We start from the raw sequence: 1,112,500 nt of genomic DNA, 5'->3' as shown, positions 1-1,112,500 counted from the left end.
CGTCACATTGTACATTAATGTTTATTTAAGCAGTCCTCCAGAAGTCCCTATGGGTGATTGTATCTGATGTATCAAATTTAGACTTTAAAGTATTCACTGTTATAGGTGGCAAATTTATCAAGACTGTCCACTGGTCTTTCATGAAAACTCAAATTGAAAAGACTGCAAAGTATGTGGGGAGCATTTCATCTTAAATAGCATACAGGGATTTGTGGGGGAGTTTTGTTTCTTTTCAGATTCCACCTGGCAGCCATTCACATTTCAACAAAGATCATCAAATATACAGTACAATACACAGTGGAGTTGTCTCTTAAAAAAAAGATGATAGGTTGTTTTGTTCTCTGTCGACCATTATTAATATATTGTTAGATATAATTTGCAAAACAATCTGATTTGACTGTAGGTAAAGTTTGGATTCATTCTCCCTGTCTACAGCAACCTGATTGATATACTTTTCTCTTCAGGGCTTTTCTGTCTGTTTAATGAGGAGAAAGGGCAGCCTCTCTCTAAGCAGATATCTTTCCACTTGGAAAATGAATTTCAACAATGTCTACCAGTTGATCTGGATGGATGGCTGTAAATACAGAAAATACTATAAATAAAGTTATATCTTCCCTTTAATTCTGATAAATATTAAGAGATAGAAATAACTGTACAGGTGTAGATGCTCTCTGGATAGAAAATTAATCAGGTTCCTGCTTTTTAAGTCCACATTCCCTTGGTCTTCCAAAGAAACTGGAATAGAATAGAATAGAATAGAATAGAATAGAATAGAATAGAATAGAATAGAATAGAATAGAATAGAATAGAATAGAATAGAATAGAATAGAATAGAATAGAATAGAATAGGAATTCTTTATTGGCCAAGTGTGATTGGACACACAAGGAATTTGTCTTGGTGCATATGCTCTCAGTGTACATAAAAGAAAAGATACGTTCATCAAGAATCATAAGGTACAACACTTAATGATAGTCATAGGGAACAAATAAGCAATCAAATCATATTAGGAAACAGTCAGTATAAATTGTAAGGATGCCAGCAACAAGGTTACAATCATACAGTAATAAGTGGGAGGAGATGGGTGATAGGAATTGCCTCACATAAGAATAAACCCTTCTTGAGAACCAGACAGAAATGGAGTCTGACTGTACAACATCAACCCTTAAAAACAAACATATATATATATATATATAAAGCCACAGTTGAGAAGACAGCAACAAATAACAAATGTCAGTGTTGGTGTTCTTCTGATATAAGGGCTGCTGACCACACAAAGCCCTTATAAGCAGAAGAACATCAACGTTGACATTCCCTAAATTCTGCTGAAAATGTCACCTAGCCTGATAACGAAATGTTCGGAAACCAAACCACAAACATTGGAATATCTTCAAGAAATACCATTTATTTGCAATCAAGATCTAATGTGGCCACAAAATAGATAAAGTAATAGAAAAATGAAGAAGTTAAAGTGCTCTTGGATTTTAGAATTCAGACAGATGTGCACCTGCCACATAACATCCCAGACGGTTGACAAATGGGATACTGGAAAGAAAGATATTTTATTAAACTTATTTCTTGCTGTTAAGATCTATGTGGAAGACAATGGAACAGACTCAAATATACATTTTTGTAATTAAAAAAAAGAAAATATAATAATACAAATGTGTTTCCGGGGGATTGGTATAAAAGTATAGGAAGTGGCAAACTGGTAGCAGAAGATAAAAAAGAAAGCTTTCTTAAAGGTCTTCTATCATCTATAGAATATATTGAAAAGGGAGAGGGGATGAGTCTGGACCACCATATAATGAAATAGTTTCAAAATAAAATAGCTATAATCCTGCAAGCTCTAGGAGACATTTTTATGGTTTTTTGTTAGAACAATTTGCTATAATCAGCCTTTGTACTGTAGGTTTTGAGAAACCTCCTCTCATTTCCATCATAACAAACCTCCTTAGTCTTTCAGATACAAAGGCCATGTTCCTTTGGAATATGAAGCAACTCTTTCTAGGGAAAGCAGTTTCTCCTCACTGTCCGTCCCACCCCACCCCACCCCCGGATTACAGGAATCTAATGGCATGACAGCTGTATGCTAGGACAGGCATCTCTTTCCTGTCGAGGAAAATAAAGCTAGGTAGACACATGAATGATAAATAGTTGGACTTGAGAAACTGCAGTTATAGTACTACCAACAAAGGCAGCAAACCCTCAAGCAAATATTGATTAGATTTCACTTACTAAAACACACAGGGATTCACAAATAAAAAGAATGATGTATTTGTATGGGAAGCAAAAGAAGATTCTCCCCCCCCCCCCAAAAAAAGTACTTGACTGTTAGATAGATTAGCCCATTAGGTGGGAAACCATCCTTGACTGGATTAGCAGATGACTAGGAGTATTGATAACAATGATCTGATAAAGATAATTGGCCAAATGTCTCTTGGACAGCAATGTCTCATCACAGCAAAGTGTTCAGCAATAATAGGCTCCATTAAGGTTAACATTCCTTTCCTTAATTCTCAGAATATGTTATTTGGTTAGAATAAGATTCATAGAATAACTTTTTTTAAACAATGCATATCTTTTAATGCCTATAATTTAGAGTTCAACATTTAACTAGCTGTTTCTAGAATTAGAATGAGAAATAGAAAGGTATTCCTTTTAGAAATCTAAGCCTTAAAATTCAATCAGTTATTGTTACTGTTCTTGTTATTAATTTCAAAGAAATAATAAAGCAAAACAAATTGAAAGCAGACACATTAATGAAATAGTATACCACGCCAAGATAATTTAAAAGATTTACAATACCACCATATGCTGACTCTAAACCACTTAGAGAGTGCTGAAAAAGCACTATGAAGCGGTATATAACTCTTAAGTGCTATTGCTATTACTATATCCTGTGCAAGGGTCACAACTAACTCTGGCCCTGGGCCTGCTGGAAAACATGTATATAGTATAACTTTAGAAAAGGGGTTAATCTGCAATAGTTAAGGCAAGTTACAAACACAATTTATTTTATTTATTTATTTTGTCGAGCATGTATTAGATAACAGATATAAGTATAAACATTATTATGAATACATGAAATGGATACGTATAAAAGGGGACATTAGGACAGGGATGGTAGGCATGTTGGTGCGCTTATGCACGCCCCTTACAGACCTCTTAGGAATGGGGTGAGGTCAACAAGTCTAAGGTTAAAATTTTGGAGGTTTGGGGAAGAAACCACAGAGTCAGGTAGTGCAGTCCAGGCATTGACCACTCTGTTGCTGAAGTCGTATTTTCTGCAATCGAGTTTGGAGCGGTTTACCTTTAGTTTGTATATATTGAATATTGGGTCTGTACAGTGTTTCATTAAGTGCATCACTCAGCCTTTTTCTCAGTCACGGAGGAAACGCCGGTCACTAAAGGGTTACAACCAAGCCAGTAGCTCTAGGACCGAGTCCACCAACAAAAGAAGCCCCGCCTCTTCCTGTATCCAGTTTTTAGACTCGGTCCGGTAGAGGACAGTCGTGTCTGTTAGTTCTCTCTCTCATTAACTCTTTGTGGGGGAGTTATTTGCCATTGCTGGCTTATTTCTACTTAGTTTGCTCCTTTCTGCTCAAATTGCTGGAGTTTTCTTCAAAAGTGGCTAAACTTTATTGGAATCAGCTGGGGAGTGCTAGAAACGCTCCAGTGGCCCTGAGCAGCCCTGCAGCAACGCCCACGTGCGTTTTGCATCGCCCTATCTTTTGCAGCACTTTCAAAGGATTTTGGAGGCTTCTGGAGAGGTTTCCCTGCCTCCTGCTGCTGTTTAGAGAATTGTGGCTGCAGATTTCTGGCGCGAAGGCTTTTCCACGCCCAATTTTGCCACGCTGTTAAGCCCTTTGGCTAGTGGCTATTTCCTGCCTCCTGAGTAATCTTCCTGGCTCCTGGATTCTACTCTGCTTCTCTCCTGGCGCAGTGAGTTACCTGAACCTCCAATTATTCCCTGTGGGTGCATTTAAGGGTGATTTCTATCCTTTGCATTTATTCTGAGCTGCAAAAGTAAATTTCTGCTTTATCATGGCTGATGCTAGGAGCAATAAATTCCAAAGCAAAGGAAAAAGGGGCCATTCTTCTGATCCTAAAGAAAGTTCCTCAGGGGATTCTGTTCCTCCCAAGGCAGCCAGAGTTTCTACTAGATCCACTCACTCCAAGAGTGCTAATATTGCTGCATCATCAAGAGAAGAGACCAGGAGGCATAAGGCCATGGAAAAGGCCTTTCAAAAAGCTGCTTCAGAGGCCTCTAGAGTTTCATCTCCTTCTATGGGGCCTTCTAAATCTCCTGCCCTCCCCACTTCCAATGTGGCTGTTCCTTCTTCCCAAATTCAAATTGAACATGATTTTTCTCCTGATCAGTCTACTCTGGGTGAGAATGTAGCTGCTGATGCTTCTTCAGTTTTTCCTGCTGCTAGGCCTCTATCTCCAATTGTTTCTATTCAGGCCCCCCCAAGGCAAGAATTTCCTGAGGCTCAAGCCCAAACCTGCATTCAGGGGTCTGAGGCTCCTGTAAATTTAACTCCTGCCCTAGCTGAACTTGTTTCTGTTTCAATTAGGCAGGGTATTGCTGAAGGCCTTCAGCAAAGGGCCTCTTCTGAGGCCTCCAGTTATGTGAGTCAGCAGAGTCGTTCTGTGAGGGCCCAGATGGTTGCTGATCCTGTGCAATGTGAAGAAAGGGCGGATTCCCCGGAAAATGCAAGTCAAGGTTCCCTGTCTGAGGGGGAAATTGCCCCTGATCAAGATCTCTCGGAGGATGAAGGCCTTGAACCAGACCAGCCTTCCTTCATTGGTCTCTTCAAGCCTCAATTATTCAGATCCCTTCTATTTAAAGCTCAAAATGTTACTGGCCTGGGAATTTCTTCTACTCCTTCCTCTCAAGGGGCTTCTACACCATCTTCTCAGCATCCCTCTTCATCATTATTATTTCAGGAACCTTCCATTCGTGCAGAGGTCGTTCCAGCTCCCAAGCTGTTTTCTGATGTCGTTCAAAGACAGTGGTCTTCTCCTAGTTCTGGCCCGGTTCCCAATGGTCTAGATAAAAGATTTTATAATATGGCATCTGATTTTGCTAATATTCTTCAAGTTCCTTCTGTAGATGCTCCCGTCGTCGCCCTCTCTTCTGCATCTCCTCTTACTGGTCCGTCAGAGGAATTCCTGCGCCCTGAAGATAAGAAGTTGGAACGCTCCTTGGTCAAGGACCACCAGGCCTCTGCTTGGTCCATTCAGGCCTCCTCGGCAGCTTCCTTTTTTAACAGGGCCTCCATCCTTTGGCTTCGCCAATTACAGGAAAGGCTGCCTCCTTCTGATATGCGATCTCACCAGGACATCAACAAGATCCTAGCTGCTGTTGAGTTCTCTGCTGATGCTACTCTGAATGCGGCAAGATTTTCAGCTAAGGCTATCGGGGCTTCAGTCACTTCTCGTAGGCTCCTGTGGCTTCGTCAGTGGCAGGCAGATGTTCGGAACAAGTGGAGACTGGCTTCAGCTCCTTTCTCGGGGAACTATCTCTTCGGCCCAGCCTTGGACCCACTCCTCATCGAGACGAAGGATCATCGCAAGATTCTGTCTGCCTTATCGAGAAGATCTGATCCTCGTCAGCAGGGTTCCTTTCGAGGCCATTCCTTTCGCTCCGACTTCTCTTCCTTCCAGTCCAGGCCTCAGCGGTACCCTCAGCCCAGGGGCGGACAACAGCAGGATTTCCAGGTCAGGCAGGGGTCCCGTTTCCCTCCCCGCAGACCCTTCAGGGGGGGTAGGGGGCGTCCCTTTCGCAGGTCCCGTTAGTTCTCCTTTTCCTATCTCTGACTCCTTAATTGGAGGTAGGTTAGCATTTTTTGCTGACCAATGGGATTGTTCAGTTTCAGACCCCTGGATTAGACGTACTATTAGGTTTGGGTTGACCCTTGAGTTCTCTTCTGTTCCCCCTGACTTGTTTGTCAGGTGCCCTGTCTCTCATGTCAGGTCCAAGAGGGTTCTGCTAGATGAGGCTATTCAACACCTTTTGGAGATTAGGGCTGTTCAATGTGTTCCCCTAGGGGAAGTTGGCCAGGGATTCTATTCCCATTTGTTTCTAGTTCCCAAGGCTTCAGGAGGCTGGAGGGCCATATTGGATCTTAAATCCTTGAACCGATATATAGTCTATCGTCGGTTCAAGATGGAATCCCTCCAGACCATTCTCCTTTCGATCCGTCCAGGTGATTTTTTGTCTTCCATCGATTTGACGGAGGCTTATCTCCATGTGCCCATTTTTCCGGACCATCGGAAATACCTCCATTTTTGTTATCGGGGTAGGCATTATCAGTATAGAGCCCTTCCCTTTGGCCTTTCCTCAGCTCCTAGGGTCTTTACAAAGATCATGGCTGCCTTATCGGGCCATATGAGATCTTTTCCTGTTAGAGTTTTGTTTTATCTAGATGATTTTCTTATTTTGTCTAGTTCTGAGGTTAGGGGTAATGAGGATATTCAGGTCACCCTTCAGACCCTGCATTCCCATGGTTTTTTGGTTAATCGTTCTAAAAGCAATCTAGTTCCCTCCACGTGCATTCAGCATTTAGGGGCTGTTATTGATTCTGTCAGGTTGCAGGTTTCCCTTTCTCAGGATCGTCAGGACAGCATTGTTGAGCTGGTAGGTCAGGTTAAGGCCTCTCGCTCTTTTTCCCTCCTGGGGCTTTCCCGCTTGCTAGGGAAATGGTTTCTGCCTTTGGGATCACTCCCTGGTCTCGGTTTCATAGCCGGGAACTTCAATGGTTTTTACTTCCATTTCAACGGTCTCGCAGGAGCACGTCAGAGGCCAGAGTCCCCTTGACTCCTCAAGTTCTCCGGTCCTTGGCATGGTGGACCTCTCCGGCTCTTGCTCAGGGATGCCTGTTCAGAGTGCCTCAACGCGTGAGCATCACCACGGACGCGAGCCTCTTCGGATGGGGGGCTCACCTGGGGTCTCAGCTGGCCCAAGGGCAGTGGTCGGTCCAGGAGAGGGGACTTCACATCAACATCTTGGAGCTCAGAGCCATCTTCCGAGCTCTTCGCAAGTTCGCTCCTCTCCTTCGAGGTCTGGATGTCTTGATCAGAACAGACAACGTAGCTGCCAAGGCCCACATCAACCGGCAAGGAGGGACCCTCTCCAAGGCTCTCATGAGGGAGGCATCTCGTCTCTTCAGGTGGGCGGAGAGTCACTTGGCATCCATCCACGCCTCTCACATCTCAGGGTCAGCAAATGTTCAGGCGGACGCTCTCAGTCGATCGGTGGTGGACCAGACGGAGTGGAGCCTCGATCCATTTCTGTTCCAGGACATCGTGCATCGCTTCGGCCTTCCAGCAGTGGACCTCTTCGCGTCCGAATCCAACCACCAGCTTCCGAGGTTTTACACGAGATTCCTGTCCCGGGAGCCGAAGCTGTGGACGCCTTGATCAGCCCGTGGCCTTGTGGTCTTCTTCTCTATGCTTTCCCACCTCTTCCCCTCATCTCCAGGGTCATCAGGAAGCTGTTGCAGGAACAAGCCGAGCTCATCCTTCTGGCTCCCTTCTGGCCCAGACAACCGTGGTTTGCGGATCTGATGGCTCTCTCTGTTGCTCCCCATTGGCAGATCCCGGCCGACAAAATATCTCTGTGGCAGGGCCGTCTAGCTCATCCAGACCCTCAGTGGTTCCGGCTGACCGTCTGGAGGTTGAGCGGTTCCTCCTGCCCTCAGCCAGGGTGCCTTCGGAAATAATTTCTATGATCCAGGCCTCCCGTCGAGGATCAACGAACCGTATTTACAATGCCACTTGGATGGCCTTCTCTGCCTGGTGTCGCCGTAAGAAGGTCCTTCCTACTGCTGCTTCCATTCTTGACATCCTGGGCTTCCTTCACGATGGATTCATTTCGGGGCTTTCTCCCAATACCCTCCGGAGGCAAATCTCTGCCATCTCATCTATCCTCACCTGCGGCACCGCTGAGTCGGTGTCCACTCATCCTCTCATCCGTTCATTCCTCAGAGGCGCAACCAATCTACGTCCTCCGGCTGTTCATCGGTTTCCCACCTGGGACCTGAATAAGGTTCTGTTAGCTCTTACTGGTCCTCCTTTTGAACCTCTCTGGGAAGTCTTGCTGAAGTTCTTGTCTTTTAAGGCAGCCTTTCTAGTGGCTATCACCTCGGCTAGAAGGATCTCGGAGTTGGCTGCCCTCTCAGTTCGCCAGGATCTCTGTATTATTCATCCTGATCGAGTAATTTTGAGATTGGATCCAGCTTTTATTCCAAAGATCAATTCAACTTTTCATCATTCTCAAGAGATCATTCTTCCCAACTTCTGTCCTTTCCCCCGTCATCGCTTGGAGACTGTGTGGCACAAGCTTGATGTTCATCGGGCTCTCAAGATTTATATCTCCAGGACTTCTTCCTTTCGTCGCTCCGAGGCTCTCTTTGTGTCTTTCCAACCCCAGTCCATGGGGTCAAAGGTTTCTTCTACTACCTTGGGTCGATGGCTCAGGGCTTCCATTTCTTTAGCTTATGAAGCTCAATCGTTGCCAGTGCCTCGTGGTGTTACAGCCCACTCTACCAGGAGCGCGGCTACTTCGGCTGCCTGGTCTACCCAAGCTTCACTCGAGGAGGTCTGCCGAGCCGCTACTTGGACGTCTCCATCTCCATTTATCCGGCATTACCGGTTGGATGTTTATGCATAGGTGACCCCCAGAGCTGTGTTCTCTCTCCATTGTTCTTCTCTCTCTACACCAATGACTGCATCTTTAAGGATCCCTCTGTTAAAATACTGAAGTTTGCAGATGATACAATAGTCATTGGTCTATTTTCAGACTGTGATGAGTCTGCATATACTGTAAATGGGAAGATGAACAACTGGCCCTTTGGTGCAGTCAGAACAATCTGCCTGTCCCAAGTCCTTGGGAAGGACTTGATAGGTGGGTAAAAATGCCAAATTCAATGTAAACATCTGGTTGACTGTACAATGAATCATAATAATAACAATAATTACATATTTATTCTTCCACATGAATGCACTGTGAAAATGTGTGTTCTGAACATTAAAGGAATACTTCTTCATTCTTTTTTAAATAATGACTTAACCTTGAGAAGCCTAAATTTGCTTAAAAGCTATGAATGTCCTGATAATAGATTTTACAATAGAAGTTGTTTCTTTTTCCATAGTAGCCTTGAAAAGAAAAAAGGAATCACAACAATCAATGCCATCTGTTTTGTGGAATAGTTAAAAGCAAAGGTTCCTATTGTTTCTCCTTCTTCTCCATTGTGGGTGAAGACAGCAGCCAGGCATGGGTTGTACTTGTCTGTTCAGATTGATGGACTGAGTCTGTCAACGTTGTTAAGTCCCGCCCTTGTTGCTAGGGGCTTCCAGCTTTTGACTCAGTCCGTCAGACTGGACAGTCGTGTGGGACTGTGTCTCTGGCCACTTTTCTTTTCAAATGGAAAATATTCATCTTCATCTATTTGGTTTTGATCTCTGGACTTCCTTTGACTATTATTCTGTGAATTTGGACGGATTGGTTTTTCTATTTACCTCAGCAGCTGGCTTGTCTGGCTGGCTGTGTGGATTTCAACTCCTCGCTGCTTGGAATACGTCTACCCTTGGACTGGTCAGTAAGAAGGGGTTTTTGGTGGAATCTTGCGCTCCTGGGTGGGGGCAGGAGCTGACCTGGCCGACGGAGTTTCACGCTCCTAATTTTGGCCAACTTGCTGTGGAGCTTCGTGTTCCCGTCAGGATTGTCCAGCGGCCATTTTAATTTCTCCCGACAGTTCAAGTTGCCGTTTGGTGGAGTTTCATGCTCCCTATTGATAGTGCTCAATCGATTTTGACAGTGGAGCGTGCAGATCGCTCTCAATCCGATTTTGAGGCTTGACGGCTCAGCGCTCAAGCCTCCAACTCGAAGGGCGGCTTGAAGACATTTGAAGAGCTTTCGCACTCCCTGCCTGACAGCAAGCTCATGCCTGCCATTTTGTGTGCCGCATGATTGATCTTGAGGTGTGAGCGCTTTATTTGGGCCTCCAGGAAGCAGCCTGTGCCTTGGAGGTGTTTGCCTCTTACTTGATCGGCCGAAGTCAGCAGCTCAGGCAATTAGGACCATTTCAAGCCTTGCCTTACTGAAGGTCCTTTAGCGGCACTTGATAAACAGTAGAGGCTTGTCTTTGACAGCCCAGATTCCTAGCAGCTGACTGGCTCGTCATACCCCTCGGAACTTTGATCATTGTTATAGTCTCTGCAACCTTGTTGTCGATGGCCATTTTGTGCTCCTTTAGAGCCTACCCTACCTTTTGGCCATTTTGTCTTTTGGCCTAATACTGAGAGACTGTATCAGAGAAGCACCCTAAGGCCCATTATGCCTAAAGCATTGGCCAAGACCAAACATGGCCGGAAGGCCATGGTCCAGGAACCATCCTCCTCCATGCAGGGAGAGTCTGGTTCAAAAGATGTTCAGGGTGCAATCCCTTAGGGCAAGGTCTCGGGCACCATGGACTCCCACTTGCATCACAAGGGTGCCAAACATTCCTCCGCCTCCTCTCGAGTGGAGAAACGCCGGGACAAAGTTCTAAAGAAGCTGTGTGATAAGGCCAGCAGCCATCGTAGTTTGCCGCCTGTCGGTGGTACCAGTGCTATTCCTTCTGATGTCATGGACCAGGGTCCGGCAGTAACACCGGATCAGATGTCCCTTCATAGCCTGAATAGTCAGGCTTCTGACTTGTGGGGGTCTGCCCCTCTCCCTTCTTCAGGGGCTTCCACAGAGGGGACAGCGCCCGCTACATCTTCTGCTCCGGTCCGAGCTTCTGCGGAAGCCGGCCCAGCTCCAGTCCACGCTCAGTGTTGTTTGCAGCCTGAGGACATCCAACACATGATCGCTGCAGCGGTACAACAATCTTTGTCAGCCCGTTTCCTTTTGCAAGGCAGGCCTACTTCAGTGCAATCGGCCCACTCTGGGTCCCCTGACCGGGACTACAGCATGGACTCTTTATTGGTTGCCGGATCTAATTCTCCAGCCCACTCCTCTGTCAGCCATGTTTCAGCTCCCGGAGAGGTTGATCAGCAAGAGCCGGACTTGTCGGAAGATGAGGGACTTCCTCCGGAATAACCGGCCTTCACGGGTTTCCTTAAGCCATTTTTAAATCTCTCTTGTTTAAAGTAATAAATGCGGCCCAGCTCGGGTCCAGCCCTCCAGTACCTACCCCTTCTGCGGCCCCTGGATTGCTAAATCCCTTGTTTGCTGAGCCGGATAAACCAGTGACTGCTATTCCCACTCCACCTCTCTTCCTTAACGTAATCAAAAAGCAGTGGGCTTCACCTGGGGGAGCTCCTGTCCCTATGGCTACAGATCAAAGGAACTTTAATGTGGCACCGGACTTGGCTTCTCTCCTGCAGGTGCCTAGAATCAATCCTCCTATTGTCGCTCTATTACCTAATGCATCTGTCCCTGGGGAGCCGGAAGAAGGTCTCCATCCTGAGGAATGCCGGGTGGATCAGGTGCTTCAGCGGGCACATCTGGCAGCATCTTGTTCCATCAGATTGGCCACCACCGCTTCATTCTTCAATCGATCCACTTTGCTATGGTTAAGGCAGCTTCTGGACAAGCTCTCCCCTGAGGACACGCAGTTGAAGCAAGACCTGAATAAAATCATCACTGCGGTGCAATTCTCGGCAGATGCTACCCTAAACGCTGCTCATTTCACCTCTAAATCGCTGGCCTCCTCTATTGCTGCCCGTCGCCTAGTTTGGCTCCGCCATTGGCAAGCAGACGCTAGACACAAATGGTGTCTGGCATCTGTTCCCTTTATGGGAGACAAAATGTTTGGGGACCCATTAGAACCTTTCCTTGTGGAAACCAAGGACAGATGGAAGGTTTTACCTACGGTCTTCCGTAGGGGAGAGTCCCATTTTTCACTGTACATTCCTTGGCCCCAGTTTCAGCCATTGGACGGGGGGTCCAGTTCATCTCGTAATACGGGTAATTTTGTCACCAGACAGAGGGGGTTTCAGGATAGGTCAGCAAGGGGCAGACCATTAATGAATAGGCGGCCCTTTTGAGGGGGGGGAGGTTGTTCCATCCAATGCCATCTCTAGTAGTACTTCAGAGCCTCCCATTGGTGGTAGATTGACCCTCTTCGCCAATGTTTGGGAGTGTACTACTTCGGACTGTTGGGTCCAGGCCACCATAAAATCAGGATTGGCTATAGAATTTCTTTCCACTCCCCTGATGTTCTTTGTGTGCTGTCCTCTTTCTCATAATTCTGAACGTTGAACCCTTATGGATTCGACTATCAGGCACCTTCTTGCCATTAGGGCTATCCAACAGGTGCCTGAAGATCAAGCAGGACAGGAGTTCTATTCGTTTGTATTTCTGGTTCCTAAGTCATCGGGCGGATGGAGACCTATTCTGGACCTTAAACATTTGAACCGCTATGTGGTGTACCACAGGTTCAAGATGCAATCCTTGCATTCTATATTAGATGGCGTCAGGAGGGGTGATCTCTTCTGTTCTATTGATCTCACTGAAGCTTATCTTCATGTGCCTATTCTTCCCTCTCATAGGAAGTTTCTCAGGTTTTGTTATGCAGGAGCTCATTATCAATACAGTGCGTTGCCCTTTGGGCTTTCCTCTGCTCCCCGTTGTTTTACCAAAGTTTTAGCGGCCTTGGCCACTTCCCTCAGGGTTAGTTCTGTTCATCTCCAGTGTTATCTGGACGACATTTTAATTTTGTCTACTTCCCCTCAGCAGGCCCGTTCGAACCTCCAGTTAACGGTTCAGGCCCTCGCCTCCCATGGCTTCTCCATTAATATGGAGAAAAGCCATCTAACCTCCTCAATGCGTATACTCCACTTGGGAGCAATTATTGACACGGTTGAGGATAGGGTCTATTTATCCCGGGAATGCCAAGATAAGTTAAAAGCCCTTGTGGCTTGGGTGGAAAAGGACAGGAAGACATCTCCCTTGCTTCTATCTCAACTATTGGGCAAAATGGTTTCGGCCATTTCTATTGTTCCCTGGGCCGTTTACACTTGAAAGACCTCCAATGGTTTCTTTTGCCATTTCAGAGGTCGGGCAGGGGCACGTCGTCTGCCAAGGTTCCCGTTCCCAGGGAGATAATCACATCCCTCAGATGGTGGCAGTCTCCAGCCATTTCCAGGGGCTGTCTTTTCTTCGAACCCCAGTGGCTGGTGGTGACTAGTGATGCCAGCATGTTCGGCCGGGGAACCCATTGTCGGTTTCAGGTGGCGCAGGGCAAGTGATCAGCCAGCGAAGCATCTCGAAGCATCAACTGGCTGGAATTACAAGCGATATTTCTAGCCTTTCGGGCATTTCAACATCTTGTGTCCGGTTCCCACGTCCTGGTGCTCATGGACAATGTGGCAGCCAAGGCACACGAGGTCCAAGTCTCTGATGTTGGAGGCCAAGAGAATGGGACTCTGGGCGGAATGTCACCTTGCCTCATTGAAGGCGGAGCACATATCAGGAGTGTCAAATGTGTGCGCAGATTGGCTGAGTCGACAACTGATCGACCACTCAGAGTGGCATCTACACCCTCGGATATTCAAAGACCTGGCGGCCCGATTTGGCACACCGGTGGTTGACTTGTTTGCAACCTCGAAGAACACTCAACTTCCACGGTTTTTCTCGTGGTTTCCAATGCAACAAGCGGAAGCAGGGGATGTTCTGTGCTCCCAATGGCCTCCAGGCCTGCTTTACGCGTTTCCACCGATTCCCCTCATCCCAAGTGTCCTTCGGAAACTCTTACAGGAACAGGCGGAGATCATCTATCTGGCACCTCATTGGCCGAGGAGGTCATGGTTCGCAGATCTTGTGAGTTTGTCAGTGTCTCCTCCCTAGAGGATCCCGTGCAGTAAGGATTGTCTCAGCCAAGGGGCAGTGTTACACCCGGAGCCCCAGTGGCTCCAACTGACCACCTGGCGGTTGAGTGGAACGCTCTGCAGCACGTCAGTATCCCCGCCACTGTGATTAGGACAATACAGGCTTCTCGACGGTCTTCCACTGACTGCATTTATTCAGCCACTTGGCGGCCTTTCTGTACTTGGTGTGATCTCAAGGGATTCCCTACGCTTCAGGCTTCTGTAGTGCAGGTTCTGATGTTCTTACAGGATGGTCTGGACAGAGGGCTCTCGCCCAATACTCTTCAGAGGCAAGTGGCGGCTATTTCAATGGTCCTGACTTATGGATCTCTCCCTTCCTTATCACAACACCCTTTGATACGTAGGTTCCTCCGGGGAGCCACTAACTTATGCCCTCCGGTGTTGCATAGGCATCCCACTTGGGACCTTTCTCTAGTTCTGAACTCCCTAACGGGAGCCCCGTATGAACCTCTGAGATCTGCCAGCCTACAGCTACTATCATGTAAAGTTGCCTTCCTAGTGGCTATAACTTCCGCAAGAAGAATTTCAGAAATTGCTGCACTGTTGATGAGAAGCGACTTATGTGTGTTCCATATGGATCGCGTGGTCCTTAGAATGGATCCTACTTTTGTATCTAAAATTAACACTCAGTTTCACCATTTGCAGGAAATTATTCTCCTGGATTTCTGTCCTTGCTCTTCTCATCCGCGGGAACAGCAATGGCACAAGTTAGATGTCCAGAGGGCTCTCCAGATATATCTCCAGAGAACAGCAGATTTTCGGCGGTCGGAGTCTTTGTTTGTCTCCTTTCTTCCTATCTCCTTAGGTGGCAAGGTGACTCCTTCGACCATCGGTCGTTGGCTACGACAGATGATCTCCACAGCTTACGAACTTCGCTCCTTGCCTAGACCGGCTAACTTGATTGCACATTCTACATGCAGCGCGGCGATATCGGCGGCTTGGGCCATGCAGGCTTCATTGCTGGAAATCTGCAGGGCGGCTACCTGGATTTCTCCTTCTCCATTTATTCATCATTATAAATTGGATAAGTTTGCCTCAGCAGAAGCTGCATTTGGGCGTAGAGTGTTACAAAAGGTTCATGTAGAGGGGGAGTTCTCTGATAAGACTGGGCCCGCCCGTACTGAGGGACAGTGAACTTTGGTATGTCCCATGCCTGGCTGCTGTCTCCACCCACAATGGAGAAGAGGCGTTGGTTCTACCTGAGATGAACCTTCTCATTGGGTGGAGACAGCAGCCAGCCCCACCCTTCATCAGTCTGGTCTATGATACTAACTTTCTTTTTCTCCCACACGCCGAGTCTGTTTTACGTCTTCACCAAAAGCTGGAAGCCCCTAGCAACAAGGGCGGGACTTAACAACTTTGACAGACTCAGTCCATCAATCTGAACAGACGAGTACAACCCATGCCTGGCTGCTGTCTCCACCCAGTGAGAAGGTGCGTCTCAGGTAGGACCAACGCCCCTTTTCCTTCTATTTCAACTACTATATATAAGTAACTTGATAAAAAAGTTACCATTTTATATACTAGCAAGAAACAAAAGAAATGACAGGTAATTAAAAACGTATACCTGACGTGCAAAATAAAAAGTAAGCTTTGGGCCCTTCTTTCAGGTTTTCTGATATCAGAGAATATATTTAAAATGTCTTATTAATTTTATGTATCATAACAGTTATGGCTTTTGAGAAATATTTTTTCACTAATTAGCATAGGTTACTTAAAAAATACATTTGTATTTCGGGGCAGACAGTAAATTAATTTGCGGTTCTTTAGTTTTACATAGTTTGTCTCTATTTGGGAATTAGTTTTTGTACTAAATTAAAGATAATCCTCGATTTACAGCATTTCATTTAATGACCATTCAAAGTTAAATATCACTGAATAACTTATGACTGTTTTTCACACTTACCATTACAGCATCAACATGGTCACATGATCAAAATTTAGATGCTTGGCCCAGGATCATGAGATCCCCTTTTATGACTTTCTGACAAGCAACATCAGTGGGAATCCACATTCACTTAATGAAAATGTTACTAATTTAATAAATGCAGTGATTCACTTAACAACTGTGGCAAAAAAGGTTGTAAAATGGGGCAAAACTCACTTAATAAATGTTTCACCAAGCAACAGATTATGGTCATAAATCGAGGGCTACCTGTATATGGTGGTATTTTAAAATGTCCCTTGACATTTGTACTGCCCAGATGCAGTCACTGCATAGGATTTCTTGGAGCTTCAATTCAAGAAGGGAGTCAGAGGTTGTGAGAGGAGTGTTTAGAGATGTTTCTGGAAACTTCCACATAAAATTTGCAAAATTATTGTATTTGTTGAAAGGTCAATAAACTGATTGATGCGGCTATGGAAATTGCTGAAGTATGATAACTAGCTGAACACCTTGCCAGAAATTGTTCATAAGTACAGTTGGTAAAGCCTCTGGAATTCTTCAGATGTGTTATAATGTACAGCTTTTTTAAAAAAAAATCATGGTATGTATAAAATAGTAACTGTGTGGGTATATGTATTTTACTATTTACTATGAAATCAGTGCCAGAAACTACTTTTGATATGCATATAAAAGAGCTACTAATATATAAAGAACATAATGTTGCTATATATCCCAAACCTGTACATGCGTTGGCAGGGATTTAATAGAATCTTTCTGAATAAAACATCCATAGAATCACATTTCAAAAAGCTGAAGTGTATGAAATGACTAATAAATTAAAGATGATCAACATAATTTTAACTCTGTCAAGGTACTGTGCTAGGTGGTTCTTACACTTAAGAGTGAGTGTTCAACTTATTAAGAAAGATTTTAAATTCCATTTAATGAGCAGAGCCCAGAGTTTAGTAGTTTTCCTTAATCCATCTCAATAACATGAACACCTTTTATCAAATTAAGATGACTTGCCAGGGACGGGTATTCCTATTATGGAAATAAGTCTCCATACGTTCTTTTGAAAAGAATGATTGTTATCAAGAAACGCCTTTCTAACACTTTAAATAATTTTGAAATGTTCCATCACTCTTTGTGCCTAAATTTATATGCTCATATAGTATAACTAAGAATATGGGCTTATAAAAATCAGCTGATTTTCAAAATCAAACAAAATACTAATTATATAGTTCAAGTTATTCTTTTTTCCACATAAATCATTCTGCTTGTAGTCTGAGAAATCGCTACGAGGGATAGAAAACAGCAGTATTTTATGGAAAGAAAGAAAAATGCACAAAATGTTTTTGATAATAGGGAGTAGCATTTTCACTGGATTTAAATACAGGTTTTCTCTTTTGAATAATAAATCTTAAATGATTGCTTTACTGTCAATACCAGAATTAAAATAAAGTTTCTGATACTTTCTACTACTGCTGGATTTTCTTCAACAGAAAATTAATATATCTAAGAGGATGCAAGTCACTATGCAAGGAAAATAAGTAAATACAAATAAAATAAAGCAGTTCTAAGAGGGATGATTCTTCTTGCTCCTCCATTAGTGTTTGTGCCACAGGAAAGTAGTAATTTATTGATGTAGATGGCTATGTAAAGTGCTTGCAATTTGTGAGGGGGCTTGACCCTTGACTGATGGGCCATATGTTGCAAAATCCCAGAGGCATAATTTGACTGAATTCTCTTCCTCTCCCTGTCCATATACCTATGGTCCTTGTTCTGTCACCAGATATTGAACTAAAGACTTTCTAACTCCTCCAATAAATCTCTGAGTAATGGCTCATAAGGCCATGAATTTAACTGTTTCTTTACAGAACATAGTTGTTTTTCTCATCTACTAAAATAGATGATCAATATTATTTATACCTGTTATGATTTTATTAGTGTAAAACTAGTCTGTTATATTTATGAATATGTTCTCTAGCAAAATATAATGCAAACAAACCTATGGTTTATAAAATTCAAATTGTCACTGTAGGACAAAATAAGCTTCTGTTTAATGATATCCTGTATAATTAATCAGTATGAAAACATTAAAGAAACGTTAAGTTTTCCCCTTTACTTAACTTTTCTTTAATGTTTTCATTAAAAAAATCTGAAACACAGACAATGAAGAAAAAAAAAGATAAAGAAGCAATTTTTGATCTTCACTGCAGGAGTTATAAACAACTTATTATCCCTTCTCCCACTGCCCTCTATCTCATATCTAATCTCTTAATCTACAAATCCAAAAGTTCCTAGCTCACTTTTTCCATTTTTAGCAAAAAAATTAAAATATTTTTAGTTTTAGTTGTGTTCTTGGTCAAATGGATCAATTCTGCCATCTTCAAAGTTCATTCCCCTGTTAGCAAAGACAGTGCTTGTAGCACTCAACATTATAGTCTCTTTGTCACTATCTTGTATTTGTTGTCCTGATACTTCCTTTTGGTCCACTTGCATCTCCTCTACTTCCAATATTTGGATAAGAATTTCTTTGAGTAAAATTACTTCTGATTCTTTATCATTAATTCAATACATTGTTGTAGACTCTAGTCTTTTGTCTTCTTTCTGACAAAAATACACAAGTATATCCCTTGGTGCATTTCTTACTTTTCTGTATATCATATTAATTCTGTATATTTTGTCCACTTTGACATCTATATCTTCATCCCATTCCAAAGATTTTAGTAAAGTTTCACAACTCACTCTCTCTCCCTCTCCCTCTCACTCTCACTCTCCCTCTCCATCTCCCTCTCTCTCTCTCTCTCTCTCTCTGATTCCCCCCTCCCAAAAAAAATCCCCTTTCAAATATTAAAAAATATTTAAAATACTTAAAAGTTGGCAATCCCATTGATAGAATGCTCTGTTTTCTCCTCTGTATTGGGCCAAGATGGTAACCTAATCTTTTCTGCTATAAACATGATTGCTTGCTTTGCTTGGTCCTTTCTAAGGGTATGATTGTAGTTGTTATATTGGTTTTATATATATTTCACCTCTGGTGAAAATTTGGGAGACACTAGACCAGATAGAAAAACTTTGAACCAAGAACCTAGTTTTCTCTAAAGAACAGATTGCCAAGTTTAGCAAGAATTAGATTTGTACACATATGTGAGTAGAACTTCATGGTTGCTTCAATGAAGGATGATAATGAAAGAATGAATCTGAGTTGAATCTGTGCAACATTCTGAATGAATGTGCCCTGGAGGGAAGGAAATTATTCTGTCCATTGATATGAATAGATATTAGTTCTTTATATTTCCTTAATATTTTAGTTCATGTTGCAGATCTCCATAGGGATTAAAAATGGATATAAATTATTTAAAAAAAAAATTAAAAAGGAGGAAATCTGTAGTAATATATTTTTTAACCTTCTCTCTGAGGTGAATGTAACTGTCCCAAAGTAGTTTGAAGAACTCTGGCAGTCCAGCAAAGAATATTGCTCTTTTTCAATGACTTTCTGTGTAGAAAGCAGTATAGTATCTTTAGTTTAGTATGAAACAGAATATTGTATAACAACATTCCTTATTATGCAACAGGACTTTAATAAAATATCTTGCATCTCGGTATGTTTCCAAAAATTAGATACTAGAAGTAGTTCAATTTGTATAAAATATTAGAACAGGTTTGACATGTGGTTGATTGGGAGACTTATAGCAATATAGCAAGTTACTTATAGCAATATAGTTCACCTCAAATTATTTATTGCAGTCATACAGAAGTATAGAAACATGAGAAAAAAGTGTATAAAGCAGTACAAAATAAATTTGATTGGCAGTATCTCTCCAGAGGATCAGTTGCCAGGTGAAGACTCTTGGTGCCTGACGAGTATTCTGCACCAGTGCACTTTGGTCCTTCTCAATTATGACTAAGGGTTAGAACCAGATTTATGATGGCTATTAAATATAACTGCTGATTAGAATATCTATTATACACTATTTACAAATCAAAAGTGGTGAAACTAGTGATGTGCACTTAAGATTTTGGAAGGGGATATCAAAGGTTTTTGAAGTTATTTTAAAAAACAAACATTAATATGATTACTGTAGGGCTTAAACTGCCACTTATTAAAGTTCTGAAAATAGCAACAAAACAACACTGATATTTGGCAATTGTCAGAGCAAAACAACCCTGAAATTTGGCAATCGTTATCAGAGTGGGATTGAAAGTTACAAAAAGAGGTTTAGAGCCTACTTAGGTGCTGGAGTCCCAAGTTGCCAGCATCTGATCTAAATTACCTATTTATAATTCATGAACGTCTTGGAGTGGGGGAAAGTAGCAGGGTCATTTGTAGTTTTCTTGTAGCCATATAGCCATTATTTTCAATACACACAAGAAAAAAAAATAGCAACCAGTGACTTAGATAAAGACCAGTCAGATATGTCTCTTGGGGACAAGCAAACCATGTGAAGTGAGAACTATTGCAGTAAGAGATTGCTACTCCAGAAATGGTTACCACATACATTATAGATTTTACAGAGCTGCCAGCTCAGTCAACTTACAAATGTCAAACATGATTTAAAAGGTTATTACACTATCAAGATGAAGGAAGAGGATGAATTTCATCACCTAAATATTTCTTTCATCTTTTAATATATTATTCATTTGCTGAGTTCAATATAGTCCATAGCCTCCTTTTATTTTTCTCATATTGGAAGAATCAATTGTGTTAGACAATTTGATCATCTCTGCTCAGTGTGATAAATATAACAACTTAATATATGAAGTCCAATAGTGAAGTTGTTTGCTTCTGTAGAATTAATGTGTACTTATAGAAATGTAAGTTTGTATGTATGTGTGAGATTGTATGTGTTTACACGCACATCATCATCATCATTATAATAGCACTATGCACTCTGTAAGAGAGCAGGCATCTTCCTCATGAAGTTTATGATTCTGGAACAGAACAATTAAAAAGGAACAGTAAAAAAAGAGAGAATGGAAATTACATATATTAACATTTGATAAAACGGTTGATAGAAAGGGTTATAAGAAATCTTGGGGTGAATCCCAGTTTATGGTCATGGAACAGTATGGAAAATAATGTTTTGATTAGCTGGACAACTACCAGAATTTAATGACATGATTTATGATAATGAAGTAATTAAAACTGTTTTCATTTAAATGTTAAATGCTGGCTTTCTTGACATAAATATAAAAAATCCTTAAAATTGTTGGTGGATAAAGATTGCATGGCTAGATTTAGTTTCTCGTTGACTCTCATATACTATAATAATGTATTACAATGGCTTCAATGCCAATGAATCTGAACACAATAAATTTAGATTCCAAAATTCCTGTGAATTGACAATGGCTTTTACGTAGGATATAAAGGTTAAAAATATTTCATCTCTGCTACAAATGGTACCTTTTATCCTTTTTTTCTTCATCACTTTACCTTGAAATATGAAATTCATTAATAAACTATGATGTTTGAGGCAAAAACATTCTGCAGTAACACTGAATTATTCCAGATTCGGTCTCTTTGTAATGTTTTGCACCCCACTGATAAAATTTCTTTATAAACAGGAATGTATTTATCGTGCAAACCAAAATTAAAGAAATCAACAAGTATGCAATAAAAAATATATAACACATCAGATATGACTATTAATATATTAATATATTTATTGTAATTAAATTCTTCAAGGATTTCAAAAGGAAATAAATTCAGGCAAACAACTACTTATTACTTTATTAATTTATATGCTGCTTATCTTGCTATTCATTTTATGCTAATCATGGACTAGATGCATCCCTGTTTCACTCTAGTAATAATATAATGCTCTGTTGCTTATTAAGGTAATTAAAGATTTGTGATAAATTCTATACAATCAGGTTTTTTTTAGAACTAAGCATATAAAAATTATGCCACACAATAACATGCTTTTTTTGTTTTGTACAATAATGTTGGATGAAAAAGTACTGCAACTGGAGAACAGTTATATCAAGAGTAAAATGAGTATGCTAAAGAATGCTAATATATAAACAAACATGGTAGGATTACATATCTGTAAAGTAAATATTTAAATATTTTAAAATCCAAGATAATGTATTCCCTTCTTACATGAACATCTAGTACAAAACATGAAATTAGATCAACACTCCAATCTCTACCAAGTTATAAGGCTAGAGGAATTGATATAATCTCTATGAACATATGGCAAGCAACAGGAGAATTATAAAAGTTCTAACTGAATTATCCCAGTATCTGGAGAAAACAGTGGACACAAATTGGAACAGTTCAGTCTATATGTATGCACAGGTTTTTTTAATTGTAGAAAGTCTTTATGAAAATGGAAATTACAAAATATTTCATTTTCCTCATGAATGGAAAACTTTGTAGACAGGACAAGCAGATTATTGAGGGAGACTCGATTGGAAGAATATGAAGTAGTGTCTGATGGCACTACTCGGATAGCTAAAATTGCAAATAATATTTAAATTGTAGTAAAGTAGTAATGAAAGGCAATAAAAACCTAGAGAATAAAGAATTATAAAGAAATCAAAATGGCAAGAGATACTGCATGCATTCTTTGAATTGACAATTGATGTTCAGCTTGTTAATTCTTTTTATGATCAGCTATGAATAAAAATCTACAGACTAGCACTTGGTAAGGTGGCAGTCAAAGCCTTTGAAAACATATTCAAAGGGCATGTCACAGCTACAAAGATCAAGAATGTGCAGATGATGCTTTTTTGTATGACAATGATTAGAAATTGGACTTTGAAAATACTGGATAGAAAGCATATTGATATATCTTTGTTGTTGGAGAAGACTCCTGAGAATAGTGAGGAAAATAAACAAATAGATTATGAAGAAAAATCAATCCATAATTCTTATTCAATGACAAATGACCAGTCCTAAATTACATGCTAGACAATGAGTCAGTAACACTATAGCAAGTAGCAATTATGTAACATTTTGTGTGTATGTGTGTGTGTGTGTGTGTGTGTGTTCCTCAATCTTGCATCCTGTTGCAGAGACCTAGGGGTTCTGCACAGGATCTTTCTTACCTGTTCCTACCATTGCACTCTTCTGGAAAGAGAGCTCTAAAGTTGTTCTAGAGCAGTGATGTCAAACTCATTTCATTAAGGGCCGCATCAGGGTTGTGTTGACTTCCGGGGCTGGGGTGGGCATGGCCAGGATGGGCGTGGCCGGCTCAACATCACTCGTGTCGGGGGCTCTGCCAGTGAAAATGGGCTCCCAATCTCCGCTTTCGTCTGGGACTGCCTCCTGCAGCACTGCCACTGAAAACGGAGCTCAGGAGGGCCCCCCTCCGCCCTCCCGAGGTCCATTTTCACTGGCAAAAGCACTTTAGGCCGGTCCCTCACTGTTTCCAGGACGATCCCACTGGCCAGATCTAAGTATCCAGCCCCCGGGCCTTGAGTTTGACATCCCTGTTCTAGAGGTTTTCTGGACCCATTCTCTCAGTTTAGAGGAGTTACAGCACCAAGTGCTCTTACTACCACTGCAACCACTTTGACCTTTACATTACATATCCTGTCCAGTTCCTCTTTCAGGACCTGGTACTTCTCCAATTTCTCATAGTCCTGCCTTATGTTGCTATTACTTGGCACTGCCATATCTATCACTACTGCTGTCTTCTGGTCCTTGTCTACTACCAGAATGTATGGTTCAATTATACATTATATCCTATATTCCAGAATTCCCCAACCTTTCCTGATTTGCAGACCAGTGATGGGGAGAAAAAGGGATGGTTCTGTGTGAGTGGTGGGCAACTGCACATGCACATTCACACTTGTGCTAGCAGTGGGCAAGCACATTTTGCACACATTCCATTTGCACAAGCAGGGAGTAGTCACTTGGCACATGCTCTATTTGCACAAGCGGCAGGCACATATGCCTGTTGCCCGTGCAAATGGAGCTGCGTGCGCACTTGCCCACCACTTACGCAGAACCAGCCCCTCTTCCCCACCCCACCCGCCAGTCTGCAAAGCCGGAAAGGTTAGGCAATTCTGGAGTATAGGACATGATGTGCAGTTGCTCTATCTCAAGTTGCGATATCAGTTTCCCCTTCAATATGTAGAAGCATTGGATAAACTGCTTGCTTCTCAATTAGTGTTGATGTAGGTCTTCTGTCCATCCATAGTTTCCTCATATGTTTCATAAACCCCCTCTCATTAGGCTTGCTGTTGTAGCAGCATTCCATCTGTTCAAGGTTCTCTTGTCAAGTCTATGTATTGTTTGTTCCAAAGTATGTACCATTTATTATGTGTGTGTGTATATGTGTGTCTATATATATATATATATATATATATATATATATATATATATATATATATATATATATATATATATATATATATATATATATATATATATATATATATAGAGAGAGAGAGAGAGAGAGAGAGAGAGAGAGAGAGAGAGAGAGAGAGAGAGAGAGAGAGAGAGAGAGAGAGAGAGAGAGAGAGAGAGAGAGAGAGAGAGACACAAGCTGATGAAGGGAGGAGAACTTGTGGCTCAGAGGTTAATACAACTGCCTAACATGCAGGTAGCCCAAGTTCGAATCCAAGTAAGGATATAGCTAGCTGATGAGAGCTAAATAGCTTGAAATAGATCTATACTAGTCTCCCTTTATTTCTTTATCAGTGAAATATAAATTCGTATATATATACAAATTATATACAAATTACATGTATATATACCAAATATATATACACACACACACACATACACATACATACATACTGTGTTTCCCCGAAAATAAGACCCAGTGTTATATTTTTTTGAACCCAGAAATAAATGCTTGGCCTTATTGCCATGCACTCAAAAGCCCAATTGGGCTTATTATTAGGCGAAGTCTTATTTTGGGGGAAACAGGGTATGTGTGTATCTATGTATGTGTATACATAAACACACAGACACATAGAGGCATGCCCACAGAGATACATACATACAGACATAGGACTGCTGAAATACATTTGCATTTTAAATTTAAAATATTGAGGATAATTAGTAATTAAAAAACTAATTATATTCAGTAGCAGATTTGACTACTGAATTTCTTACATAAAGTTGAATGTTTTCGGGACAAAAGCTATGAAATACAAATATTTTATCTAGCCAGAAAATCTTAATACAATAGCAATAATAATTGATGAACCTCCAATAGAAAGTATAGCAAATTTAATTCTAGACATGACAAGACTTCTATGTAAGATGAATATCTTTAGGGTTTCATGTTCGCTCCAGGAGGATACCAGAGGGACTAGCAGTCTTGGACCTTGGTCCCACTGTAGTCAAAGGCTTGTTAAAAGCTTTGGCTCTTGGATTTTTATAGATATTTTGCTTTGAGATTTCACTTTTTTCAGTGCTCATTAGTTCTGGTGGCCTTTCTAAACTTGCCCTTTGGGGAAGAAAGTGACTGTGACAGATGGTGAAAGAATAGAATTGCATTGGAATACTGTCTCTCTTCTTGTTTGTTCTCTCTATTTTCCTGCCTAAATTCTGATATCAGACATACATCTTTTATAAGCAAGTTTATTTGCTAATATATTTTTACTTTTTAAATCTTAAAACACCTGTTTCTAAAAAGTACTATATCAAACTGCTTTTTCATGTAATATATTATTTCATAATATAATATAATTTTGCTTGGAAATATATCTCAATTTCTGATTGTTTATTTACAATAGACTTAAAAATGGCATACAGGCCCTATTATGTGCAGTTTGCAAATCAGTCAAGTAATAACATAACATGAAGGTCTTTTTATTAAGATTAGAAATTGAAGATTATTTTCTATTCTTTGTTTGTTAAAATTATTTCCTTTAAAAATAATTATTAATTATATAAAGACCAGAGAATTAGCCATAATTCCACCTTTTAATAAGAGGAGAAGACATACATAAAAGGAAAATATCACATTGAATTCTTCTGTTTATATGTCTACTTCTAAGGGAAAGTTTAATATTAGAAAAATTGTCTCCTCTGCTGAAGAAAACCAAACTTCACTTATTTTCTGTCCTTCCAAAAGGAATAATTTTATTTTATTTATTTTATTTTATTTATTAGATTTCTATACCGCCCTACTCCCGAAGGACTCAGGGCGGTGCACAGCCAAACAATAAAAACACATACAATACAAAATTTAAAAAATAGAATAAAATCAAATTAAATAATTTTGGCCCCGACAAATTTAAAACCCCACACTTTTAAAACCAATTTAAAATTGAATATATAAATACTAAAAGATATTTAAAATTTTAAAAATCTTTTATAAAAGAGGGGGAAAATTAGGCCAGGCCGGCCTGGTGAAATAGTAAGGTCTTTAAGGCGCGGCGGAAGGTGCGCAGATCCGGGATCCTCCGTATCTCTGGGGGGAGCTCGTTCCAGATAGTAGGTGCCCCCACAGAGAAGGCGGCATTGTTTGGCTGACGGCACCCGGAGGAGCCCCTCTCTATGGGAGCGTACCGGCCGGTGGGAGGCTATTGGTGGTAGTAGGTGGTCCCGCAAGTACCCGGGTCCTAAGCCATGGAGCGCTTTAAAGGTGGTAACCAAAACCTTGAAGCGCACCCGGAAGACCACTGGGAGCCAGTGCAGCTCGCGCAGGAGAGGTGTTACATGGGAACGCCATGTCGCTCCCATTACCACCCGCGCGGCCGCACTTTGCGCCAGTTGGAGCCTCCGGGTGCTCCTCAAGGGGAGCCCCATGTAGAAAGCGTTGCAATAGTCCAGGCGGGAGGTGACAAGGGCATGAGTGACTGTGCGTAAAGAGTCCCGATCCAGAAAGGGACGCAACTGGCGAATCAGGTGAACCTGATGAAAAATCCTCCCGGTCATGGCCGTTTAAACCAATCATAGACTCTCTCTGAAAAGTTACATGGGGGAAACACAATAGCTGATAGGGAAATGTTTTATTTTCAACAATGTGCTTAGAGCTATAGTAAAAAAAAGAAAGAAAGAAAGAAAGAAAGAAAGAAAGGATGCAAGAAAGAGTGTGGAATTATTCTTAGAGAGTTCGAATGCAGCCCTGAAAGGGCAGAAGGTTTTGCACCAGAGAGGAGTAGAAAAAAATGGTTTGAAGTAGCAATATACTGGTCTAGGCTGAGCAACAATCAAGCAAGATTCAAGCTAGCTAGAACTGATCAACTATCAATTAGGCAGAGAAAAAATTGCACAGAAAAACACATTCTTGTCTACATATTTTAGTATGGGCTTAAATATAATCATGAAGAGAACAGGTCTATTACAGTCTGATACTCTAGAATTAAGATGGTCAGGATCAGTCCAGAAATTGGAAGCCACAAACCTATTTGCTGGATAAGGAGGCAAGTCATGGCAGGAATAAGAGGTCAGTAGCAGATAGTTCTGAGAACAGAGAATTATTTCCAGCAAGAGGAGAAATCTAGAACCTAATATTACATAGTGAAAGTTCTGTGATATAAATAAATATTATTTATTTGCTTAATTAAGGATCTTAACACTTATGAAGAACTGCACTTATTTCTCTTATTTGATCCTCTTTAAGTGGAAGCATGAATTAAGGCTTGACACTCTCCAGGGTCAGATTCTGACTCATTGCTATCTGAATCATCAACCCACTGATGAAGTGACTCACCTTTCAGGTGACTGGTAGCATGCTGCCTCCTAAACTGCAAGACTGGCGCCTCAGAAGCAAAGGGGGAAAAATAGCCACAGAGGATGTTTGAGATTGAAAGCTAGTAAAAACAAAGATTCTACAATGCAAAGATAGTCATCAGTTAAGTGGACAGCTGAGCAGCTTCTCTGTTCTTCCCTCAGAAAAAGAGGAAGAAAAGATTGTAAAAATACTAGATTTATGGATCTTTGGCTGGTTTTGGTTTTCCCTCTTGTTAAGGGAAGTCCTGCTTGATTTGCTCCTATAACACCGAAAGTAATAATTTTCAGAGATTACTGGAGTTAAGCATTTTTAGAAAGCAGTTAAGTAAAATTTAGTAGAGTATAACACACTCTCATTTCTCTGTCATGGGTTTTAAGGAAGGAGAAGAATTTACCATACCCTTTCCTTTTCTTCCTTTTTCTGAAATGAATTTTCATCCATCCTTAGTATAGCTGGAAACTTGAACCAGACTGGAATGGAATCTGAGGGGGAGTTTAAGAAAAAAATGGGTGCTAAAAGGTTTCTTTTTAGGTTGCTAGAAATTCATATTACTATTAATCTCCATTTTTAATGTTTATAAAAATATTATATTAATTTAATTAGCTTGCCTATATTATTTTCCGAACCTGTATTTGACTTCTATTTTACTTTATGAATAATGAATTTGCAAGATACAATTATATTTTTTTAAATAAAAATGTTGTATGACAGGTTATAAAGAACAGAAATATGTTTGTTGTTATTTATACTTTGGAATATAGTAATACTGGAAACCAATATTTAGTAAAATGCTGAATTTCCTAACAGACTGAAGTAGGCAAGCAGGGTGTAATTCATGAATGCATACCTTTTCCTTCTATTAAGACCGATATGTGGACTGTCCCTATTATCTTTTTTATGTGTAGACGCCACCCTGATAAACAAGGAGAATATACAGAGGAATGGAAGACACTTTATCTACTTTTAGGGTACTGTTTATTGGTTGTCAGTCAGCCAGCATTAACGAGTAATATATTCTGATTCTAATAATATTAATCAATTTAAATTAATGGTAATCTGAAATTTCATTTGCATTTTTTTTTTTTTTGCTTCCCTTCTTCAATCTAATTGAAAGTAAAATTACTCATCTTTTACAAAGGAGATTAATTTTTTAATGATTTTCTCTTGGGTAAAATACAATAGTTTTGCATGTAGCTGAGTAATGAGGTAACTAAAAGAGGTGTGTAACTGCCCAAATTTTTCATTATTATAATCACCTATATGATTTTCAAGGTCTCTGTGGTACATTTAAATTATAAGAAAAAAGCATAATGGGACTGTTGCAATCCTATTTTCAAATTAGGTATGACATGAGATATTAGATTAGTTTTTTATTTCTGTATCAAAAAAACTAAATTGGTGCACTTTAGAAACCTTCATACATTAATCTTTGTGAACATTCTGTAGCTTTCTAGTCAGCAGTGAATGATTTGTATAACACTTTCCATGGTGTTTTAAACAGGTGAAAGGCTACTAAATAGTTCTATAAAAACCAAAGAAGCCTAATTCTCAGGCAACAATATGATACATTTTTCCGAATTCTGTCATTTTGTATACTACTTATTAGGGAAGAGAAAGGTAGGAAGTTGACAGCCTCCTGCATACATTGATTGGATTGACATTTGCTTAGTTGTAACAAGCTGCCATATTTTTGGTACCATGGGATCTTTGGACTTGATTTAAGAGCACTGACACTAACTGCCTATTATTTCATGTTTTCAAACTGTCAGATCTGCAAGGGATGTCAGTAGAAAATTACTGGATTGCTTTATATTCAGGGGAAAATGACCTTATTGACAAGAATAAACTAATATTCAAATTTAAGCCTTTATACAGTATTTATATAGATGAGGGACCAACTTGTCAATGTTGAAAATTGATCTGATTGCTTTATCAGAGAAGTAACAATATAAAAATTCTGTTTAATTAACAAACTATGTGTACATTTTAATGTAGATTTGTAACAAGTTTTCAAATAATACTTGTCTATTTTAACATTATATTTGTGTTTAAAGCAGGCTGTGTATGATATGCATTAATTTAAGGGATGAGTGGATAAAAATAAAGTAATAAATAAAAATAGCAATTCTGAAGGCCTTATATTTAAAACAAACAGTTTATGAATGTAATATTCAACTTGTCAAGCCTATGGATCCTTAAAGTAGCATTTATTTAGTCAAATATTATTCAGAATTGGTAGTCTTCAAATTAGAAACCATTCTGTCATGCTTAGATTTTGTCTGAGTATTGTCCCACATTCTGGTCTTGATAGTCTCTAGGTACCAGATCAGCAGTTCTCCCATATCTTCAGTTTAACCTAGAGTGGAGATACCTCAGCCTTATTAACATATTGATGATATTTTATCCTGAACTGTCTAGTTATCTTCCCCAGAGATACTGGGGGAGATACGGTAGATCTTTATTAGGATGGAAGAGAAAACTAAGCCTATAATATTCTACACTGGAATAACTGAGGGTTGACCCTCCTTTCCACAATCAGAAAACAGAATTGCCCATTTAAATTAGAGCACAACCACTAAAATACATTGGCTCCCATTCCTAATTTTTGCTAGAGATCCAGAATGATACTATCAACTCTCCAGAGTAGATCGAAACCAAATATGCATATGCTAATACTATTTTTATTGTAAGATTATAATAACAGAATCTCAGTATCAATGTGCTTTCTCCAGCCCTCCCTTGATATTCGTGAGAACTAGCAAGGGTCACGCCTGAGATGTTTTCTCAAATTACATTTTTTCCCAGACTCAGATTTTATTTTCTGACTGTCATCTTGGTTGTGGTTCTTCCTCCTGTTTTCAAGGTTATTCCTTCTTCCATTACCTATAGCCTGGCAAACAATATTAAAGGCTTCTGAGAAATCTAGAAGAGCAATAATAATCGAATTCTTCCATTTAAGTCCTACCACAGGTCATCCACAAAAGCAATGAATAAAGCTTGATCTTCATAAGTCTAGTTGCTTCTGCTTCTTTTGAAGTGCTGAACTAATACTTGCTTTTACAGCCTCAAAACATACTTATTAGGAGGCATTTATTGAAAGATGGTAGATAGTAGATGAAAGATAGATTCTTGAGGAAGGGGACAACCAAACCTTTTTTTTGAAGCTTCTTGCACTTTTTTTGTCCCATAATCAGGTGTTCATTATAGCCAATATCCAGTTTCTGAATACTGAAAGTTTGGTGGCATACAGGTTAATAAATTATCATCATCATCATCATCTGCCTCATTCTTCCCTAGGACTCTGAAAGTAGTGCTGACTGACACTCTGTGGTACAGTAATGGGGGCCAAGTAGTTCCACTTTAAATTTTCAAACTTGGGTTGATGTTTATGTTTGATTATACTTATTGCTCATATATGTTTTGTTATGCTTATTCTCCATGATAATAAGAACATTATTCCTTATTCTGCAAGCATCATTTTAGGCATCTTTACTTGCTTCATCTTCTTGAGCTATTCAGAATGCTAAGCTTCCCCAAGATTGCCAAAGGCTGCTTGTTAGCACTCGTATCTAGTGCACATTGTCTTTACATTCTAGAGATGAACTATGCATCTGAGAAAACTAGCTTCCAGATCAGTTGGAAATTCTCCAAGTGCTATCTGAAATCTGTCAAACCCATCAGACATCTGGGTGTAAAATAGCTTTATCCCTTCATCTCTTTCCCTCTCTCCCTTCCACTCTCTCTTTCCCCCTCTCCCTCCCACTCTCTCCCCCCTCTCTCTCCCTCCCTCCCTCTCCCCTCTCCCCCTCCCTCTCTCTCTTCCTCCCTCCCTCTCCCCCCTCCCCCCTCTCTCTCAGAGGGAGAGAGACTGATATTACAGGTTACCAACTTAGAATATCTTAATATTCAGCCTTCTTCTGTGGACAGGATAACTCTGACTTAACTCCAGGATCCCATGACCTTCATTTCCTTTCACAGCACACTCATATGTAACCATGAACTAATAACACCAATAATAGTTTGCACTTTTCCACTGAACATTAAAATTGGAGGATCATTTTGCACACTTAATGACACAAACACTAAACATTAGTATAAGGAAATGTGGCCAATGGTCAATATACCTAAGACATTTTCCTTTGTTTTTGCATGTGAAAAAAAGAAGCCAAAAAAGAAAATGGTAATGTTACAAATATAGGATCCATTAAAATATCATGTGGGGGTATGAAACTCTCTATAGATAAAAATAAACAATAGCAAACAAACCTTATACATTTAGGGGATGAATGATCAAAATTATACATTGTCTTTCATATAAAGCAAAGGTAGTAGCTCCCACCAATATGTTAGTGGGTAGCATCATAAATATACCTATATTCACATTGTGATATACATTTATATTAACAGCTAGGAAGAGAAAACCTGAGTATTTTTTCAGATGCCTTTTATAATATTGAACAAATTACCGGTATATAAACAGTTCTGTTTATATAATTATACTATTCTACATTTAAAAGTTTTGCTTTATCAGTTTCAAGAATGCAAACAATTCCTTGCCGTGCAGGGATATTTGGTATAGCAATTATTGTACCTACAATATTTGTTTGGTAACTGCATAATATCTTAACGTTCTTCTTCAGCTTTCCCAGTGGACCTATATAATAGATATTGCCTTGTGACCTCTCTAATTCTATGATGTGTGGGATTATTACGGTTTGTTTCTCTTTCTTCCTTCAAGCCCATCAATATAGGTTGTCGGGGTTCTGATTTCTCTAATTCTGTCTCAGTATATACCAGTTGAAAGCATTTAGCTGAGATTAAAGCAGATTCAATGAAATAATCCCTTTGAGTGAACAGCTTCAAAACAGCTCAGACACAGCTCTTTGGGGGATGAACCAACTCAACACAAGCTAATTCCCCCTTCATGTCCCTTGTGGTACATTAGGCACACTATTCATGTGCTATTTTTTTTTTCATGTGCTATTTTTGTTGGGTGTTTTGTTTTGTTTTGTATTCCATTATGACTCTGTTTATAAAGTGACAAAAGGTAATGTCTTCCATAGGAATCTAGAATGCTTCTTTTCTAACATATTAAATGTTAATCTATTTTAATATGTGCATTAAAACAACATTATTAAAACAATACAAAATATAAAGCACTATAAATGAGTTTTGAAGTTACAGATATTGGTGACCTTGAGGAAAAGGGGGAAAGTTACTAAAAAGGAAAAACTAGTAATTTCACTTACAGTAAAATAATATAAAATATATTTTGAGAGTTACTGATAAATTACTAGATATATTGCTCCAAAAGTAAGAACTGACTATAGAAAGAAAAGTACAGATGATTCAAATGTGAATGCATGCTCTGGTCTTTTGAAATTTGTTTGTTTCAGCATGTAAAAAATGGATATGACATTATATGAACATATAACCTAAAGTTTAGATTGTATATTAATTATAACTTTGTTTAATTGAAAATAGGCAGATTTAAACATAATTTGTTCTGGGTGTCAATCAAGTGTATATTTTGCATTGCTGCATTGTTTCAGTAAATCATAAGATATCTGTGAGGAAGTTCTTTTAAATTAATTTTAACTTATTCCTATTATGGTCCCCATCCCCATATATACTTTTTTTTCTTTTCTTTGAGCAGTTTTCCCCCCATAATGATGAACCATGTCTATAGTATTTAAGAGGCATTTTATCATTAGAATGAGAGAGCGAGATAGAGAGAGAATCTTTCATGAATAGATAGATCCTTTTAAACGTCTCACCATAGTAGCCAGGGAATATGCCATGGTCACTTTAAAAACTAATATTCATAGTATTAGTAGGAAGGCAATCTCTCTAATGTATGGAGTTGTATCTATGTTGAGTGTCTTAAGCATTTTTTCCAAAAGATTTATAGAAAAATGAACTTTATCTAGTTTCATTTCTAACATAGATGGTCCTATATAGTTTGAAAAGGAAGCTTACAGAAGGAATATTAACTGTCAAGATTTTAGTGAGAAAATAAAAATGCTATTTTCTGAAAATGCAATATAAAATTTAGAAAGCATAGTTTTCTGTAATTCCAGCTGACAAAATCTTGCTTCTCTCCATTTCATACAAGATTTAGTTGCTCTTGCATAGCTGTCAAATTCACACAAAGACATAACCTGATGTAGCATTTGTTGTTTGCACAGGGGTTATAGCAATCTTATTTTTGACTTACTATTGTACACTTGGGTTACAAACAATACTGTAGATTCTGTATGGATCCAATAACAGCTGTTTGTAGAGTATCCAGCAAAAGCCTAGTGAACTTATGTGTGTCTGGTTCTGCTAGTGTGTCTGGCTTGTGGCCTGACTGGACATTATTGCAATATAATTAGCCTTCCACAGGCCTCCTCAGTTTTTTTCTAAACCCCCTGGGCCTTTTCTTCATGGTAGAAATACCAAAGGTAGAAGAAAACTAATCTTCATTTTTTTCTCCCTTTCCTCCTTTTTCTGACTTGCTCTATTATCTAGAAACACGGGCTAATGAGCTTTCTGATGCAATGTAACCTCAGGGAATTTCCTTCACTCAGACTTCCCAAGCATTGCTTGCCTGAACCACTTCTTCTTCTCCAGGCTTGGGCTGGGATATACCACTTTCAAGTCACCCCAGAATTATTTCCCAAGCAGCTTTCTGTTCTTCCCTCTACTGCTACTGAGGAGCTCTTTGAATGTCCTATAGGGATAAATGCTCACATGTACTTACATATACTGCCCTCTACAGTTCTTTCTCCTCTGATAGTTTCTTTTTTCCTCATCCATTTTAACTTTTCTTCTGACAATCTGAAAGCATTAAATCAGCACTATCTGTGTCTCCAACTAGTAAGTCTCTTGGTGAGATAGCTGCCCCTTTTTTGTCTTCTTTTCCTTAGTGGGACTCTTTTTCAGCTATCATGGAAAAGAATTGAAAGAATGCATGTATTTTTGCCTTCATAACCATCCTTTCACACTTTCCAAATTTGTGTTGAATCTAGAAACATGTTTGACTATTACTGCTTATATGTACTACCATATTTCTGGTGATTCTGGTATACATTTATATTGCTACCTTATATGCATGTTAAAATAAAGCCTTTTTTAAAATTCAGCAATAAACGATAACCGAGTAATCAATTGTAATTGTTTTCAATTTGGGGAGGAAGGATAATATTGGTGGTCCACTCAATTCTCTACCACTGCTAAAAATAAAATGTTTCTTCCATTTTTTTCCTTAAAATATTTACATATTATTTCTTCATTTATGTCTTTTACTGTGCTTATTTATATACCAAATGAATGTGATCAGTACTGCTTATTACTTATGCTTATTACTGTAAAAAAGGTTATGGACAATGGAGGTTTTTTTTCCATTAAGTAATTATTTCAGGAGAGCCTGTTAAGATAACTTATGAAAGGCACTTATTAAAGGACCATTCTTTGTTATTTTAGTTGACCATGTTTGATCATATACATGCTTCGTTTGCAAGAAAGTGCTTGCTTCAGAATCTATTAATAACTGGATATCATACAGCTATCTCCTCAATATATGAATTTTCATGATCCTCCTGTTTTGTATATTACATAGTTGCTGCATAATAGTAAGAAAATATTCACCCTACTGATTGGGTCTTATAGCTATCACCCATTCTTTAAAAGAATTTCACAGTTGGAATTCATGCATCATCTTTATGTATTCTGAATTCTGTATAATTTGAATGAAAATTCAGAGCAGTTTATAGTACTTCTGTTCAACAAGGATATTTCAAGATATTGTAATAAGTCTAAGTAATCATCTAGTAATGGCTATGTGGTAAAGAATCAGTCATAACTGTGTGAAAGAATTAAACAAAAGTTATTTTTAGTGCTTACACTCTTATTAGTAATTCATAAAAATATTTTAATAGCTATATAGCTTGCAGATGCTTTGGATAATGTTAATTTTCATATCATAAGCTAAACAAGAAATAGCTTTGATGTTGAGTTTGATACAGATGTACTATATCAGGAAGAAAAAGACAGTTTACATATTTAATGTTTAATATTCTGTCCATAATGGATTTATTTTTCTTTTGAAAGTACATTTGCCTAGCATCTTCCTACCACTTGAGCCATTCTTTTTAATATTGAAAAGCTTGGATTTCCTATCATATTGCATGACACTGCAACTAAGACTGTAATCTTTCAATTAAATAGCTTAATATGTAATGATATTGAAACTCTGTGAAGATCATTTTACCAAATATTAAGTTTATTAAACAATATATTACTGTTATGCACACTACAAGGAGCTACTGCTAAAGGACATTTGAAAGCTTCAGCTGGTGCCAAATGTGCAGTGTGGGCAGTTATGTGCATACCTATGTCAAGAGCACATTACACTTCTGCTCAATGAACTACATCGGTTACCAGTTTATTTCTGGGTTCCATTGAAGATTCTAAGAATAACCTGTAATGTCCTACATGGCATGGGGCAGGGTTACTTGGGTGATTGCTTCTCTATAATTACATTTATCCATCTCATCAGGTCCAGTAGGAAGGACATATTTTATGTCTTGTCTACAAAGCAATGTCTGATGGAACCCATAAGGAGAGGCTTTGCTATTACGGCACCCATCCTTAGGAACATCATTCCCTCTTAGGTCAGATTGACTCAACCTTATTGGCTTTCTGGAAGGGCTGAAGACCTTGCCATCTGACCTGGGAATCATGTAATATGGGTATGGAGCCTGCAAAGTGGATGCATTGCTAGAGAAATTGAATGTATTGTTTTTCTTTCTTTTTAAATGTTTTTAGTGTTTTTAATGTTTTAATAATTTTTGTTATTAGGTTTTTAGTCATTATACTGTATATTTTTTAACTTTATATGCTTCCCAGAGTCACATTTATGAGATGGGCAACTATATAAAATACCAAATAAATAAGTACAATTATTTAGTAAAATGGGCTTTGCAGACTTACAGACTTGAGTTATAATAAAAGGAATAGTGATAACCTTTGCTTAACTTGGTTCTTTAGGTCTTGCAACAGTATATCCTTTGACACTGTAACTGAATGCATCCATTTTCCATATCCATCCTCTTCTCTTCCCTTCTATTTCTTCCAACATCAGAGCCTTCTCCACAGATACAACTTTTCACATAGTGCACACGTATCAAACTCGCCGTGTCACATAGCTGTCATATGACATATTGCGATGTTTTTCCTTCACAGAGTTGAGGTGGGCATGACCTGCACATGACACATCTGGCCTTTGGGCCACCAGTTCGACACCCCTCACATAATGTGTTTTAAGTAACCTGATTGCATGTTCCTCAAGTTAAAACTCTGGATTGATTTCTTTTATGATCCATTTGTTTCTTTTTTTGGCTATTTGTTGTATTCTCAGGAGTAATCTCTTCCCCAACATGAAATTAATAAATGTCTATCTGGCTTTTTCAAACTCTTATCATAAAGTGGCAGAGAATACCATTGCCTGCGCTAATCTTGGTGATTATAGAAACATGACAACATCTAAATATCTTTTCCAAGCCTTCATGGCTACTTTGACATGTTCTAGTCTGTGTTGTATTTCTAAACTCCTTTTTCCTTTACTGTTCATGGTTGATTCTAAAAGGCAGGAGCTGGCTCTTCCACCTATTGTCATTAGTTTTTTTCTTATTTACATTTAATTACAGACCCATGTATTTTTCATTATGTTCCTTTCCTTTCATTATGTTCCTTTTTCATTATGTACCTTTGTCAGAGCTTGCAGATCTTCTGCATTTTCAGCTATAAGTCATCAACCTAGTGTAGGTTATTGATGTTTGTTTCTCCAGTTTTAAAATCATGCTGATTTTTTAAAAATCAAGTTTTACTTATTAAATATTCAGCATAAAGTTTTAACAAATAAAGGAAGAGTATATAGTCTTGTCTCACTCCTTTGCCAATTTGGAACCAATCTGTTTCACTATGTTCTGTCCATGCTGTTGTTTCCTGACTTGTTTATAAGTTTCTCATTGGGACAATAAAATTTGGTGGGATCCCCGTTTTTCTAAATATATTGCACAGTGTAACATAATCAACACAATCATTCTATAGGTATAGCTTAGGCTCTTACTCTTGGACAATTCTTTAAAACCCACTGAAAATTATCAAATAAGTAAAATGTATGTTTTTCACCCTGGTCTTTCCTGTTAAACTTCAAATTTGCATTTATATTTTATTCAAATCTAAAATTAATCTCATCAGAAATTGGGCATGTGCACACCCTCAGAGAGAGTATTTTTATCTGTTGCAATGTTTTTATAGAATTTAAAGGCTGCTCATAAAGTATCTAGGGTGCCAAGATACTAGTGAAAATAAGAAGTGGTTGAATAAATCCTGCAACTTTTGTTTTCTGAAAGTGAAATTTGCAATGCAAGTAACAACAAAACTATGCTGCAGAACTGAGGGAGAACAACTTTAAATGTAAAGACAATTTAATTTAATTTAAATACAATTTAAATTTCAGAGACTGATATTAAAAAGTCTTACAAATTACACTGGACCAAACTTTTACCTTGTGTTGTTGACTCTATTTTTCAATTAATATTTTCCCTAAACCTTCATTTACTATATGATAAAAAGATATATGGAGATAGAAATGACTAACGGTCTTAAATGTATGAATAACATTCAAGTTAGAGGGCAATTTCAGTTTTTAGAATGTTGCCTTCAGGAGACACTTTAATGAGTTGATGTGAAGCTTTTATACTTTATTACTGATGACAGTTTGAGGACACTTGTAGCTGAGAGATGAAAGAATACTATAACTACAGTATTCTCCTTCATGGTTATTATTTTTCCAAAATTGTTTATGCATCTGCTGGCATTTCCATATGAATATAATTAAAAACAACTCTATTTCATCAACAGTGGGTACAATGGAACCCTTTGGGGGTAAGGCAGTATGCATAGTTATATTTAACAGTAAGTGAAGATATTCAGTTTGTAAGATTTCCAAAAACACATCTGAAATATTCAGTATTCTTATAATTGCTTAACTTCTTTGTTAATCTACCAATATCAGTGTCTACAGTAGAGTCAAGGAGGGATCAACTAAAGTCACATACATGACAGTCAACATGCAAAAGTGTGAATTACTTTTGACACAGAAGTTCATAATAATACATGCTATTTTTTTCTCATTTGTGATTTACAGCAAATTCCTTTGCCATTAAAATAAAAAATAAATTTATTTGATTTTCAAAGTTATGTTCACAAATAAATTTGTATTAAAGTACACAATTTTATTAGAGGTTTATATGTAAATGTGTATATTCAGTATTTTTATTTTTTGTAATAATCTACACTAATACTGGATGGAAAGGAAAACAAAACTGTGATGTAGACATTTTTTAAAAATGTGAACTTTATATTCATAACTAATGTACAATTTAGACAATTACATGAATTTTTATGTTGGGAATGAAATTATGACATTAATATTTCCTGTTTACCTTTCTTTCCCTATGTCTTCCATGGATTCTCAATATGAATTTGTTGGAATAACATTTATGACCAATATCATCTTTTTATATATGAAATAGGTAAGTAACTATTTGATTATCAAGGTTTTATGGTAGACCACCCACTTAATTAGAAATTTCTAACAAATTGTCCTGCTTAAAGGTAGTTATAAATACAATAATTTTCCAGATAACTTTTTCCTCCCTCTTAACCATAAGGGGCTCGGAAAATTTTGCTTCTATTTTACTACTACTACTACTACTACTACTACAGTTTGTTTTGAAATTTAAACAAATAAATTACATATACTTATTAGTATAATTATTTCAAATGAGCCAATCTTAGGTTTTAAAGCTGTTGTTTTTTAGGAACACATAATTAAATATTTTAATAAATATAAACTAAAATAGGACTTTCTGATCTTCTGATGGTTGGCAGAACATAGTTTGAAAGCATGAATTATAATGAAAACTTTACTGGTCTTAACAAGATAATATTTCTTACTTTTATTGCTGATTCACAAAGAAATATAAGTGGCTGTGTTAATAATAACAGAGTAATAATACTGCTGTTGATGTTACATAAAGCTGAACTACACATTTTAGTCAGAAATGTAAGTAGAATGTTCGATCTTGAAGAATATGTATATGTTTTTATACATACATAAACATACATACATATATTTAACTATTCAAATATTAAATTACCAATTATTTTCTGTATCAAAAGGCTTAAATCACAAATCAGAAGACCCTATGGCAAATGTTTTTCAGTCCAATGAATTTCATTTCCAAGCTATTTTTTATTATTAATAATAATATTAAAAACATATTGTTGCCTTACTAAATCAAAGTATTTTTTAACTTGAGCTAGATAAAAGCATTTCTAGTTTTAATGATCTGGGGCCTCTTCTGGGAGTTTTCAATCTCTTTCTCATTTTATTTCTTATTAATTTAGCCTTCTATCCTTTCTTTCTATACTTCCTTTTTTGAAAGACTGAGTAATTAATGTATTATTAGATCATTTCCATTTTTTCTTGTGTATACTTTGAATTAAAACCAGTACAAATTTTAATGAAATTTATAGCATTACATTATGGAGTAAGACTGCAAGATGTATAAAGGGTTAAACACAGTAGAAGAAATCCTTTAACGTGACTGTGAAACTGGTCTCATTTATTTGTTTGATATGAGTCTGAGCCTTTCCTGAAAGTAACGTGACAAACCTGACCTCAGTCTCAGGGGAGATGAACCTTAGTTTTCTGCTCTGATGGCTGTTCAGTTGCACTGATTCAGTCTTCAGGGTTAAATTGAGCAGCTCTGTAATGAAGAAAGCTTTTTATCATTCAAGAATGACATTTGTGCAATGGATTTAGAGGAAAAAAGAAAGCAGGACAGCTTTAACATTTAATTAATAAAACTGTGATGTATCTAGTGCATTCAGGAGTTTTGTCACATCTCTAGTCATTTTTTGATTACATTCTTTATTTTAAAGTTGGTTTAAGTGTATTATAAATTCATAAAAGGAATATATTGGTAGTAATCAGCTCATAATAGGTAATAGGAAAATACATGTAATACAGAAAGGCTTGTGACTGCTTTTTAATCTTGTTGCATTGCTTGTAATATGGTATCTAATAAAATAAATAGAAATCCTGAAAAGGTAAAATATGGATAAACACTGCCTCTGCATTGAAATTCTTTCTTTTTATATTTATAATGTAATGTTTTATTGACTTTCTTTTCTAATTTTATTTTTTATATTCAGTAGAAGTATTAAGCTCGAATGCTTGTCATTTAAATAGAGCTCAGAATGCCACAAAGAAATTAATGTATACATTTTTCAGTTGTTGTTTTTTAAAGAAGCCATCCCATGCCCTGCAGAGTCATGCTTTCATCGCTTAGTTATGAAATGAACTTTGTTAAATAATTTGCCTTTTTTAAAAAATCTTTTAATTTTATGAGCCCTATTTATAATCAGTTACTTTCTTCTTTGAGCACGCACTACGGTCAACTGCTCATAAGTGACAGTAACCCTGTGTCTTTAAAAGCCATGGCCTATCTTTGATAAAGAGCATGGGAATGAAGAAATGCCCTTTGCTTAATTTCCCTGAGGTACCAGTAAGAATGGGAACTAAAATGCCTTGGTGTGAACACTGTCATTTGAATGTTTATTTATCCAGCTTTCTTCCATTCTTCTCCCATTTTTCTAAACTCAGGGATTTTTTTTTCTGTTCATAGAAGTTTGGTGTGCCAAGCATCTGATAAGATGTGGATGTGTTTCTATCACTTCCAGGTAATGGCACATTGAACACTCTTCCATAGATACTGGCTCTAATTTTTTTGCAGCTTTCTTTTAAATTTTGCAGTACTTAACACTAAGAGTAATTCAACAGTGGTATTGATTATGTAAAGATTTAGTTTAGTGCTCTTCTACATTCTGTGTGCTCAAACAGACTTTAAATATCCACTCTGTCCATAGTTTTTTTTTTCCCCCCAAGAATGCAGCTTTTGGCTTGCCTGTTAGTTCTGTTTTGACTTGGCATTTTCTTAACTGATGCCTGGCAGACATATGGGAGTACAGTTCCTATCATCCCTTACCATAACAATCAATTGTTCTTCTAAAGTTAGAATTGCGGGGAAAAAAGTCATGTGTGTTTAATATATAGATGGAGACAGTGTGAGAAATAGAAAAATACTCAGATACTCTATTTTATGCTATACATAAGGGAACTATATTTTTCATTTGTTGGTACATAAACGAAATTGAAAGCTTTGGGCATCATTAAAGTCTTGAAAGTATAGAATCCATTATTTCTTTCCATCAGCTCAGGACTGTAAAATCACTGTGAGGTGAGAGAAACAAAAACGTGCTGCTGTGTTAATACACATTAAATTGTTAGCAGCTTCCTGTTTATGAGATCCTCAAAAATATTATCACCAAGGTTATTCCTCTTTTAGAAACTGGCTAAGAATACACATCTAAATGTCTGATTTTACTCCATTTCATTTGCTGCATAACATTTTTATAGAATAAATGTTGTGTAATATTATTTTGATGCCTTTACCAAAAGAACAATGTACAGGTTATTTTTACTTTCCTCATTTTTGAAAGGTGATAGAACTCAGACTGACATATAATTCTACTCATGCCGTGTAGTAGCTGTGACAAATACACTGCAATGACAAGTCATCGAGATTGATTTAGGTTCACTTTGATATGAAAGATTCAGAAAAGCTGCCTTATTTTTGGTTTGCCATCTTTTTCACCAGGAATAGAATGCTTGGTGGGGATAGAAGGAATCAGCATTTACAAAATGTTTTCACTACATAGCAAAGAAGCAGTAAATGTGAAATATATCCAGAATTCATATTCTGTCTCTCTCTTTGTCTCTCTCTCCCTCCCTCTCCCTCTCCCCCTCTCTCTCTCCCCCTCTCCCTCTCTCCCTCCTTCTCCCTCTCTCTCTCTCCCTCCCTCACTCCGTCTCTCTCTCTCAGATGTACTGCTCAATTGTGTAGCAGATGTTTAAGGAATTATATCCCATTCTCAAAACCCATAGATATACATATATAGAGAGAAGCTGGATTGGTTAGAGCACCACATTTACATTAAGGTTCAAATACTGACTGATAACCTATCTTAGCAGTAGGAATCCTTGAGCAAAGACCTTCTAACGCTTGTTAGTTTCTAGTTGTTGTTTCTTGTGGTTCTGCTTTTGGGATTTGCAGAAGCAAGTCTCCCTGTGCCTAGAAACTGTGTCTGATTTCTGAAGGGTTTCTGGAAATATGCAGGACATGAAAGCATGGATGAGACAAAAGACCCTGGAATTGATGTAATGCTATACAACATTACACCTAATGAGGGGGAATATATTGTATGAAATGTATGAGGGAACTATGGATTGGAAGAAGACCTGCATCCATTCTAACTGAGAAACAGTTATTACCCAACTAATAACCCAATTTCAACATAATGAAAAGAATGTTCTTCTCATAGCTTGAATTAGTCTAACATTATATCCTGGACTTCAGAAGACCCGGAAAAAACAATTGGTTGTGCAGCCTGTACCTGAAACTGAAATGTCATTGCTACCATTCCTCCCCAACCACCAGTTACAGAGCATAGCAGCTGATATGGGAGATAGTATAAACAATTGTAATATAAACTAGCTACAGTCAATTCTTTAGATTGGTTAGAAGTGGAGAAATATCATCAGAAACTCTACAAGATGCCAATAGAACCCTTCTCTTGTGTCTGCTGCTGCTCAGGCATTTTCTCAGCAATTCATCTTGGGTGCCATTTTATTGATGAATTTATGGATGCTTTGGATTTCAAACCATCAACTGATACCTAAGGTAGCAGACATTGGGAAATCCTACCACTGGCTGCAAAAAGCGGGACTAAAAGACCATAATAAAGGATTTCACATAGCAGCACAAGACTAGGTGCTAAGCACTAGTTCCATAGAAACAAAAATCTAGATAGGAAACCTTAGCACACTGCTAAGTTGTAAGTGTGGATGCACTGATAAGTGTTCAAATTTGATCACATGAACATGGAGGCACAGCAATAGTCATAATTGCAAGCATGAGTCATAAATACTTCATTTAGCAACATTGTAATTTCCGAGCTATAGTGGCTCAGTGGCGTAAAGACTCTGAAAAAGGTCTATGCTCAGGTAGAATAGAATACAATAACAGAGTTGGAAGGGGCCTTCTAGTCTTCTAGTCCAAACCCCTGCCTAGGCAGGAAACCCTATACCACTTCAGACAGATGGTTATCCAACATCTTCTTAAAAACTTCCAGCGTTGGAGCATTCACAACTTCTGGAGGCAAATTGTTCCACTGATTAATTGTTCTAACTGTCAGGAAATTTCTCCTTAGTTTTAAGTTGCTTCTCTCCTTGATTAGTTTCCACCCATTGCTTCTTGTCCTACCCTCAGGTGCTTTGGAGAATAGCTTCGCTCCCTCTTGTTTGTGGCAATCCCTGAGATATTGGAACACTGCTATCATGTCTCCCCTAGTCCTTCTTTTCATTAAACTAAACATACCCAATTCCTGCAATTGTTCTTCATATGTTTTAGCCTCCAGTCCCCTAATCATCTTTGTTGCTCTTCCCTGCACTCTTTCCAGCATCAACATCTTTTTTACATCATGGCGACCAAAACTGAATACCAAGGCGTTGGCCTTACCAAGGCATTATAAAGTGGTATTAATACTTCATGTGATCTTGATTCTATCCCTCTGCATAGAGGGATCTGCATAGAATCTGCATGTGTTGGCTTTTTTTGGCAGCTGCTGCACACTGCTGGCACATATTTATTCATATTCATATTGTCCACTAGGACTCCAAGATCCTTCTCACAGTTACTACTGCAAGGTACCACATATACTGTACCTGTGCATTTTGTTTTTCTTGTCTAAATGTAGAACCTTACTTTTTTGCTCCATTGAATTTCATTTTGTTAGATAGCTCCCAATGTTCAAGTCTGTCAAGATCCTTCTATATCTAAGCCTATCTTTTGGAGTGTTGGCTATTCCTGCCAGCTTGGTGTGGTCTGTAAATTTGATGAATTCCCCATCTATCTCCTTGTCCAAGTCATTGATGAAGATGTTGAAGAGCACTGGGCCTAAAACAGAGCCTTGGGGTACTCCACTGCATACTTCCCTCCATGTAGATGCAGTTCCATTGAGGACTACACCTTGAGTGCAGTTGTTCAGCCAGTTACGAATCCATCTGATGGTGATGCTGTCTAACCCACATTTTTCTACTTTATCTAGTAGTAGATTATGGTCTACTGCAGTGGTCCCCAACCTTTTTATCGCCGCGGCCCGCTGAGCGCGCGCAGGGGTGGGGGCACGGCCCAGGAGCTTTTGCGCACGGCCCATTGCGCACGGCCCAGGAGCCTTTGCGCTGCAGCGTTCATGTCCCCCGGCCGCTGCGCGGCCCGGTGCCAGGTACTCCATGGCCCGGCACCGGTCCGCGGACCGGGGGTTGGGGACCACTGGTCTACTGAATCAAATACCTTACTGAAGTCCAAGTAAATTATATCGACAGTATTCCTCTGATCCACTAATTTTGTCACTTTGTCAAAGAATGCAATAAAATTAGTCTGGCATGATCTGTTTCTGACAAACCCATGTTGGCTTTTGGTTATTACTTGGTTTGCTTCTAGGTGTTCGGTGATTCATTGTTTGATTATCTTTTCCAGAATCTTCCCTGGTATTGAGGTCAGGCTGATAGGTCTGTAGTTTCCTGGATCTATTTTTTTTCCCCTTATTTGAAGATGGGAACTACATCAGCTTTTTTCCAGTCCTCTGGCAGTTCCCCGGTGCTCTAGGATCTTTGAAAGATATAGTTCAGTGGTTCTGAGATCTCGTCTGCCAATTCCTTCAGAACCTTGGAGTGTAATCCATCCAGTCCTGGTGATTTGAACTCGTCTAGGGTAGACAGGTGTTCACATACCATTTTCTTCCTTATTTTAACTTGTGTTCCTAATCTATTTTTTGTGGTGCTGTTTTTGATAGGTTGGACTGTTTTTTCCCTTTGTGTAAAGACAGATGCAAAAAATGAGTTAAATAGTTCTGCTTTCTCCCTGTTACTTGTCACCTTCTTGCCACTTTCTCCCAGCAATGGACCAATTGTTTCCTTGACTTTTTTCTTGTTTTTAACATGTTGGAAGAAGCTTTTTTTGTTATTTTTTACTTTTGTTGCAAGCATTTGTTCATTGTGAGCCTTAGCTTTCCTTATTTCATCTTTACAGGCTCGGGCTATTCGCTGATATTCTGCCTTAGTTATTTGCCACTCTTTCCACTTTTTATACTTGTCCTTTTTGTCTTTCAATTTGTCAGAGAGTTCTTTATGCAGCCATGCTGATTTCTTTTGAGAGCTATTATTATTATTATTCATTGGTATTGTGCTAGACTGGGCTTTTATAATCTCACTTTTCAAAATTTCCCAAGCTTCTTGAGTTGTTTTCCCCTTGAGGATTCTCATCCATGGAATCCTTCCCAAGCTCTAAGTTTATTGAAATTAGCTCTCTTAAAGTCCAAGACTCTAGTTTGACTTTGTTCTACTACTTGTGTTTGCATAATGTTGAATTCCAATATTGCATGATCACTTGCCCCCAAGGTTCCTGTAGCTTCAACACCTTCTATCATTTCATCTCTGTTAGTGAGAATTAAGTCCAATATAGCTGATCCCCTTGTCCCCTTCTCTACTTTTTGGGAAACAAAGTTGTCTGCTAGGTTTGTTAAGAACCTGTTGGATCTTCCACTTGGTGCAGAGTTTGTCTCCCAGTTGATGTCAGGGTAGTTAAAATCCCCCATTACTATTGTGATGTGCTTCCTACATACCTTAGCTGACTAGCAAAAAGTTCATCTACTTCCTGTTTGGTTGGGTGGCCTACAGATCTATAGATCTATGGCAATATCATTCTGCCCCCCTTTAAAATTGACCCAAATGCATTCAAGATAATTTTCATCATTGTTGTGCTCTATTTCTGTAGAGTTATAGTTATTTCTTATATATAGTGCAACTCCACTGCTTCTTTTATTTGGCCTATTTCTTTTAAATAATTTGAATCCCTCTAGCTGTATGTTCCATTTGTGGGTTTCATCCCACCAAGTTCCCGTAATGGCAACAATATCATATCTGCCCTCATTTACTTGAATTTCTAATTCACCCTGTTTATTCCTCATACTCTGTGCATTGGTGCATAGACATTTGAGTCCATTTTGATTGACCCTGTGTTTACTGTCTATATAACCTGAGTTGTGCCTGACTGCCCCTACTTTCTTGCCACCTGTTTGATTAGTGCACATGGTATGGCACTCACTATTAAATGCTTTATTTTGCTTGACAACAGGGCTGATAATCTTATTTGCACAAACATCTATGTTACATGCATTGATAACCCTATTAATTTTAGGTAGTTCAAGTCCTAGCACCCCATGATAGGGTGAGGTCCTGTCATTTGCTTTGGCTTCTTCCATCCTAGCAGTTCAAAAGCATGCTACATGCAAGTAAATAGATACAACTTCAGTGAAAAAAATAATAGTGCTTCATGAGAAGTACGAACCCAACTGGTGCTGGACCTGCCAAAATATGATGCCTGGAGACATTGGTGGAAGGAAAATGCCCCAAATGACACTGCAGAACACTATTATCCACTCTGAGTTCAAAACTTCATCACCTATAGTGCATTTTGGATAGCATGCAAGCATAAAGCAAGTGGACTAGCAGTCTTATGCAACCAAACAACTACTTTGTATTAACACTGTAGGCTTCTGGTTAATGTACCATCGCCATAAGCTAAATAATAATAATTGCAATTTCTAAGTTGCTGAACAAATCATTGTAAGTCAAGATCTATACACAAAGTCACACACATACACACATAAACGCACAATAAACTATTTGTGCCCCACTGGATCATTTTTCTTTCTGAATATATAGGCTTATGCCATTTCCTCCTACCCTGATGACTGTGGAAAAGCCTTCATGAAGACTCTTCCTGCTCCTCCCCGTCCTCTTCACTTGACCTGTGGAACTGCCTGCCACTTTGCTTGGGAGAGGGGGAGCCAAGTGATCCATGGACTGTGAGGAAATGTGCATCCCTCCAGTCCTACTACTCCAGTAGGCATCCCAGTCATTCATTCATCTTTTGGTCACCTGACTGTTGCTGTTACTTCAGATTTTTGCCTCACTTCCAAAGCACCCAGTGCCCACTCACCCATCAGGTCTTGTTGCCAGCTGGTTAGGCATAGGAACTTGCTTCTTCCATTGTGCCAAAAGCCTAGGAAGTGTAGTCAAAAGGCATGGTGAAAATCCCAGACAACTGCTAATTGATTATCAGGATTTAGAACTGTCTACTACCTATTTGCTACAGTGATGTATTGCCTCATTTCATGTATCTGCCTCATTTTAGTGAAACTTGCTAGTTGTTTGTCTTGCCCTTTTCATTTAAAAAAAAAAATCAACATACAATTCTGTCATACAAAAAAAAAATCACAGACATTGTGTTGTGACCTAGGCTTACTGAGTCACTACAATACACAATTAGTCCCCAAAAAACCTATTTTATTGTAACAGCTCAGAATTACATTCATTCCCAGCTGAGTCCCAATTAGTTGCGAAAAAGTCCTTCGGAAGAAGTCCTTCAGGGTAATCACCAACCTTTATCTTCTTTGACCACCGTGTCAAAGACCTTACTTGGCAAAGCCCCACGGAGTTCAAAAACAAACAAGAGATGCCGACTGGAAACAGAGTTAGCAACGTTGCTTTCCTGCAAAATGCTCAAGTCCTTTGTTTCTCTTTTAAGCCTTATGGGAGGGGCCGATCATCTCCTGGCCTTATGCCTGAGTCGTCCCTTTTGCTTTAGCTGTTCTTGCCTTCTGGCAACTCTGTGCATGCGTGCACTAGGAACAGTCTCCTCCTGTTCCTCTGCCTCTCTGCTGTCCGACTCTGGGAGCTCCGGAGTCTGCGCATCACTCTCAGATGGCACTGGCCCCATCTCTGCCTCCGACACAGAGCCCTCGTGCGGGCCTTCCCTAGACTCCAGGACTGGCCCATGTTCCTTCCCAGCCTCCTCACTGTCCAACTCCGCTGCCAGCTTCACAGGCTGCTGGCGGACCACAGCACATTATTTCTTAAATATAGAAGAAGGTTTCCTTGGCTTTAGCTTCCTTGTACTGAGGAAGAATCTATGAAAAGATAAAAAAAAAAAGAATATTGATTATTTGCAAACTGCAAAGTGTAGAAAATATCCTCGGATCATTTTTGCAAAAGTACTAGTATAAATGAACAATAAGAAATGCAGTTTCAAGTTTTAGAACTTTTTAATAGTGATGATACAGTTGTGCATGCCATAAATGAAAAAGAGCCTTGGTGGCACAGCAGATTAAAGTACTGTTAACTAACACCAGCTGCCTGCAATTACTGCAAGTTCAAATCTCACCAAGCTTAAGGTTGACTCAGCCTTCCATCCTTTCGAGGTAGCTAAAATGAGGACCCGGTTTGTGGGGGCAATAAGCTGACTTTGTATAAAAAAAGAACACCGCTTGGGGGGGCCAAAAGCCGTACTAAGCAGGTATATACAAAAGTATGAAGGCTATTGCTTAACGCATTGTAAGCTGCCCTGAGTCTCCGGAGAAGGGCGGCATATAAATTGAACCAAGAAATAAAATAAATAAATAAATAAATGCTTTTAAGGATAAATTACTGGATCTTTATATCATTTCAGAGTAAAGTAGATCATCTTGAGTATGTGTATTTTAAAATTTAACTGCATAGGAAACAAATTATAGAATTATAAATTAAGAGTTGGAAGTAATCAGAGACTGTGGGTTGAAGTTGCTGTTTAGTCTTGTATTACTATCTATAGCATCCATAATAGATGGCCATCTAGCCTCTCTTTAAACACTTACGTGAAGGACAGTCAATCAGCTTTCAAGGAAGTCTATCCTGTTAGGATGTTTTCCCTGATGTACAGCTAAAATTAGTTTGCTTGTAATTTATTTATTTTTTCTATTATCTTTTAAATAATTTTGAACAGTTTTGCCCAGTGTCTAAAGAATAACCTTTGGACACACTTGAGTTTGTCAGCTATTCCTAAAATGTGTCCTGAACTCAGTGAAATAGTCTAAACCTCTTCTGACCAGTAAGAATAGTAAAGGTGGATAATAATCTTTATTATAACATGTGACTTCTGTTGACGAAGCTTAAAATTGTATGCTTTTTAAATAGCTGCATCACACTCTTTGCTCTCATTCTCATTTCATTTTCATTTTCATTTTATTTAATTTGTATACCGCCCTACTCCCGAAGGACTCAGGGCGGTGAACAGGCACAGGATAAAACACATAGAATACAAAAATTTAAGAGCAGAAGTAAAATCGAATTAAATCAATTTAGCCCAAGACAAATTTAAAACCCCAGGTTGAGAACAAATTAAAATTTACATTAAAAAGAGAATAGGAAAGGTTAGGCCAGACCAGCCTGGTGAAATAAAAAGGTCTTGAGAGCGCAGCGGAAGGTGTGTAGATCCGGGATCCTCCATATCTCCGGGGGGAGCTCATTCCAGATAGTAGGTGCCTCCACAGAGAAGGCTCTCCCCCTGGGGGCCGCCAGCTGACATTGTTTGGTCGATGGCACCCAGAGGAGTCCCTCTCTGTGAGAGCATACCGGCCGGTGGGAGGCCGTTTGTGGCAGCAGGCGGTCCTGTAAATAACCAGGCCCTAAGCCATGGAGCGCTCTAAAGGTGGTAACCAAAACCTTGAAGCGCACCCAGAAGACCACCAGGAGCCAGTGCAGCTCACGCAGGAAAGGTGTTACATGGGAGCACCACGTCGCTCCCATAACCACCCGCGCGGCTGCACTCTGTGCCAGTTGGAGCCTCCGGGTGTTCCTCAAGGGGAGCCCCATGTAGAGAGCGTTACAGTAGTTGTCTAATTGTGACAACCAGTAACAAAGGTTGTTTTAGAATTTAATACTTCCCAAATTGTTTTTCACCGCCTTACATGTACATCTTTGATTTTTCTACAATAATGTAGGTCTTCCCAAAGGTGCTTTTTTTTTTTTTTAAAGCATCTTTGGGGCAACCATGACGTGGATGACTGAGAATCTCCCTAGACATAATGTAGGTCTTCGTATTTGTCTTGAAATTCCTGTTATTAGTTTTTGTTCATGCTGTAGAAAATTATTCCTGTTGAGAAGTTAGTTTGAACAGAAGGTCAGGCACATACTTATATTGAAGCATAAATTGATTTATTGACAATTATGACAATTATCCGGAGGCAAGAAAGAATAATCTAAAAAGAGGTGAGGTTACAGACCCTCTTTATAGAAATGTGCAAATGAAACATTTCATATGTACAGTACAATACAGCAATTTTCATATTGTACATACAGCAAAATTGTATTGGTCAGTTCCCTCTAGCAGTGTGCATATTGTAATTACAGATTGGATTGTGTAAGTGACCTATGAATACGGATTAAATGAAGACAATTCATAAAACAGTGGGGTTTTGCATCAAAGGTGCCTTCTAACAGAAACTGGAACCTCCACTATATCTAATATAAGCATACCTAGGATTACCAGATATCTGACAGGCAAAAGAGGACACAAGCAATTAAAAAGGAGCCATTTTGGGGGGGGAGTGGGAGAAGGAAAGTTTTAACTTTCTTAGCATATATGATAAAAATTACAGTGAAAAACTGCAAAACAAAAGTGAAATACTCACATGTATAGGAAATTACTTTTTCTAGTATCAGAGTTTTTCAATTGTGGGAATTTGAGAGCGCTGGTTGGGAGACAAAAGCTTTTGGTGTATAACTGATTAAGGTCTTGTCAGATTTAGCCGCAGTACCTGCTTGAGAGTATGGATCTACTAATTAAGATCACAGATCTGAGCTTGTTAACTTGCAGTTAGCACTTATTACAGAAGCTGTGCAATATGGGGAAAAACTACTCAGGAAGAGATACTAAAAATATTTGACTTTTAAACTTATGCCTTAAATATTTAATTATACAACATTTGATTTTAAGGCAATGCCTCCCAGACCAAGGTCATTAGAAGACAAAGGAGGACATGTCCTTCCTGTTGCTGGATATCTTTTAAACCTAAGCATACTACTTGTGCTGATACTCATTGGCCCAAGGGCCATAAATATTCCACATTATCCTATCTGGCATTGATTCTTCCCCTTCAGTTTTAGACACCTGATATCTCTTTTCAGCATGTCAAGATTATCTATTTTTGTATCAATACATGTTTGATAATCTCGTTTCTAATGCCTTATCCAAGTATTTACAGATATGTAAATATCCCAAAATCTAAAAGAAAGGTTTGCAGCAGCATTCCATTCAATCCTTCTTTTCAATCTGTAATGAATAAACAGAATGTCTCTTGACATGTTACATTAATTTATATTGCAAATCTCACTCACTAGCATAACAAAAAAAATTACAGCAAAATGTATGTTATAAGTGCTTATTTTATATCATATTTCCAATAAAAGCAAGGTTTCCCAAATCTCAGGCTTTAATTTAAGTATCCTAACTGAAATCACTGTGAGATGAAATTATATATAAATGTATCCCTTTTTGGTTCTACTAAATTATAGAACAGGTATATTGGTGGTTTCAAGAAAAAAGAGTTGTAAAGTTCAACATACTGTCTGCCAGCAAATTTGTCCTTAATGTATTTCTTTCAGTACTGTGAAATCAGTTGGAATTGATCACAGAATTTTGAAGAATTTATTTTTCTAGAAAAAAATAGTAGATAAACTTCACAAAATCACAAACACTGGTAAGAACAATCAAACCTGTAGAAAATGAGAGAATTGTCGAATATGGTTTTTGTTTTTTTTATTTAATTCTTTCAGGCAAATAAAATCAATTACATTCAAGCAGAGAAAAATATTCTAAAAATTTAAATTCACATCTGTTCATTGGACTCTTTAAAATTTAATTAAAGATGCTAAATGAATATTCAACTACAGAAAAAATACATTTAATTCATTTTCAGAGACGTCTATAGAATATTATCTTTCATTTCTTGGCATCTTTATTTCCTAACCTCCTTGAATATCTGTTTTGTTCTCTATTCTTTCTAAATCATCACTGATTTCTATTTTTGACTCTTTTCATGTTTCTATTCGTAGTTTTAGTTTTCCTTTTTTATCATTCTGTTGCTGGGTATTTCTTTCCCACCCTATCTCATACACACAAGTAGATATAATTATCCTTTTTTTCACTAAATTCATGACAAGCAGTATGAAATTCTGAAGAATTCAAATACTGAAGAAAGCTATGATGAAGACTGTGTAGAATATCTGCCAATGATTATATATCATTTTCAATGGTACAAAACAAAGGCAAGAAAACAAAATCTAATAAATATTTATTTCTTCTATTTATATGGCTATACATCTTACAAAGCAGCTCTGGGGTGCATAGAACATTTCAATATACAGTATTTTTCGGAGTATAAAACACACCGGAGTATAAGACACACCTACCTTTTTGGTGAGGAGAAGAAGAAAAAGAAATCTGCCTCTGAGCAATTTTGCCTCATTGCAGCAAACAGCAAACAGCCTGCTTTACTTTCATTTTTGTTTTCAGCATAGCTTGATTAGCACAAGGGGAAAAAAATCTGCTCCAGCGATTTACCTCTTTGCAGCAAGCAGCAGAGTCCTGCGCAAAACAGCTGAGAGCAAATCAGCTGAGAGTTGGGAGGCCGATCCAATCAACTTGTGCTAATAGGCTGTGCTGAAACTGAAAGTAGCTGTTTTTTCTTTCTGTTTGCTTGCGAGGAGGTAACTGCTGTGAGGCAGAGGCCAAAGGGTGGTGGCCAGTGGGTGGGCGGGGCTACATTTAGTGTATAAGATGCACCTAAATTTTCACCTCCTTTTAGAGGGGAAAAAGGTGCATCTTATACTCCGAAAAATACGGTATGTAGTAGCTGAGGAGTTCTCAAAGACCTTTTGTGATAGACTTGCAAGTGTTTTAACAGTAAGATTGTTTCTATCCAGGCCAAATACAAACACTATTTTATATTGTTTATACCAAGGGATATTCTTTGTTCTCATTATATGAGATCAGTTTCAGTTTCTGAGGTCTGAAGATTTGCTTTAGTTGTACAACCTATAACATTTTCTCTAGATCTGTACTTATCTTGCCTTATTCAGTTCATCTGATATGGACCCAGAGAGTGTTAAACATATCTTTGCAAGATAAAGTGATGTTAACTTTATCCTTAAAGGAAGCATTAGTTCACCCATTGCTCAAGAAAGGAACCAGAAGAATCTCCTGTGCACTGCTTGGAGAGTCCAAGCGTGGGTTTATTTCAGTCTTCTCTGACATCACTGAGTTGGAATTTCTTTGGCCACGCCTTCCTCCTTCCGGCTGAGCCTCAGTTTTTCCAACTCAGTCTGACAGGAAAGACTTATTTGAGTTGGCTCTTCAATTTAATTGAATTAAATTAGAAAACATTTGGCTTTTTCACTAAAATTTTAAAAAAAAGAGCGAGAGAGAGCCTCTTTAAAATCGGCTTGGGTGGCTTGCAGACAGAGCGCAGAGAGCGAGTCAGCGCTGGGCACCCCGTGAGGCAGCATTTCAATCGCTGCAGCGGCGGCCATTACCACGAGGATCAGAGGGTTACTCCAACTGTTGGGAAAGTCACTGGAGGCCTTCAGGAGGTCCAAGGCTTCAGATTCCTCCTCCTTTTGTTGTCGGAGACCCGCGGATCGCAGGGAGAAGGAGCGCTGACTGCGTGGCCGATAGCCGCCATTTTGTTGGTGGCAGCCATTTTATGGGGCTATACAACACAGCAAAAGACATCACTTGAGTGCAGCTGGGCGAAGATTGGGCCTGATCCACTATTTGGAAGTCGGAGCAGTTACTTACCATGCAAGTAAACCACAGTGCTGGTCTTTTTACTGTGTTTGGTGGCCTTAAAATCCTTGGTGCAAGCCTTGCAGCCCTTTGATTCCTGGGGTGCCCTGATTATAGCTGCTGCTGCATATTATACTCACAAATAAACAGTGTTGTTGGTTTAGAGCAGTGGTCCCCAACCTTTTTATCGCCGCGGACCAATCAGCCTTTGATAATTTTACCGTGGCCCGCTGAGCGCGCGCAGGGGTGGGGGCTTTGGGCCACACGTGCGTACCTGCGCAGGGCTCTCTTCCCTGGAGCCTTTGCGCACGGCCCAGGAGCTTTTGCGCACGGCCCAGGAGCTTTTGCGCACGGCCCAGGAGCCTTTGCGCTGCAGCGTTCATGTCCCCCGGCCGCTGCGCGGCCCGGTGCCAGGTACTCCACGGCCCGGCACCAGTCCGCAGACCGGGGGTTGGGGACCACTGGTTTAGAGTAAATTGAGCCCTGAACTGCGCAGTGAGTAAACTCTATTTTATTGTCTTATTTTTCTTGGTTTAAAAACCTCAAATTGTGTCTATTATGGCCAATAGCAGTGATTCTGAGGGGTCTTCACCATTTCAACCTCAGCCAGAATGCTCTAGCATTAACAAACCAAGATTGAGATCCAGTAAGCCTTCTGTTAGTACCCAAGCTTAACAGTCTAAATCTTCCTCTGTAGCAGCTGAAAAGGATGCCCTGAGAAGTAAGTTGATTAGCAGCAACGGAATACATGGCAGATGCATCAATTACTGCTGCAAAATTCGCCTCTAGGGCTCTAGGGTCTAATGTAGCCTCCAGACACTTGTTATGGCTGCGCCAATGGCAGGCAGATGCCAGGTCCAAAGGACGTCTGGCTGCTGCACCCTTCAAGGGACAGCAGTTGTTTGGAGATGTGTTAGATCCCATCCTGGTGGAAGGGAAAGATAAGAGGAAGGTGCTATCTCAATTGAATAGGAGATATGACTGGTTGAGCTGGACAACAATAGACCAGTCTGAATGGTGCCTTCTCCTGGACTTGTTTCACCTCATCACAGTTCATTTCGGGGCCCTGACTCTGGACTTGTTCGCTACCCCGAAGAATACTCAACTGCCTCGGTTTTTCACCAGATTTTGGACTCCAGCGGCCGAAGGGGTCAACGCCCTTTGTTGCCGGTGGCCGACCGACTTGCTGTATGCTTTCCCTCCGATCCCCTTACTCCAGAGGGTGATCAGGAAGATCCTGGAGGAGCAGGCAGAGGTGTTACTAGTGGCACCATATTGGCCGAGATGTCCATGATTCACAGACCTCATGTCGCTGTCCACACAGCGCCCCTGGATATTACCACTGCACCGGGTCTCCCTCAGTCAGGGCGCCCTTCGGCATCCAGATCCTCAGTGGCTCAAGTTAGCCACCTGGCAATTGAGCGGGAAGCTCTCCGGAAGGAACACTATCCCTCTGAGGTAATTTCCACCATTCTGGCTTCTAGGAAACAGTCAACAGTTTTCATTTATCAAGCCACCTGGGCAGCGTTTTATTGATGGTGAGCTAGAGGAAAATTGGTACCAACATCTGCGACGGTCCCACAAGTCCTAGCCTTTTTGCAGCAAGGTCTGAAAAAGAAACTGTCCACTAATACGCTGCATCGACAGGTTGCAGCTTTGGCGAGTGTTTTGCCAGGTGAGGGACCTATTCCACTTTCGCACCATCCTAAGGTCCGCAGCTTTTTGAAAGGAGCTGCCAATTTGTTACCACCTGTTGTTCATTGCTACCCGACTTGGGATCTATCACTGGTCTTGCAGGCGCTCACCTTGCCTCCTTTTGAGACTTGCGGACTACCACACTCAGACTTCACCTTTAAAGTTGCATTTTTAGTGGCTATCACATCTGCACATAGAATTTCTGAACTGGCGGCACTTTTGGTGCACCAGGATTTATGCATCTTTCACCCGGACCGTGTCATTCTTTGCTTGGACCCGACCTTTGTGTCAAAAGTCAATTCCTGGTTCCGCAGGGCGCAGGAACTTATTCTACCGGATTTTTGCCCTAATCCCAGAAATCCAACGGAGAAGCGCTGGCATACATTGGATGTTCGCCAGGCTTTGAAACGATATGTCAAGCGGATGGCATCCTTTTGACGGACGGAAGCCTTGTTTGTGTCGTTCCAGCCTACGTCGATGGGAAAAAAGGTATCACCATCTACCATTGGACGTTGGCTCAAGGCATGTATTGCCTTAGCTCAGTGTTTCCCAAACTTGACCCTTTGAAGATGTATGGACTTCAACTCCCAGAATTCCTCAACCAGGCATACTGGTTGGGGAATTCTGGGAATTGAAGTCCATGCATCTTAAAATAGCCAAGTTTGGGAAACACTGCCTTAGCTTATGAACAGCAGGCTCGTCCAGTGCCACGTCGCATGATGGCACACTCTACTCGTAGTGCTGCCACTCGGCTGCCTGGGCTACGCAAGCATCCATCTTGGACATCTACAGAGCCGTGACCTGGACTTCTCCTTCACCGTTCATGAGGCACTACAAGCTGGACCAGTTCGCATCAGATGAGGTGGCGTTTGGGAGGCGTGTCTTGCAAAGAGTCCTACCGGCTCTCCCACCCTACATCAACTTAGCTTGGGTATGTCCCACGCTTGGACTCTCCAAGCAGTACACAGGAGATTGAACGTTGGGCTTACCTTGAACGTTCCATTTATGTGCACTGCTAGAGAGTCCAAATCCCACCCTGGCTTGTGCTGGTCCGGGGTCCAGGAGTGGTCGGTTCTTCCAACTGATGGCGTCTTCCCTGATTCCAGTTTCGTTGAAAAAACTGAGGCTCGGCCGGAAGGAGGAAGGCGTGGTCAAAGAAATTCCAACTCAGTGATGTCAGAGCAGACTGAAATAAACCCAAGCTTGGACTCTCTAGCAGTGCACATAGATGGAACGTTCAAGGTAAGCCCAGCGTTCATTTTGCCAGTTACCTTCCTTTCACAAATATTCTAAAATGTTCCTTTTTGGAATATTTGCTTTAGAACAAGATGCTTAAAAGAATTATATTTCTTTTAGAACCCACCAGTTATCTTGGCCATTTTTATTTGGATTCAGAATTAGCTACAATTATTCTGATGAACAGAATCATCCAAGGTATAGAAGAATTTGTTAGAAATAAAAATATGGCATACAAGTCTATTGCTCCCATTTAACTTCTTACAAGTTTTCCCTGTTGTTGACTGAAGTGTTTTCATGAACTGTCTCTGTGTGTTGGGGACTGGACTAAAAGTAACATATTATAATGATTATACTACTAATTGTGCTGCCTTTTTTCCTGCCTTTTCTAAATTCTGCCTATTTATTTGGCTTTTGTTCCCCTCAAATGGTAGTATTAATCATCACACTGACAAAAAAGGATATCAATAACTAACTTTCTGTAACAAATCAAACTAGTACAGGTTCAGATATAAAAGTCTATTTGTATAATTCTATTAACCTACATAGTATGCAAATTCCTTTCTATATAATACTTGTAGGTTTGGAGAAATCTCTGAGAGTTTCGAAAATTGCTACCAATGTAGAGAACTAGTGTGCATCTTTATTAAGGGGCTGAGAGCTGCACTTGGCCTGTTGAGTAATAGTCTGGGTTATGAACTGCAAAATATAGTGATAATTAAATTTTAATATAGTAATTCTCTATGTATTATTTCATAATCTTACATTGTAAATTACAATGTAGCAACAGGTTTTGGAGATCTCGAGAGATCTCACCAAAGCCTTTTAAAGCATATTTTGAACTTCAGCCTAAGTACCTTTTAGGTAGTTAGTGATAATTTACTTAGAGGAGTAATGTGATGCAATAGAAAGTAGTTGCATATGTGAAATCTCCTAAGATTTAAGACAGAAATAAGCAATGGTAAATTAATGAATCCAAGCTGCACTGCAGCTAATTTTACTTGCTATTTTTTTCTGACTTTCACTAATAATTTTTAACCTCAGTAATCAGCTTGATGAATCATTATTCAGTAAACATTAATTTGAACAACATCTTACAAAAATAGAAGTGATTCAAATATTAGTATTTTACTATATTATTGGTTACAGCTAGTTTACTAGATTACTAATTATTATAGTAGCTAGTTAAAAGATTTCTAAATTATATGGATTATTTTATTAATAGAAATTCTGTATATATGATGCATTAGGGATTGAGTCTAAAATTTATTTGGAACTTTGAAAATTATATATGTGTATATGTATAATATACATGTATGTGTGTGTATGTATATATGTGCATATGTTTGTATGTGTGTTACATTATATCTCTGATTTCTACACATATACAATGTAAACTTTTACTGTAAGTATACCTAATCTTTATGTGAAAAAGCTGTTTATTTTAACTTTCAATTTTATATCAGTTTAATGTGTTTCTAACTCCATTTGTTTAATATTATAATCTTATTTATTCTATATAAGCAACATGAATTTTAAAAAGTGGCATCTGTCTTCAGTATAACAATAACAGTACTTGACTTGAAACAGTTTTCTCTTTTTGTCTTCATTTATTCACGCACGGGGTCTTTGTAATAGCAGTAAAGTAGCTTCCCAGTTAAAGGCCACCTATATGTAATTTTGATTCAAGTATTGTTTTGTTATTAACACAAAAACAATTATTTTTTTGTGATTTAAAGTTCACTAAAATATTCACAATTCACAAAACTAGAATTAAAACTAAGTTGAAGAAACAACTGAGGTTGAGAGAGCTTCCATGGATATTTCTGGGTCAAAGCGGGATGTTTCAACACCTTTCTTGAATAGAAGAAGTCCTTATTTTTTCCTTTCTGAAGAAGAATGGTGTTTTTCTTGCTGCCACTAAAGGGAGACCTCCTTTGGGACCTTGTTAGATGCTTTCATGTGAAGACCATTTGACCCAGCTCTGATTAGAGAGCAAGTGTGGAAGGCTAGAGTGGTTGGGGGATGCCTTTGGCTAGTGTTCTCCCCCTTCTTCAGCAGGATAAAACTCTCAGTGGAATATATTAGGGATAATAACAGGGTAAAAAATGTCAGTTGAAAGAAATGGGATAAATAGTGCTTCTTGGACACAGATATGCATACTGGTTAATCTTCTGTTCTTTATACAAAGAAAGCTACATTACATATTTCATTGTATAATAATCATTTGGTGAAGTACAGCTATCATTAAAATAAGTATGACACAAAATATTAGTAAATTTCAAACATTTGGATAGTAAACAATTGGATTTCTTAAAATAATTAATACACTAGTGTTTTACTTTGACAGACTGAAAGGATATTTTAATTATTGTTAAAGAAAAAGAAGGAATAGAAGGTCTGCTTGACATTAAATTATGGAGGGGGGAGAAGTGGGATTAGCACATATCTGTCTTCCCACATTATACTGTATTTTGAAAGAGTTCTTATGTTTATGGAGACATGTTAATTAAAATCTGAATGTGGAGATTTTTATTCTCAACAGAACTGCATTCCCAAGTAGGACATATTTAGCTATGCATTAATCAGCCGGTTCAATAGATGTTCTGGAAAGCCAGTAGATAGATGTTCTGGAAAGCCAGTAGATTTATTTATCTGTGTTCCTAAACCTTAATAACTAAATGGCAAGAAATTGGGGCAGGTGGGAGGGGCATCCAATAAAATCTTATATACAGAAAAAGGCAATATTTTGTGGCAAATATTTTTAAATCACTACTTTAAATGAAGGGGAAAGGGTAGCCATTTTTTTAATGTTATCTCACATATTTCATTTTGTCATCTCAAAAAAAATTCATTGTACTAATATCCTGCTATGCTTGAAAATATGCAGAAACCATTTATCTTGTAGAAGCAGCAGCCTTAACAAACAGACATGAAATAAAACTGGATAGACTGATATGCTTCACTTCATACCGCCTTCCCTTATTTTGAAACCTACAGTGCTTAAAAGTTTGTAAACCTTTTGAGTTTTCTGTATTTGTTCAGAAATAGGAGCTGAAATTATGATCTGTTCTCCATAGATGTCCTAAAACTACATAAAGAGAACCTAATTAACCAAATGAGTTAAAAACTTTATATTTGTTTCTTTATCTACCTTAATTACCTTAAAATCCTGAACATATTGTTGCATATTAACAGATGAAGCACAAGAAATTAAAATACATAATATATAATAAATACTACAAAGTGGTATCCATTTGGTAGTTTATCAAACAGAAAATTAATTCTTACCCTTATTTATTTTCATTTTGCAATGATTCATGTTGCATAGCTTCTGCTTTCTTGATATTATTGAATAATTACCTTGGCTACAATGTCCTGATTTTTACCATCAGAGGGCATTTACACAAAATAATTACATACAAAATACAACATATCTTAACTGAATTTGTTTCATTCATTCAACATTTTGAAAACTTATTTACTTTATACAATTTCAGAGACATCCATAATTTTATATAATAGTATTTCTATCCTTTCTGGATTACCTCAGGCTTCTATTGTGTTGTGTTCATATGTATTTAGGATAGTTATTTCAGGTTTTCCATATTTAATTTGTTAATTAAAAACAATGTTTTAATGACAATTATCTAAAATGTAATTTTAATAAGAAATATTATACATTTTAAAGTATTATAAAGCTATAAACATATAAACACACACACTCACACACACAAAAACCACCATTACAGTCCTTTGTTTTCTCTATGTGTTTTAAGATTAATGCAGAGCATTTGAAGTTTACAATTTATACTACAGGGTATTCAATATTTTCATAAATATTTAAGCACATTTTGATAGTATTATGTCAATATATCTGGGTGCATCCTCTCTATATCCTCAGGCCAAACAGATTCTAGCATCTATGTTGTCTAGGATAATCTATTAAATCTGAGACACAGCAGGGTTCATTGATAGCTCATTGCCATGTTGTGCCGCAGATCACTAGACTTTTCTAAATTGCATTTCAAATAGAATTCTATTTCTGAATAATTCAAAATGAGGCTACAGAAATCAGATCTCTGAATTATAGAAACTGATACGCATCCACAAAAAGAAAAGAAATATCTATGCTCTATAATTAGAATAGAACAGAACAGAACAGAATGGAAACTTTATTGGTCAAATGTGTTTGGAATTTGTCTTTGGTGCATATGCTCTCAGTGTACAAAAAGAAAAATAAAATACATTCATCAAGAATCATAAGATACAACACTTAGTGATAGTTATAGATTACTAATAAGCAATCAAATCATACTAGGAAACAAAACAATATAAGTTGTAAAGATACAAGCAACATGGTTATAGTCATAAATGGGAAGAGATAGGTAATAGGAAGGATGAGAAGAATAATAGTAATAGTGTCTTATTAAATAATTTGACAGTGTTGTGGGAATTAGTTGTTTAGCAGAGTGATGGCATTCGGGAGAAAACTGTCCTTGTGTCTAGTTGTTCTGGTATGCAGTGCCCTATAGCTTCATTTTGAGGATAGAAGTTGAAACAATTTATGTCCAGGATGTGAGGGGTTTGTAGATATTTTCACAGCCCTCTTTTTGACTCATGCAATATACAGGTCCTCAATGGAAGGCAAGTTGGTAGCAATTGTTTTTTCTGCAGTTCTAATTATCCATTGAAGTCTGTGTCTGTCTTGTTTGGTTGCAGAGCCAACCCAGACAGTTATAGGGGTGCAGATGACAGACTCAATAATTCCTCTGTAAAACTGAATCAGCAGCTAAATCACTAATTAGTGATTTAGAATTGGATATTTTAAATAATTTAACTTTTTTCTCCTGGTGCACTTTTCCATTTAAAGGTGCCTTTTGACACTGTTTTATGTCCCTAAAGGTATTGTTTGCTATTTCAAAGGCTAACAGGAGAGACTAATTTTTGTCAGAACAGTGAATGTAGAGAAAGGTTACATCATATTAATCCAAAAAGAAGAGCTGGAATTTAATTTTCTTCCAACACAAAAACAACAGACAGAAAATATATAATTTGCAATACACAATTTCCCTTATTTGTCAAGCTATGGTTTGGCAACTGTAGCTGAAACTATTCATGAATATTCCTTCAGTGTTTTGCTATAATTGTGTTCTGCTGACACTCTGTCTGTCTGTCTATCTATCATCTATCTGATTGTACCTACTTACCAAAAAAGGACATGCAGAAATAGGATCCTAAAATTACATGTAAACTAAGGCACTTCCTTTACACAATTTATCAGCTCCATGTACTGTATATCAACTAACCTTTTTCACCTGCATCAAAACCAGTGGGTCAACCAAACAGTCTACTTTCCTCCAGATGATGATGCAAAAATGAAAATAGGCTAAAGATGGAGAATTAACCACCCTTGGGATGGTAAGTGAAAAGAAAAAAGGGAATAAAGCTGGATAAAATGAAATAACTAGACAAAACAAAAGAGAGTGAAGTCTTGTAAATTATTATAAAAAGAGTCTACAACATTTCCCCAAATATCAACTAATCTCCATACTAATTTTCAAGGGCATATGTAATTGGTAATATGGATGTTTGCCATTCTCTGTACACTCAGAAAAATGACTTCTGCTGCTGCTTGTCAATAGTAATTATTTGCAAAAAAAATTCTTCAAATTCTTCAAATTATGTTTACAGGCTAAAAATCATGCAGAAGTGAATTATTTTCTTTGTTGTATTATTGAGATTGAATTAAAATAATGGAATAAGATAACTTGAAAAATAATGATTGATTTGAATAAATGTGGCATATTATGTTCAGCTTCCAGTAAGTGCATATACAAGGGTTTTCCATTAAAACTTTCTGCAGCAACATCTTGTAGTTCTTCCAAGGACAGTCTTATAATTTCTCTGTTCCTATCATTTTATCTATTGTCTTTCTCTTGTACTTCTCTCAACTTTGCCAAGCATAGGGATTTTTCCCCTGCAGATCCATCATCTTTTCTACATGCCCAGAATATATAAATTCTGCTTCCTGATCATTGCCTCAAGGGACAAATTACTCTATTTCATCCAGAATAATGAACTCGTTCTTAGGCCTATGTGTAATTAAATCACTATTAAAATAAGATTCTTAATATTCATGTTAGCTTGGAAGAACAAATGATCAGTAGACCAATACCTTTAATTTTTAGTATGATAAGGCTAAGCATGTGTGGCTTGCTAAATCCCTGAGGAAGAACAACTTTTATACCCTTGTGGTTAAAAGCAAGAGAAAAGCTTGCTGGAGGATTTTGTTCTTTTGAATTTTCCTTGGGAGATGACAAAGGAAAAAAAGGAATCTGAATCTTTTCTCCTCTTCTCCCCACAAAGAAAACCCAAGGCATGAAAGTTTCCAGAATATAGGGAAGAATCTAATCCATCTGGAGTTCTAGGTACAGTGAGTTTAATTTACTTTTATATGTGATCAAATTAAATGTAACCAAGTTTTTCTCAAGTTAGAGTGGGCTTTTGACTATTCTTTTGCACACTTGTTTTTTGAAGCTTCATTTATTTAAAATTTATTCATGTTTTCATTTCTGATGGCATGTTCATAGTAAATTCACAATCTGGCAGTTTATTGGATGCAAACTGCTCAGAATTACAACCAAATATTTGTTTGGTCCTATAAAAGAAAGAAAGTGATGCCAACAATTTGAAGTTGAAGTTGAAGGCAAACATTGCTACATTATACTGGACTAACCTAGTTGAGTGGATAACACGCTACAGTAAAAAAGACTTTAATATACTTTGTAATCATCTCCAAACCCATAATTTAAAGCAGGGGTGTCAAACTCATGTCATCACGGCAGCGTCACATGACATATCAGGACTTTTTCCCCCTTCACTAAACCAGGTGTGAATTACACAATACAAAGAACAAGTAGACTAAAAGTACTTGCTGATCCTTGGGGGCGGGGGGGGGGGCATGAGACAGATTAAAAAGACCAGTTTGTTCTCTCTTCATTTTAAGAAGGGAATCAATATAGGGGCAAAATAAATAGTTTACATTTTTCCTAGCATTGTGTTCTTGAAAATGTCCTAAGATTTAAAAAAAAGAAAATTTATTAAGTAGAAATTAAATAACTTGATCAGAAAATTACTTTTGAAATTGATGTCTTCTAACAAATTTTTAACTGTAGGACCAACTGTAAGAGGATCTTAATCACCACCCAAAAAGTTATGCTAGACAGCACTGTTCACCTCACCTTCAATAGTGAATATTCAACAAGATTCAATAAGAAAAGAGCTAATTTGGAATGACTGAATTCAAGACTTATCAATGGGCAGTTGTAGATTGGCTAAGAAATTATTTAAAGTGGACTGGATTAATAACTATCAATATCAGTTCAAGAGTAAACAGTAGTAAATTTAAATAAATTTAGTGGAGTTATAAATGTGACAAGCAATAGCAAGATAGTGCTGGATGCTCACAGCAGACATTTTATTCTGGAAAAAATATTCCCTTAAGGTCCAAAATAGTCATTAAAACCAGTGTACCTCTTCTTTGACATCTGTTAGAACAGAATGAGACCATTTAAAATCCCCAAAACATAATTGCATAGTGAAAAGCTGTAGTAAATGAAGCAAAATTGTTTGGGGATTGTGTAAACAACCAATCAGATACCATTATTTTCCCGTTCTGTTATAATATTTTCCAGGAAAGGTTAAAAAAAAAACACTTTGTTTGAATGTACTTCTGTTTTTCAAATATTTCTAATAATCTCTAGAACTGATTATAAAATATAAACATATTTTTAAAAATTGCAGAACTTTAAGTTTCAAAGGTTTGCTTTGGGTTAATTTAGTAACATGTTAGTATTAACACTTCTAAAGTTTCAAAACTTTGTGACACATGAATGCACAAAGGACTAATTATTTTGATATTACATTGATATACATATAATGGGATTAAAATATGCATTCTGTAACATATTAAACTTGAATCCCAATATTTTAGAGTTGATGTGCTTATTTGGGCTTTTGAGAATGTATAGTAAATGCTTTCAAAAAATTTATCACTGGAGAAATTCCCTATTCACAAAAAGTGCTTTATCCAAAATCAAATTGATAACTATGCTTTCTTTCACTTAAAATGACGGTAGCTAATATTTTGCATTGCAGTATGTTGTCTTTCCAGTTGTTTCATTTATTTTCATTGAAATTATCTAATTAAAAAAACGTCAGACATGGTCAGAAAGTAACATGTTTTGGACTGTTGTGATCTGGAAAAAATATAAAGAAATGTGGGATTGGAATGGGATTTATGTTGCAGTTTAATTTATTCAAGTCAGGCAGTTGCCAAATAAATTTACTTCTCATAATGCTTTGTTGATGATCTGTAGGGAACTGAAAAAGAAAGAACTGTATATCTGAGTACAAACTATAACTGCTACAGCTCCTGTTATATCACAAGACACAAATCCTACTACTACTTGCAGCATGTAGATTCTGAGTATTTTATACTTTGCTGGATGAGAGAGTTAACATGAGTTCTCTACAGCAAATACAGAAAAATGAAAAAAAAGGAATTTTATGAATGAATATGCACATTCATTTTTCTTCTCTCCATTTGTACTATTTTTGTATTTGCCCAATTATTATTGCCAGAACTATGAGATGTGTAATAACTAGAGGCTACCACCAAAACAGATTTGGCTCTTGCCAATAAAAATACAGAAATGGCCATTTGGAGTTAGGATAATTCTGTTTAGCTGCTGATTCCTTCCTTCCCTCCCTCCCTCCCCTCCCTTCTTCCCTCTCTTCCTTCCTTCCTTCCTTCCGTCCATCCGTAATCATTAGCAAGTAACATTTCTCTGTTTCAGGTCACTTCATCTTTCCACAACTACTATTTGTAAAAATAATTTGATATTTGTTGTTTATCCTTACTACAAAAATAATTTGAGATAAATAGGTGATCAGGTGTGCAGTAATTTATTTTAGGTACTTGCAAAATGGCATAATTGGATAAATTGAACAGAGAAATGATAAGTCCAGTGAATCTCCTTTCTCAATGTTTTGCTGTAATTTGTTCATATATTCTGGAAAAATACCAATTATGTACCAAAATACAACCTCAGCAGTTGTTTTATGTTTTTATTCATACAAAATGGAGACAACAATAAAACTATTCCTTTCTACTTGAAGTCACATAACATAGTAAATTGGGAGCTAGGAACAGTGATGAGTGAATAATATACTAGGTTCCCCCCCCTTTTCTCATGAATTAGAATTCTAACTCTTACAATTCTTCCTATAAATACAAGTTTCTATTTCTACCAACATATGGACTAATTAGATATATGATAAAAATGCTATGACCTGGTCCCCAGATTAAGATTGCATTTTATTTCTTAGTTTGAGATTTCAGAATTATAAAAATTAAAAAATAATTTAAAAAATAATATTTTAGGAAACATTCAATCCTAAATAGTGGCAGATATCTCTCTCCTAGGACTCAAAGAAAAAATGCTGCGAACGCCTCATGGTCTCAGGAAGGGCAACCGGCCAGTAAATGCTCAGCTCCATCCAGTTGCCCCACTCTATCCCAAATTAAGGGATTACAGGATCATAAAAAGGGAGTATATGTATGAATAAGTAAATAACAATCAGGTATCAGTAAGGTGCATGGTTCATATTACGCAGGAAGGGAATACATTCTTTGTATTTTGTTTGCTTGTTTGTTCAGCAAGGAGGCAGGTACTCAGGGTTGGCAGACTGCAGTGCTGCCAGTATGAATAACAGTGCAAGAATGTTAGCGAGGACTGAGATGGAGTTCCTGATGGCAGTCAATTATGCTGTACCTCCCAGTTACCTAGTTTATTATCTTGGCTAATTATTCCATCTATATCCTGATTTTGCAACAAAGCACTGTGATTTTCATAGAACTTTCAGTAGTCAGAAGTCATTGTGTAATCCTTGATTCCTTATTGATTGCTCTCATCCTGTAGTGATGGAAATAATGAGAATGGGCAGTCAAGTTGCCATGCACCTGACCTGAGTCAACAGTAAATCATGCTTCATAGCTTAGCTCAATATATGCTTCATAGCTTAACTCAATTCTACTCCTTGGTTTGACTTGGCAAAAATCACAGCTTACTTGATTAAAATCATTATAGCAAGCAAAAATGAAGTTATATATAATAGTTGATGACCCATGGCAAGTGTCAGGGACAGGAAAGGCTTACAATCTCACAAGGCTAAAACTTCACGGTTCAGATATTTTAGATTTACATAACTGCCATCTCTGACCTGGGAATCATTGATTTCTGGCTTTGCCTATCTTAACCTTAACCTTTAGTGTGTATTAAATAGTCGTTGACCCTACCCTGATTTGGAAATATATGTCAGACTAAGGGATTCCAGAATAACTCTCTCTCCACTCTTCTTCCATGTAAAGAAATGTGTTGAGATTTAGAGATTCTTCTCTGTGAACCAGCTGAAGCAGTTTGCCATTAATGCATTATAGAGCAATGCAAAAGTACATAATATTTGCACTTCTAGTGATTTACTTTGAAAGTTATTGCACAGTCTGAATAGAATATAAAGAAATCTTGCTTAGTGGAAAAAATTCTAATTGTTTTGAGATTATTTTAAACCTAAAGAAAGGATTTATTGTTTTTATTTATATTGCTTGATTCCACGTGGTTCAAATAAAAAGACAATTAGCTTAAATTGAGACATAATTACTGAAGTAATTCACTATTCTTGCTGCTGACCTAGACTTACCATGGGAAGAGAAAGCAACTAGGAACAGATGGCAGTGTATATATTTTCTTCATTACTGTAATAGTTATGCAGGTCAGAAATCCATTGAAGAAGAACCATAGAAAAATGTATAATCTCAAGCAACATTAAGGAGAACAAAACTGTCATAGGCTTTTCTATTAAAATATCTGTTTGCTAAATACCAGTCATTTCTATAAAGTATCATTTGGACTTGTTTCCTGGGAGCTATTTCATTTAAGCAGATTTCCCAAGGAACTAATGGATGCAGCTTTTCTGTTTATTAGTTGATGAAATCAGAAGCATATGCTCATTGTTCACAAGGAAAAGCTTTGCTGTTTTAAAAGAATTGTAATAAAAACAGTTTTATGTACTGTTAGGAAAAAGAGGAATATCTGTGCACACACAAGTGGATTTTTTCACTAACACACCAATTTAACCACATTCCATGCCTGAGCCTAGATGAATAGAGTTTTCAAAATCTATTCTGGTTTCATGACATTCAATCCCATTACTCAGGGAACAATATTGAATTATGAACTCGAGACTGACAACATCATTTTAAAAATTAGGAGAATGTAGAAACATTATTAGATCTCTTAGTCTCTCTTCTAAGAAAGATTATTTTATATACTTGATTTTCTAGTCATTTGGTCAGTCTTGATATCCAGTGTCCAAAACAATTGTTCCTTTAGAATCTTTTTGAGTATATAACTTAATGAAAGATTGCCCATTACCAATCACTTATTTTTTTATTTGTAATTTTATTTTTAGAGAAAAGTTTATGAGGAATCCTAAATAAAATATTTCATTTATTTTTCTCTAGTCCATTACCCTGTCAACTGAGTTATTCCTGGGAATCCAGTCTATCCTATGAGTGCTGATCATGAACATTTAATTTATTCTCTTGTCTTTCCTTCCCTTTCCTTCTCTTCTCCTCTCTGTGCCTATAATCTTAAAGCTTCTGTGCATTTCCGTGAGAGCTTTAAGGGTCATTCCATGTCAAGTGGTCTGATTTCAGAAAAGTGCCCCACTAGACCATCACGGATTTTGATGAAATTTTGTGTGAACATGCACACATGTCCCCAATGAACATTGGTAAAGTGTTACATGTGCCGATGCAATACTTGCGGAGATATAGGCATTTGTGTGACTTCATACTGCAGCCTTCTACAGTATGACTCTGAGGTTCCAGCAACTTTGAAACATAATATCTCTGGCAATATCTCCGGCAGTATTTTGTTGAGAGAAACAAAACCTTCTTGTACAACTTTTTATGCTCTATTAAACAAAATAATAAAAACATTCCCATGAGCAATCTCCATCTAGATAATTTGGAGCAAAGTTGGCCGAAAATAGTGCGGCTCAAAAAAAGGTTAAATATATTTTTTAAAGTCACAGGAATAAATAACTATGTGTTAAAGTAAATCATAGGTATAGAATAAGAGATACCTGGCTCAACAGTAGTAACTGTGAGAGGGATCTAGGTGACCTTGTGGATCACTGCTTAAATGCCATGGAGGCCTAGGAATCTGGGTGCGATGACAACTGGAGCCAGCTCCTGAGAGGTCCCTGGAGGCAAACAGTCAGCATTGGGGGCACCAGAAAGAACAGCCTACTGAACAGGCAGAGTAAGTGAAGCCAACTAGAAGGCAGAGGGAATGTATGTATGTATGTATGTATGTATGTATGTATGTATGTATTTATTTATTTATTTATTTATTTATTTATTTATTTATTTAATCATATTTATATGCCGCCCTTCTCCCGAAGGACTCGGGGCAGCTCACAAGATAAAAACCACAGAACAATAAATTAATAAGTTAATTTAAGTTAATTAAAATAATCCAATTAAAACCCTTAGAAAACTAAAAACTCCCAGCAGATCAGACGATTTGTTGGAAGAGCCATGTCTTCAGGTCCCTGCGGAAGGAGCGGAGGTCAGGGGCCGTCCGGAGCCCAGTGGGTAACCCATTCCAGAGGGTCAGTCACAGAGAACGCCCTCATCCTGGGCGCCATCAGCCGACATTGCCTGGCCGATGGCACCCGGAGGAGGGCAGCCCTATGCGAGCACACTGGACGGTGGGAGGCTGGCAGAAGGTGCTCCTGCAAGTACCCCGGGCCCATGCCATGAAGGGCTTCATAGGTAAGTACCAGCACTTTGAAGCGGATCCGGGGGACCACTGGTAACCAGTGCAGCTCGCGCAGGAGAGGTGTAACACGGGAGTAACGGGAAGCTCCCATAACAACCCACGTGGCCACATTCTGGACCAGTTGGAGCCTCCAGGTGCACCCCAAGGGCAGCCCCATGTAGAGGCAGAGATAACGAGAGCATGGATGACTGTATGGAGGGCATCCCTGTCTAGGAAAGGGCGCAACTGGCACACCAGGCGAACCTGTGCAAAAGCCCCCCTTGTCACGGCCGTCAGGTGGTCCATCAAGGACAGCCGTGAGTCCAGGAGGACGCCAAGATTGCGAGCCCTTTCAGAAGGAGTTAACCACTCCCCCACATTTGAAGTGATGGGGGTACTAGGCCATGAGATGCCGGCATCCACAGCCACTCCATCTTGGAGGGGTTGAGTTTGAGCCTGTTCCCACCCATCCAGACCTGCACCGCTTCCAGGCACTTCGACATCACAGAAAGGGCATCCCTGGGGTAGTCGGGTGGAGATGTAGAGCTGGGTATCATCAGCATACTGATGATACCTCACCCCAAAACTGTGAATAATCTCACCCAGCGGCTTCATATAGATGTTAAAGAGCAAGGGGGAGAGAACCGACCCCTAAGGCACCCCACAAGTGAGGTCCCCCCGCTCAACAAACTGCGTGTGGCAAAAGAGGTAGGAGGAGAACCACCGTAAAACAGTGCCCCCACCCTAACCCCTGAGTCGTCGCAGTAGGATACCATGGTCGATGGTATCAAAAGCCGCTGAGAGGTCAAGTAGAACCAGGATGGAGGAATAACCCCCATCCCGGGCTCACCAGAGATCATTCACCAGGGTGACCAATGCCATTTCCGCGCCTGAAACCTGATTGGTACGGGTCTAGATAATCCGTTTCCTCCAGGAATTGTGGAAGTTAGTATGCCACCACAGACTCAACAACCTTCTGTCAACTTGCAAAGCTTTCAAGTTGTCATGAGCAAGAGGGAGGGAGAACTGATAGAGCTGATTGATTTCCCTAACTGAAGTATATTCCATACATTCTTCCTGACCGCAATCAGAAGGAGGGTGTTGGATTTCACAGCCAGCCAAAGTGGTTAATTGGAGAATGTGATTTATGACATGGCCAGAGAGGAAGGGAGAGACAGGGTCATAGGGGAACGTAAATCTATGTGGGATTAGTTCTAACTGCATCCGAATATTGCCAAAATGGTGCTCCTAATAAATGACTGTATTTCTTTTGACGTTCGGCTCATGACTCATGAATTAATTAGGGCATCTTTCGGAAACTTCACACTTTCGCTATAAAGCGAAGGTTGGAGATGGGACGAAAGTTGTTCAAAATGGCCGGATCCATGGCAGGCTTCTTGAGAAGGGGTCGAACCATCGCCTCCTTAAGGATGGCAGGGAAGAATTGTTATGCCATTGTTATGCAATGAAGAAGATGAACTTCTATTGCCATTATGCAATGAGAAAAACAGGCTGCCACCTGATGCAAGGGCACATAGAGCAGAGGTTGGTGAGGTTACTCATAAGAAAGCAGCTTCGCCTTGCTAAATGAGACACACTATGGTGTTCTCACTTAAGGGGAGCTTTGAGTTAGAACTGTTGTTGGAAACTGTCCTTTACTGCAACTTTGTGCTTTGCCTCGCCTCACCTCACTCCTTTGCATTGTGATTTTGAAACTGACCGGTGGACAACCCTGTGCATTAAACTCCGGAACTATTTGACCAGTCTTGTACCTGACTCCCTGGACTTGGAACTCCTTATTTATGCAGGTTACTAAACTGATGGAAACTGATTGCTTTGTGTGCACATGACATTTGTTGCTTGTGTACTGTAAATGAAAGTTTGCAACTGTGTGTTTGTGTGTGTGTCCGAGGTGGGTTCTACTTACTTTTACTACCGGTTCGCAATGGGGCCGCACGCTCACTTCGCTCGCATCAGAAGGGTTTTCATGATGTCAGGGTCAGTGGACAGAGCCTCCTGCCGGTTTTACTACCGGTTCTATAGAACCGGTGCGAACTGGGGACAACCAACTACTGGTGTGTGTGTGCGCGCGCTTGTATGCTTGCACTGAGACAGGACATTAAGTATGAGTCAGCAGTGTCCTGCAGCTGCCAAAAAAGCAAACATAGAGGGATAGCATCAACACATGGAAAGTAATAGTACTGCCTTATAGTGCACTGAGATCACATTTGGAATAGTGCATCCAGTTTTGGTCACCACAATTCAGAAATGAAGCTGAGACCTAGAGAGACTGCAGAGAAGAGCAACAAAGATGATAAAGAGTCTCAAGGCTAAAGCATATGATGAATGGCTAAAGGAGTTAGGTATGTTTAGCCTAATGAAGAGAAGACTCAGGGGAGACATGATAGCAGCCTTCTAATACTTGAATGGCTATCACAGGGAAGAGGACATTGATTTATTCTCCATAGCACCTGAGTGCAGGACAAGAGGCAATGGGTAGAAGCTTGTCAGAGGGAGATTCAACTCAACCTGGAAATAAGGAAGAATTTCCTGACAGTAAGCACAAGTAAGTCTCCCAGAATTATGAGTGTTCCATCGTTGGAGATTTTCAAAAAAAGATTGAACAGCCATTTGTCCTGGATGATATAAGGACTCCTGCCTTGGGCAGGAGGTTGGATTAGAAAAATCTCCAAGGTCCCTTCCAGCCTATGATTCAATTTTCCTATGAATCTATTATAAACTTTTGTCTAATGCATCTGATATCTACTAAAACAACTCCCTTTGGTTCAATGGATATCATACTGTATTAACTAATGTCACCAGATAGCAAAATAGATTTTCTTTGTACAGAATGTTTCTGACACATCTATTACTTGGCAAAAATTTCAATATATATTTTAGAAAATTATATTTGGACGTATACATATTTCTTAATTCTCAGATAAGATACTAAAGAATACATTAGAATAATTTTGTTTGTATCATCACAACTAGCATTTTGTTCAGTAGATTTCAGGTTGTTTAAATTGCATAAGTTTGCTGAAACAATCCCTTAAGATTTCCCTCTTGTTAGGAGCTAACTTAAGAGAATGAAGATACTGAAGTAATAGATAGTTTCTGCCTTTTAGGATCAACGATGGACAGTAAAGGAACAAGTAGTCCATAATATACCATAGACTGTTAGCCATTAGTAGAACAGCCATGAAGGCCATGGAAAATTTATCCAGATGCCATAATGTGTCCAAATCTACTGTACAAAGTTTAATGACCATCCCTACCCTATTGGCCATCCCCACTCTATTGGCCTTCCGAAAAGCAGTGAAGACCTGGCTTTTCCGGCAGGCCTGGGGCCGTTGATCTCGCTCTTGTGATCTGGCGAGATCCGGCCATGAATGGCGTGAATGAATTTTTAATGTTTTTAATGTTTAAATGTTTTTTTATAATGATTTTTTAAAATGTATTGTGAGCCGCCCTGAGTCTTCGGAGAGGGGCGGCATATAAATTGAATTAATTAAATTAAATTAAATTAAATGCAAGATTGCAAGCAATGGCACTTACCTGTGTCACTCTATGGAAATAAAAATTGGTTTTTGAAGAAGTAGGGTATGAAGAATATTGTTTCTGAAACTCCTGAGAATATCCTGGATAGCCCAGAAAACAAAGATATAATTGAACAAATCAAACTAAAGTATTCTCAAGACACAAATTACCAGGCTCAAATATCCTACTTTAGACACATTATTTGAAAACATAACTCTGGAAAAGGTTTTGATGCTGGGGAAGATGAAAGAAAAGAAAAGAAAAGAAGAGAAGAGAAGAAAAGAGAAGAAAAGAAGAAGAAAAAAGAAAAGAAAAAGGACAGCAGCACCTGTCCCACCATTGGGACTAGAAGTTCCGTTGCTAAGCATGAAGGTTCTTAAGTGAGCTGTGCCCACTTTTATAACCTTTTTTTTTTTTGCCACAATTGTTAAGTGAATCACTGCAGCTATTAAATGAAACTTACAATCATTAAGCGAATCCAGCTTCCCCCATTAACTTTGCTTGTCAGAAGCTGCTTGGGAAGGTCACAAATGGAATCACATGATACTGAATCTTTGCAAACGTTATAAATATTATGCTGGTAGCCAAGCACCTGAATTTTGATCGTGTGATCTTGGGAATGCTGCAGTGGTTATAAGTGCAAGGATCAGTCATAAGTCACTTTTTTTCAGTGGTGGTGTAACTTTGAACGGTCACGAGACAAATAGCTATAAGTCAAAGACTACCCGTGTGCACATGCTGAAAATGAATGGGATTTATTATGCAGTAGTAGAGTCTAGGGCTTATCACATCTTTCTGTTCTTGCCTGAAAGGAATCTAGGATATATTTGCAATGAGAGCAACATCATAGCACTTTTTAAGGAAAAATATAAGGATATGTCCTCACTCCAACTCATAAGATGATCTGATTGATGAAACTAAGGATTTATTACAATAAGAGCTTATATAAACTTTTTATAAAGAAGAGAATCAAACAATGGAACAAGCCCAGTGAATATTATGAAGCAGTACCCAAACAGTTTATATTGGACTGCTTTAATTTATATTCCTGTATAAAATTTGTGCATAAATGTTCACAGAATGAATACAGTGTGAAACTATTATGGCTAAGTAGCAGAATCTAAAGCATTGTTGGGTATATTATAGTAACTTTGCATTGAAGAGAGTAAAAAATAATTCCAGTGCTATAAGAGATAGTCCTCAACACAACCATTCACTTAGTGACTATTTGGAGTTAGAACAGCACTGAAAAAAAAGGACTTTTAACTGTTTTTCACATTTACAACCATTGCAGCATCCCCATGATCACATGATCAAAATTCAGATGCTTGGCAATTGGCACGTATTTATGATGGTTGCAGTGTTTTGAGGTCAGGTGATCACCTTTTGCGACCTTCTGACAAGTAAATTCAATGAGGAAGCCAAATAAACTTAACAATTGTATTACTCACTTAACAACTGCAGTGATTTGCTTAACAACTGTGGCAAGAAAGGTGGTAAAACGGGGCAAAATTCACTTAACAACTCTCTTACGAAGTAATAGAAATTGTGGGATGTAAGTGGTGGCTGTAAATCGAGGAAGACTATTCGTGTCAAGCATGAATTTATGATCAGTAACCAAAATAATGAAGATATAAATTGTATCAACTTCTTTATAATTAAAAAAATAGCATATATGATAAATGTGGCAGTTTGTTAAATGTTTCAGTTGACATGTTTTGTACGCACACATTCCCACAGAAACATATACACAGTGATATACCCTCATTTGACTGTTCTGTTTACTTAATTTTTTATAATACTGGATTATCTTCATTCCCATGAGTTAATATTTATTAAGAAGTGAACTGATATTTACCAGTATTGCATTATCTGAAATAAATGTGCTATTTTCTCATGTGACTTTATCCTGTAAAATTTTCTGATCCTCTTTATCATTCAGAATTATAAATAGGCCTCGATTATTCCTCACTTTTCCCCTCTCTTGTCTGATTTCCTCATTGAAACTATTATTGTTAAGTATATTGAACACTTATGCTATTCCCTGGAGTGCTTTACTCAACTAGTTTCCACTCTAAAGCAGTCATTAATTACAACGCTTTGTAATATCACTTACCTAATTTTTAATCCACAACAGGATTTTAGTTCTCTACCCTGTGGTTATTTTCCATAACAGTCTCATCAAAGTTTTGCACCATTTAAATAAATTACTTTAAAGGATCTACTTTTATTTTCTCCTTAACTTTCTATATCCAACAAATATGTGTTAAACAAACTGGATTTTTAGAAAGATTTTACAAATCTATACTTGGGCAAGCAACATATTATTCTGACCTGAAATATGTTTTGATACAACTATGCCATCAATTTTTAATTTCAGTGTTCAGAGCAATATTGCCACTTACAATAAAGTTTAGGAAAAAATTAGCCTATACAGGTAGTCCTTGACTAACAACCACAATTGGGCCAAAATTTCTGTCACTAAGTGAGACATTTGTTAAGCCTTGGTAGTACAGGGGTTTAAGGCACCCTGTTATTAAGCTTATTAAGACCAGCTGCCTGCAATTACTGCAGGGTTCAAATCTCGCCAAGGCTCAAGGTTGACTCAGCCTTCCATCCTTTCTAAGGTAGGTGAAATGAGGACCCAGTTTGTGGGGGCAATAAGCTGACTTTGTATAAATATACAAAAGGATGAAGGCTATTGCTGAGCACATTGTAAGCCGCCCTGAGTCTTCGGAGAAGGGCGGCATATAAATCAAATTAAAAAAAAAAAAGTGAGTTTTGCCCCATTTTACGACCTTTTTTGCCACAGTTATTAAGTGAATCACCACAATTGTTAAAATAGTAACATGGTTAAGTGAATTTGCTCCCCCATTGACTTTGCTTGTCAGCAGGTTGCAAAAGATGATCACCTTACCCTGGAGCACTGGCAACTGTCAGAAATATGAGTCAGTTGCAAGTGTCTGGATTTTGATCATGTGACCATAGGGATGGTGCAGCAGTCATGTGAAAAATGGTCATAAGTCATCACTTTTTTTCAGTGTCATTGTAACTTCAAATGGTCACTAAACAAACTGTTGTAAATCAAGGACTATCTGTATTGCCATTTAAGGTCTATTAAAATTCTTCAGGACTTATGATGTACTTGAAATTCCCAGCATCCTAGTCTTTACTTTTGATTTGCTCTTATGCTATGGAATGCATGTATCATACTGTATTAAAGAACTACGTGTTCTTTTTCATAAAGATCAATGCAAATAACAGTTCTTTCCCAAAAGTGTATTAATCCTCTTTAATAGCACTGTTCATCTTTTATTGGCCTAGAAAATTTTACTTACATTAAAACCTCTCAATTCTTTGTATTTCCTACTGGTTATACCAACACCTTGTAAAGTTAGTAACTTCTTTGTAAAAAGAAAAGCCTTGGAAAGAAAAATAGAAATCAACAAACCAGATATATGTTGAGTAATATATAAGCTTTAAACATATTGAATATAAATATTAGTGCTGTATGTTTATGTTTCAGAATTCTGTATTGGATGCTGTATAGAAACTTATTAAGAGCGTCAGAGTTCATATCATGATTAGATAATTTAGCAGTGGGTCTGCCTAGCCATTAGTTTTTCTACAATCAGAAATCTGTAAATGATCAGAGAGATTTACTTTTTTCCCAAGAGTCTATTACAGGGGAGAGAAAGGGGCAATTATTAATCAAAAGAAAAACGCAGAAAAATAAGTATGGAGCAAAAGTGATGAAGTGAGAAGATGACAGGAAAGGCTCTGCCCTTTAAATTGTGGCTAATTCTTTCCTTGCTTCCTCTTAGCTAGAACCAACATTCAGGTCCCAACAAATTATTCCTGAAAGAATGAAGCTTTCAAATAGTTTTTTTAAAAAAATCATAGAAAACTTAGTTTTGATAATGTTTTTATTTTTAATCATTATTTCATATTTATGTGAACAAAAATGAATTTATAGTCATACAAATCCTGTTTAGAAGAAATGCTAACTATTAAAACTTTATTATCCCAAGAACCTTCAAATTAATACTAATTGCTATAAAAATACTAAGGAAAAAGTCATAGAATTTAGATATAGATATATGTTGCATATGTGTGTGTTTGTGCACGCGCTTGAAATATAATATCTATGGCGACAATAGTAGTGATTAGAATTAAATGTTTAAAGCTATTTAAACTAATATGACATTGTATTTTCCCTCTGTGTGCTTCACTCAACTGACACATCCAAATAAATTTAGCTTGTGTGGGGATTGACCTTTTTTGTTTATATGAGCTTGATAACTATATTTTCACATAATAACTGACCATGAAATAAATTAAAGTTATCAGAAAGCAGGCCAGAGACTTCATACTTTTACTAACAGGCTTTAAAGGGTAAAAGAAAAAAATTGAGAACAGATCAAGTAAGCAAATGGTTTTTTGGCTATTTCTGTCATATCTGTATAGTTTTTTTATCCTGATAATTATTTATTTGCTACATTAATCATAGCTACCAGAGCCAAAAGCAAAAGCCAAAAAGAGGTGATTATTGGAGACAGCTTGTTCACTATCTCCTGAATGGTACCCAAAAAACCTTCTTCTTCCAATAAAGCAAAAGTGTTGGCAGCTGCTAAGAAAAAAAATGACTATTAACTTTTAGGAAACAGAAGACACCATTATTAATCTGAATTTAATCTGAATGCTGTTAAGAACAGAATATCCCTATGGCAATTGTGTGAACTAAGTAACCACATCTGAATTAGCACTATTTTTGTTAGGCATAAGAAATCTGGAGCCAGGATAGAGTTCAAAATTATTACGAGTTTATTCCATCCTACCTATACACAAGAATTGGTGCTAGATAAAACTAAACAGAATATAAGGGGGACTGGACTAAGGTCCCCTTTGGGAGCATAGTGACTCAAAACTGATGATGCATTTGACTCCACCCTTGGGCTCAGCCTGAAGTTTCCATCCTATGTCCCAGCCTGAATTCTGACTAGAAGAGATCTCAATAACATGCTTCATCAGTGTAACTCAGGGGTGTCAAACTCAAGGCCAGTGAGCCGAATCCAGCCCACGGGGGTGCTTAAATCTGGCCTGCGGGGCCTGCCTGGAAATAGCAAAGGACTCGCCCGCAGTGCCATTGGCAGTCAAAACGGGGTGGGAGTACGCATGCACACTCTGTGCCCCATTTTCAGCCTGGGTGGCCTCCTGCAGCACTCTGCCAGCCAAAATGGGGCATGGGAGGCCTTGTGCAGCCCTCATGCCATTTTGGGGTCTGGATGGCTTCCTGCAGCATTCTGCTGGCCAAAGGGAACATAGGACCATGCAAGGCCCCAGTGCCCCATTTTGGCCAGAAAAGTACTGCAGGAGACAGGCTATCCCATCTCCACTTCCCACCCCCCACCCCCCTGGCTAGCTCATGGAGGAGAACTACAATGTTGATCCGGCCCTTGAAGAAATCCAGTTTGACACTCCTGGTGTAAGTGATTCCTTACTGCCATTCTCTAACAATTTCTCCGAAATGAAAAATTCAGATATGGGATGGAAATTGTCCTGGATGTTTTTATCAAAGAGAAGGTGTATGAATGCACCTTATCTGAGGTAAATAGCATGATGATTTTCTACAAATATATGTATCACCTGTCATATATAATAATTCACACAAAACTGCCTGCCTGAGAGAGACAGGAATCATGGGCCTCACCTGCAGCTACATAGTTCTATTACCTATTTTCTTGGTCTCCACAAAATCAAACAAATCCCAGAAAATATATTTATCATTTTTATTTATAATTAGTAAAAATAAATTGCATGTAAATGTTAAATAAGTATGCATTCAGATTTACAAAAAAAAGTATTTACCTTGGGATTCATTGAAACATAAATTTGAACAGAATTGCATAAAATGTTACATGCAACCATAAGTGATGGTTCATATTAACCATAAGTGATTTATTTCAAATTCTAAAGAATTTGAAATAAATTTGTTTAATTCTGAATACTATAATTATTGGGAGATAATAGTTATCTCCAGATAATCTCTCCTGCATCCCAAATTAAAACTGAAACATTTTAAATGTTAAATGCCATTATTATAGCCAGGTTTAGCCAACATAATAATTTATTAAGTTTTAGAGAAATGCGTTGCCTTGGGGAATGCTACCTCTAAATTGGGGAAATATGTATGATATATAACCTCATCATTTGGATTCCTTTGTGCAGTTGAATTAAACAACAAGAGTTCCTTCAAATATGTGGCTAGTTGGCATCAAATACTGCTGATTTGTCATCCACATTAAGTAATACTAGACTATTGTGACAACATATATTCACACCTCAAGTATACCTTTCTGGCAAAAATAATTCAGTTTTAGGAAATAATCTTAGTGAAAAACAAAAAAAGTCTCGTCCTTCTTCAGAATGTCCATACTCTATTAACAGAGCCAGTAAGAACATGGAATAACAACCACCAAAATTAATTTCCTGCATCCAGGAATATTGTCTGGGCAAAGTTGAATCACTTTTAAGTAATTCTATTGGACATATACTGTAGCTGTTAATCAGCATATTTTTTAATGCCTCTAATCTATGGCAGATTTTGTACTACTACATTTATAAACATTTAAATAAAAGTAGCAAGCTATTCTTCTAATAGTACTACTATTCTCTTGTCCTTTCTGGCCTGTATTTGTCTAATAAACAATGTCTGCCATCCTTTAACCTGGAAAAATCTCGAATGGCGTTTTATCTCTGAATACATACTTGAGTTAGAATTACTATTTCTTCCACAGTCTTGCCATTAGACTGTAAATCACTTTCTACAATTTCATAAAATATGAATACATTCATTCTGGAAAACTCAAAAAGGGTGATTTTAAAACTCATCAAAAACTTTTTCATCATAATAGCTATCTATGACAGAGTACTTAAAAGTTAATACATTATCCTGTAACCAATATAGCTAGGTATCTGAGCAATTTCTCTCAAATTGCTGACATGGATTTCACATTGCAAAAGTTGGCAAAGAATGAATCATTGCTTACACATTAGGCCATTTGTCTTTGTTTTATTTGAATTAATTTGTAACATACTATTTAAGTACAGAGCACAGTTTGAGATACTAGCTTTGAAGAGGGAGGAGATTGAAGAAAGAGCTTTTCCTCATATCCTTTTCCTTTCACAAATTCATTCAATACAAACTTTCCCTGTTTACTCTGTATCTTATCATTCTGATCTTTCTTTAATTCCATTTCTGCCATCCCTTGTAATTGCATTATTGACTTCTCAGTAAAGGTATCAGTTTCAAGTAATATTAGTCTTTGATTATAACTTGATATTACTGTTGAACTATAAATCAAAATCTATCACCTTTTCCATGGGCATTTATTTGATAAAACTCCTCTAATGTCTGACAAGCGTTTTCCTATATCCAATTTTTTTCTTCTATCCTTGTTTTCCAAAAACTTCTCAGTAAAATACCACATCTTTATTAGTTATTACCTCTTTCAGCTTTAATAGATAATCTATTTCAAATTGTTGATAGCATTTGGATGTTATAGGTATTGTATTCTAACATTCTTTAATCTTTTCCTTTTTGCTATTAATAGCTTGAATTTTCCATCTTCATTTTAAGAAACCAGTTCCTTCTCATCCATTTTGTACAGCAATACAAATAGAAATAATAAGCACACTATTTTCTTGCTAATTTAAGAAGAGATGAGATATAACAAAAAGCAATAATCTATTTGTGATCTGCAGTGACTAATCAAAAAAACAGATATGGAAATGGTTCAAAAAACAGTTGCCCTACCACCAGCAATCTTCCTGTTAAATACACTTGCTTCCTCATATTGGAAGAATTTATCATATGATCCAGAATTTCTTTGAATATTTTGTGTAAGATCACTATTAACAATAACAACAACAACAACAATAATGTATGTCCAAGTACATTGGAGAATCTTAAAAATACTTTATAATTTGTACATTATGGAGTTGAAGGCTCATATTTGAAAGAAAATGATAGAGGAAAAAAAGACACACAGAGAAAAAGGGTACATTTCCAGGCCTTGCTCTGAAGTTTTCAAACACCAACTCAAACCAATAAGGCACTCTGGAGGATCCAAAACATCAATTATTAATATTAGTGAAGATTAAAAACCTTTTGATCTTGAAGTAAATAGTAAACTCCCTTGAGTGCAGCGAACTAATACACAACCTAATATAGAGACTTTTGTAGTACTGCTCTGTCAGGATATATCTACTGACAGTATCTAAGATACAGAAAGTCAATTAGAATTCTCCAAAGCCTATCCCACAAATTTAACCAATGCAGCTATGGGATTTTTAATAGATTTAGAACTACCTCAATCTCTACAACAAACTATAAAGTATAAAAAAAGAACAGAAACATGCTTTGTTATGAGACTGATGCTTAATTGAAGCAAAGTAAGCAGCACAATGGAACTAGATGTTAAATCCTATGCCTCAAAATTGTCTGGAGAGATATGCAAGTCAGTAGGATAGATAATTTGAGCTATAATACCTCAGTTCCTTACTGGAATAAAATATTTAATTCATATTGGGTGTATACACACACACACATACACACGTCATTCCAATGACTGTAAATATATGTGTATTCATCCAATGAATATGACAGAAGACTGCTTTTTTTGATTTACACTTTCATGATACTGCTATATAAATTATTTTTCAATAACATTAAAATTTGGTGTATTGTATTTCAGGTTTCTATTGCTCTGCATTTTGAAATCTCACAAGTTATTTTCTGATGCATGAACACAGTAGTTTTAACAGTAATTTTTTTACAAAAATGCAGCATGTTCAATTTGGGCAATTTTGCTACTGCAACATATAAGGTGTCCTAGTGTTTTATCTTTGATGTAATATAGTTGGCATTTACTATCATTTGAAATATGGTGTACTTGTGCTTCGACTATGTTTGTTTGCATAGCTGAGGAAGATGTTGGTCTGAAAACCAGATGGTGAAATCTGTTTCTGCTTTAGGCATAGAAGCCAGCTGGGTGATTTTGGCCAAGTCACTCTCAACCTAATCCACCTTAAGGGGTTGCTGTTGTTGGGAAAATAGGTGGAGGAAGGAGTATTATGTATGTTAGGTGCTTTGAATTACTTATAAAGTAACAAAGGCTGGATAAAAATCTAATAAATCAATAAAAAATTCACTGCCATGATTGTTTCTTCAGTAAAGATTCTAGTTTTTAGTCACTGCATGGTAAACTTTTGATTTGATTTTCTCTTAATATTGAATTGTGAAGAAATTTATATCTCTATATATTAATTCAGCTTCCTATTACTAATCTTCCTTTGATTTTGTAGACTTTTTCTTTATGAATTTCTACCACTAGTGGTTCTTATGGTGCCTGATATAATCATTCAAAGCTATTTCTCTTGTATTTTTTTTGTATAAGTGTAGTACTTTCCTTCTATCTTTCCTTCTGGCAAACTAGAGCCCATTGATATCAATTACTCACTAGAAAGTATGATTCATGGCATTAATTTTCTTGTTTTCCTATCAAGTATGTCTAGTTCAGCTCATTTCAGCCAATTATGCCCAAGTGTTTATGGCTTTAATTATACTCCCTGCATTTTATATTGGTTTCTTTTTCCTAGATTCATGTTATATAATTATAGTTTGTACTCTTTTTAACTTCTTCATGCAATCAGTTGGAAGGTTTCATTAGTCCTAATTATTTGTGTATTCCAGTGCCAACCCTTTTAGGGCATATTTATAAATCAACTGTAATCCATCTTTTCAACAATTTTTCCTTCTTTAAATGCCAAAGTGTTAGTCCAAACAAATTATGCATTTGTGTAGACTGAATTGCATTCATAATCCTCAGTGAAGATAATGGACAGTGTTCAGTAGAGATTCATGTTCTGCTTTTGATTTTGTATTTATTTTTACTTTGCTTTGTGAATTAATAGCCACATTTGCTTTTATTTTAATTATTTTTAAATGTAGAGTATCATTCCTAAAACAAAAAGTAATTCCTAAAACAAAAAGTAATAAGTTCTCCTGGAATGTTCGCCTTATGATTTTGACTTTGCCAATTGAGTCTTAGATGTTTTTCACATATTCACTGATACTTTCAAGTATCTTTCAAAAATTGTAGGCATTGCTGAAGTGAATCAAATGATATTTTATAATATATCTGAGCTTTAAAAATGACTTTTTCCTTCTTGAATTTGTAAGGGTAACTTGTCAGTTAGTAACCCATGTTTTTTGCCTAGTATATTCACTAATTATTTTATCAATTTTAATGATTTTTTTAAAAAAAGATTAACTCCTTTAGCTTCAACATTGGCATGGCTATTTTTGAGTAATTATATGATATATGATATATTATTTATATTATTTAAAAAACTTTGTGTATTATCTTGAAAAAAGAGAGTCTGATGAGTGGAAAGAGGCAAAATATTCTAATATTTAAAAAGAAAGTTAAGAATTGGAAAATTTGATCATTATAGCTTACGACAATGTCTTTTCATTATAACTTTTGATATCTTGGAAGGTTCTAATGGAGATCACAAAGTATCTGAATGTAAGAAGAGTAAAAAGAATGTGCTACTTACTGATCATCTAATCTCTAAGGGGTTTGTCAATAAGTCTACCTTTAAGCAACCTTCTTTGTAGATTTAAAAAATGTCACAGCATTACTATATTTTGATTTCAGTAAAGCATTTTACAAAGTCCTTGTGACATTTTGATCAGCAGGCTTGTATAGATTGACAGGGGGATAAATAGCTGCCTCAATTTCAGAATGGCCAACAACAAATCTTCCTCAAAACAGACTGAGGAATTCTGAAATCTCGCTTCAATCTTTCTATATTTCTATCAATTATTCTTCAGTGTTTTAGCAGGATTTCTATTAATAGAAGAAATCTTTATCAAATTTGGAAATTATACAAAATTGGATTGGTTAGCGAATACCTTAGAAAATAGAAATTAGATTTAAACAGTATAAATAGATTTGTGAATGGTCTAAAATAATGGAATTAAAGTTACTATAGATAAATAATTGCTATGTCACTAAAGCACTAGGAAGCAAATCAAGTAGGTAATCATGTAAGTATAGAAGGAGGATATTGGAAATAGTGAATAGTAAAAAAAAAAAGAATTCAATAGAAATTGAAACTTAATATGAATTAAGGATGTGACTCTACTGTGAAAAAGTCAAATGCTATTTTATTAACAACAGGAAGGTATTATAATTGTTTCCTGATTAACAAACATATGAATTATATGCTGTAAATTTCTGTACATAATCTAAGATTAAAATATCAAAAACAGTAATTATAATAAGATAAACATAACATTAAAATTTTTCTATTATATAAGATGCAGTACCTTAGAGAGTATATCAGGTTTAATTAATGTACATAAACAAGATAATCGGAAAATGTGGAAAAAAATTTCTCCAGTTCTGTCTCTTCTTTTCTTCTGTCTCCTGATTCTGCAAGAACCAGAGTTTTTGCCTTTCTCATCAACATTTGTTAAATTTAGGGTATTACCTGGCAGGTGCTTGTCTGTTTGAATTCTAAAGTTCCAGAGCACTTTAGCTTGTTTGTTTTCTTTTACTTTCTCTATTTTGTGGCCCCACCAGTTATTCCTTGCAGAAAAATGGTTATTTCTTGCATATAATCCAATGCTTCATTTTTGCGATAAATTCATGCAATCTGTGCATTCATTTTGAAGCCGCTAAGTGGTCCACTGTTAGCTTCTTTGCAGAGTTGGCATTTGCTGTCTGTTACTTCCCTCTCAATTCTGACTTTGTATGCATTTGTTCTTAAGGCTTGGTCTTGTGCAGTCAGTTATTAGTCCTCCTATCTCTTTCTTCAACTTTCCAGCTCTTTTGATATTTATGACAGGTAATCAGCTTTACTTCCAGTAGTCCTGCAGCTGCTGACCTGGTTGCTCACCCAGCAGCCCTGAATCCTATAGCCAATTTTACAATAGATGTCCAGGGACTTCTAGCATAGTCCTGGATGATGATTGATCTGGTATGGGATCTTGTTGACCTGGGCAATGACTGATCCAGTATTACATCTGACCATATTGTTTATGCAAGTGGCAGACTTCTTCAGGCTTTTCTGATAAGATCTATATAGTATGGTTGAACTTCTGGCATAGCTCTCATCCTGCTCAGAGCATGAAAGGCCCATAGCCTTACCTGACTCCCAGCAACACTGGGAGATTATTAAATTTATACACCACGTAACTTCCAGTGATTTTCAGGCTGGTTTACAAATTGTTTTTTTTTTAAAAAAAAAAAACATTTTAAAGGGACCATGCAACAGCAACACCAAACAAAATAACAGAGAAAACAAACATGGATAGGAGCAAAGAAAAGGGGAAAAAAATGAGAAGACTTCAAACTTCTACCGTGATAGTGCAGGAGCCGTGGTGGTGCAGTGGTTAGAATGCAGTACTGCAGGCTACTTCTGCTGACTGCTGGATGACTGAAATTTGGCAGTTCAAATCTTACCAGGCTCAGCCTTCCATCCTTCCAAGGTCGATAAAATGACAACCCAGATTGTTGTTGGGGGCAATATGCTGACTCTGTAAACAGCTGAGAGAGAGCTATAAAGAACTGTGAAGTGATATATAAATCTAAATGATATTGCTATTGCTACTCCAAAATCATAGGCAGCGCTTTTAGGGCCCTTTGAAATACTAGGGAGGTAGGAACTGTTCAAATCTTGGAGAAGCCTCACTCTAGATTTTATTTATTTAGCATATGGTTGGTCACACACAGTATTAAAACACTTCATTTTTACAGGTTAAAAACAATTAAAACAATAAAAAAACAGTAAGAAAAACTAAAAGGAAAACAGAAATAACATTTCAAAGTTTAATGTTGAGTTTGGAGATCCAGTCAGTAGCTGCCGTTGTTATGCAGAGGAAGTCCCTAGAATCTCCTGGATACCTTCTGTTAGGGCATTCCCTCACTATATGCTGGATAGTCTGTCGAGGGGCCCCGCAATCACATTGTGCTGAAGGTGTCTTTCCCCATTTATACAGGGAGTCACTCTAGATAATCTGCTATGAAGAAAGCACACCATTAGACAGTATTTTTAATTAGTAGAAACTATCAGAGAGAGGTAGTTCTTCAAGTAATGAATTCCTTGTGATGTAAAGGAAAGAAATCTCTCTTTATGAGTTGAATTTATAATAAAACAGATTTTTAGAGAAAATAAGAGCCAGTTGATTTAATTTTCTGAATTATGTACATAAAGACATATAATACACAACTATTTTTTATAATGTATTATGTAGAACACTTTATAGAGAATACAAAGCAAGCCAGCCCCAGCAAGCCAGGCTGGCTTAATGCATTTTTAAATGTTTTTAATAGGTTTTGTTATTGTTTTTTTTAACAATGGGGCCAAACGCATATATATCTTTTTAACTGTATTTTAATGTTTGTATTTATGTTTTTACTTTGGCTGTGCATTGCCCTGCATCCTTTGGGAGAAGGGCGGTATATAAATCTGATAATAAATAAATAAATAAATAAATAAATAAATAAATAAATAAATAAATAAATAAATAAATAAATGTTAATGAGCAAAGCAATTGTAATTTACTTGCAGTAATTCTTTATTAGGTCCTCTAATACAGGGGTCCCCAACTTTTCGGACCTCAGGGACCACTAAATTCATAATTTTAAATCCCATGGACCACTAATATGATCTGCCTAATGAACGGCTGGGTTGGCATGGCTAGGTGGTTATATGACTGAGTTGGCATGGCCAACTCGTGTCACTCACATCGAGGGGCACCTCGCCAGCCTCTACTCACTCCTCCCCTGCCAGCCACTCATCTCCTCCCCGCCCAGGCTTCTTAAGGCCCCAACAGGAAGCAGTTATTGAAGCTAAGCAGCCATCATGAGAAAGAGTTGGCAAAACAGCTGGCTCAGATCAAATTGGATTTGACCGAAAAGGAGGCTCAGCAGAAGCATCTCACTGAGGACTATGAGCATAGGCTTTCCAAGCAGAGGGAAGACCTGCGGGAATGCAAGGCCAGGTACTGGTGCCTGGAGGCTCAGAGGGCTGAGATGGTCAGCTAGTTCCAGGCCATGATGCAGTCCCACTGGAACAAGGCCCTTTGGCTCTTTGCCACCAGCAGCGCTTCCCTCCAGCCTTCACCCAAAGCCCTACACCAGGAGGCTGAAGCAGACCCCAAGTTGGAATTTCTGCCACCCTCTGACCCACACAAGAAGACCCCAAAGGGGGAGACTCTCTGCAGCAATACAAACGTTCATTGCCCGTATCCGGCCCAGGGGCCGTAGTTTGAGGATCCCTGATTTTAGTGCAATATAAAAAAATGCAAATAATTTTTCTGCAGACCACCAAAATTTTCTCGCAGACCACCTGTGGTCCATGGACCACCAGTTGGTGACCGCTGCTCTAATATACAGTATATGCAAAATTACAAAACATAGAATATAATGTATCTGTATTGCTGGCACATAGTAGCATAACTCATAATTGTTTGAATCTTCTAATTTACAACTAATAAAAGAACGACTGGCAATGTTATTTTTATGAAAGTACTGTTTTCCATCAGAACATAGCCATGATTAGGAATAAAAAAAATTAATCTTAGCTTGTGATCTGCCTGTTCCATCTGTCCTATCCAAATTCATGTATTGGATTGATATGGCTACATTTCTTAATTGGAAAAATAACCAGGAATAAACAATATCATTATTTTTATAAATGCATTTTTAATTACAGATCTGCTTAATTATTGAGTACTATCTAAACTATTCTATGAACCTTCTCACTATGCAAATTTATTTAGTTTTGGAAACACTTAAATGATAATAAAGCATTCTTTTTTTTTCATTCTACAATATATTATCATAATGAAGCTGTTACCTCTCAGTATGCATTATACCGAGTTTTAAGTAACATTTTAATGAGCTCAACATTACCATAAACCCATGGATTAAACTAAATTGAATTTACTGGAAATGGAAAAGGTTCATTAAGAGTTAATTACATTGTTTAAGAAAGAATATTATTCATTTTATGAAGTCAGCTTGGCTAAGAGCCCACCAACATATCCATGGTTTCTACAAAGAAAAATAATATTCTATTATATTATATAATGTTAATATATAAAAGGGATTTTTTCATATCTTTTTACATGTATGAGATAATACATCTATGTTAATTGTGTGTGTACTATGTTTCCCCAAAACCATTTGCAGGAATCGAAATTGTTTGTCCACTTAGTTTTTCAATTAATTATGTTGAAAAAAACACAGTTATGTATTTAGACATGAATTGTTGTTTTAAGTAGTTGGTTAATTTTCTATCTGTCTTAAATAAATGGGTTTTTTTTTAAAAAAGAAAATGCATCATTTGGTGTCTTTTTATTTTTGCTTGATATTGCATAATGTAGCATATTTATTTATTTACGTTTTATTAGTGCATTGCTAACTTTGATGGCCTCTTGATATTTTATAAACACTTAAAACCAAAGTATATTTTACAAATAAAAATATTTGTTTTAGTTGAACAATAACCAATATTGATAAAATAATAATCATAATACTGAACCATGCACACTTTCATATAATATAATTTAGGAAGACAGAGAAGATGTATATCAGTAAATACCTGTCCTAAATAGAATATTTCCTGCAGTAGCAATCTCTTTTATTACCTTTGGACAGTATTTATTTATTTGTTTTTTATTTACTTAATAAAATGAATGGCCTGTTTGTAATCCAAGTTTATCCCAAGTATGCTCACACAGTTTTTAGTATACCTCTAATTAGTAAGCACAGTAGATTTGATATAGTTTTTCCAAAATAACATAATAGAACCTCAATTAAAAGCAAGCTGCAAAAATAATGACCCACTAATGTGATGCACACTTGGGAAGCCTGTATCTGAGGACATACATCACCAGGCCATAAAAGACTGTGGTCCTCTGGATTTAATTGTATAATCATTGAAAATATAAAGTTATGTAAATAATCCTGGAAAAAGTTTTTGTACAACCGGGACTGGATTGTCTTTAATAGTTAAATATTAGTTTTTCTATGAGATTACTTTGGAAGAAAGATCAGTCTCACTGATTGCCTTTCAGAGAATTCTTTAACACTTAAATTAGTTAATAAAGAAATCCTTATTATATTGAGCTAGAACTAATTTTCTTAATCTGGTTGATATATATTTCTATTTCTATATATTTATCTGGTTGAACATTAATTGTTTATATGGTGGCTTTAAATGTTTTTTTTGTATTTGTATATTGCTGTGTTTACTTATTACTATTAGTTTAATTTTATTCCTTATCCGTCAAATAATCAAACATTTCTGGGAGAATTACCCTTCCTTCCTTCCTCCCTTCCTCCCTCATTGCAAAAATGTATTAGTTATATGGAAGATTAAATTCCAGGAACAAAATTTCAAAAATATGTGCATTATTTCAGAAATAATGTTGCTTATTTTATATTACAGAATAATATATGTGCATTGGACACTTGAAAAGCTGTAATGAGATAGAAAAAATGTATATTTTTCTCATGTAAATAGTGATACAATAAATACTGGTGATATCCAACTTGGAGAATAGATTGCCTTCCCCTTTTATAAAATGAAATGCAAAAAGAAAAAAAAAACTATAGGTGCTAAACGTGCAATTTTGAGACATATCTGGTACTCATATTAAGAATCTTAAATATTTCAAAATATTTCTGCTTATATTCCTAAGTTTCATAATCATACAGCTACCGAAAAATGGCACAACTAAATTCAGATTAGACAGCAAGGATATTTTTCTCCTGTTTTGCTATTATGTTTGCTTGTATCCTTTGAACTTCTTTATCTTGGCTTTTAATTATACATTTTCTTATTATGACTTTATCAAAGATTATGTATTTCAGGCTTTATTTTTAAAATATATTTTTTTTCATCTTTCTCTTCATACTTCCATTTCTTTCGCTTTTTCTTTCTTTTTTCCTCCCCTTTGGCTATAAATTGGCCTCGTTTAAGATAAATCCATTTTAATAGGCCAATCAATAGAACTTTTCACTTTTCCTATCTGATAGGGTCATATAATATTAATGATAACAACTGTCTGACTAATGTATTAAACTTTATTGTAGAAATTATCTTCAGAATGTTGAATATCTTCAATTGACATATTGGGGTGATTTGTTTGTTTTTGTTCATTATTTCTGTAAAACTGCTAAGACTCTTGTAGGATTCCATTGATGTATAATTTTTTATTACTTTCTTTTTTGTGGAGAGCACTTGATAATAAAATTTCACAAACTATGAATAACCATAATTTTTTTTCAATTATTTGGGATTTTTTAACAATGTATAACAATAACAATGTATTTTAACTAGTTTACTATTTATTATAATTATAGAAACATGTATTTTTTAAAAAAAATATATATTAGTAATCATATATAAAATATTATTAATTTATAAAAAATTATAAAAATACAATCTATTCATATACTTTCTAGTCAAATAAGATAAATATATCCAAGTGTTCAGGACTGTGTTCGATGTTCAAATCTTAATTTCCACTTTCTGTAATTAATGTACAGTATGATGTCAGTGAAAATGTGCCCTTTTGAAAATGTGAACTACATCTAAACTCAAAAACTGCATACAAAATATAAAGGCTACAGCAACTGCATGCAAAAATGTAACTATTTGAAAATATAATTTTCATTCAGTTGTTAAAGAAATACAGATTGATGTAACCTAGTTTGTTGACAAATTAGATGTATAATTCTATAGTTGTAAAACTGCCATAAACCAAAAATCAAGTTTTTAAAATATAGCCTTTAATCAGTGGTGGGTTTCAAAAATTTTTACTACTGGTTCTGTGGTGTGGCTTATTTGGTGGACGTGGGTTGGTGGTCATGTGACTGGGTGGGAGCGGCTTGGTGGTCATGTGACTGGGTGGGAGTGGCTTGGTGGTCATGTGACTGGGTGGGAGTGGCTAGGTGGTCACAATCCTAGTTCTCCCTACGAGGATTCTCCCATCCGGACCTTTTGCAATCCCCCAAAGGGTCAAAGGAAACCAGATTCCATACAGCTCTGAACCTTTAAGGCAGACCAAATATAAGTGGTCCTTGCTTAATGGCTGGTTTCTTAGCAAGTGTTTTAATTTACAACTGACCTCCCCAGAGCTACTTGATCTGTTTTTGGAGTTTTGACAGCCATGCACACACACACAGACACACACACGACCAGTTACAACATCCCACACAGTCATGTGACTGGGGTTTTTTCTATGTTTTTTGCCAGTTTCCAACAATTCCTTCTGGTTTCTGGTTAAAAATGCCCATTGGGGAAAATGGACTTGTTTAACAACCACAGTGTTCACTTAATAACCACAAGGTTCACTTAACGACCTGGTGTTTGCCTAACCCAGGGGTCTGCAACTTAAACACTCAAAGAGCCATTTTTCTATTTTCTTTTAAACAGGTATATCTCTCTCTGTCTCTCTTTTCTTCCTCTCTCCCTCATCTCTTTCTCTTTTTCTCCCTCTCTCTGTTTCTCATCTCTCCCTCTCTCTCCTTCTTTCTCATCTCTCTCTCAACTCTCTCTGTGTGTCTCTTGTCTCTTTTTCCCTCCCCCCTCTCTCTGTCTCTTGTCTCTCTCTTTCCCCCACTCTCTCTGTGTGTCTCTTGTCTCTCTCTCTTTTTCTCCCTCCCTCTCTCTCTCTCTTTGTCTGCAGGGGGGGAGGAACCTCTGAACTGGTGTTGGGTGGTGGGAATCTGACGTCCGGAGGCCGATGAGCCACATACTGAAGACCAGATGGGAACAATCCCACAAAAATAACACATCTCTTGTCGCTTGTGAGCGCTTCTGGTTAGGAGGAAGAGAATCATGGTGGGAGGAGGCTTAGCAGGTGTCAGAGGGGCGGCAAGGGCTTTGCAGCTCCTAAGGGGGGGTTGAGCCTCCCCGCTCACATCTTCACTTGAGGGCATCGCTGGCAGCCGCTTCCTGCATTTCAGATGGTCAGTGCTCTTCCTCCTGGTGCTTGGCCTCCTTGATGCACAGAGGCAGGAGGCGGCAGTAACGACACGGGTTTCATTTGCTGCCTGCAAGCTCCGGGTGGCAAGCAGCTGAGCGAGAAAGCCAGCGATCTGCCGGCTGCCTGTAATCTGCAGTTTACTCGTGAGCACCATTGGCCTTTCTCCCTGCCACTCTAAGCCAATGGTGCTCACGAGTAAACTGCAGCTAGGAATCTCAATATGGCCAGGAATGAACATTTGTGTGGTAGCTGCTGGCTGGAGTTACTAAACAGGTGGCCAAACTAAGTGCCTGTAGGACCCCATCCTGTCACTGGGAGTCCAGGCGACTTGGCGATTGGTGAGCAGTTGGGCTCATTGAGAGACAGAGTTCACAGAGGGCTGATCTACCGCTGGCTACAACACAATGTTCATTCTCATCCATATTTGATATTCCTAGCTAGGGTTGACTTCGACAGCTTCTCTCCGCCAGAGTACTTCCTGAGCCCAAAGCAGCAGGAGACATGGACTGCCTTGGCACCTCAAGCTTTGGGCTCTTAGCAGTCCGTAGAGGATGTGCTCAAATTGGCATCAAGACCAGGGTCCCAGGAGGGTGCGGCCGAAGACTTTTATGGCTTTCTTTCTGCCTTGCAGAAGCAGAGATGGGTGGGAGACCTGAGAGCACACAGATCCCAGCGCAGCACTCTCCAGAGAGCAAACACCCCCCCCCCGTATGTATGCACCTCACTAGTCCAACCGGTGATCTACCGCATGCTTCCCTTGCAGGCAGGCCGGCTTTGGTAAACACATGGGAAGGGCTCCAGTGCTGTGATCTCCCGTGCGCTTCCCTTGCAGGAAGGACAGCTTTGTTAAACATACAGGAAGGGCTCCGGTGCTACGATCTCCCACGTGCTTCCCTCACAGGCCAGGCCGGCTTCAGGAAACACACAGGAAGGACTCCAGCTGACTTGGGATGGAAATATGAAGAAACACCTGCTGAAGCAACTGCCTTTTCTCTCCAACTTCTGTTCACAGAGAGAAGGAAGAGGCAGAGGCAGCAGCAGCAGTAGCAGCGGAAGGGGGTGACCGCTTCGCAGCTGGCATGGTTCGTGCAAACCAGTGCAAACCGGTAGCAACTCACCACTGCCTTTAATCCAATGATATGTGAAAATATATTTCATTTTTTTAAGTAATGTATGTATAAAATAAGTATGTCATGTCAAACACCAGGAAACTGTTTGTAAATGAAAATATAAAGCATATTATTTCAAATTTTCCAATAAACATGTATTTTTCCATTTCAGTCTAGGTGTTTAGTCTGTAGTTTAGTGGGTTCATGGGATATCTATCATATTAAAACATAGATGAATTATTATTTGCAATCGTATAAATAGAAATTCAATTTTGTAAAGAAGTGAGAGTTTCTATAATAACAAAAATATGAGAAGAATTAAGCCATGGAGATATGGAACTTATTAATCTGTTTATTTAATAAAAGAATATTTAAATCAAGGTACAATCAAAATAATATAACAGTGAAAATGATACAGCAGAATTACTCTGATCATATTATTTGATTACTTCTCTCTCATTCACATACTGTTTATTATGCCTTGCATATCAATGATCTACAAACAACAAATTGGGAACTATTGTTCCTCATTATTACTTTTACACAGAGCTACTGAAATTTCAACCATTTTTCTATTATTTGAATCAAAATAATTTTACACACATATACATATATACACATATAGTTGTTAGGTGATGCTAATTTAACAAGATATGAGAATCATTGCAAGCTGAGTGATATACAAGTTTAATAAATTAGTATTATGGTTGTTTTCACAATCAGTCAGATGTTTAGACTGGATGTGGCATGTTTGTCCATCTATCAAGTCCTTCTCAAGGATAGGCAGTTGTTTGATAATGTTAAAGGTGTTGTCGCATGATGTAAGCTGTTCCAAGTACAGCTAGCTGCCTTTTTCAATTGAGTGGTGGTGATTTTGTAAAAGGTAGATTTACTTAGAACAGTTTACTTGCTGTGAAGAATTGTTCTTGTAGGAAACTTACTTCTCACAAATGTTTTGTTTTCATTTTATGCATCTAGACATAGAGTGTAAAGGAAGTGTTCATATTAGAAACTAAATTAAGCTTTAATTTCTTTCTCACACATACATGCACATACTCATGTTTTGCCTCTCTTTTAGGATTTACTTGCATGTTCTGAAAATGTTAAAATGATAAGCCACATCCTGTACCTTTATCTGAGAGCCAAATGCAGGCTCAACTCAATCTGTTTAATACATAATTCACGTTCGTATACATTTTATCTTTGCATATGCTGCAAGGAAACAGGAAATGTGCAGTTCAAAATGTTAAAGCAGAATACATTTTATTAAGAGCTAAAGCAATAAATTAAATCCACTTATGAACTGAGGATCCCCCCCCCCGAATTGTTCCAGACTGTTTATTTAGTAAAATGAAGGGCTTTATTGGTTTCTCAGAGGATTGTTATTAATAAAAGTGAATTTTAATGAAATGGTAACATTTCCACATAGCTAATCTATAAAAGAGGAAATGCCCCATTTTTATAAGTTTATATTAAAGTCATTTTATATTCTGCTTTATCAGAAGAAAATTAACTTGGAGACTGTGCGTGAAAGGACGGTCCTGACAAGGTTGTTGTTTTCTTCCTGTGATTAAAGCCTGCATCCACTTCTAGCGTCATAAATTTATAGAGCAGATTCTGTATGTGGCACTGAATAAAATTTGGAACAGCTTTTAATAAGCTACCTGTACTTTGTTCTTTCTTTTCACAGAATCTTAATCTTAAAAAGGCTATTTATATTATTATGCTCTGTATAATGCAGCACTCCAATTCAAGTATCCATTACAAATTACTGTCTAGTATCCACTTAAACATAACACTGTGAAGGAAATCCAACATCTGTTTGGGCAGCTTCTTTCTTTTCTCAACTATTCTTATTTTGGGGGGAATTTTTGTTTATTTATTAAAAAATAAATCTATTATTCGCTATGTTGACACTCTTTATTTGTATGTTTTTGGACTCAGCCCACTCTAGAGCTACGTATTCTCAGGCCCATGTTTCTCTTCATGGGATTTTATTTGTAGTACTCTGCTTTTATTGTTGACTTATTATTTTTCTGAATAATAGTAACACTATAGCTTTTATTTGTTCTTCTATGAGCTTTCACCCATATGCATCCAATAACAAAGTACATTTATTCTTTTAGATTTCTAATCAGATCCCTTCCCTTTTTTCCTATTTTTGCTGTTCTTTGTGAATAAACTATCTTCTATCTTCCTTTGGAATTTGTCTCAATTTTGCCTATTATATAAAAGATATCTTCTTGTACTAACTCTTATTCTAGAATTTTAAATTCCACCTTGTTTATTTTTCATAGCATTAAAGTCTAGAGAACAAAGAACTTTATGAACTAAGTATCTAGTGGTCATCCATGGCACTGGCTCAAGAAAAGCACATGGTGAATATGCTGCTGCCTCTGGCCAAAGATCAGTGAATGCTATTCTCAAATTTTTCAGCACAAAGGAGGGATACTATGTTCCTGTTGCAATTAAGCTCTTTCTGGCCAAGTCGCCAGCACAGCTTCTTTACGGGACCTTGCTCAATACAAATTTATTAGAGCAATTCTCCAGATCCCATGTTGTGTCTCAAATGCACTTCTGCACCTGGAGACAGAATTGATAAAAGTTGAAGCAAGAATCTGTATAGCTTATTCAAATCTTTGGCTAAAGCTTAATTTGATTTTTAATTGAATGTTTTTTATTCTAGGCTGTGCACCGCCCTGAGTCCAGCAGGAGAAGGGCGGTATAAAAATTGAAATAAATATATATATATATATATATATATATATATATATCTTTCCGCAAGGCCTTGCTCCATTAATCCTCTAAGAGAAATTCTCTTCATGGATCAAGGCTGTTGAGTTCAATCTTGCCAAACTAGGCTTCTCTGCAGCCTCAATACTTAAGTTGGAGGATGACCAAGCAAAACAAACATTGTGACAAAGGGTTGAGGACATCAAGAGGCAAGCAGACTTAGGGAAAGCTCCATTGTTTAAGCTCCAGACTGTATTAGATACGGTGTTACTCCTGCCAGTTATCTTAGTCAGTTGAAGATGACAAACTACCAGAAAGCATTTCACTTGCACTGTACCATATACTTCCATCAGCCATCCTGCAGGCAAGTATAAAAAGGTATCATTGAAGTGAAAGCTTCTGCTCCTTGGCTCAGAAGAGGTGGAGACCATTGGACACAAACTCCTTCGATGCTCTTTCTATAGAGATATTAAAAAAAAACATATTCTCCCAATAATTGATAGGTATCCTGGTTGTTCTGTCACTGCTTATCTCTAGTGGCTGCTTAAGGACAGACAGACTGTGATTACAATGCAGGTAGCTAGATTCTGCACTGCAGCACTGTGGTTTCGTCAGAAACATGTGATTAATCCACCATAGCTATTTTACACAGCCAATGTAGCAAACCCTTTTGCGTTACTACTCTTTTGCATTTTAGTATTTAATGACTACAGGCCTCACAGTTTAAGGACTGATATTATAGTGTAGATAGACCATGTATAACTGACAGATTGGATGCCAAATTGTGGTTTTAATATAGATATTATCTGTTATTTATTATTTTATTCTAGAATTTTTAACTGGATATTTCTTGAGTGTTTTTATTTGTTCTGGTCTCTGGTCTTTGACTGTAATGAACTTGGTTTGATTTGATTTGATTTATGAACTAATCATAGCAATGATTGTATAGTGAATTGTTCAGTAGGCCAATTTCAGCTCCATCTAACAATACGTTTATTTTATTTATTACATTTATTTGCTACCCATCTTGTTTAGAAGCAACTCTGGGTAGCATACAGCTTTAAAATAATAAAAGATAAAACAGTTTAAAAATGATAAAAAATGGAAATTACAAAGAAAAATAAAATTATAGTTAAAAGATGTGGAGCGGGAAGCAGGATGGAGGGAAAAACTGGGATTACCTCTTAATTAATTCAACCTTCTCCAGTGTGATTCTCTCTCATTGGTACCCTAAGCAATCTGGTAGAGCTCAGTCTTCAGGCTCTTACAGAAAGTCCCGAAGGATGGGAGCCAATGTTACCTCAGGGGGTAAGATGTTCCAAAGGGCAGCTGCCATAGCAGAGAAGGCCCTTCTCCTATATCCCACCAGCCAGAATTCTTTGACTGACAGGACCCACAGTTCATCTGAGGTCCATACTTTAGATTCTTAACAAATTTCCAACTATTTTTCTTCCTTTTCTGTTCTCTTTTATAAACTGAAGTGAAGGATGGGAACCACCAATAAAAACCTAGAGTTTACTTACCTTCTTCATAGAGATATGTTTTAGTTAGTCTTTGCAGTTTTCCCACAGGAATTAAAAGACAGGCATTTTTGTCAGTAGATTTTATAAGTCTTAAATGATTGTCCCAATCTCTTCTTAAAAACATCCAGCATTGGAGCGCTCATAACTTCTAGAGGCAAGTCGTTCTACTGATAAAAGACATTTCTCCTTAGTTCTAGGTTGGTTATCTCCTTGATTTGTTTTCACTCATTGCTTCTTGTCTTGTCTTCAGGTGCTTTGGAGAATAGGTTGACTCCCTCTTCTTTGTGGCAGGCCCTTAGATATTGAAACATTGCATCGCACCTAATGCTTATTTTATTAAACTAAGTATACCTTTTCCTTCAACCATCCAGCCTCCAGTCCCTAATCAACTTTGTTGATATTATATTTTGTGTGTGTGTGTGTGTATGCATGTGTTTGTATATACATACATACATATTTCTTCCCTGACTTTTTCTTCATCTGAACTCATCAGCAAATTTATGTTTGTTTCATAATGATTTTAAAATGTTAGAATAAAAACTATTAAGGTTTGTCATCTCCCAAAGTTGCATTAGAGGTATGGTTACGGATCGAAAACTCAGACATGTGTATATTGGGTATATTTAGTTATGTGTTTCTATGAAAAATTAAATTTATAGGTTATATTCATAAGAAAGGATATTTGTGAAGTTGTAGTAGCTGATTATGGATGGTTTCAAATCATGCTTTTTAAAGGACCATCAACTTTTGGTGAAGTAATATCTGTGTTCATTTGTAGGATGTTATGTGTAATAAATCTGGATTTTCCCTCTTTCTGTATTTTTTTTTTTTTGTATCAGTATTACGGGATGATTTCCGCCAAAATCCTACAGATGTTGTTGTGGCAGCAGGCGAACCAGCTATCTTAGAGTGCCAACCTCCTCGAGGACATCCTGAACCCACTATCTACTGGAAAAAAGACAAAATCCGAATAGATGATAGAGAAGAGAGAATAAGTGTAAGTAGATCATACAACACTAAATCTCTGTGAATTACTAAAGAACAAATCCCACTACGGATTTTCAAGACAATTGTTAAAATACATGGCTTTTCATGCAATATACAAATGTATTATACAGCAACTAGAAGTTCTAAAATTTGCTTCATAAAATAAAAATAGCAAAGAATATGTATGCAAATTTACAGAAATAATTACTGTAGTTACCACTATATAAACAGAATAGTAGGCTCAGTGAAACAATATACTTCATTCAGTAAGTTATTTGGCTGATAGAAGTGATGTGTTTCCCTTCATTGAAATGAACAGACCCTTGATGGAACAAAGTACTGCATGAGAAAACTTGCTTTTAGCCTTCTCCCCAAGTTCATCCCAAATGTTTCTACATTAGACAATTTTGGGTTCCTATAGCATGCACCAAGGTAGCTCCAGGCTGGATAAGTGCAGCAGATAGTGCAGGATTGCACACAGTATATGTTGGAACTGGTCATCTTGGAAAACCATCCATATATGCCAAAGTCTCCAATAAGTTGGCTTTAGGCATAGTGCAGGATTCCTCTGCATCACTGATCAACTGGTAGTGCTATTAACACACATCTTACCTCTTCAGTGGTTGATAGAACATTCAGAGATTGGAAGGAAATGACAGGTATAAAACATGGAGAAAACTCCAGGTTGTATGGCTGAAATTTGGATGTTGCCCATTCTCTGCTGTTATCTATAAAAATTGTGAAGACAGTTGTGAAGGACTGTTAACCCAGTCCTTTGATAAAGGAAAAACTCATTGCTTCATTCTGCTTGCCATTTTTTATTTTATTATTTTAATAGGGAGGGGGTGTTTGATTGTTATGAGCCACCCAGAGTGGTTGAGATTCAATAAGCATATACTGTAAATTTAAGAAATTATTGATATTTTGGTTGATTGCGTTGCCAGCCTGATGCTTAGACTGAAATTGGCATTTTTAACTACCTATCAAGTCCTCCCCAAGGACCTGGGATAAGCAGGTGTTGATGTTTTATGGTGTTAGAGGTATCATCACAGGTTGCTATTATTATTTTCATTATTATCTGTTTACAACTCTGCAATGTCAAAGCTGCCAGTTCTTTAGCTGGTCTAGGCCTTCATATTCATTGAGTTCTACCAAATAACCTAGGGTGATATAATGTATCAGCATAGCAAATGTGAAGATTCAAGCAGTGTGATCTTTTGTGAAAATTAAGTCAATGTAAAGATTTTCTAAGTGCTAAAAGTTTTTGATATGGCACCAAGTATGCCCATAATCACTGGGACCACCAAAATCAGTTTACACCATAAATTTTCAGTTTCACTTTTCACATCTTGATGTTTTGTGATCTTTATTTCTTTGTCTTTTATTCTGTCATTCCCCTGATAATGCCACATCAATTACCCATATATTTTTTTTCTTTTCAACAACAGTTATATCTGGCTTCAATGTTATTTGGAAGTCCCACAATGTTTTAACCTGATAATTTTCAACTAAATTACAACCATATGTTTCCATCAATTGTTGCTGTTTTTGTTGTTGTTGTTATTATTATTATTATGATTCATCACACAGTCAGCCAGATTTCAGACTGGATTTGACGTTTTGGTTCTCCTATAAAGTTCTTTCCAAGAACCTAGGATACACATATATTGTGTTATAGATATTGTTGCAGGATATTTCTTCACAGTCTATAGAATAAACCAGGGCCATCAACTGTATGTATGTATGTATGTATGTATGTATGTATGTATGTATGTATGTATATATGTATGTATGTATGTATGTGAATGGACAGATGGACAGATAAATAAATGACAGTTTAGTTTAATGGTTAAGGCTTGATTTCTAGGAGAATGTGGGTTCTAGTCCCATTAAAGCTGGCTGGCTTTGGTTTGGTCACTGTCAGCCCACATTGGGTTCAGGCAACAAGCCATTCCTATCGCAATCAATGGATCAACACTTGATCAGATGTTCAGACTGGATTTGACGTTTTTGTTCACCTATTGAGTCTTTCCCAAGAACCTGGGATAGGCAGATATGGATGTTTGATATAAATTATTCCAAGTAAAGCTGCCTTTTGCAAATGACTGATGGTGAATTTGAATGATGTTCAAGTGGTGCTCCAGTTGTTTTGGGATTGCACCTAAGGCATATATTACTATTGGTACTACTAACTTTGCTTTCTGTTGCCACAGTCGTTCTATTTCTAATTATAGATCTTTGTAGTTTTGTCATTTTCTTCAGTTCTTTATCTTCTTTTCTGCTGTCTCCAAGTACTGCCATGTCCACTATCCAGACTTCTTTGTCTTTCTTATCGGTGATTTTTAAGCCTGGCTAATTATGCAGCAGATCTTGACTGTTTGAATTCTAAAGTCCCAGAGCACTTTTTATTATGTGTTCATCGTACAGTCAGCGAGATATTTAGACTGAATGTGGTATTTTTATCCACTTGGCATGGTTATTGTTCCTTCAAATGCACAGTCCTCTATATTTAAATGAAATTAAAATTAAGCACTATTACTATTCATTTCTAGGTATCTCAGGGAAAATTTCATAGTGCATAACAAGTTATCTTTCTTAATTTTTTAATAATAGATACGAAGTGGAAAGCTCATGATTTCAAATACAAGAAAAAGTGATGCTGGAATGTATACTTGCGTCGGCACAAATATGGTGGGAGAACGGGATAGTGATCCTGCAGAACTTACTGTTTTTGGTAAAGGAATTCTAAAATACATTAATGTTTCTGTCAACTGACCCAGTCAATGTTATTTGGAAGTTTTGTTAAATAACAAGTGTCCTGAAACTCTTTTTTAATAGCTTTGTGCCTTTGCCCTGACAGCTAGAGTTATAGATCTATAGCTAGTTTTATTAATATAAATATGCCATAATTAAACTTATATATTTTTCTCTTATATTTTTCTCTTGTACTTAGGTAGTTCAACATGCTACATTGGTGTTGAAACATAATAAAGATATTATTATTACTTCAGTTACTTTGTGCAAACTATTTCCCACAATGTCTAATGATAAAAGTCTAGGAATTAATTTTTAAAATATAAAAACACAGAAATTAAACCAAAAATGATATTTTCAATTGACTGCTTATATTGGTTCCTGTTAGAAAATTATCAAATATATTTGATAAAATATTATCCCAGCTGATAGAAATTTCAAATTCTATTGTTTATTAATATTAATTCTACTGTACTGTACTGTACTCAGTTCTGTTCCACTCCACTCCACTCCACTCCACTCCATTCCATTCCATTCTATTCTTTCCATTACTGATAGAAAAAAAAAATATTTATAACACTACAGGAAACTGAATCAGGTAGATTATACTAAGTCTGTCTATACTACTGTAGGTCTGAAAAATGTCTGTCTCAAATAACTAAGTGGTATGATCATTTTATTTTAGGCATTTTATATTGCTTTCAATTCCTTGTTTTAGAAAACTATTCCTATAAATAATGACCATGTTCTAAAAATAAAATTGAAAAAGAAATTAAGGTTATCTGGATATAGAACAGATGCAGAACAAAGTTATTCAATAAAATTTACTGGAAATGCATAGAAAATGCTAATGAATTAGAAGAAAGTGAAGCTGCTGAATATTAAATGTATAAGTTGTTTTCTTACATACTGGCTTTTAGACATTTGCAGGATGTATTCCTTTATTTTGGTTTTAAAATGTTTTCTACCAGTATCTAAAATTAATTCTAGCATATCACTTGGAACTGGTATCTAGGTCACCATACAAGGAATTTAGCTTGAGGCATAGCCTCTGGTAAAAATGGGTAACAGAAAATAAAACATTATCAGGAGTTCAGTGAATATACTGTATGCAGGAAGACCAAAATTACAATCACATTTGAAGAAGTTTTCATAAATAAGTTTGGCATACTGATATCATAAATAGGTATATAACTAGGTAAATTAAAAGATATTGTTTTCAACCACACAGACATTAGGAAGGCAACTGGCCAGTAAAAGCTCAGCTCCATCCAGTTGCCCCGACTCTACCCAAAATTAAGAGATTACAGGGTCATAAAAAGAGTTACTGATATAATCATTGCAAGTTAATATTGAAAGGAAATTGCATGCGTTTTCCTGTGTGTTAACAAGAAGCATTTCCATTCTCAGTTCTTCTGACATAATTATTACTGTAGTTGGTGTTTAGATTTAATCAGCATAAACTCATTAAAATCAATGTTGTTGAGCAATTTTATTGCTCAAAGGATGGCTAAATCTAGACTCCAAACATGTTGTGTTGATATTCATAATATTTTGTAGTGTTTGCTTTAAAGATAAAAAGTTTTGAATTTTTCAGATTTTTATACCTTAAAGAAAATATGTGCATTTAACTACATATGTTGGTTTTGATTCAAAACATATAATTTATATCATGTTTGCTTTTATTCACAAATAATATTATATTAAACTCTTTAAACTTCAATTCTTAAGCTTGCCATATTTGAAAAGAAATGATTGAGTGCATGAAACATCTTCTGCCATATTTATCTCTTCAGCATGCAGGATATTGCCATAGTTTACTTGAGTGTATGCAATTAGATTCTGATCTGTGGTTTTGTACTATGTATATTTCTGCTTCTATATTTCTGCTTCTATATGACAACATTCACCCACAGCATCCACACATTCACCCAAAAGATTATGTCAGTTTTCAGAAGCAACTTTTTCATGACCATGGGAGTTTGGTGTAGGGAAGGCCTGGTTAGATTTAGAGGAGAAACTGACAAATAATAGATATCCCACCTATCAGAATGAAATTGTATAATTATATATCATTCTGCATACTGGAACAAAATAAAGTATAAATAATAGATTACTTTAAGCTTCATTTGATCTGAGATAAAGATCCACAGTCATTTGCTTAGATCCTGTTCATTAAACATTGGCAGTTCAGTTTATTTGTAATTTGACTCTTTCCTTTTACTTAAGTTACATGGGAAAGTATTAATTAGTAATTAGGAAAGTATTAATTAATTAATTAATTAATTTGAAAGTATATTCAAATTAATGAGAAAGAATTAAATAATTAAATAAACAAAATAAATAATGATTCTTCATCTTCCAAAGTGAAAGAAATATTATTGGATTAGCAATTTTTGACAAATGTTGTATGTTTTATTCAATGTTGTACATGTATTCTCTTGTGAATGCCATTAATACCCTAAACTTTGGTATACAAGTACTCCTCAACTTATAACCAGTTGCTTAGTGACTGTATGAAGTTGCGGTAGATAGCCCCAAAGCTGTTTATGACTCAGTCCCGAAGTTATGATCATTGCAGTTGCTTGCCCTTATGACCAACTGCTGGGATGTTGCAGTGCCCCCACACATTTATCAGCCATATTGGGGAGAGAAGAGACAAGGCTCTCATAAGACAAGTGATTATATGGGCATTTCACTTAATGGCTATCATGACTTCCAATCCTAATGGGCAGGCCCCATTACAGTTGTAGTCAATGATTGTCTATATATGTTAATCAAGTATCTGAGAAAAATTGCTAAGCTATGAAGCTTATTTATAACAAGCCAGAGTTCATATGACTGACAAAATTATCTCTTCTGATTTCTTTTATATGCATTTCTTCTCTAAGGCCTGTATTATTTAACATAGAAACATTTTGGGAGATAAGAAAGATATATTTATTCAACTGTTATCTAAAAAAATGCTTTATTTAATATAGAATATATGTCTTCATTTTAATTTAAAATTATTAATGTAATGATGCCACTCAAATTTATGGATACATTATTTATTTATTCATTCATTCATTCATTTATAGAAAAAACTTTTCACCTTTTTTGAAATTAGCATTGCTGCACTATGAAAAAAAAATATTGGATATACCAGAGAATTGCCTCCTTTTATCCAATGAGCGACTAACATTGTAAAAATGTTGTGCATCTGATTTAAATCCAGTTGATATTGTTGTCTATGCATGTACAATATGTGCTTTTGAATATTCAACAAGTCCCTTCAGTTTTCTTGGCAAGATTTTCAGAAATGGTTTATCCTTGCCTTCTTCTGAGAATGAGTGGTCAAAGTCATTCAGGTGGGTTCTTATCTAGGGCAGGACTAGCACTCACAGTTTTTAGCCCAGTACCTTTAACCACTACAGCAAACTAGCTATTAATATTATATAAAGAATGTTAATTGAATAACATTATTCTAAACATTTTTTTCATAAATTGAATAATGGAACAATCATGTTGTATGACTAATATATAAGCACAAAAGAATCAATAATTTACATATTCTTGCCTAATAATAGACAAAATGTAGAAATGATGTACACACACAATAATGAGTATTTTTGTGAAATATAAAGTCATTTATATATGTATGTATGTATTTATTTATTTTGTACCTTGCCACAATCTTTTGATTCTCAGTGGCTTACATGGTATGAAAACCAAAAAAAGGAAGGCATTCATGAAACAATATAAAATACTCACTTATTTGTATATAAAACACAAATCTGAGAAACACTAAAAATAACAACTCATTAAAATTAAATAAAATCTTGGCCCAAGCAGGTTAAAGATTAGACTTCATGACTGTTAATGAGAATAGGGAAATGTTTTAATAAATCACTAGGCAATGCATTTATTCTGGGCTGGACTGTTTTCAGTATTTGAAATGAAACATAGCCATCTTATTTAATGTGGAACTCTTGTTTTCAAGAACGACCCACATTTCTCAGAAGACCAATCAACCAAGTGGTTTTGGAAGAAGATGTTGTTGAGTTTAGATGCCAGGTACAAGGCGATCCTCAGCCATCAGTTCGCTGGAAGAAAGATGACATTGATTTGCCAAGAGGAAGGTAAGAAAAATGCTAATTAATTCATAGGGCTTTTAGGATTGCCACACTTATTCATATGAAATATTATTAATCAGGAAAAAGCATATTGGTTAAAAGGATTCTATTATTTATTTACCTCTATTAATAAGAACACATGTTCTTAAGGAAATACAGTTTTGTAATTAGGGATACTTACCCCTTAAGCAGTAATTCTTCAGATCTCATTGCAGGCCCCAGAACACCCAGAAATTTCATCAATAAAATGTGATGGTAAAAATGATTGATTGTAGGGTTAATGCAATGTTCACTTATGTTTATGAGTTTAGGAGTTTAGGAGTGTAAATGAAAGCACAAGAGCCAGTTTGGTGTAATGCTTAAGACACCAAAGAGTGGGAGTTCTGGTTCTACCTTAGGCACAAAGCCAGTTGAGTGACCAGTCACTCTCTCTCAGCCTAGGATGTTAATGTCAAACCATTTCCAAATAGCCAAGAAAACTACAAGGGTTTGTCCAGGCAGTCTCCAGGAGTCAAAATTGATTCAAAGGCAAATACACACAATGAAAACATTTCTAATCCCAATCTGAGAAATCTGAATGAAAAGTCATATGTCACTGGAAGTTTTACAATCTAACAGCAAATCAGTAGTATGAACTGAAGCAGAAAATGTTGCTTAACCATACAATAAAGGAATAGGATCTCTCTGCTCCTTTATGTCACTCTTGCACAATATTCTTTTTATTTTAGATTTACTAAATAATTTCACTAAAATTTAATAACTTGATTAAAAAAATGATTGGATCAGATATGATGTTAGCTTGACCGCACTAAGTAAAGCAATACTAATAATGCATAATCCAGAGAATCTTTATTGTTATGTCACTTGAAAGAGTAACACTTAAATAAATTAAACATTGTAAATAAATTAAATATTCAAACTACCTAATCCTACATAACTAATTTTCCTGAGCATTCTATACAAGTATGGAAAATACTTTAGGAAAATGCAGTATTAATAAAAGTATAGTGTAAAAGGATATAATATTTATAATGGAACATGCTCTTACTACTTTCTGGAAATATAACTATTTCTTTTTATAACCTCTGCTTCAAAATTTTCATACCTGGATATTTGTTTCCAAACCTTATAAACCTAATTTTAAAAATCAGTGGTTTTAAATTTCTGTTTGATTGGGGTTTTAAAGTTATTTTTTTAATTTGGATATGGCTGCATTACTTCCCTCCTTCCTGCCAGAAGTGCAATGCTATGAAATTCCAGTTTTCTATGAAGTTTCTGCAACTTCAGGGTCTGCTGTTTTAGGTCAACCAAGTGTTGATCCAATGATTGCAATAGGAATGGCTTGTTGCCTGTACCTAATGTCATGGGCTGTCAATGACTCAACCAAGGCTAGCCAGCTTTAATGGAACTAGAACTCAGTCTCCTGGAAATAAAACCTTAACCACTAGACTAAACCATCATTTATTTATCTGTCTGTCCATCCTTATACATACATACATACATACATACATACATACATACATACATACATACATACATACATACAAACAATTGATGGCCCTGGTTTATCCTAGAGACTGTGAAGAGACAATAATGTCTCCCAAGTATCTGAGGGCAGGCAAAAGAACAAGTGAGTTAAAATATAAGAAAGCAAATTTTGATTGAACCTCAGGAAAGTTTTCATAATAATAATTACTCTTCAACAATGGAACTGACAGTGTCATTATTTAATGCTTTTCTCTAGTTCCTTTACTAGTTCAACTACTTAAAAAGATACTGCATGGCTCTCTACTAAGCAAGGATCCATAGTAGATTCCTGCATTGGGAAGAGTTCCAACCATTGCATTATGAAATGAAATGCCATTCTAAAAGCATTTTGAAAATGTAAAGTGAACAATATGAATATTGATGAGTTTTCAGTGATTTATTATTATGACTAGTTTTCTTCTTTAATGTGTGTTTGACACATTTATACTGAGGGGCAATGAATTCTATAAATGATGGAAAGTATTGGTAATTACTTCCAGTTAAATTCAACCTGACTTATGTGTTGAGTGTGCCACTTTATTTAAGCTTAGATACGAAACCAATATTACAGACTGAAATATTTGGTGTGGAAATGGCATTTCCTTGGCTTAACATTTAATAACATTTGATTACAGTTTGTGCTGCACTTCATGTTTTCTAATTTCTAGCAAAGCCTAAGAGACCAGCTGCATAACTGTAATTATGTAGCAAGTAATATAGGGGTTTTCCCCTTAGAAATAAAATACTTTTAGTTACAGATTGGAATGTATGAAATTTGTTAATAACAATTTACATAGAACATGATAGCAAGGCTAGTTTTGTGAGACTGAACTAATGTACAGACAGAATGAATGTGTCAGTTTCCTTAATATATATCCTTAAAGTATCTATTTTATGGGGGGTGGGATATTCCTGCTCTGAGCAGCTGGCTCAGTAAATACCTTTTTAATGAAATTACAATTGGTATTTGTATGTTGGATGTGTAGATATTTCATGTTAACTGACAAGAGAACTGAAGGTAGCAACAGCTATAAACTACTAACAGGAAAAAGCCATTTCTTTAAATTTATTCTCTGTAGTGCAATAAATAGAACAATGCAAGAAAACATGGTAAACTAAAAATAATATGCAATTTGCCCTGCTTCTACAATGAAATGTTACGTTGCTATGCATTATTACATAAAAGAATTCTTTTGGCAACCTAAGAACCAGTTCTGTTTTAATGGAAAATTAAGAAAAGATCTCTGGTTTCATTTTGCTTTGGTATCTAGCAAATATATTCTTTCTGAAAATGGAAAAAGATAAAAGTTAAATGGAATATTATCGCTGGTTAACTTGATAAATAAATAAAGTTCCTATCATTAATGCCATAAGACATTCTGCATTACCCATCCAAACTATTTCCATTTCCTTTTGCTTTTCACCAGGCAATGTACCAAAAGTAGCATATTGTTATTATTTCGATCTCCTCCTCTACAAGTGAAACAAAATAAATAAAATAAACAGTGCTATAAAGATTCTTTTGCAGTGTCTGAAGGTGGTGGGAAGAGCAGGCTCAGGTTGGGCTCAACCTTGGCAAGATGGAGTAGCTATGAATTTTGTAGTCCTCCCTCCCCTCAGGGGCCAGGGCTTACTATATTTCGCTATGAATGGAGTAGCATTCTCCTACTAATTTACAAATAAATTGGAAAAAATGTTTTCTATATGATATAAAGGAATTAATGTTGGTCATATGAGCAGATTTTCTGTTTTATTTAATAATAATGAGCAATATTAAATGAAAGTTGGAGAAAAAAAATATTTTTCTGCTATTAAACATAGCTCTTTAAATATTTTGTCTTTATAAACCTATACTGTTTTCAGATTTTCAGCAGTATACATCAAGGAGATTTATTTCTTTTATGAAATGAATAGAGTAGGTCAGAGAATGCTGTTAAAACCTTGACAATAGAAGGGACAAAGCTAATATATTATTTGTGTTTGTGTGAGATGGAATGTCAGAAAATATATATTATCAGATATAGTTTATAATGAATTAACCTGACAGCTTCTGAGCTCTGTAGTGGCTAAGGAAGGATCTTCAATTTGATATAGTTATACTATCTTTGGTTAACAGAAAATTAATAGTAGAAGGCATGTTAATTTTATTTGGAAATGGTTATTAAAAAGAAATGCTGATGTTGAAAATTTTATCATTTCTTGCCTAATTTAACCATTAATCATTGCTCATTAAAAGAAAAACAAGTGGAGTCTCTTATTTTCTTCAAAGAAAATTCACTACTGTGTGTTATAAACTGAGATCCTGGAAGGTTTGAAATTCCAGTGCTTAAGGGCTGAATTACAATATCAAAAAAGTAATACAGGCTTTCAGAAGAATGTGCTTCTAAGAGGATTGAAAAAATAGTTATGCTTTCACTGGAATTTGGAATTTGGTAGGTGTTATTTGCAATGAAGACAACAGACAAACAAATTATTTTACAAAAACATTCTTTGGTATTGTTTCTAAAGCTCTGCTAATAAGCATATTATTGATGAAAGCATGATTATAATGCTATAAGTATATAAATATAATAGTACCGTAATACATGGATGTGAGCTTTCTATTGCTTCGTTGTCCATTTGTAATAATATTAACAAATATTATCTTTAATATTTTATGCTTTTTAATGATTTTCTTCCCTTGCTCACAATACATGTTGTTTGCTAAAACAGTTATATGAAAATATTAATTGCATTTATATATTAAAATGCATACAGTGTGCAATTTTCAAAATTGGATTGTTAATATTCTTCCCAAATCATGGCCCTAATGGGATTTTGGACCTATAAACCATTGCTTTTTATTTTAATACTTTCCAGTCATTTTTTAAAGAAGCATAGCTTGACAATATTTGGCCTACTCCTTTAGACTTAAATTACCCTTAAATGGTTCCCTACATAGGAAAAAAAATCTTATAATGTTTTAAAATCAAGTAACTGAGGCATGTTGGCTATTACAAATACTTTATATTATCTGATACTACTGTATATATTAATTCAAATAAATTTATTGTACAACTATGTACAAGTAAGTTTCCTTGAAATTAATACTTCTTTTGTTGGCAATTTTTATGTAATTGTAATATTTTTTTTCAAAACAATGGTTTTGACTACAAATTCCATGGTTCATGATGTTGGAAGAAAATAAGTCAGACAAATGGCTTTTTAAAAACAACAACATAATTTCCTGGAATCTATTCAATTACACCTAGTTGCCACCCAAATAAATAAAAATTGGTTATCTTTGCTCTCGTAACAATGACTATCTCATGCATACCCATACAGAGACACAGAAAATCAAGAATATATGATTAGGAAGAATAGAGCTGTGCTAGGAAAACAGTTCAGTGGTATAGTTCAGAGTATAATAGTCATTCAATTCTGCCTGTCAATCCTCCAAAGACCAGCGAAGCTTACCAAAGTTACATATGCTATTACTTAGTGGTGGGATTTTACTGGTTTGCACCGGTTTGGTAGAACCGGTTGTTAAGTTGTTAAGCGATTCACAGAACCGGTTGTTAGAAGAAATCTCCTTTTGTTTTTTTCCACTTTACAGGGTTAATCCTGTAAAGAATTGTTGTTTCCTAGCCTAGTCTTTACTGTCCTGCTTACAGAAACTGCCTCTCCTTTAACCCTTATTACATTCTTGGCAGTACGCCTAGACTTACTGTCGGTTCTGGAGCTTCTTAGAGGGTTTTTTTTGTTGTTGTTGTTGTTTTTGTTTGGCTTTCTTAAAGGGGAAGGGTTGTTTTAAGCTTTTTACACCGCTGTTGGGAGGAAATACTCCCCTGTTGGAGTTCTTCCAGCCAGGGTGCAATGATCAGCACTGTGAAGAAATAATTGAATAATGAAGCAGAAGCTTTTAATGACAAGGAACCAAGATGAGTGATATTCAGCAAGACTTATTGGCTAGCTAGAAAGATTGGCATTCAAACGTGAGTTTACATACCCTTTCTGACTTTTGGTCTAAAATTGGTTTTTGGTGAAGTTTAATTCTGTGGTTGGTGATGTTTAATCCTGTGTTTAGTGATGAGATAATTTCCCCTATTCAGCTTTGTTTGGAAAGGAAAATGTTAATCTCTGTTCCTGAAAAGAAGCAGCTTCAGAAATCTGACTAGTTCCTATGTCTATTTGTTCTGGTAATTGCTTTAACAAGTAACAGATACTCTGTTTGCTCCTTTGATTCATTCTGGAGAGCTTAAATGACCCCTCTGCTAAAGGGTTTCACTTTATGAGCAAGAGTTGGCTGCTGATAGTTATCATTGCATTTTAACTATTTTAATTCCTCAAGGTGCTCTGCCATCCTGCCTGATTTGTAACTCCAGTTTGCAGGTATTTCTAATCTAATGATTGGTATTTAGGGCAGCTTTTTGCAAGCAAAGAAGCTTTTTGTATTTTTGTACAGGTAATCCTTGATTTACAACAGTTACAATGGCACTGAAAAAAGTGATTTCTGACCGTTTTTCACACTTACGACCATTGCAGCAAATTGTCATTAGGGCAAAGAAGCAATGCCACATGACCACCTGGCCACGTCCACCCGGTCACATGAAGCACTGCAGTTGTGAAATGAGTGACACTTTTGTTAAGAATGCTGCAACGGGCATAAATGAGGAGTGGTCATAAATGCAAAGACCGGTCAAAAATGTGAGGACCTATCAGAAATCACTTTTTTCAGCCCTCTGAGTAGTCTCTATGTGCATATGGACTACTCAGAGGGTTGAAAAAGTTATTTTTGACCAGTCCTCACATTTATGACTGTCCTCACATTTTACGTTTTGCGCCCTATCTTGTCACTGTGGTGAAGAGAAGCAGTTGTGAAATGAGTGACACAGTTGTTAAGAATGCTGCAATGGGATAAATGTGAGGATGGTCATAAGTGTGAGGACCAGTCAAAAGTGCGAGGACCAGTCAGAAATGACTTTTTTCAGCTGTCTGAGTAGTCCCTATGCACAGAGCCACGCCCATCCGGTCACATGACCAGCTAGCCACACCCACCCAGTCACATGACCACCAAGTCACGCCCACCTGGTCACATGACCATTAAGCCACACACCCCAAATAAGCCATGCCCATAGAACCAGTTGTTAAAAAATGAATCCCACCACTGCTATTACTATATTTTATAGGGTTGCAATTCTGAATTTTCTATTCCCCCCTATTTTCTTCCATCTTGTGAGAACTAGAGATAGTCTTGCCTAAAATGCTTATTCCAGTTACAGATTTGCCTGGGACTCAGATTTCTTTTCTTCCTGACCAAAAATTTATAATAACGTATATCTTTACATATTATTTTTTAAAGTTTCTAATTACAAAGACATTTAGTAAGACTTTCCTTAAATTCATATTTTAATTCAAGCCTTTTTATATTCATGTTTTTCAATATACAGTTTCTTGCAGGCCTTTATAAATTTAAAAACTAAGAAAAAATTCAGAAGAAAAATGTGAAAGATAAACTTATTTTGGTCGTGTGTATGGTTGTGTACATATGGCCAAGGCCACTGCTGGTTTTGGAAAGCTTTTTCTGCATTGTCTATTATTGTTATCTCAATTTACAATTGCTTATTTTATATTAAATATAATTGTCTCATTTCTTCTTAAAATAATGTAAAGGAAAATGTAAAGACTTTTTCTGCTGCTTCTTTATTTGAGCACTTGCCGCTGCACATTATCACTCCATGATTGTAAAGTTAGTAATATTTTACCATTTTAGATGTTATATTTTTTCTTTATTCACAAGGTACAACATTAATTATCATAAATAATAGAATACAAACCACCATTCTGTAAAGGAGCTATACAGATGACCAACCTTGTTCTAAGCTGCTGAACTATAATTGAAAACTGTAAAACAAATATGTGTTCTAAAAAAAGACTATCTAACATGCTTAATAATTTCATAAGACTTAATTAGTCCATTCAGCCATGAATAACTGAATTTGATGTAATGTCTAAATTCATAAAATGTATAAAATGAAATCGGTTCCTTGATTTCCTGACAAATTAAGCTGTATTATTCCTTTTAACAGTTAGTACTGTATTCTGTGAAACAGGTTTCCCCCCCCACACTATAAATAATCTATCTTGCTTTATGATAATGCAAATTCAAATTTGTGAATAATAAGTATAATTACCCAAAACTGGTAAATATTTCCACATTTAATGTTGAGATAAATCTACACAACATGAGACAGTCTAAAAAGTCATTTTGTGATTGATATAATAATTTCTAATTCTGAAATATCTTGCATTATCTTGTAAAATTAAATTAAAACTAAATATTACAACTAATGTAAGGAAAATAAATAACTCCATAATATGCTGCTTCTAATTTCTAAGTACCTTTATGAATGTGTGCCACATTTTTGCCACAACCTATTTCATAGTAGAAGAGAATCACTTCTCTATACATCAGTATACTATTTTTTTAAAACAGGGAACAATGTATAAACTTAGATTATGAGCTCCTTACATCACTCATAGTTTAGTGTTCTTTTTCAAGTATATTATGTAAGGTTTTGTCAAATTTTGTGGCTATAGCTATTCTTCCCCCAATTGCTTAGAATTAGAACTAACATTTTCAACTTATTACGATGAACCTGAGCCATAAATATGTTACAATCATATAAATAACAGAAATAACAGAGCAAAATATCATCTGGGAGTAATTTACTTCTGAATTAATAACATACATGAAAAAATTGTAAGCATGGATATACATATTCCATATTTATTATTTTAAATATTAACCTCATAGAATTACAATTACTGTATTTTCGGAGTATAAGACTCACTTTTTCCCCCCTCCTAAAAGAGGCTGAAAATTTGGGTGCATCTTACACTCCAAATGTAGCTTTTTCGAAGCTTTTTTTCAGCCCTAACGAGGCGCTTGTGAGTGAAACGATCTATCTCCGACTCTCAGCTGTGCTTTAGAAGCTTTTTTTCAGTGAAGCAATCTTCCGTGCTTTGCCTGCTCCCTTCGACTCTCAGCTGTGAAGCTTTCTTTCAGCCCTAACAAGGCGCTAGTAAGTGAAGCAATCTCCATGGTTTGCCTGTTTTTCTTATGGCTTCTCTCTCCAAAGATCAGTTGTGCTTTAGAAGCTGTTTTTTTATCCCGAAGCAGGGGATAAAAACCAGCAAACTAATGTGCTGAAGCTGACCAGACTAAGGACCCTAGCCAGATGAATACCTGGTAGGCAGATTTTTTTTTCCTATTTTCCTTCCCAAAAACTAAATTGTGTTTTATATTCCGGTGCATCTTATACTCCAAAAAATATGGTAGTCTGTACCACAATATGTGAAACATAATGAATGAAACTACTAAACTTCCAATTTCTACATGTGTTTGTGTTTGTAAGTCTTATACAACATCTCCACTTGTTATGGCAATCTTGTCTATTTTTGCCTGTGTCTGATAAGCCTATTCCTGTTTAATTTTTAATGAGAATTTGTCATGTTATTGTTCAAATTTTTTCACCTGATAATACTGTCCTATTGGCATTCCATGGAATCATTTCCCTAACTTTATCAATATCCTTCAGTCATACTTTCCAACCCGTATCTCATTTGTTGATTCATTCTGACTCCTGTTATTCACTATGGTTTGGTTTCTATTAATTTAAAGCCTTACTTTATTCTCTTTAAAAGTTGCTATTCTTTTCCGTAACATACTAGAATGTCTGCATATGAACCAATCACTTTTACTCTAACTAAAGCAAGAACAGATTATAATGTACTTCTAATACCATGTCCAAAATTGAAAATATTTGGTGAATATGTGGTGATTATGAATATAACATCATCTATAGTTAATCATTAAGTTTCACATGCTGTTATATACCGGTAGTTTGTAAGTGTGGGAGAATAAAATTTTTCTGCTCAACCCTTTATAATGATAGATTTTAATGCTAGTAATAGGTAGTGCACTATTTCAATTGTGCCAGATATATATTTTAATAAAAATGTGATGTGTTTTTTTAAAAAAGAATGTGCACATTAAAATAATCTGATGCCTTGGGAAAATAATAATAAGATTTCTTTGCAGGAAAATCCATAATTCCCATTGACCTTAAACCAAAGAATTTGAGGAAAATAGAATACAAATTTTAGAAACTTTAGATTATTCCTATTAGTGTAAAAAAATTGTTGATAATAAAAATAACTTTGTATTCCTTGAATTATAGTAGATTATAGTATAAATTGGCCCAATCTGGTCTCATTTTCAGTATGTCAAATAAGAAATTATGTGAAATTGTATATATACATATAAAGCTAGATGAATAGTACGTATACCTATTTTTAAAATTAATTAATACACCATTTAAATAATTGTTTATAATGAAGCAATCTTGTTTATAAAACATTTTTTCAAATCATTTTCCCTTAAGATATTTGCTATAGTATATTTTGTTGAGAACATTTAGCATGCACAGAAATCTTACAGATCTTTTACTTCGCTTGTACAAAGTCTAAAATTTCCCTGAATGTAACTTTGTTAAGTTATTACAGAGCTGAAATGTTTTGATAGGTATATTTCATATTGTTAGATCAGAATAAAATTTAGGATATTATATACTGATAATAATGCTATATGATTGTAGTGGTTTAGAACAAGGACAGTATAAGTGATATTCCTAATATAACTTTAATGTGACATGAACATAGCCATACTAATTTTATGGCTGTAAAGCTTTAAGTAATACATGGTTCAATAAAAGTGTCATGAAGATTAATTTTTAGTGGAATTATGTCATTTCATATAATGAATTACCTTGTAGAGATGTTTCCGTGTTAGAATAATGATGACAGGATTCCAGATGAAAAATTAAACTTGGTATAATTTTCTTTTCTATTCTAAAAGCAGATATGATATCAAAGATGATTACACCTTGCGTATTAAAAAGGCTGTGAGCTTAGATGAAGGAACATACACATGCATAGCTGAAAACAGAGTTGGAAAAGTTGAGACATCTGCAACTCTTACAGTTCGAGGTGAGTTCTGAACTATTTAAAACATAACGACATATAATATATTCGGACATATCATTTGGTGACTGAAGATTGGATTCTAAGATTCTCTTTTAGAATACAGGATACAGTTGTATTTAAATAACCAACTCTGCTTGTAGCTTGCTTCGATCACTGATAGTAGCTGTCAAGAATATCATGCAGAAAAGTTTTTTGACATGATTAAATGATTAAAAAGAGATTCTGATGTCATTACATTTATTATAGCAAGAGAAAGTTCTTAAAACTCAGGAAAACTCTTGTTACTGTAATTCCAAGAGACAATAAAAAGGGCTTTATATTTTTATAAGCATTGCATAATTAAGTGCCTATACATTTTGTTCTTATAATCTTATAAAAAAGGAAATTGAAGAAAAAGTTCACAATTTCACATTTAAATGAAAAATAGCAGCTGAAATCATATATCTCCTTATCCAGCACTGTCGTGAAAAAATTAAGGATAGATACATGAAAAATATAGTTTTCTTCATTACAGCTGACCATGCAGCAACAGGTGACTATAAAGCCAGTCATCAAGAAATATATGAGTTTTATTTTTTCACAGCAAATTTAATATATCAAACCAGTACAATACCCTGTTTCCCCCAAAATAAGACATCCCATGATAATAAGCCCAATCGACACATGGCAATAAGGCCAAGCGCTTATTTCAGGGTTCAAAAAAAATATAAGACAGGGTCTTATTTTCAGGGAAACACTGTATATAAAGAATCAAGGAAGAATTAGATGAATGTATGAGGAAGGAGGAAAAATGTGGTGATTGCTATACTATACATATATATCAACACAGATTAGATATGGGAATGTAGATCTTTTTTGATGTAGAAAAAGAAGTAGAAAATATCAAGGTATGCAAAAGGGAGGGGCAATAGACAGTATGTTATATAAATTACAATAAATTATTGAATTGTATGCCATTTGTCTTCCAAACACTTTTATTTTTTATGATGTGTGACTTTTGAAAATTCATACCTACAGTAATTTTTTTCTGGAAAAAAAATTAACAAAATACAGTATCTATTGTGATTGGCCTATGGATCCTGATTTTTGGTCTGCCATATATATAAACCAAGATGGATTCAAAACGTGTGTGTGAGAGAGACAGAGAAAGTTTATTCTATAAAGGATACTGAGGAACAAAATATTTGTAGATTTCATGAAATATTTTCACTAGATATCTTTGCTGAAATTCTATCCATTCTCCTTTTGGTGTGTATTTTTCCCATTGCCAGCTGTGAACTTCATTGGTAATGAATGCAGCTGGAGGTCATTTTATAAATGGGTATACACACACAAACATAAAAATAGAAGTATAAAAAATAATGGGTATCACACAGACAGGTTCACATTGTAGCAGCATGTGCTAAAGATTTCACTAGAATTGCAAAAATTGGTTCATAAGTGTTTTTTCTCGTTCATTCCCATTATATCATATAAGTTTATATGGTCTGCTTTATTAGAATATGGGTCAACTGATCTGAGGTGCCAGCTTTTATAATATGGTTTAGTTAATTGATGAATTTGGATGGGAAAAGAAAGAAAGCAACTAAAATAAGTTGCTTGCCAAAAAATCCAAATTGGAATCCCTCTTCTTTCTTAAAGTTCACCAGATTCTGTTAGTAAAAGTAATTTGGAAAATTTGTTCCTTGTTCCAAATGGAATTTATCTTAAAAATCAAAACTTAAAAAATTTCCAGTGTTGAATTGCTGTTTTAAAATCCTTCTTTATGGCACCTTCCTTAATAACAATTACAGAGCTTTTATTGTTTTTGAATTATATTAATATTAAATCATGTCTTATAACATTGAAACTGCCAAATTATGAATTTTTCTTTTGAACTTAGTCTAATTTACTCCATAAAACTTGATTGGAAATGTAATAATTTTATGAATTTAACTGATTAACTTTCTTCTCTGAAATATTTGGGTATCTTTGACTGTGTCTTGTTCCATGAACTATTTGAATCATACAAGGTTAAAGTTCTCCTAACATGAAACCTCTTTCATACATTCCTGGACTCTGAGTTACTTCAAATAAAACCATGACAGGCATAAACACTTTTGCCAGACATGCTGTTATGAAAAATAGTGACTGTAACAACTCTAGTGTTATTAGATGTACACAAATTCAGTTCTGCTTGGCAACAGTATGTATTTTCTTCAAACTCTTAAGTCATTTGTTATAGAAAGATATTAGATAAGATTATTCTTTTAGAAATATATACATAAAATAATAGTAAAGTTAACTAATTTTAAATGTTGGTTTGACAATGTCCTAATTTAATTATAATTTTAATTTTAATTTAATTATAAATGTGTTTTAACATCGCTTTTGAAAGTGGAAAGTCAGTCAATAAATATTCACATTGGGAGTTTTAAAGTAATTGTGGTTATATCACTATCAATCACATCAAAACATATTAAATTCCATTTCTTGTGTTTGCAGCCTACAAAATTATAACTGAAAGTATTTTATTGTGCAAATCATAAAGAAAAAAATAAAATAATTAAAATGAGTGATCTAGAATTTGTATAAAAGCTAAAAGCTAAATATCTCAAAGAAAATTATAAATTTATTTTGTGAAGTTTGACAGATGCAGCTGAATAATTAATGTAATAATTAAGTACTTAACAATATTATGTGATTAATTCTTTAACTGCTTTGTTTCTTATACAAACGCTCCATGCAGACCTAAGCTTGTCCTTCAATCAAAGAGCTGATACATAAGCCAAACACTGTTAATATAACAATCTAAAGCCATGATAGACAACTGCTAAATTGAAGACACTCAAAGTTAACATACATTTGAAGGAAAAATATCCCATTAATCAGTTCCATTTTTTTTAAAAAAAGTAAGAGTTACCCAACAACATTTTCTGAAATTCTGTTAAAATCCCTCTGATCATTCAAAATTATTTGTTTTAATTTTATCATCTGAATCAGTGAATGAGGAAAAATACATTTTTATGTGTTACTAAAATATTATACCTGAACACAGATATCACCAGATACTTTTAGCTTTTCTCCAAACTTACCAAAATCCTGGCTAGATATGATTAAACGCCATTGGTCTTTAAGTCAAATACTGATATTTCTTCTTTTAATTGGATTAATATTTTCCAATGTGTAAGTTTGGATTAAATTAAAAAAAATCTAGGGATTTAGCTGCTTTTCTTTAAATATTTGAAATGACATTTGATAGTGTCATATGGACCTAGCAACAGAAGTAATCAGATCAATAATTCTATATAATCAAATTCTACGTATGTATTTCTCAATGAAGTTTTAAAATCATAAATAGTAGAAAGAAATTATTAATTATGGTTGCTATATATGTATAATGTTCAGGTAATTATCCACATATAGCATAGCATTACACATCATGCATTCTGACAAATTCTTTTTTTTTTCTTTAATTTTGTTACGTTCTCACCACACCATTGTAATATCTCCAGCTCGTCCTGTTGGTAAGTAGCCATCCTTCTATCCATTTTAGCATAATTTCATATAATTCTCCATCTTTCATTTATTATCATACATATGTGTTTTAAAATAATTATTAATTACTAAATATCCGATAGAGAATGAAAGAATTATTATTTACCTGTTTTCAAAGTTATTATACAGTAGAAAAATTAGAACAATGCAAGGACCTTAATAATTTGGTGTCATTTCTGAATCTGAAAGGTTGCATAATAGAAATAATGAATATATTTGATTAAAAACCTGCAATCTAATTTGTACCCTCACTGAAATAAATGAAATTATACTCTTTGACGGTATCTGTAGTAATGTACTGAAAAAAAATTAAAACAGCAGTGATTGGTATAAGTAGGCTTATATTTTTGGTGCTGAATTTTTTGAAAAGCTATAAAAGTTATGCTTTACCTGAAATGAATTTTGTTTCCAGTATTACATAAATATTTATACAGAACTTATTTAAGAACTGTTATCCATGTCATTTTTATTTGCAGTAGAAATGCCAGTTGTGTTTTGTGTTCAGTATGCTCAATGCAATATACAACAGAATACTGGTGCAATGTTCTGTGAAATGACATTTCTAGAGATTGTTTTTTCAGTGACATTGTTAAATAACAATACTAATACTGAGAGGTTATAAAAATTTTGATATCATTACCATTATTTTATAGGGTTTCAACTGAAATAAAAGAAGCTTTTTACTAATGTGTCAAATATGTAAGTGTCCTTTGGTTGTATGTGATATGAAATACAGGGTAGATATAGTTTTAAAAGTTTTTATTCTGTCTGAGAGGAAAAGAAAAGATCTGAAATTAATCATTGCTTGTTGCATTATGTTCATTTTCCAAAGCCAAACATGAAAAATCAATTTGAACTCATTAAATTATTGGTATGAATTATTAAATTATCCCTTAAATTGTTAAATTATATGCATTTGGATTATCTTCTATAGGAGTTTACATTAGATAAATTCTGGAAATAGAGCATTAATTTCTTTCCCTCCATTGCTGTCTATTATTGTTCTGATCAGATTTTCAGATAGACAAATCAGTATCTTTGTACACAGAAATACTATTGCACTGTTTCTACCTGGTTTGTTTGTCCAAAATACAGTTGCAGTTATTGTCCTGCTCCGGGTTTCAATTATACATTCACACACATTTGCCATCAAAATTAACAGTTTACTCAAGTTCGAGGAGATATCAGCAGGCAATGAATGCAAATCAAAACAGAGCCTCTTAAAGAGTTTTCCAGGGTAGTTTTGGAAACAGGAACATGCAGAATAATACTTAAAATCAAGTCCAGATCAGAGTGGTCAACCAGTCCAGAGGTCAAAATTTCACAAACAGAATCCAAATGAACATCATGTAAACAACCAGCGATCAAACAATTTCAGTAAAGGATGATGGCTCAGGGCTGCCTCTTAAATGAGGTTGCAGCAATCTGTATTTAAATAAGGGATTTTTTTATACATATTTAGACTGAGCACATGAGTTCTGAGCTGTGACAGTCTCCCCCCCTCCACAATCTCCTCCAACCTCACTTGAGGGTTCAGGATTTTGAGGGCATCAGCAATGGAACTGAAATACCAAGTATGGTGCATCCTCCCAGGAACATTCCTCTCCGCCATTTCCCTTTTAGACTATCAAGTACTGTAATCAGTGTTCATACCAATAGGAATCCAAAATATGTATCACATAATACTTAGGTTCACCATCTACCATGACAGATGATGGAAGCTGAACATCTGGACGATGAGTATTTGCTGCAGCATTGGGAACCATTACAATATATGGAAGATTGAGTGCATTTTGATAATTGCAGGTGATAAGCCTCTGCTTCAATGGAAAAAAGAACTGGGAACTGGTCATCTAGGTTTTTTGGATCTGCATTAAGTAACAAATGTCAGGTGGAAATTCACACACAGTCTGCAAAAGACAAGGTGACTCTAGTCTAGGTTGACGATGTTGAAGTTTTTTGCTTCCTGTACCTGGTCTTGGAGGACTTGATGGGTTGCCGTCAGTTCCTATGAAAAGTGATCTTTGACTAGAATGGATGAATTAGAGGAATTCAAAAGAAAGAAATAAGGGTGGAAACAATAATTATCTTGGAACAGAGATATCTTTATGGAGATGTATTATACATTGTTGTAGGCTAACTCCACTGCAGCCAGAAGCTCAATCCAATTGTCTTCTTGATAATTGACATAATCACTTATTTTTATATAAAAGCAGCTAAATTTAAAAGTTCCTAAACTTTAAATGGCTAGGTCTAAAAAAAGAACAACTAAAAAAAACCCCAATTAATTATTTTTTTTAAAGCTCCCAAAGGGGGAAAAAACTTACCCAATTGAACAGGGGTCTCCAACCTTGGCAACTTTAAGACTTGTAGACTTCAACTCCCTGCCTGCTTGATTGCAGGCAGGGAGATTCAGTTGCTTGCTGATGCAATCGATTGCAGGGATTACAGCAAGGCGTTGCGACTAGCAGCTAAGGTAAGCAAGTGAGGGGAGGATGGGGAGGGATTTTTGCTACTGATTAGCAGGCAGAGCCATTTAAAAGGAAAAAAGTTTTTTTTCTTTTACATGGCTCTGGCGATCCAAGCTGAGTTGCCTGATTAGTAGGCAACTCAGCTGGGATCGTCAGAGCTTGGCTGGTCAGAGCCATTTAAAAGAAAAAAAAGGCTCTTATGATCGCGCAGCTCAGCTGGGCATGGGGGGCGGGGGCAGGAATTTTTGCTACTGGTTCTCCGAACTGCCCGCCGCCATCGCTACCTACTCACCCGAGCCGGTCCGAACCAGGCGCATTTCACCCCTGATACAGAGGGACATGGCTTGTCAGGATCTTTCCAATGTTCACACTAATAGAAGTTCCCCAGGTAGCTTTCCTGGAATATCCTTGACTCAGCAGCAATCAGGACAGGAAGTGATATACTGTTCCACCTCCATTTAGAGATGGAGCCAGCAGAAATTTTGAATAAAATACAGAATCTTAAATTGTCCAAAGTGCCTTGCCTGTGGACTTTTGTGGCTCAGTCTCAGGACCATGCTCCATAAGGGCTCAGTGGAAACTTAAATTGCAAGAATTTCCCCTGCAATTTCCCCCGAACATGTCTGTGCATAACTATCTAGATGTTACGGTTCCTTTAGTTCCTATAGTAGAGTTAATGGAACGACAGTGTTTTCTGAAGATTTGACAGAGTAGATTAGGAGTCAGTGTCAGAGTGTTCATAGAGGGCATCAGCACATTTATTATGGCTGCAAGGGATGCAATTCTGAAATTAAACTGAACAAAGAAAAATGTTGAGTGGATTAGTGTTTGATTTAGTTTCTTGGTAGTTTGAAGATGTTCATGATTCTGGTGATCAGTACAGACTTCCACTGGGTACCTGGTGCCTTCTAGCAGATGTCACAAGATTTCAAAAGTGGCTTTAATTGCTGGCAGTTCCTTATCCCAGTGATATTGTTTTTCTCAGCCATCTTTCAGTTTCTGACAGTAATAGCCACAGGAGAATATACTGGAGGAGCATCAAGTCTGCCTGGAGTAGTACACTGCCTCAAAGGCGTCAGTCTCTATAACAAAAGGACTTGTTGGATCTGGGTGACAAAGATTGAGCTGAAAGGCAAATGCAGACTTTAAAGCTTCAAAAGCATTTTGAGCCTTCTCACCTTATTGAAAAGTGACCTTCTGGAAGAGGTTGGTCAATGGTGTTGTGACTTCAGCAAATCAAATAATAAAAAAAACTGATCATAATTTGCAAGCCCAGGAGGCATTGTATAGCCTTGTGTGAGGACTACCAAGACAAGATAGCATCCAGTTTATCATGGCACTAATTACTCAGAAATTCTATTGTGGTACTCTCAAATTCATATTACGTGAGTTTTTTAAATAGATTATTTTTCTGCAGTCTCTGTAAATTGGTTTGACATGTTATTCATGCTCTGCAATAGAAGTCAAGAAAATCAGGATATCATCAATATAAATAATGATATAATGATCCAGAACATCTCAGAATACATGACTCATAAAATGCTAGAAGATTACAGAAGGATTCATCAATCCAAGTCACATGACCATATACATTCAGTATGCCCATAGTGTGTTCAAAACACTGTTCCATTCATTTCTTTCTTTTGCACATTAAATTGTATAACCTCTAATATCTAACTTGATAAACATTTAGCATTGTAGAGGCATTCATAAATGAATAACAAAGGGTAATGATTATAAACAATAATCTGATACAGTTGCCAGTAATCGTTGCAGACACGAGGTTCTCCCAATTTCTTTCTAAAGAACAGTATAGGAGCCACGGCAGGAAAGGCTAAGGGTCAAAATAAAGCCTCTTTTCACATTTTTATCAATGGATCCCTTCAAGACTATCAACTTAGGTTGTGATAGAGTAGAGACATCCAACAGGGATTTTAGCCCCTGGTACCAGATCAATAGGGTAGTCATGCAATTGGTGCATTAGTAACTGCTATGCTTTCCTTTGACTGATTACAACTGTGAAGTCTTAGTATCTAATAAGAAATGTCGTTCAGCAGCTAAAATTGCAGGAATCATATATATTCATAATATATTATTAAATACCTAATCTATCACCAATTTTTGTTTTTAAGATGGGACTACACATTGGTGTGTGTCATGCTAGATTCAGATTGACATATAAGTGCCTGTAGGATTTCCCTCTAAAATTGCAATCTGATTTAGGGCTATGTGACAATTCAGACTTTGCCCTGTACGCCCCCCCCCAAAAAAAGGCTCAGTAGGGAACTGATTCCATATACCTGTTTTCTTTCCCCTAGCCTCTAAGGCCAATTTTAACTGACATCACAAACCTTAAACTGATGAACCCAAAAACAGATGTGGCAGAAGACAATGCAAAACAAAAACATACTAGATGCAATCGAGGGGTGGGTTCTACTTACCTTTACTACCGGTTCACAACAGGGCCGCGCATTTGCTTTGCTCATGTGTTGGCTCTTCTGTGCAAGCGCAGAAGCTTATGCGCATGCACAGAAGCATTTTGATGATGTTGGGGTCGGTGGGCGGAGCCTCCTGCCAATTTTAGTACCGGTTCTATAGAACTGGTGTGAACCAGGGGCAACCCACCACTGATGCAATCCAAAGAATCTGAACTGTTCAAACGATGTCAAATGACAGACATATAAGATATATCTGAATACACCCAATATGCATTCTGAATAAATTCTCATTTTTGGTCATAGAACTAAAACTTAAATATCATCTGAACAATATAAGAAACAGAAAAATATAAATATATATAAATCCAATTTTTATATATATAAAAACATAAAATATAAATCCAAAATTTGTTGCCCCAATAAAACTTACCTCCATCAATCAGTGGATCTTTAAGTCATGAGCATTTCTGAACTGTTCTATGCCTGTACAATTATTAGAGGAGCCACAAGTTCAGGAAAGAGCAGTCTACAATCAAGTTAATAAGGCTGTACATCAGCTACTTTCAGTTCAGAAAAAAGCTTACTTATGAATTTAGTTATGAATCTCAAATTCAGTCACAAGCAGTGGTGGGTTTCAAAATTTTTTACTACTGGTTCTGTGGGTGTGGCTTGGTAGGTGTGGCATGGCTTGGTGGGCATGGCAGGGGAAGGATACTGTAAAATTGCCATTCCCTCACCAATCCAGGGCAAGGTTACTACAAAATCCCCATTTCCTCCTGATCAGCTGGGACTTGGGAAGCAGAGAATAGATGGGGGCATGGCCAGTCAGAATTTTTACTACCGGTTCTCCGAACTACTCAAAATTTCTGCTACCGATTCTCCAGAATTGGTCAGAGCCTGCTGAAACCCATCTGTGGTCACAAGGTTTACACAATTAATTAGAAAATAATTTGAATGCAAATGAAAGGACATTCAGAACATATTTGTTCTAGATCTTTCAATATGAATTAAATGTATTTTGGGTTCTCATCATTTCCTATGATTGTGTTAATAAATCATGCAAGTTTCATATGAGCTACTGTTGAAGTATAAGCTTTTCAAGCAACTTTAAATACATCTTATTAACATTTTTAAGATTTAAATAATATTGTTTATTTTGCCTTTTTGTGCTTTTATTGTTGCATTCTAAATATAAAATGCTATATATTTAGAAGACCCTGTTGTTCCGCCAGGCCGGGCTATCAACTTAATAATTTTAAATTGGGGTATTTTAAATTTTTGGGGTTTTAAATCGGCCAAATCTATTTAATTATTTTAATTTTTAATTATTGTTGTGTCTTTTAAATTGGCTGTACACCGCCCTGAGTCCTTCGGGAGAAGGGCGGTATAGAAATAAAATTATTATTATTATTATTATTATTATTATTATTATTATTATTATTATTATTATTATTATTATTATTATTATTATTATTATTAATTTCTTTCCAATTGGTATTAATTCCTTTTGATACAGCTGGTCAAATATTATTTCAACCAAGTTCATCTTTTTAATGAAACTACGTCTTTGATGAATTTCTATGTAATTAACTGATTACTACAATATTCTAAAGTGTTTAATGAAAATTACCAATATTTATTACCGTTCTTATTTCACTTCTTATCAATTAATGGGATAATTACTGTGCCTCATGTAGCTATGCTGATTTGTACCCTTTTCACATCTCTCATCAAGCACCCAATTTGTAGGTCCCCATGTCCTTAAAAGTATGACAACAATGTTTGGCAGGAAAATTACCAATATTTATGGTATGATTCTGCTTCTTGTTTTAGCTTTCAGGTTGATTTTTGACTCCCAAAGGTTTTCCACTCCAATTCTCATAATTTTAAGTCCCTCAAGGAAAGACAGCCCTTTTCCAAATCACTAAATTAAATGGAGAGTCTCTGGAAAATCCACAATCCGAGCTGTGCCACTAATTATTGAGAGTTTGTCCACCTTTGATATAACTTGCTGTAGTTTGTCACATAGTGCTTCACACCATATAATAAAGATGTGCATATGTAACCTGTGAAAACAGATGAGATGAAACCTACATCTTTTACATGTTTAATTCTGAATAAACTGGAAATAATAAATGTTAAACTGTTACCTTTCAGAAAATATATAATCCCAAATTCCAAATCTTTGGGATTTTTGATGAAAAAAAGCCATGGATGTCTTCATTTAAAATGTATGGATGCTATGGTATTAATAACAGTATCATCTTTGCATAAGTCACAGACCAGCGTAATAAAAAATAACAAACATCAAACAAGAGTAACAATACATTCTTTCCATTTATTAGAATATTCTAATGTGCTATTATTAGTACTTAAAAAGAGCTAAAGCCTGAAATACAAGTAACCTAGAAACAAGCAATAAAGTCATATTCTTGTTCAATGCTAAGATAATATCCCTAACTAAAGTTAAATGGCAAGAATTAATGAAAAGCATCAGTAAAATTCTAAATTTAAAACAATTAGATATGGTTAAGCAGGCAATCATAGGGTTTTTTGTATGCCATCACTGGATGTCTCTACTTCTATCAACCAATGAAAACAGGAATCTCAAGTTCTCTACCAGAGATCTGGCAGTTTGAGGATTCTCCACAGTATCTTAGCTGTCCCTACTCTTTTGAACATAGAGCTCTGACATTCATAGGATCTATTGGAATCACTCTCCCAGCTTAGAAGTCACAGCCCTGAGTGCTCTTACCATCACTTGGATTATTTTGGCCTTTAATTTCCACGTCGTCTCTTGTTCTCCTCCATCAGACCTTTGTCATACTCCTTCTACCCAATGTTGTTGTCACTTCGCACTGCTGCAGCTTATTTAGCAGATATCTCCTTCATCTGCCCTAAAATTATTGTTAGTGTCAAAGTTGACAATGTTAGTTTTTACCAATAAGTTTAAAAAATAGCTAAATCTTAGTTTTGAAATAGTCTCACAATGGAGGGCTATGTTTGAGGCACACTATAGAATTTGTAAGATATTTCTTAGAAATTTATATTGCACAGTTTCCATTAGTCGTCCTATGGTCCTAAAGTGTACTGTACAAGACCAAGGACCACACGTTGACAGAATAAAACTTCAAGGTATGCTGTATATATATTTCTTTTAAAAAATTGTACTCCTTGTTCTTTAATTTAGCATTTGCTAACTTATAATTTTTACTTCTTTTGAGTCAAAGTTGATTTCTGAAATTGAAAATATTGTGACCTTTAACTTATTGTTATAGTTGTTAAAACCTTTCACTTCTTAATGTCTTATTTTGACTTCTCACCTCATAGCACCTCCACAGTTTGTGGTAAGGCCACGTGATCAGATTGTTGCCCAGGGAAGAACAGTAACATTCCCATGTGAAACTAAAGGAAATCCTCAGCCAGCAGTATTTTGGCAAAAGGAAGGCAGCCAGGTAAGTTCTTTAAATGAGAATTAATTCTTTAATTACTGGAGGTATACAAATCTTTGGAACCAATGTGTCAGAAAGGGTATCTGCATGACAGAAGTTTTCCTCAAAGCAAAAACCCCTATTACTTGAAAGGTTTATGCAGATCATGTTCCAATTTGCAGGCACTTCCAGCAAAGAGGCACAATTCCCTTATTTATATCAGTATTGTGAATGGCAATAATAATAATAATAATAATAATAATAATAATAATAATAATAATAATAATACCTAGGATGCTGGCAGCAACCCGAATCAACCATTAGCACCAGTCAATTGTATTTGTGATGCATTTTTGAATGTTCAGTTGACTGAGTTTCATGTTTCATGAATAAATAAATAAATAATAATAATAATATAAGTTTGTTATTAGGCATTAGTTTGTAATGCTTGTTCTTGAGCAGCGACTATTAAACCTTCCATTTCTTTTAAGATGGGAACCATCAAGAAAGAAACGGAAGGTTTAATACTCGCTGCTCAAGAACAAGCACTACAAACTAATGCCATGAAAGCAAAGATACAAAAATCCACCGACAATCCAAACTGCCAACTTTGCAACAACAAAGTCGAAACTGTTTCACATTTAATATGTGAATGCAGCAAAATCACACAAACTGATTACAAAGCTAGACAAGACCGAGTTGCTAAATTAATCCATTGGTCAATATGTAAAAAATACAATTTACCTGTATCCAAAAAATCATGGGAACATAAAGTGGAAAAGGTTATAGAAAATGAGAAGGTGAAAATCTTGTGGGACTTTCGAATATAGACAGATCGTCACTTGGAACACAACATGCCAGATATCACAGTTATCGAAAATCGAAACATACAATTTATTGACATTGCAGTACCAGGAGATGCCAGAGCCGAAGAAAAAGAACTGGAAAAAATCATGAAATATCGCAACCTGGCCATCGAAATTACACAGCTATGGATGAAACATGTAACAGTGATACCCATTGTCATTGGGACACTTGGTACAATGTCCAAGAATTTTATAACATACATCAACAAATTGCAGCTTCCTGCAATAACACCAGCGGAACTGCAAAAAACTGCACTACTTGGAACATCGTGTATCTTAAGAAGGTACTTGGTTGATACCTAGGACGCTGGCAGCAGCCCGTATCAACCATTAGCACCAGTCAGTGGTATTTGTGATGCATTTTTGATTGTTCAGTTGACTTGAGTTTCAGGTTTAATGAATAAAGTAAATAATAATAATAATTTTAACTTATTTTCAAGATTTTGAAACATATTGAATTGATCCTATCGGATCATTGTATCAATGATTAATTTACTTTGTTATCCAGTAAGTTTTTTGGAATATAAATATATTATGCTACCCCTTTGTCTCACTAAATTTAGCCTTGTTCTTCACATTCTAAACCACAACAGCCATTTTCAGTGGAATAGGAAATTATTTCTGTCTTTTTGAGGATAGCTAGCCTATATGAAAATCTGCATCCATATAGTTGTGCCACTGAAATATTATCTCAGTTATATATCAGTTAAACTACAAAATATATAAGTTGACACTCTTTATGAATTGAATAAATAATTCATCTGTCATTTTTCAGTGTAACCATTGTACATTAGAAAATCACAGAGATGAGAATGCAACATTTTCTCCTACAAATGGTTGTATTTTTCTTTGTTTCAAAGCTTGACAGGTTTTTCTGGTTGTTTACTTCAATGTGCAGTGTGAGCATTGTTTGAAGGACTTGAATAATACAATTTAAAAGTTGATTTCATTATGAAGAAAATTATTTTTGGCTTGCTATTGAGAAAATTGCTTGGAAGAGAAAATGTATGCCATTTTTAAAATTAAAACAATAATTGTTAACGAACATTTTAAATATGTTATTTAAAATCTTAATAACATGGTAATGTTTATGTAAAGTGGGCTTATAGTGTCACACTTGAATCTAATAAAGTGGACATCCATCATGATGTAATAAAGAGAAGAGCTTCTAATTAAAGTAGGATATCATTTGCAGGATTACAGTCATTTAGTGTAATTGAAAAGTGTTAATACCCTATTTTATCCACTTTCATTGGTATTACTTCAAGGGTAAAACATTTTAAGGTGAAAATGTATCTTGCTTCTTTAATTGAATGCTGTTACCTACTGATTGTAACATGTTGAAGCTGTTTAATTACAAACCTGTAGAATTAATTACAATATTGAGACCAAGTTCCCAGAGGGCTTAAATGTTCTCTTTTTGGCAAATAAATGTAACATAAAAATTGATACCTCAGTTGTTTATAATCAAACCTTGAAACATAGTTCAATGTGATTCATTATTCCCACGTGTTGTTTTCTTAATTGAGCTTCAGTAAAGCAACAGAGGTTAACCAGGTTAATGTTTCCACTCTAATGTAAAAATGTCTGGTCTTTGTAGGGAGACATCAACCTTTTAAACATTTAAAAGTCCTGTCGTTGCATTTTATCATGAATAGCAAAGGCATGTTACTTCTGCTTTGCCTAAATTGAATATACAAATTATAATATTTTTTGATTCTGGGTACCCCGTTGTCATTTAATTTTACATTTCCTATTCAAAAAGAAAGAAAGGAAAAGAAAACTCATCTTCAATAATCATGATCATAGCCTTATGATCATATGGCTTTCCGCTATTTATATTACCCTAATAACGTAAATTTTAAGGCAGGGGTTCCTAACTCCCGGTCCATGGCACTGGGCCATGGCATGCCAGAAACCAGGCCACACAAACAAGTGAAGCCCCATCTGTAGGATGCAGGCAGCACACAAAACCATGCCTGCTCTCCATAGAAAAACCTCTCTCCACAGAAGCAGTCCCTAGTGCCTAAAAGGTTGGTGGCTCCTGTTTTAAGGCATTCTTCTATTGGACTGGTTCTTTTTACCCTTTTACTAAGTGTTGTCAACTGGATAGGACATGTAATAACTGTCCCTGGATTTTTCATGATGGCAGTTTGCATAACTCTTCGTATTTAGTAGCTATTTCATTTTTAATCATATTTCATATAAAATGCAGCAACTTTATACTAAAGAATACGTATACTTTATTCTCTGTTGGATTGCAGCAGTATATTTCCAATACTCTTGAATAAGTGAACCATGTTCTTTTTTTGCAGTATTGTATTTGGATAATTCTGTTGTTAACTACTGGATTCCCACATTCACTAAATCATACCATAGATTTGAGGGGGGGGGGATATTGGAACATGCTGTTATGATTTGTTCATTGGCATCCTTCAGTCTCAAGAGACTATGGTATCGTGCTCTGGAAAGTTTTGATTTGTTATTAGAAAAATATTCATTATTTATGAAGTCCATGTGAAAACACAGTCAACATTTACAAATGTAGCTCTTACATTCAGCATCACAATTTAATAGCATTTAAAATTTACTATAGGGCAGTCTCCTGAAAAATCATAACATTAACATCAGATTATTTAAATACACATGGGAAAATAATATAATTTTCTTTTTAGAAATGTAATATCTACTGACAAAACTACTTATGTAATTACTTGTTTTTCTAAAACTTATTATTAAAATGGTTTCTAAAATTATGCTGTGTTTGGGAACTTTAAGGAAACCATCTTAAATGTCCCCCCCAAAAAACAATAGCCTAAATTATACTATCCAAATTATAATATCTAGCTCAATATTTCATTAGTAAGGAAATATAAATAAAACTGTGCACTTACCATATTAAAAACTATATAGAGATGCTCCAATTAAAAATTGCACCAGCTTATCTCAGAGGAAGTACATAACAATGTGCCCATTGTGAAGAATGCTGCTGTTACTTAGAAAATCATTAGTGTTTCAGCTTTTGAACTAAATGATCTGCATTACCTCTACAGAATCTTCTATTTCCGAATCAGCCACTCCAGCCTAATGCCAGGTATTCTGTGTCACCAACTGGAGATCTTACTATCACAAATATTCAGCGGGCTGATGCAGGATATTACATCTGTCAAGCACTCACAGTTGCTGGAAGTATCTTAGCAAAAGCTCAGTTGGAAGTTACAGATGGTAAGAAATAATCTTCATGATATATTGTTATTGTTGTTATACATTGCTTTATATATGTTTATGATCCCAAGTCATGCATTGTTTGTAGATCTATTCTTAACCAATTATTTGGATTGACCAAAAGGCAGTTAGGTGGTTTAAATAAGAAGTTACCAAGTCAAGGATAATTGAAACCAAATACCCTGTTCACTCATTCACCTACTCTGACAAATTTTAAGATAAGTGAAGATTCTTTAGGACTTCTCATATGCAGATAATTAATTATTTCCTATTGGTATTTATTTTTAATAGCTACTTAAAGTATTTAATTACTGGAAGAACTAAACTGGAAGAAGTAATCCCCATATTATATAATTGTAAATCTGCATGTAGCTTTAGTCCAAAGTAAAATCCTACATGCAATCAATTGTTACAGGAAATATACATATACGTACAGATATACATGTCCTATGACAAAGGGGTAGAAATTATTTTGAACACAATGAATTATACCAAATGAATTGATTCTTAGTCCAGACGGTACTTTTCAGAAAGAGCATAAAATCTCTTTCAGAACAATGACTGTCAGATAAGAGGCAGAATTATTTATATAATGCAATGAGTTTAATAATATATAAGTTGTTGTTGCTTAGCATCTGCCTCATTTAGTGACCAAAGTTACGACCATGCTAAAAAAAAACACCCAGTTTAACAGCTATGCCCCGCAGTTATGTCCTTTCCAGCATCTCTCTCCTCTTGCTTATTTATACCATACCAAAATGTTTTTAAAGAGAAAGAGAAGCAAACCTAGTTCTGCTAAAGGAAGTAGCAAAAAACAAAGGAAAACTGGAGTAAAATCATAAGTTGTGGTCATGTAATTTTCACTTTTGCTTAACATCCAAGTGTCCAGTACCAATAACAGTCACTGAATGAGAACTACCTGTATATAAAATAATACACTATATTATAATAATTAATATCTAAATTGTCTGAATATACCCCTTATGTTCTATATCTTGGCTAATTAAACTTTCACTATTCATATGACATTCATAAAGTTCATAATAATAATCCCACACATTTATGCTAAGAAATATAAAAAGGTAAATTGGAACCTCCACATATGCCTTGAGTATTTTTATATCTGTATTATGGACTTTGAATAAGCCAAAATTTAAAAATTTGTATCTAAATGTGATAATAAGGAAACCCAAGTTTTTATGGCACTGTTGATGCTATAGGAAATCCAACAGCCCACTATATGTTATATGTAAGGTGATACATGACCTCCTTTTGGTTTTATTCTGAAAGCTATAACTTACAAGCAGAAAAATGAAGTTAACTTCCTGCACTCTCCTACAGGCTGACAGGCATGAGTTGCAAGTTATTCAGGCCTAGATATTAAGGTAATATCTTAATTTTAAGATATTAAAATTAAGATAAAATCAGATTTTTCCTATTAAAGTTAATAGGGATACATCCATTTTAGCAGCTGAATTTCTGGTCCTTTACTTAAAATAGAAATATGGATAGTTAACACACTTTCTTTTTATAGAACTTTGCATTACAATATTTGCTGTTGTTAAATATTAAATATTATAATTTCTGCTGAGAGATTTTTAAAAATATAATTTCAATATTTTTGGTGAGGAATGTAACATGGTTTGAAGTAGTGGTTAATTCTTGAAATCAAAACTTTAGTGAAAGAAGATTGAGGCATTTAAGGAAGGCAGTTTAAAAAGTAGTTTAATTATAAATCACTCTCTTCATGAGATTTGATTATCTGCAGTTCAAGTGTAAAATAAAAGTCATTGAGCTGCATATGGCATAGTTGTCAAACATTTTGATATTTTATCTTTATAGTGTATCGTATAATATTTTATTTTATATAATGTTTATAGTTTTTTGGAAGAGCATTCTTTATTTGAATTTTTCTCCCAAAAGTTTTTTGTTTTGTCATTAATATTAAAATAATGCAATGCAAAATTGATTAGTATTTCAAGGAATTCTGAGCCATCTGTTTGCAATCTTATTAAATACCTTTTTGGCAGACTGCAGAATTTTTACCATTAAAAATGTTAAGTTAAAGATTTTATCTCATAAATTCTGTAGATACTCAGATGTTTCATTAAAAAATAGCAAGGCTAATTTCAAATCATCTGGCTTTTCACAGCAGATATGTTTTGTTTTGTGTATTTATTTGATTTCTATAGCCACCTAAAGTCACTTTTTAAAGATGGATTTAGTTTAAAATGCTATATAAAGAATTTCATATAATAAGGATTACATTTCATTTAGCTCTTCTATCTTCTATGGAACTACTAGAAAAAATGTAAAATAAAATAATTTTGTAGACAAATTTTGTTAATTTGTGAAAACAAATCAACAGTTAAAGTAACAGCAATCTGTACTAATGTCTGAGCACAGTTTACAAAACTTTAAATACTTTTGAAATTGTATAAAAATGTCTACGAAGTATGTTTTCTTTTCTTGCTTCATTAGTGAAGCATAAAAAACCCTAAAATACATGTATTTTCCCTTGTTTGCTTTTGTATAAATATATACAATACATGAACTGCCATATTAAGTGCTTGAACTCATTTTGAAAGTAATTGCTTATATAAGATAAACCAAGGGACTTGTAGCTTTGTCTTAAAGAGTAGCAGATACATTAACTTAAAGAGTAGGTAATACATTGACAAGTCATGGTGATATGATTATCACATTCCACAAATGTATTAATATTCAATTTTATTTATACAACTATAATAAATTTAGGGTTCTTACATTTCAATAAGACTCTGGAAAGGGCTTATATGTATATTTTGTTGTTTTAATCAATAAAAACAATGATATATTTAATCATTACTAAATAAATCAATTAAAATAATACCATTTTCTGTATGTTTTTGAACAGTGACTGTTGATCTTCTTCTACAATACTTAGTTTTATTTCTTCCTTTTTTCTGAGTAACATTTACAATAATAATAAATTACAATACAATTATATTAAAAACAATGAACAATCTTGCAATATTTATTTTATGAAAATACCGTGCAAGATATATGAAATAGCTCAGTTGCAAAATGAATTATATAAGTAGTCTTACATGTCTAAATCACAAGATTTTTTTAATACTGTAATTTAAGGATATAAATATATTTTACATCCTTGTTCAAAGACATTTTCTGAAAACCATACCCTTAATGATGGCTTACATACATTGTAATAAATAGCTTATTAGTTTCTCAATGTATCCATTAATCCAGAAGGCTATGGATATGAAAAACATTCTTGTCATTCCCAAGAAATGTACAGAGTGGATATATAGTTTTATATATATAATAGAATGTATTGTGTTCTTAACTTTGTAATGCATCTTGTACATTCAGAAAATATTCTGGAAGTAATTTCATGGAAAATATTCCTCATGTATGTATAGGTCACTTTGGAGCTAACCATATTTTTACAAAGTTACAAAATATGTATTCATTTGTATTAATATTTTTCCTTGATTTACTGCAAAAAGATTTTTAATATCAAAAAAAGGTATGTTGCAAAATTCTAATTGTAGAACTACTAATGGAATTTGGATTGCTTTTTTTCAATTTGCTTTCATTATTTTTATGCCACTAGTATTTTGTTACAAATTCTATAAACAGGATTTGTAACTCTAATTTAAACTGTATTCTTTTTTTATCTTTTATTCCTTCATTTTATATTACACAAGATATGAAACTGTACAACTTAACAGACAGTTGTTGAAAGGGATTATTTAATAATGTAATAAACAACACAACCATAAACAACATAAATAAATATCTTTTTTAGAAATTTTTTTTTCTTTTTTTGTGCCTTTGAATCATTGTTGACTAGTTCCTGCAACTTTCTTGGCAAGATTTCGGAAATGGTTTTCCATTGTCTTCTTCCTGAGGCTGAGTGGGTGTGACTAGCCCAAGGTCGCTCAACTAACTTTGTGGCTAAGGTGGTATTAGAGTGCATGATCTTCAAGTCCACTGCCTTAACTACTAAAACAAACTCACTCTTAGCAACCACTAATATGATTTTCTAGAAAATGTTTTTCAAAATAGTGGCATCTGAGTCTGAATATTACAGGATATCTACTAATATATGCACATATATATATTTAAATTCAGTTTTAACAGATAGGCCTCCACCCATCATTCTCCAGGGACCTGTAAACCAGACATTGGCTGTAGATGGAACAGCTTTACTGAAGTGCAAAGCTACTGGTGACCCAATGCCTGTTATCAGCTGGCTAAAAGAAGGATTTACTTTTCTTGGCAGAGATCCAAGGACATTTATACAAGATCAAGGAACTTTGCAAATTAAACCTTTACGGGTGAGTGTATGTTATAACAATATATTTACCTTTCTGAAATCAAGAGAGTAATAGTTAAATGAGAGCTGCTTAATTATTTATTGATTGTACATCACATGTAGAAGTTTAGGCACTCTGGGTTAATAAATCCCTTAATGAACAGAAGCTGACACAATTTCTGAAATATTTATTCCAATTTAAATGCATAGTTACTGTGTCTGTGTAGTTGTTTACATGCTCCAAGTAAGAAAAATTGTGCATATGGCTAGTGCAGAGTTTTGAACTATCTTCCTATTAAATCAGTGCTCCTCCTCTTCCTCCTCCTCTCTTATGCCTTCCTTTCTTGTTCTTTCTGTAAGTGAAGTTCTTAGTAAGGTTTTACAAAACTGAATTTCTAGGGCTATTGTGCAATTATCCAGGTTAAAAAAAATTCTATAGGGAACAAATACTCTGTCTCACAAACTTTCAGGTCATGATTTTGTTATATTTACTTTCAACAGCCATGGCATCCTCTAAGCCAGTGGTTCTCAACCTGTGGGTTGCGACCCCTTTGGGGGTCGAATAACCCTTTCACAGGGGTTGCCTAAGACCATCAGAAAACACATATTTTCAATGGTTTTAGGAATAATTTTATGGTTGGGGTTCACCACAACGTGAGGAACTGTATTAAAGGGTCGTGGCATTAGGAAGGTTGAGAACCACTGCTCTAAGCTAAAATATAGCTTACACTGGAATAGTTATCGACAAATCCAGTGTAACCAAAATAAGTGTTGACTATACAACAATGATCTGCAAAGAAGAATTGACAACATAAAATCCATTGTCCAACTTTATCTGATTTTCTAAACTATCCAAAAGAAAATCTTAAATCTTAAATATGGTGGAGCAAAATTTGGACAATGTGAAACAAAAACTGAACTCTTTCGGCACATCTTTTTTAAAAAAGGGAAAAAAACATTTTGAGATAAAATGGACGTTGACTTACCTCTGAACGTCCCTTTTCAGTACGCTGCGACTCCAATCCATTGATTGGGGAAGCTCTCATCACGTTGCTGGGGAACTGAGTGCAGAATTCTCCTTGGCTGACCACGCCCCCTCTGTGTCACTCCCGTCAGTCTTTCCTCACGAAGCTACAGGAGGTCCAATTGCAACCAGAATGTCAATGAAACAAAACAGAAACACGGAAGGTAACTCTGGAACACGAAGCCCAAACAATGGGTGGGTATGGATTGGAGTCACAGCGTACTGAAAAGGGACGTTCAGAGGTAAGTCAACGTCCATTTTCCAGCACACTGCTCCTCCAATCCATTGATTGGGATATACCCAAGTTACAGATCCTGGGTGGGAGGCTGAGTGCTCCCTGAGTCTCGGGACTCGGCCACTCTTTGTAAAACTCTGCGGCCAAAGGAGGCCTCCGCCGCAGCAAATGAGTCAATCTTGTAGTGTCTAATAAATGTCGAAACTGACGTCCAGGATGCAGCACGACAAATATCTAGAACTGATGCCTGAGTTGCCCAGGCTGCTGATGCCGCCGCACTGCGGGTGGAATGGGCACAAATACCCTTCGGAACGGTCCTGCCCTTGCTACAATATGCCGTCGAGATGCAGGCTTTGATCCAACGACCTACAGAAGTTGGCATCACCTTCTTCCCCATAGAGGAAGGGTGGAATGAAACGAGCAAGGCTTCAGTACGACGAAACGAAGCCGTTCTCCTGACGTATCTGCGGAGAGCCCGTCGCACGTCTAGAGTATGCCAGTTTTTCTCCCTCGGGTTCCGAGGATCCGGGCAAAAGTTCGGCAGAATGAGCTCCTGGGCCCGGTGGAACCAGGTGTTTACCTTTGGTGAGAAAGAAGGGTCCAACCTCAACACTACTCTATCCGGATAAAACTGGCAAAGATCACTGCGAACCGACAAGGCGGTCAGTTCAGAAATCCGTCTCGCCGATGTTATTGCTATTAGAAATGTAATTTTGAAGGTTAAGAACTTCAGTGGAACAGACGCCAGCGGCTCAAAGGGAGGCGAGGTAAGCGCTTGGAGTACTAGAGTTAAGTCCCAAGTAGGGAAACGGTGGACTACCGGCGGAGACATATTAGAAGCACCGTGTAAAAAGCTCCGGATGCGCGGGTTCTGCGTCAATGAACGATGAGGTTCACACACAAGGACCATTGCAAGTGCCGCCACTTGGCGTCTTAAAGTGGCAGGCTTCAGGCCTTTAGCCAAACCACTCACAAGGAAGTCCAACACATCTGGGATGTCGGCCGAAGTTGGATCTACATGGTTTCTCGAACACCAAATTGAGAAAGCATTCCAAGAAGCTTGGTATATACGATTCGTCGAAGGACGTCTGGCTGATTGGATAACCGCAATGGCCAAGTCTGAAAGTCGGTCCTTCTTCAGCAGCTGCCTCTCAAGTGCCAGACGGTCAATCGGAGCCACTGGGGCTCTGGATGGACGATGACCCCCTGGCGGAGAGAGACGACATGCTGAGGTATTGTCCATGGAGGGGAAATGGAAAGGCTCAGTAGGTCCGCGTACCACGGTCTGCGCGGCCAACAAGGAGCCACCAATAAGATTTCTGCCTGTTCTAGTAACAATTTCCAGATTACTTGAGATATCAAAGGAAGCGGAGGAAATGCGTACAGAAGGCCGTCCGGCCACTGGCATCTCAGGGCGTTGCAACCCTCCGCCCCTTGGCACTGATAGCGGGTGAAATATCTTGGTAGTTGTGCGTTGCTGGGAGTGGCGAATAAGTCTACGAGCAGCTTTCCAAAACGCCGAACTATGTCTTGGAAGATGTCCGGATGGAGTTGCCACTCGGCCGGGTCGATGCGTTCCCGGCTGAGCCAGTCCGCCTGCACGTTGGAAATACCGGAAATATGATCTGCTCTTAGAGACGCTGTGTGGCGTTCTGCCCACGTCAGCAGCAATTCCGACTCGATCATGAGGCTCCGGGACCGAGTGCCCCCCTCTCGATTCACGTGAGCCTTGGTTGTCATGTTGTCAGTCCGGATCAACACGTGACGGCCCTCCAAGATTGGACGGAAATGCCGGAGAGCAAGGCGAACAGCTCTCAACTCCAGCCAATTGATGCTGTTCGCCTTCTCCGCCAGAGACCAACGCCCTTGGACTACGTGATCCAGAAGATGAGCCCCCCAGCCCACCAGACTGGCATCCGATGTTAAAATCAGTCGGTCGACTTCGAGGAAGACACAGCCCCAGAGAAGTGCGGGGGACGTCCACCACAGCAGTGACGACCGAAGTTGAGGTGGAAGGCGAACTAACGACGGAGAATTGCTGCGATTCGCTTTCTGAAATGGGAGCAGAAACCATTGTAATGGTCTCGTATGTCTGCGTGCCCAGGGAACGATATTGATGCAGGACACCATTTTCCCTAAGACTTGAGACAGGCGCCGAATTGGGACAGTCCGGTTGGTCGAAATTTGAGCGATTGTTGACTTGATGTCTTTGACTCGATCCGGCGACAGGAAGACCTGGCCTTTGGTAGTATCTATCACCGCCCCCAGATGAAGAATCCTTGTCGTCGGAACCAGATGACTTTTCTTGTGATTTATTGTGAATCCATGACTCTGAAAGACTCTTAGCACTGTCTCTATGTCGCTCGACGCTTGATGCGGAGACGATGATAGGACAAGGATGTCGTCTAGGTAACACAGAAGACGAATTGGTAGAGCCCTCAGAGATGCGGCTACCACGGAGACAAGTTTCGTAAAGGTTCTGGGGGCGGAGGAGAGACCAAAGGGCATCGCACAGTATTGATAATGGAGAGAGTTGTATTCGAATCGGAGGTACTTGCGATGCGCCAGGTGGATCAGAACGTGTAAATAGGCCTCCCTCAAATCCACCGACTGCAGAAGATAGTTTGGCCGGATGCATGCCAGAATCGACGAGAGGGACTGCATCTTGAACCTGCGATCTAGGATGTACTTGTTCAAGTGCTTCAGGTTCAAAACACTTCTGTGCCCTCCTGAAGATTTGGGGACCAGGAATAAGATGGAATAGAACCCCTTCGTCCTTTGGGCCTCGGGCACTGGTTCTATGGCTTTGATGTTTAAGAGATGAGTAATCTCCGCCTCCATTAGTTCTCTTTGGTGTAAGATTGGAGATACTGGGCAGCGACGAAACCGGCTGGGAGGGACCCCGACGAATTCGAGACAAAGGCCATAACGAATGGTGTGACGGATCCACTCTTCGGTCGTTGAAATTTGCCATTGGTGATGAAACAGTTGGAGACAACCACCAATGGCATCTGGATGTTGTGAGTCATTTGCCACGTTTGTTGGGACGGGCTCCACCTCCTCTGAAAGGATGCTTGGAAGAAGGTTGCGAGCGTTGTCGGCCCCGAAAGGACTGCCGATCCTGGAAACGGTCACCTCCGTGACCAAATGGTCATTGGGTATAGGATCCACTGGAAGCCGAATAGGTCCGAAATGTTTGTCGATTACTGTACGGTGTATACCTGCGTTCTGGTCTGCGAAAGGAAGAAGGAAGAACTTTACGTTTTTCTTTATCTTCCACCAAGAGAGGGTCCAATGCAGCACCAAACAAGGCCGGAGCTTTAAAAGTTGATGAAGCTAGCTTCCACTTTGACTTCGAATCGGCTTTCCAATTTCGGAGCCAAAACAGACGTCTGTTCGTAACCGTAGAAGCCATAGCGCGGGCTGCGAATTTTGCGGCATTTAGAGACGCATCCGCCGAATATTCCATAGCGGCCACTATCTTGTTAATATCCTGATGTACGCGTTTGTCGGCGGTGGGGAGATGCTCTTGTAACTGCTTGAGCCAAATCAACGTTGCTCTATTGAAAAAAGATGTCGCTGTTGCAGCTTTTATTGCCCAAGTAGCCGCCTGATGGGCCTTACGAAATCCCATTTCCGTCTTTCTTTCATCGGTTTTCAAACCGTCCATAGCATCAGCTGATACTATTGAGGATGAAGAAAGGTTGGCCACTGGTGCATCTACCGTTGGTAAGGCCAGGATATCGTCCAACTCCGTCGCCGCGCAGTAAAGCCGTTTGTCTAGGTTACTAGGAGCTGTTAAGGAACCTGGCTGGCCGAAGGCGCTCTGGATAACATCCGCAAAAAGTGGTGGACAAGGAATAGCGTCCTTCTCCTGCTTAGCCACCTGAAACAAGGCATCATGCGTGGACAAGGATTGAACAGCTGTGCCAGATGGAGGGGCTGTCAATAGTCCAAATTGAGTGGTCACCTTGGCTTTGTGTAAAAGCGATTTAAAAACTGAAGGACGAAACAGTCCTGTAAATGATGGCTTCTCTGGCGGTAGCCCTTCGTCCTCGGAGAATTCTGAGTCCTCCGGACAATTTTCCTCCTGGTCAGACGCCTCCGAGGAAGCATATTCAACCTGAGAAGAGTCCTTTGCTTTATGTTGAGGAGGAATTTGAGTTAGAGGCTTAGACGAGTTGGGAGCAGTTTGAAGAGCGCCCATGCCTTGTTGTAACCCGGCCGCCAAGATCTTGGCCAATGCGTCGGACAACATCGACTGCAAATCTATTTGGCCAGTGTGTTCCTCTGGTCTCAGTCCCGCAGCTGTCGGGGTGAAGGTGGCCGACGGACCTGGTGTGGAACGCTCCGGTTGAGCCGCTTGATGAACCAAGGATACGTTAGGTAAAGACATAGATACCCCACGCACCGTTTCTAAATTGGAAGAAGTAGATGGGCGATGGTCAGTAGCCTTAAAGGTCTCCGAGCAAACCGAAGAAGCACTGGAATGGACCTGGTCAACATCAGTCCCTGCAGAGGTCATGGGACAGGTGTTCTGGTCCCTTGCCTTTTTTGCTCTAGCGAATTGTTCTTCAAGCGCCTTGTGACGCTGTAACTCGGATCTATGTCGACTCCCAAGTTGTGCTGCATGAGATGATTTGGAGGAAGTAACATGCTTGGTTTTGGGGCGTTTCTTCCCCCCTTTGCGCTAGTTTGCCTCAGTAGGCGGAGCAGCATCCTGATCCATGTCGGATGACAGCTCCAAATCCGCCATTATGCTACTATGTGCAGGAGAGCTGCCAAGTAGCAATAGCCAAATCAGCCAGCAATAAGCAGTCTAGAAGGGACACAGTGGCCAGTAATCAGAAAATCCCCTTCGGTGGGGAAAGGTCTTCAAGCCCTGCGTGTAGCTAAATTCCAGGTCTTTATAGTCTGGACTTAGATCAGCGCCAGACAGTCTATCCCCAATGCACCGTTAGTGACTCACAGACAAAATGGCGGCCGCGAAAAACTCCATCCTCCAAAATGGCGACCGCAGCGGAGGCAACCCTTTCACAGGCTCCCTTGTCGCTGACGAGTTGGCTGTCGATTGATAAAGGCTGCCGTGGGCCTCGGCTCCACGGAATTGCTTCTAAGGGCGCCAAAGTCCACTCGAAGAAAGCGGCGGCAAAACGCCCGGCACAAAGGATGGCGCCGATCCAAAATGGCGGCCGGCCACTCCGATCGCTGACAGGATGTAACGGCTTGGGGGTGCCTGGACCTCAGAGCCTGTCGGAAGCCTGGACAGATGCTCCGGAGCCGCCCAAAAACCTTTGGAGCTGAGGCGCTCATGGAAATCCCAGCTCACCAGGAACCCAACGACGCGCCGGCGGCTAACGGTGATCACGGATCCGCCCAGCCGGGTCGGAATCCGGATAGCTGCTTGCTAGTAAGTTGAAAGGAAGGAGCGAAATGGCCTGGAGCCCCAGGCGCGTTATCGCTCCCCCAGCAGCCTCACCAATCCTACGATGCAGCTCCAAGCGCACAGAAAGGGGTGAGAAAATAACAAACTAAAATAAAACCTAATTAAGGAAGCAGCCAAGGAGTTGAAATAATTTTGAAAGATCTATGTAAAACACGAGTTCCCTCAGTCACTGAGTGAGAAAGACTGACGGGAGTGACACAGAGGGGGCGTGGTCAGCCAAGGAGAATTCTGCACTCAGTTCCCCAGCAACGTGATGAGAGCTTCCCCAATCAATGGATTGGAGGAGCAGCGTGCTGGAAAAAGAGCAAAGCATTTGCTGAAAAGAACATATTGTCAACCATTAAATACACTGATGTCTCTGGTATGTGTTAATAAACTGTAATAGCCAGTGGTATAGGAAGTATTGCATGGGTAGAAGGAAAATGCATTCAACTAAAAGCTCAAATATATTTTGTCCCATAGCCACTTTTTCATCAAGATAGCAATCTGCAATATTTCTCTCTCCCAATCAGCTATAAAGTACTTAGAACAAAGAAAGATGAATATTTTTGAGAGACTTTCAAAGCAGTGGTGAAATGTAAAATTTGTTACCACCGGTTCTGTGGGCGTGGCTTGGTGGAGGGAATAATGAGACTGGGTGGGCATGGCCAACTTTTTTTTTTTACTTTTAAAAGCATTTTTTTCTACAACCTCTTCAGCTGAAGAGATTGTAGAAAAAATGCTTTTAAAAGGCTATGACAATCCCAGCTGAGCCGTGCGATCATCAGAGGCTTTTTTTTTTAACTTTTAAAAGCGTTTTTTCAGCCAAATAAAAAATGCTTTTAAAAGTAAACAAAAAAACTCTGATGATTATGTGGCTCAGCTGGTCATGGTGGGGGGGGCAGGGATTTTTGCTACCAGTTCTCTGAACCACCTGCCGTCATCGCTATCGGATCAGGTGATCCGGTTCGAACCGGGAGCATTTCACCCCTGTTTCAAAGCCTCCGAGTTGAATATACCTAAAAATCAAAGAGCAGAGTTAAAGACTCAATAAATGAATTAATCAATAGCAATTATAGAAATATTATTAGTTGGCCACAGGAATTTTTTGATGCTGGTGTTTTTCCCTGTTGGAAGCTGTCATTTGTCAAAGGAGACATTACAAAGTTCACCAACGGTGTTCCATCTTTTTACCTGCCATAGTGTGTCCTCGTTTTATCTCTATAAACAATTGTATATACTGTAAATAGTAGCCATGCATTTAAAGTGTTAGAAATTTGGGGTGGTGTACTATGTAAAGGTTTTCAACTCCTGTTCATTTAGGAAACTGGAATCAAAATAATTTTATTAGGATATGCAAAATTGCCATTCAAGTAAATACATTTGAGGTGTTTTGGCTATGAAACACCTATGATCATGCAACATAAATTTGTATCACAACTATGGAAGGAAAATTGCACTCTTTCTTTAATTCAGGCTGCATATAACTATTTCTAAACAGCAATAGCATTATATACCGCTTCACTGTGCTTTACAGCCATCTCTAAGAGGTTTACAGAGTCAGCATATTGCCCCCAACAATCTGAGTCTCCATTTTACCGACCTCAGAAGGATAAAGGCTGAGTCAACCTTGAGCCTGGTCTGATTCGAATTGCCAAATTACAGGCAGCCGGCAGGCAGCAGAGGTAGCCTGCAGTACTGCATTCTAGCCACTGCACCACTGCGGCTCTTTATATTGCTTAACTTTGTTCTGAATAAAATAATATTATCCTTACCTTGAGGTAAAATGGGCAGCCTATAAATTTTATGAATGAATGAATGATTTTTTTTTAAAGTGACATTTTAAAAAAAATTAATTAATTATAAAAACTCAGGAGCAGGCATTGATTAAAGTGTTACAAACAATATTTTATTTAATAAAGAGAAAAAAGTTTGTGAACATTAACATATAAATATAAATTAAGTATTAGGTATGGAACATGTGAGAAAATTGAAAGGAGACAAGTTTACTGATAGGCAAGAATAAATAGTAAAACATATCAATAATTACCTCAACATATGATAAATCTCACTTGTAGGTTGGGAAGAAAGAATACTGTTGCTTAGCTACAAAGTAGTTATTCTTGTATTTATTTTCTTATCTTCAGTTGCTGCATGTGATAACATTTTAACTCATCCATCACTAATACATGAATGATATATATTTCCTTCCCAAAATACATGAGATAGTAAATTGATTCAAGGAACTTTATTATGTTTTCCCAACCCTTAATTTCCAAATCTTTAATATTTTCATTAAATTCTATTTATTCAAAACATGTTACCAAATTACCCGCACAAACTAGAATAAGCATCCCAAAGATTTGTATATAAATACTAGTTTCATTTCAAGCAGTAAGCATGAGCTTAAATTGACTCCAGAGGATGGTAGAGGAGAGGAAGGCCTGGAGGAACGTTGTCCATGGGGTTGCGATGGGTCAGACACAGCTTCACAACTAACAACAACAACTAGTTTCATTTATTATTATTTTGTGTTATTTGTCTTGAGTCCTTGCAAGACTGAAAAGGCACTGTATGTCTCAAATAAATAAATAATTTTGCAAAAATGCTCCTTCAAGGGTTTTAGTTCTGAAGTGTTTAAAAAATGCATTCATATTTATATCTGTTTTCTATAAATCCATGTTTACTTAGGCACCCATATGGACATATAAAGTAGATACGTATAGAATAAGCCAAATTTTAGATTTGATTTAAAAGATTTTTCAGAATGTGTATGAGTATAAATGCCTATTTGTAAATCATTAAAAGCGGAACAATTGTTCGCAGAACATAATGTCATCTGTATTATATTTTTCTTTAAATATTCACACATATTTCTCCATTAAGTTAAAGAAAAGTGTGTTTCCATATCTGCTTATGGTACATGGATTTTATTTCTTCTCCTGCTGCTGCCGATTTGCAGTTTTTTTGGCTTCCCTATCCAATTTCTCTCAAGTTCAGTAACTTTACTATTAATGATTTTATGAGAAAATGCACAGGAGGTTTATTTCTTCTTTTCTTAATCTAACTGAGTGCTTAAGTTGAATGCCTTTTTATCACATGACTCTGTATTCCATGTATCTTTTATCTTTGTGATGTTTCTTCTGTTTGTTGAGCAACTTCCATCATTATAGATTTCAGTTAAATTTTCAGAATCCTTCAAAATCAAATTTTAATCTGTATTTTAATCAATATGTTGTAGTCCTTTCTTTCTTTGCTTACTATAATCAACTAGTATTCTTCCATAGTTGTATTGTCTAGTATGGCACACTTTATTCAGTTCTTTGACTATACCTGTGTACTTTGCATCCTAATACATTGCTATATATTTTTAAATTATTTTTATTAAAAACTAAAGCTCATATGTAATTTTGTTTAAAAAAATATCAGATTAGTATATCTGTTATGCAACATTATTGCAATATTTTTATGATTGACCTGAAGCAATCAACATCATTTCTTTTAAGGATGTTTTTTTCTTTATGCTACATTTTAATATGCTGTGCTGCTTTTTTTCCTGAAGCTATGTTCCATGTATTTTTTTTCAAATATTGAAGTTCTTCCTCTAAATTTCCTATGATTACCCTATATTATAATTGACAGTTTGCACCAATTACAATTATTTGTCAAACTATACCTTTCTCAAATGCCTCATATTTCATGACTTCAAAATAATCCATTAAATGTTTGAAGAAAAGTAAAGGAAAATGGCTGTGCAGTCATATACATGACAAGACAATTTGGAACAGTTTCCAAAGCAGCTAATAAGAAACAGACAGTTTATATAAAAGAAAGTTCTGTGTATGTTGTTTCATGTATTTCAAAGCCCAGTTTTTGAATATGCACAGCTCTGTTTCAGAATATTTTTATTAATTGTTGCTTTTATAATTCTAAAATGCTTTTGGAATATTGATATTCTGACTTCCTGTTGAGGTGAGGGTCGAGGCGGCATGGAGAAGGAGCGCTCCGTATTCCGTGCCGATTTTTCGGCGTTTCGGAGCCCGTTGTAGGAGAGATTGGCCCTGGGGTGGACTGATAGAAAGAGGGATACTTCGGAGGAGGTGGTGTGGAGAGGTGTGGTCTCCCGCCGTGCCGAGAAGAGCCCTTATTCCGGACGCGGGAAGAAGACGGCCGAGTTGGCCAGACCAGAGACTCAACGCTTCAAGTCTTAAAAGCAGGAAGCGAAAGAGTGAGCACGGGGTGAAAATCGATGTGAGCAGGAGAATAAAAAGTTAAAATAATTTTATTGAAGATTGCTGCGAGAAGGAGATCAAGTCTAGAGTCCGGAGGAGTAGCGGAAAAGCAGAAAGACTCAGAAAGGTGCTGGCGGCAAACAACGAGGGGAGCGAAGTGACTCAGCGAAACCTGCCACGTTAGTTCTACTTACTAAAAAGACATTTGAAAGAGAGAACATTTCGGAGGAAGGAACAATAGGAAGCAGGATGCTGATTTTTCTTTTCTGAGCTAAGCTACACAGACGGAGAAGAACAATATAGACAACAACTAAATTGGGACATTAAGAATCTGGAAAATAACGATCGCCATTTTGGACAGTAAGAGTGAAAAACTGGAAATTTCCTTTTTGCTTTCTAACTTCTAACTTTCTAACTTCAAGAAGAGTGGACTAATATTGGTGGATTTTGGAGAACTGCAAAAACATGATCCGTGCAAAGAACAGTAAATTTTATGTAATTAATCTATAAAAGCAAAATCTATATATATTGATATTTATATTATATACTTAGATACTATATATATTTTAAAAATATCCTAAATATAACAATTATCAATTTTCTTACTGTGTAATTATAACTATACTAATTTATTTATTTGTAATTATTTCTTAATTAACTTATTCTTAATTACCTTAATTATTTATTAGAAAATCAATTTAACTCAAATAGTATTAATTAATAGATATATATGTTAACTTAGTATTGCTTAAATATTGTAATATTGTAATAATTTGTCTTTTATGTTTTGATTGAACGTCTATTAGAAAATCAATTAATTTCATAAGCGGTAGAATATTATACAATATATTTTTATAGGATATATAGTATTTATAGTTGTGTATAGTATAACTAACTGAATTGAAAATTAATTAGAATATATCTACCATAAGAATAATAGAAATAGAAATTATTTAACTTTATTTAAAATCTTAATATCAAATAGTACAAAAAAATTGATTGATTGAGAAGCGGATGCTGATTTGGGAAACAGTTGATAGAATTTTAGAAAAACAATATAAAATTTTGAAAGAAATGACATCTACTACAGTACCCACAGTAAAAACAGGGAAGAAGATTACTCCAACACCAACCGTATTAATGGCATCTCTAGTGACACAAAAAACTATAGAAGGAATTTTCCCAACTGAAAAACAAACCCCGACCATGAGCATGCAGACGGTACAGACCACGTTAATATCAATACAAGAGACTATGCAAAAAATGCAAGAGTGTATGTTTAAAAATCATTGACGACAAGACAAATTAAAAATAATTTAAGAATGGTGATCAACATAATAGAATACTATGAGGTGCATCCAGAGAAGCAAGCAGCGCTTGTTTTTCTGGATGCACAAAAAGCATTCGATCGGGTCAATTGGAAATTCATGACACAACAAATAAAAAATATGAATTTCGGAGAGAAATTTGAAAAGATAATATCTACAATATACACAAGTCAGAAGGCAAGACTATTAGTTAATGGGGAATTAACAGATTTCTTTGAAATAAGTAGAGGAGTAAGACAAGGGTGCCCACTCTCACCCCTACTTTTTATTTTAACCCTGGAGAATTTGCTTAGGAAAATTAGACTAAATAAAAATATAAAAGGACTTAAAGTAAAAGGAGAAGAATACAAGGTCCAAGCCTTTGCTGATGACCTTGTATTCTTCACAGAAGACCCATTAGAAACACAATTAAAATTGATGGAGGAAATAGAGAAATTCGGCAGGGTGGCAGGGTTAAAAATTAATAAAAACAAGACTAAAATACTAACCAAAAATCTAACAATAAAACAAATAGAAGAACTGGAACAACAATCGGGATTGCAAGTAGTTAAAAAGATAAAATATTTAGGTATAAATTTGACAACTAGAAATATAGCAATTAAGGATAATAATTATGGAGAACTAATACAACAAATTAAAAAAGACCTAGAGAGATGGGGGAAACTTAAACTATCGCTGCTAGGAAGAATCGCGGCGATAAAGATGAATATACTTCCAAGGCTCCTCTACTTGTTTCAAACTATTCCTGTTAAATTAGAAAAAATTTTTTTTACAAATTTGAATAAATTAATTGCAAAATTTATATGGGAGGGGAAAAAATCGAGGATAAATTTAAAAATATTACAAGACGATAAAACCAAAGGAGGCTTTGGCCTACCAGCCTGGGAAAAATATTATAGAGCGGCAAGTCTAATATGGATTAAGGATTGGATTAATTTGGACAACCAAAGTTCATCCAGATAAAGTTTTTACCATCAGTACTGTGGGTGGGAGGGGTAGATATGGCGGGAGCAGGGGGCCATATCGTGTTAGGGGAGCGCCCGCCCGCTGTCTTCGAGCGGTGGCGTGCTCTGGCCCCCAAAGCTCTACTCGTTCTCCAGGTGGCGCAGATCCTTAGGGCCCTGGCCTCCGTCTGATGTTATGCAATGCCAGGTCTGTAGTAAATAAAGCCCCCCTCATTTGTGATCTTGTTCAGGAGGGGGGAGCGGACCTGGCAGGTATTACGGAAACCTGGTTGGGCCAAGAGGGGGAGGTCCCTCTCGTTGAAATGTGCCCACCAGGTTTCCGCACATTCCATCAGCCGAGGTTGCAGGGTAGGGGCGGGGGGGTAGCGGTTATTATTAACCAAGGTCTGAGACCAAGGGAGGCCACTGTTCCTCAGACGGCCGGCTGTGAATCCCTCCTTGTGAAATGGGGTCACGGGGTTCAGATGGGTTTGCTGATCACGTACCTGGCTCCCTGCCATGTGGCAGCAGCCCTGCCCGAGCTACTCGGTGTCATCGCCGCGGTGGCAGTTGAGACCCCTAGGCTTATGGTCATGGGGGATTTCAACTTGCAGTCCGTCGGTGAGGCATCTGAGGTGGCTCGGGAATTCATGGCTTCCATGACAGCCATGGACCTGACCCAGTTAATTCATGGCCCTACCCACATGGGGGGAAACACGCTGGATCTGGTTTTTATCTCTGGACAGTGGTTGAGTGATCTCGAGATAGGGAATATAGTCACCGAGCCCTTGTCATGGTCTGATCACTCTCTCCTTCATCTCGACCTTTGAACCGCTACACCCCGCTGCCGGGAGGCGGAGCCGGTAAGATGGTTCCGCCCCAGGCGCCTGATGGAACCTGACAGGTTCCAGATGGAGCTTGGGCCATTCCCTGAGGCTCTGGCACACGCCTCGACTGGAGACCTAGTGGCCGCCTGGGATAGGGCGGCCGCTGGAGGTCTGGACCAGGTCGTGCCTTTGCGGCCTCTGACCCGGCGCCGATCTCATTTAGCTCCTTGGTTCACTGAGGAGCTGAGGGAGTTGAAGCGCCGGAAAAGACGCCTAGAGAGTAGTTGGAGGGCCAGTCTTTCTGAATCTGACCGGACACTGGTAAGATCTCATATTAGGAATTACCTAGTGGCGATAAAAGCAGCGAAATGTAGCAATTTTGCTGCTCTTATTGCGTCATCAGATAATTGCCCGGCCGCCTTGTTTAGGGTGACCCGCTCCCTGCTCCACCAGGAAGCGCGGGAGGACCCCTTGGAGGGTAGAGCCGAGGATTTTGTCCAATATCTGTATGACAAAATCACTCAGATTCGGGAAGATCTGGACTCCGACTGGGTAGTCTCAGGAGGAGGGACTGGGGCTGGTCTTGAGAATGTTATCTGGGATGAGTTTGATCCTGTGACCCCTGAGGACGTGGACAGGATTCTGGGTAGACTGAACGCGACCACTTGTTTATTGGACCCGTGTCCCTCCTGGTTAGTGCTGGCTTCTCGGGAGGTGACACGAGGCTGGTTCCAGGGGATTATAAATGCTTCGTTGGGTGAGGGTATCTTTCCTGCCGCCTTGAAAGAGGCGGTGGTGAGGCCTCTCCTCAAGAAGCCTTCCCTGGACCCGGCAATGTTGGTAAATTATCGTCCGGTCTCCAACCTTCGTTTTGTGGCGAAGGTTGTTGAGAGTGTATCTGGATCCGTTCCAGTCGGGCTTCAGGCCCGGGTACAGCACGGAAACGGCATTGATCGCATTGGTTGATGATCTCTGGAGGGCTCGGGACAGGGGGTGCTCCTCTGTCCTGGTCCTGTTAGATCTCTCAGCGGCTTTTGATACCATCAACCATGGTATCATGCTGCACCGGTTGGAAGAGTTAGGGATGGGAGGCACTGTGTTGCAGTGGTTCTCCTCCTTTCTCTCTGACCGGTCGCAGTCTGTGTTGACGGGGACAGAGGTCGACCCCGAGGCCCCTCATCTGTGGGGTGCCGCAAGGGTCGGTCCTCTCGCCTCTCCTGTTCAACATTTATGTGAAGCCGCTGGGCGAGATCATCTGTGGTTTCGGGGTGGAGTACCATCAGTACGCTGACGACACCCAGCTGTACATCTCCACCCCGGATCACCCCAACGATGCCCTTGAAGTGATGTCCCGGTGCCTGGAGGCCATACGGATCTGGATGGGGAGGAACAGGCTCAGGCTCAACCCATCCAAGACCGAGTGGCTGTGGTTTCTGACGTCCCAATATAGTCAGTTGACGCCATCACTGACTATTGGAGGCAAATCATTGGCCCCCACGGAGAAGGTTCGCAACTTGGGCGTCCTCCTGGATTCACGGCTGTCTTTAGAAGAGCACTTGATGGCCGTGACCGGGAGGATTTTTCACTTTGCCTGATTCGCCAGTTGTGTCCCTTTCTGGATCGGGACTCATTACGCATGGTCACTCATGCCCTCGTCACCTCCCGCCTGGACTATTGCAATGCTCTCTACATGGGGCTCCCCTTGAGGAGCACCCGGAGGCTCCAACTGGCGCAGAGTGCGGCCGCGCGGGTGGTAATGGGAGCGACATGGCGCTCCCATGTAACACCTCTCCTGCGCGAGCTGCACTGGCTCCCGGTGGTCTTCCGGGTGTGCTTCAAGGTTTTGGTTACCACCTTTAAAGCGCTCCATGGCTTAGGACCTGGTTATCTACGGGACCGCCTACTACCACCAATAGCCTCCCACCGGCCAGTACGCTCTCATAGAGAGGGACTCCTCCGGGTGCCGTCAGCCAAACAGTGTCGACTGGCGGCCCCTAGGGAGAGAGCCTTCTCTGTGGGGGCACCTACCATCTGGAATGAGCTCCCCCCGGAGATACGGAGGATCCCGGATCTGCGCACCTTCCGCCGCGCTGTGAAGACCTTTTTATTCCATCAGGCAGGCTTGGCCTAATCTCTTCCCTTTTTTAAATATGTAAATTTTAATCTGTTTTTAAATTATTGGGGTGTTTTAATCTGTCTGGGCCAAAATGATTTAATTTGATTTTGTCTGGTTTTTAAATTTTTTGTATCTATGTATTTTATTGTTGGCTGTTCACGACCCTGAGTCCTTCGGGAGTAGGGCGGTATACAAATAAAATAAAATAAAAATAAATAAATAAAAATACATTACATGTAATTACGGCGGCTAGATTAACCCTAGCCCAATCCTGGAAATTAGAACAGTTGCCAACAGAACAACAAATAATCCAAAAAATATTCATATGTGCAGAAATGGATAGATTAACTTTAAAATTAAACAAGGAAGACTCACAGTATTACAAAATATGGGACAGATGGTATGAATGGATCAATCGATGGGAAAAAAAACTAAAGTCAAATACAGTAAGAAATTAAGGGTAACAAATTTACACTGTCATTAAGAAATCAAGGTTAATGTATATATGTATTTACATATTCAAATATAGATAGATAATCCTGTTTGTTAGTTTGAGTATATATGTAATTTAGAATTGTACTTTTTTTATAGAGTTAAGAACGTTTTGTATAATCTTTTATCTTTTTAAATTGAATAAAGTTTTTTAAAATTAAAAAAAAGGAATATTGGTGTTCTAAATGTGATGCCAAATTTGAATGCATTTTCTTTTATTATATGCATTTAGCACTCCTATTTAATTTTATAGGTCCCAGCAACAAATTTTGATACAGACATTTGCTGCATAGATGGATGGATGGATGGATGGATAGATAGATAGATAGATAGATAGATAGATAGATAGATAGATAGATAGATAGATAGATGGAATTGTACTATCTTACTCTGTTAACCAGCTCAATGACAAAAGATATCTGTTCTGACCCAGCTCTCAAAAATGACAAACGCTCTGTAGTTAAACAAATGTTCCTTTTATTAGGAGCGCCAGCAGCCCCAGCAAAAAGTCTCTCTCTCTCACACAGCAGGCTAACAAGTCTGTCCAACAGGGAGATGAATAGTTGTCTACCACATCTATTCATCTCTGCCCCCTGCCTTTTTATCTCCAGAGCTAGGGTGGGGCTTCACTAGCAGTGGTGGCTTTTCCGTCCCAAGAATTGGCCCATAGATTTCCACTACTCTCCTTTCCTCTCCTCTGTCTTCTGTGCATCCACGCGTCAGGCACTGGCCCCAGCTGTTCCTCCTCTTCTTGTTCAGCTACTCCAGGCCTGGGGCTATTGACTTTCCATCTGAGGGCTGATGGACGGCCCAGGCTCCACCTCTCTCTCTATCTCTGACAGCTCCATTCCCACTTGGAGCTCTCAGGTTGCCTTGATGCTGGCCCTGACTCCCACGCCGCCTCTTCATCTGATTCGGTTGTTAGAGGGGCCAGCGGCCGCCAGGCCACAGCAATATCTTTTTAAATTTAGAACAATATATGTTGATAATCTCCATTTCACTTTCTGAATTTTATCAAAATATCCTATTCTTTCTGCCCTTCGGAAGGATAAATTGCACATTTGTCATGTAGTATCACTTATTTAAAGAATATGCCTGACAAGCCTTTCAGTAGCATTTGGTAATCTTAAAAATTGCATTAAATCATTTTATTTTTGCTCACTGGTGTTAGCCTTTATCTTATCACATTGTAGATTTCTTCTGAATTTCTTTCCTTTCCATATGGAAGATGTGTTTTTGTGCCTATTTAAAGTTATTTCTAATTCTAATTTCTAGTTTCTTTTCTATATATTCTGGTATTTGTTAGAATTTGGCAAAGCAGTGCCACTTTGCAGAGCTGCATTGTCTCTGACAAATCTAAGGCAGCAACTTGTCATAGAAAAGTGAAATTGCCTCGACACCACAAATAAAAACTGGAAAGTAAAAAAAAAGGCGGGCTTCCTTGCTTTGCCTTACTGGAAATGGCCAGTAAAACATCTTGATGCAGTATGAAGCGCATGAAGAAATATCAAGGAAGTTTTTCAGAGAATCCTCAGTTGAAGTCTCATCCAGGTCTAGTATTTCTAGACTTTAATATTGTCTCTTCATCCTGATCATTATTTTCCCCATGCTTACTTTCTGCATTGAAACTTATCTACAAGCGTTTCTTTAAAAAATTCTAATGTTAATTCTGCCTCAACCCTTATTTCTAAGCTTTTTTAAGTGGACTATGTGATTCAGGTAGGCTACATAAAATAAAGCTGCCACATATTTATCCTTTCTCCATAATTCCGCGCAATTGTCCAAGATAGCATTTATACAGTCTTGAATATCTTTACCTTTTCCAAGTTTCATGTGATGTAGTTTCCTTTGAAATAACAGCTTATTAGACAATCTTGTTCTTTATAAATTCCAGGATACCCCCCCCCTTTTCATTTGTTATGTGTACCTACCGTGTTTCCTCAAAAATAAGACCTCCCCTGAAAATAAGCCCTCCGAAAATAAACCTTCCCCTGAAAATATTTAAATGCATGTGCAGCCAGTCCCCGTCATTTCCTCTGGTTAGGGTTAGGGAGACAGCTGGAAATCAGATAAGATGGTAAGGGGAGCCCCGTCCTGCTCTACGTGCTCCAAAATAATAAGACCTCCCCAAAAATAAGGCCAAACACTTATTTCAGGGTTCAAAAAAATATAAGACAGGGTCTTATTTTTGGGAAAACATGGTATTTTACCCTGTTATTAAGAGACCTATAGTATATAATGCTTGCTGGTTTTGTTTATTCCAATCTTTAGGATGGCATAGTAGTCTGTGGTAATAGCCTCCTTTAAATCAGTTTTTTATGCTTTGTACTTCTACAGTTGACAATTTGAATTATTCAGTTTCATTTTTGAAACTATGGGGTTATCATTTTTATATACTTGCTTAAAAAATAAAATTAATTCATAACTATCGGAGATAGGTTTGTTAAATGTACCTAGAAAGGTGTTCAACAGAATTTTAACTCGACATATATGCAACTTGACAATCAGCAAAATTTGGTAGTGCCATTTATGCTGTCCTCACAGAGAGAAAAAATGTGACAAGGTAAAAACATTTGAATCATGAAATTGTTGCATGTATGTGGAATTAAAGTTGATTGCTAAATAAGGTAGGAATTTTGTAATATGGAAGCATATATGCATGAAAATAAAGAGAATGCTTACCAAATAATTCATCATTGAGCCAAGAGTAATCCGGGAATATGTGATGATTCCTTTGTTTTTTTAATACATTAAAATAAAAATATGTTAGACAGTTTCTGGTGATGCTAAAGGCATGAGAATTAGATGGTATTTTGTGTTGTTTATAGAGAACTTACTCCTACCAAATATTAAATTAATGATATGATTTAATGGATCATATAAATCTGAAAAATAATTAATCAAGACCAAAATATTTGTGACTGACAGGGGAAATGGTGTGAACAATTACTACATACTCATAAATTAGGAAATATTAAAGCAAGTAGACTAATTTGTGTACTTTAAAATAGTTATTAAGTAATTAAATGGGGGAATTAAAATGTGAACTGCTGATAAATGTGTGAAACTGAACTTTGTCTGCTGTAGAGATTGAATATCAAAATAAATAAAAATGGCTGTTTATTAGTTTGAGTCTGTCTACTTAGTTACTACAAAAATGAGTATTGCAGAAGAAATATAGGGTAAATAAGAAGAGGGAATTTAAGTGTGCATAATAAAGCAAGTAGAGATGGGATCAATAATGGGTGGATGATGAATAAAAGTGGACTGAATAGAAAAAAGAGCAACAATATGGGAAAAGGAACTTAAATTTATAGCTCAGAAAGACAAAGATCTGAATCATAAGATAAATATTTGAAAGAAGAGAGGCATGAAGAACCAAATGCAGTAAATATGAATCAATATATGAACACAGTAGGAGCAATGATAAAGAACTATGAAATTGTATGTAGAGAACTATGAAATGGTATAAATTAACTTGAGTTATATTTCTTGCCTTTATGTTTCTACCTACACTATTTTATTTAGCATTACTATTTCTTTTATATTTTGTAAATCAAGACTTACCTTAAATGTAGTAAGTTGATGAAAATACAGATTTTTACATTATATTTTTCCATAATGAAGATAGCACAAATATTGAAATATGAACTTTAAGTAAAAGATTTTTAATATTTCAATATAATATTTCAATAAAACATTTCCTTGAACTCCTTAGTAATATAGGATTAGGTGATAAAAAGTGAATCAAGCAACTGAGAAGCAACAACTAAACAACAAATCAATAACAGCACATGTGACACAAACATAAAGGCAGCATTATGTCATCTCTTCTTCTACATATACATATGGCAAGTTTTGCAGTATTAGCTCCACATTACTATAGAACTGAAAAGCCTTCAGAGAGAAGCCAAATAGTTTCCTTGCTAGAATAATGCTGTTACTTACCACTTTTGATTTTGAAGGAATAAGTATAAAATGTTAGATTAAACAAATCTTGTATAGAGATAATACGATTAAATTCAATCTTTTAGGGAAGATAATTTTACCAAATTTATATTATTGCAGTGGAAGATTGTCTGTCTGTCCATCTGTCCATCCATCCATCCAGTTTAGGACACATATACATACATATTCTGTTTAATTGGTTTATAATTTATATCGAATGCATACACTGAGGAATATGCTATATACAGTACCGTAAGCCCCCAGTTGCAACTTCAGCTGAGGTGGCCTATAGATTTGATTAAATAATCATGTACAAAAGCAATTATATAATTCAGAAATACAATTATTTGAATGAACAATTTGCTCTCACAGAGTTAAAGGAAATGAATGTGTTTGTTATATGGACTTAGATTAACAATGTACTTGAATAGTTATGGTTTCCCACCAATTAGAAAGCAGATGTCTACACTTTTACTGCTCTCTTTCTTAATTATATTTTATTTCAAAAAAAGTATTATATTATTTCCCCTTTAAATTTGTAACTTTAAGCTAGTGATAGTAGTTATGTGGAACATAACTTGGGATAGAAATATGAAAATATGTCAAAATTAAGGAACTATTTCAATTTACTAAATGAAATGCATAATTCTTTTTTGTGAAATATTGTATTCCACTTTATAACAATTCTGAATCATACTTCCATCTTAGTTCACAACAAAAATATTTAAAAAATTAAATGAATATTTTAAGTAAAGGATTGGTATTTCTTATTTCCATGTCTTTAGATATCTGACATGGGCACATACACTTGTGTTGCCACAAGTTCAAGTGGGGAAACATCTTGGAGTGCTGTGCTGGATGTTTCAGGTAAGTTGTACCTATATAATACAGAAAACCAAAACGAAAATGTACTACAACCGAAATCAGGACATTCAATACATTATCACTGATTCTTATTAAAGATTTTTGTTAAGTGCAAAATTTAATATTGCGCAAGCCTTCTACACATATAATGAAACTTTCCCATTTTCTACTCCCCCTCTAGCTTTCTAGCTTCAAGACCCAGTGGTAGAAGCCATTGTATTGGCAAAAGTTAATTCAGAACTCCATAGACAGGTCAGCAAGCTAAAAGCACTGTCTATAATAGCCATTGTGGCCCTTCAGTATATTGAGAAACTTCATATTTGTCCCTCCTAAAAACTGTATGCACGGAAGGAAATATTAAGTCCAGAGACAATGGTGTCCATAACAGACCAAAGTGACATCAACATAGCAATATATGTGGGATTATGTCATCACTCCCAAAGATGCAGTTTTATACTAATATCACAATATCTAATGCAAATGCGTAAGTCACTGAATTTATTTCACATCATCACACACATGTAAAATCATTTTGCAGTATAAGCTGGTGCATCCATATTTTTTCATTTTGGGGAAGTTTGAAGGGAGATGGTTTAAGGGCAAAATGCTTCATGTTCAGTAAAACATATAAAGTCTATCCTCTAATCAGTTCCATTTTCCTATTATGAATAGTTGATGCTTTCCCCTTTAAGATCTACCCAAAGAACAGGAAAATGATGGATCAAGAAAGTTAGTCCCATCCATCTAAGAGCTGTTTTAATCCTGATATCCCCAGACAAGCGTAGAAGGATAAAATATTGTTTTAAACATGTTTTTTACCCCTAATTTAGCTGAATCTCTCATTATAGGAGAAAAATGTTACTATAAACAGAAGTAATTGGAATATCTTTTTCTTTCTCTCTTGCTTCACTTGTTACTATATTGAATGATAATGAAATGAAATGATAAATTACGTTATACCTCAAAAGTACTTATTTTTAATATGTTGTGCATCTGTTTAAAGCATTTATATAACTACAGATTTATTTAAAATAGATATTTAAATCATTCTTTAGTAAACAACTATAAACATGTAAAATATAACCAATTTGCATTCTATAGAATTTGGGGGAGCAGCAGTTAGCAAAAATTATGATTTAAATGATCTTCCTGGACCACCATCCAAGCCTCAGGTCACTGATGTCACTAAGAACAGTGTCACCTTGTCGTGGCAGCCAGGCACACCTGGGAATTTACCAACAAGTGCATATATCATTGAGGCTTTTAGGTAGGTTAAAACGTATTACTGTCATGATCCTTTGCATTTTTGAACAAAATTCATTCCAAAATTTTAGCTAATTAAATTATATTTTGTTTTACATAGTTTTAAAATGTTTCAAACACTTGATTTAAACTTTCCATATGAGTTTATAAGAATAAAACTTATAAAAATATTTAAAATGTATTTTACCAACATGTTGATAATGGATGAAGAATAAATAGGGGGCTTGCTATAAACATTTTTCAGTATTCTTTGCCAGTATCAATCAAATCTAGTGTTGGAGCTAAATATGGGACTGATACCTCAATAATCACTTATCTTTTTTTAATTCTTTTAAATTTATTTATTGATGATGTGGACTAAATATAGAAAGAGCTATCTCCTGTTTACCTAATCTTCTTGTGTTACCTGATAAGATCTACCAAGATGGACTTTTCTATGATTGAAGGACCAGATTAGGGAGAGGTCATCATGAAGCAATCAGTCTATATGATCACTAAGAGTTAACAACAATGTGATGCTACATAATCAATCATATGTTAGGAGTTTTGTGCTTTTAATTGATTTAGAATCTATCATAGTTTCTGTTGGTCTTGATAGCACATTTTATGATGTCTTTATTTGTCTTTAACAGCAGATAGAAACATATCCTTGACCATTTTTAAGGTATGTGATTTTAGCTATAGTATTCCAATTCATTTTCATTTCAGCCAGTTGGTGAGCAATAGCTGGCAAACAGTGGCTAATCATGTTAGAACAATTCCTTACACTGTGAGAGGACTCCGTCCAAATACCATCTACCTGTTTATGGTGAGAGCTATCAATTCACAAGGGTTGAGTGATCCCAGCATCATGTCAGATCCCGTCCGAACCCAAGGTAACTTGAATTTATTTCTCAGGCAGCCTATTTTAAGTTAATTATAATATGCATATGCAAATGCAGAAATATTATATGTGAATGTATACCCCTGGACTGTATACAGTATATAATAGGTGTACACAGTAGTGTATACAGATACAGACTAACAGAGTTGGAAGGGACCTTGTAGGTCATCTAGTCCAACCCCTTGTCCAAGCAGACCCTACACCATTTTTGACAGATGGCAGTCCAGTCTCTTCTTGAAAGTTTCCAGTGATGAAGCTCCCACAACTTCTGAAGGCAAGCTGTTCCACTGGTTAATTGTTCACACTGTCAGAAAATTTCTCCTTATTTCCAGGTTGAATCTCTCCTTATTAAGGCTTTATAGAGTGGTATTAGTACCTCACTTGATCTTGACTGTATCCCTCTGTTAATGCAATTTAGGAGTGCATTGGCTTTTTTGGCTGTCGCTGTACACTGTTGGCTCATATTTAATTGGTTGTCCACTAAGACTCCCAAGATCCCTCTCACAGTTACTGCTATTAAGCCTGGTTTCTCCCAGTCTATATGTGTACTTTTGATTTTTCTTGCCTAAGTATAAGATTTTTCTCTACATTGAATTTCATTTTGTTAGATAGGACCCATATACATTTAAGATCACCGAATGACCAAAAAATAAAACTTGAAAAAAGGAATATTTCTAAATATTCTAAAGCAGCTTTAAAGCATTGCTTTGCTCAAATCATTGTCAGTGTGATGCAGCCCTTTGAAACTAATCTAATAAATACATTATTTTTAAAGAAGTGAAATATAAGCTAACACACAGTTGACTGTGGCTCCATATGTTGACCCATATGATTTGGTAACACAAGTAACCTAAGCACAATATCATATGGAAAAACATTTATACTGATAGATAACACTTTTATCAATATCCTACTGAAAGGAATATTCCTTATTTGCAATTCTTAGAAATTTAAATCTGCCTGACCAGTTCAAAAATTTCTATTAATTTTTAAATATTTTCATATATATATATATATATATATATATATATATATATATATATATATATATATATATATATATATATATATATATATATATATATATATATATATACATACATACATATACATACACATACACATACACACACACACACACACACACATACGAACATATACATACATACATGTGTGTGAGTGTGTGTATGTATGTATTCATATCAGTCTATCTAAGCTGAAATATATTTTATTGTAACTTCTGAAACCGTATAGCTACTATCTGGATAGCACTACTACCAATAATCATTCGGTAAAATATTTATGCTATGTTTGTGCAGAGTATTGTTACAGGAACACAAGAACATTGTACAATGGTTGTATCACATGTGTATTCGAGTTAGTTGCCATAACTGAAGAGTAACTAATCAATTATAGAAGTTAACAAACACCTGGAGACCCACATTTGCATATAATTATTTGAGATCCTTATGTTGTTATACAGTTATATCTTGGTACTCAACTGCTTTAAACTCATCAAATTTGATACTCAATGCATTTTGATGTGAAAATTTTGTCCCAATACTCATAGTTTGTTAGATATTCATGCACAAGCTAGAACTTGTCAATGCCGGCGGTCCTGTGACTCACTACCATATTTCTAATGGGAAAAAATTGTTTGGTACTCATCGTTTTTGGTACTCATTGCGCCTCCCGGAACCAATTAACAATGAATACCAAGGTACCACTGTATTTAGAGGTTAGAAATGTCTCACAACATCTTAGAAAAAGCTGGATATCTGGACACTGTTCAGTAAGGATTCAGGTCTTGGTATGGGACTGAGATTACATTGATCGCACTTTAGGATTTCTTGTTTTAAAATTTAAGTTGAACTGGTGTACATCTCATGACACTTATAGGCCTCTTGGGGCTTTCAAACTGTTCGCAATAGTATCTGGCTGACTGACTGCAGGGAGTAGGGAATGGAGGCTTTCTTTTATAATGATGCTGCTGTTTCCTCAGTGGACATTTCAATACTATTTGAAAAATATATATGTTTATTAAAATAAATTTATATCTTATAAGAATACTGCTATTATATAAATCATAAGTGTTCTATCCGGACCAGAATCCAATCCGACTGCTACATTGTTTGACAATAAACTAATTTCAGTAAAATCATTTAAGTGAAGGTTATTATGCTTTCAGTCATCATAATAAATTGATTTAATTGACTCTCCTTAGTAAGATAATAACTTATTGATGCACACCGATATGTTTGACCTGGCAGATATCAGTCCACCAGCACAAGGAGTGGATCACAGACAAGTCCAAAAAGAGCTTGGTGATGTAATTGTACGACTACATAATCCTGTTGTGCTTACCCCTACCACAATTCAAGTGACCTGGACGGTAAGACATTTGAAAAAAATATAGTAAAATGTCTGATTGTTCTTAATTTTTTCCTTATTCTAATCAGTAATTGGAATGTTACTGTGATATTTTATTATTTACTGTATATTTATTTACAAATAAACTCTATGGGTTTTCTCTTGACTAGAAGTCTGTTTTAGGATCTTGAATGGCATTCTCTGAGAATTCATTTTATTTTTAGAAAGTTGGTTTGGCAGATGGCAGAAAATACTTTTGGCATTCTGACTGCTGACAAACAAATACTTACCACTCCTACTTTCTATTCTCTTTTACTTTATGTCCTTGGAAATCATCTGAAAATATATATATTGTTTTGCTGCATATTTCCTATTCATTGGTTTAGGGGAAAAAAGAATAGTATTTTATTATAAAAAAGTAGATAGTTTAATTTACAGCCCATGAGCTGAATTTCTTAATAATTGTGCATTATTTGATACATGCTAACAATTATATGTGACCTTTCATTGTTTGCAATTCTGTTTTATTAGAAATTAAAAAGTAGATTACATGTTGGGAATAATTTTTCTGATAAGGACTTTATTTCTTTATGAATAATTTATGGTAACATGGTAACTTTTGATTCGTGTATATGCTTCTTTTCATGTAAAATTTAGATGTGCTGTCTTTCTCTATAAATGGTGCATACTTATAATGTTTGCCTGCATGGTAATGGTCTCATTTCTACTGAGATGCATTTTCTTCTTTTGGTATTTATTATGTCAACAGTAAGTTAAGTTGCAATCCATATTGACAAACAACTGCGTGAAGCATAGTAAAAGTAGATGATTATAGTAAAAATGATGATTAGCTAGAGCAGTAAAAGAAGAGCTTTTGCTTAGAAGAGCATTTGATGGGAAATCTTGATTATGAGAAAAGGTGTGTGTATATATATATCCCTTTTAGGGATATATCCACAATTACACGGGAAGAAACCCGAAATATTAACTATACACACATACATACCCATGAAAACTTACATAAACATATATATATATATATATATATATATATATATATATATATATATATATATATATATATATATATATATATATATATATATATATATATATATATATATATATATATATATATATATAGTATTTTGAATAACCCATTCAGTAATTTTTTTCTTCAAATTAGAGTAGCTCAATATTTTTCAAGCATTTCAAAATTATAGGATAAATACTGAATCTGATCACCATGTTCCAGTTCCTTCTTTTCATGCATTTGATAAGACCTTATTAGTAACAGTGCATTAAGAAAGTATTTACAGACATTTCTAAAAATCTGTTTCCACTTTGTCATTATGGGGTACTAAGGGTAGATTAATAAGAAAATGAATTTCTTATTAATTTCAACAAATGAACATTTGTTCATTTGAACAAATGTTCAAATGAATTTCAACAACTGTAGAATTGGGCTGCAGCATAACAAAATTGACAAAAGTGAAAGATGTCTGAAAACTTTCTGTTTCTCACTGTACTGAAGCTATTCAGATTTGTGTGAGAAATAAAAAACTAATTACGACCAATATTATATATATAACGGCATAGAGAGATAAAATGTCTCATGTTATATTTTTTCTAGTTTTACTAAGGAGAATCCCCTAAAATGAAAAATATTTAATAATGTTAAAAACATTATTCAAGAGAAGAAGCATTAGTACATCAGATTTCAGCCATCTTTTTTGATACCCAGGAATCATTTCATACTTGTGGAAAACCAAAAAAAAAAAAAAATCTTTATTTAATCCTATTAAAAGATTTTTTTTCTTCTTACATAGAAGTTTTGCTATTTTATTCATTCATATTCAGTCTTTAGATCTTAGTTATACAGAGTTTGTTTTTTATATGATTTTGATACAGGAAACAAAAAATTAGGGTTTTTTCCCCCTCCTCCTTCTCCTGGACCTCTTATAAATTGGATCATCTGAACTCCTTCTAATTGTTGTGATCCACCAGCTGCCAGCAGAACTGGCGGTAGACTCGGATGATGAGGAAGTTGGGGAAGAACTCAGGCCAGTTCTGGAGTCTGAGGAAGGCTCTGATGGATGCTCTGCATCAGAAGCAGAGATAGAGCCAGGACTGTCCAACATTTCCCAGCCACCGGAGAGACAGCTGCCTTCAGAAGCTGAGATAGGTGGGGAGGAAGAACAGCTGGGGCCTGTTTCAGATTTGCATATGCGCTGTTGTTGTGTAAGAGCTGTTATTGTGTAAGCCTCAGTAAGCCTAGGTCACAACAGCTGTTAGGAGAGGAGAACAACTGAGAACAAGGAGTCAACTCGGGAAGCAAGGCACACATGGACACTGAATGGCCCCTCCCAGTTGGGGATTAAATAGAAGGAAATGGGAGTGGTGGTTGTAGGAGACAACTGTTCGGAAGGAAAATTTGGCTCATCGTGTTTCATGCCTCAGATACTGCTTGCCAAAACTTAATTTACAGTTTTGCGGCAGGCCTGGCAATTATCTCAAAGAACTGATAAAGTCTGTTACTGCAGTTAACTCTTTGAAGGCTTATTGCCTGGACTTTTCAGTGTGTGAATGCCATTAATTCACAGGAGATAATAAATATGGGTTTTTCGGGACAAGGAGTCTGCTTCTTGTTTCTGCTAAAGCTGGGTCAGAACACTAATTAGGTTTGAGGCTAAGATACATATTTAAAGTAGATTTGGTTCTACTTGTAGGTAACCTATGGTGGATCTTGATACTGTATCATTGACTTGTTGACAGCATTCAATTCTATCAATATGATACCTTTCTGGACCTTACTACAGGCTTCGCAATTGAGAGCCCTGTTCCTTCAGGGCATTTCCAGTCAATGTTGGTGGAGGAGAGCAGTCTAATCTTTGACTCCTATTTTTCAAATGGTCTGTCTCCTCTTTTCTTTAATATATACATGAAGCCACAAGGAAAGGTCATTTGTTGACATGAGGTTGTACATATCTGATTTTGAATGCACAAGTGAAGTTCTGTTTCAATGTTTGGAGGCAGTGTTAGTCTGAATGGGAAATAATAGGGTTTGGCTCAATCCTACCAAAATCAAGTAATTGTGGGTTTTGCATTCCACTGGAGAGATGTCATCCTTTAGTCTGAATGAGGTTGTATTACATTTGGATTCAGTATACAATACAAGAGGAGCATGATGGCTCAGTGGTTAAAGACAACTGGAAAGGAGCATCTCTGCCCTAGGATATCTGCCTATCTCATGTGCTTTAACAGGGATATTCAAGACCCAAACTGTCTTCCAAAACTGACACCAAGCTCATATTCAAGACCCAAGCGCCATACGAAGGGCTGAGCTCTCATTATTTGCCCCAGCTCCTGCCCACTTAGCGGTGTATTGGCTCATGACTATGTAAGTATCTTTGGACAATGCTGACTCCCTCAGCTAAGAAACTGAGATGAACAGTGCCCCTACAGTTGGACACAACTGGATAGGGGAATCCTTTACATTTATTCTTATATAATTTAGGCACATATAACTCCTTCTGAGACAGCAGGTGGCAGCCATTGCAGGGTGTGTTTGCACAATTTCATTTTGCAACTTGATTGAACCCATTCATGGGACTCAGCTTGCAATTTTTCATACCTTAATCATCTCTGAATTAGATTATTGTATGGAGTTTTGTATGGAGGAAAAACTTCAGTTAGTGTATTTTCTAAAGGTAATTGGACTTTTTTTCCCTTGAAGACATTTTGCTTCTCATCCAAGAAGCTTCTTCAGTTCTGACTGAATGGTGAAGGATGGAAGGATTTATATTCCTTGCAGTCATCTGGTCGTTATAACTAATAAAGCCCTGTGTGTCAGGAGTATCTGCGCCCTAGGATATCTGCCCATCTCATGTGCTTTAACAGGAAGGACACATTCCAGATCTGGATTTAAAAGACATCAGAGATGTTCATACCAGACACTACCTTTTGCCCCAATCGTTTGACCCTAACCTTGAAGGCCTTCAGAGAGCAGTCAAGATCTGGCTATTTCTTCAGATTTTTACATCAGGATGTATAGAGTCCCAATTGGGTGAATTACAGTATATTTTAATGCTGGGCATCATTTTATTGTTTTCTGTAGCTGGATTTAATGCTGTGGTTTTCTTTGGTGTTTTGAACTTCTCTTTTTTTAATGTAATATAAATGGATATTGCATAGATCCTTTTTTCATTGTTCACTGTTTTATAATTGTAACATAATTTATACAATCATCCAGAATATGTTTTTTCTCAGACATTGCCTGGATTTTGGTTTTCTTTTTCTATTATGGTGTCTCTCTTATGTTACAACTTTCCAGCCAAGATTCTAATGGCAATTGAATGGTCTTGACCCTGCTGGCCTTTCCCCAGGGATTCAGGCCAGGGTGTTAGTTAAACCTAAGCATGACATCTTTTTTTATGTTGTTAGACAGATTAATGAGGGGTCTAGCATAGTTTTTTTAATGGGTTCCATTTGTTTATTGTGATTTTGTATTTATATCATTTTGTTCACCCAGAATTTGTACCCAAATTTAGATGGGTGATCATCGAAATTTGCAAAATTAATTAATTATGATGACACCTATAAGACAATTGGTAAACTGCTTTCTAGGGTTCTTACTGTAGCACATTTTATTATTTGCTGCAAGTGTTAGTTTCAGTAAACTGGTAAGCAGATTGTTTTTAGATATATTTCAAGTATACTATATTTAACTGAAAGAAATACAATACTTGGGTTGCAAGCTATAATTTATGTTTTCTTTATAACTTCATCCATTGATAGAGTAACAAACACTTGGAAAAGCATTTATAACTTTGAGATCAATTTTCCACTACAACCTCTATCCAATAAAATATAATGATAGTTATATTTTCATGCTGGGCATAGTTAGTGATGCTTTTTGGCTGTCCTGTGTCCTTCATCCTGTATTCAGTTTGCCAGAAACAATATGTGAAATAAAAAAATACATGTTTTATATGTGTCTGACTGGCATATATTGGACAGTCTATACTGCTACAACAATTTGTTTTACAAAATAAATTTAATAGAATAATTAATTCATTGAGGACAGAAATGGGTAGCCATAATTATAAAATTTGCAAGCTGGCTTAAGAATAACATTCTGAGAAAATTGCTTTATGGAACTCAGTTATGTATTATAAGAAGATTCAATCTTTCATTACATACAGTCAAAATTTCTAAAGAAAGAACACTATGTATCCCTCACTCAGCCTTCAATGTTTAATGTGATTAGTTTCGGGATGCATCTCTTTACATGATATACCTGAATCCACTCTGAGAGGTCAATAACAGATTAACAGAGTTGGAAGGGACCCTGCAGGTCATCAAGTCCAACCCCATCAAGTCCAATATATTTATTTTATTTTTTATTTATTTTATTGCAATTTATATGCCGCCCTTCTCCCGAAAGATTCAGGACAGCTTACAAGATAAAAATTCAACAATATGAATTAAATATAAAATGAAATCCAATTAAAATTAATTAAAATTATTACAATGTAAACCGCCCCCCCTCAACGGGTCAGTCCATTTGATGAAAAAGCCACGTCTTCAGTTTGCGGCAGAAGGAGAGGAGGTCGGGGGCTGTCCTAAGCCCTGTGGGCAAACCGTTCCAGAGGGTCGGCATTCCCACAGAGAACGCTTTCCCCCTGGGGGCCGCCAGCCGACATTGTCTGGCTGACGGCACCCTGAGGAGGCCCGCTCTGTGAGAGTGCACAGGACGATGGGAGGATGGCAGAAGATGGTCCTGCAAGTACCCCAGGCCTAAGCCATGTGGTGGTCCATCAATATCAGCTTCAATAAAAACTTAGCAGAATTGAATTATAGTAGAATCATCCCCTCATCCTGGATTCTCCCAACTTCTTTTTGTTTTTTCTTTAAGAGCATGCATGTTCCATATAGGAGGCTTTTTTCCCTCTGGCTTAAATCAATGTGTTACCCATCAGGGCAACAACTTCTATATCTCTCATATAGAAATTGCATATGTTAAAACGAAGAGGTTGAACCTCATGCAAACTTTCCACTTCCAGATTACTAGTAGAAAAAAAATGCTTAAAAAGTAAAAAAAAATTTAAAAAAAGTTCCCATGATCGCGTGTCGCTCAGCTGATCGTCGGAGATATTTTTTTTTTACATTTTTTACTACCGGTTCGGTGAACCAGTAGCCTTTTTTGCTACTGATTTGGCCGAACCGGACTGAACCGGGAGCATTTCACCCCTGGCATAATGTGGTCTCCCCTGAGGGACAGGATGGGTCCCAATATGCCTGATCTCTGATAACTGAAGGAAGGACTCATCTACTCTCAGTGTCACAGCAGCAAGCAGTTGGGGGGAAAAAGGTTATTGTTAAGAAATATAGGAGGATGGAACACTATGAATGTGCCTTGAGTTCCAGAACAAAGATAGGATATAGAAGGATGTGTATGTTTGCATCCAGGTCATAGTTATCCCAAAGATGCTTTTTTCAAGAGGCAACTGGACTTTCTTGTTTTTTCTTTGAAGACGTTTCACTTCTCATCCATTGTCTTATAGATCTTTGCAAAAAGTTTCCAAAGAGAGCTAATCTGAAATTCCACTTTTCTTCCAAAATATAAGATTATGGGCATTTGCCATAAAGGTCAGTATTGGAGGAGGTCAAATAATGAAACGTGTCAGTTTGTCACGTTGCAAACCTCTGACTTATATCATTTCTGGTAAAATGGGCAGCTATTTAAATTTGATTAATAATAAATAAATTAAAATACTTGCCTATAACAAGATACCAGTATAAAAGGGCATTAAGGGAAATAGTATTTTATTATTTTATTAAATTTATATCTCATGTAAATCCCATCTCACATACATGTATGCATTGGAATAGCTAAATCAGGATATCCTAAAATCTGGATGCCCAGCAATAGTTTATAAAGAACAATATAAAATATTGCTGGCTAAATTGTTGTGCTAACTTTATGGAGAATGTCAAAAAGGAATTTGTTACTTTTTTTTCCTCTTTGGCACTACAGTTATATCATTCCAAACTCACTTTTTGAAACTTCTTTTCATTCCCTTTAAATTCCTCAGTCTGTGTTGTCACAAAAGTGTGCAGTACCTGGGAGTACTAGTACTAATGGGGGGGGTGTTTCTATCTTGTTTGTTTTATCCCTTGAGTGTCAAACCAGACAATAAATATTTGTGACAAATATGGCAAGGAGAAATGAGAAAACTGGAGAGGATATGTTTTGGAAATTAGATTGTTTCTCATAATCTTTTTTATTTCTGGTCCTGAAAATAGATTCTTGGACTACAATGTGACTTGAAGAGGAAAATGCAAGCAGAGTTTAATTACAAGACTCAGGCTTTGGCGGAACAACGACATGTATACAATTAGCTCCTTCTATTGTGGTGGAACACTGTGATGCACGTAGTAAGGGGTTGTTTTACTACATTTTTACTGTCTAGAGAGCAGTAAAGTAGAAAAGACTGAAAATCAGGGAACAAATCAGGATATAATGAATTAATTATAAATTAGTTTCCATACTGCCTTTGTGATTCTAGATATTTCACAATAGAATAAAGACTTATGTCAATAAATATTTAAATTATAATTTAAAAAAAAAAATCACTTGTCTTCTGAATAAGATCAACTTCCTGAATCAATTGCTTCTGATTAATGTGTACCTTCCACTATGAACCCTATGGGCAAAAGTTCAGAATTATTATCTAAAAAGAGAGGGAGGGAGTCACCTTGCTCAAATAGAAAGTGGCATTGAGAAGGTGAAACAGTGCCTTCCCCTCTAAACTCTTCAGTTCTTCCTGAAGGATATCAGAATTTGTGATATTGAATGCAACCAAGATCAAACTAAGTAAGGATTGGTGAATGAAAGCCTTTTAAATTTTGTCACATATTATCTATAAAACCAATACTATAACAGGCATGACTGTAGATTGGAAGGGTTACTAATGATCCATTTTATCCAGATTCTTTTTAACTGGAGCCCTACTAATTTCTCATCAACCATCCTAAGCTTGAAGATTGAGTGATCGTTCTACAAAATTTTTATTTATTTATTTGTCTATCTATCTTGCTTCTTAATAACCCATGTCCCTCAGAGATGATTAAACTGAGGGTTAGTCTCTTAAGGAAGAGGAACATCTTATATGTTCTCCAAGGTCATCAATATGTTCTCCATTTTGTAGAAGATTGAACCAAAATAATGGTGAAGTCATTTTACTTTTATTTTTGTTGTCATGTTGCTGTCCTAATGGAGAAGCCAATATACAAATTCTATTTTACTATATTTTACTATATTTTAGCATATTTTGCAAAATTCAGTCAATCTGAACTTTAGCTCTTCTGATATTATGTACTTTTCCTTGGTGTCCTTTTCCTTTTTCCTACTTCTAAATGTGTTGCTCTTCATCAACCTTTATTATGGCCTTATTGCCATCTTCTGCTATCATTTTTCCCTCATTGTAATTGTTCACTATTATACTTTTAGTGTCTCATTTTTAGGAGCTTTCACATATTTGCAGTTCTTTTTCTCATCATTAGCACAGCATTTTACTTAGAAATCTATTGCTCTGAGTTTATTAGGTTTTTAAAATAAATGTTTGACTAGGCTCAGCTTTATTTTTGCTTCATGAGCCAAAGTTCTTTCTGATTTTTCATTGAGTGATTTAATGAGCCTAGTAATACAATGTTTCCATATTTCACTCCTTTAAACAGCACATAATTATTTAACTAGCCATTAAATTTTTGGTTTCCAATCTCCACAAAATTCATTTTAAAGCTCTAAAATATTTTTACCATTTCTTCTGAGGTCTATTCTTCTCATGCCAGCACTCTAGGTAGTTCAAACTGTGATCTCAAAAACAATTTTATTCTGCTGACACTATTTGCACAACCATTTGTAATTCGCTTGAAATATTCTTGTTTCGCTTTTATGGTACTCTTACTAGACAAGAAGGATTACTTGAACTATCCCAGTCTTACATCTTTCTTTGTAAATACTCAAGATTCATGATAATACAGTTGTAGATGTTGTTCACAGTAATTCTTGTCTCTCTATATATAAATGGGAAGGAATATCAATAGATGTGATGCATTTTGAAGGTTGTTCTGTGGCCAGGATCCTGGCAACTCGAAAAGAGTGTGGTTTATGAGCAGATGGTCCTGTCATCATACATTTATTTTGCTTTCCCACAATAGTAATCACATTCTTCTTTATATTTTGCAGGACATACTTACAAACCACTCTGCGCTTTAGTGGGTCTACCATTCTGTTAACCAGTTTTGCAATGTTACTACATCTCCTGAAGCCTTAAAGCCTATTTCTTCTATAAGGGCTTGTTTGTTTGTTTGTTTGTTTGTTTGTTTGTTTGTTTGTTTGTTTGTTTGCTTCCAGGGGCAGAATTTATTGCTTCTATTTGTTTTTCTCCTCCATTGCTTTGGTGTTTTGTTTGTTTTCTTTTTGGAAGTTTGTACAGTCAGTTCTATTTGTAATGGCTCTTTTTTTAAAATCAGATTAACTGCTGTCTTGTTTCATCAGCCAAACTGTGACCACTTGCTGCTCCAATTCTTTGAGTTTTGATGCAAATACATGTCTAATTATTCTTTGGTTGGTACAGAAAACTGCAGGTCATCATGGCAGGTTACTTTCAATTAAACTTCACTTTTATTTCTTTATATACCACTGGTAGAAAAGCTTATATTTATCTTGTTTCTTTCTCAGATTCTCAAATTACTTGAGAATAATATATAAAATTAGATTATGTGGTAGGGTTTTTTACATTTCTGTGGCAAATTATATTGGCAAACACATCTTTAGTTAGTAGAATAACTATAATTACTCATTGTAATTTATACAGTTTCAAAAATGTTTGACTCTATATATGAAGACTGTTGTATCATTTCATGTACAAAAGGTTACTCAAATGCTGATCATTGTTTCCCGAAATTTAGCTATTTAAGAAGCAAGCCAGATATACTTTTAATCATACTACTGTATTTCCCAGCTTTAAATTTGTACCTCTCTTTATGCACAAATAAAATACAGTAGGCATAAATACCCTGAAGGTAATAATTTACATTGCTCTATTATATCACAGGAATGTTTCATAATTCCAAACTTTCATTGATTACCTAAATACTATGTGGGTAAAAGGTAACTCTTATTATTGTGTCATTGATGTTAACACCTCTATTGCAATATAATGTGAAGAGGAATTGTACATTATAATAACTGCCAGGTTCATAGATTCTTATGTCCATAAAACATTTAATTAATGAAACTCAAATGTGTATAAAAACAATTTGTCCTGATTTACAGACTCTTTCATTTGAAAGCAGCTGCTTAATGTTCTTCTGAAAAACACAGCTTGATTCTTTTAGTATTAACAAGCTATTATTGTGAATTATGTCCTTCTTTCAAGGCATAAATTCGCTTAAAGTGTATCTAGAGAAGTTTATAAAATGCAAACTTAATATTGTAACATATGCTGTAAGGTTTTTAACAAAGGCAGTTTTGTTTAAATGCATTTATGCCTAGATCTCATAAATCTGGTTTTAGTTTCTTGTTAGTATGTGTTTTTCCTGTTGTAAGAACTTGATTCTTCACTGAAAAAGTTAATGAACAGTATAAAGAGATTTTAATAGAGGTAACTGACATTGGAAAGATGATTTAGCTCTAACCCTGGGCTTATTCTTGATATTGCCCAAAACAATATAACAGTAAATAAATAAGTAAATAAAAGCTTTAATAAACTCAGCAAGCTGTGAAGAATGAAAGACATGAACACAGGAAATGAGAATGAATAAATGGGGACAGTAGGACAGGGATGGTAGTCATGCTGGTGCACTTATGCACGCCCCCTACAGACCACTTAGGAATGGGGTGAGAACCACGATAGATAGTTTAAGGCTAAAGTTTTGAGGGTTTGAGGTTGTAACAACAGTCAGGTAGTGCATTCCAGGCATTGACCATTCTGTTGCTGAAGTCGTATTTTCTGCAATCAAGTTTAGAGCAGTTTACCTTGAGTTTGTATCTATTGTTTGCCCGTGTATTATTGCGGTTGAAACTGAAGTAGTCATTGACAGGTAGGACATTGTAACAGACAATTTTGTGTACTACGCTTAGATCAGACCGTAGGCAGTGTAGTTCTAGGTTGTCCAAGCCAACATTTCAAGCCTGGTGGCATAAGGTATTCTATTGTGAGCAAAGGAGTTCTGTCTACTGTTTCTTATCCAACCAATTTTCTCCCTCACCATTTCTTAATTAGCTACAGATTATGGCTGTATATGGTGTTAAATATTAATAGTATTAGTATAGCATTAGTATACTTTTGTAATCTTTTATCAAAACTGAACTTTCAAACCTGTTAGCCCTGTCTAATCCTCTAACTGCAGGTCACTCTCTTGACTCTTTATAGTAGATGGGGGGGGGGAGCAATAGTTATACCTGGAATCATTTATCTTAACCACCTTCTCTACAGATTTTGAACAGTATAAGTTTATGATTTTTGTCTACGCACACAGAATTTACAGGTAATTAGTAATTCATCCCAACAAGTACACTAATATAGTTCATCTTGAGAATGACTTACTTCTACAGGATATTCGTTCTTCTGGAAAGATAAGAGAGACGTCTTAATGGCCAACACCATGCTCACTGCTCTCAATCCTGGTCACCATTATTTAGCAGTCTTGACATCCACTTTATCCTCTCATTCAAATTTTAAATGTTATTTTCATTGGTAAACTTTATATTGGTCTTCCAGTTTCACAGGCAAAAATGCATGGCTATATTCTTTCTTCAAGATGCCAAAATATGGATCTTTTCATTTTTAATTTTGTCACTCAGCTAGATTTTCATTCCTATAAAAAACTTCTAATTCCATTGATTGATTATTTTGTCACTTTTTATTCCTAGATGCCATAAATATTATATTTACTATATAAATATATTATTCCATTACACAAGATTAGTATAGCTCTTAAAAGATTTACCATATTAGTTTTGAAAAGCATAATTATAAATTTTAACGATCTTATCAAATATTTGTCTTTTACGAATATTTTATTACTTCTGCTCTTATTATTCCCGTTACGGCAATGATTGTTCACACTTTCTTGTCACACTTTCTTCCCTCTAACAAAATTAAATGTAAATGTACACACACACACACACACACACACACACACACACAAGTTCTGACAGAATTATAGCTTTTTCCTTGGATATATTGGATTTCATAGACATATCACGATATATTTGGGGCCTTTTGAAAGACCTGTAAAACACTGTCAAGGAACTGTCAAGGAACTGTACTTTAACATGGGAGGGTCTGTTGCATTTAGAAAAAAAGATAATTTGACTCATCCCAGAAATGAATGCAAGTTATGATCAACATCAATACAGCATCAGCCATATTCACCTTTGTACTGACCACAATTTTTTCTTTCTTTGTGATCAGAGAAGTTATCTTAACCTTTTTGTATGATCAGTTTCCTTTCAAAATTTTTATTCTATTTCCAGATTTCACTCTAGCAAAAAATAACAGACACTCATAAATGTCAGTATTGATTCTAATGACTTATTGACTGCACCTCATTTGAATGTGATCTGAAATATAATTTTGCAGTATGTGCCATTATTACCCATCATACATTTGGAGTATGCTCATGAGTTTAAGTAGTGTTTTTGACATTTTTTTCTTTTCTAATTTTCTAGCTTTCCTCATTGAGATGGGTTTTATGTTCTAAAACTATGGTATTAAAATGTATTTCTTTGTCTCAATACTTCCTGATTTCTTTACTCATTATTTCATGGTTCCCAAAGTCCCATTATAGATATAAGTTTATAAGTAATTGTATTACCTAAACATAAGGTGGTACTGTATGTCTTTTGGAAGAGAAGTTTTCCCAATTGAAAGATAAGCTTTTTATTATATGTATGAAAAAGAAAATGGATTGCTTGCCTGGAATTCTGGGGCTTCATGACCCCATTGGTGATTTGTGAATTCAGTGACTCACCTTTTCAATGACTCACTGTCTTTTCTGATAATGTACTTATTCTGGTAGGTACAGTTTCAGACTGTTGCATTGAGGGTAGTGAAATGAGAGTGCAGGAAAATGAGCAGTAGAGGCACATTACACACACACACACACACACACACACACACACACACACACACACACACGTGTCCTCAGTTATAAAACATTCCTAGTTGCATTTTTCCTGTTGATCATGCACAAGAAAGTTGACCGTATTTATGATCATTTGGAGAACCACAGTTATGAGAAAGCAACCATTTTTCTTAATAAGGAACCTGAAAGAAGTACAATATATAGTTTAAAACACGGTATGAATGACAGCTCAGAGGAGCTGAGTTAAATTTATTCCTTCCACTTATGGTAGGACCATTTCTGTTAATTTTATTTCAGGTTGATCGCCAGTCACAGTTCATTCAGGGTTATAGAGTTACGTATCGACAGACATCAGGACTGACTTCCCCTTCTACATGGCAGACTGTGGAAGTCAATGTCCCCACAGAACGGAGTACTATCCTTATCAATTTGAAAAAGGGGGTCACATATGATATCAAAGTTCGTCCATATTTCAATGAATTTCAAGGAATGGACAGTGAATCAAAATCTGCACGTACCACTGAGGAAGGTAAGAAAATTACGAAAAGAATAATTATATGTTTGCAATTATTGAGTGTTATATGCTATTGCAAATATCATAAAGTTTTGCACAAGCAAAAACAATATTTTCTTCACAGTGTGTATCTATAATAGACAAAGCAGGCACTGATAACTTTGTGAGTATATTAAAAGAGAGCTGTATTTGGTTTTACACTTCAGCAACCTCTCAGTACCTATTTACCGGTCCTTTATTTTTTTATTATAGCCTAGGAGGCTTGAGTTGAGAGAACACATATTTTTTTGAGTGTCATGTCTGCCATTTGATCCCAGGAAAATAAAATAAAACAAGCAAACAGCTTAACTAGAACAGTCAAAGGGGTAGACTGACCCAGATTGGATCTTGCAACATTATCCTGGGACACGTATAATTGCCTTCATTCAGGGTAGATAAAATTCTTTATGAAGAAAAGCTTCAATTATTTGTATTAAAAATGGTTAACATACATGATTAAACAATCATTATGAAAAGTGTGGATAAATATTAAAATATTTTGTTCCTTTCACACAATAGTACCATAAGAATTGCAATAAAATTAATTAATAGAATCAAGATTGATATTAGAGTATTTCTTAGATATTTGTATTATCTTACCAGTTTCAGTGGTACAAATATGATAATGACCACTATAATGCTTAAGATTGTTTTAAAATGAAGTATAAATAAGTGTATCTGGGCAGAAGTTTATTCCTAGTTAATTTTGGACAGTGATAAATATTTTTTAATTCTTGCAGACAATACCTCAAAATGATAAACATAGAAATACTATAAAAAGGTTTGGGCATATATGGTTATTTTTACCTTCCTCATCTGTTCTTTGACAATCTAACACTGGGTAAGGGTTAAGGGGATATTCTGTGTTTAATTTACTGAAAAGATACTTTTTTAAAAAAAACTAATGATATTGTGCGAAGAAATAGCAGAGGGTAGAATAAGTACTGCTCCATGGTTATTTACAGAATTGTTTAGTTTGTCACAAAAATTATCAGTGTCTTTCTTTTCTTTTGTTTTATAAATATTGGTTGTCTGCTTTTAGTTTTTTCTTGCTTTTCTGCTTTGTACAACTGTCAACTGCCTCTTTTTATTTTTTTTCTAAGTTGTTCTATCTTAGCTGCCTTTTTTATAAGAAAGTGATCACTTAACTCTTTGCTTACATCTTAAAAGAACAACAGATTTCTTTATCATCACAAAATCTGTAACTACTGTATCAGCTGTAATATCTGGATAAAGTAGTTTGAATGCCAATTCTTAAAAGAAAAGTCTCTTTGTAATCCTGATGATATCTGTATGTCAGAGTACAAATAAATCCTAATCTGGATGTCTTCCAGATTAGGATCTATTTGTACACATACACTCTCTGTGTGTGTTCTAGCATACCTAATCCTACACAAGAAGCAGAGAAAAATATAACTTAATAATGATCAAACAAATTGAAGACTATGTTTTAAATGTGTATTTATTTTCTTCTATTTGCTGTATGAGCTCTTACATTTTTTAAAAAAAATTGTTATTCTAAAACTGTATGTTATTTGAAGAGTTGCTCCATTTTTATTGTAACTGCTATTTTACAGATGAGTAAAGCAGGTAGTCTCGTATCATCGTAGAGCAAAGATTTTTAGGAATCTCTATGTATAGATATGTTACACTCGCAGTCTGTAGCTGTTGTGATATTAATGTAACCTTCAGCCACTCTGCTTCTGGGTGTCTCCTTCATTACCACAAAAGACTATAACAAATTGTACTGTCAACAGTTAAATGTCAGGTGTTGTTTTTTTAAAAACAAAAGCTTGCAGTATATCTATATCATAGTACCCTATTTATAGACTTACATGTTTTTCAAAAAGGAACAACCTTGGTTAAATTTAAAAAAAAATCTTTCATTATCTTCGTAATTATCTTCAATTTATATTTTTTCAGGCAAAACTCCAAGATTTTTATGGCTTATTTTTCAGAAAAAAAGAGCAGTCTTTTTATAAACAGCCCATTTTATACTATGACCCATGTGTTTTTTGGAAGTACTTTTAATATAAAACTTTGAATAACAATTTTGAAGATATTTTACGAAATTCTTACTATTTTAGTACTAGAATGTACATTTCTGTCAGGAAAACAGATACCTCAAAATGCTCTGCCAGTTCCAAGTAAATCAAATTTTAAAATAAATGCTTCCTCTGAAGCCTATCCTGCCTAAAGATTTTAAAACAATTGGCCTCTGGCTCTGTGAAAATAACAAATGGAATTCTGTTTTGTTCCATCTGAAAAAGATGAGTAGTGATTTGGCCGTTTTCATATCTGGGGAAAGGAGCTGAGCAATGGAATAATTGACCTGTCAAGAAGTAGGCATGGTAATACCTACAAACCAGTAGCAAGGGAAATGAGAAAAAAGTTTTCAAATGACTGAAGTCCATTTAATAACAGCAACACCTGCCAAGGAAGTATTTTAATTTATACTGAGATAACTTATTATACTACTATAATGGTACAGATCAAGGTTGAACTGTTAGATGTTACTTATTGGTGAATACAAACAAGGATGCAAATCACATTAATTAATATGATTTGTATTCCTGTGTCTGCATCTTAATTAACTACTTTGTTTGGATAGCAGGTAGGTTAATCTTTTGTCCCAAAGTTATTCAGTATTCCTTGATTGTAAGGCATGCAATCTGGGGTTCTTTTATTTTATTTCACTATTAGAGTTTTATCTAAACATCTATTTTGTACTTCTGCAAATCTTGACATTCTACCAAACCTATGCAGCTGGTTTCCTTTCAGGTACATAGAGAGCCATACGTCATTCTGAACTTGGAATAACAAGTCTTTTAATAGTTCCCTGCAAGTCCATAGCTTTAAGTTCGTTATTTTAACACCAATTGTGTACATTTCACCATGTCCCTTTTTTTCTATTTGTTCCATTTTTATAGCCCCTAGTGCCCCTCCACAATCTGTTACAGTTTTGACTGTTGGAAACCACAATAGTACCAGTATCAGTATTTCCTGGGATCCACCTCCTCCAGATCACCAAAATGGAATCATTCAAGAATATAAGGTGAGACTAAAATGCAGGATAAAAAGAACACCTAATGTTCTCCATTATTTCTTCAAATAGTAATAAAATGTGTGTTCCAATACCAGTAATACTAATATTCCTGTATTTCAGATATGCTTTTCTAGGCAATATTCCCTCTCTTCCTTCCTCTTCCTCTTTCTCCTTCTCTTCCTCCTCATCTTCTTCTCCTTCTTCTTCCTTTTTTGCACCAAAGCAAAAAAACATTTCTTCTTGCTTCTTAGTACTGGAAATTTTATCTACACGGTTAAATAAGAAATGAAGGCTATAAATAGAAAAACAACATCTTTTGAATAATCTCTTATTTTATGGTATCCTATTGTACAACTATGCTATTTATAGTATAGGTTGAGAAATAAAATATAAAGTTCCAGTGACCATGATGAGTTCTAAAATATCTGGTCAGCCTTATTAACAAAAGAAAGCAATAATCCTTCGGTTAAACCAGAGATTTTATACCTTTTGATAAATTTAGAGAACCTGAGGGTGTCTTTTGCTATTTATCCCTCAACGTACTTTCTGCCTATGTGTCAGCTTCAGTCCACTTACTGTTTCCTGCCATACCCAATAGTACATGTTCAAATATATTAAAACCATTTAGTGGCAGCAAAGTTAGCTTTATTGAATAAAGGATAATAATCCCCCCTCATCTCCTCCCTCCCTCCCTCCCTCCCTCCCTCCCTCTCTCTCTCTCTCTCTCTCTCTCTCTCTCTCTCTCTCTCTCTCTCTCTCTCTCTCTCTCTCTCTCTCTCTGTGTGTGTGTGTGTGTGTGTTGGGTGGGGGTGCCTTTGAGTCAGTGTTGACTCCTGGCAACTGCAGGTTTTTTGGGAAGGTTTTTTGGAAATGGTTTGCCTTTGCATCCTTTCTAGGGCTGAGAGAGAAAGTGACTGTTACTGTATGTATGCATGTATTAATGGTATTCTGTATTTTAAAATGTTTTGACTTGGACTTAGACCATAAATACATAGGTGTACAAGGTAAAATATAACAATAATAATCTAATCTACTAATGTAAGAAAAATGTATATAATTTTAATGAAACTAAAATATATATTGATCACTCGTGATTCAACATAAGAAAGCAACTGTTATTTCATACTGAGATCTAAATTTCCATGTGGTTTTTCAGCAGCCTTTTTTTACTGTGAAACTATTCTTCATCTGTACAGATGCTTAAACAAACACATTTTTATTTCCTCTGAGAAAAGAATATAGACTGCTACAATATTATATTTGTCTATTATATTTGACAATATCACAGATCTGTTAGAGCTCAGGAAGTTCCTAATGCTGCTTTATGAACATGATTCTTTTCCAGTTACCAACTTCAGTATAACTTAGCAAAAAAAAAAAAATTTTTTTTTCTTTAGAATCCTATGTCTTGGAAATCAATCTGATGGTGACTAGTTCACTGAAAAATCAAACAGAAATTAGATATTCCCCTTTAATTACCTGAATACATATAAGGTGTGCGATCAAAATTGTTCAGTTTCAGTTCAAGACATTGTTTGTTAATTATGAACAACATTGATAGACTATGAGTCTCCTTTGTTCAGAGTATACAGATTGAAGACTAGAAATCTCAGGCAACAAAATTACCATATTTTTCGGAGTATAAGATGCACATTTTTCCCCCCTAAAAGGGAGTGAAAATTTAGGTGCGTCTTATACACCAAATGTAGTAGCCCTGCCCTCCCACTGGCCCCCACCCTTTGGCTCTCAGCAGTTACCTCCTTGCAAGCAAACAGCGCAAGAAAAAAACTCCTTTCAGCTTCAGCACAACCTAATTAGCACAAGTTGATTGGATCGGCCTCCCGACTCTCAGCTGATTTGCTTTCAGCTGTTTTGCTCAGGGCTCTGCTGCTTGCTGCAAAGAGGTAAATTGCTGGAGCAGATTTTTTTTTCCTTGTGCTAATCAAGTTATGCTGAAAATGAAAGTAAACCAAGCTGTTTGCTGTTTGCTGCAACGAGGCAAAATTAGGCAGAGGCAGAGGCAGAGGCAGAGGGAGATTTCTTTTTCTTCTTTTCTTCACCAAAAAAGGTATGTGCGTCTTATACTCCAAAAAATACAGTAATTTTAAGGTACAAGGACTTTAAGGGTCTTGGGCTAAATATCATATGCAGATATAGCATTAGGAACTTCCTAAGCTCTAACAAATCTGTGATATTGTCAAATATGACCTCATCATGCAGCCACAAAACGAGGTGCCTTCATATCCAAACCAGAATTTGAATGACTTCCTTACAGTACTGTTGTTGTGGTTGTTACTATTAGTCGAAATCTTAGATTTGAGTAGTAAATCTGAATTCTTCTCTGGTAGATTATCTCTAATAGTTACTGTTTCATAATTTAAAATAACTGAAGGTGGGTTATTTTTCATTTTTAATGCAATGCAGTGGTTAAATTGGTTTTTAAAATCACTTTATATCTATAGGACAGAGACACACAGACAAATATATACTAAAAAGGAAAAAAAAGTAACGCCTTTTAAACTAATAATCTATGTATTATAGATTAAGGGTTAAAAACCTTAGTAATAAAATGTAAGAGTCCACCTCATGTAACATTTCACCAACTACACTCAATGTGTAGTCCTCAATGGAACTGCATCTACATGGAGGGAAGTATGCAGTGGGGTACCCCAAAGCTCTGTTTTTAAGACCAGTTCTCTTCAACATATTCATCAATGATTTGGATGAGGGGATAGATGGGGAACTCATCAAATTTGCAGACAACACCAAGCTAGCAGGAATAGCCAACACTCCAGATGACAGGCTTAAGATACAGAAGGATTTTGACAGACTTGAACACTGGGCGCTATCTAACAAAATGAAATTCAATGGAGAAAAAGTAAGGTTCTACATTTAGGCAAGAAAAACAAAATGCACAGGTACAGCATGTGTGGTACCTTGCTCAATAGTAGTAACTGTGAGATGGATCTTGGAGTCCTAGTGGACAATCACTTAAATATGAGCCAGCAGTGTGTTGCAGCAGCCAAAAAAGCCAACACAGTTCTAGGCTGCATAAACAGTGGGATAGAATGAAGATCACATGAAGTGTTAATACCACTTTATAATGCCTTTTTAAGGCCACACTTGGAATACTACATCCAGTTTTGGTCGCCATGATGTAAAAGAGATTTTGAGACTTTAGAAAGAGTGCATAGAAAAGCAACAAAGATGATTAGGGGATTGAAGGCTAAAACATCTAAAGAACGGTTGCTGGAACTGGGTATGTCTAGTCTGATGAAAAGAAGGACTCGGGTGACATGATAGCAGTGTTGCAATATCACAGGGGCTGCCACAAAGAAAAGGAAGTCAAGCTATTCTCCAAAGCACCTGAGGGCAGAACAAGAAGCAATTGGTGGAAACTAATCAAGGGGAGAAGCAACGTAGAACTAAGGAGAAATTTCCTGACGGTTAGAAAAATTAATCAGGGGAACAACTTGCCTCCAGAAGGTGTAAATGCTCCAACACTGGAAGTTTTTTAAAAGAGATTGAATAACCATTTGTCTGAAGTGGTGTAGGGTATCCTGCCTAAGCAGGGGGTTGGACTAGAAGACCTCCAAGGTCCCTTCCAACTTTGTTATTCTAGTCTATCCTATAAGTATTATTTTAGAATACATTAGGTGAAGATAATGTATCCTTTTAAAAAGCTAATTATTACTGTAAAGATATAGCTTATAGGTACAGTATGTGTTTTATTTTGTTCTGTTTTGATATCAAATCGTCTCTTCAATAAATTTCCAAAATAAATTATTCCATTTTGCAATACACATTATGCTTAAATGGAAGAGAAAACAGGCTAGATCTAGATAGAAATTATTCTCGTTTTCTCAGGCAGAAGTTAAATGTTATTTTGTCATATTTTGTCAAATACTTCTGTATTCCAGATATGGTGCTTGGGTAATGAAACAAAATTTCATATCAACAAGACTGTTGATGCAGCTATCCGGTCTGTAATTATTGGAGGCCTATATCCAGGGATTCAGTACAGAGTGGAAGTTGCAGCAAGTACTAGTGCTGGCACTGGAGTTAAAAGTGAACCACAACCTATAATAATCGGTAAGTAATACCTTTGTCCTGCCACTCTGTTTTAAGTAATTACATTTTGCTATGCCTTCCGTGAATCCTGACTGAAAATATAAGGTACAGCTATGGTTGAATATTTTCTATTTATAATTTTTTCTAAAACTAAAACAGAGAAGTGCCTGTATTACTAAAATAAATTACAAACATCAATTATTGTGTGAAAATAACATTGCATTATGAATTTTTCACTTCACCAGTTTGATAGATTTATAGAATAGCTAACAAAAGCTATCTCTTCTGACTGTTTTGATTACTACATTATTTTCTTATTTATGCTACTGGTGCCCAAGGCCATGTTTAAAGTATGTTATCTGAGCATTTGAGGTTTACTGTTTATCAATTATTCTGAGCAGATGGTCTCTTCTGTTTTCTGCCAAAATACAAGGAGGTTTGAATCCAGATAAAGGAAAAACTGGTAAATACCATGTCTCTCTTTTAAAGTTTTTGCTAATCATACTGAATTAATTTCATGACCTGAGGCAAGCCTAAAAGCTTGCCTTAGAAACTTTTCATTGATATACAATAGTGTTTAAAAGTTTGCGAGCCTATTTTAATTTCCAGTATTTCTACATAAATATGACCCAAAATGTGATTGTTATCTACACATATCCTAAAAGTAGATTAAAAAAACCCAGTTAAACATATGAGTAAAAAACTTTACACCTGTTTCTTTTTAATTGAGAAGAATGATAGAAAGCAACTTCTTTTTGTGTGGCAAAAGTATGTGAACCTTTGTTTCAGTAACTGGTCTGCACCCTCCCATCAACTTAGGCAGCAATATGTTCAAGTAATATTTTGATATTGTTGATCAATCCTGCACATCAGGTTGGAGGCATTTTAAGAAGAGCTTCAACTCAGGGGTACTTATGGGCTTCCTTGCATGAACTATCCACTTCAGTACTTCCATAGCATTTCTTTAAGGTCATAGCACTTTGATGTGACCATTCCAAAATATTAGTTTCTTATGCTTTAACCATTCTTTGTTAGTATGATTTGGATGGTTGGGGTGCTTAGTGAACCGGTTGTTAAACCAGTAGGATCCCACCCCTGGTTCCATCTATGATGGTAAGCCAAAGGCCAAAAAGCATAGGCTGAAACCATGATGCTGTCACTGCCATGTTTCAAAGATTGGATTTGCTTCTTGTACTGGAATGCAGTGTTTACTGTTTTAATTCAAGTAACAAAGTTCTTTTTTGGTCTCATTCTCCTACAGAACATTCTTCCAATAGTTTTCTGGTTTATCCACCAGTCTTTTGCAAATTGGATTGGCAACAACATTCTTTTTTGGGGGGAGTAGTGGCTTTCTCTTGGAGCCCTGCCATATCCACCATCGTTATCCAGTATTCTTCTGGTAATAAACTCACTAAATTCTAACATTATTAATGCAAAAGAGGCCAGTTGTTTCTTAGATGTTACCCTGGGAATTTTTTGAAACAATTTGGCTGGTGGACCATACTTGAGGAAAGGAAAAATGTTGTTGAATTCTCTCCCATTTGTACAATTTGCCTGACAGTGAGTTACTGGAGTTCAAACACTTTGGAAATGGTTTTTTAACCCTTTCCAACTTGATAAGCATCAATAATTGTTTTTTGTAGGTCCTCAGAAATCTTTGTTCAAGCATGACATATTTTCACATACTGGGTTGTGTAGATCAGATTTTAATAGAAATACTCAGAATTCTGTTCTTTAAATAAGGTAGTTGATTATCATCCCATTGATTGAAACACTTTAATTTTCTCTTCAATTGAACTGATAATCCTAGAGGTTTGGTCACATATTTTTGGCACATAGAAATATGCAGCTTTATATAATTTTCCTCAATAAATAAAATAACAAATATAATGTTTTGTTCATTTGTTTAATTGGATTCTCTTTATCCAGATTTAGGATTTGTGTGAAGAACAAATCACATTTCAGGTCAATATTTATGCATAATATTGAAAATTCAAAAGAGTTCCCAAACTTTTAGGCACCACTGTATCAAAAAATGAAACAAAATAAAAAGCTTAAGAGAAAATACACAAAGTAATTTCAGATGCATAGTAGGTTATGTGAACCACAATCCACATGACTTGTATAAGAGCCAGTGTGAATATTAATATGAGTAGGGATGCTGAGTGCTTGGACAGAAGCAACCTGAAGAACCAGTTACCAAGCTGGTGAGATGTTTGTGGTATTGGGGTAATAGTTGGTGTTGTTGCCTTGGAAGAAGGACAGTGAATAGAAGCCTACTACATCTGAGGAGATAGGGGCCAAAAGGGAGTAGGCCCCTCTTAGAGAAGACCGTTTTAGTGTGTTATATGAGTTCTATGTTCTAGTCCCTGTGCTTGACCCCAATGACTTATAATTCGGTTATGAGTGATCTTGGATTTTGGCTATTATTGGATGCCAAATTAGTCTATTTTAAAGCATTCCTCAATTGTGATCCAATATTGAATGAGAAGGTTAACCTGACATGAATTTCTAATATCTGGCTGGACATGTGACACAATTCACAATCCCAAGGCAAAATGGTGGAGTTGCTATAATCATAAAAAAGGTCTATTGGCTTTCAGAGGTGCTGCTCCACTAATAACTGATTATAGGAATCTTCTGGAGAGCATAAGCTCTAGGGATCCTAAATCTCCCTATATTCAATTATACTGGACTATTTTAATTGGATCTCCAATTTTCCGTTTTTGGTGGAAAGTTGTAGAGACTATGGCCAATTGCAGATCCAGGGAGTACTGGACAAATCAGATTATCTGTGTACTCTTTTCAGGACTCAGACCATAATATAGTACTGAAGAAAGCACCAATTGCATTTCTTGATGGCCTGTGGAGAGACTGCAAGGGTGAGGATTCTTCAATCCTGGCCTTCCTTCATCTCTAGTAGTCTTTGATATCATCCAATACAATATCCTTCTGGACTGGCTTCATGGGCTAGAGGTGGGAAACACAGTGTTGTAGTAGTTCTCTCCTTTAGACTGGTTAGTTTATTTTTATTGAAAATAGTTCTAGCTCTGGATCTGTAGTATCTCTGGACCTATTTAACATCCACCTGAAGCCACTTGGTGAAGTCATCTATCAGCATGGGTTCCAGTATCTGTAGTATGCTAATAAAACTTATTTATACATCTCACTAGGCTTTCCATGTAACACCCAAGGTATTGCATTGCAGGTATTCAGTTGCCCATCTCACCTCATGCCTCTGAGGAGTGTAGGTAAATAGTCAGAACTACAACCTTTCCACAGAGTGACTCCACGTTTGGTGATGCAACCATGCGTTTAAAGGTTTACAGAAGGCTAGAAAATTCAACCTGATCTTAAATCTGGAGGGAAAAGGTTCCAAAGAAGTGTAGACACTATGACAGAAAAGGCTACCTTCCTGGGTCCTGCCTAGTGATATTCCCTATTAGATGAGATCCAAAGCATGTCTCTCCTTCTGATGGGATATTTAGATGCAATAGGAGAGAAGTGATCCTTTCAATACTGACTGTACATTGTGGTACTGGGTTGTAGGTTAGCAAGCCCGCATTCGAGACCCAAATGTTGGTATGTGGTAGGGTGAGCTCCCATCATTTGCTCTAGCTCCTTGATGGGGACATGAAAGGAGCCCTCACAGGTATGGCCCAGGCAACAGTGATGTCACCAGTTAATCCTTTCAACCTGGAAGCGCCTTGAACAGTGCTTCTGATATGAACGGGACAGGACGGAGATAAGCCTGGCTGCCTTATTCTGTAGCAGTTTTGTGGCTTCTGAGACAACTGCTTACATAATGTGTTACAGTAATCCAACTGCAAGGTGATAAAGGCATGAGTTACTGTTGCAAGAGCTATCTAGGCCAGGTATAGCCATAAAGTACAGAGTGGGACAAAAGCCTCTAACAACAAATTCTACCTGCTATTTATCTAGTAGGATCTTCAGATAACATGAATTATTTTGGGGAGAGCAGAATCCCATTAAGAACAATAATCTCAAGATAGAGATCTTTCTCTATCTTATTATTAAACAACTATTTCTTCTTGGTAGGATTCAATCTAAATTTAGTTGTTTCCATCCAGTTCCTTATTACCTTCAGACATCATTCAAAATTTCAGCATGTAAAGCTCAGCCTGAACTCATGATATATGGTATTGTTCTGCTGAATATGAAAAAAAAAGAAAGCTACACAAAAGTACATTTTAAAAATGAATACATCAAAGAGAAACAGAAAAGTCATATACATTCTGATTCTTCCATATTTCTTTGAATCCTCGCCATATGACTGGTGAATGTGAATGAAAAGGAATGAAAGTTTGGCAATTATGGCAAATATTTTAGCATTTCTCACTGAAAGTACTGGCTATGGCAGGGGAATTTACAAACTATTTTAGATGCTTTCAACCCAGAATTTACATGGCTTAGGAAACAGAAAGGCTGGTAAATGTGAAAATCTTTTTTTCTAGAAGAAATGTGACAGGAAATATGGGTGAGTTACAAATAGATAGCAATTGAATTCCATGAATAAAATAACAACAGAAGGACCTTAATCTGGAAGCATTTAGAAGCATTAGACTACTAAAGTAGATGTCAAATATAACAAACAGTAAAATTTATTCTTAATAGGACAAAATAGACCCATTCAAAGTAGCAATCAAGGTGGAAAAAAGTGAGAATACATTTTCTTTAAATGCAATGAGAATACTGTCTGTGGCTTCCTTATAAGGGTTTTCTCCCCATAACAGTTGTGCAGATTCCTACTGTTGGTATAATAATTTGAGAAACAGCTGTAAATTTTCACAATTATAAGTACAATAAAACTTGATGTGTCTAATTAATTTTTGGGCCAGCAAATTAGTTTTATTCTTCATTACTGTCCAATGGGAGGAAAACATATTTCATTATATTTTAGTCTGCAGAAACAATGAAGCATTACAGGTCAGATACATCCCTCATCTGTATTCTAATTAGCTAACCTGACAGTACTGATTCAAAAACACCTGGAGTATATGAAGTAATTTAGTGATACAGGATTTCACTTTTTTTCTTTTTTTCATGCACATGGATCTGTATTTTATGTTTATGATTAAATCTAACAAAAACTAATTCTAAATTAATGTGTTTCCCCCCAAAACCAAACACATTAATATTGTTGACCTTAATTGGAAATATGCATCCATGTTCACTTATTTTCACCCTCTAAAATCACAAAGCAATGTTATTCTGTCGTTTAAATGAATAACTACTTTTGTGCATGTACCGGTAACTGCAAGACCCCAAAAGATAGAACAGTCTTACAGACTTATAAATTAAAAGTACATTGATATAATTGGGAATCTATCCTTCCTAAGGATATGTCATAAACTTTAGAGCTTTCTGAAAATTGCCTTGAGAATTTTCTACCCATTCAGCCCATTAAAAAGCAGAGGATTCTGAATTTGCAGATGATGGAGTTTATAAAGTGACTTGCATAAATGGAATAGCATAACTTTCTGTCTCAAATCCAGTGTAGATATAGACCTTTAAAAAAAAAAAGTAACTAAAAATAAAATTAATATTATTTTAAAACATAATATTGGTCCACAGGCTAACAGAAGAATATATCCTGGAATATGAATAGTTATGAATTGTTTCACACTTCTGCCCTTCTGCCATCTCTTTGAGTTCAAGAATGTCCTTTTCTCTTATATAGTATAGATATCTAGTGTTAGTTGTATCACTAAAAGGTTTGGGAACAGTTCAACAGTTCAATAGCTTTACATAGTGGTGAATTACTATTCGAAAGCCTAAGGCATCCAAGTGGTGTTAAAGCCATTTAAATTGAGATACATTGTTTATTTAGATTTCAACTTGGAAATCACCAAGTTGCCTTTTAGCATTGTGAAGCAACAAAAAAACTCATATGGTTCCATGTCTATAAAATCTACTGAAGGGAAGGGCATAAGAACAACACAGCCCCCTGCTACTGAAACATAATCTATAAATTACTTAAAATATATGCTTTAGATTCATATCTAAGGTGAAGATTTTTCATTTAAAAGGTTATTTTTACATCTTACTTGTAGGATTTAGCCATAGGGTCCTCAATTAAAATGCTTACCATAATATGTTTGTTTTTTAAGTATGAGCTAGAAAGTAGAAAGCTACCCTATTTTTCATTAGCCTGAATAATCTAATAATTAATAATTCTAATAATTAGAAAAAAATATTTAAAGAATATATTTCATATTTATCTACTTATCCCAATGATCAAAAACTTTTAAAACATTGTCATTAAAACAGAATGTTTCTTTATTTTAATTTACCAGGAACTGGGTACATTTTATATAGTCTATTGGTCTAATACATTTTTTAAAAACATATTCAATTTAAAGCAGTTATAATTATTGTATTTTGCTGGTTTATGCTACACATTACTAAATGTAGAAAATTCAGAAAAGCACTTCAAAAAATACTTATAAAAGGAGAGAGAAAAACAATACTGTTATTGCAGAATAATGTCCCTATTTTTCTACACCCTTCCTTGTAAAGAACTTTGGCCTGCATTGTAATATACAATGGGATGGGATGGGATGGTAAAATAATGTCAAAATTGGAATTACTTTATAGCAGGGAAAGTTTCTTCTTGAATTAGGCAGCTATAATTTTTAAAATGTGCTTTAAAAATGTGGACATAAAGATGCAGATTTTCCTGAAATAAAATTAATGCTACTATAGCTACTCATTTGCAGAAAGCAGTTTTGTTTCTCTTCTCCAGCACTGAAAGAATAGAATTTGGAAATATCTAACCTTTAGTTATATGCATTCAGTTTAACAAATAAACTTATTTTTATTTACTTAAGATTAGAACCAATATGCTGACATGGTATGGCTTTAATAGAAATAAACTTCAAATTTTAATAAATTTGAAAATGGCATGATTTTCAAAGCAAGGCAAACCAAAAGGGTACTTGAATTGTTTGAAATTTGATCATGGCTTTCACATATATTCTATTGCTTAACTTTTGAGAAAAGAGATTTTATTAAGAAAAATTTTTTTTAAGAAAAAGCAATAAAGTAAATTATTTAATGAACTTAAGAATTCGGATAGCTTGAATACATATATATTTTAATAAATTATGATTTATATTCATTTCATCATCAAGGAGGTAAATTCCATACCTTTAAAATGATACATTTACACCTTTTTTCAAAATACAGAATTTACAGGAAATGGGGATTATTTGGGGATTAGACTACTTAATGATTACAAAATTGACCATATTCAGTGGCAGACTGGAAAGGAGCCTAATTCTGCTGAGCCATTCAAACAGCAAATTAATCCTATTAACCAAAATGGAGCCTATATACTTTGTAATTTACTCGCTAATGACTTTTAGACTGGGTGTTCATTATATGAACATTTTTTCCAGTAAATGGGAAGAAATGAGTCATCTCTAGAGATTTTGTGATTTCCAAAACAAGATAAATAAAACTGTGCTTTGTAATAGATACTATTTGTGTTATTCATTATAAAAACAGTTATATAAGATTACTAAATAATATAGATGGATAAATTACTTTTAAATTTTAAATGTATGCAATAACGATCATGTAAAAGCTTTATATATTCTGTTTTTATTTATGATTTCATCATTATTTCATTAAAAAAACCCTAATGAATCAAAATGTGGATAAATGTTGCTATCCCATCTATGCATATATATCACCCCAGCAATAGATATGAGGGTTTATATTAAATAGTAGATGTCAATAATCAACAAAATTATTGTTTAGTGGATTGCCATACAATTTCTACAACATACAGAGTTTCAGAGACTGTGAAGCAGTACTGTATCAATTTATATAATTGCCTATCTCACACATGAATGAAATATAATACATAAAATACAAAAAAATAAAACCACATCACCAAGTATTATAAAACTGCCATCCACTTATCTAGTCAATGGTTTGTATTGTATACACTTGAGCCCCAGGCTCAGCCCCAATATCAAGTTTTCAGGGCCAAAAGGCCAACAGGATCCTGGCTAGACTAATGTGGAGGGAATGATTTTCCTTATCAGCCAACATTCCTTGACTGATGGTTAAGCAAATGCCTCCTGCTGGATCAAGTAAAACAAGTAAAAACAACTAAGGAGAAACAATTCCATAAATAATGCGGTCCAAAGCCACAGAAGGTTTTAGAAGTGAATACCACACCTTGAATTGAACCTGGAAGCCTATTTGAAGCCAATACAACTCACAGAATAGTAGTTTCTCATATACTGAATAAAAACACTATTAACTGTCTGTGCTGCTACATTCTGCACCAGAGGAAGTTTCCAAATGGCCTTAAAGAGCTGTCCCTATGGAGTGTATTATGGTAATCCAATCTCAAAACAGAGAGAGGGGTACCATAAGAAACAACAGTGGATGACGGATGAAATTTTTCATCTCATGGATGAAAGAAGCTCTTATAAAAATCAAAACAAAGAAAAATACAATGAATTGCAGAAAAAAATTAGAAGAAAAATTCGACTGGCAAAAGAAAAGTGGTTTGCTTGAGCGGGGGTTTCGACTAGATGACCTATAAGGTCCCTTCCAACTCTGTTAATCTGTTAAATCTGTTCAATATTTCTGAGAATAATTCACACAAGAATATACAACAAAATTGAGGAGTGTCTAAGTAACACACAATTTGGTTTCAGAAACAACTTTGGTATCCGAGATGCCCTATTTAGCATTCAAGTTCTTGTACAGCATTGTAGAGATGTCAATCACAGTGTTTACATGTGCTTCATTGATTTTGAAAAAGCATTTGATAAAATAAGACACAACTATTACAAGTCCTGAAACAAGTGGTACTAGATGACAAAGACATTTGAATCATAAAGAATCTATATTGGCATCAGGTAGCAAATGTGAGATTAGACCAAAAATACTCAGATGATGCAGAAGTATGAAGAGGGGTCAGACGGCTGTATTCTGCCTCTGCTGTTGTTTAACATCTACTCTGAGTCAATTTTCAACGAAGCACTGGAAAACATTGATACTGGCCTCAAAGTAAACAGTATTCGGATCAACAATTTAAGATATACTGATGATACAATTCTGCTCATCAGTAAGCATGAAGACCTTTAGCTCCTCATCAACAGAGTTACAGAAATATCTGAAAAATATAGCTTGAAACTTAACACTTCGAAAACCAAGATCATGGTTGTCAGCAAACAGCCCGTTGATTTACCACTGATAAATTTGGAAGGAATACCACTAGAAAAAGTTGAAAGATTCATGTACCTCGGTTCTAATTTACATGAAAGCTGGGACATGACCACTGAAGTAAAGACGATAAAGAAATCTCGAACAGCATTCTTCAAAATGAAAAAGGTCTTCTACAGTCACGACATAAACCTAAGACTGAAAATGAGGCTTGTCAGACATTACATCTTCTCTATCCTGCTCTATGGGGTAGAGTGTTGGTCTCTAACAGAAAGCCACTTGAAGAGACTAGAAGCATTTGAAATGTGGATTTACAGACAGCTATTACGTATAAGCTGGGTTGACAAAATCAGAAATGAGGTGATAAGCCGCCTGGGAAAGGAAAGGGAAATCATCAAAACCATTGAAAAGTGAAAGAATATTTTGGACATGTGATGCGACACCTGGAAAAATATGCCATACTTCACTTAATCCTCCAGGGAAAGATTGATAGCAAAAGAGGTCCAGGCAGAAGAAGAACATCATGGCTTCAAAATCTAAGCGACTGGTTTGGACAAAACTCAGCAGCACTTTTTTGTGCAGCTGTTGATAAAAATAGGATCACCAACATGATCGCTAATGTCCAATGATGGATATGGCACAAGAAGAAGAATCTACAGTAGAGGTTATGAGCACAGTGACTGTGAGCAGGGACCCTAGTTCAGAACATTCCATAAGCATGACCTCTATTTTGCTCATGATAGATAAACTAGATACAAAACGCATTTACATCACTATAAGGTTTTTTTTTTTTAAATATCTTAAATACTTTATTTCAGCATTATTCAGTTGAATGGTTTGGGTCCAATTACTCTCTCAGCGCAGTCCACCTCACAAGGTTGCTCTTGTGGGGAAAACAGGAGGAGGAAGGAATATTATGCATGTTTGCCATTTTGAGTTACTTAGAAGTAATAAAGTAAATAAAAATCTAATAAATAAACACATAAAAGTGCTTCTTCACAGTAGCCAGGTTGCAAAATAAAATTAGTGGTTATTTTAGTAAGAATTTCACTGTTATGCAATTTATATGAATGAATACCTTTAAATATCTCCAGAAGGAAAACATAGTTAAATTGTTTTCTATCTTTGTTTTTAGGTAATTTGGGAGCAATTTTGTAGGGGTTTTTTTCCTAATAATGCATCTGTTTTAAAATTTGTCTTAGTGAGAATTCTATAGAAACTTCTTATATTTTGGACAATATTTATGTCCCATCCCAATTTTAGCAGATACGTATGTCAAAAAAAAAGCTCCAACAGGGAAATTTAGAATAAGAGAGTATAAAACAGCCATGAATCAAAATATCAATGAAGGACTGCAATTGGAATTTGAATTCCAACTGACTTATAATATTGAGTATGTCTTTACATTGCATATTGCCCTTGCTCGGAACAAAGGAAAATTATTATAATATTAATTAAATTTATATCCTGCCTTTTCCCTAGGAATTCAAGATTGTGTATGTAACATTCTTCCCTCCAATTTTTACCCACAATAGCTGTCACCTGGAACTAAAAAGTAGCAGCTGAAATGGAACCAGAACCACGGCTTTCTACTCTTAGATCAACTCATTAATTCCCATTGTGTCAATTTTCTAACTTGATTTGGATCTTTCAGTCATACAAGTTTTCTCTTCAGTCATACAACCCTCTGTTACCACCTTGAAGGAAAGTTATTTCTTTCCCTATGAGAATCAAAGTGGAAGCATAAATTTGAAGGGTTACTTCTTTATGTTGGTTGATTAACATTGGTCATGAATATTGATTCTAAAAATTCACATATAAACTAATGAGAATTAAATTAACAATGTCTCATGAGAAAAGTGACTATTGAAATTTTTAGTTTGGAATCAAGGAAGAGACATAAAGGGCTATGAAATAATGGATAGCATAGATAGTGTGAAGAACAGTATGTTTGACTTTATCTTTCATTATGTTAGAGCTTAAAATCTACTGGAATTAAATGCCAGAAGATTACATATCAACAGAAGGAAATTCTTTTTCACACAACACGTAGCTAAATTATTGCAGATGCTTTGGATTATTTTTAAAGGAATTGATAAGTTAATGGAGGATCAGTTTATCAATAGCTATTAATGTTAAAGACTATTGATTGCATCAAGGCATTCTGCCTTTAATATTTGTTGCTGCAAAACACTGCAGGTTGCACTGACTTGTAACCTTCTGAAATGTTCCCAGTTATCTATTGTGTGAGACAGAATGTAAAAGGAGTTGAACAGATTGAATTCCATGGGCCTAGAGCTGTTTTAGTAGGTCTGTTTTAAGATTTTTGATACCTTCCAAGAACCGATTAAAGTTGCTTTTTTAAGAATTGTTGTTGATTATTCTGTTATAAAACATTTTTAGATTTTATTTATCTTGCCATACCTGTTATGTCATAAATAGCCAGCTATTATGTATTATTATTATTTTATTTATTTATTTAGCCCAATTATTTATGTTATCCAGGAGGGCGTAATGAAGTCATCATCACTGAAAACAACAATAGCATAACAGAACAAATTACGGATGTTGTCAAGCAACCTGCCTTTATTGCTGGAATTGGTGGTGCTTGCTGGGTTATACTCATGGGTTTCAGTATCTGGCTCTATTGGCGCAGAAAGAAGAGAAAGGGCCTTAGCAATTATGCAGGTAAGAACAAGAATTTAGTTTATAATAAATATTCAGCAAGAACATATCTGATTCTCAGAATAAGGAGTTGAGCAGATTGAATGTTGTTTATTATGCTGTGAAAGAACAAGAATATGAAAAGCTTTAAGTGCAATGCTCTGTATCACATTTCATCATTGCTACCAGAAAGCTGTCTAATATTCATACAATAAGTACATCTGATATAAGAAGCCCAAGAATTTTAGATACAACTTTTCCCTAAGTGAAAGACAAATTCAGCAGGCTTATTTATTTGCAAAATTAAAGAAGGAAGTATATAAATAAAGCGGAATTGATAAGCTCAGGTTACTAAACATCAACTTGTTATATCATCATTATTTTCAATCATATAATCATAACCAAATTAACTGAGATGGAGACCAATATGTCTTCATTATGTGATTTCACTTTCCACCTTAAAAAGAGAATCAGTCCATTCAAATCCTGTCCTAATTTGTGCTCATTAAGTAATTAAATGATAGTTGAGTTAAAGACTATCTAACTTTGTTTGATAATACTGGATACATTGTAAACAAACATTCTACTTATTTTTGATAAAACAGAATAAAACACCGGGGGCATTCAAATGAATGCATGACACATTTTTCTATTTATGAAAGAAATAGAAACACATAAGGATAAATTTTGGAATCTCATGTGTTTTTCTATTATTTTGGATCACATAAGGTTTTGTTTCCATGGTCTGAAAGCAATGTAAAAATATCCAAAATGTGCACCTAAAAAGTTGATTTACATTAAAACACTTTTTTTATAAGGGCCCTGTGGTTAACAACTTAATCAACTTAATTCACTTAGTTATACTGAACTGAAATCAGTATAAAGCAAAAGACGTTTAATATCCTTCATGCTGCCTTCTATATTAAGACTAGTGTGAAGCAAGAATATTATTATTGCATATTCCATTTCAGCTAAATAAGGCTGTGAATTTCTCTACAATTTTGATGCATTATTTTTGAAGAAAAGTATTATTCATGTTCTATTTGAATTCAGTGAAACTCTGGCTGTGTGCTATTCAGATCAGATTTCAGACTCTTTCTTTTTTTTTCTTAATGATTACATACATTGAACATTTATGATTATAATTTTAAAAACAATGTTTGGTTTGCAGATTTTTATTTTTTCCTTTTCCTTATAATAAATATAGCATTTTCAACTTTCTCTGTTTTTAAGGAGGTAGATAAATTTTGTTCAAAAATCATATCATTAAGCTCAATTGCACAACAGGTAGCTTTGTTTTATTATCTAGAATGATTAAATAGTCATTTTTTCATATTTAAGGGAGGGGTAATAGATTTGCTGCTTTATTTAGACATTCAGAAACATCAGATGTGCTAAATACATACGTCTTCAACTCTCATTTAATTGCTTGACATCTCTGTTATGTATAACAGCATGTTTCTATAAATAGTTTTGTAACATCTAACAATTTGTAGGTTTACCATATATGCAAGATACATATACGCAGAATAAATATATTTTAAAGCATGCAAAAAATTTGGTTCCTTGCTGGCAACCATATACTTTTAGTCAGCATAAAACCATTATCAAAAACATAACATCTATATAATTTTTCTTCCAATATTTATGTATATGGTATTAACTCCTGTAACACTTTAAAGTGTGTCATATTATGCACACTTGTATATTTATTGTTAAATGTTGCATTTGCCTGATAGTGAAACTTCATAATCAATTACATTTGAAAGCAAAACATAGCATCTATATGCTGCCAGCTTGCATGTCCATGTAACTCCTTCATATAAATATAAAAAACCCATGCATTTATGTTCAATCCTTTATTATGGGCTGCTGCTAATGCTTAAATGTGAATTGCTATAATTTGAGCCTGATTTTAAAACATGTAAAACTTATTTTTGAAAGACAGCCATGCCCTGTAATTGGCATTGCTTAAGAGTTTTATAACTCACAATGTATTTACTTTTCTTGTTTTGCAGTCCAGTCCTTCACCTTCACCCCTGCAGGTATTGTCCATTAGTTCTCTTTCCCCCAGCACCAAACAAATGAATCCATTATAATTATTCAATTTATAAAAGAACTAAAAACTTGTGTGCAAGAATCAGCATTCTCTTTATAAGTCATACTAATGTGGTATTGTACCAGTGATTCTAAAAGAATGCTATATTATAATATTAATATATTTGTCCTTAAAAAACCATGCTCACACTTTAAGCTTTGTTAATTTTTTATTCTTAATTATTCATTTAAAAATAATTTAATAAGCATTGTTTGAAGTGAAAGCAGAAGATAGAGTACAAACGTACAAATTTGCAAAAATTTGAGGTAATTTATATTATAGTTTAATATAGATGTAATCTATATTATATTTTCCTGCTTTTGTAGATTTTTTTTTTAGTTTAATTTTATGGCAGATATTACCAAAAGTTAACACCCTTAAATCCACATGGCAGGCAGTAACTTATTCACACACAACCCATTCCAATTGAAAATATTTATAAAATTATAAATATTTTTATAGATTTATGAAATCTATGTCATACAAATAAAAAATATTTATAAAACCGGATTCAAAATTTACTTCCTTAGAATTCCTTTATCAAAACTAACATAATTGAGTGCAATAAATTTATATGGGGCAAAAATAATAGTACATAAAGAACTCTCCCATGGTACATACTGTATGCTCATGGAAAGCAATAGGCATTGTTACATCAATAATTATGTTTTAATAAATGTTTGTCTATGTCTATTTCAAATAAATTCAGAGTATTTGAAGTGAGTATTCCTAAATGCACAAATGAATAGATACATTTTAAAAGGTTTATATTTTGTTTTTATTTGTTTTAAAGAATCATGATGAGTTTAAAACATTTGAAACTTACAATTTGATATAAACAGCCAAAGAGACAGAATCACCCATTACAATATATCACAGATGATAAGTGCAAGCCAACATGGTGTTCAACAACTGACTCAAGTGGAACTTTCTGCCAAACAAATAGGCTTCTAAAATCTTTGGGCTAGAGAACCTCATATTTATATGACTTTAGGATCTAAAGCTTCACTTAAACATCACCTTTTCAATTTATACCCAATAAAGTTGCTGTTGAATTAAAGTAACATGAATTAATGAGCATGTGCTCATCAGGCCCTGTAGCTACATTTTGAACTTATTAAAAGTTCTGGAAATTCTTCCCGATTTGTTGAATATGGTCTAATGACTGACTTCACTAGCTAATTCTGTGTAATAATATAGAATGTTATTTATAGTACATAGAAGTGAATAACATATCTGTGGTTATTTCACTTGTTTTGGATGCATTTTAATAAGATAATAACATAAATAGTTATTGAGTTACTTTTCATTTAACTTTATAAAAAACTAATTTTAATTTGCTTATGTCCTTAACTTTTACCTTTTAGACAGCTTTTTCCATTTCTTCATTCTAAATTTAGCTATTGAGTTGTTTCTGATGTCTCTGAGAGCACCATCTCTCTCTCTTTCTCTTTCAGCTTTGATAACTCACTTATATCTTGTTTTACTTGTGTTTCTTGCAAACCTCAGCAGGAGATCACAAGTGCTTACTGATAGCGCCCAAAACCTCACAGCATGAGGAGATGTCCAGTGTAAAGATGTTAACCATATGACTCCCTTTAATAATCTACAATAAACCATGAAAACATTTGACTGTCTGTGCTAAGGTTTTCTGACTGCTTGTATAGAGAAAGAGAAATATAGTTTAGAAACATACCTACCAGGAAAAATAGTATTACCTGTCATTGCAGCACTATTTATCAGAAAACCATATGATTTCACAATGGAAAACAGACTTCTTCAAGATGGATAAATGTCAACTGTTTAAGAAATAATATTGATCAAAACGACAGGTTTATTTCATTGGGACAGTTTCAAAATCGAGACTTAGTTCTCTAATTTTAGACATATTCTGTATCGAAATAAAAGTCCACCCTCAAAGTTGAATACAAATACATTTTCAACATGGGAATAATCCCAGTAGGAAAACTGGATACGTGATACTATCATGAACATTCTAGCCCATAAAACTGAACAGTAGAAAGACCATCAAAGTCATCAATACGTGGACCATATCTGTGATACGATATATTACTGGAATTATTAACTGCACACAAGCTGAACTAGACAGTTTGCACTGAAAAACAAGAAATTTGATGACTATTCAGTATGCATTATATCTCCATAGTGATGTTTATGGGTTGTATCTTTACTGCAGAAGTGGAGGCAATGGTTTATTTCATGTCAAACACATTTTTGGAGATGCATGCACTGGCTTAGTATATAAAAGAAGGAGAGGAAACTAGATAAAGATAATACCTGGAAATGGGTCACATCTGAAGCATTAAAAAAAAACTGTATACTTACTTTTGCCTGTTAAGACCAAACTGTTCAAACTAATGCAGTCAAGGCCAGAATTCAAAAATCATCAGTAGTAGTTCATATACTTAGCTCATGCATGAAGATCACACAAATTGATTATAAACAACAAAATAACACAGTCAACAAAATGATTCATTGGAACATCTGTAAAAATTATCATCTGCCAGTAATGAAAAGTTGGTAGAAACTTACAGTTTAAAAAGTACAAGTACTAGTCAGAGACAACAGAATAGAAAAGAAAGAACTGGAGAAGGTAACAAAATACAAAGAACTGCAAATAGAAGTAGAATATCTCTGGCAAAATGTAATCCCAACACATCTGGATTACCAGTTGAAAACCATTGGCATTGATAAATCATCAATTGCAAAAGACAGCTTTACTTGGATCAGTTTACATCCTGTGACAATGCTCTTAATACTGTCAAACAAGTTATGTCTATCCCAGGTCCTTGATAAGGACTCCATAAGTAGATAAAAATGCCAAATCCAGTTTAAACATCTGATAATTGTGCAATTAATAATAATAAACACCTTGTGGTTGTGCAGACCATAATAATAAACAGTTTACATCCTGTATGATACCTTTGATATTATTAAACAACAACATCTGCCTATCTAGTGTCCTTGGGAAAGTCTCAATAGAGGTACAAAAATGCCACATCCACACTAAACTCAGGGGCTGACTATGCAACCAACCATAATAATAATATAGTTTTCTTCATTCATACATCCACTGTGGTGCTAATCTACTGTTTATCAAAATAGTAGTTTATTTTGTATTATGTATGATCAAGATGTTCTGCATGAGGAGCCTGACATTTAGTGGTTCAATTCATAAAATTTTTCTTTCTCTTACTTAACAAAAAAGCCAGGCGAACAAAATAATAGCAGAGAAACAAGGATCATACATAATCGGGTATTCATCAAAAAGTTCTTATCTACAGTGGAGGCTCTGTCTTATGGAAATGAAGTTTAATGTCTGCTCACATCCAGATTTATGATGTTATATTATATTGGTTGATGTAGATATCTAGTATACATTTAAGTTTTAAAAATTGATTATCTATCTTTTCAATTTTAGAATACAAAAGGTGTTTTACACTACAAAAACTATAACACAATATACTGTATAATGAACATTATAGCAAAATTTGAGCCTACAAAGTTCTACTATACTGCTATACCACAGGCATATGTCCAGTTAGCCAAAATCCTTATGTGTGGCACTCAATATCTTTGCAGATCTTGAAGAAATTAAGTAGGAACAAACCTGGATTATACTTGAATGGGAGTACATTGGGAAATCACTGTAGATTAAGTTGGGAATGCAGAACAATATCTAATCCACTTGCAAATTATTAGCCTCTTCTCATCCCAGTGTGTCCATAGAGTTATTAATGGTTGAGTTAAAATCATCTCATAGCCAAGATGAAATTATCTTTACTTAAATAAAATTATTGTTCAAAGCCAGTTGGACTGAGAAAGAATATGGTATTTCATTTTTCTGGCTGTTTTATAACTGTAACATGGAAAACAGAATATAAGGAGTATGTATTTATCTTTTTATATATGCAATAGATATCTACTGAAAGATGAGAATTAATTCCTACATGTTTTGAATTTATTAATACATCCATTTTCAAGAAATCTGAAAGTGTGTTATGACTATGTCAATCTGAATTAAAATTATATCTTTGTTTACAAACAATAGGTATGCACACTCCTGGAAATTAAAGATTCTGATGCAAGTAATAAATTAATTTAAATTTAAATTCAAAATAAAAAGTAATAGCTAAATATTTACTAACAGCGTAGATTAATATAATTTGTTTAACAGAATCATTCCCACAAGCAGAAGTTTTGGAAAAATTTCCAACACTGATTATCTTTTCTGAGGTAATACTTATTAAAAGAGGATTAGTCTATATTCACATTTGAGGAAAAGCTTATCAGGAAAGGAATGAGACTTGGCTGGCAGCATTGAAGTTTTTATTTGTAGTTGGAAAATGTGGCCTACTAGAGATAGCCTTTCGCAGAGCTCTTTTGCCTTGAAATGTCAGCTCAGAGTGTTTATTTTTTTTTCCTACCGTAGCCAGTATTAATGTTAGGTTAAACTTTGCCAGATGATATTGTAAATATTTCATCCATGTATGACTTTATTTTCTGCTTTCTCCATTTTAACTGTGAAAGATTTAATTATGTGGGGCATTTGGAGGTGCCATCCTCAAATCACAGGTTAATAATGATTGCTTAACCATCTTACTTGTTGAATAAGCTCCTAATAACATAATGTTTCAAAAAATCTTCCAGTAATTTCCCTATTCCTGTTTTAAAATTTCTATATTCATTTTTTACAAAGTCTAGTTCTATGTTAAAAATGATAATCGCTCTTCAGCATTTTAAAATCTATGTAAGGCAATTAAAAAGTGAGCATTTTTTGTGCAAATACTGTAGGTAAAACAGAAGTAGAATAATCTTAAGGAAATATACTCTATCTCCTTTTTTATTTCCATGATATTTTCTACTTCTGTTAAATTTAATTGAATTTAGATTAATAAAATCTGCTTGCATGGTTATAATTTTTATGCATAATAAAGACATATTCTACAGTATTTAGTAGTTTACCCTTAATCTATAATGCTAGAAATCACAGAAAATGACAGAAACATCTAACATGGTGCTTAATTCATCACCCCAGCACACTTTCTTTGTCATTTTCTTAGCTTGCTTAAAATTATTTTTTAGGACGTATGTCCAATAATTTTTATAGGTGGGTTCCAGAAGTATTCAGATGATCATTTAATACAATGGTATTTTTTTAACTGCCATTCTTACTATACATGTAAAGGTCAGTTAATTCTTTTAAAGGTACATAGAAAGTTATGAAAAACTATCAATGAACTAGACCAGATCTGTGTTATTTTTTTATCCAAAAATGCTGTCTTGAAATCAGTCTATTAAATTCCAATCATAAGTAGTGTAAATCAAATGTCATAATAAAAACTTGCAGATTATGTTTATAAATTTAGCTAAAGTAGGTTAGATGTTATTTTGACTTCTATAATATTTTGTAAACAAGAACTAGATGAAAAAGAAGAAAGCAAAATGGAATGAGTGAGGATCTAACACTGTTATAGTCACATAGTTTTGGAATTAAAAAAATATAACCTCATAAATATTTTTCTTGCATATTGTAAAGCATCCATTCAATCTAATGTATCTAATGATTATGTCTGACAATATAATAAGAAGCAATACTTAAGCTAAATATGTATTAATTTCCTGATAGGTACAGCATATCATTTAACATGAAATATATCTATATTGATGCTTAAGCATCAATTATTGTTTACTCAGTGGTGATAGGCAATTAATCAACAATTCTTAAATTTATTCTGTGAGGTATCTTAAAGGGACTTCTTTTGTTCTTACTGGTATTAAATGAATATCATGAAGCCACTTGTGGAATTGATAACATGAATAGTATTTTCTCAGAAGGTGTCGATATTTTTTTATATTCTAATACCTACATTGATAATATTTCAGTCTTGAATCATAATTGTTTGACTAAGATTCAAACAATTTATTATGCATAAAACATGAGTGGTATTGCAGGAAAACAAGAAAAGAAAAAGAATAGCTTATGTTAAATTTTATTATTTATCAATGTTTCTGAGCAATATTTATATATTAATGGGAACGTATATGGTAAAAAATCATACACAGAGAGTTCAACATATATCTGTGAATTCCATCTTCTGCAAGGTAGCCACTTACTATATCTGAATGTAAATTGTGCTGCACTAATATGAAATATTTAATAGATATTGAATTTGAATCAACCTAACCTATTAGTAACAGCGTACTATTACAACCTAACATAATACTGTAGTAAATGGATACAACAGAAATAGCAATAGCAATAGCAATAGCAGTTAGACTTATATACCGCTTCACAGTGATTTATAGCCCTCTCTAAGCAGTTAAAGAGTCAGCATTTTGCCCCCAATGATCTAGGTCTTCATTTTACCAACCTCGGAAGGCTGGAAGGCTGAGTCAACCTGAGTCAATCCATTTTGCCTCTTTTCAGCTGCTGTTCTTGCTATTGGCTTCAAAGTGTCTGAAGTCACATTTACTCTTTAGCAACTGACACAGAAATTTTGGGTGTCTTCTCCCAGACATGTGATTTCCAGAGCTAAACACAAAGTTTCCTGGATTGTCATTTGAGGAAAATGAATTTCCTAAATACTGGATTTTAATAGCTAACAACTACTTTGCTGAGAACATTGTGATTGGACTATTGTGACTATTTACTGAGCTGATTTAAAATGGGTTTATGATGTAGTCTTAATAATTATATTATCAATTTACACAATTATGTAATAAAGACAATACACCATGAAGAGTTTGCTGTGAAACACTACAATTTTTTTCTGTTTTCAGTTTTAACATGTTTTTCACTTCTAACTTTTTTGTAATGACATGATTATAACCATAACATCATTATTGTTTCATTAAGCACTAGCATGTTCGAATGTGCAGTTTCATTTTAATTTAGCTAGAGAAATAAAGGAATAAAAGAAATAAAGCTTTTAACATACCTGCACAATTTCAATGGCTTTGGGCTCAGTGTGTTATAAGTCAAAAGTCAATTGATTTTAGAAAATTGCTATAAACTTCATAATGACAAGAAATCAGAAATAAATTATCCTGTGAGCATGTCACTGAAAAAGACTAACTTAAATTAACATTATGCTGAGAAAACAGGAATTACCTCAGCTTTCACTATCCTTATACTTAGTTATCTCACTTAAAATACAATCCTCAGGTAGGTGGAGCATAGGCCTTTTGACTTTATGAATTATCTACATATTATAATTTCACTCAGTATAAAATACTAATGCACTTTTCCCCTTTTTTTTCTATTTGAAACACAAACCAGTCACTTTTCAAAGAGGAGATGGAGGACTTATGAGCAATGGAAGGTATACTTATAATTTACAGATTGTACCTCTTTTTGAATTTCTCATATGTTTAGCTTGTTTAATTTTTTTAGGAGCTAGAGACACAGAGAGATGATCAGATGTAAAAGTAGCAATTCTAGGAGGAATTAAAAGGATTAAACTGGCTTTTAATGATCTGTTGTACACTTAAGGAAATCAAGCCCAGATGTTTGATAACTCCCAGATGCCCAAGAAGAAATTAGTAGAAAATATCAGAAGGAATGTATTCATTTGTTTTCAGGATAGTTGTTGCATTAATTAGGCATTAGTAAATGAAGTTGCTGTTGTTTAAGAGACCTTATTGGCTTCCATTAAATTGCAGTGAATGAACAATTACACACAATCGTTCACAAAATAAATGATTCACAGAAGATGAATAAGTTGTAAATTGATAAGACTAGATTCTACAACTTTGGCCACTCAATTGAAATTGATAAAAGTTGATAACAGACCTATATATCCTCATATATTTTCTCAGTGCCAATATGGAGACTGTAATTAGGATCTGGTAATAACTTCCCATCTCCCATTCAATCAATATTTTAGCAAAAAAGGGATTAAGTCTAATGAGAGTACATAAATGAAAAGCAAGCTGTGTGATCGTCTTATTGCCGTTTCTATAGAAACCCATACTTCACTCTGAAATTATACAGAAGGGATTATTGGGAGTGCAAAAAAAAAAATACTGTCATAAATATAATGTACAAACATCTGATGAAAGACCTAATACTAAATTCTGATTCCCATTGTTACTTTTTGCTTTTAAAAATGTTAATACTCTCAATTTATTTGCTTCGTATTTTCTCTCCATCTTTATTTATCTTACCAAATTTTAGGAACAAGATTAAACCTAGTGTATATCTTGGATTTTAGATTAAACCTAATGTAGATCTCATCCATTTGTTTCAGTCAGTACATATTCTGTCTTCAGTAGTTTACAAAAACTGAAAACAAACACATGAAAATCTGCTGTCATAGGTAGAACTGCTACTTTGAATTTTCCATTAATCCAATTCAAACTTGCTTGCTTTTAAATTCATGCAAGAGCACTCAGAGGAAAATCTAGCAACTTCTAGATAGCAGACATACATTTGGTATGCAGGAAGTGAAAAAATAGTCACCAGAGGACTGGAAATGCTTGATATAGAACAGTCACTTTGAATGATTATTCCCTTGAGGTAGCAATTTATCATTTCTTCCTGGCTTAGGATCTTTCAGTGGTACAGCCTATTCCTTCTTTTCAGCCCAGACAATAGAATTCATTTGGATTACGGCAAACTGTTGCATGGGTATACCACCAGTTTCTACAGGCAGTGTGTCAGGTTTATACAGAATCAAAATTTACTCTGAAGATTTTTAAGTGCACAGATTTCACCATTTTAATATAAAATTACTTTACAAATTTCATAGAATTGTTACAACTGTTTGTGGAGCAAATTGAATGTATTTATTACAGTTGCATAGATTTCTCACATTAATACTTTATTATTGGATTTCTTTAGTCGGCCAGGCTTGTTAAATGCAAGTGATCCAAGTTATCCTTGGCTTGCGGATTCTTGGCCTGCTACCAGCCTTCCTGTTAACAACAGTACCAATGGACCAAGTGATCTTGGGAATTTTGGTCGTGGAGGTACATTTTCCAATTTCTTAACATGTAGGATGTATATGGCAGGATACATTGTTTCTTTATCCAACAGATTTGTTAGAAAAAATGTCGATGGAAATATAAACAATGAAAATAAGAAGTACCAGTAATGATATATTGTTACACTATATATTTATACGAAAGCTTTCTATATCATCAAGAGGTTTACAAAATAAAATATTTATTATATTTAGTCAATTTTATAATTGTTCTCCTGACATAAACTCACAATGTCATACAATTAAAACAGCATAATATTGTAAAAATAAAGTATAATAAAACCGTTACAAAATTCATCAATTAAAAGCATACTATCTGGATGTATTTGAAAAACACAAAAAGCTTCTGATGTGTGGATGTGGGGGAAGGGGAGAAATAAAATGGCTCATCAAGGCTTTACAGAAGGCAGACCTTTCAGATCACTGGGGGATGGTTATGATAGAGAAGGTAGGTCTCCTGTGTCCCACAAATGATATTGCTGAAATGACAGAATCTGGAAAATACCTACCCTGTCAGATCTTATTAGATTGTCAAAGATAATCAGAAACAAGTGATTCCCCTGTGCCATGAAGAGCTTTAAAAGTGATAGCCAGCCTCTCTTGAATTCCGTCTAGAAACCCACTGCTACCCAGGGCAGCTTGCAAAGTAATGAATTGTCATTAAGGACAGTCCTGTTTAAAGCACATTGCAGTAATCTCAGCCACAGGGAATCACATGGTATACACATTTTAAAAATAAATAAACTAGAGGTGACCATGAGTAAGGTGGTCCAAGCCGTGGCTCTTTAGGCAGGAGGTATGAATCCATTATAACCCCAAAATCACACAACAGCTCTGTTTGAAGTGGTAGTCCCATTCAGAACCAAACATAGAACATCTGACATCCAAAATTCCTGAAAATCCACAGCCACTCAGTATAGCCATCTAACATCTGTAGTTCTAACCATATAAATCAAAACTCTTTCAATAATCCCATTGATTGACTAAATATATAGCATCAGATACAAGATATCCTGGTTCCAAGCCCATCGGTTCCAGTTAGATTATGACCTTACATATCATAAACAAAAGCATAAACAGAAATCATTAGTTAATTTGAAAGTCAGTGCAATCACTTTCAATGGGTATAAAACTAACAATGATCAGGAGTATCCCAATCAGCAACCTGGCCTTAGCATTCTACTCTAAGCAATTCACTGCAAGAATCTGAATTAAAACAGAGTATAAGTCATTGACTCCACTATTAAAATACTCCTATTTTTAAATTTTTCTTTCTAACATTTCTGCCTTTTTAAAACTAAATCAATTAAGTCCCTGCAGTCTGGAACAAGTGTGAGTAGCTCTTCATATTCTTCTGGGTAACATCTGTTCTGGTCCTTGCAAAGTGCAAACATATTCTTCCTCATTCTTCTCAGGGTTAAACATTCCCAGTTCATTCAGTCACTCTTTATAGTCCCCTGATCATTCTTTTCTTTGAGCCTATACAATTCATCTATTTGTCTGTGAGTGGTTCTCAGAAGTGGAAGGTGTGCTCAAGGTGGGCAGAATAAAGAATTCGCTTTTAAACTGCATTGAGTCTGCAAAGTCTATAATATAAAAATGCTATAAATGAATATTATTTTAATTTGGACACTTGATTTCTGATTCATTATTTCTATATTTGTCTTTTGGCTGCCCTATGAAAATAATAATTCATATTTAATTTGACTATTCAGATTAATAATTAATGGTTGTCCTTCTATTATACTATTTTTCACAAATGCTGTTGTCAAACTACACACAGATCATAGTATATCAGGGTATTTCATTTCTTTTCCTAAGCATATAATTTTCACAAATTGGTCTTAACCTCACTATTAACTTTTTCCATGTGAGAATTTGTTTATTCCATTTATTGAAATAAAATGAGAAATAAAAAGACTTTGTACTGCATTAGGGTAGATATTAATATTGTGATAATTATTCTGGATAAATAATATTTGCCCACTTAATTTTATAGTAATGAAGGTCATTCCCTTGTATTTCACCTAGTGGTTTAAAATAATTTTGATGAATAATCAAATAATTTCATCTTCTAATATTAAATTTAAAGTAATTCTATGTTTAGCATATTTCAAGTTTCAATTCGGTGAAGTTCTTCAAAATGAAAAAGGAAGACATTCCAAAATAATTTATTCTTTTTATTTTGTCTTCTTAAAATTATCCAGATGATTTTAAAAGTAAATACATTAAAATAGTATTGACTAAGACTCTTTCAAAAGAATAACTGAAGATATCTGTGTTCATTCAGTAGTTTGTTCAGTGCTCGCAAGATGGAATGGGGGAGCGGGTTACAAGGAGATTGTTTCTTCTGTGATTTTTATCATATCCCTTGAGCACGACAGTGTCATTGGCACTGACATAAAATGAACAATTGGAAATAAGTGTTCAGGACAGAAATATTCCAAGCTTCATTTTCACAGCTGAAGATATGGAGGAAATATGGCTTTTAAGCAGTGAGATGTGAAGGACAAGTGCAAAGTTTGTCAAAGATGCTGATAGAAAGGCATAGGCTGTACATCATTTTCCCTTCACTGGCTCATGGAAACTGTCTCAGCTGAAAAGCAAATGTGCAGCATGATATATTTATTTTTCATATTAAAACCTTGATAGCTTAGTATTTTTTTCTTTATAATACTATTTTTTTTCCTTCCATTTCTCTGTTTGCATCACAGATGTGCTACCTCCAATGCCAGGGGATAAAACCGCCACAATGCTTTCTGATGGAGCCATTTATAGCAGCATTGACTTCAGTACCAAAACTAGTTACAATAGTTCCAGCCAAATAACACAAGCTACTCCATATGCCACAACACAAATATTGCATTCCAACAGCATCCATGAATTGGCAGTTGATTTACCAGATCCTCAGTGGAAAAGTTCAATTCAGCAGAAAAGTGACTTAATGGGATTTGGTTACTCTCTTCCAGATCAGGGCAAAAGCAACAATGGTGATTCTTGTTCTTAATTTTCTTTTATGAATATGTTCTCTGCATGGGAAGAAAATTATGGTTTGCCCTCTTCTGTTCCCACTTCCTTTAATGTATCTTGCATGTATTCTAAAACTTTACAAATACAACTAATTGGATTATGCTATTTCAGTTTCTTTCATCTTTTGCCAGTTTCGTATATCTGCACTGCATCCTGCTACCCATATGATACACTAGGTTAAATATTTAATACATCTTACTTATAAACTGATGAAGAGCTAACTGCATGTTGTGCATGTGCTATAAACTAATCACAAGAAGGTACTATGACCTTTGCCCTTCAACCCTTAGCTTTGCTTTACATCCCTGACTACCGATTGGCTGAGGGATTGTCTAATAGAATGCCACACAACCAGTCACAAGATTTCAGCACCACCAGCTCTCACAACAGTTCAGAAAGGAGTGACAGCCTCTCAGGTTGGTTTTAATACAATTTACATAAGAAGGAAGTTTTTATTTTTAATTCAATTTTATAAACCTAAAAGACTCAAGATATATGATCAATTACTGGGTATAGCCCTTGTGTAAACATACCTGAACGAGTCATACATAATCATATATAAATTGTTATTTTGCTTTTTTGAAAAATATACTTTATTTGTTTAATTTAAGAAGCTAATTTAGAGAACATAAATTATGTATAAATTTACTTCCTATATATCTGAGCATTAATGGAAATTTTATTTCATAAAATTCTCAACTTTCTGGAGCAGTACTTCCTTTCTATAAATTAATCACTTTACAGCTTTGATTTTCTCTAAGGATATTTATGAGGGGTTTTTTTTTATTGCACAAACTATTATTGGTCACATATTCTCATACAGCATCACAATATCTCTGAGGTCCAGTATATCAATAAATTCAGTAATAGAAATATATTGGAATTGAAAGATAAATATTTAAAATATTTAGAGCTATATCCAAACATAAAGCAAAGGTTGTATGCTGGATATTGTAGTGTAATTATTGTATATGCCATCAAGATGGGTCACAGTACATAAACCACAATATAAAATCCCACTGCAATATAACAAATTATATTATGCATGCCATATTTTTTAAAAAATCAAAATTTAAAAATGTGTGAAGTTATTTTTAGTATTTCTATTGTTTTGTCAGTTTCTATTTTTATTATTGTTTACTTATTTTTCAATATGTATATTTTCTGTAAGCCCTATATTACCTTTACCCATTCATAATTCTTCTGTGTAATTGCCTAATTCTGTTTAATGTTTCATTCTTCTTTGGCATATAGCACATTATGACCAAATATAGTAGGATCATTAGCTATTACTAAATTTGAATTTCCATAAAATGCGATGTAGTCTCATCATGTATATGTGTATTCATTCTCATCTATTTTTTTCCATTCCTTATTGTTCATTTCTCCATGTATAATCTTTTTTTTTCATAATTGGGAGGGAGGCTATGGAAGTGAATAGATTCAAAGTATTACACTTATACATTATTTTTGCATTTTTAGCTGAATGCTGCAAACCTAGTCCAGCAATAAACTGCTTACAGAGTTTTTTTAGACTTTAACACCCACACTTGGCTTTGTGTCTGGAAATAAGCCAAATGAATCATATTTGGGGTTGTGTTCTTAATAACTGAGAAGTCAGCCTGAGAAACAGTATTATAAATACTCTGTGTTTTGAAGCACTTTGTTCTGGTGTTTTATTTTTCCTAACACATATTGCATGAAAATTTAAAACAGACAAAATAAATCTATAAATACAGTTTTGACACAAGAACATTTTAACTTTTATTCAACTTATGATTCATTGTGATTAAGTTATATAGAGTTTGTTAAATGAAAAGAATTAATGCTTAACAATTATACAGGCTCCTTTCACACCACACCACTCTACTATTATTTCTAACTTATGTCAGCTATAACATCTTGCTGTTGATATTAGTAAAATAAAAATAGAGAAAAGTTCTTTTCATGCTTTCACTCTTTTTTTACATGTGCCATCTGGAATCAAAACTCTTTCTGGAAATAGTAATATGTAAATAATTAACTTAGCTTCTTCATATTTTTGTAATGCTTCTTGATTTCAGGTGGGAAAGGAGGAAAGAAAAAGAAAAACAAAAATACTCCCAAGACTCAGAAAAATAATGGGTCTACTTGGGCCAGTGTTCCTCTCCCACCTCCTCCAATACATCCACTTCCAGGAACAGAGTTAGAACACTATGGGGTGGATCCACAAGAACAAGGGTAATGTATTTTCCTTTGAACAATTTTGAATCCAGTATCTGACAGCTACAGCTAAATATTGTCAGGTGGGACAGCCATTTATTGTGAAGTTTGAAGAGAGATTGTAAGCGTAAGACTATACATTTATTACAATAGTGTTTTAATCCATCTGACTCAGTAACCCTTGCTCCATACACTTCCATTACAAATGCACATTTTCATCTCTCTACTGAAAGTTTAAGAGAAGATTCAATTTCAAATGATCTTCCATAGATAAGGATGTTTCTTATAAAACCTTAATTGCTACTGGTAATGTCATGTCATGTTCAGTATGGTTTCTTTATTCTCCAGACTGTATTTCTCAAAGAAATATAGTGCTTAATAATTCACATCAATAGCATGGACCTCACAGATCTAAGAGTGTATCTAAGAGATCTAGTTGAGATCTCCAGGTAATCATATTTAATTTCTAAATCATAGGGTTCCCATACTTTATAATACTTTGTAGAATTATTATTCAACTCTAAGCCCTTTATATATTATAGCTTAGAGATGGAAATTCCAATCACAATGTTTCTTGTATTAATAATAAATGTGGACTAGTGGTTGAGGGGCTGTCCCAGAAACCAGGAAACTGAATTGTAGCCCTGCCTTAAGCATGATAGCTGATTGGGTGACTGGGCTCTCTGTCTCTGCCCATCTCACCTCACAAGGTTCTTTGGGGGCGGGGAAGGAAGAGGAAGGAGTGTTATGTATGTTTGCTGCCTTGAATTACTTATAAAAAGTAATAAAGTCAGAATAAAAAAACTAATAAATTAATTTTAAAAATGACCACCCAATAGAATCTATGCATATGTTCATAATATTAAAAAAAAGCAGTATCACCCATTACCATTTAATTGATGGACTTCTTTTCACTGGCTGTGTTTAAGTGAAAGCTAGACTGTGTCTGTTGCAGATACTTAATTCCTAAACTGAACCAGGGTTAAATTCAAAGGTCTAAATCAGGTATCAAACTCATGTCGTCATGGTGGTGTCACGTGACATATTGGGACTTTTTTTCACCTTCGCTAAACTCGCCGTGGGCATGACCAGCACGTGACACATCTGGCCCACGGGCCGGGAGTTTGAAGCCCTGATCTAAATAGACTCTTTCAAATGTATGAAATGTATGACTCTGAGTTCATTGTGATATTTATTGGAATGATTTAATATGTCCTAGTATACAGTAGACATTCTTTCATTTAATTCTTCAGCACACATTTTCTTTATGAAATGTTTTATGAAACTTAAAACACATGGTTAATAATGGAACCAAGGTCTGGTACAATAAAAAACTAGGAGAAAAAGAACTGGAATTTCCCCAAAATGTTTCCCTTAATTCATTCAGGGACCATTCAAAGCTGAATAAATAATAGTTATGACCAGTCCTCAGCATTTTGTCTGTGCCAGCAACTTGCAATCAAATGATTACAATGTGGGCAGTTGCAACAGATTATACCTGATCAATTGCACTGCCTTAAAGTCATGTGATTGCCATTTGCTATCTTCCCTGCCAGCTTTCCCAGAAAATCAATAAAGCTAGCAGGCAAAGTTACAAGCCACTAGGGTAAGTTTCCCCCATCTATGCACCCTTCCCCAGTCCATCTGCATTTAAACAATGCCAAAGCCTTGAGCCACCACACACATCTTCCTCAAGCCTCAACACATCTCCCTTGTACTATCACATATCCTCCATGAGCTTTGCTGCACTTCCCTCATATCCCCATGTATGCTCATGCACCTTCACACACTCTCCTAGGCCTTGCCACATTTCCCTCACACTCTTGTGCACCTCCATTCATCTTTGTGAATGGATCCTTCCTGAACCTTCCTCAATTCCTGTACATCATCATGCACCCTCTCCAGTTGTCATGCAACCCTGCAACCCTCACCACACCATCTTGGCACCTTGCCCACACTCACACACCCTCCATGAGCCTTGTTGCACCTCTCTTGCAGTTTTGTGGATCTCCTTGCACCCTCTACTGCCTGGCAGCAGTTACATATCTGTCTGCCGCCAAGCTTACAGGCAGCATAAAATTGCAACTTCCTTCCAGCTTCCTCACTGACTTGGTTGTGGGAAGCTAGCAGCAACTTTGCTCACCTATCAACGTGGAATTCAGTTAACAATGGCAACTGTAGGGATTGCTGTCGCTAAGTGATGCAATTGCAGTTTATGATCACATCACTTAGCTACAGAAATTGCAATCTCAATTGCCATTGTAAATCAAGGACTAAATATTTAACATTAATTATCTGTCCAGTTATAAATAATACTAGCAAAACATACATCTGCATTTGTTCCATAGTTTGCACAATGATTTGTTTGCTTGACATTGCTGGTCATGTCAGCCAAAGGAAGGATATTTTAAAGACACTAGCAAGAGCTTTTTATTGTTGATTAGAACACTGTCAGAAATATCAAGTCAGAATAATATTTTTGAAAAGGGAGGAAAGATAAAATCTTAGCTTTACTGAAATAAACAAGTGACATGTTTATTCTACAACCGTATGCTAATACTTCGCTTAGTAAATACCCTTTAGCTTATTTATTTTATGAGGTTTATATTTTACCTTTTTCCTGCAGGAATTCAATGCAGTATACATTTATTGCCCCTGTGTGACACTTCCAGGCTCATAAGAGACTGGTGTTGTAGTCTGAACATTTAGAAAGTCACCCTGTGAATTTCATGGTTGAGCAGAGTTTTAAATCAGAGTGCCCTTAACAACAATGATGGATATCTGCCATGTTTATTACATAATTGTTAAAACTTTTAAGACTCAAATGTGAACCAAAATAATTTATTTTATAGGTACAACAGTGATGATTGGTGCCCACCTTTACCAGTCCAAACATATTTGCATCAGGGAATGGAGGATGAACTTGAAGAAGATGACAGAGTTCCTACACCTCCTGTCCGAGGAGTGGCTTCTTCCCCTGCAATCTCTTTTGGACAACAGTCCACTGCAACATTAACTCCCTCTCCCAGAGAAGAAATGCAACCTATGCTTCAGGCCCATCTTGATGAGCTGACCAGGGCATATCAGTTTGATGTAGCAAAGCAAGCATGGTAAATGTGACCATCATCAAAATTCACGCATATGGTTAAAAAACGGATAGATCAGCAGATAGACATAACTGTATAATAAATAATGAATTTGTTAGATTAATTATCAAATGGATATATGCAGATTACTTCCTCTTGACAGAATCATGACATAAATGGCTTTATCACTCAAACTATCAACTAATGAATATAAATGTCTTGAATTATATGACCATTTGTTTCTTTTTTTAAAAAAATAAGATTATTTGTTTTATTTAAGGTGATTCATAAAATGGATCCCATTGCCTCCTCAATTTCAAAAGCCCATAAAATAGATATATAAAATATATTTCTTATATAAGGACTAGTGAGTTGTGGAAAAAGGGTTACAGATAAGTAAGTAGTAATCAACGATTTAATTTTGCTTTTATGCTTGAGTTGCTAGTTCATATATTCCATTTCGAAGCTACATTATATCAGGTACAAACTATAACTGTACTGTAGGAATGATTAAGGAAAATTTGTGGACCTCTTGAAAATCTGTATGGGTAAATATTATCCTAGATTGAAAGTTTTAAAATACATGCATCCGGGGTATTTTTTTCAGTTAATTGTAGAAAGTGTTGCTGGTTACATCCAGTTCAAAGTTGACCTGAACAATCATGACAAGCTGAGTGTATATAAAACTATAATAGGATACAAGACTGAGAAAAAAGTATTTATAGTATAAGTGGCCTGAATTACAAGATATACCATACAGTTGTCCCAAGTTTTAAAACATTCTATAATGTCAGACTGAAGTTTTTCTAGGATTTTACATTTCAGTTTATAGGTAGTAGTAACTATATTTGAAAGAGTACTAACACATATGCAATTTGTGTTATTAGCTTCAGCCAACAAACTGATCATGAATGCTTGGGTTTCCAAAGTACAAAATAAAGGAATTTGAACATGATTTATTACAAAGAAGTTGTGACCCTACGCATCCTTTCACAAATAGTTTTCTCAACTAGTGATTATGATTTTCAAGTGAATAAAACTTAAATCCTTTCATCTAGTCATTCTGGAACTGTAAATTAGGTAAAAAAAAACAATTGCCATACAGATACTTTTATTTAAATGCTTAATTACAACCTACAGTTTTATCAATTCCTAAATAAAATATACATCATTATATTAATTAGTACAATAATAATTATTTTTATATTAACATAAATGATCATTTTACCTTTTCTGGCGATTCTCCTTTTCTATTTTCTGATTCTCCTTTTCAAGTTTTACTCACTGGTTTTATCTATACAAGACTTCCACAGAAAATTGCTGGAAGGGCATAGTACCCTGCTGAAATGAAACCCAGTGATGGGACATTCTCTCATGCAGTATTCATAAAGAAAATGCTATGTCCAAGATAGAATGGATGAGTGGATTAGAATGGGAGAGAAAATATAATGGAATTGCCTTTCAATTAATATTTTCAGAGAATTGTCTCTATCCTTTGGAAAAAAAAAACTGACTTCTCTTAAAGTACAAGGCTTTTTCATGGAAAAATAATATGGGTCTTTGCACTTTTTGTGTAGCCACTCTGAATCAGTGAGAATGGAGACTATAGAAGGAAATGTTTTTAAAATACATTGCATTTTTTACTTCAAATATAGGGGGTATCATTACTATATGGAGCTTTATACTGTTTCATTTGCTACCAATTTGCCTTTTTCTATGTTCTCCTTATATTAGAAGCACCAAATGCAATCACTTAGGTTTTTTTAAAAATAACCCAGTTCATATGTTCAGAGACCATAGTTCTATGAAGGCTAGAAGTATTTTTAAATGCTTTAAAAAAAAAACAACGGTGAATTTATAGCTTATCCTGCAGGAACAAGCTGACTCCCTTGTTCCTTATCATCTGAAAGCCTATGGAATTTGGAAGAATTGGTGCACCCATAGAGACTATATGAAAAGCAAGGGTTAAGGGGTCAATCAATTAGTTTCTATACTGCTTCTGTGACCTCAGAGAAGCAGTGATAAATGCTAAAATCCTTTCATTTCTTGGCAGACATTTTCTTAAAATAGAAATTCTCTGGGTCTCATGTAATTATGGTCCTGGAAAAAGGAAAGTCAGGAAAACAAGCTTGGACAATTGCAGTGATTCTTTCTTTCCCTCCCTTCCCTTAATTAAATGTGTTCGTGTTTCAGTGTTTCACATAAAGTTGATGGAGAGATACTTAGTAGCAATTTAAGAATCAGTTTAAGCTTAGGAATTACCAGCTTTTAAAAAACCTTGCTTAAATACAAACAAATAATAAACATGAGAGTGGTCACTGAAATTAAAGATACATAGAGCTCACTGTAATGGGTTGAGAACTTTCTAGCATTCCCTAAGAATTTTTTTTAATGGAATACTGTTATCCAGTCTTCCTGTAGAGTTTTAAAAGCTGAAATACCGTACCTTTTCCTGTAGTATCAAATTGACATGTTATGGAATTAAAATAAAATGTTCCAAGGTGCACTGGTATGTTTTATCACAGTACAGTAACCTTTGCAACTGTTTGAAATCTTACATTGTGTGCTGGCAAGTTGCCTCCAAACGCAGCTGCCCTGCTGTCTACCCATCATTTGTCTCAAGCACTAATCTTACAGTATATATACAGATTTTTCTCACATGCTTTAAAATGGAGGGAGTAATTAAACCTCATTATCCATCTGCAATTAATTCCCTGAAATTGATTCTTCAAGTAGTTATCTTAAATTCATGTAATCCATTCTCATTCCTTCTCAGAAGAATTTCCTGTTATTTCCCAAGTGAACAGAAATAGAAATATCTCCATAGGTGTACATGGTGAGGAGGTGAAGAAGGATTGAAGATGGAGGAGCGAGACTTCTGATATTTATTATGAGATGAGATGAGATATTGTTGTTATGTTATGTTGTTATGTTACTTTACATTATGTTATGTTACATTGGGGCTGGATAGTGTAGTTAAGAGCTGAGGTGGCGCAGAGTTAGAGTGCAGTACTGCAGGCTACTTCAGCTGACTGCTAGCTGCAGTTCGGCAGTTCAGATCTCACCAGCTCAAGGCTGACTCAGTCTTCCATCCTTCCGAGGTGGGTAAAATGAGATTGTTGGGGCAATATGCTGACTCTGTAAACTGCTTAGAGAGGGCTGTAAAAGCTCTATGAAGCAGTATATAAGTTTAAGTGCTATTGCTATTGTTAGAGTGTCACTTTTGACAGGGAGACCAAGGTTCAAATCCTGGCTGGTACCTATCTTACCAGTAGAGTCCTTGAGCAACAACATGCTAATGTTTCATCTGCCTATCTCAAATATGAGAGTGACACAAACAAGGAGTATTGTGACAGCTCATACATTGCCCCAATTAACAAGGTTTGCATAAGATTTTGGGGTACCACAGCATTGATGATAAGTGCACTACTGGAACAACCCATGCATAGACAAGACAAAATAATCTGGAATTGCTACAATAGATTTAATGAGAGGGGATATATGAAATGTGTGAGTGAATTATGGATGGACAGAAGACCTGCATTCCCATTAACTGAGAAACAATGCTTCAGAACAATGAAGAAAAAGCTGGTGCCACAATTAGAGATAGATCAACTACACATTATTCTGAACTCAACAATACCTGAAAGAAAACTGGGGTGCAGCCAACAACTGAAAATAGAATGTTACTGCAACCTGCTCCTTTACAGAGCATAGCAGCTGGCATGAGGCAAAAGATCATGCATAAAGTAGTTACAGTGAACCTTCAAAAACCTGTTTATCAATGGTCAATTGGGAAGTACCATCAGATAGTATGATAGAAGATGTTAATAAAACCTGTAGGAGATGACCAGGCTGAGCCCAAGGGAGAGGTCAAGCACTTCATCAGTCTTGAGATCCTTTGCACCCACAAGAGATCTAAGTGCAGTCCATCTTGAATTGATTTTTCGCTACATTCAATTTGCTATGACTGTTACTAGTTCAGATTATTGTAGAGAGCATGCAATAAACTTGTATTTATTTGAACTGCCTTACTTCATGATTACTTACACTTAACAAAGCCCGCATGAAAATCTCTACAACCACCATACCTCAAACAAATGTACTGGTATATGCTACAGTTGCTGTAATTCTAGGCTACACAGTCAAGAAGACTAGCAGTACATACTCTCTCTGGAAAATGAGGTTAGAAACTAAGATTAAGGTGAAGAATAAAGGAGAATATTTGTAACTCAGGGTTGAAATGAGGGGTCCTTGGTGGTCTCTTAACTTGGTTGTTTTCTGCAACCAGCTTTTCTTGCAGATGTTTCAATACTCAAAGTAGGCAACATCATCAGTGTGAGTAAGGAGTGGAGTTTGCTCTCAGTTTATATTCTAGTGGCTTACCCTGTCAGTGTTGGTGGGGGTGGTCTTAAAAAGTTCTTTGGTTGAGTTGTTTACTACTAGCTTGTTTGGCAGCTCCTTGATTGGGTATTGTTTACTTCTTGATTGTTGTCTGTTATTAATCTTGGAGTTAATCTATGCTCATAAGGGTGTTGATTGCTGGTAGAAAGGTATTTTGGGTTTTTTTGTTCCCTTTTTGGCTTGTAGATGGTCTCTTTTGTATGTAGATATTGTTTATATCTATGTGCCTATTGAGAACCAATTTGTCAGAGTACCAAGTCTCCAGAAATTCCCTAGTGCTTTTGGACTTGGCTTGGTCTAGGATGGTCATAGTTTCCTAGTTGAACCTGTGGTTAAATCTATCCATATGTTGTGAAATTAAAGGGTTTTCATCATGTTTTCTGACTGCTACATGGTGTTCATGGATGTCTTCTGACAATCTTCTTGCCTTAGCTATCTTTTGAGCTCTAATAGTAATGAGGAAAATCCTTATATATGTATCTTGACTTTTATACCCCCACAAGTGCATCAAACATATATTCAAGAGATTTACTATTTACTTTCTTTAACAATGATTTATCCAGAGCATTGAATAAAACCTCAAATTAGGATACATTGTATTACAATGATGATAATTGGCTGTAAAATTAGGAAATAGAAATGAAAAAAAAAGTTTTAGAGCGCCTACAAATCCTTCAAAAGTGTCATTTTTCTCCTTAAATATGCTCATTCTGCATTACCATTAAAACATATTTCCAACTGATTGCAGTCAGCATTAAGAAAGATGCATAAATTACACAAATGGCCATAAACGACAATTTAAAGGATTTAAGTTTGGCTAGATAATGGTCTCAGCTTTTTAAATAAATTGGTAAGTACAGTGCTTAATATATGTATTTTCCTTTTTGTTCTAGGCACAATCAAATCAATATTCAGCCACCCCAGACCCCAGCTCCCCCATTAGGATATGTCTCTGGAACATTAATATCAGATTTTGAAGCAGACATTCCAGAGGATGAAGATGAGGATGATATTGAAGAAGAGGCTGTAGAAATCACAAGGCCATTACGAGACCTAGAGCATACTTCAGGCTGCAGCATGGACAATCTTGACAGTTCTATGACAGGTAGGAAAAGAACACTGATAAACCCTATTTGTGAATGCAGAAAAAATGTTATAAATAACAAACCGTGAGTTACAAAATCAAAAACAAAAATAATCCAAGGTAACTCAATCTGAATTGATAATAAAATTACTATGGTAGAAATGGGCAACATTTTTTTGCCTTTGGAAGCCCAAGCATGCATAGTCCTTTGGAAGCCCAAGCATGTGATTAAAGTTATTTTGATGTATTTAGTTATTTAATGTTTGCAACCACACTGCTTTCCAAACTATTTAAGTACGAAGATTTCAAAACTAAATGCACTTTAAATCCAATCCAACGCCTTTATTTGAAAGTGTGATTTCTTAGTGTACCTGTATGCTAAGTGCTTTGCCTCAATTTTCTTAGAATTTCTGACATAATTTTTAAACAAAAATTCTCCATATTTCTCCATATACCTCAAGTTAGCAATAGACCATATACCAAAACATCAGGTTTTTTTAATGACTGCTTTTAATTCTATCACCATCTTGTGTGTGTACAGTAATTGATCTTCATATTTATAATGTTGTTAAGTTTTAGATTTTAGTACAAAGAACATTAATATATGCTAACCCTAATCCTAAATCGTAGGGCAACAATATTGTTGGTGCCTACTTAGCCCAACATGTTGAACAACATTTTTAAATTAAAATATCCATATGAGTGGTAAATGCATATTAAGGTACTTCTTTCCAGAACTCTTTTATGAAACCAAGGGAATCAAATATCTGTGGGTCTGTCAGTTATTATAGATGAAAACATCATGAACTTCATAAACATGAGATTTTTCATTTGTAAAGAAAAATAAATTGAAACCATTTAACCTAATCTTTTTGGAATTTCAGTCTTCTCCATCTGTATCACCTTTTATTTTTTCTTATTGCTGAAAGTCACAAAAAGTTCTCAGATTTATTCAAGCTGTTCTCATGCACTTAGAACATTAAGTAGTTGTTCAAATGTTGCAGAGCAGTAAAATAATAAGATAAAATGGCATTTTCCTGTGCCTCCATTACAGTTTTAAGCACTAAAATTAATTTATGATCAGTCATCAATTCATTTACTTGCTATTTAATGCTAAATCCACCCTTGGAGATGAATCTGTATTCCTACATCCATTAGACTTGAATATAATTCAGTTTTATAATATGATCTGTTAATTACTGCTTCATTTTTTTTAATGAGATAAAAAAATTATCATTTAGGTTCCTTGTTTTGGAGCACACTTATGAGCAACGAGCATCTTATTTCTACCAATTACATAGAACTTTATAGAAAACAAATGTACAAAAATAAGAATTAAAATATGTATTATTTATCTAATCATTTCCATATTATGATTCTAATAATTTAATGGAAGTAATTATGATATCACAGTTACTTAGCAGGGATACAAAAACAATGGAGCTATCACTAACACAAATATTGCATTACTGAGTTCACTGGATAATTTTTTTATTTATCTAAGTGATTTATATGGCCACCAGTGGTGGGTTCCTCCCGGTTCGTCCCGGTTCCACTGAGCCGGTAGCGGTGACAATATGACATCACCGAACCGGTTCTGCTCACCCCCCGCTCCCCCCATCCACCCCCGCATTATTCTTACCTTTTATTTGGCCCCACCCCCAATCTATTGCTGCCTCCTGAGTCCCAGCTGATGGCTAGAGGGAAAAAAACTCTTTAAACTCTTGCCGCAGGGCTTCAAAGGGTCGCCCTACAGCTGATCAATGTTAAAAGAAAACAAATGAGTAGACCGGTGCCTGCAAAAATACATGAGTAGATCAGTGCCTGCAAAAATCCATGGGTAGACCAGTGTCTGCAAAAATACATGAGTAGATCAATGCCTGCAAAAATACATGGGTTAAAGCAGTTAAAAGCCAGGTAGACCAGTACCTCTGCTAAATCCTAAATAATTGTCACATGACCATCAATCCACACCCACAAAATAAGCCTCACCCACAGAACCGGTAGTAAAAAAATTTAGAACCCACCCTTGATGGCCACCCAACCTGCAAATGACAACTTTGGATGGCTAACCTAGGATTAAAAACACAGAACAAAAGAGCCAACAAAGAGAAAAACAGGAAAGTACCACGTAGCCCAGGTCAAGTCATGATGGCCATAAAACAAACAAACAGGTTTTCAAAGCCTTATAAAAAGTGAAGCAAGATCACAGTCATCCATACCTTGGAATGTAAGCTATTCTAAATGATAGTATACAGAACTGGGAAGATGATTTTGACACAAATATTCAGAAAACATTACCTAGGCAAAAGAGGATGAAAGTATTTTTAAGTCCATAACAACAAAATAACATTCAGAAGTGGCTCAGGAAGATGCAGTGAATTATAAGGAGGAGGGAGGTACAGCACAAGCAATGAACATAAAAAAGCAAAAAAAACCCCACACATTAAAAAAGGATATAAAATATCAACCAAACTTAAAATTGAAAGAACCAAAAGGGGATCCCACTCAATTGGACTTGTATGGAGAACTGGGGAGGAATGGAAGCGATCTTAAGAGTTTTTGTAAACAAAGTTGGTCTCTATCATATATCAGGAAAGAATATTTCAGACCACAGGGATAGGCACTAAATATATACGATTCTGAAGTCCCATGAGATTGCAAAATTTAAAAGGGGGAACCTGGACTGTATTTAATATAGCAAGTTCTCATTTACTGACTTACTGTTCAGCAATCATTTGAAGTTATGAGGGTGCTAAAAAAAAAATCATTGAAATCATTTACTGATCACCATTACAGTCATCATGCTTTGTCCTGTGCATGACCTGTTGTTTTGCCCCAGAGCCTTGCAGTGCAGAATGATTGGAGAGGAAGGGATTACAAAGCACACAATGAGGAATACACCAGGCTATTTGCATAGCATGGTCATGGCTGCTGGCAAAACACATTGCTTTCAGTGTTTATTCCCCATTGTGTGCCTGCCTATAATCTATCAATATTGCTACAGAGATATAGTGCATAATGAATAATAATCAGTTTTCCTGCTTTGGGGTCCAAACTGTCCAGATCAGCTTATGTTCAGTTAATAATTCCAGCAATATATCATATTATGGGTATGATCCAGCTATTGATGGTTTTGATGGTGTTTCAATCATTCATTTTTGTCTTTAGCAGTTTTCTGACATCTTGGATGTATTCTGTACTAATCACATTTTTAACTTGTCCGTGCTTTGATGTTACACAACTGTAAAATGACTAGAAGCTTGTAGACTTCGTCTGATGGCTCCCTTATGGTTGGACAATTCAGCATTTCAATTCCATTACTGTTCTTGATTTAATTCCAATTAATTGCTACTATAGCATATTTTTCTATTTTCCATTGCTATATCTGTGCTAAAAATTCTTATGGTATTTGTCAATGACTGGATTTCAATTTCTGATTTTCTATAAAGCTTCAGATCATCCATATAAAGGAAATGTGAAATTTTATTAGCATTTTTCTTTGATAACCAAGATTTTTTTCTTCAAAATCATTGAAAATGGGATCATTGCAATGATAAATAAGAAATGATAATGAGTCACCCTGAAAAAGGCCTATTATTTCTATTTCTATTTCTATTTCTATTTCTATTATTTCCTTTCTGTTCTACTGGAATGATGTTGTTTTCTTCCAAATAAGCTTGCTTGTTCTCTTCTATTATACCTTTGAATAATTTGAGCATTGTAGGTAAGCATGCTTATTGGCATTACTAATACTTATGGTTCATCATCCAGTTAGCCAGATGCAGCGCAAAAGTTTGAAAGTTTCTCAGAAAATAAAATGCTGCCCTTATTACCTTTCTGGTAATTCCTCCTATAAAACAACATCTTAAATGAAAATATTTTAAGAATGTTTTTATTTTTTATTTTAGGCAAACCACATTCCGCTTCTCAGAAACTTCGCCCAACCAGCCCATTTTCTACTGACAGCAATACTAGCATAATCCAGAATCAGAGTCAAAGGCCTAGGCCTAACCCTACCAAAAAACAGCCATCCTTGCCTCATCGTAGAGAAGGCATGGCAGATGGTAAGTTCCCTGGTTTCACATGGCATGTGAAAAATAAATCCATTGTTTTTGTTATAAATGTTTATTAAAATACAATTAGTCATCTAATTGTATGTTTGCATCTTTGTTAAATATCAGAAAGTAACGTTATGACTGGGCTTGGTATGTAAAAATTGTTCTACTGCAAACTTCAGAACAATATTCAGGCTTTAGGTAGAACTGTTATTTTATTCATATATATTGTGCATTTAAAACTTAAGGACATTGCAAAGCTAAGTTTTAAGTCAACTGTTTCTTTTATATTGTGTTCTTTCTGTCACACAAATACAGTAAGTATGTTCTCTGTGTTTCAGATCTGCCCATATAAAGCTTACTTGGTCATGAAAGCTCAATATCCTCTTTAATTCTATACATTTAGAGATTATATCATGTTCTCAGGTTTTTGCAAGGCACTTGCTTTTTTAAAACCATATACTATAATTATGTATGTATATGAAAGAGACTTTGGCCACTTATCATATGGTATTTTACATTATGGCTTGCATGTATTTTTCAAAAATCTAAGAGGTATTTGATGCATAATTACCAGCAATGTAGACTTATAAACCTTGGGTGCAGCTATAACTTGCAGAGCCTCACATACACAGACACACTTCTCTGCATCTCAACAAATTAGCCTAATCCTTTAAATATTAAATTATGGCTAAACTTAATATGATTGCTTTTATATCCATTTTTCATTATCCTATCATTCGTATCTGTAGGGAAAAAAAGTTTCAATAGTTTTTATTTGTCTTGACCCATGTAATGGTAGAGGATATATCTTTGAGCAAATAAGTATAATTCTGGCTTTGTCCAACATTACATCAGAAAATAACTGGTTGCTGAAAGTCGAGTTTCTTTATAGACTAACCAGCATTTCTAACACATGCTCATTGTCATTTTTGTCATTATATATGTTAATTACCTTGCATAATATCACTTAAGATGTTTTAACAGATTGTGTGTGATTAGTGCATACTTTTCTTAATAATACTGTAAACTATTTTTAGCAGACAGGATATGTAGTGGAAATATTCTTCATGAGAAAAGGGCTGTTTCAAGGGCTAAAAGCCATGGTGGTGCAGTGGTTAGAATGCAGTACTGCAGGCTACTTCTGCTGACTGACTGCTGCCAATTGTTGGGCAGTTCAATTCAGGGTTGACTCAGCCTTCCATCTTTCCGAGGTCAGTAAAATGAGGACCCAGATTGTTGTTGGGGGCAATATGCTGACTCTGTATACTGCTTAGAGAGGGCTGTAAAGCACTGTGAAACGGTATATAAATCTAATCCTATTGCTATAGCTAAAGGCTGAAATCTAAATTTAAAAGAACATTAACTTAAAGAAGTTCATGAAGTGAGAATTCTAACTGTCCCACTTTCCTCCCACAGCTTCTTTTATTGCTTGGTTGATGTGTTGAATAGAATAAAGAGAGACAGAAGGGAGGCAGAAAAGGAAGAATTATTTTTTCAATGAATGTCCAGATAGTTACGCTGACCACAGAGATTGCCTTAACATTACTAGAAAAGTTCCATCTTACAGGTTTATTTGTTTTTGTTTTTTTAAAAAAGGCTCCCTTGGGATATTGGGTCTTTCTGAGTGTGTAGATAGCTTGGCAACAATTACAGAGATGGTCCTCCATCTGTAATCTCCAAGAACCTAGTTTCTTCTGGGTTTTTTTTTTTTCTTTTTGCGGGAGAGGGATTGTCCTTCTAGCCTGTAGTCCTGAGATTTCTTGGAGGTCAGAAGCAAACATCCAAATATGAGTCTGCTTTAGTTTTATGAAAATCAGCTAACACTAATTAGGTGCTTTTATAGGTTTTGCAAATGTGTAATAAGAAATATAGATTAACTCGGCCAACTAAAATTGTTTTTCAGATAAAATATATCACCTGACTAAAAGCAGTAAAATATACAAAGCTTAATAATTTTAATAGACAATATTAATAAAGCCCTTCATTTTTTTTGTTATATAGCTTAAAATGTTTCAGTGAATTTTATAAAACTATTGACATTTTTTAGATCTTCCACCACCACCAGACCCACCTCCTGGTCAGGGAATAAGGCAACAGATAGGTACTGGCCAACGTGGGGGTTCAACAGAAAGAAAAGGAAGCTCTTTAGAGCGACAGCACACAACCAACATAGATGAAACAAAGAGTTCTTTGGATCGTCAAGCTAGAACATCACTAGAGTGGCAACGGCAAACCCAGGATTGGATAACCTCCACAGAACTTCAAGGCCAGCAAAAGCAAGCCTTTGGATCAGGTGTGTAATTGTACATCTCAGAGCAGCTTAGGCGATTCCCTAAACCTGTTATAATGTACTATTAATTTGCTTACAAATGGTGAAGGTCAAGGCTTACATAGCAACAAAGGATATCAATTAGCATTTGACATCCATTGTTATTTGTTCTTGCAATGGTGAAGTTTGAATGCACCTAACTGCAAACACTCTGATCGCATGCTTTCTTTTAGGAATTAATAATGCTTCTTATTCTATACACCTGAAGCATTTATTTATTATTTGAACAATTATCTTTAAAGCATATATTCGTTGTGTTTTTTAAGACACAGATCTATAATTTTTGCATCCTTGGTGCACTAAAAATCCTTATGTTCATTAACAAACATGATTCATATATAATTCATATAATTCAGAACATATTTCAATTATGAACTATGAACTAAATATTTAAATATTGCTTTACCACCATTTTGTTTGTTTTATACTGGAATCAATAGAATTTACATGTATTAATCTTGGTGGAATTTTACTTCTAGGTAATATATTTTTCCCAATAATTTTATTAAGGATTATATTAAATCTATAAATCTAATATAAGAACCTAACATAAAAATGTATTACAAAAGAAACAGAAATATTTAAGTTTAGAAAAAGAATCAACTGCCAAGAAAGAAGTAGTAAGAAAAATAAATTTCCACCTTCATCCCTAGCAAATATATTCATCATTAACAATGATGAATATACATTATCGTTGTTTCTTAAAATACAACCAAATGCATCTTCATCCCACAACTCATCCTATTTTCTATAAATTCATCTCTAAATCGTCAACATTCCTTATTAATCAGCAAGGGTCCAATAAAAAATTGAAAGAAAACCTAAGAACATAATTATATAGTACTCCTTTCCATTTAATCAAAATACCCTTTATCTTCCCCTTAGTAATCAAACTGTAATCCAAATTAACAAACATTACAAAAATTAAGAAATGTATCAAAAATGCATAACAGTCGCTCAAGATAACCATTAAGCATCACCAGAGGTTTCCTTGTTCCAGCCATGCTCAAGTCCTGGAGAAGTTCTAACGCCCATTTTTTCTGCTATTTTTATTTCTCACAAATGAAGGCAAATATGCATGTCCTAGGATAATGTTGCCAGGATCCAATCTGGGTTGGTCACCAAGACCAGAGATTTTGTCTTCTGAGCTTTTGGACTAGTGCTGGAGCCCATCCCCAAGGAACCTCTTTCTAGCAGTTTTTATTTTTATTTCTTGACTTGGAAATTTTGTCATCTTTATCCAAGTCCATCTAACTTCCATGTAATAATTCCAATACATCTCTTATATTCCAATTTTAAAAGATAATCCACATGCTATAGAATGGAATGAAATGGAGGTGGAAGGGACCTTGGAGGTCTTCTAGTCCAGTCCCCTGCTCAAGCAGGAGAACCTATATTATTTCAGATAAGTGACTGTCTAGTCTCTTCTTAAAAACCTTCAGTGATGGTTTTTCAGCCAACGATTTCAGAAGGCAAGCTGTTCTTCTAGTTAAATGTCCTCACTGTTAGGAAGTTTCTCCTTAATTCCAGGTTGCTTCTCTCTTTTGTTAGTTTCCAACTATTGTTTCTTGCCCTCTGGCGTTTTGTAGTCTAATTTGAACCCCCTTTTTTTTGATACATTATTTGTATGTCCTTAATTTTTAAATGATCATTCTGTTCCATTGGTAAATCCAGTATATCCATCTATTTCTTACTATTTTTAACTACACCTTAAATTCCATTTTGGTTATCTTTAGGGGTTTCTCTTTAATATCTGCTTTTTATTCCAGTGTAGAATCAAAAGGTCATGCATTTCTTGAACCCAAGAATCAAATATTTATTTTAAACTCTATAACACCTCCCCCCCCCAAACACACACATACAAAATAAATATCTTACAAAGCTGAAAACACATGATTTTCCTTCTTTTTAAACAGATTAAAGAGAGATTCACAAAGTGACTGGTAAATTTGCTGTTCCAAAGATTTTTAAATCTTAAAAGAACAATAAAATAATATAAAAGTCTAAAGTGATTAAAAATATGGCATTGGTCAAACCTTAAGTCCAGGAAAGACTGCATTTATGGCTCAGAGCACAATGGAATCCATGAGTCCCAGCTGATTGCAATCGGCTGCAAAAACATCAGTTCCTGACATTTGCTCATAAAAACAGGTCTCCAAAGTACGAATGGTTAATCAAACATGTTCCAAAGAGAATTTCAGCTTTTCCAGAAGCTTTTTAGGTTGTAATGTTTCCTGCACTCTGCAAAGGAGAGAAAAATGTTGGGCATTGGTTCACTGTTCGTCACCAGAAGCCTGGAATTTTATTCTTAAATTGTAACGGATTCTGTAGACCTATGCTAAGAAACATTGAATGTGATCTTGTAACCGAGCTCAATATTAAAGCATAAGAAATGTTTATTGATAACATTTTAATTTTTGTATATAAGTCAATCAAATAATTTCCCAAGTACTAAATTTCTTTGGAAACAATACCAAGTAAGTAATTAAATATGCTGATTGTACAGTTCTTTATCTTCATTGAAAATTTATCATAATTCTAGTGGTGAAGAAAAGCATTTTTGTACACTGAGCAACAATAGTTACTCAGTAATCAATTATTATCTGGGTCTGCAAATTGTGTATTTTTTTCTATTTATTTAAGGCACCATGTTTTGTTTTCATTATGAGCAGTTTAATTTTAGAATGAATATATGTGCTCCTTTGAGCAAAATGTAACTCCTAATTGTTGCCTGAACTAATCCTTGAAATCTCCTTGCAAGATTTGTTTCAAAAAAGGGTTGCAATCTTCTGGAGGGCAAATAGTCCAAGGTCACCCAGCTGGCTTTGAACCTAAACAAGTCTAGAACTCATGGTCCCCATATTTCTAGGCTGGTGCCTAACTAATACACTAAACAAAGGGATGTTTGAGCAAAAGGGATGCATATATTTCTCTTTCCACAGGTTTAGTTATTTTAAAGTATCAGGTAAGTCTATTAAAGTCATCTGTACATTTAGCTATTTTGAGTGAAATATATATACATTTCTTTTTTTTCTTTTTTTTTAGTTTTAAAAAACAAACTTTATTAGATTTAAAAAGATAAAATTATATAAAACATTCACAACCTTAAAATACAATCAACGATACTAATCACAACAAACAAACAAGTATATGTGGTATATAAAGTACAAATGTACACAATGACTTATTTCCTTTTTTATCTTGATGACGGTGTATAATTATTACTTTTAATTTCTTACTAAATTTTAACTTTACCTTCTTTTCCATTGGTTTATCCACTCATACCAACTATCCCATACCTTAAAATACTGTGAGTCTTCCTTATCTTTCAATTTCAACGTTAGTCTATCCATTTCTGCACATGTATAAATTTTTTGAATTATTTGATGCCCCATTGGCAATTGATCTGTTTTCCAGACTTGTGCTAGGGCTAACCTAGCCGCCGTAATTATATGTAATATTAGGTACTTTTTTTCTTTTCTAATGTTTTGTTTAAGCATTCCTAACAAAAAGATTTCTGGTTCTAGCTCAATATCCTCCGCAATTATTTCTGATATCCAAATTTTTATTTTTATTCAATATTTCTTAATTTTTGGGCAAAGCCACCAGACATGAAAGAAGGTTCCCTGTGCTTGCTTACATTTCCAACATGTTGGATTAAGATTTGCATACATCCTCGTCAATCTCGCAGAGGCTAGATACCCTCTGTACCACATCTTGTAGTGGTTCTCCTTATATGCTACCAATTTTGTTATTCTATAGTTGGTTTCCCATACCCTTTCCCATTCTTCCAATTGTATGTTTTTACCAATATTCCTTGCCCAGGCTATCATTTGTCCTTTGACTAGATTTTCTGCTAGGTCGAATTCTAATAAGTATTTGTAAATCTTTGAAATCAAGTTTCCATCTTTAGCTCCTAATAATTTGTCTAGCCGGTTGGGATTTGTTTCGATTCCTCCTTCCTCACTATCTTTATTGTATCTAGTTTGTATTTGTAGGTAGAGCCACCAATCTATTTCTATACCTTGTTCCCTAAGTTCCTGCCGTGTTTTTAATCTTCCTTGGGGATCCAGTAATTCTTTATATTTTATTAATTTATGGGGGTCTAGTGTATTGGGGTGCATTGCCACCGCCAATGCGGATATCCAGCCGGGAACCTTCATATAATGTTTGTTTTTAATTTTGAGCCAAGTGCCAATTAGTGAATTTCTTATTATATGATTTTTGAAGTGTTTATATGTTTTGTTCCCAGCTTTCCCCAAGAAGGCATGCCACCCCTTTAATAAATCGTAGCCTTCCAATTTTAATGGTCTATAATTGTCCAAATTGACCCAATCCTTAATCCATGTTAAACTCGCTGCCTTATAGTATTTTTCCCATGCTGGTAGGCCAAAACCCCCTCTAGTTCTATCATCCTGTAATATGTTTAAATTTATTCTTGGTTTTTTCCCCTCCCATACAAATTTTGATGTTATTTTATTCAGATTTGTAAAAAAGTTTTTCTTTAATTTAACCGGAATAGTTTGAAATAAGAGAAGTCTCGGGAGTATATTCATCTTTATTGTCCCAATTCTTCCTAGCAATGATAGCTTTAGTTTCCCCCATCTTTCTAAGTCTTTTTTAATTTGTTGTACTAACGCTCCGTAATTATTATCTTTTATGGCGACATTCCTAGTTGTCAAATTAATACCTAAATATTTTATCTTCTTAACTGCTTATAATCCTGATCGTTTTTCTAACTCTTCTATTTGTTTTGTTGTTAAGTTTTTAGTTAATATCTTGGTCTTATCTTTGTTGACTTTTAAACCTGCCACTTTACCAAATTTCTCTATTTCTTCTTTTAACTTTAATTCTGTTTCTAGTGGATCCTCTATGAAGAATACAAGGTCGTCAGTGAACGCTTGGACCTTGTATTCTTCTCCTTTTACCTTGAGTCCTTTTATATTTTTGTTAAATCTAATTCTTCTAAGTAAATTTTCTAAAGTTAGAATAAAAAGTTGCAGTGAAAGTGGGCACCCTTGTCGTACTCCTCTACTTATTTCAAAAAAAACTGTTAGTTCCCCATTGACTAGTATCCTTGCTCTCTGTTTTGTGTATATTGAAACTATCATCTTTTTGAATTTCTCCCCGAATTTCATATTCTTTATTTGTTGTGTCATAAATCTCCAGTTGACCTGATCAAATGCTTTTTGTGCATCCAGAAAGCTCAGGGCTACCTGTTTCTCTGGATGCACCTCATAGTATTCTATTACATTAATCACAGTCCTTATGTTGTTTTTAATTTGTCTTGCCGGCAGGAATCCATTCTGATCTGAATGTATTCTATGATTTAATGTTACCTTTAATCTGTTTGCCATCAGGTTCATAAAAATCTTATAATCGGAATTTAGTAAAGAAATCGGCCTATAATTTTTATCTGTGTTGTATCTGTCCCCTCCTTCGGGATTAGCGAGATATATGCCTCCCTCCAAGATTCTGGCAGCTTTGCCTCTTTCAGTGCCTCATTGTAGACCTCTAATAATATCCAATTTAATGATTCCCCTAATCCTTTGTATAATTCTATTGGTAACCCATCTGTTCCCGGAGTTTTATTGTTTTTTTTTTTGTTTCCTAATTGTTGTCTGTAGTTCCTCTATAGTAATCTCTCTATTCAGTATCACTTCCTCTTCTTCAGTTTATTTATTTATTTATTTATTTATTTATTTGTTTAAATTTCTATACCGCCCTTCTCCAAATAGGACTCAGGGCGGTGCACAGCCTAAGTAAAAACAAAGCATACAAAATTTAAAAAACAGTATTAAAATAATTAGATATTCTGGCCGTAAATTAAAACAACCCAATTTAAAACCAATTTAAAATTTAGCTCAAGCCAGCCCAGCTAGTTGAAATAAATAAGTTTTCAGGGCCCAACGAAAAATCCGGAGGTCTGTTATTATACGTAACTCCGGGGGAAGGTTATTCCAGAGGGTGGGCGCCGTCACAGAGAAGGCTCTCCCCCTGGGGGTCGCCAGCCGACATTGTCTGGCGGACGGCACCGTGAGGAGGCCCACTCTGTGCGAGCGTACTGGCCGGTGGGAGGCTATTGGTGGCAGTAGGCGGTCTCGTAAGTACCCTGGCCCTAAGCCATGGAGCGCTTTAAAGGTGGTCACCAACACCTTGAAGCGCACCCGGAAGACTACCGGGAGCCAGTGCAGCTCGCGCAGGAGAGGTGTCACATGGGAGCGCCTCGTCGCCCCCATAATCCCCCGCGCGGCCGCATTCTGGACCAGCTGGAGCCTCCGGGTGCACCCCAGGGGGAGCCCCATGTAGAGAGCGTTGCAGTAGTCCAGGCGGGAAGTGACTAGTGCCTGAGTGACTGTGCGTAGAGAGTCCCGATCTAGAAAGGGGCGCAACTGGCGTATCAGGCGAACCTGATAAAAAGCCCCCCTGGCCACGGCCGTCAAATGGTCTTCTAAAGACAGCCATGCGTCCAGGAGGACGCCCAAGTTGCGAGCCCTCTCCGTGGGGGCGAGTGATTCGCCCCCAATAGCCAGCGATGGCGTCAGCTGGCTATATCGGGACGCTGGAAGCCACAGCCACTCGGTCTTGGAGGGGTTGCGTCGGAGCCTGTTTCTCCCCATCCAGGCCCGCACGGCCTCCAGGCACTGGGACATCACTTCAAGGGCATCGTTGGGGTGGCCTGGGGTGGAGATGTACAGCTGGGTGTCATCAGCGTACTGATGGAACTCCACCCCGAAGCCACGGATGATCTCACCCAGTGGCTTTACATAAATGTTGAACAGAAGGGGCGAGAGGACCGACCCTTGTGGCACCCCACAAGCAAGGTGCCTCGGGGTCGACCGCTGCCCCCCCGTCAACACAGATTGCGACCGGTCAGAGAGGTAGGAGGAGAACCACCGCAGAACGGTGCCCCCCACCCCCAACCCCGCCAACCGGTGCAACATGATACCATGGTCGATGGTATCAAAAGCCGCTGAGAGGTCTAACAGGACCAGGATAGAGGAGCAACCCCTATCCCGAGCCCTCCAGAGATCATCCACCAACGCGACCAATGCCGTTTCCGTGCTGTGCCCAGGTCGGAAGCCGGACTGGAGCGGGTCTAGATAGACAGTTTCATCCAGGTACCGGGGAAGCTGTTGTGCTACCACACTCTCAACAACCTTCGCAACAAAGCGAAGGTTGGAGACTGGACGATAGTTAGCCAAAACAGCCGGATCCAGAGAGGGCTTCTTGAGGAGGGGCCTCACAACCGCTTCTTTCAAAGCGGCCGGCAGGACCCCCTCACTCAAAGAAGCGTTAACAATCTTCTGGAGCCAGCCTCGTGTCACCTCCCGGGAAGCCAGTACCAACCAGGAGGGACACGGGTCCAATAAACATGTGGTCGCATTCAGCCGTCCCAGGACCCTGTCCATGTCCTCGGGAGCCACAGGATCGAACTCCCCCCAGATAACACTCTCAAGACCTGCCTCAGTCATCCCATCCGGACATACCCAGTCAGAGGCCAGCCCTTCCCGAATCTGAGCGATTTTGTCATACAGATACTGCACAAAGTCCTCAGCTCGGCCCTGCAAGGGGTCATCCCACGCTTCCAGATGGAGGAGGGAGCGGGTCACCCTAAACAGGGCGGCCGGGCGATTATCTGATGACGCGATAAGAGCGGCAAAATAGCTAGATTTTGCCGCTTTTATTGCCACTAGGTAGGTCTTAATATGAGACCTCACCAGTGTTCGGTCGGATTCGGAGCGGCTGGTCCTCCAACTACTCTCCAGGCGTCTTTTCCAGCGCTTCATCTCCCTAAGCTCCTCGGAGAACCAAGGAGCTAGGTGAGTTCGGTGCCGGGTCAGAGGCCGCAAAGGCACGACACGGTCCAAGGCCCCGGCAGCCGCACTATCCCAGGCGGCCACCAGGTCCTCAGCCGAGTCGTGAGTCAGAGTCTCAGGAAATGGCCCAAGCTCCATCTGGAACCTATCAGGGTCCATCAGGCGCCTGGGGCGGAACCACCTGGTCGGTCCCGCCTCCCTGCGGCGGGGTGCAGCGGTTAGAAAGTCCAGTCGAAGGAGCGAGTGGTCAGACCATGACAAGGGTTCAATGACTATATCCCCTGTATCAAGGCCACTCGACCACTGACCAGAGACAAAAACTAAGCCCAGAGTGTGTCCACCCATGTGAGTGGGGTCATGAATTAACTGAGTAAGGTCCATGGCCGTCATGGAAGCCATGAACTCCCGAGCCACCTCAGACGTTTCGCCGACAGATGGCAGGTTGAAATCCCCCATGACTGGAAGTCTGGGGGTACCAACCGCCACCTCAGCTATGACGTTGAGCAGCTCAAGCAGGGCCGTTGCCACGCGGCAGGGAGCCAGGTACGTGATCAACAAGCCCATCTGTACTCCACGACCCCATCTCACAAAAAGGGACTCACATCCGGCTATCTGTGGAACAGTGGTCTCCCTCGGATCAAGACTTTCCTTTATAATAACCGCCACCCCCCCACCCCTGCCCTGAGCTCTCGGCTGATGGAATGCTCGGAAACCTGGTGGGCACATATCCACGAGGGGAAACCCCCCTCATGGCCCAACCAAGTCTCCGTGATACCTGCCAGGTCCGCTCCCCCCTCCTGAATAAGATCGCAAATGAGGGGGGCTTTATTTACCACGGACCTGGCATTGCACGACAGCAGCCGAAGGCTCGGGCCCTGAGAGTCTGAACAGCCTGGGATACGAGAAGGGCTATGGGGACCGGGGCGCGCCACCGCTCGAAGATAGCGAGTGTGCGCCCCCACCACATGATGCGGCCCCCTGCTCCCGCCGTATCTGCCCCTCCCACTCAACACATTGATAGAAAAGCCCTCGACAGAATGGACTCTAATGTCCCCCTTACCCCCGGAATCTGCACCCTCCGTGGCCCCACTAATAGCTGGGCCGGACCCCTCCCCCCGTGGGTTAACCCCCAAACCCACACAACCCTCCCACCCCTTAAAATCCCTTAAAAATCTATCAAAAAGTTTCCCTAAAAAACCCCTCAATCCCCTTTTTGCAGCATGCCACCTCTCGGGGTGCCAAAGCCCGTCATAAAGGTAGGCCCTTGATAAAGTAGAGGGCCACACCTGCGAGAGGGGGGAGTCTCGCAGAATAAGAAGTTCTGTTGGTGAATACATCTAATCAATCAGTTAATTAATTAAGCTGGGGGAAGTCCACGGCCTGGGGGTAATCCAGATAGTCCAAGGTCTGGGGAGGGACATTCAGTCAATTCCAAGTCAATAAAGTCAATAAATCCAATAAATCCCACTGCTCTCTCACAGCAGTGGATGGAGTCTTAAGCCACTTTGAGGCCAGATGTTAACACCAGCTGCCCTCTCACGAAAGCTGGGAAGGGCCAAAAACCGCAGTCATCGTCCGGCTCCATACAAGGCTTGAAATCTGAGATATCTCACTCACGAATCAGGAGGCAAATCAGGGGGCTGTTGATGTCCATGGGAGGCAAATATCATCCTATTGTTCAGAGGAACCTCCAGATAATAAGTGGCCTCACAGAGGCTAACAAACCACGTGGGGCATAAGAGCTTGGCCTCAGGTCTTTTCCAACCGTCAGAACCAGCAATGTTTTTAGCTCGCCCCCATCCACATAAGGGAGGGGGGGAAACCTCTGGGAGAGCCAGGAAGAGGCCCCCTCCAAGTAAGCCTCCCATCTAAGTTGTAATAGCAGTTCCAAAGAAACTGACATTACTAGTATATTGTGGTCAGAGGCTCCTCGCGCTCCCGAGCAAGTTCCTCCTCCTTTTCGCCCCCTCTGGTGCCATCCCTCACAGCCGCTCGTCCCAGTATTGTAGCAAGTGCCAGCCCGACGATCCCAGCTCTCGAAAAAATCTCCATCCATCGCTGGGAAGCCCCTGCCGTCCCCTCGGAGCTCCGGGGAGAAACTGCATCGCCGACGCCGCCACCGCCCACTCCACCGGTCCGGCAGCTGCGGGGAGACGCCGAAGCCGCTCTCCCTGCTCGTAAAACTGCAGCGCAGCCGCCTCCGTCTCCTCCCGACCATCGCGTTCTGGAAAGCTGCCAGCTCTCAAAAAGACAGCATCCGATTGGTGGGAAGCTCCCCTCGCCAGACATGGGGCAAAATTAGCTGGTCCGGCCCCCCGAAAACCCTCAAAAGCCGGGGAATCTCCCCCAGGTATCACCGCCGCTCAGCAGGGAGCGGCCATCTTGGACATGCGCAGGAGGATTATTAGTTACTACTGGCGTTCCCTCCTCTTTTAAATATTGGTCTATTTCCTCTGTTGGCACTTTGTCCTGTGTGTATAACTCTTGAAAAAATTGGATTGCTATCTCTTTCTTCTTTTCTGGGTTCTAACATAACTTACCATTCTTATCCTGCAGTTGATGAATTGTTCGTTTCTCTCTTTCTTTTCTTAATTTAAAAGCCATCCACCTCCCTGGTTTGTTTGTCTGTTCAAATTGATTTTGTTTTACAAATTTCATGTATTGACATATTTTTCATGTTCAAATAGGTTCAATTTATATTTAGCTGCCATCCAGTTAGTTCTTATTTGTTCATCCTCTGGCCTCTCCTGTAATTTCCCTTCCCAATTTTTAATCTCTTCTCGGATTTTATTATATTCTTTTTCCTTCTCCTTTTTCTGTTTGCTATTATAGGCTATTGTTAAACCTCTAATGTAGGCTTTTGTTGTGTCCCACAGGTTTTGGAGGGATGTCTGATATTTGTTGTTATCTTTGAAAAACCCCTTCAATTCTTTTTTCTATCTTTTCAGTATACTCCTTTTCTTTCATTATCTGAACATTCATCATCCATCTGCTCCTTTTCTTTCTTTGCCCTCTCCATTCTATTATTATTGGGTTATGATCAGCCCAATCGTTCGTCACGATCTCTACTGATTCCATCTCCTGTATTAAGATCTTTGTAGCCCATACCATGTCTATTCTCGACCAGGATTTGTGGGGGTTGGAGTAATATGTGTACCTTTCCTCTTTTGGGTTATATAGTCTCCATATATCCACTAAATTTAATTCTTCTGTTAAATTAAAGTATGTTTTTGGCAGCAAATTTTTCTTTTTATTATTGTTCTGATCACTCTTATAATCCTTTTTTGGGTCCACAATTGCGTTAACATCCCCCAGCAAACATACATTTTCTATATTTTGTTCTGTTATCTTTTCATGCAGTTTTCGGTAAAATTCTTTTTGTTCACTATTTGGCGCATATACGACCACTAACAACACACTATTACCTTTAACATTTACTTCAATCATCAAAATTCTTCCTATCTTGTCTACATTTTTTTTTAATTTGATTTATATGCCGCCCTTCTCCGGAGACTCAGGGTGGCTTACAATGCATTAAGCAATAGCCTTCATACTTTTGTATATTTATACAAAGTCAGCTTATTGCCCCCACAAACTGGGTCCTCAATTTACCTACCTTAGAAAGGATGGAAGGCTGAGTCAACCTTGAGCCTGGTGAGTTTCGAACTTACAGTAATTGCAGACAGCTGGTGTTAATCACAATGCTATCAGTCTGCTGAGCCACCAGAAAGTATTTTAAATTACTTTCTATCTCTTCCTTAACAAAAACTGCTATTCCTCTTTTCTTTTCGTCTGCTAACGATACAAATAGTTTCCCTAATTTTTTACATTGTAATTTTTTTTTATTGAAAAGTTTTACAAAAAAAAATTTTTTCCCCAGTATTCCCCCCACCTTTCTTCCCTCTCCCCCACCACTCCCCCACCCCTTCCCCCGTCCCCCCCTCCCCCCCCAGACTTCCCAGAACAAAATACAGGGTATTTCAATTAACAATCATAAGCTAAATTAACCTAACTATCCTTGAACTACCAAATCCCCCCCTGAAACCTTAACTCCACTATAGATAACATAGTACTTCTAAAATTTAACATTCATTCATAAGCTATTTGATATTTTCTTGTCTGATATTTATTTTGAATATAGTCAATCCATCTTCTCCATTCCGATATATATCTTTCTTGTGTATAGTCCTTCAAATATGCTGAAATTTTCGCCATTTCCGCTAGATTCGCTACTTTCAATGTCCACTCTTCAATAGTAGGCAAAAAGTCCTTCTTCCAGTATTGCGCTACCAACAGCCTAGCTGCTGATATTAAATTTAAAATCAATTTAGTCTCTAATGCTGTACAATCCGTAGTTATACCCAATAAAAACAATTGCAGAGTAAATTTCAACCTTTTTTTCAGGATGTTCTGCATCACCCACCAAATTTTTATCCAAAATGCCTTGATTTTCTTGCAGGTCCACCATATATGATAATAAGTTGCATCATCACAGTCACATCTCCAACATTTAGCTTGCAAATTTGGGTACATACACGATAATTTTTTAGGATCGAAATGCCATCTATAAAACATTTTATAAAAATTTTCTCTTAGGTTTTGTGCTTGCATAAATTTAACATTTCTAACCCAAATCTTTTCCCATGTTTCTATCATCACTGGTTCCTGAAAATTTTGTGCCCATTTTATCATACAATCCTTAACAAATTCCGTTTCTGAATCTATTTCCAATAATGCATTATACAACCTTTTAATATGCATTTGACTTTGATCTCTAATCTGTTTTACCAAGTTTTCCTCATTTTGCATAACACCAATTTTTTGATCTTCCCTCCATCTAGCTTGAAGCTGACCATACTGAAACCAAGTGTATATTATCCCTTCTTCTTTCAATACATTTAAAGGTTTCAATTGCAATTTACCCCTTTCCATAAAAAGAAGCTCTTTATAAGTAATCACCTCCTGTTTTTGTTCTATACTTATATTTTCTATTGCATGTCTGGGATTTGCCCATATAGGTATCTTGTAGTTTAGCTTATATTGATACTTTTTCCAAACCCTCAACAAAGCATTTCTAAGTATGTGACCTTTAAACACCTTATCCACTTTTTTTTCCATATAACAAGTAAGCATGCCATCCATATAACAGATCATAACCTTCTATATTTAACATTCTCTCTTCAGTTAAATTAAACCAGTCACTAATTTGTGATAAAACCGCTGCTTCATAGTACAATCTTAAATTAGCCATTTTAAGACCTCCTCTCTCATGTACATCCTGTATAATTTTCAATTTTACTCTTGGTTTTTTCCCACCCCAAATAAAAGTATTAACCCCTTTCTACCACTCCCTCAAATTTCCATCTTTCTTAAGCACTGATATCACTTGAAACAAAAATAGAAACCTAGTAATACATTCATTTTTATTACTGCTATCCTTCCCAGTAGTTGTAACTTTTTCCAATTTTCCATTTCTTTCTGCACTTTTTGCCAAAGAACTTCATAATTGTTTTTAAATAATTTCGTATTTGAGGCTGCAATATATACTCCTAGATATTTAACCTTTTTAACTATTTCAAACCCCGTTATTCTTCCTAAGTCTTCTCTTTGAGATATAACATATTTTTAGTTATCATCTTTGTCTTATGTTGATTTACTTTAAATCCAGATACCTTACCATATTGACCTATTATGTCCAACATATGTGGAGCCGATTCTATAGGTTGAGATAAAGTAACAACCAAGTCATCTGCAAACGCTCTTAATCTGTAATCTTGCTGTCTAATTACAATTCCCTTTATTTTATCAGAGTCACGTATCTTATTCAACAAAACTTCTAAAGTTAAAATAAACAACAATGGAGACAAAGGGCAACCCTACCTTGTTCCTTTCTCAATTTTAAAAACATCTGTTAAACCTCCATTAACTATTATTTGTGCTGTTTGTTCCTGATATATTGCTCTAATTGATTGTATAAAATACTCTCCAAAATGCATTTTTTCTATTATCTTAAACAGAAATTGCCAATTCAATCGATCAAATGCCTTCTCTGCATCCAAAAATATGAACGCTGCAGAGACTTGGTTGTTTTTTTCCAAATATTCCAATAAATTTACAATTTGTCTAACATTGTATTTCATTTGCCTCCCTTTTATAAACCCTGATTGGTCATTATGAACTGTTTGTTGCATAACTGGCATTAATCTATTTGCTAATATCTTAGCAAAAACTTTATAATCAGTGTTCAAAACATTGTAAAAAATTTTCATATTGTTTTCTTATATGAGTTTCTTGAAGGCATACAATGTCTATTTTTTGTTTGATTAATTTCCTAAATATTTGATGTCTTTTGGCTGGCGAATTAAGTCCATTTATGTTTAGTGATATAATTTTAAGGTTCCGGTCCATTCTTTAAAATTGGTCTTTTTCTTTTTTATTCCTTTACTTCCTGTCCTTTTTCTTAGCTTGGTTTTTTGCTCTTGTCGTTACTCTTCTTCTTCTCGAATTTCCCCCTCTTCTTCTTTTTCTTTTTCCTTAATTCTCTCCTCACACGGGGTTTCTTGATCTTCTCGTCTTTGTTTTGGTTTAACTCTCTTTTCCAATTCTTCTCTTCTGCCATTTGTTCTGTCTAATTCTATCACCTGGTCGTGTATGGTTTGTGCCTTCTCTAAGGAGTCGACTTTTATCTTTTCCCCCTGCCACGTGACCAACACTCCCTCCAGTATTATCCATCAAAATAATATTTGTTTTCTATTTAGTAATGCTGTGAGGAATCCATAATCCTTTCTCCATTCTCTAATTCTTTTTGGTATTTGTTTTAATGTTATGATTTCTTTCTGTTTGTAGTACATTGGTTCTTCTTTTGTTATTTTGAAGACGATGTCTCTGACTTTCCTCCACATGAATCGTACATGGACCTCTCTTGGCAGTTTGTGTTGTCTCGCGTAGTTCATATGTACTCTAAATACCACATCCAGTTCGTTAATAATCTCATCCTTATCTCGCTGTAGAGCTTCTGCAATCAATTCGGCCATTACTATAGTTAGGTCCTCATCTCTTTCTTCTCTCACATTTTGGAACCTTAGATAAAATGCTGCTCTCTCCATCTCTAACTGTGCCACCGTGTTCTCAAGGTCTTTATTGACGCCTGTCATTTTCTCATCTAATAATTCTAGCTTCTCTTCTGCTTGCTCTGTTTTTTTTTTTTTTCTATGGCCATGATCCTTTGGTCATTTTTTTGTATTATCTCTTGAAAAGAGTCCATTTTTTCATCTAATTTTTGTATATTCTCTTTGACCGATTTTTTGACTTCGTCCAAATCTCTCCTGGCTTCCTCATGATTTCTAGACAAGCACTCTTGCATTTTTAACATAGTCTCCTGTATTGTCGCTAATGTAGTCTGGACAGTCTGCATACTCATGGTGGAGGTTTGCTTTTCAGTCGAAAACATCCCTTCTAAGGTCTTTTGTGTTGCCGGAGAAACTGTTAATCCAATTGGTGTTGAAGTGACCTTCTTTCCTGATTTTACTGTAGTTACTGTGGTGGATGTCATTTCCTTCAAAATTTTATGTTGTTTTTCTAGAATTCTGTTTATTCTTTCCCAAATCAGCATCCGTTTCTAGCTCAGTTTTGTAAACTACTAATTCCTAATGTTCTTAAATAAGTCTAAATATATTCTATTCCTATTTTATTTGAATATAAAATCTCAATCTATAAATTATATTTTATATTTTAACTAATTTATTATATATCACTCTAATGATTCTCAGACGTACTGTATCTTAATCTTAATCTTAATGAGAATCCTTCTCCTGTTCAATAGGCTATAAATACTATAAAGTGATATAAGTGCTATAAATACTTTAGACTTGTATTAACTTATTCTACCTGGCTTGATATTAATAAAAATCTTAATCAAAACACATATAAGAAAGCAACAGACAAAATATTATAGCATATAAACAGTACTAAAAAATTATATATATAAATTGATTAAAGTTTAAGTTGATTGTCTAATAACTAATTAATAGTAATTTATAATTATTAAATAGTAGTTATTAAATAGTAATGACTAATAAATAAGTAAATATATAAATATGTAAATAGTTATTATATATAAGATATATATAGGAATTTTCTTTCCAAGGCTTAATCAGTGCAAAATTCCACTATAATTGACACCAGTCCCATTCTGGCAACTCTCCAACACCAACAATTATAAATCCAAATGGACTAGAATCTTCTTTGTAAGATCAGGAAAAAAAACAACGTTCAAAGTCTTTCATTCTCACCGTCCAAAATGGCGATCTCAGCCCTGCAGTTTTCCCTTTTGTCCTTCTTTATTATTGCCTATATTGTCCTTCTCCATCAGGGCAGCTTTATTAAATGGAAAACCAACGTCCCTGTTCCAGATCGCTTCTCTTCTCCCAGATTCAGAACGCTCGCTCTTTCAAACATCCCTTTTCTATTCCTCCGTATATATCCAATGGGAGAGGTTTTGCTGTGTCACTTCGCTCCCCTTGCTGTTTGCCGTCTGCACCTTTCTGAGTCTCCCTTTCCTTCAGCTGCTCCTCTGGACTCTAGGATTTGTCATCTCCTCTCAGTTATCTTCAATATTACCGTTTTTAGCATTTTAACCTCCTGCTCGCACTGCCAATCTTCACCCCATACTCACTCTTTCGCTTCCCAATTTTGCACTTGGGGCGTTAGATCTCTGGGTTGGCCTGTCGGCCGTCTTCTTCCGTGTTTGAAATGAGGGTTCTTCTTGGCGCGGCGGGAGACTGCACCTCTCCACACCAGCTCCGCCGAAGTCACCCTCTCTTTACCGGTCCATCCAAGACCGATTTTTCCCGAAACAGGCACCATAACACTGGAAATTCGACACGGGATACGGAGCTCTCCTTCCTCGTGTCGCCTTGGCCCACGCCTCAACCAGAAATCATATATACATTTCCAATTCCCAAAACTTTTAAATTTTTTTAAAATTTTCATTTTAATTTTTTTAAACTGAATGTAAGATTTCATATACATAGGTGAGTCTATTAATTCCTAATGCACAAGCCAATTTCAAAATTTGTATGTGTGAATCACACTATATCCAAATTTTTCTCATTATGTTTTCAGAAGAGACATTGGTGCCATATAGCAAGCCTAGCTTCCCATCACCAGGTGGTCACAGCTCTTCAGGTACAGCATCTTCTAAAGGATCAACTGGACCCAAAAAAGTAGATGTCATGAAAGGAGGTCATCAGCGCAACATGAGCGATCTCATTGATGTAGGATATATTGGATTAAACAGTCAAGGACAGTTTTCTGATGAATTATGTAAGATTATTTTGCAATCAAGCAAACAAAAATGTTTAAAATTGGAAAAGAAGGAAAATTTCTGTGTTAGTGGATAGTCATGGGAAAACTATCATTAACAACATATCAATCTATAATATACTGTAACATGTTTTACATGTTTAATAATGTAATCACAATATTATGAATTTAAACAGTATATGCATTATTTTCTATCTGAACGTTAGTATAAATAGTAATGTGCCATATTTATCAATCAGTGAATGTTCTTGTTTAGTTTTCTTGGGTTTGTAGGACAGAAAGACAATGTTTCATAAAACTATATTATAGCCTTGTTGTTAAATAAGCAAGAAACAAACCAGTATGTAGGAAAAAGGAAAAACTAAAAATACAAGCAGACAATATAAGTTAACTTTCCATAAATTTATAACAGATAAGCAAGGACAATAACAGCTGCCATTAATGTTGTGACTTTTAGTACAGGAAGCTCCCTCTCTATAACATAATTGCTTAGATTCTTAGATTCAATCTTATAGACCTTTTTTCATTAGTAAAAATTATTGAAAAGAAAATAAAACACAGAAATTCTACTGATAGCTTAATTGATACACTTACTTTCTTGCTTCTGGATCTCTTTTTATTCCATATAGTTTTGCTATGTTTAATATAAATTATCATTTTGTCTAAGTATTTAACATTTCTGAACAGTAAACTTTTGTCTACAGTAGAGAACTACTGCTTATAGCATATAATTTATATTCCATGGTAAAAGGTTACACACACACACACACACACACACACAATCTAAAGTTATGGGAGGAATTTGCTCCCTGTATTTGTTCTCTCCCTTATTTTTATAAAAATAGACTATTTATATGGGCTGTATAAATGAATAAACCTAAAAGCTGTGGGCATATACCAAAATGTGAACTTTTGATAATATTACAATATACTTAGTAACAATGAAGAAAAAGCTTTAAATATGCAAATGGGAAATGCACTTATAGCTCTGTGCAATAGAGAACAGTCTAGACATAATTGCATTTTCCTAATTTATGTGTAGAGAAAATGTATACAGCCTGAAAGAAAAACACAAAATGCCGATAATAATGAGTACTCCTGTATTTTGTCCATAAATGATTCAACTGAATGAACATGACCCTTTTTAAAAATTATGAGTGACAATGTAAAAAATGTCTATTTCAGCCCTACATATAAGAACCTAAATATTTTGGGAATGAGATCACAGTTGCTCTCTTATAGGATATTTTCTGTCACTTTATAAAACCTTGAACTGTATAAAATAAGACTTGAAATGTGAAGTAATATAGCTCGGATACATATTACATATAATTTTCAGTTACAATTGGGTCATAATTATTCAGTTATAGAACAAATTAGGTCAATTTATTTTCCTCAGTTAAAATTGTATTTTAATAATAGTTTTGCTCTATATCCCTCTTTTTTCCAGAAATTTGAAATATTAAGAAATATGCAGATGTGTTAGACTGTCCAAAGTTTTTACTCCCATTAAATTACAGTTAGTGCTCCCAATATTAATTTCAAGTATCAAAATATTGTAATATTTTTAATTCACATGCACTAATTTAAAAATGTTATTTTAACCTATATTTTTGATTAATATATGCTTAAATCATAAAACAAATGCATAAATCTTTAAAGTGTCTGAAAACATTATCTTGTTCTTGTTTTTTTGTTTAACAGAGTAGTTGAAAAGAAACTTCTCCAGCTGCTTTCAAGGCCATCAAGTCTCAACTCATGGAAGTGATGACACTAAACAGTGCAATGAACATTTTCTTTATTTATGTACTTATTATTAAAGGAACTGTAAATGCAATGTAAAGAAACACAGAAACACATATCCCGCAGATATTCTACCCATGTTCTTCTTTTACACCTTTCACTTTAAATTCTTTCTTATTAAGCATATATACCAGGAAAAAAATCACCCTGCAGGATGAAATAAATTTCCCTTGTACATAATTTCTTTTTCTTGCATTGCTATGCAAACTCACCTTCATTTAGCTATGTTCATATTATTGTCTGTCCTTCTTGGTCTGTTGTACTATATGTGAATTAATAGGCTGTGGTGCCATATAATAACTTTTAATTGTGTAACATTTTATGTTTGAAGTTTGCACTGCAATTTTTTGTTGGTGATAAGCACAAAACTTTTATGCCTCGTGTCATGAAGAAGAAGAAGATTGAATGTGAAAGGAGTCTATGTACTGTAAGCTATGTTGGATAATGCTGGATGTAATGAATTATGTTAGGTGGTTTTCCATTTGGGTGTAGAATTAGGAAGATGACTGGCAAAACTGATGTTAGCAAGAGTTGATTGGGACATCAGGAATGGAATACCATCTGAAATAGCAAGCAATGTTGCTTTTATCGTTTAAAGAAAAAGGTCAAATGATGGAAGTATCGTTTCAAGATCAGATTAGAACATGAAAGCCTCCTATCTTCTTAGTATCAGTTTTTCATTTATTCAGTACAGTTGCACTCACTACAAAGGAAGGAAGTTAAGATGTTTCACTAAAGCTGTTTTTATAGTACTTTTTTATTTTAGAAAAGAGTATTATAGTTGATTTGCTCTTCCATCTGAAGGTAGAGATCCAGTATGAACCATATGAAGGTAGAAAAATACTTAGCAAGACTTAAAGATGCAATTATCATTGAGATATCCAAGCTGCTTCCAAAAATCTACAGTATTCATCTTTTCAATACGTGCAGTAAAGATGAAAATGTAGAGCTACGTCACTTGAAATCCATGATCTAATTTTTCTTATGCAACTAACACATAGTTTTGCTGTATTATTATCTGAAGCTGTAAGACATTGAAACCCAATTCATTTGTATTTAAATCTTGGGTTACAGTAATTGAAAAGAAAGATGGCATATTCATGCTCAGTTTTAAATCAAGGTGTTTCTTTTTACTAATTCACTACATTACAGGAAACTGGTTTCAACAAGGAAAAGAAGACATCTTTGACCTATTTTTGATGACTAAATTTCAAGCCTCTTCTTACAAAAACAATGCATGTTTATACACTTTTTAAATAAACCAAACTTGCTGTAAGTGGACATTAACAAAAGCATCCTGTCTCATCATTAATTTTCATGACTTTCTCCAGCTACTTGCCAGTTTTTCACATCTTTGTTAGAAATATTATACATGTATTCCAATGCATTAAATATTTTATTTGAAGTTTACATCAAAAAGCTTACCTTATTCATTCATATCATTATTACAAACATTCATATACACAGTTCCTATTGTTTATACTTTGCCTTGATGATCATATTACTGCTAAACAAAACACTTCTTGATCAAGCAAAGAAATATGCATTCTTTTTCATTACATTGAGAATGTGATAAACTAAAATATTTTTAGTATAAATGGTATCAATAGTGCAATTATTTCTTTTTATTTTAATTTAGTTCAGAGTATTGGCAAACCAGAAACAACGAAAGATGCATTGATTCAGAATGCATGGAAGTTATGTAAAATGCTCAGTAATTGAAATGTTGGCCAGACATAGAACATTCATAAATGTAAAAAAAAATTCTATCCTGAATTCTATATATTAAAAATGAATATATATATATGCTAGTATAAGTAGAATGGATACAAAAAAATCTTCATATAGTTTCATATAATAATGATACAAAAACTGCTTTAAAGGAGAAAACTCATTCTACTCACAGCCTACCAAAAATCGTGATACAACTATGTTTGGTTTGGAACAATTTTTATGTACCTGTAGCCAGGGACTTTTCAATTAAATATTTCACAGCACCAATCAGTTAAAAGTGACACAGGATATTGAATTTGTATCATATATCACCTTAATTCTTACTTATATCACCTTAATTCCTTTCTTACTGTGAAATACTGGAATTGTGATGTACTGATGTACTAATAGCTAGGATATGGGACACAAGTCCATTGCACAAAAACATGTAGCTACCAACAGTCTTGCAAGATTTGACATAACCCATGTATTCAAATGTCAAGCAGTCTTTGCCAATATTATCTGTGAACCCCTATGTGTTAGTACTTAGGCACCAAATCTCATGAGTTTTCTTGTGAGAAAGTCACATTGCCAACAAGGTCTTTTCCCCTTAACCTCAACTTGAGAGATTTCTATGATTTAAACAGGCTTCAAGTTACAATCAGAATATATTTGCCTTGATTCTTGTTGCAACATGCAGTTTTATAACTGAAAACTTGTGTAACTTTTTTTAATCCACAGAGTAACTGCAACTAACATCTAGGAAAAAGTAGGTATGTATTGAAATTACAGTAAATTCTGATTTGTAGAAATTCAGGATGCATAACTCTTTATAAGACAAGTGTGTATTTTGGACAGATCTGGCACTACACATTTGAAATCCTATTCCAAAAGAAAATATAAATCGGGATTTAAATAAACGTCCAACATTCACACATTAAATTATCATGGATTGGATTTAAATTTCATTTACATATTACAGAAGAGTTGTAGCCATTTCGATACTTAGATCCATGGTATTAACACTAGTATTTATCCTTTCTGTCCTGTTTGAAGTTAATAATTCCATGGCTATTATCATGCACTTTCATGCCAATCTTATTAGGTAGCATGCTAACAGTACTGAATATGCTGAAATATATTCCTCTTGCTAAATTGAGTGAGCTACGAAAGCTATGGCTTCAACCATGCATTTCCAAGTACTGTAAAAATCAGACTTAATGGCTTATCCTAAGTGCAATATGTAAATGATAGAGTCTTCAGAAATCTATTCAAGATAATGTGATATATCACAAGTTTTCAAGATGCAACATAAATTTAAAGGAATATAACAATATTTGATATTGTTATATTTGATAACTCACTGTTTATGCCTTGAGTTTTATATAGTATGATCTTCCTGAGTATTTTAATTGGTTTTAGAAATATGTGTTGAGCTTTGGTGGAACACCTTATTGGCCAATTTTTCTTCACTATACAATGTGAACAAAAGTAGCCATCCCACATTCTTTTAATTAAATGTCTTGATTTTTTTAGTTCCTATTTTGTATCAGTAAAAAACAATCAGTTAAAAATATGTAGTGCTATAATATCAATCTATTATTCACTACTATAGAATTATCTTTACATTATTCTTAGGATGCTTTTAAAAAGATTTAATGTTTAACAGATGCTATTATTTTACCTCTTCTTTCTCTCCCTATTTCTCATTATGTAGTGTACTTCAAATAATCACAGAACCTATTTTTTAAAATGTGCAATTTGCCTTTTTTCTTTTTTTATAATTGAAGGAAACTTTTTTATAATTGAAAATATTTCTTATTCATAATGTGTCTAAAGAAAAGGAATGTGGTGGCAGCTCTTAAAACTGTTTTCTAATTTTTTTATATAAAATGATTCAGTTACAACAGTTTTTTCAGTCACATACACACAAAGAAGATGACCTCTTAATGTGTTTCATGTGTTAGCGAAGCAAAGTTTAATAGGCATAAAGTTGGTTAATCGTAATGTTTAAGTGTGTATTGTATATCTACTGGGGAAAATAAACTTCCACATTTCAAAAAAAATTAAAGAAATTTTATTTAACACTCTCAATATTTGATTGCATGAACATAACTTTGCAATTTTATTCCTAAGATGTACTGTTATATTTTTCTGTACCCCTAAAGTATCATTTCATAGCTATACCACTGAAATCAAGACTGAAAATGGCACCCTATTAAAAGTCTTCCTAGCAAACACTATAAATATATCAGAAAAGCTGTTGTATCATCCTTCTCTGCCCCTGCTACCAAGGTACCTGATCAATTCTAGAGAGTGAAAACCAGGTCCCTTAATTTAGTTATGTGACTTAGAACTGAAAAGGTTTGAGGCTTTTGAATGTCAATGTATACCAGTCATGCATCATCAGAAGAAATTACTTGTGCCTAACTTTGCCACCAAACTCATTCCTTTATACATGCATTGGGCTTTTACCATTAAAAAAAACATTTACAGAAATTCCCTCTCCCCCTCCTTCTCTTTCTCTCCTCCCCTTCCTTACCTCCCTCTCCCTCACACACGTTTATTTTATATTCTTAACTGATTGGAAGGAAGGAAGGAAAAAATCTGAGGAAAAAAATGTAAAAAGGCAGTGTGAACAAGCTGGAAACCTTGAATGAATTCTTATTCATATGAGATGCATGCACTCTTCTGTTTTAGTATATTAGTTATTCACTTATACCCTTTATTGTGCACTAATTAGAATTGCACACTGTGAAAGCACCAATACCACAGAATGGGAAAGGGGTGACAAAATAAGATAATGTGAAGGACTCAAATTCTCCCTTTTATCTCTTCTGTAACTCTCATTTACCCAAGGCATTTTAAGGGAATGTATATTCTATCTAGTTGGCTTAATTAACTTTCAGAAGTTCCTATAAATTGCTGGTGACATTTGTGCTAAGTAGGTACAGAGCAGGGAAAATTGGCTTTTTGTACTGATTCTGTCTATCCATGGTTGCAGTTTTGTGGGAGTATGTACACAATATTCTCAATATTACAAATAAATTTTACCAGCACATTTGAGAACAATTGGTCTGGGAGCAGGAGGAAAGGAATAATGCTATTCTTTAACATATATTAAGTATATCCATCAAAAATAACAGGTTCTAATCATATAGTAACTGCAGTTGTTTCTGGAAAAATTGGTAAGTGACATGGTTACTAAGTGGACATGTGATGGTGACAGACAGACAGACTATGAAGACTGCCATGAAACTTGACTACGGATCCCATCAGTTAATGAATTTGGCTGTCAGGGTCCAGGAAGAGAGCTTTCTCTGCCACCGTGCCTGTCCTGTGGAATATCCTTCTTCCAGATGTGAGGCAGGACCCCTCTCTCCTGGCCTTTTGAAAGACTTTGAAGACCTGTCTCCCAATTCTCATGGGTATTACAGAGTAGCATCCAACCCTTGTGATGATTAGTGCTTTGAAGCCCCTTCCGTTCCCTTTAACTTACTCTTGTTTTTACCTTTCTCTTTTTATCAATGTATTGTATTTTTATATGGGTTTTATGCTTTTAGAATAAAGAGTCATTTTGAAAGTGAGATGGGCTGTATTTAAATTTGATAAATAAATCTATTAAATAAATAAAAACTCCATCTGTATAACGTGGCTCTAGCAGCCTTGCCTGGTGAAAACATTCCTAGAGTTCATGTGCAAATTCTTACAGGAAGTAATATATAAAAACAGGTTTTTTTTAAAAAAGTGATGTAATACTGCTATCAGTAAATCCAGTAAAAAAAACTGTAATTAGTGATGAGCTAGCAACCCATAATTGGTCAGCTTGACTAATTTATCCACTTTAAGTTGAACTTCTGTGAAGCGCAGGATTAGCACACTTTTGAAACGGGGCTAATCATATCTTTATGAGAAGCTCTCAGAAGATTTGACAAGAACATCAATAATGACTGATTAGTCATTACACAGAACAGAATAACAGAATTGGAAGGGACCTTGGAGGTTTTCTAGTCCAACCCTCTGCTCAAGCAGGAAATCCTATATCATTTCAGACAAATGGTTGTCCAATCTCTTTTTAAAAACTTCCACAATTTCTGGAGGCAAGTCATTCCACTGGTTAATTTATTTAGTTATTATTTATAAGTCCAATTTATATGCCACCCTTCTCTGTAGACTCAGGGCGGCTTACAATGCATTATAGCAATAGTCTGCATACTTTTTATGTATATACCTGCTTATTAGGGCTTTCGGGGCCCCCTAAGCGGTGTTGTTCTAACAAAGCTGGCTTATTGCCCCCACAATCAATTTACCTACCTCAAAAGGATGGAAGGCTGAGTCAACCTTGAGTCTGATGAGATTTGAACTCGCACTAATTGCAGGCAGCTAGCAGTTAAGTGCTAGCACTTAACAGCACATAGTCCGCTGCACCACCGAGGCTCTAATTGTCCTAACTGTCAGGAAATTTCTCCTTAGTTGTAGATTGCTTCTCGCCTTGATTAGTGTCCATCCATTGCTTCTTGTCCTGTCTTCAGGTACTTTGGAAAATAGATTGACCCTGCCTTTTTTTTGGAAGCCCCTTAGATATTGGAGTACTACTATCCAGTGGTGGGTTCCTCCCAGTTCGGTCCGGTTTGGCCAAGCCGGTAGCGGTGACGATATGATGTCACCGAACCGGGTCTCCCCCCGCCCTCCCACCCCCCCACATTATTCTTACCTTTTATTTGGTCCCACCCCCAATCTATTGCTGCCTCCTGAGTCCCAGCTGATGACTAGAGGGAAAAAAACTGTTTAAACTTTGAAGCGGGGCTTCAAAGGGCCGTCCTACAGCTGATCAGTGTTAAAAGCAAACAAATGAGTTGGGTTGTAAGTGCGAGGACTGGTCATAAGTGCGAGGACCTTCCAGAAATGACTCTGGCCAGCTAGCCACGCCCACCTAGTCACATGACCTCCAAGCCACACCCACAAAATAAGCCACGCCCACAGAACCGGTAGTAAAAAAATGTAGAACCCACCCCAGCTACTCTCATATCACCCTTTAGTTCTTTTTATTAAACTAGACATACCCAATTTCTGCAACCATTCTTTGTATGTTTTATACTCCAGTCACCTAATAACCTTTGTTGCTCTTCTCTGCATTCTTCCTACAGTCTCAACATCTTTTTTATATCTTGGCAACCAAAACTGAATGCAATATTCCAAGTGTGGTCTTACCAAAGCGTTATAAAGTGGTACTAACACTTCATGTGATCTTGATTCTATTCCTCCGTTAATGCAGCCTAGGACTGTGTTGGCTTTTTTGGCAGCTGCAGCACATTATTGGCTTATATTTAAGTGATTGTCCACTAGAACTCCAAGATCTCTCTCTCAGTTACAACTATACAGAGTGATGCATTTGCAAAAGTCAAGTGGCCTTTCCTGCAGCCTAAAGTAAAATGGCTAAGGAAGTGGTACCCAGCAAATGGAGATATTTAAGTGGCTCTCCAGCAGCCTCTGGTGCCCAGTAGGAACTGGGATGCTACCATTCCTGGCTAAATCAGCAGCCAAGTGGTCAATGAAACACAGTAAATTGCATAATTGGCAAAAAAAAAGTGTCAGAAGAAAGAAATACGTCTTTAAAACTGGCCCAGAGAAGGGAAACTTTAAGCCATCTCAGGTATGAGAGGAAGTCAATGTCATGAACTGATGCTAGAGGATATAAGAAGAACTCTATTTGAATGATTAATGCTATGGAATCCTAAGCCAATTCCCCCAAAGTAGGCTGAAATCAGCTCTCTTATTTCACTCTCTAGGTTTGGAGGAGATTATTACTGGATTCATACATGATTCTAGGATATGTTTTATCTAATAATTGTCTACTGAATAAAACAACTGTGAAATAATGTTTTACTTAGCTAGTGGAGTCAACTATAGCATGCAAGCCAAAATTAGTCTCAAGAAACCATCAGTGCTGTTTTTTCCCATTTCATTTAAAGATAAGGATGAGTAAAATATTTATATGATCTGAAAAGAGAGCAGAGTATGACGACTTGTATTACACAGTAGAAAATAAAGCCTCATTCCTTTGGGGGTACATCCTATGACCATTAGATTGTTTTTTTTAAAAATGCAACCTTTAGGTGAAAAAGACATATGCCTGAGTACTAAGCCAGAAACCCTGGTTCACCAATTCCAAAGTATAAGTTCATACATGACCCTGAGGTTTTTGGTAAAAACAAAACCACTGCATGAGAAAACTCCCCTCCCCCATTCTCTGCAAGGAAACAGATCTGGAAGAAACAGTCAAGGGAGCTTCAATATCTCATATAAACAGATACCAATAACACAAATTACATGTTTTATACTACTGCAAAACTGAGCCTTATACTAACTGCACTTTTCCTCCAAAATAAGGAATTATTACTTAGGTCCAAATATGCTCCTAACGAGTTAGTCACATGATTATATGGATTCCAAGTAAATTTGAGGGACTATCTCTCTAAAATCATGTCTCCCCATCACATCAAGTTATGCCTTCCCAGCCCTAAGAATCATTAGGGAACATCATCTGGCATGGCTCACAGAGAGATTTTTCTGTCATGGTGCCTGCCTTTAGAACATCATCCTCTCCCACCCTCCACCTCCCCAAGAGATTGCATTAGGCCCAAATGTGCTGGCTTTTTGTAAGGCTTTAAACATATGGTTTTGTTACTGCCTTGAGGATGCAGATGGGTGGCCAAGTGCAGGCAGTGTTAATCTGATGGTGTTTGGGTTTTTTTTAACCTTGTCTGTTGATTGTATTAATGTAGGTTTTTATATTGTTCTGTATTTTTATATAGTTTTCAATTGTTGTTAACCATCCAGAGCCATGAATTTGAGATGGCAGCCATATAAACTGAAATCATAAGGAAAAAAAAATGCCTATGGTTAAATATGAACTGTCTTAGAACCAGTTGATTTTAATATATGGATATTTAGAGTTCTAATCAATAAATAAAGATTGATTGATATTTAGAGTGCATATCTAGTCAGATAATTGTATCAAATTAAATAACAACTTACTTTTATTTTGAATGGAAAAATATTTTTTCACCATAATCTTGTTATTTACCCCATGCCTACGAAGAGAAATTTTTAAAACTCTAAACAAAGGGCAATTGGGAAAATTTCTTTAAATATTTGTTACATTTTTGTTTTCTTAAACATCAAAGGAATAGCCAAGGGTGTTCTTATCTGGTTTCTGTCACAGCTCCATTCAGTTTCCAAAGCTTTTCATTATCTACACAAAACCACTGAGAAATATACTGTAATCAGGAAATTTGGAGGTGGGTGTTGCCAAGATGCTGACAGTGCCCAAGTCTATCTCACTGTAAAATTTCCATGTACACTGGCAACCTTGAATGCCTATTTGAAATTATTAATGAGATGAATAAGGGATACATTGAAATGATTACACAGGAATATAAAGTTCTACATACCATGTGCTGGAAGGTAAAATGTACACATAACTATCTAATTCTTTTCAACAATCTTCTGGTAAAATCACCAGCACTTCAATGTTTTTACAATCCGGAAATTGTTTTAGTCCTAATCTTTTCCTCAAAGTGCCTGACAGTTATGAATTGTCCTATAAACATAGTTTATTCCAGAGTAGCAGATTCCCCCCCCCCACACACACACAAATTCCTGTTCCCAAGATATTAACCCTCCAAAATGTAGAATTCTTAACATTTTCCTTACTGAAAATTGGGAAGTAAGTCCACATTTTATAGAATATAGGTATATAGATGTGGTGATAAAATTTGATGTCAAAAATACAGCTGAGCAAATACAAACATACTTTTCAAATAGACAGCTATTTAAAGTTACAACTGCTAAAACATCTTACGTGAGTGAGATTCGAACAGCTCGACACAATGGTCAGATAAGGGAGATTCCATTCTATACCCTACAATGAACGTCTCTGCATTTGTGGAGCGGCAGAGGTAGAAGTCCTGGATCACATCCTATTTGACTATTGCCTGTATAAGAGGGTGAGAGAGAGGTACCTTGGTCTAGATACCAAATGAATGACCCATTGGGATCCCCATAAGAAAACAACTTACCTTATGTGCAGCCAGAATCTGAAAATAACATTTAATACAGCACGGTACTTAAACAAAATGGTTTGGTTGAGATCTGCATATGTGGAACTGATTGGGGTAGATTGCAGGAGTGACACCAAAATATAATTTTGTCATATTTTATCTATATCTCAAATTATTGTATTTTATTCCAATTTTATTTTAGATTGTATTTTATCCAATTCCATTTTAAATTGCTTTTATCAAATTTTAGTAATAATTTGTTTCTGAAACTCTGCACTTTGATATGGCCCAAGGGCTAATCAATAAAGAAAAGAAAAGAAAAGAAAAGAAAAGAAGGATATCAAAAAGTACACAATGGTATTATGTCACATTTTCATACTTGTATCCTGACATATATGTAGATCCTTGAGTTTGTCTTGTGGCATCATAAGACACTTCATTGTTTTCCCTCCTTTTTCTTCTATGAAGTCTATGCTGGAGAACCGTGAAGTTTCAAGAGAAAAAAAGATGTTTTTCCCTAACAGAAATGTGTAGTATTTTTTAATGCATCAAAGCTTACTGAACATTTTTGGAAAATACTCTCATTATGAATTTTATTGTCCTACAAATAATTATATTTGGTTGATTGGTGCAAGTAAGGTAGCGTGACTAATGTATATTTTCCCAAGAGTATGTTAATTTTTTCATCTGATAAACTGGGTAAGAAAACATTAGGACTTTATAAATAGTCCTCTACAACTATATAGGAATTGCACAATGCTTACAATTCAACACTTATAGAAAGTATGATTGAGCAGCATTAGTATGTAAAGATACATTTTTATTTATTGTAACAAAAGTCTGTAATTTTTAAAAAGTTGATTATTGCATCTACACCTTTGAGTAATGTCCTAGGGACCACATTCTAGAACTTTTAGAGCATGCCCTTTTGTTTATTTTCATTTTTATCATTAATTTTATTTCATTAATAACAACTAATTCCTCCCAATGGGTAATAACTGCCTGGAAGAGACAAAATGTCTGAGTGATAAGATGGCTAATGTTAACCCAAATAGTTTGGAAAAGGATACAGTAGACTAAGACAAAGAGCAAAGTAAGAATAAAAATAAATCCAGAAAACTTCAAGGAAAAAGTTCTGAGTTATAGAAGGACCTTAAAGATCCCAAACAATACCCATCACAATGATTAAGAGAGTTGTACATTTATACTAGATATCATTTCTGGATTATAGTTTATAAAGTCCCTATAAAGCCCATCTCCTAGCTGTGTTCATGTGACACATTCTACTAAAACAGCAGTAAAAAGATGCTAATGTAGAATCCAAGCTCTGCAACAAACTCAGAGGTCTACTTTGCCCCCACAGCTATACAAATAATATTATTACAGGGGCCAACAACTAATCATACCAGACTAAGGACACGTTCACATGCTTTTCCTCTAATGTGATTCATTGCATTAAGTGCCAATGCAAACTTTAGAAAAGAATTAAAAGATACAAGTTTAAAATCAAGGCTCAAAACAAGGACAAGTCATATGAGAAATTTCAGGCTCAGAGACATTCTACTGAAGGTGTCAGAAGAACCATTTTGGAAAAATAAGACTTCAACAATACCACTGAACTCACATGCATCAAAAAGTTTTATAGTATCTCAAAGGATCTCAGCAAATGGTATCACAAAATCTGGAGATTTGTTGAACATCTAAAATAGGATGGGCAAGTAATACTACCTCTTATCCAATTTGCAGTTAATGGAACTTATTTAAATACCCACAATTCAAAACAACAGCAATACATTAATGAAAAATTTCAGATCTAGTTATTATAGCGATATCATGACACTGCCATTCATTGCCCGTCGCATACCAGGTTTATATACAAAATAAAAAAGGCTAATATTGTATTTCTACTAATTGATAAGGATCAATCTCCATACCTAGGATGTATTTGTATTTATTTTATCATAAGTCTATTTCTATGTTTATTTACAATGATTATGCTACAGTTAAGTAATTCTCATGAATTTTATGATGAGCATGAGACATTAATCTTGCCACAAAAGACATTAAGCTTTCTCAATTAAGAAACAAAAATCTTTTGCACATTGGTGCACCTCTATGCACTCATTTAATTCCTCTACTCCAAAAACTACACTAGTAGCCTGTTATTTTTTTAGATGTTATTTAAGCTGCTGGTTGTCACTTTTAAAGCCTTCATAATTCAGAGCCTGGTTATTTACTGGGTTGATTTATTTTTATTTAGTATTGTTTATTAGATTTCTCGTAGTAACATTTGCCCACCTTGGTAGAATAGGCTCTTTATATTGCCCTTGATCAGACAGTGCCATCTTCAGGTACATTGGACATTTAGCTTCAAAGTTCCTCCCCCCTTCTGCCCCCTTGGAATAATATCTGCTCTGACACTTGAAAACCCTCCCCCTTTGCCTTCAGGAAATTAGTGAATACCTAGCTTTTATATAAAACCATTGGGGCTGATTTGCTACAACTATTCCATCTGGGAAGTGATTGGTTTTAATCTTCTAAATAACCGTACCAATCTTATGTTAGTATGCACAAATGTGTTTTAAAATCTGATAAATATTGTTTTAATGCCAATTAAGTATTAGGGAGTTGTACACCACTAGAATAAGCTAATTGAAGTGGCTTATATATCCTGAGATTGATAGATAGATGACAGGTGATAAATAATAGATGATAGATAGAAGATAGTAGATAGCTAGAGAGAGGGAGCTAGCTAGCTAGACAGACAGATGATAGAGGGAGAGAGGGAGAGATGTATGTATGGGAGAAAGAATGATTCAATAAATGTCATTATGCTATGTTTTTCTACAAACTCTTCAATTTTATATGCCATATATGAAAACCAATTTACACAACCTTCCTTTAAATATATGAATTGCAAACTCTAACTTGTTAATTATTTCTGAATGTTGTATATTATTATAGAATCTATTATATATAATTTATTTCATTAATCTAACATTAGGAAATTCTTATTATAGTCGACATATCTTCATATCTACGGTCTTTAAATGTAACATATTATATGCTTGTTTTCAGTTTGGCAAGTTGGTGAATCTCAGTTATTGGTTGTAGAACTATTTAGTTTTTCATTACTGTGAGAACTGAAGTCAAATTACAAACCACTAATTTAAAGGATCTTGCATCAGATAAAAATCTATTTTAGTCAAATTGTGAGAACATAATTCATATTTTGATATTGATGGTTATCCATATTTAGTTTCAGTCTCAAGACAGAATTTTTAAAATATTTTCACAATCTCATTCATTTTTCCCCCTAATGATCTCTATGTCATCATTTCAGTCAAAATAATAAGATGCAGAGCAAGGTATCAACTAATAAATCACTATGTAGCTTGGCACTGATTAATTGGTTCTGGATTGCCCTAAACATCTAGGAAGCTTGTGAAGCACCTGGCTAAAGAATTGTTATAGTTGCAGGCTCTCAGACAGGCATTCTGAGATTGCTGGAGAAATGAGTGTTTAAGCAATTTCTTGATGAAAAATTTTCATTCTTGCGTTTCACAAATATCTTAGCAAAGCTATAATTGGAATTTTCCTCTTCTGCAAATGCAGAAAGAAATACAAAGAAAATTTCATAGTTTATTAATATGTGTTTTGAAACTGTTACTGATCCTTGAGAGACAGTTAATTTATGATATATATATATATATATATATATATATATATATATATATATATATATATATATATATATATATATATATATATATATATATATATATATATATATATATATATATATAAAAACAAAAGCATATACCATATATATATTATATTCATTCATAAACTTCTATGTCTAACAAATACATTGATAAAAAGATGGGACTGGAAATTTACTTAGCGTGGTAGAAAAATGTTTTAAGCATAAGGGTCAAAAAAAGCAGATGGGAACAGGTGAGCATAACCCTCCAGTGGGTGGAAGGCAATTCTGTTACAACTCATCAACCACATAAAGCTATTAATCTAGGCAGAAAGTTACAAAATGCTTTGGTTTCACATTTGAAAAATAGATAGGTAGATAGATAGATGATAGATAGATAGATGATAGATAGATAAATAGATAGATATGTACTTTATAGTATGTGTGCATGTGGTATGTATATTGTATGTATCTGTGTGTGTGTATATATGCATGTATGTATGCATGCATGCGTATGTATGTATGTGTACGTCTTTGTATATCTCCTGATGAAATTATTCCTGTCTATTCATGTATGTGACTCTGTTTATGTCTGGCTTTAATTCAAAGAAACAGGAAATCTAATGAAATCCATATTAAAATTGTAATGAAAAAACATCTGCAGCTGCCCTCACTAGTTCTCAAGTAGAACATTAAAGACAATGGCATCATTCCAAAATAATCAGCTTATGGACAACTGCCAAAATAGTTGATGTTCTCCTTTAATGCACATAAAATATTTTAATAGAGGTCCATTCAATGATTTATTTCTTGATTTTATTATTTGCTGCACCTCTTATCTAAAAATTTTTTTTATATATTGGATAACATCAGCTCAATTATTTCATACATTCTCATATTGTGCATTGGTCTAAAATATCATTTTCCTGTATATATTGTTAAAGTTTGTATTCTCTCACTTTGTTTCCAAAAAAGTATAATATAATTAATCTAATATAATCTAGATTAGATATACACAGACTAGCCCACTGTCTCTTCAGTTTATCTAACAATGGATAGGATCATAACCATACCATCTGTAGTTAAAAAAGAGCCGCAGTGGCACAGTGGTAATTTAAGTCTTTTCCTTGAAAAACTTCAATTGCTCACTCTTTTTAAAAGGCAGAAAACATAACAAAAAAGGCAAAAAACACAAGTCTTTTTTTTTCTGACCAACTGGATTTTTAAAATCTTAATATATTGAATGTGTATCTCTCCCCCTACTCCATAGACTTCACCTCTTGATAACCCATCTATTTTATTTTATTACATTCTTTCAAAAAACTAAGTTGCTTCAGCTATTCAGTTGGGAAAAGTAACAAAACTGTTTCCAGGATTTATTGCCTCTACTTTTAAAATAAGCATATTTTCATCAATTAAATCTGTACTTAATGATGATTGTGGTTAGTGCATAGAATTTAGGAGATTTTGCAAAAGATAGGAAATAAGTTTAGCTCAGTTACAATGCACTTTAGTCAATGACCAAAATAAAGGTCTCTGTCCTTTGACTATTTACAATGTATATATATTTTCTCCTACACTTGTGGAATTTTCTCCTATATAGGGGAGCATAATTCATTTTTCTTTTTATTTCATTTTTAAAGAATGCTGTAAAAATATTTGGGGGAAACCCTTTTGAAGAAATATGAGTAGTTGTATTTAAGTAATATATTGATAGCTCTAATTTGCCAACAGAGAAATCTCTGTCTGTCTGTCTGTCTGTCTGTCTGTCTGTCTGTCTGTCTGTCTGTCTGTCTATCTATCTATCTATCTATCTATCTATCTATCTATCTATCTATCTATCTATCTATCTATCTATCTATCTATCATCTATCTATCTATCATCTTCTCTCTTGCTCTCTCATCCATCTATATCTGAAGTGATATAGGATTTCCTGCCTTAGCAAGGATTCGGCTAGAAGACCTCCAAGTCTGTTATTCTGTTCTGTTATCTATCTATATCTGTCTGTCTGTCTGTCTGTCTGCCTGCCTGCCTGCCTCTGCCTCTGCCTCTGCCTCTATCTCTATCGTCTGTCTGTCTGTCTGTCTGTCTGCCTGCCTGCCTGCCTGCCTGCCTGCCTATCTATCTATCTATCTATCTATCTATCTATCTATCTATCTATCTATCTATCTATCTATCAATCTATCTCTAGCTTGCTAGCTAGATAGCTATCATCTATCATCTGTCTATCATCTTATAATTAAAATATAAATAGTGTCATTAAGTCATCTGCCAACTTCTCATGAGTTGTATTTATTACAATTTTTCCATCATACATGTTCCATTGACATCTTCAAGCAGGTGAGTGATTTTAAATTGCAGTTTGATCACAGAAAGGTAGACACTAAGCAAGCTTCATTAGAAAAGCTGGTATTGAACAGCCATAATATCCCATATAAATTACATAGCTTAATGATTAAGCATAAATAATACTTAAAGTCTGTATATCAAATCATATTGAACACAATCTATTTTATCCTAGCAGCTATTATTAACACAAAAACTAATCATCAGTGACCCTAAGATAGTTGGCATCAACATAGGTAATTATTCCATTAGCTAAGGTGAAGCAGAGTGTTAGGTTTGCCACTACATGGCCAATGACCAATGCATTACCTAGACATGTGAGCTGACCAAAAACACGACACTGCAACAATCACTGAACTACTACTGCCAGTACACTGTTACTACAAATATGAATGTATTGCGCACATAAACTGAAGTATTGATCAGGACAAATTTTATTTACAGTTTAGTGGGGTGTGAAATCACCCCAGTTTCCTCTGCAAGTGTTTTTCTTTCGTGGATGTTTGCATTTTGTTCTTTGGAATCTGAATTGCAAAGCACAACAGCAGAAGGAGAAGTTAAAAATTGTGGCTTGCCTGGGAAATGTATAAGGCTTTCCTATGCTTTGAAGTAAATAATCTGTTTAATAAACAAGACACTTTTTCCTTAATAATAAGAAAATGCCTGTTATGGCTTTCAATGCTAGTAAGAGATTTGAATAGTAAAAAAGACAGAATGGTCAGACCCACCCAAAGAGACAAGATTTCTGAGCCCTCCTGAATCTGAACTAAAAGGGGAAATGCTATGTCACAGTTGGTATTAAGCAGTGGTGAAATCCAATTTTTTTTACTACCGGTTCTGTGGGCATGGTTTGGCATGGCTTGGTGGGTGTGGTGTGGCTTGGGGAGCATGGCAGGGGAAGGATACTGCAAAATCTCCAAACCCACCCCACTCTGGGGTGATATTTGCTGGTTCTCCGAACTGCTCAAAATTTCTGCTATCGGTTCTCCAGAACCTGTCAGAACCTGCTGGATTTCACCCCTGGTATTAAGACTGCAAAGCCAAACATTGTTCTGACACAGTTCACAGAATTATTGACTTAACATTCACTATCTCATCTTTTCCAGAGTTCATTTTTGGAACTGCTTTTATGAAATTTATTTTTAAAAGATCGTGCTTTTATGACTAGTTTCTCTAACTTGGATATAATAGTCAGATATGGTAGCGTATTGTCATGAAACACATGGAAGGGATGGTACCAGCATTTCGTAATATTTAATACTGATTTAATTATTTATTTGTATTCAAAAGAAATGCTCAGTTTAAAACTGCAAATTTAAACATTCATTGTTATTTCAGGGCCATAACAAAGGTGTATCAGTAGCCATCTTTTGTAAAACTCTTAAGTGTGGCAATTTAAGTATGGTAGCTACAAAATACCTGTGAGATTGACTTTTAAGAATTAAATAGTAAAACCTATTTTATTTAATACCACAGCATGAATCTAAACTGATGTCATTATCTTTTTCCACTACAGATTTTCCCAGTCTTTCAAGTAGTTCAATAAAACAGTGAGAGTTATTTAGTAAAACAATTTTCTTTCAAACCTGTAACACATATGAATATTAAATGAGTCTATACTCGGCATGTGACAAAGATTCACATTCAGGAGGATTAAAGATAGTAATAAAGCTGGCTAGTCACTCAATTGCTACATTATAAAGATAGTAACTAATGAAACCACATTGGAAAAAACTCTCCAAAGGTGATTTAGATTTATATTTTTCAGTAGACAGCTCATAATGCCAGGCTTCATGAAGCAATAAAGTCAAGCTGGAATATTTGAAATTCAGAATTAATAAATGACAAAGTATTTATGACATTCTGTTTTTGGTATTATTGTCTGCTTAATTTGTTAAGCGGACTAAAGGGATTAAATGGTCCTATTTAGTTGAGGATTAGTAAATAAGACAAAGCTTTTGTATATGCCAAAGGGAACAATGGAACTTCATGAAACACAGGCAAACTGTCTGACTGCTTTGGGAAAGACTAAGAAGCATAGCATCTTTTCCAAGGAACCAGGACAGAGAGCTTGATTATGAATGTGCATAGCAATAAATATAGGTGATGGAATACCAGTGATTTATTGTTAAAACTTAGAGGGGAAAAGAGACTGGGAGATCATATGGAAGCCTCTTCCCAATACATTAGGGAGGTATATATTTATAGTATGTATCAAACGGTCACATACTATAAAGCAGTTAAACAAGTGATGCTGTAAATGAGGTGGTGATAGTGGTTGCTATATTCCATTTTGCAACAGAATCACAGTTTTGAAATATAGCCTTTGAAATGTATCTCTTTTTATTACCCAAATTTTAACAGAATAAATGACAGGCATTCCTTCGGCTATAGTTCCTACTGTGCATGATCATATCAAGATGCTTTATTGACTTTGGTATGATTATTCCTTTCCTTATAATCTTGTGTAAGTGGGAGTTTAGGTGAGATGATATTGTAGCCACAACTGAATGAGTGGTGAGAAGACTGGTCCCATGGAACCTCTTCAGATGAGGAGAGAAAAGACAACCGCTCCTCACTTACTTCAGAAAAATGCTCCTCATGAGGACACCACAAGATAATGATTTTCCATGGGTTTAAGTACTGGGACACAGAAAAGTCAGAAAGAAAAGCCATCATACTCTCAGCCCTGGTAAAGCATTTTGAAGGAAACTGGCTAATCTTACTTTATAATCACTTCTGGAAATTACCTATTGAGCTGTTTTAAAATCAATAGATATCTTCAAAACAAGTTTACAAAGCCTCCTGGTGAGTTTATCTTCTTTCCAGATTAAAAGTAAAAATAACTAAACTGAATAATTTAAAGAATATAAGGCAAATGGCAAAAAGCTAAACAAGACTTTAATCCAAGAAAGTTATAAATTAATTAAGGACCCAGACAAATTTGAAATTTAGATTTTTTGCTATGAGGATTTTGAAGATAATTATATAAATAAACAACACCTTCATGGGAAACAAGTTATTTAGTTAACCTTAATTATATTAATAATTGGGTACTAAACTGAAAATTCAAGACATTTAAGTTAGAAGATGTATAAGCAATTTTGTCTGCAAAATGTCTTGCAAGCCCATTTCCCATCTATGAAGCAGGAAAAGAAACTTCTTGATACTTGCCTTATCTTTGCTGCCCAATTTCAGGCAGCAAAGTCAAAGAAGGTAAAAAAATAAAATGAATTTCATACCCTCTCTATATAATTTAATTTGATTTCTGACTTGTCCTCAGTCATACTTTTTTCTAAAATCAGAATAACCATTTTCCTTGCCTTTTTGATGTTTGTTCCTGGGACTACCAATATAGTATGAATAAATATGCAGATGTACAAAAACAAGCACATAAATCGCCCAGGCTAGTTTTCTATTTCAAAAGTCAAGCAGGACTTCAAAACAATTGTCTTCATCACCTCCCCAAAGGAAAAAATAAATCTTATTTTTAAGTTGTTGCTTTTCTTTCAAAATAGTTTATTTAAATTATGGTATATTAATTTCTGGCAGATTATGTACACATTCATTTCTAAACTGTGGATGACTCCAAAGAATTATGTCCTAAGTATTTTTGAAAATATCAATGCATTTTTTAAATGAAATTGACAATACATATTAATGCATCTAAATAACAAGTATTGCTTTTGTTCTGTAAGTGGGCAAAAAGTTATTAAATAAATTCACCCTTTACAATTCAGTAAAACAGAATAGCGTCAAGGGAAATATGCCAACTGTTTAATATGTACACTGTCGCTGCAAAATAACAGTTTCATATTTGTATACCTTCATCTAAAATATGACTATTTTACATAATTATTTTGTAGCCAAAATACACCAGCAGTTAATCTAAAATTATTCAGCTTTCTGTTCACTTTTACTTCTGAATATCATACATTTGGCTTTCATAGAATTGAAGACCAACTTCATTTTCAGAAACATCTAAATATTGATCCACAAGCACATAATGACCTATTTATTATAACAACAGAGTCCAGAAAAAGGATATTGTATAAAAGTAAAAAAGCTGCTTCCAGCAAAGGATTAATCATTAAGCAAAATAAACATGATTTTAGGTCACCTAATGACCATGAGGGCACTGCATCTCTTGGAACTTTGAAACAGGGTCGTATGTAATTTTGGAATGTCGGTCAAAACTTTGAATGCTCATTAAGTGGCCATTCAAGCAGCTGGGCTGTTGTTTCTTGAGGACAATATTAAAGCAATATTGAAAATCAAAGAAGAAAATGAGCATCTTAAAATGAAAAAGTAGATGAAAAAAGACAATTACTTTTACTAAGATTTGGAGATCCCCTACAGCAGGGGTGTCAAACTCAAGGCCTGAGGGCCAGATTTGGCCCATGGGTGCTTAGATACGGCCCATGGGCCTACCTGGAAACAGCAAAGGACCAGCCCACAGTGCCTCTGCCAGCAAAAACGGAGCTTGGGAGGGCCATGACTGGCCCTCCTGAACTTCATTTTCATTGGCAGAGGGTTGCAGGAGGCCATCGCAGCTGAAAACGGAGCTCAGGAGCCTGCTTTCACTGACAGAGCACTTGAGCCACCATAGGTGCCCCTGACATGAGTGATGTCAAGCTAGCCATGCCCACCCTGGCCACACTCACCCCAGTCCACTGAGGTCAAACACAACGCTGATGTGGCCCTCAATAAAATCAAGTTTGACACCCCTGCCCTAGAGAATTTGGACAAATACTGTGTGTGTGTGTATGTGTGTAAAATCTCTAAATGGTATCAAATGTTTTTTTCCTCATTAGGTGTTAGAGTTGTAGCTATGGTTTTGGTTTGTTTGCTAGTGCGGTTTTGTTCAAATCAGTGAAATTTTCTACCATCAGTATATGATCTTTGTTTAGCTTTGGAAAAAACCTCTTGATAATTCATCATGACCACTGAAGAAATCATTTGTTAAAGTCTATTAGCTAAAGCAACAATTACAACTTAAAATTACATTAATCAGTGAAATAGGATGATTGTGACCTTTACCAGGCTTCAGTATAACTAATATATGTTTTATAAGGTGAGGGACATAAAATGCCGTGTGTGTGTGTGTGTGTGTGTGTGTGTGTGTTTCTGTGTGTGTAATATTATTTTGCAGGAAATCATCCAGTTCTAGTACTTTAAAATTTCTCATATACAAAATCATTTTTAAAAAATCTCTTCTACTGTATAATGAAACGAGCAACTTGTAATTGTTAAAAGAATCTAATTGCAAAGGTCAATTTTAGGTAACTTCAATCCTTGGTATCTTTACCTTAGTTCAGATAAATTTTCACATTTACTACTTAAGAAAGTTAAATCTTAAAAACTGAAAATCTCTATCTTCAGGAGAACTATATATCTTATCATTCCTATCTTTATGTTTTTGGTAAAGCAAATTAATATGCAAATTTTAAAGAATGAATAGAATAAGGAAATGGAGATCTCCATTTTGTTTAAACAATGGGAAACTATTTAATATCAATATCAAAAATTTCTCTAGATCTCAGAGTATAGTTATTTTACAAAAATATTTTACATTTTTTGCACACCATTGCATTTATATAGAAAGTTTGGATTGGTAGATAGAAATATAAATTTTTGTAAACTCTCCTAAAGTTACTGTGTTCGGGAAAGAAGGAATTATATATATTATTTTAACTCTGAGACAATATTTAAAATTTTCGGATGACTGTATTCTATGCTTGAAATATTGTGCCAATATTGCTGGATAAATTATGGAAAGAATTCTTCATGTCATTTCTACTACTAAGAGGCTAGTTCTTCAATATTGGATTGATTGATTATGTTCCTCTAAATCATTTTGGGCTTCTAATGGCCACATAGATCTTCTCCATGACAATCTATCTCTTTCAAGTTTCCCATAGGTACACCTTCTTCTTCTCTTTCCTTCTACTTTTCCCACTATTAGAGTCTCTTCCAGAGTTGGGTCTTTGCATAATATGTCCACAATAGGATAATTTGAGTCTGCTCATTTGTGTCTTGAATGAGAACTGTGGATTAATTTGTTCAATGATCCATTAGTTTGTTTTCTTAGTTGTCTATAGTATTGTCAGAAATCTGAGATTTCAAATATGTCAATACTCTTCTTATCCTGCTTCTTTAAAGCCCAACTTTTGCTTCCATAGAGTATTACAGGGAATGCTATGCTTTGCATAATTCTGATCTTTGTAGATGTAAATACATGACAACATTTGAAGATCTTTTCCAAGGCATTCATGGCTGCTATACTGAATGCTAGTTTGTGTATTTCTTGACTGTTTATTCCTTTACAATTGATGCGGTGGCTCAGTAGCTAAGACGCTGAGATTGTCGATCAAAAGGTCAGCAGTTCAGAGGTTCAAATCCCTAGTGCTGCATAATGGGGTGAGCTCCCGTTAATTGTCCCAGCTTCTGCCAACCTAGCAGTTCGAAAGCATGTAAAAAATGCAAGTAGAAAAATAGGGACCACCTTTGGTGGGAAGGTAACAGTGTTCTGTGCGCCTTTGGCATTTAGTCATGCCGATCACATGACCATGGAGACATCTTCGGACAGCGCTGGCTCTTCAGCTTTGAAACGGACATGAGTCGGAAACGACTAGCACATATGTGCGAGGGGAACCTTTACCTTTACCTTTAGGGATTAACATGATGATGTAAAGGTGTGGATCAAAGTACTCAGTGGATTGAATGCTTGAAATTACCTGTTATTTCTGAATCAGTTGTATACAGATATAGTTAATGTCTAAAATCTTTGTATTAATACTTAACACACACACAGACACATTTTACTATCTTTTTTTACTCGAAGCCATCCCTGGAGTAGCCTAAGCAATAGACCTGTAGTTCTTTAGAACTATAAAAGTAAAGTTTACACAAAAAAGTTTACATGAAAATAAAGGGACAGTGATCTCCTATCTCTTTATCTTCAAAAGATAAAAGTCACATCAATAACATGCTGCCTGTTTCAACAGTTTACATTTCCATTTCTGTAAAAGAAAAGACAAAGAACAGCTGGAATCTCTGGCCTGAATAGCTGCATTAATTAAAAGATTTTCTTCCAAAACCCTTTCAAAGTATATAGCAAATAAAATAGGAAGGGGAAAAAAAACTCCTTCCAAGTGTGAATCAGATAACAATGCTGTCCAATTCCTGCTTGGAAGGCAGAGATCACTTTGGTTTATTTTATTTCTAGCATTTACAGGGCTATTTAAGGAAAAATTGATGAAAATTATAAAGTTTAAGTTATATTTCAAACTTCAATTCATTTTAAAACGATCTGTATTTTCTCATTAATAGTTGGAATTCGAAAACTTACTCCTACCTACTCCCTCTCCTACCTACTCAAAATCAAAGAACTTACAGAAAACTATAAGCTATAAACTGTAACTATAATGTAGAAAGAGCAAGTAAAACACAGGAAAAAAGTATAGATGGCTCCATTAAAGAAAATGAATACTTTATTAAGATTTACTAAAGGCCTTGCACCTTATGCTTGCACCTTATCACAATACATATGTCCTACCAAGCATTATTGTTTTTCAGAAAAGTCCCTTATGTTGAAAATACATTGTGGAGAAAGAAAGAAAGAAAGAGAGGGAGGGAGGGAGGGAGGGAGAAGCTGTTTTTTATCCCCTGCTTGGGGATAAAAAACAGCTTCTAAAGCACAACTGATCTTTGGAGAGAGAAGCAATGAGAAAAGCAGGCAAACCACAGAGATCGCTTCACACGTTAGCGCCTCTTTAAGGTTGAAAAAAAGCTTCACAGTTGAGAGTCGGAGGGAGCAGCCAAAGGGCTTCACTGCTAATGCCTCATTAGGGCTGGAAAAAAGCTTCAAAAAAAGTTACATTCGGAGTATAAGACGCACCCAAATTTTCAGCTTCTTTTAGGAGGGAAAAAAGTGTGTCTTATACTCTGAAAAATACGGTAGATGTCTAACTAGTAAAGTAGCATTTTCCCCATAAGCAATAGTAAGACAGCAGTTTTAGTCTGGATGTTTTCAAATGTTCAGTTTAATTTCAATCTAGCTGAATATTATACTGCTGGTACTGTTCAATAGATTCAGCTCACCATTTGCTGATGTACCTCCTCACTTTTGGCACTGTTCTTCAAAGCCATTCTCCTTTGGGCAGTGGGAGAACTGAAGTCTTTGCATCAACCCAGCAGCTGCCAGCAATAGTGTAGCGGATTCTGTGGTGAAGCTTTCCCTCTACCATTTCATAGTATGATTCACCCAGCCCTACAGCATCTGTCAGTCATTGGATCAGGCTGCTCTTGAACATGGGCTTAGGTGCTCTGAGCATTAAAGTAGAGTTTAAAAACAGCCATACTAACTTACAGAATGGAGAAGGGCACTATGTATTGAAGCAGAAAAGAGACTTCTAAAAGAGCCATCCTTTGTACTTATCAGCTATTTCATATGCTTCAGTTGAAAACAGTGTATCACTTTACTGGAAGAATAATAAACACATATTCAACATCATCTTAAATAATAGCTGACATATAGAGATTTTGTCATGAATTGGAAAAGAGGGCAAGAGATAGTTTGTACAATATCACCTGTTTTTGGATTGCCAAATGTTCATACTGACCCAGGTCTCTGAGTAATGCATCCATGGAGAGAATTGATAGATAAAAAGCTTTGTCTGTTCCTTGCCTGCCAACTTTTCCAATATAGGAATCTGATTCTAAGGCTGAGAGAAATGGCAGATGAAGGGAAGGGGATAAGTTCTGCAGTAATTGACAGGTTTTTTGCCTGTCAGTTGGTGATGTTACTGTAGGAAGTTAGCACCCACCCCTTTCCTAGAAGAATGAAATATTTTAGGAAATATTAAAAAGGCAGAATATTATGTTTCCCTGGATGAGAAATGGAGAAGCATGTTTTAAAAGACAAAGCAGCTCCCACCTTCTTGCCCCCCCACCCTTTGTCAATGGGCCAGAGGCAGAAACTCAATCTTTGTCAATGGACCATCATCTGCAACACAATATGACCCATCTAGCAACAGAAACTAACACAATAGGACCCATCTAGCAACAGAAACTCACTACATGGCACCTGGGAAGATTACATCAGCCAGAAAGGCTAGCTAAGACCCCCACCCCCTGAGAGTCTGACAACCAATCAGGATACTCTTCCTGCGCTCCAGGAAGTTCAAAGCACAGAGAATGCATAAAACCCAGGGACTCGCAGCATCTCATCCCTTTTCTGATCAGGAACTCAAGCCATGTGATCCTGTCCACCATTAAACCATCTTTCCAAGCAGTCTCCATGTTTCCAGTGTCTTTCTTCCCACTTGGAGCTGAACCCAGAGGATATTTCTTCTAACATTACAAGGATAGTTGGAGAACAGCTTTCTACTATTTTCATGTAAAATGAGGACATTATCACACCATCCTCCTGTTCCAAGTCAAAACACAATTAATAGGTACTAGCAGCGAAATCTATTGTAGTTTAATTTTCTGTTGGCTCACTTTAAATGAGCTGAGGGAAAATTGCGGAATATAATGCCCTAATATGTGGCCGTGTAAATTCATTTAGGTTCAAACTTAAGTATGTTTTTTAAGTATTTAAATAAAATTTCATACTTTCAGTTGTTTCATTTTATATCTCCAATGAGGCGGACAATAGGCATTTAGCTGCAGTATACAACTAAAACCCTGGACTGCTGAATAAAAAGAGTTGCTAAATGCCATTTCAAATGATGTCTGCACTGTGCTGATCTACAGTTATCAACCTGAAGCAGGTTCCATGTAGTGGAGAGGGGGGAAATGTAAATGGCTACAACAGATATGTGAAAATTCAGGTTAAACTCTTGAGAAGATAATCCACAAATAAATATGGTGTGTTTTTATGTTTAGTATGAAATGTTCTTTATGTTACCTGATTTAAATATTGCTCATAGTTTGGGAGGAAAGGGGTATTATTATATATTTTACACCTATATGTGCATGATATTATATATTATGTACATTATTTGCATGGATCAAATTATCATTTACAAGCAATTGATTGTAGATGTTTGTAGAATGATACTATTTACTCAAGTCAAGAATTATACGGCCAGTTATTATTCCTTTAATAGGATATACACATGTTATTTCTTCATAATGGCAATCGTTTTTCAAGAATGTATTAGTTTATGCAAAACCTGACACGATTTAAACTCTCCTTTCAATATTGTTTCTATTAAAATTTGAGTGAACTTGCCATGTTTTTCATTTTTCCATTTCCATTTTTTTTAATGTTAAGCCAAGGTAATTATATTTTTGCTTCATTTGATTAACAAAGACATGGGTTCAGCACAATGTCTTTGTACAATTATAGTCCTGCAGCAAAAACTTGTGTGGTGTCCATCATTCTTGCCAGTAGTTACATTCCCTGCATGGACACAGTAACTGTGACTTTATAAATATTATTTTACACTGCATTCTTAAGATTTACTAAGTATACATAAATCTTCATTATAGCTCCCTTTTCTCTTTCCTCACTTTTATGTAGCGTGATGTCAGTTTTGCCTAACCTCATTATTTATGTGAATAGCTGTTTCTTTCATGGAACAAGATATGTCATTAAAAATTACTTAAGGTTTTTCCCCCCTCTGGGGAGGTGCCAAAATCCAAAGTTGGTGCAGAAAGCAAATATACTTCATTTTCAATAATCACATGATTGCCATATCTATGTAGAAATAATTTTATGTTACATGAGTTAACCATAGTATAAAAGTCTTTAAAATGAGTACTTAATCATAATTAAAATTAGTTAAGCAAAATTTGAGAGAGAGTTGTGCCTGCTTAATTCTATTTAAATATCTTTGTTCACAAAAAAGTACATGCACTTTTGTTCACTGCTCTTTTTAAAGCAGACCTGAAATTTTATGTCATTCTGTTAGTTAACATGTAACCAAAGCTTATTGATGCACTTTTTACTAAATAAATCCTAACTCCAAAAAAATTAGTTAATCTCAGATGAAAATATAAAAAAATATGAAAATTACCTTGACTCAAAGGTGAACCAGCAAAATTGAACCATATACTTAGGTAAGCTTAAAGTGTGTTTGTGTGTGTGGTATGTGTACTGTAAAAATTTGTTAAAAACAAATCCTAAAATGAACAACACAGTAACAAACTTCACAACTATAATGCACAGCAATCCATCTTAGGCACAGCACAGTTCTGTCTTAGGCACAAAATCAACTGAGTGACCCTCGACCAATCACTTTCTGTCAGACCTACAAAGAAGGCACTTACAAAAATCTCTTTCCTCCTATTTTTTCTCACAAGAAACCTGCGAGGTGGTTTGGGCTGAGAGAGAGAGTGACTGGCCAAGGTCCCCCAGCCGGCTTTCTTGCCTAAGGCTGGACTAGAACTCACTTCCTGGTTTCTAGGCCACAACCTTAACCGCTATATCAAACTGGTTCTTTAACTCACTCTTTTTATATAAACAATAGAAATAAGCAAAATAGCAGATTTATTTTCCAAAGTTATTAATTAATAAGAAACTTGTGAATATACAGTAGATTCTTTATCTATATTTCATATTTTATTTGTAAAATCTGTACAGATTATATATGGTTTCCTAAAAAATCATTTTTTAAGATCACGTACTTAAGCTTTCCTAAATCTTGGAAAATACCAGAAGAAATCACCATGCCCTGGGAGCATACACCCAAGAGTTATTAAGGGCCTTAAAACTGAGATTGTGAGTCTTCTAACTATAATATACAACCTGCCTCCAAACTCAGCATTTGTAGTTGAGGACTGAAAGATGGCCAATGTAACCACATTTCTAAGAAAGGCTTATTAAAGATCTGTCAGTTTAACATATGTTATGGGAAGATAGTAGAAACTGCTATTAAATATAAAATTATCAAACATTTGGAGACATAGACATATTCAAGATGGCTTCACTAAGGGAAAGTACTCTATAATTTACTTGAATGTTTTGAAGTTGTTAATAAACATGTGGATAAGGACAAGACAGTAGACATTGGCTACTTTCAAAAGGCCTTTGATAAAGTCCCCCATCAAAGAGTATCAGTAAGCTTAACAGCTATGGAATAATGATACAGGTCATCTTGTGGATAAACATTGGATAAAATATAGAAAACAAAGAGCAGCCGTAAAGTGACATTTCTTAGAAGAGTGTGTAACTAAGTGGATCTCCAAGATTTTCTCCAAGGGCTGGTGTTTTTTAAAACATTTTTATAAGTTACCATTTATAAATTAGAATTGGGTGTAGTTAATTGAATGGCCAAGTTTGCTGTTGACATGAAATTATTCAAAATGGTAAATATAATAAGGGTCTGTGAATAACTCCAAAGGAATAACTCCAAAGGAATTTCTGCATATTAAGGGACTAAGCTTCAAAACATCAGATTTCATTCAACATGAGCGAGAGATTTATACATATGTATATTTAGATTATCTATCAGCATGGCCATCATCACATTCCTTCAAGCTTGCTGCCAGCTGCCATAAAAACGGAGGGAAGGAGCAATGGTATTTGGGAGGGGAAGCGTGCAAGTGGTGTGAGACTGGAATTGCTGAGAACCGATGGGGAAGCTTGGACTCAGAGATCAGCTTGGGTTGTTTAACATCTTCAAGGCCACTTGTCCTGAGAATGGCATGCACGAAGGCAGCACAGAGGACTGGACCAGAGAAGTTACCAAAACATCTTCCTGGCTGATGATTTGATTCTAGTTGCCTGACTATGGGGGATGGGTTCTGGGCTTATTTTCAATGAAATATTGAATGAAGTGCAATGAAAGCACTTCATTTCTCATATGTGAGAAACGGCTAGAAAAGAAAGTTGCTTGTTAAAGAAAATGTCTTGTTTGTTTGTTTGAACAATTTACTGTACATGGTTGCATGTCTCATTGGTCTGACTCTGGGTGACAAACAAGAAATTAAATTTAAAAGAAAAAACAATGTTAAATGTTTTATATGTTTTAATTGCTTTAAAATGTTTTTAAAATTTTAAATTGCAATATATAATTCTGAATTGTGAGCATCCCAGAGTTGGTTGTTGAGCTGGGTGGCTATAGAAATCAAATAAATAAACTAACTAACTAACAAATAAATAAATAAATAAATAAATGGCCTTTGGATGCTGTTGTGCAATGCCAGGTCCGTGGTAAATAAAGCCCCCCTCATTTGTGATCTTATTCAAGAGGGGGGAGCGGACCTGGCAGGTATTACGGAGACCTGGTTGGGCCAGGAGGGGGAAGTCCCCCTCATAGATATGTGCCCATCAGGCCTCCATGCATTCCATCAGCCGAGAGCCCAGGGCAGGGGCAGGGGCGTGGCGGTTATTATAAAGGAAGGTCTTGATCCGAGGGAGACCACTGTTCCACAGATAACCGGATGTGAGTCCCTTTTTGTGAAGTGGGGCCGTGGAATACAGATGGGCTTGTTGATCACGTACCTGGCTCCCTGCCATGTGGCAACGGCCCTGCCCGAGCTGCTCAACATCATAGCCGAGGTGGCGGTTGGTACCCCCAGACTTTTAGTCATGGGGGATTTCAACCTGCCATCAATCGGTGAAATGTCTGAGGTGGCTTGAGAGTTCATGGCTTCCATGATGGCCATGGACCTTACTCAGTTAATTCATGACCCTACTCAGATAGGTGGACACACTCTGGACTTGATTTTTGTCTCTGGTCAGTGGTCGAGTGGCCTCGATACAGGGGATATAGTCATCGAACCCTTGTCATGGTCTGACCACTCGCTCCTTCGACTGGACTTCTAACCGCTGCACCTCGCTGCAGGGAGGCAGGACCGACCAGGTGGTTCTGCCCCAGGCGCCTGATGGATCCTGATAGGTTCCAGATGGAGCTTGGGCCATTTCCTGAGACTCTGGCTCATGACTCGGCTGAAGACCTAGTGGCCGCCTGGGATAGTGCGGCCGCCAGGGCTTTGGACCATATCGTGTCTTTGCGGCCTCTGACCCGGCACCGAACTCACCTAGCTCCTTGGTTCTTCGAGGAGCTGAGGGAGATGAAGCGCTGGAAAAGACACCTGGAGAGTAGTTGGAGGACCAGCCACTCCGAATCTGACCGAACACTGGTGAGGTCTCATATTAAGACCTACCTAGTGGCGATAAAAGCGGCGAAATCTAGCTATTTTGCTGCTCTTATCGCATCATCAGATAATTGCCAGCCACCCTGTTTAGGGTGACCGGCTCCCTCCTCCATCTGGAAGCGCGGGATGATCCCTTGCAGGGTCGAGCTGAGGACTTTGTGCAGTATCTGTATGACAAGATCGCTCAGATTCGGGAAGGCCTGGCCTCTGACTGGGTAAGTCCAGACGGGATGACTGAGGCAGGTCTTGAGAGTGTTATCTGGGAGGAGTTTGATCCTGTTGCTCCCAAGGACATGGACAGGATCCTGGGACGGCTGAATGCGACCACATGTTTATTGGACCCGTGCCCCTCCTGGTTGGTACTGGCTTCCCGGGAGGTTACACGAGGCTGGCTCCAGGGATTGTTAACGCTTCTCTGAGTGAGGGGGTCCTGCCGGCCACTTTGAAAGAAGCGGTGGTGAGGCCCCTCCTCAAGAAGCCCTCCCTGGATCTGGCTATTTTGGCTAACTATCGTCCAGTCTCCTACCTTTGCTTCGTTGCGAAGGTTGTTGAGAGTGTGGTGGCACGGCAGCTTCCCCAGTACCTGGATGAAGCTGTCTATCTAGACCTGCTCCAGTCCGGATTCCAGCCTGGGCACAGCACGGAAATGGCATTGGTCGCATTGGTGGATGATCTCTGGAGGGCTCAGGATAGGGGTTGTTCCTCTATCCTGGTCCTGTTAGATCTCTCAGCGGCTTTTGATACCATCGACCATGATATCATGTTGCACCGGTTGAAGGGGCTGGGGTGGGGGGCACCGTTCTGCGGTGGTTCTCCTCCTACTTCTCTGACCGGTCGCAATCCGTGTTGACAGGGGGGCAGCGGTCGACCCCGAGGTGCCTTGTTTGTGGGGTGCCACAAGGGTCGGTCCTCTTGCCCCTTCTGTTCAACATTTATGTAAAGCCGCTGGGTAAGATCATCCGTGGCTTTGGGGTGGAGTTCCATCAGTACGCTGACAACACTCAGCTGTACATCTCCACCCCAGGCCACCCCAACGATGCCCTTGAAGTGATATCCCAGTGCCTGGAGGCCGTGCGGGCCTGGATGGGGAGAAACAGGCTCCGACTCAACCCTTCCAAGACCGAGTGGCTGTGGCTTCCGGCGTCCCGATATAGCCAGCTGGTGCCATCGCTGGTTATTGGGGGTGAATCACTGGCCCCCATGGAGAGGGCTCGCAACTTAGGCGTCCTCCTGGATGCACGGCTGTCTTTAGAAGAGCATATGACGGCCGTGGCCAGGGGGGCTTTTTATCAGGTTTGCCTGATATGCCAGTTGCATCCCTTTCTGGATCGGGATTCCCTACACACGGTCACTCAAGCACTCGTCACTTCTCGCCTGGACTACTGCAATGCTCTCTACATGGGGCTCCCCTTGGGGTGCACCCGGAGGCTGCACTTGGTTCAGAATGTGGCTGCATGGGGGATTATGGGAGCGACGGGGCGCTCACATATAACACCTCTCCTGTGCGAGCTACACTGGCTTCCTGTGGTCTTCCGGGTGCGCTTCAAGGTGTTGGTGACCACCTTTAAAGCGCTCCATGGCTTAGGGCCAGGGTATTTGCGAGACCGCCTTCTGCCGCCAATAGCCTCCCACCGACCGGTTCGCTTGCACAGAGAGGGCCTCCTCAGGGTGCCGTCGGCTAGACAGTGCCGGCTGGCAACCCCCAGGGGAAGAGCCTTCTCTGTGGCAGCACCTGCCCTCTGGAATGACCCACCCCCTGAGATACGCACAATATCAGACCTCCGGACTTTTAGTCGGGCTCTGAAGATACATTTGTCCCATCTAGCTGGGCTGGCTTGATCCTATCCTCTCAGTTTTTTAATCGAATTCGGTTTTAATTGAATTGTTTTAAATTCGGGCCAAAATTATTTAATTGTTTTTTTAAATGTTTTTAAATTTTATATGCTATGTTTTATCCTGGCTGTACACCGCCCTGAGTCCCTCAGGAGAAGGGCGGTATAGAAATAAAATAAAATAAAATAAAATAAAATAAAATAAAATAAAATAAAATAAAATAAAATAAAATAAAATAAAATAAAATAAAATAAAATAAAATAAAATAAAATAAAATAAAATAAAATAAAATAAAATAAAATAAAATAAAATAAAATAAAATAAAATAAAATAAAATAAAATAAATAACTTAATTCATTAAAACAAATTTTCAGACATGATCAATCAATATGTGCAGATGTCCAAAAAAGTCATTCCATCTTTTAATCAGTAATAAAATCTGTAAGTAAAGCCCAAAACATAATAGCCTAGTCAAATGTCTGAGGGAACAATCAAGTCTTCACAACCTTATGACAGGGCAACAGCATCGGAAATATCCATATTGCCAGGTAGATGCTGTTCCACAGGGCAAGTGCCACAACATCGATGGGATGAATTTTGGGCTATAAAGAAGGGGATTGCTTAACAGAAGGAATCAACACATATTTATCCTGTCAGTTCTGATGAATAGAAACAATTGCAGTCAGATGGTTCCACAAATACTCTGGCAGGTGAGATATGCAGGTGAGATCCAACATCTTGAATTATACCCAGATGCCAATGCATCTCAGGGAACAGTAGTGTTACATGATCAACTGTATTATGGAACATCCAAAACTGCCTGCATTGACACATTGTGGATCAGTGGAGTTTCCAAGTTTTCTTAAAGGAGCTATCCTTATCCTACTATAAAATCATATAATGTATCATTGCACTTTAATGTTGGCACATCTCAGCCTATATAGGCCTTCATTACACTTTTCCAAGAGAAAGGAGCAAAAATAAATCACTTAAATCAAAGAATATTTTCAGTATCCAAAGAAAAATAAATGCAGATATGTTTTACCTACAGGCTTATTATAAAATCCTGACTATGCAATTAAGATGCAGCTGCTTGCAATTCATCACCTAACTTCCCAGAATTCCTATTGGTGGATTATTTTAGTGCTTAGAATTATGCTAGCAGATGCAAGCTGTGCTTATGTGCCAGGGTTATACTAATTAACAGCTGAAACCATGCAGTTTCATTTTCTTATTTTCTTGCCTGTATTTTCTTTTATCTTTTAAACTATATCACAAGAAGAGTTCTTTTCTTTCCAACTGTAATATTGCTGATGGAAAATGCTGCCGAAAATATATCTTTGCTCAAAAGGATGCCCACGCATAGCAAAACTTTGGGATGAACTGACATAGTATGAATAAAAATGTTTAAATTGGAAAAAGTGGTAATGATAGACAATCACGTCTGTAAGTTTGCAAATTTAGAACTTTGCCAAGCAAAAACTAAAGTAGTTGGTCTTTCTCCCTCAAGGCAGATCTGAGTTCAGGAAATTATTACTCACTATATTTGTTCACTATTCTTTCAGTCTGATCCATACAAATCTCATACTAATCTTTCATGTTCCGATGAACAAACCTCCCCTTCTTATTTCACAAAAATGAAACAGCTAGTTTCTCTTCCCTCGATTCTATTTGTGATGATGATGATGATGTAAGAGGCAGTTTAAGAAGAAAAAACCAGATTCTTGTATAAGTGGTCAGGTAATGCTGGGCAAATATAGGCAGATTTTGGTGTGGAAGTGTTACCAATTGCTCAATAGAGGTTTCTGATCTAGCAGCTTTGACAAAAGACATGTGGGTTGAAGCAAAAACCATCAAAGCCACAAACACAGAGGAGAGGTTGGGAGGAACATTATAAGCACTGTCAAAGAAAAAGAAAGGGAAAAAAAATAGTGTTGTCATAAAAAGCATTGAACATACATAATGTATTCTTGATTGAATCAGCAGCACCCAATTGGCAAAACCCAGTTTACTTTTACAATTTAAAACAACTTTCAGTGTAGCTCAAAACTAGAATCCTCATTAAAGATTAATGCTCTTCTGATGCTCAAATTCTGCCAAGAAGCTTGATTATGATAGAGCGGTATTCCTAGGATATATAAACCAAGAATGCCAAGATAGTACACCAAAAGCATGTACACCCAGAAGACTTAGCCAAATGATGAAGGTCACTCTAGCTGCCCAGCTAAAGCAAGCTGGTACCTTTATCACACAGTAATGATACAGAAAGATGGTAGAGCAGGATGATAATTTAATGGCAATGCCAAAGACATTTTTTAATTCAGTGCAAAAAAAGAAAATAGTAAACTACCCCTGTATATTGTCAAGAAAACCATATACATGAGACAATATGTATATTGTATATATTGAGCCTGGATAGCTCTGCAGACAAGGCACTGTAATTTAACACCAGCTGTCTGCAATTAAAGTAAGTTTGAATCTCGCCAGGCTCAAGGTTGACTCAGCCTTCCATCCTTTCTAAGGTAGGTAAATTGAGGACCCAGTTTGTGGGGGCAATAAGCTGACTTTGTATAAAATATACAAAAGTATGAAAGCTATTGCTTAATGCACTGTAAGCCACCCTGAGTCTCCGGAGAAGGGCAGCATATAAATCAAATTTAAAAAAAAAATGAAGAGATTTATAACAGTGTCAGATAATGGGCTCCACAAGTTGGACAACACTCAATATGTTGCATGGTGGCACAGAGCGGAGCCGTGATGGCATAGTGCATAGAATGCAGCATTGCAGGCTAACTCTGCCCATAGCCAGGAGTTCAATCCTCACCAAGGTTGACTCCAGCTTTTCCTTCTTCTGAGGTCAGTAAAACAAGGACCCAGATTGTTGGGGGCAATATGCTGACTCTGTAAACAGCCTAGAGAATGATGTAAAGCACTATAAAGTGGTACTGTTTATGTCTAAGTGCTATTGGTATTGCTAATATACTATTGAGGAAGAACTAAAAATCACCTTTAGGACAACCATGACTTGGATAACTGAAAATCTCCATAGCATTTCAGAGTACTAATAGTGTTCATGATAAGCCTTTGTGATGCCTAGCTGCTGATATACAAGAAGAAAAAGAAAATCTGAAGCTATACAGCATGAATACAGATGAAAGTTCAACAGATGATTTCCCAATAGGGTTTCCTGCCTAAGCAGGGAGTTGGACTAGAAGACCTCCAAGGTCCAACTCTGTTATTCTATTCTAAATAAACCAACTATACATTGACATTTTAGATGAAAGCAAATTGAAATGGCTTGGAATTGAACAGGTTCAGGAAAACCATAGAGTTTACTCTAAGGACACAAACATTGGAATGAGGTTGCTTTCCTAGTCAGGAAGGATATAGCAAAGACATGGCACAGTGCAGTCAATGACTAAATAGTAATTAGACTTTCCAGACAACTTTTCAATATGAGATAAAAATTACTACAAATCCCACTCTTCCATGAGGTTCAGGGAGTTCAAGCAAGAAGACATTGCATCTCTGTATTAGCACCACTCAGTATCACTGAGTACTCTCTTTCTTGAGATCAGACTGCCCCCCCCCTATTCATGTTTAAAATAACTCTTGAAAACTCAGGTGCTTCAGAGAGTCTTCCACTGATTTGATGTTATAATCTATATTTGGTGTTCAGATTGGAGGAGATACTTGAGAATAAGAGGGGTAGCCAATAAAACAAACAAATGGATTATAAAACAAATCAATTCAGAGTTTGTCTCTTGAGACACAAATGATCAGACTTAAATTATCATATTTTGAATATATTGTGCAAACACCTAGCCATCTTGAGGGTTTTATAATGCCGGTATTTATAATGTCAAATGTTGAAAGAAAGAGTAGAACCGGAAGACCAGCAGCAATGTAGATCAACTCAACTACCACAATCAAGGCTCCACCAAAAGAACTGAAATACCACATTGAGGACACATCTTCTTAAGGAAGGTCTATTTATATGGTCACTAGAAGTCAACATTTAATTTTAAAAATTACTAAACATGTGTTTAAAGGCCCATGTAAGATTTGATACCCACTGCTGCCTGGGACTCAGAGTGGTAAATGACGTCTGATCTGGAGAGCAGCTGGATTTTGCTCTCTAATCCAGATGCCAGATCGGCCCCCTGCAAGCTCTCGTCTCTCGAGGAGCGCTCTCTGAAGCGGGGCTGGAAACTTTGGTTGGGCTCCTTGAGAGAGGAGAGCTTTCAGGGGGGCGATCTGGTGTCTGCAATGGAGAGCAAAATCCGGCTTCTTCTCTCCGCTATAAGAGCGGCATCAGGATTCCGCCTTGGTATATTTGCGGCACAAGGCAGCCCTCATCTCCTGGTGCTTGGGACTTGGAGCGGTAAATGGTGACTGGTCCGGGGAGCAGTCGGATTTTGCTCTCCATTGTGGATGCCAGATCGGCCCCCTGCAAGCTCTTGTCTCTCGAGGAGCCCGACCAAAGTTTCCAGTGCCACTTCATGGAGCGCTCCTCGAAAGATGAGATCTTGCAGGGGGCTGATCTGGCGTCCGCAATGGAGAGCAAAATCCAGCTGCTCCCCGGACCAGTCACCATTTACCACTCTGAGTCCCAAGCAGCAGGAAACGAAGGCTGCTTTGCGACGCAAATATACCAAGGCAGAATCCTGATGCTGCACTTTCAGCAGAGAGATGAAGGCTGCCTTGGCATCGGCTGGCGCAAATATACCAAGGCGAATGCTCATGCTGCACAAGTTCAAGTAGTGCTTCACTCCCACACTTCTTCCGGCCCTCAGTCTCTCAGGGAGATGCTTGACTTCCTCTCAGCCCCAAGACACTGGCTGGCCCATGAGATGAGAGAGAGAGAGAGAAGGAGAGAGAATCAAAATGAGACAGAGAGAGAAAGAGACAAAGAATGAAAGAGAGAATGAGAGAGAGAGAATCAGAATGAGACAGAGAGAGAAAGAGACAAAGAATGAGAGAGAAAGACAGAATGAAAGAGAATGAGAGAAAGAGACAGAGAGAATCAGAGAGAGAGAGTGTGTGTGTGTGAGAGAGAGAGAGACAGAGAGGATGGAGAGTGCCTGAAGGACCCCATCCCGTACTGGGAGTCCAGGTGTTTCAGCAAGCGGTGCACTGGATTCATATTAGTGGTCCGCGAAATTTAAAATTATGAAGTTGGTGGTCCCTGAGGTCCAAAAGGTTGGGGACCCTGGCCTAAGACCATCGGAAAACACATATTTTTGATGGTTTTAGGAATAACTTTATCGTTGGGGATCACCACAACATGAGGAACTGTATTAAAGGGTCGCGGCATTAGGAAGGTTGAGAACCACTGCCTTAGCTGCTTGCCTTGCTTCGCTTGCCTGAATCCATTCCATCAGCAAGCAACTCCCTGCCTGCAATCAAGCAGGCAGGGAGTTGTGGACTTCAACTCCCAGAATTCCTCAGCCAGCAAAACAAATCTGGCTGAGGAATTCTGGGCGTTGAAGTCTACAAGTCTTAAAGTTGCCAAGGTTGGAGACCCCTGTTCTATTGGGTAAGTTTTTTTCCCCTTTGGGATCTTTAAAAAAAATAGTTAATTGGGGTTTTTTTTAGTTGTTCTTTTTTAGACCTAGCCATTTAAAGTTTAGAAAGTTTTAAATTTAGCTTTCATATAAAAATAAAAATAAAATAAAATAAAATAATATTTGTGCAGCTTTCTGAGATTTAGTGTGTTTCTGTAGTGTTTCACTCTAACTACATAAACACACAAAATCTCACAAAGCTGTATGTGGAATTTTGTGTGTGTAAAGTGTGAAAGTTGGTTTTTTGGACTTTTTGTGGCTGTGTGAGGTTCCTGCTTGTTTCAGGGGCCATTTTGGGTCTAGCACAGCTGCTTTTACATTGTGGGTGAGCCAGTTGATGTTTTTTTAATTTTTATTTGGTGTGCGTTGGAAGAGGGGTAGTCTTATACGGCGAGTATAGTCCAAACCCTATATTTTAACAGGAAAATTCGGGGGTCGTCTTATACGCCCAGTCGTCTTATACACCGGAAAATACGGTATATACAAAAGTATGAAGGCTATTGCTTAACGCATTGTAAGCCGCCCTGAGTCTCCGGAAAAGGACGGCATATAAATCGAACCAATAAATAGCCAATAAATAAATAAATATTCTGTCACCAATTGCCACGTGTGAAAACCTCTAAATTTTAAAATCTCCTAAACTTCAAGATTATTTAGCTTGTATAAATTTCAGTCTTCAGTAAAAAATAATGTTGCATTATTTTTTCTAATTGTTTATTTTGATTGTTGCCATGTTTTATCTGTGTGCATATGTATGTGTTTGTGCCTTTTGAGACAATGGTAATCCTTGGCAAGTACCTGGACTAGTCAGTTTTCTTGGCAGGATTTCCGAAGTGGCTCGCCATTGCCTCCTTCCTATGATTGAAAAAGTGACTGACCCAAGGTCACTCAGTTGGCTTTGGGCATAAAGCAGGACTAGAAGTCACAATCTACTGGTTTCTAGCCTGATATCTTAACACTGAATGAAACTGATTCCTATTTTAGCTATAGGGATAATATAATATAAATATAGACCCACATTTATTTGAAAATCCACCCAAGTTCTTACGTTCTTATGTTTTATTTAACTATTTTGTTTGAATTTTTAGGCCATTTGCATTAAAAATGTTTCAAAATAATGCTTTCTTTATCCTTTTTGCTTCTCTATTACAAATTACTTGAAAGTAATTTGGAAAAATTTCATTCTCAGGACTGCATCTGTGACAACAGAGGCAGCTTTTGTAAACAATGGGCAGTTTTCACATTTGATATAATTATGGGGCAATGAATTGCTCATGGATGCTAAACTTGGACTCATTTTTGTTCAGAGTAATAAGTTCAGCTTCTGTTTGTAGATCCTGCTAATTTAGGACACCACATGGCAAAGATGAAATGTGCCTGCAAATTTAATAGGAAATGCAATTACATGGATAAGCTTCGTTTCCCCCCACCTCCCTCTTGCAAACTCAGAATTCAGAAAGCCTCTTTGCTTAAGCTAGTCATTTGGTGATGGAGCAGGATAATATGTTTTATTGTTTGTGATCATTCGGTTCTTCATCTCATCTCAGAAAAAGAAATAGAATATTAATTGTCTTTGAATGAAGCATTTTTGTAAGATATTCAGTTTTCTCTACTCCTACAGACTTAATTTCAGTGCCTGATGTTTGGACTTCTACTGTGTTTATTTGATAATTTGATAATTTTTGAAAATCACATCATCAAGGGGATAGTGCACTGATGGTTCTTAGTGGGCCACATGTGGGTGAAGAAAGAAAAAAAATACCTGTTATTATCAATAGCACCGCAGAGATGCTTCACCATTATTGACCAGTCTTAATATATTCCTGTTTGTTGTGTAAGCATGTCAGAAGATTAATTTAAAAAATGATAAAAGAAGTAACAGAGTGTCTATGTTTTTTCTCATGTTGCTGAAATTGTGAGTTATTTATGCATACCTTATAATAATACACTGATGATTAAGCATATAAAGATATAATAAATGCACATGATGTCTTTAGCAATTTAAAAAATAATTTTTTTTAATTGTGATCTATTATATTAATTCAGTTACCAAATTTAACAGTCTAAGAATGTATAAACTGTAACCTGAGCACTTGTTCACACACACACACACACACACACACACCAGCCCATTAGATTTACATGATCACAAAATCTATGTAAATTGTGCTTTCATGGTTATGCATGTTTAAATACTCTAAAAAATGTAAATAAATGTATATATTGCCACTCAGGGTCACTTAGCTAAATCGGGCAGCTATAGAAATGAATGAATGAATGAATGAATGAATGAATGAATGAATGAATGAATGAATGAAGGTTATCCTAAAATAACATAAGAACCTAATCCTAAAATCTGTATATGGATATTAGAATATTTCTAGTAATGCAAATTTTTATTAGATGACATAACCATTTCCCACCTTTAATGCTTTCAGAATAGTATACATGACAGTCCAATAGAAACTTTCTCTGCTTTTCTGAAAGGAAACAGCAGATACAACATAAAATTTGGATAGTAGAATACATAATATCACTTATGTTTATGGTTTATAATTTTACTGGAATTCATACTTCTACTATAAAACTATAATTATAATCACATACTGTCAGTGGTGGGTTGCTACTGGTTTGCACTGGGTCAGGTGATCCGGTAGCGGCAGTGGCGTGTGAGTGCGTGCACATGAGCAAACCGGTAGCGACGGGATTTGGAACCCGCCCCTGCATACTGTCAAAATCAATATAAACATATTTTATTATGAGTATATCATTATCTTAAACAAAACACCTTTTATTAGTCTTAACGCTTTGAAGAGTTACTAAATATCAGGAAAATAATTGTCCTGCAGTTAGCCAACAGATAATCAAAACACTGTAGAATGTTTTGCTCTTCATTTTTAAATATCATATACAAGTTCCTTGAAATATAAACTTTGGATTAGTAGGAATTTAATCAAAACAGAGATTTGTTTTCCTATTTTTTATATAATCCCATAAAATATTTTTGCCTTAATATAGGTTTGCAGAAAAATATTTGCAGAGAAAGAAAAATGATGTTCATGTTCTCTGTTATCTGAAAACTCGTGGGATCTTGGATGCATTTAGATGCAAAGATGAAAGGTTATGCGACCAACAATTCTTCAGAAGTTCAGTAGTTTATTAAATTTGTAGCAATGTCTCATGCATGGCATAGTTCCCTAGACTCTTGTTTTCCATATTTTCTATCTGAACCATCAGAAGAAAAGCAATCAAAACAATTCCTATGGTTTGATCAGTTTTAAGTAGAGGTAAGATTTCCTTGACTTCCTTGATAATTCTATGGACACTCCTGAGCAACAGTATATAGGCGGTTTGGCAGTGTGGGTGTTCTCTCAAGTCTTAACCAGGCTGTACTCAGATTCTGACCCAGACAAAATGAAAAAATGCAGCTACCTAGGCCATATAAATTTTAAGCTACACTTTGTTAGACATAAATAAACCTCTTAGAGATGAGGTTTACTTCTTAATACCCATACATTTGAACTTATTATTAAGATGTTGGATCATAGTTTCATTTTCATTTTTATGATTACAGTGTAATGAAGCATATAATATGGTAATGTTCAATGCAGATGGAGTAATCATTTTAGAGCTGCTATAATATTATAATTGCACAGTGTGTTTCTTCTGCGAAAACCAAAATTGGACAATCACAATGTGAAAAGTGATTTATTAGATTTCGTCTGCACATACAATCTGTTAAAATGTTTTCACTGAAGAGAATTACAAAAAGAGAATAGAATCATGAAGAATATGTTTGGAGCTATGGCTGAAGGGAAAATGGTATAAATAAAGGAAGTGTGGATAACCAAACACAGTAAATATTTTCACGTTTACATATCTTCTTTATGGTTAAGTAATCTTTTACTTACTTACTTATTACTGATCTTTTACTAGTGAAACCTTAAGGTCTACTAGAGAAATGGAAATGTTCCATATATACTCATGGATAAACGAAGAATTTTAGGTGGCAAAATATACTGACTGTGTGGTGACTGGACTTATCTTTGAGTATATATAAAAAACAATACTTTTTAAAAAGTACCCATATCTATGTATTTCTAAAACACTAGTGTTTGTTTGATCATTTGTAAACTTCAGTTAGGTGAACTTCTACATCAAAGGGCAAAAACTTTATCAATAAAGGTACCTCAAGTAGGGCAAAACTTTGTCAACAAAGGTACCTCCCAGAAATCAAGGGGGAATCCGGAAGGATGCAATTGCCAAAGCTCCTACGTTCCTTGCCACCTTCCTACTAGCAAAGTCTTTGGTTTGGGAAGCTTACAGGGAGAAAGTTAAAAAAATATCTAGTTCCTCTGTGTTTGCACTGTGATAGCCACCCACACATTCCATTGCTGGCAGCAGCTATTTACCTTCCTCCTGGGAAGAGGAAGAGAAAGGAGAAAGGGGAAAGGAATAGAATAAACTAGATTGGATGATTGTGAACAAGAGGTTTTGCAGACTATATCCTGACATGTAAAACTTAATTATGATGTTCAGCTGAACAGAAAAAAAGTGAAAAATAGGGCACCGTCAAACCAAATATTAAGTTTTCTATTTACTTTTTCAAAAAAGTCTGCACTACATAGATGACGTTAAGAAAATGTAGTATTATGTCAAGGATTCTATGTCTCTGCTTTGCTCTTTCAAGGTCTCTTACCTCCCTCAGTGTTTGCTCTTTTAGTGAATTTCATGCCAGCACTGCATACTGATCCATGAATCATCACTTAATATTGCAGAAATATCTTACACTGATCTTCTGATTGTTGCCATAATAATTTTGAACTTCAGGGTGACCCTTTTAAATGTCTTTCCACATTAATATTGGTTTGGACAGTGGCCTGAACCAGCAGATCAAATATGCTTATGGATGCTTCAGATGTAAACGATATTAAACTATTCTTTACTGGCTGACAGATACCCAGGGAGAAAAAATTTAAAATTGGCAATCATTAGCACTGATGATTGTGGGACAGCGTCTTTGTTGTTCATGAAAGATGTACTGTTTTGTTTTGTTTTTTAATTTCATTGTGATCAAATATATTTTTGTATCCTTGTAGCTGTTCTTCAGGACAAATCTATCTATCTATCATCTATCTATCATCTATCTATCATCTATCTATCTATCTATCTATCTATCTATCTATCTATCTATCTATCTATCTATCTATCTATATCGGCTTCGTGCTTCTAGGAGCACGAAGCCAAAAACACAAGCTTGAAGATGACGAATGAGACTTCATCAAAACGTCACCAAGACACTTCCAATTTTACGCGGGAGAAAACCCGAATAACCAAAGACCTACACACAAACACCCGCGAAAACCTCAGAAATATAGATAGATAGATAGATAGATAGATAGATAGATAGATAGATAGATAGATAGATAGAATTGTCCTGAAGATGCGAGTTCCAGGTATAGTTATAGAAGAAGCGATAGACATCACGATCTCCGGAACATTTAAAAGTTTAAAATTTTTATTTTAAAACTTGTGCTAAGCTTTCGTCGGCCCCTACCGACTTCGTCAGAGTATAAAATCACCATTGAAGAGCTGCTTGCTTTTATGCAATGCTGATCAATTTGGTCATTGCGCGTATAACAGGCCCACACCCTTGCCTTCCCCCTGTAATTATCTTATTTTCTGCCTTAGTCATGCTGACAGATGACGATGCACTTTCCCCTGCCTCCTGCCCCATTGTGTGTTGCCTCTTTCTCTCCCTGGGGGGTAACACAGGGTTATGTTGAAGGTATTACTCCCGGCTCCCTCTCCCTCATTGTTATGCCTTTCCCTTTTAGGCGCACACGTTGCCTCCTCTAAACCCATTTGTTTTACCCATGATCTTGTGATGGGTCTGCATTGTTCTTCCTTACCCCCCCATCTCCCTCATTCTGCTGTTTCCCTAACCTACTCTCTTGCCCTCTGCCAGGGTTTGTCATACCTCCGGAGATCGTGATGTCTATTGATATATATATATGCTTATTGATGATTAGAAAACCCTTTTGGACTTTTTGTGTGAAACAGAAAAAAATGAACATATGTAACATGGTTTTGATGATTAAAAAAGAGTAGATTGTAGAAAAAAAGAAAGTTATGCTGTAACCATAGAATAAGAAGTAAATTTATATTATAACTGCTGTAAAAATTGGAAACTTTTTTTCCTGCACGTCTGGCTTTGTCTTTTCCTTCCTTCCTTCCTTCCTTCCTTCCTTCCTTCCTTCCTTCCTTCCTTCCTTCCTTTCTTATTTCCTTCCTTCCTTCCTTCCTTCCTTCCTTCCTTCCTTCCTTCCTTCCTTTTTCTGTTAATTCTTATATTCCTTTATTAAAATCTTAACAAATACTTACTGTATAAATGACACTGTGGTAAACTTGAATATTTTCCAGAATTCTATTTATTTACTATGCTTTTAAAACTTGTATATTTCTTCTCATTTACATAAATTGTGAAATATTACCATAATGTAAAAATGTGCTTTAACACACACACACACACACACACACACACACAAACTCATTTTGCACTCTTCAGCATGATCCAGTTTATAGGAACTTTTAGCTTGAGAATTGATAGATATTTAATATTAAACTACAGTGAAGATATTTTGAAGGACGCTATAGGAAAGACAGAGTGAAAAACTGCATTGCTCAGAGTGAATTCAGACATTGGCAGCACCCTCTTCAACAGATGGCATCCTTTTGTAGATGAGATAGAGTCTCCTTGGGATCCATTAGATTATGAACAAGCCAATTCCTATAAATTCCTATATCCTTTCTAATCTTCTTATTCAGCAGCCTTTGGGGTGCTGCCAATGCTGGAATATTTAATTCCACTTAGGGGTCAAATGTTTTATGCATTCTGATTCAGTATGGCATCACATTTTATTCACTTCATTCCTTTCTCTTTTTTAAAATAATGTCAGCCATGTTTTGATTTTGGAAAATTAAATTGATTTTCAAAAAGTACAGAGGGATAGAGCTGGCTTCTAGTTCTTAAATCCTAGGCCCAGAAACACAGCCACAATCAATCATATCCATGTAGACCAATTGAATCCATAAAAATTAATAAAGATAGTAGGAGTAAATTTTAAGTTTACAGTATTCATATGTGAGTCCGTGTTTCTTTACAAGCCAAACTAGATACAATCCATCTTCCTTTTTCTTTTTCTTCAACAAAAGATAATTTATAGGTGAAACAAATTGGATAAATAGTTGAGTCTTAAGATTTGAATCATACTGATCCAAAGTATGCTGATTGCAGAGACAGCAGACAAGTTTCTAACAGATACTTTATATTTTGCCCATAAATGGTCTGAAAATGCAGTTTGCATTCATTGTTGTTAGAGTATGATGTAAGGTGGACATTTGAGTACAACATTTGCATATAATCTTCATGAATTCACAGTGTATTAAAATCTATAGCCACCCGCCTTTTTAAAATGTCCTGACAGTTTCACTAGGTAACTATCCTACACCAAAAATTTATAAATTTCTATTTAAAGGTAATGGTAGCTAAAACAAACAACTCTGAATTTAAAATTCTTCTGAATTTCTGTTGTATATTGGAGGACAGACCTCATTTTGGCCTTGTATTTAGCTTTTGAAACAAGTCACTTGTTCTAGCCTTTAGGAAAATTGATATTTATTAATTTTTCAAAAGTATATTCCTTCTATTTTTCTAACATCAATATAATTTTGAAGGTGAAGCATTTCAACTTCATAATTGCTAAGTGAAAAGAGCTCAAGAGCATTTTTGAGATTCTTATATAATAACAAGCCCTGTTTCTACCAGCCGCTTAAATATAGTTCTGAATTTCCATTTACATAAACCTAACATTTGCATCAACAGATCAACTGAGACAAGAATCAAGTTATCCAACTTCAACAGCATTAAGTAGGACTTAGCACTTTACAAAATGCTCTAATATTTGGATAGGTGGAAGTAAAGAGAAGAAAAGGTAAATTGGCTTAGACTGAAGGAATAGAATAGGGACAGATTGTCATGGAGAAAGTCTACCTATTTGGTCACTAAGAGTCAACACTAATTTTATAGCGTAATCATCAATCAATTAACATTTACATAATTACATGTTTATTGTTAAAAGACATAAAGTTAGAAGTTTCTAAATACAAAATTGGCAATATTACTGAAGTACACTCCCAGCTGTTCTAATTCTTCTAAATAAAAACTCTCTATCAGCATAACCCTAGAGAGTAAATTTTACTGTGTTCAGTGATACTTTTTTACAAATATAAACAAAATCCAACACATGAAAAATGTTGGTTATTGTAATCATCATTATCACCAGTTTTATTTATTGTACATATTATAAACATAAAAGTGATAAAGATATTGAGTCCAATAGATGGTTTGTTGATGTTCATATTGTTGCTAACTATTCATAGCAAGAGTCTTGAAAATATAAAGAAGCTTCATATACCTGTGTTTCGCAGAAAATAAAACCCTGCTTATATTTTTTAGAACCCTGAAATAAGTGCTTGGCCTTATTGCCATGCACTCAAAAGCCTGATTGGGCTTATTATCAGGGGATGTCTTATTTTGGGGAAAACAAGTTATTGTTCATATAATGATTTCATATATTTATATAGTTTCCCTTTCCTATATACTTAAAAGCAGTACATTTCTAGGGAAAATATAATGGTATTAATAACTTAATATATAGGTCTGCTTGCAGAACATGTAACATTGATCATAATTGTAATCTTGTAATATAGATATTAATTTTAAGTCCATAGTTCAGGAAATTATGCATTTCTTCACCTTACTGTAACACATTTCATATTTTTTAATTAGCCTTCTGGTTCCTTTTTCACCTTTTCACAATGTAAATACCTCATTTACTATAGCTGGAAATATTCCATATTGGATTTTAAGTTGTCAGGTTTACATCTTACAATAAACTGACTGAGTTATAAAGGTTATTTCACAGCCTTCAGTATGTCTCAGAGACTTTGGGATATCAGGTTAAAAAAACTTTAAAATTTTCTTTTCCTTTTTCTCTCCACACTAAAATTGAGAATATGTGCAACATTCTATTTTTTAATTCTAAAAAAAAATCTGCTTTTTATACAGGTATATAGCTTGCTACATTTATTGTTGTCGTTTTTAATTGATTTTTATGTTCTAGTAACTTTTTTTTCTCATTTGAAAAATATTAACTGCATAATTCTAATGTTGTTTATATGATGGTCTACCATGATAGATCAGAGGGGAATCTGTTCAATGTCCTACAGGGAAAATTGAGACATCTGTGTGTAGCTTTATGGTTGGATGAATTCCACCTAATCCTTAATAGTTGTTTGTTTGTTGCCTACTAAATACAATTTTGTGTTTACCATGGAATTTGCACTAGAGACTCTGACAACATTTGGCACATTCCTTTAGGTCAGTTTAGCCAGCATAATTTACAGCTTCTTCTTCATAGCTAGATTTCGCTAGTTATAAATACCGGTTCCACACAGACATTCATGGGAGATCACAGAGGTTGATTTAGGATTTGTGTGCACTATAGCTCTAATTGTACAGGGGACAATTACCTCCTGTCCTACAAATAACATATTAGAAAGTAGATATTATATTCCCCTTTTCACAGTCAATCTGTTTAGCTGAATGTTCAAAGATGGTTTGAAAGAATAGCCAACAGCAAATAATTATAGTGGAATATAAACTGCATTTCAAATCCTTCCCCCCCCCCAAAAAATAATTACTTTCGAAATTTCTTTTAAAACAAAAATATTTGTATTGGGATTCTATCTTTACAGAACATCAAACAGCATAAGAATGTGAAAAACAAGTTTCCTTGAAGCATAGATAAGGATAGACCAACATTTTAATACACTCAGACTTTTACCTGTGTGATAGTTTTTAGATTGCTGGACTTAGCTTGGGAGACAAATAGTAGAAGTTACTATTTGACCATCTATGTTACTGAGTGAATATTTTGTGAGAGGAGACAGAGGAAGTAAAATTAGTTAGACCTGTACATATGGACAGTCAATTACTGGCCATTTTGGAGACAGAAAGTGCTGCCATCTGCCAGCTCTAGACTTGTAAAATAACAACTTGCACATGATTATGAATGTTGGCCTAGATCAGGGGTCCCCAAACTTGGCAGCTTTAAGACTTGTGGACTTCAACTTCCAGAATTCTTCAGCCAGCTATGTTTCTGGAAGTTGAAGTCCACAAGTCTTAAAGCTGCCAAGTTTGAAGACCTCTGGCCTAGATCTTTCCCTCAAGGCAGATTTTTTTAACCATATTATATTATATATTTATTTATAAAGATGGTCCCAGAATGAAAACAGCTGGAGATTTTTACTATTTATATACTTATTTTATCCAGTTTATGCATTACATTCAATTGGCATTTTTGCAGAAGGGATAAAAGACTTTTCAAGTTACTAAACACAGTGTAAAAAATCTGCACATGTATTGTATCTTCACTTTCAGAAGCAGTTAATTGGATGATACTCAGTGAATTCTTGAAATGTTACATGCAACCTTGTCTAACAACTTAGTGCTACAGGATGAAAAAAATGACCTTGCAGAGTATAAAATGGATGAATAATGTGTGTTTCCATAGAACCTGTTGCTGTGATCTGTAATTAGTAGAAAACCTTGAGCACAGTGTTTGATTTACTGAGCTGAAATGCTTTGCAGCTCACGACTGTTTATGACAGAGTTCAGCCCAAGAAGTTTTGGTGCTAAATCTAATTTTTGTCAATGAAATCCCTTTAGGAAGAGAGATTTATGTTAAGCTGCTTTCAGCTTCATTCCCACAGGAAACCATAACCAGATTTCTTTCTTCACCTACTTCACACACTGAGTACTGTTGATATCCTCAGTCCCCCACCTTTTCCCTTTTGCTTGTCTTTTGTCTGTTTCCACAGTCCTCTTGCTTTATAATCACTCACACTCATTTATCACTGGCTTGCTGGCTCTTCGTGCACTATCTTCAATTTTTGTCATGGTGCAATGGTACATTACAAATACAATTAAACCTTTTATGATACTGCAGCTTTCGACTATTGCATCCCAGCTTCAAGGTTGAAAGATTTCTGATATTACCGCTGATACCAGTTCTTTCCCATTTATCGGCAGTGTCCGGACTAATGCAGAAATGTTGCATTAATTAAAGGAAGCATCAAGTAATACTGCTGTTTTTGCCAGTCTGACACTGAATTGAAGCCTGATGCCTGCTCATGTTTTAAGAGCCATTCATCACACATGTCATCCCAAAGCAGCCAGCTGTCTGAGCAAAGCCTCATTTACATTTCATCAGCCACAGTCTCCTTCTTCTTTCTCAGCTATCCTTTGTATAGAGAGCTTTGGTTTTTTAAAAGGAGCCCAGTCTTCAAAAAACAGCTTAGCAAAAATTAGTATTCCATTTAGAAAGATGATTTTACTTTAGTTCAAAGGTCTCTGTATTGAACAAGGGAATATGTGTTGCAAAAATCTTATCTGGACACAATCTGTCTGTATACAAAATAAACTCTGTTTTGTGGAACGAGGCACCAATTTGCCTAATGCTGAATATCTGAAATAATAAAATGTTTTGTTTTTGAATGATTCTAAATAGATTTGCAATTCTAAAAACACTTTTGTAAGGAACTTTGTATTCAAACTTGGATTTATTCCATTTCTGACTGTCCAAACTGTTGAACATTATAATTCATGTTTCAGAAATTAAAACTTTTAAGTACTCTTTGACTCATTTTTAATGGAGAAAACTACTGCAACTTGATATTACCTCTTAGACTGAATACCTCTATGTTGTTCCTCTATTTTAGAAGGAGGCAGACTGACTATCACCCAGTCAATTTATTGACTGTTAATAGTAACTTGTATGCTAAATATTTATTTTGGGAATTAGTGATATGGAAAAAAACAGGAAAATATACTGCTGAAGCTCAAACTTATTTAGTATATGGAAACAACCATGGATCAGTGCTTGGTTTTAGAATATGTTATTTCTCTAATATCTCTAATTTCTAGTATCAGAGATCCAGATTGATCTAGAAAACTAGTTTGATCTAGTGGTTAAGGCACCAGGCTAGAAACTGGTAGTTCTAGTCCCGCTTTCCATATGAAAGCTGGGTGGGGGATTTGGGTCACTCACGCTCTCATAGCCCATCTCTGCTCACAAGGCTATTGTTGGGAGGAAATTAGGAGGAAGGAATATTAGATATGTACCCGCCTTGAATTAAAGATAAAATTTTAAAAATCTGAATTAATAAATGAATATTTATACAAATACTTATCACTCTACAGAATAACTCTTAGGGCATTCAAAACAGATTTTGGCCCTGTTTCTAGAAAATTATTGTGGAACAAATTGGCGCTTTCATCCATTGGTAGAAACCTTCTGGCATAATTAAAAAGTTGCCATGTAATATCTATATCCAGATAAGGCTCATGATGAAGGTCAACTTTCTACTATGGTTTCTACTTTCAAGGGTGTTAAACCAAGTACATTTTAACCATTTTCAGTTTTATGTCAATGATATTGTGAGGAAAACCCCCTCACAAAATCAGAATCTCACCTGCCAGGTCTAGCTAGGAGATCTATTGCTTTGCTTTATAGCAAATGATGTAGTCATTATTTCAACTTCACATATTGGAGTGAGAAAACCATTAAGATCATTAAGACCTATTGGATTAATAATGACTGATTATTAACTAATTAAACATTGTATTTTCAATTAGACTCCCTAGAAATAAATGGCAGATTAATGGGAAGGTTAATCAACAGATTCCAATTTTTAAATATCTCTATTTTTTTTCCACCATTTTATAGGCACCTGAATAGCCCAAATTCAAGATTTTATTTATTTATTTTTTTATTAACATGAACAGACGTAAAACACAAATACATACGAACATATATACATTAACACAGTACTAAAACAAAAAACAAAACAAAACAAGAAGTCTATCGACTAGCTCTTAAGAAACTCTCGCATCAGTGGTTAATTTCTATTTCCCTTATTTTTCCTTTATTTTACAGTTTTCAGATTAGTTTGCTTTCACTTTGATATACTTTATACATTTTGAGCTGTATCTTTCTACAGTCATGTTAACCATTTGTTTATACCATCATACAACTCTTCTCATGTGACTAGTTCTATGTTTCTTAATTTGAGTTCTCCTGATATCCTATGTTGTTGGCCCTATCCTTCCCTCTAGCCATAGGTACCATCTTTGCCAAACTAAATAATAATCGATATCCAAGATTTTAAAGGGGAAAGTAAAAAGAAGTTGACATCTTGAGGGTTTCTCTGTAAAAGGTGGTACATTAAAAGTATCTGAGCCCAAAATATGCTTTCAAAGGACCCAGGAATGCTAGAAGTTGTACATTGTACCAGAGATAATAATCTCCAATATGATTTCATCCAGGTTCCACCATACTTTATCTCAGTGAGACCAGAGAAAAACATTCTACCTGCCCATTATTTATTTAATATTGCAGCACTAGTTTGTTCGTTCATTCATTCATTCATTCATTCATTCATTCATTCATTCATTCAATCATTAAATTTATTTTCTACCCATCTCATATTGAAAAAACTCTGGATGATTTACAGTATTAAAACTCTAAAATTCTATTTTGAAATAAATATTTCTAAAACAATAAAAATGGAGATCACATTATAGTTAAAAGATGGGAAGGAAGGGAAAAGATGGCAGAGAGAGGTGGGATTGCCTCCTAACTGATCAACAACTTCCAGTGTGATGCCCTGAAGAGCCAGGTCTTCAGAGTTTTGTGGAAGGTCAGAACAGGGGTGGGTTCTAAATTTTTTTACTATCGATTCTGTGGGCGTGGCTTATTTTGTGGGTGAGGATTGGAAGTCATGTGATTAGGTGGGCGTGGCTAGCTGGTCAGAGTCATTTCTGGAAGGTCCTCGCACTTACGACCAGTCCTCGCACTTACGACCCAACTAATTTGTTTGCTTTTAACACTGATCAGCTGTAGGACGGCCCTTTGAAGCCCTGTGGCAAGAGTTTAAACAGTTTTTTTCCCTCTAGTCATCAGCTGGGACTCAGGAGGCAGCAATAGATTGGGGGTGGGACCAAATAAAAGGTAAGGATAATGTGGGTGGGGGGTGGGAGGGCGGGGGGGGAGAACCGGTTCGGTGATGTCATATCGTCACCGCTACCGGCTCTGCCGAACCGGACTGAACTGGGAGGAACCCACCACTGGGTCAGAAGGATGGGAGTCAATCTCACTTTGGAGGTAAGATGTTCCAAAGAGGGTTAGCAGGAGCCACTCCTTGTCCTGGACACCACCAGCTGGAATTCTTGACTGACAGCATGCTTCTTCTGTCAGTGTGGGTGGGGTGGGCTAGACCCAGTGGGGTGAAATGTAACCTGGACCCAAGCCATAAAAGGCTTTAAAGGTAATAACTAACACCTTGAATTGCACTGGGAAGAAGTCTGGCAGCCAGTGCAGCTTGCAGAGCAGTGGTATAACATGGGTCACCCTAAGAGTCCCAAAAGCTGCCCAGGCACCAGATTCTGCCCCAGTTGAAGCTTTCAAATGCTGGTCAAGGGTTTCCCCATGTAGAGCACATTACAGTAGTCATGAGATAACAAGGGCTTGAATGAATTAGTACAGGGAATCCTGATCCAGGAAAGGCCACAACTGGTGCATCACCTGAAGTTAGGGTTATGGTTAGGGTTAGGGTAAGGCTCTCCTACCTGCAACTGCCACCTGCTCTTTGAGAAGGAGTCACGAGTCTAGGAGAACCGCCAAGTTGTGCACTGGATCTATCTGAGGTAGTGCAACCTGACCCAGAACTAAGTTGGTTAAAGTTCCAGGTCTTGAAACTTCATGCAACTAAAGCCATTTGGTCTTGCTGAGGTTCAGCCAAAGCCTGTTGTCCCTAATCCAGGCCCTCACAGCCTTCAGGCACCATGAGAAACTAGCAACAGCATCACTTAGATCACCAGGAATGGAGATATAAAGCATACTGATTATACTTCAACCCCTAGTGGTGAATGGTCTCATCCAGCAGCTTCATATAGATGTTAAAAAGGAATGGAGAGAGTACCGAACCCTTCAGCATATCACAAAGGAGTAGCCCTCACTCTCACTCCCTATCAATACCAATTGGGACAGACCTTGGAGAAAGGAGCCAAACCCAATGGACAATTGAGCTTCCCAACCCCAAATCCTGCATCAGGTCTCAAAGGATACCAGGGTTAATGGTATTGAAAGTTCCCAAGAGATCAAGAGCAAGGATGATTGCAATTCCCAATCCCACTTTCACCAGGGATCATCAGCAAGTGCAACCAATGTAGTTTACATTCCATAACTGGGCCTGAATTGTGACTGGAAGTGTCCAGAAAATCAATTTCATCTAGGACCTACTGAAGCTACTAAGCAATATCTTTTCTATCACTTCCCCTAAAAATGGAAGATGGGTAACTGGCCAAATATTGTCCAAACAGGTGGAATGAAGTGTTGTTTTTTTAAGGAGGGAGTGAACCAGGGCATGATCTGACCATGATGGAGGGAGGGGGGGATAATATTAGATCTCCTACCAGATCACATTGCCATTGCTCCAAAAAGAAAATCATACCTGGTATGTGACCATTGTCCTGAGTTGGGCATGAGATGATCTGGGATAGGCCATTATTGTGCCCATGAATTTCTGGGAAACTCCTGAAGCCACACTGAGGAATGACAGGCTGAAGTCCTCCAAAATCATAAGTCTCGGGAACTCTACCAGTCCTGAGATGGCATTTAGCAGTTCAGGTAGAAAGCTTGCTACACAGCAGAGAGGCTGGTACAGTAGCAGCATTCCCAATTGATGCCGTGATCCCAGCTTCAGAAATAGGGTCACACAGCCAGAAATCAAGGGTGTAAGAACCCTGAGTGCCAAAAGAGATTCTTGGATGACCACTGCCATCCCACCTCTCCTACAATGGGGTCTCAGCTGATGCCAACCCTAAACACGGCTGGGGATATCTCTAAGAGGGTAACCTTCCTCTTCCAGAATCAGCATTCATGCCAGGTCAGCTTGCTCCTTCTCAATAAGTTCTTGAGTAAGGGGAGCCTTATTATTGATCAACCTGGCATTCACCAGCAACAACCAAACCTCAGGGCCTCTGAGGATATGCAGTTCAGGAATTGGGAATGAGCTCAGGAGGCTGAAACATGCCACTGATACTACACATTGAGGGTGTCTTCCCCTGTAATGGCCTGCCCTCTGGTTCCCATAGCACCCAATACCGATCACCATTCTAATGTATTGTCCTGTCCCATGTCCCTCAAGATGATGATTCCCATTCCCCAATCTCTCTCTTGCTATCACTTTTTAATTGGACTTTTGTAATGTCCAATTGTTTTCTAATTATGACTTTAGGAGGTGCTTTTGATGTGTGGGTCTATAAAAACATAAATAATCTCATTATAAAGGAAAGCAGAACTGGACAGAACTTGTATTTCTAACCCGAGGCCATTTTTAAACCTGCATATATAGTATGATAACTCTTTCCTTCAGGGTTTTGAAGTTTCTGATTATTTTCACCTATATTAAGAAAATAAAATTTAGGTACATATTCAGAAGATAGTCCCATTGTGTTCAACAGGATCATTCCCAAGTAAATGGATTTGATTACAACCTTAATCTGGTTTCTGGTAAACGTCTTACTAACTCCTGAACCGCTCACATGGAACTAATGACCATGAAGTAAGTATAGGAATTGTTTGAATATTAGAACAAAAAAAAAAAAATGTTGGTGGCATTGTTTCTGACTTCCAAGGATATTTTTGTCTCAGAATATAATAGAGTCATGATAAATATATTAAAGCAATAGTTTTGTACAATAGCTCGTAAGAAAACAAAGCTATTGCCAAAAAGGATCAATAACTGCATACAATTGCAGTTATCAAACCATTTTAGTAATTTGTTTGATTTCTTGGTGCAAATGCTGGACAAAACTATTGTTTCTACACTTTTATTACTTGCAAATTATACCACTGATTTAATGGAAATTGAAAATCAAACTGAACCTTTATTCAAATATGCAAACACACAAATAAAGTATAATTAACAAAATATTTAAACAAATGATTTAGTCAATATTTAGTTAATAATTATGGATGCTAAAAACCATAAATACAAAGTTTTTCTCATGCTATTATATTGTATTATATTGCCTACTGTATGTTAGGCAAAATAAATCAGAAGCTGGTAGCACCATTTCTGATTAATAATGTAGGATTTAAAAGAAATCAAGAATCAGTTTGACTTTGTGCATCTGAAGAAGTGATCTGCAAACTCGTGAAAACTTATGATTTTAAATGTTATGCCCAAAAACGGTGCTTCCAAAGGTTTTCCAATTTCAATATTTATTCTAATATAACTTTCCAAAGTTATGATCGTATCAGTATAAAATTACATGGAAAAATGTATGTACCCCATCCTCCATTAAATCCATAAGTTCATAGAGCTCTTTATTTATAATCTAGATGTACAATAAACAAAAATTATGCATTTCAATTCATTAAATGTCATGACTATTTAAAATTATCAATTAAATCAGAGATGCTGAATCTGTCAAGTACCCAATTCTCTCCTCTATTATTTGTTCTCTTGTTTCTCTGTCTTTTTTAAAAAAAATGTGTGTGTGTGGGTAAGTATCACTGTTCTAAATTTATGTCATTAGTTTGCTTTCCAGGGAGTGAACCAATTTGCCTTTCATAGATTAGTCTGTGCTTCATTAGGTACTGGTTTAATCTTTTATTGAAAGGCCAGAAAAAAATAAAGAGTGGGGGAAGGAAATGTACTCTTAATAAATATATTTATTGTCATTGTCCCACTGAAGGATATTTCATTCCCAGTTAGTCCACTGGATTTTTTCTGATAAATGTTTCACTTTTTAAAAAAGTGTAGGATAATCTCTAGTTTTCAGAACATTAAACAGGTCTGCAATTCACTGTCCTTTATGATTTTGATACATTACAGAATAATATGTCATAATAGGTGCTTGCAATGTTTCACATATTTATTATCATGAAGTAACTATTTCATTAAAAATTACTGTAATCAAAATTCAGTCACTATATAGTTAATTGTATAGGCTTGTTTCTGTCATGGAATGGAATGGAATAGCATAGCATAGCATAGCATAGCATAGAACTGTAAGAGACCTTGGAGGTCTTCTAGTCCAGCCCCCTGCTCAAGTAGGAGAACCTATACCATTTCAGATAAGTGACTGTGTAGTCTTTTTTTTTAAGTATCTAGTGATGGGGTAACCACAATTTCTGAAGGCAAGCTGTTTCACTGGTTAATTGTCCTTACTGTTAGGAAGTTTATATATATATATATATATATATAACTCTGTGTTGCTCTCTGGGAGACTCAGATAGCTATTTCTGCCTTTTAAGGCGTCGTCAGTGAGCCACACCCACTTCTCAGATATCCCTCCTGTAAAGGTACAGTGTATTTTTTTTCTTTTTCGTAGGCTTTTATGTGCATATTCTTTCTAGCCAGGTTTTACCTACGTAAACTTAGTTGTTCTACAGACCTAGGTTCTGTGAAATCTCATTCACCAGTTTCTGGGCCTTTTTTCTGCTGACAAACTGCAACTCTGTGTTGCTCTCTGGGAGACTCAGATAGCTATTTGTCAGCAGTTTGTCAGCAGAAAAAAGGCCCAGAAACTGGTGAATGAGATTTCACAGAACCTAGGTCTGTAGAACAACTAAGTTTACGTAGGTAAAACCTGGCTAGAAAGAATATGCACATAAAAGCCTACGAAAAAGATATATATATATATATATATATATATATATATATATATATATATATATATATATATATATATATATATATATATATATATGTGTGTGTGTGTGTGTGTGTGTGTGTGTGTGTGTGTGTGTGTGTGTGTGTGTGTGTGTAAGTTTTCACGGGTATATATGTGTGTATAGTTAATATTTCAGGTTTCTTCCCGTGTAATTGTGTATATATCCCTAAAAGGGTAGAAGCGACATTTCAACAGAATCTCATCTGCCATCATCAGGCTTATGTATATCGTCCATTCTGAGAAACCCTAAGGACAAAATAGAATTAGAAAACCAAGGCATATACGAAATCCCATGTGCTTCCTGCCCATCAACATACATTGGACAGACCAAAAGAAGAATGAGTGTGCGCATCGAGGAACACAAAAACTCAATACAAAAGCAAGAACACACATCATCATTAGTTCAACACATAAATACAACAGGACACAATATTAATTTTAATAATGCAAAAACAGTTGCAAAAATAGAACATCTCAATGGCAGAATAATCAGAGAGGCAATTGAAATAGAGAAAAGACCATATTGCATGAATAAACGGGATGACACTTCACGTCTGCCTAGTATTTGGAAATCTGCTCTCATAGATAGAGGAAGCTTAACACCAAATATAAAACATAGATCAAGCATTAATCAAAAAACATGTACAAATCCCAACCAAATTATATTCAAACCAGCCACAAAGATGAAGCCCTGCCACCTAGTGGAAAAAAACTGACCTTACACCCAAAGCCAAGCCAATAAACACATACTGGGACTCCCAACCAATCAGAATGAAAAGGTGGAGCCATCCCAGACTACCAGCACCAGATTTGAAATAGTAATGGCAGTTACTGCAAAAGACTCCTCACATAAGCCTGATGATGGCAGATGAGATTCTGTCGAAACATCGCTTCTACCCTTTTAGGGATATATCCACAATTACACGGGAAGAAACCCGAAATATTAACTGTACACACATATATACCCGTGAAAACTTACATACATATATACATATACATATATACATATACATACATATATATATATATATATATATATATATAATGGATTTAATATATTCAGCATATATAATATGTTGCTTGATGTAATACTGTAATCAGATCAACCATAGTTGTCCAGCATCTTAAAATCTAAATTGATTTTAGAGATCAATAATTCAGAAATATTACTGCATAAACACAATTCAATATTATACATTTAGACATATTATTTATCATTATTTGCTAAATTGCCAACTGTGCAAGTACTTATGATTCAACTTTATTACTTTTAATGTTGTTAGTGGTAAATTTTTCATGTGATTGTAGAGAATGAAGGCAGAGGACATTTGAATCTGAGCAATTTCCATACAACTGTTAAGTGAAAATTTAAAAGCACTTGAAGGTGGACTAATGCTAACTTGCCATCCCTTTTCTCAGCTGAACAAATAAGAGGAGCTACTAAACTGGTAAGACAAATTAATAGCAATAAGTACATTCATAAAAGGACTTTCAATTTTAGTACTAAAAGTACCCTATTATGTGTGGCATAATGTAAGTTAAAAATTGCACTGATAAGTGGCAGTGTTGAAATTCATTTCTGTAACCTATTATGTTCTTAGCCATCCAGACCAGCACTCACTCTGGCTTTTCACTAACCTTTAGCTCACCACCATGACAATCAAATACTAACACCTTTCTGTTCCCAGGGGTTCCTTAATTAGCATCACCTGTAGTAGGCTATTCTTGAAGCTGCATCATCAGCAAAACACACCTGCTTTAGCACCTGCAGGTAGACTAGGGTTTAATGTTTTAGGGCTCCTGGGCATCTCATCTGTCTGCTCTAATGCAATTAGAGACAAGAACTGTGCCTGAATACATCTCATCTTCAAAGAGCCACTAATCCTGATAATTATGGCCTGGGTAGAGTAAAATGATAAATGACATTGTAAACCTGATTCATACTTCAGAGAAAATATTTCCTTGCTCTGTGTCTGAAAAAAATATTTGGTGCAAGATAGAACTTAACTATTAGGCTATTCATTGTCTAACATTTGGAATTATTAATAACTTCTTAATTTACTCTTTTGCATTGGAATTACTTTTATAATTAAAATTGAGGTCGTTTGATTTGTGGAATATATATTACCTCTGCAATAGATTATTGCATAAAGATTTGGCCTGCTTATTAATAGTTCAAATATGGAAATTAGATAATGGGAAATTTATCACAGTACTATACACTTAACTTTTGCAAACAATTGATGGGTTTGGTGGGGATATATGTTAAGTTAATATCATTTATTGAATATCATTCCCATTTTCTACTGATATTTTTAAAACACCAATGGATGAGAGGAAGCCTTCTTAGTCTCAGATTGTATTTTACCTAATCTATTATACTGATCTTGCATGACATACAAATGATGCCTGTGATTTTGAACATAAAGAAACACAAGTTTAAGTTCATGGATGTTTTTGTAGTCTTTCTGCACAGAAAACATGTTCAATTCATTTTTTAAAAAGTTCATGGCTAAAGAACAGTAGGGTAAAAAGAGTATGTAAGACAACAGAAAACACTGTACAGTGACTAATATAATATAATCACCAGTGGTGGTTTGCTACCGGTTCGCACTGGATCGGGCAAACCGGTAGCAGCAGGAGGCTCAGCCCACCCACCTGGACATTTCTGCACTGAAGCATTGCGTGTGCACGCACCCACGAGCGAACCGGTAGCGACAGGTGTTGAAACCCATCCCTGATAATCACTAAACAATATAATAAATGTATTATTTCTTCAAGAGATCTTCAAAAAGTGAATTATATTTATTACAGGGCAATTAGGTGATTTCTTGGTCAATATTTTCAGTTCCAGGGAAAACTTTAACTTTCAACATATAGGAGTGAATTATGGCACTATGAATATTGACTAGTTATAGGCTACAGGTCATTATAATCCAAAACCTGGACTGGTATCTAATATGAAGAGCCTTATAATTGTTCATAGATAGATAGAGAGAGGGGGGGGGCAGACAGACAGACAGACAGACAGACAGACAGACAGACAGACAGACAGACAGATTGAAGGTTATATACCATGTTTTCCCAATTTTTTCCCAACATTCTCTACTAATAAATCACCAATAAATCATTTAGTTGATGCTATCCACCTATGTGAATTTAGCCTTCAATTACAAGTTCCATTTTAATATTAAAAAATAGAATCATTTCAAAATGATTTTAAAAAATTCAATAATAATTTTACACTTTTATAAGAGCATAATCTTTCAGTTTAATTACAAAATTCCATATCCCTCATTCTGGGATTTCAGTTATTTGAAAAGTGCTTACTTGACTTTTTCCAAGCAAACACAGCTTTCTCGTCACCATAACTGCTCAGTTGCCAGTATTATGATCTTTCCCATTGTCCTTCTTTTACAATTAGTATAATTTTTTTCTGAATATTTCATAAATTTTGGTTCCAAAATTTGACAGAAAATTTGAAAAATCTGGTCAGTATAGAATATACTGGAACTATCAGTTCTTATTCTTTATTTCTGTTATTATATTATACCCACAATATTCCCACAATCATCAGAGAAATTACTTAAAACAATAGAAATAAAATTAGTTGTATTATATTGGATCAGTTGGATTAATACAATTAGTTTAGAATAGGATGGATTTGAAGATACTGATATTTAAAATATTTATACTCTTTCAATTAGCTGATATTCTTCAAACTTTTTGCAATTATAATGAATGAAGCTTTAGTCAAAACACCAGTAACAGGGTTTTTTTCCTTCAGTTTCTATCAAATTCAAACTATAAAGCTTCTCCTTCAATTTGCTTTCAAATCTCCACTGATTGTTGCTATCAAACTTCTGAAAGCTTATTTAGTAGGTCCTGGGAAATGGCTGCCTTTTATTCTTTCCACAATCTCTGTAGCAATCTCTGCTTCGGTGACAGGAAGCAATCATTCCATTACTCACAATGGAAAATCAGCATTTGTCAGGATACAGTTCTTGCAATCAGCAACTATTCTGGAAATGGTCTTTTCAACCCAGACGGCTGAAAACACAGCCACTTAGAACACCCATGTTTTTTTTTTCATTGTCTCTTTCTTACTTGCCTCTTGCTCTGTTGAATTGTACTGCCCAACTTTTCCTTAGTCTCTTGTTATCCCATTCAGTGAGTTGGTTAGGTCCTCTTTCATATATACATGAACTAAAATGAATCACATGCTACAATTTCAGAATAAAGAGTGTACAAAATGTAAAGTACAGATGATATATGGAACAATTCCACTTCAGTTTCCCTGTTCCTAAAATGACAAAGCTACTAATAAAAGTGTATCATTTTTTAGCAGCTCTGGAAATAATGAAATTTACAAGTATGGATAATGTTTCATATGCTTGCATGATCTCAATATTCATCATATATATCAAATAATATTGATTGAAAACTTTATAATATGTAAGATTAAATGGAATTAAACATGCTATTAGCAAAACCTGCCTTTACAGATATCTGTGGAAAAGTAGGGTCCAAGCTATTTGTGGACTTGTGTTTCAATTAGTATGAAAGAAAAATCACACTTTCAAAAATCATGGTATTTGTTTTTAATTCATTTATTCAATATAAGCAATATTGATTTCACCTTGAATTCAATTATGATAGAAGGATATATTTACTAGCATTCTGGATGGAAATAAAGGAATAGAGAGGATATGATTTGAGAACACAAATAGTTTATGGATAGAGAGGTAATTAAAGTTATACGGTTAAAGCACTTTCCTGGTTTTTTTAAATTAAAGAAAACACATTTTGAAATAACAATCTTGGATGTCATAGCACCACCACCACAAAATGTGGGTAATATCACCATAGTTCTTTGAATGATATAGTCCTAACAAGGAAATCTCACTTTACCAATTGAGATTTTGAGGTATTGTATTTTAAATTTATCCGCCTTTTTCCCCCATCCTTACTAGAAATGGCCCATAAGTCATGATTAAAACAAATCTTAGCTCAGTGCAATATATGAACAAATTTGTTAAAATTCTGGAGGCCAAACAAAAAGCACTCTCAAAAACTGAAGATTATTATTTCTCTAACAAATCTATGATTCAAAGAATTAGAAATAAAATCAGTGGTGGGTTGCTCCCGATTCGCCCTGGTTCGGGCAAACCAGTAGCAGTAGCGGGAGGCTCCGCCCACCCACCCAGATGTCATCAAAATGCTTTGCGCATGCACAGAAGTGCCGCACGCACTACCGATAGCGAACTGGTAGTGCTGGGATTTGAAACCCACTACCGAATAAAACCATTGGTTTAAATTTCTTATTATTTGGTTGATAGCATTCAATGGTTTCAAAGAACTCTCAGTGTTAATATTTACTTGATTAAACTGTCTTTATTTACAATATGTGTTTAATGTTAGATCACAAAACCTACTCTTCTGAGTTTAATTTCTCTTCATCAGCAATATAATGCAGTTGAACAGGAAAATGCTGTACTAATGTCAGTGATTTCTCAGGGACATACATGCATACTTAAAGCTTTTATTAAGTAAGCCTGTTGAAAGATTTAATGGAATATTATTTTACTGTACTTTAGATTTCTAATCTTATAAAGTGTCATAAAAATGGCTATAATAAGAGAAATAGCTACATATTCTCTTTCCTATAACTCCGTGATACAACTGTTTCATTTTCTAATGAAGTGAATTCCCTTGATCTTCTGCCTGCTGTGCTGTCCCTCTGGTTTTCTTGTTCTATTGTTTTTCCAACAGAGTGATACATTGCTGTATTTTTTTTTGCTGCAGTTGAAGTAGAACCATCCATCATCCCAATCATTGCAGCAAAGGACCTTATGGACTGGGAGTAAATTATGAAGCTATGGGGAAAGAAAGGGAGATATTACTTTTTTTTCTTATTATTATTATTCTTTTTTTTCCAGAAATAGCTATTTTCTTCTAGCACTTTTCTCCAGATATTATTCCTGTTTTGTTGAAACTGTGATAAGCCAATGCAGCAAAACAGTATAATTGTTTTTCAGAAATGAGATTCATTTTATCAATCCAAATACACTTTATATATTCAAGGCCAGTTAGTGTTTTGCTTGCATTTGACTTTGTGTTCAGTTGTGGATTTCTTGTTGGTACAATCAAATACTAAAAAAAGAACGCCCTGTCAAAATTCATACTGAAATATAATTGACATGAAACTTCACTGTATATTTATTTTTTTTACTGATGACTAATGCACTTTGAAATATTAATGGCACCAAGATATATGAAAAACCCTAACTCTTTGTTGTAACTTTGTTGTTGATAGATCAGTCTTCCTGTCAACCAATAATTTCAAGGGGAAAGAGAGAGAAAAACAAGAGAGGCTGTTGGTTGAAAAAAAACCCACCTCACATTACATGGAATAAACAGATTGTGAGGTAGAACGTGAATTTTATCCCAAGGAAACCACCATACTTGACCATTAAAATGTGGTTCATTAAAGCTGTATGGACAGCAGTGCAAAATGAAGCTATTATGTATGAATGTGGATCAAGTCTGATAAATAACTTTAATAACTTAAGTTTGATGTACCATGTGCAGTGCATACCCTTTCTAAAAAAGATTCCCCCCCCAATTATTCCAAATTAACAGAAGAAAAGAAATACAACAGTTTAAACTGGTTCCATTGTGGATATATTAAATTAAAGCACATCCCTAGCAAAATGACAACATTTTGAAATCATATGCATTATTTATTCAGAAGTAAATCTTCTGTAATCAACAGAACTCATTTCAAGAAAGTGTATGTAAAAATTGCAACATAAAGTATATATTAGGTGTGTATGTGTGTATTTGTAACATTAAAGTCTGACTGATATTAATGGACAGCAAACCAGACTGGAAGTAACAAGCCCAATCTTCTATTCAATAGAGTGAAACATTTACCAATGTATGACTTTTATGGAATCATGAAAGGGCTTCCTTCTTTCCTTCTTTCCTTCTTTAATTCCTTCCTTCCTATTTAGAAAAGCTCTATTACTGAATAGTAGCTTTGAGAAAACAAATTATGGATGGGACTCTATGTATAATGTTGTTTGTGAAGAACTCATATTGATTAGCTATTGAAAATGAGATAGTCTGTTGTATGATCATCCAGTTATATTCACCAGCATCTTTCTTATGCTCAAGTCTAATAACCTGGATTTAGAAGAAAATAATTTAGTCTTCAAACTTCCAGTCTTTTGATATTAAATAGATTCTTTGAATCCCACTAAATGTTTGAATACACAACCTATAACTGATAACAGATTTTGTTTGATATTTGAGAATTTGTCTTAACAATAGTTAATGGTTGTCATGAACATTTGATAATATCCAAGCAGGTACATTAGAGTTCTTTTCAGAAAATATTCATAAATATACTAACCTGAAAATAACTATGACATCCTTGGGCTAATAGCTGATACTAGTATAGCTGATACTATACTATAGTGTTTTTGTTGCTGCTTGGTTTGTTCTAATTTATGTAATCACAAATATTCTTTTAGCATTATTATCATAATATCTACATTGATTGAACACAGCAAATTTAAGCATTTTAGAGCATGAATGGACAATGTGGGAAAATTTATCACAAGGGAAAATTGTGAATATGAGGTCATAAATTACAGATAAAGGAGAAATGTGGTCATCTGGAAAATTAGAAATCAGGACTGATAGGAAAAGTCCTGTCTGCCAAGAACAAGATAACAGAATACTGAAGTCAATAAGAGAAAGGCCTGTTGTCTTTAAGCTAGAGAATTTGCTAAAAGTTAGAAGGCTTTTGCTCAGAAGAAACTTAAGCTGCTAACCAATGCCATGGAAGACATTGAGGCCACAAATGCATAAGTAAATCTCAGATTTCTGATGAAATCTACAATACCTAGAATGATAAGGTTTCTGTGCCATATGAGTAAATGTGTGTGGATACAAATAGGGACTATCATTACTGTAAATATAATAAAATTGAATTGTAGTAAATGTAGGTATTTTCATCTCACAATTAAATTGTTCAGGATTCCTCTCCAAAAAACTGCAGTGCTGGACTGACCACTGTCAAACAGATTTGTGCCTTATTTATTTATTTATTTATTTATTTATTTATTTATTTATTTATTTATTTATTTATTTATTTATTTATTTATTTATTTATTTATTTATTTATTTATTGGTTCAATTTATATGCCGCCCTTCTCCGGAGACTCAGGGCGGCTTACAATGTGTTAAGCAATAGCCTTCATACTTTTGTATATACCTGCTTAGTAGGGCTTTCAGCCCCCCCCCCAAAGCGGTATTCTTTTTTATACAAAGTCAGTTTATTGCCCCCACAAACCAGGTCCTCATTTTACCTACCTCGAAAGGATGGAAGGCTGAGTCAACCTTGAGCCTGGTGACATTTGAACTTGGAGTAATTGCAGGCAGCTGGTATTACTTAACAGCACTTTAGTCTGCTGAGCCACCAAGGCTCTTATGTATCTTCCAATATATCTTCATGTATTATATCTAGATAGCAATACTTAATGCTTAAGTATTAGGAAATATCACTTTCCTGTTTGACTACATATTAGTGATTCAGAACAACTATCCTGTCAGTTTTAACATAAATGCTGTTATTAATCAGGTTAATGTAAGTCATTCTGTAAAGGATCCATATAAACAATTCACATTAAAAGTTCAAATTAGTTGACAAATAAAATTTGTTTAAAAACTATATGATTGTATTTTCTTTAACTATTGCAATCTGAAGACAAAACAAAGCTCCCCAGAAACCTCTTGGAAAACAGGCAGCTCATCAAAATATACAACACTGAAAAGGTCAGCTGGAAATGGCATAGGACTATATTTCATAAATTATAGGTATTACATTTCAGAAACCTTATTTGTGTGACAAAATTGTGACAAGAACACAGGTTGGCACAAAATCAATATACTCAGTCAAGGCCTGTAATAAATAATAGAAATGAAGAACAGCATAAATATAGCTAGCTTTTATTGCAACCTAAAGTCAGTCTAATTTCCTGGGTGAGTACTAGAAACTGCATAATTTCTAGAGAAATACCAGAAACAGAATGTTTCTTATTTTTTCCTGAATGGTAATAATACAAACTTCAAAAAATGTTACTGCTTTCATATACACCAGGGATTAACCATGTCTAGAAGAGAGATGTGAAAAAATCATTAAGTGAGGTAAAATAAAGTCAAACCACAAAATACAATCAGGTACATGAAATGATATAAAGACACATCTATTGAAAAGCAATGTGCTTTTTCTGTAAAAATGCTAGCATTTTATTTTATAAGAAAAAATGAGAAATACAGAAACACTACAAATAAGGAAAGCAGAAAAAAAATACAAAAACAGACAAATTCTGAAAAAAAAGAGAAACTTTTTCGTTGTTTCCTTTTCAATAATGCAACAATATTGAGATTTAGGATTTTTTTCCCCCAGTTAAATTTCAGCTAGATTCACTTAGGTATGAATTTATGTATGTATGTGTGGGGGAAGGAATAGGTGTGTGTGTGTGTGTGTGTATGAGAGAGAGAGAGACAGACAGAGAGAGAGAGAGAGACAGAGAGAGACAGAGACAGAGACAGAGAGGGAGGGAGGGAGGGAGGGAGAGAGAGAGAGAGAGATTGTTACTTGTCAATCTGCCAAAGGCTTTTGTATGATGAAATACTTTCAATGCATTCAGTTGAATCTGCCTTGTGCTTGATTCATAAGCTGTATTTCAACAACATGGCAGCCAGTTGAATGGAGCAATTGGTTTTGTAGTAATTGTACTTTGCTGAAGCATACGGACCAGCTGGCAATTAGCTAAGAACTTGGTATAAAGACCTAAACCATTTGAAACTAGAATACCTGGCAAATTATCTTCTTGGTTAGCTACTGATTGAATCACAGAGTTTATATGTGGATTGTACTATGTACTCAGTAGAATGTTTCTAGTTAAATTGGGCAAAAAGCTCTTAGACATGATTGCCAATATTATTAAAAGTATTTATGCATACAAGAATAAAGCATCAAACATAACATTTGATTTACCACTGCGGTGCCAAGTTGCTGTATTTAATACTTTATTTAAAATTTTATTCCTGCTTTTTTCAATTAATGGATGATTGGTATGCTGCAAGAAATATTGACATAATTGTCTGTTGGCTTCTGTCTATGAGTTTGAGCTCTTATATCCAGAACAGTATATCAATAACCAAAGACTATGCTCTTATCGTTACTCATGGACTAGTTTTCTCAATGATAAGATCTTCATTCTGGGATGTGCACCATCCACATATTCCTAGAATGTTTACAATTACATTTTTTTTCAGTACTGTCCATCCAGGTCTTCCCTCTATGTCCACTTTATATATAGGTTTTTGTTCTTATCATTCCTATAATTTTTAAATTCAAATTATTTTATATTATTTTTATATTATACTGTTTATATTATTATTAACTACTTTGAGAATTAGAACAAGTGGAAAAAATATATTCATAAACCATTCATACAATATAAGTCTCTGTAAGCTTATGTTCCACTTAGTCTTCTCTGTAATTACTGTTATGACTGCATCAAACCAAAGTATTCTCTTCATTTGGGGTTTTTCAATACAATAGCAGTGCAATAGTTGGAGGCACTTCTTGAATATGTATAGAGAATTTTTCATACATATTACAAAATACTTATATTTTCTTCCACTTAGTGTATGTATGTATATATATATATATATATATATATATATATATATATATATATATATATATATATTCAGAAAGGATGAAGAATAGCAGTTATTTTTTGTAACAATATGCAGTGCTCCAGGCAAAATATGTAGATAAAATGTATTTATTTTTATTTCTTTATGTAAAAATGTATGGCCACCCATCTCAGAGCACAAGGATGGTTCACAACAGCAATAAAACTACAAAACCTAATATCATAAAAGCAAAAATTTAAAAAATTGGTGCCTCACTGGATTTCAGTTTATGCTAAATTACAAAATTCACTACAATAAGAAGCTGTGACAGCTACTATCTAAAGCAGACTGAAAAGGTGATTCTAGTTACATCTTTCAGCATGATAGCTAATAGAAGATAGAATGCTGTATTAGAAAAACTATTAGCCTGGTTTTATGTTATTAGCTGAGATAAATAGCATTTAATTATCACTACCAAAGCTATTCTTGTTTTTTATTTCCTTATTGTATCTGCTGGGTAATTATCAAAAATCATTCATGCATCAGTCATTTTCATTTTTTTCATTTCCATTTCATTTCATTTTATTGGAAGAATGTATTATACAACCTGTTCATTTTATTACTATCTGAAAAAATGACACCCAAGAAGAGAGTGTTCACTTTCTCGTATCAATCATGGGTAAAATTGCAACAAAACAGTTGATATTTAGAACTGAATAATGGCAGATATAACATCTTTCTAAGTAAATTAATATATGCAAGAGGTAGAGGCATTAAAATGAATGCTATGGAGATTAAGAGACATAAATATTTCTTTTTAATTATATAATCTTGAATTTTTACTAATAGGAAAGGTTGGGCAAAGTATTACCCTTCTGCTCCCCCTGCTGGATTATTTTAATAGGGTTCACATAATTAATATTTTAGTGTACAAATTATATATTTAATGACACTGTGTGCGCATGTGTGTCATTTTATTTTAGTGAACACCAAAGCTTAAGTTGAGAAATCCACTCTCACAAATTATGATGATGATTTCTAGATGGCTGTAGAAAAGTGAACTAGTTAAAAGTCATCTTAGATGATGCAGCCTCTAGTTTTAAAGGTAATAGCTCATGAATCACAGTTTATGGGAACAACAACAGAAGGGGGTTATTGACTGTGTTTAGTTGTAGTTCTGCAACAGTGCAAGATATATCTGTCACTGAACCAACTGAAAACAGCTTACATTAATGTTACATGGAAAATTGTCAAGCAAGTTAATTGCAATAGAGTCACATCTGACTTCTGAGTTGATCCTTATATTAAAAAAACCTAGGAACATATAAAAAAAGTAATATCAAATTCACTCCGAATGCTTGGAAGGTATTCAGAACTAGAAAACTGTGCTGATAGCTGCTTGTTATGACATCCTGGAGGCTTCTTGGAGTTCAGAAGTTTTAGTCTGATTCAAGATTAAAATAACTGGCATGAATTTAAATAGGGCATTTTAAGCTGGAAACATGTTAAATTCAAAACATTTTCAAAATGGCTGATATAGAAATTCAATTAAAATGCACACCTTAAGTTATAAAAGACACACAGTGTTAAATATCACCAATCTCTCTAATAAGCAGTCAAGAAAGTTGTTCGAAGAAAGTAAGCTGCTTTCCAAAGTTTATCCTATGGAGGAAAATAAATTAGATAAATCATTGTATTTGAACTGACATTTTAAAGAAGTGAGTCAAAGATATTGAAGAAAATAGAAGAGATAGGAATGATGTTCTAGTATCATTCTGGTCAACATTGAAAATCAGCATTCTGCTGTCTGTTTGAAAGTTCCAAAATGCAATATATTTCTAAGTTCATGTCTCTATACCAGTGCATTGAAAAGTGATAATTTAATCAAATGATTCACTAAATTATATGACATTTCTGGGCAAATTAATGGTGAATATTAGTAGAGATAAATTTATCAATCACCTAAAGTGAGACTTGCCTAAATTAAGACTTGCTGAAGAAGAAACAGATGCAAACATATGACATACTTCAAATATTTTTTTAGAGCTGGAATATTCCTGGAAAATATTGCAAAATCTTCATCAAAGGTTTCTGAACAAATTTAGTAATGATGGATAACAAGTAATTAAAGAGAATGAAAAAAAGACAATAAATAAATAAATAACTGGAACCACCAATCATTTTGGTTTATCAATTATAGCTTTTCCTCTACAAAGTCAATAAGACTTATTACATTAAAACACCCTAATGGTCTTTAATTCTTTTTCCTTGGAGTACTTGATTTATATCATATTGGATGCTAATCCTAGGATTTGGGGTTGGGCCTCCTAAATACAATAATTGTTTTAGCTGCTGGAACCTGGTCTACTCCATATAGGAAGATGGCCAGTAATATAGACAGAGAATAAGAAATAGATGGAGCTTAGAAAGAAGCATAATCTTCCTCCTGAGGCATCTATATACCACTAAAACTTTCATTCACATAACCTTTAACTATGTGAATCGTAGGGCAACCATTTTTGAACCAAGGTAGCTAAAATATGTTAACTTACAAAATGCATCCAAAACCTGGGCTCCATTACTCATGAGAGAATTAAAATGGGGAAAGTTGTGGCTGTTTCAATGCTACTGGTCTGCTGCTGCTTCAGCTCTATCAGGCTGCTGCTGTAGTCTCATGATGCTCATTTTGAATGTTCTGGAGATGTTCAGTGAATTGGGCAGCATATAAATTTAATAACTGCTATATCTAATAACAATATATTGATGTATATTTAATTAATTTAGTTTTTCTTTCCTTTTAGCTTATGTATTTAATTGATTTTGCTTACTACATATTACAATTTACTGGAATAAATTGCACAATCTTTGTAATATTGTTTCTAAAAATATAGTGTGAAGGATACATACTGTAATCAGAGATTGCCACTTTGCCTAGCATTTGGAATTTTTCTCTTTTCCTCTCTGTCTGTTTTTGTCTGTCTCTCTCTGTCTCAGGCCTTTTTATTTTGTGGTTTGGTGAAAGTATTAGGGACATGCTCAAGCCTTCAGAAAACCTGTGTTGTACAGCAGGGGTAGGTTCTACTTACCTTTACTACCGGTTCGCAATGGGATCACATGCGTCCGCTTGCTTCGCTCCTGCACAGATCGCCAATGATGACATCTGTGGTGGTGGGTGGGGCCTCCCGCCGGTTTTACAGGCAGGATCCAGCCTGCAGGGTGTTTAAATCTGGCCTGAGAGGCTGGCCTTGAAATAGCAAAGGACCAGCCCATGGTGCCTCTGGCAGCCAAAACATGCCTTGAAAATAGTGATTGGAAAAAAATTGAAACAATTGATTAAATATGAAATAAGTGTCTGAACTGGCTAATTTTAAAAAAGGCAAATCCAGTTTTACTTTGCAACAGCAAAAGTTTTACTTCCATTTGATTCAATTTTGACCTAAGGTACTATGTTCACCTGGAATACAAGATCTACTGTAATGTACCAGAATTTAAGAAACATTCAGGAAAAAAAAATGAAACACAATCAGCAAGAATAATCAAGAGAATAGAAAGTTCTGTGAAGAGAGATAGCTTTGAAAAAAATAGTGAGGGATTATCTGACTGAATTCTTTGATCCCTTAAAACCACACAGGAGAAAAATACTACTTTCTTCTTCAGTAACCTTTAATTGTATTACCGGTATATAGTCAAGTATTACTATTATATATACACACATACATATAATGTTAATTTATTATATCTGACTCATTATATACTTTGCCTTTTCATCCCACAGTCAACCATGAATCAAAGCAGAGACACTAATGGTTATCGGTTTCCTGAAAGGAAGAAAGCTCCCTGTCCACATTTTGACCTAGAACATTTACTAGAGGAATCAGTATTTATTCACTACTTGACTTGTGTCTAGATAATCTGTTTCCTATAAACCCTCTGCAGCTGAAGCTGCACTATTTTCTCCTCAAGTTTCTCTAAAAAAGATTGGAAACAGAACAATAGGTAGTTAAAAGAGCTGACTTCTCAAAGAAGCCTTCAGTAGGCAAGACACCAGCTTTTTCTTAATTGCATCTAGTGCTTCTTCAAAGAAGCACTAACTACTTTCCAGACCTTAATACTCAACCAAAAGCAGTCACTAGATGGGTCTAAATCATAGGCAGCAGAGCAATGCATGCATGATTTGTTTTTAATGCATTGTATTAACTTTGTAAATTCTTCAATATATTCATTTATTATTTCTGTAATAATAACTCACATTATCTTGATTTGATTTGAGTTCCTAAGGATATTTTAAATAGGTTTAATACAGTGCTTTACAAAACATATTGGCTTTGTAGTCAATGAATATTCTATGGCAAAGCACAATCCTTATTTTTGCAATGTGTATAAAACCAGTAAACCTAGATTTTTTTTTTAAAAAATGATTTATTTGCAGTTTCAGGTACTGCAGAAGAAGTGCAACAGAGACCTGGTTCAGCATAATCCCACTGGGAGATATTTCCAAGTATCTATTTCAAGAATTTGTTTTTTAAAAGGAAGCAGATGTTTTCTATCAAAATAGTACCAGTGAAGAACTACTATTACTCCTTTCCTGAGATCATATTCCAATCATGCACTCCCTTCTTTAATTGATGCAGCAGAATGTAATAATTCATATTCTGGCTTGTTGACACAGCTTGCTTCAGCTGTTCACAGAATAAGTTGTTTGTTCACAGAATCTATGAACACGTCAGCATTCTGTAGACAAACAAAGAAGAGCTGTTGGTTTTGACAGTCACTGCAACTGTCTACTGGCCTCCAAGGGACTTTGAAAATGTATGGTAAGTCTAGAGAATCACATGCAGTAAATTTTTACTGCTGCTAACTTTGACACACTTATTTCCATTAGGAGAAATAACAGACTCCCTAGAATTTCCTTTGTGCAGGCAAAGTAAAATAAGGGCACAATAAATCAAATTCTGAATTGAAATTTATACACAAAGTATGACTCTGGGGATTTTATTGCTGGAAGTGATGCTTCTCAAATAATTGTGCTATTTTTAGATATGACTTAGGAAAATGCAGCCAAAAGATAATTTTCGGGATAAATCACCATCTCTGCTTCACAGCTATTGTCAAAGTTTAGTAAGTGCTCCTTCTATGAAATGTTGCCATTTCTGTGGGATTCTCATGAGAGAATTGTACTGTACATTACATAAAATGGATGTGTGTATACCATATGTAGAATTTACATATAGTTTTGATCTCAGGGAATTAGTTGTCAGTTGAATATCCATACTAAAACAGTAAGCTGTTTTAATAAAGTAGTTCACAATCATTGTTTTGATCTCTGGTATGTTTTATTTTTTGCTACATTTCCAGCTGCAGATCAAAATCAGTATTTGGTTCATAGCTCAAAGAAAGTATTTTCCTTCATATTTTGGAACATTTTCTTTGATTCTGGTATTTGGTACATGTGTTTGGTATGGGAATCTGACAGACTGATTATTTTACTGCATTTTATTTTGATTCTGGTAAGTTTATTTTTTTTTTAAGAAATGAAAAATATTCACTATCTGTATGCATGAAGAATATATGTACACCTAACCATACCTAAGCAAAGCTTTAGTGCTATATAGTGTCTGCATTACTGAAAAAAAAAATACAGCAGTTTTGTTACAATACATGTCATTTTATAACAACAGGAACTCAGCATACTTTATATTTTAACAGCTGGATTGCATTTGGCTAGCCATTATCCCATATTACATAAGGACATACAGTTTCAGTAGCAACTAATTAATGTACTTGATGTGGGAGTTCAGAAATTACTTATGTTCCACTCATTCCTAGATAAGGATACTATGGCGATTACCAGCTTGAAATGGTTCATATTGGATGAACATTTCCAACATACAGTAATTGCTACTGATTAGTTTTATGTTGTAATGAAGCAATAATGACCAAAACACATGACATTTCTATGGGATTCATGAATGGCTGGTTTTGCTTCAGACCATTAACTTCACTCATTAATACCTTTAGAAGTGCACTGTGCAAGGGTTGTTATTGTTAATAACAAAACCAGGATAAAAAACTTGGTTAACGTTAAAATTAATTTGCAATTTTAGAATCTGAGTTCTAAGAATTTCCCACTATCAAGCTTTTAATAGTTTACATTCTAAATGCACACACACACACAAATCTCAAACACATGATGTTTATGTTAGAACCTGTAAACAATTTGACACAACTATCACTCCCCAGTGGTTGAAAGAGGCAAGCTGTTCATTTTCCCCCCAGAAACTAGAAAAAACAATAGTGCAAACTATTTCAAACCGTCTATCCCCCCTTCCCCAGATATATTTTGTATTAGTGCTTCAGATGTGATCACACAAAGTGTTGCCTTTGCAGCTGCTTAACTGGCTTAAGAGTTGCAGGCAGTTATGTTCATACAGTACATATGTTCATAAATTCCTGAAGAACCTTTAGCAACTTACCATATTTTTCGTTTCATAAGACGCACATTTTTTCCTCCCAAAAGTAGGTGGAAATGTCTGTGCATCTTATGGAGTGAATATGGGTGACAGGCAGCAGCAGTGAATGGCAGCAGTGATCCCCGCCGCCTGGAACAGCTGAATGGCGGTATTCCGGGAGGCCGATCCAACCGCCAGGCAGCTGCTTGGAAGCAAAGGCTCCAGCATTCCCCAGCGGAGGCAGCAGACACAGAGGAGGCAGGCTGCTTGCTTTTTGCTACAAGGATGCTAGTCAGATGAATACCAGATTGATGCTGGGAGGCAGAGGCAGATTTTTTTTTCTTGTTTTCCTCCTCTAAACCTAGGTGCATCTTATAGTCAGGAGCGTTTTATGGAGCGAAAAATACAATAATCCAAAGCATTTCACAGCCACTTGTATTTCTATGGGAAGACAGAAGTAAAAATTAGAAAGACATTCTCATGTTTTACTTCCATATAAAACAAAGTTATAATACTTATATTTCAAAAATATTTAGGCAGAAAAGGTTGTATTTAACGGCATATTATTGATATGTTATACCTCTTTATGATAATAAAAAAGAGTTACAGTTTTGTGAATTATTTTTCAGAAATAAAGGAATCATTAACTCTATTTCATCTAAATTTTATATTAAAGATAAATACCATTATTTTTTAAAATCAGAAATTGTCAAAGGGTGAGAAAAAATAGTAATAGATTTAAAGAACTCAGGATGATATTCTACCAATTAAAGTAAATTTATTGTTCCAGAAATATTAACACATTGAATAATTTGTGCAGCAAGTGTTCAATTCCAGTGTCCTTAACATAACCTATGTGCGTGTATGTGCAATTTATTAATTTTAGGCTTAACGTAACAATATATATATTGTTAGAGTTTGCAGCAATCCAACTAGCACACAAGTAAATAATTCAACAGGATTCATGTATAAAAGAAACTTCTTTATATACAGTAATATAAAGCATGATGCATATATACAACACCCATGCAGCAGACGCCAGAACCAGAACTCAGAAGCCAGAAGCAATATAATCACAGAAGCAATAATGCAAGGACAAACCAACTCTTTTATACAGAACAGTCAAGCTAAACCACGCCCAGGCTCCAAACTGTCTGAGTCACCAAACAGTCCGAGTCACCAAACAATCCCCATTGGCTGACCTGTTGCCATGTCTATTCCAATTCATGAATTCTTATGCACTGACATATCTTAAATTTAGTTATAAAGTTTCCTTGAAGTTCTTTAAATGTTTGAATGCCTTTTGTTTTCTTATCTACGCAATTATGCAATTATATTAAATCCTTCTTCAGACACTTTAGCTTTACTTTTGCTATCCTACTATCTTGATGTCTTAGCTTTTAAAAAGATAAAAGGAAAGGAAATGTAGAGAAGGGGTGGTTCTTGAGGCATTTGGTACCTGTATCACTTCTCTATTCTATTATGGCTCCAGGCCATCTTTCTAATGTGGCCTGTTTCTCAGAATTGCTGAATTCCTTCACCCAGTGATTTGCTGAAAGATCCTTCTTTCCAGATTCTGATGCTATTATTCAGTTCTTCATCACATTTCCTTCCTTTACTGAGCCAGAATGGTGCAGTGGTTAGAATGCAATATTGCAGACATAGTTCGATCTTGACTGGCTCAAGGTTGACTCAGCTTTCTATCGTTCCGAGTCTGGAAAATGACGATCCAGATTATCAGGGGCAATATGCTGACATTTGTAAACTGCTCAGAGTACTGTAAAGTGCTATGGAGTGGTATATTAATCTAAGTGCTATTGCTACTGTCATTGGTCATTTTTTTAAACATGTCCCTTCTTTTCATCAATGTCTTCATTTTCCTTGCTTCCATTCAAAACCCAAAGCTAAGCTCCTTTTTTTTTTGCCAACCATACGCTTAAAAGTCTTAAAGTAGAAGGTAGATATGGCATTAAACCTCCACCTCTGTTGGTACTTCCTCTTTACAGACTTCCACCTAATTTCTAAGGGGTTGTGGTCTGCCCAATTATTCAGGTTAATTTCAGCCGTTCCGATTTCTAATCCCAGTTTCCTGCTAACCCATGCCATGTCTATTCTAGACCACGACTTTTGTGCATTTGAAAAAAAAAGTGTATTGCCTATTGTTTGGGTGCAGGGTACACCAAATATCAATTAGGTCCAATTCATCGACTAGATCAAAAAAAGCTCTCGGTAGATTTGTCCTTTTTTTTTTTTTGCTTTATTACTTTTGTAATCCTTCTCCAAATCCACAATGCCATTAAAATCCCCTATTATACAAATTTCATTATATTCCATTTTTACTAATTGTTCATGAAGTTTCTTAAAAAATTCTCCCTGTTTTTTATTTGGAACATATATACCCACTAATAATACTTTGGAGTTCCCTCTCTTAATTTCAATCATAAGAATTCTGCCCTTTGTATCTTTAAACTTTTGCTCTGCTTCAATTCCTTTCTTTACATAGATTGCCACCCCCCTCTTCTTTTTCTCTGCCAATGAAACGAATGTTTGACCAAATTTTTTATATTCTAGATATTTACCCTCTTCTTTTTTTATGTGCACCTCTTGTAGACACATTATATCAACATTTTGTTTACCTAGTTTTGTTAATATTCGTTTTCTCTTTTTGTAGTCGTTTAAGCCATTGACATTTACAGATATTAATTTCAAATCATTCATCCCTATTTCCTTGTCTGGTTATTAGTTTTTGTTTGTTCGTACGGCTCTTACTGGTCTTGCTTTTTTCCCTTTGGCTTCTTCTTCTGTCCTCTTCTCCTCCGCAGTTGCTTCCTTCGTGTTCTGTTGGTGTAAGGCCTCCTCCTCCACTGCTGCTGTCTCTAGTTCTTCTTTGCTACCCTGCTCTTCCTCCACACCTCTCAACTGGTCAAGGAAATCTTGTGCTGTACTCAGGCTTTCTATTTTTATTTTTCTCCCTTGCCAAGTAATTAACATCCCTTCTGGTAAGAGCCACCTGAATAATATATTTCTTTTATTCAACTGTACGGCTAAAAATCTATACTCCTTTCTCATCTCCCGTACTCTTCTTGGTATCGGTTTTAGGATTATTACTTCTTTTCCTCTATATGTTATCTGTTCCTCTCTTGTCATGTTGTATAGAATGTCTTTTACTTTTTTCCTTGCAAAACGGACATGCACTTCCCTGGGGAGCTTGTTCCTTCTTGCATAATTTGTCTGGACCCTGTATATGTCGTCCAACTCTCTAATTATCTCTTGTTTATCTTGTTGGAGTACGTCTGCTATCAGCTCCGCCATCTTCTCACCCAGGTCTTCCTCTTTATCCTCAACAATATTTTGGAAACGCAAGTAGAAGGATGCCCGGTCCATCTCTAATTGGATTATCGAATCCTCTAACTCTCTATTTTGACTTGTCAATGCTTGGTCCACAGTGTCTAATTTCTTTTCGGTTTGGTCGATTCTTATTTCGGCTTTTTGGATTCGTTGTTCATTATTGAATATTGAGGTTTGGATTTCATTCATTTTCTGGTCCAATGTATATCTGATTTTAATTCGACATGGTTATTGGACATTTTTTCCTGCATTGCCATCATGGTTTCTTGAATCAAGGTTAATGATGCTTGCAGAGTTTGCATTGTCGATGTGGCTGTAGATTTTTCCGTTTTTGCCAGACCTTCTGTTGATTTCTGTGTAGCCGGAGAGGTCATTGTTATAGTGCGGTTAGAGGGAGTCTTTTTTCCGGTTTTCACCACTGTTGATGACATGCTTGTCATTTCTTTCAAAATTGTTTTTTGCTCTCTAATTATTCTTTCAATATTTCTCCAAATTCTCATTCGCCAGCTGGCGCCTCTGTTTTCTTTCCTTAATTTTTTTTAATTCTCTATGCCTAATTTTTTCTTCTAGATCTTTAAGTGAAAACAGATTCTAATTGACGATCAATATCAATATCAATTTAGAGATCTAAACCTCTTCCCAACAATACCTTATACTCAATATATAATTAATATGTATTTGATTGGCTTAACAATTATTAGTTAGATAATTAATAACTTAGTTTATAAAATATCTAAAATATCTAGTTCAATTCTTAACAATCAATATATCAATTAATTTAACTAAATACTATAAATACTTTTAAATACTATAAATACTATAGATACTATAGATACTGTAAATAGGAATTCATACAATTATAAATATTTGACTATAAATACAATTATAGACAGTTGAATGAATCTAAAAAATTTAAAATGCTATAGTTTAAGAATATATACTATATATATCTAATCCAGAAAAATTAATTTATAGGGAGATTAACAATTCTTACTGATAATTATATTTAGACAATCAGGATATTGAGGAAAGAATTATCTGGAAGTTCCAACGTTGTTGTTATTATTATTATTATTATTATTTTTCCCTCCTTTTTGGGATATAAACTGTTCTTTATTGCTCAGCCTCTTTTCTTCTACGAGTTTAAGTCCATTCATCAAGGTTCAGCACTCTATCGTATTTCTTGCTGCTAGACTGTCCACAAGGCTGACATTCCAGCTATTCAGTTTATTTCTCAGAAAGTCACTCTAATGGCTGAACTTCCTGTTCCTTGAAATAGTCAAGCTCGATCCACCCAGTTTCAGCCTCCGATGAATCTACTTTTATAAACAGCAAAAAGGAAAGGAATACTTTCACTGTTCTTATATCTTCTCACCAATCCTCTCTTTGCACGCTCGCTTTCGACACAGATCTTTTCTTTTTTCGATGCCGGCTTGTCGGGCTCTCTCTCTGTCAAACTGCTCACAAACTTTCAGTCGCCACTTTTTCCCTCCGTGAGACTTTTCCGCCCGACTTCACCGACCCCTCTTTCTGATGTCCACTTTCACCTAGCAGGAAGGGTGTGTATCTGTCAGCACTGCAGCATCTGATCTCCCTTGCTTCCAATCTGGTTGCTGGTTACCGCAGCTTCGCGTCGGCCATTAATTTGGCTGACTCACGCGTGCTGGGTTGACAGAGCCGCCAGGTCTTGTGATCAGCGTTTTGCGCTCCGCTTTCACGCTCACCCGGCTCGCTCTCTCGTCCGTGGGGCTCTCCAGGCTCTGCGCCCCCGAGGGGATCCCCAAAACACGGTGACTGATGGTATCGAGGAGCAGCAGTCACTCACTCAACACCATGTCGCCGCGGGTCACCAACTGAATTACTGGGTGACAGAGAATGCATACAAAAACTTAAAGAAGAAGTAAACTTCTTTTTCAAGGAAAACGAAAACCATGGAACGCCCCGTGCAATAGTATGGGACACAATGAAGGCCTACTTGAGAGGAGTTGTGATCTCATACAGCGTGCATAAAAATAAGGAAAAAAGGAAGACCCTGGAAGACTATCTAAATCATTTAGGAGAATCAGAAAGAAAACTTCAAGACAATCTGGAAGATGAAACAGCCAAAGAAAGTTGGATGATGTGGAGGCACAAATTGAATATCATTGAGCAAGAGGAGCTAGTGCAAAAAATGAAAAGAACGAAACAATACCTCTTTGAGAATACCAACAAATTGGGCAGGTGGTTGGCCTATAAATTAAAAAGGGAAATGAAAAGAGGACAATTCATATATTAGAAGACTCTAAGGGTAAGCTATTGATCAAAGAAGAAGAAAAATTGGAAAGAGCTAGGGAATATTATGAAACTCTATATAAAGAAGAGGAGGTACCAGAAGGCAAAATAGAGCAATATTTGACAAATGCAGAGCTCCCACAAATAACAGAAGAAGAGAGAGAAATGCTTAATAGAAAGATTGCAATTGAAGAACTAAAAACAGCCCTCTCCAAATTGAAAAACAATAAAGCGCCAGGTCCCGATGGATTCCCAGGGGAAATATATAAAAAATTAGAAGAAATATTGCAACCAAAATTAGTAGAAATTTTTAATGATGCATTGATAGGCTACAAAATCCCAGAGTCGTGGAAGGAAGCGTATGTTACACTTGTGCCGAAAGAAGGTGCCGACCTAAAACAAATTCAGAATTATAGACCAATTTCTCTCCTAAACACTGATTATAAGCTATTCATGGGCATAATGGCAGAAAGAATGAAAAAGATACTAAATAATTGGATATGTAAGGATCAAAACGGATTCCGGGAGGCAAATTAGAGACAATCTGAGAATTGTGCTGGACACCCTAGAGTACTATGAAGAACACCCTGAAAAACAGATGGCCTTAATCTCTGTTGACGCCCAAAAGGCATTTGACAATTTAAATTGGAAATTTATAACCAAACAAATTGAGATAATGAAATTCGGAACAAATTTTGAAATGATTATCAAATCTATCTATCAAAAGGCGAGTATCCTGGTGAATGGAGATAGGACCAAAACATTCCAGATTAGTAAGGGGGTAAGGCAAGGCTGCCCCCTATCACCACTATTGTTTATTTTGGCCCTAGAAGTTCTCTTACAGAAAATTAGAATCAACGAGGAGATAAAAGGTCTGAAGATTAGGAAGGAGATCTACAAGACGCAAGCATTTGCAGACGATGTAGCCTTAATTCTTGAGGACCCCATAGAATCGGGACCAAAAGTGCTAGAGGAATTGGGTAAATATGGAGAGGTGGCAGGCTTTAAATTGAATAAAACTAAAACTAAAGTACTGACCAAGAATGCAACCGAGAGTCAGAAAAATGAGATAGAAGAAGTATTAGGACTACAGGTTGCCAAAAAAATTAAATACCTAGGAATTTGGATTACATCAAGATGTTCGACCTTAAAAGAGGACAACTATACCCCCTTAATTAGAAAAATGAAACAAGACCTCGATAGATGGAAGAAAATAAGATTGTCACTTTTGGGCAAGATAGCTGCAATCAAGATGAATATTCTCCCCAAAATATTATTCCTATTTCAAAATATACCGGTGAATTTAGATAAAAAGTTTTTTTCAGAATTAGATAAAATCATCAGAGAATTTATATGGGAGGGGAAGAAACCGAGGTTTTCCATTAAAATTTTAAGGGGCAAAAGAGATATAGGTGGATTTGGGCTCCCCGATTGGGAAACATATTACAGGGCAGCTAAGCTAGTCTGGATAAGAGATTGGACCACCCTGGAAAATGAGAGGATTTTAACCCTAGAAGGCCACGATTTACAAAAAGGGTGGCATGCCCACATTTGGGACGTAGAGAAGAAAAGGAAAACATATTTTCATAGACACAAAATTAGAGACTCATTGATATAAACATGGATCCTGATTAGGCAAAGATACTACAAAAAAGTCCCAAGTTGGCTCTCTACGATGGAGGCCCTGATCTACCCCAATAGATGGGGAATGGAGAAAATGGACAGGTACAAAGATATTTTAGATGAAGGAAGGAATCTCAAATCAAATGATACTTTGAGAGAGCAAGGAATAATTTTAGATTGGTGGACCTATTTACAAATAAAATCTAGATACCAGAAAGACAAAGAACAATATGGCTTAGAATTTGGACCTAATAGGTTGGATAAAGTCCTGATGGGAACAGGCAAAAAGATCTTGGCTAAACTATATAATTATTTATTAGATGATGATAAGTCCGAGGATATAACAAAGAATCAAATAAATGCATGGGAGAAAAATATTGGATGAGATATAAATTTTAGTGAATGGGAGGAGGCATGGAATAGGAACCTTAAATTGACCAGAGCGGTGACATACAAGGAAAACCATTACAAGATGCTCCATAGATGGTATTTAGCCCCGACCAGGCTATCAAAGATATATCCTAATATACACCCTAATTGTTGGAAATGTGGCCATGGTCAAGGCACCTTCTTTCACATGTGGTGGACATGCCCGGAAGCGAAAGGATATTGGAGTAAGATCAGGAGATGGTTATATGAAATAATTGGGGAAGATATTGAATTAACACCAGTAATATTTCTCCTGGAATAGTAAAGAAGCCATACGGAAAGGAAAAGATCCACATAATGATTCATATAATTACAGCCTCCAGACTGGCATATGCACAGTATTGGAAAGAGAAAACCCAACCACCAGAAGAGCTTATAATTAGGAAAATACTGGAGTGCGCAGAGATGACTAAATTAACCCATGAATTAAACGATGATGAGAAGTCAGATTATTATATTGAGTGGGAAAGGTGGTATAAATGGATGCATGATAAAATGAAAGAAAGACCAAAAGGTGTGTTAAATAATGGTAAAAAGTAATTTGAAATATCACCAGAAATATTTTTTTGTATATATTTAAAACACTGCACATCTGATGTTAATTGAAAATGTCAATATATTTATGCTTTTTTAAAATTCAATAAAGTTTTTTTCAAAAAAAAAAAAAAAAGAAGGTAGATATGGTTGCCGGATGTTCCAGGAAATTAAGAACTCTCCAATTGTGAAGTTCTCCTCTATTGGTACCTTCCCAATTGTTTACATGATTCACTTGCATCATATAGCAGACATACAAAAATCTAAACCTGAATCCTCAAAAAATAAAAGGCAACACTCTCTCAACTGTCACATAAAATGTCTAACCTATATATGTCCCCACTGCTCCATGGTCCATCAAGAGTTAACACTACTACACAACCCATAACTCCCACAATCCCACCTTACCTTAACTCCTCCCCCTGGGTACAAAAGGTCCATCCACATGGGCAACAGCCAGTTCCAGATGTATACCTGAGAAGAAAGGACATAGGTCAATTACTATTGCATACTTGAGCCTGTGATATATTTTAAACTGCAAATAAATAAATTGCAACTATTACTTCTTTGCATCGAGAGTTATTGGGCTAGATCCTCCCTTTTTAACATCAACTATGATAGTTCATTCTACCACAAAATATTAAAACAAGTCTCTGTGTTGTTGTTGTTTTTTATAGTACATAAAGGACTGTTTTAAGTAAGAACAAAGTAACTTAAGAGCCTTTCATCTGTCCCTTTCTTAGAACTCTTCTGTTGAAAATTCAGTTCAATGACATACAGTCTTTTATATGCTAGAGGGAAGAAAAGAAGGAAGCCTCAGTTTGTTAGGACAATAGTGTAAAGAACAATGTTAGTAAGTAGTAAATAGTACAATTACTATTACATTTAAACAAAGGTCATAACATATAATGTACCATAAAATACAATGAAATAACAGTAAAAGAGTAAATTTTATAGAATAAAGTAATAAAAATAATATTAGATATAAAGGTTAAAGCAAGGTAAAGTCAAAGCTACTGTACATCTAAGAACTTAAATATTTCTACATTAAAATGATAGTAGAGCAAAAGTACCAGCTTGGTTATTGACAACTGGGAATATGTCTGCAAGAAGATAATTCAGTTTTTTGAGGCCTGAGCCCTTGAATTCACCTATCATCAATGAACATTGAAAATATATGTACGTCTTATTTTTATTCTCAAATTCAATTTCCCAAAGTTCATGCAAGAGACTGAGAAAAAAACAGTAATTTGTTATAGTTGTATATTGAACTAAATGTATTTGTTATTACTTGGAAGCACCCATACATAATAAATGTTTTCAAAAACTTATTGTTTTATATTTGAAAAAACTCTCCTTGTCTTTAATATATATGTTCTGATGTCTAGAATCAGTTGTCAGGATTATGTTCTAGATAAGCTACATCCATAGAGTTGGTGACAGTGAAGTGAGAAAAATGACAGAGGCAACATTACATTGTCACAAATAAAACTTTTATGCATGCATTTAATGTAGCATGCTTATAGAACATTGCTTTCATTAATTTGATACAAGCTTCAGATCCTGTGCAAAACATCTGTCTTAGATTTATAAGATTTAACATGTTTCATTTAATAATCCTATGGATAAACACTGTTTAGAATACACTAAACTAGATATTCAAGAGTATAGAAGGTCCTGGAAAAAGCAATTTGAATATTTATTGTGTTTTCCCCAAAATAAGACCCTGTCTTATATTTTTTGAACCCCGAAATAAGCGCTTGGCCTTATTTTTGGGGTGCATGGAGCAAGATGGGGATCCTCTTGCCATCTTACCTGATTTCCAGCTCTGTCTCCCTAACCCTAACAAGAGGAAATAGCGGGGTACTGGCTGCACATGCGTTTAAATATTTTCAGGGGATGGCTTATTTTGGGGATAGGTCTTATTTTTGGGGAAACATGGTAGTTCATAATCATTGTTGAAGAATGCTTTGGTTTCTATATCTCACATTTCTGTAGATTTAATGTTATGATGAATAAAAGAATTCATATCTGTTAAAATCTTTGGGGGGTTTTGTAAACAAGAAATTGTGTGCAGTTAATTATCTGAGATGTGGTGCTCAATATGCAACACTGGTTCACATAATGTGCTCATATAAAATAGTGGTTCCCTTTTGGATAGACATTATATCATATATTAATTTTGTTCTGGAAGTCTTATTGTTTTCTATAGATGCTTTTTCTTTTTGATTTATATATCAATGATTTTAAAACTACTGTAAGAGAATGATAGTTTAAACAAATACTGTCTATCCTTCTAGGACTTAAAAAAATGATATTACAAGGTTTGAAGGACATACATTTTTCCTTAATTTATGGAAATGTTCTGAAGAATTTACCTGTATTTTTTTAAAAAAAACATTTTACTACTAGAATTCTAGTTTGCATTGTTGTGAAGAATAAAGTGCTGTTTAGAAAGTATTTTTCAAAGACAAATTGTTTTGCCTACATGTGATTTATTCCTTATCTGGGGAATAAACCAGGATATGTACAGTAAAATAATATATTTTGCATCAGCTTTTACGCATATATATTTATTCAAATATTTTTGAACTACAGAGAAGAAACACATAATAACCAATTGTGTTTTTTTACTAAATAAACTCCCAGATGCATTTTGATACAATTATGTATTCAGTTGTAAAATACAGCATAAAAAATAGCACTGAAATGTTATGCATATATTAACACCATTAGCTACTCATTTTCAGCTTTTCACTTTGTGTTTAAAAAATAGAGCACAGGCCAAAAATACTTTACTTCCAAGTCTAAATTAAATTACTGCAGAATATCATAGTTTAAAACAAAACAAAACCTAACAATAATTCAATAGCATGTTAGCAAAAAAGAAAAAAATATATTTTCCCTCTGTTATATTGGATCCATTTACAAACCCTGATTATACAATACTTAAGCATGAATATTTATATGGAATATTACCAGCACTACATTTGACAATTTGTTTTTTTAATTCATGTATTTTTCCTTTGTAGTACATAATTGAATTTATCTAACATAGATTTTTGGATATATACTAAAATATTTAGTGATGCCTTTTTTGGATTCCTTTAAAAGCAACAGAAAGATGGTATTTTTATATTTTTATCATACCTATTTAATTTTCTGCATTAAAATATCCTAATTTAAAGGGAAAAAATTGTGGTTTTAAATGACAAGCTACCACCTTCAATTTTCTGGAAATTTTATAGAAAACAATAAATTGTAAATTACTTCTTATAAAAATATAGAAGAAAAATGTTTTTATATGTTAGCCTAAGCTATATGAAAATAGAATTTAAGCTGTGACTTATATTTTAGATTAAATTGTATTAGTGGCCATTTCTGCTACATATTACTCCATAAAAAGTGTTCAATAAAAGTCTGCTATTGGTTTGTTAATTAATTTTCTGTGATAAAACTTACAAATGGTGGTATTTTTCCATGGCATGTTGAACCTACATAATAGGCCATTATTCTGGCAAGATTGTGCAACTATTAACAACAAGGTTTGCTATGGTCACTGGGTTTTTGCTATTAAGAGTTTTAATTTAATCATAAATAATATTGACAACATATATTGAGGATAATCATATTAAAATTCTACCCCAAAATAATAACCTTGGACTGATTAAGAAATAGCATCCAGTTCAATCATTAAACAGGAATTGAATTTCAGAGGCTATGGCTTTGTGATTACGAATACCTGAAATAGTTGTAATTGCTTGCTAAAGATTGTGAGACTCTCTTCCATCATAATAAGTAAAAATGAAAAGATGGTTGGAATTCTCTATGTTCTGAATCACAAACCTTTACTTTAGTCCATACAATCTTGAATTTTCTTACTAGTATTTTTGAAAGAATATAGTTTGTAAGTTAAATTGTACAGGTTTTCTGGCCTCCTGGTTATTTGTATTCATTCAGGAACATTTAGCTGCATAATTGCTGTTGTGTCAATGAAAAATGGTGGTGGTGGTTTGTAATTGGTACATGAAATCTGCAATGCAAGCCAATGACTTCTTGTTATCTGATAGTACCCAAAGAATACCTAGTTAATGCGTCCTGATTGCATGCATTACGTAACCCCTTTGCCTTTTGAAAACATGTCCTAGTACAGAAGTGTAAAAATTGAGGGCTACAAACAACCCCATAGGACTAGATGGCAACTCTCACATCCCTTTGAAAAACTGCCTCTTAAATATATTTTTTAATGAGACAGTAGAGTGAAATCATTAAATATCAAGATGAATCATATTAATTACATGCATTCAATTGAAAATACATTTTTAGGTGATGAAATCAAATTATTTTGGGTCTGTTTGTTTCTTTGCTTTCTGGACTTCATTCAGTTTTGTTGCAATATTTTCAGGATCAGACTCAATAATAATAATAAGAGTTAGAGGTTTAAATATATTTCTCTTTAATTATAATAGGCGTTCTATATTCACTGAATATTCACAGATAGAAGCAAAGAAAATGGTGAAGGTGGCTCCTTATATATACAAAGGGTGGAGCTAAGAGTGGGAGTGGTGAATTATGAATACATTAAGAGTCAAAGAATAAGTTAACCCCTGATATCCCATATATACATTATTTACACATTAGGGAATAAGGCATTTACATCTGACAAATCCCCCTCTAAATGCCGGTTCGCTATACAACACCAATTACATTCAGATTCAGGACAATATAAGACATACAATTTGGAAGTTAAGTATTTGTGCTGTTTAGAAGGTAAAGGCTTCGTCAATATGTCTGCTAATTGTTCAGAGGTATCACAATGCACTGCTTTGATAAATCCATCTTGAGACAATTGTCTCACATGCTTAAATTTTATATCTATATGCCTGGATCTTTGTCCAATGGCATCGGATCTAGATATTTCAATGGCTGCTTTATTGTCTTCATGCATAACAAAAGGCAAAGCAGGTTTTTTCCAAACATCTGAAATTAAATCATTAAACCATACAAGGTTATTTGCAGCTTTGGATAAACAAACATATTCCGCTTCTGTGGTTGAAGTGGCTACCAGTTCTTGTTTACCAGTGTACCAGTAAACTGGACAGTCATTTAATAGAAAAATATAACCAGAAGTACTTTTTCTGCATGATATATCTCCAGCCCAATCCGCATCTGCGTAACATGTAAGTTTTGGTTCTTTATTATCACTAGGTTCTAATACTAGGCAAAAGTCTAATGTACTTTTCAGGTATCTTAAAATTCTTTTGACAGCTTCCCAGTGATACATTGTTGGTTTGCTAACGTGCCTTGATAATAAATTGAGTGGTAATGCAATATCTGGCCTAGTCCAATTAGATATATAAAGAAGTGAACCTATGACTGATCTATAAAATGTATTATCCTTGAATTCAGGGGAAGATTCATCAGTATTTCTAAGGAAATCAGTTTGCATAGGAGTGTCACAGGGTTTGGCATTGTTTAAATTGCATTTGTTTAGAAGTTCAATAATCTTATCTTTCTGAGTAAGTTTGAATCCCCTTCTAGTTTTGTTAATTTGTACACCAAGGTATTTGTTTACTTTACCTAGAGATTTCAACGAGAAATGTTCATTTAGCTTGTTTACAAAGATTTCTCTTCTCTCTTTGTGTTTTCCTATATATAAAATATCATCTACATAAATCAATACAAATTCAATGTAATCATCACTCTTTTTGACAAAGAAACAGTTATCAGCAGTGGTAGCGTTGAAATCCATGGTCTTAAGTACTTTTACCAAGCAATCGTACCATCTTTTGCCAGATTGCTTTAATCCGTATAAACTCTTGTTCAATAGCCAAATTTCATTTTTATTAGTGTATTGACTGTGAGGTGCTCTTACATATATTTCCTTATCTAGTTTTGCGTGTAGATACGCAGTCTGTATGTCATATTGAAATACATCAAGATTGAGTGCGGATGCTACTACTAGAGCTGTTTTAACACTCTCTGTTCTTACTGTGGGAGAGTACGTGTCAGTATAGTCCTCCGGATATTTTTGTGCATAACCTTGTGCAACCAATCTAGCTTTGTATAGGGTATTGCCTCCTTCTAGGTTTTTAATTTTATAAATCCACCTGGTACCAATAATTGTTTTATCTTTAGGTGCAATCGCAGGTTTGAATACATTTAATCCTTGCAAACTTTCCATCTCTTTTTTCATAGCTAGTTCCCATTTTTCTTTTTCTTCACGAGGGAGTTTTAATACTTCCTCATATGTATTAGGTGTTATTTGTTCACCATCCATATGCATTATGTAATCTCTGTATTTATTTGGTATTTGATTCCTGTTGTTCCTAATAGCTCTTTCAGGTTTGCTATGGTAGTCATGCAAATATCTTGCTTCCTTTTTTTGTTAATGTGTCTGTCTTTATTTTGTGTTGACTATTTGTCCATGTTTTGGTTTTGTTTTTATTTTTGTTGATATTTTGATTTTCTATTGTCCCTTCCTCACGAGATTTTGTATCCTTGCATTTATTTGGAAATATTTCATTAAGATGTAATTTAGACCAGTTGGCCTGTTCATGGAACACAGCTGTTCTGGAAACTATAAATTTGTTATTATTATCAATGAATCTGTACCCTTTGGTGCCAGTTTCATATCCCATAAATCTTAGTCTTCTGGATACGTTTTCTCCCTTTCTTCTCAACTGTTTAGGTATGTGTACGTCTGCAGTGACCCCAAATATGTGCATGTGTGCTAATTTTGGTTTCCTATTATACATCACCTCATATGGTGTCTTATTCACAATACTGGACCAGGTTCTATTTTGAGTGTAATTTGAATAATGTAAGGCTTCTGACCAAAATTGTTTGCTTAAACCAGCATCCTCTAATGTGCACCTAATCATGGTTTGTAATGTGGAATTCTTTCTCTCTGCAATCCCGTTCTGGAACGCAGAAAATGGACTAGACGTGTAATGTAGCATTCCTCTATCCTTTAACCATTGGGAGAATTCTTTAGACATGAATTCACATCCCCTATCTGTCATAATTTGTTTTATTCTGATATTATGTTGTGTTTCTATGCGTTTGTAAAATTCCTTAAATTTTTGAAAGGTTTCATCCTTGTGTTTTAATGTGTAAACAAAACCATAGCGACTGTAATCGTCTACTATTGTTAGGAAGTAACGTTTTCTATAAGTGATTGATGGAGTTAATGGGCCAACTAAGTCCATGTGTACTAAGTCAAAAATTTTGTTAGTTGATCTGGTGGATTTTTTTGGCCTGGGACTAGTTTTTAGTTTAGTAGATTTACATACTGAGCATTCCAAATAATTTTCACAATTTTTTATTTTGACACCTTCTGCGTGTTCAGTCATTTTTTGTACTACAGGAAAACTTGCATGTCCTAACTTCCTATGTAAGATGTGAGCACACTCGTCATGAATTGGTTTACCTATTTTTGGTTTTTTCTCATTGTGTGTATCTGTGTGATCATGAGATATTTTACATTCATCATTGTCACTGTTACTAATATTTTCATCATCTGCCTCAATACAATCTTCCATATTTGAATCAATGTTATGTAACCATCTTTCTTTTGTTATCAGATAGGGTAGGCCTCCTTTAATCATCACAGTGCCTACATTTGTTTTATTCTTCTCTAAAGTTGCTTTTCCCTTTGAGAAAACTATATTGATGTCAGAATCTCTGCTTAGTTTTATGGCACTTAGTATGTTATGAGGTATTTCTGGTATTAACAATACCCCTTCTATTTTTCCTAGACCAGGCAAGGTCACATTCCCTCTGCCTAATACTTGAACTTTTTCTTGATTAGCTACCTTTATTACAAACTTATCTTCTGTAAATGAAGACAATATATTTTTGTTATTAGTGGTGTGATTAGTTGCCCCAGAATCAATAAGCCAATTATTGTTCTCATTTTGTTGCGTTTTAGTGCTGTCTTGTTTATTTAGTCCATTCAGTGAACCAGATTTTCTCTCTTTTGAATTTTCTCTGCCCCCTCTACTTTCTCTGTAATTTGGTGGGCTTCTATATTTATGTCTATCTGTGGAAGACTGTCTATAATTGTATTTATTCCTATATTCTGACCTATGTCTTTCCTTTGAAATTTTGGGACAATCTCTTCTATTGTGTTCCCTGGACCCACAATTGTGGCATTTAAAAGTTTCATTATATTTTTCTTGGAAAGCTACCTTCCTAAAAGATTTGTGTTCTGTGTGATTGCTATAACGATTTTTTCTTGAATTGTCTTCTGCTATCAATTTGTTAGACAGACTTTCTATTGATAAATATCCTAAATTGATGGTGTCTAAGTGTGACATAAAACTATCCCATGATGAATCAAGTGAATTGATAATAACACTTTTCATTGTTTGATCTGAAATCACTTCCCCCCTCAAATGCAGCTCAGCTCTTATTTTGTTTAAAGATATTAAATGCTCACTTATGGAAACCCCTGGTTTTACTCTGGAAGAAAAGAAGTCCTTAGACATCCTTGTGGTGGTAGCTACACTATCGCTGTGAAACAAATTAAACATGCATTGAATTATTTCTGAAACAGTTAGATTTGGTTTGATGCTATGATACATTGCAGGAGACACGCTAGATATTATTAAGAAAAATGCCTTATGGTGTAAACAATCTATTTTTAAAGTCCAAGGTCTTCTTGGGGGACTAGTGATAAAAAATAGTAAATTTTCTTTCATAAAGACAACCTGGAGCTGTTGATACCATTCTTGCAAATTAATGCCATCAACCCTAAGTTTTGGGAAGTCACTGGGTAAGTTTCCCACATTATTTTGTCCATTACTTACAACCTGAGGTAGTCCGTGGTCTCGCAAGTGTAGGAAATTGCAAAACGGCATGGGGATGCTCGCAACGAGTCTGCGCGGTTCTCTGGCCAGTTCAAGTCTTTCCGGACCGTCTACGTAGTTTCGCACATGCGCGTTGTTCATTTCTTCTTTGGCGTCGTCGTGGAAGGTTCTCTCCATTGTAGCTCGCTCGCTCCGCTCCTCTTCAGACGAGTCGGTCTCTGGCTCGGTCTTAGGAGTTCTGATGGCGGCGACTGTTCTTCTCTTTCTTTTGGGTGCGTTGGCACTTGTTTCGGTCTGCGGTGTAGGGCGGAATCGACATGGCTCTCTGGGCTCGGGCGTCGTCGCTCTCGAAGTCAGGATGGGAGCGTGCAGGCCTTGAAGTATCGGTTTGTTCGCTTGCTTCTTCGTTGGCGCTTTGGAAATTTTTAATTTTGGCCCAAATGCAGCAAAAAGCGTCTTCATTGCTGACTTTACTTGGGATTTCATTAAGTCGTCTTCACTTTCTGATTCTGGCTCTTCCGAAGAGTTTGAATCCTCCTTTTCACTTTCGTTGTCTGATAACGTTTTTCGCGCCAGAAATTTTGAACTGAGCATTTTGATTGGCTCTGCTTTGCTCACTTTGGAGGCTTGTTGAAACCAAGATGGCTGCCATTCAAAATTTCGCGCGGGATCACATTTTTTCTTTTTCATAACGACTTTCTCTGTAGTCATATTACTCACAGTTTTTTGGTCTTTGGGTTTCTCTTTAGCGATGTTTTTCTCTCTCGCTGCTCCGCTGTTCTTCAGCATTTCTTGGAGGTTCGCGATGAGGCTTTCATCATTCTTCTGGCTTTTTAATAATTTCAATATCTCTGACCTGAGTTCGTTATTTTCTATTTCGATTTCCTCCTGGCCATCATTTTCATTTATTAATTCTTCTTCTTCAGTGGTGTATTCTTCGGATTCTCTCGAAATCGCGTTTGTGGATTCGTTGATTATTTCTTGTTCAGTTTCTATTTCTTTGCTGTAGGCCCTGGTGTTGGGCCTATCTTTCTTAGACATTTTTAGGTATTTATTGAGTCAATTAACCATCCTCTGCTACCAGCTTGTTGCAATATTTTCAGGATCAGACTCAATAATAATAATAAGAGTTAGAGGTTTAAATATATTTCTCTTTAATTATAATAGGCGTTCTATATTCACTGAATATTCACAGATAGAAGCAAAGAAAATGGTGAAGGTGGCTCCTTATATATACAAAGGGTGGAGCTAAGAGTGGGAGTGGTGAATTATGAATACATTAAGAGTCAAAGAATAAGTTAACCCCTGATATCCCATATATACATTATTTACACATTAGGGAATAAGGCATTTACATCTGACAAGTTTTATTTTTTTATCTGTGGCCATTGACATGCCACTCAAAGGACAAATGTGGCCTCATCTTAAACAAAGGACCATCTAAGACATGGTGGTTTAAGTGCCAGGAAATATACTATAGATATAGACAAGAATTGGAGATAATTTAATGCTGGGTAGAATATTCTATGTAGAACCATGACTACCAAAAAAAAATAAAAAATCCAGATTATTCTAGCAGACATTTAATCAATATAGATTGGATTCATCAAGTGATATAATTGAAAATTTCCAGCAAGTATCATTATTATGCATCAACAAAACAATAAAACATTAGCACTGTAGTAGAAACACTGCAATTGTACTAAAATATATTCTAAATTATTTTTTTCAAACATTTAAACAAATGAACATTTTCCAAGCATTAATCTCATCTGCTTTTGTGAACTAGATTTAAGGAAAAGTTTCCCCATCTAGCCATATACAACCACTGCACTTCAAAATAGCAAAATGTATCATCTGTTAATGAATCAAAACAACATGGTTACATAGAGTTCTTTTGAGATAAAGGTTATAGATAGATATACTGGAAAACGTTAAGGCAGCCATCTCTGCTATGTTAATTAATTAAGAAGCTAAGCATGAGCTATGAGCTATCTTAAGCATAAGCTAATTAGTGATCCTTAGGTCAATTTCATGTTGAAAAATTAAGGTTTTGAGTTCTTTAGAAATTCAATTAAAGTATGGTTCATGGTTTAAAGTCTTACAATTAACTAATACTGTATGTGACCGTAATGTTTTAAATGGAACAGTGTTTGCTTTTGGGGGAGTCAATGGGGGACAAAAAAATCTTGTTGGTTGCAACATGTAACCATGCACTTCCTACACAAAAAACAAAGGCAGCAGAGCTTTATTTATTTATTTTATTTATTTTTTAAATTTTTATACCGCCCCCTCTCCCGAAGGACTCGGGGCGGTGAACAGCCAAAATTAAAAACACACAATACAAATATTAAAATACATTAAAACAAAATTAAATTTATCTTCGGCTTCCCCAATTTAAAACCCCTTACCCATAAAATTCCCCAATTAAAAGATTTTTAACCCAGCCCAGCTTGCTGAAATAAAAAAGGCTTCAGGGCCCGGCGGAAGGTCTGGAGGTCTGGGATCAGTCATATCCCTGGGGTAGCTCATTCCAAAGGGCAGGTGCACCCACAGAGAAGGCTCTTCCCCGGGGGGTCACCAGCCAACATTGCCTGACAGCTGGCACCCTGAGGAGGCCCTCTCTGTGGGAGCATGTTGGCCGGTGGGAGGTTATCAGAGGCAGAAGGTGGTCTCGTAAATAACCGGGCCCTAAGCCATGGAGCGCTTTGAAGATGAGAACCAATACCTTGAAGCGCACCCGGAAGACCACTGGAAGCCAATGCAGCTCACGCAGGAGAGGTGTCACATGGGAGCGCCGTGTCGCCCCCATAAGTACCCACGTGGCCGCATTCTGCACCAGTTGGAGCCTCCGGGTGCTCCTCAAGGGGAGCCCCATGTAGAGAGTGTTGCAGTAGTCCAGGTGGGAAGTAACGAGGGCATGAGTGACCGTGCATAAGGAGTCCTGATCCAGAAAGGGGCGCAACTGGCGTATCAGGCGAACCTGATAGAAAGCCCCCCTGGCCACGGCCATCATATGCTCTTCTAAAGACAGCTGTGCGTCCGGGAGGACACCCAAGTTACACGCCCTCTCCGTGGGGGCCAATGTCTCGCCCCCAATAGTCAGTGATGGCACCAGCTGACTATATCGGGACGCCGGCAGCCACAGCCACTCAGTCTTGGAGGGGTTGAGTCGGAGCCTGTTCCTCCCCATCCAGACCCGCACGGCCTCCAGGCACCAGGACATCACTTCAAGGGCATCGTTGGGGTGGTCTGGGGTGGAGATGTACAGCTGGGTGTCATCAGCGTACAGATGGCACTGCACCCCAAAACCACAGATGATCTCGCCCAGCGGCTTCACATAAATGTTGAACAGGAGAGGCGAGAGGACTGACCCTTGTGGCACCCCACAAACCAAGTGCCTTGAGGTCGACCTCTGCCCTCCAGCCAACACAGACTGCGACCGGTCAGAGCAATAGGAGGAGAACCACCGTAAGACAGTGCCTCCCACTCCCAGCCTTTCCAACCAGCGCAGCATGATACCATGGTCGATGGTATCAAAAGCTGCTGAGAGGTCTAATAGGATCAGAACAGAGGAGCAACCTCTGTCCCAAGCCCTCCAGAGATCATCTACCAATGCGACCAATGCCGTTTCCGTGCTGTATCCGGGCCTGAAGCCGGACTGGAACGGATCTAGATAGACGGTTTCATCCAGGTACTGCGGGAGCTGTCGCGCAACCACACTCTCAACAACCTTCACCAAGAAGCGAAGGTTGGAAACTGGACGATAGTTTGCCAAAACAGCTGGGTCCAGAGAAAGCTTCTTGAGGAGAGGCCTCACCACTGCCTCTTTCAAGGTGGGAGGCAAGAAACCCTCACTCAAGGAAGCGTTTATAATCCTCTGGAGCCAGCCTCGTGTAACCTCCCGGGTAGCCAGCACCAACCAGGAGGGACACGGGTCCAATAAACATGTGGTTGTGTTCAACCTCCCCAGAATCCTGTCCACGTCCTCGGGGGTCACAGGGTCAAACTCATCCCAGGTAACAGTCTCAAGACACACCTCGGACAACCCACCTGTACCCACCCAGTCAGAATCCAAGCCTTCCTGAATTTGAGCGACTTTATCGTGCAGATAATGTGCAAAATCCTCAGCACGTCCTTGCAAGGGGTCTTCCTGTGCTCCCAGATGGAGAAGGGAGGGGGTCACCCTAAACAAGGCAGCTGGGCGATTATCTGCCGATGTGATAAGAGAGGAAAAGTAATTACACTTCGCCGCCTTTATTGCCACTAAGTAGGTCTTGATGTAAGACCTCACTAGTGTACAGTCAGATTCGGAGCGACTGGCCCTCCAACTACTCTCTATGCGTCTTTTCTGGTGCTTCATCCCCCTCAGCTCCTCGGAGAACCAAGGAACTGGGCAAATTCGGCGCCGGGTCAGAGGCCGCAAAGGCACGACCCGATCTAAAGCACCAGCGGCCGCCCTATCCCAGGCGGCCACCAGGTCTTCCATCGAGTTGCGAGCCAGAGTCTCAGGAAATGGCCCAAGCTCCATTTGGAACCTATCAGGATCCATCAGGCGGTGGGGTTTAGCGGTTAGAAAGTCAAGTCTAAGGAGGGAATGGTCTGACCATGACAAGAGTTCAATGACTATATCCCCTGTATCTAGGCCATTCAACCACTGACCAGAGACAAAAACCAAGTCCAGCGTCTTTCCTCCTATGTGAGTGGGGCCCTGAATTAACTGGGTCAGGTCCATGGCTGTCATGGAAGCCATGAACTCCCGAGCCACCTCAGACGCTTCACCGATGGATGGCAGGTTGAAATCCCCCATGACTAAAAGCCTGGGGGTATCAACCGCCACCCTGGCTATAACATTGAGGAGCTCAGGCAGGGCTGCTGCCATGCAACAAGGAGCCAGGTACGCAACCAGCAGGCCCATCTGCTTCGCATGGCCCCACTTCACAAGGAGAGAGTCACAGCCAGCTATCTGAGGTACAGTGGCCTCCCTAGGATCAAGACCTTCTTTTACAATAACCACCCCCCCCACCCCTACCCTGGGCCCTCGGCTGATGAAATGCATGGAAACCCGGTGGGCACATTTCTATGAGGGGGACCCCCCCCTCCTTGCCCAACCAGGTCTCTGTAATACCCACCAGGACCGCTCCCCCCTCCTGAATCAGCTCATAAATGAGGGGGGCTTTATTAACCACGGACCTGGCATTGCACAACATCAGCCTAAGACCCAGGCTCTGAGGCTCTGGACAACCCAGGGAACGAGAAGAGCATTGGGAGCCAGAGCACGTTACCGCTTGGAGACAGCGGGTACGTGCCCCCACAACATGATATGGCCCCCTGCTCCCACCATACCTGCCCCTCCCACCCACAGTATTGATGACATCGCCCTCTTCCCTCGCAACACCCACCCCCTCAGATCCCTGCTCCGCACCTCCCCTAATGCGACCCTGTGCTGGGCCTGGCATCCCCCAACAAATCACCCCCCATCCTTTGCCAAACAACCCTCCCCCCTCCCAAAACCCCTTAAAAAATTGGCAAATGACAATTTTAAAAAACTCCTCAACCCCCTCTTCGCCGCATGCCACCTCTCTTTGACATCATATCTTTTTTAACCACTTGTCTGCCCAGGTAACCCTGATTTACTTTAAGGAAATAATAAAAACTGATATAATTATTTTAATGGTAATATTCCTGATACTATACACTATTCAGTTTTAATGGCAGCATCTAACTAATGATGGTTAACTTTAAGTTAGGTTGTTCTAGATTATTTCTTGGATGGGAACCACTTGAAAATTCCAAGACTATTGGTTAGACTGAGAAGTTGAAAGTCCATTCCACAAGAAGGAAATGGCAAGCCATCTCTCTTTCTAGAAGTTTCTGGAAAATGCACGAATATACATAACAGTTATTGAGCTCAACTCAAAATACTGTTATCTTTAATACTTTTCTTAATATTCAGTTATTTGGGAATTTAAAAGATACTATTCCATTATTCTTATGAGCTATTCTGCAGAGACAATAAGAATTAAACTGCACTTCCTGGAAATGGGGTTGTACCTTTAATCTGGATAAATACTTTTCATCATTAATAAAGCCTATGCATTTGATTGAACACAAATAGATTTACAAAGTCCATCAAGCCTATATATTTATGACTATACAACTGTGTGTGTTCTGAATTATTGCATTTGTCACTGTTTTACAACAAATGTACTTGAACCAATCAGAACATATGAATAATCATGAAAAAGTAGATTTACACTAGAATGCTATGGTTCAAGTAATATATCTAAAATAAAGTCTAATTTATATTAATTTGTCATCTAGTCAGTGGTATGCTAGAATAAAAATCTCAGTATTTGATTCCCCTGAAAAGAATAGGGTCAAAACAGACGAGGATTGTAATGTTCATTTATATTTTAATTTGTATTTGCAGACTAAATACCAGTGTTTTGTTTGCTATATCTTGATTTCCTTCAAATATCAATTTTATATTGAATATGTAACATTAATTTATGATACATTCATGCCCGGTTGGTTTTAAACAATTCTCAGAAACAAAGGCTCCTGGAATCAATGTACAAAGTGATTGAGTATACTATTCCTTCTCTAGAGGAATCATTAATTTTAAAAGGTTCTATAGCTTTTAGTTCATTTTTGGCCCTTTGCCAAGTAGATTAGTTTCCCACCAAATTTGCAATTTATCATAAAGAAATCTGATATATTTTACCTGTTTTGTTCTAGAATTTTTTTTTATTAATCCAGTGTCATTAACTTTAAAGAATATCCATATTTGGAATACTTATAAATGTAACTTATAATTTGTCATAGCCTATAATGGATAATAGTTCATAAAAGGTCAGTTATAGAATTGAATCTTTATACTAAGTTGCACAATATTTTTTTTCTTCAATGAAAAACTGTTTAGGAACTAAACTTGTGAAAGCTGAGTACTATATTTTCTAAAGATTTTTTTTTTTAAAGAAAGTGTGGCTGGATCAGAAATCACAGCATTCAATGTAAACTTTCCAGAGCTTTGTAATGTATATTAGGAAATAAGAACTGCTCTAAAGTCTGAAACAATTTTTTTGTGATTTCCTTTTTAAATTATAGTCATATTAATTTTAGAGATGGCTCAGGGGAAAAATAGCATTCTTATTGGCTATAATAGATTGAAAATATACTACTTTTTAATGTTAGGCAATTATACTGATTTTAAGCAACGCATTTTCAAAACAAATTCTTCTTTCCTTAGTTATAACAAAAAGAACTACTTTTATTATTGAATAGATTTAATGAAGAAATGCAGGAAGCCAATTCATTTCATTTATGTAAAATCATTTTTTAAAAGTTTAAATATCTAGAAATCCATTTTTATATCATTTTCCATTGAAATGTTCTTTTTTAAATAACTCAACGCTTCTTTTGAGTGTTATTAAACCATCTATTTTCATTTAAATTAAATTTTATTTAAGAATTTCATTTAAAATGTTCAGACCTATTTCTGAGGTAATTTTACTAAATTAGTAATATACAGAGATATCTGTATATTAAGGAGAAAATATGTTAATGGGAAATGAAGTAAAACCAAGTTAAGAAACTGTCCTGACATTCCTTTATTAAGGTTAGAGTAGCAGCATCTTCCAAGATCACAAAGGTATTTCCTAGTTGTGTCACCTGAATTAAAAAGGTTAAGATATATAGCCCAATAACAGCCCAGAAAATTCTTTATTTCTCCTCTTCCTTCATGACATTGCTTTCATCTCCAACTCTTCCTTAGCTGTTCCTGTGTTATAATAATGGTTTTCTGTATGACTGTAATCTGAGATGCATCATTGAACATTTGATTTGTTTCACAATCAGGTGACTTTCAGGTAATGGAATCAGCCTAGCACCTATTGGTCACTTTAAGCAGATGGCATACCCTGTTCTTTTGGTTCAGACCTTGAATACTTCCATTCCCAAGAGCCTTTTTACCTTGGGCAACATAATACTACAGTAATTTCAAGCTAGGGTATGCCCATGTATCTTACAGGTTGGAGCATGATATCAGCTGACTAGCAGGACTGGTATAGGAGGGTGAATGCAAGTTAAACTGTAGAGAGTAAGCAATTCTTGCTGCAAATATGGACATTATAACTGCTCCTGCATCAGATAGATGTTCTTCAGGTTGTATCTGAACATCTGTTTAGTTATCTCTGAAATAGAATTACCCCATTTTCAAAATGGTCCTCTAATATCATGTTAGAGTCAGTATCCTTTGAATTACCCTGTTCAAAGTATTTGCACAAAACCAGAGTAGATTTTGGCATATTGCCAAACCCATCAATTTAGCTGCCAGTCAAAACTCATCAATAGGGAACACCAATGGAGCAACAAATGTTATACCGGTAAGGATTTTCTGGCAATTCAAAAATTATTAGATATCATTTTTACTTGGCCTTCATAAATAGAAATTGTGATTTGTATATATGAAGCATATTTCAGGCATCCAGAGCTGGTTGATTGCAAAGTTTGCCAAAGGAAGGATTGTTACTTCAGTCATAACTTGGAAGTAATCTCTCTCTCTTTTGCCAGTAGGATTTCCTTGCAGTGATATATGTTATCTGGAAGATTATCTCTGTAATCTTTGGAGATATCTATTATTATAGCTTCTTGATGAACAGTATTGCATATTAATTTTTATTCTGCACTTTTATTTATTGGCAATTTTTATATATTTTTGTTATCTGTTTTATTTGTTTATATTTAGTAATTTTCAGGGATTTATTTTATTTTGTGTATATATATATCTTTTTCGTAGGCTTTTATGTGCATATTCTTTCTAGCCAGGTTTTACCTACGTAAACTAAGTTGTTCTACAGCCCTGGTTCTGTGAAATCTCATTCACAAGTTTCTGGGCCTTTTTTCTGCTGACAAACTGCAACTCTGTGTTGCTCTCTGGGAGACTCAGATAGCTATTTCTGCCTTTTAAGGTGTCATCGGTGAGCCACACCCACTTCTCAGATATCCTCCCTGTAAAGGGAGAGCAACACAGAGTTGCATAAAACTTACATATATATATATATATATATATATATATATATATATATATATATATATATATATATATATATATATATATATATATATATTCAGTTGTTTTTTGAATCTGTAGGAAGGAACTACTCTGAGATCATATTATCTTAAGAACCTCTATTGGGACAAAGTTACCATTAAAAGCTGACAAACAAACTTTGCATTACAATTTTATCTAACTGTAACTCTTCACCAAATGGTCTACAAACCTAAACATATTGTTTGAGGTTTGACTCAATGATCTGAATCCAATTGTATTAAATTTATGTTTCCATAAATATATTTTACTGGGAATATAGAATGTAAATGTCCTCAAAATGTCTCAATACAAATTGTCTTAATACTGAAAATGTGAAATAATCTTCATGTCCTTCTTCTTTAGCAGCACATAGTTTACAGTAAGAAGGGAAATAATGTCTCTCTGATATTTTACTTCCATTATTTGTATCACTATCTTTGCATTAAAATCACTTTTCATGATTTGGTTTATTTGTAATGTGGAACCTTGTTTTCTGCTGCATTCATATTTCCAAAAGATAAAAGAAATATGAGAAGAAGCAGGACAATCTAAATAGTTTATGAATCATTGCCAACCAGAGATTGTATTCTTACTTCTGGTTAGAAATAGTTTTTTAAACATTAGTAATTGGAAACCCCTATTAGCATGAGCTACTGCAGCTGTGAATCACTGCCAGACTCTAGCAATACAATTATGGATGGATAAACACTGCCATGAAATAAACCAGTGCCTTCTCTTTAAACTATCACTTACAAAGGTATTTTTTAATGCAAGGTTCATATGTCAAGTCTGGAAAAACTCTAGCTGCCCTGTCCTGTTAAAATAAACATAGCAGAGAGATTAATTACATTCTCTTATCCTTTAAAAATAATTCCTTTACATAAAAAAAAAAACTTAAAAGTGATTTCAAGATTCAAATAGATTGCAAAAAAGGCAATGTCCTTATAATCAAATATTATGATTATGCCACCAAACTTTTTTCTTCTAGATTATTTTCACTTTTGTAATCTACCATACTCAACTGCCATCACCTCCATTCTAGACAATAATTGTTTCACTCAGTACAGCCCTAATTTTTAAAAACTTATATTATATATTTAAATTATATACTATAGGCCACAAGAAATGGAAGGAAAGTATATAAACTACTGAAACACAGGTACAGAGGGCTTAAATAAAATATATTGTAGGCCCAAATGTGTAAGAATAGAAGAATTTTCTTAATGGTAATCTTGACCAAAATTTCTGAGATGTTACAAATTATTACAAATTTTAAAACTTATTTATGACATACAGTAAATACTATGCTTAACAAAACCCTGGCAAATTAATGCAGGTAAGTAGTCATGGTATATTTTATAGTCTCGTTTTAATTTTCAGCCATACTTTATTATAAAGCCCAAGAAATGATTTTATTCATTATCTTAATTTTACACTATCATGTTTCATCTATAGAATTGTTAAGTCTATTATGGAGTAGAATATTTCACTTATAACAAAGTTAAGATATATAAGATAAGACTGTCATTATACTTTCAAAATGATTTGCTACATATTTCTTTAGTCTATTGCTACATAGCTATTCTGCCTTTTTCTTACAGTGAGTTAATGTTTCACAAAAGCAATGAGCCAGTCATGCTATAGCAATATTTCTAAATATTTGACCGGTGGATAAATATGAATTTTGGTTTAATTTATGATTATAAAGGCAAGTGCAGGTCCTTGATTGAAATGATACATGAATAACCAAGGTCAGATACTATAATATACTTTTCTGGGTACAGCTTAAAATAATAACTCATAATCAGCATGGTTAGAGGTCAGAATAAAGGTTAATGCTGGTAAGAGGAAATAAACAATAGATTTAAATGTTAATACAAATGCCAAAATAAAGAATAATGTACCAATAAAGGAGAATATTTGTAGTTCAGGGTTGAAATGAGGGGTCCTTGATGCTCTGTGAGCTTCGCTCTTTTCTTGCAGAAATTTCATTATCCAATCTAGGTAACTCTATCAGTGCTAATAATAGAAAATAGAAAGGAGCACACCTATGCTTTTAAAATGCCAGAATTTCGCTTCATATTTTTCACAGAAAATTTGTGCATTGACTAAACTGTAAAATATAAATGAAGGCTAATCACAAATTTTAACTATCCTAATATTTTACAAGTGTAAAAATAGGCTTTAGAGCCTATTATTTCTTACACAATGTGAAAGGTCAGCTTTACCTATTCAAATAGATATTATGCTGCAGTACTACTAAATACTTATCTAGAGGAAGAGATAGGTAGGTGTGTTTGAGACAAGGCACTGGGACTTCTGTGGGCACTTATGAGCTCTACTTCAGGAGTCCAAGTTAGACTTTGTTCTGCAAGTTGTATTGTGTTTATGGGTGCAATATAAAGTGCTGATGAAGAATTTTAAAAGTTTTAAAGGCTTGGGACTAGGACTATTTAAGAGACTGCCTCAAACTATGTCTCCCAGTTATGTCTACCTATCCCTTTAGTTCTGGCAGAAGAGGCTTGCTTCCATTCCTGTCTGACAGGGAATGTCATCTGGTAGAGACCAGGAAGCCTTTTCTGTCATAGTGACCACCCTGTGGAATGTTGACTTCTTAGAGATTAGATTGGCCCAGTCTACTTTTTCTAAAAGGCCTTAAACACATAGCTTGCCACCAGGCTTGAAGTTCTAGATATGTAGTAAGTAAAACCAATCTACTTATCGGTTCAGAAGTGCATGCGCAGAAGGTTAAAAAACACATTACTTCCTGGTTAAAACCAGGAAGTAATGACACCTGGGCGGGTGGGTAGAGCTTTGCTCCGCCATCGCTACTGGATCACCGAACCAACCACGACGATCGCTACCGGATCGCCTAATCCGGTCCAAACCGGTCTCATGTGGCAACTACACATTAGGCTGAATATATAATTAAGCAAAGTAGTATTTTTACTATGTTTTAAGAAATATGTTACGTTTGTCCTTCATAGAACTTTTATGAGAAGTATAATACTCAAATACTGTGTAGTAGAAATGTCAACATACCAAAGCATTAGAAGATATTCCATTTTTATGAGAATCTCTAGTACTAGAAAATGGGATTAGATCGCATTCCTGTCATTACCCAGACTGAAAGCTAAAGTAACTGGAAAAAATATTGTGAGGAATGCTCTTCTTAAGGGACTTGTCAAGGATGAACCTTTGCCCACTACATGCCTCTTTGTTTCAACTTGCCTTTAGAATAAAAGGGGGAGGTGTTGCTTTTGAATGGGTTAGATGGAGAAACGAAACTTCTATGAAACTTCTGGAGACTGTGAGAGCCTGGAACTTTTTCAAGGACATCATAACAGGTATGGAGTAGAAGCAGACAGTTTCCACAACAAAGAGAACTTGTTTACATGGATTAAGTGAGAGACTGTGGGTTTGGCTAGGAAAATTATTGTTTAATTCTATGAACTGGTGTTTGGGAACCTCAGAGTTAGTTTTGCGTTGACATTACCATGCAGTGTATTCAATAAACAGTAAGATTTTCAGAAATGGAATGATCCTGGAGTTTTATTTGGATTCTTGAGCTGGATGTTGTCAGGGCCATTCTTGGACCCAACAGCATGGACAACTTTTCCTCAGGGATCAACCTTTCATTTTTGGGGAAAATTATTGAGAAGGGAATTGGTGTTCAGCTACACAGGTCATGGGTAATCTGCATTCCGTTCATTCTTGGATCAGGCCATAATATAGAAATAGCAGTGGTCACATTTGCAGATGATCTCTGGAAAGCTCACAAAGGAAGTGATGCTACTGTTTTGACCTTCTGAATTGTTCTATAACATTGGCCACAGTATCTTTGTAGACTGGCTCTGCGGTTTGGGACTGGGAAGCACTGTTTTGTGCTGTTTCTCCTTCTTTCTCCATGGCCAATTCCAGTGGGGGGGGAGGTTTAGTCTTAGACCTCTACAGTATGGGATGCCTTAGGGCTGTGGTCTCTCACCATTCATCTCACCATTGACATTTACATGCAATTGATTGTATTTTCACATAGAAATCCTGTTAATTTTCCAGAACATTATAGAGTAGGAGAAAGATGGTTCAGATTAATAAAATAACTGTTCTTTAAAATTGGTTTGAGACTCCACTAAACAACATTTCAGCACAGATAGGAAATGGAAGTTACTGTATAACCTGTTGGATATTACATCCCCATGTAACCAACTGTTTTCTTCACAGTGCATAGAGGAGTAATCCTCAGGTATTCTACTTTCTCTTCTATTATGGGATTGTTTTGTACAAAAAAGGGCTAAACCTGGAATAATCAAAGGCTATCTTCTTTGCTAATTACCCACAGAATTCTCCATGTTAATTACTCACAGTATTATTTCCAGGGTCTCTAGAAACTTCTGTGCCTTTTTGTTGAGTTAATTGAGTTATAAATATGGATCATTTGACTGTTTTTAAATCTTCTGTCCTTTCCTCATCTTCTTCCATATATGACTCTTCTTCTACCTTGTTTTGCTTGCATTTTGCTAAGTTTTGTCACATAGGTGAATTTCTTTTTGATTTTTTTTCTATATGCTGAGATGTAATAAATAAAAATAAATTTATATTTTCTTTTAGTTTAACTGAGTGATATATGTGCTTGTTCTGATCTCAATACAGGGGCTGACTGAGAGTCATTTGGGTGAACATTATTTATTTATTGGTTTGATTTATATGCCGCCCTTCTCCGGAGACTCAGGGCGGCTTACAATGCGTTAAGCAATAGCCTTCATACTTTTGTATATACCTGCTTAGTAGGGCTTTCGGCCTCCCCTAAGCAGTGTTCTTTTTATACAAAGTCAGCTTATTGCCCCCACAATCCGGGTCCTCATTTTACCTACCTTGAAAGGATGGAAGGCTGAGTCAATCTTGAGCCTGGTGAGATTTGAACTTGCAATAATTGCAGGCAGCTGGCAGCTAAGTGCTACTTAACAGCACTTTAGTCCACTGCGCCACCAAGGCTCCTTGGAATTAAACTAGGAATTTCCCACAGTTCCAACATAAGCAACTTAAAATAATAATTTATTTTTAAAAAAAAAACCTTTCTGAGTCTTGATGGTTTCAAGCAATTCTTGAAACAATTCTTGTAATTTAGTTATATGCATAACTTCGGCCATTAATAATTTTGAGATAAAAAATGAAACAAAAAATGTATTTATTTGATAAAATGAAAATGTCTTTGTTTTGTATTAGATGTGTATCTGCCCTTTCTTCCAGGAGTCTGATGCATCAAACTTGCCATTCACTAGTATCTTAATTACAACTCAGAGTCCTTACTCCTTCCCTACCCTGAAGAAAACCTTGGTGCCAGTTTGCTGTTTGGAATCCAGTTGAGACATGATGTTGTGTTACCATCATTACTGTAGATCCTTATATCAGCAATAATGGCAAAAAGCGTTGGGAGAAAATAATATATTTTCAACCAAGATGGCAGAGAAAGCAGAAGCCATAGACAGATCATCCTGTTCTTAGTTTTGTATGTGTGAAATGTGAGGAAGAATGTTTGATTTGGGACCTACCTTGATTGTGCTATTAGAGGACAAGCTGCTGTGGAACATGTTTGTTAGATGCATTTAAGGCTGCTCTGTTGAGGGAGTGGTGGTTTGTGCTCTTCCCACAGTAAGTCTTCTCTACAAGGATTTTAGTGAAGGCTCATCATATGTTTGTGAAGAAAATTGGTGAAACTTTGTTGAATGATGGCAGTGGGTAGCTGAATGCTTTACCCAGCACCACCACTTTGAGTGGCACAGCCAATCACATTTGTGATGCTGGTGTTGCTGGAACGTTTGACTGCAGTGTGATATGTGACCCTGTCAATTGATACTGGGAACTCCACTTCCTATGGCTTTTTGGTGGGGGTCTATAAAGACATTGGGGATTCTTGTCAATGGCTATGCAGAGGGGGTCATGGTGGCAGAATGACAGATTACTGTTGACATCCCATAGAGGACTCCTCTCCTCCTCCTCCTCCTCCTCCTCCTCCTCCTCCTCCTCCTCCTTCTCCTCCCCCCCTTTCTTCTTCTTTCTTTTTCTTTTGTCAGCACCAAGGAGGACATCACACTAACCACAAAACCATAGCAGTTACTTGCTGTGCAGGACTTTTTTCCAGACAGGTGCACATAAGACTGGATGGTTTGAATCCCAATGGAAATTTTCCCAGAGAGGCAATGATTTCTGATTCCTTTCCCTTGGTAAGAGCTGGGAAAGAAGACTGGGTGGACATTGAGAAGGAACCCTACCAGATGGTGTTGAAAGCTAGGGTTGAAGTATCTCAAAGGATTCAGCTGTCTGGAGGTTTTGGGGCCTTCTTTTTCTCAGACTATAGCTTGTTTGGTACTGAATGGGGTTGCACTGACCCAGATAGGCTCAGTGTACAACTTGAGAGTTCTCCTCTCCTCTTGACAGCTTCTTGAACAGGTTTCACAATTTTGAGTTGTGTATCAATTGCACCCATTTCTGGATTAGGAGGCTTTGTTCACAGTCACTCATACTCTGGTCACCTCCCAGGAGGATTATTGTAATGCATTCTACATGGCTGCCCTTGAAAAGTATCTGGAAGCTTTAGCAGAGGCAAAATGAAGCAGCATGGGTAGATATGTGTGCCCTTTTCTGCCCTAGCACCCACCCTTGATGTCCCTCTGGAAGTCCCTTATAATATGGGTATGTCAGTAGGTTTGGAGATTTCATGAAAATGGAAATTTAATGAGGTGGCTTCATTATGTTTAATATCTATGCTCTCCCTGTCCTGTTCAACTTTTTAAAAAATAATAATAACATTTAAGTTTTAATTTTAGAGTATTTTTATGATTATTGTTTTTTTATAACTTTATTGTGTGCTGCCCAATGTTATATTTCTATAAGATGGGGGAATATAAATGTGATACATAAATAAATTTATAGTAATATAGATTTAATTTATTGGAAAAGCAGTGATACACTTCATTGCTCATGATGAGATCTGAAACATGCATAATACAATAAATATTTAAAAGCCATACCAAAGGAACAGTGTGTTGCAACATAGTCCTGGAAAATGTACACTGAATATCTATTTTATAACTGTGTAATAAGAAAATTAACACTGTTATTTTTTTTAATATCTAAAAATATTTAAAAATTAATGATGTTAACTTTCTTGTCTATGGAGATTCTCAGTCATCCAGGTCATGGTTGTCCCAAAAAAAGGTGAAAAAACACCTTTGGGTTAACTTTCTTGAGACATCAAAGTGAGTGTCACAATGGGATTCATGAATTTTATATATATGACCATCTTTCTCTATTTATGAAAGCATTTCTAACATGCAAGCAGAGGTCAAAATTAAATTTTCATATACAAGTATGGTGTCCCATATGATACCGTAGTAAATTGACCTAATGTGATAATAAAATGCTAAAAGTGCTCTTATGCATATTTAGATGCTCCAATTAATTTCAGGCTGCAATGGACACTCTTTGTATATCCGTTTCTTTAATTATTTCTTTCTATGATATAATAAATGCCACACAATAACCCTGGAGCACCTAGCCAGCAGTATAAATCATGATATCTTTGTAAAAGATAGGTATAATTATAGCAAAATAACAGTTCAAAACTGCTTACAATTTACTTCTTGCCTTTGACAAATAGTAGAAAAAATAATTGCCTAAAGACAATGAATAACACTGATTTAGGTGACATACTGTACGTGCTAGGAAAACACTATTCTTTTCAAAACAATGTCTCTACAGTGGTGGCACATTAATTTTCTCAGGTTCATAAGATTGCACATTTATAATTTTCAACTTTTTTCTTCAGAATCCTTTTAAGCTTTATTATTTTTCATCATACATGTGTGATTTATATTTTTATCTTAAGCTGTAATTCAATTTGTATACTTTGAGAAAGATATAACTAAAGGAAGAATCTTAATGTTTATTAACTACTACTACTTTTTCAAATAAAGATGAATATTTCAATAATTCTAAGAATTTAAAGTTTACTGTATGTCTTATATTTGCCAGTTAGCAAATGAATAAAATGTAATCAAATTAAAATCAAATTAAAATGCACAGAAATTAATATCAACTGTCAAATGCTTTCTTTACTCCCTCATATCAGGGTATGAATTTTCCAATATCTTTTCAAGGAAACCTGTGTCTATTCCAGATTGCTAGTTATTTCTCTAGGATTGATATATTTTATTTATTTTATTTTATTTGTGAAACAAAAATTACAAATTCAAACAAAGAAAATGAAAAAATAAAAATGTGACATTTGTGGTACAAATGTGACAAAAATGTGGACTTATGCACACCCTCTTATGGACCTATTAAATATGGAGTGAGGTCCACAGAAATTAAGTTAGATATATTGCCATCTTCACTCTGGGATTCTGTTGTTAGGCCTATATGAACTTTCCCAGCAAATATTGAGGTGATCTATCCATTTAAGAATTCAGAGAGGCTGCTTCAAAACATTTTGTTTGAACACATGCATGAGCTTTGTTTTAGAAATGACCTGGTCTTCTGTGTATGCTGACAATGTCGTGAGATTTAAAAATGGACTTTTGATAGGATGTGGTACTACCAGACATCAAGCAAGAAAACTGGAGAGGCACTTGGTTACTTTATGAAGCCTCCCTTCCACTGTGTATATCTCATTGTTTTTGTTATCCAAGATTGGTGAAGCTAATGTAGAATAATGTTTGTGAACACTACATCAGTGCCTGATAATAATGCCATGACTGTTCCCTTATACAAAGGGAATAATAACATGAGTAAATGCAAAGCTACATCAAATTAGTTTAAATGTACCTGCAAAAAATGTTTGGCAGAAATCTAATTGGAAAGATGTAAGAAATGACAAAGAGCAAAATCTGGGAAATGAAATGTGACTTAATGCTGAATTTGAGTGTCCAGACTAAATGTTTGCACTTTAGCAGGTTATGATAAATGCATGATCTGTGAGAAAGATTGTTGTATGCTTATTAATTAATAAAACAATGGGATAAATAAACAAATGAATAAATGGAATAGATTTGAACTGCAGAATGTTTTGTATGAATTTCAGTCTGCACCCCGGTTGTTCTATAACCCTGGTGGCGAACATGGCAGAGCCCTTTCTGTAGGCATGTGTGCCGTTGCCCCAGCACAGACGAAATGCTGCTGGACACACACCAAAACAAGCGATGGGCAGAACAGGGCTCTGATTGGTGGATGCAATTTCATTTCACGCCTCTGGTTTAAGTTGATAGATAGCCAGGGGCCTGTTTGCAAATGGTCCCCACTCCTTTCCTTCTGTTTTGAAAAATCCTCCCTGACCTTTCGCTTTTTCCACCCCCGAATCCTTCCTGTAGTTGTCATTTGCTTGCTGTCAAGCAAAGATACACAGATACACAAGCAAATAACCTGTGTGTTGATGAAACCTAATTGCAAAGAATGGGGGGGGGGGTTAAGAGTAGACTAGAGGGATCTTGCACACCACTCTCTATGTCTATAGCAATAATGGATTCCCTTGCTGCCCACCTCCTCACCTCATGCTTGGTCCCCTTGGTATGTTCTTTTCCTGTGTCAGGATTGTCTTGGATCATGTGCAGAGTGCCTTCACCGGTCAATGCCCCCACCCCACCAAGGTCCAGACTAGGATTAGGCCTTTCAAATCAACCCCTGCAAATTTTCAGGCCTCAGCAGACCAATAGAAAGGAGAGAAGGCAAGGAGGACTCTTTAGCTTTGCCCTTCTTCGGTCCGGCTCCCTCACACCCTCCTATGCCATGGTGACCCTTCACATTCTCCACACTTCCCTGCCACATTCCCATGAGGACCACTCCCCCATCTCCTTTTGGGAGCCTGCCTGATCTCCCTTCTAAGGCTAGCCGTGCTTTGCTGCCTCCTCTTACCCTCCCCACACCAGCGGCAGCAGCAGGTAAAGGGAGGTCAGCTGCCCTGAAACTTTGGCAGGGTGCCCAGAAAAGGTCTGGCCTGGGGAGAGGGTGGCGGTGGGAACCCCGCAGATGCTGAGACCTTCCCTTGTCAGAAGGGCTTGGCTGACCTGGTGCAAGGACAAGGATGGTGGAGGCGTTGCGGGGATGGTGTGTGCATGTGTGTGTGTGTGAGAGAGAGAGAGAGGGAGGGAGGAAAGAGAGGAAGTGAGAGGGGGAAAGAGAGAGGGAGAGAGAGACAGAAAGAAAGAGAGAGGGAGGGAAAGAAAGAGAAGAATGGAAAGAGAGACAGAAAGAGAGAAGGGGGAAAGAGAGAGAGAGAGGGAGGGAAAGAGAGAAATGATATTACAAAAGTGTTTCTTTTTTATTGTTGCTAAACATATATTTCAAAAGCAGAAAAAAATGAAAGGGCATAAACGTGCATTTATCACGTTTTTCTTAGAACAATTAGCTGAACTCTGCCTTGTTTATCATTATTTTAGGTAGTAAAATGTCAATATTCAGGTTAAATTGCCGTGTTGGCACTTTGCGATAAATAAATGGGTTTTGGGTTGCAGTTTGGGCACTCGATCTCTAAAAGGTTCACCATCACTTTTCTATAACTACTAATGTTATTAGTAGTATATAATAGAAGTAAAGCATAGTATAAATGATATTTTTAGAAAAGGAATGGCGTTGCTTGGTTGTTTAATGTATTTCTAGATAAATCTTTAAGGTGACCTTATTTTTTTTTTTTTTAAATATTTATTTTAGAAATTTATAAGATTACACAACTCTATAGAGATTGTTTTTGTCAGATTCTTCCAAAACAATTGTTTTTCCATAATGTTAAGCTATGGGAACTTACATTAGTTTTAGAGATGCTAAGGCAAAACTTAGATTCAAAGTTTTACATCTATCTATATAAAAAAGGCTGTATGTATGTATGTTCCAGCATAACTCTGGAACGCCTCGAGCTATTTCAACCAAACTTGGTACACAGATGACTTACTATCTGGAAACTAATACTGTGGGGGTAAAACACCCCTGGTGTGTGTGATCTAGCATAACTGTGGAATGCCTGGGCTGTTAAGGAGAGCAAGTGTGGTGTACTAGAGCGGCAATTGTTTGTGATGTCATGGGAGGGGGAAGGGAGAGCCTGGGCCGTTAAGGAGCATGAGTGCGGCATCCTAGAGTGGCAATTGTTTGTAATGTCAGCTCCTTTGCATCTTCCTCTGGAAAGGCATCCGTAATGTTCTCTCTCCAGTGGAGCAATGGGGAAGCGCCTGATGGATTTGGGGCAAAGTGCCAAGATAGTAGACAGGGCAGGAAAGAAGAGTGCATGGCAGGGGGAAGGGATAGGCCAGGGATGATGGGTATGGGAGTAGGGGGAAGAAAGGCCCCTCTCAATGGCTCCCTATCAGACAAAGGCTTTGATGTCTATAACACCGGGTTACCAGCTACTATCTATTAAAGCTGGCACAGGAAAGCAAATTTTCTAAAATGACAGCAATAGCAATAGCACTTAGACTTATATACCGCTTTACAGTGCTTTATAGCCCTCTCTAAGTGGTTTACAGAGTCAGCATATTGCTCCCAACAATTTGGGCCCTCATTTTACCCACCTCGGAAGGATGGAAGCCTGAGTCAACATTGAACCAGGTGAGATTTGAACTGCCAGATTGCAGGCAGCTGGCAATCAGCAGAAGCAGCCTGCAGTACTGCACTCTAACCACTGTGCCACCACAGCTCATAATGTGTCAATCTTGATCGCAAAAGTTCATTTTAACCATTCTGTGAACTATATAGGCTGAGGATAAAATATGGACCATTTGCTGACCAGATATTTTCTATGAGTCACCAGACATTAATTGCAATAAAATCAAAATTGGTTTCTAGACACCTTCATATATAAAAACTTCACTAATTATATTCAGTGACAATATCTCTGACAATACTTTGCCATTCATGAAGTAATATTTGATGCCTTTAAATGGATTTTTTCCATCCACAGATGCATTGGCACAAGAATATATTGAAATTACACATAACTGCAAGCCTCCCACACATGACAGCATGTTAAGTTCATCTGTTAGGTTAGATAAAAGAGCAAGTTTGGCTCTCTATTCCTGGAGGAAATCTCAGATGCCTGTTTGAGTTGTCTCACTGATAGTGTGATTTGCCTTCTAAGGCCTCACATATATCCAAAAGTCCTGAAAGAGATGCAGAATAATTTGATGTGCTTAGAAGAGAATGTTGGAAGAAACTCCAAAAATAACAAACCAGCATTGGTTGACTCTTTAGAAAGAATGATCCAGGTTGCTGCTTTGAAAGTGTGAATAGCTCTTATGCGTAGGATTTTTTTTCTGATATACAACCAAAATATCCCACCAATGTAAATATGAACCATTGCAAGATTATAAATCTATTTTATTAAATATTTTATTAAATTACCCTGACATCAACTGGGAGACAAACTCTGCACCAAGTGGAAGATCCAACAGGTTCCTAGCAGACAACTTTGTTTCCCAAAAAGTAGAGAAGGGAACAAGGGGATCAGCCATATTGGACTTAATTATCACTAACAGAGATGAAATGATAGAAGGTGTTGAAGCTACAGGAACCTTGGGGGCAAGTGATCATGCAATATTGGAATTCAACATTATGCAAGCACAAGCAATAGAACAAAGTCAAACTAGAATCTTGGACCTTAAGAGAGCTAATTTCAATAAACTTAGAGAAAGCTTGAGAATCCTCAAGGGCAGGGGTGGGCAAATGTGGCCCTTTTACAACCTGTGAACTTCAACTCCCAGAATTCCTAAGACATCAAGTTGTCTCAGGAATTCTGGGAGTTGAAGTCCACAGGTTGTAAAATGGCCACATTTGCCCACCCCTGCTCAAGGGGAAAACAATTCAAGAAGCTTGGGAAATTTTGAAAAGTGAAATTATAAAAGCCCAGTCTAGCACAATACCAATGAAGAAAAAAAATAACAGCTCTCAAAAGAAACCAGGATGGCTGCATAAGAACACTTTGTCAAATTGAAAGACAAAAAGGACAAGTATAAAAAGTGGAAAGAGAGGTACATAACTAAGGCAGAATATCAGTAAATAGCCCGAGCCTGCAAAGATGAAGTGAGGAAAGCTAAGGCTCACAATGAAGTAATTACTTTGACTTTAGTAAGGCATTTGATAAAGAAGACCATAACGTACTACTTGATAAAATAATGGGTTAGACAGCATCATCACCAGATGGATTCGTAACTGGCTGACCAGCCACATTCAACATGTAGTGCTCAATGGAATTGCATCTACTTGGAGGGAAGTATGCAGTGTGGTACTCCAAGGCTCTGTTTTAGGCCCAGTATTCTTCAACATCTTCATCAATGATTTGGATCAAGGGATAGATGGGGAATTCATCAAATTTGCAGATGACACCAAGGTAGCAGGAATAGCCAACATCCAGAAGATACAGAAGGATCTTCACAGACTTGAACATTGGGCACTATCTAACAAAATGAAATTCAATGGTAAAAAAAGTAAGGTTCTACATTTAGGCAAGAAAAACAAAATGCACAGGTACACAGTGGTGGGTTGCTCCCGGTTCTGTCCACATCATCATGGGTGATCTGTGCATGCACAAAAGCATGCACACTCCCCCTGTGAACCTATAGTAAAGGTAAGTAGAACCCACCCCTGCAGGTACAATATATATGGTACCTTGCTCAATAGTAGTAACTGTGAGAGGGATCTTGGAATCCTAGTGGACAATCATTTAAATATGAGCCAGCAGTGTGCTGCAGCTGCCAAAAAAGCCAACACAGTTCTAGGTCGCATAAACAGAGGGATAGGACCAAGATCACATGAAGTGTTACTAACACTATAATGCCTTGGTAAGGCCACACTTGGAATACTGCATCCAGTTTTAGTCGCCACGATGTAAAAAAGTTGTGGAGAGTGAAGAGAAGAGCAACAAAGATGATTAAGAGACTGTAGGCTAAAACATATAAAGAACAGTTGGTGGAACTAGGTATGTCTAGTTTGATGAAAAGAAAGACTAGGGTTGACATAATAGCAATGTTCCAATATCTCAGGGGCTGCCACAAAGAAGAGGGAGTCAAGCTATTCTCCAAAGCACCTGAGGATAGGACAATAATCAATGGATGGAAACTAATCAAAGAGAAAAGCAACCTAGAACTAAGGAGAAATTTTCTGACAGAACAATTAATCAGTGAAACAACTTTCTTCCAGTTGTGAATGCTCCAACACTGGAAGTTTTTAAGAAGAGATTGGATAACCATTTGTCTGAAGTGGTATAGGGTTTCCTGCCTAAGCAAGGGGTTGTTCTAGAAGATCTCCAAGGTCCCTTCCAATTCTGTTATTATATTCTAAATACCACTAATAATAATGCCTGCCAAACTAAAACATTTTGAATGACACTTAGAAAATCTGAACCTTGACAAAATTTTCATCTGTCAATTATAAAAGACCACACTGCTTGGATCTGTACATATGCCTTGCTGATACATTATGACATCCTTGAGAAGAATTTGATGTGTAAGGCCAACAGCAGCTAAAGAATTGGTAACTATGATTTCACATGTGTATCTTCTCGCCCTATCTTCTGGATAATTTTAAATAATCCTGCCATGATTTCTACTTGACATATGTTTGAATATTTCAAGACAGCTTTAGGATGATAAAAAAAAATTGCCATCAATTGCACCAACAATTGCAAATAATTTAACTAGCAACAGCTGATATCTTGCGACAATACTTTTAATATTATTACACATCTGCCAAATCCAGTCTAAACATCTGCCTGACTGTGCAATCAACCATAATAGATTTCTTCTCCTATTTTCTAGAATAATTATACTTGACAGCCCTTTGGGAGCATCAGAGAGCTTTAGGATGGCATTTGTTGTTTTTGCAACTATATTACACAGTTGACTCCTGTTTGTCTTAAAATCTACTATGTCATTCAGATCCCTTTCTCATGTAGTGTTGCTGAGTATGGTTTCTCCATTTTATTCTCATGATTTTGTTTTGCTTTACACAATATAGGATTTTGCATTTGTCCTTACTGAAAGTCATATTCTTTCTGCCCTCTGTTCTACCTTGTCAAGATTCTTTGGAATCATGATAGTATCTTCCAAAGCAGGGCCCTTCAATTCCCTGGCCATGGCCCATTATTGGGCCTTGGCCTATTTGGAATTGGGTCATGGGAATGGCTGGCCAGAACCAGCACTCATGCAGCTCAACTTGGTCAAGCATTAGGCCAGTGGGCACTCGCGCATGTGCGTGCTGACCCACTACTTACACAAGTTGAACTGCTTGCCTGCACACTGGTCTGCCATGTGCACAAGAGCTGCAGGAGTGCACACATGCATGTGGCCCAGTTCCCCCCTCTTTCTCCAGCCAGGCTACCAAGCTGCAAAGGTTAGGGACTGCTGTTCTGTTTCATTATCTTCATATCTTTCTGGTGTCTGAAAATGTGAAAATAATCTCTGACCCTGTATTTAGAGATGGCAGATTCAAATCCCCCAATACCATAAATCCAAGAAACCTCATTGTTAGCCCAGCCACAGAATCAATGAGCTCAGGCAGGGAAGTAGCCACATAGCAGGGATACTGGTGCAATAGTAGCAGTCCTACCTGATGTCTCCTGGTGCCCAGTTTAAGAAACAGCATCTCACACCTAGCAACATGTGGGGCAAAGCTTTCAGATGCCTTCCAAGTATTTTGGACAACACTGCAGCCCCACTTCCTTGCCCTGGGGTTTCAGCTTGTGCCAAACCAACTGGAAAGATCTCAGTGAGCCCTGTTGTCACAGCCAGGTCTCAATAATGCATGTGAGTCATCAGTGGCAGCCTTATGATGGCAAAGTTACATCAGGTAAGGGTCATTGGGAGGTGAACTGCTGGTGGGGGAGAGGTCTTGCCTGAGTTGGTTGAGAGTTGGTGCTGTCTCTGATTGGCTGTGCAGCTGATTTGGATTCTGAGAGGTTCGTAGGCTGGTTGTAGATCAATGTGTCTGTTGATGTAGTTGTGGAGCACCAGGCTTTGATGAACTCACGAGCATGGTGGATGGTAGAGTGGCAGATGATTTTTGTGTTTCTCCAATCAAAATTGTACTGTTTGGTGTCAGTATGGGTAGAGATTAGAGATTTGGGAACATGGCATTTGACTGCCAGCCATTGTTTGTGGATCCTGGTTTTTAATTCACATGATGTTTGTCCCACATAGAATTGGTTGCAATGGTTACAGTTAATTTTGTAAATTACATTGTTTCTTTCATCCTTCTGTATCTTGTCTTTGGTTCTGGATAATTCATGAAAGAGTGTGGCTATTCTTGATTCCCACTATGACTCCCACCTGACCCATCACAAGACCCATTAAAACACTGTCACTTGACACACCCACACCTGACTTATCAGAAGACTTACTGACCATATGAAGCCCTTATAAACAGAAGAATACTGACATTGACATCCCCTAAAACCGTGATGGTGAACCTATGGCACGCGTGCCACAGGTGGCACGTGTAGCCATATTAGTGGGCATGCCAGTTTAGCTCTGCTCAGAAGGCCTTCTGAGCATACCAGAAGTAGGGAAACAGGTGTTTCCTGCCTCTGGAGGGCCTGGGGGGTGGGGAAGGTCTGTTTTTCTTTCTCACCTGGCTCCAGATTCTCTCTATGTGTCTGGGGAGGGTGAAAACAGCCTTTCCCACCCCCTCAGAGGCCCTCCGGAGGCCCGAAATGGCCTGTTTCCCAACTTCCAGTTGAACAGGAAGTGACATTTTTTGCTTTCCCCAGCCTCCAGAGACTCCTAGAGAGGATCTGGAGCCAAATGAAAAAGAAAAATGGGCCTACCGGGCCAGGAGCAGAGGGGAGGGGGGTCGTGTGCACATGCGCAGGGTGGGGTGCATAGAATTATGGGTGTGGGTACGCACATGCACGAACCTTCCCTGCCCCCCCTCCTGGCATGCGATGGCAAAAAGATTAGCCATCACTGCCCTAAAATCTGCTGAAGATTTTATGTAGCCTGGTAATGAAACGTTCGGAAACCAGCCCACAAGTTCAGAGATTGAAACTTCACCCTCATCCTACACTCGAGCTACAGATAGTCAGCCCCCCATTGCAAATCTCACCACATTTTCCTCTATCCACTGCTATTAGAATCCTATAGCCTCCCCCTATTCCTGTTCATAGCAATACATATTCCAACCTGTGGTTTTCACTATGTATATGCAATTCCTGAGCGGGTTTTGCTATCTAAAGTACTTCTGTCTTACACCCAATGCTTATGGGCAATTAGAAAACTTCCTCAATCTTCCAATTATAATCCAACAGCCGTCAGTCAGTCAATCTTCTGTCAATGGACTGCTAAGCACCTAACTACACCTCCCTTCAATGCTATCACCCAATAAGGTGAGCTGCTTCAATCACCAAACCATCCAACTAATATCAATCCCTCAACTTTCTTGCAGAGTCCATTTGTTTTCTTGACCAGTTTATAATCATTACAGATATTCTTCATTTTTTCTATTGACAAGGAAAAGGATTTTGTCCTTTTGAATTTTAACCTTGATAATTTTCATTCTGCATATATATTAACTGCTTACTGGTATATCTCCTTGGTGACTGCCCTATTTTTCAAGTTTCATGCATATTCCTTTAAACCCTATTAGCTTTCAATGCATTCACAACACTTTCCTAAGATGTTCCTCATTTTTTTCCTGTTGAATAATGTGCAATTAAATTTCCAATATTTTGAAAGGTTTCTTTCCCCTTAAATCTATGACCTTAAGATTTCTGTCAATGGGATTCTGCCTAGTACTTCTCTAAGCTTTCTGAAATTGGTTCTCATGAAAGATAATATGCATGTACAACTATGCTAACTTTATCTTCAGATAAATTTAAACCTCAGGATAACATAGTTATTCCGATTTTCCACTGCTTTTACATTTGTAACCAGTTCTTCCATTGTGTCCAAATCAAAAATAGGAGAGTTTGTTTCTTTTTAATTTTCTAGAAATGTATCTTTGTTACTTGATGTATAATGTTATTATATTAAATTCTGTAATTTGGTTCAAGTTAGATCTAGAATACATCTACACTTTCTGCTTGTACATGAGTGGTAATCCTCCATTTCTTGTTAACTTCCTTTCATAGATCAGATCAGGAAATCAGTTCTATAGGAAAGCTAAAATTACTTTTATTGCAAGAATTTTGCAAGACTCATTGTGATCTATCTCCTCTTACTTAAACTCAAGTAAATTAGGGAGGCATCTGTCAGCAATAGCAATAGCACTTAGTTATATATACTGCTTCACAGTGCTTCACAGCCTCCTCTAAGTGATTTATAGAGTCAGCATATTGCCCTCAACAATCTGAGTCCTCATTTTACCAACCTTGGAAGGATGGAAGGCTTAATCAACCTTGAACCAATGAGACTTGAACTGTCAAACTGCTAGCAGACAGCAGACAGCAGAATTAGCCTGCAATACTGCATTCTAACCACTGCGCCACCACGACTTTTCTGAGTGTGCCAGTTCTGAGTGTTATTTCATTGTTTTAGACTTTGAAAATGATTCAGCACTTTAGCCTAGGTAACAGTTCTTGTAAATTCCAGGATAATCTTCCTTACCGTCTATATTTCTTGAGTGCTGAAATGGACAGTGTTGTCTTCCACCCCCTTCCAAACCCTGACAAAGGAGTCACCTACCAAGTTCTTCATCCTCAGCAATCAGAGTTGATAGTCTATAGTGCTTTCCTTCACTCAATTTACAGACCTTGCTTTGATTGATTATAGCATCTGGCACTTGTATCCTTCCAACTGCTGGTTGATGCCCTGTGAATCTATTTCTGGGCTTTTGTTTTCTGCCTGTCTCCTCCTCCTCCTCCTCCTCCTCCTGCTCCTCCTCCATTGATCCAACAATAATTCATTATGTTATGAATTTTAATGCTAAAATCATTTACATCAGACAAAATTTTTAAATGTTCTATCTAATATTCAAAGCAGCTAGTTCTAAGTGCTACAACACTTGAAAAGTATTAACCAAATATTTCATTGCAGTAAAGAATCAATGTAGTCTGTGAGTACTTTAAGCTATCAAGAGTTATGATCCTTTTTTTTTCAACATTACAATATAGCAAAAGATCAATAAATCAATTAATACAAAAGGAGGGGAAAAAGGTAAATACCCAAAACCCCCTATATCAATATACTAAAGAAAACAAAGAAAATGTTTGTAACGTACCATGTTTCTCCAAAAATAAGCCCTACCCCGAAAATAAGACCTAGCCCGATTTTTAAGCATGCTCCTAATATAAGCCCTACCCCAAAAATAAACCCTCATTAAGGTGGTCATCAGCCGGCAGGCATGGTCAGCACCAGAGGCAATGAGGGCGTGGGGCCAATCATGTCCTGCAGCAGCTGCAGCCTTCAGCAGTGCAGGTGAATTCATTACCTGTCCAAGCAGCAAACGGAGGCAGAAGCAGGTTGGGGAGGCATGCAATCTGGATGAATCGTGCAGACTGTGGGAAAGCCAAGAGTCAGTGGGCCAGAGCAGGTGGGCGGCTGCAGGAGGCTCTCCTTCACACAGCAACACTGGCAGCAGACAGAGGCAGAGGCACGGGGAGGGGAAACTGGACGCGCTGTGTGGACCACAGGCAAACTGATAGATGTGAAGATGAGCCTCCCATGCCCTCCGGCCCACTCTGTCCCAATGTCTCTTGGCTTGCCTGCAGCCCATGCAGTGTGTTGGGATCGCCTGCCTTACCCCTGGGCCTCTGCTTCCATCAGCTCCTGGTGCTGCCGCGTGAAGATGAGCTTCCCATGACCGACCACTCTGGCCCACTGACTATTGGATTTCCGATGGCCTGTGCATCACATCTGGATAGCGTGGCTCTCCACCACACCTCTGCTGCCGTCTGCTGTTTGGATAGGTAATCAACTCACCTGCGCTGCACAGGCTGCACAGCCCCAGAGTGCGCTGACCAAGGGGCCAGTGAGCTGCACCTGCTGCCAGATGTCAGCCTCTGCACACTCGCCACCTTTTGTGTGCACAGTGGGGGGAGGCACCCAGCTGGACTAATCACCCTGATATCATGTTTCCCGAAAAATAAGCCTTAATGCTTATTTTGGAGCCCCAGAAAATATAAGACCGGGTCTTATTTTCGGCAAAACATGGTACCTAATTCCCACAGTACTGTCTTGTTTAAGTATATTTAACAATGTTGTATGACTGTAGTGTTATTTTCCCTACTACCACCTCTTATTTGCATTATTATTATTACGGTTATTATTACTCTATTGTTTTGGATATACATGGAAAGCTTCTCCAATGAGACAAATTCCTTATGTGTCTAATCATACTTGATCAACAAAGTATTGTATTGTATTGTATTGTATTGTATTGTATTGTATTGTATTGTATTGTATTGTATTGTATTCTGTTCTGTTCTGTTCTGTTCTGTTCTATTCTATTCTATTCTATTCTATTCTATTCTATTCTATTCACTATAGGATTCTATGCATATTGTGATGATTGGTATCCCTACATAACTGAGATAAGAAGTGTAGGAGCCAAGATACAGTGTTTTTTGGTGATCCCAGCTAATGAAAAAATCTCCACTCAAGGGTCCAGTTGATACCAAAACTGGTATTATACCATAAGGATACCAAATTGGAACTTTTCCATTTGGCCTTTAAAGTTTAATGTTCCGTTTAGACAATTCCTTTGGCCCATATGACTATTTTAAATGAATTTTAATGTTTTACCTTTGTATGATGGCTGGATTCAACCATATGTTTTGTTTTACAGTTGAGTATATTGAAAACTGCCATGAGTCACTAGATTTGGCAAAGTACAAGTTTAGCAAGCAAACAAGCTAGCAAACAAGCTAGCACACCCAGTAAAATATGACATGTGAAACTAATTTGCATAAATCCAGGCTTATTTAAGCTTAATATAAAATAACGAATTTCTGAGTTCTTTGTGTAAATGGTGATTTCAGTTCAAAAAGGTCATAACAACAGTTTCTCTTAGGATGTTCAATGATGCATTTATATCCTTGAAAATGAACATTTGGTTCGATTGACTTTAACCTTAGCAGAGCCTTGATCTATGTAAGTAATGTTTTCATGTTCCTTTCAGCAACATGAAAAGGAACAGAAATAACATAGTACAAAAAGAATGGTGAGTGGCAGAAGCATGACCAAGTCATTCCCTTTGTATGCTGAACACTCACATTTTTAAAAGAATAATTTTGCACTCAACCAGAGAGCTTTGAATAGAAAATGTCTGAAGAACCAAAACCCACATTCTCTGTTCTTAAAAAAAACAAAAAACAGTTCCAGCATGCTCAGTTTTCATTAAATGACAAATCACAAGATTTACCACATATACAGAGATAATACTAAGGTTGTAGTTCTGTCCATACTTTCCTGAGAGTAAACCAGTGAATGGCTTATTTTTCAGTGAACACGTTTGCATTTGAAGTTTGCATTTTGCATACTATGCTTTCAGCAACATATACCTAAAACATTCATTCATTAAGATTTAAAAGAAATATCTCATAAATTTTAAGTTTAAAGTTTATAAAAAGTGAAGCATATTATTTTGAATGAAAGAGAGCTGTTTGTTTTGATACAATCTCTGAGAAAGGCAAGGTTTGTTCATTTTGATTTAACAAGTGAAATCAACCCAACTATAAATCTGATGTTATGCATGCCATAAGCAAATATTTCTTAAGTTTTTTAAACTAGAACTGAAGTCATTATAAAATCATTTAAATTTGGTCCCTTTCTTTTTTTAGCTTAATAATACATATAAAAGACACAATAACCTGAGCTATCAATAAACAAATAATTTGAGAACTACATAAGTAACTGCCTGGCCCTCACAATATGCTTTATGCACGTTAAGTAAAATGTAGTCTATAGACATCAAGGAACCTGCAGCGTTCCCAAGGATTGTTTGTTTTTGAAAAAGAAAAAAGAAAAAAGTAGGGAGGTTAAAGCAAGTGGTATTGGCTCTAATTATATGTATATAATCATAAATAACAGATCTTTTACAGTCAGAACTGGTAAATGGGTTAAAAAACAAAGGGTCACCAGAAAGATGTTTGTTTTTAAGAGATTTGAGGAGGCTTGTGGGCCTTGTTTAGAGATGTTCAGTCTAGTAACTGTGGCATATTAGGAGGACTTTCATTGTGATACAGACTGTGTGCAAATCCCTAGGAAATCCCTTGGAGGTTACAATAATTGGTTTATTTGAAACATATCATTATTTATAGAATCAAGCTGCTGGGGCTTCCTACTCAGAAATCTGAGAATATTTAGACGGTGTGTGAGTTGTAAATCTGTAGGGTATGGATTCATGAACAGAAACACTAAGCAAGGATCAAATATTTTATCTGTCATCAACCTTCTTCCAATCACAGCACTGAAGATGTATTTAAATGAAAGACCTTTATTCCACTGTATATTTCCACTACAGAGCAAGTGCTCTAGGTTGATCCATTAATTGCAGTTGGCTAGGTTTACCTAATCCCTTTCTCCTGGGCCTAGTTTCTCCCTGTCTGGGAGAAGCAATGATAGGCCAATTGTAGGTGGGGGTGGGGGTGGGGGTGGATGCATAATTAACTGTGGATAAAATAAAAATAATCATTTATTTTTAGATAGCACGGGATGAAGTTGTGAAAGAAAACAATCATTCCAAAGTAAAATTAGAAGTATCTAAAAATACCTGCTTTCTTTTATTGCCACTCTCATAAGATGATAAAATAATACAACATACCCAACAAATATATTAAGACAAAAGGTCAAGGATTAATCAGGATTCTGCTTTTTCATGAATCTTTAAGTGTTTTTAACATGAGGTTTGAACAAGCCCTTGAATATTTCTATTAAAACATCTGTCCTCTATCAGTAATTTTGTAACACTAGATTTTTTTTTTTAAAAAAAATCCATTATAATATATGGGCATAAACATATTCATATGTACACACATGTTTGAAAATTGTCCAAAAGGTTAATACTTTGTGTATCTGTTTGGTGCAGTGGTTAAATCTAGAAACCAGGAGAGTGGGAACTGGAAGCCACAGAATGATACGTAATAATGATATATTCAGATGAACAAAGGTACTTTTGAAAGATTTATCTCCACTGCAATGTCGTGTTTTGAGTATAATATTAGATAAATTAAATAACCCAGAGAGACATAGAGACACACACAGAAAAAGAGAGCAAATATATATATATATATATATATATGTCTTTGGTTATTCGGGTCTTCTCCCACGTAAAATTGGAAGTGTCTTGGCGACGTTTCGACGAAGTCTCATTCGTCATCTTCAGGCTGGTGTTCTCGGCTTCGTGCTTCCAGGAGCTTCCTGGAAGCATGAAGCCGAGAACACCAGCCTGAAGATGACGAATGAGACTTCGTCGAAACGTCGCCAAGACACTTCCAATTTTACGTGGGAGAAGACCCGAATAACCAAAGACCTACATACAAACACCCGCGAAAACCTGAGAAAACAAATTATATATATATATATATATATATATATATATATATATATATATATATATATATATATATATATATATATATATATATGAGATAAACTATTATGTCTGATCATTATCTCCCAAGTACAACGTATATTCTTTAAAAAAAATTAATTACCGTGTCCAATTTTTCAAGTGCAGGTAGTCATGGAACACATTTCTTTTTAAGGAAAAAAAAACTATTAAAGCTACAATAAAAGGGTGAACATCTTTGCTATGAATGCAAAAGAGTTAGTGATTATGATTACCTGATAAGAATATTAAATTATATATATTTCCCTAGTGAACATCTGATAAACTATACCTTGTTCTGAATTTTTTTTAAAAAAATGATAATCACTACAACAATCTAGCAATAGCTTGGGGACTAGATCACAACAAAAGGGATGACCCTGTTATGTTGTTCACAAATGCATACATAATTGTTCATGATCATTCCAAAACAGATGCATGGAAAAAAATAATATAAAGTTACCTTACTAATGGATTCTTCCTGTTCAACATAAATGTAAACGCTAATGAAAAAATGTCCTGAAAAATGAATATTTTCTATGCAGTTTGCATATGATATATTGTACTTTGACGATGAATGGGAACATCTTTTAAAAATAGATAAGTTTAACTCAAGGAAAATTTCACAATACACAACATTTTACTGAACATATTTTACAGAGGAGTATTGCTATCCCAAATCCTAGAACGTGCCATAATACAAGATGTGAAAGAATAATAGATCATTCACTCAGTGCAAATGGCTACCTCAGAGGTGTAACAGGATAGGGTGGGGAAAATTAAATGTAATATTTTTGTTTGTTTGTTTAGCAATATTGGAAATGCAAAGCATACAGTATTCATACTTATTTCCCTAGAGCAGTGGAAAAGCTATTCTTTTGTCTCATTGATTAACTCCAACTAAGCCAAGTAAGCCATTCAGTATGAACATTAACAGGAATAGTGGGAACTGGAGTCCAATAACATCTGAAACATTTCAGGATTTCCATCCATGGTTCCAAGAAAAAAAATCAACTTTGGAAACAAGGCAGGAAAATTAATTTGAATCTCTCTTAACTACCGTGTTTCCCCGAAAATAAGACATGTCCCGATAATAAGCCCAATTGGGCTTTCGAACGTACATGCTATAATAATCCCCCCCTGAAAATAACCTCCCCCAAAAAACTTATATGCATGCGCAGCTGCTGTGCAAACAGCATGAGGTGAGGAGGCGAGGTGGGGAGGACAGTGGGGGAAATGCCCCACGTGCACCTGCCATCCACCCGGAACGGCCTCACGGAGGCCGCTCCTGCAAACCATAGCTTGCACACCCCTTCTCTTAGTGGCGGCTGCAAAAAGCAGCCACAAAAAACTCTTGCCAGTTCTAGCCCTGTCGACCTGGGGGGAGGGGTACTGTTTGTTTGTGGCTGCTCTTTTCAGCCGCCACTAAGAGAAGGGGTGCACAAGCTACGGTTTGCAGGAGCGGCCTCCATAAGGCCATTCTGGGTGGATGGCAGGTGCGCGTGCGCATGGGGCATGTTCCCCCACTGTTTGCCCCCCACCTTTTCTCCTCACTTTGTGCTGTTTGTATGGGAAGCAAATTAAAAGCTTCCACAATTGCTGGAGGCAGTGGCCCGAGCAGCACCGGCAAAGCAGCTGGTGGGCACTCCGGCACCAGTCCCCCTGCAGCAGGCCAATGTTTAGGGGCCTCCTGCACCTGAAAAATAATAAGACACTCCCCCCCGATAATAAGGCCAAGGCCATATTTTGGGGGTCAAAAGAAAATAAGACTCTGTATTTGGCCTTCAGTCCTGCCACATTTACTACTGTGGGATATTGGGAGGGGATATTGTATGGAGCATGGGTGATATATAGTCATAATAACATTCCTTTCTCAGAAAGTCAAGGCTGTCTTGCCCTACATCTGGGAGGCTGGACCTGGGAGGCATCTCCAGTTGGGATGGTGCTTTGAATGGATCATGTGATGGACTTGTGGGTGTTGGCAGGGACTTGAACTTTTCTTTGGGTGGGGAAAACCTGGAAACTTTCAGATTTGGATTTTCCCAGATGTGCCAATATGACATCTCTAATAAAATGTAACTTTGAGGAAACTCAAGCCTTGGAGTTTTCTTTTGTTGGGGGTGTTACTTGGAACCCTGACATATCATGTCAAAAAACAAAAAGAAGGCTGGGTCTTATTTTCTTTTGATCCCTGAAAAAATGGCTAGGCCTTCCTTTCGAAGGGTTCCAATTATTGACTCACATCGCAGCGGTGGCACTGACAGTGGTGGCACCGACAGCCCCACCCAGCAGGAGCCCGCTGCTGGCCCATTTCTTCTGCAGCCACTTGCCACCACTCACATGCATCACCTCGGCCTCTGTTTTGCCTTCAGATCAGTGGTGGGTTGCTCCTGGTTCTGTGCGGTTCTATAGAGCCAGTAGTAAAACCGGCGGGAGGCTCCATCATCATGGGTGATCTGTGCATGTGCAAAAGCTTCTGCGCATGCACAGAAGCATGCGCGCTCCTGCTGCGAACTGGTAGTTAAGGTAAGTAGGATCCACCTCTGCTTCAGATGCCTACCAGAAGGCATATGCAGCCAATAACAGAGCTCCGGAAAGCCCTCTGCAGCTGATAATAGAGCTCCGGATCGATCCACAAGAAGTGGCCGCAGAAGAAGGCAAGGCAGGTATTGGGTTGTACGAGGCCTAGTAAGTAGGGCAGCTCCACCCCCCCATCCCCACCCTAGATTATTTTTTACCTGTGTGCCTCACCCCACCCCCTGCACTCCAGGGTGGGCAGGGTCTTAATTAGGGCTGATTTTGTGGATGGGGCTTAATTTGATTGCATGTGCTCAAAAACATGATTCTTTTCAAGGTTGATTGTCTTTTTGGGGAAACGCGGTATATATATAAAACATATAAAATAAGGCCAAGTGCTTATTTCAGAGTTCAAAAAAAATATAAGACAAGGTCTTATTTTCAGGGAAACATGGTACAGCATATAAATATATATCATATATATACATATATATGAATTATGGGTCTTAAAACAGAACAGTAATTAAAGATCTTGGGCAGTTATGGGTTCTTATAAGGATTTTAAAACACCTAAATCTGGACTGCAAATTTCTTGACTGTGGTTGTCATTATCACAGGCATTCATCTTGCATAATTTCATAATTTTTGATGTAGTTCCTCAGTAAAATGTCATACCCTTCATTAGAGAAAGAACATCATCAGCCTAATAAATGTATGGTACCTAGCATTTAATGAAAAATCAAAATATCAACCATGCTATCCAATACCAAGATCTGTTTCTTATTGGTCTTTTGTCAAACCTTAAAATTAAAGCTAAATTCAATGGCTTTTTTGGTCTCTCTTTCTTCTAAACAATCTGGAGCGTAGTCCCAGACTATTAATGATTCAAAAATGCTTTTATTGTCCTTAAACCAATGCAGGACTATCAAATTTGGTCTACAGAAATTCAGATAATTGGCAGTATTATGTCAGCATTATTAGTAACTGCTTCTTTTCATTCTTGCAAGTTTATATATGGCAACATTGATAGCTGGCCCCCTTGTTTTCTATTGGTCTTTTTTTCATTTGCTTTAGATTTTTCCAAGAATTAAGATCTCCAATGACACTTGACTTTGTGTTTTGTATTCAAAATATCTTATGCTTTAGTTTGGCTTTTGATACTTCCAGATATTACTTAAGCTAGTATTGAATGTAAGTACCAGATAGTATCAAATAAACATAGAACATTCTATTTTTCCCCACCAATCATCTAGTGTTCGTCTTGATTTCTGTGGCACAGGTATGATAGTTACTTTGTATTTACGATCATAGTTCTTGCTGTCTCAGCATATCAATTTGATTTTAGAAATTGGCCTTGATCTACTGGCTTGTTTTCTTCACAATATTCTCAGGATTCCTTACCAACACCAAAATTCAAAGGCTTCAATTTTTTTCCTATTCTGCTTTTTCAAAGCATACAGTGGCATAGGAGTACCATGGCTTGCAGGATTATGTGTTCATATGTATCATGAGAAATTCTAGTCAATACACCAGTCCTTGAGCAATTCATTTACATTCAAACACTTCCTTTTCTAACTTTTTGAGGAACAAGTGTTTGTATCCAAACATGTCATTTTTATATTTTTCTCTAAAGCTATTTATAATTCTTACTTGTTTTGCCTTTATAATTTATTCAGCAGGATATATGTCTGTTAACAAAAGAAGAAAACCCAAATGTTAGGTAATGTTGAAAGTACTGTTAGTTCATAGGTTAAGCAGTGTTATTTAGATTGTATCAAATTAGACTACACGGGACTAGAACAAAATTACAAATGTCTTGTGGACAGTAGGAAATTTGCAAATGTTGTTTCTCTTTTGCTACATATTACTTATCAGTCTAAGATTCCCAGAAGACCATATAGTTTTTGAACCAAGATGCTCATAAGACAATATACAAAATGTCACTGGCTTCTTGCTTTTTAGTATCCGACATCATTTGGGATGCCATGGGAACACAGTGGTCAGAATGCAGTATTGCAAACTAAGTCTGCCCACAGTCTGGAGATTGATCCTGACTGGCTCAAGGTTGACTCAGCCTTCCATCCTTCTGCGGTCAATAATATGAGGACCCAGATTGTTGGGGGGCAATATGCTGTCTCTGTAAATCGCTTAGAGCAGTGATGGCGAACCTTTTCGGTACCAAGTCCCAAAAAGGTTGAGCAAAAATGTCATGCACACATGCTCGTCAGGAAAAAGCCGAACTTCCGGGTTCTAGCGTGCATGCATGCCTGACAATCAGCTGGCCGGCGCGTATGCACACACTGGTTTTTGGCACTGCCCCGCGTGCAAAGGACAGCTGATCGTTGCACATGCATGCGCGCCAGAAACCCAGAAGACAAAAAGCAAGGCCGCGCGTGCCAGACGACATGGCTTCACATGCCAGTTTGGGCATGCGTGTCATAGGTTCGCCATCACAGGCTTAGAGAGTTCTGTAAAGCACTATGAAATTATATATAAATCTAAATGCTATTGCTATTGCTACCTTGTATTCTCTGGAACCAATTTAATTCAATTTCAGTCCTTTAATGATCAATGTATTTCCTTTATTTTTTTCATTACTCTGGAAATATTTTATATATTTCCAATTTATTGGAAGTTCTAATCTTGAAACATAAGTCATCAAATTATTCTGAGTTGCTTTTTATTTAATTTATATCCCAGGAAACTGATAGAGTAAAAACCAAAATGATTTTCAAATGCTGCGAATGGCAAAACTGTATTAAATGCAAAATAGGTCAGCTCATATCTAATGGATGCCCAACATAATGAAATAATAGACTGTCAGAACTGAGTTAAAATGCTTCTTTAAATATAGAAGTATTTTTAAAATAGACTCTCTTATTTTGTTAGTGGATGACCTATCCTTTTTGGAATATTATCAAGACAATGTAATTCAAGCAAGGCAATTTACCTGTGTAATATGTCAAGCTCTACATACTTCTCCTGCCAATTCTTGATTTGTGCTGTTGCTCTCAGGAGCAGGTATCCATTGCTAAATGAAACTGGGGCTAGGTTTAGGAAGATGTAAGAAGGAAGCAACGGAATTAAAATTAGCATTCAAACAATAACTTTCATGCATGGATTCCCAGCAACAGATTGATCCACTCTTTCATTTTAAAAGGGTCATTTTAACTCTGGAACATCTGTCAGTATTTATGCTGAGAAAATAATAAGGAACAATAGAAATGTTTCAGTCCTATCTGTACTCATTTATTCTATATAGTCTGCCCCAAGGCCATTTATGTCTTATTGTTTACCTGAAAGTAAATTATTAGAAAAACATTTTAATTCTACAAGAATCATGTTTGCCTCAATGTGGTAGCACAAATTGAAACATGTATAATACTTTGCTGTCCCTTTAATATACATGTTATATTAGATTGTATACTCAATTCAGATAATAGCCTGAGAATTAAAAATTAAGTATAGCAATCTCCCTTACTTTTTATCAGGAGCCAAAGTTGGAAAAATTAGTATGCATGACATCCTTAAATTGTTCTTGTACTGTCCTGATGCCATTTTAGTTTTCAAATGGATTCTTTAAAAATCCTGTCCAGATTGAGATACTTTGGCAGCAGCTTGGGTGGCTCTATACATTTTCATAAACAAACAAATAAACAAACACCAGTCTACAAACATTATAGAATATACAAGAGCAGCAATTATCCAGACAACATATTATATGTATATACAAAAAGACACCTATCAAGGGAATGCACCCACCCTGCCCCAAGACTGGGAAAACAACCACATTTTATGGTCTTTTAGGAGGGATTCAGAGGAATCTTTGAAGAATCTCATTCCAGAAGGAATGAGGAAATTAGGTAAACATCATTAATGTTAGATTATACACTCTTATACCATGTTAAATAATTTATTTGTTTGTTTGTTTGTTTGTTTTTAAATATTATATGGTCGCCTAACTCACTCTCAGTGACTGGGTGGTTTATAAAGATAAAAATCTGAATACAAAAACAATACAAAAAGAAATTACTCTCTCCATCCTCTGCCAACAACAATCAAATGATTGGCTCCATATCATCGTGGGGTCCCAGGCTTGTTGGCAGAACCAGGTCTTCAGGGTCTTGTGAAAGAGTGCCAAAGTCAAATCTTATCTCTGTAAGGATGATGTTCCACAGGAGGGGAGCTACCACAGAGAAGGTCATTTTTGTTTCTGCCAGATGGACCTTTTTAGGTTAAGGGAACCATGTCTCCTCACTCTTATAGATTGGGTAGATAATATGATTGGGAAAAGAGAGTCCTTCAAATAACTTCATCCCAAATGATGTAAGACTTTGAAGGTGATAACCAGGATCTTGAACCAGCAAATTAGCAGCCAATGTATTTCTTGCAGGAGAATTGACACATGGGCAGATCTAGGCTTGCACAAAACTATGCAGGTCACAACGCAATTTGAACTAATTGAAGCTTCCAGATACTTTTCAAGACCAGCCCCATGTAGATAGCATTGCAATACTCAAGACCTTTATATAAGGTTTTATGCCAAAATCCTTAGAAAATGGGCATTATCCTACTATCTACGAGACCATCTTTTGCCACCAATAGCCTCCCACCGACCAGTTTGTTCTCACAGGGAGGGACTACTCAGGGTACCGTCAGTCAAATTATGCTGACTGGCGACTCCCAGGGGGAGGGCCTTCTCTGTGAGGGCTCCAACCCTTTGGAATGAACTGCCCCCTGAGATACGAAATATCCCTGATCTCTGTGCTTTTCGCCGTGCCCTCAAAACCCTGATGTTCCAACAAACGGGGCTAAACATATGAACATGTGAATGTTTTTAAAATGTTTTCTAATTTTAGGTTCTATTTAATTGGGCCAAACTATGTTATAATAATAATTTTAATTAGCAATTTTATGATGTTTGTGTATCTATATTTTTCTTGACTGTACACCGCTTTGAGTCCTATGGGAGAAAGGCGGTATAGAAATATAATAAATAAATAAATAAATAAATAAATAAATAAATAAATAAATAAATAAATAAATAAATAAATAAATAAATAAATAAAAAATTGACATTAGTGTTTTGTAAATGGCAATATCAGCTAAACATTCCATTATATCAAATCACAATATATATTGTTAGGTGCTAAAATCCTGCACCACTCTGCTCCACATTGTAAAAATAAAATATTTGAATGTCAAAAGAAAATATAAACAGAAGCCACTTCAACAAGATAAGGAAATGGGTACAGGTATATCTTGAGATGAGCGAAGCAATCATTCTGTAACTTAAAACATTGAGTATCCCAGTCCAGTGAGCAATCTGGATGTTTAAAAAAATGAAATTTGGACAGTTGATGGGGAAAATGCTCATGTGCATGCACTAACAGCACAAAGTTATTTAGCACAATTATTTCTGTAATTGCAGAACATTACAAATGTTCAGTGTTCAACGGCCCTTGAAACTCAGACTTTCAGAATAAGACAGGATATGGTGGTACCTTACTATACTGGCCTATGAAGAATTATGCTGTAGAATTTTCAGTTTAAAATCTCCCTCCCTCCCTCAATTTCTACTGCTTTATCTATATTAATAAATACTGAAACAAATGGAATAGCAAGCTGCAACATGAATTGGGTCAGTATTTAAAAAAGAGTGTCCATGTGAATTTTACATGGTTACAACAGTTATACCTCGCAAATATTAATGCTGTTTTTATTACATTTGAAATTTCCATTTATGAATCACAGATAGCCTAAAGCAGAAATAATAGTCTTGTACCCTTGGAGAATCGTATCACACAGAGTAGAACAAGGTGAGTTTAGTAGGCAGGTACTGAAAAGTGAATTTTCAAAAACCATTTATTTATAATTTTAAGATCTCCACCACCTCCTCCTCCTCCTCCTCCATTGTTTTAATGCAATAGTGATTGTTTTGCCATAACTAGTTTACTTACAGTATATATTCCAGAAAGAGATTATACTTTTATAATTAAAATATATTAAATCAATCATGGCTAAATGAAAGTTCAATATTCTATTACTCCAGAACAGAACAGCAAGACTGTTCAAATTTCTGGAAACAACACAAATATTCAAAGCTTGTATGTGCTTTTAGCATTTGATTGCCTATTCCTGGCCCCTGCCAGGAATAGGCATCCTCACATACATCCTCACATTTCTGATGCTGGCTTGCTCACCCAGTTGCCCAGTAGGAATTTTTTTTGGTCTTGCAACCTGAAATTGGTCCATCTGTGATGTATAACACTATATTTTACTGCATATGAGTATATCTTAGGTTTTTGCTTTTCAAGGAGAAACTGCTTTAGTTTCTAAGATGAGATCTTTATTTCAAACCTGAATATCAAGGTCTGAAAAAGTATTGATTCTAAAATATTTAGATTCAAATCCGATTTAGCCATTAACTTTCAAAGTTTTCTATTTTTACTTAAAGGGTTTGTAGGCAATGCCTCTTTAACCTTTTGTGCTATTCTTTGAAGTAATTCTGTAGCTAAAGGTTACTTGAAGACCAAGTAGATTATGTCTGTTGCTTCATTCCTGTCAGCTGTCATTGTCACTCCCTTGAAGAAGTTAATCAGATTTGTTCAACTTGACCTCCACTTTTAATGGCTTTGACCTGTCTAAGTCTGTACCTGTTACGTTACAATGATCTCTACTTTTTGTCCCTGTCCAATGATTCTGCAACTGTCTTCTCTCCTTTTCTCCAGTTCTAAATATAGGTGTCATATATCTCCCCAATGTTCTTGCCATATTATTGTCTGATCAGCAGAGAATTAAATTTCTGATACGACTTCTCCATTTTATCTACTCATATTCAGGAGAACAAGGACATTCATATTTCAGTATTTCTTTACTGTTCAGTTTTGGTTATGTCACAAGCATAACTATTTTAATTTTCTTCTGAAATGTTTCCCTTATATTTTTCTCCCATATTCATTTGGAAAAAAACAAGTGTGTATGTGTGCTCTTGCATTTGTGCATACACACATTGCATATGCATGTACGTACAGATGAATGTACAGTAACCATACTTAAGTATTTGTTCTGTCCCCCATCCTCACACAGACAAATGCAGTATCAAACACGCCTGCCAATAATTTATTGTATAAACAGACCAGAATTCCTGGCAGATGAGAGTTCTGGCAGCTAACTGTAAAACGCCTGCCCAGTCCAATTAGTACTCCCAAAAAGCAGGAGAGGCCTTATCTGCAGTCCATTTCCAGAGCGACAAATTATCCACAAGAGTTTAGTCCAAAATATATCTGAGCTGAAGTGCAGGATTCACAATGTGACTCTTTAGAGTTTAAACTTTTGTCCGTCACAAAACCTGCCAAGCAATCACACACCCTTTTATCCCTTGTGGGGCGTGGCTCAGTGACTCAGCTCAATTCCTGGCCCTCCCATGCCTCTTCCTTTGCTGCGCACGCTTCTCCCTCTGACGCTGCCTGGGATCAAGCCAGGATTCATCATTATCACTCTCTATCAATGGGTGCTCCGAAATGCCTTCCTCCTGGCCCATCCCAGGCTGTTCCTCCTGGCCTTCAGATGGAACCTGAGTCATTGCCAGAGAGGAGGGTCCTGCAGAGGGAGGCCTTGTCAGTTCCTCCCCCTCATCTTCTGAGTCCTCTTCCTCCATGAGGACAGGCTCGGGAGTCGGAGTCACAACAGTATTTAGACTATCATGGCACATTACAGAAGTACATAACTCTCTGCTAAAGATATGATATTAAAAATAATCATAGATAATTTGGCGTTAAGAATCAACTATGCATACATAGATGCCAGTTTGGTCTATAGAACGAGTTTGGTCTACTAATTAAGGCAACTAGCTAGAAAGCGGACTTTTACTTATGCCTTGGGCTTGAAGTCAGCTGGTTGATTTTGGGCCAGCCACTTTCTCTCAGGCCTAGAAGGGAGGCAGTGACAAACTACTTCTGAAATCTTGCCAAGAAAACTGCAGGGACATGTCTGGGAAGTCTCTGAGAATCAGATACAATGATATCTATATCTATACTGTATATCTACATACCATGGGTGTCAAACTCAAGGATCCGGCCCCCAGGGTGCTTAGATTTGGCCCATAGGGCTGCCCTGGAAACAGCAAAGGACTGGCCCGTGGTGCCTCTGCTAGTGAAAATGAGCTCGTGAGGGCTGCCCACAGCCCTCACGAGTTCCATTTTTGCTGGCAAAGGGTTGCAGGAGGCCGTCCCAGCTGAAAACAGAGCTTGGGAGCCCATTTTCGCTGGCAGAGTGCTCAGGCCACCACAGGCACCCCTGACACAAGTTGACGTCAAGCTGGCCATGCCCAGCATGGCCCCCCAAGGTCAAACACAACCCTGTTACAGTCCTTAATGAAATATATACTGTATATATCTATATCTATCTGTCTATCTGATGTGTGTACACACACACACACACACACTTGTAGTCTCTTCAAACATATAAACATATGGCTCTGTATAAATTTTAAAAATCCAATTTTATACTGAATTTGGTGATTTAGTCCCAGATCATTTGATATATTGCAAAATAAACAACATGGCTATTTATTTTTCTGTTGCCAAAGTTCAGTTAAATTCCATTTAAAATAGTACTGTCCTTGCTATTACTTATAAAAGACTAAGTTGTTTTGATTTTGCTTTTAGTACATTTAAAAAAACAATCAAATAAACCAGAAATAATAATTTAAAAACCAGTTTAAAATGTGAATATTTTATATTTATACTTTTTGGTCAATGTAATAGAAGAGTTTCTTACCTCCTTCCTCCTATCACTTTTCCTTCTTTTCTGCTAACTGCATTCTCTCTTGCCTTCTTGATAAACAACATAAACATTCTATCGACAAGTACTGGCCAATTATACGCAAGGCTCAATATAATTGACAGAACAGCAGAATAACAAAGTACTTTATAATAGAATCTCAGAATTCTTTGAGATAAAGGCTCATCTCTCATTAGGAACCTACAGTAATAATTATTGGAAATGAAGAAGGTTTCTGAGAAGGAGAAACTAAGAATAAAGCAAATCACAAGTATATTGCTACAAAAATGAATCTTAATAGCTTAATTTTAGTATCATTATGAGGAACATTATGGGACATACTGTATATTTAAGGCCTGTTGGGAATGAATCTCTACTAATTCCTTCTCCCTCTTCCCCCATCCTCATAATAGAGTGCATATTGTGCTAAGCTTCATAAGGTCTATTGGATCATATAACCTTTAATTCTTTCACTATAGGTTATACTAACTCTCTTTTTATGACCCTGTAATCCCTTAATTCAGGGAGGATTACAGTAATATCAGATATTTAGATTTTCAATCTAGATGTAATTTACTAATAAAAATTACTTCTTTTTTTTAAAAAAAGTGCTTCAAAAATTCATATATGAATTCCTCTGTTAAATTATATCTTTGTTCTCATATTCTAATATATAAAGCTTCATACCTATGAACCACTACCAAACATGATTCCTAAATTAGAGCAGGGATATGCTTCAAATCATAGTGATTTGATTGCTGTTTTTGCTGAAGGCTGCACACTGGTGCAAATTTATTTCCTATATGGAGAATGTTGATTGGTAGAGTATTGACACTCTAATGTTACCATTAGCAGCCAATAAATTTTAGCATCTTCTAAATTTCCAGCCAATCACAACTTTTCAGGGGCAATTAAGATATCATTGTTTTGGACTTCAGTCACTTTCTTAGCTTAGCTTTACTAATTATTTTTGAGTCATCTATATGAAAGCTAAATAGCTTGAAATAGATCTATACTGGTCTCCCTTTATTTCTTTATTAGCAATATATATATATATATATCAATATATATATATATATCTGTGCTAGTTGTGCCAACATAGCTCCAAATTCAGTTCAGATTTTAACATACTATAGGCTCTAGGCTAATTGGCACCGTCTGTAGTCTTGCGTTAGTTTTAAATTCTGCATAATTGAGGAAGATTTATCAACATACTGAATGGGTGCAAGGCCAAAAGTGCTGGCCTAAATATTTAGTATATTTAAGAGAGACAGTGCAAAGGTATTAAAACTAATTTTTTGGTGCCAGGTTTTTTCTCCATAGTCTGCTTATCTCTGAGACAGTGTATCTCACTGTGTCAACCTGCTCTGTTGCCTGTACTAATAAATTAACTAATTAACTAAGGCTCATTGCCAGAAAGCCACAGACCTTGTATAATCAAGGCCGGAAACTCTTCAGGGGTCATTCCCAGGAAAGGCAAACATTGACAACTAATATGCCAACTCCAGTAATCAAAGGCAGAGAAGCTAATTGCTTACAAGGACAACTCAGTGACTATTTTCAAGTATTATGCCAGAAAGTAAGTGAAAGAATAAGAGCTTTTCAAATAGGCTTTGAAAGTTCTTGTTTTTAAGGTAGTATTGGATACTTGTTGCATTGGTTCAGCACAATCTATACTCTTTGCTGGACAACAAAGCCAGTTCAGCACCTTCTTTTTCTCAATTCTGATCTCTTTTCTTAAATGAGATGTGACAGGAACAATATATTATTGCACTTATATCATTGTAGATATTTAGCAGAAGCAAGGTTTAATCAATGGTCCCTATAAATTCTAGCAGTACTGTATTTTTATCCACCAAAACATAAAGCACTTACAGGTATTTTGATGTTTTCTTCTTATACTCTATGGACACTTCTTTTACTTCTTTTAACAGACCAAATCTAAGTTCCAATGTTTACGAATCTTGGATCTGAAACTCAGATCAAATCATTTCCCTCTTAAATACTAATTCATGTCAAGTTAAGACGTAGTATTTATGCTGGTCTAACAGAAACCAGTAATATACTCAAGGATCAGTATTTATTTCAATACTGATATTTCTGTGGAATATCTATCATTCTTCTCACTGATTTTGAATTTCATCAATATTTTTTTCCTGTGTGTCTTGTGGCTAAGCCTTAGAATGTCTCTTAGGCCCACGGATTTCCAATCATTTTGAGAAGGAGTAGCATTTTGAAAGTATTTATGTAGGTAATAACATTCCCTCATCTGTTCTCTTTAATTGTGCATCTGATTCTGAGTTTAAAATTTGAAAAAATATAAATAATAAGCAAAGTGCCGGGAGCTGGGCAGTTTGGTAGATAGGTCAGTTATTAAGTCAACTGTATACTGCCTTTGCTAAGCCAATAATTTTGATTTATAAATGTTACAGTGAAAAAGGCAATTACAATTTTAGATCTGCAGCACTGGGTAGCACTGTCTAGCCAACCTTGTGTGAGCTGGAAGCTAAGTAGGCCAAGTTAGTTCTTAGATGGAAGGCTTTCTTGGAATACAGAAGCAGTAGAGTTGATTGATAAATCCAAAAATAAACTGGAAACCTGGTATGGCAATATTTCCATATTGCTGCCAAAAAAAAACCCCTGCAATAAGTTACCAGGAAGTAAGCATGACTTGTAGGATACTTTATTGCTTAGACACAATATTTGCTTGGAACCCTGAAGGCTGCAAACTACTCATAGAGATGCTCACTTTAAAAATCCAAACATTCTGGGTAAAATTAAATGCATTTACTCACGTGTTTTGTGCTCCCTCTGCTGGCATAGCAGTAGTTCTTAACTTTACTAATATGTAGACAAAGATGGACTGATAAACTTGTAGAGGAAAGAAACAAAGCAAGATGCTTTTACGATGGAAAAAATTGCACAGCTTACTTTAAGACAATGCCTTTATTAAACTAACAAATATAAACCAGCTTTCTGGAGCATAAAGGAATGCATATTTCTTTTGAGTTTCTCAAATAAAGGCGTGGTGCTGAGCACTGAAATGTTTTTAGGCAGTAAGAGAAAAGTGTTAAATATACAATGGGGATATTTTTCCCTACCATTTTGCAGAATGACTTGTATTTACAAGTCCTCTTAAAGAATTTCTGTTTAGTTTGTTTTATTCTATTTGTATATATTAAATACACACACACACATATCGTAGTTAGCAAGTTTTTTTAATCATTCACCCACTGGTCTTGTTTTGTTCTTATGTTTATAGTTTATTCTATATTAACTTAACTTTAAAATAATATTCTATTGCCTGTATACTAAGCAGCATATATTTTTCAGGATTTTGCTAATCTAGTCACAAACATAAAAAAACCAAGTGTAGAATATGATGACAAGGCAGACATCAACTGATAAGATTTTATGTATGAATTTTATACTTTCTTAAAAGAGATAATGCATGGCATACATGACAAACATCATTACCTTGGTTCAGCTGGGAGTCCTGTTTCTTTTTAATTATAAACTTGCAAAATCATAATTAATTAGCATAAAATACCAATGCAAAATGTTGTAGCAAATAATATAGGAATTATGCTAGTATAAAGTTAAGGACATCTGAGCTGGATAATAAGATTCATTAATAATTTCCCTTTTATGGCTTTTTCAGTATATTACATTTTTTTCAGGAAACGTTTTTTAAATACTTTTATCAATAGAATGTGAGCTAAATTATCTAGGCTTTTGAATGTTTACAGAGATCATAGTCAGAAAATGCAATTTAATACAAGCTATAGTCTAAATTCATTGAAATAGTAGTCTTTTCTGCAACTAGATGTTATAAACAATTGAGGATATTTCAACATAATTTCAAATGCTATTCCTATGTTATCATGTTTCTGTTTTCATAACCTTTACATTGCTTTAGGGTCTACAAATATAATGGAGAAAAGTATGTTATAAAGAACAAAAGCCAATCTTTCAGTTATTAGAAATTATAATTACTTAGTCATTTTAATTTTTTTTAAGGGAAGTCATACAAAATACTTCATCCATTTTATAAATCCATGGAATAATGCAAAAATTGAACTATATAAATTATTCATTTAGTTCAATTTCAGAAAGGAAAAATAGATTCAGGGTACATTTTCAGCAGTATTCGGTGAAAATTAGACCTGCAACTCCATTTATTTTTAATGAAACATTTGTGGCTAATTTTTCTTTATAGGTCACATTGGAGACTCAATTCTTGGTGTTTAAAATAAGCTTATGACCTAACAAGATTTAAGGAACATTGCATAGTTATTCTAGCTGTCTTTGCATAATAAAATATTCAGACTTTTTCAAAGCTTCCACCATAAGAATAATATCTGAATACATGCAACAAGAAATCTAGAAATTGTTTCTTGCCATATTAGTTAATTCCTGGGCTGCCATGTTGTTATTGTAATGCTGTCTGGATTGTACTATCCTGCGATAGTCAAACTTGTATCGGTATTCAGGGGTGTCAAACTCGTGTTGTGACCGTGGCATCATGTGAAATATCGGGACTTTTTCCCCCTTCACTAAACTGGGCAAGGGCGGGGCCAGCATGTGACGCATCCTGCCCATGGGCTACGAGTTTGACACCCTGATCCTGTTTAAAAGATTTCTTATAGTGGATTTTTAAAGGAAAGTATTCTTTTTTAACTTCTTTAAAAAAGTAATCTAAATCAAGCCATGTAAGGTTGTAGAGAATAAATGTGTACAGCTTCCATTAGATTTTGTTGGTTTCATGACATATATCTAAGGCTATTTGAAGGCCATGAACTTTAAGTAAGAAGGCTTTAATGGAGTTCTGTGAAAATCATTGTTATATCATTCTTTTGTAACCTTTCCTCAAGTTCCTCTAAAGGACAGATATTTCTACTTCCTTGACATTAAGAAAAATATAGTCAAACAAAAAGTTAGTGAATACACAAACATACATGGCTATTATAGAATGTAAAAGGAAGATTTATACAGAAGAAAAATAGAGGTTTGTAAAACAGAATCAAATAGACACCCTTCTCTAGCCTGTTCCTTTCTTTCTTTAACAGATTCAGAGCTATGTTTCTGATACTGTCAACTGCATTCGGTAGCTGGGAAAAAAATGTCTTTCCATTTTGTTTAAGGCGGTACAATAAGTCAAGTCTTTTTTATGTACTTAGGTAAATAGTGCTTACAATGTTCTCCCACTTCCAGTTACCACAGCAGTAACTCCAGCTACCACAGCAACCCATAACCATGAATAATATTACAGCAATTGGGAAAGCATTGCTAGCATACAGTCCTTGCAATAAATAGTAGAGCAATAGTAGCTTGGTGGTTTTACAGCTACTTGTGCTACAACAACTGCCCAGACTTTGTTTTTTTTAAAAAACAAAAAAACAAAAAACAAAGAATGGCCTAACAAATGCATACAAGAGCTTATGGAAATATGTATGTAACAATACATAGCAATTTATTTTAGTGTGCAGTTAATTCTGCAGTGCAGAAACGGTGCTGTACATAAACATCTTCAGTCCCAACATTTGCAGAAGATTCCGTTAGATAATATTAATAAACTCTCTATCCTTCAGATTATTCATGTAATCAAGATTACACTTACAATCATAGAAATGGGATGAGTCCACAAGAATGAAGTACCTGTAATTAATATGACTATTCATATAGGTTCCTTTTTGAAAATTATCATTTATTTTATTATTTTATTTTTCATGTCTTTAAATCAGTGTTAACTCCAGGACAAATCCTTCCATTTTCTTGGCAGAGACTTTTGGGAAGTGGTTTGCCTACCTCTTAGGACTGAGAGACAATGACTGGCTCAAAGCCAACCAGATGGCTTTTTGCCTAAGTTGGGACTAAAACTCTTCTTGATTTCTATTCTGATGCTTTCACCATTACCCCAAATTGAGTCTCTTACTCTCTTTTTAATCCAGTGTTATATGTGCAGATGTTAGCTTTATGCAATTTAAAATACTTTTTTTATGTAGTGGTGGTTACTGCCCAAGGTTTTCTTCTTTATTCCCCACCCCTTTAGGTTTTGGAGGTTTTAGTGGAAAACTGGCTGGTTATCCTTGCTAAAGATATGGAGACTAAAGGCACCATGTTATCTCTTTAGCCGTCAAACATATCTACAAAAGAAAAAGGACTCTTTGTTATGTGATTTTTGGTATGCTAGAAAAAAATGTAGCATGGCAGCATTATGGCATAAACCAGCCATTATGAGCCTAGTGATTATTGACATAAAGGATGCAATTTTAAAAAAGAATTCTAAGATGGCATTTTTTTAAAAAAATTGATTTATATGCCGCCCTTCTCCGAAGACTCAGGGCTGCTTACAATGCGTTAAGCAATAGCCTTTATATTTTTGTATATTTATACAAAGTCAGCTTATTGCCCCCACAGTCTGGGTCCTCATTTTACCTACCTTAGAAAGGATGGAAGGCTGAGTCAACCTTGAGCCTGGTGAGATTTGAACTTACAGTAATTGCAGGCAGCTGATGTTAATAACAGTGCTTTAGTCTGCTGCGCTACCAGGGCTCCTGGTATTTAGAAAATATGCCTATAGACAAATTGTTTATCTGTCAATTACAAAAGGCCACATTACTTGAATCCACATGTGTACTATGCTGATAGATTTTGACATCCTAAATTCTTAGAAAAAACTCAATGCATATGAAGGCAACACCCAGGTAAAGAACTGGCAGCTGTAATTGTGATGTATATAATAACAAATGTGGCAAAAGAAAGTAAAGATAGTATCAATAGCAATTGGTACCTTACAGTGGTGGGTTGCTACCAGTTCGCCCCGGATCGGGGGAATCGGTAGTGGCGGTGGTGGGAGACTCCACCCACCTGCCCAGACACTTCTGTCCATGTGCAGAAGCATTGTGCACAAGCGAGCATGCACCCATGAGCAAACCAGTAGCGACGGGTTTTGAAAGCTGCCCCTGATGCCTTAGGTGCAATCTCAAAACATCTGGAACCCCATTTGAATACCATCAACAAAGAAAAAAAATCAGCACCAGTCAATGTAAAAAACAGCGTTTGCAGCTTACATCCTATGATGATACCTTTTGCAGGATGAAATAGAACATCTGCCTATTTTAGGTCCTTGGGAAAGACTTGCTAAGTGAATAAAATTGCCAAATCCAGTCTATATATCTGGATGACAGTGAAACAACCATAATAATATTGGACAAGATTTCACACTTTGACTGATGCATTCTGAAGGTGCTAATAATACAATCATAATATTAATTAAATATTTTCTGCCAGCCGAAAATATTTTTATACCAGCTGAAATAATATCTTCCTTCCTTCCTTCCTTCCTTCCTTCCTTCCTTCCTTCCTTCCTTCCTTCCTTCCTTCCTTCCTTCCTTCCTTCCTTCCTACCTACCTACCTACCTACCTACCTACCTACCTATAGTTTTATTGGTGGAATTTTAGCTGGCATTACATTTATGTCTGAACAGCAATATTTTAATTGTAGCATTGGCTTGCATGATCTCCTTTAAGCAGTTCAATTTTGTGCATGTGTAAACTTCTGTGCATGCGTATCTAGAGAATGTAAAGCAATAATTCACAAAAAGGCATTTTAGAAGGTTTAAAGTTCCAGTATTTTAAAAAAAATATTCTGAAATGTTAAATTACTGGGAGGCAGTAATCACATTCTGAGGAGCATTAGGAAATGTGTATGTGTCTCAGCACAAATGATTTATGCAGCTGTTGAATTATAGCTTTCTGCTACTGTTGTATTTTCAAGATTTGTGGATATGTAGGGAAAAAAATTAATGTTATACAGAAAGAATGATAAATGATGGGAAAGATAAAAGTTGAAATGTCCTGGGAATATTGATACTTATTATAAAATTAATGAATAGCAAATGCTGGAGCAGCTCAACAGAAGTAACAGAATAAAAAATAATAAATTAGATACTGATCTTAACAATACCTGACATTTTGTTTTTCTTTCCAAAGAAAGTTGACATGTTTTACTAGGAGTAATAAATTTGACTGCTTAAAGATTTTCTGAACAACTAGCACATGATGAAGTACATAAATTTTATTTCCTTAGCTATAGGGTTTATCTTGATAAAAATTGTATTAAAGGTTTTTTTTCTTTTTGAGAAATATATATTGCTGTGTAAATAGTAGTTGTATAGTATGTTTATTAGGTAATTATTTGTAACAATTTTCATATTTTAAGTAAATCATTATTTCCTCAGTTCTCCTATATATCTAGCATACTGGTTCAATCCTAAATAACCTAAATAGGAAAATAACAAGTTTTATTTTCTAAAATATATTTTGAACAAGGTTTTTCTCTTCAACAGTTTCTTTGCTTAGATTGGAATAACTTTCCGATAATTCCAACCTGAAAATGATCTGGTAATAGATTAATCTCTGATTTATTGAAAGAATCTTGCTATTAAAAATAGAGATACAGTATTGGAGAAAAGCAGAAATCATTCTAGTTAAAATACAAGTTAGATCTTTTCTAATAATATCAAAATGGATGGTAAAGATTGTTTTGTTATTATGAATTTTACATATGCTACAATGCCCACATTTCTCCTTAAACAGGAAATTTTACAATAAGCTTGAGAAAAATGGCTTTAGAAAAAATCAGATTAAGGATAAGCAAAATTAAATTCAGTGGCATATTTCATAGTTAGATATATCTTATTGGATTTATATTTCATTTCTTTTTCTGGGTTGCATACTGACATGCTGCTTAAAGTACAGTCTAACCTTCAAGGCTGTCTTAGGGCACTTGCTGTAGAACTACATTATCATTATTAAAATTAAATGGGGAAATGGATCATATTAATTAGGTTTTTCACAGGTTTTTCTGAAAGTTCCAAATATGAGGAATATCATCCATAAGAAGCTTGCCCCCGGGTCTTCTAAGTGATGATATCTATCAACTCCCAGATATGGGTACTACCTATTGTACTTTTGAAGAGTTGTAGAAACTTCTCATATAGGCATTTGTGTCCGATTCAATATTTCGTTGCAACCCAATTCTTCAATACATGATTAAATGAAGTCTTTTAAACCTTTTTTGTCTAGTGTTCTCCGTTTCCTGATTTGTTAATTCCACTTGTTTCCCCCCCCAGTATGTAATTGTTTTGTATTTTATATATATATGTCTTCATTATTTATAAAATTAATATTATCATGATTAATATTTTCTGTGCCATTCTGATAATTGACCGAATTAGAAGTTACTTTGGCATCCAGTTCAGTGGAATGCAGGAAAAATGTTTCCCTCATTCTTTGAAAAATATTCACTGAAACAACACACACACACACGTACGCACAAACACACACTCCATACCATTAAAATTACAAACTGTAGAATTAGGTCAGACAGCCAAGAACATTAAAGTGGTATTTTAATGGCATATTCTAGACAGAACTATAAAACTGTACACTTTTGCATTTCCCGCAAATCACTTAGAAGCATTCAAATGAGAATGGAAAAGGTGATTTGTACTTTAGACTTTCGATTTGTTTGTGTGATTCTGAAGCATTTTGAGTAAGGAATCTTCATTTAAGTGCTACAATGAATGTAATTGTTGTAGTAACAATATAGCTTTGTAGTAAAAACACCAAATAATCCTTTCTTGGAGAAACAGATGTCTTCATTTTTATCCATACAGCTGCTTCATAGGCCTTTTGTATATAATGAAAAAGCATGCATGTTATTGAACAGTGCAAGATCCCATTCAACTACAATATTTTTTTACATTGCAGTATTAGTGATAAATATGCAGAACAATCAGCAAAACCTTCAAAACATGTTGTGAGAAAATATTACTTCCTTTTGTTTTTGTGGGGATGAACAAAACCTATTCAGTTCTTTGAGATAATGCTTTTATCTCAGACTTAATTCCATGTATCTATTTTCATTATGAGTCAAACCGAATTCTAAAAGAAAACATTGATTTAATTAAAATCCATTATTATTGCCATTGTCACTATCATCATCATCACCATTACCATCACCCTCTACATTTCACCTCCAAAAATTAATATTATAGATTTGTGGTGGAGTTTTTCAATCAATAATCTTGAAGTGGTCAAAACTCTTTCTCTGAAAATAAATATAACAGGGAACCTGCCTTCAGGATTGTAGAAGTCATTTAGCTGCCAGTGAAGCAGCTATGCAAGTAGAGATGTGAGCAATTATGCTCACATTCTCTGTGCTCTGATTCCTTTGATAAATAGTATAATTAAATAGTATAAATAGTATAATTAATAGTATAATGTCTACTCCAAATTTTAATTAAATACACCATATACTGTATATATTTCCTCTGTTTGGTTTGGTGTATATACTGTACTTTTGTTTGCTTGTACACACATTCTTATACAGAAAGCTTGCTTAGCTTTCCCCTTTAAATAAAATAAAAAAATAAATAATTTTATTTCTATACCGTTCTTCTCCCTAAGGACTCAGGGCGGTGTACACAAAGACAGACATCAGTTAAAATTAATAAAAATTTAAAAATAATTTGCAGAACATACAGCAGGTTCAAGGATGTCTTAAGCATGGGCATCCAGAGAGCCATATTCAGTGGTGCCAATTGTTCAGAATAATTATTTTCAATAGCCAATATGTGAGAGCAGATTTCTGTGAAAGGCATAGCTCAAAAATAATTTTTAAAGACCCTATTTTAAACAAATACTTGTTAAAGGGCTATGTTATATTTGTTTCAGTTCATAAATGCCTAGATTTTGGATAAGAATGAATCTTTAGATTTTTTAACCATTCATATGAGAAATATAATTTAACTGTATGGTATCAAATTACTTCTTCCTAAAAACATTTTTTCTAGTGAATTTGCACAATATCGATGTATTTTCTTAGTTTATTCAAAAGGAAAATCGGAAAAGGAAATTTTAAGTATTGTCTATAGGGGATATTGGGTTTTATTCTGCTGTGTTTTGTTTTTGTTGATTTTTGTTGATTGGAAAAATAAAATATAAAATGATTCACTGTGTTGTACACAGTCAGATTGTAGATATTTATCGATATGTCATTAAATTACATGTTTATCAGGAAGTGATATTTAATTTTGCAACAAGTCAAGTCATAGAATTTCTTTTATACTTGAGAAAAATATTTGGGCTTTAATGCTTACAACATGTGTTTACTGTTAAAATTCCAACATAATATAAATAGAATTCTGTAGCAATAAGTTGACTTGAAAATAGCTGTTAAAGAAGTAAGAAAACTTGAACTTACAATAGCTCCTTTTATTTCTGGGACAAAGAACAACTGTTCAATATTGAAGCAAGTTGATGTAATAGTTTGCTTTCATTTCTGTGAATAAATCAAATAAATTATATAATGAAAAGGTTAAATAAATTATTTAAGCATATGAGTGAAATCATTAGGGATTAATAAATCTTCCTCAGTGATGAAACAAAAAAATTAAACAAGTTTTGGAGTGTTTATTCACTCCAAAGATTTCTATTCACTGTTTTTAATGACTAATAAAATATTAAGGAAGCCATTCTAGGATATTGTTTGTTCCATTATGCATAATTTGAAATAGTACAAATCTTTGCAGACAAAGTACTGTAACTTTCAAAATTAAATACTTTTTCTGTTATCAGAACTGAGAAGTGTAACAATATGAGAATATAGAAAAACATTTGTATGTGTCTAATATTGCCTGTATCTATACTATGTAATCTATTGTCATAGACAGGACACCATGATTTCTTCTTAAAAATATGCTATTTTGTGTATATTAACAATAAATAATGGATTCCATTTATTTGTTCTCTTGTTCTCTCAGGTTGGCTTTTGTACTATTCTTATAAGAAAAATGTATATGTATTAAAGTTATTATCTGCACATTTGGATATATATGTATAATGATAATGTAAAAGGAAGCTAACAAAACTTCCTTTAATTATTAGTCAATTGTTATCTAGGTATATCTAAAAGGCTCATTAATATTCATTTTCATGAAACCATTTGTTTGTTGAAAAATGCATGAATGCATATAATTCTTTAAAAAGCACAGAAGCACTTTACTATATTTTTTTCTTGCCCCCAAACATAATTTGATTAAGGAATTTTTAATGTAATTAATATTTTTTATTTGTATCATTTATCCTGACCATTACAAACATATTTTTATGTTATTGTTGTGCCATCCTGAGAATTCTCTGTGGTTTAGTAAATCAAAATTATCCCCTATTGATTATCTAAATAAATTTTAGAAAAAATGTTCTGATCCTTTGAATGACTTTGGTTTTAGAACTTTGCTGGTTGCATGATAAAGGAATCCTTCCTTCCTTCCTTCCTTCCTTCCTCCCTCCCTCCCTCCCTCCCTCCTCTCCGCTCCTCTCCTCTCTCCTCTTTTTTCTTTCCTTCTTTCCTTTCCTTTTCTTATTTCCTCCCTCCCTCCTAATCCTTTATTTTATATATAGTGACATGGTCTGGACCATAAGCTCCTAGATACAGAAAAGTACTTTCTACTATTCTAAAGGTTTTTATAAACAATGAATCAGCTATATCATTTTTAAAAAATTAAAAAAATCATTACATTCTCAACCATACCACAAATTTGTTCTTGACACTCTAGGACATAAATTATAAAGTAATATTGCACTTGTCTATCACAAAATTATAGGCCTAAAATCACTGAAATTCAAGACCCAGCAAATGAAACTATTTTTTTTTGTCACCCCCTAAGGACTCAGAGTCATTACATGAAAGGAAAGAGAGATGCAGGATATATTGTTTCTGCAACTAAACTTCAAAAACTATTTATGTATTTTATAAAGAGCAAAACACCCAAGGGCTCTCTGAAATGTAGTTGACTAAATTTTGTAAGTGTAAAATATGTTTGCAATATTTCTACTCTGTATAGAATAGCAACATCTCAATGTTCTATTTAAAATCTCTAGCTTTATTTTCTGTCGGGCCTGTTTTGATTAAATATAAGTTTTGTATTTATATTTCCATTACATTAAAAATAATTATGGTTTTATGATTATACACATCTTGCTTTGATAATTTAGTAACAGCCTGTTTCCCTAACCCAGTGGTGGGTTGCCCCTGATTCACACCGGTTCTATAGAACTGGTAGTAAAACTGATGGGACGCTCCGCCCACTAACCCCGACATCATCAGAAAGCTTCTGCACATGCACAGAAGAGCATGTGTGCGTGCATGCGAAGCAAGCGCCCGCGCACGGCCCCGTTGCGAACCAGTAGTAAAGGTAAGTAGAACCCACCCCTGCCCTGACCCCTATTTCTGCTGGTTATTAAAACATAGTTTCTTGGTTTTGGAAGATAAGAAGAAGGAAAGAAGCAGGAGGAGGAGGAGGAGGAGGAGGAGGAGGAGGAGGAGGAGGAGGAGGAGGAGGAGGAGGAGTTCATTAATAGTTAGAAATAAGGCTTGGATTTACTATCTAGTAATTATACCTATTGTTAACAAAGAATTTGAAGTGCAGGTTTTATCGTATATCATACTTTCTAGCAATTTATAGATATTGTAGTAATTCTATACTATCTTTGTTTAATTCATGCACCTAATCTTTAGGACCAGTTGCAGGGCCATTACTCACCCTTTTACGAAAATAGAGAGGCTGAATATTTATTATTTATTTATTTATTATTTATTAATCAAATTTCTATACCGCCCTACTCCCGAAGGACTCAGGGTGGTGAACAGCCAAGATAAAATACAGATAATACAAATATTAAAAATCCCTTAAAATTATTAAATATTTTGGCCGAAACACAGATTAAAACACCCAATTTATAAAATCACGAATTAAAAATTTAAAAGAGGAGAGTTAGGCCAGGCCAGCCTGCTGAAATAAAAAAGTTTTGAGAGCACGACGAAACGTGCGCAGGTCCGGGATCCTCCGTATCTCTGGGGGGAGCTCGTTCCAGATGGTAGGTGCCCCCACAGAGAAGGCTCTCCCCCTGGGGGCCGCCAGTCGACACTGTTTGAATATAATATTTAAATCTAGTTTCTGCTTAGAAAAAAGTTATAACTTCCCCATACAGTATTATCTATATATTTTAGACTACATCTGTCATAATTTTTAGAATAGTTGTACCCTACGACTATCATTAAGTGTTGTACCTTATGATTCTTGATGAATGTATATTTTCTTTTATGTACTCTTGAGAGCATATGCACCAAGACAAATTCCTTGTGGGTCCAATCACACTTGGCCAATAAAGAATTCTATTCTATTCTATTCTATTCTATTCTATTCTATTCTATTCTATTCTATTCTATTCTATTCTATTCTATTCTATTCTATTCTATTCTATTCTATTTTAATTTCACTATCTGAAAATAATAGGTGCAGGTAGTCCCAAACATCTGGAAGGCACCAAGTTGAAGACACTTCTTTTAATGATCATTAAAATATTAATGTCAACAAAAATGTTTGAAAATGTGTGTAGCTGAATAATAACTTGATGGTTTTTGTCTGAATTTTTAATCCCAATCCAAACAAATTTATTTCAAATTCTTAAATATTATATCTAACTGAATTTATATCTAACTGGATTAGTGAATTTCTTCCATTTTTTTCTTCTCTACATTACTTTAGGAAAAATCCATTTTAGGAATAATACTCCCAAGGTAGCTATTGGATTTAGCAAGTTGCGTAAACTTTGCACATGAGCGAAGTGAATGACATCATCAGGGGAGCTGGTGTAAAGGAATTTAGGGATGATCATGGTATGAAAAACTGGTAAGAGTACTTGCAAAAATGATTTCATAGTTCAGAGGTTGAAGGGAGCATTTGAAGAAAACTCAGAATAACCCTGTCTTAGTATTCTTTGGTTAATAATGGACAGAAAGAAACTATTTGGATTCGGCTATAATAATGTTGTATTCCTGGAATCCTACAAAACCTGTCTCTTGATCTGGACTACCTTAAAAGATTGGCAGTCATGTTTAATATAGATTCACCCTTCTTTTAACAGTTATAATTTACTTTCAAATAAAGATAAATTAAAACTCAGCAGTATTTATCACATGGAGCAAATCTGTTAATGATCTTACTTAATAATGAAGAAAGTTGTGTAGGTTAGCACATTTCATTTTGTGTCCACCTTTACTCTCTTCCACTATTAAATAGTAGTCCATATTACCTTACAACATTACTTTAAGCTAAAATATCTCTCTACTGTAGGCTTCTCCGAAGATAGTCATAAGCTACCACTATTCTATACTCTTACTGATCAAAGTAAAGAACAAATGGAGTCTCCAAAAACATGGGAGGTATTAAAACACACAATGAACCCTGAAGCTTGAAGAAACAAAACAATTAGGTTACAGTGCCTCATGATTATTTTAAAAATTTCCAAAATTCTATTCTACCATAGCAAGTTCAAGTGGAACACAAGACCAGCTCATGCAATGGCAGGTAGCAAATTGACCACCTGTATGCAAATACTGCTTCCAAAGTGGGCTCTTTCTATATATGTGAATGATCGAAATGTATTCCAATAGATAAGAATATTGTGCTTGGGTCAACACAAAGGTGATGGCAAATTTGGCATAGTGTTGACTCTACCTTTCTGTCTTCATGCTATCACTAGCAGTGGCACAATGAAGACTAATGCTTTTTCCATTTAAGACATTTTCTCTCTCCAAAGGAAACCAGTACATCTTTTCTATCCTGTTTGAAGAGGTTAGGGGAAGCAAAGCTCCTTTTCATTTCTTTAGTTGGATCTGAAAAGTAATTGCCCTTTGGGAGACCAGCTTACGGCCTGGTGATCAAACCATGTTAGATTAATGGATAGAAAGAAACAGAGAAAAAAGTAGGGAGGTGAATGTCTATGGACATTCTCAATCATCCAGATCATGATTGTCCCAAAGGTGCTTTTGCAAAAAGCAACTGCACTTTCTTGGTTTTTTTTTTCTTTTGAAAATATTTTGCTTCTCATCCAAGAAGCTTCTTCAGTTCTAACAAGAAAGTGCAGCTGCCTTTTGGAAAAGCACCTTTGGGACAGTAAGGAAGTGAGGTTTATGAATGGAGTAGAATATCCAGTCTGTCTTCTTCCAACTCTTTCTTCTTTCTTGATTACTTACATCCACGTTGTCTGTCTTGGTGGTATCATTGTGTCTTATAAAGATTGCTTTACTTTAAGGAGAGCTAATTTTAAAATGGTGCTTATAATCATAAAACTTTAACTTGAATTGCACTGTCACTGGATTTACAGAAATCTTAAACAAATAGGATTACACCAGAAAAGCAGAGTAAATTATAACTGTTTTAAGTTTCTTCACATTTTATTATATAATCCAAACTTTGGCAAAATGAGGAATTAAAAGCATTTTAAAGAGGCTGGTCAGGGATTCTAACTTTAAATATTGATGTTAAATGTTAAGGGTTCACAGAACAGCCACTTTAGAATGCTTTTAAAGCTGCATACAGGGATCCTTGACAGACCTAAAATTAAAGCATATAGAGGACAACTGATCCTAAGAGAAAAGATTCCTGTATAGTACAAAGAAAGAATTTTAGGTAGTAAAGCTCAGATTGAAAGAAATATGAAAAAGTTGTTATAGTATTCCAGATAATGCTATAAATAGTAATGGCTGGGTAATTCTGGGACTTAATAGCTTTTAAAATGTGAAAGAAAATTTACACATGCACATACACATGCATGTACAAACACATACACACACAATGCACATATATTATATACACTGCCTTCTGCACACAGCCACATTTTTTCTATTTATCTATGTGTTAAAATCCACTGTTTGGATCAAAATAAAGCTAATTTGCATTGGCATAGATGTTTAACTCACTAGTGTATTATTACTGTGTAAGCAGGTGTAGAAGCAACTGCAAATAAATGCCTGCTGATGGAATCCCAGCAGGGTTTCTGATGAGTTTTCATTCAGTTGAACCTTCCCAAGGAAATTACTGTATAAAAAGCTTTGCTATTAGTTCTTTGCCTGAAAAAATCATTTAGCTACACCTGGATAGATTCGTGGCAATTATATATCTACACCATATCAAAAATCCTATCTCCTTTTTTTTAAAGCATGAACTGGAATCTGTCAGTGTGAAAGTAGAAGGATAGTAATCTATGCATAACAAAAATAAATGTGCCTAAAGAAAACAAAAAAGTTAAACAATCCAGAACATTGAATTGGCATCAGGCATCTAATATTTTCTAGGCAACATAAAAGATTTAGAATATAAACAATTTACACGTTATTTATTTGGAAATATTCTTCTATTATTATTTGAATCTTTGAAATGTGTGTCTGTATATGTACAAGTTTACACATTCATAAAATGCAGTAATAGTACGGTATGTGGTACAATGCACATTACAACTGAAAGCAAAAAACCCCATTTTTTTGTCATTTATGACAGAGTAAATTTTTTGATTGTATTCTAAATGTATAATAATATAATTTGCATCATCTTAATAAAACCAGCTACTAGCCTTTGTACCAAGCATGCAATAAATACCACATTTCAGTAGGTGAATTTGAATCCTGATGATTTTTGCTTTATTTCTATATTATTTTCCCCCGTATTTTGATTTATAAGATGCTTTATTTTAAATAATCACAGTGGTGCATGTATTTATTGAAAAGAAAATCCTTTCAAATTCAAATGGACTTACTCTCAAATATTTCTATATATTTTATTTGGTTATGAAAATTGCACTAGATGGTGCAGCCATCATATATGATTTAGTCACATGATTAGTTAGAATGTGACAGCTGCCATACGGCACAACAATTTTAATCTTAATAATGTTAACATGATTTATGTATTAGTATACATCTGGTTACCTTCATCAATAGGAGAAAACACAAGAAAATATAAAGTGTGTGCATATTTGAGCCTTTAAAAAGCAATAGGTTTCTTCCTACATAAGATAAAAAGAGCAAACACAATATTGATGAACCTCCATCAGAAATGAAAGACAAATAGCAATAATATCTAGGATGGATCTTGTAGCCAACTGCACTCCACCCAGAGAATTCCAGTTATTCTATATAATATTAGTGAAGTAATAAATAAATAATATGTATTTGAACAGTTTTTATTTAGATAAAAATGAGAATTCATTTCCATCTATATTTACCACTGGATTATAGTCTTAAGAAATATATTGTTTAGACCAGCAGTCCCCAACCTTTGTGGCTTGGTGACCAGGCTGGAGGGGGAGGGGAACCAGTGGGAAGCAAGTGGTGGGTTGGTGCACATATGCATGTCAGTGGTGGGTTGCCCCCGGTTTGCACCGGTTCTATAGAACTGGTAGTAAAACTGGCGGGAGGCTCCACTCACTGACCCCAACGTCATCAGAACGCTTCTGTGCATGTGAGTGAAGCAAGCGCGCACGCACGGCCCCATTGCAAACCGGTAGTAAGGGTAAGTAGAACTCACCCCTGATGCATGTGCATATGCAGCTCAACTTGTGCAAGTTGAGCTGCACATGCATGTGCATGTCCACATGCACCAGACCCCTGCTCATGCAAGTCAAGCTGTGGGTTCGTGCCTGCTCACCACTCATATACCCTAGTTGAGAATAGGACACGGCCAGGTAATGGACCACATCCCAGAGGTTGGGAATCCCTGGTTTAGACAAAACTTGTAAAACATGTAGTATATATCTTAACTAGAATTTTAAAAGGAAATTTTAAATAGAACATGTGAGGGAAACAATTTAACACTATAAGATATTTCTTTTACTCATTACAAATTTTTCTTCAAGAGCATATCTATGTTTATTGTCAGGCAATTTTAATGCAGCATTATGCTTAAATTATAATCCTCTAAGCATTCCAAAAGATAGTTAGTTCTTTGTGTGTATATGTGTGTGTGTATTTGTTAATGGCCAGCCTAACAGATGGGTAAAACCTCAAACTGAAAATCTATAACTTGTAGCAATTTTTTATAATGTCCAAGTTTAATCTTCCTTTTTTTTTCCTTTTTGTATTACTATGCTTTTTGATTCTGAAGTCAGGTTGCTCTTTAATGCTGTTGTATGCATTTATATTTTGCTTTTTGATTAATTTAGCATCACAAAATTAAAATTTTAAAAATTAAAATAAAAAAAAAGAGGGAAGGCTGCACTGTGGAAACAAAAAAAGTCTTGACCTTCCATAAAATTACAATGAGTGATGCAGAGTGACTGCATGATAAAAGCCTGAACTGAAAGCACTCATATTGATTGACCCTTCCCTTCATAAGTACTCTAGCAATGTCACTGATGTGCAAAATAATGTCTAGTGACAGAGTTTTCTGAGACAATATGGCTGCTAGTGCTGTTGCATTATCTGTTTTTTATACTGATATTGTCCTTTTTTGCTGGGAATGCACAAAATCAGGATAAACGGGTGTCACTGAAATCTTTAATTAAAGGCTTGCTTGTTCTTTTACAATTAGGCTGCTCTATATAAAACTATTAAAAAATTATATGTCTCCTGATTTTGTTAATTAGCAGTTGAGAATTCACTCTATCTATGTTTGTTAACTGGCCAAGTACTAGACTCAGAAATTATATTTTTAATTTAGTCAAATCTTGTTCCTGTAATTGTGCAATTTTATGCATTCTTATCTAGAAGTAATTTCCACTTAATGTTGCAGGACCTGATGTTGAGTAAACATGTATAAAATTGAACAGTAAATGTGCATTTAGCCTGTGCATATGTTTTGTTTGGGAATATAGATATAATGAAGATTTATCTATAAGGGCAGTTTGAAAATGCTTCCAGTTAATTCTTTATTTTACATCTACAACTCCTTTTCCCCCTGTAGCTATAATTAGAATGACAGCCAGTTTGATGTAGTTGTGGAAATACTGGATTAGGAACCAGGAGTATCTGAGACATAGCCCTTCCTTAAGCACAAAAGCCAGATGGGTGATTTAAAAAAAAGGTTAGAAAACCACTTCCAAAATTGTTGACAAGAAAACTTCTTGGACTTGTTCCTGAAATTACCAGAAGTCAGGGTTGACTAAATGAACCATAGTAGCAAAATAATTAGGACATGTATATTAGCCATGTATGTTAAATTTTATAATATTGCATTGTATTATATTTAAGTCACTTACTTTAACACCTTTCAAAGTCCCTATAATTATTATTTTTTTAAAATTTTGATTTATATGCCGCCCTTCTCCGGAGATTCAGGGCGGCTTACAATGTGCTCAGCAATAGCCTTCATCCTTTTGTATATTTATACAAAGTCAGCTTATTGCCCCCACAACTGGGTCCTCAATTTACCTACCTTAGAAAGGATTGAAGGCTGAGTCAACCTTGAGCCTTGGCTAGATTTGAACCTGCAGTAATTGCAGGCAGCTGGTCTTAATAACCAGCTTAATAACAGGGTGCCTTAGACCACTGTACTACCAAGGCTCTTATTCTTGACTTTCAAGTGATATTATCAGCATAAATCCCATTATCAGTGGGATAATCTGCCCACTGACATCCTTGGTCCCAATTTTAAGTTTGGGAACTTTTTGCTGAGTTTAGAAATCTTCTGGAAGTTTTTCAATGTTCTTTCTGTGTCTGTTTCCCCATTCATTGTCTTTAAATGTCATTGTAATACTACTTTTTTTTCTCTTTTAACTTATCTTTGAAAATCTTAATTAATTTCCTATGAACTTTATCATTCTTATATTTGGATTCTTTTTTTCTTCTTGGCAATTTCCACTATTTGTTCTGACATCCACACTGCTTTCTTCTGTTTCTTAGATTTTGGCAGATCTTTTTTATGTTTATCCTTAACTACAACATTCCACAATTCTGCTGGTTTCCTGTAAACTAAGTTTAGGACTTCAAAGGAGCTTCTAATGTTCTCCTTGAAAATGGTGTGTATATACTCATGATATATTATGAAAATTCCTTGGCTTTGTTCTTATATTTAAGCTTGACTTGAATCTGACATAAGCAATTTGTGGTCAGTTACATTGTCAATTCCTGGTCTTTGCTGTTGTAACCAAGCTCTTCCAATTCCTTGTTCCAATAATAGATTTAATTTGATTTCTGATGATGGACATGGCTATAAGTATATAATTCTAGTTGAAGATTGTTTTAGAAATGAAGAAACACCTGGATTATCAGAAATTTATGTTCTGTTTTATTTATTTTTCCTAAATTTTAGTCAAACTGCAAATGAAGGCAAATATATGTGCCTCAGGATAATGTTGCAGGATCCAATCTGAGTCGGTCTAGACCAGAGGTTTGTTCTTCCAAGCTTTTGGGCTCAGGGTGGAGCCTATCCTCAGGGACCTTCTCAATCTTCTAGGATATGTGCACTGGGCTGTTCTATACATAGTATTTATGTGGTCATTTAGGTCCATGACCAATCAATCAATGAAAAGGGGTACATTTATACTTAACACATTAGGGGCCTGTAGGAGAGTCATTTCATTTCTTTACTTTCAAAATGTATGCTATAACTGTTAGAAATTATTTAACAATTTTATTTTCCAAATGCTTGCTTCTTGTTTTATGTGAATAAATTACTGGATTTTTTTCAGTTTTGCTATTTTAAAATCTAAATTATCAATTTCTGATTTAATTCTTAAATTTTTAATTTATGCACTGGTTTTTATCTGCAGATTGTTTCTATATATTGCAGGAATAAAGTTTTAAAATAATAGAAAGATAGATAGATAGATAGATAGATAGATAGATAGATAGATAGATAGATAGATAGATAGATAGAGCTATTCTTTCCTTATGTTACTGTTGGAAGAAAAATCCATCTAGTTCAGTTCCAAGCTGGAAGAAAAGCACTGGAAACAACATGGCGGCTGATTGGAAAGATGGTTTATTGATGAAGCCGAACCACATGTGATTCTGGGCAGCTAACAAAATGGAGTTGAGTGTGGGTGGCTTTTTATACCTAAGGGGCTTCCCACAGTTACAAATGATGTTTTTGCATATACTGTACGTATGTATTCCTGGAAAAGCTTAGATTAGTTACCTATGTTCTGCTCTGGGACATGGGGGCAGGAACAATTTAGTACAAAGCAGTCGGTAGCATTCTAAGTTGTTACATAACTCCCCTTCTTTAATAGAAAAATGTTTTTAAAAAGAACTCTGATATTTTGCAACAAGGTTATGGTAAGATATATATAGATATAAGGAGTCTGTAAATAGAACTACCCTCTATCACAGTGAACCTGTGATCAGGAAGGGCTGCAAGTGTTTAAATAGAAAGCTGCTCTACTTTCACCAAACAGATTATTCTCTCATGGCAACACATGATCAGTTTTATACAATTCTTTAATAAATTTCTCTGTTTAGTACCATATATTGTCTTTAACAGTCTTCTTTTCCACCCAGCTTTATTAGATTATTAGATTAGATTATTCGATTATTGTGGCAGTAAAAAATGAGCTAAGACTATACTGCAATTGGATGTTGTTACAGAGCGGGAATAATGATATCTCTGAAATTAGCAAATATATTTCAAGATAGGCAGCCAGAAGCAGTCCAGTTGTTGCTGACTGCAACTTCCATCATCTCTAAGAAGCATGCCCAGTAGTGAGAGATGGTAGAAATGGTGGTTGTAGCTATAGGTGTCAATGTATAATGGTAAAAGTAGTAATACTTTTGTATGCTTATTTACAAGTTATAGTGCATCTGTCACTGTATTTATCTCAGAAGAAACTTTGGGATCACACTGAGATTCTACTCTTTAAAAATAATTAGGAAAGGAATTTTACATATTTATTTTTCTTATGGAAGCATCCATTCATTATTATATTCTGAAATAGTAGTATCCAAAATACAATTTATCACATCATGATGTTTGTGGAACATGCAATAAAGGTTTACCTAAAAAGTCTAATAAAAATAATAACAATTCAATTCCATGTCTCTCTTCTATAATTTCCTTGATCTAGTTATAACAGTTCAACAGATTCCATTTCATTTGGTTCTCTTTCAATTTAGTTACAGTGTGAGCAATTTGCTTTTGGAAGTACACCAATCTTGGTTGTGATAAGTAAGCTTCCTCTATTATTTGGTCAAATTGATTGGAAAACAAGATGACACAGCCAAGAAGATCTAAACCACCTAATAGGCTTCTGAAAATGACCTATGACTTTCTTAATCATTCTCTGAGCTTTATTCAAGTATGAACTAACAGTTATTTTAAAGTTATTGGATCAGACTTTAAACCTAAATTTAAAGTCTGGAACTCAAGATAGTCTACCTATTTTAATATGTTGCATTATGTGAAGAAAATTAAATGTGAAATACAGATTGTAGATTTCCCCCCTCACAAACTTAATTCTTTCTTCATATTTATTTATAAATGTCTTTTTGTTTCCATACTGAAGTTACTTTATTAAGGGGCAAAAATCTTGAATTGTTTCTTGGAATTAGAAGTTTCCTATCTTTCACTAATTATTATTTATTATTTATTTAGCATATGGCATACAATGTCAGGGAAATCTACAAATACTAGATACAATGTAGTCCTGACCAGTGGTGAGTTGCTCCTGGTTCTGTCCAGTTCTTTAGAACCAGGAATAAAAGCGGCAGGAGGCTCCGCCCACCCACTCGGACGTCATGATTGACAATCTGCACAAACACAGAAGCGTGAGCGTGCAGTCCCATTGCGAACCGGTAGTAAAGGTCAGTAGAACCCACCCCTGGTCCTGACAGCCTAGTTTGCTAGTTCACTAATATAATGTATGAATAATGCACTAATATTGGAGGAAAATACTTGAATAATTACTGGTTCCATGAAAAAAACCGTAACTTATTAAGTTATGATTTTAAGTTGTACAGGACAGGTAGTTTTTGAAAATTAAATGCTGTGTTATTTATTTATTTTTGTCTTCCCTACTCCTGCCCCCCCAGAAATTCCAACAAAGAAAGAATCACTTGAATCCCTAACACAGTATCAGTCAGAGAGGCTAAGTGTAGAATACTATTTTTTTTTCCCCACACAGTTTAATGTGCAAGGGAAAAGTACTTTTTAAGGCATCAATAAATAGCATATATCCTCAGCATCTTGTCTATTTGTTCTTTCAAAAAAGAAAATATGCACGGTAGAGAACCTTCTAATGAAATGAGAAGGTGAATTGAGCTTTGAGAGGGAGGGAGGGAGGTTGTTAATTAGGCAATATCCTCTTGAATCTTTGACATAAACTCTAGGTCAAAGGAATAGAAATTAGCATAAAATTCATATTAATATGTTTCAGAATCAGAGACAGCAGAAGCTTATACTTGAAAATCTGTAATCACAGGGACCTAATTTTCAAAAGAGTTTTGAATGCTCATTAAGGTGATGGATGACAGTAGTGAAAACAACAACACTTTTTTAGCTCTTTCCTGTTTTGTGAGATGGGTCCAATATATGGTGCTTTACATCTCTATAATTTATTTAGCTATGCAGGAAGTAGAAGCTAGCTAATTGTTAGATTGTGTGTCCAGAAATAAAATGCAAGTTAATCATAAAAAAAACTACTGTTGCTTGTCAATTGTTTTCATTTTGATAGACAAATTACCTGGACAGTCTATACCTCTGAGATGTTTATATTATTGCACCCCAGCAAAAGTAAGGGAATCACGCTGAAGATCATTTCACAATATAGATGCAACAGATTGGAATTAATTTGGATGAAGCAAACTCAGGATAACTTATTTTCTGTCATATCTATAGTTACATCATATATATGAATTAGTAGAATAAGATTTGAGCTCTCTTACAAGATCTTTGCAAACTCATGGACACAATATACAGACAGACAGACACAGACATACAGACAGACATACAGAGAGAGAGACACACACACAAACACACACATATATATATTTGTGTGTGTGTGTGTGTGTGTGTGTATTTTTGTTTAGATTAAATATTAGTTATGATCAATATGAGATTACTGTTAATTCATTTGAATCTTTGAAACTAACTGTAAGTAAAGCTTAATTTTACCAAGGGGAGGTCTAATATTCTTTTTATTGGGGAAAGAATTGCACATGAGGAATTATTGCTAAATATTCTTGAATATTTTTTCCATAGTCCTTTGATATATCTACTGAATTCAGGCTGTGCCACAGAAAAGCATATTTTTCATACTAAACATCAGTAACTCCAGTAACAATCATAAAAATGATCTATGACATAATCTGAAATGCAACTAAAGTGTTTTCTTCAAACAGTACAATTGAGCATTTTAAGTAATGACACCTTTCATCTTTTATGTTAACTAACATTGTTGTAAAAACTGAATGAAACACTAAAATAAAGGTCACCTTCAATGCCACTCTAATTTCTTCAAGGTGAGAAAACTGCATGTACAAATGGATGAGCATACAGAACTGTCCATTCTCTGTCTAATGTTTATAAATTGTTGATACTTATTTTGAGTGCATATTTAAGTTGATGTCTTTTCCCCTTACTGTAAATTTCTCCTCCCACCTCTCAGCAGGAATTTCAGTTTTCATTATCCCTGTCCAGCCAGGGCTGATGGGATCTGGAGTGTTTCTCAGTCTTGATTCTGATAGATGAATACAGCCAGGGCTTTCTTCTCCCCTCCCCAACAAATGTATTTACTAATACCTTATACAGCCCACGTAGTAAATATATTCTTCATTGTAACCTAAATGATCTTTGAAAATCAACTTTTTAAAAAAATTTAAAATATTGCTTAGCTCTGCTGGAATAAGTAGAAAAATGCAACATTCAATCTTGGCAAATGTTTTTAATAATAAAATAATTATTAAGAAATATTATTCCTTTTATTAAAAGCAGTTAATGGGTTGTGAGATTATTTTAATATATTGATGGTTTAAGAAAGCATATGTGATACAGAATTTATTAAAGGGAAGCTTCCTTGTGGAAGGAGATGGCTAAACAATGCAAATTACCATGTAATATATAGGTAATTCAAATATGCAAAAGAAAAAGAAATATCCTTTATCAAGACTTACAAGAATTTCTGTAGCTGTTTTATTTGAGGCATTTACTGCCTCAATAAACATTTTATCAGAGCCGTGCAATCATATGCATTTGATTAACCTTTGGCTTTTAAATCAACTGTTTATGTAAAAGACTTAAGATAAACCCTTTTTCTTCTTGTTCACATAAAAGCATGTTACCAAAATTTGATCGCAATCCATATGGGGTTCTGCTAACAATGCTCTTTTTTGTTGTGCAGAGCTTGCTGAATTCCAGTAAAGATTTCTGGAGCTCAAGCAAGGCATTTGATAAATTTTTTCCTTCCATTTCTTTCTTTAAAAAAGAAAAGAAAAGAAAACATAGCACAGTAGAACCCATAAAGAAAAAAAAATCCAGTTAAAATGATTTTTCAGCAAACTCATCATATTTTGGTAAAAGATGTTGCCAATGTTTCTTTCATGAAAGAAACCTTCTCATGAATATTCATTTCCATTCCAAGAGAATTTGATTGTCTCATTTTCTGGTCCTCTCTAAACCAGAATTAATGACCTTAAATAGTCTCTGTTGACATTCCCTTTGTCCCCAGCAAAGCAAGCAATTTAATATACTGGTTCTTTTTCCACATGGGCATGTGCATGCAGACACACAGATTCCTTAAGAGAGACATGCACTGTAGTAATTCTGATTATTGTTATAGAAGGTCATATTAATTCTCTTTGTTTCTGAAGGATGCTACTTACATGATGAAGCACTGGCACATGAATGATGGATACGCAATGCATGTTTTATTTTTTAATATTGGGAATTGGAACATAGTGACATCACTACAGGATTGATTTCACATCAGGAAAAAAAAAACAACCCAAAAAACAACCAAAATTCTCTTAGAGAGGAAAGACTGTATTAATGTAATTTTAAATTTGTTTATTTATTTTATTTGATACAGCCCAATTCCAGATGTCTCAAGGTGACTCACAACACACACACAAGTATAAGACTATAACAAAAGCAAACAGCAACAAAACCAGGCTCAGACAAACAAAAGGAAGAAGGACTAGTAAATCCAAAAATAGCACACCAGCAACTGACCTCCAGTAAGAGGGCACTAACTGCCTAGCCCAAGATCTAGGAGACCAGTCAGGTCTTTATAGATCTTTGGAACATTAACAAGGTGGGAGCTGACTTTATTCCAGACAAAGAAGCATGCTTCGTATGTCCTGAGAGGTAACATTGTTTAATTGAAGTAATTCAGAGCATGCCCGTCCTCTCAGCTTGAATCAGCTGGGGCGGAGGGATTTATCTGAATTAAAATAAATACAGTTAGAAGACCACTAGAAAACCTCTGAACTGGAGGCTAGACTCAGAATTAAAATAAAAGATACAAAATCCAAGGCAGCAATAGAAAATTACTTCTGTATTGCTACTAATATCACAAGGTTTTGATCATAACTCAGAGACATCCCATTTTATTTTGGAGTTATGCCGTCCAGAGTTGTCAAGACTTATAATTTGATATACTGTTAAAAATAAATAAATGACATGGTAATATCTTGTGATATTATTTGGAAACCTCTAGAACGGGAAGAAATCCTTTTACAGTTTTAGATTTAGTGCTTGTTGATTGTACCTCTACCCAAATTGTTGAATATCTGATTTTCCATTAATTCCCAGGTCATAATGTTCAAAAGATTCCCTTGGCATATGTCAGAACATGCCCTAAGTTTAGTTATGTGTCTGAGTTACTAGTCTCATGAAAAAAGATGAATCTTTAAATAACTGAATCTTTCAGTTATTTCAAAAAAAATAGAGAGGATTCTGTTGAATTCCATAGATATATTTTACAAGGAAGCAAAAATGGCTTTCTATGTGTATTTCTTTCACTAAGCACACTATATAGAGTAATACTGGAATCAAATGTGATGATAAAAATTATGACCTTAACATTACATGTACAATGTTTTATACTCTGTTTTTTATGGTTATAAGCAGTTTATTCCAATAAATACTGTTTAATTTTCCTAGAAAAGGGAACACAAAATTACAGATTGTATCTTAGAAAAAATCCAAGAGGGATTTACATTTTAAAAGCTTACTGGATCAAACTTGTATTGACCAATTGATTACGTTAGACTACATGATGATTTTTCATAAAAAGATTGTAAACTAGATCATAATTACTTCCCAAACAAACAAAAACTAACATCATAAGTATATGAATTATTATAAAATACTGACAATTCAGAGTATTAATTAATATGTTAATGTTAGTATTGGTGAACAAGGCAGGTCTCTGACTTACCTATACTGAACCACTGAATATTTTTAGCCTATTCAATATTTTCTTTGAATTGCTTCCTATTACAGATTCAGAAGGATTATGCAAAGTGCACCTAGGGTAATTTGCACAATGGGAGTTCAGTATTTAATGAAAGTGGTTCTTATTTTTAATTACAGCATTTAAGTTCATCTTATTGTCAAGTGGAATACAGTGATGATGATCTGAGATTTGGCTTCACAGAACCATTAGAAAACAACTATACACCTTCCTAAGCAACACTATATCTTTAAATGTAGTTTTAAAGATAATTTCAAGTTAACCTAGTGACCTTACATTTATGCTTTACAAATAAGATCATTGGTAGAGTGAAATCTTTCAAATGTCTTGTAAAACCTTCACTTACCTTCACTTTCTTCCATATCTTTCAAGAGTTTTCCAAAGAATACTAGAATTTTATGTAGCATATCTAAAGTAATCATATTTCTTAACATTTGGGGGAAATGTCAAAATGATAAACAAGAAATCAGATTTCAAAATGCCTATTTAATTACAATGGTATTGGAATATCTTGGATTAGATACTCATATGTAGAATGTTAACTGTGTCAAGGGGAGATAGTAAATTGGATTAGTTTTAGTAACAACAAATAGCCATAGCTGATATGATTGGGGCAAAACTTACTCTCTGATCATTGTGCTTTATCTTTAGGACTAGTCATGTTAATAGAAGTTTATGTCTCCTTGCTGCTAGGAATTAAAAGAAAATTGATGGAATTGTGGGTTTTTTTTTTAAATTAAAGGAGTATATAAATATAATAAACACAGAAATACCTGCCCCATAGAAACAAGTCAATCTCAACCATGTTCTATTTTCCCATTTATCATTTCAACAAACAAATAAAACGAAATGGTGAAGGAAGAAAAAGAATAAGTAAACTATGTCTACAATAATCCTGACTTAATCAGGTTATAACTTTTATTTTCTTTTTTCTTGTAGTCTGGACCAAAATTGCAAGGAAGTCACTGCCTTCTAGTCTTCTAGAATACAAAAAAAAATATGCTGTTTTAATCATGTGCTAATTGTACAGAGAGGTAAGTCTGTTGCCGGGATAGTAGGTTAACTCAATTGTGTCATGCAAATAGAGCCTGTATAGACTTAATAGAGAACAGTTTGCCTTGGCTTTATGAAAAATCTTTTCTCTACTGCATATTAATTAATTAATTCATTCATTTCTTTCAAGCAACAATATTTAAAATGGTTTCAATTATAAATTATAGATTCATAAAACCAAAACTGGGCCATTGAGCCTAGACTCATGCTCTATTCAGGAATCCAAATTAAAACATCCCTTACAGATGGCTGTCCATTCTTTCCGTGACCACATCCTGTGAAAGGAACCTACCATGTCTCTAGTAATTGCTTCCATTGTCTAATTGCTCTTTCTGTTAGGGATATTTTTATAACATTTGGTCAGAATGTGTGACTTAAATCCATTATGCATTCTCATTCATTCTATATTTGGAGAAGATGGGGAATGTCTTGCCTTTCTTCTATGTGACATTATTCCATATTTTTATGCAGCACTATCACATCCCTTTCAGTCTCCTATTTTAAATGATAAACTTGTCCAGTTCATTCAGTTGCTCTTCATATGACACATTGTGGTTCCTGATCATCCTCCAGTCCTTCTCAGAATCTATTTCATTTTATCAGTACTTTTTAAATTGTGGTGTAAAGAACAGGATCATGGTAGGGTCCGAACCATGCAAAATATATCCAGCTTGTGATCAACTATTCCAATTCCCTTTTCACGTGTTCTTTTGCCATGTGACATCCCATCCTGTATTTTTATTTCATTTTTGTTTCTTACTGAAAGTGGTTGTATTAGTCTCTCTTAACACAATAAATATAGTTTGTTCTGTTATTAGTTTATTTCTGAAATGTAACATATCATTTTGAATGTTACTGTTTCCTAGAATATTAACTCTGTTAGAAAATGATAATTACCTAACTTGTTGGGTTGGCAATATATAAACCATCAATATAGCTTTAAGATTGCTGTATTGCTGTATTGCATCATACTGTGTCCTGATTGGTTAGCTCTGTAGCCAATGTCCTTAAGAGGGAGCTTGAAACATGGTTTGTTTATCTTTGATGCTCTTTGCTGTGTTTTGCTACTGTTTGCAAATACAGAACAATTGATTATTGTGTATGACTACAATGACTGGTAAGAAGACTTTGTTATTGGATTATCCCTGGACTATTGTTTAACCATCTACTGCTTTATCTGTGAATGACCTGGACTGTTTATTGGACTGTGCCTTATTACTATTTCCTGAAAGTAAACACAACTCAGTGTATCTCAGTATTGGCTGTGTTATTTCCTAACTACTCTCAATTGCTTTTCATGTGCACACCCTTGCTATTCAAGGGTCGCTCTGCAAATTCCTTAACAAACCCTCTCCTAATTTTTGTCTCCTATACCAAAACTGATAAGCATTCCATCCTCATCTAAATCAATAAAAATGTTGAAGATTATAGGCCACAAATTCACTTGTTCATCCATTGAATAGCTCTGTCCATCTCCATATGGCTCCATTAATGAACAGTCTTTGGAAAACAATTTTAAACCAGCTAGGTATACACTTAGTTATCATGCCATCCTTGTTTGGTAATCAGAATGTCATAGGATATTTTGACAAATACTTTGTTGATATTAAGACATATAAGGTTTAAAGCATATACTTAATTTATCAAAGAAGTACCCAATTGGAATATGAAATAGAGTTAGTTCGATAAGATTAATCTTGAACGATTTTGCTAACCTTGGTAAATTACATGTTTACATTCTGTTCTAAAAAAATTTCCAGGTATTGTTTGACTGGTTTGTAGTCCCTTAGCTCTCCTTTTTCCTTTCTTTTCTGAAGAGAAAGCTTACCCTCTCCAGTCAATTACTATGGAATACTATGTAGAAATTAAACTAAACTATCAGTAAGTTTCTTCAACATATAATGCATATGGGTTGTTGATTTAGGTTCATCTATCATAAATTGATATTTCTGTACTATGTTTCTCTATTTTCATGCTGTAATCTAATGATTTCTGTATGCTCTTTCACAATTCCTTGGTGGAATGTATTCCTTCTCCTCAAAGGTTGAGAAGTCTTCCCTTTCTTTTAATATCTGTTAGCATTTTGCATATTAGTTGATCAGCAGGCAAGCTGATTGTTTGGTCTTTCTTTTGCTTTTAAGAACGAAGAACCTTTTTAAAAAAATAAATGTTTTCTACTTTGCCAAATTCAACTCAATTTGAGATTTGGTCTTTCCAACATATTTTCACAATTCTGGAAAATCTATAATACTCCTTAGTGACCTGTCTCTTTTTTTATTTCTTAGGCAGGCCATTTTCAGGTCTTCATGAAATTTATTTTGACACAATATACTTTTGCCTATTCTTTTCCTTATTGATGTGGACATAACATACATATAGCAACAACAATAGCACTTAGACGTACAGTATATATTGCTTTACAGTGTATACTTTCCCCCTTCTCTAAGCAATTTACAGAATCAGCAATATTTCCACCAAGAATTTTGGTCCTCATTTTAATGACTTCAGAAGGAGTCAACCTTCAGCCGGTCAGGATCAAACTACTGGCAGTCAGCAGAGTTAGCCTACAATACAGTATACTAACTGCTAAGCCGCCACAGCTCAGTGTTACTATTATTATTACTAAAGTTTAAGAACTTCCACTTGTCTTAAGCTAATTTCTTAAGATTTCCACTTGTTTTAAGCTAATGTTTTCCCTTAGCTATGAGTCTTCCTTATGATTATTATAACTTAATATATTTTATATTAATAAATAATTATAAATTATAATTACAATTATTTATTCAAATAATTTTAGTCCAAAGTATATGTATGTATATGTATGTATATGTATGTATGTATGTGTATATATATATATATATATATATATATATATATATATATATATATATATATATATATATGTATGTATATGTATGTATGTATGTGTATATATATATATATATATATATGTCTTTTTCTTTTTCGTAGGCTTTTATGTGCATATTCTTTCTAGCCAGGTTTTACCGATGTAAACTAAGTTGTTCTATAGCCCTGGTTCTGTGAAATCTCATTCACAAGTTTCTGGGCCTTTTTTCTGCTGCCTTTTTTGTCAGCAGAAAAAAGGCCCAGAAACTTGTGAATGAGATTTCACAGAACCAGGGCTGTAGAACAACTTAGTTTACGTAGGTAAAACCTGGCTAGAAAGAATATGCACATAAAAGCCTACGAAAAAGAAAAAGACATATATATATATATATATATATAAATGTTAATGTTTCTTAAAATAAAAAGCCCACTATATTGCGGTGCTATTTTCTGCTATTTCCATTTCCTCAACTAAATTTTCCTATTGATTAGTATTAAAACAAGCACAGAACATGTTTTAGAATTTTCCTTTATCTTTAATCATGAAAATTAGTCAGGAATTTCTTGGAAGGACTATGCTAAGTAGACTTTTGTTTCAATAGATGCTAGACTATTTATCTATAACTCTGGAAATTTGCTTTCAGAAAGCATTATTCTTATCTTCCCCTTGGATGACCATTAGCATAATAGATACTGGTAACAGTATTGCCTTCACTAATTCCTTCACTTATCTTAAATCACATGCTTTTTTACAATATTGCTAACTTAATTTACTTGAATTTCTGAGTTGTATGAATATTTTAACACTGCAACATCCGTGATCTTTCTGCTGTGTTTGCTCCTTTAGAATAAGTTAAATTCTTCTTCAGATTTCTTCTAAGCATAGGAATCATCCTATGGGAGATGTATTATTACTAGATTTTTTTCCTTTGAAAACATCAACTGTCTTGCTTGCAATAACTACATGAGGAATAGAGATGAGTAAATCAGTCTGTACATTAGGAGTTCTACAAAATTAGAGCACACAGGATAATATTTCAGGAATCATTTATTTCTAATGGAAAGCAATGAAACTTCCCAGGACTACCATTTCACACAGAATGAGCATTGTTGATTTCCTGCAGTGTATCAGGGATAAACTTTATGATCCTCTATATTCTATATCATGTTTCAATAATTTCATTCTAATGTTCCATTATACAAATTGGAGCCATTTATATATGAAAGAAAATCTTGGGCTTTATGAAGATTTTACCATTTGTAAAGAATAAAATCTCTGTTGTAATACTACAATTCTGAAAGCTTTTATTTTTCTGTGTACCAGGGATGAGAAAAGATTTTAAGTAAAATGAACCACATGCTTCAAGAATTTAGTTTTATGTAAATTTCTTTTAAATCATTCTTCCCTGTGTTGTGAGAAAGGCAACCCTATTTTAATCTTTGGACTTTTTCATTGATTTGGTTGACTCCTATGAATAGTTTACATTATTCCTTCTTACTACTTTGAGTAGTGCATATAACTTATGTTTAGAATGGAAATGTTAATGGAACTGCCTGTTTCATGGAAAGAACTTTTTTAAAAATCCATTTCTTTTGACACAGGGTTTTATTTTTTGCAATATTCAAGCTATAGTATATTGCAAGTGTATGTATGTATACAAAGTATTAGAAATACAAACCTAAAGTGGAATTTTAACTTTTTAATTTTCTATTACTGAAATCTTCCTTGAATAGTCAGTCCAACTATAAAGTCATGAACTACATATATCTGATTGAAAGTTTAGTTATATATGAAAACATTTTTTTTCTGGCCAGATTTTATAAAGCATTAAGCAAAGAAACTTTTCTTTCTTAGAATTGTTCATCTCAGCTTCTTACAATAATTACAAAAAAGGCGATAGAGTCTTGTTTGCATAGCCTACACCTGAGCTATAACAAAAGATAATTGTATCCAGACTGGTATAGATTTCAAACTACCCATTTCTGGAAAGGGAGAAACCCATTTCTGTTTCTAATGTATTATTTCTGTGTATTTTAAACATTCTTGCAATTTGCAAGGCTGTTTAGTTGATAGTATTATTATAAAGCCATGGAATGTATATTTTGAACAGATGGAGCCACAAATTATAACCATACCCTCTAAGAGTATACCGAAACCATTATGAGTTTAGGTGAATCACTTTTGTTACCTTCTGTATAATAATATCCTTTGGATAATGGACTAAGGTTCTTAGCCAGTATCATTTTGAAACCATTTGGTGAACTTTTTGTATTATCTTAGTACAGTCTGTTTTACAATACTGGACATAATAAATAATACTATTTAATATATATAATATGGATATTTTTGCTAAAAAGAGATAATTTGTTTTATATGATGATTCTTTATATGTCTTTGCAAACAGATGTTTTTTATATTTTTATATAATACTTTTATATTTCTAATATACATTAGAAATGAACAGCTATTACAATGTCTACTTGAGATGATCCTAAAAGTGCACATGTTTGCTAAGAGTCCACATCAATTTAATGGTACATAATCAGTCATGGTTTCTACTCGTACATTTGAGGCATTTATGCAGCTCATTGAAAAAGTATTCAGATGATTCTCACTTATCTTGGTTTTACTTGAAAAAGTCTAATATACAACATTTACAACAATCTCTTTATAAGACTTGACACCAACAGCATAATACTTTTGATTTTGGCTAAGAACCAAGTGATTGTGGGATAGGCAAAGAATTTTTCCTGACTTGTTTTCTTTTGGGTTATAAAAAGTTCAAAATGGCACATAATTATTTGGACAAAAGTTTAGTCAAGGTTTAGATTATTTTTAAATATGCAAATAATATAAATAAGGAGATTATCAAGTGCAGTGTTATTATCATTTTGGCAATGGACTTTAGCTATGCATTCCTTTTTATTATGTCCCATTCTGATAAAACGTATTTCAGATCTTTAGCAAAAATATGTTGTGTAAAAATACGTTGAGCTATAATACAGTTTTTTTTCTTAATGGCTTTTTGAAATAGAAAATTCATGTAGAGGTGGTCCTCTCTTAATAACACTAATTCGGACTAGCAACTCTGGCATTAAGTGAAACAGTTACTAAAGGAGAATTCATATGACCATGACTGTGCTTGGAATGGAAAGAGACACTATTCAGTTTCACACCCTCAGCTTTAGTTTGCCTCTTAATCACTTCCCCACCTTTGGAATGCTCATGTGTTTGTTTACTGTCATGTACACATCAAAATCAATGTGATTGCACTGCTGGGAACTGGGGCATATTATGCAAACACTTTACTCTCTTGAAATTCCTTTCTCTGCAATGCCACATCTTTGCAACAGGATGAAAAGAATAAGCAAGCAATTTTTATAATCAATGTCTCCTTTGCCTGACCCTTTCTGCTGCTGCCATGATCACTTTTTTTGTAATGTATAGAAAACTAAACAGTTTACTCTTTTTAAACCTCTTCCTCTCCAATCTCTCCACTCTGTAGAGATTCCATAACTATTAAAAATAAAGAAAATAGGAGGGGAAAAAAATCTCATTTTTAAACATCTAGTGTTAACAGTGATATGATTCATATGATTCAGTGATATATTTTTAATCACAGAACAATTTGTAACTGATAAATAGGCATTTAATTGGTATGAAATATATTATCAGATTAGGTGGTAAGGGGCTGTTCATGATTTATGAAAATTATACATTATACTGTACGTATATGTTTGTGTGTGTTTATACATATAAAATTGTATATTCACACACACACATACACACTATATATATACACACACATATACAACTATAATTGATACTGTTTTATGATATTATCATTGCTTATATATATTAGTTTGGAATAATTACATTGTGATCTTATTGATTGTTCTAATTAATTGAAGGAAGTTTTCACAGAATTAAAGATAGAAAGACCATACATAAGAAATAAAAAATGAATGACAAGTAGGTATATTAGCAAGTAACAATCATCATTTACTTTTTACAGAACAAATACCTCTTAAAACATGATTATTTTTCTGGTTCAGATCATAACCATCAGATCTGTTTCAAGATATTTCTGGAAAAACATAGTTATATTTCTAAAAAAGTGATTCTGGTCATCTGGTTAGCTAATACAGATAACATGCATGTAATCTTAAATTCTTACTTCCCTTATGGAAGGGACAACCAGTAGGAACAGAATTTGATAACATCCATCTTTTCATTTCATCCAATATTTTTTTTTTGGTAGGGAAGAAAGTATGGCAAAAACTAACCTTAAAATCCTTTTCATAGAATGCTTTTATGCGTTATCTACACATTTAGGTAGATAGAAAGTAGTTAGACATTATATACAGTACATTGCAGATATTAAAAGGACGGAGCCAACAGAAACATTGGTATTTTCTTAATGAATCAGATAACAACACAAAGAGCTGTAAGATTCTAGAATACATAAGGTTGAAGTGCAAGGTTTCAGAATATGAGGTAGCAAAATTTTACATGTAATTTGAACCTCCAACATTCTCATTTTTTAAAGATAGCTAAAATTATTTGAAAACAACTACCTTACTTCACATGAACATTAAAGCATGTTTATAAACAGGATCAAAAAATAATAATATATTTATAGTACATTCTTATATTTAATGTGAACAAAACTGTCCTAAGAAAAAGAGCATTAACAATCAAGAATCTCTTGTTGTTCAATGGAAAAATTAAATATACAATATATTGGCATAATAAAAATTCAGCCAATTTTTTTTTTTAAGTTGAAGTTATATCTGTCCAGGTCAAATATAAAAGCAAAGGGTGATACTTAGTTCTATGTTCTTGTTATTAAAGTTCACTGCACTAATCACTTCTCACCAAGACTCTTCTCATCAATCAAGGTTAAGTTAAAGTTAAACAAAAGCAGAAAAACAAATACTGTGAGCATATAAAAAGTGGTGGATCATTCCAGTGGTGGGTTCTTCCCGGTTCGGCCCGGTTCGGCCGAGCCGGTAGTGGTGACGATATGACATCACCGAACCGGTTCTGCCCCCCCGTCCCCTCGATCCCCCCCGTGTTATTCTTACCTTTTATTTGGCCTCACCCCCTACAGCTGATCAGTGTTAAAAGGCAGTGTGGTGGTAGACCAGTGCCTCCAAAAACAAATGAGTAGACCAATGCCTGCAAAAATAAATGGGTAGACCAGTGCCTGCAAAAATAAATGGGTAGACCGGTATAGCTCTGCAAGCAGTTAAAAGCCTGGTAGACCAGTACCTCTTCTAAATCCTAAAGGATTGTCACATAACCATCAAGCCACGCCCACAAAATAAGCCACGGCCACAGAACCGGTAGTAAAAATTTTTAGAACCCACCCCTGGATCATTCTCATGGGTTTTGAAATACTTCATATGTGATTTTGACATATTGTGACTTTAACAACCATGTGCTGTAACTGGAAAAGTAGTTTTTGCCAAATCAATAGCAACCATCTCCATTATTCTAATACCGTGTTTCCTTGAAAAAAGAAAGACCTATCCTGAAAATAAGCCCTATGTTGTTTTTTTATATGTGTGCCCAATATAAGTTCTACCCCCAAAATAAGCCCTAATTAAGACCCCGCCCATTCTAGGGTGCACAGGGTGGGGCGAGGCACATGGGTAAAAATTAAGCTAGGGTGGGAATGGGGAGTGGAGCTGCCCTACTACTTACCTTCATACAGTTGCAGCCAGGCCTCGCACACCCCAACACTTGCCTTGCTGGCCCACTTCTTCTGCAGCTGGCAAAGTCAGCAAGGCTTTCCTGAACGCCTCTGCTCTCCAGATCGATCCAGAGCTCTGTTATTGGCTACAGAGGCCTTCAGGAAAGCCTTGCCAGCCTTGCTGGCTGCAGAAGAAGTTCCTGAAAGCCTCTGACAGCGAAAAGGAGACCAGGTGAGTCAGTGAAAGACATCCCCCGAAAATAAGACCTCGTGCCTTTTTTTGGTGGCAAAAAAAATATAAGACCGGGTCTTATTTTTGGGGAAACCCAGTAGTACTTTGGAGAAATATTTGAAAAAATTCTCAGTACCCTTGTTGTTCTCTACTTCTTCAAAGTTCCAATGCCAAAGTCCAGGGTTCTTCCCTGTATCTGGTGTCTTGCCAAAGCTTCCTGAACTTCCCATCACATATTGATTGATCCTTGCAGAACAATGTCATTTGCAGTCTAATTGTGGCTTACTGCTAATTCTTCATACAGAGATAGAAGCATGTGAGTTCAGACATTTATAGAAATCCTTTGTTTGTTTATGACTCTATAGAAACAGAAGAATGTACAATAGTATTCATAGTTATACTTTTGCTTCAAGGAGTAGAATATCACAGATCAAACTGGCAAAGTTCTTTCCTTTAGATGTCATACTTTCTATTTTATCATAAGAGAAACAAGAGGAGGGCTGTGCTTTTCCGGTAAAACCAAACATGAACCCTGTATTTCAGTTCTGTTTTTCACTATGCAAAGGCAGAGATGGATATATTGAAATGATTAAGCTCATTTAACTTAAAGTACATTTGAAAACAATTTGTAAAATAAGAGAAATAGTCATGGAACTCTGGAAACCAGACTCTCTCAACCAGCGCTGGAGGCAAATGGAAATACAGCCAAAGATCTGAAATAAAATGTTTGTAGTTTTATATTAAGCATTTTAAACTGAAGAGAATAATTTGATTGTGTACCATGTTATGCCATATCAGTTTAAATGGCATCATAATGCCATCAAAGTTGTAATAACTTTGACTCCAGTGTCTATATTTTTGTTTGTTTAACTATCATAAGAACAGATATCACTTAAAATCTCTTGGTTTTCATCCAAACACCTGCTATAGCATCTGTTCATAAAATTTTCATATCAGACTGAACCCAACTTTCAGTTTGCTTTGATTGAAGGCCTCATGGAATAATTTCTTTAGGGGACTCCTGTCTCTCATACTATTGAGTTAATGAAAATGCTTTATTGAGATGCACAACATGGACCAACTAAACAGTGTCAAGAACCTGATGACCTGGCGCCTCTATGTTTGGGGTACTGGTTATTGCTAAACTACTCATTTCCTAATGTTCTTCATTCTTGCATTGTGATTCAGCAGAACTGCCAGGTCATTAATTAGTGCTTGGCTTTTTGAGAGCTTCCTTAATGCATGTTTTTAAATGCCAGGCCCAACCACAAAGCTCTTTAGACCCATAATCTTCAGAATAAAATTTGTGGCTCAATTTCCATTTGCCTAAATTTCATCTGTAATGAGGACGTGTCTGCTAAAGACATCTGTTTCACTGTGGCATCCTTTCATTTTAATGGCAAATAATAGAGTTCAGCTTCCTAAGATTAGAGGTTATAGGGTAGGCCTCTGAGCCCGCTTGGCTTCCTTGTTGAAATGTTCTGCCAGCCATTTAATATATGCAACAGAGGCCAGCAATGATGTGCTTTGTTCTCTTTTTGTATACTTCCTCCCCTTTTCACTCAAAATAGAATGATCATTTTTAAACAGTTTGTTCTACAATGGGGTAGAACTGAGTGTCAGTATCTTCTTTTATGGACTTGGCAATAATATTATTTAATTCTATTGAAATACAGGGTAAATAAAGAGGCATCACAGCTAATTATATGGTTGAAAATATATAGAGATGCTAAAAAAGAACATAGCTGCAGAAATATGTCTCTGCTGTCTTACCCTCTGCTGTCCTTGACTTTGTTGAGATCAGACAATAAAACAAAGGTTACATTACTTTAAAATTCCAAATCTGTTTTTCCTGATACAGGTATTCCCCTGTGTGATTTCTATCTTTTAAGAGCATGCAGACAGAAGTCTCTGTTTCTAACAGCATTCTAGGTTAGAAAGAAATCATGCAGTATTTACATAGTAATACCAATTTAAGAGGAAAATTGTACTCTCTCTCTCTCCCTCTCTCTCTCTCTCTCTCTCTCTCAGTTCAGTAGGGAGTTCTAGCAAATCAATGGATATAGGCTATCAGCTTCACTATTTTACATTACTAGGAGAGCTGTGTGAATTTTGAATGCTGACATGATTGTTTGCTCAACATAATAAATCAATCTGTAATTTATATTTGATTATATATTTTCTTTCAAATAATATCTTTTAAATGTATTGTCAATTTGTCATACAATTATTATTGTTATTAAGAAAAAGAAATCCATTGCATATCAATTGTGATTGGAGCCCTTGGAGCAATCTCTAAAGGATTACTTCGATATCTGGAAATATTGAATTTATCAGACTTGAACACCCTAATTTCACAAAACCCCCACCCTGCTTGAAAATGCCTACATTCTTAGATGCCATCTTAATAATTCTTAGGACTCTGGTTAGGATTTGAACTATTAAATTTCACTAGTCTTGTATATACATAATTGTATATTATGTACACATAATAATACAGTAAAGCATCAATTTAATTCATTTTGACTTAGCGTATTTTAAATATAACACAAAACCTTGAGCATGCTATGACTTTTTGCACCTAGCCATTATACATAAACAAAATGTGTAAATATGCAGGCATATACATTTTAATAAACAAATAAAAATCCCGTTTCCATGGTATAACAGTTCTACTACAGATTAATAGATCACCATCTTACACTTTCTTAACAAAAGATCTGTGTATTAAACAGCTCTCCTTTGAAAATAAATTAAAATTCCTTTCCCTATAAACTTTATCTAATTTACAAATGTAATGTATCTTTTATTAATAGCATTTATTGTAGTTCTGTTATAAAGATTTTAACCAAATGATGTGTTTGAATAAGAGCAAGAACACTAAGTTAGAAGCGTAGAGGTATTGTCATTACCTTTCCCCCTTTAAAAACAAACCAGCAATTTATCTAGCAACATAGAATTACAAATGCACTAGAATATACTTATGAAGCTGTATAAACCATTAACTAGAGATTCTAGTTCTATTGAATAAGCTCATATAAATGGGCCTATAAAATCTGTGCAGATAGTTCTGTCAAAAGTAATTTGTCCTGTTTGTTAGCTGACTAAGCAGGAAATATGTAGAAGGAAGACCCACAAAGTCCTTTCAATCTTGAAGTCTGTTGTTGTCATAATGCTTTGAATGGCAGTCACTGAGATTGTGAGATTCTGTGCTTTTGAATAAGAAGCTATTCAAGGCCAGAAAACAATCTAACTTTATGTCAGTATACAAGGCTTCTCTACAATAGCTATTATTCAGAAATGAAAAATATGTCACAACGGGAATAAGTAAACATGAAAGTAAGCTACAACACAGAATCCTATCAGTTTGTTCCCCTACTTTCCCAATAAACAGAACTGGGTGATACAAATTTTCTATGTGGCTCATAGAAGAGTAGTTTTCTTTTTCCTCCCCTCTCCACCTCCTTCTCTTTCCTTTAGCATTCATTTTACAGAATATATTCTTCACATTCCACTTAATTTCTACTGTACAGTCATATGTTTCAGGGGTGGGTTCTACTTACCTTTACTACCAGTTCACAACAGGATCGCGTGTGCGTGCTTGCTTTGTTTGTGCATGCGTCTTGCTTCTGCACATGCGCAGATTGCTTCTGATGACGTCAGGGTCAGCGTGTGGAACCTCCCCCCAGTTTTACTACCGGTTCTATAGAATGGGTCCGAACTGGGGGAAACCCACCACTGATATGTTTACAGAACAGAAACTTCCTAGGTTTTTGCTATTTTTTTAATGTCCTTTTATACAGTCAATTTATATTCCAATACAAAAAAAGAGAAGATTTAATAGAATGTGCAAACTATTGTACAATATCCTTAATTTCACATGCTAGCAAAATAATGCTTAGGATCATCCAATTGCTGGTGCATGCTGGATAATTCAGAAAGCCAAAGGATATAAAATATAAGTCAGTATGTGCTTTATTGATTACAGAAAACCAAGCTGTGGAATATGCTCAGAAAAATGGGAATTCCAGACATCTCATTATTCTCATGAGAATCTTATATATAGGTCAGAAAGGCAGTATGGATAGAATATGGTAAAACAGACTGGCTTCAGGTTGCAAAGGAGTGTGACAATGCTGCATACTCTCACCTAATTTAATATTTACTAGTAATGTCATTGTTTCTTACTGTACATCCAACAAAGATTTAATAGGCAATAAAGAGCTACTCTATACTATAGATATTGTAGAGGAGGAATGATGTTGGTTTATGCTGAACATGCTGAAAGTGTATCATGATTTTTTTTTGTAATCTCTTGCATCAGGATGGAGTCGGGGCAACTGAATGGAATTGAGTGTTTACTGGCCGGATGCCCTTCCTGTTGCCAATGCAGAGTTCGCAGCTGATATTTATTCATTGTGCCCAGAGAGAGAAATATCTGTCGCTACTTAGGATCGAACTCACAGCCTCCTGATTGTGAGGTGAGAGCTCCACTTCTAGGCCACTGAACCACTCAAAGTGTACCATGATGAGCTGGATAAAACAATTTATCTCTCCAGACTCTGCTCACCTAACTACTTAGTAGTGAGGCAGACTAGAACTAGAAAATGGAATGATGTAATGGAATTCCATCTTACTGACTAGTCTACCAGTTTTAATTGTAAAGTTTAAGTGGCAGACATGCTTCTGATGAACCATCCATTCCCATAAGCCCCTCTTCTAATCTATCCTCAACTTCTTGTCTTGGTAGACTACAGAAACAAGCAGAGTTTAATATTCCCTGTAATAACCACTTGTCTTTCACAAAGCCAGTGGCTGCCCCATGCATTCAATGAGCCATACGCTGGATTCTTATTTTATTTTCATGAATTGAGATGAAAGTCTAAAGACTTGAGATTGAGTCTAAAGTAGCTATGTATATTATCACTGTGAATTTTAGACTGTTAGCTGGTAAAGCCTTCTAGAGTAACACAGGACATGTTAGGAAGAGTTAACTCAGGTACCCGATATAGCCAAATGCTTTCAATTACCAGACATTGTTTAACTAAAGAGTTCTGAAACCTATGCACACTGTCATGTCTAGGGAAATAGAGACAAATGATCTGCCCTTACAGTATATAATATGTAGAACTAAAGGTGACAATCACTAAAATAGCAGTGGTGTTGTGTGTATATAGCAGGTTTCACCATCTAAATACTTTAAACAGATTATTATTTTAGAGAAAGGAGTGGCAAAACTTGAGGGTGGAGTTAAAAGAGGGATCAGTATAGAATCTCTACATAGCCACAAGCATAGTAAGTCCAGATCCCCACTTTGAATTATGTTGACCCTTATCCAACTTTTAGCAGGTGCTAATCATTACTTGAGAAAATTAATATCAGATCCCAAAGATCAAGTCACATGTGAAGGTCAATTAAACTAATTTATTGCTACTCATGCTTATGCACAGAAATATTTTGCTATGTATTATATAGAGAAATGCCAAAAAATTTAAAATTATCTTTAGAGTTGTGCTTTTGACAATAGTTGTTGGATGTTGGTGAACACTGGTATGTCATCCAAACATGTCATGGCGTGTTACTTTTCAATGTTCGTCAATATTGAGTTATAATCTATTTTCTCCAGACTCTTTAGTGCTGCAAGTTTACTACCTTCTCAACTATTCTCCCTGAAAATTGTCCAGAATTATTGAATGATTTATTAACAGTGTATTCTTACCTCTGTTGAAAATACAATCATACTACAGTCAGAACTGCTATAGATTAATTTTAATGTGAAATTTATGGCTAACATAGCTAATAAGAGCCAAGGTGGTGCGGTGGTTAGAGTGCTGTACTGCAGGCTACTTCAGCTGACTGCTAGCTGCAGTTCGGAAGTTCAAATTTTACTGGCTCAAGGTTGACTCAGCCTTCCATTCTTCCGAGGTGGGTAAACTGAGGACCCAGATTGTTGGGGGCAATAGGCTAAACCACTTAGAGAGGGCTGTAAAAGCACTTTGAAGCGGTATACAAGTCTAAGTGCTATCGCTAAGTGCTAACACATAGTTTTTACTAAAATAACAAAAGTTTTTTCCATTACTCCAGAACTGTTCAGCAACAATACTAAATGCACCCTTTTTAAGGTTTAGAGTATCATCCTAAAATGTATCATCCACCTGTGATTTATTCTCTTTGGGATATATTTGTCACTTTAGAGACAAATATTTTCATTTCCTTTCTTCTGTAATTTTTTAAAACTGTATTAAACTGTTTAAAATGATATTATAGCTTTCTTTGGTTCCACTTACTGGCAGAACTGCCACCACTGAGTTTTTATTATGCAAATTGCTGCAATCTGGTTAGTTCCTTCCTTCCTTTTTTTTTTTTTTTTACAAAAGGGGGATGCAAGTGCTAATCAAAGTCTCACAATTTCCATATTAATGATGTTTTCGTAATCACACTTACTTGATATGCACTGTGAACTGAACAGAGAATTTTAATTTTTCTTTAAAGAATAGAATAATAAAAATTTGATTTTTATGAAATAAGTATTTTAGTTTTGAAATGACCACCAATTGCCCAGTACTGAATTGTTTGTATTGCTTATATTGTTAAAGATGAACTATTTGTCATTTAAACACCAACTTTTTCTTGTAATACCTAAAACGTCCACAACTGGAATTAAGTACAGTCTGTTAGATTGATTTGCTAATGCTATGCAAGTGCTAAGAGCTCCCTTGGAAATGATACTTCCCATATTCTGTCTTGATAGCTTTTAGCAAAAAATTAAGAATGTGTACTTTTTCATCTTTTCTGAAGTCTGTCTATTTTACCTATCTTTAAATCATTTGTGAAAAGAAAATGTTTAAGTATGTTCTTTTACCTTTCTTTCATCCTATGAACATGGAAGCCACATGTATTAATGGTAAAAAAAAAATAAGACAGTGCTATTGCAAATGCCATTTCTCCAACACAGTGAGTTTCTGCTGTAATACAGACCATGAAACGTGCTTCATTACCAGTTTATGCAGCTCTGGATCTAGGTATATTGGAGTTTGGTATTTCGGCTTGCCAGTCTCATCTCAGAACAGTCTAGAATTTCTGTTAGGTGCTCCACTGAGTTGTAAGAAGGCACAATGACCTCTTGAGGGCTAGAGAAGGAGCTATCTACATGATCTTTGGCAACTGAAAGGGTGTCTAGTCTACACTCAGTTTCCGAATAGGAAGTAGTTGAAAATTTTTAAAAGCTGAGCAAGGACTAAGGAAAAAGTGGAAAAAGTGTTTGAGATCCAGTTTCTACTCCCTCTGCAGTCACAGCAGCTCATCTGGTAATTTTCAGCCAACCTACCTCAAATGGTTGTGGCTGGGTAACTGTCACTGAACATTGAAAAATGAAGATTATGTGATACAAGTAACAGCCTAACAGTGCAGCCAGAGCTGGTAGCACCAAAGTAGCAAAAATATTCCATTCCTTCAGGAGTCATCCAGTAACCCAGGAATATTTACTGGATTTAGGACATTTTCTGTTAATTAGCTCATTTGGCTTGCCTTGGTTCAAAAATTGTTTCCATATAATGCACCATTTCACTCAGGTAAAGGTCATGACAATGAGAGTTTTAGTAGTATGTAAATTGTCTTACAACATTTCAGTAAAATGTTATATACTTCGCCTGATCTGTGTAATTAAAATATTTCAAGGTGATCATCTAGCATATATTTTATGTGTTGCCTATAGTTCCATGAACAAATGAAATATAATGATATGGTCAATATTAATTTCTTACAGTGCAAGATTATGCTTTTTTACTTACATAGTATGCTGCTTAAAAGTTACACTCTCAAGGGTAGATTAGCCTTGGTTATAAAAAGTTATAAACAAGTAAAACAGCTGCTACTGAGAACTTTCTTGTCTCTTTTTAAGCAGTATAAATAAAAACTTATTGTAGCAGTTAATTGCTTTGTATCTTTAGAAATTAGAGAACAAATGGCATGCCCGGGCACAGTCTCTGGGGAAAAGTGCTATTTTTCTGTTTTCTTCACTTAAAACAGAACCTAAAGCAATATTATTTTCTTCTATTTCCACTTCAGATGCATATGCAGGCATATGGATATGTTTTTGGAATGTCTGTCTGGAATGAAGCAGGAGATAAATGATAGATAGATGGTAGATAGACAGACAGACAGACAGACAGAGAGACAGAGAGACAGACAGATAGATGATAGATAGATAGATAGATAGATTAATAGATAGATAGATAGGAGAGAGAGAGAGAGAGAGAGAGGGAGGACTGTGCTATTTTACAAATAGTTTAAATATTTTATTCCAATCCAGATAATATATTTTATTAATTTAAGAAATTATTTTTTAAAAAAAATTACAAGTTGATAGTACAGTTTTTATTCCATTTTTATTTTCTATTTTTGAAGAACTAAATAATTTCATTATCTCTGAGTTCTGAAAGCATCCAAGTTTGCTATTTCATTAATTAAAAGCGTTTCCAGAGTTTGAATACATTTGTATTAGGTAGAGGTACCATATGAAGTCAGTCAGTCATTCTCTTTCCCATGTTAAACTCTCCGAACATTAACTGAGTCTGAATTATAATAAGTGAATCAAGGAACCATGAGCAAATATTACACTGTGAAGGAAAAAGTGCTTAAACCCATTCATGTGAATCAACATCTATACTTTGTTCAATATACTTTTGGAGAATTCATCTTTTTTTCCAGGTCACCCATTCAGTCAAGTATTCCAAAATGTTTCATTGCGGCCTTTACTGACATTTCAGATAAAAGACTGAAGTCAGAAATTTCTAAGGGAAACAAATTCACTGAATCACTCTATTTGTTATTTCTTAGTGCACATCAAATAGACCACTAACATTCTTTGTTGAAATATCCAAACAGGGTCCAAATCAGAGGTGGGTTTCAGCAGGTTCTGACCAGTTCTGGAGAACCGGTAGCAGAAATTTTGAGTAGTTAGGAGAACCGGTAGAAAAAATTCTGACTGGCCCTGCCCCCATCTATTCTCTTGCCTCCCATGTCCCAGCTGATTGGGAGGAAATGGAGATTTTACAGTATCCTTCCCCTGCCACGCCCACCAAGCCACACCCACCGAGCCATTCCACGCCCACCAAGCTATTGCCCCCAGCTATTGTTCAATAAAACCAGGCTTTTCAAATTGGGTATTTGAAAAGGTTACTATTTCTCTGACTTGTGCTTCAGTCAGGATTCTACTCATTATTTTATAAAACTATTTACAGACTTGTTAATTTATGAATAATTACATGTGTGACTGCCCACAGAACCGATAATAAAAAAAATTTGAAACCCACCACTGGTCCAAATGATATAATCTTGCAATGCTATGTTGCACCTATTATTTCTGTATAGTAACTGTGACTGAAAATAAAATTCCAGTAATGTTATATTTGACCAGGAGAATTTGTTCTACTTCTAAAAAAAAAAAAATGCAACAAAATTGGAAATAAAAATGCTACAGATCACCTTAGGAATGCAGAAAGTAGAAGGTACAATATGAAATTTAAAGAGAGGTACTAAGAACAGAATACCATCTGTACAGTATGGTCAGTGAAAAATATAATAGACCATTCCATGCTAGGCCATAGTGATGAAGTAGCACAGGTTAAAAATCAAGAGATTCTAAACAAAACAACACTTAACTGCCCATGTGGTTGTTGGTGCTATGCAAGACATAAATACAAAAAAATAAAAAAGTAGGCAGAAACCTTTGCCCCCAGCTATTGTTCAATAAAACCAGGCTTTTCAAATTGGATATTTGAAAAGGTTACTATTTCTCTGACTTGTGCTTCAGTCAGGATTCTACTCATTATTTTATAAAACTATTTACAGTTAATTTATGAATAATTACATGTGTGACTGCCTAAAAGTAAAACATATAAGTTCTGTTTTGATTCTGAACATAAAATTGTGTGCATGTATACCATCATCATGGTTTTGACATTTATAGCTGGAAGCTGAATTACTTGCATATGTTTCTTTTAAAATCTGGAATTATACTTAACTATTCTTTCTAGCTCCTATATTATGCGTCTTGTTTGATATTAAATAATATTATGGAAATCTCAAGACTAATTCACAATTGCACTCTTAACCACTTATACATTCCCTACAATGTAACTTAGACTGACATGACTGGTTAGATTATCAATGACCTAATCTCATTTATGACTGAATGAGTGATTACAAATTACATAGATACAAATATTATACCATCAAATGTTAGCTTAGTAAATTCTTTTTTTCTAAAGAAGACAGTTCATGAATTAATTGAGTATCATCTAGTACTCTGCATCAAGTAGATAATAAAAGGTCAAATGAGGCATATATATGAGTGAAGCAGCTTTGTCCACTCATAAATAATGAATGAATGTGCATAGCTTTCCTAGGAATGCACTATGCTGTGATATAACACTGAAAGTAATCAAATCATTTGTAGACTTTGTAAATAAATCTTAATTTCAATCCAGTCTTAAAGATTTGTTCAAAAGGTCAATCAATAAACCATAAAGTTTAATTAATGAATACATAGGCTAAATCAGAGGAATAGAAAGATCCTGCTAACTGACATGAATAGAGAAATTAATATTTGCACTATGTGTAACTCTACTTCTTAAGGATCTTTTGCAGAGAATTGTGCGGCAACATTTTGTCAAGGGTAGAGGATATTCTATTAGATAATTCTGGAGCAATAACATTATATTATACCAAATAATTTCACAAAAAGGTGACTGAAAGGAGTTTTTTTCCCTTGCTTTCACTTATTACAGTTGATCACATAGTCAGCCAGATGTTTTGCCTGGATTTTCCATTTCAGTTCTTTCCAAAGACCTGGAATAAGCAGATGTTGGTGTTTAATAATATTGAAGGTATTATCACAAGATGTAAACTGGTCAAGTAAAGCTGCCTTTTGCAATTGACTGATGATGATTTTGTGAATGCCAGTAAAGTCCAAGTGGTGCACCAGATATTTTGGAATTGCACCCAAGAAGCTTGTTTCTATTGGTACAATATTTGCTTTCTTTAGCCACAGTTCTATTTCTATTGTCAGGTCTTTATAGTTTGTGATCTTCTCCAGCTCTTTCTCTTCTATTCTGCTCTCTCCAGGAATTGTAAATGTCTACTATCCAGGCACTTCTTTATTATTATTTCTTATCATCAATTGTTAAGTCAGGGGTGTTGTGTGGCAGGTACTTATCTGTTCGAATTTTAAGGTCCAATATCACGTTAGCTTTTGCATATTCTATTACCTTGTCTATGTTATGGTCACACCAGTTCTTGCTTATAGGCAGCTAATACTTTTTCCAGATTTCTCCCTTGCTGGGCTTTAGCCAAGGGGAAGCAGAGAGTGGGGGAAGCCTTGCGCAAAAATGCAGAGGCCGGGGAGGCGAGTTGGTGACAGAAGAGAGGTGGCCCAGGAGGGTCTTTTTCTCTTGCCATCCCCAGTTTATTGGGGAAACGGAAGGGTCAAGAAGTGGGGCAGAGAAGAGAGCGGGAAAACGGTCTCATCTTCCACAGTTGAAAGCAGCTGAAGTCTGCTTCCTCTCCTCCGTGCCTGCATTCTGCCTGCATTGCAATATCTGTGGGAGCTGCACCTGAGACAACTTGGCAGTGTCCTGAAGCACAAAATTGATTTTCATTTCTTTGCACAAAAAGGGGGAAGAGTGTCTGGGATGCAGACCTGCTAACACCAAAGTGCCAGATTGCAGGGTGGTGCAGCCCTCTAAGCCAAAATGGCTGGTTTCCCAACTTTTTTTGAGCTTAGCCTAATGCGCGAATAGAGGTGCAAAGCTATACTGGCTGTATATCTGCCTGCTGTGGTTAGGAACCCAGCCAGGGCTAGCTGTCTGTCCCCACAGGGCTCTCTCCAGTGGCAAGGTGGGCTGGGAGGGGGGGGGATTGGATGAGTGACATTGAGTTGACAACACAAACACACTCACATGACCACCCAGCCCCACCCACCCAGCCAGTCATTAGGGCATAGAACCAGTTGTTAAAAAATTTGAATCCCCCCACTGCCCTTAGCCCTTAAAAAAACTCTACAAAGCAGGAATTAATAGTTTTAGAAATGTGCATATACTGTATGTTAAATCAAGATTACCAAATGCATACATATGCAGTTGTTGTATAATGTTCGGCAGAAGAGGAAATTTATTTTTACAATGCATATTAAATCTGAATGGCTTCATTTCTTCTTTGCTGAATATCAGTAGGCAGTGGCAGGAAAAACAAAAGTGTTTTAGTTGTAAATAACCTTGCTATGCTTACTGAGAAATGCTGTTTAAACTGAAAATAGATGTAATTTTTCCTAATGAAGAAGAAGGAAAGATTCTCAAGAGGGATTTTTATCAAATTTTGAAAACTCACAAAAAGCTCATGATGCAATGACCAAGAAGTGTATTTAGTATTCCAAGTGAGATGCTACATATTTATATAATATTGTAATAGTGAAAAATGCTGTTGTTTTTACTTTTTTGTTTTTATTATAAAATCAACATTTTCATTGCCACCAATATATCTATCACAATCCATGACTCTTCTTTGTGGGATAGCATAGCAATATATAACTGTTTCTATGCCTTTCTAGTATAATTTTTCATTTTTTACATTGATTCATATTTGCTATTTTCCCAAGCCAAATAAATTTATTTGAATAATTCATTAGTTATTTTTCAGAATCACATTCTTGCAAAGCATCACACATACATCAAATAAAAGTAATACAGCATTAGACAAATTAGTATTTATGCAATGCTTTGAAAAAAGTAATTTCCCACCTGGATAGACATCCCAGTGAATCAACTTCTTCCTCAATGTTTTGTACGATATGCTGAAATATCCTATGTATTTAATCATAGTACCCTATGATTAAGCAATTACGATATTTTCTCATATTACATCTCATTCCCAAAGGTACTGGGTCTCCATCCTCAGTCTACAGTATATCTTGTCCCAGCTTATTATGTTAAATTATTTATATGATTGATTAGAGTGAAATGTTACTTAGAATGTATTCATGAATGATCATAGTTGCAAAAGAAAAAAAAACCCCACATATACCAATCAACCTGGAAAAGTCTCCTAATCACAATGTTATCTCTTTATGAAATTATAGTGAGCAAAGTTAAGACAAGTTAAGCTTTTACCAAAGTTAAGATAGTTAAGCTGTTTTTATCATCCAACAGATAAGCAAGTTACACTATTATAATAAAAGCAGTTTGTTATTAAAGAAAGAATGGAATTAAATATTTTTATATATCAAAAATCCAAGAAAACTGACATGATACAAAGAGGAGAGAGTTGAACTTATATATGTAACAATTAGAACAATATAGAAAGCTCTCTCAACAGTATTTCTCAATCTTGGCAATTTTCAGATTTTATTGCTGGCTGGGGAATTCTGGGAGTTAAAATTCACAAACTGAAAGCTGCCAAGACTGAGAAACACTGTTCTAGACTCTTGCTCCAAACAGTGTTGTTTTCTATCCTTTTGTGTCTGGGCTGTTGACCTAAACACAATTTTTTTTATTTAGACTTTCATAAAAGTTTCTAGAAAGGAGGTTGGCACTTCCACTTTTCATCCCAAGGTATTTTCTGTATTCACCTTAATAATTTAGCATTGCCATCTTAAAATAATTGATGAAAAAAATTAACTAGTAATGGCCCCACTACAGATTATAGAGATCCATAAGACAGTCATTAACTAGTTTGGTAAGATAGAAAAACTACCAGACAACTTAAAGGAAATAAAGAAATCGTTGTTTTTTTAAAAAAATGCTTACTTTTATATCAGATTATTTGCTTCTTCCTTTAACTTTTATGCATATTTATCTATTTATTTGCTACATTTAGTCTGAAATACAAATTATATTATACAATAAGACATAATTAGAATAATTAATAATTTTATTATATAGAATGAATAAGATAATACATAAAATACAGTAGTAAGAATGAATTATGAATGGCTTGGGTTCGAGGCCTAAGTTCTGCCGTGGGGCCGGGTAAGCTGGTGTCCATCACTCCAACTCCTGCTAGGGACATGAAAGGAACCCCCAACTTGGTGTCAACTAGGCAACAGTGATGTCAATTTGTTCAACCCGGAAGTATCTCGGTGCTTCCATGAGTGCGATGCAATGCAACATTGAAGAGACAACAGAAGAAAATATCTGGAACTAAATATATCCTATCATGGTTAAATGTTATAATGGTATGGAGGTTAGACAAAATAATTTATGAGTTTCACACTTGCAAGAAATAAAATAACCACATATAGACAAATATGAACAATTTGACAATGTTAAAAATTGCTCCACTTTGAATACAAGAATGTGAGATACATGTAGTTATTTTAAGAGATGAGGGTGAAGGTTCCTTCTCCAAGCTTGTGGGTTGGTTTCCGAATGTTTCATTACCAGACTAGGTAACATCTTCAGCAGAGTTTATTTTAAGAGAGTTGAAAAAATGGGTATTCTACTTATGTATTGTGAACACCCTGGAGTGTTGTGACCTTGTGATTCAGATGGTGCCAAAGTGAGTTGAAAGCCTTAAATCAAGATCCTGTCAGAAAGTGATAATTCTTGTAAGAATGATAACTGACAGATAAAGCAAAATAAAATTTAGTTGGCTTTTGTAATGGTTCAGATAATTCTGGGAATAAAAATGTCAATCATATACCCTGTTTTTCCAAGGTTAAATTGGAACTTGAAGTCAACTCCATAGACTGGCTCCCTTATCTATTCCTTATTTCTTTTTATAGGAAAGAAGGCAAATAAAGCTTTGTTAATAGGAAATAACTTTTTTTTAAGCGACCATATACATGAGGGGTTACTTTGATTGCTTTTGTGTGTTTGTGTGTGTGTGGCAGGGGAGCATAATGCAGATTGAGAAATAAATAATAACTTGAATTGAGAAAGGATAAAAGAAACAAGTTTTCTTGGTTTCATAACTTTTGTTTTAGGAACCTGACGCATTGTGAGTCAATCTAATTTTTGAATAATGAAAGAAAACAAACAAATGGATTATCAAACCAATTGACCCATTGTTCTCACTCAAGGCACAAATGATAGGGTCACATTATATGAAGACCTAGCTCGTTTAAAAAGTATAATAAAAGATGGAAATAAAGATTAAAAGAAGAGAATAAGTTGGATAGATTCAATTACAACATTATTGAGTGTGTTATTGAAAGATCTAAAGAACAAGGCTAGTGTGGATTCTCATGGAGAAATTATCTTACTAAGAGTCAACATTAACTTGATGGCACATAATTCAACAAACTAAGGGTTGGGGTTGTTGTTGTTTTTGTTTGTTTGTTTTGTTTTTTGTTTTTGTTTTGTTTTTTCAGTCATGTTTTACTATTTTTAGAGCTCTGGTGGTACAGCAGTTAGAATGCTGTATTGCAGACTAACTCTGTCCAATGCCAGGAATTCGATTCTGACCAGCTCAAGATTGACTCAGCCTTCCATCCTTCTGAGGTTGGTAAAATGAAGACCCAAACTGTTGGGGGCAATATGCTGATGTTGTAAACTGCTGAGAGAGGGCTGTAAAGCATTATGGAGTGATATCTGAATCTAAATGCTATTGCTATTTTCCCATTTTTTTTCCAGTTCCACTAGAATGGTCTTTTTAATATTTTATATTTAGGCACACCAATCTATTTTGACATTGTAAACCAATTAATTTCTATGTAATATTGTTTTGCTGAATAAGGATTATTTTTCAAAAGGTAGATTAAGAATTGTTTCCTGAAGCAAATAAGTGAAGTAATATAGAATTTAATTGTAATGATTTTATGCATATATAAGAATTTTCAGTAACTGAAGCAGTATATCAAATGGTAAAAGTGCTGAAATCTCCGTATATTTTTATATTACATATAGCTTACAAATAGACAGTTAAGTATGAAATATCTACATCTGAGATCCTGTGGGTATTTTTTTCATGTTAAACACATTTTCACTCTTCCTGCAATATACAACGATGATTTCTTTATATATTTCCATGTTTAGAGGATCTTAAAGTTCAAGACTAATAGGAATGAAAATAGCTATATTGCAGAAAATCTACAAATTAAAACACCTTCAAATTGTAATCCAGGATGATTGAATCAATATTACGGTATTAAACTATTTAGTAGGTTTTCCATCAATATGCCAGACACATTTAAAATTAAATCTGTATGGCTACTATATGCCATGTTTGCAGTTCTGTGTTTCAATTGACAGCTTATTATTTGACAGTTTATTATTTGATACTGGTACAAATTTTCTATTTATAGCTCTCTGTATATAGTTAATATACAAGTATCTTTTCTCTAAATTTCTATTGAAATCTCAAATACCTCAAGAATGTAATGATTTCATAAACCATTTACTTCACATAACGCTCAGTGCAATCACTTTCAATGCATAAATATTCAATCATCTAAACCTTACTATATGCCTCTCATAATCTATATAATGTGAGCATCCAACTGACTGCCCTTGCAACCTTTGCAGGTTTCCCATGGTCACATTACCGAATTCAGCTGCTTGGCATGTATTCGTGAGAGTTGCAGTATCCCAGGGTCACATGAATACCATTTGTAACCTTCTCAAGAGGCTTCCAAGAAGCAAAGTCAACAGAGGAAGCCAGATTCAGTTAACAACCATATGATTTGCTTAATGACTATGGCAAAACAGGATGCAAAATCTTAATGACACAAGTTCCAATCCCAACTGAGGTCTTAAGTCGAGGACTATCTATAATCATATAAATTTCTAATGAGAATGACTGCTAATGAAAAAACAAATTATGTGCAGAATAGTAAAGAAAAACAAGAGCTGATATTAGTACCATTTAAATATGTATAGGTATAGAATTTTCATGTACTGCTGAGAATATGACATAAAGCAGTTAATTAAAACACAAAAAGGGGAATTTCAATGATATAATAATAAGATTTTTTTTCAGTAGCAACTCCTGGTCATGAAAGTTATAACAAATCAGAAAAGTTAATTTTTGTTCAACCTTTGAACGTGCATGTCTTTATTCATGTTGATATACATTTTGTTGCAGATATTGAAGAGATACCATTCAAAAATAGCACTTCATGTTGTTTTAACAAATTTTAATGTCTTACTGATAACAAACCTTTCAGTTTGTATCTTTTAAAGCTTAGCATAAATTCAAGTTGATATTTAACAAATGTTGCTCCATTAAAAATGTCAGTACATGAGGACAGCGGTGGGTTCTACTTACCTTTATTACCGGTTTGCAATGGGGCTGCACATGTGCGCTCGCTTCACTTGCATATGCTCTTCTGTGCAAGTGCAAAAGCTTCTATGCATGCTCAGAAGCATTTTGATGACGTTGGGGTCGGTGGGCGGAGCCTCCTGACGGTTTTACTACCGGTTCTATAGAACCGGTGTGAGCCGGGGGCAACCCACCACTGCATGAGGAGCTGCAGGTTACATCCATCATGTTTATAGATATATCTATATGGAATGTTTAGGTGCTATGGTTTCCAATAATATGATATACACATGCACATAAATATTCATTCCTAATTATGCCTTATTCTGTACATTATATATTTAAGGATTTTGTTTTGCCAATCTCAAAAATCAATTCATTTGAAAGATTATGTATAACCTAGTCTAACATACACTTCTCTTGTTACATCTGTTTGATCATGGAGAATATTGCAATTATAAGTCACTTTTCCCTAAAACAAAGTATGTTTTTACTTTAATTCTAACTGGAGAAAATACAAACCAAAAACATTTTCTTTGAAAGATTAATCACATTCAAATGTCACATACATTTTTAAAATAGACATTATATGAATAATTTTTGAAAAAGGATCACTAATCAGGTGTTAATGAGCTTTTAGGATATTTCTTGATACTGCTTTGCATTGTTCTGAATTATATCATATCATACATAATCTATAAAAATAATATGCTCTCAGAGGTTACATTGAATATTTATCCTGCCTATATATATGAAAATGGGCAGTCTTTTTAAAAATGTATTTTTTTTCCTTTTTTTATCCAGTAAAATGAAGCACAATAAATAGTGCTTCACGACTTTTTAGTGTTTTGAGACATAAGATTGCTTGAACTTCAGAAAAAAAAATAAAGATATTAGTCTCCTTTCATTTATCATTTTCTACAATAATTACAAAATATTGTTTGAATGATATACATATAAGACTGATTTAATAGAATCTGTTTGAACCATACTATGTTTATGTTTTATATCTAAAACTAAAAATAAAACATTATATTTTTTCCTATTTAATATAAATAAGAAATCTTTATAAAATCATTGCTTTAGCATTCATAAGAATTTAAAAGTTGCATAGAAAATTACTTTGTTCATAAATGACATTTAAGCAAGAGATGTAGATAATATAAACCTGGCATACTTTGGAGAACAGATTTTATGAAAATGAAACTCTAAATGTGTGAAAAGAATTAACCTGGCTTTTGACGACATGGTAAGAATGTAATTGAGAGATAAGACTGAAGTATCTACAGTATTTCTGTGTTCATTGTGTAATAATATAGCCATACAAAGTAGAACTTGTAATAACAGTGCTTCAATTTTTAATTTTAAACTAATAAATTTTCTTTTATTCAGAATTCATATCAGTCAGTTTTGTAAAACCATTAGGGTTCATTAAGGGAAAGGTTACTTTTAAAAGAGGAAAAGGAGAAAAAAGTATCACTTCCCCCCCCCCTTTCCTCCGACTGAAACATTACACTGCTACTTTATAATGCACGGAATAATTTGTTTTTGGAACTGTATAACAATCTCAAGTCTGAGCAGTTATAAATATTATTAATAGTGATATTTTAATACCATAGTGGAGAATTCTAGTGACTAAATGAAAAAAGAAAAACAGTTCTAAGCGGAAAGATAAAAAAGAATAGCTTTTATTTTTTTCAGTAAATTGATCTACTTTGTGGTGACTGTAAAATAATATAAATTGTTATTGATCAAGGAAACCTAAGGAACTATCTCATCCCAGTGGGACTGAACATCCCACTCACACTGGCAAAAGAGGCATCCTGCAGTTCTTATTGGTCGAGAAATTCCGGCTCGTGGGATCCAGGAGCAGAGCCTTTTCTTCCATGGATTACATCCTCTGAAATCCCTTCATGTGAGATCTGCCCCTACCCTTATGAAAGGGCCTTATGAAAGGGCCTTAAAACCTACCAATTGGTCTTGGGCTTCAAAGGAGGCATTCCATAATGCAGGTGATTAGTGGATTAAAAAGAAGACCTCACTTCCACACCACTTTTTTTACTGGTTCCTTGGTTATCTAATTTTGGCTAAGTTTAATATTAACCCTTTAATATGTTTTAATTTTTATATAGTTGTTTCTATCTTGTTGTATGCTCCCCACAGTTCCTTGATAGTGAGATTGGCATCATATAAATTGAATAAATAAATCTGAAATACAACTTCTTCTTTTTTTTTTTGAAATACAACTTCTGTTCATAAAATTATCACATGTTGTACTCAGTTTTTCCTGTCCAATTTTCAAAAAGAGCACTGTAACAAAAATTATCAAAATGAATGAGATTTATGATATTACAAAAAAAAAAGTTCCTTACATCACACATACAGTGAACTTTAAAGGGGGATTTGATGAACTAAATATGAATGCAATGCTACGAAATTTGAAGTTTCAAACTAGGAGTCATGTCTTTCTGAGGGGAAGAGGTACAATTTCTTTGAAAAAAAGTTGATCAGGTTTTAGGCTTAGATAGTAAAGCGGTGAAAATAACCTTTTTCCACCCAATATGACAGCAGCTATATTTTGTTCCAAATAATTTGTAAAAATCAGAAGCCTAGATTATCTGCACTATATAGATTGCACCAAAGTCTCACCTAGTCTACTCCATTTATTTGTCATCTGCTGTATAGTACATGAAAATTGTTTACAGCCAGCTGAGAAAAAAAGATATATAAACTAACCCATAAGAAGAAGATGTTGGATTTACAGACAACTGACAAATGAGCTCGGAATGAAAATGTATATGAGAATAGCCTAGAGTGTGCCATTATACATGACATGAATATATGACATCTACCCCCAGCTGATGCTAGAGGCAAATGAGCTACACTGGATATGCTGGAGTAATTTCTCATGCTTGTGGTTTTGCTCTCCATTTTTCTTTCTGAAACAATGCATAATAAAATATATTTCTACAGCCTGATCTTGAATCTTGCTGCACTGACAAATAAGCAGCAGCTCATAGCAAACATCTGTTTTCTGGTTGTCAGTTCAAAGACATATGGAACCTTTTTTTCCAAGCAATGAGAAAGATTGTTAAATCAGGATTTGGTTGTTTTGTTTCTGAATTGCCCAAATGATTGCTTTGTATCCTTTGTTTAAACAAATATCAAGTTATAGAGGTAAAAAAGATTTGCAGAGAGTGGCCAATCTAGATAATATTCTGAGGGCTGATTAACTTAACATTTGATATCCTTATGGATGCTTATGAAGAAAAGAATGTAGGTCATGTCCCAAGATGACATGAGCAATTATTATGACATGAGCAATTTGGTCCAGGTACAATTTATGTTTTTACATCAAAAGTTGATCAGGTATTTGCACAATAGATTTGCCCAGTGTAGCACAATAAATAATAATATTCTGGTATTGAAGAAGACATATGCAAAAATGCATGGAATTCAAGTTCCAGCCAATGATCAATGATGAATTTGATTGAAGATAGGTAAAAACTAAATACAAAATAGAAAAAAATGATTATGCATATTCAAATCTATCTGAATCCTTTTCTGTTAAAATTTACTCTTCTTTACCTGATGCATAAGTAAATGCAACCAGCTTCACGTGTTAGATCAAATAGCTATTTCTAAATTCATGAAAATCCTGAAGGTATATTACACTTTTTCCTTTAATAATTTATTTCCTTATTTTGATATACAGTGAGCTTGAATAAATAGGGTTTTTATGCCTTGAAAACAAAACTAAATTAAACATTAATGCAATAATCCATCAATTACAGTGACTCAGTTAATGGCTCTAAATGGCTTTATATGAACGTTCAAGATGGATTAATAATATAATGAATATCATATATCCACAATTAAAGAAAGAAATAAAGTATTGCCTTAGTTAATCCCTCATTTTCATTTATGGTAAAGTAGTAAGACATCAATATGAATATTCATTGCCATTTCATGTGGTGCCTACACTGAGAAAAGCAAACATTTAAAAGCCTTTACAACTGAAGCAAAATTAAGGAAAGAGACATTTTTTACTGTTTTAGAGTTTAGAAGTGATATTCTTTTTCTAAATTGCATTCATATTTTTATATTATATATGTAAATAGTTACTTACAATACTTAAAACTCAACCCATCTTATATTATCTTTGAAATATGTGAACATTTGAGAGCCAATTACAACACAAATAATGGCATGCACTATCTTCACAGCGGTGACTACTGCCACTAGGGAAGTATAGTGCTGGTGTGAAGATTACTAAAGAAATGTATGTGGTAAAAAAAAAATTAGCATTGTACCCAAAGCCCTACATTGTCATCCCTAACACTTATTCTAGTAGTCTCTGTGACTGCCAACATTAAACTCATATTTAAGACTATGTGTTTTAATTAATGTTGCAGATGATATTATGTTTAAATGTTATAATAATATTATAATTATTTGTCCTGGTATTTTATATTTAAGTTAATATTTCTATGAAACACTTGACAAAACACATTTGGTATTCTAGGAATGATATATAAAAGGAAAAACAATTATGTATTCCTTTGGAATGTCTAAATATTGAAAATGGTAAGACTGCCATTCAGTTGGAAACCAGTTCTGAGTCCAGATTCCAATGGAAGGAAAATGGTCATCAGGTAGGTTTCATATATCTGTAGGTCCCTATGTAGATAAGGTTTTGGATTACTGTTTACATATTTTATATTCTCATAATACCCACAATATATTGGTTTGTTACTATTTAATAAATCTAAATACTATAAAAATTACATTCAGAAATATAAAAAGTACAAAATCAAAAGGAAAAATGTATGAGAATATAAAAGACTAGGTAAAGACAGAAATTTTGAGTAGTTTGCACAGTTTGTTCTAGTGATTAAGGACCAAGTTAGACAGCAGGAGATTGTGAGTCCCGCTTTAACCATGAAAGCCAACTGGGTGACTTTGGCCAGTGACTCTCTCTCAGCCCAATCCACCTCATAGTGTTGTTGTGTGGAAAATAGGAGGAGGAAAGTGTGTTGGATATTTTCACTGCTAAGCTATTTGTAAGAATTCTAAAGGTAGATATAAATAATTAATTAAAATAAAAAAAATTAATAGTTCTAAATACATCATTCTATAAATTATTGTGCTTTAATACATCATAACAAGTGGGCACTTCCAGATTACTGAAATTTTCCAAACCAATACACTCTAAAAGGGTTAGGGAATACAAGCAGATGCTTGACACTATAGAAGTAAGAATTGTTTTATAACTAGATGTAACAGATTTTTTTTCTCACTTAGCTATGTTATTTGACTTGATTCATTCAATTGAAAAATATGAGCTTTTTTAGTGAAATGATTTATCCATAAACAATATACAAGAATTTTGTTTAGCTCTCTTGGAGTGTTTGTATTTAAATTGTAGCCTACACCAGCAGAATTTCTGGCCATTTATAGATATGTGTAGAAATATCTCTTTTAATCTCCATAGCTGGGTTTGAAGATCAATATGAATAGATCCTCTCTATAAATTGTATGTATATAGATTTGTCTTATGTCATCCAATGGTTTTTTTATATACCAAAGTGTAGAATAAGATTCAAATATATTATTCTATTTATTCATATGATCATATGATCAACAATTCCAGATGTTGGAACCTAAGGATTTCAACTGAGCTTTCTGAAATTTATTGCTCTGAATCTGGCTTGGAGATTGAACATAGGTCCAGATATTCAGTTCTTTCCAGCAATTCAGCAACAATATTACAAGAAAACGTAATCAGATTCATTAGATTTTTATGTAATATCTGTCTGTCACATTTGATTGGAGAAAAGACAGAAAAGTCATCTGCAACAATATCAGGATGCAGTATCCCCACTGATGCCCAGGGCCGGATTTTCCTATAGGCTAACTAGGCTTCAGCCTAGGGCCTCAAGATCAAGAGGGGCCTACATTCAAATTGTTAGCAAAATTAAAATTACACTTTCACTATAGGTGAAAGGGCCTCATAAGTGGAATAGCCTAGGGCCTCTTTTCATCTAAATCCGGCCCTGCTGATGCCTATCCTCTGTCTTTTCTATTTACTGTAGCTTCTGGACAAGTCTGAGAGCACATTATCATAATCCTATCTTTAGGTTATCAGTATATAACTTGCTATTATCAATTACATATTAGTTTCAGCTGCTAGTAGGTACTCCCAGCTGCAGAAGTGATGTGGATTTCCAGAAGCCCCAGACTTTAGGGATACAGAGCAAGTAAGACACTGAGATCCTGAACTCAGAAATCTCTCTCACACAGGGTTTTGCCTGTTGCTTGCTTGCTCTCAACCAATCTACCACTGCATTCAAGTACCAATTGACTTCATATCTAAAATTTCCTCATTTGACAACAATTTATGTACAATTTTCAAATGGTCTTCAAATATATCTTGCTGAATAATGAAGATTTACTAACCATAATGTAGATTGTACAAAAAAATTATACTAACAGGCACTCAGAATGGTTTTTGTTGTAAATTTAACAAGTTGTATGCTACTGAAAGAGACTGTCAATTATATTTTAAAGGCAATGATGCTGAAGAAGAAAAGAAATGTATAATAACCTATCACCTCTTAGACTGAAATTTGGGGAAAGGTATACAGGTTAACATCAATTACTGATATTACAGAATTACACAATTACAGATAAACAGATAATGTGACTTTTAAAAACATAATTATTATAGCTATTAATAAATCAGATTATTAGTTTTACCTTCTATTTCTATTTAAGAAAGTATATGTAAATTGTAGTGTATGAATTACAGACATCTTTTTAAATTTGATTACACAAAAAATATTAGGTCCTTTTCAAATGTTTTCTAGTAGCCTAGCTTTATTTCAATAAGACAATTATTATAGTACTTCCTAAAACAGATTAAAAATAAAAGTAGTATCTGTCCAACAGTTAAACCATTTTGAGTACGGTGAATTCTAAGATATTAATAGATATCATGGACCAAATAATTAATTCTTATTTTGTGGTATGCTCAGTTCAGTCTGAATTTAAATAGTGTTGCTATTCTGGTGATAGATTTTAATTGAAATAATTATTTTATCTCAGAGTATAGCAGCTATTTATCTTTTGGACACTGATACGACATTCCTGGAAGTTTCTGAACTAGATGCTGATTTATTATAATTTTTGCAAGGATGTTATACAGTGGATTTATTTGTTTGTTTGTTTGTTTGCTTGTTTGTTAATTATAGGTCAAAAATCTCATTATCAAGTGACTCTGGGTGGCTTACAACATGATAAAACTACAACATCAAACAATTAACATGTTAAAGCCCTAAAAATATTAAGCATTAAAATTTAAAACATTAAAATATTAATTACCAAAAATTTTGGTAACTGATTTTTGGTAACAAACAGTTACTGAATAAAAAAGAATCAATATGTAAACACGGTTTATAAGTAGGATCTTCTCCTACTTAACTAACCTTCTCCAGGATGGCATGTCCCCATTGGGTCCCTAATCAGTTGGTATAGCCAACTTTTCAGAAGGCCAAGAGGATGGGAGAAGAGTTCACCTCAAGGGCCACAATGCTCCAAAGGCTGTCAACAATACCAGAAATTGCACCAGCAGAATTCCTAGGCTGACAGAATTCCTAGCATGCCTTTCTGCTGGACCAATGGGGTGGGTCAATGACCAATGGGGGTGGATCAATCCCTTTAGGCTGAAATGGTTCTTCAGGTAGCCTGGATCCATACCATAAAAGACTTTAAAGGTCATAACCAATGGATTGGACCTGCAAGCAAACCAACAACTACTGCAGTTCATGCAATAGTGATGTTACAAGGGCCACCTTGGGGACCCCTAGAACTATTGGTGCTGCTGCCTTCTATGCCAGTTGTAGCTTCCGAATATTGTTCCAGGTAGCCCCATGTAGAGTGTATTTATCAAAAGCACTTGAAAGGTAAAGAAATATAAAGGATTGAGAAACTATCCCATGCAATTCTTGCCAGACATTATGGCCAGAGCTTTGGCAGGACTGTGCAGCAGAAGTCCCAGGATATCCTCCAATTCCATCTGGAACTGTCACTGGGGGCCAACCATTTGAATAGGTCCAATGAGGACCTGCTGAGGGGACACTAGGATGTGATCTGACCATGAAAGGGTGGATAGAGACAAATCCCCAACCAGATCATATTATCATTGTTCTGGCAAGAAAACCAAATATGAAATGTGGTGACTATCCTGAGTCAGGCCAGGGATAATCTAGAATAGGTATTGCCACATGTTGGCATGAACTCCGGAGCCACTTTCAAGGCCAGTTCCAGGGACAGAAGATTGAAGTTTCTCGAACCATGAGTCCGGGAAATTCCACTGCCAATCCCAAAATAATCTCCAGTAGGTCATTCAGGGAGATTGCTGTGCAATAGGGAGGCAACAGTTCCAAAAGATGGGACTAGGTCTCACAACTGGAAACATGAGGACCATGGCCCCTGAAGGCCAAAAGAGATTCCCAGATGACAACAGCTACACACTGTCCCTTGCCCTGAATTATTGGCTGGTGAGAACCATGAACCCAGATGGACACATCTCTGAGATATTCCTTCTTCCTGCCTACCAAGTTGACTTGCTTTTCCCCAATATGATTACAAATAAAAAGAGTTTCATTATTAACAGACCTGGTATTCACTGGCAGCAGCTGCATACTCAGGACTCCAGTGGTTGCTGTCCAGGAGCTCTGTGTGAGCTCAGGAAGCTGGGAAATGCCACTGGGATCAATCATTGGGGGCATTTTCCCCTGTAATGGCCTGCCCCTGGTTATCATCTAACCGAAGCCTATCACCACTTGAATGTATTTTCCCTTCCTAGGACCTCTCCCTCCAACTTTGATCTCCCTCCTCTACAGGTTAGTAGCTACAGTACAGCTACTTTGCATCCACCAACCAACCATGTAATCTCATCTGGGGAACAGGTGGGAAAGGCACCTCTGCAGCACTTTAGTTGTCAAGACTAGCAGACGTACCCCTTTCTAAGGTATATATCTTATTAGATCACATGTAATTAACAAGCTTCAATTGAGCATATAAACCATAATATAAAAATTAAAGTAGAAAGTGAAGGACACATTATAAGCTATGAATTGGGAATAGATTTTTACAATAAAAAATCTAGTGATATGAATTTAAGACATAGGACTAAATCTTAGTCATCAACGTATTTTTTCTGATTACTTATTAACCAATGAAGCATGACAGTGTGTGAAATATGTTATGCCTATTGCATTAGGCAGAAAGGCAGAGGCCAAGTATTGTCAAAGCAGGCAGGCTAGATTAATAATCCACAGTTTGTGCATTACTGAGCTGCATTACAATTAAGAAATGATACTATTAAAAATATTTATCCAGTAAATTATTCTAAAGCTTTGAACTGTGGCTGTAATCAGTACTTTTCCTCATAGCTTCAAAGCAATGAGGTGCATTAATAAGTCCAGCATAGGAATATTTTATTAAGATCTCTGCACTAAGATCAATCATTTTTTCACATACGAAAGTTTCTTTCTCAGAATACATACAAATATTACACAGTTGTATATTTTTTTATTTTTTGTGTGTTTGTTCAATTGTTAATTATTTTTAAAATTGGCATCCTGCTGTTTGCATTAATCCTGAACATAGTATAGCTCATTAAAAAAAATAGAATTGTTAACAACAAACTAGTAAAATAAAATAAAGTAGCATATGAAGCTAGCTACTAGGTACAACTATAAATTGCCTATGAATGCCTATGATACCATTCTTTAATTATCTATTTAAAATATTTGTATGGCTGCCCATATTATATGAAATAACTCCGGGTAACTAACAACAATTAAATATATAACAAAACATACTTCCCACCCCAAAATACCTCTACTTTCAAAGCTGCCAAGTGCCATGACAATCCCATCACAGAACCACAAATACCAGGCTCACCTTTCTTCCTGACCCAGCATCTGAGGAAAAAGACAGATATTGTCTAATAAAATAAGGTACAGCATCTGACATCTGAAAAATTGTAAATAGGGTACCTTATGATGAGTGTTTGAAAGGGAAATCCAGAAAAGAACTTTTTTTCCAATAGGTGAGACCTGCCTTATATCACTGAATAATTTTGCCAGTGAGAAAGCAAGCCTCTAAATCATATCTGGCTTAGGACCTTAAAAATCCAAACTAGTGGAATGAATTGATCCTTGAAAGAAACGGACATACAATAAAAGTATTTTGATTAAAAAAACAACATAAAATAGATTATCTTTTGTAGCAAATGCACATACATTATATTGTGGCAATGTACTCTGGATATTATTAATGTTTGAATGCTTTCTATCAAATAATTTTTCTTCAAGATAAGGTACAGCTGGAACATCTACTCATCATATAAATTTGTTTCAGTAAGAGAAAGTTACGTACAGTATCCCTTAGTTGATTTATCATTTGTCAATAGCAAATTATATTCAGGTTATTACATATCTTCATGTCCTTAAGAATTTTAAGGATCTGCTTAGAATACACCAGGCTGGGTAACCTTTGTCAATGATTTCATGAAGATAGTAAAATATACATGAGGCAGTTTAAGTCTAATTTGTACTGCTCATTTTTTCTCTATTAATAAATTTTAGTCTTGCACAGTAGAATTTATAACACCAGATAGATTAGTTTGATATTGCTTATGGACAAAAATGTGAAATAAAATACATTTTACCAAACATTCATTTTCCATTAAAATTCTAGGGCAAAAGACAAGAACAGATTTATTAAGTCTATATGCCTATAGTACTTAAACTAGCCATAAAAAAGGAAGAAGTGGAATGATTAGGTACCAGTATGATATCAGAAACTCAGATGGTCAGTTCCAGAAAATGAAAATTTTATTTATGAGAGCTGTGAGTCCTAGAATTGTATTCATTATTCTCACAGCCAACCAGATATATAGAGAGTAGATTAACATTCTATAATGTAGTGAGAATATGTAGTTTTTCAATGTAAACTGTCCCCTCAAATATTGTAAACAATATAGTAAAATGTATAAATGTATACATTCATATTTACAGTATTATATTTAATATTCCTTATTGATTTATCAAATTTAATTATATTTCATTCAAATCTTCCTCCCTTTCTTCCCTTTTATATTTTTATATATGTATGTATGTATATACAGTATATGTGTGTATATATGTCTCTGTCTCTGTCTCTGTCTCTGTCTCTCTCTCTCTCTCTCTCTCTCTCTCTCTCTCTGTGTGTGTGTGTGTGTGTGTGTGTGTGTGTGTGTGTGTGTATACTGTGTATATATACATACACATAGACAAATAATACAATTCAATTTCCATGGTACTAAAGTGCTTTCATGGAAACAAAGCCATTTTTTAGATTAATAGTAGTCCCTCTGGATAACTGAAGTACATAAAACATGCTTTTTCAATCTGCCGGACCCCAGTGCTAAATGTATTTCTTGCCAGCTTTATAAACTGAATAAAAATAAGTTGTTCCATGAAAACCAAATAACTTTCATGAAATCTTTTCCCATTTACAGTCTGAGGCTTTTATTGAAAAGTGTCCTGAATCATTATAAAGGGAAAATATTACAGCTAGGTTATAAATACATACAAACATATTTGTACATATGTGTTGTGGCCTGTCAGCTGCCAGCAGAGCTAGCAGCAGTCAAACGAGGAGGAGGTTGAGGGAGAGCCTGGGCCAGTTTTGGAGCCTTTGGAAGGCTCTGATAAGGAAAGAGCATCAGAGACAGAGGTACAGACAGAGGCCTTCCATCCTCCCCCAAGTGGAGCAGCAGCTGTCTTCGGGCCTGAGCTGAGTGAGGGGGAGGAACAGATGGGGCCATCCCAGATGTGCATATGCATAGGGAGGAAAGGAGAGAGGAGGAAAAGAAATTAACAAGCCAGCTCTCAAGGAAAAGCAGACATAGATGCTAGCCTGCCCCTTCCTGGCTGGAAAATAAATAGTAGGGGTTTGGGAGTGGCCGATTGTAGCAGACAATGTTCATTTTTTAGTATACAGCAAGCAATTCAGATACCTTGGCCAGAACCAGATTTGTTGGGACTAATTATGTTTGATTATTATTTTTTATTTGATTTATATGCCACCCTTCTCCGGAGACTCAGGGTGGCTTACAATGTGCTCAGCAATAGCCTTCATCCTTTTTGTATATTTATACAAAGTCAGCTTATTGCCCCCACAACTGGATCCTCAATTTACCTACCTTAGAAAGGATGGAAGGCTGAGTCAACCTTGAGCCTTGGCGAGATTCGAACCTGCAGTAATTGCAGGCAGCTGGTCTTAATAGCCAGCTTAATAACAGGGTGCCTTAGACCACTGTACTACCAAGGCTCTGTATTTTTGTTTATCTACGTGAATAAAAGACTGCTCTTGCCCTGTTTTGAAAAGGGGTTTGGTTACTCCTGAGTAAGTGGCTTATCATTACTTGCAAAGACTGGATCAGAACAATATATATATGTACGTGTGGGGGTGTGGGGGTGTATGTGTATGTAATTTTATTTGTGTGTGCAGTATATATAAAACAGGAGCTAAGTGTCTGAAAAACTGCTAATTTTGATACGAATTGAGATTAAGTCTAGTTCAATAATCTAATTAGTCTGTAATAAGCTAGTTTAAAGCATTGCTATACTTATTTATCAGAAATATAATGACTAAAGTCCTATATTTTGTAAATAGGGTTTTGGGGTGATAAAAAATCAACACTGGAGCTGACTATGCAGAATTAGTGTTATTCATTCCAGTGATATAAGAACACCCCAGCCTTAAATTTGACTATTAGATTGGTTGAACCTTTAAGTCACAGGTCTCAAATTTGATCGCGTAATGGGCCGGATTGTGACGTATTTTTTGCCTTTGCAGAGCTGGGGTGGGTGTGGCCTGCGTGTGATATATCTGGCCCGCAGGCCGGCAGTTTGACAGTCTGCTTCAATTAACTGAAGTCTATGTTTGACTGAATCAGAGTTACCATAGATATGGACTAGAATGCCTAGATGACATCTGCAAACACAGAATGCCATAGTTCAGTTTTCCCATAAAAGTGCTCTGCTACTCACTAAGGATAATTCCTTGAATTTGGAGGGATCTGTTAGCAAATCTTTATTCTGTTATTTTGCATTGTTGTGATATGCACAGGAATTTATGTATTACTGATTCTGTAAAGTTTAATATAAACAGCAATTATTGCATTTTAAAGGCTTTATCAAGACTTTTCTATGAGCTGAGAACAGAAAGATAGAGGAAAATTCTACCTGAACTGCTGCCACACTAGGGTGTTTGTAATATTGTGACAACACTTGAAATTATTACAAAATTCAAACAAGTATGTTTACAGACAAAGAAATGTGAGAACGGTGAAAATGCAGTCATGGTTTGGGAACCATTTAATTTGAATAAACTCTTTGCTACTAATAGTTCTGATTGATTTGCTATTTGTTCTGTAAATTTCTTACAAAGCATTTTATAGTTTGATATGTAAGTAGGTACTGTCAAATTTAACACCATCACACTGAGGAGACTGAAAGCCAATAATCCAAAACGTGAGCTTTCTCCCTGTTCAGAAAGCAATCTCTGTATTAAGATAATTGTCTACAGAGAGTCCTCGACTTAAGACAATTGAGCCTGAAATTTCTGTTGCTAAGTGAAACAATGTTTAAGTGAGTTTTGTCCCATATTACAATCTTTCCTAACAGTTATTAAGTAAATCACGCAGCTGTTAAATTAGTAATGTTGTTAAGTGAATCTGGCTTCCCCATTGATTTTGTTTGTAAAAAGGTTGCAAAAGGAGATCACATAATACCGGTACAATGCAATCATCATAAATATGAGCCAATTGCCAAATGTTTGAATTTTGACCATGGGGATGCTGCAACAGTTGTAAATGTGAAAAATGGTCGTAAGTTACTTTTGACAGTGCCATTATAACCTCAAATCATCACTAAAAAAACTGTTGTAAATTGAGGACTACCTTACTACATTTGTAAATATAAAAACATCCAGTTTATTTGTCATTAAGTTAAACATAAAACAACATAATTATTGATGAGCTTAGATTTGTTTGTAATGGGATCTAAAAGGTTATATTAAACTGGCATTGATAAGAAAAATTTCAAATAAAGTAGAAAAATGTATGCCATGATAGCAGTAAAGTACTCACATATAATAAATCAGTTCTGGAAAGATCAAAATATATTTTTCTGGTATAAGAAAGCTATTTTGGATAAATCTGTTGCTTCTGTGGACAATTGCAAACTTTTAGATTATTAGCCTTAAGAGAAAAACACTAAAACCACATAAAGCAAACCTTGGATGCCTATAATTGGTCAATTCTCATAAAGCAGGGCAATATCAGGATGTGAAATCAATAAACAATAAAAGCCTTTTAAAAGCTCCTTGAACATATAAGCATATTGCATTGATACATAAGGTCAGTATGATGATCAGTTTTTGAATACTCATTCTGGTGGAACAGCAAAGAATCATATTTGAATGTTCAGTGTGAAATATTTTCTAGCCCAGAAGGATCACCCAATTTCTTAACAGATGTATCAACAATGAGGATTGAGCAAAAAAATATATCTTTACTGATAGGAAAAAATCAGGTCCCTGCAGATGTTCTGGCAGCAACCTGATTTATAGCAGGCTAATTACATAATGATATTATATTTATAAATTATACAAATGCAATACTATAATAAGAGCTGTAGAGGCCTTTCGTCCCAGAAACACATGCAGAGAGCCTAATCCTTTGGATTTTTTCCCCTGGTAGGATAAAGCTAGGTAAGACTTTGTTATCCCTTTCATGTATTTCATCTAAAATAAATCTCTTTTCTTTTAGAGTTATAAAACCTGCTTTCCTAATCATTGCTGATTTTAACCAACCTATACCAGAAAATGTGAAGGACAACACAATGACCCAAAGATTTGAAGAGGCCAATCTACATTTCAATACCAAAAAAAAAAGAGATTTATCAGTATATAAAACTTGTTATACAAATCCTTAATTTCACGTGATAGTAAAATAATCAACAAAGATTACAGCCCTACATAGAAAAATAAATGCCAGATGTTCAAGCTGACTTTAGAAGAAGCTGAGAAACATGAAACATTACTGCTGTTGCATCCTGTATAATTGAGAAGGGGCGTTGGTCCTACCTGACACGCTCCTTCTCGTTGGGTGGAGACAGCAGCCATGCTTGGGTGATGACTCCTTCAATCAGATTGGTGGACTGAGCCTGTAAAATTTGACAAGTCCTGCCTTTCTTGCTAGGGATCCCAGCTTTTGGCGAAGACAGGAAGAAAAACAGACTCGTCATGTGGCAAAAAAGTTCCTGAAGAAAAAACAGAAAAGGACCCCGAAAGACACAGACTGAAAAGGGTGGCGATGGCTGCTGTCTCCACCCAACGAGAAGGAGCGTGTCAGGTAGGACCAACGCCCCTTCTCCATTGAGGGTGGAGACAGCAGCCATGCTTGGGACATACCCAAGTTCACCGTACTAGGCAAGGGAGGGCTCAGTCTGGGTCAACAACTCACCCCCTGCCAGAACCCCTTGTAACACACTACACCCAAAGGCTGCCTCCTGCGAGGCAAACCTGTCCAATTTATAATGCTTAATGAAAGGGCAAGGGGAAGACCAGGTTGCAGCTCTGCAAATGTCCAGCAATGAAGCTTGCATAGCCCAGGCCGCGGATGTTGCCGCGCTGTGAGTTGAATGTGCCGTCAACCTTGCCGGAACAGGAGAAGAACGAAGCTCGTAAGCAGTCACAGTCGCAGTCGCAATCGTCTGACGAAGCCATCGATGGTGGACGTGGACACCTTAGAGCCTAAGGAGACAGGAAGGAAGGAGACAAACAGGGATTCCGAACGATGTATCATCGCTGTTCTGTTGAGGTATATCCAGAGGGCTCTCCGGACATCCAATTTGTGCCATTGCTTGTCCAAAGCAGTGGCTGGGTGAGGGTAAAAGTCCAGGAGAATAAGTTCCTGTGAACGGTGAAACACAGAGTTAATTTTAGCGACAAAGATAGGGTCCAGTCATAGAACCACACGATCCACATGGAAGACACATAAGTCACTTCTCATTGATAAGGCCGCAATCTCAGAAATCCTCCTCGACGACATTATTGCGACCAGGAAGGCTACTTTACAAGACAGAAGACTTAGGCTGGTAGAGTTCAATGGTTTGTACGGTGCACCTGTCAGAGAGTTCAACACAATAGCAAGGTCCCAAGTCGGATACCTATGTAACACCGGGGGGCATAAATTAGAGGCACCCCTGAGGAAATGGCGAATCAGAGGATCCTGCGACAATGAAGGGAGGGAACCGTAGGTCAAGACCGAAGCGAAGGCCGCCACCTGGCGTCGAAGCATATTGGGAGAGAGACCTTTGTCTAGACCATCCTGCAAAAAACGGAGGACATGAACCACCGAGGCCCGAATGGGAGAGGCCCCTTGTAAATTACACCAATCAGAAAAGGCCCGCCAAGTGGCAGAGTAAATGCAGTCCGTGGACGGACATCTAGAAGCCTGAATAGTCTTTATAACCGTGGTGGGGAGATTGTCCCGCAGCAGAGCGCTCCACTCAATTGCCAAATGGTCAGTTGCAACCACTGCGGGTCCGGATGCCTTATCGCCCCCTGACTGAGACAGTCCTTGGGGCAGGGGAGTCTCCAGGGGGGAGACACAGACAACTGCATCAGGTCGGCGAACCACAACCTCCGCGGCCAGTGTGGCACTATGAGAAGCAACTCTGCCTGCTCCAATAGGAGTTTGCACAGAACTCTTGGAATGAGAGGAATCGGGGGGAATGCGTAAAGCAGTCCCTGGGGCCAACGGGAGTGCAGAGCATCCACAGCCTCCGCCTGGTGAGCTGGAAACCTCGTATAAAATCGCAGAAGTTGGGCGTTCGTTGGTGTTGCGAATAAATCTACCACTGGAGTTCTGAAGTGGGATGACAGTACCTGGAACAAACGAGGGTTGAGACGCCATTCGGCATGGTCAATCAGTTGTCAGCTCAGCCAGTCTGCGTGCACATTCGATTCCCCTGATATGTGCTCCGCCCTCAAAGAAGCAAGCCAATGTTCCACCCATAGTCCCAGCCTCTTGGCCTCCCGCATAAGGGCCCTAGATGGTACCCCCTTGGCGATTAATGTGCGCCTTGGCGGCAACATTATCTGTGAGCACCAATACATGGGAGCCAGAGAGCAGATGATGAAAAGGGCCAAAAATATCGCATGTAGCTCCAGCCAGTTGATGCTCAGTGATGCCTCGACTGTTGACCACCTGCCCTGTGCTACCTGATCTAGACAGTGTGCTCCCCAGCCGAATGTGCTGGCATCAGTAGTGACACCAGCCACTGGGGTTCAAAGAAGAGGCAGCCCTTAGAAATGGCTGTGGACTGTCACCATCTAAGGGACGATATTACTTCCCTGGGGATAGGAACCACCATAGTTGAAGTGCTCCTGCCTGACCGTTGGAATGGCAACAAAAACCATTGGAGGTCTCTGGGATGTAAACGTGCCCAGGGGACAATTGAAATGGCCGAAACCATTTTACCCAACAACTGGGAAAGAAGCAAGAGAGATGCCCTCCTGGTCTTCACCACCCGAGCCACAAGGTCCTGTAAGCTGGCTTGCCGTTCACTAGATAAATATACCCTACCCTCCACCGAATCAATAATTGCCCCCAAATGTAAGATACGGGTAGACGGGATCAGGTGACTCTTCTCCATATTGATGGAGAAGCCATGGGAGGCTAGGGTTTGGATCGTAAGTTGCAGATTCAAAAGGACCTGTTGAGGAGAACGGGCAAACAACAAAATGTCATCTAAGTAACATTGCAGACGGACAGAACGGAGCCGAAGGACCACTGCCAAAGCTGCCAGGACCTTGGTGAAACTACGAGGAGCTGAGGAAAGACCAAATGGTAAGGCCCTATACTGAAAATGAGCTCCTGCGTAGCAGAAGCGTAAAAACCGTCTGTGGGAGGGGAGGATAGGGACGTGTAGATAAGCCTCAGTGAGGTCAATTGAGCAGAGGAGATCGCCCCTCCGGACGCCATCTAAAATTGAGCGCAAGGATTGCATTTTAAATTTGTGATAAACCACATAGTGGTTTAACAGCTTAAGGTCCAGAATAGGTCTCCACCCACCCGAAGACTTAGGGACTAAAAACACCCGAGAATAAAAGCCCTGTCCGACTTGGTCATGCAGCACCGGTTGAATGGCTTTAATGGTAAGGAGGTGCGCGATAGCCGAGTCCATGAGAGCCCGACGTTCGGGATCATGCGAGAGAGGACAGGTGAGAAAAGACAACGGGGGGGGGGGGTGGAAATAAATTCTATAGCCAGGCCAGATCAAATGGTGGCTTGGACCCAGCGATCTGAAGTAGAGTGCTCCCACACGCTGGCGAAGATGGCTAATCTGCCGCCAATGGGAGGGACTAACTCACTATTAATGACAGCGGCGGATTGGACGACCTCCTCCCCCTCGAAAGGGCTGTCTAGTCATGGAAGGCCTTCCCCAGAAAAACCTGTCCTGGGGACCCCGTTGTCTCAGGGCAAAATTACCAGAAGAACGAGAAGACCCGCTCCGCCGTCCATTCCCCGAAACTGAGGGTACTGACCATAAGAAGTGACCCGGGGTTCCCCTCTACGGAACATTGCAGGCAAGACCTTCCTTTTATCTTTTGTCTCCAGGAGAAAGGGCTCTAAAGAGGGGCCGAACAATTTTCCCCCTGAGTAGGATACAGAGGCCAAACGCCATTTGTGTCTGGTGTCAGCCTGCCAGTGACGCAGCCAAATCAAACGTCGTGCTGCAATAGAAGACACCAGGGACTTGGATGTGAAGCGTGCTGCATTCAACGTGGCATCCGCGGAGAACTGCAACCCCACGATGCTTTTATTTAGGTCTTGCTTTACTCTGGTATCCTCCGGGGAAAGAGTATTTTGGAGGTTGCGAAGCCACAGCAGAGTAGAACGATTAAAAAAGGAGGCAGTGGTAGCAGATTTAATAGCCCACGCAGCTGCCAGGTGTCCCCTCTGAAGTACTTGATCCGACCTGCGCTCGTCCGGGCGTAGAGCCTCGTCTGGATCACCGGGAACAGCGATATTAGACAGTAATGCCGCTACAGGTGCATCAACAGACGGTATTTGAAGAAGGTCGGCTAAGTCGGAAGCCACCTGAAAATTCCTCTGATCCATCACAGAGTGAGTAGGAGGGGCCCCAGGAGCCGCCCACTGTTCTTTAATGACATCAATAAACAGGGGGGGAGTTGGTATGGCCACCACCTGCCTAGCTGGTTCAGCAAACAATGGGTCAAGAGAACCCTGCGTGGATGTGGAAGCGGGTTCCTGGGTAGCAGGGCCCAGTTGGGCCGTATTTATTGCCTTAAAAAGTAGGGACTTAAATAGTGCCTGAGGGAAAGGTCCCATAAAGGCCGGTTGGTCCGGAGGGAGACCCTCATCCTCCGACAACTCCGGTTCTTGAGGTTCCAAGTCCTCAAGCAGGGAAACCTCCCCCGCCTCAGAAGGATCAGGAGAGGCTGAGGTGGCCACCGATAGGGTGTCCTCGTCATAATGTCTCTCAGGAGAGCGTGCGCGATATGAGTGCAGCGCAGGCTCTCTGTATGACGGTAAAGCTTGCGCAGAAAGGGACTGTTGAACAGCATTTGCAATCATCAGGCGCACATCTTCAGGCCGAAGGCAAGTATGATCATGGTCATGAGCCGGGCCAGCTTCAATCGAAGCTTGGGCTGGAACAGAAGTAACTGAAAGATCCAGTCCAACTGCGTGATCAGGGCCAGTACTCGATACCGGACCGGAATCCCCAGGTTGGGACATGGGCCGCCATAAATCTGCAGCATGAATAGCCACCGGACAGTCCTGCAAGGAAATCTGATCCGGGGTCAACGGAGGAGCTCTCTGGGCCTCCTTGACAGATATCTTGGGAGCATTGGCTGCCTGGACTGCGGCCTTGTCACAGAACTTCTGTAGCCTCTTATCTTGATGCATCTCCACGCAGGAGACAGCTGTTAAATGGTGTTTGGCCTTCCCATAGGGAAGAGACTCATTAGTACTAGGGACTGTAGGTGGAACGTCCGACACTAGAGAGGGCTTGTGAGCAGAGGCCCTAGGAACAGACTCAGGACGGTCCCGAGAAGTCGGTTTCGCACCGTGCTTTGTTTTAGCTGAAGCTTTAGGCATTATGTAAGGCAAACAGAAGGTTATGCCAAATTCAAAGGACAGGTTATCTGTCTGTCAAGGGCCAGGCAGGCAATGAGGCTGGTAAAAAGGACTGCTTCCTCAAGGGAGCTTTAAGTCCAGCCAGCAACTGGTCGCCAAATCAAAGGCACGGGCCGCTCTGATAGAATGCCCGCTTGGCAATGTAACAGCCCAGGAATGGTAGGCTAAAGCCAGTACCAATAGGGAGCGCAACAAACTCCACTAAAGCCCAGGTAATACTGAATGTAGCCAGCAAGATACAGTAGCAACCAGGAGGGGGCGCAATAGCCCCACACAGAGAGCAGCTGAGATCACCGCCAAAATGTCTGCCAGGCAAACAGAAAGGAGCGCGAAACTCTGTGGCACAGCGGCAGCTGCTGAGCCCCAGGTAAGGTGGGTACTGAAGGGGGCTTGCAAAGAGGCTTTCTGCTGGTAAGGAGAGCAATTGGCAAGTTGCGAAAAAACAGCTGATCCGGGGAGCGCAAAAGCTTCACAACGCAGCAGAATAAAGAGGATAACAAAATGGCCGCCTGCCAATCAAACTGGAGAGCGCGAAGCTCTACAAATGGCCACCAACGAAAAACAGCCTCAAAGAACGATCAGGGAATAGATAAGAGGCAAGAAAGGCATCTGACAAGTAATTAAGAACAGGGGACAAACGGGAGTGCTAAAGACTCCACTTAGGCAAAAAATTTGTAAAAAAGCTGAGGAAGAGAATTTTATGGCACGAAAGGGGAAAGGAGAGGGTGTGGGGGGGGGGCGAAGCTCCACACAGGCACACAAACCCTCACAGGCAATTAAGACTGTCTAAGCAGGGAGTGCAAGGCTCCACAAACTTCAGCTCGATTAGAGAGGGGAAATTAAGTAAAAGGAAAGTGTAAAGGAAATTATTCTGTGCCCTCAGCCAACTGGCTAAGCCAGATACTGAGGAAATCTTATTACCAAAATTGTTAACACACTCACAAGTAGAATAGTCAGAGAAGTCCAAGGTCAAATCCAAGAAATCAAACGTTGAAATATAATCAGGAAAAAAGAATTGCCAGAGACACAGAACCACACGACTGTCCAGTCTGATGGACTGAGTCAAAAGCTGGGATCCCTAGCAACAAAGGCGGGACTTGTCAAATTTTACAGGCTCAGTCCACCAATCTGATCGAAGGAGTCATCACCCAAGCATGGCTGCTGTCTCCACTCTCAATGGAGAAAGCCAAAGAATACCAAAAAGAGGTTACTATGTGTTTCAACAATTAGGGAAAGGCCTTTGATTGTATTGTTCATGTCAAGCTGTGGAATGTTTCCCAGAGAAATGGGAATACTGAAACATTTCACTACAAGTCAAGAAGCCACAGTATGGCAGAACATGTTGAAACAGACTGGAACCAGATTGACAAAAGAGAGTAACAAGGCTGCATGCTCTCCTTTTATTTATTCAACCTAAATGTGGACTATATTTGGGGAAGCTGATTTGGAAGAAAAACTGAGGAAGAAACATCAATAACTTGTACTATGCTAATGACACTACCTTGATAGCAGTGGTGGGTTGCTCCCGGTTTGGCCCAGTTTGGCCGAGCCAGTAGCGGTGACGGTGTGACGTCACCGAACTGGTTCTCTTTGTTTGGGAGTTGGGCCCTTCCACTCGCCCCCGCGTTATTCCTACCTTTATTTCTTCTTTTTTTAGCCCAGCTGATAGGCACGGCAGAGTGGATTGCAGCACCTCAGCTGGGCAGAAACCTAACGTGCTTGCATGGAGCGATTGCGCGCAAAGCACGTACACGAAGAGAACCAGTGGTAATGCCAGTTGGAACCCACCACTGCTTGATAGCCAAAAATGCAAAGGACTTCCACAAAAATCAAAGAGCACAGTGAAAAAGAAGGGACTAAAATTAAATATAAAGAAGACCCAACTAATGTCAACAGGCAAAGGAAAACACTTTTTTTTTCAGATGGAAGTATAAATAGTTTGGAATGGTTTAAATCCTCCAATACATAACTTATGCTCTTATGGATTTGCTTCTGCATGATGCAGTGAGACTTCATAAATTATCTTCCTGCTGTTTTACCAGTGGTGAAATTCAGCCTGTTCTATCTGGATCGCGCAATCAATAGCGCTGGCTGCAGGAGGCTCCGCCATCCACATGGACATCATCACATCCCATTTTTTGACCCTCTGCGCATGCACAGAAGGCTCTGCGCATGCGTGGAGGAGGCACGTGTGACTGTAGCAAGCATGCGCGCACACTCACATTTATGAACCAGTAGCGAAGGTAGGTGAATACCATCCATGTGTTGTACCTCTTTCTTATTACCTATTTCATGGTCTGTTTATCATTCTTTGCACTTACAGAACTGAGGTGATAGTCTAACACATGAAATGTGATGGGTTTTGCCAGGGATCAGCAACCCATGGCTCTGGAGCCATATGTGGCTCCTTCATCCTTCTGCTGTGGCTCCCTGTCACCCAAAATATGTGTCACAACTGCCAATGTGTGACACCTGCCGGCACACAATTTATTGAGCTTTTTGACCCCCAGTAGGCCAACCATGGATAAATAAGTTTTTTTTATATACATAGCATAAAGGTAAAAAACGATATATATGCAGTGTTATCTTCATTTTAAATGTCAAAAGAGTTTTGTGGCTCCCGGTGTTTTCTTTTCTGTGGGAAACGGGTCCAAATGGCTCTTTGAGTGTTTAAGGTTGCTGACCCTTGTGTTATGCATATTACAATGACCATATATAGGTTAATTCTCTAGCACACAATTAGTTGAATTGGCCTTTTCACTAAAAATGATATACAGCTGCAGAGAGAAAGTCATGATCTCCAGGGCTGAAAAAGTGCAGAACAGCTGCTTCATTCTACATGATGAACCTAAATTTTCTTTCATCCTAAAGTATGAAATACTATACTGGCAAGGTAATTAAAATGTTTTTCTTGTAATTTTAAAATACTAAATATCAATATTTTAATAATAAACAGGGGCCTGGTGGCTCAGCAGACTGATAGCATTGTGATTAACACCAGCTGTCTGCAATTACTGTAAGTTCGAATCCCACCAGGCTCAAGGTTGACTCAGCCTTCCATCCTTTCTAAGGTAGGTAAATTGAGGACCCAGTTTGTGGGGGCAATAAGATGACTTTGTATAAATATACAAAAATATGAAGGCTATTGCTTAACGCATTGTAAGCCGCCCTGAGTCTCTGGAGAAGGGCAGCATATAAATCAAATTAAAAAAAAAAAAACAGGAAAAGAGACATGGCCATCAAGATAATCATGCACGTAACATAAAATTCATATTGCCATTGTTCTCAAATGTCTATCTATTTGTTCTGAACTTTTAACCATACATTTTCTTTTTACAACTAGCTTTATAAAAATACTTGTAATGTATCCATAAATATTTCCATATATATATATATATGCTTAGTTAATTTCATTTTCCTAATTGTTTCAAAAGAGATCTTAATGCTCTCAATATATTTTATATCTTTTTTTGAAATTTTTGAAATTATTTTTTTAAAACATAAACATAAAATCCATCTTTTATATTTCATATCTTTAATTTTATATCAAAATCAATCACATAATTGTTTTAAAGTCTCAGTTTGCATTCCAGAGAGATTTTAAAAAATTGGAATTTAAGAATTCATTATCTTTATGTTCAGATGTCTATAGGGATTTTAATATTATAGGAGGGTTATTTTTGTTTTAGACACTGAAAAAATCAACATTGGTTGGTAAATTCAAAGATGTCATTCAAAAATTATAAATTCAGTGTGACTGTGTTGAGAATAAGGGAGATGTTTTTGATAGAAATTTGCAAGAAGCATTATTTAGACAAAACGGGCTGAATCATTCTTTAAAGTAATAAGATAATGTTAGGAATCAGGCACATGCCTCCCTGAGTCATTGAATTATAAAAAGGAGACCAGTTAAGCACATTAGGCTAACAAGATTCTGTTATTTTACTGCGTCTTAAAAGACTCCTAATCTTCCTGTGGAGTTAATTTTCTTTTCTGGTGATCCTACCTGAACTGGTAGTCAGGGCTTATTATTTGAATTCACAACTGATATATAACTACATTAAGACAAACAAATCGGTATTGTCTGATTTTTAAAAACTTTATATTATGTTGCTTTTAAAATTATGGAAAATTTTAAACAATGGGGGTAATTACAATTACAAATTCTAAATGTACACAGCTATATATAGCGGTATTTATTAGTGATATTGTTTTGATATTGTATAAGTCAAGTAAGGAATTGTCTATGGATATTTAAAGCACTTAATCTGTTTGATATTATCATCATCAATGATCTGCTCATATATAGTTGGTCCAGGGATGGGTTCTATTTACCTTTACTAGCAGTTTGCAACGGGATCGCGCTTGTGTGATTGCTTCGCACGCACGCGCATCTTACTTCTGCACATGTGCCTTGCTTCTGCGCATGCACAGATTGCCAGTGATGACATCCAGGGTGATGGGCGGGGCCTCCCACCAGTTTTACTACCGGTTCTTGCCAACTGGTCCGAACCTGGGGCAACCCACCACTGAGTTGGTCTTTTCTAAAATCAATTTTTGCCTTCTAATGATTTAAAAGGTCAATAGTGGTACAATATCAATTAAGAATGCTTTATACTTTTCCTAAGGCTATTCAGAGATTGCGATTGGACTTGTGGGTGCTCCAACACTGGAGGATTTTAAGAAGAGACTGGACAACCATTTGTCTGAAACAGTATCCTGCTTGAGCAGGGGATTTGACTACAAGCCTCCAAGGTCTCTTCCAAGTCTGTTATTCTGTTGTTCTATTACATTACTGATAATAACGTTGGCAGATGCTTTCAGGCTAATTTAGGAAGCTGAAGTTTCAAATATTTCAAATGTTTATTAATGTTAACATTAAAAAGTTAGGATTATCAATTTTCTATGCTAGATTATAAAGATTGCTAGGCAGGTTAAATGTAATGCTCACATTTTCATATAATTTATAAATGAAGAAGACCAATCATCTATGTATCAATTTATGAAATCTCGAGTTTTTTACATATATTTTAATGTCATAAGTATTTTTGTAATCATACACTGTAAGTTTTAGCTTGGATAAATTTGTTTTTCACATATGTTATTAGAAAACCCTGGTTACAGTAGATGTCCTTTGAATGCAGCTTGTTTTTTGTGTAATATATTTTTTCAGAATCAATACTGAATTTTTAAAACTACGTATCTAGCATGTAAAATGCTAATTGTATCCAGGCAATTAATAGACTATAGTTAACTAGGCCATCCTTGTCTTTTAAAGTGGGAATAATTATAGCTATGTCAATCTTTAGAGAAGTGGACAGTTCTGTCAACATATGTTAAAAGCAATGCTAGAATGTCTCTCATCAGCTAACATTTTAACTAATCTTGGTAGGATATAATCATAGCCTGGAGCTTTGCCCTTTTCAGTCAATCAGACATTTTTTTTAAAAAAAAAATTGAGTTGAAAAATAGAGACTGTCAGCTAATCAGATAATAAGTCAACAGTAAAATAAAATATGATGTAATGGTTGCAAAATCATGATAAAATAACTATAATTACTTTCTCAGGCTTCTGCAGTGACATGGGATATGGGAAGCTGTTTATGACATATTTGGGCCATGATGACCTGTGGAATAACCCAGAAAATCTCTGTGTTCCTTGGTTCGACAGAGGGATTTATTTGTTCTATATTCTTATATTCTCAAGATATATCAAGAATGGGCTTAGTTTTATGGTTGTTAAAGCTCCACATTATGATTTTTGTTTATTTGTTTCAGTTCATTACATGTCAAACTAGAAACAGCAATGCATGAGGTTCCAGCTTGCTGTGCTTTTTAAACATATTTTTTGCTAGCCTGCGAATAAAGGCATTATTACGATCACTTGAAGATTTACTTCGATGTTGTGTCTTTCCTGTAAGGTATCTGTGGTAACTGAATTATCATCATCCAAGTCAGCTATGCTGCATATTCAATTTGATTTCAACAGGCCTGATATGAGCCTAATAATCTAATAAATTATCTCCATTCTAAGAGGCCTTTTGCAAACTAATAATACAGTGACCATTTTTCATTGACTTTATTAAAGCAAGATTCAGCTTTGAAATATATAACATAATTAACCCATATACAACACATTATCTATGGTTGACAATTTGGAATATAAACATTCTACAACTGTTGCCTTCCATAACATTGGTTTTCAAATCCAGCTCATTTGATATCTGCACCAATAATACTTAGCCATTTTTGGTATTATTAAAAGAACTCATTTCTAGAGGAAGAAAAATCTTATTATTTAGACTGAGGAAGGCTAAAGAAGAATATAGGATTAAATTACTGAGGCGCTTATATTGCCTCCCAACAATTACATCTATTAAGGAAAATAAATTTAGGTGATGAGAATCTCTAGTGCACTTTGACCAAAGAATGCAGGCCCTACAAGAATATATTTATTAATAAAGTTTATTTATGAAATGAAAATTTAAATGCAAACTTTTAATTTCAAAGTGTGGTTAGCACTCAATTATATGCAAGGTGCTTTAATCACTTTTATTTGTAGGTGAGCAAAAATCAACAATTCTTAATCTCACCTCTCAATCAGAAAGCACCTTTTCTGACTAATTTTATTACATGCCTATTCTATGCAGCTTAACATTTTGCTTCTTATTGTAGGAAGACATCCATTTTCTCCATAGTAGCCAAAAATAAGTAAGAGATCTGATTAGTTCAGGTAGTGGAATGGAAAGAAACACAATTCTACCTTGAGAATTACACTGTCTTTTCAATACTGTTTCAACTATTTCTATTGAGAGTGATAGATTTTAGTCTATTCACAATATGATTTAAAGAAGTACCATAGAAATCATTAGAATAATCAAGTTATAGAATAATGCAATCAACTTCACATTTCTTGATGATGCACTGTATATAAAATATAAACAATGTCTAATAGATATGAATTTGCAGAACATACAGTTGAAATATGAAAAATTTAATGCAATGGTCCTTAAAAGTTTTTAAAAATATTTTTATCAATATCCTGTCAAATGCATAACTACTATCTTCAAGAGGTGTTATAAGTAGAAATATAACAAAGATTAAAGGCAGAAAAAATATTTATTATTAACCTTAAAATATATCTAAACAGAATAAAATCTATTTAAAATCAAATGCTCCTCCCTCTCTCCCCACTCTCTCTCCCTCCTTCCCTCCCTCCCTCTCTCCCTTCTCTCTCTCTCTCTCTCTTCCTCTCTCTCGCTCTCTTTCTTTCTTCTAGTGCATATGTACTTTTAGGTGTGCTTTTAATAAAAACATTTTTTAAAAACACAATATCATACTCATACATACATTTGAATTAAAAAAACAATAGATAGCAAATCTCATATCTTAAAATACAAATAAGAAATACATACTAATGAATAATCAATATTAGGCAAAATGTTTTTCCTTGAAATATTGCATGATGTTAAATAGATGCTTTTAATACAGCTTTTGGCTTGAAGCCAAATTTAATCATAGTTACTGTTGATCCACTAAAATTAATTAAACATAAGTTAATAATGACTAACAAGTTGTATTGATTTCACTGGTTCACTTTATCTTTGTCTTTAATTGAATCCCTTGGTATTTGATTGTAGTTGTCATGGTTTTAGAAAATGAATAGAATTTAAGCACATAGACAGGGCCAATAGTAATCTCCAAATAAATTGATTTATTCACTATATTTATGTAGGCATGTTAACCCAGAATTTGAAAACAAGGTAAAAATGTTGCCTTTGACTTTGTCTGTGGAAGATATGCCATAGTATTCAATGCAAGTCCTGATGTAAATACTTTTACTCTGTTAGTGGCAGGACTAATTTTAATCCAGTTGTATGCATCACAACATTCTATTCAATCATACTTTTTATAAAATAAAATGCATTCTTGTCTCCTAATATAATCGTAATACATATTCATTATTTCTCTGACAGAGATGGTTTTTTAAGAAAGTAGGAGAATATATTAGTACACTATAAATAAATAAATTATTGCTGTTTGGAAATGAATTCAATTTTTTCAGAGTTAAATAATATATTTTATTTGATTTATTCCTGATTGCACAATACTTTTAGATTGACTATATCACCAGGGCAGCCATTTGTGAATGGGTCATCTCTATCCACTCCTAGTATTTTCTCAGAGTTCAGAATTTCTCTAAAAGTGCTTCTAAGATAAAAAGTGCTAAAAATACATTCTAGATTTTCTTGTATTTCCTTTTCTTCCTTTGCATTTACAGAATTAAAACAACAACAAAACACTTTTGAATATATTTATTCCCCTGCTTGTGATAAATAGATATGTAATAAAATCACTAACAGCATTTATGGTTTAAAGAGTAACCCTAGGTATTAGTAAAATTGTATCACTGAAATATTATTTTCTTCTTACTGCAAATACAAATTTATTTCACTTCTTTGATGTGACAAAAAATAAAGCTCTTTGAAGTTCAATGAAAATAAATTATGAGTATAATAAAGAAACAAAGTGAAATAGAGATTCTGCAGTTTTATTCAGTTCATAGGGTTCAAGCTTAACATTACCATACATGCTCATAGGTAAACTGAGAATTTTATGTTTCAAGATATACCCCTAAAGTTGGGTTCAGCTTATCCATAGATGGACACACACACACACACACACACACACACACACACACACACACACTTACACACTTTTTTTCTTGTCAGTGTATCATATAAGTTAATAGATGTGCATCTAGATATGCATGTTATAGTTTAATAGATGACAGATAATGCAAATATTATAAACTGATAATAAGGCATAGTAGTGATTGTAAGCTTCTACTCAATGAAAACAAAAACTTTAAAAAGTTATGAAAATACAAAAATATTACAAAATATGCGCTTTAAGTTTTGTTAGAGTCAAACTAAAAAGTATTTCCCATTCATTTTTGAGGCATTTGGAAAGGTGTGGAAGGTTTCCCTTATAGGTCTTAATCCTATTCATTGTTTCCTGCAAATCAGTAAAATCCCAAGGAAGTGTGTATACAATTGCATTCTCAATTTTTACTCTTTTCAAAAATCAATCTCATCTGACTTTCAGATTATAAGGCAATCCAGAAGCATTTTCTCTGTGTTGGTAATGACTACAGGTAGTCCTTGAGTTATGAATGAAATGGAGTCTGCCCATTCCATTCATAACCTGAGGATTTGTGGGAGTGAATCTCATGCCTTGAACGCAATCACTTCTTCCTTTCGCCCACGCATTCGCTAATCGAATGTGTGGTTCGTTAAGTGTACATGAGGTATTTCAGGGTGGGAAAGGCTATGGGGGGGCCTAGTGATGGAACAGGCCACCTGATTAAGACCACCCAAGGCCTCCACAGCTCACTGAAATACGTCATGCTCCCCACAATTGCTTCCCACCCAACCTATCATGCTGAGTCACTTACCATGCAAAGATCTAGCAAGCTGTCTCCTTTCCAGCCTCTCAGCCACGTGCCCCTCCACAGTTCAGGTACTTTGCCAGCTGAAACGGAGCATCGGCGGGGCAGGTGCGCCCCTCTGAAGCTCCGTTTTGGTTGGCAAAGTGCCGGGTGAGGCCTGCACATGCCAAAACGGGGCACCTGAGGGGCGGACTCACTCAAATGTTGCAGAGCCTCTGCGGTTGTTCATAAATGAACAACTGCCGTACAACAGCCCTAATTTTTGGATTTGTTCGTAAACACTAGGGGGCACTTATCACGTAACTTTGAACATACAAGGGAACACTCGTAACTCAAGGATTACCTGTATTTTTCAAACTGGCCAGGCAATTTTCAGTGGTGGGATAATGGAAGAACCTAAGCACACATTTCTTTTCTCTGAATGCTGTGTCTGAAAAATGGTATTATTCAAAATCTAGAACATTTAAAATTCTATATTCTATAGGTATTACATAAGAGCCAGTTTGGTCTCGTGGTTAAGGCACCAGGCTAGAAAGTGGGAGACTGTGAGTTCAAGTCCTGACTTAGTATGAAAGCCAGCTGGGTAACTTTAGGCCAGTCACTCTCTCTCAGTCCAACCCACATCACAGGGCTGTTGTTTGTTGTGGGTGAAAAAAGGAGTAATATGCACTGTATATGTTCACCATCTTGGATTGTTTGTAAGAATAATAAAGTATATAAATAAGTAAATAAATATTCACTGTAATTACAGGCAAGTTACCGTAATAGTCCAGAATGTATCCAATGACTAAGGGCAACTCTGCATTAAACTACTTGCCTCAAGATTGCTCCTAAATCCAAATGAAAACATCCCAGTGCTTCTCAGTCTGAAAAAAAGTGACCATAGGTATTGCTTGATCAATCCTGTTCTACTTTCCCATCCAAGCATGGAAAATAATTCTCAGTGGCTAGTCTCTGTGTGGGTGGGTCTATTAGTCCTGTTTTTTTCCATTAAAAAGATTGGTTCTAAAAATCCTGTGTGGTGTCTTCCAGTCTCTTGAAGTCCTGTTTTCCACAACATATCACAATATTTGATGGTTGATTAGAACATCTTATTGGGGTCACATACGTGTCATCTCTTCATAACAGATGATATAGCTAACTCTTTGGGGAATAAAAAATCTATGCAGGAATAAGTAGCCAAAAGCTAAAATAAATATTAGGTACTTGAAAAATTGGTTTATGCTTCTTATAGTAGTTTATTTGCAGTGATTACAGTGATTATTTTTTTTTCATATTACAGAAAAAGAACATGATTGTAAACAAAAATCCTTAATAATAATGAAAAATATTTTTTTCCAGTGTCTAAAATCCTGTCCATTAGCTTTGTGATGTCCACAAAGTTTAAGATAGTATTACTGAATGTGTTGAACACAGCTATCATCTACTTGCCTGCTGTAATCAGATATGATAACAAAGGTTTTCATTGCCTTAAATCCATGGGGAACAGTTATTGTACCTTCTGTCTGCTTTCAAACTTATGGGAGACAAGAAGCAGAAAAATGTCAATACTAAAGAGATTCCATTACATTTCACAATATTGCTATTGCTAAATAACTGCTTAGATCTGTGCAAAAAATTCAATAAATGTAGGTTGATTATCATGCTTCAAGAAATATTGAAAGCAATTGGCTCCAAAGTCTTACAGTATATAAAATTTAGTGCTGAGTAGACAAAGTGCTTAATATACCAGTATTAAATTGCTGACTGGCTTGAAGTTCCCTGTCCTAGTATTTGAAGATTTGCTTCTTTTGTATTCTCATTCAAGTAAAAGATTGTACAAAAGAAACTTATTGTGGAAGGCCGGATCATCAAGCAGGTTACCACAAGGACGCAAAGTGATACTGAACTTAGGCAATAACTTCGATTTCTGTTTGTTGTGTGCTTCCTTAATTTTGTTGATATTAAACAATAGGCACTACATTTAGAATGAGCCTACATACAATTTAGCTATTTACAAACATTAAGTATTTTGTTTATTCTATTATGCCTTAGGTTCATTTATGTTGTAGTTTCTTTCTGTCAGATATTGAAGAAGAGCTCAAAACCAGAATCCATTTCAGATTGCATTTGCTTTGGACGAGTTTAAAAAATATTAATATTTATGAAATAATAAAAACAACTATTTTGACTTATATGCACTTATCTAATATACTTGTTTTATATGCATATACTCATTATATTCACTATTTTATATACCTTTTATGTAATATATAATATATTATACATTGGAAGTAATGATACTGGTAAACAATGGTTAGTATGATATAGTTCTATGAAAAATACTTATTTTCTGAATCTTTTCAGAATCTGATTGTGCAGATAATGCCAAATTTTATTCTGGTTTCATTTATTTGGTAAATAAAAGCACACAGATGTGATCTAATTCTATAAAAAATACCAGTTGCCTTATTTTGAATAACCAGTTGAATCACTTGAACTGACACAAGTGCAGTCAAGCTTAGCATTGGGAACCAGTATTTGCACAGGAGTTACAGTTTGTGCTCATTTCTCCCCGGCAAAGAGCTTCCATGCTGACTCAGTAACCTTTGAAGTTTCTGTAGCTCATTTCTGTTCCTACAATATTACCATGAAGTTTTACAATACTATTTGAAATATTAAATGTATTCTTCTTTAGCTATCCTTTTATTGATTTGCTTGGACATTTTGGATAACTGTCCTTCTAGCTGACCTCCTTTCACTTCATCTTAAACTAATGGAAGTTGATCCAATATTTTGTTTACATTTTGTTTGTTTATTATTTATGCTGTCTTTTGTAATGGCTGTTTAGATCCTGAAATAGCAAAATATCCATAACTATTAGAATATCACCTCCATGCAGTTATACTGTTGGTATAACTTTCTTATTGTGAAAAATATATTTGATATCTAATATTACATGCTTTATTAAATGTTTAATAAAATGTTTGATTGAAATGTGGCCAAAGTTTGCAAAGCAGGGGTGTCATAGGTGAATCCAACATGCCCACCAAGCTGCTGCATTTTGGACCAGCGGAAGCTTTTGAGTGATCTTCAATGTCAATGTCATGTAGAATGTATTGCAGTACTCGAACCATGAGATAATTAGGGCACCAGAAACTATCTGAAGGGACTGCTGATCCAGGGAATGGTACAATTACTACCGTATATTAGATTAGGTTGTGCAAAGACACTGCTGGCCACATCAATCATCATCTAGTGAGATCTCTGAATCCAGATAGAACCAATTGTGAGATCACACCCGAGGTTAAAAATAGAATACTCTCAAATCCATGTGGTCATAAAACCTTCAGCTACACAGTCTTGGTAAAACTGAGTAAGAGTCAGTTCTTCTCTATCAGGCCTGCACAATCACTAGGAAAGAAGGCTGGCCAAGGGTTGACCGATAAAATTGGTTATCATATATGTATATATATGACACTAAACTCCAAACCCACAGGTGATCCTTTAGCAATTTCATGTAAATGTTAAACAAGAGAGGAGAGAGTGTTGAGTCCTGTGCAAGGCCTTTATATGCAAAATTGAGCAAGAATCAACGAATAAAAACATACAAGTAATTAATGCACAAATAATTAATATGGGAGGAACGTATTTTCAAGATACATATTGTCACATTCTTGAAGCTACATAACAAAATTTGGTCACATTATAAGTCATCCAAAAGTTCTTGTTAGCTAATGGACAGTACATAATGATCTGAACACCATGATATTACAAATAAAAAAGAGGTAGATTAAATATTGATTTCAATCTTTTTCTATCACAAGTGGCAAGTTATAGGGCAGCAAGGGTCTGGACAAGTTGAAATAGGCTGAAGCTGAATTTAGCAAGATGGAGTTCATGTTAGTACATTGCAGGTTTTTGACATCTCTGTTTCGTGTCTTGGTGGAATGGTATTATGAAAAAACAGTTTGGTGGAATGGCATTATGAAAAAACACTCTATTCCCAAGTGTATGACTTGGGGGTAGAGCGTACATGGGTTGGCACTAATGAAAATCCAGAGACTTCAGTTAGAATATAGCAGTTCAGTTGCTAGTGTATATGGACCCTGCACTGGGTACTTATTAACTTTCATATTTAGTTCAAAATGTTGATGTTGACCCATACATCTCTACCTGGTTTGGTGCCAAGATACAGTATCTTCATGGCTATACTTCCACTATTTTAAACTAGTCTTTTGAAAAGTACCTGGGAGAAAGTGTTTAGCAATTTCTTATCTGGGGAAAGTAAGGGATGGAAGCTTGTTGAAACAGTTTCTTAGTTGTGGCAGTACTACTCTAAAATATTCTTCACAGGAAATGTGAGCAGCCTCACATTAGGTTTAGAAAATTATTAAGAGCAGAACTATTTAAAGGGTCTTTGATGTCTGGCTGCAATCTATTTATTTATTTCCAGGTATTTGTTTATTCTTGTTAGAAGATATATGTATATTAGTTCTGTGATTTTAGTTTTGACCACTTAATTGTAGTACATAGTTTAATGTAGATGATTCAATGGGGATAAATAAATAAAACTTGAAAAATACATGTTATTTTCTAACTGTAGAGCAATACTATCTGGTATTATTAATTTGTTTTGTTTTTTTAAATGTAACTCTTATGAGTCTAAGAACAATTTAGTGGCATAATAAACTTGGCTGGAGACAGAATACAGGAGTAGGCAAACGTTTTATTTAAAGTTTAAATACTGTAATGATGAAAATATTGGATTGGGACTGGAGAGTTTAAGTCTATCCTTAACCCAGAAATGGATGACCTTAAGTCAATTATTTCTTTCCCATCCAGCTATCCTGCAGGGTTGGTATTGTAGAAATGAAATGGAAATCCCTGTGGAAGCCATCATGGCTTGGAAAACAATGGTGGGACAAGAGTTTGGCATAAAGTTTGGAATAAATAAATAAATAAGAGATAAGAGATAAAACTGTCTCTTTATAAAATATGATTACATATTGTGATAAATTATTACAATAATAACTATGGTAATTGTATTTCTAGAATTTGCTAGAGAACTCTAAAAATCGCTTTGTTTCATACAAATGCTGATTGATTAAAAAGCTCCCAGCAAGTTCTCTGCTGGCAGTCTTCATGTTACTGTTTTGCTCTCTCTTATCATTTTAGAGACAAAGGAGAGAGAAAACATTAAAGGTATTTCCACGAGGTGCTGACCATACTGTTCTCATTGTGACACTAGAAACTGCTTAACTCAGAATTATATGGATTTGTTTTTTGAAGCGAGATAATTCATTGCCTGGATTTTCCATCTTGAAATTTAGCATTGCTCTTTATTGGAACCACGAGAAAAATTCAAATACTGTACATGAAATTCTAAATCTAACTTTTCTAAATTTTCAACACACAGCAAATAAAATAGCAATAATAATCATAATAATATCAACGATAATTTCTTCAGCTTTGTCATTTTCTAGAGTGACAAACAAAAAATATAATAGGTTTGAAGGAAGTAGGTCTACTTTTGTTACTTTAATAATAAAGATGAACTGCATGAAGCAAATATGGATATATTGTAAAAGAAACAATAATAGACCTGGGATAAGGGAAAGGTAAGAGCTTTAATTTTATCTTAAGTTATTTTCCTGTGTTCACACCAATACATATTTTATGGACTGTTGGTAGGTCCTAAAGCACAGATGCATGGCACACAAATTCCAATAAAATTAGCATCCTTTTCTCATTCTCTCTCCTGCTTTTTTGTTTGTGTGTGTCTTTATACGTTGATGTAAACGTGCATGGTAACCTTCAGAAGAAAATTCAAACTGACATTTACAATCAGGGCTTAGTGTGAGATATGCAGCCAGAAATAGCCTGGGACAGTGTCAGAGAATTAAGTCTTATTTCCTACAAACGTAAATTCTTTCTGGTCTTAAAGCCACACTAATTCTTCTTTCTCCTGCCATCTAACTATTACCAATTATAGTCAATATAATCCAGGCATGATATCCAGGAATTGCAAAACAATATTCTTCAGGTAACACTGTCATAAATGGGAAACACAGGAATCTTTCTTTCCCAGCAACCTCCTTACAGTTTATTGTTTTTTGGTTGTTCAATTGATTGTAGAAGGGCCACTGGGAGTGAATGGAAAAATTTCCCATGTAAAATTTCAAAATCACTGCTTTCCCAATACTCCTGGCAGGAAATTAGCAATCTGAGACTATTACTGGGTACAAAGACACATACTTTGGAAACTGGTGGTTTCTTCTCGTTGCAGACAGTAGGAGGAAGCCATACATCTTGTCCATGCTAGTCAGATTAATCAGATGGCTGTCAGAAATCAATCTCTTGGTTACTTGTTGGCTGATCAGGTCACTGGCTGAAACCCCACTAGTCATGTCCTCAAGCAAAATTATTTCCCAACAATATTTCCCAAAAAATCTTGAATATTGTATTGAACATTCAAACCTGAACCACTCCAAAAAGTACTCAAATTTGTTGAAAGGAAACCCCAGAAGCATTCAAAATCAGTGATCAGTCATACTAAATGTCAGCAAAAAATAAAACATTCTTGGCAGGAAACTTTCTTATTCTAGTTTTTAGTAATAAGGATTTGTAGGATGGACTCATTCTCCAGTAAACCACACTATTATTTTTTTTTACTCCACAAAACTGAATGATTGCTTTCAGTGCTGCATTTGGACTTAATAATAAAACTTATCTCACGAATAAAACTTATCTCTAGGTGGCTTAGAACTAAGAGATCCAGTAAGTTTCCAATATAAGTAAATTGGCCCTTTGGGTCAAGAATCCAGAATAAATAATCTCCAACTGAACTTTATCACTGCAAAGTCAGCTTTTATGAAATTTCTGAGCATATAATTCTAATGTTTTGTTGCTTATAACATTACATCTTTTTTTGTTTGATTCACAGTGAAAATGACATTTGATTTTATACCCAATAATACAAAATGCTTTTAAGGAAGTTGGACAAAACAGATCTTGACAAGAAAACAATGTATTTGAGAATGTTTTTAATAAATAATGTGACAAAAATTACTTTTATGATTACTGATTTCTTGGTATGCAAAATTATGGCTAAAATATGGAAGTTTTTTTACATGAACATAATGAAAAACAATCACATGGGTTGTTCCCTCAGTACTGCACTCTTTTTATGGTAACTTTTTCTTAAAAATTGACTAAATGAATTTTTTTTAGCCCTCAGTTAATACCAAAGTATTATTTTTTTATTTTTCCTGATGAGGCTAGGCCTGAAAATTGTCCATAAACAAATACACAGTTTTCCATTAGCATCGATGACAAAAAATATATTTATAATTACAAAAAAGATAATAAAAATCTACAGAGGACATCATCCTGTAATTTCAAAAGGAACTAATGGCTCTATTTCAGTTTCTGTGGAAATTCAATGTCAAGATAAGTAACCACAAAGAATTTTAAATCCTTAAGATGATATAATGTTCTGCTTATGGTCCATTCTTAAGATTACTACCTTTATCATCTGTGAAGCATTCAAATATTTCCAATACAAACACAGAACATTAACAAAGTATGAAAAAAGAACACGAAGTCTTAGCATCTTACAGTAAGACAAAAACTATTAATAGTTACAATGTTTTACAAATAAAGTTTAGTGATTGTGCTTTTAAAACCAAAAAAAAAAAAAAAAAAAAAGATAAACAGTGCATTAAAAAAAATCCAAACATACCCTCCCCCAAAGAAACCCCACGAACCAAACAACCATTAAGTGGCACTTTTTTTTTATTTAAGGTAAATTGACACTATAAAGTAGAGGTCTGAGATTTGGGCCAGTCAGGTTGATATCTTTCTGAATGATAGTGTAAAATGTCCATTGCTTTTTAAAACTAATTTAAATAGCATTGATTGAGGCCAACAACTGCTTGACTCTTCTGATAAACTTAAATTATAATGTAACTGCCAAGTTCTCACTGACATGCTTTCTTCCTATCCTAAAGAACACTTGCAGTAAAGAATGCAATGATTAAATGGATTAGGCTCTAGACAAATTAAATTACTAAAGGAATTCAAAAACTGTTTATGTATTTACACAATGTGCCACCATAATCCAAATTGAATAAATTTGTATTTTGATAACAAAGGGATGTGACTGGTGGAAAACAATACAACGCCACAGACAGCAATACAGCCTGTATAATAACATTGTGTCTTCTGCATAGATGTAATTATTTGCAACATTTTATTGGTTTATCAGTGGCAGTTTACACCAGGTGGGGACAACCTAGTACCCATAATTCTTAACTATTGATTTATGGGAGTTTTAATCTAAAACGTCTGGAAAAGTATCAGGTTGACTATGCCTTTTATAAGGGTTTATAAATGCAAGTCATGACTTTTCTACATTGTACTGCTTTGTTTCCAATGAAAGAAAACAATGGCTTTCTTTTTTTGTCCAAAAACATAGCACCAAAAAAAAGCAGCTTAATTGGTCTCATGGACAGATCAAACGCCCTCTCCATTATCTAAAATAAACATGGGATATTAATAATTAGATTTTTAAAAGAGCTTTAAAATAAAGATTCTGACAATAAGACAAAAAACATGAAAAAGTGTTCATTCTGATTGCACTGAACATTATTCTTTCTGGCATCAAATATCATCAGACTTGAGGCATCTTAAGTGATATCTTTGTGATTAAGTTTCAGAAATGTGTTACAATACATCTCTTCTTCAGCTTTCGGTCTCCTATAAAGCAATAACAAAAATTACTATGCATTATATTTCTCAAAGTATTTTTATGCCCCATTTCAGAAATTGTATGTATAAAAAAAAGTCAAATATAAGAAGTAGCCAAAACATTATGTAAGTTTTTAAAAAATTCTTTTAAATACAGGTAGTCCTTGACTTACCACAGTTCATTAAGTGACCGTTCAAAATTATATCATCACTGAAAAAAGTGAGTTATGACTAGTTTTCACGCTTATGACCATTGTGGCCTCTTCATGGTCATGTGATCAGAATTCAGATGCTTGGCAATTGACTCATATTTATGACTGTGTTGCAGTGTCCTGGAATCATGTGATCACTTTTTGTGACAAGCAAATCAATGGGGAAGCCAGATTCATTTAACTGTGTTACTAACGTAACAACTGCAATAATTCACTTAACAACAACAAAGGTCACAAAATGGAGTAATATTCACTTAACAAATGTCTCATTTAGCAACAGAAATTTTGGGCTCAATTGTGGTCATAAGACTGTAATTAGATTTTTGTTTTCAAATGGTTCTTCTAATCAGGAAGTACAATAATTACTTCTTTATCATAATTATGGCTCTAATATAATATTTAAATTTCAAAGGTCTTTGATGCCTTGATTTTTATGATTGTATGATACACCATCATACATTTCAAACTGTATATTGTATATTGATAATAAAGAGCAAAACCTGTAAAGAAGTCCAACATTTTATAGATTTACTGGGCTTTAAATAAATATGAAACTACAATACAACAGTAATTATAATTTTTCTACTATAACTCTAAAATTCTGTAAACTATCAATAAAAGGATGTTCTGCTTTGAGGACAAACTTTCAGGTTTCCACAAAGATTTTCATATTTCTAATAACTACTGAAACTCCTATTACCTGCAATTCATCTTCATCTTCTCCTTGTTCATAAGTTCCAAATACCTGCATTTCTGCAATATTCCTTCGACTTAAATTTGCTTGCTCTGCCTTTTGTCTACTTCCTGATCCTCTGGATGACATTGAGCTTGAAGAACTAGGATCTCTGGTATTATTAGATGTTGGAAATGTTGGTCTACAGTATGGCAAAATATCCTCTAAAAAGATATGCACATATGTTAGCAATGCCTTAGATAAAATGCTCACATACCCAGCAAGTATATTTTTAAATGAGTTCAGATCAAATTGATTTAAAGAAAGACTCTGAAAAACTTTGAAGTCAAATAGAAAGATCCTCTTGAATGGAAAAATTATCTGTTTATGTTCCAAGTTGGTAAGACTTTGGAGGTTGATTGTTATAAAGCACCATATGATTTGGCATTCAGGGATTTACAGGATCATCTCCAACACTCAGAATTAAATCATGCAATACAGTAATTCTATAACAAACTGCATGAAGCACCTGTGGGTATTGGTTTTCAGTGGTGTAAAGTTATAGTAAATTCTCCCCCTTAAGGTTAGTTTAGCTGCCTTTTTAGTGGTCTTACAAAACTTATAAAAACTGATTTAGATAAAGTTTGGTGAATAATATTTTGGTATCATATTTTGGTCCCTCACTGAGAGAAATGGAAGATTGGTTGAGAAATGTGGAAAACAAACAAACAAACTAATAATCTATTATTAACTTTGATCAAATTCTCTCTCTTCCTTCCCCCTTGGATATTTAAATAACTTGGTGATGTTTGTTGGTCTCATCTATGAAGTGCCAGGAAAGAAAATTATTTTTTGATCAGCAGACAAGTCGAGAACACACAAATAAATTAGTTCATGTCAATTCATTGAACAATTCCTTATCATACACACCTATCCCCTCATTCACAATAGCAAAAACAATATGAACGTAGTGATCCTGTGATATTGTTCTTTGAAAATGGGTTGTCTTTGTGTGTCAGGGAGAAAGAGGAAGTGTGAGGTAAAATAGTGCGTGTATATGGATGTATGTGCATATATACAGGACTATTAATGTCACTTTTAAAAGTATCAAACCAGAAAATAATGGGAATGAATTATTCTGACTGCCAATAAATTTAAAGATAACTAACAATAGACATACAATGGCCGTAAGCAACAAGTTCTATTATGTAATCTAATAGTATATATTTATGCCTCTGAATAGATTATAATCTGAGATCACTAACCCATTTATTTCAGTATTTGCAATAACTGGATACTAAAAGCCATTTGTATTAGAGAATGGCAAATACTCAACTTTGAATATTTATTGAATAAAAAGTATGTGCTGCCTCATCTTTTACTATATATAGTTGTTAATCTAAACCTTACTTAGTTCTTGGACTTCCAGAACTGTCATTTTATCTTAAATACGGTGATTCCAATAGATGTTTAGATAGATGTTGGCTAGGATTAGTTTTATGAAGTGAAGATTTATTATTGACATAAATACATAAAGTAAGAAAGATATATATTGTGAAGTTTCTAACTCAAAAATTCTATGAATCATTAATCAATGCACAAAGCTTTTTCCTAGCATTTTAAAGATTGTTTTAGAAGATAATAAATTAGTCATTAACAGTGCTTTCAATTTACCACTTGCTTTTTGCCATTAATATATAAATTGTAAAGCAAAAGGTACAAAATAGTGGAGTAATTTCCTACTGACTTATCCTAACCCATTGTCACATACATCTTGCTTTGGTGTTCATTTATGTAATTTACTCAATTTCTAGTATGCTCTTTCATGTTCAAGTTAGCTGATATCAAGAGCTAGCCTGGATAACATTTTATACTGAGGACTGTAGGTATTTTTGTTGTAGACCTTACTGATTGTTCTAGAAAAACAGACCACCTCAATATAAATGACTTATAAATGATTTCCTTGTTCAATATTTATTGTCTCCATTACCCACTTAGGTGCATGATAAATAACTTTCATTTTGTCATCCTTTTTCGCTGTTACCAAAGGGCTGAATTTGTGTTTTGTTTTCTTATTTTTTTGCTTCTAGGAATATGCTTTTAAAGAAGTCGGGAAAATATGGTCATTGAGATAACCTAGAAGAGGTAAGTACACAACACTTCATAGGAGAAAATTAAGATTTATCAATTGTTTAATTTCTTTCCTGTTGAATAGCGTTTTGTACTATTTGTTTGTTTTTTACTACTATATAATTTAAAGATTCAAGATACTGTGCTATGCATAATCCCCCTCGAAATTTTTATGCCAATGTGAAATATGCTTTAGTGTCTAAGTGTTAACATGCAATATAGTCATTCATAAATATTGGAAATAAAATCAATGTATTAATTCACCTGGGGGAAGATGTGTTTTGGCTGGTGTGCCATCTCGTCTTGCTGGTTTGTTTCCTCTTAGCTTACTATCACTTTGCTGTTCCTGTGATTCTCTACGCTCCCCTGAACATGTCCACATATCAGAATGCTGACAGCCATCAGAGCCTTCTTTTCCCTTATAGCCTATTCCTTTTCTTTCAACTGCTCTTTCTGTTCTTGGTTCTATAGAGGACAACTTTGGCAACATCACAGGTCGTATATCCACTTGAGATTTGGACTGGGCAGTAGGAGATTTTATAGCTGGAGGTGGCACTGGTGGGGGCGGTAGATCTACAAATGGGAGAAAAGGGAAAATTATTCGATAAATATAACTAATTTAAGTTTACAATTAAATCTTTGCTTTTTATTGTTTTCATACATTTTGAAATCTTCTGAGAACACATTTATTAAACATGCCTCACCTAGGTTCAATTCAAATATTTGCTGTAGGATTGTAAAACTACGGTTCTGGATTATGTCATTCTCACATAATAATAATTGCATTTTAATAATTAAATAATTGAAAATTAAACAATTTTTATATCTAAACACCCTTAAGACTACAGTAGGTATCAAGCTTTAAGATTAAAAATGTCACTTATTGAGAAATGTACAATATTTCAAGAAATACAGTTGTCTATCAAATATTGCCTTGTCCCAAAAACTTAAAACGTATTTAAAGTATATTACAGAGTAAGTACATAAAATCCAGTTATTAATTCAATATTTATGGTTTTTGTTGCTCATTCACTAAGTTGTATCTGACTCTTTGTGACTCCATGAACCATAGCAAGCTATACTCCCCATCCTTCTTTGTCTCCTGGCATTTGCTCAAATTCATGTTCATTGTGCTGATGACATCATCAAACCATCTCACCCTCTGCATCCTGTTCTCCTTTGGCCATCAATACTTCCCATCATCAGGATCTTTTCTAATGAATTACCTCTTCTCATTAGGTGGCCAAAGTATTTGAGCTTTAACTTCAGTATCTGTCCTTCCAAAGAATAGTCAGAGTTGAATTTTTAGGATTGTCTGATTTGATCTCTTTGCAGTCCAAGCAACTCTCAAGAGTCTTCTCCAACAATTTGGAGAAGCATGAATTCTTCAGCATTCAGCCTTCCTTTTGATCTAACTCTCACATTTCTACTGGAAAACCACAGCTTTGACTATACAGTTCTTTCTCAGCAAGGTAATGTCTCTGTTTTTTAATATGCAGCCTAGGTTTGCCAACGCTTTCCTTCCAAGGAGCAAGTGTCTTTTAATTTTATAGCTGCAGTCAGCAGTGATGTCGGAGCAAAGAAAATAAAATCTGTCACTAGTTCCATTTCTTCCCCTTCTATTTGCCAGGAAGTGATGGGACTGAATGCCATGATCTTAGTTTTTTTAATGTTGAGTTTCAAGTCAATGTTTGCACTTTCCTCTTTCACCCTCATCAAAAAGCTCTTCAGTTCCACTTCATTTTTTGCCATTAGAATGGTACTGTCTGCATAACTGAGGTTGACAATCTTAACTCTAACATGTATTCATCCAGCCCAGCAGTTCGCATGATGTGTTCTGCATGTAAGTTAAATAAGTTCAATGACAATATATAGTCTTCTTGTTCTATTTTCCCTATTTTGAACCAATCAGTTGTTTCATGTCTGGCTCTAACTGTTGATTCTTGACCTGCATACAGGTTTCACATGAGACAGGTAAGGTGGTTTGGCACTCCCATTTAAGAATTTGCCATAGTTTGTTGTAAAGCAGACAATCAAAGGCTTTAGCATAGTTAATGAAGCAGAAGTAGATGTTAGTCTGGAACTCTTTTCCTTTTTCCATAGTCCAGCAAATGTTGGCAATTTGCTTTTTAATTCCTCTGCCTCTTTGAAATCCAACTTGTACTTCTGGTAGTTCTCAGTTCACATACTGCTGAAGCCTAGGATTTTAAGCATAATCTTCTAGAATGTGAAATAAGCGCAAATTGTGTGGTAGTTTGAACATTCTGTCAGGGCGCTGATTAATCCCATTCTGCCTTTGGGATAATCGCACCTTGATTAAGAGGAATGGATCGAGACTTTTCCTTGCAAGCATACTTTAAGAAAACAAAACCCGAAGATATATCTTCTAATTAAACTCATTTATTTGTTATAAAGAAAATAAAACATCTAACTATCTAAAGAAATTAATTGTTACATTTTTGCAAAAGTTTGTGCCGGCTATTTCTCAGCCGGACCTTTCTTGGCAAGAGAAGAAAGGAAAGAAAAGTGTGAGAAGGAATGTGGGTGGATGACATGCGCAGTTTAGCTTACTGATAAGGATTCTTGGCAAGCTACGGAAAGTCTGATAGTCCAGAAATGAGAGCTCAGCTGGTAAATAAAAAAAAACGCAGTGACACATTCTTTGGCACTGCCCTTCTTTGCAATTGAAATGTAAACTGCCATTTCCCAATCCTTTGTCCAGTGTTAAGTTTGTTGGCGTATTGTGTGCAGCATTTCAATAACATCGTCTTTTAGGATTTTAAATAGCTGAGCTGGAATACTATCACCTCTGCTAGCTTTGTTGTTGTTAAGAGTAAGTGGTAATAATTGAATACTAGTCTCCCTAAGCTGTTAGTTGCCAGAAATGAGATAACAACCTATATTTACCAGCTTAAGGGTAACTCAGTTATACATCCATTAAAACATTGTACCCTAAATCTTCAGAAGAGCACCAGGTTGAATTGGTGCTGAAAGTGCCTTGTCTCATACTGACCTCCCAATACTGTAAACTAAGACTGTCCTTTACAGGCTCTTCTTTCATACTTTAATAAGTGATGCTCTCAAAATACATAAAGGCTCAGTGAGAACATTTATGTGTTTGCTAATCTCTGGTAGCACTTGCATGTTCTGTATAATTTAGTTATAAAATAAAGTTGTAAAATTCAGTTTCATAATAATTATTCTTTTATGGTATACTGTAACCAACCATTTGTTAGGAAGAAACATGATAAAATGCTGATTCAATTTAAGGGAAATTAATTCAGTACTAATATATTTTGTAAAATAATAATAATAATAATAATAATAATAATAATAATAATAATAATAATAATAATAATGATAATTTGGTATATGCTAGTAACGATTGGCATAAAGAGTTATGCTCTTTATAGAAAGCTTTATCAAAACCTGCAGAGAAGGTAGAGAAACATTCATTACAACACATCATTCCTTGCTGAGAGGAATCCTTCAAATAAAAAAGGAAACTTTTCAGAGGTCAACACTATTTCACCCCTGTGGTATTTATTTAACAGCTCAACTCACAGAGAAAATCCAGAATCAATCTGCTTCATCTGCAGCAAACAGGCACACTTAGTTATTAAAAAAGAAAATGGAGGCCTCCATGGTGAGAAATAAAAAATAAATCACAGAGTGACATCAAACCAATATATGGAACTCAGAGGTAACTGGAAAAGGTCAGCTGCGTTCAACTATTTCATTTATTCATGTCTGCATATTGCTGCTTGCTTAAGAAAAACAATTAACCGGTTCTGTTTGATAGCATGTCCTACAGGGAAAATCTTCCATATATACATTTAGAAAAAAAAGAACTGCAATTTTCAACAAAATTGTACAGGGGGGGAATACAAAAACCATGGGAAAATTAATTCTGGAGAAAGAAAATCAATCTAACTATTCTGTTGTAAATTTAATGAAGGAAATGTAAATAGCTCCTTAAAAATATTTCAGATGTAACCCCTGCTTCTTCAGTCAGAAGGTAAGGCAATATAAATTAGCTGCTTTAAAACAGAGTCTTGTTTTCCTACTACTGGCATCAAACATTTGATCACCACATTTATAAATGGCCAACACATCCATATGAACAGCTAGCTTACTATTTTGCATTACTCAGGACTGGTCTTGTAGAGCTTCAAAAAGTCTTTGATACTGGGTATTGCGTCCTATTGTGTTTCAGCTAATGCTTAGATTCAATATTTCAGGCAGTCTGATCTTCCATTTGACACACACACAAAAAAAAACATCACTAAAAAACTACATCCTGAAATAGTGTAACAGGTAATTTGCATTTAGTACAAATAGTACTGCGGATGATGGGATTGTTAAGTAGTAATGAATGGTGCACTGTGGCACCTGATTAAATTCCTGAAAGTTCTGAAGTACAGTCACACAATATTCAATATATTACACTTCAGTAATTTGCCATTAAAGCTAGTAGTCTTACTGAAAATGAGATAGCCAAAACTTCTGGTTGCAGTGGATAGTATCTTTCTACAGTAAAATTAATACACTTATGTACTAGGAGAAGTTGGGGAAAGGATCCAAGTATTTTGAAAAAAAGCAAGATGCCTTCAACAGCCCTTTTCATAAGGCCCTTGCATACTGTACGTAATTCCAGTAAAATTATGTTAAAAATCACTCAAAAGATTTTTACGAAATAAAACTGTATATCCTTCAGCTTAATTGGTATTTATTACCAAGTTTTGGTAAAACATTGGAAGATGTTGCAAAAAGATATCTGTTTAGAAAAGTATTGTCAGAAATATAAATTCATCCTACAACTTTCCTTTGTAAGATCAATAGGCATATTTAACTGCTATTCCTTAGAATGTTGTTGTTAATTAAAAGAAGCCTGGGAAATCTTTTCAGAGCCATAAAGCTTTGAGTAAGTCTTTTATTCAGGCTAGGGGAAACACCTTTAACCCAACAGAATCACATGGATCAACCTTTCCCACGTTTTGCTTCTTTTGCAATCTCTTTCATTCAACTCTGTTATTTTTTTGTTTTCTATTTCTCAAAAGGACTATCTGAACTTGTAATATGTGCATCTCAAGGCACACATGTATAAAAGAAGGAAAACCCCACTCATCTCATCTCCTTTTTTATTTCTTTCCATAACTGAACTTTAGAAAGCTTTCTCTCCTTCATTTACTAATCTTTTGCCTCTGGGGGGGGGATTACCTTTTTACCTCCTCTGAAGCCAGATTTGAGTTGTCTGAGGCCAGACCCACCAGCCTAGAGTGGATTTTACCTCAGGAAATCTGAGTTGAAGACTGTTAGGGTCTTCCAATGGGCTGGGCATAAATACAGTCATGAGCTGAATTTAGTATTTATTTATTTATTGATTGATTGATTGATTTAGATTTATATACCGCCCTACTCCTGAAGGACTCAGGGCGGTGAACAGCCAAAAAGATAAAACACACAGATTATAAAATTTAAAACAGTATAAAAATGTATTAAACTATTTGGCCCGAGACGAATTAAAACATCCCCATATTTAAAAACAGATTTAAAATTACTCATACCGTTTAAAAGGGAAAGTTAGGCCAGGACAGCCTGTTGGAATAAAAAGGTCTTGAGGGTGCGGCGGAAGGTGCGTAAATCCGGGATCCTCCATATCTTGGGGGGAGCTCATTCCAGGTAACAGGTGCTCCCACAGAGAAGGCTCTCCCCCTGGGGGCCACCAGCCGACACTGTTTGGCTGACGGCACCCTGAGGAGCCCCTCTCTGTGAGAGCGTACTAGCCGGTGAGAGGCTATTGGTGACAGCAGGCGGTCCTGTAAGTATCCAGGTCCTAAGCCTTGGAGTGCTCTAAAGGTGGTAACCAAAACCTTGAAGCGCACCCGGAAGACCACCGGGAGCCAGTGCAACTCGCGCAGGAGAGGTGTTACATGGGAACGCCACGTCGCTCCCATAACCACCCGCGCGGCTGCACTCTGCACCAGTTGGAGCCTCTGGGTGCTCCTCAAGGGGAGCCCCATGTAGAGAGCATTGCATTAGTCCAGGCGGGAAGTGACGAGGGCATGAGTGACCATGCGTAAGGAGTCCCGATCCAGAAAGGATCCAGTATTTAACTGGCGAATCAGGTGGACCTGACAAAAAGTACAATATACAATGGCTCCTTAGATTTTAGAGGAACAATTGTCTTGGATCCTTGGCTGCATTTGAATCCTGGGAGAGCCAGCTGTCTTCACCTGATTAGCTGATTCCAGAATCAGACAAAAAGATATACACAATACTCACCCTTTGAACTGATTTGAGTCCCTGATTCCTGAACAACTGTGATTTTAGCAAGCCAAGTAACAAAGTGAACACACCCAGCCAAAGACTACTGCAAAGCAATTACTGATAACAACTCCTATTGTCTTTCTCTTCCAAGTTTTGAAGAAACAAGCTAATCCTGGCCTTCAGGAACAAAATCTCTTTGTATGGTAATTATTTAGTCCTCCTTCCCTTTTCTTCTTCAATCCAAAAATATTCTCTGTTTTTCTTTTCTGTTTTCTAAGAAAGGAAACCTCTAGAATTCTGATATTCTGTGGTAAAAAATATCACAGAATATGATATTCTTTGCCACAGGTTTCTGCCTTCTCTAATACCTGATAACTGTGCAAAATAGAACACTTCTTGAAACCTTTCACCCATACCTGGCACACTCGGAACTCCTGCTTATCTTTCTTTTACTGAACTGAATGTGCTATTTTCTGAACTTCCATTTTTCTCTGTTAAAGCCAGGAATTCATTGCAGTCCTGTCATTGCTAAGATTCCCTTCCACTGTTTTCCTGATGCACATTCAATTTTGATTAAACATCAGAAAATGTTTCTTAGTGACAAAACTGTGCAACAGCAGAACAGAGGGCCTCTTGATTTAATGAAATGGCCCTCATTAGAAATATTTCAACAAAACCTGGATGGGTATGTCTCAGGACCTCCTATAGTGGTAGATTCTTTGTGGAAGGTTGAGTAAGATGATCTCCAAGATCCCTTTTATCCTACAATTTTTTTTATTATAGAAAATCAATTGCTATAACCAAAAACAAACAAGGGATTCTGATGACATCAATCTGAAAATTCTTATTCATTTCAAATGTGAAATAGGTGATCGTCTACCAAAATAATAAACAATTAGCATAGCCTGCTTTATCAGCAGCATTTTCATATAGCAAATTACGCAAAGATTTACAGCTGCTGCTATGTTTCTCTACTCTCTGAGCTGTTCTGGCTCTTCCATCTGGATAAGAACTTCTGTGATTGATTGCAAGCAGCCAATCTTTGATAGGCTAGTTAGCAGTGGTGAAACCCTTCGTGGTTTGCCACTGGTTCTCTGCCCACACATGCACAGTGTGTGGTAAATGCAGTGTGCGTGTGCATGCGCAGTGTGCACAGTGCACACCAAACGTGCGCTTTGTGCGTAAAAAGGACGCTTAACAAGGTAAGTAGGACAGCAAGAGAGGGAACAGCTGTGCCATGCTATTTAGATTCGCTAGAAAACAGGATTTTCTGCTTTATAGCGAATATAAATCATGCAGCACAACTGATCATCGGAAATATCAGTTTGGACCAACCAGTAGCTTTTTTTTTACTACCGGTTTGCCGAACCAGTAGCTTTTATCACTACTGGTTCGCCCGAACTGGTACGAACCAGTAGAATTTCACCACTGCTAGTTAGCTAGTGCTTCCTGATTGGCTGGTGGCTAGAACCTCATCCCTTAAAGTCTGAGAAGGGATATGAGGTGACTTGAAGAGAGAAGAAGTCTCGAGGGGAAAAATTGGAATCAAAGTGCAGGAAAGTAGAAATACAGGTTCCAGCAGATCAGAGGGGGAAAAGACAGAGGCAGACTGAAAGGGAAGGGAGACAGTGTGTGTTTTGGAGGAAAAGAATTACTGGCTGTAGCATTCTTGCTACTGCAAGAGAAGTGAACAATCCTAATTGTTGGCGGAGCTCAGAACTGGCTGCATTCCTGATCCAGCTGCAGTTTCCTGATTCATCACCTCTGGATAGAGAGGAATATTATCTTAAATAAAGCATAACAAATCCTACAAGGTAGGTCGATGTATTTGGGCCGGAGGACTGTTCATTGGAGAAGAGGGTCAAAAAGACCCGATCATCAATGGCTCCTTTGTGGTGAGTGCCACATTAGTCTTTCAAGTCAGGATTAATGCCAGAGGAAAGGATGGTAACCAGCATTACTCACATTTTCAGAAAGGGACTAATGAGAAAGATGGGAAATTGTGGGCTAGTTATTTTGTCTAACATCTTTTCTTGGAAAACTGGTATTCACAAAGAAAAATGGAATGCTAAATTAGTCTTGGTCTGATCCAACAGGACTATTATTGTTTTACAACAACACTTTATGCATTCAATGCTTGCTTGATTTTCAAGCACATATTTGATAATATACTGATCTGAATTTCAAGAGATTTGCTATTAAGATGGCAAATATAAGAATAACATTTTACTTGTGTTTATCATGTTCTAGACTTCATTACAGCACAAGCACATTCATGCCCAATTACATAATGTACTCAATAAGTAAATGGTCCCTATTGATGATGCAGCAAATATATTAGAGGTTAGTTTCAGTTACTCCACAGAAGTATGCAGTTCTCTACAAAAGAATTATGCAGTAGTTTTAAAAAATAGTGGCACTAGATGAATCTTATCACTGTTTATTTTTATCAGAAAAAAATAATTTTATAATGCTCTTGAAAATATTTCTTATCCAGCATTCTCCCAAAGCAAATGTTTTCACGTCAAGGTGTTATGCTTAGTTGATTTCTCACACTGAAGCACTCATGTAAAACTAATAAAATCAGTTAAACTATCTATAAATTCCTGCAAAACGTCATTACAGGACTTCCATAAATTTAATCTTCCTGGTACGGTTTTGAGATTTATTTATTTCACTTAAAGAAGAAACAAAAACTAATAAACAAAAGCATGTAGAAAACTGCTTTAGTAATTTCTTGGTATAAGAAAAATTTTGGACATTCAGTTTCAATGACAAAGGGAGTCTGGGTAAAAGCCAAATGAACCAGGTGCATGGGATCATGCCTGTGTTTAATGTAGCCTAATATCAGACACATGTTAGTGAGAGAAAATACTTAGAATGAAGTACAGAGACTAACAGGGACAACCACTCATTGCAAAATTACTTTTGCTCATCATGCTGTGAGCTTTGTATTACATTTTTCTGTCAAGTGGCAGGAATCACAGGGAGAAGTGGCTGGAAAACCCTTTTGTGTAACCCTAGATAAGTATCCATAATATTAGGCTTTGATATGATAATGGAAAATGATGCCCCTCTTTGAAATATTTCTGATTGGTAATGAAAGTCCTAATCAGATTGTTGTTGATGAGAACCAGGAGGGAGAGGGTTCTCTCTCTCTCTCTCTCTCTGTCTGTGTGTGTGTGTTGAGAAGGAATTATGCTTGTGCTACATCCCTTTTAGTGAATTTAGAAAACATGACAAGATGGGCAGGTCTTTGGAAAAATATCTTACATAAATTCATGGTTGTTTTATGAAATAGGTGGTTTAATAAAAACTGGCCCTCCTGAGGCATTTTCATTAAAGGTTGTCTCTAGACAACATCACAATGTTTGCATTATCCCCCTATATTCTCTAGAGAATACACGCATTACCTTTTCAGCAGGAGTCGATATTGTGTGTGAAGGCATGAAAGGAGATGATTAGATTTTGCCTTTTGGTGCACAAAGTAACCACATGGAACAAATACAATGGTTAGGGATAAAAAAAATCCAATAATTTTGCTGCATGCTATCTAAATGCTAAATTTTTTCTATGGCAGAAAAAAAAATCAGATGATGAAGGATGTATTTTAATGAAGACTTTAAACTTATACATGCATCATTTCTAACTGTTGCACCCATTTACAGGCTTTGATCTCAACTACAGGGATAGCTAATAGCTGAAAATGAGTGCCCACTGATATATATGATATTTTAGGAACAATAAGAACAAGTTGATAACCATAGTGATGCTTATAATATGATTGTTGAATGAGTATGGATTTGAGAAACAAATTAAAATACTTTTAATTTGGCATAAGCATTAGAAAATAATTATAAAGACTTGGGAAAGTCATTCATTTAAAAATAGTGTTTACCATCTGTGTAGACTTCTCTGCGCAGATGTCCTTGCTGGTGCTTTTGCTTTTTGGCAGGTCGAACCCTCTGAATTACAGCAGCACTCATATTGCTGTCAGTGGAGACAGGACTAGTAGGTCTAGGGCAGTGTGAGGCATGATAATGTCTATGGCCTAGAAAAGAAACAGCATTTTGATTGATTTTCCCCGCAAATCAGACAATTGCCTTATGTAACTGAAAACACAATAATTAATGAACTATATATAAAAACAAAAGTATATAACTTTGTATTGTGATTGTAAGCTGCCCAGAGTTCTGGCTTTGGGGTGATGGTGATACAAACAAAACAAACAAACAAAACAAACAAACAAACATTGCTAATTATTGGATAAAATAGCATACTGTTGAATAATATTGTTAATATAAAGATTTATTCACTGCTGCAGAATATTAATTGGGATTTTTTTCCCAAGCAAGATGTATCTAGATTTGGTTTTTTGGGGTAGAAAGCTTTGTTTTCCAGGTTTCCCAGAGCAGCACTATTATCAGCAGTAATATAACAGATGGCCCTTGAAGACATTCAGCAATTCTACTTGATACAAAATCCAGTGGTTCATGATAGTCCTGATGGCATCTACTCTTGTATTTGTACAACTGAATTTGGTCCCAGTTTGGGTCTGGACACAATTCATGCTATTTATTATTATTTTCAAAGCCCCACCTGAGGATCTTTCCCAAAGTCTATGCCTGCCAAACAAGAGAATATCTATTAAAGATCTTCTCTTAGATTTGCCAAAAAAGGGACATGACAATGGAAACTTTCTTTAGGAAGGGCTTACCTCCTGAACCAAAGATACCATCTACTCTCATGGCCTTCTAGAAAATGGAACATATTGGCAACTCTGGAAGGCTTCTCTTAATATTGATTTTGTATCATTATGATTCTTCTTCTTTGGACCGCTACCTAACAAAATTGCAAAGAGCTATAAAGAGATATATTAGCAACTTTCCATTTTTTCTACCGTGTTTACCCCAAAATAAGACTCTGTCTTATATTTTTTTGAACCCTGAAATAAGCACTTGGCCTTATTGCCATGCACTCAAAAAGCCTGATTGGGCTTATTATCAGGGGATGTCTTATTTTTGGGGAAACAGGGTAAGATAAGGTAGACCAATATATATGACAGAAAGGATTTAGTTTTCCATTCAAGGAAACTATTTTTCTTGATCGGCATCTATTTTTCACAGGATTCATATAAAAGAGAAATAACTGTCATAAAAGAACTTCATGATTCATAGTTTTCAGAGGGCAATATATAGAAAGACAACAAGAAATCTCACCTGCCACAGAATCTTGCATCTGACGTTTTGCTACTTTAAGACCAGCATATTCCGCTGCTGCTGCAACAGCTTGTGCAAAATCTGCATCTGTAAAAAAGGATCCATCTGATGAACTAACACTAGATCGTCCACTTGAAATGTTATCATCTTCTGAGGCTGAACCCCATCCGTTGATCATGGAACCTGTCACAGAACTCTCCAGATCTCCCACACTTGAAGCAGGTGTCTGTTCAAGGCCACGCAAAAGAAGCCTTTTGTTTTGCATCTTCACAATTTCTACGTCTGCTTCATCTTCTTCTTCTTCTGGTGCATCAGTGTCCATGTCAGATACAAGAGGTCCCGAAATGTAACCGTAAGTATGTGGTGGTGAAATAGGCCTGGGAGGTGGAGGTGGGCTCACAGGTTGACGCCTGTGAGCGAATAGTTTAAAAAATTAATGTTAATGTTAATAGCATTTTTAATATTTGTATTCATTACATGATACAGTTTTATACTGGTTTGTAATTCAAAGTTATTGTTTACTAAAGTAAAATGAAAAATTTTCCTTCAGATGGTTATATCTGAAGCAGATATAAATGACAAGAACTTGCAAATTCTGAATTTGGTTTATCAAATAAGTACTTACAATTATGATATTGTAGTCATTTAGTAGACAGAAAAATAATACATGAAGCTTGATAATTTATATTTTTTTATAAAAAATAAATTATACTTGAATATGTTTATCTTTACAGAGTTTAATAAAACAGTTTATAAGACCAAATTGTTTGTGCTGCACAACCATTTGAATGGCCAGAAGCTCAGAAAAATTATGAAACACTGCTTTTAATGCTGACAGGGGAAAATGTCAGCATTTTCTACATTTTTCCTTTATATTAGTAATGAGATGGGAAAGATTAGATATTCCGTAAATTTTGAAGTGGTCTTGAAGATAATTTGGAAACTGATTCAAAAAAACCTGCTAGAAATGATTTGCATGGGGGGGGGGCGGAAATCCCATCATGATTCTGATTATTAACATCCAGAATAAGCTGGTTTCATTTAAAAACCTATCTAGATAAACATATTTTCTTCTGAAACTCTTCAGAGAAATATTATTTCAGCCCTTGTATGCAGTTGTAGACTATAAATCATGCCTTCTGTTTGAGCTGTCAAGTGCTTTATTTCCAAAGTTTCATGTCTTTGCAGTTTCTTTTTTATTTTTTGTTTAGTATTTTTCAGAAACATACTCAGTTCATTTTACAATCCACATTAAAATAAACATGAAATAAGATATATGTATATATGTGTACACACAAATGTATGAGAGAACAAAGCTTTGGAGATGGGGAAATATAGACATGCTGCAAAAGGCCTGGCTAATTTTAACCAATAATCATTCCTAAACTACTTCATATGTTATTTTTCTTCAGTGAGTTTTTGCACATTTCCCATTCCCATGTTTTTTGTCTCCTAAAAAGAAGGTATGCGCACAGTCAAAGATACAGTTATAGTGTGACATGTCATCCACAGGTCTACTTAGCTCATACAGTATTGACCAATATGAGTTGATTCACCATAGTTTAAAAAATTACTAGATCTGAAAATTGTGACATGGAAGGTCAAGTTTTATAGTTTATGTTATAATTTATTGAACATTTGACTGTATATGCTTTGGAAGGATGTAAATCTGTAACTTAAAAAAAAAAAACCTTACAAATATGAAAGGGAAAATTATGTTACAGAATAAGAAGTATGAAAAAAAATCTAAAGCCTACTCATATCAAGTCAATCAAAGAAATGAAACGAAACGAAATGAAAGACCAATATTGCACTCTCAACATTTGCTATCACTTACATATAACTTTGAAATACAAAAGTTACATTTAGGATTAGTTGATAGACATAGGTTGACTGACCATCCATAAATTTGTACTACAATATATTTTTATTAAGGTAATCTAATTTTGAGACTGTTACGATTATTATGACAATGGATTCCATAATGAAGTGTTTTGTGTACAGTTGTACTGGATGTAATAACAGTTTCTCCAATAGCCTTAAGCTCTTATATGGCAGAAAGAACAATGATAAACAATTACTTTCAATTAATTCATCATGCTTTCTATTTCTATAATCAGCTAATCATTGCAACTGTTCTATACTTTTTAAATGCTATGAGTTTTAAAATATGGTGTGATGAGAATAGCTTTTGTGCCGGTAGAGAAGCATGCTTTTGTAATAATGCTGTAGACATATTAATTTGACACTTTATACATTGATGGCCAAATTATGCTTCTGTGCTTACTACGTGACCTTGAAAAAATTAAGTATTATAGTCTTCATGAATAATTCCTTTCAAGAGTACCTTAACAACAGATAGATAATATCTTCTAACAAAATACATTAGCATAAAATGTAAAAAAGTTACTTTTTTAATTAACATACCGTCGGTCTGGTGGGTGTTGCAAATGGGCTATTTCTTCCTGACAATCTTGCAGCATAGGCTGCAGCTCTTCTTGAGGAGAAGGAGTTAGAGTAGCAGTAGACTGGTGGCTATAGGACACTGCTGCTGGAGATGAAGCTGCTCCTCGAATTGGTGGTGTAGGACCTCGTTCATCATCTTCTTCTTCTAGCTCATCCTGCCGTATATACATTCTTGTTGGTGGTAACGGGCAAGGAATCTCATGATCATAGCTATGAAACAATGTAACAATATAAAAATACAATGGATCAGATATACAGTATTTCTCTTCAATTATTCTTAATCTTTTTCTTTGGAACTCGAAAATGATTAATTCTATATTTTATTTAATGAATAAAGTGACTTAAAATGACTTACGAATCCATTTTTATTGTACCTTTCATTCATAGAGAGGTTGTAATCTTCACTATTATTATGGGGAGGTGGATGTACAGGAGGTGGTGGAAGTACTTCTGCCCAATTCATTCCAGCCTGTTTAGATGTCTTTGGGGTTTTAGCACCCTTTTTATGCCCTTGGCTCCCTGTGAAGAAATGTATCACGGTACTTATAAATCTTTTCTGAGTTGACATTTTTGTTCACCTATCAAGTCCTTCCCAAGGACCTGGCATAGGCAGATATGGATGTATGATGATAAAAGCATCATTGCAAGATGTAAGCTGTTCTGCGCAAAGCTGCCTTTTGTAATTGAGTGATGGTGATTTTTGTCAATGCTGATGGTATTGTTTATTATTATAAACATCATTATATTATTATAAAAAGATCAATTATTTTTCTTTTTTTAAAAAAAGTTACCAGTGTAATCTAAAGCCCTAGGATTCTTTGATGGTCTCCCATCCAAGTATTACTTGGATCCAATCCCATTTTTTGGGGATCAAGTTCAGTTCACCTATGACTAAGTGCTGCCACGAGCCATGCCACCTAAATTACATGCTATTTAATACTTAAACACAGTATAATAAGTGTCATGGCCCAACATATGACACTGTTGTTGCTCTGTAGCCATCTAGTCGCCAGACACACAAACACCAATCTATATTGTTTTTACCCAACCACTTTACCCATCAGCCCACACTCTCAAACAAGTGCATGCTGGGAAGCCAGACTCCATTTCCTTTAGCATTTGGGGAAGGCAGAAGCACATGGTCATCCAAGGACAAACCCACATCCCAGCGCATCGCTGGTGAGATTTAAATTGCTTATATTTATTAATTGTTATGTTCAGCAGAATCTTAATACTGTCTATCTTGTATTTGGTTCTCATTGTATGTATCCCTATATTCCCCAATTTCACCATATCCTGTTCTTTCAATAAAACATTCAGAACTATGCACATGGTCTGTTTTATTGGTGGATAGGTGGGTTTAGCTACATGTCGAGTTGCACACAGACTAACATGTAGTGGGGACAGAGCAATAAGAGATTTATCCATTTTGTTAGGCATTTATTGGCTAAGTGCTTCCATGAGTTAAGAAAAAATCAGTATTTTAGACAAAGTTTACAAAAAGTCTATTAAAGTTGAATTTCTGATAAATTCAATTATCTTATAAAGTCTTCATACGTATGACATATGCTTTAAAGCAGCTTTTAAATCGTAGCCTTTTTACATAATAGTATAAACATATTATAGACTTTATGCTTTAAAATGCATTTTAATGAAATATATGACTTACATATTAGAACACATAATAAAAGATTTTATTAGCTTGAATAAATGGCTAAGAAAGTAAACTTGCTAAGCAATATAATTAAAGCAATTTTCCTGGAAGTATTAACTGTATTATATATTATATAAAGCAAACATAGTTAGATACATTACCTGAAGCATCTTTCTGTTATTTAATTACTAAAATTTAACATATAATATGACAACAGATATGACCTACTAAAGTTTCAATGTTGCATTAAGACATTAATTGTAAGTAATTGGTTCATGAAATATTTTGGGAACAAAATTACTAAATGCATTCTCAAATACAGCTGTATGAAAAGTTATTAAAATAAAGAATATAAAATAAAAACCGTAACACAGCTACTACGTAGCTCACAATAAATAAAGTATTGATATAAATATTTCGGTTATAGTTATGGTTTATAGAATAATATAACGTTCTATAACAATTTCTTTAATAATTCAAGCTTCTTCTATTTTTTTTTTTTTGTATTAAAGACCAATTGTTTGGGTATTGTTAAATTTGGAATAGGAATTTGACATGAGTTGTAATGAAAACTGACACTTGACAGATGCATTGTTAACTTATACATTTCTAGAGTAGCTTGAATTATAAAGAATTTATGACTGTTGGAAATATGAACAAGAAAAGACATATTATCAAACTGGGTAGAGGTGTAAAAAATCCATAAATTTTGGATTGAAATACATACACTAATTCAGAATATTTCAAAGATTAGTCTACAGTTTAAACTACAGGCTTTTCTTTTGACACTGTAATCGTGTGTGGGAAAGATCTTGACAGACAAGGTGAAAAAATGCTGCCCAGGAAAATGGCCAGATTATAGAAGGCATAGCCAGTAGTTGGATAGTGGGCAGAACAAGAAGCTCAGAAGGGACAGTCCCAGGTTTATCAAGCTGTAAAGGAGACAGTGAATATTTGTACTTGTACTTTCATATTTATAGCATTCTGTTCTTGATATAGCCTTACAATTATATTTGGCCATATTTCCTGTCTAGTCTATCTGGTAAGGTTGACATCGATCTTACAGGTCTGAAAGTACAAATCCTCCATTGTTTCTTTTACAGTCTGAACCAGGATCTGATTGATAAACAGTTAGAAAGTACCAATAAATGAGAATATTTGTAGCTCAGGATTGAAATGAGGGTCCTTGGTGCTCTCTGAGCTTGGTTGTTTTCTTGCAGATGTTTCATTGTTGGTGGAGGTGGTGTTTGGCAGTTCCTTTGACTGGGATATTGTCAAACAAGCCAACAGTAAGCTAGTTAAGCAGCCCAAACAAAGAACCTCTAAGACCACACCCAGCAACACTGACAAGGCAAGCCATTAGAAAATAAACTGAAACCAACTGCCACTTCTTATTAGAACTGGGGATATTACCTAGTTTGGATAATGAAACATCTGCTGAGAAACAACCAAGCTCAGAACGCATCAAGGACCCAGAGTTAGAAAGAACACATAGAACTTTGTTTGTGTACATATTAAGTTCAACAATATTATTATATGCAGACAGATGGAAAGATTGAACATTATACACAATGGAGGAATTGATGGTGAAGATGATGGAAATTACTAAGATGGTGAAATTGACATTTCATATCAGAGAAAAGATACTAATTTATTACTGACTGGAAACCCCTTATAGACTTTTTGTACGAAATAGAGAAAAATGAACTTATGATATATGAATTTGATGATTAGAAAGAAAAATATATAGAAAAAATGAAAGCCACGCTGAGCCATAGAGTAAAAGTAAATTTATACTTATAATTGTGGTAAGAAAAGTAGAAGCCACTTCTTTATATTTTCTTTCTTTTGTTCTGCACTTTTGGCTTTGTCATTTTTAGTTTCTTCTTTCTTGTCTTTATTCTAAATATTTTTTTCTGTTGGTTTATAGCTTTAACTTTATTAAAATTTTAATAAAGTCATATGAAAAAATGTGACTGTTTAAATCATTTTATAAAGATCATTTGATATGTTTTCTTTGTCTTTTCAACTCAAAGGACTTAAAAAGAGGATAATAAGAGAGTGATTGATTTTAGGCTTATCTAAAAGAAATTTAATAAAAAAGGAAATGGGAAGGGGGAATAGCAATCAATTATCTTAATCCATAAAGTCTTTTGCAATGTTTTCATTGCAAAAATAAATAAATAAGTAAGTAAGTAAGTAAGTAAGTACATGTGGCATAGTGCATTGAATTATTGTGTTGAAAAGTCCCAATGCAATTACATCTAAAAGTTGCTGGATTCTGAGCAACACGCTTGTTTGGAAAAGAAATGTGCACACATTATGTATACTTTTAATAATATTCACACACTGCCTGGTCTAAATTGTATGATGCAGTATAGAAGAGTCTTCTCCCTTGTTCGTTTCAACATCTTGCCCTCAGCATTGCTGGACGGAAGATTTAAGAGGCGCCCGATAAGTGAGCGGTTATGCCCCGAGGTTGAAACTGTGGAGTATGTTCTTTCATACTGCCCTATGTATAATGCAGGAAGGACTAAATTACTGTCTCTCCTAGAAACAGATCTCTCTGGATCCAATGCTAGTAATTTGACCTTACATTGTTAAGGGGATAGCTCCTCACATATTACTTTTCAGGTTTCTAAAAATTTTTTAAGAGCTGTAACTATTAGAGAAGAACGCTGTAATTCCTCTCAGCCAAGGCTTCTGGTAGCCAACTGTTTATGATGTTACTTTCTCCACGTTCTTTTGCAACTATATTTGTATTTTGGTCTGTGACCGCAAATAAAAGTAATTATTTAGTATTTAGCATGATGTGAAGCTGGCAGTTAGTATACCAAAGCAATTGTCTAATCCAATTAATACAATAAACATGCACAAGACTTTTCTTACTGGAATAGGATGCATTGTAGTGCTATTGTAGAAAACAAGATTAAGAATGGTTTACTCTATTGTGCTTTTTCTGAATACTTGTGCATGGTATAATTGGACAGGGGAAACCTTTACCTTACCTTTAATCTAACAGATAGAGGATTATAGTAGCCTTTCTGTTTTTGCCATCCTATTAGTGTGTCTTGTGCCTGTCTTTATATGCTAAGGTTTCATTAGACTTCAATGAAGAGCATTAGACTTCAGTAAAGAGTGTTGCTGTGGTTGTCTCTACAAAGTAGGTTTTACAGCATTTCCTGTTTTTTTATTTTTTTGTTTGAGTTACACATCAAAATAGAAAATGTTTATTTACTGTACCTTATTTTTTTTTCTTTCTTTTTAACTGGCTTTTATTTTGAACTACCTATTTTTCTTTTTAATGTATATTTAAAATAATATAAAATTATTATTAAAAAATAAAAATAGCAAATTGAGAATACTTATAGAACTATATAATTAATTGTCACCATATTACAGTGAAGAAAGACAATTCAGTGTATTGATTAAGCCTCTGTGCCAGAAGCCAGGAAATTGTGATTTGGACCAGTCAGTGATTCGCAGGCCTAGAATGAGGCAATAGCAAACCACTTCTGAAATCTTGTTAAGAAGTTTGGAAAAACAAGAGTCAACACTGACTCAAATATGCTCTATATACAGTATCTATATTATCTAAGCTAGCTGGGTGGCCTTGGGCCACTCACTCTCTCTTAGCTAAACCCGCATTACAGGGTTGTTGTAGTGGGGAAAAGAGGAGGAGGAAGATGTGTTGGATATGTTTGCTGCCTTGAGTTATTTGTAAAAATTAATAAAGGGAGGATGCAAATAAATATAAAAATAAAATATGTATAGAGAAGCTCTCCAAATACGTCAACCATATTATAAGGCATCACAGAATATTTATTTTACAAAATGCACTGCACATTTGAATACTTACCTGATGTACTGCTTCCTCTGTCTGAACTGTTGTAGGACCCTCCTGTATTCTGATCATAGGTCTGATTATATGGGATAGTTGTAACATTATCATTTACACGGTAATCTGTAATTTAATAAAATAACATTGTATTTCTTTCAAATAGCTTTCATGCATCTACTATCAAATTAAGGAAAATTAAAATTAATGTCTATATTCTTCAAAAGTTATTGGATAAAATGAGATTGTTAGAATTTAAGCTAAAAGCCACATGAATATTTATTTAACTGTCTTATTTATTAGAATATGTTGGTTTTTTTGGAGAATGTTGCACTAATTGCTAGGCTGACAAATTTCAAATTAATAAGTTTTATATCTAGAAAGTGATTTGTTCATCCAGATGTGATTGATGTTTTTATAACCAGTAATCAGTTTGGAAATGGTTTAAATCACTATGAATGCAGTAGTATACAAACTGTCCTTTTTGTTTAAAAAGTTGCAAAACTTATTAAAATCTCTTAAGTTTTAAAACATAAGGTAAGAAAATACTACAAACCATTTACCTTTGTTTAATTTGTTTTGTTCCATTATGTTGTATTGAATTGGTGCAACTTCTTGTTTCTGTTGTGTAGATGGTTTCCAATGCTTTTCATTTGAATCACCACTATTACTGTTTACATTATTGCTTATGTTTGACTGGATAAGTTGAGTAGTGGCATATGGAGTAGGCTGTCCTGGTTGGTTGACAAATCTTCCATCTTTCAGATTTGGACTATTGAATGTTTTCATTTCATTGATTTTGTTGCTCAGGTCCACATCACCATAAACTGTTGATTCAGGCAACATCAAGTTTGTTTGCTTATTCTCCAGCTGATTGTTGTAATTTGCTATACAGTCAGCTATCCGTATTAGGAAGTAAAAAAATCCAAAAATATATTCTGTTACAGTATGCATTTTAACATGACTTTGCTATGTAAAGCAAAATGAATTTCTAACAATATAATTACACTGAATAAAGGGAAATTAACGTTTAAGCTGTCATAAGGATTGCTTCTGTTCCATAGCTCCAAAACTGTATGTATCTCTTAATGAAAGCTCTTCCAGATCCTTGGCTATTTTATTTCAACTATTCCTTTCAGAAACAAATCTTTCTTTCTTCCTTGATTTATCTCAACATACATGTCCATCTTACCATATTGATGCTAAGTGGCATACAAAAAATTAAAACTAAAGGAACAAACATGATTTATAAACAATATACAAAAATAGTCAATATATTAAATGTCTAGGGTTGAAAAAAACATTAGTTTTAATGATTGAAACAAGAACTAAAAACCAACTAACAAGGCCTGTTCAAGCTTTTAGCCGAAATGCCTGTGGGCACATCCAGGTCTTTAATCCCTTGAGGTGGAGCAACAGATTAGGTCAATTGCATCTCCAAGAGAATGTTGTTCCACAGAACAGACACAGTGACAGAGAAGACACATGATAACAATATCTTCCTCCTCCAAGATTCTTGATAGTAGCATTGAGTTTTTGGTATTAAATTTGGACCTTGATCTTGTTTCTGAATGAGAAATATCTGTATCGTAAGAAAGAGCTATAGCACATCACTGTGTTTTTAAAAATGCCTTAAAATTCTATATTTAGGGAAGAATAAAATATCTTGTTATGTATTTCAAATCTATGTACTACATGTGGCTGTATATACATGGCAATAGGAATATTGATATAAGGATGTGACTGAACAATATAGATGCAGGAAAGTTATAATGAAGATGATAATGATAAATAATAATACCTGGTCGAGAATAAGTAGTAAGGTTGCTGTCACTGTTTCCATTGCCTGATGTACAACAGTTAATAGAACAATCATTATGATTATTCCCAGTATTAGGCCATGTATCTGCAAGCCAGGGCTGAGTAGTAGGTTCATTGATGTTTAAAAGACCTGGCCTTAAAAAGACAATTAATGTATCAGTTGTTACATTTTTGAAAAAAGGAAATAACTAAATTTAAAAGATCACATTGATTATCCTTAAGAGCCCCTCTCCATCCTCATGATTATTCTAGAAATCAGAATGTAGTAAAGTAAAGTGGTTCATGGGCTTGCTATGAGAGGTATCCCTTCATTACATATTTCAAAAAATGCTCACTATACATTTCTGATAAATGCTGTAGAAATATAGGTATTCAGCAAGTAGTAATTCTATAGCTGACATGAACAAATACTATTTTCTAGACTCTTTGTAATGAATTCTTCAACATTTATATTAATTTATTCTTTTCTATTTTGGGGGGGTTTGAAATATTCTGGATGGCATGACAGGAATATGATTAATCTCTGTAACAACACACTGCAAACTATACTCTGTAGAAAAGACTAGATTACCTAGAGCTGTGATAGTGAACCTATGGAACCTATGGTAGCCATATCATTGGGCTCATGAGCTCAGCTCCGGCGCGCATGCGCGTGCTGGCCAGCTGATTTTTGGGTCTTCTGGGTCCACCAGAAGTAGGGAAACAGGCTCTTTCCTGCCTCTGGAGGCCTGGGCGGGGTGGGCAAGGCCTGTTTTTCTTTCTCACCTGGCTCCAGAGCCTCTCTAGGAGTCTGGGGAGGACGAAAATAGCCTTTGCCACCTCCCGGAGGCCCTCCAGAGGCTGAAAACAGCCCGTTTAACAACTTCTGGTGGGACCGGAAGGCCCGGAAGTTGTCAAATGGGGTGTTTTCGGCCTCTGGAGGACCTCCAGGGATGTGTGGAAGGCCATTTTCACCGTCCCCAGACTCCTAGAGAGGCCCTGGAGCCAGGTGAGAAAGAAAAACAGGCCTACCGGGCCATCGTGTGCCAGGAGCGGGGAGGAGGGGGGTCATGCAGCATGCATGGGGTAGGGCATATAGAATTATGAGTGTGGGCACGTGCGCGACCTCCTCCATCCTCCCTCCTGGCACACAATTGCAAAAAGGTTAGCCATCACTGACCTAGAGTATAATTTAAAAACTATAAAATAACGTGGTACTCAGAAGAAACTGTCTTACTTTTGGGGAACAAACCTGCATATTACGAGTAAGACTGCACTCTTCTTGGCTATCCATGAAGCCAAGAAAATCCAAATAAAAAACTTGGTGTGTATGCATTTTTACATATTAGTAATAAGAAATCTTGGTGTGAGTTGCATAAACCAGTAATCCCCAGCCTTTTTTGGCACCAGAGACTGTTTTATTCCACGGACTGGGTGGAGAGGAGGAGCACGCAACCTAGATCCCACACATGTGCAGACAACTTCTAATAAAAATTGCTGTTTCTTCATTTCCCATATTATGTCATTCTATTCTTTTTTAAAAATCTTTGTTGTTCATGTGACTAGCACTGGTTCGTAATTCCCTTTCCCCTTTTTTAGGAATTAATATTGTTCAGGCATTTGCTGAAAGATATGGAAAACTCAAATTGGGACATGCACCTCCAACTCTCTCAAGGCTCCTGATATGAAGAATATGAAGAATTGCAGTTTATATGTTGCAGATAATTTTATAATAGATACTATGACTTCACAAATTAGCAACTGCCAATTCCCAGATTGTTCTGCTGCATTTGTATGTCAATATCTAGCAAATGTTCCATTTTTGTCATTGATTATTGTGCAAAGTGAAAAAAATAATAAAAATGAAATAGCTATTACAAGTGATCATATTGCTTATAAAGAAGGCTGCATAGTCAGTCAGAGAAACATCAGTGTCATTTAAGATTATGAAATGGTCTCAAAATTGTAAGTCATAAGAAATGTAGCTACTTCAATATAACAAGCAGTTTGGAAAGGCGCCCTGTACCATTTTAAAGGATTTACACATTCCTGATTATGAACTATATATGCTTCCAAATGTAATCAGAACCTCACACATTCCTAAAAAATTTTTTTTAAAAAAAAATTCATATTTCTGGTCTAGATAAAATGTATACCAGTGATTTAACACAATATAAAGAACTTTTTGCATATAATTAATTTATGAATAATATTTCAGTGAAATGTTAATGGGATTTATTTGTTAAAGCACTTATTGTCATTGATTAAACTCCTTAAGACAAGTGGAATTTCATTCATTTCTCATTTATCCCGTGACCACAATCATAATATATTTTTCCTGATTTAATTTATAGAAACATAGAAGTCTGTTCTATAAGAGTAGAGTAGAATTTAAAATTTAAAGCATTTTGATTAAACAGCATTATTAAATGTGTAATATATCTAAAAATCTCAGTCTCTGGTTTTTTTTTTTGGTCACTTCACTTTCTCATAGTAGCAAAATTTATAGTTTGAAGTTAAAGTGCTCCCTCTGCTGTTTAATTTCGGTGAAGCATGTTTGCCTGTGTGCAAAATTAAATTTGAAATGCTCTAGATCAGTGTTTCTCAACCTTGGTAGCTTGAAGATGGGTGGACTTCAACTCCCAGAATCCCCCAGCCAGCACTGCTGGGGGATTCTGGGAGTTGAAGTCCACCCATCTTCAAGTTTCCAAGGTTGAGAAACACTGCTCTAGGTAATTCTGCTACATTTTATGCTGAAAATTAACACCAAATGTTATTACCTGCCTCCACTGCTTACAGCTTCTCCTCCTCTTTGATATGTTACTGAAAGATAAAAAATAAAATAAAATATTGTTGTTAATTCTTTGAACAAAATCAACCATGAATCTTGACAGGTAACTTCAGAAAGGCATTTGCTTATTTAAGCAAATCCTAATCAAAAATATTAATTTCTTTGGGGTTTCATATACAGATTTTCCTATAAGTAAACTATACTAATGTAGATATGCACAGCATTGCACTGCTTATCTTAACTTTATCCCATCTCGTCTTCAAAGTAAAAATGAAAGATAATTCCAAAGCAGTATTGTTTGATTGACAATAGTACATTAACATGTTTTTTAAATGTGCTGAATGTTTATCAGTGCATTTATAAATAAGAATTAAGCCAGAAAAGGAGTCATAAATTAAATGAATTTGCTGTGCACTATGGAAACTAGGTCTTAAGGTTTGGAAACTAGTGTTTTAAAAATCAGCCAACTTCTTTTTAGAACTCCAAAACGGCTGTCTGCAAGGCAGAGATTAATATTTATAACCACAATATGATAATAAATAGAAGTTTTATATTTGATTATGCCTGATGAAGAGTGAGGGAGAGGCCCAGGTGGCCGCCCTACAAATCTCCTCAAGGGAGGCTTGCGTGGCCCAAGCAGCTGTGGTTGCTACACTGCGAGTGGAGTGAGCTGTGATTCGTCTAGGTGGTGGCAGAGCATTGCTCTCGTAGGCGCGGGCAATGCACGCCCTGATCCAGCGGCCAATAGTGGAAGAGGTTACCTTGGTCCAAGGGAAGTGGGTTGAAAAGAAACAAACAGAGCCTCCGTCTTCCTGGAAGGCGCAGTATGGGAAATATATATTTTTAGGGCTCTCCGCACATCCAAGGTATACCATTGTCTTTCCAAGGTATGGGAAGGCCGAGGACAAAAATTAGGCAAGATAACCTCCTGTACCCTATGGAACCAGGAGTTAACCTTGGGAACGAAGGTTGGATCCAGACATAAAATTACCTTGTCTGGATGGAAAATGCAGAGGTCAGACCTAACAGAAAGGGCCGCCACTACTAAGAATAAGGGGGTGGCTGCCCCTGGGGCCCAGGCCTCACAGGCCTTGCCAGTTTTGCTTGGCATTCCTCCCCTCTCCCCCTCTAAGAAGCTCCCCCCCACCTCTGCAGCCTCAGCTGCAAGGCAGCCATTTTGCCACCGAAACTATTGAACTGAGCAGCTGGGAGGCGGCTTGAAATTTGCTGCTGATTTTGCCACCTTTTTTGGGGTGCCCTGGTGTTTTGGGAGCCTTCTCCCTTATCTTTGTGAGGCGGCGGCCATTTTGGGCAGGCCACGAGGCTGAATCACCTTCGGCGGCCATTTTGGATTCTGGCAGAGGCCATTAATTTCAAATTACTTATTGTGAAATCTCCTTGTTCCTTACTGGAAAACCATCACTTAGAGAAATATTTTCATTTTTTACAGAGATGTTAGAGTGAGTTTAAATACAATGCTAATTTTGAGAATGAATTCCCCAATGGTACTAGTATACTTTAACAGTTTTAAAAAAAATTATCTGCAGAATCAACACACTAAAAAGACTTTTGATATTAATCTGTAGCTTTAGATCAATTCTAAACATGTTTAAATTTAATCCAAGGCTAAGAGCAAATGAGGAGTAAAAAAAATAAAAACATTTTTTTAGGGACCTCTCATATTCTGCAAGTGATTCATAAAACTATTTTTACATAGAATTGTGTAGATCATTCCTGTGATGTAATTAATCCTTAGAAACAATGCTGACATTCGTGTTGAGAATGGCTTTTAACACCACACAGTTTATGGGGATACTTTCTGAAAGAAGTATTTATTTTATGTTTCTGTTTAACAGGAGCTAGTAAAATATGAAGTGGGAAAAATGCTTTGAATCAACATGGGAACATTGTTGCAGTGTACTTAATGCTTCCTTATGCATATTTCCTAAGGCATCTTTTCCTAGTTGGCAACCATGCAAGCATAGGAAAAGAAATAGCTTTTTAAAGAGCCACTGACAAGTACAGCAAACTGCATCCATATTGAATCCTGCTTCTGATCCCAACAGCTGCACACCCCTATTTTCTTTGGATATTTATGACTGTTACAGTGACATCTGTAGGAACGACTCAAAATTGGCAAGGTGGCAGATGGAGCATTGCAACCTCTGCAAAAGACATATATCAACCCTTCCCCGCACTGTTACTAATCTATTTGTCCAATACTCAAGAGTAGTAGACATTATAAGGATATTTAAGGATCAGTTTGAAAGATGGATAATAAGATAGGTTAAAGTTCAGACAGGATTACACATTAAATTAAATATCATTCGTATGTTGTTTCTACATTAAGTCTTAGTGGCATTTCCTAAAGCACAGGACATCTGAATGTGAAACTCTACACTACTTAGAATTAGAGTCTATATTGTGTCTGAATAGAGACAAAAATTGTAGAGTGAGTATGGCAAGTTGTGAAGTCAAATCTCTGTAGATGTCTATTTTAATAATGATAATGTTTGTCATTAAATTTTTTTTATAAAGGATGCTGTCTTCCTTTATGTAGTTTCTAATGTTCTTCAAGAACTATTTTATGAAAAAAGGATTTTAGTGAACAAATATTAAGACTGAACAGAATTATGAAAACAGATAGTCTAAATTATTGTGGATAATCTTCCCAAGGCGTAAAAAGTTTTAACTCAAATACCAATGCTAAATCTACAAAACAGATAAAAACAGTTACGGTGATAAAATCTTACCTCCTGTAACATTACTAATTCTTTCTATTTTCAACAATGTGCTTGGTTATACAAGGAAGATGAAAGGGAGAAAGTGACATACATTATACAGACACATGCCAAACTATCAAGGGAAAAGTGCAAATATATACCTGTTGGTGTGAAGGTAAAAGACGGGACTGAAAAATCAAACACAATAAAAAACTGGTTATTAAGCTGAAGAAAGAAAGGACAGACCACACAACATTAGTATAAATCAAGACAATAACAGAACATAAAGACAGAGTAAATATATCTAGACAGACGGATGCGAATAAAACAGTCCTGTGGTTTTAAATGGTAGCTTGATACAGATAGCATTTTGGAGGAAGAATGGCGTTCTGGTATAGTGTGCTCTTGAGAGAAATAAAGTGTGGTTTAGCCTTTCAGTGACCTTTTGGTGTTTATGTTTTGCTGCAACTCCATAGAAAAAAAAATAAAAAAGGAAAGGAAAATGCTCTACAATAAATCTCAAACTTTATGATCACTTTTAAAGTGTTATCAAAACTTTTAAAAAATGCAATCTTTGCTGCATTAGATAAGTGTGTTATAATCTTATTTATTTAATAACAAAACAAATAACACAAGATTATATAAATCTTAAGCATATATGCTAACATGGTGGGTTTTTGATTAATTGTACTTTAAAGTGTGTAACTTTTATTAGTTACCTGCTTAGTGTTACATCTTCTTTTATGTTATTATTACAAGTAGCATGTTTAGTTTTGATAAATTCAACTAATAAATCAGTTACAATAACTTGGCTTAACAATCTAAAATATGAAGCCCAAATATTTAGAATAGGTAGTTCAAGAAAAAGGCCTTATCTCTCTAGATTTTATTAGAGCCAATAAGGGTTAATCAAACCTTTTTCTTTTTTCAGGTATTTTGTATTTTGTTCAGGAAATATTTTTCTAATAAGAAAAATGAACTTAATGTTAATGTTAATTATGTTAATGTTCGGAGCAACATAAATTATGTCTAAATTGGCCTAAAGTTTTAGGACCAGTAGACATTCCACAAAAATGACAGAATGACTAAGTAGGAATAGTGACAGTATTTTAGGCCTTTTTTTATATTTTTCTACTGGACTAGCACATTAAGATGTTTAGGACGGCAGAAAAGCTTATTATTAAACATGTCTCATATCTGCCTCTGTTCCTAACTTCCTGGAACACTGGTACTGAAGGAAAAGATAAAATATCTTCAAAACTAAAAACAATGCTGTAAGCTACTCTTTTTTTTTTTTAATGATTTTAGTAATCCTCTTATTTTTTTCTGATGCTCTTTTTCACAAAGTAAAGGTATTTGGTGTCCTTCAGAAGTAGAAGAGATATTAATTTTTTTATACACAAACACTCACATAGACACAAATATAGATACTGCCACATACACATAGGAAGGAAAGCAAGTTATCCAAAATAACAGTTATCCAATCTCCTCATTAATTCGAGCAAGGATTTGGTAACATTGCCATTATTTTACTCTAAATCCTCAATATTAAGAAAATAAAGTACCACAGAAGAAAACTGAACCACCAACTTATTTATCAAAGTTTACATGAATAAAATTACCTGGCTTTTAATGCAATATGTGTACACTTTAATGCTATGTCATATGTTATTTTATGAATTATATTTCATTGAGGACAACATTTTTATTTCACCACTAAAATCTGGAAGATATGTAAGAGTACAAAGAGTAAAATAACAAAGAATTAGAATAACGAACTGCATGCAATAGAATTAGCTCCACTTATAGTCAGATAATAGTATTAGTCGATAAAATGTAGATTGCATGGGACCATGCAATTAGTAAAGCTTTAAAAAAAGAACTGTTAAAGTAACGTGGAGATTATTACTTAATTTTCCTTGCTGAGTAGTAACCAATACACATTACTTTTTATTCCAGCTTTATGAAATCTGCCTGTGGTATTACTAATACCCAATATTGGCACTCTGCTATGTATGTTTTACATTCTGGAATATCCTGACTTTCTTGATATTTAAATATTTTCAATTTTATAATGTAACAAAACAGCAACAACAAAAGTCACCGTAAATTCTAGGGATTAGTCAACTATATATTTATCTTATATTTTTCTAATGTAAGTTTTATAAATATGCAACTGTGACCTTTTCTTCATATTATCAAGAGGTTACAATATTAATATTGGATGCTAAGCATTAACATTCCATATAAGTGTAATAGTTGATTTTTCCAAAAGCCAACTGCAGGAAGATTTTTAAGTAGAACCACGTTATCAAATTCATCTCTTTTTGACGAAAAACTTCTTTTATATTTTTAGATACTTTTGGTGTTTGTTGTATCTGTAGGGTCATATTGAAAAGTTGATATTTACTACAGTGTGGTAAAGCTATTCATTTTCAGCTCTTTCTTTGAGATAAGTCCTGCTACTTACTCCACATGTGGCTCTAATTATAACATGGTTATTAAAAAAAATAGAAGAAAAATTCCCACAGCATTTAAGTCATTTTAGCAGACTTATAGCCTGGGACCTATAAGCACATCTGTCTTTTATTAGATTGTATCTAGTTTTTAATGTTCCTAGCTGTGCCTAGATCTCCAGGTGGTAGCAGGGGCAAAAAGTAAGCTTGCATAATTTGTTTAATGTGTCTTCTGCAGCTGTAACAGGCTTGATAGTAGTTGCCATCACTGTTAAATGATTTGAAGTTGATATCCATACATACAATTGATATAGTGTAACCTATGGGAAGCTGCTATTGTAAAGTACTTGGAGATATAAGTTGATGAAAATGCAGTATAGTTACTAGCATCACATTCCACTGGGGTTAACCACATTTTCTCTGTGTGCTGAAGCAGTGAAAAAAATGCTGTTCAAATTAATATACTAGTAATGTAAATTCTTTATAATGATATATTCCTGCCTTAGAAATAAGCCATAATGTAAGAAATTAATAATAATTCAACCCAGCCTTTGCTTAAAACAGAAGTTATGACACATTTTAAATACTAAAGGTAAAGTTAGACAACTAAAGTTGTCAATGGTCATTTAAATAATTTCTAGATTTTAGGGATGGAGATAAATCGATTATATTTATAAAAGCTAAAGCAAAATACCTTTTCTGATACCGGCATAAGAACTGGCAAGACCATTTCGTTTTTTTCGGTGGCGATATAACCAAATACTGAAAACCATAAGAATAATCCAGCAAGCAGCACCAATTCCAGCAATGAATGCTGGCTGTTTTACAACATCTGAAATCTGCTGAGCTAAGCTGACTTGGTCTTCAGGTGACACAGGGTTTCCATAGGAATCTGAAAGAGGAAGTTTACAATATTGCAAGTTTGCTTCTAGAAATAAAATAATGTTACTTATAAGAAATGCACAATATTATAATTATTCATTATTCTCTCTCTCTGATATATTTAATAAAATGGCAAACAAACTGATACAAGTTAGAAAACTATGGTTACATTTGGAATGCTTTAGCTATTTCTGCCATATTACTTAAACATTTTTATGTTGATACAAACATTAACATTTTCACTAAAATAAAAATTGCATAAATATAGAAAGATGTATACCACATCAACCTAACAACAAAAAACATTGTGATAAATAAGCAGCTGACAAACTTGTCCATAATTTATTTCTTTATGTATGAAATTTTTATTTTATATAATGTATATGATATAATTTTGAAGCCATAATAGTGACTAGGCATTTAATATTGTATTATACATTGCAAAACTGCCCAGAATCACTGAGTGGGCAGCCATACAAATGTTCATCAATCAATCAAATTCCACTGTTGCATAAACTAAAACTTCAAAACTTACAAAAAAGTAACTAACTTTAGCCAATGAAAACACAATTTCTTTAGTTTGTGAATTCATTATGACAACAAGATAAATGTATTTGACTTTGCAAACCTTTTCAGATGAATGACATGTAAATGTCATGTTTGAAGAAAGGCTTAGGCACATTTTTCTTGGACATTTTTAAACATTAAAGCAAATGTAAATATAAAATATTCAAAATTACACACAGACACATCCACACAAATACCTAGAGAGGCAAACTCTAACAGCATTAGTGAGGCTCTATTCAGTCCACTGTAGGGGTTACAGCTTAACACAAAAGAACATTAGGGAGTTCAGTTATTTGCATTTGCTGGCATATTATCACAAAAGCCATGTTAATTAGTTCACAAAATACACTCCATAATGGGAGCTGTTACAGCAGTAACATTCATTACATTTGGGATGTCTAAGACATGAAGCATACACTTAAAATGTATAATTATTTGAGTGAAGCTTCTAATAAATGCACATAGGTTAATTGTTTTATGACTTTCTTGTACTAGAAAAACGATGTGCCTCAAAGCCTGTCTCTTGAACAATTCCAGAAGAGCTCTATTAGGAAATAATTAACAAGTAGTTATCTGATGCTGCATCTACTGTTGATTATAGTGCATGTATGTATGTAATTCAGCACTGAACCTACCGTGGAAGGATACCGACTTTTATTTTGGCAAAAACAATAATCTCCTTTATCCCATACCTAAAGAAAACATGGTGTTCCTATTTGTCTGTTTGCTCCTCATGTAGCCCTTTAAAGGGCCATTTTAGTTAGAAAATAGGCAAATAACTTTAAAAAACAAAAACTACCTCAAGCATAGGAATCCAAGGCTGAAATAAAACTATTCCACATGACATCTCATATCTAATCTTCTAACCAAGACAACCAATACAGCTACTGCTAAGCATTAAAGGATTAACTGTGAGAAACATTCTCCATTATAGTAACCACCACTTAGAGTGCCAGATCAGCCTAGGATAGGCTGTTGACGGTAGCTTTGTAAGAAAAACTGAAATTGTAACCTGTTTCCTTAGACTATGTCCTACTTATAGTTTCCATCTGGTATGGTACTTAAGGCTTTGGAACCATAGATAAAACCAAAGCATATGTTTACTGGACTGTCTTATTATTACCACTGGCTCCTGGTCCGATTCTGGTACAATGCAAGGTCCTGGTCTATTGCCTGCTGGGCTGATTTACACTGGAACAACTTACCTCCTAGCAATTCTAGAAGGCCTTGACTGTTGTAAGGCTTCTTGTGGCAAATATATTATAAGTATGTTTATATTAAAATTTTAACTGTAATTATATACTGAATTTGTTTTATTGTATTTTATTGTTTTTATTTTTGTATTAGCTGCAGTTGCACTACTTAGAATTGGATGACTAAAGTGGTTTATAAGGTTTATCAATTCATAAATAAATGAATACATTTGGTGACACTATAATAATGAGATAGCAAGTAAAAGCATGTACCTTTCAATACAAAGGGAGTCCTTCGGATTCAAAGAAGACATACTGTTCATTATCAGTAAATAATGACAGCAGTTAATATGTTAATAGCTACAGAACCTATGGATTGAAAAGGATCTATAACATGGTAATAAAACAAAGAAAAACAGATTCTTTATTAAAAGCAAGTTATGCTTGTTCTTTGTTCTGTACAGACAAAAGAGAACATGTCAATTTTCATTTATTTATTCACCTAGCTGAATAAATTGTGGTTCACTCTTCACTCCAGCTCCAGCTCCAGTACTTGCTGCTACTTCAACACTATACTTAATTCCAGGAACTAGAGATGGAATTATTAGAGAAAATGTAGAACCATCCACTGTCTTATTTATATGGTATCGACTTTCATTTCCAAGGCACCAAACCTAGAAGGAATAAAAAAAGAATATTTTTCTTCATGGAATAAAATGTACCTTATGGTTTCTGCTTTACATATAAAGATGAACTTAGCTATGTTAATACACATTTGTAAAGGCTGCTAACAAATTGATAAAAATAGCACTAAAATAAGTCAATAGAATAACTGGTTTATTTTTAAAAATGTTATGATTTCTCTAATTAAGTATTATTGGAGCAAATGTCAGTAGTCCAGAATCCTAGAACTCCTTGATATTAGAACATTGGATTTTTACCACCTGATATTTATCACCTGATATTTACAGAAGAACTATATCTGTAAAAATTGAAACAAACTGCAAAACAAACATGTTATCAAAATATCTGTTATTCACGTCAGTAAATTGTAATCTCATTTTAGAAATTATTTACAAAAGGATCACCATAAAAATATAATAAAATACTGATTGAATGGACAATTTAAAAACCAGCTGTCTATTAAATTCAAATTTATGCAATTAATAAACTGATATCATGTATACAACTTCATAATTACTATTTCAGTTGTATATTAATTAGTCATTTGCATAACTGTAACAAATTTACAAATAATGTAAATTTAGTCTGTTGTTCTGTTTAGCCTGCTTTAGAGACAACACATTTTTATGCTATTTGGAAATGAAGTCTGAAGTAAAATTTTGTTCATTGCATTTGAAGGTCTGTATATTGTATACAAATATTATTGAATTATTTTTGTTAGATTAGAATATTAAGACATCTCCATCATTTCAATGGAACATAATCAACAATACTAAGACTTGTTAATACAAATAGGAGTGGTGTAAAAAAATTAAGTGTCTTTGGGTGGAACTAAACTTCTGATAACTTCATTGATTTTTTTGGCACAATACATAAGTAGTTTTCCGCTGTCTTCTAAAGGGATGCTTTTCCACAACTTCCCAAATTAACTTATTGCCCTGAGATTTTCTGGTATTCTTCCATTTAAATACTAACAGGATTACAACTCTTTTTGTCTAAGTTTTTTTTTTTTTTTAGAGTATGGCACGTGTTAGCCAGGAATCACCAAGGTGGCTGGCTGCCTCTGTGAAAGGAAATTTTTTGGGCGGTGTTATCTTTACCCATGGGATGCCTGAATGCCAGTAGGCATTTGGGGGAAGCTCCTTTCTTGTCCCTACATGGTTTATTTGTTCATGGGAATCAAACTGCCAACCTCAGCGGTACGCAGGCCCAACGTCTTATCACATGAGCCACTGCGGGCCTTGTACTTTGTTAGTTGATTGGGCTTGATATACTGTATAAAGGTAATGATACGCAAATATCCTCAACTTGACTGTTGGAAATTTTCTTAGCAACAATAAAGTAATTCTTTATTGTTTTACCTTGGGATGTTTTGCTGTCTTATAGTCTACCCTATAGCCCCAATTAATTCTGCCAACATATTAATCATTTAAATATTAAGGCTGAGCCTGCTTCCGAATTAGGAAACTTAGCCAAAGCAGTATATATTCAGTTAGGTAGACATCCTGGAATATTAATTCTGTAGGATCACTATTATTTTAAAAGCTGGAGAAATGCCAAACAAAAGCATATGAAATAAATAATTCCTATTATATTATTTAGAACTTATAAAACTTAAAAACAAAAGAGGTAAATACAAAAATAAAGTTTACCATGTTGAAAGTCATCCAACATAAATACAATTTGATTACATGGACTTTTATAAGAAAGATAAATACTCTGGATATTTAATTTGCTAGATGATTATAGATGTGCTGCAAATAAAATTGCAAAATTTTGTTGAAGAATACTTTTTTTAAAGCTGATTAAAATTGTCCTATTGTACTATGTGTTTTTTCCAAGAACTAAACTTGGAATTTAATCTGATCTAATTAGTCAGTCACAAGAAACACCCCTTAATTTCTCCTTTAAATATGTTTTTTTAAAAAATGGAATCAACCTTTCCCAATTGATAGTTTCTAAAATCTTCATTCTTCAAAAGCAGTACTTGGGAAGCTGAAGATGAATATTAAAAGTTAAGCACTTTAAAATCGTATTTTAAATTTTTCACTGACATTAGTGCCCACTTTAACAGTGTTAAGTTTTAACTGAAGGGTAACTCACAACTGGAAAATTAAATATCAAATCTATATTCTCAATAGTGTGGAATGTTAAACATTAAGCCCTACCCTAATACTGATATATAATCTAGAACTAGATTTATATTTTTTTTTCCTGAAAGAAACTATACAATATTATTTAGTATTATATGTCAAATTACTTACAAAATTGCAAGATTAATTAAAGGTATATTTTAACACAGACATATTTGTTTGAATTCAGTTTTGTATAGCTAATTTTTCAGCATTCACAGTCTTTTATTTCAATACCTTTTTACTTATAGCAGTGATTCTAAGCAACAAATATACACAATTTACTATATAATATCATCATTAATATTCTTTTAACATAAAAACATTATAAATATATTGAAATCCTTGTGAAGTGTTACTTTACAATATGCTGATTTTTACCACCAGATGGAGCTAAGTAACCACAAAAAATTCTATATAAATAATTCCCAATAATTTGCCAAGTTACAACTATATATTACCTTGTATTCCTGAACCATTCCATTTTGTGTGTCCTCTGGGGGAGGCTGCCAAGTTACCACAATTGCAGTGCCATTTCCATCATTCTTGGTGACTGAAACACTTTGTGGAGGAGCACTTGGAGCTGGTTTTGGAAGAAAGCATATTTATAATCAAAATGGTACTTTACTATCACTAAATGTGTTATTTAAGAAGATACATTTAAGTCTAAAAATCCCAAAACGTATCTTGCAACATCAAGCGATGGACAGGAGGGAGGGAGGGAGGGAGGGAGGGAGGGAAGGAAGGAAGGAAGGAAGGAAGGAAGGAAGGAAGGAAGGAAGGAAGGAAGATCTAATTTTTTTAAAAAATATTATTTTTGTATTTTTCTGATATAGTGCTTTTTTGTAAACGGAACCAAATATGATAAAGTCCAAATTATTGCATAACTGAACACTTAAAAAGAAAAAAAAACAATTAATCATCGATATAGCAAAAAGAAATGCAGGGCTACTTAGCAGTTGATACTTGTCATCAATATAAGGAGAAAGATGAAAAAAGAAACTTCATAATGAATCTGAATTAGAAAGTTTAAAGAAAAACTAAGGCAGTTATACTGCTACTTGCCTTCTTCCAAAGTTTTGGCAAATTTCACTTCACTATCAGCTCCTTGAAACTCATTAAAAAAAGGTCGAGCCTTAATTTCGTAGTTCACTCCTTTTTTGAGTTCAGGAATTACAATGCTGTTTTTTGTTGGTGTCCTTACATCAAAAATCAACCATTCAGATTCCCCTTGAGATGAAACTGTTGGCCTGTACAAAACTTTATATCCCTGAATATATTGGGATTGTTGGTCAACCTAACATTAAAGACAGAACACCCATATTAAATAATAAATATATATATAAATGTAACACCATGTCATCAAACATTATTTATATATTTAATTTCTCATGGTTATGTTTTTAATATAGTGTGTAAGTGTGAGTATTCTTCACCAGTTTTCAAGAGAAAAGTTATCAAATTACCTTGCAAGTAAAAAGAGTTCACACAAATTTTATTAAATAATGTCAGAATGTAATAGGGTTCTACAATAATTTCAGAAAGCCAAGCATTCATTTTAGTTTTCCTACTAGATTCAAAACAGAATTTAAAGGGAAGTTGCCTTCTCATATAAATACAGAATTCAGCAAGTGGCAACACCTGGATGATCTTGGAAGTTAAAAAGGTTCTGAAGTGGGATTCTGCCATTGAATCCCAGGTATGCAGGCTCGCCTGGGAAATTGAAAAACAGAAGAGCACGGGAGCTATTTATGTATTATTTCCAAGAAGTCACTATGAGATAAATGTGATTTTGGTTTTTTAAATCCAGAGCCATTCCTTGGGTAACTATGATCAAGTCATTATTTCTTAGTTTAAATAATTTTCCAGAAATAATAAAACCCACAAGGTACTTTGAAGACAAAAATAATACTGTTTCCCCAAAATAATGACTACCCAGAAAACAAGTCCTAGCCTGATTTTCATGCTTGTGCCTAAAACAAGAGCTACCCCCAAAATAAGCACTAGTTAAGCCCCACCCACCATCTGATTGTACGAGAAGGGGTGAGGCACAGGCTTAAAAATCAAGCTAGGGCAGGGTGGGAGGGAAGAAGCTGCCCCATGCGCCCTGCCCCGACCCTTGACATGCCGCTTCCTGATTTCTGCAGACACTCATGGCCGCTCGTGGCAGGACGTGAGTAGCCGCTTCTTCCTGCTTTAGCTTTGCCGTAATTTGGAAGCAGAGTGGTTCGTGGTGAAATGGTGGGTGAATTTGCTTGCGAGGTATACCTAAAGCCTCAGCAGGAGGGGAGGGTCGCTTGGATAGTAGGGTGAGAAAATGGGTTTAATACGCGAGGTGTGGGTACGGGTTGAGTTTAGTTCATGCCTATCGCGAACGGCAGCACTGCCATGAGGCTTATCATACCGGTGCAGCCGGTGTCCTGCAGAGATCCTCGTTTGTTTCTTTCCACCAGACTCCATCAGAAATGGGTCTTCACAAGGTTTGTCATACTAGCGTTGCCTCTTGCAGCAAGATGTGCAAGGCTTGTTGGGGCGTTATGCGCACAAGCAATAGCACTGCCGCAAGGTTTGACATACTGATGCAGCCGCTTGTGGCAGGACACCAGCTGTGCTGGTGTGAAGCTTGTGGCAGTGCTGCCACTCACATGCACAACACCACAACAAGCCTTGCAGCGTCCTGCTGTGAGAGGCTGTGCCGGTATGACAAACCTCATGAAGACCCATTTCTGGTGAAGTTTGAGGGAGAAAAACAAGCCAGGATTTCTGCTGCTTCTGTTTTCCTTGTCTCCAGCCAAAAGTTCACAAAAGGCAGGAAGGTGAAATGTCAAGCTCGACCCGTACCCACACCTCATGTATTAAGTCCACTTTCTCAGCCTAATATCCAAGTGACCCTTCCATTCTGCTGAGACTTTAGGAATACCTTGCAAGCAAATTCACCCACCATTTCACCACGAACACCCTGCTCATGACTGAGGGCAAAGCTAAAGCAGGAAGATGCTGCAACTGTGGCTCCAACTGTGCCTGCTTGCTGACTTCGAGCATGCTCAGAGAGCGCCAGCAATGTCTTTTGCAGCAGCAGAGGCCAGAACCGAAGCACCGTTTTTGGCTCCTCATGGACACAGAGCTGCTCTGAAAGGTAAGGCAAAATAATAATAATAAAAAAATAGCCCTAGCCGGGTTTTTTTTCGGGGACAAAAGAAAATAAGACCACGTCTTATTTTCAGAGAAACATGGTAGAAATTAACACTACAAAGGAAAAATGGGTAATTATATAAATAATAAAATGTATTTATTAATTACATTTAAATTTATTTCTAACCACAAAGAACACAAAAGTATTACACAAAGGAAACAATGTATTTATAATTATCAGTGAAAAAAGACACAGCCTAAAATGCATATGTGCTTTGAGCATAGCACTGAATCAAATGGACAGAAATGGTTAGATTACTAGTGGAATATAAAAATAATTAATTCATCCCTGTGGTGGATTGATTTTAACTTTAACCCCTTCTGATTGTTCTGCCAATCTCTATCTCTAACCAAAGTTCATTAAATATTATATAGAGTTACTATGAATACTCAACTGTATCTCACATTAAGGTAATAAAGGGGGAAGGATCAGCAATGCATCATTGCATTTTGGTATTATTTGAGAGCTATATTTCTATTGGCCACTCCATATTGTTGTTGTTATTGTACTTACTGTCCAGTGTACTTCAATAGAGGAAGAAGAAAGAATTGTTGGATTATGAAGATGTAGGACAACATCACCCAGCTCTCTTTGTACTTGTTTGTGATCCACACCCTGATTTGTTGGTGGAACATCTGCAACAATTTTAACAAATTATCAGACATGTATGAAAAGTGCTGAAAAACAAATTTGCATGTATTAGTAGCAGAATCTTTACATAACAATGTTTTAAATTTTGTTAAATTACATTGATTTTCATTTCTAAGAGATAATAAGAATTAAAATCAGAAATAAATTAGAAAGGAAATGAAAAGAAGGGGGAAGAAAACAAAGCAGAATACATTGTACATAGTTAGAACAAATTATTTACAAGTATCAAACAAAAAAGAAGGACCGTATTATCTAGATCAGTGGTCCCCAACCCCCGGTCCACGGACCGGTGCCGGGCCGTGGAGTACCTGGCACCGGGCCGCGCAGCGGCCGGGGGACATGAACGCTGCAGCGCACGGCCCAGGAGCCTTTGCGCTGCAGCGTTCATGTCCCCCGGGCGCTTTTGCGCACTGGGCCGTGCGCAAAAGCTCCTGGGCCGTGCCCCCACCCCTGCGCGCGCTCAGCGGGCCGCGGCGATAAAAAGGTTGGGGACCACTGATCTAGATCACAATAGTTTAATGTGGTTTAAATAAGTAACAGGGGTTGATTTGACTCTAATATTAAACTATTAAATAAGCAAACAAAATGGCTTGCATGGAATGTTTGAAAAAGCATAAGATATAGGCATACAATGTATATATTATGAGACCATCTGAATAGTCTTCTAATTCCATAGTATTTAAATGCTTTCTCTATTATGCCTATTAAAATTATTAAAATTGAAAATTCCCAAATATTTCAATAAATTAAAATTTTACTATCAATAAACAAAGCCAAGAAAAATTGATACAGAATTGTTCTTTTAAACTATACATACAAAGTTCCATTAATTATAATCCCATTAAAATTCAGTCATGGTGTCATCTCATAATTTTCATTTCCAATTTAACACTCAAAAACTAAATTTCTTTAAGAAACGATGGCAAGAATTTAAAAATAAGAAAAAAATTCTGCATTAATTTAGATAAACTGGCCCCATCTGGTTCACTTTTAGTCACCTTTTCTCAATTCCAGCCCCAAGATCTCATCAGTTGAACTTGAGTGTTGAGGAATTAATATTGTAATGGGGTATAAAAATCGTCATATCTAAGTCTGTGTACACATTTAAATATTAATATCATATACAACAAATATTGTAAATGAATTATAAACAGTGAAAATTACCTAATTAATGAATGCAAACAAAAAACAAAATCCTTAACTTTCTTAATATGTATCCTATACAACAGGAGTAAAATCTAGCAGGTTCTGATAGGTTCTGGAAAACTGGTAGTGGAAATTTTAATTAGTTTGGAGAACCGGCAAATACCGCCTCTGGCTGGCCCCAGAGTGGGGTGGAAATGGAGATTTTGCAATATTCTTGCCCCAGGAATGGGGAGGGAATGGGGATTTTGCAGTATCCTTCCCCTGGAGTGGGTTGGGAATGAAGATTTTACAGTATCCTTCCCCTGCCATGCCCACCAAGCCACAACACACCCACCAAGCCACACCCGCAGAACCAGTAGTAAAAAAATTTGGATTTCACCACAGCTATACAAGATACTCTGAACAGAACTATGTGTGCTTTCAAATATGGGAATACAGATATCTAAATCATTAGGCAGGCAATATAAATCAAAGGAGGCAGTACTGGAGTTGTCCTAATGTGTTTGACATCACATAGAGATATTTCTTACATTGTATCTATTGTTTGGATTCTACTGCACTGTATTTCTCATATTATCTTGACAATTGTACTTATACATGCTTTGTTTTACTTTTATCAACATGTATTATGTGTTACTGCTCCACAAGTTGTTCTGTCTTCAGTTTCTTCAGAGAGAAAAAAATGTAAATTTTTGACTTGCATTCTTTTACCTATGTGCATAAAAGAAAGCTTTACTAAGGGTTCTCCAAATTGTATTAATTGACTACAATTGAGTCATGTTTTCTTGTATCAATCCCCCACTATAATTATATAATAACTATATGTGTTTTACACACACACACACACACACACATTTTACCTTGGGTTTTCACTGGGTCAGATATCTGACTGGGATCGCTAATTCCATACGCATTGGCTGCACGAACGAGGAACAGATAAATGGCATTTGGTTTCAGTCCTTTTACTGCAAATGTTTCTGTTTTCACATTTTCTGCTACAGTTTGCCAGCTGCTACCAGCTGCATGGCTATGAAGACAGAATATATAAACCAAACAGGTTGATGCATGCCTCTGATTTAACAGTTTTAAAAGAAACACAACTGGAATACATGAAAGGCATAATACCTGAAGGCATCTATTATATAAGAGGTTGGAGTTGCACCTGAATTCAAATTAGGTTTCCATGAGAGAGTTACTGTATTTCTTCTGACATCAGTAATTTCAGGTTTTGATGGTGCACTAGGAATCAAATTAGGGTCAGTAGGTCGTGGTGGCTGCACTGGAATGCCAAATTCTAGAAAATGAAAGCATTTATTACTAAGAGCTTAACCTAGAATCTACTGTGGTCACATTCATATCTTGTTTTTATTACACAAAAACTATTAGTTTATATTGAAAGTGTTTTTCTGTTCTCATGAATCCAGATTAATTTACCTTGAACTTCAATGTAAGCACTCCATGTTGCTTCACCGCTTGAGGTTGAGGCAATACATGTGTACCGACCAGAATCACCCAGCTGAAAATTAAACAAGTTTTTGAAATAATAAGAGCTGAACCCAGGGTCTTTCCTGTCCTAGTCTACTACATTAATCAATATACCACATTGACTTTCTTCAGATTTATGTGCTACCTAATGAATAAGAGTTAAAATAAACATTATATAAATTTTGTTAGAAAAAAATGTACTCATATAAAGGAGGCACTCATAAAAAGGCACTCATATAAAGAACATGCTATAAACTGAACAAAGAATGAGAGTGCAGATGAAACTAAGGTGATAGAATATAGCTATATAACTATTCATAAATTTTAAATCACCAGAGAGCAGTGTTCAGAATCTCAAGCCAAATTGCAAAGAAAAGTTATATATATATTTTAAAAAGTTTTAAGCTACCTTTGCATATCGAATCTGTAGTGCCCCAGATTCCAGTTGCTTGATTCGAGAATCCTGAGTAGAGATAAGGACGCCATCTTTCCTCCAGAGGATTATGGGAATGACAGTGCCTGTAGCTATACAGTTGAGTATTAAAGTACCATCTACAGCTACAGTTTGATTGACAGGACCCTGACGAATGACTGGAGGAGGTCGGTCTACAATCACTTGCAGAAGAAAAAGAAAAAAATATGTTCACAAGTGGAAGCACTTTTGAAATCATTTAAGCAACAGCAAATCTCCAAGAGAGATGGTGGTTAAGAAATATGAAATATAAATAAATACATAAAACAAAATTACTTTGGGATTAAAATATAATGAAACATTATCTGATGCCAAATCATTATTAACTTTTATTACTATTAAAATGATAATGGTAATAATATTTATATTATTATAAATATTTTACACTGTAAAACTAAACATGAATTCTTTGTAACTTTTTCTATTTTAGATAAAGAACTGAAAACATACATGCATTTCTTCTTACTTATTTACATAGTATAACAAAATATCAAATTGTAATTGAAACATTATGACATGCAATGGTACATGAACTTGGGATAACGTCTCTGAATCTGTTTGCTAGATAAGCAAAAATCATTAGACCAAAAGTTTGAAAGCTGTTGATTTCCAGCTTTGCAAATACATTATTTAGCAGGCAATCATAAAGATGCAGAATTATCAAATTTTACTCCCAAACTATTGCTACATTATTAGCAATTAAACATAAACTTACCATCAGTTACCTCTAAGTATGCTTTTGTTGTGATGCTGCCTGCAACATTTAAAGTCTGGCAGATATAATATCCAACATCAGATCTCTGGACATTTGTAATTGTAAGATCACCTGTCTGAGAGACTGAAAACCGGTTGGAAGACTGGGGAGGTTGGTAGGAGAACAGTAAGTTCTAGAATATAAAAAAGTAGGTATTGAATATATTAGTATAATATATATATATTAGTATAAAAGTAGGTATTGAATATATTAGTAGACACAAATATGTTAAGGGGTTAGTTAACCTTGACTGATCTTGAAAATATAGTAAGTCATCAGAAAATACCAGGGCTATAGGCTATATTGGAAAGTTGATAAAACATCCCGAAGAAAGCAACAGAAAAACTATGATTGCATTATTGCCAAGAAAACTACATACAGTAGGTATGTCCTGTAATCACCAGGGGTCAACTTGACTTCATGGAAACTTGTCTTTTCTTATAAAATTCATATGTTGTTATATAGAGGTGAAGCTTCTGGTATGAAGTTTTGTGGCACTACTAAGGACCGGGAGACTCTGTATCATATTTACATATACATTCTTCTTTTTTCTTTTTATACAAAGTGATAAAAGACATGGGTATATATGTATGATAAGTGTTATAATATTCAGGAATCTGAATAATTGATGCTAAAAACAAGTGGAAAGGAAACAACCTTTTCTTGGTTGCTTTAGAAAAATAGAACATGTTAGCTTGCTGATATAGCAAGACATTATTTCTGCATTCCAATACATACAATGTCCATACAGAAAGACTGAAAAAATAATAGGACTGTATGTCTATAATCAGAATTCTTCTATCATTTTCAATTATGTTGTACTAAAACTGTTGGACTGTTGAAAGAGAATAGTGAGACTGTTTTCCAATAGTCAATGTATATTTCTTTGCTGAATCATCAACAATTTAGATTGTTCAGGAATCTACAGATTATTTTCCCTTTTAATTGGGATTCAGTCATAAGATTGGTTTCATATTGAAATTGGTTTCATTCTTTTGTTCATTAATAATTTACATTATGTAATTGCAGTTTATTTTACCTGGCTTCCTTCTCTTCGCCAAAATATTGCTGGTTGAGGGTTCCCAGTTGCTTCACACTGGAAAGTGACAGTTCTACCTAATGTAGCTACTTGATCTCGAGGTTTGACAACAAAATGTGGTGGTTCTGAGGGAGAAATGAAGTCAAACCACAATTATCCATTACCAACATGGTTTAATTAATTTTTAGCTGTTTCAGAAATTGACATCAAAGTTCCATATGGAAACTGAAATATGCAATTTGAACACATGTTGTTCTATCTTGTTGGTGCTAGGCCATGCTCAGGGTTGTTTTATCAGAAACAAAGCAAGTAAAAATGACATACAACACAGGCAGCTTGGCTGTTTCTTTTTTACCTCTGTTGTATGTCTTTAATTGCCTGCTTTGTTAAATGTTAAGAAAAATGATAACTCCTTTCTCCCCCACCCCTCTAACCACGTTAGCTTGAAGAGTTGCTGCTATCCCAATAAGAAAAGCAGCTGAAAAATTTAATGGACCTTAATAAATAAAACCCAAACAGACACAAATCTCTGGTTACAAAACTAGGGGGTATGGGAAGGCTTCAGCATTGTAGAGCATTAATCAAACTTTAATGGAAATAAACAATAAAATTGGTTAGACATTTAAAAAGATGGCTGCTTCATATTTTGCAGGTTAACTTCTAACGACTTTTCTTTTTATGATGAGGACTGTGTTCCACTTCAATAATGGTTCAATAACAAAGGAAAGCTAAAACTAACATATTCTTGCTTGCTAGCTTATAAAATTTGCTTAACGTTATACTTTATAGCTTTTCTGCAGACTCCCAAAAATGTTTTGTATGAGGATTTTTGGCAAAGGACGCGGAGAATTTCTATCAATTAAAAAACTTTTATAATAGGTTTGATTATGATGTAGAAATGGATACCAAATATTTTTGAATTTAACTCAGATACTTAGAAATGCTGCTATATAAATTGTAGCCATTTAATTTGTGTGTGTGAGAGAGAGAGTGTGTGTGTAATTAGTGAAAAGGAATGAAATTAAAACTATAGTGAAGCAGACTAAATTGTTGATTTACATAGTCAACATCTTCAAACAAAACTTGCATATAAATTAAGCAAATTTGAAACATCTGTTCATCTTCATATTATAAATACTGCCAGTATTGTCCAAATTGTTTTATTTATACAAATGGTCACTATGTGGAATGGTAAACAGAATGTCAAAAATTATGCTGGTTTTATTAAGTTACGGCAGTTAAGTATATTAATGTAACTGACCTGGAATAGAGAAAAAGATAAATAAAAAGCAGCCTTTTAAAAATAGTATGTTGTGCAGACACACACACACACACACACACACACACACACAGTAAATAATACAAAAAGGAAATAAAAGGAAACAAAAAGGAAAGATTTCGACTCTCCTCCTTCTTTCTCTATTGAGAATTCATCAACATTGCATTCCACTAGAAGACCATCCCCCAGAGTTATGTATGGCACCCAAGGCCTTAAACCTAGGTCTGATTTTGGGATTAGTGTATTTATGAAGCTCCTGGGTTTTTCTTTCTTTGTCCATTTGGATGCTTTTTAGTCTGGGCTGTTAAGTTTTGTTGTTAGGTTTTAATTGCTTTAAATTGGTGTATTTTGATCACCTTGGCCACTCAGAGTTTTTGGGAGTGGACAAGGCATAATAAATTTAAGCAAGAATAATAGAAATAATGAGAATGAGAGTAAGAAGAATGATAATAATTATAAGAAGATTGATAGAACAAATTTCATCTTCCATTTCCTTCCTGGATTCTTGAAATTATTCCAAATATGGGAAAGTAAGGGTACTGCCATTACATTCAATCAAGTTTCATGCACATGAGCATTACATTCAGTATTCAGAATGACACATGAAGGGCTCCAAAGGTGTCAAAATATTGATCATATCTGGGTTTTGAAACTAAGCAGAGTCAGGTTAGTATCTGAATGGAAACTAGTCAGCTTTAAAGTTCAGCTGAACAGTAAAAAACAAAAACAAAACAAATCTCTTGGAAGAAATTTATTACGTCTATATTCTGTATTGCTGCCAATAACACAAATCTACACAAATGTATCATAGAAGCAAATAGAAGTCTAAGCCAATTTGAAATACTTCTTAGTCTTACAAGAACGTCACACATAGTAATACTTTACAGTGATGTACCAACATTATTTGTTTCTTTAGAATTTTAAGATAACTTATTATTTTTTTTAAAAAAATAGTCAACAATTTTTCCTAACAGTGTACAAATGCAAATGTCAAAGAACAGGAAAGCATCTGAAGATTTTTAAAAGGTAGTTCTACATTATTTTATGTGATATAGTTTTTTCAATATTCATTAACATCATGCAGTTAAACTATAATGTGATCCACAAGTGAAGGTAAGCTGTTTGACTATCATTTTATAAATGATTTTTAAGAAACACAAACATATTTCACAGGAGCAATTCAAAAACTAACCAACCAACTAGTTAATTACCTGCTCTACTTATCTTGTAAAACTTTCATTTTATTATTTTTTTAAATGGAAGGTTTGGATTCTGAGTCTTGGTATTAAGTCTCTCTCTCTCTCTCTCTCTCTCTCTCTCTCTCTCTCTCTCTCTTTCTCTCTCTCCCTCTCTCTCTCTCTCTCTCTCTGTGTGTGTGTGTGTGTGTGTACATACAAAAATATCACACCACTATAAATATTTAGAGATCTGATATCAATCAGGAAATTACTAGAAGTTAGATCGCCAACATATTATCAAAAATCTCCTCAAAGTTATGTCAATATTACAGTAGTAATATAAGATCCCATAAGATATAAAAAGCCTAACTGGTACAAATAGCAAGCTATTACTGGTTTTCTGTGATGTCTGATTTGAAGGAATTTAATGTAGTAGAATTGAACAACATGGTTGAATGCCTGCTCAATGAAAGAAGTTAAACTAATCTTTATAGATGGTTATCCAGATTATATTTAAAAAACATAGCAATTTGAAATCCATCTCCTATTTCTAACTGTAGTGTGATTGATTTTTCTCCTAATATTTAAGAGTTTTAATTCAGAACTACTGTTAGTCCACCTTTAGCTCTTCTTCCATTTTGTTCTTATAATCTGCACTTTTACACAATTTTTTTCCAAGAAAGCTTTTGATAGAGAACTTCATATTAGTTCCAACTTCTCCAGGTTGTGTCGTATTATTTTATCCATTAAGGTAGATTTGTTTTGTTTCTCTAAGCAATGGTCAAAGGAATGCAGATTTTTCTCCTTCGAATTATGAGAAAAGCAAATACAAACTTTTCTAGTTTTTCAAAAATTAATCTAACAAAAATCATTTTAGTAAAAGGATAAACTTCTGTGAGTTATAGCTCATTTTATCTGCTATACAGAGTAGCTCAACTAATGCAGAATTTAAACTGGGATAAAGTGGGGAAAAGGGAGAAGAAGATAGACTGTTTTTGCAGATAAAATTGCATATGAAACAGATTAGAAATACTAAAACAATTAATAATAGTGATGAGGCTTTTTTTCTTTTTTGCTAATATTTATGCAAAGATTGTCCTGTTTGTCTTATATAGAGGGCATAAGAACATTGCTGGCAAATGAAGACATGTATTACAGAATCTGTACATGCATTATATATAATCATGTACTAGTGAAAAAAATATGTGAAAGTGTGTCTAATCCTGTAGGTGTAGTTGTTGGAGCCTCTGATTGTAATGTTGATAAAATTATGGGGGGAAAGTACATGAAGGTTGTGTTTGTTGCAGGGTTAGTTTGTATATTAGCATATTTTTTTCCAATGGAGTTTGTTGTTTTTGTTGTTTAAGTATCTGCTTCAGATTGGATGGTTGTCTGTTTCCATCTATGGGCCTCATACATAATGCCTGAAAATTGCAGTATCATGTTCATGGGCTGTTATCTTATAAATAATGCAGTTACAGAACACAGAACAACAGAGTTGGAAGTGACCTTGGAGGTCTTCTAGTCCAGGGGTCCCCAACCCCCGGTCCATGGACCACATGCCAGCAACCAGGCCACGCAAACAAGCAAAGCCCCATCACTGGAATGCAGGTAGCATGCAAAATGATGTCCCCTCTGGTCCACGGAAAAATCTCCCACCATGGAACTAGTCCCTGGTGCCCAAAAGGTTGGGGACCACTATTCTAGTCCAATCCCCTGCTCAAGTATGAGGACCTATTCCATTCCAGATAGATGGCTGTCCAATCTCTTCTTAAAAGCCTCCAGTGATGGAGGATCCGCTAGTTCTGTAGGCAAGCCATTCCACTGATTAATTGTTCTCACTGACTGGAAATTTATACTTAATTTTAGGTTGAATCTCTCTTTGTTAGGCTTCCATCTGTTGAATGAGCTGAGGGTATTCTGCTGTAACATTTTGTGCTCTCTCTATTTCTTCCCTAGGAATTGATCTGAGTTTATTAATTTGTCACTGAGTAGCTAGTCTCCTAAATGCATCATATAATTTCAACAGTTTAGCTCCTATGTCAATGTGATTGTATCATGATTCTTGACTACAATGGGCTAACATAGATTCTCCTTTTATAGGATCTACAATAAGAAAGTTCACTTCTTCATTGTCTTATCTGACTGTCTTAATATTCTGTTGAATCTTCTTCACTGAGTTTATTAAAGGAATCCGTTGTTACTCATCATTCATTCATCTTTTATATAACAACTTTTATTTATATGTAAACCTCATCACGATTAAGATAATCTCTAATTTTTTTTAAATTTAGGATTGCAATTTGAAATAAATACTACTCCTTATCAAATATATTGACTTGTCTATTCATTTAACTCTATAGTTAAATAGTTTTGAAAATTGTACAGCTTGCATGTTATAATAAGGACATCATTTATGAAAAGTATCCTCCTGTAGCCTTGCATCCTTGGAAAACTATTGCAAATGAATGGGAAATAGTTTAAGATTTCCTTCTAGGAGATAGTAAACTAATGTTGGGAGTATCATCAAAAAGATTTTTCTAAGGGATAAAAGTGGCTTCATTTAGAAAGAAGAAATGGGAAAGTATTCATTTGTGATTACATAAGTTACCTAAGTTATGTCAGAAGTCAACACAATAACCACCTTTTCTCACCAATTTGATCCTGGGAAACTAGTAAATGAATCAACATAGTTAATCAGTCAGTGATTATGGTTAGATTGCTCTTAATGATGCTTTTAAGTTAAATAATACAAAAGATTTTTCATCTGTTGAATAACAGAATCTGAAGAATAAAATGTATTTCTGTAAAAACAGAATGGTTATTTTATATGTAGAACTTTTCATTAATTTTAACAATTGGTGCATATTCAAAAAGATGTGCATTTTGGGATTTGCTGAAGCAAAATACATACATTAAGTTAAAATTAAATAAGAACAGATAAATAAAAATAAGTAACAATGCAGTAATTAAAGCAAAATAAAAGTAAGCAAGCCATTACCTTAGATGCTTGCCACAAAAATTACCACACTTCATGTAGAATGTGACTTTTGTGTTCTGTCCAGGCAGTACAAGTGAAGGTTGGAGCATGATTTGTTGGCAGATATGGAAAGGTATAGATAGAGAGGGGGAGAGATGATCCAGTCACAGGAATAACGGTGATTAGAAGATGGCCAATAAAATTTCAACTTACCAGATACAACTAAAATAAAAGAAAGGAAAGGAAAAACAAAAACATAAAACAAAGAATAAATCAACTCAAACATGAAATGAAATGAAATAAAATGAATGTGCTTTTAAATCACTCAAATTATTTTTTCAAAAAAGTATGATATAAACAACTAAATTCTAATTTATATACAAATATTTAAATATGGATGATGTAATTTATAAAAATGCAACTTATCTGAAGAGAATTCAAGGTTTACAAGAAACAGCACAAAATAGATGACATTATAAAAACAGTTCTTAGCTTTAGAGAATGCTTACATTTAATGGCTTGGAAATATGAAGCATGAAAAATGAAGGACAGGCAAGAAATCTACTTTAATGTGAAAGGTATCTATATTTCTAATAAACAAGTGATAGGATTTCTATGCAGGTATCTCATAATTTTAAGTTTTATTTTTAAAATCTGATATACAAGAAAGAAGCATGGTTCAACTACAAGTATATTATTATATATACAACAATATGAAAAAAAATCCCAATTTTTTAGCTGCTGTTAGTCTTCATTTGCTCTGAATTGTTCCTCAAAACTAGGATAATTCTTATACTTATTAAACTATCTAGTTATATACAGTTCCTGAGCAGGTGAAGACATGAGTGGTGGGGTGGGGGGTGGGGGAGGCAAACATTAGGCAGTCAACTTTCTTTAAAACTACAGTAATTCAGTAGTTCCTCTTTTTCCCTCCTCCCATTATTTTCCATTTGAAAACAGTCCTCCAAATTAAGTCTTCCAAATTTTACCATTTGCTATTTAAAATACAGGTTAATAAACATTACAAAATGAATATCAATTTAAACGCCAGTAGATTTTCTAATGCTGCATCTTTATTCCGCCATCATTTAACAGATATTGGTAACTCTACTCTATTCAAAGATATTTTCCCATTCAGAAACTCACATAATTCAGATACCTACAAAATAATTTTTTTAGACATTGTCATAAAACCACTGCAGTCAAAATATTTTGCTTTATGTTTATAACTTTATGCTTTACAATACAATTTAAATCAAATGTAAAATTACAATAATTGAAAATAAATAAATATAAAGTAAAATAAAAATAAAGACACTGATATATATATATATCTCAGTGTATACATGTGTATATATATATATATATATATATATATATATATATATATATATATATATATATATATATATATATATGTATGTTTATGTAAGTTTTCACGGGTATGTATGTGTGTATAGTTAATATTTCGGGTTTCTTCCCGTGTAATTGTGGATATATCCCTAAAAGGGTAGAAGCGACGTTTCGGCAGAATCCCATCTGCCATCATCAGGCTTATGCCAGTAGTCATTTTGCACTAACTGACGTTGGAATTTCAAATCTGGTGCTGGTATTCTGGGATGGCTCCACCTTTTCATTCTGATTGGTTGGGAGTCCCAGTATGTGTTTAATGGCTTGGCTTCGGGTGTATGGTCGGTTTTTCTCCACTAGGTGGCAGGGCTTTATCTTTGTGGCTGGTTTGAATATGATTTGGTTGGGATTTTTTTGTGCAATGTTTGGTCCATGTTCCACATATGGTGTCAAGATTCGTCTATCTATGAGAGCAGGTTTCCAAATAGTAGGCAGACGTGAAGTGTCATCCCGTTTATTCATGCAATATGGTCTTTTTTCCATTTCTATTGCTTCTCTGATTATCCTGCCATTGAGATGTTGTATTTTTGCAACTGTTTTTGTTTTATTAAAATTAATGTTGTGTCCTGTTGTATTTATATGTTGAACTAATGATGATGTGTGTTCTTGCTTTTGTATTGAGTTTTTGTGTTCCTCGATGCGCACACTCATTCTTCTGTTGGTCTGTCCAATGTATGTTGATGGGCAGGAAGCACATGGGGTTTCATATATGCCTTGATCTTCTAATTCTATTTTGTCTTTGGGGTTTCTCAGAATGGACGATATCTTTCTATCTGTGCAAAATATGGTTTTGATGTTGTGTTTTTGTAGTACTTTGCTAATTTTATCTGTTGTTCCCCTTATATAGGGCAAGATGGCTTTCCCATTGTTTTGTTCCTCTTGTTGTTTTTTATTCTGTCTTGGTGTTGTATGTTTGATCATATTGATGACTTTATTTCTACAGAACCCATTTGATGTCAGTACATTAGTTAGTGTATATAATTCAGTTTGTAAATGTGCTTCATCAGCTAGACGTTTAGTTCTTGTGGTTAATGTTTTGGCAACAGAGTTTATTTGTGCTGGATGGTGGTGTGATTTGGCGTTGAGATAGCGGTTCGTATGTGTCTTCTTTTGATAGATGGTATGTCCTAAGGTGCCATCAGATTTTTTATAAATTAATACATCGAGGAAAGGTAACTGGTTTTCTGATTCTATCTCCATGGTGAACTTTATTTTGGGATGGAGGCTGTTCAAATGTACTAAGAAGTTTTCCAATTTACCTCTTCCATGTGGCCAGATCACAAAGGTGTCATCAACGTATCTGAGCCATAATTTTGGTTTGTTAACAGTTTTTTCTAAGGCATTGGATTCGAATTCTTCCATGAAAAGATTAGCAATGACTGGTGATAATGGTGATCCCATTGGTGCACCTTCTACTTGTTTATATCTCTGTCCTCTGTGTATGAAATATGTGTTGGATAAACAATGTTCTGTTAAGTTTGTGATATGTTTTGGTAGTTGATATTTGTTTTTAATTGATGACAAGGCTTCTTTGACAGGTATTTGTGTGAATAGTGATACAACATCAAAGCTTACAAGAAGGTCACTTTCTTTTATGTGTTGCTTTTTTATTATTTGTATGAAATGGTATGAGTTCTGTACATATGAAGCAGCAGATTCTGCGTAAGGTTGAAGATGTTTTGCTAAATATCTGGCTAGATTTTGTAAAGGTGAGCCTATGGAACTTACTATGGGTCTGAGAGGTATTCCATCTTTGTGTATTTTTGGGAGGCCATACAGTTTTGGGCATTTTGATGATTTTTCTCTGGGGATAATTTTTTGTTGGATTTCTTTACTTATAGTACTTGATTTTATCTTTATCTTCATGGTTTTTTCTAGATATGTTGTTGGGTCTGTGTTTATGGGTTTATATGTGGCGTCTTGAAGTAAGTCAGACAGTTTCTTTTCATAGTCCACTGTGTTCATTACTACTGTTGCATTGCCTTTATCTGCTGGTAATATCATTATGCTATTATCATTTTTTAAAACTTGCAGTGCTTTTTGTTCTTCTTTTGATAAGTTGCTTTTAGGTGGTTTACTAGTACATAGAATGTTGGTGACGTCATGTCTGACTTTATCAGCATCGTCAGCACTGAGTTTCTTTAGGCTGGTTTCAACTTCGCATATGATGGTTTCTATTGGAATTTTATTGGGTGCCACTGCAAAATTAAAGCCCTTTGCTAAGACATTTGTTTCTGCTGTTGTTAATTTTCTATCGGAAGCATTGTATACTACTTGTTTTAAGTGATGTTGTGTTGTGGTTGGAGGTTTTTTTTTTTTAACATAAGCACTATTATATACACTAACTAATGTACTGACATCAAATGGGTTCTGTAGAAATAAAGTCATCAATATGATCAAACATACAACACCAAGACAGAATAAAAAACAACAAGAGGAACAAAACAATGGGAAAGCCATCTTGCCCTATATAAGGGGAACAACAGATAAAATTAGCAAAGTACTACAAAAACACAACATCAAAACCATATTTTGCACAGATAGAAAGATATCGTCCATTCTGAGAAACCCCAAAGACAAAATAGAATTAGAAGATCAAGGCATATATGAAATCCCATGTGCTTCCTGCCCATCAACATACATTGGACAGACCCACAGAAGAATGAGTGTGCGCATCGAGGAACACAAAAACTCAATACAAAAGCAAGAACACACATCATCATTAGTTCAACATATAAATACAACAGGACACAACATTAATTTTAATAAAACAAAAACAGTTGCAAAAATACAACATCTCAATGGCAGGATAATCAGAGAAGCAATAGAAATGGAAAAAAGACCATATTGCATGAATAAACGGGATGACACTTCACGTCTGCCTACTATTTGGAAACCTGCTCTCATAGATAGACGAATCTTGACACCATATGTGGAACATGGACCAAACATTGCACAAAAAAATCCCAACCAAATCATATTCAAACCAGCCACAAAGATAAAGCCCTGCCACCTAGTAGAGAAAAACCGACCATACACCCGAAGCCAAGCCAATAAACACATACTGGGACTCCCAACCAATCAGAATGAAAAACTGGAGCCATCCCAGAATACCAGCACCAGATTGGAAATTCCAACGTCAGTTAGTGCAAAATGACTACTGGCATAAGCCTGATGATGGCAGATGGGATTCTGCCGAAACGTCGCTTCTACCCTTTTAGGGATATATCCACAATTACACGGGAAGAAACCCGAAATATTAACTACACACACACACACACACACACACACACACACACACACACACACACACATATATATATATATATATATATATATATATATATATATATATATATATATATATATATATATATATATATATATATGTATATATATCAGTGTATACATACACATATATATGTGTATATATATACATGTACAGTTAATATTTCGGGTTTCTTCCCGTGTAATTGTGAACATATGCCTAAAAGGGTAGAAGCGACGTTTCGACAGAATCTCATCTGCCATCATCAGGCCTATATATATATATATATATATATATATATATATATATATATATATATATATATATATATATACACACACACACACACACACACACACACACACACACACACACACACACACACACACACACACACACACAATGATATATATTGTACACATATGGTTATATATAATCATTACAGATTCTGGATAAAATCTATCCATATGATGGCATAGAGTTGCCACTAGCTTGATAGGCATACAGTAATTGATTGTTACAGAAACATATAAATAATAAAATGAGTAGAATCTACTCATTCTATCAGTGAAATAGCTAATAATTAATATAACTTTTGATTTATAAATGGTGAAATCCAGTTCTAAAAAAAAAGACACTCTGAATATCTTAAGCCTTTCAGGGATCTCATTTAGTTTTACCCTTTTAGGCAGAAAGTAAAACACAATTACTGTTGAACATGAGTTCATAATTAACACATAAATACCTGCTGTAGGCTAGCCTATATAATATACACTTATCAAAGTGTGATAATATTTCACATACTAAAATTAGTTAAGAGAAACAAGAATTTCTATTAAAGCAAACAAATAATCCAGAATACACTGGAGAAATGCATAGTACTGAGTGGATATTTAGGACAGGAAGTGTCATTGTTTATAAATTTGAAAGAATTTTAGATATTGTTTACAAATCTAGTTTCTAATCTGTAAAATAAGGAATTTAAATACACATACTACTATAAAATAAATGATACAATAGAATTTATAAATTTTTAACAGTATTTTAGCAAACTGCACCCAAAAGGTGATTAGTTTTTGATAGTGCTACTTACTTAAAAAAAAAAAAAAAGGATACTGAAAATACACATTTATAAATCAGGAATATAAAAATGTATCTATTTTTTTTTTTTTTTGCTTTAATTTATATGCCACCCTTCTCCGGAGACTCAGGGCGGCTTACAATGCGTTAAGCAATAGCCTTCTTACTTTTGTATATTTATACAAAGTCAGCTTATTGCCCCCACAATCTGGGTCCTCATTTTACCTACCTTTGAAAGGATGGAAGGCTGAGTCAACCTTGAACCTGATGGGATTTGAACTTGCAGTAATTGGAAGCAGCAGATGTTAATAACAGTGCATTAGTCCACTGTGCTACCAAGGCTCTTTTTGCTTAGATGATGACATTCACCTTGAATATTTCAGACATTTTTTGAATGATCATAAAAATTTAAAAAGGACAAGGTTTTATCACTAATATTCAATGTCTTATAGAGGTTTAAATTTTGCCATTCCAATTTCTTAAGATTATGAAAAGCATACATAAATCTATGAATTATGCTTAGTATGGAGACATTTAAAGGAGTGAAAATTTATTGCTTTATCAAGTACTTTGCCACTGTCAGTGAGTCAGAGAAATACTCTCCAGCCTTTGGCGATCAAAGAAATCTGACTCATTTAATTTTTAAACAGGTCTCCAAAGTCAAGATGATCTTCAGCTGCATACTACTTCATATTCATATTATGATATTTGCTTATTCCTACTAAATTAAATCTATAAGTAGGCTAAATATTTGCAGAATAGCAATACTCTAGTCAAGTTAAAGGGACACGGTGGTTCAGTGGCTAGGACACTGAGCTTGTCGATTGAAAGGTCGGCATTTCAGCAGTTCGAATTCCTAGTGCCGCTTAACGGGGTGAGCTTCTGTTACTTGTCCCAGCTTCTGTCAACCTAGCAGTTCGAAAGCACGTAAAAAATGCAAGTAGAAAAATAGGGACGACCTTTAGTGGGAAGGTAAAACTGTTCCGTGCGCCTTTGGCATTTAGTCATGCCAGCGACATGACCATATGCCAGGAAATGTCTTTGGACAGCACTGGCTCTTTAGCTTTGAAACGGAGATGAGCACTGCCCCCTAGATTCGGAAACGACTAGCACATATGTGCAAGGGGAACCTTTACCTTTACCTATAGTCAAGTTAAGAATTTCTACAATAAGGCTCTTCTCTGGTAGAATAATCTATCCAGAAAATATTTAGTATCTAGTTGGTTAAAGAACCCAATTTGAGAAATGATGTGCCTTCATTAGCCTCTCTCCATAGTCCCTGAGTAGAGCAAACCCAGTAAAACTAGGGAATTAATAAAGGGCCAGAATAAATATAGCTTTTTAAGCTTATTATTCAGAAGCAATGTGCTTGCCGTGTATTTAAAACATTTTTTAAAATTGTTTAATGCTAATGGTTAAAACAATTTAAATAGTTATTCTTGTCTTTTATACCAGAGAATGCTGTAGAATAAAATTAATAAAATACATCTACAAATATAATCTTCCCACAAACTTGATGAAAACTTAGTAAGTTTAAGGTTTTAATTCCTACAATATTGATCTCAGTGCCCCAGAAACTCACTTGGTCCCTTTATGTCTGATGTTTCTCTAAGAACTGTAAACAAAGTTTTTTCAGCAGGTTTTTCAAGTCCTGTTTTACCTCACCTCTCACCTGGGTTCACCCAGTATTAGTATTCAGACTTGAAGAAATCTAAATGATTTTACCTTCAACATAATTGGACAGTCCACAGATGTTGCCCCCTCCCACTTTTCCCCAAAGGGTCTGGATCATTCTAAAACAGGATATATTCCTGAAATGCAGATGAAGTAAGAGTGAAAAATAGCACACATGGCACCCTTATTGCCACTGCAAAGGCTTGAACACAGACAGATACTATTTGCTGTTGATCTAATGCTAGCATGGCTGTTTTCGCTTGCTTTTATTTTTTAGTTGCATTGAGGACAATGGATTAACTGGGAAGAGGCCCCACAGGTGCAATCATGTCAAAAGCCCGGGTCATGTTTATTTAGAAGCCTTTATGGATCATAGTAAAGTTTTTGTATGTTCAGTTGAAGATGTCAGTGGAATGCTTGAATCATAAGCAGTTACAAAAATACACAGAACAGATAGAAGACAAAAACTGGATAAAGCAGCAGCTTTTTCTTCATAGATTAATCTGATAATTGACATCATGGATCAAGATCACTGGTCATCTTTCATCACTGATGACAGAACTGCTCACTAGATTGTCAGAAAAATTCCTAAGCGTCTTTTGAAAAGCTCCATGGTCCATCAGATACTTGAAGTGAATCAAATGTGTACTTTTCCTTTGTAAACAGCAAGATATTCACAAGATACAGCAAGATACAGTTCTACCAGGAAGTGACTTGACTGTGGAAAAAGTCAGATGTCAGTATCCTCAATTATCAGATCACATGTCATGTTTCTAAAATGAGATTTAGTCTGGTGTGACGCAAAGCCAATATTGCCTCTGACACACTCATAGCTGCTTTGAAGGCAAAGCCATTTCATACTATTCTACACACTGAAGCAAGGGGGCACAGAAACTTTTGATAATTGCAGCTAGATAATAGAATGGGCACAACCGCTGTGCGGTCCATACTTACAGCCAAATTCCTGATTGTTAATGCTATTAGGCAGTGGAATAGTATGCTCCTGAACTGAAAGTCTCATCCCTTGAAGTTTTTAAGCAAATATCTCATTTGTTTATGATGGAATGAGGTTCTGCCCTGGGTAGGGGAAGAACTAGAAGACCACAAAAGTCCTTTCCAACCCTATGTATAAGATATTGGTTATTGAACATTCCAACTACCTCAACTTTCTTTTTGAATTTTCAGAAGTACCAACTTATAGCACATAGATACAATTTTACTTCTATTACTGAAAAGAAACTCTTTTTTTTTGACAAGAGTTATATTTTATCATGATAAACTAAAAATAACAACAGTTGACCATTAATAATTCTGTGACTTGGATACAGGGACTTTTGTTTAATCAAGAGTACCTGTAATCTACAGCTGAATAGTCATGTTTTAAAGTTTTTGGCTAAGATCTTGTCTCGATTAAAGTGAGGGGGGAAAGTGTGACAAGTCACAAACCTTTCCCAAAGGTCGGATCTAAATAAAACTTTGCAAGTATTTGAAGAGTTTTGATTTCAAACATCTTTAATACAGCTATACACTATACAAGACCATATAATTGCAATACCTCAGTCTTTGTTTAATGACCATAATTGGGACTAGTAAGTGAATCACTAAGCGAAGCAGTTGTTAAGTGAAACATCATGTGACCACTCTTCTTAACAACTGCAGTTACAGCAGTCCGCTGTTGTATGATTAAGCAAATCACCTCTGGTTGTTAAGTGATGTTACCATGACTTGTGACTTCCTGCCAGCTTCCACTTTAAATTTGCTTGTCAGTAGCTGACTATGAAAGTTGAAAATGTGATGACCAGTGTACATGTGCAACAGTTGCCATGCACCTGTATTGAGATTGTATGATTAAGGGGCACTGTGATGGTCATAAATATAACGGCCAGTTGTAAATCACTTTTTTCTGCCACATTGTAACTTTCAACAATTGCTAAATAAATGGTTGTGAAATAAGAACTACCTGCAATAAAATTCAAGCATTTTCCAAAATTGGGGCATTGAATTTTTTAAAATTTGGGGCAATGATATCAAATGATTGCAACTATAATAAAATTTTAATGAAAATAATCTTGGTCCAATTTAGTGTATAAAACATTTCAATAAGAAAATAAAACAACTGTAGCAAGGACTCAAATAACTTTTAGTTCTGTGCTATAGGACAGAATGTAGTAATTGGAAGATGAGACAGAAAAAGATTTTTAACATCAATGGTACTGATTCAAGAATATTTATTCACTGTCTATAAAATGAGACCATTGTTTTTGCCTTGATTTTTATAGTACCATTATATTTAGTATTTGTTTTAAAAAGCTCAATATGCTAGCATAGAATGCTTACAGTATGATCTTATATTTTGATTTTTAAAACAGTTTTGAGAGAAAGTATATATTACTATGAGATTAAGAGTGCAAACTAGGTTGTGAGAAAAAGGGAACAAATCAGATGATCAAATTAAATTAGCTTGCAGAGAAAATTATATGACATAATTGCCTGCCTTCAGCCAAAAAAGGAAGCAAATAATTATTTAAAGAGTAAACATTTAGAAGGTTTATGTATGTATGTGTGTATGTGTGTATATACAGTATGTGTGCATATATATATATACATATCCATATATACATATATATATATATATATATATATATATATATATATATATATATATATATATACCCACACACATACACAGTGTGTATTGCTTAATATATTAACTGAGTTCTGCAAGACATTTATACTACAATAGAAACAATACTCTTGTGAACTATGTTCTCTTATTAATATCTGAAATTACTATAACTATAGTTTGGATTTGTTATTTTAACAAATATCTTGTTACTTAAGAAGCAGAAATATATTATTTTGTTTCTGTTTTAGACAAGAACACTTACAAGTCTGTAGATAATACATATAGTAGACTATACATATAAAATATTTTTTAAAATTACATCTTTGATAGGATTCTTAGAAACTCCCCACTAGGAAATTATAGTGTCTTTTGGCCATTATTGATGAGATATAAAAGTTATTATAAAGTTGAATGATAGTAGAACCTAGACATTGTAAGTCACATAGAAATAAGTCATATAATTCATCCTTTCATTAATTATTTTGTTATTGTTATTATTGTTATTTAAACAACATATTTTAAAGAACACTGAAGTACTTAGGTTATTTCTATTATGAACATAACCCAAAATGTCATAGTTCAATACTTTACATAACAGAAATCTGCAATTAGATCATAATGATCTTTCTGATTTTTGATAATGAAAGATTATGCTTTTATTCTATCCATGCATCTGCCATGTACACCTACCTATTTTAGTCTTAAAATGATATTAATATACTAAAAAAATAGTACCTTGAACTGTTAAAGTTGCTGATGCTTCTGCTTTTCCAACCATATTTTCTGCAACACAAGTATAAGAACCCATGTCTCCTGCCATAACTTTCCGGATTTTCAAGGTGTGGTCATCACGTATTTCATATCTAAATAAACAAAAAGTTTGAAATAGATTAGTTGATAGTTCATTTATTTATTTATCTGACTAATTTATATAATCAACCATTTCACAAAACAATCAACTCTGGGTGGCCTAGGAGAAGAGAATTCTGTAAAGCTAGATTGTTATATTTTTAAATATATATATATTATTGGCACTGGTGTTGCCCAATTAAAATTTTAATAGATCTGTCAGCTATATAATTACAATGCATATATATTATTTCATATAACACATTAACATGCTTTTCCAATCATAAAAATTATAGAATCAATATAAATAGAAAAGTGAACTCAATGATGCCAATCACCAATTTCCTGCTCCTCTGTTCAGAAACCTAACCTGAATCCTAGCTTAGTTTCTGGTCCTCCAAATGAATATAAAGCTGGATGAGAACGCTTTATATATTTACATTATATATTTCATCATTTATAGAATTACAGGGTTAAAAAACAACTTGGAGATCTTTTAATTCAATTCCCTGTCCAGAAAACTGATATCATGTACTCCATGTACTCCACTAGGTTTCTCATATTTAAGTTAAAGATACTCAGATCCTTTAATAATTATTAAAGGCACAGTGTGCAGTATTGCAGGCTAATTCTGCATACTGCCAGGAGTTCAATCCTGTTTGACTCAAGGTTGACTCAGCCTTCTGTCCTTCCGAAGTCGATAAAATGAGGAGCCAGATTGTTGGAGGCAATATGCTGACAATGTAAAGCACTTGGAGAGTGCTGTAAAACACTATGAAACATTATATATGTACTACTGCTATTTGTGGAATTTAGCTCCAAACCCCTCACATGTCTGCTGCTGTTTTCTTTTGTATATCTCTATACTCTTTTATGCGGGGCGCGGTGGTTCAGTGGCTAAGATGCTGAGCTTGTCAATCGAAAGGTCGGCAGTTCAGTGGTTCGAATCCCTAGTGCCATGTAACTGAGTGAGCTCCCGTTACTTGTCCCAGCTTCTGCCAACCTAGCAGTTCGAAAGCACATAAAAAATGCAAGTAGAAAAATAGGGACCACCTTTGGTGGGAAGGTAACAGCATTCTGTGCACCTTTGGCGTTTAGTCATGCTAGCCACATGACCACGGAGACGTCTTCGGACAGCGCTGGTTTTTCGGCTTGAATCGGACATAAACACCTCCCCCTAGAGTCGGGAACAACTAGAACATATGTGTGAGGGGAACCTTTACCTCTTTATACTCTTGTATAGACAGAGCCCTCAAATTAGGACCATAATTGCACTCAGAATTACGGTCATGAATTGTGATCATAAGTAGAGGCATCATATGACCAGAGCTGATTTTTTTTTTTTAAATAGTTTTGGTTAAGCAGGCACAGTGGTCATCAAGCGAACATGGTGGTTGCTAAGCACATATGACAGTTATTAAGCCAGTCAATTTTCCCCAATGGGTAGTTCTGAAATTGAAAATAAACACCAGAAACAAGCAAAAAACATAGCAAATCATGGTCACATGATCATGAGACACTACAAATGGCATAAAGGTGAGTCAGTTTCCAATTGCTCAAAATGCAATCAAATGACTGTGAAGGGGGTACATCTATCATAACTTCAAAAATGAATGACAGGTAGTTTTTGTGTGTGTATGTGGGTTGTTCATCATGCCTTTGAATGGTGTAATCAGTTGTAAGTGAAGGACTACCTGTATTTCTTAACACTAAAACATATAGCTGTTTGTTATATGTTCCATCAACTAAGCGGTGAGAACTAAACAGGTGAGAAGACTGCAAGAATAAAATAGGAGTTAGTTGCTCTTTTCTGGAAACATGTCCCTGTCTCCTATAGGAGCATCCAATTTTATGCATTCATATCCAGTGCTTTAAGAAAAAAAAATAAAGATGTCATTATCCAAAAAACACTGAACTAACATATCAGTTTCCAATGATAGTAATTAATAATATTAAGATGAGTTACAACTCAGAATAAAGGCCTATTTAATCCAGAACTATTTACTCAATAATAGACTGTGTGTCTAAAGTGAATACACCAACAAGTTAGTTTCTGCAGTTGAATATTATAAACAAAAGAATAAGAGTTGCTGTTATCTTAATCCTTTAATGTTTAAAATTGGATAAATAAGTTTGAAAGCAAATCCCCTAAGACAGTAATAACAGTAACAGAGTTGGAAGGGACCTTGGAGGCAGGGGTGGGTTCTACTTACCTTTACTACTGGTTCGCAACAGGATCACTGATGATGACATCCGGAATGGTGGGCGGAGCCCCCCGCTGGTTTTACTAGCGGTTCTTGCGAACTGGTCTGAACCGGGGGCAACCCACCACTTCTTGGAGGTCATCTAGTCCAACCCCCTGCACGCAGGAGACCTGTACTAGGGATTCGAACTGCTGAATTGCCGACCTTTATACTGTCATGATATTTTTGATACATCAGGTTTATATTTCAACCACCTCTAAAATTCAAGAACACAGCATATTGTACAACTTTTTTCAAAATATTATTGAAGTGAACTGCACCTTGATTTAGGTAGTTCTCCATCATCCTTTCGCCATCTTAGTGTTGGCACTGGATCTCCACGTGCTTCACAATTAAACTCTGCACTGTCCTCTACGGTTACTGCTAAATTACTTGGTCTCTTTACAAATGATGGTCTTTCTAAAGAAAACAAATGATAACTAGATATTAGCATGGAAGAACATGATACTTGCAAGTCCGAAGAGTAGTTTGAACACTGAATAGTCATTCAAGAACCTGAAACATGCTAGGACCTAGACAATTGAAAGAAAAACATGGCAGAGCATCAGAAAATTATCTGAACAAATGAAGCAATTAAGATTTAAAATTATGTTATTGAAATGCCCACAAAATCTTAAAGATTTTTGCAAACCCCTGAACTTACAATCTATCTCCTGCTTATTAATTCTTCACGTTATAAGGAAAGCTAAACAAAACAAAAACTAAATTCCTTTGTGAAAAAGATAAAGACTCACTTTGGAGAAAGAAAACTAGAGATAAAACAAAGACACATTTCAGTACACTAAAACTCAATTCTGAAATGAAAATATCACGGTGAGACGTTCAGTGCTTCAGATATGAATGCGAAAAGATTCTTTCATGGGAAATGTTTCTAAGAAAATATGTGTTAGAAGGAGATGTGGCCTGCATGTGCATGCCCATCTAGAAATGTATAATAATGTAAGGACCATCCTAATGGATTGGATCCCAGGCCTGTCCAATACAGCATTCTGTTCTTACAATAGCCAACTAACTGCATAAGGAACTAAGTCACATCTTCTTGGTACCTTCTTAACTCTATTGCATGTGGCCATCTTGCAAACTCAGGGAAAGACAACTCTTTTAAGAAAGTACTGACAAATGTGATAAACATACTTCCTCCTGCTCCACATCTTTTGATGTGAATCCTTAAAATATTATTTTTACATCTTTGAATTATAATGTCCACTTTACTCTAGATCAGGGGTGTCAAACTCAAGGCCCATGGTCCGAATCCGGCCCGTGTTGTGGTTGGATTCCTGCAGGGATGTCCTGGAAAATGTAAGGGGCCGGCCCGCATCGCTTCAGCCCGGTCTACCCAATGCGAAGAGGAAACATTGGCCAGTATGGCTTCAGCCTGATCTACCCAATGCGAAGATGATACATGCCAGCAATTTGGGGAGTGGTGTCGAGCTGGCCATGCCCACCCAGTCAGCCATGCCCAGAGTGGCATCAAGCTCACCATGCCCACCCAATTGGCCACACACACACAATCGGGCATGCCCGCCAGGCCCCCCAAGATCAACCACAGCCCTGATATGGCCCCCAATGAAATTGAGTTTGACACCTCTGCTCTAGGTAATTGAACTCCTGCAAAGTAATATATATATATATATATATATATATATATATATATATATATATATATATATATATATATATATATATATATAGAGAGAGAGAGAGAGAGAGAGAGAGAGAGAGAGAGAGAGAGAGAGAGAGAGAGAGAGAGAGAGAGAGAGGGGGGGGGGAGGGAGGGGGAGAGAGAGAGAGAGAGAGAGAGAGAGAGAGAGAGAGAGAGAGAGAGTGTCTGGGATAATCAGCACTGTCATGTTTAAATTCAGTCTTTCAGGTACAGTTCTTAGCTGAAATATGAGATTTATTTCTCATAATCATATGCATTTCGTAGTTTTAAACCTAAATTATTTATAGCCTTATTTATAGATATGTTTCTTATAGACATTGCATACACAACATGTTTTAGTCAATCCTTATTTTTTTGTAGTTGTTATAATATTTATCAGTATAAAATGCAACTTATTTATTATTGAGGGAAGTGTACATGATTTTTCTCTGAAAGTTCAGGTCAGAACCCACAGGAATCCAGTTGGAATATTGCAACATGTTCAGTATGGGACTGCTGTTGAGGCATATTCGAAAGTTTCAGCTGGTTCAGAATACAATGGCACATGCAATTCTGAATACACTGCAGCATATCCATGTACTGGCTTCCAGTAGACCACTGGTGTTGTTCACCTTTAAAGATCTATGTGCATGGAATCGGGTTACTTGCGGGACTGATTTCTTGCAGGACTGGTTTCTCCCTCACTCTTCATATGTGGCAGAAAGATCATGCTTTGCACTATAGTTTAATAGTGGAAGAAGCAATAATTCTTAACCAAAAAAAATATCTTTACCAAGAACAGTTAGTTCTGCTACTTCACTTTCTCTTTCTCCAACCATATTTGTTCCAACACAGACATATTTCCCTGCATCATTTTTTCTGGTATAAGTGATCATCAACTTTCCTCCTCTGATCTAAAATAAAAATAATAAGTATTAATAATGCCTTCACAAAACATGAGCAAACAAATTAAAATATTTGCATACAACATAATTACAAATATAAACTAACTCATAAAACATATTTTTTTTAAAAACCTGACAGTTTATTTGAATGGACAATACTATTTTAAAAAATATTGATTTAAAAATAAATGTACCTGTGTGGGAATTTTTTTTTTCTTCAAATGTGTGATAATGGATGTTGATGATCAAGCTGTGAAATAATTAAACTTTTTGTTTCTTATATAATATGACAAATAATCAGATATTTTCAATTTAGGGATTTTAGATAAAGATGTCCTGAATTTCTGTTTCACTAAATGTGATACTTCTGTATAGTTTCTTAGCATGTTATGGAGCTAGACTATCTTCATGTTCTTTCAGTTTGTTTTCTCTCTGTCTATTTTGGGATTTTTCTGGCAATATCTGAAACAAAAGGAAATCTACTCTGAATTGTTTTAGCTTTTTTGTTTGTTTGTTGTTAAACTAACCAGGTGATTATCAGCTTCAAAAGTCTATATAGGAAACACTTTTCTCTAAATAGTCAATGTTCTTTAGAAATACTATGGAATGCTATAGTATAAATTCATCAGAATGTCTGTGGTTATTCTATAAGTATTCTATTATCTTCTATAATGAGCAAAAATAAATCAGCCTTACAATATCTGAAAATATATGCCAAATGCTCTGTTATAATTTCCAGTTATTGGTAAATATACTGTCAGATGTAAATGCCTTATTCCCTAATGTGTAAATAATGTATATATGGGATATCAGGGGTTAACTTATTCTTTGTTTCTTAATGTATTCATAATTCACCACTCCCACTCTTGGCTCCACCCTTTGTATATATAAGGAGCCACCTTCACCATTTTCTTTGCTTCTATCTGTGAATATTCAGTGAATATAGAATGCCTACTATAATTAAAGAGAAATATATTTAAACCTCTAACTCTCATTTTTATTATTGAGTCTGATCCTAAAAATATTGCAACAAACTGGTAGCAGAGGATGGTTAATTGACTCAATAAATACCTAAAAATGTCTAAGAAAGATAGGCCCAACACCAGGGCCTACAGCAAAGAAATAGAAACTGAACAAGAAATAATCAACGAATCCACAAACGCGATTTCGAGAGAATCCGAAGAATACACCACTGAAGAAGAAGAATTAATAAATGAAAATGATGGCCAGGAGGAAATCGAAATAGAAAATAACGAACTCAGGTCAGAGATACTGAAGCTATTAAAAAGCCAGAAGAATGATGAAAGCCTCATCGCGAACCTCCAAGAAATGCTGAAGAACAGCGGAGCAGCGAGAGAGAAAAACATCGCTAAAGAGAAACCCAAAGACCAAAAAACTGTGAGTGATATGACTACAGAGAAAGTCGTTATGAAAAAGAAAAGATGTGATCCCGCGCGAAATTTTGAATGGCAGCCATCTTGGTTTCAACAAGCCTCCAAAGTGAGCGAAGCAGAGCCAATCAAAATGCTCAGTTCAAAATTTCTGGCGCGAAAAACGTTATCAGACAACGAAAGTGAAAAGGAGGATTCAAACTCTTCGGAAGAGCCAGAATCAGAAAATGAAGACGACTTAACGAAATCCCAAGTAAAGTCAGCAATGAAGACGCTTTTTGCTGCATTTGGGCCAAAATTAAAAATTTCCAAAGCGCCAACGAAGAAGCAAGCGAACAAGCCGATACTTCAAGACCTGCACGCTCCCATCCTGACTTCGAGAACGACGACGCCCGAGCCCAGAGAGCCATGTCGATTCTGCCCTACACCGCAGACCGAAGCAAGTGCCAACGCACCCAAAAGAAAGAGAAGAACAGTCGCCGCCATCAGAACTCCTAAGACCGAGCCAGAGACCGACTCGTCTGAAGAGGAGCGGAGCGAGCGAGCTACAATGGAGAGAACCTTCCACGACGACGTCAAAGAAGAAATGAACAACGCGCATGTGCGAAACTACGTAGACGGTCCGGAAAGACTTGAACTGGCCAGAGAACCGCGCAGACTCGTTGCGAGCATTCCCATGCCGTTTTGCAATTTCCTACACTTACGAGACCACGGACTACCTCAGGTTGTAAGTAATGGACAAAATAATGTGGGTAACTTACCCAGTGACTTCCCAAAACTTAGGGTTGATGGCATTAATTTACAAGAATGGTATCAACAGCTCCAGGTTGTCTTTATGAAAGAAAATTTACTATTTTTTATCACTAGTCCCCCAAGAAGACCTTGGACTTTAAAAATAGATTGTTTACATCATAAGGCATTTTTCTTAATAATATCTAGCGTGTCTCCTGCAATGTATCATAGCATCAAACCAAATCTAACTGTTTCAGAAATAATTCAATGCATGTTTAATTTGTTTCACAGCGATAGTGTAGCTACCACCACAAGAATGTCTAAGGACTTCTTTTCTTCCAGAGTAAAACCAGGGGTTTCCATAAGTGAGCATTTAATATCTTTAAACAAAATAAGAGCTGAGCTGCATTTGAGGGGGGAAGTGATTTCAGATCAAACAATGAAAAGTGTTATTATCAACTCACTTGATTCATCATGGGATAGTTTTATGTCACACTTAGACACCATCAATCTAGGATATTTGTCAATAGAAAGTCTGTCTAACAAATTGATAGCAGAAGACAATTCAAGAAAAAATCGTTATAGCAATCACACAGAACACAAATCTTTTAGGAAGGTAGCTTTCCAAGAAAAATATAATGAAACTTTTAAATGCCACAATTGTGGGTCCAGAGAACACAATAGAAGAGATTGTCCCAAAATTTCAAAGGAAAGACATAGGTCAGAATATAGGAATAAATACAATTATAGACAGTCTTCCACAGATAGACATAAATATAGAAGCCCACCAAATTACAGAGAAAGTAGAGGGGGCAGAGAAAATTCAAAAGAGAGAAAATCTGGTTCACTGAATGGACTAAATAAACAAGACAGCACTAAAACACAACCAAATGAGAACAATAATTGGCTTATTGATTCTGGAGCAACTAATCACACCACTAATAACAAAAATATATTGTCTTCATTTACAGAAGATAAGTTTGTAATAAAGGTAGCTAATCAAGAAAAAGTTCAAGTATTAGGCAGAGGGAATGTGACCTTGCCTGGTCTAGGAAAAATAGAGGGGGTATTGTTAATACCAGAAATACCTCATAACATACTAAGTGCCATAAAACTAAGCAGAGATTCTGACATCAATATAGTTTTCTCAAAGGGAAAAGCAACTTTAGAGAAGAATAAAACAAATGTAGGCACTGTGATGATTAAAGGAGGCCTACCCTATCTGATAACAAAAGAAAGATGGTTACATAACATTGATTCAAATATGGAAGATTGTATTGAGGCAGATGATGAAAATATTAGTAACAGTGACAATGATGAATGTAAAATATCTCATGATCACACAGATACACACAATGAGAAGAAACCAAAAATAGGTAAACCAATTCATGACGAGTGTGCTCATATCTTACATAGGAAGTTAGGACATGCAAGTTTTCCTGTAGTACAAAAAATGACTGAACACGCAGAAGGTATCAAAATAAAAAATTGTGAAAATTATTTGGAATGCTCAGTATGTAAATCTACTAAATTAAAAACTAGTCCCAGGCCAAAAAAATCCACCAGATCAACTAACAAAATTTTTGACTTAGTACACATGGACTTAGTTGGTCCAATAACTCCATCAATCACTTATAGAAAACGTTACTTCCTAACAATAGTAGACGATTACAGTCGCTATGGTTTTGTTTACACATTAAAACACAAGGATGAAACCTTTCAAAAATTTAAGGAATTTTACAAACGCATAGAAACACAACATAATATCAGAATAAAACAAATTATGACAGATAGGGGATGTGAATTCATGTCTAAAGAATTCTCCCAATGGTTAAAGGATAGAGGAATGCTACATTACACGTCTAGTCCATTTTCTGCGTTCCAGAACGGGATTGCAGAGAGAAAGAATTCCACATTACAAACCATGATTAGATGCACATTAGAGGATGCTGGTTTAGGCAAACAATTTTGGTCAGAAGCCCTACATTATTCAAATTACACTCAAAATAGAACCTGGTCCAGTATTGTGAATAAGACACCATATGAGGTGATGTATAATAGGAAACCAAAATTAGCACACATGCACATATTTGGGGTCACTGCAGACGTACACATACCCAAACAGTTGAGAAGAAAGGGAGAAAACGTATCCAGAAGACTAAGATTTATGGGATATGAAACTGGCACCAAAGGGTACAGATTCATTGATAATAATAATAAATTTATAGTTTCCAGAACAGCTGTGTTCCATGAACAGGCCAACTGGTCTAAATTACATCTTAATGAAATATTTCCGAATAAATGCAAAGATACCAAATCTCGTGAGGAAGGGACGATAGAAAATCAAAATGTTAACAAAAATAAAAACAAAACCAAAACATGGACAAATAGTCAACACAAAATAAAGACAGACACATTAACAAAAAAGGAAGCAAGATATTTGCATGACTACCATAGCAAACCAGAAAGAGCTATTAGGAACAACAGAAATCAAATACCAAATAAATACAGAGATTACATAATGCATATGGATGGTGAACAAATAACACCTAATACATATGAGGAAGTATTAAAACTACCTCGTGAAGAAAAGGAAAAATGGGAACTAGCTATGAAAAAGGAGATGGAAAGTTTGCAAGGATTAAATGTATTCACACCTGCGATTGCACCCAAAGATAAAACAATTATTGGTACCAGGTGGATTTATAAAATTAAGAACCTAGAAGGAGGCAATACCTTATACAAAGCTAGATTGGTTGCACAAGGTTATGCACAAAAATATCCGGAGGACTATACTGACACATACTCCCCCACAGTAAGAACAGAGAGTGTTAAAACAGCTCTAGTAGTAGCATCCGCACTCAATCTTGATGTATTTCAATATGACATACAGACTGCGTACCTACACGCAAAACTAGATAAGGAAATATATGTAAGAGCACCTCACAGTCAATACACTAATAAAAATGAAATTTGGCTATTGAACAAGAGTTTATACGGATTAAAGCAATCTGGCAAAAGATGGTACGATTGCTTGGTAAAAGTACTTAAGACCATGGATTTCAACGCTACCACCGCTGATAACTGTTTCTTTGTCAAAAAGAGTGATGATCACATTGAATTTGTATTGATTTATGTAGATGATATTTTATATATAGGAAAACACAAAGAGAGAAGAGAAATCTTTGTAAACAAGTTAAATGAACATTTCTCGTTGAAATCTCTAGGTAAAGTAAACAAATACCTTGGTGTACAAATTAACAAAACTAGAAGGGGATTCAAACTTACTCAGAAAGATAAGATTATTGAACTTCTAAACAAATGCAATTTAAACAATGCCAAACCCTGTGACACTCCTATGCAAACTGATTTCCTTAGAAATACTGATGAATCTTCCCCTGAATTCAGGGATAATACATTTTATAGATCAGTCATAGGTTCACTTCTTTATATATCTAATTGGACCAGGCCAGATATTGCATTACCACTCAATTTATTATCAAGGCACGTTAGTAAACCAACAATGTATCACTGGGAAGCTGTCAAAAGAATTTTAAGATATCTGAAAAGTACATTAGACTTTTGTCTAGTATTAGAACCTAGTGATAATAAAGAACCAAGACTTACATGTTACGCAGATGCGGATTGGGCTGGAGATACATCATGCAGAAAAAGTACTTCTGGTTATATTTTTCTGTTAAATGACTGTCCAGTTTACTGGTACACTGGTAAACAAGAACTGGTAGCCACTTCAACCACAGAAGCGGAATATGTTTGTTTATCCAAAGCTGCAAATAACCTTGTATGGTTTAATGATTTAATTTCAGATGTTTGGAAAAAACCTGCTTTGCCTTTTGTTATGCATGAAGACAATAAAGCGGCCATTGAAATATCTAGATCCGATGCCATTGGACAAAGATCCAGGCATATAGATATAAAATTTAAGCATGTGAGACAATTGTCTCAAGATGGATTTATCAAAGCAGTGCATTGTGATACCTCTGAACAATTAGCTGACATATTGACGAAGCCTTTACCTTCTAAACAGCACAAATACTTAACTTCCAAATTGTATGTCTTATATTGTCCTGAATCTGAATGTAATTGGTGTTGTATAGCGAACCGGCATTTAGAGGGGGATTTGTCAGATGTAAATGCCTTATTCCCTAATGTGTAAATAATGTATATATGGGATATCAGGGGTTAACTTATTCTTTGTTTCTTAATGTATTCATAATTCACCACTCCCACTCTTGGCTCCACCCTTTGTATATATAAGGAGCCACCTTCACCATTTTCTTTGCTTCTATCTGTGAATATTCAGTGAATATAGAATGCCTACTATAATTAAAGAGAAATATATTTAAACCTCTAACTCTCATTTTTATTATTGAGTCTGATCCTAAAAATATTGCAACATATACAAACAGTACCACTGACAGATAAAGATATGAGCATGAATTTGTCAATTAAATACAAGTTATAACAAAATGACAAATTTTACAATACTTAACTGGGAGATTCTTCCCTGTTTGATGGGAATATTTAAGGATAGTGAACAAAAATAGAAGTAATATAAATATATCAATGGATGTTAACAAATTATATACACCTGTCTAGACCTGTTATGAGAAACATATGAATCATAATCATTAAATGTGTTTATGTTCAAAAGTGGTTTGCCTCCTAATAGCAAATGTTGAAGAAAAATAATAGTTTCCTACTCTATTTGTACAATTTTGTTTAAAGGGTTATTTACTTGCTTTTATATTTTTGAATTTTTGCCTGATTTTGCTAATATAATCAGGACTTCACATGGGTGCTACTGATACATAAAAAGACTGAATGACATTGATCTCAAAAGATGATTATTTGATTAATTTATCTAATAAACAAAGCAATCACACTTGTGATTTGTCTATATGAAAAAGGAATCACTGTTGTAATTCAACACTATAGTCAATTACAATACTATTAACCTATAGTAACTATAATCAAATATTTACTATAATTATAGAACAATCTCTCATAGGGTATATATTTAGCCCATTCCTCCCATGCAATTGCAATAAGATTTGAAAGTTTTCTACCATGAAATATTTACTTAGGATCCAGCTCATAATATTTCTATGACATTTAGTTCCAGACTTCAATTTCGGCCATTTCAAAACATCAAATTTTTCTTTATATCTATTCTTTTAAAATAAATCTGTATTCACTAGTATAGTTGACATTGTCTTACTGTATGACCCAGTTATTTAAGCTTGACCTGATTTTATTCTGGATAACTTTTTGAAGAGTTCTGAGATCCTTCAATAATAACTGCTTGTGAGATCCCGACAGTGGTGGGTTGCTACCAGTTCTCCCCAGATCAGACGAACTGGAAACAGCGGCAGCGGGATGCTCCACTCATCCAGACACTTCTGTGCATGTGCAAAAGCATTGCGTGTGCGAGTGCCCACGAGCGAACCGGTAGCGACGGGTTTTGAAACCTGCCCCTGGATCCCGAGACAATAAAGTATCCCTAAACTATTCCACAACCAGCTTCATGGTTTATTGTTAGCTCTTATTATGAGATTCTTAGCATGTAATGCACTACTTGATTTCTTGCAGACATAACAACACTGATATTGCCTGAAAATTTCGACTCATCTATTGGGAAAACCTGTCTTCTATAATCCTGATGATGAAGCCAAGACCAATGACAAAGAGAAAGAGATCTGAAGATCATCTGGACTGATTTTCATAGGATAGACTCTCTTAAGAAGATTAAAAGCTTCAGTGGCCAAAGTTTATCCATTTTAGTAAAATGAGTCTGCCTGCACTTCAGGAGAACTTCAGAACTTTAGAAATGATTCTGTAATCTTTTCAGACCAGAAAGATCAGCATCACAGATTTTTCTGTATAGATCTTAATATTTTTTTTATAACTCAGCATGCCATGCTTTAAAATCTGTGTAGTAAGAAATAAAATAAGAGTGGACATTTGTAAGATTGGAACAGATAAACCAGGATTAATCCAAATTAATTCTAACACTTACTGTTACACAACTGATCCTTTAAATGGACTGACCTGAATTAGATGGAAATAAATTATTCTACTTTGACACATTAAATGTTGACCAACTTTGTTTATGAAATAAATAAAACAATTACTTGATTTTACTACTTGATAAAGAGAGTTTGATTCAGACTCGTTTTATCTATTAGTAAGTTCCACTTGAAACTCTTAAAAACACCAAGCATAGAGATAAATAAAATTTTACTACAAAATTTGAAAGGGGACAGATACTTTGAGCAATCTGACTGGCTTCTGTAAATATCCATTTTGCTGGCCTTGATTATCTTCAATCTAATCCAACAGAACTACTCCCCCCCTTTAGTTATGTGAAAAAGGAGGTACACTCTCTTTCAGTTCCATGGCTTTATCGGGACATAGTAAAAATCATGTGGTCCTTAGCAGTTCAAAGAGCTCCGACTATCAGGATTAAAAAAAAAAAGAGCTTTCTCTGCTGCAGGGCCCATCTTTTGGAACATTCTACCATCTAGGGTAAGATCTGTCACCACTTTCCTATCCTTCTGTAGGAATCTGAAAACCTGGCTCTGCTGGTTGGCCTGGGGACCCAATGAGAGAGTTCCAAACTGGAGATGGCTGCTGGATTGATGGCAGGCTCCACCTCCTCCCTCGCTCTCCGCTGTCCACCTGTCTGTCTTTTGTTACAAGATTAGTATATTATCACTTTCTTTTCCATTGTTTATTTTATTCCTCTATTATTTTACTTCTGATTTTTAACCCTTCATTTCAGTTAATCCTTTTAACTGTTGTATGCCACCTAGAGTAGCCCCATTGCAAAGAATGCAGCAAATAAATTTAACAAATAAATGAATAAATAATATCTTAATGTGTATTTTAAAATAGATAAATATAATTATCTTATTCCCCACTTACCAAAATTTAATTATGGCTAACAGAAAAAGATTAAAATTAATCAATAAGAATCAATGTGCACTGATGATGTTACCTAGTTTGATATGAAATGTCTTCAAGAAGACAATCAAGCTCAGAGAGCAACCAAGGACCTGACTAATCAATAAGAATATTGCTAAACATGTCACTGCATGAAAGAGGATATTAACAGGTATATAAAATAGTCAAGTTTCTAGAGAAGAATTATTCTGTGAAAATGAATAATGGTGAGGAAGAGTGGGAGGGAGAAGGAGAAGGAGAATGAGTGAGTGAGTGAGTGAGCAAGAATATACATAATGTTTATACTGATTCCATATAAATTTGTTTAGGAACTTGATAAATTAATATTTACATTTTAATGGAAGAAGTAAATAGTCTACTGGACTACTCAAAACATTTAGAAAATGTTGGCTCTCATTGTTTCAGTTCTGGAGATGTAATAAATTAAAGCAACTTTGGTGCATATGTTATGGATATAATCCACGTAATTCCTTATTGTTACACATTATTGTTATGGTGAACAGGCATTTTTAAGGCAATTAAGAATGAAAAAATAGTTTCTTGAAATAGCACACTAGAACTTCCTTTCATTTATTCAAATATGCATTGATTATTGCATGAAAAATATAAAAAGTGATAATTAAAAATTAAAAAGTCACTAAAAATTTAAAATATATAAACCCATGGACAGAGTAAAAGATCAACTAAGCCAGCTAAGAATACCTCCAGTTCTCTGAGACTTCTAGGTCTTGTGTCACAACCAGATCCTTAGGGTTTTTAAAATAATAACAGGGATAGAGCCAGTCTGACCTTGGAGGGAGAAGTTACATAGGGCGTGTGCCACAGTAGAAAAGACCCACCTCCTAGGACCAACCAGGTACTAAATTACTTTCCAGCTAATAAGACAATGCTTAAATTAAGTCATATGGATTTACCCAGTTACAGTGTTGTTCTGAGTAAATATAAGTGATTTTTATCCAATATGTGCTCAGAATATTCCTCAGAGCAGTCATTTCCATGATATCGTCTTCCTAGCAAAAAACATGATATCCGAAACATAATTGGTTATATTTTTAAACGCACTGTAATCCCTAATGTGGGCCCTTATGCTGGAATATGGAGCTTTAGTTCATTTTAAAAAATAAATGAACAAATGTAATGTTTTTTTATTCATTTATAATAAATTTATTATATATAAATTCATTTATTCATTTATTAGCTATTCATTTTATGCACTTTTAGGGCTTGTGTGGAGAACAAATCACATTTCATATTTCTGCAGAAATATTGAGGGTTATAAATATAATAGGTTTCACAGATGTTTAAATAAAACTGTACCTGTCTTATACGTTGTTTGTTTACTGTTCTTCTGCAGTTCAGATTGCTGCTATAAAATTTGGACAGCAAACAAATTAAATGAAATCTGATAATGATGGTTGTCAGGTGAAGTTAAATCTGATTATAAAACTGTACTGTAGCATATTATTAAATAGGCCATCATTAAACTATAGTTTGGTCCTAAAGACTTTACTTTAGGATTCTGTCTTGGTTCAATATTAGTGATCATGTTTATTTGTTATACCTTCAAACATACTAAGCAATATCAAGGATATATTCGAGGAAGACTGTGATGTGAGTACAGGATAATATTTTGAGTTGGATTCTTTAGTTCTAAGAAATAAGGCAAGGACTGAAAGCAAGGAAAAACATAATGAAGACTAATTGATATAGTATAATATACTATAACTGACCTATAATACATTACACTTGGCATAATTAAAAAATCTGTCTCTTTAGGAGCCATATAGAAACAGAAAACAAAATGCATGAACTATTTTAATTCTGAAAGTATCAATTTCCTTAGTTGCTATGTTCATGGCTCCATGTGAAAGTGACTTGTAATATTTAACTTAACCTGTATTAAGTGTTTCACAAAATGAGTCTGAAGCGTCTTAAAATACTTAACTTTGTTTTGTTGATTTAAAAACACTATTAAACTTGTACATAATTTTTTGTGTGAAATATGAACAATCTTGATTTTAATTTGGGAGTACATAAAGTCTTGATTTAATGGGCCTTGATTTATTTAACAAATAAAATTTGCTGAACAAAAGATGTGCCATGTTTTCTTAAGGAGATGTTAAGGGAAAACAGGGAAGAGAATATCAAGGCCGATAAGCTAAAGGACAAACGTACTTAGATATCAGTGGTGGCAGCTGATAGGATACAGAGAAGCCACTGAGAAAATCAAGGTTGGTTGGGCCAGTATGATATATAACATTGGAACATTGCTTGTAATAGTAGCAGGAAGAGAAGAAAGGTCCTGGGAAGATTGCAGGGTGATCAGCTGCTGGGATATACTATATTAGAAAATGTTGAAAAAAGGATGGCATAGAGAAAAAATATGTAGCAGTCTTATACTAGTCATTCTTAGGAAACTTAGTTTAATGGCCTTTTGGTTTTAATATATTCTGCTTCTTCATTAGTCTATTAAATTATGAAATTACTGTATAATTGATTTCATAATATATATAATTGTTACGAGTTGCCTTTTCTCATACAATAATATTAAGCAGACGCATAAGGTTTAATGTAATTTTTAAGAGTGATTTTTTTAAGAATGCATTTTCATTGTCTGAATATCTGCACAGAAAGTCTTTTCCACTTAATTCAGTTCCAAAAGCATTTTATGTGAAAGGACATACAAAACTTACATTGGAAAGATGAAATGCACATGATCTATTAAGTGTCATGTTGCGCTTTACACAATTACTGAGTTACTTATTGTTGGTGGAACAATAATACACTTCTTTATAAAAAATATGATACAATGTACCCTTGTAAAATCTTATGACATATATAAAATAAAAACCAAAAATAATATATTTCAAATCATTTATCAGTTTAAGAGTTGATTCACAAAACAGTGATTCAGATTTATACTAGGCAACAAATCTTTGCCTAAGATGGAATCTGTCATCCCCTAGCTTATGAATCATCATCAGCTGGAAAGGAGACAAGTTGAGGCAATTACTAGATTTGATGTTTTAGAGTCAACTTGTAATATTGCTGCTCATAGTTGTATTCCTGCACTCATGGGAATTCAATTCAGAGAAATGTTGCAGCTGCTTAATTTACAGAATTCTATCACCTTCATGTCAAATTTAAAAGACAGAAAAATGGAGATTATTTCCCAGTTGTACTGTGAGGAGGATATTCAAAGGTTGTTGCTCCTGATTAGTCTGGGTCTTGTGATCATAGCCAAAGAATAAGTTTGTTTCAGTGTTAACTGGAAACCTTCTTCATTTAATGGGAATGCAGTACAGGCTATTATATATTCCATTACAATTCTATCTTATAGGCCCAATGTCCTGTCTTCAAGCTCTCTTTCCTCTTTGGAAATCTTAATTCCTTGTCTGTTTGCTCTCTGATCTTTACTAGTAAGAAAACCTTGCTTATCTTCATTGGACCAGGGCTTTGCTTTCTAATCGCAGTATCAGTGCCTCTACCAATTTGTGATCTTACATCATTAACATCTTGGCTAAAGCATTGATAGCCACAATGTTAAAATAGTCTATTTCTGTCTTGTAAAACATTATTCACTGTCATAGATCAATGCTTTGGGCTTGTAAGAAAGCCAGAGGAATTTGATTAGCTAGATGAAAAAGTCTAGTTCACATGGAATTATCCAATTTAGCCAAGCACACAGAAGTGAACCAAAATGAATATGTTAAACAAGAAAAAGGACCATTGAAACCAGCTGAAATATATTTGCTTGCAGAACTTTCTCCTGCTTAAACAAACAAACAAACAAACCCAGAAAAGTATTCTGTGCAAATTAAAGCTAACTGACAATCATGTGGGTCAGCTCTATGCATGATGATCTATTTGTAGACATCTTCAAAAGCTGAGAAACAGAGGTACTACCAGAGATTACTCATTGAAAATGATGGGAAGGACTTTCCTATGCTTAGGAAGATACTGAAGAAGGAATCCTGCTCTAAAACTTTATTTATACCTAACTGATCCAACTGTATCTCAAAGGTTACAAAAGGCATAGGTTAATGTACTTAACTTTCTCTGGTGGACTTCAACTACTATAATTATTATAGTAATATAATAATTAAGATAATTATGAATCTGAAAATAATGAATCATTTAAAATTTAATCTAAGCAAAATTAATTTTAAAGAATGTCAGTACATAAAAATTCATTTAATGTATTTCTTCAAACTGAAACATTCTGAAACAGCATATTAACTCTCTCTTACAGACTTCAGTGCAAAAAAAAAAAAGACATTCTTATGCCTTTCTGTCTTCTATTAACTTCTTAAAATTGCTTCCACTTGCAAATGAAACTATGTCAGCTTGCTTACCAAATCCGCAAACCATATAAATTGTGACAGAAAGCATCTACTTTTTTGGCTTCTCTTGAAAAGGAGACTTGGATAGTGTCCAACATATTGTATGTCAGTTTGCTGCTTTTTATATGCTTACTATCTGTATGTGGCACAGTTCCAAAAAAAGGTTATTTAACTATTCAGTAGAAGAAACCAGATACTTGAAATATACATTATTTTAAAAGTGCTTTGCTTCAATTAAACTTTTAATATGACCAGAAGCCATATTCATGAAGTGCAAAGTTATTAAGGAAAAATGTGAAATAAGCAAAACGTAAAATTACAAGACTGGGAAAAAATAACACCAACAAGGCTAGGATTATACACATCTGTACATATTCATGAAGATTTTTCTTTTAAAAAAATTCAGGGCTATAATCTGGTAAAATCTATTACTCATCTTTAGATTACAGATCTGTATTCTGTATTGAATTAATGATACATAACTTTCAAATTTATTTTAATTGTTTAATTTTAGCAAACATGATTGATAAATTTAATTATTTTCAGCTATTTGGCTCTTGACTATTTTAAAGAAGTGTTGTACTTTTTCTCCTATGCATTCCAAAAACACTGATTGTGTTTCTGTGAATTTAGTTAAATGCTATTTTTAGCATAATAATATTTCTATTTCTCATCATCCAGTCAGACCTGAAGAAGCTTCTTGGATGAGAAGCAAAATGTCTTCAAAGAAAAACAAGAAAGTCCAGTTGCCTCTTGAAAAAACATGGGATGATAATCCCAAATGGAAAGAACATTGAAACAAAACAGCAAATATTGGTTTCTAATTATTGTAAAAGTCTGATGGCACTTTAAAAAATTGTCATTTTTTTAAAAAAAGAACATAGCATAAAAAAAAGCAGGAAAGTAAATAGTAAATACGTTATTTCTGTCAATACACTTGTTTCTCTTTGAAAAAGGTTAAGGAATATTGTTCCATCAATTCTTTAATCATCTGAGGTAAAAAGGTTTCACATGCCAAAGAAAATAAGTAATATTAAATCATTTCAGTTTATGACTCTTAGCATCAATTTGCAAAATATAAACAACTAAAATTAGCATATTTCATAGCATATTTTAAGCAACCATTACTCACACTATTTTCATTATCTCAGTTAATTTCTACTATATAAAATTTGTAAATTATAAATACATGGTAATTGCATGGAAATCATCCTTGAACCCGAAAGCTTGATGAATTATAAAAATAAAAATTATAAAAGAATGAGGTATCTGTTGCAAAATGAAATAATATAATAAATATAGCATTCATATGTTTATTTAAATCTTACTGAAGAATGAAATTACTAATAAGTAAGGACATAGTCCTTACTTATTAGCCACAATAGGAGCCAGAAACTTCATCACTAAGGGCATGATTATTAAGTCAAGTAACCCTGCCAATTTACATTCTGGCTGTTAAGTAAATTACCAAGGATTATTAAATGCAATGACATGTGACTTCCTATCAATTTCTGCATTGACTTTGCTCATCAAAAGCTGGCAGTGAAGTTTGGAAATGGTGATCACATGAACAAGGAAGCAGATCCACTCATGAAGGCTCCAAGTCAGTAACTTTACTATCTACTACCTATAATGCAAAAATCTCCCCGGACTGCTTACCTTGTTTTGGGAATAACCATATAGGTGTTGGGGGCGGATTTGTCAGGGATATGCCTCTTGCAGCTTGTTCAAGGACTCAAAGCTAGTTCCCCACTTGACCCCTCCCACCCAACTGGCTGGATGTTTCCCAACAAGTAGATTTTTATCTTTCACTGAATGAAAGATAAAATGAACGAATGAAGAGAATGAAACAGGGAGTAGAAGTAGTGTGATAAATGTACACAATGATACTGATACTATTGGAGAAGAAAGGACATAAATTTTCAGAATGCTTATTGTAAACATTCTGTACCTAGCATGATACTAGGATACACAACCTTCAACTAATTTTATTCTCCTTTCTGGAAATTTTATTTATTTATTTTTGAAGAAAGAAGAGTATAACATAGGACTTTGAAGGCCATTTATTTATTTTTAATTAAAACTGGTAAAATCAGATGTAGCTGATCCAACAACCTTACATATCAGTATAAATAAAAAGATAATAGCAAGTTTACTTATTTTTGAGAAATTCTGCCAACACAAACAATCTTTCAAATGGATTAGCATGTAATTCCACCTTTTATTTTTCATATACATGGTGGCAACTCATGTTTGCACAATGGGGCAAATAATACATGGCTAAATAAGTTATTGTAGCTGTGTTTAAAGGAAAAAGCTTACTGTAATTCTTTCATCTCTATCATCCAAAGGAGATCCATCCTTTTTCCAGGAAATTGTAGGTTCAGGATGGCCTCGAGGGGGTTGGCATTCCATCACAGCTGGCTCACCTACTGCTACCATAACATCTGAAGGGTTTTGTCTGAAGTCATCTCGCAGTACTGAAAAGACAAATGGAAAGGGGAGGGGGAACACGAGAGAATATATAAAAAAAATAGTTATTAATCAGCAATGTGTAACCAGCTTCAAGTATTCCCAATGTAAAAATGTAGAATTGGCATTAGATTTAGATTTTGAGTTGCACCAGGACTGGCTTGTTTTGTGGCATTACAATAAACTCATAATTTATTTTAATCTCTGCACTCCACTGCTTCTCTTACAATGATATGGTAAAAACAAACAAATGAACAATGGAATGCCACTTTTCTAAATGTTTTCAGTGACCATACAGTAGATCTGGGAGATGCTGAGAAATCATTTTCTCAGAAAGTGATTCAAAATACTGTATGTAAGAGTGCTCAAGGAACACTTGGTTGCAAGTAAGCCACATCTTGATTCAATAATTATGCATTTATAGCAAAAAGCTTTCATCAGCCAGTCATATGAATTTAACAGGGATTGTTTTTTTAAAAAACATACAACTATTTCAATTAAATACAAAGCACTGAAAAGCCTGAATGTTATACAATATCAGGTTCACAAAGTTCCAAAGTATTGGTTAGATACTATTATTATTACTATTTTATTTTTTTCTCTGTGAAGTTCTAATATTTTTTTCTTTCATCCAATTGTTTACAATTCTCAGAATATAACCACCTTACTTAACCAAGAGAGAAACTAATGAAGTGCAAATAAAAATAAAATACAATCAGAATTGCTATTTGCACTAAATTTAATGTGGATTTTAATAAGAGTATCTTTTGTTATGGTCACTGTCATAATACTAGCTGTTTCACTGTTGTGTGATAAAATACATTAAACATCCCAAAAGTTCAATGAATTTTAAATTTAAATGTATTCAACTTGCTATTTCTACTAAAAGGCAGATCTTTGGGGTAACCAGAATCCATAACTAAATATAGTCATTTCTCTGAAAATTAGCACACAATTTCATTATAAAGTAATGAAATCGGATTAATGGATTTTTCCCTTCATTTCTTCCTTTATTTATGAATATTCTGTTGAGACAGCATAACATACCAATAATTAGAAAAAAGAAATCTAAGGCAGGGGTGTCAAACTCGATTTCATTGAGGGCAGCATCAGAATTGTGTTTGACACGAGTCAAGAATCGGGACATGGGCAGTTTGATGTCACTCGTGTCAAGAGCACCTATAGTGGACTGAGTATTTTGCCAGCGAAAACGGGCTCTTAAGCTCCGCTTTCAGCTGCAATGGCCTCCTGCAACTCTCTGCCAGTGAAAATGGAGCTCTGGAGAGTTGCACATGGCCCTCATGAGCTCCTTTTTTGGCTGCGACAGCCACCTGCAACCCTCTGCCAGCAGAAACAGAGCTTGGGAGGGCTGCACGCAGCCCTTGTGAGCTCCATTTTCGCTTGCCAGACCTTTGCTGTTTCCAGGGTGGTCCCATGGGCCAGATCTAAGAACCCTTGGGCCAGATCCGGCCCCTGGGCCTTGAGTTTAACACCCCTGCTCTAAGGGATACTTTTTACAATTAGGCAGTATCTCCTAAATAGTTTAGGAGAAGATAAAAAGGATAGATATAACCAAATGTTTTTTTCCATTTAATGTGATTTTTTTTTTTGGTTAAAACATCACATACCAAATAACCAATAGTATGCAATTCATTTAAAATTACACTAAGAAAATAACCAAAAAAAAAAAAAAAAGTAATTATTTTTATAGCTGTAAGAAATATATGTAGCATGTAATTGTAAATTTAACCTTTTCCCCCCAGAAAGCCAATTTTCTTTTAGTTTTTCTATCAATTCATTCTAAAATGTAAACTGAACATATACTGAAGTTTTAAATTCATATTTAGCAAAATTTCTACTGTATTTCTCAGAACTTGAAATATAAAAGTCAGTATTACTTTTTAGCGTACACAACCAGTAATGCCTGGTAATGTCAGTAATGCCAGTAACGCTATATTGTGTACAACATTATAGGATGTTCAGCCACACTGCCAGCTGGATTGCCCTGTATGAGAGAGCTTATTCTTTCCTTATTTGTTTCTCTTTTTAAAACTATGATCAAGTGCAGCTTCCCTATGTAAAAAAGTTGCCCCCCAACTTTTTTTCTCTAAAGATTTTTTATTCACAAAGCCTGCTGATTTATTTTAGATGTGGTTTATTGAACAAAGAAAAGTAGTTTGAATTAAACGTAATGCTAAACTATTGTTAGCAAAAACACAATGGTTGGTTTATCAAATAATGCTTTCATCTCATGCCAATTTTTTCAAGAACCAGATTTTATTTTCTCAAAATAGATCAATAAATTCTACTATTACTAAGTAATTTCTTATGTTTTCTTATTGTGATTAATGAAGATTAACAGTCCTTCCCCATTTCCTTCACATATATCTATTTCATGTCTTGTCTTGTCTTGTCTTGTCTTGTCCTCTTGTTGTTAGGAGTCAAATGTTAAGCTATGGCCTACATTTTTTTCAGTCTTTGTGTCTCCTAAGGTAACAGAAAACAAAAGGACAAATGCCAACCAAATTCCTGAATAAATGATAAATTTCATGTAGAGTTTTAAAAGACAGGTATGAAAGTATTAGACACTTCACCTTTGAGAGGGAATTTTATAAATAGATTAGACAATCCCTGACCCATGGGTTATCTTTAAAGATAATTCCTTACCTAAACAAAGAAACAGAATGACCAAGGTGGGAAAAACATCAGTGGGACCAGGAGCTTGTCAATTTACCTATTGTGTTTCATTGTGGAAGCTGGAAGTGATCCTCAGAATCCTTCCTTCCTTCCTTCCTCCCCTCCCCTCCCCTCCCAACAGACAAGTAAGGCTGTTAAAGGGTGGGGGAGGGAGTGGAGGGAGAAAGTGGCCAGCACACTCTCTTGAATCAATTTGGTAAAGAAACCACAATATAATACAGATAATACGATATGTATATATGATACGTTAATATGATGATATACTTTCCCCTTTCACACCACATATTCTTAATTTGTGAATTTAATCTTCACAAACTGAAGAAAGAGATGGGAAAGGCAATGTATTTTGATTTGATCTTTATACATTTGATCCCTTTTTGAGATTTATAAGGTACAAAGCAACATTATATGGAAAAAATGTTACACTGTATTCATCTGATCTTTTTCCAGTAGGCACATTATACATATTTTTAAAAAAGTATTGTATGATACATTATACATTATTTTCCTTTCCTTTATAAACACATCCTCTGTCCTCCTTCTTTACAACTTGTGTTACCTCTTTTAAACCTTACAAATTACAATTGAAAGGAAACAGATATCAATGATTTTTCTGATTAAACATATGCAATAATGTGTTAATTAAATAAAAAATAAGCAAACATTTGTTTTATATCGTAGCAACTACTGCACCATACCTATTCCTGATTCATTAGGATAACTCAAGTTCTTCTGCTCTACAATATGGGATGAAGACAGCAGGTCTCATTATAGAAAGTGGAGTATTAAATATTTTAAATATCAGTACTCACAAATGTAAATATTTCATTTTTTGTGTTTCTCAATTTTCATGTTAGAAAATGGAGGATATGCATAACTCTTTTCTTGCTTCTGAAGAAACACTGAAGAATTTTTTTCAATGACATAAAATTTTGTGATTGAAAAAATCCAGAAGTACAATGCCACAGTAAGTTATTGTAACTAACCCATCCCAATAGCATGCCAAAAATTATCCATGCATAGATGGGGAAAAAGTGGAATCTGATGCAGCACATATTAATTCCACCACTTAATAAGTGCCATATGGACCCTTTGATGTTCATCTTCTGTTTCCCTCCCAGCTTTCAATTTCTGCAACTGCTCAGAGGAGAGACGTGAATCAGAAATGAAACTTCCTGACTACCTCAGTCTTTTCATTTTTATTTTTTTTTTGTGCTTCATCAGCAGGAAAATGGGAAAGTGTCTGCACACAACCACTAATGGAATTTCTGTGATTTTACACTGGATTTTCCATCATTATTTTCCATAGATGGAAACAAGAAACCAAAAAATAAAAAAGATGTAATATTGAATGGCAACCCGCATTTTATTTAGTATTACCTTTGTTAATATATATTGTATATCAACAGAAGTGAAAAGGAAGCATTTATTATAACAGTAAATGTCTGGTAGTACTCCTTAAATTTATAAATGTTAAATCAACATTGCTAATTTCAAATGATATTGGGAATTGGACAGCCATATGTAACCTTTACAATATCCTGTCTAATTTGACTCTATACATTACGTTTGCATATTTCAGAATAAAATATGCCAATTCTTAACTGTTAGCTATCTGTTCATTTCTATCAGAGGAGCTAGTCAGGATAGTTATATATTATGTACTAAGATCTGAAGTGACATTTTAAGATTAATTAGTTGGAGAGTGCAAGTGTCTGATTTTGTGTTTGTGAGCATTAATCTGGTCATTAAGGAAAACATTGATCTTTGAATCCTAGTCACTAGACTCTTCTTATGATCTAAGGTTAATGTTACATATGTAACATTAAGAACAGTATTAAGAATAATAGAAAAAAAATTATCCATGGGCTACATTTCATTCACACCTTTTAGTGGCCTAAATATTTAAAGGAAATTTCATTTTTACTATCTGTCATATTATAAAGCCTCCAGATTTGGACAGAGATAAAGATTTTCAGTTTCAGTTTCAGTTTTCTTGTAATTGTTTTCAGGGCTTATGTAGTAGCTGCAAAATCAAACTTAAGGGATTGTGAATATTTAGTTAGTTAGTTAGTTAGTTAGTTAGTTAGTTAGGTAGTTAGTTAGTTTGATTTATATGCCACCATTCTCCGAAGACTCAGGGCGGCTTACAATGCATTAAGCAATAGCCTTCATACTTTTTTTATTTTTTTTTAAATATACTTTATTGGTTTTTTAAAAAAGGTTTTTTTAAAAAAGAAAATATCAAATCTCAGGTAACATCTGAGGTATCGTGCGATTACATATATACAATATATACACAACAAGTATCTTCAAATCTATCATTATTAGAAATAAGCATATCCTTATAGTCTTGTTCTATTATTCCACCATTTATACCACCTTTCCCATACTGCCTTAAATTTTGAATTCTCATCATCTTTAAGCATACTGGTTAATTTTGCCATTTCTGCACATTCCAATATTTTATTTATTATTGTCATCTCTGGAGGGATTTGTTTATCTTTCCAGTATTTTGCGAAAGTTAATCTGGCCGCTGTTATAATATGTATAATTAATTGTGTCTTGTCCTTCGAGAGTCCATCTCCCATCATTCCTAGTAAGAAAATTTCTGGAGATAATTTTATATCTTCTTCCACTATTTCCCGCAGCCAAGTTCGTATTTTTGTCCAGAACTTTTTTGTCTCTGAGCAGGACCACCACATATGAAAGAAGGTGCCAACCTCCTTTCCACACTTCCAACAAATTCCTGAGGCGTTAGGAAATATTTTTGCTAATCTAGCTGGGGCTAGATACCATCTGTGAAATATTTTGTAGTGGTTCTCCCTATAATTTGCTGATTTAGTAAGGTTATAATTTCTATTCCAAGCCTCCTCCCAGTCATTGAAATTTAGTCTGTAGCCAATATTTTTTTCCCAAATGCTTAGTTGGTTCCTAGCTATCCCTTCTGCTCTGTCTTCGCCTAATAAAAGGTTATAAAATCTGGCTAGCATTTTCTTTTCAATCCCCAACATAATTTTATCTAGATTGTTGTACTTCGTCTCTATACCAAATTGATCCCTATCTTTTTGATATCTAGAACTTATCTGCGTGTAACTCCACCAGTCCAAATTAAAACCTTGATTATTTAGTGTTTCTCGAGATCTAAGAATACCATTTCCATCTAATATGTGCCAAATTTCCCAATATCTCTTTTATTAGTAGCAATCAGCGTCTCCATAATTGAGAGCCAAATCGGTATTTTCGTATAAAATCTTTGTCTCATTTCTTCCAATGTTTGGATCAGAGTCTCCCTTAATTTGTGTCTGTGGAAATGTGATTTCTTTTTGTTCTTTGGGCCCCATAAATAAGCGTGCCAGCCTGCCTGTAGATCGTGGCCTTCTAACGTCAGGGTTCTCTTATTTTGTAATGTGACCCATTCTTTGATCCATACTAATTTGGCCGCTTTCTGGTATATTTGCCAATCCAGTAATCCGAAACCGCCCATGTTTCTTTTTCCTTGCAGTGTTTTATATGCAATTCTTGCCTTCTTCCCTTCCCACAAAAAATCTCGCACCTTCCTTTCCAAATCTAGGAAATATTTTTTATCCAGGTTCACCGGAATGGTTTGAAACAGAAATATGATTTTGGGAAGAATATTCATTTTAATTGTTGAAATCTTACCTGTAAGGGATAGTTTTAGTTTCTTCCATCTATCTATGTCCTGCTTTATTTTTTGTAGTAATGGACTATAATTGTCCTCTTTTAAGGAGGAATACCTTACAGTGATCCAGATTCCCAAATATTTTATTTTCTTTGCTATTTGAAGTTCCAGGGACTTTTCTAGCCGCTTATTTATCTCCGCCATATTTCTTACTAAGATTTTAGTTTTAGTTTTGTTAAGCTTAAAGCCAGCGACTTCACCATACTGTTGTATTTCCTGGAGTACCTTGGGACCAGATTTCAAGGGTCTTCCATTATTAAGGCCACGTCATCTGCGAAGGCTTGTATTTTAAAAATTTCTTTCTTAATTTGTAATCCTTTAATTTCTTTGTTGTCTCTAATCTTTCTTAGTAGAATTTCCAACGCCATTATAAAGAGTAGAGGGGACAGGGGGCATCCCTGTCTAACTCCCTTTTGTATCCAGAATGACCGTGTCTTATCCCCATTTATTAATATGCTTGCTCTCTGTTTATAATATATATTTTCGATCATCTTTCTAAAATTTGTGCCGAATCCCATCAAATCAATTTGGTTAATCATGAATTTCCAGTTTAGATTATCGAACGCCTTTTGGGCATCCAAAAACGCTAACGCCAGCTGTTTTTCCGGGTGTTGTTCATAGTATTCTATAACATTTATTACTGTCCTCATGTTATCCCTCATTTGCCTCCCTGGGAGGAATCCTTTCTGATCACTATGAATCCAGCCATTTAGAATTTTTTTTAGTCTCTCCGCAATTATACTGGTAAATAGTTTGTAATCTGAATTTAACAGAGAAATCGGCCTATAATTTGCTATCTGTTTTGGGTCGGCACCTTCTTTCAAAATGAGGGTAATATAGGTTTCTTTCCAGGAATCAGGGATTCTTGTACCAACTAGTACCTCATTAAATATGTCTAACAATTCTGATAGTAGTTCTTCCTCGAATTTTGCATAGATTTCCCCCGGAAGGCCGTCTGGACCCGGTGTTTTATTCTTCTTTATTTTGGCAAGCACAAATTTGAGTTCTTCCATTGTGATTTTATTATTTAACATTTCTCTCTCATCTTCTGCTATCTGTGGCAAGTTAGCTTCCATCAAGTATTGTACAATTTTGTCTGGGTCAGTCGCTTCCTCTTTATATAAGGCTTCGTAAAATTCTCTCGCTCTTTCTAGCTTATCCACCTCTTTTGTCAGAATGTCCCCATTGATGTCTTCTAGTATAAGAATTTGATTTTTTTCCTGTTCTTTTTTCAATCTATATGCCAGCCATCTTCCCGACTTGTTGGCGTTCTCAAAATGATAGTGTTTTATCCTCTTAATTTTTTGTGCCAACTCTCTCTGGTCCAAGATGTTAAGGTTATGTCTTGCCATCATCCATTTTTGTTTGGCTATCTCGTCTCCCGGTTTTTGCTGTAGTTTACTATCTGCTTCCTCTAAATTCTTATTATAGTCGTCTCTAACTTTTCTTTCTTCCTTATTTTTGAACGCCGTATACGATATCACCACTCCTCTCAGATACCCTTTCATGGTATCCCATACAATTTCCTTCGCTGTACCTTGCTTGCCATTCTCAATAAAAAAGCGCTTAATTTCTTCATTTAATTTTATTATAAACTCTTTTTCGTTCAAGAGGTTGGATCTTAGACTCCATCTTTGTTGTCTTCTCTTGTTAATGTAGTGCCAGTGTATTTCAAGAAGTTTATGGTCTGTCCAGGTATTTATACTTATATCTACTTTCTTAATTTCTAAACCTAATTTTCTAGTAGTCCATACCATGTCAATTCTAGACCAAGAATTCTGTGGGTTTGAGAAGAAAGTATATTGGGAGTCATGAGGATGTAAAGTACGCCATATATCAATTAAGTTAATTTCATCGACAAGATCAAAGAAGCTTTTTGGCAGAGGTAATCTTTTATTTCTTTTTCTCTCCCCACTTTTATAATCTTTCAATGGATTAACAATTCCATTAAAATCGCCTAGCATACATATTTCCGCATGGGCCCCGTTCCCTAATTGTTTGTGTAGTTTTTTATAAAATTGTCCCTGTTTCTCATTTGGAGCGTATACTCCCACCAACATCATTTTTGCATTAGCTCTCCTAATTTCTACCATTAAAATTCTCCCTTTAGTATCTTTATACTTTAATTCTGCCTCGATTCCCTTTTTCACATAAATTGCCACACCCCTTTTCTTTTTCTCCGCTAATGACACAAATAGTTTACCAAATTTAATAAATTCTAAGCAATTTGCCTCATCTTCTTTTATGTGGACCTCCTGTAAACAAATTATATCAGGATTCTGTTTTGCCAATTTTGATAGGATTATCTTTCTTTTTTTATGGTCATTCAAGCCGTTGACATTTAAGGATAAGATTTTTAGGCCATCCATTTCTTATGTTGTGTCCGGGTTCTAATTCTTATTTGTCTTTAGCGTTACTGCTCTTACTGGTCTGGTCTTTTTTCCTTGTCCTTCCGCTTCTTCTTTTTTCTTCTCCTCCTCTATATCCTCTTTTGTGATTTGTTCTTGTGAGGTCTCTTCTTCCGTGTTTACCGTATCAATCTCTTCTTTACTAATCTGTTCTTCTTCTCCTCCTCTTATTTGGTCTAGGAAGTCTGGTGCTTCGGATAGGCTATCGATTTTAACTTTTCTTCCTTGCCATGATACTATCATCCCCTCTGGCAGGATCCATCGAAATATGACATTCCTTCTATTCAAGTGACTCACCAGGAACCTATAGTTTTTCCTCACTTCCCTCACTCTTCTAGGTATCTGTTTCAGGATATTCACCTCCTTTCCTTGAAATTCGATCTTTTCTTCTCTCGCTATATTAAGGAGAATATCCCTCACTTTCTTCCTGGCGAACTTCACGTGGACCTCCCTGGGAAGTCTGTTTCTTCTAACATAGTTCGTTTGAACCCTGTAGACCTCATCAAGTTCTTTAATAATATCTTGTTTGTCCTGCTGAAGGACATCTGCTATCAACCCGGCTATTTTGTCACTTAAGTCCTCTTCCTTCTCTTCGCAGATGTTTTGGAGGCGAATGTAGTATGAAGCCTTATCCATCTCCAGCTGTAGCAGGGACTCTTCAATTCCTTTGTTTTGTAACGCATATGTTCGGTCCACCATGTCTAATTTTTTCTCGCTTTGTTCCATCCTCTGTTCTACATCTTGGATTCTCCTTTCATTATTCGCGATAGAGGCCTGAATCTCGGTCATTTTTGCGTCCAAAACATGAATATCCGTTTTAAGTTCGGAGTGGCTATTTAGCAATTTCTCCTGCATTGCTAGCATGGTCTCTTGAATCAGGAATAGAGAAGATTGTACTGTTTGAAGAGTTGGAGTTGATGGTGGCTTATCTGACTTTTGTATACCTTCTAAGGGTTTCTGAATTACTGGGGACAGTGTTGTTAGAGTAGGGTTAGAGGGAGCTTTTTTAACAGATTTCAGGATTGTCGAAGTCATTGTTGCCATTTCTTTCAGCGTTATCTTTTGTTCTTTTATAATTTTCTCAATATTTTTCCAAATGACCATTCAATAATTTTGCCCTATTTGCTTTATCAATTCCTCTTCTTAAATCTATTAAGGAATTTGCTATCTTAATTAATTAGGATTGATTCCTCAATTCAGCAAGCTATCTTCCCTAAATCAAGCCTTATAGATATTGTAATTATTGTGTAGCTAAATTCAAATCTTACTATAAGAGTTAATATAAATCTTAAATATCAATATTCAAAGCTTAATATATGAAGTTAATATAAATAGATTAATAAATGTTGTCTATAAAAATAAATAATCTATAATAAATAAATGTAGATAGATATGACTAGATAAGTATTAATTTAAATAACTATATATATAATATAAATATAATAGATGTGATTATATAATTAATTTGTTGATTTTAATTTTAAATCCAAGTCCTTATATATAAATATATAGACATGTAAATATATTCAATAGCAACAAGATAAGATCAGTGTTTGAATTCTATACTCTATATTCTTTAGCTATTTATAATTACTACTATTATTCAGGAGATAATCAAAGTTCCAATATTATAAATCCAATTAATCAATTAATCAAAGGACGTAGAAAATGGGAATCAGAATGTCACCAATTATATATATCTTTAGTTGTACAAGAATGATGTCAGCCAAGTCATAAATCTTCTTCTCTCCGCTCTCCACCTGCTTCCAATGCTTTCCGGCAGTTTTCTATGGTGGATCCTGCTGCTAGATCGTCCTCCTGTCAATCTTCTGCTAACTCCCTCCTTCGACTCAATGATGGCTGCACTTCCTGTTTCTTTGCGGTACTCACAGGAATAAAAGTTCCGAAGATCAGAGTCTCAGTCTCTTGTTTACTTTTCGCTCCGCTTCCAATCACAGCGCCAGCCGCATCAGCACTCGCCCTCCTCTCTCTCTCGCCGCAACCTCCAGAGCTCTTTATACAGATAAAACTGCTCTCTGCGTATTCCTGGTCGGCTTGCCGGATCTCCGCCAATACAATCCGCTCCCACTCTCCGTCGCCGCCTCACACGATCGAGCACTCCTCACCCGACTCTGCCGACCTCTCTCTCCACGCCAAACCCCTCAAAGTATGGAAAAGTGGTAACCAATCTGGCACGGCACCTCAGATCTTCCTCTTAGCTCCCGACTTTTTTGCTGGCTATTGCGGCTTCAGGCCAGCCATGAAAGGGCCGGCTCGCCGCGTTGGTTCGACAGAGCTGCCGGGTCCAGCGGGGGGTGGTTGCGCCCCACACTCTCGCTCGCCCAGCTCTCTCTCTTGTCCGCAGGTCTCTGATAAAGGGTCCCCAAAACATGGTGATAAAGAGTGTAAGGGAGCAGCGATCACTCACCCAACACCCTGTCGCCTCAAGTCACCAACCGGAAGTCCCAATAGCCTTCATACTTTTGTATATACCTGCTTAGTAGGGCTTTTTTGGCCCCCCCTAAGCGGTGTTCTATTTTATACAAAGTCAGCTTATTGTCCCCACAAACCGGGTCCTCATTTTACCTACCTTGAAAGGATGGAAGGCTGAGTCAACCTTGAGCCTGGTGAGAATTGAACTCGCAGTAATTGCAGGCAGCTGGCAGCTAAATGCTACTTTTAACAGTAGTTTAGTCTGCTGCGCCACCAGGCTCCTATGATATCTGATCTATCTACCTACCTACCTACCTACCTACCTACCTATCACCTATTATTTTAATAAACAACTCAGGGTGGCAACCATACTGTATCTAAAGTTCCTCCTTCCTCCTATTTTTCCCACCCTGTGAAGTGAGTTGGGCTGAGAAAGAATGACTGGCCCAAGGATGCTCAGCTGGCTTTCATGGCTAATGAAACTGAACTCATGGTCTTCAGTTTGTAGCCCATTGCCTTAACCTCCGGCTCAGTTCTGAGCATCCCATGATTCTGAAAGTATCTATAGTTTTTATATGAACTGAATGTTTTGCTACAAAATGTTAGAAGTACTAGTTTTGTTACATATAAAATATATATATTTAAAATATTTCGATATGATATTTGACATTTCCATTATCACTCTTGTTCTGCAATTCAAACATGGAATAATGTAACTACAAAGAATTTCACTGTCAACATACATTAAATCACCATCTTCCTTTGTAGGAACCAAAGTCGCTTTATGAAGTGAATTTGGTTTCAACTTCATGTTTTTTGATACCATAATATTCATTATTATAAAAAGAAAATATCTACAGTTAATTTCATGCAAGAGTTTAGCCATTCCTGACCAAATCATTTTTCTGATGAGTCCCCAACACAATCTTTACATGATATGAAGTACAAAATGATCACTGTCTGCAAATTTGTATGCCTCTTTACTATTTAAGAGCATTTGTTTACCAATTCAAAATTTTAAAAAATTAAATATGATAGTTGCTGAAGTTTGGATACCCAATTTTCCTTGCAGAACTCTTTATAGCTCAGCAATATTGTAATATTTACATGAATTGCATATTTGAGAACTCTTTCAGTGATTTTCATTTGGAGTGGGAAGAGTGAAAAAAAAATCCAATCACAATAATAGAAACTTTTATAGAGTTTTAGTTTAGGCTTAATAGATGAAGAACATGAAACTTCTGGATTTTGTGCTTGAGATGGAAAAAAATGAAATATTGATTTTGGATTTTGCTGATTAGATAAACTTGTTCTTATAGAAATGGCTAGTACAAATTAAATATGTAAAAGTATAAAGGAAATATATTCAAGAGCAACAGAAGCAACTGGATTTCTGTATACAAATCCATGAAAGCATGGGCTACTTTAAACTATCTGGAGAATTAATTAAAAAAGGAATGAAGCATTTTAATGAGAAGTGCTGCTGTCATAAACAATGGGAATGCAGATTATCCTCTAACAACGTAAATAATTTAAGAGTCCTATAATGGAAATGAATCTAAAAAAGGAGGTAAAGAAACATCAAGTGAATAGCTTTGATACTAAATACAAAAAGCAGGGAAAAAAGTAAAATATTTGCAATTGTTATGATCTCATATTGTTCACTTTTAATTAGAGTAAATATTATTAATATTCTCAGTATTTATGAGCTAAAACTGCAAAATGTTTAGCTTTCTTTAAGGGCCACATCTGAAAGTTAAAATCATTTTCCTTTTGGATAAGTATGGCTTAGGTTTTAATATAAAGAAAATATAAACAAATGATATACAAGATTGTCATTGATTTCAACATCTGTGTACCTGTTACACAAATACCAATTAAAATGTGTCCAAATAAATTTAAATCCCTTAGTAATATTATATTAGCAAACTAGCCAATGGAGAATCAAGGTGAAGCCTAATTACCTACTTATAATACTATATATTACCACTCCAGAGGATGGTAGAGGACAGGAAGGCCTGGAGGAATGTTGTCCATGGGGTCGTGATGGGTTGGACATGACTTCACAACTAACAACAACAAAAACTATTATTATTATGGGTTGTTCTTAAATTGTATACCAATTCCCACAGAAATAATAAAACAAAATATCCGATTGATATGTTTATATTGACATAAATAATAGTATTCAAATTTTGGCTGATAGTTAAAAAATAGCTCTGTGGTATTATTTTCATAACCATTTATTTGCTGGAAAATTTAAACAATCTGTTGGGTCAGATCTTTTAGGGATGATGTAGCAGGGAAATACTTTGGCCACTTAATGATAAGGAAGGACTCACTGGAGAAGAGCCTAATGCTGGGAACGATTGAGGGCAAAAGAAAAGGGGACAGAGAATGAGGTGGCTGGATGGAGTCACTGAAGCAGTAGGTATGAGCTTAAATAGTCTCCGGGGGATGGTAGAGAACAGGAAGGCCTGGAGAAAAGTTGTCTGTGGGGTTGCAATGGGTCGGACACGACTTCGCAACTAACAACAAGTAGTGAATACTTGTATTGGAAAGAGGTGAACTAAATTGTGTCTTAAGGTACTTTTAACAATTACACTCCATGATTTCAAGGTACAAATAAAACATTTTCAGAAAAAAATAGCAAATGGAGCAACAGACTTAATGACACAGACTTCAATGTTGTTAGGTAACAGTAATTACAAGGGTTAGGATTTACTGTTTGAGTAATAGAGTACATCTTAATACTTGTACATTTAATCTTTTTGTCCTAAATAATCCCTGGACAAAATTATTAGAAGATTTCAGTTGCTTATGAAGTTATTTATCTAGCACCAAAAGTAAAATTGAAAAGTCATGGAAATTCTCCATAGGAGATACAAATATCAGACATTGTCAGAATAACATATGAAATGTCCACAAAAATTTGGGAGGTATATTAAGAACTCTGAACCAAACTGAATGAATATAGTAGGATCACTGCTTATTCATAAAGATTAGTCCAGAAATGGAAAGCATAAATTTAATTAACCTGTTTTCTAAACCTGTCAGTGCTTAACTAAGAGTCCCGAAAGCATAATAGACAAAATTTCTGTCCATGCAAGGAAGATTGCACTGCTATTGCAGTGCTGGAATTTGCAGAACGGGGCTATGCAAAGCTAGATGAATAAAGTATAGTGTTATCACACACACATAGCTGGAAAAATGAAATGAAATTTATTTATTATTTATTTATTTATTATTTAAATTTGTATATTGCCCTTCTCCCGAAGGACTCAGGGCGATGAACAGCCAAAATTAAAATACATACAATATAAAATTTAAAATAATTTAAAAGCAGAATTAAATTGAATTGGCTTCCCAAATATTAAAACCCATTACCCTTAAAATAACCCATTAAAATTTTAAGCCAGCCCAGCTTGCTGAAATAGGAAGGTCTTCAAAGCTCGATGGAAGGTCCAGAGGTCCGGGATTAGTCGTATTCCTGGGGGTAGCTCGTTCCAGAGGGCGGGTGCCCCCACAAAGAAGGCTCTCCCCCTAGGGGTCGTCAGTCGACATTGCTTGACCGACGGCACCCTAAGGAGGCCCTCTCTGTGGGACCGAGTTGGCCGGTGGGAGGTTATCGGTGGCAGAAGGTGGTCTCGTAAATAACCGGGCCCTAAGCCATGGAGCGCTTTAAAGGTGAGAACCAATACCTTGAAGCGCACCCGGAAGACCACCGGAAGCCAGTGCAGCTTGCGCAGGCAAGGTGTCACATGGGAGCGCCATGTCGCCCCCATAATTACCCGTGCGGCCGCATTCTGGACCAGCTGGAGCTGCTCCTCAAGGGGAGCCCCATGTAGAGAGCATCGCAGTAGTGATATGAACTACTACTATGAACTATCAGAAATGATATGAACTAAGTAAAAAAAAAAAAAGCACAACAGAGAAATTCCAGGAAATGAATGTGCCATTGTGGGTATGGTCAGAAACAAACTAAAGAAATTCTGTGGGAGCCATGCCAAGGATGCTTTTTATTTCTAGATGTTTTCAAGCAGTTCTTCACATAAATGGGGCATTTAGCCAAGACATTTACGTTGAGAATTCCATCATAGTAAGATTAAGATAGGTTGGAGGAGGAAAAGGAGAATTAGAGAAAGAGAGCACATTATTTTCTCATGAAGGGATGCTCCCGTTGCATTCTGAACACAGTAAAGACCATACATTGTTGTGGATCTTTAATGTTTGAGTTTTAGTACCGTGTTTTCCCAAAAATAAGACATGTCCTGAAAATGAGACCAATCGGGCTTTTCAGGACATGTGATAATATAAGCCACCCCCGCAAAATAAGCCCCCAGACCAACTACATGCTCCACTCCCCCCGCTGGGCATGACAGGGCTCCTGCCCCTCACTTAGCCACCCGCCCTCACCTTCCCCCTTTAGGGTGCAATTTGGGGTGGCAGGTGGGGCGTGCGAGAAGCGTCTCGCTTCTCCCCTGCCCCACCTGCCACCCCTCTCAATAAAGAGATGGTGGGAAAGGGAAGCAGCCACATTGCTGTTGCCACTGGGGTGGGACAGGACGTGTTGCACTGCGAGACACGCATCTTACCTTTCCAGCACAATCACGTTCCTCGCCGTTCCGTCCAGGGAGACACATTGTAGAAAAAACTTTCTTGCAAGTTCAGCCAAACTCCTTGGACTCGCGATAAAGTTTTTTCTACAACGTGTCTCCCTGGACAAAACAGCAAGGAACGTGATGGTGCTGGAAAGGTAAGACGCATGTCTTGCGGCCCAACATGTCCCATCCCACCCCGATGGCAACAGCAGCCTGGCTGCTTCCCTTCCCCACTGTCTCTTAATTGAGAGGAGTGGCAGGTGGGGTGGGGGAGAAGCGAGATGCTTCTGGACTGCCCCACCTGCCACCCCCAAATTGCACCTTAAAGGGGGCGGGTGGCTAAACGAGGGGCAGGAGCCCTGTCATGCCCAGCGGGGGGAGAAGAGACGGCAAGGGGAGCCACGTCTTGCTCCACATGTCTCCCCCGCCCCACCTGCCAAAACGAGTCTTTGTGAAACTCGTGCCACCGCCACTGCCTTGTAGAGCAGGAATCTGCAATGTTTCTGTCATTGCATGCAGAAACTGCAGCACAGCCGCGAGGTTCGACATACTGGCACAGCCACAAGTGGCAGGACGCCAGTTGTGCTGGTGCTGCAGTTCGTGCATGCAATGGCACAAGCCTTGCAGAGTCCTGCTCCATGAGGAAGCAGTGGAGGCGGGACACATCAGGGCAGCGGCCAACATGAAGAATGGGGAGGCGATGGCAGCAATGGGACATCCAATCCCACGCTCACCGCCTCCTGCACCCCCAAAATAATAAGACCCTGCCAATAATAAGGCCAAGCCCTTTTTTGGGGGGTCAAAAGAAAATCAGACCCTGTCTTATTTTCGGGGAAACGTAGCAGCATTCTGACAGTAGGTTGTAGGTTGTGTTGGTATGGTATTTTATTCAGACTTTATTCAGACTTATAGTAGTAGCAAAGGAAACTTGAAATGGCTGATTATGAAGAGACTGGGAGAGAAATTGAGCTAACATCTGTAGTCTACTAAATGTTTAAGACAGGAATATATTCTGCTTATGGAACTATTGACTAGATAGGTGTCTTTATCTCCTTAAGCTTTCAGTTTAAGAAACTAATATACTTTAAAAATATGCCATACAGAGCTACCAGAAACTTTATCTAAACATACACACAGAGAGATAGTATAGCTTTTAGCTCACATTCTCCTGAATAGATTATTACCTTGGAAAATAATATCTCCTGGAAGAGCAGTGTGTCTTTCAGCCAGAATTAAGTTCAGTTGCCATGATATTTGCTGTAAGACAAGTCCGGAAGAAGTGCATTGAGCAGAAAAGTCTCAGTCTTTATTGATCCGACAAAGGTATTTGACACTGTAAACAGGAAGGCACTCAGGACCATATGGAGAAATTATGGATGTCTGAGGAAATTCATGAAGTTGATTTGGCTGTTCCATGATCAAATGACAGGAAAAGTTTTTTACAGAGTGATATGCCTGTTGTATTTGCCATTTTTAATAGAGCAGAGTAAGGCTATGTTCATTCTGTTATTCACCTCACTGCATACTAGCCAAAGGTCTGAAGGAAGGAATGTACATCAGGTACCGATTGGACAGCTCTCTTTGACCTTCACTGTTTGAATGCGCAAATGCTTCCACAATCATTCAATAAACCCTTTTTTGCTGATTAACTGTGCATCTTTGGTATACAAAGACAGTGAACTAAAGTTAATGTTCAACAAATTTTCAGATGCTGCTATGCTCTTCAGACTATCAGCCTAAATAAGACTGAAGTATTTTACCAGCCAACTCTGTAGAATGAAAATCACTGTTGACGACACACAAGTAAACAGCTTCAAATACTTGGGAAGTATAATCTCAAGTAATGGATCTCTGGACAAAGAAATTGACACCAGGATCAGCAAGCTCAGCCAGGCTCTGGAAGTGACTGTGTCCAGACTGCTCAATCAAACCAACATCCATATTTCCACAAAGCTAGAAGTATAGCTTTCTACAGATCTGTAGTTATCTCTGTTATACAGATATGATTCCTAGACTCTCTATTAATTACAGAGCAAACAACTGGAGAAATTTAACATGCACATCAGAGCCCTGATGTGGTAGATGAGACACTTAATTTGAATGGAGAATAATTGTATGCCTCATCACTTGCTTTATTGTGAATTGGAGATTTTAAAAGACTCAAGGTCATCCATGCAAGTTCTACAAACTTTTTACATTACTCTGACATCCAGTCAAGGAAACTCCAAGCTGTGGCTTCTGACAAAATCTTTGAAGTTTTGAAGACAGAAACTGCCACTAATAATTGATGAAAAGTGGTACTGGCATCACATAGCTATTACAATAATGGCTTTCCAGTGTCCCCATTGTACTAGACTGTGATTCCATACTGGGACTGCAGTATATGCACCTCCATGTTCACTGATGAACAACACTACAGTGAGTCTACTTCAAAATCAAAGGATAATTTATACTTTAAAAATATTCTACAACAGGGGTGGGCAACTGTGGCCCTTTTACAATCTGTGGCTTCAACTCCCAGAATTCCTGAGATAGCCAAGCTGGCTCAGGAATACTGGGAGTTGAAGTCCACAGGTTGTAAAAGGCCACAGTTGCCCACCCCTGCTCTGCAGTACTGTGCTACAGCAACTTTATATAAAGAGAAAGAAAATATATCAGTTCTGCAGTAAACTATATAAGCAGTCAGTATTAAATCCAAATTTATTCTTACTGGAACAATAAATTGGTAATATCTTTATAATTTCCCTATATAATTATAACTAATAAACTTATTAATGCACATTATTAATAAGTAGATACTGAGCCTAACTCAAAGCCATAAAATGCTGTATAAGCAAAAAGGATATGTATTTTCAGCAAAATAAAATAGTTCTTTTCTGTATTGATAGTAAAAATTTCTGAGGAAAGCTCTTGTATAATGCTGAAAGCACATTGCAGCATATTTAGTTTAATCATGATTTTTCCACTAAATTACTTACTTCAACAGACACTCTGGTCCATTTTATCTTCTGTTTAATACTGCACATGATCTTTACTCATATGACTAATTGCTAGGGTGGAAAAGCACAGAAAACATAATGTAACAGATGTTTCTTTTCAACAGACCAAACAAAATGAGAGGAAACAGGATTTTATGCTTCATGCAGATTTTTACTGAAGATCTTGTGCTTTTTATTTATACCCACACATGTAAATGGAAGTCACAGATTGCCGTCCAGTACATATAGTTCATTAAGAATTATAAACAGATCTGACTTTCTATTGGTGTGATACTAAAAATATTCCCTACCAAAATAGAGTGATACAGAGGTCTTCGTTAAATCAGGTCCAATTCATTTGTGTGTGAGAGATACTCTATGTGTGTCTACATGTTAGGCGTATCCCTGCCTGAATGAAATCTCCATCTTGTCAGATCCTTCTCTAGAAATGTCTGTAAAAAGAGAATCCATGCACATGTGTCTGTTATTCATATAGACTAATAAAGAACTGAGAAGGATCAGTTCCAAAGGTGCTTTTTTCAAGAGGCAACTGGACTTTGTTTTTCTCTGAAGACGTTTTGCTTGTCATTCAAGAAGCTTCTTCAGTTCTGACTGGATGGTGGGGAATGGAAGGATTTATACTCCTTGCAGACAGCTGATCATTTGCATTCTTTTAGAGAGTTGTTAAGGCTACTTGGAGGTTTATATGTGTCCTCAGGGCCACCTGAGTAGTGTGAATGGGTGTGGAGCCTTCTTGGAACTGCTGAAAGGACTGTGTTGTAGACTGGAGACAGATGATGTCGTGTCCCTCCCCCTCTCTTGAGAGAGGGCTGTTCAATTTTAATATAGATGGCCTCTTTGACCCGTCTTTCAAATCACTATCTTCAAAGAAAAACAAGAAAGTCTAGTTGCCTCTTGAGACAACCATAACCTGGATGATTAAGAATCTCCATAGACATTGAGAAGGATCAGGATTCACAATTGTACAGAATATCAACTTTCAAGGAAAAATATACTCCAAGTCACTAAGAGGTATGTATGCAATACCAGTTGGCAAACTGCTTAAACCAAATACATTTTTTTCCTGGGATCATGCTGTATCTTTGCAGGACAAAGAGAAATCTTGAAAAAAGAAGTAACTGTTAGAAGTTACCAACAAATGCTGTGGGAACTCTTACACTCCAAAATACCTCTTTTGCTTTAAACTTAAAGTACTATGCAGCCCAATTACAATTTCAAAGTATTAGAAATTATGAAAAATGGTTCTGTAAGCAGCACTTAAACCCATGAAGATGTTTAATGGAAACAATTCTCTACAAACTTTCTAAACAGTTCTAATTGTTTATATAGTGCGCCCCCCCCTTTGGAAATTCTACTCTGTCATTGGAGAAATAAAAAAGAAGCATGTATGTAATATGTCTGGATCTAAGGAAAAACATCAAAATTCAAAAAATCTGAGCAGTAACTTTATACTGCTGACAAAGTTCTTAAAGCAAATTTTATCATTTGCCTTTTATAAGTTCAGGTTTCTAAGTATGATTGCTCCCCAGACTTATACGTTTTGTCGGTTCCTTAAAATAAGGTATTACAAATAATGTTCACAAAGTAGATACAGTTCTGTTATGCTGTAAGAGTAATGTAGATATCTTTCTTCTCTATTAACTAGTAATCTACTGTAACATACATGGCTGTATAAATTAAATAAATAACTGATAATCTGATCACTCTTAAGTATTATTCTGATGTTTTAAATATAGTAAGTGACATTCAAAAAGTTCTGAAAGGATCATCAGAATTGGAATGGAGTTTAAAGGCCTTCATACAAACTTTTGTTATGTAGGACTTCTCTCTCTCCCTCCCTCTCCCCCCCTCTCTCTCTCTCACACACACACACTTTAAATATTTTAATATATTGAAAGTTGAGAAAAGTCCACATTTTAAAAATATGAGCTTCTGCCAAGTGTTGGATGGTTATGCAGCAATAACAAATCAGATTTCCTGCTTGTTTACATAGTTTTAAGGAAGAAATTTTCTGGTATTATGCTATAAAGTGCTGTCTTTGGTGTTTTGCAAAATAAAAGAAATTACCATAAGATACATTGATTCTTTGTATCAGGGCTAAAATAATCCATGTTTGCCACTTTGTTGTTTTTTTTGGGGGGGGGGGACATGGAGTATTTGTTTTCATAGCATATGTCAAGTAAAAGATCATAGTTTTAAACTATATATAGATAACAATCAAAATCTACTTTTCTACATTTTAGTTTCCTATAAAATTTGTCTAATACAGGTTCCAAAACTTTCTCAATTTATAGTGTGCCTTTACTCTCTCAGTAACTTTTTCAAGGCACCCCTGGAACTATCAAAAGATTGCCATAAAACCAGTCTTGCACAGTTAAGACTTTGGAAATGGATGTGGGAAAGCTGAAAAAATCTCTCGGCACCCTGTCAGTTCAGTGTGGTGCCCCAGGGTGCCACAGTAAACTGTTTGAGAACCGTAGGTGTTATTACTTTCAAGTAGAAGAAATAATTAAATGAAATAGCTCAGAGCCTAGAAGCAAGAATGCTAAGATTAAAGATATAAACAAAATATTTAAATTAAGGGTATCTGGTGAAAACCTAGATACTCAGAAGTTACACATTCTTATGCAACTGTTCTTCAAAATGATTTTTATTTATTTAAATATTTATCCCATCTTTCTTCTTTAAGCACTAAAGGTAGCTGTTCAGTCTTGAGACACAATTTTGTCCTGACAATATACATGTTGGTAGAATATAAAGACACAAACAAGTACTGTATTTTGTACAATATTTTATTTACAAGCATCATTTATTCTGTTCTGTGTTAAAAGTAAAGCCATTGGATTTCAGAAAATATTTTACTCCTTTGATTTTATACTTGTTTCTTTTATTAGGAAAAGTACAACATGATGATGGCTGGGTTTTTCCAATTTCTTTTTTAGGGTTTCAGCAGCATTAATTTTCTCTTCCCAGTCAATGTATTTCTTTGAAAGCTACACTTATGGTGAGCTTTGTCTGATTGCCAATTATCAATTTATTACTTTGACCTATTTCTCTTTTGGGCTAAGATACCTTACACTGCCATTAATTGAATCTTTTGTTCTTGATTCTCTATCTCCACAGATGCAGTTTTTCTTTTACTTGAGGCAGAACTTGCACAGTATTGTTCTTTTTTCACCAGAGCTTGAAAGCAATTCATTTTGTTCTTCAATCCTTTTGGTTTTTTTTTTTTTTTTTAGCTTTTAAGAGCCCAAAATGTTCAGTGCAAGCATCTTGTCAATACTAAGGCATTTACACCTGCATTAAGTGTTTGATCACATATTCCAACTGGATATTTCCAAACCTAACATCAGTTATTTTCCTTTCCTTGTTTGTTTTCTACCTTGGTTTTGTTCATTTCCTTGATGGCAGGCTCCAAGATGCTGTCTCATGGTGTATTCAGCTATCTTCTTCTTGGTTTTCTGGTAGAACTTCTATCTACTGTTTACCTTTGTCAGTTTTGACTGCAGAACAATTGGAGAACATCAGTTTGGTTCTAGAACCAAGCCACCTTTTCTACCTGGTTATTCAATTCCTCTACAATGATCTAGCAATAGTTGTTTAAGATCTGCTCTGAATAATTTTGTGATCATGTTCACTTGTTATTCATCTATCTTTATAGTATTTATTTGGATGAGACAAAATGATACAAAAGAATTTTAAAAAATTGAAGATTAGGGATTTACGGTTCAGTCTCTTGATTTTTCAGAAGCAGAAGAAAGTCCAAAGTTTGTATATCTCAAAATGCAATGATAGAGTAACATGTGGACTAGCTCTCAATAAATTAGCTTTGCATTTATATAAGTATTGTAGAGATATAATATTGAAGAAAAATGTAAGAAATAATAAAACCAGCATATAAATAAATACAAATAAAAAATTATAATAAAGTAAATATCAACCTAGTTATGGAAAGAAGGAATAAGAATCTAAAGATATCCCAACTTGATTCTCTTTAGTATAAGAGAGTGCAGAGGAAATGTTATCTGGCTTTCACAATTATGTTGTTATAAATAACATAATAAATAACGTAACAACAATAACATAGACTTCCAGGAATTTTTGAAAATATTCTCCTTTATTGGAATATTTACTCTGTTTCTTACCCCGGCCAATTTTAAAGAGCTGATTGGTATTCCAATAAAACATTCCCTAAAAACATATGATTCTACAACATTATAGTGAACACACTTCCATACTTATTCCTTTTATACCAAAACATTCTAAAGTCTCTGAGAATTGGAAATAGGAAACCAATGAAGCAAAAGCCCATGTGTTTCTTTATTGTAAAGAACTGAAAAACAGAATTATTACACCTGTATTAACTTCAATACTCAATTTGAACTGATATTTTTTACCTTGTAGATGATCAGAAAATGTATTCTCTTATAATGTTCCTAAGTTTTATTTAATAGCTAGCAAGATTGGACAGGACTTCATTAGTAACAGTTTGACTTAATATCATGGCCCCATCAGATCGTGGTTCGACTCAGTCTCTGGGCAGAAAGGACATTGTCAAATCCCATTCTTGCTATCTCCTGCTATCACACAGGAAAATAGGAGTAGGAGTTCGAATAGGGACCATCTGATGGGGATGTCACCATCCCCTGGTACATCTGCAGAATCCAGGGCTAAGGACAATGCTGTTCGAAGCCCCTCTGGCATTGGGGGAAGTTTAAGTCGCGCGCTTAAGACTTTTTTATTTCATCAAGCTGACCTGGCCTAAATCTTCTCCCCTTTTTAAATGTAAATTTTAATTTGTTTTTAAATTATGGGGTATTTTAAATTCAGCCAAATTATTTAATTCATTTTTAATTTATTTTAAATTTTTGTATTTATGTGTTTTATCTTGTGGCTGTTCACCACCCTGAGTCCTTCGGGAGAAGGGCGGTATAGAAATTTAATAAAATAAAATAAAAATAAAATAAATAAAGTTGGTCAACCGGATGGGGAACTGCCTGCCTTCATGAAGGCAGGAAAGGATTGGCTGCAGACCAGGTGGTGATGATGAGAGACAACGGATCCCTTATGATGAAGAACATCTGCCTCACCCACCCGATCTGAGTGCCCAGAGAGTGGAACATAGGGAAACTCAGAGGAGGTGATTTGTTGAACCACTTTGTAAACATATCCTGCCTTCTATTCCATTAGACTTTTAGAGAAAAAAAAAACATTTTACATTTGATATCCATGTAAAAAAAATAATTTTTATAGGATTTGCGGGGTGTGGGGAGAAAGATAGATAGATAGATAGATAGATAGATAGATAGATAGATAGATAGATAGATAGATAACAAACAGAGGCTAAAAGATCCATAACATTACATTTAACTAGAGTAAAAGATTCTTGTTGTGACATATCAATTCTTCAAAAGCTACTCTTTACACTTCAAACAATTCATAACTTAACACAATTATAAGACACCCTACAAAAATAACCACAGAATCTGTAAAACCTGCTTGCCAAGGAAATAACAAAGATGATTTGCTCTCCAGGCATTCTGAAATTAAGCATGTTACCAAATGGACCGTATAAGAAAGCAAACACTAGTTATGATGAACTGTTTCCAAAGTAAATCGTGAGATGTTTCTGAAGTTAATTTTATCTAAGCCACTGCTTGATGTATTCTTTAAAAAGAAAATAAGCATGTTTGTATAAAACGAGAAACCGACATGGTGACATGAAGCAGAATGTAAATGAATATGTTCCTTTTATATATACATATTCTATTTCAACGTGGCAAAAACATAGTCAAGTTGAGAGTTCTTTTAATTGAAAGTAAGAAAAATAACCCTATCATAGCTAGCTTTTCTTTTACTATAAAGCTAATGAATTATGCAACAATTACAGGATATGAACCTTAATATACTGTACAGTAGTGGGTTTCAATTTCAGCTGCTACCGGTTTGCTCAAGGGCGCGTGCGCAACGCTTCAATCTGGGGCGAACCGGTAGCAACCCACCACTGATACTGTATATCTATTTGAATCAGAATAATCTTTTTTAATTATGTTAATATTGGAAATATTTTAAAAGCATATACATTGCTACAATATGTATTTTGTATTTTTTCCTCACAGTAGGCATCTTTTTATAAAAGAATAATAGCCATTACTATGAAGAAAGTTACTGTACATTGTTTTATTCCATAGAAATTAATACTATTAACTACACATAGCAAATCATGAATTTTTAAATTGTGCTTCATGAAGAATGACTCAATACAGGAATAAGACCTATAAAGTACCATTTGATAACATCAAACACCAGAGTAATACAGGGATCAAAACAAAAATTACTTATTTTGTGGATTAATGTACACATCTCCAAGTTACACATAAAGCAAATTAAGTGGCAAACATATATATAGCAATAGTAATAACAATAGCAGTTAGACTTATATATCGTCCCACAGTACTTTACAGCACTCTCTGGACAGTTTCAAATGTTAGCATATTGCCCCCAATAATTGGAGTTAATCTTGAGCCTGTCATGATCGAACTCCAGACTGTGGGCAGAGCTAGCCTGCAGTAGTGCATTCCAAGCACTGTGCCACAGGGGTTCATATAATGAACTATATTATTCAAAGCTAATATGGGATATATTAAATACCCTGCCCGTTGGCCGGATTCCCCAATGCAATTCTCAGAGCCGCGTTTCAGCCAGCAGTCAGTTCCCCTGCAATGTGAATGGGGAACCGGGAACTGTTTTGGATTCGAGGAGAGGATTGCAGCGCTGCCGCCTGAAAATGTTTTTTTTCCCATTGCACTTTGCAGAGCCGCGCACCCTCATTCTCCTTATCAGCAGACTCACCTCTCTTTCTTTCGGGCCAGATCTGCCACCTGAACACAATGCACTTTTTTTGCCTCTGCACACTCCATGTTTGGAATCGGGGATCGCAGGTCTCCTGCCTGAAAACACTTTCCTTTGGAATCGGATGTACCCCCAGAGCATGCGAGGGATCTCTTCGGGGGAAAGCGAGTAGTCCCTGAGGATCGCAGGAGCACCCCGATAAGTTTTCTGTAAAAGAACTTTTCAGTAATCAATGTCTTTTTCCCAGCCGAATCTCTGAGGCACCTCGCTTGCAGGAGGAGGAGGAGGGCAGCGCCACCTTAAATGCTGGTAGACAGAGGTAGAATTCTTTTTTTCTTGTTTTCCTCCCCCAAAATTAAGGTGCGTCTTATACGCCGGTGCGTCTTATACTCCAAAAAATATGGTACAAGGGCCTGATTCCATCTGAAACTCTAGAGACTACTAAACAAAGACTCACAGCATTGGCTACCAGACTAAGAAGATACACTAGAGAAGTGAGGCGAAGAAAATAAATGCCCTATTCTCCTAATATGTCCAAATGTCATACCAGACAGACAATCTGAGATTAGCCTGGATTTACTACAGTAAAATATGTGAATGTACACTTTACCCTTTAAAAATAAAATGGTATGTACCATCAACAAAGAGCTGAAATGGAAGACACTGGAAAATCTGGAAAGGGCTGGACTAAAAGACAGCCTTGAAGCACTGATCATAGCAGCCCAAGAGCAGGTACTAAGCACCAGATTCACAGAAAGAGGAATCTACCACACTGGACAGGACTCAAGCTGCAGAGTCCAAGTAGACTTCAGAGATACCCCAACACATAGTGACATGGTGCAAATGCAGAAAGAACAGCATACACTGAATGGCAAAACCAAGTAGCTGGCATTGTTTATGGGAACTTCTGCACAGGGTAGATGTAGCAATGCCAAGTGACAGTAAATCAGGAAGGAGTATGAGAAACTGGAGAAGTGGAGACTTCCGGCGGTGACGTAGGGCTGTGGCGGCGCAGGAGAGAAGCGCTCTCTTTCTGTTGCCGGTTTTCTGAGCTTTTGGTGCCTTTTTTGGCGAAGACCGATCCTGGAGAGATCGGGAATAAAGAGGGGAAACTTCGGGGGAGGCGAGGAGAGGTGCGATCTCCTGCCGTACCGAGAAGATCCCTCAATCCAGACTCGGGAAGAAGCTAGCTGTCGTGGCGAGTGCAGCTGGCCCGGAGGCCCGACGAGCCAATTGAGACCATCGGGAGCAGAGGAGTGAGTACAGTGCAAGATTGCCGAGGGTGAGCAGAAAGCGAGGATCGTTATTTTGGAGTAATTTGGCACAAAATCGAGGAGGAAATATTTTTCTGGAGGAGCAGCACGGAAAGAGAAGATCTCAGAGCGTAAAGGAGCGGCAACTGAAGAGGCGAGGAGAAAGGAAGAGGACTGGACATAGACAAGTGGAGAAAGACTTTAAAACAGCGAAAACGAAGGTGAGGAGAGGTAGATTTAAAGTGCAGAGATTTAAAGAAAAACGAACATTCTTTGTATCTTCCCTATTTTTTTTTTTTGGCTGCTCTAACGGAAGGAGAGAGGTAGTTTGGCAAAGAAAAAAAAACTGCAGACTGTGACTGTGCAGATTGGAGATCGCCATATTGAAACAGCGAAAGATTTCAATGTAAAAAATAAATGAGTTGCACCTCTCTTTTGTTGAAAATACGATGAAAGACTCATAGAAGTCATAGAAAACTGAAAATATATTACTCCTATACAACCCTTTTTTCTTTAAAAGATAGATAATTGCTATTGCTATTGCTATCTATTGGAATTGATTAAGAACTATAGTGATATTTGTTGTTTATTAATAAATAAATTAGTATATAAGAAACTAGGATTTATAATAACTGTAGTGCTACAGAAGTAAGTAGTGGGAAGTAATTGATTTTGTAACAGTATATATATATAAAAAACATATTCGTAATTTTATGTAATTTAAGTATTATAATTATTAATTATTATCTATTGAACTAAACATTAAGCAGTAAGAATTGATTAATTGAATAAGTCTGTGATTATCTAAACTATATATTTATATATATTTATATTTATTTATATCTATTTATATTTATACTAATTACTTAGATTAATTTATATTAATATCTATATTGTAATATCTATATATTTAAATTTATATTTTTATTGCATTTTTTTACGAAGTATTTTATAAGAGATAATTAACCAGTTAAAGGAATCTTACTTAAAGAAAATAGATAAAGTGAATGAGAGATTATTGAATTGAGTCTTTATAAGGGAAAAGGAAAGGGAAAGAAAGAAATTATACAAAAGTTGGATGGTGATTTGGGAGAAAGTTGATAAAATAATGGTGGAACAATACAGAATTCTGAAAGAGATTATGAGTACTACTACGACGTTGAAGACAGTGAAGAAAACGACATCAATTTTAGCTGGACCATCGGCCTCACCAGTATCACAGAAAACCCTGGAGGGAATGTTCGCATCAGAGAAACAATCCAGTACACCCAGTTTGCCAACAATGCAAGCTACTTTAATGACAATCCAAGAAACAATGGTTAAAATGCAAGAATGCATGACCAGAAACCATGAACAATCTAGAAAAGATATGGATGAGGTAAAGAGAGAAGTTAAGAACGACATTCAAAAGATTGATGAAAAAATGGATCTGATCCAAGAAATTATTCAAAGAAATGATCAAAGGATAAAAGAAATAGAACAAAAAACTGAATTGACAGAAGAAAAGTTGGAAGCATTGGACACAAAAATGACGGGATTAAATAAAGAGCCCGAGAACACAGTAGCCCAACTGGAAATGGAAAAAGCGGCATTCTTTCTGCATTTCCAAAATGTAGCTGAAGAAAGAGAAGAAGATTTGACAATAATGGCGGAGATGATAGCTGAGGCTCTCCAAAGAGAAAGGAAAGAAATAATAAATGAATTAGATGAAGTGTACCGGGTTCACACAAATTATGCCCGACAACACAAACTTCCTCGGGAGGTACACATAAGATTTGTAAGAAGAAAGGTGAGGGATATCGTGTACAAAATAACAAAGGACGAACCTATGCTTTATAAGAACAAATAAATAATAACTTTGAAACAAATTCCCAAAAGAATAAGAGACTTGCGAAAAGACTACTGGTTCCTGGCCACGTTGGTAAACAGGAGATATATACCCTTTAGATCAGTGGTTCTCAACCTTCCTAATGCCACGATCCTTTAATACAGTTCCTCATGTTGTGGTGACCCCCAACCAGGGGTGGGTTCTAAATTTTTTTACTACCGGTTCTGTGGGCATGGCTTATTTGGTGGGCGTGACTTGGAGGTCATGTGACTGGGTGGGCATGGCTAGCTGGTCATGTGACCGGGTGGCCATGGCTATGTGTATAGGGACTACTTAGAGGGCTGAAAAAAGTCATTTCTGACAGGTCCTCGCACTTTTGACTGGTCCTCACACTTATGACCATCCTCACATTTATGCCCGTGCAACTTTCTTAACAACCATGTTACTCATTTCACAACTGCTTCTTTTCACCATGGTGATAAGATAGGGCAAAAAACATAAAATGTGAGGATAGTCGTAAATTCGAGATCTGGTCAAAAGTGCGAGGACCAATCAAAAATAACTTTTTCAGCCCTCTGAGTAGTCCATGTGCACAAAAGGACTACCCAGAGGGCTGAAAAAAGTGATTTCTGACTGGTCCTCGCACTTTTGACCGGTCTTCGCATTTATGACTGGTCATCATTTATGCTCATTGTAGCATTCTTAACAACCATGTCACTCATTTCACAACTGCTTCTCTTCACCATGGTGACAAGATAGGGCAAAAACGTAAAATGTGAGGACAGTCGTAAGTTTGAGGACTGGTCAAAAGTGCGAGGACCAGTCAGAAATAACTTTTTCAGCCCTCTGAGTAGTCCATGGGCATAAAAGGATACAGCAATAGAGAGGGATGAAGGAAGGGAAGGGAAATTAGAGTAGGAGTGAGGGTAAGAGAGGGAGGAAGAGAGGAGGAGAAGGAGAAAGGAAGAGGAAGTAGGGAAGAGAAGAAAAGGGGGAGGAAGAGAAAGTAAGAAAGAAAGAAAAGAGAGAGGTGGTAGGTTTGAGGAGAAAGATTGCTGCACAATAAAAAAGATGAAAGGGAAGAAAGCCAACCCCAAACAAATATAAAGATATTAAGATAAAGAATGAATTGTTAAAGTTTAAGGAATAAAAGAGAATAAATATTAATAATTAGAAACACACATACAAACATACAATGTATTTTCTTTTGCACCCACCCCTTTCCTGGAAGAGTGAAATATTTTAGGAAATATGAAAAAGGCAGAATATTATATTTCCCTGGGATAAGCATGTTTTGAAGCAGCTCCCATCTTCCTGCCCCCAACATTTGTCAATGGGCCATTAAGGCCTGGGCCAGTCTATTCTACATAACAAAGATCTACCTCCTTCAGGCAGAGCCATAGTAGGAATTGCCCAAGATCCAATAAAGATAGGATTAGCCCTCTACCCATCTAGCAACAGAAACTCACCACATGTGACCTGAGAAGCACATTTGACCATCAGCCAGAAGGCTAGCTAAGACCCCCACCCCCTGGGAGTCTGACAACCAATCAGGATACTCTTTCGTGGCCCCAAGAAATGCAGAGCCAGAGAGAGCATAAAAACCTGAGGATTTACTGTATCTGCCCCTTTTCTGTTCAGGAACTCAAGCCATGTGATCCTGTCCACCATTAAACCATCTTTCCAAGCAGTCTCCATGTTTCCAGTGTCTTTTTCCCCACTTGCAGCAGAACCTAGAAGGAGATTTCTTCCAACACTTTGAACAGAGAATTTGGCCGGTTCACAAATTTAAACAGTGTTTAGTCATTTCAATTAAATTTCTATATTTCCTTTTTGCCATATTTATTCCTCATCTATTTTTGTAAAAAAACCAATATTACCCTTCAGCCTCATCTCTAATCTTAATCAAATTCAATTTTTCCCTTCTATTCTATATTATGCCCCTTCCCATTGTCATATATTTTTATATCCATCCTCACATTGGTTAATTATGTAATATTACAGTTGTTTAATATAAATTCAACATTTTAATATAAATCAATTAGTTATATAACTACCTTTTTTGTATATTAATCAAGCAAGCAAGCAGCAGAGCCCTGAGCAAAACAGCTGAGAGAAAATCAGCTGAGGGTCGGGAGCCGATTTAATCAAGGGCTAATTAGCCTATGCTGAAGCTCCGGGGGCCAATAAAATTACAAAAAAACACCAAACCGTTTGTTAAATTGCTGGCTCACCCGCCCCTCGCCCACCACTATTTATTGGCAATAAATAGTGGTGTGGAGGGGCGGGGCAAGCCAGCAATTTAACAAACGGTTCGGCTCCTAGAACCGGCAGAATCCCACCACTGGCTATAGGGCGGCCCTTTGAAGCCCTGCGGCAAGAATTTGAACAGTTTTTTTTCTTCTAGCCATCAGCTGGGACTCAGGAGGCAGCAATAGATTGGGGGTGGGCGGGGTAAGCGAACGGCCAGCGATCCAACAGAGCAGAGAGTGAGGGTGAGTGGAGGCATGGGGGGGCGAGAGAGGGCTTTGGCGACCCCTGTGAAATGGCTGTTCGACCCCCAAAGGGATCGCGACCCCCAGGTTGAGAACCGCTGCTTTAGATGGACGACACCCGAAGGAATGTTGGTAACGTGGCAGGGAAGGAAAATAAAGGTGGATTTGCAGAGTAAAGCAAGGGAACTATACGACCAAATGACGAGCAGTCAGATAACAAATGACAGCAAAGAGGAGGGAGGAAGAAATATCAAAGGAAAACAGAGACAGGAACGTGAAAGAACCCCACCACAGGGAAGAAAAGAGAAGGAAGGAGAGACTCAGGAGGAAGGAGGAGTACAAACAAGAGGTAAAAAAAAGGAACTAGAAGAAACAAAGAAGAAACAACAGGAAAGTCAGTAAGACATGGAAAGAACCCTAAGAATTATATCAGTAAATGTAAACGGTCTCAACTCACCATCTAAACGACACCAAATTTTCAAAAAGATTCTGAAACAAAAATCTGATATAGTATGCCTCCAGGAGGTACACATAAGAAAACAAGATATAAATTATGTACAATATAAGAAATTAGGAATAGCATATTCATCGTTGGCAGAAGAGAAAAAAAGAGGAGTAGTGGTATATATCAAGGAAGGGATAGACAGTAATATAAGATATACAGATACTGAAAGTAGAATTGTGATGATAGAGTTAAAATTTGACTTCAAAAATATATTATTGGTTGTAATATATGCACCAAATAGTAAATAATTAGAATTCTATAAAAAAGTGCATGAGAAAATTATAGATCAAAAAATGGAAAATGTATGTCTAATTGGAGATTTTAATGCCATTTCGGATGTAAGAAAAGATTATAAATGTGACCAGCAAAATAAAAATAAGAAAAACATATTACCCAGAACCTTTACAGATATGATCGAAGAGCTAAGTATGATAGATAGTTGGAGGTTTTACAATCCCGAAACTAAAAACTTTACATATTATTTGAATCCACACAAGTCTTGGTCCAGGTTAGACATGGCATGGGTATCTGGTATGTTAATGAGAGATAGAAACCGTAGAAATTTTATCAAACGATTGGGCCAATCACAACCCATTAATGATTATGTGGAAGGAGCACCAGAGAAAGAAAAATAGATGGACAATGAATTTACAGGTAATAAAAGAGAAAGAATATAAGAAGTATATGGAAAAAGAATTAGAATTGTTCTATAAGGAAAATAGAAAACAACACACCTCCCTACAAAATTTATGGGACACTACTAAGGCATATGTAAGAGGCCTTACAATAGCGTATAACGCAAAAAGGAGAAAAGAGAGACAAAAGGATTCCAATAAAGTACGAGATGAAATTCAAAATTGGAAACATAAACTGCAAGGAAAACCAGGGGAGGATGAAATAAGGGTGAAGTGGATAGCGGCAAAACATAAGCTTAATATATTAGAACAAGGGAAATACGCACTGAATTTGAAATATATAAGGCAGAACCATTTTGAACACGCAAACAAACCAGGGAGGTGGTTGGCGTATAGGCTAAGGAAGGAAGGGGAAAAAAGAACAATTCAGAAACTACAAGATGATGAGGGGAAGATCCAACAAAGCATAGAGAAGAAAAAGGAAATAATACTTCAATATTATCAAAAGCTTTATGAGAAGGACATAGTAACAACAGAGGAAATTGAACAGTATCTAAAAGGAGAGGGAGTACAAATATTAACAGAGGAGGAAAAAGAATTATTAAATAGGGAGATTACGATAGGTGAATTAAAAGAAGCATTGAAGAGACAGAAAAATAATAAAACTCTGGGGACCGATGGTTTACCAACAGAGTTTTACAAAACATTTGGAGAATTATTAAATGGAATATTATTAGAAGTATATAATGAAGCCCTGTTGGAGGCAAAACTACCAAACACATGGAAGGAAGCGTATATCTCCCTAATACCAAAAGAAGGGGCAGATGCCACAGTAATAAAAATTATAGGCCGATTTCTTTGTTGAATACCGATTACAAGATTTTTATGAATATAATCGCTAATAGAATGAAAAAAATATTACATAACAAAATACATCAGGATCAAAACGGTTTCTTGCCCACAAGACAAATAAAAAATAATTTAAGGATGGTAATGGATGTTTTAGAGTATTATGAAGTGCATTCAGAGAGACAGGTGGCCCTGATCTTTCTGGATGCACAAAAAGCGTTTGATCAAGTAAACTGGCAATTTATGAAAGAACAAATTAAAAGTATGAATTTCGGTGATAAATTTACAAAAATGATATCATCAATATACTAGGACCAAAAAGCATGTATATTGGTAAATGGGGATCCAACAAGATTCTTTGGAATAAATAAAGGAGTAAGGCAGGGATGTCCGCTGTCCCCTTTGCTTTTCATTTTAACGCTAGAAAATCTGTTAATTAGAATTAGGGCAAATAAAGAAATACAAGGACTAAAGGTTAAGAGAGAGGAGTACAAGGTCCAAGCTTTTGCGGACGACCTTGTCTTCTTCATAGAAGATCCAATAGAAACAACCCCCAAGTTAATAAAAGAAATTGAAAAATTTGGAAAAGTAGCAGGCCTAAAAATCAACAAAGAAAAAACAAATATGATAATAAAAAATATGACAACAAAACAAGTAGAGCAATTAGTAAATGACTCACAATTACAGGCAGTTAAAAAAGTGAAATATCTAGGGATTCATTTGACGGCTAGAACAGCAACAATAAAACAGGACAATTATGAACCCTTAGTCCAGAAAATCAAAGAAGACTTAGATAAATGGGGGAAACTAAGGTTTTCTTTGCTGGGGAGGATAGCAGTGATAAAATCAAACATACTTCCAAGGCTCCTTTATTTATTCCAAATGATTCCAGGGTAGATATACAGGGTAAATTAAAAACTAGGGAAGAATTAAAAGAACAAGGAATAGCAATAGACTGGTGGCCCTACTCACAAATAAAATGATACAGGAAAGATCAGGAGGAGGGGGGAATAGATTTGAAACAAAACAGATTGGATAAATTATTAGAATCTAAAGAATGGAAATTAATTTCGAAAATCTATAAATACTTACTTGAATATGATTTGGCAGAAGAATTAGTTAAAGGGCAGATGATAGCATGGGCGAGAACCATTGGGCACAGTATACAGCTAGAACAATGGGAAAGAGTGTGGGAAACTAACTACAGCATGACGAAATCGGTAGCCTACAAAGAAAATCATTATAAGATGTGGTATCGGTGGCATCTGGCCCCTGCAAGATTAGCGAAAATGTACCCAAATGTAAATCTGACCTGTTGGAAGTGCAGAAAAACACAGGGAACTTTTTACCATGCTTGGTGGCTCTGCCCGGTAATTAAGAAATATTGGAACAAGGTAAGGATATGGATAAGAGAAATAACAGATTATGAAATTGAATTAGAACCTGAGATTTTTCTATTAGGCATGATTAAAAAGAACATCCGAAATGACATAAAATATCTAATACTTCATATAATCACGGCGGCAAGATTAGCGCTAGCACAATTTTGGAAAAGCGATCGATTGCCAACTGACCAGGAACTAATACAAAAAATATATACATGCGCAGAAATGGACAAACTAACTTTAGAGTTACAGGATAAGGAGGACTCTAAATATTATGCAATATGGAATAGATGGTACCAATGGATAAACCAGAGGAAAGGAAATGGGTAGAGATGAATTTAGAAGAAATTAATATAACAAAAAACAGCACTGTCAGAGGGATAGAATACGAAATATCTTACTGTATGTTTGTATATATGTACATATAATACACATAATATAGGTATATAGAATAATGGAAATCAGTCAATAGGTGAAGTTTATGCACTGTATATGTAAATTTGTTTCTTGATTGAGAGAAACTTGTATGTTTTAAATGCTTTTTTTAATAATAAAGTTTTGTTTAAAAAAAAAAGAGAGAGAGAGAAACTGGAGACGTACTGGGACCTGAAGGAGATACTAGAGAGGATCTGGAAAGTAAAGACCAAAGTGGTTCCAGTGGTAGTAGGTAGTAGAAGCACTCCAAGCCATGTCTCCTAAGAGACGCTCCAACCAGGGGTGGGTTTCACTTACCTTTGCTACTGGTTTGCTCGCGCGCTTGTGACCAGTTCGCCCGAACTGGGGCAAACCCATAGCAACCCACCACTGGCTCCAATGGATAACAGAAGGAACATCGGAGTTCTCTGACCAAAATAATGTAGTGTTAGGAACAGCTAAGATTCTAAGCAGACCCGTCAAATTTCCAGGCCTCTTGCAGAAGACTCAAGATTGACGAAGATACATACTATCCATAGGGGTGAAAAGGGATTTGTGTGTGTCCGCGCGCCATTCAGTAAGGCTACACAAACCATTAAATGTTGTTAAGTTACATATCACATGGTAGATAAAACAAAATAAAACTGCAGGTAAGTGTATTGAAGTGTACTTCTATGGGTAAAAATGTACTGTATATAAGTTAAACAGAAAGATTTCACTTGCCATGTAGAGATTTTGTCTGCTTTAAATGCCTTATTCTTAATTCTAATAGAGGGGGGAAGAGACAGTAACATTTATGTATCTGCTGTGATTCTGCAATTGAATCAAAAGACCATAAATGACATCATATCCCCTACTGTTGAACTTGGCATGCAGAGCTCATAGCCTCACTTATTACTCTTTGTGAGGCCTGTTACATATTATGTTAAGGCCTACCCTGAAACTAAAGTTATTTGCTTTTTCCTTGCCTATGTCTGCAATGAAATTGTCTGGAATGTAGCAAAATTTAATCAATTATAATTGTTGTTACAGGACTTTGGTTTGATTCTTATGCCGGTAAGCACACTGAATTTTCTATTATGTCTAATTCTATTTCATTGTTATATGCTATAATATTTTGAGTTATTGTTCTGTAACTTTCTGCCTAATGGACATTGTACAAAAATCTTTTTTTGGTCTTGGTTCACTGAGGCTAGAGGCAAGGTAGCAAATGGTAGAGAGTGTTCTGTGTTCACAGCAGACAAAGCCAAGGTTAGGAATAAATGTGATTCAAAGACAAGCTACAGTAAATAGAAAACTAACAAAAAAAATTGGTTCTAATACCCAAAATATTCCAAAACAATCTCTCAGCTCATATTTTTTGGGGACTATAGTAACCTATTACACAAAATATGTAAACACATACGAGCAAATTAAGTTTAAGTTCATGAAAGTAAACTTTACTATCATGACACATTCCAGAAACACTCCTACATGGCTAGACAACATTTTTAACAATAGTACTTTGCCCAACACTTGAAAGAGTCATTCAGTGACGCTGGCAGTTATACATTATGTGGTTTATAGAAATGAACAGTTGCAGATGAAAAATGGATACAGACAGTTATAAATTAAAAGAGCAGATAACAAATGTCAAACTTTAAACAGTATTTTTTAATATGCTGTGGTATTTTATTACAAAATAGTAGTGCTATCATGATAGGTTTGATAGAAATATTATTTTTATATGAAAATAAGTCTTATGCCACCTATAATAAGTGTACTAGGTTTACAACCATTTCATAAAAAGCACCATTTACAGTTTTTCAATTAATGTATCTCACAGAATTGTTCTGAAAATTCAGGAGATTTGGTAATCCCACCTGAATTCCTTGTAAATAATTTACAAATAAGGAAGGAATTTTGTCTGTCATATATATCAGGAAGCAAAGAATTTTGTCTGTCAAATATATCAGCTTCCTTCAAGCTAGTTGCTATTATTTGACTTAGTTGTCTATGGATTACATGTCAGCCAACAGACTCTTAAATTAATTTCTTATCTCTTCCAAAGTATGCAATGAAACCCAAAGGAAACACTCCTTGAATGTGATGAAAAGGGGCTTAAGAGCTACATGTCATCAGTATACTGATGACATAATCACCTAACTTCTTTACTTCATATTTTGTCAGCGCTGATGGGGGGGAGAGGAAGAGTCAATCAGAGTTAAGAATAAGTAAGTGATACAACTGAATAATGCATGTGACTATATAAGACCTATAAAAATAAAATTGGTTCAAAAATATTAAAAAATAATATGTAGAAGAACTTGGTTCTATGAAAATAAATAAGCATAATTTTCTGGTTTTATATTATGTGTTCTACAAATAAATACAGTAAAAGGAGCACTCTCCAATAATGATGATAGTATCAGTAATGAAATTTTGGTAATTTTAAATTATGGGATTAAGTATTTCCATTTTGCCATTTTAGGCTTTAATTATATTTGAATAGTGACTGAATAGAATAGATTGACTGGAAGACTGCAGTCATAATACATGAACCAAATCTTTGGTCCGTGACTTTTTGTATGTTCTGCATGTTCCATACTAAAATTTGTATTTTAGTTCCATACTAAAATATTTATTTATTATTTATTTATTATTCGTATTTCTATGCCGCCCAAGTCTCCAAGGACTCTGGGCGGCTTGCAACAAAGACAGTATAAACAATATACAATAAAAGACGTTAAAAAAAAACCCATACACACCGCTCATGGCCGGATCTCGCAAGATCGCAGTGGTGAGATCAACGGCCCCAAGCCTGCCGGAAAAGCCAGGTTTTCACCATTTTCTGGAAGGCCAGTAGGGTGGGAACGGTCCGGGCCACAGGAAATAGCTGATTCCATAGAGCCGGGGTAGCCACAGAGAAGGCCCTCCCCCACGGACCCGCCAGGTGACATTGTTTAGCTGATGGGACTCGGAGGAGGCCAACTCTGTGGGATCTTACCAGTCATTGGGAGCTATGCGGTAGAAGACAGTCTCGAAGATAGCCTGGCCCTAAGCCATATTGGGCTTTAAAGGTAATAACCAACACCTTGAATTGTGACCGGAGACCAATCGGAAGCCAGTGCAGCTCATGGAGGATTGGTTAATATGGGAGTACCTAGGTGCACCCACGACCGCTCGAGTGGCTGCATTCTGGACCAACTGTAATCTCCGAACACTTTTCAGGGGTAGCCCCATGTAGAGCGCATTGCAATAATCCAACCATGAGGTGAAAAGGGCATGAGTGACTGTGAGAAGAGCCTCCCGATCCAGGTAGGTTCGCAATTGGTGTACAAGGCGAACATGTACAAAGGTCCCCTTAACCACAACTGCCAGGTATTGCTCTAATCTCAGCTGTGGGTCAAGGAGAATACCCAAATTGCGAATCCATTTTGAGGGGGACAGCTTCTCCCCCCCCCAGGACTAAGGATGGACAATCAACATGATCCTTGGGAGGCAATATTCACAGCCACTCTGTCTTGTCTGGGTTAAGTCTGAGCCTGTTGACTCCCATCCAGATTCTCACAGCCCCCAGGCACTGGCACATCACATCCACTGCTTCACTGAAATGATGCGGGGTGGAGATATACAGCTGGGTATCATCGGCATACTGCTGATATCCCATCCTGTATCGTCAGATGATCTCCTCCAGCGGTTTCATGTAGATGTTGAATAGAAGGGGAGAGAGAACAGAGCCCTGAGGCACCCCACAAACGAGGGGCCTAGGGGTCAACTTCTGTCCTCCTATTAACACCGACTGTGACAGACCAGAGAGATAAGTATATAAATTGGAAATTAAATTAAATTAAATTAAATAAGAGGAGAACCACTATAACATGGTGCCTCCCACTTCCAACTCCCTTAGTCAGCCTAGTAGGATACCATGGTCGATGGTGCTGACAGGTCAAGTAGCACCACCATAGAGGAATGAGCCCCATCACGGGCTCGCCAGAGATCATCCATCAGAGCGACCAAAGCAGTTTCCGTGCAGTAGCCAGGGCTGAAGCCAGATTGAAAAGGGTCCAGATAATCTGTTTCATCCAATATTCCATTTTAAGGCCTCTAAAGTTATAAGATACTTTAAAAATAGCATATTTCCATTTTAGCTAAATATATTTGCAGATAAAAGCAATTATTTAATATCCACACTGTCAAGTGAAAGTTGCTTAAACTTTTTAATCACAAGAAAAACTGGTCAGAATCATCATAAATGGCTGCCACTCTTACAGCATTTACTTTTTCTTTTTTGCTTTAGGGACCAGCAAATCCAGTAATTGCATAAAGCAAGCCTCCAGGGAGATATTTTCTGGAGTTTTTGGAGGCAGATTTAATAATCGAATTCTGAGCGAAGCCAAAAATACAGATTTTTTCACAAGAACATTACTATATTGCTCTTTTGTTTTTTAAAATATTTATTTTAGCAGTATTTCAGCAACTGCAGACCAAACACTTATTCACTTTTGTTTTCCCATTTTAAATTTCCATCGCACCATTAAACATGAATAAAGGCACAGTAACAATATGATCATTCTAATGAATATATTTATTTTAGTTATTTAATAAAATGCATTTGGTATCTTTCACACAAAACTTGCAGGGCAAACAATATAAAATAAAAAGACATAATAAAAATATATAGGATGCAATGATAATTATTTATGAAAGCACTCTATACTTTAGTCGAGTAGGTGCTTGGTCATAATCCTGTGCCAGCAAGAAACTCATATACCAGTAGGAGACAGGTCAATTCCCCCATCCCCAAAACCTATTGATGTAAAGTAATAACATTTCTTAGATAAAATCTAAAATAGATGTATTAAACCTTTCCTAAGCTTCACATAGTGATCTTTCCTATAATCTTTTCAAATATACACATCATATTCCTTTCTTTTCTTTTTAGACAATTATCTTAAAGTTTCTCTTTGTTTCAAAATTTGATAATTTTGCAACAAAGATAGTTTCTGTTGATGGGAAGGAATAACAAAATCAGTGGAATATTTGGAATTTTCAGAGCATTTTTGCAATAGTGGCAACTTAGCTACAAATATCTATTTACAAATAAGCCAATGATTGAGTTTGTTTTTCACTAACTTTCTCTGGCTCTCTACAGTTTACTACCATCTTTTTTCTATGCAAGTAGGTTCAAAAAATAAAAGCAAACACAGAACTGAAGTTTTCCAGTATATTTTTCTTTATTTATTAAGGTTATGCGGAACCTATAAAATTTCTAATTATCAAGGATGCTTTTCTGTCACATTTCCAGAGCATTATACTGTTGGCAGAAAAATCCATCTGGTTCATTTCCAAGCTGGAAGAAAGACACTGGAAATACGGAGACTGATTGGAAAGATGGTTTATTGATGAAGTAAAACCACATGTGATTCTGGGCAGCTGACAAAATGGAGTTGAGTGTGGGTGGATTTTTATACCTTCTTTGGGCTTTGTATTTGAGCTTCCTGTACCTGTGCAAGAACATATCCTTTAATAGTCTATTGGCTGTTGTTAGATTGCTATGTCATGTAGGGGTTATGTAGGGGTCATAGCTGGCTCTATAGGCAAAAGAGGAAATGCAAATCGTAGGTGTTTGTCTGAGCTAATCTGGTCAACCTCTGGCTTTTTGTTTATCAGTTCCAAGGTTTCTGTGACTTTGAAGTTTGGACTGCTCTGAGATGGTGCAATGAAGGGGCTTGTGCTCTGAAAGGGTGTTGGACAATTCCTATTGTGGCTAATGGTTTACGTCCTGTGTTGGATCTTGGGTGAGGGGCTGCTTCTAATCATACCATTCTGCCTTTGTTTCAAAATATCCTATTTTGAATGGATTGCCAAATCTGCATTTCTAAAAGCTGGCTTCCTCAGTTTCTGCTTGGGGGCAGGGAGACTGGAGCTGGTTTAAGAGCATTTTTCTCCATTTCTCCCTTTTGGGAAATATAATATCTTGCCTTTTTAATATTCCTCAAGATATTTCATTCTTCTAAGAGGGGGGACTTCCCACAATACCTTGACCAAAATAATCTAAATATTTAAAGTATTTTTTTTAATTGGAGGCCAACAGTTACCAGATGGCAAGGGATATATATACAGTACTGCAGTTGGATGAAAGCATTCAATTTTCCAGATGCATACTTCATACTTTGCTGTCTTTTCATAATCCATATTTTGCCTTTCTGGTTATAATTATTTTCTATGTCAAAGATGATCCATTTTTTTTTCAAAGGAGTTTCTTTTATGTTATTGTGCAAGTATTTTTCTCCACTTTTTGCCCTCTGTTTCACATTTTTATTATGTAGTTTTATTATGTAGTTAACTTGTTTCAGTTTGACTCTTCTGAGCAGTTTATAATATTAGACAGAGATGTATGGTTCAAAAGGCTGATTTTATGAGTTGAGAAGTTCCAAATTCTGACTGTCGATCAAGATTTTATGATTTGGGTAAAAGGGATTTATTCAGGCCACAAATGTAAAAAATTCTAGCCTGAAGTATTCAAATTTTTAAAAATTAGCCTGAAGAATATGAGATCCATTTCAGATTCCTTTTGACCACTTGATTCCAGATCAGGTGATATACTATTCATTCATTCATTCATTCATTCATTCATTCATTCATTCATTCATTCATTCATTCATTCATTCATTCATTCATTCAACTGGATAATCCATTCCACCTTTGCAAAACAAAGTCCCAGAAAAAGAATACCCACACCACTGAAACCTTAGTAGGGAAATGTTAACTTTTTTAGTTGCTTCTCTAAGAACTCAGTTTCTAACACTCTTTTTCCTGAACATAAATTTCTGCAATGTAAGATTTTAAAAGATTGTAAGGGGGGGGGGGATGTTCTGCTTTTGGATTTCAGCTGATTGATTCTCTTCATTGTTGATCTCTATGCTTGAGAGAAGTCTGTTTTGACAGATCTCAAAAATGTGCTCTCAGAAATATGTGATAAAATTCCATGCATGTATGCATAGATAGATAGATAGCTGTCATATTATTTCTTTCCACTCTGTCAGCCATGTAAAGGTAGACTGAACTATGAAACAGATAATGTGTAGGCCTGTCGGCAGGAATAAATACCAGATTCCAATACTTTTCTGTAAAGATATGAGGGCAAGCTAAGCTTTGTATAGCAACATTTGAGAAGCCTAACATGATCAACTTTCTGCATTCATATTTGGAACAACAATTTTCTTTCATTATACACAAAACGTATAAGTCATCTAGAAAGTTTAAATTAATGTTTTTGTAGTTTTGAAAGGAAAACATATATTTGTAATTTTTTGCTGTAAGTGCAAGACTACATTTTTACCCCTAATTAGTCCATATGTTAGATCGGTTAAGATTTCAGTTAAATGTATTTACTGGACTATAACCCCAAGTTAATATAGGGGTAAATTGCTATAAGTTGTATTATAAATTATGCATTGTACATTTCATAATAATTACAAACAAGTTCTGAGGAAACAGGAAAACTTATTATTAAGGAATATATAATAACCTAAAAGGAAGATGGGATTACTATTGATTACTTTGTAATTTTCTGTATTTGTTATAAAAAAATTAAAAATAGTACATGAAGTGTCTTTTGTTTTAAGAGGAAAATGCTATTGTATTACAGGTTTCAATACTTTGGTTTTAATTATTGCTCAAAGGAATTAAAACATTTTTCATTTATAACAATACATAATAGAAACAATTTTATGCTGCAACATTTTCTTTTGCCTACCAGTTTTAATGATTGCATATTATGGAACATAACATACTTATAGAACTTAATTTTCATCTTGGCTGGCTGAATTCCATAAGAGTTTTTTAAAGAAAATATGTAATATATATACAATATTGCATAGGTATTTGTATCTGAAAACTGAAATCTATTAAGATAAAAATCTCATGTAAATAGATGTACCGTATTTTTCAGAATATAAGATCCACCTTTTCCTCCCTAAAAGGGGGTGAAAATTTAGGTGCGTCTTATACACCGAATGTAGCCCTGGCAACCCACTGGCCCCCACCCTTCGGTCTCTGTCTCCCAGCAGTTACCTCCTTGCAGCAAGCAGTAAGAAGAAACAACTCCTTTCAGCTTCAGCACAGCCTAATTAGCACAAGTTGATTGGATTGGCCTCCCGACTCTCAGCTGTTTTGCTCTCAGCTGTTTTGTGTCAGCCTCTGCTGCTTGCTCCAAGGAGGTAAATTGCTGGAGCAGATTTTTTTTTCCTTGTGCTAATCAAGCTATGCTGAAAACAAAAATGAAAGTAAAGCAGGGTGTTTGCTGTTTGCTGCAACGAGGCAAAATTGCTGGGAGGCAGAGGCAGATTTCTTTGTCTTGTTTTTCTCACCAAAAAAGGTAGATGCGTCTTATAGTCTGGGGCATCTTATACTCTGATAAATATGGTATCTGCCATATACATTAATGGTTAATGTGCATTATAAAAATATGCTTTGTGTACAATCAGTTTCTTAACTCATAACTAATGTTACCATACAGTGCTTTTAAGTGTGTGTGGAATACAGTGAAATTTGGACCAAGAAATGCTATGCATATGCTCGTAATTCTTCTTTCCAATAAAGCCAGAGTCCAAGGTAAAAAAATATTCCAAAATACCAGCTTGCAAACTGAATTTTCATGTGAAGCTTTCCAATAAAAAGCAGCAGCAAATATAGCTTTGGCTCTTAACTTGCTTAGGGCTATTGATTTGCCCTAAAAACTGCAGACACCCAACCAAACACCACATATCTTTTTGAAACCACCAGTTTTTTGAGGGGAATTGGAGGATCTTGAGATAATTGTCTCTAAAAAGTACTGAACAACAATTGCTGGTTATTACCAACTTAAATAGTAGTGTATAAATTCATGTGATATTCAGTGTTACAAATGCTCTAATTAGGTATAGCTTTTCAACAATGAAGCAGACAATCTACAAAATACAGCTTTATCACTAAAAGCTAATAGCTTTTAGTGATAAAGCTATCATTATCGAGTCAATCCAATTCATGTCAAAGGTAGTCAAATTTGGTGACCAAGATATTTTCAAGTGTAGAAACTGTTGAATAGAATTGTGAACCACATCTTTGTCCTAAGTAGAAATTAATGAGAAACAACTTCCTTGTCCTAAGCATGTAACAATTCCATCTTCAATATTTTTTAATTATGTAGTAAAAATTATTTGAGACAATATGTTCCTTGTCCAGGTGGAGGAAACAAGATGAATCCAATAAGGATTGAATTCTCTCCCCCCCCCTTTGTAGGATGGGGCTGTTTTTAAAGTTGGAACAAGACGATAGGACTTCTGGGATGTATGCCACTTGTGTCTATATATTACATTTGTGTCCATGTATCTGTTTGTAACCTTCAATTGGGTAAAATGGTACATCTGTATTAGTACATGGAATGACCTTGGGAGATGGGAAAAAGAGATGCTGCCTAAGTGTCAATCAGATAAGGACAAGGAGCCTGCAGCTACAAAACAGGAAGAGAAAGAAACTCAGAAAAGATCCCCAGATAGTACTAGCAACTAGTTCGTATTTAAGGAAGTGAGCAATGTCAGATGGAGGAAACGACTATGGTTTTAAAAAAGAAGCTTAGATTTCCCTGCCGTAACATAGAAATTGGTATACCAAATAGTTCAGAAAATGCTTGCTGACAAGGCAGGAACTTTCTGAGGGCTCAATATCCTAAGAAGAAGTTTTATTGAAAAATCTGGGAAAGAATTGCTTTTGCTTTTGGTAGCATAAACTTTACATGATGGAGAGTCAATTATTTCCCAAAAATTTCAATTTCCAAGATGTTTTTTATGAAAAAGAAAAAAAAGTTCAACCACCTAAACCATTGTTATGACTATTAAGCCAGAAAATTGTAAATCAAAGAAAAACAAACCCAAAAGGGCTCCTGTATTTATATATTGACAGATTGAAGTATTCATTTTACTTCTGTTAAGGCATTCTACATTTAATGATTTAAGTCTAACTTTATTTTGACATCTAGTAAACATGACATCAAACCATTTAACACCAAAGTAAATAAGGTATTTTAAATATCTTACTTAAAAATATGTACTGTACTCTCAAATATTGCAACTTGGAAAAAGAAAAGAATAAGACTGGATGATAACTATGAGATTATTCAACAAAAATAAATTCAAAGAGAAAATTCTATATTTTTAAGGAATACTTTATACCTAGCAAAATCTAAACCCATTCCTAGAATCACACACATACAGGTTCCAATACTTTCTGTTGGATCACATGCAGAAAGTCATGCTGAGGGGCTTCGATCATTAACATTGACATGGGGGATATTAAGAAAATGGGAGGATTGTGTATTAATGTATTAATCGTGTATTAATCTTCTGCATTATTTTGGAACAAGTCAATTACATTAAATACTTGGATATTATTTTGGACTGCCTTATCTGTATCAAACAATTTCAAATTACCAAACGCTTTCTAACTTTTTTAGGATTCGTTGCGAACAATATGCTTGGATGGTTTCTTAGTCCTCTTCTTTTCAATGCTTAGCTTTATCACGTTGAAAAGAAGTGACTGCTGTCCCTACCATGAAGCTTTAATTAACCTGATAATTTCCAGACAGTTTTTGGAACAACAGAGCATAATCACTTTTCTTTTTTGTTAGGCAAAGAGGAAAACGGAGAAAAATATTCAGACTAATTCCCTATATAGACCTTCAAAAGCCCAGCTAATAAAGGAAGCAAGAAATGTTCTGGGTCTGCCTTATACTCTCTCCAATTGCAGAACTAAATTTCTCAGCATGCCCAAATGATGAAGACACAATTCCTTAGTTCTTATTCTTTTTTTATGCAGAAATGGAAATGGAAGACAGTGTTGAGTTAGTTGTTTTATTGTTTTTTACTAAAAACTTTGGATGTTAAGTACTTATTTTATTTCATAAAATAAATAAAACAATCTTGATTTCTATGTAGCCTATATATTCTGGTAAATTCTTGGTTAGCTGATTTTTTAAAAAATAATAAAACATTAAAAACAGATTAGAATTAATAGATTGTAGTAATTTAACAACTAAAACTCAACCAAAACCAAACAAACAAATTTGTAATAATGTTATAAATGTTGACATATGGGTAGATTGTACTTCCAAGGATGTCTGTTCCATGGATTGGAAATAACAGTATCAGCAAGACTAGTGTTTGATAGTATGGCATCTTCAAAAGGACTCTTGTAATTCTTTTGAGCCAACAGGTTCAGAATTGGAGGGGAAGTCTGGATGCTTTTCAAAACTAATACCACAAAGAACAGAAAGGATTTAACCAGGCATAGCTAATTACTACCAAATCCATCAGACTCAGAAAAAGATGCAGATAGCATAGTACATACAATTGGGCAAACACTGTAAATTTTAGCAATGTTCAAATATACCATGCCTTCCCTAAAACTAAATAGTAAGAAACAGTTATAGGTTGCTATCATTAACATACCAATTACACCATTTCTAGGCAATCCTCCCATTTTCTTAATATCCCCCATGTCAATGTTAATTATCAAAACCACTCAGCATGACTTTCTGCATGTGATGCAACAGAAAGTATTGGAACCTGTAAACATACCCCAAATCCAGTGGTGGGCTGCTGCCAGTTCAGATTGCTTCAGGTGAACTGGTAGTTCTGATGATCAGCTGGTCCCGTCCTCCGCCCTATCTTGTCCTATATTTCCTTCTTTCTGGCTCAGCTGATTCACGCGGCACAGCTGATTTCCACGCTTCCACTGTTCTACTTACCAGGGCTGCCTTAGAAGGTAAGCAGCTAAGCTTCAAATTGCTGCATTTTGAACGTTGCATGCAAGTGCATTAGGCGCTCATGCTCACAGAACCAGTTGTTAAACCAGTTGCAGCCCACCACTATCTAAATCCCAACTCTTCCAGAAGGCATAAAAATCTCCTTAACAGTCTATCAGAACTACATTTTACAAATTTAGTTTTGACAGAGATCATCTATCAAAGTGAATAAGAAAATTTTAGTAGCCTATTCTAGCCCAAATATAATAGCTATTTTTAAAAATACTTTTCTAAAAATGTAAGCTTGACACTAAGTTAAAATTATCAAATCTCATGGGATGAATTATTTTTAGTAGAGAGCTTATTACTCCCTCCTTTAGTTACAAGAGGCATATTATTCTTACAAGCAGGCAATGATCACTTCTTCTAACCACAACTACAATGACATCATAGTTGATTTAATCAGAGTAGTATGAAGGACCAAGTAAGTAGTTCTCATATTTCCAAAAATCCTGCCTACCTTGAATTCTAATTAACATACTGCAGTTGTGAAGATTACATCACGTGATTCATACTACACTCAAAAGACTGACACGATTTGAAAAAAAAAACAAAAACAACCAGTGCAAACTGTTTATAGCAAGTCACAATTTTCTGACTTTATCTTTTCAAAATCCTGGTAGTCCTCGATTTACAAATACAATTGAGCTCAGAATTTATATTGTTAAGTGAAAAATGTGTTAAGTGAACTTTGTCCCATTTTATGATTTTTCTTGCCACATTTGTTAAGTCTATCACTGCAATTTTTAAATTAGTAACATGGATGTTAAGTGAATCTGGCTCTCCCATCTTAGATGTCAGAATGTTGCAAAAGATGGTCAGGTGACCCCAGGACACTTCAACTGTCATAAATATGAACCAGTTGTTAAGCATCCAAATGTAAATCACATGCCCATGGGGATGCTGCAACAGTCATAAGTGTGAAAAACTGACTTTTTTCAGTGCCATTGTAACTTCAAATGGTCAAACTAATTAAACTGTTGTTAAGTCGAGGAGTACCTGCATAGGAGATGTCACATAGTATGACAAATCAGTGCCACTTGTTTTGTGTGGACAAAATGTAGGCAAAGAATTAGCACTTTTCACTCCCTCCCTGTAACAGAATTTGGTGTTCAAATCAATATTCCAAAAGCAGACATAAAATCCTGAGCCAATTATTGCAGGGCTAGGACATCTACAAGAACAAAGAGCACAGAACAGCTCAATGTTATTCATGAAACTATCCCAACCATTTTAGGAAAATAGTTTGTGGCACACTGAGGGTACACTATAATATCTTTAATTAAAAGTTGTATTTTGCTATAATTCTGATACTGTTATAGTCAAGCATAAAAACACTGGGATTTAGCCAGAAGAAATTTTAATTTTCTTTCAGTTGCTTCTCTTTCTCTGTATTGCTGGAATATCACTAAATGATGGGTAATCCATTAGGATACTTTAGAATTGCTGCTGTGCACTATAACCACAAGACTTTCCGACCTTCTGATGTAATTTATAAGGCTGTAACCACATTTTGTACTGTATATAATGGTAATAGCTTTATGTTATTCACATGCTATAAAAAAATTGAAGATGCATGGAATAAAGAAATTAAAATGTTTATAAGATGACAGGGATCACTACAATCCTACAATACAATTCATAAAGAGCTGTGTTATAATAAATGTAAGCCTACTAACATTTTGTATTCTTTATAATTAAAAGCTGCAAATCAAATGAGTTTATTGTCAATCCATTTTTCTGACTTACTGGCATGGCTAATATAAACCAGGTCTTTAATTATTCAATTAGAAACTAGTCCTTTAAAAGAGCATTGTCTGATAGACGGCCTAATTTCAAATGCACTTCATAAACATGTATCCAGCTGATTAGATGAAGCAGTTATGTTTTATATGTTGCTACAGTCCTCAAGATTTAATTCTAAATAGTCGCATTAAAATATCTATCCCATATACCATTATTATATATAGAGAATTGTTTAAATCAAACATGGAGGATGAAAAAAATCCCTCTGCTAGTTAGCTGAAGTTTTTCTTTTCTTTACTAAGAATAAGCTATACCTCAATATCTCCTTGCAATTTTATTAATATTAAATAAAATTACTCCACTATCAATTGAAAAGTATAGTCTTTCTAAATGCTAGAAGTGAGTGAATCTGGCAGCCACAGAATAGATTTATTTTCTTGCTTTTGTCCTTTAAAATCCCAGTATCTGCACACAACCTTCCTAAATTAAACAGTCAGGATAAGCAATTCCAGTGAGAAAGTATGGCCCAAAAGGTATCATGGTTCAATGTCACGAGTGTTTTTGAGATCATAATCAACATTGGATCAGGAAACATATCAGCCAGAAACTTCAAACTCACAGATTACAGACTACATGAAACCATCCAACTCTTCTTCTACTATCCTCTGACGCCTGAATGTTCCTTGCTAAACGATGTTCCTAAATGTTCCTATAACTACAACACTTGCTTGTCCTTCCTGTGTCCATACTGTCCCATGATTCTAAAACTTCTTCAGAGATTTCAGTAAGTGGAGATGTGAGAAACTAGAAACCAGATAGTGGAGGCCATATAACAAGAGACAGAAAAGAGGCAAGGAAGGACGTTTTCTACACCTTGCCTCATTTCTGTCTCTTCTTTTATGGCCTCCACTACCTGGTTTCCAGTTTCTCACATCTCCATTTATAGAATCAGGCTGCAGCATAACAAAATTGAGAAAAGTGAAGGGGGTCTGAATACTTCCTGAATGCACAGTATGTATTAAGAAAAACAAGAAGCATTATGCAAAGAATCCTGCAAAAATACAATACTGCTTATAGATATTGTAATGAATTAATGAGTAAAATTTTAGGAGCATACTAGATAAAGGAAAAAGCAATAAGTGGGCAAATGATTTTTAGGTTAATCCTTCCTTCCTTCCTTCCTTCCTTCCTTCCTTCCTTCCTTCCTTCCTTGCAAGCAAGCAAGCAAGCAAGCAAGCAACCAACCAACACTAATAAGTTTTTATTCTTCAGTAGACCATTTTAGGCTGATAATAAAACAACAGATGAACTTTCTTATTACCATAGTTTTCAGTCAGTTTATCTTATAAGTTGTTTCTAAACAGAAGCACAATTTTGTTATGATAACCCAGCATACATTTATTATGATTGCTAATGAATGTAAGATTTATGAGCTGCAAAAAGGGTATAAAATCAACTAAATAAATAATTTCAGCTCCTGAAAATCCAGGGAACAAAAGAAAATCTGCTAAATACAAAAGAAATACCCAATTATCAAAAGCTCATTTGATATACTTTTTTTGTCAAATACTAAAACATTACAAACATGTTCTGTGGATTTACAAACACAGCCAATTAATCCATCAACAGAGTTTAACAGAATTTTTACTATAATTATAATAACAAAAAACCTTTCTCAAACATTAAATATTTAATCCATGATTATTTATCCTCCAAGGTGGCAGATGGTACATTTCCTACTGCTAAAATCCAGCCTTGGCACTGGCATATGTTTCCCTGGGGGCAGGGAAACTACAATAATGAGCCTGGTTTATTAAAGGAAAAAGAAACCCTGTAACCTCTTCACAGAAAACTATATTCCACCTGGGATGTTAAGTTGTGCTGATAATTCTTCCACATATTTTGGGATAAAAACATATATATTTCTAGTCCTTTTTATTAAAATGCTAAATCGTTATCTATTGCATTTGGCAATTAGCTGATGTTTGTTTACATGGAAAAACTGACATAGAAGAATATATTTGTGCCATAAGTAATTCCCAGAACAATTTACTAGTGAATAACTTAACTATGCTTCTGTTGAGGGATGACAGGGATAGGCCAGACACAGCATTGGAATAAATAGGTAATCTGAACTATACTCCCCAAAGTATAACTTGCCAAAACCATTTGTCCAACAGATAAGGGTGGGATTATTTATACAATTCTCACCCAGTTCATAATTCTTTAACAGCTACTAGTCACATTTATCTGGACAATTTCCAGTTCTTCACTACTGTTTATAGTTAAATAGCTACTTATGTTTAAGAAGTGTTAATGTAGTCTAGTAAATAAAGCCTTCAGAGAATTTCAAACAGATGGGCAAAGGTTTTTTATCTGATATTGGCAGGACATAATATCATGGCATTCAACGTTCAACATACATTCTGTGTTTTGGCTTATAAATACTGACTGTTACTCTTGTTCATAATAACAAGAATAATAGCATAATGAGGCACATAAAAAGTACACATTTCAATATTTTGTAATATTTATATTATATATAATATAATCATATGCTATATTATATACAGTACATCTATATACACTTCAAAATTTTGATGCTTTAGGCTGTGTCATCCCGTTAAATCTAATCAAGATGGCTTAAGCATTATTTTATTTTAACCAATATTTAATATTCCTGAAATAGTCTTTGTACATTTCAAATAAAGGACAATAAATTAAAAGAATAATAAACAAAATAAAGTGCAATTCACTCCATCCATCCATCCATCCATCCATCTCCCATCTTTATTATTTTTCCAAACAACTGAATGTAGCAAACATATTCAACACACCTTCCTCTTCCTATTTTCCCCACAACCCAGTGAGGTGGGTTGAGCTGAGTGAGAGTGACTGGCCCAAAGGCACTTAGCTGGCTTTCGTGGCTAAAACAGGACTTGAACTCAATGTCTTCCACTTTCTAGCCTCGTACATTAACCACTAGACCAAACTGATTCTCAATGATAGGGTAAACATATAATTACAATTACAAAATGTAAATGTACAATTAATCCATTCTCCTGATTCACTGATTCTATACTTTGATAACATAACATTGTTACATTTAACAGACTCCGTAATAGGATTGTTGTTGTTAGTTGCAAAGTCGTGTCCGACCCATCGCGACCCCATGGACAACATTTCTCCAGACCTTCCTGTCCTCTACCATCCTCTGGAGTCCATTTAAACTCACGCCTACTGTTTCAGTGACTCCATCCAGCCATCTCATTCTCTGTCGGTCCCTTCTTCTTTTGCCCTCAATCTTTCCCAGCATTAGGCTCTTCTTCAGTGAGTCATTCCTTCTAATTAGGTGGCCAAAATATTTGAGTTTCATCTTCAGAATCTGGCCTTCTAAAGAGCAGTCAGGGTTGATCTCCTCTAGGACTGATGGTTTGATCGCCTTGCAGTCCAAGGGACTCGCAAGAATCTTCTCCAGCACCACAGTTCAAAGGCCTCAATTCTTTGGCACTCATCCTTTCTTATGGTCCAACTTTCACAGCTATACATTGCAACTGGGAAAACTTGACTATATGCACTTTTGTTGGCAGGGTGATGTAATAGAATATTGTAGTATATTTTTCAATTCCAAGCAAAAGCAATTACCTTATAGTTAATGAGAAAACATTAAAAGTATTGAAAAGTGTGAAATTTTAATACTAACATATATTAATGTATAAAAATCCTTCTGCCTCTGCGCACGAAAATGTATGGTGAAAATTTCTATTTAAACACGTTCTTTATTTGTACACTGAAAAAGTTCACAGTATTTAACTTGTCATAATTTCTTATTAAAGAGGGATTCTACCAGGCATTAGCTGATATTTTAAGTGACCTTTACTTAACTTTACATGCATTTCATCTTCGACTTTTGTTTAAATTGTTTAGCTGAATGAAAGGTACACAAAGCTAATCTTTTGGCCTTTTATGTACCAAAGCCCTATTTTATATTGAGAATTTGATACCTAAGGTTTTTTTTTTTTTTTTTTTTTTTTTTTGAGGAGAGGCAACTGTTAAAAGGTTATAGTATCTATGATAATAAATGACAAGTTTGGAAATCAGTATATCAATACCAGACTTCGAGTTGACCATAGTATTAGGTTTAAGGTCAAGGGTCAAATTTTAAAAGGTTTTAAAATGATAATGAAAGAACTTACCTGTTAAGCACTTTTAGATTTTTGTACAGAAAAAGTCTGGATTATCAGCAAGAAGTCTGATTATCAGCTGTTTAATTAACATATGAAACTCTTAATATTTTCTTTACAAAGGTCAAATGTAATATGTTGTAAAAAACTATAATACACTCCAACAATGTTAATGGATAATAACCAAAGCACAGTTAATAGCAGTGATGATGATGATCACAATGACAACAAGAAGTCTGAAATTACTAAATTTTGGTGCCTTTTTAAGGACACAGTTTAAGAGTGATAAAAATAATTCAGCTGTACACTATTATCTCTGTTGTAGGCTTCTGAATTATGTACAAGTATGATTAATTTATTATCTTCCTAAAATATTAATAACTGTGAATTATATTAGTTTTATAGAACAAAACAACACCAAAAATAAAACACTATACCATTTTGTCTAAAACAATAATTTTGCTTCCAATACAGAATGATCACCTACCGGTATATTCATAGTACAGTAACATAGGTTCAATGAAAATTACTAATTTCAAGTTACTTAGTATTCTAATGTATAGTACAATTAGTTTACATTGTTTTAGAAACTGCAGAGATTGGTGCAGAACCAAAAATTATTATAGATTATTGGAAAATAGTATTTATTAAATTAAATATGTCTCCTAAATGCATAATTTTTTGCATTTCTATACAGAAATGTCACTTTCTTTCATCTTGCTATATATTTATCAAAATCACAACTAAAACAAACCTAATTTATTGATATGTTCATAATATAAAGTGTAACAATGAAAAAAAACAAAACTTGAAATAGATAAGCACCACTAGTCTGTCTCTGTGTGTGGATATATCCATCTCCTGTCCCTCGATCCCCATCTTCCTGTGGTTTTCCAAAGCATCCCAAAGAGGTTATTTCCACTACTTTGAAATGGTGAATTATGGGAAAGCCTTAGCTTGAGACTAGCAGCTGAGATAGCAACAGAGATGAAAGTTATTTGGTATTGTGATTCAAGGAAAAACACAGCTGCTCCAGCTGGCCTTCTCAGATCTCAAATCTTACAACAATGATCAAGAAGGCGATAATGTGCTCCATTTCAGTTTGAAAAATGTGTTCATAAAAATAGTCTCTAAAAAGGGTAAAAAAATACCATTAATCACACTTCACCCTGCAGTTTTAGGCAATGAAGCAAGAGTATACTAAAAAGAAGGGCAGCTGATATATAAGTTATGTAAGACCTCTGTTCAAATATATCTTTGTAATCTGAACTGCAATTTTCCCCATATATGTTTATGAACTAAGAATTTATTATAGTTTTTTATGCAGATACAGTATAAATTTAAAATATGACTGAAAAAAATCAATAAATATTTGTTTAATTACAACTGAAGTAATGTTTTGATATTAACAACTGGAACAAAGGTATTTCACAAAATAATCCTGCACTTCTCAAATAGCTAAAAATGTTTTTAAAAACACTATTTTACCTATCTATATACTGCTAAAACTATCATGTCTGTTTGATTATTTGTTAACCCTCAATTGGGCAAAATAGGAAATCATAGGGTAACAATTTTTGAATTAATATGCCTCAAATGGATTATTGTGACTTCTATGATATGGAGATTTAGCAAACCTGTGGCCACTTCAGTACTGCTGTACAAGTGCAATCAGCCACAGTCATTTGACTATTATTCCAAAACTTCTCTGCCAGGTTTCTATAAGCAAAGTCAATGGGGAAGCCAGCAGGAAGTCGGTAGTTGCTTCTGCTCCCACTCTTTTTTTGTCCACCTATGATGATTATGTTTTCTAATTAGAGGAAATATCTCTGAAATGATGACTCAATGAATCACATGTTAGTTTATAAAGTTATATATATATATATATGTAACATAGACACAAAGGAGATAAAGTATTTTAGAAGGATAAAGATGATATAGAAATTTTAATGACATTTAAAGGACAAGTTGTTCTATTATAGATTATTGAGTTTTAAACCCTTTAGGCTTTTTTTTTTTGTCATCAGCAACAAATCATATTGTGATAATTTAATGTCTAAAGATCAACATTGTTACAGTCACTAAACTATGAATGATTTAAGATTACAAAAATGTAAATATTTTCTATTATTCTCTTGATGGAAAAGTGTCGCTTTTCTGAACCCAAATGGAAACAAAGGCTTACTCTTTCAAGTTCTTTGTGTTATATATAGGGCTCCTGCTCACATATTCCTCTTCCTATTTATAATGAATTTTCACAAAAGACTATTAGAGTAAAATGAATTGGCACATATATAGTTAGTTATATAATTATATAATTATACTGTTATAGTTACTGCATTTGATGCTTTAAAGAACATACACTCTTAAGATCCTTGAATTATATTATTTGGTATCATGTCACTGCAGTTTTAGTTTGGAAAATATTGAATATAGCTGTCTATTTAATAAGTTTATAGAATATGTAAAATATATTACAATACTATTCATAATTATTTTATTCATGCAAAAAGACATTCATTCATATATTTACTCATAGGCATCCCAGTTCATCTGCAAATACAATCAAGGCAGAATCCATTCTAAATACCATCATAAAACCAGACTGAAACAGGTATAGATAATCTGCTTCTTTCAGATAATTTTGAAATTGTATCCCTACTACCTTCGGAACATTATTCCATACATTTTCATTTCATTTTTCATTTTATTTAATTTGTATACCGCCCTACTCCCGAAGGACTCAGGGCAGTGAACAGGAACAGGATAAAACACATAGAATACAAAAATTTAAGAGCAGAAGTAAAATCGAATTAAATCAATTTAGCCCAAAACAAATTTAAAACCCCAGGTTAAGAACAAATTAAAATTTCCATTAAAAAATTTACATTAAAAAGAGAATGGGAAAGGTTAGGCCAAACCAGCCTGGTGAAATAAAAAGGTCTTGAGAGCGCGGCGGAAGGTCCGTAGATTCGGGATCCTCCGTATCTCCGGGGGGAGCTCGTTCCAGATAGTAGGTGCCCCCACCAAGAAGGCTCTCCCCCTGGGGGCTGCCAGCCGACTGGCACCCAGAGGAGTCCCTCTCTGTGAGACCGTACCGGCCGGTGGGAGGCCGTTTGCGGCAGCAGGCGGTCCCGTAAATAACCAGGCCCTAAGCCATGGAACGCTCTAAAGGTGGTAACCAAAACCTTGAAGCGCACCCGGAAGACCACTGGGAGCCAGTGCAGCTCGCGCAGGAGAGGTGTTACATAGGAGCGCCACATCACTCCCATAACCACCCGCGCGGCCGCACTCTGCGCCAGTTGGAGCCCTGGGTGCTTCTCAAGGGGAGCCCCATGTAGAGAGCATTACAGTAATCCAGGCGGGAAGTGACGAGGGCATGAGTGACCATGTTTAAGGAGTCCCGATCCAGAAAGGGACGCAACTGGCGAATCAGGCGAACCTGATGGAAAATCCTCCCAGTCACGGCCGTCAAGGGCTCTTCTAAAGAGAGCCGTGAATCCAGGAGGACGCCCAAGTTGCGAGCCCTCTCCGTGGGGGCCAGCGATTCACCCCCGATAGTCAGCGACGGTGTCAACTGACTATATCAGGATGTCGGACAGCCACTCAGTCTTGGACGGGTTGAGCCTGAGCCTGTTCCTTCCCATCCAGATCTGCACAGCCTCCAGGCACCGTGACATCAGTTCAAGGGCATCGTTGGGGTGGTCCGGGGTGGAGATGTACAACTGAGTATCGTCAGCGTACTGGTGGTACTTCACCCCGAAACCACGGATGATCTCACTCAGCGGCTTTACATAAATGTTGAACAGAAGGGGCAAGAGGACCGACCCTTGTAGCATGCCACGTATGAGGTGCCTCGGGGTCAACCTCTGCCCCCCTGCCAACACAGACTGTGACCGGTCGGAGAGAAAGGAGGAGAACCACCGCAACACGGTGCCTCCCACCCTCAACTCTTCCAACCGGTGCAGCATGATACCATGGTCGATGGTATCAAAAGCCGCTGAGAGATCTAATAGGACCAGGACAGAGGAGCAACCCCTGTCCCGAGCCCTCCAGAGATCATCCACCAACACAACCAATGCTGTTTCCGTGCTGTACCCAGGCCTGAAGCCCGACTGGAACAGATCCAGATACGCCGTTTCATCCAGGTGCTGGGGGAGCTGTTGTTGTGGCCCCACTCTCTGAGCCTGTTCCATCGGAGGAAGAAAGCTCCGAGCATGAGGAAGAGGAGTCAGCCAGGCCTCCCTCTCCAGGCCCCTCCCCTCTGGCATTGTCTCAAGTGCCGGCCGAGGGAGAGGAGACAGCTGATTCGGATCAGAGTGATGAAGAAACATCATTCCTGGACGCACGCCTCCGAAGGCGTGATAAACGTTTGCAGCAGCTTAGGAGGCGTGCTAGGGATTAGAACTGAGTCACTGGACCACACCCCAGAGACTATATAATAGAGGGTGGTGGTCAAGAATCCTTGTGACGAACAAAGCAAACCTTAGATAGTCACTAAAGCCTCGTCCGGAACTGCTGAGAGAAAGATTTAAAGTGTCGGACATTTGGACTCTTGAGTATTTATCTTTCTGTTTTACTTTGAAAATAAAGTCACTTGGCAGACGGTGTGTCTATCGCTGCCAAGTGGGAGATAAGACCTGGGTGCGTTCCAAAGTGTTTCCTTAACCCTCGACTGGCTGTGTTGGTGTGTGTGTGGGTACGGGGACAGATCAGCTGTCACCCAACCACGCAACCTTCGCCACACACAGGAAGGTTAGAGACAGGATAAAAATTATGAACTTAGTTGGGTCCAGGGACAGCTGCATTATTTCCTTCATGCAAGAAGGCTTTACCCTAGCATGGAACCAACTACCTCCTTAACTATCCAGGAATTATTTGGGTCCAGAAAACAGATTGCCATACTAACACTACAGCAAATTCTGGACACTTTCTCAGCAGTCATCCCAGGACTAGACACAAAGCACCTTGGCCAATCTGCTTAGTTGCAATTCAGCTTGTAGTGAATTTGAATTATTTTAGCCATCAAAGAGATAGAATATTTTTCACAGTAGCATCACATATTTATTTATTATTTATTATATTTCTATACCGCCTTTCTCCCGTAGGATATGATCCAGTGGTCCAGCCTTTCCAAGCAGGTCCAGGCCACCCAGAAAAAAATGCTGAATGGCTACTAATGCAGATGTTAAGAATATAAAAATAATAAGTGTTTCACTGCCTTCATCCAGAATATTGCTTTTTACCCATACTCAATCAGACTTGAACTGGGATCTTGTATATAGTGTTCCATTAGTGCATCATCTCTTGGAAAGTAATACAAAGTATACCATAGGATGAGTACACAGAGAAAGGCCACAGGGGTGCCACACATTCCAAGGCCCAGACACATGCCAATTTCAACCAGGAATTAAGATTTTGGCCATCCTCAGGGAAATCCCGTAATGTACAAGTTGTTTTAAGCCTCTGGCTTTTTCATTTAAAAATCTTATTTTAAATCCTACAATGCAACTAATAGAGTGCCCCACTTCAACGTGGCTACTTGGTAGTTGAAAGGAGATAAGAACTCATATCTATGGTTTAATTGCAAAAGAATGTCCTGAAACACATCAAAAAGGTTTTCCCCAATTTCATGCTAAGTTTTAAATTGGATATGCTACCCTTTTAGTTCAGAATTTTAGAAACCAGCTCCTTACTGTTCCTTTTACAACATGTGTTTTACTAAAGGCTATGTTACATTTGTATTTACCAGTAAGTATTTTAGTACTTGTCATAGTTGGAGTCAAGGTATAATATTCTGCCACAAAGATATTAATTGTCTTCTAACTTTTAGCAAAGAACTTATGTAGTATATATTTTTTCTTTCATGTGCAAATTTTATACTGTTCTGAAATTAAAAAGTCCCCTAAAATGTACTTAAAATGTTAAAATATCACTTTTTAAAGGATTACATCTGTTATCTTTTAAATTCCCATATGGTTCCAAAGCTACATTTTCTGAACTTACCACAAAGAACGAAAGGGAAAAAAAAGGAAAAACTTTTTCAGCTTTTCTTTAATGCAATTAGAACAATTTGACTTAGTTTTTCTTTTAAAAATACACAATTTTGGCTGTCTGACAATCAGTACCAGAATAAATTAAAAAATCACTTATGTATGCATATATATGCATATCTATGTTCATTAAGAACTCTGTCCATTGTCCCAGGGCACAATTGTCCACTAAATCTTTCATATTTTGAAAGACTGAAGGCAAAGCAATGGGAATAAGTAGCATCATGAATGGGCCACAGATTGTCCAGTCAGTATATATGGTAATAATAGTCATAAATGATAACTTAATTGTTTTTACAACACAGACCCATTACATTTGACATATACTTTATGGTTCCTATCTATTAAGAGTAAAAAAGTAACAGAAGAAAATATTTCATCACAAGTAAAGGTCACATATATATTAAATTGCTAAGCAGATTTTTGCAGGAATACGGAAGCATTCTAAGGTGATGAACTGCTGGGAATAGATGTCTGGTAAAGAGTCAGCAGTAAAGACAGAACAGATTCACATCAGATTTTTGTTTTTGTTTTTGTGACTTGTCTTAATTTTTGATTGGGAGCTGCTCAGAGTTGGTCAAAAGATGTAGCTATGAATGAATAAATAGATAAATAAAATCATAAACTTTTTCTCGATACAACTCTCTGCTAATTATGAACGGTGTGTAAGTCATTTATTAAAATATTTCATAGTTCTAAACATAGAATTCCAATTTTAAGAGAAACCATATCTGAAATTTTCTATCTTCTGAAACTATCTGACATAAAATTTCATAAACTAATATTTCACACAATTGCTTTGGAAACCAAGATGTATAACATGCACAGCATGACAACAATCCATTGATAGTAATTAAATCCAATCTTTCATCAAATGTTAAAAAAAAGTAAATTAAATATATGACAGCAGTTGACTCTTGGACTCTTGGAACCCCTTTAAGACTTTTTGTTGGACAACTTAAACTGAAATGTTAATGATTAATTTGCAAATGGATAAAAATTGGCTTTGTGAAGGACAGACATAGGTATGTATCCTTATATGGGGGGAAGAAATACTAAGTTTGCCTGTATTCATGGTGAAGATCAGAAGTCACTTAATTATTTCTCTTTCCTTCTTTCTTTTATATCTTTTCTTTCTTTTCTTTTCTTTATTATTTTTCTTCTTCTCCAGACTTGATTTCAATATTTTCAATAAAATTTTCAATAAAATTATTTTTAAAATTAAATCCAATCCAATTAAATTCATTCATTAAACGAATATGGATTAATTTGCTGAAACCATGATCAACAATTGATAAAAATGCCTGTAAGAATGCATTTCATTTTTGTGGTAAAGAAAGTTATGTACAGTATAGAGTGATACAATGTGCCTAAAAAAACAATGGATGAAAATGAAAAGAAATCTAACTAGATCTTATTTATACTAACAGCATGTATTCTTTCTGTCCATACTTTTCTGTCTTTGCAAGCAACTTTACCTTAAATCAGCGACGGGGCGCTCCCATGTGACCCCCCCTCCTGCGCGAGCTGCACTGGCTCCCGGTGGTCTTCCGGGTGCGCTTCAAGGTTTTGGTTACCACCTTTAGAGCGCTCCATGGCTTAGGACCGGGGTATTTACGAGACCGCCTTCTGCCACCAGTAGCCTCTCACCGACCAGTACGCTCCCATAGACAGGGCTCCTCAGGGTGCCGTCGGCCAAACAATGTCGACTGGCGGCCCCCAGGAGGAAAGCCTTCTCTGTGGGGACACCTACCATCTGGAACAAGCTCTCCCCAGAGATATGCAGGATCCCGGACCTGCGCGCTTTTCGCCGTGCCATCAAAACATTTCTTTTCCAGCAGGCTGGCCTGGCCTAACCTCTCTTTTAAACTTTTAAAATTCTTTAATTTTAAATTTGTCTTAAGAATTTGGGGTGTTTTAAATTTCGTTTTCCAGGCCAAATTATTTAATTGTATTTTAATGCTTTTTTAACATTTGTATTATATGTATTTTATCTGGCTGTTCACCGCCCTGAGTCCTTCGGGAGTAGGGCGGTATACAAATTCAATAAATAATAATAATAATAATAATAATAATAATAATAATAATAATAATAATAATAATAATAATAATAATAATAATTTTTAGCTTACCAAATGTCAGGCGCAAGGAACGAGCATGACACTGTGCACTGATCAGAAAAGTATATTTATTATTACTCACCTGTTTATGGAATCTTGACAAACCAATTGGGAAGCAACCCTATTGATGTATTATAGTAGCATAAATTGGGTGTGATTATCTAATTATCCCAGACATGCATAGGCAATTTTATCAAGATCAGAAAAACTTAATATACTGAGTACACATTCAATCTGATAAATGTTTTTGCAATACATGTCATCCATATTTATAGAAGCAATTTCAGTCTAAGGCTTTGCCTATCCCCCCCCCAAAAAAAGGCTGTTCAAAAGGAATTATACTTAAAATCACTTGTTCCAACATAACTTCCATCCAATGTGGATGACATTTACATACAATGTTGTATTTTAATCATTATCAGCAGCAGCAGCACTAATAAGGGAAGATTCCATTTTAATAGAAAAAATTAATAAAACTCCAAAGTCATATTTAAGATAAATGTTAAGAAAACAACTGATATCAACTTCATTTTCTATATTTAATAAGTGCAATGTAACTGTAAATGTTGATATTAGCGCTGAACACTTAAAGGCAATAATTCAACATCAAATGAAATTTAATATGTAGTTTCTATTACAACTGACCTACATCATTCACAAATATCTCTGAATATTATATACATCATTCACAAATATCTCTGACTATTATATAATATATAAATGAGGAAATGTATAAAGGAGTTTTTGAAGCTTAGCTGAAAACAAGCACTAGATATTGATACTGATCTATGAGATATTAAGGGGGAAAACTGTTCACTTGAACACAGTCAAATTTACATTACTGAAGATTTGAATCTTGATTAGGGCTGACGTATTTATTTTCTTAACCAACAAGTCCTTTGTCTATGTAGTGTTCTCTCAAAGTGATTTTTGGAATTGCTAGTTAGCTTCATTTAAACATAACTGACAGTGAACTTGCTAATGTAATATTCAAACAGTGCATTTTACAATAATTATTTTCCTATACTCCATTGACATTAAAATATACTGCTCAAAAAAATAAAGGGAACACAAGCAGAAGACATCCGAGACCTGAATGAATGAAATAACCTTATTAAATACTTTGTTCTTTACATACAGTAGTTTTTACAGTGCTCAAACAACTAAAGGGAACACAAAGCTACTGTATGTAACGAACAAAGTATTTAATAAGGCTATTTCATTCATTCAGATCTCAGATGTCTTCTGCTTGTGTTCCCTTTATTTTTTTGAGCAGTGTATTTCAAATTAGTTAGTCTTCTCAATCTGTAAATCTAACAACTCCAGAATAAAATTGAAGGTGACAACTTTTCAGTTATATGGACCTCAGTTGAATGAAACAAAAATAAAGCATCAATAGTAACTTCTTTTAGTAACAGGATACATGGGTAAGATTATTTGTGGAGAACTGTATTCCATATAATCCTATTTTTAAACTGCACTTCAAAATACTGTTTAAATACAACTAGTTTAGTATAATTATTATTTTTATTTAGCAGTGAGCTATATTTATAACTGATACTAAAGAAGAATAAGATATATTATTTGCATATTATATTATACAATAAGGAGACAAATGCCAATACCTATCAGATTCTATCACTTTTTAGATGTTTCTTTTCTATTTGATCTGTATAACAGGAGAACGTATTTATGCATTCTGGTGGCTAGACAGTCATCATAATGAAACATATTCCTTTGTACACTATTTTCCTTGTCCTTATTTACTCAACATAATCTCTCTCCACTTCTTTCCACTTCAGAAACAATGAAGTAAAGCTAATTAATAATAACCAAATGGAAACAATTCTTGCTTAAGAAAGTTGTGAATGGGCATGAGTGCATTTCATCTGAAAGTCAATTAAGTAAGCATATTCATATTTTTCTCCAGAAATTTAAAGCCTTAAAATAGTGGTTCATATATCAGACATCGACATAAAAAGAATGTATATCTATATGAAATGAAATTTCATCTTGCTAGAGAATCAGTATAACAGGAGGGAAATGTTTCATTGAATACAGAGCAATCTACAAAGTTGCTTTCTTTATGAACCAGACTCCTATCACTGTCTCACTAGTATAAATAATCTTATAGTGTAGGTCTTGGGATAGAAATTAAATGACAGATGGAAAAAATGTAATCAGCTTCATATGCTGCAATTTGTATATTTTCTTAAAACTAGAATAGAGTATTTTTCCTTTGAAAGGTGCATCTATGAATGATAATGTGAATTATGACACCCACATCTTGAAGGAATTCCTTAGCTTTTCTTTACCAAACTTTCTTAAATCTACACCATTTAATGCCAACTGAGTAACAGCCGCTCTAGTTTTTAGTGTTATAATTCTTTCTTTCTTTCTTTCTTTCTTTCTTTCTTTCTTTCTTTCTTTCTTTCTTTCTTTCTTTCTTTCTTTCTTTCTTTCTTTCTTTCTTTCTTTCTCTTTCTTTCCTTCCTTCCTTCCTTGCTCCTTCCTTTCTTTTCTTTCTCATGCACAAATACTGATAACACACCCATATCACCCAAATGCTTATATATAGAGATTAAACCATTTGTGGCAAAAGTGGAAAAAAGTAAATTGTAGAAAGTACCAACAAAAATCCAACAGTTTAGCAATATTTGAACATAATCTGAACTAAGGATTATACTAGATTCCTTGATAAACTCCTATGCATAAGTCAGTATCTGTCAGAAATAGAATAATATTTGTTCTGTTCATCTTGAATACTTTGGAATCTCACATGTAATCCCACAGATATATGCCTGGTCCAAATGTATATGCAGTCATATTCTCACACACTAAATTGAACAGAGCACGGGGTTGCTCTGGGGAATTTACCTTTCTGGCAGAGTTCAAAATATGAATTACTGAAATACTTTCCTCCCTCTACTTCTTTTCTTCCTTCCTTCCTTGGGGGAAAAATGAGAAATGCAGTTATACCTGGATACATTTTTTCATTAAAATTAAATATAAATTTACTCTATTGTTCTTTCCACACAGATGAGAAGTTTCACCTTGACATAGTGGAAGAAGCAAAACATAATTGCAAGAGGTGGAACAAAAGATCCCATAAGCCCCAGACAGCCTTGCTAATGCAACACTGCTACTCAGCTAGCTGTACTTATTTAATGAAGCTAAAGCTTGGTGAACACAAATTGCTTTAACACTTTGTTACAAAAAGAAACAAAAGAATAAGCTAAATCCAAAAATTCTAGAGAATTCCTAGAACCTTGGCACTAAACAAATTAGTCATCAATAGACACACAGAGATAAGTCACATTACAAACTAGTCAAAAGAGATGCCAGTCAAAAGAGATAATAAAGTAGCTAAGAAAAAAAATATCATAGACCAGAACATATCCTCTCCAACAGCCAAATAAAAAGGAAGTAACTCCAAACAATCAAGCAGAAAACAATACCCGAGTCAAGGAACTATGAAGGAGAAAACTACAACCCCAATTAACACCAGCAGGGTAAGTTACTGTATATAAGTAGTGAGCTAGTGCTATCCTCACTAGCATTGATGATGTTACCTAGTGAAGTAATGAACATTTGTAAGAAACAACCAAGTTTAGAGATTACCAAGGACTTCACAAACAAATAAAACAAAAGAAGCATACTTAATTCCATTAAAAGTAACCAAATGAATGCCTATCAAGCAGTTTTGATTAAGCAGTCCTTGTTAATTTCCAAAAAGAGGAAGATATTAAAAACTGACATGAAACATCTAGTACAGGTGAAGAATTTGGCTTTTTTAACAATTGCAGCTGGCCAGTCAAGGTCAAGCTTTTACAGAAAGATCTGGCATGCCCATTTCAGGCACAGACTCTTTATCAAAACGTTTGTATAGCACCTCCCAATATACACACACACTCTCCCTCTTTGTTTATTAGAGGGTTTGTTGATTGTTGTAATCTTCACAGAGTGCTTAAGATGGGCAACCATATAAATATGCATAGCATTCTGATGCATATAAAACGAAGTATGGATCCCATGCATAGACAACACTTTGATAATCATAAAAATGGACACTTATGAAACCATCAACATTTTTTTAAAAAAATAAAATTCACTAGGGAAGAAGACAATAACACCTTATCTTTCCTGGATATTTTCATCAGCAGAGGCAGTGGCGGCAAATTAGAAACACAAGTCTAGTGTAAAACTATCCACACCAACCTAGTGCTCCATTACCAAGCTAACAATCCAAACTCCCACAAGAGAAGCTGTGTAAGTACGCTCTTTAGATGAACACAAGGACACTGCAGTAACTCTGAACATCTATACAATATCTTCCAACAAAATGGGCATTGTCACATTTCTAAGCTGAAGAAGAAGCTGGGTTTAACGTAAAATGAACATGGAGTTGTTCTTCAACATTCAGCTGAAAAATATTCCATGGGATCAAATCTCAGTGTATAGGCAGCTTTTTATGATTTCAGGAATGCCTTTTATTCACCCTTCAGGTATAAATTAGGCAAAAATCTTGATGTCATCAATATTGATAACTGCACAGTGCTGCTTATCAGCAAGTACAGGTAGTGATTGACTTTCAGCAATTTGTTTATGACTGTTTGAGGTTATAACAACATAGAAACAAGTGATTTACAACCATTTTTCACACATTACAGTATCCTTGTTTTCATGTGATTAAAATTAGGACACTTGACAACTGACATATTTTTATGATAGTTACAGTGTCCCAAGGTCATGTGATCACCCTTTTGTGACCTTCTGATATGCAAAGTCAATGGAGAAGTCAAATTTACTTAACAACTGTGTTACTAACTTAATAACTTCAGTTATTACCTTAACTGTGTCAAGAAAGGTCATAAAACGGGAAAAACTCACTTATCAACTGTCTCATGTAATAACAGAAATTTGGGGCTCAATTGTGGCCATAAGTCAAGGACTATCTGTACTTGAGAGTTAAATGCAATCTAATAATCTGAACTAATTCTTATACAAAGTGGAATCAAACTGGATTGCAATCTGGCACAGTGTTTTTACATTAACATATTGACATATTAAAATTCCAGATACAGTATTCCACATGTACTTAAGATGGCAGACAATAACATCCCAAAATTACAATATGTAGATGGGGTAGCATTTTTTTCTTGGGAGAGTCATAAACCTTAATAAACTTTAGGAAACCTCTGAAGACTCCTGCTCACTATTGCAGCTAGTAAAATTTCAAATAAATTATTAAAGATCAGATAATGCTATTTCCCATAAAGCCTGCTATGGATAACTGTATTCTTAATTAATACTTACATGAGAATAGTTATAATATAGAGCAGCTGAACTCTTTTAAGCATCTTGGAGTAGTATTTCTCTCCATGGGGAAACAAGAAATTTCATAGGATTATGCAGCACTTCTAGCCCAAAGGAGTTTAGCAGCCATTCTGAATTTTCTCTTTGCTGAAAGGGAATGGCTGATATCCACAGTTGTTAAAATATCTGAAGCAAATTCATTAGGACATCTTTGATATGTTGTACAGCTGAGACCCAATCCTAATTACAGAAGGCTAGAAATGGTACAAAATAAATTCTAAGAATTATTTTATAACTTCCTAGATGTGTTATAAATGTATCTTGTAGCTGAAAGCTGAGTTGCAAAGAGGCGACACAAATTCAGACTAAGCAATCATAAATTCTGGCCAAATATTGTTAGCTTCCTCAGTGATCTTACTTTCATATACATTCCCTGATTAATTTTGCTCTAAGAGAAAAAGGGCATTTCATTAAAATTGCATGCACTTAGTATCTCTGATATTTCCAAATTTTCCTTAATATTTTCCTTAAAAAGTAATAAAATAGAAACTGTTGATTATAATCAAGAGTGATAGAGCATTTCAAAACTGCATGAGGATTCACCTCAATTGTAGTGTACAGATTATAGTCAGAAATAGTCTGGCTATATTAAATTTCTGGCCAATAACATTAAAGGCAAAACTTCTTAACATTATACTGTGAATGTTGTCCTAGGCAGAAGCACAGGTATTTAGTAAAGGTGGATATGTGAACTTACAGTATCAGAGACATTAGGTGTTAAATGTTAAATTCTTTTGTATACTGAATTTCAACTTCTGATTGATTTCATTCAGGTCTGTCCAACACAGATGAGAAATGAGTCCAATAGTAAACCAGAATGAATGCTATTGACTTATTCCATAAGAATTGTATTGTATTGGACTAAAGATTTATCTCCATTGATTAGTTTAAACCAGTATTTTAATAAGGATTCTCAATTATTACACAATTTACAATCATGGCTATATCTACTGTATACCTTAGTATGACAACCAAATTCTTTTTGCTGTACTAATGCAAGACAAAATGTTTCACTATGATAAATTTAGAGGTCTAACTTCTATCATAGTGGATGACTAACAATTTGAGTTTCTTGATGTTCGGTGTTATATATTTCTCTTCAGAAGAAAATAAATGACAGTTTTCTGTTTACATCTCATTTTCTGCATATTAATATTTGATGGATAGAAGTATTGTATTACTGTTTTATTAACTGAATAAGTTTATGCAATGTTATATCCTCAAGAATATATTGTACCAGTGAAGGCATGAGTGTTGTGGTCCGCCAGCAACCTGCAGAGCTGGCAGCGGAGTCTGACAGTGATGAGGCTGAGGAACAACATGGGCCAGTCCTGGAGGCTGGGGAAGGCCCGGATGAGGGCTCTGCGTCGGAGGCAGAGATGGGGCCAGGGCAATCGGAAGTGATATTCAGACTTCGGAGCCTCCAGAGGCTGACAGTAGAGAGGCAGAGGAACAGGAGGAGCCTGTTCCTAGTGCACATATGAGAAGAGCTGCCAGAAGGCAGGAGCAGATAAAGCAGAGAGGCTTAAAAGACCAACAACGGCTCTTGGCTTCTTTGCCAGAAACAGCATTGAGAGAATTGCTTCTTGTTTCACTGTATTCATTTCTTGTCGGCGTCTTCTGCTTCTGAACTTTTGCCAAGAAAAGCCTTTGGCAGTTTGCCTAATTATCCCAAGGTCGGTGATAAACTGAGGAATGATATTTTGAAGAATTTGCTTTAATTTAGTTTGGACTACGCTGAGAATGAGTTAATTCTCAGCTGTTCTAATAAAGTCTGTTTGTTTTCGAACTGTTTGTATTTAATTCTAACTACTTGGGCCTGGGTCACAACAATGAAGAGTCAGTTTGGTAAGTTTATGCAAGGTTATACCTCAGGAATATATTGTGCCAGTTCCAAGAAATGAATATAGTATGTAAAGCTAGTGGAAACTGAAGGATTTCTTCAAGGGCAGGATCAGCATTGTAGTTCTCCTCAGCAGGCCGGCCAGGGGGTGAGACGGGACTGATGCCTTCTGCTGGCCAAAATCAGACCCTCATTTCTCAGAACTATTTGGAACATTAGGAAATAATTTTAGAGTTACTTGGTTTAATTTGCTTTAAAACACCATTGCTAAATAATTGTTTGAAACAGAGAATTGAAACATACCAAGTGTTTAAGAAAACTATACAGCTTACAAGTGCTTTTCTGCTTTATTTGTATATCTGTATCTATATCATCTATATCAGTACCAATATCTATCTTTGTAAGTTTTGGCACCAAAACCTTTTATTTGCCCTTAGGCTTTGAATTATCAAAAAATTATTTAAAGCTTTGTTAATTTTAACGTTTTCAATTTTAATTTAATTTTTAATTAACTTTATATTTTTCATTTTATTTTAATTTATAGACTTTTTAAAAAAAACCATAATCCTTAAACCATTTGCATTTTGTTTTAGTTACCAAATCAATTGTTATATTTTAAAATAGTATTATAAGAATTATAATCCTAAATTGTAAATTATAGTTATAAATCCTAATTATAAATTTAGGATTTATAATTATAATTTATATTTAAGAAAGTAATTGGTTATAGTTTTCACTATAATTTATAAGAGAGAAACTGTATTCCCTAAATTTGTGCTATAGCAGATTTTTAAAAATTTATATTATTTTCTAGTTTATTTAAATGATATGTGCATTTAGGTTCAAATTCATATTTATTTCCATCCAGAGTTCTGGCTTTACTTCAAGATTATAAAATATGTAAGCTAAATTTGAGTGGTCTGTTTGATCTAATTAAAAAAAAAAACATGAATATCATTACCTCATGTTTTCACAAAAAAAAGTTAAATACCATCTGTGCAAGTTCAGTTAGTGGACTGGACCAGAGAAGCCTGCTATTGAATGCTTAAACCTATACTCTTTTATCATTTATAAGGGGGAAAATGGCCATGTAGGAAAAAGCAAACACCACTAATATTTTAAAAACAGGACTGAATTTACTGAATTTAACGAATTTACCTAAGTACACAGATTTTGCAATCTAGTTCTCCCTATAGGAAAGTTCTATTTTAGTTTTCTTGATGGATATGCTTGGCCCAGCACAAGCCTTGAGAATAATCTTGGCACTACATGAGTCAGATTTTAATAAACTGATATAGCATACTGTAGCAGACAAGTCATTAAAGGCATCACTATACGTCTGAAGCTTTACAAAAAACCTTGGCACTATTAGTAGAATATGAATACATTAAAAATATACCCAAAAATGAGAGAGAGTTAGAGAGAGGGGGAGACAAGCGGCAAATACTGTATATTTTGTCTGAATAATGCACATTAAAAATGAATATATTACATTTACATTAACCTATATTTGAACAAGAAACAAGGGAAGTATCATACATTCAACCAGTCAACTTATTCTCAAAATATCTATCTTTATGCAGGCAAACTAATACTCTTCATGGAAAGTGTCATAGGACATAGATATCCTTGGCTTATCTCAGAAGATACTCAGGCTTAGGTCTCGTGATACATGAATAAAGAGACCGTTTTTAAAACTGCGAAGTTAGAAAAAAACCATTCTGGGAGTCAACATTACATTATGTTGTCAACAAATCCTGAGCAGTTGCAATTACCAAGGACTGACATCTTCATTTATTAGTATACTTAACAAATCCTGAGCAGTTGCAATTACCAAGGACTGACATTTTCATTTATTAGTATACTTAACAAATCCTCACTGATTGCTGAGTATTAAAAACTTTATGAAAATGAGAATAATGAATAATGATTGAACATGCATTATGGTTGCAAGGCATGCTGAATGGAGGAAATGTCCTAGAAGAAGCTGTAGTTGAAAACTGAATGAGTTAATATAAGCTTTTTTTTTTCTTCTTGCAAATGTTTCATTACCCAAACTAGGTAACATCATAAGTGCTTTTTCTTTATTTTTTTCATTTTATATAACTATTTAAATAGATCATGATTGAAGAAACCTGCTACACTAAAATAAAGTATTTAGATTTATAAGATCAATGCCATGAGCTTATAATTCAGAATCTGCAATAATTTAATAAATAGTTGTTTTTAATAATTTATTTTAATTTTAATTGGAATATTGCAAACCACTGTGAATCCGGGATTGCAGCCATCTAAATAAATAAGTTAGTAAATAGATTATTTGATTTTTTTTTTACATGATTGTGAAAAATATTCTACTTATATACCCACTGCGTCGTTTTTGTTAAGAATCATTAGGATTTATTCATTAAAAAACTGGAGATAAACATGTGATTCAACCTTCTGAAAAACCAAGTCACCAGTTTAAAAGATGATCATCAATCTAGAGGTGAATTGGTGTGCCAAGTCGTTTTAATTTATCACAGAATAATTTATGAAACTGCTAGTAAAAACATGAAATGACTTTAATGGAAGATCTTTAAATCAAAATGAGACCAGAGTATTTTGAACTTTAACCTGGCAAGTCTTAACAGCTTGTGATTACCTTTCATTTTACTATTACACAAAACTGAAAAAACCAAGTACTTTTAAACTCTAAATAAAAACATTGAATTTTTGTATATTTTTAAATATATATTTTCAATATAAGTCCTCTAGATTCTTTGGCAACAGTTTGTTTAAATTATAGCAAACTTTGAACAGTTTTAATTACTTTAAACTGCTTTAGATTCCTGTTTATGTAGCTCCAGGTACTATAATTATATCTACACTTGTAATACATATTATGTTAATTTTCAAATCCATTTGTGTTTTTAGGATAATTTTATTTTATATTTCTTTGTAAAGGTTTTGCTGTTTTCAATAGGATACATAAACTCATGAATAAGTGACATGATATATAATAAATAAAATAATAAAAGAACAAATTAAACATCCAAAAGAAAAACTAAGTGGATGGTAATGAAATGTTTAACATATATCAGAGCATGGAGACAGGAAGAGACTTTCTTAGGTGATGGATAAAGGGGGAATTGGACATCAGTTGAAAAACAATTGTGCAAGAAAAAGCTGTTCAATATTATGAAGATTGTTGGGGTTGTTTTTTTTCCATTTTATATAAATATTGTACTTAAACTTTCTCTTAAAAGTGTCTTACTTCTAAGACCAAAGCAAAACACGTCAGCATCCTAAGCTGCTCTTGCTAAGCCATTAACACTGCTTGCCTGATGCCAAGTAAATTCTGGATTTCTGATGTGTGAGACATTGTTAATCACTTTTACTGATATACAACCCAGGTTAATTGTTTGAGTAGTTACCTTTAGTACATAAGGATCTGCTGAAAGATGTCTTAAGTAGATGACTACAAAGGAAAGGAAAGGAAAGGAAAGGAAAGGAAAGGAAAGGAAAGGAAAGGAAAGGAAAGGAAAGGAAAGGAAAGGAAAGGAAAGGAAGCAGTTACCAGCTGAAGACCTTTTGCCATTGCTGCAACAATTGCAGAAAACAATCCCTTTTCGTTGTTTCCCACTACTGGGGAAAAAACAGAAGGCAGAGACAAGCAGAGGTTGCTGTTTTTTTGTTTTTGTTTTTTGTGCACAATTCAACTCTTCCAATTATTGGTCAAAGATGAATAGTTAAAGGAGAACACTCATATAAAAAGACACATTCTTTCACATTACTGTACCAGGAAGCAAGAGGCATAAGGTTCAAAATACTTTTGGGGGAGTATTTCAAGAGAAAACCGTTTAAGCTTTCCCTCACAGTTCTGACTGAAATGTTTATAAGCTGGGTAGTTACAGCAAGACTGGTGGAGCAAGGGTGTCTGCAGTGGGTTTTGAAGTCAGCAAGTCTGTGGTTTCCTTGGCACATCCTACAGGAAAGCCAAAACTTTTCCAGGTTATTTTCACTTCAGCCAGAGACCAAGAAGAAGATTGAGAGAAATAATTTTGGAAGGCAAATTTTTAAGGACTTTCATCTTCAGCAAAGCAATTCAGGCTGCTTCCGTCTCATCTAAATTAGCTCATTGAAGAGAATCTATATCACTTTACACAGTTTACAGTTTGTATTTTTAAAAAGTCCACTTTTTATACATATCTATCTGTGAATATTATCATTATGTTACTTATAAATTGCTTGAGATATAAAGGTTATTTTATTTTTAACAATACAATGTGAGATCAATTATACTTATTTTTTCCTAAGAAATAAAGTATTAGTCAATCATTTTAAATGGTAAAGATAAAGGTTTCCCCTTTTCAGTCTTGTCTGACTTTAGGGCGGAATGAGCCAACTTCCCACAGCCAACTCATCAAAGTCATCTTGCCATGGGACAACTTATCATGGGCAATTTGCCACAGAACAACTCACTGTGGGACAATTCAACACTTCATTCAAGTACTTTTATTATTGATGACCATGATTTTGTTGAAATTATTGCAACTTTCGTATTTCTGGATTGATGTTCTTTATTTTATTATTATTGGCCACGGTTCCATCAAAATTAATTTAAGTTTTGTATTTGTTGAGTTGTCCCATGGTGTGGTAGCTGCAGTGAGGTAGCCATGGCAAGTTGTCCTAGACATATTCTAGGGGGCAATGCTCATCTCCGTTTCTTAGCTAGGGAAGCCAGTGTTATTTGGTAGTCATGTGGCCAGCATGACTATATGCTGAGGTGCCCAGAATGCTGTTTACCTTCCCACTGAGTTATCAACTTTCATTTGCATGCTTTTGAACTACTAGATTGGCAGGAGTTGGGGCAAAAATGAAAGTTCATCCAAAGCGTGGATCTCGGACCTGGGCTGTCAGTTTTCTAGCTAACAAGCTCAGCAACTTTAACTGCTGAGCCATCGTGCTCCCCTTCAATAATTTTAAAGTAAGTAATACATAGATATATATGCATGTTGGAAAGGTCTGATTGCTGGAATTAATCAACAGGAAATATAAGTGATCAATTTGCTATCTTACTTTAATAATCTTCAAAAAATACAGCATAACAATTTAAATAAAGAGCCTTGGTGGCGCAGCAGACTAAAGCACTGTTAAGTAACACCAGCTGCCTGCAATTACTGCAAGTTCAAATCTCACCAGGCTCAAGATTGACTCAGCCTTCCATCCTTTCAACGTAGGTAAAATGAGGACCCGGTTTATGGGGGCAATAAACTGACTTTGTATAAAATAGAACACCGCTGGGGGGGGGCAAAAAGCCTTACTAAGCAGATATATACAAAAGTATGAAGGCTATTGCTTAATGCATTGTAAGCCACCCTGAGTCTCCAGAAAAGGGCGGCATATAAATCAAACCAATAAAATAAATAAATAAATAAATAAATAAATAAATAAATAAATAAATAAATAAATAAATAAATAAATAAATAAATAAATAAATGTAAAGTTATTCATAACCATTAATATTTTGTTAATTAAGGTCTCAAATATGATAAAATTGGAACAAGAACTGTCCTGAAGTCACATTAACTATAATAGAGGACGGAAGAAAAAACTACATTTTGTAACTGAATAGAACAGAATAACAGAGTTGGAAGGGACCTTGGACATCTTCTAGTCCAACCCCCTGCCCAGGCAGGAAACCCTACACCACTTCAGACAAATGGTTATCCAACATCTTCTTAAAAATTTCCAGTGTTGGAGCATTCACAACTTCTGCAGGCAAGTTGTTCCACTGATTAATTGTTCTGTCAGGAAATTTCTCCTTAGTTCTAGGTTGCTTCTCTCCTTGATTAGTTTCCACCCATTGCTTCTTGTCCTGTCCTCAGGTGCCTTGGAGAATAGCTTGATTCCCTCTTCTTTGTGGCAGCCCCTGAGATATTGGAACACTGCTATCATGTCACCCCCAGTCCATGAAGTCCAAGTAAATTATATCGACAGCATTTCTCTGGTCCACTAATTTTGTCACTTTGTCAAAGAATGCAATAAGATTAGTCTGGCATGATCTGTTTTTGACAAACCCATGTTGGCTTTTATTTATTACTTTGTTTGCTTCTAGGTATTCTTTGATTCATTGCTTGATTTTACTATTATTAGAACTTACTATTAAACATAAAAAGAGCACCATCTAAGGTTGCTTAACCAAAGTTTAGGGTTTCAACATCAACAAAAAATATGCCTAATTCCAAAATATTTCAATATTTGAATATTTCAAATTTCAAAATGGAAGAAATGTTACTTAAATATATGGTTATTAATAGTACCAGTCAACATTCAATATTAATGTGAACACTATAATACAGGTAGTTCTCAACTAAGACTACAATTGAGCCCAAAATTTATGTTGCTAAGTGAGACATTTATTAATTTTACGCCCTTTCTTATCACAGTTCTTAAGTTAGTAACACAGTTGTTAGGTGAATCTGGCTTTCCTATTGAATTTGCTTGTCAGAAGATCACAGAAGATGATCACATGACCACTGGACACTGCAATCAACATATATATGAACCAGTTGCCAAGCATCCAAATTTTGATCACATGACCATAGGGATGCTGCAATGGTCTTTAATGTGATAAATGATCATAAGTCATTTTTTTAGTGCTGTTGTATCTTTGAATAGTCATTAAACAAACTGTTGTAAGACGAGGCCTCCCTGTATTAGACTAAATAGAAAAAGTGATATATAAGAGCAGAGAACAGGTTTTGAAAATCAGAAGTTAAGCTTTTCTTATTTCAGGTGAGAAATTCATATTCAATTTCAAATGTCATTTTGCAGACTATATTATTGTAATGCATAATAATAGCATACCATGATTCACAGTTACAAAATGTAAAATTAAGGTGCAAAACATGCATGTTGTAATGAAATGCTATGAAATTCACACTTAGCCACAATGTACTTATAAACCGTAATGGCTGTAGAGAAACACAGCTGTGGGTTTCAACTTCAGATACTAGCCAATGAATATTACAATTGTTTACACCTAGAACAATGATGTTTATTTGACACAGTATTTGCCAATGCAGAACTCTTGCTTCAAATTACAGTCAATTAATCCCACAAGAGCTTTGCTTTGTTTATTGTTCAGAGTCAAATAAATACTGATGGGTAAGGATTACAAAATTCACAATATCAAATTACATTAACAAAAAACCCTCTTTGATCATAACATTATCAATATTGTTTTCTTTATACTTTAATCCTTGGCACATATATCAATATAAACATCTGACAGTAACACAATCACATTATTTGTAAATAGTATTATTGCAGATTTTCATTCATAACTAAATTTTTAAACTTGAGAATTAGAACCATAGGAAACTAGTAGGAAATAAGTCTCTGCTTGGAATAATTTAATGACAAATTGAGCTTTTTAATTAAGTTCTAGTTTTGTGTAGACTTTAAGTTCAAGATGGCCAAAGTTTGCTTTTATTTTCAATTTTCATATTACAGTAAGTTTAGATCAAATATTGAAACCTCGAAAGGCATTAAACCAAAAATAAACCATGTTTAAAATAACAATCATCCTATAAAGCTGCTTATTATTAAATGTTATTATTATTATTATAATCAAAAGATGAAAGAAATCCACAGACCAACAGAAATAAAATTAATAAAGAAACTGACAATGTCAGGGCAATCCAACTCAAGTCTCTTCAGTTAGACTGAGTGAAAACTAAAGAAGGGCATGGCCAGACCAACGGAAAAATTTTGAACACTCAGTCTCTAACAAAGGAGGAAGTGATTACCCCATGTGTGGATTGTCGGAGCAGCGAAACTGGAAAATGGGCACTTTTAAATAATGTGTACTATTCAGGATAACTACTAGCTAGCTAGACAGACAGGTATGATTAAAGTAACAAGTGTTAAAATGACATTGCTAATATATGGTCTGCTATAACTCAATACATCAATATATTTAAAGGGTCTTGCTGGCTACAATTAGTACAGAACAAATAACTGTTCAATATTATACAAATACAGGTACCAACTGTACATGTAAGTATATAAAACATTGATAATTATTACATACAAGAAGAAATAATATAGTATTAGTATTGAGTAGATGGAAAATTGGACAAAGGTGAATTACAGGAAGCTATAAATTGTATAGATACAATAATTACAGCAAATAAGCCGACATACCTGTTTGTCTACCTGACTGTCTATCATCCACTCATCCAACCATTCACTTAACAAAGTGCTATTCATTTATCAGAACTGCTTTAAGCAACTGAATCATCAGAGCCTCACCAGGTGGTCAAAATAGGAACTAAGCTGCCTGTATAATGGAAAACAGAAGATAGACAACTGGACTTCTAGGTGCAGATTGTCGAACAGAACATGAATTATTAGTGTCAAATACAGAAGTTAACCTAAGAAAATGAAGGAAAGCAAATGTGCCACCAAGCTCTGACATCATAAAAAGAACAGAAGGGAAGAATGTACCACCAAATTCCCGTTCACGTTTTTTTTCCCAGTTTTTTTTATTCTGCCTTTTGTATCTTTTTGTATTAAATTTACCCAGTTAAAAGTGGGGGGGGGAGGAACTTATGTCAAGAATAGCCAGCATCCATGATCAATGGAAGGAACAGATTTAGCACATAATTTATGCAAAAGGTGAACCTGAGGACCTATGGGAATAGATAAGAATCACTTGGGTTGGTAATGGGAAGAGGAAGAAGGCCAATCTTTAAAAAATAACCAAGTAGATTTCATATAAACTAACATAATATATAGAGGGAAATGGAGGATAAAAGTCCCAGGCAAAAACAAAACAAAAATAACCCTGAAACAACTAAAAACAGATTTTCAAGCAAAAAAGGAAGTTAAGATATCTTTGTTTTATTAACAATATGACCTTTGTAATTCATCCCACAATGTAGCAAATATTAAAACCAATGCATGTATAGAATGCCTGTCTATCCTTCTAAGGAACTTTACAAGAACAAGTTGTATGAATTGTATCAGCTGTATGAATTGGAGGCACAAATTCTTCTAAAAAACCTTTGCATGAAGAAGTTGATATATAAACTGAATTTGGAAACATTGAGAGAGTTACAACATGGAAGAGAGGGGTTAATATGGTACTGTTTTCATTGTATAGCATGTATAAAATATACATACGTACAATATGTATAGAAAATATATTGTAGGAATGGCAGAAGTAGAAGACATGATAGCTGAAATCATGTGTGCTCATGCCATGTAGCCTGACCCATTCGATTTGTGGACTTGTTGGGGAGAGAGTTGAACCTGTAGAATGCTTGCTGTACATGTGTGTATATGAGGGGAACAGGCCAATAGTATGAGCTGCATTATTTGCCAAACTCCTTCCAGATCCAATTCAAGGTGGTGGCTTTGACCTTAAAGATCCTCATGGCATGGGGCCAAGTTATTTGACTGACCACCTTTTTTCAATTACATCTGTCCAGCCCATGAAATCAGAAAGAAAAGGCACGCTGTGAGAACTACTGTATTTTCCGGCATATAAGACGACTTTTTAACACATGAAAATCTTCTCAAAAGTCAGGGGTCGTCTTATACGCCGAGTGTCATTCTCCTGTAACCAAGCAGACCAGCCCGAAAGGCTCTGACGAGCCTTAAATGGCTCTGACGAGCCAAGCTCTGACCATCCAAGCTGAGTTGCCTGCTAATCAGGCAACTCAGCTTGGCTCACCAGAGCCATGTAAAACGAAAAAAGTTTTCCCTCTCCAGCTTGCTTACCTTAGCTGCTAGCCGCAACGCTTGCCTTGCTTCGCTTGCCTGCAATCCATTCCATCAGCAAGCAACTCCCTGCCTGCAATCAAGCAGGCAGGGAGTTGTGGACTTCAACTCCCAGAATTCCTCAGCCAGCAAAGCAAAGCTGGCTGAGGAATTCTGGGAGTTGAAATCTACAAGTCTTAAAGTTGCCAAGGTTGGAGACCCCTGTTCTATTGGGTAAGTTTTTTTCCCCTTTGGGAGCTTTAAAAAAATAGTTAATTGGGTTTTTTTTTAGTTGTTCTTTTTTAGACCTAGCCATTTAAAGTTTAGGAAGTTTTAAATTTAGCTTTCATATAAAAATAAATAAAATAAAATAAAATATTTGTGCAGCTTTCTGAGATTTAGTGTGTTTCTGTAGTGTTTCACTCTAACTACACAAACACACAAAATCTCACAAAGCTGTATGTGGAATTTTGTGTGTGTAAAGTGTGAAAGTTGGGTTTTTGGGCTTTTTGTGGCTGTGTGAGGTTCCTGCTTGTTGCAGGGGCCATTTTGGGTCTAGCACAGCTGCTTTTACATTGTGGGAGAGCCAGTTGTGTTGTGTTGTGTGTGTGTAAAGTGTGAAAGTTGTTTTTTTAGGCTTTTTGTGGCTGTGTGAGGTTCCTGCTTGTTGCAGGGGCCATTTTGGGTCTAGCACAGCTGCTTTTACATTGTGGGTGAGCCAGATGATGTCTTTTAATTTTTATTTGGTGTGCGTTGGAAGAGGGGTAGTCTTATACAGCGAGTATAGCCCAAACCCTATATTTGAACAGGAAAAGTCGGGGGTCGTCTTATACGCCCAGTTGTCTTATATGCCGGAAAATACGGTACACTTGCTGTGTTCCAGGAGGTGGGCCTTCTCGGCCATAACCCCCACTTATCACCCAGCTAAGTAACATCATCAGTGCTAGTAAGTAGTTACTGTATATGAATTTACATAAACAGGGAGCAAATTCCATGCTCACTAGTACTGATATTACCTGATTGGCTAATGAAACATTTGGAAGCAAACTACCAGTTTACAGAGCACCAAAGATTCCAGATTTCAACTCAGAGTTATATATTTATTTATATTTGATCTTATATTTATAATGAATTTATATGTTTATTATTTTATATCTTTGTAATACACCACCCAGGGTCATTTTTTTGAGATGGGCCACCAACCTAAAGGCCACATGTCTAGGGAAAAATCCATGTTTTCAAGGCTTTATGAAATGTTAACAGTGTCAGGACTAAACAAATCTTGGAGGGTATAGTGTTCCAAAGGGGAGAGACTGTAACACAAATAGTCTGCTTCTTAAATCCTACCAAACCGTACTGCTTAAAGGGAACCAAAATATGCCCAGGCTGCTGGAACTAGTGGACCTGGCAAAAACAATTGAACAAGAATGATACAGCAGATAACCTGACCCATGCCCGAAAAAAAATGTAAACGGTAACAAGCACCTTCAATTGAACTTGGAAGTGAACTGGGAGTTGTATGTCGTACAGAGTAGTGGCAGAATGCAGGTATATCAAGGTATGCATTCTGCCCATCTTCTTAGTGATCTTCAATGGCAGTCCTTTGTAGAATTGAATTGGGAGGTAACCAAAGCATAAATGACTATGACTAATATCTCTCATATAGGAAAATACAACTGACACTCAAAGCAATTTTATGCAAATGTCCACCTTTAGTACTGTTCCTCAAAAAGGAGCCACAAATCCAAAATAAACTCACAAACTGCACACCTTTCTGGGCAGAATAGCACAAAAGTACTATTAATTTCATTGTTCATATCTCCGTAACACAAAATGATGTACTTATAGTTATAGGTGTTTCTCCAGACAAACTTTCCATGGCTAGCAATAGCAACATTTATAATACAGTGGTACTTTGGTACTCATCGTTAATTGGTTCTGGGAGGTGCAATGAGTACCAAAAGGATGAGTACCAAACATTTTTTTCCTAAAGAAATAATAAATAAACAAGGAAAACGATACCAACAAGTTCTAGCTTGTGCATCAAGAACCAAAACAAACAATGAGTACTAAGACAAAATTTTTGTGTCAAAATGTGTTGCATACCAAATTCGATGCATTTCAAAGCAGTTGAGTACCATGGTTTCTATTTTTTTTTATTTTCTATTTTTCATGCAGGCTATTTTAGAACTAGGCATAGTACATTGTACTAAATAATAAAATACAATTCAAAAATTAACATTAATGCTCTATAATTCAATTTAAATCTTAACTAATAAATAGAACCTCAGTTAATGACATTTAAAAAAAATCTCTAAAGCCTAAATCTAAATTATGAGATATTTCAAAAATATCTAACAAGTAAGATGATATTAACTGAGCATTATTTAAAACAGAAGTTTCTATTTGCACTGCAATTTACTAAAGTTAATGCCAAAATATATTACAGTATAGTTAACAATCTGGTGTCTTTTAAATTGTTGTACATGTAATAGTATAATAACAAGCTATGGACTATGCTAGCTGGGAGTGATAAGAGTAAGATTCTAAAATATCTGAAGGGCACTACTTAATTCCACTTAATTTATCTTTATTATTGACCAGCATACTAAAATTCTAGATCTGCAGATATCTATTCATATTCATATGTACACACTCTTCTATTTATCTGCAAATATTTGACATCCCTGTAATACCAATCTTGGTTATGTCATATTTTTTCTATTTAAAGACATATTAAAGTTGTTTTTCCTTTCATATTTGAGTTTAAAAACTCCTGTATTTTGAAAGTGTAAAATATTAACTACACTTTATGTTTTAGTTCAGTTAATCCAGAAAAAAGTATACACTGATATAGGGATGTAAAGGAATCAAAGATGGTTTGCAAAAATAGAAAGATATGCTTTGTTATTGTAAACTAGGCTTATTTAAATTTCTTTTCTCTCTCTTTCTCTTATCTTTTGCCTCCACGTATCTTTTATCTCTACTTTGCAAAAAGTTGCTTATCATGAAAGAGTAATAGATATGAATATATTAACTATTTGTTAAAGACAGATATTCAATTTCATCTCTACCTTGCTTGCTCAAAATACAGGTTTGCTATTAAAATAGAAAACTAAGCATTCCTAGTGCTGTTTTCCAGGAACAGTTGGTTGTGTTCTGCTTCTTTCTTCCAAAGCAAATGAAGTTGTGGATCTGGCTTATTGTGGTGTGTGATCTTTCACATTTCAGAAAAATGTCAGGGCTGCATAGCAAAAAGTAGAAGATGGACCTAGAACTAACTTTAAATGTGAATTTAATTAAAATTAAAATTATACTCTCTGCCATATATTCAGTTCTTTTATTCTTTTATTAAAAATATGTCATAACAAGTTTTAGAAGTCTCTGAGTGCCAACCAGATTTATGTTAACCTGGGGTTTGAAATTTATACCTTTATTGATTACAGGCAATTCTCATTCACAAATGGCAGCAGACAGAGAAAAAACATTACAATATTTTGAATAAAGTTAATCATGAGTTAATATAAAAAACATTTTCATTTGAAAAGTGACTGACATGGCCTTAGTGAATATATTATTTTAATATATTATTATTTTAATATTAAGGAAGCAACAGCAACAGCAGGGCTGACTGACAATGCTAAAGACAGAAACTAAGAAAAGTAATGCTCATAGTATGATCGTCATTTTCTAAGTACCAAGTAAGGTATCTTAGTTATACATGATAAGAGTAGTAGATTAGTACCACTAGCATTTCACACAATGCTTTACCCAGGCCCTTTCATTTTTGCAGAGTGCAATTCTAAATAGGATCCAAAATTGTGAATTTTGTTTCAGGCACATACTTCTAATCCTTGGTGTTTTGTAAACTTGGTTGTTTGCTCCAAATGTTTCATTACCCAATCAGCTATTTGTAATAAAACATTAACAGCAAACAAAATTGGTGAGAGTGGAAACAGGGAGAAGAATCAGTCAGGAACTTGTTGCCTTATAAACCAAATAGTTTATATTTACTGAATATATATCAAGGAGAGGACAGCTGACATGCCAATCTAGTAGAAAGGGATAAATAATAAGAAAGCCATCCAGATGTGTTTATCAAAAACTTTCCAACATCATGTTATAATTTAAGTTGTGTCTGCCTTTTCCTTCACTTGTCATTGAAAAGTAGTAGTTCAAAGATATATAGTCCTCGACTTATGACCACAACTGAGCCCAAAATTTCTGTTGTTAAGTGAGACATTTAAGTTAGTTTTGCCCCATTTTACAACATTTCTTGCCAAAGTTGTTAAGTGAATCATTCCAGTTGATAAGATAGTATCACGGATGCTAAAGTGAATCTGGCTTCCCCTTTGACTTTGCTTGTCAGAAGGTCGCAAAAAGTAATCACATGACCCTGGGACATAGCAACGGTCATAAATATGAACCAGTTGCCAAGCATCTGAATTTTGATTACATGATCATGGGGAAGCTGCAAAGGTCCTATCTATGAAAAACAGTTATAAATCACATTTGTCAGTGCCATTGTAACTTTGAAAGGTCACTAAATGAGCTGTTGTAAGTCAAGAAATACCTGTATAAGTACTTCTTTTCCCAGGGCTGCCCAGCAAGCTGTCAATGCTTTGCTGGGAAAACAGTGTACACTGTATTGTTTGCATGCCTAAAAATGCATGTTGTATCTTTAAAGTGACAACCAGGTTTTGGCCACAACAGTTTGGTCCTACAACTTGGATTGGAAGAATGAGAGAGGAGGCAGTCAACCACTTGTAGCATATTCCTGGGTTGCAATCATATTTTGCAGGGTTGTTGTTTCTGCTATTCCAATACCAAATCCTTTGCAAGTCTCCCACTGGATATTCTGAGTTTGCACAGGACATCACCAGGTGTCTATTTTTAAATGCATAGAGTGCAAAAAATAAAAAATGGGAGACTAGGATTTATATGTATACTTTTGGGACTGAAGAACTGGATTTTATTAAATAATCATTATCTAGAAGTTATGGTTTTGTTTAAATCTTTGGATTCTATTAAATCATCTAGAAGCTATAACTTCGCTCAAGATTTGTTTGAATCTTATCTTTTCCAAAAACTACAATATAAGGAAGTTTTCAGTTAAGACTGTTACTCAAGTTACAATTTTTACACATAGTGTCGAGTTTCTTCATCTTTTATTTAAAATATTTATCTAGTGACTTAAGGTTAATAAAATAAGAATCCTATACCATGCAATCACAAAATAAAACCTCTGTTGGCGTGAAAAAAAAGATCAAGTAATGAAACACCTGGTGGGAAATGATTTAATCTTTTTCAATTTGAAATAGGTTCAGTACAGATCAGAGCTTCATATATTTGTTTCTAAAGAAAGTGAAATCCACAACATTTACCTTCTATTTAAGTTTAAGAAAGAGAAAAGCTATTGCATTGCTTCTATTTCATTCCTATCTAAAGAGCCTGTGGAATGAGGAAACTGATATTATAATAGTTGCAGAAGACCTTTAGAATTCATCCTTGCTTTGAAGTTCTCCCTGCTATTTGATCTAGAGGTGAATAATTGCCAACCTGGTTTACCGATAAGGTAGACAGGGTGTTTATGTTTGAAGAGGAATGTGGGATACAAGGAAAGAAATTAGTGTCTTTACCTGAAGCATGGCAACAACTTTTCATGTTATTTTAAGGCTTCTTACACCTATTTTTTTTAAAATAAACCATTGAAATAGCCTGTTGACCAATGCTTAAAATTAAGATACAGCCTTCCTCCTGAGCTGGTTTTACATTTAGAATCTTTTTAGATACTTTTGGAAAAAGAGCCACAACAATTATGAATAACATAAAGAGGCTGAAAGAGAGAAGAAACAGTATATATATATATGTGTGTGTGTGTGTGTTTCTGTGTGTATAAATATATATATATATATTCTACTGAGCTGGAGCTACAAAAAAACCTTGGTTACGTAGGGAAAACCTGGCTAGAAGAAAAACACACATAAACCCTACGAAGAAGTAAGAAAATTGATACTGTACCTTTACAGGGAGGATACATAAGATATGGGTGTGGCCTACTGATGAAAGCAAACGAACTAGAAATGGATCTATTTAGGTCTCCCACCTAGCAGTTAGAGCTTGCTAGCTGTTAGAAAGGAAAAAAGCCCTGAACCGAGTAGATGTGATTCTACTGAGCTGGAGCTACAAAAATATATATATATACATACATACATACATACATACATACATACATACATACATACATACATACATATATAAAGTGACTGTCAACAGAATTACCTGTAGTTAGTCTGTCAAGGAAAAAAACTTCTTCCAAAAATCAAGTTATTGTCAGTGAAAACGAATAGTACATTAAAGATAGATTCTAAACTCTTTTTTCTATGTCAGTGTCAGTTTCAACATGATCTATGTAAATATGTAAAATATGAAACAAGTACTAATGTAGTTCTATTATATTATTAAAAATCATATGTTACATCCATAAAAATGGGACTATTTGTTTAATTCTCTTTCCTAATTATCACATAATTTGAGATACATTTTTTTTAAAAAAAGTATTAAGATTTATAACAAAGCTTGATAAAGTTTAATAATATTCAAGCATTTCTAATTTGATTAACAGTATAATTTTACAATCTTTTAAAATTCTATGTATATAAAAACACTGACTATAACTGATAGTCTAATATATTATTACTAATATATATTACTAATATATTATTCTTTTAAATCTTTCAGTTAAAATTTCTATCTTTAATCCTACCTGATGCTTTAAATTCCTTTTATCCACTGTTATCTACTTTACAGGGCTAAGACTTTGCAGGAATCTTTGAAGATATATGACCTATTGTTAATGAACTATATACAAGACTGTTTAATGTCTTAAAACACTGAGAGATGAAGTTGAGCCAACATACACTTAGACTATATTTGTCAGGATACTAGACTAGCAAACTGACACTATGTTCAGGTTCAGGAAAATTTCACTACAAAATATAAAATTGAAACATATAAACAAACAATGGCTGCGAAATAGGGATCAGAGACTTTCCTTTAGCAATCATTGTAACTAAGTAGTTTTTTTTCATATAATCAAAAGGCTAACATAATTCGTGACCATCATTTATTTTATAGCTTGTTAAACTCAAAGTTTATGGGACTTTATTTCATAATAAATTTATTGCTAGAAATTTCACTTATTCTGACTCAAGTATTAAAATATTTCATTACAAACATTTGTAAAACAAGAAGCATAGGGGTGGAAAGCAAGTAGACGTTTATTTTTCCCCAATGTAGACTGTGTATCCTCAGAATAGCAAGGGTATGGAAGCATATTTTCTAGTTTTATCCACTTTTATCTAAGTCTATTTTGAAAAAAATAGCCCGGAGTTAGATTTTAAGATGGCTATCCTTGAACAAAGGGGAAAAAAAAGACCAGTTTTTCCCTGCAGAATAAGACACCCTCAGTTTAATATTATTTTCATGAATTAAACAGTGACCATAGACTGATATGTCTGTTTGTATGAATCCGTTCAGTAGTGTACAAAAGTTCTGTCACACCACCGTTTCATTTTTAGCACTTAGCACAAATTTACTTTGTGCTCTTGTACCATTTACATCCATTTGCCTTAGCATAGATATAGAAATATAATTCTTTTCTCATGCATTCCATGACATACTTTGATTTGTTAATGTTTATTAATTTCTTAGTGTTTTCCACAAATCTCTTATTTATATAGGTTTTACAGTAATACACACACACACCAGTGGTGGGTTTCAAATTTTTTTACTACTGGTTCTGTGGGCTTGGCTTGTTGGGCGTGGCATGGCTTGTTGGGCGTGGCAGGGGAAGGATACTATAAAATCTCCATTCCCACCCCACTCCGGGGGAAGGATACTGTAAAATCTCCATTCCCTCCCCACTCCAGGAGAAGGTTACTGCAAAATCCCCATTTCCTCCTGATCAGCTGGGACTCGGGAGGCAAAGAATAGATGGGGGTAAGGCCAGTCAGAGATGGTATTTACCGGTTCTCCAAACTACTCAAAATTTCCTCTACTGGTTCTCCAGAATTGGTCAAAACCTGCTGAAATCCACCTCTGACACACACCGTATGTGTGTGTGTATATAATTGTTTTATTAACTGCAATTGATATATAAAAAAAGAAACAGATAGGAAGTTAGCTCAAATGATCCATTTGTTCTTTATATGATGTATTTTGAAAATAAATAAGAGAAAAACATGAAATAAATCACATGACAAATAGAAAAATAAAGTACTTATAATGAAATAAAGATGGATAAACAGCAATACTGAGGTATTGTAAAACTAATATATTCCAGTATAGCATAAAAAAACCCTGATATTGTGAAATATTTCCAATCAGTTTTCTACTCAGGGTTCAAATGTCCCTTCTGAATATTAAACTGAAAGAGTGTATGTATGTATTAATTTTTTTCTGTCTTAACTCAAGGCAGCAAACATATATAACATCCCTTCCTCATCCTACTTTCCTTACAACAACACTGTGAGATGGGTTGGCTGAAAAAGAGTGACTGGCCAAAAGTCACCCAACTAGCTTCATGCTTAACACTGCAACTCATAGTTTCCTGGTTTCTACACCACCACTACTGCACTAAAAAGTACTAGGTTAATAGATTGAAAGAAATATAAAAACCTATGAAGAATAAAAAATATATCACATCAATATTGCAAACTATACATCAAATCAAATATTAAATCTACACATGAAAAAACCCCGGGAAGCGCAATGATTCACATGGTGAGAATGCTGGGTTATTCAAGACCTGAATGATATTGTTGTGGTGGACTGAGCTCCCATCACTCGCTCCAGCTCCAGATCTAGCAACTTCAAAAGGGTGCAAATGTGAATAAATAAATAGGTACCACTTCAGTGAGTTCATTAATGAGTACATGAAAGGAGCTCTCAACTGGCCCTCCGTTCAGTAGCGGTGATGTCATCAAATTAATCCTTTCAACCCAAAGCACCTCAGTGCTTCCAACTTGATGATGATGAAAAAAACCCTATTTTTAAAGTGGCACAATTCTGTGTATAAAACCACTGTGTATTTGTTCTTTAGTATGCCAAATTTTTGGACTTTAGTTTCAAATTAAATATCCCAAGTAAAATTGGGTTAAGATGAAATTATACTTTTTGTCAGTTTTTATTTGTAACTGTTTTATTTTAAAAGCCACTCAAAATGTCACTTTGACCCTAAATGCTAAAAAAAAAATTCAAAAACTGGAAAAATGTTTTGGACCCTTCATTAATTGTTGATGGAATAAATGTATTGTCCACTCTCATTCAAAAAGGTTGTTAATAAAATTAAAAGAAATATTTCTTTTAAGAACTCCTGAAAGACAAGTGATATATAAATAAATATTACTTAACATAAAATAATTGCAATATTCGAACCTTAAGTAAAACTATAGGAAAATTGCATTTTGGAAATAAAACTGGAATTGAGTAACAGGAACATTTGTCATCCAATAGCAGATCCAGATAAGTTTTATCAATAATGTAAAATATCTTTTCCAGAAGATTGTCTCTGTTTGATGAAGGAATTTAATAATTACAAATGCCTGAGAGCAATGTTGGAAGGATCATGAGCCTCTGTAGGATTACTTGATGATAAGGTCAAAAGAGAAGAGGTAAAACTAAGGGCAATCCTCATAGGAGTGAGGCAGAGACAATCTCTGTGGGTCTGAAGGGAGCTAATTCACTAGGACATGAAACGCCAAAATCAAATTCAGAGAAAGAGAATGACAAGCCCTTTGTGTTATTGCACATTAGCATGGCTAAAGTAGCTATGTAATTCTATTTCCATATATTGCAACTTTCCAGACCAGAAGGCATTTTTCTTGCTAATGGGAAATAATGTTCAACTTTTGTAAGTAAATCTAGTAGGGAATCACCTTGCACCAACAAAATGAGAAACTACTCTGGTGACATTTGATGCCAATACTATAAAAGAAGTTTCTTGTTTTACAAAAACAACTGAGTATCGAATGAAAGAAGCATAAACCAGAAAAACAGACAAAACAAAACAACAGCAACAACTCACCTAAAGTCATGAAAGCATAATAAAGCATACTAAATTAAATGTTTTAGGAAAAAAATAAAGCTAGGCAGGAAAGAATCTTTTAAAACCAGATTATTACATTATATATAATTCAGAACATGATGCCATATGAAGGAATGGAAAGCTGAAGAGATTGTTTTAAAATCCAAATTATCATGCAATAAATATCAAGATAATATATACTAGATATAGTAAATATTAATAAGAAATTGTATGGCAAAGAAGTGAAATGCAACATTACAAAAATATGTTGTTAAAGGGTGATTGGAATGAGAAGCTGGAGAAACAGAACGAATTACAAGAAGAGTTGAATTGCTAAAGCAATAACAATGACACAGAAAAGAAATATTGTAAAAACTGAACTGAATTTTTTTTTTTGCAATATTTCAGGCATGAAAAGATTCACTTAGCTTTCAGAACAAACTGAAGACAAAACCTAAGATTATGAAAAGGAATGCATTTCTTCAGTGACAAACAAGATGGAACAAGAAAGATATTTTAATCAAGAGTGTAATAAATACAAGAAAATAACAGGAAAAAATGAAATGTGATTTTAAGAACATCAGAAGTTACAGGAGAATTTAGAGTTAATTTGCATTCTCAAAAGTAATCATGAAAAAGCTTTAACTGAGGCAAATGAGATAAAACAAAGATGAAAAAACATTACTGAATCCTATTATAATCAGGTTTTAGAATGAAATAAAAATTGAAAAGAGAATTATCAGGAATAGATTCCATTAGAAAGTAGAATAGGACAAGCAATAGACTTTACATCACACAGGAAAACTCCAGTTACAGGCAAAATATCCACTGATTCTATGAATGATTCTATCTATGAATGTTTCTGTCTATCTGTCTGTCTGTCTGTCTGTCTGTCTGTCTGTCTGTCTGTCTATATACACTGCTCAAAAAACTAAAGGGAACACAAGCAGAAGACATCCGAGATCTGAATGAATGAAATAGCCTTATTAAATACTTTGTTCATTACATACAGTAGTTTTGTGTTCCCTTTAGTTGTTTGAGCAGTGTATAAACTACTGTATATAAAGAACAAAGTATTTAATAAGGCTATTTCATTCATTCAGATCTCGGATGTCTTCTGCTTATGTTCCCCCCTTTTTTTTTTTGAGCAGTATATTTATCTATCTATCTATTTCTTCCTGTCTTTCAAGTCAGACTCCAAAATATTTAACAGCCCCAAGAAACTTTAGGAACTTGAAGCCAATTCATCTGGCAATCATTTGAAGCAGCTATACTAATAGTCAGATCCCAATAAACTACTCTGATCCCAATAAACCACTCATTTCATGATAACAGAGATGTTTAGTGTGTTTCCTAACAAGTTAAGAATATTGTTAGTTTTAATTGGTTTCTACGTGTGATGACCCTCCATATGTGTAACCACTGAGGTGAGTTGAGACCGTTTACATTTACTGATAGAATTCTTAGGGTTCTTTCCATATCTTACTGACTTTCCTGTTGTTTCTTCTTTGTTTCTTCTAGTTCCTTTTTTTTACCTCTTGTTTGTACTCCTCCTTCCTCCTGAGTCTCTCCTTCCTCCTTTTTTCCTCCCTGTAGTGGGGTTTTTTCACGTTCCTGTCTCTGTTTTCCTTTGATATTTCTTCTTCCCTCCTCTTTGCTGTCATTTGTTATCTCACTGCTCGTCATTTGGTCGTATAGTTCCCTTGCTTTACTCTGCAAATCCACCTTTATTTTCCTTCCCTGCCACATTACCAACATTCCTTCGGGTGTCATCCATCTAAAGCAGCAGTTCTCAACCTGGGGGTCGCGGCCCCTTTGGGGGTCGAACGGCCATTTCACAGGGGTCGCCAAAGCCCTCTCTTGCCCCCCCGCCTCCACTCACCCTCACTCTCTGCTCTGTTGGATCGCCGGCCGTTCGCTTACCCTGCCCACCCCCAATCTATTGCTGCCTCCTGAGTCCCAGCTGATGGCTAGAGTAAAAAAAACTGTTCAAATTCTTGCCGCGGGGCTTCAAAGGGCCGCCCTATAGCCAGTGGTGGGATTCTGCCGGTTCTAGGAGCCGAACCGTTTGTTAAATTGCTGGCTTGCCCCGCCCCTCTGCACCACTATTTATTGCCAATAAATAGTGGTGGGCGAGGGGCGGGCGAGCCAGCAATTTAACAAATGGTTCGGTGTTTTTTTGTAATTTTATTGGCCCGCAAAGCTTCAGCATAGGCTAATTAGCCCTTGATTAGATCGGCTCCCGACTCTCAGCTGATTTGTCTCAGCTGTTTTGCTCAGGGCTCTGCTGCTTCCTTGCAAAGAGTCCTGGAGCAGATTTTTTTCCCCCTAGCTATGCTGAAAAACGAAACTGAAACTGCTTTGCTGTTGCTGCAAGGTTGGAAAATTAGGCAGGCAGATTTCTTTTCTTTTTCCTCACCAAAAAAGGTAGGTGCAAACAATGGGAAATTTAGGGAAAAAGAGGAGAGTTCAAGATTTTAAAACACAAAACAAAAAAAAAGCTCTATTTAACTAGAGAATTGTAATAATTGAGATACTATTAATTGTATATTTCTGAAAGCAGAAATGGTTAAGTTGTGGTTTGGAGGTATATATGGGGGAAATTATTTGGTTTATTATTATTGGTAAATATAATTAATTGATTTGTAAGAAATTGGATTGCATGGGAATAATTGGAATATTCATGTTCATATTGATTAATATACAAAAAAGGTAGTTATATAACTAATTGATTTATATTAAAATGTTGAATTTATATTAAACAACTGTAATATTACATAATTAACCAATGTGAGGATGGATATAAAAATATATGACAATGGGAAGGGGTATAATATAGAATAGAAGGGAAAAATTGAATTTGATTAAGATTAGAGATGAGGATGAAGGGTAATATTGGTTTTTTACAAAAATAGATGAGGAATAAATATGGCAAAAGGAAATATAGAAATTGTAAATTTAATTGAAATGACAAAACACTGTTTAAATTTGTGAACCGGCCAAATACTCTGTTCAAAGAAAATACATTGTATGTTTGTATGTGTGTTTCTAATTATTGTTATTTATTCATATTTGTTCTCTTTTATTCTTTAAAGTTTAACAATTCATTCTTTATCTTAATATCTTTATATTTGTTTGGGGTTGGCTTTCTTCCCTTTCATCTTTTTTATTGTACAGCAATCTTTCTCCTCAAACCTACCACCTCTCTCTTTTCTTTCCTTCTTACTTTCTCTTCCTCCCCTCTTCTTCTCCTCCTTACTTCCTTTTCCTTTCTCCTTCTCCTCCTCTCTTCCTCCCTCTCTTACCATCCCTCCTACTCTAATTTCTCTTCCCTTCCTTCATTCCTCTCTATTGCTGTATCCTTTTATGCATATGGACTACTCAGGGGGCTGAAAAAGTTATTTCTGACTGGTCCTCGCACTTTTGACCAGTCCTCGAACTTACGACTGTCCTCACATTTTACGTTTTTGCCCTATCTTGTCACCACGGTGAAGAGAAGCAGTTGTGAAATGAGTGACATGGTTGTTAAGAATGCTACAATGGGCATAAATGATGACTAGCATAAGTGCGAAGACCAGTCAAAAGTGCGAGGACCTGTCAGAAATCACTTTTTTCAGCCCTCTGGGTAGTCCTTTTGTGCATATGGACTACTCAGAGGGCTGAAAAAGTTATTTTTGACTGGTCCTCGCACTTTTGACCAGTCCTCGAACTTACGACTGTCCTCACATTACGTTTTTGCCCTATCTTGTCACCATGGTGAAGAGAAGCAGTTGTGAAATGAGTGACACGGTTGTTAAGAATGCTGCACGGGCATAAATGTGAGGATGATCATAAGTGTGAGGACCAGTCAAAAGTGCGAGGACCTGTCAGAAATGACTTTTTTCAGCCCTCTGAGTAGTCCCTATACACATAGCCATGGTCATCCGGTCACATGACCAGCTAGCTACACCCACCCAGTCACATGATCTCCAAGCCACGCCCACAAAATAAGCCACGCCCACAGAACCGGTAGTAAAAAAAATTAGAACCCACCCCTAGTTGGGTGTCACCACAACATGAGGAACTGTATTAAAGGGTCGTGGCATTAAGAAGGTTGAGAACCACTGTTCTAATGTAATACCTAAAGAACAACTGCTGCTTTGCACCATTAAGGATAAACTGGCAATCTGGTCTAGCCAACATAACAGAAATTATCTATTGAGTAAATCTATCTAACTGATGCTGCTTGACTGAATTACAGAGGACTAGTTTGATTTTCAACAGTTAGGTCTTTATTGTATAAATAGGACTACATGGGAAAAGCACTTTTGGAAAAAAAAGTTGCATTAAGGCATAGAATCAATTTATCGGTTGCTTTATAGCACTACTTTTCAAACATGGCAACTTTAAATTATGTGGATTTCAGCTCCCAGAACCCTCTGGCCAGAAAGATTCCACACATCTTTGAAAACACAGAGAAATTGCTGTGCAATACTATATTTTTTTTCCTATATAGTTATTGGAGAAATACTTTCTTGATTACATTACTAGAACTATATCATAGTCATCATGGCATAACCTACAGAGAAAAGCTTGGTCTTTTTTTCCCCAGATACATTTTATATTCCTTGGGATTGAAGGTGGCATATCATCAATAAATGACACTATTAAGCTAACTCATCAAAAGAAAGGAAGGTTTAACCAGAAAAAAAAATTCTCAATCGTCATGCAGTACTCCTGGAAGTATTTACCCACGTTCACATTAAGGTTAATATTTTCGTTCTTCTTAAGATTTCTTTTTTTGCAGCCAAGCATACCATCTGTCCCAGTTCCTATATAACCCCGATTCTTGTCTATCTCGCAAAAGTCCAGTAAGCTTGTCTGCTTCTGCACAGTCCATGATCTTTGCAATTAACGTAGCCTCCGATGGGATATTTTTAGATTTCCATTCTTGCGCGAACGCGATCCTGGCTGCAATGATGATGTGGAGAGCGAGATATCAATTAGATTTGTTTAAATTCTCTGGTTTCATGCCTAGTAAAAACGTTTCCGGGTTCAAATCTATTCTACATCCTATGATTTCTAAAATCCATTTTTGAATTCTAGCCCAATATTCTTTTGCTCGGGGACAGGTCCACCAACTATGAAAGTAAGTTCCCATAGCGGCGTTGCATTTCCAGCAAACCGGAGAGGTCCCCGGGAACATCTTCGATAATCTAGCCGGGGGCAGGTGCCATCTATATAGCATTTTGTATATATTTTCCTTATAGGAAACTGACATTGTTAATTTTAAGGTTGTCCCCCAGATTTCTTCCCATTTTTCAAGTTCAATCGAGTATCCCAAATTTCTCCCCCAGGCAATCATTGAGTCTTTGATGACCTCCTCTCCAATCCAGTCCATTAAGAGGAATTGATAGAGTTTGGATAATACCTTCTCATCCTTCCCCAACAAGATCTTATCAAGTTTCTGTAGAGAATTATAAATTCCTCCTTTATTTTTATCCTGAGCTGTCCTAGATTGGATCTGATTGTATGACCACCAATCTAGCTCATAGCCTAATTCCCCCAGCATATTTCGAGATTTTACTTTGCCTGAAGGATCCAACTGAGCTTGGTAGATTAGTGGTTTATTTCTGTTGTAAAGAGTCGGGTGTGTCATTGCCTCTAAAGGGGAAAGCCAAATCGGAGTCATCAGGTAAAATTTATTTCTTATTCGATCCCATATGGTCATCAAAACCTTTCGAATAAAGTGGTCCATAAAATATTTATGTTTTTTGGGCCTTTCCTGACTCAGATAATAGTGCCATCCCTGTTGCAAATTGTGACCTTCCTTTCTTTTGATGAGTTAGCTTAATGGAAGTTTGTACTTTCTCCAGGCGAAAATTGATACTTTAAAACTCTATATGTATTATATTACTCTCTGCAATTCTATCCATATTATTATATTTTTTTTCTGTATTTTTTAATAATTTTCAATAAAAATTTAAAAAAAAAATGACACTATTCATTTCTCTGCAGACAATTTTAACTGGATATCTTTATCAAAACCAACAGATAACCAAGATGAACAATTACCATTTTGTCCCAAAGGGTTACTGTGACTGAGATGTCACATAAATTACCTTATTATTTCTCCCTCTTTTATAAAAGATTTTTAATTTTTAATATTTTTTAGTATTTTATATATTCAAATTTTATAATTGGTTTTAAATTGATTGGGATTTTAATTTGTCTGGGCCAAAACTATTTAATTTGATTTTAATTCCACTTTTAAATTTTGTATGTATGTATTTTATTGTTTGGCTGTGCACCGCCCTGAGTCCTTCGGGAGTAGGGTGGTATAGAAATCAAATAATAATAATAATAAAAAAAATGTATTCAGGAAACAACACTAAGCCTATTTCTCAATGACTGATCCACATAAGTCACAGAGAGTGTCCTATCTTTCTAAATACTGATATATAACTTCTGGTCTACTTTGATTAATCCATTTCAAATGCTGGGGTAATGCATTCAGGTAATTCTTGACTTACAACAGTTCACTTAGTAACCATTTGAAGGTACAACGAAAAAAGTGATTTATGACAGTTTTTCAACTTACAACTGTTGCAGCATCCCCATGATAATGTGATTAAATTCAGACATTTGGCAACTGATTCATATGTATGATGGTTGCCGTGCCCCAAGGTCATGTGATCACTTTTTGCGACCTTCTGACAAGCAGAATCAATCGGGAAGCCCAAATTCATTTAACAACTGTGCTACTAACTTAACAACTAAAGCAATTCACTTAATAATTATTGCAAAAAAGGACATAAAATGGGGCAAAATTCATTTAACAACTGTCTGACTTAGCAGCAGAAATTTTGGGCTCAATTGTAGTTGTAAGCCGAGAACTACCCATATTTATTAACATGTGTAGATTAAAGAAACAATATAACTATCTCACTGCATATTTTTCTTCAAAATTTACTTGAATCAATAGAACTTCCAGAGTTCTATTAATTAAGAATTAAGAATTACACTCTGATAGAAACACCAGTAATGGAATGTGACATTAACTACAGGCATCACAATAAACCCTCTATATCTTAAGGAAAGCAAGATCTTGCATCTTATGGCATGTATTCTGGATTGACACCCTAACAAAACTGACCATTTAACTGACCTGTGACTGATCTTTAATGCCTCTTCTGTTGTCTCCTGATCAAAGCCTCTAGCCATTTTGGACTCTCTTGTATATCGGGACTTTTTTTTAGTATCCAGTTAGTGATTTATTGAATTTTAATTTATCTTTTTTTTAATGCTTTGACCAATTTGAATTCTATTTTATACTGTGGCTGAAATAATTTCTCAATAGCCATTTTTATATCTGAAATGTTATTCTTCAACATCTAGCTAAAACAGCTATTCCACTCTTATTCCCAGTATCATAATAACAGAATCAGATTCTGGCCTAGTTCATTAAATTATAGCTAAGAAGTTCAATAAATAATAATATAATTTACTAAATGTATATATTACCCAAATCCCAACAATTTCACTGTTTTATATTATTATAAAAAAGAATATATAAAATGCACAAAAAAGTGTACTTCAGTTGATAATTAATAACAAATTTAATCCAAAATTCTTAAAAATGCATTGTTTTGCTCACATTCTTAATACAGGACAATTTAGGACAATTCAGAATGTCCTGAAATACTGTTAATGTATATTTACCAAACAAAAAGAGACATAATGGTTCCATTTACACAAAGCAATTTAATAATCTTAAATCCTGGTGTTTTTCCTTATGAAATGTGTCAAATTTGTGTGTAAGATTATTCATGGAATTTTTAACTAATTGCTGTGATTTTTCAATTGAACAAAACATTTCTATATGATTATGAACAAAGAACAAATTGTCCTACTTTTTTCTCTTCATTTAAAAAAAAGCTAACTCTTGGCGCAAAATATTGGCAATATCAAACCCTCCTGTTTTCCATTTATCTTGTTTGTCATTTAACAAATACACATATATACACATACATACACATACATACATGCACACACACTTTTCCTCTGTTTGTAGTTGGCACAATCAACTGCAGATGAAATTTAAATTATAGACTTAATGTTGTCTGTATCCATGCAAGTTTTGAATAATGCCTTAAACAGTATACTGAATTACAGAACCTCATTTTGCAAATTTGTCTAATTCGGTGACTTTTACAGATTAGTATTTCAATTATTAGAAAAACAGAAAAAAAATGTTAGTAAGCTTCATACATATAATTTGGAAAGTTTTTATGGGCATTTTTTAATAAAGGAAAAGATGTAAATCAAAATAATATAAAAATTGAATGATTAAAACACACAGGATCAGCTTAAAAATTGAATGTAAAAATTAAAGATTAAAAAAATAAAATAATATTAATAACAGTTATAGTCAAAATTAACAAAAGACATACAGACCTTCACAAACTAATAGGGCCCCAACCAATAAGACTCATCATCTTCTATAACAATGCTATGCCCAGGATTTTGCAACTTTCTTACAGATTTCCATGAATTGACTGCTTAGTGAGGAAAAAAATACACAAAAATTTCATTTGAGGCTACACTAAACATTTATTAATAGTAGGGGGCTTAATACTAGACTTCAAATATAATACAGGATGTATCACAGAAGAATATATATGACTGATTCTCTGTCTGAACACATAGAAAAATATTCTTGATAAAGGAATTATCATGTACAAATAATGTAGAATCAGTACTGTATTACAAAAAACAAACACCTATAATATGAATGAACTACAACCATGTATAAGAAGGGACTCTCACATTTACTATAGAGGATAGAAGAAGATGACATTGAGTGATGTATGGAAGACCTATGAGTAGTGCCTTGAATATTGCCTATTCAAAAAAGGCTGAACTCCTGAATAAAGTAATATTGAGAGCTAGTTTAGACAGATTCCTTCCTAAGTCACTGAGTTATAAGGAGAAATTGCAGCACAATCAGAGTTGAAGGATTCTGTCATTATGGCCGATATCAATAAAAGTAATTTAGCCTTCCTGGAGTTGATTTTCTATCTGATTTACCTACTAGGCAAGAAAGAATTTTTATTTTTAAAAATATCATAAAACATGTTCATTAATATTAGGGAAATGCCCCGCTCACATTTCTGGCAGTAAATTTAGGGGCCTGGTGGCTCAGCAGACTAAAAGCATTGTGATTAACACCAGCTGTCTGCAATTACTGTAAATTCAAATCTCACCAGGCTAAAGGTTGACTCCGCCTTGCATCCTTTCTAAGGTAGGTAAAATGAGGACCCAGTTTGTGGGGGCAATAAGCTGACTTTGTATAAATATACAAAAGTATGAAGGCTATTGCTTAACGCATTGTAAGCCGTCCTGAGTCTCCGGAGAAGGGCGGCATATAAATCAAATTTAAAAAAAAATTACAAATTTACTGATACTACATAATATCAAGTCTACTTAGTTATGATGACTCAATAATGGAAATTATTCCATAAGGATTATCAGTTGGCCATTGTGCTGAATTCTTTTTTTTTTTTTTTACAAAGAAATGCTTCAGTATTGAAGATATGCCTCAAACATTTGAATAAGTAATATATATGATCCTGATTTTTAGTACCTGTTGTTTTGCTTCTGCTGCTGTTCCTGTTGCTCCTTCTCCTTTTTAAAAGAATTTTGTTAATTTTCTGTATTCATTTTAAGAATTATTGATTTTACAATATTTTTTCTAATCCAGGACTATTCTTTTACTATTAGGCATTTGTAAATAGCTGTTGATAGAAGATTGATACTGAAACGAACAAATAAATAAACAGAATCCTGATGAATTGAGGCCTTATTAGGATACATATCCTTGCAATTATATTTATTAGAAAGAAGAAACTGAGGGCATGTCATTAATTTTAGCACAATGTTTCAAAATCTCATAAAAATAAGCTGATTTGTTTTGACTTTTTCTTTTCTTCTGATGTTAATTGCACTGGCAGGAAGGCAGTAAACGCTATATCATAGAATTGTAAGGGTAATTTAGACCATCAAATAAAATCCCTAGTTTAGTGCATGAGTTCAAAATAAATGAATGGTTGAAAAATCTTTCCCTGAACAGTGAAGGGGAACTCATTGTTTCCTTAGTAATTGGTTCTTCTACCAAACTGTTGTTACTGTCCGGATGTTTTCCCCTAATATTCTAGAATATAGTAGATAACAATGTTTTGCAAACTACTCTTATTTATGCATCCTAAAATTATATAACTTTGTATAAGTGACGTGCTATAAATTCAATTTGTAATTAAATTCAATTAACATTGACAAAAGCTTTGTACTACATACTGTATATTATAATAGTTCAACTGGTAATTAAATTTAATAAAATATTTCAAAATCCTCTCCAACATACTATTACTAAGCCAAGTATCTATTATTTACTGAGTTTATTTTTTAATTAATAATTACAATAAATTTCAGATTAGAATTTTAATTCCACTATAAAATTCATCAGTTATTTTGAATTTATTGATTAATCCTAATTTCCTGTTCCTTCAGACATTATTTCAGAAATTTCAGAAAATATTTTTTACAAAATTATATATGCTACTGTAGAAAATAATCTATGTAATTATTACTTACTAGCTGGATGCCCGTGCTTCACTACGAAACTATGTGATCCGGCTTGATAAATTGACACTTAAAGCTTGAAAATTAATGAGTAGTTTAAAAAGGCACTGTATTATTTTGTTAGAGACAGTAAGCTAAGTTTCTGTTATAGATTAAAGCATTATTATAAATCTAACAACAATAAAATAGATGGTCTTAAACCCTTTAATCCCACCAGCAACCATGGCTTTTTTGTCTACATAGCCAGGCTAATAACTTGCATAGCATAGACTTTCAATTCCTCCCTCAGATGAATTGCTCAGGACCTCAATGTAAACAACATTCCTGGTTTTGCTCTCTGGCTGGAGGATGACCAGGCTGTCAGGTGAACTGACTCTGGAGCATGCCACATAGAACTGGCCATGGGAGAAACAATCATATGATGTTTGTGTGTCTATATTTTTCTTGACTGTACACTGCCTTGAGTCCTACGGGAGAAAGGTGGTATAGAAATATAATAAATAAATAAATAAATAAATAAATAAATAAATAAATAAATAAATAAATAAATAAATAAATAAATAAATAAATAAATAAATAAATAAATAAATAAATAAATAAATAATCTCAGATGCACACCAGCCACTTTCAAAGTCTGTCCCTGTGCCTTATTGATGGTGATGGTGTAGCACACCTTAATGGGAAATCGTAGGCGTTTGAACTCGAAGTGGTAGTCTGATAGGATCAGAGGAATTCGGGGTATGAAAATGGTTTCTCCCTGATTGACGCCTGTGAAAATTAACTCAGCCTTCCAAAGTCGATAAAATGAGGATCCAGATTATTGAGGGAAAATATGCTGACTCTGTAAACTGCTTAGAGAGGGCTGTAAAGCACTGTGAAGTTATATATAAGTCTAAGTGCTATTGTTATTATAACTTGTAACCTTGAAAACTTTAAAAGGGAATTTAAAAAAAATATGGTAGGTAAATATTAATGAACATGAATAATCATAGCTACATTTTATGTTGAACAATACCAGTTTCTAAAAAACAAGAAAAAGGATATTGTTTTACTTATGTCCTACTTGCAAATTTCAGTAAGTATCATGGTATTCACAAACAGAATAGTATACTAGATGGAGATATTCAATACTTCAAATATTGTGGCAACCAATTAAGTAACTGTTACTAATACATTAAAGAAGTAGGTATGTATGTAAGCAATCCTCAACGTACAAGTTTAATGGAGCCCATCTCTCATGATGGCCGTAAGTTAAGGCACCTACATGACCAGCTCTGATTTTACAGCTCTATTTTGTAGCAGTCATTAAGTGAACATGCTAATTGTTAAGGTGATCCATATATTCCTAAATTGTTTTTTTTACCAGCAAAGCCAGAAACTAGCAAAAAAAGTTATAAATTGTGGTCATGTAATCACAAAATGCTGCAATTCCAAAGGTGAGCTGGTTGCCAACCACCCAAAATATGGTCATGTGATGTGTGAAAACCATCAGAACTCTGGAATTGGTTCATAGGTACCTTTTATAAGCTCATTATATGGTCCTTAGGTGTGTGGTTGTTAAATAAGGACTACCTGTATATTTAAAGAAGTAATTAAAAACACCAGCACCACTTTTAATCAAAATTATTTGGACACTGAAAACATAATATACTGTTATGTCCTTCATGATCAGAGTAATAGGGCCCAGGCATCCTGACAACATATTAGACCAGTGTTTATCAACCTTGACCAGATGAAGATGTGTGGACTTCAACTCCCAAATTCCCCACTGTCAGTGTATGAGTTCATGTATTGGAATAGACAGGGTAACAGGTCAGCCAATAGGAACTGTTTGGTGATCCAGATGGCTCAGAGCCTGGGCGTGGCTTAGCTTGACTGATTTGTATATAAGAGTTGCTTTGTCCTGGCAATATAGCTTCTGTGATTATATTGATTCGGTACTTCTGGATTCTGAGTTCTGCTTCTGGCTTCTGCTGTATGGGTATTATATACATGCATCATGTTTTATATTACTGTATATAAATAAGTTTCTTTTATACATGAATCCTGCTGAATTATTTACTTGTGTGCTGGTTGGATTGCTGCAAACTCTAACACTCAGCCAGCATGGCTGGGCATTCTGGGAGTTGAAGTCCTCACATCTTCAAGTGGCCAAGGTTGAGAAACACTGCACCAGACAGTCTTTATCATGAAAATGTTTCTCTGAGGTAGCAACACATTGTTCATATGCAGGTAATAAGATTTTGAACTACAGAATTCATTTTTATCTTGTGTGAGGAAGCAAATAATGATACAGCCTCTGAAAGAGAAAATAAGATTTTATTTCTATCCACTTCAATATCCAGATTGTCCTGATAAAGATATTTTAAATTGAAAGAAAACTGCTTTTCTTTACAGTTTATCAGATGAAGAATGTGTCAGATGTTATCTCAAAACTTAATTACTAATATAGTTGTCTTTACATTAATAAAATATTTGACATGAATTGCATATTTGTGACAAAATAAAAAGGATAGCCTGAGAATCAGAGAACCAGATAAATTGTCACCATATTGTTTTCATAAAAATGATCAGTTCATTTTCAGAAAAAATGAATGTTCTTTTGCTGATAAAAGACAGGAAAGAAGTTAAATGCTTAAATGCTAATGTATTTAACTACAACTCAACTAGTATTATCAAAACATTTGATAGATCTACAAAAAACACACACGTAAGAAAATGATTTCCTTATCATTCCAAAATATTTTTTTCATACATTCATTATAAGAATAAGTAACTTTGGGGGAGAGAAATGAATAGGAGATGTTGCAATATTCTATAGCATCTGGAAGTGTTTTAAAAGAGGAAGTATGGCTTTTAAAAGAGGAAGCAAAGAGAGGATAATGTATCTATCTCTGAAACAAAGGAATTGTTGGAAGTCTTATTCCAGTCATAGTTTCATTTCATTCCATTTGCTAGCATATTATATAGTATGCTATTTTAGTCACTATTTATATTTCATGCTTATGCTTTTTACATAACAAAATTATGTATGAATATTTATTATACTTTTATATTGCACAATATGAATAGAAGCTATAAATTCATTCTAGGACTTCCTACCAGTAGATGAAACACACAAAGAAGCCCAGTTTCTTCAAGTCCCACATGGGTTTAATTTTTGATTAATTGAACAAAAACTAAAACCTCCAGACGTTATTTCTTTTAATCACAGGAAAGATAACTCTTCTGTGGCTTTGCTGGTAGGAGAGCCAGCAGATGTCTGTCTGGTCTGAAGGGAATTTCCTTTCTCAGGAGAAAATAGCTTAAATAGAAAGGAACAGCCATATGCTGACCATGCACTGTTTAACAGATGACATAGGAAGCATCCAGTATAATAGGAGAATGCTTTTAAATTAAATTTATTTGAATGTTCAGTGCTATCAGCTGAAATCAATTGACATGGCCAAAGTAAAGTTTTATGAGTCTTTTGAAAGCAAACAAACAAGAAATTCAGCTTATTGAGTTTAGCAAAAGTTATAAAAAAGTGGTTCAGGTCATTTAAGACTTACATTTTTGAATACATTTTTATGAAAGCATATAATTTATTATATATGTGATAATATACATTAGGAATTGCAATATTAGTATAATTCTTCTCCAAAAACAAAGTGCTTAATGAATGTCATTGTTTATTGTATGAAGTGGGGGAGGAGGTTTGAAGAAGAAACTGAAAATGATAAAAATTGAGTCAGGTAATAGGATTTGTAATTTAGATGATTGTCAAATTAGTGGTTGTAAATTGAAAATATAATTTATATAATTTCTTAAGATTTGTAGAAGGCGGCTTCTGAAGGATCACAAGAATGGAGCCCACTTGGAGAATGGCGGAGGTGGACTCAGTAAGGCAGGTATACCTCATATTCAGTGGATATAAAAAGTCTACACACCCGTTTGAGATATAAAAATCAGACCAATATAAATCAGTTCAGTATTTTTTTTCACCAGTATTATAACATATAAGCTGTATAATTGAACTGAAAATAAAACTGAAATCTTTTAGAGGAAAAAATTAACAATAAAATACAATAACACAATTCCAGTGTGCATATCCTTAAGCTAACACTTTGTTTGAAGGACATTTTTTTTTTTTTATTTGATTTATATGCCGCCCTTCTCCGGAGACTCAGGGTGGCTTACAATGCGTTAAGCAATAGCCTTCATTCTTTTGTATATTTTATACAAAGTCAGCTTATTGCCCCCACAAACTGGATCCTCATTTCACCTACCTTAGAAAGGATGGAAGGCTGAGTCAACCCTGAGCCTTGGAGAGATTCGAACCAGCAGAAATTGCAGGCAGCTGTGTTAATAACAGGGTGCACTAAACCACTGTACTATCAAGGCTCTTTTAATTTTGATTTTATGACAGCATTCAATCTTTTGGGGTAAGAGCCTATCAGTATGACACATCTTGCCTTGGGAATCTGCCCATTCTTCCTTGCAAAAGTATTCCAAATATGTCAGATTGCAAGGGCATCTCCTCGGGACAGCCCTCTTCAGGTCACCTCATGGATTTCAATTGGATTCAAGACTGGACTCTGGCTGGGTCACTTCATAATTTTGATCTTTTTCTGATGGAGCTATTTTTTTTGTTTATTTGGAGGCATGTGTTGGTTGTTGTCATGTTGAAAAGTGAAATTTCTCTTCATTGTTTGCATTTTATCAGAGGCCTGAAGGTTTTGTGCCAAAACGGATTGATATTTGGAATTGTTTGTAATTCCCTCCACCTTGACTAAAGACCCAGCTGAAGAAAAGCAGCCCCAAAGCATAATGCTGCCACCACAACATTTCACTGTGGGTACTTTTGGTGATGCATTGTTGTTTTTGTGCCAAACATACTTTTGAAATTATGGCCAAAAAGTTCAACCTTGGTCATCAAACCATAACATATTTTCCCACATGCTTTTGTCAAATGTGATGCAGCTTTTTCAAAATGTAACTGGGCTTGGATGGTTTTCTTTGTAAGAAAAGCCTTCTATCTTGCTGCCCTACCCCATAGCCCAAAGATATGCTGAATATAAGATATTGTTGTCATTTGTAATACACGATCAGTATTTGCCAGAAATTCCTGCAGCTCTTGTGGTGGTGTTGATCTTTTCACAGCCTCCCCAACCAGTTTTCTTCTTTTTTTTTTCATCAATTTTGGAGGGACCTCCAGTTCTTGGTAATGTCCTGTTGTACCATATTTTATCCACTTGTTAATGACTGTTTTCACTGTGTTCCATGATATATCCAATGCCTTGGAAATTATTTTGTACACTTCCCGTCTTCATTATGTTCCACAGTATATCATGATCTGAGCCACAGTCAGCTCCTGGTCTTGTTTTTACTGACTGTATTGAGCCGTGATGGCGAACCTGTGGCATGCGGAGCCGTATCTGTGGGCACGCGAGTGTTGCCCTAGTTCAGCTCTAGCATGTATGCGTGTGCCGGCCACCTGATTTTCAGCCCTTCTGGACCCACTGGAAATCAGGAAACAGGCTGTTTCCAGCCTCCTGAGGGCCTTCGGGGGGATGGGGAAGGCAGTTTTCACCCTCCCAGGCTCCTAAAAAGTCTCTGGAGCCAGGGGAGGGCGAAAAAGAGGCCTACCCGGCCCACCAGGCAAAAAGCAGGGGGAGCGTGTGGGGTTCACACATGTGCGGGGGGACAGGGCACATTGAATTATGGGTGTGGGCCACACACATGCAAAATCCCCCATGCTCCCCCCACTTTTGGCACGCGACGGCAAAAAGGTTACCCATCACTGGTATAGAGCTTCTCCATCTTTGGCTACAGAGCACATAGTCAATCTGATTTCTGTGTTGACCATCTGGTGACGTCCATGTGTAGAGTCGTCTCTTGGGTTGTTGGAAAAGAGCGTTTGCTATGACCATCCAATCCCCCATAATGATAAGGACATCATTTTTGGTGTTAATTCTATAAGATGCTGTAGGGCTTCATAGAACCGGTCAATTTCATTCTCTTCAGCACCAGTGGTTGGGGCATAGACTTGGATTACTGTGATATTTAATGGTTTGCCTTGGATTCGATCTGAGATCATATTGTATCCCAGTATTGCTTTTCCTACTTTTTTATTGATTATGAAGGCTACTCCATTTCTTCTGAGGGATTCTTGCCCACAGTAGTGTACCTGATGGTCATCTGAATTAAATTCACCCATTCCTTTCCATTTTAGTTCACTGATTCCTAAGATGCCGATGTTCAGTCTTTTCATCTCTTATTTGACCACGTCCAGCTTGCCTTGATTCATGGATCTTACATTCAAGGTTTCTATGGAGAAAAAAAATCTTTACAGCATCAGACTTTCCTTTCACCACAAGATGCATCCACAGCTGAGCGTCCTTTCAGCTTTGGCCCAGTTGCTTCATTCTTTCTGGTGCTACTAGTACTAGCCCTCTGCTCTTCCCCAGTAACATACTGGACACCTTCCAACCTGAGGGGCTAATCTTCTGGCGTCATATCTTTTTTCCTTTTGGTACTGTCCATGTGGTTTTCATGGCAAAGATACTGGAGTGGGTTGCCATTTCCTTCTCCAGTGGATCACGTTTTGTCAGAACTCTCTGCTATGACCTGTCCATCTTGGGTGTCCCTGCACAGCATAGCTCATAGCTTTATTGAGCTACACAAGCCCCTTCACCACAACAAGGCAGTAATCCGTGAAGGGGTAATTATACGTAGAAGCCTGTTAATACATATATTTTGAAAACAACTTAATCAGCATGGTTTTAAATTTGCTTCATAACTATTCTTATAGCCTACAATGCATGCTCCAGCTAAACTCCCAGAATTTTATAGTATGTCAACTAAAACTTAAAAACAAATAAATACAAGTAATAAAACTATAACTCCTGGACATTCATAATCTGACAAAAGTATGTATTTTGAACAATATTCAGAAGCTAGCTTACTGTTGTGGTTAAAAGTACTGCAAAGTGGGAGACTATGAATGATCATCCTGGTTTAGGCATGAAGTCACCTACTGTATATGACTTTGAGCCAGTCACTTTCTAGGCCTAGGAAAAAGGCAGTGGCAAACCATTTCCAAAAATGTTGCCAACAGTAACAAAAATTGTCCAGGCAGTTGCTAGGAATCAAGACTGACTCAAAAGAGAAAAAAAATTAAAGCCCACTACTAGTTATATTCTTCTTACTCCTTTTCATATGCAACTTTTTGTTCCTTCATTCTACCATTCTGTTTATTTTCAGTAATAGTATGTAGAAATATTTCTGCTATTCAAGTAATAATATCTTCAGTTGCCTGGTATATTTCAACAGCTTTGCTTAAATCCATAGATCTTGTTTTTCATAGAACATTGTTTTTCAGCAACACATTTCTAATACCTATCCATGTTTTGGGATTATAACTCTGCCAGTTTGCAGATAATATGTTTTTATCTCTGCAGTGGCATCCTTCTTAGCTTCATAATTTTGGTTGAATAATTCTTAATAAAATAATTTTACATTATGGTTAACCAACCTGATCAGGCCAGGAAATTATGATTCATCTTGTTTAATGCTGAGATTTGTCATTCATTATTTGTCTGCTACCTTTCTAGAGATCCTGGCAAGCACTGGTTACAAGATTTATATTTCAAAGTACATTATTGTTTTACAAATTACAGCTTGCTTTCCTCAAAAATATTACTTTTTGAGAACTACACACCATCTTGGGCTTTTCTAATATTATGTAAAAGAAAGAAACTTTCTGAAAGGTCAAGAGGCAACCCCCCCTTCCCCCGAGTTGAGACAGTTCCATCTAATTCTCAGCTGCTGAAATGAGGAATTGGGCCATTACAATTATTTCTCCATTCCTGAAACTTTCTTTTTCAGAACTTTGAAACAAAGTCCAGATATCAGAGTTCCATTTCTTAAGATTTCTCCTTTCCAATCTTTTCTCCCTCTATATTCTCCCTTTTAAATTATAAGCCTAAAAATAGCTTGGAAGACTTTTTCAACTAAATATATAAAACAGCTTAAGCTATTTTCATGGAGTATCAATAGAAGGCCTCTACATTCTTTTGTTATTCCTGATTCCAAGTACTAAAATTCAACTTCCTTTTTTACATGCTTATGTTACCTCAATATATTGTATAGGTCTCATTTGTTAGTGATATTTTTGAGGAAAGTAAGCTGTCATTTGTAAAAAATATATACCAATATAAATTTTATGGACTAGTAAGAAAATAAGTCAGCAATAAATATTGCACTTCCCTTGTGAAATGTAAGATTTGTAGACAACATTACCCAACTATTTTGACAAGAACATGCCCTTTACTACATTGCATAGGGACCTTTCACTACCAGAAAACATGCCCCTGCAGATGTAATATGAACCTGATAATAATCCTACAAGACTAAAACATGGAATTAATTGAAAAATATTTCAAGTCATCAGAAGGTGGGTTCAGAAATCCAAGAAAAGATTTTAGTAGAAAAGCTAAGATATCTCTTTTGCATTAGTTACCACTTCCATATAATCATTGGGTCTGCTTGTGTAAACCTTTAAGAGCTGCAGTGCCTTTTCTACTTACATGCTCTATCAACTTCAATCAACTTAGAGCTGTGTCCAGCTGTGACTCCAATAGGTAACTTAAATAGTGTTTAGTTAAGCCATGTTTGCTCAGAAAAAAAAGGGCAAAGTGTTTATTTAGGAGATAAAATATTCCAGCTTCTATTATATCTCTTCTCTCTGTTTCAGCATTGTCATAGGTTTTATGTTTACTACTTCCTTATGGAACAGGCTGTTTACCTACAGACAAGATATTTTAGCAACCACAATACTGATAGTTACTGAAACACAGCAGAAATTACCAGAAATACATAGTTACATTTCAAATAGCTAATGCTATTATTAGTGGACTTTACAATAGCTATTTGCCACGTGAAAAAGTGTTCTTATGGAGACTATTACAAAATGACAAGCAACATGCTATGTAATTTTTTTCTTATTCATAGAAAATATAAAATGATATTATGAATAAAAATACTGTCATTTAAAAGCACTGGAGAACTATTCCTTGTAAAGAAATTCGAAGAAATACAAATAGTTCTTTGTAAAGGAAACTACAGTTGAATAATGATGCAATAATGACCAACAGGATTAAAATATTTTATTAATGGCAGATACTCATTAATCTTATTGTTATTATAATACCATTTACAATAGCTCTGCAATATACATCTTTTACATACATAATGTATGAAATGACAGGAAAGTATGACTTGTATTCTGTACTTATCTAAAGCCACAAAAAAATCGAAAGGAAAAAAGTCATTTAATGCAAGTTAGACTGTAAGAAGTAAAACAGTAAAATAAACTATTATATTCAGAAAACCTTTGTTCAGGTCAGAGAAAAAAACAAAATGTTCTTCAATGTTCAGCTAAGTGATAACTGAAGAAGGCTGCTGGACTGTGGCATACACCAGGTACAAGAAAGGAGGAAGTGTCATGTTCTGCTCCCAGAAGTCTTCTACAACTGTCTGAACTATGATCTACCTTTCTACTGCAATGCAGCAGTTTAGTATTCTGCTCCCACCTTCTTATTCTTTAGGGATACATATTCTTCTTAATATCAGCAGGTGGGATGGTTACAGAACTTATATCCTGCACATCAGTGGAGGGTTGCCCCGGTTCGGACCGGTTCATAAGAACTGGTAGTAAAACCGGCGGGAACCACCACCATTAACCTGGACGTTATCATAGGTGATGCAAACCAGTAGTAAAGGTTCTAAAAAAACTAAGTGCAGACTTAGTAAATAGTAAATCATCACTAAATCATCATCATAGTCATCTATTGTGTCACCTTCCGACTTAACTTTGTAACATGTGACCAAACAACCTCTTTAAGAGTTTCAAAGGCACAGTTTATAATTTAAATATTAACATTATTAAAAATAAGAACAAGGACTTGAGTGGTGTGGTGGCTTAGAGGTAGAGCTCTCGCCTCACAATCTTGAGGCTGTGAGTTCAATCTAGGTAGTGGCACATATTTCTCTGTCTGGGCGCAAAGAGAAAATATCTGCTGTGAGCTCTGTATAGGCATCTGGACAGTAAACTCTTAGCTCCATTCAATCACCTTGACTCCACCCTGATGCAAGGGATTACAGGGTAGTTAAACAAAAAAACAAAACAAACAAACAAAAAAAAAAAACAAGGACAATTTGAGAATTATTTTAGCTTTAGGTGCTCACATCAATTTTGGAAAGATGTAATTTTGTCCCATAAAAAACTGATAAAACACAAACAACATCTTAAACCAAATGTACTACAAAAAAAGGTTTATGAATAGCTTTAAGAGGTGATGCCTATTCAAAGAATACAAAAAAAGGGAGGGAGGGAGGCAGGGATGGAAGGAGGGAGAAAGATTTCTGATGCTCACTGCTAGCTTCCCACAAAGTAATTATATGGGAAAGCCAACATATGTCCAAAAACTGCCTATAGGGCTTCTATAGGGGTACTAAGAAATCCAGGACATAAAATATCTCTGAAACAATGATCCAACAGAACACAGGTTGTCTACTTCCGATATAAAAATAACAAGAACTATTGTGCAGTGTGGCTTTATACCAGATAGAGTAGAATTTTACATTTTCAGTGATCTGCTGAAATGTATACATGTAAAAACCTCTGTTTATTGTACATTTATTTAGAGAAACTGCATGATAAAAAAGTATAGGTCTAAATTCTGAAACATTTTGAGCAAGTATGGAGTTGAATCTTGGTGTCTGAAATCAATTTATTTGTTTGTTTGTTTGCATTGCGTGACTTGCAGTTTGCATTAATCTCAACATCTCTGCACTACATGCAATTTTCCCTATTAACTCAGAATAAAACGCAACATAATATAACTAACAAAACCATTAAATTGTAACATGAGACTCCAGGAATGGTTGCCATTTTCTTCTACAGAAAACCATTTCCATTAATAGAGGAGCAAACATCTGCTTCCTTGGAGATTGAAAAGACAAACTTTTATACATATTCTAAATCTCAACAGAGAAGGAACCATTCAAATATATGGGATGATACTATACAATAGAAACAGATAGAAATAATGATTTTGTGGCCCTTGCAGATGATATGTCCTTAGTGGGGGGACATGAAAAAAGACCCCTCTTTTTCACTTTATAGTATTAGGAGGGCTGATATTAATTGAAGATGGTGATTTCATAGATATGCAAGCCCTAAATCATTCAAGACTTTGAAAGTAATTACCTGAACCTTGATTTACACCAACTGATAACCTAGTGGAACTCTCAAACCAGCACTGTTACAAGGACACAATAAGCACCTATGACTACTCAAACTGCTAAATTCCGGACTTGAACCTTTGAATATTTTTTCCGTTCATCTTACATGGATGCTTTACAATAATCCAATTGAGAGTGACAATGCATGAATAACTATGAATAAACCTTTCAATCCCAAACGTTACCGCATCTGGCAACTAGATATAGCTGTAAAAAGGACCTTCTTGTAAAAACTGCTGCCTACTCTGAAATCAGGGTATTTGATTTTGGATGACCCTCAAGATACTAATTAGATCAGCATAGTAAAACCAAAACCAAACCAGAATTGATGACGGAATCTTTCTGGAACTCAATTGCTTACAAATTGAAAGTCACTCCATCTTTTTGGGATTCAGCCTTAATTTAATCCAGATTTGAACTGCCTCCAGGCACTTGGAGAGCATTTTATCACATCAATGGCTGAGATTTATAGATTGAGATGTAAAGTTGCATCTCATTGTATTGATAATATCTGACTCTATGTTTATGGATGATTTCAGCCAATATCTTCAAGTCAGTGTTAAAAAGGAGTGCATTACATTCTGTAAAACACACAACTAAGAAGTCTAGAACTGCAACCCTACTCATATCTTGCCACCACCTAAACTAGTCCACTACCATGCAGCACAATGTGCTCCTCTTCTAATTGTGTTAGGGAGTTCAGAAGAATACATTGCCATATGGCATCAGAAGTCACTGAGGGATTAAACAGTATGAGGAAGGTCACTGTATCCTCATAGATAATCTACAAAAACAATTATATTTATAGATAATAAGCTATAGATAATCTATACAATTACTTAGGAATAACATATCTCAGCTAACTTGGAAAACTGTGCTTCAGTCAACTCTTTCACATTTGTCTAGTTGGGATCTACCTGAGAGGATCTGAGCAATTTTGTTTTCCAAATGCTTAGCAAATTCCATACAAAGGTCCATCAAATTATCTTCCTGCCCAATCTTCCTTACTCAGAACCTGACTCAGAAAAGATCTGCTGGATGGTATTCTGCAGATGAAGTAAGGATAAAGTGTTGTTGGTATTGTTGAGGCCCAAAATGAGCTCTTACCATGTCCAGTTGAATTTTTTCCTATTATCTCATTCTATGCACTGTTTGATTCACTTCAGGTATAATTTTGTCTAGGGTTTCATTACTTTCCTTTCCAGCACACAACCATGGCCTCAGTAGAGCTATGCCAACCACAGCAGAACTAAGCCCACTAAACAGTTCCTGCTTGGGTGGTCCAATCTATTGCCTTCTATTTATCGCAGGGCAAATGATTGATATTCCTGTCTTTCCTGCTTACTCATGCGAAGAAAAAAATTGCAATTCTGAAAAATGTTTGAAAATGTTCTAAGAATAAAAATGGAGACTTACAAAGAATGGAATCAGAAAATATTAACCACAATATCAACAATGTCAGTACTTTACACATGTAAAGATATTAATTAAAAACTCTTTAAACAAATTAGTAGTTTCAAACTTTAATGAAGCCATGATTTTTGTTTAAAGTTATTGTGTGTTGTCCCAAATTGTTGGCTTATTTATAGCAATAAATAAATAAATAAATGATCTCCAGCAAACATTCTACAGTAGCACATAACTAGTACAGTACTTAAATATTATATATAATGAATGTATGGATTACTCTGACATGCATGTATTTAGAAAAAAATAAAATAACAGCTGTATAAAGAGTTGTAGCTACCACAAGTCAAAACCACTGTTTAGAACTTGAATGACAGAAGAAAATGAAATGAAGTTGTACTCACTTAAGAGAAAGAGATGTTATCAAACTTTAATCTTTACAACCAAGCTCTAAGGTTTATAACAATATGCAGAATTCAAGGTATATTATTTAAAAACTGCAGGTACCAATCATAGACCTTTACAAATATAAAAAGAAATATATATGAGCCATGGTGGCACAGTGGTTAGAATGCAGTAATGCAGGTTAATTCTGTCCACAGCCAGGATTTCGATTCTCACGGGTTCAAAATTGATTTAGCTTCCTATCCTTTTGAGGTCAGTAAAATGAGGACCCAGATTTCTGGGAGCAATATGCTTAATTTATAACTGCTCAAAGAGTGCTGTAAAGCACCACGGAGTGGTATATAAATCTATGTGCTATTTCTATTGCTATATTTCTATCTGCACAAATCATGATGTACACTTAGTTATTCCAATTAACAGAGAAAAATGCAAAGAGACTGTGGATCCTAATCTAGATATTACTTACCCTGTGCACATATTGTGGATATCACTAATCCTATGCACATACTGTGGATATACCAGTACTTCAGTGTACATATTCTTTACAGAATGTAGTAGTCACACTGATAATGTTTGCCAAATAATAATGCACATCTAACACAATATCATTTGCATCATGCTACTGCATGTGTAGATGAACTAGAGAGCTTAAACTAAACCTTAAACATGTAATTATTGAATAAATATGCCATTATTTAAATATATTATCAATGCAATTTTACTAGAATGAATGACAAAATAATTGCTTTTTTCAGTAGACATACGCTTTGCCCAGTTTGTATTAATTTGACAAAATTCTGGACTTACTAAAATAGTTCAAAATTGTTTCACTATTATATCCAGATAACACAACTTTTTTTTATATATTAGCAAAGGGGGTATTGTTCAAAACCATTTTTTCTAAATGTATATATAGTAGCTTCATAAATTGTACTTGCAAATCAGGACTCTTTGATTTTACTGATTATTATCCATTCACTTGATTAGATATATCATATGTTTTTATGCAAAGGAAATGATTCTAGTTAGTGCATATAACTATTTCTCATTCTATTTTTACATCAAAACAATAATTCTACTGTTTTCTATTTAAATAGCTGCCCCCCCCAAAAAAAAATGGAAACAAAAGACTTACTTGCTACTTCCAATGATGCATTGTGACTCACAGCTTCACCAAGGTAATTCCTGGCTACACAGACATAAACTCCTTCATCAGGCCTACTTTTGCGGCCATGAACTATACGTAAGAAAAATAAAGATCCAGTCGGTAGCAACATCCGATGAGAACGAGGATCGTCTTTATCAGTTTCAACCCTTTCTCCTCCTTTGTACCATTCAATCGTTGGAACTGGTCTGCCTTCAGCCTTGCAGTTCAGTGTTGCTGGTTCCCCTTTAGAAACAATTAAATCCGAAGGATGTTCCATAATTCGAGGTGGGAAATCATCTTGACGAAGACGTGAACCTAAAAATTCAAATTACATTTTTAATTTCTACTAGTATTAAAATGTTTTATCTTAGATTAAAAAAAAATAAACCACAAAGATGTACTGTATAATTATCTTTAGTGACCGTAAATAGTTAATAAGGATACCTAACAGGAATTGGCAACTTTTTAATACACAGGGACTCAACTGAATATTCAGAATCTGAGGGACATAGCAGGTCATAAGATGGTTCACAGCTAACACATTCTCCGCAACCACACTGCATTGGAGGGTTTGAGGCCTCAATAAAATATCAATAAAGTTCAGTGTCAATACCTTCAATATGTTAAGGGTGATGTATTGTCAACCCTATGGTCAGTTGTAATGTGGGTCATGTTGATCTAGTCTTAGTTCTATTGTAAAATATTTTATGTAGATGGCAAAATAAATTTACTTAAATGATCCTTATCAATTTGTGAATTCATACATTTCTATTTTCTCAAATAGAGAGCATGAAACAAAATATTTCTATATAGACTTAATAAACTTAAGGATTTTTTTTCCTTTCCTGTTTATTATTTCCCTTTATGTTTAGTTTATTTTAATCATTGCAATGTGTATAGTTTCTTACTATATTCTCTCTCTTTTGATGGTTTGTTATACTTTACTAATACAATTTAGGGGAGAAATGTTACTATCTTAATCATACTGTGTGTGTCAAGCAGTTTTAAGAGAAAGCTTGTCAATTTGGGAGTCTGGTTTCAATCTGTATAGATTAAAAACAATTCAATTAAATACAAGATGTAAGTTTAATTTCAGACAAGCAATAAATTATAACGGTAGGCAATGAGATGCTCTACACACAGATTAAAATAACCTTGTCATCAATATGAATGTGATGGTGTTCACACATTACACTAACAGATGATCTTTTCAAGAAACATTTTTGGTGTATTTTAATACCACACTAACACACGAATTGTGCTTTGCAAGGCAAAATAGATTATAAATATACTAAATCAAACCACAACTGTATTATGACTTAGCATAATTCATGAACTAAGATGGCAGAGAAAACAGAACATCATGAAAAGTGAAGCCTAAAATGTCCAGATGATATCAGATGCCTATCCTGGTCTCTAGCATTGTATTACTTCTAAAATTGTAGATATATTTTGCAGACAAAACCCTAAGAGGTTTTAATATGAATGTCGCTAATTACATATTTTTAAAAATCAGCTTAATTTTATCCATAGTTGTATCAGCTTTTCTGGAAGTCAATTGAAACAAGATCTTAACAGTTCACCTATTCATAAGTTAATGAAGACTGTAGTTAGGGATCAGTTTCTTTATTCATCTGATTAACCTTATCATATATGACTATGCAAATCAAAGGAAAAAAGAAAGAGGAAAGGTTACTTTGCTGACCTATAAAGCTACATGCTTCTTAGTAGCAAGCAGACAAATATTTTGGTAATGCTTACTAGCAAATATTCAAGCCTTTTAATGTGCCATATTACAACTATCTTCCAAAGCTGCTGCTATTATAAGGAAGCTGCATTGAGGCTGAATAGCTACTCTGATTTGGAAACAGAACCCTGAAGCTAATTGAAATTATTTAAGTTAATGTTGCTCACCATGGACAAACAAAATGATGATACCCAATTTCTCTAAGACACTACAGCAGTTAAGTCCTCAAAATCTCCACTAACTCACTATCCTGATTCCCAACGCCAATACAGCACTAGAATCTACACACAAGTCCCTGAATTTACTGTTGCAGTGTATTTGTGTTTGTGTGTGTGTGTATTACTACCATAATTGACTAATTATGCTACACCTGAGTTTAACTATTGTGCTGCAGTAAAATTTGATAATTTGGTCTTTTGTCAACAAAAATATTAATGACTGGTCCACTCAATTAACATTGGATTTATGGTGGAGGAAGACTTTCATCGAGAGCAGAGGTATCAAACTCAAGGCCCGCACGGATCCAGCCTGTGAGGTGCTTAGATCTGGTCTGTGGGGCCGCCTTGTAAATAGCGAAGAACCGGCCTGCGGTGCCTCTGCCAGAGAAAATGGAGCTCCGTTTTTGCTGGCAGAGGGCTGCAGGAGGATCCCTCCAGTCCCGCCTTGGCCACCACAGGTGACCCTGACCTGGCCATGTCCACCCAGCCCCCCGAGGTCAAACACAACTCTGATGCAGCCCTCAATGAAATTGAGTTTGACATCCCTAATCTAGAGCTTTGCTTTTTTTCTTCATTTTGTTGTGTAATTTCTCATTTTCTAGAAAAAAGTTGCAGTTGTTAAACGAGTTGTGCCTTATTTTACACCCTTTTTGCCAGGGTTGTTAAGTGAATCATGCAGTCATTAAGCAAATCTGGTTTCCCCCATTGATTCTGCTTGTTGAAAGCTGGCTGGGAAGGTTACAAATGGTGACACATGACCCTGGGACAATGCAGCTATGATAAATATGTATTAGCTGCCAAGCATCCAAATTCTGATCACATGACCATGGGAATATTGCAAGAGTCATAAGTGTGAAAAAGGTCATAAGTTACTTTTTTTAGTGCATTTTAACTTCAGATAGTCATTAAATGAAAGGTTGTAAGTTGAGTATAACAAAATAATTTCAATGTTGTATTTTGTATAGTCGCACAGTTGTATACATGTCAACCTGAAAAGAAGATTTGAGACTTAATCCTGAATAGATATATGCAGGTCTATGTTGACAGAAATACTGCAAGTTTGTAAGTACTATAAATACTCAGTAAGCAACTGAAGTGATGAATATAACATAAAAGAAACAAAGTCTGGTATGAATTAAAGGATTTTTCCATGGAGGAAAAGGATAAAAGTACAATTTATTAATTCCTTTCCAGAAGCTTCTTCAAAAACCTGTCATGTAGACACTGTTGAATTTTTCTGCTTGACTTCTATTCAAACATGCAATGAAGGTGGGGTTTTGCGCGTGGTTTTCTACTGCATAATAGATACACCCATATAGTGGTTTACAGAGCTCTGGGTTATTTGAGTTATTAGCTCCTGTGACAGAAAGCAGAAAAGCAAAATTTTAGGAGCAATTTTGCAGACACATTTATACTTTTAGAAAACAAAATATTTCAAACAGCCTTTTAAAGGATTAGTAACAAATCCCTAAAGGAATGTGGCCAACCTCAGTCATAGTGAAACTTTAAAGTTAACATTCCCAACATTCAAGCAGCATTAGAAAACTCCAGGTTAATGAGGCACTAAAGAATAAAAGGTGTGACCCTTTTGCAGGTAAATCAACATGATTATTCCCTAATGGAGTCTGTAATCTAAATGAACAGTCTAACAAAAATACTTTTAAACTTTCATTGTCACTGAGGAACTTGGAATGTAAACTGCACAAGCAGAGATGACCTTTCATGTACCTGTTACTTCTCCACTACTTCATAACTTGGCAGTCATGTCAACTAGTTAAAATGTTTAACTAGTAGAACATTGTGCTGCTGGTTGTCTTCCCTGAAGTAGTCGTCAAGTAATAACCACAATTGGGACTGGAACTTTGTTAGTAAGCAATGTATCCATTAAATGACTCACACACAATTCTACAGCCATTTTTGCTGTGCTTGTTCAACATGATTCTCAAGAAACTCCCCCCTGGGAAGATCACTACATTTATGAATATATAAATTTATTTTGTTTTCGGTTAAAATGAATAATTTGTGGGTCAAAAAACAAACCTGTGATGCAGTTACTAGACTGAAGATGGCAACTAAGAAAGACAGTGCAACACAAGACAGACCTGATACAAGGCCTTTCAAATCAGGAGCAGACATGTAGAAAATTCAAGTACTTCCAAGTGAAATATTGCTGTATTGCAATAGCTTAAAGAATATGTCGGGAAAAGTGCTACCTTCTCATAAACAGTACTTTATTTAACCAAAGACATGGTTTAAAGCAGGATTGCTAATAAAATTAGGGCTATACAAGTAAATCCTCAATTTCCAACTGAGGTTACAACAGTATTGAAAAAGTAAGTTTACAACCAGTCCTTGAATATGCAGTCATTGCTGCATCCCCACAGTCACATGATCATGATTGCAAACCAGCACATATTTATAGATTACACCAGGGGTGTCAAACTTGCAAGCCGCAGGCCGGATGTGCCATGTACTGGCACCACCCCTGCCCAGTTTAGTGAAGGGGGAAAAAGTCCCGATACATCATGTGATGTCACCGTGACGACGTGAGTTTGACACTCCTGGGTTACACCATTGTGATTGGCAATAAGCAAAGTCAATGAAGAAGCCAGCAAGAAGTCAAAGTTACATTATATCACATTTGACAGCCATGTGACAACCAGTCACTTAATGACTATAGCTGAAACTGACTGTAAATTGGATATAGTCACATGATGTTTTAATTCATGATGTCATTTGGCAAGGAATTTGTCGGTTGATAAGCGAGGACTACCTGTTATATTCTTAATATTATATTATTATTTTTTCCTATAACAATCTTGCTCCAATTTCTCTTATCTTTTCTAAAGATTAATCTGTTAGATGTTTCATCATACACTGGTTAACAGCTCATATTGTCAGTTTTCAGGACAAGTCAGAAGTTGTATACCTCCCTTAAGTCCCAGACATGTGGGGGGAAAAAAAGGTACTGAACAATACTAAAAAAAGTGTTAAGAGGAGAAAAGCAGTTGGGATCTATCAAGATTTTCATTTTGCCCATATTAAACCTAATATGGTATGCAAACATTCATGCTTAGGTGTAAATATACAGCTATTTATTTATTTTTATTCATCCAATCAATCAAATATAAAAATAACAATCCTCATAAACAGCAAACAGATGGCAATTCCAATCAACACATAAACTACCATTCACTCAGCAGGGGCTCTGATCATCCCAGCCCATAGCCTGGGAAAAGAGCCAGATATGAGGCCCAAAAGGCCCTTGAAACTAATGTGAGGGAAATATCACCAGTGAGGATTCACAATCCAAAATAGAAAAAGAGGAATTGCTCAGAAGAATAAAAGGGCAATAGCTGTGGCAGGAGTACCTGATGCTTCAAGACCATGAAGATACATTGCATAAAAGAGGCAAGACCATTTCAGTTGACTATCTTGCCAGAAACCCGGACTGAAAGGCAGTATTTAAATCAGTGTGACAGAAAAAGAATTTCTCCTGATACCAGGGAGGGAGGGAGGGAGGGAGGGAGGGAGGGAAGGCAGGCAGGCAGGCAGGCAGGCAGGCAGGCAGGCAGGCAGGCATATCTGCTGAATTCTATGGGATGTACTTCCATAAAATTATAAAACCCTCTTTCTTGGTTATTGATGGTTATAGGGATATATGTGGGAAACTGTTGATGTCATGAGTAGGAACAGAAAGCTATGTCAGCAAGTGTAAAACCTGTGCTATGATTAGAGATTATCTTCAGGCTGGATAGATAATTGAACTTGTTTTAAAATCTTGAATATGTTTTCCTAATAAAATTTGTTTAATCCAATATCTATTTTGAATTTTTCTATTTATTCCATTATCTAATACTGTAACAATAGTAGCAGCATAGCTCATCTGTTATGATGTTACGCACACAAAAAAGTACCAAATTCTCACAAATGGAGGACCTTGATTAACATTTTCAGGTATGATGGGACATACGCTACACTGTATGCATACCACAAAATGATTTAAATATGTAAATGCATTTTGTGGGAGTGGGGAGAAGCATTGAAACCATTTGTAGACAAGATCATTCTCTTATATTTGAATTTCTGATATTTATTTTATTTATTTATATCCCACCTTTATTATTTTCACCAGTAACTGAAGACACCCACCTTCCTCCTCCTATTTTCCCCAAAACAGCAACCCTGTGAGATGAGTTGGGCTGAGATTCTGTCATGCAAGGTCACCCAGCTGGCTTTCATAACTAAGTATGTACCTTTCATATATACATATGAACAGTTTGTTTAGTGACTGTTCAAACATATAAAGTGATTTATGACCATTTTCCACACTTATGACCCTTGAAGCATCCTCATGATCACGTGATTTACATTCGGATGCTTGAAAACTGGTTCATATTTATGACAGTAGCAGTGTCCCGGGGTCATGTGATTCCCTTTTGCAACGTTCTAACAAGCAAAGTCAATGGGGAAGCCAGATTCACTTAACAACCTTGTTACTAACTTAACAACTGAACTGGTTCACTTAACAAATATGACAAGAAAAGTCATAAAATGGGGCAAAACTTACTTAACAAATGTCTCACTTAGCAACATAAATTTTGGTTCAATTATGGTCATAAGTTGAGGACTACCTGTATTATACCTATGAAATTATAGGTACACAGGTACAATTGCTTTAATATGATTGTTATAACAATCGATGATTTGTAGTTATAGTCTGTTTCTAATATTTGCTTGATATTTGTTTCTGATATATGTTCTTACTCAAGAAACAAAATATGTTTTCCCTTTTACTCTATCCTGCTTTAGTTCACCAGAATTTATTTTAGCACCTAGCACATAATAAAATGAACAGAATTTAGTGACAACCCATATAAATAAAAATATGAACCTTTAGTGGTATATAATCTCAAGAGTAGGAATTCTAACAATAACTATCATTCAGATGTTCTCAGTTAATTCTGAACTGTACTGAAGACAAAGTAATGCAGAAATACTGCTCTGTTTAAATAAGTATTCATAAAACTAAGCAAGATCTGACCTCAATGCATACCGCCACTGAAAGAATTTACATTCTCACATCACAGTTTTCTAGAAGAACAGAATAGTTAAAGGGTATTAACTGTAAAACGAGCTACCACCATTTCATTTTCTGTCCAGATTTCCTCAGGGTTTTCTTACTGCCAATTCAACATTGTCAACATATCACATTATACAGAAAATCTGCAGAGCACATTTAATTATCTGAATTTTTCCCCTTTTTGCACGCGCAGTTACCATCTGTGTAAAATATTGTGAACAGAGGAGCAACAACAATTGGGGGATAGCTGGGGGAAGCATTTTGCTAAAAAATGAACAGAGGTCATGGGAGTGGTTGCACTGCATAGACAGATGGTATCAAGATACCACTTTATTAGTCAAATTTGGCAGGGGAGGGATTATGGCTACTTTATAGAACACACCAAAACTTAGTATGTAACTTAAATAGAACATATTTAAAATATTGTGTTGCCATTTGATAGATGGCATCTCTTACCAACATTTGGAAATCTAGCCTTGTTCATTTCACTTTGTTTATAATTTCCTCTATAGATGCTATTAGGAAATAAGCTCTTAAAATATAAAGAAGAAATTAGACTCTGAAAAAACAGCTGAGCTCAATAGATGATAAGACTAAATCTCATGTTTATTACAAATCTGTGGTGCATAACTGTTCTGGAGTTTCTTGGATGATTTTTTAAAAAAACTACCTTTAAATTTTTAACAGAGATGACATAAAATTATGGAATTCCAAACAATTAGCCTTAACAGATGTATCACCAGACTCTAGGGTGGTAATAGTTTACTGATTTAATTAATCCACACAAACAAAGTAATTTACATAGCATGTATTTTAGTTTATGTACTATATATGAGCCAAACCAGTTGAGATTGTTAAACTATGTTTTCTAAAGTATATGAACCAAACAACAAAAGATGCTAGAAGAATATAATATATAAAAAATGAGAAACTGAATAAAATTTGACTGATTTTCTATTAAATTAAGAATAAATTTGGTTCATTAATCAGTATGTTATGCAAAAAGTTTAAAAATTAGATATACTTTCTTAAAAAAACTGATTTCTCTATTTTGAAATTTTTAATATTCCATAGAAATGGTCCATAAATTAAACAATATTGTGATGAAATCTAAGTTTAATAATTCTGATGAGTCAATTTAACCAAATGAGAAAAAATACTTATAAAACCTTGAACTCTTGAACATGAAATGCTTTCCGTTATTAACAGCATTAATATAAGGCTACTACATTAAAATGTAGTCTAAACTAAAATTTGAAATACTGTATAAGCTTTAAATTTTATTGAATTAGTATTTTTGCTCATAAAAATAATTTCAGTAACATTAGTTTTTGCATTATTGATTTATAATATTACCTATTTTAAACTGTACCTCAAACTAGGGCCAACTTGATAATTAACCCACAGTTACCAATATTCTTACAAAGCATGGCCTGGAGACCCAATACTTTTAGAAAGAACAAGGCTGTGAATGACTGAGAGCAATACTTGTATAATAAGAAATGGCTCCTTTCCTTTCAAGCAGAAAAACAGCAATATTACATATATTTTCCTTATCCTTATGTCTTCTTCATCATCATCATCTACTGCTGTTTTGAGTTAATCTATAAATCAAAGTGCTTCATATGATACATTGTTCCTAATTAAAAGCAGCATTTTGTCTTTGAAACAACACTGTGAACCTTATTTGAAGAACATTTTTTTCCACTGGCAGGCCACAACCCACAAAACTAGAAGAAAATCCACTGCAAGCTTTTGGGAAAGGATGAAGCATTACTACTGGCTAACTAGTACATTATGTCTGCAAATGAAGCCAGATGTTTGTTCTAACATTTTATTTTATTTTATTTGCTGTACAGACTGTTATGGGAAGTAAAGAAGTATTTAAAATGAGTCTTTGTTCATTATATCAAATGTAAAGAATTTGGGAGGGGGGGCAGGGGGAAAAGAAAGACACAGCATCATTATCTGTCACAGACTAAAGACAGGACCTGTCTCTCGTGTTTTTTAAATCTTTCCAAAAGCAGATTGATTATGTGCCATCAAGTTGGTGTCGACTCTTAGCAACCACATAGATAAACCTTTAAAAGCAAACACACAAAACCAGACTCCCCTATTTATTCAAATTCTTAACACTCCAGAATCTGTAAAAGCTGTTTATTCAAATACTAATATTCAGGGATGTATTTTTATGCATAACACTGGCACTGGTCAACTGATTTTGAATGGTTTGTGGCTCAGCTATTTTTATCTGTACATAGAGCAAAATAGGCAATTAGACATGTCCGATATGATTCAAAATAGATTAGTGGGCCAGAAGTTGCTTTGATCCCTGGACAACATCTGACACTGTTGAGGAAAATGAAAATAGTAGGGAAGATGGGAGATGGGGTGGGTCAACTAGTAGGGTGGATAGGTAGTAAGGCAGTGGACTGGTCAGGGAAGATAGAATATGCCATATTGAGTCATCATTGGCATATAAGGAGATAATAGTAAGGAATGGAACAAAAAATACAGACACCGAGGTGGATGGGATATACCATTTTGAAATTGGTGGCATCACTGGCTGAAAGGAAGCATGGAAAATGATGAAGAGATTGAGAAATGGTGGGGCAATAAATGTGCCATGTTGAAAAGGAAAGGAGAGGGGCAAATTGGTTCAACTTTTCTCTAACTGCCTCATAAAATAATTCCAGACTTCCTCAGAATTGTTCCACGTTTCTGCTTTGTTTGATCTGAAACACTTTGGTAGAACTGCAAGAATCTGATGATTGATTGTTCGCTTCAATTTAAAACAACATGTATTTTTATTAGCAATTCAGTTGTTTGTTATAGATACCATGAATTAGCTTTGAAAAAATAAACAAACAAAAATAAACGATAGATTATAGGTTTTTCATACACTAATAGATTTTATCACCTTGTATGAGTAGATGGATATGGAACTTGATATATTTCAAGATATGAATATGATTGTTATAAGAAAAAAAGAACAATCAATGAAGCCTGATGCTTAGAGAATTACAGACCAGTTAGGTATATATTTTAAATCAAACTCTTGTTTCTATAGTTAATAAAATATGTAAATATTCTTGGATGAGGCTATTCTCTTAACTTGCAGAACAAACCTTATTTCTAGTTAATAAAATAGATAGGAACAATCTTCCTATGAGGCAGGATCTTTTTGACTATTCCAGTAAATTTCTTATTATTTAGTACTTAATAACTGTTGTCCTATTTCAGCAATAAGGGGAAGATATCCTACTTATAATTATTCCACATTTTAGAATTTCAAAGCAATGGCTGAGACAAAGAGATAAAAAAAATCTGGTATACGGATACTTAATTAAAAGGCATCCAATATTTAGCTGTGCTTCCTGTGCAAAAAAGGTTATTTGTAACATATGGTTGTCTAGCCAAACTGTTCCACAATATACCAAAATCCAATTAATTATATAAACTATGCTGTAAATTGTACATTTGCATGTTAGATTAACATAATATGCTAGCTTTCAGTTAATTATCAGAAAAGACCAAATGGTCATGGAAATGAACAACTTGGGCACTTAATTTGCTTTATTCAATAAATTAAAGACAAAAAATTGTTACATATGAATTGTGATTCTAAAATATTATAACATTTAATATTTCCATGAATAATAGCAGTACTCAGTCCTGAATCTCCTATATATAGTTTACATTAATTGTAATTTAGCCAAACATGTTCATAAATTTTAAAGAGCTTTCTCTAAATAGTTGTCATTTATTTACGATAAGAGCAATGGCGCCATAGATACTATTTCATGTCAGCTCGTCTAATTTTAAGAATAAACCACCTTTGTGTGCAAGAAAATAAGAATTCAGAGTTAAAGACACATAATTTCTAATATTTACATGCACACAAGTCGCTCCTTAATGCATTCATGAAATGATAACTTCCTCTGATTCAGCTTTCCACTTATATATCTTTGCCAATTCTCATTCCTGTAGTTGTGCATAAGGTTTTATATTAACTCTTCTTCCTAGATAGCTATTGCTATTTTTATTGCTAGATTGCTATTTCCTAAAGCCCAGATCTCTCTTTTAAATTGTGTAAGAAACTATTTTATTAACATTCCGAGATACTAAGATTTCGTTTAGAAAGAATAAGCTAAAAATCAGTGAGTGTTTTTTTTTTCACTGTGGGTGACCTTGAGCCAAGATTTCCCCAGTCCTTGTCAGATGTCAATTGCTATACAAACTTCCTTATGAATAGAAATGGCCAGCCATCAAGCCAAAGTGTGTGTGTGTGTGTGTGTGTGTGTGTTAGAGAGAGAGAGAATATGTATGTATGTATGTAATTTTAAAACATAATTAAAACAAAATGCTTTCACTGATCAGTATTGAGGTTAATGTCTTGTTGTTGCTAATGTGTAAGCTACTTTAATCAAAAAAGCTCACAGCTTCCCATATAAATCCATGAGAGGCTATGGTTTTATTCCTAATGCTAGCAAGAGCCCTACTAATTGCACCAGCAAGCATGGTATTATTACAAAAAAGACCCATTCTTCAGAGTAGCTGAACCTTGGAATGGACAAGAAATGAGGAACAATGTATCAAGGCAGTCAAATACAACTTGACATGGGGGTTGGGAAATAAAAGAATAGATGACTTCAAAAGAGTGTTTCATTATAAAAAGGCAACACTTTGGGCAAAACATTGTAATTTTTAAATCATGCGAGTAAAAATAGAAATTTGTTATATTGTATTTCGTGTTGACTGAATGGATATAATTTGATTAAAAACTACATTACAGCATTTACTATTCCATTTACCTATTAAAACTCAAAGATCTATGTTATTAGTTACTAAACTCTGTGCCACAACTGCAAAGGTTAAACACAAAATATCTACATTTTTCCAATGGCATTTAAATACATAAAATTACAATCAGATCTTTCTAATGTTAAGATTGTATTTTTAACAGATAAACAGAATGCTTTAAAATGCTTTCAATTTTAAGCATTAAATAAGCCAGTAATCAGCATTCAAATGTTTGAAATATGCAAACATTATTTTTATTCAACTGGTAAAAATGCCTGCTGTTGTTGTTACAGAGTATGGTTACATCATATTTTAATATAATTTATCAGTACCAGATTGTGCAAGTACAACTGGTAAAATAAAGTTACTTTAGCATTTTGATTGTCAACTTTGCTTAGAACAATCTATTTCAGAAGGCCTATCATTAAATTGAATCCTACTCAGTAATTTTTTCCAAGCATTTTAAACTTTGCATCTTATTAAATGCTAATCATTTTTAATCTTACTACTGTGCCATTTTAACAATATCATATCTATGTTGTGATGTAGTACAGAATATGATTTTAAAAGCATCTAAACTATCTTTAACCCCCAATACATAATTGTAACAAATTGTTACCATGTTTTCAAATATAAAACAATTAATGAAAAGCAAAGAATACATGCAAAATTATTCTTCCGTTTACAATGCTAAGTAAGAAGTTGTTTATCTGAACTACAATGCTTCCTTTTTTAAACTAGCTAGCATATTTTCTGTCATTTCAAATTTGAATACTGTGAGAACTTTCCAGTTTAAAATTGTAGAAATGCTACAAAAATAGTGACATTTATATAGTGCAATATAACAAATTATTCTCTGATATATATATGGTACAATTTCTTCCAATAAACCAATAATCATACAACAAATCAATAAAAGTAAGCAAAATGCAGCAATAAAGTACAGTAAAAAATGTAAAAAAATTCAAAAGTAGCCTATGTACTTGTTTATGCCTACGTGAATGGACATACTGTAAATTGGTTTTCTGAAACAAGACAGCATTAAATGGAATGCTGTATTTAATTCAGAAATTGAACAATTGAAGTGTCATTAAATGTGAGGTATGATTCCATTACTGTGGGCGGGACATACAGATGAAACCAGTTATGTTTAAAACATTTTAACAGGTGTTAAACATTTGGCAAAAATGTTTTTAAGATACTTAAATCTTCAAAAAGGTATTGATATAAATCAAATTGCCATTGATAACTTTTTATCTACAGTTGTTCTTCAACTTACAACTACAATTGGGATCACAATTTCCATTTTAAACAAGGAAGTTGTTAAGTCAGTTATATCTGATTTTGCAACCTTTTTGCCATGGTTTTTAAGTGAATCACTGCAGATATTAAGTGAACCATGTGTTTGTTAAACAAATCTGGCTTCTCCCATTGCTTATTGGAAGCCTGCTAGAAAGGTTGGAAATGGTGATCAAGTGATCCTGGAAGACACTACTACCTGTGTATACTATCTAACAAGTTATAATATACTCAGATACTTGGCAACCAATATGATTAGTCAATGATACTGGTTACCAAGTACCTGAGTTTTGAGCATGTGATCATAGGGATGTTGCAACAATGTAAGTTCGAGAAGCAGTCGTAAGTCATTTTTAATGCTATTGTAACTTCAAATAGTTGCTAAATGAATGGTTTTAAGTCAAGGATTACCTGTACTTCTAAACATACTAATTGATCATTAAGATATGGTAATTTACAACTGAATAAACACTTCAAAAACGCCAGTACTGAGACTTACTGGTTGGTGTCGTGGTGGGACGGTTATGGGATAGCGGAGCTCCGTGGAGCTTTACGGAACCCAGCAGTTACCTGCCTGCCAGGAAACCCTACAGGGTCAAAACCACTCTGAAGATGAAGAAAGAAGGTATGCTTTGTAGATTGTGAGGAAACAGCAATTTTCTCGTTTGATCCAAAGAAACCCTCCAGATCGGCAGCAAAGACGACGGCCATTTTGGCAAGTCTGAAGATGTGACAACCAGGATAAGAAGATAATGAGTTGGAGCAGTTTGTGGACAGAGGACTGAAACTGGGTGAGACACTTTCAACTTCTATACTAGAGTTTTAAAACTCAAATAAAAGCATTCTTAAAAAAAGACTCTCCGAAACTAAGAAAGCGGCGATTTAATACCTGGAGAAAAATTATACCCAGAAGTGAAACAAATTTTTGATTCTGAAGCTTTAAAATATAGAAAGCCTGGACTGGAACTGGTAGTTGTATGAAAAATAACTTAAATTGTGGATAGTATCTTGATTACTGGAAGAAATTGTATAAAGAAAAAAATCTTTTTTTCCCCTAGAATTTTCTTTCTGACAGTCAGCTGTTTAATGTTGGACTTTGATTGGGGGTGCCACCTACCAGCAAAAGAATATATTATACTAGAACACAGTGGGAAATGACTTTGACAGTGAGTGATAATATAAGGAAAATAAAGAGAACAAAGGAAATAATGAAATGCAACAACACCTGGAAGTCCTTTTTATTTTGGTTCTATACCTACTGGTGTTTTGGTGGCTTGGAAGTGCTGAGTGAGCCTTTTGAAGACCTCTAAAGCAAGGTGGATTATAATTAACAATAAGCATCTTTGAAATTGAATATTTGATTTTGTGGATTAAAGACATTTGGAGAAATTTGGTGGACCAATTTGGATTATTAAGATTATTTGAGGTGAAAAGGAAAAAAAGAAAGAAGAAAAATTAAACAAGACTTAAAAATTTGGGAAATTTAGAGGGTGTAAATTGGAAAATTCTAAGGACTATAAATTAAGGGAATTTCAAGGAACAGTTCCAGGACTATGTAAATTCTATTAACATTGGTGTTTTTGGTGTCTCCAAGCAATTGGGATATTGGAATCTTGGTGTAATATTGAATTACTATTAACTCATTAAATGAGTATAAGATGTTTCAACAGGGGAAAACAAATATGGTTTATAAAGAAATATTACTGATGTTTCAATTTATTCATAAGATATGACAAGGAATCATAGGGAGATGATGGAATTGATGCAGGATAAAGACGTGAGACTAGAAAACCTACAGCAGATAATAAATGATGAACAAAAAATTCAGAAAATAGAGGACAAACCAGAAGGAGCTGAGGAAAGAATAGAGGAGATAAAGCTAAAAATGATACAAGTGGAGAAAGATATGGAAGAGATAGCACTAATACTTAAAATGGAACAGACAGATTACACTCTAAGAGTTCAAAATATAGAAGAGAATAAAGAGAAACTTCTCTTTAAAATGATGAAAGAACTACGGATGGGTACTTAAGAGATCCAGATCAACAAAGATAGATGTTGTGGTAGATGAAATACTAAGATTAAATAAATGTGATGTAGGGGGCTACAAGATCCCAAGGGAGAAGCATGAAAGATTTACCAAAAACCAATAAGAGTTGAAATTCTAAAAAGGGCAAGAGATGATGGATAGATATAGAATACTTCCTAATAGGGTGGCTATTTTATTAAGAGGTAGAAAAAAGAGGTAAAAGTTAGAAATAGGGAAAGTAGTATTATCTATACTGATATATAATAGAATACATCACATCGTTAGAAGTTGAAAGATTATGATTATGTACAGTGGGGCAAAAAAGTATTTAGTCAACCACCAATTGTGCAAGTTCTCCCACTTAAAAAGATGTAATTGTCATCATAGGTAGACCTCAACTATGAGAGACAAAATGAGAAAACAAATCCAGACAATCACATTGTCTGATTTGGAAAGAATTGATTTGCAAATTATGGTGGAAAATAAGTATTTGGTCACCTACAAACAAGCAAGATTTCTGGCTCTCACAGATCTGTAACTTCTTCTTTAAGAGGCTCCTCTGTCCTCCACTCATTACCTGTATTAATGGCACCTGTTTGAACTTGTTATCAGTATAAAAGACACCTGTCCACAACCTCAAACAGTCACACTCCAAACTCCACTATGGTGAAGACCAAAGAGCTGTCGAAGGACACCAGAAACAAAATTGTAAACCTGCACCAGGCTGGGAAGACTGAATCTGCAATAGGCAAGCAGCTTGGTGTGAAGAAATCAACTGTGGGAGCAATAATTAGAAAATGGAAGACATACAAGACCACTGATAATCTCCCTCGATCTGGGGCTCCACGCAAGATCTCACCCCGTGGGGTCAAAATGATCACAAGAACTGTGAACAAAAATCCCAGAACCACACGGGGGGACCTAGTGAATGACCTGCAGAGAGCTGGGACCAACGTAATAAAGGTGACCATCAGTAACACACTATTCCGCCAGGGACTCAGATCCTGCAGTGCCAGACGTGTCCCCCTGCTTAAACCAGTACATGTCCGGGACCATCTGAAGTTTGCTAGAGAGCATTTGGATGATCCAGAAGAGGATTGGGAGAATGTCATATGGTCAGATGAAACCAAAGTAGAACTGTTTGGTAGAAACACAACTCATCGTGTTTGGAGGAGAGAGAATGCTGAGTTGCATCCAAAGAACACCATACCTACTGTGAAGCATGGGGGTGGCAACATCATGCTTTGGGGCTGTTTCTCTGCAAAGGGACCAGGACGACTGATCCGTGTACAGGAAAGAATGAATGGGGCTATGTATCGCGACATTTTGAGTGCAAGGGCATTGAAGATGAAACGTGGCTGGGTCTTTCAGCATGACAATGATCCCAAACACACCGCCCAGGCAATGAAGGAGTGGCTTCGTAAGAAGCATTTCAAGGTCCTGGAGTGGCCTAGCCAGTCTGCAGATCTCAACCCCATAGAAAACCTTTGGAGGGAGTTGAAAGTCCGTGTTGCCCAGCGACAGCCCCATAACATCACTGCTCTAGAGGAGATCTGCATGGAGGAATGGGCCAACATACCAGCAACAGTGTGTGCCAACCATGTGAAGACTTACAGAAAACGTTTGACCTCTGTCATTGCCAACAAAGGATATATAACAAAGTATTGAGATGAACTTTTGATATTGACCAAATACTTATTTTCCACCATAATTTGCAAATAAATTCTTTCCAAATCAAATAATGTGATTGTCTGGATTTGTTTTTTCATTTTGTCTCTCATAGTTGAGGTCTACCTATGATGTCAATTACAGGCCTTTCTCATCTTTTTAAGTGGGAGAACTTGCACAATTGGTGGCTGACTAAATACTTTTTTGCCCCACTGTATATCTAAAAAAATATATTGACCCAGACAATACCTTGTCCACTAAGCACCTATGGATGTTAAAGAAAAAACTATAAATAAAATTATTTTAAAAAATGAAAGTACTGTAAATCTATTTTTTTTTATTTTAAGCCTGAGAAATGTTCAGCAATAGAACACTTAAAATATTCACTTCATTCTTCTCTTCCATTCTACCTTTGCCATGCCAGACCTCTATAAACTTTTTCCCCATCTCTGTCAAACTACTGCTATTCTTGGTTTAAGTTCATTATTACATACATGGCATATTATCTTATGTTGAATCACTTTTGAAGTATAATGTTATCCTATCCTAAATGCCCTTTAGCCAACATTAAGTCTGTTTATCACCTGGGATTCATTTTGTAAAATTGAGAAAGTATTAAAAACCTTTCTTCTTTCACCATTTCATTACGGTATCATAAAGTAATACATTCTGTTTGTTGGAAATATTTCAAAGGTTTTAGAAATCATGAAGGTCCATAACACAACAAGAAGAGTCTACTTAATATGTTAATTAATCCTTTGAGATTAACTGTTGTGGTGAACACACACTTCAGTAAATTATGACCTGACCAGAAAGATTGTTTTAATTTCTCCTGTCATTAGACAGGAAGACTATTGGGCAGTTAGATGAATGGTCTAAAGGGACTGGTAACTAATCAAAGATTTCAAAAATAGGAAATTATTCTTTCTCTGACATCTCAGATCAGACATTTCTGACTACCATCCCAGCAATAGGATACTCCCTATCATCTTTTCCTTTATACTCTGTACCTAGGCATATTTTAGCTATTTATTTATTACAGAAACAGTAGTATGAACCACACAATTCAGATCTTACAGGGCATCTTCAACACAATATCCAATCAAAACTATATTCACATCGAACCGATATGAAAATGTTATTGACTCAACCAATAGACTCATACATTCCTCTTCTAGTACAGGGGTGTGAAACTGGAGGCCCATGGGCCAGATGCATCACGCAAAGGCCACAACCACCCTGGCTCTGCAAAGGCAAAAAAGTCACGATACATCACGTGATGTCACGTGATGCGATCGAGTTTGACACCCATGATCTAGTACCTCAAAAAATACAATTACAAGGCTGATATTGACATTTAAATAATACCACATATTATACCACTTTCTCTATTAACCTGTCACTGCCTTAGCCCAATATTGACTACAAGATGTACAGAAGACTGAAATCAGATATCGTTACTGTCAAACTTCAAAGCTCCATCTCCTAGTTTTGTTTGGCTATTCCATGCTCTCACCTTGAGCCATAATATCAAATTTTCCATTAGATTTCAGCAGGAGGGAACTAGCTGGCAATTTCCAAAAGAACAGGGAGGAAGCTTTAATTTATTTTCTCACTCCTGTCTTTTTCTCCTTTGGCTTGGCAATCTTTTAGCATAAGTAAGCAATTTGTACATAAAGTTCACAGTGTCTGCCCCCAATAGATCATTCTGTGCTCTGTGACTAGAGATTAAGATATCACTACTTGGCTAGATAGCTATGAGATAGAGAAAAGTTCATTGTGCAGTCTGGCTGCTGAATTGGCTACTTTGCCACCAGCTAGTCTACCCAGTTTAAACTGGAAGCTAAGAAAACGTTGAAAGTGCTGCAACATGTGGTTGGTTACTGTTCCTTTGGGTATCTCATAATTTGTGCAGTTCATTTCTTAACTATACTGCAATTTTATTTCATGGATCCATGTCATTGGAAAAAGTAATTTTGTCTAAATCAAATCAAAACAGTATTCCATATTAACACATTACCAGGATGACAATTCAGCCTCCACTTTAAAACTTTCTTCCTATGGGTAACTAGTCCTTTCCTACTCAACTTGATGATTGAGGCACTTATAAATATTTACTCATAGTTTGCTAAAATGGCCCTCTTCCTAAAAAAACATTAGTATAATAGTTGAGAAAAATAATTCATTAAATGCTAGCTAAATGTAAGTACATACAATTGCATTTAAGTGTTTTTTTCAAAGAATAAAAGTTGTAGGAAGCTCAAATTTGCTATATACATGTAGGCCTCACTCCGTAAAGGTAATTGGGATTGGCATTTCTGCCACCAAGTGATAGGGTGATAGAGTCATAAAGCATAACATCATGTGACTTACTGTTCTGCAACACATATTCTGGCATTTCTGGTTTTTATTGTTAAATGAATCCTATGCCATTGTTAAATGAAGACATCATGTGGTTCTTCACCTCTGCTGGCTTCCCATTGACTTTGCTTGTAGGAAGTCAGCAAAGAAAGTCATAAATGGCAATCATGTGACTGTGGAACTCTGTGACATTATAATTGTGAATCGAATGCCAAGCACCTGGATCGTAATTACATGACACAGGGACACTGTGACCAGTCATATGGTACCATTCAGTAGTGGGTTCCACTTACCTTCGTTACCGGTTTGCAACTGTGAGCGCGCATGTGCACGCTTCGTTCACGCATGGCACTTCTGTGCATCCACAGAGCGTCTGTGATGACGTCTGCCCTCCCACCCTGCCACTACCATTTCGCCCGAATCGGGGCAAACCAGTAGAAACCCACTACTGGTACCATTCATTCGGCCTAATCATAGGTGCAAAGAGTCATGAATCAGTGGTTGTTAAATGAGAACCAACAGTAATTTCAGACAATATGGACAAAAGGGTTGTAAACACATCATTTCTAAAACACATAATTTCATTAATTCATTGTAACTATCTTAATATAGTTGAAACTTATGTTTTACTGTATGACTATAATGGATTGTATTATGAATATTTATCTCAGAAATTGAATGACACTGTAACACATCATAAATTTAAGGTAACTCTTCTAAACCTTAAGTTGCCGCAGGAGATTAGTATTAACTGCTGTTTTAGCATTTAGAATTATTTTAGATAATGTATAAAAATTAGCTCAGCAATGGATTCAAGATTTTTTAAATTTGCTTTTTATATCTTTTTAAATTGTATTGTTTCTATGTTTTTAACTTGTTGTATACTACCCCAGTGATGTGTGTGATATGAGCAACTACATACATCCAAACAATACATTTAACATAAAAAATCTCATTCATTTACAATGAAAATGTAAATTAAGGCAAAAAATGACAAATCAGACATGAGAAGACTTTCATATATTTTATTGCTGATTTAATAAGAAAGATTTAATGTGCTTTCCTCCATTACTAAACCATTCATACAACCTGTTAGCTTTCTGTGTAATTTCATTTTTTTCTATATAATTTCAAGAAATCAAATTCAAAAAGCAATTAACAGGCATATAAATTTACATTTGTCTTTGAATTCCTTAATGATAAGGAATACAAACTCATTCTAAATGTGTAGTTATAACTGTCTCCTAAATATTTTTTTTAATGATATAAATGTGAGAATTATATTTTTAATGTTTTTTTCTATGTGAAGTTTAAGGAAGTAAATAGAGTGACAACTCTATTTCAAGACTACCCAATTTTCACCTTTCTCTCATTACAAATATAATGGAGGGAAGAAAACAAGAGTTTCTTTGTTTGTGTACATTAGCTCAAAGCTGTAAAAGTCGTTCAGTGGAACTTTACTATGTTTTCACCTTTCTTTGCTTGTAACAACATTCTAGTCTCTAAAATTACATGGAGTGCAGCCAGACTAAGGTAATCACCCTTCACTCTTGATTCATGAGCTAGGAGAAACTGCTTTCTTTGTATTACAGTAAAGAGGTAATTTCTTCAATTTATTACTTTTCTTCTTTTAAAAATAAATCTGGTAAAGAAAAAAAGATATTATATATACTGTACATCCTGAAAACTAAAAATTGTCCTAACCAAAATTCTCATTTTCCCAGATAAATATTTCATATAAGAAACAAAGTAATGGCATTTCTATTAAGTAAAAAAAAAAAAAAAAAAAAAAAAAAACCACACTGCTATCAGTTAAGAATTGTTTTAGTAAAAAAATATTTAAATATAAAAAATATTTTAATATATTTTATGTATCATATTTCTAACCCACTATTAAAGTATGGAACACCTTCCTCCATTTTTATTCTCATAACAATTCTGGTTGAGCTAAAATACAGTGACACATTAAAACCTTTCAGTAATCTTCCTTAGATTTGGACATCTACAGAATGATTAAAAAAAAAAATCATATCAGTTTACCAGCAATTTATTTGGTAAAAAAATATATGTTTATTCCCACAATGAAGTTGGAATATTCTTTAAAATTAGGTACTGTCAATAAATTACATTTAAAAAAAAACCTTTTGTCACAGTGACATTGGACATAAAAACAAACAATTTTCTAAGTCTACTTTACTAATCTATTCTTTGTACTGAAATATTTGTTAAAAACAAGATAGTAACATATATTCACTTTAACTATATGGAAACATTATATGGAACCCAGATGCATTAAGACAGAACTTTGAGTTCAAAGCCTTATTTGTCTATATGAATTTTAGTTGTCTGCATAATCATAGTCCTTTTCTAGACTCTTTCTCAAATTCAATATCATTACATACAGTATTTTTCAAGAAGTCATAAATTGGTTCTAGTTCAAGGAACTGAATTTAAATGCTTACCACTACTCAATGGCCTGTTTATAACTTCAAGATTAGGATAAAGGTATTGCCTCTAAAAAATTCACAATAACGTAGACTTACATTATATATTTAGATTAGCTGTATACATTTTACAAATAGCTATTCTGGTCACAAGTCACAAATGTATTTAAAACTTCCTCCCTCCCTTCCTTCCTTCCTTCACGTCGGTCTGCCTGTCGTCTGTCTGTCTGTCTGTCTGTAACTCGGCACTACTACATCTATCACTACCACTGTATTTTGTTCTTTGTCCACTACCACAATGTCTGTTTGACTGGTCAGTACCTGCCTGTCCATCTGGATCTGGAAGTGCCACAGCATCTTAGCCTTCTTATTCTCCATGAACTTCTGTGGATTCTGGCCTTCCAGTTGATATCATGGCGAGAATAGCTTGGAAAATAGCGGGCTTGCTGAGCCCTGCAAAATCCAGCTGGTAACCGCTGTTGGGAGGCCCTACAGGGTCAAAGCCACCTTATAGGGGCAGCGAAGAAAGGAGAGGCGCTTTGTGGACCACAAGGAACTTGCAATTTCCTTGTTAGGTCCAAAGCAAGCTCTCCTGAATGGCAGCAAGGACGATGGCCATTTTTGGCAGACACAAGCTGGGACAACCGGGACCATAAGATTTGTGCTGGGGTATCCATGGATAGAGCATTGAAACTGGGTTTCAACTCTTACTCCAAAGATTTAATTTAAGTACAAAATTTTTTAAAGATAATCTCCAAACGTTAAGGAAGCGGTGATTGGACACACAGAGAAGATTAAAGACTAAAAATTAAGAGGCAAAAGAAATGGCCAAGGGGAGCTTTAAAATACAGAAAGCCTGGAAAAAAGCTTAAACAATTTGAAAGGTGATTGTTGGGAGAAACTGTCTTGCTTATTTTTATTTTTAAATCTCCTGGACTTATTGGATAATCAGCTGTTTTTGACATACTGTTTAATGTTGGACTTGGGAGCAGGGGAGCCATCTACTGGAAGAAGAGGAACACTACAGCACTACAACATCAGTACTCTTAGTGAAAGTGAGGTCCAATACACATAAAGTCTAATACACAAAATAGAAGAAAGTAAATAACACCTGGAAGGCGGCCTGACCTTGAGTCTATTCTAGAAGACAATTTGCTATTTTGAAAATGTCTAATGAGTTTCTTTTTCCTCTTAAAGATTTCTAAGATGAACTAAATTGCATATAACTTTAACCACAAACTGTCTACCGTGGACCTCACCCCATTCCTAAGAGGTCCATAAAGGGGATGTGCATAAGCGCACTAGCGTGCCTACCATCCCTGTCTTACTGTCCCCATTTATCTGTACTTACTTCCTTTGTTTATGTATATACCTATACCTGCTATCTTGTACATGTTTGATGAATGAATGAATGAATGAATGAATGAATGAATGAATGAATGAATGAATGAATAACTGAACTTCATTGGAACTGGCTATTGGATTATGGACTTGAAAGATTGGAGGAACCTAGTGGATTACTTTGGATTTGAATTATTAAGGCTATTTGACAGAATATTCTATGAGGCAAAAGAAGAAAGGTGATAGAAGAAAAGAGAAAAGAAGAAAAGTTAAATAAGACTTTAAAATTTGGACAATTGGGAAGATATGTAATTGGAAAATCACAAGGCTGTAAACCAGTAAAGAATTTTAAAGATTATAAATTTAGGGGACTTGGAGGCATTACTATGGGATTGATTGAATTTTATTAAGTGGGAGTTTGTAAATATTGAGACATTGGAACCAAAGAAGTATATCTTTATTAAATTGTTAAAAAATGGATCTAAAGGGAATAATAGAGGCAAATGAAGAAATATTTTTATGCTCAAAAACATGCATGAAACTATAAAGAACAATAAGGAGACAAGGGGATTATCTAAAGATAAAGAAATGAGTGTAGAAACCATCCAACAATTGGGGGGAACATGATATTCAGGAAATAGATGAAAAATCAGAAGAAGCAGTGGAAGGAAAAAATCAAAACGAGATGCAAGAAGGTAAAGATAATGAAGAGACAGGATTAATAAATAGATTTATTTAGATGTATGCTGTTCCTGCCTGCATTTTCCAATCTGCCTCTATGTGTTAGACATTTCTGAGGCCTTTCTGAATAGGCAGAACTTTGAGTTCTATCTAGTGTGGTAGACACCTGCTTCTGTACATCTGGTGCCTACCACCTGTTCTTGTGCTTCTATTATCAGTCCCTCACTGTTGTCTTCCAGTTCAGCTTTTTCCAGTCACTGGAAGGATTTGGCAATGTCTGTTACCTCAGCTACCTGTCGATAGTACATTCCATGCAGGGTCTTGTCTTGCACGTCCTCTACTTGATCTTCCTGCCTCAGACATTCTCCCAGCAGCTCATATTTGGATACCATCTTTATTGATGAACTCCTGGAAGCTCTAAGTTTCATCCATGGCAACGACATTCACCCGATGCCATCCATCCCCTTTCCAACTGGCGTACAAACTGGGTGGAAATCTCTATACATTGTGATGAGCTCCCAGGACAGTTTCTAGGTCTTCTTTGGCCATCTCACTATACTGACAGAATATCAAATGACTGGCAGGGCATTTATGCTGATTATGTGCATGTTTTTATTTCCATTGACTATGCTCTTCAATAAATGTCTTTTCTTTTGATGGTATATGGATACTGTTGACTTCCTTGATTTTATTGTGCTTCCCATCTGACCTTGGGATTACAAGCTCCTTGCACTCTGGCCTGGTAATTCCACTTTCATCAGTCTTAACTACTTACACCCTCTTGATGACTATCTGGCCACACTTATCCAGTCAAAATGATGTTCTAATGTCCGCTCTAGATGTCAGGATTAGCATGTCAATATCTCTTTCACTCTTAGTATTCAGCTTGATGTCACCCATGTAGAGAGGTGCTGGTGGTATTCCACTCTTGAACTTGTATCCATATCCAGTTCTTGTGATTATTTGGTTAAAGCCTATGCAGACAGCAGCGGAAGTGCACAGTATCTATATCTAAAGCATTTTTACTGCTAAAGATTCAGCACTTACTTTCATTTTTAGGATGCATTCAGGTATAAAGCTTGGTCAATAAACCAACTTTTCAAGCTGTATTTGTTTTGCTTAACCAAGAAAGTGATCCTAAACAACAATTTCCCTTGAGCTTATAATGAACTACCAACAAAAGCTTCTCCCCCTGGAATGGAGTTCTTTGTTAATTAAGATGTGAATAAACAACTGCCTGTTCAAAGGCTGTACATCTTACACGATACATTACTATAAAAAGTATTAAGTAAACTGTAACATAACTTCGGAAACATGTTTGATCCTTATTAAAACTGGAAAGTGTTTCACAAACAAACTTATATGTTTTTGTACTAATAAGATAGTACAATTGTGATTTCTGAAAGTAAGGTTTTATTCAGTGATTCCTATCCCTTGCAGGTTTTGCTTACTTGTAACTATGCATCATTTTAATTACTTTCATTGTTTAATAACTTTATGTACTTTTCATGTTACTTTTCCTAATTGTAAAATTATCTGCATTTTTTAAATATTGTTCATGGGAGCTAGATTTTAAGTGTGGTAGAGGTCTAAAATATCAGTTTTGTACTAGAAAATTAAATATGTTAATATAATATTTCCTCCAGGCCAGATAACACATATTATTTGAGAAAAAAAAATGTAGCTATTTTCTCTTTTTTCAACCTTCTTTAGTAAATTGTCAGCTTTAAAACATAAAACACGTACCTTCAAATACTAAATACATAAGTAGAGATAATTCTACGGTAAATATATATGTCTGAACACTTTAAAAAAAAAACATTGTGCCTCACCCTGTCCCTCCAAAATATATTTCAACTTACAGAGGCTCTATTTAAAATTTTCTATATTGTAGCTTTTCAAAAGTGGAATGGAGAATTATTACTTTGAGGCTTTTGCAGCAAGCTTTAACAAGTATAACACAGAAGACTAGTTACAGCAGATGTCTGGGTGGAGTAGACAAACCTCAGAAATGCTGTACATTCAGCCAGAAGTTAATATTTGTGCCAACATCCTCATCATATGCCCATCACATGCATTTTTAAAGAGCAACAACATATGCCATGTTCGATTTTCAGAAAAGAAACTGTATCAAACAAATTCTGCATTTAATTGGCAGGCATAAAACAAACATTCATGAATTAGATGTTGATTGCAAGTCAAACTACTCAAATAATGAACACTGTGAAGATACAATGAAATGGCTGAGTTAAAAAGTTGGCCTGAGTACATGATGATAAATGAAGCTGCTGTGTGGGATGTTTTAATAATATGGAAATAACTTCTCATACTATTTTTTTCTATTCTAAGTGTTGCTCTAGGACTTATTATGGTGATACAAATCATATAAAAAAACCATTAGTGAATAATAGGCCGTTATATAGTATAGCCTAAATGCAGCAAAACATTTTTTTAATTGTAAACTTGTTATGGGATCCTTCTATAAATCTGTAATGCCGATGAAGATCTCCATCTATTATTAATGGTGATATATTTTTTTCTCAACTTTAATACAAAGGGAAAAATAATGTTGAAAAATTTCCTTTTTCCTTCATGTCATTTTAATTAGTTAAGCCTCTTTCAAATAGAAAGTATGTGCTTCGTTAGAAAGTTTTGAAGAGCATACTGGAAGTTTCAGGATTGGATCCTGAGATTAGTTAATATGGTCCAGCTTTAAGGTTGCATTGAATAAGCTTACACCTTCAGAACTATGTGACTAAAGGAACTGCTCAGATCTTATATCTGAGAAATCCTGGGGGAGTATTACATAACAATTAAGTGACTTTTATACATGTTTGAAAATTATACTTAAGAGTTCTCATCAATAGTTTCCCATAAACGGAAGAAAATAATGAGTACAATTCCTCAAGATTCAATTCTGGGCCCTGTCTTCAATATTTTAATTAACTAATGAAGAAGTAGAAAAAACCCCTTCCAAATACAAATGATACAAATACAAAATCGCTTAGGACATCCAAAAACCTGAAAGACATTGAAAAATGAGAAAAATCTTGATAGAATTGATAATAGCAAATGCAAATTTAAACAAATGGGAAGTTCTTCACTTAGAAAATAAAAATTGTGTACTAGGTCCAATTCTGAACACTCACTTTAAGGGAGATTCTGAAAAATTGGTGAAGTTTCAGAAAAGAAGAAGAAAGGACAAGAAGCTAAACTTATATGGTGAATTAAGAGAGTAACATGATTGCATTTTCAAATTTATAAAGCAATATCACATAGAAGAATGTTAACAAAGTAAAACAAAACAAAACAAAAAACTGTTTTCCATCATTCCAGAGAGCAGGACATGAAATAAGGTATTTGTGCTACATGAAGGCAGAATGTTATTGAATGTGGTGGGTAAGGACTTCATAAAGAATAATAACTGTGAAAAGTAGAACCAAAGAAATGCTGGGCTCCACGTGTTTATGTTAATGGGACATGATTCTGGCTTCCTTCATTGAAACATAGGTAAGACTTGATAGCCTAAATAGCTGCCTACAATTACATAATTTTTTCAGATTTTGTGAAGAATGAAAGTGCATGTTTAGCTCAAACATTCTGAGAAATAATTAATGTATACCCAACTATAGAATAAAATAATGTGTTTGTTTATGTCTTTGAGTCAAGGTCATCCAGCTAGGTCATTCCTAAGGTGAAAGTAACTCTCAGCTTTTTAGCCTTGTGCCTTAATTACTACACCAATCTGGCTCCCATTTAAATAGAATTTAATGTATTTTAAGCATGATTAGGAACAGCAAAAGAAGATTTTTAATACATTGTGAACAGGATTGTGATTTTTAAATTAAGCAAAAGAACCCAGGGGCTAAATTTACAACATGTTTGGATTTAGGTTCAATGCTTATGTTGTATTAAATTAAAAGCAAAAGGAAATCAAGAAAGGGGAAGTGGGAATGAGGAATCCTTTGGCACACTGTGACATTCTTTGAACTGTAAAATCACAATTTATGCCAAATAATATCTTCTTACGGTTCTTTCAGCATCTCAAACCCCAAATACTTATCTCATACAGGCATATGAGCTTGCTTATAACATATTTATGATGAGGCCCAATACTAACAGTAGCAGAAAAGCTCTTTTGTTCTTGAGTGTTCCACAAACCATTGGTAAAGGCATAGTTGCACTAAGCTTTGACTATGTTATTGTTTATTTATTAAGTTAATATGCCACCTATCTCACTATCAAGCAACTCTGGGTAATTATATATTAGATGTTTATTGCAATTTCTAATTTTGCCTTTCACCTTTATATTTTGGTTTTATGCATGTTTCATTTCATTAAATCTATCTATAGATTGTCCTAGATACACATTAGGTGTAAAAGGAATTTAAAAGCCTATAGAATAAACAACCTGTGATATGCCTAAAATGTGCTTAGGCAATGCAACACATACCTAATTCTAAAACCAAATTAAATTCTTTCAAGATTCCACAAAAGTCTTTCATAAAAAAATATAAATCCTTACCCAGGGCTCATCCGATCCCTCCCTCCTGCTGAAAGCTTGACAAAAAACAGAAGTACAATTATATTATCATTGTAATTCCATGCTAACAGCAAAATGAGATCATGTTCATTTCAAGTTTTTAAAATGTTGATTAAGTGTGAATTTCCCCCATACATAAATCTAGACAGCAGAAGAAAATTCAGAGTAAAAACAATAATATGTTTTGCTACTCAGTTTGGGCGTTTTTTTGCAACTTCAAAAAGGAAAGAGAAAATGAATATTTATTAATCATTGGCATAATCTGGTTATATTTGTTGCAGGGGTGAAATGCTCCCGGTTTGGACCGGATCGCCCAATCTGGTAGTGATGGAGGCGGGTGGTTCGGAGAACCAGTAGCAAAAATCCCTGCCCCCCCCCCCATGCCCAGTTGAGCTGCACGATCATCAGAGGCTTTTTAAATTATTTTTAAAAGCCTATTTTCTACAACTTCTTCGGCCGAAAAAATGCTTTTAAAAGTAAATAAAAGCCTCTGATGATCGCACGGCTCAGCTGGGATCGTCAGAGGCTTTTAAAAGCATTTTTTCTACAACCTCTTTGGCTGAAGAGGTTGTGGAAAAAATGCTTTTAAAAGCCTCTGACGATCCCAGTTGAGTTGCCTGATCTGCAGATGCTTTTTTAAAAAACAAAACAAAACATTTTTTATACAACCTCTTCGGCTGAAAAATGCTTTAAAAATGCTTTTAAAAGCCTCTGCTGATCAGGCAACTCAGCTGGGATCATCAGAGGCTTTTAAAAGAAAAAAAGCATCTGCCGATCAGGCAACTCAGCTGGGATCGTCAGAGGCTTTTAAAAGTATTTTTTCTACAACCTCTTCGGCCGAAGAGGTTATAGAAAAAATGGTTTTAAAAGTTAAAAAATAAAGTTGGCCATGCCCACCCAGTCACATTACCTCACCACCAAGCCACACCCACAGAACCGGTGGTAACAAATTTTAGATTTCACCACCGATTTGTTGTCTTGGTCTAATTTAAATTTTCTTCTTGCCACAAATAGAAACTAATATTATTAAAGTTATAGATTAAAGATTAATTATAGAAGACTACTCATGTATAATCAAAATACTGACATCTGCCATGATGATACTTTCCATTTAACTATATTTTTTCCTTATTAATTTTCAATACTCACTGCTTTAATAGACAGATCATAACAGGGGTGTCAAACTCAACTTCATTGAGGGCTGGATCAGGATTGTGTTTAACCTCAGGGGATCAGGGTGGGCATGGTCAGGTTGGGCATGGCCAGCTCGACGTCACTTGTGTTGGGGGCGCCTGTGGCGGCCCAAGCACTCTGCCAATGAAAACTGGCTCCTGAGCTCCATTTTCGGCTGCAATGGCCTTCTGCAACCCTCTGCCAGCAAAAATGGAGCTCGGGAACCCTCCCAAGCTCCGTTTTTGCTGGCAGAGGGTTGCAGGAGACTGTGCGGTGGGCCTCCTGAGCTCCATTTTTGCTGGCAGAGGCATCATGGGCTGATCCATGTTTCCAGGGTGGCCCCAGGGGCCAGATCTAAGCACCCCGCAGGCCAGATCCATCCCCCAGGCCTTGAGTCTGACACCCCTGCATCAAAGATCGACTCAAACTTTCCAAAATAGGAAATCCCTTTAAAATTTTGAAGTGATTTCCACCCTACAATCAACAAGCTAGTAAAAAAAAAAAAAGCACCCACAGCAGTATTCAGCTTGTAATGAAGAAATAACAGTCCACATTGATATTACAGATTATAAAACTTTGGTGTCTTTCTGAATTTCAGGAAAGTCCCTATTGAAAGCAGTTTTGGAAGAATGAGCCTATGAACTACAGAAACATACACAAAGACAACATAAGCATTCTGCCGCTATTGTGACTAAAATTGTATTAGTTAATTTCCTAGTGAAAAGGCTGTTCTTCAACAAAAGGAAAAACTTCCCAAAAACCTGGGAAAGAGTTCAAAGTTATTGTCCAGCATATTTTAATGCAATATTGATGGCTATCTAAGAACTGAAAGCAATGTTTTATACTGACATATTATCTTCATATGATTCAGACATGCATGCTAAAGATAGAATGGTAAAACTGATATATGTGGCTAACGTTAATGCTAAATTATTGTAGCATCAAAGCAAACAATAATTTAGTATTAACATTATCCACTTATACTTGATACAGACCTTGTTGCTATATAATTGCTATTAGATTATGTAACAATGCATGCCTTCTGGAATGATGTCCTCCCAGGATCCAAACAGCTGCCACTTTATAGATATTCTGGAAAGCCTGTAACCTGGCTATTTGCTCACTGTCTTGGAATACAGTGAATGATAATCTCCTGTTTATAATGTTTTAGTTTGTTTTTTGTACTGGTCCTATATAATTATATATTATTTTTTGCCTTTTTTCTCTACTTTGTCTCTTTTATGCTATTCTGTTGTTGCAAACTGTCCAAAGTCAGTATCCAAAGAGAATGAATGAATATATTAGATTTAACATTTTCTTATTGAATATGAGGCAGTAGTTTAAGCACTTTCCCTGTATAGAAGTAAACCGAACTTTACAATGGAAGGACACTTACCAGTTTTATACAGGTAGGCTCTGCTCAAGGATTGCTAAGTAACCCAATGAGATGGGACAAATGACAAAATGAGTGACACAGCATCCTCATTCAAAACCTATCCATTTTGTCCTTGTATCATTAGATTTGTATATATATATATATATATATATATATATATATATATATATATATATATATATATATATATATATATACATATATATATATATATATATATACATATACATATACATATACATATACATATACATATACATATACATATACATATACATATATATATATATATATATATATATATATATATATATATATATATATATATATATATGAATCATACGCTGTATCCTTGGTGCTCTCTGAGCTTGGTTGTTTTCTTGCAAATGTTTCATTGCCCAAACGAGGTAATAGCTACTAGAACTGATGATGTTATCTAGTTTGGGTAATAAAACGTCTGTAAGAAAACAACCAAGCTCAGAGAACACCAAAGACCCATCATTTCAACCCTGAGCTACAAATATTATCCTTTATCGAAATCATATGTTGTTTTACACCTCAAAATACATTTAAAATTTCTCTGCAGGAATAATATTTATCTACAATATATATCTCTATTCTGTACGTTTTACCCCAGATTAGGGTAAAATACCACAGTTTAAAGATGTGGAAACAGGTGTTAGTTTCCATAAAGCAAAGTCAACTTTTGATTTATTGAGTGCGTACTGAGGATTCCAGCAGGTGTAGGAGCTTAACCAATATGATATGTTTCACAGTGAAGTTGCACAAGTTGAAACAAAAGAGACAAAACAGATGTATAAATGAACTAGCACGTTCTCAGTATGAAAAATTATGCAAGCAGCGACTAAGCTAAACTTTTTTATATCATAGTTGCTTCAGGGTGATTTAGTTATCTTACTGGTAGTTAAAAGGTGTGTTGTTTTTGGTTATCAACCTACCCATTCCTAATGTAAACTTTAAAAATAGAAGGTTACAATAAATATAGTATAAGCACCTCTCAGCAGTGTAGTCACAGAACAATGCAGTATTCATCTTTCTCTCTCTCTCTCTCTCTCTCTCTCTCTCTCTCTCTCTCTCTCTCTCTCTCTCTCTCTCTCTCTCTCTCTCACACACACACACACACACACACACACACACACACACACACACATATATAGAGACACAGAAGAAAAACGCACATATCCAGAATAGGCAGAAACACTTATATTTTGAACTCATACAGTTGCAATTGTCTGGATATGATTATGGACTACTTAACCACTAAAAGGCATCATGCATAAAACTGTTGCCCTTTGAAGCAAATGAATGTTGTAAACAATTTATATTTTAACATTGTTAGTTAATGACATATTGGAAAAACCAAGGTTTCTTCTACTTTATTTAGGACCTAATTAGGTATGTTTATGTTTCTGCTACTGTATAGCAATTAATTTATATGAATTGATTCAGAAAAACTATTCTTGTGCTTGAGACAAAATAATGCTATTAGAATCATGATTTGATTAAATTACAAAAATGGATATATTATAACTATTTTCCTTCCTTCTGATATAAAAAAAATTGCTGAATTAGGGTACCTTTTTATGCATATTTCCTATCATAATGTTAAAATGGAATTAATAGATAGATAGATAGATAGATAGATAGATAGATAGATAGATAGATAGATAGATAGATAGAACTTTTTAAAAAGTTTTTAATTTATCATGGTTCTGAGCAAATATTTTAAAATGATGGCTCTTCATTTGCATTTTTGCTAGGATAATAAAGTTATGTAATTAGCAAAACACAGCTGAAATAAAATTTTGACCTGGGACAATTAAGGATAAAAAATGTTAAAGGATTGTTTACAGCAACAAAAAAAGGTTAACACACATTTAAACCTATACACTACATTTAAATCTCTTCATTCACAATTTTTTTTAGAATAGAATAGAATAGAATAGAACAGAACAGAATAGAACAGAACAGCATAGAATCCAGTAAAGATAAACATAATAAGGGATAACTACAAGAATTATCAAGGGTAACTATGTCAGTCACAGATTTTTAATTAGCAGGAATATTTAAACTTGCTCACCTACCCTAATTGAAAAACAGTATTTAAGTAATATTTTTTCTATATAATAACACTTTGTGAAGCACAATATTAAGATAGGGATCTTAATCTCAGGATCACCACCCCAGGCAGTTATAGGCATTTTACTGTCAAAATTTGCTCTAGTGTTTGCTTCATACTAAAATTGCAAAGTGTGGAACTACATCAAGTGTCTTCAGTACCAGGAAGTTTGTGAACTCATGCGATCTATAGATTAAAATGTAATTATTAAAAACTCAATATATATTATCTTGACCAATTATAATTCCAAATAAATCATCAGTTTACTCATAGAGTTACACAAATATGCTTGTAAAGAATTCAGGATCTCTTGTTAAGGATACTGACAGACACAAATACTGTTAAAAATGCTTTGTTTCTATTATTTCTCTACATAATATTTTAAATCAATAATATTTTGTTTTATATGTTCAAACCTGACATTCAGTGTTCTCCTAGGAAATATTACAGTTGAGGTAAATGATAAATTATATGAATATATTGCTTGAAAATCTATGTATAGTTGGTCTTGCTGAGAGAACTTTTACCATGATATTCTACAAATAGCCCCCTCCTTTTTCACTATTCTGCATACAGTTCTCACTAGGAATAAATTCCGCTGAGTTCCAGTAATAATGTAATAAACTCTACTACTGCCTATAAGCTTTTGCCCCATAAATTTTTACAAAATACTTATTGAGTTAAAATTACATTACAATTTTACCCAAAGAATTTTCAGTATGGTCTAATTTTATCCATAACAATGGTAAATCAGAAATGAAAATTTAAAAAATGGTAAATTATCCAACATTTAGATTTTTGGCATTTACTATAAGGGAACTACAGGATAAATATAAACCTTTCAATTATCCATTGGTTAGGAAAGTTCATAGATCCTATCCTATCCAGGATCCTAAGCTATCTATACATTCACCTAGCTATATCAATCTATATTTTGAAACACATAAGAAAAAGCAAATGTCACCATAATATCTCATAAAATTTCTGTAAAGAACAATTAAAAAGCTGGAAAGATTTTAAAATTAAATAACTATGACATTTTGATGCAAGACTATGTTGCCTAAAGAATTTCCAATGCTGATCAACTTTTTAAAAATAAAAATGATTAATAAGCTACAATCTTCATATCTTTTTAATGAAACTTTTTATTCTTTTCCATATTTTATTTGTAATTCACATAAGAATGAACCTGAAAAAAGGCAAACAAACAAACAAACAAACAAAAACCAACTGATCACACTGAGTCTTGAATATAATTTAAAATGCCCCATCTGAATCAAAGAGCCAAGCCAATCTACTTTTTCTTCGGGACTGATTTATATTCAACCTTGTGGTAAAAAACACTCCCTTAAATATTGGAATTTCCCTAAACCACATTACTAAGAATTTAAGGGAAAAGAAAGATTCAACTAATCACCTGTCCTGTTCTTACAGAGCAGTAGTCAGCTGCCCCACAAAACAGTAATTCTATCCTATGGGTTATTTCCTATTGTGCAGGTGAAAAATGGTTCATTTTCTCTCTGACTGTTCTCATATTTGATCAAGGGAATAGCTTTCATGGGATTATAACAGTTTTTTTTATCATCAAACTGAATTATTTAACACTTGTCAGGCTGCCAGACAGAGGCAGAAATCCATGGGAGGACCATCCTTCACAGATATAAAATAATAAGCTTTAAATCTATACAGAGTTAAAATACTTCAGGTAATTTATTTAGAGTTTTTTTTAATCCATCTTTTATTATTTTTACACTTAACTCAAAGCAGCAAATATACCCAATACTCACCTTCTCCTATTTCTCCACAACATCAACTTTGTAAAATGAGTTGGGCTGAGAGAGAGAGAGAGTGAGTGATTGCCACAAAGTCAGCCAGCCAGTTTTCATATGTAAGGTGGACTAGAACTCATACTTTCCAGGTTTCTAGCCTGATGCATTAACCACTACACTATGGTGATACATGCAAGAGTCAAGATTCTGACTATTCATACACTAGGCCATTTCATATATTCTTTCAAAGTAACTACACACCTACATGTGAATATGATAAATCTCCACAAAGGTTCCAATTTGCTTAAAAGAGGACCGTCCTGCACAGATATAAAAGAATAAGCTTTAAATCTATGCAGAGTTACAATACTTCCAGACAAACATATTAATGTACACATGGTTCTGTGAACGCTCACAGCCTATGTTGCAAAGATGGGTTTGATTCCAAGCACAAATTCTCCTGAAATCCTACTTCTTTCAAGGGCTGGTAACTCACAATCAAACTGCTGTAGGACTGAATTGTCCTTTTAGCTGGCAGTAAATTAAATTAACATAATTAAACTTGCACCCATATAAATATTAATGTATACATATACACATACACACACCCACACATCCATGTATGATCACTTGTCTTCTTCCATGACAATAATCCTGTTGCCTCCCTCCAGCAATTTAACACAGTCAATAAAGATGTGTTTCAAAATTGTCTTCCAACATTTTTTTCCCTTCCACTTTAAAATTTCTGAATCTAATTTACAGCTACTTACATCATAGAAGCAGGGAAAAAAGTTGTAAGGTTTTAATGCCTACTTTAATTATAGCTTTTGCATTCATAAAACTGTGCCTTCACCAATCAGAATGACTGATGTAAGCAAGATGGAGCTGGGGGGGGGGGAGAGAAGAAGAATAGTTTATGCTGCAAGATACACACCAACTTTTATTCCTCTGCAGAAAGGGCCCATAAGTGTGTTTAAACATTACTGTATACATTCCTGTAAAAGAAGACCTGATTGAGTCACAGGATAGGACAGTAGCATTAAAATCCTGAAGATTTTTGCAATCAAGAATATAGGCCTAGAATTTAGCCAACCTCTTAGATGCTTATTTAGTATCCAGACTGGGCTGCCCAGTGCAAAGGCCCCAAACCAGTTCTTCTGGTACCAAATGCCTGCCTTTATTTCCAAACATAGGTGAAAACCAGACCATGTGCCTACCTATGTGGGTTGGGAAGAGAAGGAAAGAAGATAGTTACCCCAGCAGACTGAAAGTTATCTCAATCAGGAAAAAGTGAGAAGACGGCGGAGAATTGAAGTTGCACAGATCATATAACAGTGTTAAAACTTTGAAATGCTCACTATTGGACAATCTGAAGATTACAATGAAATACTTTCAATACATCACCCATAGTTTCCAGATTCAATAACTTGCATCAGGTTCTACTTATATTAGTATGAAGCAAAGTGTTTTATATTGTCTGATTTCTCCGAATTGAAAGCAGGCAGGAGAAAACTTAACCCTGTGGTGTATTTTAAAAAAATCATATAGGGAGCAGGATTACCTGAAGAAAGACATATCAATCCAAAGAGATAGGCATGAACAAACTCTGCAAACATTGTCTCCAGGTGGTGGAGCCTGTCGATAGTCTCATGCCAAACGGGAAAGCTGATAGCAAAGAGGGAGAGGGAAGACTTTTCCAAAAAGCTTCCAACACTTTCCAATTTGTAAATCCAAAATCAGCTTAATGTAAAAGCAGCGGTGTTCTAAATCATCCCTAAATCGATTGAAGAGAATTGTCCCGGCTTCTCAACTGGAGCTTCTATTGTCAGAAAGGCGAAGAAGAAAAGAGTTCAGCAGCACAGCCCAAAAGCTTTGTTTTCCTTTTGCTCCAGGTTTATCCCGAAGGGGGCTTCCCTGGCCGCGCTGCGGGACCATCCGACAGAAAGCGAAACACAAAAGAAAGCGGCTTGCTTCCAGTCGCTCCGCTGGAAGAACCGAAAGCCAGCCGGGTCATCCAGCGGCCCTGAGAGTGCGGCGCCGGTCCCCGTGGTCTTTTCACGGGACACTCAGAAAACGGGTAGCGGAGACCGGTCTGCGGCAACGGCCGCTACTGGCGAAGAGTTGGTGGCTGTGCCGCTGGGCGAGCGCAGGGCGGAAAGAACACGTTGCTGTAACAGGAGCAGCAGCGATCGCGGTGGGTCCCATCACTTGAGGCAAAGAGCCTGGACCGCGAAACAAAGCAGCCTCATAGCAGCCACAACGCCGGAGCTGGTCCTCGAGTCCGTCACCTTTTAGGCTCCAGCCGCTCGTTAGAGCAAAGAGCCTGTCCGGGACTTTCCTTCTTATTACTCAACCGAAGATGGACACAAAAGCGAGAGACAGCCCAGACAAAACTTCCAAGAGCCGCCGCCTTTCCCTCCTCCTCCTCCTCCTCCTCTTCGTTTTCAAGCCAGCCCCTGGCAGAGAAAGAATGTAGTTCCACACCGCCACTCTGAGGGGCCTGGTGGAAACCTTTCTACGCTTGAAGTTTCAGCGTCACGTTAAGGCATGCATGCGGTGAAGCGCCCAGCGGTTCCTCCTGCCTTGCTGCTTGCAGATTTTAAGACTGCTTCGGGACACCTTAAAGGCACCGTACTACTCCCCGAACTCTTCCGAAATACATTTCAAACACACTTTGAATGATGCAGTATTTCTCCCCTTCCGTTTATTACGATGTGATAAAGCCCACCTAATCGGAAGACGAAGGGTTAAAAACTTTCTTTTTCTGTAATTGGATAACAAAGGGTTTACACGTTTGGGGATACCTCGACTGGCTCGGAAGAAACCATTTTTTTTTCTTTTGGTACTATTATTTCCCCGGTGCTGTACTGTAAATGGAACATCCCAGTTTTGGAGTTCAAAAAATTCACCCGGGTAAAAGTTGTAACCCTTTAATTATTTTCAAAGCTGAATTTGAACACTCCCCCCCCCCCTCCATAGAGAGCAACATCGCGATTTGGATTAATAAAGAGCAAGAAAAGGGAGACCTCCACCATATTAGAGTAGGTTTTTAACTAAAGGCAGAAATCTCTTAAAAACAATAAAACAATCAGAAATGAAGGCAAGATCTGTTATTATGAAACCTAAAAGTTTTATATTCCATCCACAACAGTGCAATCATAGAAAAATTTACTGAGAAATTCCCATGGAAGCTTAATGAGTTATTGGATGTTGACATTCAAGTCAATAGGTATAATATGATCAATTATATAGAAAGATGTTCTGCTAGCAAAATCAACCATAAATGATGAAGAGATACTATCTTTTGCTGGTGGCAATTTCCTCACTAGTGATTTCCAATAGATTTCAAGCATAGTCTAAATATGACTGCAAATAAACAGTAATGAAAATGGGCTTATTTGCCACAATGTTTGTAATACTAGAAATCACTAATTAGGAAGAGGTTACTACCATAAGGCTAGTGTTGCTATACTAAAAACAGAATGGCTTCATTCCACAGACCAAAACAAAATACCCCTCCCCCTCAAAAAAGAGCATTGTTATGCTTCATAAGGATTTGAAATGATCCCTCAAATCTGAAATTACCATTGCATATCAGTGGTGGCCCCCGGTTCACACCGGTTCTATAGAACCGGTATTAAAACCGGCGGGAGGCTCCACCCACCGAGCCCGACGTCATCAAAACACTTCTGCACTTGCACAGAAGAGCACAGGCATGCACGCAGCCCCACTGTGAACCAGTAGTAAAGGTAAGTAGAAACCACCCCTGTTGCCTATGTACTGAAGTTGACCGCTACTAAAATTACAAGTTGTTATTATTGAACAAAGACCCACTCATTCAGCTTAATCTATTGTAAATCAAATTGGAAGCTATGATACAAGATTACTAAACAACCCTGTTTTATTCTGGGTCGCTTTTAAACCATCGTTATTTATAAGATGAATGTTAATGAATTATGGTTTAATTACATACATATTGATAGATATATAAATGATGATGGGATAGCATCCTTCTTTAAATTCAATTCATAATTAGATTGGATAATTTTCTATAAAGTTAGAAAATCACTTTATTACTTTTAACCCCGATTGTGAATCCATTTTGAATCGTATTGTACTTCTTCTAGACATGACTTCTCACAAAATTTCTGACAAAATTACATTTGTCAGTGTCTCTAGTGGCTGGGAAGAATGGAACAGTTTCCACACATCAGAAAATATAGAAGAGGCTATTAGAAAAGTTTTTTAATTGCTTAATGAAAGAAAGAATCTTCTATGGTTTACTTGAAAATAACTGGAAAATAAAAGAGAGAGATGCTGAGAAAGATGACAGGATGTGAAACAGAATCATTTATTAGGATGCATTTGCAAATTATTACTTAGATATGACGTGGAGTCAGAAATTAAGAAATTAAAAATAGTATGATAAAAACTTACTACTTTGAAGTAAAACTTCAAAGTAGAACAATGAGAAAAAACCTATGGATACAATACAATTTACACCAAGCTGCAATTGAGAGAAAATTGTTATAAAAGGTTCTACAGATGGTTTATTAGTCTGTCAATGATTGCCAAGAAGAACAAATCATAACAACAAATCATACAACAATATGATATGACAATACAAAACTGCCACAAAAAAGAAAAACCAATTTACTGTATGTGGTTGCAAAAAGATTCAAGATTACTAAAAGAAATCATGTTACATCATAACATGAAGAAAATGTTTACAGGTTTAATGAAGTTTTGGATTAATATGTTATATGAAGCAAAATACTATAATTTTAAAACAATAATTCATAATTTAACAATGTATGAATCACATTGCTTTGTATTTTATAATAGTTATCTCAGAAATAAGAGATTTTATACTGTGATTATTTCCAATGGCCATTAATGTGTTTGTGGGATATTTATTTTTCAGTTGAAGAATGTATGTAAAAGTTTGCTTTATACTAAAATTAGGCTTCATTTTCAGATAGTTTGTATAGTAATAAACACAACATGATTTGGATTTATTTAAAAGATGCAAACCTTTGGATATTTACCCTGAAATAAGCTATTGAACATCGTGTCCGTTTTATTAAATACTTTAAAAGGACCTTATTATGGTCCTCTATAAGTATTTATAGAATCATAAAATGGTTTACACTTTTAATTATATAAATTACAAAATTGGAAAGAAAAACACCCACACATATTAAGTTTGATTTCAATGGAACTTAAATTTAATTAACTTAGTATTGGATATTATTATCCAACCTTAAACATGTTCAGTTAAATTTTACTTGATCAAATCTGCTTACATTCTTTAACATCTCAATTTTAAATATACGAGATATAAAACAGATTTGTTTTTTAAAAATACCAGTTTTTAAATGAAATCCAACAGTATCTGATATAAAGGACTGAAACTGTATATCTCTTGAATTTACCACCCATGTGGAAGATGACTAAAGTGTAAAACCATTAACAACAGTTCATGCATCCAGCTATGCATACCTGGTTTCTGACTCATCCCGAGGCAGTCATTATAACAATGCTAGAATTGCTGTACCTTGCAGAGTACACATCATGACTGCTTAAGTCTTTCATCATACCCTTCAGTTAATTACTAGATTCCACTGTAATATTTTACAGCTGAAGACGACCAGTTCTTTTATGGGCTAGTCCAGACATTAGTTTCTCACACTTATCATTTAGCACTCTATTTAATAGACAGTAGTGAAATATTATAATCAAGTACAGGTTTATTTTCTCATGATCCAGATCCATGGTGTGTATTTCCAGTCAAAATACAGTTATTTTATCCATTTTAACCAATGACAGGATTAGGATTTTCAAACTGAAAAATAACTGTGATTCTTTCTATAAATCAGAATTACATTAGAATTAGTTTCTACTTTTGAACTGCATTAAATTTGTTCACTAACAAAGGTATATTAGTGCTGCTAGAACTAGCTTAAGAATTGATACTTTTGACTGTTGTAAAAGAATCCAAAGAGTAAATATTTTAAGAAAGAAAAGATGACTTCATTCTTGTCACTTTAAATAATTTCTTACAAATGGGCTCTTCCATTTTATTTCGTATCATTTCTGTTCTCTAAAATTGGTATCAACAGGTCCCTTTGTAGTTCCTGATCCAACAAATGCTACATAGGCACAACTGTGAGTAATCAAAGTAGAACATAGTGACCCAACAAATTCAAAACTAGGTACTTAAGAAAAAAAAAGATGGATTATTAAAATATTATTTTAGTGCAATTTAGATAAATTATATCTAACAGCAGAAGACTCTAATGACTGAAGCTTTCCCCTCAAGTATTATAGTTTTAGGTACAGTATGTAAAGGAGTTGGATCAAGCAATGTTTGCTTGAATACACCAGAAAGGAGTGGGTGAGTAAGTGGAAGAGAATGAAGTTAGTAGAATACTACAACAATGCTTAAATTATAGAGAAAATTACAGAGAAATGCTTCGGTGATCATAATTAAAACCATAAGTTTCACCTTGTGACCTTCATTTCTCATGAGTTCAACCAAATCATGCCTTTTAAAACCAGTAGATAAGAAAGCAGTAACAAAGTAAAGGAGCTATGCATGCTCCAATTCTCATGTAATTTAAACTCTGATTGGCAGCAGTAGCAAATTAGACTACACTTTGGAAGGTGATAGGGCCAAGAAAAATAGGGAGCCAAACAAAACATGTTACAGTGAGGTATAGGAGAGTTGGTGCTATGTGTATACATTTACAAAACAACCTTTTCTCAAAATTAGGCTGGTAGCCTTAGAATATCTAGGTTTTTGGACTGCCCTTTTTAAAGTGTTCAGTTAACTGTTAACAAATTAAGCTACCTTTGTTCGGAAAAACATCTTACAAATAGATACTGTTCACAAGTAACTTTAATGGGGGAAGGCACATAATTTAACTCTTAAAGGAAAGGTATAATATGAATCAATTGAAAAAGAATAGGAATATATTTTCCATAAGATCAAAAAGGATTTGGACTTGGAGGGTTTAAAAATCAGGTAATTAACAAATGTATGGTCATAGTATTTATATACTTGGTGCTAGGTACATATACATTTGGGTATATATTTTTTTCTTCTTCCATTCAGTCATGTTCGATTCAAAGAGACTGCCTGAACAGGTCTCTCCAGTTTTCTTGGCAATGTTTCTGAGAATTGGTTTGCTATTGCCGCCTTCTTAGGGCTGAGAGAAAAGTGATTGGCCCAAGGCCCTTTGTGTCTAAGGCAGACTGGAAATCACATTCTCCCACTTTCTAGCCCGACTGCCTTAACCATTATATCAATTTGGCTCCCTCGGTATACATAAACATAGCATTTCTGCATGGATTTATAAAACTATATTTAGTTTTATGACAAGTATTCGTAAGTTTCATTAATAACTCTTTGAAGTCCAAACTATGGCTCCTTCCATTTGGAACATTCAATCTACTTTGTCCCTATGAGACTTTTATGCAGCTTAATGTTAGATACTTGGGAAATTGACTTAGTCCAAAGTCATCCTTTTTTCAGGCATTATTCATACTCTTTTTAAGAGAGAAGATTACAAGAATTTCAGTAAAAAAAATTCCCATTAGAATTATTTTCTAAGATATTAGGCTAGAGACTTTGGAATTCTTTCTAATGGCTTTGCAGTAAAAAAGTGAGTGGGCATATCTTTTTATGAATGAACTTTTATGTTATTTACAAACCAGTTTTCTGAATCCTTATCAACCTGAAAAAATATCCTGAAGATTAGCTGGAGATTAACAGATAGTTGAAGATTATGAAATTACATAGTGGTGTTTTCCTGTTGGCTAGAATTTCTACCTTATTTCCATGCTTGCTGCAAGCAAGACACTCTGGTGCAGAGGTCTTCAAACTTGGCAGCTTTAAGACTTGTGGACTTCAACTCCCAGAATTCTCCAGCCAGCTACCCTCATCCTCTTGCACTTCTCCTAAGGATTGCTTACATCCACCACAGACTGCCATGGCTGGAATTCTAGCTAGCACCATGGCAGAAGAAAGAGCCAGAAGATGGAGTATAGAGAAAATCTGCAGAAAAAAGAAAGAGGATTCAAACAGGGCCATTATATTATATTACAATGTCCACTCTTATGGTTTCTTTGTTTTCTATTAGTTTATGTTTGATGTAGTGGTGACTTAAAAAAATTGTTCCTGTAGGACTGGTTAAACTGCTGGACAAAATCAGAAGACAATAATATCAATTGGAATATGAACAAAATATATAACTTCCTTCCATATTGTCCTTAATCATGCAAACACATTTTCCCAAAACAGTTTTAAAGATAGAGGTAGCTCTCAAATACTGCTGAGTTAATAACCTATACTTCAATGGCCTGTAGTTCAATAATCCAGGTAGTCTTTGCTTAATTAGTTAGCAATGATTTGAAATTACATCAGCATTGAACAAGAGAGGGAGTACTCATATTTGTAGTTGCCCCACCCCATCCTTGGTGTATGGTGCTATGGATTTTATTACTGATTTACCTCCAGTCCATGGCTATACATCCGCATTAGTTGTAATGAAACTTTTTTACCAAAATGACTCATTTCATTCCTTGAAAGGGTTTGCCCATGGCCAAAGAAACAGCTCAACTTCTTTTGGACCATGTCTTTCACTACAGAGGCAGGACACCCAGACTTTTATAAGACATGGGGAATCAATTTATGTCCAGATTCTGGAAGGCACTGTTTCAACTTTTGAATGTATAGGTTAGTTTGTCCTCAGCCCATCACCCAGGCATGAGTGGTAAGGCTGAGAAAACCACCCAGATGTTGCAGCAGTACTTAAGATGCTACTGCACCTACAGCTTCCCCTAGTAGAAATTTCCTATAATAATGCTCCCTTTGATTTTATTTCGATCAATTTCTATGACTTCCTTTCAAGTTTTGTATGGCAAACACCCAAAGGTCTTACTGGCAGCTTCAAGGGAAGAGAGCTCTGTCCCTGAGGCAGTGGATTTTTTTTGCAAGAACAGCTGGCTGCCCAATCCCTGTTGAAACAACAGGTGCAGCAAGCTAAAGAGTCCTACAAGAAGTGCCATCAGTAGCTGAAGAGGACAAAGTCTGGATTTCTATCAAATTCCTAGTCCTTACTAGGTCCTCTAATAAAATTAATATGAGTTTTGTAGGGCCTTTTAAGGTGCTTCAGTAGATTAATCCTGTGGCCTTTCATTTACAATTGCCACCTTCCATAAAAGTCCACTCAGTTTTTCACTGTTCCTTACTAATCAATGATGAACTTCTACCAACCTGTGATTCTAGCAACCTGTGCTTGGAGCACGCACAACCAGTGATTGTGCAAAGGGAGGAATAGTACTAAGTAAAAGAGAGTTGAACTCTAAGTGAAGAGTTAAAGGCATGTAGTATTTGATTCTCTGGCTGGATTACCAGGACTCCAAACATTCCTGGGAAATGCCAGGTATATCTATACACCTAGTTTAATGCAGCAGATCCATCAATATTTCCCTGATAACCATGACCTTCCAGCACCCTGCCCTGCATTATCCAAGAAATGTATGTGAAGGGATTAACCGAACAGAGTGAGCACCTCTAGGTGGATATGGGACAATTGATGATGCCCAATCATCCAGTTCCCCCTTTGCTTCCTGAGAGAAAGGAGAGAGAAACATGCTAATTGTGTAAATGTTTTGCAGCCAGTGCCACCAGCCAGCCAGCGCCAGCTGATTCAGACTCAGGAAAGGAGAACTCATTTCAAATGGTTTCGCTTACACCACTTAAGTTACTATGTGAACTCAGAAGATGTCATGGAAAAATGGGAGGGCTGTTTTGAGGAGGGGCAATGTCAGAGAGAGACTGACAAAGTCAGAAGGAGTGAAGTGGAGAATTAATTTAGAATCTCTATGTAGTCACAAGAAGACAAAATCCACCCCCCTCCCTTGTATGCCATTGACCTTATCTAGTTTTAGTTCTATGCAATCCTATATATAGACCTGAACAATGACGAAGTCAATTGGAATCTTTATTTGTGGACCTCACTGTTCATGCCTGACAGGTGGTTGGCAACCAGCTCTCAATTACAACATTGCAGTATCTTAATGATCATCATTTGCAACTTTCATTGCTGGCTCCCGACAAGCAAAGTCAATGGGAAAGCCAACAGGAGTTGCAAAAGGTCATCATATCTGCAGGACACTTTGCCTGCACAGCATTCACATAATTATGGCAACTGGGACTGTCTGAACTGCTATTTTAAGTTTGTACAGCCACATTATATCACATCTTATCCCTATGTTGCTGAATGACAGAGTTCTTGGTCCTAATCACTGTTGGTCAGATACCAATGCCTGTGAACTCAGATGTCCTACCAATTTGATGAAGGAAACACACAGTTCCCCATATTTCTATGTAATGATAGATTGCAATGAAAATAATGTTTTCTATTTATTATCTCTTGAAGGAGAAAATTAACTAAGAAATAGCTTGGCCTAACAAAATGACATTTGATATGCTTTAATGCTTAGCAAAATGCTGAAAAATATAAGATATAAGATATGTTTGCTAAGATATAAGATATGTTTACTAAGGGTCTAAAACTGTAAAGTCAAGGTCTAGTTACTGGAAAAGAAGTCTGCTCCTGACTCAAAGCTTGTTGACTAAATAAAATCAAAGGGTAAAAATATAAGCTGGCTACAAAGGAGGGAGGGGGGAAGTTGTTAATGTGTCTTTTTCAAGTAAACAAGATCACCATATAACAAGATAACATTTGCCTTTTCCCTTCTCAGTGGACATTCTGTGTTTTGTGCAGCACACAACGAACAGGTTGTGTGGTCTTCACTGGCCAACGGGGTCAGGGCCTTCCATTTACTGCTATGAATCTAAGCTTGCTGGGTGTTTTAATAATATGACTACCACATCATGGTATCATGGCTTCTATAACCCAAAGTAGAGATTATGATCATGAATTTACAGTCTAATTTTATAGAACTATTTATTTTATAATCAATATAATTCTTCACTTTCAAGCATAACTTTTTGGCTTTTTAAAAAACTGATTATACATAAATGTAGTTCTTAAAATTAAAAAGTTAGTGCTAACCATATGTTGGGAAAATACACACATTCTTATAATAGAAGACTTAACAGCCCTTTCTGTATGCTGCTTTTATGCATGGTTATAATTTTTTTGAAGTGTATACAAAGTAAATTGTCCTTTGGGCTGGACTCCAAGTGACTTTTATAAATACATCCATGAAGTTTTTCTTGGCCAAAATGTGATTATGGTTTTATTGTTATTTCACTCTTTATTTTATTTACACTATTGTATCCCTCCAGGGTCATTTAGAACTAAGATAGGTTATAAACACTATAAATAAATAAAAGCAACAATCAATAAAGATTTGGTATTTCCCCCTTCCGGTATTCTCCCCCCCCTCTCTATTTCCCAGTCTAGACCCTGCCAAGGATTTCCCTGGAAGTCCCCCATACAAATACAAAGCGGACACTATATAGCTTAGATTCTGAACACAGAAAAGAGTGGGCAACTGCTTCTGTCTGATGTGATATCGAATTCTAATTCTGGTTATGTGCAATTACGTCCCCCCAAAAAACATAATTAACTTTGCACATGTTCTCATAAAGTATTTAATTTCTGTCTCTTCCATTTTAAGTTTAATTTTCCTTGCTGATACATCTGCATAGCTATCTAATGTACTGTTGCCAACATCAATATACTTGTGCTCAGTAAACAAATATGATAGGATGTTTCATTTTCTGGAACATCAACTCAGTGACTTAATACAAATTGGTTTTTGGGTATAAACTCAAATAGGTTACAGAAACACTTTATCATTTCTACACTTAAAATGTACCATGATATTGAAGTTGTTTCATATACTGCTTTATTAAAATTGTAAATGGAATACGTATCAACCAAAAGTAAAATATCAACTACACTCTGCTGCTATGTACATATTTTTCTATGCTCCCCACCACAGAGTTTATATTGTAGGGTCTCAAGATCCAGTAGAGATTAAACTGTTACAGCATGACTAGTAAATAGAATCCCAAGATTCTGTAGAGACTGAATTGTACAAACATTGAAGTACAAGATTAAAATGACACACTGCACATTTAAGACAAGTTTCTCGGAAATTATGATCAAAGTAGTTACATGTAAGAGCTTAAGGACATCTGGTCAAACTATATGTTTTAGTGAATCTGTAAGCAAATAGAGGTCGAGACAACCTTTAAATAGTACACAGTTAAACAAAACATTTCTGAAAGTTTGAATGTATCCTTATTATTTATGTTTTTTACAGATCCAGAAGAAGAGAATAATTAACAAGGCACATGTAGCAGTTTGCCACTCTTTCAACCACTGTTTTATAATGCCTATTTTTGCAAAAGAAATTGCAAACAATTGCTTCCAAATGTTTCCTGTAGGCAGCTAACAATCTTTCTATTCTTGCACTTTGATACCCACCCCATTCCAAAAGTCTTTTACCTCCAAAATAGTCTTAGGTCTCCTTCTACACATTGGTTGTTTGGGATCTGCTCTCCCTGCCTAGTTTTCAAGCTATTCCAACTGGCTGCCACAGTAGGTCAAACCTTAATAGATCCACCCCATTTTGCAATATGGTATTTTCTTCAAACACTTTGCTTCTTTTTCTCCAAATATAACTTGTGTAGTTGTAAGAATACATTTCTAGCTAAATAAGACCAAGGCTTAAAATCTTAAAATGCTTAAAATCTTTCAGACTTATGAAAAATGTTCTTCTGTGCACCTTAGACAATGACATTTGTGATGAGGTAGGAAAAAAAGTTTTCTTTTGAAAATTCTTCCATGCAGATCATTGTTGCATAAGAAATGCTGTACTATGGCTATACTTTTCAGCAAATTCTTTGTAATGATTTGTGGGTTTCCCAGATACATTGAGTTCTAGGCTGTTCTAGCATACATTTTTTCCTAGGACTTCAATAATTTCATGTAACTTATTTAAAACAATTTTCACAGTTGAAAATGCTATCTAGAAATACTTACAAAAAATTTATAGACTGTCCCCTTTGCAAGAGTAAATTATTTTATTTTCAGAAACCTATTTAGAGTACCCCATGCTTGCAGAAAGTAGACAGAACAGCATCAATTTGAAAGATTATAAGGCTTGGAGTATTTGTATATCTCTGAAAAAGTTTTGTCCTAGCTAACTACAGATTTGAAGGGTTAATACTATTTCAAGGCCTTATTAACAACATTGTAGGGCTTTTTTTTGTTTGATGTTAGCAATCAGTCAACTTAAAGATTGTCCAATCTGTTGAATTTACCATAAAGAGAGAAAGAGGACAATTTATATTTGTAAATTTGTGACAAAACTACAGTAATGAGGATAGGCCTTTTGCCAATGGAGCTAATACTATGTTTAAGTCACTAGTGGGAAAATTGACTCAGTTATTGGTCATATAAATATTATTTTTACAGCTCAGGTATATGGCTTTCTACCAAGTGAAATAGAAAAATTAGCCCACTATTTTCACATATGAGCAATGCTAAAATTTCCATGTTATTATATGTTGACTTAAAGTATTATGGTGTCACCAAGTGGAATGTATATATTCTCCTAAAAAAATAAATAAATAAATGATAGCAAGAAGGAAAAAGAGGATTGTTAATGATGTTCATTCATCATTCAGAATAAAATGGAAAATAATTTTCCTTCCCCTCCTGATTAGCCTGAGTTTACTTTCATGTGTACATACATACATACATACATACATACATACATACATGTGTTAGTAGTTAACTATCACCATCATTAATGTCTGGATCTGATATTACATTTAGGTTAGATAACATATACTCATTGAAGAACAGATGTCAGCCTGAAGTACCTGAAATATTTATAACTCAAATATTCTGAATTTAATCATTCTAAGGACATCTATTTTAAGATAATATTTTTAAAATGTCATTTTATTTGGGTGTTTTAAGAAAAGTGTCTATTACATTCTAGGTCTCTTCTTTCCACTCTTCCAAACCTAAAGATGCTTGGCTATTCTCTTGATGGTCTTAGAAAGCATTTAATCCCTTTGCTCCAGCAGGTCTTTCCAGAATGGAAACATTATACATGAGTTTTGTCTTAAAACAACCAAAATGGATCAACTCTCTCCAGTTCTTCCTGCCACTGATATTATATGGTGACATCTTTGAAATCCCAGCCGGTATAATAATTTGAGATGATCAGGTAGCCGATTTCCACCTTAAACTATATATATCCAGTAAAATTAAACTTAAACTATAATGGATATACTGTACTCTATGCAATTAAACCAATCTCTGTATTTATGTAGTAAAATGTAATAGGAACCTTTAAACCAGAGATTGGTTGCATTAAAACAGAATGTTTTTTTTTTTTTTTAAATTGAAAATAGAGCGACAGATTAAAATGAAGTAGATATGTCAGATGAGAATAATAGAATGTCCAGAATAGGATGGGATAGTGCAATGGAATTACATGAAATAGTAGGTTCCAAGTGGAAATGCAGTGATAACTGACATCCTTTTGGCATTTAGCTCCAGATGTTGTCATTCTATTGGGAACAGTTTAAGTCCCTCATGTTCTAAATTGTACCTGTTGTGATTCCTGTTTTATACATCAATTTAACAGAAGCTAGGTCCATTCATTTTAAGTTTGCATTTCCTTTTAAACTTAAAAAAAAAGTTGGGTGAGAGAAACCTGCTATTTTGAATTTCATACAGAAAGTAACAGAATTTGACACTTTTCAGCATCTGTTATTCCAAGGTCAGACTAGCCTGCAAGGCACAAGGCAACTCTCCAGGACACCCTTGGCTCCAAGCCAGAGCTTGAAAAACAAATGAAAAGCTCTCGTCTATGTATTTCAAACGAAAGACCTATCCCTTTGAAAGTGCCAGGAGAGAGGCCTCAGAGCTATTTTCCTCATCCCTGGGGATGTATACAGGGATATCTTCCCTTAATTTAACTGCTTTAAGTTCTTTTCTTTTGATCATGGTAGCAGAAAGAAAGGATGCCCTAGAAATTGCTATGGATAAAGACAAGGAAAATGGATGCATAGCAGAGTTTTCTGAAAAATCCACATAGGTGTTATTTCTAAACTCTAGACCTAGCCTAAAAAATTAGATTGAAATGTCTGGAGGCACGTGTCAAGCCAATAAAGATGTCCAGAAATAAAGAGTTCAATTATCACTTTTAAATGATAAAAAAGAATAGCCCTGAAAATATCCAGCCTTTTCTTAATCACTTTACAACTTTGATCAGAACAAAATCATCATATGCCACATTATAAGGTTACATCCTGTCCTGATAAAATATTATATTCTTAGCAACATTGCATGCAAAGTCTTCTAGTATTGGTGCAATGCAACAAAATATGATATTGTATATGTATGGGGAAAAAAACTCTTTATCTGTGCATAGTGCACGCAACCCAAAATTTAACAATTTTGAAGTTGCACACTATAATTTTGTATTCTTGTAAGCAGTTTAAATTTCAACAGAGAACAGACTTTTATGTAGATGTCCAAACTGATATGCCAAACATGCACTGGAACAAATTTGCAATGATTTCATACAGAAACATTTATTTCAGGAGATCTGAAGTGTCACAATAAGAATACATGAATCTAATCTTAGATTAATTCATAGATTGCAATACACTATAAAATGTCCCAAAGGTGCTTTTTCAAGAGGCAACTGGACTTTCTGGTTTTTTTTTGTTTGTTTTTTTGAAGACGTTTCACTTCTCATCCAAGATGCTTCTTCTTGGCTGAGCTCAAGAAGCTTCTTGGATGAGAAGCAAAAGTCTTCTAAGAAAAAAAGTCAGAAAGTCCAGTTGCCGCTTGAAAAAGTAACTTTGGCACAACCGTTATCTGGATGGCTGAGAATCTCCATGGACACTATAAAATAGTTTTCTTGGTTATGACTTGGAGTTGACTTCCTAAATCTGTCCACTGTAATTGCCATAAGTTGTGGTTATGGCTTAGGATGTTGGGTATCTATTCAATTATGGATTATTTAATAAACTATAGTTAAAGAAATCATGTCTTAGCAATATAGGTGATATAGGTGAATGAAATCACTGTATTCATTAGAACCTATTCCCTAGGAAGTGATAAAACTGTAAGCTTCTTTAATGATTATTAGTATTGTTTATTTCCCAATACAGAGCATTGTGTAAGGATTAATAACCTTGATTTGCCTTTGTTTCTCATATCAATAACATATCTTCTAGAAATTACCGTAACATTTATCTCATCTCAATAGCTCTTTCTCACTAGAACAATACATTATGAGGCCATAGCACTTTTATATTGCTCGATAAATTCAAAGATTCAAAAGACAAATGATGTAGCACAGCAGTGTAAATTGTTTTTGCTATAGTGCTTTCAGTTTCACTCTACAAATCACATGGGATGCCTGTGAAAATAGTTTTTCTCCTAATGAAAGATACTAGAAATTGCAATGATAAAATAATGAAATGTGCTACCCTGGATTAAATACTTGCTTTCTATTGTTGGATGAAAATGCATAAGTCCTAAATTTTGTATTTAATGCCTCAGCACATGTTCCTCCACCTTCTCTTTTGCTCTTTGCCCTAAGATATCTTTGAATATTTTGTTCCAAATATCACCAGTTTGCTATCTACTAACCTTAATCAAATGTGACTCTATTCAAAATGTTTATCCAATGAAGTGATTGACATTTCAACTGCAGTTCATTTGATTTAGTTTTAAATTCTTCTTCTTGTTGTACCATATCCATCATTGGACGTTAGCGATCATGTTGGCAATCACAGTTTTAAATAATAATAAAAAATATAGCAATTTTATAAATATGAATTAACATTCAAACATACAAGAATCATCAGCAACAATTTAAAAGCTTATCTAAGCTGTTACAATGCTATCTGAATACTTTATGTCACATAGGTTACATATTATGATACAAATATAAAGGAAAACTATTTTGTTTATTCTAGATAAATTGATTTAGTGTGGCAACTTAATATCTAATATGATATATAAAAGATTAGGTAACTTGATCTAATTATTTTTATTGCTGTATCTGAGTCTTGATCTGAATGATAACATTCATGCATACATGCTTGATTTTAAAGTTGCTTGTTTTCTTATTTAAGAAAAAATGAACATATTATATAAAATAGAGAGATTGGATTTTTAATTTAAAAATAATTTAATTTGATTCAAGTAAAAAATTTCAAATAATAAGTCATATTTTTCTGTATTTGTTTTAAAAGAAAAGTTTCAGTATGAACTATACTGTAACGCCCTCTGCTGGTATGATGTAGCAAATATTTATCTTTCCAGACAATTTTTCTGAATTAGTATGAAACTGCATGCTTATCCATACATACACAGCTTTTGGGGATAACTTCACAAATCATAAATGCACTACAGTTATGTCCAGCTATTGCACATGTTTAAACTTAAATGCTAAATGATTTTAGCATTTTTAAAGAATAGTTGACCAGAATTATATATTCATTCCACTAATAGACCATATTTTCACAGTTTACTGATGTTGTTAGTATAAAAAAAGAAATACTGGGCACCAAATATTTTAATGAAACACATAATTAAAGTTTTTTTTTTAAAAATGTATGTAACCTAGTGACACATAAAAAAGAAATCACATAGGGTATAAGAATATCAACAGCAACTTAATTTCAGGCAGAATGTACATTATGGAAGATTTAAAGCTTCAGGCAAAATGAATTTATATAGTAACAAGATCATATATATCTTGTTACTATATATGATCTTTGGGGGTTTTTAACCAAAAATTCATCTCATTGTAGAACAACAACAAAGATACTTTCAGAAGTTCTATGCCAAGAATAAAATGAATAGAAGGTAGCATCTGAAAGAATGGTTATCATATGAAATTTGTTTATATTTTAAGTGCATTTTTATGAATTTTTATATACTGTATTGAACTCAATGTCTAAGGGGAATGAAAAGCACATTAGCATTATTTATGTTTCTACATCATTATTATAGATTTAGATTGTCAAGCTATCTTCATAATTGATAATATAATAATTCATAATATCTTCATAATAATCATGGCTTAGGACCGGGGTACTTACGAGACCACCTTCTGCCACCAATAGCCTCTCACAGACCAGTACGCTCCCATAGTGGGGGACTTCTCAGAGTGCCGTCGGTCAAACAATATCGACTAGCAGCCCCCAGGGGGAGAGCCTTCTCTGTGGGGGCACCCGCCATCTGGAATGAGCTCCCTCCGGAGATACGGAGGATCCCGGATCTGTGCACTTTCTGCCGCGCCCTCAAAACACTTCTATTCCAGCAGGCTGGTCTGCCTAACCTCCCTTTTTAAATGCTTTTAAATTGGTTTTATAATTGGGGTGTTTTAAATTTGGCCAAAGTATTTAATGTATTTTAAACTGTTTCTAACGTTTGTATTATGTATATTTTACTTTTTTGGCTGTTCACCACCCTGAGTCCTTCGGGAGTAGGGCAGTATATAAATTTAATTATAAATAAATAAATTATAAATAATGAAATTAAAGCATAAAACTGTATATAGAAACTATATACTACAGCAAACAAAATCTATTCTGTCAATCAATTTTGAACAAATAAAATAATAAACACAGCGGGCTTAGTTGATTTTTTTTGTTGAATTCCTCATGTTGCATACAAGTGTGCATATAATTAATATTGAATATGATGCTGTTATAGTATGAATTAAACAATTTAGGCATATCTCCCATTTTGCAGAAAGAATTCATGTCAAAGTGTTTAACTGTTCAAATCAATAAAAGAAAACATAAATGGTTTTGTAATCCATCTTGCCATTACTTCTCTATTCCATTAATAAAAATTTAGATTTGTGCATTCTCTCCTAAGCAAAACTGTAACAAAGAAACCAAAACACTAGGAATGTTGTGCTGTGGTCTTCCAGCAGCCTGCGGAGCTGGCAGTGGAGTCGGACAGCGATGAGGCTGAGGAAGAACATGGGCCAGTCCTGGAGGCTGGGGAAGGCAGATGAGGGCTATGTGTCAGAGGCAGGGCCATTGGGGAGTAAGGTGCGGACTCCAGAGCCTCCAGAGACTGATAGGAGTGAAGCAGAGGAACAGGAGGAGCACTTATGAGAAGAGCTGCCAGAAGGCAAGAGCAGCTCAAGCAAAGAGGACAACTGGGGAGTAGGGCCAAGAGATGATTGGCCCCTCCCATAAGGCTTAAAACAGACCTGCAACGGCATTTGGGCTTTGCCGGAAAACAACGTTGGTAGCTTTGTTGTCTTCTTCTTCTTTGTCTACGCTTGTATTTATTTTTATATCTGTGACTTCTGAACGTTTGCCAAGAAAGGCCTTCGGCAGTTTGCCTAATTGGACTAAGGTTTGCGATAGGACTGAAGAATTTGTGTTGGGACAAATTTGCTTTAATTTAATAACGACGCTGGGAATGAAGTAATTCTCAGCTGTTCGAATAAAGTTTGTTTGTTTTTTCACTGGCTGATTTTCCTACTACTTACTTGGGCCTGGGTCACAACATGTTGGACTCTTAGTCAAAAAAATGGCAATATGAAGTTAGGGCATAAACATCAAATTTCATCTCAGACCATACAATTTTAAAACTACCTCTAAATTACCGGAACCATATGCTTACTATCTATTTAACACTGCATAGATCATGGCATAGGTAAAATACATTGAGTCTGTATCTATGGACAATTTTCTTTATAATCAATTAAATTAGTTGCTGTAGTTAACTTTATTTTTATCTATTTTAATATGAATTAAATATAATTATTATTTATTACAATCTTTTTATTACTTTAATACTTTTAAAAGTTCGACTAAATCAATATACTGCAAATAGGAACATTTCCCTCTTCCACTGTTTACTTCATAAACAGTGTCTATTTCATAGACATTTTTAAAGAAAAAACAAACAAACAAAGGCTGAAACTCACAGCTTTAATATTTCTATTTACTAATATAAAAGGCCATAGAATAATACCACCTTTTCCCGAAAATAGGACCTACCCCGAAAGTAAGTCCTAGCTTGATTTTTACATGTGTGCCCTTACCTCCAAAACAAGCCCTAATTAAGACCCCACCCACTCCAGGGTACATGGATAAAAATTAAGCTAAAGTGGGGATGGGGGTGGTGGAGCTGCCCTACTACTTATCTTCAGACAGTTGCAGCCAGGGCTCGCACACTCCAAGATCCCAAATGGGCCTTGCTGGCCCTTTTCTTCTGCAGCTGGCAAGGCTTTTCTGAAGGCCTCTGCAGCCGATAACAGAGTCTGGAGCTCTGTCATCAGCTGCAGAGGCCTTCAGGAAAGCTTTGCAGAAGTTCCTGAGGGCCTCTGACAGCGAAAAGAAGGCCAGAGGCGACGCACACAAGTGAGGTGAGGCAGTGGACGACATTCCCCCAGAAAATAAGTTCCTTTTTTAGTAGCAAAAAATATATAAGACAGGGTTTTATTTTCGGGGAAACACGGGTAGACACTATTGTAGGTTGGCAAAATAGGCTAAAGTAGACATTTCTTCAGGAATTCATTTATCCCATTTTATCTGTGTTTAAAAAAGTTGTGATGATGCTATATTTATCTGAATTTTGCTAGTTTAAGATTTCAGTATTTTAGTGTTACTTTTAAACCACATTATTACCACTTTTTATTGTTTTAATTTTAAAAATATATTATGAATATAGTCTGGAACTCTGATAAAATAGGATTGATGGATACAATAAGTATTGCTTAAATTCAAATAAATTTGTGAGGAAATTTTTAAATGGCCACATTCAATAATGGTTGGAGACCAGAATTACCATGTGCAAAGCAATTCTAGCATGATTAGTGGATTAGTTCTTGGACCTCCGTAGGTCTTTATTTTGTTTAATCTTAAATCACAATGTCTAAATAGAATTAGTTATAGTTCAAGTAACTAAGTAATATTTCTGATATAATTGAACATTGCTTCTGAACAAAATAGGTAGAATAAAAATGCAAGGAACAATATTAAATCAAAACAAATAATGGGATTTTATTTTTTTCTAATATCCATTATTCTTCCTTTTTATGAGGTCTTCTGTTATTCATCCAATAACAGAATCCTATGTTGTAGGAATATGTTTTCTATATAATTTTAAACTGGTTGATAATTTCTGAGACATCCTGAACATTCAACCATGGAATTAAGGGGAAAAAAAAATATTTGAACATTTATACTACTCTCAGATATTTCACATTAAGACTGTGACTAAATTCGTTTTCCATATCTCAGTACCAGCTGGTGTAATCAATAGTTTGCATATAATGTTCTGAACATTAACTTGTTCCTTGTCTTAATATGACATTTCTATAGGCTCGATAATATACAAAAATTATATGCTTTATATACATGTTCTCCAACCAAGAAACATTCTTGGTTGGAGAGGCTCATTCTTAGGCCTCTTACAGACAATAAAGAAATACTTGCTTAAACTAAATATTGGAAAGCATTTTAAAAAAAAAAAAAACTGGCAGCATTAAACAAGTTTTTTAGGTAGAAAGAGATTTTGATATTAAAGAAAAATGGGTCCTGGCTTGGACCTTAGCTTTTTGTTTTTAATGGTTGAATAGAGTTTCTGTTTAATAGCACAAGATTTATGATTCATTTCCACATTTTCCTTGCTTATTTCACAGATGGAGCAGAACGGGATGGAGATAGGAATGGATGACCAATCCACATTAAAGCTATGTTGCAGCAAGAGACCCATTCTAGATAGAATTTAAACAGCATTAAGCATTAAAGATAAGTAAATTCCTTAAAAATTCTGGTTCCAATTATGGTTGCAAGTTGAGTACTACTTCTTTATGGTGTTATTCAACTCTGCAATAAAGAAACTATTCTGGTTTTATTGTGTTTGTGGCCGATCTATTGACAAGCAAGTTATAAATGTAGCATTAAATGTCTGAATAGTCAACATTAATTACCATGTCTGGAGCAAAGTTTGACAATATGCATTAATGTTCTGGAAACTCATAATATTCCCAATATTGAAAAAAATGGATCATTCATATCTGTATTTGTATATGGATATTTACAAAACATATTTAGGAAAATAGTTCACTTGGAATTTATGTTTGTTTCAGTACAAGACTGAACAATTTTTTCTTCTAATTTGATATACAGTATCTGCAAATGTAACAATGTCTAAAAATAATAACATCCATTTCTTATTAGTGTAAACAGTGCATCAAAACAAAACAAAACATCCAGTCATCTGAATTTCTGTATGTACCAGTATTTATTACAGTATAGCCCAATTATTCTTTCAGTTTTCATCCAATTAGTGGTTAGTTATCTTTTAAGCTGCAATTTAAATTCATTAATGAGCTAATACCTATGTTATAATTGGTCTTCCTTGAAAGAGTTTGGGGGAAAAAATGAAACACATTGATGTAAAACCCTCATAAATTAGACTTGAAAGATTTACATGACCTTATTGTGAACCAGAGCTCTGTTTCTGTTTTTAAATTATTACAGAGGATCCTACCCATAGTTTAAGCACTAGCCAGACAGTATTAAAAAAACTCCGTTATCTAAGAAAATGTATATACAGATTCACTTTTTGCAGTTGATTGGTTATTTCAATTATGGAAGGCCTTGGTATTTAGTGCTTCAGTAGTTAATTAATGTTGTGCTTATTTAAGGAGTGTCTTGAAGATAAAATAGTGATCCTGGGATGAATTCTAAAAACAGCTGTCAAAAGAATCTTTTGGTAATTTCATCATTCAAACAAAAGTAAAGAAGCTATGTTTTTCAAAGGTACAAGTACACTTTTAATAAATTTTAGCAATCCATTTCACAACAAATCAATTTTGAATGGAGTGTGTCAAATACTTTCTACAGAAAGATGCAAGCATGAGGAAACATACTAGATTTATCACTGGACAATTAAACATTTCATTTTTTTTAAAAAAAGTTGTCTTGACATATTTTCTGAATATAGAGAATGAGACGTTTTATGAGCCTCACTTGAAGTCCATGTATTTTAAGAGCAGGATCTACTGCAAAAATTACTATTTCATAATAAAACAAATGCAAAGTATTTCTTGCCAACCATAATCATTATAAGCTGAAAATTCAGGAACAATATAGAAATAAGAAACTGTCTCAAATTATAAATTTGACTTTTTAGTCAGCTTTAAACCTATTTCCTGAATCAGACTTTGTGTTCTAAGAAAACATGATTTGATTTATTTCAGCTAGTTCTATGCAATTTACCCCATTATCACTCAGGTAACATTCAAAAGTAACAATTCATTCTTGGCATTAGGTAGCAATTCAAAACCTGATAGTAAAAGTTTGGATATCTTTTTTCTATATAAGGAGAACATATATTCCAAGTACAATATTAAAGTAAATACTTGTATTTTCATAAAACAGCATGTACTTGTTTTTAGGGGGGAAGACAATACACATTACTCCTTAAACACAACTTGATTCAGTTAAAAGAAATTCTTTGTTCATTAGAAACTTTCAGCACTTGAAATTTGACAAGTCACAAATGACTTTTTTGGTGAATTATGTTAATTCATCCAGTATTTATCCAGCATTCATCCAGTATTCTGGATGAATGTTAATTATTTTTTAAAATAACATAATAATCTAAATTTTAAAAATAGTAGTACTAGTAATCTAAATTACAACAAATAGCATCCATATGTATGAGAATAATCCTTTATAATTAAAAATGATTGTGGCTATACTAGAGATCTAGATATTTTTGTAAGGTGTACATATATTTCCCAAATGGCTTTTGAAGATAAGATTATTTATATAATTTCTAAAACAAAATTGTGTTCCCACAAATTCATATGTTATGGATTGAGAATGTAAAAGGAATATCCTTGTGATATACACTTTATACTTCATGTACATAAGGCAGAAACTTCCATGATTCCATTTTATGTGTGTTCATGATTGGCTTGATGAAATACTCTTTCTATTAGTTCATACACTAAGAGTATATCATGAATAATACACAAAACTGCTGAATTTATAATTAGTAAATTTTTGGGCTATCTAATAAATTTAAAAACTAATACTACTAATTCAAATTAGTGGACCTTCTATTAATTCTTTTAAATACTTCTAATTAATTTTTTAAAAAATTCCTATTTCACAATCATCATCTCCACAAGTATGCATATCAGAATGACCATGTATAATTGCAAAGCACTGTAGTGTATGAAAAGTAAAAATAATAAATAAACCAGTAAACTTTAAAAATATACTGCAAAACCAAACCAAACCAAAATATAGTTCCAGGAAACCTGAGTAAGCTTGGACGGGCACTATATTTATTTCAAAAAGTTCCCACACTCGGATGTCACTGATGATGCTAGTGAACCATTACACAAAGCCTCCAAACACTTTGTAAACTGGAATCAGGCAGGACAATAGTAAAGTTCAGTACTAGAAAGAGATAGTGCATTGAATACACAATATCAACCTTTGTATGCTCAAGATTCTGTTGCAAGAATAGGCTACTTAATCTCCTCCATTTGCCCTAGGGATTCTAGCTGTTTTAATGTGTTCTTTTTGTGAAGCACAGAATACAAGCCGGTAGCAACTGTCTGTGGACCTGCTTTGGTAAAAACTGAAACCTCCAGCACAAAATGCAGCCCCAGTCAAACTAATAAGCACAAAGGCAGACTGTTTGTAAGCTACAAACTGATTGGAGGGTTGACATCATTCCTTAGATAAGAATATGGCTTGTTCTATGTGTATTCAACTGGAGTACAATCCCATTAAATAATGATAATACATGATACACCTTTGAAAATTTCAGGGATTCCTGGCTGGTCTCTTTGAAGAAAAACGTGTGTATGGCAGAATGGAAAACCAAAGGCCTTTTTCAAAAATAATATACAAAAACTGAGATTATTTCATCAATGGATTATTCCATTAAACAACAAATTCACATGCATTTTTGTACTCATTTTTAAATCAAATGTAATTAGATTCAATGAAATAGATTGTATAAAATGTTCTTGTATAACATAGCACAAATTCATAACTTTTATTTTATAACAGAATAATATAATATTACTGCAATTATTCCTAGACTGACAAACATATAAAAATGATTGGAAAGTAGTCACAATATATTCAAATTCAAATTGAATATGAGTTTGGCTCGTTAAAAACAAAACTAGTTACAAATAAAAGTAGATTTGACATCAATATCTGGATTTTATATTTTCCCCTAAAATGATTGATTGCTATCATTATACTGATGTTGCTCACCTCTACATCTCTGCAGAAGCTGGCCAAATGATGCATCCAAATTCTTCCCCAGTTTTTCAAGCTTGTGAGGGATTAGATAAGGAAGAATCAGTTCTGGCTCAAACCTACCAAAACCAAGGGGCTGTGAGTTTCTGGGGTCCCATTCTAATGATTTATCATTTTGATTTTGGATGCTGTAATGCTTCCATCAGACAGAATTTATTCCCAGTTTGGGAGCCCTTTTAGATTTGAAGCTCCTGCTTAAGGAGCAGGTGGCATTTCTGACAACTAGAGCCTTTGTACCACTCCATCTTTTGTATCCTTTCTCTCCAATATGGAATATGATGCTTTGCTATGCACAAGAGACTATCTATGAATATTTTCAATTTTTTAAAGCATGAGAAATTTTAAAGAAGGTTCCCATTCCCATTTCCTCACCCAATATAGAATATAGTGGTTGTAAATACTTGAAATACAGTATCTGCAAGAGCCTTATTTAGGCATGGGGATGCTACAATTCTTATAACCAATGAATATGAACAAAATATATTCAGTAACTGTCAGAGGTCTGGCAGTTTCACTGATTTTCACGATATGAGGATTAGTTTTTCTAGATCCTCTAGAGCTCAACTCTTTTTTATATGGGAAACAATTTCACAGAGCAACAACACATCTTCTCTTTTATGAAACAGCACAGCTGCTTTGCTTCAGAAAAGTGTTCTATGCATGAGACATGACAAATCATGGATGTTATTTCCCATTAAGGGCTATGCTAGAAGATGTACAAAATAACACACAAAGCAGAAAAATGAATGGAGTAAGAAGGAAATATTTTCCTGTTGCTAGTAGCAAGTTGGACTCACCATCATCCCAATATTAACCTAGCTAAGTCTAGCCTTGCACCAACCTTTTGCATAAGCATTCTTACAAAATGAATTTCTTCACTGAATACTTTAATTATTTTATTTATTTAATTTGATTTGTATGCCGCCCTATCTCCATAGGACTCAGGCGGCTCACAACAATTAAAATCAAACCAGATAAAAATATATTAAAATACAAATTAAACGTATGTTAAAACTCATTAAAATAATCAAACCCCCATCAGTCCAGGCTGGGTGATTTAAACAGCCATGTCTTTAGTTTGTGGCGGAAAATGGGAAGGTCAGGGGCCAACCAGAGCCCCAGGGGCAGTTGATTCCAAAGGGTGGGCGCACCCACAGAGAAAGCTCTACCTCTGGGGGCTGCCAGCCGACATTGTCTGGCTGACCGCACCGTGAGTAGGCCCTCCCTGTGAGAACGCACCGGGCGATGGGAAGCTGTTGCTGGTTGCAGATGGTCCGACACATATCCTGGGCCTAAGCCATGTAGGGCTTTATAGGTCATCACCAGCACCTTGAATCTCAACCGGAGGGCAACCAGCAACCAATGCAAGTTGCGCAGGAGAGGTGTAACATGGGAGTATCAGGACCCTCCCATCACAACCCGTGCGGCCGCATTCTGTATCAGCTGAAGCCTCCAAGTGGTCTTCAAGGGCAGCCCCAAGTAGAGAGCATTGCAGTAGTCAATACAGGAGGTGACTAGCGCATGAGTAACTGTGCGTAGGGCATCTCGGTCCAAATAGGGCCAACTGGCACACCATGCGAACCTGGGCAAATGCCCCCCTGGTCACGGCTGTTATATGATCTTCTAAACTCAATCGTGAGTCTAGGAGTTCACCCAAGTTGTGTGCCCTGTCTACAAGGGGCAAAACTTCACCCCCTATAGCCAAAGATGGAACCTCTCTATCGGACCGAGATGCCGGTACCCACAGCCACTCGGTCTTGGTAGGGTTGAGCCGAAGCCTGTCCCTCCCCATCCAGTCGCGCACCGCTTCCAGGCACTGGGACATCACGTCAAGGGCATCACTGGGCTGATTCAGGGTGGATATAAAAAGCTGGTGATATCTTACCCCGAAACCATGAATTATCTCTCCCAGTGGCTTCATATAAATGTTGAACAGAAGGGGCGAGAGGACCAACCCCTGGGGCACACCACAAGTGAGGGGCCTCATGGTTGACCTTTGCCCCCCCCACCAACACCACTTATGTACGACCCGAGAGGTAAGAGGGATATCAACAAAATATGATTTAAAAAGTTTTTTTAGAATTCTATACAAAGTTATATGCTAGTGATACAATTCAAGGTAAAGACTTAGACAGATATTTACAGGAGGAGAATATTCCTGTAATTACACCAGAGCAGAGGGAAGGATTGAACCGACCAATAACTTTGGAGGAAATTATTTTAGCAATTAAACAGTTGAAGGGGGGAAAAGCTCCAGGCACAGATGGATTGACAGCTGTTTATTATAAAAATTTGCAGTTAGAAATGGTAGAACTGCTTAAGGAACTATTTCAGAAGATCCAAGCCGGAGGAGATGTACCCCCTTCTTGGAGAACAGCTTTTATTTCATTGATTCCAAAGGAGGACCAAGATCATAGTCAACCTAAGAATTATAGGCCAATATCGCTTTTAAATACTGATTATAAGATTTTTGCTAAAATACTAGCAAATAGGTTAATGGTAATTATGCAACAAATGATTCATAATAACGAATCTGGATTTATAAGTGGGAGACAAATGAAAGGTAATGTAAGACAAATTGTAAACTTATTGGAATATCTGGAAAGGAACAACCAAGTCCCTGCAGCGCTTATCTTTTTGGATGCGGAGAAGGCATTTGATCGACTGAATTGGCAATTTTTATTGAAAATAATAGAAAAGATGCAGTTTGGAGAATACTTTACACAATCTATTAGGGCAATATATCAGAGACAAACAGCACAAATAATAATTAATGGTGGTTTAACAGAAACTTTTAAAATTGAAAAAGGAACAAGACCCTTTATCACCATTATTGTTTATTTTAACTTTGGAACCATTACTGAATAAAATACGAAGGTCAAATAAAATAAAGGGAATTAAAATTAGACATCATGATTATAGATTAAGAGCATTTGCGGATGACTTGGTTGTTACTTTAACCCAACCAGTACAATCAGTTACAGGCTTACTGGATATAATTACCCAATACGGTCAAATGTCTGGATTTAAAATAAATAAACAAAAAACAAAGATAATAGCTAAAAATATGACGGTAAAGCAAAAAGACGAACTAGAAAGACTAACAGGATTTGAAATAGTAAAAAAGGTTAAATATTTAGGGGTATATATTACAGCCTCAAATGTAAAATTATATAAAAATAATTATGAATTACTATGGCAAAAAATACAGAAAGAGATGGAGAATTGGGGAAAATTACAATTATCTTTGTTGGGGAGAATAGCAGCAATAAAAATGAATGTTTTACCTAGGTTTTTATTTTTGTTTCAAATGATACCAATACTTAAGAAAGATGATAATTTGAGGGAATGGCAGAAGGGTATTAATAAATTTGTTTGGGCAGGGAAAAGACCGAGAATAAAGTTAAAAATAATGCAAGATATACGTGAAAGAGGAGGTCTTAAAATGCCTAATCTAAGATTATACTATGAAGCAGCTGTCCTAACAATAATTAGTGACTGGATTAATTCAACAGAAGAAAGAATATTGAATATTGAAGGATATGATTTGTTATATGGCTGGCATGCTTACTTATTATATGACAAAAAGGTGGATAAGACCTTTAAAAGCCATATACTAAGGAATGCCTTGTTACGAGTTTGGAAGAAGTATCAATATAAATTAAATTATAAAATACCTATATGGGCAATACCCAGACATACGATAGAGAATATAAATGTAGAACAAAAGCAAGAGGTGATTACCTATAAAGAGCTTCTTAAAATTGAAGGGGGTATATTGCTGTTAAAATCTATAAAGGCATTAAAAGAAGAAAAAATAATTCAAACTTGGTTTCAGTATGGACAGTTGCAAGCTAGATGGAAAGAAGACCAGAGAATTGGTATCATGCAGAAGGAGGAAAATTTGGTAAAACAAATTAGAGATCAAGGTCAAATGCATATTAAAAGATTATATAATATACTGATAGAAATAGATTCAGAAACGGAATTAGTTAAGGATTGCATGATAAAATGGGCACAAAACATTCAGGAACCAATAATGATGGAAACTTGGGAAAAAATATGGGTTAGAAATATAAAATTTACGCAAGCACAAAATTTAAGAAAAATTTTTTATAAAATGTTTTACAGATGGCATTTGGATCCTAAAATGTTGGCTTGTATGTATCCGAATTTGCAATCTAAGTGTTGGAGATGTGATTGTGATGATGTTACTTATTATCACATATGGTGGACTTGTAAAAAAGTTAAAGCATTTTGGAATAAAATATGATGGATTATCCAAAATATTCTTAAAAAGAAGATAAAGTTTACTCCACAATTGTTTTTGTTGGGTATAATCACAGAATGTACAGTTACAGAGACTAAATTGATTTTAAATTTAATAACTGCAGCTAGACTTTTGGTGGTGCAATACTGAAAGAAGGAAGAATTGCCTACTATTGAAGAATGGACATTAAAAGTGGCAAATTTGGCAGAAATGGCGAAAATTTCAGCATATTTGAAAGATCATTCACAAGAAAGATATATATTGGAATGGAGAAGATGGATTGATTATATTCAAAACAAATATCAAACTAAAAAGTATCAAATAGCTTATGAATGAATAGAAAAGTTAAGAGTATGTATATTTAGTTAAGTAAAAGGCGAGTTAAAGTGTCGAGGGGGATAGGAATCTGTAGTTAGTTAGTTTAGCTTAGCATATGATTGTTAATTGTTTTACCCTGTATTTTGTTCTGGGAAGTCCGGGGGAAGGGGAGGGGGGGGAAGGAAGGGAAGGGGAAATATTTGAATTTTTTTTTCTTTTTTGTAAAACTTTTCAATAAAAAAAAAAAAAGCTGGGTATCATCAGCATACTGATGATACCTCACCCCGAAACCAAGGATGATCTCTCCCAGTGGCTTCATATAAATGTTGAACAGAAGGGGTGAGAGGACCAACCTCTGGGGCAAGATATATATTGGAATGGAGAAGATGGATTGATTATATTCAAAACAAATATCAAACTAAAAAGTATCAAATAGCTTATGAATGAATAGAAAAGTTAAGAGTATGTATATTTAGTTAAGTAAAAGGCGAGTTAAAGTGTCGGGGGGGATAGGAATCTGTAGTTAGTTAGCTTAGCTTAGCATATGATTGTTAATTGTTTTACCCTGTATTTTGTTCTGGGAAGTCCGGGGGGAGGGTAGGGAGGGGAAGGAAGGGAAGGGGAAATATTTGAATTTTTTTTTCTTTTTTGTAAAACTTTTCAATAAAAAAAAAAGCTGGGTATCATCAGCATACTGATGATACCTCACCCCGAAACCAAGGATGATCTCTCCCAGTGGCTTCATATAAATGTTGAACAGAAGGGGTGAGAGGACCAACCTCTGGGGCACCCCACAAGTGAGAGACCTTATGGTCGACCTCTGCCCCCCGCCAACACGGCTTGAGTACGACCCGAGAGGTTAGAGGAGAACCACCACAAAACGGTGCCTCCCACTCCCAACCCCTCGAGGCGTCGCAGCAAGATACCATGGTTGATGGTATCAAAAACCGCCGAAAGATCTAATAGGACCAGAACAGAGGAGTAACCTCTGTCCCAAGCCCTCCAGAGATCATCCACCAGCGCGACCAAAGCCGTCTCCGTGCTGTATCCGGGCCTGAAACCCGATTGGAACGGATCAAGGTACTTCGCGTCATCCAGGGCCACCGGGAACTGATGAGCCACCACACTCTCAACAACCTTCGCAAGAAAGCGAAGGTTGGAGACCGGATGTAAATTACTCAAAATAGCTGGATCCAAGGCAGGTTTCTTGAGGAGGGGCCTAACCACCGTCTCCTTCAAGGCAGCAGGAAAGCTTCCCTCCTCCAAGGAAGCAGTTATCACTGCCTGGATCCAGTCACCTCCCGAGCTGAATAAACCAGCCAAGAGGGGCACGGGTCCAGTACACACGTGGTCGTACTCAGCTTCCCCATGATACTGTCCACTTCCTCAGGGGTAAAAGGATCGAACTCCTCCCAAATGAAAAGACCCGCCGCCTCTCCTCCGTCTGACCCTGTTCAGTCAGAGTCCAAGCCGTCCCGAATCTGAGCGATCTTGTCCAGCAGATGCTGACTAAACTCCTCGGCTCGCCCTCGCAAAGGATCCTCCCCCACCCTCTGATTCAAGAGGGAGTAGGACACCCTAAACAGGGCAGCCGGGCAATTATCTGCGGACACGATGATATCGGAGAAGTAGCGATGCTTCGCCACTGCCAGCTCCACCAGGTAAGATCGTGTGAATGACCTCAGCTGTGCTGGGTCAGATTCAGAACAACTGGTTCTCCAACAGCTCTCTAGGCCTCTCCTACGGCTCTTCATCCCCCAGAGCTCCCTGGTAAACCAAGGAGCCAACCGAGATCTGCGTCAAGTCAGAGGCCGCAAAGGCACAACATGGTCGAGAGCCCCAGTGGCCGCCTCATCCCAGGCATCCACCAGGGCTGCGACCGGGGCATGGGAGAGAGAGAAGTATCCTTCCAAGCTCCATCTGGAACCTCTCTGGGTCCATCAGGCACCTGGGGCGGAGCCAGGTACTTGCTAAACATTTGCTCACAAATGTTGCTGAACCCTTGATAACATCCCAGAAGGTGGCCAGGTGTCTGGAGGATGTCACATTTATGTGGTCTGTCTTGACCCATTGCTCCCAACTCTCCCTGTGGTTCACAGAGGAGTTGCAGATTCTGAAAAGGGTTAAGAAATGCTTGGAGTGCTGCTGGAAGAAAATGAAGGATGGCTGTCACCAGACACAATTTAGCACACTGTAGAATTGCTATTAAGGTGTAGTTCATGGTAGTAAGAGAGGCGAAACAGAATTACTCTTCTATCTTTATTGCATCTATAGTGTCACCCTGCAGCCCTGTTCCAGATGATCCAGTTGTAAAGGGAGCTTTGATGGTCATCTTCCCAGCTGCACAGAGGGCTGCACACTTGATGAATAAAGTCACTTGGATTTGTTCTCAATTGGAACCCATGTATGATACAGGTCTATGTGAAACACCGTGAGAAAGGTCTTAGATTAGATTAGATTTATTGGACTTCTAAACCGCCCTTCTCCCAAAGGACTCAGGTGGTGTACAGATGTATTAAAACACATATAGATTTACAAAATTTAAAAACAATTTAAAACCGAATATATAAAAATTTGGCCCACAAAATAAAAAAAACCTAACATACACCCATTATAAAATTCATATTAGGCCAGCCTGGCTTGTTGGAACAAAAGGGTCTTCAGGGTGTGGCGAAAGGTACGCAGGTCGGGGATCATATGAATCTCTAGGGGCAGCTCATTCCAGAGGGCTGGTGCCCCCACAGAGAAGGCTCTCTGAAAGTGATTATCTAAACTGCTTCCAGTTAGGATTCAGGCCTAGTTATGGAACAAAAACGGCTTTGGTTTCACTTGTCAATGATCTCTGGCAAGAGCACGATTCGGGTATTGCAACCGTCCTTAATCTCTAAGGAACCTGGCACAGCTGTAGGGTTTGTGGCTAGGTGGTACAGTTTTATGCTCCAAGGCCTTTTTCAATGTCAGTCCCAATCGGAGTTGATAGGGAGTGAGAGGTCCAGCCCATAGCTGCTCCTTTGTGGCATGTGGCAAGGCTCAGTACTCTCTTTTTAAGCTGCAGAGTGAAATCATTTGCCACCAGGGGTTGAAGTACCCTCAGTAGGCTGATAACATGCAACTTTATATATCCGCTCCTGATGATTCAAGTGATGCTGTTGCTGTCCTTTCATAGTACCTGGAGGCTGTAGTGCCTGGATGGGGGACAACAGGCTTCAGCTGAACCCTAGCAAGACCAAATGGCTTTATGTCCATAGAGCTTCAAGATCTAGGACTTTACCTTAGTTCTAGATGGGGTTGCACTATCCCAGACAGTCCTAGACTACAATTTTCCAGTAAGATGGAGTATAAAATATTTGTACATTCCAAAGGAATTACTTCTATGCAAATTGACTGAATGTAAAATTTCTAGAGAAGAAGAATTTAAAATATTAATAATTTTGTAAAATAAAGATATAAAATTTAAAGTTCCAGGATTGCACTCTGGTCCCAATAACCTTAAAAGGAGCACTAATGGCCACTGTTAACAACACCTTTTTAAAAAAATAAGCCTTGAGGTACTGCACTATTATTATTAGGTCTAATAGAAAAAGATTGTAATCAGTGTCAGGAGTATAATTATTAAGTTGAAGAATGAATCAAAGAAGGTAGATGGAGAAAGACAATCTGACAGAAGCTGGATTTTGTTTAGTGTCATAGAGAGAATCTATCCAGTGAATTTGGAACTTTATGCTTTGGGATTATGTATGATTCTGCATCCATCTATAGCAAGGCAGTATATATGAAGTGTTTTAGATGAGATTCTGTAAGTAAGTCAATCTCTGTAGAACATTACACTGTTGTATTGGTAGACATCGCATTAGCTAACTTCCATTGGAAAATATATACAGCATATCTGAAAACAGTATTTTTTTTACTTCATGTGTCTGCATACATACATATAATATTTACAGTGTGTACACATATGATTTCTGGAGGAGGGAATGGTTTTGTTTTTAACAGTGCGAACTTACTGTCATGTTTGCCTCAAAATGATGTTTGCTTCAAAATGATGGAAGAGTGTGCTTTCATCATTCCAATGCTCAGCAATTGCATCAATGAATTTTTTTAATGCTTTTAATGCTTTAATGCATTAATGGATTTTTTAATGGGAACAATGTATGGCAAAAAAAACCCCATGAAACATAAAAACAAAGAGAACTTCAATGTGTGTCTATGAGGGGGATGTATACCACTATGTATATCACAAGATTAGAACAGTGCGTACAATAATGTGCTACATTCCAAATTATATCATATAAAGAAAGTTGGGTATGACAAGAAAATATGCCATTTTATTTTATTTGAAAAAAAAACCCAGGAGAATTTGAAAAAACAGAATAGTAAGCAATTACACATTAAATAAAGATATATTAGTTTAGGTTGATCCATATATCCCCAAAAGCATATATTATTGTCTTAATTTTCTATATGAAGCAATTGATTCTAAATAATTATGCTAATAATGATTTTTAAATAGAATAATTTTTTGCGCCCATAAACTTAAATGAAATGCATAGTCTATATTAACAGTGATATAATTTTAAATATAAGGCAAAATAATATAACTTAATCCAGATTTGCAGATTATTCTGTTTCTTTCTATATAGAAAAAATGTGCTGAAACTGGCTTGATAGAAAATAATGTTTTTATCAAAAGAAATTATTCCTTTATTATCAAAATTATTCCTTTTTATCAAAAATTATTATTCCTGGATAATTTTTAGTACTAAAAATAAGATTGCATGCAACTTCATGAGTTAGGCAACAACCTAAAGTATAAATAAGGAGATCAATTCCAAAAAAATCTTTATCAAAATATAATTTAACCAAACCCTCTATATCAAGTAAAAATGTTTCCATGGCTTGGCTGGGTGAAAAGCCAACATCTGTGACATACCTTAATGTGCAGAGATGCAGTCTCTTGGCAATTCTAAATTACAATGATCCCTGTACTAAAGTAAACACAGCTAGTCACACATCTGTGTTTTATTATATGAATGGCAGCTGCCAAAAAAAAAAAAGCACAGTTTCTTTTTATTGGTGGAAGTAATATTCTAAATTTCTTCGGACTAAACCTGGCTTTATTGACCTCATATAGAGTTTGTTTGCTTAAAAAATGTTTCTAGTGTATTCCATCCTAGTACATAGATATTACTAATCATGAGCATAGTTAACAACCAAATACAATTTTTATAATTTATAGCTGCAGCATGGTTATTATGGTTATAAAGCCAGATACACACAGTTAGATGAATATCTATATTTCATATCTTTGTACTGTATCTGTTCTAATTTCAGCCTGTTTCATGATCAGATATCATGCTATTTTTTTAAACAAACAATTTAAAGAACACTATTTAAAGAACACTAAACAAACAATTTAAAGAACACTAAGTAAAAACCAAACAAATCACTTTACTGTTTAACACTAAAGACTATATCATATACAGTATTTTACTCAGCTGAAGCAAGTACAGGCTTCTGTCACACACATTACCAAAGTGTGTGAACCTAGCAACTAGGAATTATGTCTTAATATGTTTGTGGGAATCCTGCCATAATTTCTTTGAAGTGGAAAGTGGAGTTTTGAAGTGGACCATACTTCTTCTGACTCTCATTAACTAGAGTTGGGGAAATGTACTTGTTGCTTGCTAATACTAGCTGAATTATCCTTATGGCAAGGGGGGAAATTTTATAAGATCCCTGCATAAGAAATACTATATAGAAACAGGAAGCTTAGGGTAGAAGAAAGTGACATGATTCAATAATAGAGTAAATCAGCTATTTAATAAGGCAGAAGAAAAATCAAAACTTATATAAATGGAATCTTCAGTTAAAATACATGCACAAATTAGTTTGAAATAGATTGCCAGATAAATTTGTTGAACATTACAGACATAAGCTTCAAATATAATAATACAATATAATTCAATTTTATAAACTATATTCAAGACTAAATATATTGCTTATTCAGAGGTTTGAAACAACAATGATTAGAGATTAAAATAGATACATGTCTTACTTCTTCTAAGTAAATATTTGAAACAATGTGTTACGGAACTATTTAATTGATGGAAATAGCATATAAAATTATTTCTGATTATGATTTGATAAGTACTGCTGGTATGCATTGCCACTAGAGGGCAATATCTAGATTTTGAATTTTTAAAAAATTGAAACATTTTTCTGTGCAAGTAGAATTTTTAATTTCTTAATTAAACAGTTAAACAGTTCCAGCTTACAAAATAATATAATAATCTCCCTTCATTTAACAACAATATCACTGCTATTTTTTAGTAAAAATATTATGATTATTTCTATTTTTTGTACATCTTCTGAAAAAAAATTCGAAAAACCTTAAAAAACTTTTTACATATAATTCACGGAATTTAATATAATTTCATTAATACAATAAAATAAAAAGACTATTTTTATCCTTCTAGCCTTTGCCAGTAACAGCGAAGTTGCATTAAACTAAGTTGTGGAATGACGACATGTTGAAAATATGAATTAGTTAATGTAATTGAGAAAAAAATGAGTACATACAAAGAATTTTAATTACCCACTTCCCTTAAAACATCTGGCAACCTCTACCCCACATAACTATTATGCACTAATCTCCTTTCTCTAAAATAAAAGTTACAGTTACTTTTCTTTTACAGTTTTGTGGAAGATTTGTTGAAAAATAGGAGGTGGAAATATCCTGAAATACTCTGCATTGTTTATTCTAGTCCAGATCACTACTGTTTTACAAAGAAAACAAACAAACAATGCAACAACAAAATTATTTGAAGTAATGTTCTTTATAATTATATAAGAAAATAATATAATTATTAAACTTCTAACCTTAATGTTATTGAAAATATAGAGTATTTCAGATTTTCACTTTAACATGACAAAAATCACAGGGAGTACTGAAATAAAAACTGGGCATTTATGAGGGATGGGATGTATTTAAAGTCAATCAGGTATTTTCTTGGACATATAGCCTTTAAAAAAACAATTTGAACATATGTGAAATTAAATACACAATACGTTCAATTCAGATTGACTCATCAGTATTTTTCTACATGTAATTTATACTTGTTTTAGTTTGCAATCCCTCACAAGTTTATTCAGATGTAAGTCTCACTGAATTCAATACTGCAAGGAAAACAGATGTAAGATTGCAAATTGAATTATCTTTTGGAAAGCACAGATATGTTATTTCTATGCCTGAGTTGAATGTGCTTTAATAATATTTGCCTGGACTTTCAAGTTTTGATTTGCAATTGCATTATTGAGACTGCCTCACTGAATGAAAATTAGTACTAAAATATTCAGTCTTACTGCCATTGCAAATTCATTTAAAACATCCTGACATTCTATGTCAGGATTTGGGAACATGCAATCAAAGCATGAAACATGCAGAAAAACACGTATGTATTATCTGTATTGTTCTAACAGACAACCCAAGTATACAGATACCTGATTTTCTGTAGATTCATTATGCAAACAAAGCATCTAAGATAAATGATAGTTTGGGTAACCTTCTACACCCAAGGTACTGTTTGCATATGATAATAGATTAATATTGTCATCTTAAAGTTGACATATTATTTATTTATTTTATTGGTGCGCTGCCCATCTCATCTAAAGAGACTTTTATACTTTTGTATATACTTTAACATTTTATTTTTGTGTCTTCTTTGCACTGCAGAAGGACTCGGGAAAAGGCGTCCTCTCTGTCACTACAACCACACTTGGTTTTTAGATTGAGGAAAAAAAATCCCTTTAATCAGGAAATTATCTGCCTGAGGAAAGGTCATCATTGAATTATTCAAATTTATTTACAACGATCAATATTAAAATAAACTGTTAAAAAGATAGACTGCAAGGTGCAAATTAAGGATACAAAGGACTAAGCAGAAAACCATGATTTAAGTCAGAATGTCAGATAAAGAATTTTCACATTTATGGCTCAATTAATATATTATGTTATTATTCATTGTGCTTTTCCACCTAAATCTTTTATACAGGAAACTTCATGACTTCCATTCAAGCCTAGTCCATTTATGACCCCCCAAGTAGACTATTACCATTGTCTGAACATTCACAAGATCTATTCAGGCTAATTTTCTTACCTCTTTCACATACATATCTTTTCTTGCATCTAAATTCATTATTTTATTGTGACTAATCATTTTTTTCATAAAATGTACAGTTTTATGTTCCTTCTCCACACTGTTGAAAACACTTAACACAGTTGAAAAGGAATCTACAAAAGTTGTGATTGTATCACAGAAAGATTCAACAATAGATGTTCACTAAAGCAATTTGTATCTTTTCTGCATGTATTTGAACTTTCTTTTTACTAACAATATATGCCTTCAGGTTATAGAAGAACTAACTATGATGGCAATAAAGAAGTATTGTTTGAAGAAAAATGTAGAGAGACATGGGGCAAGGAGACAGGAAGAATGTACTAACTTTATGAGACATAAATTTTTTATCATAAATGCAGTACTTTGGATCTTCAAAAAACAATATATCCTTGTATGTTACAATAATATTCTTGCATATCCATGAAGTAATTGTAATAATTGTGTAACATTATTGCACTGTATTTGAAATGTTTGAAAATGAAATATTGAAAATGAAAAATGAAAAACCCAGAAAAAATGTTTCAAAATTATTGCAAGATAAAGCATGAATAATGTTAATGAAAGTAGTGATTAAACTGTAAAATATTCAAAATTAGCTTTTCAGTAGGATTTATCATAGTTACTTTGGAATTGAATTCTATTCTAGAATCATTCTCACATTTCATATTAGTGTTCCTAGGATCACAGCATGATAAACCCATATTATGATTTCAAAGCTATATTAAACTTAGAATAGTCCTAATGATATTTCAGTGGGTATGGAGGCAACAGTTATGATCTAATATCAAAAATATTAAAGGAAAATTGATTTATTTGTTTATTATCACTATTAAATTGGGAGTTTTTTTCTGCCAGAACAAACCATTTTGGCCTTACCTCAATTGCCTTTGTTTTTCCTTTTCCAAAAACTAAAATAAAGGAATGGTTTGCACCCATATAACCCTGCTTAGAGCTCCAGTTATGAAGTAATTTCACCACTAACATATTAAAGCTAATTAAATTAAGAACTCAGTCTCCCAAAAGCCTTTGTTACTTATCTGACCAGTGAAACCATTGCAATTCCTAGTCAAGAAAATTATTTCACCCTTTCCAGCTTCCTTTCTTCAAGCCTCATCTATCTGATAACTCATAATCTTCGCTTTCCTGTTTGTCCATCTTTTTCTCCTTTTTTTTTCTGTTCTTGATGGAGTAGAACTGTTTTGCTGTGCGGTAGCTTACTTCCCCTTCCCCCATTTTTAAAAATGTATCACTGGCAGAAAAAAGTGAATCCTAGCATGTGTGTGTGTATGTGTGTGTGTGTATGTATGTATGTATATATATATATATACACTATTTCTTTAAAATGAAGATCAGTCCATAAAAATAAAACCGAGTCAACAATCCTACATTTTAAAAATATTTTCATTATTTATGAAAATATGAACAGGATATTCTGAGCAGGGTATTCACAGAAATGGAATTTTGTAAAAATCAAGATGACCATGCTGCCAAAAGAACATTACAGAATATAGAATATTATATAATATTTCTTTTCAAATATACTGACCATCATTACAAAATCATTGTCACCATCATCACTATCACAGGTGATAATATCACAGTTTTTATATAGATTGACAAGCCACAATTTCTTTATTGTCAGACAAGTACTAGGAATTATATTTGTTAAATAATTCAAATATACTTTTTTATTAATTGGAAAGTAGATTCTTAAGATAAGGCATACATTGGATAACTTAGTTTCATGGATTCCTCTTCTCGTTCCTCCACCCCACCCCAATTGTGTTTCTGTTTGTATCTGTGTGTCTTCCTGGTCTTTACTGAGTTTTTAATTATATACTCTAATAAAATGTTCACAATAAGAATACTAAGAATATACTAAGAATAATTAATATATTTGTTCATCACAAGTATATTCATGAACTATTTATATCCTTGCCTTTAAAAAAAAGGATATTAGGGCATAGAAAGATCTTATCTTCTACAAAGGCCTGAAACAAAGATGAATAAATAGAAATATCTATATATTTAGGTTATTTAGGACTGTGTAGAAAAAAGAACCGGGCTTGCATTTAATGCAGAAAATTAATAAAACCTTTATTGTTGATGTATTTATGCCATGTAAATGTTAATGCCCTGGTGGTGCCTTGGTTAGAATACAGTATTGCAGTTGTCTCTCTGAAGACTCACTGCCAGGAGTTCAATCCTGAGAGGCTTAAGATTGACTCAGCCTTCCAGCCTTCCAAGGTTGGTAAAATGAGGACCTAGATTGTGGGAGACAATAGGCTGACATTGTAAACTGCCCAGAGAGCGCTGTAAAGCACTATGGAGTGGTATATAAGTTTAAGTGCTATTGCTATTGCTTTTCCTATTGTTATTGCTAATTCCAATTAGCATAGCATATGCTATAGTCTATATTTCTAAAAGTAGCTAATAACTTCTTAAATCAGAAGATCATGGCAATTGATGGAAATAGACTCAAAATTAGGGGACATGCAATCAGATCAATAAAAGTATTCAAATATCAACATAACATGAGTACATATGAATTATGCATATGTTTAATTATCATGTTTCAGCATCCTCATTTATAAATAAAAATTGCACATATAAATATGTGAGGGATCATGAATTTTGGAAAAAAAATAGTGCTATTAATACTCAATTAAAATAATTGAGTCAAATATTTTAGACTTATTCAATCACTTCAAATAAGTCTGTCCTGCAGTTACTGTATAACACAAATTTGCTTGTTACAGCCTTTCTTGTCTTACTATAACATTTTTTTCTAACTTCTGAGAATTCAGTGATTTTGAGAACCAGCTGTCCCTTTTCCAAATATTTCCTAATTTCCTTTTTGCTCACATACTTCCTGTTTACCCACTGAGATTATTAAACCTTTTTTATCACTGTTTGACTGAGACCTAAACTAAATTAATTACCAATTATATCCTTCAGCTAAAGGATTGCAGACAACAATTATAAACAGAGTCAGGAATTAACTTTTTATTTGTAGAATGACTAGACCAACATTTTTCTGGAATTCAATTATCTGTAAAGTATAGTAACAGATTTAAAACACAAAAAGGCAATTTATGCATGTACAATATTTCTTATTTAATACCATTCATAGGGAGAATATAATGTGTGATCTGAGTGCAGAAGTCACTTGTGGAACATATGCCTTTTGTTTCTATGGTTACAATTGTATCTTCCCAAAGAGAGTTAAATAAATGTGAATGGCTATATTTTCCACATCATGAATTTGGATTCTCTTTCAGGAAAGTTCTGTATACATAAGCAAGCTAAATAGAATATTCATCATGTAAATACACAAATTAGAAAAATAAGATTTTGCATTATGGTTCAGACTTTTGTGGTTCAGGAGTAATAAAAAGGAGTTACTGTGTTCTATTACTTTTCTGACTGAGTAAGCCTTGATGGTGCATACACACACATATATATACATACACACATTCCTGCCTGCCTGCATACATATATACATACAGTGTGTACTTCAACTGTTATTTGTTAATTGTTTAAGTATAACAGTTAATTGTTGTCTCACACTCAGAAACCAAAGGAAAAATATATTTTATGGATGCTTGTTTGAGTCCTTCATATGATATTATTGTTAATAGGACTACTGTCATCTTGCAGAGTTGTATCCTTTAAGCTGCAAGTTAATTCTTGCAGAAGTAAAAATATTTATATAACAAGAAACACTTGCAAAACATTTTCTCAATGCTTATGAAGTTGTGGGATGATCTCCCATTGGTGATCCTGCTGTACAAAGCCAGTGAACTTTGCTCCCTTCAAAGCACCTTCCTAGCACTTGGCTAGTATTGCCAGATCTGAATCACAATATCTGAATATCTTAATAACTTACAAATGAGGACTCTGGTGAAATAAGACATCTCTGAGGGAATGAGGGGGTGATGTGCCACAAAGATTGCTATGTATTAGGTGCCACTCAGAGAGGGTGCCTCTCTGGATAAGGAAAGATTGAGATATTTCCCACCTGCACTCCAGACATCACATTTCATGGGAAGACTTCAAGATCTTCAGGGTCAGAGTTGAGGTGGTGCAGTGGTTAGAGTGCGGCACTGCAAGCTATTTCAGCTGACTGCTAGCTGCAGTTCGGCAGTTCAAATCTCACCTGGCTCAAGGTTGACTCAGCCTTCCATCCTTCTGAGGTGGGTAAAATGAGGACCCAGATTGTTGGGGGCAATAGGCTGACTCTGTAAACCTCTTAGAGAGGGCTGTAAAAGCACTATGAAGTGGTATATAAGTCTAAGTGCTATTGCTCCTGCTATCTTGTTGACTCATGAGTTAAGTAGTCAGGAGACGAACAAAAATCATCAAGCTCACAGCCATAGTGGAACTTTTAAAGACAATGGGTTTGACCAAAACCTTACTTTCTTAATCACATTTTGATATAATAATTTTAAAGTTAAAGAGAGATCTTCAGAAAGATTTTTTAAAAAAAGTCTGAGTCACCCTTCATTCCAGATGAAAGAAAAGTGCAAAATAATAGCTTTAAGAATTAAAAATAGCAGCAAAAAGCTTATCAGGCCTTTGATTTAAAAATGTTTTAAATGGACCAAGGGAACAGGTGTATTTGAAACATCTGCAACTTGGTCAAAGTGTATCTGGCATTGTTTTCAAAGAATGAAATACATAAATCATACCCTTGGGGGAATTTTGATTGCTTAGAATTACAATAAAGAAATAATGAGTGGATTTTCAACCTGGTGGCTCAGTGGTTAGAATGCAGTATTGCCAGATCAATCTGCCCAGAGTCTGGAGTTCGATCCTAACAATGTTCAATGTTAACTCAATTTTCCATTCTTCCAAGGTTGGTAAAATGAGGACCCAGATTGTTGGGGGCAATATCCTGACATTGTAAACTCCTCACAGAGTGCTCTAAAACACTATGGAGCTGTATATAAGTCTAAGTGCTATTGCTATTGCTAAAATAAAGAGATAAAAGTAATTTGAGACAGAATATGAGAACAAAATTATAGAACATGGAACAGACTAAAGAAAAGCTTCCCTTTTAATTTCACCTTTGTAATCAACTTACTTTTACTTTCTGGATTATAAATGGTAACTATTAGGAAATCAGCAAAACCTGGAAGAGAGTAAGACTGTTAGGACAGCCAACAGAAAAAGGGTTTACAAAAAAGTTTGAAGAATTACGAATAATTTACTTGAAACTCACAAAAAAGGTTTGGCTGCATTTGAAGGGATCATGAAAGAAAGATTTATAATGATGAAAGACAAAATGACAGGAGTCTGTAGGTCAATTGTCTGGAGAAACAAACCAAATTAAAATTAGAGTGGAAGTGTTAGAAATAACAAAGCAAATAATAAACAGAGAGATCAAAGTGTATTTAGACAATTTGGCATTATTGGAACTGCAAGGGAAAAAATTGTCTGAAATTTAGAGTGGTTCCAGAAGACCCTGGAATTTGCAAAGATGGCAAAAGTAAGTTGTTTGATTAGGGAAAAGACAATTTTGTATACATACACTTCATTTCCCTTAGAGAGCAACTACTTTTGTTAATGACTGGGAACCCTTGATGGACTTTGTTGTTCAAAGCAGAAAAAAATGGAAGTATGGAAAGAAGGAAATAACGAAGCAACCTTAAAGAGAGAGGCTAAAACATAAATGTAAACTGCAAAGACAGTCAGAAGGCACTTCTTTATCTTTCTTTTTCATTTCTTTTTCATTTCTATTTATCTATCACTTCTTTTTCTTTTTAATTTTTTTTCATTTAAAAGAAAAAATCTTTTTTTTTTGCAAAATCACCCACTCTCTTTAATAAAATTTAAAGAAAAATCTGAATATTAATTATATAACAGTAAAAGGTAAAGTATCACTTTAAAAACATTTAATAGTTACTGCCAAGATCCACTAATCCTCACAAAGCAAGCAAGCAAGCAAGCAAATAAATAAATAAATAAATATTTTTAAAAAAGAAGAAATCTTTGAAAAATTCTTTAAAAGACATATCAAATTGAATTTTTTTCCCTATTACAATATGTTAATCATATTCAGATAATACAAGAAGCAAGTTAAAATTGATTTCAAACATAATTGATGTAGGAGTCTGAATTAAATTATTGGGGGGGGGGATCAAAAGAATCCAAAAAACTAAAAATTTCTTCTTTGACTAACAAATTTTATTAAATGGTGAAAGCTTTCATGAATTGCAGGTCAGTTCACTATATACATTGATGTGTCTTTTCTGTGAATAATTGCTAGTTGCTCATATATGGTTTGATTTGATACAATTATATTGTTTCACTGTGACAGGATAGCTTCTTGCTAGAGAAGAAATCCATCATTTAAATTTCCATTTCTCACTCTTCCAGGCAGAAAAAGACAGTAGTTTGCTGAGTAAGTTACTTGCCGAGTAAGTTACCGATGAGTGGCTTGCGATATTGCTTCTTCAAAAGTTTAAAAAAAATACTTAGAGACTTTCACAGCTAAGCTATTAACCAGGGTTCTGTGTCAATTGAGTCTATAGCTAAATTTGAATTTAAGCCAAATGTATTTAAGCCAAGAGAGAGGTTCTATATTAGCTATTTTTGTAACTATGAAATAAATACTATCTGTGTGTGATACCACAATCAGTTTAATTCATCTAGTAGCTTTCTGTAGCTGCATTAAATGATAAAAACAGATCTTCAAGCTGAGGTCCCACTGGTATTTGCAAACATAAGATCCAGCTGTTATGCAAAATGAAAAATAAATTAAACATAATTATGCACAGTGGGCATAACCTTACCCACTCAGGTTCTAAATGATAAAGTTGTCTGCCAAGCAGACTTGTTTTCTTTAAAAATGACACTGATGTACTAAAGTACTAGATCACCTGTTTGCATAGCTTAAAAGGTTTCATCGTTGTAGATGCAATATATATAAAAAAGCTTTATTAAGTCATTATACAATAACATTAGCATCATAAATAACTAGAAAATTGATAGATCTTATATTGTACTTGAAGAAAGTAGGGCTTAAATTGAAGAAAGTAGGGAAAAGCACTAGGCCACTCAGGTATGAACTAAATCATATCCCTGATGAATATACAGTAGAGATGACAAATAGATTTAAGGAATTAGATCTGATAGAGTGCCTGAAGAACTATGGATGGATGTTCGCAACATTGTACAAGAGATAGCAACTAAAACCATCCCAAAGAAAAAGAAATGCAATAAAGCAATATGGCTGTCAGAGGAAGCTTTACAAATAGCTGAGGAAAGAAGGGAAGTGAAAGGCAAGGGAGAAAGAGAAAGATACACCCAATTGAATGCAGAATTCCAGAGTATAGCTAAAAGAGAAAACAATGCCTTCTTAAATGAATGGTGCAAAGAAATAGAAGAAAACAATAGAATAGGGAGGACCAGAGATCTCTTCAAGAAAATTGGAGATATGAAGGGAACGTTTCATGCAAAGATGGGGATGATGACCAAAGGACCAAAATGGCAGGGCAGAGATAGACGAGATTAAGAAATGGTGGCAAAATTACACAGAAGAACTATACAAGAACAAGCTTAACATCCCTAATAACCATGATGAGGTGGTCACTGACCTCAAGCCAGACATCCTGGAATGTGAAGTCAAATAGGCCTTAGGAAGTCTGAGCAGCAACAAAGCTAGTGGAGGTGACAGTATTCCAGCTGAGCTATTCAAAATCTTAAAAGACAATGCAGTAAAAGTGCTACACTCAATTTGCCAGCAAATTTGGAAAACTCAACAGTGGCCACAGGATTGGAAAAGGTCAGTTTACATTCCAATTCCAAAGAAGAGCAATGCCAAAGAATGCTTAAACTACCGCACCATTGCACTCATTTTACATGCTAGCAAAGTTATGCTCAAAATCCTACAAGCTAGGCTCTAGCAGTATGTGGACCAAGAACTACCAGAAGTACAGGCAGGATTTCAAAGAGGCAGAGGAACTAGAGATCAAATTGCCAATATACGCTGGATCATGGAGAAAGCTAAAGAGTTCCAGAAAAATAACTACTTCTGCTTCATTGACTATGCTAAAGCCTTTGATTATGTGGATCACAACAAATTGTGGCAAATTCTTAAAGAGATGGGAGTACTAGACCTTATTTGTCTCTTGAGAAACCTATATGCGGGTCAACAAGCAACAGTGAGAACTGGACACGGAACCACTGATTGGTTCAAAATTAAGAAAGGAGTTCGGCAAGCCTGTATACTGTCACCCTGCCTATTTAACTTATATGCAGAGCACATCATGACAAAGGTGGGACTAGATGAATCACAAGTTGAAATTAAGATTGCCGGGAGAAATATCAACAACCTCAGATATGCAGATGATACCACTCTAATGGCAGAAAGTGAAGAGGAACTAAGGAGCCTCTTGTTACGGGTGAAGGAGAGTGCAAAAGTTGGCTTAAAATTCAACATTAAGAAAACTAAGATCATGGTATTTGGTCCTCTCAATTCCTGGCAAATCAATGGGGAAGAAATCAAGGTAGTGACAGATTTTATTTTCCTGGGCTCCAAGATCACTGCAGATCTATACAGCATACTAAAAAGCAGAGACATCACCCTGCCAACAAAAATGTGTATACTCAAGACTATGGTTTTTCCAGTTGCAATGTATGGCTGTGAAAGTTGGATCATAAGAAAGGCTAAGTGCCAAAGAATTGAGGCCTTTGAACTATGGTGCTGGAGAAGACTCCTGCGAGTCCCTTGGACTGCAAGGCAATCAAACCGGTGAGTCCTAGAGAACTGCTGACTGCTCTTTAGAAGGCCAAATCCTGAAGATGAAACTCAAATACTTTGGCCACCTAATGAGAAGGTAGGACTCACTGGACAAGAGCCTAATGCTGAGAACAATTGAGGGCAAAAGAAGAACGGGACGACAGAGAATTAGGTGGCTGGATGGAGTCACTGAAGCAGTAGGCGTGAGCTTAAATGGACTCCGGGGGATGGTAGAGGACAGGAAGGCTGGAGGAACATTGTCCATGGGGTCACGATGGGTTAGACATGACTAACAACAACAACTTATTGTGCTATATTCTATTATAATATTATAAAATAAAACCTAGGACATTTGCATTCATAGATATTTAAAATATTTGCTATTTACTTCATGTAAATGCTAAAAAATGGAAAACAAATATTGCGCTAAAATAATCTTTCGTACAATGCATGAATAGAAGGAAAGAAATAGGACTATTTTATAATATGAAAAGTTCTCTGTGTTAATCGTTTAGAAGATTAGTATTTAAATAGTGCATTGATTGCTGGGTTAATGCAATAACCTTTTCCCTCAAAGACATTGTCTAAATCAATTTAATTACCAGGTAGTGATATTTAAAGTTCAAAAGGGAAAAATACTCTATCTGTAAGATGTCATGTTCCAAAATACTATAAAAGGAATGTTTCTCAGTCTGGCAATTCTTAATCATCAGTATACTAATTAAATAGTGGGCCCAAAGGAAAAAAAAATAAGAAAGTATCTAGACTTATATTCAACCATAAGAAAGACCCTGTGCTTGAGATCTTTTCTCAAATCATATAATCCCCACAATGCATCCTAAACCATTTTTTAAAAAATATATATATACGATTCAAGGGGGATTTAATAATAGTACACCAAAGGTTTAAAGGAGAAACAACATCCTCAGGGAGAAACAATAATAAAATTGATTTAATACAATATATCTCATTTAATGTTGTACTACATGGAATACCATAATAGATACCATAAACCCTCTCCTTATCCAACATATTCTTTGTTGTTATATGACATTTGCTACTGAATGCCTGTTAGATTGCAGCCACTTTGTTCAGATAATTTCACACTTGTGCTATTTGCCATTTTCTTTGTGTGTGTTAATATTCAACACATAGGTTAGAACAATGTACCCATTTTTATCCCCTTTATTGCTACTGTACATGTACAGAGAGAGAGGGAGGAAGGGAGAGGGACGGGGACACACACACACACACACACACACACACACACACACACACACACACACACTGGGTAATATGTGTATCACTCATTCTTAGTACCTGAGACCTGGGAGTTCGAGGATTCTGATCAGTAGCTTAACTGTTCCTAGCACTGCACTCTTCTATAAACAGAAAATTCTGATGTTATTCCTGGGATCTATTGGAGCCAATTGCTCCTACCAGTAGTGGGAGCACTCCTCCTACAGGCCCTGGTTATTTCTCCAACTTCTTATACTCTTTCTTTTTGATGTTGAGGTCACTTGGCATCACTACATCTATGACCACTGCTGCCTTCTGATCCTTGTCTATTACCATGATGTCTGGTTGATTGGACAGTACCTGCCTATCTTCTGGATCTGGAAATCCCACAGGATCTTAGCTCTCTTATTCTCCATAATCTTCTATGGGGTCTCTCACCTGGAGATATGTTAGGTCCTTAGTTGTGCTGTTCAGTATATCCTGTTCCTGCCTGCATCTTACACCCTGCTATTATGTATTTGACTGTCTCTGAGGCCCCACTGCATACTCTGCACCTTAGGTCGTGCATGGTAGACCCATGCTTCTATGGACTTTATGCTTAATGTATGTTCTCGTGCTACTATGATGAGTAACTGGGAGGGCATACATGTTGATGGCATGGAACTTGTTCTTGTGATTCAGCTGACTCTTTAGAATCTATCTTATCCTTTGGTGGTACGAACAGAAATATACAGTAAAACCAGAAGGCAAATCCTGAGAAGTCTGCCCACCTCTCTTTAATATCAGTGATTAACAGTTCTGATACTTCAGTAATTTTAAAAAAAATCTACACTGAAAATTTCACATTGCACTAAAGAGGTAATTCCCATTAAAAAAAAGAGAGAGATGTAGAAGAATTAAAGGAATCTTAAACTATATATGCCAATCTAGAACAGGTGGGTAAAAACATCAATTCCAAGAAAGTTGAACTGTCAACAGCAATAGGAATGGAAAGCATTTCCATTATGTCAAGTGACCAGTTAAAAGGGAAGTGGCAACTCCAATTTGACTTTTGTCTTCTCTCATAAGAAAAAAATGAATCTTTTCTCGGACCGGAATCAGTCAAACAAGAAAATGGTTTTAATTTTGAAAGGGAAACAGGGATTTTGGAAATAAAGACTAATTTCTGTAAATTTATTTTTAAAATATTTAATTTTATTTAGTATTTCATTAATTTCTGCCTTTGTGTGGCTTTTCATATCTGGAAATAAAGCTATTGAGATAAAAGCCTTCCCTTTTTCCATTGCCTGCCTTCCATTGCCTTTCTTTTCTTTTTTCTTTTTTTATTTTTTTTTAAATTTGATTTATATGCCGCCGTTCTCCGGAGACTCAGGACGGCTTACAATGTGCTCAGCAATAGCTTTCATCATTTTGTATATTTTATACAAAGTCAGCTTATTGCCCCCACAACTGGGTCCTCAATTTACCTACCTTAGAAAGGATGGAAGGCTGAGTCAACCTTAAGCCTTGGCGAGATTCGAACCTGCAGTAATTGCAGGCAGCTGGTCTTAATAACCAGCTTAATAACAGGGTGCCTTAGACCACTGTACTACCAAGGCTCTTTTATTTTCTTCTTTCTTTCTTTCTTTCTTTTTTCTTTCTGCTTTACTTTTCAAAATAATTCAATGTTTTTAAAAAATCAAATTCTTATCTTTTCTTATTAATTTAACATTGCATGCTTTGTTTGTTCTGGTAATTTACAGAAAACGAAGGAAAATTTAGGCAATAGTTTTCTCATTGTTTATGGCTTCCTCATGAAGAAATGTATACAAATTTTCATGAAGGGATCTGTGAATTCACAGTTGTGCTTACATGTAGACCACTTCAGTAAAATACAATTACCGCTCATCTAATTAATGTAGATGTTTATTGATTCACATAGTATGTTCTATTCAATTCAACAAATGTAGCTGTACCAGGTAAATATATCTTTAGGTAGTATAAATTCTAGGTGATTATCAGTGAGAAATTAAGATCTATGCAATTTATTGACAATTAGATTGTGTCTATCTACATTGTATCAAAACAACTACAGATGAAAAATGATCTATACATTGAGATCTGATATTGAGTTTGTGTGTGTGTGTGTGTGTGTGTGTGTGTGTGTGTGTGTGTGTGTGTATTGGTCTCATCTGAAAGATGACTATATAAATAAGTGCTTTACTAGATAGCTTTCTATGTATTTGGAAATGCATTGAATATTTATAATCAATATATATAATCAATAACTATCTGGTTTGGTTCTGCAACCCAACAAGACAGACACAGACTTCAGGAGATAATTAGAACTGCATAAAAAACAATTACTACCAACCTGCCTTCCATTGAGGACCTGTATACTGCATGAGTCACTGTAAAAATATTTAAAGATCCCTCACATCCTGGACAGAGGTTGTTTAAACTCCTACCCTCAAAATGACGCAATAGAGCACTGCACACCAGAACAACTAGACACAAGAACAATTTTTCCCCGAATGCCATCACTCTGCTAAACAAATAATTTCTTCAACACTGTCGAACTATTCACTAAATCTGCATTACTATTACTATTAATCTTTTCATCATTCCTATCACCTATTTCCTCCCATTTACAACTGTATGACTGTAACTTGTTGCTGTATCCTTATGATTTATATTGATTGTTTCCTAGTATGATTCGATTGCTTATTTGTACCCTATGACTATCATTAAGTGTTGTACCTTATGATTCTTGACGAATGTATCTTTACGTACACTGAGAGCATATGCACCAAAGACAAATTCCTTGTGTGTCCAATCACACTTGCCAATAAAGAATTCTATGCAGTTCCCAATACACAGAAATGTATCTAGCAAAGCACTTGTTTATGTACTCATCTTTCAGATGAAACCAAATGAGGAAATGTTAACAGTTCAGCATCTATTAGAGATTGCTGACCTGATTATGCATTTCCATATCTTTTGACATATAATTGATACTGTATCTGATATGTTTCTGGTACTAGCTTAAAACGTGACCATACTTTCATTCACCATAATTCATACTTTTACTGTTTTGTACTTACAGGATTTTAAGGATTTAAAATGTTAATCATAATGTTAAACATTAAATGTTAATGTCAAAATGTTAATAATAATTACAATCATCAATCATGATATCATAGTTGACTGTAACATGATAATTTCAAACGTTTACTGTTTTTTTCAGTAGTCATGAAGGCTAATTGCTCAACTGAAAGTCTTATGTCTTATAACTTTTTGCTTAGAGGTGCGAGGTACTCAAAAACATGACATAATCCTTGTTGATGGATGACAATACCACAGAAGAAATTTTTTCTTGTTCTTACCTTTGTTACTGGGGATAGCCTCTTGTAGTCTGACTCCTCCTTAGAAGCCAATGTAATATGGTCACTCTGTAGCAGAGCCCATAATACTTAGGATTACACAATCTCTTTAGAACTCCAAATACAGACATTTAAATGTTTAACTCTTAATTAGCCAGATATAATTTGCAGTTATAAAGAAACAAGTATGGATAAATGACATTACAGGATTTGGAGCAGAAAAGACAAAGAGAACTAAAAAAATAAAATAAAAAAAATTCAAATAGAGATTGAGCAAACGTGGAAAAAAGAAAGTAGTAACAATGTCAAGAGAAGAGAAGAGAAGAGAAGAGAAGAGAAGTGAGAAGAGAAGAGAAGAGAAGAGAAGAGAAGAGAAGAGAAGAGAAGAGAAGAGAAGAGAAGAGAAGAGAAGAGAAGAGAAGAGAATTCTTTATTGGCCAAGTGTGATTGGAAACAGAAGTAATTTATCTTGGTGCATATGCTCTCAGCGTACAGAAAAGAAAAAATACTGTACATTCGTCAAGAATCATAAGGTACAACACTTTTTTTTTTTTGCTTTAATTTATATCCCGCCCTTCTCCGGAGACTCAGGGCAGCTTACAATGCGTTAAGCAATAGCCTTCATACTTTTGTATATTTATACAAAGTCAGTTTATTGCCCCCACAATCTGGGTCCTCATTTCACCTACCTTTGAAAGGATGGAAGGCTGAGTCAACCTTGAGCCTGGTGAGATTTGAACTTGCAGTAATTGCAAGCAACAGATGTTAATAACAGTGCTTAGTCCACTGTACTACAGGCTCTTCAATGAGCCTGTAGTCTCATATGACTTAATGATAGTCATAGGGTACAAATAAGCAGTCAAATCATATTAGGAAACAGTCAATATAAATCATAAGGATACCAGCAACAAGGTTATAGTTATACAGTCATAAGTGGGAGGAGATGAGTGATAGGAATGAAGACAAGATTAATAGTAGTGCAGACATAGTAAATAGTTTGACAGTGTTGAAAGAATTTTTTGTTTAGCAGAATGATGGTGTTCGGGTTAGTGATGAGTATGTTTGGCAGATTAAATCATTTTGAAATTATGAAAAATATATTTCATATTATTTTACACCCAATAGACCCATTGATTTTTGAGATCTATCTATCTATCTATATATAACATTGACTTTCATGTCACTTTTTATTACTTTAATTGGATTTATAGTTTTCATGTACTTCAAATGCTACTAATATATTTGCTCATAATGAGTGGGTAATAACACAAATAATAGATATTTATTTGTATTTCCCATTATGGAATTGGTAACATAGCAATAGGAATAGCACTTATATACTGCTTCACAGTGCTTTACAGCCCTCTCTAAGTGCTTTACAGAGTCAGCATATTGTCCCCAACAATCTGGGTTCTCATTTTACTGACCTCGGAAGGATGGAAGACTGAGTCAACCTTGAGCCTGGTAAGATTTGAACTGTCAAATTGCAAGCAACAGTAGTAGTCTGCAGTAATGCATTCTAACCACTGTGCCACCTTGCCAATGAGCCAATGAAGGCTTTTTTGCATGGTTCTGTTTAGTAATCTCAACATGTAGTTTCATTATTAATCTTAGTTGTATGTGTGGAACATACAGATTTCTTTACTAATGATAAAAGAAATATTAGCTTTGATACATATCGCCAAGATGCTGTAAAGCCCATTTTTACCCGAAGCTGTCGAGTAAAAAGTAATTCTGTTCAAGATAGGATCTGTAAACTAATGAGTATCTGGATTTTGAGCCCTACTCAGAAACAAATTATTATCCAATGTGATGTCCATAGGGTTGGTGATACAATACAAACCAGGGTAACTAAAATCTTAAGTAATTTGAGTCTTAATAAATTAAACAGTTATTGATGAAAAAATATGTAGAATTCAACAATATTTATTCAATATATCCTTTGGATATTGAATGGGAGGTATTTTAACATTTGTCTGCCTCATAATAATTAATAATGAGAATCTAATGTTTGTTATCTCTGAATTATAAAAATATTTTATAAAAAAGACAATTCCTTCTTTCCAATGAATGTTTGAAGCCCTGTTGCATGTGGCTGTCACCAATAATTTTATCTCAATTGTTCTCTTATGAGATGTTTTTCATTGAATCCCATCCCAAATACTTGTGGGACAAGATAAATATAACAATGTTAATATTCCCTGAAAGAAATATGAAAGAATGAATGAAAAATTTAATTGGTTCTCAAAAATAAGATAAACAATAACACAAATATGTTTTTATGTATACAATTACTAAAGCAAATAAAATTTGAGTATTATTATTTATTTATTTATTTTGCATAATAATTAGATTTCAGTTTATCATGTTTGGCTTGATTATTTATTTTTTGTACTATTTATTCTTTGAACACAATGGAAATGTATCCTTTAGTTCAGTTATGCAGTATCCAAGATGTGAGCAGAATAGATATTAAACTAGGTAATAAATATATTTTGTAGTGCATGGCATTTTATTTTAAAAGGTAACCATGGACCATTATTTTCTTTTCAAGCATATATATAATTTCTGGCAAATATAGAATACAGTTTTCCAGAAAGAAGTACTCAAGTGAAGATGTCCTTCATACTGTGCAGCTGTTACTATTATGTAGAGGCCAAATATGCACACCTGTACTTAGGCAATTTTTCCTTCCTTTTTAAAGACAATATGAAGATCCCATTAAAATGAAAAAGAATTCCCTGTGGACTGGTTGCATAGTTTCTCTTCTTGTTTATGTGCCCTAGGGACACATATTTAAACCTGAAAAATATTTATCCAGATGTGTAGTTATAATAAGACAGTTATTGTATATATTGTGGTTGACAATGAACCAGTCTCAGAATGATTTTTTTTCCAGTGGCTGGCTATCAGGATCTTCTCAAAAACCATATGTAAATACTATGGAGATTTATGCCTTTCATTTCTAAAAGTCTGCGTTATGACCATATGTAGTTGCATATGAACACATGCATTCATTTAATACTCTTTGAATATTTATTTTGTTTCCGCTTCCTGCCTCTTTGCTTGCTTTCTTCCTTATGTGGAATTATAGTATATGAACCACAACGTATTTTTCTTGCCTTCTGTAGAATACCACATATATTAACAGTATTGTAACTTTCTTTTTAGATCTCTCTCTCTCTCTCTCTCTCTCTCTCTCTCTCTCTCTCTCTCTCTCTCTGTGTGTGTGTGTGTTTGTGTGTGTGTCTGTGTCTGTGTCTGTGTGTCTGTGTGTGTGTTCCATGTATGTGTGTATTGGTAGTGCTGGGAAACTGAACCAAGGCTTGCTTGTAATTTAACAAAGAAATCATTATTTTATGTTGAATTTTCTAATTTGTTTTTGTTGATATTGCTTGTGTATATGCTATATACACATACATATTAATTTGTACATGAGGGAATGCACACACATAAACATATGTATTTACACATTTACTTTTTCATTATTAGGATATAAACATAAATCAGGTTTAAAATAAAAGAGAAATAAAGAACTACTTGATGGTTTACAATTATTATTTACAAATATTATTTTTACACAAAGAATTTCTAAGTAAACTGCATGTGCACAATGATTTTAATAGTTTATGTAATGTAGAATTAAATTTCATTCAGCAGTTTTTCTAAATACTGTGTTTCCCTGAAAATACAACCTACCCCGAAAACAAGCCCTTGCCTGATTTTCACGCTTGCACCTAAAATAAGCCCTACCCCCAAAATAAGCCCTAGTTAAGACCTGCCCACTCTCTGATTGTATGAGATGGGGTGTGTCAACTTGCAAAGCTTAAGGCATAGACTTAAAAATCAAGCTGGGGGAAGCTGCCCCACATGCCCTGCATCTACTTACCTTAGGACTGCTGCAGCCAAGCCTCATACAACCTGACACCTGTCATGCCGCTGCCCGACTTCTTCTGCAGCCACTCACAGCCACTCATGGCAGGACACAAGTGTCTGCTTCTTCCTGCTTTAGCTTTGCACTCAGTCAGGAGATGGATGGTTTGTGGCGAAATGGGTGAATTCACTTGCAAAGTATTCCTAAATCCTCAGCAGGAGAGAAGGGTTGCTTGGGTAATAGGCTGAGAAAGTGGAGTTAATACGTGAGGTGTGGCTACATGAGATGTGGCTAAGGGTCAAGCTTGCCATTTCACCTTCCTGCCTTTTGCAAACTTTTGGCTGCATGCAAGGAAAGTAGAAGCAAGAGAGACCCTGGCTTGTTTCTCTCCCTCCAAACTCCACCAGAAATGAGTCATTGCAATGGTGCTGCAGCAGACCTCAAGCTCATTGTGCTGTTGCACATGCAAACGGTTACACTGCCACAATGAGGCTCACAGCATCCTGCCACAACCGATTGCACCAGTGTGACAAACCTCACAGCAGTGCCGCCACTCATGCGTGCAACATCACAAGCCTTGCAGCGTCCTGCCCCGAGAGGTATTAATATTTGGAAAACATTTAGAAAAAAATAAAATTTTATTCATTAGTTTATTCATAAACTAATGAATCTTTTGTATATATTTTAGTTTTGAACAATGAATATAGTAATAGTAGAGGCACAGTAGCTTAGTGGTTAAGATGCTAGGATTTTTGACAGAAGGTTGACAGTTTGAGATTCAAGCTCTACTTCCTCCTGCTCTTGCCCTAGGTCTTGCCACCCTAGCAGTTTGAAGCAGACAAATTCAAGTAAATAGGTACTATTTTGTGGGAAGGTAACCACGTTCCATTTATAGTCATGCTGACTACGGAACCATCTTCAGATAATACAGGCTTCCTCATTTAGGAAATGAAGATGAACACTGTCCTTAGATTTGGACACAACCGGACAGAGAAAATCTTTACTTTTTTATAGTAATATTACAAATTTTCCATTATGTGACTGAGTGTCACATGACCTATGAATCAAAAGTTAATTTTATTTTACTCTCTATATCAAGTTCTCCATCAAGTGGACTAATTTCCCTTAACAGATTCTACTTTAGTTTATATAAAGAATAAATTTTGTTCCAAATCTTCTCATTTATCCAATGATATCTTCCAATATCCTTTGGAATCCTGATACTGATGCTTTACTTTCTTAAGAACACTCTCTCCATAATTCATTGAATGGTTTGGCTGGTGTTTAGTTAGTGAAGAGTCAACTAGTGTTTAGCATTTATTAAACCCTTTTCAGTAGCTTTGCATTATTCATCTCCTCAATTTGTGCCCAGGAATCTAGTAATTCAACTGGAACTGTTTTAATTAACTGTCATGGTTGATTATCAGCATCACAGCTGATAGTGAAAACCTAAATCCATGAAAGTCATCTAGAAGTATTCAAACCATAAATGTTTTTTTTTTTAAAAAAAATCTTTATTAGCTTGTCGCCTGTTCTAAAGCCTCTTATTGTAATGCAGTAAACAAAAATGTGTACTGGTTTACAGCTGATTTAAGAGACAATTTAAGATGAAATACATGGCATTTCAATAAAATTATCATCATTTGGCATTTTTCCTTAAATTCATATTTAGTATTATATTTAAGTTGTTTTTAAGGATAAAATAAGTTTATTTTATTCAGGACACAGAAAGGCAACAGTTTTCTTAGTAATAGCCATCAACCTTCTGAGACACTCTCCCAGAGAAGAAAGTGTTGTCTCTGTCTTGTTACAAGTTGAAACTGTTTTATTTCAATGTACTTTTGATCTGAAGGTACCTATTTTGGGTTTTGTCTTAATTTTATTGCATTCATTTTTCGATTTAGTTGCTGTAGGTGTTGATTATTGTGACCACTATAGATGATGATAACCATTGAAAAGTAAAATAAAATTGGGCAGCTGTAGAGGAATAGGGTGAATAAGCTACTTTAATGAACTATTATGAGGATTAGTTGGGATCTCATCTTCTTTGCAGGTTTAGGACAACTCACTGCAGCAAACTCGCCACACCCATCTCGCAGCCATCTCATTGCAGCCAACTCGCTACAAGACAATCCATGTGGGATAACTCAACATAATGAATGTTATCCACCACTGTTTCTTCTACATTACTTCTATTTTTGTCAATGGAAATGATGTCAAAGAAATAGTGGATAATATTTGTTGCATTGGGTTATCCTCCGTGGAATAGTCCCATGGCGAGTTGGCCATGGCAAGATGGCCACAGATGGCCGCGAGTTGGCTGCAATGAGATGGCCATGAGATGGCTGTGGCGAGTTGGCCACATTGAATTGTTCCATTCCATTTCTTTGCAGCAGAGTCTCTACTTGCTTCATTTTCATCCTTTTTTTTCATAAAACACCAGTGCTGTGGTTTGATTTTTCACATGGCCTGTCATCCATAAAAGAAAAAAACTGGTAAGTTTTTTGAAAAGAAAAAGCTTGAGATGATTACCAGCTCATAATGAGCAGAAATTCAAGAGGTACATATAAGAATGGAATCAGTTCCTGTGAATACTTTGCCTGTTTGACTGTCAGGGTTTCAGTGATGTAGTTCCACAGTTTGTATATCTGCTTTTCACTCAGTTGTCAGAGATAAAATTCCTCACATTGTGAAAGCAAGCATGGTTTTAATTATAAATATTATATCCAGGAAAGATATATTTGGTTTAAGAAGTTGCAGAGATGATACATTTATATTCCTACATTTTTGGAGCATATTTTCAAAGTGCTGCACAGCCCTAATTAACATATGTTTCCTATTTATTTTGTTGTTTAATTTCACAGGAAATTTGGCAGGCTACCATCACAAATGAACATTTAAGCTGGGGAGGGCTGAACTTTAATTTATAAGCATGAAATTCAAATTTGGCTATGATGTCTCCAAATACAGGATTTCTATGAAGAGAATTGAGAAATACCTAGCCCTAAAGTCTAAAATTCTTTCAAGCAGCAAAGCAGTCTCTGCACTGGTACAATAATAACATAGATAGTTAACTACTTTTATATATTTTCATCTTTCCTATTTCTTTATTAAAAAATAACCATTCAAATGACCTATGCAAATGGTAAAGATTCAAGCCTTGGTAGAGAACAATTCCTATAGAATATTGGTTTACATCAAAAAATCCTATGCTTTTTTTGAGGGAGAAAAATGTATGAATACAGCAATAGACATAATTTATTTTATTTTAATTTATTCACTCTTCAGATATAACTTATATAAATTATAGAATCATAGGGTGGAAGGGCTCAGGATAGGAAGCCTCATATCATCTCAGACAAAGGCCTGTTTAACCTTTATTGGAAAGTCTCTAGTAATGGAGCACCTATGACTTCAGGAAGCAACCTGGCCTAATTTTTCAGTCAGGAAATTCTTCCTTATTTTGAATTTGGATCCGCACCCCCAATCAGGGGGTCAGAATAGGGAGAGCAGGCTTCAGATCAACCATGGCACAAATGAGTGGCTATGGCTTTTAAAGGCCCCTGGCTCCAGAGATATCCCTCTGTATCTCTTTTGGTATTGCACTTCATTTGTCATAGCTAGTAAATAATTTGGGGGCATTCCTAGACTGCTTAAAAAGCAGGTTACATCCATGCCTAATGGAGAAAGGCAAAATGTAAAATAAGTGGCTTGTATACCAGTTGCACTTTTCTCTCTGTGTCTCTGTGTCTCTCTCTCTTTTTGTCTCTCCCTCTCTCTCGTTATGAAATTTATTGAACACCCACCTTACCATAGTTAGACACGGTTAACATAGAGTAACTCTGGGTAGCTGACAGTCATAAAAATATGTCTGTACATATACAATTAAAACATAAACAATTAACATCAAACATTAAAACCTAAGGACACATGGGGATAAGGGGGGGCAGAGTGGGGGAGGTAGGATCTGTTGTTAGTCGATCAACCACTTTCACTGTGCTGTTCCTCCACTGGGCCCCAAGCCAACTGACACAGCAATGTCTTTAGGCTCTTATGAAAGGATAGAAGGGTTAGGACCAACCTCACATTGGGAGGGCAAGATATTCCAGAGGGCAAGAGCAACAGCAAAGAAGCCATCCTCCTTGACCCTGCCAGCCATAATAATTGAACACACAGGACCTGCAGCATGTCTCATCTGCAATCACAAGTGGGATGGGCCAATTCTAGTGGGATGAGACAATCCCTCAAATAATAAAGACCCATACCATGAAGGGTTTTAAAGGTGATCACCATGAATTGCACCTGCAAGCAGTCCATTAACCAATGCAGTTCACAGAGCAGTGGTGCAATGGGACCATTCTTGGGGCTCCCAAAACTGCCTGCGCTGCCACACTCTGCACCTGCTGTAGCTTTTGAATGCTCTTCAAGGGTAGCCCCATGAAGAGTGCATTACAATAGTCCAACTATGAGATGACCAGAGACTGAATGACTGAGCACAGGAAATCCTGGTCCAGGAAAAGCCACAACTGGTGCACAACACAAATTTGTGCAAAGGCTCTTCTATGATGACTGTCATCTGCTCTAGAACCACCAAGTTGTAGACCAGATCTTTTTGAGGCAGTGCCACACCATACTAGTCAAAGATGATAAAATTCTAGATCCCAGAGCCCCATGTACCCAAAGTCATTCGGTCTTTTCAGGCTTCTCTCAAAGCCTCCTGTCTTAATCATATCCTGCTGGCATTACTTTTTTTACATGAAGCTTCAGATGGCTCAGAATCCAGTGGGAAGGGCAATTTTTGGCATCTTTTGATATGCTCATACAACACTATAGCTCTGCAGACTACACTAGCATCCAGGTTTGATTTGAAATGCTGGTTACTACATATAAAGTCTAAATGGCCAAGGACCCATTTGTGGGACTGCCTGTCCCCATTGTTTCTGCATGACTTAGTAGAGAGAAGATGCTTCAAATATGCCATCTTTGAAGGATAGCCTCTTCTCTGTGGCTGCATCTGCTCTATGCAATAACATCTTCCTAGAGATAGCTATAACCTTGGATTCATTCGCTTTTTAATCTTTTTAAGACCTCACTATTCTCCAGGCATTTGCACCAAGAGGTTGGGTGAGCTTTGCTGGTGATGTGGCTTTTGGTTGGGAACATTATTGTTTTAAAGAAGGTGTCATAGGTCTTACGATGCTCTGGAGGTTTATTCTTTAAATAGTTTCCTGAATCACTACAAGTAATTAACTAACTAACTAACTAACTAACTAACTAACTAACTAACTAACTAAATAACTAAATAAATAAATAAATAAATGTATTGTTTATTCTCTACTGCTTGGAGGCATTCTTTTCAAATAGCTTTAAAGAAATTATTTAAATAATCTTCTATAACTAAATATAAATACAACTGGATAACTGAATATAGTCTTTACTTCAAACAATTCTCATTGTCTTACTTTAGTTAACATTTCTATTTAACATATATGAAGAGAGAACTTCTATATACAAGAATAATGTAATTATAAAATTCTTCTTTGCCTGGAATCTCCATATTGTCATTTCAACTGAGGCATTAAATTTTACAGATCTGAAGACAGACAAAACTGCAACTCTGTGATTGTTAAATAGTGACAAGTTTTATTTCACAATTATTTGGCACACATAGTTTTAAGTCTATAGATCTAAGCTTTGTAAATCTTAATCTGCACTTACATTATATAATATAAATCATAATATAATGATTTGAAAATCATACTTTCTTTTATATTGTATATTAAGAAATTTATTTTTATGCATAATTCAGACTCATTTATGACATAATAAATGTTAAAATAATAATAATGTTTTGCAGCAAGCAGGTAATCATTAAAAACAAAGCAAGGTAAGGAATTAAATGCACAGAGCTATTTAACATTATTTTCTTTATATTTGTGCTGCAGGTTAAGGATAAATAAGAACAAACATTATACACACACACACACACACACGCACATGAGTTGAAACCAAATATTCAACTTTTAAGAAAATGCTATGAGTTAAAATTTAGATTTAGTTTTTATGCAGGTCTATACCATAATAAATATTTGATTTTTGATGATGAATTTTGTGCAAACTTGTATTAATAAATCATATAATTTGAAGAACATTACTTTTATATTCTCTCCCAATGCTGCTATTTTTAGTACTGATTTACTGTAAAAAGCATGCCTGTTTTCAGAAGTATATTTGCATCTCATGGAATGTTTATTAAAGTTGTATGACAATGGCACGAAGGATCATTAATATGTAGGGATATGGATGGCACAAAGAAGTAGGAAAAGTAAGTTATAATTGAAAAAAAAAAGATACTCTACCTGTATAGCCCAGCGAATTGTCCTCATTATCTATGGTGGGAAGTGCTGTGCCACTGTCGCTTCTTCTTTCTAGGTCATCAGAGTCTGTTGAAAACAACATCAGAGCTGCTGATGGAGTGATAGTAGTAACAGTAGTTGTAATTGCCATCAAATAATGTCCATATACAAGTAAATCCATATGAATCAGAAAAATAAATAGTGACAGCATTAGACCCTTCCATGACAGTGAATAAATTAATTTCTGCAATATCTTCAGCATCATTATTCAGTTTAATAATCCCTAAATTTTACTCTTCTAATGCACTTCCCTGCAATTCACAGCTCTGAAGTACTATGTTTATACTCTTCAGAGCAGCCAGCACAAGCTGTGGCAGACATATGGGGAAGAGGAGGCAGGGTGGTTGAACGCTAGCATTGCTAATTTTCTACCTTATTGTTAATCAAAGCTATTGACTGGGATCACTCCCATCATTGCTTCATCTCCTGGCAATTACAGACTCAGGGGACTTTATCTCATTGTGGGAAGAGGGAAAGCAATGTCTTGTCAAATAGGCTTGTGTAAGTGCTATTTTGACTCTGGAACTGGAGCAAAGGAAAAGCATAAAAGGCAACAGTTCATAATCAAAAGGAAAAAAAAATAAGAATAATACTGAAAGCATATGTTGGAAGTGTTATCTAAGAATAAATAAAGTTTGTTTAAATTATTCGAAATATATATATTCAGAAAGCAGAGCACAAATGAGAGAAATAGGAAAATTACATTCAAGTGAGTGCAAAGAGAGAAGTGTGGTTTTAGATACCATGGAGGCTGAGTTGTCTTTAATTAATTTTAGTAATGTTTAATATAATTGAATCAAAAGTTTATACAAATATAAAAAACTAGGAAAAATAAGCTGATACACAGACTACATCTATTTTATTTCTTTTACTGAATTAAGTCTATCATAGTATAAAATATTCAATTGCTTACATATAGTATTTATATTTTTTCTACATGAATTATCAAAGAATATACTGTATATGGGATTATAATTTTAAAATTGCACACAGGTGATGTGTAAGTATTTTAAATATACCTTTCATACCTTTTTAAAAAACTCACTCACTGCTATGCTGTAATTAAAAACATGATACATCTTTGTGGAAAGCATTTAACAATCTTTAAAGAATGTACTAATTAAAGTATTTTCATATTAAAACAGACAAGTCTTTCCATAAAAAATATTTTTAAAATAATGCAATCATACCTCATTACTAAGAATATGCAGTCTAACATAGGAACTCTTAACAAAAATATAAAAAAACCTTTATATGGATAAATTATTTTCACTTATCAATCACTTATCCTGTATCAGCCCTTGGCAACCTATAAACATTTTGGAGAATCAAAGTTGATCAAAATTCTGTCCAACACACTATTTCCTTATTAGCATGCAAGGAACCACTGGACCAGTTGTGAATCACAGCAGAAGAACAGCTGAACAGACCTTTTAGTAAATAAAGTGGCAAAGATGTCATGTTTGTGTTCATTTTCTGTGGATATATGAAATCAACTCAGAAACACAAATCAAATATAAAACTGTCTTTCAGTGTTTCCTGATCAGTTTCAAGAACAGAAAGGGTAGCCTTAATTTCTTAATGCTAAAAAATGAACGCTATTCACATTTTACATTAGTAAAACTGCTTGATAATACAGTATTCGGAAAAATGTTCTCACTAAAGTCTTTTAATTTGAATATTTACCTTCTGTATTTAGATGGAATATGAGCTCAGGAGTTTGTATACTGAATAAAATGTTTAGGGAATTTGATTGAATTTTCATATCCTTTCAGAATTTATTTTCCAAATTTGTTTAACAAAGCAAAATGAAATGCTTTTAAGGAAACTGGTTTTATATATTTTTGCAGATGTGTGACTCTTAATGTTCCCAAATAATTAATAAAATAAACACAAACATATTCAAGTCCAACAAGAATTTATGTTCTGTTCTTTAAAGAGCACATTCCATATGGAAGTTAAAAAGAGAGAGTCCTTATATGTTGCTGATACTAAATGGGAGAAGCAAATAATAAAATAAAATAAAGCCAGACATAAGGCTAAAAAACCGGTGACTGCGAATTCTAGTCCTGCTTGAGGCTACAAAGCCATCTGGGTGGCCTTGCACCATTCAGTTTCTCTCAGTCTTAGGAAAGAGGCAATGGCAAACCACTTCCGGAAAAGCTTGCCAAAAAAACTGCAAGAACTTATCCAGGCAGTTTCCAAGAACTCATTACCATTGAATGGATGTAAAATAAATAAAATAAAGTGAAAATAACTGTTTATGCAGAAATGTACTCCTTTCTTCTTCTTTATAACAGTTAAAGGTTTTTGATGTGTTAGCTGGATTCAAAGTTAAGGTGAAGAAAGCAAGGTGTTAAAAATATGAGGATGGAAAATAAAAAAAAATTGATTGTAAAAACTGGTTTTCAGATTGAGAAAAGATTAATATTAATTGTATATTATTTCAAAGTAATTATGTTAAACTATGGAATGAGTTAAGATTTGTTAAGATGGAAAAATTACAATTATTACCGTTTGGAAGAATTTCTGTATTAAAAACAAACATGTTACCTAGAAATGATGATTTATTTTAAACAATACCTGTTTTGAAAAACAATGCACATTTTAAGCAATGGAAAAAAGATTTATTTTTTCTTTAAAAAAAAGGCGGGGTGACGGAGACAGGTCTTGAGAGCGTTATCTGGGAGGAGTTTGACCCAGTGACCCCTGAAGACGTGGACAGGATTCTGGGTAGACTTACCGCGGCCACATGTTTATTGGACCCGTGTCCCTCCTGGTTGGTGCTGGCTTCCCGGGAGGTTACACGAGGCTGGCTCCAGGGGGTTGTTAACGCTTCTTTGAGAGAGGGCTCCTTTATGGCCGCCTTGAAAGAGGCGGTGGTGAGGCCTCTCCTCAAGAAGCCGTCCTTGGACCCGGCTGTTTTAGCTAACTCTCGTCCAGTCTCCAACTTTCGCTTTGTGGCGAAGGTTGTTGAGAGTGTGGTGGCGTGACAATTCCCCCAGTACCTGGATGAAGCGGTCTATCTTGATCTGTTCCAGTCGGGCTTCAGGCCTAGGCACAGCACGGAAACAGCATTGGTCTCATTGGTTGATGATCTCTGGAGGGCTAGGGACAGGGGTTGTTCCTCTGTCCTGGTCCTGTTAGACCTCTCGGCGGCTTTTGATACCATCGACCATGTATCATGCTGCGCCGGTTGGAGGGGTTAGGGGTGGGGGGCACCGTGTTGCGGTGGTTCTACTCCTTCCTCTCTGACCAGTCGCAGTTTGTGTTGATGGAGGGCCAGAAGTCGACCCCGAGGCGCTTTGTATGTGGGGTGCCGCAGGGGTCGTTCCTCTCACCCCTTCTGTTCAACATTTATGTGAAGCCGCTGGGTGAGATCATCCTTGGTTTCGGGGTGAAGTACCATCAGTATGCTGATGACACTCAGCTGTACATCTCCACCCCGGACCACCCCAATGATGCCCTTGATGTGATGTCCCAGTGTCTGGAGGCCGTACGGATCTGGATGGGGAGAAACAGGCTCAAGCTCAACCCATCCAAGACCGAGTGGCTGTGGCTTCCGGCGTCCCGATATAGTCACTTGGTGCCACCTCTGACTATTGGGGGCGAGTTGTTGCCCCCCCACAGAGGGCTCACAACTTGGGTGTCCTCCTGGATGCATGGCTGTCTTTAGAAGAGCATGTGATGGCCATGGCCAGGGGGGCTTTTTATCAGGTTCGCCTGATTCGCCAGTTGCGTCCCTTTCTGGATCGGGACTCCTTACGCATGGTCACTCATGCCCTCATCACTTCCTGCCTGGACTACTGCAATGCTCTCTAAATGGGGCTCCCCTGGAAGAGCACCCGGAGGCTGCAACTGGTTCAGAATGCGGCCACGCAGGTGATTATGGGAGCGTCATGGCGCTCTCGTGTAACAGCTCTCCTGTATGAGCTGCACTGGCTCCCGGTGGTCCTCAGGGTACGATTCAAGGTGTTGGTGACCACCTTTAGAGTGCTCCATGGCTTAGGGCCGGGATATTTACGGGACCGCCTTCTGCCACTGAGAGCCTCCCACTGGCCAGTACGCTCCCACAGAGAGGGTCTCCTCTGGGTGCCGTCGACCAAACAATGCCAACTGGCGCTCCCCAGCGGGAGAGCTTTCTCTGTGGGAGCACCTGCCCTCTGGAATGAGCTCCCCCCGGACATACGGATGATTCCAGACCTACATACTTTCCATTGGGCCCTCAAAACCTTTTTATTTCATCAAGTCGGGCTGGCCTAATCTGTCCAATTGTGTATTTTACTTTGGATTTTAATGGGGGATTTTAACTGTCAGGCCAAATTGTGTAATTCATTTTTAAATTGTTTTTATATTTTGTATTTGATGTTTTTTATTTCTGGCTGTTCACCGCCCTGAGTCCTTCGGGAGAAGGGCGGTATATAAATTAAATTTATCCAAATTTATATGATAGGGTAAGAAGCTAAAAATTAAATATAAAATTATCCAAGGTGAAAAGAAAAGGAAAGATTAGGACTATTTCACTTTAAATTTTATTTCACAGCCTGCTGTTTGGTTTGGATGAAAGAGTAGGCATGCTGAGAAACAAAAGTATGTTAGAAGAGCATAATCTGAAGTTGGAATGAATTTATATGGCATGATAAAGCTATTGTAGATTTTAAAAATCGGTGCTGGGGTGAACCGGTTGTTATATTATGTGAAGCCCACCTCTGAATATGAGCCATTATAGGGACCCCAAGGACTGCTCACTCTGCTACATGTTGCACCAGCTGAAGCTACTGAAGGGATTTCAGAAGTAGCCCCATGTAGATCACATTGCAGTAGTCCAGACAAAATATAATTTGGCCTTAAGTTACTGAACTCACACCATCCTTTTGATTCTTGTTTCTTTAATCATACCTCTTTTTTGTTTTCTTTCTTGCACCTTTTCTTTCTTTATCTTTTATTTTTCTTCATATTTGTCTTTTATTTATGTGAAAAGCCTTAATATTGTTTTTATATGCACACATTCACTTCAATTTGCATTCCAATGAGTTTAGAGGCTAATCACAAGTGAATTGGTCAATTTTTTATATACATAAAAATTCATATGTCCCATATCATATATCCCCACAAAAGGAGGTGCTATTGCATCATTATGTAATAAAAATAATTTATAACAAAATATTTTTAATCTCTTAACTATCCCCAAATATTCTAGAGGTTCGTAAAATTAATTAGCAGAAAAAGATTACCAGGATAGACAGTATGACAAATAGGTACTATAAACAAAACATTTTCTTCATTATTTTTTAAAGCTTCAAGTTATAAAGTAATGTTTAAAGACATATCGATTCTTACATTGGGGATTAAATATTTTCAGCCTTCTTTCATGTTTTCCTAAATTTCTCTGGGTTAGTGAAAAAATAAGTGGAAGTTGATTCAATTTGCTGAATACATTTCTAATATTGATACTCAATTGCTTTTCCCTAATATTTTATTAATGATAATACTGAAAATATCAATATTATACAAAAGTTCACAATCTAGTTAGATAAATTTTAGATAACAATGAAAAATCTACAGTAAGATTTAAAACAAGAAGTTATTTTTAACAACTATATAAACCTAACCATATTTATCTCTGACATATTGGATTTCAAATCACATTTAAAAGCTGGTTAATTTTTTAACCATGTTGGTTAAGAAATTATTTAAAAGTTTGAAGTTGAACATATTTTAATGGCAGCAGATTCCTGGACTACATGATTTACACAAATTGTAGATGTTATAAAATCAAATATAGTAAATTTAGAAAAATATTCATCTTGGTAGATATAGGAAAATTCACAAATTAGAAAGAATCTGATATATCTTTTCAGATTAACAAATGGTATTGAAAGTGTAAGCTTTGTGAGCTGCAATTCACAAACATATACAGTAACTAAACTGATATAAGATTTAAATTGTGATGAGACTTAGAAGAAAAACAAGAGAAAATATAGATTAGTAATACAGATGTGGTTACTAATGATAGAGATCAGAAGTACTTTATTAATTAATAGTGATACTGTGTTAACAATCCTTTTGTTTTTGTCTAGATCCGTTAAAGTAGCTTGAAAGTTTTTGCATGCTTAACCATGCTATATGTGTCTTTCCCCCCCTCCCCGAAATGATTGTTTTGATATCTGCAATAAGTGTTTAGGAGGTTAAAATGTTCCCATATAAACTTGGCCTTATTTTGAATGTTCAACTTGAATCCATTAATTGAACTTGATTCTGTGACTCTTGAGGAAGTGGATAAGATCCTTCAAACTGTCAGTGTACCCACCCATTTGTTAGTTCCTGGCCCTTCCTGGGTTGTCAAGATAGTCTTGGAAATAGCCATGCTATTATCTTATTTGAGGGATAGGATAGTCTTTTCACTTTGAAGGGGATGGGGTTTATTCTCTTTTAAGAGGCACCATTCCTGGACAATAACCATCCAGTTTCTAATCTTCTGTCTTGGAGAAGGCAGATGAGTAGATAGAGAGGATGTTGTAAGAAGCAGATATCTGCATCTATTTCAATTGGGTTTCAGATCATGATAAAGTACATTGTCCTTACTTGTCAATAATCTTTTAACAGAACCAGTATGGAGTGGTGACTCTATCCCAGTGTGCCTAATTTCTCAGCAGTTTTAAATACCATCATATACAAAAATACTGTATATTTCTGGATCAGGCAGTGGGAAGCAGCAAAGGGGGTCACTGAGTTTTAATGTGTCTCAATCTGGGCATCCCCTTGGATTCAAAGATACTATTTCTTGAGCAGGTAGCAGCTGTGGCCAGAAGTGCATTTCGACAGGTTTAGATGGTTAGCCACATCCAAATTACCTCGCAACTGTACTACTGTAATGTTCTCTATGTGGAATTGAACTTAAATACCTTTCAAAGCAGACAAATATTGACTCTTTATCTGTTTTCCTTGAGGCATACAGTGTCATATCAGTTTTCCTTACTTTATAATAATAATAATAATAATAATAATTTTATTTCTATACCGCCCTTCTCCCGAAGGACTCAGGGCGGTGTACAGCCTATTTAAAAACACAAAAAACACGACAACAATTTAAAATTTAAAATCATTAAATAATTAGGCTCCAATTAAAATCCCAGAAATTTAAAATACCCCAATTTAAAACGTTATGTTAGTAACCCTGCCTGGTGGAACAACAGGGTCTTCAGAGCGCAGCGAAACACCCGGAGGTCGGAAATCTTTCGTATTTCGGGGGGCAGTTCATTCCACAGGGCTGGAGCTCCCACAGAGAAGGCCCTCCCCCTGGATGTCGCCAGCCGACATAACTTGGCTGATGGCACCCGGAGGAGACCCTCTCTGTGGGAGCGGACTGGTCGGTGGGAGGCTATTGGTGGCAGAAGACGGTCTCGAAGGTACCCGGGTCCTATGCCATGGAGCGCTTTAAAGGTGGTAACCAACACCTTGAATCGCACCCGGAAGACCACTGGGAGCCAGTGCAGCTCGCGCAGGAGGGGTGTCACGTGGGCGCAACAGGTTGCACCCATAACCACCCGCGCGGCCGCATTCTGGACCAGTTGGAGCCTCCGAGTGCTCTTCAAGGGGAGCCCCATGTAGAGAGCATTACAATAGTCCAATTATCAGTTGTCTTTTGTGTGTTTGGTTTTGAACAGTGACATGCAGTCACATCATTTTTATTTTCTAAATAAAAACTTTAAAAATTTCCATGTTAATGACATGCTGCCATTTCACCACTTGCTCCAACTCCTCCCTTTTTAGTTGCCAGTGTTCAGTCAATTGATAAAGCTATATGGCAAAGAAACTTTAATTCAGTAAAACAATGTATATGAAAACAACTTGACAGCATTGCATGCTTCTTGAATAATGTTTTCTCAAGTAAAGATGAAGTAAAATCACAGCCAAAGAACATTAAACATTATTTTTTAAAAAAGAATGTTCTGCTTGGCATTTAACTACAGAATCCAAATGTGTTTAGATTTAAGCTGTTTTCTCATTTGTGATACCTAGAAGGTACCCCAACAAATGACTATATTGATTTTCTTTTGTGTTTAAACCTTCATGCATCATTCAGCCATTGTAAAAATGGGCATACAATCAGTTTTATTATCAATACTTCCAAAATATATTTTAGTATTTATTTTTGAGGGATATCAATTTCAGATGAAGTGTGTTTTCATAATATCACCATTTCAATGTCAATCTACAGTAATCTTTGTAAAGTATTATGAAAAATTAGACCACTATTGAATGCCAAACACTATCTTTGAACTTAAAGATAATGCAATGTAATGGATGCATGAGTGTAACATGTTAAGAACAGCAATAAAATATAGCTATGAACACTACCAATAAAAACATGAATGTGGATAATAAATTATAATATAAAAAGAACTTAAATCTTCACAGAAGAACACTAACATTGCAAATGTTTTGTAGTACTCCAATAATTCTTCCTTTCAATATGTTGCTTTGTTTATACTAATATAATTCAGAACTCTGCTGATTATCTTTTTTATTAAAATAAAATAATACAAATTTCCTGTCCAATAAACAATACAAGCCGAAAGGTTTAAGGTTATACATTTTAAGAAAACAATTGGCGCGATTATTATACATAAATTTAATGAATAATAAATTTAACACATAAATTTAACAAGTAATTAACAAGCAATAAATTGTAACATATAAATTTAACAAGTAATACATTAAGACTACACTGAAAGACAAAATAATTTACATTAATTGTAATAAATAGTGATTTACATTTTACACATTCTTAATGTGTAATGTGTTAATTCTATTCCATTGTGTAATTTGTCTGAAAAGAAATCTGATTGTCTCTCTATCCAAAAGTGCCACAGAGGTCAAGAATGTATTTATCTTTCTCAAGGGAGAAATTTGCATCTATGGCTTTAATGCAGAAATGCAGGTGTTCTTGGGGGAGGAGAATTACACAATGAAATAAAGAAAATTACTCAATATACACATGAAACAGATAACAATAATATGTGGGAATAAAAGTATGTTTGTCCAGCGTTCTATTTATATTTCTTTGTAACTGTACATAAAAATCAGTAATAGTTGATGTAGCCCAGGACTCATAGAATCAACTAACAACAGGCACAGATAAAATGTTGCAAAAAGCAAATCCAGTTGAATTACTTGACTAACAACCTAGTTCTTGAAAGATTCCCAATTTTCAATCCCTATGGTGAGGCCCCCCTTTATAACTATTGGGGGGGCTAAGACTGGGCATAGATAGGGTGACTGGAGACCTGGGGAGGGCTAAGGAGGGTTGAGAGGCTGTCGGAGTGGTTACTGCGGTGCCTCGGACAACCCTCCCCCCTCCCTCCTCCTTCCCCCACTGGGCCATTACTAGGCCCGATAACTAACATGCTTGCCCTGCCGGTTTCTGTTTCGTGGAGGCGGTTCCCACCTGTTTTCCATCCACCCGCTTGCCTATACTATCCAGCTATACACCGCCTGTACAAACATTGTGGACAGTTTTTCCCGGACACTTTGGACCTGGCTCTGTTTGTCATCCAGTACACTGGCTGTATGGAAAATGGCAGTTTACGGGAGGTTGAACGGAGCCGGTATCTTATCATCGTTTCACCACCGAATGGGATGCAACATCTTCCCCATGGCCAGTTGGCTGACCAGCGTGAGAGGCTGGTTGGAGGATTACCCTGAGCTGGTTGGAACACTGGACTCCGCCACTGCCGTGAGAGGACAGTGGAGACTCTCTCGTTATGGTCAACCTGCCTGTTTTCCCAGACAATTTTTGGACTATCATAATGGAGCCCTTGGCCATGCTTCACTACTACCTCAGGGCTTTTGATGTATAAGGTCTCAGCTTCTTGGTCTGCGAGACTCCCCCCTCTCGCAAGCCTGGCCCTCCACGTTATCGAGGGCCTACCTCAATGACGGGCTTTGGAACCCAGAGAGGTGGCATGTGACAAAGAGGGGGTTGAGGGGTTTTCTATGTAAATTTTTGGATAATTTTTTAAGGGGTCCCGGGGGAGGGAGGGTAGGATTCGAACTAGAGTAGTGGGTTTGGGGGATAACCCACTAAGGGGAGGGGAGGGCCTGGCCATGACGCGCGGCAGGGGGGGTAGGGGATCCAGGGGTGATGGGGGGGTCGAGCTTGTCCAGATTGTGTTTTTACCATCGGTACTGTGAGTGGGAGGGGTAGATATGGCGGGAGCAAGGGGCCATATCATGTGGAGGGAGCGCGCGCCCGCTGTCTTCGAGCGGTGGCGTGCTCCAGCCCCCAAGGCTCCACTCGTTCTCCAGGTTGCACAGACCCTCAGGGCCTGGGCCTGCGACTGATGTTGTGCAACGCCAGGTCTGTAGTAAATAAAGCCCCCCTCATTTGTGATCTTATTCAGGAGGGGGGAGCAGACCTGGCGGGTATTACGGAGATCTGGTTGGGCCCGGAGGGAGGAGTCCCTCTGGTAGAAATGTGCCCACCAGGCTTCCACGCATTCCATCAGCCGAGGTCACAGGGGAGGGGTGGGGAAGTAGCGGTTGTTATTAGAGAAAGCCTTAGGCCGAGGGAGGCCACTGTCCCTCAGACGGCCGGCTGTGAGTCTCTCCTCGTGAAGTGGGGTCATGGGGTTCAGATGGGTTTGCTGATCATGTACCTGGCTCCCTGCCACGTGGCAGCAGCCCTGCCCGAGCTTCTCAATGTTATCGCCGCGGTGGCGGTTGATACCCCCAGACTTATGATCATGGGGGATTTTAACCTGCCATCCGTGGGTGAGGCATCTGACGCGGCTCGGGAGTTCATGGCTTCCATGACGGCTATGGACCTAACCCAGTTAATTCATGGCCCTACACACGCGGGGGGAAACACGCTGGACTTGGTTTTTGTCTCTGGACAGTGGCTGAGTAATCTCGACATAGGGGATATAGTCATCGAGCCCTTGTCATGGTCGGATCACTCTCTCCTTCGCCTTGACCTTCGAACCGCTGCACCCCGCCGCAGGGAGGCAGAACCGACAAGATGGTACCGCCCCAGGCGCCTGATGGAACCTGACAGGTTCCAGATGAAGCTTGGGCCAATCCCTGAAGTTCTGGCTCACGCCTCGACCGAAGACCTAGTGGCCATCTGGGATAGGGCAGCTGCTGGAGCTCTGGATCGAGTCGTGCCTTTGCGGCCTCTGACCCGGTGCCGATCTCACCTGGCTCCTTGGTTCACCGAGGAGCTAAGGGAGATGAAGCGCTGGAAAAGACGCCTAGAGAGTAGTTGGAGGGCCAGTCGTGCTGAATCTGACCGGACACTGGTAAGATCTCATATTAAGAATTACCTAGTGGCGATAAAAGCAGCAAAATGTACTCATTTTGCTGCTCTTATTGCATCATCAGATAATCGCCCGGCCGCCCTGTTTAGGGTGACCCGCTCCCTGCTCCACTAGGAAGCATGGGAGGACCCTTTGGAGGGAAGAGCCGAGGATTTTGTTCAGTATCTGTATGACAAAATCATTCAGATTCGGGAAGATCTGGACTCCGACTGGGTAGATCCAGCGGGGATGACGGAGGCAGGTCCTGAGAATGTTATCTCGGATGAGTTTGATCCTGTGACCCCTGAGGACATGGACAGGATTCTGGGTAGACTGAATGCGACCACATGTTTGTTGGACCCGTGCCCCTCCTGGTTAGTGCTGGCTTCCTGAGAGGTGACACGAGGCTGGCTCCAGGGGATTATAAATTCTTCATTGGGTGAGGGTGTCTTTCCCGCCACCTTGAAAGAGGCGGTGATGAGACCTCTCCTCAAGAAGCCTTCCCTGGACCCGGCAGTATTGGCTAACTATCGTCCAGTCTCCAATCTTCACTTTGTGGCGAAGGTTGTTGAGAGTGTGGTTGCACGACAGCTCCCCCAGTACCTGGATGAAATGACGTATCTAGATCCGTTCCAGTCGGGCTTCAGGCCTGGGTACAGCACGGAAACGGCATTGGTCGCATTGGTGGATGATCTCTGGAGGGCTCGGGACAGGGGGTGCTCCTCTGTCTGGTCCTGTTAGATCTTTCAGCGGCTTTTGATACCATCGACCATGGTATCATGCTGCACCGGTTGGAAGAGTTGGGGGTGGGAGGCACCGTACTACGGTGGTTCTCCTCCTTTCTCTCTGACCGGTCGTAGTCTGTGTTGATGGGGGGGCAGAGGTCGACCCCGAGCCCCCTTATATGTGGGGTGCCACAAGAATTGGTCCTCTTGCCCCTTTTGTTCAACATTTATGTAAAGCCGCTGGGCGAGATCATCCGTGGTTTCGGGGTGGAGTACCATCAGTACGCTGACGACACCCAGCTGTACATCTCCACCCCAGACCACCCCAACGATGCCCTTGAAGTGATGTTCCGGTGCCTGGAGGCCGTACGGATCTGGATGGGAGGAACAGGCTCAGGCTCAACCCATCCAAGACCGAGTGGCTGTGGTTTCCGACGTCCCGATATAGTCAGCTGGTGCCATCGCTGACTATTGGGGGTGAATCATTGGCCCCCATGGAAAGGGCTCGCAACTTGGGTGTCCTCCTGGACTCACGGCTGTCTTTAGAAGAGCACTTGAAGGCCGTGACCAGGAGGATTTTTCATCAGGTTCGCCTGATTCGCCAGTTGCGTCCCTTTCTAGATTGGGACTCCTTATGCACGGTCACTCATGCCCTCGTCACCTCCCGTCTGGACTATTGTAACACTCTCTACATGGGGCTCCCCTTGAGGAGCACTCGGAGACTCCAACTGGCGCAGAGTGCGGCCGGGCGGGTGGTGACGGGAGCGACGTGGCGCTCCCATGTAACACCTCTCCTGCGCGAGCTGCACTGGCTCCCGGTGGTTTTCCGAGTGCGCTTCAAGGTTTTGGTTATCACCTTTAGAGTGCTCCATGGCTTAGGACCTGGTTATTTATGGGACCGCCTGCTACCACCAATAGCCTCCCACCGACCAGTACGCTCCCATAGAGAGGGGCTCCTCCGGGTGCCGTCGGCCAAACAATGTCGACTGGCGGCTCCCAGGGGGAGAGCCTTCTCTGTGGGGGCACCTACTATCTGGAACGAGCTCCCCCCGGAGATACGGAGGATCCCGGATCTGCGTACCTTCCGTCGCACGCTTAAGACCTTCCTATTTCATCAAGCCAGCCTGACCTAAGTCTTTCCCCTTTTTAAATGGAAATTTTAAATCTGGTTTTAAATTATTGGGGTTTTAAATTTGTTCAGCCAAATTATTTAATTCGTTTTAATCTATTTTAAATTTTGTATTTATATGTTTTATTCCTATGGCTGTTCACCGCCCTGAGTCCTTCGGGAGTAGGCGGTATACAAATTCAATAAATAAATAAATAAATAAATAAATAAATAAATAAATAAATAAATTCTAGATTTTAATTAAGATACATATCAATTATATCCAAGTAAAGTGAGAAACAATGCCTGCCTAATAGTGGATATAGTTGAGGTGTTTCTGAAGTCTCTAATAACCAATAATCCTAAACATTGTTAGATACACTACAGATAATACCTCAGGTTTCCTAAAGGTCAATTTAGGAAACATTTGGAAGTACAAATTTACCCCCAAAGCAGCCATTTTTAACCCGTTTGCTCTTTGTTGTTTGGAGTTACAACAATTTCCAGAGGCCCAGGGGTGAAATGCTCCCGGTTTGGACCTGGTAGTGATGGTGGCGGGTGGTTCAGAGAACCAGTAGCAAAAATCCCTGTGCCACCCCCCAATGCCCAGCTGAGCTGCGCGATCATCAGAGGCTGTTTTTTTTACTTTTAAAAGCATTTTTTCTATAACCACTTCGACTGAAAAAATGCTTTTAAAAGTTTTTTTTTTTTTTTAAAGCCTCTGATGATTGTGTGGCTCAGCTGGGATAGTCAGAGGCTTTTCAAAGCATTTTTTTGGCCCTTCGGCCAAAGAGGTTGTAGGGAAAAAAAGGCCTTTTAAAGCCTTTGGAGATCTCAGCTGACTTGCCTGATCGTCAGAGGCTTCTAAAAGCATTTTTTTCTACAACCTCTTCGGCCAAAGGGGTTGCAGAAAAAAATGCTTTGAAAAGCCTCTGACAATCCCAGCTGAGCCGCGCGATTATCAGAGGCTTCTAAAAGTATTTTTTTCTGCAACCTCTTAAGGTTGTAGAAAAAATGCTTTTAAAACTAAAAAATAAAAAGTTGGCCACGCCCACCCAGTCACAGTACCCCCACCACCAAGCCACGCCCACAGAACCAGTATTAACAAATTTTAGATTTCACCCCTGCAGAGGCCCATATGGTTAGCGGGTTGTTTTTTCCTGGTTACATTGTTAAATAAGAACCAGGAATTTTGCAATTGGCATGATTTTATTTCTCACTCTGGTGTGTGGAAAACAGAACTGGAATGCTATAGTTGCATTTGTACATCTTTTTTTTAATGGTTGCTGTATAGTACTATTTGTTTGTAAGCATTTTGAAACTGTCCTGCTTCTTTTTAAATTCTGTACTTTGGAAATGATTGTGTTGGCAAGTGCAGTACTTTGCAAAGATAAACCCCCCCACCTACTTTTTAGCCTGCTAATTAGCAGCCACAATATTTTTTTCCAGGCTGCAAGCTGCAAGCTCTGAATATCCCCATCCCCACCCCCACCCCACTGGAGATGCTTTAATTCCTGGGATGCTTTAATTCCTGGGTACAAAACTTGCACTGCCTTGCTGATGGGAGCAGGTGGGAGCAGTTGGAGATTCTGCCCCAAAGCCTCTGTTCACTTAACGATGGTGGCGATCATTTAATAAAATAGAGGAAATAGTAAAACTGATTTTCATTCATTTAACAACCCATTTGATTCAATTAACAAATTTCATTTTAAAAAGTTGTAAAATTGAGTCTGATTCATTTTACTGTATTTTTTACTTACGACCCTAATGGGCAGGCTCCATTAGGGGCCTATCTCAAGAACTAAATACCACCAGGAAAATAGAAAGTAAAACTCAGTCGAATTTTCTGCCTGTAAAAGAAAAAGATGTATTTCTTCAGCACATAATATATTTCAACCTACGCAATTAATGCTTTTGGTTACAAAGAGTAACTAACATTAATAAAGACAGCAATTTCATAAAATCATTAACTTTTCTTTAATTTGGTTGCTACACTATCATATATCTCAGGTGTATCTAGGAATGGTTGAATGGCTACCAAATTAATATAATTATAGCAAAATCCTGCTTATAATTTTTAATTCAAGTATTCTCTTAATGTTTTACAAAATTGGGAAATTGTCAAAATCTTTCTAAATATATATAATTCGCTTATTCCAAGACACTCTCATGAAATCATTTCTCCCAAAACCAATAAACGGGCAAGCCTCTAAATCAACATCCTATTAAGAAGTCAACAAATAATTGATATAATCCTTTATAAAACAAATCAAAAACAAAATATATCATAAAGAGCCTTTAAAATTGCATTTACTAGAAACTCTACTCAAGAAAAATACTCCTAGGAATTTTTTAAGTATGTTATCAAGTGATAAATGGGAAGATTCAAATAATATATGATGGTGCAGTGTTTAAAGTGTAGTATTGCAGACAAACTCTGCCCACAGCCTGGAGTTCAATCCTGACAGAGCTCAAGATTGACTTAGCGTTCCATCCTTTCAAGATCATTAAAATGAGGGTCCAGACTGTTGGGGTAATATGCAAATAGTATTTATATTGTAAACTGTCCAGAGAGTACTGTAAAGCATTATGGGACAATATATAAGCCTAAATGCTATTGTTATTGCTATCTAGCCTTTTTACAAACAAATGTTATCTAATAGAAAATCTTGCCACAACCCTTTTTTTCAGTTCAGAGCTCAGAAGACCAGTTACAGCAGACACTTTCCTAAGCAAAAGCTGTTAGTCTGATCCCTACCAGTCTGATAACATTTTGCCAGAAGAGCTGATAGCCAAGACCTAATCTATTTTATGACACCACATATGTGGCCTATAAGGAAAGATAAAAATAGTATGGAAACAACAAGATTTCAACTAAGTAGACTGCTGCCTAGAGTTTGAAATCAAAGATCTCTATTTATAATGAAAACAATGTGATTTGACATTGGATTTTCCACTTCTTAGATTTAAGTGGGAAGCTCCAAGATGACTTTCAGGGCAATCAATGGCATATTAAACTCTAATGTCACAATTAATGCTACCCAATATCTGGGCCCAGTCATTCTTTTAATCCATTCAGTAGTAAACAACTGCAAAACAAGCTGAATGCACTGTCTGTTGAAAGACCAGATAAATTCCCAACGATATCCTGGAATACAGATATGATCTTCCCTCCCTTCCTCCCTCCACTAATCTTCAATGCCAGGTTGGGTCATAATAACAAATCTTTCTATTCTTGTTTCAACAATGAGCTTCCTTTCTCTATTGTTATGATCTACCTTAATCCCCGTCACTCAAATGATAAATGAGTTTACCAAAGGATTGGCACAACCTTCAGATATGAATGGGGTTTAGAATGGGACCTTGTGGGGAATACGTATTCTGTAGTGAAGTGAGCATATAAATTTTGCTTCAGTGTCTAAATTCACAGAATTATCCATTTTAAAATTTAAATTTATTTTGATATTGTTTCTAATTGTGAAATTAATAGCTAATGCTCAGATGTGATGAATATACATAATACATACATTGTTGTATAAGGTTCATTTATCAGATGCTGTAAGCTAGAAACAGCAACTGCCCAATTTTCCACCTCCTTTCTAACTGCGTGGCTTTATCAATTCATATATATTAGGAAGAAAGTCGTGGTATTATTACACATTTTTCAATAAATAATTTGTCTGATACTAGTAGCATATGTATCAAAAAAGAACATGTCCCTCAGGGCCAAATGCAAGCCATTTTTTTTAATTGGTAACTAATTGCAGCCAAAACCAAATTACTAGAAATATATAGGGCCTATTTATTCTCTAGTAGCCATGACCTCATGGTGACAGCTCTGAAAAAAGACTTGTAAGTCTCCACTTAATAATAATAATAATAAATTGTCTTCTGTACCTATGCTATCAGTATGTATACATCTTCCACACACACACAGGTGTGCATCCAAGTCTGTATTTTGTGTAATATCAACTCCCCTAGTATTTATCTAATACTATCCAAAATACACAACTTTTTTCTTTTTAACAGCACTGCTATTTGCTTTTACTTTATGACTCTTTAGGATACATGTACATTCAGATACGATGTGCAATATTGTCAGCAACTCTGTATGTGAAGTCGGATGCATTTCATTCAGGTTCTCTCTGCATGTAATGTTGACACTGCTATTTTCAAACATAGTAAATATCACTGAAAAGTCTAAATCAAGACGTAAAACCCTGCATGCCATTAAGGTAGTACCAAGATTTTTATAAAAATTATATGTACATGAGTGTTGTAACTGTTATAGAAAATTGAAGGTGAAAACCTTTTTTTACTCTATTTGAAAGATAATGACTGAACTAAAATAAAGTTCAAAGTTTTAATTATGTTTAACTTTAAACATATCTGGATTAGAAGACTACATCTAAATTATCAATATTGAATTTCTTTAAAACCTTTAAAACCAACTATCATCTGCACATATAAACATTAAGAATATTTTGAAACAATTCTGATACTCTATTTACAGAAATGACATACATACATACATAAAAAAAGTAAAAGCATATATTAAACACATGAAATGGGCAAAAGAATTGTAATCATTTGTTTATCTTTAGAAATATACAATACTCTAAAGATATATCTTTAGGGAAATATGATTTTCTTACACAGTAGTTTTTCTGTGATAAGGAAGGAAAATGGTATCAAACCATAACAAAGAAAAGTCAAATGATAGTGGGAATGGGTAGAAACCTGGTGTGAAACAATGCTATATATAATTAGTGTTTAATTATGCAGAATTAACAAATGATAGACATACTGGTCATATTACGGACCAAGGCTCTTTGCCAAGTCAACAAGCTGGTCTAAAGGGATGAAATAACAAATTCATGAATTTGATGCCTGTAGCTGGGAACACCAGTGCTGTGTGCTCTGTTGGCATTGCCAAAAACATTCAACAAAACAAAAAAATCTGATGATTTGCTAATACAAGATAAGCTTCTGCCAAGACATTGGTGAATAAACCAATAAAATATTATTTTAAAAAAACGCTAAACAGTGTATTTAAATGGTGCCAGAGATAATAATAATAATAAACAATCAAAACAGTAATTTGCTTTTGCAACCACTACTGTCTCATTGACAAGAATGCTATATGATATATACTGATCTAAAAACAGTATTTAAAAAATACAGCTTCATAAGCTATTATAAGTATATGCAAAATATTCTATAGACCCCAAATAGATAAATATTAATATTATTTAGAAATGGACCAGTTATGATGTCTGCTGCTTAGCATGATTGAGCTTGTGTCTGTAGCCTCTATGTGCTCATAACATGGAATAGATTTGTTGAATTTGAGACAAACTTTCTTGCACTGATAAAACCTTTAGTGTGACACATATAAGCAACAGGAGAAGCCTCCTTATTAATTATATTATGTTCCTTTTAGTAAAAAATAGCCTCTTCATAAAAAAAGAGATGAGGATCAACCAAATAGCTAAAGAAGATACTCACATTTGACAGACTTTATGTCAAAAGAAGCATTGAAGTCAAACGTTAAAAACATTAAAAACTAAACCAACCCCAAACATTCTGCTGTAACAAGCTTTGGAACAGATACAGTTTTTTTCCCTTTATTTCCTCAGTAATTTTCTTGCAAAAGATACAAAGTCCATAGATGCTTTTTCAAGAGGAAAATGGATTTTGTTTTTCCTTGACGATGCTTTGCTTCTCATCCAAGAAGTTTCTTCAGTTCAGCATCTTTGGGACAACCATGACTTAGATGACTGAGATTCTCCATAGACATACATACCTGTTATAAATGGGGTGGCCCTGCAATTTAAACAGCACAAGAAATTCCAAGGCTTTACACAAGCTTCACACAACTATGATAGCACCTACTCTCCATCTCCTCACCCAGGGATGAAATGCTCCCGGTACGGACCGGCTCGGGCGAGTAGGTAGCAATGGTGGCGGGCAGTTCGGAGAACCGGTAGCAAAAATCCCTACCCCTGCCCCCATGCCCAGCTAAGCCGCGCGATCATCAGAGGCTTTTTTCTTTTAAATGGCTCTGACGATCCCAGCTGAGTTGCCTGCTAATCGGGAGCAAAAATCCCTCCCCCTCCCCCTCAGCTTGCTTACCTTAGCTGCTGGTCGCACCGCCTTGCTGTAATCCCTGCAATCCATTGCATCAGCAAGCAACTGAATCTCCCTGCCTGCAATCAAGCAAGCAGGGAGTTGTGGCCTTCAACTCCCAGAATTCCTCAGCCAGAAAGCAAAGCTACAAGTCTACAAGTCTTAAAGTTGCCAAGGTTGGAGACCCCTGTTCTATTGGGTAAGTTTTTTTCCCCTTTGGGAGCTTTAAAAAAATAGTTAATTGGGTTTTTTTTAGTTGTTCTTTGTTTAGACCTAGCCATTTAAAGTTTAGGAAGTTTTAAATTTAGCTGCTTTTATATAAAAATAAAAATAAATTAAAATAAAATAATATTTGTGCAGCTTTCTGAGATTTAGTGTGTTTCTATAGTGTTTCACTCTAACTACACAAACACACAAAATCTCACAAAGCTGTATGTGGAATTTTGTGCGTGTAAAGTGTGAAAGTTGGTTTTTTGGGCTTTTTGTGGCTGTGTGAGGTTCCTGTTTGTTGCAGGGGCCATTTTGGGTCTAGCACAGCTGCTTTTACATTGTGGGTGAGCCAGTTGTGTTGTGTGTGTGTAAAGTGTGAAAGCTGGTTTTTTGGGGGGGCTTTTTGTGTCTGTGTGAGGTTCCTGCTTGTTGCAGGGGCCATTTTGGGTCTAGCACAGCTGTTTTTATATTGTGGGCGAGCCAGTTGTGTTGTGTTGTGTTGTGTTTTGTAGGTTAAAAAAGGGCAAAGAAGTGACATTGACTTGGCCACGCCCACCTGACCAACAAGCCACGCCCTCCCAGTCACCTTACCACCAAGCCCCGCCCACTAATTATGCCACGCCCACAGAACCGGTAGCAAAAAATTTTAGATTTCACCCCTGCCCGCACCCCATTCAATCTATATAGTTTGTTTTTTCTTAGCCTTCTTAAAAAAATAAAAATAAAAAGAGGAAGCAAAACAAAACAGAAATATGTTCTGAACCTGTAAATATAGAATGTACAAATCTTGTACAAAACAAATGAAGAAAAAAAATGTCTTATGGTTAAATAATGTTCTGTGGTTCAGTAAACAAGGCAGTGTTCACTAAAATGTTACAAAAGCTTTTTAAGAAATACAAACATTAATTCATATATTAATGCTAATATAATATCAATTTAAAGATGCTTTAAGTGGCACTTTTGTGATGTATTCAAAACTATGGAAAGAGGGGATTGTTGTCAATTATCATTGCCGGAATACATTTCCTATTAACTTTTCCACCAGTTAATAGAAATCCATTATTTCACATATAAGTTCATTTTTCTTTCATATTCTAGGATACTTTAAAGAAGCATTTTATTTAAGAATTTGTGTCTGGATTTAGAATTTGAAAGAGGTAGAAGATACTTTACGTGGATGGACCAAATTGCTAAAAAATGGTGAGCTTGTGAACAAAGGGCAAGAAAAATAACACATTCTGGATATAGGTAATAAACTGGAAATATACACAAAGACAAAAGAAGAGCCTTCTAGAATTAATCCAAGACATTTGGAACAATAAAAAAAAAAAACCTCCTGAGTTGTGGAATGCATGAATATAATTATAAGCAGGGAAAGAAATAAACACATACTTTGGAGTCTTGTGTGCAAATAATAATTCACAATTTGTTATTTGATTTGATTTTTCTTCCTAACATATTCTTCAAACAGAAAAACCACGATTGTGGGACCATCAAATATGTTTACCATCATTCCCCTTCTACTGCCTATGCTATGTTCGCCTTTTTCTATCAATTCCTATTTGACTTGTGCTTTACTAAAGATCCACAGAGTAAGACTATGTATAAGGAATAATTCAGAATATTTGACAAGTTTAGATGTCAGTCCAGCTTGCTCTCTAGTCCTTTCCTCTTTTTTTACCTGATGCTTTGAAGTAAACATCTGAACACTATGTAGTCTGGAACCAGAGGAAAATAAAAAGATAATTCTTAAAGCTACAATAGCTGCAGCACTTATTTTACTAGTATACATAGTATACTAGTATACTATACATAGTATACATAGTATACTAGTATACTAGTATACATATTATTTTATTAGTATACATCCATACATCCATACATCCATAAGGCAGCATCAGAGTGTATTAGGGCCTTTTAAATAATGCACCCAGGGGCTGAACATTTTAAGAGATGTGAATGAAAAATACTGAATGAGAATGGGAATTCTTTGTTAACAAAATCCCAACAACAAATCTTTTCACCCTACTTTCTTTTTTTCCCTTTGTACAATTTCTATTGACTGCTGATCAAGGAAGTTAACCTTGCTTGAATGAGAGTGTAATTAGCTACAACTGATTCACATTTGAATCAAATGTGAAAATGGACAAGAGTTGAGTGGAATGATGCCTAAGTAATACCCTTTCTTTTTTCAAATTAAAAGGGGACTTTTGTTTGTATTGATATCACACTAGAAACAAGAGAAGCCCAATATTCTCACCCCTTGGACATTCTGAAATAATTGGAATCAGAAATCTGGAATAATAAGCTCCAAGTCATTGAGTGACTTTCTAGTTAATGGGAGTAACAAGATTACCGATAAGTGCCCTAAAACAGGTGGATTGCACACATGAATTTAAGTAATTTTTTATAGATACATTCAGAAATGTATTTATGGTATACACCTGACCTTCTGAAAAAAAAAATTTTTTTTTGAAGTCGAGAAGAAAAAAATAGCTGTTTGCAGCAATAGTTCTTTAAAGTCCTTATATGCAAGAATTTCAAAGAAAACTCCTTCTTTAATTTCCCTACGGAATTCCTTTTTGCCCTTCCTACTAATGTATTAAGAAGAAATAGCTTATTTAATTAGTGGCACATTAAACAGAAATTACAGTGTAAAACTCCAAAATTACAATTCAGTATGATGTTCAGTTCTATCACTTAAAAGAATAATCAAGAAAACTCCAGACCCATCTCAAGTGCTAATGAGGTTATGATACCAAAATGTGTTCCATTTTCTATCAATACTGCTTTGTGTACCTGTAACACATCATAACAATTTTATATTGTTATGACACTGTAATGTGTCAGTGTTGCAGTATATTAATCTTCGTTTTATTTTCTATTGACCTAATAGTTCATATTCCATCTCTCCACAATTCATATACTTGTTTTTGTGTCTGATAAAGTGCAATGCAATAAAGAAGGCTTAGCTCATATACATGTTTAAGAAGGTGTAAGACTTTATATATATGTGAAACACATTTACATATTACTGCATAGTATGTTATATAGAAAACTATACAGTATAGTATATTCAACAATGTGGAATAATGTATTTATTTACTAGATTCATACAATGGCAATTAAGAAATTAATTATCCTATAATCCGTTTAAAAAGTAGTTTTGGAAAATGTTAGTGGTGATTAAGTTTGTAGCCATGATGATGATGATGATAGCCTTTATTGTCATTGTACATCATGTATACAACAAAATTGGTTTAGTCTCTGGTGCTAAACCAGAGCCTCTGGTTTAGCCTTATGGTGCAATCCATAACAGAAAATACAAGACAACATGAATAGTACAGAAAATAATCCTTATAAAAGTAATTGGGGGAAAAAAAACCTAGTCATATGTTTCCATATGTATGTGGAGTGATTATGATTCTGTTTAGGAGTCTGACAGCCTATGGGTAGAAGCTGTTTTTAAACCTGTTTGTCTGGCTGGCTGTACTTCTGCCCAATAGTAAAAGTGAAAAGAGACACTGGCCAGGGTGTGAATCATCCCTAAGTAACTTCCTTACTCTGCTGAAACAGATCGACCTGGCGATGTCATCCAGTGGTGTTAGAGGGCAACCAATGGATTCTTGTGCCAAATTAATCACTCTCTGTAGTGCCTTCCTGTCTGCAGCTGTTAAACTAGTGTACCATACTGTTATACAGTATGTGAGGACACTTTCTATCATGGAAAGAAGTCATCAGCCATTGTTCCACCTGATTTTTCCCCAGGACTCTAAGGAAATGAAGTCTCTGTTAAGCCTTACTAACAACTAGGGACGTGTTATTTTTCCAGGTGAGATCTTGACTAATGAGCACTCCCAAGAATTTAAAAGAATTTAAAATGTTGGCTTCAATTATACTAAAAGTTGCCTTCTGCTGTAAATTGGAGCAAAATCAAATGTAAAAGGCCAGCTGATTATATGACAGAATCACTTCCATTAGTGATACTAGAATGGGAAGGCATGCATTTTTGCATGTGATCAAAATATGCCTAAAGGACTGTACTTCTTGCTAGTTCAGGCTTCAATTAAGCCTGCAATTTCATTATGTCATATAGTGGAGCATATATTATTACAGTATGATATATAATGATAAAAAAGTGAAAAGACTAATTTAAAACCAAACGAAACTGAGAGAGGTAGGAAATTGTATCTAAGACTCATTTACCCCATAACCATATGTAATATGAAATAATATAATAAAAGCAAGGGTGAAATGCTTGCAGTTCGGACCGGATTGCCCGATCCGGTAGCGATGGCAGCGGGTGGTTCGGAGAACCGGTAGCAAAAATCCCTGCACCCCCCCCACCATGCCCAGCTGAGCTGCGCGATCATTAGAGTTTTTTTTACTTTTAAAAGCATTTTTTCTTCAGCCAAAAAAATGCTTTTAAAAGTAAAAAGAAAGGCTCTGATGATCGCGCGGCTCGGCTGGGATCATCAGAGGCTTTTAAAAGAGCCTGTAGAAAGAGGCTGTAGGGGGAAAAATGCCTTTAAAAGCCTCTGGCGATACCAGCTGAGTTGCCGGATCATCAGAGACTTTTAAAAGCGTTTTTTTCTGCAACCTCTTTGGCCGAAGAGGTTGTAGAAAAAATGCTTTAAAAAAAAAAAAAAAGTTGGCCATGCCCACCCAGTCACATTACCCCAAGCCACCCCCACAGAACCAGTAGTAACTAATTTTAGATTTCACCCCTGAATAAAAGAACCATTTTCCCGGTTTGGTTTGGTTTGGTTTGGTTTGGTTTGGTTTGGTTTGGTTTGGTTTTTTGACAGCCTCACAGAATTTAGTTTTATAGAATTGCAAGTAAAAAAATATTTAGCTCTTTTTTATTTTTTACTTTAATGCAATAGCATAACATAAATATAAATACAAACACTGAAAGAACAAGATATCAAACAAAAATAAAAAGTCAAATCAAGTAATTATGGATATAAAGTTGGTACAAATTAACTTTTAAACAATGAGTTTAACCTTAATCACTCAGAATTATATCTTTCAGTTTTATATTTCTGCCAATAAAGAACTGTTTATAAAGCTGAGAAATAACACAACAGTTAACATATGTCATCTGTTCAATTATTTCTTGGATGATTGTTAATCTTTCTCATTTACATCTGATAAATGTAAATAATGGTATACACTATTTACAGAAATCTTTTATATAAAAAAAATTGCAAATATCTGGACAACCTTTAGAAAGCATCAAAGAAGACAGAAAACTCTAAGTCTTTGCTGCTATATAGCAGTCAATTGTACTTTTTGCAGTCCAAGTCTAATAGTCCTATTTATAAGTAGCCCTATCCATAGAAAATATCCTGTGAGGCCATCCAAACATGAAGTTATAGTTTCTCTAGGCTTAGATGTATGATAAATGATTTGGGTGTTACAAATTGTGTTGATGATTTGTCAAAATCTATTTATCTTCTTCATTTTAATATAAAGTTGTTATTTAGAATATCACAATGCATATGTAAAATTTGATAAAATTATCATATCAGAAAGCTAATCCTACATTAATATTATATCAATCAATATACTGACTGCTGTAATTTCTCTTCCAAATTATAGCACTCACATGCTCTCTCAAATAAATTTCCTTGCTAACATTTTTGTAGAATTATATTTTAGATTTAGAAACTGAAAAGTATGATAACACTTAACTTTGTCTTGATATCTACTTTATTTATTGTGGAATATCCCCAATTTTAATAAAATATGTTTTTCTAATGACAAAGAGATTATATTATGGACAACTTTTCATAGGAACAATAAATCTTAACTCATGGACATTATTATAAATAATAATAAGTATTTAGATTTATTATGGTAATCCATTCTAAAAGATTCGGAAGAGCTTACATTCAGTATACAATTTAAACAATTAAACAATTTAAATAATTCAAACATAGCTACATAATCCAGACAAAATCAATCAATCAATCAATCAATCAATCAATCAACCAATCAATCCTACAACAAGAATTCTGCTAATTCACAAACCCCAGGCTTGGGAATAGAGTCAGTTCTTAAGAGCTGTCCAGAATTCTTAGAGAACAGGTGTCATACGTATCTTTGGGGTGCTGCTAACTTGCCACAGCCAACTCGCCATAGAAACTCATCATGACCAACTTTCCATGACACAACTCGCCATGGGACAAGAGTTACACTAATACTGAAGAAATAGTGAAATAGAATCATTAAAGAAAGTATGCCAAAGGACGAACAAAATGAAATGTGAATTGAAATAATTTTGTAATTATTTTAAATAATTAAATTGAATTGTTGAATTGTCCCACAGCAAGTTGTCCTGTGGCGAGTTGGCCATATCGAGTTGTCCTTGGCAAGTTAGCCCATTCCATTCCAGAGTGCTAGATACACTTTTTCTCTCCCACAGGCTAAATATGTTGTTTTGGAATAAGTGCACCCTACTTGATATAAGCCTTAGATATTCTAAGTCTTCCAGTTTTGATACTACTTTTTTTCTGGAATAGCCAAATAAATTAATTCAATTCAGAGTCCATTAAACATAAACAGCAAAAACTTGCATGGCATACCATGCAATATATTACACACATAACAGAAACAAGAGAAATATTATATCAAATTGTGGAATAAAAAGAGCCTATTGTTAAAACCAGAATGAAAGAGAACTACTGAAATGATTAATTTTATTTCAGGGAGCCATATAAAACCAACCAACCAACCAACCAACCAAACCAACCAAACCAACCAAACCAACCAAACCAACCAAACCAACCAAACCAACCAACCAACCAACCAACCAACCAACCAACCAACCAACCAACCAACCAACCAAATAAATAAATAAATAAATAAATAAATAAATAAATAAATAAATAAATAAATTTCTATTTGTTTGCCAAAGACAGTTAAATATAATATATATCCTCTAATGTTTAAACCTACACCTTGATTTGTTTTGGACAATAAGAGATCTTGTTTTAAACAGGGTGGGCAATATTTACGTGGCCAAAGACTTTAAAATTGTTGGAAAGCAAAAGGTCATAGTAAGTAAAGCTTCTTTTCTTTTTACAAAACAGAAGAAGAGTTTGCAGGGATTGCAGAATCTCACTGATTATGAATTGTTTACCTCTGATGTAAAACTTAATGAGCTATAGCTATTTGGCTTTTTATTATCCTTCACAGCAGGCTTCCCCTATCCTTCTGACCACCAACAGCTTTTACAACACCTTGTGTCTTTTTTTTTTTTCTTGAAGAACCTACCTCTGTTATTTAGGTTCAACATTACTGACAGTAATGAGAAAGGAACATCAATTTTGTTTATTTCCTTTGACAATACAAAGGGATAGCCCAGGGATGGTATAACAATGCCTCACAGAGAAGCAACCTGTTTCAGGTAGTACAATGAAAAAAAGGGGAATAAAGGAGAGACGAGGAGGAGGGTGAGGAAAAGAGAGACAGAGATGGGGGGGGAGAGATCATTAAAAAGGGAGGTACATCTTTTTATAAAACAGAGTCAGGTGCCCTAAAAACAATTTCTTAGATTATCTACAGTAATAATTAGTAGAACTGCTCTGCAGACTGTTCCTTTCTTCAGAAAGACTTAAAATGCCTCTAAATTGCTTTCTTTGGACATTATTCCTCCCCTTCCCTTGTTAATTCATTAACATATTCTTTCAAAAGCAGCTATAGACTTTGAATGAAAAGAAGATGGGGGTAGAGCACCTCAGTGCTGCAGATGGCTGTCAGAATGAAATGAAGCTTATGTCTGCTAAGGGACTCAGACATTACTGTGAAATCTGGAGAGAAAAGAAAGCAGCAGAAGGCAACATTTCTAAAAAGGTTTGGCACCAAGTGGCATTGTGAGGGTTAATTTACTGCCAGGAACTGTCGAGCTTTTCATTCTCAGCAGACAAACAGTAGACAGATTCCCAAAGAGCACATCATAATCACAGATGCTGAGGATTTATGCTAAAATGGAATTGAGGGTGAGCGAGCAAGCAAGCACACTTTTAATGATGTGGTAGAGTTGAAATAACTAATCTGAATAATCTAAGCAGAGGTATAGTAGAACTCCCATTTCTGAAAACTGAATGAAGCTAAATGAATTAGTAACAAAAAGAGGCTTAAACATATTAGTGGTTCCACTGGTGGCCAAACTTTACAAATTGCAAAAACTAATTACCATAATTAAGCCTTTGATTGAAAAGGGAATTATAATGTATCTTAGTTGATGACCTAAAACTTCAACAAAGAAACTAAAGCATTTCAAATCTTACTGTTTTTCAAATAATATCTTAAAAGAAATACTGAGATAGAAACCTTGACAATAGACAGAATCTTTAAATTGGTAAAGAGTACACAAATTCCATTGTGCATAATGGAGCTATGATCTTTCACAGAATTACTTACAAATAAGATGCATAGAAGCACTGGGACATCTCCATACAACTTTCCTAATATCAATTATTTAATTTAAGGGGTGAAGGTTGTCCCTTGTATTTCACAAATAATGGTATTTTATTTTTTTAATCAAAGAACAGATTATATGGAAAAATCAGATTAAAAAAAAAACTACCAAAGAGAAGAAAAATAATATATATCAACAAACAATAACACAAGTTTGTTCCAATATTATGACAGAGTACAATACTGAAAGAAATTTTGTGGTTTTTTAATTATCACTGGTTGGTGCTCTAAAGCAAAAGCTAGTTTTGTTAAGGTTAAGGCATCAGGCTAGAAAGCAGGGGTGAAATCCTACTGGTTCAGGCCGGTTCAGGTGAACTGGTAGTGATATTGGCATTGGTTCGCCGAACCAGTAGCAATCATCCCTGGTGGCCCCGCCCCCACCTGCCCGGTCACTATCTCAACAGGCGCGCTAGGGCCGCCATGCCCGCCACCTCCGTGCGCTGTGCTTGGAAGGGGCCGCCTTCACCGCTCTCACCACCCTCCCTCCCTGCCTGGCTGCAGACATCTGCCTACCCTCCCAGAGCACTGCTGCAGAACCATCGTTCACTTTCTTCCTTTTCCCGCTGTGAAATGAATGCAAACGGCAGTGGTGCTTTGGGAGGGCAGGAAGATATATTCCTTATAGTTGTCAGTTGCAGACGTCCGCTTGCCCTCCTAAAGCACCACTGCAGAGAACAAAACAATCCCATTGCGTCGCGCCTCCTCCTGCAGCCAAGCACACCCAACCATACATGCCCTTTCCACAAATGGGCTATGCATGGAGCGCTTGGAGAGAGAGAGAGAGCAAGAGAGCTCTCCAACCTCTGTTTGTGTCTGTGCATGTGAGAGAGACTGAGAAAGTGAGGGATGGAGCGATCTAAAGACGAGGCATCCAAAGTTCTGGCAGTGGTGGTGGCAGCTTCTGAGCAGCCCTGAGTCAGCCAGCTCCACCTGACATACTGCCTAAGTCTCACCGTTCTCCTCGCCCCCCCCCCAACTCAAGCAGCAGCAGGCTCTGTGGGACAACAGAGCTTTTCATTTTTCCCATGGCGCGCATACTCTTGCTACCTCTGCTTGTCTGCTTTCAAGCGGCAATCTTCTCTGCTTCTCTCGGGACACTGGTGCGGGCACCATGCATCGCTTGTCGGGACTGAGCAGGGAAGGCACTGTCATGCCAATCCCCCTTGCTTCCACAAGAGCAGAGTCGAGGCTGTGCACTTCCTGTCCGGGATGGCCACTGACAAAGAGCCACACAGCCAACAGCCGCTCAATGCTCAATGCACAGCATCACCCAGCCACTGGTGGGGACAGAGCAGCCAGCCCAGCTTGGGCTTGGGCTTGCTGGTTGGAGCAGTAGTGCAGCCGAGGCCTTTGCGCCAACATTACCGGCAAGCACAACTTTAGTCGGGCCATTCAAGCCGCCACTGCAGGGCGGCTTGAATGGCCTTGTGGTTTTTCTCAGTTTTGGCTCTGCACTCGGGGAAGTGAGAGGGAATGGCATGACAGCGGCTTCCCTGATCAGCCCTGACAAGCAATGCATCCATGGTGCCTGCACCAGTGTCCCAAGAGAAGCAGAGAAGATCTCTGCTTACAAGCAGACAATATAAACTTTTGTGTGAATTTAATAATTTTGTATTGGCTTAATCTCAATACATTCTTCACATGAATGCTAAATTGATTAGATAAGATTCCCATAGGCTGTTCTTTTAAATATTGTGCAAATGTGCTTCAGGCACATCTTATACATAATAGTAAAAAAAATTAATTAAAAGTTTAAGTCAAAATAATTTTCATTTTTTGTAAACATAAGGGTAATCATTTTGTTTTGTTAGAAGTATTTTTAAGAAATCAACTCTAAACATAACCAGTTCATATATATAATACAAACTATAGTTTATATTTGGTTAAACATAACTTTTAATATTAGCAAAAATGTATAACTATGTACAAGAAAAGCTTAATGAATTTTTCATTTTTTTCAAGGCATTTGAATTACTATATATTCCGAGAATTAGGAACAAGATGGTATATCCTTAGATGTGTAGCAGAGAAAATTAAAATCCTATTAGTGAATGCTATTTTAACCCTTGACATTTCTCTTGGGATGTATAGGTAGACAGAGGAAGTTGATTTTGTGATTTGAATACCAACCTCTGACATGGGAGGTGCATATATTTTCATATAATTTTTTTCTTCTCACATTGAGCACCTCATAATTCCTCTGTGGGTGAGTTCACCCTACTGAGAATTGAAACAAAAGGTCAATGCTTTCATATTATTGGAAGCAATTTCATATGTAGGCAATGATGCTTTGTGGCCTAAATAAGATACTAGATAAATTTCAAAGCTCAAATGCAATGCAAATGCAAATGCTGTAGAAAAGAAGTTGTCAAGATGGTGAAATATATTGAATTATATAAAGGCTAGATCAGAACAAATAATGAATCTTGCAACGAAACAATAATAAAAAGCTAATTTAAGACTTCAATAGTAAATGTGGTAAATGACTCAAGAATAATGCTACAAAGCAGGGGTGAAATGCTCCCGGTTCAAACCAGATTGCCCGATCTGGTAGCGATGGCGGCAGATGGTTCGGAGAACCGGTAGCAAAAATCCCTGCAGCTCCCCCCCCCGCCCAGCTGAGCTGCGTGATCATCAGAGACTGTTTTTTTTTACTTTTAAAAGCATTTTTTCTACAACCTCTTCGGCTGAAAAAATGCTTTTAAAAGTAAAAAAAAAAAGTTGGCCACACCCACCCAATCACATTACCCCCATCATGCCACGCCCACAGAACCAATAGTAACAAATTTTACATTTCACCACTGCTACAAAGACATTACATTTTAACTAACTGAATTATGTTTCCAAAGCATAAAACATATATGCTAATTTGAGACTTGTATAATCTGTTTAGTTTCTTAATATTACCTGTCCTATTTATTTAACAAATTTTTATGTCATTTATTCCTACAAATTGCTAAATATTAGCATATTTAAGTATAAAATATTAGAATAAAAACTAATTTAAAAAAAATAAAAAATAAAATTATGGGTTTTTTAAAAAGTAATATTTATTACAAGACAACATAAACATGGAAATTACAGCTATTCAGCGCTGGGTATGTGAATGAAAAAATGTTTTGGAATATGAGTATGTATGCATATAAACACAGCCAAAATTCATTGAGTTAGACAATTAAAGACCTTCACTTTTTGCCTTGGAATCAACTTTTTTTTACTATGATTATATCTAAAGTGATTTGTAGAGAATAGCACATGTCTTTATAGTCTTTCAGATTTTAGTTTCCTTCCTTCCTTCTTTCCTTCCTAATTTGGAGTAACACGTAGCAACTAAAGCTAAGGCTAAAGCTGGACTAAACACAAGAAGTCATCAATGTTGCATTAGAATGTTGCATTCCAAGTAAGAATTAACATTATTTTCCATATCTGCCTCAACTTCACACTTGATTTATCACTGTGTATTATTATAGTTAATTTTTACTTGTAAAAGGATCTTTCATACTCTTTGAAATAGTATTACTTTTGCTTGCAGCTAAAAGTCTATAATAAAACGATCATTTTAGAGCATAAAGGTCTAACTGTCTAACTGCTGTAGCAATAATACAGTACTGTGTAGTCATAAGTGTATTATCACAATCAGTTAAGATTACTTTTCCTGCTAAGAAGATTTAGTACATTTAACCTAAAGGGCTAAAAGCCAGACTAGGAAAACAGATTTTCACACAGACCTCAATTTCCTGATTATATGTGAGTTTTACAGTGATTATGATCTGCATAGGCCATGAAAGTGCAGAATTATCTGCATATATATATATTGTGTTTGAACTTTCTCCCTTGGAAGAACTGATATCTATGCATCTTGTTAAAATTAAGTTTCAGATCAAGCATCAAGATTTTAAGCAACTTAATAAGATTTTGTAACACTTGTGGAACCAACATGTTTGTGGAACCAACCAACCAACCAACCAAAAATGCTGTGAATATTTTCTTGGAATATGGAGTCTATTCTGCAAACATTAAATTTTATATGGGTGGATAAATTCTATGGATCATGCTTCATTTTCAGGCAGGTAACCACACAACGATAAAGACTGCTAATGCAAATGCTTTAGATGCAAAGAATGCAAAAATCACATTTGTTTGTTCTTATTTTGTAGCAGTTCATCTCAGATTCATGACTGTGTGTGGCTTAAAAAAGAACAAAGAACAAAATAACATATAAACATAAAAAACCATATATCTTATATAAGACATTGTTTTTATTATTCTTATTGAAAATTGGCTAGATCCAATGTACTTGAATTTTTACCTTACCCATTGATATAGTCCTATAGTAGAAAAAAAAATACTGGCTTATTCCAAGTATAATATTGTTTCCTTGACTTTATTGTTGTTGTTAGTATGCAAGCAATATACTACGAGGATAGGATAGTGTCAGGGCATTTATTAATCCCATGTTTGGCTCTGGGACTAATGACCCTGGTTTAGAGGAGGAGATGAATCGAGGCTTATTCCAAGTTGCAATATTCTGAAAAGAAACGCGAAGGAAGGTTTCTAATAAAACTCATTTATTTGTTATAAAGAAAATAAAACACCTCACTAACTAAGAAAAGTTAATTGTTATATTTTTGAAAGTAATTCTTGCCAGCTATCTGAGCCGGACCTCTGGCAAGAGAACAAAGGAAAGAGTGTGTGAAGCAAGTGAAGGAATGTGGGTGGATGCGGAAACACGTAGCTTACTGATAAGAAGTTGGCAAAGCTACGGAGAGTCTGATAGTCCAGAAATGATGAGCTCAGCTGGTAAATAAAATAACGCAGTGACAGATAGAATAGGATAACCTTTATTATCATTTTTTTACTGTGAGCACACTGGCTCACATTAAAAATGAAATTCTGTTGCCTGCTCTCTAAAGAAAGTTTATACACACACATCCATATATATATATATATATATATATATATATATATATATATATATATATATATATATATATATATATATATATATATATATATATATATATATATATATATATATATATATATATATATATATATAAATATAAATAAATATTAATCACTGTCCATTTTAAATACATAGTAGAAAGAGGAAATTTGAAAGTTCACATGGTCGATGCTATATGGAATAAAACTATGACTGAATCAGAATATTCTGCTTTGGATACCACAAAGCTTCCTCCAGAAGATAACAAGAGAAACAGGTCGTGAAGAGGATGTGTGGTGTCCCAGACTATCCTGCGGACCTTGCTCAAACATCATTCTATGCTACATATGCTATGTCCTGGATAGAAGGAAGTGAACTACCAATAATCTTTTCTGTCATCCTCACCACTCTCTGCACTACCTTCCTGTCTGAAGCAATAATGCTTCTAAACCAGACAGTAAAGCAATATGACCGGATGCTCTTGATCATCCCTCTATAGAAAAGGGGAAGGAAGATGTACTTTAGAGGGAAGTTAGAGGAGAAAATTAAATTTAGAGGAGCCTGAGTGGCGTAGGAGGCTAATGCCTCCTAAGGCAGCATTTAACATCCAGCTGCCTGCAATTACTGCAAATTCAATTCTCCCCAGGCTCAAGGTCGACTCAGCCTTCCATCCTTTCTAAAATAGGTAAATTGAGGACCTAGTTTGTGGGGGCAATAAGCTGACTTTGTATAAATATACAAAAGTATGAAGGCTATTGCTTAATTCATTTTTAATTTTTACTTTTTCAGGGTTGCTTTTTTACCCTTTACCTTTAGTCCAACCTTTCTTCTTCTCCTCCCTTTCTCTTTCCACTGTTTCTCCTCCTACTTCCTTCGTTCTTCCTCTCCTTCTCTTTCCTACTTCCCCTTCTCTTCCCCCACTCCTTTCTTCTCCCCCCCTTCTAACCTTCTCCTCTACTCCTCTTTCCCCTCCCTCTTCTTCCTCTCCTTTTTCCTTTCTTCTCTCCTCTCCTCTCCCTTCTTCTCTCTCTACTCCTTCCCCTCTCCTGTTGTTTCCCTTTTCAGTTCAATCTAAAGTGGTATTCGAGCAGCCCCGATTTCCTAATTATCTTTATTCTCATTTCAATTTCTTATTCAATTATTATTTATATTTATTTCATCATTTGTGTACATTTTTATAATATCTCACTTTTTTTCCTTTCCCCCCTCCCCTTTCTCCTTTTACTTGACATCATCTGGCTATCTATTTTTCTAATTGTTTTCTCCCATCTATTCTCTATCTATTATATCTCTATGTCCTTATTCATGTTTCTTTTCTAACCAATCATAAAATTTATCCCATGTCTTGAAATACATTGACTCCTCTTTATCTTTTATTATCAATACTATTCATTTCTGCACATTCTAAAATTTTCTTTATAATTTCTCCTTCCAACGGGATTTTATCTGCTTTCCAGTTTTGTGTAAATACAATTCTAGCCACTGTTATTATATGAATAATCAAATATGTATCTTCTTTACTACAATTCTCTGGTAAAATTCCCAATAAGAATATCTCTGGTTTTAACTCTATATGTTGCTACAACATTTCCTCTAACCATGTTTGTATTTTCACCCAATATTGTTTTACTTCTTTATACAACCACCACATATGATAGTATGATCCCGGCAATTGGTGACATTTTCAACACTTAGCTGATTTATCTTTAAACATCTTAGCTAATATTTCTGGTGGCATATGCCATCTATAAAACATCTTATACAGGTTTTCTTTATAGGCTGTTGCCATTGTTAATTTATAATTTCTTTCCCAAAGTTGTTGCCATTTATCCAATTCTATAGTGTATCCAAATTCTATGATGTATCCAAAATTCTTTGCCCATGCTATCATTGTTTCTTTTACTTCTTCATCTTCTAGTCTAATATGCAATAAATAGTTATATAATTTCTTAATCATTTTCTCATCTGTTCCTGTCAATATTTCATCCAGTTCTGATTTCCCCAAGTTAAAGCCATATTGTCTACGATCTGCTTCATATCTTGATTGTATTCGCAGTCTTGTATATCAATCTTATCTCAATCCCTTGACTCTCTAGTTCTTGTTTTTGTTTTAGTTCTCCCCGATCTGTCAAAATGTCTTTATATCTAACAATATTCCCCATGTTCACAATATTTGGGTATGTCACCGCTTCTATTGTAGAAAGCCACATTGGAATATTCAAATAATGTTTTTCTTTCACTCTCTCCCACACTGATAGCAAACCATTTCTTACATAAAGTCTTTGGAAATATCCATGTATCCTTTGTTTCCCGTTCCATAAAAAGGCATGCTAACCCAGTTGTAAATCATGACCCTCCAATGTCAATAGTCTTGTATTCCTTAATAAAATCCATTCTTTAATCCATGTTAACACTGCCGCTTGGTAATACAATTCCCAATTCGGAAGGCCAAACCCACATCTAATTCTTGCATCTTGTAGCATTTTTATGTTAATCCTTGCTCTCTTTCCTTGCCACACATATTTCCACGTTATTTTCTTTAACTCTTGAAAATATTTTTTCTCCAGTTTTGTTGGTATAGTTTGAAATAAAAATAATATTTTTGGTAATACATTCATTTTTATTAATGCTATTCTTCCCATTAGTGATAATTGCAAGTTTCTCCATTTCTCCAGGTCTATTTCAATTTGTTTTTTTCAGTTTGTGATAACTCTCTTCCTTGAGCGTTGCACATCTTGATCCCAAATATTTTACTTTCTTCACAATTTGAATGTCCAGTTTCGCCATCATCTCCTTCTTTTGCTTTTCTCTCATATTTTTGACTAATATTTTTGTCTTATCTTTATTGATTTTCAGACCTGGTACTTTCCCATATTCTTCTATTTGTTCTAATAGTTTTGGCACTGTCTCTATTGGGTCTTCCATGATAAACACCAAATCATCCGCAAATGCTTGTAGTTTGTATTCTTCTTTTTTTAATTCTCATTCCTTTTATTTCATTTCCTGCCTCACTTTTCTATTTAAAATTTCTAATGTTAATATAAATAATAATGGAGATAAAGGGCATCCTTGTCTTGTTCCTTTTCTAATATGTATTTTCTATATCTTTTCACCATTTACCATCACATTCTGAGGATACTTATTCATTATAAAATGTGGAAAATTCAAAAAAAAAAATCATTTTAATTCATTTGCTGGAGGTGAAGGATGGCAATGAGAAACAATTATTAAAATAAAAATACTTAAAATTTAAAAAAAGTGTAGAAGTAGCACAAAGATTAAATTGAATGGAATAATCACATTGGTTTAATTATTGGCTGTATGATGACAGATAACTGGTCTTAATCTACTACAACTAATCCCTGGGTTATGAGCATTTATTTAGCGCCCGTTTGAAGTTATAAGTGTTCCCTAGTGTTTAAGATCAAGTCCCAAAATTATGACTGTTGCAGCACCACAGCAGAGGTCCCTATTTCCCCCATCCCTATTCCTCACAACTGCTCCCCTTCCCATCCTGCCGCACCAGTCTCAATTATTTACAATATCTGCCTCCTCTTTGCCGTGGTTTCTTTGCTTTTGAGGGAGAGTTGATGGAAGCTCCTGGATACCGTAATATTGCTCAAGTTCAGGCACCCATCCTCTTTTGCAGAAACTGGGTGCCTGAACTCTCGTGAGATCACAGATCCGAGAAACTTTCATTCTCAGCGCGAAAAGTGTTTGAGGCGCCTGTTTTCTGCTCCTCCCAACTCCTTTCCGCCACCACTGAAAATTCTGATAAGCACTTATGAGGCCTTTGAAAACCGAGGGATTTGCTCCATTTTGAAACACCCCATAGGCACCTATGAGGCCTTTGAAAATGGAGCAAATCCCTCCATTTTCAAAGGCCTCATAGGTGCCTATGGGGCATTTGGAAACGGAACAAATCCCTCAGTTTTTAAAGGCTCCATTTGCATGCATATGAAGCTTCCAGTCTCCGTCAGGTTTCCGTCTGGGAGAAAAGTGTCCCGGTGGTGGTGGAAAGGAATTGGGGGAGGGGGAATGGGTAGACAGGCACCGCAAACACTTTTTGCATCCAGGAACTTCCATTGACTCTCCTCTTGCTCAAAGGAAAAGAAACAGCAGCAAAGAGGAAACAGAATTTTGCAAGATAAGTGAGTCCAGAATGGCAGGGAGGGGGAAACATGAAGTATCTTAGTGGGTTGGACAGGTCTTGGGGCACTGTTCCATCATTAGGCCCTCCATGGCCTTCCCTACCCTGAAATACCTCATGTGCACTTAACACATTTGCCCACACATTAAATTAGCGAAGCCATGGATGAAAGCAGGGAGTGAACTCGTTCAAGGTAAAAGATTCACTCCCATGAATCCTCGAGGAACAAATGGAATGGGTAGGCTCCATTATATTTTTAACTCAAAGACTACTTGTATAAAAATCCAAAATCATAATCTAGGGTATACTGAGTTAAATATATTTTATACATGGTTACCATGCTCAGGTAGTTTCAACTTGTGTAATGAAGAATCCAAGCAAAAGCTTTTAACATTAGCTTTCAATGGATAAATCAGTGTATTTCTCCCAATTTGTGCTATTTGAAATTTAATTTATCTGGTATCTTTCAGGGCTTATATGGTTTTGTTTGCTTTACCAAAAAAAAAAGTAATTTGTTTAGTGCTCCTGGATTTCAACAGAGACTTAATATACACATACATACAATATATATATATATATATATAGACAGGAAAGAAAAGAAAAGCAAAATAATTTATTCATAATACAGCTTGTCAATTTAGGTTACTCTCAACAGGCCTTCTCTATAGTGATGTCTAAATCCTATAAATTGTTTGTAAATTGTTTGTACATACACACACACACATACACACATACATACACATATATGCATAAATACATATAATACTTATTTTCTCTGAGTAAGTTGTTGCAAAATTAGAAGAACTATGGCCACCTAGAATAATATTAGCTTATTAAATAAAAAACAGTGAAATAATAAGTTGTACTAAAATGTGCAGTAACACTCATTCCTCACCTCATCCACATGTGCAGTAGAGCACTAGTATAATAGACAAAGTAATATAATATTCTTTCTCTTTTGTTACATCAATAAATAATAAATAAATATTGTACTTAATTTTTCTTTTTAATTTTAAAAAGAAGAAAGTCCCACACTCCTTCCCCATAAAGACATAAACAGACACATACACACAACATGAAAAAGAAAGAAAAATGAGGAAAGGGAAAAATCAGTGAAACATTCACATGCAAAAATTACAAAACAGTATGTAAAAACTTTGTCCATATGGAATTATATTTATCAGAGTTTCAATATGACAACAAGAGCCAATTCAAAAAATGAACACATTTGTCAAATCCAGTATTTTCATAGTAGTAGTTTTCCCACAATGTAAAATTATCTTTTTAGCTACATTTCAAACTCAATAAATCTAAAGTTTTTCACGAACTGTTAACTTTTAGTATGGGTAGATGATTCAATATCACATTAATATCTTACTTCTCTTTCCAGAATCAAATTAAAAATAAAATAAATATTAGTTTAAAATGGAACAATAGTGCAATTCATGAATCCTTTCTTCCTAAATAGCAATGTTGTGTAGCAATAGTCTGAGTGACGCCATGACTAGCTGACTAACAAGTCAATATGTATTCAAGACCAGTATTCAAGACAGGATTATTTTTTAACATTCTGGTTAAAAAGTAGACTTCACTAAACCACAACCCCCCTTTTTTTTACTGATCCCATAGAGATTGAATTTATTGTGTATATATAGAATTCATGTATTTTTCTCCTTGAATTGAAGATGCATTTCTTTATCATATATTTATCCTTCTGCAATTGAAAACTTGTCAGAGGCTAGACTATAAAACTCATAAAACATCCATAGAATAGAATAGAATGAGCTAGAAGGGATCTTGGAGGTCTTTTAGTCCAGCCCCCTGCTCAAGCAGGGGAACCTATACCATTTTAGATAAATCATTGTCTAGACTCTTAAAAATATCCAGTGATGGAGTGCCCACAATTTCTGGAGCCAAGCTGTTCCACTGGTTAATTGTCTTCACTGTTAGAAAGTTCTCCTTAATTCCAGGTTGCTTTTCTCTTTGATCAGTTTCCAACCATTGTTTCTTGTCCTGCCCTGTGGTGCTTTGGAGAATAATTTGACCCCCTCTTCTTTGTGGCAGCCCCTCAGATGCTGGAATACTGCTATCATGTCTTCTTCTTTTTTTTAGACTAGCCAAACCCAAATCCTGAAGGCCTTTGATCATCTTAGTTGCTCTTCTCTGAACCTTTTTCAAAGTCTCAACATCTTTTTTGTAGTATTCCAGGTGTGGTCTTACTAGAGTTTTATAAGTTGTACTAGTATTTCACGTGATCTTGATTCTATGCCTCTGTTTATACAACCCAGCATTGTATTAGCTTTTTTGACTGCTACTGCACACTGCTGGCTCATATTCAAGTGATCATCCATTGGGATTCCAAGATCCTTCTCACGTTACTGCTTTTGAGCCAGTCTCACCTAATCTGTACTTATACCTTTGATTTTTCCTGCCTACATGTAAAACTTTGCTCTTCTCTACATTAAAATTTATTTTGCTGAATAGAGCCCATTGTTCAAGTTTGTCAAGATAATTTTGGATCCTGAGATTGTCTTCTGGGGTGTTGGCGATTCCTGCCAGTTTAGTGTCATCTGCAAATTTAGTATAAGCTTTTATGAAAATTATGAAACTTTTATCTACCAAGCATAAAAATAAAAATGATAAAAACAGAATGAAAGATGACATGATAAAATCAGGCTCTTCAAAACTATTCCACCTGAAATATAGGAGAGGGTCAGCCTGATATCTACTGGAAGACTATCCCCAAAGTGTCAGAATTGCCCTTGAAAAGCAGTGCCTTCTCTCTTTATTACCTTGAGCCACCCACCACTCAAAATGTAGAATTAATAACAATTTCTCCCTGGTGAGTCTGACTGTGATTGGTTAGAACAAATTATCCTGAAGCATCCAAATGTCAAGCCCTAAACAGATTTATAAGTTAAAATTAAAATTGTATCTGGAAACCAATCATCAACCAATGCAAAAATGGTATCATGTGCTTCCAAAGACAAAAATCAGAACGTATGGAGGCCATTATATTTTGGACTAGTTTCCGAGAATTTTTAAGGGCAATCCTAAGTAAAGAACACTGCATTAGCTCAACTGGATAGTTATGAGTTTATACATTACTACATAAAATATTTACTTTATGTCTACATTATGGATCATAAAAACTGTGATTTACACTCTACTTTCAGTTTACTATAGCTCACAAGGTAAGAAATTATTTGGAATTTGTTTGAGCCCAAGGATGTTAAATATTAGTGCAGCCACCTGTATTTTAAATCCTTGCTCCTCCTGATTGGTTAAGGAAATGCATGGCTAGATCCACACAGTGCTAAATGTATTCTTGAGACAGGGATGGTCCACAGCTTCTTAAAAAAAGTAGTGGTGTACCCTCTCCTAATATCCTAGTTTTCCTAATTTTCATACCAGTAAAAGTAGCAAAAATAGTATGAATAATTATGGATGCCATTTAATTATGGATGCCATTTATTACTTTGCAGACTGCACTGATTTCAAACTACAAGTCAATGTGTTGGTAGACATCGATAAAGCCATTCATACCTCAAAATTTGAATATTTGTGGGATTGACTCTCTGAGATTATTTTTGTCCATCCTCTTACATTGGGCAGGATTGGATTATTTTGGATTCCAATAGCAAAACAGGGTAGTGTTTTGAGAGCTATAAGAATGAATTTTATGTCCTTGCGATCTGGAACAGCATTCCCCCCAAAATTCAACTGATCCTGACCCTGCTAATCTTTAGGGAAGTTTTACTTCTTCCAGCATGCCCATGAACATGCATAAATATTTGATATTTATTTTTTAACTTCCAGACATGAGCATCATCCTTATCATTATTTCCTATTCTATTTAGATTTTATGATCTGTTTTAAAATCCATTATAGTCTGAGTGATTTGCAACTGACCATCCTTATAGAGCAAAAAAATATAAGCAAGTAAGTTTATTTAACTCTTCAAGCAGACTTCATATGTTTTTCAAATGTTACTTAAATAATAGTTTTTCTTTAATAAATGTATATACCATTAAAACAAAAAAATAAGAATTGTCCAGTAGTAAGTTATGTAAATATCACATTTAGAATTTCTATATTATTTATTTTAATATAAAAATGCTAAATGTAAATTATATATAGTTAGAGATTTAAGTAGGCAATAGTTTTTAATGTAAAATGTGACAATGAAATCAATTTGCAAGAAAACATAAGCATCAAGTCTCCAAATTGCTATATTTAAAATAGTCCACAAAACTTTCTTTTTCTATTATGTGATATAGAGCAATATATCATAAACCACTACACAGAAACATGCTATTTATCACCCACATTTAATGTAAACCTAATAAATAGACAAATTAAAACTCTAATTGTATCCATCTTTCTGTGTCATATGCTAGGGTACCAAAAGAGAAATAATACAAATAGAATAGAATAGAATTATTTATTGGTGAAGCGTGATTGGACACACAAGGAATTTGTCTTGGTGCATATGGTCTCAGTGTACATAAAAGAAAAGATACATTCGTCAAGAATCATAAGGTACAATACTTAATGATAGCCATAAGGTACAAATAAGCAATCAAAGCATATTAGGAAACAGTCAATATAAATCGTAAGGATACCAGCAACAAGGTTACAGTCATACAGTCGTAATTGGGAGGAGATAGGTGATAGGGATGATGACAAGATTAATAGTAGTGCAGACTTAGTAAATAGTTTGACAGTGTTGAGGGAATTATTTGTCTAGCAGAGTGATGGCATTCGGGAAAAAACTGTTCTTGTGTCTAGTTATTCTGGTGTGCAGTGCTCTATAGCGTTGTTTTGAAGGTAGGAGTTGAAACAGTTTATGTCCAGGATGTGAGGGGTCTGTAAATATTTTCACAGCCCTCTTTTTGACTTGCGCAGTATACAGGTCCTCAGTGGAAGGCAGGTGGGTAGTAATTGTTTTTTCTGCAGTTCTAATTATCCTCTGAAGTCTGTGTCTGTCTTATTGGGTTGCAGAAATAAAACCAGACAGTTATAGAGCTGCAGATGACAGACTCAATAATTCCTCTGTAAAACTGTATCAGCAGCTCCTTGGGCAGTTTGAACTTTCTGAGTTGGCGCAGAAAGAACATTCTTACTTGTGCTTTATTGATGACGTTTTTGATGTTATGTGTCCATTTTAGGTCTTGAGATATGGTAGAACCTAGAAATTTGAATGTTTCTACTGTTGATACTGTGTTGCGTTGACTAGTATTGTAAGAGGTGGTAGTATGGGAAGGTTTCTCCTAAAGTCTACCACCATTTCTATGGTTTTGAGTGTGTTCAGTTCCAGATTGTTCTGGTCGCACCACGAGGCTAGTTGTTTAACCTCCCATCTGTATGCGGATTCATCATTGTCTTGAATGAGACTGATCACTGTTGTGTCATCTGCAAACTTCAGTAGTTTAACAGATGAATTGTTTGAGATGCAGTCATTGGTATATAGAGAGAAGAGAAGTGGAGAGAGCACACAGCCTTAGGGGGCCCCTGTGCTAATTGTACAGGTATCTGATGTGATTTTGCTTAGCTTCACCTGTTGCTTCCTGTGTTTATTAATGTACAAATGACTGTACATTAATTTCATAAAGTTGCCGTATAATTTAAATTTGGAAAATGTTACATGAATGAACAACAGAATTTTAACTAAAGAAAATAGTGTCATTCTGGAGAAGTGTATCAATCTTAATGAACCAAGAAAAGCTGGTGAATAAAGTTAGTGAATTCAGTGTTTAGGGAACTGAGACTAAAAGGGCAGAGAATGAGTTATGCTACTTCTATATTGTACGAAAGAAATATATTAAGTCCATATGGAAATAATAGGAAACTGTATGTGTCATTTGATCCTTTCTTTGTTTGAAAAACATTAAATGGAAGGAATTTTCCAATTAATTATTGGCTATGCTCTTAGACCACACTTGTGAAGTTTCTTCTTAAAATACTTTCATTAAATCCTTTCCTATATATTCTCTGTGTATTTAAAGTTACCAAAACTCATTTGAAAAAATCTGGACCATCTATTAGATGACAGTAAAAATACATGCATACATTATATAAAGATTACATCTCTGTCTCATGGAAATGACTATGGGATGGCCATATCACACAGCAAACAGATCAGCAATGGACAACAATTCTCAATTGATTATCAAGATTAAAAGACTCAAAAAGTACCCAAAGAAATACTGAGCAGAGCATGTAAGACAAGGAAATGATTTCAGTGTGTCAAAACAGTTGGCAAAGCATCTGCTTTCTAACCCACAAGCACAAACACATACATATATGCAAATAGACCCAGACATCCAAAATTCTGGGAGTAAGAATTACGTACTGTAAAATTCAGTATTTTATTTTAAGATGAAAACAATCTTACAGTTGAATGTGGAGAAAACGGAATGTAGATGTAAGGAGTTATGGAAACAATCTGACATAGAAAGTAAGCTAAAACTGTTTTAAAGTGGTATGCCATAATATCATATGAGGGCAAGTGTGGAAAATCTATATGGAAACCATCTAAGGATTCATTAATTTATGGACAGAAAAAGTAGTTAATCTTTTTATCCTTGGTCAGCCTACAAATGTGTCCCCATGAAATTGATTACTGCATGAAGCATGAAAAAATGTGCAAAAAGTAAGATCAGATCAAGTCTTTCACCTCAGGATGAAAAGAAAAGTCAGACACAGTTGCAGAATGTATATGTATTTTTGGTGGGGAGGGTAATAGCCATATATTCCAAAATATCTACATGTGCAGCCTAAATGATCCCAGTCTTCATAGTGGTAAAATACATATCTCCAAAAAACATATCACAAAAGTGCAACTCACTATTTAGACTTAAACACAAAATCAGATACAAAGTATAATGTTTTAGTCTTTAGAAAAAGAAAAAAAAATTCATCAGGAATAGATCACAGCTTTGAGAAGCAGCAAAACAAATTCCTCCAGAAATCTTATCCAGAGATCAGGGCATACTTATTTAGGAATGTGAGGAGTCAGACACATAAATATTTCAGCTTTAATTCAATTGCTTCTGCTGCAGCTGATGAATCAGACTTACTATGATATCTGAGGAGTTTCTCGCAGGGAGGTCATGAAAATGTGCAATGATTCCCAGGTGACATCTAGCCAGAAAGTCTGCAAACTTCCTGTTAAATGGCATTACCTTATTTTACTTTCATGTGCCTTAAATATGTGTAAGTGTCTATGTTATCTTTGCCTCAAAGAACATTTATAAAGTAGGTAAATGCTTTTCTTTGTAAAAAAATATATTTTGTCTTTGAAAGATTTGTTGATTATTTTTTCCTGTAGAAAAAATAACTGACAGTAATAGAATGTGGCTAACGATTTAAGATAAAAAAACAAAGTAAAAAAAATGCACTGTGAAGTCTGAATTAACCATTTTCCACATTATTGAAAATGAACTGCAACAAAACACAAATGAATATTGACATTGCCTATACTAAATTTCCTAAAGTATTTCTATAAAAAAAGTTCAAGATTATGAATAGCAGCTGGAGTCATTTATAAAATATGTAGAACATTAGCATAAACCAAGGCTTCATTTTTTTTAGAAATTGTTACATTGTTTCAATGTTACCCATTTCTATGTGTGAATAGAACTATATTACATTGAAATATCCAGCATACTACTGTTCTAAATTAAAATTTGATAACCATGGATTCTTCAGCAAGGTCTTTCAAGAAAGGAATCCATTGATATGGTCTTCAAGAAATCTCTTTCAGAATTGAAAGTCAGTAAAATAAGCCTGATCTGGTTTGAGTTTAATCTTGTTCACTCTTCTGTTATAATCTTAACTATACATTTGTCGAACTATAACATTATTTTAGTCTACATGGTTAAAAACAAAGAGATCCAAATGTATTTCCTTCTAATAGGAAAGCAAAGACAAAATTTTGTAATCAATCAATAGACATTGATCTATTTTGTGCTAATAGCACACAGCATTTAGCTACTTCTTACAGAGGTTTCAAGGCTTTTTAAAAATTATTATTCATGTCAGATATACTCCAAAGAAATCACACAGTTTTGACTGTAGTTAATATACTGGGAAAGTAGAACAAAATATACACTTATACTCTAACCTTTTATAAATTATATTTTCTATATTTTGTATAATACAGAAAAGGTTATACCTTTTTTCTTTTAAAGTTTTAAAAACCTTTTAAGTTTTAAATGATGTCACTGTGAAACAAGTTATTTTCTTTTCAGGGTTTATAAACAAGCTGTAATGTTAATTAAAGCAAATAAAGTTGTTATTATTTACAATTTCAAGTAATTTTACATTTTGCTATTCCAAACAGTAGTTCAACACTTAATAGATTTTGAACTTAAATTGTTTAAGTTCCAAAAAGGGAAAAACATAACAAAGTTCATTAATTACATAAATAGATCATATCAAAAAGTTTTATTTATTGAATTCAGTGATCTGTCAATGTGAGAAATTACAAAAACAGTAAACAAACAATGTAATGAATAAAATATGCAGCATATTATCAAATTATAAGGTGAGAATATCTGTCTTTCTGTCTGTCTGTCTGTCTGTCTGTCTGTCTGTCTGTCTATCTATCTATCTATCTATCTATCTATCTATCTATCTATCTATCTATCTATCTTTATCTATCTATCATCTATCTATCTGTCTGTCTGTCTTATGGATTTGCTTTATATTATATTTTGGCAGCCACCAAGAGTTACTTTTCATTGGCATAAAATATATTTTAAAAAAAACATGTAAAAGAGTGGAGTTTGCCCATTTCTCCACAGCCCTGTTTCGAACAGACCACAGCTCCCTGGACTAGAGGATATTATTTGGTAAGAGAATTAATTTTCATGGATGTAGAACATGGATGTAGAACAATATTTAGCTGTTGAGTGGATAATCTCAGTCTGGAAAACATACAGTACGTACATAAATTGATCTATATATTAGTTCCTTTAGGAAAAGAGAGATTAGAAGGGCAAGTGGGATCTTAAAAGAGTGGCAGTATAATAAGATCTTCAATGATTGCGAAATGCCCAAAGTTTGATATAAGATGGAAGGCTATATAAATCTTTTAATATATAAATAAATGGCCTGGTAACAGAATGACTATAATAATGTGAGAGCCATAGACAACAAGTCAAGCATTTCAAGCTTCACTGTATACTAGTAAAATTCTACATTGAAAATCTAATGGCTGAAGGGCTAAAGCCAACCTATAGTTGGTAGACTTGAAGATATGAGTCCTTCGGGAGTAGGACAGTATATAAATTTAATAAAACAAACATAAAACAAAACAATATGGCACTGCTGTAACAGACAAAGTTGACAAATTTATTGTTAATAAACTGAAATTGCTAAAATGAGCCGTATAAGGAAGGCAAATGGAAAATACCAGTATACACACATTACATCCCAAATTCTCTGATCCAGTCAACTGCCTTATTTTGCATTGGTTCACTGTTTTATTTCAAACTGGTACAAAAACTTGTCCAATTGTCAATTGCTCCACTGATAAAAAGTAACTTTATGCCTTAAATCTCCATCTTTATTCTGATTATCCAAAATCACTTAAAGCACAAGTACAAAAGAATTTATTTTCAGCATCAGAACTGGAGCTTGTGCCAGAGCATTTCACACACAGTATCAGTTTTCTGCAAGCTTTCTTAATCTTTTCAACCTAATATCTAAATTTAGCCACTATTAAATTCATGAAAGTTGGAAAGTCTGTTGCTACATTATGTAGTGATAATCAACTAAATTCCTATCTACTTTTGGCTTTCACCTGAGAACAGCACTCTCATGGACATTACTTTTAGGTGATTTCCTTAGTGCTTACAAAGAATGTAAACTGTAATTTAAGAAAATGACTAATATTTCCTTTTGAGTTCATGGTGCTTTCTGAGCTTGATTGCTTCTTTGCAGATATTTCATTACCCAACTAGGTAATATCAGCTGAGCACTGATTTATTTTTGGTCATGTAATAAAAGTCTGTAAGCAAACAACCAAGTTCAGAGAGCACCAAGAACTCCACAGTTCAGTCCTAAACTACAGATACTATCTTCTTTTGAAACATTTCTTTTACAAATGTATAGCTGATGGTATGATGAAGTCAGCAATAGTATTTATTTTTCAGTGCACTATGTAAATATATCACTCAGTGAATGCAGCTGGGAGGAAAATAACCTCCAGTTAGATATTTGCATACAGTTTAGCATAATTTCAATGACTGCAAGTTTATAAAGTGTTTAAAACTTCTATTGGCACAAATTTTATTTTATTTTTTACAGTTGCTCTTTTGAAAGTACACAGGACTTACTAACATCGTTCCCATACTAACATCAAAAATCAATTTGAATCTTATATGAAGGGTAGTTCACAAATTCTGGGGAAGAAATTCTACACAGCAATGATACATTGCCTCCGATAGCCTCCCACTGGCCAGTTCGCTCCCACAGAGAGGAACTCTTCAGGGTGCTGTCAGCCAGGCAATGTCGGCTGGTGACCCCCAGGGGGAGAGCCTTCTCTGTGGCAGCACCTGCCCTCTGGAACGACCTGCGCCCGGAGATACGTAGGATACCAGATCTCCGTGCTTTTCGCCGTGCCCTCAAAACTTTTCTATTTCATCAAACTGGGCTGGCGTAACCCCCCCCCTAGATATTTTTAATTGTAAATGGACTTTAGTCGGGAGGTTTTAAATTTTGGGCCAAAATTTGTTTAATTCTTTTAAAATTTAAAATTTTGTATTGGGATGTTTTTTATTCTTGGCTGTGCACCGCCCTGAGTCCAGCAGGAGAAGGGCGGTATAAAAATTTAATAAAATAAGTAAATAAATAAATATTATGAACAATTCTTTTTTAAAAAATATAATTTTATTAAACTTATCAAAGTATAAAATACAAATAAAATCAAAATTGTGAGAAAAGGGTGAAGGGGAAAAGGGGAAGATAGGAGTGTAGCATAAAGGGGAAAAAGAAAGAAAAGCACTAACTTCTATTTACTCTTTTCAGTAAAGGAGAATAAAAATAATAACATTACAGCCTTAACTTTTTATTTTTGCATACTTAATATTCATTACCCATTTCTGTAACAATTAACTTATATAATCAACAAATCCCAAAGTCAAAGTTTCATTTTTTCCTATCTCAAGCACAAAATCCAGAAGCAGTTTCCAAATAGAAACAAAGTTGGATGTGTCTTTTCTTTGACTAAAACAGTTAATTTGACCATCTCTCCTAATTTCATCAGTTTCTCCAGCCATTCTTCCATTCTGGAGATTAGTATATCTTTCCATTTTTGCACATTCTCAGAGCTATCAACATAAATGATTACAAAGTTCTGATTTTTTTTTTCAAATTCTTTGTACATTAATACTAAAAGAAAAGTCTCTGGTTTGATGTTTATATGAAAATCTTCTGTATTAAAATATGAATCTTACGCCCATATTTTTTCTTTGTGCCAATCCTCCAAAGACAGTAAAAAAAGTTTCTTCTTTATATTTACATTTCCTTTTTTAAAAAATAATTTTTATTAATATATTCTATACACCAATACACCAATAAAATATACAATCCTGCCACCATGGTATAATGTGATTACATTGTCCATAAATATAAAGTCATTCCTTTATACATACATATTTGCCATCATATATATACATCATCATATATCTATTCTACCCCACCTTTTCTGGACCCAATCATACCATACTTTCCAACTGTTATAAAATTCTGAATCTTTTTTACCATTGATCAATCTAGTTAATCTATCTGATTCCGCACACTCATTAATTTTATATATTATTTTCAAATCTATCGGTAAGTATTGATTTTTCCACTCCTGCGCATACGCTAATCTTGCTGCAATAATAATGTGAATCAACAAGAACCATATATCTGATTTAACATTCAAAGGTTTTGCCCCCAATAGGAAAATCTCGGGCCTTAATTCCAAATTAATCTGTATAATTTCCAAAATCCATTGCCGTATTTTTTTCCAATATTTAACCGCCTGCGGGCAAGTCCACCATTGGTGAAAATAAGTTCCATTACTGTAACCACACTTCCAACAGCAGGCAGATGTCCTGGGAAACATTTTAGCTAATCTCGCCGGGGGGAGATGCCACTGGTAGATATCCTCCTCTCCCACCTCATCCTACTTCCTTTTCCTTTCCCCCACTTCTCTCTTCTTTTCCCCCTTCTCACCTTCACTCCTACTCCTGTCCCCTTCCCTTCCCTTCCCTTCCTCCTCTCTTCCATTCCTCACCCTCCCTCTCCTCTTCCTACCCCCTCCTCCTCTCTCCTTTCTAACTTCTTTGCTGTGAAATATTTTCCTCCTTTAGTGTCTGAGCAACTCCTGTATTCTACTCGTAGATACTTTCTTCTGCTAAAACTTTCTCTATTCACCACTTTCCCCCCCATCCCTTATCCCACCCTCCCCACCCACCCACCCCGACTTCCCAGTGCAAAAACAGGGTATAGCATCTAACAAACATATGCTAAAATAAACTAACTAATTATAAAGTTCAAAACTCCCACATGTTCTTTAACTCCCCTTGATCCAATTCATCAACCTCCCTTTTATAAATTCTCAAAACCAGTTAAATTAAATTCATTCTTCCTACTTATAAAAAAAACTTTTTCTTAATGTATAATCCGATACTTTAGCAGTCTTTCAAACAGTAAAAATCATGAATAAATTCCATTTCTATACCCTCGAACATCATTCTTTTTAAACATTACTCCCTAGTGAAATTCTGAGTTTAACATTAATCCTCTTTCCTTCAAAGAAAAAAAAAGAAAAAGAAAAATTTTTCATCTTAAAATCTTACACATTTTATCTCATATATCTTTTAAAATAATATAGTCTTATGTTAATCATTTTAAAAATCTCTTAATACCTTTAAAACACTTATTTACCAAATATAAATTTCAAAATCTACAGGAGGATGTCTTTCAAATTTTCAATTAACCGTCTTAATACCTCTAACTTTTTAGAGAGCAGCACTTTTACTATCCAAAACTAATTATCATTTTGCAATAAAATTCTGAATTTAACATTAATCCTCTTCGCTTCAAAAGGTTAGGCATCTTAAAAGCTTATACAATTTATCTCATATATCTTTTAAAATAATATAATCTTATGTTAAACATTTTAAAAAATCTCTTAATACCATTAAAACACATATTTGCCCGATGCCAATTTTAAAATCCACAGGAAGATATCTTTCTTAATCTTCTGTTCTTCTCTTCTTTCTATATTTTTTTTTATAAATTCTTTCAACAGTCCCCCCAATTTTATTTTTGAAACTGTTAAAATGGTGATTTGAGGTTGATGTTTCTGAAATACTCGCTCTCTACTTGAGGTCGCGTTTTCTAACTTGAAATCCCCATTCCGTCTCTTCTTGCTTGTATAATCATTCAGTCCTTTTCTTTGTCCATATAGCCAGAATTTGTTGCCATAAAGATTGTCAACTTGCAATAAAGAGACTATTTGTTGCTTTTCTGTCAATTGAATGGAAACGTCCAGCAAAACCTTTGTTTCAACTGTGCCAGCCTGTCTTTTAATCCTGACCATCTCTTGATCTTCCAAAAACAAATTCCTCTGAATAAATTTCCTGCTGTCCCTCTAACAACTGCTTATATTTTCCCAAGCTGTTTTTTGAAAAAGCCCTTTCAATTGTATCCAACAGGGCAGAAGTAAAAGAGTCTAGAAGTTCTTGAAAAGCCTGAGCAGTCACGGCTTGAGAATTTGCTGATTCACCAGCCCTATTATCAGCCATATTTCAGCCACTTTGTATTCATCCAGCTATCAGGACAACAATTCAACTCTTTTCCATACAGTATAAAAACAAGATTTTAGTTAAAGTCAGTACCAAATTCTTTCCCTCAATACCAAATTCTTTTCCTGGCCGCTTCCACTTTAAAACTTTCTCTTAAGGTGTAATCCAGTAGCTGTATCACTGTTGCAAACATTAACAAACCTTAACAAGCACTTTCCCTAGTAGTTTCCTCCTCTCGCCCTCAGGCGCCATTTTCTGCATTTTAAAATGGAGTTAAAGTGTTACTTGCAAGTTTTCCTTTTTGTTTTCTCCTGATTTGCTCTGGCGGCGATCAAAGTAAAGATGTTAAAAGTCCCCCCGTTGATTTTCAGCAGATTTTGGTCACAGCTTTTAGCTCCGCTTTGGCGGAGTCGTGCCTGGTCCAGAGCAGCTTGACAGGCTTCAATAGGGAGCCCACACCCTTTGCACCCTAGGATTTCTCCTAGTGCACTTAGGGGGCTCTACCTCTGCCTGTCAACTCTTCTCTCTCCCCTTTGCCCGGGGAGAGGGTTCCAAGCCTCCAGACAGCTGTTTTTCGGCTGTTCTGGGGCTTTTACGGAACCGGGGATCGGGCACTCGTAAAAGAGCGTCTTCAAAGCTTGCGGAGCCAACAGGAAGTCCAATTTTATTTGTTATTCTTAAACCCATTAACTGCTCCAGCTGTTGCCTTTGCATCTGACTCATATTTTTTGCTAGGATTTTAGTTTTTTCTTCATCAGTAATCCCGCTACCTTCCCATACTCTCTAATCAAGCATAATAATTTCAGGCCCGAGTCCAGTGGTTGATCCAAGATAAATACAAGATCGTCTGCATAAGCCTGGACTTTAACTTCCTCCTGCCTAATCTTCATTCCTCTTACTTCCGTGTTTCCTCTCACTTCTCTAAGCAGGGGCTCTAAAGTTAATACAAATAGCAATGGGGAAAGGGGACATCCCTGTCTTGTACCTCTACGAATTTGAATTCTCTCCGTCTCCTCTCCATCTATGAGAACTCTTGCAGTCTGCTCCCGGTAAATAGCTCGAATTGCCCGAATAAAATTCCCACCAAACTCCATATATTCCAATTGAGAAATCATAAATTCCCAACTGATTCTGTCAAACGCTTTTGGGCGTCAACAAAAATTAAAGCTAATTGTTTATCCGGGCGATTTTCAAAAAATTCTAGTGTATTCATGATAATTCTAAGATTATCTTGTAAATATCTATTAGGAAGGAAGCCGTTTTGGTCTGAATGAATGAATTGGTTAAGGAAGCAGCTAAGCTTGGCTGCAAGAACCCCCGCAAATATCGTATAATCTGAATTTAGTAATGATATTGGTCTATAGTTCTTAATAAGAGATAGATCAGTTCCTTCTTTTGGGATAATAGAAATATAAGCCTCAGTCCAAGATACTGGAACCTGACCCTCTTTCATAACCGCATTGAATAAATCCGTCACGTGTCTTCCTACCACATCAAACACTATTTTGTATAATTCAACTGGAAGGCCATCTCTACCTGGGGTTTTGCCCTTCGCCTGTGCTTTCATAACTGTTTCTACTTCTTTCATCGTAAATTCCACATTAAGAATCTCCTTCATTGTTTCCGAGACTTTAGGCAAGTCTGTCTTTTCCAAATATTTCTGAGTTTCACAAATATTTTCCTCTCCTTTCTGATAAAGCTGTGTGAAAAAATCCTGAGCTACCATTCTCTTGCCTTCCTTAGTACAATGAAGATTCCCAATTACATCTTTCAGCCCTTCTATTCTCCGTTGTTCCTGCTCCTTTCTAAGCCGGTAAGCCAACTCTCTTCCTGTTTTATTCGCCCTTTCAAAAAAATTTTGTTTAGTCCACTTTATTTGCTAATTCCTCTTGATCTAATAATTTAATCTGGTGTTGCCAGTACTCCCTTTCCTCTATCAATGTTGTCTGGGTTAATCCATTTTGAATCCTTTCTTCCACCCGTTGTAATTTATTCAAGAGGTTGTCTCGGTGTTTCTTACCTGCCCTACGTTTATCAATCATATATTTGATTAACCATCCCCTCATCACTGCCTTAACCGTATCCCATGTACTGTATATTGAAATATCCTCTTTCTTATTTTCCTGGAAAAAAAGATATAACTCCTTTTTAAATTTACTCATAAATTCTTCATCTTTCATCTCTGGTTTCTCTTCAGTTCGTATAAATCTTTCGCCTTTTATATTTACATTTCCAATATACATTTGAACAATCTAGCTATATATTTTGACAGTTTATCAAATGTTAAGTAACATCAGTACCTCACTTTATATAAAAAAATTGTTTAAGCTACAGTTCAATGTAAATTTTAAACCCTTTGTCCACATTTTCCAATTGTTCAAGCATTACATTATACCCAAAATTCTTTGTCCATTGAAACATACAGTGCTTCACATATTCATTCTCCAAATTAATTTCAAAAGAAATTTACAAAGCTTGGCATGTTAATCTTTGTCATATGATACAATTTCAAATTCACTTTTTAGAAAGCCAAACCCATAACTGTTTGTGTCTATTTCAAATCTTTCTTTCAACTAAGTATTTTGAAGTAAATATGTAAACCAATGACAGATATATCTTTCTAACCATGTCTTCCTTAGACGTAAGAGTAGGTTCACCTTAGTTAAAAAGTATTGTTTGACTATAAGTCTATCAGTCTGGTCTCACCAGTGTTGCTTTTCTTAAAAAAGCTTCCAGAGGTAGTACCTTTGTTGAGAATCCTGTTTTGCATTTATTCCAGACCCTTAGAATGGCAAATATAACAAAATGATTCTTAAAGTCAATATTCATTTTAACCTTATCATACCATAAGTAGGTGTGTCATCCAGATTTTAGTTCATGGCACCTCTAGTTTGACTAATTTCTTATTTTGGAGAATCAGCCATTCCTCACCACCAGGTATAAAAGAAGAATTTCAAATCTGGTAAACCTAAAACTCTTATTTCTTCAGCATCTTGCAGTAATTTTATCAAGTTCTTGTGGGTTTATTTTTTATCATGTGAATTTAGAAATATCCTTTTGCCATTGTTTAAATGGTGAATCAATAATCAATATTGGTAGTTGATGAACAATTCTTAAAGTTGCTCATCTATTTCCAAAATATGTAACATGAAGCATTTTATGATAAGAACGAGTAGCATTCAGATGTTCAATAAATAAACTTAATAATTTTGATTTAATTGCACTGAAGAAAAAAATAGTTACAACTTCATCGTTTCCCAAATTAGAAGAAATAACAAATTGGGATTAACCATAGAATAGAAACTTTAATTGCCCTCTTTTCATAAAGGGGATCTTTAAGTTTATGCTTTTTGTGTCAAGAATCACCAAGACTGTCCTTTGAATTGATAAAAAAATATCTTAAGTTGTTAGTATGTGCTTCCCTCTACCTTTTAGTGATTGTCTGGATTTTGGTGCAGGTAAGGTAGCTGTAATCTAGTACAGTATCATGTATTTTTATAGTTACTATACAAAAACCTGTACTCAGAGAATGAAGAACATATTTAATGCAAATGTAATTGATATGAGTACATATTAGAACATTTTAAAAATCTTTGTGTTGAGAACAACACAAAATATTGGTCACAGTAATTTCTTAATAATGAATAGTTTATTTTAAAGTAACTACTTGCCTTTGAAAATTTCAAATTCTCAGTAAAATAATTAAATTTAATAAATATCTGGCATTGTTTTATTGATAAGCATTCCTTTAACTGTCATTCCTACATACAGTTCTTTTATTTCATGTTTATTGCCTTTCCGCAGTCTCTGTAATCTTGATGGATCAAAATATTTTGCATTTGCCACAGTGACACGTGCTATGTAAAGAAAATATGAACAGCTGCAGGTTTTACTAATGGCAAAACTATCAGATAACAGGTTTTTGAGTATGGTAACTGATCTTTCTACATATAAACCAATAACTGTCATTCTATTTTTCTCATGAAATAAGATAGAATCCCAACCTCTGAAATTGGATGGAAGTTGAAAAAATCCTATGAATTCACAACTTCTACATATGTAAATAAATAAGAAAGTACATTTATTTGCTAGCTCATTTAGTTTCAGGCACATTTAAAAATATAGTAAAAAGTCATCACTTTTTTTTCAATTTAGCTCAGTGTTTTACCTTAATACATCCATCCAATATAAATGGCTTTTGTTCCTTTAACTCCTATCAGCAAAGTGTTAGAATTAACCATCTAGTTATATTTGATGAACAGCTGGAAATATAGAAGTCCACTATTAATCAAAATTGCAATTTAGCTTATTCAGCCTAAGATAATTATTTAGAAATTCAAACTAACTTGCCTTTAGGTTCCCTGAGTCTCAATTCCATAATAGCATCGTAATCACTGATACACTTAAACTCATCCTTAAACTAAACATGTCCCTGTTTAGAAGTTAATGAACCACAAATGTTTGTTTAAGAGTCTTCCTGAATCAACAAAATGAATTCACTTTTTTAAAAAAATCAACTTTTCCTTTAATAATTGAACATGAAACACACACACAAATATTAGGAGTGCTAGAATATTTTTAATACAAATGTTAGGAAAATATAAAAAGTCACTGTAATTCTTCACAAGAGTATGATATATTTTGAACTACATCAGTCACAATTAACACTAGACCAACTATCAAGAAGTAAAACAATACCCTAATCAAGGATCTACCACAGTGGTGGGTTGCTACCGGTTCTCCCCGGTTCTTGCGAACCCATAGTGAAAATTTTGAGTAGTTTGCAGAACCAGTAAATACCACCTCTGCCTGGCCCTGCCCTCAATCTATTTGCTGCCTCCCGACTCCCAGCTGATCAACTAGAAGGATAAAAAGAGGGCTCACTTGACAAAGAAGAGGGAAAAAAAACAAGACACCGTCACTTTAAATTGAGAAGCCAAGAAGCCTCCAACTGATTGGCTAGAAGGAAAAAATCAGGACTCGCTTCTCAGCCAGGAGATCACTTGGCAAAGAAGAAAGGGGGGGGAAGACTCCATCGCTTTAAATTGACAAGCCAAGAAGCAGCTGCTTGGAAGGAAGTTTTTGCTTGCAGAAGCGAAGTGACAGTCAGCAGTTTGTTTCTGGGTCAGCTGAACAACAAAGTGGATAAGAGCAGGGAATCTTATATGGTTCTGTTTTTGAAGTTTTGGGGTTTGTGCAACATGGGTTTTTTGTTTCTAAAAAGATGTGGGTGATTTCCATTGTGAAATATCCTGTCTTCAATTAGTTTTCTGCCTGCTTGTAAATGGAGCCGAACTTCCGGCTTCCACTTTCTATTATCTCTAAGCACCGGTAGCTTTTTTCTTCTTATAAAGTTTCCTTTATGCAGCTGGCAGGAATATGGAATGAGTATCAGGCAAGTTCCTTGTTAGCAGCTTGATTTTTCCTTGCTTTTCTGGGAGCCTTTTCTTATGAGTAATATTTTATTTGGGGAGGGAGAAGTTTGATTCCTTCCCAGAGCAGGTTAGTGGGGTGGGGAGGGAATAGGGATTTTGAAGTAACCTTCCCCTGGAGTGGGGAGGGAATGGGGATTTTGCAGTATCCTTCTCCTGTCATACCCGCCACGCCACACCACACCCACTAAGCCACACCCACAGAACCAGTAGTAAAAAATTTTGAAACCCACCACTGCATAATTCCATCTTAATATGCTATTCCTGGTATGTGATGTTTTGTATAGATACAGAGAAAGAAGCACTCTTGTAATCTTTGACTTTTAGGCTTGCTGTCAAACATAACAGCCATAATACTAATGACTGTTTTGAACAATATGCAGGTTGTATTACACGAATGGCTATTTTATATGTAAAATTATGACTGAAATATTTCTGCACCTATATTGGTTCACACTGTCAGGAAGTTTCTCCTTAGTTTTAGGTTGCTTCTCTCTTTGTTCAGTTTCCATCCATTGTGTTGTGACTCCGACCCCCCGAGGCCGACTTATCGGAAGGAGAAGGCTCCGAACATGAAGGAGAGGAGTTGGCCAGGTCTCCCTTTCCAGGACCCTCCTCTCTGGCAATGCCTCAGGTGTCTCCCATAGGAGAAGAGATTGGCCAGGAGCCAGATATCTCCTCGCAGTCAGACAGTGACGGAGATAAGTCTTGGCTGGATCCATGCCAGCGTCGGAGAGACAAGCACACGCAGCAGAAAAGGAGGCATGCCAGAGATTAAGCTGAGTCACTGGACCATACCCCACAGGGGATAAAAGGGGGTGAGGTGGCCATTCAGACTCTGTGACGGACAAAACTAACTACTAGCGAGTCACATTGTATCTTTGAAACAACGTTATCTGCCTTGGATTTAATACGGACTTGACTTGACAATTCTTGAACTGTGTATCTTGTTTGGGTTTATCTGACGGAGGAACAACCCCTCCCTTTATGAGTAAAGTTCTTGGCAAGCAGCTACTGGGTTGCTGCCAATCCTCTTATCGAAAGAATTTGTTGTCTGCCAGTTTTATTTAACCCCTGGCTATCTGTTTGTGTGTGTGTGTGAGACGGGGACAGAACACATTGTTCTTGTTTTGCCTTCTGGTGCTTTGGAAAATACATTGCCCCCCCTTCTTTCTGGCAGCCTCTTAAAAGCCTGTTGCCTATCACACTCTTGGGCAAAGCATGTGAGCCATTTTCTCCTTTCAGTGGTCCATGAAAGTGCATCTTTAGTGTGTAGATAATAAAGGTGAAAAAAAGTGAACAACATTTTAATAGAACTATAGATACGTTGAGGCTGGGTGTGACAAGGAATGGCGGGGAGGGGAGGGGCCAGGCGAGGCACCCCTTGACATGAGTGACATTGAGTTGGCCACGCCTACCCAGTCACATGATCATCAAGCCACACCCACTGTCAAATGACCATCAAGTAATGCCCATAAAATAAGCTACGCCCACAGAACCGGTAGTAAAAAATTTTAGAACCCACCCCTGATCTACAAATACAGACAAACAAATTAACAGTAAACAACAGCCTAATCAAGGAACCTCCCTTCTAGAACTGATGATATTACTTAATTTGGCAATGAATGCCTGCAAGAAAACCACCAAGCTAGAGAGCACTAAGGGACCCTCAGTTCAACCCTGAGTTACAAATATTTTTGTGGTCTGATGTGAACAGGGAGGCTGGGAATGTACTTGGGCACAAACTAAACTAGAGATTAACCACATTTTTTTTTCAAAACTTCACTGGGCAGATATTATTGAAAGGAGTTGGTTATGCAAATACCCCCAGGCCTGAAACATGAAAGTTTTAAAGTTGACAATAATCACCTTAAGTTATATTCAGAAAAGAATCGGCAACCTGTGCAGCTCTATTAGTTCTATTAAACAGCTATATAAAGCTTGTTCTAATCATTTCAATTACTTGCTACCCCACCTATTTGGAAAGTACACCCTGCTGAGAGATTTGACATCTTTATTAGATTTTTTTTAAAGGCCCTTAACACACATCTTTTTGTACAAGCTATTAACTCTTCTTTATTTTAACTGTTAATTGTAACTGACTTTGGTAGCTAGTGATATATTAATTCAAACAAAATTTATTTTCCTTTTCAAATGGAATAATAAAACTGAGCAATGTGGACCTTATTTTAATTAGTTCTTGAGAACCTGCCACGGCTAAGAAATTGCAATTACCTGAATATTCATTGAAGCAAATGTTGTATTTTTCAGAATGAGGCATAGTTATGGACATCTCAGAGAGTTATGATTCTGACATAATGCAGGTATCAGCCAGTACAGATAACGAGAAATTATAACCTTGAGGGTATCCCAAGCCTTATAACACGCCATCATATTTCGGCAATGAGATATGAAAAGAAATAGTAATTAATGATAATTACTCAAAAGGTGAGCAAAAGGCTCCTTTTGCTCAATCCATATGAGCATTCTCCAGGCTTGCTTTCTTGTTGCAAACAATTCTCCTTATGTATGAATTTATGTTCCAAGTTCTTCCTATTGCATGCCAATCAATGGGCTTCTAACTTTTACTTTTGATTGTCTCAAAATACATTTACACTGTATAATTGTCATATTTCAAATACTAGGTATGTAGTTAAAAGAATATTATCTTCTGAGAATGTCTTATACAATTGTATTTATATAATCCAATAGGGGACAAGCATACCTGGATGACTGAGAGTAGACATACAATCAAATACTTCATAGACATATAATATAATACTTTCCCCCCAAACTTAGTAAATATAGGCTAAGTAGAACAATATTGTGAAAACTATAATTATTTCCAGAACAACAGTCTTTTAATCTTGATTTTAAATTACTGACTTTTTGCTATGTAAAAACTGCAGTTTTCATAAAGCACAACACAGAAACAATAAAAATATCCTTTAAAGAAGAGTTTTTTATTCTTAAACACAAAATAAATATAATGGGACTAAATTTGTCTGTATGCATGGAAGATCTCAAAGGACGATTACTAAAGAATGTCTTGGAAATTAACTGATAACTGTAGTTCCATTTTGCATTTGATCTTCCCCTTATCATGGTTTTAAATTATTACATAGATGAATATTGGTACTACTGAACTACAGTAATCTTGAATTTAGCAGTATATGGGCATGGGTCTGCATTATCTGAGGGATTGCCTCTTCTCAATTATGTTGACATGTCCCATTAGATCTGGCAGAAGAGGCATGCTGGGTCTCATCTTTTATAGAGTATGAGTTGGTGTAGCTCAGAAAAAGAGCCTGTTCTGAAATGGCCTCTGCCTTTTGTAATATCATTCCCCCAGAGATCAGATTGGCCCCAACCTTGTCAGTCTTTTCCAAAACCTTAATGATATGTTACTGGCCTGGGGACCTGGAGGTTGAGACCATTCAATGGTTGTGTTGCTTTGTTATTGATGAGCTGCTGTTGTTTTTTTAATCTGAGCTGTGGGTTTTATTTACATTGTTGTTCTTTTCATTTTTATATTTTTATATTATTTTTAAAATTATTGCTAGCAGCCCAAAGTCATGAACTTGTCATAGACAGTCATATGAATTCAAATAAATAAATAAACAATTAGGGGTCCTTGGTGCTAGCACTGATGATGCTACCATACCTAGTTTGGGTAATGAAATATCTGCAAGAACACAAGCAAGCTTAGATAGGACCAAGGATCCCTTATGCCAACCCTGCTTTATTAAATAAACAATCAGAATTATTTTGTCAACTACCAGTAATGTATTTCATAGCATGATCTTTGAGATCCAAATGTTTAATATACAGCATATGTGATTTCAAGGCATTGGTACCACAATAAAGTGTATAACTTGCAATTTAAATAAACATATAATGTAATTAATGGCTTGGCTCTTTTGAACACAATTATTCACCTTTCTTTTAACTGCATGAACTGCTGCTTATCTTCTTTCTAGTACAACCAAAACCATTACATATGAAAAAGTGGAGTAAATAATCATTTAAAATTGAAGTTTATAAATACCCTTAATAATTGTAATATACATTTTAGTTATATGCAATGCAGAATATGGTAATCAGCATGCTCTAGAAACACTTTTTTAATCTTTCATACTTATACGTCAAACTTTTTAACTACATGATTCTATTGAGGAAAAAAAGAGAGATTTGTTTGGTTTATATCCCAGATATCCCAGATGTCATTCAGAAGCTTCCTCTCTTGAAAACTAAAAGGAAGCAAATTTGCCTCAGAAATAGTATGGTGAACTGCTTTGGCTTATAGTTGATAAATTGTTCACTATCTTGTAACTAAATGAAATACATTAACTATCAAGCCATCGGTGCCTACCAATTCTCCATTGGGTCGATGGGAGAATCCAGGTTGGGTAACTCTAGCCTTGAAGCTCTATTGACTGAGTTGAAATTCTGAGGACATGCCTCCTTCGTAAAGGTCTCCAGTTTTTCAACTCAGTCTTAACTCTTTTGGACACTTTTTAAAGCTCTGAGAGCTTCTGATGGAAATTTCTGATTAAAATCCCTGGATTCTTCACGCTGATGAGGAAAATGGAGTGGTTTCAAAGGCTTTTCCGACAGTTCGCCGCAACCGATTCCTCGCTCTTCACAGCTGATCGGCAGTAGTAACAGGCCAGTAACATCATCGAGGGCCCCTGGGCTATCCGCGACTGCGGAAAGGGGCCTGGAGTTCCTGACCGCTCCAGCGGTCATGCTCCATTTAGCAGGGAACCGCAGCAGCCGCGTGGTCGTGTAAGCTGACCTTTTTAATATAGCAGCTCAGAGACTGCACAGGCACCACTACAGGCTTGCCTTAGGAGACGAATTCACTGGTCGATTGTTCAGCCACACTCTGGTTGTCTCCAATTCACCACAGCAGTTGTGAGACGCTTAAGACTGCCTTCGAATCAGTGGCGAGGCCAGCATTTGTTCACAAGCCCAGGGATTCTCCCAGCTTGCCTGCTTAGATCCTGCTTAGCCTTGGAACTTCAGGATCAGAGCCTCAATTCTAATCTGTGGCTGTGGTGTGGCCAGAGCTCCTGCCTGACTTTCGGTGCAGTCTCTAATGATTAGAAATGACACTGTGCCACCAGCAGGGCTTTTGAGCACGTCTGCTCTCCTTTTTAGACCTGCAATTTCAAAACCAGGCAGTGGCCTTTGTGCAAGTTTTGGCACAAACAGAATGGAGGACCCTTGTGAGGATTCTGGCCTAGTTCAGGAGGAAGCATGGTCTCCTCATGCCACAGACAGGAATGTTAGGGGCCACTTCAAGCCCAGGTCAGCTGGCCTGGAAGCAGTGGCCAAGATGAGAGGAAAGACTCGTGCCCAAGAAGTCCTCCAGGGTGGAGGAGAAGGCAGCCAAGCAGAGGCAGAAGGCCTTAGATAAGGAATTTGACAGCGCCAGAAATGGATCAGATCAGTAGTGACGGTCTGATCCCAAGATGGCTGATAACACAATTTTGTGCCAGTTTCCTGAGAGGGCCTTACAACAGGAATAGCATGGGGAGAACCAGGAAACACCTGTGGGTGCCTGGTCACCAGATGGCCCTAGGGAGCAGTTAGTACAACAGCCTTTCAGGGCCCACAAGAAATGCTGAACCTTCTGCCCATTCTATGTCACAGATTCCAGTGGCTGTTACAGAGAGAGGGTAGCCCCTTGGGGGGGGATCCACTCCAGAGGCCACATTTACCCTAACAGCAACAGGGCTTCGCCCTGGGGTGCTTCAGGAACAAGACATACCTCCCTTTATGAGGCTTTGGATATCTCAGGCGATTGTTGAGGGACTACAACAAAGTCAGCAATTATCCATCCCAGTAACTGAGCATGCCATATGCCCTGAACTTTGACATGCCTGGTGAGGCTGCAAGCTACCAAGGGCCTTATTTCCCGAAACCTTCTGCCCGAAGCAAGTCCTCCCTTTCGGAAGAGGAGCTTCAGAGGGAGGGGGATTTTTCAGACTATGAAAAAGAACCGCCCTGTTTATCGACCTTCAAGGGTCTGTTTAATCCCACACTCTTTAAGCCTCTACTTTCCAAGGCATGGAGCACTGCTCACCTGAGGAAGGAAACTGTTACACAGGATCCCACTCGAGAGGTGGCTGAGCAGGAGGACTTCCTTTTCATGGAGCAGACTACTGAGATGGATGCCATCCCTGACCCCAGGATATTCCTGGACATGATAAAGAGGCAGTGGATCTCACCAGGCATATATTCCCGACCCAGCGGTTCGGAGAACACGTTTTACAGCACGGATTTGGAACATGCAATAGCTGCTTTAACTTCCTCCTCAGTCCTGCCACCAGACACAGAGGATGCATTGAAAGCAGAGGATCGAAAGGAGGAGATATATTTTCGCAGAGCCATCAGGCGGACTCATGGGCGATTCAGGCCTCCACTGCAGCATAGTTTTTCACCCAATCATCAGTGCTCTGGCTCAGGCAGCTACAAGCACGGATCCCAACGGAGGATCTTTGCACACACCAAGACATCTGCAAAATTATTGCTGCTGCCGAATTTTCCGCAGATGCTTCTCTAAATGAAGCCAAGTTTTCTGTATGGGCCATTGCCTTATTGGTGATGGCCCGCCACATGTTGTGGCTGCACCATTGGCAAATGGATGCCAAGAACAAATGGAAGTTAGCTACTTCCCCTTCAGTGGGGACAAACTATTTGGAGAATCTCTGGATCCATTTTTAGTGGAGACCAGAGACAAATGGAAGGTTCTTCCATCCCAGAGCAGGAGAGCGGAATACCATGCTTCACCCTCCTTTTGGCAGCTGGGGTTAGCTTTCCCCGACATCAGAGGCCCTTTTTCTCCAGATCCAACTACCAGACCAAGAGATCTGGTTTCAGAAACAGAGGCCGACAGCAGCCACAGGGCAAGCAGCCCTTTTGTGGCAACAACAGCAAGGCATTCAGACGCCTTTAGTGACATTGGGCCTCAACCTCCCATAGAGGGCCATCTCAGTCTCTTTGCGGATCGTTCGGAGGAGATCACAATGGACACCTGGGTAAGGGAGATAATAAGATCAGGGCTCTCCCTAGAATTTCTTTCCTCTTCCCTGAGGTTTTTCCTCTGCTGCCCCTTTCCCGGAGACCCTGCAAGAAGGGAACTCATGGAATCAATGATCCAACATTTGTTGGATATTTGGGCCATTCAGCTGGTTCCAGCGGACCAATGGGGGCAGGGCTTTTATTCAATTTTATTTGTCATCCCAAAGGCCTCATGGGGTGGGGGCTGTGGAGAGCTATTCTGAACCTCAAGGGGCTCAACAGGCATCTGGTCTACAGAAGATTCAAGATGTATTCTCCTCGTTCCATTCTGGAAGATATCCGGGAGGGGGACTTCTTGCTTCTGTAGACCTGACCGAGGCATACCTCAATGTCCCTATTCGTCCACAGATGATTGCTGAGATTTTCTTATGCCAGGCACCATTTCCAGTATGTGGCTCTCCCATTCGGTCTGTCATCAGCACCAAGAGCACTTACCAAGATCATGGACGCTCTACCAGCATACCTCAGAGCGTTCCTCATTCGGATCCAGTTCTACTTGGACAATTTGCTAATCCAGGCTTCTGCCCTCCCACAGGCAGAGAAAGATCTACACACGACAATCCAGATCCTCCAGGATCATGGATTCTCGGTCAACTCGGATAAATGTCATTTCCTACCCACGACAAGGCTTTTGCACTTGGGGATGCTCATATACACTGTAACTGGACAGGTCTTTCTATCACATGAACATCAGGACAGCTTCAAAGCCTTGAGAGGCCAGATTCGGGCAGACAGAGTGGTTCTGTTGGCATTGCTGTCCCAGCTCCTGCGAAAAATGATATCTTGTATTGCCATAGTGTCATGGACATGGTTCCATGCCAGGCCCCTCCAATGGTTTCTGCTTCTCTACCAGACAGAGGGCCGTAGCACCTCAGTGACAAGGGTTCAGGTACTGCCGGGGGTGCTTCATTCGTTCCATTAGTGGGGGTCCCAAGCCATCACAAAGGGTTGTTTCTACAAGGAACCGGGCAGACTGACTATTACGTCTGGCACCAGCCTCTTCGGCTGGGGGGCCCACTTCGGCTCCCAGGTGGCCCAGGGATGGTGGACATAACAAGAGCTCCAGCACAACATAAATTGGCTGGAGCTCAGGGTGGCCCCTTGGCTGTCAAGGCATTCCATCAGGGGGTTTCGGGATGGCATGTCCTCCTCCTAAGTGTGGCCACCAAGGCCCACTTCAACCAGCAGGGTGGGACTCGGTCGAAATCTCTCATGAAGGAAGCAAAGACACTGTGCTGGTGGGCAGAGATGCACCTACTATCGTTAAAGGCAGAGCACATTGCAGGAGTATCAAATGTGCAGGCAGACTGGCTGAGCAGGGCAACTGTTGACTACGTGGAGTGGCACCTGCATCCCAGTCTGTTCGCGGAACTACATCAAAGTGGTTCATCTAAATTAACAAGCAAACTATTATGGAATATACAAGAATCAAAGATCAAATGATACTGAAGTTTTCCAATGGTAATGCTGTCATGACAAAGTAATCAGCAGAATTACTACAAAATATAAAGCAAATATTTTCAGAGTTTTGTTGATACAATATTGTTGCTCTCAATGAAGGTATTATTTTCAAATATTATAAGAGTTGTTATTCTGTTATAAATATTACCGGGGGAAAAACAATCTCTAACCTTCAATCATTTTTTATTTAATTTACTTTCTGTGCAAAATTCTTGTGCTGCAACATAATTTGTAGCAGAGCATGAGCTGAAGGGAGAATGTATGGGATTCAGTTGGAAATGTCTCAGCCAACAATTTATACTACAACTTCTAGCCTGCTAAAATTTAATTTTATATTTCAATTTAAAAAGAGGTTATTCGGATTTAGTAGGTTTGTAGTTGAGTTTAGAATAAAATGAATATACTAACATGAAATCAGAAGTGAAGTGGCAAAGTAGTATAATTATTAGAGTAATTTAAGAAATCCCTAAAACACACCAAAATTAGAATATCTAAATACAGCTGTAATTCTATTTTCATAATCATTTTTACCAATAGAAGATAATACACATAGCTCAGGGTTAAAATCTAGAATTCTTGATGCTCTCTGAGCTTCATTGTTTACATGCAGACATTTCATTATCCATAAGTTGAGGACTACCTGTAATAGCTTTGCTTGTTTCTAAGTGTTCACAGATTTATTGCTTGATTATGGTTTCCAGAATCTTCTCAGGTACTAATTGGTTTATAGTTTCCTGGACCAATTTTTTTATTTTTGAAGATAGGAACCACATCAGCTGGTTTCCAGTCCTCTGATAGTTCCCCCATGCTCCAGGATTTTTGAAAGATATGGTTTAGTGGTTCTGGGATTAGGTCTGCCAGGTCCTTCAGAACTCTGCAATGTAATTGATCTGGTCTTGATGATTTGAATTCATCTAGGATGGACAGGTCTTTTCTTACTGTACGTAGATTTCTTTGTCCTGCGTTACTTCTTCTTGCTGTATGTATTGTGTTTTCTCCATGACACCGTGGCTCAGCTTCTGCTGGAAGGATGGTGATAGTTTAGTCCTTAAGGTTTTTGTATTGTATTCTGTATCTGAGGATTCTGCATTGTTCTGGTCTGTGTTATTATTGTCTACCTTATGTTTTCTTGGGTCTCTCTGTCAAATGTTGTTACTGGACAATTCTAACTAAATTCTAATGAATTCTAACCTGCTCTTCTAGGCAATTATGGGAGAGGGGTGAAAGGTATTCTAGTAGTTGGATATGACTATAGTGCTAAAATGTATCACTAGTGCTGGCTCATGAGTTTAAATATGCAAGAAACTGTTATGATTTACACCAGCTAAAAATATGATCTCTTTTTTCAAGAGCTAGAGCACAATAATCTAAATCCAGAAGGTTTTGATTTGAATATTTTAAAGATAAAAGAGTGAAAATATTACAAATATTTTAAAAATATATGCCTTTCTATATATAATTATTTCTTTCTAAATTTATATAACCACATTTGCTTCAGTTTTCTTTTCATGTTTCCACAGCAAACTGTTGCATGGTGCCTTCTTCTATTTTCCTATAATAGTTGTTTTTTTAATGATTGCAAAAAAAATATGTTTAATTGAGCCTGGCAGTATTATAAAATTATGATAGTTAAAACATTTTTTAGCTAGAATAACTGGGGAAGTATGGCTAATGGAATGCAAATTAAGAAGTTGAAGCAGAATGCAGATGAAATAATTAAACAAATAAGCTCTTTTTCCCTCCAAAAGCTTTTAAACAGTTACTGAAGAAAGGCTAAAATATCTAGCTAATTTTCAATTTGAATCAGTGGAAGAAAATCATTTAAGAGTTTGATATATGATGTTCATCCTTAATCTTTCTTGATATAATTCATATGATACAAATAATTCCCTCAACACTCTCAAGGTAGTTACTAAAACTGCATTACTATTAATCTTCTCATCATTCCTATCACCCATCTCCTCCCACTTATGACTGTATGACTGTAACCTTGTTGCTGGTATCCTTAAGATTTATATTGACTGTTTCCCTATGACTATCATTAAGTGTTGTACCTTATGATTCTTGACGAATGTATCTTTTCTTTTATGTACACTGAGAGCGTATGCACCAAGACAAATTCCTTGTGTGTCCAATCACACTTGGCCAATAAAGAATTCTATTCTATTCTATTCTATTCTATTCTATTCTATTCTATTCTATTCTATTCTATTCTATTCAGAGCAATATTAATAGAGAAACAAACACAAGTTAATGAAGGAAAAAAAATAGTGAATTTAAATGGAAACACTTCATATGCTGAAATAAACCAATTTTAGCAAAATAAGCTGACACCCTGTGAAGTCTGTGTGGGAAGCAGAGTTTTAAAATATAATAAACTTATAGGAAGCTTTATGTTATCATTTTGGAATATGTATAGATAATTTTAAAATGAAATATGGTGTTTTATTCATTTAATCAATCATACTTCCATCCATACATCCACATAACATGTCACACAAATCTTTCTGTACTTAACAGTTTTGAAATAATCCCACATCAAATTTTTTAAAAGAATCCCAAGATATTGGCAGTTGTGACTAAAATTGTGGATGTGGGAGCAGTTCTACATAAAACCTGAATAGCTTTGTAAATAGGGGAAACTGGAAGGAGATACTGAAGTTGGCGGTCAATATTGGGGCTGTTGGGGTATCCTAGTTATTATTTTCAATAATTGGTTTAAATTCATTAAAGCATCTCAAAATGAAGAAAACTACATCTGTGCCATCCTCAGCATCCTCAACATCTAGCCCAGCAGGTCAAAGGTCATTGGACGCTATGTTACAGCAAGAGAAAATGAATACGATGTAATCAGAGATGAAAGCTATAATTCAAGCCATGCATGAAGACATAAAAGAAATAATAGGAAAAGTAGAGAATAAAATAGAGAATCTTCAACAAATAATGATTTGTTGAACACATTCAGAAAATAGACGAGAAAGCTGAACAAACAGAGAAAAGAGTGGAAGAGATTGATTAGACTGATCCTGGCAGACAAAAGTCATGATAATAGTATCACTTGAGATGGATAAGGCTGATTATTGCTTGTGGTTTCAGAATATTGAGGAAGAAAAGGGAGAAAACCTGGCAGAGATAATGGCAGAGTTGCTGGCAAATGCTTGAGAAGTTTACAGATTACTATACCTATTTTAAACAATTCTGGTAAATTTGAAAAAGCATATTTCGAGGAACTTAATAAAGTAATATTAAGATATATCTGGCAAAGGGAAAAAACCAAGAATAAGCCTAAAAATGCTGTAGGATTCGAGAAATAGAGAAAGAAGGCTTTGGGCTACCGAATTGGGAATTGTATTATCAGGCTGTGGTACTTACATAGGTGAAAGAATGGATTGTATTGAGGCATACAAGACTACTGATTTTGGAGGGGCATGATTTTCAATTGGGCTGACATGCCTTCTTGTGGTATGGGAAAAATAAAATACATGGTTACTTTCAAAGACATTACATTAGGAATATATTATTGTTAGGGTGGGAGAAAATTAGAAAACAACATTCGGCTTTCAACAATGGAAACACTCATTCACCCAAATATTATTAACATGGAAAATATTGTTAGACACAAAGATATTTTGAATGAAAACGGAAAACTCAAAAGTAAACAAGAATTGAGCGATCAAGGGATTGATATGGCATGGTACTCACACATGCAGATACATTCTAGATATGAGAAAGATGTAAACTATATGGTTTTTATAAAGAACTAAAAGAATTAGACAAGATATTACTAGGGAGAGAAGAAAAATTGATAAAGAAAACGTACAGCTACATACTAGGCATTAAATTTGAAGATGAGCAAGTGAAGGAGACAATAAGTGAGCCGAGTTGGCGCAGTGGTTAGAGTGCAGTACTGCAGCTACTTCAGCTGACTGCTAGTTCAGCAGATCAGCAGATCAAATCTCACCGGTTCAAGGTTGACTCAGCCTTCTATTCTTCCAAGATGGGTAAAATGACGACCCAGATTGTTGGGGGCAATATGCTAATGCTAATGCAATATGCTAATATGCAATATGCTATTTGCTAACTTTGTAAACCGCTTAGAGTGGGCTGTAAAGCACTATGAAGTGGTATAGAAGTCTAAATAAAAAAAATAATAGTATGGGCATAAAACTTTGATTATATAATAGAGCTAGATAAGTGGCAGAAACTATGGGACAGGAACTATAAATTAACAATGTCAACTGCATACAAAGAAAACAGTGATGGGTTTTATTATTTATTTATTTATTTTATTAGTTCGATTTATATATGCCGCCCTTCTCCGAGACTCAGGGCGGCTTACAATGCATTAAGCAAAAGCCTTCATACTTTTGTATATACCTGCTTAGTAGGGCTTTTTGGGCCCCCCTGAGTTGTGTTCTATTTTATACAAAGTCAGTTTATTGCCCCCACAAACTGGGTCCTCATTTTACCTACCTCAAAAGGATGGAAGGCTGAGTCAACCTTGAGCCTGGTGAGAATTGAACTCACAGTAATTGCAGACAGCTGGCAGCTAAGTACTACTTTAACAGCAGCAGTTTAGTCAACTGCGCCACCAGGCAGCCCGCTAGGATTGCTACCGGTTCACCCCTGATCGGGTAAACTGGTGGTGATGATGGGAGGCTCTGCCCACCTGCCCAGACGCTTCTGCACGCACGCATTCATAAGCGAACCGGTAGTGACAGGTTTTGAAACCCGCCCCTGAAAGAAAATTTGTTTAAGGTATTTTATAGATGTATTTTGCACCACTGAGGTTGGCAAATATGTTTAAAGGTAAGTCGGCTAAATGCTGGAAGTGCCATCAGATACCTGGGTCATATTATCATATGTGGTGGACATGCTCAAAAGCAAAAAAATATTGGACAAAAATACATACGTGGCTGGGAAAAATGATAAAGCAGCATATTGATTTATTTTTGTTGGGGATTTTACCCAAAAAATATATTAAGGGCAATGCATATTTAATTATTCATATATTAATTGCAGCTAGAATTATATTTGCACAAATTGGAAAAGTGAAGAAATCCCCACAGATGAGAATGTGATTAGGAAAATATTAGAATGTACAGAAATGAACACTTGCAATTAAGGAGAAAGAACAAACTGAATATTATATGACATGGGACTTATTTTATCAATAGTTAGATAACAAAAATGGAAGTTAGAAAGAGGGAAACAAAAGAAAAAGATTAGTAAAATAAAGAAGATATTTTAAGAGAGAGAAGCAAATATTATGATTATTATGTTTAATATTATCATTTTAATATTATAGAATTAATGTTAATGTAATGAATATTGTTGTACAATATTATCATTTTACAAAGATATTTGTACCCAGACAACACACAGTTTAATTGAAGATGGAATTATTATATTAAAAAATAAAAAAAAGAAATGTCTACATTTACTAATCCTTCTTGGTGAACCAACTAGGAATACTATAACTTGCAATCCAGAAACATATGGCATAAATATAATTGGGAAAATCTGCTTTTAGATATATATACCAAACCAAACTTTACCCATGATACCAGGAATAGTCCATGAATTTTTAGAAAGATAAATTATCTAATGCAGTGGTGGGTTTCAAAAATTTTTACTACCGGTTCTGTGGGTGTGGCTTGGTAGGTGTGGCGTGGCTTGGTGGGCATGGCAGGGGAAGGATACTGTAAAATCTCCATTCCCACCCCACTCCAATGTAAAATCTCCATTCCCTCTCCAATCCAGGGGAAAATTACTGCAAAATTACTGCATTACTATTTCCTCCCGATCAGCTGGGACTTAGAGTGCAGTGAATAGAGGGGGGAGGGGCCGGTCAGAATTTTTACTATCAGTTGTCCAAACTACTCAAAATTTCTGCTACCAGTTCTCCAGAACTGGTCAGAACCTGCTGAAACCCCCTCTGATCTAATGGTATTAGCTAGCCTGAATAGGGAAAATGATCAAGCTGAGTATTTTGATTATCATAAGGAAACTTTTTCCTGATAAAATGTGGAATGGCATGAAAATCTGTCTCTCTGTCTTCCTATCTCCCTATCCAGTAGTGGTATTCAGCCAGTTCTATGCCGGCTTGGGTGAACTCGTACCTGCGGCTGAGGGTGCTCCGCCGACCTGGACATCATCACATCCCATTTTTGACAATCTGTGCACGTGCGGAAGTCCCTGCGAGCACTCACATTTGCGAACTGGTAGCGAAGGTAAGCGAATACCGCCCTGTCCCTAAAGATCTAAGCCCTGAAGAACCCCGTATAAATATTCATATTTTGTTTTCTGCACATTCAGTAAGCTTCAGTTTTTAACTTGCATCAATGCTTGTCCTTGGTTGTCTTTTATGTAATCAGCCAATGCTGATGCAAAAGCCGGGATGCTTTTCCTCTTGGACAGTTTGTTTAATCCGAAGTAAACTTCTGTCTCCATTTCTGAAGGGTAGTATAATCTATCAATATCACTATTTTTATACCAATTGACCAGTTCAGCTAGCGTTCAGTTAATAATTCCAGCAGTGTATTATGTCACAAGTATGGCTCAAGAATTGATGGTTTCATGTTCTAATTATTACCTGGGTAATAACTTGGAAAGAAGTTTTATTGGTGGGTTATAAAAATAATAAAGAGAATAAAATATTTATTTCCCACATTAGATTTGAATCAGATCAAACATCATTTCTCTATATTAGACTATGAAAGGACATATTTCTGCACTTTCTAATGAATACTTTGTCTGCTATTAGAGATATTGCAAGGGCCATAAAAGCACACTGATTTTGGAAGAATGAGATTAAATGAAGTGTTGAATATATAACTGCTGAGTTTGCAAACTAAAGCTGTTGTAAGGCTTTCTATTTATGAATCATCTTTATTTGTGCTGATGCTGTACCTTTCAGATTTTGTACTTCTTTGTTTTCTGTCCATTGATTTGTATTCCTAGTGAACTATGAAATTATACTTCTCTTTTTTATTTCCTTTCTCACTACCCTTATTTTCCTCTGAATTTATTCCTTGTGGCACCTAAAGAAATGATTAATAGAGTAAATTAGACTTGCTACATATTGGCTGAGCTAGGCCTGGAATTCATGCATGTTTCATGTCACAGTTGCATTACATAGTTTCTGTCCAAAGGGGAAGGCAATCATCACGAAACAGCCGCAAATCATTCTGTCCACCTTTCCGTTATATGGTTTAACATTCTATTTATAAAAGTATAATGTTGAAGTGATAATATAATTGTCATAAATTTAAGGATAGTTAAGTTTTAAAGTGAACATTGAATATATGAATCTTTATCTTAATTCTGCTCTTTTAATGATTAAACTTTATTCTTTCTTTGTTCTAAGAATCTCCTGGTATTATACACGTCAGTTTCACAATAACAGTGTAAAATAATTGATATTAAACCCGGATTCTGTTATATATGTGATTTGTATCTTTTACTGTTCAGTTTCTGGATTTCCTCATTAATGTTTTTCCTGGTGCCTTTAATACAACCATCCTTCAATTCCTGCCTGCAACATTTCTAGTTTTAGTACTGGTTGACAAAAAGCCCAAGATGTGAGCATGCATAGGTAAACATATATTTAAAAAGGTAGAAGAATATTTTTGAACATTTTTGCACAAATTATTTAAAAATAAGTAAAATAGATAAATTGCAGAAAAGCTGAAACAACACATATTCTTAAATTTTTTTAAGAAAACATATTCTTTCAATTCTTTCAATTCATTTCAACACATATTCTTACAAATTTCTTTGAGAATTGCTACCCTCAATATAGGCCTCAGTTCTGATAACTATAAATAATGAGGATGGGCATGTGATGGGCATGAGATAAACCTTAAGAATGATTATTAGAACTACTTATTATTAGAATATTAGAATATTATTAAGAATGATTATTAGCACTAGCAATTATTGCCATAGTGCTCATACTTGGAACATTATTGGATTATATTTTGTTCCATTTATATACCACTGACTTCTTTATGGCTTCTGACCATTAACAAAATTATGTCCATATAAAATATCCATACCAAATTAACTATAAACCATGGCATGTACTTGGTGAACTGACAATAAAATAACCATAATAAAAATCAATTTAGAAAATAAAAAAAACACAAAGTAATTCATACTTATATAAAAACCATGATAGCAATAATACATTTATTATCCAAAAATATAGTTGTAACCAAAATGGCATCAGTCAATCGATAATATTCTGCCTTGAAATGAAATTAAATAAAAGGTCTGATTTTAGTGCAATGTTCATTTAAAGATCAGGTGCTACTACTAAAAGTAATGCCTCCAAGTCTCAGCTCAGTCAGTCAAGCTGATTCTATTTGAATATAAGGGCCTGAAGGAATCTAAGTGCCAAGCCACATCTTATTTTTTAAGTGGTGTCATTATAGTATTTAGATACCATTGATACTGGATTTAGTTGTATATAGATATAGTGTGCAGGTTTTCTGTTACAAACCTTCACTCTTAATGTTTGAGTGTATAGCATACTGACTGCTTCATCCTCTGAGCCGTCTATGATTACCAGTTCTCCATTGAGGGTGGAGACAGCAGCCAGACGTGGGTTGTGCTCATTGGACAGAGGTTGGACTGAGCCTGTAAAATCTTCTTAAATCCTTCCCCTGCTAGGGCACCCAGTTTTTTGCTCAGTCGTCAGACTGGACAGTTGTGTGGAAAGTGTTCTCTAGTTCTATTGAGCTCTTAGGTTTCTATTGCTTTCTGATTGATTCTGGACTTTTGACTCTGGATTGGATTAGGTGTCTCTTTCTTTCAGCAGCTCCCTGGAGCTGCTGAGTTTTCTCTCTTCAGTTGCTGTCAGTTCCAACTAAACGGTTAGTCAAACCTTTGGAGGAGCCTTTCGCTCCCTTTCTGGGGGAAAGGGTAGTTTTTTTGCCCTATAAGTGTTAAACTACCGTTTACGGGAATTTTGGTGCTGTGGAGCCTTGCGCCCCCCCCAATCTAATTCGAAATCAATTCTCCCCTAAAAATTATTTGTGGAGTCTCGCGCTTTCCTGGAATAGCCGCTTGTCGGCGATTAGTTTCCCTCCTCCCCTTTGCTGCCCTTGGAGCCTAATTATTAACAAAGGGTTCTTTAGGACTCTAATTCTTCGAACGCTAGTCGTTCTGTACTCTCTCACCTGTCAAGGCTCGAGGCTGGAGTTCGGAGCTGCGGCGGCTGCCGCCTTTGTAGCTCAGCTGTTTGGCGCGAAGCGGAGGGGCGCGCTCCCTGCATTAGCCGCTTGTCGGCTTTACGGACGAAGAGCTTCCCTGCGCTCTAGTGGACGCTTCTTCTAGCGTCTGAAGGGTCTTCTGGCTCCTCTCCAGCTCTCCCTTAAGTATTTGCGCCGAACGTGTTGTGCTGAAGAAGAGCCTCGCGCTCTAACGGTTTTCACTGGGGCGCCATTTTGAAATTAAGACCTCGAGCCTTCCCTCAGTTTACGGGGCTCCATTTTGAAGGCTAGCTTCAAGGGAGGGCGGAGCTTACTGGGCGCCGTTTTGAAGACTAGATCCAAGGGAGGGCGGAGTTAGCAGGGCTCTGATCAGAGCCTCCTCCTCCCTTGCCTGTTAGAGGTTTGTTTTGAGCATTGGAACTGACATTTTAAAGGGATATTCAGGGTTTTTCCTGACATTCTACCCTTGCTATCTTCTGATTATCTTGGTCTGCTCTTGGGGTTTCCCATCTTCTACAGCTGGTTCTTAATTGTATCGTTGAGCCTACCTATTCTGGTTGTTGTGTCCTTAATCATGCCTAAAGCGCAATCTAAATCTAGGCATGGCCGGAAGGCCTCGGTCCGCGAACAGTCCGAGGCTTCCTTGCGAGACAACCAAACTCAGGCTCTTGGTGAGGGATTGCGGGTACCTGCCCTTTCCGCCAAGCAATCCTCGCGACCTTCCAAGGCGCCCAAGTCACAGGGTAAACCTGCCAATGAGGTGTCCAAAAGGCAGACGGTTAATAGAACCCCTATAGATAGAACCAGGGGTTCTTCTGAGGACTGGAGACGAGACGTCTCTTTGACTCCGGATCAAAGGTCTTTGCAAGACTTTCAAATAACAGTCCCTTCAACAGAAGTCTGGGGTCAGCGCCCTTGCCAGGGGTTCATTCTCCAGTGGAGTCTAGCGCTCCCTTTCTCCCAACGGTTCACCCTCCTGTCACTTCTGCTCCGGTCCGAGCCTCTATGGAAGCCGGCCCGGCCTCAGGTCAACCTCCGGTCAATTGGCAGCCAGAGGACATTCAACGAATGATTTCCGTTGCAGTCCATCAGTCGTTGTCCACCCATTTTAATCCTGCTCCGGGGCCGCCCCCTTCTAATGCAGTCCTTTCAGAACCGGCTGCTTCTATGTGTGGGTTCGATATGGAGGATGCCATTTCTCTAGCAGGCTCTGATTCTCCATCTGTTTCCGGGGTCAGTGATCACTCCAAGGATGTGATCATGGAGTCCCAGGAGCCAGAGCTGTCAGAAGATGAAAGGGTTGCCTCCGGACCAGCCTGCCTTCACTGGCCTTTTTCCCCAGTCGCTTTTTAAGACTCTGTTGTTTAAGGCAGTAAACACAGCTCAACTGGGTGCCACTTCTCTGCCAGAGCCTCCTCCTTCTGCGGGCTCTTTGAATCCGCTGTTTGCCGAGCAACCAAAGGCAGTGACAGCCATTCCTACACCTCCGCTTTTCCTGGAGGTCATCCAAAAGCAGTGGTCTGCTCCTTCCTCGGTTCCAGTGCTAACCTTCACTGACAAAAGAAACTTCATTGTTTCTTCGGATCTAGAGTCCCTGCTTCAGATCCCCTCAGTGGATGCCCCCGTTGCTGCGTTGCTCTCTTCTTCTTCCATTCCTGGTAATCCAGAGGAGGGGCTTCGCCCTGAGGAACGTAGAGCAGAACAGGTTCTTCAGAGGGACCACCTAGGTCCCTCTGGGGCCATTAAATCTGCATCCACCGCATCGTTTTTTAATCGTACAACGATCCTGTGCCTTAAACAATTACAGGAAAAGATGTCTTCTGAGGACTCTAGGCTGAAGCAGGATTTGAATAAAATCATAGCTGCAGTACAATTCTCTGCAGATGCCACCTTGCATGCCACTCGATTTGCAGCCAAATCTCTGGCCTCTTCCATTGCGGCCCGCCGTCTAGTGTGGCTTCGCCATTGGCAAGCTGATGCAAGGCATAAATGGCGGCTAACTTCGGTGCCTTTCTCAGGGTCAAAGCTGTTTGGCGAGCACCTGGACAAGTTTCTCGTAGAGACTAAAGATAAAAGGAAAATCTTACCAACTGTTTTCCGTAGGGGGGAGCCTAGGGTTTTCCCGTACCCTCCTCGTTCGCAATTCCGTCCGTCGGAAGGGGGCACGGGTCCCCACAGGAACACGGGTAATTTCTACCCTGGGTCTTTAAATTTTAGGCAGAGGAATTTTCAGGAGAGACCAGCTAGGGGGAAGAATTTTAGTTCCCGGCGGCCCTTTCGAGGGGGAGGGGGTCATTCAATCCGTCGCCGGCGTTAGTAGTACCGGGGATCCTCCCATTGGCGGACGATTGGGCCTCTTCGCCAAGGTTTGGGAGGGTACTACTTCAGATTGCTGGGTCCGGGCTTCCATCTCGTCTGGACTGGCCATTGAATTTGTCTCCACCCCTCCTATGTCCTTCATCCGGTGTCTTCTGTCCCACATAGCCGAACGTCGAGCCCTTATGGACTCGGCTATCAACCATCTTTTGGCCATTAAGGCTATTCAGCGAGTTCCTCGCGACCAGGTGGGACAGGGGTTCCATTCTAGGGTCTTTTTAGTCCCTAAGTCATCGGGTGGGTGGAGACCTATTCTGGACCTTAAACGTTTGAACCGGTTCGTGGTCTATAGAAGGTTCAAAATGCAATCCTTGTCTTCAATTCTGGCCGGCGTACGGAAGGGCGACCTCCTCTGTTCAATAGATCTCATGGAGGCTTACCTCCATATCCCTATTCACCCTTCTCATAGGCGATTCCTTCGTTTTTCTTATGCTGGGGTTCACTACCAGTACAAGGCTCTGCCCTTCGGTCTTTCTTCCGCACCCCGTAGTTTCACCAAAATTTTGGCGGCCTTAGCGGCCCATCTCAGGCTTCAAGCCGTTCGTCTCCAGTGCTATCTGGATGATATACTTATTATGTCATCTTCTCATCAGCAAGCCATGTCTGATCTTTGTCTTACGATTCAGACACTGCCGTCACACGGTTTCTCTGTTAACATTGAGAAAAGCCATCTGACTCCCTCTAATAGGATCCTTCATTTGGGGGCTATTATTGATTCGTCCCTGGGTAGGGTTTTCCTTTCCCCGGACAGACAGGCTGGTTTGAGATCCATGGTAGCCAAGGTGATGGGGGAGAGGAGGGTTTCCCCTCTATTTCTATCCAGACTACTAGGGAAGATGGTTTCGGCCATCTCCATCGTCCCATGGGCCAGGTTACACCTTAGAGACCTTCAATGATTTCTCTTGCCTTTTCAGAAAACGGGCAAGGGATCCTCCTTGACCAAGGTGGCAGTTCCACGGGGAGTGCGGTCATCCCTTCGCTGGTGGACATCTCCTGCGCTCTCCAAGGGCTCTCTATTCCTAGAACCCCAGCGGGTAACGGTCACTTCCGACGCCAGCAAGTCCGGCTGGGGGGCCCACTGCAGGACTCACTTCGCGCAAGGGACCTGGTCTTCCGTGGAGGGTGCCCGCAGCATCAATTGGTTAGAGCTGAGGGCAATTTCTCTGGCTCTTCGGGCTTTTCAACATCTGCTGTCCGGCGAACACGTGCTGATTCTGACCGACAACACCTCGGCCAAGGTGCACATCAATCGCCAGGGCGGTACCAGGTCGATCTTGCTAATGAAGGAAGCAAAGAGACTAGGCCTTTGGGCAGAGAGGCATCTGGCCTCCTTGAAGGCGGACCATATATCGGGGGTCTCGAACGTAACAGCGGACTGGCTGAGTCGCCAGCACTTGGACCACGGAGAATGGAGCCTTCACCCGCTCCTATTCCGGAGGATAGCGGCGCATTTCAGACGCCCGCTAATAGACCTGTTTGCTTCACCTCAGAACAACCAGTTACCTCGTTTCTTCTCCCGCTTCCCTTCCCATCAAGCGGAAGCTGTGGATGCCCTGCGCTCCCCTTGGCCACAAGGTCTACTGTACGCTTTTCCTCCGATTCCCCTCATCCCAAAGGTGATTCGGAAATTATTACTGGAACGAGCGGAGATCGTACTGGTGGCTCCACATTGGCCGAGGAGGTCATGGTTTGCAGACCTCATTCAGCTCTCAGTATCTCCTCCTTGGAAGATTGCGTGTTTCCCGGATTGTCTCAGCCAAGGGTCAATTGTTCATCCGGAGCCTCAGTGGCTTCAGCTGACCGCTTGGTGGTTGAGTGGGCAGCTATGCAGTGAGACCACATCCCCTCAGACGTGATCCATACCATCCAGGCCTCATGGCGAGCATCGACGGAACGGAATTATTCGGCTACTTGGCGATCCTTTTCCTCGTGTTGTTCATCCTAAGGTTTTTCTCCACTTCGAGCTTCAGTCTTGCAAGTTCTTCGATTCCTTCAGTCGGGATTGGACAAGGGTCTGTCTCCTAATACCCTTAGGAGACAGGTTGCGGCAATCTCTTCCATCCTAATGTATAATTCCATACATTCATTGTCTCAGCAACCTCTGATTCGGCGTTTCCTCCGAGGTGCATCTAATCTCTGCCCTCCTGTTCTACATAGGTATCCCTCTTGGGATCTGTCTCTCGTGCTGGACTCTCTTATGGAGTCTCCATACGAACCTCTTGATTCGGTCAGCTTGCGTTTATTGTCTGGCAAGGTGGCCTTTTTGGTTGCAATTACGTCAGCGCGTCGAATTTCAGAACTAGCAGCATTGTCTATTAGAAATGATTTGTGTGTGTTTCATGAAGATCGGGTGGTCCTCATATTGGATCCGACATTTGTGATTAAGATTAACTCTCCTTTTCATCGTTTGCAGGAACTAGTCTTACCAGATTTCTATCCTTCTCCTTCCAGTCCTGTAGAGATCCGTTTACACACGTTGGATGTCTGGCGGGAACTGAGTCTCTACCTTTGGAGGACTGCTGATATTCGGTGGACAGAATCACTGTTTGTTTCCTTCCTACTGTCTTCTTTAGGACAACGAGTGACCTCCTCCACGGTGGGGCGGTGGATCCGTGCGACAATTACAACTGCTTATGAACTCCGGTCGTTGCCTCCTCCTGCGTTGATCAGGGCTCACTCTACCAGAAGTGCCGCGACCACGGCGGCTTGGACCTCGAAGGCCTCCTTGGTCGAGATCTGCAGGGCGGCAACTTGGACGTCGCCTTCACCCTTTATTAGACATTATAAGATTGATAAATTTGCTTCGGCAGAGGCTGATTTTGGGAGGCGTGTGTTACAGGGTGTTCTCACTCGGGAAGGGTATTCCCGCCCGTGAATTGGGACAGTGATCTTTGGTATGTCCCACGTCTGGCTGCTGTCTCCACCCTCAATGGAGAAGGGGCGTTGGTCCTACCTGATACGCCCCTTCTCGTTGAGTGGAGACAGCAGCCAGCCCCACCGGGCGTTTGTTTCAGTCTGGTCATTCTGTTGTTGGTTTTATCTCATTTGTTGTTTTTCCTGTTTTTCTTTCCACACACCGAGTCTGTTTCCTTCTCCTTCGGCAAAAACCTGGGTGCCCTAGCAACAGGGGAAGGATTTAAGAAGATTTTACAGGCTCAATCCAACCTCTGTCCAATGAGCACAACCCACGTCTGGCTGCTGTCTCCACTCAACGAGAAGGGGCGTATCAGGTAGGACCAACGCCCCTTTTGAGAAAAGCAGTATTAATAGAAATCATTAATATATCACTGTTTTTTTGTTATTGCTGACAACATTCTAGGGTTCCAAAGCTATATTGCAATATTTAATTTTCTGATGCAACTCTAGGACCTTAGAGCAGAGTTTAACTTAACACAGGGTGTTTAGGTGGCATGATGAAGAAATTCATTTTCATGCTCAATGGAGTGAAGATGCAAACAAAAGAGAAACAGTATCTAAAGCTTCACTTTTACTATTTAGTTGTACAGTGCACGTATCTGAGAAATATAGAGAAAATGTTTGGAGTAGAATTTTTGCCGTATCAATTCTGTAGAATGCTATGCTTGGAAGAAACAGAATTTAGACAGAAAAGAATGGGAAAGAAATCCTTTTCAGTGTGATCACAATATTATTATTTTAATTACAAGAAGTAGAATACGAAGACAATGAAAACAAAAGCCTGTTCATTTCAAGAATATTGTTTCAGAAGAAATCTTATTATCTTGCAAAGCTGTTTGTAGACTGTCAGTTGTATTGAATAAGCAATAGTTGGATTCACAACAATTCAAAGCAAAATCAAACAAAGCATGTTATAGTTTTATTTATTTATTATTTATTTATTTATTATATTTCTATACCGCCTTTCTCCCGTAGGACTCAAGGCGGTGTACAGTCAAGAAAAATATAGACACACAAACATCATAAAATTGCTAATTAAAATTGTTACTTAGTTTGGTCAATTAAATAAAACCCAGAATTAGATAACATTTAAAAAATCATTTGCATGTTTGTATGTTTAGCCCTGCCTGTTGCAACATCAGGGTCTTGAGGGCACGGCGGAAAGCACGGAGATCAGGGATATTCCGTATCTCCGGGGGCAGTTCATTCCAAAGGGTTGGAGCCCCCACAGAGAAGGCCCTCCCCCTGGGAGTCGCCAGTCGACATAATTTGACTGACGGTACCCTGAGTAGTCCCTCCCTGTGAGAACGAACTGGTCGGTGGGAGGCTATTGGTGGCAAAAGACGGTCTCGTAGGTACCCAGGTCCTAAGCCATGGAGCGCTTTAAAGGTGATAACTAACACCTTGAATCGCACCCGGAAGACCACCGGGAGCCAGTGCAGCTCGCGTAGGAGAGGTGTTACATGGGCGTAACGAGCTGCGCCCATAATCACCCGCGCGGCTACATTCTGGACCAGTTGGAGCCTCCGGGTGCTTTTCAAGGGGAGCCCCATGTAGAGAGCATTACAGTAGTCCATACGGGAGGTAACTACGGCATGAGTGACCGTGCGCAAGGTGTCCCGATCCAGAAAGGGACGCAACTGGCGGATCAGGCGAACCTGATAAAAGGCACCCCTGGCCATGGCCATCAAATGATCTTCTAAAGATAACCGTGAATCCAGGAGGACACCCAAGTTGCGGGCCCTCTCTGTGGGGAGCAAGATCTCATCCCCTATTGTCAGTGATGGTACCAGCTGACTATACCGGGACGCCAGAAGCCACAGCCACTCGGTCTTGGAGGGGTTGAGTCTGAGCTTGTTTCTCCCCATCTAGATCCGCACGGCCTCCAGGCAACGGGACATCACAGCAAGGGCATCATTGGGGTGGTCTGGGGTGGAGATGTATAGCTGTGTGTCATCAGCATACTGATGAACACTCACCCCAAAACCACGGATGATCTCACCTAGCGGTTTTACATAAATGTTGAACAGAAGGGGTGAGGGAACTGACCCTTGCGGCACCCCACAAATAAGGTGCCTCGAGGTCGACCTCTGCCCCCCTGCCAACACAAACTGCGAACGGTCAGAGAGGAAGGAGGAGAACCACCGAAGCACGGTGCCCCCTATTCCTAACCCCTCCAGCCGGTGCAGTAAGATACCATGGTCGATGGTATCAAAAGCCGCTGAGAGATCTAATAGGACCAGGATAGAGGAGCAACCTCTGTCCCGAGCCCTCCAGAGATCATCCACCAATGCGACCAATGCCGTTTCTGTGCTGTATCGTGACCTGATCAGTTTTGTACTGATATTTCCAAAATGGCACCAAGGATATCACTGTGGTTCTGGACTCTCTTGATATCTGCCAAATTCCTGGTTACATGTAACTTCTAATAAGTTTTCCAGTTTGTTTTTCTATAATGTAGTTGAAAAATGAGCGGGGGACATTATGTAATGACCAAATTATATATAAAATTTAATTATAAAATTCTTTTCTTTCTGATATGTCCCATGACAGTAATGGGCAACTCCCTTACAGTTATTTTACAAGAATTCACACAATACATTCTTTTCTACCATGTGCTTTCCAACCCAGATTAACAAGAATTCCTGGTTTAGCATTAATTGTTAATCCAATCATATGGTTTAGTTTTGACTTGGCAGACACACTGCATGTTCCACTAACTGTTCAATCAGTCATGTTTAAAGTAAGCCATACTTTTACAGTATGTGAGAATATAGTGACAAAATGAAAGTTTTCAAAGAATGTTTTAAGGGCAATATTTAATATTGTTCATATATACTGAGGCCCAATAATTTAAATCTGGATGAAAATCAAATACGTAATCAGTGAAACGGAAATAAGGTACTACTATTGACAGGAATATTTTAGATATTGAATGCAATACAGGGATTTGATGTATTTTTGAAATACTAATTTTCTAAGCTTTTTTAAAGGTAGCACTATATGGAAAGAACCTTAGAATTCTAATCTGGAAGAAACTATTTTAGATAACTGCTGCCAGATTCATTGCACTATTCATCCTTACTCCTTTTTTCTTATTCATTCTTATTCATGAATTCTACATTCTATCTCTAACATTTAACATATGTTATGATCTTGTTTAACTCTTCATTTTATTGGTATCATCTGGAATTTTTATTGGTATCATCTGGAATGCTCTCAAACTTGTATCAGCCATTAATGTGATTTTTAAGAAGAATAATTGATAAATATTTTTTACATGTGCTTTTTACATGTGCATGCAACTCTTCTACTGGTGAAGAGTTGGATGTTTTACATTGCAGAATTTATAGTACATAATTATTTTTATTTTATTTCCTTTTTTTGTATGTCTTCATTGAACCAACTTTTAGATCCAAAAGGCATATTGAAAGCATGTGTGGGCACATTACCAAAATAGCTGTAGTTGGAAAGGGGATTGGCCATTCCAAAAATGATTGCCAGATTACACGTGGCAGTCATAGAACTTCTATTTCATCAATGAACAAATAAGTACACAAAAATCAATGTAATACCCAATGTACCTCTCCTCCAAGATTCAAATTTAAAATAGTAAAAAAACAAGCAAACAAAATAAAATTGGGCAAAAGATCTTGGAAAGAATGTGTAGCACATTGCAATCCTGCTAGTAGTCAGCAGAAGTAATAAACCTTTGTCATATTTAAGACCCATATAGCTAAAAAAATGGTTTCCTGACACTACTTCATAAAAAGAGAGCAGGATCCCGTAATGTATATTTCAGTTATTGATATGATGATTTTACATTTTTCAGTTCCTTATTTTTTTACTCAATAGGGTAAACAAAAATGCATAAATACAGTACATATTTACAAATATTTAAACATCGGCTGTATTTTTTCACAAAATATATATTGATAGACATATTTTATTTATATTTTATATTTTAAAATCTGTTCCTAAATGTATTTGGAAAAGTAATACATGTATAAGTAATATACTGTTTATAACTATTAGACAAGGAAATTACATTCTGATTGTTACCTTAATAAAGGACAGAAGGGTTTTTTTGTGTATGTATGTAGACCAAGACCACTATATCATAATTAAGAACTTTTGACAACCACCAAATATGTAGGACTGACACATATACAATTTGGGTAATACATATTGTCCAAAGGTGGAAGCAAAATATTAACCTTTGTAAAGTCAGTAACTTCTAATTGTAGAGAGCTGAGAAGAGTAACTTCTGAAGATTATACTATTGCTATTTTCTTTTTCATGTGCCTATGGGAAGTAATAGAATTCCTGTCCAAAAAGCTCTGTATTTTTAGAGCCATGGGTTTTCTGTAGAAAAATGTTCTGCACTAAGAAACTCTAATTGAATTGATGAGACCTAATTCAGTCTGTCACCTATGTTTTGTTTTCAGATGTCCTTTAAACATAAAGAGTAAGAAACTGATATAGAGTAGTCTTGAGTAGGAAAGACAATGTATATTGCTTGGGGGGTGGGGGAATTCTTCTACAAAATAAATAAACAATGGTGCTTGTTTTCTAGATTCATAACAGATGTTTTGTATGATACTCTAAATGCCTTGCAAATTATTGGATAATTACCATATTTTTTGGAGTATAAGATGCACCGGAGTATAAGACACACCTTATTTTTTGGGAACAAAAATAAGAAAAAAGCGGATTAGTGGGTGGATCGGCCTCCCGGAATACCCCCAATCAGCTGAACCCAAAGATGAATTTTAGCAACAGGTTTGTTGGTTGTGAGCTCTGTGCCTTGCTTTTTTTTTTCTGCCTCTGAAAGCCTCCGAAACAGAGCTTCAGAAAAAAAGCCTTTTTTTCTGAAGCTCTGTTTGGAAGCTTTTTTTCTGAAGCTTCTTTCGGAGGGTTTATTCTGAAGGACTCTGTTCAATCTCCTTTCGTTGGTATTGGTATATAGATTAACCTCTTCCAATTTGTTGGTTATTGTGTTATTCTCCAGATTTGTTAGCATACTTTGGTTAACATCTTTACTGATTCTTCTTTTGTTGCTTGCCATATTATTTTAGATAAAAGCCTTTCAGAGGCTTTTTTTTCTGAAGCTCTGTTTAGAGGATTTTTTTTCTGAAGCTTCTTTCAGAGGCTTCTTTCAGCCTCTGAAATCCCCATTTGCGAGGCTGCGCAGGGCTACATTTGGAGTTTAAGACGTACCCAGATTTTCACCCTCTTTTTGGGGGGAAAAAGGTGCATTTTATACTCCGAAAAATATGGTAGCCAAAATGTTTTCTTCATTAGACTGCTTTTGAATATTATTTGGTCAGAAATGAGCCAGCCTGAATTGGTTTGGAGTGCCACATTTCACTCATTCTTCAAGATTTATAGTACTCTAATAGTTTAAAATGAGTTACCAACATGACTAAAATTACACACCTATAAAGAATTGTGATTTTTATTTACCATAAGATTTACCTAGATATTTACTTCAAAAAAATAACCTGTTTGAAAACAGGATGGCTCTAGACAAGGGCAATGAAGGAAAAAAACACAGAAAAATCTGCCGTATGCATTCCATGGGAAAAAAGTTGTGCAATGGCTCAGAAAGCTGCTGACTGCCCCATCCTTAGCCTTCTTTTCCTAATTACATGATTCTAAGCATATATATCTTGAATTATGCTTTCCAGTGCACATATAAATAGAAATGTGGAATGTGACGGAAAAATATAAACCCACCCAAATATGCCACCATTCACACACACACACACACACACACACACACTTACACAAATGATGCAAACATGTAGGATAGTCAATATGTTATGTTTATTCATTGCCCAGAATAAACAAAATATATTTTCTGCATACATTGCATGGTTTTTATAAAGTGCTAATATTTCCAATATACTTCTACTATGAAGTGCTAACATTTCCAATAATGTATTTCTTTCCAGATATTTTGGAAAGAAATAATGTAAATGGCTTGACACTCTTTCTGACAGAAAAATAACTTTCTAAAAACTTAACAGAACCAAACCAAATTTAATGTGGAGGAAATATTGGCAAAAGAAGTCAGCCTCAAATTAAAAACCGGCTGGATATGGCCAGCAGCTGCAGGGAATAATATTCCAGAGAATATTGTTCCAAAGCGTTCCTATTGATGACTTATTTCGGCTACAGCTTCTTTCTATGCTTTCTTCCTAATCTTGCAAGCCATGTTTAGTATGATTTCCCTACCTTATTCTTCCACTGCAACCATGTGTCCATTCAACATTAAAACTCCTAATGTACTTAAGATGCAAAATACTGCTCTAAATTTTTTTAAAATAGCTATCAAATCATGTTAGCCTTTTATTATTTGTATATCTAATTTTTTTTCTTGCATAAATGAAAAATGTATACATGTATCTCTCTGATGGATATATTTTGTCATAGATTCAAAGGTTCAATGACTGAACCTTTGACATCATCTAACCCACGGGTGTCAAACTCACCGCGTCATGTTGCCATCACGTGACATTTCATGATGTTTTCCCCATTCGCGGAGCTGGGATAGGTGTGGCCTGCACGTGACGCATCCGGCCCACAGGCCGCCAGTTTGACACCCTGATCTAACCGAATCCCACTGGCCAGTTCAAGAATCCACACATGGTCAAGTTTTCTATTCTGTCAAGATCATATAGAATTCTGTTCTGTTTCTGTTCTGATTTATAATAGTCAATATATTTTATTACATTTATTAAATAATGCATAGCTTTAATGGTTTTTGGAAATTTAACACCATCTACCTATGTATATATGCATACGTATATTATCTTAAACTTGATACATCTGACTTGTCTAACTTGTGACTAACAGTGTCTCTCGTATCTCACAATTGAACTAGGAAACAGCTGTGGGTCCCACACTGAAACTAAGTACAGTTGAGCTCTGCTGATTTATGTTAACTCCTGAGAGAACAATGACATGAAAAATGAACACCACTTGAGAGCAAAGATATCATTTCTGTAAGTGCTAAAATTATTGAAAAAAAGAATTGGATCATCTTATTTATCAAAAAAACTTACATCATTTTTGAGACAAGCTGAAAGCAATAAGTATGATTTTTCTGGATCTGTTACACAAAGTGTTGCTTTGTGCAACCAGATTTAATCTTTCACATACTGTATTTGCTGGAGAACGAAAGAATCACAAACTGCTATTAGGAGGATATTAGAGGGAGCTAATCTGCAGCAGGCATCCTCAGATTTCTTCTCCAGGTAGGGTTGCCAGGTCTGCTTCCAAAAAATAGCGGACAAGCGGGAGGGGGGTTAAGTAGTAAAAAAATAAAAAAAAAATTTACAATTAAATTATATATTTTCTTACAAACATTTTAACACGCCATTTTAGGTCAGTCAGCTACAATACATTTTAAAAATGTGAACTGTACATAATTTTATAATATATTTTTATTTTAATGTCATCATTAATTTTTTCAGAGAATCAAATATCAATGGATATTTGATCTTTGTCTCATTCTAACTTATGAAAAAAAAGACAAAACGCGATTCTCCTATCCTTATTCTCTTAGACTGTACAGCTTTAGATTACGTACCATTTCATAATAAAGCTTTTGAATAAAAAGCTCTTGAATAAGAGCCTTGGTAGTACAGTGGTCTAAAGCACCCTGTTATTAAGACCAGCTGCCTGCAATTACTGCAGGTTCAAATCTCTCCAGGCTCAAGGTTGACTCAGCCTTCCATCCTTTCTAAGGTAGGTAAATTGAGGACCCAGTTGTGCGGGCAATAAGCTGACTTTGTATAAATATACAAAAGGATGAAGGCTATTGCTTAGCACATTGTAAGCCGCCCTGAGTCTCCGGAGAAGGACGGCATATAAATCAAATTTTTTAAAAAAAATGTCCACTATTTTGTGAAAAAAAAATAGTGAACATAATGTGAAAAAAGTGGACTGTCTGCTCAAATAGTGGACACCTGGCAACCCTATGACTCCAGGTGATTGGAACATTTGCATAAAGAGGCTTGTTTCCACAAGGTCCAGGTTCATATCTTGATCCAGTTTTAGCCTGCCTAAGTACACAGTCTGGACTGAAATGGAGGCTGCAGCAAGAAACTCTAGTGCCGTATAAAGAGGGCATTACAAAACCATATTAAGGCAACTAACAGGATGACACCATACTATTGCTGATTTATCAATGTGTTGTTTGTTCATGTTATATAATGCTTATTATTCGATAGTTACAAACTTGATTAAGGAATGGCCAGAAAAAAGCATATAGGCAATAGTAAAAATGCAGAAAATATGTAAAACATGTTTTAGAAATCCAGAATGGCCAGACCTTAGGAAAACTTGCATGTCAGTGATAGAATACCGTAGTCATTTTCATCAGAATGTGAGTTTCAGGCTGTAACTTTGTTTTTATGTGTGTGGGTTCAAAAAAGTATTTCAAACATGCCTACAGATTTTATAAATATATATTTTCCAGAACGCTGCTACTACACTCCAGCATTGGGAAAATCCTCTTATCTGACAGCAACTGAGAGAACTTTTTTTTACTTATCTACCCACTCTGTGCTCTCTCCACGCCCCCTTTTGCACCCAAATCCCCAGTCTTTCTCTCAGTTGCTGACACACTGGGAGGATTTTCTCTGTGCTCTGAGTGTTGCGTTAGGCCTTTTGGTTATTTTTGATTAGCCCCCTTTTTTATTTCTCCTTTTTTTCGGTTAAGGGTTCCTGTGAGTCTATCAGCTGCTCGTCGGTTTCGTGCCCAGGGAGCTGGGTCGTGCCGACTTTCGCGCTTCTGCGCCTGCTACTGCCGGCTTCTGTCCCTGAGGGGCGGATCCGGTAAGACTATTCTATTGCCGGGGAGGTCGGGGCTGTCTGGATCGCTTCCCGACTCCCGTGTGGAACAGCGAGCCGGAACGGAGGTATTTGCAGGAGCGGCTACCGGCTCGCTGTGTGTAGTGGCGTGACTCATCCAGCGGCCGTCCCGTCAGGCTTCTGCGGGCGGCGCTGTGACTGGCGGTGTTTTCGGCCTCGGAGCTTCGGCCGTAAGTGATTGCTGAGGGGTGTGTGTGGCGTGGCTGTCGGAGCTCGCTACCCTCCCGCCGTTCAAAGCCGCTCCGGTTTTCATCCCTGATTGGCGTCCGCGTGTGAGCGGCGCCAGGGGGAAAGCGCTCCGCCATCCTTCAAAGCTCGGGCGGCCCGCCATTTTTATAACTACGCCACCAACTTGCGGCCGCCATTTTGAGCCATTGGGGCGGCCGCCATTTTGGGAATCACCTCGTGGCAGCGTGGACCCTAATTAGAGGGCCGCAGCCTTTTCTCCGAGGTCTGGCTGGCTGAGTCTCTGTCCCGCCCTGGGCATTGACTTGGAGGAGGAAAAAGGGGGGGGAGCATTGCCAGTTTATAGCTCACCCCCTTTGCAGCCATTGTGCAAGGCTTTCCCACACACCTGGGCAGAGGCAGGGGTGCCCTGGTTCTTGGCGTGGCAGGAGTGCCAACACTGCTTGTTGGGGCATAGTGTTTGCCCAGAGCGGCAGCCAGACTTTTAATTCATCAATCAATTAATTAATTAAGCAAGCTTTCCTCCAATCATTCAAATAATTAATCAATCAAGCTGATATTTATTAATTAAGTAATCAAAGCAGCCAGTCATTCAATCAACCAATTAATTTATCAAACAAGTGTTCATCCAATCAATTTATCAATTAATCAAGCAAACTGATATCTGTCAATCAATCAATCAATTATTGATTCCTTATTTATTATTATTACAAATCCATCTGTCAATCAATTGGTTAATAATTACTATTCACCTTGGGGCACTCCCACCATGGCGGACTGTTCATTCTCCTCAGACAGTGATCAGGAAGTCAGCCCTGTCAGATCTAAGTCCCGCAAGAAACAATCGGGCAAACGCTCTGAGTCTGGCGGTCACAAGTCCCGCCACTCTAAGACCTCCTCTGCCGCTGAGAAGGATGCTCTCAGGCGTCATAAGGCTTTGGAAAAAAGATGTGAGAAGGCCAAGCAGGCGTCAGCTTCTTTGGCCCGTGGTGATACGGGATCCGCCCACCAGGCTGTTCCTGTTCCTGACCTTTCGGAGCGGAGACCGGTCCAACCCAGTTCCTTGGCTTGGCAGAAGGGCGTGTCCCAGTCGATGCCTGATGTTTCCTCAGCGGGTTTGGAGGCCTTTCCGCCTCCTCGGCGCCAACCTTCGGCCACTTTCACGCCTACAGCAGCGGGACTCCGAGAAGTGGACAATCCTCCGCCTCCGTCTCAGTTTGACTTCCAGACTATGTTGTCAACAGCGTTGGCTTCTATTATGGCGGCCGGAGCGCAGACAGCGGCCCAGACATCGGCGGCGGGGACTTCGGGCACGTTGGCCTCTTCTAGCTCTCGCAGGGCTCGTTCCCCCTCGCCTCGTGAGTCTGTTTCGTCTGAGGGCTCTGGCCATGACAAGGAGGACCCCGATGACCTCGAATTCTCTGAGGATGAAGGTCTGGTACCTGACACTCCAGCCTTCACGGGCTTGTTTCGGCCCGCACTATTTAAGTCCCTCCTTCACAAGGCTCGTTTGACTACTAATCTGGGTTCGGTGGGAGCACAACCCCCGACTACCCCGTCTGAGACCGGTCCTCATGATGTCCTGTTTAAGCAAGTCAAGCAGGAGAAGGACTTTATTCCGTGCCCTCAACTGTTCGCGGATGTTCTGCAAGCGCCTTGGGCCCAACCAGGGTCGTCCACTGCGCCAAGCAATTTAGATAAGAAGCTGTTCTGTGCGGCGCCCGAACTTGAAGCCATGTTAGACGTGCCCACTGTGGATGCACCGGTGGCGTCTCTCACTTCGCATTCGATGGTCTCATCCGATCCGCTGGAGGGGCTCAAATCGGAGGACAGGCGCACCGAATTGGCCTTTCGTAGGTCTCATCAAGCCGTGGCCTGGACTGTTAGAACTGCCACAGCTACTTCGTTCTTCAATAGGGCCTCTTTGATCTGGTTACGCCAACTTCGGGAACGACTCCCTCCAGAGGATACCCGCTTGCGCCACGATATTAACAAGATTATTGCAGCCACAGAGTATTCGGCGGATGCTTCGTTGAACTCTGTCAAGTTTGCATCGCGGGCGTTAGCGACTTCTGTCACATCGCGACGCCTTTTGTGGCTACGGCCGTGGAAAGCCGATGTGAAAACCAAGTGGAAGTTGGCGGCGGCCCCGTATAAAGCTCCGAACTTGTTTGGCACGGCACTGGAGCCGATTCTTGTGGAGGACAAAGACAAACGCAAAATTATGCCCTCGTCCTTTCGCAGACAAGACAGGCGTTACACCCCTTACACACAACGTCAGCCATTTCGTTCCTACTCGGGGCAGGGTGGCCCCTCAACTTACCGACAGTCGTTCCAGGCTCCAGACCGCTTCTCCGACAGACAACGTTTCAGAGAGCGTGGCAGATCACAGTCCTCCTCCAAGCGCCCCTATCGTGGATCCGCTTCTAGACCCTTCAGAAGGGGCAAATGACTCACCGACTCCGGGACCAGTGGGAGGTCGTCTCCGGGCCTTTTGTCATCGGTGGGCCCAGTCCACTCCGGACGAGTGGGTGCGTCGGACTATTTCGGAGGGCCTCGCAATCGAATTCACGGATCGGCCCCCACGACGGTTCGTCCGGTGCCCAGTTTCCCTGTCCACAGACTCTCGCAGCCTGATGGTGGAAGAGATAGCACACCTGCTGGAGATCCGTGCGATAGAACCGGTCCCGTTGGACCAGCAGGGGACCGGCTTCTATTCGATTCTATTTTTGGTTCCCAAAAGTTCGGGAGGGGTCAGAGGCATTCTCAACCTCAAGGAGTTGAATCGGGCGGTACGTTACCGTCGTTTCAAGATGCACTCTCTTCGGTCCATTCTGGCTTCTATTCGCCAAGGGGACCTGATGCAGTCGGTGGATTTGCGAGAAGCTTACCTGCATGTTCCAGTGCTTCCTTCGCATCGACAGTTTCTGCGATTCGAGTATGCGGGCAGGCATTACCAGTACTGTGCGATGCCGTTCGGTCTTTCCTCGGCTCCCAGGACTTTCACCAAGCTGGTGGCGGTAGTGGCCGCGTCTCTCAGTACCGTTCCGGTGAGGGTGTTATGTTACCTGGACGACATTCTGATCCTGTCCTCGTCCAGGGCACAAGCGGCGCAAGACAGAGACAGGGTGCTCCGTACGTTCCGAGAGCACGGATTCTCCATCAACTTGGACAAGAGCCAGCTCGTCCCCACGACCGTGATCCTACACCTCGGGACCCTGATAGACTCCAAGAAGGGTCAGGTTTTCCTGTCTTCAGAGAGGGCGAAAAACATCAAATCGCTTGTGGGCCAAGTGCTGACCCGGAGAAGGGCTCCTCTGTTGACGCTGTCACGTTTGTTGGGGAAGATGGTCTCGTGCTTCCGCGTTGTTCCGTGGGCACGCAGACATTCTCGTCCACTGCAATGGCTTCTTCTTCCATTCCAGAGAACAGGCAGTTCCAACTCCACAAGGACGGTGCTCGTGCCACCGCGAGTCAGACTGTCACTGGGTTGGTGGAAGTCGTCGGCCATCCTGCAAGGTTGCAGTTTCCTGGAACTAGACCGGGTCGTGATCACCACCGATGCCAGTCTCCATGGCTGGGGAGCCCACCTAGGTGTCCAGGTGGGCCAAGGACAATGGTCTCCAGAGGAACGTGCACAGAGCATCAACCTATTGGAGCTTCGAGCCATTCGTCTCGCCCTTCTGCATTTCCAGTCGCTGGTTTGGGGTCGTCATGTCCTGATTCTCACGGACAATACATCTGCCAAAGCGCACATAAACCGGGAAGGGGGGACGAAGTCACAGTCGCTGATGCTCGAGTCAACACGTCTGTTCACCTGGGCGGAGAGGAATCTGGAGTCCATCCTCGCAGACCACATTTCCGGGAAAGCCAACACACGAGCGGATTGGCTCAGCAGGGAAGTGATAGACCAGGCCGAATGGCAGCTGCTTCCCAGTCTATTTCAGGAGGTTTGTCTTCGCTTCGGACGGCCTCTGGTAGACTTGTTCGCCAGTCCGACCAACGCCCAGCTTTCCCGGTTCATCACTCGTTATCCGACCCCAGCGGCAGAAGACACAAACGCTCTGCGGTGTCGTTGGCCAGCGGGTCTACTGTATGCCTTCCCACCCGTCACACTGATTCAGCAGGTGGTTCGCAAGATGATAGCGGAGAGGGCGGAGCTGTTACTGGTGGCTCCACATTGGCCCCGCAGGCCGTGGTTCGCGGATCTTGTGGAGTTTTTGGTGACAGACCCGTGGGTGATTCCTCCACATCGGATCGTGCTGTGTCAGGGGGCCATTCGTCATCCCGAGCCCCAGTGGCTGCAGTTGGCCGTCTGGCATTTGAGCGCGTCCTCTTGAAGAAAGGCCGTTTGCCAGATACGGTGATTGGTACGATTCAGTCGGCCCGTCGACCATCCACGACGAGGATCTACGAAGCCACGTGGAGGGCCTTTTGCCGTTGGTGTGCGACTACTCATGTGGATCCTACGTCTGCAACGGTTCAGGATGTCCTCATCTTTCTACAGGCGGGTTTGGAACAGGGTCTGTCTCCCGCCACTCTCAGGCGCCAGGTGGCGGCCCTGGCCACTGTGTTGTCCTGTCCACCGTACACTTCCTTGGCTCATCATCCGTGGGTGAAGGGGTTCCTTCATGGAGCTACGAACCTGAGACCGCCTACGGTTCATAGTTATCCCTCTTGGGATTTATCTTTAGTTTTCCAGGCCCTCACTTTGTCTCCGTTTGAGCCGCTGGGTTCCACTTCGCTTAAGTTTCTGTCGTTCAAAGTTGCATTTCTCCTGGCGATCACGTCGGCTAGACGCATTTCTGAGCTCGCTGCCTTATCCGTCAGGAAAGACTTGTGCATTTTTCATGCTAACACTGTGGTCCTGAGGATGGATCCTGTTTTTTTGCCCAAAGTTAATTCGTGGTTTCACCGGGCGCAGGAATTAGTGCTTCCGGATTTCTGCCCGTCGCCGAGGCATCACCGGGAGGTTCTTTGGCACACTCTGGATGTGCGCAGGGCGTTGAGACGTTACATACGTAGTACGGCCGAGTTTCGGAAGACGGAAGCCCTATTTGTTTCGTTTCATCCTGCATCCATGGGTCAGAAAGTGTCGTCGACCACGATTGGTCGTTGGATTAAGGCCTGTATTGCTGCTGCTTATGAGAATCAGCGTCGTCCTGTTCCTGGGAACATTCTGCCTCATTCTACGCGGAGTGCGGCTACTTCAGCAGCCTGGGCTACCCAGGTTTCTGTGTTGGACATCTGTAGGGCGGCTACTTGGACTTCTTTGTCGCCTTTCATAAGACATTACCGGATTGATGCCTATGCTTCGGCTGAGGCGTCTTTTGGGCGACGAGTTTTGCAAGCAGTGGTGTCTGGGTCCTCTGAGTTGGATAGTGCTTTGCCCGACCCTGGAAGTTAGGCTTGGGTATGTCCCAATGCTGGAGTGTAGTAGCAGCGTTCTGGAAAATGGACATTGACTTACCTGAATGTCCTTTTTCGGAACGCTGCGTATACACTCCATTTCCCTCCCTTTCTTTGTCTGTTGGCTTGTGGTGGTTTTGTGTTAATAAAGTTTGTTGTTGTTTACCTGTGGTGTCTTCGTTCAAGACTGGGGATTCGGGTGCAAAAGGGGGCGTGGAGAGAGCACAGAGTGGGTAGATAAGTAAAAAAAGTTCTCTCAGTTGCTGTCAGATAAGAGGATTTTCCCAATGCTGGAGTGTATACGCAGCGTTCCGAAAAAGGACATTCAGGTAAGTCAATGTCCATTTTAGAGAATCTTACAAAGCTGTTTTTTAGAGATTCAGACGTAAATATGAATCTGATTTAGCACTGTTACTCTGAGTGGGTCTTCAAAATTCCAGACATACAATATAACTTTTTCAGATCTACCTAGTGTCATACAAATTGATTTGAAATAAAAAATATTTGTTGTTTCTAGAAAATATATGAATGTTTCTTTCTTTTTTTTGTCTTAAATCTAATTAGTGGGAATTTGAGAGTCTATTATTCAATATATATTTCATATAAATCACTGGAATATGGTTAATATAATGTAGTCAACATATGCTGATATACAACAGAAAGCTGCTTAACTCTAAAGGTATAGTTTTTAGACCAATTTTCTAACTAGCTTAATAAAAGTTCAACTAATTGTCTGATGCAAAATCTGGTGCATATGATGATACATTAGCTCATAAACATGGGAACTGAACTTGATTGGCCGTTTCTAATTAATACAATAAATTCTTATATTTAATTTACAATAGGACAAATAAATTGATTTCTGTTTATTTCTTTTTGGGAACAGCTCAATGTGTGTGTACTAGCAACTTGCCAGGATCAGAAGCATAAATAATAATTGAAATTTTAATTCTTGAAATTAATGGATCTATTTGCAGACTACAAAGTACCTTTTTTAGGTTGTCTCCAATGTTGCTTGTTTTATACTTATACTGATAAAGTGAGGACATTCAGTTATCTATGTAGGTGGTAATTATAAAATATAGGAGAATACCTCTGGGACAGAAAGGAAACAAAATTTTTCATACCCTCTTGCTTATAAATCACTGTTAATATCCTTATATTACATTGAACTATTGATTTATTTTCAAGAAATTTTACTCTCCCCTTCTGCACATGTGCAGTTTTCATTAAGCATCAAAAATATTTCCTCTAGGTTTCAAAGGAAGAATAAATCTAAATCTATACAGTAGACATTCCGTAGTGTTTCTTAGTAATTTTGATACAGGATTTGTTTTAATGCTGTGAATGAATGCTTTGTTTATTATTTCAAAATGAACTCTTTTTCCTGAAGAATAGAGTGTTCTTCTAGAATAGTAGCCAAGAGCAATATATTCATGCTTTTGGAAGATATTTAAAAACATTTATGCAAGAATTAGTATTGACAATATTAAAAATATTTGTCTTATCCACTTACTATAACTTCTAAGCATAAAGCCACATAATTCTATATAGAAAAAAAAAAAAAAATTCTGCCTATATGTAAATTCTGCTAGAAAGTATCTGGATGCTATAACATTAGGGGCATTAAAACTAAAATAATAAATTGAACATAAATCACATTTCCAAGTTGCCTAACATCTGTAGTCATTAAGAGCCCTTACAGAATCTTAACATCTGGGAAAAATAAGCAAGCATAAACTGATGCATTCAATTCTACTAATCAGTTTAGAGTAAATAGCAATAATGATATAAAAATGCTTTAAAATGAAATATTTTGCCATAACCATATTATTTAATTCAATATCAAAGGGCAATATTTTTTCATTAAAACGTCTAATATTCTATAGTTGGACAGGGGACATTACTAATTTGTTATTTTTCTCTGGCTCAGATAAGAAGACCAGCTATTACAGTAAATGATGGGGAAGGGCACTCTTTCAGTGCAGGATCCATATATCTTCTTTGAAATAAAAATTGCCATGCTTGAAAGAATAAAGTTGCAATTTAGAAAATTGATGCCCCAAAATGTACCAATAATGACTGTTGAATCAAGAAAAATTTAAATGTGAATTTAATGGGAGATTAAATATCGTGAAAAATTACCATTAGATCAACAATTTGATCTTACATACAGTATATTTTGTTTCATTCTAGGAATTTTAAAGTATACAAAGAAAGATTATTATAAATTTAAATTTATTCATCCTATAAATTTAAAGATAAGACTGTTGACCAGATTTGTACTCTTTATAAATTTACTAACCTAATTGATGGAAATTTTTGCATGTAAATTGATTTCATCTGCCTGAACTAAGCTTTATACCTCCACAAGTTGTGGATGCTCCATTACTGGAGGTTTTTAAAAAGAATTGCACAACTATGTCTGAAATGGTATAGACTCTCCTACTTGAGCAAAGGGTTGGACTAGAAGACCTCCACAATCTCTTCCAAATCTGTTATTCTAGTATTCTGAAGACATAATGTTACAAATTCAGTGGAATCTTTTTGTAAAACAATTTTTTTCTGCTTTGTATATTTCAGGTTTAAAAAAATATTATTGATTCTTTAAAAATTATTCTTAGGAAGTATTTCATACAATGATTCTATAAACAATAATGTCTCTTTTTATGAATTTAATTTAATGAATATCTGCATCTGTCTAGTAAATTCTCCGTGTAAATGTAAGTTTTTAGGGTTAGGGTTAGAATTTTTAGAATTTTCATATGCAGGAATGGTACATAATATAATTAACGGAAGTAAAAAAGAGTGTCCTAAGTTTTAGAAATACAGTTAGTTAATTGTAATGTCCAAAAATAAAGAATGCAAATTTAGGACTTTTGAAATATTGCAGAAAATTCTTCTTTGTAAATTTAGAAATATCATGTGTGAAAATTTGTTGCTAATCTCATGCAATCTGTCTCAAATTTGAATTATTTATTTATTACATTTCTATTGTTCCTTTATATAGGTCTTTCTAATTTTACTGCCCTAATAACCATTGAAAAACACAACTAAAACTGAGCAATTTAACCTATTTATAAACCTTACAGTAGCATCATTGGTCATTCAGATCTGAATGGTCAACAGGTAATATGTTCCCTAACACCAGTGAAACTCCAGTATAGTACAGTGATTGTGGTGACTATAAATTAGAGTTAAGGAGACAAAGGTGACCAAGCTTCAATAACTTCTGAGTTTGCTGCTCTAACAACTTATTTCCAAACATTGGTTATAAATTTGTTGTTTATTGTTTATAAACATTGTTTCTTAAATTTGTTTCTTGAGCCCAAATTATTTAATCTATTTTTAATAGCTTTTAACTTTTGTATGTTTTTTGTATTTTTTATCTTGGCTGTTCACCGCCCTGAGTCCTCCAGGAGTAGGCGGTATACAAATATGATAAAATAAATAAATAAATAAATAAATAATAAGTGAGATGAGCTTACAAGCTCTAGTCCATGGCATTATCAAGGCTGAAAAGAGAAAGATCATCTCTCTTCAAGCAGAAACTTGAAGAGAACTTGATAAATAAGATCATTTGTAACTGAAGGAAAAAATTTTATTTTATTTTTTATTTTATTTTGAATTTGTATACCGCCCTTCTCCCTGAGGACTCAGGGCAGTGAACAGCCAAGTAAAAACATCAAATACAAATATTAAAATACAATTAAAAGTATATATAAATTTGGCCCCATTAATTAAAAACGATAAACAAAACACTTAAAAACACTTAAAAAATTAGGCCAGCCCGGCTTGCTGGAAAAGGAAGGTTTTAAGGGCACGGCGGAAGGCACTGAGGTCTTGGATTCTCCTTATCTCTGGAGGCAATTGATTCCAGAGGGTAGGTGCCCCCACAGAGAAGGCCCTCCCCCTGGGGGTCACCAGCCTGCACTGTTTGGCTGATGGCACCCCAAGGAGGCCCTCTCTGTGGGAGCGCACAGGTCAATGGGAGGTTGTCGGTGGCAGTAGGCGGTCTCGAAGATAGCAAGGCCCTATGCCATGGAGCGCTTTAAAGGTGATAACCAACACCTTGAAGCATACCCGGAAGACCACCGGGAGCCAGTGCACCTCAAGCAGGAGCGGTGTTACCATGCTGCTCCCGTCACTACCCGTCACTTCTGTCACTACAATGACAGAAGGATGATAGTATATTGTCTAAATAAGCCTTTATTCTTGAAAACTAATTAATAAAACAGAACAGAACCTATACCTTATGCTTCCACTTCTCATTTGCACTGAATATTGAATAAACAGTTTCCCCAGGAGGCTTAATAGAAAAAAAGTTAACCTCATTAACAATAAAGTCTATCCAGCTTTAGAGTAAATAAGTAATGGGAATAACATGTGAAAGTTTTATTAATAATAGCATGATTGCTTTGTGAAAGACAGAAAATTGACAGCATATCTTAAGTATTCTAAGTAATTCACAGACAAAATAGGCAGTTAATTCTACATATCTTTGAAGGCTTCAGCACTTTTTATCTTGTAGGCTAACGATAAGAATTCATTAGTTATTTCATGAAGGAATAATACCTCTCAACAGAGACAATTGTTGCCTTGACCTAACAGCTTCTACAACTTTATCTTTTCACTGGTAGTTAAGTATTTACCTAGTATAGCTCCCTGATCAAATCCAGCAGAAAGGTTCTGTGAAAAACTTTTACTTCAGGTGTCTGGAGAAGCAATGAAAAGTTCAACATTTCATCTACTCTGCTTTTAAAAAACTGTCAGCTAACAAGGGAAACAAAAATTATTCTTTTAAAAGAAATAAATAAAACCATTTTAGCATGGACAAGAAGTACAAAGCCTAGAAATTATTAGAGTACAAAACTGCTGGAAAAATAAATTATTACTTTAAAGCTAGTTGCTCTGACTACATATACGTATGCCTTTTGTATAATGCACACACAAACATTGAAGTTGCTTACTGCAAGCGTTTCCATGAAAGGATAGAGGCAGAGCAGCAAGAGAGTTGTCCATGGGGACAACATGATAGCTGCAACCTGGACTTAATAACTCACAAATTGTTGTGAGAGATTATGGGAACCAAGTATAAGAGCCCACTGGGTATGAGAAGAGGCAGCAAAGCCAAAGGTGGAGAACTAGAAAGGAAGTATCTCAGACTGCATTGTTCAAAGCCTGCCTGGCAATCTGTTGTCACTTTAGGATTATGTATTCCTGATTATCATGTTCCTTTGTTTTGCTCAGTAAAAGTTAAATTTAATTAACATATTCCTCATTTCTATGCCAAAATTGCTTTTCTGTTGCTAATTAGCAGAATGCAAGTCCTAGACATTGGTAGTTTGATACAGGAAAAAATAAGTAATCTATTAATCCTTATTTTGATAAGTAATCCTCGTTTTTGATAAAAATGAGATTGAAGTTTGAAATAAATATCCCTAGGTCTCTACATTTGGTAAAATGCACTCTGATACTTGTGGTAAACTAGTGCTAAAAAGAATATAATGAAAAGGAAAGCTGAACAAAAATCTGAAATTAAAATAAAGGTTAATTTCAGACAATAAAAATAAATAAATGCCTTTAGTTAGAAATATTAAAATACAGAGAAAACAACTAAGTTATAATTTTTATACAAAAGAGTAAAACCTTATAATTACAAATGAAGAATTCCAGGAGTATATGCAAAGATTATATATTGTCAGTAGGGCCACCTGCTGGTGTAAAGATCATCCCAGCTGCCCACCTAAAAGGACCTATATTGGCAGCAACCATGTAGAAAATTTGGAGGCATTGATCACTTTAGTGACAATGTCAAAGGCATCAATAATACTGCAGGAGTAATATAAACAGCAATGTAAACGATTCCTGTTTTCACCAAGAAAACCACCTACATAGCAAATATAAAATTATTGACCATATAGTGATGGATGATAGGCCCCACAGATTAGATGGCATTCAACAACTTTGGAGGAAATGCTGAGGTATTTACGGCATGGCTATATTAAAACCTTCAGGTGCCTACTGCTGATGTTGCCATACAAGAAAAGAAAATGTGAAGCTGCAAAGATAAGATGAAAATATGGAACTTAAGAAACACTTTGGAAAGCTTGACAGAGTGAAAGATGAACTGATATCACAAATTCACATTTTAGACTTCAGAATTTAGATGCAGTGGAATTGGACAATTTTATTCAAAAAAATTAGTGTTTAATGCCAAGCACATGAAAAATAAAGGAGGAACAGAAACACTAATTGGCTAGAATATAATCAATGACTGAATAACATCAATTAGACTTTGTGAATGCATTCAACAGTCCTTCAATACGACCATCATTCAAATTTATATTTTAAGTATTGAGGTAGAAGATTGATTAATGTTATGATCAAATTCAATTTGAAACTGACAGAATATGCAATCAATATATGCTGCCTTTGACTGGAAACTGGAATGAACTGAAATTTTAAGGAGTAAACTGTAATTGTATTTGTATTGTTAGGAAACTCAAACTCAAATTAATAGGACACTAATTTAAAAATTGCTGCCTCTTCAGCTGTTTATTCATAGCTAACATTTTCTTCAAATAACTGAAACAGTGCTTGTATCTAGCCACATTCAAGAATAGTGGCCAGTGGCAAATAAAGGTGGGATAAAAATCAAATAAATAGAAATCGAATTTACTGCATTATTGCTAAAAGGAGGTAGAGGAGCTCAAATATAGCATTAAAAGCTTGTAGAAACATATATCACAATAATTTAGTGAATTGTAATAATTTTGTTTTTGCTAATTACATTTAAAAAATGTCTAAAAAACAAAAGCTTCTGAAACAGGAAATATAATACTTTTTCAATTTATTTAATATTTATCTAATACAAGAACTTTTATTTATTATTCTAGTAACCCCAAAAGATAAGTTTTCTACAAGCAATTAAAACATTACTCTGAATCTTATTAGTTTCTTTGATTTTCACAAATTTATGAATAATTAAGAAATGATTTCTGAAACCAACAGAGGCATCAACTAAACAAGCTAACCTATAAACCTATTTATTCTTTCAGGAGTTTTCTTTTCGTGAGAAACAATTTATCTATAGAGTTAACAGAAGTAAGTGAGCTTGTTTGTTAGTTATCAAAAGGCAATCCAGTGACTTCTACTATTATGTTGCAATAAAGAACTTCAAAACTATCTGGTGGCTTCTTAAATTATATTACATTTTTCAAGGTATAGCACATGTCAAAATATATTCTATCATAATTATGAACTGTATGAGAAGTTAACATTCTATTATTAATTATTAATTATTAACATAATAACATTCTATTATTTTATGTCTCCCATATAGGACAATAATATGAAAATAATTTTTTCATCCTATCACTATTTTAATTATAAGCTAAAGGCAATTTATTTAAATCACTGTTCAAGATAAATTCCTTTTATCAAGAAATAAAAAAACAAAGATAAAAAGACAAATCTGTTAAATATATCTACACATTCTGTGTGACTTTACATAATTAAGATTTAGATACAATATCTGCAATCAATTTGTAAGTTAACAAAACAAAACAAGCTAAATATTCATTACATGTATTTGGCATTATAATATTATATATACTTAATTGCCCAATTATAGTGTTCTCAAATTGCATTCACAACTTGCTAAATATTATGTGCAATTTTATATAATGATATATATAAATATCATTATATATATGTGTGTGTGTGTGTGTGTGTGTGTGTGTGTGTGACATGATAGCAGTGTTCCAATATCTAATGGACTACCACAAAGAAGAGGGGGTTAACCTAATGTCCAAAGCACCTGAAAGCAGAATAAGAAACAAAGAATGAAAACTAATCAAGAAGAGGACCAAGCTAGAAATAGAGAGACATTTTCTGACAGAACAATTAATCAGTAGAACGGTTTGCCTTTAAAAGTTGTGGTGCTCCATCACTGGAACTTTTTAAGAAGAGACTAGAGAACCACTTGTCTGAAATGATTTAGTCTCCTGCTTGAGCAAGGGGTTGGACCAGAAGACCTCCAAAATTCCTTTCAACTCTGTTATTCTGTTATTACTTTATGTCATTAAATAAAGTTGCAAAGAACATTAATTGAATTTGTAACTCCTTTCTACAGAAAAAATATTCAATATTTTCTATTAACACATATATTATGTTGGGACAAATGCTATAGATATGAAGTCTTCACTTAATGACAGTAAATGCGACCATCAACTTTGTCATTATTCAATATGGTAATAAAGGCAATGCCAATTTACAATGGCAGTTGCAGTAGTTTTCGTTATTGTCATAGTGACTTCTAATTTTTAATATGAAATAAATCTAATTTATTCTTTATTAAAAATTAATCTCTAGATTTTATTTATGTTAACCATCCTATAACATGTCAGCTCTTACAGTGCGTTCTGGGGGGGTCCTTACCGCTCTCTTGTTTTCTTACAGACATTTCATTACACAAACTAGGTAACATCATCAGTGCTACTACTAGTCATCAGGACATCATTATGTAGTTTGGGTAATGAAACATCTGCAGGAAAATAACTAAGGTCAGAGAGCACCAAGGACCCCTCAGTTCAACCCTGAGCTACAAATTGATAGCTTTATTGGTAGAATGCCTTTTCTCTGACAGCATCTATTATATAGAACAACATACCTCCATATATATGGATCATCCTGATCCAATTAGCCTTTGTACATCATTAAAGATTTTCTCAGGCATTTGGGTCAGATAGCTAGGTAAGCTCTGCTGGCTGATATTATTTTATTTTTAATGTTGGGTTGGGTTAGATTTGCGGCTTTAGGTTACAGGTTATAATGATTGTTGTTAAATTGTTCTTTTTAAACTTTGTACATCATGTACAGTCAATTTTGTGAGATAAGTTACCATAAATATTGCTGAAATAGATTATACAGTTGGGACACAGAAACAAATCATTTGGTGCATAATTCTTACTTGGCAATAAATTCAGAAAAACTTCATGGCAGTTGTTTCTGAATAGACTTATACAGGATTACATATTGCATATTAATATGCCATATTAATATATTAAGTATATATAGTTACATACTTATCTGCAATCTGCAGAAAAGAAATTAAAAATAATACAGAAATCAAGGGTATGAAATTAGAAAAGAAAAAGAAATATAGATAAATCAATTTCACACCAAACCATTAGTTATATCTTTCATTTTATATCCTTTCAAAACATCCTTGCTTCTGCTATATCATAGCATGTATAAAATTTACTCTTATATATGCCAGAAACTATTGTGAAAACAATAAGATGTAACTTGATCATTATTCTAATCCATTGAACAGTTGTTAGAAAGATAATTTCTGCTGAGTGGCGCAGCAGACTAATGCTACTGTTAAAGGTAGTATTTAGCTTCCAGCTGCCTGCAATTACTGCGAGTTCAATTCTCACCAGGCTCAAGGTTGACTCAGCCTTCATCCTTTCTAAGGTAGGTAAAATGAGGACCCTGTTTGTGGGGCCAATAAGCTGACTTTGTATAAAATATACAAAAGTATGAAGGCTATTGCTTAACGCATTGTAAACCGCCCTGAGAACCCGGAGAAGGGCGGCATATAAATAAAAAAATAGTAATAATAATCTGCCCTAATATAATGGACATAAAGATTTATTAGCTGTAAATTTAAAATAGTTTCATCGCTAGTATAGATTTTAATACATCCTGTAAAAAAAGTGTCTGAGAATCATTCATGAAAAATAATAATTTGTTTATGATTAAATCCAACTTTCTAGCAAATCTAAATCGTGTGGCACAGCTGTTCCTCCCCTGGCTGTTCTACTTACTTTCTTAAGACTCCTTTATCCGCGCCAAGCATGTGTTTGGTGTGCACTCCGCATGCACGTGCATGCACCATGCATTTGGTACACACTGCACATGCACGGGCAGAGAACTGGTTGCAACCCAGGGAGGATTTCACCACTGCTTTTATGTAATCCAAACACCACAATGTTACCATTAACATTCCTTATTCAGCTTTCATTAATATAATTACCAGAGAGTCATCACATGTTACTCAATGCTCGAAGACAAACCATTTGTTAAACTTTCAATTTATTCTCACACATGCATTACTCCAATCATAAATTACTCTTATCCATTCAAAAATCAAACTTTTTAGTGCAAAATGTTCCGTAATTCAAATATATTCATTTTTTTCCTCATGCTTTGTGTAAAGCAACAGACCTCTCCTAGAATTTTAATCAGTTCTAGTCCAACACCTTCCTGATAACACTTAAACAGACTAATATTCTTATATTTACTTTTGTGATACATCCAATTCCTTAGACATATCAGTTTTATTACATATTCCTTACAATACAGTCTATTTCTATTAATCTTAAGGTGGTACTCAGTTTCATTTTCCAAACTAATATGTGGGATGAGGATACAGAATGTAGGACAAGAAACAATAGATGGAAACTAATCAAAGAGATAAGCAACCTGAAATTAAGGAGAAACTTCCTAACAGTGAGGACAATCAACCAGTGAAACAGTTTGCCTTCAGAAGTCGTGGGTGCTTCATCACTGGAGGTTTTTAAGAAGAGACTGGACCATCTGAAATGGTGTAGGGTCTCCTATTTGAGCAGGGAGCTGGACTAGAAGACCTCCAAGGTCCTTTCCAGTTCTATTCTGATTGATTGATTGACATTGATTGTTCATTGGCCACTATTCTTCATCTGTATATTACATACAAGAACTTAATTTAGTTCAATACAGCTTCTAAAGGTAGTTAACAGGACACACTCTTATTACCAAGGATGCAAAATAAGGCTGTATATTATTATTATTCTTGTTCAATTTCTATATGCAGATAGTCCTTACTTAACAAATGTTTTGTTTAGTGATGATTCAAAGTTACAACAGTGTTAAAAAAAAACAACTTTGTGACCAACCCCTGAATTTATGACCATCACAAAATTATCATTTGCATGCTTCCCAAGCAGGTTGCAACAAGTATAGTTAACGGACAATGCAGGAGTAAAATCACAAGTTATATTTGGCTTAACAACCACTGTAATTTGCTTAACAACCATAAGGAAAGTCTGTCACAGTCATGTGATTTTCTGCTTAGCAATTGCAGTGGTTAGCAATGGAATTGCAAGTCCCAATTGTGTTTGTTAATCAATGACTACCTGTAAATTATGTATAAAATCAGCTTAACAATCCAAAGGTCTCTTTTCCCCAAATAATGTAAAACTGCCATATGCAGTAATCCTTTGAAGGACTCCTAGAAAACAAACAAACAAAAGAGACCTTTGGGAAATTTAAAGAGGACAAAATGAAAATTAATTATTTTAAATCTAACAAAATAACATTTGCTAATAGGTACAACATGTTTTTCTCTTTATCAACAGCAAGGCCTTTGACTGGGTGCTATGTTTAAATACTGGAAAAATAGCTTTCCAGGCCAATAGCAATAAATGGTTCATAGTAACTATCTGACTCAATATTCACTTCAAGATTCAACAATTCTGAGGCAAGGGAGTAGACAGTATATACTTGCACCTATTAATCAATTTGAAGCCAAACCCTTAACTAGCTGTGGTGGTGCAGTGGTTAGAATGCAGTATTGCAGGCTAATACTGCCGACAGCCAGCAGTTCAATTCTCACCGGCTCAAGGTTGATTGAGCCTTCCATCCTTCTGAGGTTGGTAAAATGAGGGCCCAGATTGTAGGGGGCAATATGCTGAGTCTGTAAACCACTTAGAGAAGGCTGTAAAGCACTGTGAAGTGGTATATAAGACTAAGTGCTATTGCTAGCACCATTTCTCAGCTTTGTACCTCTTGAAATTGTAATCTAAATTCTTAAAGAGCAATCTTCAAATTTCCATCCATCTTATGCCTGGAATCAGGAACAATAAGAGTGGAGATCAGAATACAGAAGACCATATTAAATTATTGACTGATTACTAAATTATGCCTCCCTTCAGTAATACTAGAAGAAAATACAATAAGATGGCATAAACGTTATAAGAATTACCCTATGAATCAGGATAAGTAGAGTCTACTGGAGTTAGAATTAGGGTTATATATATTGTTGTTGTTGTTGTTGTTTTGATTTTGTAAGCTGCCCAGAGTGACTCAGGCGAAATGAAATAAATTACATGAATATTTTCAACTGTTATCAATTTCACAATGAACCCTGCAGAAATGTAATTATTCTGCTTTAGAGTAATATTACAGGACTGATCACCCCACAACATAACAGTTCCTGTTCTCTGACACCAATCCTCAGAAACAAACATCTATCTTCTTCATCTATCTATCTATCTATCTATCTATCTATCTATCTATCTATCTATCTATCTATCTATCTATCTATCTGTCTATCTATCAAAAAGGATCTATGTATGCATATATATACGATCCAGCATAACTCTGGAACGGCTCAAGCAATTTCAACCAAACTTGGTACACAGTTGACTTACACTCTGGAAACAAATACTCTGGGGGTAAGACACCCCTGGGGTGCGTGTGTGTAGCTGTGTGTGTGTGTTCCAGCATAACTCTGGAAGAACTCAAAACAATTTTAACCAAACTTGCTACACAGATGACTTACTCTCTGAAAAAAAATACTGTGGGCGGGATAATACACCCCTAACACTCCTCGGGATATGTGTGTGTGTCTGTATGTGTGTGTTCCACCATAACTCTTGAATGCTTTGAGGAATTTAAACCAAACTTGCTACACAAATGACTTACTCTCTGCAAAAAAATACTGTGAAGGTAAGACACCCCTAACACCCCTCGGTGTGTGTGTGTGTGTGTGTGTGTGTGTGTGTGTGTGTGTGTGTGTATGTCTGTATGTATGTCTGTTCCAGCATAACTCTGTATCTTCTGTTAAGATACAGACTGTTGTGCCTTAAAATGGCTTCTAATGTACATCACAATGGAGTTGCCATGGTAACTGCTTCACAGTACTTCCACAAGGGGCTGCCTCTGGTAAGGGGGATTGGTTCTTAAACAAACGAACAAACGAACAAACAAACAAACAAACAATAAACCCCCTAGGCCCTCAGCTTCAAGCAAAGAGGGCAAGTTGTCGGGGGACGTGCCTGCTAATGCAGATAATCACCTCAAAGGCTGTTCTTGTAGAATTTTTCCCAGGCTGTTGACCAGGGCAATTAGGTCTCTAATTCTCACCATAGTGAGGGATGGCTTTCCTGTCTAATATAGGATTGGGATAAATAAATACCCGGGCAAGACCGGGTTATCAGCTAGTTGCAAAATAAAATAAAACTGAAAAACTGTTTAATTATGATCCTGCTAGATATTTCTAGCACCAGGTTTAAGAGAAATTTGCCTTTTATTAGGTAAAATTGCTCATGGTTTTCCTCTCTGAAAAATCTCTTAGTTAAATTTATGTTTATCACTCTCTACTGTTATTTATTTTAACTCTTCTATTCTCACCTTTGTGCAGATAAATTTTCACTGCATCTTATTTACTTTGGTTACGGTTCTTCAGACCATGCATGTTCTGAATTGGGAGTTTGGGTGAAAGAAAAGAGCTTAATAGAATATACTGACATGCCTAGAATGATAATTGGAAATATACATACTTTGGACTGTTCTCAGAATCAGTGGAATTTTTAAAAAGCAGCATAATTACAGGGAGGAAAAGCATATTTCAAACTTTCTGCCAGTTTCCTAGTATCAGTTATGAATTGTTGTCTTCCTATTCCATTCCTCAGACAATGGTCTCTTTATTCCCCTGTCCCCCTAGAATTAAAGTTCTTCTATGATAACTTTTTTTTTTTGCCAAAACACTTAACTGTAATTAAGTATAATTTCCACTTAATTTACCAATTTCAGTAACAATAAAGAAATACTTCTATCAGCTTTTAGGTAATATTGTTGCCAGAAAGACAGATTCATACAATAAAAGCTCTATTTTTTAAAACTATAATTTATATATTGCCCATCTCACAGTCACACAAACCTGGGCTAACAAATTTTAAGTTTGATTTTTCTATAGTAAGAATTCCTTGGAATTTTAATAAGAATATGATGGAATACCATGCCATAATTCCAGCCAGGTTCATATTGCAAAGGATCAAAAATTATGATAGCCCTTCATTTGGTGCAGTTGATTTGATACAGAGTGACATGGGATCATAAACGCTTAATTTACTTGATTCTCTTTACATAAATCTTTCCCCCTTTACATAAATCTTTCCAATGCTTTTCCACACACAGCATGGTTTTGTGTCTAAAAAAATGCCTCTCGTAAATTTCATTTTAATTTGGAAGATTAGCACTATCCTTCACATTATGAATATTTTTCACAAAACAAGTATATTTTGTTTCAGTGTTTACAATAAGTAATGCTGGTTGAAATGAAAGAATAGTATTTAGATTCCAAAGGTTAATTTAAAACAAGGCTCTTTAAATTTAGAATAGTCTTATATTATTTCTAGGCTGAAATGGGTTGATTATTTCAGGCTGCATTATTGTAGAATTAACTAGAGAGAGTATTTAAGTAGAAAATTTCAGTAGAGCTACGTAGTTATATTTACATATATTTAAATAATTATGATTGCAGTAATTATTGCACCCAGTGAATAGAATGTTATAGTTGATGTTAATGAAATACATACATGCAATCACACACACACCTTTGCATACACACAGACATTCACATTCTGCCATGTTCAAAGTGTTACTCTGGGTTATTTGATTAATATTTTCAATTTATTTTCACCAAGTGACAATTAGGACATTCTCTAGCATGACTCCTAATGTAGGACCTCATTATGGACATTTCAAGCATGCCTTTTAACTGCAAATCATTTTAGACATGAACAGTGGTAATGAGACAGTCCAAGTGATAAACCAAAGCATACATTAAAATTTAATTGTAATTAATATATACACACATCAATGCCCCTGTTCACAACCTAACAGTACAGAAAAGGCTTCTATTAAAGCATATCAATGTGTTAAGGTCAGATAACAATACCAATTAATGAGAGAGAATGCTAAACACTGAATCAATGAACTTCATCCACATCTACTCAATAAAAGACAAAATTCTTTAAAACAAAGCTTGAAAATATAAGCCTAGGTCATGTTGCCCTCTAGTGGAAAATTTTCAATTTTCGATTTCTTTCTTTCTTTCTTTCTTTCTTTCTTTCTTTCTTTCTTTCTTTCTTTCTTTCTTTCTTTCTTTCTCTCTCTCTCTCTCTCTCTCTCTCTCTCTCTCTCTTCCTTTCTTTCATCACCAAATGATTAAAAAGTCATATTGGTGTTTTCCCATTAACAGTAATTGTGCTTGTACTGATTTCAGTAACAACATTAAACACATTAACAATAATGAAAAGGAAAAAATACAGTGATATTTTGTTCTTTTAAATGCAGTTATATATAAATTTGTATTCTAATTTGAAAACTCAGTTTTATTCAAAAATAAAATTAATAATTGAATATATACACATACATACTGTCTCTGTGTATGTATGTAACTGTGTATGTAACTGTACACACACATACATTATTAGAAGGATCATTCTGTTCTGAAGTTTATATGTGAATATTTAACCTTATTTAATACTGACATCCTCCAAGCACATGGAATTTTGGAAAACTGTAAAAAAATCTTTGGGTGAAATTGTTAAACAGTTCAGTGTGGACTGAATGTGATCAGAATCCTGGCTAAATGAGTGGAGGACAAATGAAAAAATCTAGATAAGACACAAAAGAAAAGAATGACTAGAAAATAACTCAGAAAGGATTATTCCATACCACATTTTCGTTGTATGTCCCACTGGTAAAGCATAAATAGATGGACGGATGGACGACAGTCAACTGCCTGGTTCTGTGGCACTATTTCACAACCAAAGTTATTAGGCTATAAAAGTTAAACACCACCAGATCCCTTAATGTGGACCAATTTTTTTTAAAGTCCTTGGGGTAATGGAGAAATAATTGTATGACAACAGGTAAAAATAAGAAATGTCAAAATTATCTGGTACAATATTTTAAGCACTGTCCTTAGTATTGATGGTTATATCAACAAACATCTGAGTTGTTATTCTTATTCAAATAGCATGATTTTTTTGGGATTTGTTTGGGCTTGCAGTATTCTGGCTAAAATGTACCAACTAACCAATGTTGCCCTTACTGTTATCTGGGAGTATTGCATGTGAGATGAGCACAACTAAAGTTAATAACTACTCTATCTTACTTAAAGTGATCAGTTAAAGTGGTCATTCAAAACAATGACCAAGATACTTGTGTTTGACATAGAAATAAAACCAAATAAATTTAATAAGTTATAAATATATATAAAAAAGACTAGACTTATTAGGTTAATATATGTATCATTGTACAATATTTAATAATGATGAAAAATTAGAAATTATAAAGTAAAACAATAAGATGTACAAATAGTGTTTCCCCAAAAATACAACCCACCCGAAAACAAGCCATACCCCAGTTTCACACCTGCTCCTAATATAAGCCCTACCCAAAAATAAGCCCTAGCTAAGCACCTCCCACCACCTGGTTCTACGAGGTGGGGCAAGGTACAGGCGTAAAAATCAAGCTAGAGCGGGGATGGGGGAACTATTCCACACGCCCTGTACCCACTTACCTTAGAACTGTCGCAGCCTGGCTGTTCTGTCCCCATCTCACACACGCACACAAACAGTCAGCCAGGAGTTAATAAAACCAGCAGTCAGGAATTTCTTTGAGATAACAGCATTGGCAGCAACCCAGTAGCTGCTTGCCAAAAACTTTACTCACAAAGGAAGGGTTTCCTCCTCCGTCGGATAAACCAAAATAAGTTCACAAAGCCAAAGAATTGTCAAGTCCAGTCCATAATAAATCCAAGGAAGGCATATAACGAAGTTCCAGAAACGCAGTATGACTTGCTAGCTTTTCAGTTTTGTCCGCCACAAAGCCTGAATGGCCACCACACCCCCTTTTATCCCCTGTGGGGTGTGGTCCAGTGACTCAGCTTAATCTCTGGCACGCCTCCTTTCTGCTGCGTGCGCTTGTCTTTCCGACGCTGTCAGGGATCCAGCCAAGATTTATCTCCGTCGGTGTCTAACTGCGGCTGCTCAGAAGTGCCTGGCTATCTCTTCTCCTTCGGAAGACACCTGAGGCATTGCCAGAGAGGTGGGTCCTGGAGAGGGAGGCCTTGCCAACTCCTCTCCTTCACTTTCAGAGTCTTCTCCCTCCGATAAGACGGGCTTGGGGGTCGGAGTCACAATACTGGCCTCCCAAGCCCTGACACCTGTTGAGCCACTTCCTGACTTCTTTTGCAGTCGCTTGTGTCCACTCGCAGCCGGATGCCATGTGATACCTCATGCCGGTGTCATCATTCATGGCAGAATGCTGCAAGGCTCATCGTGCCAGTGCTGCCGCTCCTGGCAGAATGTTGCAAGGTTCGTCACACTGATGGCGCCGTTCACGGCAGGATGCAGCAAGGCTTGTCACACCGGTGCCACTGCTCATGGCAGAATATCATGAGGTTCGTCGCACTGGTGACGCTGCTCACATGCGCAATGGCACAACGCACCACCAAGCCTCCTGCCATGAGCAGCAGCACCAGTGTGACGAGGCACGTAGCGTCTGGCTGAAAGTAGCTGCAGAAGTTGAGCAACAGCATGACAAGTGTAGGGTTGTGGGAGGCGTAACAGCGGTGGTCCTAAAGTAAGCGGGTAAGACATCCTCCGAAAATAAAACCTGGTGCTTATTTTGGGGCCAAAAAGAAAATAAGACTGGGTCTTATTTTCAGGAAAACAAGCTAGTGATAAAGATAGAATGAAGAATATATTTGATGTTAGAATAATTGTTTAAAGAAGTGGAAGTCCTCAATAATAGCATGTTTCTGCTTGATTTGTTATATAGCATTGGATATGTTAGGAGGTATAAAAATAGGTTGAAAGACATGTGCAATAAAGCAAAGACATGTGAAATCAAGAATAAATGGTTTTCAGTGAACATGAACTGAAGAAAAAGTGACTGAATTACTAGAATCACAAATAAACAAAGAAAGGGAAAATATTTGTTTCTTCTGCCTAGCAACTGGACTTAGTCATGCAGTCACGATCTTGATTTTTTTTTTATTTATTTTTTTTGCTAACTTTTAAGTTAGGCTGGTCCTAACTTTAAAAAAAATGAACAGAGAAAAATATCATCATTTTTGGTTGTAAATCTGATCTAAGAGATTTAAATGAGTAAAATGAGTAAAAATTATGAAGGGACAAAAGTTGGCGATCGTATAATTTATAAATTTACCAACAATAAGCCATTTACAGATGAATGCTGAAGTACTGCAGCATATTCTCCTCCATAAGGGTTAGAATTAGTTAAGTTGTCCACCCATGGAGGCTAATGGAACCAGGAGATTCCTGGTAGCTCTAGATATTTTCTGGAAACTGACTATAGTGATGTGGTTTAGTAACAAATTTTTTTAAAAAAATCTGTTGAGTTCTTTATATGTTGGCTTTTAAACATCCTGGGCTTGCTTGTTATAGCACACAATTTTTTTGTATATATTGGCTTTCAAATGGAGCAGGACAAAAGATGAATTTAACTTTTACAGCTACAAGTTCAGGCATGAATGTGACTGCATGTGATTATAAAACATGAAAAAAATATGGATTTTTGTGATAGACAGAAAAATTGTCCAAAAGAAGTCTTCAAAATTTATGAACAAATCTATTCTGAAGAATTTCTAATCAATATCCTAAAACTGCTGCAAGTTACTTCAGATTCAGAGGTATGTAAATGAAACGAATACATATCTGTTCCCTAGTTAGTTGGATTAGACAGCTCAGATTCATTGAAGGCTTTGGATAATACATTTTTTTTCATATTATATATTTTATAATACTTATATTTTAATTTTATATATATATATAAATAATATTGAGTACTTAAGTGTATATATCACCAACCATTGACAGTTCTATAGATCAGATATTTTGTCCATAATTACCTTTTTTTTAAAATATAAAAATTATCTAAATAAATAATCAGTAAGTAAAAACTCCCTAACTATTCAAAACAGAAAGAAAAATAGTTGACAGTAATAGAACCCTGAAATATTTTTTTCTATGCTAATCATACAATTTCAGGCATTGTACTTTTTTTTATTTTTGTCTTGTAATTTAAATGATAAATGTAACTCTGTTAGCTTTTCATCATCTGATTTTAAATTAAAGAGTTAATATTTGAAGAAACTCAAATATGATTGTTAAACGCTAGATGGCAGAACAACACAGGACTGGAATTTTTAAACTTGCACTACCTCAAAGTCCTTTATTCAGATACTCATATATAATGATAGCGAAAGAGTACTGAAGACTGTTTCCTCTATCTATACATCTCTGTTAGTTGCCCTAGAATTTATTAGCAAATAGCAACCTGACTGCTCATGAATGCATACAGGCACTTGCACACATAGCCCAGAGGCCATTAAAATTAATGTTTTTTATAACATCATATTATCTGTCAGCACAACCATTGTAGAGAAATTGTTTATGATACCAAGAATATTGTGCTAGGTATATCTACAAAATATCATCCATACTCCTGTGCATTAAAAAAAAAATCTAAATTACAGAATTCACATTAAAAAGTGAAGTTAGAATACCAGCTTTCAATTCACAATTTCAAAGCTATCTGTTCAAAACAGAACAGTTGTATTACTTCAGGACATTGTCTGTAATTCATTCCCCCTTCTCCTTTTTGTCCCTCTGCAGCAACAATGGGAGAGCCAATAAATGTTTGATACTTAATAAACTGGTTTCTGCCCTAAGAAAAAAATAAAACTGACAAAACTGAACCCCAAAACAAATTTGCTGTTCATTTGACTTGGGTAAAGAGTCCCCTGGATAATGGCACTGTTAAAAGTTTGCTTATGATAGAAAGGAAATAAGAAAGGACATAACAAGGAAAGTGCAACATAAAATTCTGAGCAGTATCTTGTTAGTAAGCACCTGCTCATAGATACTCTTCCACTCATGACACATACCCTAAAAGATTAGTAAATGAGAAAAAAATTCAAAAACATAACCCACACCTAGCAACTTCTTCACAGCCATTGTGAGTAGAATCAGAACTTTATAATTATAGTATCCCAGAAGCAACCTTTGACTAAGTTTGCATGTTTTGTGAATAAAGAAATTATAGGTCACTACAAATATGTTAAGTTTCCTAAAGTTTTTATTTTAAAAATTAACTGACTGGATAAGTGGAATTCTTGGAATTCTGGCCCCACTTAAACAATGTGCTGGTAACAGTAATTTTTTTTTACTTTATGTAGCACAACATATTCCAATATAATTAAATATTAAAGCTGTGCTATGAGAGATGGAAAAAAAATACTAGAGTTAAATACTTAATAAAGTGGAGGGATAAGTGTCCAAAGAGTTTCTAATACAAGATAATATACACCTGCAGAACTTTTCTTCCATTTTTATTGTCAATACTGAACTATGTTGTGGCACTTGTGAAAGAGTAGTCTCCGAAATGCAAAGACATGGTGATCTTTAAAAATACTTCTGTATCTAATCCAAATTACAATAGTCAAATGTTTTACTTGTCTAACACATTGATCTTGAAGACACTGAATACAACAGGACTCTCATTTTATCATTCATTATAAAAATGTCAAGCTATTCCATTTCATTTTCTATAGTATGTATGCTTAAAATAAAATGTCTCTTGTTATGAAGTATTATTTTATAGCTTATAAAATTTTGCCAATAATTCTGGATCTAATTTCTGATATTGTGTTGATAAGGGCAGTTAATTAAACAATTTCACGGTGTAAGTTTAACAATCATGATTAAGTTAAAGATATCCGTACGTTACTGTATTTGTTTAAAAAAATGCTGTCATACTGTTTAACACAAGGCCACGCCTCACATTCAAAGGCATTTACAATACTGTTAAGGGTGATATTCAGACCTGGTTCAATAAATGTAATATTTTTCTTTACTTTATATATTTTATCATACAACTTTATTTTTCCTAATTAGTTGGGCTAGAAGATTAATGTGTTTAAGTGAGATAATAATGCTGAAAAGGTTTGGACCAGAACTGACAATTCAGTAACATAGAACATAGAATCATAGGGCTGGAAAGGACCTCAAAAAGCTTCTAGTCCAACCACCTACTCAAGGCAGGAGATCTTATAGGATCCCAATTAAATGGTTGTCCAGTTTATTTTTTGAAAACTTTCAATGATGGAGCATTCCCTTAATTATAAAAACTGAGAGATGTCAGTCAAAAAGGACCTTTCATAATGGTGGATAGGTCAATCCAGTACCCATTCCAGACAGGAAGAAAATACTGAGTTCATAAAAAGTTGGTCTCAGAACTATGATGTAAATGGATTCATTAAGACCCCATGATTCTGAAACCTGTAAAAGTCTTTCCCTTCTCATAAAAAAAAAGAGAATGCCTAGCCCTTCTGTTAAAGGAAGTAGACCAGTGGTGGGTTGCCACCGGTTCGCACCAGTTCTATAGAACTGGTAGTAAAACCGGCGGGAGGCTCCACCCACCGACCCTGATGTCATCAAAACACTTCTGCGCATGTGAGTGAAGCAAGTGCGCGGCCCCGCTGCAAATTGGTAGTAAAGGTAAATAGATCCCACCCCTGAAGTAGACTATAATGATAAAGGATAAGAATGTGGGCAGAGTGACTGGGCTGTTTCTTTGTTTTCAATGTGGCAATCCAGGTTATTGGAAAAATAAGTGCCTTAATTATTTTCTGGAAATGGTATAGGGGTACTCTGGGAGGGGTGGTACAATGGTAGCAACCCAAATAATTCAAACAAATGCATCATGTCTTTAAATGACAAGCCTATTCATTTTTAAACTAAAATTGGAGCTAGCTGACTGTTCTACTATTAGTACGTTACCATTGCTTTCTGGCATTGATGTTGTCTTTGCTATAGGAATGGAAGGAAAATAAATTAAGCATTATTGGCATAAACACTCAATGTATTAAATGGGTACCATTACAAGTGAACATGTCTTCTTGTTGGTTGTACCTGTGTTTCTAAAGCATTTAGGAGAGGATGTCCTAGTAAATGGGCTATAAAATTGATGTCATACTAACAGTATGCTAATTCTTCTATTCCTAGAAATCATGAGGAGATAATTCAATATTGCTTTAAGCAAATCCAAAATAACCTGATTTTTTTTTTGACTGTCAATTGGTTATGTGGGCCATGAAAGAAAGAACTGCCATCATATGGCAAATAAAAATGAAGTATGTCTAAAACCTGACACCATAGACCCTGTGTAAAACAATATTTAGAAGCTGAACAAGGAATATGTCAAGTTATTCAATCTTCATATGACAAGGTATTTAGGAACTTACATCCAGCCCCAGTAATACACTCTTATTTCTGATATGTAAACAAGGAAATTACTCTGGTAGTTACCTAAGTACAGACTGGTTTATAATCTATAAGAAATAGCATCATACTTATCAATGGATTGTTTATAAATCGATCAAATGCATTCATTTTCTCCTAATCTGTAAACTAAGCAGTTAATGAAATTGGCAATCTAGAGCAGAGGTGTCAAACTGGATTTGAGGGCTGGATCAGAATTGTAGTTCTTCTCCATGTACTGGCCGGGGAGGGGGGGGGACAGATGCCTCCTGCAGCACCCAGAGTGCAGGGGGGGCATGGGTGTTTTGGCCAGCACAGTGCTGCAGGAGGCATCCAGGCTGAAAATGGGGCAAGGGGGGCATACACATCCCCCTGTGCCCCATTTTGGCTGCCAGAGGCACCACAGGCCAGTCCTTTGCTATTTCCAGGCTGACCCTGTGGACCAGATTTAAGCATCCCTGATCTAGAGGATCACAAAGCATTTTCTAGTTTGGAGGATTTAATTCTGGAAACACACAATGCAGCACAATGCAGAGGAAAAATTGAATGCTCTGGTGTTCCCTAGAATGCTTGCAATTTTGTACTGCAATTGATAGCGACTGCTCTCAACAGATGACTTACTTATTGAAAGAGAATATTTGTAAATTGCTTTGTAAATTGGGAGACAGCCCAGAGTTTTTCTAGAGGTCAACCTAACTATCAAGGCCAGGGATGAGAGATGGAGTTGATATATAAAGACATGATATTTATGACCAGGTTCTCTGCTGCTGACACTTTGATTAAACATTAGGGTCAGTCATAGCTACATACTTGGAATCCTGTGGGAATCCTGTTGATGTACTGACTGCCAGCGACCCATTAAGGTTTGTGTCCGAATTCCTTCACCAGCTGTCAGGGCTGGGGTGTTAGTGCTGTGATTGGAGTATCCTTGTTTCATAGTGCTGGGAGACTTCAATTCCATGCCTAGGGGTAGGGAAGGCTCAGGAGTTCATAGACTCCATATAGCCATATGTTTCTCCACACAGCCAGAAATAGACTGAACCTTGTTTCACCACAGAATTAGATTATCTGGATATGGAAGGTATTACACCCAGCCTTTTGGGATAATCAGATCATTTCCCACCCAGGACTACTATGGAGTAAACAGATCATTGGAGGGGTCCTTCTCAGGCAACTACTGTATGAGGCTCCGACTCAACCCCTCCAAGACCGAGTGGCTGTGGCTTCCGGCATCCCGATATAGCCAGCTGATGCCATCGCTGGCTATTGGGGGTGAATCACTCACCCCCACGGAGAGGGCTCGTAACTTGGGCGTCCTCCTGGATGCACGGCTGTCTTTGGAAGATCATTTGACGGCCGTGGCCAGGGGGGCTTTCTATCAGGTTCGCCTGATACGCCAGTTGCGCCCCTTTCTAGATCGGGACTCCCTACGCACAGTCACTCAGGCACTCGTCACTTCCCGCCTGGACTACTGCAACGCTCTCTACATGGGGCTCCCCCTGGGGTGCACCCGGAGGCTCCAGCTGGTCCAGAACGCGGCCGCGCGGGGGATTATGGGGGCGACGAGGCGCTCCCATGTGACACCTCTCCTGCGCGAGCTGCACTGGCTCCCGGTGGTCTTCCGGGTGCGCTTCAAGGTGTTGGTGACCACCTTTAAAGCGCTCCATGGCTTAGGACCGGGGTACTTACGAGACCGCCTTCTGCCACCAATAGCCTCCCACCGGCCAGTGCGCTCACACAGAGTGGGCCTCCTCAGGGTGCCGTCCGCCAGACAATGTCGGCTGGCGACCCCCAGGGGGAGAGCCTTCTCTGTGGTGGCGCCCACCCTCTGGAACAACCTCCCCCCAGAGTTACGGATAATAACAGACCTCCGGATTTTTCGTCGGGCCCTGAAAACCCATTTATTTCAACTAGCTGGGCTGGCTTGAGTCAAATTTTAAACTGATTTTAAATTGGAATTGTTTTAATTACGGCCAAAAGATTTAATTATTTTAATCAGTTTTTAGATTTTGTATGTTTTGTATGTATGTCTTGTTTTATTTTGGCTGTTCACCGCCCTGAGTCCTATATTGGAGAAGGGCGGTATAGAAATTTAAACAAATAAATAAATTCAAAATTCCCCAAAAAATTGAAACCATTTCTGTTGATAGTCTGATTAACTACTAGAAACAGAAGTTGATCTGGGATCTCCATGAGATTGCTTCCAACTGTTTATTGATTCCAATTGACTTGTTTGACTCAGCACAGTTCTTAAAGCTACATAATACATTCACATCATACAAACATACAATGTTGGCTTATATATTTCCTGGCCAACCAATTAGGCAATAACCATTTCCTAACAAATATTATAAGGTGTGTGTATGTGTGTGTGTGTGTGTGTGTGTGTGTGTCTGTCTGTCTGTCTGTCTGTCTGTCTGTCTGTCTGTCTGTCTATCTATCTATCTGTCTGTCTATCTATCTATCTATCTATCTATCTATCATCTATCTATCTATCTATCATCTATCTATCTATCCATCCATCCATCCATCCATCCATCCATCCATCCATCCATCCATCTATCTATCTGTTGGAGTAATGTGATTATTCTACTATTGAGTAGTAAATAGAAATGATAGAATAGAGAACTACAAAAGCAAAGTACGTAAATTGATATGAAATGCTATAAAATTACCATTAACGTTATGTAATGTTCAATAGATTATGTTTTGACATGTTTTCTTTTTATATATGTGTGATTGTCTTTTGTGTTATTTTTAAAGACAAACTGTTTAATAAAAATTATTTAATAAAAAAATAAATAAAATGAGAGTATGAGTAGCATTTTAATTTTATGGAAATGCATGTTATTCAATAAACGAATGTTTATTGCTATGCTATGTTAACCCAATCTTTATATATACATTTATGCAGAATTCTATATATTACAGTATAAAGTAGAAGATCAAAAAGTATGCTTTAAAATACATGTGCTATTCCAGAATGTTTCCAATATAAATAGTTTAGCCTTAATAAATTTTAAAAATATTTTTAGATTACATTAATATGTAAATTCATAAGAAGTAATTAAATTACATTAATCAATAGTTCAATTTCAACAGAGAGCCACACTGATTGCCATAATTATACAAGTAATAGGTGTTATTGTACGTAAAATACCCTGTCCTTAAGCTTATAATCTTAAAAAATGTTCAATATTGTTCAATACTGCAGTTTCAGTCAAAAACCCCATTTTATTTGTGGGAATTCAAGCTTTGATCCCTTTGTCAGGCTTCACATCTTGGGCTGAATAGAGATGGATATTCTAAATGACTAAAGCTTACAAGTAAATGTTTTGTTTTAGAGCAGTATGTAAATGCAATGTTAAATTTTATTTTTGTAATCTCTTTAATCAGAAACAAGGGAATTAGCCAGCTGTTTGAAAGTCATGTTAAGATGTAATTAAGCCTCTGATTGAATTTCTGTGCATATCAAATAGCAAAGGCTGGTTATTTGCACACAAGGCTGATCTTTTCCACTAGAATAAAAATACCAACAATAGAAAGATTATTCCAGTGTGGCTTCTAGGTATTTCTCCAACATAAAATGTAAAAAAAGGGTTCCTTAAAAATCAAAGAATAAACAGTCAAAAAAACCCTGCTTGATTTATGTGTCAGTCATAACATAGATTTCCTTAATGAGTGACACCAAGAACTCCTTTACATATGCTTCTCTAGTACACGAAGGAATTGCTGACTTGTCAGCTTCCCTTTTTCTTTCTTGGACACACACATGCACACACAGAGATGTATCAACACACATGTCAATTAACCATGTGTGCTTTAAACATAATTTAGTAAACAGTGTTCTAATTTTAGAAACTTTTTAAATGTAAGACACATTTGTTTTTCCTTTGCAAAACTACAAAATATATTTTTGTTGTTCAAGAAATACTAATAGATACTAATAATTAGTATTTAAAAGTGCAAGTGCAATCAATGTAATGTAAAGTGAAATTAACAATACCGTAAGTAATTAGGCAGAACAATTAATATTTAAATCTGGGATTAAATGATATAAATCACATCACAAATATTATGAATTACACACAAGAATTTATATGTTCTATTACTACATAGAATATAGTGGCTCTGAACTATATTCAGAGATTATTATCCCTGAATTCGGGATAATAAACCATAGTCTAGAAACTTGATTGCTATTGGTCACTATTTGCCATTTTCTGATTTATTTGACTCACTGTACCTATGGATTAGAATACCAGTGTTAGAATAGTAGTTATATCTGAACAACTAAATTCTATGAAGATTTACTAAGAATTGTCACAGAATCCTAAGTACTAAATGCATTGGTGCCTAATAAGAAGGAATATTACAATATGCATTTTCTAGAATCATAAGAATATGAATTAACTTTATATCGTATACATTCATTTGATGAAGGTATGCAGTACATGCCTGTAGAGATCAGAATCACATGACAGTGAGATGGATTGCATATAAATGTAATAAATAAATAGAAATAAATTCTCAGTGTTGAACATAGTAAATATGTTCAGCGATCTTTAATCTAAAATGTATAAAAATAAGACAATCATATGGTAAAATAAATTATTATTTAATAGTTTAAATTAAACTATTATTTTGTTGAGAGCCTCTAAATCATCACCCTTTTCTTGAATGTCAATCCTGAGAAGAATAAACCTTTGTTCCTGGTGATTGACTCAGATTGGATCCTGCAAAATCAGCTAAAAATTCCATATATATTGAGAAAATTACATTATATGAAGTAAAATGTCTTGCATAAATATTGCCTTTGCTGCTGGCTTATTAACAGTAATGTCTATATTGAATTGTGATTTGATTATGAACCTTATGCATCAAAGCATTCTCTGTCTCCCACCAAATAAAGATATTTGATAAAGATTTCTTGGTAATTTACAGAAATAAATATTTACCAAATATTATTGATTTAGAGGCAAAAAAGTACTTGCTATGTCAAGGGGTCCACTTGCAGAAGAATGGTTGTATTGTTTGATGCAGTATTATGATGCTAATTCTGCTGTGTGGTCTCATCATGGTGATGGAGTATATTCAGAAAAACTGGAATCCCATTTCAAGACAGAATACAGACAAAACATTGGCAAGCTCCAGATTGGCATAAGAGTGTGACAATACTTTCCCCTTATTTATTCAATCTATATACTGAATATGTATTAACCAAAGCAACCACAAGATCTCAATCAAGGACAAATAACCAAATTCAATTATTTTATTTCAGAAAGAAAGACCTAGTTCCCTGGGAAATAGTCTTAATACACCAAGATGGTTACAATTGCAATGAGTAAACACGTAACTTAATAGCCAGCCATAAAGCACCCGAATTAACAACCAAAAGCTACACACAACCAGAAATCATAGAAATACTATGTGTAGAACAGCTCAGGGCACATATTATGGAAAGAAAGTAGTTCCATGATGATGGGCTCAAGCATGAGCCTGAAAGATTGGAAGAATAAACCTTTGTTCCTGGTGACTGACTCAGATTGGATGCTGCAAAATTGTCCTGGGAGTGGGATATGTATATTTACTTTCATTTTCAATGAGTGCATCATTAGAAACACTGAAAGACCAATTTAGGATAGATCATCATGGAGAAAATTATGTGGTTGTTAGGAGTTGGAAATAACTTGATGGTACATGACTAGTCATAGTACATAACTAAGAGCCGTAGTGGCGCAGTAGTTAGAATGCAGTATTTCCGGTTGCAGTACTGTATACTGTATACTGTACTGCATACTGTAGAATGCAGTATTGTATTCTGCCAACTGCCAACAGTTCAACTATAACCGGCTCAAGATTGACTTAGGCTTCCATCCATCTGAGATGGCTAAAATGAGAACCCCAATGACTCAGGGGCAATATGACTCTGACTCTGTGAACCGCTTAGAAAGGGCTGTAAAGCACTTGAAATGGTATATACAGTAAGTCTATAGCTATTACTAGTCAATCAATCCTCTGTAGCAAAATGAATCTCAAGTCAGTTGCAATTGTTATTGTGAATGGATGAGTATCTGCTTGGTTAGTACTACGAAGATATCTTGTTTTCTATAAGGAGGATCTATCTACAATATTATATTTTTAATAATCTAAAGAAAATGCAATAAAAACTTATGTGCTGGTCTACTCATATAATCAATCCAACAATCGTAACACTGTATGAATAGAATAGAATAGAATTTTTTATTGGCCAAGTGTGATTGGACACACAAGGAATTTGTCTTGGTGCATATGCTCTCAGTGTACATAAAAGAAAAGATATGTTCATCAAGAATCATAAGGTACAACACTTAATGATAGTCATAGGGTACAAATAAGCAATCAGGAAACGATATAAATATAAATTGTAAGGATATAAGCAACAAAATTACAGTCATACAGTCATAAGTGGAAGGAGATGGGTGGTGGGAACGATGAGAAGATTAATAGTAGTGCAGACTTAGTAAATAGTTTGACAGTGTTGAGGGAATTATTTGTTTAGCAGAGTGATGGCATTCAGGAAAAAACTGTTCTTGTACCTAGTTGTCTTGGTGTGCAGTGCTGTATAGCATCGTTTTGAGGGTAGGAGTTGAAACTGTTTACGTATGTCCAGGATGTGAGGGGTTCTGTAAATATTTTCACAGCTCTCTTTTTGACTCATGCAATATACAGGTCCTCAATGGAAGGCAGGTTGGTAGCAATTGTTTTGCCTGCAGTTCTAATTATCCTCTGAAGTCTGTGTCTGTCTTGTTGGGTTGCAGAGCCAAACCAGAGAGTTATAGAGGTGCATAGACAGACTCAATCATTCCTCTGTAGAACTGTATCAGCAGCTCCTTAGGCAGTTTGAGCTTTTTCAGTTGGTGCAGAATGAACATTCTTTGTTGTGCTTTTTTTAATGTTTTTGATGTTAGCTGTCCATTTTATATCTTGCGATATGGTAAAACCTAGAAATTTGAAGGTCTCTACTTTTGATACTGTGTTGTCTAGTATTGTGAGAGGTGGAAGTATGGAAGGGTTTCTCCTAAAGTCTACCACCATTTCTATGGTTTTGAGTGTGTTCAGTTCCAGATTGTTCCGGTCACACCACGAAGCTAGTTGTTCAACCTCCCATATGTATGCGGATTTATCATTGTCTCGAGTAAGACCAATCACTGTTGTGTCATCTGCGAACTTCAGTAGTTTAACAGATGGATCGTTAGAGATGCAGTCATTGTTATACAGAGAGAAGTGGGGAGAGCACACAGCCTTGTGGAGCCCTTGGGCTTTAGGTATCTGATGTGATTCTGCTTAGCTTCACCTGCTGCTTCCTATTTGTTAGGATGCTTATGATCCACTTACCAGTGTGTTCAGGTATCTGTAGCTGATTTAGCTTAGTTAGAAGTGTGTCTGGAATGATGGTATTGAATGGTATGATAGAAGAAATAATATTTATATAGACATTTTTGGAAGTTATTCAGAATTGTCCATTTTTTGAAGTCATACTTTTAAAGCCAGACTCGTAACCTCAGCAAACTATTTTAATTGAATGCAACAACTGGTTTTTCTAGCCATTATTCATGATATCAAATATTAGTTCTTTAGAATTTCAGACAGTAGTTATTGGTATTGAATAGGGGACCTTAACTAGGCAAAGCACATATTTCACCATTAAGTTATGGAAGAATTGTAACTTACAGTGAATATGCAGCTGGTGCAAGCTACTTGCCTGGTCCCTTACAACATGCTGATATTCAAGAATTTGAATATGATATGGTACTAAAGATATGGTACTAAAGATCTTATAAATTTTCTAATATACTTGAATTGCAAACTATAGTTTATTGTTGGTTTTAATTTTCTAAAGTTTACAAAATAGGTATCTGATTCCTTATACCTTATTTTGTTTAGCCTTTCTGAATCATAAGTTCTAATTTACTATATAATTTGGTCACACAGAAATTCATCATGATAAACTTTAAAAATGACTTCATTTGACGATAAAGAGATTGCCTTGCATGTTTATAAGTTTCTAAACAGTTGGACATTCCCTTCCCATAACAATACAAATTATTCTAATTTTCCTATTGCAATCATTCTTTCCTGATAAAATGGTGATGAGTGGCAAACAAATTTAATAAATAAATAAAATGGAAATTGAATTGATAATATTGAAAGAAAATAATGTTTTTCCATCTGTAAAGGCTTATATCTCATGTACTGGAAGTTAAACAATTTTTTTAAAAAAATTATGTGGCAAAACTCAAATTAAAAGGTAAAGAAACAATCTTATTTATGAGGCAGTATTTTCAGATACATGCATTTCAATAGAAAAATAGATTCTTATTATTTTTTTCCTGTATTTAATGGTTTTTCTGTATCATCCAATTTTATTAAAAGCACGGAGCTTTATTTGCTTTGCCTCCTCTTCCTCTTCATTTCAGAAATGTGCAGTAGTCCATTAGTGCTCCATTCTTTATTCCTGTTTTCTGTGTCAAGACAACTATGTAAGAATTTCTATCACTAAAAAGTAATTCTTGTTGGAATGGAATAGCAGTATAGCAGTTATTAAGTCACAGTATTCACTAATTTGTTTACTGTCTATAGAACCATATGACATTGTTAATCAGTGTCAGGATACTATTCATTTAGAAGAGTGAACTCTTTCCTCATTAACTGAATGAGGAAAGCAGCAGTAGTTTTATTTAATTTTATACGTTTGCTATATTTAATGAAAATGATGTGTACCAGTTCCTCCAAATTCTTTTCTTGCCAGAAATGACTTTGAAGAGACATAATAATAATAGAATAGGTAGAATTAGTGGGACATAATAGTAGAGTCAGTAGAATTGGTTTTACTTGCTGTTTTGCTTCTGTAAGAATTGCTTTGCTAAGAATTGGAATTGCCTCTGCCATTTACTTCTACCAGTGATCTCACCTCTGTGTTATCTTGGTTTTTTTGTACCACTCGATGCCTGGTGGATATCTCAAGAAGCGGGGTTGCTGAACGCCCAGCCCTTCTGTTGCTGAGCTCTCAGCCCCCCTGCTCTTGTTCCTTGCTGCACAGCCAATACAGGGCTGCAAGGAAGGCATAGGCCAGGGGGGCAGAATTGGGTACTAAGCTGATGTCTCTGAAGGTATAAAAGGACACCATACCTTCCCCAAGGGTGGCTATTCCTCACATACATTATATCTGTATGTTCTGGATATAGTCCCACACAGTATTTTGTTTATGTCCATAAATGAAATCTGCTTCTTTTTGGAAGCCTCGTCTTGAGTCTCTCTCTTTGGCATTCTGGTGACTCAAGTACCTTTTGGGATCTTACAACCTGACCTGTATATCCTAAACAAAGTTATAAAACTGCATGTCCCTGAGGTATTCACAGCACTTTAAATATGTTAAATGAATTTAAATACATATTTGATTTTTTTAAAAAAATCAATAAAGAATTAATCCCCACTAAAAATCAAAAAGTGACAGATTTCTTCAAGATAAGACGACATACAGAGATAGAAGGAAAGGATATGCTAAAAAAATTCCATGTAATTTAAGCTGTAGGGATGACTGAGCTTGCATAGCATCATCTTGTGGGAGGCCATTTTTATACATTTTTGTACATTGACAGTATTTTTAAACATTTGTATTTAACATTTTAGTATTCTCTCAATAGCATATTGTTGTGAGTAGAATATTATTGAAAGTTATATTCTACAGCTATAGAAATATGTATCTTTCTAAATTCAAATTTCTTTGCATAAAGTGACTTAATTTGTTTGTATGAGCCATATATTATTTTTGGCATCTTATTAAAAAAGGAAAAAGTAAGATAAAAGACAGTGGTAAATATGTTAAAGCAAACCACATTTAATAAAATTTTAAGAATCAATTACTGACACGTGTAGGAAATAGAAAGAGGGGAGAGTTAGAGAAGAGCATGTGTAGATAATTTGGAAATGCAGACAGGCTATCAAGGAAAGTTAAAGCTGAGGAAAAGCTAAGGTAGCTAATGTATTCTAACAGCTCATCAGTTGCTCAGTGAAGACTGCAAAGAAGTAACAAAGAAAAGTCAGAGCTACTTGGCTCCTGTTCTATTATAATAAGAGGAAAGATATTCCACCTGGTATTTGCGAAGAACAGAACTGAATCTTGAAACTGACCAAAAACAGTCTTGTAATGCCTAGAAATTTAAATATCAGAATAAAATGAATTGCATTTTCATGTATTGAAGGGACACTGAGAAAATAAATGATTCTCAAATGATTCCAGAAAAATAGATGTTCCTATGTTAAGAAATAAAAATAAAATAAAGAAGATTCCAGAGAAATACAGAACTAATATATTAGTATCTTTGAAGATTTCAGATCAGAGTGTAGTGTAGTGTAGTGTAGTGTAGTGTAGTGTAGTGTAGTGTAGTGTAGTGTAGTGTTAGTGTTAGTGTTAGTGTTAGTGTTAGTGTTAGTGTTAGTGTTAGTGTTAGTGTTAGTGTTAGTGTTAGTGTTAGTATAGTATAGTATAGTATAGTATAGTATAGTATAGTATAGTATAGTATAGTATAGTATAGTATAGTATAGTATAGTATAGTATAGTAATAACCATAGTTAGCAAGTTCCTGTCAAGAACAAGCCTTGCCAAAACATACAAACATTAAACTGGCAACTTTCTTGGCATTTTGAAGGCATTTTATAAATACAAGCATGAAAAATAGATGATTAATATTTTTTTTATTCAAAACGTATCTGTCAATGATTTCTACTTATAGTAGAAAAGAATCCTTTCCTTAGGCATAAATCAGAGCATCATCTTAACAAGATTTATAGCAGTAAGATTACAAGAATTTCCAGCATTAAATTACCTGCTTTTTTTCCTCGTCCTGTTAAATCATGTCCAGTTGTCAGAGACTGCGTAGAGAAGTGCCTGCAATTTTCTTGGCAATATTTTTCCTATTGGTTTGCCATTGCCTTCTTCCTAGAGCTGTCTGGCCCAAGGTCACCCTTTTGGTTTAGTGCCCCAAGCAATACTAGAATTCATGTCTCCTGGTTTCTAACCTGATACCACTATAATTCCTAAGACATTTAGGGCAGAGACTTGTGTAGTATCTTTTTAACATTTTTTATCACAAGGAATTCAATCTTTTTACCAATAATTTATACTCAGATTCTATTTGCAAAACTTCCTTCTGAATCTTTATTAGCCTGAAAACTAATTCTTACATCTGTATGGTGGATACCTGGACATATATTTAGTATTGTAATAATTAGCTTTGAATAATATTGACTGAAAACTAAGTAACATTGTAAGGCCATTTTAAGCTGCATATACAGAAATTCAATTTTTAAATCAAAAGAAACATTCCACTTTTACTCTTATCAATTCATGTAATATACCTGGAAATACTGGAGAAACACAAAATATCCTTTAAAAATAAAATATACTTTCAAAATCTATCACTTTCAAGCATCCCAAAGCTGCAACAATCAACAGACCATTTTCATTTATAACATATTTCTCTTTCACAATACTTTGAAAATGTTACTATCTCATGAAAAATACTGTTTTATCAATGATGTCTTCATGGCAGCACCCAACCATAACTTAAATTATAAACTTACTAGGTAAATGAGCCTAGAAACTATAAATCATTAATGGAGAAATAATTAGTAGGGCACTTTGCAAGAACAAAGTTAGTGATTTGTTTCAATTGTACTTTTTGATGCTACTTTCAGTTAGTAGGGCAATTAGATTTATGAAACTTTTTTAAAAATATAATTGCTGCTTTTCCTATGAACTCCAACTCTAAAACCATTAGGATGTAGACTGTTATACTGTATATGTCTTGGGGCTTACAAAAAGATTTTTAAAAAATGAAATGTGGTTTTCTGCTCATCTATTCCAGTTTAAATAGACAGAACATTTGTTATATTTAAACTCTTCAGTTCTTTGGTTTCCTTACAGCTATCAATGATAAGTGCATTAAGACAATGCACCTTTATAGCTACATTAGCCCTAACTGCACTTTAATGCAAGGCAATTCAATTTACAAGCTATTATTCTCTTTATTAAATCAGACTAAGTATGCAGATTATACTCAACACCCATTCTTGCACAGCAGGAGAAGAAATTAACATTAAATAATCACATTTCTTTATTTAACGTTAATGGAGCTTACATATATGGACAGTTGAATCATACCAGTTCTGACATAGCAGCAGATCTAAGTTCTATATTACACCACACTTGGCAGAAACATATATTTATTCAATGCTATGAATTTAAACAACTATTATTAAAATGTTTTTATTTATTCAAACAGTATGCTTAGAGTGATATTTCATGAATTACCATGCAAGTGCTGCAAGTCTCTTTGTCATTGTTTGTCACAAAATTAGCTCCAGGAAAGTAGAAAACTCCCTTGGAAGGTGGTAATAAACAATTAATATTTAGACTTAAAAAAAATCAGTGCTTAGGACAGATAAAAAATACTTTTGATTTGATTTATATTTAAATATAATTAAAATTAAATATAATTAATTTTCAGCAATTAAATATTTTCCCTTTCACATTAAGATTTACAATTTTTATAAGAATATTGAAGTTGATGGAATTTGAATTTTATGCAGAGGAGGCATACATACTGGAAGCCATACATTGTATCTGTTTTTTGTCTCAGGGTGGTTGAGACATGATCTGGCAATAGAGGACATAAATATCTGTCCATCGCCATGGACAGAGTGGGACAACTTGACACAGGCAATTCACTATGGACAATTCGTTGCAGGACTACTTAACAATTCTATTTAATTATTTAAAATATTTTTTTTTAATTTTTGCCATTCACATTTCATTTTGTTCTTTTTGCATCCTTTAATGATTCTATTCCACTATTTCTTTGATATTAGTATAACTCTTGTCCTGCAGCGAATTGTCCTGCAGTGAGTTAGCCGCGACAAGTTAGCTATGGCAAGTTGGCCATGGTAAATTGTCATAGACCATGGTTAGTTCATTCCCTGGCTGCCTTTCAGTTGACTATTGTCGCTTCTCCTTGCAGAGAGACAGGGCCTGTTTGATTGGCCTGCTTCGGGAAGTTGATGAACCCAATGGGATTATTTAAAGACTTGAGATTTTCCCTGAGAATCTGGTGGGCAGTTCAGTTGAGGTCCTAATCACTTCCTGGAATGTATTTTAGTCAGGTTTTACACTAATTACTGAAACAGCTTGGTTACACTTGTTGATGACCTGTAACAGAACAAGAATCTGAAGTTGTGGGTTCCAACCGGTGTTACTACCGTTTCTCTTCATGCACGCGCTTCGCATGCGATCGGTCTGTCTGTCACCGTTCATAATTATTCTTGCTGTTTTTTTGTATAAATTTCCCCTATGATTTTTTCAAATTTTGTCCTGAATTGCATAAATTTTAGTTGCCCCATTAGAAATTTCCAATTTAGATTATCGAATGCTTTTTGGGCATCAAGGAAAATCAGTGAAGCTTGTTTTTCCGGTGTGATTCGTAATACTCTAATGTGTTTATTATTATTCTCAGGTTATTCTTGATTTGTCGGCCTGGCAGAAATCCATTTTGGTCCGAGTGTATATGGTTATTTAATACTTTTTTAATTCTTTCAGCTATAATTACTGCAAATATCTTGTAATCTGTATTTAACAAGGAGATTGGTCTGTAATTTTGTATTAACTGGTGGTCTGGGTATTAACTGGGTATAATAGTAATTATTGCCTCTGTCCAGGTTGTAGGAATTTTTGCCTTTTCCAAAGCCTCATTATATAGTTCTAACATGGTTTCTCCCAATATTTCCTGTATGTTTTTGTATAGTTCCACCATCTTCTTCAATATAAACATGAAACTGTTGGCTCAGATAATCCATCAGTTCGGGGTTCAGCAGCAGTATGCTGCTAATGCTCAATTATATATTTAATTCTGTGCTGGCCAAGTGAAGGTGTCAAGATTCTGTCCAAATACCTGGACACTGTGTGGTTTGGATGGGGAGAAATAGTCTCTGACTATTGACTGTGAGTGGATGTGATTCTTTTACCATATAGATATGGAGATATTCCAACTATAAAGTTAGATGGGGTTGAATTTCTCTTCAATTATGGTATGCAACTTGGATATTCTCCTAGACTAGGGTTTCAAATTCAATTTCATTGAGGGACGCATCAGGGTTGTGTTTGACCTCAGGGGGGGCAGGGGGCATGGCCAGGGTGGGCATGGCCAGCTTGATGTCACTTGTGTCAGGGGCGCCTGTGGTGGGCTGAGCATTCTGCCAGCGAAAAAGGGCTCCTGAGCTCCATTTTTGGCTGTGACAGCCTCCTGGAAACCTCTGCCAGTGAAAACAGAACTTGGGAGGGCAGCCCTCCTCAGCTTCACTTTTTCTGGCAGAGACATCACGGGCCAGTCCTTCACGGTTTCCAGAGTGGTCCTGAGGGCCAGATCTAAGTACCCTGTGTGCCAGATCTGGCGTGGGCCTTGAGTTTGACACTCCTGTCCTAGGCTGGAGGACAGGAGGCAGAACCCCTGCTCAATAGATAGATAGCAGCTGTGGCAGCTGTGGTCAGGAAGAATTTTGCACATTAATCTGGTGCCCCTTTCCTAGATCATGCGGCCAGTCAGCCAGTCATGCCCTGGTGATGAATCTCACAGCTTGACTACTGCAATGCACTCTAAAGGGAATAGGTCTTATAGTCTATCTGGATGTTTCAGTCCTTTAAGCTTCAAAATGCAGAGGCATGGGCAGTGATAGGCATGTTTTGATATGCCCATGTAACACCTTTGGCATGCCCATTAACTACAACTCCATGTGGTTCAGGCTCTGGACAAAAGATTATTACTGACAGAATCTATTAGCATTCCTAAATCTGTAGATAAGTGTGGAGGATTAAGAAACTAGCACTAAACTTTAAATAAGGTTTGACTTACATATTGACATTACATAGTTATATTTATGCATATATGACTATGTGCCTCTATATGTGTCTCTGTATACACAGACACATGTTATGTATTTAAGTGTGTGCATTTCATTACATTTACATATTAATAAAAGCATTATCAATATAATAATCAATATAATAATTATATTACCAATACAATAATTTTAAAATAAAATACATCTCCTTGTAGGGGAGATGGGTGACATAAAATTTTAATAAAAACAACAGTCTTCATTTGTTAACTGAATGTTTATGTATGGATGCATTTTTATCTATTTTCATCATCTAGCAAGGACATAAAGAAGAAATAATATGAATATAAGGAATATAAAAATAACAATAGCAAAAATTGTCAAGTTAATTAATTACTGCACTAGAACCAGAAAGTAAATTTAAACAGACCCTAGAAAATAATGCTAACAATAATTTATAGACATTGGCATCAGACAAACTGGAAAATGTTAGTAGATAATACTATTAAAGTGCTACTTGTAATCAGTAAGTCAATATAAAAAACAATACATACACTGTAGTACAGTGGACTAAAGCACTGTTATTAACATCTGCTGCTTACAATTACTGCAAGTTCGAATCTCACCAGGCTCAAGGTTGACTCAGCCTTCCATCCTTTCAAAGGTAGGTGAAATGAGGATCCAGATTGTGGGGGCAATAAGATGACTTTGTATAAATATACAAAAGTATGAAGGCTATTGCTTAACACATTGTAAGCCGCCCTGAGTCTCTGGAGAAGGGCGGCATATAAATTAAAGCAGTGGTTCTCAACCTTCCTAATGCCGCGACCCTTTAATACAGTTCCTCATGTTGTGGTGACCCCCAACCAGGGGTAGGTTCTAATTTTTTTTACTACCGGTTCTGTGGGCGTGGCTTATTTTGTGGGCGTGGCTTGGAGGTCATGTGACTGGGTGGGGGTGGCTAGCTGGTCATGTGACCGGGTGGCCATGGCTATGTGTATAGGGACTACTCAGAGGGCTGAAAAAAGTCATTTCTGACAGGTCTTCGCACTTTTGACTGGTCCTCACACTTATGACCATCCTCACATTTATGCCTGTGCAGCATTCTTAACAACCATGTCACTCATTTCACAACTGCTTCTTTTCACCATGGTGATAAGATAAGGCAAAAAACATAAAATGTGAGGATAGTCGTAAATTCGAGATCTGGTCAAAAGTGCGAGGACCAGTCAAAAATAACTTTTTCAGCCCTCTGAGTAGTTCATGTGCACAAAAGGACTACCCAGAGGGCTGAAAAAAGACATTTCTGACAGGTCCTCGCACTTTTGACTGGTCCTCACACTTATGACCATCCTCACATTTATGCCTGTGCAGCATTCTTAACAACCGTGTCACTCATTTCACGACTGCTTCTCTTCACCATGGTGACAAGATAGGGCAAAAATGTAAAATGTGAGGACAGTCGTAAGTTCGAGGACTGGTCAAAAGTGCGAGGACCAGTCAGAAATAACTTTTTCAGCCCACTGAGTAGTCCACATGCATAAAAAGATACAGCAATAGAGAGGGATGAAGGAAGGGAAGGGAAATTAGAGTAGGAGTGAGGGTAAGAGAGGGAGGAAGAGAGGAGGAGAAGAAGAAAGGAAGAGGAAGTAGGGAGGAGAAGAAGAGGGGGAGGAAGAGAAAGTAAGAAGGAAAGAAAAGAGAGAGGTGGTAGGTTTGAGGAGAAAGATTGCTGCACAATAAAAAAGATGAAAGGGAAGAAAGCCAACCCCAAACAAATATAAAGATATTAAGATAAAGAATGAATTGTTAAACTTTAAAGAATAAAAGAGAAATATGAATAAATAACAATAATTAGAAACACACATACAAACATACAATGTATTTTCTTTGAACAGAGTATTTGGCCGGTTCACAAATTTAAACAGTGTTTAGTCATTTCAATTAAATTTACAATGTCTATATTTCCTTTTTGCCATATTTATTCCTCATCTATTTTTGTAAAAAACCAATATTACCCTTCATCCTCATCTCTAATCTTAATCAAATTCAATTTTTCCTTTCTCTTCTATATTATACCCCTTCCCATTGTCATCTACTTTTATATCCATCCTCACATTGGTTAATTATGTAATATTACAGTTGTTTAATATAAATTCAACATTTTAATATAAATCAATTAGTTATATAACTACCTTTTTTGTATATTAATCAATATGAACATGAATATTCCAATTATTTCCATGCAATACAATTTCTTACAAATCAATTAATTATATTTACCAATAATAATAAACCAAATAATTTCCCCCATATATTCCTCCAAACCACAACTTAACCATTTCTGCTTTCAACACAATATACAATTAATAGTATCTCAATTATTACAATTCCCTAGTTAAATAGAGCTTTTTTTCTTTTGTGTTTTAAAATCTTGAACTCTCCTCTTTTTCCCTAAATTTCCCATTGTTTGCACCTACCTTTTTTGGTGAGGAAAAAGAAAAGAAATCTGCCTGGCTAATTTTTCAACGTTGCAGCAACAGCAAAGCCAACAGCCTGCTTTAGTTTCGGTTTCGTTTTTCAACATAGCTAGGGGAAAAAAAATCTGCTCCAGGACTCTTTGAAAGGAAGCAGCAGAGCCCTGAGCAAAACAGCTGAGAGCAAATCAGCTGAGAGTCGGGAGCCGATCTAAACAAGGGCTAATTAGCCTATGCTGAAGCTCCGCGGGCCAATAAAATGACAAAAAAACACCGAACCATTTGTTAAATTGCTGGCTCGCCCGCCCTTCGCCCACCACTATTTATTGGCAATAAATAGTGGTGCGGAGGGGCGGGGCAAGCCAGCAATTTAACAAATGGTTCGGCTGAACCCCCTAGAACCGGCAGAATCCCACCACTGGCTATAGGGCGGCCCTTTGAAGCCCCGCGGCAAGAATTTAAACAGTTTTTTTTCCCTCTAGCCATCAGCTGGGACTCAGGAGGCAGCAATAGATTGGGAGTGGGTGGGGTAAGCAAACGGCCGGCGATCCAACAGAGCAGAGAGTGAGGGTGAGTGAAGGCGTGGGGGGGCAGAAATGGCCGTTCGACCCCAAGGGGTCGCGACCCCCAGGTTGAGAACCGCTGAATTAAAGCAAAAAAAAAAAGTATCAATCCATACTCTAAGACCAAACCAAAGTAGTTCTAAAAAATACTTAAACTATCAAACAACTGTGCTTGTTTCACATATTGTAACATTTTGCAAATCAAATATCAATAATACATGGACAAGAACTAGATGTATAAATTAGCTTCAAGATAGATCTCATTACTAACATCCAGTGGATTTTACGGGGAAAAAAAAGGAAAAGATTTTGCCTTATTTAACTTGTTTGCAGAATGTATTATGTGAAATGCTGGACTCGAGATAGTAGTTTTGAAACTGAAAAATCAGCAACCTCAAATATGGCTGAAGATATGTTGATATTCTGAAGATGCTTTTATGTCTGAAAATGCAACAGATCTAACAAATCTCTCAATGAAAGTAAAAGAAGATGGAACAATATTAAAAGTAAGACAATAAATATGCTCTGCCCTCCAATACAAATAGATGGAAAACTGTAAGAGACTGTATATCCTTATTTTTCTCAAAACTTCACAGGATAATGATGATGGTAGCCATGAACTAAAGACACACTTAATACTTAGGGGGAAATGATACATATAGTTAAAATATTATAGTAAGAGATATTATATTATAAGGAAAGAACCATACTGTGAAGATCATAGTTTTACTACTGTGAATTGTTGAGCTGTGATACATGTGTACTCTGTACATGCTCTTCTGTTCTGTTAGATTGGTTTTTACAGGGTAAAAAGCATAATAACTTCTTTTCTTTATACCACTATATGAATGTAAATAAAAATGAATTTGCTTTTGTTTGGTTTGTGGCTGGCAGGCAGTCTGCCAAAACCCTCTATTGCTTCTTCATTTAAAAAAAAAAAACACACCACTAAGAAAAGCTCATGGGAAAGGAAGAAATTAAACCTACCATATTTACTTTCAAGTCTAGATTTATTCATTTTCAAGCTGGAAGAGGTGCTAATTGAATCTTAAAAAGAATAGATAATGTATGGGTTCAACATCTCAGATCTTATTTAAAGAAACAGAAAGGCATCTGTTGAAGAAAGGATAACCCTGATCTGAATTCACAGATTTTTCAAATGGTAGAGCAGAGTGATTCTCCCCCAGTTTCTTATATCAGTTGCCTGTTAATTAAAAAAAAAACACTACATGAAACTGCAGTTAATTAAAAAAAAAAAAAAAACAAATTTATCACTATCAATTGTTTCTACAAGTTGCCTTACCAGCAGCAATTGACATGAACTATCCTTACACCGAGCCTTGTGACATCAGAATAAAATAAAAGATCAAGGAATTTCTCAGTAAGTACAATTGTGTTTTATATTGACCTACCTTCTACTGAAACACAGAAAATTCTACTTAAGTGTTTCCATTTCAAAATTGTTCAATTTTTATAAAACACTTTATGTTGACTGTATTATCAGTTTGGATATTCCTGATCATTCCCAATCTTTTAATTAAGATTTTAGTTGTTCTAAATAACTCAAAAGATGAAAAGGCAAAATACAGTATCTTTTAAATCAAGTTTAGTTAAATCAGGGATAGCCTATGTAGTCCTCTTGGCAGCAACAGGAAAATTGCTTTGTTTGATTTCACTATTTAATCTGTAGCCTGGAGGTATCTCATCATAATACTAACAAGACTTGACCTTGTTTAGCTTCAAAATTCAGAAACATCAACCTAAATAAAACAGAAAGACAAGCCTTTATATATTTATTTTACTTTAGTTTGACCAGTTTCCTGCAGAAAGAGATAAACAAAAAACAGTTCTGACAGGACAAAACAGAATGTAAAGTAGGCATAAAATAAAATGATTTAAAAAAAAAAACTTTTATTTCATAGTCAACATACAAAACATCTTAAACAAAAAATCAATCATATATATATATATATATATATATATATATGTGTGTGTGTGTGTGTGTGTGTGTGTGTGTGTGTGTGTGTGTGTGTGTGTGTAATTTCCCCCTCCCTCCCTTCCCCCCTCCCATCCCAACCCCACTCCCCTCCCCGAACTTCCCAGAACAAGTACAGGGTAAAAACATTTAACAAACCTTAATGAAAAACCCCACAAACTAACTATCTATAGATTTATCTATCACTTGTACTTTAACTCTTCCTGTTCAAAACAAAATATAACTTTTCTTGCTTAAAGGTAGTTAATCCCAATGAATTCAACAATAAACAAACATTTTAAAACCCTTGAAAATATATTGAAAAATCTATAGCCTTGAATTTAACATCCAAAAGGAAATTTCTCATTTAATCCATTACTTAAAATAATTTTTAGATATAATCCATCCAATCAGATCCAAAGAGATCAGGCTTCTGGTTTGATTTCCGTCGCCACCAGACGATCCTTTGAGACCGCCAGCCCCGTCGCTCGTAAAGAGCTGCATTTACATCTGAAAGGCGGCTTGAAAAACTCCATTTCCATAAGAAAATGTGAGATAGAGCAGGCGAGGGTAGGTAGAACCCTCTGCGAAGTCCCCAGAGTTTTTCCTTTACTCTTGGGGACGAAGCAGGATGAGGCTCCCTATTTTCCTCACCGCTGCTCCGGGCTTCGGGAGACCTCTGCCTCTTGCAGAGCCAGGCGACGAGATCAAGCCTTTCAATGAAAACAACAGATTGCTTAATTAAAGAGGATGAGATCTGGACTTGGGACCCTAAATTGCAAGTATTTTTAATGATTTTATAAGCGTTTCTAAGCGAAGGAAAAAAAAAGCTTAAAATGGTGACTGCTGAGGCTTGAGAAGTAGCCGAAAGTGAAAGTCCTTCCGTAACAAGTTACAAAGTAGCGGAGCAAACAGTGCTGGCTAAAATAGAGAAAAGAAAAAATTTCTATTCTAAGTTTCTTTTTTTTTCTCTTAGAGATCTGATATTGATCTTGTTGGAGAGAAGTCCTCTTTCTTCAAAAAGAGTTTGTCTGTGTGGCAGGATGGCATTAAAATTAACAAAGCCAGACAAACAAGCAGCGCGGGGGGGGGGGGTTTCCCCCATTTACAAATATGTGAGCAAGTTTCGAGTTTACAAACTCAGAAGGATGGTTTTAATTTAAAAGAATTTGTTTTGAAGGAAATGGCAAGACATGACGAGATTGTGAACCAGAATTTTGAAAAATTCAAGCAGGAAATTAAAGAATTCATACAATTAAAGTATGATAACCTACAAAGAAAGATTGTAACAGTGACTAATGCTTTTTCAGAAATAGTTATAAAGATGGATACAAATATCAAGTTATTAGAGTCTAAAATGGAGGAAGCTGATGATAAGATTTATAATTTGAACAACAAAATACAAAGAATGGAAAATGAATTGATAAATATTCAAGACAATAGCTCTGAAGTAAAGTCTAAAAAGGAAGCTGATCACGAGACTTATAATACAGAAAATATAAAACAAGGGATTGAAAGAGAAGTTACAATGATGCAATACAGGCTCACAGAATTTGCGGTTAGAATGAGAGGGTTACAGGAAAATAATAGAGATTATTTAAGAAAAATATCTGCTAAAGTTTTGGCTGGGATTTTAAAGATTCATCCAGGGGAGGTATCTTGTAAGATCGACAAGGCCTATAGAGTAAATTCTTGGATTGCAAAGCAAAGGCAATTGCCTAGAGATGTGGTGATTTATTTTACAGATAAAGAAATAAGAAATGATATTGTGCAAAAATCTTTTAATTCTACTCTACAATTGTATGGAAGAAAGATCTGGATATATAAAGAGTTGCCGCCCAAGATATTAAAAGATAGAAAGAAATTCGGATTTTTGGTGACTGAACTAAACAAACAAAACATCTCATTCAAGTGGGATGTCCCAGTTGGTATAATATTGAGATATCAAGGAGAAAGATATCAACTAAACTCTGTTGAAAAAGCAGAAGAATTTTACTATAAGGTTCTTAAAATGGGTTCAACTTCTTCATGTATAATACATGAGTGGAATAAAGAAAAGCAAAATCAACAAGAGATAGAAATTCAGGATAAGCAGAAAGAGATGGAAGTAATGGAAAAACAACAAGCTACAGAGGACTTTGTAGATGAGCAGCTTCTGGATTCTCCTTCAGAGGTTACAGCTGGACTATTTATAAATACAAGAGAGGCGGCTTTGGATTCTAATGTGATGATTCATCAAGTTACAGACCAGCATAGAAATCAATCAGTTGATATACAACTTAAAGAAAAGAAACCAGAATGGAGACTTAAGCCACAAAAGCAAAACCAACAAGATCAAGTTATAGATCAGCATGAAGACCAAATAGTTGATATACAATTTATAGAAAGGAAATCAGGATGGAGATCTAACCCACAAAAAGTCAAGAAAAGAAGAAGCAGGTCTTACAAAAGCAAAAAACTTTTAAACTAAACAACAGTGCAATGCCAGTTATCTAAGAGATGATTGAATATATGAAAAGATAGCTGAGGCAAAGTATTGATTTATATTATCCTGAGGACAGTGACAGACCTCTGCAATGCTGTACTTTTGGGATGTGAAAAGGGCCTTAAACTGAATGGATTGGAATTATCTATTTTGGATTCTTTGATAAATGTATTACGTTTATGTTGAGCTACAAGGCAAGAGAGTTACGGCATTGGGGCACGCAGAAGATCTGGTTGTTACCGTATTACGGTGGTTGGAATTAATAATTTAGATGAAAGATACTACTATAGACACTATATGGAATACAAATATAAAGTCACTCGGGTGGTTGTTTTTTATATATCAAGACATCTATTGTTGATGGGGGCAGATGGTAATTGAAGATACCGAACATACTGTTGGAATTAGGATGTGATGTTACCCTAATATGGGTGATGGAGTTAACAATCTAGCTGAAAGACACTACAGAAGATATTATATGGATTACAAGTTTAAAGTTATATGAGGATTTTATTTATATAAGGGAATACTTTTTAGTGGTGTGGGCAGAAGAATAAAGAGATCAAGAACTATTATGTATGGTAGTTCTGTAGGAATGTGGGTGGAGATAGGTTAGCTTATTGATGGTTTAGTTGAAGAAAAGGGATATGTTATATTAATATATCTATTATGTTTAGATATGAATATATGTAAAAGATTTGAGTTAAGAGATATATCTATGGGGGTGGAGAAAATGGGCAGACTATGAGTTGAATAAATGTTAAATTAGGATTTATTATATAGTTTTATAGTGGAAGGTTGCTTTGAAATGTCATATTAATATACAAAAAAGATTTGATTTAAGAGATACATGTATGGGGGAGGAGTAAAAAAGTAGATCATGAGTAAAAATTGTTAAATTGGGGGATATAATAATATTACTATGCTAAATTAGGAGTTATTATATAATGTTATAGTAGAATGTTATTTCGAAATGTATAGTATAAGGGGGATATAATAATATTATTAGAAAGAAAGGGTCAGCATATGGGGGATGGAGCAAGGGGATGGTAAAGTATTATATAATCTGTTATGAATTTGGGTTGTACTCTGAAGAAGCCACAGGGGGAGGGAGGGCGAGGGGGGGTTAGGGAGGAGGGGGGGAAGGGGGAAAAATTTGTATTTGAAAAACTTTTTCAATAAAAAAAAAGAACCAAACAGATCATATCCTTGTTCACGTTTATATAACAGTTGAAACATCCAGTCATTTAACATCCAAAAGAAAATTTCTTTTTTAAAAATCCATTTTTATAACAGTTAAAACACCCAGTCATAAGTAAAGAATTTTTTTTTTCAAAACCAAACAAATCATATCCTTAATAAGACTCTTGAATACCAATACAATCATTCACCATGTTATCCTGCCTAACAAAGAGGAATAAAACTCTTTCACTTCCATTTCCCCCTGGTTTTTTTCCGAGCCTTCTTCTTCCGCTTTATTCCACCATCTTTTATTTTTACAAGCTTTTGTGTATTCAACTGTAATTTTATCTTCCAATCCTGTGCAGCTCGCAAAGCAACTCCTTTTAAGCAACACACCTCTTTAAATAGGATTAAAAGTCCATTTTTGTAAAGAAATTGTAATGTTCCATTTCTAATCCTTCTTGATATCTTGAAAATCCAAGCTTCTCCCAGCACTTTTCCTCTCATCTGCATCAAAACCTCTGGATAGATCTCTCTCCATATCTCCGGATTAACCTCCTTCAAGCCCATCAGTTTATTCATAGTTTGAAAAACATCCTTTCCATGTTCCTCAGGCGCTTTTTGTTCTTCCTCCTCTTTCAACATTGCAACTTTGTTAGCACTTTGAGTAATAAACTTCTCAAAGATCCCATCCAGTCTTTCCATAAATTATTTTTGCCATACATCCACAAAATCCATTGTCAGTATTTGTACACTCGCTGAGAAACCTCCATTCTCTTCAAAAATCTTTACTTCTGCCATCTTTTCTTATGCTGCAAACTTCATTCAGCAAAGCTTCAAAGTACTGACAACTATAACGACCTTAACAAGCGCAAACAAGCTTTAACAATCACTTTCTTCTTAAGCTTCCGTTTTAAATCAACGCCATTTTGGATCTCTTTAAAGCTTTCACTTTTTATCAGGTTCGCCTGATTCACCAGTTGCGTCCCTTTCTGGATCAGGATTCCTTACACACATGCACTCAGGCACTCGTCACTTCCCGCCTGGACTACTGCAATACTCTCTACATGGGGCTCCCCTTGAGGAGCACCCGGAGGCTCCAACTGGTGCAGAATGCGACCGCACGGGGGATTATGGGAGCGAGGGGGCACTCCCATGTGACACCTTTCCTGCGTGAGCTGCATTGGCTTCCAGTGGTCTTCCGGGTGCGCTTCAAGGTGCTGGTTACCACCTTTAAAGCACTCCATGGCATAGGACCTGGGTACTTGCGGGACCGCCTTCTGTCGCCAATAGCCTCCCACAGAGAGGGACTCCTTAGGGTGCTGTCAACCAGACAATGTTGGCTGGCGACTCACAGGGGGAGGGCCTTCTCTGTGGCAGCTCCTGCCCTCTGGAACGATTTGCCCCGGAGATACGAAGGATATCGGATCTCCGGGTCTTTCGCCGTGCCCTGAAAACTTTTCTTTCCATCAAGCAGGGCTGGCGTGAACCCCCCCCTTCTTTAGTCTTTTTTAGTTTTTTAGCTTTTAAATTGTCAATGGGTTTTAATTTGAATTGTTTTAAATTTGGGCCAAAGTTATGTAATTCTTTTAATAATTTTAAATTTTGTATTGGTATGTTTTAGTTCTGGCTGTGCACCGCCCTGAGTCCACCAGGAGAACGGCGGTATACAAATTGAATTAAATAAATAAATAAATAAATAAATGCAATTTGTAGTACATTTTAATGGATTGGATTTCACATTATTTATATGTTTAATGGTGGATAGGACAGAGGTTAATTAATGTGTGAATTTAAGAAAACAGTAGTCAGCAAAAGCAAATATTTCTTTTTTTCTATTGTTAGTATAATGATCAATAAGTTTTATGCCTGAATAGTTACTAAATACTTTTTTGGGGAATATTTAGTGTCAAATATAAAGTCAAGAATGAATTATACATTAAGGATGCTAGAAAACCTGAGGATTATGTTTGTGGTAATTTATGTTACTAGGAAACAATCAGACAAGCGAGCCAGGAGATAGCAATCACTTAATAGACAGAGAAACTTAGCAAAGACCTGGACAACTTGCAAGATTCAGTTAATATAACCTTACAATAAAGTAGAATTAGTTCATCTTGTTATGTTTCCTGTGTGGTTTACCTGGGAGTGCTGACACATGTCAGGAAACTTTTTAAGCATTATTAAATAATGCTAGTATCTACTGCAAACTTTGTTATAGTGTATCTTGATTACTATCATTAAATATAACTACCTAAACAAAACAATTCAAGTGTCACTACATCATATAAGCATATTGATGGATAACATTCTATAATTCTAAGTCATTACAAAAAAACCCTATTTGTTCTGTAGGTGTGAAATTTCTGATAAAGAACAAACTAGTCTAATTTCACAGTTCAATCATAGAGAGTTGCCAAAAGTCCCCACTGAGTAAGTGTCACAATTGCATGCCTTCAAAATCATTAATGAAGGTGACTGAAATGAGACTTGACACTTCAATTTATTTATTGTCAAGCAATGGGCCTGAAATTGCACTGATTATAGTCTAGCTGCAATTCCATATACAAGTCCAAATTATTTTAATATTTTGCATTCTCAGAGACCAAATTTTGTGTTTTTACATAACCACTTTCAAAAAGTATTGTCTTATTGATAAAATGTTACTCAAAAATTTGGATATTTATATCCATAATTGTTCATAGCATAATTCAATATCATTATTCAGAAGTTATTTTCCAAAATAACTCTTATGAATTCAGATAAAGGCCTATTATTCTAGCATCGTGTCATGTTAGCTTTTGTACTGAGGCAATCAAGACACAAGAGTGATATTTTATTGAATTTATATACTTCCCTGGATTTTGAAAGTAGCACATACATACAAAGCTGATTTGCCACTGAAAATTTTATGTTGTGTAAATTATAAGAAGTTTATCTTCTAATGGATGGATAGAAGAAAATCAGTATTTTATGTACAGTATTTCATAAGATTAACTAAAGTTGTAGAAGCAAATATATTTAAATTAAAATTTGGTCAGCTTACTTGACCAGAGCCATTAAGAACTGACTTCTATTTGTTTATTTTGCCTGAATGAAAAACCAAAACCAAAGTTAACTTGTTTACACATCTGTTTTGATATCACAAAATGTACAGTTCAGTTGATGGCTTTTTTTGTTTGATTGCTTTTTGGGGGAAAATCTCATTTTAGAATATCTAATTTGTACCGCCTAATAATGAATCATTCTTAACTAAAAATTGCCAACCAAACAATAACTCTTATAGACACATCTTTAAAATTAATATTGAATTATAAACTGATACTTTCTTCTGCTTGTAAGGTATTCTATTGGTAGATTTATATTTTCCTTATTAATTTCATTAATATATTATCTAAAACAATCCTGCCCTATAATAAATGAGACTTAGGACGATATTATATCATTAATTATAAAAGATAAATTTGGTTTATGCCTATTTTAGAGGAAAACAAAAGATTTGAAACATACAGAAAATAATGGAGAGACGGTATGAGAGAAGTCTAGATCTAGCATTAAGAATATAAAATAATTATTGCATAGTTGTTTGTGTAGTTGCTGATCTCTTTTTAGCTAATATAAATTGCATATTTTATTTCTGCTAAGATTGTGGGTCTCTGGAGGAGGAGGAATAGGCTTCTGCTCAACCTCCTAGAAAGACTCCTAGAAAGTCTCAGAGGCTTTGGCTTGTAAGGGGTTCCTAGATATAAATATGTCATCTTTAGTTCTAGGTAGGGGAGAACTAACCAGCTAAAAACAGTATATAATTAGGATCCTTTTGGATCATGACTTCTTTTCAAATGAAATACCAGGAGGGCTTTTGCATAGTTTTGTGTTCATTATATACATGGTCTATAATTGCTCATTTATGTTTTGGCCACTTGTCATATGGAGGTGTTCCATGATCTGTACTGATTTTCAACAGACTTCGAAGTGCAATACAAGGATGTACTTATAAGAAATGTATGGCATGGAAACAAGATACTTGAACAATCACCTCTCTCTAGTTGGCATAGATATATGTACTTACTTCAAGAAACAGATAAATATTTTTGCAGCTGATGGATCTTTAGTTCTGTAATATAGTAATACAAATTGTGCTTAAAAGTGGCACGTTTAAAATTAATAGAAGAATAGAAAACTGAAATAAAATAAAAGTAATATTATCAAATCTTTAAATTCATATTATACTGGAAACAGAACATATAGTGTTTCCTTCCTAATTATTGACAATAGAATTGATTCAAGTGATTTGACTTTGACTGTAATAAACATTTGACCGACTGATCCAAATGTAAATGTAAATTAGAATTGCTGATCAGCTAGCATCAAATGCATACATGAAAAATGACATTACATTGGTAAGAGTGTTAGCTTTCATATGTTCAAATCTCTACACAGCAAAACTATCAACCATATAAATTCTTTGGAATACAAAAAATATGGAAGTGGTATGTACAAAGAACACAGAAAATAAGCATGCCAGTTTGTGTAAGTTACAGTGGGACAAAAAAGTATTTAGTCAGCCACCAATTGTGCAAGTTCTCCCACTTAAAAAGATGAGAGAGGCCTGTAATTGTCATCATAGGTAGACCTCAACTATGAGAGACAAAATGAGAAAACAAATCCAGACAATCGCATTGTCTGATTTGGAAAGAATTTATTTGCAAATTATGGTGGAAAATAAGTATTCGGTCACCTACAAATAAGCAAGATTTCTGGCTCTCACAGACCTGTAACTTCTTCTTTAAGAGACTCCTCTGTCCTCCACTCATTACCTGTATTAATGGCATCTGTTTGAACTTGTCATCAGTATAAAAGACACCTGTCCACAACTTCAAACAGTCACACTCCAAACTCCACTATGGTGAAGACCAAAGAGCTGTCGAAGGACACCAGAAACAAAATTGTAGACCTGCATCAGGCTGGGAAGACTGAATCTGCAATAGGCAAGCAGCTTGGTGTGAAGAAATCAACTGTGGGAGCAATAATTAGAAAATTGAAGACATCTGGGGCTCCACGCAAGATCTCACCCTGTGGGGTCAAAATGATCACAAGATCGGTGAGCAAAAATCTCAGAACAACACAGGAGGACCTAGTAAATGACCGGAGAAAGCTGGGACCAATGTTACAAAGGCTACCATCAGTAACACACTATGCCGTCAGGACTCAGATCCTGCAGTGCCAGACATGCCCCCCTGCTTAAGCCAGTACATGTCCGGGACCGTCTGAAGTTTGCTAGAGAGCATTTGGATGATCCAGAAGAGGATTGGGAGAATGTCATATGGTCAGATGAAACCAAAGTACAACTGTTTGGTAGAACACGACAAAAACTCGTCGTGTTTGGAGGAGAGAGAATGCTGAGTTGCATCCAAAGAACACCATGCCTACTGTGAAGCATGGGGGTGGCAACATCATGCTTTGGGACTGTTTCTCTGCAAAGGGACCAGGATAACTGATCCGTGTGCAGGAAAGAATGAATGGGGCTATGTATCGTGAGATTTTGAGTGCAAACCTCCTTCCATCAGCAAGGGCATTGAAGATGAAACGTGGCTGGGTCTTTCAGCATGACAATGATCCCAAACACACCGCCCAGGCAATGAAGGAGTGGCTTCGTAAGAAGCATTTCAAGGTCCTGGAGTGGCCTAGCCAGTCTCCAGATCTCAACCCCATAGAAAACCTTTGGAGGGAGTTGAAAGTCTGTGTTGCCCAGCAACAGCCCCAAAACATCACTGCTCTAGAGGAGATCTGCATGGAGGAATGGGCCAACATACCAGAACAGTGTATGCCAACTTTGTGAAGATTACAGAAAACGTTTGACCTCTGTCATTGCCAACAAAGGGTATATAACAAAGTATTGAGATGAACTTTTAATATTGACCAAATACTTATTTTCCACCATAATTTGCAAATCAGACAATTGTCTGATGATAGTCTGGATTTGTTTTCTCATTTTGTCTCTCATAGTTGAGGTCTACCTATGATGACAATTACAGGCCTCTCTCATCTGTTCAAGTGGGAGAACTTGAACAATTGGTGGCTGACTAAATACTTTTTTGCCCCACTGTACATTACTTTTCTGTTAATGCTTTTTTTAAATTTTAAAAATGCTAACTTGGTTTTGTTATAGATAGAAAACTACAAAACTAAACATCCACTGGAAGATTTTTAGTTTTGCTACTTGCATGTATTATAGTATCTACAGTATGTCCTCTAAAAGAAAATAATTTGTATATAGAAGTTATTTGTTCCTCTTGTTTTTGACTTATTCATGCTTCTGTCACTTTCTCTTTGCTTGTTTGTTTTATTTGGTTCTCAATTTACTTGGTCTTAAGTTTATGCTCAGCACATCAAAATCCTTGTTGCATTTTCACAGTGGTTCAAAAAGTAGCAAGGTAAATAAAATTATTCCCCAATGAATCACTTAGATATATAGAGATCAAGTAGGTTGTAGAAATAAATTTATTGTTACTCTTGTACGATATAATAATTTATTGTTTTTACTGATGTTATATATTCTATCATTCAGGAAAATTCTCAGCATAAAGAATTTTGTTTTATTATGCTTTACACAGAAAAGATTACCATCTTAGACTATTTGATTATGATTTCTCTATTGTTGGTCTCTAGCATCACTAAATACTTTATCTTAAATTTATTTATTTTAAATATAGCTCTCTGAAGTTTGACTATAATTGTATGTTAAACTGGATCCCTAAAGAGCATAATACATGGCTTTCAAGAGGAAGACCAAGCATTTATGAAGAGATTTCTAGTCAATAAGTGAACATCTTTTAACTACTATTTTTAATTTTTACTATATTGCTTTTGTTCTTGTTAAATTGTATATTCTGTATTTTACTTAGTTCAAATGAACCACAGATGTTTTAAAATTATTCAATTTACATTTGCTGCCAAAGTTGCCAGAATGCTGCTGGGTATAAATGTAGTAAATAAAAAAGAATAGGTTTGATGTTAGGGCTAGTAGTAATTTGTCAACTGTCATTGGATTTATTGGTAGCAGTTTCTGTAGAGAAATGCATTTTCTATAACTACAGCTATCAGGGCTGTCTTAACTCATGGGCCTGATTGGTACTTGCCCATGGGCCCCACAAGCATAGGGGCCCCATGCTAATCTGTGTATGTTAACCCTTCAATGTACCTTGTTATCATATAAATACAGCAACATATTTATTACATATTACTGCATTTTTTATTAATACTAACATGCAAATATATGTTTAATTTTATCGACCGTTTACGTTTTTACTCCTGTGAGTAGTTGTCGTAGGGGGCCCAGTACACTGCTTTGTCCAGGGGCCCATAATGCTGTTAAGACAGCCTTGCAGCTAGTGCACCAGCTACAGTATTTCTCTTCCTGAACCAGTTAAGACATATTTTAGTTACATCCTGTCTTGACTATTGCACTTATTTTATCTGGAATAGTTCTTAAAAGTGTCTGGAAATTGTAATCAATACAAAATATAACAACTATTTTCCTTATCTGTGGAAGGTACAGGGAACATGTGATTCAGTATAGGAAGATGGTTCCAAAGATTGCCAATTGCTTAATGGACATAATTTAAGGTACTTGAGTTGATCTTTAAATCCATACATATCTTAGTGTCTAACTATCTGAGTGGTTTCTTTTCCATTTACATAGTTACTTAGATCAACAAGAAAGTTCTTTTGAAGATGCCCTTTCTGCCAGTAACTCATACATCTGGCATGTAGGAGGTCTTCTCCTATATGGCTTCCAAGTCAGAATACTTTCAAGAAGCTGCATCTGGTCATTTACAGTAATAAAAAAAATAATAAAAAAGTTATTATTTTCATCATTTAATTATTTACTTTAATAAATTGTTTTATTAATAGCAGTAAATCGAAGTTTAGACATACAACAGTTATAGTACTGTTTTTTTGTGAAAATATACATCTCAGTATTTATAGTTGTTATCAGCTGCTTTGCAATTTATATGGGCAGATTTTTAAATAAAAATGTTATTGTAAATATTGGGATCAGACTTTTCTCAATTTTTAGAAACTGAGAAAAGCAGCAAAGAATATGGAAAAAGAAACGTAAGAGTCCGACAGTGGTATTAAAAAGGGAGATTCTCAGTAAAGGGAAAACTATCTTCTAAGATTAATGCCAGGACTAAATTTAACATTATTTCCTATTGAAGAAAAAGATTATCCCACAACTACAAGTAACATTTTTTTTACAGAAACAAAAACATAATTGTGTGATAAGAATTAGTGCTTGCTCTGTGAAAAGTGCCTGGGGTTTAACTTTCAGGTCTCAAAGGCTCAACATATCTGGTTTGTACAGATAAAAGTAACAATCCATCTTTCTCAGGGTTTTTGTTTTTTTGCTTCACCTGACTTGAGGTAAAAGAAACAGTTTCATATGTCTATAATATTGTAACTGCTACAAATGAATAATTTATATTTACTTTTATATATCCTAATTTTAATGGTCTGTTCTATTTAATTTTTAGATACACAAGTATTTGTATGTATGTGCACATAATAAAATTCACATTCACTTGCTATACTTTTCAATATTAAAATAGTACATTAATTTGTTGTTCATTTTGATTATTTATTTTATAGATACCCTATAACTGCTACATTTAAGCATAAGATAAAAACTATTTTAAAATATAGCATGGTAAAAGAAATAATTTCCTTTGAACTCTTTCTCTTCCTCCAAATGTTTGAATTCTATTATTTCCCTGGTGCTAGCCATAGATCTGTCTGTGAGGACAAGGGACAAAGATATTGGTTTGAATTTCATTCCATCCTATTCTTGCCTATGAATAACTCCTAACAGATTTATTATCATCTAGATCAGGCATGTCCAACCTGCTGCCCATGGGCCACAGGTGACCCTGGACAGCTAGTAATGTTCCCTGTAACTTGCCTATTCCTATGGCACAGTGTATCATTCTAATTTTGCTGTCTGTGCTAACAATAAGTGTTGCCAACAAGCACCAGAACATGATAAAACTCATGTCAAACTGAATGTCAAAAACCTTTCAAATACCTATTTGTGTGATCACTGTATGCTAAGAGGGCTATTTATTTGTGTTGTTAATTATTATATGCTCTGCAATTGGCAACTGAAAATCTTAAAATTTATCTATCAGTTTAGCAAGTTTGTTTCAAAACTTATAATGATTGTGAGATCATGTTGGCTATAGTCATCCATGAACTATTAACTAGATTGGAGAAGATGAAAAACTTCGAACAGGAAACTCACCCATAGGTATCTTGCACTATAGTCATACTAGTTTGTAATATAATAACAATTAAGAAATGAGCATCAAGTTACAGATTTTCTACCTAGTGGTGGAATTGATCCAGAAATTTATATATGTCAAACAGAAATCATTAAGTCCAAAACAAAAAAGAGTTTTGAGACCATATCCTAATACTTTACAGAGGTGTATGTAGGTTTTCCTGAGTTTCCCTATAACTCAGTTTCTTAGTGGCATAATCAGCAAGCATGCCATCTTACATGTATGCAACAGACCTCCCTAGACTGGCCCACAATTTGTAAGATGCAGCACCACAGCAGATATTGGGACCAGAATCATATGCCAGGGAAGCCATGAATCTTCCTGAGCCCACAGCAACCTGGAGATCATAAGACTATTGTGAAAAGAAAATCACATTGGAGGAAAAACTGGAACCATTTCCTTTGGGATGCACAGGGGTGGTGGTAATTTAGTATGATGTAAGAAAAAAGGCAGCCCTTGGGAGAAGATAAGAAAAAGTTGTATCAAGGAAACCTTGATATATTATTTTTATTTCAATACACCAATGACCCAAATATAACTATGACAGTTCTTAATCTAAAACAAGTAATAAAATTGGATTTATTTTTTGAAAAGAACAAAAACTGAAAATATTATTCAAGATCAGCCTTGAACCATATATGTGAAAATTAAGACTAACATTGTCAAAAGAAAACAGTCTTATAAATAAATCAAGCCATTAGTCAAACAAAGAATAGAGAAACAGAGAAAAACTGGAGAACAGAAAGCCTCCCGAAAAGAGAACTGCTTTTAGCCTTCTATAGAGTGAACAAAAGGGGCGTTGGTCCTACGTGAGATGCACCTTCTCGTTGGATGGAGACAGCAGCCAGGATGGGTGTGGTCATCTGTTAGGCCGATAGACTTAGCAAATTTGCTAAGTCCCGCCCTTGTTACCGGGTAAACCCAGCTTTTGGCGAGGACAAGAAGACAGACTCGGCGTGTGGGACACCAATAACAGAGCAAAGAAAGGAGGCAGGTTAGAAACAAAAAAGGGCCAGACTGGCGAAAGAGAGGGAGGGTCTGGCTGCTGTCTCCACCCAACGAGAAAGTGCGTCTCACGTAGGACCAACGCCCCTTCTCCATTGTGGGTGGAGACAGCAGCCAGGATGGGACATACCAAAGATTCACGTCCCTACAGTCGGGTGGGACCAGTCTGGTCCGAAGTACCCTCCCCGGAAACAACCCGCTCCAACACTCTACGACCAAAAGCGGCATCTGCCGAAGCAAATTTGTCCAGCTTGTAGTGTTGAATGAATGGAGAAGGTGAAGTCCACGTAGCCGCTCTGCATATTTCGAGCAATGAGGCCTGAGTAGCCCAGGCTGCCGATGTCGCAGCACTGCGGGTAGAATGCGCCGTCAGTCGAGGAGGTCTCGGAAGAGATCGTAATTTGTATGCCTTGGAGATCGTCTGACGGATCCAATGGCCAACAGTCAATGAAGACACCTTGGAGCCCAAGGATACCAGTAGGAAAGAGACAAAGAGGGATTTCGTTTTGCGGAGGTCCGCCGTCCGCTTAATATAGATCCGCAGGGCCCGTCGGACATCCAAAGAGTGCCACCGTCATTCGAGTCTGTGGTTTGGACAAGGACAAAAGTTGGGCAGGATAAGTTCCTGCATGCGATGGAAAGTGGTATTAACTTTAGGTACAAAGGTTGGGTCCAGACGGAGAACCACATGGTCGGCATGGAACACACAGAGGTCCTCCCGGATTGAAAGGGCGGCCAATTCGGAAATGCGTCGGGCCAAGGTGATTGCAACCAAAAAGGCAACTTTGCACGTCAAGAGGCGAAGGCTAGTTGTGCGCAAAGGCTCGTATGGGGCTGACGTAAGGGAATTAAGAACAACGGAAAGGTCCCAAGTTGGGTACCTATGCAACACAGGAGGGCAGAGGTTTGTAGCCCCTCGTAGGAATCGGCGGATTAAAGGGTGCTGTGTCAAAGAGGATAAGGATTCAAAGGTAAGGAACGATGAAATTGCCGCCACCTGTCTTTGCAATGTGTTGGGGGACAGTCCTTTGCGAAGGCCTTCCCATAAGAAAACTAGAATATTTAGAATATTAACGATCGAGGCCTGGAGGGGAGGAACCCCCGCCCAATCACACCAGACACAGAAAGACTTCCAAGTGGCCGAATAAATCCGGTCCATAGACGGCCTTCTCGACGCCTGAATAATGGAAATCACGTCTGCAGGGATGCTGACCTTCCCAAGCGCATGCCACTCAAGCGCCAAGCGGTCAGACGGAGCCACTGTAGGTCTGGATGCGTCAAGGTCCCTTGGGTTAAAGCATCCTGCGGTTAAGATAACTGCCAAGGTTGGGTTATCGACAACGACACTAGGTTCGCAAACCAAGGTCTGCGTGGCCAATGCGGGGCCACAAGAATGACCTCCGCCTGTTCTATCAACAACTTGCGAATCACCCGGGGAATCAGAGAAACCGGAGGAAAGGCATATAGGAGCCCTGGGAGCCACGGGGAGCGGAGAGCATCGACGGCCTCTGCCTGAGGCAACGGGAACCGTGAGATGAATCGCGGCAACTGAGCATTGTCCGATGTGGCAAAGAGGTCGAGCACCGGCACCCCGAAACGTGTTGTGATCTGGCGGAAGAGACGGGGGTTGAGACGCCACTCCACATGATCCAGTCGCCGACGGCTGAGCCAGTCGGCTTGCAGATTGGTGACACCGGAGATGTGTTCTGCCCGCAACGAAGCCAGATGGATCTCTGACCAGAGCCCCAGCCGTAATGCCTCTAACATTAGAGAGAGAGACCGCGTGCCCCCCTGGCGGTTGACATGGGCCTTCGCTGTGATATTGTCCGTGAGGACCAGGACGTGGGAGTTGGATACAAGACAATGAAAGGCCCGAAGTGCCAGGTAGATCGCTCGCAGTTCCAGCCAGTTGATGGAACGACGGGATTCGACGGAGGTCCAGACGCCCTGAGCCAGGTGACCCCGACAATGTGCACCCCAGCCCTGGAGACTGGCGTCCATTGTCACCACCACTCTCTGTGGATCAAAGAAAAAACAACCTCGGGAAAGTGCTGGAGACCGCCACCACCTTAAGGACCTAATCACCTTTCTAGGGACAGAAACCTTCACGGGAGAGGTACCCCTACCCGCTTTCTGTAGAGGTAACAGGAACCACTGAAGTTCCCTCGAGTGTAATTGGGCCCAAGGAACTATTGAAATGGCGGAAATCATCTTGCCCAGGAGCTGGGACAGGATCAGGGGAGAGGTAGATGTAGCCCGTTCAACTTTGGAGACAAGGGATCTCAAACTCTCCTGTCGTTCACTCAAGAGGAAGACTCTCCCTGCCACGGAATCTATCAGGGCCCCTAGGTGAACCAAACTAGTAGAAGGAACTAACTGGCTCTTCTCCAAGTTAACTGAAAACCCATGGGTAGCAAGGGCATGGAGAGTGAATTGCAGGTCAGAGGCAGGTTGTTGACGAGTAGGAGACAAAATTAGAATATCGTCTAGATAGCATTGTAGACGAATAGACTTAGCCCTAAGGGAGGCTGCCAGGGCAGCCAGTACCTTGGTGAAGGTACGAGGAGCAGAGGAAAGGCCAAAGGGCATGGCCCGATACTGATAATGGCGCCCCCCGTAACAGAATCTAAGGAACTTCCTATGGGAAGGGAGGATGGGGATGTGGAGGTAGGCCTCCGTGAGATCTATGCAAGAGAGGAGATCGCCCCTCCTAACACCGTCCAGAATAGATTTAAGTGAGTGCATCTTAAACTTCCGGTATAGGACATACCAGTTGAGTCGCTTAAGGTCCAGAATGGGTCTCCCCCCCCCCGAGGACTTGGGAACAAGGAAGACACGAGTGTAAAATCCCGTGCCCCGCTCAATCACGGGCACTGGCTGAATAGCCCTGATTGAAAGGAGGTGCTGAACCGCCGAATCCATAAGGGACCGTTTCTGGATATCATTAGAAAACGGACAGCACACAAAAGACCTCGGGGGGGGAGAGAAATTCAATGGCCAACCCAGATCTTAAGGTGGCCAGAACCCACTTATCCGATGTGGAACCTTTCCAAGCGGGGACGAAAAGGGCCAATCTGCCCCCTATGGGAGGATCCGGGATGCACTTAGCGATGGCGACCAGAGAAACGATCCCCTCCCCCTCGAAAGGGCCATTTGGGTGCAAAGGTCCTACCTCTGGAAGGTCTGTCCTGACCGCCCCGTTGCCTAGGTTGAAAATTCCCCTGTGACCTAGGAAGGGAAGGAGAAAAGGAAGACCCGTCATACGGACGAGACTGGGGGCGAGGCGTGGACGGGCGGAACCTGGAATCCCCCCTGCGAAAGACAACCGGGAGGAATTTCTTTTTGTCCTTTGTCTCGGAAAGGATCCAGGAAGTCCCCGAACAGTTTGGAGCCCGCGAAAGGGACAGACGCCAGGCGCCATTTATGCCTGGCATCTGCCTGCCAGTGGCGTAGCCAGACCAATCGACGTGCAGTAACCAAAGAAGCTAGAGACTTGGCCGCAAAGCGAGCGGCGTTCAGGGTAGCGTCCGCTGAAAACTATGTGGCGGCAATAATCTTGTTTAAATCCTGCCGTACATGGACGTCCTCCGTAGTCAACGACTCTTGTAAATGTTGAAGCCATAAAAGAGTTGTTCGATTAAAAAAGGAGGCCGTAGAAGCTGCTCGGATTGTCCATGAAGCACCTTGGTGAGCTCGTTGTAGCACATGTTCAGCCCGGCGCTCCTCCGGACGAAGCACCTCCTCAGGATCACCGGGAACTGCTGAGTGAGGTAGGAGGGCAGCCACGGGAGTGTGCACAGACGGAACCTGAAGGAGAGAATCTAGGTCCGGAGCAATACTGAAGTTCCGTCGATCCGCTGCCATAGGCGTCGGAGCCGAACCTGGTGAAGACCACTGTTTCTTGATAACATCAAGAAACAAAGGAGGAGTAGGGATGGTATCCACAGTCCTGGCTGGTTCGGCGAAGAGAGGGCTTAAAGTTCCCTTGGGTGCAGGAGCAGAAACTGGCAGCGGTGAAGGGGAGCTGAGCTGGGCCGTAGCAATGGCCTTATGTAGTAGGGATTTGAATAAGGCCTGGGGAAAGAGACCCGTAAAGGCGGGCTGCTCGGGAGGCAGATCATCATCCTCTGAGAGTTCCAGGTCATGAGGTTCATCAGCCGCATGTGAAGGGGATCTGCTGGCCATAGAAGATACAGGTGAGTCAGGAGCATCGATGGACAGAACACCTACCTGTTCCCTATCCTCTCGAGAAGGAGAGACGACTGAACGCACTGAAGCCGCTCTGCTAGTGGACTGAAAATGCAAAGCCAACGACTGTTGAACCGCTGCAGCGATCATCTGCTGTATCTGTTCTGTGGACGGGAAGGAATGATGTTGCATCCCAGCAGGAACAGCTTCCTCAGCAGGTTGAGCTGGGGATGACTCCGGAGGAGGAACAGAAGTCGTAGTTGCAGACGAGCCCCACAGATCAGTTGTTTCAATGACCGCAGGACAGTCCTGAAGGGAAAGATGAGGGCGAGGCGAAACCGAAGGGGCCTCCTTGCCTACCGACTGAGCGCCGCTGGCCTTGGCGCAAATCTTCTTTAAGACCCTGTCCCTGCGAGCTTCCGCATGGGAAGGTTGAATAGGTGCCTTGCTGAGAGGCTGAGAAGGGCCAGAAGGGTCTAGTCTGGAAGAAGATCCAGAGGGGGCATCTTTAGTAGCAGGAAAAACTCCATGATGATGGTGAGTATCAGAACTCCTCGCCTTGTGGCAATATTTAGATTTATGGGAGGCTTTAGGCATGATGACAGTGACTAGAACTGTCAGATAGTTGCCAAAGATTAGGCGCAAGAAGCACAGGCCAAAGGTAGGGGGCAGTAAGGTAGGCGCAGACAATGAATGTGGCTTAGCCCCAGAATATAACACCTGGGAGTGCAGAAACTCCACGTGCAATGACCAGAAACATCCTGGACGAAGTAGAGGTGCGCAGAGATATACTAGCAATGGCTCGCAATGCTGAGAAACAGGGAAGGGGGGCGCGAGACCCCACTCAATAGCATTCCCTTTGCCCAGGCAAGAACAGTCCACCAACGAACGGGGAGGTGAGGGGGGGCGCGAAGCTCCACCAGCAACGATCCTCACAAATTATGGCCGGGCAAGTCACCAATTTACAGCAAAAGTCCCTATGACAGAAGGGAATGGCGCGCAGCTCCGCCGGACTCCTAAACGAATGTTCGTGCCAAAAATGTCCTCAGCCGCTCAAGCGACGCCGCGGGGAAAGGCGCCTAAAGCCGATGGTTTCCACCAGCTGATTTGCACAGTTAAAAGAAAGCCTCAAGACAAGTTCGGCCACTAAGGGCGGCAGTGGTCAAAGGGAAAGGCTTCAAGCTTCCCTCGATGCCGTCGGGAGCGTTAAACTCCACAAGGCAGCTAAAATCGCTGTCAATAAAGCAAACGGCAAAAGGAAAAAAATGGGGCAGTTTGAAATCCAAAATGGCCGCCAGGAGGTTTGAAAAGGGGGCGCGAAACTCCACAGATGTTAGAATTGCCCCCGAGACCCGAAACGGCCAGCCGTGGTGATAAAGGGAGCGCGGTCACTCCACAATGCTCCCAGGGATTCCCCCAAATTAAGGAAAGGGGCGCAGAGGAAAATCCCCCCCCCAAGCAACTGGCAAAGCCAGTTACTGGGGAATAGGTGCTTACTGAGAAGTTGAAATCGAAGTCCAAAGAAGGTCCAATAAACAGTCCGAGTCAAACCTGAATAGTTGTCAGGAAAAAGCTTAGAAAAACAGCCAGGAAAAGGAGAAAAGGATCAAGAGGATCAGTCCCACACACCTGTCTAGGCTGACAGACTGAGCCAAAAGCTGGGTTTACCCGGTAACAAGGGTGGGATTTTGCAAATTTGATGGGCTCAGTCTATCGGCCTAACAGATGACCACACCCATCCTGGCTGCTGTCTCCACCCACAATGGAGAATAAAAAAACACACAAAAAATTGCACGTTGACTTTTACAGCAATATACAATAGTTACATAGTTATACTGAAGATATATAAGTCTAGCTATGCAGCAGTCACTAAAACATTTCCATAATAGCTTTTAGGTTTTCTGGATTTTATGTATCTGTTTTTTAATTCTTCTTGGATTTTATGTATCTGTTTTTTCCTGTATCAAGGAGAACCTGCCAATATTTGAAACATAGTAACATGATAATATGAGGGATGTGGTGGCTCAGTGGCTAAGATGCTAAGCTTGTCGATCAGAAGGTCGGCAGTTCAGTGGTTCGAATCCCTAGTGCCACGTAAGGGAATGAGCTCCTGTTACTTGGCCCAGCTTCTGCCAACCTAACAGTTCAAAAGCACATAAAAAATGCAAGTAGAAAAATAGGAACCACTTTGGTGGGAAGGTAAGAGCATTCAGTGCACCTTCGGCATTTAGTCATGCCAGCCACATGACCACGGAGATGTTTTCGGACAGTGCTGGATCCTCAGCTTAGAAACGGAGATGAGCACTGCCCCTAGAGCCAGAAACGACTAGCACACATGTGCGGGGGATAATGCAGTAGTTAATTCATACAGTAAATACGCAAGCTACACAAATAAGGTAATATATTACTTTATATTACTTTATGATTCATGATTTCAGTACCAATTCTAAGTACTGAATGTAGAAGCAATAAAACAGTGATAATCAACTCACCGAACTTGCCTACCAGAATATTTTATAAATTTATTAACTGAAGTAACATGGAAAGATTCTAATCTAACTACTAACTATTGTACACATGGAATGAAATATTTACAAAATATTTACAAAAAACAAGCTATCAAAAAGTATTAGATTTATGGTCTTCAGTTTACTTTAACAAGTCACTCTAGAGAGTGATCTCTCTGCAAATATGGAATTTATAAAACATCTCAAGCCTTTAAAAATCCATGGGAGAAATCAGCATGGCATCTTGGGGAATTTCTGTGGAAATATATCAACTTTTTAAGGTTTAGTAGAGGGAATAAAAGATGACATCCGACATAAAAAGAGAATCTACTGTGTGAACTGAATGCTAAAATCATAGAAGTATATCTTAGAATTGTTTTCAAAGACAGAAATAATTAATTATGCGCATTAATAACTTATTTAAATTATTTTGCTTTTTTATGAAGCTAAAACGAGACCTTCTCTGTATTTCACAGCCTTAGTTGCCATTTAAATTTAGCAGGATTCAATTATATATAATTTTAGATTACATGTGTAGCCTCTAATTATTCTTTTCAAGCACTTTATTTCCTCTCTGATCTGTGTTTTAAATTCTTTACAGAAGTTAGAACCTGACAGATGTGAAGTACTGAAATAATCACACAAAATGTGTATCTACATATTCTAAAATATTACCACTTCTAAATGCATAGTTCTAATATTCCATGAAATTTCATGAGACATTGAGTAATCTAAATGCCCTTAGAATGATGGAATTGTGAAAATGTCTTTAAATTTATTTACTATACAGCTAGTAAGATTTCGTATGGTTTTAAGCACTTACACGTATATGGCACATAAAAACTGTAATCTTATAAAAATACAAATCCAATCAGAAGATAATGACAAATGTATTCTGCAAATGAGTGAGGAAAGTTTATACAGTACTGACAGGAGATTAGGTAGCAGTTTCCATACTTCTTATGAAAGAGGTTGATTGTGTTCTTTAAACACACAATATCATAATTAGACATTAATTGCTCAATATTCTACAGCACAATATAAATAACCATTATGTATCAAATAAACTTACAACAACAATAAAACATATATAATGGAGCCACCCTATTTTTAAGGTAATGGACCTGCCTGACATGGAAGAATATCTATGACAAAACCTTTTCAGAAGCATACCTGGTATTAAATTTCAGATACGAAAATTATAATCTTGGATATCTGGAAATGTCTTACCTGAAGATACCTTTGGCAGGTATTGACTCTCTAAAATTATGATCACATTCCTTATAAAATAAGTACCAAGAACCAACCTGCTAAAATTTTGAGGATTTCTAGCAAGCTAGAAGGACATGAATTGATATAGCCTTTTTTCTTTGTAACTCGTTTTTTTTTCAAAGTTTTTTATTTTTATTTTTTATCAACATATTTATCAACAGTCTTTTGTCCATCATTAATCATTATTCATTCATCTTATTCTTTAACTTCCATTTGCTAATTAGTTGTTCAGGTCTGCTCTTCTACCATCTCCTTCCTTTATTTAATACAACATTTCCTTTTCTTCTCTCCTTCTTTCTCCTCTTCTATTCCTTTCTCCTTTCCTCATTCCTCCTTTCTTTCCTTTTCTACTTCCTCTCCTCTTTCCCCTCTCCTCTCTTCTTCCTCCTTTTCTTACCCTCTCTCTTACTCTTCTTTTCCTCTTCATCCCCTCCTTTTCCCATTCTTCTTTTCTCTTCTCACCTCCCAACTCTCCTCCTTCCCCCTCTCTAGTCCTCTCCTCTTTTCCACTCCCTTGTTGTTTTCTTTTTCAATTCAATCTGAGATGGTATTCGAGCAGCCCCGATTTCAATTCACATACATCTTCATTTCAAATTTCTTTTTTGCTTTATAGTTATATCTCTTCTTACATTGCTGTACATTATTAATCAATCCATGTATCATCTGGATATAACCTTTTTGTGCCATCATCTTCATAATTTATCATCATTTCTTAATACATTTATTTGTCTTTCCTTTTTCATTTAATTTTAATATACTACAATTTATTCATCCCAAAGTTCTTATCTTTACCATGTTTATTGTCAATACTCACTTTCTATCCATCGATAAAATTTTCTTCTTTGTAACTCTTTTTTGGGGGGACATTTTACCCTAGTTAGAACTGTGTTCTCCACAACTGGCAACAAAAAAGGGCATGTGTCAGAAGCATATATGTGTGTGTGTTTCAAAACTGTTGAAAATGTTCTAAAGGACAACAGAACCAAAGCCAATGAAGGAAATGGTCTAAAGAATAAAATTTGGTTTAAATGGTTAAAGAGTTTTATGATATCCTTTGGGAAGTTTTTCATTTTTGCTGATACGTAAAACAGTGCCTTAAGCAAAAACTATATATTTTTCTCATATATAGGAAAAAAGCATTTAAAATCAAGATGGAGTTAGATGAATACATTTTCTATATAATACTCATTATATAGAATACTCATTATATAGTTTGAAGCAGACATACTCATGCTTACTACAAATCCATGAAATTAATGCAATTTAAACTGATTGTAATTAAATTGTATCATTGATTCTAACTAGTTTACTTAATAGATCTAATTATTCCTTCAGCAGTTTTATATATATGTATAATTTCATAAACAAAATGGATAATATACTTTTTTTTTTTTTTTTTTGCTGTCTTGTTTTGGAGACTTTAGCACAGTGGTGGGTTGTTCCTGGTTTGCACCGGTTCACAAGAACCGGTAGTAAAAATATGTAGTAGTTCAGAGAACCGGTAATAACATTGGCTGGCCACATCCCCGAACCTGTCCCCGGCACAGTCGCCACTCGCTTACCCTGCCCAACTCATCAGAGGTTTTGTTTTGTTTTGTTTTTTTACTTTTAAAAGCACTTTTTCTACAACCTCTTCAGCTGAAAAAATGCTTTTAAAAGTAAAAAAAAAAGCCCCTGATGATCGCGCGGCTCAGCTGGGATTGTCAGGGGCTTTTAAAAGCATTTTTTTCTGCAACCTCTTCAGCCGAAGAGGTTGTAGGAAAAAAAATGCCTGAGCATCAAGGCTTCTAAAAGGTTGTAGAAAAAATGCTTTTAAAAGTAAAAAAAAAAAACAGTTGGCCATGTCCACCCAGTCACATTACCCACCCACCAAGCCACGCCCACAAAATAAGCCATGCCCACAGAACCGGTAGTAAAAATTTTTAGAACCCACCCCTGCTTTAGCAATATTAAGATATTTCTGCTAGAAAAAAAAAAATCTATATTTTTAAACTCAATCTCATTTTGTAAAGTGAACCACCAAATAAACTCCACAAAGCTATATATGTAATAAATATGCTTGGAGTTATATAATCCTGTAACTGACCTGAAGACCATCATGTAAATACAGAACCCTTACAGAGATTTGCGACTACATTTAATGAATCTATATTTGAAAATTTATATATTGCACCAAGATGAAATGATTTGTATGCATTCTTTCTTGTAAAAATCAAAGGCAAAGCAATGATTTTCAATTTCAGTTTCCTTAATACCAGTTCTTTTTATACATGTTTTGATTTATTGCATATAAAGTAATTGTTTTCCCCGATACATTCAGCACATATTATCATGATTATAAATTAATTATTTTATCTAATTTATTATACTTTAAAACACCATCTTATTAATAGGTAGGTTTTCCTGTCTGAACTGGAACTGGACCAAAGTGCCAAACGTCACTCAGTTTATACCAGCTATACAATTATTTAATATGTTCAGTCATAGATGAATTTTAATTGGACTAAAGGAAATGTATGATTCCATACAAAATGGAATTTCCATTTCTAGCATAAACATTTCATGGTTAATAAGAACACTAGCAATAAACATGGATATATGAAGTAAAGCATGATCACAATAAAGTATAAGAAAGGAGGGGGAGTGTAATAAAAGGAATTGCAGCAGCACACATAAAATAAAGATGAATGAAACAAAGTGGCTTTACAATTCTTGTGGACAAAGAAGAAACATGTTTCAAAGAAATTTACCTGCCAGCATAATTGCAGCAGCTGCACCATCTAATCTCTATCAGTCATAATCTGGAAAAGTGCCACTTTTTATTAGCCAGGTAATAGAGGGACTGAAATTATTTATACAAGCCCATGTGAACCACTCCGCTTGCTCCAGTGCATTCTGATGACTTAATTAGATAGTCAGTGTAACACATGTGGCTTTTCAGTCAGGTTCATCACAAAAGGCCAGTTCATCAAAGCACAAGATTTGTGCAATATACAACTATTTCAGAAATACAGATTTTTCATTAAGCATCATGCAGCTGACTATGCTTCTTGCTTGTCACCATCTATTCAGGCAATTAAATAAAACCTCGTGCAGGATAAACTAAGGCTAATAAAGAGACCTTGAATTGAAGTGCAGCTGGCAATTTTTCCTTTATTAGGACCTGGCAGCATCTATAGTGACAGCATGTACAAGGCAAGGCATGTCGGTTGGTTTCTTATTCTTACTCCCTTTGCTTTTTAGTGTCTGCCTTTTTGGGCATGACATTTTGGCTGATAGAATTTCCAGCCCTTTGTTATCTTCACAAAAAGGGAAAGAATAAACAAAGGTCACATTTAGAGCTAGAGAAAATGAAACATTCAAAAGGCATTGACAATTTCTATGTGTCAATCAAGATGACAAGCAAGAAGACAATTGTATGGCTGGAAAAAAAAGACAGCAATATATTTTTCTTTTTAAAGCTATTGTTTCTAGCCTTTTAAATAGTATGACATAGACATATTTCAGATAAGATAGATACTAAATTTCATAGATTTATCAATGAACCTTTCTGTTGTTTTTGTTCAATACATATCTATAGCTCTAAGAAAATATTTGCCAAGATCAAAAATGAAGAGAAATCAAACAATGAAGAGATTTTTCATAATCCTTAGAAATATTTATAGAAGATATACACCATGTTAGACATATATCTGGTTATTGTAGTCTTCAATTTAAAATAGAAGTTTGATATTTATCTTTTAAATTTATGCTGCTACAAATAATTGTCTTTTCAACTATAATATAATATACAGTTTTTAGGCTTAGTTTTATCAGGTATATATTCTCTTACATGATGTAACATAATATGATGTAAAGTTATCACATGACAAGAAGCCATTCCTATTTTTTTCAGTTTAATCAGCATTTAACAAATTATAGTCATCTCATAAATATAACTACTTCATCCAGCCTAATGATATCACATTTCCATGGTCTCGTGGAATTCTTTCTCTCTCTCATTCTTTCTCTCTCTCTCTCTCTCTCTCTCTCTCTCTCTCTCACTGTCTCATACACATACACACACACAACAGTATACATGAAATATTTACTTGAAACATTCAATATGAAATATTCAATGCAGTTTACTATTACATTAAAGAATTATGAAGTATTTTGTAGAAACAGACTCTTGAATACTTCTTTGGGGTCTTTTATAATTTCATATTTAACAGATCATAAAAAAAGCAACATTTTTTTCCATTTGTTTCTTTTAAAAAGAAATAGCACTAAATTAAATGCAAAATTTGTACACTGGAATAAGCATTCTGAACATAAACAAAACTCCATCAGTGGTGATTCTTGGATTACAGTAGATTAAAATCTAAAATATGTTTATCACATGAGCTTCATTAATTTCCAAAGATAGTTAATCTTTATTACTTAGCTAATTCTGTCCCTCACAGAAGGGATTGCTCACCTTGCCTTGGGGTACTTTTCAACAGTCTAGCAGAAACTGGCAGAAGCAACATTATTGAATATGTTATTACCTTTTGTACTGATTGAAAACAAAGTCTCCCAGCCATAAATGTCTTTAAACAGACATTGTTATTCCAAGATAATATAATGATGACCAAAGCAGAAACTAGCACTCCAAATATGGAGTGAAATGTCAATTTGGTGCTATATACTCGTTATGTAACACTATTGACTATCAGTTTTCACAGGCTCACAAGAACTTTCATTGTGATATGCTGTTTTCTGCTCCGTACATAAATTAATATCATATTATATATTCTTGCCCTAAGATCCTACATACCTCAGTCAATGTATCCATGAATTTGTAGAAAGTATTCGTACTTAAAAATGTATAAATGATAATAAATAAATTTTACCTATCACATCAGTAGTGTTTTTGAAATTTCGTATATTTTAATGAATTAAATCTTACCTGGAATAAGTTGACCAAGCAGCTGATGGATCCAGGATAGGCTGAGTATGGCTCCCATGACAGTAAAAGAATAATGTTTCCATTTCATGTTGTGTCTGTTCTTGCATCCCATAAGTTCACCAGCACTTTCAACAATGTTATCTCTAATAATACAATGATGAAAAAAATAAGAACAATTTTTATTCTTAGACAATGGACAAAAATACTATACCAAATTTAATATAGGCAAATAGACAACATTTTTTTAAATCATTCATTAAAAACATTTGGATTCTGAGCTTTTAGCCTGGAATCTTAACCACAACACCATTAGACCAACTAGCTATCAATTTTTTATTTTCTCAGTTCCAAGAGTTTCAGCAGTTTAAAATATAATTAAGAAATGAGCCATTAAATAAAGTGTACATTACATATTCTGAAATCATTTATACCTTCCAGACTACACAATAATTAGATACTCACAAAGTTGAAGGAAATTGAATTGTATAAGATGATGATACATCAAACAACACACACATACACTACATCTTCCGTGCAAAAATTATTAGTGTTACTGCTTCTTGTGGTTTTCCTGTAGTTGTTCCAGGAAAACATTCATTTGTATTTTTTGAGTTGGGTTTTCATAAAAAATTCTTTGATGGCAGACTGGGGTGGGCTGCTCTTAGGGAAGCAGACCTTTGGGTGAATTATTCAAAATATTTCCTTAATAATGTACATGCAACAACATTCTACATATATCCTATAAATTCTATTGAGTTCAGTTGTGGATAATGCTTTGTATGTTTGAACAACAAGGATAAACAATATTCACATAAATGACTATTCTGGAAAGTTGAGAGGGTAAATGAAAACACATACAAAACCTATTTATAAAACAAGTTAGTCATTATCTATCATCCCTTGTATCTCTTTAAAATGCTTTCTATTTTGTCTTTTTTCTGGATAAGAGCCCCTACTTTTCTGGATAAGTGCATCTACTTTCCAACAAAGCACTGGGCTAAAACTATTTGGTTAAAGGCATGTGTCATCTTTAATTCTCAAAGTACCTATAGCCTTACATGGCACCTATGCACATATACACTTGGGATCAAGCTCAGTTTCCAGTAACTTACCATAAGCACATTCATATAGTTTTCTTGGCATGATATACAGTAGAACTCAACTTGCACTCCCTTCTTTAATGATGCTTTTATAACATTCCTATCTTCTCAATTAATATCTGCCCAAGTATTAGCCATTAATACTGGCCTTTGCTTAGTTTATATGTATTCTTTTACAAATAAAAATAATATTTAATGTCATTGATTTGATTTGCATTATACTAGCTTAGAATAAGTCTGCAAATATTAAGTATTCTCAATATTATCTTAATGACACAAAAATGAGAACAATTAATTCTAAAGAATCGCAGGTCTCCAAGTACACATGAAGAAATATTGTATAAATAGAGAGAGAGGTTAGACTAAGAGAGAAGTCATGGTTTAGAAAAATATTTTTTTATCTAAACAAAAATCATATCCAAGCTTCCAAACAGTGAAGTGTAAGGATGACTGAAACAAACAGCCTTACCAATAATTTATGCTCCTATAAAGCTTGAAGTAGTTAGTGCTTATTATGAATATAACTTCCAATAAGATATGTATTCTTGGAATCCTGAATTTGCAGATTGTTCTTCCACCATCCTGCTCAATTCACATTGCTTATTTTTCAGAGGCTATGGATCTGACATTGGAGCTGCAAAGTACAGAGAAATTACTGGGTCTGCTTTTGCTTCAGCAAGTCTGAGCCTTTTGTTAGAGCAGTTGACACCACTCATTCTAATCACCTGACAACTATCTCTTCTGTGAAAATAACTCAGAATGGAAATGACCTACCTACAGTTTGTAATTTTTAATTAGAAATGACTAATTATTTCAGTCAGGATTAGGATTACATCTATCCATAACAAAATACCATTATGTAGTCAAAATACATAATAAAGATTCTTTGAAGTTAACCAGAATAATGGTGTCAAGAATACATGTCCAGTTTTCTTGGATGAAGTTCAGCAGTGGTTGCTATTGACATTTTCAGTGATGCTTTTGACTATCTAGTTTGTAGCCTTGATATTTATTGGTGATTAATCATGCTTATACTAATCAGGTACAAATCTTAGCTTTTTATTGTTGATAGCATTTTTGAGGCCAGGCAAGATTGATTATGTATTGTCACCTGGTTGAGTAGTCAAACTCATTACAAAATCTTAATTATATATTGGACTGATTTAGTTACTGTTCTGATAGATTATTTTGATACAATGTATTAATTTGGTTCTATTTTAATATTTTTACTTTTACTATAAGCAACTCTGAGTAGTGGGAGCTGGATGGTATACAAATGCAAATAAATAAATAAATAAATTCCTAGTTTTACTTTTTCTAAAAAAAATATCAATTTTAAAATATTGTACGTTTATCACTTAATTTTATGACAGAAAAATCATCATCTATTATAAAATACTTAACTCAGCTACTTGAGACTTTGACTACATTTAATGAGAAAACCAAAACTCACTGAGAGTTTTCCCCTAAATTGTTCCAATTCAGTTAGCGTGCTAAGTATTGCGTAAAATCTAAAAAATTGCATAAAATCTAAAAAATTCAGTGTTCTCTAAACAAACAAAAAAAATCACAATCTGCATAAATCGTACTTAATCTATTAGTCATTTTGAAGTTAAGGTTGAATTAGATCAGGGAGCTGACTTACAAGAAAAAGATACTTGCACTTCTAGTATCTTTTATCTTGTAAATAGAGGAAATTGCAGAACCGCAACAAAAAGCAAGTTAATATTTTTAGTGCCATAAATTCTAATTTTCAATGTGGATTTATTTTCTCTTCTATTTTTAAAATGTGGGTATAGTTTATTATAACTTTTTGTGCAGTTTTGCAATTTACATTAAGTCTTTTACTAGGCATAATGAAATTGCCTCAAGCATGTCTACCCCAAATAAGTAACTGCTACTGAAATTTTTATTTTTGTAGCAATATTATTTATATTATACATATAATATATAAATTATATTATAAATTTGCAATGCTGAAATACATTTATAAACCAATAGTTATATTCAGAGTTTTCTTTTAAAATACAAAACCATTTTCCAAAAATATTTAAATCCACAGTAACATGCTTAATATATTCAGAAAGATCAGAGAGGAGTTCCTGCCTCATCACATTTCAATAACAATCTGATATACATCTAATTACCATTTGAGAGATTTTAAAGTCACACAGCAAAGCTTGGCAGGGACACAACCAGAAATTAAATTGTGCCCTGGAGCCACTGATGGACAATATAGCATTTTATTTAACTGACAAGATGCAAATACTAGAATATCCCTAGTGACTACAAAATAGGAATTAACCATCAAAATTTACCAGTCACTATCAATGTTGTTTCATACCCTCTGTAAATCCAAGAAAGCTTTTGCAAGGTTACTTTTTTTTCTGAGGAAGGAAACAAAACTCTTAGGTTACTGAATAACACTCTGTTCATTTACAAATCAAATTCTATACATGGCTATAGAAGCACATAGAAGGCAACACAGCTCTAAAATTCCCCAATTACCTTTGGTTGGTGATAGGAATGTAAAGAAATGTAAAGAAAATACAATGAATGCATGAATTATTGTAAAAAAAGTCAATTTCCCAAAGTCCACTGATCTGTAGTTTAATATAAACATTCATAAATGTCCTTGGTTTCAGAGCAACACCACTTAAACTTCCCTTCCCTTTGCTTATTCTAAATTTGCATTTCAAGTGTAACAATATAATTAGAATAGTACATCTTTATGTATTTATTTATTTATTTATGAAATTTATAGGTTGCTCCAATTTGTTACAACTCTGGATGACTTTAAGAAGACAACATACAAACTGGTACAGAAAATAGCTATTACAATACATTCACTCCTATCTTAAAATAAAACCAATTTTATTTTATACAATTCAGCCAAATTATCTCTAATTGCTCTGATACTGAATAACAGTAATCAGAAAAACCCTTTTCTCCTCATTAAAGTATACTATTAATAAAACAGCAAAAACTTTTATTTTGAAAGTAAATGGAGGATGGTGCAGCATGGACTCTGTGTATGTATGTATATTTTAGCAAAAATGTTTATTATTGAGATAAAAGAACAAAAGCATATAGATCTTCCAGTTTTTAAGAATTCATATTTTACATTGAAAAGAATATCAAAGATCAGATTTCCATTTTTTTTCAAAAATGTGTAACTATTTCAGTATAGGGAGTCCTACAACTCTTTGTTCAGGAACTTTCAAAGTTACAATGGCACTGAACAAGTGGTACTGATGACTACTTTTGGAAGTTCTTGCTGTAGTAGCCTCTTCAAGGTCATGTGATTGTAATCTGGCATTTGGCAATTGGCTCACAGTTACCACAGTTTCAGCATCCTGTGGTCACATGATTATCACTTGCAACCTTTCCTGCTGGCTTCCCACAAGCAAAGTCTGTGGAGAACAAGAAGGAATGCTGTAAGTTGCTCTAGCCCACCTGATAGCTAACTCCAGTCTGCCACACTTGTACTATGCCTTGCAGGTCTACCAATACACCCTTTTCCATCAAGCTCTCCCATGCTTGCACAATGCCACCCGTTCAATCTGGTTCACTTGGAAGAGCCACTTTATTGCTGGCCTGCTAGTCTCATTTAATGACCCACAATCCTCATTTAACAATGTAAATGAGGAGAAATGGGATGCCCAATGACCATCATTAACTGAGGGTTACATGTATTAAGGCTTACATGGGTTAAATTGACATTGGAGTTTTGTTTTGCATCAAATTCAACACATGGGGAAACTGTGAAAAGAGAAAGAAGATGGCAGAAAGGAAAGAAATATCTACCAATTAATTTCTGAAGGCCACATCAAGTAAAAGCTATTGGTATTTTAAAGATTATGTTTATACATATTTAGGATAAGAAATATGTTTTATAATTATAAATTAAATAGAATTTTCAGAAATTTCTTTCCACATGGCCAGCCAAAAAGTTTATCAATGTCCTTATTACATCTATTTTAATACAAACCTAAGAAAAAATAGGTTAGGATTGAAAAATAAGATTTTAAGTTCCCAAGGGAAGAATTTGAACAAAGATTTGTCCTGTGACTCAGTACAGGGGTCTCCAACCACCTGGTGGCAGCCCCCTACTGGGCTGTGGCCTGTTTGGAACTGGGCCGCGTGAGCGGCAAGCTGGACTGCACATGCGCAGTTCAAGTTACATGAACAGCAGGCCGGTGCACACGCACTCGACTTGCATGGCCCGGTTCCCATGTCTCCCCCCGCTGGGCCAATGTAAAGATTGGGAACCGCTGCTGTGACTCCTTGCCAAAGGTAGAAAAGCTCAACATTTAGCTCATCTGAACATTACACAAAGTTTATGGAAAACTTCATAAATGAAATGTCCAAACATATAATTATACTGCATTCATGATTACAATTTACAACATGTACCCTAATGTTGTGCAGCTTATGACATGAAATTTGAGATATTGCAATTTTAATACATCTAGGAGCTTCTCAACTGGAATAACTTTTCTTGAATACTATTCGGGGAAAAAGAAGAACCGTTCTAAGATGGAAAGAGGGGGGGGAACTATTTTCTGTGAAATCAGAAAATCATCTAATTTAGGGGAAGAGTATCTGAAGAAATACCAAAGTTTCTTAATAGTTATTTCATTAAACTAAAAGGTAAAATTTTTGCTCAGTAAAGAAAAATTTTACATTTTGAATCAATCTAGATTCCCAAAATACTGTTTAACTTTTCAGTAGTGTATAATGGCTACATTTAGAGTTTAGAGACCATCAATTGTCTTAAATAGAATAATTAAAGCATTATTATTGGTGCCTAATGTATTTAAAAATATCTATTTTGAAAACCATTATTTGTTCTATTTCAAATTTGAGAAAATGTTAAGCTTCAGGTAGGTCTTGAACATATATATTCTTCAGTTACTATTACTACAAAGGAGAGTTTCATGTATGGAACCAGGAATGCTGATTAATTATGCAAAATCTTTATTAATCAAATGTTAACCATTGCTTGAAGTAGCTTTTACTGTCAAAAGTAATACTATTCTAATTTTTCTCTTTTCAAAAGGACATTAATCAAAATTATATTCTCTCAGCCAGGAGATGTTTCAATGAGACAACAGATTGATCTGTGTAGGGGGGAAATAGCTACAGTATATATAATAAGCAAAAGGCAACAAAATTTTAAATTTTACTTCCTTATTGGTGATACATAAATTTACTGGATGAACTAAATAATAATAATAATAATAATAATAATAATAATAATAATAATAATAATAATAATAATAATAATAATAATAATAATAATAATAATAATAATTTTATTTCTATACCGCCCTTCTCCTGAAGGACTCAGGGCGGTGTACAGCCTATTTAAAAACACAGAGCAAAACAACGATTAAAATTTAAAATCATTAAATAATTAGGCTCCAATTAAAATCCCAAAAATTTAAAATACCCCAATTTAAAATCGTTATGTTGATAAAAATTAATTTTAAATTAATTAAGACAATTAAGATATCTAGTTAAATATTACTAGATACATAACAACAACTAAGTATATATATATTAGTCAAATCAAAACTTATTCCAATAAAATAATACTTCAAAGTAAAGACAAATATTACAAATTCATTTACTCTTTAAAGTGAAAAAGATAAATGAAAAACTGTCTAGGAGAAAAACTATCAGAATTAATGGTCCAATTATTCTCATTAACTCAACCATAACCTTCAAAACATTTTTTAAATATTTGCAGTAGAGAGGTGTGCCAAACCATGACACAATGTCCATGCATGCATAACTAGTGAGATATTTCATTAAGCTGTTGCAAGTGGCTGATCAACAAAGGAGAACATAAATCTATATCAGCTCTGAAATTTACATGTATTCCATATACTGAGGATCACAGCAAATAATAGGCATTGATATTGTATAATTAATTTACATTAACTATAATGTTAAAATGGCTTTTTAAAAAATGAAAATATAGTTGAAAGCAGTCTCCTGTATTCTATTCTCATGCTTTCTAAACTCAACAGACAAAAAAACTGGAATGAATAAATGATCTGATATTTCTACTGAAAAGGAGTGATTGCTACATTTTTATGAGTAATTTGCCTGAGGAAATAAAAAAGTGCATGACACAAAATTATGAATTTTATAGCTATATTAAGAAAACCAAAAAAATAAATAAAATTATTTTGATGATTAAAAAGACGTGACAGCATATTAATGGAAATTATGTACTTAGGAAACAGAAATCAAATGCAGAGTTATAAATTGGGAAAGTACATGGCTTGCAAATACCTTGTGAAATATCATTGGGATTTGATTATAAATGCAAATAAAATGTTATGGTTCATCAATATTTTGTTTTGTATTATCAGACTGCAACTTGAGAATGTTTCTAGTTTTGGGCACCAGAATTTAAAAATTATTCAGGCAAAGTAGACGGGGTTCAAACAAAGATGAAAAGAATACTAGAAACTAAACGCTAAAGAAAGAGTGAAAGCACCGGAAATGTTTAACTTTGAGAAGATGTAATAAAGCTCTACAGGTTCATGAAAGGATCCCACATGGAAGAAAGACGAGGTCTATCATTACAAGTGTAGCCATAGATTGATCATTTATTTATTTGCAATATTTGAAACCCATCTCATCACAAAGAATTCTGAGTGGCATTCATCAAAGGTAAAAAAAACAATAACCCAGGAATGTTGATTCCAGTTGAATGTTAGAAAAAAAATCTAATAGTATGAGCAGTTTGACAGTGAAACCAATTATCCAAAGAGGTGATGCCCCCCCTCCCTTTGTCAGATATGTGCAAGTAGACCCTGCTTAGCCATCTGTCAGGGGATGCTTTAATTTGGATTCTTGCCCAGAATAGATTTAACGGCTTAAATGGTTCTTTAAAATTCTGTGATTGTAATGAGTTCTTCTAAGACCTGAAGACACCTGCTTCATTTTCATCTGAGATTTCGATGAAGCAGAAAACAAAAACAGTTTTGCAACTTGGGATGTTATCAAGTAAAACTTTTTCTTTCTTACTTTTTTTAAATAAAGTCTGGATAATTTTATTTTCAATTTCACACACAATTTTCAAGCAAAATTACTATATGATAATAGAAAGTTATTAATATAACTTGAATGAGAAAACAGTTGCAGTTACACAGAACTATGTTCAGTCTTTGGGCTTTGATAGTAATGATTTTATCTGTCATTTCTGACAAAACTTTATGTAAAAAATTGAAATATACAATATACACCACTGATCAGAAAACTCTGATTCTCACCCCTCCAAAGTGAAAGAGTAAGGTTTAACATGACACAAATTCTATCCAAAATTAACAAAAAGAAATATATAGAAATGTTCAATGTGGGTGTCCTTGGTGCTCTTACCACAGAAGTGCTTTTTCCAAAAGACAACTAGAGTTTCTTGGGGTTTTTTTTTTTTGGAAAATGTTTCGCTTCCCATCCAAGAAGTTTCTTCATAAGCAAAATGATTTTACAGGAAAAAACAAGAAAGTCTGGTTGCCTTTTGGAAAAAGTACCTTTGAGACAACCGTGACCTGGATAATTGATAATCTCCATAAACATCAACCTTAAGCTACAAATACTCTCTTTTAATTTCAATATATTCAGTCTAGAAGATCCCAATTTTTTAAAAAGGGAACATATGAATATTTATTATTAATTTAAGCTAACTCAAATTCTAATTTTAAAACAAAGTAAGCTAACTTAAATTTATTTTTATTTATTTTTTAAATATTTTATTTATTTTTAAACATCTTAAACATAAAATACATCTTTTAAGAGCTAAGGTTTGGTCCGGTATTAGATAAGTACAATTGCCCACACTTCTTTAACCAATTTGATTCCAAATTTCATCCATTTACATCTTTAAAAAAAAACCAAACATCAAATCACTAATTTTTTATCATACAATCTAACATCTTATTCTAAACACTTGGCATTCTATTGTATCACCATAAATCTTAAATCAAAAATAAACACAGCTCCTTTTTATATACAATCTTTCATTTCCAAATAAACACCATTCTATTTTTTTTCCATTTTGTCAATCAGAATTCCATATATATTCCTTAATCTTAAGACCCATTTCATCAAATCTATATTTTAACCTCTATTGATTTACGTCTAATTTCCTTAATCTTATCATGAAATACACTTCTCATTTTACATAAAATCACTTCAGAATCATTTCACATTATCATTCATTCCACGTTTCCATCCATAATTTTATCTAATTCCCAATCAGCTAACTTAAATTTATTGTTTTATGGACCATGATCTTAAAATATCAGATCTGAATGATATAGCAGCATATCTTGTGGAGATTGGAGAGATTAGCCATGCATCTAATCAAAATATCCATATATTAATATTGTTAAACAATCAGTTTTGAAGATGCTAACCTCTGAAATGCTATTGCAGGATAACTCTGCCTATGGTCAGCAGTTTGATCCTGAACGGTTCAAGGATAATTCAGCTTTCCATCCTTCCAAGGTCAGTAAAATGAGGACCTGGATTGTTGGGGGCAATATGCTGACATTTGTAAACTGCTCAGGGTGTGCTGTAAAGCACCAAGCATATTTTCAAAGATATAATAAAGTGAGACTGTGTTAGAAAAGGAAATTACTTTCCTTACTGTGAGACACAGTCTCACTTTATTGTTCTTAATTCTTACTACCTTGCCTGCTTATATATAGGCCATAATATTTTGTATCCTTGCAAACTGTCATTATTTAGCATCCATAGATATCAAATGAATTACACATTTTATAATGTTTCAAGAGAGAATATGTTACAATTACACACAAGATGAGAATGGGTTTCCAAGCTTTATGGCATTATCTTAGTAGTCCCTAATCAGGATATTTCCCATAGAAGGCAAGAAAAATATTCCTACTTGCAGTCTTATTTTGAAGAAAATATTTAGATATTGTAATAAGAATAGAACTCATTAGAGCAACAATAACATCACCAACAATACATACACAGCAAATAATAATAATGATGATGATAATGATGAAGATGTTATGATATGTCACAGAATGGTTACAGATATCGCAACAGCTTCTATCCTGCAATGATATCTGTAACACTATCAAACATCCAGATTTGCCTGTCCCAGGTCCTTGGTAAGGACTTGATAGGTAGACAAAAATGCCAAACCCAATCTGAATATCTTTAAATGTCTAGTTGACTGAGTTTCATGTTTAATGAATAAAAGAAATAATATAAAAATGAGGATGAGGATGATGGTGATGGTGATGCAGTCCAACAGCATCTAGTTGAAAACAAACTCCTATCTGAGCAGAAAAGAAACTGCCCAAACAGCAGAGAAACAGAAGATCAATTCCTAATTGTCAAGATGATTCTGGAAAACTACAAGAGAAGGAAGACCAGTTTAAATGTAGCATGGATTGATTGCAAGAAGGCATTTAACTCCCACCCATATGCCTGGATAATGAAGTGCCTAGAAATAACAGGTGTCAGTAGAAACATCAGAAGATGTGCAAAGATTGAAGATATGGTTGCTGTCAATGGTGGTAATTTGGAAGATGTTAATACCAAGAAAGGAATCTTTCAGAGAGAATCACTATCAGCACTATTTGTCATTTCACTGATTCCTCTGTCAACCTTATTGAATAACTCAAGCCATCTCAAACATCAAAACTGTCAAACTACTACTCCTTCTTTACATGGATGATCTGAACCTGTATGGAAAATCAGCATCTGAAATAGAACTGCTTCTCAACACTGTCCATATATACAGCCAAGATATTGCAATGGTGTTTGGATTGGACAAATATGCCATTTTCACCATCAAACAGGGGAAAATAATGAAAACTGAAGGAATCAAGAATCTGGATAAAGATGAACACTACAAATACCTGGACATCCTCCAAACTGATTACATCAAGCACATTAAGAAAAAGATTATAAATGAATACATCAAAAGAATGAAGATCTTAAAGCAGCAGTCCCCAACCTTTCTGGCTGCACGGATTGGCAGTACTGGTGGAAGGGGAAATGGTTTCACATATGCAACCTAGCTCCAAGCATGTGCAAATGAAACTTTGTGTCCTCACCTGCCACTTCCGTGGCCTGATTCCCAATAGGCCACAGACTGACTGATACCAGTCGGTGGACTGGGGACCCCTATCTTGAAGTCCAAACTCAGTGGAGGAAATGCTATCAAGGCAATCAACACTTGGGAAATTCCAGACATTGGATACACAGCTGGAACAGTGGAGTGGACTCAAGCAAAACTTAAGGCCTTGGATAGGAAGATCAGAAAAATAATGATAATGAATCATGCCCTTCATCCATGCAGCGATATTGACAGACTCAACTTACCAAGGAAATAGGTGGTTGTGAAACATTGAAAGTACATCAGATAGTTGAAGAAGAAAAAAGTGCATTGGAAGAATATCTGAAGGATAGTGAAGAAGATGTACTGAAGGTGATATACCAAGAAGGCATACTGAGTACTGGAGAAACCAAACTGGCCTATAAGAAAGACCAAATGAAGAACAGAAAGTAGGGGAGACAAAGCATTATATTAAAAAAATTAGGAGAGAATACAGATAATAAAAAGATCTGGCAATGCCTAAGAACAGGAAAGTTGAAGATAAGAGACAGAGGGACTAATTCTGGCTGCAGGAGATCAAGTCTTACGAAGAAATGCATGCAAAGCAAGAAATGAAAAGACAGCACCAGACAGCATTTGTCACTTCTGCAAAGAAGCTGAATAAACAGTGGATCATTAGCTGCTGCAAGAAGATTGCACAAACTAACTACAAACAACAGCATGATAAAATAGCAACAATGGTACATTGGAAGATCTGCAGGAAGTAGCATTTGTCTGCAAGCAAGAACTCATAGGACAAAAAGATTGAGAAAATAATAGAAAATGAAGAAGTGAAAGTGCTCTGTGACTTTAGAATTCAAGCAGTCAGGAACCTGCCACATAATACCGCAGACTTTACACTTGTACATAAGAAAGATTTTTTTTAAAAAGTCTCATTAGTGGATGTGGCAGTATCTGGAGACTGCAGAACAAAAGAGAATGTGAGAAGATAACAAAATACAAAGACTTGCAAATAGAAATAGAATGACTATGGCAAAAGAAAGGAAATAATAAGTGCCTTGTGTGAAATTCCAACACAACTGGAGCAACCCTTGAACACCATCAGCATAAATTTCCATTAGTCAATTACAAAAGGCAGCTTTACTTGGAACAGTTTACATTCTATGATGATACGTCCAACACCATCAAACATCAAAATCTGTCTATCACAGATCCTTGTGAACGACTTGATTGGCAGATAAAAGTACCAAATCCAATATAAATATCTGATTGACTGTGTATCAAACTATACTAATAAAGAGGTCAATAAAACCCAATAAAAAAATTGACTGAGACTTCTCAATGAGCAATCTATCCTTCTTTCAAGCTCTCCAACACATCCTGATCTTCTATATTTGGAGATTGGGATTGGAATTCAGTCAAAAAATATACAAATAATAAATGCTTAACAAGAACAGCTTATATCTTTCCTCTTCACAGAATGAATTATTTATGAGGTTGCTTAAAATTCCTCTTTAAATATAATTATTGCCCCCCAAAAAGGTATTTGTTGTATTGAGTTATGCCATATGAGAACTGTTGGAAATATAGACATATTTCACTTTTTTCATTTTACATATTGCTTATTTGTATTGAATTTTATTGATTGATCTACCATATAGAGTACAGAGTTTATACATAGGCTAATTTAATATTTTATTCATTTTTGCATTTTCCTATTTATTCTATCAGTAGATTTTAATCTGTAACAGTATTACACTTAAAAGTCTTTTTTATAAGCAACATCACAAGAAGAAAATCATCATTATTCATTTAAATCATGTTTAGTATAAATTCTTAAGGAATATAAACATTATTTGAAGCTGTATTAAGCTTCCCACTGCTCTGTATTATAATTGAAACAATGATATTAATTTATTCTGGTTGCTCAAGTTTTCTCTAAATCAATTCTGTTTCTCCTTTCAGGTGCTTCGCTTCTGTAAAAAATAATAATAATGAGAAATAGCTGAGGAAATAGGTGCTACTCTTTGCAATGCTTGCTCACTAATACGATGTGATCTGAGGTGGAACTATTTTACCCTGATGAATACAAGTACAATTTGAGAAATCAGTTTAGAGCCATTTTCCCTTGTAAAAAGTATTTATTATATATATTGAATTTTACATATAGGTATTACTACTATCAACTGATTCATTAACATAATGATTTCCATATGAATATAAATGAATGCTTCAGTCCATTTGTGTTAACATTTGCAGAAAATATTATGACAGAGTGCAGGACTCCAGGGAGTCCCTTATCTTATGAATGCCTTTCAACTGTCTAATCAAGAGATGGTCGCACAAAAGAAGAAACACTAATCAGGCCAGCTTATAAGGAATACCAAGAAATATTATCTTAAAAAGTGTAAAAAGCAAAAACTTATTAATGATAAAACCTCTATGATACTCATCATTGTACTCTGAAGTGACAAGTATGCAAGCAAAAAATGGAATGAAATTTTCCTGAAAAAGCAACATAACACAAAAGGAAGTTAATTTTAGATAACAAACCTAACACGTTCTTCTAAAACATTCTCATTTGAGGTTAGAAGGAAAATGAGCCGAGACTCATGAAACAAAATATAAATGAACCCTGACTAAAAATAAAAATAATAGCATCAAATAATGAATAAAATATTCATTTCATCTCCAGTGGAAAGAAAAAAGAAAGCAGGTGAAGGAAAATGTTAAAGGCAAACAGCAATTTATCATTAAAAATATCTATAATTATTTCCCAATTTGACATCCTCTAGTTTTATTTAGACATTTATTATTCATTCATTACGTTACTCAATTATAAGTTCTACAGTTCCAGATAGACTCTGGGTGGCTTACAGTGTGAAAGTAAATAGAATTTAAAACAACCAAAACTCAGTATCCATCAGTTTCCTAAGGACTAACATACAGAAAATGAGAGTACCGTATTTTCCGGCGTATAAGACGACTGGGCGTATAAGACGACCCCCTACTTTTCCTGTTAAAATATAGGGTTTGGGCTATACTCGCCGTATAAGACTATCCCTCTTCCAACGCACACCAAATAAAAATTAAAAAAACATCAACTGGCTCACCCACAATGTAAAAGCAGCTGTGCTAGACCCAAAATGGCCCCTGAAACAAGCAGGAACCTCACACAGCCCCAAAAAGCCCCAAAAAACAACTTTCACGCTTTACACACACACAACACAACACAACACAACACAACTGGCTCATCCACAATGTAAAAGTAGCTGTGCTAGACCCAAAATGGCCCCTGCAACAAGCAGGAACTTCACACAGCCACAAAAAGCCCCAAAACCCAACTTTCACACTTTACACACACAAAATTCCACATACAGCTTTGTGAGATTTTGTGTGTTTGTGTAGTTAGAGTGAAACACTACAGAAACACACTAAATCTCAGAAAGCTGCACAAATATTATTTTATTTTATTTTATTTTATTTTTATATGAAAGCTAAATTTAAAACTTCCTAAACTTTAAATGGCTAGGTCTAAAAAAGAACTTAAAAAAAACCCAATTAACTATTTTTTTTTAAAGATCCCAAAGGGGAAAAAAACTTACGTACCCAATAGAACAGGGGTCTCCAACCTTGGCAACTTTAAGACTTGTAGACTTCAACTCCCACAATTCCTCAGCCAGCTTTGTTTTGCTGGCTGAGGAATTCTGGGAGTTGAAGTCCACAACTCCCTGCCTGCTTGGTTGTAGGCAGGGAGTTGCTTGCTGATGGAATGGATTCAGGCAAGCGAAGCAAGGCAAGCAGCTAAGGCAGTGGTTCTCAACCTTCCTAATGCCGCGACCCTTTAATACAGTTCCTCATGTTGTGGTGACCCCCAACGATAAAGTTATTCCTAAAACCATCAAAAATATGTGTTTTCCGATGGTCTTAGGCCAGGGGTCCCCAACCTTTTGGACCTCAGGGACCACCAACTTCATAATTTTAAATTTCGCAGACCACTAATACGAATCCAGTGCCCCGCTTGCTGAAGCACCTGGACTCCCAGTACGGGATGGGGTCCTTCAGGCACTCTCCATCCTCTCTGTCTCTCTCTCTCTCTGTCTCCCACTCTTTCTCTCTCATTCTCTCTTTCTCTCTCTCTCATTTTCGCTTTCTCTCTCTCTCCCTCTCTTTCTTTCTCTCCCACTCTTTCTCATTCTCTCTTTCTCTCTCCCCCTCTCTCATTCTCTTTCTCTCTCCCCCTCTCTTTCTCATTCTTTCTTTCCCCCACTCTTTCCCTTTCTCTCCCCTCTTTCTCATTCTTTCTCTCTCTCTCCCACTCTTTCTCTCTCATTCTCTTTCTCCCCCCTTTCTCTCTCTCTTTCTCCCACTCTTTCTCTCCCCCCCACTCTCTCTCATTCTCTCTTTCTCTCTGTCCCCCTTTCTCTCCCCCCCTTTCTCTTTCTCCCTCCCGCTCTTTCTCTTTCTCTCTCTCCCACTCTTTCTCTCTCATTCTCTTTCTCTCTCCCCCTCTTTCTCTCTCTCCCCACTCTCTCCCTCTCATTCTGATTCTCTCACTCTGATTCTCTTTCATTTTCTCTCCCTCTCTCTCATTCTCTCTCTGATTCTTTGGTTCTCTTTGATTCTGTCTCTTTCTCTGTCTCTCATTCTCTCTCTCTCACTCTCTCTCTCTGATTCTCTCTGTCTCTTTCTCTCATTCTCTTTCATTCTGTCTTTCTCTCTCTTTCATTCTTTGTCTCTTTCTCTCTCTGTCTTATTCTGATTCTCTCTTTCTCTCTCATTCTCTCTCTCTCTCATCTCATGGGCCAGCCAGTGTCTTGGGGCTGAGAGGAAGTCAAGCATCTCCCTGAGAGACTGAGGGCCGGAAGAAGTGTGGGAGCGAAGCACTACTTGAACTTGTGCGGCATGAGCATTTGCCTTGGTATATTTGCGCCAGCCGATGGCCAAGGCAGCCCTCATCTGTCTGCTGAAAGTGCAGCATCAGGATTCTGCCTTGCTATATTTGCGGCGCAAGGCAGCCTTTGTTTCCTGCTGCTTGGGACTCAGAGCGGTAAATAGCGTCTGATCCGGAGAGCTGCTGGATTTTGCTCTCTAATCCGGATGCCAAATCGGCCCCCTGCAAACTCTCGTCTCTCGAGGAGCGCTCCCTGAAGCGGGGCTGGAAACTTTGGTTGGACTGCTTGAGAGGAGAGCTTGCAGGGGGGCGATCTGGTGTCTGCAATGGAGAGCGGCATCCGGCTTTTTCTCTCCGCTGTAAGAGCGCTGTAAGAACGGCAGCCCTCATCTCCTAATGTTTGGGACTCGGAGCGGTAAATGGTGACTGGTCCAGGGAGCAGCTGGATTTTGTAGTCCCAAGCATTAGGAGATGAGGGCTGCCACTCTTACAGCGCTCTTACAGCGGAGAGAAAAAGCCGGATGCCGCTCTCCATTGCAGACATCAGATCGCCCCCCTGCAAGCTCTCCTCTCTCAAGCAGTCCAACCAAAGTTTCCAGCCCCGCTTCAGGGAGCGCTCCTCGAGAGACGAGAGTTTGCAGGGGGCCGATTTGGCATCCGGATTAGAGAGCAAAATCCAGCAGCTCTCCGGATCAGACGCCATTTACCACTCTGAGTCCCAGGCAGCAGGAAACAAAGGCTGCCTTGCGCCACTCCTGACACAAATATACCAAGGCGGAATGCTGCTGCCGTACAAATGAAAGTTGTGCTTCACTCCCACAGCTTCCAGCCATCGCAAACACCGCTTCTTCCCGCTTCTGCCGCCCCCTCCCCCACCGCCACAACAGCACCATTCATTCCGGATGGCGAGGGCTGCGCTCGTTTTTCTGTATTGCACCACCATCAAAACCCCTGTGAAAGGGTTGTTTGACCCCCCCAACCACTGAGCTAAGGTAAGCAAGCCAGGAAAATGCGCTGCGCACTCCCACCCTTTGCCTGCGAGCCCGGACGCTGATCCGGACGGCTGCAGAACGAACTGGGCACCGGCTGTCATGTCTTTTCTGCTGTGCGGGGTTCGGCACCTGGGCTCCCGGGGTTTAAGCCTCTGGGCCAGCCCGTGCTGCTCCAGGATGTTCACTTCGGGCTCCTTGGAATCGCTGCCGGGCAGTTCTTCCCGTTGGGGCGATGGTGGGTGGCAGCGATCGGCGTCGCTTGGACTGCGGGAGCCACGGCGGACTCCTTCCCCACGAGGTATTGCTCTGCATTTCACCACCTCTTCCAGGCTCGCAGCCACCCACCATCGCCCCAACGGGAAGAACCACCCGGCAGCGATTCCAAGGAGCCTGAAGCTAACATCCTGGAGCAGCACGGGCTGGCCCGGAGGCTTAAACCCCGGGAGCATAGGTGCCGAACCCCGCACAGCAGAAAAGACATGACAGCCGGTGCCCAGTTCGTTCTGCAGCCGTCCGGATCGGCGCCAAGCCAGGAAAATGCGCTGCGCACTCCCACCCTTTGCCTGCGAGCCCGGACGCTGATCCGGATGGCTGCAGAAGGAACTGGGCACCGGCTGTCATGTCTTTTCTGCTGTGCGGGGTTCGGCACCTGGGCTCCCGGGGTTTAAGCCTCTGGGCCAGCCCGTGCTGCTCCAGGATGTTCGCTTCGGGCTCCTTGGAATCGCTGCCGGGCGGTTCTTCCCGTTGGGGCAATGGTGGGTGGCTGCGATCAGCGTCGATCGCTGCGCACTCCCACCCTTCGCCTGCGAGCCCAGGTGCCGATCTTCTTGGACTGCGGGAGCCACGGCGGTGCTCGCCGGGCTGGGTCTGGTGCGGTGGGCGGAGATGAAGGAGCAGCCTCGGTGGCAGCAGCAGCAGCAATTACAACGGGAAAAGCCGTGGGGAAAGGAGGACGAGGAAGATCTGGCAAGGCGGTGCGAGCACTTCATGGCTCCTCCGGTGAGCGGATTGCGAGAGCTGAGCGACTGGGGCGGAGACATGCGAAGTCGCATGGAGCTTCTCATAATGGAGACGCAGAGCCAGGTGTGCAAGGCGCTGGCCCAGGTCGACCGCGCCGCCGCTTTCACCGTGGACTGCTGGGAAAGGAAGGAAGGTGACCCGAATTCCGGGGTAGAGTGGGGACGCGTTCCTTTCTCGTGGGCCGCGCACTGCCTGGCACCTCTTGTAGGTTGGAACTAATTCAGAGTACAGCTTCCCCTCAATGTAGCCGGCGCTCCCAAAGTGTCATCGGTCAGCGCCAGCAACTCAGATTCGGGTACCCGGCGTATAAGACGACCCCCGACTTTTGAGATGATTTTCCTGGGTTAAAAAGTCGTCTTATACGCCGGAAAATACGGTACTAATAGCTGCACTAGCCTGTTTTTCAAGAGACTGGCATGTTACTGCTTCCTATTCCCTGATGACAACAAATAACAACGGTGGGATTGGAATGGAGACTTTCCTTCTAAATCTTACATAACCTCCTAAATACTGAACTTGTATGGTTTGCTTGCAGTCTTACTATATCAAAAAGAAGGGGACTGGAATGACTGACAGAATATAAAAATGCCCTGCTGAATATCACCAGGATTAGTTCTAGTTTACCATATTGACTTGCAAACCATTTAGATTTTGGAAATATGAAAGATGAAATATTCACTTGATATACAACTTTTAAGCTATGAAATATTTTTTATTATGACTAAAAGAGGACTTTATCTTCAATGATTGTATCTAAATTTATTTTAAATTCATCTAAAACGAGTCTGTACTATATGACAATGAATTTCATAAATCACATTCTGAAGAATGCCATCTATTTGGATCCATAAAATGTTCTTGCTCTTTTGCACTACCTTTCCTATGGTAAGAAACTCTTTGTCATAGCTGTGAGTCTCCAACTGGTATTCTATAAAATACTTAAATATTGTTCTCGTAGTTAGTTGAGAGTTTGCTGGTTGGGGTTCCAGTTGAATTGTCTGTGGGGGTGGGTGGATAGGGAGGATTCATTATTGGTTCTTATTTTTATTTTGTGTTATTATTGTATTGCATTGTTATTCTGCTTTGTTTTACTAAATAGGGTCCAGAGTTAGTTTGGAATCTGATGGTACCTAAAATTAATGAATTAAATAAATATTAAACTCTAAAGAGACTTATTCCTCTCACAGAATACCTCTTATTTCATTGTTGAGAGAGCATATGGCTAGATAATTACTATACTGAATTTACAAACTGAAAGATACCAGAAACTGATTTGGAAGGAAAAAATCATAACTTGAAAAAGGACACTTTACCTAATAGATAAAGAAAATTGGCTGAAGTTTTAAAAATTAAAGAAGAAATACAAATAACAAACCAAGAGAATGGCCTCCAAATTGTTTTCTTACTGGATTTACAAAATAGTCTTGTTAAACTCGTAAAGAAGTCTGTGACATGGGATAACAAAGAATTAAAGAGAAATCAAATCCTGACATTAGAATGAATGAAATAGTAAGACTCCTAGGAAGGAATATTTATTTATTTATTATTTATTTTATTTTATTTCTATACCGTCCTTCTCCTGCGGGACTCAGGGCGGATATAAAACATTGCATATAAAATTTAAAAACAATTTAAAAAAACAATTAAATAATTTCGGCCCAAGATTTAAAACAACCCAATTAAAACAGAATTCAATTAAAACTGAGAGGATGGGATCAAGCCAGCCCGGCTAGATGGAATAAGTATGTTTTCAGGGCCCGACGAAAAGTCCGGAGGTCTGATATCGTGCGTATCTCAGGGGGTAGGTCATTTCAGAGGGCAGGTGCTGCCACAGAGAAGGCTCTCCCCCTGGGGGTCGCCAGCCGGCACTGTCTGGCCTACGGCACCCTGAGGAGGCCCTCTCTGTGCGAGCGAACTGGTCGGTGGGAAGCTATTGGCGACAGAAGGCGGTCTCGCAGATACCCCGGCCCTAAGCCATGGAGCGCTTTAAAGGTGGTCACCAACACCTTGAAGCACACCCGGAAGACCACAGGAAGCCAGTGCAACTCGCGCAGGAGAGGTGTCATATGTGAGCGCCCCGTCGCTCCCATAATCCCCCGCGCGGCCGCATTCTGGACTAACTGCAGCCTCCGGGTGCACCCCAAGGGGAGCCCCATGTAGAGAGCATTGCAGTAGTCCAGGTGGGAAGTGACGAGTGCTTGAGTGACCGAATATAAAGTTGGTTTATTTGATTAAGTAAAAATAAGGGGTTTCTTTTCTTTTCTTTTTTCTTTTGCATAGTACTGGCATCCTTAATGGATTTTTTGCTGACAGTAGGATTGAAACATTGATGATTTATCAATTTACTTATAGTAAGGGACGGGATATTGGGTGAAGATGTATCTGTTTGTAACCATGTAAAGAGTGAAGAATTACTAAATTTGTCTATAATGGAGTTTGGAGAATGGAGTTTGAAAGTCATGTCTTTATAAATTTATTTTCTTGTTCTTTATTATAATTATTATTATTATTATTAGTTAGACTTCTATACTGCTTCATAGTGCTTTACAGCCCTCTCTAAGCGGTTTACAAAGTTAGCATATAGCATATTGCATATTAACATATTGCATTAGCATTAGTATATTGCCCCCAACAATCTGGGTCCTCATTTTACCCACCTCGGAAGGATGGAAGGCTGAGTCAACCTTGAGCCGGTGAGATTTGATCTGCTGATCTGCTGAACTAGCAGTCAGCTGAAGTAGCTGCAGTACTGCACTCTAACCACTGCGCCACCTCGGCTCATCTATTTCTTTATTATAATCTCTTTTTCTTGCACTTTTTATTTGTTCTAATCTGCCTGTTAAGTTTAATTTGTATTAGTTTTTACAATTGTAATCAAAATCCTTAATAAAATATATATATATAAAACAAAAGAAAGAATATACAATATGGAGAAAATTGGTATAATAACCCATATACAATATACTACATTATTAATTCCAAAGTTCATCAGTTAAATAAACCAGACAAATATATAGAGACAGAACTTAGTTTCTAAAACGATATGCTTAGAATGAAGACAAGAGATAAATAATATATCCATGTAGCTATTTTTTCATAAATGGATTGCAAAAATGCAAAAAAAATACTGCTGTTGATTTATGTATTATAATATTACTGTCCATTTCATTTTTTCTTCTATCATTATAATAATCAATGCTCAGTAATGGCAGGTTCTGTATAGTTTGCATGGTGCTTCATAGAAAATTCATTCCAACTAGTCTTCTTTAATCCAGTGCTATCTAAAGATATTGGTTGGCATATAAGCCCCAAAGTATAAACGAGACTTGGACAACACTGATTGGACATTCTGGTTTAGTAATATCATCATAATTTCATGGGATCAAATCAGTGGTGGAATTCAAATTTTTTTACTACCACTTCTGTGGGCATGGCTTGGTGGGCATGGTGTGGCTTGGTGGGTGTGGCTTGGTGGACATGGCAGGGGAAGGATACTGCAAAATCTCCATTCCACCCCACAATTCAGAATTGTCATCTCACAATTCTCCATCCAAGTCCAGGCCAATCATATCTAAAGCCAAGGAAGCTCATCGAAAAAGTTAAAAAAAGAGTCATAGATTTGGCTGACCAAGATGATATTGCAACACTTAACTGTGTTAAATTTTTGAAGTGGCTGGCTCAATAAAATCAGTTTCTCAGTTAGAAAAACGTTTAACATTTAACAACTTATATACCTCAATATCTCAGACGAACTTCATCTAGAGTCATCATTAAGTTGCAGAGGCCTTAAAGTTTCTAAAGTGGTATACCTACTATGCACATGCTACCTGCCATGTTAATGTTGTTGAATTAACCCAGAAAAAAGACACTGAGCTTGTTGATCAGAAAGGTCGGCAATTCAGCAGTTTGAATCTCTAGTACAGGTCTCCTGCATGAGGGGGTTGGACTAGATGACTTCCAAGGTCCCTTCCAACTCTGTTACTGTTACTGCCATTTTAAACAGATCATAAAAGGACTACTTTAATTTAACAAGGGGCTATGTTATATACTGTTTGGTATTTTTAATACTTCATTTAATGTATTATTATAAAAACAATTATTATTTTAAAATGTGAATAATACATTTTATTATTTGGGTACTGTGGTATTTATACAATGTTGACTGAGCTTATTAATGCATTAACTCTTATACATATTTCATACTTTTTTCCTACTCATTGATAGCTCTTTAATGATGTTTAATGCTGGCTGAAATTTTCTATTGTTCCTCTGTATCTTTGTAAGATTTATTTCTATTCCAGAAAATATCACAAGGGAGTAGTCCTATTGTTTATAGAATGTTATTATACTAAACCCTTATAATGAAAATTTAAATTATTTGCAAATCAGAGAAGAAATATGCAGTTTCGAATTCTGTAGTAATACTGCATGGTGTACCATTGCATTGGTTAGAACATATATTTCAGAACTCAATTTTGTGCCATAATACTTATATTTGAACTAAAGACTTTACTTATTTCAATTAAATATTAATCTACTGTGTTTTATTTTAATTAAAGACTTTATTTTAATTGTAAAGTTATGTATCTGCTTTGTATAGCAGAAATCAAAGACTAATTTCCCAGTCTCAAGCACAGTACACATGCATTATGGAATTAATTTGAAAATGATAACAGAGCCTTTGATCTGCATAATTCTTGCATAATAAAATCTCTCAAATATTATATTTATCATGCAGGGTAGCTACTTTAGGATATATATGGTTAAATTAGAACTGCTGGGATGCCAACCTCTATTCTGCCTGAAAACTATTTTGTTAAGAGGTGCAGTGTGAGTAATATCCAAGCATTTTCATTACGGCTTGACTGTGATTATCATACAACAAATGTGTCACAGAATTCAGTCTATATCAGTGATAGCTAACCTTTTTGCCATTGCATGCCAGGAGGAGGGGGCGGGGAGGGTCGCATGCACACGCATCATGCAGGCGCAACCTGCCTCCCACTCCTAGCACATGATGGCCTGGTAGGCCCGTTTTTCTTTCTTACCTGGTTCCAGATCCTCTCTATTTATCTGGGAAGGGCAAAAACAGCCTTTCTCACTCTCTCGGAGGCCCTCCAAAGGCCTGAAACGGCCCATTTCCCAACTCCCGGTGGGACAGGAAGTGACATTTTTTGTTGTCCCCAGATTCCAGAGCCTCTCTAGGAGTCTCTAGGAGCCTCTCTAGGAGTCTCTAGGAGCCTCTAGGAGTCTCTGGAGGCTGGGGACAACAAAAAACATTACTTCCTGTTCCACCGGGAGTTGGGAAATGGGGATTTTCAGGCCTCCGAGGGATTGGGAAGGGGTGTTGGTCCTACCTGATACGCCCCTTCTCAAGGAGTGGAGACAGCAGCCAGACGTGGGTTGTGCTCACTGGACAGAGGTTGGACTGAGCCTGAAATTCTTCTTAAATCCGGCCCCGTTGCTAGGGCACCCAGCTTTTGTCGAAGGAGAAAACAGACTCAGTGTGTGGAAAGAAAAACAGGAAACAATAAATGAGATAAACCAATAACAGTAATGACCAGACTGAAAACCAGGGTGGGGCTGCTGTCTCCACTCAATGAGAAGGGGCGTATCAGGTAGGACCAACGCCCCTTCTCCATTGAGGGTGGAGACAGCAGCCAGACGTGGGACATACCAAAGATCACTGTCCCATATCACGGGCGGGAACAGTCTGGGCTGAAGACCTCTCCCGAGCTTCAACACCCTGTAACACTCTCCTCCCAAAGTCAGCCTCCGCAGATGCGAACTTATCTAGCTTATAGTGTCTAATAAAGGGGGAAGGAGGCGTCCAAGTTGCCGCCCTGCAAATTTCGACCAAGGAAGACTTCGAAGCCCAAGCTGCCGTGGTCGCAGCGCTCCTGGTAGAATGAGCTGTGACAGTAGAAGGAGGAGGCAACAATCAAAGTTCGTATGCAGTTGTAATCGTTGTTCGGATCCAACGCCCCACCGTGGAAGAGGTCACCTTTTGTCCTAAGGAAGATGGTAGAAAGGAAACAAACAGTGATTCTGTACGTCGAATAGCAGCAGTTCTCTGGATGTAGAGTTTAAGTGCCCGGCGGACATCCAGCGTGTGTAATGGCTCTCTAATGGATTGGAAGGGCAGGGATAGAAATCTGGTAGGACCAGTTCCTGTAAACAATGAAATGGAGAGTTAATTTTGGTCACGAATGTAGGGTCCAATCTGAGGACCACCCGATCTCCATGAAATACACATAAATCATCCCTAATAGATAATGCTGCTAGTTCAGAAATTCTGCACGCCGATTGTGATTGTGATTGCAACCAAAAAAGCCACCTTGCCCGACAACAGGCGCAAGCTGACTGAATCGAGAGGCTCGTATGGAGATCCCATAAGAGAGTCCAGCACAAGGGAAAGATCCCAAGAGGGATACCGATGCAGAACAGGCGGGCAGAGATTAGTTGCACCTCGGAGAAACCGCCAAATCAGAGGTTGCTGAGACAACGAATGTATAGAATTATATGTCAGGATGGAAGAAATTGCCGCAACTTTTCTGCTGAGGGTGTTAGGAGACAGCCCTTTGTCCAAACCAGACTGTAGGAACCGGAGGACTTGCAAGACTGAAGCTTGAAGAGGGGAGAATCCTTGGGATACACACCACGAGGAAAAGGACCGACAAGTAGCCGAATAAATACGTTCCGTCGATGCTCGCCGAGAGGCCAGGATGGTATGTATCACGTCAGAAGGGATGTGGTCCCGCTGCATTGCTTCCCACTCAACCGCCAAGCGGTCAGCTGAAGCCACTGAGGCTCCAGATGTACCATTGTCCCTTGGCTGAGACAATCCGGGGTACACGGAATCCTCCAAGGAGGAGATACTGACAGATGCATGAGGTCTGCAAACCATGATCTCCTCGGCCAATGTGGTGCCACCAGAATAACCTCCGCCTGTTCCAGTAAGAGTTTCCGAATCACCCTCGGGATGAGGGGAATCGGAGGAAAGGCATACAGCAGGCTTTGCGGCCAAGGGGAGTACAGAGCATCCACAGCTTCCGCCTGATGGGAAGGGAAGTGGGAGAAGAAGCGAGGCAACTTGCTGTTCTGAGGGGAAGCAAACAGGTTTATTTTCGGAGTCCCGAAATGAGCAGTTATTCTCCGGAATAGGAGCGGGTGAAGGCTCCATTCTCCGTGATCTAACTGTTGGCGGCTCAGCCAGTCTGCCATCACGTTCGAGACCCCCAATATATGACTCGCCTTCAAGGAGGCCAGATGCCTCTCTGCCCAAAGGCCTAGTCTCTTGGCTTCCCACATCAACGACATGGACCTGGTGCCGCCTTGGTGATTGACATGCGCCTTGGCAGAAGTGTTCTTGGTGAGAACCAACACATGCTCGCTGGTCACCTGTGGCTGAAAGGCCCGAAGCGCCAGATAAATGGCCCGCAGCTCCAGCCAATTGATGATGCGGGCAGATTCTATGGGTGACCAAGTGTCCTGAGTGACCCGAGCCCCGCAGTGAGCTCCCCAGCCAAACTTGCTGGCGTCGGTGGTCACGGTTACCCACCGGGGTTCCAGAAACAGACAGCCCTTGGAGATTGCCGGAGATCGCCACCAGCGAAGAGATGAGAGCACCTCCCGTGGGACTGCTACCCTGCTCGGAGAGGATCCCTTGGCCGTTGTCTGTAAAGGCAAGAGAAACCACTGGAGGTCTCTAAGGTGTAATCTGGCCCAGGGAACAATAGAGATGGCCGAGACCATCTTGCCTAGCAGCTTGGAAAGAAATAAGGGGGAAACTCTCTTGTCTCTCATGTCCTTAGCCACCATGGCTCTCAACCCGGCTTGTCGCTCCGGGGAGAGGAAAACCTTTCCTTGCGCCGAATCAATAATAGCCCCCAAATGCAGGATTCTAGTCGAGGGAACCAGGTGGCTTTTCTCCACATTAACAGAGAAGCCATGGGACGCTAGTGTCTGAATCGTAATACGGAGATCAGACAAGGCTTGCTGATGGGAAGATGACATAATGAGGATGTCATCCAGATAACACTGGAGACGAATGGCCTGAAGTCAGAGGCCAAAATCTTAGTGAAACTACGGGGAGCTGAGGAAAGGCCAAAGGGCAAGGCTCTATACTGGTAGTGAACCCCAGCAAAACAGAAACGAAGGAACTTTCTATGAGATGGGCGAATGGGGATATGGAGATAAGCCTCCGTGAGATCTATTGAGCAGAGGAGATTGCCCCTCCGTATGCCGTCCAGGATTGAACGTAAGGATTGCATTTTGAACCTTCTATAGACTACAAACCTGTTCAATCTTTTAAGGTCCAGAATAGGTCTCCACCCACCCGATGACTTAGGGACTAAAAAGACCCAAGAATACAAACCCTGTTCCGCCTGGTCACTAGGCACGCGTTGAATAGCCTTAATTGCCAGTAGATGGTTGATAGCCGATTCCATAAGAAATCGACGATCTCCAATTAGAGACCGAGGACAGCGGATAGAAGACAAAGGCGGGGTGGAAACAAATTCAATGGCCAGCCCAGATGAAATGGAGGCCCGGACCCAGCAATCTGAAGTAGTACTCTCCCAAATTTTGGCGAAGAGGCCCAATCGTCCGCCAATGGGAGGTTCCCTGGTACCACTAACGACGGCGACGGATGGAAAGACCCCTCCCCCTCGAAAGGGCCGTCGGGAACCGAAACTCCTACCCTGGCTGGTCTCTCCTGAAAGTTCCTCTGCCTAGAATTGAAAACCCCTGGATAGAAATTACCCATATTGCGGGGATGGCCCATCCCCCCCTTCCGCCGGACGAAGATGAGAGCGAGGTGGATAAGGGAAAACCCGAGGTTCTCCTCTACGGAACATTGCCAGCAGGATCTTCCATTTATCCTTGGTTTCCACAAGGAACTTATCAAGGGATCACCAAACAATTTTGAGCCCGAGAAAGGTACCGACGCCAGACGCCACTTATGCCTGGCGTCTGCCTGCCAATGTCGGAGCCACACTAAGCGGCGGGCTGCAATGGAAGAGGCCAGGGACTTAGCTGCGAATCGCGTAGCATGCAGAGTGGCATCTGCAGAAAACTGCACTGCCGCAACAATCTTATTCAGGTCCTGTTTCAATCTAGAGTCCTCAGAAGACATCTTTTCCTGTAATTGTTTAAGCCACAGAAGCGTTGTTCGATTAAAAAAGGATGCGGTGGTTGCTGATTTAATGGCCCATGCCGCCGCTAGGTGAGCTCTCTGGAGGACCTGTTCAGACTTGCGCTCCTCAGGTCGAAGACCTTCCTCAGGCTCTCCCAGAATGGGAGACGAAGAGAGCAATGCCGCCACAGGGGAGTCGACAGAGGGCACCTGAAGCAGGGACTCCAGGTCCGAAGAAACAATAAAGTTTCTTTTGTCAGTGGAAGATGGTACTGGAACCGAGGAAGGAGCTGACCACTGTTTTTGGATGACCTCCAAGAAAAGAGGGGGAGTAGGGATGGCCATCACTGCCTTAGGTTGCTCCACAAATAAAGGATTCAGGGAGCCAGCAGTTGGTAATGGCTCAGGCAGCGTTGTGGGCCCTAGTTGAGCAGTATTAACCGCTTTAAAAAGCAGTGATTTGAAGAGGGCTTGGGGAAATAGGCCCGTGAAGGCTGGCTGGTCCGGGGGTAACCCTTCATCCTCCGAAAGCTCTGGTTCCTGGGGTTCCATGTCCATCTCCTTGGAGTGAACACTGACCCCAGAGACGTATGGGGAATCCGAACCCGCCAGAGAAATAGCATCATCCATCTCAAACCTGGCTATGGATTCAGCAGGTTCGGAAATGACTGAACGCATGGAGGACGGCCCCTGGATAGGATGGAAGTGAGTAGACAACGATTGATGCACCGCTACAGCAATCATTCGTTGAATGTCCTCTGGTTGCCAATTAACCTGAGGTAGACCTGGAGCCGGGTCGGCCTCCGTAGAGGCACGGACCGGAACAGAAGAAGTGGGTGGAAGGACCACCACGAGTCTGGGAGCGCTGGACTCCACAGCAGAACGTGCTCCCGCTAAGGAAGCAGAACCCCAAACCTCAGTTGAAGTCACTGACATAGGAAAGTCCTGCAAGGACCTTTGATCAGGGGTCAGGGAACACTCTCGCACAGGATCCACAGAGTGCACCTGCCTGTCTTACCCTGGTGGGTCAATGCCAAGTAATTTATTAGAAACCACGTTTACAGGTTTTTCCTGAACTTTAGGTGCATTGGCACGGAATGAGGGGCGCTTGGTGGAAAGGACAGGAGGGAGCACCCCCTTGCTTGCTTCCTGGGTCTGTCCTTCCCGTACAGATGCCTCTGACTGGGCTCAAACCGTGGCCTTCCGGCCATGTTTGCTCTTAGCCTGAGCCTTGGGCATGGTGGAGAGAACAACCTCCAGACCAGGAAGGCCGAATGCAAAAAGGCAAAGTCTGACACTATATATATATATGTAAGTCCACCCAAGGCAGTGTTAAAGAAGAGGCCCAGCCACAGTCAGCAAAGTGTGGCAAAAAAACCACCAGCTAATTAAGCCTTAATCTCGGTGTTCCCAACCACTGGGATGGAAGGAGGCACACTGGCTACTTGCAGGCCCAGCCAAAACAGAAGACCCCTGAGGCTGACTCCACCAGGCTAGAGACAAACCGGCACTTTCAACAAAAGCCAACAAGTGGCTAAAGGCAGGGAGCACTCCGCTCTGCTTCAAAGCCTCGCGCCAAACAGCTGAGGCAAGGAGAGAGCGAACTGCCGCAGCTCCACTTTGAAGACAAAGGCACCGAGCTGCGGAAGGAGAACGCGCCATCAATCAGCGCTAGCCAGCTGAGACAGCGCGCTCCGACGAACAGGGTCTCCGAAATTAGCCCTGCAGCTTCGTAACTAAGAGAAGCCGACGAGCGGCCAGCGCTGGGAGGCGTGAAGCTCCACTTAATATCAGAGAGTTGGAATACACAAAATGGCCGTTCCAGCCAGGCAGGAGCACAAGACTCCACCAGTAAATTAATCTAAGGTAAAAAAACCTTTAATTAGATCAAATTGAATAACAGTATCCTCCCACCCCCGAAAGGGAGCGAAAAGCTCCACAAGTGTGTGAAAAACTAAACAGTTCACACAAGGGTGATAGGAGCTGAAAGAGGGGAAACTGGAGAAATGAGGAGAAATTTTACCTAAATCCAATCCAGAAACAAACAGAGTAGTCAGTAGCAAATCTAAGGTCAAAATCGAAGTTTTAGAAGGAAAAATATCACTCCAAAGTAGTAGCAATTAGAGCACACTTTCCACACAACTGTCCAGTCTGACGACTGAGCAAAAAGCTGGGTGCCCTAGCAACAGGGGGCCGGATTTAAGAAGAATTTCAGGCTCAGTCCAACCTCTGTCCAATGAGCACAACCCACGTCTGGCTGCTGTCTCCACCCTCAATGGAGAAAGGCTGTTTTTGCCCTTCCCAGATAAATAGAGAGGATCTGGAACCAGGTAAGAAAGAAAAACAGGCCTTCCCACCCACCCCCCAGGCCCTCCAGAGGCAGGAAACAGGCTGTTTTCCTACTTCTGGTGGGCCCAGAAGGCCTGAAAATCAGCTGGACAGTGCGCGCATGCTTTTTGCTTGCTTGCTTTTGCTTTTTTAATTTATATGCCGCCCTTCTCCGGAGACTCAGGGCGGCTTACGTTAAGCAATAGCCTTCATACTTTTGTATATTTATACAAAGTCAGCTTATTGCCCCCACAATCTGGGTCCTCATTTCACCTACCTTTGAAAGGATGGAAGGCTGAGTCAACCTTGAGCCTGGTGAGATTTGAACTTGCAGTAATTGCAAGCAGCAGTTGTTAATAACAGTGCTTTAGTCCACTGTACTACAGGCTCTGGGGCATGCGCCCCAGAGCTGAGCTGGTGTGCCTACTAATAATATGGCTCCGTGTGCCACCTGTGGCACGCGTGCCATAGGTTCACCATCACGGGTCTATATACATTGTACCTTCCATTTTTCTGGAATATTCTTTGATTCTTCTAAAACCCAATAGGTTTAAGTACAATGAGGCACAAAGATGCAGATACAAACAATTGTTTAATAGGCACTAGTACATTATTGTTACAGTTTTTAGTGATTAGATCAAGCCAAATACTCCGAATAGAGTCTGATAATTTGGGATTATACAAATATCTGTACTCAATGTAATGTACTGTAATTTAACTTAATAGAACATAAGTAGTAAAGTAGATTAATGACATGGACATAACCTTTGATACAGTATTTCCAAGTTGGTTAGCTAAATCTTCATTCTGGTAATCTACAGACATGTTTTTGTAAAATGTATTTGAAATAATTAAAATGTTATTAAGAATACTTTAGCATTTCTGTAAAAATATAAAACCAATTTCAACTAAATTTTAGGTGAAGAAATTGTTAAATAATCTGAGAAAGACAGATCTTTATAAAAACAATCCACACTATCATGTATTATTCTTTTTCCTCCCAATATGAATTGCTTGAATCTAAGATATAACAGTAGAAGATTCTGACACTGAAGTGATACCAATTTAGAAAAGCTGGTTAAACTGTCAAGAATGCACAATGCAATTGTAGCATCTGCAAATAGATGTTGTAATTTAGTCCTATCCATGAATCAGCTATATGAACTGCCAAGAATATAGATTCTATTATTATTGTATTTGTATTCAAGATGTGACACTAAGACACATATGTATGAAAGTGACACCACAATCATTACGTTTCCTTGTAAAATAATAATAATAATAATAATAATAATAATAATAATAATAATAATAATAATAATAATAATAATAATAATAAAAAAATACAATTAAATAATAATCAGTTTTATGAATAAAAGCTTGTTCGGGCTCTTAAACAAAATTGGCAAGATTAAGACTGCAATGCCTTCCATTAAGTTCTGAGCCAAGTGATATAATAATTATTTACCAAATTGTTGTTTGCCTTTGAGAAGTATTGCGACAATGATGAATGGGGAGCTTCAAGCCTACTAATCTTATCACATTTACCAAGTTCTCTTATCTCTCATTTCTATGCTTAATCTTCTTTACCTTTTTTCTTTTGTAATTTGACTTTGATTTCTATGCTTTACTGAGTGCTAAATTTCAGCTTTATTTTTTATTTAGATTTGCAACTGCTGCAGGTATAAGAATCACAGCTGAACATCACATTTCAAATTCAATCTCCTTGTGTACTTTCCTGCACTCTTGTCCACTTTATCTCTTTATTTTGCAAGTTTATTAGCTATTTCACACAAGATGGAAGTTCTTAGTATTAGCTCCAATACCTTCTAAATCAATCCTTTATTCTGATTATATTGAACATTTTTTTCAAACGTTATTTCCTGAACAACTTTTAGTGATTACAACAGATCTCTTTAAATGGAACACAAATATAATATTAGAAAGACTGTATCACATAGGAATCTTAAAAAATATGAAATTAACTTAATAATTGTAGTGTATTTAAAGTTTGTGACATGCTGCATGAATTTCCAGGCAATTTTCTCTGGCCCTACTAAAAAATATTTGACCTACTTGTCATTGATTATGTATCTGATCTATGGACCAATAAAAATGACTTCCTTAAACTTGGCATCAGTTATTCTTGGAAACATCTATCTAAGATAACAATTTTTTTTGTTTAGTTGGGTTCTAAACTTGGCAGAATTTTATTTATTTCCAAACTTATTTTTAAGATTTTTTGTTAAGGACTTTTTACTGTTTTTCCAGATACTTGAAATAGATGGGTTTCATCCTCAGTTTCTTAACATTCCAGTGAAAGAATGTGTTAGCCTACAGTCCAAACTGAATGCATTGTAAACTGTTATTGAAGTAGTCTGGACAGGATTTTCTCAGACTAGCATAGAGTAAAGGCAGCATGTGCAAGAGGAACAACATAAAAGTAGTAGAAGATGTACTCTGAAGTAATATATATCCAAGATACGAAATCCAGATGTCCATTAGATGGCAGCTAGAAAACTCTGTGTTCTTCATAATGGTAGATGGAAATGTGACTCAGATGTGGTAACTGTTAGCTAACCAATAGTAAATGACAATATTAGTCTGAAGTAGTGACAAATTGATTGTGGGCAGACAAACATAAATTCAACTTCTAGAATGTTCTCTATCAATATGAAATTGAAAGCAATGAGACTTACATGATAGTAGCAAGTTTGAGAATATATAAAACAATTAGTTGTTTCAACAGGAAGTACAAAGTAAAATATGAAAAGTGTTGTCTTCTTGGTTAAAGTACATTCTGATTAAAGTTTCTAGAAATACTTGTATTGATATTAGAAATTTGACTGAGATATGAATGTGCATATAGATTTGTAATCAAGTGATGCTTTATTGTTGACTAAGAAGCTAAACAATCTGGGTATTATGAAATTACATGATTACATGTTATATTTACAGAACATTTAGGAAAAAAATATGGCATTTGCTACTCTAGTGATAATGACCAGTCTAGATTATTTAAATAGGAACTTTGTGTAAAATCACAGGCAGAATACTTTCAATACTTAGGAGCTTCCTTTCAGCTACTGAGGGATATATTACGATATCAGGTATGAAGAAATGTTAATAAGTAAAATGTAAGCTAGAAAGTAAACATATTAGAAAAGTAAAGTTTTTAAACAGAGAAAACAACCAACATTTATATATATTTCAAACAGCCTTACAGTATTCTTTCTCAATTAAAAATATTTTTTAAAAAGGGAAGATTCAGGTCTTCATAATTTCAGCATATAAAATTTACACTCAATTGTAATAAATTTACCTAAAACACTATCCATTACAGCAGTGATAAACACAAAAATGTGAGCAATTACTCAATGAGACTGTATCGTATATAAAACTTTCTGTATATTGCCTTTTTATTATTCAAGAAAGATTGAATTTAAATCTGAAAATCCAAATATGCCACGATTTACAAAATCTGCTAATGTTTACAAATCTAGAAAGCTATTTGATTGTCCATGGCATGCCACTAACCTTTGCCCAGCAGAAGTCTCTTTATGGAAAAGAGAATTCCATCAGTGTTTATATGGTTTGAAAATATGTATCACATATTTTAATATAGAGATCCAGTTTGATGTGATGGCATCAGATTACAAAATAATAAATTGTGAGTTCTAGTTCCAACTTTGGTATGAAGCTAGCTTGGTGACCTCGGCTTGGTCACTCTGTTTCAGTTCAGGGAAGGGAGCAAGGCAAACCACTTCAAAATTCCTTGCCAAGAAAACAGCAAGGGATGAATCTAAGCAATCACCAGAAGTCAATACTGCTCAAAGGTATACACACAAATTAAATTCTAAAATATAATTTTGAAGCACTGCAGAATGTTTTTCTATTTACTAAAAAAGTGAAAATTGCTTACTGCAGAGTATATTTAACAGCAGCTAGGCCATGTTTTCTAAGAATAAATGTTAATTCCAAGTTGTTCATGCTTATTTTTTCTGAACTAAGGTTTATATTTGGAAACAAAATAACAGATGCCAATTACCATAATTTAGTGTTAAAAATAACATTAATGCCTCTATTACTTATAATATATTCACCCAAATGTTTCATTAACTTACTAATGTAATATTAATGAGAAAACTAAATAAAATTTCCTGGTCCCAGGAACTGCAAAATGCCAGCTAATCATTAAATCCTATGTACCATTTCACTTAGTTTCATCTGCTCAGGTTATTTTGCAAATTCTCATTCACTGTTCACAAAAGAACAATTTAAATTACTTCAAAAATTAATTAGACATTTGTATGAAAGGCACTAGAACAACTGCTCCTCCTGTGAGTTCATAAAGCTGTTTAATTTGCTTTTGTAATTTCATTCAGAGAAGCTGGCAATGCCACAATAAAACACAGCATGCATAAATACGAAGCCAAATTTCTTTCTTAATTGTTCACTTTCATTTACTATGTTCATTTAAAAGATGCAAGTGCAAACACCTTTTAACCTCACCAATGACACAGCTGGGACACTCTTCACACATAATGCACAACAGCTTGGAATAATGCACCCCTTGTCAATTGGTAAAGACTATTCTGGTTTATATTTACAACCTACATTTATAACTGGCAAGGGAAAAAATTAATCCTCTCTTGGATTCTTTATATTTTATCATGCTTATACTGTACCAAACAACTGTTTGAACAAAGAAAAGGAAATGGTATTATAAATGAACCTACATTCATGCTAAAATGCTGCATAGCAATCATAGACATATTTAGTGTTATCCTTTTAATTCAGTTAATTTATATTATTATTTATACTTATACTTTCTATCAATAAATTTTGCTTGATCCAAAATATACCAAATTCCAAACTACAGAAACATGTAATTTCTTTTGAGACAAAATGTAAGAAATTCAGATAATGTAATTATTGTTTTACCTGAAGTTTATTATTCAATAACTATTCTTACCAACAAAAAAAAAAATCCTCCTTCCTTTTAAGATAACCAAAATTGCTTAATTATGTTCCTGTCTTGTTCTTTAGTCAGCCCGTATTTAGTGATAAAAGCTAAAGGATTTCTTCTTTTTTATATTATAAATTCCTAAGTCAAAATCTGTTTGATGGAATTCAAACAGAATGCAATTTTTGATTTACCAGCACACCAGCTTACAGGTCCATCTGCTAAAGAGGAATTTTGCCAGTTTTTAAAATACAGAGCTAATGTTGACAGTTTCCAGAAGATAAATAAATAATAACTTCTAGTGGGTATAAATATATTTTCAATTACTACATAGTGCCAAATATTATAATGGATGTGTTGATTTTAGAGCCATTAAGATTCTGACATAATATGTTTTGGTGCAATAAATAAAAATATGCAAAAACAGATTTACTAAAACTGTGAAATATAGATTTATCCCAAGTAAGACAGACATATGGATGGAGAGAGAGAAAGAGAAAAAGAAAGAGAAAGAGAAAAAAGGGAGAGAGCTATCTTTAACTATGTTTTAAAATATGAATTGTGAAGACATTCGTTAGGAATTTGATTAACACTACGTAAATCCTAAGAAAACCTATACATGGAGAAACTAAAAGGCCATCAAGTCTATCATTCTGTTCAAACAACTATTGCTCAGACAACTAATATCACAAATTGAATACTTATTTAGAGATTTTTCATTTAAGTACTGGCCAGGTAATTCATATACCATAAAATATGTGATGTTAAAATTGTTTTTTTAGCCCAATAACACCAAACTGTTACTGCTTCTTGCTAAACATGTTCGTTCTCTTGCCTATCTTCTTTCCCTATTTAAAAGAGCCACGCTTGTAGGGGGGAGAGATCTGACTAAAGAGCTGTGCTTGCGGAGAACAGGAGATGGAAACCGAACTTAAAAGTTCTCTCCTGCCTAGGTGGCGGTGGGTGCAGCCAGTCCCCGTCCCCACCTGCTCGGCCTGCAGCTCCCAGTGGGAAGGAGCCCAGGCAAGCAGCGCGTTTGTCCCCACCATCTTGGCAGCGCCATGCGTTGGGTGGGGAACAGCTGTCTCGCCAGGGAACGGGCTGGTACCGAGTTGTCTTCTGGTAAGAGGCATGCCGGCCCACTTGGAAAAAGTGGGGGGGCAGCACGCATGCGCAGTGCGGGGCACACGCATGCACAGTGTGGGGCGCAGGCATGCGCAGTGCAGGCACATGTGTAGAGGGAGCATGGGGGTGTCGTGCACGCATGCATAAATGTGGTGCGCATTGCATTATGGATTCCAGTACGCGGGAACGCGACAGCACTCGCACGCTCAGACTTTTGGCACGCAATGCCAAAAAGGTTCACCATCACTGCAATATAGGTATTTTTCTCTGTATAGTACTAATGCAAAAATCATTTTCATTTTAATCCCACACACACACACACACACATAAACATAGGCATTTTTATAATATTCTCTCCCATATACATAATACATTTTAAATTTTAATCTACTAGTATTTTTCATGGGACAATATCTGTCAGATATGTTTCTGGACAATGTATAAAGTCTGAAATTTTCTCTACCACCATCATGCTTTTTCTTGCCAGTTTATAAAATATGTATTTGCCTTACAGATTGTATCATCCGTCAATTTAATATAAACACAGAGTATTCACCATATACCTCTGCTACTTCTATAAATTTAGGTTTAGCTTTTATTTTAAAAAATGGTAATTACTGAAAAAAGTTGAAATATCATCTGAATATAACAGCATTTTATATTTAAATTTATCCAAGCAAATTAACTTCATGAACTGTTTTAATAAGCACTCCAAATGTTTCAATACCAAATTAAAAATTAGAAGAGACAAAGGACATGCTTGATGAATTCCTGGTTGCATTTTAATTATGGGTGAAATAATCCTACTGGAAAATTGTGTGAGCAGATTTATTAAGATAATAAATTGTAATCCAAGAAATATATTTTATATTTAGCAAATATTTATATTCTATACTTATATTTAATAAAATATAAAGTTTTATCATACTAGAACAAAAAAATGATTTGAAATTTATCAAAGGTTTTCTTCTGTATCCAATAAAGCCAACCCTCATTTAGGTTTACACAGCTATTATATCAAACAAAATACTTCTTATCTAAAGCTTGACTTCCATTCATGAAACCAGATTTTGCAGGATGAATTATTGCAGTTATAAAGTTGCTTACGTCAAAAGGAAATATCACGATGGCTATACAGATAAGTATGCCTTAGACACTACAGAGATTTCCATGGGACTATTTGTTTAGATTTTTTCTGGATAATTTTCAGTTTTTAAGTATCAGAATGTTGGCATATAGCTCACTCACACATGTTCATTCAAATACTTGCTGAAATACCATCATTTCTTCTTACATCCAGCAGTAGCAGAATGCAAGAAAAATTACTGTTTCATTAAAAGAAAAAATAGCATACGGGAGCAAAATAATGTTCCTTTCTGTGTATAACAGATTCCTTTTCACAACCAAAGTCCTCTGTGAATTGTGGCTAATAAGATTCAGAAACAGATTTTCTATATCCATATTATCTGGAAGTTAGACTTTGTGCTGGTAATTTTTAAAAGAAAAAGGGAGAACAGGATTATGTAGTTGATTGATTTCCCTGTATCTTTCAATGGCTTCCAATACTATCAAGAGAGCTAGATATAGATACAGAAGCTTATTCATACCTGGATGGCTGCTTCCAGAAAGATCTGCTGGGAAATTTAAGCTTTGCTTCCTGGAGTTTACACTATGATATTATGCAATGTTACATTTTTATTCCATGTGGTATTTAATAAGAAATCAGCAAGATTATTTGGATATTTTGATTGATGCAGCAGAAATGCTGAATCATTACTTAGCCATAGAATGGATTAAATTAGAATAACTTTATTATCACTTTAAATGTACACTGAGCAGTATACCTTAAAATGAAATTTCATTACAAACAGCTCTCAAAGGGTCACCAACTCCAATATACACTACATATACATGACAATCAATCAATCAATCAATCAATAAGCAAGCAAGCAAGCAAGCAAGCATATACCCATGTATATATTATATATTATACGACACAGAGAAACAACACAGTCTAGTTCGGATGTGTACATGTACATGGCAAGAAAAACGAATCTTCTGAGTTTACCAGATGGAAGGCATAGGGAACAAAGCTGTTACAGAATCTGGTAATCCTGCTATAAATACTTCGAAACCTCCTCCCAGAGGAAAGCAACAGAAACAGACCATGAAGTGCTTATAAGCACTATGTGTATCCTGAATAACGGGAAGCGAGCTATAATCTTCTCAACTGTCCTATCACTTTCTGTATGGACCTTCTATCTGAGGCACTGCTATCACCAAACCAAACAATGATGCAGTTTGTTAAAATGCTCTCAATCATTGCTCTGTAAAATGTGGCCAGGACAGGAGAAAGATGTGCTCTCCTCATCTGACGCAGGAAATGCAGATGCTAGTTTGGATGCTTCACTATGGATTGAACAAAGATGAAAAAAATTGATATTCAGTCTAGCTATCCTGTGTGTTGGGGAAATATTACAGATATCTGTGCTTCTATAACTGAAATCTCTTACTAAAGACTCAATAGTCTTCTGTGGTATAACACACTTTTTACCAGCTAAGGCTGATGTGTAACCCTACTTGAATACAACTAACATCACTACAGTAATCACTGTCATAATAAGTTCTCATTTAGATTACTTCACCTATGAAGACAGACTGGAAACTTCAGCTGGTACAAAACAGACGTTGACTTACCTGAACATCTGTTTTCAGGGTGCTGAAAGGATAATCCATGCATGGGTTATTTCTCATCTATCTGCCAGAGACTGAGTGTAAATTTTTTTCAATTTCCCTTTTGACCACCCCTCCTCTGCTTGGCTGAGGTTGTTCAGTTCAGTTCATGAAGGCGTAGTCATCCGGTATGTCATCAAGTGTGGCCAGAAAAACAAAAGAAAACCTGGGAACTAAACAGGAAGCCAAATGGGCGGGCTGGATTATCCTCTCAGTGCCCTGAAAAGGTAAATCAACATCCGTTTTCCAGTGCGCTGCTAGGATAATCCATACGTGGGATATACCAAAGCTCAAGGATCATGGGCGGGCGGCTGACTGATCACCTGACCCGGGGTGGAAACCACACATTGCAGCACCAGTCGTCCAAAGGACGCCTCAGCCAAGGCATATCTGTTGAGCTTGTAATGTCTTATAAAAAGTGACAATGACAACCAAGTGGCTGCTCTGCAAATGTCCATGATGGATGCCTGTGTAGCCCACGCTACCGTTGTGGCCGCACTTTGAGTTGAATGGGCCAAAATACGTCCTGGTAAGGGCTTGGCCTTGAGTTCATAGGCTTTTGAAATACAGGCCTTCAGCCAACGACCGACTGTAGAGGAGGAAACCTTCCTGCCCATTGATGAAGGGTGAAAAGATACAAAAAGCACCTCAGTCCATCTGAACGTAGCTGTCCTCTTTATATACCGGCAGAGAGCCTTCCTAACGTCCAAGGTGTGCCATCTTTCTTCCAGCGGATGGTGAGGAGCTGTCCAGAAATCCGGCAGAATGAGCTCTTGTGCATGATGAAACCAAGTGTTCATCTTGGGCAGAAAGGAGGGGTCCATCCGCAGGATGCTTGAATGGAAAATACAGAGGTCTTTTCGAACAGACAAGGCTGCCAGTTCAGATATCCTCCTGGCGGATGTAATGGCCAGGAGAAAAGCGACCTTGAGGGTCAGGAAGCAGAAGCTGATGAAATCCAGCGGCTCAAATGGCAAAGACATAAGCGCTTGAAGGACCAATGGGAGATGCCACGTTGGGTAGTGATGCACCACAGGGAGTAGTAGATTGGTAGCCCCTTGAAGAAAACTGTGAACCCTCAGATGTTGGGAGAGGGTATGGTGAGAGTCACAGGAGAGTACTGTAGACAATGCAGCCACCTGTAGTTGTAGTGTAGTGGGCACTAACCCCTTGTCCAATCCCGCTTGCAGGAATTCGAGGATGTCTGGTACAGAAGCTGAGGTTGGGTCGATGTGCTGCCTGGAACACCATAGATAAAATGAGCACAGAGAAGTGTTATAAATCCGGTTTGTCAACACACCCTCGAAGCCTGTATGGTATGTATCATCTTCTCTGAAAGATTATCTTTCCTCCGGAGGATCCTTTCAAGTGCCAGTCAACTGGAGCCACTGGGGCTCCCTATGGAGTATGACCCCCTGGCTGAGACAGATCCTGTCCTATGGAATCCTCCAAGGTCAGGACACAGAGAGGCTTACTAGGTCGGCATACCAGTGACATCATGGCCAATGAGGAGCAATTAGGAGCATCTCCGCTCATTCGGCTAACAGTTTCTGAATCACCATCGGGATGAGTGGGAGGGGAGGGAATGTGTAAAGCAGTCCCAGAGGCCATGTGATGTGAAGTGCATTGCATCCTTCTGCCCCGGGCTCAGAAACCGAGAGAAAACTCTCTGAAGTTGTGTATTTTCCGGCCTGGCGAAGATCAATAATCGGGGGGGGGGGGGGCAAATCGTAGTGACAGTTCCTGGAAGAGCTGAGGATGAAAATGCCATTCTGATGGATCTAGTTTTTGTCTGTTCAACCAGTCCGCTTGAACATTGGAAGAGCCGGAGATGTGCTCCGCCTTGATGGAGATCATGTACCTGTCTGCCCAGCTCATCAACCTCTCCGCCTCATTCATAAGAGATTGGGAACGAGTTGATATGTGCTTTCGTAGCTACATTGTCCATTAGGACCAGCACATGGCGGCCTGTTACCTTGGACCGAAAATGGCAGAAGGCCAGATGGACAGCCCTCAGCTCCAGCCAGTTGATGCTGTTTTTACATTCCGATGGTGACCACTGACCTTGGGCTACAACTAGGAATCTAGCTGTCTGGAGGCGCCATGAAAACAGCACTTATAACGAAGGATGTGAATAAGGTGAATAAGGTTGTTGCAAGGATTAAATTAACACTTATCAAACAGACAAATTACCTACAGTACAGTGGTGGTTGCTACAGAACAGAGTACTGATATTAGAACCAAAATCAAAATCATATTCAATTCCAAAGTGGAAAATCAGATTGGAGTCCAAAATAAAAAATTAAGATCACATGAGTAATTTAAAAATTGAAGATTTGGAAATCATACAAGAAATAACAGCAATAGCTATGAAAATGAACACTATGAAATACAAATCATCCAATTTAAGCAAAATCAGCTATTTCAATCAGACCATAGGCAATTATACTAAAGTATATATTCTGAAAATGGGCGTTGTACTTACCTGATACGCCCCTTCTCTGTGCTGCTGTCACGGCAGTCAGGCATGGGTGTTACATTGGATACTGATTGGTAGGACCAAGTCTACTGGAAGCTTTAGGCCCGCCTCTTCCTGCCTGGCTCCAGTTTTGAGGCGAAGGTATGCAGTAGACTGGCGTGTCTATAGAGATAAAAGGAAAGAAGTGAAAGAACCTCCCTCCCCATAATCCCCCGATACCGACCAGGGTGGGGCTGACTGCCGTGACAGCAGCACAGAGAAGGGGCGTATCAGGTAAGTACAACGCCCATTCTCCTATTGGCTGTCACGGCAGTCAGGCATGGGACATACCAAAGCTCCTGTCCTATAGGGTGGGTTCCGGTCAGACTCGTTGGAGCACTCTCCTGCCAAAGGGGGCGTCGGCGGAAGCGTAGGTGGCAAGGCGGTAGTGCCGAATAAATGGTGTCACCGAAGTCCACGTAGCCGCCCGACAGACCTCCTCCAGTGGGGCCTGCGTAGCCCACGCCACGGATGTGGCCGCACTTCTGGTGGAATGCGCCGTTATACGCCTTGGAACAGGTAAGGATTGTGATTCATATGCTCTGGCAATGGTAGCCCGTAGCCAACGACCTACGGTAGAAGCTGAGATTCGGGCACCCATAGTGGACGGCTGGAAGGAGATGAAGAGGGCTTCAGTCCGCCGGAAGAACGAAGTACGGGAGATGTATATCTTTAGAGCCCTGCGCACATCCAGGGAATGCCAGGTTTTTTCCAAGTGATGCCGAGGTTGTGGACAAAAATTTGGTAGGATGAGCTCCTGGGACCTATGGAAGGTGGAATTAACCTTCGGGATGAAGGCCGGATCCAAGCGGAGCACAACCCTGTCCTTGTGGAAGATGCACAGGTCAGAGCGGACGGAAAGGGATGCTAATTCCGATATACGGTGTGCAGAGGTAATGGCCACTAGAAAAGAGACCTTGAAGGATAGGAATTTCAAGTTGACCTCTCGGAGAGGTTCAAAGGGAGATTTCGTAAGGGCAGTGAGGACCTTGTTCAGGTCCCAGGTGGGGAACCTGTGGATTACTGGAGGTTGAAGATTTGTAGCTCCCCGCAAAAATGCCCGGATGAGGAGCTCCTTGGAGAGGGAAAGGTCAGGCCCGAGGGAGAGAACGGTCGATAGCGCTGCCACCTGGTGATGTAGAGTGTTAGGTGAGAGGCCGGATGCGAAGCCGTCATGGAGAAAATCCACCAATTGAGCCACAGAAACAGCTGAAGGATCTAGGTGGCGTTTGGCAGTCCAACGAAGGAAGGACTTCCACGTGGAATCATAAATACAAGCGGTGGAAGGTCTACGAGCTGCTAGGATGATAGGGATGGCAGCGGAAGAGATGTTGGCCTTAATTAAACATTGCTGCTCAACCTCCAGACAGTCAGATGATAGACCTGGGGGTCCGGATGGACGAGATCGCCTTGAAGCAGGACGATCTGGTTGTCCGGAATATGCCATGAGAGGGACCCAAGGTCTGCGAACCATGGCCTGCGGGGCCAGTGAGGGGCCAGAAGAATGAGCTCCGCTCGTTCTTGCAAGAGCTTGCGAATCACTTTGGCCACCAGAGGAAATGGAGGGAACGCATAGAGAAGCAGTCCGTGGGGCCAAGGACTGTGAAGGGCATTCACTGCCTCTGCTCCCTCCGAGGGAAAGCGGGAGAAGAAGCGAGGCAGGAGGTGGTTGTCGGTGGAGGCAAATAGGTCCACCTGAGGCATGCCGAACCGCTTGGACAGTAGTTCGAAGAGATGAGGGGAAATGCTCCATTCCGTGTGATCCACCCGAAGACGGCTGAGGGAGTCGGCCTGGATATTGTCCTTCCCTGCAATGTAGTCTGCCCGAAGGGAGCTCAGGTGAGCTTCAGCCCACAGATCCAAACAAAGAGCCTCCCTCATCAGCGTCCTTGATCGGGTCCTGCCCAGTCTGTTGATATGGGCTTTGGCCGAGATGTTGTCCATGAGGACCAGCACATCTCGGCCTTGGACGTAGGGCAGGAACCTCCGGAGGGCTAGGTAGACTGCTCGTAACTCCAGGACATTGATGGAGAGCAAGCGGTCACTCGCTTGACCACAGACCTTGAGTCGAATGAGATTCGAAATGGGCTCCCCAGCCGATGAGGCTTGCGTCGGTTGTTAAGACTATTCTCTGGGGCTCGTGGAATGTGCAGCCCTTGGTTATCGCTGGCGAGGTCCACCAACAGAGGGACGAGACCACAGGAGGAGGAAGCAGTATCGTCTGTGAGGGTAGGCTGGGAGAACTCCGTTGGAAGGGAAGTAACAACCACTGGAGCTCCCTGCTGTGGAGACGAGACCAAGGGACGATCCCGTAAGCGGACACCATTTTTCCGAGCAGGGTGGAAAGATCTGACAAGGAAGATGACCTACGGCGTTGGATACGGGTTGCTAGGGAAGAGAGGCTAAGCTGGCGGTCCTGGGACAAATATACCTTCACTGCGTTTGTATCAATGATCGCCCCCAAATGCGGGTAACAGGCGTTAAATGGCTTTTAGCCCAATTGATAGAAAAGCCGTGAGATTGCAAGGTGTGGACCGTACGATTGATATCTAAAATGGCCTGCTCAGGGGAGCAGATTAGGATGAGAATATCATCCAAGTAGAACATGGCTCTGATAGGGATGGAAGAAATATGCGCCATAAGGGCTGCCATCACCTTTGTGAAGACCCTAGGGGCGGAGGAAAGGCCAAAGGGTAGAGCCGTGTATTGGAAATGGCATCAATTATGGTAAAACCAAAGGAATTTGCGGTGGGCAGGTCTAATTGGAATGTGGAGGTAGGCCTCCATTAAATCTATCGATGCCATGTAATCCCTCCGTCTAATCCCAAGCAGAATAGTCTGAAGTGACTGCATCTTAAACCGGCGATAAACTATGTGCCGGTTTAAGGATTTCAAGTCTAGTATGGCTCTCCAACCCCCCGATGATTTGGGAACTAGAAAAAGACGGGAATAGAAACCTTGAGACTGCTCTGCAGGGGGTACAGGCTCAATGGCCTTAATCTCTAATAGATGTTGGATAGCCGAATTGATGCGAGCAATCTTGATGTGATCCCGGGATGGAGGGCATCGTAAAAAGAATTTTGGGGGAGTGGAACGGAACTCCAAGGAGAGTCCGAATCGAATGGTGGACCTGACCAAGGCGTCTGTGACAGTGATGTCCCATTTGTCAGCAAATCTGGAAAGTCGGCCCCCTATGGAAGGGACTAGGGAAGACCTATCGGGTTCTGCGGGAAGACCGACCCCTACCGCCACGGAAGGGATGTTTAAATCCAAACCTGGACCCCTGTCTAACCTGGTTGTCCTGTGAGACGGGACTCTGGACGAGTAGGCACGTTGAGGTCGGGGTCCGGAGAAGGGAGGCTCTGAACTGCGAAAGGAATGAGAGGAACGAAAAAATGATTGAGCTCTGTTATCAGGACGCCGGTTCAGAGAAGGAAGCACCTTGGGGTGATCCTTAGTTTCCACAAAAAGTGGATCCAGCTGTGAACCAAAGAGCTTCTCGCCAGAGAAAGGAGAGGATGCCAATCGCCACTTGCTTCTGATGTCAGCTTGCCAGTTACGAAGCCATGAGGCGACGTGAGGTGATCGCAGATCCAATGGCCTTGGCTGAGAAACGGGCCGCGCTGAGAGTAGCGTCCGCAGAAAATTCTACCGCTGCCAAGATCTTATTCAGGTCCTGATGAGAACGATGATCTGAAGCCGGTAAGAGAGCTTGTAGTTGCCTCAGCCAAAGAATAGTCGCTCTATTAAAAAACGATGCTGCAGAAGAGGCTTGTACCGACCACGCTGAAGCCTTGTGTCCTTTAATCAGAGTCCGCTCAGCCTTCTTCTCCTCCGGGCGCAAGCACTCTTCGGAAGGACCTGTTAGAAGGGATGGAGAAGATAGTGCCAACACAGGTGGATCAATTGAGGGAACCTGCAATAGATGAGAAAAATCAGAGGCCATATTAAAAAAACGTTTGTCCAGAACCGGTCCAGAAGCTGGAAAGGACCACTGCCTAGTGACAACATCCGAAAATAATTTTGGGGCAGGAACCACTTCCTTCTGTACTGAAGGTTCCTGAAACAGGGAATTGGCTGGATCTCTGGAAGTAGAATCAGTAACCTCTGCAGAAGAAGAGGAAGAGGTAGAAGGAGAAACCCCAAGACCAGTGACCATTTGGGCCTTGTGAAGTAATGAGCGAAACATCTGTGGCTTGAAAAGGCCAATAAATGCGGGTTGGTCAGGTTCCAGGCCCTCATCTTCCGAGAGGTCCTGATCAGCAACCAGTTCACCCTCTGAGAGGGAATCTTGGCTAGCAGATTCATCAGGCTCGCCAGCCTTGATGACAGCCTCCACTTCATCCTGGCAGGAAAGACTTCCTGAGTGATGATGCTGCCTAGAAAGAGCAGAAACTTCAGAAGGTATGACTTGTTTCTGTTGAAGGCCTTGAGAAATGCCCTGACGAATGGCGTCTGAGATTAAGGTAGCTAATGCAGGGGGAATATCCTGCAAGGATTGGAATCCCTGGCTGGGAATCTGAGCAGGAGGATCTTGTGAGGCCTGAATTTCAGGCTCTGGAGAAGGAGAGGCCTCGAGGCCCACCGGAAAAACAGAAGCTGCTTCAGCGATGCAGACAGTATCCCCAATAACTGATCTGTCAGGGGACAGAGTTGGAGTGGGCCTTTGCAGAGGAGGATGGGAAGAGGCCTTGTCAGAAGGAACATTGGTTGATGGTTCTGCCTGGGTAAGGTCCCCTTGTAGGCCAGAGGCTGCTTGGGCCTTATGGAAGGCCTTCTCAATGGCCTTATGGCGCCTCTCCTCTTCCCGTGATGTCCTGGATGAGCTGGCGCGGGAAGCATTCCCTGTACTAAGGGCCCTGGACTTGCTGGGGCGATCCTTTGAGGTCCCCTCCTCCGGATCCTCCACCCGGGGCCTCTTTCCCTTGTCGCGGCCTTGGCAGGAAGAAAGGGATCTAGGCACGTCCGCCATCTTGGATGACTGGCCATGTGACTCAAAGAGGCCTAGTAATAAGTTGAAGGGGGTCCCCGGTACTTGCGGTTAAGGCGATCCTCCAGGCAGAGTCCTTGTAAGAGTCGCTAGCCTGATGGCTGCAAACGCGACTTGCGGCCCAAAGACGAAAGCGCTGCAGCCGCTGGAGGTGGTGAGGGAAGTTTGGCCAGAAAGGCGAGCTCCGAAGCCGCTTGAGGCACGGAAGTTCGGGCCGCGATTAGCTGCTGAGCTGAGGCTCAGGCAGATCACCGCTGAAGCCGTTAGTAAATGTCAAATCTGCCCGGATAGACCCCGAGGCTGATAAGAAGGGGTCTGTAATAGGACCTCCGCAGTCAATTTACTTGCAGGAAAGCCGGGAAGCGCGGCAGAGCAGGCTCGTGCTCGCGCCTGTTCTAGCTGTCAAAAAGGCCCCACAGTTCGAGAATAAGCGTCAAGCCAAGGGAGTAAACGAAGAGAAACCAGTCCGATCCAAGTCAAAAGCCAAATCAAGTTAATGAAGATAGAGACTCTATAGACACGACTTGTCCTTAACAGACCGAGTCGAAAAACTGGAGCCAGGCAGGAAGAGGCGAGCCTAAAGCTTCCAGTAGACTCGGTCCTACCAATCAGTATCCGATATAACACCCATGCCTGACTGCCGTGACAGCCAATAGGAGAATGAAGAACTAACCAAACAATCCACTTTTGGAAAGATCTATGGGAAGCAAAAGACTGTAATAAAAATATTGGATAGATAGAAGAATTAGAAGATTGAATTTATTGAAAATCAAATGGAAGAACTAGTAACAATAGAAGTGATTAAAAGTCAAGTGAGACGGATTCAAAAATGGAGATCTTCTGGAAATGAACAATTCCATGGTTTTGGGTTTAAATGTCTAGTTTATACCCAATTACAGGCTGTCAAATTTTATCTGATTCTAAAAGACACAATAAAAAGGACAACACCAGGAAACTATAGGCTTATATTTGCCTACAATGTTTAAATTACTCACAGAGTTAATAGTGGAAGATTATTTTAAAAAATCGAAGATTATTTAGAAAAAAGAACATCCTTCCAATAGAACAGAAAGAAAATAAAAGGAAAAGCACCAATACGAAAGATCAATTTCTGATTGATAACATAAGTTTTGGAGAATTGCAAGGAGTAAAAAACTAATTAACAAATGTTCTTAATTTACTATAAGAAGACTACATTCTAAAAGAGAAAAAAGTGCTCAAGACAAAATTGAAGAGTGGAAACACTATGAAAGCCAACAATACCTGGTACATAGTTGTGATAAAACACACCACATTGAACCGAGTTTGAATAAAAAAAACAAGAAAGCTAATGACTATTCACTATGGATTATATCCCCATAGTGATGATATATTATACTCTGCTCAAAAAAATAAAGGGAACACTTAAACAACACAATGTAACTCCAAGTCAATCACACTTCTTTGAAATCAAACTGTCCACTTAGATAGCAACACTGATTGACAATCAATTTCACATGCTGTTGTGCAAATGGAATAGACAACAGCATAGGCAGTTAGCAAGACATCCCCAATAAAGGAGTGGTTCTGCAGGTGGTGACCATAGACCACTTCTCAGTTCCTATGCTTTCTGGCTGATGGTTTGGTCATTTTTGAATGCTGGCGGTGCTGTCATTCTAGTGGTAGCATGAGACGGAGTCTACAACCCACACAAGTGGCTCAGGTAGTGCAGCTCATCCAGGATGGCACATCAATGCGAGCTGTGGCAAGAAGGTTTACTGTGTCTGCCAGCGTAGTGTCCAGAGCACAGACAGGCCAGTACATCAGGAGACATGAAGGAGGCCATAGGAGGGCAACAACCCAGCATCAGGACCGCTACCTCCGCCTTTGTGCAAGGAGGGACAGGAGGAGCACTGCCAGAGCCCTGCAAAATGACCTCCAGCAGGCCACAAATGTGCATGTGGCTGCTCAAACGGTCAGAAACAGACTCCATGAGGGTGGTATAAGGGCCCGACGTCCACAGATGGGGGTTGTGCTTACAGCCCAACACGTGCAGGACGTTTGGCATTTGCCAGAGAACACCAAGATTGGCAAATTTGCCACTGGTGCCCTGTGCTCTTCACAGATGAAAGCAGGTTCACACTGAGCACATGTGACAGACGTGACAGGGTCTGGAGACGCCGTGGAGAACGTTCTGCTGCCTGCAACATCCTCCAGCATGACCGGTTTGGCAGTGAGTCAGTAATGGTGTGGGGTGGCATTTCTTTGGGGGGGCTGCACAACCCTCCATGTGCTCGCCAGAGGTAGTCTGACTGCCATTACATACCGAGATGAGATCCTCAGACCCCTTGTGAGACCATATTCTGGTGCAGTTGGCCCTGGGTTCCTCCTAATGCACGACAATGCTAGACCTCATGTGGCTGGAGTGTGTCAGCAGTTCCTGCAAGACGAAGGCATTGATACTATGGACTGGCCCACCCGTTCCCCAGACCTGAATCCAACTGAGCACATCTGGGACATCATGTCTCGCTCCATCCACCAACATCACATTGCACCATAGACTGTGCAGGAGTTGGGGGATGCTTTAGTCCAGGTGTGGGAAGAGATTCCTCAGAAGACCATCCACCACCTTATCAGAAGCATGCCCAGGCATTATAGGGAAGTCATACAAGCATGTGGAGGCCACACACACTACTGAGCCTCATTTTGACTTGTTTTAAAGACATTACATCAAAGTTGGATCAGGCTGTAGTGTTTTTTCCACTTTAATTTTGAGTGTAACTCCAAATCCAGACCTCCATGGGTTGATAAATTTGATTTCCATTGATAATTGTTGTGTGATTTTGTTGTCAGCACATTAAACTATGTAATGAACAAAGTATTTACTATGTATATTTCATTCATTCAGATCTAGGATGTCTTATTTTTGTATTTCCTTTATTTTTTTGAGCAGTGTACTTGGCCCACAGAAATGAAGGCAGAGGTTTATCTCAAGTCAAACACAATGGTGAAAAATAAAAGCATTCATTGGCTAATTATGTAAAAGACAAGAATAGATACAAGTTAAATATTGGTGCTTACTGAATGTGCAGGAAAAAAATATGAATATCAAAATAAAACAATAAAAATAAGAGCAGAATGCTGTCAAGGAATTACATGGTTAATCTGTACAAAAGATCAAGGGGATAGTGAATAATGCTAAAACCTGGTAATGTCTTACAACAGAAACATTAAGGGAAAAAAATGAAGGCTTGATTCTGGCTATTCAAGAACAAACTATTCAAACTAATGCAATCTAGGCCAGAAGTGAACAATCGTTAAATGATTCAAAGTACAAATTGTGCAAAAAGACAGAGGAAACAGTACATCATGTATTCACCTTGTGCAACAAGATCACACAAATTATTTAAAAACAATTACATAACCAAGTCACCAAAATGATTATATTACATTAGAAAATCTGTAAAAATTATCATGTGCCAGTTATGAAAAATTAGTGGGAACACAGAGTTGAAAAAGTAATTGAAAATGAAGAAATTAAAATATTATGGGATTTCCAAGTACACATTTTGCTCTTAAATTTAACTGGTTAAAAAGAAGAAAGTGTGAGTAATTATAACTGATGTAGCAATACCAGTAGATAGCAGAATTGGAGAAGACCTCAAAGTGTCAAGTTCTGAAAATCAAAATTGAAAAATTATGTCATAAATGGCCATGATGGTTCCAGTTGTTGCTGGCATACTGGGTGTCATACCAAACAATCTTGGATGCCACTGTGCATTGACAAAATTTCCATCTGTCAATTATAAAAGACCACACTCTTGGATTTGCACATATAGTGTGCTGATACATTATCACATTCTTGGGAAGAAATTGATGTGTATGAAGCTAAACACCAGCTAAAGAACTGAAAGCTGTGATTTCACATTTTTGTGTACATAATAATGTGGATATAAAAGAGGTTTAACACATGTATCATACAAAATGAATGGGATAAAAAGTACCAAGGAATGAATAATAATAAAATATAATATTAAGGTACTGTTCCAAATAAAGACAAATGGCATGGCACCAAATCTTGCCATTTTAATTGGGTTTTTTTCATTAAAACTGTTCAGTTTAATCATTTAATATTAAAATTAGTATTTTTCTCTACCCATGATCTTTGTGCATTTTTTTTATTTGAGAGAAAAACCCATATATAATATATCATGTTCCCCCAAAAATAAGACCCTGTCTTATTTTTTTTTAATCCTGAAATAAGTGCTTGGCCTTATTGCCATGTGCTCAAAAGCCCGATTGGGTTTATTATCAGGGGATGTCTTATTTTGGGGGAAACAGGGTAGTTCTAATAATGATAAAAATATTTCAGTTACTACTATTTACAATCAAGCTTCATTTTAAAAATTCAGTAGCACAATTCAAAACCAACGTCAAATAATATGGCTTAATACTGAGAGACAAGTAAGGAAGGAAAAGGAAGGAGAGGAATATAACCAAAAGAATGCAAAAGGGGTGTTGGTCTTACCTGATATGCTCTTTCTCATGGTGATCAATGAGAGAGTCCAGGATGGGTTGCTCTAGCCTCGTAGCTCTATGGACTGAGTTGAATTTCTGAGGACATGCCTCCCTGGTAACGTTCCCCAGTTGACAACGAAGACGAAGTGAATCTTGTAGTCTGGCTGCAATAGAAACAGATGCCTCCCGGAATCGAGAGCAGACAGCACACTGGGTGGGACTGGACTCTCCCGTTGATCACCATGAGAAAGGGCATATCAGGTAAGACCAATGCCCTTCTCCATAGTATCAATGGGAAAATCCAGGATGGAACATACCAAAGCTTGGCAGTCCTATGGGCGGGAACTGGTCTGGTCTGGAGTCCTTGCCTCCTCATGCACATGCTGCAGGACATGCCGGCCAAAAGCCACCTCAGCGGAACCATAAGTGTCCAGCCTATAGTGGCGGATGAATGGTGACAGGGATGTCCATTTGTTGGATGCCCAACAAATTTCTTCGACAGAAGCCTGGGTTGCCCAGGCCACCATTGTGGCAGCACTCCTAGTTGAATGTGCTGTAATCCCTCGAGGCACCGGGAGAGCCTAAAGCTCATAGGCATGGGAAATGCATGCCCTTAGCCAATGACTATGGAAATGGTCACCCTGTGGCCCAGAGTTGACGGCTGAAAGGAAACGAACAGGGACTCAGTCCTCCTGATGGAAGCAGTCCTTGAGATGTAAATGTGGAGGACCCTCCTAACATCCAGAGTATGCCATTTCTGCTCCAAGGCATGCCGAGGCCTTGGACAGAAATCAGGCAAGATTAACTCCTGTACTCGGTGAAACAAGGAGTTAACCATTGGAAGGAAGGCAGAGTCTAACTGCAGAACCACCCTGTTCAGATGAAAACACAGAGGTCCTTTCACACTGATAATGCTGCCAACTCTAAAATCCGTCTGGCAGATGTGAGGGCCACAAGGAAAGCTACCTTACACGAGAGGAGACGCAGGTTGGCCTCTCTTAAGGGTTCAAATGGTGCCTTGGTAAGGGCCTGTAACACCCTGGTCAAATCCAGGTGGGGTAGTGGTGTACTGTCAGGGGATTTAAATTGGAGGCCTATCTGAGAAAGGCTTGTACCCTCAGATGATGAGCGAGGGAGCCCGACTCCCCAAACCCCAAAACTGAGGCCAGGGCTGCGACCTGTCACGTTAAGGTGTTCAGGGATGGCCCCTTCTCCAGGCCCTCCTGCAAAAATTCCAGTACATCCACCACTGAGACCAAGGTAGGGTCTATGTGTCCATTAGCACACCAATTAGTGAAAATCCTCTAAGTTGCACTGTAAATGCGTGTGGTAGAAGGCCGCCTGGCCGCCTGGATCGTCCATATGACCCTATTGGAGAACTTCTACCGTTTCAGAAGCCTCCACTCAACTGCCAAATGGTCAACTGGAGCCACTGAGGCTTTGGGTGGATGATGGGACCTTGGCTAAGGGAGACTCTCTCCGGGGGAATCCTCCAGGGGTCTGGCGACTGACAGGCCGACCAGGTCGGCAAACCACGGTCGTCTGGGCCAATGGGGAGCTACCAACAGGACCTCCGCCCTCTCTGACAGCACCTTCCTGATCACTGCTGGAAGCAGGGGAGGAGGGAAAGGCATACAATAGACTCCCGGGCCAAGGGCATCACAGAACATCTACCCCTTCCACCCCTGGTGCTGGGAACCTCACATAGAATCTGGGAAGGCGAGTGTTTGTCGGAGAGGCGAAGAGATCCAGAATTGGGTAGCCGAACCGTTCTGATAGTTCCGCAAACAGACTGGGATGTAGATGCCACTCCAACTGATAGATAGTGGCTCGGCTCAACCAGTCTGCCCACACATTGGATACTCCCACAATGTGCTCTGCCCTGATCGATAATAGGTGAGTCTCTGCCCATCAGCACAAGGTTTCTGCTTCCTTCATGAGGGACTTTGACCGAGTCCACCCCTGCCGATAGATGTGGGCTTTTGTTGCAATATTGTCCATCAGGAGGAAGACATGGTGTCCCGCAACCCCCTGCTGGAATGCCCTGAGGGATACCGGGCTGCCCTGAGCTCCAGCCAATTTATGTTGTGGCGGAGCTCTTTCTGTGACCACTGTCCCTGGGCCACCCGGGAGTCGAAGTGGGGCCCCCAGCTAAAAAGGCTGGCATTGGACGTTATCGTTAGTCTGCCCTGTTCCTTGTAAAAACAGCTCTTCACCATGGCTCTGGACCCCCACCAACAGAATGAGTGAATACGGAAGTGGAGGTATGCCTCCGTCAGATCCACAAAAGTCAAGAACTCCTCCTCCCGGATCCCTTCTCGAATGGAATGAATCTTCTGTACACCAGAAACCAGTTGAGTCCCTTGAGATTCAGAATAGCCCTCCACCCCCACCCCCGAGGCCTTCAGGATGACAAACAAAATTGAATAGAAGCCCAGCACCCGCTGGTCCAGCAGAACCGGCTGAATGGCATGAATAGCCAGCAAATGCTGGATAGCCGCTTCAATGAGTTCCCGTTTTACTGGGTCTCTGAAAATGGGAAAACTTGGGGGAGGGGAGAGGAATTCCAGGGAGAGCCCTGATCTTATCATTTCCCTGACCCAGGCATCCGTATTTATATCTTCCCAACAGTCTGAGAAAAGACCGAGATGGCCCCCTATGAGAGGTTGAGGCCCGATGTCACTTGTGGCATCTGAAACCTCTGCCATTGTTGCCACGGAAAGAGTGCTTGTCCTGTGGTTGTTATCAGCCCCGGCCGCCAAGGCAGACTTTTCAGTCTGGTAATCAGACCAGCATAGCAAGAGCCTCTGTTGTCAGGGAAAGCTTGCCCCCGATCCCCCCTGCCGAAAGAGGGCCACCTGAAGTATGGCGAGGAGCGGAAATCCGCCCGGCTGCCTTGGGAAGGGAGAACCTTCCTTTTGTCCCTGTTTTCCACTAGGAATGGGTCCAGAGACTGGCCAAAGAGGCTTTCGCCTTCAAAGGGGGCAGAAGCCAACTTCCATTTGTTTTTGGCGTCCATGTGCCAATGGCATAGCCACATGCGCCAGGCCATCACCGAAGATGCAATGGCCCATGCCGAAAATTTGGTGGTGGTCAAAGACACGTCCACGGTGTACTCAGCCACTGCAATTATCTTGCAGAGATCCTGGTGAGCCCTGAGATCTCTGGTGGTATTCAGGCCTGAAGATGCCTAAGCCAGCGCACCAATGCCCTGGTGAAAAAGGACACTGTGGTGGAGGCCCTGATTGCCCAGGAGTCTGCCTGATGAGACTTGCGGAGGGCCATCTCCTCCTTCCTTTCCTCAGCCTTCAAGGGATCCTCTGTGTCTGGTGGTAGGACAGAGGAGGAGGTCAAGGCTGCTACCGGAGTCCACCATCGGGACCTGGACCAGCTTGGGGAGTTCAGAGTCCACGCCATAAAGCATGTTCTCCGGGCCGATGGGTCAGGAAGCCATGGCAGGTGAGTTCCACTGCCTCCATATCACATCCAGGAACATCCTGGGTATCAGGATTGTATCTGCCTCAGTGGCCTGTTCCATAAATCAGAAAGTCCTCCTGTTCATCTAAGTCCGGGGTTGGCTCTTGTGCAGCAGAGTCCTTCCCCAAATGGGCAGGGGTCCACGCCTTGGCGAGCAGAGGCTTAAAAAGTGTGGGGTTAAACAGGCCTTTACAAGCATGACCTACCAGGGATGTCTTGCTTGTAGTCAGAGAAGTCCCCATGTCCCTGCATCCCGCCTTCCAATAAGGAAGATTGACTCTGGGCAGAATGTTCTGGAGAACCAGGTCCCCGATAGCTCGCCTCCTCCCCTGTTGGCCCCCAAGGGTCCATATACATAGCAGGGTCTATCACTGGTGTGGGCAATTGCTGATGCTGTTGTAGTCCTTCAGCAATCCCCTTTCTGATCACCAGTGATATCCAATGCCTCATAAAGTGAGGCATATTCTGCTCCTGCAACCCTCCCGGATGGAGGCCCGCTGCAGTTGGGGTAAAGGTTGCCTTTGGAGCATGTATGTGCCCCCCTACGGCCAGTGCCCTCTAATTGGCAACACCGAGACCCTGTGACAGCATATGAGTGAAAAGTCCAGCCTTTCGTGCAGATCCAGAAAGACCGCCCTGACCTGGCTGGTCACTAAGGGACTCTGGAGGCCAGGTAGTAGTCAGTATTCCCTGGTGATCTGCTTGCTGTCCTTGTTGCAAGGCCGGGTCAGGAGAGTGGTGGGTCACAGGACAGTCCGCCATTTTGTGAGCAGAGCAGCTTCGCCTAATGGATCTCTCCTTTGCTTTCACAAATTCCTTATCCAAGGCCTTCTTCCTCTGTTGTGCTGTCCATTCCTCTGCTCTGGAAGACTTTTTGTGAGCCTAAACCTTGGTGTTAATTTTTTCCGCTGCTGCTAGGCTGGCAGATCTTGATTTGACTGGGTCTCTGCCAGCCCTATCTGAGGCCTGGGGCAACCATGCACCTCCATGCAGTGTGCCAGTGCTTGCTCCACTGTCCTCCATCTTGTCTTTGCAGGTCTGGAATCTAGGCAGATGTGTTCAAAAGCTCTATTGCCGGCTCGGCATTGTTCGTAGCTCCTAGCAGGAGCACAGGCCCACAGCAGGGGGCCTCGATCCTAAAGGCTCTTAAGGTAAATAGGATCTGTACCAAACTAGAGAAATGCCAGGCTTGCGAACGTACACTGGCCTCACTGCTAAATTCTGGGCAGTCTTATGTGATTCGCCGCTGCTGTGGTGACTAAAGGCATCAAGAGTGTGGCCGAATGGGTGACCAGTAACTCTCTCTCCGAATGCAGCCCTGCTGAAGGGTCAGAAGCTGCTATGTCAGAAGCCTAGCAGCTTCTGACCTAGGATCCCAGAGTCGCTACTCCAGCAATGGCAGGCTTACGCAATAATTCAGCAGCCACGGCTCTGTCCAGGAGAGTATAACTGGTAAGTGGTTAGGGACTCTAGGCCTCTCTGCGCCCGCACCGATGTTACTGACCTGAATCAGATGGCGATGGTGCTGTGTGTGCCCAAAGATGGCACCCAAATGGCCAACCTCTCAAGGCTGCTATCCACTGCCATGGTGAGCCAAGGGGTCGCCAAAGTGTGTCTTCAAGCAGCTGAGCCTGAATGAGGGTCTCAGCTGCGAATAGCCACCTGTCAAGCAACCGAAGCTCCCATCCACCACCAGAGAGCCCCACCACACATCTGAGAGGCGCAGCATGCCAAAATTCAAAAGGCCCAAACCACTGCTCCGGTGCAAGGCAAAGTGCGCCAAAACCATCACAGCAAACTACTGCAAGTAAAAGGACTGCCCCAAGGCTGTCTGAGGCTGGCGCAGTCCGAAGGGCTGCAGGCTCTGATCCTCTGCTGAGGAGAGCTGCTGCTGAAGAGCTGATGGGTGCAGAGTGCGATAAACGGTAATTTGATGGATTGTTGTGTGTCGGTGGGGGGGAGGTGCCAATGTGGGCAGCCTCCCCCGGCTCCAATCTGCTGCTGCAGAGAGCCCCCAAGTATCCAATGGAATAATCCAAGGTTGCCTAGGCTTGAAATAATTTGCTAAGAAAAAAAAGAAAGGAAGAAAAAATTCCAGGGATTGCCTAAACAGCCAAATAAGTTCACCTCAGAAGCTCTATTGAACTTATAAAATAGTGTCCATAAACTGAGACTGAGTTGAAAAACTGGGGAACGTTACCAGGGAGGCGTGTCCTCAGAAATTCAACTCAGTTCATAGAGCTACAAGGCTAGAGCAACCCATCCTGGACTCTCCGGTCGATACTATGAAGAATAATCCCCATCTCCAGAAAAGCTAGTACTCAGAATGAGCAGAAATAAGAATAAAAGTAATTATCTGAGTGTAGATCTATTTCAAGTGGAGTGATTGTTGACAATGAAAATAAAAATTCCTGTTTTATATCTGTCTTGTTTCAGAACGGAATTGGAATCTTAAATAATCATGGCTATATCATTGGAAAAATGAGAAAAATACAGGGTTGGATAGAAAAGGAAAAAGGAAAAGTTAATTTAAATGGATTTGAAATCTCCAGGGTCAAATATATAACATTTCAGGGACCTGAAGGGATTAGCAGAGATAATCAAAGAATTTCTCTTAGTATCATTTGAGATCTCCTAAAGGACTGGTGAAATCTAAGATGACTAGAGGACTAAAGACCCATGAAATTACAGTTCCTCTCTTGATATCTGTATTGGGCAAAGTTTTTGAACAGATTGCAGTATCTTTATGACTACTAACATAAAAATGCTACAATTTAAAAGACCAGAATGGATTTATCACTAACAAACCTTGCCTATTTTGATAAGGATACTTTTTAGTAGAGCAGGGCAACACTAAAGCGATATGTCAGCACTTAAGGTTGGCTAGGTTAAGAAACATTGGAACTCTATTTATACAGCTAATAGTAATAGACTTTGACAGGTTTTGATATAAGAAGGCTGTAAAGCCTTCTTATATCAAAGCGAGTTAAGGTGGAGTCTGTTTAAATATTTACACAGGCTTTCTCAGGCTTAACTTATATTTCATATTTCCTTCTTCAAAGATATCTTGATGGTTCTCTATATAAACTGAATTCACAGCAAAGCCTTTGTCAGACTATCTCATGGCATTTACCTTCATAAAATTATAATATATGAAATGGGTGATATCACTATTAATGGACTTATAGTTGGCTGAATGACCACTCAAAGAATGATCATTGATGAAACCAATCCCGTTTGAGAAAATTTCAAGTAGATTGCCACAAAGCTGTTATTGGCCCTACATTATTTCACATTTTGATCAATGACTTGGATGAGGGAGTTGCAGACATTTTTCAAATTAGTAAATGACACAAAGCTGGGTTGGGAAATACTCATGTAATATATGATAGTTCTTGACTTATGGCCACAATTGTGACCATGACTCCCATCATTTTACAATGTAATTGTTGAGAGTCAAGTCCAATTTTACAACCTTTATTTGTTACAGTTGTTAAGCAGCTCACCAGGGTCATTAAGTGAATCATGTAGTCATTAAGGGAATTTGACTTTTCCCATTGACTTCGTTTATTGGAAGCACCCTGGAAAGGGAAGGTCACAAATGGCAATCATGTTATCCCTGAAATCATTGGTATCTTATGAGTTGATCAGTTGGGAGTTGAGATTCCATCAAGTTTATTCTGTGGGCATTAAGATCAATTGAGCCTCATGTCATTAATTATCTTTTGGATTTCTCTCTTTAAAAAAAAAATTATTGGATTGGAGAGATGAAGACCCTTCAGTTCGGCAAGGTTTGCCTGTATTCATTGAGTCACTTTTGTCACAGAAGAAGATGATGTAAACTTAATTTTTAAAACTTTTCAAATGTATGAATTTTTTAAAATTATATAACAAAAGGGTGTTTGGAATAATGATTTCAGAAAATTAACAATGGATTTAGGTACAGATAGATTTGAAATTATAGATGTGATTTAATTAGAAGTAACTTTTTTCTCATGAGAAAAATGGCTGGTGTCTGTTTTGAGGCCTTGATGGTTGAACACTAGAGGGAGCTAGATTTTTTTAAAAGAATGGAGTTCTCTAACAGAAGTTTTGTTTTGTTTTGTTTTGTTTTGTTGTTGTTGTTGTTTTGTTTTGTTTTGTGTGTTGTGTTGTGTTGTGTTTTTTTGTTTTGTTTGATAAACTTAATAATCGTGGCAGAACATGTTGTAATTTAGTTACAGAACAATAACAAGCTACAATGGCTAATTTTTTTAATTAGTTTAAAGAGGATTTAACAGTGATAAGCCTTGATATAGACAAGGACATGGGTATGTGAAATGGCATTGATAGACGATTTATTCCATAAAAGAGATGTAGAAGGAAATGGACTTGGCTATTTTTTTAAAATTTGCTATACAAAAGACTTCAATTAATATCTTGAATAATTTTTTTGGAGGGAACAAACAGAAGGACAAATGTTATTTACCGGATATACAAAAGAAATCTGGATTCCAGGCTGGCAGAACATGGAAAAACAGACTGCTTCCTGGTTGGCAAAGGAGTGCAAGTCTGTGAAAGGTAGAAAAGAGGAGGAGGAGGAGGAAACTAGCAGCAAGGTAGATGGACTCATTTACAGTGATGATAGGCGAAAGACCAGTTGAGGCACAGATTGTTATTAAAAAAATCTGTATGGCATAAAAACATTGATTTTATATAGCATATTGGTTGATGTGACAGACTTTTCCGCTGCATGCTTGGCTGAAGCATAAGCAACCACCTCCCTCCTGTCTACTTGCCCTAGGAAACATGATTCTCATCTATGTATAGGAAGTCACATTCCAAGGGATTAGCACACATACATGGCAGTCAGTAATGCTATCCTAATCCTAAATTGATTAATTTGTTAATTTACACATGGATCAATGTACTTACTGTTAAGTAGATGTGCACAGGATGCTACCTTGATTGTCAAGCAGACCTCTTGGGAATATGTACATGCACATACAAAAATGTTGTGTGTAACATGGAAAGTGAAGATGGAGGAATACTCTGATCACTCTTACAGAGTTTGAAATAATAGTCAGAATTCAAAGGTCGAGAAATAGCTGGGTTTGGTGAAAGTGCTTGGATAAGGGAAAGGTAACCAATTACCTCCAGCATGGAGTGTGTGCAAATCGTGGCAACACATCACCAATGAAATGGGAAGAGCAGTACTGAAATGGGAGTGGATGGTCAAGTGCATTCAAGTTTTTTTCCCCTCCTTAATCTTTAGGATACCTCATAGAACTCTTTTAAGTCCTACCAAATCTTAGGATCCCATGCAACCACTTTGCATATCCCCAATCAAGATAATTAAAATTATTGCCTTTCCATACAAGGGTCATTTTTGTCAGTTACAAGCAATCAGATGCACATGTGTAAAGTTCCAACTCATTATTTTATCATATTCTGCCTAAGAATATAGTATTATATTCCATACAGGAATCTCCCATTTGCCAGGCTAGAAACAGATGGATACGTTTCTATAGAATTTAAGAGGATGATCAGTCTTGGTCCACTTGAGACTGTGCTAGGACCCAAGGCTAAATCCATACTTGAGGCTTTCCCCCTATCTGGCTGGGTGTTTCCCAACATCTTTAGATATCTAAGTAAAGATATTTAAAAAATAATATTTAAGCCAAATATTAGGTTAAAAAACTACTGGCTTTGATTACTATGTTAATTAATTAAGACTATCAAAACTATTATTAGCTTTCAGAAAACCAATTAAACCATGTATAAATTAATCTAATTTTCCATCCAATATAACATCATTATTTGTGTAGCATCTAAATTTCTTCTATTATTATATATTATTTATTTCTAACACATATTTGGCCTTATGGTGAACAAAAATAAACCCACCACAAAAATACACAAAAATAAAAGTATATAGCAAAACTGACATCAGAAAGCAATGAGTTCAAATTTACGCAAGCACAAAATCTGAGAGAGAATTTTTATAAAATGTTTTATAGATGGCACTTAGATCCTAAGAAATTATCATGTATATACTCGAATTTGCAAGCTAAATGTTGGAGATGTGAATGTAATGATGCAACCTATTATCATATATGGTGGACTTGCAAGAAAATCAAGGCATTTTGGATAAAAATTTGGTGGGTGATGCAGAACATTTTGAAAAGAAGGTTGAAATTTACTCAATTGTTTCTATTGGGTATAACTACAGACTGTACAGTTTCAGAGACTAAATTGATTTTGAACTTAATATCAGCAGCTAGGCTGCTGGTAGCTCAATATTGGAAGAAAGACTCTTTGCCTACTATTGAAGAGTGGACATTGAAAGTAACAAACCTAGCAGAAATGGTGAAAATCTCGGCGTACTTGAAGGACCACACGCAAGAAAGATACGTATCGGATTGGAGAAGATGGATTGATTATATTCAAAATAAGTATCAGACAAAAAAATATCAAATAGCTTATGAATAACTGTTAGTATTAGAAGTATTTGGTTATCGATAGTGGAGTTAAGGTTTCAGTGGGGGAGGTAGTACTTTGAGGATAAGTAGATTAATCTAGTTTATGTTTGACTAAATGAAATACCTTGTATTTTGCTCTGGGAAGTCGGGGTGGGAGGGTGGGATGAAGGGGGGTAAAGGGTGGGGGGAACGGGGGGGGGGATTTTTTCTTTTTTGTAAAACTTTTCAATAATAAAAAAAAAAAGGAAGAAAGCAATGAGTTGAAAGCTAAACTCCTAAAAGCATTGGAGCACTCCTTAAAACATTATCCAAAATTGCATAGAATTAAAAAGATTAGGTATTTAAAAAATCACACATTTCCTTTAAATAAAACAAATACCCATTAAAAAAAGATTAGGCAGTGATTCCACAGCAGGAAGTCAAGACAGATGAGTGTCTCAATCCAAACACCAACTCTTTTGTGTACGAACATCACATACATGTAAAAAGGAAAAAAATAGTAGTGGTGTTCCTTCAATAATTGATAATTGTCATCTAAAGGTATGACAAGCTTTATAAATTAATCCAAGTGCTTCAGTTTGACCCAGTAAGAAAGTGGTACTCATAGATGAGCAATTTTGCTGCAATATGGTCATTATGTAGAATCAGTATTCTTCCTATCATACTTTGTATTATTTGTTTCTTTAATTTCTATGGCTGTCCATCTCAGTCAATGACTCTGGACAGTTTACAATTCAAAATTAACTTAAGTTCCAGACACCCCCTAAGGAGAACGTCATAGGGTTTGGTTTTTACAGGATTTTCATATTTAGACCAGTACCTGAAAGTCAAATTCAAAAGAAATAGTCTTTGTATTTTAAAAATAAATGGTGTGTCCCAATATAAAACAGCACACCAAAATAATATATTCTAGCAGTGAAGAACAAACTTTGCATGACGAAGTGTAAAATGTATCTCAGACTCTTAACACTAATTGAATTGCCATTGATAAAATGTCACTTAAGTAGACATTTCTGCGGTGAAACATAGATTTCTGGCAAATGACCTGTCATTACAGCCATGGATAATGTTCATGTCCAGACTAAAAAATTGTGCCTCCTAGCAATATTCTCAACAGGAGTTAAAACTGCAGGAATTGTAAAAAATTGGTGTATACAATCCACTAGAGAATTATGCCTCAGGTGCTATGTTAATTTACTTGCTCGTACGCATTAATTGAAGCCAATCAATAAAGCCTTTGGTACATATGGGGAAATGGGAGTCAAAGGAATTATCTGACCCATTAATTCACATTTCCAGTTTGGAAAAATGGAAAATTTAGTCGAAGATTTTTTATTTGTGTCAATATGTAACTCTATAGATAATGTAATGATTTTACAATTCCTTTTCTAGCACAAGTTTACAAACTTGTAGCTTTTTTACTATGAAACAAATACAACACTATTTTTTATTTTTTAAACAAATACTTGAAATCTGTGGTATCCAAATCAGTCTGTAGTCTTTGTTTTGTCTTGTCTTTGTATTGAACAAATATGCTAGGGAGATGGGATTGCATTACAACAAGAAGAATCTGGAATTATCTATGTGAAACTCTTTTTTTTTTTCATTTTTTTGAGTTACATCAGCTACAATTTCATAATTTTGCCATCCTTTTATATCTTTGAGGCAAAATTATGAAATTTTGCAATATTGAGCGTAGGAGACAGGATTTGTGAAATGAACATTTACTTGACTTTATGCAAGCTTCACCTGATAGCTAGAGGTTTTGTTATCAATTCCGGTGGTCTTCCGGGTGCGCTTCAAGGTGTTGGTTATCACCTTTAAAGCACTGCATGGCATAGGGCCTAGCTATCTTCAAGACCGCCTGCTGCTACCGACGACCTCCCATCGACCCGTGCGCTCCCATAGAAAGGGCCTCCTCGGGGTGCCATCAGCCAAACAGTGCAGGCTGGTGACCCCCAGGGGGAGGGTCTTCTCTGTGGGGGCACCTACCCTCTGGAATCAGCTGCCCCCAGAGATAAGAAGAATCCAAGACCTCAGTGCCTTCCGCCGTGCCCTTAAAACCCATTTTTTCAAGCAAGCCGGGCTGGCTTAAAAAGGAATTTTTAAATGTTTTAATTGGTAGTGAGTTTTAATTGGGCCAAATTTATATATCTTTTAATTGTTTTTAATATTTGTACTGCATGTTTTTTAATTTTGGCTGTACACCGCCCTGAGTCCTCAGGGAGAAGGGCGGTATAGAAATTTAAAATAAATAAATAAATCAATGGTTGCTTCCATCGCATGACTTTTGCACTTTTTGTTTTATTTTAAGCCTGTCAGAGCAAGGAATTTCTTGGAGATTACCTTTCATTCCTTTGAAACATTCCTTTGAGTCCTTTTTCCACCTTGCAAAATTGGATCTAAACATTTATATTCCAAACCTAGGACATGCCATTTCATTCCCTTTTCTCCCCCTTTTAGTCTGGTTATCCAGCATGCTTTTAGAGCTGTGTGGAATAGTATTTTGGATATGTTGAAATCAAGGGACAATGAATGGGAGAATCTATCTTTGAATTGTAAGTAACCATATATCAAGCTAACCCACCAAACTACCTTTTCCAATGACAATGATAGTTAATGATCTTCATGAATGGTGCGATAACTATTCAGTCTAATTAAGCATGCAAAGTCCATCAGAATGCCCAGATATATGAAAATCTAACAGTGTGCTAGAAAAATAATGACGTGCTAAAGAGCAAGTTTAACATATATGATATATGTTATATATCAAGTATCAAGACACGAAGTTCATTGATCAAGAAATGTCTAAGAACATTTCAGCTAGTCAGAGTCCAACATTTTTAGCCTATGAATGTGTGTAGTCTTTGCTTAATGATGTTTTGTTCAATAACCATTCAAAGTTATAACAATGATGAATGAATAGGATTTATGACTAATCCACAAATTTTATGGCTGTTTCAGAGTGACCATGGTCATATGATCAACATTCAAATGCATGGCAGATTATCTGCATTTATCATCACAATGTGCATTTCAAGGCCACCCCCCACCTGCCTACCTCTCCCCCCATCTGCCTCTGCCCTTTTGTCCCCCCAGCCTGCTTTTGCTTCCACCCTGCTTCCTGCATTCCATCATCCCCAGGAGCTTGGGGAGATACCTGACTCCCTTGTCCACAGTCCGGTCGAGACCCTAGTGGCTGCCTGGAATAGGGTGGCATCCGGGGCATTGGACCGGATTGTACTTTTGTGGCCTCTCAATGACAGTGGATCCAGGAAAGCTCCCTGATTTACCAAGGAGATCCGGGAGATAAAGCACCAGAAGAGACATCTAGAGCGACGCTGGAGGACCAGTAAATCCGAATCTGACCGAACACTCTTGAGAGCCTTTATTAGGATTTATTTAGTGGCGATACGGGCGGCAAAGTGCTCACATTTTTCCACACTTATTGCATCCTCTGATTGTCGCCCAGCTGCCCTATTTAGGATGACTCGCTCCCTCCTTAATGCAGGGGGAGTGGAGGAGCCCTTGCAGGGTAGAGCTGAGGAGTTTGTGCAGTTTCTGTCGGATAAAGTCGCTCAGATTTGGATGGACCTGGACTCTGATTGGGCAATACCGACTGAGATGACGGGGGCCGGTCTTAGTCCTATTGTATGGGAGGAGTTTGAGCCAGTGTCTCCTGAGGAAGTGGACAAGGCTGTAGGTGCGATGAGTTCCTCCACTTGTTTGTTGGACCCGTGCCCCTCCTGGCTGGTTTCGGCCAGCAGGGAGGTGACACGAGGCTGGCTCCAGGCTTTAGTTAATGCGTCCTTGAGGGAGGGGTCCTTCCCGCAACCATTAAAGGAAGCAGATGTAAGGCCCCTCCTCAAGAAGCCTTCCCTGGATCCAGCAAAATTAAAGAACTTTTGGCCAGTCTCCAACCTACTCTTTGTGGGAAAGGTTGTTGAGAAAGTGGTGGCATTTCAGCTCCTGCGGTCATTGGATAAAATGGATTATCTGGACCCTTTTCAGTCTGGCTTCAGGCCTGGCTACAGCACGGAAACTGCCTTGGTCACGCTGATGGATGATTTCTGGCAAGCCTGAGATGGGGGTCATTCCTCTATCTTGGTGCTACTTGACCTCTCAGCAGCTGATACCATTGACCATGATATCCTTCTGGGACGACTAAGGGAGTTGGGAGTGGGAGGCACCGTGTTGCAGTGGTTCTCCTCCTATCTCTCTGGTCAGTCACAGTTGGTGTTGGTAGGAGGACAGAGGTCAACCCCTAGGCCCCTCATTTGCGGGGTGCCTCAGGGCTCGGTCCTCTCTCCCCTATTTAACATCTACATGAAAACGCTGGGTGAAATTATCCGATGACACGGGGTGGGATATTAGCAATATGCTGATGATGCCCAGCTGTATATCTCCACCCCCCCATCAATTCAGTGAGGCAGTGGATGTGATGTGCCGGTGCCTGGAGGCTGTGAGGGCCTAGATGGGAGTCAATAGGCTCAGACTTAACCCAGGCAAAACCGAATGGCTGTGGGTACTACCTCCTAAAGACTATGTTGATTGTCCATCCTTGGTCCTGGGGGGAGGGGGGAGAAATTGTCCACCTCAGAACGGGCTCGCAATCTGGGTGTCCTCCTAGACTCACAGCTAAGATTGGAACAACATCTGACAGCTGTGGCTAGGGGGACCTTTGCACAGGTTCGCCTGGTGCACCAATTGCGACCCTACTTGGATCAGGAGGCTCTCCTCACAGTCACTCATGCCCTTGTCACTTCATGGTTGGATTATTGCAACGTGCTCTACATGGGGTTACCCTTGAAAAGTGTTCGGAGACTACAGTTGGTCCAGAATGCAGCCGCGCGAGCTATTGTGGGTGCACCTAGATACACCCACATTACACCAATTCTCCATGAGCTGTACTGGCTCCTTATCGGCCTCCGGATCCAATTCAAGGTGTTGGTTATTACCTTTAAAGCCCTACATGGCTCAGGGCCAGGTTATCTTCTACCACATAGCTCCCAGCGACCGGTAAGATCCCACAGAGTTGGTCTCCTCCGGGTCCCATCAGCTAAACAATGTCGGTTGGCGGGCCCGCGGGGGAGGGCCTTCTCTGTGGCTGCCCTGGCTCTCTGGAACCAATTACTTCCTGAGGTCCGGACCGCCCCCACCCTATTGGCCTTCCGGAAAGCGGTGAAGACCTGGCTTTTCCGGCAGGCCTGGGGCCGTTGATCTTGCTATGGCGATCTTGCGAAACCCGGCCATGGAATGGAGTGTATGGGTTTTTAATGTTTTCTTTTTTAAAAATTTTACGGGATATTGTTCACATTGTTTTTTGCTATAAGCTGCCCAGAGTCCCTAGGGAGTTGGGCGGAATAGAAATGCGACTAATAAATAATAAATAAACGAATAAATAAATCCTAGCCTCATTGTTATTTTCAGTTGACCTTCATTCTGTCTTCCTGCAACTGCTGATGAAGACAGAGAAGGTTAGATGGGGGTGATAGCAGTGTCAGCCCTGGAGGCCATCTTTTCTTTTGGATCTTCAGGGCTGCTACTCTTTTCTAGTGGGAAACTGGGAGGGGGGTTTGCATGGAGTTGGTATAAGTATTTAGCCATAATAAAGTTCTTTTCTCTGAGAATCAAGGATGTTCAGCCTGCACCTGGAGTGGTGTGACTGGGAGGCATCTCCAGTTGGGATAGTGGATTGATTGGACCATGTGATGGACATGTGGGTGCAGGGGAAGGGACTTCACCTCTCCTTTGGATAGGGAAAACCCAGAAACTTTCAGATTCCGGTTTTCCCAGATATGCCAATATGACATCTCTAAAATGGAACTTTGAGGAACTGCTGTCCTTGGAGTCTTGGAGTCTTCATTGGTCTCCATTGGTTGTGGGTGTTACTTGGAACCCTGACAAGCTGGGTGTCAGGAACAGAATATAGGGCAACAGGGATGGTGAAGTACAGTGCAGAGTGGAGTAGCAGGGGCAGCGGGAACAATAGAATTCAGGGCAGCAGGCAACAGGGGAGGCAGAGTACAGGGTGGCCAACAGGGTGATGGGGTGATATAGGTGGGTAGGGAATTATAGCAGAACCAAATACATCAGGGCTGGAGAAGCTTGAAGTCCTCACCTAATTGTCATAGGACTACAGAAAGTGCCATTATTAAGTGGTGTGGTCATGTGATATTTCATCTAATGATTGCATTGCTTAGCATCGAAAATTCCAGTTAGGGTTGTTAAAGCAATGGCTCACCTGTAGAAGATGAAGACAGATTGTGTGTTTAAACTGGGATAAATGTGTGAAGTATGAATGGGTATGCATGTAGATTATAAGAACCTCTCTATTTTATAGTTTGCTATTTTGTTTGCTGCTTATTGCCTTTTACTTATTTTGTGATATTTTCTACATTGAAAAGCTTTCTGGAAACCACAAGAAAAGGTTGTGATAGACTATCTAATTACTAATTTACATAAGTTCTTCCTTTACATTAGTTGTGAAAGTCATATTGATCAGCAATGTGCACCTCTAATTAGTTCTGCTGGAAATAAGAAATATATTTAACGGACAATTGTATTCAAACTTTGATTCAATACTCCTATGCAACTGTTGTTTTACTGTCTTTGTGCTCACTAGAAAAATATCTGTTTTCCCTTCCCAAGAGCCTGTGCCAATATTTCAAAAGAGATGCTTCACAATATGAAGAAGTATAGACAAACCACACACTTTGAACCATTAAAGCAGTCATGTCTTTTTATTCTTGCCAATCCAAATGAACAGTGGAAAACAAATTACGTGTAACTCAAGGAGTTTTGCCAGCCTGTCAGGTAGGGTAACTCTACAGAATAACAGATTTGGTCCAGATATGGTGTGGATAGAAATGGCCAAGGAAAGATCCATTTTGAAAAGGATTGCTTTCATAAGGCAGGGAACTATGGAGGGAGGGGAAAATCTATTTTTCCTGCAAACAGCAAATGGCTAGAGACTTAGAGTGATGTCAACTGCTATATTCTAAGCTCTTCTATCGTCCATTGTGGTCATTCCAAATGGACTGTATATAGCTTGGCCTGTTTTCAACTGTACACATATAGGCAAAACCAACAGATACATAATAAGAGAGCAGAAACAATGTACATGAAAACACACGAAGAAACACAAATGATATACTCACAATGTCAGACTAAACTATACACACAACTGAAAACCCATGGATTCACTATAATTAGATCCTCAAAGACATGAAGGCAACACATATGCAAATACCCAAATTAGAGAAAATGCTTGTATTCACATATATTACTTCATTACATAGAAGAAACTACAGATGCTTCCTTCTGGTATTGCTGGTAAAATGGCGCAAAAGAATTCTATAAGACATATTCCACATGTTTTCTTTATAATTCACTGACCTTAGCCATCTCTACATGCACAGATGTTTCATTTGGAAATGAAACAGAAAAAAAGAACAACTGCTTTAATTATTCCAAGGGAGATTCTTTGTATGTGTTCCCAGATATTGTGAAGAAACTTTCTGGGGCCTTTGAAAGCCAGCATGGCCCAGCATGCTGAAAATTCTGAAACTGCCCATTTGGAAGATACTCAGATTAGATAAAGATGTTATACTGTATGTTGTATCTGTCAGCTCTCTACTGAACATCTTCAAATGTCAAATGTTTTAATTTGAGATAGGATGATGCAATGGTTGGTGATATCTCAACTCCTAACAGCACTAGATTATAGTGATTACTTAGATTTATTTCCAACAATTTTAAATTTTAATTAAGAAGGAAAGCAGATAAATAATTATGTCAGGAGTAGACACTGAATGGATAGTGTCTTTTTTTTAACTTTTGAACAATTTGCTATAAAACTATGGAAAAGGTTTTGATAATTTATTGGGGATTGATGTGGTAAGCATGGATAATCAGACAATCAATATAACAAAAATTGAAAGGGCCATGTTATATATCCCCAATTGGATATCGTAAGTTACTGGGTGGAACTTTAGCTGCAAATAATTTTAGTGCTATAAGCTGTAAATCTCTGGTGAAATGAAGGGCATGGTAGGCATGGTAATACAGGTAGTGCTACGATCACAATTGACCCCAATTTTTTTTAACTAAGACATTTGTTAAGTGAATTTTGCCCCATTTTACGACCTTTCTTGCCTCAGTTATTAAGTGAATCACTGAAGTTGATGTTAGTAACCCAGTTATGTGAATCTGGCTTCCCCATTGACTTTGCTTGTCAGGAGGTCACAAAAAGTGATCACATGATCCTGGAATACGACGACGATCATAAATATTGACCAGTTGCCAAGCCATGTGATCATGGGGATGCTGGAAAAGTCATAACTGAAAAACAGTCATAAGTCACTTTTTTCAGTGTGGTTGTAACTTTGAACTGTTGTAACTCGAGGACTACCTGTACTATGGTGCTTTTATTTTTTGAAAACCAGAGTTAAAAATAGGTTTTGAAAGATGGTCCTCTTGTTCTCCATATCTTTCAAAATGTGCACAAAACCAGGTAAGAAATCATCTGATTCTTTGGAATATAATACCATAAAAAGTTCATACTCAGTTCTACCTCTTATGTCCATTTGTGTTTTAGATACTTGTTCTTCTTAATTGCTTAAGGCTTTCTGGAAGATCTGCAACTGGATCCATGCAGTGGTGAATGTTTCTTTGGGAGAGGAATGGATTTTCCCAGTAGTTCAACCAGTTCCGAATAGGTGGTAGTCCATCCTTTCCTCAAGAAGCCATTATTAGATCAACATTATCTTCCAACCTCCCCTTTTAGGCAATCTTGTTGAGAAGTCTTCTCAGTTTGCAGCACCAGAAGATTTAGGACAGTGATGGCTAATCGCGTGCCAGGAGACGGGGGGTGGGGGAGGGCTGCGCACGCACGTGCCCACGCGTATGCGTGCACAACCCCCCCCCCGCTCCTGGCACATGATGGCCTGGTAGGCCCATTTTTCTTTCTTACCTGGTTCCAGTTCCTCTCTGTGTATCTGGGAAGGGAGAAAACAGCCTTTCCCAGTCCCTTGGAGGCCCTACGGAGGCTGAAAGGGCCCATTTCCCAACTCTCGGTGGGACAGGAAGTGACATTTTTTGCTGTCCTCAGCCTCCAGAACCTCTCTAGGAGTCTCTAGGAGTCTCTCTAGGAGTCTCTAGAAGCCTCTCTAGGAGTCTCTGGAGGCTGGGGACAGGAAAAAACATCACTTCCTGTCCCACCAGGAATCGGGAAATGGGCCCTTTCAGCCTCCGTAGGGCCTCCAAGGGAGTGGGAAAGGCTGTTTTCGCCCTTCCCAGATACACAGAGAGGAACTGGAGCCAGGTAAGAAAGAAAAACGGGCCTTCCCCCCCCACCCCAGGCCCTCCAGAGGCAGGAAACAGCCTGTTTCCCTAGTTCTGGTGGGCCCAGAAGGCCTGAAAATCAGTTGGCCGGCACGCGCATGCACCCCAGAGCTGAGCTGGCGTGCCCACTAATATGGCTCCGCGTGCCACCTGTGGCACACGTGCCATAGGTATGCCATCACGGATTTAGGAGGAAACAGACTATTTTGTTTTCACCAGGTTTCAAGACTAGTTGCAGTATTGAGACAATATTAATGGCACCAATCAATGATATCTAGGAGTAATGTATCTAGCCTAGTCCTCCTTGATATCTCAGCAGTTTTCAATTCCTATCAATCTTTCTGCATCAGTTTAAGGGGCTAAAGGGGGGACACTGTTTTGTGATAGTTCTTCTCTTTGAGATTAACTCCAATCAGGGGAAGAGTGTTCCTTTCTCTTCATTACTTTTCAACATTTACATAAAGCCACTGATCCAGATCATTTGATAGAATGTGATGTATGTAGTATATTGTTGATATCTCTGACCTATGCCAATCAAGTTATGCTTCCAAGTTCTCTCCCAGTGTATGAGAGGGGATGGTAAGGAGGGCCTGGAAGGAAGAATATGCTGCGTAAGTGGTTATGCATTGTAAGCCGCCCTGAGTCTCTGGAGAAGGGCGGCATATAAATCAAACCAATAAATAAATAAATAAATGAGTTCTGAGATGTGCCAGGTCTGGAGTTTTTTCATGTTTATCAACAAATGGGATTACGAGTTCCCATAAAAGGTTTGTGTGAAATTTGGAGCTCTGTTGCCTTACTCCCAGTTGGACTACTGCAATATGTTCTACATAGAGTTGCACTTGAACAATATGTTGAAGCTGCAATTGGTTCAGAATGCAGTGCCATAGGTGGTTTTTGGTGTTCTATAGCATGCCTGCATAGCATTTTGCAAGCTGCACTGGCTGTCGGTGCTATTCCAGATTCAGGATAATGGTTGCCATCTATAAAGGCCTTCATGAATAGGGCTGAGTTATTTGCTGGATTGCCTGTTCCTGATAAGCTCTGCTTCCACCACCAGAACTGTAGGCATGCTCTAAATCCCTTATAGAACCCAAAATAAATGTGTTCTTTATTGCAGGGTCTGCCCTCATTTCCCAAGAGATTAGATGGTCCTAACCCCATCGGCATTCTTAAAAAGCTTTAAAGATATGTATATTCTATTAAGCATTGGACTGAGACATTAAGTGACCCTGGCTTTGTGACTTTAAGATGAAAGTCTTTTTGAGGACCTCAGCTGCATTGTACTAATGTCATCATGATGTCTATTTTTTCCTAAATTTGTGGGTTTAATTGCTATGGTTTTAATTTATTATTAGCCACTGAGAGAAGTGATACACTTAATTTGTCTCAGAAAGCCTGAGGAACATGAGAAGTCCGTTTTGTGATTATGATAAACAATCTGAAACAATCTGATCCAAACAATATTCACCTTCGAAGTTTTTTTTCCATAACACCATTTTGTAATTGCATAAAAATACTGCTGCATTAATTTTTAAATCACTAAGTGATTTGATCACTTAGTGTAGTTCAAAGGCAAGTGTGGATGCCAATTATCTTACATTTCTGCTTCCTCAGAAATGTGATCCATGCACATTTAGTGTGTATATTTATTCTGAAGAACTTCACTTGTTATCTGGTCAGATGACCACCCTGCATTTACTACCTATTTTCCATGTTCAGACTGAAGCCACAATTCTCAGCAATAAAAAGCCAGTTGATCTGACCTGTCAGTCCCTAATCTCAGCAGTACTTGTTGTAAGTTTCTTTTTTTAAAAAAATCAATAATTCACTGGTTGCCTTACTTGCTTAACAATAAATCTCCATGAACTATCTTTTTACTTTTTAGTAAATGTTTATTGCAGCTATAAATTATTACTAATAAACTAAGTAGTAACTTTTCTATTAATACCCCATATACATAAGACTATTACAAGAAAGGACATGAAAAAAGAAAATGTGATTTGAATATCAAATTATCATTCTAATCACGGTTTAATAAACCAGTTACACCTGACTGTGGACAAAATTTTACATTTTAAACACAAACTTTTAAAAAATTGATTTAATGGGCTATCTTCAGGATGGTTTCACATAGAGTCCCAAACTATTAATAAAATTATCACATAATATATTTCACAAAGTCCAACCCATCCAAAAAACACATGGTACCACTTTAAAATATTCTTCTCTTCACAAATTCAGCAGTGGACAGATGCTGTTTTGCCTAGATATACAATTCTTTAAAAAATAAATCAAACTAGATTATCAAGCAACACAATAAGAATCCCAATATTTGCCTTGCAAACTTTTTTTCTTCATAGCATTTTTGTAAAATAGAGCATCAGACTATATGCAAAACCTGCAGGAAGAGTATCCCATATTTAAATAATAGTACTGAGGAAATGAGGGTAAGCTGTTTTCCTACGTATTTTAACTTATGATTTATTACCAAATTAAGATGTATAAAGCTGTACATGTATACACCCCAAAATTGCACTCTGACCTCTCCATTAAAAGATCTTGATATATAAGATAGCTGTTGGCCAGTTGAAATTCTATTATTCAAAAGAAAATGCTGTATAAGAAAAGACTGCTGTATGTGAAAAACGTGCCAATTTTTGACTTACACATAGATTGCCATGAGAAAATGGCTTGAAGCATTCCTAGAATTAGGTGAGGAGTCATGAAAGACATTAATGCAAGTGGGGTTTAAATATCAGAAATGTGTTGAAGAGTGGCATATTTTCTCCCTCATTTGCCCCAGTTGAGAATTATGCACCTTCCCTTGCTTGTTGATGGGTTATTGTTCTGCCTCAAAACAGCACACTGATATGCATGCATACGTAGGTGATGGTCACATACAGAGGAACCAAGCATAAATTTTCCAGAGACAAAGCAGGGTGGATGGTGTCCTTTGAAGCAGTGGTTATGTTAAGAAACAAGGATATTGTGCATACATCGATAGCCTTTTTGTTCATCAACATTTCACATGTCACACACAGACTTTCCAGAATCAATTTCTGGCTCCTGCTAACCCTTGTTAATTTTAAAGCAACATTTAGGGACTATGGCTGAGCTGCTGAACTGAGCTGCCTAGGCTTTGGAAAGGTGACCACCAAGTAATCCCCAAACTGCAAACTAAACAAGGGAGAAACGATCCTGGAAGAAGGCAAGAGCAAACCACTTTTACCCTGTGGTCAAAAAAACAACACTGTAATGTCCCTGCAGTTAGCATGTGGGTCGCCTTGGGTAGATTACATTAACTTGTGGCATCTCCTTTTAAAGAGACCCTGCTCCAACCTGCAGGAGCTCTACATACGGTTAACGTCCAGCGGGGCTTCCTCCGGGTTAACGAGCTGTAAGGTGCAGCCCTGTAAAGAGCGCTTAAGGGCTTCAGGAGGCAGCCCCACCGCGCACGATGGGCTCGTTGGCAAAAAAAAAAAAAAAAAGCGTCCTTAAGGAGAGAAGTTTCGCCAATTTCGACTGCACCCCTTTTGCTCCAGAAACGGGCAAAACAAACTTGACAGTTTGGGGGGAGGATTAATATTAAATAGGTAAAGGGGGCAGGTTAAAAAAAAAGAATTAAAAAAAAAGGCGGGTCAAGGGTCTTTCTCTCCTCACCAGGTTTGTGGAGGCGGGAAGGAATGTGGCAGTTGTGGTATCCCGCCGACTTCCCGGGACGTTTCTTTTGCTCCGCTTCCCCTTTCCTGCCCCCAAAGTGTGACTTCGCGGCATTCCCAGGCTCGGGAGTTACGGCCAACGCGGGGCGGGGTTGGGTGGCCAGGAGCTGGTCAATGGTCGCTGCGCGGACTGCTGCAGAACAGTTAGTCCGCGCACACGCGCTGCGCTCTAGCCAAGCGCCAGCCCGCAGGGGGCTCTTTCCATTGTGTTAGGCGGAGAAGCAGCAGCAGCGTCGAACCTCGCTCGGCTGTACTACGCCCTGTAACTGCCTGCCCTTTGGAAAGGCGACTGATGTCCCCCGCCCCTAGAAACGGTAGCCGCCGCGAATCTTTTTGGAAATAACGTATGCGCTGCACGCCTTCTCCCACCTGCAGTATGCAGAAGCCAGGGAGACGGTGCAGGAAGGTACGAGAAGGTGGGTGCCTTTAGTATGAAGGGAATACTTGGTTTAATTCCCAGGCTACCTATTCAATAGTATCCCTTTCTCTCATGGAAAGCGGGGGGTGGGGAGGAGGGGAAGGGAGAGAGTCATGGAAAGGTAAGGATGTACCACGCATTGAAACAAACCTGTCTGTATTTATAAAGTACCTTGCCATCCACATTTAGGAAGGAGACAGTATTTTCCCCCTGTCCACCCCACACATACATAGAAGAAATCCCTGCCTGCCTGAAAACCATACCAAAAAAAAAAAAAAAAAAATTACGGCTATGTAAACTTGCTTTCTATCATTCTCCCTGTCTTATATATCAGCTCAAAAGCATAGTCCAGTCTCCCCTTTGCTCAATTAGCTATCCCGCACAAGGTGAAAGTTGCTCTTTTTAAAGAGCGCCTCTGAATCCCACGCTCTAGTTGGTTTTCCTGCTTAACCTAGCAGTTGTTGCAGCCTAAAGGAGAAGCAATCTCGAGGGATCTGCAAATAAACTTGTTGGATTTACATTAGGGTTTCCTCTCTTAATCACATGTAGTTGTTTGCTGTGACTTTGTCTCCCCTCAGCTTATCTCGAATCCAAATAATGCCCAAACAGTAATATATTAACTCACCCATCCCATTTTATATAAAAAGGAAAGCAAATCTGACACTTGTAGGCAAAAAGGAGAAAACTTACCCTCTTCAAGATAAGGATGTCAGAAAACTAGTAGCTCCATGATTCGGTCTTTGCAACTTTCCTTTAGACTGTGAAAGCCCTTCTGAGTTCAAGCAGGAGAAAAAAAAAACCTATTTAAAAATGCTTTCAGTATAAAAAAGGGATGAAAAGGAATTTCTTCCCCATATGAGGACTCCCGTAAAATAAAATCTTCCTTTGGTAGTGAATTCTTTCAGACCCGTTATCTGTATTACCATTAATGCGCAGAGCAGAAGGCACTGCATACAAATAGATCCAAGTAAGAGCTTCTATTGGTAGCTGGGGTGGGCCCCTGGGTCCTACTGCTCCATCTCAAGCAAACTACAAAGCAGCAATTTTCAAGCAGCTTGGAGGAAAACGGGGTGGGAGGACTACCCTTGAAGAATTGATTTTTTACCCCCGCTGTGACAGTAGTGTGGTTGGTGTTTGACTAAAGAAAACCCACATTCTGTAGACACCTTTCCTTTCCCAACTGCCACAGGGGTTATTCTGCTGAATTGGAAGAAAATGGTTAGGACACTTAAAAAAAGGAAGTTTGTGAGAAATGCTTCTGTGTCTAGCAGACAGATTTTGAAAGATAGTTGTTGGCAAGCTAACCCCAGATATATCTGCTTGAAACTCTCAAATGTACTTCCTTTTAAGCATGCGGCTGAAGAAAACCCTAACAAATCAAAAACAGTCATTGAAACAATCATAGTTGGCTTGCACCATTGCAATTTTATGATGTGGTTAAAAAAAAAGGAGCAGCTGATTGGGTTAAATTGACTTCTGGCTCCTTGTTAGAGAAACAGCTTCTACCTGACAGCCAAACCTTAAAACCAGTTGTATATGTGTAAAGAGGTCAGAAAGTGCAAGTAGGCTTATCATCAGTATTGCTCACAATAGCATAGCTTTCATCAACTGTCAGAAATGAAGTAGAAAAGCTGCCAAGGCAGCATTTCTAAGAGCTGCTGCTATACTGGTTTCAAGGGCAAGGCTTTGCATTTTGCAAAGGATCATGGACAAGGTATGACATACAGCATTAACTGTGCCAATTATTCTATTCATTTTCCTAAGAACTAACAAATACAGCTTTTCAACTTGGAAAAAAATGTTTAATTCATTAGCAGTATACCTAAAAGTACACGTTTTAGGTACTTCTAAATAGCATTGAATATATTTTTGTGAAAAAATATGTGGAAAATATATCACATAAAAGCCTAAATATACCTAAATGTATTTAAAAACCATGTCTTAAAAACATATAATAGTAACTGTCCAATTCAATTAGATAATTCCATTTTTTTTAAGGAGACAGAAATGAAATACAATCCCAGTTTAAATCAGGTTCCACCTGCCCAAAATAAATTGCATGCATTCCTTCAACATTTTAAGGTGGCCTGCTAAGAGTCTTCTGTCAGGAGGAAAGGTAATGTGCCTTCTCAGTTTCTTATTGTAGAACATGCTTGCTTCAGAGGCCTCAAAAGGGATCCATTTCCTTCTCATATTTTGGGAGACTGTTAAAAACTTCCAGTTTCCACTCAATTTGATTGGCTACGAGTGCTTATGTCTCTTTTTGTATATTTTGTTTATTTTATGTAATATTGATATTTTAAGTTTAATTTCTGGTTTTTTATTTATTTATTGTGGGCTGCCTAGTCAATGAAGAATGCAGTCCTATATGAAAAGAATGCAGTCCTATATGAAAAGCCAGATGTTCAAGCTGGCTTTAAGAAAAGGCTGAGGAGCACAAAACATTGCTGAGATACTGGATAATTCAGAAAGCCAAAGAATATACAAAAAGTCAATATGTGATTCATTGATTGTAAAAAGGACTTCAGTTACATTGATCATGTCAAATTGTGAAATGTGCCTAAGAAAGTTGAAATCCCAGAATATTTCATTATTGTCTTGCAAATATACTGTACATAGGACAGGAAGCTACAGTCCAGACAGAACTGGTGAAAATAGCCCGAGTCCAGTTGGATAGCTAAAAATGCAAAAGATCTGCAAAGTCTAATAATGAAAGTTAAGGAGCATAGTTTAAAAAAAGGGACTGATTAAATATAAAGAAGACCAAACTAATGATAAAAATACAATAACGTAGAACTAACATGGCAAATATGAAAATGGTGGATAGCTTCTGCATTTTAGGATTCATTATGAGCAGTACAGGAGCCAGCAGTCAAGAAATATGCCACAGACTAGCACTTGAAAAAAGTATTCAGATATCCATAAAGATCACATTTGCACAGGAAGCAGCTTTCACTATGATACTCAATGGAAGTCAAAAGTTCAGCTTTGAAGAAACAAGATAGAAAGAGTATTGACACTTTGATGTTGAAGAGAACGCCTGAGAAAACCATGAACAATTGCAAAAGCAAAGAAATATATCATTGAACAAATCCAGAGTTCTTACTTGAGTGATAAATAACTAGTTTCGAGTTAACATAATTTGGACACATCATGCAAAGAATTAGAAGTCTTAACTTTACAATCCTGGGGAAAATAGAAGGAAAGAGAACAGGCAGATGACCTGTAGCAAGGTGAATGAACTCAATTACAGCCTCAGTAGGTGCATTTCTGAAGACCTGAAGAACCAAGTTAGGGCTAGATCATCAAAAAAAATCCCATCTATGTGATTGCTGGAAGTTTATGCTGACATGATACTTAGAATTGCAATGAGCAGAATGGTTAAGAAACATAATAATTACCAAAGGATTATATTTTAGTGAATAATTCAGACTGTCCATGAAATAACAAGATTGGAATTGTGCAAGTATTGAACAGTTGAAGCGATGGAAAACTCTTAATGCAGGAAAAGATATAAAGAAAGAGCAGAGTATCCAGTAGCAAGATGGATGGGCTGTTACTATAGCAATGGGTGCAACATCTGAAAGATCAAGGGACAAGATTAGAGATAGATTGTCATGGATAAAAATCTATCTACATATTCCTAAGAGTCAACACTGATTGAATGTCACATAATCACATGAAATACCAGTAAACAGCATATAAGACTTTTATTTGGCTATTAAAAATATGGTCTGGCATGTCTTCATTGGTGTGAGGCACTTTTCAAAAAGTAAAGACTGTATGTAGTAAAAGAACTACAGTATTGACCAGATTCATTGTTCTGAAAATGAATGAGGTTCCAGTAAAACTTAATAAAATAATGAAGTAGAAACTTAATGTTCCTTCTTATTCTCTTGATGATGTTTAGCACTTTAAAAGCTAACGCTTCATTGTGACATTATTTGCATTTCTAATTCATATTAAAGATTATATTATAGACGGCTGTTTTTCCAAGCTCATTATGTTTATAAAATTGAAGATCCATAATTAGATGCAAGGATGATTAAATACATTTTTTGGTATACATGCATGCATTACTAAGCATGCTATAAATACTTATAAAGCATGCATTATATAACATATAAATATTTTTGATACAATCAGGGTTTGGGAGGGGAAATGGGTGTGTTTCATGAGAGTCTTTAATTTTGGAATGTGAGATATACACAAGTATATTTCCTGTGAGTATGGTGGCTACAGATAGTTCTTGTGGACATTGCTATAGTATAGGGCAGGGGTGTCAAACTCGATTTCATTGAGGGCCACATCAGGGTTATGTTTGACTTCAGGGGGCTGGGGTGGGTGTGGCCAGCTCAATGTTACTTGTGTCGGGGTCACCTGTGGTGGCCCAAGCTCTCTGCCAGCAAAAATGGGGTCCTGCCACACTCTGCCAGCGAAAACGGAGCTCAGGAGGGCTGCCCATGGCCCTTGCGAGCTCCATTTTCACTGGCAGAGGTCATGGGCTGGTTCTTTGCTGTTTCCAGGGTGGCCCAGCGGGCCAGATCTAAGCACCCCGTGGGCTGGCTCTGGCCCTTGGGCCTTGAGTTTGAACCCCTGGTATAAGGGATTATGTGAGATAGTCATAATGAGCTCTTCCTTATTTTTTATTTATTTATTTATTTATTTATTTATTTATTTATTTATTTATTTATTTTATTAAATTTCTATACCGCCCTTCTCCTGAAGGATTCAGGGCGGTGAACATTGTATATGAGAGTGCGGATGAACCTAATATTAATAACAATAAATGAATTCATGTTTCTTAAAATATACTACAATAGTATTTGACATTTGATTTTTTTTCAAAGCATGAAGGAAAACATATATTCTACATATATGCATACAGTATGCAAATAGTATATATGAATCATGGTGATGTGCATTTAGAAGACAGTAACAAGTAACAATAATGTAACAATGATGCATTTTTATACATGCAAGATTGTAACATCTCCAAGTATGTGAACCATCTTTTGCTTATGATGTACATGCATGTGTCCATTTCCTCTTCTAAAAAGATGCCACTGTTTTACAATGTCTACTTATTAAGTAATGGAATGTATCACTGAAGCCTTACTTTAATAAATAGCAGAAAGGTGCTGTATTCATGCACAATTCTAGATCCCAAATATGTAAAGCAGCTTAGTATAATCAGTACATGCCTGCTATTTTATATTTTTCTCAGAAAATCTAATAGATAAGTACAGCATGTAGAACTATAAGATTCCAGACGACTAATAAATGGCAGCAAAAAGTAAGAGATTTTATATTTATATTGCTTTCTTACAGACATCTGAACTTTGCAGACCCAGTAGCCCCTAATATTTACCATTTAATTACATGTCATATATTAGTCTTTAGGATGTCACTATTTCACTATATTTTCTGCATATATAACTTAATGGATAAAATAAATTTCTTATAGGGCTTATATAGATCTAATGTGGTAGTAAGAGCACAAAAACAAATTATTTCAAAGGGGGGGAAAGGTGCTTTTTCTCTGGATGAATAACAATCTTACTGACAAGCTGAGAAGCCAAAAATGTATAGGAGAGAGTATGGACTGGTAGCTTTGGCCTGTGGGGAGGCAGAAGGCTCAACATGAGACAAGGCCTGCAAGGAATATAAAATTATATATATTGTTTTTGAAGATGTCCACAAGAAAAGTTTCAGGAGTGAAAGGCAAGGAAAGAAGAAAAGGAAGCAGGGACAAGGAGAGCAGCTTAATTCTTTCTGTTTTTATCTATGTTTAAAATTAAATGATTTTTTAAAAATTCCATGTTTCCTGGAATGACCACATTTCTTAATACTGGGACAAAATTTATTCTTCCCTCCCTCCATTACTGGAATGTCTAATCTAGGTGTCCGAAAGATTATCGTTAGCACTTGTGAGATAATTTCTGCTAGCTCCTATTTTGCTTGAATACACAGAAAGAGAATACAATGGGAAAAGAAAAACAGTGTAGCAGAAAAAGTGTAGGGCAGCATCACCATTGAAAGGCCCTTTCTCCCTTATGGCCATCTAGCTAAACTTAACCAGAAATAATACTTTTAAACAATTGGACAATACCCTCTGGACATTGTTTTATAGCCTTGGAAGAAATTCTTACTTAGATTAATCTATATGAAAGAAGGGACTGGGACTATAGCTGTAATTATGGATTTGGAATCGGTACACAGTAGTCTCGGCATAAGTATCCCTTGGTCCTAGTTAACTGAGAATCAAAAGCAATAAATAGATTTACAAGAATGTTTAACAGTGTATTATGATCAATAATATATAATACTCAAAACTCCAAAGAATATCATTGAGGCTACACTGATCAATTTTTCCTTTAACAATATAATATTTTATTTATGCATATTTCTAGACTTGATGGGTGTTTTCTTGAAGATATTTCACTACCCCAAACTAGATAACATCATCAGGGCATTAATAATGTTACTTAGTTTGGGTAATGAAATGTCTGCATGAAAACATCAAGGTCAGAGAGCACCAAGGACTCCTCTTTTCAACCCTGAGTTGCAAATATTCTTTATTTCTAGACTTTTTGGTAAAGAATATATAAAATGGTTGTATGCTTAAAAGAATTTTGGACCACAGGAAAGTACAGAGATACAGTTTATATGTGATTGCAAGTAGAGTACTTTTGAAGTTGTGCAAAATAGAATGTATATTTAATTACTAACTCTTATAATTTATATATAATTTTATGGAATATTTGGTGCTCTCTGAGCTTGGTTGTTTGCTTGCAGATGTTTTATTACCCAACTGGGAAATATCATCAGTACACTGATGGGTAATGAAACATCTGTAAGCAAACAACCAAGCTCAGAGAGCATCAAGACTTCCATAGTTCAACTGTGAGCTACACATATTCTCTTCTATATATTTTTATATCTAGTCACTGATATGCAATAAGATTTTCATAATGATATGTAAAAATAATAAGTTTAAAGTAATGATATGAATTCTCATTATTGATAAAACTATGAATCTTCGTAAAGAATAAAGGTATTTCTGGAAAATTAAATAACATATGTAAACCCTAGTTCAACTTTCCACATATGTTAGACATCATATATTTCCTACAAATTTCAGGTATGGATAGATAATACTTTCTGGAAATTACGTGCATTGTAATTTCATAGTTTTGGAAGGTTTTTTTAAAAACCAGTCAAACCATTTTTGCCTATGCTTGACAGCTATTTGATGACTATATTCAGTGCTGTGGAGTCGGAGTCAGAGTCAAGGAGTCAGAGCCGGAGGAAATTTTGGGTACCTGGAGTCGGAGTCGGAAGTAAAAAAAACTGAGGAGTCGGAGTCGGAACATTTATTTCCCAACTCCTCAGCCCTGACAGTGCTGTGAAGTCGGAGTTGGAGTCGGAGGAAATTTTGGGTACCTGGAGTCGGAGTCGGAAGTAAAAAAAAACTGAGGAGTCGGAGTCGGAACATTTATCTCGCGACTCCACAGCCCTGTAAATATGTACCCCAAAGTAAGCAGAAGTGTTTTTCTACGAAAAGATAATATTAGAAGTTGTCAGGTAATAGCATGTGAATTTCCAATTTGCTTGTCTTTTAGTTGTTGTTTTTTTAACTTATATAATTTGGGTAAGGAGACATGGGCATTTCCCAAATTAATGGAAACTGCCCAAATTTATGGACTGCCATTCAGGAGCACATAGTTTATCTATTTCTGCTATATAAAGAAGTCTAACATAGATAAACTCTCTCATTATGTTCTCTGCAAAAATGAATAAAACTGAACAAAGATATTGGTGATTTAACAAAGTGAGTGTGCAGTTAACCATCTGAGCAAAAATGATGACTGTACTGAAATAAAACAAAGAGAAATAAATCATTGACTTATTTTATTAAGACAATTAAAATGTAATTGCTCAATCAATTATCACTGCATGGATAATAGCTTGATGCAGGCAGAACAAATAAATCATTAATAATGAGAAAAAAATCAAACCAAAACCCTGAACCAAATTTCAAAGGAATTTCTAGCAGGCAAATCTAGGAAATTTTCAGGTTTCATTTACTTTCTGTTGCTTTCTAATTGATTTATGAAGCACTTTCTTTTGGACTAGTAAGTATATTCAGTTTTAAAATAATTTTATTGTTTGAATCAGGAACAAAGGTACAAAAAAAACCCAAAACTGTAAAAAAAATGAAAATAGTATCAAAATCTTACAATGTTTACACAGCTCAGTTTTTAAATATTAAATATTAACCAGATGAAACACAATTCCTATTTATCCTGTTATTCTCCATGACCTTTTGTGAAATGTCTCATCTGGACATGGGAGTATCTAGCCTATGTATTTTCCAAATGTTCCTGTACACAGTGGTAGCTACTTGGTTGTGATGGCCGTCCTTCCTTCCTTCTTCCTTCCTTCCTTCCTTCCTTCCTTCCTTCCTTCCTTCTGGTTTTAAACAACAGTCACATTTTGATTATACTCATTACTGCTAAATTTGCTCCCTTTATTTTACTAATGAAAGAGTTATCTCTGAGCCATTTTACAGGTTTATTATACATGCACCCTCTTACTCTTGTTTGTTTTAGATTGCCTTCACTCCAACAAAACCAATTTGGTAGATAGGAATGATAAGACTTTATTCCTTCCCTGTAATGGGCTTTTTAAAAATCATCTAATATTATGTCATCATGATGAACATTTTCCTTTCTCATATCATCAGCTGTTGAATGTAAATTGTACAACATGTGAAAATTACTAGCCATAATAGTTGAGGCTATAATGGCATATGCCCTTTTTGGTTCAGTCTTTTGTGAGACACTGAGAAATTCATGTCATTGGAAAAGACATGGATTAGTAGAACAACTTCTCCTAATCAATATATTTTAATTAATCCTATTTAATTACAGATAGGAATAAATTAAAAGGAAAACCAAGACTGTAACATTATTTGTATTCTTAAAAAATGATTTTTAACATCCAGTCTGAAATATATATTCAAGATAGAATATTTAAACCTAGATAAAATTCTGAAAAAAAGTGGTAATTCTGTAATAATTTATTGATATAAGAAATTATCCAGTCCTGTATTCAAATAATCCCCAGAATTAGTTTGCTTTTGTTTTTAGCATGCAATAAATATAAGTTCATAAATAATCCAGACATTTCTAAATGAAATGACAACTTTGTTGAAATTGAACAATGTTCAAGTTGATTCAACTTGAATAAATTGTATTTTTATGATTAGAAACAATTCTTATTGTCTTTCTATGTAAAGATAAAATATGTTTTGTTAAAAAAAGCATTATATTTTGAAGGTATAGGATTACAAATTAATTATATTTTGAAGGCAAAGGCAAATTTAATATATGCAGTAATACAACTGCTTATCATCTACCAATGTCCTTGCTATTGTTTCTATTACTTTTATAGTTTATAAGCTATTTTTAAATTTTTCTTCATTCTTCAAAAAGAAAAAGAAAAAAATAGGATGCAGTATTCCTCTTGACAGAGCTAGCATTAAAATGGAGCAAGAACACCAAATGAGATTCAACATATATAAGACATCAGTTCTGGATGATATGAAGCAGGAATTCTTAAGGGAATTAATTAATGAACTTTTTCCATCACCTGACAATTATGTTTTAAGAAGACTTCCAGAATCATTAAAGTAACCATATGAAAAAAAATGTGTTTGAGATGGATATATTTGGCCATCGCTTATAGCCAGTGATAAAAATTATTGAAATACCGGTACATACCAATATTTCAAGATAAATATAATTAATTGAAATAAAGCAAAATGATTGCAGTGTACAAAATTTACCATTTTATTAAATAATGTCTCCTAGAGTTCTCAATTTAAGCTTTCCACATGTAAGATCAGGAATAAATAAGCATAAATTTATATAGTAAACAGTCTGATAAATTATTAGCATATATTAAAATGGCATGAACAACATACACGTGTAAAAATATGTGGGTGGCCTTGAAAAAAATCTAAGGTTTTGAAAATTTTGAAAAATAAAGAATAGTGAATTGTAAACACTATCAACACTTAAAATATTAATCTTTGGCCCATTTTTGCCAAAAGAAATGTTTAAATATTGCTAGAAATAAAATGGGTTTCTATAATACAGAACTAAAAAGATTTTATTTTAAAAACACATATTTTTTATTTAATGAAATGGTATCTCAGACATTTTTCTGCCTATAAACAAACAGGCTTTTTATTTCTTTGGGGACAACGTACAGATCACTGGATAATTTTATTTCAAGATAATTTTGTTTTAGAGATGTAGACATAAGCCTGAATACATGGATTCAGAACTGAAATGTGAGATGAAGCACGGAATGCTGAATACTTGACGTGATAGCCATTTTCTCAAGTCCTTTGAAAGTCCCAACAGCTGCTTCCTAATAGGAGTGAGAAGGACTGAGAGACCTATTGACACAAAAGTGGGGAGGGGGCTTTGAGACTCTTTCCATAAACTGCTTGAAAATGTATTTATTTATTTTTGTTATAGACCAGCATAAAGGTAATAAATAGTTTCTTTAAAATAGAAAAAAAATTCCTAGTGATAAAATAAGATAAATAATTATTAATATAAAATTACAAAGTATATGAAATAAAATCCAAGAAAGATCTATCAATTTTACAATCAATAATATAAAAGCTATAGATAACATTGATCTTTATAAAAACACATAAAACTACTAGAATTTGAAAAACACTACAGGAATATAAGGCTATGGTAAATAATATTAAGTCTAATAATTGCTGGACCCCTAGTAGTACTACCTACTAGGGTAGGATAAATGGTAGAAGTAAAAGGTATACAGTAATTAATGCAGTGTAGTCAATAAATATTACGCCTAATACAATTTAAGAATGTAGTGAAATACCTGGAATATTTTCATAACAACCATGTCTATTAGGCTTTACAATATAATCTCTCAAGGGAGGTATGGAGAAATTCCCATCATTTGAATTATTTATAATAAGTATAGAAAAATATATGTAAATATAGTGTGGGGTTGTTGGGTATTTTTTTGCTTTATATAACCTTAGTTTTATATAAATAAATCTTCACGATAAATCTAATGAATAATTTTCACCTGCAGTATACATTACGTTCCTGAGATTGCTACATTTTTGAAGTAATTGACAATTTCTTCTGGTTATTAAAAGTTGTAATTAGGTAAGTTCTAGTCCTTATCTACTACAATGATGTAGTACTTTATATGAAGTACTTGATAGGAAAGTACTTACCTTTTCTGTCTTGATCTGGAAGTCTCACAAGGTGATATTTTGTGGAACCTCCCATCTGGACTTGGGAGGGTCTAGCCTCTAGGTAGATATTCCTGTACACAATACCAGCAACTTGGTTGAGCCGTTCAGTGAATGCTGTTCCTGCCTGCATCATTCACCTGCTACTATCTGTTTGACTCTTTCGGAAGCCTCTCTGCATAGCCTGCATCTTAGGTCCCTTCTCATGTGTTGAGCCCTGCTTCTAAGGAACTGGTGCTTAGTGCCTGTTTGGGCTGCTATGAACAGTGATGCCTTTTAGTCCAGTCTCTTCCAGCCAATGGTTAGATTTTCCAATGTTCACCACCTCAGCTGTCTGTTGATGGTGTATCCCATATAGAGGCACTTTCTCTGCTTGCTCTTCCACCTTTGTCTTCTGCTGCTTTAGGTATTCTCTCAGCAGATCATCTTTGGATGCCATATTACTGATGTACTCTCAGGTGCCCTGGGTTTCATCCAGAACAGTGACTTTGACACTCACCAGAGTGTTACATAATGATCCAACACATTTCATAATTACATTCAGTTCTAAGCATCTTACAAAGCATGCTAAATATTACAAACAGTTTATAAAGAATTAATACATGCATATTAGAATGAATGAATCAATAATAGATAGTTATAGAGCCCAAAGGTTGTTCGTACTGTAATTTATATCAGTTCTGAATGACGTCCTTACAACTGCCTATAACTCAATAACACAAAGCAGTCATGATTGGTACATGCTTATAACAGCTATTTATCTTATGTTGGCCACTCATAAAATATTTATAAGTAAAACCTTAATATAAAGTGCAGCTTTTATATTCTCATCCATCACTAGTCACTATGCTGACATTGGCTAAGACTTTAAATCTAACTGGTAGATATTCGTAATGTTATATCTTTACTTTTTTAATTTAAGCAAATGAATTTTGACATATTCTCTATATCAAAACCTCACATATTTTTATTAAAAACTAACATGCTCATAAGTACAGATTATTCTCCCATATCCCACCTCCATTCCTTTATTTCTGAATTCAAGTAGGAATAGTTACAAGTTCATTTTGTTCAGTATTTGTTAAACTATATTATTTTGACCTAATAGTATTCATTCTTGTTGGCCATAGTTCAGAGAACAGAAAGTTATTTTCTTCTGTTTTATTTCTTTACGTGCCTTCTGAAATATTTATGCAGACTGTGCAAGACATTCGTCTATTTTATAGAAATATACAAATATTTAATCTTTGCTACAAAGCAATGGCGTTCCACTACTTTGAAAATCAACTAAATATTCTTTTAGGTTTTGTACTAGCATTTCATGTTTCATTTCCTAGCTTTTTAATAGCATAAAGTCTTTAAAAGAATGATAAATAAGCTGTTTCTTTAAAATAATTATTAAGGACAAAAGTGAGTATATTTGGGTTCTCTTGTCACCATTAAAGTTATTCCTTGATGGGAAAGCCCTACCAATCAGAGACCTTGGCTCCTGCCTTGATTCAATTTAGTATGACATGGGTCAGAAGGAAACTCTGACAGACTTTCAAGATTCTTCCCAACTTCCTCAACAAGACCATAACTTAAAGGAAGAAATCAAGAATATCATTCAAGATGGGATATGCAATGAAAAAAAAGCATCGTTAACTAGGATACTAAAACAGAGTGCTCCAAGCTGTTTTGTTTGTTTGTACTGCGTAGGTCCAACTTGTAAGACTACTACTGTATTAAAGAATAACTCTTTAAAGCATTTATCGGTATTTGGCTGGTTGCATGTGCCAGTTGAAAAGGAAGGAATACAATTTGGAACAAAACATTGGAAAACCAAGACTGAGCAATTTCTCAATTCTCTAAAACACACAATATTATGGTTATATGCTGATTATATTTAATGCTATGTTGATAATTACCATTTTTTTTAAAAAAAACCTACATTTCATGCTTATTGTATAATACCTTGGTAGATTAGCTATTACATTAATTAGAATAAGCTAATATACTTCTTATTGGTTTTAACATTTCCAATAGATTCAAAACGGTACTGAAATTTCTTTCATTTCTTCATTAAAATACACAATGTTATGCAGCGCAGTTATTTATAATATGAATATAATAGCTGAACTGTGATCAAAATATATTAAAGGAAATTAGACTTTTGTATTTATTTCTTCATTCACAGTATATGTTTAGTTTAAAACTGAAGTGTATTGAATTGCTGTGAATATTAATGGGATATCTGCTAATTTACATTTTATGCATACTCTTGAAATAAGTCATCAGGAAATATTCTGTGTTTCAGATGTAAATAGTCTAACATATGCTGTTTTTCCATTTACCATGTTATATATGCCCTTGGCTCTTGCTAACTCTAAATATGAAATAAACTCAAGAGTCACGCTTGGTGTAATGTACATTTAGTGCATATAATATATATAGCTCTCATAAAAATGCATAAAATCAGAGATCAACATAGCTCATCCATTTGAATTTACAAATCTGGGTAGAGGCACACCAACTGAGAAAAACAGATATGAATTAAATTCGCAATAAATCTGATCATTATTGCTTTCCCCACTCAATAAGCCATATTCATATCCTGCTAAAATAGCAGTGGACCATAAGTAGGGCAGAGTCTAATGAAAAAAAATACTTGTTAAAAACTGGGTAAAGCAAGAAATAGGCAGAATCAATGGGTGTGTTGCTCCCGGTTCTGTCTGGTAGTAAAAGTGGCGGGAGGCTCCTCCCACCCACACGGATGTCATAAGGTACGCTCCCAATGCGAACCGGTAGTAAAGGTTAGTAGAACCCACCCCTGGGCAGAATGAGTGTATTACAGGAAACACTGGAAAAAATGTTTGTCCATTGTTATAAACCAAGAAAGGAAGTCTGACATCAAATATTGAAAAAGGTTGCCATGAACTAATGTAATCAAGAGTTCAGAAGACATGTAGCTTCCAGAAGCTGAGCATGAATCCATGTTTTCTATTGAAGTGAATAAAGATATCCAAAACATATGTTTTTAATATCAATCTGATGTAGACTATTCTAATTTAGTTTGCTTCTTTCACTGTGTATGTGTTAGTAACAACATGAGTTGCCAATTGAGCAAGACAGAATTTCAAACACTTGCTCGGTATAAGATATTCCTTTGTATGGTTGTTTGTTTTCAAATTTCATTTATAAATTTACAATGGTTCCTTGCCACTTATTTCATTTTTTCTCTTACTATTAAAAACCTACTGTACAATTAATAAAATAAAACATTTAAAATATACTAAGGAAATAAAAATGGATTAAAAAACAGTGCTTGTATTCATATATTTTTCCAGCTAAGTATGGGCACGCTGCAGTTTTCAGTTCCCTCTTCCTATTCCACACCCCTGTCCCTATCTAATTACTGCAACTTGATAACACCATTTGCATTATTTTAAAGTGCTATAAATGCATGAAAACTTGAGAAGCAACATAGAACTAAGGAGAAGCAACGTAGAACTAAGGAGAAGCAAAGTAGACCTAAGGAGAAATTTCCTGACTGAACAATTAATCAGTAAAACAACTTGCCTCAAGAAATTGTGTGTGCTCCAACCCTGGAGGTTTTTAAGAAGTGATTGGACAACCACTTGTCTGAAATTGTACAGGGTTTCCTGCCCTGAGCATGGGGCTGGACTAGAAGACCTCCAAGATCCCTTCACTTCCAACTCTGATATTATGTTATTCATTTTGATTAAAAATTGTTGCATACAGCAACTAATCCACCAAATTGTTTTATTTTATGGCACAGAATATAGGAAAATCATCTGACACTCTACTTTCTATTCTTTTGAGCTTTTATTGTACATATAAAAATATTTAAGGTTGAAACTAAAGGCTTTTGGATATTCATACTAATTACTGAAGCACAGTTTCTAATACTTGGCCTGGAAAGTTATGCTCATTTTGATATATAAAGATATATAAATAATATAAGGTATTTTATCCTCTTTACTATTGTTTATGTTTATAACTGCTTTTGCCTTTTTTTGCCAGTTATATCCTTTGTTGTTTGCTATATTTAATAAATAAGCACACTATAAAGTTATATTTTTAATATATAAATATCCAAATCAAATATATTATATATATATTAGTCTCCCAATGGGCAGCAGGGTGCTTGCTGGCTGTCTGAAAAAAGCCTAGAAACTAGTGGATTGTGATTTCACTGAACTAGGGCTGCATAAAAATTTTGGTTTACATAGGAAGAACCTGGCTAAAGAGAAATACATATATATACTTATTTTTTTAGATAGGTCTTATTTTCAGGGAATTGGTGTGAGTGTATGTGTGTGTGTGTGTGTGTGTGTTTGATATGTGTGTCCATCCCATTGTGACCAATCTCTACATGGAAGAGGTAGAAACCAAAGCCCTAAACTCTTTCACAGCAGTTCTACTCACTCACCCACTTGGTATAGGTATGTGGATGATACTTGGGTCCAGATCCACTTCCAGAAATTGGAAGCATTCACCAAACATATCAACTCTGTGAACAGATACATCAAACTAACATGGGAAGATGTTGAGAAAAATAGTCTTGCCTTCCTGGACTGTACACTTAAGGAGGACAAAAGCGTTAATATTGAAATTTATAGAAAACTCAAACAGAGTAATATTTACATTTTGATTCTCACCATCCACTGGACCACAGAACGGGAGTTATCAGAACCCTACACCATTGAGCTGGAGACCTGTCTTATCAGCAAATATGGGAAAGAAAAAGAAATAAAACACATCAAGGAAGCTCTTGGAACAAGTGGCTATCCCAAGTGGATCTTCATCAAATCCCAAAAAAGACCCAGCAGGAGCTCTTCCATAACATACCAAGAAGAGAACAATATATGAAGCAACACTGTCATTCATACATTGCAGGAATATTGGAAAAGTTCAGGAGGATCTTGAGTCAATACAATATACATGCACATTTCAAACCCAAGAATACACTAAGGCAGAAGCTTGTACACCCGAAGGATAAAACACCCAGGCACAAACTGAGCAATGTGGTATAGGCAGTACAATGCAATGAGCCATGTGAAAATCTGTACATTGGGGAAACAAAACAACCACTTCATAAATGTGTGGCACAAAATAGGAGAACAAACCCATCAGGACAAGATTTAGTAGTCCATCTGCATTTAAAAGACAAAGGCCACTCTTTTGAAGACAGCAAAGTCCACATTTGGACAGAGAGAACCACTGGTTTAGAAGAGGAGTCAAAGATCCTATCTATGTCAAAACAGCCCTCACTCAACAGAAGGGAAGAGATACGATATCATCTATCTCCAGTTTAAAACCCAGTCCTTTGAACAGTTCCAAGAAGGCTCCACACCTATTTGCACTAGTCAGGTGATCCTGAGAACACAGATAAACCCCCAAGTGGCCTCAAAGATTCTCTAAAAGAATGCAAATAACAAGCTGTCTGCAAGGAGTATAAATCCTTCTATTCCGTCAGAGCTGAAGAAGCTTCAAAGTCTTCAAAGAAAAACAAGAAGCTTCTTCTTGAAAAAGTTGCTTCTTGAAAAAGCATGTTTGGAAGAACATAGATTACTTATTTCTATCATGAGACTGATAAATCAATCTAGCATGATTAGAATACTTACTGAACACAAAACGTAATATTAATGTTTATATAATATATTAACAATTCCTAAAACACCAAAGTTTAAGAAATTAGTTTTATTAATTTACATAGTTTTATACTTTAAAGGTAGAGAGTTTTCATTTGTAACATTTCATTCAAAAGGGGGGTTTGTGATTGCTGTTTTAACTCATTGATAATCATTGGGTTTGTGAAATAAATGGATGTGCAAACATGGGATTTTTATAGGAAAAGATAGTGTTTAAATTACTATTGATTTCTAGAAGGTTGTTTGTGTAACAGATTGCAGATCCAAGATAAGTTATTTGTTTGTTGAGTGTCCAAACAGCTTTAGTGAAATAGAGTAAAATCTTAATGGATTTAAATCCTGCTACATCAAGTTTCTGAATTTATGTTTAGAAAAAAAAAAGGTTAGACTATAGATACTGTATAATGTCTTCCCACAAACAATTTAACAATTCTCTAAGCATATTTTATAACATAAGAAAGATGAGTATAAATGGAATGAACTGCTTAGTGTTTTAGAAGACCAAAGTTTATTTTCAAAATGAAAATTCTACAGACCACGTTTCTCTTGTACCCTCCATATGTTTTGGAGCTTGCAGGATTCCCAGCCACTATAGGTTGCCTATGTTAGTTACGAATTCCTGGAATTATAGTTCAAATGTATTTGCAAAAGGCCAAGTTGAAGAAAGTTTTCCAAACTTTCAGCTCATCCAAATCTGAATAAGCAGAGGTGCTATTCAGCAGGTTCTGATCAGTTCTGGAGAACCGGTAATGGAAATTTTGAGTAGTTTGGAGAACCAGTAAATACCACCGCTGACCGCCCCATCCACATCTATTCTCTGCCTCCCGTGTCCCAGCTGATCAGGAGGAAATGGGGATTTTCCAGTAACCTTCCCCTGGAGTGGGGAGGGAATTGAGATTTTACAGCATCCTTCCCCTGCCACGCCCATCAAGCCATGCCATGCCCACCAAGCCTCGCCCACAGAACCAGTAGTAAAAAAATTTGAATCCCACCACTGTGGATAAGGTACATATTATGGAGGAGCTGGATTGGGTTTAACTTTTTATCTGAATCCATGGTTTCTTGTTGAGGCAAGATAAACCTATCTCAAATATGGTTTATTGAATAAAGTACTTTAAACAAGAAGTTACTCTTAGCACAATGTGTAAACTCTTCTATCTGATGAGGAAACAAAGTTACAGGGCAGCAATTATGATTATAGGACAGAAATAAAATACAATAAAAAAACTCAGAGCAAAACCATGTCAAAAAATTAAGACTCTGAAAGCTTCAGAATTTTCTGAAATTGAAAGACAGTCATTACTGTTCTAAAACTCTTTTCTAAAAATGAAGTGGCTAAATATAAGCATACCATAAGAGACAAAACAGATAGATTTCTGTCATTTCCCTCAGCCGCAAGCCAAGAACTTGATTTAAATTCCTATTTTTAATGGTCAGGATTAGAACATGGTATGAGGAGCCTTCTTAAATTTTAGCATTTTCTTTCTTTCTTTCTTTCTTTCTTTCTTTCTTTCTTTCTTTCTTTCTTTCTTTCTTTCTTTCTTTCTTATCTATCACACTTATATAGCTACTGATATTGCTCAGATTTATCATTGTGACCATGAATGTTAGGAAGATAAGATAGAGAGAAGGAAGAAGGACATTCTCAAAGCAACCTAGACATGTCCATGGTGCATAAGAACTAATCCAGGCTCTGTGAGAGCTATTTCTCAATGCTGTGTAGGGAAAATCAGGTGGGAAAGGTTTGAAAAAGACACAGTAGAGGCCTCATGCACTGCTATGTGGAGCATTAATCACAATAAAGTAGGAAGTCTTTATTGTTCTGGATTATCAATAAAGACCTTTTTTGCTCCTGTTGCCATTGATTGAGATTAGAGAGCCTTTTGATAACAAATGGGCAGCATACTTAGGTCAAGACCTTCATGATGACCAAAGATTATTACTATCCTGTGATGCTTATTATACTTGAATACTTTAAGAGACTGCCATCTTCTTTTGTTTTATTTTTGTAGGATTATATCAGTTCAGATTTGACTTGGGAGCTCATCCTTATACAAATCCTGGAAGAAAAAGGTAATTTTCTTAGAAATAATTTATTGTCAGTTGTTGAACAGTTTGAAGTTTTAAATTATTAGGTAAGAAGCATTGGATAAAAAAAAAAAACAAGAATGATAAACATATTCCAAACCATTGCTTATTATGACAGCTTCTTTAGATTCAGAGGTACCCAATCTTGCCTAAATGATACAAACAGTTAATGTTTTATACAGCTAGGGTTTTTTTGTAACAAATTACATATTAGAAACCTTGCTTGTTAACCTTACATGAAGTATGGTCAATGTACTCTGGCTTGAAGCTTAAATTTCTATGAGGCAAGAGGCTGGGCTGTGCAACAGTTTGGAAGGATTTTCTATTTTTTAGGAACAAAATATAGTTTTCAAAAACTGAGAGTGTTTCATCATTGCCTGCTTACATTTGATGAGTATTATGGATAGTATCATGTCTGGACAAGGCTTAGAATATTTTTTTTCATATTAAGCAAAGGTTTTCTTTCTTTTTTTTTTATTGAAAAAGTTTTACAATTACATTTTCTCCCCAATTTCCCCCCCAACCCTCCCTAACCTCCCTAACCCTCCCTAACCCTCCCCTCCCCCCCAGACTTCCTCAGTATATAATCCAAATCAAAATCCTCTTTTTATAAAACTTGAACTACTAAACAAGGTTTTCTTGTTTAGTAGTTTTATTTTTATTACACTATTACTTACTTACTTGTAACCTGCCTTTATTATTTTTTTATAAATAATTCAAAGCAGTAAATATATCTAATGCACTTTCCTCTTCTATTTCCTTCACAACAACCCTGTAAGGTGGGTTGGGCTGAAAGAGAATGACTGTCCCAATAATAGGCAGCATACCACGCACTGAGGAACAACTCTAACACCATATTTATCAGAAGAAAATAAATAATTTTCTCACTCCTCAAACAGTCAAATCTCAGTGGTTTGATGAAAAGCTAATAGGCTTGGGGCTATCTAATGTTAGAGGATTGCTATTTCATAAAAATGAGGCAAAGATAGGAAAGGCCTGACCTTGGATCCAGCCAATAACATTTCACAAAGGACCGAAGTCAGAAAAAAACATTCTATTTCAGGACCCAACAGATTGGTAGAGGTCCTAGGAAAAGGCAGTCCCTTGGATCCAGACAATGATTCATGAAGGACTCTAAAAGTAACTGGTAGTTAAAAGTAACAACCACTACCTTGAATTGTACCTAAGAGCAAACTGGTAACCAGTACACCTTTTGAGTCATATGGATTTTAAATGGGAGAGAATGTCAACCCTTGTGGCACTCTACTAAGCAGGACCTTTGAATAGAGGACCACTCTACTAAATTGACCTCTCCCAAGGGACTGGAATTTCCCACTTAGAAAGAAGAATCTCTGCAAAACAGTGAATTTGTTTTGTTTCAAATTTAGTAATGACTTACAGAGTTGCATTCCATTATGAGAATATCATGGTCTACATGCTTGCTAACTACATATTTAAAGAGGACTTTTTGAATATGTATCACACATTCAAAAGTAAATTTAGAGCAATTATAGCTCTTACTTGAATTTCAGTAGCAGGAATCTGAAGCAGGAATCAGAAGGTGCTGCTTTACTAAATTATATATCTAATCCATAATAAAGAATGGAAGACTTTACATTCTAAAGAACCTTATATTCTAAAATCAGAAAATTCTACATGACCCATATATTTTGTCAATGTTATGGAGAAAAAACTCCTATTAAGAGCTTGATAGGCATATTAATTTTAAAATAATTTTAGAAATCTACTTCCATCCAGAAACATAGGAAATTATGACATTTCCTTGCTGAGTGTACCTACAATATGAGCTGAGATAATTTCCAACTAACATGCAGAAGTTATAGGGGCTATATAGTAAAAGATATCTGGGCAAATAACATCAATATTACAGTTCTAATCCTCAAGTGATTTACCTTCAAATAAATCTGTTGCTGTATATACAAAGACAATTCATACAATTTGCATGAGAATTTACAACCAGAAAGCTATGTTATCTGAAACACTTCTGATCTGAAACAGTTCTGGCAAGTTCTCAGATGCCTGGAGGTAAAAAGTAATTTGCATATTGATTTGCATAGCTATTTAAATTTCTCCATGATCCTGTTCTGCAGAGAATTCACTAAAGAAAGCCAGAAAAGGATCTGTTAAACTCTGGATTGTGCAACATTTTTTTGAGTTTCTTTCAGTTTAATTTATTTTTGAATTCCATTTTTATTTGGGAAACATTATGCTCCTTTGTCTAAAGAAAAGTTTCTTTAAATGCTATGTTTTCAACTGATGTCTTGTATGCGGAACATACTTGTAACATCTTTTCTCTATAATTTACTTGTATAATACCGCTTATTTGCTTTAGGATGAATCTTATACAAATTTATTAAAAGTAAGTCTAATTACTGTATTATATCCAAATAGAAATGCATAGTATTTTACTATTAGTTATATATATTATTAGTCATATAGACCTGTGAAAACTATCTCTGCTATTTGTATTGTGTAGGAAAAAGAAGACTTTATTCTAGTTGTCCTTTTCTTTTCTTTTTTACAGAAAAAGCAAGTGTGGAGAAAAGCATTAAATAATCCTACCTCCCTCTTTTCCTATAGTCTATAGAATCTATACTTGAGCCATGGTGGTGCAATGGTTAGAATGCAGTTTTGCATTCAGTCTAACTCTGCATTCCACTGCCAGATTGGCTCAAGGTTAACTCAGTCTTTCATCTTTCTGAGGTCAGTAAAATGAGGACCCCGATTGTTGGGGGCAATATGCTGACTCTGTAAACTGCTTAGAGAATGCTTTAAAGCACTATGAAGTGGTATATAAGTGCTGTTGCTATTGCTATAGTCTATATAATCTATAGTCTATAGATTCCTCAATAAAAATCAATTCCCTCATACTTTGTCTTTACATATAAAAGTCACTTAAAATCTCCTTTGAGTCATTCATTCCACCTAACCTTCTCCATAGAATTATAATGAAACTAAATTGATGTCTGTGGGGGGGGGGGGGAGGAAGAGCAAGATTAAAAAAATAGAACATTATCTTTTTAACTATTACATTTAATGACAATGTTGACTACATTTCAATCAGATCAGAATATCTATTTGCATTGTTTCAAAATATCTTCTTAATTTGAGTCCAAGCATTTCATTATTCAAAGACTTATTTAGCAGAAGTAATGTTGTGCTTAATTTGAAGCGATTATAGTGATCACAAAATGCTTTGTACCATATAATCATCATTATTGTCATCATTGTCATCATCATCATCATCTTCATTATCATCTTCTTCAATATAACTAGGGAGGGAATACAACCAAATTAAAATGATCTTGAGATAGGTGACAAAAACCTTTATTACCGTACATCGTTCACAATTGATAATAAGTAATGGGAAAGGTAGAATTGGCCATCAAATCTAAGTAATTAACTGAGGCAAGGTAGAACTAAGATACATTAAGCTGGAAAGTGAGTAAAAAAGTAAATAAATAAGTAAATAAAAGGAGCACAGCCGCGCTTGAAGAAAATAGCCCAAACATCCTTATTTTATACTAATCTTTTTTTAAAAAAGTCTATGATACAAGATTTATGAAAAAAATTATACAGAAGATGATAGATTTCTCCTTTTTTCCTTCAGAAGTATTTTGAGAGTTGGATCATTCCTATGTTGCATTTCTTTCACTTTCCAAGCTAAGTTTAATAAATATGTTAATGAGGATGTCTAGAAAGCATGGTCATTTTTTTTTCTTCCTTTGTGAATTTGATTCCTTTAAATATGTGATTGATTAAACTGTATATTTTTTTAGCTTTCTTGTTTCTTATTATTTCAAACATATTATCTATGTACCAGATCCATATAATATGTGAGACTGAATTACTAACAGGATTATAGCCTTAATTATCCATTACTGCTTCTGCAATGAATCATGAAATGGGGGATTTCATTGGGTCCCATTGATTAGTTCATAGATTTAGCCATTACACTAAAAGGCATGTAAGGCAAAAATTGCATGCTTCTTACATTTTAATATACTGATTTTTGCATTTTTACTCCATACAGAAAAATATGTAGGCTTGTCAATCAACAAACTTATTATATGCAAAACTCCTGCCCTGATGGTGTTACTGTGTAGGGTAATGTAATGTATGTAGCCAAATATCAAGCTTGAAGAACAATGCAACACAGGGGTGAAATTTAATGTTTTGTTTTTCTTTCAGCAATTCTGATTCAGAAGCAGGGAGCTCAATTCCTATGATTACTCTACCTATATCAATGTTTTCAGTAATAAATGATACAATTGTTAAATGAAACTATGCTTGTTTTTGATTATACATGTGTGCAAACATCCATCTATTCATGTTATGCAATCAGTGCATTGATTGGGTGCAGACATGGTACATCTAATGGCAACACAGTGGGAATATCTATCAACATCAACAACACAGCAACAGCAATTTGTGTAGTCTTTAAAATAAATCACAATTGCTTCAATTGAGAATGGGGGTTTGAAGCGTGGCAAACTCTTTGTATAATGCTTTGGCTTGTATTATAGAGTGCAGATCCAAAGTAAAGTTTGTTGAAAAGAGCAGAGGAGTAATGCTTCCCTGAAATCCAACTAAAACAGAAGGGTGAGTAGTACTCTCCCCCTCATTGCTCACTCTAGCAGGTGATTCCATTTTCCTCTGGAAATGGAGGAAAAATGAAAGGCTGAATGCACCTGAAATCTTGCCACCGTCTAACTTATGACATAAAGCATGTGGAATAACTTATATCCAATATGCTGAATTGGAGGAAAAAGGAGAAAATATAGAGATGCTGATTTCTATGATTCCAGGGGAAGAAAGAGGAAACAGGTGCTATAAGACAAAGGCATGAATCTCTATCCCAAATACCAAAGTGGACGAGCATTAATTTACATGCAGTAGTTGCATCTGCATATTCTCCAGCAAAACACACACACATATAAATATTGTATAATTGTATGTACAGTGTATATGTGGTTAGGTATCTGTTTCTATATTTATGTCTTCCCAATACTAATTTCTCTTCAGTTTCTTTTTGTTTCATAAATTACAAAAAACAAATGTTCCAAAGTACCCTTCTGCATTTGCAGCTGATTTAATCCTTCAAAGCGCTGCCAACTCTATTGACTTGACCCTTTGAAAAACAGCCTGCAAGGACAATCTCATGTTTTTCTTTTTTAGGCACAAATCCAAGGCAGGAGAAAAGACAAAGACAAAAATACATCCTCTTACTGGCATTGAATTTATTGGACAAAAGTTTGTAACCAAACACACCATGTTTATTCTGATGTTGCACCTGACATCATTCTAAATAAAATAATTTAGGGAGTTTGTCATTACCTTGAACTTATTAAAAATGATGGTGATCCAGCTTCCAACTTTGTGAAATAATAATATTATACCATGTCATTAAACAATTGAATCTTTCTTCACTACATAATTTTAAATCTTAGGTACATCAGAGCTTTCCACATTGTAGATTTGAAATTTTATTTATTGCATTATAATCAATTAACAGAATTTACTGTTTCTGGACCCTTAGAACAATGTCTAAAATACAATAGAAACTCCAACAATAACAAAAACTTAAAATAAGTTTTAAAAAAGATTCAAATTAACCAGAGGCCATCTCAGTAGGGGTTGAACTACCTTAGTGTTGATGTTGCTAATAATTCCCAATCCCTGTAACCATGAATTTTAACAAGCTTACAATAACTTTCAAGAAGCTGAGAAAAATAGTGGATCCAATGTAAGAAAACAGGATCCTTCAGAGAGGTGTGAACTTCTCAAAAGTAAGTTATTTGAACTGTATCATATACTAGTCCAATGAGAAAATAAAAGCAAAAAAACCCTCTAAGAAAATAGTACAGATACCCTGTTTCCCAGAAAATAAGAACCAACCAGAAAATAAGTCCTACAATGATTTTTCAGGATGTTCGTAATACCCTACCCCCAAAATAAGCCCCAGTTAAGATTGTCAGCCAGATGGGTGCATTTAGTACTGTATTTCCCCCCAAATAAGACCTAACCAGAAAATAAGTCCTAATGTGTCTTTTGGAGCAAAAAATAATAAAAGACCCGGTCTTGTTTTCAGGGAAACATGATACATTGGGACCACTGACTGAGCTATAAGCTGAAAGGACCATATAGAGAAAAGAGAGCTTTATCAGTACAGGAAGTGCTCAGTTTACAACAGTTCATTTAGTGACAGTTCAAATTTACACACTGAAAAAAGTGACTTATGACAACATTTCACACTTATGACCTTTGTAGCATCCCTATGATCATGTGATCAAAATTCAGGTGCTTGGCAACTGGTTCATACTTTTGATCATTACTATGTCTTAAGGTCATGTGATTAGCTTTTGATAAGCAAAATCAATGGGGAAGCTAGATTCACTTAACAACCTTGTTACTAAATTATCAACTGCAGCAATTCACTTAACAATTGTTAAGTTAAAAGAAAGGTCATAAAATGGGGCAAAACAAACTTAACAAATGTATCAATTAATACCAGAAATTTTGGGCTCAATTATGATTGTAAGTCAAGGACTACCTGTAAGTAAGTACTATCTGCAGAAATAAATTTAGAAAGAAATATATATCAAAACTAAAGAAACAAACAAAATGGTTTGTTTTTCTCCAAGAGTAAAGAAAGGGAGAAAAAATGAATGTGTAACATCCCTGGTAGGATATTATGGTAGGGCAGTAAAAGATGACAGGAAGATTTTTTACGTCATCCATTTTACTTTGCTTCAAATTTCTGCCCATATGATAACCATGATCAAATGGGTAGAAGCAGAAGAATTGGTAAAAGAATGGAATGGCACCCATGATAAGCAAAGAAATGTTTGAATACCTTTGTTCCCAGATTTATTTTTATTTTTATTTATTTTTATTTTTTTATTTTATTTAATTTATATACCGCCCTACTCCTGAAGGACTCAGGGCGGTGAACAGCCACAAGATAAAAATACATCATACAAAAAGTTAAAAACCATTTAAATAATTTTGGCCCAAAAAAACAAATTTAGAAACACCCAATTTGTATAAAACTTAAAAGCAAATTAAAAGGGAGAGTCAAGCCAGACCAGCCTGCTGGAATAAAAATGTTTTGAGGGCGTGGCGGAAAGTGCGTAAATCTGGGATCCTCCGTATCTCCGGGGGGAGTTCATTCCAGATGGCAGGTGCCCCCACAGAGAAGGCTCTCCTCCTGGGGACCGCCAGTCGACACTGTTTGGCCGACGGCACCCTGAGGAGCCCCTCTCTATGGGAGCGTACTGGTCGGTGAGAGGCTACTGGTGGCAGAAGGTGGTGTTGTAAGTACCCTGGTCCTAAGCCATGGAGCGCTCTAAAAGTGGTGACCAAAACCTTGAAGCGCACCCGGAAGACCACCAGGAGCCAGTGCAGCTCGTGCAGGAGGGGAGTCACATGAGAGCGCCATGTCGCTCCCATAACCACCCACGCGGCTGCATTCTGGACCAGCTGGAGCCACTGGGTGCTACTCAAGGGGAGCCCCATGTAGAGAGCATTACAGTAGTCCAGGCGGGAGGTGACGAGGGCATGAGTGACCGTATGTAACGAGTCCCGATCCAGAAAGGGACGTAACTGGCGAATCAGGCGGACCTGATAAAAAGTCCTCCCGGCCACAGCTGTCAAATGCTCTTCTAAAGACAGCCGTGAGTCCAGGAGGACACCCAAGTTGCGAGCCCTATCCGTGGGGGCCAATGACTCACCCCCAATAGTCAGTGATGCCACCAACTGACTATATCGGGACATCGGAAACCACAGCCACTCGGTCTTGGATGGGTTGAGTCTGAGTCTGTTTCTCCCCATCCAGATCCGCACGGCTTCCAGGCACCGGGACATCACTTCAAGGGCATCATTGGGGTGATCCGGGATGGAAATGTACAGCTGAGTATCATCAGCGTACTGGTGGTACTTCACCCCCAAACCACGGATGATCTCACCTAGCGGCTTTACATAAATGTTGAACAGAAGGGGAGAGAGGACCGATCCTTGTGGCACCCCACATACAAGGAGCCTCGGGGTCGACCTCTGCCCCCCTGTCAACACAGACTGCGACTAGTCGGACAGAAAGGAGGAGAACCACCGCAAAACGGTGCCTCCCACCCCCAACCCTTCCAACCGATGCAGCATGATACCATGGTCAATGGTATCAAAAGCTGCTGAGAGGTCTAACAGGACCAGGACAGAGGAGCAACCCCTGTCCCAAGCTGTCCAGAGATCATCAATCAATGCGACCAATGCCATTTCTGTGCTGTACCCAGGCCTGAAGCCCGACTGGAACGGATCTAGATAAACCGATTCATCCAGGTACTGAAGCAGCTGCCGCGCAACCACACTCTCAACAACCTTTGCAACAAAGTGAAGGTTGGAGACTGGACGATAATTAGCCAACACTGCTGGGTCCAGGGAAGGCTTCTTGAGGAGAGGCCTCACCACCCCCTTTTTCAAGGCGGTGGGGAAACACCCTCACTCAAAGAAGCATTTATAATCTCCTGGAGCCAGCCTTGTGTAACCTCCCGAGAGGCCAGCACCAACCAGGAGGGACACGGGTCCAATAAACATGTGACTGCCCAGTATCCTGTCCATGCTTTCGGGAGTCACAGGATCAAACTCTTCCCAAATGATATTCCCAAGACTTGTCTCCGTCATCCCTCCTGGATCTACCCAGTCAGAGTCTAGGTGTTCCTGAATCTGAGCAATTTTGTCATACAGATATTGTACAAAGTCCTCAACCCTACCCTCCAAGGGGTCATCCCGTGCCCCCTGGTGGAGCAGGAAGCAGGTCACCCTAAACAGGGCAGCTGGGCGATTATCTGATGACACAATAAGAGCAGAAAAATAATTACTCTTCTCTGCTTTTATCGCCACCAGGTAGGTCTTAATATAAGACCTTACCAATGTTCGGTCGGATTCAGAACAACTAGCCCTCCAACTGCTCTCTAAGCGTCTTTTCCGGCGCTTCATCTCCCTCAGCTCCTCGGTGAACCAAGGAGCCAGGTGAGACCGGCGCCGGGTCAGAGGCCGCAAAGCCACAACACGGTCCAAAGCTCCAGCGGCCGCTCTATCCCAGTTGGCCACTAGGTCTTCAGCCAAGCCGTGTGCCAGAGCCTCAGGAAGTGGCCCAAGCTCCGTTTGGAACCTATCTGGATCCATCAGGCGCCTGGGGCGGAACCACCTCATCGGTTCCACCTCCCTGCAGCGGGGTGTGGCGGTTCGAAGGTCTAAGCGAAGGAGGGAGTGATCTGACCATGACAAGGGCTCAATCACTATATCCCCTATCTCAAGATCACTCAACCACTGGCCAGAGACAAAAACCAGGTCCAGCGTGTTTCCCCCTGTGTGAGTAGGGCCATGAATTAACTGGGTCAGGTCCATGGCTGTCATGGAAGCCATGAACTCCCGGGCTGCCTCAGACACCTTGCCGACGGATGGCAGGTTAAAATCCCCCATGACCATAAGCCTGGGGGTATCAACCACCACCGCGGCTATAATGTCGAGCAGCTCGGGCAGGGCCACTGCCACGTGCCAGGGAGCCAGGTACATGACTAGCAGGGCCATCTGCACCTCATGACCCCACTTCACAAGGCGGGACTCATATCCGGCCATCTGAGGAACAGTGGCCTCCCTCGGACTAAGACCCTCGTTAATAACAACAGCCACCACCCCCCGCCCTTCCCCTGTGACCTTGGCTGATGAAATGCATGGAAACCGGGTGAGCACATATCAACAAGAGGGACTCCCCCTCCTGGCCGAACCAGGTCTTTGTAATACCCGCCAGGTCCGTGCCCCCCTCCTGAATAAGCTCGCAAATGAGGGGGGCTTTATTTGCCACAGATCTGGCATTGCACAGCATCAGCCAAAGGCCCAGGGCCCGAGGATCTGTGCAACCTGGGGAACGAGAGGAGTATTGGAGGCCGGAGCATGCCACCGCTTGAAGACAGCGAGCACGCACTCCCACAACATGATGTGGCCTCCTACTCCCACCATATTTGCCCCTCCCACCTACAGTATCGATGTCATAACCATCCGCACCACAAGGTCTAACCCCCTCCTTGACCCCAGGACCCGCACCCCCCATGCCGCACTCCTCAGCTGGACTAGGCACCCTCCCCGCGGGTTCTCCCCCAGACCCATGCAGCCCACCCCCTCCCAGAATCCTTTAAAATCTTGTTCAAAAACTTCCCTAAAAAACCCCACAGCCCTCTTTTTGCAGCATGCCATCTCTCAGGACTCCAAAGTCCGTCATCAAGATAGGCCCTTGATAGAATGGAGGGCCAAACCTGTGAGAGGGGGGAATCTCGCAGGGCGAGGAGCTCAAGCACTGAATACATCTGCTCATTAGGGTGAAATAGTCCATGGTTGGGAGACCACCGAAATATTAGAGTCCACAAGGGAAAGTTCCAATCCAGGTTAATTTAATCCATTAATTTAATTTGTAATTGTTGGTATAATTTCTGAGTCTGTTCTGAGAAATTGTGGATTGTGAACATTGTGCTATAGGATTGAAAAATGATAAATGTTGTTAGAGGAGAAAACTATATGGACTGATCAGCTTGATATTTATGCCAAGAAAAATTATGAAATTAATAATTAAGATGTCAGTTTAGAAAAGAGTGCATTATTTGGCAGAAGGCAGCATAGACTCATCAAAACTAAATCAAGCCCAATTAACCTGATATCTTTTCTTGGTAGAGTGACCAGTTTATTTGATCATGGGAATATGATGGACATAATGTATTTTGATGTAAGCCAAATATGCAATCAAAGAGTTACAGAATACAGTTACAGAATTTGGAATAAGATAGGGAAGCTCAACACACAATTGACTACATTGATTGTAAGAAAGATGACCTGAGTTAGAGAGGAGCTATCTTATTTGGGTTATCTAGTTTTGGAAATCTAGTTATTGAACTTTGATATTGTTAAATTTTAAATGTCATATATCATATATTTTTAAACTGTTATTCCTGTAACTGTTTTATCTTTTTTTTTTTTTTTTTTTTTTTGAAAAGGCCTTCGGGCTATTCAATAAAAGAACTAACAGTAACAATTGACTACTGAAAAGTATTCTATTTGGGTCTGCCCTTAAATGGTATTTGGAAATCAGTTGGTCCAAAACATGGCTTGTGACATTCCAGGGACTAAGAATATATTATACTGGTTTTGTAGATCCTGCATTGGTTACTAATTAGTTTATTCTAATTTAAGATTGTGGTACTAACATATAAAGCCTTTACAAGTTGGTACCTTCATACATACAGTACATAACTGTCTGTTTCAGCTAGTATCAGCCCAACCAATTAGAATACCCAACTGTTGCAAATCCCATATTTTGGGAATCTTGGGGAGCTAGGCAAGGTAGCAGTATTTTTCTGTGGCAGCCCTGATCTGGAAAAGCTGTCCCCATGGAAACTGGACTGATTCTCTCTTCACTGATTTTTCCAAACCTCTTGAAAACCAAACTGATTTGGATAGCTTCCCTCTGATGTGAATATCACCATCTCTATTTTTATTATCTTATATTTATCTTATATCGTTTGGTTTTTACTTTTGTACTGTTATAGTGACTGTTTCATTTTTACTGTGGAAGTTGTAAATTCATTTTTAATTGAATCACCATAAAAATAGATAATGATGACAATGATACTGGAGGGCAGAATGAAAAAGAATGCCTATGAAAAAGAAATGAAGGAGACAAAGTAAAGTGTGATAAAGCATTTAATGCAGTGTGAAGAATTAGAGGTTTCATCTGTAACAAGTGTTGGAAAACCCCCCACCCCAGATTAAAATATTCTTTATTTTTAATATTAAAAAGAGGCAGGATAGAAATAGAAATCTTAACAAAGCCAGAAAGCAGTCCCAGTCTTCCTGCCATAGGAAACCAGCCTCAATCAGAAGCTTGAAGAGGCCGATCTTTTGGAATGCAGAGTTTGTATCCATTCAGAAAGACTGGGCCAATCTATTCATAAACAAAACGCCTTCAGCCACAAGCTCCCACAGAAGACTGAAACTGATGGGCTTAAAAATTAGGGGGCGAAAAGATTCCTAAAATCTACATTTCTCCATCCAAATTCTAAGGACAGGACAGGACCTTTAGGATATGTAATAGGATTTACCCAATACCGTTAAAATAGCAAAAGAGCAAGGCTCACCACATTGCACAAGCCCCTGGAGCATCTCAATCACAAAACCCTAGAACCCTATAAAAATTCATCCACTCACCCAGCCAATTGGTCAGCCATCCCAGAAACATTCTACTGTACTAAAGTTTCTGGCATCTAAATAAACAGAGACCTTTTTTCCATGTGGCCTGCCTCCATTTTATTTTCAGTGTCTTTCTTCCAGCTTGGAACCGAATCAGATTTTTCTTCCTACACAAGCAAGAATCAAACTGGAGATGTAGCCAAAAAAGATGCTGAATGGGAGACAAAGAGAAGAGTGGCCCATAATTCACAAATAAGACAATAATTAAACGCCATATTAGCACAGACAAATAGAGGGAATAAGTTGCTTGATATGGTTTTATGTTTTATTATACCCATATGTATTCTTATCAGGTATCTGCGTTGTTAAGTAAATGCTTAAAAGTTTTACTAGAAGTGGTGTATTCTTTTTCTTTTTGGATGAACTGGGAAAGAGAAAAATGGCTAATTGCCCCTTAAAGGTCCCCCTGCTGGCAGATAATTTGGGAACATTGATGATAAGAATAAATTCTGTAGGAGCTGAAAGGAATTTTTCCTGAATAGTATCAGAGTGAAAGCTGTTCTGGGCCAGCTTTTTTTGTTACTAGAGAGCTTACATACATTATATAATGATTTAATTTCTAGTGTTTGCATTCCATTATGTAAATAATCTCCATCATTTACAAAAGGGATACATCAGTTTGAATAATAGCTGAAAAGAGAATTAATATATTAATATATTTGTTGTCTTGGTTTTTTAATGATACCTTATATTATTGGGATGTTAATTGTTTATTAGTGTTATGATTTTGATATTTTACATTGATTTTTTTTATTATTCTCACTTTTCTTAATTGCCATGTTTAATAAAGGGAGTAGCAATATACAAATTAGATAAATAAAAACATATTAGTAACTTAACTTCCATTATCTTTATTTGCATACTTAAGTAAATAAAAAAGTGATTTAAAGGTGTACAACTATACATATATATATACTGATATATTGGCATAACTACACAAATAGCATGAAATGACATCAATTGATGTAAATTCAGATATAATGGACACCAAAATATTCATTAGGTTTGACTTTATCAATAACCAAAGAAACAGATGTCATGTTACCATAGGTTTGAAGAGAATAATATTTGACAGCATAATTAGAATTTAGATTTTCCATCATGAATAAGAATTCCATCATAAATAAGAATATGTAGGTTTTATGCATTTTAAATGAATCTCAGCAAGTTACGTCTGCAATTGTAGCATGTGCATAATTAGACTCATCTTTCTATGCAAAACTGGAAAATGCAAAGAACCATATTTAGTGTTATATGGGATTATATGTTTCTTTTTCTTTTTAAGAACATATCTCAAAACCAAAAGCCATCTCTAGAGGCTAGCAGTCTGACTAGAAAAAGAAGTGAAAGGAAATTTCTAGTTTTCTCAAGGTAATGCTCCCTATCTCTTTTTCTTTCTAACCATATTGAAGTTTTGAAAAATAAAGAATATTTACCATCTCAGCTCCATTTATTTTGTATGTAGGAGCATCTCTCTCCTTCTGCTCACTGTTTTTTTCCTGACAAAAAGTTTTTGCCCACTAGTGAGTTTTATACACCAACTGATTTATTATATATAATTACCTCAAAGCTAGACTTCTACAATGTACTCTCCCTGGGGCTACCCTTGGAAACGGAAACTTTGGTTGGTCCAGAATGCAATGGCACAAGCAGTGGTGGAAATGCCTCAGTATATTCATGTGACATCTCTGCTCCATAAGCTGTACCAGTTACCAATTTATTTCCAGGAAAAATTAAATTATTGCAATAATAATTTAGGGAATAGGGTCAGATTATCTGAGAGACTGTCAATCTCCCAGAATGTTTGCCTGGCTGGTAGATGCCAGCAGAGTTGGTATGCTTTTCACTGCAAATTTACATAGCCATGCTATAATCATAACAAGAATATTCTGTCAATTGATTATTTCTATGGTGGCAAAATCTTTTTGGACATGAGATTTTAACACTAGTGGTGGGCAAAAGAGGAGGAAGGGCCTTTCCTAACTTTCACACTCCAAATAGAAACCAACTTGGAATATGTTCTTGAGTTCTTGAAGAAAAAAAAGATTAAGCATACTTTTTCTCTGCCATTTTTATTTTACTCTTATGTTTGTACTCATAGCCAGAGATAACAAACTAATGAAGCAATCTTTAAACTCCCTCTGCTTCATCTTTGGAGGAAAGAGACAAAAAATTCTTGGATAAGCACAGATGTCAATCATTCTAAACCTGTCCTTATTAACTCATTTTTTGATCCAATGTTCTGATTCTAAATTTAAACGAGCAAGAAAATCTGATGTTTAGTTCATCATGTCATGGGCTTCATGGACTATTTGCTGATGCAAGGATAGAAAATTGATAAAATATGTAACTGCAAATGAATAAGGAATGGGTTATGGAAAGAAGAGGGCTTTGTTCTAACCTTTAGAGGATGAAGAGATTAAGTTTCTTTATACTTTGCAATAAGCATCAAAAACAATTTCTTTAAATGTTTCTTTTCCTTCTTTTCCTTTCTTTTTCATTTTCTTTCTCTGAATCTTTTCTCCTATCTTTTTCTCTTTCTTTTTCTCTCTGAGTTTAGTTTGTACGTGCCATTACTATTGTAATTAAAAATTTCAATAATAATTATTATAGGGGAGGAGAGATAGATAGAGACAGAGACAGAAAAAGACACACAGAAAGAGAATTAGATAAGAATTTTCAGATATTCTTGTGAAAGATTATGTCTTAGTAGAATACTAAGGGATTCTTACTCCTCTATTGATTCTGTCAGCCTCAGAATGAGAGATCAAGGAATGGCTGCTGGAAATATGTGATATATTTGTTTTGGAAAAGAAAATATTTTCCATTAATGAAAAGATACAGAAATATGTGTTTCTCTAACAGAGATTTTTGTGCTATTTTACATCCATGTTTTGTAATTACTTTATAAGTTCATATTATAATAGTATATTCATTAATCAACCAGTGGTTCTAGGTAAGTACAAAGAATAAAGAAGAATTTTTCTTATCTTTTTTTCTATAAGTTTGTATTTTTAGATTCTGTTTTAGCATCTATTTTTAAGTGTTTTAGGATGCAAAATAATTATCTTATTACAGAAACAGTCACTGTTTTATTATTTTTGTACGTAATGCATTTTATCCTTGTGACAAAGTTTAATTAATATTTTATTACTCAACTAGAATTATTTTTCCCTCTGTTAAACCCTGAAGAACGTATGACAGAAGTGGTAGACAGCTCTATCTATATTAAGAAGCATGTAATACTAAATCTCAATTATACTAGAAGTGAAACTTGAGAAGTGATCTTTAAGAAGAAAATGGGGATTCTTATAACTTTGTCATTATTATCACTTTAAACCAGCGGTGGGATTCAAGTAATTTAACAACCGGTTCTCTGCCCTAATGATTTCTTCCAACAACCAGTTTGCCAAACTGCTCAGAAAGTTAACAACCGGTTCTTCCGAAGTGGTGCGAACTGGCTGAATCCCACCACTGCTTTAAACTATTGGAAGGTTGCAGTTGGTATTCTTAAAATGATAATTGTCAGAATACCCATTATTGAACTGGGAATTCTAGGAGTGGTAATTCAAATGACAAAGTAGGAAAGGAAATGTTACAGAATATATAGTAGACTTGAGTTATGTATAAATGGGTATCTCAGCATGCTTTCAATGTCATATTTGACTCTTAAACAAGTTTCCAGTTTGATCTCATGAGTTCAATCTTTTTCTTGTCATGGCAGGAATATTTCTAATAATGATGCTTTGAAGTATAGCAAGCCAACAACAATTCATGTCATGCCTTCCACACTAAAAAATTTCTGGGTTGGTCATATATTGAAGACAGATGATTTCAGATTGCCAACAGCATTTGATACATAGTGTTTTATAGACAGGCACTGCTGTACACAAAATGGAAAAAAACTGCTTCAAGGACATTCTGAACACTTCTATTTTTAATAATAACAACTAGAAACTAATGGGAAGAGAAATAATTGCTAACATGCAGCAGATTGAGGTGCTTTTTTTGGAGAATAAATCCGAGACATCTCCCCACCACCAAGCCTATATCATTTTTTTAAAAAGCCAACATATTGAAAGTTTTTCATCATCATGCACCATTTTGAATTTTTCCAAAAGCTAACAAGGGCATATATATAAAATTTATCATTGGTGTCTGGATATTATTTAACCCACAAAGAAACATGACACATACATTGTAAGTAATATAATTTTATAGCTACAATGTATTTTTAATTTTAAAGTAATTTTATGTACCTAAACAGGATAAAATTAAACCATATGATGATGATTATGCTTCTGGAATCTCTGACTTTCAAAATGACTTGCTGGGCATTTGCTTCACATATTTTTTTTAAAGTATTCTTAATTTTGTTTATTATAAGAAGATTATGAAAAATTACAAGCATTTAAAGTATCATTCACAGAGGTTGTGAGTATCACTAAATGATGCTTCAAATGTATGTCATGTAAGTAACCAATTCCTAACATGAATTCACAGTGTATGATTTTAGAATGGCTTATATGAGTTGTAATATGTGTAGAATGTTACCCAATAAAATCTTTTATTCATATAATATATGAAAGGAAATATCTCACATTTTGTTTTGGAATGAAAACATGTTAGAAAAATGAATGAAAGTAGATAAAATACCATATACTTTTAAAATTAAGATTGCATGCTTTGAAGATCATCAGCCAATCTTTGGAACTAAAGGTTCTATAACATTTAAATATATGATTTTTATGTCTATTGTTGTTGTTCTTAGTCACAAAGTCGTGTCCGACCTATTGTGACCCCATGGACAATGTTTCTCCAGGCCTTCCTGTCCTCTACCATCCGCCGGAGTCCATTTAAGCTCACACCGACTGCTTCAGTGATTCCATCCAGCCACCTCATTCTCTGTTGTCCCCTTCTTCTTTTGTCCTCAATAATTTCCAGCATTAGGCTCTTCTTCAGTGAGTCCTTCCTTCTCATTAGGTGGCCAAAGGTTTTTTTTATGTCTATACAGAGTAAATATTTTATGACAACAAAGTCTAAATGATATTGCTAATTGAAATGAATCTGCCTGAAATATTTTAAAAAATAACAATTGCTAGTTTGCACCCAATTGTGCCCTTAGATTTGACTATTATCCTTTTAGTCAAAATATTGCTGAAATGTAAAATAGGTACTGATTGCAATATAGTTTGTTTCATTATCTGTAGACGAAGCAAGTCTGAATGACAGCTTGATCTTGATCAGTGAGCTTTTGTGACCTCTGGATGAGTACAAAGTTGTGCTTGAATAAGCAGGCAACTCCCAGCAAAGCAGATGTTGCACACAATGACCTTCACTTGTGGTAGCTGATAATAAGTTTGGCTCACATTTACTGTCCTTTGGAGGTTTTCACACAGAGTATCAATGCCAACAAGGCAAATTTGATTCTACAGAATCTGCCAGGAGTTGTGTTTATATTTGAATTTTTTTGGAACTAACCCAAGAAGAACTAACAAAAAATATGCTGGAATTAGATGTGAAGGAGGTATACCACTCAATCTGCATTTATTCTCATAAACAGAATAAGCATATGTCCTTGATGACCTTTTACATGTATATTCTCTGCTAAGGTTTTTGTGTATTTGTGTCTGTCTGTCTGTCTGTCTGTCTGTCTGTCTGTCTATCATCTATCTATCTATCTATCTATCTATCTATCTATCTATCTATCTATCTATCTATCTATCTATCTATCTATCTATCTACCAACTTCCGTACCTCCCCACCTCCCTATCTCCCTACCTATATCTATGGGAATAGATTACTCCCAATTAGAGCTGACAACATTTCTGAATTGTTTTTTATTTTGCTATAGTCTTTCTACTCATGATGGCAATATATACATGTATATATTGCCGTTAGCAATGCACAATGATTAAATCAACTCTTATGGTGCATTTTCTATTCGTCTTTCTTGGTAGCTTTCTAAAGATGGACAAATGTCATGGTCATAAAAAGGAGAGCTTTCTCAGTGGTTACATCAATATTATGGAACATTTTGTTGCAAGATATATCCATGAGTCTATTTCTGATTGATTGCCAATAGTTTGTGATTAGATTTGTATTGAAGCAGGCTTTGTCTTGCTACATAGTTTCAAGAACATATTCCATCTCTTTCAATTGTCACTATTCTGTTTTGTATTACATATAACTTTTATTGTCATGATCAATGCCTAAATATTGAATGGTGCCATAGCATATGTATTACAAAGGTAGAATAACATTTTGTATAAGTACACATTTTCAAAATCCTTTTATTAAAAAGATAGCTTTTTCCTTTTATTTCCATTAGAGGAATCTTTAAGTTATGGTAAATTTGGATTTAATGTTCCTAGTAGTGAATCCGTCTATATCACATTTTGCATTGGTCTGTGAATTTTTACTAAAAGTAAATAAATAAATATACAAAATTCATATGACCTTTCAAATACAAAGCTTCTATTATACTAATTTTTGTAATCTCCCCAAATATAATGTATTTTTGTAGGTGTGTTTAGGATGTACATATTATCGTGCTTTTTTTCAATATATGCATAATGTGTATAGCTTTAAGTTGCAATCAATTTTAAAATATGAAAAGTGAAAATGTTTTTTTAAAAAAATCACTTCAACATAATTAATAGTGAACCATGTGAGCAAACTACAAGTAGCATTACTAATAGCTCATAAATGCAATATACAGCATCTCAAAACTAATTCTATAACATTGAATAGAAGTAAGAATTATAAAATGTATAAAACCAGCCTTGTTTGTTCTTATTTTTTTTTTTTTAAAAAAAATACATACTTAGGACAAATATCTGTATAATATTACAATAGTATAACATAATAAAATATGGGATACCAATCCCATATGGTTTGCATCAAAGGATAAATCTACTCTTTGTATGAGGATTAGGTGTCCATCTTCATTCTCCCACCTTTTCTTTCCCCAGTATATTGTTATTTTTTATTTCAGAGTTGAATCCCAACTGATATTTACAAAGTTATCTCACTTCTGGTATCATTGCCTCCTCATAAATGAACAACAGTTTTTAAGTTGCCTCTGTACTATGGTCATAGGTCTCTGAAAATGATAATTTCATATACCTTCCTTACAAAACTGCTAAATGGAACACATTAAAGCAAATTAATCATGTGCTGCTGTCATTTTTTAGCACAGTGACCTGAATTAAATATATGACTGACTTACTCTTGTAATAAAATGATTTTGTAAAGTTCTGATTAATTTGAGAATCCTTGTTGAGGATTCTTTGCTTATTTTCCAATTTTGTAAGATCATAAATCATGCCTATATCATAGGAGAAATGATAACAGAGCAGTCTCTTTTACAGGAGTAACCTAAATTATCTTCCAAATACAAAGCAATAAATACTGGAGATAGAAATGTAGTATTAGTCAAAAATAAAAGTGAAATGAGAGGTCTGGGATAGTCCTTTTTATTTTTTTATGAGACTTAATTGATACTAGTAACATCTAAGGATCCAGCCATTCTAATGCATTCTACATGGAGCTTCCCGTAGAGAGTATTTGAGTTGCATTGACTACCACTAAGCTTCCAGGTGCAATTCAAGGTGCTAGTGGTTACCTTTAAAGCTGTTAATAGTTTGAGACCAGGTTATTTATGGGACCATCGCTTCCAAGAATTGACTATCCATCCTGTTAGATGCAACAGAAAAGGCATGCTCTGAGTCCCATTTGCAAAGTCATCTGTTGGGGCTTAGGAGAAGAGCCTTTTCAGATGTGGTTCCTGCTCTCTGGAACATTATCTCTGTTCACAAATCAAAATTGCCCCTAATCCTGTTAGTCATTTATGAGTCATTATAAAACAAAATAACAGAGTTGGAAGAGACATTGGAGGTCTTCTGGTCCAACTCCTGCACAAGCAGGAGACCCTATACCATTCTGGACAAATGGCTGTTCAATTTCTTTTTAAAAAGCTCCAATGATAAAGCACCCACAACCTCTGAAGGCAATCTGTTCCATTGGGTAATTGTTCTCATTGACAGGAATTTTTTCCTTAGTTCTAGGTTGCTCCTTGATTAATTTCCAATCATGGCTTCTTGTCTTGCCTTCTGGTGCTTTAGTTGACCCTTCTTTGTAGTGGCCCCTCAAATATTGGAACACTGCTTTCATGAGACTTCAATCCTTCTTTTCATTAGACTAGACATACCCAATTCCTACAACTGTTCTTCATATGTGTTAGTCTCCAGCCCCCTCATCATTTCTGTTGCTCTTCTCTTCACTCTTTCCAGAGTCTCAACACCATTTTTATATTGTGGCCACCAAAACCATTTGCAATATTTCAAGTGTGGTGTTACCAATTAGCAAAATTACCACCCAAGATTTATTTTAAGCTCTTAGACTTGCTTTAAATTAGATAATGCTAAATAAATAGGTAAACTAAATTAATATTTTAGCTTTAGAACAGTTTATGGACAGTTTATTGGCATACATCAGGGGTGTCAAACAGGATTTCTTCGAGGGTTGGTTCAGCATTGTAGTTCTCCTCTGTGGGCTGACCGGTGTGTGTGTGTGTATGGAACGGATGCCTCCTGCAGCACCCTACTGGCCAAAATGGGGCGTGGGTGACATGGACGTTTTGGCGAGATTTAAATATACCTACATATTTACAAAGATGTTGAGAGGTAAATGGGACCTCCTTTATAATATGAAATTCTGTATGTGCTTTATCAGAAATAAAATCTCAAAATGTTCTGGAAAATAGGTGAACATTAATATTCTCTTATTGGTTTGGGAGAGCCTTTCTTTATGCACATAAATAAAAATGTAAGATCAATCACTATACCACAAAAGCTTTGTGGTTTTAGATTCACCTGCGATAAACCTTTGGTGTTTAGGCAGTCAAACAATAAGCAACATCTTTTCGGTTTTGATTTTTAAAAAAGAGTAAATTTCATCTTGAGGCTTATGACAACAATGTTATGTCCTTATAAGGACATCCGCCGGGGGATTGGCTGGTCCACCGGCGGGAGATTTAAACAGCTTTCATTGGGCAGCTGAGCCTGCCGGAGCGTATAAAAAGAGCCCCGGCAGCACAGCCGCTTGTCCTATTTCTGAGCTGAATAAAAGGTTCTGAAGGAACCATTGCTGGTCACGTCTTTCTTTCCCTGCGCCGATCTAACACTGGCGACGAAGGAATAAAAGGTTCTGAAGGAACCATTGCTGGTCACGTCTTTCTTTCCCTGCGCCGATCTAACACTGGCGATGAAGGATTCAAGTACCAAGCGATGAACCTCGTGGCATGAAGCCAACAAACAAAGAGCTAGTCACTAGAAGCTGAAGTCACACGTAGGAACCTTCCAGCAGTATGGCAGCACCAGAAACTGCATTGCTGACCCTTGCCCCCTTCCGCCCAGGAAAGGAGAAATGGAAGTCCTACATGATCAGATTCCGGCAATTCCTGAGAGGCAACAACATCCGTGACATCGATGATAATCGAAAGAGAGGTCTATTCCTGGCACATTGTGACACCGAAGTCCTAGAGATGGCCGTCGACCTCATGGCACTGAGGGACATCGAAGAGTTGCCATGGGCTGACCTGCAACAACTCTTGCAGGAACACTATGCACTGACGGAAACGCCGGTTGCCAACCATTTCACCTTCCACCAGAGAGACCAGAGAGAAGGTGAAACGATCAAAGAATTCATGGCCGCCCTACGCCAAATTGCTGCCAGCTGTGAGTTCGATCACGCGGACAATGCCATAGCTGACCGCATCATGTTTGGCATGAGGGACAGAGCCTTGCAGAAAAAGTTCCTGAGCAAAAAGAAGCTCGTGCTCAGGGACGTTGTGGAGGAAGCCACGGCTGCCAAGACGTCCGAGAGAGCGGCAGCCGCAATGCTTCGGGCAAAAGGGATCCACAAGATCCACAGAGCAGCACCGTCATCGACAGATGATTCAACAGCTGGATCGGACTCGGAGGAAGAAGTGGCCGTCCACAAATTCTACAGACCCCCGAAGCGGGAAACCACTTGAAACAGCGACCGGGGGGAGCGCTGTGCCAGCTGCAGAGGAGACCATGCCAGGGCCAACTGCAAGTGGAGAGATGCGACCTGAAGACGTTGCAACAAGAGGGGTCACATCACTGAAGCTTGCAGAGCCAAAGAACCAGCCCCAGAGCCATCCAGCCACCGGCCGCGCGAAAATTGGGAGGACAATGCGAGATCATCTAGACGGTCCTCCTACCAGCCCAGACACGGTGGAAGCGACGGGAACCGGAGGAGAACAGTCCACCAAACAACCATCGACTTCTCCGACGACGACACCACCACCAAGTGCCACGTGACCATGCATGTGGAAGGGACACCATGCTCCATGGAGGTAGACTCGGGCTTGATCTACTCCATCATGGACTGGCAACAGCTAAAGTGCCTCAAGCCCGAGAAAAAGGACCTGAAGCCCCTTCGATCAAGACTGGTCGACTTTGGAGGAAATCCGATCGGAGTCCTGGGGAGAATGTCGCTACAGATTGCCTACTGCGAATTCCAAGGCATCCTCCCCATCACCATTGTGGAGCACAGCTGCCCGAACCTACTAGGCATGGAGTGGTTCAAGCCACTAGGGCTTGAAATCAAAGGGGTCAATCAAATCGGGAAGGACGAACTCAACACCCTCCTCGAAGAGTTCAAGGAAGTCTTCGACGGTAAGCTGGGGAAATTTGTGGGAAAACCCATTTCCTTCAATTTAGATAAGTCAATTACATCAATTAGGCTTAAGCCCCACAGAGTTCCGTTCGCCTTGAGGCCAAAAGTAGATACTCAGCTAGATAAGCTGATAGCCCAAGGTGTACTGGAGCCAATCGATCATGCGACATGGGAGACCCCCATTGTGACCCCCATGAAGCATGATGGATCTGTGCGCATCGGTGCCGACTATAAATGTTCAATCAACAAGGCTTTGCAACAGAGCGCATACCCAGTCCCAGTGGTGCAACATCTGCTGCACTCACTCGGGAGTGGGACAATTTTTGCTAAACTGGACCTGGCCCAGGCTTACCAGCAACTGCCAGTAGATGAAAAAACAGCGGAGGCTCAGACTATTGTCACCCACAGGGGCGCCTTTAAGTGAAACCGCCTCCAATTTGGAGTCAGCGCAGCCCCAGGAATTTTCCAATCTTTGATGGAACGCCTTCTCCAAGGCATTCCAGGGGTAGTGCCGTACTTTGATGATGTCTGGATCTCTGGGCACTCTAAAACCCAGCTGCTTGAGCGATTGAAGCAAGTTCTCCAGTGCTTCAAAGAGAAGGGTTTGAGAGTCAGGAGAGACAAATGCATCATTGGGGTCCAGGAGGTCGAGTTCCTGGGCTATCTCATAGATGGCACTGGCATACACCCCACCAAATCAAAAGTCAAAGCTAACCACGAGGCTCCAGCCCCCAAAAACAAAGCGGAGCTTCAGGCCTTCTTGGGACTACTGAATTTTTGGTGTCTTTTTAAAACAGAAGGCCACAGCTGCTGAGCCACTCCATCGCCTGTTGGGGAAAGCAGTACCGTGGAAATGGGGAAAAGAAGAGGAAACGGCTTTCAAGACCATCAAAGGGCTACTTTCCTCAGACAGCATGCTCATTCAATATCACAAGACGCTACCACTACTGCTGACCTGCGATGCCTCACCATATGGAATTGGAGCAGTCCTAAATCACCAACTCCCAGACGGCTTGGGAGCTCCAATCGTATACTTCTCAAAGACGATGTCCAGCACCGAGAGGAATTACAGCCAGCTGGACAAGGAAGCCTTGGCCATCGTGGCTGGCATCAAGCGCTTCCACGAATACTTGTATGGCAGAACGTTTATGATTATCACGGACCATAAACCTCTATTGGGACTACTGGCGGGGGACAAACCCACCCCGACCTTCATGTCGCCCAGAATGACACGTTGGGCAATTTTCCTGGCCGGCTATGATTACAGGCTGACCCACAGACCCGGGACATCTATAGGGAATGCAGACGCGCTAAGCAGATGCCCCACCAAAGATCCCGTAGAAGACCCTGCACCCACGTTCAGCCTACTCCACATCGACGCCGACACAGACTGTCCAGTCACATCAGCTGACATGGCAGCCTACACCCAGAGGGACCCCATCCTCAACAGGTCACCTCCTGGGTCCTGCGAGGCTGGCCAATGGAGAAACCGGCAGAAAAATTCAGCCCATTCACACGGAAGCAAAAGGAGCTGTCCACGATGAAAGGCTGTCTGCTATGGGGAGACCGAATGCTGATTCCCAGCTCCCTGCAATGAAAGACGCTGGAAACGCTCCACAATGGACACCCTGGCATCATGCGGATAAAAGGACTGGCATGGAGTTACGTCTGGTGGCCATCCCTGGACAAAGACATCGAAGAATGGGTCGCCAGATGTGACCCGTGCCAGGAGGTATGCCCAGCCCCAGCCCAAGCCCAGTCGTCAGAATGCGAAACGCCTAGCAGCCCCTGGGCAAGGGTACACATTGACTTCACGAGTCCAGTGCAAAGGCAGTACCTCCTAATAGTGGTGGACGCGTTTTCCAAGTGGCTGGAGGTCATCCCCATGGCATCTACCATGTCTGAAGCCACCATCAGGGCGCTCCAGCACCTATTCACAACACACAGGCTGCTGGATGTCCTGGTCTCGGACAACGGACCTCAATTCACAACCAAGACCATGGAGAAGTTCCTGGCCGGACAGGGCATCCGTCATGCCCTCTCGGCACCCTACAGGCCAGCTGACAACGAACAGGTTGAGAGAATGGTGAGACTGATCAAAGAAGCGCTCACCAAGATGGGCACGGGCGACTGGCAGGAAAGAATAGACAACTTCCTCCTCACCCAGCACATCACGCCGCATGCCACCACCCAAAAAAGCCCGGCCGAATTGTTGATGGGCAGACGGCTGAGGTTACCCTTGGATCGGCTACACCCCCAGTACAACCCAGAGGTGACAGCAATGGCCAGCCGCCTGCTTCGCGCCTTCGCCATAGGAGACCCGATGTTTGCGCTAAACTTCCACGGCTCTCCGAAGTGGCTGAAGGGGAGAATAGAGAGCACAACCGGCCCGAAGTCCTACGGAGTAGAGCTGGAAGATGGACAGATCTGTAAACGTCACATCGACCAGCTCCGGAAAAGGTGGAGGGAGACAGGTAAAAACCAACCCGATGAGGCAGGCCTACAACACCCTGAAGAGATAGGCCTGCAACAGCCCGGCGAGGTAGGCCTGCCACAACCCTACGAGGTAGGCCTACCGCAACTCTGCAGGGTAGGCCTGCCTCAATCCTACGAGGTAGGTCTGCCACAACCCGACAAGGTAGGCCCGCCAGCCCCAGACGAGATAGACCCGCACCACCACAGTGAGACAAGCCACCAGCGATTGAGGGAAGTAGACCGGTACCCGCCGCCAGAGGAGAGTCCGCACCGCGCCGACCAGGGGTCCAGCCGTCACCCCAGCGAGGGAGACCTCCACCTTGATGACAAGGTAGACCGGGGACAACCCAGGGAGGGAGAGCCACCCCCCCTGCAAGGTTGTCTCACAACACCCCAGTGAGGGAGACCCGAGCCGCTGCACGGTAGATTGGGGACAATGCAAGGAGGGAGACCCACCACACCCCAGCAGGGCTGGCCTACAACCACCCGGTGAGGGAGACTACTGCCACCACCCCGACAGGGTCGACCAACACCACCCCGGCAAGTTTGACCCGCACGGGCCCAACAAGGCAAACGGGAGACCCCCCGGCGGGGTCGGCCACCCGCTGCGACAAGCCGACATGCAGACAGAGAAACAACAACAACAACAACAACAACAACAGAAGCAGCAGCGACCCCAACATCAGCAGAAATTAAAAGAAAAACCAATGGACTTACCGGACATCAGTCGGCACCCACCGATCGTCAGCGATGTCCAGCTGCGAGGTTTCAGAGTTTCCGGTCAGGGAAAGGACCAGAGACACCAGCGGGTAACTCCAGATGTTGCGGCCAGAGGTGCTGGGACAGGGCCAGCACACTCGACGGCCGGACTCCGGTCCACCCCGGATCGGGGGCCAGAGAGGACAGAAGCCCTGCCTGCCCAGGTCGGCGGCGAAGCTCAGTGTGAACTGCGCAGGTCATCCAGAACCACCAGGCGTCCCGCCTACCTGCGTGACTACGTGTCGCCGATTGACTTTGATGGATGTTTTTCGGACTAGGAGAGGAGGATTGGCCGGGGGATTGGCTGGTCCACCGGCAGGAGATTTAAACAGCTGTCATTGGGCGGCTGAGCCTGCCAGAGCGTATAAAAAGAGCCCCGGCAGCACAGCCGCTTGTCCTATTTCTGAGCTGAATAAAAGGTTCTGAAGGAACCATTGCTGGTCGCGTCTTTCTTTCGATCTAACAAACAAGATTTTAATTTTAGTACTGTTTATTGATTGAACTCTCAGTTGTCTGCTGTGAAGTTCAGGAGGTGTAATATAAGACATGAATGTGCCTTACAGCCATTTCAAAGATCAGTCAAAGAGGTACAAGTCCAAAATGTCTTTAAAATAGCAAGGGAAAAGATAAATGCAAACACTAATATACTAGGAAAATATCCCATATTGTCTGGTCAGATGGATGATATAAACAATATAAAGTACAAGACAATAGCAATAGTAATAGCACTTAGACTTATATACCCCTTCATAGTGCTTTAAAGCCTTCTCTAAGTTTATAGAGCCAGCATATTGCTCCCAACAATCTGGGTCCTCATTTTATCAACCTCCAAAGGATGGAAGGCTGAGTCAACCTTGAGCCAGTCAGGATCAAACTGCTTGCAATCAGCAGAATTAGCCTGCAATACTACATTCTAACCATGGCTCCTTATATTTATTTAATCTTTAATACACTAGAATTAAATAGGATGGCATATTACTAGATAATACAATAGGATTAAATATATATATGCCTTTAGAGCAATCTTAACTCCCAGCAACTGCCTGGACAAGTCCCTGCAGTTTTTTCAGCAAAATTTTGGAAGTGGTTTTCCATTGCCTTCTTTCTAGGACTGAAGAAGATTTACTGGCTGAGATTACCCAGCTGATTATGTGCCAAAGGCAGAACCAGAACTGAATTTCTCCTCATTTCTAGGCTGGTGCCTTTACCACTATACTATGTGTGCATGTTTAAAATTGACATTTTAAATGTACAATTATAAATAAAATTATTAAATTAAGAAACAAAAGTAAGTTAAAAAGGTAAACCTAAAAGAAAAAAAATACTTATCATTTAAAGTGAAAAAAACTGTGTGTGATTTGAGCAATTTGAAAAACCTAAAAGAATAAAAAATGGACATGTCAACTGATTCTAAATACTTATTTATTTATTTAACAAATTTATATGACTGCCCAATTCATACCTAGTATAGTATAATAATATAATGCTGTCAAGTTCAAAAAAAAGTAAATCTGAAGACTGTGGCATTATCAAGAAAATTCTAGCAATATCACGATCATTTTATACATTTTATCATTTAGAACAAATTTAAAACGAATCAATATCACTTCTACAGGAACACTGTTTTTAAGAAGCATTGAAATAAAAAAAGAAGGTTGAATTACCAGAGAAGACTGTGTGATATTTCCATAGAACATGACAAGAATGATTCAAAGAAAATCAAGAAGTGCACCTAATATTGGTGAGTTGCATGGATTTTGTTTAAATAACTAACCAGCCCACATGCAAAATCAGCTGATGTTGCACTAAAAGAATTGAAGGAATAAAACTGGGTGTCAACTGAAACAACTTTCTTAAGAAACAGTTACATCTGAAAGCTATAGAAAAATTACTTGTTTGCCTACCATATTCAACATTTTTACTAGAAAAATAAAGAATTAAGTGTCTGAAAAAAATTATTTTATTTGGTTTTGTTTTATTTTATTATTTCTTTAGCTGCCTAATTCAACCAAGTGCCTCCGTGTGCCTTATAATTTTAAAATTATAAACATAATTCTAAAATTATAAATACAATTTAAACAATTTAAAAGACATTAAAACAATTAAAACCCTTTAGTCATTCAAGCAAAACTTAACATGGTTCAGCTATTTATTAATAAAACAATCCTAAAAAAGTAGCAATCACATTATTTTGTTCCTGGTACAATCATCAGCCTTTATCATATGGGCCATTTTAGTGACATAAAAATGTGAACAAATAGAATTTAAATCATGGCTTTTGGGGAAGTTCCAAATGAACAGAAGACACTCAGATAATACACATCAGCAGAAATGTCTGTCTGTCTGTCTGTCTCTCTCTCTCTCTCTCTCTCCCCCTCCTATTTATCTATCATCTGTCTTTCCATAGCCCTCTTAGCTGCAGAATAGATTGTTAGAATTTGCATACCATAGTCTTAAGTAAGTATTTTTTTTCAAATGTAATTGAAAAACGGTTGTAGGTTTCCAAGTTATTCTTTTCTAATTAAATTTAGGAAGTCAGGAAATTGATGCGTATCATGATAAAATTGGAATTTCCTGTATGTCAGAATGTTCATATCCACCCAGGTTCCATTCTGTAATCTAAAACTTTCTATACTAACTAAGTTTATTTAGGTAGTATTTTGAAAACAGGTCTGCCCTAGTTAAGTATATTATTAAGTGATGGAGGGAGAAAGTAGTATCATATAATCTTTATCATCTTACTGATTTTTTTTACCCTCATGCTGCACTCATGCTGATGAGGGCTAATATCTATATGTAAAATATATCCATGTAATAGTAATGTACCATAACCTGATGTAACCAGCTGCAATGTCACTTACTTTGTCATTGTGATAAAGGATGTGTCAAGCATCACAAGCATATCCTTTTTCCTCACTTGCAGTGCTGCAATTAGGATCCTACTGTGTCATATTCAGAGTTCAGCAACTGTTAAATGTGCTATGCCAGCATCACACTAACTAGTATATCAGTCATGTTGGATGACCCCCTTGAAAATTGCTGCCAAAAGTTTATGTGTCAGAAATCACTTTCCCAAATGCTTATGAAGTGAAGAATTTCTCATAGCCCTGTAGATATGGAGAAGCGTCATTGAAGGCATAGCTGTTTATATTCTAAGATGTGCAATTCAGAAGTTTTGCTTGGAGAATTACTACCTATCATTTGTCAGCAGTTGGGCAGTGTGTTTATGCAGATATTAACCCAAATACTGTAAAATAAACTCTAGAATTCACTAGAAGAAATTTGCCAAGCACTTCTACATTGTTTGCATTATGTATAACTTGTAAACATGGTTGCCAAAGATCCGATTGCTCTAAAATTTTATGTATTGATAAAGATAGCAATTTGGATACAGTCTATAAATCTGCTAGTAATGGTTTTGTATAGATTATGCATTTATGTGGATTAAAAATCCTTTTAATTTTTCCACTTCTAAGAACAGATTATGTGATAGAGGTCTACATTTCTTTCCTCTGATAACACAGAGATCCACAATTATCCCTTGTTTACAATACTGCATATCCTTTAGGAAATGTCATTTGGTTATGGAAATGTAATGTTTTTGAAAGTAAAGAAAAATACTGGAAAAATCATATTCAACAAGATCCCAGGCAATTCTTTTTTATTGATATAAGCCACATGCAGATTTCTATACTAAACTTCACTAAACTTCTCCAGATTTATGAGCAGATTCTTAGTGGCTTTTCCAGTAATGCTAAAAATGTATTATTCTAAATAGTAATTAATTTCCTAAAAATGTTATTTGATTTTAGAATCAGAAAGAAAATTATCTCATTGCAACGTCTTAGTCCCCCCGCCCCCCCAATTTTCATTGCTTGATTCTTACAAAGTCATTATTTATTTAAATCATCCCAAAAGTGTGTTGGTCAGTATTGAGTAGTTCTCTCAGATATTCCTTTTTATATTGCAAATGTTTTTGAAGAGGAAACTTTCAAGTGCTCAGCTTGAAATCATATTTGAAACACTATATAAGAAACATTATTGTAATGATAGACTTTCAAAAGCAAGAATGGAGTTAATAAAATAAATAAAAATGATGTCTGTAGCTTTGACGAAAAAATGGAAGGTTCACATCACTTTTTTACAACAAGACATTCCTTATACAGGGGTATTTCTAATGTGGAATAATTTAGTTTGAACATCTGGATACCCATCTTAACATCTATTTCTTCTAGGCCTTCCATTTAGTAAAACTATTAAAGCAATGTATAATAAAAATGATAAAACAGAGGACAACCAAGAGAGTACTAAAAATTCACCAGAGTAGATAAAAATGAGGTTAAAATGAGATCATTTAACATGCAAGAATGCTTGCCTAATGATATTACCACTGACATTAAGTGAATCTTCATAAGAGGGCATTTTATAAGGAGGTTATGAAACTGAAAGGGATTTCTCTCCAGAAATTATACATCTGAAATTTGGAAAACGACTTAAAATGATAAAATTATTTTCTGGAAATATGTAGTAGATGGTAATCTTTCACTTCCTTAAGATAAATATGTAAGGTGAAATAAGTATATATTTTATAATATAAATAAGTATACTTTTTATACTTATATTTTTATATCTATATTTTTATAAGTATGGACATATAAATGAACATATTTATATGGTTTGGACTGATCTGTAATCATAACAAATATTATTATATTATTACATGTTGTCTATCTTCATAGTGCATATCCATTAAATGGACTGGTGACACTTGATGAAATTATATTGCATCTTCCTATTGCTAATAAGATGCAGGCACTTACTGAGTTGAGGTTAACATCTTTATAGTTTGGGATGAGCATCACTGAATATCAGTAAGCATAGAGAATGTTTTTAAATTTTAAGTGATCTTGTTCACCATTCTCCAAGTTTACTTTTGTTTTAAATAAATTATGTATATAATAAAAAGAAAAAGCAAACCAAAACATTTAGGATTTTAAGGAATAAATCTACTAAATATGGCTGGATATAGGCAAAACAAATTATTTGCAATGTTTTTGTTTGTAAAAAGATTTTAAAGAATACATGACCTTGTGAATTAAATATTTTAAAATTAAAAACTTATTAGAGTAATTGTTGTACAAATGTATAACTACTTAATTATTGGAAAATGCAAGTTCTGCTTTATGAAAATCAAAGTAGCAGGAAAGTAGCAGCAATAATAAAGTTTGGCTTTGAGGACAAATAAACAAGTGGAAAGACTGCAAGTCAGATATACATTCTACAATAGTTATTCATATAATATAGTAGAAATATGTAAAATTTTAGAGAATCTTTGTTCAAGAATGGTTTGAGCCCAATGATTCAAAAACAAATCACCTACTGTGAATTGTCACTACCTCGAATATGTCAGACTACGATATGAACAAATTCTACTGGTAGAAAGATCAATTACAATGTTAAAGAACCAGTAACAACATGAAGTAACAAGTAATGACTCAAAGCCAATTGTGCACAGATTCCTTATACTGCCAGTGTTTGTATAACTATTAGCTTAATTTCTTTATTTGAAACACTTGAAGATTATTGGTCCAGGTGTGGACCATCCATTTTCCCATTTACCTTTGTATGTACCCCTTCCATCTTTGAGGATGCTTATTACATACTCCAGCATGGACTTAGTGGCTTTGAGGAATGCCCCCATTCCTGGGAGTGGCCTGTTGGCCTAGCGAAGGCCTACCTTAATGACGGATCTTGGGACCCCGAGAGGTGGCACACAGGCTCTAAGTTTTTTTTTAAGGGAACACTGTATTGTTTTTTAACTAAATAAATAAGGGGATTGGGGAGTGGGGAGGGGTATTGTGGGTGACTGGGGGGGGGTCCATCAGGTTAGCGGCAGTCCAGGCTTTGGGGGGAGAATGGTGGAGGGGGGGCAGGATGGGGGGCCCCGGGGGCCCTAAGGGAAAGGGTGAGAGCTCATATTCCGGTTGTGATTGAGAATGGAAGCAGGTGGATGAACAGAGGGCCATATCAAAACTCGGGAGCTCGCCCCCGCTGTCTTCGAGCGGTGGCGTGCTCTGACCCTCCTGGTTCTATCTGACTTCCTGGGGGTTTGAGAGATGGGGACACTGGGCTCTGGTTGGTCTATTTTAATGCCAGGTCTGTGGTTCACAAAGCTCCCCTCATTTGGGATTTGATTGAGGAGGAAAACGCAGACCTGGCTTGCATTACGGAAACCTGGTTGGGCTCAGAGGGAGGTGTCCCTCTGACTGAACTTTGCCCACCAGGTTTCCGGGTGCTGCACCAACCGAAGGCCCAGGGAAGGGGAGGTGGAGTGGCGGTTGTTATAAGAGAAGCCTTTAGTCCGCGGGAGGTCACTGTTCTGCAGATAGACGGATGTGAAACCCTCCTCATGAGATGGGGTCCACAGGGTCAGTTGGGCCTGCTGATCACATACCTGTCTCCCAGCTGCATAGCAGCGGTCCTGTCTGGCTTACTTGACGCCCTGTCGTGGTGGAGCTCCCCAGACTTATGGTGCTGGGTGACTTCAACCTGGGTGACTTCAACCTGCCTTCCCTGGGTGGAGGGTCGGGGGTGGCTCGGGAGTTCATGGCATCCATGGTGGCCATGGACCTGACTCAGATTATTCAGGGACTGATTCATGAGGGAGGGCACACACTTGATCTTGTTTTTATCTCGGAGCAGTGGCGTGTTATGCTCAGTGGGGGGGTATCTGTTATTTCCCCCCTGAAATGGACCGACCATCATCTCCTCCGGTTGGACTTCAAGAAGGCCACCGCACCTTGCAGGGATGCGGAACCAACTATCTAGTTCTGCCCCAGGCACCTGATGGACCCGGAGAGGTTCCAGATGGAGCTTGGGATGATCCCTCTCTCTCTCTCCCACGCCCCAGTCGAGACCCTGGTGGAGGCCTGGGATAGGGCGGCCGCTGGGGCTTCGACTGTGTTGTGCTTTTGAGGCCTCTGACCTGGTGCAGACCCCGGCTTGCCCCTTGGTATACTGAGGAGCTCCGGGGGATGAAGCGCAGGAGAAGAGGCCTAGAGAGCTGTTGGAGGACTAGTCGTTCCGAATCTAACCGAGCCCAGCTAAGATCGTTCACACGGTCTTACCTGGAGGCGATGGTGGCGGCGAAGCATACGTATTTCTCCGCCCTCATCGCGTCGGCGGATAATCGTCTGGCTGCCCTGTTTAGGGTATCCCACTCCCTCCTGAATCAGAGGGCGGGGGAGGACCCTTTGTGGGGACGAGCCAAGGAGTTTAGCCATCATTTGTGAGACAAGATCGCTCAGATTCGGGATGGCTTGGACTCTGACTGGGCAGGGTCGGACGGGGACAAGGTGGCGGGTCTTGTTATCTGGGAAGAGTTCGATCCTGTTATCCTGGAGGAAGTGGACAGGATCATGAGGAAGCTGAGTGCGACCACTTGCATACTGGACCCGTGTCCCTCCTGGCTGGTTTATGCAGCTTGGGAGGTGACACGCAGTTAGATCCAGGCAGTGATAATGGCATCCTTGGATGGAGGGAGTTTTCGCGCCACCTTGAAGGAGGCAGTGGTTAGGCCCCACCTTAAGAAACCTGCCTTGGATCCAACCATTTTGGGCAACTTTCCGCCGGTCTCCAACCTTCTTTTTTTGGCAAAGGTTGTTGAGAGCGTGGTGGCACGTCAGTTTCCGGTGGCCTTGGATGAAACAGATTGCCTAGACGGCATTGGTCGCGCTGGTGGATGCTCTCTGGAGGGCTTGGGACAGGGGTCATTCCTCGGTCCTGGTCCTATTAGATCTCTGGGCGGCTTTTGATACCATCGACCATGGTATCTTGCTGCGACGCCTTGAGGGATTGGGAGTGGGAGGCACCATTTTATGGTGGTTCACCTCCTACCTCTCGTGTCATATGCAAGCGGTGTTGGCAGGGGGGCAGAGGTCGGCCATGAGGCCCCTCACTTGTGGGGTGCCCCAGGGGTCAGTCCTCTCGCCCCTTCTGTTCAACATTTACATGAAACCTCTGGGAGAGATCATCCATGGTTTTGGGGTGGGGTATCATCCTGCTGATGATACCCAGCTTTTTATATCAACCCCGAACCAGCTCAGTGATGCCCTCAACTTGATGTCCCGGTGCCTAGAAGCGGTACGGATCTGGATGGGGAGTAACAGCCTTCGATTCAACCAGGCCAAGACTGAGTGGCTATGGATACCAGCATCTCAGGCCGAGCAAGAAACTCCAACGCTGTCTACTGGGGGCGAGGTGTTGCCCCCCGTAGACAGGGCGTGTAACTTGGGTGTCCTCCTGGATTTATGGCTGAGTTTGGAGGGTCATATCAAGGGCCGTGACCAGGGGGGCATTTGCCCAGATTCACCTGGTGCACCAGTTGTGCCCATACTTGGACTGAGATGCCCTACACACAGTCACTCATGCGCTAGTCACCTCCTGGATCGACTACTGCAATGCTTTCTACCTGGGGCTGCCCTTGAGGACCACCCGGAGGCTTCAGCTGGTATGCAGAATGTGGCTGCGTGGGTTGTTGCAGGAGGATCCCGATACTCCCATATTACACCTCTCCTGCGTGGCTTGCATTGGTTGCCGGTTGCCCTCCGGGTGAGATTCAAGGTGCTGGTGTTAACCTATAAAGCCCTTCATGGCTTAGGCCCAGGCTATTTGTCGGACCAGCTGCAACCAGTGTCAACTTCCCATCGCCCGGTGCACTCTCACAGAGAGGGCCTACTCAGGGTGCCGTTGGTGAGACAATGTCGGCTGGCGACCCCCAGGAGTAGAGCTTTCTTTGTGAGCGCCCCCACCCTTTAGAATCAACTTCCCTTGGAGCTCCGGTTGGCCCCTGAGCTTTGTACCTTCCGCCGTGAATTGAAAACCTGGCTATTTATGTCCCCCAGTCTGGACTGATGGGGTAATATATTTTAAATTTTTTTTAAAAAAAATTAAAATATTTTTATATTTTTTTTGTGTATATTTGTTGATTTTAACAGTTGTTGGTCGATTGTTGTGTGAGCCGCCCTGAGTCCTTGGAGATAGGGCGACATACAAATTTTATAAATAAATAAATAAATAAATTTTAACCAAGCAATTTTGCTATTATGGAAAAAACGTTATAATGCCTTTATAATAAGCAGTCTTTACAATGCCTGCAACTTCTGGGTTTTTTTTAACAATTCCCAAAATGTCTAGCTCGTTTAATATTTGGAAAGGTCTAGAATTCTAGGCCTTTCTTTTTGCCATGTTTAGAAATTCTCTTTGGTGTGCATGCATGTGCATATATATGTATTATGAAATGTAGTTTCAGTAGAAAAAAAATCAATGCAATATTTTGAACAAAAATATATTGATGGTTTGTAATACTCTAGAATACAAAATGGAAAATGGCTGTTGCAAAACAGACTCACTTTGTTTGTACATTTTGTTAGTTCTTTTTTAATTCAGATTTTTTTTTCCTTATCATGTTAAAGGATTTTGTACACTATGCACACTAGAATAAAGGAATACTGCAAAAATGTCCTTTAGTTTAGATTTCTGTCCTGCTAAATCTTAAGTGTTCAATCTGAGTTTCAGCATATATAAATATTTATATATCTTTTATATATCTGTCTTATATAAATATTTTACTCTCCCAAAGTTCACAATTAATTATAATTAAGAGTTATAATTATATATAACTCTTCTCCAAAATGATGATATTGGTCTTCCCTGAAGGCCTTGTCATAGTCATTTCAGTATTCATTTAGTCAACTTAATTCCCCAATATATGAATACTTCTGCATTTTGCATTGGACAGAACTATGCATGTGAACTGAGATTCATAACGGGGTTTTTTTCCATATAAGGTGAGGACCTTGGTGAATTTCAACTACGAGTTGTTTCCTTTAAAACCCCCATAAAGTGCAGGATTATGATATAATGGGTGAAGCCTTACCATAGCTGTGTTCCTCTATCTATCTGATCTGGTCATCCAGAGAAGACTTATTAAAGGCCATTTTCCTTACAATCTATATGTGGTAATATTCCAGGCCATTTCTGTGAGACCTCCATTTATTTTTTGTATGTTTTACAAACAAAAATTGTAATTTTTATTTTGCTATTTTATCTTGTCCACAGTCTATGAGGACTAGATTTAAATAATTTCTGTGATATGTATTTTTTTTTAAAAAATGGGAAGAATGAGGCAGAAGTCAAAGATGAATAGTGTGTCTAAGAAAAGGGAACAATAGAAATGTAGCAATAAATAAGGTAAAAGTGACTAAAAAGGACAATTTCATCATAAATTGGTGTGTTAATTTATTAGGAAGCCATGCAGACTTACAGTGTCCTCTTCAGCTCAATGTTCTTTTTTTGCCATCAGCCACAGGAAGCAGATGACTTCTTGATTAAGAATTAAGGAAGTTGTACCCCAACATATCTGGAGAGACACTGGAAAATTTTCTATACCTATTTAATGATGGTAAGAAGAACAATCACTGGTTTTTGACATACTCAGTACATTTAAGCCATGAGAAAGAAAACAAATCTATCAGAATCTCCTGTGGCACTTATACAGAGAAAGGCATTTTATAAACTCTCTGCTAGTGGCATGCTTGCTTGTGATGCTTCTTCATGCTATTTTTCAAATGTTATTAGAAACTTTTCTTCTTTCAACTGAATGATCCTCCAGTTGCCTGAAAATGGAAAGTAGGCATGCTTGACTTGGTTTTGGTCTATAACACAGACATGGTACAAATGAAATTGACTTCAAAAGTATGATTTGTGCAGCTCTATATAACATACATATATATGAAATTTATAGCAGGCCACAAACTGCTTAACTGTTTCCACTACATGCTTTAATGACTGTAGATTTAATACAGATCACTAAATTTGAGAATAGTTCTTAACATTGTTTTGCTTTCAATTTTCAAATTTCTTTCTTGTAAATACATTATTTAAATATATGGCAAACCTTGGGTATATAGAATATATAGTAGCTATATGAAAATGTTTTAATAAAAAAACCTCTCCTAAATGGTTACAAATACATGAACAAAAAAGCAAAAGGATGTAGAACAGACCATTTTCCTATCAGTCTTTTGAGCAAGTTGTCTTTTATGCCCATTTAGAAGGCATAATAAGTGCATATACTTTAAGAAATGTATAGTTGAATTTATCAGTTAAACTAGTGAAATATTATAAGTAATGTGAGGCTGATATAGCAATTGATACATCCCTCTTCTAAGCCATTCTTTATAACTGTAAAATAAGATTCCTCTGTTTTATACAGTTCACTCCCCCTTCCTCCCCCAACATCCCTGGCACTTACTTTGGGAAAAACAAATATTTGCAGGATTTCACCAGTAGGGTTAAAAACATTTATAACATGATTAGAGTATTATGTAATCTATATGCAAATATGAAGATGCACAGACATATCCCTATATCAACAAGCTTTTGAGATAAGGGTAAATGTCATTGGATAGTTTATAAGAATGCCTGAACAGCATGAGAATTTTTTTTACTTCATTCATACATCCAGCAATGCACTCAAAGTAAAAAAACAAAACAAAAAAAACCTCCTCTTTCAAGAAGTTCGTTCCTTTCATCATGAGTATGTGAGAACATCCAAACCTATTTGTTGTATTCTACAATTTTACCTGTCTTCAACGTAAAAGATTCTAATGAACTCTGACTTTCAAAAACTTGTCCTTTCAAATACACAGATTATTTAACAACCTTAGAGAACAAGTGTTCTGTTTATCTCAATAGATTTTTGCCTATTATTTTATTTAATTATTTGTCTCTGGAGAGGTAGATAACCCTAAGAAAACAAACATGTATAAATCACACTGTCTCACTTTCACTTGTGTTGGCATGACTCATTTTGTTTCTTTATTCTCTAAGTACATATTGTTTATACAAAACCATATTATTTTTCATGAAGTTTTCTTTTTGTTCTGGTGACATAGATTCTTTTTCCAGTAGGTTTAACATGGGAAAAATTGTCGCTATAAACTCAATTAACCAGGAGTGTTTGTTCTAAGTCATGTAAAATCATAATTTGGATTCTTGTCATGGTTATTTTTGGTTGGACAAATGTTTAAAGCAGGGAGTTCACAATGGTGTCATAAAGGACTATTCTGCACAAAGAACAATTTATATTTACACTCCCAAGATGTCAGAAACAAATCAAGGATATCTCAGCTACTCATTCTTTTGTTTATTCTGGGTGTTGAGTTCCATTTTTAAAGGTGTAGAGTTAAAAAACACATAGATGCTTAAACTCATGGGGGAAAAAAGTTGCTTCTTGTAATTGAAGTATAAAATAGCATGACCAAATGAAGTTCCACTTTAGATGGACTTATCCACTGGAGCAAAACAGTAAATATATAGTTCAGACAAAATTTAAAGGATAATTCTGAACAGCAGCAAGTGAATGAGACAAGCTATATTTGTCAGATAATACTGGTAGTACATATCAAAACATAAATAAATTGTAGGTCAAAATATCCATGGTGTTGCTCATATAGTAGTGTTGCCCATATAGTAGTTTGTAAGTAAGTTTGCCAGATTTTTATGCAGGAATAGAATCAATTTCAGGAAATCAGTGATCAATTCTTATTCTAATATTCAAGAAAAATAGATTTTCTTGAAATATATGATGTTAATGCAAGGAATATTTGGAACAGCTCTTTTTAAAATTTAGATTATTTATTTATTTTCTATGAAATATTTATCTAGCTGCTTGTCTTCTATCAAAATCTAGGCAGGTCCCAACCAGCAGCTAAAAGCAACATCAATACATCATTCTAAGTCTTAATGCTGGTATGATTTCAACTTTCTCTCCACTGTGTTGTGCAAGAAAAATTACTATTATTATCCAATATTACATGCAATGTATTTAGTTGCATGTAAGGCTACATTTTCTACTAAAGTACATTACAAAAACCATTCTAAAATTTACATCCTAAAATATTTAAGTGCATTTTTGAGCTACAGATATTGCAACATTTGGCAGGTTTATTATGACAATTTCACATCAAAGGCAGACAGAGAAAGTGACTGAATGAATAAAGAGAGAGATAAAAATCCTTTAGTATTCCACTAGAGATATATACTCTTCCATAAGAATATCTGAAAATTCTTGCCTTATTTTTTTCCCTTTCTTTAACTTTCTCAGAGACAGAGGGAGGGGTGTGTGTGGAGGGAGAGAAAGAAATAGAGTGAGTATGTGAGAGAGACACACAAACACAGTTCATCTTTTTATTTGTAAATCTGAAAGAAGTAAAATTGGGTTGTATTGCAGAAACAATGTGGTCTTTGATCTTGAAATTGCATGCGTTCATAATGTGGGTGCTTTTCTTCTTGGGTTTGGTCCCAGATGTCAGACGTCATTCTAAGGATATGTTTTCATAATCTATAGTTTGATCTCCACATCCATTATAGATTTAATTCTATAAATATAGATTTAACATCATTGTTTCCCTTGCAGATTGAGGCTATTTATAACACTAATTATCTTTTTTAAAGAAAACATTCTGATACACAAGATCATAAAAATCTGTACATTTAGAGACTCTGTCAACAAATTGTTGAAAATTGTCGCATGGACAACTACACACAAACACACACATATCCAGGTAATTTTAATGACATTATTTTAATTTAGATTTTATAATTGAATGCTTTTATGACTGTTATGACATTAAGAGCTATTATCTTAAAAATAAAAATTAAGCATGTTAGTTTGAAGGAACTCAATGCCAGACAGAAATATTTCTGTAATAGATAGTTCCCAGAGGCTTTTTGTATAAGAGATAGCTGCAAGTATATTTGTTGTTAGGAAAAAGACCTATCTAAACATTGGATTATGAGAAAGAAAGAGAATGAGAAATTTAACATGAGCCTCAGTGGTGTACTGGTTAGAGTGCAGTACTTCAGGCTGCTTCTGCTGTCAGCTGGCTGCAGTTTGGCAGTGGCAGTTCAAATCCCACCAGGCTCAAGGTTGACTTAGCCTTCCATCCTTCTGAGGTAGGTAAAATGAGGACCCAAATTGTTGGGGGCAATAAACTGACTCTGTAAACCACTTAGAGAAGACTGTAAAGCGGTATATATTTCTAAGTGCTATTTCTATTGCTATTGCTATTAACATACTTAGTAATGAATTAATTCTAAATGAAAAAAAGATCATTTTCTTGAATTCATGTAAATCCATCACATTCATTTTAGCTCAATAAATGTTAAAGAAAACTCTGGAACTGTACTGGAAAATATTCCATTTTAGGTCATTATCAAAGAGCATGACTTTAATTCCAGCAACTCTTTATTTCCTTTAAAGAGAAGCAATCTTATTTTTAGTTGTTAGAATTGGTCGTGGTGACTTTCTCTTCCTTGATTTCCTTAAACACCTTGACTCTGAACAAAATATTAAGGCTTTGTTTCAATACAAGAGCCATGTAGACCTGCATCTGAACCACACTAATGGATACATCAATTGTCTCAAACAACTATCAGGAAATGCAACAGTTAGGACAGGTAAAGAAACCAGCTATTGCCATTGTCACAGTCATTTTCTTGTGACTTGATTTTCATAAAAAAAATTATGATGCTTTTAATTATAATAAAAGACTTCTAATATTCAAAAGTGCTTTTCTATACTCACTGTTTTCTTATCTTAATCAATAAACAATTGCAATAATAAATATGCATTCAAAAGCATTCAAATTTGGGAAAGATGCTGTGCTGAACTTTGTTTCCTGTAAGTGGTTCAGTCACCAGTATCTGTCCACTTAGAGGTTTATTGAAACATACAATTTGTCTAGTAATGTCTTGTTGTATGCAACTGTATAAGTAGCACAGAAGTGGTTTCTACTTATCTTTACTACAGGTTCACAATGGGGCTGCACGGTTCATATGCGCAGAAGTTTCCTGATGATGTGGGGTCAGTGGGTGGATCCTCTCGCCGGTTTTACTACTAGTTCTATAGAACCAGTCCGAACTGGGGGCAGCCCACCACTGAAATAGCAGGATAAAAGCTTTGGGTTTTAATTTTATAGTACCATCTATCTATCTACCTATATATTTGGAAGTTCATCTGAACATCGCTTAATAAAGTTGGTTAAATTACTTTATGTTTCAGTAGCAATATCAGAAAGATCTAATTATTTTGTGAAATACAGAACTTCATTGAAAATTATTTTTAAAAAGCAACAACTTGAAAGACAAGAAGCTTCTACATTTTTAAATCTATGAGTTTAAACATAGAAGTAAAGAGATCCACATTGCTTTTCAGCACAATTTCAACTTTTCAAAACATCTTATGAATGTCTATAACTCTGTTTAACCAGCCAATTTGGCCTACCATCTATCTACTATATAAAGAAAAGTAGACAACAAGAAAACTCAACAACGAAGTTAAACTTCAAAGCCCTCTGTTAAAAATCTATTATGTATTGTATTGTATTGTATTGTATTGTATTGTATTGTATTGCATTGCATTGCATTGCATTGCATTGCATTGCATTGCATTGCATTGCATTGCATTGCATTGCATTGCATTGCATTGCATTGCATTGCATTGCATTTATTTATTTAATAAATTCTATTTAACTCACAAAAAGTCCACAGTGGCTTCTGATCGACCATAAACCATCACAATTTCAATAAAAAGGAACAATAATTCTGTTTTGAATTTATTAGAATTCCCTCAGCATCATCTTGGATTGAAATGCTACTTTTTGGAAGTTTCCAGACTAAGTTACTTCATATATGGAATGTATTTATTTGCTACTTCATTCATTTTTCTACTGCCCAATTTCTTCTAGACTTGATCTGCCATTCTTTTCTTTCAGATGAGTATCTTCCAAAGAAGAATAATAAAATTTAATTTTTGTAGATTAGTGTACAAATAAACAGCAACCAACATCTGTTAAAAAGCATTTAAGGTCCTAAGTATTGGACATAAGCAATAATCTACATCAAAATGTCTGATTTTTGTGTATCAGTTGTTTAACCAATGTAAGCTGTGTTAATATTTTATTTTGTAAATAAATGTTATCTTATAATTCTAATTTATATTGCAAATTAAAGTCTGCTCTTGAACTGTTTAAACAAACTCAACTAGGAGCTGGCAGTAAAAATAATTATTTGAGCAAGTCTGGGGAATTTCCATTATTATAAACAAAACTAAGATGATTTTTTTCTTGCAAGAAATATTTGATTTTTATTACATAGACAAACACCTTCCCCATGACTAATTTCCTAAGTCAAATTTAAAGATTAGTGTTACAAACATGCTAACTAAAACATAATGCCATATACTTGCTTCTATCATTTAGTAGTCTATCAATAGGATTAAAATTCCCAATTCAAACCATTTCCAAGAGTGACAATAGCACAACAACTATCTTAATAACCTGTGTGCCTTCCTAATATATAGACTTCATCTCACAGTAATTGTTATGCAGACTGAAAAATCTCACTATTGATGTCTACATAACTGGAGCATTGTTCAGGTTCAGGGAGGCTGCTTTACAAAACCTTAGTCATAAATATTAATAAATGTAGGTAGTAATTAATGAAATAACAAGGTTCAGCAGATGTAAGGTTCAGTTGGAAATCGTTGAATTGTTCACTTAGACCATTAATGGCCATTATCACACAATTTTATCTATTCTAAGACCTAGGCTTCCTTAATTTCAGCAAGATTGTAACTATTTTAATGTGAACAGTAGTTGCTGTTTTATAAAGCTTGTTGCTAGGACACCAAAATGAACTTGGAATAATGATATATTTCAAGAAAGAAACTCTGAGTCCATGGGTGTGAATTTTTGTAGCAAAAAAATTGTGCAAAATTAAGTCACAGAAGAAAAATATATAAGGTCCTATTGTTATTATAGACAAGAAATTATCTCGAAAGTACTATAATGCTTTTTAGTCGGCCAGATTCAGTGGGCCAAATAACATGTTATGAAAAAATGTTTCCTAAATATTCACTATATATTTTCAGATACTTAAAGGAATGTATGCATTGCATAAACATTCTTCTTTCCAACTTTTTATTTTTACATATTCATATATGTTACATCTTACAGGAAAATAGTTCAGACTTTAATATCAAAGTATATAAATTTTTGATGGAAATTTGCTTTGAAAGATATGTAAAAAAAGGAATCTACAAAAGTCATAAAGGACACATTAGGAAAAAAATCCCTATAATGTAGGTACAGTACATTATATATGTAGGTACAGTACATTATATATTATATATGTTCTCAGTAACTACAGTATCTGTAGTTAACTATCTTTTGCAAACTTAGATCCTTTATCAGAGACTGGAAATTTGAGGTTCTATACAGTATTTTAACTTTTCCTAGCAGCTCATTCTTCTGGATAAATAGCTCTGATTTTCCTGGTATGTGCTGGAGACATTCTGCCAGCATAGGAGTCACAGCCCCAGGATATTTCTACCACTACTGGGGCCACTTTTGCCTTTACTTTACGTCTCTTCTAGTTTTTCCTTCAGTGTCTGGTACTTTTCCATATTGTCATACTCTTTCCTGATGTTACTGTCATTTTGCACTGCTACATCTATCACCACCACTGGACTTTGGACTTGTCTACTACCATGATGTCTGGTTAACTCGCCAGTACCTGCCTATCCATCTGGATCTGGAAGTTTCACAGGATCTTAGCCTTCTTATTCTCCATGACCTTCTGTGGAATCTCCCTTATGGACTTAGCAGGGTATAGCCCATACCCTCCTAAATACAGTATTCCTGTACACCTGTAGGTGTACTTGTAGGTGCCAGCTAATTGATTGTGTCTTTCAATGGATGCTGTTCCTGCCTGCATCTTCTATTCTGTATCTACGTGTTGGATTGACTCTGGTGCCTCTCTGCATAGTCTGCACTTTGAGTCCTGTTTATTGTAGTAGACTCCTGCTTCTATAGACCTAGTGTTCAGCTCTTGTGCTGAAATAATCAGTGTCTCAGTGCTGTCTTTTAATCCAGACCCTTTCAGTCAATGGTAGGATTTCCCAATGTCAGCCACCTCAGTTATCTTTTGATGGTACACGTCATTCAGGTCTTGCCTTGCCATGGTACTTCCTTTGCTTGATCTTCCTGCCATATCTAATGCTTCTCTCAGCATTCTTGCAGCAGCTCACCTTTTGATGCCATCTTACTTATGCATTTTGGGATATTTCGGGCTTCATCCAGTACATCCAGCTTTGACACTCACCATATCCCACCCATCCTTCTGTACAGTCTCCATTTGGGGTGGAAACTGTACATTGTAAGATGCTTCCAGGTCTTCACATCAGCAATTTTCAGATTCGCTTTGGTCAACCAATTATTTATTTATTTATTTATTTTTATTTTTCTTATACTTATATGCTGTCCTTCTCCCAAAGGATTCGGGGCGGCTCACAGAAATTAAAATGATGAAAACAATAAAAATAGCAACTAAAATAATCAATTAAAAACTCCCAATTAAAAATCACCCATCAGATCAGCAAATTTGTTGTTGGATTATATTATTATTATTATTATTATTATTATTATTATTATTATTATTATTATTATTATTATTATTATTATTATTATTATTATTATTTGAATTATACTGGCAGAGTGTCTGTTGACTGGGAGTCATTAGAGTTTATGGCATGGATCTGTTTCTTCCCAATAAGCTGGCTCTGAATGGCACTGAATCATTGTAGTCAATTCAAATTATGCTCTGATTGGTCTGTCTAGACCTTGAGCCCTGGGTAAATTATATATAAGCAATTGGTATTATGAGTTTCTGTGTTGTCCCCGATGCCCTTCTGAGCTATAATCATGTACTGATCCAAAAAATTCTATAGATTGGTGGTATAATGCCTGATAGGTTTCCATATTGTGGGAAGACAGGTTATTGATGTTATATTAGTTATAATTGTATAGTATTGTTTCCTAGTGGGGATATTTCATGATCAGCACTGTCCTTCCTTGTGTTAGTTAGAATGGACAAGAACCTGCTTCTAGCAACTGATTCATCTCTGCTGCTAAGTGTGTTTAGGCACTAATATTAGTCAGTAGGTGTGGATCATATCTGAGCTAAGTGCTATCCAGTTCTTCATGTTCTTGACCCTACTGTTGGATGTCAGCTGCTGTGATGATGATTGGTTCCAGTTCTATAAGATTGATGTGGATTCTCTCATGTCATATAACCATTTTGCTTTCAAGTTATGTGTCTTCTCTTTCTCCCTTTTGCTTTTCCAGTACTGTTCAATTTCTGTCATTGGCAGCTTCTACTATTACTGTGTTCTTACACTGTAGTTGGGATTGAAACCTAGTCTCCCACATCAAGGGGTAATGCTCTAACCAGTATACTACCCAGTCACTAAGAGATAGTTGAAAATAAAATGACCATTTTGATGGATGTTCATTTTGAGAAATATTTGTTTGAACCTAGAGACACAGAGATTAAGGAATTAATAATTAAGATTAATTATATTTACTTAGTATTTGTAATTTACCTTATTTCCATCTATTCTTTCTCCCTTGGAACGTAAGAAGGTAGTTATTCTTAGGTTAATAACTTTGGTTTTTGTGACATTACATCAATCAATATATTCAAATGCAATAGAGACAAAAGAATCAAAACTTCATTTTATTATAATAAAGCTAACATATTCCTGCAATACTTGGAATAAAGGTGCTGGTCACCACCTTTAAAGCGCTCTATGGCTTAGGGCCCGGGTACCTTCGAGACCGACTTCTGCCACCAGTAGCCTCCCACCGGCCGGTCCGCTCTCACAGAGAGGGGCTCCTCAGGGTGCCATCGGCCAAGTTATGTCGGCTGGCGACACCCAGGGGGAGGGCCTTCTCTGTGGGAGCCTCTGCCCTGTGGAATGAACTGCCCCCGGAAATGCGCAAGATCGCCGACCTCCGTGTATTTCGCTGTGCCCTCAAGACCCTGCTGTTCTGCCAGGCCAGGCTATCAATGTAAATGATTTTAAATTGGGTGTTTTAAATTTCTGGGTTTTAATTTGGGCCGAAATTATTTAATGATTTTAATTATTTTTAATTGATATCTATATATTTTTTGTGATTTTAATAGGCTGTACACCGCCCTGAGTCCTTCGGGAGAACGGCAATATAGAAATAAAATTATTATTATTATTATTATTATTATTATTATTATTATTATTATTATTATTATTATTATTATTATTATTATTATTATTATTATTATTATTATTATTATTATTATTAATTGTGATTGCCAGATTTATTCTAAGTAGAAATAGAAATATAGCTATTTTCTGTATATTTATTTTCAATTTTTATAACAAAACCATTTTTCAAGTCAGGCATCTGCTATGTTAATATTCAGTATGCTGAGAATTCCATTTCATTCTAAAATTGCATTTTTTTAACAAAGCTATGAAAGACTATGGTTCAAAAATATATCTTAAAATTAGTTTTATTTATATTAGTTCAAGACACATTACTTTGTGTTATTCATTGAAATCTGCAAAGAATAAAGTGATGAACAGTTATGGGGATATTTAAATAGATGATAGATAGATAGATAGATAGATAGATAGATAGATAGATAGATAGATAGATAGATAGATAGATAGATAGAACAAGAGATGTAATGATCATCAAGCTTTATTTGAACTTTATATATATATTTATTTACTTAACCCCTGAATTAATCCACTGCAAAATGAAGGCATCTTTATTGAAATTTGAACCATAATTGAACATGTAGTATTGTGTGGCTTGGTGGATATATTTTGAACTTTCTAATCTAAGTCTAAGATAGATTGATTAACTCACAGGGGGCTAAGAATGTGATCTATACTTTTTTTTTTTTGTCCAGCAGCTTAAACCAATACATCACAGTAGGTCACTATCATTTATCTTTAAATATTTAATCACTGTCATTTTAAAAATCTAAAATAAGTTAAAAGCACCAATATAGTATAAGATTTAAGATATTGGACTTAGAATTTGGGGGCTGAGACTTTGGTCTCTACTCTCCATGGACCTCATTCTATGGTTTAGAAATTCCCTCTGTTGTTCCAACCTTTCTTGACGTCCAAGAGAAAGGCAGCATGATGGAATAAACAAAAAATTAAATAAGTAAATATGCAATAAATAATATATTATAAAATATAAAACTGCCCATCAGGAAGATAAATATTTGTAGGAAGGTGCTGCAGTTACTAGAGAAGGAAAACCATCAATACCATATGCAGTGTATTTATGTACTAGATAGATAGATAGATAGATAGATAGATAGATAGATAGATAGATAGATAGATAGATAGATAGATAGATAGATAATATGATAGGTAGATAGATAGATAAATAGATAGATAGATACAAAGATATGTATACACACATATACATACTGATTCTGTGTGTATATGTGTGTGCATTTATGTATGTATGTGTGTGTATATATATATATATATATATATATACACACACACACACACACACACACACACACATACACATATACACACAATCAGTATGTGTGTGTATGTGTGTGTATCTGTTGCTATCATCTTTCTCTCTCTCTCTCTCTTTCTCTTTCATCTATCTATTCATTTAAATTTTCTATCTATATCTTTCTATCTGTCTATCTAATGTGTATATGTATACACACACATACACATCGTCATAAAGAAGTCGAAAAAGTCAGATTTCAAGACAATATTCCTTTTTTAGCAGAAAGTGAAATGATAGAATGTTTTATTATATACACATACATAAACACAGAGAAATATATAAAGAGAATAAAAACAGACCATATGCTGAAATAGTCATGGAGAAGAAAGATATATCAATGATAATAAAGCTTAGAATAGAATGATAACAAAGATAAGAATAGTTAGCATTGGCCTTTCCATGTATTATGTACAGTTCATAAAATTGCAGACAATCAATCATAGCTGAATCAAATACGATCTGATTTTTTTTGAAGCAAAAATCAGCTAGCATGAACTCATATGCCTTGGGCATATGATATACATCAATAATGAGCTAGAAAAAAATGGTGATTGGCATGGTTAAAAGAAAGATGAAAAAGGAGAATAAGATTGATGAAATGATTAAAAACACTACTGGAATGTTCTTAAAACAACCATGAGGTATTATTAAAAAAAGGGCAAAATGGTGAATAGTAGCTTTGCTGGAAAATATACACTGCTGGCAGTTTTTTTAAAAAAAATAAGGTTGCTTCCACTCTACACTAAATTTACTTTATTTAAATTTTATAGAAGCCAGACAATTATAAAAAGATCATGGCTACAAATTCACAGTTTTCCTTTACAAAACTAAATATGCTTTGTTACATACGTTTGATTTTGAAAGCTTTTGGCTTGTGTTCCTGTAATAAACAAGCATAATATTTTGATGTAGCTAAGAAAATCAGGATTTATTGTTTAAGACAAATGTATGCATCACTGATACTAAAGCAATTTTACCTTTCTGAAGAAACATAACAGTGTAGCTTCATTAAGACAGTTCTTATGTGAGTGGTTTGATGTGCTTATGAAAGTATGTGCTGTGCATATTAAAAGCCTGGATTAAAAAGAATTGCTTGCAGGCTAAGACCTTATTTGCCAAAACCCAGACTGACACTGTTTTATAGCCAAGATATATATCTCTGGGAATACATAGCTATAATTTGTTATGACATTTTGCAATCAGTGAATCGTAGGCTCGAGATTAGAGCTTAGTGTCTCCAATCAGTAGAATCACACTGCATTGGGTAAAACGTCACCTGAAACCCATGGAAACTGACCTTTATTTCCAAATTCTCTTGATTGATAATGGAAGTTTTGAATGTGCATGGAATGATTAATCATGTAACATTCTACAAATAATGTCAATGGTATTAATAAATTAAGGATGTTCTGTAGTTTGATACATTTTATATTTTTGAATATTTTAAAGCAAAGAACCACATGTAAGGGATTAGAGGAAAAAAAATTATAAACCTATCAATATTTACCAAGCTGGAAGAAGCTGATATAATCAGTATTGTAAAAGCTAAACATACTGGCCATATTTTTACTATTAAATATTTATGCTTTTTAATTTACATATGGATAGCTTTCTATATTTTCTAATCCCAGATATTCTTAATAAATCTGTCAGTGTCACAGTGTACAAATTCCAAAGCATGTTACTTTAATATCAGATCAATCATTCAATGTAGTGCTATAATATCCTTCTGCTCTTGACTTTTTTTTTTTTAAAGGAGCAACATTTGTAATAGAATTTATTTATGCTATAGTCTGGAAAAAATATACACATACATTATCATAATCCTAATTAAAGTAGCCGAACAATGTCATTTTCTTACCATAATCTGAACTTTAATAATATTCTGACAATTTGATTGCAATAATAAAATGACATTGAATATATCCGTATAGGCAAAAAATTTCATGTCATTGTGGCCCAGAGGTATGTGTTATCTTACCATAATATAGATCATTTATCTGTCTATTTAACTAGAACACCAGCCGTTTGAAATATACTACATATGTGAAAGTAAGATTGATAAGATATGTAATTTTCAGAACAGAATGATACTATAAATAAATGATTGAGTTTGATATGCATATTTAAGTTTGATACCCTGATGCATGTATTTATGTATTTACTGGCTCTTTATATAATAAAGGCATGCAGTGAATGGCCATAATTTGAAATATTGATGTAATTATCACTATGATAATTATTATTCCCAGGATTGGGCCTATTTGGTAAGCAAACAAATGTAACAAATACTTAACAAATGGAAAGCCAACAATTTAATTGTATAAGAATTAAAACAGATATGAATTGTCAAATGAAAAATTGGAATAATAATTTTGGAGAATTAATAGGGCTATCTTACATGTTAAGAAATGTAAAATATGAGACTTCCTGTTTGCTGCTGGCCGCCGCCAGACGTTCCTTTGGGATCGTCAGCTTCCACTGCCTGTCAGAGCCGCCTTCACAACGGAACGGCGGCTCGAAAAAACTCCGTTCCCATGAGGAAACGGAGATAGAGCCGGCAGGGGTGGGTAGAACTCTCTGCAGAGTCCCAAAAGTTTTTCTTTTACTTTTGGGATGGAGCGGATGAGATGCCCCATATCCCCAGCCGCTGCTCCGGGCTTTGGGAGACCTCTGCTAATGCAGAGCCAGGCGTCAAAAGCAAGCCTGCGAATTTGACAGATTACTCAAAGAAAATGTGAGCTGGACCTGTAATACTGAAGCGCAAGTATTTTACTTATCTTTTAAAAATTACTTAAGAGAATAGAGGAAGAGAAAGAGGAAAAAAGTTTCTTTTTAAAATGGCGTCTGCCGCGGCTGGAGAAGAGTTTGAGAGGGAAAGTTCTTCCGTTTTTTATTATTACAATGTAGCGGAATAAATACCACTGGCTACATTTGTAGATAAAACTCCGCTCCTGTTTTTGTTTTTCTCTTTTTCCCTTGTTGCTGGCTCGAAGTCTTTTGTCTTGTTTTTTTTTTTCTTCTAACAAAGCCTGCTTAGGCGGAAACATGGCACTGAGGCTTGTGAAGTCAGACAAGCAAATAGGTGGGGGGGATTCCCCCACTAAGAATTTAAAGGAACAAGTTTTAACTCTTCAGTCCCAGAAACCTGATTTTAATATAATAGAATTTCTCTTAGAGGAGATTGAAAGAAGGGATGAGATTGTGAATCAGCAACTTGAAAAATTTAAGCAGGAAACTAAGGAATTGGTGAAATCCAAGTTTGACTTTTTGCAGCAAAAAATTTTAAAAGTGTCAGAATTCATGATTCGGTTGGATACAAATACTAATTTACTAGAGTCAAAAATGGATGAAATTCAAGATAAATTGGACAATAGAATTCAAAAAATTGAAAATGATTTGTTAAATATTCAGGATTATAGTTCAGAAGAAAAATTTAAAATGGATGCTGACCAAAAGTCTGGTAATGTAGAAAATCTGCAACAGAGGATTGATAAAGAGGTTCTAAAGATACAATATAATTTCACAGAATATGCAATAAGACTTAGAGGTTTGCAGGAAAATAACAGAGATGACTTAAGGAAAATATCTTCTGAATTTCTAGCTGGGATTTTAAAGATTCAACCTGAGGAAGTGTTTTGTAGGATTGACAGAGCTTATCGAATAAACTCCTGGACTGCCAAGCAAAGGCAATTGCCTAGAGATGTGGTAATCTATTTTTCAGATAAAGAAATTAGGAATAAAATTGTGCAAAATTCCTTCAATTCTAATTTGCAATTGTATGGAAGAAAGATTTGGATTTACAAGGAACTCCCACCTAAGATATTAATGGAAAGGAAGAAATTTGGCTTTCTGGTGTCTGAGTTAAAAAGGAGAAATATTCAATTCCGGTGGGACGTCCCAGTTGGTATTATATTGAGATATCAAGGAGAAAGATACCAGTTAAATACTGTTGAAAGAGCGGAAGAATTTTATCAAAATAGGTTGAAAATGAATTTAACGTCTTCAGATATAATACAGGATAAGCAGAAGGAGCTGGAATTAAAGACAGAGACTGTACCAGATAAATTGCCTTTGGATTTATCGGATACCCCAGCTGGATTATCTACAAATTTGAGAGAAGTGCCATCTGATTTTAATGTGATGACTTATCAAGGCAAGGACAAGCATGGAAACCAATTAGAGGATATACAAGGGATAAAAAAGAAACGCGAGACACAAAAAATTAGGATGGAAGTCAAACCCACAAAAAGAAAACAAAAAAAGAAATAGGTTGTACAAAAATAGAAATTTCTAACCCAAGCAACAGTGAAGCTAGTGATTTTAAAATATGAATGATTATGTGAAAACATAGAGGAGGCGACATATTGGTCAATATCATCCTGAGGATAGTGGCAGATCTCTGCATTGCCGTAATTTTGGGACATGGAAAGAGCCTCAAATTGATGGTTTTGAATTATCTACTTTGAAACTTCTTTTTGTGTTGATAAATATATTATAATTATCTTGAATTATAAGGCAAGAGAATCATATTGGGACATGCAGAAGATCGGGTTGTTACCCAATACGATGATGGAAATTAATAATCCTGATGAAACCCACAATTATTATTATATGGAATATAATTATAATGTCACTCGGGTGGTTGTTTTTACTTTTATATATATAAGAAGATGTTTACTACTGATGGGGGCAGATATGATTGGAGATCTTGAATAAACTGTTGCATCAGCAAGCTATGTTACCCTATTATGGATGTTGGTTTTAACAATCCAGTGGAAAGACTTCAAGAAGATATTATATGGACTATAAATTTAAAGTTATTGTCTTTTCTTTTTTTATTTAGATATAATGGAATATATATATATATATATTTTTAAGTAGTGTGGGCAGTGAATTAAAGATATCAAGAATTGTTGTGTATGGTAAATTTGTAAGACAGTGGGTGAATAAGCTAGCTACAGACTGATTAGTTTAAGAAAAGGGATTTTTAAGTGATACATTTAGGGGAGTGGAGGAAATGGATAGAGTGGAATAAATGTTAAATTAGATTTTATGGGGAGCCCGCTTTGAAATGTTATTAAAGTAGGACTTATCGTATAGTTTTAAAGTGGAAGGTGGTTTTGAATTGTTGCAATAATGTATAGATATAAAACACTATTATGCTAAATTAGAAGTTATTTTATAATAGTTATAGTATAATGTGTTTGTTTTTTTTTGTTTTTTTTTTCTCTTCTTCTTTTCTGAAATGTATGGATAAAGGGGGATTTATAATACTTTTAGTAAGTAAAGGTCAGTATTTTGAGGAGGGAGTAAGTAATCTGTTATGAATTAGGGTTTTTTTTTGTTACGAAGAAGTCACAGGGGGGGAAGGGTGGGGAGGGGGGGTTAGGGAGGGGGGGAGGGGGGGGAAAAGGGGGAAAAATTTGTATTTGAAAACCTTTTCAATAAAAAAAAAAAAAGAAATGTAAAATATATTTCTTGTGATTTAAAAATGAAAGTAGTTTAAAAATATTGCTTTAGTGATTAGCTATGAGACCATATCAGAATACAAAATGCAAAATAATAACACTATATGGAACAAAATTAAATAAAAAACAGAACTGAAAGAAAATACAATTCACATTTCTTTATCACTCCTACACTTTACCTCAGTCAGAGCCACATACTCTATGCAGTTTTCAATTATACTGTTTTATTCAGATAGAATGCTATATTATATAGAATATTTGAGTTTTGACCATACATCGAATATGTTGTTATAATGTATGGATCCCAATGGGCCATTTGTCTAATGTGTGTACCTGATATTGATCCCTCTCTACACCCAGCTGGCATTCAAATAATATACGTTCCATGCCTTAGATCTCTGGAGTTCCACAAATATATGTATGGTCATAGTAAAGAATTTGATTTTAAAAAAATCATATTTAATCATTGTGTGTAGCTGCTGAAATCCTTTTCAAGTAAATGTTTTGTATTTTGGTATTTTCCAGTTTTATAGGATCTCATTCATTTTAATGTGCTCCCTGATTGAGAGTAGAAATATTTCTATGAGATTCTTGTCCACAGTTCTTTTAATGTTGTCCAGAGAGGCTCGATACAAAATAGTGAGGTGACAACTCTTAATAGGTACATTCTGTAAGTTCCAAGAGATGAATCCAAGAGATGTCTAAGTAAGAGTGTTCTATCTCATAATTTTGAGAATCTGTCAGTTTTGTTATAATAATTTTTATTAATTACATTATATAGACAAAATGAATACAATGTATATAGTATAAAATTGTTGTGACCCAGGCCCAAGTAAGTAGTAGTAAAATCAGTTAGTGAAAAAACAAACAAATTTTATTTGAACAGCTGAGAATTACTTCATTCCCAGCGTCGTTCAACTAAATAAAAGCAAATTCCTCCCAACACAAATTCCTCAGTCCTATCGCAAATCTTGGTCTAATTAGGCAAATTGCCAAAGGCCTTTCTTGGCAAATGTTCAGAAGTTACAGATACAAAAATAAATACAAGACGTAGATGAAGAAGAAGATGAAGCTACCAACATTGTTTTCTGGCAAAGCCCAAACGCCATTGTTGGTCTGTTTTAAGTCTTATGGGAGGGACCAATCATCTCTTGGCTCTACTCCCGAGTTGTCCTCTTTGCTTGAGCTGCTCTTGCCTTCTGGCAGCTCTTCTAATGCGTGCATTAGGAACAGGCTCCTCCTGTTCCTCTGCCTCACTCCTATCAGGCTCTGGAGACTCTGGAGTCCGCACCTTACTCCCCAATGGCCCTGGCCCCATCTCCACCTCTGACACGGAGCCCTCATCTGGCCTTCCCCAGCCTCCTGGACTGGCCCATGTTCTTCCTCAGCCTCATCGCTGTCTGACTCCACTGCCAGCTCCGCAGGCTTCTGGCGGACCACAACAAAAATTTATAAACGGGGGAAAATCACAAAAAATTAAAATGCAAAAAAATAAATAAATCTTCCCCTTCATCCCTTCCAAGTATGATCAGCATTAACAATTTATCATTATCTTTTAAAATGAAGCCATACCTCTCTCATACCTACCCTATTCTCTATCAACTTCTGTTAAGCCTCATCTCTCCATATTATTCAGCAAAAATCCATTAAAGGGTTATGAGAAATAACAACATAACTATTACAAACTATGCCACTTAATCCATTTGAATCCTTCCTTCCTTTTATCTTTGAAACATCACCATCCAGTCCCATTATACAAACCATTAAACATTATCAGAATCAGCAACACATTTATTTTAATCTTAACCAAATAAACGTTTTTTCTTCTTTCTCCCAGCAGTCTTTAGATTCCCTCAAAGTTTTCATGTCTGCTTTCTCATATTTTCTCTACCACTTCTTTCAAACCCCTTCTTTCATGTAGTTTCTTTTTTTTTCCCCCAGCAGAATTCTAGTTGAAATCCATTGTTCATATTTTCATTCTACCTGCTCAGAAAAAGCTTTGGATCTTCAATGGATCATATCTGACTTCTGAGTATCAGAATCCATGAAGCCCAATAATAGCAAATAGTTGCCCTGTGTAAACATATACTATATTTTATCTACAAATTCATAATAAGTACTATAATAATATAAGGCAGAATAATAAGCTTTTTTCCCAAATATTTGTTGGTCCTAAATATTTATAATTTAAAATAAGCAGCTGTTTAGACTGCAAACAAGTGGTGGGTTTCTACCGGTTCGTCCCAGTTCGTGCGAACTGAAAACGGTGGCAGGAGACTCCGCCCACCCACCTGGATGTCATCACGGATGCTCTGCACATGCGCAGAAGGTTCTGAGCATGCACAGAAGCACTGTGCGTGAGTAAAGCGAGCGAGCGAGCACACATACACGCTCACAGCTCCAAATCGGTAGCGAAGGTAAGTGAAAACCACTACTGCTGCAAACATAATTGAGTATATTCAACATATTAAAACCCACACTTCTCAAGGTGCACTTCAGAAATATTTATAATTCTAAATTAACTTAAGCTGAAATCATTCTTTTTAAGTCCCTCCTGAAACTTTGATAAATGGTTCAATTCACACAGCTACTTTGCACAAAAATTGTCCAGCCTTATTTGCTCTTTAGGAGAATAAATACCATTGATATTAGCCTAGCCTTCATTTTTCATGACACAAGCTTTTTTTAAAAGATGGTATGATTTGCTATATTTTGCTTTGCTAAAAATGTATTTTTCTCTTCTAATGCTCTCATATATCCTTCTAGGATTTTAGCTTCCTTGTTGACTTTTTGCACTTCTTTTTATTTATACAGCTGCAGAGATTAATATTTTATCCATTTCTTTTATGTACTCTAATCCATATATGCATCTCATCCATTTTTTTTCACTGTTTATGCCATTAAACAGTGACAAATAGCTAAATCTGGCTTCTGATACTTTCATGAGATCTGTTGTGAAACATGAAACAATCAGTGGCTTGCTACATTATTCATCTAGTTGGAGTTAATTAAATGGATTCTTTTGAATATGAAATGCATTTCCTACTGTACTATAAAATCTTGCACCATTAAAGTACTCCACTTGATATTAGATCTGTATTTTAATTTAAGAATGGACAGGCAAATAATAGACTTGCTTGTGCAAAAAAAAAAAAAAAGTAAAATGCTATAAACTTGGAATTCTCCCTCTGGAGATTTTTAGTTGTAAGCTTTAAATCAAATAATGTCTAAATCCTATTCATTGGGCACTTAGCAGTTGTTCCGGTATTTTATATATTTACATATTTTGTTCTTCAGGATTTTGATTATTTACTTTGCTTAAAGATCACAAACACAATTTTTATGTTGCAAAGTTCTGAGCATATAATCTTATTAATTTTATATTTTTTTGTTCTCTTATCCTGCAAAGCTTTTGAACATGTGTTTTTTGGTGCTCAAGGTATGTGTTTATGTGGCTGTAGGTGTATCTCTGTGGGTGTATTTCCTGGGAAAAATATTTGTACTTTTTTGTTATGGGACTTGCGTTGTAAAATGACATTTTCCCAGAGATCATATTTCTTCCACTTTAGTGATATTTAGTAGATCTGGGAGAAAAAAATAACCCACAATTTTTTCAGGCCTTACTTTGATAGCAGGTGGTGACTTCTTTTGGGTCTGTTTTATATTAACTTTTTGGAGGTGTGTTGTTAGTTTCTATTTAGTGTTTCATTTTTTTAATAGTATACTTTGCCTAGAGTTGTCTGAACTTCGGTGCTGTTTCTATATCAGTATAAACAAAGAAAAGAGACTAATAAGATATCCAAATCAATACAATTTTTCTTACACAATATAAAAAGTTGTATTGCTAAATATTTCATTTAGCTAGTCAGAAATAGGCAGTTTAATTACTTTATCAAATGTCTTTCTGTGCCTAGATGTTATTCTGAAAATTTTACATTCATGGTTATAAAGGGGGAAAAAATGTGCATATGAAGGTCAACACTAAATAAAGAACTGGCAGCTATGATTTCACATTGTTGTGTACATAATAATGGGCAGTGTGTAATATAGGCATTTTGATCAAATATGGATTCTTTTTTAATTATTTGAACTAATATGTTGCCACTACTGGGCTATGAGCCATTTGGAACTGGGCTGCGGAAGTAGCATCCCCACTCCTCAAGCAGTAGGTGATTGCGTGCACGCATGCTCCATTTGCCTGAGCAGCGGGTACATATGCCTGCTGCTTGTGCAAATGAAGCTGCGCACACATGTGTGCACTTGCCAACCATTCATATGGAACTATCCCTCTCCCCCCTCGCTGGTCCGCAAATGAGAATTCCATTCTAATGTGTCTTTAATGTAACCCTTATTCTTATCATCCTGTAATATATATTAAAAATCCACACATATCTGCATGACCTTCGTAGAACCATGCTAGCAGATAAATATAATACAATATTTATTTTTCTTCTATCTACAAATTTTAAACATTTAAATTTACTATATTTCTAGTGGACTTTTAATTTTCAGTGTTATGAACTAGACAAAATATGAGAAATACGAGATTTTTTTTTTCTGTAGCTGTAATATAAGACTGAATATGAAACTGTTTGTAGTGTGACTTTGTTTTCACTCAGCATGAAACATTACAAATATTGTGTGAAAATTTTGAAATCTATAATAAAGGATTATGTTTCCCATTTTGGAAGGTAAGCAAAAAAAGATACGGTATTGATATTTATTTTTCCAGCCCTGCAGCATGGTAGGAGGTGCATGAGTCAAAGTCAAAGTCATGGATTTTTTTAGAGAAGGCAAATAAATCATCACACAATCAAGAGCACAAAGACATAAAAGGGAGAAATGCTAGAATATGCCTTTAAATTCGGACATACATATTTCAGATGTTGTCTGACATGCTGCTGTAGAGACTATCACTAGGTTACTGTGGAGTGGAATGGACTTATGAGCTGGGCTTGCCAAGTTCAGAGATTCAGCCTTGGTACCAGATAAAAACCAGGAGAAAAAACATGGAGTAGTTTGTGAGAGTGTAGAAAGCCCAGGAGGGTGCGCTGTATTGTAACCATAAAGATTCAGATGCTGGACAGCATAACTTTGGGAATTAAAGTCTTTGTTTGGCCACAACACAAACAGAAGAAAACTCACATACATTCCAGAATCAGTAACTGAAATATGGATGACAAGGAGAAGCAGTTACGAATTATATGGGGAAAGTGAGGGAAAGAGATTTTAGAAGGAGGAAATTAGGTTGGCTAAAACTATTTTCTCATCTTTCTTAGCCTATACTGCTCATACATAGAAAAATATATTTAATGCATATGTAATATTACAGTATAGTCAGTAAATGCATAAATAGATTTTAAAATATGACAGTAATGTAAATACTCAATATTTCATAATTCTCAGATGGAACAATTAGCATAACTTGGAATAGATCCCTATCTTTTTCATCAATTATGCATTTATCTCTATGTTGCATTATTTAATATTCTGCAATAAACACTCCCATAATCACATTTTGCTCAGTTGCATTTACTACCTTTTTGTGCATTAACTTACCTTTCAAATATAATTGACATCAAAAACAAAAACTGTATCTATGAATTCAGTTAATTAGTGAACTCTAGCCAATTTTATATTTTCAGTCTGTTCCAGAGACTGATTCTGGATGCTGCAGTTGATTGCAATGATGAAATTTCACTCTGTGTCTGTATCTCAAAGCTTAATTCTAATTAAAGCTTCCTAATCATGTCACTGCCAAAGAATGGAAGAACAGAAGGCTGAACAGTGAAAGAGGGCTAGGTTGCAAAGTGAGATCTTCACAGACAGATTCACTCTGAGGAAAGTCAGAGCACCATCTATGTATGGGAATGGTTTCATACTGGGTTCTTCTAAACATAATCAGAATCTAAGGCAGTTGCTGAAAGCAATATTTATCTTCTTTTCATGCTGTACTGCAGAAACCTGATTTGGGTTAGCTTTTATAAATAGGAATTAGGCTATTTTTGTGAGACTAAGTGCAATATCCTTATGATCTCTTGCTTTGTCTTTAGACTGGAAAGAACTATCTAAAACACCACAGATAATTCCATTGCACCATAATGACATAAATGTAGTAGTACTACAGATGTTTGATGCAGCATTCCTCAACTGATTGTTCATTGATATCACAATGTGCCTGTGATTCTTCAATTAAATTATTTTCATCCTGTATATACAAATATGTACATATGCATGTGACATCGAAATGCAACATTTTTGGCTAATACTATTGCATACATTTTCCAGAATTAAACTTTGCATTTTAACTTCATGAAATAGCAAATGGCAAATGCAACTACATAACTGATTTACATTTTAAACATAAAAATAAAGCGTATTTCAATTTATAGTGAAATTAAACTGGAACTAGGCAAAATGGAAGATTGGCTAAATGTGAAGCTATGCCCTCATGAAGAAGCAGAAAAGTGCAAGTTGTTACACTAAGGCAGTGATGGCAAACCTTTTTGCCATCACGTGCCAAAAGCGGGGGGAGTGCGGGGGGTCACGAGCCCATAATTCTATGTGTTCCACCTTACGCACATGAGTCCCCCGTGCTCCCTCCGTTTTTGGTTTGCTAACTTCCGGTAGAACCGGAAGGCCCATTTTTCGCTGTCCCCAGGCTCCAGAGCCCTTCTAGGAGCCTGGGGAGGGCAAAAACAGCCTTCCCCATGCCCCCGGAGGCCCTTCGGAGACCAGAAACAGCGTGTTTCCTGACTTCCGGTAGGCCCAGAAGGCCCGAATATCAGCTGGCCAACACACACATGTGCGCTGGAGCTGAGCTCGTGTGCCCACCGATATGGCTCCACGTGCCACGTATATGTGCCATAGGTTTGCCATCACGGGACTAAGGAATGTATTGAATATTTATTTAAAGGAGCAATCTAGATAATCATGATATTTTTTAGATATAATAGTTTCATAAAGCAGCCCAGGGTATATAGGAGGAATTGGAAAATCTATATGTTCCAAAAATGATTGAAAGAAGTGTTTGGCAGTATAAGAACTGTAGCACATCTTAGTATCTTTTATTGTAGAGCTGGATTTTATTTATTCCTACGTAAGGCTTGCAAAATTCAATCTTAACAATTACATTTTAACAAAATGAATAATTGCTTCTTGGATCTTACTTGAAAGTTTAAGTCCCTAAGTATTACTAAAATAAGGAAATTAACATGTAATTTCGGATGCAGAGATTAATTTTAAAATAAAATGTACAAATATCAATTTTATTAAAACAGTGTCTGAATTACAGGCTTTCAGAAGGTCTTTTAATTATAGCTATTAACAGTTTAATACTTTTGCATATTTTTCTTGGGTTTTTTGCCCTAAGGAAAATGTATGAATTGTTATTAAATTGTCTGACCTATTCATTATTGATTGTAAGTCCTGGTTTCTGGTTTATCACTATTAGCATACACATTAATCATTGTTGTGTAATCAATGATTAAATAAACCAAGGCTTCAATTGATGTAAAAATCTGAGAACAATTTATTAAAATTGGAGAGAAACATAAAAACCAATATAGTTTTCTTTAAAATCTCAAATCTAACTAAATATGCTGATACCTCTTTTTTCTTTTTATTTGTTTTTAGATTCATTCTCCTATCTCTATTTTTTAGAAGCAAAAATACCTGCCTACATGAAGATGGCAAAACAGCAGGTCAGTATAATTTTTTTCTCTCTTGAAGAATATGGAGAAATTATTCATTTCATTTATTTCATTTTCATTTTATTAGATTTCTATACCGCCCTACTCCCGAAGGACTCAGGGCGGTGCACAGCCAAACAATAAAAACACATACAATACAAAATTTAAAAAAATAGAATAAAATCAAATTAAATAATTTTGGCCCCGACAAATTTAAAACCCCAAACGTTTAAAACCAATTTAAAATTGAATATATAAAATACTAAAAGATATTTAAAATTTTAAAAAAAATTTATAAAAGAGGGGGAAAATTAGGCCAGGCCGGCCTGGTGAAATAGTAAGGTCTTTAAGGCGCGGCGGAAGGTGCACAGATCCAGGATCCTCCGTATCTCGGGGGGAGCTCGTTCCAGATAGTAGGTGCCCCCACAGAGAAGGCTCTCCCCCTGGGGGCCGCCAGTCGACATTGTTTGGCTGATGGCACCCGGAGGAGCCCCTCTCTATGGGAGCGTACCGGCCGGTGGGAGGCTATTGGTGGTAGTAGGCGGTCCCGCAAGTACCCGGGTCCTAAGCCATGGAGCGCTTTAAAGGTGGTAACCAGAACCTTGAAGCGCACCCGGAAGACCACCGGGAGCCAGTGCAGCTCGCACAGGAGGGGTGTTACATGGGAACGCCATGTCGCTCCCATTACCACCCGCGCGGCCGCACTCTGCGCCAGTTGGAGCCTCCGGGTGCTCCTCAAGGGGAGCCCCATGTAGAGAGCGTTGCAATAGTCCAGGCGGGAGGTGACAAGGGCATGAGTGACCGTGCGTAACGAGTCCTGATCCAGAAAGGGACGCAACTGGCGGATCAGGCGAACCTGATGAAAAATCCTCCCGGTCACGGCCGTCAAGTGCTCTTCTAAAGACAGCCGTGAATCCAGGAGGACGCCCAAGTTGCGAGCCCTCTCCGTGGGGGCCAATGATTCACCCCCAATAGTCAGTGATGGCGTCAACTGACTATATCGGGACGTCGGAAACCACAGCCACTCAGTCTTGGATGGGTTGAGCCTGAGCCTGTTCCTCCCCATCCAGATCCGTACGGCCTCCAGGCACCGGGACATCACTTCAAGGGCATCGTTGGGGTGATCCGGGGTGGAGATGTACAGCTGGGTGTCGTCAGCGTACTGATGGTACTCCACCCCGAAACCACGGATGATCTTGCCCAGTGGCTTCACATAAATGTTGAACAGGAGAGGCGAGAGGACCGACCCTTGCGGCACCCCACATATGAGGGGCGTCGGGGTCGACCTCTGTCCCCCTGTCAACACAGACTGCGACCGGTCAGAGAGAAAGGAGGAAAATCACCGCAACACAGTGCCTCCCACCCCCAACTCTTCCAACCGGTGCAGCATGATACCATGGTCGATGGTATCAAAAGCCGCTGAGAGATCTAACAGGACCAGGACAGAGGAGCACCCCCTGTCCCAAGCCCTCCAGAGATCATCAACCAACGCGACCAATGCCATTTCCGTGCTGTACCCGGGCCTGAAGCCCGACTGGAATGGATCCAGATACGTCATTTCATCCAGGTGCTGGGGGAGCTGTTGTTCATGACTCCCATCCCCTCCAAACTGGACTGCTGCAATTTTCTCTATATGCAATTTCTCTAGAAGACTATACAGAAGCTATAACTGCTCCTAAATATAGTGCCACATGCAGTGATAGATGATCATATCTCCTAGTTTTACACCATTCTCAGATTATGGTTGACTGTTGAACCCACGGGTGTCAAACTCAATCGCATCATGTGACATATTGTGACATATATGATGTTTTCTGCCTTTGTGGAGCTGTGGTGGCTGTGGCCTGCAAGTGCATCCGGCCCATGGGCTGCCAGTTTGGCACCCCTGATTGAACCCATGTTGGATGTTTATTTTGTCATGTATAGGTGTTTGGTTTCTTTGTGATTGCTTTACTTTCTTTTAATTATGTAAGCAACCCAGAGTTATTTGGGAGTTTAGAGGTGGCATTCTAAACCTAAATACATAAATAAACATCATTAGCATTCATTGATTTAAGGAACGTTATATGAATGGAATATATTGTTATATAGAGATACATACATCTGAACAGGTGGGAAAAGGAAATGAAGAACAAAAAGATACTGGTGAGATAATTTCAGAACAATCTTGGGAAACATTATGGCTGCAGCATTCAGATCAAATGCTTGGATCAGGAGGCTCTCTTCACAGTCACTCATGCCCTTGTCACCTCACGGTTAGATTATTGCAACACGCTCTACATGGGGCTACCCTTGAAAAGTGTTTGGAGACTACAGTTGGTCCAGAATGCAGCCACGCGAGCTGTCATGGGTGCACCTAGGTACACCCACATTACACCAATTCTCCGCAAGCTGCACTGGCTCCCTGTTGGTCTCCAGTCACAATTCAAAGTGTTGGTTATTACCTTTAAAGCCCTACAAGCTCAGGGCCAGGTTATCTTCGAGACCGCCTTCTGCCGCATAGCTCCCAGCGATCGGTAAGATCCCACAGAGTTGGTCTCCTCTGGGTCCCGTCAGCTAAACAATGCCAGCAGGCGGGCCCACAGGGGAGAGCCTTCTCTGTGGCTGCCCTAGCTCTCTGGAACCAGTTATCTCCTGACGTCCGGACCATTCCCACCCTATTGGCTTTCCAAAAAGCGGTGAAGACCTGGCTTTTCCGGCAGGCCTGGGGCTGTTGATCTCGCTCTTGTGATCTGGCGAGATCCAGCCATAAATGGTGTGAATTAGTTTTTAATGTTTTTAATTTTTAAATGTTTTTTTATAATGATTTTTTAAAATGTATTGTGAGCCGCCCTGATTCTTTGAAGAGGGGCGGCATATAAATTGAATTAATTAAATTAAATTAAATTAAATTAAATTAAATTAATAGGAATCATAAGTATGGAGGGCCCTCAAATTGCACAGCAATTGTGATTGGGGAATTACCCACCAGGCAGAGTTAAAGGTATAAAATCTTTGGATTTTGAAACACATAATCACTTAGTTGAGCTGAGTGATTAAGTGAGTGCTGAGTGATTTGTCTCCCATTGAGTGCTATTTCACTGAAATCACTAAAGAGTTTACAAGTGATATTAATATAGATGGATTTAATCTTTAGCTTTATGATAAAATATAATCTCTGCATAGATTTATTTAAAATATTACAATAGCTATCCTTTTTATATTCTATATCTTAGGATCCCTATCCTCTGGTCCATTGACCAGCATTGTTCCATAGCATGAGAGAAATCGGTCTGTGCAAAAAGCGAAGCTCCGTCTCTGGGTCGCAGACAGCACGTGAAACCACACTCCCTCCAGTCCACAGAAAAACTTATCTCCACAGAATCAGTCCCTGGTGCCCAAAAGGTTGGGGGCCACTGCCTTAGGAGATATTGTAATCTTTTAGAAATTGATAGAACTATATTAGCTAAAAACTGAGGATGATGCTAACTATAATCCAACACTATCTGGAGAACTACTAATCAATCCTGAAAAAATATGATTAATGATGATCTTTTTCTCATTTTTTAAAAATAATTTTTAAAATAGTTTCTCTTTTCTGAGTTTTATCAGTGCAATTTCTCTGTGTTCTGAAACTCTTTGTTGTGTATCCAAAAATCTAATTTTATTTTATTCCTCTCATTTTTGCCTGTCTGATAAACTGTTTACACTTTTTATTAACCCCATTACTAGTTTTTCTTGCTAATATTTTATACTTATTTGTATTTCTGACTGTCACTCATTTTCTGTTCTGATTCTCTGTGACATTTTTGTTTGTTTCTTCTTTATACTATCTTTCAAAAAAGCCACAGTATATTCTGCCAGACATCATGGATAGCAACATTAGAAGCAATCCTAGCATAATTTTAGATGCAATCCCAGCATGCCATTTTCTCATGCATAGTTATGTGCCACAACATTCTAGATACACTGATGATTATATGTCTCTCTCTGTGGTGCCATTCCATTTCTATGGCAACGTTGCCTCTGTACCATTTTAGTCTGATGAAATTCATTGCACACTTGTGGTAACTGAATACCTTCATTATATCAAAAAATTGTAACATATAGCATACTTAAAGGAAATCACATAGTAGAACTTAGATATCAGTACCACTGCAAAAGTTGTACTTTCATTTACAGTGCTTATTACTAGCTATATTAAAATGTAGTTGTAAGTTTTTATTCAAAGCAATATATTATCAAACTAATAATGCTAGTAGAGTATCCTAATCACCCATGATAATAAATAATTCTGTCTTCTTAACAACATGGCAGCCTTCACTATAGAACCTATCACTCATGGGTACTATTATTAGCATTACTATGGGAATGGATAAGATTGCCAAACTTTGGATGTTAGCGCTCTTTCATATTTTAATGTTTCATTTCCTTTTCACATCAGTGAAGAAAGTTTCTATTTTTTAAATGAATTTTATTTTAAATTTAAATTTATTTATTTATTTGAAATCTTGGTTACATTGCTTCATTCCCCTTTAAGCAGGAAATTAACACCAGACACACAATGCAATTAAATTAGAGAGATAAAATTCTTCTGATTGGCAATAAAATAGAACTCTATACTCCACACATATATTAGTAATGTATTTTGCTTTGTAAGCAATGCATTTTGCTTATAAAAGAGAAAGCCTCTGATATTAAGTTACTTTACCTGCAGAAGGATGCAATGAAAATATGAAAAAGATCAAACTATTAGTAGTCATTGATAGGAAGATAAGCCCAACTTCCAGTGAATTCATAGCAAGATAATTTGGAAAAAGGTCTATTGAAATTAGCATTATTTATTTCTTAGTAGATGTATATAGATTTTATATCCTCAATCATATTCAGTCTGTTGAAGCATGTCATACACAAATACACACGCACAAACATACATACAGAAATATACTATAGCTAAGTACTCGGAATCAATGTTTTCTTGCGGTTCGGTGTGGAAAATAGGCATGGAAAAAGTAATGAATTGCCATAACTCAAGACAGGGGAAAAGTACAGCTTCCTATAGAGCTTTTGATGCAGTGATGGTAATCTGTAGCTGAGAATCAGCAATCAAACACATTGCCAGAGTTCTTAACTAGCCAGCAAGTCATACCGACAGTTGGATAATGAATAATGCACAAGTCATATCTGTATAAAAGTATAATTTTAAAAAACCCAACCCCGCTCAAAATCACAACACAACAAAAAAGAATTATCAAAAACAATTATATTCTCTGATGATTGTGAAAGAGAAGATGATATATTCTTAGTTATTGAAATATGAATGAAGGCTAGATAATTGCCATGGAAATACAGCCTTTGTGACTTTTTAAATTGTTATTTTCCACATCTGAGCAATGAATATTTGTTTTCTGCGTCTCTGCCTTTCACAGCTAAATCACATTTTCAAAGTCTTTAGAATGTTTTTTAAAATGGTTTCTTAATGTTTATCTCCTTGTCCCCAACACTTTAATGTCCTACAAAGCTTCTAATGATAGAGAATATCATTCAAATGTTTAGGAAAACTTAGAAAAACCATTATGTAATAGGACAGCACAGATATGTAGACTAATAACTAACTAAATAAAAATATTTACGTTATGGGCTGATATTCCTGACTCTATTTGGTCACTAAGGGTTGACACTGATTCCATATAATCAATCAATCAATCAATCAATCAATCAATCAATCAGTTTTTGATTAGGTTTTTTAAAAGAAAATTCTATTGAACCAGTGTAAGAGTTGTTAGCTTTTGATATTTACAATTTGGCTGAAAGATTTTTTTTTTTTTTAAATGTATAAGTAGTGCAGGGTTCTTGCCTGACAGGCAAGGCTTTACTCTACCTGAATATGTCAGATGATTCTTTTGAAGTAGATATTTCTCAGAATATGAAGACCTTTCCTGAGCAGTTTTATGTATAAAAATGCAAATCTACCTTCCTTAGTAGCTTTTTTCTTTTACTGGAAAAAAATACCTTCCAGACTCACTTATTGCTAGTGACTATTCTATTACATATTGCAGCAGGAATAGAAAATCCAAATTAACCTCCACCAAGCATTTGAAATTACATTATTTTATTTTTCTTCCTCACATATTTGTTTACTAATAGAATGTAACCATGCTAAACACTCTTAAAGTTAGCCTTTTCCTCCTTTTTATTATTATTATTATTATTATTTTTACCTCTGCCTCTTTTTTCTCCTGGCTGTGGCTGTGAAACTGCTCTTCACTACATATCTAAAGTGGCACCTTCAAAGTAATTTCCTCAGGAAATAAAGGTTTTAGAAATACTGACTCAGCTACAAACAAGAGATTTTGGCTTGGCCATGAATTTCATGCCCATTAAAACAACCAGCCTTCCAAAGCCGGAAAATTGCTGAGCTATAATTTTCTGGCTGTCTTGTTCATAGTACAACTTTCCTAAAGATTAACAACCCTTTCCAACTCTGAGCTAAGTGAAGCTATGCTTTTCACAGAAACCTTAACTAATTTACAAATAATAGATATTGAGCTAGTGATATATAGTTCAGTCAGACATTACCCCAATAAAGTACATGAGGGTGAAAACTTGAACACTCAGGCTTGTTTCTAATGGAATTCCTAAGAAGCTAGTAGAAGTCTATATAAATATCCCAATGTTAGTGATGACAATAACAGTTGGGATAATTAAAGAACATTTGTAAAGGGAAGTTAATGCTATTAGAGTGTTTTTTATCCTTGACAATGGAAAAAAATGAAGTGTGTGTGCATTTCTATGGATTTGTAAATTTATTATTAATTTATATAAACTAAAAAAAAATGTATATTTGTTGGAGCAAGAATGTATGTTAGCCTTTTTATAGTGACCAAGGGTGAAGCCGGAAGCCTTATTACAGTAATCACAGAACTTCAGTTTCTTTTGCACAAATTAAACTGACCTCTGATGTTCTACTTTTATACTTGAGTGCTTGAGTTTGCCTTTTTAAAAAGAAATCTGATTTTGATTCTGAAAATATAGCAATATTTTATTTTCACTTTGTTTTCATAATACAAAGTGACATTATGTGACATCACTGCATTATGTGATACTGGAGGAGGAACCAAAACTTCCTAAAACCTTGTGATAAAAACAAATAGATTTCTTTAATGTTGAGAAAACCAATGTCAAGGTCTCTGGAGACATAATGACAGAAGCAGCAATATGAAACTTGGTTAGCAAAGCCTATTAGGCAGATGGTATCATGCATGAAAAACAGTGATCAAGCTGAGAGAAAGAAGGCCCAATCTTCTCATTGTGATAATTAGAAAGGAGAGAACCTCAGAGGAACAGAAGAACAGTAAAATACTTCATCACAGTTTGGGAGCCAGTTTATGCGATGATATGAATCCAAGATAGGTCACAGTACAAAGCATGAATAAAGGACAGTAAAATGAAAAGTCAGAATTTGAAATACATTTCATGTCCCACTTCAGGAATTAATTAATTTATGATATATATTAAAAGTTAATATTTTATTTGATCAGTATCAAATTTGCCTTGGACTAAAGGTTCCTTCTAGCACTAGGATTCTATGATTCTACCTGTAAGATATTAATATATTTACTGAAACATTTGATTTAGGTAATTGGTAATTTCCCTAGTATTATAATTACTTGTGAAAATCCCATCAGTTTCAAATATAATTTCTAAAGTAAATGGAAAGCTGCTGTTTAAAAAGAAACACAATCTTGAAATTCCTAAAACAGACGTGGCAAGTTTCATTACTCTTTGATTTGCATACATAATGATGTACCAAGTTTGATACAAATAAAGATAAATAGATTTTTATGAGGAAGAAATCCTTTCAATTTGGAAAAAAAAGCCTCTCAAGTTTTCCAAGAGTGGATTTTTTTTCCCATTGGTGGAGGAAAAGTGTTTTGACTTAACATTTAGCATTCAAGATCAAGAAACTTTAGCATAGCATAGCCATAGCATAGCATAGCATGAGCTGGAAAAAACCTTGGAGTCTAGTCCAGCCCCCTGCTCAAGCAGGAGAACCATACTATTTCAGATAACTGACTGTCTAGTCTCTTCTTGAAAACTTCCAGTGATGGAGCACCCATAATTTCTGAAGGCAAGCTGTTCCACTGGTTAATGTCCTCACTGTTAGGAAGTTTCTCCTTAATTCCAGCTTGTTTCTCTCTTTGATTAGTTTCCAACCATTGTTTCTTGTCCTGCCCTCTGGTGCTTTGGAGAATAATTCGACCCCCTATTCTTTGTGATAGCCCGTCAAATACTGGAATACTGCTATCATGTCACCCCTAATTTTTCTTTTCTTTAGATTAGCCAAACCCAGATTCTGCAGCCATTCTTCATATGTTTTAGTCTACAGGCCTTTGATCATCTTGGTTGCTTTGCTCTGAACTTTTTCCAAAGTCTCATCATTTTTTTGTAGTATGGTGACCAAAATTGGTTGCAGTATTCCAGGTGTGGTTTTACTAGGGTTTTATAAAGCAGTACTAATACTTCACCTGATCTTGATTCTGTGCCTCTGTTTATACAACCCACTGTTGGCTGATATTGTGCAGCAGCAGCCAAAAAAGTTAATATAATTAGAATTTATTTACATAATTACATCAATTATATAAAGCTTTATATTGTTCTTAATGTATTCTAAATCCACAGAGGACTGTCTCCTTCTTTAGTCATGAATGCTTGTATTTCTTCTCACTGAAATGCAACATTAGAATTAGAGCTTTTGAATCACTGTATATTCTTGTGTACTGAACAGTAGTGGGTTCCACTTATCTTCGCTACCGGTTCGGAACTGGGAGCACATGTGCACACTTCCTTCGCTTGTGCACAGCACTTCTGTACATGCACAGAATGTTTTGTGCATGCGTAGAGCGTCCGTGATGATGTCCAGGCAGGTGGGTGGAACCTCCCATTGCCGCCACTATTGATTCACCCGATCTGGGGCAAATTGGTAAAAACCCACCACTGGTGCTGAACCTGTAGAATAACACCATACAAGAAATTCATGCATTTTTTGGGGGAGGGGAATTATCTGATTATTCTGATGCATTTTAGCGTTGCACATCTTATTGTATTATTCCAGTAAGAAAGAAGCTGTTTGCAAGTTTTCTTAATGGTCCTGAGATCTACAACTTGTTATTTTTCCAAAATTAGGATATACCTGAGGATAATGAATTATCAGAGCCTTGGACTAAATTAGTTTACTTTCCAGTAACATCCCCCTCCAATGCTCCGCCAATATTGAAGAACATAACTGTTTTAAAATAACTGAACCTGTTTTAAAGTATGCTTCTGAGACAATTGCTATGAAGCACAAATGAGACAATCCTAATGAGAACATCCAAAATATTTAAAGACAATAACACTAGCTCTTAGACTTTTATATCACTCCATAGTGCTTTACAGCACTCTCTGACCTGTTTACAACATCAGCATATTGCCCTCAACAATCTGGGTTCTCATTTTACTGACTTTGGAAGGAATGAAGACTAAGTCAACATTGAGCTGGTCAGGATCGAATTCCAGGTTATGGGCAAAGTTAGCCTGCAATACTGTATTCTAACCACTACACCACCATGTAAACTTCACAAAGTGTGTTGTAGCAATGTACTTGATTCACATTGTGAAAAGCAATTGTGTTGTTACCAAACATTTGCATGGCTGCTTTGAGAGCCTTTTTTTGGCTATCTTCTTGGGCATATGAATACTCAGGTACTTCATTTCAGTGGAAGGCATTAATTTGATTAGAATTATGCATTATGTGCACAAAGGCTGATGGTTCAAATATTCTTTCAAATGCTTTACATGGTCTATTTACTGGACTAAAGTCATACTGATGGGTTTACATAATATCTGGTATATCATTATGAAAAAATATATTAGATTCAATTTGATGCAACACTATAGTGTCAGAATTTGCTAAAACCTCACTTGAAATGATCCTAGGTCCTGTAAACATCAAATTTGTACTGGATTTTTGCTCATATTTGGTTGTGGATTTATGCTAATACAAACTGTAACAAATACTTTGAGAAGAATGCAGCCATTGGTATCCTACAATTCTTCTATATTAATTGGTGGAGGATTTTTTATCAGGTTAAATTTTATTGCCTATTAGCAATGTATTTTGCCTAATCAGATGTGTGAGCCTTGCAGTGCAGAAAGCAGAAAGTTTCTGCTATGAATTACTGGTTGTAAAAGCAAGTAATTTATAAAATAATGTAAAACGGTAATTCATAATTTATAAATTGATCATAAAGCGTAATAACTGAAAAATCAATGTACTGTATAACAGCAATCTGACAATGTCTGCTTATTCACTGTAAAATATTCAGAAAAAAATACTGAGCACAGGCTAACCTTGAAGATTAATTGGAATTAAATAATAATGGCTATCATGTAGTTCCTTGATTTGCGTACGTCACTACTGTTTGTAGTCTATTTTTTACTTTTGTCCATTATTTTCAATTGAAATTTTTATCAATTAATTGGTTGTCTAGAATTTGGTCTGGCTTTTCTGTGAAATAATTAGAATTCCTTTTCATTCCAGTACATGTCAATATATTTGTCAATATGGATTTTTCCTGTTTCATATAACTGATCTGGTGCCCATATTTAATTCAGAAAGTACTATTTTTAATTTATGATTCTTGTTCCTTTGACTCTCATTACTTTTATTCTTGTACTAATATATTATTTTAGTCATAGGTCTGCTGATTAAAAATTTATCAAAGTTCAGATATTGCTTCCTCTTTCTTCAGAATCATTCTCTGGATTACATATACAGCCTTGACCATAAATTTAAATTTTTGTACATTACAATCTTTACCAACTTTTCTAATCCATCATGCTTTTTTAAAAAAAATCAGCTCGAGTTCATAGAGAAAAGGCAAAATATAAATATTATGAAGAGATAATGGAAGTATTCAAGCCCCTCTTTTTCTTGCACTATGGTTGATTAAGGTGTAGAAAGTTAGCACCCACCCCTCGCCTAGAAAAATGAAATATTTTGAGAAATATTAAAAAAAGGCAGAATATTATATTTCTCTAAAGGAAAAACATGTTTCTAAAGACAGAAACTCAGAGCCTCAGCTCCCTGCCCCCAAGCAGATACTAAGGCCAGCCTTTAGAAATGCAGATCTGGTAATCCATTACTCCCAGCAGAAAGGTCTGAACAAAGGTAGGATTAGCCCTCAGCCACACTAGGAATTGCCCAACAAGCCCCTTCATTGTATCAGCACACTTCAACCAAACTTGATTCAGACAATATGACCCACATGGCCTCATGGGAGTCTGACTACATCCAATAGAATAGAATACCTTTTTTGCGCAGGAACAGGATGCTCAAGGGCAAGGCCCAAGAGAAGGTATAAATAACCCTCATTCTCAACTCCATGTGGTCAGCTGCCCAGGACCTCAAACCCATATGGTCCTGTCCATCAATAAACCATCTTTCCAATCAGCCTCCATGTTTCCAGTGTCTTTCTCGTCACTTGGAACTGAACCAGATGGATATTTCTTCCAACAAAGGAGTTAAAATAATTTACCCTTCTATTAATGTTTATTATACACATGGAAAGCACAATTGGACTGCAGCTTTTGACTCTGTTCCAAACATCTTCATTCATAACCCACATATATGATGATATCAAAATATTTAAATATATTTTTATAAAATTTATCTATATACTACTAAAACTCTTGTGTCTATTTGTAACTTTCAATTGGGTAAAATTGTAAGACATATTGAACTACAGATAATGTGGCATAAGGAAGATGGGAGGGCCACATCACTCTTTTCCACTTCCTTCTGGCTCCCGCACCCAATTTTCTTTTGGTAAGATCTGAAAGCTGAGTGGTGATTGACTCGGGAAGAAGGGCTGCAATTTTCCTCGTGGTCTGCACTGCAGTTCTCTTTGTTCCTCCTACTCCCAGCTAAGTAGCAAGCAGATTCACAGATCATGCAAGGAGGAGTGAGTTCTGATACTCCTGCCAGCTTTTCACAAGCAATTTCAATGGGAAAGTCATCAAGAAGTCTCACTTGCTCCCACTGTTTTTTTTTTTTTTTTGCCCACTGTGATTATTCCCTGTTTAGTAAGGAAATATTTCTGAAAGGATGAGCCAATCGGTCATACGTTTTCTAGTACCATTATTTAAACCTATATCTTATATGTGAGTACCTTACTGTTTGACACATTCTATGGGATCTAGTAACATAATACCACTCTATGTCTTTATATTCTTCTTTGATGCATTAAAAAATGGGAAGTTACTGTGCATACACATGCATGTGAATATAGTTTGGATTATAATTTGAAGTCAAGGACAGATAGAATGCAATTTAATAAAACTGCACAGATTGGCCAGTTTGTGTCCATATGTTAAAATTTTTAGGAATCAGCAGCACATTAATAAAAATAGGTAACAAAAGAGTTATTTTTATTCCAGTGACAAAAACATTGGAACTGAATAGAATTGTAATACCTTAAAAATTTCAGACAATTAAGGAAAAGTGAACTTTTAGAAGTCTAAACATTTATAATAAAATATTTATCCGCATTTGTTTTATATTGTTCAGACAATAGTCTATTTGAATAGAATATGGAGAAATAGATACAGTATTTTCAACTCCAAGGGCGTACAGTTTAGTCCAATTATATTATATTGACCTTGCTATTTTTTTGTATGTGTTCTTTAATATACATAACAATTAAATGTTGCAGTTAGTCCCAAAGGCAATTGGTATAAAATAATTAAATTTATTGCTAATAATCATCAAACACCTTTGGGCTGATTAATATTTGTTTCTTTCTCCATAAGGTGCACATTTGTTATATATTATAATACAGAAAATTGGTGATTTTTGTATTACATATATCTGTGAAATTCAGAATCGCATCAATAGAAAACCACAGGAACTGGGGAATGGATTTAAAGAAGATATTATTGCTGAAAACAGGTTGCCAAAGGCAAAGAATCAGAAGGAATCAAACTGGATGTCAGAACATACCATGGAGATTGCCAAGAAAAAAAAGGAAGCCAAAGCCAAGAAAGACAAAAATCTCAGTAAAGAACTTAATAAAGAGTTTGAGGTAGCTGTTAGAAGAGACAAGAATCACTATTACAACAATATTGCAATATGGAACAATATGGAAAACAAGGAAAGTCTTTCAAAAGATGTCTGAAGTCAGAAGGACGTTCCAACTAAAGGACTACCAAAAAACAATTAGTAACCAATTTTAATTTCAAAGAAAATTTTAAAGAAAAATGGAAGTAGTATACTGAAACATTATACATAAGTGTCGGCCTTGTGAGGTAGTCTAAACAAGAAAAACACCTAGGAGTACTAGCTACATATTTATTGTAAAGTTGCATTAGCATCATGTTGCAAGACTAAAAGTACATCTCTCTCGTCTCTCCTTTACAATCCAAGAAAATGGGGAATGTCTCTTCTGCGACATTTGCATTCCATTTACGGTTTCAGTTGTCTTTTGTCTGATGTTGCCTAGTCTGTAGTTCTATCTCTGTCTCCAAAGCTTAAGCACACCATTATATCAGAAGAAATCAACATACAAGAAACCTAAGAAAATGTGACCTGTTTACAGGATGTTCTAGCATTAGTATAGTTTAGGAGATCAGATTTTAATATTGGTAAAGAGGGACACATTGACCGGGGGAGGGGGGGCGGTAGTCAAAAATAACTTTTTCAGCCCTCTGAGTAGTCCATGTGCACAAAAGAACTACCCAGAGGGCTGAAAAAAGGGATTTCTGACAGGTCCTCGCACTTTTGACCGGTCTTCGCACTTATGACTGGTTATCATTTATTCCCATTGTAGCATTCTTAACAACCGTGTCACTCATTTCACAACTGCTTCTCTTCACCATGGTGACAAGATAGGGCAAAAATGCCCTACATTTATAAATGTAAATGCCCTACATTTACAAAAATGTAAAATGTGAGGACAGTCGTAAGTTCAGAGACTGGTCAAAAGTGCGAGGACCAGTCAAAAATAACTTTTTCAGCCCTCTGAGTAGTCCATATGCATAAAAGGATACAGCAATAGAGAGGGATGAAGGAAGGGAAGGGAAATTAGAGTAGGAGGGAGGGTAAGAGAGGGAGGAAGAGAGGAGGAGAAGGAGAAAGGAAGAGGAAGTAGGAAGGAGAAGAAGAGGGGGGGAAGAGAATGTAAGAAGGAAAGAAAAGAGAGAGGTGGTAGGTTTGAGGAGAAAGATTGCTGTACAATAAAAAAGATGAAAGGGAAGAAAACCAACCCCAAACAAATATAAAGATATTAAGATAAAGAATGAATTGTTAAACTTTAAAGAATAAAAGAGAACAAATATGAATAAATAGCAATAATTAGAAACACACATACAAACATACAATGTATTTTCTTTGAACAGAGTATTTGGCCGGTTCACAAATTAAAACAGTGTTTAGTCATTTCAATTAAATTTACAATTTCTATATTTTGCCATATTTATTCCTCATCTATTTTTTTTAAAAACCAATATTACCCTTCATCCTCATCTCTAATCTTAATCAAATTCAATTTTCCCTTCTATTCTATATTATACCCCTTTCCATTGTCATCTATTTTTATATCCATCCTCACATTGGTTAATTATGTAATTATGTAATACAGTTGTTTAATACAAATTCAATATTTTAATATAAATCAATTAGTTATATAATTATCTTTTTGTATATTAATCAATATGAACATGAATATTCCAATTATTTCCATCAATCCAATTTCTTACAAATTAATTAATTATATTTACCAATAATAATAAACCAAATAATTTCCCCCATATATTTCTCCAAACCACAACTTAACCATTTCTGCTTTCAACACAATATACAATTAATAGTATCTCAATTATTACAATTCCCTAGTTAAATAGAGCTTTTTTCCTTTTGTGTTTTAAAATCTTGAACTTCCTCTTTTGCCCTAAATTTCCCATTGTTTGCAGTTTTGCACCTACCTTTTTTGGTGAGGAAAAAGAAAAAGAAATCTCTCTCTGCCTCATTTTGTCACGTTGCAGCAAAGACCCTGCTTTACTTTCAGTTTCGCTTTTTCAGCATAGCTAGGGGAAAAAAACATTTGCTCCAGCAATTTACCTCTTTGCAGCTAGCTAGCAACAGAGCCCTCCACAAAACAGCTGAGAGCAAATCAGCTGAGAGTGGGGAGGCTGATCAAATCAACTTGTGGTAATTAACCTATGCTGAAGCTGAAAGGGGCTGGTTTTTTTATTTTTACAGGCACCAGTCTACTCATTTGTTTTCTTTTAACACTGATCAGCTGTAGGGCAGCCCTTTGAAGCCCCACAGCAAGAATTTAAACAGTTTTTTTCCCTCTAGCCATCAGCTGGGACTCAGCAATAGATTGGGAGTGGGCGGGGTAAGCAAACGGGGACCAGTGATCCAACAGAGGCAGAGGGTGAGGGTGAGTGAAAACCGTATATTCCCTTTCCGTTCTCCCGCTGTTCCCTAGCTTGTCGTGCATTCTTTCCAAAAATCGGAACTTTTTAAAAATGCCACGGGATGCGGTACAAATTGTTAAAAATCGGGACTGTCCCACCAAAAGCGGGACCTTACATCAGCACTCAATTCTTTACGTGTATGGAGTTAATACCAATTTGATGGTACATAATCAACTGTATGAATAAATATATCAGTAGAAAATAGTGTAGTCATGCACAACCTCTTCAGAAGTGACTAATCACTCATGCATTATAAAATAAACAGTGGCAAAATATGTGACAAATATACACTTTGAAATAGCATGCCTATGATGATAGTCTTATGAGTGCTCTTACTGTATTAAATGAAGTCATTTATTATTGATAAATGCATAGAATATCATAGTACACAAAATATCTGATAAATGTGCAGACTAAATACAGTATATTTTAATATGTTCCAGTTTGTTTTTCTGTCTATATGTATGCATGTGCATATGTCTGTACATGTATAGTTGTGTATTTTTATGTACCGGTATGTATCTATGTAAATGTATATGTGTTTATATATTTTTACTGAATATGTTCATGAGGAGGTCACCATTTACTTATATAGCTTTAAAAACGTTTATTTAGTTATATTTTATGCTTGTTGCTCTAAACCACTGTGAACTTCCTACAATGTTAGTAGTGGTAATGTAGATGAAACAATTTAGTGTGTGCATTTTTCCTTTCCTTTCCTATTTTTTAAAAATTTTATTTCCCATTGGTTAAAGAAAGGAAAACAACATCAATTGATTAATCGTTCTTGGAATCATTTTGTTCTCTGAAAACTGACTAGAGAGTGTTCCAGATGTACATCTAATCTGGCAGCATAGCAAATTCACCTTTTTGGAATTACATGACTTCCTTTGCAAAAAAGGGGACTTCATTTTCTGGGGGATGGGGGTGAGAAGAGAACAAAATTGGAGTTAGTTAATTAGGCCAAACAGAATCAGACAATTTACAGTGGAATAGTAAAGCATTAGGTGGATAAGAAGATATGTTAGTAATACTTCTAAATCTGCATATATCACTGTCACATGTGTTTTACATGTTCTCTTCTCCATCGTTTTTGTCTGTGAATTTAAAAAGACATAACATTGAAATTATGCATGATTACCTAATATAGTATTCTATTAATTTACCATATAACTATAATATGATATAATAATTATATTATGTTATTCGTGCTACTTTGTGTAAAACACATAGTCTTCTGAGATGCTACTGTAGATGGACTCACATTTGGATAAATGACCACATTCAATGAGTGTTCATTAATGGCTCCACTTCAGTATGGAGGAAAATATTGGGTGTAATGCTTTGTATTGGGCTCTTGATAAGGGGAAACTTATCAAGATTTAAGATGTCGCAAAGTTGGGAGGGAGCAAAGTCCTACACTGATGATATTCAGAAATCTATTTTTTGTCAAGTTTTTTTAAATTTTTAAATATATATAAGTATTAAAAACACGAACAGTGTGGCATCTGGGTATAGATTAAGAAATCTATTAAAGATTTGGCTATTGTCCTAGGTTATGGGATAGAGTGAAAATTGAACATTTGTTTGTCATGGATTTTTTTTGGTTTGTTTAGAAGCTGTTCATGATTTTTGTGTGAGTGTTCGAATGTATATATGTATGCATATCTCTGTCTCTTTCTGCATGTGTGTATGTATATAATTGTTGGCCACACAGTTATTTGCAGTTAAGTGGCCTATAAATTGCATGTATGTGTATGTGTATGTATATGTGTATATGTGTAAATAAGCTTTAGCTGAAAGAGGATATATTTTTGAAAAAAGGCAAAAGATTTGAACAGTGGGGTGAAATGGATAGTGAACCCATAATGACAATCAATCAAAAGCTAAAGAGTTATAAAGATACAGAATTATCTTCTTGCCATAAGCTAACAGATGAATCACTCCCTTCTTGACTGAAAGGTATAAATTGGATGACTAATATTGGAAAACTGACTAATCCAAGAATTAGAAGACTTCTATAAATGTTGTATATGATAATTTGTGGCTAATCCTATCTTCTTTATTGTGTCATCTTTGTTTTTAATCAATCAAAATTTATTTATGGTCCAAGATCAAAAACATGTTCAGTTTTAGCTAATTATTCAAAAGTACATGAAAGGAACAAATACATTTATATAAGTGGTCTTGTTATCATTTAAAATACTTCATATTTTGTGTTATCTAATTAGTAATAAAATATTTTGCATGATATTGGGTAGTTGTTTAAATATTTGGATTGCTTTAATATCTCTATTTAGGAAATATTTTGATAACTTCCTTTTGGACGAAATCGAATCAGTTAAATGGTGTTACATATTTAGCATTGTACACGTAATTTTAATTGCCAATTATTTACATACATAGATATGTGCATTTATATTGTATAGAGAAAATTAGGGAAGCAAAATGAGATGCAACCTATTCATAGAATAATGCTAAGTTTGTAGAATAGAAAGAAGAAAGTTCTGTCTACTTTGTTTGCTATTAAGCTGTATCACATAATGAGGTGCTGCTCTCATTGTCATTCATCTTTCCTGTGGTGAGAATTCAATAGCAGCCCTCAAAGGCTTAAAGATGACCTCATTGTTTGAATAGTGATTAGAAAAGGCTTTGAGGAATTTAAGTTAAAGGAAATTGATGTACAAAGCAAACACATGCTTTACATGTTTAAAATAATTATATACATAGTACTTAATACTTGCTTTTTCTCTCTGATTTATATTTACACAGAATATTCCTCTTTGATGTTACCAAGTATCTTTTTCTACTGATGCATTTATGGTTGAATTTTGACTCAAATGTCATGAAATATTAATAGGCAGATAGGGAGAGATTAGTTCATTAACTATAAATTAAAACATAACATCCATTATTTAGTAAGGTAATTCGGGCTTCCAGTTGATACCATTTATATTGCTTTAATTATTATTCTGTTTTGTTAGTTTTTGATAGAGGTCAACTGGGAAAAAGTACAATTGGGGAAACTTTAATATCTTAGTTTATTTTACAATGGTTGAACAGTTACATGATAGTTGATCATTTTGGAGAAGAGGGGGAAATTTTGAGCATATCCAGGTTTACTTTACCATGGAATAGCACACAAATTGAAGCTGCTACAAACCAATTTTAGTCATAGCTACAGCTACCTCATGAACATCCAGGACCTAATTAAAAAGTTGCCCCCAGCTGGCAGTTTCCTTGGCATAAATAATTGTACTGTACATCTTTGTAACACATCTCTACTATTTATGGGATTACTATCCAGAGTATTGCAATTATCAGCACTAAGGTGTACTAAGCACTAAAGTGCATAGAAAGATGTTCTGAAAGTAACTGCCATCCAGTGGAGACTAAATATAAAAAGGCAAATAAACGTAGACTTGATATAGTTTTAATTCGTGACAACTGTCACAATGACCATAGCAACAGTTAGATAAAATTACAACCAACCTTTTAAATAATGTTTTGTTTGGAATTCATAATCTTTGTCAGTTTGGAATTAATAGAAAATGTTGTGGTTCTTTGAATTTCTAAGAAAGTCCAAGAGGAGCCCTTTTCACTAAAAATAATGTGGTGTTTTTATCTCATTTTTAAAGTTCTATTACATGGTGGAATTGCCAAGGTACAATTTTTATTTGGGAATGTAAAACATATGAAAATATATGTAGAAAAGGTTATAGAATAGAATAGAATAGAATAGAATAGAATAGAACAGAACAGAACAGAACAGAACAGAACAGAACAGAACAGAATAGAATAGAATTTTTTATTGGCCAACTGTGATTGGACACACAAGGAACTTGTCTTGGTGCATATGCTCTCAGTGTAGAGAAAAGAAAAGAAACATTCATCAACAATCATAAGGTAGAACACTTAATGATAATCATAGGGTACAAATAAGCAATCAGGAACAATATCAATATAAATCATAAGGATACAAACAACAAAGTTACAGTCATACTGTCATAAGTGGAAGGAGATGGGTGTGGGAATGATGAGAAGATTAATAGTAGTGCAGATTTCGTAAATTGTAAATATGAAGATTAAAATTTCATCCATCTTTCCCTTTCAGTACCCTTTCAGTAGTGGTTAAGTTATGACCATTCATTCAACAACTGTTCAAAGTTAGGACAATGCTGAAAAAATGGACTTGTGACTGATATCTGAAGTTGTAGACATTGCAAATTCCTGAGGTTACATGATCAAAATTTAGATGCTTGGGCAGTTTGGTCAATCCAAGGTGCTTCATCCTCCCTCCCCTCCCCTGCCCTCCCCTTCCCTCCACACACACACATATATTTTCCTTTTAATCTATGCCCTTTTGGCTTCCTGCACTTTGTGACCCCTGCTGCCTTGCCATCCTCTTGCTCCCGCTGCTGAGGAAAGCATACCTGGTCTAGCCCTTTGTGTGGCAGTTGATGGTCAGGCCTTTCAGAAGTCAAATGACATGCAGCCTTCCTGTGACGTTTTGAATTCCTGCTGTCAGCAGCAACTCTTTTCTCTTTCTATGTTTATCTCTGTACCCTTTGTTTTATTCAATAGGCCTAAGCCAGTTTTATTATATATAAGATAGTAGGCAAGAATTGCCAATTCTTTTTCTATTTGATCTAGAAATTAAGTAGGTATAATCTTTATGATTTAATTTTTTTAAAAAAATATTTAATATAACTTCTGCAAAACTCCCTTCATTCTCTTAAACTTGATTTGCCTATTTCTTTCTTGTTTTTTTGATATATTCAGTCTACAGCACTAAACACTACAGCTGAAGATTTCTGAGTTGACCTTCATGTTGTTAGCATGAACATTTTTAAGTTCACTTTGAGATTGTTAAAGATTTCTGTTAGCCTAAAAACCTATGTTATTGGTTATTATTGTTTTATTTGTTCACTTCCTGAATAAATGGTTTACAAGCTTGGTAGAATTGGCATGTGACAGTTCCAGTTCATTATACCCATTTGGAGTATTATGTGGTCACTTCACCTTGAAAAGGACATTATAAAGGTGGGAAAAAAGGGTTTTTAATTACAGAGAGATGGAGCAGCTATTCATGATTGTATGTGTAGCTTAGAACAAAGGAGGGTAGGAAAATACATGATAAGAGATTTATAAAATCATGCATGGCATAAGTGGAGTGGAAAGAATAGACATATTTTCCTATCTTTTACAATATTAGCACTTGATATTATTGAAACTTAATCTATGTTCTGATAGCTGGGAAACAACAATGAAAGAATAATACTATCTAAAGGCTTGTGAAATTCTGAAATGTATCCAAATACCTTTTGCATGACACTGAATGCACTAGATGGTTTCCTTACTTATGTTCTTATTTTAAGTAGCACAATGTGCTCATCCTGAAGCAATCAAACCCAATCATCACCTTAAATTTTAAAAAGTCAATAGGATTGAATATAGCTACAGCCTTAGTTTCTTAAAATCAGGAGGATTCTCAAAGGAGCTGGAAACACATTATGCTAGGATACAGCAGTGACTCTAAATATCAACAACTCTCTATTATTTTATGCTAATTACATTTTATGCAGCTTTAATAAAAAAAAACTTATCAGTAGAGGCAGCATTGCTCATGCATGACCACCTAATTTTTCCCGCATCAGCAGGTAGACTTTGAAATATTCTAGAGAACAAAAGGTTAGAATCATTGTTACATTATTTGCTGGTAGAATTACATGTCATATATTTGGGCTAAACTGACTTTGGATATAATTAGTCATTTAATCTGTTAATGTGGATTTATAAATAATAATATATTAGATTTCAGCTGCTGCTGCTGCTTTAATAACAAAAACATTTCTAAAACTAGTGCATAGTTCATCAATACATTCTTCTCTCATTAATGTCTTCATCTACCTTTTTCATCAAATATAAACCTTCAATTGCTAGGTCATTATTGGTTACTGAACAATGAAGATAATTTGATAGCACCCAGTTAAAGTATAGCCCTTTCACCTTAATTATGAAAATAAAATTCGATATATTCTTAATAGGAAAATGGCTGGCTGAAAATTTCCTAATTAGCTTTTGGAATCACCTTAAATAGTTGTATAACTTAAACAATCACTTTGCTTGTAGTTTAACATACACTTCTTTGGGTACGCATAAGTTTCCTAATGCAGTCATAGTAGAATTTAGACACTATCAAAGTGGAATCTATTTTAAACTATTTCTTATTAAAGAAATTTCAGACCCAGTTCCTTTTCAAAGTCTGCCTGATTCCAATGCAATTGAAGTAGAATTATAAGAGCACTGATGATCTATATTTAATTTATGTTAAATATGCTGTGTGTGTCAGTAGTTTTCATGTAATTTCTAACACGTAGGATTATGAGGGAGAAACAGTCAAAAGAGCCTTGGTGAAGCAGCAGACTAAAGTGCTATTAAGTAGCACCAGCTGCCTGCAATTACTGCAAGTTCAAATCTCACCAGGCTCAAGCCTTCCATCCTTTTGAGGTAGGTAAAATGAGGACCCGGTTTGTGGGGGCAATAAGCTGACTTTGTATACAAAAGAACACAGTTTAGGGGGGACCGAAAGCCCTACTAAGCAGGTATATACAAAAGTATGAAGGTTATTGCTTAACGTATTGTAAGCTGCCCTGAGTCTCCGGAAAAGGGCAGCATATAAATCGAACCAATAAATAAAAGAATAAAATTCTGGTCACAACATGAGGTCAAACTGTGTCCGCTTTTTAATGTGCAGTATAGTATGCCTTGTGTCACACATAAAGAGAATTGGGTATTGACTGTATTATGATTATCATATTGAGTTTTTTGATGACACCCACCCCTAGATGGAATGTGGGCAACAGTATGTGATTTGTAGAGTAGTTTCTAGGTGGAATCTAGAGATTCAAGCTTGTATTTATAGTGTGAGCATACTTAGGATAAAACTGGACTTTTGTTGCACTTATGGCTAAAATGTGCCCCAAATGATCAGCATTATGTCTTTACTGGTAGATAAGAATGCATGTATGGACATTACCATGCTGTGTGAAGGAGATTTAATAAAATTATAAAAAATTAATTACAATTATTATACAATTATCTCAATGAGTGATGTGGCAGTAGTTCCATGAACCCAAATAAAAATAATGCACAGTGGAAAAAAGTAACTCAATAGAATATAATAATAATAATTTAATTCATTTTTTTAAAATCACTTACTGCTCCAGCTACATTCATGCTTGTTATGCCATTGCAATGTATTGACAAGCATCAACATGGTAAATCTTAAGTTGATTCTTATGGATGTTTTCACTGAGTTTATGAATCTTAAGCTTCATTCATAATGGCTAATTCTCAGTAAAGGGAAATAATTTTTTCCCCTTTCTAGCCATTGTTCCGCCTTGAATTAAACAGGAGACACAAAGAACTGATGATGTCATATTCATAATAGTCTGTAATGAAAAGTGCTCTTATTTCACCATCTTTACGATAGATAAACTTATTTGAGTCAATATGCTTTTTATATTTCCTTAAAGTTTCCTTGAATTTCTTAAAATGGGCATTTTTTGTTATAGGTTTTTAAATAAACCATACATTTCACCCAATCTTTTTTCAGAAAACCTGGCTTTGAAGGCCTTTTCAAGTTTGTTTGCAAATTTAATGAATGTTACTTTCAGCCTCCAATTCTGCCAATAGTAATGTCCTTCTTCGACTCTCTGAGCATCTCTGTGATTTTGGCACACATGGCAGACAATTAGTTGGAGATATAAAGTTTGAAGTGCAGAATATTAATTTAAAATCTCTTCAAATGATTTTATATTGACCTTGCAATATGTGCTGAAAAGATCACAGTTCACTGCTGTAAATTTATTCCTGTGAGAAGTAGCAAAATCCACATTATGCAAAAAGTCTGGCTTCCACAAATTGGAATAACAAATTTAGCATCTCTGGTCATTACGTCTTGATGATGGGTCATTCAATGCTAAATGAATAAATCATCATAGCAATATTTTAATCTCTCTGAAACCCTTTCAAGGCAGCTTCCATTGCTGACTACTGCTGTGATATGAATACCACAATTTTCTCCACTGACTATTCATTTATTTGCTAGGGTTTTTTTAAAAAAACAATTATGATAGCAACCATATTTTTCAGCATTTACAACATATAAATTTAAAAACAACACTGAATTTCTTTGGTGAAATGTTCACAAATGCCTTGATACTATGGTCAGAACTCCGACTGCACATTACTTTAACAACTGAGCATTTTCTACCTCTTTAATTATGTCTCTAGTCTAAAGTTAGATGCCTACATTTTCACTATTATTTGTTATGCATTTGATACAAATACAAATATCACAATGATGTCGTCATTACATGTGTCATAATTTACCTTCCCCCAGTCTTTGACTTTGAGTTTATGTAGTTTACTCAGTTTGCTTTGACCGTTCAATAAATTTCTATGTCAACTGTGCTTAAAGTCTTGGCTATATTTTGCTTGACCTTTCAGAAAAATTAAGGTTGGCTTTAAATATTTAATTACTTGATCACATGTTGCATTTTCTGAGAACCATCTATATGTTCTTCAGACTCAAAACATTCCCTTTTCCAAGCAATATGGAATTTAGTATTTTTTGTGACTTATTCAGTGCTATATTGATTACATTTTCAAAAATTATGGGCTGTCTGTATCACAGTAGTACAATAATCAGAATATATTTTTTATTTATTTGCCAAATTTTCTATACCACCCATTTTGCCTAAGTGAGTCTGTGTGGCTTACAATAAAAATATGCAGTAGTCTATAAAGCAGAGTTAAAAATAGAGATAAAAACAGTATTAAGAACAAGGCTAAAATAAAGATATTGAAAACAAAAATGAAGTGGAGAGAGTACCCTAAACTCACCAACCATGCCCAGGATTCTTAGATACCTTCACCCATGCCAATTGGCAGAGCCAGATTTTAATGCTGTTCCCGAAAGGAAGAAGAGTAAACACGCCTGCCTCACCTCTGGAATAAGATGCTCCAAAAATTGGGAGCAATGGCAGAGAAGGCTCACTTCCTGCATCTCACCAGTGAAAATACTTTACCTAATAAATACCCCTCCCCCTGTCATACCTTCCATATATCTTCCTGTCATTTGTTAGAGCTGAATTTAAGAAGAAGGAAGCTAAGCTTCATCTTGATTCTCTCTCTGCTGCAGTAGTCTGGTTATTTCTTTCCACCTATGGATAATAAATAACAATCATATAAATAGCAATCAAACATATCTCCTGTGGTTACAACAGCCTGCCATTTCCTCCATTAAAAAAAAACCACATGAGCTCTGCTAGCTTGGTAAGGGAGCATCTTTTAAAATTGTTAATGTTATATTCTACTTTTAATACAGGAAGGCCAACATTTATAGAAATACAATTCATTACTACAAGATGGTATTTCTCTGTATTTTTCTTTTATCATTGTTTTGTGAAATGTATATATATGTAGATCTGTTATTATTTATTGTGAAAACCAGACCCAACAGCTATTTTATTATTTATTTATTTTTCTAGGTAAACTATTGATAACTTTCTTATGAAAAGTGGTATGCAGCAGTTGAGGGGGTTAGGAATAGGGGGAACCGTTTTGTGATGGTTCTCCTCCTTCCTCTCCGACCACTCGCAGTTTGTGTTGGCAGGGGGGCAGAGGTCGACCTCGAGGTGCCTCGCATGGGGAGTGCCACAGGGGTCAGTCCTCTCATTCCTTCTGTTCAACATTTATGTGAAGCCGCTGGATGAGATCATCCGTGGTTTTGGGTGAGAGTCCATCAGTACGCTGATGACATTCAGCTGTACATCTCCACCCCAGACCACCCCAATGATGCCCTTGATGTGATGTCTTGCTGCCTGGAGGCCGTGCGGGTCTGGATGGGCAAAAATAGGCTCAGACTCAACTCTTCCAAGACCGAGTGGCTGTGGCTTCCAGTGTCCCGATATAGTCAGCTGCTGCCATCGCTGACTATTGGGGGTGAATGGCTGCCCCCACAGAGAGGGCTTGCAATCTGGGTGTCTTCCTGGATGCACAGCTGTCTTTTGAAGAGCATATGACGGCCGTGGCCAGGGGGGCTTTTTATCAGGTTCGCCTGATTCTCCAGTTGCAGCCCTTTCTGGACCGGGACGCCTTGCGCACGGATTACTCATGCCCTTGTCACCTCCCGGCTGGACTATTGTAATGCTCTCCACATGGGGCTTCCCTTGAAGAGCACTTGGAGACTCCAACTGGTCCAGAATGCGGCTGCGCGGGTGGTTATGGGCGCAACCCGTTGTGCCCACATGACACCCCTCCTGTGTGAGCTGCACTGGCTCCCAGTGGTCTTCCGGGTGCAATTCAAGGTGTTGGTTACCACCTTTAAAGCGCTCCATGGCATAGGACCCGGGTACCTTCGAGACCAACTTCTGCCATCAGTAGCCTCCCACCGGCCAGTTCGCTCCCACAGAGAGGGTCTCTTCAGGGTGCCATCGGCCAAGTTATGTCAGCTGGCGACACCCAGGGGGAGGGCTTTCTCTGTGGGAGCCCCAGCCCTGTAGAATGAACTGCCCTCGGAAATGCGTAAGATCTCCGACCGCAGGGTATTTCGCTGTGCCCTTAAGACCCTGCTGTTCCGCCAGGCCGGGCTATCAATGTAATGATTTTAAATTGGATGTTTTAAATTTTGGGAGGTTTTAATATTGAGACAAAATTATTTAATAATTTTAAATAATTTTAATTGTTGTTTGTCTTTGTGCTTTTAATAGGCTGTACACTGCCCTGAGTCCTTCGGGAGAAGGGCGGTATAGAAATAAAATTACTATTACTATTATTATTATTATTATTATTATTATTATTATTATTATTATTATTATTATTGTTGTTGTTGTTGTTGTTGTTGTTGTTATTGTTGTTGTTATTGTTGTTATTGTTATTATTGTTATTATTGTTATTATTGTTATTATTGTTATTATTGTTATTATTGTTATTATTATTATTTAAAAATAATTCTAATATTTTACTATACAACTATGGACATGGTACACCAAAGGTCATGACTTCTATGCAGTTTCTCTCCCATACCTCAGTCATATTAAAATTATAAACACTGGGACTTGTGGTAAGGGGGAATTTAAATTATTTTATTGCATGGTCATTGAGTTATCTATGGCCCCTATCCGGCACTGTTTAAAAGTGCCCTGAAAGCCTGGTTCTCTATTGACATATTTTTATGTATCTTTTTCTTCCAATGTTTGGGTTTTTAAATTTTATTTTATATTTGTTTTTACACTATCCTGCCCAGCAGGGTCCTTGTAGCATTGGATAGCTTCATACATTTTTTCAAACAAGTATTTTTAAACAAAATAAAGATTGTAAAAAATTAAGACTTTGAAATAAACCTAGAGATAAATCAACAATGTGCCACTTAAAGTGATTGCTGTTTGCTTATCTTACCTTTCTATTTGACAATAGAAATCTCTCCCGTTCCTTTCTAAGTTTCTGCAGTTCTTAGGTCCAATCTTCTTTTCTTACTCTTACCTGATCCACCATTTAATATTATTAGGAAAATATTTAGGAATTTGCAAGTTATTTTCCTGATGAAAGGAAATGTCCTTCAGTCTTCAAGAAGGCTACTTGGTATTGCTATTAAAAATGCAGCTATTGGCTTATGACCCTTCTAGACCACATTGCGTTTCAACTTCTGCTGAGAAAGCAAACAAGCCTTTGCAAACCTCCAATTAATCTTCCTTCCATTAAGATGTATAGGCAAGAAGTGGTGGAGCACAGGTAGTTCCACTTTGACATGTTCTTTTTGACTCCTCTTTCAAACCAGTGGTCCTCTCTATCCAGAATGTGAACTTTGCTCTTTTCAAAAGAGTGACCTTTGTGTTTTAAATGCAGATGGACTGCTGAATCCTGTCCTGATGGGTTTGTTCTCCTGTGTTGTGTTTGTGAAGCGGTTGTTTTGTTTCCCCAGTCTACAGCTCTGCACATGTCTCATTGCATTGCACTGCATATACCACATCAGTCAGTTTGGGTCTGGGTGTTTTGTCCTTTGGGTGGACAAGTTTCTGCTTTAATTTATTCTTGGTTTTAAAGTGTACATATATATTCTGTTGGTTGAAAATCCTCCTGAGCTTTTCAGATATTCTTGCAATGTACGGAATGACAAATTGATCCCTTTGATTTTCTCTTCTCTGCCTGTTATGAAGGAGCTCCTGCTGGATCTTTTATAGATTTGATGAAGGCCTGGTTAGGATAGTCATAGGTTCTGAGGGCTTCCTTCCTCCTGAGCTTGGTTGTTTCCTTGCAGACATTCCATTACCAAACTACATAACATCATCAGTTTTCTCTCATTCTATATACTAGTGCCTTGACCTGCCAATATTGGAGAGAGTAGTCTTAGTGGTTCCTTGGACTATCACTTACTATTAGCTTGTTTGTCTGAAATTGTAATTACTTGATTTGGGATATTATTTGTTTCTTGATTTTTGGTTTAATGTTAATCTTGGACATAACCTCTGTTTATCTGGGTGTTGATTGCTGGTGAACAGGTGTTTTGGTGTTTTTATTTCCTTTTGGGGTTTTTTTTTTTTTTTGGTCTCTTTTGAATGTTATGTAGATGTTCTTTATGTCTGTGTGCCTATTTGTGGCTGATTTGTCTGATAAGGCCAGGCTTCCAGGAATCTCTAGCATTTTTGGGCTCAGTTTGGTCTAGGATTGTCAGCTTTCCAGTTAAAACTATGGTTAAGTCTGTTCATGTGTTACAAAATTAAGCAGTTTTTATCATGTTTTCTGACTGTTAATTGGCATTCATGGACTCTGCTAGTTTTCTGCCAATCTAGGAACTATCAAGAAGCCCACAGTTCAACCCTGAGGTACAAATATTCTTTTCTATTGGTTGGCTGAATGTTGGAGGAACTTAACAATGAAATAATCAGCAACAAAGCATACAGAGAAACATCTCTTTCTGGGTTTTTTTTTTTAAAGCCCAGATTCTGCAATATAATTCTGCTTTATCTTCTACAGCTCCTTGATATTTTCAGTAAGAATTTGTAGGAGGATATCAGCATTGCATTGGACTTTCAAAAACCTCCAATAAAGTTCCTAATTAAAATGCATCGATAAAGGTTTCCATATCCTGCTGGTAAGCATATCAAAGATTATGGAAACTAAAGCCAAGATTTTTATTCACTGCAATTGTCATTGAACAATAGCTGTTTTTCCTTTAAGGCCCTATTTTGTTATATACAACAAAATTCAGCATAATTTACATATCTTATAATTCTAAATTTTAAATTTTCATTCCAGACACATAACTCTTTTCTTCCCTTTCTCTAAACTA

At 36.3% G+C, this 1,112,500-nt stretch overlaps 3 protein-coding genes and 2 long non-coding RNA genes across 33 annotated transcripts in view; 3 read left to right on the top strand and 2 right to left on the bottom strand.

Moving 5' to 3' along the window:
- ROBO2 (roundabout guidance receptor 2) overlaps positions 1-247,145 on the top strand; it is a 727,272-nt gene extending 480,127 nt beyond the window's left edge. For 3 of the 18 annotated variants that reach the window (XM_034421511.3, XM_087895023.1, XM_087895031.1), the window contains exons 3-30: positions 98,962-99,119; positions 101,723-101,843; positions 105,846-105,984; positions 116,405-116,535; positions 120,027-120,038; positions 128,309-128,433; positions 132,329-132,500; positions 136,638-136,843; positions 158,178-158,259; positions 159,358-159,523; positions 160,228-160,394; positions 162,673-162,794; positions 176,231-176,462; positions 179,417-179,541; positions 183,453-183,624; positions 195,319-195,501; positions 197,496-197,522; positions 204,879-204,921; positions 206,442-206,569; positions 209,298-209,573; positions 209,904-210,029; positions 211,677-211,833; positions 214,668-214,925; positions 220,199-220,410; positions 224,301-224,456; positions 226,498-226,743; positions 243,723-243,923; positions 245,628-247,145. In XM_034421511.3, the coding sequence (XP_034277402.2) occupies positions 98,962-99,119; positions 101,723-101,843; positions 105,846-105,984; positions 116,405-116,535; positions 120,027-120,038; positions 128,309-128,433; positions 132,329-132,500; positions 136,638-136,843; positions 158,178-158,259; positions 159,358-159,523; positions 160,228-160,394; positions 162,673-162,794; positions 176,231-176,462; positions 179,417-179,541; positions 183,453-183,624; positions 195,319-195,501; positions 197,496-197,522; positions 204,879-204,921; positions 206,442-206,569; positions 209,298-209,573; positions 209,904-210,029; positions 211,677-211,833; positions 214,668-214,925; positions 220,199-220,410; positions 224,301-224,456; positions 226,498-226,743; positions 243,723-243,923; positions 245,628-245,629 (4,145 nt within the window). In that variant the 3' untranslated portion in view covers positions 245,630-247,145. The remainder of the gene's footprint in view (positions 1-98,961; positions 99,120-101,722; positions 101,844-105,845; positions 105,985-116,404; positions 116,536-120,026; positions 120,039-128,308; positions 128,434-132,328; positions 132,501-136,637; positions 136,844-158,177; positions 158,260-159,357; positions 159,524-160,227; positions 160,395-162,672; positions 162,795-176,230; positions 176,463-179,416; positions 179,542-183,452; positions 183,625-195,318; positions 195,502-197,495; positions 197,523-204,878; positions 204,922-206,441; positions 206,570-209,297; positions 209,574-209,903; positions 210,030-211,676; positions 211,834-214,667; positions 214,926-220,198; positions 220,411-224,300; positions 224,457-226,497; positions 226,744-243,722; positions 243,924-245,627) is intronic. The other 15 variants (XM_034421573.3, XM_087895024.1, XM_060686344.2 and 12 more) reach the window with 12 other exon arrangements.
- Positions 1,268-8,667, top strand: LOC117668045 (uncharacterized). Its single transcript, XM_034421765.3, has 2 exons — positions 1,268-5,725; positions 6,796-8,667. Exons 1-2 carry the CDS (start codon positions 4,046-4,048, stop codon positions 7,726-7,728), a joined length of 2,613 nt encoding a protein of 870 aa, XP_034277656.2. The 5' UTR covers positions 1,268-4,045; the 3' UTR covers positions 7,729-8,667.
- A 66,057-nt stretch (positions 247,146-313,202) lies between the features above and the next one.
- Positions 313,203-327,782, bottom strand: LOC117656467 (uncharacterized). The gene is made up of 4 exons (XR_004588962.3): positions 327,717-327,782; positions 319,128-319,544; positions 315,741-315,949; positions 313,203-314,316 (listed from the first exon to the last, which is right to left on the bottom strand). It is a non-coding gene; the product is annotated as an uncharacterized LOC117656467 (long non-coding RNA).
- Positions 317,360-437,596, top strand: LOC148113346 (uncharacterized). Its single transcript, XR_015734453.1, has 4 exons — positions 317,360-317,468; positions 409,230-409,324; positions 422,446-422,602; positions 434,642-437,596. It is a non-coding gene; the product is annotated as an uncharacterized LOC148113346 (long non-coding RNA).
- A 34,533-nt stretch (positions 437,597-472,129) lies between these two features.
- ROBO1 (roundabout guidance receptor 1) lies at positions 472,130-1,004,620 on the bottom strand. 12 transcript variants are annotated; one of them, XM_087895012.1, is made up of 31 exons: positions 1,004,362-1,004,601; positions 929,833-929,975; positions 766,676-766,759; positions 670,261-670,587; positions 557,212-557,369; positions 541,325-541,445; positions 539,150-539,288; positions 536,512-536,639; positions 520,282-520,406; positions 519,204-519,375; positions 518,426-518,631; positions 517,966-518,047; positions 517,657-517,825; positions 517,392-517,558; positions 515,248-515,369; positions 512,607-512,838; positions 512,003-512,124; positions 509,228-509,399; positions 506,778-506,975; positions 503,789-503,815; positions 500,894-500,936; positions 498,115-498,269; positions 496,877-497,212; positions 496,335-496,439; positions 491,196-491,340; positions 490,783-491,031; positions 488,356-488,765; positions 487,035-487,187; positions 477,131-477,439; positions 474,764-474,960; positions 472,130-473,860 (listed from the first exon to the last, which is right to left on the bottom strand). In XM_087895012.1, exons 2-31 carry the CDS (start codon positions 929,942-929,944, stop codon positions 473,846-473,848), a joined length of 4,980 nt encoding a protein of 1,659 aa, XP_087751138.1. In that variant the 5' UTR covers positions 929,945-929,975; positions 1,004,362-1,004,601; the 3' UTR covers positions 472,130-473,845. The 12 variants fall into 12 exon arrangements, with proteins under 12 accessions (XP_087751138.1, XP_087751137.1, XP_087751136.1 ...); XM_087895011.1 differs by having other exon boundaries at positions 474,809-474,960; positions 1,004,362-1,004,478; XM_087895010.1 differs by having other exon boundaries at positions 488,356-488,732; positions 1,004,362-1,004,478.
- Between the last annotated feature and the right edge of the window lie 107,880 nt (positions 1,004,621-1,112,500).

This window comes from Pantherophis guttatus, chromosome 5 (assembly GCF_059756535.1).
Source record: "Pantherophis guttatus breed Tessera chromosome 5, ASM5975653v1, whole genome shotgun sequence".
Lineage (NCBI taxonomy): Eukaryota > Metazoa > Chordata > Lepidosauria > Squamata > Colubridae > Pantherophis > Pantherophis guttatus.
The sequence above is the reverse complement of the archived record's forward strand: the minus strand, read 5'-3'. Positions and strand labels throughout refer to the sequence as shown.

Coding starts and splice junctions, on each gene's coding strand:
- LOC117668045 (XM_034421765.3), top strand. CDS start 4,046: ATGGCTGATGCTAGGAGCAATAAATTCCAAAGCAAAGGAAAAAGGGGC. Junction 5,726..6,795: donor GACAACAGCAGGATTTCCAG/GTCAGGCAGGGG, acceptor ACGGTCTCGCAG/GAGCACGTCAGAGGCCAGAG.
- ROBO1 (XM_060686338.2), bottom strand. CDS start 766,937: ATGATGCTGAAGATATTGCAGAAATTAATTTATTCACTGTCATGGAAG. Junction 503,816..506,777: donor TTATGCCGGTATCAGAAAAG/GTATTTTGCTTT, acceptor TTGATTTTTCAG/TCCCGTCTTTTACCTTCACA. Junction 497,213..498,114: donor TACTACTTATTCTCGACCAG/GTATTATTATTT, acceptor TAATACGGATAG/CTGACTGTATAGCAAATTAC.